The following is a 1153433-nucleotide window of genomic DNA, read 5'->3' as shown; positions in this document are numbered from 1 at the left end:
GGGGCATTCCCGTGCCCATCCCTGGCCGCACACGGAGCCGTGGTGTGGGGCATTCCCATGCCTATCCCGGCCACACTTGGAGCCCTGGTGTGGAGCATTCCCGTGTTCATCCCGGCCCCACACGGAGCCCTGGTGTGGGGCATTCCCGTGCCCATCCCTGGCCGCACACGGAGCTCTGGTGTGGGGCATTCCCGTGCCCATCCCGGCCACACGAGGAGCCCTGGTGTGGAGCATTCCCGTGTTCATCCCGGCCCCACACGGAGCCCTGGTGTGGGGCATTCCCGTGCCCATCCCTGGCCGCACACGGAGCTCTGGTGTGGGGCATTCCCGTGCCCATCCCTGGCCGCACACGGAGCCGTGGTGTGGGGCATTCCCGTGTTCATCCCGGCCACACTTGGAGCCCTGGCTCTCCTCAGCCAGGCTCTGAATACAGATGTGGTCATCCATGTGTTATCTCGGGCTGCTGCCCCGGCAAAGACATCGCTGGTGCCAGAAAAAGTCTGGGCTCCAGGGCCAGCTCCAGCGCATCTTCTGGGAGTTCTTCGTTCCACCTTGCTCTTCTGCCTCTGGGTTGGTTGTTGTGGGTTTAAATAAAAATATTTCAACAGCACTTTGAAATAAAGATATCAATGCTGCTTGCTTTGCGTGGGGCTTTTAGTATTGAGGGAAAAGAAGTTTAGGTTTTGGTGTGAGCATTTTTACATTGCTGGCTAAGGAAATCCCAGCCTGAATGGGGATTAATATCCAGTATTTACCAGCTTTCCCAACTCATAAATGCCAGGGATCTTAGTAACATCCCGATGTGCTTATTGCCCTTGGTATTGTGAATTTCATGTCACCAGTGTGAAATTAGTCTCTGCTCACTGGCTAATGCATTGTGCTTCACACCATGCACTGCAACTCCTAATTCAGTAGAGTACATTCTCTGATTGATGGTCCTTTATTGCTGGAAAACAACCAGAAAAAGTTGAGTACTTTTTTTTTAATGTTAATATTCAATTTTTTAACTGAACATGATGGGGCCTTCGTGGCTTCTTGCTTGTGGTGTTTTATTTAGCCATTTTTTCCCTACGTATTTATATGGGCCTATATTTCACATTCTGGCTGAAAAAAGAGTTAGCTGACTTCAGTTCAATTTTTCACATAAAGTGCACGCTGCTACAGTTGGATGATGGAATATTTACCCTAATTAATAGATACTTCTAAATCTAAAACTTGTACACAGAAGGAATAAAATACATCTTGCCTCGCTTTCAAAAGGGAGTAGATGTTGAACTTGAGTCAGCCAGCAATATGTGACACGGTCAGTCAGACTCCCATAACCTGGATGGCAACATCATTATTTTTTTTCTTGTTTTTATATAATACTCCTTTAAAATGAAATTTTTCTTTGTTTTTTGCCACTATACTAACCCCCTGGAGATTTCAAAAGCAGGGTTTTTTTATTGTTTTTCTCTGGAAGGCCATGGAGAACCAGCCATGTGCATATGCTGCCATGACATTTGCAGGTTCACAGTCAAGGCAGTGATAACCAGCTTTGAAGAGATCAGTAGGTTTTGAAAAGGTCATACACAGATCTTGCATTTAGCACTTTATTTCTGCAGATCTTCCTGTTTACAAATGTTTTAATTAAGCCTTTAGCAGCTGCCTCTGCAGGTAGTGATCCAATGTATTACCAGAATTCAGCAGGTAGGTGAAGTGGCACCCAGAGGTGACGTGTGGTTGGTGGTGTTGGAAGGACCATTTGCAATAAATACTGGAGACAAATGGACACAGACTTTAGATCTTGTACCATTTGATCCAGGTCTCATAGCTTGGGGAAATACACCCAAACAGCTCCTCAGATACTGACTTATATATTCCGTGCCTACCACAGCGGGTATATTTTTAATTCATCAGTGTGTGTTTACATTAGAGAGAAACCTGATCACATAATTTTTATCTAGGTTTTTCCTGTAGTAATCTTTGGCAACATAATCTTTAAAATGGAGTGTGAAATGATTATTTAATTGGGTTCTTGTAGCAGAATTTCTTGTGTTGAGGTTTCTGACTGGCTAACCAATTTCCTCGAGCAGTATGTTTTTCCACATGATAGATTCACTTATTTTCCTCAAGAAGATACTGTAATTTTAATTGGAAAGCTTTGACATATTCTGAATCGACTCAGAAAACAGAAGCCAATTTTTCTTTCATTAAAGATCTTGTACAGTGGATGCAAATAGAAATAGAAATGGAAAATAAATCACTAGCTCTGTTGGCTCGTACTTCTGAGTTTGTTTTGGTTGGGCATTTTGTAAAGACTGAAAATACATGTGGGTTGTTCATAATACATTGCACACCTGTACCACCTATGTATTCTTAAAGGACTGTGTGTGAACTGTATTGTTAGACTTGCCGCTGTCTGGGAGTTAGGTTGGTATAAATGTAGACCTCTGACAGGTACAGTTATACAACCACTTTCTGTAGATCCTCAGGGAGGTCTCAGCTTCCAGGAGGGTGGGATTATATGGATTATCACCATAAAATTTTGAAGAGTCATGTTTTTTCCCAGCATATTTCATTGACATTGTTTAGACTTAATTGTCACTCAGTTCAGGCACCTGACTTGAGACAAATGGAAATTAAAATGCTGTTTCACAGGTCTCAGGTCTGTAGTTCTGTGCTCTCAGCAGTTTTTTATAGGCTGTGACAGATGTCTTCTTCTACTCCCAGCTGTTGAGAGGTTACTGTTTTACCTGTCTGTTCCCATCCTTTGACAGAGGTTATCACCAAGGAAGCAAGTGACAGGAGTGTCCTTGTATTAGAAAAAAACAGCAGACTTGCCGTAAATTTCCTTCTTGGTCTCAACTATTTTGCCAGACTGTTCCTGCAGTGAGTTAACAGGTCCTTAAATACAGTGCTGGACCTGTACTTTGGTGGGTCAGTGAGAATTGAAGAGCTGGGAGCATCTTCCTTTAGCACAGCTGGATACAGTGGACTTTTCTTCGTAGTCTGGTTTCAAAGTCTGACATTCTGTAACTTCCAAAGACAGGTTTGTGCCTTCAGAGCTACAAGCACAATCCAGTTCATTAAATCTCAGAAAACAAGAGGATGGTTGAAAGTACAGATGTTTCAAAAAATAACCAGCCTGGTATGACCCACCTTTAGCTCTGAGCTCCAGTGCTGTTTGTATGGGTGGGGTTTGTTCCTGATGTGCAGCAATAACATCAACACCAATATCTGCTTTCTGGCCTTTATTGAAACTTCAGAAAAACCTTAGCAAAATTAGGGAATTGTGACAACCCCAATCCATCAAAACTAGCCAGGACAGGTCTGTTTCTTTAAATGTGAGTACAGATGTGACTGTTGACTTCCAGTAATAAATAAGTGTGATCAGCAGCTGTTTTAATTTTTCATTGTCTGTTTGCCCAAACTTTGACCAAACTCAGATTAAAAAAAAAAAAAAAAAATCACAAACAAACATTTACTTTGTATCAACTGCTAAACATTATGTAATGGATAATTTCTATCATGTAATTACTGCATGTCCAGAACATACTCTTGATGCAGAAAACTGAAGCTGTGTGTTTGTGTCTTTCTTTGTAGTTCATGCAAAGGGGTTTGGATTCACAAACCAAAAAACAACTAGAAGAAGAAGAAAAGAAGATAATTAGTGAAGAACACTGGTATCTTGATGTACCAGATCTAAAGGAAAAAGAGTAAGCTTGTAATCTTTTGTACTTCTTATCATCATTGGATTGTTTTGAAATGGAAATAGCATATTCATATTTTTTCCTGTAAAATAAGTATTATAAATAACCAGTTAACAGAAGCAAGAATAGTGACAGACTGGCATTACACCTTTTTTTATTACATATTTTTAGGGCTGTTGAGGTTGCCTAGTGTAGTTTGACCTACTTTCAATTCTTGTGTCTGTTGTTTTCTTTCACTCACACATTCTTCTAGATGCATGTAATTAGTTTCTTTCAGTGAGGGTCCAGTTCATTCATTGCTGCTTTTTCCCTTCATTAGAAACAAAGTTTGAAACATTGTGTTAGTAAATTCAGTTCCAGTCACATGGTTAAGTCGATTCAGGACAGTTCTGTCCTGTTGTGTCCAGCTCACTTCAAATCCTGGTTTTGAAATAGAAGAGATAATGGCAAAAATAAAGGAAGGCTTAGCTAATAAGGAAAAAAGTGTCCTGCTCTTTAGAAAGGTGCCTTAAATAGCAGGAGAACTACTTTTGAAATTGCTTGGGTTTCATCCTTTCAGAAGTGGAAAAAAATTCCACTGGGGGAGAACATACATAATTTTGAAAAAGCTAGGAGCCAAGGAATTAACTGTAGCTGAAAAAGGCCATTGATAAACTTTTCCATTACTCTTGGTGGATATGACAAAAAGGTATTTGAGCTTCAGTTGCAGCAAGGAATGTTCAAGCTGGACATTGGGAGAACTTTTGTAACAATAAGACTATTGAAGTTCTGGACTAGATTGCCTGAGGAGACGCTGGATTCTTCATCCTGGGAAGTCTTTTGAGGACAGGTTAGCTGGACCTCTGCTGTTCATGGCACACGTGTAACTGCTACTGCCTTGAGGCAGGACAATGAGCTCAATCTCTTCAGCCTAAGTTCCGTGATCATGAGAGTTTGATTTACATGGGAGATGAAGAGGATGAGGGAACAGGTACATATGTGTGAGGAAAAGGATGGAACAATCCACCAAAGTACTTTTATCTGACACGTGTATTATGAATGCCTCAGGGTCATGTTTCTTTTCTCACTCCATGCTCATTAAAAGAGGAAAAAAAGGAGGGAGAAGGGGGAAATCTGCTGAACAGAGAGTGACACAGTGTTTTATACCCTGACAGACTCAACTAACACCAGGTCTAACAACACAATGAAAAATTAATTAGAAGCTTTTGCTGGTATAGTAGTGCCACCTGGGGAGTGATATTTATGTGGTATTTTTATTCTGGCAAAACTACTAATGTAGGCAGAACCATACCAGCAGAGAGTGCTTTTTGTCAGAAAAGTTAATTTTGCTTGTGGACCTGGCACAGCTTTACTGGCAAAAAGGATTCCTTGGCGCTCCAAGCCCTTTGTACTGAAAGATTTATCAGAGCAATTAAGCAGAAAGTAGTTGATGGCTTAAAATATACTGTGGCTTTGTTTATTTTTTTGGGGGGGAAAGCACATCCCTTTTCCATTTATTTAACTTGGTTATTTTAAAGTGCATGGTTTGACAAAATGCTGGGTTTGGGGTTTCGTGCAGGAGCTGTATAATAGAAGAGAGGAGCTTTCTGCGATGTGAGGATCTCGTTTATGGTAGAATGTCCTTCAAAGGATTCAATCCAGAAATTGAGGTACCATTTCAGTGTCCTGGTCTGAGGTTGTTTCACATTACGATTGAAGCCCTTAGGTTTGGGGATTTGAGTGTTCACACTGCAGTCTTATTGGCCTTTGCAGCACCTTCCATAAATCCTCCCATGTCCAGAAACTCCATCATCCAACCCTAAATGTTGATCAATGCAGCACCTGGTAAATAGAATCTTTTTACCACCCTGTGTTGTTGGTCAGTAATTGCATGACTCCTGCAGATTTTCCCTCCCTGAAGTGAGGAAACCATCCCACATGCTGCTCACCAAAACGAAAGCTCACTTTTCCTCCTGACATAGAATGCAGAGTCCAATCTACAAACATTCAACCCTATTTGTTCAACACTTAGAGTTCCAAATTAAAAATGCTGGGCAAGAGTCTTTAATTTCTTTCTGCCATGATTCACACTGATAGAAGTACACAGGGACAGTAATAAAGAGGTTACCACTGAACCTGAAGCAGGAGGATGAAGGTGTAAAGACTAAGAGATTGGCAGAAGGCTATATAAGGTAATTTACTAGAGGATTCTTTTAGTTACTTTGAACTTGATTGTCCCTGTGACTCAGCATATGATTGTTTCATGGCTTTTACTGTAAATCCTTGAAGATATTCTTTCTTTTTAACAAAACTATTTCAAGGTCTGTGTGCTAACATCACAATGAAAAATTAATTATGATCTAACTCTCTGATCTCCTGGAGATGTTTGGAGTGTCCTTTAGGGTGTTTGAGTAGTACAAAACACTGAAAACACTGTCTCTGTTGCCTTTTCTTCATGAGCTTTCATAATGATGGCTCTAGCCTAACCAGGAACAGAAAGTAATTACTAAATTTGATTCTTACCTCTTATGCTCTTCTACCAGTGAATTTCAGCACTGTTGCCATTGTGTCATGGTTACATGCTTAAGCTATTTCTCATTTCATTTTCAGAAGTTAATGATTAAAATGAACTCTAAGTGCAAGGAGGAAGAAATTGAAGAGGATGATAAAATGGAGGCTGATGTGTCAGATGAAGAAATGGCCAGAAGGTAAGTTACCTTTTATGACATAATCAGTACTAGCTAGGAATATACGTTACTGCATGTGTGGAGAAATAAAACCCAAAAAGGAAACAAAACAAAAAAAAACCTACAATAGCTATGGAACTGTACCAGATTGATTTTCCAGGAATGCTGGTATATATTCACTTGAATCTCTGTCACATTTGGGGGTAAATTCTCCATCACTTGTAGGGGTTTTCTGCCCTTTGATATCCAGGTATTCCATGCTAATTCCCTTCTTGTTACCAGTTGCTAACAAATTGAAACTATCAGAGTGAATAATAATGTAATAAGTCATGCAGTACTTGTGCTTCTCCAAGCTTTTAATGACCAGGTTTTTATACCACTTGAATTGTTGATTATGTTTAGGATATGCGCCACGATTTTTCCTCTGATTTTAGTAAAAGCTATATTTTTTTTAATTCTCTCTACAGATATGAAACATTAGTGGGAACAATAGGGAAGAAATTTTTGAGAAAAAGGGACCAACGTGTACTCAAGGATGATGATGAAGATGATGAAGTTGAAGAGGGAAATAGTAACATAAGACCTAGTAAAAGAGCTAAGAAAATGTTCTTAAAACCTCAGGATTAATGTCATCTGCACAAGTGGAGCTTATTACCTAACGCCTACCAAACAGAGTACCAAGAACTGGAGATTGTTTGGAGTTTTTGCTATTTAATGTAAAGGGTGGATTTGTAAATCTGTTCTATTCTCATTGAAATTTCTACCATCCACAGGACAGACACTTTCCAAAGTGGGTGTTTATATAATGGATGTTGTACATCCTTTCCTCTCTCAGCAGCTTTTCATGAGTGGGGCACTCATCCCATCAGTCTCTTTAAATGTTCTACATAGTTAAATTGAGTGTTGCATGCAATCGAAAGCAACATTATTTACAATTTAGGATAGCATCTGAAAGAAGTATTTGGAGTAAAGATGAGCTGTGTCCAATTCAGTAAGGCAGTTCAGCATTCACTGCTTGCTTTGTTATGAGAACGAAACATGCACTCTCTTCAAATTGAAAAAAGTCAGAAGAAACATGCTTGGTTTGTGAGCTTTTTTACTGTGATAAAAATAAGATGGGAGAAGAACAGAGAGATAAAATCCACTTTATTGAATTTTATTTTTTATAAAGTTTATTTAAAAATAGAGGATTTTGTAGTGAAACTTTTTTTATATAGCAAGCCAAATATTGGGCGACGGTTACAGTTTGACATCTGAGCAGATTGTGAGTCTTAGTTTCTGCCTTCCAGAAGAAATTTGCTAATTTTGCCTCTTTTTCAGCAAAAAAATCCAATCTTATAATTATGTAAGTCTTATCATAAAAGCATAATAACAGTTTCTGGAACATACTTGAAAGCAGAATAAAAACTATGGGGTTTTGTGTTAATGATTGTGGATTAGCTTATTTAGTGTAAAAAAAATATGTTTAATACAGTCTGATACGAGGAGAGATCCTGTTTTGTGCTGGCCACAGCTGTCCCCCAACATTTAGCTGAGTGCATTAATTTATTTAGCATGTGATGAAGACATCTGAAGTAGTGTTAGGATAGAAACACGATTCTCTTTGGTCAGTTGGTGCTCTGGGTCTTTTGAAAAACATCAGTGTGTTCTTATCTAAAATCATAGCAGTTCTCTGTGCATGGCCTTTCAACAAGAAATATTGCTATTGCTACATTTCCTCAGGAGGTCCAAGCTTCTCATCCTTAATGCTGGCTCTCTGCAGAATGGAATTTGTTAATTGAAGTGAGGAGTGGCCATTTTGCCATAGGCACAAGGCTTTTTTTTTTGGTCTTTTTTTAACAGCTTAGGGAAGCACGATGTGAAACTCAATTATTTAAAGAAGGACACACCGTGTCTGCTGTATTTTGCATGTGATATGTGAACTATGATCCATATATCAGGAGCACCTAATTAGATATTCAAGATAGATCACACATGGAAAGAGAAATATACTTCTAACCTAGTATGGGGACTTTTTGCAGGGAGGAAGGCTGTGATTCATGATCTGAGATAGTTTTTCGGAGCTAATTAAATACTACTGGTTCAATTACTTAAAACCTGATCATATATTACTGTTAGCTGAAAAGGACTTAATGATGGCAAGACATTTTTCTTCCCATGGAAGATGTGACCTGAGCTATGAAATGATTTATTGTTGGTCATCACAAGAAAAACTTGGAATACATCCCATTTTTCTTCTTGCTTATTAGTAGGAAAATTATTCCTCTGCATTTCTTGAATGGAGAGTGAATTTCTGCATAGCTGTGCTGAATAAGTGAGGGGAAGGGTGTGTTCTGGTGAGCCACCAGCAACCAGGAGATGTCACTGCAATTGCATGTCCTGAGAGACTGGGGGTTGGGGGCGTGTCCCGTGGTGCCATGTAAAGAAGCTTTTGGGTTATTTTGATAACAGTAGTGGCTGAGATTAATTCTATGTGGCGTCTTCCTTTGTCAGTGTTCTGCAGAGAGCTCTCCTGCATTGCAGGGTTCTGTTCAGTCCAGTGGGGAGTAATTCTCATCAAAGGGCATTCTGCCTCCTTAATTTCATGTCATTTCCTGAAGGATAGCTGGACATGACAGTGGCATGGTGCATGGATAAGCACATGAGAAGCTAAAAAGAGCTTCCTAGAAAATCCATGATTTTGGAATTAGGACAGAGGAAGGTTGGCTCTGTTTCCTAAATATACCCAATGCCAGCTGTGAAGGAAAGGTAGATTTTAGTTTATTGTCTTTAAATCTGGGAGCTTTGCTGTTCACATTCAACTGGTGGCTCAGTGCTACAGTAAGACCAGCTACTTATTTTTAGCACAATCTTTTATTCATGAGGCATTTGCAAAATGTGACTTTAAAAGTACCATCCAGAGTGTGTTATTGTGAGCAAAACAAACCCAAACTCAACCCTGTATGTACTTTAAGTACATAGTTACAAGCAGACATGGTGGGATGTTCTGAAATACCTGTCTGCATTTCCAATGGTATAAATACATTTATGGATGGATTTAAGTCCAACTCAAGCTTCCTATCTGAGGTAGAAACATTCTTCTGTATAAAATCTGTGCTTGAACTACTCTTGACAGAGGTGTAAGCGTAGCAGTGAAATATTTGTAAAGAAACCTGCATTGATTCAGGCTTTCTTAGCTCTGACACGGACTCCAGTACATTTTATGTGCAAGCTCCTAAGCTATAGAACTTGCCCATGTGGTCATGTTTCTAAATGAAGCACTTATTTGAAAAAGCAAGTTGGGTAAGTAATGTTTTTATTAAAGAAAATTGCTATCTGCAAACTGGTAAATTGTTACCAGACAGCAGAAGTGTTCATGCCTGTGACCCTGAAGTGTGGTTTTAGGTGGTGCTCACTGATAGCTCACGTATGTCTGTCCCTTGTCATGTGAAGTCCCTTCCTTTGGCAGGCTGATGGTGCTTATTTTGTAATAACTACTGGGCCTTAAAATATGGGAGTATTGAACAACTTTTTCATGCTGATATTTCTCTTTTACTTCTATTTTGCTTACTATTGGATCTTAACATGTCCAGGACCAGAGTCCAACTGAAGTGAGCTATCCAGTGTGAATTTAGTAATGCTTGAGCTGATTAAACTTTGGTTCTTGGGGAGGGGCAGGATGTTCAATGATGCTGTGGAGTTTGAACCATGTTTCTTGTGCTCTGTGACTTGTTCTCTAATGAGACTCTCCATTATGCAATGCTACAACCATGAGTGGCTGTCGTTGCCATTGGCCATTGCCTGTGTGTGTAACAGGCAGCTGGGCTGGGGTTCTGGGACTTCATTCAGCATTCAGACTTTAAAAGAAATTGTTTGTCTTTCTCTTTATTGGAATTCCATACTTTTAAATTGTATTTGGAATTGGATGAGTCTGGGGGCGGAGGGGGTGGTTTCTCACCATTTTTGTTTTGCTTCATTTGAACAATAGTCCACAACTAAAACTGCAAAATCACTTAGGCTCTCATTAAAGCCTTCTTTGAGAATGCTAATAAAGCATTGTGGTAGGGAAGGATGGCAGCCATCCCACAGTTCCTTACCACATGAATCCAAGTTTCTGTGAGAGCTGATGCTTCATGGACTTGGTGGTTTGTTTTCTTTTCAGGCTGGGAGAACATCAGCTTCCACAATACTGCCTTGCTAATGGAACCCCAGCATGAGGCCTCAGGGTTGTTTGGTTTTACACCATTCTCATCTCAAACCTCTGAGGGATTTCAGGCCTGGCATTCACACCTCAATAACCTGTTTTCATCAGCTTTTGGGGAGCTTTAGTTAAACTGTGAAACTGTTCCTTAGCTGTATGTATGACATTTCTTTGTGTGATTTCATGTCTCTCAGTGAGGACCTGCTTGTAATTGTCACATGAAGATGAGAAATTAACAGATGGGAGTCAGGGAGATGGTTGGAACCTCAATCACCAGCAGCTCTGTAGATCTTTGGTAAGAACCAAACAGTAGAAGGGGTAGCTGGGTGAGTCCCATCACTGCAGGTTCAGTTAAATGCTGATAAGAGCCCATTGATCCCCAAGACACCCTTGCATACCAAAATCCAAGCAATTTTACCTGGGAGCAACAGCAGGAAAACCTCTAGGGAAACTGGGAGGCAAAATAACCACACTGTTAATGGCTGTCCTCAAGAAAACAGCTGTGGTTGCTGGCACAGAGAAATGTGGTTTGGTGAGCTGGGTAAATGAGAATCCCATCAGATAGAATGGAGGTGGTCAGTGTTTCGAAGCTCATAATGTTCCCTGAGGACCTGAGGAGCACCTTGCTGTGATCAATTATTAAAAAGGGGTAAAAACCCTTAATGGGACATTATTATGAGGGAATAACTAAACACAAATTACTGAACAAATTCCATAATTCCATTATTAAAAGAAAAGCTGTGTTCTGGCCTCAGTAAGATCTTTCAGTGTCCCGTGTCACCTCTTGCGTGGCTCTCAGTGTCTCATCCCTGTAACTGTCTGTGTACCGAGGCCACGAGCTGCCACCACAGCCAGTCACACAAAGGGCTGGCACACACCAGAATAAAACCAGAGCTGCTGGATGCCAAGCCAAGCACCTCCTGGGCCTCCTCTTCAGTGACCATCTTCAGCCTATGACCTCTTCATCCTACAAACCTGTAAGAACTCACCATCTCCAACACTGCCTGTGATACTGGCCTGTGTAGGTCAAGAAGTGTCAGGTAACAGGTTCCAAGGAACAGGTAACAAGTGACTGGATGTCAGGAAATGGCCTCCAATTATGCCAGGGAAGATTTTGATTAGATACTAGGAAAATGTTTTCACAGGGTTGGAAAGGACTGGAAGACTGCCAAGGACAGTGATGGAGTCACTATCCCTGGAAGTGGCACCTGAGGACAGTTTAACGGTGAACATGGTTGTGATGTTGGGCTGATTGTTGAACTCTATGATCGTAAAGGGCTTTTCCAACCTCAGTGATCCTGTGATCCTAAGAAGTTTGAGGTGGGCAGGGTTGGCCAACAGATCAGCATGAGTGAGCAGCCCTCACAGATGGGGTGTGTAGGAGTCAGTGCTGCTGGGGACAGCTGTACCTAAAACAACTCATAATGTCTTTATTTTCCTTTTATTTATTTTCAGGTATACACTTACAGCATTTCTGAGATTAATGATCAGATGATGTCTTTGAGCAAAAAGACTGTGGGAGGAATCAACATTTGACTGATACTCAGGCTTATTACAGACTGGGGAGAAAGAGTGTTTTTCAATGTTTCTGCTATTTTTTTGATGCATTTAAGAATGTTTCCCCTTTCTTAGTGGTTTCCTTGGCTGGGCTTTTTCAGAGAACCATGGTAGAAGGAAGAGCATTTTCTGGAAAATTAGGAAACACGATTGTGAAAAAAGAAAAGGTTTCCTTTAGATTTGGGTGTCTCCTTGGGTTGTTTTTTCACTTTGATAGAGATGAACAAATACTAATGGCACTACAGCTCCTGTGCTAAGGGGTACCCATTCAGGACAGCCATATGGACACTCACGTTTGCAGAACAAAATTAAGAGTATAGTGGGCTTAGCTTCATATACAAATATAATGCAGTCCTAAAAGTACAGAATTTCCACCCCTTTTGTGACAAAAGTAAATCTAAGCCACCTGTGACATTTAAGTACCAGTCATAGTTCATAGGATGATTATATCTCAGAAACAAAGCTTAGTAGTTATGTCCTTAGAGCCCATCAGCCACTGCAATATATAGAATTTTCATCACCAGAAGAATAGCTTCATACCAAAAATTACTTGGGGCAGTTTACTGGAGTAATGACTGGAGGGATGCACATGGTGATGATTTTCATTTTGTACTATGGTTTGTCTAAGGATGATGGTGAAAGAATTATGCCTCTTAATGCTCCTTTCCAATATGACAGTGTTTTACTCATATTAAAGGAAGAGGAATTAGATGAGCTGTGAGTGGTTGGATCTTATGAAAAATGAAGTTTTAAATGTGTACTTCATTGTCTAAATGCTCACAGATTACTTGTCTCCCTATAATAACCTTAGAAAGTGTGTTGGCAGCATATCACAATTAATAATCCATAGTCATGTGCTACAGGCAGTCCAAAATTCCCCAAACATATTTCTTACCCAAGCTTATAACCAGATTCAAATCAAATCCTACATTTGTGCCAAAAATTGAACAGCAGTCATCTCCCAGCAAATAATTTTACCTAACCAACTCAAGAGTCTTAAATTCCTGATTTTTTCCAAAGTGAAATTCACATTAATCTCATACTAATGTATATATCCTTCAGTCACCTGGAAAAGAATCCCATAACCTTGCAGTAGGGATTGCACAGACAGTGGAAGCTGCTGTACACACATAGCATTACTGTAGGTTTACCTGGCCATCTAGATTGTGTAAGATCCTTTAACATTAATGGGGACAAGTTTTCTCTCTAGGGTGATGTTAAATTTCTCTTTGAGGGTTTTTTCCACCTCTTCATCTTCAAGAGTTACAAATTCCACCAGATCCATGTTTTCCTTGTAGTTGTACGTGGTCTCAGTGAGCGTCCACCCAATTAGCGCTCGGAATCCATCAGTTGTCTGGAGGGTGCAGATGGACTTCTTTGTGAAGAGGGAATCTGGAGATGTCTGGAGGTATGTGCACTGGAAGCGGAAATCTTCCACTGTCCGTGGCTCAAGGCTGAACATATAAACTTTGCGACACTCTTTTTTCTCCAGCAGATCAGAGTTGGAAAAGCTCTGATTGGGGATGTATTGTTTCCGTCTCATTTTCTCCAGGTACCAGACACCGTTTTTCTCTGTGAAGCGGAAAACGCCGGGAGCCTGGGGCTGGTCTTTCCCTGACACGAGCTCCATGGGCTGCCACATCTGGTAGGACACCCCGAAGCCTCCATCAACGACGTAGGCTTTGCCATCGATGACGACCTTTACCACCAGGTGGGTCATGAGGGTGGCGTAGGCGTTCTGGTGGGGGTTGAACACGTAGGCTCCCAGGAAGCTGGTCTCATACCCCAGGCCCCTCAGCACCCAGCCCAGCAGCTGGTTGTTCTCCATGCACCAGCCACCCCGCTTCCTCCGCACAATCTTGTTGTAAACGTGTTCCAACTCCAAAGTAATTTTCTCCCCACAGTGGATGCTGAGGTTTTCGAAGGGAACGGCACGGATGTGATGCTGGAATATATCGGTTAAGGTTTCCAAATCTTGTTTTTCAGTGGAGCCTTTATAGCCAGTTCTTGCAAAATACTCTTCAAGGTTCATCTCACCTGTAAAGGAAGGAATTGTGTTTTGGTTTCTTTACATCAGTGATTTATGACGCTGTGAGAAGCTGCCCTGGCTCTGCCAGCAAAGATTCTTTAATCTACTGAACCTCATCAGAACAGCTTTTAAAGGAAACAAGCATTCCTATCAAATGGTTCCCTGAGCAAAGAGCAGTGCACATGAGGGTTTGCTTTTGTCTTAGAGTCATCCCTCTGGCAAACAGCTGATGCCATTTCAGTTTCATACGAGGCGGCTGGGAGATGAGGATTTGTTGTATTTGCATTGTAACAGCAGGGTTAAGAAGAAATGTAAGATCTTGCTGGGGAGTGTGTACAAGGGTTCATGAGAAATGGTCCGAAGCCACTGCTCAGTGACAGGACTGAGGCAGTCACTGGGGGAGGCAGTGTCATCTGCCAGTGGGAGGGAAGATGTTCTGAGCCAGGATTCACGTTCTTTTCATGAGTCTGCCACTGATGGACGTGACAGTAAATTAATCTCTCGTTCAGTACATGTTGCTCTTCCACCACTTACAACATGAAAAGTAAAGTAACAAGCTTTATTCAGATAATTATAACTGAAAAAACTCTGACTTTTGAAAGAGTCACAGACCACTGAGTCTTGTGTCTGCTCAGAGTGTTGTAGAAACTCATTTTGGTGTTGGAATAATGGATCTGAATGGAGGGAAGTGAGTGGCCTAAAAGACAAGGAACACACCTCCATTCCCTCCTGTGCCCTGTGTCTCACAGGCCACCCTGAAAATGAGCAGGGGCTGCTTTACTTTTTCTCATCCTCAACTTTCTCAAAACTCACCAATCCTTTAACTCAGCAGTGAACTATTGAATGTTTACTGCAAACTAGAATTTCTCGAGATGATTCTCAGTGGCAGATTCATGCTGTGCATATTCATGGTGTGGAAGCAGCTCTACACCATTCACTGTCCCAAATTAATGGAGAGCACCAGCAAAAACTACACATTACCTGCTACAGAGAGGAATTTAACTTCCAGTGATGTGCTTATTGTTGGAGGATATGTTCAAGGTAGTATTTATTAACTGTAACATAAAAGTCATGGCACTTTTGATTTGCAGAATCTGAGCATATCTGATCCTATCACTCTGACTGTGAATGCTAAATAGATCACACCAGTATAAAGCCAGTTCTCAAGTTTGTGTTATTTGTTTCTTTCTGCAGCTCCGTAATATGCTTGATCAGCACTAGATCTGGACTGCAGGAGATGAAAGTCACTGTTCTTTTGAAATGTGAGCAGACCAGATGAAAAGGCAGGTACTGACTAGGTTGTCCCACAAATGTGGTTATGATTTATGTAGAGAAAAACATTAGCAGAAGAATATTAAAGGTGCAAATGAAGATGTTCATACAAAACTATTCCTTACCAGGACTATACACAGTATCAGCAATTCCACTTTTGAAAATGTGTTATCTTCTTTTTCCTAATACATCAGCACATGGACTTCTGGGTTGCACAACCCAGAGTCTGTAATTTTTTTAAGTTCTTTTTAAAGAGCTGTAATCTTACTCCCTTAAAGCAGAATCTATTGATTATTAGACTGAACTTTTGCTTCCTTTGCACTTGCAATACTTTTAAATAAATTTAAGTATCTAAAAGCACAACTTCCAACAAGAAGTGCCAGTTCTAAATTTATATCTACTATTGTACCTAAACAAAAGAATCTATTTTATAGTGAAGTGAAGCTTCTCCTGAAGAGTGAAAGGTAGAAGAATTGAAATTGCACATCACTGTTTTGCCCTTTAACTGCCCCTGTTTAGCAGGTGATATTTTAGCTTTATATGCACACATTTTAGAACATTTCTCCTAGAGAATGTTGCTTACATTATTGTCCATGACCTTTACCATGATAAAGAAACCAGGGGTTTGGTATCTTTCTTTGGAGGGATTTTTTAAGAAAATAAACTTACCTCTTATGAGATCCCTTTTTATTTATTGAGGTATTCAGTTTCTGGGTAGTTTATTAGAGGGGCAGCAGTCAGTGAAGCCAGAAGTGGATACAGATTGTGAGGGTTGTCTTTCTAAGCTCTGCTGGCCCTCGCTTCTGAATCTTAAATTCCAAGAAAGGGCAGAGTCCACCCAAAAAGAATTCACATTTTTGGACTTTGCTGATCCGTGAGCAAATTAAACTTTGTTTCTTCCTATTAGTAGATGTTTATGCCTTCCCCTAGTTAAGACCAGAATGAACTCCTTCTCTATGTAAAATAATTAGAGTCGGCAGTTGCAAATGGTGTTGTAACTGTTTTAAATTAAACACTGTTATTTTGCAAACCAGCACTTTGCAATGGAGGATGTTCATCTGTGCCCTGGTGGGTACACTGAGGTGCCAGGTGTTGCAGGCTCCATGTCCCTGAGCTCCATGGACGCACAAATGACCCTTCTTCCACATAGGAACTTACTCAAACTGTTCAAATCCTCAGCTGGGGCAGGGAGTTACTGTGGAGCTGCCACACCTAACAAATGCCATGGCAAATATTTATTTGCATGAAGTAATACATTTCTGCTCTAAAACCTGGCCTCCTGCATCCTCACAGAGTTTATTTAATTCTCCCCAGGTCAAGCCTGTCCCCCCTTCATTGGATGGAGGTGGAATATCAGAGGATTTCTTTTGCATCCACATATTTTAAGGTAGCTTTTGTGCAGAATACTGATTGTAATAAATACAAAGACTTTTATCTATAATACTGTCATCTCCTCTTGATAGCACATGAAGGCATGGTCCCAAAAGTTTAGATTATAGTTTGCAAAGATTGATCTAACTTTTTTCCTAGTTTTGATACCAAAAGCCTGATTTTCAAGAACTGTTGAATCATCTCATCTTCTACAGATTTTATTTTGAATTCAGAGACACAGATAAATCAGACTCAGAAAAAGTGTGTACTCAAAATTAGAGAGATTTTAAGGGGATTTAGGTACCCTTGGATAAATATCTTACTTTAAGTTTATTTCTGAAAAGGGAACAGGGCTTAAGTCTTTCAACTTTTTTAAGCTAATCAGAACCTAATGGTGGCTTGTTTTGAGAAAGTCTTAACCTTTCTTTTTTTCTACATCATTTAAAAGCCAAATTCAGCTCAACTGAAGTGCATAATTTGTAAAAGTCACTGAGAAGCTTGGAAATAATGCCAAAAAAAGTTAGAGGTCTTTTGTGCAAAATGGTAACAAAGCCTCTCCTTCTGCATAATTTTGGTCTCATTTGCCACAAAATATATCTGCAATAAGAGTGAAAAACCAATTTCCATATGAGTAAAACAGAGCTCGTAAGATGTTTTGGTTTCTAAAGAAGGAGAAGTTTAATAAAAAATATGCAATCAATATATGCAGTTAATTAGCAGTGTGCTAGAATTTACCAAGCTTTGTGACTAGCTCGAGTTAAAAATGAGATTACTGTAATTAATGTTAATTTTAGAATTTTCCTCTCAGCTATTTAAAGATCCACCTAGCACATTGTTACAATTAGATTTTATCCACTAAATTAGGTGGCAAGCCACGAACATTTACTGGTACAAGTTTGTTCTCCAATACTATATTGAATTTATCTTTCAGTGTCTTCTCAACCTCTTCATCTGTAAGGGTTGTGATGTTCACCAGGTCCATGTCCTCTGTGTAGTTATACTTCATCTCAGTGAGGGTCCATCCAACTAAGGCAAGGACCCCACTGGTGGTTTGGAGACTGCAGATTGACTTCTTCCGAAGGATATTATCTGGAGACACTTGGAGGTATGCATTTAGCTCCTGGAAGTCATCTATATGCCGTGGCTCGAGAGTAAATCTATATATTTTTCGGATATTCCCCAGTTCTGGAGTATGAGGGAAGTCATTCTTGCTGTGCTCAGGAATATAATGCTTCCTTTTGACTTTTTCAAAGTACCAGGTGCCATTGTCTTCCATGAAGTGGAAAATGCCAGGAACCTGGGGTTGGTCCTTCCCAGAAATCAGCATCAGTGGCTGCCACATCTGGTAGGCACCACCAAACCCAGGATCTACTATGTAGGACTCTCCCTTGATCACCACCTTCAGCAGGATATGGTTTATCTGAGCAGTGTATCCCTTCTCTGCTGGGTCATAGCTGTTTGCACCCAGAATACAGACATCATACCCTAATTCTTGCAGGGCCCAGAAGAGGAGGTGGGTGGTTTCCAGGCACCATCCACCACGTTTCTTTCTCACAATCTTATTGTAAGTAGACTGCAAATCCAGTTCAATGGCCTCCCCGCAGTGCATGCTGAGGTTCTCGAAAGGAATGCTCTGGATGTGATGCTGGAAGATGGCTGTCAGGGTTTGCAAGTCTGCATCCTTATGGGGCTTGTTGTAAGATATTCTTCCAAAATACTCCTGAATGTTCATTTTGCCTGTGTGAGCAGAAAAGTAGCCAGTTACTGCTGTGCAGCTGTCAAGGGTTTCATTCCTGTTTCTGTAGCACAGGTTAACCAGCCTGCAAATGTAGTCTGGGCCATTTTATTGAGGATCTAAAAGAATTTTAAGTATTTCTTTAAAAAGAGACAGGAACAGGAGCAGGTGGCAGTAATGCTCTCCCTCTCTCAGGGGCTGCCTTCAAACCAGGAGGATGTTTTTCCCATGGATAGACACAGCACGTGCCATAACAGAATCTCTGGCCACAGAGGAAGATCCCACATGACAAATTTTTTCAATAATCAAGAAACAGGTTTGCAGAAAAGCTGCCACACCATACCAGCATAAAAGTCACAGCAAGATCTTACTGTTTCTTTTACTGCACCAGATAAGCAATTCTTTCTTTGTCCCACAGGTAATTTAACTGGAAGGTTTTGCATTCATGGATTCAGTTAACTAGGATTAACATCTCAGTGTGTCACCATTTCAGACAGGTTTCCATGTGAAGTAGATAATTTTTTTTCTTAATCTCTTAAAATTCCCTGAGGAGTTTAGACAGGGCTTTCACTGTGAAAGGAAGGGACTTCAATTTTTCTAGCCTAAGGATCAAAGAACTTGATCTAAAAGTACATACTAGGCGAGTCATAATCTTTTCGTTTCTTTGACCATCTTTTACAAACTAAAGGCTTTAGTTTCAGATCAAATTGTTGGAAATATTTTCCAGTTTTCTGTCTGTGTCGCTCATCCCCTTTCATTAGCAGAAAGACACTCATTGGCACTGATTGTGTGGCCAAGATACAAAAGGTTCCCTGTAAGACTTTTAATTCAGTGACTCATCTTCTCTCTGCAAGGATTTCTTAGTTTAGATTTAATTTGGCTTTTTTCCATGCAAGGATATTTGTTGTTCAGAACAATTCACAATCTGTTAAGGGCTATGTTAATTTCCAGAAAGTCTGAGGATTTCTTACTTCAACTGGTTGAACGTTCCCTGGGAGGATTTTCCATAAATATTTTGATGTGGATGAGATGGGACAAACTCCCTTCCACTGAATATTCTCAGCTTTGGTCCAACTGTTTCCCCCCAGCAGTTTGACCCCATGTCCATGCCAAAAGCTTGTGAAAATCCCAACTCAAATCCATGGGTGGAAGTGCCCCCACCTGAGCAGATGAGCACATCCAGTGGTGTAATCTCTAGACTTTAACCCAATCTTGATGACAGCAGCACAACTCACATGACTTGGTTGTATTGTTCCTGATCTGCACTAGTACCAACATTCAGACTGGGTAATACAAACACACAGGAAAATGTGATAGAGGATCATCCCAATAAGGGAATAAGAAATAAATATTATCACTTCAAAAGGACCCAAAGAGTCTACATGAAAAAAACAGTACTGTCTCTTTGATACTGCATTTTATTATTTTTTACATCCCTTTTTTAGGACAAGGGCACTCATTTCTGGCAGGATCTCCTTGGATACAGTTGTAGAAAGCCATTTCCTTCCCAACACACAGCACATGTGTTCACTGGCAGACTCATCCTGAGGTCTTCTGCCTCATTTTTCTTTCTATTCCCACTTTCAGCAATTTTACATAGGAAGATAGAAACATCTTTACCCCATGAGAGTGTGCAGCTGAATGTCTGTGACCAGCAGGAGCCCAGAGGAATGCATCAGCCTGGTGGGTCTGACATGCTTGGAATTTGCCTTCAAGAAAAACAGATCAGTCCCTGCTCTGGGTCAGCAGCAGAAGGCCTGATACCCTCTCTATAACCCATCTCCTGGGTCTGGGTGTCCCCATTACATGGGGAAAGCACAGGATAAAACCAGCTCCCCTCATCCAGCCATGCAGAGCCCCCATGGGGCTCTGCCAGTGAGGCTTTGGGAAAATACATTGGGAAATTCCCTGCCCATGCCTCATTTTCCCCAGCTGCCCCTTCTCTGATCTCATCAATTTAAAATCTGCTTCAGAGACAGCCTTGTGGTGGCTGACAAAATGTGCTCTGATCTCAATGAATACTTAAAGAGGTTTAAGTATAATAAAGCTGCACTACAACATCACTGACATTAGGGAGCATCCACATAAATCAGTGTTTACTCCCTCACCTCCATGGAGGCAGATTTTTCCTTGGCACAGCCATTCCTGCTCTGAAAGCCGCTGCAGCAGTGAGCAAACCCTCTCCCAAGGGACAGTCTGCATTCCCAAACTGCACTGCCAAATAACCCGAGCCTCAGTACACATCTTAGCCTTGGTTGTTTCTGCCCCTGCAGCAGCTGAGCTTAGCTCAGTGTTCCTGCAGCTTCGAGGGCAGTGGGATTCAGATGTTAGTTCTGCCTGTCTGTTCACAGTCCCTCGGGATCATTGGGTCCTTGGGTAATTAGGCTGAATATTAGGATCAGTACTTCTCAGCTAAAAATCACGAGAGATTTCCAAGGCTGGATACTCTTGCACATGCCTACACTGTTTGTTTGATTCCAAGTTACACTGTGAGTCAATAGCTGCATTTTTCATACACTCTGGCTCAAAATAAAGGGTTAGTTTAACTGTCAAACACTGGATGTTGCACTTGGAAAATGCCCTTGCAATGCTCACTCACCATCAGCCCTGGGGTGCCTGTAGTTTGTGCTTTGCTAATGCTCCTGCAGTGCTGTGCACAGGGTGTGCAGGCTCACAGGGGTGGGCTTTCCCAGCGGGGCTGACCCAAAGCTGCAGGATGAAGTTAAAGATCAGGCATGCAGAGCTTACCTCGAAGGCAGCCAGCTCAGGCTTTCCACTCTGGACTGTTCCAAAGTTCCCAGGAAGAGCTGCACTGGCAACTGCTGCTCTTAAAGGTCCAGGCTGCCTTTAGTGCCTGTCAGGGACAGCCTTATCCTCCAGCAGAGCAGCCAAAGAGGGGAGAGAGTTTCTCCTTTAATAGTACTTTCTATTCTGATGGTTTTATTGCTTTATTTGTACTGGCATAGGTGTGGAAATCACTGTCATGCAATTTGTTGTGTTAGGTGCAGCACAGAGAGCCTGGAAATGATCCAGTCCCCAAACTGCTTATAATATTGAGGACATTTTAACCTTCCAAGTCACTGAATGACGGCTGAAACCCTCCAGGAGTGCAAAGCATGGGTATCATCAGCAACTTCTCTTAAGTGGTTATAACTTAGAAAGCCATTCTCAACCCTGCAGGTCACCCAGGGGCTTCAGTGTCTGAGGCACCTTGCTGGGTGCTCCCATGCTAAAGCAGCAAAGCACTCGTGCAAAAACGATGCCGATTTTACATTGTTGACACTGATGTGCTCTGGATCCCTGTGGGAAGTGACTTATGATAGACAGAGAATAATCCAGAGCAGGAATTTGTTGATTTATTGATGGGGATGGGAGCTCTTGAACAAATCCCACCACACCAAGCTATTCCTTGTGGCTGACACAAGTCCCACCAAGCAGCAAGGTCAGATTTGCCAAGTCAAGCAGTTCCCTAAATTCCCCTGGGTTCAAAGAGAAGCCCTGTCCTTCAAAAGGGAAGATTCTGCTCCTGGAGAACTCTGAGCTCCCTGAACCTGCTGTGCCTTTAAGTATTTGCCTCCAAAGTTAGTGATAAGGAAAAAAAACAAACTAGTGCAAACTGAAATGAAAGCCTCTTTTGTTTTTTTTCCTTCCAAGAGCAAGTTTCCCTGCACTGCTCAGCAGTGCCCTGTGCCTCTGTGCTGAGCAGGAGGCAGGAGCTCTGAGCTGTGCCCTGCAGGGGCAGCTCCCGGGCAGGGCCGGGCACAGGCTCCAGGTGAGTCAGCAGAAGGAAAAGTGCCCTTCCGTGTTCCTGCCCTCCACACGCTGCAACTCGGGACAAGGGGCACAATGCCCTAATCTGATCCTAAAGTCTGGGATTGTATAGCTCTGGACTCGTTCCCCAAGCCTATGGAGCAGCACAAAGTGCAGGAAACATCCTGACACAGGGAGAGAGGAATGGGCACAACCCTTTTCAGGTGGTTCCTATGTTTGTTCCCACAAAGGATGGACATTCTTGGCTCTGCCTGGACCTTCTCCTGCTCCACAGCTTTGCAAGACCTGCCTGGACTTTCACCTGCATCCCAATGCTTTGTCCCTGCTGTCCTGCTCAGTTTAGCTCCTTTAGCTCTCCCACTAATTTAGGGGGAAAACACAGGTTAAAAACAAGCCAGATCCTGGGACAATTTCTTCTGATCATTTCTGTTGAAAGCTGATGATCCACACCCACAAGAAGCCTCTCCTTTTACAGCCACATTTCATTTTCTCATAGGATGGGGGGGCCTCATGTGCTATAAAGAAATATTGCACCCCTGCAGCCAAGCACATGTGAATGAATTTGGGAAGACACGGGTTTCAGGAGCTTGCCATGTCTCTAAGAAATATGTTCTGAACATGCAGAAAAGCAGCTTTTATTAAATCTAGAACTGCTTGTTCTAGAAAGCTGCACATGCTGTACAACAAGGGAAAAAGGTTCAGTGTGTTGTTATCTTTTTAAAAACCTTAGCTGGAAAATATTAGCATGTACAAATAATCAGGACAACTTCAGTGATTAACAACATTTATTTTTTTCCACGGGAATACATGCTGTAATTTAAGGGGGAAAGAAATCAGAATATTTCTAGTTCACAGTACTTAATTTTTTTATTTAATTGTAATTCACTACTTTAATTTGCTTAATTTTAAGTGCATAGTTGTAATGCTTCCAATATTCGTACATAAAGGAACACCAAGCATCTTCTCAAAGGGCAAAGTGGTCACATTTGAGTAGTTTCTCCTACTAGAAATCTTAGTTGTTAGGTATGTGATTAAGATTCATTACTTCTCCTTATATCAATATAATCAGTATCACTGCAAACACTTCCTCAGTAGAACAAAAAGAATTCTGTGCATGTGTTTGGGTTCAGCTGTAATAATTAACATGCGATAGCACCCAGTGTCTGAGGAGAGGAACGTGTATTCCCAGCACTCTGCTGCTGAGTGTGAGCAAACAAAATGCTCAGGAGATGCTTTCAGTTCAAAGAAATGCTGCTCTTTGGTTATGTCACTGAGAGAACAGGAGCTGTGCAAAGTCTCAAACAACACGGAATTGTCACTGACATTTCTTATCCTCAGTTCTAAGTCATAAAGAACCTGTCCTCACATGGTGAGTTTGCACAGGTGTGGGATGGCCTGAATGCCATGGGAGAGGCTGTTGTGGATGTGAGAGCAAAAAGAACAGCCTTATGGCTATACTGGAGAAAATCAGCACAGGATGGCTTTGGTTTTCTGTCTATTACACTCCCAAAATAATATAGTATTCATTTAAGAGGCAGGTGTGATTTTCCCAAGGAGCAGCATCAGGAAATAAAGACAAAGACATACGGCTCCATCATTCTGCCCAGCTACACTGGGTGTGTTTAGAAAAGCTTCTAAGAGATTAAAACATTAGGGAATGGGCTGAGTCTGCTTCCCACTAAGCACAAATAGAAGGATAGTGATTTGATTGAGCTAGGCAGAAATTACTGGTACCCAACCTACAATGAAATGCAGGAATAGTTGTGTAAACCCATTTGTTTTCCAGATTCAGGATAGTATGTTCTGCCTTACACTGGTGTAGTTGGAAGGAGAAAGATTAACCTTTGGATGCTTGTCAGAAAGAAAGGGAAGAATTGCCTATAATGCCACTGAATTGAATTGTAATTCAGGCAGTGAGTTAAAAAAACCTGGGGAAATCAACAGGTACAAATTTCTTGTCAAGTGTTATACTGAATTTCTCCTTCAATATTTTCTCTAGTTCTTCCTCTGCAAGCATTCTGATTTCCACAAGATCCATATTGTCCCTATAATTGTACTTTACCTCAGTGAGTTTCCACCCCACCAGTGTCCGGATGCCATCAGCAGTCTGCATGCTGCACATGGACTTCAAAACAAACTTTGAGTCAGGTGCTGTCTGCAGGTGGAGATTGCAGCCCATGAACTCCTCAATGTCTCGTGGCTGAAGGGTGAAGAGATAAATCCGATGACAAACTTCATTTTCCACATTTGGGGAAGTCGAGGTGCTTGGGTTCAGAACCCACTGCTTTCTTTTCACTTTCTCAAGGTACCAGGTACCATTTTCCTCCTGAAAACGAAAGATCCCAGGAATCTGAGGCTGATCTGTCCCTGAAATCAGTTCCATTGGCTGCCACATCTGATAGGCCATCCCAAATCCCCCATCTATAATGTAGGATTTGCCATCAAGCTCCACCTGTAACAGCAGATGATTGATTTCATCTGGATAGGCCTTGCGCTCAGGGACATAAACTTTTGCTCCCAGAAGGATGATGTCATAGCCAAGAGTTTTCAGGACCCAAGACAGAAGGTAGTTGTTTTCCATACACCAGCCCCCACGTTTGTTCCTCACTATCTTCTTGTAGATCACTTCCAGGTCCAGCTCAATTCTTTCTCCACAGTGAATGCTGAGGTTTTCATAAGGGATAGCTTGGATGTGGTGCTGGAATATATCTGACAAGGTAGCCAGGTCTGGATTATTGGGGGAACCCCAGTAAGAAATTCTGTCAAAATACTCCTTGATGTCCATGCTGCCTCTGAAAGAAGGGTGGGAAAAAATAATAGGCTGTGTCAGAGGAGGTGGAAGGCTCTTCCCCATCCCTTATAATGGGGTGCTCAAAAGAGGAGCAGGATTTGACTAATATCTGTATCAAAGGCAGCTGAGCAATAATGCTGAGAGTAGCCAAAGAGACGCTGCTGATGAGCACAAATGTTATTTTTATTTGCCTCTTTTACAGCTGTGATGAGAGGCTCCAGCTGTGCTAAGCATATTTCAGCAGAGTTCCTGCCCAGCAAAGCTACAAATCTCTGTAGGAAGGAACAAAAGCAGTAGCAGCAGCAGCAGTGATGTTTCCCTGCAAGAAATTATAGCAACTGAGACTCTCCAGATCTGAACTGCTTTACTGGTGGCTTCAGCACAGCAGAAGCAGAAAACAAACCCTCCCACTCTTGCAGTGTGATCCAGAGCCGCTTCTGCAACCAAATCTGTCCTGCCACAGTGTTTCATTCATTCTTTAGGCAGCCAGGCCTGAGCTGGTCTCACCTGCTCCTGCTCTCTGTGCCAGCGGTAGCAGATGTGGCCTGGAGTGCAGAAGGGTTTTTTAGGGCAGAAAAGGCTGGGGGAGAGGTTTTGCTGCATCTGCTGTGAGCTGCCTCCCCATTCCTGCTCATCACAGCCCTTCTCCAGCAACAGGAGGAAACCAAGGTTGGGGCCTAAACAAGGTTCAGAGGCCTCACACTTTCTGAGATCATCCTTTGGGATCCATTGCTCCTTCTGTTCATGATCTTCCCATTGCTGAGTGGCTGCCCATGGGTGAAGGAGAAGACATTGCCCTCCTCTGGTATGGCAGAGAGCTCAGTGCAAGGCTATTTCACAAACACAGGGTGGAAAGCAGCTCGAGCCTTCCCAGCCCTTGATGGAAGCAGTGGGATTTTGATGGAGCCAAGTACTCTTGTTATTCCTCCCCAGGCATTGCTAAATTTCAGACATCTGTAAATATGAAGCAATGTTCTTCCCATTATTGACCCAAGAGGTCCAGAAATGCTCTCAAGTTCCTGTGCGCAACTCCCAAAGTAAAATCAAAAGAAAAATATCCAAATGTTCAACAGGATTATATTCCCAATCTGATGAAAAATGGCAAACCCAAAATTGTATGGGGATTTAGGGAGGGTACATTCAGTACATAAACAAAGAACATGAAAAATTCCCTTTTGGTGTAATATCCTGGCAGAAGCAGAGGGTGGGTCCCCACATAACCTTTAGGATAGAGGCTTTACAGAACTCCGACTATTGATCAGGGCCACCGCTCTGTCTCAACATCCAAGCAGGCCTGAGTGATCCACGATGGGGTTAAGAGCATCAGAGTCAGGAGCTTCTCTTTATTCAGCTTTTGGCTGTCCCCAGGATTTTCCCAGAACTACAGTTCTATTCATTTCTGAAAACTTGGCACAAGCTGAGTTCTTGTTGTGTGAATTTTAAACCAGTGTCCCAGTTAATCCAGTTTTTCCTTTTTTTCTCTTCCTTTCCCTCTGCCACAGTAAGCAGAACATGTGCAGTAACTTTTTACTTACAGGGAAAAGGATGGTGTGGGTTTGTCTGTCTGTCCATCTCTTGAGGGTGCTTACAGGGCTGTTTTTATGGGGGTTGCTGAAATGAGGCAGATGGCACAAATGCCCGACTTGCTCAGCGTATCCACAACAGCGAGCAGCTGAGCTCCCTGCTCTGCCCTTACACCATTTCTGCTGTGTTTTGTCCCCAGACAGATTTAACTTCCTGCTTAGAGAGCGCCCAGCTACCGAGATCCGGGGGTTAAGAAAAAGGCTTACCTGGAAAATCAATTCCAGTGCCAGTGTGCCTCCGGGCTTGGGCTTGGGGTGTTCTAGGCTAAAGCAAGTGGCATTGCTGGCTGTCCTATATTTAGCACTGACAGGGCTTGAGGACTGCTCTCCAGCTGCTCTTCCGGGGAATGTCCTTTCCCTCGACTGGCTTTCACACGCCTCTCCTCTGTCAGATAGCAAAAGCAGAAAAAAAAAAAAAAAAAAAAAAAAAAAAAAAAAGAAAAGAAAACCCGGAAGTGTGGTGCCTGAGAGCTGGAGTGAGCCAGCAAAGCCAGCAGCAGGCTGTTATAGATACGTATTACAATATTGTCTTTTTGTAAATATTAGATGGATTTTTTTATGTGTGGTGTTAAAGTAACTTTGCTGCAAAGATATAGTTTTTATTTCTGATGTAAATTAAGTTTAGAACATTGTACTGAAATAGCTGATATAAGTATGCTTGTGTTAAAATGCCTGCTTGGATTGGATAACATCCAGTGAACATATGATGAGGGCACCTGCTACAGATATGCCAACTATCAGCATTCACCATGTGAAAACAGTGTGGCCCAATGCCCAAAAACTGGAGGTGGTAATGGAACAGACTAAAACCACAGCCAAGGAATACGCATGCTCTAAACAGGAGGGCCCAAGGAAGAGTCACACTAAACAGTTCTTGGAACACATAAACGAGTTTGGGGGAAAAGCTTACTATGCATAATTGTTTATGATTATGTAACAGGCCAATGCAATGAGAAATGCTATATAAATGGTGTTTCCAAACTAACTGGTGCACTCTTGGCTGAGTACCAGGATAGACCTGGCCATAATAACATTTACTCTATGGTCTTTGTCACCTATCGTCATTTCTTGAACTTTTAAACTGTTACAGGACAGTGAACTGTGTTCTTCCCAAGTGCAAACCTGGCTCTTGTTAGAGCAGAGGCTGCTTCCCACTTGTTTGATGCTGTCTGCAGGGGCCTGCTCAGGCTGTCACCAAAATGTTTCTGTTCCAGTTGCTTCCTGCATGTGCTCAGGTGATGCAGTTTTTTACTCCCAGTCTTTAGATTACTGTTTGCTTGGAAATGTGGGGAAGAAAAGCTTGCAGGAACTCAGCCCAAGAAGCTTTTTGCACTGTTTCTGAAGAACAGCAAGATTTCAGCACAGCAACCTGCACCTGTAACCTCCTTAGCCCAGTCTGCAGCACAGGAACTTCACTGATGCCTTTGCTTCCTTCTCTCGGTGAGATTTCCATGTGGGTCTCATTACAGCAAATGTCACAGAATGTAAGAAAGCACTGGGCCAGCAGTGTGTCTCCTTTGGTCTTTGCCCACAGGAATCACCTGCAGATGCTGTTGATGGTGAAGGTGCTCTTGGCACAGTGATGACTATGAAGTATTAATACATAGGGAGCTCCATCCTCTCCAAATATTTCATGTTGCTTTTGTATCTCCCAATTTTACTTGCATTTTGTCAAGTCTCATTCATTCCCTGACAGCTGTAGCTGATCTTCCCTGTTAGCTCCCCAACTGTACTCCCAGTGCTTTTATATTCAGTGTCAATGCCAAGTTCCATTCAAACACTGATTTATTGGGATAATTAGCAGAGCTAATAAATCAGATGAAACTAAGATGTCTATGATAACCCATTACACAGCTTCACTCCCATATCCAAATTTGGCTCTTTATCATCTCATCAGTGGCCCATGTGTGACCCCACAAGAGAAAACCCATGCCCAAGCCATAAGATGCTGAAGGGAAAGGAGAACCTGCCCTCATCAGGCTCATCTGGGCAGATCCAAATGAGTACAAAGAGAAATTCATACTCCTGTCTGGAACTTGGTGATCTGCTCTTCCCACAGACCTTCATTTTGACAGGGAGAAGCCAGAAGTCCAGCAGGCAGAGCCCAGTCCTGACGGAAACCATCCAGAAATGCTGTGGATCTGTCTCTGTACAACATGTGAGGAGAGCCACCCATGCTTCTAGTCCAGAGTTATTGGGACAAGTAACAATATTTATTGTTATATAGGATGGCAAAACTGAACCATTGCCATGTTCTCTTATGTGAACTCGCTCAGGGTCAGCTGCAGGGAACTTTGGGGTCCTTTTTAAATACAGCTATTTTCTCACCCAGAGGGAGCCAAACCCATTCGCCCTGGTTCCCGTAGTTTGTGCTTTGCTAATGCTCCTGCAGTGCTGTGCACAGGGTGTGCAGGCTCACAGGGGTGGGCTTTCCTAGCGGGGCTGACCCAAAGCTGCAGGATGAAGTTAAAGATCAGACACGCAGAGCTTACCTCGAAGGCAGCCAGCTCAGGCTTTCCACTCTGGACTGTTCCAAAGTTCCCAGGAAGAGCTGCACTGGCAACTGCTGCTCTTAAAGGTCCAGGCTGCCTTTAGTGCCTGTCAGGGACAGCCTTATCCTCCAGCAGAGCAGCCAAAGAGGGGAGAGAGTTTCTCCTTTAATAGTACTTTCTATTCTGATGGTTTTATTGCTTTATTTGTACTGGCATAGGTGTGGAAATCGCTGTCATGCAATTTGTTGTGTTAGGTGCTGCACGGAGAGCCTGGAAATGATCCAGTCCCCAAACTGCTTATAATATTGAGGACATTTTAACCTTCCAAGTCACTGAATGACAGCTGAAACCCTCCAGGAGTGCAAAGCATGGGTATCATCAGCAACTTCTCTTAAGTGGTTATAACCTAGAAAGCCATCCTCAACCCTGCAGGTCACCCAGGGGCTTCAGTGTCTGAGGCACCTTGCTGGGTGCTCCCATGCTAAAGCAGCAAAGCACTCGTGCAAAAACGATGCCAATTTTACATTGTTGACACTGATGTGCTCTGGATCCCTGTGGGAAGTGACTTATGATAGACAGAGAATAATCCAGAGCAGGAATTTGTTGATTTATTGGTGGGGATGGGAGCTCTTGAACAAATCCCACCACACCAAGCTATTCCTTGTGGCTGACACAAGTCCCACCAAGCAGCAAGGTCAGATTTACCAAGTCAAGCAGTTCCCTAAATTCCCCTGGGTTCAAAGAGAAGCCCTGTCCTTCAAAAGGGAAGATTCTGCTCCTGGAGAACTCTGAGCTCCCTGAACCTGCTGTGCCTTTAAGTATTTGCCTCCAAAGTTAGTGATAAGGAAAAAAAACAAACTAGTGCAAACTGAAATGAAAGCCTCTTTTGTTTTCTTTCCTCTTTTTTCCTTCCAAGAGCAAGTTTCCCTGCACTGCTCAGCAGTGCCCTGTGCCTCTGTGCTGAGCAGGAGGCAGGAGCTCTGAGCTGTGCCCTGCAGGGGCAGCTCCCGGGCCGGGCACAGGCTCCAGGTGAGTCAGCAGAAGGAAAAGTGCCCTTCCGTGTTCCTGCCCTCCACACGCTGCATCTCGGGACAAGGGGCACAATGCCCTAATCTGATCCTAAAGTCTGGGATTGTATAGCTCTGGACTCGTTCCCCAAGCCTATGGAGCAGCACAAAGTGCAGGAAACACCCTGACACAGGGAGAGAGGAATGGGCACAACCCTTTTCAAGTGGTTCCTATGTTTGTTCCCACAAAGGATGGACATTCTTGGCTCTGCCTGGACCTTCTCCTGCTCCACAGCTTTGCAAGACCTGCCTGGACTTTCACCTGCATCCCAATGCTTTGTCCCTGCTGTCCTGCTCAGTTTAGCTCCTTTAGCTCTCCCACTAATTTAGGGGGAAAACACAGGTTAAAAACAAGCCAGATCCTGGGACAATTTCTTCTGATCATTTCTGTTGAAAGCTGATGATCCACACCCACAAGAAGCCTCTCCTTTTACAGCCACATTTCATTTTCTCATAGGATGGGGGGGCCTCATGTGCTATAAAGAAATATTGCACCCCTGCAGCCAAGCACATGTGAATGAATTTGGGAAGACACGGGTTTCAGGAGCTTGCCATGTCTCTAAGAAATATGTTCTGAATATGCAGAAAAGCAGCTTTTATTAAATCTAGAACTGCTTGTTCTAGAAAGCTGCACATGCTGTACAACAAGGGAAAAAGGTTCAGTGTGTTGTTATCTTTTTAAAAACCTTAGCTGGAAAATATTAGCATGTACAAATAATCAGGACAACTTCAGTGATTAACAACATTTATTTTTTTCCACGGGAATACATGCTGTAATTTAAGGGGGAAAGAAATCAGAATATTTCTAGTTCACAGTGCCTAATTTTTTTATTTAATTGTAATTCACTACTATAATTTGCTTAATTTTAAGTGCATAGTTGTAATGCTTCCAAGATTTGTACACAAAGGAACACCAAGCATCTTCTCAAAGGGCAAAGGGGTCACATTTGAGTAGTTTCTCCTACTAGAAATCTTAGTTGTTAGGTATGTTAGGTATCCCTCCTCCTCCTTATATCAATATAATTAGTATCACTGCAAACACTTCCTCAGTAGAACAAAAAGAATTCTGTGCATGTGTTTGGGTTCAGCTGTAATAATTAACATGCGATAGCACCCAGTGTCTGAGGAGAGGAACGTGTATTCCCAGCACTCTGCTGCTGAGTGTGAGCAAACAAAATGCTCAGGAGATGCTTTCAGTTCAAAGAAATGCTGCTCTTTGGTTATGTCACTGAGAGAACAGGAGCTGTGCAAAGTCTCAAACAACACAGAATTGTCACTGACATTTCTTATCCTCAGTTCTAAGTCATAAAGAACCTGTCCTCACATGGTGAGTTTGCACAGGTGTGGGATGGCCTGAATGCCATGGGAGAGGCTGCTGTGGATGTGAGAGCAAAAAGAACAAACAGCCTTATGGCTATACTGGAGAAAATCAGCACAGGATGGCTTTGGTTTTCTGTCTATTACACTCCCAAAATAATATAGTATTCATTTAAGAGGCAGGTGTGATTTTCCCAAGGAGCAGCATCAGGAAATAAAGACAAAGACATACAGCTCCATCATTCTGCCCAGCTACACTGGGTGTGTTTAGAAAAGCTTCTAAGAGATGAAAACATTTTTCCAGATTCAGGATAGAATATTCTGCTTTACAATGGTGTAGTTGGAAGGAGAAAGGTTAACCTTTGGAAGCTTGTCAGAAAGAGAGGGAAGAATTGCCTGTAATGCCACTGAATTGAATTGTAATTCAGGCAGTGAGTTAGAACAGAGATAACTTGCTCGTATTAACAGGTACAAATTTCTTGCCCAATGTTATATTGAATTTCTCCTTCAGTGTTTTCTCTAGTTCTTCATCTGCAAGCATTCTGATTTCCACAAGATCCATATTGTCCCTGTAATCGTATTTTATCTCAGTGAGTTTCCACCCCACCAGCGCCCGGATGCCATCGGTGGTCTGCAGGCTGCAGATGGACTTGGTGACAAAGAGCGAGTCAGGTGCTGTCTGCAGGTGGACATTGCAGCCCATGAACTCCTCAATGTCTCGTGGCTGAAGGGTGAAGAGATAAATCCGATGACAAACTTCATTTTCCACATTTGGGGAAGTCGAGGTGCTTGGGTTCAGAACCCACTGCTTTCTTTTCACTTTCTCAAGGTACCAGGTGCCATTTTCCTCCTGAAGACGAAAGATCCCAGGTATCTGAGGCTGATCTGTCCCTGAAATCAGTTCCATTGGCTGCCACAGCTGGTAGGCCATCCCAAATCCCCCATCCACAATGTAGGATTTGCCATCAAGCTCCACCTGTAGAAGCAGATGATCGATTTCATCTGGATAGGCATCAAGCTCTGGGACATAAACTTTTGCTCCCAGAAGGATGATGTCATAGCCAAGAGTTTTCAGGACCCAAGACAGAAGGTAGTTGTTTTCCATACACCAGCCCCCACGTTTGTTCCTCACTATCTTCTTGTAGATCGCTTCCAGGTCCAGCTCAATTCTTTCTCCACAGTGGATGCTGAGGTTTTCAAAAGGGACAGCTTGGATGTGGTGCTGGAATATATCTGACAAGGTAGCCAGGTCTGGATTATTGGGGGAACCCCAGTAAGAAATTCTGTCAAAATACTCCTTGATGTCCATGCTGCCGCTGAGAGAAGGGTGGGAAAAAATAATAGGCTGTGTCAGAGGAGGTGGAAAGCTCTTCCCCATCCCTTATAATGGGGTGCTCAAAAGAGGAGCAGGATTTGACTAATATCTGTATCAAAGGCAGCTGAGCAATAGTGCTGAGAGTAGCCAAAGAGACGCTGCTGATGAGCACAAATGTTATTTTTATTTGCCTCTTTTACAGCTGTGATGAGAGGCTCCAGCTGTGCTAAGCATATTTCAGCAGAGTTCCTGCCCAGCAAAGCTACAAATCTCTGTAGGAAGGAACAAAAGCAGTAGCAGCAGCAGCAGTGATGTTTCCCTGCAAGAAATTATAGCAACTGAGACTCTCCAGATCTGAACTGCTTTACTGGTGGCTTCAGCACAGCAGAAGCAGAAAACAAACCCTCCCACTCTTGCAGTGTGATCCAGAGCCGCTTCTGCAACCAAATCTGTCCTGCCACAGTGTTTCATTCATTCTTTAGGCAGCCAGGCCTGAGCTGGTCTCACCTGCTCCTGCTCTCTGTGCCAGCGGTAGCAGATGTGGCCTGGAGTGCAGAAGGGTTTTTTAGGGCAGAAAAGGCTGGGGGAGAGGTTTTGCTGCATCTGCTGTGAGCTGCCTCCCCATTCCTGCTCATCACAGCCCTTCTCCAGCAACGGGAGGAAACCAAGGTTGGGGCCTAAACAAGGTTCAGAGGCCTCACACTTTCTGAGATCATCCTTTGGGATCCATTGCTCCTTCTGTTCATGATCTTCCCATTGCTGAGTGGCTGCCCATGGGTGAAGGAGAAGACATTGCCCTCCTCTGGTATGGCAGAGAGCTCAGTGCAAGGCTATTTCACAAACACAGGGTGGAAAGCAGCTCGAGCCTTCCCAGCCCTTGATGGAAGCAGTGGGATTTTGATGGAGCCAAGTACTCTTGTTATTCCTCCCCAGGCATTGCTAAATTTCAGACATCTGTAAATATGAAGCAATGTTCTTCCCATTATTGACCCAAGAGGTCCAGAAATGCTCTCAAGTTCCTGTGCGCAACTCCCAAAGTAAAATCAAAAGAAAAATATCCAAATGTTCAACAGGATTATATTCCCAATCTGATGAAAAATGGCAAACCCAAAATTGTATGGGGATTTAGGGAGGGTACATTCAGTACATAAACAAAGAACATGAAAAATTCCCTTTTGGTGTAATATCCTGGCAGAAGCAGAGGGTGGGTCCCCACATAACCTTTAGGATAGAGGCTTTACAGAACTCCGACTATTGATCAGGGCCACCGCTCTGTCTCAACATCCAAGCAGGCCTGAGTGATCCACGATGGGGTTAAGAGCATCAGAGTCAGGAGCTTCTCTTTATTCAGCTTTTGGCTGTCCCCAGGATTTTCCCAGAACTACAGTTCTATTCATTTCTGAAAACTTGGCACAAGCTGAGTTCTTGTTGTGTGAATTTTAAACCAGTGTCCCAGTTAATCCAGTTTTTTTCGTTTTTTCCTCTTCCTTTCTCTCTGCCACAGCAAGAAGAACATGTGCAGTAACTTTTTACTTACAGGGAAAAGGATGGTGTGGGTTTGTCTGTCTGTCCATCTCTTGAGGGTGCTTACAGGGCTGTTTTTATGGGGGTTGCTGAAATGAGGCAGATGGCACAAATGCCCGACTTGCTCAGCGTATCCACAACAGCGAGCAGCTGAGCTCCCTGCTCTGCCCTTACACCATTTCTGCTGTGTTTTGTCCCCAGACAGATTTAACTTCCTGCTTAGAGAGCGCCCAGCTACCGAGATCCGGGGGTTAAGAAAAAGGCTTACCTGGAAAATCAATTCCAGTGCCAGTGTGCCTCCGGGCTTGGGGTGTTCTAGGCTAAAGCAAGTGCCTTGGCTGTCCTCTGCCTAGCACAGACAGGCAGACAGGGCTTGAGGACTGCTCTCCAGCTGCTCTTCAGGGGAATGTTCTTTGCCTCAACCTGCTTTCACCCGCCTCTGTCAGATTGCAAAAGCAGAAAAAAAAAGACAAGCCCCGAAGGGTGGAGCGAGAGAGCTGGAGCGAGCCAGCAGAGCCGGCAGCAGTGCAAACCTGGCTCTTGTTAGAGCACTGGCTGCTTCACATTTTCACTTGTTTGATGCTGTCTGCAGGGCCCTGATCAGGTTGTCACCAAAATGTTTTTGTTTCAGTTGTTTCCTGCATGTGCTCAGGTGATGCAGTTTTTTACTCCCAGTCTTTAGATTACTGTTTGCTTGGAAATGTGGGGAAGGAAAGCTTGCAGGAACTCAGCCCAAGAAGCTTTTTGCACTGTTTCTGAAGAACAGCAAGATTTCAGCACAGCAACCTGCACCTGTAACCTCCTTAGCCCAGTCTGCAGCACAGGGACTTCACTGATGCCTTTGCTTCCTTCTCTCGGTGAGATTTCCATGTGGGTCTCATTACAGCAAATGTCACAGAATGTAAGAAAGCACTGGGCCAGCAGTGTGTCTCCTTTGGTCTTTGCCCACAGGAATCACCTGCAGATGCTGTTGATGGTGAAGGTGCTCTTGGCACAGTGATGACTATGAAGTATTAACACATGGGGAGCCAATCCTCTCCAAATATTTCATGTTGCTTTTGTATCTCCCAATTTTACTTGCATTTTGTCAAGTCTCATTCATTCCCTGACAGCTGTAGCTGATCTTCCCTGTTAGCTCCCCAACTGTACTCCCAGTGCTTTTACATTCAGTGTCAATGCCAAGTTCCATTCAAACACTGATTTATTGGGATAATTAGCAGAGCTAATAAATCAGATGAAACTAAGATGTCTGTGATAACCCATTACACAGCTTCACTCCCATTTCCAAATTTGGCTCTTTATCATCCCATCAGTGGACCATGTGTGACCCCACAAGAGAAAACCCATGCCCAAGCCATAAGATGCTGAAGGGAAAGGAGAACCTGCCCTCATCAGGCTCATCTGGGCAGATCCAAATGAGTACAAAGAGAAATTCATACTCCTATCTGGAACTTGGTGATCTGCTCTTCCCACAGACCTTCATTTTGACAGGGAGAAGCCAGAAGTCCAGCAGGCAGAGCCCAGTCCTGACGGAAACCCTCCAGAAATGCTGTGGATCTGTCTCTGTACAACATGTGAGGAGAGCCATTGGGACAAATAACAATATTTATTGTTATATAGGATGGCAAAACTGAACCATTGCCATGTTCTCTTATGTGAACTGGTTCAGAGAACTATGGGGTCCTTTTTAAATACGGTTGTTTTCTGACCCAGAATGATCAAAACCCATTCTCTGTGGTACTTTTTTCATCTCCTCTCCCTAAAACCTATCTGCTATTGAGCTTTTTCTTCCATGTCTTTCAAATTCTTATCCCAGCTCACTACCCTGCATCACTCTCCTTTTTCTTCAGGCACGTTTTACAGCCAAAACATTGAAACCACGAGCTGCCAGCCTCCCCAGGTGTGCCTGAGGCCAGCACAGGGCAAAGCTCAGTCAGGGAGTGCTAAAGCTTAGGAAAGGCTGATCTTGAGCCCAAGCCTTGCTGGAGTGTGTTCAGTGCCGTGCCAGATCAGCAGGGCTAATTCCAGGTGGGGCAATGAACTGCAATCACTCTGTGGTTATCACAACATGCCATGAACAACCTGAACCCAAGAGCCACAAAGGGCAGAGCCCAGCTTGGGCCAACTGGGGTGGGGAACACGATCACAGGAATGTCCTTGCTAAGGACACTGCTGTCCACCTGGACACTGAAATGCCATTTCCCAACTTTGGCAGCAGCTGGAGCTGCCTGAGACTTTTCCAGAAGGTCCTCAATGTAATTGCACTCACTTTTATAGAAATTTAAACTGCTGAACGCATTAAATTTAATACTGAAATCCTTCTCTCATCCTCACTCTCCTGAGAGACCTCATCAAATATCTCTCCCTCCCTGCTTTAATGGAGCATTAGATGCTGCAATATTTGCTTGGGGAAATAAATGCATTGGGTGCCCTATTTGAGGTAAAAGTCAAGTGTCTGCTGCCTTCTATATTCAACTGTATGGCACACTGTATTAGAAATGAAGGTATTATTTTATATTTGTATTATGTTATGTTATTATACAAACTATAAATATATAAAGACAGACTCTTAAAATAAAACAATTGATGTGTTTTAAATGGAATTAGTCTAACATCTTAAACTACAGAAGGTCAGATCCTACTGAGCTCTGACTTCCTGGGTAAGGAAACATTGCACATCCTGAGCCAATGAAAGGCACATCCATTGCCTTTCATTTCCAATGGTAATTTAATAGATGCAGGCTGCCCTAATCCCAGACTGGTAATAATGTTCACCCCTATAAACATATTCATAATGGCAGAACTCCCTCATGCTGGACATTCATTGTGCTCCTTATGTAGTTCCACCTCTCAAAGCTGTGGCTACGTCTCTTTCTGGATTTGTATCCTCAACATCCACCATGTGCAGCTGGGTGTTCTCCATCCCACCAGACAAAGGATGAGCCTGCAGCTCCAGCAGAAACTTTTCTCCATAGGACTGCAGAAGGAACCAGCTGTGCTCCCATTTCATGGCTTTTTCTCAGTGAAGAAGAGATCAAATCTTGCTTTTAGTGTTTCCTCTATCTTGATGCGTCTTTCTGGGGGCTGGTGAGTTACCATCTCTGAGGGTGTTAATTTAGACTGAGGAGACCACGTTGGTCTGCAGATCCTTCCAGCACTGAGGGTTTCAGCATGAATCTCTTACATGGAAATGGTCATAATTCAGTTAAATTCCATTACAAGGGGAACAACTGGCTTTTCTACATTAATAGCTTTATCTCACAGAGATTTTAAAGGCAAAATAGAACATTTTAATAATTGTGTTGATGAAAAACGTGCCCATACATCTGCCAATTAGGAAGATGGAGAATCTGCTTCCGTTTCACAAATAATCACACCCTAACGTGCTGCTCCTGTCTCCATCTCATGGACCACCTCTCCCAGAGATGCCATCAGTGTTTTCAAATTCTGAACATGCTGAGGAGAAAGTCCTGGAGACTGGAAAGCTGAGACCACCATTATTGTCCATCACTCATCATTGGTAGCTGCTGGGTGATTGCAGGGCTGTGCATTCTCCTGTGCAGGGACAGAAAGGCCTTATATGAAAATATAAATGTTATGTTTTGGTCTAGTCCAAAAGTCAGCATAAGACATCCTGTTGCAATGAATTAGCTGATCATCTGAAAAAATTCCTGCTAAGCAAATACATAAAATAGCCTGGACACACATCATTATAGCCATTTGGGCATAGCTGCCTAACAAAGAGAGTTTTGAGGTCAACAGTCTCTGTCACTGCCAGGCCCGGGAATGGCTGGGTATTCCAACCTGTGCACCACATGCAAAAAATACTGTTAGAATATTTTTTAAGAGGAAAATATTCTCAAATAATAAGGTAAAATGACCAAAGGAGAGTTACCTGTGTGTGAATACAAGGGGGCAATAAGAGTTTGCTCAGCCTCTGAAATTTCATTGGTGAGCTATCTATAGATAGATAGTATATTTTTTTTTTCTAACCTCTAAAGAAAAAAATCTTTGTAAATATGTCGAAATGCAGCAGCAGTCACCATTTACCAAGCCTCATCCTCAGTAGGGTTAAATTGTCCTCACTCCACCACAGCAATCTGGCAATGCTGCTTTCACTCACCTGGCTTTGGGTCTGCTCCTCAAAAAATTTCCTTTAAAACCAAACTGCTGTTTCAGTGAAAAAAAAAAAAAAACCCTCATAGACTTCGGTGGGAATCTGGATCAGTCATAGTTCAGGCAATCTGCCTGGCAGCATGCAAAGCAGGAACAATTACATGAGTTCTGTCATTCCCATTACTCAGGCTTTTTTCTTTTTTTTTTTCTTTTTTTTTTTCTTTTTTTTTTCTTTTTTTTTTTTTTGAGGTTGGTGGGAAGGAAACCTTTTATCTTGGTGAAGAGTGTTATAGTGACAGCAAAGGGGAAAAAAAGCAACTGTGCCTTTGGAAAACACATTTTCATTACAATGTACTAACACACATCACAGAAATAATATATGTTTGTGATGACAAAGTATTCCCATCACTCCACTGCTGAATTTGGTGTACAAGTGGGTAAAGGAAGGAGAGATACTCTGGATTAAAAATTCTCTCCCAGATTTACCTTTAGTGGGATTTTATTGCCTTTCTGCCCTGCAGTGTGCTCGGGGGACACACTGGTGTGACTTGCAGGTGGCAGTGCTGGGACTTGTGCACACTTAAATTCCATTTTCACGGGTTTTTTCTGCATGCCCTGTATGTTTACAGCTGATGTGGACAGCACAAAGCAATGTGCACCACATAGAGGTGCATGGGAAAGAAGAGAAGCGATGTTTTCATACCTGGAGCAGGAGGGGAGCAAATTCCTCCTGATGCTTAATGAGGCTGACCTGGAACAAAGGCTGGACAGAGTTAAAATAATAAAATAGGGATTTACACCTTGGGCAGCACAGGAGCCAGGCCATGGCTCTGCCCAAGATGGACCCAAGATGGACGATCAGTCACAAGTTTTCACACTTTTATAAGTTTTGGTCCATTTCCATATTGGAATCAACTGTCCAATTACACCTCCGGGTTATGAAGTCCCATCCTCGCAGTTTGCTCTCCTCAGTTTTCTGAGCTTTATACTTTTTGGGTCCAAAGCTACAATGGTGTCCTTGGTTCTCAGGCTGGAAAAGGATTTTGTGTCTGATTAAACTGTGAAGAGAACTTTCTAACACTATATATGAAATTCAGAGTCACACGCTAAGGCAGTACAGAATCAAAAAAATATAAAAGTTAAAACTTTAGGCATCACTTCCAGCTTGGGATGAATTGCCCATGGATTTGCTGACTGTCACACTACACTGTGGTACCTGAGCAGGAATTGGAGGAGAAGCAAGTCCTCCAGGAGTTTGGGAGGGGCTGAAAGCTGGGAAGCAGATTTTAAATGTGGTCAGTGCAAGGAGTCATATTCTGGAGTGCAGAGTGGGGAAGGACATTCCATGTAAATTTTCATAGCTGCTGGGATCTAAAATCTTATCCACTTCTTCTCTGGGAGCTGAGTGAATCTTGTAAAAAATAAAAATTCAGGTTACTGAATCTAGTCAGAAATCCAGCATCCAGGAATCCAGCTTTGCCAAGAATCATACCTTTCCTAAAAAAGCTCCATACCTGCTGTAATGACCCACACATTACCCATAATAATATTACTTTTTCTTTCTAGCAAGGAGAAATTTGATCCTTGATCATACAAGCTACTGAATGGGGCCTTAGCTGTGAAACGATGAACCTGATTGATTTGACATCATCCCTGGGTAAAATGCAACTCATTTCCTTGCACTGGTCATGTTGTTTCCTTTTCCTCATCACACAATTGCAAATTGATGCTACACCCAGGGCAGTGTTTCCTCACAGGCAGATGCTGAGGATTCTGTCATGATGGAAGATTGTCATCAGCCTTCCAAACCCTTATTTAAAAGGTGTGAAATTCTGGTCAAACAGTCCTTGAAAAGTAACCACCTGCTTTTTAAGCATCTGGAAGCACATCTCTTCTGCTCCTCTATTTGAAATAAATAGAGCTGTCATGGAGAAAAGCCTGTGGTTCAGCCAGGTCCCTCTGAGACCAAACCAAGCACTAGATTTGTCAATTGACACTAATGCTATTTTTAATTGCTTTCTCAGCAGTTGTGCTGGGACCTGCCCAGCACCTTGTGTTGCAGCACAGCCCCTGCCATCCCCTGGGCCACACAAACAGACCCAAACATGATGGTGACAACTCCATTGTTGTCTCTGGGGCTGCAGGCTGAGACCCTGAACCCGGGGTGGTGATGGAATAAAGTGCCTTCAGCTCAGGATAGCTTTCTGCTAAAATATCTGAGCTGTGCAAGCCCTTTGGGAAATTTCCAAGATGCAGCAGGACTCAGCAGCCAGCCAGGCCAGCAAAGCAGCTGCAATGTCGTTTTTTCCTTGTTTTCCAGCTTCCATCAGTAGCACCAGGTGCTCCCCAGCTCTGCAGGGAAGATGGGGTGAGCAGGTCTGCAAATCCTTCAGCAAGTGAAACCCTTCCCCTTCATCCCCATGAAAGCACTAAGCAACCTCACCAAATCATCTGTCTTTTGCCAAGTCCTTACCCAATTTGCAATCTTTCCTCCATTTGCTGTCTATGTCAGCATAGCTGATTACTTTCCAGACAGAATTGTATCAAAATCTTTACTGAAATTCAGCGCCTGAAGTCCCGCTACACATTTCTTCCTCCTAGAAAATCTCATACCTAATCATAGAAACCCAGTAGTTAATTTGTGCTGCCATTTTTAATAAACTCCCATTCTGTGGCTGTTGCTCACAACAGTCAGAGGCAGCCACAGCATCTCATGTGCCTGAATCTGTCTCTCCCCTTGTGCATCTGTCTGAGGGATATTCTCCAGCGGCATCCAGAATCAGGCAGTGAGAATGTATATTCTGCTTTCAGCTAATAATTGAGAGACTAAACCTGCCTGTCTGCTGGGGACTCGAGGGAAGGGCTTGGAAACTGGCTGAGAGCTTCCTTCCCAACTTTTGTCAAAGCAGCTCCTGAATGTTTCATCATGTGAAAATTTGCCTGCATATTTACATGGCCACAAAGATTCTGGGTTAAAGCTGCAAAATCAATTCACCCTCTGCATCAGTTCTCTATGCCCACTGTAACTCCAGCTAACCCATCTGATTGGGCTTTCATCACTCACAATGCACAATGAAGACATAAATAGGCAATGTCCTGCCCCATCCTCCTTGGAGAAAGAGTTTCTCTTAATCCTTTGCTCATTAATGGGTTCAGCCCCAGCAGGGGCAGGACAGCAGAACTGAACCCCAGCCTGGCCAAGTGGCCAGATTGCCTGGCTGCTACAACCAAAAGGAAAAACCCTTTTTTTTTTTTTTTTTTAACTGCCATCACTCAATCAGTAACCTGAAGTGGAAAACACTCAATCAACACCACAAAACCAGTCAGTTCCTTCTGCTGCCAAGCACAAACCCAAATCCCTCTTTGCTTCAAGATGCAAACCTGAAATGCAGCTCTGCTGCCCAGCTGGCATTCCCTCTTTATTTGCCTTTTCCTTCAGTGTCTGGCACTGAGGCAGAGCTGCTGCCACACCACATATTCCAGCCACGGAACAGGGCTCATTTTGCTTTCCCCTCCCTGGGGAATAGCTCACACTTTCAAAGCTGCACATCATTTTATTAGTTCTATTCCCAGGCTCCAAAACGCCAAGTTTCTTTTATATGAATGTGCTGCAATTTAGTATCATCTGCAAACTCTGCTGAAGCAGGGAGAAATGCAGGCCCAGGAAAGATCCCTGAAGAAATCATCCCCCAGCCCTTCCACAGCTGTGGCCCTGTGCTCTCTGTCAGCCCTGCAGCATTTTAATTCACATAATCTACCCTCTCTTGTAGCCCACCTCTTTCCCTGGCTTCTGATTTTTTGTGCTAAGTGCTTCAAATGCTGATTTTTTTTTTTATTGAATGTTTATTGTTTCCACTGATAAACACCTTTGTCAAGCATTAGTGATCACTAGATGTCACTGTGATTTTATTCTGTCTCCAGCCCTACTGAACCTTTGTGATCCCTGGCCTCTAGAGAGCTTGCTTTAACATCCTTCTGAAGAAATTTTCAGTGATCAGAAAATTATCCAGCTGCTGTCCTGACAGAGAGTTTTCTGGACTGGGAGGGAAGAACCAGCTTTGGCTGAGTTTTTGAGGGAGATTTTGAGTTTTTTGTTGGTTTGTGAATAATGCAAAACCAGGCAACTTTGGGGCCAGACACACAGGTGTGTGCACGTCATGTGTGGCTGCACACACAATTTCTGCTCAACACCTGAAAGTCCTGCTCATTTTCTGTGACTTATTGAATCTCTGCTGTGTGCAGCCCTGCAGAGCTCTGCCTGTGTGTGGTCACTGGGGCTGGGACATTTGTAAGGTTCTTCTGCAGATTTCCCTGTAGCTTTAATGACCAAATGCCCTTAAAATTTTGTTGTTTTTCCTTAATAATCCCCTCACTTCTCTCTCTCAAACACAGAGCCCAAGTTCTCTCACCATCATTTAAGCATTCCCATTTCCTTTCTTTCCATCCAACCATCCATTCCTACTCTAACTTCAATTAAAACCACAGCTTTTAGAATCCAAAAAGTCTATAGAAGCATCTTGCCTCTTTCCTTTATCTTAAAAGATGTTACAGAATACATTTCTTCAAGGCCAATGCAAATCCACACTCCCTATTTCCTGAATTGTTGATTTCTCAATTGTACTCAGCCTTTGGGATATGGCAATTTAAATATTATAGACCACACTCCTGCATGGGCACACATGGGATGGGATTTAGTATTTCCTTTTTTTTTTTTTTTTAATTAGAAAAAATCCACCATTACAATTAGTGGAAATGCCTGCTTAAAAATCATTTGTCTCCATCTGATGACATTATCCAGATCAGCAGAATAAGGCTTCACTCTGCACTCCAGTCCCACTGGGGAATATGCCAAAATCAGGCCTTTCAAGAAAAATCAGCTCCCGGGTGTGCAGCACTGGCAGCTGAGCCCGAGGAACCAAAGCTCTTTGCTGGCATCTTTTGGTGAGCAGGGAGAAAGGACCAAGGGCCACCGTGGTGTCCATGTCCCTGCAGTGGCATGGGACAGAGTGGCAGAGCCTGGACACCTCCAGGAGAGCTTCAGAGCCAGGAAAGTGAATTTTCTGTGAAGCAGCTACAGGGAGTCAGGGTGGTGTGAGAGCTGCTTGCTGGGGGGTGTGGGCTGGGTACAAACCAGCTGAGATTTCTGAAACCACTTCTTGTCCTTTGAACTCATCCACGTTGACTTTGTCACCTCCTGCCAGGATGACAACAGGATTTTAAAGGCTCCTGGGTGCTGCCACTTCTGCGAGCCAGGGCTGGGCTGCCTGGGCAGGGGGAAATGCCAAAAATAAAGGCACCTTCTGGCTTGCTACTTTCACCCAAACTACATGGCCTGTCCATCTCCAGGATTCCCAACATCTTGGCTGCTCTGATGCACCTGGCAGCAACACCACCTCGGTTTTGATGAGCCATTCAGGACTCAAAGAAAGCCTAAATGAGCAATAATGCTTCTGGACAAGCATTTTATTTTTCTCTGGAGCCACCAGAGGAGATATGCTGGTGATAACATCAAACACCTTTTGTATTCTGTGTCAGCCACAGCCTAAAAAGTCCTAAATTTCCTTTGGATTCTCTTAATTAGTTGAAGAGGCTCAGTTCCCTCTTTAGAAACTCTCCTTCACTTCTCACTCAACAGCACACAACCACATATTGATGAGTAACAGCAGCAGACAAAATCAAAGGCAAAGAGACTATTAAAATTTTTGCCACTGAATTCAGGCAAACATTAGGATTTTGCTGCTGAATTCACTCTGACTGGCACTTTATGTTCTTGAATGAAATCATAGTGCCCATAAACAGCTCTCACTTATTAACATGACTTGGAGCCTTGTTTGAGCCTTGTTACATCATTACAATCACATCTCTGTTAGATTAGCACCCAACAGACAGAATAAATTGTTAATTGGAGACTCATTAGCCCTGGGAAAAGGCTGACACAGAGCCACTGGTGGTTTACCTGGGGCAGGAGTGGGTTTGGGTTTGGGGGTGCAGCACCTGGGCTTTGCACTCAACTCTTGTCACACTCAGGGTCCTGAGGGTCGATGTCTGTGCTGGGCACATGAAATCCTGCCATCTCCCATGGAATCCCTCTGCCAGGGACAGCACTGGAAGGTCTTTCCTGGAGATAACTGGTGAAAAACATAAGGAGGGAGAGAGAAAACAAAGGTCTAAAGCAAATAAGTAATGAAAATAACATCGTGAGTCTGCTTTCATATACATAGCAGGCTCCTCTTAAGGAATTGGATGCACCTTTTTACTACTCCTGAAGGACCACAGATTACCTGGAACCTGATTGTGCATACACAAAATACACTTTGAAACAGATCCATATCAGGTGTGACAGCTTTAAATACAGGTAACTCCCTAAATATAGAATGTCTCTCCAGGTCATTGACTTACTTCAATATAATTCAACTCAATCAGGAACCCTTTCAACAAAAGCCAGCATAAACCTCTGTCAGTCCAAAGTGAGGGATTGCATTTTAAGAGTTAGCACACATTTCATTTCATCAGTTGGAAAACAGATTAATATTGCATGGAAAACAGTTCAAAACAAGACTGAAGTTATGTAGAACACCCTTACATAAACATTGCTGTAAATCATATTTTTGAACAGATTTAATCTTTGTTTACCCAAAAATACCCCAGAAGACTAACTTGAACAACACAGGGCTATGAATTCATAGCAGAGATTAGTTAAAGCAGATGGTGAGCCTGTGTGGATGTGCTCCATCAGAGAAAACATGGCCATAATTGGATTTATTTTAATTCACTTACATTCTGACTACAGGAGAAATGCAGGTAGAGTTCCTCCTGCAGACAAGCCCCGAGGTTAGGGCTCCCAGAGAGCCTTGCTCTCAACTCCATTTTGAAAATTGGACTTGAATGCAAAAATAGCATTAGGTGTTTATAAACAAAAGTGAATCCCCAGTCTTGAAACATTTATTCATGGTCAGACCTTGCCTCCATAATTCACTCTGGCACTTTATGCACGTGGCCTTGAGTGAAGAGTCCCCACTGGCAGATCTGACAGCCTGAAGTGCTCTGTGCAGCCCAGGCTCACCTGCAGCGGGCTCAGCTCTCACCTGGGGTGCAGCAGGGGAAGGAGCCAGGTTCCCATGGGAGCTGCCACTCCTGCCAGGCAGCACAGAGCCAGGGAAGGCAGGCAAGAGCCTTCTCCAGCCACACCTGGAGCCTTGCATGTGCTGCATTCCCACCTCTGCAGCCTGCTCCCTCCAGGGGTTTTCTTTCTGCCTCTTCATTTGTAGGGCTCTTGCATTCCCACATAGCTTACCTGCTGCCTGATTGGTACCCAATCATCATTTTTCACATCATTTTTAAAAAGGAGACTGCTTGTTTGTCCTCCTAGGAGGTGCCGGTGGTCTGAGCCCTGCCTGCTCTGAGGATCTGTGCTGTTGCTGGCAGCACTGCAGCACGAAAGGGGAAGGGGTTCATTTCTGTCTGTACTGAGCTGTAATGGGTGTAAATATATCCAGTAATTACAGGCTTATTGCTGTGCAAACACAACATAATTGCAGCTCTCATTTCCTGATGAATTATACATGATGGGCTACCCCCCATTCCTAGCTGGACACGTGTTGTGTTGACTGGCCATGCTGAAATCTGCCAACTGCACTAGCACAAGCCTCAGTTTCCCTTTTAATTTCTTTCTTTCTGTTATGTATAGTAGATATAATTCGTGCCATTTCTAGTATGATATATGTGATATTGAGTATTTGTTGGGGTATACATGTTTGTATTAGGACTGTCCCCCACCCTCACAGGCGAAACCTGGTGTATGTTGAAACCTGATTTACAAGTAAAAGTATGTGGCTGGCCAGGAGATGGGGATGGGCCATGGCTGGAGAGATGGGGGACCCCAGGCACTGATCATGGCATGAATGACCCGAGATGGATATCATGGACCTGAGATGGATATCATGGACCTGAGATGGATATCATGGACCTGAGATGATGGATATCATGGACCTGAGATGGATATCATGGACCTGGGATGTATACCATGGAAATCCTCAGGCAGATCCATGTGAATGCAGTGTTCCCATAAATTTCATCAAGAGATTCACCAACTCCTGACACTGAATTGTTCTTCTTCATCACCAAAAAAGAAAATCTTATTAATCTATGGACTCTGAATAGAAGAAAAGACTGATTGCTGAAATCTTGGCCTCAGGTGGAATTTCCCCTATAAAACCCACTTGTGCCAGGATGGAGGTGTGGGCATGGAGGAAAACCTCTGCTGAGGCTGACTCCTTGTTGCACACCCAGGACCGACCCCGGGCTCGGCACTGTTCTTTCCTTGTGCCTGGCTAGATAGAATTTGATTGCAAACTAAATATTCTATTTTTTCATATTAATTTGGCTGGACAAATTTTCATTTATAACACTTTCAAACTTCCCCAGCAAGCCATGAGTGCAGGACATGTGCAAGCTTCTGCCCAGCTGCCCACAGCAGCCCAGGCCAGGCCAGCTGGGTGAGCAGAGGGGATGTGGGACTGCAGGGGCAGATGGTGCGTGGGAAGGGATTAACTGCCTGGCCTTACACCTCTGGTGTTTTTTATTTCATGGAAACTGGGTCTGTGTGTGTGTGCTGGTTCTGTGTTTGGCTCGGAGGAGTCCTGGCTGGGTGAGGCAGTGCCCAGCTCATGCCAGGCTGTGGCTGCCTGGAGAGCACAGCAGCAGAAACACAGCTCTGCCACACGTGCCAGCCCTGTCCCTGGCTCAGGCACTCTGAAATTACTGCTGATTTGTTCGAGCAGAACCCAAATACAATTTCACTCATTTATCATGAAATCAAAGCCTGTTTCCCCATTCCAGGCACAGAGCAATGGGAAAAGACCAAGCTGGCATCTGCTCAGCCTTAATGAGGGTAACCCTGTCCTGAGCCTGCCCTGGGGGCACAGCTGCCACCAGCCCTGCAGCACACAGGTGCTGCTTCCCCTCTGCAGTGGCTCCTTGCAAACCTCTCCTCAGCCACATTTACCTACAACTGCTGATGCACACTGGCAGCAGCCTGTTCTTGCAGGCTGCCCAAACTACTTGTCCAAACTGAAATCACATCAATGTTCTAAACACCAGCTTTACTTGGCACAAAAGCAGCCTGTGCTCCACCACCCACCCAAAATCTTCCAGCTTCGCTCAGTATTTCCTTTAGGGCTTGCTAATTAACACGTAGCGCCACGTTATGTTCCTTGCAAACTGGCTTTTCAAAATATTTCTGTAATTGGCCCAAATTTCTCTCACCAGGCATCTGCAAACCAATCTTCCTGTGATACGTTTGAGCACACAGCCAGGCAGTGAGACATTGGGGACTGTCCTAAAGGGAAGCAGGATTTATGGTACAAAAGGCCACTTTGGTGACATCACCCATTTCTGATTTCTTTCTAAAGCATCACAGCTGCTGGGTGTGACCAGGAAGGTGGGACAGGACTGCTTAGACTGCTGCACAAATCAAAGCAAGTCCAGCAATATTGTCCTTGAGCAAGATGGGGAGGCCTCTAAATTCAGGCTGTGGGAGTCTATTGGTCTTGAAAGGTTTATTTCCATATCTGTTCTGTGCACAGCCTGCTGAAATGCCCCGAGCAGAGGCACTCTCACCTCTAAAGCCTCAGAGAAGCCCCAGCAGCCACTAGATGTCACCAGGATTTTATTTCCTTGGTAGTCTGTGCCCAGCTGGGACCATAAGAAAATAAGAGGAAAATAAGTAATCATTAATAATAAAAAATTATCCACCTGTTAGGAGGGGGGAAGTGACCCAGAGTCCTGCTTTTGTGTCTCCTATCTTTGGGACGGATATGACTTTTGTCTTTTAATGGCAGGAGGATAGTTTGATATCTTAAAAATCAACTTTCTCCAACCAGGCATCAGGCTAAACCTTAATGCAGTTTTAGAAGCAATGTTTAATTAGCCAACCTTGTTATCTGTGAAATTATATCCCCCTGGAAAGAAGCAGCTAAAGGAGAGCAGCACCACCTGGGCATTAAAGTGGACAAGGGAAGATTTGGGGATGAGATGGACCAAAGGACTCCATGTACAAACAGATCAACAAAGCCACTTCTGGGAATTCTTCCATTTCCAAAATGTGTGAAGCCATAAGAAAACAAAGGGCCCAGCAATCAGTGCAGCTGACACATTTATTTCCATTAACCTGCACTGTTAATTATTAACCTGAAATCACACCATTCATAATCCAGGGGATAAAGATTAGATATTGTGCTCGTTACCCCAGGAAAATCCACTTTATCTCTCACCTCACAGGCACAAAATCACATAACATGGGATTTTAGCAATCCACCTCCAGCTCAGTGAGCACTGGAGCCTATTCCAGTGTCCCAAATTCCAAACCTGTGCTGGTGTAAAATGCAGGAAACCTCCCCAGGTATGTGCTCAAACACAAGATACACAGAGCAAGGGCTGTGTGCAAATCCCACCAGGTCCCTGCTGAATTCTGCCCTGGCAGCAGCACAGCCCAAGCCAAAGCATAAAAACCCCTCCTGGCCTGTGGTGATTCTCTCCCTCATGAGCACCAAGGAGCTGGTGCTGGTTCAAGTGTCTGCCCAGTGGGCATAGAACCCACAGTCTGACTTCTCAGATATTTAGATACTGAATTAACAAAATTATTTTGGGGGCTTTTTCTCAAAAAAAAACCTTGGTCTTCAACTGCTGGGTTTTTTTAACAGAGCTACTTTCACAACCCTCCCCCTATGGCCAAATACACAAACCATAATTCCTGCAGGTTCCCCTTTGGCTGGTAGATTCTCAGCCCAGCTCATCCTTGTCCTGTTGTTCTACTTCTTTGGGTCCAAGATGTTTGTGCAGGTCCATCCCCCTCACACACCCCAAAACCCAGCAACAAAAACGCCCTTCAGAAGGACCAATGCAGTAATTCAGCAGATCCCTGGAAGAATGGTTTTGGGTAAGCCCTGAAAGGCATAAATTGCTGCAAATGGGGGTCTCTTTATGAATTAATTCCCTTCAGGATTTCCATAGCAGGGTGAAAGTGTCCATACCCCCATCAGGCCCAGATCCACCCCATTTCTCTGCTCAGATCCAAAGGTTTATACCCTACTACAAGAATTACTAGATACCCACATCTGCTGAAAGGATTATTCTGGGCCTCCTACAGCACATATTCTTTCAATCTGAAGTCCACTGCTATCCAAGAAAAGCCAAACAAACAGTCTTCACAGCTCTGTCTGAAGAGAGCTTTATGAAATAAGTCCAGGTTTATTTTAATTTTTGCCCCATGACACATAAAATATTTAATACAAAAAAAAAAAAATATGCCTGGCTTGGAACTTTGGCCAAAGATGACAAGTCCAAAATTATCTCAACTTAAAAATTTTACTAACCAGATTGCTAGTCTGAGGTTTGGCTTATGATCACTCCTTCCAGCAGTGCTGCTACGCTTGGAATTAATTGCAGTTTTTGTATTTTCTGTAGAAAGAAGGTGAAACAGGATATGCATTTCGTGGTGACTCCTTGCACAAGCATAAAAGAACAAAAGTTACTTATTTTAATTTCTTTCATGTGAGAATATCTGTAACTTTGTCTCTGGTTCTGTTTTTTCTGATAGTAAAACCAAGGTAATACCCAGAAGGACTGACCAGACTTCACTTCCATAAGGAAGGCAAAGAGAAGTGAATATTTCAGGCCACATTTTCCATAATCCTCCTCTCTTTCTTCTCCACCACCCTGAGAGATCCCCCTGACATGTGGGGAAGGTGATTCTGTGCCCTCACAGGATCAGAGCCACAAGATCTCTGTTCAGAAATCAGACACTACCCAAAATCCCCACATTTGCCTGTTACTTTGTTTTGGTTTTGGTTTGTGGGTTTGTTTGGATTTTTTGGGGTTTGGACTTTTTGGTTTTTTGGTTGGTTGGGGTGTTTTTTGTGGTTTTTGATTTTTGTTTTGTTTTGATTTTTGGTGGGTTTTTTGGTTAAAACCAGGCAGATATATCCATCCAGGGCTATGCTCTCTTAAGAGGTGAAAAACCCAGCTCTTTCATTCCTGGTGTCTAACAAGAGGTGATGGATCATCCCTGTGTGTTGACCCCACCACTGTGTGAGAGTGGCCCCTGTCCCAAACAGTGACACCTCCAGTGTCACCAGGAGCCCCAGGAGATGGTCACCTCAGAGTCTGTGATCCACAACCAACACTTTAAAAAAATGCAGCTGCAAATGGCACAGATGGGTGATCCTTCCTCTGGTAAATCACCTGGCCAGGGCCTCCTGTCTCAGTGCCAGGTGCACAAGGAGAGCATTTGGAGGCCAAATTTTCCATGACAACCTCAATCCCTTCAACAAGCTGGCCCTAAAGCAAGTCCAGTGTGAGTGGTGGCTGGTGTAAAGGACCTGCCACTGCCATGAATAATGCACTGGAACAATGCTTCTTGCCACTTCCCAGCCCTCTTAGTTTAATACCACTTATTTAACTTGTCTTTTTGCATTAAGCCTCCACTTCGGATGCCCTGATGTATTTTATGATACTTCCTTGCTGCTGTGTTTGATGGTCCTGTTTGTGATTCAGCCAATAGCACCTAAATAATCAATATTCTGTCTGGGTGGACATTTTATTTATCTACAGAGCCACCACATGAATTCAGCTGGTTTACTAGAGGTCAAACACTTTTCATCTCCTCCATGAGCCATGGAAAATTGAAAGATTTAAACCCCCTTTGAATTCCTTTGATTAACTCAGTGAAAATATCACACTCTTTTTTTTTTCAAACTCAGAAGCAGAATTATCTTCACTGTAAATCTACCTCATTTTGACACATTGATCTCTGCATAATGGGTTACATCAAGTGTTTAGGCATAAACTGGGAGCAGAGGAAGAGTTATGAACGGTGCTGTTAGCAATTATTTTCCAGACATACACAGTTGCTTTGGGCTGATTTAAAAAAAAACCAACAATGCATAAAATTGATAAAAGCTGTATAATTGGCTGTGAGGGAACAAGGTCTGGGATTCACTTTTTTGGGAATTGCACCCTTGTGGCACAAAGCACCCATCCTGAATCAGCAAATGATCCATCAGTGTTCCACACTTACCTCAGCCTCATCCCCACAGCTGCACCAAATCCAAGGACCTGCAGTGCCACTGCTCTCATCACACTGCTTAAAAAGCAAGAGAAATTCATCATATTTCAGGAATGTGGAGGAAAGGAGAAGCTGAAGATGAGATTTCAGCTGCTTCACACCTACCTTGTGCAGCTGCACAGTGCCATGGCTTGCAGGGCCAACAGGGACAGGGAAATCCAATGATTGACCAACAGAATAATGAAAATAATGTCCTGGATCTCTCTCATATGATTTTCCTGCTGGCACCTCTGATTATTTTATTAATTTGCAACTTTTTAGAATTACATTTTTAAGGTTGCTTAACTGATCCAAACCTTTGCACATGAAAGTTGCATCATTTCATATAAAAGCAGGATTTAAACCCCATTTAATTAAACAGGGAAATCCCTATACAGCCACACTTATATCAGTTTTAGTGACTTCTTACTAGTTATTGCATTTGACCTGGAACTGGTTTAAGATTAATTAAAAGAAGCCACTCGCTCAATACACTGTGACTTGCATTCATTTGGCTAAATTATTGTGGAAAGTGGAATCAGATTAAACAAAAGCAAATTCTTCATGTTGGCAGGACTTAACAGCAAATGTTGGTGTGATTTAGACACTGCTGCCCACAACCACAGAAACTTCAAATACAGTTGATAATTTTATCATTAGTTTAATGATCTTATCCTTTATGCAAGTGAGGCCTGACTCCTTCCAGTACAATCAGCCTGGACAAAACGTCCATAAGTTTTCCCTGGATAGTTTTCAGGGATGCAGAGCTGAGATCATGAGAGTTCTTCTCATCCTTGCCATTTTAATATATCCACTTTGTGGTAAATTTTTTTAGCCTGTATTTCCTCCACTGGTTTAAAGGAATGTCACAAGCACAACATCTAAAGTCCTGTGGGGATAAACACAGATCTATGCATATGCAGCTCCATCTCAGAAGTAAATTCAATTGGCTTGAAATTATTTTCTCACAGGAATCTTTTTAGCAATGTATTTTCCTGTAGACATTTATATATTATTCAATGAGTCTTCCCAGTGACATGCTTGGTGCCATGGAGAAAAGGAACACATGGGAATAAAAGTCATGCAGGTGAAGAAGAGGGGCAGGAGCTGAAAAAGGAGGAAATCCTGGTGGATAACCCAGGTGGTTTCAATGGAATTCTTCAGTTCTTCCTTCATTTGGAAAACAGCAATTCTTTTATGCAACTTGAATGATTTTTGTTGACCACTGAGATGTGTTTTAACCCCTGACAAAGAGGTGGGTGTGTGCACATCCCCAGAACACCATCCCCTGGCCCTGCACCTTTGGGCTCACCCCTACTCTCTTCTCATACAAACTGTGTATATTTTCAGGAGGCAGCAGTGCTTCTGTCCATGTTTTACAGGAGTTATGTGTCCCCAGGATCAGTCAGGATATTTGGGGTTGTTCCTGCACTGCTGGCTGAGCACCTGCCTCCCACACCAGTGGAGCCACGTCCTCACAGCCATCACAATCAGAAATTACACCCAAGAAAATAAAGGCATGGAATCCTTGCCTTCAGCAGGACAGCAAACTCAGCTCTTGGCTTTGGTGTCACCGTTGTGACCCTGCTGTCCCTGCAAACACCTCTGGTTCACACAGTGGGGATGGGGAGGGGCCTCACTGCAGCACAGGAGTTGGAGATATGAAATGCATTTGTCAACAGCACAGCAGCAAGAGGAGATTGCCACAAGGTCAAGGGAGAAATGTCCAAAATAAGATAACCAGGCTGGCAGGGAGCACCAGTGAAGTCACAGTCATGCAGGACATAGCCCCTGGATCTCAGGGAATGGCACCACTCCAATGAGCTTTTTTATGTCCTTAAAAAGCTTGAGTGAATGAGTTTCTCTTTCCAACCAACTGCCAGGTAATAACAATTTGTTTGCTATCAACCATCTGATGCAGAGACATCAGCGTGCAAGAATACCAAGCTTTTCCTTCTGTCAGACCCCAAGCTAAAAAGAGTCAGTGTGCCTCTATCCAATTTGGCCATGAAAATGCTGGTGAGGTACTGACAGCAGCCCTGGCCTGAGAGCCATTTGGCTCTGAAGACCTGCAGCAGTGTTTCTGGCCACCCGATTTCCTGCAGCTGGCCAAGATGACTGGCTGGCAGTCAAAGAGGGGGAAAGGCAAGAGAGGATGGAAGCGACTTGTGGGTGGTGATAAGTCTCATCTCAGCAAGCAGAACAAGGTGACCTTCCTCCGAAGTAGCCTGAATGCTGTTGTGACAATGTTTGGGGATTGATTTTTTAAAGTGATGATCTTTTACTGTGTTGAAATACTTTTCCACTGAACTTTTAAAAACCTTTCCTGATGACCTGACTCACAGCTCCATGAATCATCAGATGTTCAATCAATCAATTAATCAATCAGTCAATCATCAACTTTTGTTTTTTGTAAAATAGCTATCAGTGTTGTATGTTATTTGTTTCTTGGCACCTTACACTAGAATTTCATCAAAGCAAAATGCTGATGCAATTAGCAAAGGATATCAATTTATGCAGCAATTCACATTATCCCTTAAAGCTTCATTAGCCTCAGAAGCTCAGGCACTGGAGGGAAAATTTGGGGAAGTGCTCTGTTCCCTTCTGCAGCTCAGCCCATCTGCGCTGCTGCCGTGCTCCCATTGCAGCTGGGAAAGGGAGATTTGGAGATTTGGAGATTTGGAGATTTGGCAGCACCCAGCTCCTCAGCACGGGGACTCAGCTGCCTCCATCCCCCTGCTCAGCCTGAGCACCCACTCACCCTTTTGGCACAGTCAAAGCTGTTGTGTGGGACTGAACGTGCTTCAGCAGCCAGAGCCAGAGCAGCCTGGGGCGTTATCTGCAAGAAAACAAACTAAAATTCATCTTTCCTGTCCCAGAGACAGTCTGGAGCTCCTGCTGATGGGTGATGCTCTCCCTCTGTGCCAGTGTGCACTGACCAACTCCTGCTTCTCCTCTTGTTCCCCACAAACACTCCTGAGGTCAACAAGGCATAATTGCCCCATTATTTCACAGAAAAGCCACAGCTGCTGGTGGGATGGAAACCTCTCTTGGCAGCCCTTTTGCTGGGAAGGTAATTTGGTCTTTAAAACTCTGAACACAACCACCTCTTTATATCTGTTTCACTGCACTTACCAGTAAATATTTGATGTCTGGGGTATTGGTGTAGTTTTTTATTTTCTCTTTCAGCTGAATAACTTTAATAATGTTGATCCATGTTGTTGTCTGTCTCTCTGCAATTCTGAATATGAGCCTTGCCCTTGACTGCACAGCACAATGAAAGCCTCCAGGTCACAGCTTTCAAAACACTTGATATTGTTTTTTTTTCTTTCTGGAAAAAATAAATAATATTAACCTCTCTTTTAGTGTAGAGGAAAGCATAAAAAAGAAAAGGCTTTCAGAGGCATGTCAAAAAGACTGGTATTGGGCTGGGAGGATCTTAAACCCATTGACGTATTTGCACAGCTTGACACAACAATTAACTCATCTCCCAATTAGCTGAATAATTGAAGTGCATCATGAGATTTCCAGTCACATCGAGGAGACAGATTTACTGGAGAAGCCAGGTGAAACAATATTTTCCTTTTGCCTCCACATCCCAGCTGGAGCTCGCTTGTACAAAAGACAGGTACAGCCACAGTGCTGTACCCAGAGGTGGAGGCTCAGGGAGAAAACACAGGCTGATCCTGGACAAGCAAAAAGTAGATGGTCTGCATGTTCCTACCTGCAGATATTTGACCTATCCCACTGTAAAACCGTTCTGATACAAATCCTCCCTCTAATTATTTTTAATTTTTCTCTTTAACATCCTAGTTTTCAACATTCTCTCAAGTTTGTAAGACAAAAGAGGTTAAGAAAAATTAAAACACAAGTAATTGTGCTATTTTACTTGTCTACAGTGACATACATTATTGTCCTCTTAAAATTTTTAGCAGCTTGGAAAACAGCAGGAATTAGCAGAGGATTTTCTAAGTGTACTAGTCCATTTGAATTAACTGTGTTATACAGCTTCCTTTGGCTCCATGGTGGAAAACAACAAATCTGACTGCTAAAAACCAGGATTGTTGCTGAGCTGGGGGTGAGAACGGTCTGGTGGTAGGGATATTAGATGGGATTTGGAGAGAGACACCCAGTTCCATCTCCCATGACAGGAAGAGAGGGAGCTCAGGGATGTCATGTACAGACACATTTCAGAGGCAGCCACTTGCCTGCTGGTGCAGATCAGCAGCCACAGGACTCACAGGAAGGAGCTCCTGAGCCATTTGCTGTGCTGAAGTGCTGAATTGCCACTCCCAAGTCACATTAATATCAAACTTTTGGCATGCACAGACCTCTTAAATAATTTCACCTTAAATTTAATAACAGGACCGCTTCAGAAGATCAGGTGCAAAGAGCCCAGCGTGTCCCAGTGCAAACAGGGCACATCAGAAAGCCTCAGTGTCTGTGGCAGCTCCTGGCAAGTCCCAGAAAGGAAACAAATCCCACACCTGACACCTTGGAGCTGATATTCACTTTTCTGAATCCCACATTCAGAGCAGGAGACACAGCTTGGCCCTGACAGCACTTTTAGGAGCTTTCCTGCATCTGGCTCTTCTAAGCAGGTGTTTCAGGAGTGTCTGTTGACACCCAAAATTTATACCCCTGATCCAGCTGAGGGTGTCTGCGTGAGACAAAACAAAGATGATTCTGCTCTGAAGTCCAAGACACTTCCTCACACCAGTGGCTAAGCAGGAATTGCTCTCTCACAGGATTATCTCTCTTCAGCTTTCCCATCTCACCCAGCCCATTGATCCACGCCAGGCTCATGCACAGCTGGGCACAGGAAGGCTGAGCCTCTCCTGCTGCCATGGGCAGGACCTTCAGGAGCAGCCCATAGGATTCCTTGGCCCACAGATGGCCAGCACCCCTCTCTGACCACCCCATGGCCATTGTCCCCTTCATCCACCACTGCTGGCCAGCCCCAGCCTCACCTCACTGAGCCCCAGGAGAGCTTCTGCAGGACAGAGAACACACCAGGTGCTGCTAGGGTGCATCCATGCTCCAAGTGCCACCTTTTCTGCTTTTTCAGCTGTATCTTCATGACAGATGGCAGATTGTGACACAACTACAGCGTCTCCTCTTTAACTGCAGAACAACTTCCCCTCCTGGCTTCATAAACTCCATCACTGCACAAGTCCTTGGTGGCAGCTGCTGTGAAATCATGGAATAGTAAGAAGCTGTCATTCATATTTCTCTGAACCTCTGCAGAATTGATAAAATTGTATTTCTGGATAAGATTTAAAAGAATAAAATTCATCTAATTAAGAAGCGCAGCCAGGCAGTCACAGAGATTAAAAAGAAGAAAAAGAAGTTTCAAGGTGAAAAATTGAATCTGCCTAGATGGACCCAAGAGAGGAATGTAAGGGCTCTGGAGGGAGAGGTGCACTTTAATTAATGCTGTCTGGTGGGAACCCCTACCAGATACAGCCTGAGGGGCATCAGGGGCACAAAGAAAGAAACAGAGCCCAGTGTCAGGAAAGGATAGGTGAGAAGGAGAGAGTTCTCTCCAGTTTAGTTTTAGTGCAGCAAGCTTGACAGTTTTCCTCATTTCTTCGTGTTTCATTTTGGTTTTGTTTAATTCCTACCTGTGTTACTTACTCAGACATTACAAAAAAAAGACCTAACTCCTGGTAAGGGGCTGCTGGGCTTCAAACCTTTCATGCTTTCCAATCAACATAGATGACCACAAGAAAAGACTGCTGGTGTTGGGGCTTGGCTTCTTCCCCTTCAAATACTTTTTGCTTAGGATAAACAAGTTGGGAGACCTGGCAAGGCCCTGGACAGCCAACTGCATCTGCATCCAACTGCAGTGCTTCCCATGCCTGGGAAGATTTCACAATTTCTTCTTAATTATGTATGAAATATGATTTCATTTGTAAATTCAAGCCCTGTAATCTTTTTTTCCCTTTGGCTTTTACTGTTTACAAAGATCTAGATTTTAATGAGAACATTCACTCTGCATATTCCTGGCAGTAGGCATTTACTCACGATGAGGATATCAGATTCCTTAGATCAGTGCATTTAGCTAAAGAAGGGGACACTGTGTATCTGCAAGCAGGTAAAATAGTTTGGCACTTCTCTTTCCTTAACCTGGGAGGAAAATTTGCAGTTAGTTGTTGTTCAAAGTAATTAAGGCTCTAGGCTGGGACAGTGTGTACCGTGCTCTTTATTGCAAACCACCTCCGTAGTACATTCAGATTGGTTCCCACTAGTTTTATCACTAAGTTTGCATTCAGGGAGTGCACAAACATAATTTTTTTAACAAGAAAATGCAGCCCAGACTTGTTTTTGCAAATGGTAAGAATTCCCTGCTGCAGGTCCATCACTGTAACAACAGCAACTGGCCACATGTTCAGTCCAAAAATGCATGTGAAGGCAATGATGTTTTCCTAAAAGCAGCAAAAATTTTCCACAAAATACACAATCTCAAAGCTGCCAGAGTCCTTCTTCTGTTTTCTAGAGCTGTGAGGCTACTGCAGCAGTAAGATCCAGTCTGGGCTGGGTGCAGTATTGCCAGGAGAAGCCTTTGGTACCCCCCTGCCTCCGTGGGTTGTGCTCAGCAGAGCTGACACTTGGGAAAGCAGCGTTGAGTTTGATGGGACACGTCCTGCAGCCAGCTCCAGATTTCCTGGCACTCAGGATGCCTCATTACCTGCTCCTGATGGCACCTCACAGCACACCATTGCCTTGCTCCTCATCATTTTCACCTCTGTCACTCAGACACAGGCTCTGTTCCAGCTGTCCCTCCTGGCAGTGCACGTCAAAATGACATCCTCAAAACACCCGTCTCAGCAGATGCTGCTCAGCCCTGGAAATCCCTGCTTTCCTTCAAATTCTCCAGTACCTCCAAATTCTCTGGTACCTCCACTCCACCCCAACCTGATTTTCATCTTCATCACCCACAGAAAAACAGCTAAATCACCTGCTTGTCTCCGGGTTAAATCTTACAACAGTTGTTGGTGTTGAGACCACAGCTCAACAGCAGAGGAGGTCTGTTTGTTGGGTAAAACTGGCACAACTTGTAGGAATTCTTGGGATTATTTTTTTTTCAGTTATGTTGCATCATTCCTCACAGCCCAGGGCATCTCTGTGGGTGAGAGGATTTGTTGCCCAAATTCAGGTGTAAATATGCTGTAAATATTTAGCAAAGCATAGTCAATTGTCTTGTTAATATGCTGGCAGAGATGCACAGCCTCTGACTGCTGCCTGAGCAGTTTTCAGAGTGGTTGCAGCTGAGCAGGCAGCAGCATGTTCTGCTGTCTGGATTTTAGGGAGAGGGGGATTTTACCAACGATTTCTACCCCCAGGTCCCTGTGAGCACTGACAGAGGTGCCAGCAACATTCCTCTAAATATGGCACACAAGAGATGGGTTGTGCCCCAGCAACACCTACTTCTATAGCTGGTCCCAAGTCACACTGAAGCTGCTGAATAACTCAGACCAAGGGGAAAGAGGAGCTTCAGCTAGCTGAGGTTGGAAGTGAGTAGAAAGCTGCTCATGGGGAAGACCAGTGAGCAGCTCTGCTGCCTGGAATAAATTGGATTGCCAAAGTCACCCTTGACACGGGCAGAGAGCAGCCAGCTTAATGGCATGGAGGGGACACAGAAACTCCTTCTTCACAGAAGATAACAGTGATATTTGGCACAGAGAAATTCTGTGATGCTGAAACAGCTTGTGAGACAACCCGTGGGGAATCCCAGCTCATTAGCCTAAAAATTAAGACACTTAAATGCTTTGGTATTGAAAACCTAATTACTGCACCAGGAATTTCTTAAATGTAGAACCCATCCATTAAGAACCAGGAACAACCCAAGCTACAACGAGGCTTCAAAAGTGAAGGAAACCAAGCCTGAAGAGCTCCCAGTTCTCTGTGGAAGCATTTGCTCTGTGCCCAGGGCCTCCTCAATAGCAGCGTGGGATGCTGCCCTGGCCATCCTGCAGGCATTACTGGTGCTGTGGCAGCATTCCTGCCAAGCTGTGTGTGTGTGCCAGGAACAAGCCAATGGATGTAAAATAATGCCCATTCCCCAAGGGAAAGCCAGCACTTGTCTCCATTCCCAGTGACTCCACTCCCAGCAATAAATGCACTCAGATGGAGAGAGTCTGACACAGCTCTGGTGGGCAGATGCTGTCCTGCTTGTGCAAACAGCACTGGTGTCACTCTGGAAAGAGAAAGGGCTGTGAAGGTGTTTCCCACATCCAGGTAGGATCCTGCCAGGTCCCTCAGTGCTGCCTCAGGCTGGGATGGAGCCAGGATCAGCCTCACAGCGGCTGCTCCTCCATGTTCTCCATAGTAACACTGCTCCAAGATGTACAGCTGCAGGCTGAACAGCACAGGAGCAAGGATTCTTCAAGACCAGCCCAAATCAAGACCAAGAAGCAGCTTTGGGGAGCCAGTTTCCATGGTGGCAAAAGTAATCACAGTAACATATAGTGAAAATGTGGTGAACCCCAGCTCAGGGAAGAAATGATGTTTGGCTCCAGATCAGAAGGCTGAAGGATTGATTTATTAAAACTATACTATATTACATTAATATACTATTTAAAGAGATACTATCCTATTCTACATCTCACTCACCTATCTAACTCAAACTCGTGACTCTGCTGAGAGCCCGAGCCACAGCTGGATCCCACTGGTCACTGACCCCAAACAACTTCACCAGAACCCAACCCAGCCATCACTGCAGGTGAACAATCCCCACACCACATCCCACATGGGCAAAACAAAGGAGCAGAGATAAAGATTGTTTCCTCTTCTTCTCTCTGTTCTTCTCCTGAGAGACAGAATGATGTCTCTGTCCAGAGAATGGGAATGTCCCAGTAACATGAGACCATCAGACCTTAACAGACGGGCAAACCCTTTTTCATCAGCCCTGTTTCCCCCCTCACCCTGGTACAGAACTGCCAGAACAGAGCATCCCTGAGGCTGAGCAAGCACTACGGACAGAAGAAAACCAAAAGCAGGGCCTGCACTCAGTGGGGACCAGGAGGTTGTGCAAACTTCATGGGGAAGATTAACCTTTTCAGAGGAATTGTGTTTTTCTAAGCCAATTCCCTCAAAATGTTTGGAACTATTTTCTGTGGGCACTGGATATTTTTTTGGAGTAAGGAATGCAAAAGGTTTCAAGAGCTGCCTCTCAGCTCACAGAGTCAGGAAACCCTAAGCTTTTCCTTCCAGCCACAAGGATCTTCACTCATTCATCCCCTAAAAGACAGACAGTGGTGTGCAAGCATCACATCCTACAGTTAAAAGTCTCAGACAGCATTAGAGTGAAAGCCCATAATTCCTTCCTCCCTCACACAGTAAGTCTGTGATATTTAAAAATGTTTTCAAGAGGCTTTAAGCCAACTAACAACACAAACAAAAACAAAAAATCCACTTCACTCAGCCCCAGCCTGTGCACCTCAGCACCAGCAAGGACACAACCTCTCCCACACAGGAGTTCCTGTATCTCCTTTGCACAAAACCACCTTGCTAGATTTCAGCTTTAAGCTCTGGCTGGTACATGGCACATCCATCACGTTGCCCTGATTCAAGCTGAGGCACCCTTTCCTCCCTGGTGCCCAAATTCAGCTGACTCCAGTGGAGCTGGGCTGTTTGCAGCTCCCCTTGGACACCACCATCATTACAGTGCTCGTGGGTCTCTCACCACGTCCCATTTGCTTCTCCACACCATATGTTAAACCTGGAGGCTGAGCACAATCATTTTTCTTCTTGGTTTTAACATCAGTCCTTTTTTATAATTGCAGTTAGCCTTTTTCTACCCTTAAGGACATTGCAAAATACAGAGGGAGCAAATGCACGGCCCAAAGTCATGGGTTTGGGTCACTGCTGGTGAGTGGATCCTGTTTTGGGGATGTTTCTGTGGGGTTTTGGTTGGTTGGGGTTTCTTAACCTTTGAGTGCTTCCTGCTCTAAGGCAACACATTTGCATAGTGGCAACATCTGGGAAAAAGGGGTATAAACCACATTATTGAATTGCATGAGCATGCAATTCAAATCACACTATGAAACAGCCAGCTCCCAACATGAACTACTAACACATTTCTACATGATAAAACATTTCCAAAAATGCTACTTTTTAATGCCTATCACTCCCTTAATTCATCTGTGCCAAACACACAACATGATTACATTGCTGTCTATACATTAGAACACTGTTAATTAAGACTGTTTGCTCTGCTTTCCCCAATTCATCCTTTTAATTAAATTAGTCCTTTAGGATTTTGCTCTTCAGGTTGTCCAGAGAAGTTGTGGATGCCCATTCCTGGATGGGGCTCTGAGTAACCTGGTTTAGTGAAAGCTGTCCCTGCTCATGGCAGGGGCGGAATGAAATGAGCTTTAAAGGTCCTTTCTGACCCAAACCATCCTGTGATTCTATGAATTGAGTTTTTCTGAGAAACTAAAGGCAAAAAGATGCTTTCTGAGATACGTAGAAGCCATAACATTAATTCCTAACCTTTTGTCGAACCAAGATGGGACTTCCCCACACAGCAGGGAATAAATCACCCTTGGACCATCCTCTGACACATCATCTTCATCCCGAGGGCTTTGTTGGCTGTGTCATGAACACACCAAAGGTTTCCCCACACACCAGTGGGTCGGTGTCAGCACTGGCTGCTGGCAGTGCAAGCCCACAGGAAGCCCAGACAGACAGACAGACAGACAGCAGTGCCTTCTCTCACAGATTGCTGATATGGAAATTATTATGGCTAAAGGCCAAGGATTTCTCTTTTTTCCATTATGAAACCAAGTACACCGTGATATTCTTTCCCCCAAAGAAAGAGAGCAAGGAAGTCAGCACTGCCAGGCTTGTGTGGGCTGGGTGTGGGAGGGTAATGCTTCACCACCATCTCCCCTTTCACAGGGCTGTGGAAATATAAGACTCGTGTCTCCCATTACCAGCCAAAGCAGCAGCATCCACCCCTGTCCTCTCCACAACACCCCATGTCCTCTTTCTTCATGGGCTGGGACGCTACAAGACCAAGAAATGTAAGACATCAAAGTAAGTAAATTTTTCACAGGTCACAGCCTCTTAAATGACACTTTAAAAAGTCAGGTGTTGAAGGAGGCAGTGGAAGACAGAGGGTAGGTCAGCCTGACCCAGAGTGTGACATGTCACTGGAGCTGAATCTGCCCAAACCCATTTCCTGAGAATCATCCTTCTTGCTGCCTTCCTTCCCTCCCTTTGTACCAGTCACTATAATTTTGTTTCCTTTATATCTTTCATCTTCACACCCCTTGATCTTTGCTCCATATTCTGGCTCTTATTCTGAAATGTGTCCTTTGATACCACAAGGGAAAAGTCCCAAATCAGGGAAACATGGCCAGAATGTCCAACTCATAAAAGAAAAACAGTCTATTAACAGGTTATTTCTGAAAGGTTCAGTGGAAAGAGCAACTCACTCTGCACCTCCAGACCCCTCCTGATTTAGCAGACTGGAATGAAAGCCACACGGGCTCCACCAAGATTTGAGAGCCATCCTTGGACCACTGAGCTGTCCCCCCTTTCCTCACTCATGACAGAGGCTGAGATCCAGGTTCTTAGCTCCCAGGATTAGTTCCCAGCTTGTTCAGTGCTCTTTCCAGAACTACAGGCAATAATATGAACAGGGATATAAACTTGGATCATTTAACCTACATATTCCAAACCTGAAAGCTGTGGAGACTGTTTATATATCTGTAATTACTTTCATACAGGTTGTTAAAGTCAGATTCATTAGCTTAGGTTACAATGACCTATACAACATGCTTAAAACCCATTTATCCTATTAAAGGGATTTAAAACTCACCTCCTTTCATGAGATGTCAGTGATTCTTGATTTATGGTTTGGTCATGCTTTAAAAATAAAAGCAATTACCTCTCTTGCTATGGTAAAAGCCCACTGCCTCAAGGTCAGCAGAATTCATCTCTAATTGAACAGCAGCAGCTCTGCTGTTCAGCTTGACTGGCAAAAGCATTGGCTATTGAAATCCTGCCACCAAGGTGTCTGCATTCCAGGGAGCCCTGGGCCAGCTGACAGATTCTGTCAGGAAATTGCACCCCAGGATGCATTTGTGCATTTGTGCAGGGTGTTTCCCTGCAGTGGCAATACTTTCCATTTATGTATCCTCAGACTTTTGGGAATAAAAAATAAAATTCCCCACCCAATTTCCTCACAAGTGCCAAGATTTTTTTTTGTTTGAACCCTTTTCCTTTGAAGCCTGCATGAATTGGATTTCAAATTAATTTCTCTGAGTGTTCCTAGAAATATGATGACTCTCTGATGCACAATGCCCTCAGGGGTTGCATCATTTTAGGAATCCAGTTGACTTTCAAAACACAAACATAAACAGGATTAAACAGACAACACTGTGACCCAGAAAAGATCCCATAATCAGTCTCTTTAGGAAAAATATCCAAATTAACAAATTTGTCCCAAACATGCTGTAAATATGATTGGTGCCCAGATAGGTGCTACATGTGGACTCTTGGCTTTAAGCAAATGAAACGTGACCCATTTTGGTGGTACCTCTGCAGTGCTGTGGCCAGGTGAGTAAATTTACAGCAAAACCAGAGTGTTTTGACATCACTGAGACCTCAATGTTCCTTGGAAGTATCCTCTTGAAACAAATATACATACAAAAATTCTAAAAACTTTACATATGCAACTATAAACAAAAAAAACTCACACATGTCAGAGGAACATGGAAATTATTCCCTCTTTTCTGAAGACAGCAGGGACTCAAACTGTCAAAATCTGAAATACTTTAGAAATCATTAATTTCTGTTCATGCTCAATTAATTAGACAAAGTGACTATTACCTTTCTCCCCATTGCTGTTTTTGGTCCCTCCTAGTGAAAAATGGGTCTGACCAAGTTCCTACAGAACTTGAAAGCAGTTTTAGGATTTATCCTTGTCCTTGCATGAGTCCATAACACTCAGTGACCTGGAGCTCCCCATTCTCCTACACCACCTCTTCTATCCAACCCAAACCCCTGTCAGAGCTCTCATTTGAGGACACTTTAAACCTTCTCAGCCCTTTTCCTTACCTCCAGCCCATGTGTGGCAGCCCCACACATGAGCACCGTGTTAATGTTGGTCCTTTGGCAAGTGGCCACCACAACTTCCCTGCCAGGACAAGTCAGTGACACAACCACAGAAATGCACAATATTTTACCCATCTTCCCCATCCTGCAATGATGCAGGCATACATCAGGCAGGGTTGTCAGCAGGGGCCCCACAAAGAGGGGAAATGGAGCCAGAATAAAAGAAGATATAAAAGCAAATTGCTTTTTAACTCACCTTCTGTGTCCCCAGAGCTGCAGATCTTCAAATCAGCTCCTCACAGGAAGGAAGCAATGAATGCAGAGCAGGAGAGTGGGACCCCCCCAGGACACCAGCCAGGGGATTCCTTTGTGAAAAACATCCAACAGCATTTACTTCTTGGTCACAAACTTCATTCCAGAGGCTGGATCACAGGGACGTGTATAAAACATGCTCTTTAATAATGATTTCCATAGTTTATAACCCCTTTTTACTCTGTACGTGTTTGCAATATATACCCACTTGAGTACTGTGGGGCATTACATGATGTTTCAGTCTATTATTCATCATCCTTTTTTAGGACCACAGCCAATTTCCTCAGTTTCTCAGATGGTTTTCCTCACACCATGGGCATTTTTTTAAAAAAGATCTTATCTTTGAAAATAGGCCCAAATCATAAGAATTAATTTCGGGTTTTTAATAGAATAGTTTCCACTGCTAGAACTCAGCATCCTCTCTTCCCACTCCCCATATATTTTTCCATCAGATCAGCCTTTATGGCATAGGACCATAACACCCAGACATTTATCCTCAATAACATCCTGGCCACAAACACCTACAATTTATTCTGCAGTTTTGCCACACTCACAGTTGGGATTATTTGCAATGCAAGCCATTAGCAAAAGAAATTTCGTTCTAATACTACAGCCCATTAAATGACACATAATTCAATAATGTGTTACAACAGAATTATCTTTAAAACACAAAGTAAGATCCCTGTAGGAACAAAACAATAGCAATCTTTGATATCGCAATTATTAGAGACCTGCTAAAATATCTTTGTACTTAGGTGAAGAAACATAAAATGACTATTTAGAATAGAAATTTCCCAGGAAATAAATGGTTTTTTTTAAAAAATGAAGTAAAATCTTCCAAGTAAATGCCTAATTTAATATGTCTGCAATGTACAAGATAATATTCCTATTAGGAAAGTCAATGGGAGAAAGAAAAATTATATTTTATAACCACAGCCAAATAACAAAGCAACAATTAAAGATTGTTATGGAGATTGCTAGGCAAAGCAGCTGACTGACTGCTAAGACAAATTTCGGTTGTATAGTGTGCATAAGGGAAAAATTTACACCCAAATTGGGTGTGAAGGGAAAAAACAGCCACGATGGAGATGGAGATAGGCTCCCTGCAGCAAGCTCCCCAGCCTGGGGCAGCCAAAACTGCCAGGCTGCCACCCAGCACAGCCCAGCTCCACACTCACCTTTCCTCCCAGCTCCCTTTGAGCCAACTGGGACCACATCCTGCCCAAACCAGGGCACCAGCTGCCATTTGTCCCTTTTCCCTGGAAAAGCTCCCCACCCCTTCCCCCTCAGTGGGAACAGGGCAGGGGATGTAGCACTGAGCCCCAAAAAGGGTGAGACAAGACAAAGAGTCACAACCATCTGGTTACTAAATATTGTATTGTTTTATTACACATTTTTGCTGACATATTAAAAAAAAAATGAAGGAAATAGATAAAGGAAGAAATTGGGAGAGAGAAAAACAGTCTCAGATTTCCCGAGTTCAAAACACTTAGTGCACTTCCTCCAAGAAAAGCAGAACTCTGCAACCAGGGCACTGATACAAACCCAGCAGGTGATAAACCTCAGTGGCAAAAGCAGCTTTTGTGACAAAATGTTCAGGGCAGGAGGGTTCCCCCACTGGAACACAGATTGAAAGGATGGCCCCAGCCCTCTGAGCATCCTCTGAGCATCTACAGGAGCCTGGCATTGATGTGACAGACACAGGGCAGTGAGGAACAAATACCATAGTTGCAAATTTAGGGATTTTGTCCACTTGGGTGCAACAGCACATCACACAAGTAGGGTTATGACAGAAAAGTTAGAAGTTGCTCATGAAGGAAAGGAAAAAAGTGTGGCTACATTTAGAGCTCAGAATGTGAGCACTTTCAGTTTTTCATCACTGGAAAAGAAATGCATCTTGTCAAAGACAGGACACATGGGCAAACCATGGGACTTGAGGGGATGAGGATTTCTTTCAAAGTATCACAGCCTTTCAAAGCCCAAGGATGTGACAGACAATGCAAAAAGGGAATAAGGCAGGAAAAATACAGGTGAGCTGCCCAACCACTTGCCATTGGCGAGTGGAGGGAGGGCACCTGGTGCTCCTGGAATGAAATTAGGGAAGGGGGGTGACCTCACTCTATCAGAAGTTGGGCACTGGACTCCAGCAATGTCACATGAAGATTGACTGATCTTGGACAAGTGAGCACAAACTCCCCCCCAAAGCAGGAGACACAAGAAGGTATCAGAAGTGAACAAAAACATGAATTCTCTGTAAACCCAGATTTGAGTAAGGAATTGTAAAAAAAGCAGAAGTTATATTAGAGTTTACTAACAATTAAATTAGATAAGCACAGGCATATACAGACAATGCACAGAATGACCCAGACAGACCTAAATTAGCAGCTGATACACGCACTATGACTATTTTTAGTACTGTAGGAAGGAAATTATCTCTTCATAAAGATCTTGATCTGTTTTCATTCATTCCCCTACCCCCAGCCAATTTATGTTGCTTATTCTACCAAAGAGAACACATTACAAACATTAAAACTATACATTGAAACTGAATGCATACATTACAAAACTTGGGGGGGGGAAAGGACAATCATTTCTCAGGTTCAACAACTGAACAAAAACACCAAACCCCAAACATATTAGGCTGAAGCTGTAGAGAGAAATACCTGCATTACACAGTTTTAACTCTCTTCAACAATAGGAAAATATTTACTCTTTTTGCAAGATTTAAGGTTGCTGACTCTCTAGGAGTTTTTGTTTTGCTTTAACAAAATATGTTCTGCATCTTTTGTGTGTTGGTGATGCCTTTAGAAGCAGACAGGAACTATATAATTTCATTAGGTACCTTAAACAGAAAGCGGGATACAAAAACAACAGGAGAACACTGAAATTCCTCAAAAAATGCCCCATCTGGGAATAGCTTTCTATTTATGTTTATCCACTCCTTTTCCCAAACACAACTCTTAGCACAAAGATTTAATGTTAATGCAACTTAACGAAGACAGCACAAAAAGCAGCAGTGTCTGTACAGAACTCTTCCCAGCTACCTCATCCAGTGAGATAAACACCAGTGGACACTTCAGAGGCTCCTGCTTTCATCTCCTGATGCTCTCAGCTCCTGATGCTCTCAGCTCAGAGCCAGCCCTCAGCACCTTGCTAATGAAGAAGTCGTAGAACCAGAGGGGGAAGCAGCAGAAGATGCAGAGCAGGACGTAGGCTCCCTTGCCAGGGGTGTAGAGGCCCTGGGGTCTCCTGGCCAGCAGAGCATGCAGGACAGAGCCCAGCACGGGGGACAGGTCGGGGGCACAGTGGGAGGGCAGCTGGAGGAGGTAATTCCTCAGCCCCAGGAAATATTCCTCTCCATAGGCCTGCCTGGTGTCTGCAGGGACGTTCTCCATCAGCTCCTTCTCCTGCTTGTCCCAATGCTCTGCTGTGCCTTCGATACCTGCAGGAGCAACATCACAGGAGAGCAAGTGGCTTTGGGGCTGGATTTGAAAGGAATAAATCTGTAATTAATAGTCAGAGTTGATCTAAACTGGGGCAGTGAAGAACAAACACCACAGCTGGTCAGCAGCCAGTGCTTTTAGCTGGAAGAGGAGGAAAGGCATGAGTGTTTTGTGCTACACAAAAAGCACAAAGTTCATGCCCCATTTGGCTCCCTGCTCTACCTAAAAATGCTCTCTCACAGCCAAATCAGCATTTTTTCTTTCCCCCTCCTCCCCACTTTCTCATTCTGTGCCAATTCATTTTGTGGAGGTTTCCAATCAGTATTTATTATAAACAACTGAGGACAGGCAAACTAAGATGAACAGGATTCACTTGGGTTGGCCAAGTGCTAAGCTGCCCTTTCACAGGAGACATTAGTATTTCAATACTCATTTCCTGAAGGATTAGTATTCTATTAAGACAGATTTAAAACTGTAATCTATTTGTTCACCCTATCTTCATAATGTAGGAATGAAAGCAGGGGCTTCTCCAATGGAATTATTGCCTAGCTACCAAAACTTATGCATTGCAAATAAAGAAAAATCTTTTAAAAAATATTTAAGTCTCAAATCCCAGGACTAAGTTTTACCTATAAACCTGAGAACAGCTAAGAAGGGCCCTGAAGGTGAAGCCTCAGGCAGGTTCCACTGATCACACAAAGTCAGAGCCCAGAGCCTCCCAGGGCCCTTCCCAGGAGAGAAGCATTCAGGGAAGCAGCATTTTATGAAAAAGGCCAATTTGATTTACATTGACATAAAAAATGCTCTGGGCAGGCATGGGGTGCAGTGAGGGCATGTGCAGCAGGAGATGAGTCTGGAACCTGGACAGGCTCTGCAAAAAGTGCTCAGTTGAAGGAGGAGGAGAATTTGGAACAGAAAGCAGCAGGAGCACATAGGGAAGGAGTGGAGAGGAAAGATCAGAGGATACCGACAGCAAGCAAGCAGGATGACAGGTATTGCTGCAGATCCTGCCAAGCAAGACACAGCAGCTCAATAAAGAGAGTGCTGATATTGAGGAAGGGAGGAGTGATGGGGACCTGAAGCTCCCAAGCAGGACAAGTGAGCCACAACATTGAAACAGTGCAGCTCTGTTCATCAGCTCCAACAAAGCTGGAAGGCTTTGTTCAGGCACTAACTGAATGCTGCCCAGTCTCAAAGCTCTGCCCAGGAGAGGGGAGGCAGGCAGTGTGCAGAGCTGGAGGGAGCATCTCTCACAAAAAACACTGAGCTTCATTTCCATAACCCACATAAAGAATGGGAAAATACATCCGACCCCTGAGAATCACTCGGGGCTCTGTTTGTGGCTGCTGAACTACAGGGAAAGAGAAAAGGCAGAAAGAACAACCCAAAATGTCAAGCACCAACCTGTTCTGAAGCCTGATGGATGAATTGCCATGACTTTAATGCCCCATTTGGAAAGCTCTTGCCTCATTACTCCAGAAAACATGGACAGAGCTGCTTTGGATGCCCCGTACGCAGCGTACCTCGGTAGTGGAATGCCTCCTGCAGGAGCAATAGAAACCTGATCAACCTCAACAGTGGCTCTTCCCAGCCTTTATTTTCATGATTTAGAAGGCAGATTATAGCACAACCAAAATTATGCCTCTCTCCCTAAGGTTAAAGACAAGTCAGTGAGGAAACCACTTCTTGCTAGAGGTTAAAAAAGAGTGAAAGTTGTAAATGAACAGTTGCTTACAGAAGTTACACTCAGTAACACCTTGTAGGGCATAAAAAGTATACTGGACTGCATTTAAAGGTAAAAACTGATGGAAGTTATGACTTGGTTTGAGAAACACAGAATTATTTAGTTCATATAAATAGTGAAGTAGGAGTTTTATACTCCTGTTCTTGTCACTTCAATCTCCTGTAATAAACCACAGTTAGAACAGGGTAAGCAATCTCAGTTCTAGCTTTATAAAACCAACTGTCTTTCCTGTTCTTTCCAGAAAGGCCAGAAGAAATAATGCAAGAGTGGGGAAACCTTCTGGGGACAAACCAAAGGTGGAATCACATGCCATGAGTGACTGGACTCCCTGAGACCCAGCATAGAGGCAGATCCTCTGCCTATAGTTATATCCCATCTTTTTCAATCCCAGAAACATTTGTTCAGATGGGAAAGCTAAGAGAACATCCAGTACATTTACAAAAGCAAGCTTCCAGAAAACAGCATCTTCCAAATGCAGAGACTTCCTCTGTCCCAAAAACTGTCAGATTGTCACTTCTTCAGTGCTAGAAAAATACAAACATGCTTTGATTTGAGAATCTTCTTCAGCCCTCTCACTTTCCCCACAAGGTTGGTGTTGTCAGCACACAGGTTTAAGATCATCACAGCCACCACAGGCTGTGCTGGGAGCAGGGAGGAGGGAACAGAATGAACAATCCTTGCCTTGAGACACATCCCTCCTTCTCCTGCCTGCATGGGCACATCCTGCCTCTGTTTCACATGCTACACCTTCATCTCAATGTGCCCGAGTACTTTAAAGGAAAATACCTCAGATACAGGGAGATTTTTCAGGTAAGCCACTGGTGCTACTGGGTATTGTACTGGGATGACCAAGGAGCTGTTTACACAGAGCCATTCCCTTAAAGAAGTCAGGTCAATTATATGTTAATTATTCTTCTGTATGCATCTGAATAAGCTGAATTGGTTTGAGCCAATTGAATCACATACTTTCCCCTCTGAGGTCAGGCTAACCTGAGCCCAGTTAAATGAGCCCTACACAGACAGGAACAGATTCAGCACAATGAGACCTCACTAACTTCTCCATTAATGTTTTACCAAAGGACCCCCAGACCCTGAGTTAAGAGGAAACTCTTCACCCAAACCAGCCTGTGTGCAACAACATCTCTGCAGACAGCTGGAATTTAAGCAGGGTCATGATCAGCCCCTGTAAGGGCACACTACTCAGCACAGGGATAAATGCATTTATTCCTTCAAGGAAGTTCAGGGATTCTCACAAGGAATTAAGACACCTGCCCCACAGCACCCACAGTGAGAGCTTCACTTGGGTGCACAGAGGAAACAGGGCTCTGACCTCAGAGCAGCAGAGAGGTTCTTCTGATAATTCAGTCCTGGTTTCTCAGAGTATCATCAATAAACCGTGCACACAGACATGCAGATACAGAGCCTAGTTGGGATTTTAAAGAGAAAACAATGCCAGATAGGAATTGCCTGATAGCCACACTGCAGCCACACCTCAGCATAAGGGGAACACCTACACAGAGTCACCCCACCAAAGCAGCAGCATTCAGGGGGACTCTGGCTATGCAGAAGGGCAAAGAAAAATGTGGGGAACACATGAGCAAATCCCTAAGAGCTCTAACTCCAAAATACTTTCTAGCAGCATGACCTCCTGCTTCTAGCAGGTCTCATTTTCAAAGGAGCATTCTTGCTCCTCAGCTGTTGGCTACCAGATACTGCATTACTGTATTACATTAGTTCCTACATCTTAGCATCTCAGCTGTCCTCCTAGAATTGAAGGTCATGTTATGAAGACATGCATATATATCAAAATTTATGGGGAAAGAAATGAAAAGCATGTTAAAATCCAAAACCTTTTTAAAAAGTTTTTCATGGCAAAATACCACTTTGCTAATAAGTTAGGCCTAAGTACTTGTAAGACATCCAAAATATTTTTAGAGAAATATAGACACACAACTCCCAAGTTATCAACAGATATCACGAACTGAGATTTCTGCCTGAACATGTTATAGAAATACCTGTGCTGTACCAGCCATCTTTATGGAAGCTCACAATGTTATCTCTCACAGCATCTAGAACACAAGATCTGAATCCTATTGGGATTTTTGTCACAGCATATTTTAGCCACATTAAACTCTTATTTAAAGGCTGTTTTCTGGGAGTAGTGTCCCAAACTAAAGAAAAACCTGGATTTATTATCTTAACACTTATTCCCTGGATATACTGACAGACACCTTCCTTGGCACTTGCCCCAGGGCTTGATGTGGTGCTGTGGCCCAGCTCACCTGCCATGCTGGACATGTTCACCAGCCTCCCCTGCGACTTCCGGAGCAACGGCAAGAAGGTCTTGGACACCTCCACAGCCCCAAAGAAATTCACCTCCATGCAGTGCCTGTAGGTGCTCATGGGGAGCAGCTCCCCATCAGCAGGGAAGCCCAGGATTCCTGCGTTGTTCACGACACCCCAGAGCCCTGGGAAGAGGAGAAAGCACAAGGCTGCAACACAGCAGGAGAACAACTCCATAAGGATTACACCAGTGAGCTGGATGATGACTCAAGACCAAAGCAGAGATGATCTGCAGCTTCAGATGCACATCCCCCCACTCCTTGGCCAGTCACTACCATCTTCCCATATCCCACAAAACAGAAGTCATGGATGGAAATGCCCTGACTGCCCAAGACTTCACCCTGGAAATGTCCTACACCTAAGCCATGGTGCAGCCAACAGTGAGGAGATGCACCTGCTCAGCTGCTACATCAGGACTTCCATTGTAAAGAGGGGAGAAAAAAGCTGTACCTGCATTTTGCACCTTCTCTGAGACTGTCAGGTAGGCTTCCTGGACCTGAGTGGTGTTGGTGATGTCCAGCTGCAGGACAGAGAGTCTCTGGGAACAGGAGCGCCGCAGCTCCTCAGCTCCAGGGCCATCCTGGTTCAAAACCCCAGCAAACACAACAAAACCCAAGCTGTCCAGGTATTTAGCCAGTGCATGTCCAATCCCAGTGTCACTTCCTGAAAGCATCAAAAAATATGGAAAGTAGGTCTGTCCTACACCATCATTAAAAAAAATATAATAAAATAAATACACGCATTGGAAAGCCATGCCAATATAAACAAAAATATGATGACAAAGTCCCTGAAATACATATGTCAGTAGAAAGAAAGGTTCAGACCTGAAGTTTGAGGAGCTGGACCTTTAAATGTTCCTCAGAGATTGACAGGTCATGTTCTCCTGACTCAGAGCTGGTGGAATCAGCTCACTTTGCCACTGACAGATGCTCTGACTTTATACATAGAGAAGAAATAAAACCATACTTTGGTTTTATACAAATATTCAGACCGAAACCTGATAACAAAAGCATGAAAGAAAAAAAACAAACAGGAAAAAAAACCCACCACACTAATGTTTTCATTTGAAGTCTCCAATGGGCAAAGCCATTACAGGGCTTTCAGATTCAAATTCTTGGGTTCTATTTCTACCTTCCAGAAAGTAGGATTATTTCATTCACACATCTACCACACAAGATCCCTCAGATAAGCACTTTTTATTACAGACTGTAACCAAGCCAAAACGATGCAACTGTTGCTTTACCTGCAAAGCATTCCAATGATTTCAGAACCTAAGAATTTTTCCAAATGACATTTTTGTGCTAAGTCAGCTACTGAATTCATGCAAATTTACATCAGAATTTTTCTTATCCTCTCCATCCTCTTCCACACTTATTCCCAACCTTTGTCTAGATAAAGGAATGACCTGCAGGTAGCACTATTAGAGCAAACAAACAATGCTCTTTGGGATCACAATTGTGTAGTTCTTCCCATCAGGCAATAGTGAAAATAATTTGATTCACAAGTCTCTTCCTGTGACAGAGTATTTTGCTGCTGCTGCAGACTAAAAGACAGAAGGGTTTGGGTTGGAAAGGATCTGGAAGATCATCTCATTCCAACCCCCTGACATGGGCAGGGACACCTTCCACTATCCCAGGTGGCTCCAAGCCCTGTCCAACCTGGCCTTGGACAATTCCAGGGATCCAGGGGCAGCCTGGGCAACCTGTGCCAGGGCCTCACCACCCTCACAGGGAAGAATTTCTTCCTAATACCTGATCCAGACCTGCTGTCTTTCAGTTTGAAGCCGTTCCCCCTTGTCCTGTCACTTCATGCCCTTGTCACCAGATCTCTTGGAGCCCCTGGAAGGGCCGCCAAGGTCTCCCCAAAGCCATCCCAGCTCTCTTCATCTATTCACAGGAGAGGTGTTGCAAGTCCTCTGATCATTTTTGTAGCCTTCTCTGGACTCACTTCAGCAGGCCCACAGCAGAACCCCCCCTCCCCTGCAGCCCACGTGTTTTTGGAAGGAGATCAGGACACATTTGGATGTCTGGGCTGCCAGCACATGGTCCTGGGTCACATTCAGCTTCTCATCAACCAACACCTCCAAATATTTTAAGTTAAAATTAAGTGTTTTCTCTCAATTTTTAAAATTCTGGTTTCCATTCTTCCCACCTGCAGTGAAACTTACTCCATAATAAAGAAACACATCACCCATGTCCCCACCAAGCCTCCCAGAGCAGTGACACAGGAGTGACAGGGAAGGAGTTCATAGGGGCTGTGCTTCAGGAGCTTTGCAAAGGACAAATTAGGAGTGTAATAAATTAATAAAAGTTTTTACACTGTAAAGCATCAGCCTGTTTCACAATACTGCACCAGATCCTCCACTGTGACTACAGCAGAGAAAGGTCCTGGGTGCTGCTGTGCACTGGGATCCAGCATCTCCTGCAGTGACAATTTACTACATCAATGTTCAGTTCCCAAACCCTGGAAATCTGAATGTGAGACAAAGGACTGGAACTCTTGCCAGATATTTTACTATTTTCTTGTTTGTGGAAGAGCTGCAATACTTCCTATTAACCCTACTATAAAATTCCAAGGGTTTCTTGGTGTGATTTTGGCACACCAAGAAAGGCATCAGAGTTATTCACAAGTCTGCTCCTACATTCAAAGTATGTTGTCAATAGAATTAGATTGCTAAAGAGACCCCTCATAAGCATGTTAGATCCTCTTTTCTGGATTCTGTCTTTTAACTGAGGCTTTAGTCCTGACTGGTGAAAAATGTTAATTCCAGGTGGCTTGAAGAAAACACGTACTAAATGTCTGGATCAAACAGTGCATCTTGAAAAAAGTAGAAAATAATTGCTCATGCTCTACTTAATTCCTAGGAAGAAAAAAAAAAATCAGCTTTTTGGCATTTTTGAAGTCTGCAATTTGCTGAAGATGCACCAGAACACTACAAATATCACATTAACCTTCTCCAGTCCCAACCTGACTGAATAAACCTACATTCTCTGAATTCCTAAAGAGCCATGAAGAGGCCTGCAAATATCCCGGACACTACAGATTTCTAAGTTTGGGGATGGGGTGATTTCCCTTCTTTCTCTTTCAGTGAAAAATCCTACTTTTAGATCAAATCCTTCTTCTTTCATCATTTCCAGAAAGTCCACAGCCACAGCTATATATTACCCAAGTTTTACAATGCAGCTTTAACTTGAAAATAGGCAGAATAGAATGCAACTTCAACTTGGGATGGGCACAGCAATTCCAAGAAAGCAATAAAAGTTGTTTTGATCATTGCCTGATGCTGGGTTTGTCCCTGGCTTTTTTTATTCCAAAACAAATATGATTTGAGTTTCAGATTTGTTATTGAAGTCCAGACTCTTCCAACTCCTAGAATTCAAAGAGTCTCCACAGGGAAAAAAAAAAAAAAAAAAAAAAAAAAAAAAAAAAGAAGATAATTGCTTTCCAATCCCACTCTTGCTTCTACCCCAAAAATATTTTGTGGGTTATGAGAAGACTTATTTTACAGAAAGCAGTCACTACTGACTGTGACTGATCCATTACTGAGAATTTACAATTAACTCATGCCAAACATGCACCAAATCACTCCCAAAGAATGGAAAGACCAAATTAACTGGAGAAATTCATCCCAATGCACACAGACTAACCAGAGACAGAATTTCACAACTCCTGTTACTTCAGGTTGTAATTTAATTTTTAAGGAAGGTGGCTTTTGCATTTACCGCTAAAGTGTTTGCATGCCAGGAACTTCTTTTTAAGAATATTGGAGCTCTTGCTTCCACCCAGAGGATCCACAGCAGTTTCTGCAATGGCTTTTGAGCCTGCTCAAATACCCAGTTATCCATGTGAAAAAGCATTTTGACCACTGGGCACAGTTCTTCCCTTTTGCTGGTACTCCAGTGAACTGCTGGCTTAAATAAATAATGCAGAGCAGCACTGGTACAAGGAACATCCAAAGGGGACCAGAACAACCCATGACAGAATCCAGGAGAGCAGCAGAGCTTGCTCCAAACTCTGGCCAAAGGCTCTCAAGGAATACCTGGCAGGTGCTCAGACACAGCCACATTCCTCAGCCCTGCAGGGCTGAAAGGCAGAGGGGAAATGAAAAGATAATTAAAATCACTGCTTTCCAACAGTGCCTGCATGAGGTCTTGTCTAAACTGGAGAAAATGACACCAAAATCTACTTTAAAGGCACCTTGCACCTGCAAATGAACAGGGCCATACATCCTGTAGTTGGTATGGGGAAAAATACCACAATCAGAGCAATTTAATCAAAACAGGTTGAGTAAAACTTCTGTTTCAGTTGATGGAGGGTTTGATGGACTGCATAGGACTCCAATAAAGTCAAAGAAGAGCCTCCTCAAATTAGTCAGCTATCAGAGATGTCCAAACTTGCATTTCTTCAAGACAGTTGCAGCACAGGTACAAGGAAAGAACATTCCCTTACTGGACTTTACCCAAATGCTCCTAACTCCCTTATATTGCTCTAATTCAGACTCCAGAGCAGATGAGCTCCCAGAGAGTGCTTTATCCTGAAGATTTGCAGTCTTACAAGGAGCAACGAGATGCCCAAGTGCAAGCACATCCCCTGAGTCTGCAGGGGTGGGGAAGGATTGCTCCCTATTCCCCACACCAATATCCATCTTCACCTGACACACCTGCAGGGAGAAACCCAGCTTGCAGATAAACTGCAAGGGGAGCTCTTGCTTCTGATCTTGTCCTCTCTCAACTTTTATTTTTAATCCCTGTATTAAAGCTTGCTAGGCAAATCTAAATTATTTCCAGGTGTCTCTATAAAACAAAATGAAATTCTGCTAGAAATTGCTATATATAAACCAAAGCAACTTAATTCAGCATTCCAGTGGGGAAGAAAACCACAGAAAATAAAACAAAACCCAGCAAATTAAGAGTGCAAAAAGCAGTCAGCAGGCACTCCAGTTTAAAGGTTTGATTAACACAAATAAGCAACATCTAAATAAACAATACCTAAAGTTTTAGAGGAAACAGGAGAAAAGCCATAAAACTACAAAAATGCCATCCCTGCAAAATAAAAGTGGGGTTTGAGTAGATCAGAGTGGTAATAGAGACTGAATTAATTAGCTCTGAACTTTCTCTGCTAGTGAATTACTCCCTCCTAAATGATTTCACAGACGGTTTCAAAGAGATGGCACCAAACCAGTGTCTTGAAATATGTGCATGATAGACACAGTGTATGTACACACACACACCCCCAAAAGACAACTGCACATCCATAACCAGCACAACTAATTCAAGCAAACAAAAGTAATGTATGAATGTAGTGTTCTGAGGGCTCCCGGGAATTACTGCCTCTTCTGAAAAATTAGACCATCATAAGTATTATGCTTCTTGCACCAGTTAATTTCACAAGTATGTCTAAAAAGCTACTTGTAAAGATTAAATGAGACACTAAAAAATAATAGCATCTATTAAGATGCTTTTCTACTTAATTTTAGAGCACTTATTTACCTGGGTGGGGGGGTAAATCTCTGGCAAAGCAAACAAAACAAGCAGCAAAAAAAGAAAAGGATAAAAAGAACTCTCGCAAGCATGCACTAACCCGAGGACAAGAAGTTTTCCAGCCCACTCGTGCTACGAAGAGCAGGCTTTGGTAGTCTGCGCTTGGGCACAGCTCACCTGTGACGAGCACGGCTCGGTCCCGCACGGGCAGCAGGTCGCGGTGCCCGCCGTGCCCCGGGCACACGGAGCGCAGCAGCCACACGGCCGCCAGCACCCCCAGCCCCTCGCCGGCCCCCAGCGCGGCCACGCACAGCACGGCGGGCAGGAGGCTGCAGAGCAGCGCCTTCGCCCTGCCCAGCGGGCTCCTCGGGGCCAGGGGCACCCCGAAAAGGCCGGTGACACCCGAGCGGAGCCAGCCCGGGGGCAGCATCGCCAGCGGCGCTCGCCCCACGCCGGCCGGGTGGGAGCAGGCATTGCTGAATGCAGGGTGTGTTATATAGGAGCAGGGGGTGGGGCAGAGAAAGGGGGCTCTGTTTAAAGGTTTGACATAATCTCACTTACCCTTGGCATCAGCAAGGAGCAGGAGCCTTCCTTTCCTTACCTTTCATTCTTTCTGCCTGACAGCTCCACCTTCTGAACAATGTGCTGGCTGGATAATGATTGACAGCACCAGGAATGGACATGATGTAGCAGGCACTGGCTCCAGGAAAATATTAACTGCTCTTTATTTTTTTTTTTTTCACATCTTTAAAGTACACTTTCCTAGACAGTGAGAAAAGGAGCAGTTTCTTTTATGAGGAATAGTTGGGCTTTCCTGCTTAAAAAACTTAGGGTGTAGTTTCAGTGGAACTAGTTTTTGATGGGCAATGACAAAAATTAGTCAGGCCACGGTTCTTTAATCTCTGGAACACAAACTAGCTTGGGCTTTATCACATATAGATAACCCTCCTCTTTCAATAAAAAGCCCCAAATTACCTTCTCTGCTTTAGTGCCCACCTTTGCCTATTTACCTACTCCACACTTAGCAAACACCTACAGTAAATTGACATTCAGAGGGTGCTGGGAGGCTGGGAACAGATGATGGCTGGTTTGCCATGGGGGCACTTTGTTAGGTGAACAAAAGTAGCACACCTGAGATCGAGTCTTCAGCTAACCTCCAGTGATGACATTCACCTTGGGATTGGCAGGAGTCACCGGCTTGATAGACACAGCAAGTTGTGTGTGGGGAAAAAGTAATCAATCAATTATGTTAAAGAGATTTAATACCTACTGTGCTGTGTTCTGGAAGTTATTTAAACAATTAAAAAAAAATTAAAAGCCAGCCAGCCAAAGGGATTGAGATACAAATTAGCCATGCATATTTAACCCCGTTTAAAATTCCCTGGTGACTGAGTTGAGAGACAAGCCTCCCTTCCACAGACACAGCGACCATGATGTAGCTGGTTTTCTAAGACAACGTGGTGCTGATCTATCTGATTTCAGACATGGAAAATTGAAGCACCTGGTGCAAACCTGACATGAAACAGAGCACGTTCCCATTTCATTATGCCTTTGGGGGTTTAAGGGATTATAAATCTGTTGAATATACATTTTTCCAGCCAGTGAAAATTTTTATATAAATACCTCTGCAGGTAGTTTACATCAGAGATTAAGTCCTTTTCTTAAAGGAACATCACCCTCAAGGCCTGCCCTTCATTCATTACTCTTGTGAACACTCATCCACCCATCCTCCCACCAGTGCATAAAGAGAAAAATATTTTCACTTCTCTTTGCCATTTGCTGCTTCTGCTTTTATTACCATGCTGTTCTTGAGGTCAGCTATACCTTGCTGTCCATCAAGGCATCTTCTTAAATATCTTCCTGGAGAATTTTGCTCTCTCCGTTATTGGTCTTTGTCACACGACTTAGATGATCACAAATGTGCATGAGCTCTCACACTTGAGTGTACAGAGAAATGGAGTTTTCCATAGTGGATTGAGGGGCAGAAATGAGCACCTCCAGCCTGATGTTTGCCCTGACTCCCCTCATCCTGTGGGGACGAGGCAGAGGTGGGCAAGGGGCCACGCTGGGATGGCCACCATGCCTGGTTGCTGCAGAGCAAGCTCCATGAGATTCCCCCTCTGCTCCAGGCTCCCCTACCACATCTCCCACTGAAATGTGGTTTGTCGTGCACAGCCCCTCCCTCAGACCCAGCTGGCAGGGTGAGGAATATTTGGAAAGCGGGGGGGGGGACATGCATTCCTTATACACTCACCCACTGTGGTGCACAGACACACCACCTGTCTGCACCCACACCCCTGCAGAACAGCTGAGGGGACCGATCAATGCTCAGTTTATAATTTTTATATCAAATACAATCACTGAAGGCATCTTTTAATGAGAAGTTGACCATGTGTTCAGCCAGGTGGGTGAATTTAATTCTGTGTAAATGTGTAGATCATACACACCAGAAAGAAAGTTATGATCCAAAACTGGCTGAAAAATGCTAGCGTGGAGTACCCACTTCACAAAGCCTCTGCACTTCTCTAACACCAGCAATGACAGATTGCTGCTTGAGGATTTTTCAACACAATTTTGCCACAAGACAACTTTTATCATCCTGTGCCAACTACTCATCTTGAAAAAATACCTACTTTTCTCTTTATGCTTTTGAGATGTCTCCAGCTCTAAAAGCTGTACAGTAACCCAGGATTGCCATTGAGTTTGCATTATTTCCTGTTTCTTTATGCCCTGCTTACTCATGCTATAAATATACACCATTATCTCACCTTCTTCTTATAGTTTCCTGCAAAAAGGAAGGCTCCTCCAAATTGTCAGGATTTTACATCACCATGACATCTGTGTTACAATGAGAACGGATTTAAGTTAATTCATGTGGGGCTAAGTTAACCCTACCCTTGCCAGGACAGTTCTTTCTTCCAAGAGAAGAGGGATGGCTTTTCAGAGCCACCTCACAATAACTCAGTGCCCTGTCCTTTTATACCATGGCAAGTACAGAGTCTGGACCCTGATTCCAGAGTCAGTCCATGCCAGTGGCAAACAGCAGCAGAGAAATGATCCTGAGCATCCTCCTGGCAGCTGTGCCATTGCTGGCCCTCACTGAGCATTTTGTGTCTGCTCCTGGGGCCTTTGCAGATCTCACATGTGCCCTACCATCTAAATCTCTTTATGATACATGGTGACTGTGGATAGTCAATTATTCAATGGCAAAAGAAGATGGTTTTCCTAGAGAACAATCACTCCATGGTATTCAGCAGCATGAACAGCCAGTCTCTAAGAATTCAGTTTGTCTTCCTTCAAATCCCACAGTCACAGCACCTTTCACCTGCTGCAATATTCCTGCAGAACACTGTCCCCAGAACACAGCAAGGACACCCCTTCAGTGTGTGGGACCTTTATCACAAACATCAAATTGCTGACTCTACCCTCCCATTCTTGAGGCTGAATCACTTCTTCACAGACATTCACTTACTTCCTCCCCATTTGTTCAAGATTTCGTCCTGTCATACTGTGCTGGTTTTATGTTTTTCAGCATGACGTATGCAGCCTGTGCTTTTGATTGCTGTTCTTAACATTAAAAAAAAAAAAGGGCAGAAGGAAGGTTCAGGTTCCCCAGTTCCTTTGAAATATGGTGAAGCTGAGCCTCATCACAACTTCTTTAAAATACACCACTGTGGTAGGCACATTTTTTTTTCTTTCAAAATTTTTCATAGAGGAGCACAGAGAGAAGAAAGAGAAAACAATTTCTATTTCTGCTCCTTGTTTTTCCTATGTGGAATGTGTTTGGAGAATTGTTTACCTGGGGTGAGTGCTTGATTGGATTCTGATAAGGATTGTTTGAGCCTGATGGCCAATCTAACCCACCTGGGGCTGGACTCTCAGGAGAAGGTCATGAGTTGTGAGTTAGATGTGATAGTTAGAAAGTAGGTATGTAGTTTTACTATCTCCTTTATATATTAATCTATTATAGCATAGTTACAATAAAGAAATTTTTCAGCCTTCTGAACTGAAGTCAGACATCATCATTTCTTCCCACCAGGTTCACCTGCATTTACAACACACCACCAAGGTCTTTCCTGGTTTTTCCTTGGTAATGAGTTATCTTCTGTCTTTGCTTTTCATGGCTCCCTTTTGAGTTCAGTGTTTTTCCTGATGTTTATCATTTTTTTAAGCCTCTCTGACTTTCCAGCATAGTAGAAGCTTCCAGTTCAACCACAAGGTTTTCAGGCGTGTCTCCGTTACCTCATCCTGCATTGTTTTTCAATTCTTTGGCACTTTTCCCATGGGTTTTCTTTGCACTTTCCAATTATTTACTAGTCAGTATTTTTTCTTTTCAACACTTTCCCTTCAGCCAGAAGTACCATGTGTCATATCCAATAGCTGCTGTCCCAACTGGATACAAGTGATATTCTTCTGTCCCAAGTGGAACATCAATTACACTGTCTAGAAGCATGAAGCACTTTTTCTATGCTTCCAATCTCTGTTTCAGCTTTCTCTGCTAGTCAGAGATTTGTTTTTCATTTCAGGTTATAATTTCCCACAGAACTCTTCAATTTACTGTTTTGTTGTGCCTGCTGATTCAGGATTTTTCAGCTGTGGCTCCTGAGAGCTCCTGCTCCCTGAGCTTCTTGTTCTTTCCTGGCTTGCATCAGGGCTCTGCATTTCAGGTTCTGATGTGAGGTTCTGCTATACAAGGTTTTTCCCAGTAAATAATTTCAGCATAAAACAGGTTGGAATCTGTTTCAACAAATGAGTCATTAAACAAGACAGAAACAATATTTTAGGGATTAAGTACGTATAGGACCTGTAGGGAAAAAAAGTTACTTTTATTGCTGCAGCTTCTGAGAGAATACAAACACCTTCACACATTTGTATTTTGGTGAATTTAATGTCTATATGAACACTTGTCAGGATGTCAGTCCTGGATGCAGAAACTGTTGAACTTCCATAAACAAAATTCATTTGGGCAAACAGATTTTCCTCTTATAAATTCTGTAGAGCTCCTGTACGAAGGTTGAAATAATCCTCTTCTTTCAGCCTGTCCTCTGTTCATGCACTGAGCTTGAAGCATGTGAATTGTCCCAGTGAAGACAACAAAACCATTACTCTGCCTAAAGCTGGAAATGCAGCCAAGTACCTTTATGAATTAAGATCTCTGAACTCACAGGAATAAACTGAATTAAAGCAAAAAAGGATTATGTACAAGTGAAAATAAAGCTGTGCAACCCCTCCTTTGTCTTATTTAATAGACCCTTAGGGAAAATAATTCCTGTCAAATAAAGTGTATATCTATTAAAGAAAGCTGCTGGAGATTTTGTTTTTAGAAATATAATAATGGTAAATATTGTAAATTCAGAGATAGACAATAGATCCTGAAGATCATCCCTTGACAGTGAACAAAAAACTGTAGCCCATCATTCCTCAAAATTCAGTACTAACAGAAGACAATAATAATAACAACAGCAACAATAACAACCATTTCCTCAGCTAAATCTCCTGTTATTTTCTCAAATGGAAAAAAAGAACCTCAGAGTGAAGAATGTCTGTACTGATGACAAATTTGGACCTGTAAATTAAGCCAAGGGCTGTAAGATCAGCCTCAGTATTTACAAGAACCCTACTCACCCTTTGTAAATTTCTTGCAATAGACAAAACATCAGAGAAATCATTAAAACTATGAGCACTCCTTTGTATTTGCAAGGGAGGTTTTCCCCCTGAACTCTCCAGACATCCATGTGTCTCTGGGCTTCCAGGAAGAGCTAAAAGAGGATTTCACTTTTTCCAAAATAAGTAATTTTTATCAACCCAATTGTGATTATTTTCCAAGAAGAGGAGAGAATCAGAAAACCTAAAGGCAATTAGACACTCCTTGGGAAGTAAGCCAAGAATCATCTCCAGGTTATCCTCATGAGAAATTACACTTGCTTGCCTTTTTTCTGTCATCCAGTAACATGAACCAGTTTTCAGAGAACCATCCATGAGAGAAGAAAAGATTCCATTTTATCTTAGTGCACTTCTCTGACAGCACAGACCGTTCCCTAAAATTTCCTCTGGTATATTCAGAGTAACATCCCAGCCCTGCCTAGGACAGAGCACAGCATAGTGCTGCCTCAATAAATGAGAAATAAAGATATAAGCTGTACTCTGAACAGGAAGTTTAGTTTGTTTTTCCAACTAGATTTTCATTATATCTCCCTTCCCTTCTCTGCAGCTTTGCCTCTCTGAAGTTAATGGCAGCATCTCAGCATCTCTGTGCTTAGAACACAAAGGATTTCTGCAGTTTCATAGCCCACAGCCTAATCATTTCTTTGCAGGTGCTTCCTAAAAAGCAAATGCAGCTTTGCCTGCCTTACTTCTGATGCTCTGCCCTAACCACAAGTCATACCAACCATATCTACATCAGATAAAAACCACACTTTTCATCATCTTTCTGTAACTGTTCCTCCTGCCTGTCTTCAAACATTGCCAGGTTGGAGACACATCTGGTTTACATCCAGCCTTTTCCATTACACCTTAATATCAGACCACAAAATGTTTTAAAATATTTAGGTATTACCTATGCAAAAGTCACATAATTTTGGTGCAATTAAATTAATGAATAGCAATGTAAATATAGAAGTAAACCCAGAAAATCAGGCAAGCGTGGTTATCAAAAGTCTGATTAAAGCATGTGTGGACAAACAGAAACTCTCTCAAAGAGCCACTTCAAAGTAGGGAGGGATTTACAACATCACCAGCATAACCTGTCACTCACTGTAGATAGTGACATTAAAAATGAATCACACACAACTTAGAGCCCCAGAAGATGTCTGAGCTTTGAGCATGGATTCTGCAAAAGGGATGAAAGAAAATGGGTGGTAGCACCTTCCCGTTGTCATTTGGGTTATTAACTACACGCATCTGCCACGTGCCTTCCCCCCACCTGCAAACTCTTAAAAACATCTCCACCTCTCAGCAGGGGAATTTGCTTATTTTTAGATTTTCCTCAGAGTTACATCAGCCAGCTTTTGAAATGAAAAACGAGCCATGATTCAAAAAGCATTAAGCAATCAGCCATGACAAAGTGTCACCTGCCCCCAGCGCTCTCTGTTTGCTGTCACTTGAAGGACAAGCCCCTCACTTCCAAAGGCTGCAGCCATGTATTCTTCCTGTTGAGGAATTGTGACCTCACTCTGTGTGTAAGCAAGGGCCTAAATTATTGCTGTGATTGAATGCTATGTACTGGATGTCCCCAGTTTCCCCTTCAGCGCTGAGATCTGAAGGACGTTCCCATTCCTGGCGGTTTTCAGCTGTTTTTGTGCTTCAGTTGCATTCAAACGTTGTCAGGAATGACTCGGTGACAGATGATCCTGCCACGGAGCAGGGGGACCAACAACCCCTCAAGGTCCCTTTCAGGATCTGGGGGGGTTTGATGGTTCTGTGGCAGGCAGCATTTTAGTTAAATGGTGTTTCTCCTCTAGGCAATCCACTGACTGTGGAAAATCTGTGTATTCAATGTAATTTTTTGGTTGCTTTGCTTCCCTTTATTACATTGTCCATCTTAAACATTTTTTATCATTCAGTAACCTTTACCCTGACTCAAAAACTGTTTGGATGTAAGCAAATTTAATCCCATTAAAATCACCATGACTATCCACTCATAAAACTATAGAGATGATTTAACAGGTTGCTGAATGACAGTCCTGAGACTCATTAGGCCTAAATGTCCCCCGAGAGCCCAAACTCACAGACACTTATGCACATTCTTAAAAATAAACACAGATATTCACATGCAAGTAAAGAAAGAAATATTCACAGCTATGTTTTTAAACATGCACACCTGCAAAATTAGAGCCTGCCTAAATACCTTCCCCACCTGGATTTGAGATATGATAACTGATTCATGCAAATAAACCTACACCATAAAACTATTTATTTCTACTTTCCAGGTGACACAACTAGCAAGTGCAACTTTAAAGTGAACTTCTCCAACTTCTAAAGTCAGTATTAAAATATTGTCAGGCTCCAGGTGGAGGTCATTCCCAAACAGGCACAGATTCTATGGGGATTAGTCTGTGCAGACACTTCAAAATAATCATCCCCTGTAAGAGATCCCTTCCTGAGCTGTGCAGAGCTCATAACTTGTTTTATTAATAGTGTAAATTATTGCTTCACTTTTATTTTTTCATTTTAAAACTGTTTTTAACAATATATATGACAGCCTGAGGGCAAACGTCTCTCTTGGAGGCATGCAAACTTTGCTGGAATCACTAAGGGTTAGGCAGGCGTAGCTTCAAAGGCAGATTTGGGACCTATAACATTAATTCATCCACCAAATGGAGCTCCAAAATCCATTAAGGAAAAATAACTAGTAACCATCTGTCTTTATTCATCAGGCTGAAAGCAGTTAATCAAACCTAGTGGACGTTTTTACTTTCTTCTTTCTCTCTCAACAGCTTTGAACACAGATGCAGCCTTTCCATAATTAAGTTGAGCATTGTAGCTCCTAGACAGATTAATTCTAGAGAGCTTGTCAAAAATGTCAGATGGCAGACAGGTTCTGTGTCTTGTCCCTGGAATTTTTATATTTATATCTACATATATGGGTAGAACACATATATTAAAATTAATAACCCTTTATAATTCTTATCCCATTCTCTATAATGTGGTAGAGCTTTTTTCTCTCTGTTAGGGATGCAAGTCAGGACAGAACCTCAGCAGTGAACAAATGTCTCCAGGAACTGAGCTGAAATATGGGATGCAAATGGGGAAATACTTTTGCTCACCACTGAACCACACTTTTAACTGAAGGGCAAAAAATTCTGTAAACACATTGATAGTGTTCTGAAACAACATAAAGGTGTCCAAGATTACAGGAATTCTATTATAACAGGCTGGAATATCATTAAATAGCTCATGCCTAAGAGCTATTCCAGGCACATGCTCTCAGGAAAGTTCTCAGACAGTTTCTATCAATTTTAAAAGAATACACACAAGCATCCAAGGAGGCTTTTAGTTCTCAATTACTTTTAACAATGAGCTCATATGGGGGGTTGATTCCCTTTTTCTGAGTTCTAACATTTTAAAGCAGAGAGCATATCCAATTCTTAAGGATTTTATGTTACCTGTTAAATATTATGTTTTTTCAATTTAAGTCTATAGTCAAATTTATGGACTGAAGCTAGAATTTAAAAGACCCTAGGAGTAATTTTTGCTCCCTTCAAACTGGGTTTTTAAAGAAAGTAAAAGATCATATCAAATACATCTTCATGCTGATAAAATAAGTATTTCAATGACATTTAAAAGTTCAAAGTTTAAAAGTTCTTACCATTATAACTGGTTACAAAGAAGAGGCAGTTACTGTTACATTTCATAAAATAATGCAGCTTGAAAATGAGATGTGCCAAATAATTAGAGATGGTCCCAGAGAAAGCCACTCAATGACTGCAGCAGAGAGACAGGTGAGAAGGTTTTCCAAGCAGCCATTAAAACTGAACCCCAGGAAGTACTGAGGCAAATCAGTAGATATTGATCAAACTTAATTAGAAAAATTCAAACTAAATAAAAAAAATTATATGGAGTATGTTTGTATCCTTAGGGGTATCATTTTCCCCTCATATGTTTAGCTGCTGATAACTGATTAATCCTCAATCTTCTGTCCCCACAGTTATATTGAAAATGGCAAATGGAAATGAGGCACCCACCTACATATGGAAAAGTGGGAAAGAATTAAATACCTCTAGATACCAGACTCTACAGCAGAAAATAGAGAAGAAAGAGATATTTTGAAGAAAAACTCTGTTGTTACAATCTCCCTTTCAATGGCACTTCTTTCCACCAGAATATTTAACTACTTAGCTGCCATAAAGGCTCCAAGATGTGAATACCATTCCCACAGAACACATCAATGAACTGAAGCAGCGAGTTCATATTTTATTTAATGAAAAATCCCAGCTAAGAACTCCTGGATTGTGGCTCTCAGTTCTGTGCTCAAACACTCAGGGATCATCCTGATGGGAAATGCTCTTGGAGCACACATAGGCTACACCCCATCAAATAACACTTCATAGACATCACAACAAAGGTCAGCTGACAATTGTGTTAGAGATGCTGATACAGAATTTCTCTGGAGAATGAGAAAAAGTAGGAAGATGGCCAGCTGAGAAAATCCAAAGTGGGCAGTGGAGACTGGAAGAGCTCATCAGAAAGGTGTCAGCATCTCTCTGAACCAGAGAGAAGTGTAAGAAATGTCTAAATATGAACATATGTGAATGGGCAGATACAGGTGCAGAAAAAATTGCTTTTACAAAGACAAGGAAAGAATATATTATTAATCCATGGGAATCATGCCAAAAACATGAATAAAAATATTGTATTAAGATTTTGCCCATGGCTAACTAACTATGACACACCTGGCCTCAGTGTTGTGATTCACAAAGTGTTTCTTACAAACAAGATAATCCTCTTCTATCTACTTAACTGATGTTATCATCCTCACTTGGTGCATGTTTGTTATCAGAAACAAAATTTCAGCATTGATAAATCCAAGAACAATTACTGAAGATAAATAAACTAAATTCTAAAAATGACAGGAGTTTTAAATTCTGAAGGTGAGACTCTTCCTACTCTTTTGAAGGCGCAGATCGTTCAAACTTGATCCAACTTGCCAACAAAACAAGTCTCAAATCCAAGATCTTCAGTGAGGCACAGCCTGTGCCTGCATTGCAGCAGAGGCACATTGAGCTGGAATTTATGGACAAAGCAGCAGTGAGATGCTAATCCAAGCAAGGCTCCCACCGAGTGCTGTTCTGCAGAATTGCTACAGGCTCAGTCCTGAATACAGCCGCAGTTTCACAATTCTGGGAGGATTCTTTGCACCTCACTCTCACCTCTTCTATCACCTACCACCTTTCACACATTTTCCTTGCTCCGAGTCCAGCTGGAAGGAGCTGAGGGAGACCCTGCCACTCACTGTATCCCTCCTGAGAACAGAAGTTCCATGAAAAACTCTGGATTTAACCAACAGAGGTCAGAGAGGAGATACCTCACAGATGGAAAAAGTACAAAGCTGAGTCTCAGATGAGTATTTTTAAGGGCTAAGAACCATAGAACCATTTAGGTTGGAAAAGACCCCCTAGGATCATCAGATTCATGACAGGAATTGGTAACACTGGAGCCTTTAAAACTGGAACTTTACACTCTGTGAAATTCTGTGAGCGTGTTAAACAGTTACTGCAACCTCATGAGGCTAAAGCACAATCCAGCCTTGTACACACCTGCACAAACAGGAATACATTCATCAAATCATCCATGAATGTAAAGCTCCAAGTTTACAGCAATGCAAGACACAAAATAAAGAGGGAAATAAAGACTTCTAATTATTTTCATCCAACAGTTATTATTATACAATATTGTTTTTCATCCAGCAATTATTTTCATCCATTCTTCTGAATGCCATCATATGCTTGGGTTTGTGCTGCTATAAATACGTCCTTTTGTAATCCCTAAAGTCTCTAAAGTGCCAAAGAACACAGAAAGCTTTTATAAAATCAGTATTTACAGTAAGGGATCTTGAAGACTTAGATGAATGGTGTTAAAGGTTTACATTTGATACCTCACCTGCAAGAGAACAGTTCAACTACTAAAAGAGTCAAAATTGGACAGCTCCATCACCCAGAGACTTCAGAGAGTGCAGCTGGAATACAACAGTCATAACTCAAAGGCTGCAGATGCAGCAAAGAACAGGCACCAGAGGAAAAAAATTACTCTGACGATTTTTCTTAAGAGTGCTGTTGTGAAGCCTTCAGCATGAGACACAAAACAAGCTCCAGCTATTTCATGTGAACTATACTCTGTAGTACTCACATACATATGTTTGATTTAGCTTTAGTTTATAACACTAAATATTTCTCTATTTATTCCATAAAGGAAGAAAGTAAATTAAAAGTTTGTAACATACAGCACCTTCACCCCAAGATATCAATGATGATAATCACTTCAGCTGTTATGGCCAGAAGCACCAGGCAGTCAACTTGTTCAAGAAATTCAGCAACCCAAATAATCTAATAATTCTAATTTGAAGAAGTCTAAATTATGGAACTCAATGTAATACTGCACCAAGACTACCTAGGAAAACTGGATTTGGAGGCAGTAGATGTTAACTGAGACCCCTTTTTAAAGTGTAAGCTACAGGAGATGGAGCCCTGCCTCCTTGTTCAGCCCTGCTTGGACTGCTTTTTTTATACCAGAGATAATGAGGGAGTTTCCAACTAAAATGGGAAGAATGACTGTAGCCTGATCTCACAAGGGACATCCCAAATTTTAAATTCTCTTCAAGTTAATAAACTTCAGGACACCAGGGGAAGCCCATAATGAACAAAACCCTTGCTGACATGACAGAAGCAGTGTGACACATTTGCACACAAGACACAGGGAGTTTGGCTGCACAAAATATATTCTTACTGACACCTCCAAACTCTGAGTCATTCTGGTTTCTTAATTATAATTATGGAAGGCATTTTCTTCATAAACAGATAAAACATGATGGGAGGTGGGATGGTTCTGCCTGATAAGCTAATAATGTGCATGCTGTTGAAGTGTGATTAACTGCTTGCTTGAGTTGATGCCTGTTCCTAGCACAAATTACCTTTATTTGTGGCAGAAGGGAAAGGAGCCAGGACCAAATACAAGAAACACAAATGGTGAAATCTGCTGGTTTGGCCATTAAAAATATGGCACTGAAGGGATTCTCAGTGGCCACCCAAACTGCTCTCACAGGCTTTCCCAGAGCAATTTTAAAAATAGCAAAGGAGCTCAGGAAATGTAAAGTCAAACACTTGGGGAAAGAACTGCACCAGAAAATGTTTTCTCGTGGAAAGTGTTAAAACAACAACTGCTAAACCAGGCCTTCTTTGCTACATTTTTTTTTTTTTTTGGTAACTGGAAGATTATGTATTCAACTTGAGAAATCTTCATTATACAAGAAAGCCAATTACTAGAACATGTTGTTCCTCTAAGTCATCGAGAAGAATATTTCAGCTTATGTGTTTGATGTTTGATTCTTCCATGATCTTATGATGAATGAAGAATTAAGCTGATGTATGACTGGAATTAATCCAAGGTTTTCCACTGGCACAAATTCTGTTTCCATGGGCTGGATACTCTCTGAAAGACATTGAAGCAGCACTTCAAATGCAAAGCTCCTTCAGAACTGTTTTACCATAGGAATCAAAGAAAAAATCAGATATTTCAATACCCTCGTTATTCAGATCCTGCTTCTCCTTCAAGAGATGCAAAAAATCAAAATTAGTTAAAACCAGATGCTGCACCCACAAATTCTGCCACAAAGAGTAAAAATTAGGAGCAAGAATAGCTTGCAGTAAATTATTGAAGCTATAGCATACCTCCAGTTGAACAGATCCCACCTTCTTTGTGTTATCATTCCAGGATAAAACATGTCCAAATAAGGCTGTTGAACAGAAGAAAAATGCATGTTGTAACTATCTCATCTTTGTAACATCAGCAATTTTCCCCCCATTTTAGAGTTACTGGATTTATTTTGTTTTGACTAAGTGCTTTGAACCTTCCAAATTTTTGGTTCTGAACAAATCCCTTTTAAAGGAAAGCTCAGGTTTGTGTCAGAATCTCTTATCTTGAATTAGCTCAGAACAGAGTCACACATCAGGCCATGATAAAATGCTTATGAATTCTGAATTCTGTAATCATTAGTTTCATGGAACAGAATAAATCAGTACCAAAGATACACAAGAGTGTGGTGCTCTTGCAAACACCAAGATGCCATTAAGGAAGCCTTATGAAGGTTATCTTGCTTAAGCACAGCTGAAGCAAGAGATTTTGTCTTCTTTTGAGTTTGCTTTCCCCTACTTCCCCCACTCTTACCTAATCTTTCCTCTGCAAAATTATGTAATTTTTGGAATGTTTTCAAGGTCATTACAGAACTAAAGGGTAGTAACATTTTTAAAGCCAGTGTCCTGATTTCATGCAGATCTAAGTGCCTGAAAATGGGAGACTACTGCCTAGACCTTGAACACAAAACCAGGAATATGAAAGCACCAGGAGTGTGAAGACATAAGACATTCTTCAGCAAACATACTTCTTTTCCCCTGCATTTTCCACTGAGAAGACCACAGAAATGCACAACAAATTCAGGCCCTGGTGTTCTTGCTGACACATCTCATCCTCACCACCAGTGTCTGCAGACTTCTTACACACACAGAGAAAATTAGCACAGTACAAGATTTGGATTAATGAACACATTTTGCCTTGAGTTTGTTCTACATATGGTATCTACAGCACATGATTAGCTGCCTGTGAAGCTGAAAGATCCCTCAGATCCTTCCAAAAGATCAAAGTAAAACATCAACTGGGTGTTCAATTATTAGTGTCAATGATTCATAGCAGATCAACTTCATCTTCCTTTTGCTGGAGGGTAAGATTTCTGTAAACCCATGGATAGCTGAATTAAATTATAATTACTTCAACAGGAAGGTTTCCCTTGTTATTAGTGTGGTAAATAAGGGCATCTGAATGTACATCAATCACACTTGAAACTGAATCAGAGAATTACTGAAATGTAAGTGTATAATTACCTTCTGAAATAGCCTCTTATTGAGATTTTAGAAGTCTAGCTTTAAGTAACAAAGACATTCAGCACTGCATTCCAAAACCTGTCCTCCCCTACTCTGAGAGCAAAAACATCTGTGAGAGTATTTTCAATAGTATTTTACTAATCTTTCCATAAGGCATTTCTTAACATACTAACTTTTAAAGTATATAATCATTTTAGGTACAAAGAGGCTCAACCCTTAAGCCTATGCAGTGCTGTGTGCAATATTGAAATTATTAATGAGGTTACAGGATGAGCTAAAATTTGGCTTTTACTTCCAAGGTGCTGCAATTACATTGGATAGCATCACCTGGTACTGCTAAGGACTAATATCAGTGCAACATGTTATGCAAACAGATACCAACACCTTGGGACACCAGGTCAAATTACCACTTAAAAAAACACATGAGGCTTAAGGGAGCTTAAGATCAATATCACAGGAGCAAACACTGACTTCAGACACCTGGACTGAAGTGCTCAGCAGTGGGTGAGTCCCTGCAGACTCTGTTCAGCTCCATGGAGGTTATGAAGATTAAAATATACTCATTCTAATAACTGGGTTATTGATGTGCCCTGCAGGGTAGACAAAGAGACACAGAGACCACAAACAGCAACTTGGCATCAAAGTAAAAAGGGAGAACACAGTCCTATGCTCAACCATTCACTCATCCCAAAATATGCAAAGTTTCTTCCCTTCCCTTTAGGATAAATAACTGCTACTTCTGGAAATGGGATAATCTATATTTTTCAAAGCATTACAGAATGGAAAATAAGTTAATTTCTGATGGCTCCACAGAATGTATGCATCACTTCCTACTGCTGAATGGACACCTCAGAATCAAGCTTGTTCCATAAAAATCTTCACCAAGAGAATTCAAAGCATTTTCAGTGTCTTTTATAGTAATGATTTTTTCATAACTAACACAATGAGAATGACCACAATGAAATCCACACAGAAAATCCAAATTAGCCAAGGCATGACTACTAAAATGTTATGCTCTTGATGTCTTGTGAAGGCTGACCTAGAACAGAGGCTGAACAGAGCTAAAAAATAAAGCAGGGATTTATTAAAAGGCCTCAATGGATCCACCTTTGGCAGTACAAGAGCCCAGCCAGGGCTGCACCCAAGATTAGTCAAAGTGATCACAAAATGGATGACTGGTCACAGGGTCTCTCACTTTTATAAGTTCTGGTCCATTTACAAATGGGAGTTAATTGTCCAATTACAGCTTTAGGTTATGAAGTCCCATCTTTCTTGTTTTTCTCTCTTCATTCCACCATTGTTTGTGCTCTTGGGCCTGAGATTTGGATCATTTGTCCTTGGTCCCCAGCTAGAGAAAAAATTGTTTTGTCTCCCTGCTCTGTGAAGAGAGATTACCTAATATGAAGCCCAGAACCACACACTAAAGCAGTACAGAACCTGAAAAATATAAAAGCTAAAACCTGAGACATCATTTCCCCCCTTGAGGCATCACTCCATGAAGGAAGGCTGCCCCGTGCCAGCCAGTTGTTTACACCACACAGGGCACATGTGTTGTGTGAAATACCTCGCTGGAACTAAGCCCTGACATCAAATACAACAGTGACATTAATGCTGTCAGTGCTGCAGCAGTGCTACAGCAGCTCCTTCTCCCAGGGCACGGGTGGTATCTGAGTATGGAACTGCAGAAGGAACCATGCAGACACAAAGCAGTTGGTTTGACCGACAGCTGCTTGGTATTTCTGCCCAACCTGCTCTTTTGGGGTGAAGTCTGAGCAGTTTGTCCCTTCTGAAAGCTGACTGCACCTCCTACACCCACACTCCCAGGCAGAGCTGCTCCTGGGAACAGCAGGAGGATGGAAGGTTCCCTCCTGCAGAGCCTTGAGCAGAGCTGCCTCGAGCAACTGAGGAGGGACAGAACCCTGTGAGCTGGGACAGCATCACATCCCCTTCCCTCCACGGGTTATTCACTGGATCTTGCTTCTGGATATGTATGGAAAGGAACTTGTTAGCTACAGTTAACATTCACCCCAAAATCCACATCCACACTCAAGATGATCCCAAAACTCTAATAAAATGGAGTTTTGTTTCTTTTTGACAGCCTAGAAAGAATTACATAACAAAGCCTTTCAGTACAACATAAAAATCTTCCTTCATCCAAGGATCTCAAAACACTCTGCAAACAGTCTGACCCTTTCCAAGACTGCTGAGTAGAGGCTACTTTCCATTTTGTGAATTCCCACTTTGATAAAGAATCCACTACTCCTTGCACCTCCTTCTAGTCAGGACTAAAATGTTTATAAAGTCATATCTCCTAAAGTGAGGGAGCACAGCAGAATTAGATTATAAAAATGATATAAAGCAACTGCTCAGATGAACAATTCAGTGAATGGTGTTCACTAAGCAGTAAATACAATTAATACTGAAATCCTTTTCCTTTCTCAGTGTGGAAAAAATAGGCTAAGTTTTTCCATTACTGGAACTCACATGAAAAAGCAACTAGAAGCTCTTTGGATGGTCATCTCCACACCACCAGATGCATGACACTTCCACAAGCAACACTGTACACTCAACAGCTACCCTAAGAAATCAGTGCTAACCTTTTCAAAGGGTGTAACTTGCACACTTCTCTGAGCTCTTTAAGCTCCATAAATCTGATTTCCTAGTTTATTTTTACAGCAGCTCCCATCTGAGCATCAGAAACACAAACGAAACCAGCACGACCATAACCTCAGGCAGGGAGAAAGTTCAATGACACCTCTGTCACAGAACACAAATCAATGTTCTGAAGGTCTCTAAGGAAACCTCTGCCAGAGCCAAGACAAAAACTCAGAATAGCATTTTATCCATAACACTTTTCCCCTTGAAACATATTCCAGTCTCATCTAGACTGAATGTTTGATTCTAATTTTGAACATTACAATTCTGATTTCCCTCTCTGTGTTCTGTTTTCAACTCTTTAGTATTATTTTAACCAATTGGTTTTATATGTTTTAACAAGGCCATAAACATGGTTGGTGCTACCTAGTTTTAAATCTTGTTCTCTTCTCTCATTGCATTGTTCAATGAAAAAAAAAAAAAATCACAATTAAGTAATACCCAAAAGAAATCAATCAAATAGTAAGAAAACAGTAAGCTAAGGTTTTTTCCTCAGATGAAATATTGCCCTGCTTCCTGAAAAAGTACTGCTAGCACACTTTGTATTTTGATGACAAAAATAATTTTACTAGCTAAGTATTTTAAATTGCAAAAGGAACCAGATGAACTAATATACTATGAAAGAATAATTAATTATTTCATTGCTTATTCTTTCTAACTTGCACTGTTTACAGCAGCTGCCTATTTAGCTGATTTAAGGATTCCTGTGCAGCCCATTTCAGGTTCAGGTTCCCAGTTACACTGCAAATCCTTCTATCCTGCCATATCTTGCCCTAATGTGTAATTCAAGGTATCAATGCAATCTCTTCAAGTAGTCTCATTGCCTGCATGCTGAGATACATGCAAGGCATGCTCCAAAAATCCTGGATCTTTAAAGCAAAAAGTGGGGTTTACATGGTTTTTTTTTAAGAAGGACACAATCTCGGGCCTAACATTCTATTATGTATAAAATAAAACTGGGAGTCCATTCATTTGATGGCATAACAGAACTTGTGATATATTCAGAAAGTCCATAAAACCTTAGGAAAAGCAGAGTCTCACAGGAAAGGAAAAAACAGTAATAAATGGGTTGTGCAAAACTGATATCTGAGAGTGTCAAGTCTTAACACCACATCTGTAAATGTCAAAGGAGGACAATATTTACCCACAGCTTTCACAGATGTCACCATTTTGAAGGAATGAATCTTGCTCACTATTCTCTGAAGCCATAAAAGGACAGCTCACTATGAGAAAAAAAAATTATAGTGGCTTAAAAGAACATCTTTACAGTATCTAACCCACAGCCTTATTTAAGTCACAATGTCCATAATTATGAGATAACCTGTCACAAGTCACTCTCTGTAGATGACATACCAGACAGAGAGCAAGATAAAGCAGAAAGTACAGAGAGGGCTCTCAGTCCTGCAAATTGTCCTGGATGGACACATCACAAAGTCCAGGGGACAAACATCATCCTGAGGTTAACAGCTGCTTGTGCAAACAGAGGGATTTACTCACACAGCACAGAGGGTGAGAGAGCACAAAGCTCTGTGAGTTATGAGGAGAAAGTGGCTGAACATGGAGTTCATCTGTGGAGATACTCAATGCCAACACAACCCCTTGGAACCCCTCTGGCTGGACCTGCTTTTCACAGGGGTTCAACAGGGCAAGATCCTCCCAGCCTCAGATATTCTATGATCCTTCAGTATTCCATTGAAACACAATTTCTTTGATCAAAAGAGAGAAACCAAGTGCCCCAGCCTCAGTAAAACTCCTCAAAAGTAAAAAAAAACCCTTTGTGTCTACAGATCTCAGGGAAAGTTCAGGACTCTTTTGGACTTTGCAGGTGATTTAACACTTGGGAAATTATTCTCAAAACCTTCATCAAGATTATAAATTAATCCTGAAGGCATATGGAGCCATACAGAATCCTTATATTTACTATTTAGGAAAAAGTAAGGGATTTTTCTGCTTGTGAGATAGAATTCTTATACCTCTGTGAACACACCATTGATTATATGTCTGGATGGTATCTCAGGGGATGCCTCAAGGCTGTTTGCTATGACTGAGGATGCCCTCCACACCAGACACTCTGCACATCTCCACAGGTGCAGCAGCTCTGTATAACCAGGTACAGCACCAGCTCCATCTTGAAATTTCTATGTAAGAGTCCTAGAGGCTCACCAGCAAGAAATCATTGCTAAAGGAAAAAAAAAACTTTAGTACTTGCAGAATTCTTAGAATCTGCTTAGTTCTAATTCTTGCCAGCCATCCATCAAAAATACAATAAAGCCTACTGCATCTACTTCTGTCAAGGTTTTGCAAAACAGAAAGGAGTTTTGCAGAGTTTTAAGTAGCTTTGACACTGAATCCATTCTCTGGTATTCCCCAAGTGGCTCAGTTCTGCAAATGAAAAATGGAATACACCACAAGCCAGGCTTTGATCATGTAATTCTTCATTGTTTTCTTATTATAGCTCTCTCTCACAGACAGCTGGGACTGCTGATGTGAACTCAGGAGCAGTTCTGCTGCAGCCAGGCAGTGCTGTGCAGTCTTCCCACTGCCAAAAACATCTCAATCTCTGCACGGGGCACAGCAGACTCCTGAGAGTGTGCTCCATGGTTCAGGCTCATAATAAACACTGCAGGATGTGGGACGGCCACTTTGATCCAGGGAGATGCTCTCCCAGATGTGGTGGACATTCAAAGGCAGCTGTGGTACCTTCACAGCACCAGGGAAGTACAGACTCACTAAGGCTGGAAAAGACCTCCAGAATCATCAAGTCCAACCTTTGACCTAACACCAACTTGTCAACTAAACCACAGCATTGCAATGTCCAGTGATTTCTGGAACACCTCCAGAGTTGGTGACTCCAGCACTTCCCTGGGCAGCCCATTCCAATGCTTGACAACCCCTCCCATGAAGAAATGTTCAGCTGCAAGTCCAGAAACTCCTGTGTCCACCCAAATTACCCAGAGTCAAGGGCTCCTCAGCCCCTCTTAAGTGTCCCAGACCTCTGCAGAGCCTCACAGCCTGGGATGACACTTGCAGGCACCCCCTGAGGGAATCACAGGGTGGTTTGGGTTGGAAGGGACCTTGAGGATCACGTAGTTCCGTCCCCTACCGTGGGAAATGACACCTTCCACTAGACCAGGTTGCTCCAAGGTCAGGGATGGCGCAGCCACAGCTTCTCTGGGCAACCTGTGCCAGGACCTCACCACCCTCAGAGAGAATTTCTTCCTAGTATCTGATCTAACCCTACTCTTTCAGTCTGAAGCCATTCTCCCTTGTGTTGTCCCTATTGCAAATAGTCTTGCCCCATCCTTTCTCTGAGTTCCCTTCAGCTACTGGAAGACCGCAATTAGGTCACCCTGGAGCAAGAGTGACCACAATTAGGTCACTCTTTTCCAGGATGAACAATCCCAGTTCTCCCAGCTGGAGGCAGCTCTGCAGGTGGGGTCTCACCTCAGAGGTGAGAATCCCCCCTTCCCTGCTGCCCACACGGGGGGATCAGCTGGGGGGCTCAGCCCAGGGGAATCAGGGCCGGGGTATGGGGGGATTCAGCCTGGGGCATGGGGGATCAGCCCGGGGTATGGGGGATCAGCCCGGGGTATGGGGGATCAGCCCGGGGTATGGGGGTATTCAGCCCGGGGTACGGGGGGATTCAGCCCGGGGTATGGGGGGATTCAGCCCGGGGTATGGGTGATCAGCCCGGGGTACGGGGGGTCAGGGCCGGGGTACGGGGGGATCAGGGCCAGGGTACGGGGGGATCAGCCCGGGGTACGGGGGGATTCAGCCCGGGGTATGGGAGATCAGCCCGGGGTATGGGGGGATTCAGCCCGGGGTACGGGGGGATTCAGCCCGGGGTATGGGGGGATCAGCCCGGGATACGGGGGTTCAGGGCCGGGGGACAGGAGGTTCAGGGCCGGGGTACGGGGGGATCAGCCCGGGGTACGGGGGGATCAGCCCGGGGTACGGGGGGATTCAGCCCGGGGTACGGGGGGATTCAGCCTGGGGCATGGGGGATTCAGCCCGGGGTACAGGGGGATTCAGCCCAGGGCATGGGGGATTCAGCCCGGGGTACGGGGGGATTCAGCCCGGGGTACGGGGGGATTCAGCCTGGGGCATGGGGGATTCAGCCCGGGGTACGGGGGGATCAGCCCGGGTCCGGTCCAGCTCCCAGCCACCATCACCCCCGAGTTCTCCCACGGCTGCCCCGACCCGGGTCGATGCCGGGGGCTGCGGAACGAACACGGCGCCGGGACAGGCTCTGATTTCACCACCGAGCCGCCAGCCCCGTTCCAGAGCGCCTCAGGCTGCGAGGGCAGGGCAGCAGCACCAGCGGCCCGGCTCGGAATCCCCAGGAGCACGGCTGGCCGGGGCGGCACAGCCCCGGGGCGGCACAGCCCGAGCGCCGCGCCGCCACCTCGGGCCGTCCCCGCCCCGCCCGGCTCCGTTTCCCGGCTCCATTTCCTGCCTCCCTTTCCCGGCTCTCTTTCCTGCCTCCCTTTCCTGCCTCCCTTTCCCGGCTCCATTTCCTGCCTCCCTTTCCCGGCTCCATTTCCTGCCTCCCTTTCCCGGCTCTCTTTCCTGCCTCCCTTTCCCGGCTCCCTTTCCTGCCTCCCTTTCCCGGCTCCCTTTCCTGCCTCCCTTTCCCGGCTCCATTTCCCGGCTCCATTTCCTGCCTCCCTTTCCCGGCTCCCTTTCCCGGCTCCCTTTCCCGGCTCGGTCTCCCGGCTCGGCACCGCCCCGGCGATCCGGCAGCGCTGCAGGTACGGGGGATCCCGGTGGGACACGGCCCCGCCGGCCGGGGCAGCGCAGGGATGCGGTCAAAGAGCAGGGAATAGGGACGGGAATGTGCGCCCGTGCTGGAACGAGGACTGGTTGTAATGGGTGTGCTTGCCGTGTGTTTTGTAGGTCAGTTCCAGCGCACGGTGCGGAAGGAAAGAGGATGGAAGAAGGAAACGCTGCCAAGGAAAGAGTCCTCATAACTGGAGGAGGGGGTTATTTCGGCTTCCGGTTAGTGCATTAAATAGTTATTACATACAGGAATGAATGTAAGCGGTTGCTTACATTTGTATCCATCTGTAGAATGGAGACCTTTGGGCCTGAGACACCTGATCCAGTTGATCCCATCTTCTGGTTCATCGGGGTCTCCGTTTTAAAGAACCTCAGTTACTCTGTTTAGTATCCCGTTTCCAAATGCCTGGCAGACATTTACCTGTGTGCGCACCTCTGTAGAGGGGTGGGATCTCGATCAGCCTGCTCTGAAGGACAAGCCTACACTTGTACACACATTTTTCTTTTGAAATGCAAATAGTTACACGTGTGCTTAGTTCCATAGATTAACAACTCCAGCTGAACACTCAAGAATATATTATTTTCACGAACAGTGATGGCTTAGTATTAGGGTTGTTAATAAGGTGCTCATTTCAGTGAAACCTATTTTCCCTTGCTGTAGCTGGCTCTGCAGACCCTGTAAAGAAAAAAATCCTATTCTGAGCCCTAGACTATAACTGCTAACAGAGGGAAGAGAAATCACAGTCAGGACCAGAAAATAAAGTAAATTTCAAGTCAGGGGAAGGAAAGAAAAAAATCTCAGGAGATGCCTATCTGACTTCTGCTTGATTTTCCCCTCCATTCTCATGCCCTTAAAGCACAACAGACATAAAAAATGTAGGAAAGGAGAAGAGAAACACCAGAGTTACACTTTGTGTCAATACCTGTGACTTGGAGTAAAATGTAGACATGTGGCAAAGCATTCATAGCAGCTTACAAGCATCTGGCCCACTCCTCCATAAATTTCTAACACAACAGCGAAAACCAACGTGTTATTTTGCTGAAACTAGGATGGCACAAAAGCAGTAAGATAAAACAAGTAAAGGTTTTGGGTTTTTTTAAATATTTGGCAATAGTTGCACATCTAAAAGTTGCTGATCTGAAGAGGACAGAACTTTGGTTCTTTTTCTTCAGAACTTTCATTTACAGCAGTTCTGCTTCTTTTTTCTTTTTTTCCTCCAAATATTGATGGAATGTGAGAAATCTGCTCAGTACCTAAACTATCACAGCTGAATCTTCCCTATAGTGGAGGCTGAGCATTTAAAAGACTACGATCAGAAAAATAATCAGCATAAAAACAGTTAACAGTCCTCTCTCCCTTCCAGGTGAGATGTTTCATGCACCATGCTGCTGTATCCTAACGTATGGTTTCTGTCATGTTTCAGTTTAGGTTGTGCCATATATCAAAAGGGAGTCGATGTGATCCTCTTTGATGTCGTGAAGCCACTTCAAACCGTGCCAGAAGGGATAAAGTTCATGCAGGGGAATATCTGTTGCCTGTCTGAAGTGGAAGAAGCTGTCAGAGATGTAATCTGCGTATTCCATATCGCTTCCTATGGAATGTCTGGCAGGGAGCAGCTGAACCGAAAACTTATAGAAGATGTTAACGTGAAAGGAACAGAAAATGTCATCCAGGCCTGCAAGAGCAGGGGAGTGTCGAGCCTGGTTTATACAAGTACCTACAACGTGATATTTGGAGGCCAGATTATAGAAAATGGGGACGAGTCTCTGCCTTATCTACCTCTGCACCTTCACCCCGATCACTACTCCCGAACCAAATCTTTAGCTGAAATGAAGGTGCTGGAGGCAAACGGTGCTGAGCTGGGAAATGGGAGAGGTGTCCTGAGGACCTGTGCTCTCCGGCCAGCAGGGATCTACGGGCCTGGGGAGCAGAGACACCTGCCAAGAATAGTCAGCTACATTGAAAGGGGACTGTTTAAATTTGTGTATGGAGACCCTCTGAGCCTGGTAGAGTTTGTACACGTGGACAACCTGGTCCAGGCTCATGTCCTTGCCTCTGAGGCACTCAGAGCCAGCAAGCAGCACATTGCTGCAGGCCAGGCCTATTTTATTTCTGATGGCAAGCCTGTAAATAACTTTGAATTTTTCCGACCACTAGTGGAAGGTTTGGGTTACAAATTCCCAACCTGGCGCCTTCCCCTCTCCCTTGTCTATTTTTTTGCATTCCTCACTGAAATAGTTCATTTTCTTGTGGGGCGCGTTTATAACTTCCAGCCCCTCCTCACTCGCACGGAGGTTTACAAAACTGGTGTCACACACTACTTCAGCATGGAGAAGGCCAGGGAGGAGCTGGGCTATGAGCCCCAGCAGTACAGCCTGGATGAAGTGGTGGAGTGGTTTAGATCCCAGGGATGTGGACCAAAGGCAAGAAATTATACCATGATGCAGCTGGTTAGGGATGGAGGACTGCTTGTCGTGCTGATTGCTGTGCTGGTCTCTTGGCTTCCATCTGCAGCGACATTTTCACTCTGAAAGATGAAATGCTGAGGACAGAATTTAGTTATGTTCTCTGCTTACTCTTGGTTTTGACAAATAATAAAAGATTTTGTAAAAAATACATATTTGTGTGATTGAGGTAAATCACAGTTTTATCCCCAAGGAATGGAACTGCTGAGTAAAAAGGTGCAATTTTTTATATATTCATTCTCTTCAAAGTAAAATTGATCAGTTCACTAACAAGATGAAGCTCAGAATTACTGCAAACAGCATTTTACTCTCAGGTACAACAGCACAATACAGTGAATGGAACAAATGTCCTTAGGCTAACTCTTCCTCTCTGATGGGATTATACTCCTGATCCCTGCCCTTTATTCCTTAATAGTTTGTGTTACATGATCCAGAGGAGAATAAACTTATTCCTTTATCACGTTCCAAACCCCAGTTTGGATGTATATATGCCTAACCAAGATTAACTGATAAACATCTAGGCAATAAATAAATGAGGTTTTCACATGAATATATTCTAGTATGCTTTCCTGAGTTAACTCTGATACCTAATGACATTTCTGGAAAATGCACCATGCTTAATCTAAATTACAGCAAAGTGCTTGAAGCACCACAGATTTGTAGATTTTTCTAACAGTAAAATATGCCTGTTTAAAATGAATGAGCCAGCTGAAGTGCATTCATAAATAAAACCTACGATTTTTCTCAGCATTATTTAATGGTTAAACAAATAATTCATCAAAGACATTTGGTGAGTGATTGCATTCACGTTCCGCTATTTATAAAACACTTTTAGCTTCAATAATATTTCTTTAACACCTGACACCGTCTGAATAGAATTTCAGCTTTGTGATAGGAAGAGAAACACTTGCTACAAGGAAACTCATAATTTTGTGGAATTTTAAGATTAGAAGATAAAAGTACAGGTCACTGCTGTCCCATGCAATTCCCCCTGTCAATTTAATACAGAAACTAAGAAACTTCACCTCAAATGTTAAACACGAAGTTGTTTTCCCTTAACTCATCAGCATGGCAGTTTCTGTACCCCTTGATCCTTCAAAGCAAAATCCTTCAAGGATTTAAAACTTCTCTTTCAACTTTAGTCTTTCCATTTGAATGGCTGAAGCTATACTGATCTTAAATTAAAAGTAACTCCCAGATACTTCTGTTCAACTCTGCTGCAACTGAAATGGGGAAGTAAAGAATAAGAAGCAAAGCAGTTCCATTGCACTGCTAAAGGGTTCTCAGAAAACAAAAGGGCCTAAATAGAGGAACCAAGCTAGAAATCCACAGTCACCCCTGCTTAGAAAAAGCAAATTTTTACAGCTCATGATGACTGAAGACAGCATTATTTTTTGCCTGTTGAGTTCTCTTCCTGATAAGTTTACCTTAAAAAAAAAAAAGAGCCCACACTATTGATAACTTTTTGTATTTTTATGCTTCAAATCTGATTTTTCTCCCTCAGTCCCCTACCAGTAAGTACACCATGAAAGAAATTAAATTTAATACTTAGCTTGAGGGACAGCTCAAGAGAGAAGTCACTTTTTTTCCCCCTCTCTAATAGCAAATAAGCTCTTTCTGTAGCAGGAGTGTTGCACTCTTATAAAGAGCTTATGTGTCTCCAACTGAGCACTGATGGCACAAGGGACACTCTCCAGGAGTCATTAATATACAAGATCATCTGCAGAAAGAAGAAATCTTCTTTTTAATAAAACAGAAAAAAGACAACCATGACCTCATGAAAGCACTGGACCGATGCTTTCTTTCCAACAGCTCTGTTTTTTCAAGTGGAAACCACTTTGTTCTTTTCCCCTTTAAGTTCTCTGGCTTTGACACAATGTTATCAGAAAGAGATTACAATATTCTAATGCCAGCAGAAGACAAAACCAAAACGTAAAAGAAATTGAACAACCCTGTTGCACAGAAGCAGCATCGGTATTTCATGCCAAGTCTTGTAAAAAAAAAATTGGTTTTAACGTAGGGAATTGAACTCCTGTGCCACAGAGGAAATTTCTCTGCTATTTGTAATCTTTTAGCAAAACTCAGCTACTGGTATTTATAATTATCTCAGTGATGGGTTTAGTGAAAATCATCTATGGAAGGGTCCTTAAGCCATGAATCCTAAATCCACACTGTCAATACCAGCTGAGGTTCAGGCCCTGGTCAGCTTTTGAGGTACAGGAGCAGCAGCAGCTCCTGACAAGACAAAAATAGCCCAACAAAACCCCAGATCCCAGAAGTCCTGCAGGAGCTGAGCTCAACACATGAAGCTTTTCATCCGCCCGGAGTCAAGGACAGAACTCTGCGATAACAGAGCACGAGGCACTGTTTGTCCTAATGGCCCAAGAGTGTGCTCCAGCACAGGGACACACCCAGAGCCATCAGCAGTGCACAGGGTTCATTAATTCCCCATCAATTAGCTCCATCTATTAAAAAACCAAAGTCCTGATCACAGCAGAGGTGAAGGATACACTTACTCTTTCCTGAAAACAGGCAGTCTGTGGCTTAAAGATACTCTAAAATAGCTTGAAAACTCCAGCCCTGGAAAGACAGTGACAGCTGCTCTATTTGAAGTATTTTGCAAGGAGAATTCTCTCTCATTTTTCCTGTTTTTTTGTTATTACTGCTTGTGCATGAATAACTGGGTAAATTAGGGTAATTAATTCAAGTGTTGTGTCTCATTTCAAATTTTCATCTTACCTGTTTTCCTGAATTACCAGAAATGCACCTAAAAACTGGAAGAGCAAAATGAAAATATAGCTCAGATTCAATTTTTCCTAGTCCTCAAAACTACTGAACTGATAGGTGCCTCACTATGAAGAATGATGCTGATGCTTAAAGTGAATAGTTTTAGAGTACTTGGTCAGCTACTTAACCTCAGACACAGCATTTCAAAGTACAAATTTGCAAAATATATATGAAAACTTATACTTCTCATGTGTATTTAAATGTATTTATTTTAGATGCTTAATCAAACCAGATTCTTCAAAGCCCTTCTCCTAAGGGAACCCAACCAAAATGTCCCTTTGTTTCTATTTATCTATCCACATACTTTCCAAATTATAGTGGCATATATAATAATTTACTATGTGCTCTTCAGAGAAAAGGTCCTGAAGGCTGATAATTTACATATATTGTAAAAAATCTGGGGATTAAACTGTAATTCAGGAATACACAAGTGTTGGGGGAACTACTGCTTTACTTTAGTCAAGCTCACAGTTCTCTGTTTTGCTGGCAAAACAGCTAAATATGTAGACTAGCAATGAATTAAACTGCTTTTAATTTAATTTAAATTATTTTAAAACTAATAGCTGGGCATGTTTATAAATACTATTATGGATCAGAAGATAAATTCATCTCTGAACTGATTCTGAAGGCTAATTTTCATTATATTTAACTTCCATTTCTCATTATATAAAGGGAGTTCCAGTCTGGAACAAAGCCAGCTAGTTGGACTGCAGTTAAAAATGCTGACACATCACTGTAGCAGAACTCAACCACTGCAATTCAGCTTCCACACCACATTCCGATTTTTCCAACTGGTTTGGAGAATTCGAAGATAATGGCTGGTACACTGCTCACACCTCACCATCCCCGAGGTTTAAGAGCTGCAAAACAAAATGCTTTCAACAGAGAAATACATAGGTATGTTGGACTGGAAAAAAAGTGGCAATACAGGTAATAAAATACCTAAATGTAGTAATGTTTTTGATTCCAGAACTCATGCATACCAAAACTCCCTAAGTTTGGCTGGTTTAATGACATTCTAGAAGAATTAGGCTGCAGACACCTCATACAGATTCATGTTCAACAAGCATGCAATTTTGATCAAAAGATGAGAAAAAATCTGTTCCCAAGACTCCCAACAATTAAAAAAATCACCACATAAAGACAGAGTGCATCCACTCAGCAGCAGTTCTCCCTGTGCAACCTCACAGGCAGAAAGTGTTCTGATAAATTTTTTTTGTAAACATCAATATTACTGTCCTTCCAAATTAGCACAAATTTAATCTTTGCCTTGCTCAGATTTCATTGTTCAAGCCCATAAAAATCCGAATCTCACTAGAGCTGGAGTTTGTATTTGCCTCTCAGTGAAAAAGGTTGGTTTGGAGTCACAAGTTAAACTCAATCTTTGACCTTTTCTTTCTGCCTCATGTGTTTGGAGCCAGAGGAAGTGCCATGATAACCATGTCTAGTGAAATAATCTTTGAGTCAGTTCATCTTAAAAACACAGAAATGCCCTTCCTCCAACCTCTAGCAGAGCACACCATGCCACACCAGCAGATCACTTTTCAGTAAGAACTCACTGCTTCAAATGACTGGCAAAAGTCATGAAATTCAACGAGCAATGCTTAAACAAAGAAGCACCTGACATCACTCACACATCAATGTGAGATATCAACAATTATTTATTAAAATAAGTTATTTCAATGATTTAAAACAGTTTCTGTAAGAATGTAACAATTTAACAGTTGTTAACTTCAAAAATTTATAAATGCTTTCTCTCCTGGATTAAAAAAATTAACACACACATTCAATTCTACTTTCATACTCAAACAGTTGCAACTGTGATAAAGTTGCTACAGAGTCTGCCCCCAGAAAGAACTGAGAGGTGAGGTCTTGGACATAAAACACAGAATACAAGAGCCAAGAGAAGAGCTAGAACACAGCCTTGCCCACCACTTGCAAGTCAGCAGAAGAGTCACTGCAGTATTTTCATTCTGCACACAGTGTAGTATCATATTCTGGGGAAAAGTTTTACTGTAAAACAAAATGCATTTGCATAAATACTGATGGAGTGCCTCTTATGACCCCTGACATTATGCGTGAGTGGAGAATGTGCACAGCACTTTTCAGAGGATTACAAAATGGGCTAATTCTTAAATATTTGCACAAGAGCAGCACGAGGGACTCACTCCTGTGTCCATCACACAGTGGCTGTGCTGTGTAGGGAATACACACACCAGTGGAGGAAGCCAGGACAAATGGACAGTTTGGTTTGGTCTGCTCTAGAACTGAGCTTAAGAAGAATTCTGACAGGCAGAACAATCCACACCTGGATAATGAAGATAAAGCCAGCTCCATACAGCAGTCTAGGTTATAGCTCTGCCTCTCAAATCCACAGTTGATGTGACTGATGTGATTTTTGTTTGTTTGTTTATTTGTTTGAGCAGGATTTACACCCATCTAATCTTTGAACAGCTCAATCACAACTGGGTACGGAAAAGATTTCAAGAAGGAGAATGAAAAGCAGAGAATTGCCTTTAACTTTTCTCTGATTTTCAGTTGGGTGATTAGTAATTAATTTCTTTATAATAAAAAATTTACAGAAGCCACCCCATTGTGGGATACACTATTGTAACACTTTCATCTTTGATACAAGACTGTCTTTACAGAATAGCTAAGACCTCAAGGGGGTTCCTCAAACCATCATCTGTGAATGCACAATGGCATCAATTAAGCACCTCTTGAAACAACAGAAGTCACAGCGTGGGGAGCAAGAGAAATTGAAAATTGCTGAGGCAGCTGCATCAGGCCATGAATCCCAAATCCATGCAGGTCCTCTGTGATCAGAAGTACAGCTCTGTGGAAACAGCATTTTGTGCCTCAGGCAGTCACTCTGAAAACTAAACTCCTCCGCATACATTTGAACATTGAAATTGGGAATACAGATAGCAAAACTCATCCCATGTAGAGATAAGACAACCAAGAATTTGATGGTAACAATACAGCTCTAGCACAAAGGACCAACACATACACAAATTATGAAAACTGCTGTTAAATATTCCATCGAAGGCCTTCAGTTCTGCTCTGGCAGGAAAACACACTTGCTAATCTAACAAGTATTCTCATCTGCAGTTTCATGTTCTTGATTTGATTAAAGGCACCAGAGGAATGTGCCTCTATATTTGTGCACACTATCATTCTTGGATTAGTTACGTTTTGGGAAAACAGTCTACATTTACAGAACACTATCATTTGAATATCGTCTACATAGGATTGCAAGATTAAAAATTGACAGTTCATTTAAAAATTCATTTCTAAGCACATTAGCAGCTGAAAGGATTTGCAGAAATGATACTGTACAAAAGTAAGTGCTCCTCAGAATTTTAAATACCTTCCCTTTCTGCAAACAAACAGATAGCTCTTACTGCGTATCTTAAAACTTTTCCTTCCAGTGCCTCAAGGCTGTGAACAGAAGTTCACAGGGGCTATGAATAGAGGTTCACACATTGCTCCTTTCTTAAACCTTTAAAGAGAGCTCAGCAGAAAAAACACAACTACAGTAACAGAGGGTATTTGCTTTCAACAAAATTAACATATTATCTTGTTCTCAAAAATGTAACAGAAAATTTTTAATAAGAGACAATAGCTGCCCAAAATATTTTATACAGTATCAGCAGCACAATCTGCTGTCTTGAGGACTGTAACATACATGACATGACAATGCTGGTGTAGAAGTGCTTTTACAGCATTTAATAAATTAAAAACTCACTACTAGTTAATCTTGAGGAGCCAGGTTGTTAAAGTGGTGTGATTCCATGCATGCAAACTGTCTTTATCTACAGCCTGTGTACATACATACAGGAGATGATTTGTACTTCATGTATTGATAATGAGAAGTGAGGTCCATCCAACTACAAATCCTCAAGTTTTATAAATCTTGAATACACAGAAGTTCTGGCCTGCACAGAGGGCATGCTTTGTACAGAATATAAATTATTAGGTGTTAAAACAGTTTTTCTTAGAAGAGGAAATTATAAAGAAATCCGTATTTCCTCTTCCTTCTCTTCTTCCAGTCCTTCTGTCTGATGAGACCGTCACTGAGTAGGATGACCAGGATAAATTCATCTCTTCCTGAATTGCACCATAAAGCACACATCAAAGAGTAATGGGCTCTAAGAGTAGAATTTGCTGTTACTGACTTTCTTCTCCTTTAATCTTAAGGGAAAAGAAAAGGAAAAAGTCAAGCCTAATAGGAATTTCTCAGAGGAACAGTCTACAAAATTCAATGAACTTGGATACCAATGGCAAGTAATGTATCAGCAATGAGCACTGCAATTTTTCCCTCAATAAATGGGAGTAAACAAGTGATTCACGCAGCTGTTCAGCACACACGAAAAAGAACAAGATTATTTAAAATCTTGAGATCTACTCAAAATTTCCTCTTGCTACATGAAGCCTCACTATCTCCCTCACCCCCAGCCTAAAAGTGTCAGCAAAGGAGAAGGAACCTGCCCCTAAACTCTGGATAAAGCACTGACACTGAACTGACAGTGCTGTGCTGTTTCAACTCAATACTGGTTTTATCTTTTGTGGTTTTGTTGTTTTGTATCTGTTCCCACATATCTCATATGTGCATGACATTTCCAGGGACATAACTCTGATAGTGTAGCAAGAGTGAAGAGGTTTATTTATTTGTCTGTATATACTTCCAGGCTTTCCTCCCAGAGAGCAGCAGAGAGGGATATAAAACCTGACAGGATTACAAGTGTCACTGTGATCACTGCGACTGAGATTCCACTGCACAATTCTTCAGCTTCTGCTGGCCTCTAGTGGCTTGAGGCCCAGCCTAGCTTCTCTACAGCCCTTCCTCATTCCAGATAAGCTCATTCTACTCTCACCACTCCTTAGATGCTCCTTTTGATATGTCTGAGGTTTTCCTACCATAAATCTTTCCTACCATAAATCCTACCATAAGTCTAGACAGAGCTGCCTTGGAAGGGAGAATGACCATCAACCCACCTGCGGTTGCAAGTGTCTTGATAAATCTGTAGTTTGTGTTCATTGACGTTGAATTCTTTCAGAATAGCATCCCTGTTGGGATTCCTCAGGTTCATGTGGCTGTCATAGAGGAACAGCTGGGTATTCAGCTCCTCCTGGCGCTTCCGAAGTTGCCGACAGGAGGAATAAAGCTCTTCTTCACTTTCCTTTCAAAGGAATATTGGAAATCAAGGTGATTTTGTAAAACGCGTTCCCAAAATGACACAGAACCAGCGGAGTTTGGGGGATGAGTTTGTTTCTCTAACCACATTTTAATAAATGCACAGAATATTTTATAAAATTAGTTTGATAGGATGTTTCCAGAAACATTCCAGAAACTAATTTAGAAAGCACTAAAAAAAAAAACTCCTCAGCCCCACAGTAAGACCAGCCATACCCTCTGACAGGGACATCAGGGACATTCTAGCGCAGGTCACAAACTTTGTGTATCTAAACACTACTATTGGAGTATTTTTCCCTAATAGACCATGCCAGTCTGTTGAGGAAAGAACAGAAAATAGTGTATCATGATGGCTTATCAGATTATAATAATATTAAAAATACATTTTTAAAATGTTTAGGTTTTGGGTCTTTCATCATATTTGTGTATCATGTGACAAAGTGACAATCCTGGGGATATTCTATTTAAATGCAGACTAAAGGTCAAAATGCTGACTGGTAAATAGGACCCCATACAGCAGTAAGTACTCAGATGTACCAAGAAAGAAGGACAGATCCTGTATTTCTATGTAACTAGGGCAATTCAGAACTTGCAAAGCAACTGAGTAGGTCTGAGTTTCTATTGCAGCTCACAGTAGAAGGTCTCAAAATATTCTACAACCATAAGCAATCCTCATGATTCCCTTTAGGACTTCAAATTATTTTAATACTTCAAAACTTTGGATGCAAAAGCTGTCTCTTTATAGAGTTACTAGTGGGGAATAGAACTGGCAGGACTGAAGTCTTAATTTTCACATCAGCAGCAAAACAAGATACTCCTTCTACAAGAAATGACATGCAATCAATAAATGTAATAAATCCAAACATTTTCAGAGGCATACTAATAAGAATGCCTCTTTCTGCATTCAGTCCAGACCCAGGAAAATTGATAGCAACATACCCAAGGAGCAACAAGATCCTTTCCTAAACCTTTTTTTCCTCCTGAAGTATTCCTATGCAGGCATGGGTTGGAGCAACTGAAACAGCTTCACTGCTACACTGCTAATTAAGACTTAAAGAGTAACTTATTTAATTTTTGTTTGTAAAGGGGTAGGAAATTTTGTATTCCCAAATCACAAAAGAAATGCAGATTGCTAATTACCAATTTGCAGGTGTAATCATCAAGATGCACATGTACCACTGTTAGTTCTTTTAAATAAATGTATCCACAAAGATACAGCTTAAACTGCATTTTAAGATGTCCCCTTCAATCTTTAAATCAAGAACATATATGTAGTCAGAAAAAGCTGAAGAAATACATGCACTTTCTGAAGGAAGCAAATAAGACATGCCTTTAAGTGCAACAACCACCTCAGTATAGTATGATTCTGACAGTATCAAAAAACATGTTTAAGTTGTACAGGAACTACTAACACCCCACATAATAATTCACAAGTGTGCATGCTTATGTCTACAATGTTTTCACTTTACTAGTCCTGATAAACTCCATAGCCATCTGTAATTCCTCATTACAATTTTGTATTTCATCTCCAAGCACATGCAGATGGGCTCTGTATATAAACAGGGCTGTTATTAAATGGCATTATTTTATGAAAGGCCATCACTTTTCTAAAAGAAGCAGAGGAAGAGAGGCAGCTTTGATATTTTCTGATGCTTCTTGAATGATCTGGCAAAAGTTCTACAGTTGACAGCTCTGGTGAGTCTGGGTTTTTTGCAGGCTGCCAAACAAAAGGAAGTTTTTGGAAGTTGTCCTGCACTGCATTGCCACCAGGCATTGTAAAAACACCAAGCTGAGCTGCATCTTCATTTGGCTTAACAAGCAGAAGGGGATTCTAGAGTGTGAAATGTGCTACTGTCAAAGGAGTCAGTGCTGACAGATTGGGGGACAGACTGCTGCTATGAACAACATTTGAGAGCTGCTCCGGCCCCAGGCAGTAATGATCTGGATTCCTGAAGAGAAACCACGGCAGGAGGGATTTGCAATGTATCCACAAGTGATGTCCATGCTCAGCATTAGGCAATGGTGACTTTGTCAGTTTTCTCTAAGGGAGCAAGCCCAAAAACAGCAGTCTACCAGGCCTCTCCTATGAGCCTTGAGTCCATGAAATATGAACAATTTAAATATTATCTTGAAAGGATATAGGTCTCCTTTTCACACACACATCCCTGGTCTCAGCTTCTAATCCTCTCCTGCTCTCAGATCCCTTGGCTGGCCCACAGAAGGAACTTAGAGGAACCTACCACAGCTTTCAAACACTGTCATTGCACACACAGTCATTTTACATCATGTGCTACAAGGTGGCTTCATAAAAACCTCCACAAAGAATGTTTGAAAAAGGCTTCCACTCCTTTGGGAATAACAATGTGACTGAATTCAAAAATTTCCAGTTTAGTGTATGCAACTGCAGGCATAAATCCCTCCAGAGACATAATGACTTAGAGTTCGCAGAAGTTGATGTTTCAATCAGGAAAATAATGTAACTGGCGTGAAGTGCAGCGTGGGCCTGAATGGTTTGACTTACTAAAAATAAGAACTTGAACATTTTTTTTCTCTGAATCAGAAGGGTGCTGGAAATCACCCTGAAATAGCCACTTCCCAGAAGCATCTTTAAACTTCCATCATATCACAAGTGTATTTAAATTACGTAATATATTATTGAGAAAGGGTCTGAGAAATATCCTACAAATCAACATATACAGCAGCACCCTTGGAACACCAACAAATACTGTTCACAGATCAGCTGCTTTAATGCCTGAATTTATGAGCATCATTATTTTTCCCCTACGTGTTTTAAAATACTACTATTTTAAGTAGGTGCTTAGAGAGGCTTAAAAAGGAGGAGATTAGCAATTCTTTAAGAACCAGATATGTCTTGTACTTGATGGGTTGTTTATTTTAATGAAATAGTGGGAGAAATTACTATCTTCTATTGCTGAAGTGATTTCTTTTTATATAGGACCTTTAAAAAAATATTTATCTATGAAGCCAAAGCTGATTCTAGCTAGCTTTGCACGTCATCAGTCAGTTAACAAGGAAAGACAATGACCATGCTGTTACAGCAAAAACTATTGGAGGTAATGAGGCTTTGTTTGTGTGTTATTTCTTTTAACAACCGTGTAATCTGTCCACCCAGAGGGAGAGTAACTCAATTTGTGCTATTTGTCTTGCCCAGTACCTGCGGAAGAAATGCCTGACAACAGCACATCAGACACAGAAAACTGAATCCTCAGTCCCTGGTTTCCACAACGAACTGGTAACAGACACCCTAAATGCACACAACAAACCCCAGTGCTTCTCACCAAAACTTGTTGCATCTCACAGTGCACCAGAAGCGAGGCCAGCTCTATATCTTCACTGTAGCCATTCTTGAGAGGAACTGACCTAAAGCCTGGGGCAGGGGGAAAGGAAAACAAAGAGCAATTACAGAGTCCATCAAGGGGGAACTTGCAGTCACAGAAATGGTGCACACTTTGAACGTTCTTCAGTGCTCAAATGCTTCTCTGCTGAGAGCAGGCTCTGCTATGGTAATTGCAGAGAAGCAAAAGGCAAGACTGGCAAAACTGAGCAACACCTGATTTCACATGCTCTTGAAAAGTAAAGCCAGAGGAAGGAGCTTCATCGAGGCAGGAGGGTGTCTGGCATCAGAGAGGAAGGCACAGCTCACTAATTCTCAACAGCACCTCATTATAATTGCTGCTCACCTGATTTGATTCCTTTGATGGGAAAAGTGGCATGTGCTAAGAAGTTGGGATCACTGAACATATCCTCCTCATAAACAACAAAGCGCAGGAACGCCAGATTTGGGTCATAAATTTCAAATTTCACTTGTTCTGCATAAGGTACCCAAACTGGATTAAGGCCATTGTCATCTGTAATGAAAAGGAAACATTTGTAGTATGAAGCAATAATTTCACTTCATTCACATATGAGTATGTATCCCAGGACATTTTCTAGGAATACAGAAGCCCAAAACTCCTATTTGCCATCTGTCTCATGTTGCAACCTTGCTTCAGAAAGTTTGTATTTGTTTACTTGGTGGTGGGAGTGGGAGGAAACTTGGCAGGGATGAAAATCCATGAAGAAGAGCTATTATTGTATTCAAACACATAAAATCTCCTAGTACATGTATTTGTAAAGAAAAGAAAAAGTGAATTAATTTCTCACATTCATAAGCCTCATGCTCCATATCCAAGAGAAGAAGGAAAAGCTCTAGGAAGACTCATGTATTTTGGTTCAATTTTTGTAGTTATGCCCAGAACACCAAGATTTGGTATATTTGATACAGCCAGGAAGTTTGCTCTGTAAAGTCTTGGTCACTTCCCACAGGAAGTTTAAATCATAATCATCTCTGAAGTACTGAGGAGCCACAATGCACATTCTGCTCCTGATGCTGTATCTATTTTCCACTAGTATCACTGGATTGGATAACCAGAACCAAAGCCTGTTTTTTACCAGAGGAACACTGTTGTATCAAGAAATACTAAATGGTGAAATATTAAGTGGCTGAAATATTGCCCCATTTCAGCTTAAGTTCATGCATACACAAACACATTCCTTATCCAGAATGCCCCAGGACTAAGCTTTGATCAAACTTATAATGCATTTCAAGTTAAAATATTTTATAGTCCTATACACCCAAGCTGCCTCCAAGGGGGTGCCAGTCTTAGAACCTCAGTTTAAATAAACACAGTCTGGAGCTCACAATAGTAACTCCCCATTTGGGCCAGACTCTGGGAACTGACAAGCACTGTTGGAGGCACTCTCAAGACAGTAATTTTTTAAAATATGCAAATACACAAACTTATGCATGGGCAACAACATAACAGAATGGGACTTTTTTTCCCCAAACCTCAACAGTACTGTTTTTTCTAAATTTGATATACATCAAAGTTTCTCAAATTAACAGGCCCCACGATAAGCAAAAGAACAAGAGTTTGTGACTCATCAGTCTAGAGCTACAGTTAACTTACTCCCCCTATAATGTTCATCCTCTGCTCACTTTGTTTAAGTACCCTAGAAGTAGAACCATATCCCTGCAACACAGAAACCCACAGATACTCACTCACAACTGTTGTCTTGAATTTGTTGTTATCATATTCAGCCCCACAAATTTCAACCTCTACAAAGGGACAGGCAATGCTTCTACCAAGTTTAGGGAGATGACGAGCACCTAAAACCTGCAAAAGCAATTGTAAATTAGAACCACCTCCAAAGGAAACTTGGCATCATTTTTGCTGAACAGAAGGTAGCCTACAAAACTAGAGGGGGGGAAAATCCAGAACATAGAAAAGCACACATTCTCTCTCTTGAATATGTTTGCATGTATTATCTGTGCTAACAATAACAATACATCCAGTAGTCTGGGTAACTCAATTATTTTCATTGTAAGAAAAAGGAAAAAAAAAAAAAGACAACATAGCTGATATTCATTACACACAGTGTGCAGCTCCAGGCCAGGCCTGTAGCACGTTTTGTTATCTTTCTGCTGTGTTTATTACATACCCATTTCAAGACAATTCTGCTTTGCATTCACAGGCCCTGTTTACCTCACCTTTAAACTGTAGTGAAGAGCAATTATGTGTTTCTTCTCTCTCAGAAAACATAATTTTAAAGAACCTGTCTTACTGCATAGCAACTGAGAACAGAAACAAGTTAAACCCTGTTTGGCACCCAGTCAAGATGGCAACATTTTCCACTGATAAACTCATCTCTTGAAGACAAATGAGAATGACAGTCAGATTAAGTCATAGTGTATTAAATTTGAAGTGGAGGATCAGCCTATTAGGTTTTCTGTTTAGTTTCTATATTTCATTATAACTATCTTTCTTTCACACTGAAAATCCCTGAACTAGTTAGTCTGCTGCTAATCAATCTCCAATAGGACCCTTCTACTAAAAACTCATTTGATAGGAAAGTCAAGTTAGTTCATTTGATGTATTTGTTAGCAATTACACAAAATCATCCCAGGACTGTGTTTTCAGTCCTATAGCACGTTCTTCATTAGCATGATAAAGACAAAGACATGTATTTCTTTTCAGGAACCAGTGAAGTTAGTTTTATTCTCACACACACTGACATTTAAAAACAGTATTTTGACAATCTGTCAGATCTTGCTCTGAAACATAATAGCTTTATATTTAGTTTTATAGATATTTATGACTTGTAAAAAAATGTAAAAAAAAAAGAGATTTACCCTCACTGTCATAATCATCTGCAATTTCCTCTTGGAGTCATTTGGCATGGGGTCATACTCCTCATTTCTCATGCTCTCTGGCTGCAGCACGTAGCCAGTGCGCCCATTCAGGGAAAACAAGGCATGGTTCAATTGCATGTATTTATCTGGGGAGAGAGTTAAACAGTCACTACACAAGATTCCCTGGAATAAAGCTAAGGAAATACCAGATTAATGGCTACTCTCTACAATTCTGTCTGGTCACCACTCCATCAAAAAGACCTGGAAAGGTGGGAGACTCGGTTCCTTCAGTAACTGAATCTGGCAGGCCATTTTTCACCAATTCTAATCCCAAAAAAACCCATCTCCATCCCCAATTAGCTTCCTATCAGTGTATCACAAGCAAGCTGGCCCTCACCATGAAGTGCAATACAGCCTTCCCTGTGACTGCACAACCATTCATCCATCTGAAACTCACTGTAAATAAGTCTGCTTGCTTCCTACAAAGAGATCAAAGTCAAATAAATCTTTTAGGGCTTGGGGGCAGTTAGGCTCAGAGGCAGGGCTTTTGGAGACCTATTTCTGGAGCCCAGCTCTGGATGACAACCCACACATGAAAAAGCAAACTTCAAACACCGCTTCTTGCAGAGAAGTTCAAATAATTAGGATGGTGATTAGAAGGGCAGAAGGGCCATAAAGGGGCTCATTTACAGTGAAACAGAAGGTGGATCAGATTCTTTTTCAAAGGGAATATTACCTGGAGTTTGAAAGTTCAGAGCCACCATCTGGGAGCCACAAAGCCAGAGGCGAAATGGATCATAGTTGGATGAGTCAACCCTCTGTCCTTTGGGGTAGACACGAGTCAGGCCCTTCAGGTTGTACTTCAGCAACTCCAGTGGCTTTTGCTTAACGATGCTCTCTGCCTTGGTCTCCACAAAAGAACGGACTTCTCTGAAATCAGGATTGTCTACATAGAGAGAGGAGGAAAAAGAATGGTTACCAAAGGACAAAAGAAGTTGACATTTATACTGTATTTTCACCAACACTTTGTTTTACTTTGTTTTGCCTTGTCCTTTAATGCAGTAATTGGCAATGTTTTCAGGCAGTCACAGCAAAGTGGTTGAAAATCATGCCTGAAAGTTAAAATTGCCTTCCTGCCACATGCTTTACAGAAGGGCAGATAAGAGCCTGCAGTCATGTTCTCATCTCATCATTGCTAATAATGTACTTCTGATCACTATAACACATATTTAAATGAGACATCTTTTACTGGGTCTAAATGGGGAGAAGAAAGGGTGAGCCAGGGTTAGCCAATGCCTCAAAAATGACTATAATTATAATGTCTTAAATTCAGTGACAGCTTATTAAAAACATTTGCAAAGAAACTTAAAGAAAAAGGGCACATTTACTGGCTTCTCCAGCAGCAATGACAAAAAACTGGAATAAAAATGTACATATTTCAGTGTCAGAATCCACAGCTGTGCTTACACAGGCCCAGTTATATTATGAAGCCATACATCATTCCAACAGCTTAGTCCTGGCAAACATGTTCTTACAGTAAAATTTAAAAATGCACAGTAAACGAATCACAAGTGTTCAGCCATAGTTTTTAATCTCAAAAAAGTCAATTGACACATAACTAGTAAGCTTCCCCATGGAATATACATCTGAGAGGATGTCTCTAGTTAACTAATTAAAATTTGTGACAGTTCTTTTGTGATAGATGAACAGCACCAAATTCCCTGCTGTACAATTTCAAAGTGCTATTGAAAACTGCCTGGGTGAAACAGAGCTTTGTTTTCCAGTAGGACAGATTTTATCTTCAGACCTAAAATTCCAACTAACATCTGTAAAGACAGGAGAAAGGGTAAAAATCAGATGTAATATTAAAGGCAATACCTAAATTGTCCTTTGTTTTGCTTGTTGGCTTGCAGTAGATTACTAGATCAGATAATTCAATAGCAATTAACTGATTCTTTTCCCAGTATTTCCTCCTGTTCTCCTGGAAAACATAACGAAGTTTTAGATTCTAGGAACACTGAGTATTATGGCACAGTAGCTCCAGGGTGCACTCTAATGAATGCCTTCTTTGGTGCCCAGATTCCTATCTGATACCTTAGACACTTGCACAGATGTAATGCACTTCCAGACCCAGCTCAGAGAACAGGTAATAACCAAACGGTGAGGGATGTACTTTTAGGGTTTTTTCTGATGGGGAGAAAGGTGTTGTTTTGTAAGCAAGGGCTTCAGTTCTTCCCTGATCAGTCATGCTCAGAATACTGGCAACATTTTTTTTTTCTTTTAACGTGGCTTTACTCAACCCAATTTTAGTTACATTCTTAACCCTATATCTCATATAAATGCAAATGTATGCAGAAAAAATGCAAAGGGTAGTAAAGTGTTTCTGTATCTATTTATAAACCTTGGCAGAACTTGAGTCTTGTTAGTAACTCCCAAACAGTGAAATTCAAACTCTCTGAGCATCGTTTTCTATTTGTGCACCAAACCCATCATGTTCTGCATGGAAAATCATGTGCAAGCTTGTTAAATCCCCAGTACCAAACCTGTTCTCTCTACTTCCACATTTGCAAGCACCTGCTCTGTGGAAGCTGAGCAGTGTTCCCTGCCAGCAGAGACTGGGAACTGCTAAAAGCAGCAAGACGTGTCCTGAGTGGAGACATTTGGGCTGGAGGCTTTTCAGCGTAAGAAGCAGCTACAGGATAAAACAGAACAGAAGAAGAGTCCCATACTGAACAGTGATTAGCTTTGGCATAAAAGATCATGAAGCAGCAGCAATCTGGAAGCCTTCCAAAAGAATTCCCTCAACAAGACAAACATAAAAGGAATGAAAATCAGTACCAGGGAGCCACAGGTTTCCAGAATATCTCACTGAACCAGAGATTATACATGAAATCAAAGAAAAAGAAAGAGGAATACAGTGTTTAGACTTGGGAAAAAGCTGTACAAACCTCATTGTACTTGGTGATCCACCACAGTTCCCAGATATTGCTCAACAGTAACCAGAGCTCTGAGCAGCAAAAGGTCACTTTTTGATGGCATGGGCTCATTTCTAGCCAGAACCCTCTAGAGATAACCAAGCAGGAGAGCAAGGAACAGCCACCCCAGGGAGCATGGCAAGCATCAGTACTGAGCAGAGATTACAAGAGACATGAAGCTTAGTTTTATTGTTTGTGCATAACAGACATTCTCCAAAACCAAACTCATTTAAAAATCCCCCTGTATCACACTGCAGCACAGTCTTAACTCACTGTGCTTTTTCCTACCCCAAAATTCAGCCTCTTAACTGTACTGGCAACAAGGGCCTTTCCTCATCTTCATCCCCTCCCCATGCAGCAGTCAGTCTGTCATGTGAACTTCGTAGAGGCCACGCTGTGAGAAAAGCCTCCCAACTGACAGAAATGAGTTTTAAAGCATCTTTGAACACAGACTGTTTAATACTTCTCCAACTGGATGGAGAGAGAAAAAGCTGCCAGGCTCCTGAAGAGCCATTGTTGTAGCATAAAAAACATTCAATTTGGAGACACTTCTTTTAGGTCATGTTTCTCTTTTTCTCATTTTTACTTCTAAATGAAAGCCTGGTACAAGAACTGTATCTCTCCTCCCCCAACAATAGGTCAACAGCTCCTGCTGCTTCTTCCCTTGCTGCATTTACAGTCCTCTGCTTGAGATATCAACTGGTCTGCTATAAATAGGATCAGGAGCACCCTTAGAGCACTTCCACTCCATATGACAGATAAACAGCATGAACCTGAAACACATTTTCCATCAACCATATCACCCACTTAACAATAAAAGGTGAATAAAAGCAACAAAAGAAAAAAAAAAAAAAAGTATCCTTAAGCACAGTCAAAGTAAGACTTTTTGGTCAAGCCAAAGACTTAAATACTAGAAAAGATTACAGAGAGGTATATTAGTACATCATAACATAAAAAGCAAGTCCTAAAGAATATCTTTAAGTAGCAGTAGAGGGACATAGAAGCTAAACTTAGGCAGAATCCTTGAATCTTTAGGCAAGTATTTGGAAATACTACTATTGAAGAACTGGGAAGTCCAGAATGTGGTCATTAGTTACAAATAAAGTATTAGTCAAACAGTGGTCTATCAGTGCCAATGCATTCACTGGAAAACAGAGTTAGCAAAGAGGATAAGAAGAGTTTAGGGAATGGCAGCTCAAATTTCACACACCCTCACTGGTGGATTCACAGTTCTGAAAAGAACAGTCTGATATCAGAGCTTCTGCTGCTTAACACTGGGATGAACAAGAGTGACCAGGTGGAAAATTGTAGTGGTATTCACTCAGGCCTACCAAACACACTTCACTGAGGGGCAGGGTGCAATACAGACAGTACTCTGCTGGAAAACTCCTGTTAACATCAATTTACATAAAACGCTAATTCATCTACCATTCCCCAGAGAGGTTATGGAACAAGATGAACAGCATCAATAAAATAAGCAGACAACAGCAATATGCAAGAGGGTGAAAGATCATGTGAGAGCAACATTTAGCAGTATAGGGCAGCTAAAGACAAAAGCTATTGTAAATTTATAGCAGTTCATTATTAAAACAACAACACATAAATTTGCAGTAATACCTCTTCTGCTGTTTTCCAGGTGATCTCACGGATACTTTGGTACCATTCAAAGAGTTCTTCTACTTTATCAGTTGCGAACTCAACACATGGATCTTCTGGATTCTTAGGTTCCAGAATGAAGACAAAAGGCTTTTTGTGTTTTCCTTGTGGCATTTTCACTGTTAGGTAATAGCATAGCAAGAAATTTATACTGAAATCCAACAGCTCTTTTTCTAAGGTGTCATTGTTGATTTATTGCAGCATTTAGTATTATGAAGTTTAAACAAATTAATTCTGCTAGCTATATTAACACAAGTAGGTGTTTGCGGGGTTGAATTAGATTTTTTTTAAAATCTCTCCTGCTAAATACAAAAGAGTCTACTCAATAGAGAAAGGTCAGTAGTCCATATGTAAGCATCAGAAAATACACACCAACGTTGTACGTGTTGAGCACCAGGATGCCACGACACAGAGAGCCCAGTGGGTTGTCCTCAATGATCTGAAAAACAGGAGTTAAATCTGACCCTAAATCTCCTAAGTGAACATGCACAGGACATGAACAAATAATAAATGTGCATCATTAAATCTAATGTCATCTTTACTGAAAGCATGCTCACTATAATGTTTAAAAGCCAGTTTGCATATCTAAAAGGCACACAAAAATGTCTTCAGTGAGAGAAGTTAAAACAAGACTACTTTGTAGTACCTTCTGTCCTGACATAACTGTTCATTTTTCAAGTCTGCTTAAGGTTACAATAACCAGGGGGGAGGAAATGTAATACTTGTTGTTTTCTCCAAAGACTTCTGGAAAATCATTGGAAGTGCTTCAGAAGAACATAAGAATTCAATGTTTTATTTTTCAAATTCAAAGATGTCAAAACTTATTACTGTTCAGTTCTGTTTTCTTTTGTTCAAGAGTTCTTTGTCCAAGACACAGGACTAGATTTTTTTAGATTCTTTTGAGAAACAGGATTGGTTTATGCATAAAAACTTGATAATGGAGAGTAAAACAACTAGTGAGATGTGTTTGGACATATAATTTTCTTATTTGTAAATATTACGACAGTGATTATACAGGAAAACTAGTTATGTTTCAGGTATGTTATTGTTTAGCCAAACTACGAAAAATCTGAACTGTTTATGATTTTTATTAGCAGGAAACAACCAGAATCTCCTAAAGCCTTGCCAATTCAGCTATCATAAAATCATAGATATGTGGAGGTCCCTTCCAACCCAAGATATTCTATGTGGAGGTCCCTTCCAACTCAAGATATTCTATCTCCTTAAGTAGCTTTCAGCAAGGGGTATGTCCTGACAAAAATATTCAGCAGCAGAGAACAATGAAGAATGCATCAATCCCTCTATTCTGCTCTCTCAATCACAGCACATGGAATTGTGAGTGTATAAACCAGACTTCCACTTCAGTAGCTAGTCAAGGAAACGTAGCAGACAAATCATAACCCTCACCTGATTTTCAAGATCAGCAGAGTTATCAGATGACAGATCTTCAACATAATTAGATGGAAAATAATGTTGGACTTTTTCTCCATAATCCCCCTTCCACCTGAATTTAAACAGACAAGTAGAGAAAATGAAAAAAAAAAAAAAGATAAAGAGCTTCAAAAGGCCATTAATGAAGCAATAATCCCCAAGAAATTGGTCATTAATACCCCATACTAGATTGTCTAGCTACCTATCACCAAAAATATCAATGATGAAGTAGCTAAGAGCTGTAACAAAGCAATCATTAACTGTAGTAACAGATGATTTCAGAGGGATTACAGTTACTGTAAACTGCAATTAATGACTTAAGAGGCTTTTTCCCCCTCCAGTACTAAAAATACTATTATGTGGTTGATTACCCTGTAGAAACTACAGGGAAACATTAGATTCCCAAGCTTTCCAAGCAATTTGCAAGCCAGCTAAAAAAGAAAGCCTGTTATAAAAGGAGACTGTACAGAGCATTAAAAAAGGTGTGTTTGATTCCTGAGAAATACTTAGTAGAGCAAGGCCAGAAGAAGAGCAATGATTGCAATGACTTCCCAGAACACACAAATGCTCAGGAAGGATGGATGAATTAAGAGAAAAATATGGGATATACCAGGCTATGGAGGTTCTGCAGGCTGAGGTTATTACTGTGGGATAGAAAAGTGAAAAAATGTGAAAGGAGAATTGAAGATGAGGGGATTTTGTGTTTGGGTTTTTTTATAATACACTGGCATAAAGATTTGTAAGGGCACAGTTAATAAGCAGCAATCAGACAGCAGGCAGTTTTTAAAAACTATTACTCAAAGCTCATTTTTTCCTCCATCTAGTAAGTCACCAGAAGCCCTCCCAGGAGGAATCTTTGTCCTTACCAGCCTCCAGTTTCCTTTGTGACATTATGAATTAAAGCTCCTCGAAAGAAGCTCAATTCATCACTCCTTTTGGCTCTGTAGTCATACAAGGCTTTCACTGTTCTCTGAGGCTTTAAGAGAAACAGAGCAAAGGGGTCATCTGGGGGGACAGGTCATAAAATAATCAATAATGCAATCTTAAAAAAAAAAAGAAAAATAAAAAAATAAGGTACATTGGATTTTTTTTGTTGTTGCTGTGAAGCTTAGAAAACAAAATACTGAAGTTCCTGAGTGACATCTATTGGTGGAAGTAAGTGATGCTACTTTGATACTCCTCAAGAAAAGGAAAAAAAATCTTTCTTGGGTGCTGCAACATAATTAAGGTAAGAAGCATAAAACCAAAAAATTTTTAAAAACCCAAAGTGAAACATAAATCCTTCATTTTTATAACATGTTGAAGTTTTCAGGCTTATTTGCCTCCACTTCAAAACCACATCAGCAATCCTGCTGGCCACATTTCCTTTAGGAAGACATGCAGTTTCAGCAGGATAAGCTAAACATTTATCTTGAATTTACTAAGACCCAAATGCTTCAGCAGCAATGCAAATTCACTGGCAAAAAAAGACTAAAAGGAATTAGTCACAAAATTTACAAGCAGGTGATTTTCATGAGAATTCACAAGTAGGCAGGCACTAGCAAGAATTACAGATAAGTAATGTTTGCTGGGACACTTGTTTTCAAAACAGTATATAAAGGATAAAAACTCTAATGATTCATGAATAGACCAAAGGCACCAAATTTTTATAGAAAGCACATAATAACCTCCCCACTTACTTGTGCATGCAGAAGATGTTTGTTAATGGAACAAGAGTGCACAGACACCCACAAACACAGAAATTTTCATGTTGTACTTTCTTTCCAACTTTCTCAAATTGAACCCTCTCACAGATATTTAATTTGGGAGCCCACAGATCAAATCATCTACACGGACCCAAGAGAAGAAAGTGCCCAAACTCCCAATCTGAATGAATCACTACAGGATGTGAACACAAAAAAATGTGTGGGTACAAATTTTAACAAGAAGCTAGAGAAAGGTCACACCCTTTAAATTTCTGTTGTCCAGTCCCCACTAAACCAAGCAGCCTGATGCTTTCAATTATTTTCATTACTGCCAACAGGAAACCAAGAAGTCCAATTTTGAGAAGTCTACAGTAAGTGTGAACATGTCTCTGAAAGCATACCACTGTGGGGGTGATTTCACTGGGCTCCACATACATCCTGACTTCATAGAGGGAATTAATATCTTTTTCCTAAAAACAAGGAAGAAGAAATAATCACATTTCAGGAATCAAAAAGTTATAAAAGTACTTCATGTTCATAGAACATTTATTTCTGAAACCACCTTTTTGATAGCATATAGGCCAACAAAAGAGAGGGGAAGCCAGATATCTCTGTTTTGCTCACTTCTACAGTTGAACATAACTGAAGATGTGTTATGTAATCTATCTATGCCTCAGTTTAATGAACAGTAAAACCCAAAGAAACAGCAATACCTCATAAAGGTATCTCTTAATCAGTCAAAAGGTTTTTTTGATTGTGAGTACTCTTCTATGTGCAACCGAAAAGAAATACCTGCAGTTATGATTTCTGTGTTACAGTACTTTAGTACCAGTATTGGTTGCACAATTAGATAACTCTACAATAATATACAGGGTCATATTTTTAATTTTATCCTCTCCTTGTGATTCCATTTGAACCCACTCCTAAGATACAGAACCTTTGCTGTAGGCAACATTATAAAAACTCCTGAGGTCTAAAATCTTTTCAGTCTTTTAGTCTCCCCAGAAAAAACAAAATCCCCAGGTTTTGATTTCTGCAGACCTGCCAGATGTAGTTTCCTACAGCTTCTAAAAGATATATACTTGAAAAGTGAAGACAGCACCTCAGGCTTTCCAAAGCAAAGCTCCCTCAAAATGAAACACATCCATCCTGAAAATAGCCCTTTATCCTCAGTTAATTATCCAGGCTCCTTGTTTAGTCAATGGCTAGAGACAAGTCTCCTGGAGAGATTTCCTCATGCTTCTCTCAGAGTGAGCTTTCAGAGGTACCTTTTACCACAGAAGGCAGTGGGACACCATTCCTGAAATGTCCAGAGTGAGAAGCACAGAAGAATATTTCATTTTTTCTGAAGCACTTAGCATCTGCATGATTATTTTAAGATCAATGCCCACTTCAGCAATAGGAGGCAGGGCCAACTGTAGGCAAAGCTATTATCAAAAACCCATCTGGGTAGTGCAACGACCCCAAATACACAGTGGGGCTTTTCTAATCAAATCATGAGGAAGGCAAGAGTTGACTTTTAATGAAAGATGAACCTGTTCTTTATACCTTGGTGAGAGAAGTCAGTATAGCCATCTCAATTTCATAGAAAGTGACCTGCTTAAGCTCCCCTAGAGATCCTGTACCAGAGCCAGAGCCCAGCCCAGTCCCTCCCAGTCCCTCCCAGTACCATGCTGTAGCGCTCCAGCAGCTCCTCTGTCACGGGGTAGCGCAGCTTCATCTTCCTGTACAGCGGGTGCTTCTCGTAGTAGGTCACCAGCTCCACCAAGCTCTCGAAGTAGGCCGAGGTTCCCAGCACGAAGTGCCGCCCCTCCTGCTGGATTCGGAAGTGCTTCACCTTCCCCTCCGCTCTGCAGAACAAGGGCACAGCTGGGAAAGGTGCCAGTGCTGACAGGCAGAGCAGCAGGGCTCTGAACTGCCCCACAGCTGCTCTGTGCACCTTCACCAAGTGAAATGACTCCAGCAAAGCCTCTTTTATTCAATTATTATGGTTATTATCATTATTTTGATAGTTACAGAAATCAATTTTTAAAGACATATCTCTTGAGCTTGAACACAAAGTTTGTGTTTGCATTGATAACTGCAGTAAAACCATCCACTGACAACCATCCCATCCAAAAAGATCTCTACATCCTTTTCAAGCTGCTGAAGTTTTGATACTTCTTGTTTTCCCTGTGAAATGGTTTTATTGAGATGCTGCAGCTCCAGTTACTTCAGTGTCCACCTTGGTAACAGCAGAAAATTTCACTCTGAAGTACACAGGAGACTGGGGAATTTTGGACAACTTCAATACACAATAAGGCATGCAAGTAAGCAACCTTATAGTTTGCTAAACTGCATTTTCAGAGAAGCACAGTTTGATCTGAAGGTATGATGCAGAACATCACAATTCTATGTATTTCATTTATGCTTTTACAAGAACCACAAAACTGTTCAAAATATTTCCCCTGGCAAGAGGAGCCAACAATTTCACTTTGATATTTCCATTTTTTGACAGGTCAAGATTTTTAGGGGATAAGGACATAGAATCATTGATGAACATGAACCTGCACCTGCACTGCAGTTTTGAAGGAAACTTCAAAACAACACTCTTTACCAAGGAGTGTCAGGGAATGAAAGAAGAGCCACCCATAGCTCTGTATGGGAGGAAGGAGACAGCTGGTGCTCAATCTTTATAAAAGCATTAAGGTTCAGGCCATGCACAAATTAACTCTTGAACACACTCTCATATATAGACTTGCTCCACAAATCAGCCACGCTAATTATACAAAGTTTGAAAGCAAGAAAAGCATGACTCTAAAAAGACCATTATTTTTTTAAAATAAAAAACAGAATATTGTTGGGCTGCTAGGCAAGGTAATCCTATCTGTCTTCTTACCTGAAAGTCATGGCAAAAGAATCAGGCTCATCTCTCTTTCTAATGAGAAAGGCTCCATCCCGAGGAATTCGCATGAGCATGTCTTCTGCCTCACCCCGACTCAAGTTGTTATAGTACCAGCTGCAACAGAGAAAAACCAGGATGGGCAAAGCATTACAAGGCTTGTCAAATGTCATTTTTGGAGAATAACAGAGTGTTATTAACAATAGAGTTTCAAACATTCTAAGAAAAATTATGCATTAGATTTTCTCCACCTTGGCACCTATGACAGCAGTTTATTATGAAACATTGTAAGACAGCAGTTTATTTTGGATGAACGCATCAAGAATATATCAGAACACCTTGTCTTTTTGGAATCACAAAACATAAATCTGCATTTTTTCCTGAAACAAAGGCACTGCATCCTGCTTTTAGTCTGCCATTTGGTTTTCAGCATTTATTCCATTTTGACAGAGTAGATCTAAGATAAAGCCTAAACACAGACAAAAGAAAGACACAAGGGATTTGTATTTTTATTCAGAGCTTGATTTTATCTTTCACCATAGGGATGGACCTGTCTTGGATCCAATGTGCCTTCAGTGAAGCTGTGGCCACTTACAGTGCCAGTGTATCTCCAGCTTATGCAGAAAGGCAGGAAAGTCTAACCCTTAAATTCCCCTTCACATGTCACTAGCCTCCAAAGTTATCTATGGGTGGTCAGTGACTCCCAGATCCCAGAGGGGCAAAAAAAAAAATAATTTTAAAGTCACTGATTAGTATCTTACATGCAAAGATTTACTTTTGCCCACTGCAAAGAAAACAGAACAAAGGGCAGCGATAACAATGTTCTGCCAAAAAACAAGAGCAAGCTCTGCCCAGGATCTAGGGCAGAAAATAACCAGCTGGAAATAAACACAATGCTTAGTTCCTATCACATGGGGTGAAGTCAGCTTAACCAGCTCTGACAGGGTGAGGTGGAGGGTGGCGTTAGGCAAATGTAGCTGTTTGGGCTCACTGCCCCAGTAAAAGAGCTTCCAGATGGCACAGACCATGACCACTTAGTTGCCAAACCACAGCCAACTCCTGAACATCCAACCCAACCTACTGGGTGTTGTAAAACACTGCACAGACAAAGGAAGAACTGGCACATTTCCACAGCATTACAGTTCTCACTGATCTTCCAGTTGCTGCTAGGAAATTTGCTTTCCCAATGAGCACTCTGCCATACCAGGTTCTCACAAAGTCAGCGTTCTCCCTCAGCATCTTTCAGAAGCCTATTCCTCAAACCTCCACAGACAAACAACACTGAAGTGTGCTCCTCAATCCAGGGAATTTTCTATGCAAAAATCCCACCTAAAGCAAGGCAAGGACACTGACATGAGAGCAGTGCTTGGCTTCTATACATACTCTTTGGTCTCATGAGGGCTGGGGTTGGGCACAGCATCAGTGAGGCGCAGCTCAAACTCAGCACATCGCAGGTGGGTCTCCTTGTAGTGTTGGATGAGATCATAGATGCTGTCAAAGGTGAGGTTGTCTGTCAGGTAGTATTTCACAGTGTCCCCATCACTGGTGGAACGGATCCGGCAGTGCTGGACTCTGCCTGACCTCCTGAAAGAGTAGAGGGGGCATAAGGGAAATACAGGGTTTGTAACAGATTTTCTTTTTCTGAAGCATTTCCCCACCCATTTCTGGTCAGCTACTCAGGGAGCTTGTGAATAGGCATGAAATCTGTGTCATTTCATAAAACACCTAAAGTAACAACAAACATTCTGACAAGGGAGGTTACAGGACCAAAACCAGTAATTTTCAACAGACAGTAGTTTAAAATCTGGCATAAACTCATTCTGCAAAATCTGGTCTGACAGCTCTCTAGGTTAGAAATCCATCTGACACTATTTCTCGTAATGTTCCAACCAGAAGTGAAAAGAAAACGCCAAACCCAGACAAACAAATCCCCCATTAAATTTGTATGACAATGACCATACCAGAATGACAAGGTGTAGTCATCAGGGAAAGCTTCACTTTCCCTAACCAGGAATGTCCCATCCTTGCCACCCATTTCAGCACAATATTCCTGCAGCAGTTTCTCAGCAGTTGTTCTCCCTCCTTTCATTTTCCCATGGAACCATTTCTCTTTTAAGTGCAGTTCAGTTTGTTTCAAATCCTAGACCAAAGAATAATGTTTTATAGCACATTTCTAATTTTATCACTTTGAAACTAAGTACTCGTTACAGGTGATATATAACAATCAACTACTTCAGGATTTCAGCTCTTCCTAGGCCTGAGCTCTCCAGCCAATCACCTTTATAATTAGCCTGCTTTACCACCCACAACAGCCAAGTAACACATTAGTAACACAATATACATTAGTTCATTCTGCTTACTTTGAGAATAGCAGTAATACTTAAAAGACTTAGTGCACACATCAGCATTGTCATAGAAGTACTGAAGTTATATCCACTGTCCTTGTACTCCTCCTTGCAAACCCTCCACTAACGAAGGGAAAAAGTTATTTTATTAAAAATAGGGTTTAACGAGAGTTGACCTTGGCAGAGACCCTTTTATAGTTTTTTTTATCCCCACACTTGTTATCTAATTCAGAATCTCTAAAATTTCATCATCATAAAAAATAGACACCTGTAGACATTGAAAGAATCTGAAATAAAAATGCTTAAACAATAAAAAACAGCCATCACCTTGGATGAATCTTCATCAGCGCTCTGTTCTATATCATCACTGAATGAAAGCTTTTCATCAGCAATAGCGCAGTAGTGCCGAGTCCATTTCTGAAAGTTGGGAGATATTAAAACCATTAACAGAGGGAAACTCCCTAACCACTCTAACCACAATCTCAAAACAGAGTGCAACAATAAAAAAAAAAGACTCTCTTCCCCTCATCCACACCTTTTCAACTGACAATATTACTTACAGAAATATTAAGGAAATTCATGTAAATTTTCAGTATTACAGAACTGATTAACAACCTGTAGCAGATGTCATAGAAATAATACCTGTTCTATTGTGTCCCACATGTAAAGTTCTCCTTGTTGCTTCTTTTCTTCTTTCTTTTCTTCCAAGTTCACATCAATGTCTCCCTTTGGCCCCAGTTTTTTGTGCTTAAAACCAGAAAATAAAATCAACATTCATACACTCAGAGATAATCACACACAAAATTGGTCATAGTCTTTCAGCACATTCAGAGTTACTGGAAGTATCTCCTTCCATTGTACAGCCACCTTCTGTCATTATCATAACAGCAGCTGTTCCACAAGGAACAACAGGGCCGGAACTTCCTTCTTTCAAATTTAGATCCCATTAATAAAGGTTAAAAAAAAACTAGCAGAGGTATCATAGAAGCAGTGAAGAAACAAGTAGTTTGGTAAGATCTCACCATTCTTTGGAGAACAGAAAATATGAAGTGACACATACCAAGAAATAAGGATAAACAAGAATCTTTCTATAGAAAGTAGGACATAAGGAACAAAAAACAAAAGGAAAAGATAAGTAATTAAAATAAATGAGGAATTCACCCTTTTACGAGAAAAATGAGTACAAGGAAAATCCCTTATGAAAAAAGGGGTCAAGTTCAACTTTCTTTAGAGTGTTCACAGTAGAGTCTCAAGGGGCCACAGGCAATATAAATCACTTAACTGCAGTTAATGATGGGATGAATCATCTCATATCAGACCTCAACTACGTTCAGTTCTGCACAGCCTACTCTTGGCTGATTTCAGTTTGACAGGCCTGTCTGAAAAATCTCACAGGCCAGTGATGTAGGTGTTGCCTCTGTTTACTGACAACATTTTCCAAACAAAAGCCAAACAACACAACTGGCTCACTGGCAGGTGCTGATCTATTTAAAGACTTGTCAATGCTCTTTTAGACAGCAAAGAGTGATATGGATGTTCTCTTGTGCACACTCATAATGGTTTGTAATTCCCTTTAAATCAGATCTGTCACATTATTATTAATCATGTGCCTATTGCAAGTCCCCTCTCTGCTCTGCATGGAAACAACAGACAGTTTGGAGAACAAAAAAAAAATCCCCAAAACTTAAGCACAGAAGCTTTCCACCTTATAGTGGGGCTCTGTTATTTCCAATCTTACATTCAAGAGCATATTTTTACACCTATCCACCCTTATTTCTTCCATTCAGATGTCTAATACATGGGATGCAATACTGTTACAAGAGCAAGAAAACAGAAGCATGGACAAAAGTAATTGTTATTTTACTACAGAGATCATAAGAAGCCTTGAGATTCTTCACCAAATTTTGCCATTTGAGAAGTTTACCACAGTTTCAATCTGAGAAATCTTTTGGTTGTGTTATTGTTGCACAACAGAGCTCATAAAACGCCTGCACTGTCCACAAGGTCCCACACTAACAGGGAGTGCCTTCTCAGAGCAGTGCCTCTGTGTTTCACAAGTGGCTCACTAAACTGCATATTTAAATCACACTGAGTTAGCAAATCCTCAACAATTTGTGAAATCCTTACAACTTCAATGTGCACCCACAAGAGTTTTGGGTTTCACTTGAATGAAAGGCAGTCTTTGAAAAAAAGATAGTAATACTGATCTATCTTCCTATTCAAGAACATACTTCTATCATTTTTAAGAAGGCCACATGGTGCAAAACGTCTGTGATGAACATCTGCAGCAGTGAACCCTTGCTGAAATTTAGCAGAGACATTTCAGGAGGTGGAAGACCTCTAGAAAAGAGCTGACGTTTGATCTGGCACTTTAACTGCCAACACTGCAAAGGAAACCAAGAGGAAGCACTTTAATACAGAGGTTTACAGGACACTGTACATTACTGGTAAATGTAACCAGTAAAAACTTCAAGCAAGGGGCTTCTTGAAACTAATCTGTGAAGTCAGGAACAGTATTTCAGGGCCCTGCCCTTGTTCTCCTATTTTATCTCCCAGAACACAAACCAAGCCTACCTTGATGATGATTTTTTCTTTCAGCTGGGTTGGTGATGGGAGCTGATCTGCACTGGCTTCAACAGGCTTCATCAAAAGCTGATCCCCAAACACCTCCTTGAACACTTTGGCCATGTGTCGCTGCTGCTCCACACTGCAGTGCTCTTCAATTGACAGAATGACTGGGTATCTTTGGTGAACAAAACCAAGGTGAACGAAGATAATTTCTTTTTGCTACAGCTGGCAAGGCAAAGAAGACAACACCCTCCCTCAGCCCCCAGATGAGAGAAAATTATTTAGAAGAAACAAGGAAGACAAAGGAAGATACAAACACAACAAATAATAACAGATGTGCAATCACAGAGTTGCCAAGGGCAGAAGGGACCTGTGAAGGCCCATCTAATCCAAACCCCTTCTTTGGGAAGGCCCAATTCCTAGGTTAGATCAGGTTGTTCAGAACTTTGTCCAACCAAGATTTGAATATCTGCAAGGCCAAAGGTTCCCTCCAAGCTCTTTGGGCACAGTTTCATTGCTAAAGCACCATTATGTGGAAATTTGTTTCTCCTCTCCTCAAAATCATGTCTGTTTTCCTTCATGTATACTGGAAAAACAGGATTGACAGCTTGATTTCTTCCCCAATTATTTGGCAATATTTTTCATGTCAAGGACATCTCAGCACAAGTTAAAGAAGGGTAGAGATGCAGATCTAAGCCAATGTTACCAGTTCTGTTATCTTTTCAGCTAAGACCGTCCCTACAACAGAAACACCACATGACAGACATATTATTTGTCAATTGCACCCTTTTGTTATTTTTTTATAAGATTTAAGACATACTATTAAGCATTTGAAGTTTCACTTTCAACTTAATAAAAGTAGACCCAAAGAAGGAGCTGGAAACCACTTTAGGGTACTCACTATCTTCCTTAGCAACAAATGGTTATGCACTGAGACTGTTCCTCAAAACAGCATCTATTAAAGATCCACATGTAGCAATAATGAAGGCTACTGGAATGCATTATTCTGTGATTACTTTTTGCTCTAGATTACTGAGAAATTCATTTCAGAAAGGTCTAAGCATATGAAAACAAGCTGAAGGAAAATAAAGCTTACTCAGATGTAACAAAGGCATGGTCTTTGATTGCCTGCACTACGTCATCAAATTTGATCTTTGTTGTCCGTGTCCATCCATGGTAAATGATGGGTTTCCCATCAGGACCATCCCAGCAATCCACTAGGAAACACAAGCAGTGGAAAAAGGAAGAGACAAGGTAGAGCCTTAAATGACTCTGGTAAGAAGAATAAATAGATCTAAAATTTCAGTGTCCTGTATATTGATTCATAGATCTTAATATTGTAATAAAACATTCTATCAGATGAATTTATTCTCTCACAGAGGAAACTGAGTTTGCTTAAGTAAGAGCAAGACAAATAAAACACATTACAAAATGTTCCCAAAGCATTATTATGTGGGAATCTGTAAATAAGAGATTCAGGCAACTATAGCGTCAATCTACTAGTTTACAGTAATTTTCCATGGATAAATACACTCCAATAAGTGACAAGCTGAGAGCTTCTGTCTTTTGTTGATTTCAACCCTGAAACTCTAATTTGAGATACATTTTGCATTAGTCAAATAAACAATATGAAATTGAAGTGGAAATTCTCAATAAGGAACACAAGCACAGAGCTGAAGACAGATACACAATTGCTGGAGAACAAAGACATGAACTGATTTACAAGCAAGTTAAACAGGATGACAAAAGGCACAACATAAAAATCTCTGCCTCAGGCTTGTCTGTATTACAATAAAGGTAAAAATTCTTCAGCTTAAATCCTAAGCTTTCATATAGATTCAGGATTGAATTTTTGGTGTAAAGTGAGAGGAGATTTAGGAACACTCTCTTAAAACAGCCTGGGAACAAGAATCAGAGGAAGTGTATGAGGCATTGGTGAGACATAAGAAAAACAATTTAGGAATCAGCAATTTTTATATGACTAACTTCAAATTCAGAAAGCAAACAGTTCTTGATTTCAGTTCTTTTCTTCTTCCTTAGTGAAGAGAGGAAACTACTTGCACAGACAAAATGTTACAAACCACTCCACAAGCTCTTTACTCACACTCAATACATCGACATCCCATCCTGAGGCACCTGATGTAAGCTTCTGGGGAGGATTCACTGCGAAGCTGGTCTCCTGTCAGGTATCTAAGGAGCAAAAGGAATTTTAAAAAAACACAGGCAGTCAATTTCAACCAGTTCTCACTCACTCACTGGATGACATTTTGCCTCCTGTTATGGACAGTGTATGTTGATTTTTTTTTTTGTTGTCATTTTGTTGTTGGTTTGTTTCAGTTATTCTAATTCTGATGGAAGAACCAGACTTCGCTGAACCTGATGGTATCAGGTTTTTGAACCGATCAAATTATAGCAGGTTAAAGGCTCAATCTAAACAGCAACCAACCCTGACATCCTTCTAGAGAGCAAATCATTAAATTTGAAACCCACCTAAACCTCATCATGCTCATACATGAGCATGTGGGAGGTATTTAGTGTAATATCACACCTTATACTTCAAAACACACCTGTATGCTATATCCATATCCACTTTAATTGCATTCCCTGCATTATTTTATTTGTTCATTTCTCCTCCCTCTCTTTACACCTTTTTTTCCACTACAGTGCCAGATGAGCAAATCCCCTTCATTTGAAGACAGTTCAAACTCATCATCACATACTTTGCACAATTAATGAATTCTGATGAGCTCAGTGAGGCTGTTGGTGCTTGGAAAAAAAGGGAAGTCCCTTCAGTAACTTAAATTTTTGAAAGCAGAGAGGCTTTCAGAACCGTTTCAACTCAATACATTATATTTTTTACCAGGACTTGGGTTTTCTGGCAGCTAAGTTCTATCTCAAAACCTGTAAAACCTTATGAGAAGGGGAAAAAACAGTCACAGAAACTCCATTTGCCACATTTAGACCTGCAGGAAGGTTTCACACATCCACACAGCACATTTCTGGCATAATTTACTGTCTCTCTCACATTCCCACATTTGTTTGAACTGGGATAGACAACAGGACTTTTGGTAACTTACGTGTTATGAGAGGAGGAAATCCAGTAGTGGGACAATGGGTTATTCATATCCTGTACATCTATTGAATCATATTTCTCATCCCAAATACTGTTTTCTTTTGCAAATAGGTAAGCGAGGAACTACAATACAAAGAGACTAAATTTAAACATTTTTACCCTATGAGAATAAAAGAAAACCAGCAATACAGCAAGAGAGGACTACAGATCCTGCCACCCAGTGAAAATTCTGTGAAAGAAGTCTATGTCAATTACTACAAAGCACCATTATCTCACCTCATCAACAAAGAGGAAAGGTTCAGCAGTTTCTCTCATAGTGTCGTCAATGAACTTTGTCATTCGTTCTCGGACTTTACTGAGATCCAGTGCCCAAGATTCCTTCAGATAATTGCGGTACAGTAGAAAACAAACTTTAGACGTTGTGTTATTGAGTACAAAAATCAAACAAGGAACAGAGAGATCTACAGAGACCCACTATGTAAGTACATATGTGCATTGACAGGGAGAAAAATGTTGGCCTCCTTGGACATGCCTCAACTATAATCTCTCTCGTTTCTAAGTGCCTTACAAAACACTGGCTTAGAAAACATCCTTTGAAAACAGTGAAATTGGGAGAAAAAGAAAGTAGCAAGCTTACACAGGAAGTGTAGGTCTCACTTTTCAATCACATTTGCAAACCTGGAACTCAGCAGTGCCTAGCAAATATTGCACCATTTTTTCACATGGAGTCTGTGCTACATAACAGAAATCCATGAAGGCACAGTTCCAGTCCCTACCCTCGTCCTTATCTGTTTGCTGGCACATCTGGGACATCCAACAGGCTCCATTCAATAGGAAATTACCTTTGAATGGGATGGAGGCAGGCAGCAATGTGGGAGTTGCAAAAATGGGGCTATGGCCAAGGCATTACCCCAGTGCCCCTCTGGTGACAGCAATGACCAGGCCAGGCATTCATTTCTGACTGCACACAGCATTTACTTCTAACCCTGTCTATCTACATGACTAAGTGAAGGCTTGTTAAAACCTTATTTACTTTGTCCTCCCTCTTGTCCTCTGGTGCACCTTCAGAAGCTTTATAAAGATGAAAAATAATAGTTCTTGTGGACTTTAATGGCAACAAGGAGAAATCTTTCCAAGGTCCAGTATTACAGTGGCATCAATCATATTCCATGACTCTTCACATTTCTGTTTAATGAGCACAGAATTCTGTGATACAACCCCAAGAAAAAGAGTTCAGTATTTCTGTAACCTTCCCACCTGCTGCTCGTGTAGCAAGAATCTCTGGAAGTCATGAAGGTGAACTGCTGAAGCATCTGGGCGGTCAGTATTTCTTTAAAAAAAAGAAATGGAAAGTGAAGCTAAAGAAATAAGAGAGGTTAATCAGATGTTACAGCAGAAGATGACACAGGCTTGTATCTTGGATTTACAGTATAAAGGTGCTGCCACCAGCAAGAGATTTCAGTGGGATTTAAGAGTAGGCTTGTATTATCCAATTACTGTATTTTGAGCCTCCTGGATTCCTGATGTACTTTTGAGAGGGATTCATTGGGAAAAGCACCAAACCCGCAGTCATTGTTTTGTAGCAAATGAGCTGCATTAACTTGACCAGAGTTTTGGTAAGTTTAGTTGAGGCACATGGAAAAGCTTCTTTTAAATTATCACAGAGCCACACTTCACAATTCCTTCTTTATAATATTTAGATGAACTACTGTGATAGACCAAAATCTTCTGAAAAAGGGGGCAAGGTGCAGCTGCACCGAGGAAAAGTGATATCCGTGATGTACTTTCTGTAAGTCACAAACACAGCAGCATCTGGTGCCAGGAAGGTGCTAAGAAATCTGTGCTTTTAAGCAGCCTCACAGTTAAATTATTACACAACCCAGAGCAAAGGAAATACTCAGTATACTGAGAGCAGACTTTTACAGTTACTTCCTTAATCTGTTAGTGTTATTCAAAACTAAGATAAACCAGTTTAATCCACAATCAACAATGCCTGGGACCTTTTTTCATGCTGTACACATCTTGCTTAAACTTTCAAGTCCATCAAGTGGAAGATGCAGAACCATTGCTATCAGCATTCAGCTCAGCTCTAGGCTGAGCTCCAGACTGAAGCAAAACTTTCTGCATCAAATTGTCCTTCTATAGCTCTGTTCAGCTCTTTACAAAATCAGAGGACAGGCAACTTCAGTCCATACCATTTTTGTACTCAGAAAGTAAAAGACAATCACCAGGATTTACTTCCAATATAAGTTCACCTTTCTGAATGCAAAAATATTTATGATTTCTTTTCACTTACTAAAACATTAGAACAAAAAAAAAATTAAAAAACAGTGAGGTAATTAAAAAACAGTCCTGCAACACTACAACCATATGAAAATGCAGAAAAATAATACAAATGAAGAGTCTCACCCAAGAATGAAAACAGAGGAATCCTTTTTGAATTCATCAAGAATCTTAAAACAAGCAAAAAACAAATGAAAAATAAATATAAAAGGGGAAAATATAAATAATAAAATAATATCCAATTTTCTATCTAAGTCCATCTAATAATGTCCATTGATTTGGATGGGAAATAAATGCCTGTCTGCTCTAGAGACCTTGCACACAAGTTGGCAAGACACACTTTTAATTAAATGTATAAGAAAAAACATACTGCCAAGGCTATCAACTGCACTTCAGTCTTTCAATGTGAACACAATTCTCAGACAAAATACTTGCTTTGATAAAGCACCTTATACAAGCAGTCACATTTCTGGGGAGCTTTTACTGTTTGATATCCCAGCAAAACCGGAATTAAGTATCATCCATCACATTTATTCAAGTGTATATAAAACCTAAATTGTTTTTAGCTTGGCACAGCATCGTTAGAGATTGCAGGAAACTTATCAAGTGACCCAAAGCACTTGTAAGCAAATTGAGACATTTCTTTGCAGGGATTCACACAGGGCAATAACAGGAGCTTAAAGATGTCAGAGAGGCTCCTTGCTGTGTGTTTTACTCTTCAGCTTTCTGTTCAAGCTAATTAACAGGACTTTCACAGCCAAAACTAAAATCCTGTCGGTTAATCTAGGTTTTTTATCACTTCACCATGATTTCAGCATCACTTTTAAACAGCACAAGCTGTATTGCCAGAAAATCAGCATTGACTTTGACTATCAAAGCTTCTACTTTAGCATCTGCAAAATTAAAGTTGAATCCACAATAAGCACATAGTCAAGAAAGACATTCATGCAAGTAATTTCAAATTATGTGTCTTCACACAGTTTTAAAGGGTTCTAACTTTCAGAGTCACTAAAAGTATGCAGTTTCCAGCAGCTTCATCAATCTGTACAGCAAATACAAGGAAACAGTAGCCAGGCAGTTGCCTACTTAAATTAGCTAAAATGTAATTCCACTGCATTTATGCCTCCCAAGGACTGTCTCATGCATGTTCTGTAATGGACTCGCTCCTGGTAATCTGGAATATGAAATTGCTTCTACCAGTAAAAAATACCAGCCAAACCTAATGAAAAGACATTTAGCATCCTGAACAAACTCACAAAAAGAATTCCTCCAAAAAACCCACTAATGTCTGTGCCTGTCTCTACTACCAACACACAAGAAGAAACATGAATGACTTGTTCATCTCCTTAGGCCAATTGCTGATAGTATCTGTTATCTACACATTGATTACAGCACTCACTCTTTTTCTGGTACAAGAATGAGGAAAAAAGAAAATCACTAACAAACTAAAAGATAACCAGCTCTCACTACTCTGATGCAGAAGCTGAACAGTATGAATACTATTTATGGAAAGCTTACCAATTTCTGCTGTTCAAACATAATTTTCTTGTAGAACAAATGAAATTGTTCAAAAGTAAGCTCTTCCTTGTGTGCACCTATTTCCTACAACACAAAGTAGCACACAGTGAATTTACAATTCCATAAACTGCCCTTGCACAGTGAACAAGTTACTCTTATTCCAGTTGGCATTCTCTCATGCATTCTGTTCTACTCCAATTTTATTATTTTTTAACCATTTGAATTCTTAAATTTATTAATGTTTTTAAGAATACAAACAAGAAAACAGATGTTGATTTATGACATAATGCTCCTAGCCCCCATCTTTGGCCTTGCATTTTGCACCCTCACTCCATTTCAATGAGAGAGAAGTAGAGCCTCATTTATTTGTTGTTAGCTGGGCCAGCAGAAGCAAGAATGTCTGCTTTAAGGGTGGAGAGTTGGAAAGCAGGAAAGGGTGGGGATATTCAAGGTTCCTGTAGGAATGGAATGACCTTCAAAATTATTAATATTGGCATTAGTTGGAGAGAAGAGGTTATTATTTGATCATATTGAAAAAAAAATAAGATGAAATCCACACAGAAGAAAACGAAAGATAAAATACTTTTCTATGTACTTGCTCAGTACTTGAGCTCAAAATCCAGTGTTGGCTTTAGTCACCCACACAATGAAAAGAAGGAACATTTATGTCTGTATTTTCTTATACCCTCAGATATAGGCAATTCCAAGATGACAGATTAATCAGTATAATTATTTAACTATACATGATACAAATTTAAAAAAAAAAAAAAGGAAGCGTCCTAAAAAGAAACATCAACACTTATCAGATAGTACCAAAGACATTAAAGTAATCAGGTAATTACCGCAAATTTATCCTTCAAGTACTTCATGCTGCTCACTTTGAAGTTTACTTGGGGAAGGACAGTTTTCAGCTCTCTAAGACTGATACTGGGAGAAAAAAAAGAGGAAAATAAAAGATAGCAGAATCACCACAGTTGTGTTGTGCCTAGTCAGCTACTCATATATTTTCTACCAACACAAAAATGAGACTATTGAAACATTTTGCATAGGGCTCATCTCACATCCCTGTAAACTTACATAAATTTAACACCTACATGGAAGCAAGAAGACATGGAGAAACAGGCATTTCAATTAATTTAGAATTAAAAGAACCATGCTCTATAGATATATACTTCTCTCTCAGCAATTAAGCAGATCTAGATGTAGCTCAAATGTAGGTGGTTATACATGTCAGATGAACTGCAGCCTTTGTTCCACTGAAACTGGATTACAGACATAGAAAACATCATGCAAAGGCTGTACTGAACACATGAGCATAAAGAGAAAATAAAAAGGCCCATTTTAACCTTTTAACCTTTTTCTCCAGATGTTATTCAGTCTGGCAATGATGATTTGCAGCAGCAAGACTCTTCCCTTCTGCAAGACCTGAACATGATCTCATTCTCCTCTCCCAGCCAAGTCTTCCCTTCCAGTTCCATTTACACAGACCTGCTGATTCTTTTCACAGAGTTTCAGAATGCCCAGTGACATCCCAGCAACACTTCAAAAACCAAAGTTTTCTAGATAACAGCAAGGCAGCAAGTCAAGGGAGCACAGGTACAAGACCTGTGGGTTCTATTGCTGAAGCCCACAAAATATTAAAGCAATACCAACAAGCTCCCAAGAAAAAAAGACTGAGGGACTCTGCCTTAGCCTACAGGACAATTCAGAAGCCATTAAACCTCTGCAAACACAGGGTCAGAACAGCACTGCTTGGAAGCAGCAAAAGCAATTCGCACACAGATCAAAGTAACACTTCCATTGTACATTGTCCATGCAAGCAGCTACCCCGTGAGATATTCTCATCTCCATTGTGCAAGAGGGAAAGAGGCAAAGCAAGAAGGACCTAAGCCAAAATCCATGCCGAAGCCAGATTAGAACTCAGGAAATTCCTGGCTTTCCACCTCGTCACCAGACCTCTGGAAAAAAACACTATTAGAAGTAAGAAGGAGAACTCCATTTGTACATTAAGCACCAAGCACAAGCAATTTCCTCTGGCCAGACAAGGGCAAGACAAAACAAAGAGCTAGGACTTCATTACCACTGGAAAAAAATTCAACCTGTGGAACAGGACTTGCCTGGTAGCCTAACCTTTACAATTAACCTCTCTAAAAACCACAGCTCTGAACAAAACAGACCTCAGTCCAAATTCCTTTCCTAAATTTTTCTAAAAGCATGAATAATCTAGGAAGAGAAGGAAAAACTGCCCTCTCCACAGTGCAAGTCTCCTTGGTCCCAACCAAGCTGCCTTGTAGCAATAAAAGAATCCTAAAGCAACACATGAAACCTCCTCAGCAGACCCCTACTGTCAGCCACAGCTGCTCCATCTTAACATTTGCTTTTGCTTTGTTACACCCCCATTGCTGGGTTAGTTCTGAAAATGCATCAGGGGGTACAAGTCAATATCCAGTACAATGGGACTGTGGCCAGTTGAGGAAACACAGCTCTGAAATGGGGTCTCAGCTCACCCTGCACGGTGCCACAGGTTGTCTGCACAAAGGTGTGATTTCCTGCAATACTACGGCCTCAGCCACACAAACACCTCACTGCAGTTTGCTTTTGGGAAAAGGTGTACACAAGAGGAAAAGCATGAGCTTTTCTACACTGATTTGTACTTTAGAATAAAATGCATGTTCCACACAAAGAGAAGAAATCATGGTGAAATTATAACACTGAAGAGAGGAAAAGTTAGCATTCTTCTCAGTGTCACATGATTTCTGGCAACTCTAAGGAGAGGTGTGCAGCTGAATTAATTTTTTTTTAAAAGTCTCCTTTGTGTGTAAGAGCTACAAAGCCATATCACACATGGACCTGAAAGAAACTACTGAAACCCAAACACATGAAGCCACACATCAGACTGGGAGCTAGAACCCCTGGGACCTCTTTCAAACGTGAAGCACCAGGTCAGAGGTGATTCTTTGGCTTTGATCTGCTCAAATACAAGGCAGAGACAAGCCCATGGCCAGGCAGTTGCCAGCCGAGCTCAGTCTCTACAATAACACCTTGCTCATTCTGGAAAAGAAATTCTGGGCTAAAATTTAAAATGCTTAGCTGTCATCATTTGTTTTCTTGTTATACCATGTACATAAACCTGAGGGAATGCTATGAACACATGGTATTTAGCAAAAGGCAAAACTCAAGATGCTAAAGCAAGAGCAAATGCCATTTTCAGGGATCTCATACTCCACATTTTGTACAATGAATTATTTATTTCTTTTCATTCCATGTTAGAATCTGCAGCAAGAAATCACTAAAAACATCTGAAAAAGGACATAGCTTCTTACCTATTTTTTCTAGTTTGTTCAACAGAATAGATCTGCTTTCTCAGCCAGCTTGTAAAAGAGGAAGAAAAAAATCTAAGAATTATAAAGAATATACAGCCAATGAAATTTCAAAATCTATAGACAAAACTCAATAGAAATACTTAAAGGTCTTATGATTAATCTCTTTTAGCAAAGCAAAAACATTACCAGTGCAGCATTCAAGGATCCAGCCAATTTTTTTAAACCACATTTGTAAATACGTACTTTGCTACATTTTAAAGTCACGTAAACAACACAGGAAGGGGAAGGGTGGGCAGGACAGAAAAGAATGAGTAACCAGAAGCTGTAAAAAAGTAAGAGGATAAAAGAGCCAAAACTTCAGCTCATCTAAACTGGATTAACTCCATAAAGTCAATGATTTCTGCCAGATTTATCTTCGAGCTGTTGGCTCAAATATCTGTCAGATGCTTAAAAATTAAAACCTAGAGGGAAGGGAGAGGGGTTTCGAGAATTTAAAAAAAAAAAATCTCATTACAGTGCATGTCAGCATTAGATGCACAGTAAAATACTTTTAGTTGCACAATAGTAAATAAATACATTCAGTTTTGATCTAAAAGATGAATGCACTGCTAAGCTGATCTTGAGCCTCAACAGGAATTATTCTTGCTTGACAACACCAGTGTCAACAACTTGGTCAGAGAGCAGAGTATCTTCACTAACAGCAGTGGTCACAAACAAAAATGCCAGCAGTGATGGAAAGCAATGGGGTATGGAGACATTACTGAAACCTTGGCCACAGAACTGGCAATCTGAGCCTGGGTAGTTTCACACACAATATCCTCTAAAGGACAGAGGTGCAGTTTCACCTTCCTATGACTGACTTTTGAATTTCCCAAGAAGCCAACACACAAACACCTGCTGCTCTTGTGACCTCATGTAGAGACTTTGTTTTGGGTGCAGAGAACAAGGTGAATTGCAAGTTCACATTAGTGTATGAAGCAGAGTGTGACTCCAGAGCACCTACGTAGCAAAATAGACATTGAGAATTTCCATAAGACGTTTCAGTGTCATACACTAACAGAAAAGTGTTCTTGTTTAGAACCACCTTAAAAATTTCATTCAGATTTTCCTCTTTCAATTCCCATTCTCACAAAGTGAAAATATGTCCACATACCTCTCTGTAATTGCAGGTGTGGGAGCACTCATGACCTCTTGATACAAGATATTTAAGCCACACAACCATTTATCAGTATCATCTTTAGAGTCAGCTGAAAAAAAATAATATGCTATGGTAAATAACAAAACAAAATCAACACAAAACCAAGACATAGCTTGTCTAGATAAAACCTAGTACACAAAGCTGCTGACTAACCGTCTTTGATAAATCTTATTGCATAGCTTCATGTTGCTACTAATAAAGCTAATAAAAACAGCATAAATTTGGGGGTAGGTAAGCTCTGACAAAAAATACCTGCTTCTAGAAGACTTTTATCAGAGTAGGAGAGTTTCAGTATTTCAGCAAAAGCACTATAAAACTACTGCTGAGCTCCTTTGGTAGCACAATCAAAATCAATTTTCTTATCTTCTGTCTCCAAAGCAGCAAAAGCCCAGGACCCAGATCAGAGCAACTTGAAGGACACAGGGAAAAAGAACTCAGTACTGCTATAGCATAAAGCTGGTTCATTATATTCCCAGCAACCTACAATAAAATTGTAATATACTGGCTTTTGACATAATCACCTACTATTTTATCTTAACTATGCCTCTCAACACAGATTGTTCCAGACTAAATTTCTGCAAGATAAACAGTCAGGGAGCCATGTACAAAAATGGTGTAGCATATACAAAACATTTTAATACAAGTCAAAAAAAGGTATCAAATTCTTTATGTGGCCTAGCTAGAAGCCAGGTACATCTTCCTCCCTGCTATTTAAATTAGTATATCGCTGCTTTGTTTTGTTTAAAATTTAGTTTGCCTTTCCATTTCCCAAACCAGAAGAGTCTTCATCACTTATCATTATTATATTTAGTAATTCTTCAACCAAACAGAAGCAAGATGAGGAACTGCTTGCTGGGCAGCTCAGCTTTCCCTAGGAAATACCAGCTAAACTGCAATAACCTTGCATGAGATGTGATCTTTACAGCCCTCAGCTGGGCAAAGTCCATTTGATTTAGCAGGCTGGCTCTGAAATGGCATGAAGGCATTCTTCAATTAAACCAGCTCCGAAAAATTATTTTCACTCAGGAGCTGAAATCTTTTATCAGCCTTCAAAGCAAACAAGTTTCTAAAAAGGTGAAGATTACATTTTATTTAAACATACTTTGAAACAATACTTTATCTCCCAAGGATGAAGCTGGAGCTCAGCCTCAGCTCCCCATTGAAATGTTTTTCAGTTAGTTACCATTTCAGACAGAACACCCACTACCACTGCCAAATCACTTCTCCCAAGACAATTCCACCCCTAATGGTAGCTACCATTCCCTACAAGGAACAATTCTTTTATATTGTTTTAAGAAACCATTACAAATCCCTTCCACAAGGAAAAGGATTTCCCCTTAACTGAAAGTTATATCATGTTGTTCTGCAGTTCAGCATTACAGCAACAGCTCATGGTACCAAGTGTTTTCAAAGTATTGGCAGTGGCCTGTTTTGAGAACTGCCATGGGGGAGGGACTGGAGGGGCTGTCAGAGGAAATCAAGATGAAGTCCCTGGCACAGTGGCACGTAAGCACAGCCATTTACTCAAAATTTTCACAGACTTCAGTCAACAATGGTAAAACTTATTTAAAAACCTCTAAGAAAGGATTAGTCTTTCATTTCAAAAGCATATGATTGCAAAAAACTTGTATTCTAATACTGCAATCTATAAGAAATTCATCCCATAAATAATAAAAAGTAAAAGTTGTCAGTATTTAAACACTTACAAAGCATTCCCCTTTTCCCACGTTAAGATTAAGTTAAAGATTTAAATGGGTAAGCATGTTCCTGCTCAGGACAGAGAAAACTACTACTCCAAATAAATTGTCTGTATGGTTCTAAACCAACAACCCATTACAAACTTTGTAAATTCCACCAGTTAAAAATTGTATTCAGCCTATACTGTAAAAACTTATATCTCTTTTAATTTCAAAATCTTTGGGTTTGTGACCCTAGATAATCTTGCCTGTAATAAAAATTGTTCCGACCCTTTCTATAGGTACAAATTCCCTTTGTTTCACATAGATCTCTTCTTTTTAAATTAATCACTTTCCAATTTTATTTATGGTCCCCTAGTACTTATTTAGAAGAGGTTTAGTATTATCAGATGACATGCACACAAATAACCCAAACTAAAACTTCATTTTTCAAAATTAGTCTGCAATTGCTTATAGTCAACAGGAAAATTTCTGTGATACAGCTGCAGTGCAACTTTTTATGGCTATTACATCCAAATTCACTTTGGCCAGACTAGAAGTGTTAGGACAATATTCTGGATACACTGAGTAGCTGTCTTTAAAGAGGCAATGTTATCTCTGCCTTCAGTGCTGAAAACCTTACTGGAGTTATTTAACCAGCAAAAGTCTATCGTGCTAGAAAAATCAGAAATGATACTTGCACAACACACCACTTGAAAGTGAAACATTCTAAATGCAGCAGGTCACAGTCAAGAAGGGTTGAGTAAAAGGTCTGGCTCCAGATTTTAAGCATCTGGTGCACTTCTAAACTGCAGAAGTTAAAACCATAGTATTCTGTGCATTCCTGTTCCATCAATGTGTTTGACTTGTTCAATCAGTAACCTTAAAGAAGAAAGAAAGAAGATAAAAGTACCTGCTAAACTTAAGGTGTTGAGGACAAACTGGGTACCATAAAAAACAGTAAAGCAGTGTTCTTCTCTGTGCCTTGCTTTGCAACGTTCAAAGTCCTTTGAATTCTTTCCTGGGCGAATTTCTTTTATTTCCATCAGATCCACTGAAAGGAAACAACATTCAGTCAGTACAGCTGGAGAGACTGAAATGGTAAGTTGGATAACTCAAAGTATGCACACACATATGAAATAGCTACATATATATATATATATATATGCAGATCTGTATTGGAAAAGAAATGCAAATTGTGCCAGCTTTCAATCCATAAATCCACAAATAAATAGTGACAGACAATAGTAGAAAAGTAGAAGAAGAAAAATAATCTGTCATATTTTTATTATTTCATTATCACTGATTTTCCATGGACAAGGTGCATACACATGGCCCTTTCACAAATGTCATTAACTCTAATCAAGTAATGGCATTAACTCTAATCAAGTAATTTTCCAATTGCCATGACAACTGTTCAGAAACAAAAAACAAAAGATACAATTCTAGTTTATCCACCTAAGCCATCCACATATATCTTACATAGCCATCTAACCTTGTCAGCTAGTACAGTCACTGGTACTTTCAAAAAAATATCTGAAGCAGGAATATAAACAGAAAATCAAGCTTAATAATTAAAATGTTGGTGAGTTTTGTGATGGCCAGCTCCAGAGAGATGTGTGTTATTTAACATAGCCTCATAGTTGTATCATTTGACCTTGCAGCTCTCCAGAGAACACAGGTATGCACTGGAGCACAGCAGAATGGGAACCCTGCACAAGCACACACTCTCCCTTTTTTCAAACCCAGGCTACAAGGCCTGCAGAACAGGAGGGAGACAGCACTGAAATAGAAATATGTGTGTTCTCAAGATAAGATACTTATTAGAAAATTGAGGAAGTGGTTTTGCTCTGCCTGTTGACCAGAGAAATAAACAGCTCTTCCCACTTCTGGACAGTCTTGACTTACGAGCTATATGACAAAGAGTGAAGAAAAAAATTTCATGGCTGCTTTTGAAATGTGTTTATCAGACCTAGCAAGATCCAAGGAAAACAGCTGAGAGTTTCTGCCCATGCATTTAAGAATGCCACAATATAAACCCCTTCTTTTAAATGAGCACCTCATCAATAACAGAAGACCTTTAACAACATAATGAAACAGCAGCTCTGCTGCCAGACATGGGTGAGCTGAGCAAAGCTTCCACCTGTGTAATGCTGCATTTCTATGATGCCAGCATGGACAGACAAGCAAGGACGTTCATCAGCAAAATCCTGATCATGGAGGAACTTCTTATTCTCTGCCAAGTATCCCAGGTCAAATTTCTACTAGACACTCCTTTCTCACAGTCATTAAACAACTTACACTGTGAAAATGAGACCTCAAAGGTTAACCCAAACTAATCATAGGATACAAGCATCTTTCTTAAATGCATTTTTCCAAGCATCATTATTCTCAAGGTAGAAGTTTTAATGTCTCAGCGTCCCTCTCAAACTACGAAAACATCTCCTAAGATCTGCATATCTGATTGGTGAAGACTCCTAAATTTGGATGTTTCAAAAATAAATTCACATTGTGCCTATAAATTAAAAAGAACCAAAAGCTCCTAATGATGACTCTGATACTCTTACCATTCAAAGTCTCACTTGGATCCCTAAAGATGTATCCAAATTACCATCCTAAATGTCACCATCTAAAAAAGTTGATCTTGTGCCACAAATTTACATTAATATTGACAGAGAAGAATCAGAATGCAGAGATAGAAAGTACCCAGATGGAGAGGGGAGGAGGTTGCATGGCTGCAGTAAATGGCATGGGACTGCACACCATGCTGCCTCATTCCAGTCACTGGCAAGTGCAACCCCAGTCACCTCATCTGCTTTCCCTTCACCCAACAAATCCCTGCTGAAAAACACTGTTTTAACTTCAAAGTGAATCATACCTTTCTTCTCAGACTCCTTTAAATCCACACACATGAACAACACAACAAAAGGCCCTCTAAAAGTACAAACTAGAAACAGTGATAAAAGAGATTTCACAAGCTGCATTGCTGTTGTCATTTCCAGGGGCTCTTACCTCACACGCTGACCTTGAAATAAACACACAAACTTACCCAATGTCTCCCCTCAGTTACACACACTCACTACAGTCCTTCTCCTTGCACTACAGCCTTTCAACCCCCAGCATCCCCTTCTCCTGCACAAACCTATGTGTATGTACATACTGGCACAAGGATTTTTGTATGCACAGACATATTGTTGCTCCTCCAACTGGTTTTTCAGAAAGGGCTTCACTATAGCCTGATTGCTAAACATTCAGTAAATAGAGGAATGGTTCAGCAAGAGAACAAAATTGGGTGAAAGAAACGAGAAAGAAATATTTATATTAAAAAACTTAAATTCAAAATTTAACATCTCTATTATTTTCAGGGAACATATTCTGCATATCCTACAGAATTTGGGCAAGATATCATTATGTTTCCTTATAAAATAAATTAAACAGGTACAAAACACAAGTCTTATTAAACATTCTTTAAATTTTTACAGAAATAAAGATGTAATACACATTATAGTTGCAGAAAACGAACAGAAACTACCTGTATGTATTTTAATGACATTTCATAGTTTTGCTTAGGATGTGTTAGTCTACACTATTGAAAGAAAAGCCAATGTAGAGAATCAAAGGAAGAAAAGAGAAATATGAACACCAAGCATTAATTCTGGTCTTGCACTAAACCCTGCATTCTCCACAGATAGTCTGGAGTCGCCTGGCACCCTCCACGTGATGCCCAGTAACTCCAAATGGCTGATTCCAACTATACTGAGAAAGGAGCAGGCCAGGAAAGCTGCAACATGTTTCAGACTCAGATTAGTAAATCAACTGTACCAACGTAGCTGTTACGCAGTTACTGTGAACATTTTTACCAGCACAATCTGTCACTGAACAATTAAAATGGAATTTCATACCTATACCAGAACTGCAGGCACAGCACTTCAGACACACTATCTTTGCACTGCCCTGAAGTACTGGAGCTTTCCTCCTTCTCAATCCAACATGCAAATTGCAGAGCCATATCCTGCCCTGGCTTCACAGACATATTCCTGGGATCTGATACATGCAAAAAAAGCACAGACCTGGACAGATGCACCTTGCCATGTCAAATCAAATCCAATACACTTGCAGGTTCAATTTCCACAAGAAAGGTGAAGAAAGATTAAAACATTTCCTAAGGAAACGTGAATCAAAGTATGCCCTGTAATTGACTCACATCCAGCAAGACAAGGAGAGCACTCCCCCAGCACAGCCAGTCCCCAGCCAAACAGTTTATAAAAGTCTAGTGCCACTCTAAAACCCAAAATTAGTTTACAGTTCATCTATTCCTTTATGTGACTATTTCCCCAGGTTGAAAGGATCTCCTTAGCAGCCTCATCAGTCACGGATTGATTCTGACAACTCCCTCAAGTGGTTCTTTAAGACCAGACTCCAAGGCACCTTCAATTACCACGCTGTCCCAGGCTCTGATCTGGATATGCGTTCGAGGCAGTTCAGAGTCTGAAGCTGCCGAACTTCAGCTCCTGCTGCTGTGTTGTTTGGCAAATCAGTGAATTCAATGGATCCTCACACTATTACATAGATACTTTCCTAATACTGCACAGATTAATTGTCAGTGCCTTCCAGGGCACCTGACAGAGCTCTTTACTGCCATGAACTTAACAATAAACTTTTGATCCTCAACACCTCCACTGATCTCCATTTAAATAACCCAGCAGCAGCGATCATGTTCAGTCACACACTTGCAGGTACAAATTCCTGTTACATTTCCTTCAGCCACACTTGGAGGTAGATGGTAAAACAGAACCTGCATTTCACTACAGCAGGTGCTGTGCAAGCTGAAGGGAAGATATGATACAAGATAACCAAAGGTAGAAAACTATGTCAAGAGAACTCTGAAAAAAGCACTACATTGTTATACACAATACTGGGCTGCACTGATATTTGAAGAGAGAAGTTCTGCCTCTATCTCCCACCTCTGGGTGGGAACACAACAATCCAGCACCTGAACACACAGGTGGGTAAGGGAGCAGACCCTGCTGAAAACCAGCCAGTGCCACCAGCAGAGCACCTTCTGTGAGCTGAAGTGCCCATCTAAGTTCACTGGAGGAAGGCGAGTTTGCAAGAACACCTTTGGTCAAGTCAGGTCATGTTAGGCTGCAGCATCAGGCTCATTGCATTTAAATGCATGGGTCAAAAAACCTTAGAGGCTGTCAACCCAACCACGAGGTACCCTTGATAGAAAAGTCTACATTAACAGTGTAAAAGTTTACCTGAGTCTGCCCTTATGGACTAGAGTTCTGTAAGGTAACACTCCTGATTCAAAACACAGAGTCCCCAGAATCTTTCAGCGTCTGTGGCCACAAATGGTGCTCAGCTCAAAACTCAGTCATGTACTTAATGAAGGAAAAGGAAAAGCCTACAGAGAGTTTCAGAGGAGGCTTACAGTCAGAAATCATGCTGTGAGCATTATTTCAGGAAGTCTCAAGAAGGCTTAAGGGAAACTACTGGCAATGTTTTGAAGAAGATGATGGACTCTGATCACCCAAGCTGTGTGCACCAAGACATGGGTTAGCCATTCTCTCTATGAACAAAATTGCATTTTCATGTGTATATATGTTTAGCAACATTCCGCACTCAGAACCAGATATTTTTTCCCAAATATTTCCATCACAAAATATTCCAAAGTAGATTCCATTTTAGAAAGGCAGAAACTGCCAACTGCAACAGAGGCTGTGTGCAAATGAGTGCCCAGTGAATGAAGAAAGCCTTTAGTATCCTTTTGCAAATGTACTTCATGGTGGTTAGAGAGGACAATGCTTCTGCTCTCACTTCTGCAGAATTAAATATTAACTACCCAAGGTGTGTTTTAACTGCTTCTTTTTTTCAGAGTAGCAATGAAACAAATCGTATGTGACTCTAGAGGGAACAAGGTGAGGCTTCTCTTGGAGGACAAAGTCACAAGAAAGCAGAAATGTCCTGCAGCATGGCAGTCCAGATGTGGCAGGGAAAGTAATTCAGCCCATATAAACAGAGATGTCTACTGAGACATTCAGAGGCACAAGGAAGTCATTACAGATAAGCCACAAAACTTGTGAAAACACAGTTACAAGGATGAAACCCGAGAGACAGTGTGGTGCACCTTGAGAAAGCACCCGTGAGTACCTTTCCAAGGGGTCCTCTGGGGTTTAGCTGAGTGATTGACATAAGGTTTAGAGAAGTGCACCTTTTAAACCCACAGGGCTTTACATAATCAGGTCACACAGAGCTGGCATATACAGTAACAACAAATTACTACTAAATCAATAACTCCTCACTGGATTGCTCAGTACAGCACCATGTTACAGTGCTTCTCAGTTTGAGCTCTGAATTCAGGGGCTGTACACCTGGCTACTGCTTTCATATTAAAAATTAAAGGGCACCTCCACAAAATGGCAAAAAAATAGGGTAAAATTTACTTATGTTCTCATAAAAGTTTACACTCTGCTCCATGAAACAATACAAAACAAAAATGTTGGCATATAAACCTGACTTTGGGAAAAGGATGGAGTACCTACATCTCACACTCACTTTGATCAACCAGTTTAGGGATGCTGAGGTCTGTGCAGTTCATTCCATCCCCGTTTTGCTGGCTGGCCATGACAGGAAGTCTGGTCGTTGTAAGTTAGCATCAGACATTGCAGAACTGAGCTGCTAAAGGGAAGACATTATTTGAAAGGAGCTAGAGGCTACACATGTTCATTTTTTCATTTGACCACAGAAACCAAGCTTCATGTACTCAGCTGAAGACTTACACAAAGATCCCCTGGCTAACAACTGAAATACACCCATTTCAAAACACACCAAAAAAGGTGAATTTTAGTGTTCCTCTGTGAAGCTACTCCATAAACAGCAAGAAGTGGATTCACTTTGTAATGACATATTGTTCTTTAACAGAAATCGAATGACAAAATAGAGACTCAGGGTTTTCAATCTGCGTTAAGTTTATTTATTACTTTAAGTCTGAAACAGTTTATTTATTACTTTTTCTGAAATTTCAGATAAAAATTCTGCTAGCAATAAGGAAAACAAAGGTCCCTACTAGAAGTTAGCAAGATCAAGTCCAGTATTCAAGCCAAATTAAGCATCATTTCACACTCCTCACCATAATATATAGATGTTCATCACTTCTCCCAGAGAGGTAGAAATCTGTAAATGTTTATACCATCTTCTCCAATGGGAAAAAAAAAAAGTTTTCCACCACAGAACAAATTTATAATGATATTAACAATTCTACTATATAAATGACTCACCTGTTTAGCACATAGAAAAAGACTCAGTGCTTAAGAATATGAGCCACATGCATGAACACACTCTTAGGTGTTAGCTTTTGAAGCTCCCCAATGGATCTGACAGCCAAAAGGATGCACAGCACAAAAATTTGCTCTATTTGGCAGTCATTTTAGCAAAGATTTTTAAAGCAACATTATCAAAATTTAATTTCAAGGCAAAGATGCTGCTGGATAAAATTCACAAAATAAAACAAATATAGAAAACCCTAACCCTTGTTAGGTAGAACAGCACTGCCTGTGGCAACACACAGAAGGTTGCCATTAAATTAAACTCCAGATCCCTGCTTTTCCCCTCACCCTGTCAGCTGAATGTGGCCTGACCTGGTATCTACATGACTCTACTACAGATGCATGGCTCCTGTAATGAGCTTTGATCATTAAATATCCAGGTGCAACATTTGGCAGAAACTAGTGATTCCTGCTTGGCAGTGTAAAAAGTCTGAAAGCACAGGACAATCTTACAGACTGAGAAAAAGCAGAGCAGCTCCCACAGGTTCTAATTCAACTTCTAACATGAATTTACTAAGTCTGATTTTAGTTTTCACACACCCTTTACCTGTGAAACATTACTATTCAACTTTGTTTTATGTCTGGGTTTTTAAATCATGTTCTAGAGGACAGATTCTATAAAATCTCCCCTTTTCAGCAGGGAAGAAAGTCTTAAGTGAACTTAACACTTGATAACTCTTTCCAGTAGTTTAAATGAATAATCAGCAATGCTAAATGACTTTGGGATGCCACATTTATTTAAAAGTGGTCATGTTTTTCCTACAAACTCTGGGAAAATATTACCCATTAAACTAGAGCAGTGAGACAATGCAAAATGAGCAGTTCACATTAATTCTAAAATAACATGTTATGCATTGTCAAACACAGGTGCCTGTTATAAATGGAAAAAAGATACAAGATAGTCCTATTGCATTAATAAAGGTCTGGGCTGCAGAAAATAGAAATGGCTGCTATTGTTGTACAGTGGTGTGTCACGAGCATCAAAAGCTTCTATTTAAGTATAGCTTTTATTCATAATTCTGCAATAATATTGATATGATGTTTGCATCTCTGCCATTCCTCAATCCAGGTACTTCATCCTCTGAGAAAGTTTTCAGAATAAATTAATACTAACATTTCCCTTCCTACCTTATCTACACCCAGACCTCTCACTCTGCATACAGAAGAGCAGTTTCACAGCTGATATATTACATAACTTTTTCTAAATGTGGCCCTCTAATGCTTTAAATATATTTCTTGTAATGAGTTTGCAAAACTAAATTGTTACTAGATATTTTTATTATGGAGTCATAAATAATGAACATTAAAAAAAACATGAAAAGGTGATCTTTCTTTAAAAAAAAAATAAGCTATTAAAATATGGTTTATATAATTTTACAAAAGCAGGTCACCACATTTTAAAAAATCCTAGATATTGAAAAACAGAGAAATCATCCTCTGGCCTCAAATAGAATCTTCCTTGAAATGAGCATGCTTGAATTACAGAGAACCACACACTTCCACATTCAAGGATGGCACCACAGATTGCTGAGAGTATAAATTCTCCTCACTGTGAATCATCCCTTCACTCAAGGGATTCTTGGAAGAATATGCAGAAACACATTTTCCAGTGACTAATCCAACTCTAGTCACCATGAACTTTCCCTTAATAATAGTCCTGAAAGCACTTTGCATCTGAAAAAGAATGGAATGCCCATAACTGATCAGCTTCCTGGAGATTTACACCTTGGCCACCTGCTTGCTCTACAAGCTTAAATATCCTAACTTCGGGGCTTAATTTATTCATGCGCATATAAATGCTGTACCACAATTTGGGAGGCCTTATTTGGGAGCTCTGGATTGTCCTCTGAGGTAGCAAACCCCAGGTGTCAGCCACACACAGCTGTGTGTCTCAGCAGAGTCCTGGCAAATCCTGTCCTCCCTTGGCCCCCTCTCCCTTCCCCTCTGCCTGTCACTGGTGTCCCAGGGTCACAACACCCCCTGGGACAGTCTGAGGTGGGCAGAACCTGCCTCGGGTTTGTGTGACCCAGGGCACCCCTCCAGACCCACACAGAGTTGTAAAGGTTAAACACACAATAAAAATACACAGCAGAAAGGTTAAACAATAAAAATACACAGCAGAATCATAAGGAGGCAACACTGCAACAGAACACGCTGGCAGCCTCACTGTTACCCACCCAGAATGCAGGGATTTGTTTCTGCAGGAAAAGGGTCCATGACAAATTAAACAAGCAAATCAAATCCCTCTGTACAAGAAAACCAAACTTGCCTTCTCTCAAGCAAAAATAAGTTCATTACCTCAAATGCCTATCTGGGTAGACAGGTGATGGAGCTTAACTTGGAATTTAACTGTTCAATATTGGGCTGTGAAAACATCGCCTCAAATTTATGTTGTGCACAGTCAGAAATACAGTGCCTCTAGATCTACTGCTGAAATAGTATATCCTTCTCTAAAGGACACAACCAACCTGTGCTCTTTCATTTAGGGGCAAATGCAGAGGTTTCTCCCCAGTCCCTTTATGTTAGAAATTCCTTTTGTACATGGTAAAAGTCTCTCAGAAGTTCAGTGTAAAATCTCCGGTACTTGGACACTGTGATCTGAACCACACAATGAAGACAAGGCTTGTTTAAACCAGATTCCTAGCCTTTGTAAATCCTCACTTCTTACCACACCAAAGACCTGGATCTAAGAAGAGCTTTCTGAAGTTTCTCATCCAGAAAAACATATCTGCACCGAGCAGGAAATAGCCTTAATTTTAGCAACTCTTTCACTCTATTCTAAACAGATATGCTGGCAGGTTTTCAACAAAAGGGGTCTTTTATGAGCAATGCAATTTAAAATACACAGTAGTGCCACTTTTGGGCCCATGGGGTTGTGTAAATATTTATGTAAGTATAGCTAATCCTATATCTCTCCCCTGTTACAGTCAATTTATTCCAGAAAAAGAGTAGCTGCCTTTTTGTTATTGTGAGGCTTTACTTAAATCATTTCCAAAATAATATTAACTAAACTTGAAAAAGGTCATTGTAATAATTACAATCAACTCTGGCTTAAAGGAATTGAGTGTTCTTCAAACATTTACAGTCCATCAGCAAGAAAATCAGCACTATGACATCCAAAACTCCCAACACTACAGAGGGCAGTTAAGGGGAGAGAAAAAAAGACAAAACATTTTTTCTTGATCTCCAAAGGAAGAGTATTAAAATAAAGTATAAAAGCTGTACTTCATCTTTGCTATCTATTGGCAGCCTAATTTTGTGTCCCAAAGTTAAAGAACTCTCCTCACTATCTGATTTAGAAACACAAACCCATAGCAGATGCAAACATTGAGTTTTCTGCCTTCTGTAAAGAGCAGTTGCCAAACTTGAGTTAAAATAGCACACACGGAACAGGAAACCATCTTAACTTTCCCACTTGTACTGAATATTAATTGTTTTTGGACTGACACACACGCAAACAGCAACCATTAAGAACACGTCATGAATATTAGATTTTGTACAACATAAGTGTATTAATATATTATAATACCTGAGATTATAATTCTCTGCCCTCAACCATTTTTAAAAAATCAAGAAACAAAACTGTGGGTTTTATTTGTCACAAAGTCAACACAATCCACCAGCATATTTTTGGGTACATTCATACATACATCTATATTCAAGAGGTTACTCCGTTCAATTCTCAAATAGCAAAGCTTCAAATACAGCATTTTTCCACTTTTCAAGCAAAAAGAGAGCCTGAGTCTCAGCCAAAAGAAGCAACAGCAACATACAAATAACTAACTAAATAAAATACTTCCTTCCTCTTCAGCAAAAACACTGTCAGCAAGCTAAAACTGCAGTGACTTTCATTTCTAGTAGACCAGATACAGTTCATGGTGACTCAGAACAACTGTTCACATCATGTTCTGGAACAATACCTATAAAATACACCTTGTTGGGGCAGATTCATTGCTTTTTAAGCCAATAAAACAGTATTTTGCATATCTATGCTTTAGACTAGGACATATTTTCAGACCTAAAGCTCCCAGCGTTATATGTGTCACTGAAGTGTTGCTCAATTTCAAAAACTGCTACAGTGCTACAATTTTTGTGGAGAGGCAGATGGCTTTTGGGTAAGTCACAGGTCTGGAGCTATATTCCCTGTTATAGCCTGTGGGTCTGGAAGAAAGTCGTTACCCTGCTGGATCACCCAGGTTTAAGCGTCAAATTACAATATTCACCTTCTTTTAAAAGCATTAAAATCCATGCACGGAGCAAACTAGTTAATTTATTACCACAAACACATACCAGCCACAGAAAGCTTTGATAAAAGGTGATTACAAGACAAGACTGAAAAAGTTGACCCCAACATCTGGAATGCACAGCCTGTTCAGCTTTAAATTTGTCCCCTCTGTGCAAATGGCTATGGCAAGACTTACACACGGTCAGAGATTGGTTTGGCCAGAGGACTCTGAGGTCTCCTTCCCTCACTGTGTGGTCATTTTCTGCTATGTTTTAATGTTATTGCTCTGTGTGTAAACCCCAGGCTTTATTTGCTAAACAATATTCAAGCAGTGCTCTCATAACTGAATTCTACATGCCCTCCAAGGACTTCTTTTTTGGCACAGTACCAGCAATACACTTGTACTTGCATTCACACACATCATTACAGGAAAGGATAATTACCCTCATTTGTCAAGTAAGAAACTGGGGCAATAAAAGATTATAATCCAGAGTACCTGTTAATTGGCTGTCCAGACCTATTTGCTTTACCCCAGAATACTGAATATGACAATATTTTCACCACCAATGATAAAAACATCCTCCCAGACAACCAGTCTTTTATTTCCACTATATCACATTTCAATTTGCAGTTCCAGTCTCCACAAGGAATGAGACAGGAATCAATGGAAACAGAAGCAGAGATTTAATACTTGTAAGTCAGGAGCATGAAAAGAAACTGCTCACACAAACCCAAAATCATGCAAATTCTCAGTGCCTGTCTTTGCCACCTTACAGATCAAAGTCTCAAAGTCTGTAAGGTCTTACAGACCGTAACTTAAAAATTACAGTGTATTTACCAAAAAAGATCAAAACCTCCTAAAAATCCACACATCAACAGACCAATAAATGATTCTGGTATTTCAGACAAACTATTCTGTTCCTTTACTGAGAACAAACTCTACTTAGCAGCTGTAGAGTAAAATCATGCTCACAATAATTTTAAAAAGTTACCATACAGTCCTATGCAAGCACTATAATTACATTACACCACGCTGATCTGCACAAATCACAGAAAGCCCAAGCTGAGCTTTTTTGGTATCAGTTATGTTCATAAAAACTGAGGATTAGTCTCACTTTCTTCTTCTATTCTAGTTTTTGCAGCCCTATCTAGCTTTATACACCCCTTCTCTTTCCTGACCTTGTTAGAAATAATGGGTTTAGTCAATTCCAATATCAACTAAAGAGACAATACCAACTCAGGGCATTGAAACCACCTCATATCTCACAGCTTCATCCTCCTAAGCCATTGGTACTTTCCAATAATGGTTCTAAATAATGACTTCCATCTTGAGACAGCAAATTGCCCAAGAATACCAAAATGTGAATTCAGTTTCCTTGTATTTGAAGGTGTTTGGTTGGTTTGTTCTTTTTTTTTTTTAATTACTCACTTGAATTTATATGACACAATGATGGAAAACAATCTGTCAATTCAGAGAACACGAACACCATCATATTCAAAGATGAAAGCTTCAAGAACAAAGCTAAGGATAAAAGCATATTAATCATATTTAAGTAGTGTTAAATACCTAAATAATGAGCTGCAGGAGATTCTTTGTCTACATTACAACAATTCAAAATATTCTCAGCATAAAGAAACTCTGTCAGCCAAAATCTTCATAATATTAACAAAAGATGTGTTAAATTAATATTTGACAAGTACATTAATTTATTAGTAACTCCAAGTTCAGGTGCACATTGCAAATACTCACAGAAACCTTCAATCTTGTCAGCTGTCTTGCTCCATGCTACCTGTCTGGTTTCCATTATGACTTGAATAGTCCTCCTTTCTGGGCTGCTCTTCTTAAGACTGAATATTGTCATAACAGTTCCCAATTCCAAGGTCCTTTTGATCTGGCTTTTCTCATACTCAGGCAGCACTCCATAGTCTATAGTCTTTCTGGGCATCTTTTCTTTATAATCAAACTTTTATGGTCTTCAGTGTCCTGATGAGAAAAAAAATATAAGGAAGAAAAGGGAGAAAAATCAATATTTAAAACAGCATTTTGATTTCTTTAAAGATCACATTTATGTAGTTAGATACCTAACACAGACTCCTGCCCATGCAAATGCAAGGCAGGTACCTGGCCAACATTAACTCTCGCTGGTTTATCCTGAAAGGAGATACAAACAGTCTTCACAGAGGGCAGTTCCAGCAACATCAGCGTGTGTAAACTCTTGCACTGTATTAGAATTAGATGAGATCTACATAAGAATGTAAAGCAGGTAACTGTCCTTTTGAGAACTGTAATGAAGGGAAAACATGAGTAATACAAACATTGAAGTGCTGGCAACATCTAAACATCAGTTTTTGCACTTTTAAAACTTCATGGCTCGGTTTCTCCTACACAGTCTGCCTTTTCTCACCCACATGTTGGGTGGCAGATATTTGTGTGCATACACTTGGGACACATCTTGGAACAAACCAGCCAAAAGAAAGATGTGTTCAGAGCAAATCTCACAAATATTAGCAAGTTTCTGTGCTCTCTGGTCTCCCAGATTACTGCATCAAACAGCTAATTACAAGCCTGATTACTCCTCAGTGAGATTACTTACAAACAGGATGGTCTGCAACCTGCTCTGTCACCCATAGTATCACTGTCACACAAGTCGCAGGGATTGCTGCCACACAGCTCCCAGCCATCCCCCTTACCCGGTCCCTGAGCAGGACACGTTTAAAGCAGCTCTGTGCATGCTGCCCCCAGCCACGGCGTCTCCTCTGCTTCTCTTCCTCTCTCCTCAGGCCACTGCTCTCCATCACAAGCAGTTTCAGTTTCCGTGTTCATGGCTAATTCGACCGTGGCACTTCTCGCTTCCCCTTCGTGACTTCGGCCAGCCCTGGCCCCCTCACCCCGTGTCGCTGTCTCCTGACTCCTCTTTGCTGCTCCCTCTCACTAGCAGCGCTCAATTGCCTTTTACCATCGTGTCACAGCTGCTTTAGGAGCAATCGTCCTGACTTTGAAGCTGTCCGGTGCAATCTTTCCAATCCCTTCTTGAATTCTACCACTTCAAATAAACACTTTTTTTTTTTTTTTTTGCAAGTTAACAGAGAAGCCACGGAAGTCCTTTCTTACCTCTACACTGCCAACCGTGAGCTTGAAGTGCTCTACAGCAGGAACCACTCCATAGTTTACAAAACATACACATAATCTGGTGTTTTATATTGTCTTATTACAGTAAAGAAAAAAATGGAGTATTCTTCCCTTATACTATTTAAAAAATGTATGTACCCCAATCCTATAGCTGGGAGGGAGTGAACAACTTGGAAATACTCTAACAGCAGATTTATTGTTTACTTTTAGCCATAATGTAACTGATCCTTTTAGACTACCTGAAGATAATCAAGTAATCATTTAAATTATGCCAGGCCTACACCTAAAAAAACATCCACGGTCATCTTGCTACAATGACTTGTTAAGATAAGAAATGAAAGGAGAGAAAAATAAAAAATGAAATTAAAATCTTTGAACAGTGTCTGTTTTCTAACAAAAAAATAATAGAAACCCTGTCTTCTCACTTTGCTCTTTTCATTAAGAATCATAATAAAACAAATATGCTGTGATCTGTGACAAGGATTAAGCATTTGTGCAGTACTACACTGAATAACAGAAAACTGAACTTTTAAATTAGTATAGTTTTTCAAGAGATGATAAAAAAACATGTGGAGTTGCGCGGCAAAAACATACATCAGCTCTGCCTTTTACAGTACAAAGTACAGCTGTTAAATGAAATATGATTCAGAAAAACAAGAAAAGAAGTTTCTAAATACAGCTGTTTAATAAAGGGCAACACAGTAGGTTTTCTGAGAGATAACTCCCTTAGTAACTCCCTTAGTACAAAGGAACTGCCTCTCAGAGGTGGCTTCTTAAACCGTTTCTACTGAATATAATAGACTGGACTTCCCCTTTTAAAGGAGTTCTTTCTCCCGAAACCAGAGACAACAGTGGATTTAATCTAACTTCTAAATCACAAGCCAACTTTTTGACTTCAGGTGGAAAGAATATTGCAATATATGATCAATCTAACTGGCCACTCCTAGAGACTGTTTTGGCTACCTGCTCCACTTTAAGAGTAACATCACATGAAGCTGCCTAATAGTAAAAGAACTAACAGAAGTCCTTGGCTTTAGACCTTCACACATCAGGAGCTGTCTTACACTCACCCACAGGTGCCCCTCAGCCTTCCTGACACCCATCACTGCACAGCTATTTGAATTAACAGCCTTTCTACCCATTCATGCAGCAGAATTCTGTGATGACCTTCATCAGCTGCTACCTGGATGCCTCTAACCCAGCAGAGTGTGAACTACGAGATGCTGTGTGGAACAGAAGCATCACTGATCTTCTGCTGAAAAGTTACTGAAGCCTTACTTGGAAAGATCCAGCATCACTTACAGGACTCAGCAAGCGAGTTAATAATCATCAAAATATGCCACAAGCTTCAGCTTAGACAAAGCCATGACACTTTCCCTTTGACTGTAGGAACTACAGGAGGTAAATTTTGAAGGTGTCCTGTACCATATGCAAAACTTGGATGATTTGTTACTGTTTAATACCTGTTCTGATAGGTTTTAATTGAAAAGCCTGACTAATTCAAACTAAAAAGTCTAAAAGACACAAAGCAAGTAACCAAGTGAACACAGACATTAAAAAAAAAACCCACCAAAAAATCCAAATTTATTTAATCTACCCTGTCTACTTAGTTTTACTTCATTTACTTCAGACTTTAACAAGCAAACCCTTCTTGGCAAAAGATCAGTGTACAGTTCATAACTCTCTTCATGATAACACAGAGAGGAAAATCTAGAAAAGGAAAGCTATAAACACAGCAGCTAGCAAAGAATAGCTCAGATAACCACTGATGGGTCTGTTATAATTTTACCAACATGACACAGCAGGTGCTTTCCAGACACAGAAAGTTAACCAAGAAGTGCAGTCCAAAGTTTGTCTCCAGTCAATTTCTAAATTTTCCCATGTGCTCTGGCCATTGCAAAAGTTTTGTTGCATCCTCTGCCAGGAGCTCTTCCTTTGGGTTTAGGACATCACCTCGCCAGCCGGACGGGCACCAGTGACAGCAGCGCAGTACCACAGCAGTGATAATTATTAACAATGGATGCACAGCCCTTGTGCTGCAGCTGCGGCCCGGCGGGGCGAGCAGGGGAGCGGTCAGACGGTGCCACCTGCCCGGGCAGGCCGGGCCCTCACCGGGCAGAGCCGCGCTGCCCTCGGGCACCGCCGAGGCTTCCTTCCTTCCTCTCCCTCACCCCGGGCTGCGGCGGGGCCGCCTCAGGGAGCCCCTCGTCCCCTCCTCCAGCCCAAGCGCGACTGGCACGACTGTCCCTCACCCTCCGCCGCAGCCCGACCCGCGCATCCCCCGCCTGCCCTCCCCGAGCCTCCCTCACCCGGACTCGCCGCCCCGCCCCAGCCCCGCGGCGCCTGCTGCTGCTGCCGCGGGGCCGCCCTCACCTGCGCGGCCGCGGGGCTCCGTGCGGCGGCGGGCGCTGCCGTCCCTGCCCTGCCGTCCCTGCCCTGCCGTCCCTGCCGTCCCTGCCGTCCCTGCCGTCCCGCTGCTCCCGCGGCGCCTCTCGGGGCTCCGCTTCTGCCGTCACCGGGAAGGGGCGGCGCCACCTGGCCCCGCGGCCGCCCGCGCGCCCGTGGCTGCCCCGGGGGCTGCCCTCAGCCCTCGGGCACCGGCCCTGCCCTCCCGCGCCCTCCGCAGCGCCGAAGCGGGGCCGGGACTGCTGGGACTCCTCGCCCCGTCCCTCTGCCCGTCCCGGGGCTGCTGTCCGGGCCCCCGGCTGCCGCTGTCCCGCAGGGCCCCCTGAGGCGCGGTCCCCTCCGCCAGGGCGGCTGTCCCGCCGCTCGGAGCTGGGGTTCTGCTCGTCTGAGGAGGGTGGTTGAGCCGTAGGAAAAGGCTGGGCGGATTCACTGTCGCTGAAATGATCTCAAAGTCAAGTTAAAACTGACTCCCAGTGATCCGCTACGATTGTATCGCACGTCAGTTTAGGAGTGGCAATGCTAAAAGTGTTTCCCAGACTGGGATTCAGAAGAATAGTGGTAGGAGGACACCCTGCTTGCAGGTCAAGCCCTGGTACAACCATTCCTTGATGTATCGGTCTTGCCCCAGACCAATTTGATAAGTCTGGGGGAAATTCCTACACCCACAGGCAGGATGACAAGGTCATCAGAGGGAACAAGTCATGCCAGTTCAGCAGACACCAAAACAAATGCCCAGAGACCAAAGCTAGGGATGCCACAGCATTTTGAGGGAAGATCTTGGTCATTTCTGCAAGGGCTGTGCCATGTTACAATGGCAGGTCCTGTATTCCAAATGCTGATTCCCAAACACTGATGTTAAGTTTCATGGAGATAATTCTTCATCTCCTCTCCCTCCAATACTAGTGACTGGCACAAGGGAGTGAAAAGCATAGGTCTTTTAACAGATTCATTTACTCTGTTGAGAGGGAAAAAAGTTTTCCATAATTTTAGTCAGCATTATAAATAGTTGAATAGTAATCAAACATTGATATTTTCACCCTATACTTGCAGAAACTACTGAAACAAAATGATATTGGCAATGATGTTCTGCACCAAATGCCACCAAAAATATTCCCTAGCTTCTTCTCCCTACACAGAAGGAGAAGAAAATGTCAAGTGTGTCCAGCTCTTGTGTAGGAGCAATTTGGGAAGCTCTTCCCAAATCAAACTAACAAGCCTTTATCATGCTCAAAAGTACCAAAGGGTTTCAAATAAGTATGACCTATCAAAAAAGAACTAAAGAACACACTCAAAATATATCACCACAAAAGGAAGAAACCCAATACCTGGGAAAGGTGTGGTTCATTTCAAATGCAAAACAAAAAGATGATCATTGCAATCTTATCACTGTTTGCTATTCTGTGAATATTTTTCACATCTTTCCAGAAGTCTAACCTGGGAAAAGTTTCTCTATTTATAACGTGCAACTCCATTACAAATCACAGAACAGCATCTAACAGGAACCATGGCAGTAAATTAGTGAGAATAGAAGAATATGTATTAATCACACCATGGTGTCTCTGCCATACATTATTTTTAGCTCTTCATTTTTAAAGTCTTCAATGTTTCATGTTGAAGCTGCCTTTGAAATTATGTGAGCAGTGGCAAAAAGCAAGAACCAAGCAGCCAATTTCCCCAGCTGCAGAAGTTAATAGCCAAACATTCATCCACACCACAGAGAGCTGAAGGGTGCAGGTGATCCTGGGCATTTAGCAAGCAGGAGATGGCAGTATTCACTTAATGTCAGCTGTCAGATCCAGGAGTCATCTGGGTCCATTGAGAGTGAATCCAAGTTCCAGCAAATACCAGCCCCAGCAGCTCCTCCTGGTTCTGCTTCGCTTGGCCAGGTACCAACAGCCTCCTCACCAGTCATATGGCACAGCTTCAGCACAGGAACCACCCTTGAACAACCCAGAAGCCACACAGGCACAGAGCTGCTCATCTTTATGGTATTTAAAGCTGTGCTGCAGAAGTTAAAACACTGCTGCAAAGATAAACTTAGGTCTGAACATACTTGTGGTTGTGCCTCATTGGTGTTTTGGAAGGACAAAAAAACCTGCCCATTCCCAGCATTTCTTGTATGACCTTAATCTTACTTGATAAAATGCTCTTAAAGCTGAAGATTCATTATATAGCCAGAGAAAATATGTATGTTGAAGAGAGTCATAACACTGAATCCTGTAAATTGTTGGATGTAACAAAATCTCAGATGGAGCAAGGAATCCTTAAACCCAAAACAATAAAAGAGTAACTCTTACAAACACCAGCTGTTACTCAGCACATTCACTACACCCAAAATAAGAATATTCAGACTTCCGCACAATCCCAACAGATTTGAGTTATTATCAGAATCAGCAGCTCTGCTGTCCAACTACCAAACCTCAAAAGTGAGAACTTCCAGGCAGACAACATAATTACCTGTAAGGATTATGGATCTCATAGTCACAGATAATTATCAGGTGACATCTCCAGTCCCTTTTTGTAGGAAAAAAAAAAAGCCTGTAGAGCTTTTTTTCTCTGAGGAAATATATGCTGACAACAGGTGTGGGAAAATTAGGTCTCTGAGTTGTAGAATCTGCCCCAGCAAAGCCTGTGTGTTTAAAAAGAAGAAGGTTAACCACTAGAATAAAATCTTCCTTCCTTCCTTTATTCTTTTTTCTTTTCAGTTTAACTTCCTTCCTAAAATTTTTAAAGACCCCTTAAATTGTTAAAATATCACTATTTATACTGAAAAGCGAGTTTTTCAACTAGGAGTATAGTTTTATATTTTGGTCATAAATCCCTCAGAAAGGGAATTTATAGTGTTCATGCTAACACTCTCTTAATTACAGCATTGAAAAGTTCAACCCTGTCTTATATTTGGGAATGAAGTGTTGATTGCTTCCCCTGAAGAATAAAGCAAGGCATGAAAGAGAAGCACAGGACTGGCTAGGCAGTCTCGTGGATATAATAAATAATGTTCACAAAACTGGTGCCACTTCCTCACAGGAGATACAAAGAAAAAACAGCTTTTGTGCAGAAGACAGATGTTGAAAATCTTTACCCCATCAATTGTAAAAAATGTTAAAGAGTGATTAGGCAGGAGGAACAAATAGTTTAGAGACTGCCACAGACATTTTGTAGCCAAAGGATTTACTAACCACCAGAGTCTCTGCACTCCTTAGCAGGATGTATGTTAGCTCAGCTAGATTTTCTGGTTAGAGCTGCAAAACTATAACCACATGTTTCATAAAGAAAACTTAATTTTTAAGGTTTGCCTTTATGAACTTTTCATCTGCAGGACTCAAGCTGATTTTAAACCTGTCAAGAGAACTCTCATACTTAAGGCTGAGTAGCAACAACTGCTGTAGTATGGAGGGAGGAGGGGAAGGATGTCCCCAAAGCAGTCCTCTGCCACCTGAGTTGCTCATGGCAATAGCTTCAGCTACTCTGGGAAGCCTTGATCATCTTTACTGGCTCAAAGGACCTTTGCAGCATGAAGCTGACCTTTGAGAGCAATGTCCAGCTGTAGTAGCACAATTAAAATAGTGAGTTTTACAGATCCACCTTCAACACCATCACAGAGTGTGACAGAGAGGTCCAACACCCCCAGCACATCTTCTCAGCATAACAGAACTCAGGCTCCTTGAAGACAATCTCTTGTAGAAAGTGTTCTAGTGTATACTTGGCTCCATTCTTATCAGAGTTGCATTTTAATCTTGGTAAATTATTGTCACTTAATCATAATATTTAAAGTAAATATTGACTTAAACTACTAAGGTCACTAGCAAAAAAGCTGACATGAAGGAAGGGAGGTTGTACTTATAAGTGGCTGGCCTGTTGCCTGCTGAAATGTTTATCTGAGTCCTCAAAAGCTGAGCTACTCCTCAGTTCAGTTACCCTGTCTCTTATTTGCAAGATCTGCATTTAAAAAATCTTCTGAGGAGTTTCTGCCCACTGGCCTCATACACAAAATATAGTGCTGTCCCTTACAATTTCTGTAACAATTTGCATTTGTAGATGTCAAAACAATTTTAAAAAATAATGGAAATCATTATATCACATTTTCAAAGGCATCAGGCCCAGAGGGTGAGGAGGTTTGCCAAAGATCTCACAGCAGTTACATGCCTTGGGCAGAACATTGCTTCCAGGTTTTATCCTAATGTCCTGACTTTGGAATGGCATTTCCTCATAGCAAAGCTCGTTGTGCCAGAAGAAACCTTTTCATTTATCAGAGTTATACTTTCAAAAGTTTCAGTCAAGTGAAAACTCTGCTGTGTGGTTTGGGATGCTCAATAAAAACCTTTTAAAATACACATGTGAAAATATTTGAAATAAGTGTCAAAGAGCATTTTTTTAGACACACACTAACGAGTTATTTACTCAGCACCTTGAGACAGCTTTGACCACAGAAAACACCAGTATGTTTAAAAAGGGCCTGCAATCCCACCTTCAGATGAATATATTGCAGTCACTACATCCACAGTGATAAAAGGCCAGCAGCTCATTACCAGTACTATCAACGAGTTGATACCATTGTTACAAGGCCTCAGCAGAAAAGGAAAACTGCACAAGACTCTACAGGGAACCAGAGAAATTTTTCTCCTGTGTTTTTTAAGCCAATTACATTAAAATCTTTCATAAAAATAATGTGCTTTTGAGTGGGAAGGACTGGAAAAAAAACACAATTTGACAATAGTTTCAAATTAAGTGAGTTGTAACTCAGCAAGAAACAGCCCAGTTCTCCCCCCAGGTAACTTTCAGCCTTTCATTTCTTTCCCACTACAGAGTAGCACCACGGGTGAGTTGAGGAGAGAAAAGGCTCTGTTACCATCTGTTCAGCCTCCTGCCCTCACTCATTATCCCTGTAAGCCTAGAGAGGTTTAGGAAAGGGATCTTCAGGCAGGCTGGGCACAAGGAGCAGGGCTGACCTCAGCCTTCAGCTCTGAGCCTGTCCCAGGGGGACTCAGTGTGAGCAGAACACCACCGAGGCTTCTTTCTCTCCATGGTCATTTTCCTTTTTCCGACCATTCTGCTGAATCCTTCTTAACATTGCTCTCGCTACTGCCGGTGGAAGCTTTTCTGGGATCATAAAATAGAGATAGGCCAGGTCTTTCTCTACTTTCTACATGGCTGATTGCAGGGATTTATTATTGTGCAAGGCCTTCCCTCAGGGCACACAGGAAGGGAGGAGAAGTTCCTTGCATCTGTGCTCACTCATGCATAGATCAGCTTTAATCTGACACATGCTACATCAGAAAAGTTTAGAAAAGCCCTCTAGTTAATCAAAGCACAAGAATTCTCTGGGGATGGCGAGAGCACACTGGTCCTAATGCAGATAAGCATGTTGTCATGTAAAAACACGTGTCAAAATGCCACTAAAATCAAAATATGATTGAACAATTAATGATATCCTTGAGTGATGTTTTCTGAATAGGGATAGAATGAGAGATACTCTACAGGGATACGCCTCCCAGATGCCTGTGCCTTGGGAAAGCATCCATCTGGTTATATCTCCAGGATCAGCATATTTGTATAGAATGCAAATCACTCCTGCAACTGCTGTTATCTTTCTGCACTGTAGTCATAACTGAGTGACTCACGTAAAAGGGTCAAAACCTTCTGTTCCACTTTTTGTGATAAGCATCTTTTCAACAAGCAGTGTTAGAGATCCTGTGTGCCAACAGAGATCCTGTGTGCCAACAGATCGAGGTAGGAGCTGGTACAGGGTGATCTACAACCATGATCTTTAATAAGAGATTTCTGAGTATCCCGAGGAGCAAATTTACCTTTGTAGCTTCATAAGAGCCTTGGTTTAGAGGAGCAAGGACAATTTTTCAGGCAGATATCAACAACCTCATATGGCTGCTGATCTCAGATAGATACGTGCGTGTGTGTGTGTGTGTGTGTGTGTGTGTATAAAAATGAATATAGATAGAATCCTATTATTTCACTTATCATATTAAAAAATAATCCTTTCACATCTCCAAAGAGATTGTATTTGTGAAAAATTCAGAAACTACACAATATGTTTGTAAACATCAATCACTAACATTTGACTGAGAATCTGAATTTAGACACTCTCTGAGATGCTTTAAAAAGAGACACAAGATTTTAATTCTACAGAGAAAAAACAACAAAAAACATCCAACTTTCTTTCCATGGATAATTTCTAACATGCTCTTCATTTAACAGGAGACAATGTCTAGAATAAAGAACCTAGCAAAGTGAATTTACAAGTGCTTATTTGGCCTGATCTACAATTAAAAATATCGTGGTTAACTTTAGCTGAGCATCCAAGACTTAAGTGTGCTTGTAATGATTGCAAAAATGTCACACACACATACAAAAATTGTTTCTTCTCTTTCCCTTAGACTGGGCTAGTAATTTTCAAATAGCACCCTCTCTTTCAAAAAAAAAAAAAAAAAAATTTAAATTTCCTTTATGATTAAGAAAGTCTTTTTATCCTGGAGCTGAGCTACAGAATATTCTACAGGAGAGAAGACAAAGGCTGGAACACTGAAGGCTCTGCCAGGTAATTTAAACCCAACTGTGTTCTCTCCAGAACCTTTCTGCCACACGTGGGGAATTATTTAACCCCACTTTTGCCCTGCTGAGCCTCAAAGGCAGTAATAGAGAGCTAACCTTTAATCCTGTGCAGAATAATGAGTGATGCACTGCTGAGATTAGTGAGGCAGCATCAAACAGAAGTTTCCTCCTCTTTGTACCCTGACTCCACCTGGGTAAAAGCACACTGTTAAAACCCCTTGAGCATACAAAAATCTCTAATCAAGTTTTCAACAGCCTGTGCCTTTTAGCTAATTTAAAATTTAAGAGAAAAGAAGTTGTCACCTTCGATGGCATTCACTTCTTCACAAGGACAGATGTTGTCATGGCTGCTGCTAGCAGGGGAAGAAAAATAAAAGCAAAATAAGTTCTAAGAAAAAAGTGGACCACTGATTCTGAAACATTTCCCTTCCAGCCAGCAGGACTCTCTCCTCTTGTAACACCGGCATGGGCTGGGCCTTTTTCACACTCCCTTGCATCATGGCAACGTGTTGATGCCCCCATCTGAGATCAGCAATTCTAACAGTTTCTGGTTGTCTTGGGCAAATTTCAAATTCTTTGCCTTCTTGTTTCTAAACTTTTGGATGCCCTTTTTTTTCCTGTTTTAAGTTTTTGTCTGCATTCAAGGGGCTTATAAATTACTTTTTTTACAAACATTAAAAGTCTCAGGGACTCTGCTCATTGAGACTTTAGGAAAATATCAAATATCTTTAATCCTTAGGAAGCAGAAAAACCAAAACCCTGAGAACTGAAAAAATTCACATCTGTTTCGAGATAGGCATTTATAATAGATATGCAAACATTCAGCTCATGTTCAGTCACCTGCTGTCAGGAGAAAATGGTTTAAGCATGGAACCTAGAATTTAAAAGTTAGACCAGAAAAGAAATCCTGGTTTGTTATCCTGGAGGGAAATACATTAGGAGATGGTTCACTTTGTTAGCAACTGATAATTGGCATTAATTTTATTAATAGTGGACATTGAAGTTGAATAATACCAGTTTTCAATTTATTTATATGAAAATAGTAATCAGAATTTATCATTAGATCTGTAGATAAATCTATTTAGAAATAAATACAATTTTAACAGCTTGAAATGCAACACAAACATTTATATCAAAGCAGAGTTGGAATATGGCAAAACAGAGCTCATTTTTTGAGATCTTTTATGAAAAGAAATCAAAACATGACACTATTTGACAAAAAAGAAAACACAGAAAACTAAAAATAAAAAGCCATGCAGGGATATAACTGGAGAAGAGTTTCCTTATAGGACCTCTAAGGAAAAGTAAGAAAATCCTGCTCCCATTAAGTGCCAGTCAGGAGCTTTCCCCTGGTCTGGCAGCACAGATGGAGGGAACACCCAGAGCTGCTGACTTGCTGACAGACATCTTCTGCAGCCTGAGAAGACCTTGGCCACTGCTGTGGCAGGAAAGGCTCAGTCACACAGCAAAAACAAGAGCTAAAGTTGATTTTTGATGATTTTTGCAGCATGACAACAGCCAGGTTTTAGCAGCAGGCACTGCAATAGCAGCAATGCTGCAGCAGGAAGCTTTGCTAAGAAAATTGCCGGACAAAAAGGCAGAAAAAGAACATCTTTGATGCAACAGAAAGAATATAACAAAATGTTTCCAGCCTCCTACTACAGTGGACACCAGTGAGGTGCTTTGATGTCAGGAAGATCAGTCAGCAGAATCAGAAAGGGCAGGGCTGCAGAAGGTGATGTCTCCAACCCCATGTCCACCTCTACCCTGCTCTGCTTTTAGCTCCCTTCCTGTCAAGAGAAGCTTGCTACCCTAAAAGATGAGAAATAAGGTCAATGGAAATGCAAGATGTTGCCAGACCGTGGCTACTTTTTTTTCTTTTCAAAGAGAGGAAATAATGTGTGCAGAGCAACAGTGGTTCAGATTGGGTCAGTGAGGAAGTGTGGGGCTGAGAATTTAAAAGACAGACATTTTTGTTTTGTGGTTCTCTCAGAGAGAAAAAGCATTCAAGAAAACTTTTTTTGGCTAAAAAATGCAAACTTTGAGTTCACCTACAGCTAGCTGAGGTATCAACATCATGTTTCACTCTGAAGAATGTCACTTTAAGTGGAATACTTTGCATCTGTGGCTGCAGTTATTACAGAAATGCTAAATAGCTAAGACCAGTGCTCCTTTGGATTGTAGCACAGATAACAGCAGAAGGAGGACAGGAAGACAATGAGAGATTATTAACTTGATTCCCACCGGTGAAGAGCTGAGGCATAAATGTTTCATGATGAAGTTTCACACACATGTTCATCCAGCACTTGCTGTGGAAAAAGGCAGTCCCTGCTTCTGCTGTCCTCCTTTGCCTCTTGCCATCTCTGCCCCAGCTCGGCCAACGTAGATAAGAAAGAAATCTGAAAACACAAATCCAAAACTGACACTGTGACTACTGCAGGTAATGGAAAATAGAGGATCAGCTGGAGATACACATCTTTAAGTTACAAAACTGCTTTTAATTTGGCCTTTCATGGTCGTTACTTATTAGCAGTAAACAAGCTGATCATCTTTCTGCTGTAAATGGGCATGGAAAATTAATGTAACAGAACCACTCAGAAAGTCACAAGAGTAGTCCTTGAACAGCATAGCTGGCTGAAATACCTGGAATTCAATCTGCATGTTACACGGTTACATCTGCCTTCTGATGAGGAAGCTGAAAATAGAGACTCTGTAATTAAGGAAAGCACTGTGTGTTTTGAAATTCGTTAATGAAAAATCCGACCAGCCAGCAAACAACTGATTCTTGTGTTGACAAAGACCAAAGGAAAAATCTGTTGTGCCAAGACATCTACGAACAACTTAAAATACATTAAGATATATCTCAGCTGATGTGGCAAAAAAAAAAAAAGAAAAAAAGAAAAAGAAAAGAATAGAGTAAGAAATTTGTCAATTATTCACTTAAAAAAAAAAAAAAGCATTTTGCAAACACAAAAAGAATCTCCAAGCAGGAGGTTTTTTTGAAAACCACCATGATGATTAAAAAAATCCACACTAATAATTTGTGTTTAAACATTCCAGCAGAAAAGTTGAAAGCAGAGCTGCCTTGGAAATGCTATTTCTTGCTGACATATGTTTTACAGATATTTTTTAGACCTTCAGACATCATGGCGTTATTTATGTGTGTACTGAGAAGAAATTTGCTGCCTTCCTAGGCTTGATCAAAAACAGTTTTTAATCACTCTATCAAAAATCAGGCACTGCAGAAAAATTTGGATCAGTTGAAGAGGGAAAAAACCTGCAGTTGCTATTCAGTGTCTGTGGAACCCCTGCACCATGTTAGTTCAATACTACCTCCTTTTCATTTTTACTGTTAAAAGGAAAGATGAATGTTTGAGGGATAGGCTGGTCCTACCACCATAATAAATATGTTTTTTAATTAGTCTTCCCTCTGACTGAAGGAAACCAACAGTCTTTCTGGGTATGTTTTAATTGAGAAAAAAACAAGGAAGAAATGGCCATACTTCTTGTACCAAATACAAGGTTGGGTTACTGCAGATGAGAAGAGAGCCCTGGCAGAGTGACAATCCCAGCTGATTCACAGGAAATGCCTTTTTAAAGAAATTACAGACACATTTTTAGCAGCTTATTTGCAACAATTTGTTCAAAAAGACGCCCTAAAATCCCAAACACAGCAAACAGATCCTCTTTGTTCTGTAGGGTTTGTTGCAGGCCCTTGAGAACAAAGAGCAGAATCATAAACCAGAGGACATCAGCGAGGCTGTGCTGTGGTTTTGTAGCACCAGGTCACATCTCAAACCTCTCCACCTGAGCTGCTGCTGTTGTGTGGCCATGGCTGGGCCACCTGCACTCATGAGAGCAGTCCTGGCTCCTTTGCTCGTTCACATCACTGCAGGCAGAAACCAGAGCTGGGCTAAAAAAACCTCTGGCAAAGCAACCAGGAGAAACCCTTGAACTCAATGGGAAGCAGTTGGCTGCTTGTTTTCCTTCCTTGTTTGCCCTCAGATTGTTTGGACTGCAAATATGGTGGAGGTTGATGTCACCAAGGGGACAGGGACGACTTTCTGCAGAAAAGCACTGCACAGCATCCTGAGAGAGCAGCAGCACTCCAAAACACTGAGCCTTTTTCAAGGGATCAGAACATCTCGTTGCAATGGGAGCTCCCCAATCCCTCACCAGATCCCTGCATGGCAGCAGCAGCTCTGCCCAGCCCGGGGTTTGCATGGCAGGACACGCTTCCTGCTGGGATTGCAGCCACACTCTGCTCTCCCCAGCCCTGCAGCTGCTCCTTGGGGACTTCAGGCAAGTCACACCGTGCCTCACCTTCCCCAGCTGCAAAATGGAGAGGAAGATACTTCACTTTGCTGAGATTTTGCATCAGGAATACAGGAGGCAGTGTTTTTGATACAGTATTTGTGGTACACTATTTATCAACAAGGCCCCACTACCAATGCAGCATTATCATTACAACTAACATTGCTATTGCTTTACTCCAAACGGAATCTGTGCTATCAGAAGTTATCTTGTTATACTTAAAAATTAAATCTGCATGAATGTAGCACTGAATAAAAATATTTGTAATTCTGAGGCCATTATGCCAACCATATTTATTCATACCTCTATTTATTCAGCTACCATATGATACAATTATGTAGGTAAAAAAGAAATATATTTTAAAGCGGCAGTTGTTGATGGCAACTTTAACACCTTCTATACTCCTTTCCCAAAGGCAAAGGATTATGTAATAAAAAGAAAGTCAATATTACAGCACTGAGGTTTGGAATTAGCATGATAAACTGAATTTTAAAACAATACTGGCCCTATCCTGTCCTTACAGATAATAGAACAGATGACTTATAGGTGCTGCTACTGAGAATATAACACAGAAGGAGACTGCCAAAGTAATATTCCTATTTATATATGTTACATTATATATCCTTTTACTACACTTCCTCAAGCTAGAACGCCGTGGTGTGTGGACTGTGAGTCTCTCAGTCAGGAAACTTGCTCCAGTTCCCATTCCACTCCTCCTGCCTGAAGCCCTCAGCAAACCTTCCAGGAGCTCCTGGCTGCTGTGGTTTCAAGCCAGTGACCCAGGAACACCAGCAAGCATCTTTGCATGGTTCAGATTCCTAAAATTCTCCTTTCCTGGGACATTAAAATATCCATGCTACTCTGGCACTTGCTTTGGTATTCATACCAGGGTTTGTGTGCATTCTTCTAGGACCATTTATGCCATCCTCCCAACCCAGTGATGGTTCAGTGAGTCCAAAGGTACCAGGTGTTTCCTTCACTAGGATCTGTTGCTGTGCAGTGCATTTCTACGAGCCATGCAAGAGGCACATCAGTCCACAGAGAGAGAGAAAAGATGCCTGTTTTCCTTATCTCTGGGAGCTGCAGGGCAGAGATGAAGGAACAGCACAAGATTCACTGGTCAATGGTACTAATTTCCATAAGCTGCAGTGTATAAAACTTATCACGTGTTGGGCATATGAACAGGGCACTAAAGACAGGTAGGATCCCCATCCTGAGAATTACCCCTCCTCAGCCTCTTATCTGTCCCTCTGCTGTGTCTAATCCTCTTCGTTTGGTGCTCTGCTGCTTCTTCTGTGATACCACGATGCCACTCACTGCCCACATCCAGTATTAGCAGCTCAGGACTCATTTAGGAGAAATGTTGCTCAGTGAAATTGTACAAGTTTCTGGCTTCGCTCCTAAGTGCCTCTGCCCACTGGGTCTTTTCAACTGGTCTCCTTCAAAGGGGACTCATAAGTGAGCAACTAAATCTAACTGCATCAACAAAGTCACCTCCACACATCAACAGCCATATGCCTTTCACTGGATACAATTATAAAATTTCAGTAGTTTTGATGTTTCAAAATTTAGTAATTTCTTCCAGCTTCCCAATGACTTTTCTCAGGTTTTATAATTTACCTTATCCACGCAGGCTACCTAGTGCCTGGTGATCTCTTTCTAGATAGTTTACAGCAAAGATGGATTAAAGATCAGTTTAGCTATTAGCTCAGCTGTTTCAGTCTGCCAGCCTGACTTTCTCCCAGAGATAGGCCAGTTTAGCAGTTTATCTTCTCAAATCTGCCCTTGCACTTGTGACCCATATTTACATATGGCACACATCCCATGGGACAGCACGTTTAGTCTTTTGTGTGCTGTAGTTACTGCCCCTTGTACAACGAGCTTACTTGGGGTTTGGTAACTGCCACGAGAGCAGGCACACAGGTGTGCATCACACTGCAGATATCACCGTGGGATTTGCCCACAGAGAGTGAACAGTAAGAACAGTCTTGTATTAAAATTAAGCTTAAATAAAATGAAAGTAAGAGTTTACAAATTTATAGCTAAAAATGGTACTGGATATGAGAAATTTGGAGCACTGGAGTTTCTCAGAGCTGAGAAGCAGAGTCTATTCAGACTTTCTTGACAGCTAGAGCTATAATTTGATACTTTTATAAAATACAATTATTCCTAGTAACAGCAGTAAGAAGACCCTAATGCAAAAGTAATTTTTATTCTTACCATCAGGTTGGAACAGCCTTCTTTAATACATATTCAAGGCAGGGCTCAAGGCTGTGTTTGCTCTTCAGGATGAGTAGTTTTGCTAGGTAATGATTTGTTCTTGGGAAGTCTAGCTGATTAGCTTCCTGATAACCTTGGATGGGAGAGCATTAGTGAAGAACAAAATGGCATTATAAATTAAAAAACCACTTACCAAAGAGCAGACAAGGACTCCCTGCCTGGCCACGTGCAGATTGATGGCTTGGCTTGTTAGGTCTGTATTTCAAGACCGTTTCTAGAAAAGCTCAGGTTTATTATTGAACACGGCTTTGAATGAGACAAAGCCCAGCAGCGATCGATTTTCAGCGGTATGCCCATCAGCCCTTGCCGAGCTGCGGCGGTCACTGGCGGCAGTGCGCGGCTCGGTTCCTCCCGCAGCCGCGCCGTGCGAGGGCAGCAGAGCTCGCGGGCCGGCAGCGTGAGCGGCTCCGCTGCCCCGCCCTGCCGCACACGGACCCCGCCGAGCCCCAGAGCAACCCGTGGCCGCGGGATCGGACCATGAATAAGCCTCTCTTGAGATGATAACGCTTTTAAACTTCTGCGATGGAGTCACCATCCCTGAAGGGATTTAAAGATGTGCAGCTGTGGCTCTTGGGGACAAGGTGAAGTGGTGGGCTTGGCAGTGCTGGGCTAATGTTTGGACTCGAGGATTTTAGAGGGCTTTTCCAAGCTGATTCCAGGATACTCACCCACCTACAGTGCAGAGAGGGGAGAGGATACAGAGCAGCCAAAGCCTCTGAGAGATTTTCACCCCTTAACCGAGATTCTGGCTGCACCTGGCTCTGATTTCCAAATCCAAGTCTGTTTGATTTGGTGACACTCAGCGAAGCAAACGCTGTCATTCCCACCCTGCGGGGCCAAACCCCAGCCCTGTCGCGCAGTCACCGAGAGGTGAAGCCGTGCACCAAATCCCGGCCCAAATAAACGGCGACCAAAGGCTTTTAGCTCTTTTTTCCTTCCACTTCAGCCAGGTTGATCCTAAGGCTTCATCCAAAGTCAGCTGATGTTTACAAGCAGCGATAAATCAAGCAGAAAGCGCTGACGGTAATGGTGCTCGTTATTGATCGGGTGCTGCAGGTGATGTTTAGGGGAGGGCTGGCCATTCCCACCATCCCCCGGTAATAGGGCTGCTTCAGGATAGTCAGGCACCAAGGACAATGCTTTGGGCTTCTCTTCCGTGTCTGTGTTGGGCTGTCCTGATTGCCCTTGTACAGTCCCCTCGGCTCAGAGATTAAAGAGGGCCGAGCAGTTAGTCACAGGCAGGGCATGGAGAGGCTGATACATGGATCATCCTTTTCGCTAAACTGCCTCTCCATCCTAGAATCTTTCCCCCCATCAACTGAAACCTTCAGCTTTTCCTACAAGGGTACATTCTGCTTCCTTGCACCTCTTTGCCCAGGGACATGGTGGCTGCCAGAGTGGATGCCCTTCTTCAGCCAGAAGATGAGCCAAGCCTGTTTGCAGGAACTGGAGGGACAAAGCATCCAAATGTAAATCCCATACATCTTTCAGCAGCTCAGGCAAGGATGGGTTGTTTGAAACTGCTCCAAGCCAAGCACTGTGATTTGGTTTCATCTGGACCATTCTTAATTGAAATAGCTGTTCCATTCCTGGTATGATTTTCATTAAGGAAAATTTGAAAAATCTGTGAGATATTAATTCTGCAGGTACATTATTTCCCACTTAGAAACAAACACCTTGGGAAAATTCCCAAGAAGATCTGAATAATAATCTGTAACATTGATAGGCAACCCCTGTGATCATGTGTCTTTCATTGCCTGGGGTCTACTTAAGCTCTGAATACCATCTGTGATGCACAAGGATGGCTACTGAACATCCCAATAAGAGAGTAGTGATTTATCTGGAAATACATCCTACAATAATCTTTTCTGGTATTTGCTGTAACAAAGGGAATATTGTCGTTGATTACCTCACTGATATGTAACTTTCTGCTGGCAAATATTTCACAGTAAGGTTATAATAACATCACTCTTCAGCATCTCTGCCAGATACTCAACTCTTTATTTTCTGTTCTGTCATATAAGCTGAGTAATTTATATGCCTGTTTGATACAAAAGGTGGTTATTATATGTTTCAAGAAAGAGATTTGACAATATCTGCCTTGTAAGAAATACTGAGTCGTAGAGAGGCAAGGCAAAGGAAAATACTGTAAATCAAGAGGTGACAAGGCAGTTTTCAAATGGAAGATTAGAACACTGTTCAGGGTTCCACAAACAAATATGTTGAATTATAGACAAAAAGCCACTTTCTAGCATTTGTTCCCTGTTGCTGCAGTCCTTTTAGGGACATAAATCCCACTGAAGTCAAATCATGTCTATAAACTAAATTCCAAAATGAATCCATAAGTAGACTCTGACATGGAAATGCTTGTTATTAGTTTGATTTGTACAAGATGTATAGATATGATTTCAAATAAAAGCAACATTATGGAAAAAATTACGTCAATGGCAGTTTCGTCTGAATAAGGACTGCACAGTATGAATGTGTCCCAAAATAACACATCTGCAGTGATCTAAGTGAAGCTTAGCTAACGTTCCCTGCACTGTATTTTTACACAGGTAATTCTGTGTGACTGCTTAACCCCAGCTCTAAAACAACATTGATTTGACAAATGGATGGGGGAGAGCCCCTTGCTCCACCCAGGGAGAAGGAGCAGTGACTGCCTTCCAACTCGTACCACACTGCAAGTGGATGTGCTGTAACTGAGGGACTGAGAACCCTTTGCTGTTTGCTAGTGGTCTGATCACAGGTCTGCCTCCAGCCTCCCAGGCCAGCAGCCAGGCACAAAATGTGGAGACTTAAATACAGCAAGAGCACGAGGTGAGAGAAACCCATTTGGGTGTGGGACCGTGTGGCAATGCAGTGAGGGAGCTGCAGAAAGGTTCTGCCTGGGTCTGCTTTCCTGCAGATGAGCAGGGCAGGTAACCCCAGCCCAGCAGGCAGGAGTCACAACACAAATTATTAGGGGTTGGGTGCCAAGAACTGATCATGCAAACTGCCTTAATCCCCCTGAGGAGAATCCCTGAGCACCGTGGGAAAGAGCAGCTCGTGGTGGACAAACATCCAGTGTTGTCAATCCAATGCTGAACTCCTCTTTAGAGACTCACAGATCAAGCCCACCCTGCTTCTGCCACTCTGTTCTGTCCTGCTTTTAAGCCAGTGATGCTCCACCAGCAGCCAGCTCCTGGGCCACCTCTATGGGGACTCCCCTGCTGTCCCTGGACATCACCATGCAGCCCAGCAGTCCTTGGCAGCCACAGGGAGCAGGGCTTATCCTGGTACTGGGCAGCTCCTGGCTTTTGCAACATCACAGAGAAACAGGAGACCAAGGCATGGGAAGAGAAATTCATCCTCCTTCCAGCTTCCCCTTGAGCAGAGATGTCATTTTCTAGTCTGACACTGGAAATCCAGACCCCGATTCAGAGAGTAAATTGAGATTATTATTAGCTCTCAATTAAAACAGGAAGATCATTGCCACTGAAGATGGAAGGGGACATTCCCTGTCTCAGAGCAGCCCACCTGGGAAAGAAAAGCAGCCTCACATTACACTGGGGAGAGGAATGCACGTCACTGCTCTTTGGAGGCAGCAGCTGGGGAAGGAGCCTGGTGACAGCAGATGTGATCCTTCCTCTAGAGGAGCTGCTGAACTGTGAACGTGCAGAAGTGGATTTTCACCCAGCAATACCTGCTGCCTTGAGTGACCTACTTTTTTGCATGCTATGTGAATAGGGTTAGGAAACAGTTAATTTGGTGCTGAAAACTGAAACATTTGGGTAGCAACAATTACCATGTGTCTGGTGAACGCCGCAGCAAACCTCAGTGCCCCTGACAGGGGTTCCTGGGCAGTACATTTCAGTCCATGCTTTGGGAATATATCCAGCAGGAACACAGTGTTTTGCTAAATTGAGCATAATTATTCAAATTCATTTATCAGATCCAACAGGAGTTTTGCTTATTACCATGAGTGGTAGTTTACCAAATATACTGTGTTTAAGGTTATCTCTTAAATCACAAAAAAAGAAAAGCATTTTCATGCTGAGCATCCAAGCAGTCCTGTGCATCCAGATGAGCAAAGCTGAGCAAGTGAGGCTGTCAGCAGAATGAACACACCAGCACATCCACCTTTCCCAATGGCCTTGCCACACAGCACAAAAAACACCAGTTATAAAATCACCACCATCACTCTTCAGTGGGCCCTGTGCTAGCAGGTGTCTCATGATTCCTCCCTACCATTATTTCATTTCATCTGGGTCAGCAAATGCTCACTTATATCTGTACTCATTTATATTCATCCCTGGTTGAGTCTTCACTGAGATTTTAAATATTTGTCACCCATATAAGGAGAAATAAGTTAAGAAGTGAATCACTCATTTGGACTTTGCATTAGTTTCCCATGCCCATGCTAAACGACTAATAACTGTTTCCAAAGTTGGGATTCAGTATGATATTTCAGTATGTTTCAATATGACATGGTACTTTGTGTACAATTTTTCATTTTTTAACAAAATCTGATTTCTTGATTCATTGGCCAATTAAACTAAACAGGTCTCCTCAAAATGAACTCCAGTTACCAGCAAGAAACTTAACCCTAATAGTTGCAACTCAAAACCTGGTGTGTTTTATCTCCCTTTCTTTCCCAGAATGAGATCCTGGCACCCTAATTCGCAGGCACCAGAGCTGATCTCCACAGAGAGTCGCAATCAAGTCAACTCTTTCTTTGCAGCACAAAGGAAATCACATTTCTTTGAAATGCCGAGGAAATCTGAATGTGTGTTCCTGTTTAGCATGATTAAGGTGTCACATAGCACTCCCACGCACCCCGACACAGAGAACTTCTTGCCGGCTGCTGATGTCAAAGCAAATCAGCTGAAAACACAGAGGGGTTCTGAGAAGCACAACTAGGGCATGCCAGGCAGGCTGGCAATGAGCTACCCTGTGCCACAGGGACTGGGCAACCTCAGGGACTACCCGGAGGCAGGGCACAGGATGGGGACAACACAGGAGTCTCCCCTGCCCCCCGGCATGTTTCTAATACAGGCATGGGGCACAGATTTTTTCATCATTTCTGCGTGTGAGCTGCTTGTTATAAAACCCTGATAATCACAGTGCATGTATCCATAGCAATTGGGAATCTCTCCAAGGGGTGGATTTTCCCAAAACCTGCTCTGTGTGTGCTCCATTTTGGTCCCAGTTATGCAGGACATATCTCTGTCTATCCCTGTTCTGTCTCTCACCACCCTGATGATTTCGGCTGCCGTCCTCTTGCTTTTCTTCAGCTCTTTGTTCTGTATATTTTTGCTTGTGTCCTGTGGTTTGTCCACTATTAACATTAATAATTTAGGAAATTGTCTGCTTCTGTTGAAATCAATTCCTGTGTTACTGCTGCTAAGTGCTGGGCCTGGGCCCAAGTGCTGCTATGATGGGGACCAAAGGAAGCAAAATGAAATGAGAACAGAGGAAAACAGGCGCCTCATCCTTCAGTGCCCTGTGAATCTAAGTGGGGATGCTCAAAGCCTAAGAAACTCTAACACCAAATTTCAGTTGAAATCCTTTTTTTTCCATAGGTCTACCACATATGTGTTACCATCCCAGTGCTGGAAGAATTTGGCCTCATTGCAGGAGCCCCACAAGTTCCATCCCCCAAGGCAAAGCTGCTCAGACACAGGCAAAGGGGACTGACAGTGGAAAATCCATCACCCTGTGCCTCTACAGCTGCTCACCTAATGAAAACTGTAAAGAACCAAAGGGCTTGTGCAAAGCTAGTGATAGAAGGGGCCCTTTCTTAGTGCCATCAAACCTTTATCACTCTGCCAGGGTCCATCTCCCACAGCTACACCAACCTCATACAGAAGATGCTGCCTGACATTGGCAGAGGAAGAAAAGCACCATGTGCCTCAAGGCTCAAGATGGGGGGACCAAGTTCTCCTTATTTCTCTATCTGGCCCACACAGCTACACTGCTGAGGGCCTCCCATGGGTAAACTGTTAACAGCAGAGGGCACAGAATCTGTCTTGGAGACAAATTTTATGTTCTTAATCCCAGGACTTTAATAGCGCTGTGAGGGAGAGAGATAAATAACAAGATAATGAAAACAGTGATTTAGAGACCAGGTATGCAGACATTTTAACTAAGGGTGAGAGGATAAATTCATCTGGTATAACATCACTGAAGCTCAACTCTCATCCATGATGCTGAGCGATGCAGCTGGGCTCCTCTGTCCTTCCTACAGCAGCATTTTAGCAGAAGGACTTTTTTACGTGGTTTTTTAAGTAGCTGGATTAAGACACCACTCCCAGACCTAAGCAGGCTGCAGCTGTCCCCTGAGAGCAGGAGAGATTGGATGGCCAGAGGAGGGCTCGTGCCAGGGCTGGGGCTCAGCTCCCACCAGGAGCTGCCAGTGCCCTGCAGCTGAACCAAGCCCTGGCACACCCTGGGACCAGCAGGAATCCTGGGAGCACGAGGACAACACCACCACACAAATCCCACTGGCACACCCGGGGAGTGGGCATGCCAGGAAGGGTGTGGACACCCAATGCCTCCACTTGCCTCCTCCTCGAGGGCTTGGCTGATGTCCCCTGGGGACCACAGGGCTGGATGCTGGGGACCCAGCGCTTCACCCCTCAGCTGGATCCAAGCCACGGCCTTACTCTGTGCTGGCTGCCCACTCACACACCCGACAGGCAGAGAATGTGAGGACACTTCCCCAACCCACTGGAGCTGGAGGTGCCTGGAGGCTGAGCAGGAATGTGGTGCCAGTCCTGATGGGTTACGGCCAGCAGCCAGTGCAGTCACGTAATTAAATAATGAGAGCAGATTAGGCAATCCCTGTGCTTCACGTTGACAGGGCTGGAGGAAAGAACAGAACATGTAATCAAATGAGGGGGGGTTCTTTCTTTCTTTATTTACTTTGAAAGAAAGACAATATTACAGCACTGCAAGAGGTGGCATAGCATGCACTAATTGTGCTGCTGGGGATATTTCTCTCTTGCAGTTTTCAGGATAAGACTGAGATTTTTACTAAAGCCTAAGGGAGAAAAGAACAGGAGGAGCTGGCATTCGCTGGGAATTAAGCCCCCAATTCACTTAATGCTTATTCATTATTAGCTTCTGCCCCTCCGTTTGGCTAACCTGCCAAAGAACACATTCACTTCTTCACATCAGCAACCTGCAATCAGAAAAATCACCTGTAATCCAGCTCCCTCCAGGCACACACTGACAGCTACACAGTCTCAGTGACAGATCAGGCTAAATAAAAAGCACAAATCCACAATCTGCTATCAGGAGATGGCTAAGGCTTCCTTCTTTTGATTATTTCTGCCAAGATATTCCTGCTGAGTCACTGGGTTTGCAAAGCCATGTGCTGAAGGGAGCTGCCAGACCTGACCCAGGGGCTGCTGCTCCCTGCAGAGGCTGAACAGGAGCTGTAAGGAGCACCTGGGCACTTTCCTTGGGCTATCCTGGCAAAGCTGCAAGCCAGGATTGGAATGAAAATGTACTGAAGAAATCATCTGACTGGTACAGGAGATGCTTTAGCTGGATTGCTTCACTGGCTTAACAGGCAACTAGACATCCATTTATTCAGCTCCCCATTTCCCCAACTCAAGGATGTAATTTGGTGACTCACCACATTCAGGTACCAGTAACGACAGTTGGAGTTTTTCCCCAAACAACTGATTTCAGATACATAATTCATTTAGATCGTGTTAAAAAATAATTTTTGTCTCTGTGGTGCTAAACACATCACGTAACACCTTCTGCAGCAGTGACCTGGCTTACCCTGAATTTGGGAATCATCCAGCCGAGTGAAGCTCTCTGCTTTTTTAAGCCACCCCTCTGAAGTGATCTGCAGAGAAATGATCTGCCTGAAAAGTGACAACACCAGATTGCTAATAAATGTCCCCAGGCTTTAGAAAACCTGCCAAAAACTCACTGGATTTAGTTCAGCATCTTTGGTTTAGTAAAGACCTCCTGCAACATGCAAGAGGGCAGGTACCCTGGGCTGAAGGGCACTGCAAAGAGACATTTTGTCCCATTTGGGAAACTGCTGGCTAAGCTATAGGTGACACCATTCCCTGGCAGTGTCATTCATCCTGACACCTTTTCAGTGGGAAGGCAGCTCGTCACAGCCGAGATGTGTGTGGAGTTGCCTTATTTACTCTCTTGGGGTGGCATGAATCAGAGTTGAAAAGTGCAGTATGTTGAAGTCAACCCATATTCCCATGATGTGCGAGCGTGAGTCACTCAGCAGGGAGATTCTGCCAGGGTCCCTCCTGGACGACCCGGCTGCATTCAACACGCCGGAAAATCCGTGGATAAAAAAACCACCAGTGACGCACAGGAGCCGAGTAGGCTCCGTGCCTTTTTGGGGAAGCTTCTGAAACGCCAACGTTTCCTCTTGATCAATAATCTGGTTGGCAGAGCAGGGCTTTGAAGCACTCCAGAGAGCTCAGCTCCCTGCTCACACGGCCACTGCTCTTCCTCTCCGGGAAGATGACGCGCGGGGTAACCCCCGGCGCAGGCAGGGGAAGGAATTCTCTTGCACATCTATTTAAATCTCCTGGAAGAGCTGCTGCTTGCAGGAAAGATGATGCAGGGTGTGAAAGAGCTTTCTAGGGATGGGCAAAGAAAAAATTTTAAAAAAGGACAAGTCCCATCCCAAGGTCTCACAGCTGATTTCAGGTTTTCCTCATCATCTCCTTTCTCCCTTCTGTCCTCATTAAATACCATTTGTGGGGTTATCATGGGCTGCTTACTGTAGCAAGTCAGCTGGAACATTCAGACAAGGTTTTCTTTGCCTTACACCCCATCAGTCCTCTGATTCTCCACTTACCAGAGCTGATCCTCCTGTCCCTGCATCCACCACATTGAGGACGCCACTATCTCTGTGATGTTTTCCATGCTGTTGTCCTGACTCAAAATACAAGGAAAAGCCACTGACAAGAATATTTCCAGATAAATATCTCATTAATTTAGCCACAGGCAGCTGTGAGTCATTTCCCTTTGACTACACTCCTCTCCTGTGACCAGAAATCGGGTAGTGGAGGTCTGGTACTGTGTAAAATTCATAACTACTTTGAAAGGATATCAATAAATTGATAATGACTCTCAAAAATTCAGGCCTAAAAAATCCTTCATTTTCTCAAGAGATTTGCTATTTGTTAATCACCTTTGCTCCTACCACAGCTGTGGGATAAAATTAAGCCATTTCACTGCGAAACTGCTGGACTTCCTTTAAAAACTCAAGCACCAGGTTGGGCTTTCCTAGGCCCACAGTTCTGCCTCCTGGTAAATTGTGCCTTTTCCCCCCAGAATAAAAGTGGCATGGGGAGATTGTCATCCCTGGTCACCTGCTCTACTGCTGCCTCAGTGCTCTGGGTGGGAGCACCAGGCTGGCTGCCTCGTGCCATTGGAATTTGGCAGCTCTGCTTTGCCCTTTTCCTTTCCTTCCCAGCAACTGGCTGGGCTCAGCCACGGCGTGGCTCGGAGCCTGATGGATCACAGACCCCGAAGCCTGAGCGCCAGCAGTGCCTCACATGCCAGATGTTCCTCTTTTAAACACATTGCTGCTTTTTTTTTGCTTTCTTTTTCTGAAATAACGACAGCTTGACCAAAACCCAAACCCCCAACTTCTGAGATCAAAGCCAGAGCTGTACCTCAGAGTGCAGACAGGCAAGGAGACAGTCCCTGGTGGGGTGGCACAGGGCTGGCCATGGTCACACGTGGAGTGATGCCGTGGCACCATGTGACACAATCCATCACTGCAGCCTTTAGGCCTGTACTCAATACCCACTTAACACAAACCCAAAGATTCCCAGACTGCTCTTTAATCACTGGGATCTGTCCTAAAATGAGCTAGAAAAGAACATTTTCCATCAGCTTTCGTGGGATTTGGGTCATACTTTTTCACTGGAGATGAATTTACAGCAGGACAGATCCCTCGGCCACCAGTCTCCAGCCTGCCTGCCACCACGTGGAGAGGCCTGTGGGATCCTTCTGGGCTGTCAGGACTGCTGTGGGAGCACTGGTCAGGGTGCCCACTCTTGGCCAACTATGGCATGGCTTCAGCTGAGCACAGCATTGAAATCAGGACTTTATTCAGACCCAAACCTCTTGCCAATTATTTTTCATCACTTCACTCACTGCTTGTTAGCCCTGAATTCACCCTGGTGACTAATGACTGCTTTTGTCTGAATCCAGTGTATTTCTAGAGAATAACCAAACTTCAGGAGAAGCTTCCCATTTGTACTAATGAAGAGGAGGGAAAACGTGATGGTGGGGGAGGATAAACACTGTTGTCATGTCATGAATTTCCCTAATTCTCCTTGGGGGTGGTCTCTGATGCTGTGGGTACTCAAAGGATTTTAACCTGAATCATAGGAAAAAAAAACTACCCAGACCCAACCCATGCTGTGCTGTGATAACCTCCCAGCAAAGGAGTGGCCACACATGGGTTTGTTTCATGCTCCATTTTAAGACATGGAGGAATGTAAAATATCCACCCACCTGCTCCAGCCACTTGCTGCCTTGAGGCCACACCGCACCATGTCCCAGGACAGGAAGGGTCCCCACACCAGGCTGGGCTCCCTGAGCACAGTGTCAGCCCAAACCAGACCCCAAAACCCAAAGCAATTTCACTCATGAGCTGCAGGGAGCCAAGAGCTGTTTGGCCACCATGAAGAGGTTGGAGCCCATCAGTGGACAGCAGGTGACTTGTAGTGTGGCAATGGACAGCCACAGATCCACCATGTCCCCATGTCCCTGTGATGGCAGCTCTCCCTCATCATTCCCAGGAGGAGCTGGCACGGCAGTGGGGCAAAAAATGGACAATTTCACCAACTAACTTGCACACGGGACAGGGAGCAGGGTGCAGCTCAGAGCCCTTGGGCAGCAGGGCAGGGGGAAGAGGAGAAGGAGGAGGAGGAGGGGGAGGCAGGCCCAGGACCGCAGTGGCTGGTGCTGGAGCTCGGGCGGGTTTCCTTGGCAGCCGCAAGCTCAGGGCACTCACCATACCTAAGTGAAGATTTTGTCACCATGGAAACATTGATGTCATCAGCTCTGCAGCAGCCTCAACCTTAACTGCAACTTTTTTCTCTTTTTCTTCCCCCACCCTGATTTGGGGTTTTTATTTATTTATTTGAGAGTTTCTCACAGGAGATGACCCTGGCGCTGGGTCTGCCAAAACATCCAGGGACGCCCACTAGCCCAGACCCTCCTCACGTCATTTGGGGGTACTGGGGAGCCCCTCACTGGTAGCAGTGGGATGGGGCTGCATTTTGGAAACACCCATCAGGACTGGGCACTGACCCATTTTCCCTGTCCTCATAAATTGAGAGGATTATCCAAGCAAGGGGACTTGGAAGCTCTCAAATATGAAGGAGGTGACCTGGGCAGAGGCTTGGCACTCTGGGGTCCTGCAGCTCTCACTGTGCAGGAACACAAGCTCACTGTCACAGGCATTAAGGCAGAGCCACCACCACTCACTCTCGGGTCAGGAGGAGCCACACAGACCCCCAAAGAGGGAATTCCACCTCTCCATGAAGCCTGTGATCCTGTGGGAGCATCTGACAGCCACGCACTGCTCTGGCTGTGCAGTGGAGCTTTGCCCTCAGTGCTCAGGGGAGGTTCTCTCGAGCTCTAAACCAAAATCCCTCTGACAATGACACCCAGCATATTTTCTGAAGAAAAGGAAAAGAGCAGGACCTGGCATCTTTACCAGGCTTGAGCAAGGAGACTCATCCCTCTGCCAGGGTCTGTTCCAGGGATGGATTTCATCCCGTTAGCCACATCCACAATTCCCCCAGAGCCTCCTTTAACTTATCAGTTAATAGTGGACTGCTGCAGAAGTCTGGGTCAGACTGTTCCAGCCAAAAATACTCTACCGAGTTCACTGCAATGTTAAAACAAGAATTTCACCTCAGTGAGGGCAGGAGCAATGCTGTGTCTGAGCTCAGCTGTCCCTGCTGCCCCTCACACAGCCCTTCCCCCAGGTCACAGGGAGGTTTGTTCCAGCTGTAGCTGGGATTTTTATAAAGCTCAGATTTATTTTTTTGTTGCTACAATGGACAAATCCTGCTCCTATGCTAGGCCATCATGCAGAGCTTTTCCTTACCATGAGGGGGATCTTGATGGGCCCCATCCAGGCACAGGGATGCTCCCCCAGCCCTGCCACTGCTCATCCCATCTGTCAGGCCTGGAGACATGGAAGGGAGACAGCTGGTAAAACAAAATCAGAGAACATAAAGCCCTAGTCAACAGACAGGTTTACAATACCTTTCCTCTTTCATAAACAACAATCAACCACATATTGTGTGTTTCTAACATTCTGGCCCAAACTGAAATTTGAAGTGTTCTTGATAAATGTGTTTTTGCAACCTTCAGGGATCACAATCTCACCCTCTGCAGCAGTAAATAACAAACCTAGCCCCAAGATCATAAAGCACCTGGCAAATGAGTCACTAACATTAATTATCTTTAATATCATCATTATAGGTAAAATATAGAAAGAAAAGTGTCCCTAAGCCAAGGTTTCAGCATTTCAATATAAGGATGTACAGTGCATACCAAAGACAGCAGCAATGCTTCTATTAAAGTGAGACTGTCAGTGGGTCTCTGACCTCATATTCAAAGCAAACTTCACTTTTTAAAATAACTTTTTTGTAATTTAATGCAAAGGCAGGGATTTCACAGCAAAGGCTTATTTAAAAAGGGAGATTCTGGATGGGAGAACCTGCTATGATTTAAAAGTATCTCAGTATCTACTGTGAACAACTCAACTTCAAATGTATGCTGCATAAGAATTAAAGGATTAATGTTTGATATCCTATCCCAGCTGGAAGAAAATTTAACAAGAAACTGGTTACTATATCAACCATCAGATCTGTGAAGCTAACTGGTGAGTTTAGGTGCTGAGACCAATTTAATGGTCTGAACACAAACTGGGAGCTCTGCTCTTCTACACAGAACTGTGTTTGGATCTTTGTAGAGATTGACAGGAAAAAGATATTTACATCAACAAGGTTTATCCATGGCCAGCAGAGCTGTGAGGTTTGGGTATGTATGTATTTAAAATCTGATAGGGCCTACTGGAACATTAGAAAGGTATTACAGTACTTGTTCTAGCTGGCTGGAAAAAAACATGAAAGTGAGATTACCTGAAAAAAAAAAAAAAAACCAGGTATCAGGCTAGCAGGAAAAATATTTGCATGTTTGATATTACTGGCAAAAAGGCCATTTCAAGATCTGTTATTAATAAAAATGGCTAGTCTCAAATACTTAAGCTTTTCCCCTGTTAATAGAAAATGGAAAAAAAATGCATTGCAACATCTACTTAAAAGAAATATTTTGATATGTGTACTCCATTTAGTTGGAAAAAATCATTACAAATTCAAGAGACAGCAATATTACTGAGTGATGTGTTCTAATGGGCACAGCTGGCCAGTGTTACAGGGGCTGGGAGAGGTCAGCACTGCCCTTAGCAGCACTTACTGCCCTGCTGCTTACAGATCTTTGTAAAGTTTCAAGGATTAAAAATCTTGGTACATATGAGAGAGGAGGGTACTGCTGGTCCCAGCCATCAGGGCAGTGGGAATCCCAAAGAAGGGAACAGGCCCAGCTGCTGCTGTTTTCCAGAGCCAGCAGTCCTTGGCATCCCTGCTTTGCTTTTACAATACTATTTGATTCCCTTACTGCTTTTAGGGATTGCCAGTCCAGAGCCCACTTTATTCCCAAAAGGACTTTACCTGAAGAGAGGCTTGATGCTCTCTGGGAAGCAAAAGGAGCGTCAGAGGCATTTCTTGTGCTCAGTGCTGGAGGGCTCAGAGATGGAGCCACTCCAGGCTTTGGGGACCTGGCCAGGTGACAGCCCCAGGACAAGGCCCACCTGCTCTGGAAACAGGAGATCAGGACCCTGAGGAAGCTGCAGATCAGCCCCAGGGACACTGCAGATCCTGCACAGCCCAGTGCCACCATGTCCCACACCTCCCTCAGCCAGCAAAGGGCAAGGAGCCTCAGGTCGCCAGGGATGGGACTGGTGTGCCTCCACCTGGGTCCCAGGAACAAGACATCCCAAGCTCTTACCTGGTAAAAATCCCACCAGACAATGCTTCAGCAGCTGTTTCAGCACTCCCCCAACAAGCAAATCCATGCTGAATTGTCAGGATTTTAGGTATATATTTCACTCTCCGAGCAACAAATAAGCTGAGCCCACACAGCTGGGAAACGGGAGGCAAAGGTACTTTGTGAGATTCATCTCTGTGTTTGGTCTTCTGAAACTCAAAAGGTAGCTGTGAGCAGTGGAAGCAGCAGTAGGAAGGCAGGACAACCACAGGCTTCTAATGAGGACAGGAGAAAATTGCTCCCAAAACTCGGCAGTGCTGAGGCTTTGTGCTCTTTGGACTCGCATCAGAGCTGCTGCGCGAGTTCGGGTTGAAAGCCGAGAGCTGCGGGTTAGACCAGCCCCTGGCATTGCCAGGCCTGGGAAGGTGGGCTGCAGGCACCTCCCAGATGGAAGCAGGCAGCTTTTGAAGGGCTCCATTATCAGCAAGCAGCAGCTGGGCACAGGTAGAAAGGCATCATTATCCAGGGGAAACCACCAGCCAGCTACGAGGCTCCGGTACAAAAAGCTCAGGGAAAGCAGAGTGCAAGCTCAGACACAGCATCTCTTTCACAGCGTGTCTGATCCTCACCTTCTGTAACAACAGGAGAATCCTCACTCTGACACAATCCTGAGACAGCCTCGCCATGCTGCTCTGTAATCGCCACAAACCTGAGACCCAGGGCAGCTGCCCTGGCACAGAGATGACTCCAGCCAGGTGAGACACATCCAGAGCACCATTTTACTTAACTCCACACTGGCCACCTCCACTCTCACTCAGACTTTGTTCAGCCTGGTGCCACAGCAGGGGGAGATTCTGCTGTTTAAGGAGTCAGGAGCAGGGAGGAAGCAGGAAATTTCTTGGAGGCTGCAGCAGAAGGCAGGTGTTGAAGGGGGATCTCACACACGCCTGTTCCCTGCTCACTCCAGATCACCCATGTAGCATCTCAGAAAAGCTCTGTGGCTTCCTCCAGGGCTGATAATCCAGACAAGGTTGTGGAACCCAAATGCTGTTGCCAGTTCCCCCAAAGGCAGAGCCTGGGGAGCTCAGGGAGAGGTCATTGTCCACAGCAGGAAGAGAAGCTGTATCCAACATATGCCTTCATCTCACCAAGGCCTAACGCTCTCCTTCCTTGGGTGATTTTTCAGTCCCTCACGCAACATCCCAGGAATATTTCTGGCTCTTCTGGGTCCAGAAAGGTTTTGGAAGTCCTTGCTGTTGCCAGGGCAGAACAACCCATATGCAGTAGTGATTGCTCATGGGGAAACACCCAAAAAGCCCAACAGACTCAGCTACAGCTATGTGATTTCAGTAAAGGAAAAAAATACAAAGGCAGGTAATTCTCTTTACCAAGGGCCATCCTGTGAGCACTTCTTAGCTTGCCTGGAAGTACAGTACAAACCCTCATATTTCTCCATGTCCTGAAGTCTCTTTTGTGGAACAGAACAGAAATACAGATAAAAGTGAGAGTACAGGAGCCAGGCAACACAGGTGATAAATGTGGCTCTCAGAACACCTGCAGGAATTGGTTTCAAGTAGGTTGGAAATTGGTTTCATTTGTTTGAAAGCTGAAGAAGTTCAGGAGCTGTGCAGACAATGGAGGCAGAGTCTTGGAGCTCCAGCTGGGTCTCCTCCTGATGTCCAGCCCACACCCTGCAGGGCTTCATCCAGGACAGCAGAACACAAACACAGTACATCCCTGCTTTTGGAGGCTGTCCTAAATACACCTTAATATACAGAAACCCTTCTCGAGCCTGGAGATGCCCCAGTTCTTCCCTCATTGCCTACATCAGGCAACCAGTGCAAGAAACCCTCTTTTGATGGCCACTGCAAGGACTCCTTTAGCCTCTCAAGGGTTGGGGATAGAGCACAAAACAGGCTTGGGGAGCGATGCAAGAACAGGACACACATCTCAGCTGTCCTCCTCCTCCTCCTCCCTTCTCCTTGGTGGTTCCTCGAGTCTGGGGAGTGGGGGCAAACACCCTGGCTGCCTGCTGGTCCCCTGCTCTGGAGCCTGCACCTCCCACAGCATCTCCACATCACTGGCCAGCCAAAGGCTCCTTCAAAGAAAACACAAAGCACGCAGCTAAAAGATATTCACTTACAGTTTATTTTTGCCTGAAATTATTTCACATCTCTTTGTACACAGCTACAGAACAGTAGTAGTAAACCATTGGTAAAAGCAACAGTGCTAAGGAAAATGTTGGCATATTTTTTCTTCTTCTTCTTCCTTCCCATACTGCATCTCCATACAGTGTGGGATTTAAAGGGGGGAAAAAAAAACTTGACACACTACGTGAGTTAAGACTCAATTTCTGTTTCATTATTAAAAAAAAAGAAAAAAAAAAAGAAATACAACATTGTTTGGGATGGGGTTGCCTACATAGCAACAAACTTTAAAAAAAGAAAACAAAAAAAAAAACCTGAACAAAAAAGCTTGGCTTTCCATTGAATAAGATTAAATATATATATATATATTTATATAAAAAATTACATTGGCTGTATGTGAAACCTTGAGGTGCTGAAGAATAAAATAAAAGTGTTAAAACAGAGGAAAAAACTTTTTTGTTTTGTTTTTGTTTGATTTTTTTTAAAATAAGCAGCTCTGTACAATGAAGGCTCATTATGAAAAAAAAAAAGTCAACAGCATAGTTATAAAAGAAACCACAATTTTTAAAAAATCATCTTCTAAGCAACTGTGGAATTTGAAAAATGTAGCAGTCACATTTACAGACAGGTCAGAGCTATCGGATCAGCAACACCGCGATTTCCTCAGTCTCCCCGGAGGAACATGCAGAACAATGCGTGCACAGAACAGGGCAGGGACGGGGGCACAGGACAGGGGAGGGAATAAGGGGAGGGGGATAAAAAGAAACCCAGAAAAAGCTGATGCACAAAGTGGAGGGAGAGCTTTTTTTTTCTCTTTTTGAAATATCGGACGTAAACAGAAAACAACGGAGGCAATTTGTAAAATCTACAGTTTGCAAACACGCCATTTGCAAAATAAACGCCTTGTCCCCGTCTCCCGTGTTTAAACCTGACATGGCTTAAAAGACTAAAGAAAGTTTTCAGACTTTGGAAGGAATTGTGACTTTTATTAATCCCTGCACCCCCTTCCCCAACAACCACGCCCCCCTTGATAAAGATTTTCCTTCCTATTTGATAGCATTTGAGGCATTTTGAAATCAAAAAGACAACGCGATGAATGTTGACAAAGAGGGAGTATAATACAGTTTGCATTACTAAAAGGCAATTCTTCAAGGAGGACATTTCCTTAAAAAAAAAATAATAATAACAACAAGACAGCAAACTAGTTTATACAGTACTATACGCAAAAAAAGGGTAAAAGAATTAACAATTCATAAATAAAAGACAGGTCCCAGACCTGCTATTTGTGAACCATTTTCTTAAATAGGTGCATTATGTAAATCTTATGTACAACAAAATTACTTTGCATAACAACTGCAAGGACACGCAGGGAGGTGAAAAATCATATTGGTTTTGGTTTTCTTCTCTTGAGATTTTTGAAGTTTGATTTTCTGGAGCAAAACTGGTGAAACAGGAGTTCTGGCTGGCTAGGTGCCAGCCAAGGAAACCCAGGTAAGTAGGGACAAAGGAATATATTTTTTTTCTCCACACAGCATAAAACACAAAGGCAAATAAAATCCACGAAGGTGTTTTTTTTCCTCTTTATAATCCTCTTGCTGCTACAAAGTCCTTTTTTTGTTTGTTTGTTTTCCTTCCTTTTCAATTTAAATTATGTTGATTCTGAAATCACAAAGCTGAAAGAATCCAGTGGGGTCCAGGCTTGCCCCATCCTCCCAACACACAAACTCCACTCTGCTACCCCACAACCACAACTCCTGCCACCAAGTCCCCAGACTCACTGTTCTACAGGAATTGGCCAAAAGTTATTTTCTGGTTTGTTTCAATTTGTCTGTTTTAAAAATCTTTTCCTTCTCACAAGAAGCAAAAGAGAAGAGTCGGAGGCAGGAAGAGTTCACCAGGCTTCGGTGTAGCGGACGTCCACCTCCTTTAGGTTGGGGAGTTTAGCCTGTGAGGGGAGGAAAGGTCAGAATTAACAACGTGTTCAGGGCTCAGGTAAGAATTCCTGTCAAATCTCTTGTGTAGGGTCATTCCCTGTACTTCCAACAGAGCAGTGGTATCCAAATCAGGAGCAGGAATAGACAAGAGAGGGGTGAAAGAACGTCCTGGGGAAGGAGAGCACTTTGCCCTGCTGTTGTTGGTGTTGATGCTTGTGAAAAACCTTGTGCCCTGTGACTTTTTGTGTGACAGCAAGCCTGGGACCTGTGCAGCTCTGAATGTCGTACTTGTATTTTGAATGTGGGCTCCCAAAAGAGGATGAAAGCACCTCCCCTTGGCTAGGAAAGCAGAGCCCCTCTGGTGGTGAGGATGACAGGCAGCCCAGGAGAGGTAAAGGGCAGACAGCTTTCTGGCCTGGGAGCTCCTGTGTGGAAACAACCCCTGGACTTACTCAATTCAGAGGTTGTATCCAAATGCAGAAAAGGACAGAGCACCTCCCAGCAAACTGGGAGGATTGATCAGTCAACCACCAACTGCAGGAAGAGGCGTGATACCCCGGGCCCAGTGCTGAGCTCAGCAGTGAGCTGAGCAGGTGGATGTGGCAAAGGAACACCATGCTGAGCCCTCACAGACACGTGGAACTAAGTTCCACCTGCTCTAAAACCCATGCACCAGCCACCAGGTCCTGATCAGACCCTGATCTTGATTTTTTATGAAATGCTTAGCAAAACATGTCTGTCCAACTTTCGCCATGAAGGCAGAGGACTCAAACTGCAGCAGAGTTCCTCCCTCAGCCTCCACACTGCTCATTTTCCCCTTCCTGTACTAAAACAACTCATGGAGCATTAGCAACTTTGGTGTCTTTGTGGTCTCCCTTCCACAACTCTGCTGCTTTTGGCCATATCATTCCTGGATCACCCCGCACGAGGCAGACAGGACCGGCTGCTTGGGCTGCTCCTACTCCTCAACACCCCTTCCATGCTCTCTGACCATAACTGCACAGCTAATTCTCTCAAAACAAATAAACATGCTTAATTAGGCCAGGGCATAATTGAGGACTTGGAAGTTTCTAGGAGTCATTATTACCTCACTCCTTGATTTATGTACGCGCATATTTTGATAAGAGCTATTCATAATCCTACAGACACTGCCAGCAAATAATTTTTCAGTTAGGCAATAATGACTTCAGTAGTGGGTGTTTATTTATTGTCTGGTTCAGCCTGCCTGGTACATATGTGGGTGTCTGTGTGTGTGCAAGCGTGTTTAGTGGGGTGGGGGATGGAGCTGAGAGGAAATGTCATCACTGGCTCATGCCCCAAATGCTCTTGCAGACCAATGTGAGAAGAATGAAAGATTTGTATCAAAAATATCTTCTTTGAAGTCTGAGCTGTTCTTAACAAACCTACAACCACGTGCCCCAGGGAGGGAAACTACTACCTTTGAACACATACAGAGCCCTAAAATAATGGCCACCAAGATAAATCTCAATGGAAGAGGTGAAAAGGGGAAAAAGTGATGCCTGCCTGTCTTCTCAGCTTTTTGAATACTCAGCAATCATCAGGACTTTGCTCACAGGCAGTTTTGCTGTTTACCCTGGCAAGTCACTTTCTTTTGTGCCTGCTAAGGACTATTAATGCCATATCAGAACAGAGGGAACCCGTTAGGAAAATGTGAGTTTCAGTAAGAAGTGAGTGGCAAAGTGGCTCAGAAGCAGGGGTGGGACCAGGGGAGACTTTCAATAGATGCAATTTCAGAGCCCTGGGCCAAATACAGCATTGACCTTGATTGTCTGTAATTGCCTGGGGCCTGATTCAAGCTCCATTGTGTGAACCCATCTGCAAGCCAGCTGTTAATTCCAAGGACTTCTTTGCATACACAATTGTGACACAAGTTTTTAAAACTTGATCTTGAAAACTCCATGCAAGCAGCATTGCAGCTGAGTCCCTGGGGGAGCCCTGGCTCCACAGTCAGAACCAAAGATAGATGTTTGCAGTGAATTTTGAAAGCAGAGCAGTTACAGGACTTGCTTCAAGTTCCAAACTCAATCCAAGGTTGTGACCTTTTAAGTAAACGTGGCCCAATCTGTTTCAACATCCAAGACAAGCAAATGTCAAGTTTCATCTTGAGTCCTTGGGTGTCTAAGGTAAGATTTTGGGAGACACAACTCACAAACCACCAGAATGAAGCGAAAGTCCACGTTAAGTCATGAAAGCCAACACACCTAAGGCAAGCTTTGAAAACACCTGAGGCTACATCCTGGTTCTTGACACCATTTTGCCTAAGTGGTTATAAACTCACAGTAAAACCAGACATTACATGTCAAATTTCAGAACTGGGCATCTGTGCAGATGTCTCTGCTCAGAGCCCAGTTCCAGTCTAGAGGTGTCAAGATAAATTTTCATCTTCCTTGATGCTTTCAGTTCTACCTTTGCTTTCCAGGTCGAAGTTTCACAATACTGTTCACTCAAGTTACTTTTGGTCCTGTTAATAATACAGGATATGGTGTACACTAGATTGTACCTGTCTCTGTAGCCTCATCAGAAACAATCACTTTATGAAACTTTTACTGATAAAGCCTTTACTGTTGATAGCACAGGCAAAAAGATTGAGCTGCTGATTCTATCTCATACTTCTCCATTCAGTATATTAAATGCTTCCTGGATCCATTGAAGGCAGCAACCTTACAATGCTGCTTTCAGTCATTATATCCACAAAATAATCCACTTCACCCTCTTCAGATAACTTTCATGCTACCCACTTTCATGCTATCCACAGGGTCACTTCTCCCTGCCCTAGGTATCACCACCATGCTCTTTTTACAGATACTTCTCATCTTTAGAGGATGCAATTCACAAATACCTTGAGATCTTCGTAGGTATCTGCTGAAAGTTTGGTGCTGTTCATATTTAAACTACACAGGCTCTTCATGGCTGAAAGAGAAAACACACAGATATTTATGATCATGCTGCATTTTCTTAAAATACCATGCTTGCAGTAGGCCAAAGCATAAACAAGACATGCCTATGTGCAGCACTCTCAGGAAAAAGCTGAATAGCATAAAATATAGAAATACAAATGGATAAACAGCTGTTTGGGCCCTCATCCAGGAAAAAGTCCCTATTTAGGAAGGGCCATTAAGCATATGCTTAAGACTGCTGACTTCAAAGGAGTTCAGTCAACTTCTCGTAATCGGTTTCCTGCACATTATTCTGAACAGTGCCCGTTCTCAGTGCTCTGCGTGGTACTCAGGGGCTGTGCTGATCTGGCAGCCCTCCCTCTCCTCCCCCCATTCCCATTTTAGGCTCCAGTACTTAGCAGAATAGTTTCCCAAGATGAGCCATAACTACTGGCCTGTCTGGCACGTCTGCGTAGGATCAAGCCTGTTCAAGTAGCCCTCTGAACCCAACAGTGAGGTTTGTAATGCACTGCTGTGTGCAGGAGGGAATTTCACTCCAGCACATCGAGCAGCTCTCAGTGCTCAGGGAATCCTAGATGTCTCACTCTGCCTTGCCTTGTTTAAACCAAGAACAGGGAGAGTTTCACCTCCCCAAAAACGAACAAAAAATGCCAGAAGGAGCATGGAACCTGCTGCACACAGTTGCTGAACTGACTGAGAAGCTGCCAGATGGTTTTGCAATCTTCCCCTCCTGTACCACAAAGGCAGGTCCCACCCAGAGGGGATACCCACAGGAATAAATCTGGGAAGTCCCTGGGCAACAGATTACCACATGAGATGGGGACATGTGCTATCAGTGAAGCCAGAGGCAAGATTTAGAGTATTGTTCAGGAGGAAAAAGCCCACAGGAGGTCACCCAGTGCCATCAGGCTCAGGTCACCATCCCACAGCTGGACAGCTGCAGGACTGGGCAGGGAGGAGGGAAGATTAAACCCAAACACAGCCACAGCCCGTCCTAAACCCCTGCAAACGCAGCTGTGTAGCACTGAGAGATCCATCCAACCCACAGGAACTCCTCAGAGCCCACCCAAGAACCCACCCGAGTGTCCCGGGTGTCACTCACAGCTCAGTGCCAGCAGCCCGGCGTCCGTCACCGGCGTCTCGCACAGGTTGAGCACCTGCAGCATGGTGAGGTGCTCGGACAGGAGCCGCAGCCCCGCGTCGCCGAACTGCGGGGCACAAGCAGAGCTGGGTCACACAGGTGAGCCACCAAACCTCCTGCAAGGACCTCAGTGCAAACAGGGCTGTGCAAAGGGGTTTGACCGAGCCCTCCATCGCTCGCTCGCCGCCAGTGACAGCGGAGAAAGCAAAGAGTTTTATCTCCGTCTCGCAGGCGCGGAACAGAGGAATTAAGTGACTTGTGTGCACTTAACCACAGGCCATCACTTAATTAGACTGGTGCCTTTGAAGCCTGGACTTTGTAGGAGCAGGCTCCCACCCAGGCTATACACGATGGTTATGGCAGCCTCAGCCAGCTCCCAGCCACATCACACAAAAAAAGCACAGTGCAAGTGGTATTAATTAGCTATTTTGGTCTCAAGAACAATGCACTATTGATTGGTAATTGTTCTATTGACCCACTTGGTTTCTGCTGTTTCTACATTCTAGATTAATGGAAACCAGGATATAGCAAAATAAAATGGAATCTAAATCCCTTTTTTTCTTTTTTAATAAAAAAAGTCCCACACAAAAAGCAAGCTCTTTGTTCAGTAAAATCAAACTCATTTTGAACAAAATAGTATCAAAGTTTCTCAGTTACATTTTTAACACAAATCTGGAGGACATACAAACAGTTAAAACAAGCAAGCAATCAGTTTCTACTTCTTATTCCCCATACAAAAAGATATTTCTAGGACATAAAGTAGTTAAGAAAAAAACCAAAATATTTACATGATGTTTTGGTAAAAAAATGCTGCTTTTTGTGGTTGCACTGACAATAATTGTATTTACAGTGAGCACTATAAATAGGTGCTAACAGAAAATAGGGAAAACCTATTCAGTGGAGAACCTCTGAGAGCAAAACCAGCAGGGAAACATAGAAGAAAAAAAATTAATTTTACAAGTTCCTTCAATCAACAGCTGAATCATTTGTTCAGTTAACTTAGGGTTTTTTTTGCTTACAAAATCATCACATTCTCATTATAATTTCCTTCTTCTTATTCATTATCTGAATTTCTATTTGTTGCTGTTGGGTTGATCAGCTTTCAAGCAACTCACTAAAGACTGTGCTTTGCTTGACCATATGAGCTGCACAGCACCATTTTTTCATTCTAACTGGGTGAAAGCATTTCCCAGATGAACAGCAGCACAGGTTCTACTCAGCACACAGTACCAACCATGCCCAGCTGGAACATTCAACTCAAGAGAGCAGCAACACTTTTGGAATTAAAAATAAAACAAAAATTAAAAATCAGAGAAAAAAAAAATGGGGAGGAAAAAAAACCCAGCTGCCAAGATGAGCTAAACCACAGGAAGGCCCTATAAAAATAGCAGGAGGACAAAGTCATTTAAGCAAGCCTCTTCACACACTCTTCTCATGCTGACGTAGTGCGGAATTTTGGAATTAGTCAGCACTGGGTGCTGCTCTGAGTCTCAGGCTGCAGAGCACTTACCTGAGTCGACCACAGGTTCAGCTGCTTGAGCGAAGGCAGTTTGATGAGGTGCTCAGCACAAGCACTTGTCACATTGGTAAAGGCCAGGCTGAGGTTTTCCAGGTTGCCAAAAGATCCCGAGCTTAGCAGGCGGGCCAGGTCTGCATCCTGAAAGCAGCAGGAGATTGGGGAGAGAGATTGTGGGTGCCCAGCCTGGAAGTGTGTGGTGTCACCGATACTGGTAACCAGAGCAAGTTGCACAACTGCTCCACTTGTTTACAGTAACAGAGAACCACACAGAGCAGTTTCTGTTTGTTTGGCAAGCAGCTGGGCTCTTGTGGCAGCATTGCTTCACACACCCTGGGAAAAATTTGTCCAAACATTAGGACAAAAATGTCCTTTGCGTGTGTATCCTTATGAGACACAAAGGCTTCAGTGTCAAAGCAAATGCTGAAGATGGGTCTTTAAACATCATGAAGATTTAACCACCAGGTCCAGGACCCACCTGTGCTCAGCACCATCACCTAGCCTCAGTGAAGTTAGTCTGGGTTTGCAGCAAGCTTAAATGCAACAGTGCTGGGTCTCTTTGAGACTTCCATAACTAAAATCCAGAACTGGACATTGTGAAATTTGCCTTTGTAATGCAAAACTCTGTCCCCAGAGCTGCCATTCTGAGCAGCACTATAAATGTGACAGCCTGCTTCTGGTGTTGGAAACTGCTGCACAGACCCAAGAGCAGAACTGTGCCCTTAGTTGTGTAAACTCCAGTTGTGTTGACAGAGCAAGTGGAATGGCTCCCCACTCAACCTCCCAAAACCACTGTGCCACATGGCAAACATAAATCAAGTGTTTAAATATGGAAAGACAAAGGTGTTTTTCTATTGACATTGATTAACTTACTGTGGACTTGGATGGCAGTGTTAACCTTGTGGGGCCACCTTTTCTTTGCTGTAAAAGAGAAGACATTTTGGTCAAACAAGCTGCCATTCTACATTTCAGACTCACTGAAGTACAGCAAGCTGCTCACTCGTGCTAACCCTGCTCCCATTTCGAAGCTTCCTGTCAGCCCTTCCACCTCATCCCTGCTTCCTCTGCCCTAAGTGTGCCTCCTGCTCCCCAGGGGACACCCACTAACCACAGCTAAGTGGGTCTTCATGCCATTTGTCTGCTTCAGCCTGCCAGCCTTTGGCTGCTTTCACTATAAAGGAAACACCTTTAAAATGCTGGGCAAAGTGAGCAAAGGGGTTAAGATGGCACAGCTGATAAAAGCATTTGCTTCATTTCAAAAAAAGCATCTACTTTTCAGGCTAGGAGAAAGGGTTAAAAACAAATATAAAGAGGGAAGAGGAAGTTTGTGGGTATGTTTGCCTAGGTGAAAAAGTGCAAATGCGAGCAGGTCCATTTTAGATCTCTAGGTCCTGTCTTTAAAATCAGAAAGAATCTTTTTCTACAGGCTTTAGTTCTGAGAACTAGACCTAAAGACTATCTCAGTGAAATGCTGTGAATGCCAGAGCATTCAGAAATGCTGGCCAGCACCAGAACCATTTGCTACTCATATGTCAAAAGGTGGCAGAATTTGACAAGCTGACTTGTAAGATCTTGAGACAGCAGGGTTTCACCTTTATTCCTTCACACAGATCCTAAGCAGGTTATTGAATATCATTCATAAACATAGTATGGGATTAGTCACGTCAGTAAATATCACACAGTATATATATTCACAGTAAAATCCTCTGAGGACTGCTCCCATCCTGCTGTTAACTGGGAATTTCACACCCTGCTTGTCTTTCTTTTGTACCTCCATTTGTGGAGAGCACAGAGCCCAGTGTGCTATGGCAATATGTGCAGGGTGACATACCAGCTCCTTTAACTCCCTCTGCCTCTCACACAGCTGTTCATACATTCTCTTTCCCACGTCTGTGCTTTCCAGGGTGGAGATGATCTGGAGCTGGGTGTCGTTGTTGTCAATGATGTTGTATTCCAGCATCAAACACAAAATCTAACAGCAGAACAAAAGGAGAGTGGTCAGTACAGGGTTTTCATTCCATTTCTTTGAAATATCCTAATTACACTGGGCATGGTAGTTTAAATTCCTGGGTAAGTTTTTAGAGCATGCTATAAGGAGATTGGACTAGAGGATATCATAGCAATATTTATGCCACTTCAACAGATGAAATTAATTTTTTCTTTGTAAAGAATGAAGTGTGATCTCCAAAAGCCAGCCTGTGTATCCTGCCCCCCATTAGTGTTCACTCCTTCTGACTGATGCAATTATTTGCATGAGACCTGGAGATGGCTCCATGGCCTCTCCAGAACAGGTACAATTGATCTCGTATTTCCCAGGTCCATGGGCTGGGCTGGGCATTGGCAGAGCTGGGACATTGCACACCAGCAGCAGCAGTGCCAAGCAGCTCCTCAAGGGCCAGATTTTCCATCCCTCAGTGCTGGGGTTTCTGTGCAAGCAGAACACGTGTGAGGTGCACCCAGCCCACGAGGCAGGATGGGGAAAGGGCACAGAGGCTCCAAGAGAAGATGCTGGGAGCTCATTGCTGGGGCCAGGACATCCCTCACCCCACTGGGAACACACCCAGCTCACCCTGGGGAAGGCACTGCCAGGAGCAAGTCAGATCCCAAGGGATGATTCCAGTGGGTCACACAGATTTAGGACACAAGCTGCCCCTCCATGCTGCCTTTCCTTTTCAGCTATGTATCATGCCATTGCAATTCAAATGCAAAGCTTTTATTCCCTCCACAATTTCAATTATTTTTAATGAAGAAAAAAAAATCCAGCGACATTATATTCAAATGCATGCAGCATGCTCCTTTATTTACTGGATTAAATTAGCATGCAAAAAGCTAAGTCAATGAAAAACTGTAACTCCTTCCATCTATTTATCCACCCTCTTTCTGTTGATAATGACATTTATGAAGAGATTTCTCTTAAGAAACCCAGAAAAATACATATAAACTATTAGCACAACAAAGGTAACAAATCATAAGCATAAAAAATGTGCATTAATGCAAACAAATAAGGTTTTATAAAGGCACTTCCTGTGCACTGCTCATTTTGTGGGTGGCAAGACAAGAATCAGGCTTGTGGTTGTGAATTGTGATCTCTCACCACGGCCTACCACCATTTCCCATCCTAACAGCAAATAACCTCTTTCTCCAAAAATTCATGAACCCACCTTTCATTTCATTCACATTCATATCTACAGAACAATATTCTCCTTAAGTCAGAGAAACACAACCACCCACTGCTGGTGTTAACGTAACACAAACCTGACCCCTGCTAGAGCCAGTTCTGGGAAAGGCAGTGTGAACCAGAACACTGCTCATAAACCTCTATGACCACATGTTTTTAGGGCTTACCTCTACCATCGTCTGGTTACCCCTCAAAGCCAGCAGCATGCAAGGTCCCAATTTATTTTCAGCCAGTGAAAGCAGGAATTTCTTTGTTTTATAGCAGGATCCCATTAAAATATGAACCTATTCAAGAAACAGAGGTAAAATTAGGGGTGTAGGCTTAAGAAACATATATACTTCTGGAAGGGATATTGTTAAGCAGTCAAAAAGTGTTAAATATTTGCAATAAACCTGAAGGAATGAAGGCTCTCTTTACAGTTAGGATTGCAGTGTCTCAAGAGCTTTACTGCTGAATGGAAGTGACTTTTTGAAGAAGGTGATGCCCAGTGAGATCTGAGGGAGTGGGAAGTTTTACTCCATAAAGGAGCCCAGCTGACAGCCTGATAGAGGCTCCCCAGGAAACATCAGAGCAGCTGTGCAATTGCCCCCATTCCCAGTAACCTGATGAACCCAGCCCCGGGGGAACCACCGGGGATTTTGCTTTCGCATCTGTTTGCGCTTGGGTTTCTCTGGAAATGCCAGCTGGGGAGCAGGGGCTGTGTGGGTGTCTAGGTAAAAGGCAGTGCTGCTGGCAATCTGCTGGCCTTGGATAAGGGGTGGTGACTGACAAAATCACCTGTTCAGGACAAACAGACAGGATATGACTGAGGAAGGAAGGACTGCTTTAAGAAAATCTGACAGTCCTGAGCACTAACTCAGACATGACTTCATGAGTTTTCATGCTCTTAGACCACTATCCTGCTTTCTCTTTTGCTCAGTTTTCCCTGAAAGGAAAGAACTGCTGAGAATATGTCCTGAATGACACTCCTTTGAGTCCTCAAGCTGACAAAATTGTTGTGCATACTCTTTGAAAGCTCCAGAAAGCACCATCTGATATCACACACACCTATGTCAGGAATGCAAAGCCACTTGTACAAATCAAATACGTCTCTTCTCAGAAAATAAGTTGGTTGTATAATTTCCAATGTAAAAGCCTTAGAGATTAAATGCAGGGAAGTCTGGGTTCATAGAAGAAAGTCTTTATTTCATAACCCAGATGGCTGATTCACCATTTGCTGCAGAGCACTACACGAGAATTTGCATTTTCCAACAGCCTAGGCAGAAGAGCTCCATTATATGGGCTCAGCATCAGCACTATCCTACAATAATCCTGTAAATACATTCTGTGGCCCCCCTGGCTCATGGCATTGCCTGCCCTATGTTCAATACTGCTAAAATATCACAACCATGCCATGATGAGGTCAATTCTATGTGAATCATGTCTTCATTATCAGCAAGCTCTTTAGAAAAAGAGAAAATCTTTTTTTCCTTGAGCATCCATCAGCTTAGATGGCCTTTAAAAATGTAAACCTCCAGGCCAAAAGACATTTAATTTCATGCAGTTTTCATTAAGTTTTTTTAGAGGTTTTCTTGAGCAATGGAAAATACTGACAGTAAAGTAACATTAGGTGCATCTCAGAACAGGGTGTTTTTCCAACTTTATGGTTAGTCGTTAGCAGCTCTTTAAGTATTTATCAACATCCTTGCAAAGGGCACAGAGTACTGCATATTAATGTGTGTTAGCATTGTGCTTTCTCATGCAGACCATCTCCTGATGCTCATAAATATCCTGAACGGCTCTCAGGAGAAATGATACAGTTCTGAAGAAATTCTCTTTTCAAAGATAAAAGACAGATGAATAGTGAAGAGGGGTGAAATCTTTTGTAAACACTCTTCTTCCATTATCAGTTTCAGAGGTAACTGATCTGTCTGAATTTAAGGGTACAGACAGACACTGATGTTCTTTACGTCCCAAAATGTTCAGCATGTGGGAGATGCACAAAGGTTAGAAAGTCACTTCACTATGTACCCAAAGCCAAATTCAACAAATGTTTTCCCCCTCACCACAGAAAGGCAGTAATATAATTTCCATCTTACTTGGTATATGGAGAATTAATACAGAGAGAGACCTACGTGACTTGACCCAGGTTGCACAGGAAGACAGTGCTTAAATCACATCACTGATTAAAACCTGTTATTTTCTGTCTAGCCCTTCTCAGAGTTACAAAAGAAACTGCTGGAAATTGAATGCTGGTTCCTAATTACACCTCTTCACAACAATATAATTGGGCAGAGACACTGATAACACCTTTTATATCTATCCATCCATCCCTTGATTAAACTAATGTAACTGTTAGTTTTAAATTCCAGGGTAGCTTATAAATATAAACTATAGGTGTGGATGTACAGAACAGTCAGTCTCCCAGTTTTCCATGTCTCCTGAGAGAGTTTTTTATACAGACAGAGATTTATAAATACAGAAATACATACATATGCACAAGCATGGTTTGTGCATTACACTACCAGTGAGAAAACACACCAAGGTTCAAAAAGAGAACAGTAATGTGCTAACCAAACTGTGACTGCAAGGGAGGTTGATGGATTTGGTGGCACAAAGATCTGGATTTTCTGGTGAACACTCATGGTTAACAGAATTGTGATTCTGATAATTTTTTGACAAAAACAAGTAAATCCTGTTACTGCCAACTAGGCATTAGTTACTTATTGGAAAATTTCTAAACTCACATTACTGCAGACACCTACCATACTGGCAAAGAGCTCTCCATCGTCGTCACAGGCCACTCCCCCAGGGCTGTAGAGCTGGAACCAGCCGTCTTTGCCAGCCCTCACACTCAGCAAACACGAGTGGACCTGCCAAGAAGTGAACACATTGGGAAGGTTACAGCTCCTGCCAATAACCACCAGCATCTCCCACACTGGGCCAAAAGTAACTGCAAAACCAGGGACTGCTGGAAATCTCATGGTTAATATTCCAATCTACAGAGCTGCAGGCCAGTCTCCACTCCCAGAATCCATTTTTTCAGCATAACCAAGAGGGAAGCTGCTTCATCCTTTATTGCATGGTCCTTTTCATTCCCATTACGCAAATCCAACATGAAATGGCTCTAATCTAGAACAGCTCCTTTCACTTGGGAAAAAAAACACCACCAAAAAACCAACAAAAAAACCCCCAAAAATTTCTCAGCTTCTGTAATTTCCTCCCTGTCTTCCCAGCATGTGTGTCTATACCTCTGATGTGATCTGCATACCAAATGTGGCGGCTGATGGCTTGCTCATTCCAATCATTAACAATTCTTATAACTCCTGCTCTAATAAAATTTGACCAGAATCAGGGTGAAGGAAATCCACAGGGACAACTCAACAGGGATACAAAACACAGAAGCTGCACTGGAAAACTGGCACCAGTGAGCAACCATTAGTCTAAATTTGGCCCACTGTAGAGATTACTATATTTAGTCCCACAATTTAATAGAGAAGTCATAATTAAGCTTTATTTTCTCATTTTCTTTTTTTTTTTCCTTCACTTGAAGAAACAGATGTTCCATTTCAATTTTGGAGGTGTGTGTGCGGGAGGTAAATTCTTTCCTTTGGGCACAGAACTCTAGGGACAGATGAAATCCTGGTGCCATTCTAGGACAAGAAGGCCTCTTCTGACAAGAGTAACTACTGTTCACAAGAGTTAAACCCATGAGAATGAGGAGTTCTGGGCAGTGACGATACAGCTTCACCCACAGTTTGAGGGAGCTTTCTTGCCTTTATGCCAAAAGCAAGAATCACTGTGGGTGAGAGGTTCCCTGTGACTCAGCCAAAGCTGATGATGCTGAGCAGGCTCTGAGTGCAGCTCCGAGGCAGCAGCAACACTCTCACCCCAGTAACACACTCCCACCCCCCTTCTGCTGCCAATTCATCAGAATTACGGTCATTTGCACACAACAGAGCTGAAACACAGCTACACAAAACCTGCTATTTTGTAAGCTGCGCGGATCCATGGATTTTGCTTCCATTTTTTTTTTTGTATGGAAGGTGAAAAGCTCTGAGTGATCCCACAGAGGGTGAAAATCTTGCTGGTCTGCAGTTTACTGCAGAACAAGGACATCAACTGATGCCAGACAAGGAGGTGACAACACATAAACCGCCCTGAGTGGCCACTACTCCTTAGAGCCCTAGGCAGAGTAAAACCACACCGTGTTTTGGAACCAACTACTTAAGGAGAGATCTGAACAAGTGCAGTTGCAATCCATCCAGCTAATGCTCTGTGTAAACTGCCAACAAACTCACTTCTTGCCTCGGGTCTTCTGCAAATCTCTGAATCACATATTTCAGCTCCCTGAAAAAAGTAAGAGTAAGAAGGATATGAATAAGCAGTTGCTGGTTGCAGTATTTGCACAAGTATCACATTTCTCTTGAATAAAACCTAAAATTATATATATTAATGAACTTTAAAGAGAAACACATAGAACTGTTTCCACAGAAAGGACATATGATGCCTAAAAGTGATTACGAAGGACAGTGTCTGCTCACAAAAGCCTAGAAAATGTTTCAGAGATGTGCATTGACAAACTCCTTTGTAAATTCTATCAGCACCCAGTGGCTTTAGTCCTTGGGCTCCTGCTAGCACAATAAATTACAAAGAGAACTTTTTATTGCTAACAGAACATGCCTACAGCCCTTCACAGATAAAAGCCATTAGAGACACAATACTGAATAATGCATCATTGCTATTATTGACTAATACGAGAATTTAATCAATAAAACAAAGGAGCCCCAGAAACTTACTTTGTGAATTTCTCATGTGCGAGAGCCCTGAAATTTAAAACAGAAGAGTATGAGGATCTGAGAGAAAGGAGAGAGGGGGGAAAAAAGCCCAAACAACCAAACAAGCACTTTTCAGTTCTTTCCAGATAATAAAAGGACTTGCTAAGCAACTGGAGCACATAAGACAAAAAAAAAAAAAAAAAAAAAAAAAAAAAAAAAAAAAAAAAGTTTAAAAAAATCAGATAAAGCCTCTTTCATTAACCTAGAGGGGAAAATAACTTGGAGCAAATCTTGTAGCTTTTCTTGAGTCTGTCTTACACAAAGCTCTGACTAATGTCAGTGGGAGCTTTGGGTCAGAAGAAAGTAAAAGACTTACAATGCCATTATGTAATTACAGAGTTTTGCCTACCTCCAAGAGCCAGGTGTATTCCTTAATTGCAAGGCAATTTGGGTATGGTCGCAGCTAATTAGCATCATACACGAGTAAAGCAATTAATGGTCATTTTGTGAAGTGCCTTGGATCATGCTATGGTTTACAGCTCCCCCAAGACTCACGTTTGACTTAGGTAATGATGTCTGTTACCTATCTCCAAGCTCTCACTGTAGCCCAGGTAACCTGGCATGGAGGATTAGACCTCTGTGATTCAAGACATCAGGTCATCAGGGGATGTGACAAGCCAGCAAATTGTACAATTACAATTGTAATTTTTGTCCGTGGAGGTCTGCACTTTATAAACACCTCTGCTCATTAATAGGTTTCCGAGGGAGCTCGGCTGATCCTTAGGGCAGCTTCTTCATGTAATGCAGAGCACAAATGACAGGAGTCTCTGTGACGCCAGTACAGCATCCTCCCCCACGAAATCTCTCACTTTGCTCTCCTCCTCACCAGCTTTCCTCCCCTTCCTGTCTGCCTGTCTCTAGTTAACCATATTTCTTTTCAGGATCATCTGAGAGAAATGGGGAAGGAAGTTGAACGTGGGGAGGTCTTCACATCCCTCTGCATCAGCCAAAATCAGCTTCAGTTTCTAAATCAATACTAGAGGCACAAAGCTCCTATTACCATCACTTTTTACTTGACGTATATTTCACCATAAAAAAACAGTAACAAGAACAAGCCAGTAAATACTAAGACAGTGCAAACTCACTCCTTGGGAAATGGGATAGGTTGAAGCAAGCTGGCCAGGGCTGGTCTCCAGTCATCGTAGTCTGACCTGCAAAATGAATATTTTGTTAACAAGTTACCAGGTTTTAAGTATGGTTTGCCAACAGTTAGTTCAAGGAGTTAAAAGCTTTTTACTGTGGGCACCAACAACATTTCTGGTTTACTGAAGCACTCTCAAAATCTACAGTGACATTTCCCTTTCCATTTCCAGCACATTCTCCATTGAGGTACAATAAACCTGGTATTTACAGTGACCTCCAAAGAGGCCTTCTTTATGTCAACTTAAAGACATTTGCTGTTTATGAAACCTGTTGACATTTAATCATTAAGTAATACTTTAATCTAAGTTGGTAGAGCAGTTACCAGGCCACTTGCTATTTAAAGCTCTTTTGTACATTTAACTGGAAATTTTCTTTGCTGTAAGACAGACGTCCATTAGCAAAAACATACTAAATACTGAGACAATGCAAATCCATTTCTGACACAAAACCCACCAGCCAAAGCCCAGACCCTGGCTCTCAGTCCCATTAATAACAATGAATACACAGAAGTGCATCTCACATGGGCTGAAACACCTGGGGATGTCTGTACAAACAACGTAGAAGAGCCTGCCACCTCCTCTTAGTGCTGCTACCTTTTGGATTTCAGTGTTAAAAACCAGAGTATTGGCTGCAACTTACTGGAAACTTGGCACAAAAGTGTGGTGTGTCTTTGGGAAGGAACGAAGTGTAATGTTCTGAAATGGACAGTATCTACTGATAGCATTACAGACAGACAACATATGCACAGGAACTGTTCCAAAAGAATGCAGTTTTGCAAAGGGAAACGTCTAGCTCAGAGAAATTGAAGATGGATGCATTTCCAAAAGTCTCATCCATCTTTTAAACCACAAAAACCAGAAATGTCCATAAACTAATAATGCACATGATGCTGGACAAGCCACAAAGATGTATACACAGAAAAAGAAAATTCAAATGCGTGAGCAGGGTACTCTTAAGAAGCATGTGCAAAGAAGTTTTAACTGAATGGAGAATTGTGATGTAAAAATCAACCAGGGAAGTAGTTATCACTTGCCCAAGAGCAGCATGAGTTCAGGTTACACAAATGTGTGCTATGTCATGCAAGAAACCAACCCATGAGGACCACTGTGACCTGGAAGTGGTTTAGTGCATTAAAAGCCAGAAGAGCACATGTGAAATTAAAGTAATCCAAAAAAGAAACCTCATGCCCATGCCAGCTGTGCTAAAAGCCAGTGAACCTAATTTTCTCCTCCATGAAAAATTCTCTTCTACTAGGGCCAACTCTGAAACAAGGGGTGTCTCAAACCTGAAGTGAGTGTGAGTCAGTGGCAGCAAGAGCACTTTGTGATCACCTATTCACAAGGTTCTTTCCAGAGACAAAAAGTCCCTCACCTGCATAGCCACTGAACAAACAAGGAAGATGATCAACTTTGTTTAATGTCTCAGAACAGCAAGACATGAAGCAGGACTTCATTACAAGGTTGTTTTTCCACTTAGTCAGTGTAAAGTGAGTATCATGACACACCTAAGGATGGGGCTTGTCACATAAACTGAAATAATGGAAGGAAACCTCTGACACAGCATCTTTAAGATGAGCTTTCTGGGTTCTTTCAACAAAGCTTTGATTAATTAAAGCTATCTAGAAGATTATTCATTGTTTCTGACCTACAGACACATTGAATGGGTCAGTGACACAGAACTCTGGCCTGTTTGGGTTCAGCTAAAAGTCTCTTGTTAAAATAGCAGGTCTCTATAGGAGAGATCTGATGCAACCTATCTATAGCTGCAGCCCTGAGAAGTGCCACAGGTCTTACCACGTTTGTCAGGTGTGAGAACATAGTCCAGACATTTTGTTTTATTTAAATATGCATACTCTTTAGAAATTCCTAGCTGATTTTAGTCTAAAAACAAGACATGTTATTATTAGTAGAGAAAAAACAGTGCTAAAAGCAGATTTTTAAGCAGGGGAGACTCAGAAGTCAAAAGCTGAGTTAGAAAATCCAGAGGTGTTAAAGGTGCTTCATACCACGTAAGATACAGCACCTACAAATCTTTTCTAACAGAAGGTTAACAGCTGAGAGCCACTTTGAGGCTTAGCTCCTGTGACATCTCAGGCTAAGTGTTACACCACTGAAGTTCCTTCTTGAGCAATCTGGAGAGTTGTGATTACTAATAATATGAACCAATCAACTTTTAATGGCTGAGCTTCAAAGGAAATTGCAAGAATAAGAAAAAAAGTTGTTTTGTAATGGAATGAAACTGCAGACAGAATGGGACAGTATCACTGACTTTTCTCAAAGCTGGGGAGCAGGGCAGGTCTGTGAGAAGGCAGTGAAAAGAAATCAGTCTGCTTCCCCAGCAGGAGAAGGAAGAAAGAAAGAAAGGAAGGGAACTGTCTCCTATTGAAATATATAAAATTTGGTCGCATGAGTAGGACCTGAATATAAAATCTGCACAGCCTGTAATCCCTTCAATCTGAGCTAGGAAACATGAAACAAACAGAGCACAAGAATAAAACTAAACTACTTATTAAAAGCCTACAGTGTTTCTCCTCCTCCCACCTATTCCCTTTTCAAAAACATTTTCCTTCTGTCTGTGCTCATCTCATCTGCACTCTTCTTTCATTTCAGACAGTTGCTTTTTTCTTTTTTTTTCCAGTCCATTCAAAGCTCCAGCACAAGACAGAAGTGTTTGAAGCAGGGAAAGAAAGGGAGATGGATTAGTTCTGGCTGCAATTAACAATCACTGCAATGAGCCAGACAAAGAGGCTGGGCCAGGAGAAGGAGGGAGCGCAGAGCTGCAGGGAGATCCTGGGACAGCGCCTGTGACAAACTCCCTTCGCAGCTCTTCCAAGGGCGCCGGGCTCAGCGCTCATCACACAGCTCAAATCCCAGGACTGGCCTGATGAAAGGGGGGACGGCTCCCTGGCTCTGATTTTTGCAGGAGTTGCAGTTGTAGGTGAGCAGCAGAGCAGCAGAGCTGCAGCCCGACCTGCGGCTTCCCGGGAGCGCGTGGGGGTCGCGGAGCCGGCGCTGCCAGACCGGAGCCATCACCTGGCACTGCACACAGCCTCCCCACCCTGCAACTGTCCCGGGGGCTGGCCAGGGCACAGAACAACCAGATTAATTAAATAATCCCTGACTGCAGTGACTTTGCCTCAGGGCCATCATCGCTCTTGGCCTGCCAACATAATACATTTTCCTTCCCCGGGATCACCTTTCACCAAAATGAAAACCTGCCCGCATGTCATGTGCGGCACAAACAATCCAAAACACACGAGCAGCCCAGGGCAACCTCGATAAACATGACATAGGATAATCCACTTGGGATATTCAGAGCATGCCACTGACCTATTGGGGAATGCAGAGCAGCAGGGGAAGCTCCAGTGGGTGCTCGTGTTTGGAGAGCTGTGGCTCTCATCTCTGAGACACTGCAAGCCCCAAGTCCTTGGGTGTTGGGGGCAATGAAGAGACAAGAGCAACTACTTGGAAGCAGCTTCTTCTCCAGACTGAGCAGACTGACAAGGTAACCTCTGTTGTCAGATAAGTCAATATCTTCCCTTGGCTCTAGGTTCAATTCCCTGAATTGTATGACATCAGGTTTAGCTCAGGGTGCCAGGACAGGCTGAGAAAAAGCCTCATCAAACCCCTTGTCACAAACCTGCTATCTGCAAAACACCGAGGTGCCTTTTCATGTTCAACCTTCTTTTGAGATGGGCTTGTTTGGCTTTTCAAAAGAAGAAAATTGAGCGTCATTGAAAGACCCGAGAAAGGTTCTGCCCTGACTGCTGAGAACAGAAATGGGCCCCACTGCTCACAGTTGGCATGGAAGCATCAGGAAACAGCAACACAAGGTTGCCCAAAACAGGTTGTGACACTGGCCCCAGAGAGGGCTACAAGTGTCTGGACATCTGGACAGACCTTTTCCACCACAGGCAGCCATGGAAACAAAAAATAACACAGACAAAGGGTAACAATTTATGATATAACACCAACAGAGCATCCCCAAGAGGGGTCTGTTCTCACAACCAGTTGACCTAGATTTCACTGCAGACAGTTTAAGGGTCTCCCCACCCTCTGGAATCAGTGGAGTCCTTCAGGTGAAAGAAAACTTTGAAGTTCTCCAGCCCAAGGAGTGGACTCACAGCTCCTTCTACTGCAATTTTCTTTAACCACGGCTGTCTATTCAAGTACAAGTCTGGCTGTACAAGACATTCCAAAATGCATGGAAACATTAACATACAAGTAGGAGCTGGGCAATGCTGAACTGTTCTCAGAGCCTCTAATTTAAAATGATGAACAGAAAATTTTCAATTAACTTAGTACATTTTTTATGCATCAGTTTAAAACTTGTAGCATTCAGGAGACATTGGCTGCTGTCAGTAACACTATCAGAGTCCAGAATGAGTTACAAAATATTGACACAGAAGTTTGATCCACTTTTGAGTGCAGGACCAAAATACTGTGTTACCCTAGAGACTGTGTCTCCTTTAAAATCTGCCCAGACTTTGGGTCATCTGCCAAGATCTTCAAAATCATGATTTTCTGTTTTCCTGTAGTATGCAATAGTTGTGTTTTGTTACTCAACTATATTAGAAAAAGGGTCAAAGATGTTCTAGGTGCTGTAAGAGCCCCACAGACAAACTTTCTAAACTGCCCTTTTAGCTTTCTGTGCAAAAAGTAAAGTATTACAGTGATTGTTAAATAACATCTTCATTGATACTAGAAGTGAGTGTTTCTCCCAAAAAGTAAGCACTGTGTAAGAGTTATGTGAACAATAAAATGTCCTCTGTTGAAGCTACTGTTGAGAATTCTTATTTGCTAGACTTCCAATAATTAAAATTTGCCTAAATAAATTACTCCCTGCTGCCCTAAGTTAATTATGTAAAAAAGATATCATCCATGGTGACTCTTGTTTTGATGATGATACTGAGTCAGACACCTAAAAGAACAATCAAACTCAATGCTAAGCAACTTATTTATGTTTGGCTTACCATTGTTACTAATAAGAACATTATTTTTCTGAATGCCCGCTGAGAGCTCAGCTCCTGGATAGCAGTTGTTTTATAATTAATGTTTTCTTCCTACTGGCATGTTCTTCAACTCTCTTTCTTCATATTCTCAGATTTTCAAAGTACAGTAATAGTATTTCATGCAACAGAAACCCTTTGTTCAGAAAGAGCTAGAGCATGAAAGTAATCAGCATCACAACAGCATTATCTTGTATTTTTGGTAACAACTGCAAGTCCTTCTAAAATGCTTTTCCATCACTGGTTTCAGCATTTAAAAAAAACAACATGGAAAATCTTTACCTATAGTTTATAAATAAGGAAAATGAGGCATTTAAAAGTGGCTTATCTAAGACCTCCCAGTGAGCCAGTGGCAGAATGAGAATTGAGCAGATTCTGCATTACTGTTTCCAGGCACCCAAAAGATCAAGGGATGAACAGGAATGGAAGGGAATTCAAATGTGTGGAGCTACAGCCACGGCTCTGCCTTAGGAGCTGCCCTATATTCTCACAGGTAGTGATTTCATCACATCCTGTGGGTTTCACCTTTCAGAACTCCTGTTGTACAAGAAAAAAAAGGGCTCAAACAGCCCCACACCTACAACACCTCTAACAGTAACACATCCCCATTTTCATTGCTGCTGCAACTTGATTTTTAAACGCATCAAAAAAATAGATTATTTTAAGGTATGGAGTGAAACGAGTTCCTTGCGTAGCAAATGAAATGGTACTTGGGACCTGGCATATCAAATGTTTAAAAGTGGAGAGACTGTGAGGAAGAACATGCCCATTTGTGAATTTGTTTATAAGTGTGTGTCAGCTGCATGATGAAACCAAAACCGTCAATGCTTGGTGAGTCAGCATCCAAACCAGCATCAGGACTGGGAGAGTGCTCAGTGTTTATGGAAAACAGGGAGAGTCAAGGGGACAGGAATAAATACATGACATGTTTAATGTAGCACCTGGGTGCGTGGAGACTTAGAAGCCCCCAGATGAAGCAAACTCAGATGCTGTGCTTTTCTTAATGCAATCATTTTTAAAGGCAGAAAAACCTAGGCCACAGGGAAAAAAAAAATCTACAAAATTAGCCTTCACAGCAACTTCCTGCTCAAGAATCTAACGGGAACAGTATCTGGTATTCACTTGTCCTGTCTCCAATTTTGAATCAGTGCTTAAGCAACTGCAAGTCAGCTGTGCAGTGAGTGGAAAAGTGATGCTGCAAATTTGTATTATGTATTTTGAAAAAAAAAAAAAGAAAATGTGGGACAAAAACCTTCACAAAATCCTCCACCACAGCAGTTTTACTTAATTTTATTCCTTAAGAGTGTACCCCCAGATGTGCATTTGTCTGCAGTATACGCACGTGCTCATGGTTTACAGAACAGTCCAGATTTCACCCACATCTTGGATTCTAGAAAGTTCAACTATGACTTCATTAGGCCTTACACTGTTTAAAAATAATTAATATAGAAGTTTAACAGTTTGCCATAAAGCATACTGCAACGCAGTATCAGAGCTAGCTGTCAAAGTCAACAAAGTCGTTTTACTGCACTTCGATTACAAGCTCCCATTTTGCAGTCCACCTCTTCTGTTATTCCTTTTCATTTATTTATCCAGAGAAACAAAGCTTTTCCTGAAGAACATTTTCCTTTATATCCTGTTTAAGATATTCGGGAAATTTGCCTGCCAGTAATCATGTTAGCACCATTTTGTGGCAAAGACTATTTGAACACCCAGGGCCTAATACAGGTCTGCTGTACCAAAGCAACCAGACAGACTCCACTCTAATACAAGCAAATCTGAGTTAGTCATACAAGTCTACAAGCACAAGAAGAGAGAACATCTAAGTGAACAACGACAGTATCCAACTCCTGCTCACGTCAGGGCAGTGGTGCTGCCTACCACTGCACAAGCCCTGAACCTACCACAGACCTGCCTGCTCTAGCTCTGTCTCAGGCAAACCCGAGAGCCCTGGAGGAGACAAATGGGTTTTTTTATTTATTTTTGGTGGGCAAGAACAAAGACAGAAACCATTGGCACCAACATCCCGTCTTCTGTAAAATGCCTGAGGCTCATTGTACAAATAAGCTTTCCATTTTCATCTTCCTAATGCTATTTTTAGAACATCTTGGCAGTGCCAGATGCCTCTTTCAAAGGCTGGACTCTCCAGAGCTGGAGTTAAGATTTATAACCATGTGCTGGCTCACCACAGATGTTTAAGACAACAGGCCTGTGGGAAAAGCCCCGCCATTGTTAAGATGACATTGTTCTAAAAGCTGTTCAAAATAAGACACTCACAGCATCTTGAGTATTTCCACGTAGCAGCCCAGGATCCGGTCTGCCTGGGCACTCAGCTCGATGCTGATGGTGCTGCAGGTGGGGCTGACCATCAGGCAGTCGATGAGGTTGGGCTCGCTGTCGTTGCCAACGCCGGCTGTCATCTTCTGGTTGGCCGTGTTGTTGCGCTCCACCTCCACGTGGATCTCGTTGGAAGTGACAATAACTGGTTTGAGACGGGATTCAGTCAAGGTGGCCTCCTGAGAGACCAGGTCAGGACTCGTGTGAAGAAGGCGGAGGGGGAGATTGGGCTTTCGGTCACACTGCTGCTGGCAGCCATTCCGAATTTCCTTCAGGCTTGGCGAGTTGTCCCGACTGAATTTCAGAAGGAAACAAATAATTTTAGTAGACAGACACAGCAGCAGAGAGCAGGAGAGAGAGTGCAACACTGAGAAGCCACGATTTTTTGTGATTTCCCTCTGTACTTCACCCCAGCCCACCGGATGGCTTTCTTCTGCACAATCGGATTACTGAAATCAATTAAAAACATTAAAAGGCTCCAACAGGACTGCTCTGCAGCCCCTATTTGACAAAGACTTGAGCTTTTCATTACTCTAATTGACAGACCAGTTTAGTCTAAAGGTGAACTTTCCTGTCCAAGTCGTGCAAAGCTGTAACAGAATCCATGCCCAAGTATGTATCTGGCTATAGCACATGCCCAGACATTTGTCTGCAACCCTCGTGTCTGGAATTTGTGTTGGACACTGAGCAGCCTCTGTCTGTGCTCTACCATGAGGAAAGTCAGATAGGCATAAACAAACAGGAAACATAGCAGAGGGGAACCCTCAGTGTCTACTGGAAACTGGCTCGCGTGTCAAGAACTGCAGTGTCTATTTTGCAGCGAGTGAGGAATCAGATTTTCCACAATAACGGAGACAGCCTTGTGAAACCAGCTCGGGTTCAAAGCTGCAGACACACAGGGATTTACACACAACCCTTCCTTCAAGGTCTCACCCCTGCCCTTCCTCATTCCCTTGGTGAGCAACGGGGAAGGAAGGTTCAGCTTCTCTCAGGTTTTCTAGCACACCCATCTCACACTGATCTTGTTTGGGAATTCACACTCACCTGTTGATGAATTCCTCATAACAGGAATAAATGGCAGCTAAGCAGACAGCTACAAGATTTGGCAGGACCCTGGGATGTGGGCATTGTCCCGTTGGACCATGCATGCTGGAAAACGAAAAAAAAAGATTATGTCATTGCGAGGAAGATTCCTGTGGGCAAAACCAGTCAGACAGAACAAGGTGACAGACCTGGATAGGCATCCTTGGGGGAGCTTCAGAAGGGCCATAACAGAAAGACATTTTAACCCTGTAAATCCAATGGCCTGACTTGTGAACAAGGGTAAGCTGAATCATCTATTTAATTGATGTGGTATCCCTAAAGTCCTCCCAAAATCTCACACCCGAGTGGGCATGATGAGCTTGAAAGTTAATTTGAATCATTCTGCAGAGGCTTTGAGTCTAAATGTATATGAAGAACATACACACAGCAAAGTCCATTAGCTTGCAGTGTGGAATTAGGCAGAAAACCCTAGAATTATCTGAGAACAAGCATTTTGAAAAAGAGCCTTCAGCAACACTGCCTGATGGACTTGATTTATTTGCTGTTTGCCAGTACCAAAAAGCACCAGCTACTGTAAACAGCCAGTAAAGCAGGGTTGGGAGAAATAACACACCAAAGCATGGACACAGGATTGGAAATATGCCATAAATTAAATGTAACTAACCTGTGAATAAACTTCTTCACCACCTCCATTCCAGCATTCAGCTCATTCAAAGACAGAATGTACTCCTGAGTAAAGAGGCGTAACCGAGGGCACTTCCCAAAATCCTGTCCAAGAAGGAGAGACTTGGTGAAGATGGTGAATGTACATTGAAACTGTGGGTTTTCAAAAGAAACCAGCCGAAACACAACTGAATTCACATTGCTATTATACTGACAAGCTTCAAGAGAAGAGCATCTCTGCACAGTGAAGTAATGCTCTCCCCACTAATAATGACAGCATTTCCAACCTCCTTTCCTTTATATCCACTTTGAAAACAAACTTCTGTATAATGAAACAATCAACTAAGAACCAAAAAATCTCACCTATACTTAACATTTGTTTTGCACTTTCCACTTAATATTTTGATTTTGAGATACATTTTTTGTTTGACACTTTTGTGTCCACTCGTAACTGCAGATTTTTAGAAATAAAACTCAAAAAAAAAAATACTATATTTCCATGTTTGCAATGAGTATCTATTCTGGTTTTAGAGAAAATAATTTTGACATGCTATCAATACGCAATCAAGTACAAAACCAGAGATCAGTTTTTTCCTCCACAGATTTTACTCCAGCTATACTGTGAATTTGACAGGTGAGCTCAAGAGTTACTTTCTTTAAATCCTGAAGTCAGAGAGGCACCTGCTAACTGAAATCCTGCATCTCCTCACATCACCTGCTATTTTTAGCTGTGAAAGGAGTAAATTCTGCTGTCTGGTGAGTGTTATTCCACAGCACATTTCCTCACATTTACACAGGTGTAACCTTATTACACAGGTGTTGCAGGACTACAGAGCTGAATTTCCAAGTGGGGAACAAGGTCCACTGAGGACAAACAAGCACTCCCAGCTATTCCTCCAGCAGCTGCCTGTAGAAGTTATCCTGAAAAAAATACATGGCAACTGAAATGTTAAAAAAATGGTAATGAACTAGTGGTGGTCTGTAAAAGGGATGATAAACTCCCAGAGCACTGAAACCTTCTGCTAACTCATTTTGGTTTCAGGCACTTCTGTAGAACAACCTGTACTAATACCTGTCAGTTTTACAGCCAGAAAAAATGACCAAAAACTTGAAAACAAGTTTAGGGTGAGCAATGTCTCTTTCAAGCCCTAAGTGTCACTGCTGGTACTGAATGGCTGCCTGGTAACTTCACCCAGCAAAGGGACCGTGGGCAATTCCACATCATTACAATTAACATCATTAAACTTTTAACAGCTCCTTCTGGCAACTTGATCCAAGGGCAGGAGACCATGTGTGCTTCATAGAACATTTGATTAATTTCATGAACATGCCTTGCAAGACAGCTTTTGCAATTGCAATTGTTTATGGAAGTTTTCAGCCTGTCCAGGTGTCTTAACTGCAGCTGGAATCAAAGTCCAAGAGATCATAAAGAGGATGTCATCGCTGACCTCTGTAAATTAAATTATCCCTCTAAATTTAATATAATGCCCTATCACATACCAAGCACAGAACAATACACACCACCAATACTGTTTGCTGAAAAAAAAATAAAAAGAAAAAAAGAAAGAAGGGTTTATATTCAAACATTTGAGCTGAGCCTACAAACAGCTAAAACCTGAATGTTTGGGAGGTTGCTGAGCACTCCTCAAATAACTCAGCACACAACAGCCTCCAGTCCTGCGTGTAACCAGTATTATCACCAGGACAAAAACCCACCCAGGTTCTTTTGAGATGTTAAAATTAGAAATAAATGAGACACTCTTTCCCCATTTTATAGGTAGAAAACTGTGGAGCAAAACTTGTTGGGAATTTTAAAAGGCCACAGAACAAACTGGAGGCAAAGGTGGGAAGAACCAGCTCAGTCTCCTGCCCCAAGAACTGCACAGGGCCTCCTGAGGTGATGAAGTTTAGTGTCCCCCTAAAGAGTAACTGAATTTATGTGCACGCACACACATTCTCTAAAGCACTATTCAGTACAGAAGTCCCCAGAGAGTGGTAAAGTGCCCAAATCCACTCCAATTAATACCTGACACCATAAATTCTCCAACTACACACTGCGGTACAGACATGTTGATTTTCAATCTGCAAATGTTAAGTATAGTAAATATACCCAATTCTCTGAAGCTAACCAAACATAAGCATTACACTATGCATTTAGATTTTATTTGAGACCCCTCAAGAGCTCTGGATGCTTTAAAAAAATCAGTCTGGAATCCAAGAATAACATTTACAGAATATTTCACTGAACACTACAGAATATTCAAAAATGTTTACATGTCTGCAGAGTGCTGGCACAGAGCTAGAAATATGACCTTTTTGCCATCTTGGGCTTTCTACCTAGTTCTGTAAACTCAGGGGGTTAAATAATAAGATTGGGAAAATAAGAAATATGAACTGTTTTCTACTGGGTTCATGCTAATCACAGCATGACAACAGATGATCTCTAAAATTGTATGTTAGTGAAAAGAAGTTGATTATGAAGTTACAGAGGTTCAGCCTTGAGATCACCGCCAATCAACTGCCTAAAATATTTTATTTTGTTTATTTGTTATTCTTTGGCACTGCATTGTGAAGTAAGACTTCTTCATGTAACTTCAAAACATTGGCAGGAAACTTTGTATGCCACAAAAGCTGGAGAGCTGGTGAATACCCCAGACCTCTATTAAGAGAGTAGTATGGATCATGTAAGAATATGTTCAGAATTTGGGGGAGGGGAATCTGGTCTACAGGGTGGAAAACAAAGCAGGGCATGTATTTCAAACACTGACAAGGAATTGATCAGCAATGAGAAAAGAGAAAGCCTGAGTAAGAACAGCCATAAAATGACAGAGTGCCTAAATCCTGTGCTGAGAAGTAAGAACAGCAGTAGAAAAGCATAAGGATATTCAGGAAACCAAGGTAAGAACTCACTGGACATGGCCTAAAGAAAAATGGAAACCAAGAGGACTGGTGGTGTCTTACAGAAAAAGTGTTGAGGGCTGAGCTCAAAATGAACAAAATCCCCATTCTGCTTTTGTTATTTATTTGATTTTAAACTGTTTTAACTGCAAGGATGGCATGCAGGGAGTAAATAAGGAGCCAAGGGCCAGGTGGGAATGAGCTGGAGCTGCATATGCTGGCACTGCTGCCAAAGGAAACATCCCTCAAAAGATGGCTTTGCTTAGATGCTTTTGAGGATCCCATTGAAAGCTCATTAGTTCTGCACTGATGAAGTAACACACAATTACATGCAGCACTCACACTTTGAGGGGCAGATTTAGATACAACAGCACATGAGAGGCAACAGAGCAGCTGCTGATCACAAAAGGTGTGGCAGTAAAACTTCTCCAGACTGCTGGAGCTCCCGTGGCACTCACCATGTTGTGTTTGAGAATCCTCTGCACCACTGGGGTGAACACCTCGATCACCACCATGGACCGTGGGCGCTCTCGGCAGTGCTGGAAGGAGCAACAGGTCATGTTGTGAGCTGCAGGAATCATGGAGATGGGTGTCCCCTGGCTTTACACCCCATGCATGGATTACCCCAAGATTAACAACACCCAGGGGCTAAATTAATCTTTCCTGAGACTAAGGCACTCATAACAGTGCTCATTCCTATGGATTTGCTGGCATCTAGTAGAAGATTCCCATGAGGGCTCACAAACTGCAGACTCCTTTCCCTGTTGCCCATTCTTCCCAAAACTCACTGCAATGTACCATTGTGGGGTCTTATTGCCAACAGTTTTAAAAGGAAAGTGGCTGGGGATAGGCCAGATATGTCTGGAAGATATGATCACACAGGCACTGCAATGCCAGAAACCTCCTTTCTTTGGGATCCAGCCTAAAAACCTGTGGTGGATCTTGGAAGGTACCAACAACCACTCTCCCATCACAGGATGAAATATAGAATTATAATGTATCAGTCGGAGTAATTTAGGTTGGGAAAGAGCTGTGAAAGTCCAACCTCCTGCTCAAGACAGGGTCAATTTTGAAGATAAATTCTCCTTCTCATTAGCCTGTCCACTTCTGTTCTGGGAAGTCCATAACCTGTTTCCCTTCCTGCAACTATACACACCCATCACACACATTTACAGACAATTGGGCGCCCTTCTCTGAGAGAGATCTAAGGCAAAACATCCCAAATCAGGAATAAAAATGCATCAAGTGTGAGGTTACTGATGACCTAAGAGTGCTTATAAAAATGCAAGTCAGAGGAGTTTCTGTAACTTGACTCAATTTCTGTAGGAAGAAGCAGCTGATGAATAACTCTGGATGGGAACTACAAGCAGCATCCAGAATGTTTGACAAATGCATACCCAAACATCAGCAAGCAAATTTAAGCAGACTTGAAACTGAAACACAACCAGGCCTTGAGGAAAAGAAGTATTTTTAAATCCAAAAGGTCTGCAATCCAAAGTACTCTGAAGTTTATGGATAAAGGATACAAAATGCAGGAGAAGCATGGACACACACCTGAACACAATGGCTCCAGTGATTTCTGCATTTGCTGAACACAGCATGCAGTAGGACACCTCTTGTACCCAGACTGAGCTGTGGGAGTCTCAAAATTTTAACTCTCACACAGTATCAGGACAAAACACTCTGATATACTAAGCATATGATGGTATTTATCATAATGGTGCTGTTCACCATTCCAGTATCAAAGCTTGCTGACCAAAAACTGAACTCAATCTGGGCAGGAGGTAAGAAGTTAAAAAAAAAAACAACCTCCCATTCTGATGATACCTTGCAGAAGAATTCACAGAGGTCAGGAGGAGGATGATTGTTTTCCAGCAAAGGTGCAATTGCCTTTAAAAAGAAAGGGAGAAAAAACAGAAAATAATTGAATTTCAAGGCAGCAACTGGAGAAAGCATATTGCAGGGAAGTATTTTTCTCGAGGGGATAAAAGCTCACTTTTAGGAAAGGACAAAAGCATCAATAGAGAAAGAGGTGGGCCATGTGTTTATTTTACAAGCTCAAGCACACCTCTGCTATGAATCCTCAGGAAAACTCTGCTTTTAACTACATCAGTGGAAATATGCAAAACAGGCACAGGAGTACAATATTTATAATGGCTTAAATGGAAACAGCAGACATTTTTGCTTTAGGATGTAATAAAGCAAGGATGAATCTGGCTCACTATTTCAGTTAGAACATCTCCCTGAAAGAAAAAACTGAACACCACCACACACACATATCCTTTGTGAAGGAGTTCAACCTCTTTATTTGTGAAAAAGAGCTCACTAAAAGCAACCTAGTACTGCTCTTACCTGGGAAGACTATTTATCAAAATCAAGCATCTAACTTTGTAAAAGCTGAGATCAACCTTTGTTGCTACAAAAACCAATGTGGTTGTGCTGGGTAAACACATTGGAGATCATACCTGCCACTGAGGAGGTAATGAACTTAGGCTGCTGTTACTTCCTTTGTAAACTAGAAAATGGTACCAAAATAATACATCCTATGTGGTAGTGCCTTCAGGCTTTTCCACTCTCCTCAGTTATAGGGATTCCCAGTGCCCATTTCAATGTAAAACACTAAACACAGCAGCCAGGACATTTTGTATTAAGCAACTGAACACCAGATATTTTATCTGGATGGCACCCGGGATTTTACTAAGACAGCCTGCTTTGGTTTTTGCTCTTCCTCTCATGCCCTTATTCAGCCCTGTAAGTCTGCTTGCAGTAGCTGTGTTTCACAGTCACACATACAGGTTTAAGATTAGTGTGGATTTTAACAACAAAACCCAAGCAAACTGCAAAGCTCTGCTTGGTTACATGTCAGAACTATGATACTCATCACATGCCACCCTTCTGCAACTGTTCACTCCTCCTCTGGCAGTGGCCCAGCCACAGGGGACTGATGGAGAACACAACCCCAATCCAGTGAGCCCAGAACATCCTCGCTCCCCATCCCAAACCCATCTTTGGGATCATCTGCTTCGGGATAACAACAGAGGCAGTCGAGCAGCTTATGGGTCTGCCTCTGTGGTCAGTGTGGAGGACTGAGAGCCTGAAAGGACCTTTTCCTGTGCTCTCCTTACCAGTGCCATGGCCAAAAGCAGCCACGTGCTGTGCCACGTTGCCCAGCCGTGGTGACACGTGCGTCCCCACCCTGAGCAGGAAGGGATTGGTTGGGATATTGACCTGCCCCAGCACCATCCAGACAAGGAAAGCTGGTCCCTAGCATTGTGTACTTTCCACATGCTACATAAACACACAGTATTAGCAATTCTTTCCAGGAATAGCCCAGGTTATCTGGGGAATGGCAGTGAGCTCTGAATGCCCAGGAGCTGCCAGCTCCTTAATGGCTTGGGCACAACCTACACAGGGGCAGGAAGAACTGAAGAAGCCAGAACAGAGGAATAACACAGGCTGAAAGGACCTTTGGAGGCCACCAGGTTCACCTTCCCTGCTCACAGCTGGGCCACCTCTCATATTTTATTAAAAAATCCTTCCACCAAAAACAACCAGTTGTAACTGGGGGCCTGAACTACCCTTGGCACTGAAGTTAAATGAAAGTTAAAGCAAAGAAAAGTAAATGCTACTTCAGAAGCTTCTCTCAGGGGCTGATCTCAGCTAAAAGGGAATGTTAAACACAGTTAACACCTGCTAGCAGCTACCTGCCACCTTGTCATTTTCCAGAGAGCTGTGATACAATCAGGTGGTGGTGAAGATCTAGATTAGATTACTGTGAAAATCTCCGGGAAATTGCCAGAGAATGAAATTAAATCACAATGATGAGGAACCAAGTTCCACCTCTCTGATAAACTGCTAAGATCTTACACTTTGTTTCACAAGCAACAGAGCTGCCATTTGATTCACTTATTTCTATGTCTAAATAAATCTACAAAAAAGAAAAAAGTTGATGGAGAATATTTTTACAATTAAGTTAGCAGGGTGTTAAACTGGAATGACACAAAAACAATCCCTTGCTCACACACCCTCAGCAATGGAGATATTCTGTATATGGCAGCATCAGCCCCTCAGGAAACTACTCAGCCTAAGGGTTTTATAGGGCACATCTGGAAATGATGGGGTTTGACTATGTAAAGTACATATACAGATATGGATACTGCTGTGTAGCCTCCCAAGGAGGCCATTTGGAGACACTGTTAACACTCAGCATGCTGTGCTCTCTCACACAGACTGATGAGAAAGCTTTATTGTAATTCATCTACGAAACAAGAATAGAGAAATGACAAAGCCACACAAAAAACAGACAAATGGTTTTCATTCCTGCCTAAGCTCAGCAGCATTGGTGGAAAGGCTTTCATATTTGCCCTACTTCACTGGGGCAGAGACAGGCACTAAGAGAACTGTTATCAAACAATACAGATTTGTCCTCAGCTTTTGACAGAAAGATACTCACCACAATAATGCTCTCATGGTCTTGAGTGGTTAAGTTGTTGTTCTGAAAGAGTTGAATAGAAGAAAGATGAGTGAGCGAAGAGCACTCTTGAGTTGGTACATCAGCACACACAGTCCTCAGCTACCACCAGACACAGGAAGAAAGGCCCAAGACTCAATTGCTTATTTTCTGAATAAAAACCATGCCATTAAAATCATCCTCCTAAAGGAGGTGGTACAGTGCCTGCTGTGAGGACTGGTGCAAGCCTTCATTGCTCCTTCAGCTCAGCACACTAACACCAGGATGCCAGAGGTCTCAATCAGTTGAGAAACTAAAGCCAGCAATACATTTCTTTAAAATGTCTTCTTAGGACAAGCTGTATGTCTCTACAAAGATTATTAAAAGGATTGTTGTGGTGGGTTTTTTTGTGGCCAGTTTTCCCAAAATTCCTTCTTTAAACACAGTACGAGGAAAAGCCAATAAATTGACTAGAAGTCACCTATGCTATCACCTATGCAGAAGAGTTTACTCTATGCTTTTTCAGCAGCATGATCCATCCAGAGGTTACAATGGTGTGAGTTGCTAAGATTTTTGACTACTGCAAGAAAAATAATAGTGGATTTTTTTTTTTTTGCTTATATCAAATCCTTCTGCTATCACATCAGAACTAAGACAAGAAAAGCCTGCTTGGCATTACATTTCCTGTGCATGAAAAGTTAAATATTTGAAACAGACATTGTAGGAGGAAGATGGAGAACTCTGAAGAAATACACTTTTCTTTACCAGAATTAGTAAAAATAAAATAGCTACACATTTATTGGTGTGTGTATATATATTGATATAAAAATTACTGGTCATGGGAACAAAGGCAATGGAATAGACGTCAAAGGGAGCTTTACCACTGACTTAAGGCATGAGTTAAACCCATGCTAATTTATCGTAGATAATTAAAAAAACCAAAGAAACAAAAAACCAACCAACCACAAAAACCAAACCAACAAACACAACATAAATAGGGCTTGTTTTTTTTCTAGAAGTCTACATAAGATGGGTCAAATTTTCCTTCTCCCCAGCAAGTGCAAACTCCACTCAAGTGAGCAGAAGTCACGAGCAGACTCGCAAGCAGAATTTTGACAGCCCAAGTTAAAATAAAACCCACCCCCAAACTTTTAACTGTTTGTCTCTCATCTGAGAGCAACGGGAGCCCTGCTGAGGTACCTCTGAGAGCAGCTTGGAGACAATCTCCAAGGGTGCCTGGTGGATGGAGTCGTCCTGCAGCGGGGACGTCAGTGCCATGTCCACCAGCGTCCGGATCTCCTTCAGCACCACCTCCCAGCGGCTGGGGTTGCTCAGCACCTTCTTGTACTTGTAAATCTTCTTCTGCAAGACACATGAAAGGGCCACACTGACACCACCATAAACCCCCTGAATGCAGCTGTGCTTCCTACTGCCCAAGGGGGCTGCTCTGTATGTCGAGTTTGGACTTTTCTGGTGGCTGAAAAGCTGTACTTGAGACATTTAAATGGACCAGAAAACCTTTTATGTCAAAACCAGTTTCTTCTGTGGAAGCAATGAGAAACCATGATTCTTTTCATTTCAAAATGAGTTTTTTTAACTCCAGAGCATGTTTCTTTTCATCATCTCCTCTCGCAAACATCTTCTTTCTCAGGCTAACAACAGATACCTGCTATTGAACTGTTTCTAAAGCTTAAGTTCTTTTTAAGAGACTCATTAAGCAAGGGGGAGAGGAGGGAGAGAGGCCATCAAAACATCACTCTTACAGATCCTTTATTCTGAATGTGAATTCACATTCAGAATCCATTTCAATCAATTTTACCAAAGCAAAAAAAACCCTCATAGATCAAGAGGCTTTTTTTTTTTTGTCTTGAAGGAGCCTGGAAGATCATGATGTCACCCTCCAGCTGTAACAGAAGCCAGCTTGTCAAGTCTCTAAATCTTCCATATAACAGCATTTCCACTCTCAAGAACAGCATTCCTGATTGCCTAACCCCATTTTCCCCAGTTCCCTGATGCACCTGACCATGTCCAAGCTATTTCATCAACTGCCCCATCCACAGTCAGCTGGATAAGCAGAGGACCCTTACTCCTCAGCAGCCATGTCACCATAAACTACTGGAACAGAGGCTGCTTTATATTATAAAAAGCAATCTTTAGAGAAATCCCAACCACCCAAATTCCCAAAGGTGGCTTGGTGGCACTACACAAGTTCAAGGAAATGATGATAAGTGTTCAAACGTCACTTCTGAAAACAACATGAAGGGCACATGAGAGCCAGGAGGGGCTCCAGAGGAGCGTGGAGGCAGTGCCAGAGGCAGGGAAGGAGCCCTGCACTGAGGGACAGCAACTGCCAGGACCCCACCCGTGTTTAGTTCACACGCCCTTCCACTCTCTGCATGAGCCTCTGCAAAAAGGGATGTTGAGAAGTCTGGACACATGCTCAGGTTTATTTAACAGCACCGGCTGGGCACTCATGTTTACATGAAAACATCAGAGTTTTGCACTAAAAATGGATCTTGCATTCCTCGGCAGCACTTCCATGAAAATCACATACACTGCCCATTTTGCAGACTTCAGCTGCATGTTTTGGGCTAGACATGAGTGTAACACAGGCAGGGGGCTCTGCAAAGGGCCTGTGTGCTTTGTTTTGCTTTGGAGCTTTGTGGCTCCTGGCATTTCCCCCCGTGCTGGCCCAGGGCAGCCCCAGCAGGAACCATCTGACCACGCTGGCTCTCTGCTTATCAGCCACTTCCTTCCCACCCTGGAGCAGAACTACTGCTCAGCAGCAAACAGTCACCTCTGAACCCCCACCTGAAACACAAGAGAAGAGAACAATGCAGAAAAATACAGATTTCATAGGCACTGGGTTTGTCAGCATTGTTAGAGGGGGGAGAGGAGAGTGGCACTAGGCTGACATGTCAAGGCTGATAAAGCAATCCAATTATCTTTTTAATTAAATTCATGCCAAGTACAAAAGCACACTGGCAGTCTAGTTCACATTTCCAGTACATTTTAAGCCACTGAAAAGCTAAAGGAGCATAAAAACATGCTGCAGACATTATCAAATATGTCTAGAATTTCAAAACTGCACAAAAATCTTTGTTCTTCTGAGCTCCTTGGGACAGAGCAAATCCAGTGGTGATTTTAAGCTACCAGCACTACTTCTACATCACAGATTTCTTAGAAATTCAAGAAAAATTCAATAATAGAATTTATCCTATTCATGTAGTGCCTTCATTTAGGGTCTTTTTGTTAGAACCATGCCAGCATTAAATCTAAGACAACCAGACATTTTTTAAACTGGAAACAACTCCTTTCTGACTAATTAGACAGTTGTTAAACTGGAAACAATGCCATTCTGACTAATTGAGGACACTAAACCAAGCTGGCTCAAGAGATGCAATTTCCAATGCTGAAACTTATTCCTTGGCCCTGTACTGTGGAGAAGTCAAACTGAAAGCAGAATTAGAAGCTGACAAAATGTGGGGACAGGGGGAAGATGAGAGTTAGACCACTGGGTTATTGCATCCCTGCCTCTCTGAGCTGCCCCTTTTTGCGTGAGTTACAACTCATTTTCAGAGCAGCTCCTTCAGCCTAAGGGGAAGCTGCTGAAGGAAACTCTTTCCCAACAGGACACTGCTCAGACAACTCCACCACAAATATCCTTTTTTTGCTGTCAAATCCAGTCTTGCCTGCAGTGAGGGAGGAGGAAGGGAGTTCTTCTTTCCCTTTCAGAGATGTCCATTACAAGTCAGAATTCTGATGATGCTGACGTACATCAGAGGGAAGGCAGCAGGAGCTTTACCTGCTGCCAAGCAGGGAAGACCAACCAAAGCTCCTGCAGGGCAGGCAGGCAGGCACTCAAAGGGAGCATCAGGGGACAGCCACCTTTGCAGACACACCGAGCCTGCTGCAAGCACAGAATCCAAATTTATCAGTGCGTGCTTCACATTTCCAGCACAAAGGATTGAGTGGCACTGACAGACTGAGCTGCAGCCTGCGAATGACATTACAGGAGTCTTGAATGATGGTGGGAAAGCAGCAGAAAATAAAGAAATAAATAGAGGAGCCATCCCCAAGAGGGTTGAACTCTGCTGTCCTGAACCTTTGGCCATGGTTACAGTGCTGTTTTTCTCAGCAGAATGCTTTTCACTGTTGAGCGCCTTGCTGAAAGCCTCAATTAAAGCCTGAAACCTATCAGTGGGTTACAGAAGCAATTTGCTGTGTCTCAGCAAGCACTTAGGCACCACTGAGCCATCTGCTCCATTCTACCTGTGCTGGCTCAGGAGCAGAGAGTAACAATCACTCACAAGGTGAAAAACAAAGCTGCCTGGTAAAGACCCACATGCAGAACAAGAATGTCAGTCCAGGGGTTCATTCCCCCTGGATGTAGGTGTAAAAGATGCCTTCAAGTTGCTGAAAAAATTCACACAACATTTATCATTAATAGCCTAAATAAGAAAAATACCAGGGTAGGAATCCAGTTCCTAGGGGGATTTTCACTAAAAGCAGCAGTTCCTGTGAAAATTTATGTGAGTGAAAATAAGATATGCCAACTTGGAATTTGACCCTCCTAGTTACTGACCAGCCAGAGCTACACAGCCAGTGTCACTCCAAAATCTTGCAATGCTGACTTTCAATGGAAAACCACTGGATTTTTTAAGTACCCAGAAGAATCAGAATGAGGAGAATAAATGACACTGACAGGGCATCCTTCATTCTCAAATCACTCTAATTAATTAAATCTTGCAGAAACTCCAAGATTTAAATCTCAATACTCTTTTACAGGAAGAAAGAACTGAAGTCCACATATGAAAAATTACTTTTCTAGAGTTATTAAGCCAGGTAATGTGACAAAAATCTATAAGCAGTCGCTTTTACCATCAGTGCTCAAAAGCCTTTGAACGCTGCTGTGAACATGAAGTTCAAAAGAGCCTAGGAAACTTTCAGCTTTTTTAAAGTAAGATCTTAGTATATTTTTTTATCCTATAATAGCCTCATCTTGTAGCCCTTGCTCATACACCACTTTCTTGGACAAGAATGATAATACTGATGTAGTCAACAGCTAAGAAAAATGGACTCTAATGCACAAATCAGCCAGCATGGACCATTTGCCTTGTTCAGCCCTAGCAAGACCTTTCATGTTAGGAACATCTTAAAGCAGACACCACACCTGATCCAAAAAGGGAAAAATTATGACAAAATGTTTGATGACAAAATTTCATCCTTGCTTTACCACTGCCAGCCAGAGAACGTTCTGTACTCTCAGGAACCTGTCTTCCCAACAGCAAATACTATTTCATTACATAAAGAAAATTAATGGCCACCCCTAATGCTGAAGAGCTTGCTAAATTCTAGCTCTCTTCCCCTTTTACCACATGCAGCCTGCAAAGGATCACTTGAGTCTTTAGCAGGGAGCTCCTGCAGGAATGGGACAGGCTGGAGCTCTGGAAAGGCTACAGCTCCTGCAGGAATGGAAGAGGCTGCAGCTCCTGCAGGAACGGGACAGGTTGCAGCTCCTGCAGGAACGGGACAGGTTGCAGCTCCTGCAGGAACAGAAGAGGCTGGAGCTCTGGACAGGCTGGAGCTCCTGCAGGAACTGGACAGGCTGCAGCTCCTGCAGGAACGGGACAGGTTGCAGCTCCTGCAGGAATGGGACAGGTTGCAGCTCCTGCAAGAACGGGATGGGCTGGAGCTCCTGCAGGAATGGGAGAAGCTGCAGCTCCTGCAGGAACGGGTGCTGCCCTGGAGGGCTGTGGGTGCCAGCAATTGTTTATTTCTTGCTGAGCAACGAGAGCAGCTCCAGCAAGAGGGAAAAGGTCAGGCTCCCGCACAAAGGTCCCCCCAGCTCTCTGCGGGGACGGATGACACGAGCTAGTGTTACACTTGATGTTGACAGCGCTTATGTAAAATGGAGGTGCCTCTTGCTAGATGCAAATCTGCAGAGATAAAAACAACACAGAGAGCAGACTCTGGAAAGGTTTTCTCCACTGCAGAACATTTTGTTCAAATGCTGCGTAACAAGGAACAGGAAGAATTGCTGGCGATGTCCAACACACGTGTTGGCCTGTCCTACAAAGCCCAGGTGCACCATGTATTCTGCAGCATTACCTGCTGGCATTTTGACCTTTAACTCATTATCTTCATGAAAACAAAGAGGGCATGGCATCCCAAAAGTCAACTACACCCATATTCTGCTTTTAGCATTAGCAGGTATCACTTACATCACGGTATTCTGAAAAATACCTAAGGGTAACTTGCTGCTAACAGAATTTTCCCTGCTAGTTAGAGATGGATTCAAATCACCAGCTGAATCCACTGAAAGCTTTTGGAACTATGTTCCTACCTGCAACATTTACCAATATGAAAAGAAAAAAAAAAAAAAAAAAAAGAAACTTACCTGAAAAGACTCAGTCTATAGGAAGTCCCAATCCTGGCAAAGGGCTGGGATGAGATTATGGAAACTTTTATAAATCAGGGACTTCAAACTGCTCATGCTGCAGTAATCAAACTCTTCCTGACCTTCTGAAAGTTCTGTAGAGAAAGACTAATGTGCTGCTCTCTAAAATAGAGATATGCTGCGAAACAGCAGCAGCAAACTTTTGCTCTTCACCATATTTTCAGGTCACAGCATTTTTGCATATTTCATTCTACCCAGTGCAAAATGCTGAAGTGCATCAGGTTCTCTGCTTCAGTTGCTTCTCTGAATGCAATTGCCTTGGTTGAGGCTCACTTTCCCATAAATTCTTTGCCACAGGCCAGACAAATGGAGGGAAATATTACAGGATAATCTCTTCTGACTCTCACTCAGTTAAGGTTTAAATAACACTTCATTTCTCACCAACTCATATAAAAAAGATCCTGGTAAAATCACCATTATTTATTACACTGAGACTGGCACCTGTGAGTCTATGGCCTGAGTAAATACACCTAGTGACATTCTCTGCCCCGAGCAGCTCACAGTCTAAATTATTAAAAGCAAGGAGAGAAAAGGCCAAGAAAACCAAGGTGATTTCCTTGAGGTCATATGGCAAGCCAAGAACAGAGCAGAACTGAAGTGTTCTGACCCTCAGGCCTCCAAAGCAATTGCTGGATCCTGGTACCCCAAGGAGAAACACCACTGGCAGGCATCGTGCCTGCAGCAACTTGAATGTCGACACCCTGTTGTTGTGCTTCCTCATCTCACCACCTTTTCCAGTTTGTCCTGATTCACCTGGTTTTTTCCAGCAGTATTTGCCACCTTGCTCCAGATCTCACCAAGCCAGGCAAGAACCCCCCAAGGCTCAGGTCGGCTCTGTCCCAGAGCTGCCAGAGTTCAGTGGGTTCAGCAAGGGGTGACGTGGGTTCAGCTGTTAGTGATGCACGAGCTGGAACAACCACACAGACACTTCCCCCCGGCACAGTGCTTGTCCTTTGCTCAGGTACCACTGGGACAGTACCACTGCAAAGGGAAAGAATGCTGAAATAAACACAATTTTGAAAGCATGGAACAGAGACAAAACGCATTCCTGCTTGAACCAAGAGAAATGCAAAGTGGACACGGGACAAGGGGGGGGTGACAGGGCAGGTTCCTCAGTCACCTCTCAGCATGACACTGGGCAGCTGCAACATTAATGCACTGAAGACCTTGTTCCCAAAGGATATTATATATCTCATCTACATATATATATATATATATATATATATATATATATATCTCCACCTCCTTTGCACACAGCTGTCAACTGACTGCCCATCCTTCTGGGCTTCTGCTCTCTGATGTGCTCAACACTGCTGCAAAGAAATCCTTCAGTAACAACAGGGGTGAGAGGATGGAACAGGAAGGATATTCTACCCAAGGGAAAGGAAGAAAACTAAAACCATTACATTCATGAACTCTACTGAAGACAAACCTGCATGCAAATGCAGTGTGTGTGTGTCTCCAAAAACTGAATGCAACTCAAAAATTGTGGCTTCCTTCTAGTCTCCCTAAGCAGGGAGGGAAGAGGTCATCCTTGGCAGACCTCCCCACTACCAAGCAAAGAAACTGGGCATTGTTTCTGCTGGTGCTTTGTCTTCCCTCCAATCCCTGCACAGCCCTCGAGTTTATAAAATGCAAGAGCACAGCTGGTCGAGCCAAACCCAGCTCTACCTCATTCCTGCATCTGAGATGCTGCAAACCCAGCTAGAAAACGCAAAAAGCCAACGGTGGCTCCAGCTGCACTTTGCCTGGGCTAATGTGGTTACTCTTGTAATCAGACCTGTCCACAGGGGAGACATTTTTTGGCATGGCTGACGCTGATGCATTCCCCGAAACCCTCCATCCCTGCTTCCATTTCCTTTTGGCAAACGCTCCCATTCTTCAGGCCCCAGTTCCAGCACCAGCTTTACACTTCAGGTTGGCAAAACATCAGCTTTCATCCTGCACACAGCAACTGCTGTTCCGTATTTTTCGTACCAGAGCCAAGTTGGGGTTTGTTTTTAATGTTGCTTTGGCTATGCGGAATTTCACTATGACTGCAGATACTCCAGCAGAAGCACAAGCCACTCCCTGCTTGCAAAAAGCATTGCTAGAGACAAAGCTGGTATCTTGGGTTGAAAATTCCATGTGACATCTCCCCAAATGAAGAAATATTCTAAAATATGTTGCCCATGAGCATTTGGGTGTTTTGGTTTGGTTTTTTTTTACTACACAGAAGTCCCATAACATTTTTGCCTCCTTATCTTGGGCAGGAGAACAAACTTCAGAACAGTTTATCAACACAATTGTCCCAGACATACAAGAAGGGTTTACCCTAACTGCAAGCTGGTGAGGAGGAAGTTTAAATTCTAGTTTAAACCCTCCTGAGTTACTTAAGTACTTTCTGCAGAATGAGTGAGAAAAATTTTCATAGTTTGCTAGCCTCACACAACAGGGCAGGAGCCAGACATGCTGCTCGAGCTACAGGACTTGAACAACCTCTGACTCATTAGCAGAGGGAAGGTCTCAAACATGTTCAGACAACTGCCTCCTCCTCTTGCAGGACCTCACTGCTCCCTGCAGCAGCATGTTTGGCCCCTTTCTCCAGAGCAGCAAGTGCCCCACATGGCCACTGCCTGTACATCAGGATCTCAGAGTTCTGGCAAAACCAACAGTTTCCAGAGAGGTGTGAGTCTGATCTGCTCCTGTATTTGCAGCATGACCCCAGAGTCAGAGAAATTATGTCCTATTAAAAACAAACAAACAAACAAAAACAAACAAACAAAAAAACCCCACCAAAAACCAGAAATCTAACCAAAAAAAAAAAAAAGCAGACAACTAGAAAAAAGCAGGAATATGTGTACCATACACACCACACACTTTCTGAAGCCTTCAGCGGACTAACTGCATTGAGTGCTCAGAGGCAAAAAAGTAGTGCTGAATAACTAAAGCACAGCAGACACGGTGTGACTGTGGATTTTGACATGCAGCAAACAAAGCACAGGTGACACAAGGCACTGTGACATTAAGTGCCATCTAGGTGTGGTCTTTGCTGTGTGCTTTTATATGCAGAGACCGACAGTTACTGGCTACATTATAAAATGCCTCTGACACCCAGCTGAACTGATCCAGGTTCCTAACTCCTTTTGTCTTCATGCCCTTTATGTTCTACACATGATGGCTGTGTCTGTGGAGCCTTGGCATCCACCAGCTCTCAGCCCGTGGTGGCAATAAATGACTTGGCCACTGCAGAGAAAAGATACTGTGTAGGGGAAAAAAAGAGCATGCACAATCTTATCATCACTGCACTTTGACCAGGTCTGGCAGAGCACAGAGCTGTGCACAAGGCCACCGTGGAGCACAGCCAGGCATACCTGCTGTGCAGAGCCCCCTGCCCTGGCACTGCACCCTTCAGATCCCACTCAGGCACCAGAGAGCTGGTCACCAACGGGAAACAGGACGTGGTGGCCTCATCTGCAAGGCTGCACAACACATGCCAGTAATTTCAAGCATGTGAGAACCCTGGTTGGAAGAACTGCCACCTGAAAATCCACCTCCAACTGGGAGTAAGCAGCTACTATCGCTACACATTGTAGTAACTGCTAACAAAAGATAACTGCAGAAAGATAATCTATCCCCCCTTCATTTTCTGGGAAATTCCAGTAAGTTGATGTAGCACCAAGTAGCACACAAAGCAATTATTTCTTCCCAGATATGCAGAATGGATTAAAAAGCCACGTCATCCCTTTTCCTTATTATTCTCTACTGCTGGCAGTGGATACCCTCAGCTTTTCTGCTCTCGTCCCCTCTCACCAGTCAGCAAAACCTTCCAAATGGACCTTTACCCACCTGTTTCACTTTTTCCTCCTTGGCAAATGTATTATTTTGCTGATTTTCTAGCTCCTCAACACCATAAATGGCTTTGAAATTGGCTTCTCTTGTGCACCTGCATCATCAATGTCGTCAGCAAGAGAGATGTGCACGGCTCGAGGAACATGTTTGTGTCAGAAATCTGCTGCAGAGCCTTAGGGAGAGCAGGGACTGGATGCTGATGTGATGCTTGCAAGCATCTTAAAAGGGACTTCAGAAAAGCAGGGTATTTCTTTATGGGCTTTGGAGCACTGAATTTTCCAGTTTCTCACAGGGAGATGCCCAATTTCAGAGCAACATTTGCATTTGAAACATTCCCATCACTTTGTTCCATGTTTTTATATTGCATCTTATTGTGCTGCATCAGCACAAACCCCCAAACCTCCTGCAACTCTTCATCCTACCAAAATGCCCCAAGATTTCTGCAATTTCTTTGTTTTCCTTCTCCTTTGTACAAGTGCTGTGTGATGTGCCAGACTGAATGAAGACTCACATCTTTCAGCTTTCTGATCCCAAGACACACATCCTTGCTGAGAACCAGGGATCAGTGGGGTGCTCCCAGAACCACTGCCCACCTCATGTTCAGAATCACTCACAACATCCCTGCTGTCCTTGATGGATCTCCCCTCTGCTCACACAGCCCAATCCAGGATTCCCATCTTATGTAAGACAGTAAAGAGCACCAGAGACCAGGCAGTGGGAAATAGCTGCAATGACATGGCTTCTGAATGAAGAGAGAGGAATGAAGGACATACTTTCTTTTGGATACTTTTTTTTCTAATTTTAAAACCATCAATGTTCTAGGGAAAAAAGACAAGGAGCTGTGACAGACTAGATGAACATGAGGCTTACAGCAAGAGCTAGGGCAGATGATAGACACTTGCAATATACTGTTTTACAATTTTCTTTGGGTACTAGCAGCAGTTTTATAATCCCCTAATACATCATGTATACTATAATGTAAGGACAAAACTGTGCAAGAAATGAAAGAGAAATTTAAAACACCTAGATCCCCTTTGCTCATTCAGGCTCCTGGAGGTCTTCTGACACCAAGAGTTCTCATGAGATCCAGAATGCAGAACTGGGCCCCATGGCAGCAGCTTAACAAGGCACTTAGCATGTGACATCTCCCAGAGTTAGGTTTTCACACCCAATGCATCATGCCAAGAGGATAATTACACTCCTGGGAAAGCCTACCAGTCTTGTCCTGTCTCCGCAAGAGATCTCCTAAAACCAGGTTTTTCTGCAGCCAGAAACCTGAACAAGAGAATAATTTTGGTGCAGCTCTATATGATGACAGCTATAGATGAGAAGTTGCAATTTGGTGAAATTCTTGGTCACCATGACCTCAAAATCCTGAATTGAGAAGGATTAGTCATAAAGTCAGCCCTGGAATAATGTGGAGGAGCAATTCACCAGCACAAAACCCGAGGATCTCTCTTGGCCAGCAGCTCAGCATTCCTGAGAAACAACATATTCCAGCAATTGTATCTGCTCCTCTTCAGAGCTGAGACCTAAGCACACAATAACAAGCTGATCTGTTTATTCAGCTGTTTTTGACACCCCTCTATCTTCAGACCTAATATTAGTTTGAATAGGATAGCATCCAAGTCTAGAGGGTAAAATTTAGAGCTGGTCCTGACTTAGCTAAAGCAAGATAGAAAATAACTATCTAGTTTCTACTCAAATTTCACCACTAGGCCATTCATTGGCTTGAGTTCTGCCTCCTTAGAAAAGGCCATTTTGGCACTACAGGAGGCAGCTCGGGGTGCACAAAGCACGTGTGCCTATGGCTGGATGAGGGCAGGGCAGCTCAGAGCAGCAGCTCAGATCCAGGCTGGCACCCCAGCGTGCTGCTGAGAGCCTCCTTGGGTTGGACAAAGTGCTGTGCTGACATGGATATGCAGCTCTCAGATTTGAAGTGATTCATGTGAAGCCAACACAGAGCACAGCCCGTGCTCAGCTGCCACTGCTGCAGATGTACCTTCTCAGAAGAACCTGCTGCAGTGGCCCCCCAGAAAGAGTGAGGTATTTTCCCAGTGCAAAGGCAGTGAAAGCTTAAAAAAAAAAACCCCAAAAAACTCCACAGCCACTCCACCTGTTCTAGTTCTTAAAACATTACTGGCATTTCATAAAATGAATAGAAGAAAAAACTTTCTGTCAACATCTTGTCTGTTTTTCATCTATTCATTTCCACCTCCCAAGTGAGATCTGTGCCTTTCTGCTGTGGCAGCACAGCTACCTCTAGCAAAATGAGATCTCAGAAACAGAAAACAAGGCCAAGAATTTTCAAGTGACTTCTGATAACAGATGGCCTGAGACTGTCAAACTTGTGCTGGAAAATGAGAGAGTCAACAGACTTCATGTGCTCATGAAGACATCTCAAGCCAAAAAGAAAGCAAAAAAAAAAAAAGACAAAAAGACATTTCCCCCCCAGCTTAACTACAAAAAATAAATGTTATGGAAATAAAAGGCTGTTAAGTATGACAAGATTTCCATCATGCTGCTCCTGAATTTCAAGTGAGGTTGTTCAGATAACAGACAGGGTGGTCTTATCAATCACCAGAAGAACAGTAAGCACACACAGCTGCATTTCATCTTATCTTTCACATAGAAAAGAAGAACAAACCATGACAGCAAACATCAACTTCACCATGAGAAAAGCCATCAAAAAATGAAAAATGCTCTCACTATGTTCACCAGAAAGCTCAAACTGGTACAAGTCTCACTTCTTGGCAACACAGATCCATTTACACACCCCTTGGACCCCACATCTGTTCCCTACAAAGTCTGGCCTAGAACAGCACCATGATGCAGAGGAAAGGCAGGATATCTTAAAACTGCTCATGGTCTCCCATAACTGGTACCCAAATATTTCAGAGGAAGAGTACAACTACCAGCCAAAAAGTTGTGGGCTGCCTTTTATCTCTCCAAGCAATAAATCTGCTTGTCCAAAACTAGAGTGTCATCAAAGCCCACAATGCTCCCAAAGACCCGAGGCTTTGAAAGGCAAAACATAATTCCACATCACCCTTATTGTATCATAATTATTTATTGTTTTACCTCAAAGTAAAAGAAACTGAAAACTTCTCTGTTCTGTGGAAATGCCTCAGTGTTTCAGCTAAAGAAAGCAAAGAAAAAGCCAAGAGAGTTATGGTTTAGTGTGCTGGGTAACCACCAAGGAGAGGCCTGAAGTCCAGAACTACCACTCCAAAGAACTGCTGAGCTCTTCAAATAGAATTTTCACTATGCAGTAGAGCACGGGGCTATGGAATTGTCACAGGGTACCAAATCTTTCTCTCTCAGATCGTAAATTCGGTCACTAAACACACTGGCCCTTTTAACTATATCCAATGTGATTTTTTCTCAGATCTCACAGTTTTAAGGCCAGATTTACTGAGACTTAAAACGGTAAATTTCTTTAATGTCATCATTTAAATTCTGTATAACCCTCACTCCTGTATCAGCACTATTTTTAATCATTACCATGGTGACAAAGCCGTAAAGGTGCTTTGCACAAGGAAGGCTTTACCACACTTTCAAGAACAGTTGCTCTTAACTTATTTTTTTGCAGTTTTAAATTTCAAAGAACAGTAACTCACTCTGAACATTCACCATTTGGTACAAAAACTGATACTCACCCATGGCTATTGCATTAAAAAATACTAATTAACAAGAAATTCATAGCCTAGTCACAGTAAAGACCAGAGAGCATATCATCATTCAGGTCAAGTATGACTTTATTTGATAGTCAATCCCTCTGCAATTAATAGGGCTGCTTGTGCATGGAAGTATCTGTTTCCTGAAGACACAGATAGAACAATCCCTATGAGAACCAGGGAAGTATTAATCCAAAATTAAAGTTTTTGAACCAAGGCCAACATCGCTTGTTTTAGTATTCAATGCAAAACGTTTGCAAATCCCAAATGACAACATTGTTCCAGTTTCCTATTTCATGGGATTCAAAAGATGGAGTCTGGGTTGAAAATGAATTTTAAAACAAAAGGTGACGTGACTGCTGACTGCAGGTCAGCGGTGTGCACGTAGGCTGGGCTGCACGAGCACAGACAGCAGGATGGGGAGGGGGCTGCTCCCCTCAGCCCAGCACTGCTGGGTTCATGTGCCTGGTCTGGGGCTCCACAGGCTCTCAGCAACCTCCTACCACCTCAGAGGAAACCTTGCACTGCGTGAGGACAAGCATGGCGTGGGTGGAGAGAGGAGCAGATGATGTTCAAAGGTCCCTTCCAACCTAAACAATCCTACAATTAACACATTTGCACTGTCCCTGCTAAGAGATGTGTAAACTCCCTAACCAAGCAGCAGCACTCATTAGTGGACACATGGGCACTGGTTAAAAGCATCAGTGGAAAGACAAGGTACAGGCAAGCCTTTCTGTAAGATCCAGGCCAGAAGCACACAAAGCTTAGTTTGAGTCATGCTTCATGCTCTCCTGCAGACCTGGCTCTTTTTTCTGTGTTGTGTCAATTCAGGACATTCCCCCAAAGGCTGTCAACTGAAATGTTTGGCTGCTGCATCACCCAGCTGACCAGAAAACATGAGCAACTCACCTCACAATGAGGGCAGTGTTCAGGGCTTACTATCAAGCACCATAAAAAAATACCCTCTATGAACTTAGGTGAATTCCCACTAAATAATGTAAATCTATACCTGTACTCCTGGGGTTAAAAAACCTCACTGATGTCTTTCTAACTGAACTGCAACATGGTACTAAATTAGTCAAGTGTACCTTTTAATGATTAATACTTTCAGCATGTGGTGTAATGGGGCTATAGGTTTTCCACAGAGGATGGTACCTTTCAGTGTTCAGCACTACAAATACACACAAAGTGCATTTAGCCCAACAAGAGCAACACATAAACAAGAAACTAAGTAGATGGATGCTGGCTGAGAAATATATTTGCTTATCTGTGTGTGTCCCAGAATTACTAGCCCCAGTATCTCTCAAAGCCAAGTTTAGCTGTATCTATCCCCTACAGAAGTGGTTGGTTACCATTGTATCTGCCCTGGATCCAGCCAGGGCAATGAACTGCATGTGTTATTCTCTTTTGTATAGCCACAGAAGTGTTGTTATCTTTATTGATACACTGTTATGACTTATCCGCTTCCACATACCATAGATTATGTATGTATCATGGTTTCAATCCAACTCCTCGGTTGAGAGGAACTTTCCTTACACAACAGATCGCTGATCTTTGTTTGAGGAGCTGAACAGTTGTTAATACACTCTGTTTATTCCCTGGACAAAGATAGTTTGGCTTAGCTACAACCCAAAGGAAATCAGGATTTCTAAAAACAGGCTGAGGTAGCCAATAATCCTTTAGGAGTTGTGATACTCACTGATATCCAGATTAAATGAGGAATTATGAGTAACCCTTAGTGGGAGGGATTGAAATGGAAAACCCAAAGAGAAGATGACTACATAAGGAACACTTGCGTTGTCCCTACATCCTGCTGACTTCAATGAGCACAATATTCAAGGAAAAAGACACAACCAAAAAGCTCTGTCAGCATCCTGACAGCTAGTTAGCTGGATGACACATAAAACCCCTTGGAGCTGGATCTAAAACATGGATAATTACATATTTGGTTCTCTTTTATTTCTGTTAATCTCCACCATCTCTTTTATTATTCTCTAGGTCACAGGAAGAAATTATTCTTGATTTTTATTTCCCTGTTTGTCTCTAGAACAAAAATAATTTCCAGGGTGCTGGTTGGCAAATTGAATTCCCACAGCACGTTAAACCTTAAAACTGCACCACATCAAAGATCTCTCACAGAACTTAGCACCTTCCTACAAAACCAAAGTATGTGCCTGAATCCAAAGAGCTTCCCCAAATATTTGAGACACAGCTATTCACTGTTCCTTCCCATTTCCCATGTAGCTCAGGGTACAATGCAGCATCTGACTCCCAAGGCTTTAAGCACAGGAAAAAGGGTCAAAAGGACACTGACAGAATATGAATCTGCTCCCATAACTGTCATTTAAGAGGGGGCAATCCCCACTGCTGGAAATTCTCAGAATATCAGTTTGCTGTCTGTACAGTGGATTCCTCCAGCCTTGTTTGGGCAGGGCAGGAGAAAATCTAACTTAAATCTAGTGCCAAGTACACCGGGCTTCGGCTGGGCTTCCTAAATGCTCCCAACACACAAGTACAAACAAAAGCAAGTTCATCTCTATTGAATGTTTTCCCCTGAACAACTCTTACAGCTATCTGCACCAGTCTGTATCTGTGTTCTACATCCCACACAAATGTTTTGATTTATTATTTGTAAGACCACTGGACAAATATATCATTCATCAGCACAACCACCCAATTATAATACAGCTGTGGCGATCTCTCTGCCATCTGGTGCTTTGTGTAAATGCCCCATTCCAGAAGAAAAGGTTTCCTGTTTTTTGTGGGTTCCCTCACTACCTGCTTAATCATCAAACCATACAAATTATGGAGTGAGATGAACCTCGGCACCTGGCTCTTAAAGTCATAGGCTACAGTGCCAGTAAAGTGATGAATTTCACTAAGGTAGGCACAACTGCACTACCCCACTTCCCTTCTACACTGACAGCTTCTCCTGGTTCTTCAGCCCATTGGGATCTCACTAAAGCCTGCCAAAGAGCAGAAAGTTACCAGGTGCTCTTCCTCTGAACTATTAAGCAACAAAAAAGAAAAACTAAATTACCTCCATTTTAGCAAAGAGGAATTTCTTATTGCCAAGTACCTGGGCAGTGACTAAACCCTGTCACTGCTCTTATGGGAAAACACTCTTTGCTATTCTTGGTAAAGGGAAGGGCTATTAAATCAAGATAATGTTTCACTTGTTTTTCAGAAACAAATTTAATGGGGGTGGGGAGGGAAGCAGGGAAGCAAAAATAAATTCTACTTTGCATCAAGTTAAATTACTCAGAGTTTCCCAAAATGAGAGGCTTGGGTCAGAAGCACTGGAAAATTTAAGAAATGCTCCTTTAAAAACAACTCCCACAGAGCAAAGCTCCTTCTCCATGACTGAAAGGCATGTAAGTAAGCCAGGTCACTCTGTCTAGCCTGTCTTGCTTTCTTTCTTTTCCTTTTTTTTTTTTTTTTTTAAAGAATTTATTTGGTGGATTGAATGGTAGGGCCACGTTGCATCTTTACCACACCTTACTTGATGTTTTCCAGAGCTGCACCTCCAATCTGAATTCTCCCCTCACTGTAGAAAAAAAGTTTGAATGAGCCACCAGCACTTTGGTACCACAACCATCCTGGCTGGGGGCGAGGTAGAAAAAGAAATCCCATCATAATTTCTATCCATGCTTTCTCTGATCATCCCTGCCTGCCAAAGCAGGAGAGAAAATAACAGCCACATTAAGATAATGCCTCTGCATGCTTTAAGTGCTTTGTTATCCTCAGGAGTTGCAAAGAAATCAAGGCTGGCTGGGTATTGTGTTAATGATACTGTCAAGAGGCCAAAATAAAGTGCTACAGCACAACCCAGCCTTCTGCTATCAGCACTACTGTCCCACTCTCATTTGGGCAATCAGGGTAACAGGCTGGGGAATATACCAGTGGTCTGGGAAAGGAGATCTCAACACTTGGCTTTTGCTGATAAGAACCTGGAACTATTCAGAACACCATTCTGCCAGATGCTGATGGTTACACAAAGCACACCAACACTGTAGTTTTGTCCCACAACTATTTTGCAACTATTAAATACACCTACAACAAAACCAGTTTGGTGGGAGGGACTTCCGTATATTTTTCCATGTGGCTGCTGTCAGCAGGCTGAAATCTTGATAAGCTGCACAGTCAACTTGGCTGACTTCACTGAAACCCTGCTGAAGACAAGTCCTGAGTTGAAAAGCTCCTGCTTGTGTTTCCCACTGCAAGGCAAGGGAGGACAACCATACTCAGCATCTGGCCAAAACTTGTTTCCAACTGCATCAAAGATCCATACAGATTTCATCCAAAGGTCAGCAGCTACGGTTTTTGATGAGGAATGTGCTGCTTTGGAGAGACAATGCTGTCACTGTGATCCACTTTCCCTACTCAGGGCAATCAGTCCATTGTTCCCACTGAAAATGAGAAAGGGCTTGAGGTCTCTGAAATGGAAACTGCCTTTAATTCCAAATCATCCTAAAGTATAAACATAGACTGATGCGTTACTGATTGATGTTACACATACAACAAACAACTCTAAAAGACACTTTTTCTCCCTAGCTTCTCAGAAAAATCAAAACCAAACAAACAAAAAACCTCAAAACAGCCCAAGAGTCCAGAGGATATGATGAGGTGTACTCACTATAGCATATTACACTTCACAGTAACTGTGAACTAACTAAACTAAAACCATCCCATCTCTGTTCTGTTTAAATGTGAATTAACTGCCTATCTGCTTTTTGAAGCCAGTCACACGTTGATAAAGCTGGGATATGTAACAAGTTAATTTGTCCACTTCATTCGTGACACAGACAGGTTAAAACTGCAGTCATATTTTGATTTAGGGTTTCTGCAAGAACATACCTTATCCAATCAGGGCTTTGGCAATGAACAAACAGGGAACCCTAAAAAGTACTCTTGAATGCAGAGAATGAAGAAGATGAAGTACAGAACTTACCTTCCACTGCAAAGAATGGAACCACTGATCCCTCAGGTAACTGTTTGCAGCCTGCAATAAAGAAAAGTTAACAGACAGAATTATTAATTTCTACCAGTCCTTCAGGTCACTCAGGTACTTTATATTATAACCAGTTTATTTTCACAGAAAGCAGTTATACAAAGACCTTGCTGCATTATAAAATACTGAACCAAAATCTTACAAAATATGAACCCCCTGTGAAATGCTGTCCAGCCCAAAGACTGAAATGTGAATTCATCCAGGTATGGGTCAGATCTTTAATGCCTATGGGGTATTTGCCTCTGCCATTAATCACTGAAAGCAGAGTAGGAAACTGGGCTGACATTTTAATAGGAGGGGTGGGTTTTTTCCATACTCTGGTTTCTTTTCTTGTCCTGCTCCTCAGCTGGCCCCAAAGCAATTCAAATAATGTCTTAGCTCTTTCAATGATATTAAAACAGTGAAAAGCACAGCACACACAGACATGCAGATACATGCACAGACTGTTTGCAGCAACAGCATAAATGTTGCAATAATCACTCCCAGCCATCACCCATTTTTGTCCATATTAAGCACAGCTGTCAGAAATTCCCAGTGTGAAGCCAGGTCATAGCCAATGGAGGAATAGTTCAACACTCCCAAAGGTCAAAAGGCTTGGGATCAAAAAATATAAAGGCATGTACAGTGACGTAAATATGCATGCCTTAACAAGGTGACATAAGTCTGAAATATTTGAGTGGGCAGAGATGCCCTTTGGCTTTTCCAATTCCCCCTTAACACTGCCTATGGACAATTTTTACCCACATTTCAAAATGTTTTACAAAAACACTGAAAACTACAGGTTAGCCTGTAAATCCATGTTAAAAAAATGTGAGGTTCTTTGCTAATCAAAAAGCACATACTTCTTGAAAATTAAAGCATCACTTATCAAGTTACACTCCCCATCATCTTTTCAGGTAAGTATTCAAAACCCACACTACAGAGTGTTTTAATCTCCCAACACTCATTCAGTTCACTGATAATGGCAGGAATACCAGAAGTAAAAATGCTGTATGGTTACCAAAAATGTGTTTAATCTCAATGTCAGCTACTGATGGCTCAGTGACATAAATTTGGACCGATTACTCTGAATTAAATGGAGTAATATCCTTTTATATATGCATTACATATTATTTATATCTTAATGAGAATCAATTGCTCCTCCAATAGATGTCAAGGTAATAAAGCAGGAATAAATATATTCTAAATAATCTTGGCTGACCATAGAATTTATCAAAAACCTTCAATTTCAAGAAGAATGCTGACATATCAGAATATGAAACTGCTAGAAATGTAATAAAAAAAAACTTCCTCTTCTATTTTCTTCTCTTTGCATGCAATGAAAAATTGTAAAATACAGTTAGAGTGCAAATCTTCAGGATAATTCAGTCAGGCAATATTTAGTGATTTTCTGTAATTTACACATTTATTTTTGTTATTTACACCTTTATTTTATGTATATGTGAGCATTATAATACAAGACAGACTTTTTACCTGTATGCTATACAATTAAATTTCAATTCAATATATATTATATGACATTTTAGTACAATGAAAAGATCAAAACCAATTTGCCACCAAAAAGCAGAAGAATGTTTTTACCATAATTAAAAAGACATGAAGGAAATATATTTCTTATCTTTGCCCAGAGAGAATGCTCTAAAACCTCAACAGACTTACTTGAAAAATTTGATTTCAAACTAAAAAAAAATTTTTTTTTAAGGAGACAACTGGTTCATGCAAGAGAACAAAAAACCTCCTTTTCAAATTCTAGCATCAAAGCCCTTTAAAGAATAAATAAAACTGAAGGGTTTTTGTAGGCTTCATGTATACTACGCAATTGTACCAATAATACTGCAAGGTACACATCCACTACATCCTTAAAAAAATTAGGAAGACTGAGTTTATAGGAACTATACAAACTAAGATAATTGTTATTTAAATCAATATAATCAAAACTATTCTAGAGAAAGGAAGTACTTCACTCAAAGAGGCAAAATGGCAACCTGATTCAGTCCCTGGTCTGAAAGAAAGACCAAATGCTGATGCCCTGAATTGAGATCTGTTAATTATTCTACTTTAATGATGTCTGTAGTAAAGACAGTAAGACCACTGCAAATAATTGCAAATGGAAGTGGCTAGAGCCTAACTATTAGTGAGAACAGCATCATGCAGAGCAGGAGGCACAAGTGGACTGCAAATACAGGGTGAGAAAAGAAATGAAGAATGTTGCAAGACACAAAACCAAAATTGGCAAAGGAAAGCCTTGTACAACTCTATGTCAGCATTATGCAAAAAGCATTTTAGAAATAAAATTAGCAAAGTCACTAAGTTCCAAGTGTGGGACCAAGCACTGTCTACACATAGAGTTAATTATTGTAGAGAAGTGATCAAGCAAATTGGCACCTGGCTCTAGGCTAGGAGTCTGAACCCTCTGAACACTCAAGAGCTCAGGCTGTTACTCAAGACCACGTCCCAGGAAAATCAAGACAAAGAAGACAAAGTGCACAGAAAATAGAAAAACAAACCTTTAGAGAATCCCACACTTGTTCTAGCAGTCAGGACTGTGGTAAGAGAAGCTTGGAAGGCCAATGGCCATTTCACCAGCATCTTTAGGTGAAATTCACATTCAGCACAGACTGATGCTTTATCCCAACCACCCCTATCCTGAGGGAGCTTTTGCAGGGACTAATCCTCCCCTGCACCCTTCCGGCCACCCAACCCCAGCAGAACCACAGCACCCTGCAGGAAACGCTGGATCTTTTGCAAAGGAAAACAAAGATCTCACTCTTGCACAGCATCCCTTGGTCCTCCTCCCCATTTTCAGGCTGACACTGAGAAGGCACTTCAGGGAGCATTTCTTTCTTACCAAAGGAACTGTGAGCTCATAGCATGCCAGGATGAAAAAAAAGCCACCAGGCTCTTGTGGGTACTCAGCTGCCCAGCCAACTCTGCAGGCACTAACTCCAGCATTTGGGTTATTGCGAGTAACATTTCTGAAGTTTAAGCAAAGAGCACCAAAGTGTAAAGCAGTGGAGGGAACCACAATTCATTTATGGGGCTGCACACAGACATTTACACTTTATCTGATCTGTGCATGGACAGAACCCAGGCTTTCTGCACTGAAGTCATCACTTCCTGGGAACTGACACCTACAGTTTTTTACTGCAGCTAAGGGCATAGTTCACTGTATTTGTTCAGCTCTAGGGTACAATAAAAAGGAGAAAATAAGACTGAAAATACTTCAGACCAGGCTTTCCTTAGGCATTCTGACCACAAAAGGAAAGTTTTTTTTTACTTTCAGCCTTGCCCTTGCAGTGAGTCCAGTTCTACTCCACTCTTTTGACAGCTACCTTTCCAACTTAAAATTCAACTTGAAATGTTTTGCCTGCTGTTGTCACAAATAGTAAATGAGTCAGGACTGAAGTACAATGAAGATTCTATAATTCTTCACTGTACTTCAATACAATTTTACATATAGACATATGCAAAATAACAGTTTAGCCCCTTATGTGTTCAGTACATGTGGGCCCCAGTTCTGCAAATAGTTTTGTTTTCAAATGCAGTGGCTTTAACAGGGTAGTGGGTGACACACAGTCCAAATGAGCTTCCTGCACAATCAAGACCTCACACTGTTTTTGTATAACCACAACATAGTAGAAAAATACTTGAGAAAACAGGAAAAAGTGGGAGCAAAACTCTTAAAAGGCGCAAGAAGCTTAAAGTACTTAAAACTTATTTATTATTCCAATGAGGAAGAAGAATATCTACTTTAAGAACACTTACTGTTGGCAGTATTTTTTTAAAGATTAACTGATCCTGGAACTGTGTTCTGAAGGATTTTGTATTCTTATTTTTGGGGTGTAAAGGTTCAATCAGAGAGGAAAAGCCACCTGGGATCAGCTGTAGTACAAACTTTACTCATAGGATTAAAGTCTCTTGCTTTAAAAAGACATCTCACAGGAGAAAAACACTGCAAGAGATTAAATGCCTGCATATGCAAAGCTTTGGTCAACATGAGTGAATTTATACCTCTGCTGAAAAAGGAAGTATTTGCTCTGCATCCCAACTACTTCATTTCTTAGTCAGTGAGCAGGAATACAAGTTCATCATAAAAAAGCAGTGAACGATATAAAGGCAAGTTTTTCTTTTTGCTCACAAAAATAGGAAACTGAACACTTGCTTCATGCCAGTGTTCCAGGCCCTGCAATAATTTGTACCCAGGCAAGGAGGAGACTAAATAGGAACCTGCATGTTACTGAGAAACAGAACACCTGAAACTCTGCAAGAAACAGAGCACTCCAAAAATTATGAAGACTTCTGCCATTCCTTGAGCAGTAAATTACCACCACAACATCCCTTGCTACTGGCATATGTGTTATGCAGAAGAATACAAGAACAGGCTTGTTCACATAGCAAACTGTTCCCAGGTTTTTCCTTGCAACAGCGTCCTTCACACGTATGCTTCTAGGGGATTCTGCTATCTGAATGGATGTGGCAATAAATGGGATTTGATGACCCAGATTTTGGCTTTGATTCTTCATGAATTTGTTCTGTGATTCTCTCTATCCCTCGCTTTCTGGTCAGCAGGACAGGGGGTTTTGCAGTGCTTTTTTTTCTAGCTGATATTCATTACTGGGACTCTGGCTTCTCTGCCCCCATTTATTATCAGCCACGAGCACAGAGGAGTGTCCCAGGGCTGCAGGAAGCCAAGCCCATACAGCTGTACAAAACCTTCACATTGCTGATGCAAATCCCACTGCTGCACCTCTGACTTGGGCAGACCTGCAAGGGAAACCTGCCACTCTTCTGGCTTAACCCAGGGTAAGGACAGAGTTGCTGGGAATTGCTAGAAATGCCCTTTTCCTCCTTAAAATATTCCCTACCTCTGCTGGGTTGTGGTCCTTGTATGACCTCTCCACACCGACAGCACTGGCTGGACTGGCACTTAAAACAAAAGGCAGGTTCTCCAAGGAGCTAAAATGAGGTGTTACTAAAAGCCCAGTGGAAACATTTACCGTGGGGACTCCCTGGCACAAACAGCGTGGTCAGGCTCCGAGCTGAACGTGTGACTGTTGTGCTTGTCAAGGCTTCCTGCTCTGTTTGTTTTTCCTTCTGACTACACTCGATTGCCAAGAAATGAATAAAACAACACAAGCAACAAGGATGGAAGTGGTGGCTTTAAGGCTAAAAGAAAGGACTCCACAGGAAAGCAAAGCAGTACTGTTGTGACTAAAATACCAAAGCCTTTTTCCTGGGACTCTTCCTACATTTGGTGCTCAGCAGCTCATGAAATAATACTGTAAGATTTTTTCAATTTCTTTCAAAAGGTTCTTCCAGTTATTTCGCTATCATCCTCCTCATAATTATCCACACATCACAATAATCACACCTTGTGCTTCACAAAGGGAAAGCAGAAGAGCAGGAGCCCAGCTCAAGGAGGCCCTGCTATCCCTGATACTAAAGAGCTCACACTTCATCAAAAGCTAAATTTAGCTGCTATTTCCTGGCCTGAAGAACTCATGGCCTAATGAGCCAGCTTCAGCAACACCTTCTTTCCAACTGGAGGGAAGAAAAAAAAAAAATCTGAGATTTTGATTGCTGCTCATGGAAAGAACAGGGACCCCATCATTTGGCAGGGGGAAAGAAAACACAAGCCCCCAGCGTGTCTAGAAAACTGACACTTCATGATCCCCAAAAACCTGACTACCCATGACTCCCACATGGGACAGTGGGAATTCCCAAATGCCAGGCAGTGAAATGCTCAGATAGCTGTGCTTATTCAACACACTGAGTGGGAAGACCTCCACACGTGAAAATGACTTTTAAATGTGAACTCAGCCTGGATTAAGCTGTCTGCTGCCTGAGAACAGGTCTTCCTCTGAAACCCAGGTGGACACGTCCTGCTACCATGATCCGATTTCCTAAGAGGAGCTGCATCACCTCCGGCACTGCCTGTCAGATTTCATGTGCTAAAATAGGTTGGGATGGGTCAGTGTTGCCATGGGAGGGCTTGGGATGATGTAAGGAAAGGTAATGGCACTCTTCCCTCTCTGACTCATTACTGTGCACTAATAAGCCAGAAATAGAGCCTGGTGACAGCAGACAGAGGGGATGAAATCTTGAACATGGACAGGGGCTCTCCTGTGGCATCTCACACAGAATTGTTTAGGTTAGAAAATACCTCTAAGATCAAATCCAGCACTGCCAAGCTCATCACTAAGCCATGTCCCCAGGTGCCTCATCTACATCTTTTGAATACCTCCAGAGATGGTGACTCAGTCACTTCCCTGGACAGCCTGAGAACACTTTTGGTGAAGAATTTTTTCCTTATAGCCAATCCAAACCTCCACAGCCTTTCCCTCACCCACTAAGCAGGTCACCTTGTCACAGGAGGAGGGCAGGTTGGTCAAGCAGGACCAGCCTTTCATAAATCCATGCTGCTTTCAATGAAGCAGAAATCGGAATCTTAAATTCTTCTTAAAAATGAAAAATTGGGAAAGCCTGTGATTCAAAGTACTAAACTGCTTCATTTTATGTCATTAATATCCCATGGTATTAAAGAATTTACAATGCAGCACGTGCAAAAACATAGATCAAAATATAAAATTGGTAATTATCAGAAATATTAAATAAGCTTGGGATAGTCAGCACAGTTCATTTAGACATTTTTATATATATACACACACACACTTTATTTAAGGCTTGGGGAAAAAAAAATAAAAATACAGATTTCACCAAAAGTGCACTTCAGAAGAAACGGTACTGGGGAACATGTTTTGGACTAGTTTGACTTGTTCCACTATCATACACTTCCTGATACTAGAGCTGGGCATTACATCAGAGCATGCTGCTGCTCAGATTAGCAGAGCAGAATGATTTCATAAAAAACTGGAAGTCACAATTTCCCAGAGATGTACTGAAGTCTCTCACAAATCTGGAAATAACTGAGCTATGCAAGGGCTACTTTCTCAGCTCCTCAGTTGAAGTGTCTTTTGGATACCTCTACTCTTTGTTACATCTACTAGAAAATTTCTGCTGAACTCAACTGCTTCATAAATCCAGCTTTTTCAACTTGATTTCTTTAGCAGACTAAACATAACTTTGAGAACTGTTTTGGATTTGTGAATACACATTACAACTGTATAAGGGAAATCTAATTTTATACTCCCTCCAATCTGACCACATCTGATGAATCAAGATACTACCAAGGACCAAGTCATATTAAAAACATTTTTTAAAGTTTGTATTTCAAATTATGTTGAAATTCCCATAGTCATAATGTAATCTGATCCAGGGTGCTCAGCCAGACAGCAATAAACAGAAGTCCAGCTCAGCCCACTTCTCTATGAGTTCCTATGAGGTTACATAAAGGCACCAATCTTTTTGAAGAAAATACCTAAGTATCCATGCTAACATGATGCTGTTTCACAAATATAATTATTAATGTGTTTGGTTTGTTGGGGTTTTTTTTGTTTGGTTGGTTGGTTGGTTTTGGGGGTTTTTTTGTTTGTTTTTTTTAAAAGACAAATGTCAGGCTGCTCCAGATTACAGCCTGCCTATCCTACCAATTTCCTTTCCACTCAGCAAGAAGCTGTGGGTTCAAGTTTTATCTTGTATAGACCCAAAAACGCAGCTGCCATAAACTACAGTGTAAAGACTTGGAAACATAATTTGGAAAGGCAGGTGTAACTGTTTCATCTGTTGAAACTGATATAAACTTGAAACTACCTTCCCCTTATAGTCCTGCCTGGATGAAATACACATACACCATAGTTATGGCTGTATAATCAACTGAAAAAGTAAAACCCCAAAGGTAACAGAAAAACTATCTTCAAACCAACATTGAGAAACAATACTTCAGAGAACCAGTATATATAGACATCTATACAAATATACTGAAATATTTCAGTGAAGATTGAGTATTTTTTTAAAATAGGTATCTGTCAGTTCCAGTGCAAGTTCTGGGTTTCTTATATGAATTAAAGGATGAAGTTTAACTTTTTTCACACAGAAATAGGACTCTATGCAAAAATACAATAATTCCGGGCCCATATCGATGTGCTTTACACAGAGCACTACTCTGCTGCACAAATTCAGCAAGAAGTTTTAATCACTGTGGCCCAAAATTTCCATTCTGACTGCTGAACACCACAAAGAGCTTCACAGCTATCACCCTGAGCAAATTTTCTCGTGGTTAGATAATTTCACAGCACCAAGTTCTCTGCCTTTTCTGAGTCTGCCTAATTACAATTTCATGCATAGGAAGCAGAAAGTTGAAGGAGATTCACAGTAAGAGAAAAAGAAATTTGTACTTTTATGTTTACTGTACCTGCAGTAGGACTGTACCCCCCGGGATTGTGAGCTGTAAACAGTACTTAGGGGCATTCTCCCAGGAGAGCAGTTGAACATCTTCAATAGCACTGTAGGAAATGGAGTTTTCCATGTACCCAGTTGGCTGCAAGAAAACAAAGGAGAAGGGAAAAAAAAATGTTTACTTAGCCATCCTAAGTTTCACAATTTCCAAGTAAGAACGGCACTGTGAAAATTACTCTTGGTGTTGAAAATATCTGCAAAATCTAACTGAAAAGCAAACTTCCTACCCAGGTCACTCAAGAGAGAGACCCATCCAGCCACCTTCCTTCAACTCGTTCAAGTGTTAAGATCACTCACATGAAAACAAAACCAGGCCAGTCTATGCCTGAAATACACAAATGTCAACCTGTCCTGGACCCAAAAATCAATGGAACCTAATTCCAGGTTGAACTGAGCTATGAAGGGTTCTGTCCATGCACATGGTCTCAATACATGAAGAAGCACCTCAACCACACAGACAGATCAGCACTGTCCTATAACAAAGCTGCTTTATTCTACACATTCCCCAGCTGCAATTTTCATCAACCACATCACCAAGATCCAGATCCCTTCACTTGACAGTGGTTCTTGGGGCTACGAAGATACAGCCCTCAAGTTTCAGACTCAAGCAAAAGCAAAGCATCCATTATACTTGTCTTGGCCTACAGGTAAGTACTGGTTTCCTGAAGAGTGTTGGCGTCTGGTTTAAAATTAAAGTCACCATTAAGGCACAAATAAATAACTGCATTTTGCAATTAAATGTACAATACAAACTGATAGTTGCAGGAAAACAAACTTAAACATCAAATTCCTTGTTAGTATCTCTGTAATTCTTAGGCATTACAGAACTACAATTACCTTTGAGATAAGCTGAAATATAAATATATCTATGCAAGCATACATGAAATTATGTCTTTAAGTAAATACACAGTGCTATAGCTGTGTATCTATTGAGTATGCATACATACTCTGTACTTTATGCAAGTAATTTTTAAAGTAATTGAATATTCAACAGAGGTCCTCCAAAGACATCATTTACTTTGCTGTGCTACAGCATAAGTGAACTGATCAGAACTGCTGTGGCAGAGAAACTATTTTCATACAAAAATAACTAGTCCCACCTCATGGATAAACCATAGACTTGATCATGTCTTTCAAGAGAATAGAACTCATTACATTTATGAATTATTTTCTCACTATTACTGATTTACATATAACTTCAACTTCTCAAACTCACTCCCACTGTACCCAATACAAGTTATTTTTAACTGACGGTCTTGAAATAAGGAAGGCAAGGGAGAAACCACATCTATTTCAGGGTCAAACAAGGCCAACTCCTAAAATCACAACACAGGATTCCTGGGGGCGAGTGTGAAATAAGCAAATTGCATTTGGAATGTCTCTACTTCTAATTGGTACAACTTTCTTCCATAAGTTAAGTAGGTGGTGCATCATCTGGAAACCGTACTTTGGAGTTCTACACTTCATACATGTTTCTAAGCCCATGAACGTCATCCACCAAAAATGCAGTGACAGCCCTGTCACCCACCTTTGCTGCTACAAGAATTCAGCTGTCTTTTCAGCAAGAAAAACCCAGCCAGCCACAGAACTCAACCTCAATATCTTTCTCCCCAATGGTTGTTGCAGCAGCGCTCATTTTGCACCAGCCCTGGGTGAAAACAATTTTCACTGTGTCTTTAACGAAAACCTTGTTATGCAGGAAGTATGATAAACTTCTGCTTATTCATTTACCCACAATATTGTTCTACACTAGTGACTGGAATCCCAGTGGCTTAATACTGATACTGTACGTCATGCGTTGCCTACTGGAGAGTAATTATCTCGTTCTCACAGGAAGCCAAAGGCCCAAGATCCTTTGGTAATCAGCATTACAACACTCAGGGAAAAATATCAAAACAGCCAACATAAAATCTAGTATACTCAGGGGACAAAGTTATCAAAAACATGCTCTGAAAGACTGGAGAAAAGAGAAATCCAGAACCAGTTAATGCAAATATAAAATGAAATTAATCAAAGCAATTTAAATTTCTCTTTTAAGGAGGTGTTGACTGCCCTTAATACCCTCCATTAACTTCAAAGAGGATTTGAGGAATTCTCACAGAAACTATTTCCAAGAGAAGCTTCTCCTATACCTTAAATCATCCATTTAAACAGCAATAAAGACAGCTGAGCCAGCTGAAGCACATCTATACACAAGGATTTCATCTCAGGCATACACCTCTTCTCACAGGATGGTCCTTTTCCTTAAGGAGAATGGAGGAGCAGAGCTCTGCAGTTTGCCAAGGATGGGAAGACTACCTAAACCATAATATGGAATTATGCAGATGGTCAAAGCCAGTGAGGTACTTTATGTAGCATTCATATGATCCCATGTCCACACCTTCTATCTAGCCATACTACACACATACAGTTGTTTGCTATCTTACTCAAAGAATGAGTAGCCTAAATCTACTTCAATCCCTGTAAGCATCATCTTATGCATTTCTTCTGCTTTCACTAAAACACAGTCTTTTAAGTGAAATATTTTCAGTTCTCAAAGCACAAGTTATGGGCAACTTCACCTCTGTTTCACAATGGAAAGAATCTAAAGCACAGTAATTATCACTGTATAGAGCCCCTTAAAATTTTGCTGTCCAACATTGAGGACCATGCTCCCACATCAGGGCTGGGCAGAAATGCCCTGAAGAAGCACCAAAACAGAACTGTCATCAGACCTGAGCTCACAGAGCACCCACAAGGGAAGGTCAGTCCCACACAAAGGTGTCCTTTCCTTAATCTCTCCACACACACAGATACAAGGACAGAGGTGTGTTCCTCAGCAGTGTTTTCTCAAGACCAAGCACAGTTCAGCCATTTATCAGGAAATGGCCTGAGGTAAAACCACAGTCTGAGTCACTGGTTTCTCTTAAAACATAGGTTATTCTGACATTCAGGTATGTGAACGTCAATCACAGTGAATCACTGTGGTTGATAAATAAGCAGTGCAAGTGCTGCACATTCTCATGTTGCAGCTGGTCTTGCTTGCATCCACCCCCCAGAAGCTGCATCCTCACCCCCAGGTCTCTCCATGGGTAAGTCAAATCAGAGTAACACTCAAGGCCAGAAATGTGGATTCAGAGGTTTGAAAATTCCAATAATGAGATAGCTCCTCTGTGGGTCACCACGAAGTATCTGGCATGAATACTAGTCTTAAGCAGCATTCCCACCTCCATCCACCCACTTTGTCTCTGCCCGTACAAATATTTGTCTGGCTGTGGCGTCAGGCAGATCAGGGAACCCATCCAGCTTTTGCCAGATTACTTTTGAGCTCCTTCAGCCCCATTTCTAACATGAAACAGAAAATATTATGTTAACATAACTCAGGGGCACAACATCATTTGGAAGGGAGAGCTGAGGACCTGAATACTTCAGTTTAATTATTGGTATCAGACAGTCTAAAGCCACAGCATCTTGAGCAGCAGTATGTCAAGTTCAGTTGAAAATGCCTTTATTTAAGAAAATAGTAATTCTTATTTTTAGAGTTGTCATTTTTGAAAGGAGATTTATATTTCCTGGCAAAGTCTGAAATCTGTGAAACGAAGCAAGATAATGAACTTCTCTACCTCACTCTACAAAATTAATCCTGACTTAAGAAAGTTTGGCCAGAGAAGCTACATATGTCAGCTTATAGATTTACAGTTACAGGTTGAACTTCTGGCTGTTTGCTGTTGAATATGTTCTGAAAAAATGTAAGAGAATCGTAAATGAAAATGCCATTTTTTACAACAAATAAAAACCCAATAAGGAAACATTTTTCTCTTCCCAGTAGCCTTTAGCCCCCTAACAAAACATGCAACTTGTCCACTGGGAAATCAGGCATGTTTTAACTTAGTCTTTTTTCAGTTCCACAAAGATTTATTAATCATACAGCTCTGAAACTTTGCACCAGAACAGGCACACACCAAAACCTACTACAAATCAAATCTTAGGGGAATCCAGTGCTCCCAAAACTGGAAGAACATGTAGGTTCCTGCATAAGCCTGGTTTTCTCTTGTGTTTCTGGGAAAAGTCAGCAGCAGCAAACTGCTCAATAATGCAAAAATCTGCCCACTTGTTTCCATGGGAAATTCTAAAAGGGAAAGAATAAACATGACGTCCATTGTTAATATGAGGCTTGTATGCACTTAGTCATATAATGCACTAAATCTTCAGCTGCATATTTTCTAAAGAAAGCACCTAGAAAAGATGAATTCTACAAATAGAGATGGTTATTTGCATTAAAACATACTTAGACTGACAGCTCCCACCAACACAACAACAATGGAGAATGATTTTCCCAATTAAATACTCCAGATGGTCGGGGGAAATGGAGCTATTCCAGACCCTCTCTTCTGCTGTCAGGTGCTTACTTCTCTCTTGGCTGCTCTTAAGAATGAGCCATGCTCCTGCTGTAGCCCAGGTGCTGAGCATGCTGTGTCACATATAAGTTTTCCATACCCAAATAAGATTTAGCCCTGATAAATAACACATCGGAAGAGCTGATTGCTCTCAAAACTTTGATGGGGGTGGAGACTATTCAGTTGATACTGAAGGGTAATGGACTCTGAAACTACTGAAAACAATGGCTGATTTAAAATAAATCTCTGTTAGAAGACATCCATGGCTCCAGAGAACGTCCCTGCAACAACAGATATTTCAGATAAGGGCAATTAACATATTTGCCCATTAACTACAGAACCTATCAGAAGACATTTATCAAGTTCAGCAATTACCAGTACTATACCACAATATGCAGTACAGTACAATTTGTCTTTTTCTTGACATGGAAGAATTTACTGCCACGCTCACTTGTCATGATGACTTGAGAGAGTCAATGTTAATCTCATGGAAATTAACCTGAGAACAAAACAGACAAAAGGACTGACAGCAAGAAGACACCCAACTCTGCCCCAAAACTACACAAAGGTATTTCTGAGCTTTCTTGGAACAACATTCTCATCTAATCCATCGGACTTCCAGGTCTCCCAGCCTTCCCATCATAACCATTCTCTCTCCCCACTCCTCCAGGTAAGTAGGTGGTTTTATGTGTTGGACCACAAGAAAAGATTCCACCTGCTCTGAATAGTGAAATGGGTGCTCAGTCTAAGGATGGGGCAAATCTAAATTTATTTCTGCTTGGAGCTGCACTATCTCTAAGCATCTCCAAATTGGGTATTGATGCTTGGCGGGGTTTTGATTGGTTGGATTTGAATTTTTTTTTTTATTTTTTTTTTTTAATGGGGACATTGTGACCCAAATCTTCAGTAAGGTTCCATGTCAGTCAAAGTCAAGGGTGTAAAAATTCAGTCTTGACTGTAGGAAAAGGAGGGAAGGGGTTTTCTAGCACAATTCTCTGTCTGGGTGACTGTGTGTATAAACACCCATGCACGTCTGTGTGTGTATGAATGTACACACACACCTGCCTGCCTTTATAGCTACACAGTGAAAAAAGATTGCAGGAATAAATCCCACATTCTCTACACAAAAATACAGCAGCAACTGTCATATGCTCAGTGCAAATTAGCTCAGGTATAGTGACAAGATTTAATTGAGGAAGACCAGGTCCTCCACAAAGCTGGTCATCCAAAATAAATCAGTGGAGCGTCACTGATTTATACCAGCTGGGAATCTTTACTCAGAAATCCAACAGAAGTTCAACCAAATCTAGCTCAGCAGCAAAAATGTGCATAAATCTCTTCCTTCCTCTAAATATTTAAAACAACCAAGACTGGAGGCTGTTGCATTAATTAACCTTACAAAACTGATAAAAATATAAGAGCTGCCAGTAAGAAACAGCTTACCCCACACTGTGCAGAAAAAAAAACTTCCTGCAATCTGCAGTAGGGCTGAAATATCAGTTCTATGGAGCTTTAGCAAAGGGACAGGGCAAAACTGTCCATCAAAGAGCTGACAAGAAAAAACTGCTCTCAATATTAGGACACATGAGCTTAAAATATGTAAAACCTGTGCAGCAGACACCAGCAGTGGGAAGAACTTCAAATTAATTCAGATCTGAAGCAAGTTAAAAGCACAGAAGTTCATTATTAAGAAAAAGGGAAAATAAGGTCATGTAATGGAATAAGTAACATGACAGGAGAGTCAAATAAGAAGGAGAAATGTATTATTTAACTGAAATTAATATAATTTTTTTTTTAACAAGGACATTCTTCTATTTTATTGTCAAACCCAGGTGAAGGAACACTTCTGAGCATGTCACTTATTTGAATTTCTGAGAGTAAAATAAGACATATCTTGAAGATTTCCCAAAGAGGCCCATTATCAATATAACCTTGTCTAAGCAGCCTGTAGGAAATCAACCCTTTCTCTCTGGCCAGCTTAACATGACAAAGGGAATTCCTTCCCAGACTGCCAGTAGCACTGAAAGTTAAACTGGTTGCCATGCTGATGTCCAAAAAGCTCTAAGGTCAAGCCTATCTAAGAAACTTTGTCTCCTGCTTTCAGACCTCAGCTAATAGGGATGAGGACATGCTGCCAGGTGACCACAGCTTACCACTGTGCCAAATCACTGCCAGAGGGCAGTGGTCCCAGGCCAGAAATCAGGAGTGGAAAGGGAAGAGTTGTGCCAGACACAGTGAGACTTTCACAGACACTGGCCTGACTGCCCTGCCAGGTGGAGCATCTCTGCTTGGAGCAGCAACTCTCCAAGTGTGCACTGAAGACTTCAACACCTCCCAAGGAATGTGAAGAACTCAGAGCAGAATTACTATCCCCCACTTTCCAGGCAAGAAAAAGAAAATCTCAGTTAAGGCTGTAGCTGCACCATGCTCTTGATCGCACCTGAGGGAACATAAGAAGCCTGAGAGATGTGGGAGAAGAACTCAGACTTCCTGACTCCAACTATGTGAATCAGCTTCAAAAACATCCTTCTCCTCCTCCAAAACTGGGTCACCAATTCACAAGAATGACCACTCCTTAGAAGGGTTCATGTTCTCCACATTTTTGCATTTATCACTGCAGTCTATGAAACTCTCCTTTGGGAAGAAATACTCCACAGCCATGACAAGATGGGTGTGTTATTTATCCAACTTCCTTGAAATTACTTCTGCAAAGAAGGGGCACCACCAGCCAAAATACAGCAGGTACTCACAGGAGCAGCAGCAAGAGAACCAGGGACTTCTTGCAGAAAGACTACACACACACCTACTTCTGTAAGAGCCAGTTGTTAGAGGAATATTGAAAAATCCCTAACTTTTGCCCAGAATATGATATACCTACAGAGTGCTAAATAGATCTTAGGTCACTATAGCAACGACAATTTAACAGAAAACAAAACCACATCCTTGTTCAAGGCTGCTCTCTATTATCAATTCTCTTTCAACAAATCAGCTGTGTCACACTCCATGAAATGCATCAAGTGCTGCTAAATGAGAGAGGATTCTGTGTAAGGATTTCAGACCAAGCAGACACAATGTCTGCTAGATTAAAATTCCACCCTTTAATGACTGCTTTAACCGGGGGCAGCCCTGAGAGCTGGGAATAAAAGGTCATCAGCTGGTTTCAAATACAAAGTGGCACCTGGATAATCAGTCTATTGAAAAATTGGAAGCTGGTGTGTCATGTAAACAGGAGACCTCTGTGCAGCTGGGTTTTTCAGAACTGGTTTAGGTACTGGCAAGAGCATGTTCTTAATGCAGATCATCCTTGCACTTGCAGTGGTTTTTACTTCTGGTTTACAGATCCCCAAAGGCCTGCTGTTCACTATCTCTGTTAGGTCAACAAAAGGTGAGGAAGGAAACCACATTTTTTATCAGTAGGGTCACATCTGCTGTGCAAGGATCCGCTCCTCCCATGGAAAATTGTAAGGGTTTACACACCAAAAAGGCTGAAGGCAGCTGTGAGGGAAGCAACACATTCACCTCTTTCACCTGGGAATATGAAGTCAAACCTGAAAGGCCATCCAAGTATAAATTACTGAATTTGTAAGAAGCTGAGCTATCCAGGATCTCAGGTCCCATTAGAAATACAGAATCTGAATCATGGACTCTGCAATATTGACAGTTCTCACCACCTCCTCAATGCTCATACCAGCTCATTTTTTACTACACTTTATTTACAAGAAATTAAATTGTTGCAAAATTACACATAGCATAAATAAAATATACATTAAGATCTGTTTTTCAAAGCATTCTCCAACATTACTGATCATGCCCATGCCTTCTACCTGTAGAACAGTGGATCCCTTAGACATTGTAATAATCAAACAATTTCCAAAAACAAATTTTTCCTTTTCTTTTTAATGCACCCATAACCTTGCAGTTCCCAGGAAACCATATCCAATCTCAATTTGATGAACAAGTACAGAACAGGGAGTGAAGTAACCCAACTAAGCTTCTGAATTCCCCATAGAGAATGCTCTTATCTTGTAGATTTTAGAGAAAATATGAACAGGTCTTGAGTTCCCAGAAAAAATACTAACACAGCTCTGTGCTGTAAGAGAGAAGAGAAAGGACATGCAGCAGGGACTTCAAGAAAGCCATAGATACCCTGCTAATGACAGTCTCACTAAACTCACACTGTTATTAGGGAAAAAAAACAACAGGCACCTCCTGGAGATGAGTCAGAGCCATTTGGAATCACCTTCTGCTACAGGAGGAGGTGGCAAAATGTGCTTAAAGTGACAGTGCTTTGTCTGACCTGTCTTACCTCCTACAGTAACTTGGACAGGTCTACTTAATTTTACGTGAGATTCATCTCTCATGTCTGCAGCAGTGATTTCCCCCTGATTCTGTGTCTCTCAGCACTACAGAATGACACGAATGGAAAATGCCCTTTCCTTCCCTCCAGCAGGAACTCTCCTGCAAAGCCTGGAACCACCCGGTACCTCCTCCACTGCTGGTGTCCCCCATTGTTTAACATCTGACTGGCTGTTTGTACTGGGAGGGAGTGCTGCTATTTAAATAGAGCTGACTGAAGTATGTGCAATACCTCTGAGGAAGGCAGACAGTGAGGGAATGGAGAAGGAGAGGGCAACTGCAGTGAAATACCAGAGTAAATATTGGAGAAAAGTGTCAGCTGACTGGGAAATGCATAATGGAGAGGACACAGAACACCAACTAAAACTGAAATTACCTTTTAAAGTTCTCTTACTGCGCAAACAGATACAATGCAAAGGATACTATGCAAAGCAAAGTGGTATTTCGGTTTAAGAAAGAAAGTAATTAAATATTTAGCTAAAATCACAAAGGCTTTGTGCTCATAGAGAATGAAGTGGTACGAACCTGGCATACCCAACTAGCAAACTTTTTGTTTCAATACAACATTTAATAGTCTAGCAAGCTACTTTTTCAAGAAAGGCGTACTTATCATCATCTCCACAGACACACTTTGAAAAGCAGAACAGAGAACAGCCCTACAATTAGGCACTATGAAACTGGCAAACCCTTTCATCTGGGTGGCTCCTGAAAGGCTGGAGAAGAATTCCAAGGAATTGCACTAGTTCCCCCAGGGATCCCTGTGCACACACAGCTTTGAAGAGATGCCTCCCAGCCAAGCCCTGTTTATCAGGAGCTCATGCATCACGCACTGCTCCTCTGTCTCACAGTGTGTTTTGGAGAACTAAGCCACCTTAGTCCTCCAGCAGCATTTTCTGTTCCAACAGGATGATTCAGCCCTCAACAAGACACACTCATTTGTTTTCTCTGCATGCTGTGACACTCGTGGGCAACAAAATAAATGTACCTGCCCTCCTTGCTACTGCTTGAGACGAGCCAGGGGCTCCCACAACACAACAGACCATGTAGATGCATCTCTGGGTGATGCTATTTTGGAAAAACCCAGTTACAGCCAGCAGCTAGTGATGCACATCTGAAGGTGAAAAGAAATACAAGTGTTTCCCAGGCTGCAGGAAAAATCAGCTTTCTGGATTTCTTACACCTGTCTACTTGACCTGACTTATATTCCCAGACCATAAAGAAGCCACAATGCTGTTGGGAAAAATTGTGTAGCACACAATCAATCAACAGAGATGACTTATACACTTGAGTTACACATTCAGTGAAAAAACACCCTCCCAAAACAGCATCTTTGCATACTACATTAGGGTGAGTTTCCCCCACTCCCCCTTTCCAGTTTCACATCAAAAATCTGTTTTTAAATAACTCCAGCCTTTAAGACAAGCTGAACTTTCAGGCTGTGTCAGCACAATGGCTGCAAGTTTCACTCCCACCTTTGGCAACTATGTTTTGGTTTTTAAGTTCAATTACATTGGGCTTGAAAACCAAAGGTCTGTGCATAATTCTGCAGCAACATCTTTGTCTTCTATCAGAATTACTGCATTAATTTGTTTACTATCTCTAAAGGAAATACCTCATTTCTATAAAACTTTCAATATTGCAAACACAAGTTTGTAAGACTGAGTTTTCCAGTCAGGGAAGAAAGTGCACTTGTTCACAGCTTTGACCTCAATGAACAGTTACTACTATTAGCCTAGGAAATTTCCACCAAGGAAATCTGAATGTCATTAGTGAACTGCTTGCCCAAAATTAAACTGGCCACTGATTTTCCAACAGACAGCTAACAGAAAGCCAACACTCCTGAAGTACATTAGCATTTCTTGGTAAATCTGAATTCAACCCCTCACAGTCTTACAGCCACCAGTGAGTGTTATGATGTGGCCTCTAAACACTGATGAAAACATGAGTTGCTTCCCCTTGGTGACAGTTTGGTTTCAACAGAATACAAAAGCTTCCAAACTAGATGTATGTCTGAACTCTACACCTGAACACACATCCTGCATTTTGCCAACTACTGCTTACATCAGCTTTACTCAAAGCAGGAATGGAAAAAAGGCGTAAGCGTTCCTGCCCTCCTCTATGTAATTAAAATCCACAAATGCCACCATGTCACTGTATGACACCATTGCTGCACAGCTCACAACCTCAACAGTGACCTAGGAATTGCCTTGGCTACATGTTCCTACAGCACTAACAGACTCTCATGGCAGTATTATGTTGAAAAATGTGGCTTACCCACAAATCAGCCTGAGCAGAACAAGTATGAAGGGCTGAAAATCAAGAATAACTAACATAATTTTCCTTCTTACATCTTTCCAGATACCTTTTAACGAAGAATGCTTTATATAGAGATTTATTTATTAATTTCCCCAGAGACAAAGAAACAGGTCAAATAAATATAAAGCATCCTAAAATAAGGCACAGCATCCATGTTTAACCTCTGAAAAAGGCCCAAATGCTCAGCAAGCTTCAGCTAGATGTTATCAAGTCATTTCAGGGAAGTATTATTATTGGAAAGGAAATACAAAGCTTGCAAAATAAAGTAACTTCTCTCTTTTTCTCTTTCCTGCATCCTAGTGAAAAAGACCTTTTTGCTTTCTGTTTCTGAAAAATATATAATTTTAAAATATAGATCTTTGAATATCAAATCAGATTCTGTTCTTGTTTCCTTGCAACAAATTACCAGGTCTTACTGGAAATTATTAAAACAGAAACCAAAACCAAGTTCAACACTGCAAATAGCATAGCAGATGATTTCCAAATAGTCTAACATTTTCAAGATTTTGGATCCCTACATTCCACTTAAAAGTTGAGACAACAACTGAGGAAAAATGCTTCTCTGCTTCAGATTTAAGTTTTTAAGTTCAGAACCTTAACCTCAAATCTTGCTCTTTGGAAAGCAAAAAACAAAAAACAAAAACAAAAACCCTTAAAAACAAACAAACAAACAAAAAAAAAAAACAAAAAAAAAAAAAGACAAAGAAAAACCAAACCAAAAAAAGTTCCCAAAAAATTTTAAAAAAAAGTAAAAAAGTACTCAGATCTGAAGTACCGATAGAAAGTTTCAGTTTGACCCACATCCTAACACCTCTGCAGTCAATCCTAACCATTTTCTGCCAGCACCACTCTCGAAGCACAGATCAAAGGTTTTACTGCACATTTGGAGCCATTCCTGTGATGCAAGGATTAGGCATGAAAAAGAAGCATCTTATTTTCAAAGTGCAACTGCCTGTGAGTGTATCTAGTGCATATCAGAGCATTATGAACTCAGCCACAAACCCCAGTGCCAGACAAACCACACCTCTGAAATTCTTGTCTTGTCTCCCATATTCTTTATCTCATCTAAGCTCACTGTCTCTACATGCCTGCTCACCAGGAAGATATACCTAGTCGTCAGCCTCCCTATTATTTTTATTAATATTTTAATAAAATCGTTTCCATTTCTTTCCAGTATAATGTTCATTTGTGAGGTTGTGACACAGAGCTGGAAACTAGCTGCTGCTGAATTCTAACAGCACTTTTAAAAACACTGCTCTCATGTCTAACCCTGGTAGTAATCTAGCACTAGATTAAGTATATTATTGTCTCTAGAAATATTACATCCAGCTCCAAGTATACAGCTGCAGATGCACACAAGAGTCAACAACATTGCAGAGAGAAAACCGTGTTCAGGATGAATACAAGTCCTGGTACTTTCAAGAACAAAGGCTTCATCGTGAAGACTCAAAATTGGTTATTTCAGTAGCTGCATTAGGTTTTACTCACGTGAAGAAAAAGAAACATAACTCTGTCCTTCAGTAACTACGAGCACTTTGGGCAAGCCATTAGGAAAACTGTTGGTACACTCAATTTAGAAGCCCAGGTACTGCAGACACATTTCGAGACAAGCAACCAGTGGCTGTAACAACCTTTATCACAGGAGTAAAGAACTGAGACTCAACCCCTAAACTTGTCATTTGTTCCCTCACACATTCATGAGCAGAATGAAAAGCTTGTGATCTGCAAATTACAAATCAATGCCAAACTTGCTGGATGAGGTTTTGAAGACGTCAGACTAGACAATCACAATGTTTCTTCTCAGGCGTTAAAAAGTACGGTCCCTGACTAATGCTGCACCTATTCAGTTCTCCTAGCAGGAAAAAATCATCCTAGAACAAAGAAGAATGGCAACTGTATTGTCCTTGCTGAGAATGAAGTGGCACAGGCTTGCAACACTGCCACGACAAATAAACAGAGCTATTGACAAGGCACGTTGTGAGAACTATCCATCAACATTAACAAAAGCATAAATAGCCATGAGAGACCATTAAAATGTTGGATCAGAAGAGATGAAGATGACACTTTTGGTGCCAAAAAAATGTTTAAGGCATATACATAGGTGCAAAAATTCATCCATTTCACTAGCAGGATGAATGCAACCCTTGATCCTATTGGTCCTCTTTCCAGCATTCAAATCTGCTCTGATAATCTACAGTTCACAGGTGCTGAAGGTTTTGGGAAAAAAAGAAAACCCACGGTGACCAAAGCTTTATGGAATTTACTTGTCTCCCTAATAATCCACATCACACAATTGCTCTCCACAACATCTAATTAAAATGCTTTCAAAAATGACAGTTCTACAGGAAGCTTGGATGCAAGTTATCAGACCCAGAAATTACTCCAAACCTGTCAGACACAGATGATCAGCAGCTTCTCTGCCATTATACTTGAAGTTTGGACTCCTTGAAATCTCAGTCATTTCATGAACCATTTTACTCAATTAATGACATTCATTAGTATGGATTGACATTATATGCAGACAGAACTCAGTAGCTAAACCATGTGTATGTCTTTTAAGAAGGCTGAGACTGAACCAGGCTGCGGATGATTCAGGTGATGCTCTATGACACTTCTGTCTTGACCTATAACAAAGTCTAATGCTCTCCACAAATGAAAGCATCAAAGGTGTGAATTCAGACTACAGACATAATTCAAGAGGCAAAAAGATGTCCCTCTGAGTTATGTAAATAATAAAGCAAATGTAGTATAGCCAAATGCAACTGCATTACAGAAAATAAGTACATACTCCTGCATCTCTTCCTTTTTCTTCTGAATGCCCCCAGAATGCTCTAGGGATATCATTAAAAACCAAAAGAAACCAAAGAATTTCATAAATCTGAGTTCTTTGCTTCTCCAATTCATAAGCAATCAAATGAAGGCCAGGAAAATCCAGCTCTCAGTGAATCAAATGCTCACACTCAAATCAGGTGTCATGGTTTTTGTACTGTATTCCAGTCCTGGCATTTTAGCATGACACCAGAGCCAAACCCAGACAAGTTCACTGCCCAGAAAACAGACATTCATGTGGCAAAAACTGCACTTTTGATCTAACTTGTTCATCTGGCCAGGCTCATGCACATCGTGCTAACATTCAGTGTCAGCCAGGCACAGGTTCCTCTATGCTCATGTTTTCATTCTAACAGAAAAAGCTTTGAGAATGCAGGATCTCAAAGTGTTGACATCAAGCGGGTTTTAGCAGAAATGGGGATTGCAGAACTGGCAGACAGCAGCAGCAGAAGTCATCTCTCCCAGTGCCAACAGGAGTCCCACTTTCTCCCTAGAACCCAGATTCACAGGAGTGCCTGAGACAAAAACTAACTCCATGGTAAAGTCTTTATTTATAAACTGTTAGAAATACCCTATGGAAATATTACAGGCTTTTCTTAGAAGGTTTTTTGCATGGGTTTTTTTGTTTTGTTTTTTGGGGGGTTTTGGGGTTTGTTTTGTTTGCTTTTTAGTATTAATTAGTGTTTTATAATGCACCAGGGACCCACAGCTATTGGCAATCACAGCTGAGGGGACACAGGCACTCTGCTGCTCTCACCAAAGCACCGCAGTTCTCAGAACACCAAACCTTACTACGGGAACCTATCCGTTTTTACAAGTCTCTTCTTTCACTACTGTTTATCTAAAACAATATTTAGAGATCAGTTTACCACCATACATCAGAAATGGTAAAAGCAGAGGCTGAAAAAAGCACAAACTCCCCCAGTCAAATTAAAAAAAAAAAATCGCTGTGTTGTTCCTTTTCTTTCTAGCAAAATCTCCAGCAAACAGAACAGTAAATTTGCAAACCCAGTGAGAATGATCAGAAATTACATCTTCTCATATGCTGGCAAGAGCTCATCAACATGCAACAATATCTCTACTATGGGAAGAAGGAAATCTAGGACAACTTTCTACACCAGCCACTGTTCAAATACAAACCTTAAATTTCTGAATAGGGCAAGAGCACTGAAAAACTGAAAGCACTGATCTGGCAAACATAATGGTAGGTCTTTTGTGCTCTCATTCTACAACACTGCCCTTTATAATTTGTACATAACTCATTCACAGAAACCTAGGAGTAAAATCACCATATGGTGAGAAGGAGGAGAATTGAAAATGGTTTATTTCTCGGTGTTTTAATCCCCTTTTGTGAAAACAATGTGTTTTCTATAATGCTAAATAACAAATTATGTGTCTGCAGAATCAGGCTCCTATTTCAATACTGAAAACGAAAAACTCAAGTCTTCCTGCTCTACTAAAATTCTTTGTAAATTATTCTCAAAGAGCAAATGAGATTTCCCATTCCAGTTGTATTCCAACACGATCAAGACTTACTCCTTCCAGCTCAGAACCTGTAACACTTTCATTTTAGCGATGATTAAAAATTAAAGGATGCCAATATTTAATCTGGCAGTCAAGAAAGCCTTTGAAGTTTGATGTCTACAATGTCAAAAGACAAGTAACGACAGAACTTGATTTGTGCAGATGAGAAACTATTTAAAAATCAGCATGGAAATTTCAGCAACACTCAGTCAGGATCTGGGCTCTCTGAATGTGTTCCAGCAAATGCTTCCGCTTCTAACCAGAATGTGCCTGTACACAAGGGTGTGAGTTAGAGATAGTGACCTTAAATACACACAAGGGGAGTTTAACATCCACTCTCTGCATGCTTAAAAAGAACAAGGAGAAAAGCACAGCATTCTTTTCAGATTTCGCTGTGCATTTCTGGACACCCTGTCTGAACACTCGCCCCTCAAATTCAGGTTTGCTGTGCTTGGCAGTCTCTTTTGTGTCTTTTGCAATACTGCACACACACAAATTGCCTGTGGTTTCATGCTTTGCTTCCCATTTAAAACTAACACTTAAACAGTAGCTTTATTTTTGTCAAATAAAAGCTTTTTTTCCTCTGAATTCTGACATCTATTTCTCCTTTTCAACCTGAGGGAAAAATTATTTTTTAGAAGTGACACTAATCACTCTTAGGAGTAGTATCTTGTCTTTACCACTTTTATTCACTGCCTTTCATTCATGTTATTCCTCAGCTTTTTTGTGCTGTCAAAAGCAATGACAGCAGGCAGCATAATGTTAATTTTTGGACTGTAAGATCTTACAACACATATATATGCTGGGGACTCCAAACTACAAAGAAAAAAGCTTAAGATAAGGAGCACATAGCCAAAAACAAGACCATATAACGTAATCCAATACATAATCAAAAAGAACCACTTTTCCCCAATTCTTATGTTGAGGGGGATAAAAAAAAGAAGTCAGATAATTTCTATATATGGCTGCAACCCATCTCCTCCTGCAGGCAAGATGAGTTTCATCATTATCCACTGAACATCAGACAAAGCCTGGACAACAGATGACACCTATATGGTTGACACTCTGGTTGGGGACAAGAGACCCTCTGTGTTTGGGGTGTTAACAGCAGCTGTGTTCATTCAGCTTTTGACTTTCTCAGCAAGTTCAGGTGCCAAGGAACCAGAGAAAGCATCCCAGAGAGGAGAGAGCTGTCATAGCCCAGCCTCACAACAGCCAGGGACTTTGCCCACCGCTCAGCCACTCCAGGGAGAAATCCCATACTTTCCTCACACCCACCAGCTCTCCACATTCCAGCAGTATCAGCTCCTCGGCCGGCAAAGCAGCCAAGAGTGGAGGGAGAGTTGTATTTACTGCTCTGTATCAGCGCCGTGATGCGCGACTCTTGAAGCCGTTTGTCCGCAGTGACGTGCTCTGCCTTCCCCCCGAAGATTATGAAACCGCTTTCAACCCCAGAGCTTCCTCCCTCACACGGCCTTCCAGAGCTGGACTCTGCCGCGAGCGCTCCCTAATTGCTTCAGCAGAAGCTCAAAGACGTCAGCAACTGCACTTTCTGCTCCTTATTCCCTGAGAAAGCAGAGAAAAACCTGGAGAGAGCAAGCCTTCGGCTGCAGGTTTGGTGTTAAAAGCCTGCTTTTGGCCAGCCAGGCAGGGAAGATGAAGGCTGGCCCCGCGCGCTCCAAGCGGTGCTCCCTGACCAGGGCTCAGCAAGGTGACTCCAGCCAGCGCAATGACAGCACTTCTGTAATCTCACTGACATCTGCAGCTCAGCTTGTCCCAGGGAGGGAGGCAGACCTTCCAAGCAATCAAAACGGAAAAATCAGAACCGTTTTAATTGCACGATGAGGGAGAGGAGCTCATCAGCTCCTAAGCTGACCAGCATGTTACTGCCCTTCTAGCAACTTTGCCTCGGCTTCCAGAATCTATTCTGATGATTTTAACAGGCTGCTTTGACCTTTAAGGCTCTTGAAGGTTTCTAGATTTTATGCACCTTCCTTTAGGCTGTGCCTTAGCCTGGTATGTATCACTGTCTACCTGAAGATTTTCTTGTTTAGCTCATTTTGAAATATCTCATATTCAGAATCTGCCCTCTGTCATCAAAGAGTAACTTTTATTTTTGGCCAAAGGAAACCAAGTATGTCAAATACCAAAAAAAAAAAAAAAAAAAAAAAAAAAAAAATAAAAAAAATAAAAAAAATTAATTACCCAAACCCATTTGCTGCCACAGAGAACTAGCTGCTTCACTTTACTTTCTATAGAGTAGCGAAAAAGGCACAGCCCCAAACTTGAAGAATCTGTCAAACTAAAATAATCTCACACATAAGATGCCTTATCACAAAGTAGCACACAACAGCTGAGCTTATTTTCTCAAACTGCCTAAATTAACTTGGCAAAAGCAAGGACAGCACCATTTACAACGTGGTATGGCTTACACTACGTGCCAGTTTTACAAAGCGACCATTCAGCCTGCGACTTCCACATCCTTGCAGGCACAACCAAGCTCAAGATTCTCAAATAACATTGTCTCCTTACCAGCAAAGAGAACCTTTCCTAATAAATCACAGAGGCTCCTGGGATGCTGTCACAGCACAGCCAGGCTAGTGAAGTGCAGATACCACCACTATCCTGGACACAGGGCAAACAGCTCACACACACACCCTGCCCACCACTAATGCCAATATTGCTGTAGGTCACTTATATTAGCAAGTAGAACCCCTTGTTTTGACTAATTTTAAGTTGAAACAATGCTAATAGTTCATTTAGCTCAATCAGTCCATAAACTGTACTGGTGCCAGCTTTTGAGAAGCACAGGCAACACCCTGGGATCTCAGAAGATGAACATCCCAAGCATCAACATGCCCATCAATACTGACTGTGGGTGCTTCACACAGCAAGAGTTTGTGGGATGTATCACTGTGAATTACATCAAATGGACCAATTCAGGAGGAACATGTCCCCTAGGCCAGGGGACAGCATTCACACTCCTGCTCTTGATATGGAAGCTCGTTATGAACACAGCACTGGGGCTTTGCAAAGTGACAGCTGGTTATCAACGAACAGAAGGAAGGCAACGTCATTCAGCCTCAAAATCTCGTTGCCTATCCCACTTAATTTCTTTCTTCTAAAATCTTGGAACACTTTGCTTTCTATTTGCTTCTGTATGAAAAAGCTTGGTAAAAAACACTGTCTAGCACAACCATGCTTGGCATGGACTGACACGAGCAAAATCAGAATGAAGGCTGAAGGAAAAATTGGGTCAGGAGTGTTGAGGCACCTCTGACCTCACAGACTGTCCCCAGTGAGCAAGGGATGGGATTTGTAATAGTGGGAGTCTGTATTGTTGATACTCCAGCTCTGTAGATAAACAGAAACATCTGATTCTGGAAACAGATAAGCAAACATCTTTCATCAGGGCTAAAACAGATATTTCAGAGCAATGTGCAACTGCCACTGATCCCTATCAGAAAGCTACCTTTTGATTTCAATTTCAGAGAAAAGATCAGCTTGCACATTGCAAAATGGTAAAAACCGCCCTCCACTTAGACAAGCAAAGCCTTGGCTAACCACATGCGGGATTATTTACCTACGTCACAGATCTGTATGTCAGTAAAGCCACTATTTCACCAATCAATTTCAGAAAAAAAGGCCAAAAATGAAACGCAGCATAACTGCTCTCTGTTTCCCTATCCTACTGCCAGCCCTAGAGAAAATGAGAAGTGTCACAGATGATCAAAGGAAATACAAAACCCAACAGAAAACACAAACCTAACTTACATGCAATAGCAATCTCCAGAACTACAAATTATAACAAAATCTGAATGGCTTAGAAGGAAATTAAATACAACATCCATTCAGTTAGGATAAGAAATGCAAGACAAATCTTCTAGAAAAAGATGGGTTTGCAGTTACACAGCATGTAGAGCAAGGGCAGGCAAGAAGTCAGCAACGGTGAGCACTTCTACGAAAGGTAAGGATACTTAGCCCACTGAGACTCCTACAAAAGGTAAGGATACTTAGCCCACTGAGACTCAGAAACCCTTGCTTCCCCTTGGGGTTCAGTCACTGTCAGGCTGCGTATTTGCTTTGTTTCTCTGTGTCACAGGTTTCCCATCTCCTTATATGAAGGAATTTTCTTTGCAAGGCACTTGGAGAGCCATAGATGAAAGGCACAGTAGCAGAACTAGGTCAGACAGTGCTGATGTACACAATTAACTCTGCAATTTACATGGCTGGAAAGTGTAATTAAAACTCTACATCACTTTTCTCAAAGGTTCAAAATAAGACAGGGTGGGTTTGATTCCAAAATGTAAGACGTACCTTTGCACTTTGGTTTATATAGCTGCGTAACACTTTTTAAAGTAAATGCTACATTTGAGAAGAAGGCAGAGGACAAATCCAGGGATTAGCTAGAAGCCACGTCATTTCCTATGATGTATCTATTACTTTACCAAAACCTTTAAAGAAAAAACCACCACACACCAACATGAACTTCCTGTACTCTGACCACTGAATGAGCAAGCACAGTTACACTTCAAGAGATCCTCTGAGTAGCTGTACTATTGCACAAGCCACTGCACACAGCACCCAAAACCTAAATCCCAAGCTGTTGCTTTCTTCCTGTGCTACCTTGCTGTACATCTAAAAATACGGTTGCACGTATTTAAACCAGGCCAAATGCCTTCTCTTGAAAGATATGCACAATCTATTGGCTTTACAGTGGCATGTAGTGTAATGCAACACACACATTCTCTTCTTTTCTCTCCTTAAAGAACCAAATGCCACAGGTTTCCCTGATTTCTATTACTAGTAGACACAGCACAAAAACCACCATCGCAGTTGGCAGCAGCCGGCACCTTTTCAAAGGGCATCTGTGGAGAAACCCAGAAATGACTGGCACGGGATCTCTTAGAGGTGGTCTCACCACAGGGGCAGAGCACTGCAAGGAAACCTTTTTTTTCCTTTCTTTCCAGCCCTCTGGCCTCACTGCACGCCGATGACCTCACTCGCAAGGCTGCCTGCGGAGCACCTCCGCCAGCCGTAATTCCAGCCGGAGGAACATACCAGCCACTCATAACCAAAATTATCAGGCTCCATCTCCAACGCAGCAGCCAACACCGCCTTTGAAGTGGAAACTGAAGCCCAGGGCTTTCTGACTGTGTGATGAGGGTGCGGATAAACAGAGGCAGCCTTGGTTTCCTGGAAGAGGGGAGAGGAATGAGGGAAGCAATGCATAGCTGGGGAGGTCTGATGTTTGATTCAGCTCGGCTGAGGTCTCCCCTTCTTGCATACCTTTGCACACAGGGAGCTGGTGTGTTTACTCAGGGCTCTGGTTGCTCCTTGGAGGTACGACAGGGACTGGCAGCTCCTGTTCAGGAAGTGGCCAAGAAATGTGGCCGCTCGCAGAGGCAAATGTTCCTTCACCCACGCTTCTGCAGAAGAGATAGTCTCCCCATCTGTTCCTCCCCCCAAGCTCCCCAGATTCCAGAAGGACAGGACACAACAAGTAGAGCAGAAACTGATGTTACTATCTTTTTGTAAAGCTGGTCGTAGCTCTTGAGGCATAGTACAAGCTAGGTTTCTGAACAACAATTTAAAACACAAAGAAGGTAAGTAGATCTCAGTGAATCCTCTCAGAAATTATTAATTCCAGTAGGTTGGATTTACTGGGTGGAATACACACATCAAACTGTGAAGCAACACCCAGTCAGAGCTCTTTTATCATGTCTGTTATACACAGAAAACATAGATAAGAGACATTTTACAGACTGGCAATGTGATGAAAATGTAGGAAAAGGACACAAGTGCATCATGTTTCCTTCTACCCAAAGGGTTAAAGCCAGTCTGGATGTCCTCCAATTGCATCAAGATGATAAACTCGAAATGAAAAGGCAAAGTCTCTGTTGGAGCCCTAAATGTTAAGGGGCTTTTTTGTCTCTCCTATCTCAAATATGTCAGCTGTTACTGGAATTTATTGGTTAAATGGCCACAGAGAACATTTAAGTAAGAAGCAGCAACATATCCACAAGGGAATTTATTTTATGATTTGCAATGAGGTGCAAATCCTGCCAACCACTTTAAACATCAAATCAAACCTAATTTCCCCTCCCTGGAAGGAGAAAGAATATATAAATCTAGAAGAAACTGAAAAGGCCTGTTTTGCTTCTGATCCACATAAACATTCCTGATAGCAACTCTAATGGGTTATGGTATCATTCTCACTCTTTTTTCAGGAAAACTAAGGCATGACAAAAATCATCTCTTCTTACAGAGCATGTCATTAAGAAGGTTAAAGACATGGCTTGCCCACAGGTCCCCAAGGTGCTGCAAGAGCTCTTCCCAAAACGTTTTGTCCCCAAGAGCCCAGATGTCCAGTGCCATTTGGGACACAACAGGATAAAGTGGCCTTTGCAGAAGGCTCAGGTCTTGTGCATGCCCTAGATATCTCTAAGTTTATAAATGGTCCCTCTCTCTTAGCTACCTTTGTAATGACTGTTCCACAAAAAGTTTTGCAACTAAGACTGCAAACCACTCTTTTTTGCTCCCTATTTCAAAGAACATTAAACTAAAATGAAAGTGACAGAACAAGGTTTTTCCCAAAAGGGCTGGCACTGGGAAAATTAAAAACAACCTGTTTGAAAAGCAGTCATATACACCAGCTCCAAATGCCATCACTGAAATCCTCCTTTTGTGTGTTTGGCATCTGTCGGAGAATAAAGTGGGGAAAATAAAAAAGCTCAGTCTTTAAAGGATAGTGTACCCTCCCAAGGCTGCTTATGGCCTGCCTCTTGTTAAAATGTTTATTTGAATTTATATATTCAAATGGGTTGTAAATGCAGAGGCTCCCTTCCTCATGCCAATCTTTCATTGAGACCGCTGGTTACATCTGCTAGTATTTATATGAGAAAGAACAACAAAAAATTTGCAGCTCTTGCAAACAAGGATAACCCACTCATTATCATGTGTGCAACTGTGGTTCACTTCCACATTCCTCGTGGAGGAGATGAAAGGGCACCAGGCTGCCAAAAGCACCACACAAGACCAGCTACTCTGAGGAGCTCCAACATCAAGAAGTCTCCGCTGTCCCAGCAGCTTCCCTGAGTGCTGGAGCCTGTGGTGCAGGCCACTGTGGCTTGGTCCCAGGAGCCAGCAGGCAATAAAAGTGGTGCTCTGCTTCACACACAGCCAAACCAGGGCTCTCTCTCATCATCTTCCTCTTGACTCAGGGCAAAGAGAGGGATACATTGTTCTGCTGCCATTTACGCCAGCAACTGGATGGCCTGGGCAGAGGCACAGCATCAGGAGGGATATCAGGGAAGGTTGCAGCAATCCTGTGGTCACACCCTGAGTCATAATTTAAGAAAGCTACCTGATGTCTTAAACACTGATTTTAATTCAAGGAAAAAGATTTATCAGTACAATGCTTCTTGCATTCATGCAAATCCTCACAGCAGAGCCTACGCTCAGGACTCCTGTCTCTGCCAGACCTTTACTGCTGTACTAAAAAGGCAAGTCTGGAAGGCAAAACTACAAACTGGGAAGCACCAGCATGTGAGCCTACAGCTGCAGTGAGGAACCAGCTGAGCATCTCCACGCACATCTGAATTAGCAGGTTCAGGGGTGAACACAACAAAGATGGGCACTTCCCTTTTGTGCAATTCTGATCTACAAATACCTGTCACCAATAAGGCTATCCCAAAGAAATAATTTTATCTGAGAAAGGAGAAGAAAAAAAAAATCAGACAGCAGACACATCTTCTCCTCCAGCTGAGCCAGAAAGAAAAAAGGTGAGCCCATATACAGAACTCCTGCACCAAGGCTGGTTGCTGAGGAACAGTGGAATCACTCATAAAGTGGCTGTTCCAACAAAGGGGCTCCAAAGTGTGGTCACTGTATATTTACACAGTTGCTTTATCTGCTGTAGCTAACACAGCATGTTTGCTTCTGTTTTTAAAAGTACGAGGTACCTGCAGAGAGGAGCACCAGAGCGAGGACAAATTAAATAAATAAATAGAAACCTAAAGAGAAGACTCACCAAGAAGGAGTCGTTCACTTCACCGATGAAAACAGGCACTGCAGCATGCCTTGAACAGAAATAGGCAGGTGAGCCCTCAAATCCCACTGATCCTCTAAGAAATGACCAATTTTCCCAGGAAAAATTCAGGCCTTTTCCATCTAGCCCTACATTTTTGGGATGCTTGTGTTACAAATCGCTGCTGTCTCAAGAGGTTAGCACCAAAATGAGAGAAATGATCTGAAGGTCAGCACTGCCAGTGAGCAAACACAGGCTGAGAGACACAGAGCAGGAGGAAGAGACATCTCAGGGTTCCCACTCCTGCACAGCTGCTGCCTCCAATAAAAATCAATTGTTGTGTGATTGAAAATGGCCAAGTGCCTGCTCTGAGGACCAGGCAGTAAATGCACCACTTGGGTGTTGCTCCCTGACCAACCTGTGGTAAAAGTTGTTGATTGGAGATTAGTGTTGTTGTCCTTGCTGTCAGCCTCTAGCTAAGTGTTTACTAACTTCTCTGTGCAAAAGATAAACGAGTCCAAAATCTATGTGTCAAAAATCCCAGTAGGAACAGCAAGATGTTGACAAAGAATAATCAAATGAGGAACAAGTGTGACAGATGAGACATTTCAGGATATCAGATTTCTAAGGCTTGCAATTAACCAAAACATCATCACAACTCCTAAATCAACTTTGGCCAGAAAACCTTTCATCCTGTAAAAGAAGAAATGGGAGATAAAAGGGAAGTAGAGAGGAATAAGGAAGCTACCTCACTGTAACAGCCAGTTAAACTGAGTACATTCAGTCTTGTGAAACAAAGACTAAAGAGTCAAAAAGAAAGCAAAGGACTAATCTGTACTTAATGCACAGAGCCACGTTCCACTCAGATCTGGTAAATACTTGAGATATGACCAAGTTTCTTGCAGTCAAACGTTTTTGGGACTTCCCACTACTTCTTGGTGACTAGACATTCATGCTCATTTCAGCCAACACGACCCAGCCATCTAGGACACAGACTCCTGAAATCCCCGTCACAGTGGCTCCTCTGAAAACAACTCCTTAACCCAGTGATCCAGCACTGGAGTCACTCAACCAGCCTGTGCTTTCAGTGCTTATCTTCCAGAGTATCAGTTTCCCCTCAATTAAACCAGGCCATTAAAACTTAACTGTAAAAGGAGCTATTCATTAAAGTTTCGTCACATCCTTGGATGAAAATGCCCAAAACAGATGTGAAGAGTTACAAGATTTGTGCTCACAACCAAACCAAAAATGAACATAAACAATTATGGTACATTTGCACGCAGCATGGGAGATTCCCCCCTCCTCCCATTTCCCTTCATGCTCCAGTGCTCTCTTTTCAGAGGATGGCAGCTGTTAGAAAAACAATGAGGGAATAGAGCATACAAGAATATTTACATCAAGAATATAAGATTAGACCTCAGCAAGCAATTTTCTCTCCTATTTACACAAACCAAATACTCATGCACATATATATACTCATATATATATATGCACAAATATATGTACATAAAGGATTCTGAAATAAGAAATTATCTTCTTCACGACTTGCATCCTGGCAATCATAAAAGCACAGATTACTCTTAGTCAAATATTGTTAGAAACTACTAGATGTTAAAGTTCCACACCAAACAGTAAAATGATTACAGCCTCCACCCAACTCCTGTACTGGTAAAGAACGTCATAATAAAGGCCACACACCCCAGGTGTTTATGAAACAGTGAGTAATTCTTCCCCAAATTTATTTCTACTATACTTCATCCAAAGTCAATGTTCAGAACTGGATAAAAGTTAGTCGAAATGGTAGAAATATGGAATTCGTTTGAACCAGAAGCATACAAAGTATTATTAACAAAACTCACCACTGGAGAGTTATGTGAAAATAAACTATTAAATAATTCTAATTTTGTACTGACATGTCATGACAATTAGTTGTACTTCAGAAGACTCAATTCAGTATGCCCCTATCACAAAGTAATTTTTCTCCCACAGCAAATGTACTTTACCATTACATTTATTGGAAAACATGCCTACTTCTAAAACACTAACACTTTCTTTTAATGACCAACAGAAGTTACAATCCCCAAATTTCCTGACAAACTTAAGCAAATGACGTCTTTGGTAACTGTAGAGAACATCATGCATTTCTATTCATGCCCTTCAATCTTCCCTACTCCTTGTTTGGTGCTTTGCAGATTATTCACGACAGCATTTGCTGCAGTCAAACATAATCCACACACCGAAACAGAGGTACCAGTAACTCACTCGTGTACAATCTTTATGCCAATCCAAGAACCTCCCCTAGACATGGGCACACAGTGCAGTGGCCAAATTCATCTCCATCTGCTCTGAAGTGGTTAATGCTGTGTGACATGGGGCGAGCAGAGCAGGAGGAGGGGACTGGACTGGGAGCGATGCAGTATTTTGAGTGTAGCTGACTGAGGAGTTGAACAGACCCAGGATAGGAGTTTGCTGGGAGATCTATTACGCAGGTTGTGACCTTCATCAGCCTGGACTTTTATCAAAAACCATTTTATGAGCATGTCAGAATGCCACACCACATTGCAGCATTCACATCAAGTCCGTTCTCTTTACCGCTCTCACTCCCAAAAACTGAAACTTCAGACAGTGCTGAAAAGACTATCAATACATCTACAGTCCAGCACACACTAGAATACAGAAAAATTTTTTTTTGTTCCTGTTTCCAGGAAAAGGTTCCCAGAGTTCCCAGATGACAGAATCATAGAATCATTTAAGTTGGCAAAGACCTTCAAGATCATTGAGTAAACCCATTAACCCAGCACTGCCTATGCCACCACTAAGCCATGTCGTCAGGTGCCTCATCAACACATCATTTAAATCCCTCCAGGAACCATGGCTCCACCATTTCCCTGGGCAGCCTCTTCCAGTGCTTGATAACTCTTCCAGTCAAATAAATATTTCCTAATTTCAAACCCAAACCTGCCCTGGCACAACCTGAGGTCAGTTCCTCCTATCCTATTGCTTGTTAACTGGGCGATTGACCACCACCTGTCCAGCTTACTGAGGGTGTACTTGATTCCTCCAACCAGATGATGGATAAAAACGCTAAAGAGACCTGGCCCAAATATCAGAGAGTCCCATCAGTGACCAGCCCCAAGTGGATCTAGCTTCATTCACCTGCTGTCCTGTGCTTGCTGTGTGATGGAACTGGGGATGGGCTGCTCCATGAGCTTCCCCAGCACCAAGGTCAGGCTGACAGACTTGTAGTTCCCTTAATCCCCTTTCAGGCCATTCTTGTAGATGGGTGGCACAATGAGACATGTACACTCCTGCATCAAAAAATCCCAAAAGGTTTGCTAGTGTACCTAGATCAGGTCAAAGACACAGTAAAGTACTCGCTGCCCAAGCACATTTTACTGGTGTGCCTAGGCCATGGGTGGCACTTCAGAAGCCAATTTGTCTATCTGCAGTAATTAACAGCTCCTCTGTGCTCCTTTGGTTTTCCACTCATCAGAGAGCCCTACCCAGCAAGGCAGCAGTTCCTGGCAGCCAGTGCTGGCACTGAAAGCAAATAATACAGATGCCAATTTCTCAGCTCAGTGAAAGACGGTGAGAGAGCCAGATAAATTGAGCTGTCTTTCTCTGGATGTTCCCCTGCAAGGTTTCCTACCACCACAGGTCTGCTGCCACCAGGCAAACCATTCCACCTCAGTAGAGCACTTCTAGAACATACATAAAAGCACTTCTCTGTGGAATAAACTTTATAATATTGCCTCACCACAGACACTCATCCAGGGAGAGATTTACCACACATTCCCTTTCTACATGACTGCAGATATTTATATTGGCTAATGAGGAATATTTGGGGCCTAAACCCTGTAAATATCTGCTGATTCTCCACAAATGGCTCACAACTGCCATTTGGGGAAAGGCAACAAAAAAAAAATAAAATCTCCCTTCTCAATGTGCTTTTACTAGCCAATCCTTTACCTGTTTATGGTAAAAACCCTTGTGTGGTACATGGCACCATGCTTAGAAATGCAGTGCAGCATCCATGTTAGCAAGTCAGTGAGCTCAAATATGGTATTTTTTTATGTCAGATTCACATATCAGTGAACCTCAGCTGATCTTGGTGTAGGTACTCTCACTGGAGTTTGCAACAATTAGCAATTAGTTTCCAAAGAATGGTGGGAAGCAACTCCTCCCGAGGAAGTTCGTTCTGTAACAGTTACCACCACTCCAGAAACTGCAAGTACATTTCTCTTTTGCAAAGAAGTAGAAACTGGTTAGCAGTGTCTGGCAATAACCTTGTTAAGAAAAAATCAGATTTAAAAAGCAAAATTTTACTTTTTTATCTAACAGGTTAATACAATACGCTAGGTGGTCCTGGGCATTGTTAGGGTATTTTAGGGTGAGTCTATAACTGTCATTATGACTTACAGCTACAGAGGCCGTCAGAATTCAGAATCCACTTTTCTCCACTCCAGCCCAGAGAAAAATCCTTAGCCTGACATGAGCTCAGGGAGATGTTCCCTGGGATACAAGGTCATGGACCCACCTTTACATTTTACTTTCATAACTCAAGGCTTGACAGAACAGCAACCCTGAAAGCAGATCTGACATCAACAAGTTAATCTTCCCTAATTGCAGTGTTGCCTTCAAAATTTAATATATTACCCGATGAAAGGGAAAAAAAAAAAAAAAAAAAAAAAAAAAAAAACACCAACAAGAAGCCTTCTCACATGCACACAGATTGCACCACACCTTTCCCAGCAGCTGGGAGGAGACGAGCATTTTAATGTACCTGGCGTTTCAGCATGCAGTTGAAGAGTCCTGTCTTTCTGGAGCAGACTGGTAGGTGGTTTGGCAGTTCCACATCTTTCCTTGCTATTTGGGTACCAATGGAGAAGCAACAGAGCAAGGAGCAGAATCCCTCTGTTTCAGCTTCCAGTCATCCTTGGTTAAACATCTTTCCTTTTTTTGTTTTTAAGAAGAGAATTCAAGCAAAGCTTTAGTTCTAAAAATTCCCAATAATAAACTGTAGTTATCAAAGAACTTTAGTTAATCTATAATCTTTACAGGAACAGTGTGGCAAGAACATGCACCTACAATGAAGTTCATACAGATGAATTTGTCCTAATGCAGCCAGAACTGGATGAACATGAGGTAACCAAAGCCCCCATCGCTGCCAAAAAGCTTAGCACTGAGATTCACTGGGCTATCAAATGAGGTTTATTTTTAAAGAGAATTTGCTGCTTGGAAAATGAATGTGGTAAAGTCCCTTTCTATAGCTTATGTGAGCCAGCACAACATAAAATAAACCTCTGGCTGAGAAGCCAACCTTGAAGTTCTTTATTTAACCTACAGTCAGTGAAAATGGATGCTTCTCTTGGGCAAAGCTGTGACCTAACCCATTTCTGCTTTACCACTGCCCCCTCAGCTGGGCTACTTCAACCATTTGCAGGCCTGGAAGGTAAAGGTGATTAAGGAACTGATCCAGGCCAAAAATAATCCCCCCTCCTCATTTTTTCCAGCACTGATGAATTTCTTGACCTCTCTCAGCAGGCTGCCTGTAAACAGCTGGACCACCCAAGCAAAGCGTGGTGTGGGGGTGGGAATGACTGGACAGGAGGCTCGGGGAGCTCCAGCCAGCTCTTACAGAGACAACTTTCCAGCTGACAGCCTTTGTCAGTGCAGCAATGGCCCTTTCCACAGCTCAGAAATGCCTTCAAAAACACATTTTCTTTCCTAAAACTTGATTCAGCATTGGCAGTGTGCTCCCTCGCACAGCTGTGAAGAGCTTTGCTTAGGTAGATGATGAAAAGAAAACTAAAGCTAAAATCAGAGTACAGAATCACAGAACCATTTAGGTTGGAAAAGACCTCTAAAATCACAGAGTCCAACCATAAACCTCCATACACGCTGTGGAAAAGCAGTTGTTTTCCTCTATGGTCAGGCCTGGCTGAGAAACAATTTCAAGCAGCAGTGATCAGTTTCAGTGTTTTGTCCTTTCCAAACCAGCAACAGCTGAAAACACAGGACCTGTGTTACTCAAGTGATAAAAGATGAGTAAACTCTATTGAAATATTGTTGGGTTAGTCAACCCAGGTCAAACCTGGAGCAGTGTGGATGTAAGAGCCTCCTTAAAACTGCTGTTGGAGCAGCTTATTGCAAAACTAAAAATTCCAGAGGAATCTAAGCCCACACCTGCCCACTTTGAGAGACAGCACTGCTCTGGCTCCACCAGCAAGGTACCTGTGTACAAAGCAGACACAGTTTCTGTATTTCATAAAGGCCATTTAGACTGTTTCAAATGTAGCCAAGGGAGCTGCTCTCCTCCTACTCCCGATGCTTATCTCCGTCCAAACCAAAAACACAGTGTTAAATTTAACTGTTGTTCAAAAGCACATTTTAGCATCCAAACAGGAAACTGGAATAGTTTTGAAACATTTGTCTTACTTGTCTCTTTTAACAGAGAGCAGTTCTCAGCCCCTAGTACTGCACAAGTAACATTTCCATAAGCTGCTCAGTGTTCCCACAGACACACATACATGCTGCTCTGCTCACAACCACCCAGCCAAATTTAAAAGAGTGTGAAAGCAAAGCACATCCAGCAATTGTTTCCATTCAAAATGCCTTCTGTGATCCAAATTTGGGGGTGGTGCACATGGAGGAGATGAGGTTTCCAAATAAGGATGGCAAAATAGAAGCTGAATTTGAAAAACATCAAGCATTCTGCAGTGTTCTTCATCAGCATCTCCCAAGGGCTCCACTCTACCAAAAAAAATGGGTGTTTGTGGGAAAACAACTTCAGCTTTTGGCCAAGAAGATCACCAGCTTATTACACTAGAACCACAAGCTAGGACACTTAATCAGTTGTCTTGTGTTAGCACATTTAGTTTCAATGGTCTCCGCAATTGTGTATTTGTATAAAGTCTTTGCATTATTTAATAGACAACCCTGAATGCACACATGCAACTATTGCCTGCCAACCTACAATGAACTTGTAGACATGTTGATTTTATCTGTTTAACAGATTAGGTTTGCACTGACAGATGGACAATGCTACTGTTAGATTAATTAAAAATTAATACCATTAATGTTAGATGAGCATGAAACAAATTACCTTTCAGGTAACATACTTCTAAATAGGGGGAAAAAAGAAAGCAGTAAATGAAGTTTGAAGGTAATAGCTCCTAGTGCCTTTACCTGCAATTTTTCCTTCTTTTCAGTTCTTTTTTTTTTTTTTTCTGGCAATGTTTTACTAGACCAGACTCTTATATTATCTATTTTATTTGTGTTAACTAACTGCTAGTATACTTACTCAAATTTACAGAATATAACAGCAAGCCAAATCTTTTCAAATGTCCCTTTCATAGAATATACTGTACTGGTCAAGATTTACAGAACTATTATAAATCCATCAAATCACTCCATTTTCTATCATTAGCAAGAAGTCAAACGAGTATTTCCTTCAGTTTCTACTAACTGGCATTCTTACAGAGCCCATAGATCAGTTCTCATTCTCATTCTCCTTACATTTCTGAGGCAGAAGATTTAGGCTTTTGCGTAACATGAAGCTAGTAAATTTTTCTGACATCACTACCCACACGATTTTGTGAAGGCGCCCATTGAACCATTGTTTGAAAGAAAGTCTTCAAAATTACTAACCAGGGTAAAAATTCTGCAATGCCAAGAAGTCAAGCTGAGCTACTCATTTCTTAGTATCCACAATTCAATTAGCTGCAAATACCACAGCAGCAGCAAACCAGAGTTTCAATTTCTGCTGGCACATAACTCTATAAACTCAGTTCAGTGAACAGATTTAAAACAAGTAACCTGTCCACAGCATAAATCAGATACTGATATTTAGAAATATCTTCCCAAAAGAAACATATACAGGACGAGGGAGAGATTAGGAGTATTTTTAAGATCTGTTATTTTAAATCTGAACTATAAGATCAATTGCTACTGCAATTATCAGTTTCACATTTTGATGTCCAACAATAAAAGGCTAAATATGTCATAATAGAAGAAAATTCTGCCTCCACAGTACCCAAATATCAGAAATCTGATATCCACTGCAAGTCTACAATGTAAAGAAACTAAAGAATAAAACATTCCAGTGGTCATGCTGGACAAATCAACCCAAAGCAGTGAGGAACAGAGTCATTAAAAAGGATGTGCCTGACTTCAGTGACAGCACTTACAGCCATAAAGCTCAGACATATATAAAAAGAGTTGTCAGAGGGCACACATTTGCACACATTTTACTGTTTACGATGATCAAGATAAACTGGAAATGTATGAAGAGTTCTGTGTATTTTAACCCCAGCTCTAAAATTAACTCAAATATCGTGTTTTGAGTTCAAGATGGCAAAAGACCTTGCAGCCCACAAGCTGAAGGGTAGGTTGCTGGAAGGCAGAGAACAGAGAACAAGCAGAATATGGGTAACTGCATGGAGTGTGGCATTTCTGATATCCTCATAAAATTTTATGTGTCAGGATGTTCAATGAAATTTAAAGGAACTTCTGCAATCAATTTCAGTAGCAAGCACAAGTGACAGGCTACCACAGTTTGGCATCACTTGAACATCTACAACACAACCAGTTTTTTATACGTCCACATATAATTCTAGTATTTTGAGGTTCTGATGAAAATGGGTCAATTTCTCAGCATTACTCAGCACAGCAGTAAATTAAATACATTTAAAATTAGTAACAGGGGTTTTTTTTAAGTGCATTTTTAAGTAACTCTTTTGCTCCATGGTTGTATAAACTTCTCCACGTTTCTTCTCTGAGGGCAAGAAAGGGCAAGATAAGGGAAGAGCTCTCAACTCTGTTTCTGGAATTTTTTTTTTTTCCTATCTACTGCTTTTCTTTCATTTTCTCTGGCTTGCACTGCTACATCCCCACCTCTGAGACAGAGTACCAGAGCACTGGAAGCTCCTGGCCCAAATGTTCACCCACGCAGTCCAAAGCAAGATCTCAGTACCCTCTCCATGGGCAAGCTCTGCTGGTAACACTGGGCATGGAGGGCATCTGAAACACTTGTCACACTTGTCACATGGGTGCTTCCTCTGGTCTCCTCAGCTGCTGAACTACTTATTAACTTTGCTGCCTTCGACCTGTGCCACATTTTGACAAAGTAAGAGAGAAGCTGTTAAACAATCACTTTTGACACAAGGCACCTGGCATCCCTGTGGAACACAGACTGACAAAGCCTGTTTGCACTCTGGTTGTCACAACAGAATTTACACTGGTGGCTTGTTTCAAAGGTGAACTTGAACAGATAAGGGCAGGCGAAAGGCGTCACAATGAGGTCACCACCCAATTTCACCACAGGACAGCCCCCACCTACAGAAAATCCAGCTGACATCCTCAGTCCCATCGGGACTCAATCTTGCATCCCAGAAGTGATATTTGAACCTCCATCACCACTTTGTTCTTTGGCCTCTGATCTAAGTCCTCCAAGAATACTGATAATTGCTGCGGAACTGTGATTATCTGATGTTCTGTTTGAAGTTTTAGATGGCACAAATACTTGGGGACACATTCGCAGAGGGATAGAGGATATAACTGTGCAGTATTTAACTTCCAGGCACACAGCTCCCCATAAAATCCACCCAGCAGCAGGCCAGGACTTTGCCACCTGGTCATAACACAGTCACCTCTCACCAAAAGGTGCTTGTGAGAAGAAGAGGAATTTCCAGAGAGAAGAACCTGCATCAGATGCAACCTGACCTACAAAGATGTGAGAAGACACTGGGTTTTTTCCTGTGGAATCAGTTAATTCACTTGATTTTTTAACATCTTCTGAATAGTTAGAGGGGAGGCTAAAACTAAAAAAAATCCAAAAGAAGCACAAAAATAAGCCCCAACTTTACTGGGTTCTGAGATACACCAGACAGGCAGTATCAATGCCAGCAGAGATCAATATTCCCACAAAACAGTGTTATGCTATGCCTAGAAAGCAGAGGGAGCAGGAAGGGATATCTTAACACAAAACCACCCAAATCTTTTCAAGAATAGCTGTGAGAGCAGCAGTGATGACTGCAGCACACGTACAAGTAATTACTGTCACGACTCCATCTGGATCAAAAGTTTGGCCACTGTTTTACTAGCAGAAAAACCTCCAAGTTAAAGCTGAATTTGAGTTATGAGCCAGTACCTCCCTGTAATTCTCCTTTCTCTTTCCTGTACAACCACAACACTTAGCCAATGATTTGTTTGTTTCTTGTTCTTATCCTGCAGGAGAATTTTGATTCAACCAAGAAATTTAACTCAGAGGCACAAGTAATATTATTTTCACCGCAAACCATCCCACTTTTCATTTTTATACTATTCTGTGGCAACACTTTAGTGTTCCAAATAAATATAAATAAAACAAGATAAAAAGGAAAGCAAACGAACACAATGTAGGTTGCCCTCACCCAGACAGGGATGGAAAAACAAAAGCAAGCCCTGCACAGCTGTAAAGCCAGGCTTTTTAAGTATAAACATGGAGCTTCTGGTCCAAGCTTTGCTCTGTCCCATTTCCTACCTTTTATAAAGTTCTTAACAGTGTACAAATGAGATCATACAGGAGGAATTTATTAACTGTACTTTCTCTCTGCTACTTACCTTGCAATAACCTAGCCATATAGAAATGTCCTCATGCACAGACTCCAGACTCAGCCTCCCTCAGTCCACAAGAATACTCTGACCAAACTAAATACTTCTTTTTAGATGACATTTTTCCCAGCATCCCCTGCTAGAACTGCCCTCTGGCAGAGAGGGAATAGAAGAAACTCCTACTGGTGAGCTCAAACATCCAGCACTGTCCATCAGCACACCTCTAGCAAAGCATCTCAGAAACGCAAACACAGTGATTTCCCCTGTAATAATCTTCCAGCCTCCAGCAATTCACAGCTCTTCTGGGCAGAAAGAAATACCATGTAGGTTAGTTCCACTACAAAATCCCATAAACTACATTCAAATAAAAATAAAATGCAAAAAAGAACTAGGCAGTAAAAACCAAGGCACAGAAAGTAAGCTTACAGCTTTGAAGAGACTTTTATCACACTCCAGTTGTAAGGTCCTTGTTCTCCTTCTGTTCCAGAATGATTTTCAAGGCCAGAACTGCAGTAACTCTGTCCAGAGACAAACCTGGAAACTGTGTACCACAAATTCAAAGAACAGGCTACAGCTACTGAAGGAGTTTAGACAGCTCCTGGAAAAAGACCATTTTGCTGTTATATTTCCACTCCCAGCATGGGGCTTGGTATTTGATGTAGCAGATTTCAAATGAATATGTGAATATTCATGTGAATACTGACCAGGAGAAGCTGGATTTAATACAAGGTATTATTAATCGGTGCTTTTTTGTTGTTGTTGTTTTTAATCAGCTTTTCCTCCTTGAAATTCTTGACTGCATTGTTACATTTTAGGTAAGGTCTCTTTTTGGACACAGGAACAAGCCAGGTTCTGTGGAGTAAAAATAAGTCATGCTCACAGGTTCCACCTGTAAAGACTTTTCTTTATCATATTTGTGAGCTCAAACTGTAACTAGGTTTCATCTTCAGCCTGTAACACCAGTAACTCATCAACCACTTCCTGCTGAACCAGCTCTGCTCAGCCAGTCCCCTCAATGGCTCCTGATGTCTCACAGCACAGTCACTCCTCTCTCCACAACATGCTCATTTTTTAGTGACTCTTGCACTGAAGACAAGCCCAGTGCAACAACACTGGATGAGTAATACTTCCATAATCTACTGTGCAAAGAGTTAAAGATTAATACGGTTTTACAGGAGATGAAACAAAGGTGGAAAGGGAAAATAAATATATGACAACTATGCATGGGGTCAGCTGTAAATCAGAAATTCCTGGCCTATCACTCAGCCACACACAGTTATTACCATAAGACATGCAAACATGACTTACGTCCTAAGAGATCAACTGCAAGGGACCAACAGTAAACACCCACTCAAAGGTTTCATGATCAAGAAGAATTAATAACTGATTAACTGAATATTGATTCTTTAGAAAGGTGAACAGAGTTGCTGCCTATTTTTGAGGAACCATGACTAATTCTTCTTACGTCTTGAGGACTTGATATCTCCTCGTGTATCTCAACAGCCCCTCCTTCACCCCTCTGGCATTGTTTTTTATTGAAATCATACCCCAATTCTGGTTAATCTAAAATTAAATCAAACAGGAAACAATGAAGATGTGTGTCTGTAACAGGCCCTTCAGTGCCTGAGGAGAACCAGCTGGAGTTAAAAGCAATCACCCAGGTTGGAGCTTTTTGGGATCCAAATCCACCCTGTATGAGCATTGCTCATACAAAAGGCTAATTTAAGAGGAAACTACTCAATTCAGTGAGTGCCAAACCCATGAAGAAGTCAGGATTTGGGTGGTAGAGAGTCAAATCTGAGACAGTACATGGGGTGGGGGCCCAGGCAACGTTGCCCGTTTGTTTTTCAACTTCCTGTGAAGTTTCCTTGCAGACAAATAGCAATTAATCATATTCTGAGATGTCAGGTGAAACCTGGTCAGTAATCAATATAATACAGGAATACAGTATGTCTGAAAAGGATTGAACAGGTTTGTGTTCAATTCTCATTAACAAAACAAACCCTACTGTGTTTTCATTTCACAGGCTGGTTTACTAATTATAACTGTATCCAAAGAGATGCTAAGTTAGTGTGTCTTTTCCAGTAAAATAGGAATAATCTGGACTATCTTCTATTCTGATCAGAGAATTGTCCAAGAAGTCGAAACACAGTTATTTATGTGGCACAAACAACCTTATCCAAGGACACATTCTTCTAGAAGGAAACAACCAACGTCAAAACTCAAGTGGAAAAACTGCAATGTCAGCATCATATTGTTTCCCGACCTGTTCTAAATTAGGTGATGTGATATTTTCATCTGGGATACACCTAAATTGTGCAATTACCACAACACCTCACCTAAGTAAGGGAGGACACCCACTCAAGGTCTATTGCTGTTCCAAGATGAAGGCAAGAAAAGGGCAGTATATTATTCCACCAGCACTAGCATGCTTCACAGTTTACTCATGCCTTACCATAAATACAACACCTGAAACTAAGGATGTGCATCCAGCCTAGGGCTGGAAGGGAGTGTGAGCAGCTGGAGAAAAGCTGGGCTCAATGGTACCAAAATGTGCAGTGAAAAGAAGCAGCAGGATTAAAATAATAGTGAAACACTATGAGGCCATTGTATCAAAGTGACCATTACAAGGGATTAAGAAACCTCACTGCAACCCTTGGCCTGAACTGACCACACCATCACTCTCCCCACTGCCTGCAAAAATCCTGGCACAGGCACCTTGGTGCTCTGCACCTGCAGCCAGCAGCCCCAGGACTGGAGCCCACACTGTGATACAGGGAATACAAGCAGAAACTGCTGAGACATTCTCATTTACTATACTGCACTGAAGACAAGTGACCCTATCTCAGAAGTGTATGAAAATCTCAAAGGCTCCAGGGACAACTGAATTAGTTATTTCTAGCACGCAGGTCTGCCTCACTTTACTCTATTGTTGCATGAGTTGGACAACAAAAGCACCACTCTGCTGCCAAACCTGAACACCACACATTAGAGAAAGCCAAAGTTTTGGCAAAATAATTTTGTGGGAGGCTGAGGGATTATGAAACCACTCCAGTTTTGAGATCTTCCCAACAGTCCAAAAAAAACCATGCAATGAATCTTAAGATTTTTCAATCGTCTGTAAAATATCATTGTTCAGTGTACAGAACATATAAAAATGGATTATTTACGAAGACCATGTATGTAAACAAAAACATGTGTTTATAACAAACAAGACCAGCTAAACAGAGGTTTTATTTTTACAAAGTCCTGTCTCCCTGTCATTTTGACTTGTGCTCCAAAAATCCCATTTGCATGGCTTCCATGGTAACTCTGCAGTTCTGCTCATTTTTTACAAAAAATTATCCCAAAGCCACAAAAAGAGCATCAACTCAAGGCTTATGCTAAGGCCACTCTCAAAACCATTAAGGAAAAGAAAGGGGGAAAAGAGCAAAAGAAAACCAGCTAAGTCCAGAACCAGACAACTTTCAATTGGCATCACCAGTGAAAAATGTAAGAACAAACAAGCTTTTAGAGTTATCTTAACAACAAACAAGCTTCTGAGGCTAATAATCTCTTCTCATGGTCAACACACACAAGAAGAGCCTCCTGCTAAGGTTCTGGTCATCTGTCACACACCTGAGAACAGCAGCAGCAGGAGACTCACATCACACAAGGGGCAGGACCAGAACCTTCTGCTGTCCAGCTTCACACCCCACTGAAATGAAGGCTGGCAGATAAAACCCTGGGGGTTTGGAACAGGCTTTCAAAGATTGCTAAGGGCTGCGAGAACCCTGTGGGAGATCCCTCATTAACAGCACACAGAAAGGTGAAAAGGTCTTTGGCCACAGGTAAACTACAAGCAAAGTTACACTTCTGCTGCCTTTTATGTCTCACCATTTAAACTACATAATTGTTTTAAACGGCCTCTCAGTTGCATGTTGGGTTCAAACTTTGGTCACTATGCTCAGATAGTAAATCAAATGCCTCAACCATGTTATTCTTAGCATGTGTTTTCACATAATTATTTATTTGGTAAAGACAGCACTACCACAGAGAGCCCTTCTGGCCATAACACAAACACCACTTGCCTCTTTTTTCCAAAGAGGTGGTTCCTCTTTGACAGTTTTCAATGCAGGATCACCTCAAATAAGCAAAAAAGCTTTAAAAGCAAGGACACTGGTATGTACTGCAAGCACCCCTCATTTAATGGCCCTTTGTTAGGGAGCAGCACTAATTCACTTCACTAAACAACTTCCCAGCATTTTGACAAAGTTTATGGTAGAACCGTATTTATAACTCTGTTAACAAAAACATGGCCAAAACATACCATGTAGATATTTATGCTCCCCAACAGCCAGCCTTCCAATGTTTGCTTATGAGAAATTCTATAGGATGTTTTAGATATTTAGATATAATTTGAACTTACAAAAATCACACTCAAAAAGGAGCCCACCCAGAAGCCATGGGGAGAAACACCTGCCAAAGGACTGTCATCATCTCACAGTGCCCCTATCAACATTTCTGAAATCTGCCCAGGAGAAAATTCATCAGACAAGTTACTGGTCTGTTGAGGAGGAAATCTTAATTTCTAAGCTAGTTTTACATATATTCTAGGTTATGTCCTTGCATTTCTTCACAGCGTCCACTAACAAGGCACTGAAGACAGTAAATCTTGAGTTTCAAGACCTTGCTTTATTGTCTTTTTAATATCTGCACTTGTTAAAAAAAACCCAAAAAAACCCAAAACAAAACCCCACAAGTAGAAGAGCTACTATCAGAGAAGATAAAGAAAAGTGATTAACCACTGAAAAAACATTGGCCTTGTTGAGAAACATGCTTGAGGCAAAAGAAGCAAATTTTCAGAGGCTAGTTGAGCAATGGGTGGAAGTTTCCAAAACCTAAACCAAGAGAACTGCAATGTTATTAAGTTGTTTGATTTCCAGGGTGTCAGTGCAGAAAAGGCACCAATTCAGCTGCAAGTTTCTGAACTCATGGTCAGCAGAGCAACTGCTGAACGTAAAACGAAGCCACATGAGCAGGACCTGCAGATTTGTCCTACAGCCAGAAAGGGGAGAAAGGAGGGAGGGAAGCAGCAGGGATCACATTTCAGCCCTTAAGCATCTCATCTCTGTGACCCTCTGCGTCTGATTCCAAGCTCAAATACAGTTCTGACGTCCAAGGTGTCACCCTATCTCCAATTAATCAAAGGAGAGCTCTGTTTAAGTAGCCCCTTCTCAGGAATCCCATGGCCTGGTTTGGAATTTGATCTCTGCCATAGCTGTCAACAGATCCACTTCTTGCTTCTCCCTTGCTTTTGTTTTTTTCTGAGGCAGCTCAGTGAGCCTGAAAGGAAACATGCACAGACTGGGCAAGGGGATACTGGGGATTTTTGCAAGAATGAAGCATCACTTTTCCTACAGCGAGTAGGGACTGTCTCTGCAGAACTTCTAAAGAGACATTAACCCTCTGAAGCTACCACTTAAGACCATGCATTATTCTTAAAAATTGAGGGAATGTGAAGCTTAATTAAACCTGACTGTCAAATAGCTACCATTATCTGTTTCATGAAGCCCAGTGTTTTCTGATTTGGGATTTTTTGTTTGCCAATCCATTAACAAACCTTCCTGCAGTGCCCCCATGAGCATAAAGAATCTGATCTTTAAACAAACTGCCTGGAGAAACTAGTTTGATAAGCAGTGAAGAAATAATTATGCCATTCAGAAATCAATTTATTCTCAGGCAGAAATGTATTGCAGCAATTATCTCAAATAGGGGGTGAAGTCCATGCAAAGTCACTGAGCCGGACTTTAACGTAACCTTTTTCCAGTGAAGTATGAGATGACAGCCTTATCATCTCTGCATGTGAGATTAAGACTGAGACTGGCATATCTTTTTCACTGACTTTTGATCAAAATATGTCTACCTGTGTAGAGAGAGGTCTCTGCTCCCTGATAGCTACAGCTTGGAAAAAACATCTTTAGGAAATCAATGCCCAGCCTTTTCAACACACACCTAACCTTTGTCCTGTCATTCACTGCCTCGCATCTTAGATAAACACCATTTCTTTCCTCACAGGATACGCCCATCACAGGCCAACTGCTAAAACAAAACCTTCACAGCCTGGAGTTTTGAGGACTATTTGAATTTTTTTTCTGCACCAGAAAAGCAGGAACTCCCCCAGTTTTTCCCCAAATAGTCTTCCACCCAAAATATCTCAGGGTGATTCTAAATATATACACTGTGCTGAGCATCACAGCACTTTGCAGTCTAATCCTGCAAAATGCCAAGGGCTTCCTCTAAAGGCTGAGTACCCTCAACTCCTACCCATTCACAAGGGAATATGAGAAGCATAAATCTTGCAATTTAAACTGAGAAACAAGAGCTAAAAATTAACCATGCAGTAAATAAAATTATTTTATAAAAGATCTGCAGGTTGATCACATGCTTAATCAAAATATGCAGCTGCACAAATTGAGCAGGGACAGAAGAGTGATGGGACTGAGTGGCAATTTTGGGGGGATTTAACACTGTTGTTTACAGTACAGAGTAACAGGCTTAAAACAAACCATGAAATCCCCAGGTTCTCAGTCCTTGACAACATGTGAGAAAAACCCAGCCTTAGTCATAAATGCTCAGCTCAGTACCAGTAACTCCCTATTTGATGTCTCTGGTTGTTTTTATTTGCCTATTGAGGCAGAATCCTCACAACAGGACAAAAGAAGATAGAAAAAGGATAAAAAAAGAAGGTAGCACTGATCCTAGAAATAATGTACTTGGGCCTGGTTATGGTCAGCTACTGAGATTAATGAGATAAGATTCACCCCTCTGTTCCAAGCTCATTTTTGTCCCGGTTTGAATCTGGAGAGGTGCCCTTCTAATTAATGGCCTGAGCAACATCAGAGCTCCAGTTGAGAGGAAAAAGCAAAACACAATAGAGCTGCCCACTGCAGTTCATTCTAGTGAAGACTAAATAGGAGGTGTGATTGATGGGGGCTTTTTCGTCCTTTTTTTTGTTTGTTTGTTTGTTTTTGTTTTGTTTTGTTTTTAAGTCAGTGGAAAAAAGAGATGGCTGTGAATAAGGCTACTGGTAATCTTTCAGGTTGAATCTACTTCCTGAATCTTTTCACCTTGCACATCTCTCACAAGAGTTCACAAAGCAGAAAGCCAAGACCCATAAAATGAGTTATATGAAGGGACTAACCCCACTTCCCCTCTCCTGATATCTGTCACTTCAAGCACACACTCATCCAAATATACATTCAGCTGGCAACCAGTCTCCTTTTCTTGTCCACAGAGAACATAATCCCACACTTCCACACAGATTTTTAACTACATTACAGTATTTCTTAACTGTATTAGAATATTTCAGTTCTCTCTCCTAGTGATTTTTATTTGCAATATTTTCACTCCCCTATTTATTTTCCCCTATGGAAACGCTTTCTGTTTTGTAAAAGAAACGACAGGAAAGAATTGACAGAAGAATTTCTGACCATTTCATACCTGAGAAAAAGTTTAATAGTTTCTCCAACTTCATTTGCTCTACTATTTCTTTCTGGTGATAGCTTTGATTTTTCTGCTATTTAATCACTATTTATTAGGTGATTAAGCATGGAGATATTCCTTTCATTTTACAGATGGCAAATCCAAGCTATAAAAAAGTTATTTTATGTTAATTTTATAGCCAAGAACACTTTGAATATTGCAGATTCCCCCTCATATTTTTTTCACTCACCTTGCAGAACATTAATGTACATGTAGCCACACTCTTTTCATCTCAATGCATATTGCACAGGGAGGTTTGGAAGCCAAAAACCCCCAACTTCTTCTAGACTGTTTGTCATGGTGAAACTGAGCCCCCAGAATAGCTGCTTGAATACATCTAGAAAGCAGCTTTTCCCTGCTCCTGATCTTCTCAAAGGATATCTGCTACAGCAGAAAAACCCACTGGGAAATAAAGAGTTAAATTTTCGTTAAAACAAGGTATTCCCCTCCACAAAGCTGATTCATGTGCTGAAAACCCAAAGCCAAAACACTGAGAATGGGAAGTAGAATTACAGAACGCGCGTGCGTCAGTGATTCTGGGTTCCCCTTTTCTCTTGTTGCTGAATTGCTGCAGCTTGCACGTTCTCAGGACACAAACCTGAGTAACAGCAAGAAAATCATTCTCTACATCCACTGAGCTGAAGAACTGCCATCATTTTTGGTGGAATTGCCCTAATCAGCTGGTTCAGTGAAAAGAAAAAAGGCTACTGTGGCCAGTGAGGAACAAGACACTCTGCAGCATTTTAATAAGTTAAGCCACTGCGACTTGCTCAGCAGAAACGTCAAGGGGTTTTGTTTGCTTAAAAGGAAACAGTTAAAGTAGCTGTAACAGTATTTGCAGTGACTCTTTCCCCAGACTCAGAGCTATTAATGACTGTAATTCTGACTGGAGTGCGATTTAGCAATAGTCACGTTGACCCCGTACAGCGTATCATGGGACCATGCAGCTCCAACACGCTCAGCAAATATTAACCTGGTTATTCCCGAGGACACAATTTTTATTTCTGTTTTTCAGGTGAGGAAACCAAGACTGAAAGAGCATCAAAAAGCAGAAAGAGAGAACTAGCTGTGGGAAATAGCAGCACTCTTGCTGATGAAGCATTTGTTCAGTAATAGAAATGTCATATTTTGATTGCAGGACAGCAATTTGCTTAAATCAGCCGTGGTATTTCAGTTGGGCTCTCATTGTGTATGGCTTGTGCAAACCAATACTAAAGGTCAGTGTACTTAACAGCTACATAAAGTTAACATTGTTTATTGAATGCTACTGGCCTAATACAGTAAAAAACCCACACAAAGACACAAGGATTTGGTCAGGATGACCACAAGTACAGCAAAAGCCTGTTCAAGATGAAAGAGAATGAATGCCCTCAATTCTTTAAATAATACAGTGCCAATGAATGTCTGCAATTCTGGTCAGAGCCAGTTCCTCATGTGCAGTAGAAATCTTTGTGAGGAAAAAATGCCTTCGTTTTCAGAAGGTTCCAGTCCCAGTGTTCTTACTCCTCTGCTGCTGTTTGTAAAAACCCAGATAAAGAGAACAAAAGTCTGGCTCAGTGAAATGGAGAAAACATCATGCCTGACATCACATTCATCCTGGGAGTTAAAGGAACTTTTCCAACCAGAATTACTCTGTTTTCATTCTTAGTGGAGGTCCTTCCTAACCAGGTAATTTCAGGTAAATCTTGCTTTCTTAGCCACCCTCTGACATTGGAAGATGCACTATTAATTTCTCCATTCCTGTAACTAGGGGGTTTCCAAGCCATTCCCCTGCAGAAATGGAGACTACCAATAAGAAAACTGCCAACAATATAATGTTAATGAAATGGAAGAGACGCTTGTGTGGTACCATATGGAAATTAATAACAACATATTCATCAGACAAGCTGAAAACCTGCTTTCTAAAATTCTCTGACCTTCAAAGATAGACTACAAACAAGCAGCAACAAGAAAGTAGTAAAACACAGGTCTGACAAGTGAGGTGTTTCAGCAGCACTGGAGATAGAGATGCTCACTGATGCTGACCTATTTTCCTGGCCTTTATTATCCATTTACATGTGACTGGGAAACCAGATTAATAATGACACCTAAGACACAGACAGAGGATCAGAAAACACCTTCACCCATGACTTAAGAAATATCCTTTCATTAGAAATTTCTTGGTGAATGAAACTGAAAAGAGAAAAGGCTGAATGAGGCACTACAGTTGAACATTAAACCTTATTTTCCAGTAGCACATAGTTAAATGCTTCATTCCATGTTTGTACAAGGATCTGAAGATATAAACCTGTCACCAAGTATTAGAAACATTATTTCTCAAAAAACCTTAATGATGTAGGGGGTGTCCAATTTCTTAAGCACTTCCAGGAGCAAATATGCCTTTAAGAACAGCTAGTCATTTCCTTTTCTTTTAAAATCTTTGTATGATTTGATCACAATTTGAGTTGAAAAACTTTAAATCACCAAAAGTGTCTGTAATAACAACTGACTTGCTATTTTAAGAAAAGGTTGTATCAGGGGTAGAAGTGTCTGTATTCAAAACAATCTTTTTTTTTTTAATATTCAATATTCATTCTGTTCCTTTGTTTAACCTGAACTTCTAAAGTTCTTCTTCCTCTGACAAAGACTTTGGATTTGGTTTTGAATAACAATACATGGCTCCAGTTCCCCACCAAAGATACACAGATAATACTGACCAATTTAAGAAGTGTATCATGAGAAACCATGTCCTGATTTAGCTTCACTGGGATAATAGTCCACAACAGTAACTCAAGAAGTGTAGAACTGTACCAGATAGTCATAATGAATGCTAGAAAATGCCCCTTTGAGTGACCCCACACCAATAAACAATTTGCCATTTTGACACGTAATATACACAAAACTTCTAAAATACTTCAGAAATATTCTTTCTTGTAAATTACACTTCCCAGCAGAAAAACAAAGCACTCTCCAATAATAGCAACTGCTAGAAGTCATTCTTCTCAGTGTACATATTACTTACACACAAAGTACAAGTCCTAAAGTCTTACGATTTAATCCAAAGGCCAACCCAAACATCCCCCACTTTAATTAGGTTTGCATCCAGCTCCTACACTGCAGTCGTGCATGGCTGCACTCAGGACCAGCCCATAAAGATCCTGTAAGCATTCACCACCACAGACAGCTCTGTCATGGTGAAATGAGGGTTTGCCAAATCACTTCCTAGTGCATGTCCACCTGCCCTGATTGCTTTTTGGCTCCCACCCTGCCCACTGCAGAGCACTCCATTCCCAGCAGGACCTCAGGATATGCAATATTTTGCAGTATCAAGATCTACAAGTCCTGGCTGTTGATTCCCCAGGATCTTAAATTCATTTTTAATGTGCATGGCACCTACAGTTTCATTTCCACCTGGGACTGCCCGAAAGCAAAGTCTGAAATGAACAACATCCTCAGCAAGCTTATTTTCTAAACACATACCCCAAATAAAAACAAACAAAATGCAAACATTAGAATTCAAGTAAACCAATAAAACTATATTCTCATAATCTTAGGAGCCTTTTGTCTGCAGGACAAATTAATCTCTTTAATATTTTAAGTTTACATTTTTATAATTCAAAACATGTTGCTTTTGTTCAGCAACCTTTACACATCCAGTTGAGTAAGCCATCAGTCACATCCAGGCTGGGGCTTCCTAGTGGGTGGCTGTTCTTACTTGCATTACTTAAATTCCCTTCCATTGACCCGAACATCACACAAAATGATACTAAAGCCATTTTACAAATGTAAAATTGCAAGGAGAACCATCCAAAAATCATGGGGGTCTTTTTACATCTACTCTAAGACATTAAAATGGTTGCAGCAGAGCTTTTTAAACATCCAAGCAAATATTTTACAGGCTAACTGGCCATATTAAGTACAGCTAAAATGAACTAATTTGAGAAAACTGCTGCTAGCACATAGTAGAGACTTTCTGTTTGCACATTAGCAGTCACTGCTAAAGTCTCAACGGAACAAATTAGATTAACGTGCATTCATTTGACAGTTGAGAACAAACATCTACAAGTTTCTCAAAAACCAAATCAGACAAAAAAAAAAAAAAAGAAAAGAAATTCCACTTCCAGTTTTTCTTTTGCACTCCAAGCCTACAGCAGAGGAGTTGCTACGCTGCTGGTGACCCCCAGCCCGTGGCAGTGGCTCTGCAGGCAGGGGAGGCTAACAGGGTATCGGTGTCACAGTTTACTATCACCCAGATGACTACACGTGTAAGAAGCACATTCTTCCCATCACTGCACTTACTCCATAAGGAAACCAGAAAGGGCACCAGGCCAAAGTCTGGTAGTTAAGCAGACACACTATCAGGTTTCCCACATTCAAAAAATCTTGCTGCCAGGGAAGCATGAAAACTGCTTCCTCCAGGCTGGGTGGCAGACAGAAAATTAAGCAAAACCCAGGCAAGACCAATGCTCTGCTGATCTGCATAGGGCTTTTAAGATTTTTATCTAGCTGAAGTCCAGCTTTCAAAACACAGGAGTTTCCTCTTATCACCCAACAGCTCTTTCATTTTCAGCTTCAGTTATTTTATCGTAGTTCCCTGACAGAGCTTTATCTCAAATCATCCCTTTGTGAAAGCCTTAAGACCTCCTGAGCAGTTTTTATCTATCTGCAAACACACATATGAAGGCTGTGCCCACTGCAGCCTTTCTCCCAGCATCTTGGCTGAACCGTTTCCAGTGACAAGCTCTGAGTAGCACTGATAGAAAGAAAACCTCCCACAGCCTAACACATACCTCCTGCTCTGGCAAATTCACTCCCAGTTCCTCTAGGGAAGAGAATAACTAAGTCCTTCCTGACACAACAAAGAAGGGAACCTAGTTTATTACATCAGGTGATTTCTGATGTGGGGTATAGGGTGGAGATTTTGATGTTTAAGGGTGAGGATGTTACAGCAATTCAGCAGCAGACCAGAGTGAGTCAGAAATTGGTTTCCTGATCCCATTGCAGCAAGCTCAGCAGGTCAGCCCTGATGGGGAGGTCACTCTATAAAACAACCAGGTCCAGCCCTTGTGCAAGGAACCAACAGACAGAGCTGGGAGACTCTACCATGGAGTTCAGACAAGGTCCACATTTGGGGAAAACAGCCCTGCCCAGTGCACAAGCAAGGGAAGCTTAGGATGACTGCTCAGCCCTTGCCTGATGTTCCACACAGAGAGCAAAACAGCCCTGAACATCCAGAGGAGAGCACCAAACACAGCTTATCACAGGAAGCATCAGTCACCTGCACACCAAAGCTCTGCTCAGCAATGAGAGAGTTACAAGACAAGGGCTGAAATCTTTATTTAATAGCATTTCTGTGCAAAGGAACTCATTTATTCCATGTCCCTGGTATTCACTGCTGCATAACAACTTGGTAATCGCATGTCCCACTGCTACCACAGCATATGAATGAGCTGGTAATCAAGTAGCTCAAGTGAGAGAATTCAATATGAAAACTGAAGTTATTTTTATGCATATGGCTGTTTTGGCTATTTCTGAATAGTCTGGTCCCATGGCAGGATACACTAGTTACCCATTTCATGTTTATGTAGCATCCAGACAGAAAGACACACATTAGCTAGAAGAGCAGAGGGAAACAAAACTGATTAATGAAAATAAAGTAATCCTACCAGCCTTGATAACAGGCAACATCCTACTCCCTAGTTTAAAAAGGAACTTTCTTTTACTCTACAGAAAAGTACTCCCTGAGTGGCCAAATATGTATATACAATTGCAGTGGGGAACCCAAAAATGTGAACCAAGGCCAACACAGAGCTGGAAACACTCATTCTCCTCTGTAAGCCAGTACTTCCTGAAATGCCTACAGACTCATGCATCCTACCTGCTTAGATCACTGTCTGTACCAAGGATGATCAACTACATCAAAACACCCAGATCACACACATTTCAAGGGCCCAGTGCAAAGCCTGATAAGCCAAAGGAAAGCTTCATATCAATTTCAGTGGAAGCCGGGTCTAAAGAAGGGTTGGACAACAGATACAGTTTAATTAAATTTATCTGAACTTGGCCAGCCAGAAAAAAATTCAACCAGCAGGCCTCAAACCCACTGATATTCTGCAAAGAATTTCTGTCACATACCATTGAGTCTCCTTTGGTCCAGCAAATAAACTGTTGTTGAAAATAACACCACCTTGATAATACTTTTTTCCCCACCTAAGCTCTAGTGCCATCAGAACCTTCAATGACAAGAGGTGGGTTGCCCACCCAGTCACAGTCTGTTTGCACAGGGGTCCAGCTTCAACACAGTGCTTCAAGACAAAGGAGACCAGTGCTTGCATAAGGAAAGACAAAACACAGTCCTTTATCCCAAAACTTAATCTTGATGCTATTTTCGGGGCTACCAGGTTTGTCTTATCAATAATTACCTGACATCTAGGCAGAACTATTTGCAGAAGAGCACCATGGAATATTTTCTTTGGTTGCCACCTAATTGTTGACACAACGTATGCCTCCAAATAAGTCCTGCTCCAGCGTGGTTGTGCATCCTGACCCAACAAAAGGAATCCCAGTGAAGAATCCCAGTGCTGGAGAACATCACTGGTGTTTCAACAGGCACCAGGTCCCAAGGAAAGCAGTTGCTTCAGCTGCACGGATGTCACACAAGCCTCTGTTTAAATACTGCAAAGTGGTAATCTCCTGCTTTTGCTACTTTGAAACTGAGGAGGCAAAGGAAAATATTTGAATGTGCAGTCCTGAGGTCAGAGCTGAAGTTTGATTTGGGTTGGTTTGGATTAAGGAGAAACGTCCAAGAACAACTCACTGATTTACTTTATTTCAGGACTTGGCACACAGCTTGGACCAAGTTCAAAACCCAGTGACACTGTGCCAGAAAATGCTACGGAAAGAGCAGAGATAGGAGACATCTGGACTGTGTTAGAAACTTAGAGCCATAAAGTCCTTTAAAAATATTCGCTGCTCATGTTGGGACTACTCTTGTTTTTGTTTCAAACAATCCAAATGTTAAAACTGTGCTTCAAATTAAAAAGGAAAAAAAAACCCAACAAAAACCCAAAACCTCCCCTCCCCCAAGAAGAACAACCTAAGCCAATTACAAAAGTAAAAACAAGATTATTTTAATGACCTCAGAAGAAAAATGAACACTCCTACAGTGAAAGCAGTAATTCCCAATAGCAGTGCATCAATGCTCCTACAGTGAAAGTGATAATTTTCAATATTATTGCATCACTGCAAACTTCTCACGCAAGTAGGACAGCAAATCTGTCCTATAAAAACACAGCCTCTCTGACTATTTAATATTTCTGCTTTGACACTGTTTTAGCCTATCCAAGGCACACTGAAAACAGTGGCATTACCCAAAAATCTTATTGTGGTCTGGGTTCTAGGATGTAAGTGGAAAAAATATTTTTAAATGGTCATTTAATTGTTTCCATCTTAATTCCACACATTTGGAGGCAGTCATGCTGATCACTTCATAGTTCCTTAAATGCAATGTAATCAGTTGTGCACTCCCTTTCCAGAAAGGCCCTTACAAAAAATGAATGGAAGGAGATGCATTTGGGAAAAGAAACAGCTATTGTCAATGTTTGGTAGTAGGAGAAATACAGCACAAATCATTCACAGAGCTCTATCAGAAAGCCAAGTGGTTTTATAAATGTATTTGTCTCAAAACTTCCAACTGATGCTGCCTAACTGATTAAGCCTTGAAATAAATCTCTGAGTGGGAGCAGACAGGCTCCCCAGCCCTTGGCCAGGTGGGCTGTGAGTCAGGGGCAGAGCTGTAGGAGCACAGGAGCCCCTGGCCCCACTGGGCTGACCATCGCCATGGGGAAGGACACTGCAGCCCTGGCCCCAGGTGAATCAACCTTTTTGCTCTACTCAACACTTTTCCCACCTGCAGCTTTCCCAAGTGGAGCTGCGTGACAGCAGATGACAGTGAAGTGCTGGGGTCCACAGCACATGACTGTACCTCCACTCACAGCAGAGCATCCCTTTTGTCCCCTCTCTCCTCTCTGAGGGTGACTTGACAGACCAAGGTCTTTAACAGTACTGAGACTTTTTAAGATCTCACAAAACACAGGTCAGGCTAGAAGGAATTTCTCTGCACAGAAACAGCATTTCCCAAAGCTTGTAGCATGTGAAGAATCCATTTTAGCTTAAAAAAATAATTTTCCTTAAAAGGCAAGGCAATTCTAGTTTAACCTGTCTTCCAATACGAGTTCAAGCAAGACAGTTATGAGCAAATAACAAGCAAAACCAGAGTACCAAGAGAAGAGTGTGCACAGCTGAATTCAAGACTGTGACCAAAGCTGAGGCTCAAATATTACTCAAGCAGTTTTGAGTGACAGGTTCTTAAATTACTCTCCAATAGTGAAAACTTCTGGTAAGGGTGTGGATTTCATCTAAAAACATTGTACCTACCACCTGTCAGGGATATACTTTAAAAAATAAAAGCCAGCACTTCATTTATTCCATACTCTTGATTATTTAAACCAATTAATAGGACATAGAATCCCATTCTTCCAAGTATAAGCCTTGGCACAGCAAGGACTATTCTGCATTCAGCAACGTGCATCATTTCCGGCAGCCTAGCTCCAGGAATAGAAAATCAAGGAAAGCAAGACAGACAGATAAACAAATAACTCGGATACCTGAAAACCCTGGAGATACTGTAGCTATTGTCATTTACACCTAAGCTCCTCTGAGGCATTCTGACAGTGCCAAATGTAGATGAAAGTAAAGAATTAATGGGCTTCTTGGAAGCAAAAAGAATTCACAGAATTATGCTCGTAAGCAAAGCAAACAATCCAGAGGCTAAATCCTGCAAAGGACATTTTTGCCCGCACTGAACACTGCCCCATTCAACACTGCACACTCTGTTTGTTGACTGCACCCCATTTGTTCAGTGCTCAATGACACACCTCACTGAAGATTATTAGTTGTGTCATCTGCAAATTCTTTGGTATTTCGTGGATCTGGTGTTACTTCTATCATTTGAAGTCAATTGCAGCAATTTCTAAACTTCTACCAAACCCGTATCACAGCATTTCACATTCAGAACAGGAGACAAAATTGTCAGCTCTCATTCAAAATATTTTATTTCAGACGACAAAGACTACAGGAGCATATAAAGAACAGGAATACAGAAACAATAGGAAAAAAAATACCTGCTTCAGACAGTACTTTAGAGTAACATCTCTGCTACCAATTAACCTCAGCTATGACGGTCATGCAACGACACCAAGGCAGAAAAGTCTTTCCAACCCAATGGAGCTGGGCCAAATACAAAATCATCTTCCCCCATCATCCAACAACAAACAAATCCTTTTTACTGCAGATAATATTCTTCTCCTACTTCCCCATAATAACTCATAAAGCCGAATCAAGGAGGACAGATGCAGGCCTGAGCTATAAAATCCAGATTTCATTTCCTATCGCTCCCCTCCCCCAGGAGCTCAGGGGTGTTTAGATTCTGGGCTGTGGTTTAAGTCCATCTGTGTTCTTCAAGTATAAACATCTTCATTGAAACCAGACTCATCCTGCACAGCCATTTGCACAGCCATTCATTTAGTGAGCTCATCTGTGAGAGACACGGACTGGCACATTTCTATGACAACCAAAAAAAAAAAAAAAACCAAAAAACAAACCCCACCAAAAAAAAAAAAAAAAAAAAAAAACCAAAACACCATTAGCTTGGCACAAATTAAACACCTTTTTAAAATCCTATTGTTCCTGAGGCTGCTTCCCCTAGCACCTATAGCTATCTTGGACATACTGCCCAGAACATCAGCCCTCCCCTAAACTGGGCCTCTCTCCATAGGGAAACAGAAGCATTTTGTAAGACTTGCATGTGAGGAGGAATGCTCAAAGAATAAAAGAATCAAAGCAAAGGAAGTACTGTCCTATCAGTTCTCAACTGAGCTAGACATACATATACATCCTAAAGATACAGTTCAAAGAGGGACCTAAAAACCTGTAAAGATGTTTCCCCCTAAAAAATCATCTCTTTAATAATGAGTCCAAGTAGCTTGTTTTGTTTAAATATCTTGCTTTGGGTTAACTCCTGATAAGAAAAATTAGAAGCACCATTTTCTCTCCTAGAAGAAAAAGCTTCACCATTTGAAAAGATGCTCCTTTCCCTTCCTGGACCTCAGTTTTTGCTTTAACACTAAGACATCCTAGACATAGACAGCTTGAGCTGAAGCCTACTTAAAGCACTTTCTTAAAGCACTACTTATTTAGAAGTCCACACACTAAAGCAGCTCAGTGTGAGAAAATTAAAGCAGAACTTTCTCAGACATACACTGCCAGTCAATACAGAATTCATATTGTCCTTATGGTTGTTATTGCATCCCCTCTAATCACTCACTGGCAGCTTGCACAATTCATTAATTGTAAGTAGTTAGGATTGTTTTTACTAGTATGGCACAGACGCCAAATCACTCTTAGTGATTCCCAACTAGAGAGAAAGATGCTATGAGTAAAAACAATGGGATGGACTCCCAGGATCTAGACATGCCAAGCCACAAATATAATGCCAAAATAATAATTTTTTTTTTCTCTCTCCTTTGCTCCACCTTAATTTTCTAAGATTCAGTCTCAGGCTGGATTTTGTTGATATAGGCAACTTTTTGTGGCTTCTGCTAAGACCCCACCTGTTTGCAACACCTAGAGCCATGTGAGCACAGGAATTAAGAGACTGATTTTTCTTTTTTTTGGGTCACAGAAGCCTCAAGTGCAACTTTATCTACTATGGTCAATCCTTTCTCCTGGCATCATTAAAAGTTTCCCAGTCACAGATAGACTGTACTCATCAACTCAGTGATTTTCATCTCTACAGTGTTTTAACTTGATATTTTACTCACAAGTCATCTTGTTTAATTTGCTTCAGACATTTTTCCACACACAATTCAGAGTAGAGATACACTGCCAGGCAAAGTACTGAAATGTTCCCAAAAACATAGATGAAGGAAAACTCAGTTATTAGTGGATATGAAAGGTACCTGTCACAGATGAAGAACACAGCTATCACGCTATGGCTCTCCATGGTAGGTGTCATGCAACTGAAACCACTGTGACCTCCTGGTGGAATTAGATGGTAGAGAGACAGAAACTAAGTCCAGCCCTAAGGTCTCACTGATACTACCAAAACTCTACACAGCAGTAGCATAAAGCTACAGAAATGGGCATTTCCTTTCACTGAAAAGCTCTGCTTGGCCAACAATCAAATACAAAGATGTAAGATACGCTTCCATTCAAAAACTCAATCAAGATGCAGGACTCTTGATTTTGGCTAATTTCTAGTCAAAAGAAAAGTGCATAATTTCTTTTTAACAAGTAGCTATGTAAGTGGTAAACTGTATTTTTCTGTGCAATGTTTGCCATGCCATAAAAACTAATAAAATCTCAGTCTGAAGCACAGCCTAAGAGATCACATGATAATCTGTGCAAATGCCACGGGACCCACTCTGTAGTAGCTCTCACCTAAGCCTGCAGTGGGCAACAGAGTCAGAAAAACAGGCACTTGGGCAAAACCAGAATCATAGTACAGCTGATTCTGTGTGATATCACACACAGAAAGACTGATTTCCATAAGTGTAGCACATTCTCTTCTCCAGTTTAAATCTGCAAATGGTGGGCTGCAGTGTTTATGTTCTGCTGCCTACACATGGCATCAGATCTACCCACTAGGAACACATTACTGTCTGCAGAAGAAGAGCACCCATCCATTCCAGAACAGACCACACAGTATTGTTGTATTTCCAGGTCTCTGCAGGAATGTATACTATGCCACATCCTCTCTCTATTAAATATAAAGATATGCTTCTACTGCTGTGGCCAGTGCAATGGCTGCAGATGGTGATCTGCTACAAACAGGAACCACCCATCCTTCTGCTGCACTGCACTGAAGAACCCAGCAGCAAACAGCTCCCTCCTCATCTCCACTGCTCATATTTCTGGGCACTCAGAAATGCACATCTTTACACAGTTGACTTTGCCCCCACAGCTGATAGGTAATAAGGCAAGTGAAAATTTTAGCTACACAGCAATGGGTTTAACACAGGGCAAATACTATGAACAACATATTTTTCTTTCTACAAAGGTCAAGATTCACTTGCAACCAGAGAGATCCTGTTTTTTTCCTATACAGATGAGACTTTCAGCTCCCTGATGAGGAAATGAAGTGATGTGACATTAAGCAGCTCATGAATCTCTTCAATTAATGCATTCTGCACAACGGAGACTTCCAGGGAATTATCTGCAGCCGCAGCAGTGCCTTATTCCCATTGCTGTGTCCCTGGGAATGAGTCACTTCAATTCCCACATCTTTGCTGCAGGCAGAGAGATCAGGACTATTCCCTGCCTTCGTCAGGCAAATTGCTGGACTCAAACACTGAAACTACTGACACAGAACTTTAATTAAGGCTACCTTATTTTCTGAAACTATGGGAGTATATTTACCATCAGCTCCCCACTTTTGATGTTGATTAGGGCTTATGCTACAGGAGGTAAAATTTCCAACCCATCACCTTCAGTGAGCAACTGAATAATGTGCCAACCAACCATGCAGAGGAGAGTAACGAGGAAAAACAGAGTTCTGATATAGGTGGAATGCCTTACTGCTCCCCATGATATGATGGGTCAGGAAGATCAGCTTCTGCAGCAGGGCTCTCCCACGTCACCAAACTCTCCATCGCAATACCATGCCAATTTAAAAGAGGTTTTACCAAAATTAAACTAGCTTGGAGAATACAGGGACATGATTGTGGCTGGTTTTACACATTTAGGAATACTGCAATTTTAATTAAAAATAAAAAATTCCCAGAAGAGACACAAAATCTGTGTTACAAGTGTTTTCAAAATTGAGAAAGCCTTTGCTGAATACAGCTAGTAGTCAGTGTTTCATGTGATTTGCAAACTAGAAACACTGTAATTTTAGGCCAGGAGGGTGTCATTAACTAATGGGGGTTCTCCCTTCCCTCTGGAGTATAGGTTTATAGAAGAGTAAAATCATGTTCTCCAGGCAAGTTTATATGAAATGATTTATCTCTAGCCAGCTGCAGTCAGACATCTGCTTGTTTTTATTTCACTACAGAGAGATTCACACTCCCCCCTTATCTCCAGAGGCAGCCAAGATTATATCCAATTGTAAAGAGAAACTGCCAGCAATTATCAAACTAAAATTTAAGAAGTCAAGTAACTCAGAGGCCACAGATGCACCTAAGCCCCACATAAGGCTGCAGAAGTCCCATTTAATGGACAGTCTATTGACTTTAAAGCAGAGACATCACCTCTGTATCCCGTGGTTTACACACAGATCTGCCCAAATACACTGAGGTATTTCTTTGTTTTGAGAATCCCTCACACATTCCACAAGGGATCACACAGACAGTCCTCATGTGGTCAAATAAAGTTTGTGAACCCATGCCTTTATAGCTTTTCCATATTAATCAGCACTCTGGGCATATATCCAATTAAAGCCTCATGTATAGATCACTAGGTTACTAACTGGCTTGCATACTGGGGGGAAGGGAAATAACAAGCTCATGACTGCACAATTTAACACTGCCTCTGCTTTCACTTTTACATGCACCAGTCTTTTATAATCTAGTCTTACCATAAATAAAGAATAATGACGCTTGCTGAAGAGCAGCTCAGGTCCCTGCATGCTGGAACACACAGTAGCTGATGCAGAATACATTTACATTAAGCCTAACTCCAGTGCAAAGCAGACAAGGTCTTTTCACAAACACGCTACAAAAACAGGAAGCAAAGGGGGGAAACTTCAGAGTGTTTGGAAACAGCAGAGCATTGTTTGTACACGTTTTTCTTACAATTCCAAAATATGAAACGGGTAACATGAAATCTGAGCACAGCAAGACCCTTAGATCAGACACAAAGGTCTCAAGACAGAAGCACTCAGAAGATCTCCAGGTACAGACTGTACAGGCAAGAAGATGCACAGGGTTTGTTCTCTTATTTCTGCTAAGAAAATCTGACAAGTAGAGACACAACCTCCCGAACCGCTGACGTTAAACCTAGATAACGTTACACAGCACTACATCTTTATCTCAATTAAAGCGGGTATGATAAATGAAGAGGCACTAGGAAACACATAAGCCACCAAACATAAACATTCCCTCCATTTTTTAACTGTGTTCAAAAGGGAAGGTACAATGGCACAGGCCTCACACGTTGTTGGCTATCACTGCCTCGTGTTGTCCCTGTGGACAACATCCCTTCGAGATGAGTCAAAACGTTCCAGTCACAAGCACACTGCAGCCACCAACTCGGAGATTTCCCTTTGCAGCTGGAGCACACAGACCCATCCAACCCCTACCCTGAAGCTGCTTTAATTCTTTCCTCCCATCACCTCCTTCCTTTCGCTTCCTCCTTCAAGCCCACTCAGGCTGTGCTGCAGTACCATGAACACACAATACATAGATAATGCAGGTAATTTGTGCTACCTCAATCCCGACTCATCCCAGGTTTAAAACTGACCAACCTACACTCCAATCCACAGGCACAGGGCAGCAGAGGACCTGCTCCTGTGTTTATTTGGGTAAGGACCACCAAGGGCTTGGCACTTTCCTATGCTGTCTACCTGCACGAGGGAGCAGCCTGATCCACGGTCAACTCCCACAACAGATTATAAGATTTCACCATATTTAAAGTACATTAGTCAACCCAAGTCACCAGGGACATTTGAAATCATTTACAATAAATCAGGAGATTAGTATCAAGGGAGGCAGTGACACAGCACCAAAAGAAGCATACACTAGTGTTAGTCAAGAAGCCACTAGAAACATCTCCCAGTGTCAACAAATTTTTCACTATAAACACCACAGAAAGAAGACGTTGCAGTCTTCAGGGCAAATGCTGGGCTGCAAAGGCAAAGTGGTTACCTGGAAGGGGTAGGTCAATATTTAATACCAAAGTGCATGTCCGGTCCTGCACAATTCATTTAATTTCAAGCTTTTCCAGCCTTATTTCCTGTTTCATTCACAGCAATCACAAAAGATTAATTACCCAACCTTAGGAAATGTGTTTTCAGTCAGACAAGATATGTTGACCGTGTCTCTACTTCCACCTTCAGTAACAAAGTTCTGTGCCAACACAAGTTTTATGCTTGCTTCAATGTCCACATTATTTGACTGCAAAGCAGATGGGATTTTCAGTGCCAAGACTCCACTCAAAACATTTGCTTCTCTGGGAGAGGATGAGCCTGTTCCATGGCTCTGGATGTCAGGCTAATTTTTAGTTAAAAATTAAAAATCTTTCCTCAAAAGTCACTATAACGGCATTGGCAAAGAAAAAAAAAAAAAAAAGAACACCAAATCAAAAAATAAAGAAAAAACTTGGAGGATCTGAAAGAAACACAAAGAATAGAAAGAAAAACTAAAGTAATGCTGCATAATATCTTTCATCAGCACTCTTCCCTTCCATATAGGGGCTGCATTTCATACCAAACATGATAGGGAATTCTACTTCAAGCCCTTATTACACAGCTGGAGTGGCTATTCCTTTAGTATGGAATATCTGAAGAATTACCAGTGTTCCTGCACTGAAAGAATAAGCTGAAGCTCCTTTGCAAATTCAATAACTGTGCCATATAACCTATTTACTAAAGGCAGAAGTTTACAGCAATTGCATAGATTTTATTCTGGTTTAAACAATGACTGAACAACATCTGTGACATGACATTGTTTTCTCTTCCTCCAGACACCCAAATAAACCTCTCTGTTCTACGTTCCTGTGGATAAGGAACATGACTGCTTCATTGAACATGATTATCTTCCACAAGGAATCAACAGGTACTCAAACTACAGGCATTTCACCGCTGAGCAGCAAGACAAGAACACAGATCTCATTCAGCACAGTCCACGGAAGGAGATGGAAATCTCTGCCGCGAAAGTAAATGCCGTTCTTCAAGAACCACTGGGCCTTTTACAGTTTCTTTCCCCTCCTCCCACCTTCTTTCTCAGAGCCAGGCTGCCGAGCAAAGCGTTCAGATGACAGAACACCAGAGCAATCATCACCAGAGCGTTGGAGGCAGGCTCGCAGCGCTGACATCCAGCCTGGCGTCACCAGCCGTGGCACAGAAACCTCTCCTTGTGCAACCACCCCTTCAACGCAACACTCGCATCCCCAGCCACAACAACTGCCTGGCCACCAGGAAAAAAAGATCTCCAGAACTGCATTATCTTCCACAGATCCTCTATTCAAGAGTCCACACGGAGTTCTCTTTTCAGTTTCCTACCTTCTTACAGCTTGCATTGTACCAGAGAGAAACATGGTGTTTTAAGATGCCACTGCAATAATATTCTTCTCAAGGGATTCCTAAATTTATGTGCTCAACATCAAGAAGTCTGTATAGTAAATCCAAGGTTTGAGAAGGGAGAGAGAACTGCCAATCTTTTCACAAAAAGGAATCGCAACACCCTGCTTCTTTAACAATTTTGCAAGCTCATTCTCATCCTGAAAATTTCAGTGCAGTCAAGGTTTCCCTGACTTACTCTTTATTTCTGAATTCAGTCTTAACAGCCTCTGAAGCAAGAGCAAAGTGGTAGGTTGTCAGAAGTGACTATTAGGAGAATACACAAAGCACACATGCTGCAGACTTGAACTGATTGGCACCTGGCTCCCCAGCAGGCATTTTCTTTGCAGGAAGATTGAAGGGTAGTAAGAAGAGCACGACACTCTGGGCCACGTTCTGCTGTCAGTCACTCTCCCACGCTTCCACTGATTTTTAATGACATTTACAACCATTAAGAAAATTAATAGCCATCAAAATCAGGAGGGAAGATGCAGCCTAGCAGACAAAGCAAAGGAAAATCATTTCTGCTCCAGCTCCCACCAGTGATTTATCAGGAGCATTAGGGCAAGGCACTACTGGTCCTTGGTGTCCAACCTTAGGCCCTCCAGAGTGAACCACAGATGCACACATCAAGTCAGAAGGAACTGCAAACTAAGCATGAACCAACAGTGGCAAACATGTCAGATCTACATTTATCTTATTGTTTTCCCCACATATGAAAATACTGACCAAAAAGCACTTGGAGATGGTTGAAGCATAGTGAATTTGAAAGCCAAGGATTACTAGAATGAAGATATACTGTCATCCAAAAATCATTTTTTCACTGTTTAAAAGGCCAAAAATAATCCCTCTTCTTTTTTGTTCACAGGTCAAACAGACATTCATATTTATGGAAAAAACCTACACACCCTTAGTATTTTGATTAAAAAGTTGGGAGTCTACTTAGCAAGTTTCAAAATCTATTTTTTTTAAAGCAATCTTTACTTCACTGTTAATAATGCTCATCCCTGGAAATGGATAACAAAGTCATTCAGTTTTATTATAAACAGCAAAAACAACTTGCTCACAATACTCACTAGTTTTATTACAGTAGCAAACAAGAAACTCTTGTGGTACAACAGAATCCCACTACAGCAGGAACCAGCCATGGTAAGAGGCACCTGCCAATCCCACACACTTATACTCAAATAGCCAAAACAAACAGCCAAAACACTGGGAAGAAACAAAAAAAGCAATATCACAGCTTCACGATTGAGAAACACCTGCTCACTACTATTTGAAATGTACTGCAGGGAACACACCATGGGGTATCCTTAGGAGATTTAGGGGGAAAATAGGTGTTCTTTTAAAAATTGTTGGAACTGTTCCACTGAAATTGCAATTACCTAACATTGCTCAGTTGATGTTAATTGTCCATACATAAATAAAAAATGAAGCCCCTTTTTTGTTTTCAAAATTCTTGCTTTACCTTTGGATTTACATAATCAGAAATCTCATCCATAAAATATGCATGGATATTCACACACTTCAAAGTATGTGGAACTTATTTCTAAGAAAAAAAATACTATTTCTGATTCTCATCTGCTAATACAGTTTCTCTTTAGGTCTAAGAAAAACATTATGCAAAATATAAATGTAAAAGAATTGTATTTGGGAATACAATTATGCATTCTCAACAAAACCCTCTGATTTAGCTTAATCTCAGCTTTCTTCAGGCAACACTTACTGTACCACATGTGGCATCTTTGAAAACAAAATCTTACAAAACCTAAATCCATTTCTGTGTGCTAATAAGGTTTGAGTTTTAAATTTTTCAAAAAGAGAAAAATATTTCATTTTATTTAGCTTTTCTTTAAGCACTAGAAATCCAAGAAAGGAAAGTTCTTCAGTGACAATGCCAAGCATTCAACAGTCCCATTATTAATATCAAGAAATTCGTGATCTGGAGTTTAAGAAGCATTAGATAACCATTTTTTAGTCATATTTTCTGAAGTCCTGGTAATTACTCTTTTAATCAATGAAAGCAATTATTCCTCTTAAATTTTTCACCCAATGAGAAAATCATGCAATCCCTCAGTCACAGGAATAAGAACTTGAGGGAAGCTGCAGCATACTTTGAACAATGCAAGAACTCTTACCCCTGAAATAAGTTGATATTCTGAGCAGACATGGGAGAGATGCTCCAAGGGCCCAGAAGAGCCTCACCCATTTTAAACCTCTCACTTTGCCACGGCCTCAGACGTGAAAGTGGCCACAGGTGCAAATATCAAGCAAGGTAAGAGCAGAAGCAGCAGCACCATCTTCCTACGCCTTCAAGGAATTGGGAGCAGCTGTCCCTGAAGAGGATCCACCCTCCTGCAAACTCCAGCCACAACCACATACCACAGCAGCATTTCAGCAAATTTTGAGTCCAAATGGGGGAAAAGAGAGATACTTGCAGCAAGCAGCATTTTTTTCTTATTAAAACTCTATTGTCTGAGGAAGGGAGACAGGACAGAGCTGGCACATGTCTCACAGAGCAGCAGTGATGGTTGGAGCATTCTGAGTGTGGTTTTCCCCATAGATGAATGTCACCAACTCACTTTCCACTAGGACAGAGCTGGCATAAAATGGGTGACAGAGCAACAGCTTCTACACCAGTTCTGCCTAACAGGGAATTTTCCAGCAACCCTTTTGCTCATGGAAGAGCCATTCCAGCCACTGCAGGTCACTCAGCACCTTGAGATCTGCCAAGCAGAGGGAGAAAATGGGGCTCCGGGAGCTGGAAAAGGCAAAGAGGAGAGTCAGCCATGCCCCCCAGCCAGAGCCAAGAGCGAGCTGCACTGTGATCCCTCGCTGAACCTTCCTGGCTTTCCGAACAGCACATCCTGCCATTCACGTTACAGGCAATGAATGGTAATCCCTCTCCTCAAATTACCCTCCTGGTTTCAACAGAGCGAGACCAAGAATGTACGTGACTGAGTGTACTTCCAGTTCAGATTTAAGTAATTGCAACTTGACAAGTTTCTTAAGCTCAGTTAGTAATGGCACACATCTCGCAGAAATGCTCAAATCCAGAAAAAATATGCCTTTCTATTAAGTTTCTCAAAATAACATACTTAATATTATTGAAAAGCTTACTAAAAACTCAGATTAAAGTAGAAGAACATAGCCTTCACCATGCCCTCATGCCCTGGACACCACAGTCTGCCTGGCAGGTCACCTGCTTGTATTTCGCACTCTACTGGCCCTGTCCCATCAGTCATGGGACAACCCAAGTGACAAAGCCAACAAACCACTTTAAGTACTGGAAGTGGCACCACTGGTAACAACAAATGTCCACAAACCCTGTACCATGAGTCCCCTCTTCCAAAACCTAGAAAGCATTGGTAAATGCTCCTGATTTTTAAGCCTATAAAGTAAAGGCATTTTAACTTAGCATCTGGTTCTGACTTCTTCATGTTTTCCTCCACAACCACAAGAGCTAAAACTTCATTCACCACTGACGTGATCAGTTATAATGTATGCTTTTCAATTGTCTTTTCCCTTTCCTGGTGTTGTCCCTGCATTCTTAAATATTGTGCAAAACAGGAAAATTTTACGCAATGATTAAATAATACATTTTTTTTGGCACAAATTCCAGCCTGCCATGTTTCCCGCTCTCTTCTTCCTCAGCAGTCTGGCGGACTATGCACTGAAACACATCACCTCCCTGATCCACTGAAAAGACAGACAACAAATCTGCAAAAGGTTCAGAGAGAATGCTCCTCAGCCAGCTCACAGAGATTTTTCTCAACCTGACCCTGCAAACTGTTAAGCACTTACAGAAGATGGATTGACAGGGTATGGCACAGATGCAGAAATGCACAGGCCAGGGCTGACTCAGCCAGCACTGCTGCCAATGATGCTGCATAGGCAGACGGTGCAAAAAAAAGTGATTTTATTGAGTGCACATACATGCACGAGCTCTCTGAATGGATTATACTGCTGAAGAATCAATCATCTTCCAACACCTGGCTGTTTGTGGAATCAAGCACTATGTTATCTATGAACACACAGAACAAAACTGATGCAACTAGCATTGCTCAAAACACCAATAAACAAGCCACAATCTACCCATGCAACCCACAATCTAATTACTTCTAAAGATTCCAAAAGGCTTGAACTATTTGAGGTAGGTCTCTTTTCTCATAAATCCTATATTGAGGAGATGAGTAAAGCCCTATTAGGTTAGCCATACTTATTAACATAGAAGCAAATTGTATCATGTTAAACTCATATGGTACTCAAAAGTACCAACAAATTATATGCAATAAATTGAACAGTACCAAAAAAAATCACTCTTTTCTATGTACTAAACCTAGCAGCTTTTTCCTCCAAAAAGACCCCTCAGTGCACACAGGTCTGTGAATGATTTTGGGGAGACCAAGGCTTCAGCCTCTGCTCTCCCACAGCTGCTAACAAAGCAAACCCAACCCTTCACACTGGAACACTGACGCAGATGGGACTATCAGCGTAGCCTCTCACCTCTGAGAAACCAAACATCTTGTTGAGTTTCACAGAATGGTGAAGTGGTTTGGGTTGGAAGGGACCTTTAAGGATCACCTTGTTCCACGCCCTGCCATGGGCAGGGACACCTTCCACTAGCCCAGGTGGCTCCAAGCCCTGTCCAACCTGGCCTTGGGCACTTCCAGGGACTGGGCAGCCACAGCTCCTCTCTGGGCAGCACATCCTTTCCAAGAAGGACTTCACCCCACCATGGAGGATCCATCAGACTCTTTCCTATCACTACTACAATCACAGTTATAATGTTCCACTAAAAAAAAAAAAAAAAAAAAAAAAAAGTATTATTCAGAGCTCCACAAAGGCCCAGCCCTGTGAGGGATGCTGAGCTCTTCCAGGCCCTGCTTTGATGCAGGATCAGGTCCCACTGAGGAACCAGAGGCAATTTACAGTCTCTCCCATGGGGAATATTACCACCACGTAGTTACTAGCACCACATCTTTTACTCCTCAGCCAAAATGAAAAATGAGGCACAAGTATTTCTGAGTATCCTTTTTATTTATGTTCCTGAACATGTAAAATTTACTGGCTGGGTGCTAACACTAATAGCCTTGAGAGCTCTCCCTCTGTCAATGAATATAGCTTCTGTTTTCATATTTTATATACGCTCTGTGACATATAAACACATACCTTAACACTACTGACTTATAAATATGCTTTTTAACCACTGCAGGAACTATATATGCAAAGGTATGTTTGATAGGCATTAAACAACTTTAAAGACTTATCGTTTTAGGTTTTCTTATGTTGAACTACTAACTAATATAGCAATAAAATAGGTTTGTCACAGCAAAGCAATATTCCATTAAACCACCAGGTCTTCAGAAAAATTTGGGGTTTGTTAATGCAGGCACATGCCTGCCTTCACTTGTAAAAGAGAATCTCAATTTAAGCAGTACAGATAACATGGAGTAATTTGTTTTCAATTTGCAGAGAATTCTAAATTGTCATGGCTTTTATGCAAATCATAACACTCAGAGCTCTTTCTGATGCACCTGAGCCAAATACCTGAGAGCAGCAACCCAGAACAGGTAAATATATCTACACCCAAAACCTATAGGTACCACTTGTCATCAAATGAAAGCCATCAACTGCAACAGTAAACCACGAGAAATATTAAACATAAATAGTAATTTATCCTTCCATTGTTATAACAAATCAAAAATTATCTAAAATTGCTTTGTTATTTATGTGTTCATACTTACTTATACATGTAATGATGGCAGACACACCAATCTAGTTTAAATCCACATTTGCAGAGCCACACCAACAGGCCTTAAAGATAGCACTTGGTTTACTCAACTGACTGTTTATTATTATTATTATAAATTAATATTAATTCTACTTGCAATCTGGATAATACTACAATATTCCTTTTTTCAGGAAAGCTTTAAAAATTCTTCTAAGATTGTTTTGAAACTTTTGAGTTCTGCATAACAGTTCCCATTTCAGCTAATTGTTTTTAAAGGAAAATTTAATTTTTAAAAGTGTGTTTTTCTAACTAATGTGTATCTGTGCTAAAGTAAACAGTGAGTCCACCTTGGTAAGATTTTTCGCTCTATCTTTACCAAAATAAGGAAGGAAAGACATGCAATAGCATGCTGAAACACATGCAGTAGCAGAACTGTTGAATTTTAAAAAACAATTAGAAGACAATTTTCTACTCCACTTCTCCTGTTTGAAACAGATCATCCTGCCCTGCCTCATTTAATATTAACTGGGTATGTTCTAGACTCTGGAAGAAAAAACAAATGCAGTTCCCTAATCCACTTACATTCTTGTTTCAAAGGCATTTACAATTAGCCAGCCTGTCAATAAACTATTGTCCTCACACATCACGTCTGCACAGTAACATGTTTAAAAGAAACTCAAGTCTTTCCAGGGTTGCCACCAGCTTTGAACACAACATTTACATTACACCAAACCCACCTGCCAAGACAAAACCGAGAAACATGAAATGGGCATGAAAAGCCAAAGTTTCCACCTCCTTGAGGGACATTAATGAGTAACTTCATGGTTTCAATAAAGCCTTATCTTCCCAGATGGGAATTAGAGAGGCCATCCCTAGCCAGAGACAATGAATCACTTATTTATTCTTTCCTTGTCTGCTGTACATACATATGCATCACAAGTCTTCCCTGCGACCCAGGATTTTAAAACTCATTGCCCTCAACATCTACTCCCCATTGGTGCAAGAGAAAGAATGAAAGAGAAAAGAAAGAGACATGAAAGATACAATGCAGAAGGATATGAAAGACACAGAACAGTCAGACACCTATGTTTAAACTAGTGAAAATCAAATTTTACATTTCTCTTGAAGAAAGGGTTACTCCTAACCCCACCCTGCCCCTCCCAAAAAAAAAAAAAAAGAAATATTACATTTCACTTTGTTTCTGCATTTGTTTTTACTATCTCCTCCCCTCAAGCTGTGCAAGAACAGATCTCACTGGTGAAAAAAAAATTAGTAAGGGTGCTACATTTGATTTTGGTAGGTGTTTATAAAATAAACATTATTCCTCCCATGGGGGAGAAAGTCAAATTCATCCCCAGGCAAGCTGCTGTCTGACAAACAAAGTTTCTAAGTGTCAAAATTTCCTACTGGGACTTTAGCATTTACAGTAACAAAACAAAACAGAAAAAAAGCTACAGATCTCTATTCACTTTCTCCAAAAAACCAGAATGAAAACCTGGACATGATGTGAGTGAAACTGTAATCGTGACACTGTGCTATATTTAAGCAATTCTTTGAGAAATAAGAACATGACATAAACAATGGAAACACACATAAATCAGATAAACCAGAAGTCCTAACATCTACAGTTATGGGACTGTCCACAAATGAATACCTTTCTGCATTTGTTAACTGGGTGCATATACCAATTCAGAATACACTTATTTTATTATTATTTGAGTAACATGGACTTACTTTAATTGAAAGTCAATTGTCATCATATCCAAAAAAATGCACTTCATAGAGAACATTATTGGGTTTTCTCCCTAAATTTTGCTAAAATAAGATGGCCTAACAGTTGTTCCATTGTGTTCTTGCATAGCATTTCTGCTACCAAAAACTATCTTGTCAGCACAAAAATTGTAGCTGCCTAAATAAACAACAAAACTAGTTATCTCTCAAAAAAAAAGTAGATTGAGTCTCATTATTCAGACTTATATATGTGGACACATACCATGTCTATTCATGGAATAAACTATAGGTGAATAATCCATACAAAATTAATGTTAACTTCTATATTGCAGCCCAGGGACTGACAAGTAAGAGTTTGTGGGGAGAAGAATTTAATTCTAATCTATGTCTCAAGTGACAATAAAAAGAATATAAAGTGCCTAGAATCAACAAACAACTTATCCTCTGTACTTAGGGACATAATTTGCCAGATCTGGATTTAGCTGTCATTACAACTTTTGCTTTTAAATGCAAAACAAAGTGATGTTATTTTCCCGTTCAATTTTGTTCATGTTATATAGAATGCAGTAAAACTCGTCATGCCAGAGGATTTGCAAAGGGATGATGTGAAGGTTAATTACTGGCTGCTCATAAAGCATCCTGCCTGTCGAAAGCCCCATGTGTAAAAATGACCTTGTTATCAAAGCTGTTGAGTGCTCTCAATGGTCACTTTCAATGGACAAAATGGATATTTTTCTGTGGCTCTTGAAAATCAAATTAGTTGCATTCAAATATCTACCTCCAGTTAGAGGAGGTTTTGGCATTGTTTCTGTATGCCATTTCTGTAGGGGTGGGGGTTAAACTACCACGAATTTTGCTTAAATCTCATCTTTCCAGCTCCAAATAAAAACTACCAAAATGTAGGTATCACAGAACCAACATCTGAAAGATACCTGCTAAACCTACCCACAGAGTCAGGCAACAAGTGAATGCAGATATTACCCTTGTGCCCTAATTACCCCCTGGAAACCAAAAGCACTACTTGAAACAATAAAGCACAGATATTTCTGTGACCAACTGTATTTGTAGGGTGAGTTAGCACTGGGAAAAAAATGATAAGGCACAAGACCAAGCATGAGGAGCACTGCTCAACAAAATGGAGCCTGCAATGCTACGCACAATGCTTTAGTATCTTCTTGCTATTTATACACATAAAATAATTAGGAATGAGAACACCTTAACATTAATTAAAGCACAGTCCCATAGGACTTCAGATATCTTTTCAGAGATGGTTTCTCTGGTGACAGCTTTCCCAGCGAGCAGAATTTGACGTGTCCTGTAAAAATACAACTTCATGCCTGGTATTGCCACATTGCAGAGAACAACATCTGAAGCGTGATCGTGCCTCTCTCTACCCGTATCCTCCTCCTCGGCTTGGAAATAATCAGCTATGGATACTGCCAGGAAAATGCCTCATCTCCACTAATATTCAACTCCCCCTCTACAATGATGGCATCTTAACAAAATGAAGAACTCCAAAAACTCCTCGTGGTTGTGTCTTTCAGGAGCTTTCTCCAACAGTGCTGGTCTGAATCTTCCTTCTCCCTTTAAGCAGTAGTTCTATCAAAGAATGAAAATATTCCCTTTGAAACATCCTCGAGAGCCCAGTGGAAACGGCAAGCAGAGATGTCATTGTGGCACAAAAATGAGCTCTGTGAGAACAGGCAGCTGGCCTACCTGAAGGTTAAAGTAGCTCCCACTGAAAACCTGCTCTGAATACTTCAGAGCAGAGCATGATGCAGGAGAGGCATTTACACACTATGTCTGTGCACCAAGGTGTGAAAAAACCCAACCTCCGAGCACAGCACAGGCTGGAAGAAATCCACTGAAATACACCATTAACAGAAATCTACACAAAAGCCAATCCACTCTCTCGTATCGGTGTCCTATAGGAAGGCCAGAACGAAGCCATTGAGAAAAAATGAGACATTTACATATAAATGAAAAAAAGACAGGATCCCAGTACCGACTGATTAAGGATCAGTGTAAAACATGTTTTGTTAATCGCTTATTAGATAAAATCTGTGTAATCGCTCTATATACTCCACAAATATTCAAATAATATTGGCCATTAAATTTTAAGTTGGATATGAAAAAATGTAAATCATATTTTTTAAGACTGCATCCGTCTATAGTACATCTTCCGTAACGCTGATATCACCACCTCGCATTTTTTTCTCTTGCATCATTTTCCAGCAGGAAGAAAAACCCTGAAGGAATCTCCATATTTTCCAATCACGTTGCCTGTATCCGGGCAGGTTATGTGACCGCCAAACCAGAGCCCCCAGAGCAGGCCTGAACCACAGCAAAGTCCGCGCACAACCCGAGCCTTCGCTCTCGGACTAAAAGCATCCTCCACCTCCCTCGCCTCCTACTTGGCCAAGGTGCCAGCAGGTATCTGCCGACTTTGGTTTCGGATACAAAGGGCTCGGTATGGTGAATGTATGTCGGGGTCATGTTAAGAGGGAAGGAATTTTTCTTTTTTTAAATAAAGGAAAAATAATTCAACAACAATAACAACAGTAATAGTAGCCTTGCTCGGAAAATAATAACCAAAAAAAACCCACCGAAACTGCAAAAATAAACATCCATAGGATTACGAACGAGGGAAAAAAAAAAAATCCTTTCAGGATTTTCGCCGACATTCCGGAACGCAGTCGAGCCGATCCCCCCCTCGCCCACGGGCGGCCCCGGGGGCTCCAGCCAGGTCCGGCCGCTCGCGGGCATCCCGGCCCCGCGGATGCACCGGGGCCGCTGGACCCGGCGGGCTCTTACCGTGGCCGAGGCGACGCTGTTGTCCGCCAGAGTCAAGTGGTGCGGCTCCCACCGCCGCAGGAACTTGGAGGTGAGGATCTTGCTGAGAAACGTCCGGGGGTGCCGGATGACACACACCTGGATGTCCCCCTCCTGCAGCAGCTTGTACCTCATGCCGTTGCAGTGGAGCAGGGCTCTCCGGCACGGCGCGGCACCCATTTTATTCCCCTCGGGAGCGGACATCTCGCCCAGCAGCGGCTTGCTCTCCTCGGGCTGCCTGCGGTCGCTGCCCCCGCCGGAGCCGCCGGTGCGATCCATGGCAGCCCCGCGGGCCGGCTCGGGGGTGGCGCTCCGGGGGACCGGTCTCTACGGCGGGTAGAGACGGGTACGACCAAAGAAAATAAAATTCAAAATAAAAACTGTAACAACAACAAAAAAAATCCAACCCCACGCGGCAGATTAAAAAAAAAAAATTGCACGCTGTAGAAAAAACAATAAAAACAAAACAACAAAAGCTGTCGGGGAAGATGGGGGTAGGGACTGAGCCGCACCGAGGGGAGAAGGGGAAAAGGGAAGCGATAAAATCCTTATTCAAACTTCCCAATCCGCCCCCGGCGGGTCACAGCGCCGCGTCCATGCTGCCGGGCGGGCGCCGGCCGAGCGGAGGGTCGGCTCCCGCGGGGGCGGCGGACAAAAGCCGGCGGTGGCGGCGTGGGGAGCTCCTGACGGCGGTGGCGGCGGTGGCTGCGGGGCGTCCGGCAGCGGCTCCTTCCTTCCCCCCGGGGCGTGTGCGCGGGAGCGTGCGGCGGCGCGCGTGCATGTATGTATGTCTGTATGTCTGTATGTCTGTATGTATGTATGTGGGTGCGGGTGTGTGTGTGTGTGTGTGTGTGTGAGCGCGCCTGCCGCTGTGTGTGCGTGTCTGCGCGCGCGGGTCCCCACGCGCGCCGCCGCCGCCGCGGCAGGAGGAGGAGGCGGCGGGAGCGGCGGGCGCTGCCGACACAGCCCCTCTGCCGGAGCGGCTCCGCGCGCCGCGATTGGCCCCGCCGCCGTCACGTGCCGCCCTGCCTGACGTCAATGGCCGCGGAGCCGCTCCGGGCAGCGGCGGCCGCGGGAGGTGCGCGGGAAGCGCCGCGCCCCTCACGGAGCCGCGGGATCGTTCGGGCTTGGAAAAGACCTCCGAGATCGTCGGGTCCGACCTGTGACCGAGCGCCGCCTGGTCAACCAGCCCTTGGCACCGAGTGCCGTGTCCTGGCTTTTCCTTAAACACCTCCAGGGACGGTGATTCCAGCACCTCCTTGGGCAGCCCGTTCCGATGCCTGATCACCGTTTTTGTGAAGAAATCCCTCCTGACGTCCAACCTAAAGCTCGCCTAGCGCGGCTCATCAGGGCTGGAGGTGCCGCCAGGCCCCTCCACCATGCGGGGAACCCGCAGGCGGGAGCTGCGGGGAGACCCAGTGCGGTCCGTGTCCCCTCCCGCTGGCCGGAGCCCGGCCAGGGCGCAGGGCTTGTGACCACCGCTCCTTGGCCGTGACAAGTCGTCGCAGGTTTTGGGCATCCTTACCCCAGCGTTAAGCTCTTGTACAACCCCCGCAGAGAATGGCCAAGGAAGCCCGTGCCAGCTGCTGGCACTTCAGCAGTGATATTCCCTTTCCTCTGGCTTCATGGGGAAACTGGGAATGGCTGCGCTCCCCAATGCACCAGCCCTTGGAAGCCCGGCGAGAGCAGCACCTGATCACACTGTGCTGAGCAGGGTGTGGAGTGTCTTCTGATCGCCGGCAAAGCAGCACAATCCTTTATTAAAAAAAAAAAAAAAAGGCATTGAAAAAACCAACTCCTTCCTGAGCCTTCTAAACCTCTTAACAGCTGAGGGATGCTGTGTGCAACAAGGATGCCATGCCCAGAGAAATGATACCATCAATATTGCTTTTTTTTCTCAGTGGTAGAACTCAGATCTTGTTTGCAATATCCTCATTTGCACAACCAGGTTAGGACCAATTAAAGAAAATACATTTTATGTAATGCATGCACATGCCATTGAACTGCAGGACCTCTCACAATGAGTATTACCAAGGTCTAGAATTTAGAAGGAATTTACAGGGCTGCTTTAGATTGTGCTTGCAACATATTCAGAGAAAGTATAAATCTTTATACTTGAAATACTTACAAATTTAAGCTCACCTCTGACTGACAGAGATTGAGAAAGGGTCTGCTCTGTGGTGAGACAATTTTTCCAGAGTATGTGCCCTGACTTGGTTTCTGGTGGCATCTCCCCGTGCAATAGTTCTCAGGTCACCATGCCAAGAGAGGTGCCAGCAATTGTGGGCAGTATCACCAGCCCACCCCAGAGAAAGCTCTTTCATCTGATCTATTCGCAGCACGAGTCACACACAGATTATCTGTTGGAGAGGCGAGCTGCTACTGGAAGGGCTTGGCTTACACTTTGCTATAAAACCTTTTGTAGTGGCTGCTGTCAAAGACAATACATGACCGGCTGGACCACAATTACAGTGAGCATGTCCATCACGTGTGTTGTTACAGAGCTGTTCTGTTGAAATAGGCTTGCATTTGACAGGAGAATTGCTGTCTAAACACTTTCAGAAAGGAAGGGTTTTTAACCTATCAATTACTAGCAATTGAGAGATACTTTTGTTGCATGTCAGCATCAAAATTATTTATAAAAAGCAAGGAAGTCTCCAGAGTACTCCCAAGTACCAGTTGATAAAACTACACAAAATTATGCAACTTGGCAAAGGTTAGAAGAAAGCAACTCATTTAATGACATAAATAATACAACCAACAGGAAGACAAAAATCTATTTTATAGAGGTTCAAATTTTCAGTATCTCATAGTCCTGGTAACCACTTACCTCCTGAACTTAAGCAAAGTGACTGGTCATTGTTCAATAAACATTACAAGCAGTTCCCACAGAGCTTTGTACACCATATACTGCAAGGGGTGAATGACACAGGCTTTTACCCTGAAACAAACCCAGATCTACTCATACCTATAAATATGAATGGAACTGCAATAAAAATCATAATAAAAATTACTTGCAAACCAAAGTAGGAAAGGACAGCTTTGTTTAGATGCAAGTTTTCACTGCAGGAACTGTTTGTTTCCAGGAGTTCATAGGCTGCCTGGTACAAGGGAGGCCTGTTCTTGTTTGACCCCAGGCACTGTTCTGGTACAAATGCTAATTGTGTCAATAGTAGGACTATCCACATACACTCACCTGCACCAACACTTCACTCGGAAATAAAACCAGTGGGACTATTCCAGTGAATGTCTGTGCAAATGAGCCACCCGCTCAAACCACTGCTTTAAATCTACCATAGTTGTCCTCTCTGAGAGCTGCTCGACAAAGGGAGGACGTTATGTAAGAGTCTGGTGTCCTTACATGAATTTCCTGGCAAATTAGAGCAGTTGTTTTCCATTTGTGTTCCATAGAAGGCAGTGAAAAATAAAGGCTGGTCTATAGTGATCAACCTATGAGTTACCTGAAAGGATCTGAGTCTGGAAATTCACCATTCCAAAGTGTTGAAACCCACTGAGACACTGCAAAAGCCACTCCTAGCAACACCTGTCAAGGACAAAGATCCAAATGCTGTGCATTTGCAGCTCCCCCTGAATCCCCACTCTCAGGCTGCAGGTGTTCTTCTCTCTGAAGTAAACTCAGCACAGCATGATAAGATCAAGGCATGAAATCTCACATTGCCTGCCAGAACAGGGCAACCCAAAACCCTGTCTAGACAGGTGAAATTGAAACAGGCTGCTGGCTGCCCAGCTCACCAAAATGCACATTAGCCATCCAACCCACAATAAATAGCCGGTGTGTGACCCAGGGCTGAACACATTAAAATTAACACCCTTCCTCATATCTCCTATCAATTATAGCAAACAGAAGTTGGATCAGTTGCAATCCTGGCTTTTTTGTTCTTCCAGACTTCCTCTTCTGGCTCCATGCAGCACAACAGACATCTCAGGTATACTTGCTTGGCAGTATTTCAAGGTGGTGTTTGAGGAATTGTTGCATGTTTTCTTTTTTCCCCCCAAATGAACAAATCCAACCAGAAATTTATTGTGAATATGAGACAATCATTCATTTAAATAATTAACACTGAGCAAATAAAAAGCACATCAGTGAAAATATACCTCTAGCTATTCACAAGGTGCTTCTGGGCATGATATCAGTTTTGAATAATTCAAGAACTTGTGAGAAATACTACATTTTTGTGCTACAAGAGAAACACAACCTCTGAAAGTGAAAATTTAATAGTTTATTCACTATTGTTAATACTACTTTAAAGAGCTACTTTAAGTCAGGGCCTCTAGGTACAGATCAAATTTGAATAGGGAAGGAGATAGAGAGAGATTTGTTGTACTCTGCAGAAATATCAGGGCAATTGGACAAAAACGAAAAAGTGGGGCTGGCAAGGAAGTGAGCAGAGGTAAAGATGTTTTCTCCAGAAGAGAGGACATTGACAGAAGGGCAATTCAGACCCACCTGCCAGTTCTGTACTCCTGGACTCTGCCCACTCCTGGACTCTGCCCTTTCATTTGCACTTCTTTGTATCTTGCCCTCTTTTTATTATTCACTGCCATTTCATAATAGGCTTTGTAAACAGAATCATTGCTTCCTGAAAGACACTGTAGCCTGGAAACCTGGGATATACCCACCATGGATACACCCACTGGAGCTAAACCTACCAGTTTAAAGTAGATATGACTTCTGGGTCAGCAACAGACTTATTTCCCCCTTTTCCAAAACCAACTCAGTTGTGATATATATTATTCAGAATATTCATCTGCTCAGTTGCATGTTTGTAAAATAAGGAAAGAGCATTAACACAATCACTAGCAAATACCTTGGATTCTAATCTTAAGTAAAAAGCTGCTACTTTTAAGCATTTCCAGCATTTGGTCTCTTGGACATCTACACTCAGTTCCATCAGGTGTTCTGCAGAGGTCATTTCTGGTTGCTAACACAGAAGCAGACTGCTGACATACCTTCTTAAGATTAGTAACACCCACCTACAACCATGTCTTAGAAACAAAAGAAATGTGATATTTTGAAGGGAAAGAAAGCAGCAATTTGTGTCAAGTGCTCAGTGCCACTAGCATAGGTTTCATAGTGGTGAGGGGCTTGGAACACCCATGAGAAAACACTTGAGATGCCAAAACCTATGCAGGAAAAAGATATTGACTAAAGTCACCTTTTCTGAGTGTAAACCCATACAGTGGATACCTGCCAAGCTATGAGGGAACAGAGCAGTTGTGGCAAGGGCCAGACACAGACAATTAGATGCCTCAATAGGGGATGTGCTGACCACTGTCCTCACAGGAGCTTTGCAGATTTGTTGTAGGCTCTAAAAGAGAAAACAGAAAAAGGAATAATAATCACTTACTACACTATAAATTACCCCTGGTTCATTTTCCATTGTTACAACATTAACACATCACTTGGCAAACTCTTTTCCCAGTCAAAGAGGGAAGAAAAGATGAATGAATCTCTTTTCCCTATCTCTCACTGAAATTTTCTGTCACAGGGTGTAAGAGCCTACAACAGTCATGCTTTCTGTAACAAACAAACAAACAAAAAAAAACACTTCTCTTGTCTGCTTAGCACATCCTTGGGAGTTTTCTGTTCAGAAATGTGAGATCAGGGCTTTTCCAAGCAGAGCAACAAGGACCAGGAATTCCCAAATTGTATTCAATATCTGTTTAGACTCTTACACAGCAGCTGCTCCTCTCATGTTTGGATCCTCGATGCATATTAGAGATAATGGAGCTTTCTTCCCTTATTCACAGAGGTGCTGCCTGGATTATGGAATTCATTAGTCAATGCTTGCAAATTGCCACTGTTGACTCAGAGCAAATTCCTGCTATTGGACTCACTAGTCAGCTCATTTTCATAACAATGCTGTATTGTTAAAAAATACTTTTAAGCCACTCTTTAGAGAAACTGGGGATACAACACATTCAAGCAAACACCTAAAACATCAAAGAGATGCAGTCTCAGTAATACTAGAAATCCTGCATTTGAAGGGTGTTTAAATTAATCAGTGTGATGGTGTTAAGAGGATTCAGTAAGTCATAAAACTTTGGGCAACTGAATTGCTTCCCAAAAGGGGTGACTGAAATTTAAACCTAAATAGATAAAGATTAAAGGAAGCCATCCTGCAAGAAGTAGATGCCCCTGAGGAAAGGAAGGCCTTGATTAGGGCACCATTGATCAGGGGTGCATAAAATAAAGATTGGATTTGCAAGGAGCTCTTTCTTTTTCCCAAATTTCTCCTTACCCACTCCTGAGACTAACAGTAATTCTGAGAGACACCTCACAGAGGAATAGTAAGTGGGAAATCAGACTCTGCTTTGAGCTTGCAATTCTCTGACATCTCTGGCATTCAGATTTCTACTCTTCTCCAAATCACTCAGTCTCTGGGTTCTTGCTTTCCCAGTGGATGCACATTACAGCACAGGGCTGACTGCGAGCAGTGCAGACCCTGGGGACAAATATATCTTTGATTCCTCACTGACATAATGCACACTCTTGAGTGCATGATGCAAAAATACTTTTTTTTCTGCCTGTCATCATCAGATGCTCTGATGTAGGGGGATGTAGGATGAAGCTGGTGGTACCAATTGCTAGAAGGAGCCTGCCATCTGCTGATCTGAGCAGCACTCCAGTCTGACTTTTCCCAGATCTGATTTAGTGGGATGAAACACTATACAAAGTAGGTTAAATGTATCTGAAATGAAGCAAAATTAACAGAGTTTCTGTGGTGAAGGGATTAATTTAAATGGAAAGAGGAAGTCCCAACTCTTACAATATCAGATCTAAATCTGAATTGGACAAATAGAAATAAAGAGGCAAATAAAACCAATTAGTCAGTAGGAAAGAGAAAAGGAGAAGATACAGAGAGGAAAGTGCCTGAAATTTCTTTTCTTGCTTTGCTTCTCTCAACCAGATAATACAGAAAAGGTATCCCTCACCTCACCCTTCCAACTTACAACAGTTCTAAACTTCTTCTTTATGGTCTTCCAGGGCTACCCACATGCCCAGGCATGGAAAAGACCCTGGAAAAGGTGAGCTCTCATCAGGCTGCCATCTCCATTTACTTTCATGCTTACTGCCATCAGGATGTATGTAAAAGTTATCATTTGGCAGGACACAGTGAAATGTCACCATTTCCATTACACTGCATTATTGTTCCCACCTCCAGCTAATATCGCCTATTTCATCAATAGATTACATCCTCCTAGTCATTCCAAGCTGCAAGTGCTAATCAGTTTGAAATGCTCTATTAGCTCTTGACACATATAAAACATCACTATAAGACAACCAAGCATAAAAAGTCAAAGGGAAGTATGGGGTATGATGCAGAGCTCTGAGCTTGTGACAATAAGGTGAAGTTTCCCCAAAACAGAGGAAGAACAGCTAACAAAGAAAAAAGTAGTCCCCAGATTAGGGAAGTGTATCTTCTCACACTGACAACAAATGGGGAAGTGAAATTAGAAGTGGATGAACTGCTGAAAGGCTTGGATTATTTTTTTAAAGACCAAGGGGAGGAAAAACAAGCAGAATAGGGAAAAACCATCAAGTATTAGCAGGATTAGTATCACAGGTTCTCCAGTGAAGAGGTGCCATAGAAAGATAAGATAAAACATCCTTAATTAATGCTTTTATAATGAAATTCCTGTGTTACAATCCCCTCAAAACAATGTTACACAAAAGGCAGCTGAAACTCTCCTACTTTTCCACAGTCCTTTCCTTACCTTAATATGAGCTGGGCTATAAAGTAAAGTGTAAACTCCCATCTGATGATAATGCACATCATCCAGTGCTGGAGACTTTGTTGTGCTAAGAACAACAAAGATTGTAAATACATCTAACATAGACCCTGGCCTAAGAAGTCTAAGCAAATAGATACAAAGGACAGGGAGGTGCATCAATTTAATGTGGTTATCTTTCACGGTTATAGATTCATGGGTACAGCTAAAGGAACACTTTGGTCATTACATACCTTGTCATTTTTATCTGCCCATCAGCAGAGCGTAGATTATTTCTTGGAACTATAATATCCTTGAAGGCCTTACAATCCAAAAGGCAACAGAAAATAGAAAAATAACAGCCATTTGCTTAGGACAGTCCCCAGGTGAAATGCAACAGAGCAAGAAGATGACAAATCCAGAGAATTCTCTGAAAAGAACAGGTGGTCAGTAACACCATTTGTACCATATACATAGAAGAAATGCATCACACATCATAAGCAAAAAAAAAAGGTCATTTAAAAAAAGAAACAATTTATGCCTGTAACTTTAATAGTGCCCAAGGCTGCAGCTGACCATTAAAATTAGTTTTTGAGCTACTACAACATTACATAAGGGAGGTGTTTTCTATGATATATAAATTTCTTCCAGTATATAAAGTTATTTTTTCAGAACATGAAAAAGATAAACTGAAAAGAGTACATTTGGATTAAGCTTTTCACTAATGTTATAGAAAGCTTTAAGATAAAAATGCAGAATGAGACATTGCCAGAAAACACCAACTATCCAGCACCAGCTCTTGAGCCTCTACTAAGACCTTGAGAGCATTAGGGATGGTACAGCTGTTGCTGCAAAACATCTTGTGGATTGGTTAACTCCACCAGCAAATTGCACCAAGGCAGATATCAATTTCCATCTGTTTACCACAGCCACACAGGTGATGGGAGCAAAGGGAGTGGATGCAATGTGGGCAGCATGGAGCAGGGTTGGGTTATCATTATCAACAGCAGGAGAATAAAGGCATTCTGTGTGTTCCAGGCCTTGTTTGTGAGTGCAGGCAGCTGGGGTTTGTCCTGCAGTCAAGAGCAAAGATAACAACAGTCCTAAACAGTATCTGAATTAAACAGTGAAACAAGAACCAAAGAAAATGTAGGGTGAAGTTAGCAGGACTGGGACAGTGGGTAGGAAGGTGTAAGCAGGGATGATGGGGCTGAGTTGTCATGTTTAAAGCCTCATAGTATGTAACTTACACCTCACTGCAACCGTAATGAAGATACAGGTGAGTCCCATGGTTCAAGGTCATCTCAGGAAATTACAGTTAGCTTAGCAGTAGCTTTTAATGAGAAATCCTGCATGTGGACCTGAAAAGACAGATATTTGTCCACTTTAATTCATGCAGCTGTTTCAGTTAACTTAGATCTATGGCTAAAATGCCTCCTTAATTGGGTGTGGGAGCTAATGCTTCATGCTTGGAGGATGATGGGCATTGAAGGAAAAGCGCATTTAATACATTAAGAGCTGTAAAGCTGGGTTCTGGGAATAATTCTTCCCATGACTGTACACAGGGATTCAGTTTGCTATCCTATCTTTGAGCAAGAGAAAAGGAAGTCATGGCTGTCCAGAACAATCAAAAGTGGGAGTTTAGGGATGCAAGTTCCAGGAACCATTCCTTGCCTGGGAACAGGGGATGATTTTGGGATTGACTGCTATGCTGCTTTCACACTGATTTTTGATTATGAAATGTGTATGGGTTCACACTTGCTATGCAGCAGTAGTTGACCTTTCTTAGGACAAGCCAATTAGTCTGCAAGAGTGAATAAAGAGATATTATCACCTTTAAAATCTGCTGCTGCTGCCACTGCTTTTCCAAAATACTCTCCTGTGGGCATTAAAGTGATGTTTTCATTTATCCACCAATAAAAATGCAGCCTTAACCCATCTGCCTGTCCCTCTGTGTATATATCTGGGTAATTTAATAAATGCTTCTGGGTGTTGATTTACGTCATTGTATCTGTATATAAGCCTGCCTCTGTGAGCATGCTGCTGGTTGGCTCTGAGCATTCATTGTCTGCCTTGTGTGTGTATGTCTGTGTGTCTGAATGTGGTTTTGTTTAAAATTTTTCCCTAGAAAAACAAGAAGTCAGATGTTTTGTGAGGTTTTTAGTTAAAATCAAGGGAAGGAAGGAGGAGACAGTAAGGGATAATTTAGAGAGAAACAGAGGTAGATTTGGCTACAGTTAATCATCTGCCTCAGTCTTCTCCAGAGGAGATGGGGGAGTTCATTCCAGACATTAAAATGTCTCAGGGGAGGATCATATAGATCATGCTGGAAGAGAAATTGAAAGACTAAATTATCCAAAGGCTCAGAAAGCAATGGAGCCAGACGTCATCTGATCCCAAAGCAAGGATAAAAGAAGGGAGAGAGAACCTTCACAAGACATGCCCAGGATTCCCTAAGAAACTGTGGGTAGAGATAGGGAAAATGATTTCTAACTGCTCTCAGTGAGGCAGATTTCTAAGATAGCAGATTAAGTATTTGGTGACTTCGTACTCTGGTTCCAGCTGTAATTCCAGCTCACAGGGAAAAGTATTATTCTGAGGCAAAATGCAGAACAAAAGAACATTAAAACGGAAGTAAATGCAAAGTTTCCAAACCTGCCAGCATCCCCTGAAAAATAAGTCTGAATAATGGCCCAGGAACACTTTCATAACACGAGTCTCCTCAAACCAGCAGCACAAGGGGTCGGATGGATTTTCCAGCTCCGATGCCCAGATCACTTTGCACACACAGCTTGTTTTCCTGCACTTAATAATGGGCCTGACTCACCACCCCTTCTCTGCACTATTCACTATTCTCCCAGTTCAGCTGCAGTGTAAACAACTGAACCAGCAGCACTCATCAGGGGAGACACAGGGAAGCAGCAGTGGCCCTGTCCATGTACCGTGACATTCTCTGTTTCAAACAAGAGGAAGGTAATACCTGTTTTGGAAGCTGTTACACACCCCAAGACCACAGATAGCATCATGATATACCAGAGTCAGAAGTCTTTAGCATTGGCAGCCAGGTATTCTGAGGAATGTGGTCACCTTGGAGTGACCTTTGTCAGGCAGACACTTTGAACACAACATTTTTGTACATGAAAATACTGGGTTTGTTACCTACATCCTCCATGACATCTGGCTGCGATCCAGTCCAGTTCCTGAGAAATACCTGGGAAGATTTCTATATATCTTTTGTTTGCAGAGGGATTCCCACACAGCACAACTCTTCCCTAGAGTGCTGTTAAACACAAGTAACATCAGCTCTGATTGTTGCATACATTTCCTAGAAGAGGTAAAACAAACTGAGGAAATTAGAACTTACATTCCCATGTATGATCCTTCAAATGAAAACTACCAAATGAAAATATTATTTGCAACAAAATAATATCTTTCTTACAGAGAAAAGCATGACTCAGACCTTGAGACACTTGGACACTTGCAAAATAAATTCCTACTAAATTCATAATAGGAATTCCTAATAAATTCATAGGCCTTTGACAACCTTGTTCATACTTGTTCTTTTCAGGAAGTTTTCCCCATACTTCCAGACATCTTTCTTCTTTATCTTCCATAAAGTAATTTCTTTCCATGGCACACTACAGCAGCCCCTACATTTTTTCTCCAGCCCCTAAGTTTTTCTCCATCCTGTCTGGGGTGCAGGTGGTGACCCTTCTGCAGGGTCCAACTGTGCCCACAGCCCCAGCCCATCAAACCCAGGCCATTCCAGCACTTTGCTCTGTGCATGACAAGGGGATGTGTCAGCCAGGGCTATTGTTTGGAACAGGAAGCAAGTTTGGCCGCCTCTGTAATTTAGATTGTAGGCAATAAGCAGGGGTGTGGTGTGCAAAGCAAACAAGGCAGGATTAACAGCTCTTTTCACTTCTGGACAAGGAATTGGTGGCCCACAGGATTCTGTCCCATATTGGCTACGGCTTCTCCTCGTGACCACAACCAGGAGTGAAAAACCAGAGTATCCTCCAGGCTTTCAACTGGAGAGCAAAGATAAAAGCCCAGGCCCCATGTTCTGACAGAACTTTATGAGCTAAACATCTTGAAATGAGATTATGAGAGAAAATTAAGAACAGTCTTCTCCTTTCAATAGGTCTTTAAAAACAATAACCAGGCTTTACTGTAAATTCATTTATTTTCCCTCAGTGTGCCAATTCCCAAGCTGATAGCTCCTCTGTGTACCAGGGATATATATAGATCTAAATGTGGCAAGAAGACAGAAAGATTTTATTTATTTTGTGTAAGGGCAGCAATGTGGGGTGTTCTTTTTTCCAGGAAAAACTCACATCAGAGAATGAGTTACGCATCTTGTTAAAGAAATACTATGAGGTAAATAAAATCCAAATTATATTTAGCTCATAGAAGGCGACAAATACTAGTCAGGTTGACTATTGCCTTGCTGGAAGTCAGTCAAAAACCACTGTCAAATAAAGCACAGAAATAGAGAAAATAGAAGAGTCTGTATTCTTGCATTTGCTAAAGTGAGCAACATTTTGCTGTTTACTGCCAGCACGTTTTTTAAATTAGTTTTAAATACCAGGAAAGTACTTAAAGTCAAATCTTGGCCTGCATTTTGCTGGAATAACTTAAAGGGCCTGGCTTGGCTCTCCAGAACATTCTGAAAACCCCTCACTCAATGCAAAGGATCATCCGTGACAAACTCAAAATTTGTGTCCATTGTCCTGTCAGGTCACTGCTGCTGTGGCACCACATACATCCTTCTGTGCCTCACCAGGGACAAGTGTCCACATCATTCCCCGCTGCAGCAGCTGTGCATGGGGCAGGTTGCATGAGGCAGGGGCAAACAGAGGAAACTCAGGCTTTCCTTGCAAAAACCCAAGCCTGTGATAAAACAGGCCTGGACATCACTGTGGCAGTGTGTATTAGCTCAGAGTAAACTCAAAGCAAGCAAGAGGCAGCCATAAGCATTCAGATCCTTGGATCCAGACATTCATTTAATCCATAAGACCTCTCATGCAGAACTGAGCTTTGTGGGGATGTCCTAGATCCATCGGGTGATCAAACATGCTCTAATTTGCTCCCAAGGCAGAAGTTCCTCCTCTCACTGAGCACTCCCCACCCTCTCACAGCTCCCTTCTGGGTCAGCCCTCCCCACAGGCGAGTGGGTGCAGGAGGATCATCATTCTTTCCTGGCACAGCAGCTAATCCACCCAGCCTGACTGCAGAGAGATAGCTGAGTACTATGTGGGGGAAGATTTTTTAACCTATTCTTGCCTTGTTCCGTGTTAGGAAGCCACAAACTCTCTCACATAGAGGCAGCTGATAAAGTTGCTGCCTCTATCTAGAAAGGACACCTAACCAGAACAACTGGAATGTAACTTCAAGAGTTAATAAAAAAAAATTCAAGCATTTATGTGCGTACTATCAAATGAACATATAATTATCAACAGATTCCCCCACCTTTTCTTGGTTGTTGGGATTATTAAGTTAAAGCAAAGATTTAAACTGCTCCCTGAGACAAAAGGGCCTGCAGAAAGCTGCTGCCTGTCCTTAGACTTTGCTATGCTTAAGTCACTGTCTGCAGTCAGAGTTCCTTCCTTAAGCACTTGAGCACTTGAAGCCTTGAGGGGACACTGCCTTTGCTTAGAGATAGATTTTGGGTGAGATTTTGGAAGAATGGTTTGCATACAAGTAGCAATGTGATCACTGCTGGAATGCTGGTTTCCTGCTAGACACACACAGAGATTTTGTGACCCTGTGTTCTTTTACAAAAGACAAGTGACCTGCAAAACCCCAGCATTTCATATCTCAAAGTGGTGTGGCAATAGAACCTACATAACAATAATGACTCACTGGGAACAGAAGGATCAAACTCCAGAGATCTCCTCCTCAGTACAGACCTGCAAATATACTGGAATAATTTGCATTGCACCGCTTGCCTTGCAGAATCCACAGATAAAAATCAGGCTTGGCATGGCTAGGATATCTGAGCAACATTTAGCAGCAGAACAATGAGCCAGCTGGGAAAGCATGTACTTATCCAAATTCAAGTGGGCAAGTAATTTTGGGCAACAGTGGTTACTCAGGGATTGCCTGCACAGGGAAGTTGAGACAAAGCAAACTAAAGTTTGAATGCATGGCATGTAAACTCATTCCAGAAAAAGGTGGTGCAAACAGTCCAGGTTTCCTCGGGTCAATGCACTAGAAATGGCTGTGATTTTTTTGGTGGCACAAGAGCAGAAGTCTCCAAAAACCTGGGGAGCTGACACAGCTGCTTCTTTCTTCTGCCTGTGGCCTGACACCCTAGATTTGCACAGTGACTGGAGAATTGCCTGTTCCCTCCCTCATTGCAGAAGTTACTGCCTGCACAGACCTCTCAGTGTAAGCCACCAGGCACAAATGAAGCATGGATTCAGTCCTATAATTTAGGGCTCAGGCTATAAATCACTACCAACCATTCTTCATTCCCAAAAGCCATGTGTCTGGATGACACCCCAGTCTGCTTCTCCAGCATGTGATGTTGGGGAAAGCAAAGACAGAGGCAGGCCCAGGGATGCTTACTGTTTGGAGGTACAACTCCCTTTTAACAGGGGAAAATAAGAAAGAAAGGAAGAAAAGACAGGAATAGGGCCCAGGAAGAGCCACAGAAAGGGAGCAGACCCCACCAGATGTACACAGAACCAAAGGCCCTGGTCAGACACACGACCTGACTTGCTAATACTGAAAGAGCACCGGAGGAAGTGGGATTTGGCACCGTGTGCAAGCAGTGGGGAGCAGGGTGTGCTCAGTCCATAGTGCATGACCAAGCCCATGTGTGTTTTCAACACCTTGGCACCTCTGGGAAGCTGTGGCCCTGGCTGTGTTAGCTCTGGGTGCAGGCTGGTCTTGGCCAGCACCACCTCTCAGCACCAGAGAGGCACGTGGGATTCTCCTGCACTGCTCATTCAGGCAGCCCACCATACCATTTTGGGAGCCAGGCCACTTCTGCCTGTAACAGCAGCCACATACAGAGTTTTTTGCACTGAGTGGCTACTGTGGGTTCATTACTGTGGGTGCAGGCAGTGCCTCTCTGGACAGTCACGATGATGCTGATGTGGCAGAACAACTCCATTGCCCCATGGGAGGGCTGCATGCTGCAGCAGGAGGACTTGGAGTGTGTAAGCTGGAACCCAGGAAGTTTCATGAGTCACCATTGCTTCTAAATCCCCTACCCCTTGGGGATCCTCCAGGTTTGGAGCATCCTTAGGAGCATGCCTTAGGAGACCCCTGCACTGGTGAGCCCCAGGACAGCCATGAGCAAAATGGCATTCAAGCATGACCTATTTCATGGTTATCACTCATGTTGAGAGTAAGTTTACATACAATTTGCATAAAACTTTGGGTGGGAAGCCTCAGAGAAGGTTATGGTGCCACTTGTCACCAAGCAGCTTCAAGAAGGCAAATTGAAACGTGAATCTACTGAAGAGGCTTTCCTAGAAAGGGAAGGAACTCATTCCTCTTGCCATCAGAAGTGCAGGGGAATTCACAGGAGGTTCAGTTTCCTGGAGAATATAGTTTCTGAAGAGGATTAAGATGACTAGAAAAACAAAGAAAATTAGCAGGGAGACCTAAAGGTGTGGGAGTAGATTAATTTTGTTCATACTTCCTTCTTCCAGCAGCACTGCTGTGCACTGAGGCATTACAGGTGAGATCTCTTTGCATCATACTGGGCCCTGTGGCAAAGGAGATGCCCGTCTGTCCCTGCAGCTGTGGGGGAGTTTCAGAGCAGGAGTGGTGCAAAAAATTACACTTATCTCACAGTCAGCTGACAACAGAAGCTCCAAGCAAAGTCCTTCCAATCGTGATGGTGTCAGCCACCTCCCTGAGCAGGCTTTTCTCCCTCCCCCATGTCTACACACCATCGAGGTAGTGCTGCTCCCCAAAACACCTCTGGAGTTACTGCAGGAGCTCTAACAGCCTTGTTCATGAGGGGTGAGAGCCTCAGTCATCAAAGCTCAGCACTGAGAGCCAGTCAGTTCTGTGCTGCCCTGACAGGAACAGCTCTTGCTTTGAAGCCAAGAGCTCAGAGCATCATCCTGAACAACTTTCTGGCATGTTCAAAGATCTGCCTCTCTGATCTGCCAGTCACACAGATGTGTAAAGGGCAAGGACAGGAACTGGAGCCACCAGGGACCAATTCTCCATCCTCTTGCTGGACCATTTGTCTTCACTTCTGCTGAGTTTCTTACAATAGCTCTCCAGCACTCTCACCTGCAGCTCACTCACTGACAGCAGGTATGTTACCTCAGCTAACCAAAGCAAGGATGACTAACTCAGGGAAACAGATAAAATTTTAGGCACTTTTCTGATACTAAACAACAGGTTTTTGGCATGAAGAAAATTTGAACTACCATAATTTCAAGTTACTAGGACCTCTTTTTTTTTTTTTTTTTAAGAAAGAAACAAATGGTTAAGGTTTGAGGCCTCCAACATAAACAGAAACAGATCACATTTATGAGATTAGGATTTAGTATTTTTAGGTAATATTGTGAATTTGATAACATTCATGATTTAATAGAACTGCAGTGCAGAAGCACTAAATCTGCTTTGTGCTTTGGACAAATCACTTAATCACTCTGATTCATGACATCAGCACTAATGAGAAGAGTCTCTTACACTAAACTTATCACACATGCAAGCTTTGTTTTGCCAATCAGGGCTGTGCCAGGAAAAGTGCAAATACCCAAAGATTATAGGCAATGGTAACGGGTGTAGCAATAAGGATGATCTTGATAATTACGTACCTTCAAAAGAGAGGAGAAGCTTGTTCTGACTTGCAAATGGAATAAACTTGTCATAGCTCTGATAGGAGTCACCCAGGCTGGCAAGAACTAGGGATTTGTTTTTTTTTTCAGGTCTCTTTAATAAACTGGTACCGTGGGGGAGTGGTGGAAGATTCTGTGAGAAGCTCTGCTGAGAACACACTCCCTTGGTCCTCTGAATTTTCAGATTTCCCAATCTGTTCTGCTTTTAACCACGCGCCATTCTAGGTCCAAGCAACACTTCCCTGTCTAGCAGTCTGCTACATTCACAGGTGCCTCACAATGTCAGATCAAAGACTTTGCAAATAAAAGCTTAAGGAGAGCTCTAAATGTTGGATTGGGACCTTACACTGAGATCTCAGTGCTGCTCATAATCCAGGGTCTGCCTCAAGAATGACACTGAAAAGGCATGCTGGAAACACGGTGTTGATTCAGCCCAAGAAATTTTGTGGAATATTCATTCCTTCCCAATTTCTCTGAAACCAACAAAGGGATAGAGATGCCTGTGGCTGTTACAATAGTTGTTTCCTCTACTAAACAACATCATTCTAGTGTTCTCCAACTCAGTAACTGTCTTTTCCCAATGGTTAAATGCAGTCATAGAGAAAGAGAAGACATCTCTCCATTTAACCACAAATTCAAAGCACATCCAGAGAACTGAATGTACCAGGGAAATCTTGTAGGAAGATGTTCTCTCACCACACCACCAAAGAAACTGAAAAAGTGAAAACAGAGAAGACTTCTCATTCAAATTCACTTCTACAGATATGAAAAAATTTGGAATAATATTTTACCTTTCTTTCCAAACTCAAGGATAAAGTAGGCAACAGCTATGCTACCCCTAAGTTATTCTCAGCATCTATTTAGGCAAGAAAATTTAATCTTTAGGACCTTTATAACATTATGTTTGTATAAAGAAAAACAAATCCAAGGAGCATCTGTCATCTCATAGCAGGGTCTGAGGGTGGTGCCATTTTAATTACATCAGCTCCAAGGAACAGATTGGATTAAAGGAAAAAAAAAAAAAAAAAAAAAAGAGCCCAGAAAGCTGGAGCAGTTGATGGTAGGTAAATTGTTAGATTTTGGGTTATGCCAACCACCAGACTAATATCTCAAGGATATAAAACACCATTCAGCATAAAGAAAAAAGTTGGGGAAAGTTGTAAACATTGAACTGAGTTGTGGTGCACTTGATCCTGATGCTACATCTCCAAATGGAGACAAATGCAACATGTCTGTATTTAAAACCAGTTTGCCAACAGAGGAGAATGCTACAATGGCACACCTGTACCAAGGAGTGAGTCCAGCACTCCCCTGAGCAGGGACTGTTTAACTTGCACCACTGCCCACACCTGAAGGGTTTGTCTCTCAATGTTTTTCCTCAGCCCTTTGCTCTCTCATTTCTTAACATGGGGGGGTTACACAATTGCAAGCCAGTTTTGGTTTTATTTTAGCTTTCACGACTTTCCTGTTGTCTTTAAACAAGTACAAGGTAGTGAGGGGCTTTCTTTGTTACCTTTCATTGAAATATTCATATTAAGATGGAAAATTCCAGAGAGCAGTTAAGAACAGAGAAGGCAGGATTACCACACATCGAAGGGAAGCAGCATTTGCTAACTGTGATTCACAAACTGCTTCATGAAAATGGAAAAGTGATCGAGGAATCGCTCAGGTCAGGAAAACAAACAAACAAACAAACAAACAAAAAACACCAAAAAAAAAAAACCCAACCAAAACTAATAGCAACAACCTAATTTCCATGAAAATGAGCTGGTCTCCAAAGCATCTGCCAAGACCAGACACCGTGGTGCTTACAGTTTTCCTTTGTTTGCTCTTCAAAGCAGGTAGAGCCAGGAACATTCCCGTGCCTCATGCCAAGCTGTAAGATGTGGTACACGACTTTCAGATGAGGGAATCTCACATTTCTCCCTGAATATTTCACACTACTCCAGCAGGGAGAAAAGCACAGACGCAGCTGAAATGAGGAGGAGATTAACTGAAAGGCTGAAAATGGATTCTTCAGCATTACTCTGTAGCATGGGGAAGTGAGAAGGCAGTTAAAACCAACATGAAAGGAGATTTAATTGCAAATCAGCGAAACCTGCCGAAGCACAGATAGCAAGAGGCAAGGAATCGGCCCAGGTGAAGCGCAAGCCCGATGATTGCCCTCAGCTCCAGGGGCAGATGGCGGGCTGTGAGCGACCCTTCCCCGGGCTCTGAGGGCGCCGTCCCCGCGGAGCGCCTCCCGCCGCCGCCTTCACCCTCACACTCAGCCACGGCGAGGGAGCAAATGCAGGACAAAGCCCCCCGGTCCCTCCTCGGGGAGATCACCCAGCCCAGCCCAGCCTCCCCTCGCCGTCCTGCCGGGCCAGCGCCGCCAGCGCTGAGGGGAAAACGAGGCGAGGTGGGAGGAGGGCGCGATGGGCCCTGCTGAGCCACGGCCCGGCCGCCTCGCTCCAGCCATTGTTTCTGTACGTGGGTTTAAACCGGGGCTGTAGGGACTCCCAACAGCTTCCCCGGGAAGGGCAGGAGGAGCCGGGAGAAGGGGCAGAGGGAGGCGGGCAGCGCTGAGGACACAGCGGGAGGACAGGCGGGACTGGTTCGGAGGCGGTGGGCAGCACGTGGGAATGGAGGGAGGCAGGGAGGGAACACCCTCAGCCTTTGGTCAGGCAGCTTTTAGCATTTCAAAGCGTCTCTTTCCTTTGTGACTCCAACCGCTGACTAAAACAGGCAAGCAGGTATTTACACGATCAGCCAAGCCCCTCCTGCCTAAGGTGCTCTGAAAGGCGTCGCTGCTGTGTCCTGCAAGCAAATCGCGGTGTCTCGTTCAAAGGCTTTCCTGGTGCCGGGGCGGGATTATGGAAAGGGACAGCAGCTGTGCAAAATGGGAGATGGGAAATGGCAAAAGGGCCCTGCTGCTGAACTCGCTTCGGGAGGCGGCCCTGGGTGTTCTCTTGGGTGGCTGAGTGCAGACAGGCACGGTGACAAACAAGGGGACGCGCTCCCCTGGATGCTCTCCTGGGTGGCAGAATGGAGATTTTCACAGTGACAAACAAGGGGACAGGCTCCCCTGGATGCTCTCCTGGGTGGCAGAGTGGAGATTTTCACAGTGACAAACAAGGGGACACGCTCCCCGGATGCTCTCCTGGGTGGCAGAGTGGAGATTTGCAGTGACAAACAAGGGGACACGCTCCCCGGATGCTCTCCTGGGTGGCAGAATGGAGATTTTCACAGTGACAAACAAGGGGACACGCTCCCCTGGATGCTCTCCTGGGTGGCAGAATGGAGATTTTCACAGTGACAAACAAGGGGACACGCTCCCCGGATGCTCTCCTGGGTGGCAGAATGGAGATTTTCACAGTGACAAACAAGGGGACACGCTCCCCGGATGCTCTCCTGGGTGGCAGAGTGGAGATTTTCACAGTGACAAACAAGGGGACACGCTCCCCGGATGCTCTCCTGGGTGGCAGAGTGGAGATTTGCAGTGACAAACAAGGGGACACGCTCCCCGGATGCTCTCCTGGGTGGCAGAATGGAGATTTTCACAGTGACAAACAAGGGGACAGGCTCCCCTGGATGCTCTCCTGGGTGGCAGAGTGGAGATTTTCACAGTGACAAACAAGGGGACACGCTCCCCGGATGCTCTCCTGGGTGGCAGAGTGGAGATTTTCACAGTGACAAACAAGGGGACACGCTCCCCGGATGCTCTCCTGGGTGGCAGAGTGGAGATTTTCACAGTGACAAACAAGGGGACACGCTCCCCGGATGCTCTCCTGGGTGGCAGAGTGGAGATTTGCAGTGACAAACAAGGGGACACGCTCCCCGGATGCTCTCCTGGGTGGCAGAATGGAGATTTTCACAGTGACAAACAAGGGGACAGGCTCCCCTGGATGCTCTCCTGGGTGGCAGAGTGGAGATTTTCACAGTGACAAACAAGGGGACACGCTCCCCGGATGCTCTCCTGGGTGGCAGAGTGGAGATTTTCACAGTGACAAACAAGGGGACAGGCTCCCCTGGGTCTCTCCTCGGTGGCAGAGTCCGAGCAGGCACAGTGACAAACAAGGGGACGCGTCCATCCCACTTCTAAGTAAAGCACCCCAAGCCCAAAAGCAGCCCACGACCGCAGGCACCTGATGTGCTGCTTGTTCCAGAGGCACAGGGTGGGGTACATGGAGGGGAATCTGCTTTCCTTTTCAACACAGAAAACATCAAAGCTCTCCTACAAAATTAAAAGCTTATGGACGGGCTCTTGGTATATTTTAAAATGCAAAACGGACTGATTTCAAAGCACTCTTGCCAAAGGTCTTTCCTGAACGTACATCACATGCAATGGAAAAACACTGCATGCCTAGCATTTAATATTTTTCACCTGTGACCCAGGATTGATGTCTGTGTAACTCCCAGATTTAATCCAATGACATGTCTCTGCAAGAAAAAAACCCTTTCAGAGTTTGAAAAGGAGTTGGAAAAAAATAAAGTCACGCTCAACACTTCCCCTTCCCTGGAGAGATAGGAGTGCTGCTTGCCCTTTCCTGACGATAAGCATATCCTGGTGGTTAAAAATACATTTTGCTCTTACCGTAAATTCTCCATTAGCCAACTCCTTCAGCCCAGCCCACAGTGTTGGGGTTCATGATTCCTTAGAGGCCACATGTGACAGAGCTTGGCATGTGCACACCCAAATGCACTCTTGGAAAAAGGAAAAGTAACAGCTCCGATCCTGCTGCCAGTGGCTTCACCTGGAGCAGAGAAATCTCTGGAGTGGCAAAAACACTCAGTTCAAATGACTTGTATGAAGACCCCATAGACCCTGCATCAATTTCTGACTTTACAGCTGCTTCCAGACAAAAAGTTATGGGTTGTATTGAATTCTGAACAGCAATTAATTCTGTTAATTTTACTGTTTCCAGTGATCCTTGTGCAAATGGACAACTCAGTAAAATGGAGCTTAGTGAACAGCAGGGTCTGGCTGCTTGATTTGAGATTCTGAAGGCCAGAAGCCTGTTCTTCACCTGAAAAATTCAGCCTGTTGAAAGATGGCTCCAAAACTTGGGCTATGTAAAGGATACAAATGCCATCTCTTACCAGGGAGACACCAGCCCTGGGAAGAGCCTGGCACAGCAAAGCTGGGGCTGCTCACACACCCAGATGCCTCTACAGCAGCTCCAACCTGCAGGGATCCTTTGCCAACTGCATGCCTCTCCTAGAATATTCTTGCCAGGAGAAAGCTGATGGGACACTCCTCTCTCAGGCTGAGGTAGAAGCTGGTGAACAACTGTGACTGCCTGTGAAACAGAAATCACCAGAGTCACAAGTCCGGTTGTGTAAACTTAATACTTTGCCTTCTTGGCAAGTATCTTGCAGTTAAGGAGGCACAGAGAGACCTTGCTCCCAGGCATCAAGAGCTTCAGCTGAAAATCCTGTTTGAGGAACCAGTTCTGGATTTCTCCTGTGAGATCTAAGGAAAAAGAATTTGAGGGGTTAAAAAGAGGCAGAAATGGGAACTTCAAAAGTTATATCACCTCTGTGCATAAGAGGTAAAGGAAACCAGGCAGCAGCCCTCTTCCTTTTCTGTTAGGATTCCAGGCTGTGGAATAAAGATAAATCCAAGTTCACCCTCCTGTCTTTGTTTCCAAGACTCAGTAAGACAGCGGAGATATGGCAGAGCCCATCTACACAGCCATAACCATAGGAACACCAGCAACAAGGGTAAATCAACACGAGATTCCCTATCATCAGTCTGTGTTTACACTGGAGGCCTCAGGCTCCCTGCACCAACCTGGCTGGCAGTCCTGGACCTTGGTATGGCTGTGGAACTAAGTAAGGAAAGGGATTTATGGAACAAATATTAATTTTTCTGTCTTAGTTCCCACCACCTCTTTTAGAACATTTATTTACAGCATCTGGTTTCTGCACTCTGCTTTGAAGCTGTATTGCTGCCTTCCCCCTTCGCTCCCCTTGCTCAAGCTGCCCCAAACCCCAGCTTTTCCTTGACTCTGACCTCACACTTGGCCTTGCCTCAGTCCTTTTGTTTAGGAAAAGGTAGAAAGAGCTCTGGGTATTTTCCTGAAGATCAAACCCAGGGGAGGCAGCCCCAGCAGAGGCAAGGTACCCCAGTGCCAGTATCCCAGTGCAGGCAGCATGGAGGCAGAATATTGCTCAACTGGAGTTGCAGCTGCTTGGCATCTTAAAAATGTGCAGGTCTCTGAACTTGCAGGGGTTGCGTCTGCACGCTGTGACATAGCCAAGGGTCAGAATATCAGGCAGCCCTGGAAGGAGCTGTTTGTACCTGCCCTTGGGAGCAGTTATGCTTCACATATTTTTCTCCTCTGCTTTGAAAGGTCACATGGAAGAGCAGTATTTGTGAAGGGGATGAGTGAAGGTGACTGCTGGGGAGAATGGACACCTTGAAACAACCACAAGAGCTTTTCCAGGTGAGCAGAAGCTGCTCCCCACTCCCATTTTTCCTAGGGTGGCCACATCCACGGCCCAGCAACAACAAGCATTTACTGCCTGGGCAGAGCCAGGGAGGGACTGATCCTGCCTCCCGTCATTTCCTCATTGCCTTTCCTTCTCCATTTATTTCCTTTGGGTTTTCCCCTTTGATTAAACTTCTGGCATGTTGGAATGTTTAATAATAAAACAGATAACTCATGGGAGATGATATTTATAAAATCTACTTTTTTTTTTCACTTTTTATAAGACCTTGAGAGAAAATCTTGAACCATTTTTAAAATTAAAAAAAAAAACCACCCAAAAAACAGAAGGTGCAGTTAACAAGTTTTCAAACAATCAATGTTTTATTTGGTTAATTTATTAAACACCTTTAAGACAAATAATTTTGGTCTGTACCCTTCTATAAAATGATTCAAGTTCTGAACAAACCTCCGATACATAAAGCAAAGTTACTTTTACCATACGCAAATTTCAGATCAAAATACAACACTCTGTTTTCTTACATTTATAAAACCCGGTCAAATACAAACGACATTAAAAAAGATAAAACACTTTCACTGATCCTTGGTACAATATTACAGCACAATTTGCACAGTGGCAACTAAGTCCTCAAAGCACAAGTCAAATACTTTAAAAAGGGAGCCTCCCTTTAGTCACCCAATGTTCTACTGAACACGTAAACAAAGCGAGTGCTACTGAATCCAGGAAAATTCCCGTGTCCCTTTTCATACCATGTGTGAGCCACAAAGCAATTCTGCAAGGGAAGCTACTGGTGAGTAACCAAAGAGCTTTCCTACTTTGCTGTTACCAGTTTTTGTGCAACTACTCCATGAAAATAAACAAATGGAGGTGGACCAGACTCTGCACTAGGCAATTTATGACAACTAAAGTAAACCAAGAAATTAGTGTTTTTTTCTAAAAACAGACCATAAAACTATTAAAAAATTACCAAATTATCATGGGTACAACTGGAGTAACTGCCTTTTGCTTCACCTTCAAGACATCTAATGAAGACACAGAGTGTTTTCAATTTTTGAGTTTGTTCAATTGCAAAACCCAGTGTTTCAGCAATGGGTCAAAATACCATTAGAATTGCACATTTTTTGTCAATTACAGAATGCATGGTTGCATGAAACGCTCATTTGGTGCTACACCTGAAAGCCTGCACTTACACTAACCTGTGAACATGAGGGATGTTCTATGAAACACAAACAAGAACAAAAATTAAAACTACAAACATAAAATTATAAAACTCAAGTCTCAGTTGATAAACATTCTTGGGAAGGTCCTACCTAGCAAACCTTGCAGCAACACCTGGGGAAGAGAAAGTAAAACCAGAAAAATGGATAGGTCTGATGTGTCCCCTCGGGCTATGCTTTGCACAGGCAGTCAGGGCAGTTGTACCACAGCGCAACTGAAGGGTTTTTGCCTTAAGTTCTGCAACCCCTTAATTCCCCCCACCCCCAAACCACTGATTTTACTCACAGTTCAATTGTAACTTCTGTTATTCAGTCTCATCTAATGTGAAAACGTGTACATCATTTAATGGAAAAATGCACTAATGGATCTGACTTTCCTCTCTCCTCCCTCCCCAAACTCACGTCAAACCCACGAGGACACCACACACTCCAAAACTTTTCCTATCTTTTAATGTTCACATAATCCTGACAGAACAGAGAACTGCAAACTGCACAAACAATACATAGTTAAATAATGCTAAAGTGTAAACAATACAGGATGGACATAGTTTAATAAAACCCTAGTGAGGTACAGCAAAAACTTAATTTCCTAATTTAGTGTTTTAAGTGCAATTGAAACGCTGCTGTACCACCCTTCTGCAAACATATCTCTCCAGAATTAAGCTGCACTACTAGGCTTATTTCGTTAAAGCTACATACCCATGCTATAACTCATTATATTGACTTAATGCAAATATTTGTGGGGAAAATTAATTTACAGGGTTAATTAAAATCTTTTTAGTATTCAAAAGGAATGATAGTAAAGGGATCAACCATGGAAAATGTGGTAATACATGTTTTTTAAAAGATTTCCAATAATTCTAACACAAACCAGCAAGTATATTTTGAAAAATGCATAGAAACCCTGTCAATACAAAAATCCCCACTGAAATTACACAACTAAGCAATTTTAATCTAACTATTTTATGTGCTTTTCCTATAAAGGCCACTTTGACATACAAATACAAAAAAATTTACATTTTTCCCCAAAATAAATTATTTGTTCCTCAATTAAAAATACTGAATATGGAAGCATAACAACCCTCACTCATGCCAGCTGCTCATCTGCAGTGGCTATTTCTGAAGAAGAAAATCTCCTAAAATTTTCAGTTACCAAAAGAAATAAGAAATGGCTTCAGCCTGTGGTCTGCTTAGCACTAGGAAAAACCTGGGGGAGGGAATGGAACAGGCTGAGCCCCTTACACTGCGTGTGCTGGGGAGGAAATGGATGTACACAGAGAGAGCTTTCCTGCTTGTCTCCCAGGCTATGCACCAAAATCCCTGTTTGGAATCAAGAAAGAAATCGAGGTCAATCTCAATTAAAGAGAGACAAAATAGTAAAGGGAATTAGGAGGCAGAAACTGTATGAGGTCCAGGCTTAAGGAAATGAAGAATTCATGATCACCTGGGAGAGGAGAGCTCCTCACGGGAGGCAGAACCAGGAAAAACTCTACCCGTTTTTTAACAGGGGGAAGAAGAAGAACACAAGGAATAAATTTCATTAGAAAAATGAAGCAGTGGGAGAACAAAGAACCTTTACCAGCAGTCCTGACACATGGGCATTTATCGCTGAATTGCCACAGAAGCAAAAAGACCAAACTCGCACAGAAGTGGCAGAAATGAAAACGTACTTGGACTGATTGGAGACATCACAGGCATTCTTTACTGTAAGCACCAGATCCACAAGTGACTGACACAGGGAAAGCAAGACAACACCAACCCAGGGGGCACAGCAAACCCCAAACACCTGACATGCTCTAGGGCAGGGAGGTGCAAATGTGCTGAAGTGGCCCCAGAGGGTAAAGCCACACTGGTGGGGTTATAGGACAAGCTCCAGTTGACAACACCATGGGACAACAGGAGGGACACACACGGAGATCACATCATTCTGAGCCAAAACACCCAACAACCTGACCTGGCTGAACTGCTGGGTCAGGCAAGGGGGCAGGAGCAAAAGCAGTGAACTAGAGTTGATCTGGATACGAGATTCTTGGGCAGCCATTGAGTACAAGCTCTCCTAACCTTGGACCAAGGACTGGGTTTGGAAGGACACAGGAGATGCACTTCTGTATCACAAGGAATTCAGCTCTCTGGTGTGCTGTATTGCATAGTTTGATTGAGGTCAAAGAGCATTTATGTCTTATTTTTCCCTGTTTTATACAGAAGTAACTCAACATACTCTGATCAGAGTATTCCAAACCCTGCCCCCAAGTGATTAATCAATTAATTTCTAAAGATTTTGAGGTGGACACATAAAAGCTAAAACTCCATTCCCACACAAAGCAGGACCCACAGAACATGTACACACATAGAAAGGCTGTAACAGTAACCACATCTGTAACACAGGAGTCAGAGCACCACAGCTGCATGATGGGGATGACCCTTGTTGTCCAGCTGCATGCCACAGATGGTAAAGAAGAGGTGAGTACTTTTACCTCACCACACCAATGTGCCTTTTGTAGAAAAGGTGGCAATATATTCTGATAATATCCTGGTAATTATCAAAATCTTAAATTTGACAGAACACTGAACCTTTACGAGAGTGGCAGCAACGTAACATCACATTCCAACACCCTCCTATTACTTGGTTCATGGAATACAGATATCATAATTGGATTATTCAATAGTTTTTTCATTCTCTTAAGATATAAGAGAGTATTTGTACTGTACAAAGTCAGACTAAGTATACTAGTTATCATTCTTATAATACATATTCATTTCTTTAACCCAATCCCACAAGATTCATGGAACCCAATAAATATGGTTTACCGAGAGAAAACTCTGAAAGATAGAGCATCTAATGTGAAGAAATTTCAGTTTTTCCTTCTGAAGGTAAAACAATTCCAGGTTATCAGGGTCCCACTCTGGATTACAGAGCAGTGGGCATACAAACTGGGATGCAGTTTCACATCTCTGGTTTCTCAAGACAAGAAGAAAGTGCAGTGTAAAAACAGGTGGCCAGAAGCTCCCCGGCTCTTTAGGCCAGTACCTGTGGTTCTACACTGCAGACATAGTTCCAGAACCCACAGTTCCATAGCTCCAGAAGTTCAGATTTAAATACAACAAATGCAAAATAGCAAATCTCCTATAACAGCCCATCAATCTTTACATCATAAGGGACAGTGTGGACTCATCCTTACCTGTGCAGCAGGGAGCAGCTGCAAGGCAAGGAACAATGTTGCTCCTCAGCCTTCCCTAGAATGAGAGGATCAGGAAATTGCAAGCTCAGTAGAGTTTCTCCATTTTCAGCTGTTTTCAACATTTTTCAGCTGTTTTTCAGAAGCACTGCATGTAACACAGATACTCCTGTGAGGCCACCAACCGGTGGCTCCTCTGCAGTGACAGCCTGGATGAGTCTGGATGGTCCAGAGGGCAGCACCCAATGTGTGAAGGAGGAAAAGGACAAGGTAGTCTCTGGACTCTTTTCAAAAGGCTAAAGAGCTCTGAGATTAACATGAGTGAAAAATGCTACAGCACTGGGAATGCAGAGCCTATAAGAATACAATAAATTACCTGATGTATGGAGATGGGACAAATTCAAACATCAACCCTTGATCCTGCTGCTTCAGACAGGGCAGGAGTAGGACTTCATGTGCTTCAGAGAAAGAAAAACCTTCCTGTAGCAGTGTTACCAAATGCCTAAAACAAACTGATGATACAGATCAAACAGAAATAAAGGCAGCACAAAAAAGACAACAACAAAGTTCCTATGCAGGACTAAAATTCAGCTCTCTCCTCCAGAGCTTGTGTCTACAAGAGCCTCTTCTCATAGTGCCCAAGCTGATGTCACTGCAATGGCAGCACTTGGAGCTTCCCTCCTCCCTCCTCCTGAGCACTAAACCCTGGGGGGCTGAGCAGGAGGGGTCTGAGACAAACCTACACTGGGCACAACACCCCAGTGACCTGCCAGCCTCATGGGTCACCGTGTCCCAGACACACAGCCATGTCCTGGGACCAAGCCTGGGAAGATTAATATTTATGGAATAGCCACCATGATGCTAATGGAAGGCTCTGGAATTAGCAGCTAATTGGTACAGTCTGCAGAGTTAATGAATAGCTCCTTGTTTCACCCCTGCTATTTGTGCATGGCCACTAAAATGTTTGCTACATTGAATTCAAAGTTAGTATCAGCGTCTCCTCAAAATTTTAGAGGAAAATATTCTCTGTGAAGCATTTCTTGGTTTTGCCTTTACAAAGAAGGGAAAAGGGAGCATTTTCCCATTATATTTTGCATTATTAAGGCCTTTTGACAGTTTGGAAGCCATCTTTATGAAAAGGGATGCTTTTCAAAATAGAGATTGAATACTCAAAGAAAAACTCCACAGAATAAACACAAGCTGATTACCAGCTTATATTGGTACTTTTAGAAGTCAAGCACAGTGTAAGGAATTCAAAACTATGTCGAAATAGCACCTTTAGGAGCAGAAGAAAAGACACTTAAAAAACTTTTTCAATCTACGCAAAATCCCACATACCTGAAGATCATAAAAAATGGTCAATGACAGTTCAGGTATGGAAGGTGGGTATTGATTTGAACAGTTTTTCCTCTGCAGGTGATTAAATGGGAAACTCCACAGAAAAATATCTAATTAGACATTACAGAAAAATCAGTGAATCTCTCTATTGTATCAAGTCCACAGGCAAAATAGTGAGAGCAGAGTAGAGGCAGAGAGAAAACTATCTGATCTGTCCTTAAAAGAGCAGAGACTTCTATTTTTTTGAACAGATGTCTTCCTATTTAAAAATCATCAGGACAGCCTTTCAATTGCTACTCTCATTTCCAAGTATAATAGTTATTATCAAGTTATAGAAATTTTTATTTACTTTTTACAGCAGCTGCAGGTCAACCTTGGTCTTTTTGTACAGAAACATTAATTTAAAATGAAATTAAACTGTCCTTGGACAATGGTACCATTCTGTCCTGCTTCTTGTCTGCTTTTAGGTTTTAATTGAAGGACAAAATGTGATTTAAAACAAAACAAAAAATATTTGACAAAGTGCAAAGAAAGAAAAAATGAGGTAGCTGGGAATAGGGGCTTTTCCCCCCAGGACAAAGTGCCAGACTTCCAGGCACAGTGACACACATGAGGGACTGGGCTACACCTGCTCTACCTGCAGGTTTGCTTACAGGTGTTCAGGTGATGTCTGACCTGCCGGCATCAGTTCTACAAGCTCCATGAAAAGTCATTTCATTGTGTGCTAAGCACTGTCCCCACACACACTGATGTGCAGAGATGTGCAAAAGCCACAGAGAGCAAGTTGGTGTGGCCACCCTCTGACCCACAGCAGCTGTGCTCCCTGGCCCGTGGGCACAGGCCATGTGTTCAGAGGGAGAGTGAAAGCAAAATCCTGTTAATAACAGCAAAAGAGAAAACACCCGAGGCCAGAGGAAACATCGTGCATGGAACACCCAGGACCTGCCCCTGATGGGCTTTGGGGTCCAAACACTGAGGGCAATCAGTGGTGGCAATTCCATGAGTTCTGTACCAAACCCAGCCTCTTGCCCCATCTGACACTCACAGCAAGACTGGTGCAGTGTAAGGAGAATCTGGTACTGAACCTTCTCCACCCCTCAGCACTGTAAAGGAGCTTCCAGGAGCCTCCCAGAACACAGCTTGCTGTTTACATCATGTAACCAAGATAGGACAGAACACTCCCCATGCATTGCAAAATGCACTCTCAGACCCTTAAATACAAACATGTTTCAATTGCAAGAAGCAAACCACTCAAGTTTTGGAAATTAAGGATTAAAAAAAAAAAAAAGCTTAAAATTGACTTAGCAGGTGTTTCCCCAAGCAAACAAAAGCTAGAACAGACTTCATGTTCTCTAAGCAACCCAAAGGAGTCCTTTGGACTAGTTTAAGACCAGCTCTGAAAGGGTTTGAAAGTATTTCTTAGGAGGGCACTCCCTGGTTTCCCTTCAGAAAGAAACTATAGCAAGAGCTTTACAGAATATCAGCTGTGTTTAACTTGATCACCTCAGCAAATATCCCTGTGTACTGCTTTATTCACTCAAATAAGCAGGCTTTGCTTTTTAAGACATAAAAACAGTGAAACCAGTGACAGGGATGATTATGCTTTCCTGCTACCATTTGTAAATTAATAAAGCAGATTAATAAAACCTGCAGCTTTTGCATGTGAGGTCATTGAGGAGAGAACCTCAAGCCCAGCCAAGGATCAAGTTTTTGTAGCGTGCTGCCTATTGCAGATGGAAATTTAAACTTTCCAAATTGGCTTTTGCTTTCATCAGGTATGAATTTGTTCCACAGGGCTTTTTTTTTTCTGTTCTGAAATTGGCAGAGGTGGCAGCCCAATAACAGAATGCACAGAAATGACACTTGTGAAACAAGTGCACAGCTGGTGGCAGGAGGTCGGTCAGGGTCTGACAGGGTTTAGAACTATAGATAAAGGAAATTTGCCCTTGACAAAAACTGAGGTTGTCTCAGCATAAACTCAAAAGAAATGGAGGAAAGTCAAACAAATTTTTAAAAAAATTAAATAAGCGCCTAAGGTGGTCATTCAAAAACACTCATTATTAAAAAAAAATTAATTTAATCAATCAATTTCAATCAATTTTATCAATAAAGTAACACTAATTACATAGGGTATGTTTCTTTCTATTATTGTAATCAGACCCGTCAGCTTTTACCAGGGCTCAGAACAGCCTCATTTCATTATACAAATTCAAGGGCACAGGTAGGCAGTGGCATTGAGCAGCTTCATGTCCTGAAGTGCTCTGGCAGGTGTACTCTGCTCACAGAAACCCTGCAAAACTGCTGGGCATCAAGATTTAGCCTTTTTCCATTGAAAAGCTCCAATCTTCCAGCTCACTTTTCAAGATACTTCAATAGATTATTTCAAATAACCTCCAAATACTATTCTATATAAGTACTTTGTGTATTGCAAATACTTTTTTAACTAAAAAGCAGATACCTAAAATAAGTAATTTTTAAAAATATTATTCAGATTTTGTATCATCAATAAATATTCAACATAATCACCTGTTGGTAGTAGCTCATAGTTTAACTCTTTTGTTACCCTTAATGCTTTTGAGCAGGTGTTTAACTAGATGAATGGCTTTAGTCTATGTTTTTAGGTAACCTATTAATCAAACATTTGAGAGAGTTGATTGCTGGAGAAGAGCAGCAGTCAGACTGCAGAGTCATACTGGGCATGGCTGGTCAGAGGTGTCACCTTAAACCCTGGCTGCAATCCTTCCTACAGCAAGGAAATTTCCCAGGGAAAAAAAGAAAAAAAACCCCACACCAAAAACCATAGGGATGATGGAGAGCAGGTGCCAAACTTATTAATAAACTTCAGAGCACACCCCCACTAAAATGAGCAGAGTTTCCCCCAAACCCCACTGCCTTTAGCTTTTACTGGCTCACCTTCCCATGCCCTGTGCTTTTCTCTCGCAGACCATGTGCCCTGGAAACACAGCTCCAAGAAAATACAAGGAAGAGCATCAGAAATGGCAAATGTCAAAAGGCTGCAGCAGTGACGACTGAAACACAAGCCTGTACTCAGTCCTGAACAGGAAAAGGAAATACTCCTTTGGGAAGATGGAAATAGCAGCTTCTACAAACACGGATGCAATTAACACCCCTCCCACCCACCTGAAGTAGCCGTTTAAGTACTCCAAAGAGCTAAAGAGAGCACAACCCTCAAATCCTCCGTGCTAAATTAGAGACAGAAAGGATCTATTTAACACTAAATTAAATATAATTCCTTGGAAAGCATTGCTGTGAGTGGCACCAAACCACACCTTAGTTACAATGCTCAGTCTGCCTGTGTCCCTGGGCACAGCCACATTTCCCAAGGCACAGTTTCATTCTGCAGGTCGATAAATGCAAACAAATAGCACTTAATCTAAACAGTTACAATTTTAAATACTAAAGCCTGTTGTCAGCTGCCTTTTATTATATCTTGCATGGCACCAGTGCTCTAATAAAGAGCAAAGTGTCCATATGCATCACATGGAGTGTGATGGCAAGGCAGCTGTGAAGAGTAACATAAACCTGCAGAACAGTATAAAAAAAGTAGATTTACACTGCTTTCAATAGCATTCATTTAAAAAAAAAAAAGAACCACTGCTCTTTTTTGGAACACAGTGAATTTTAAGCATATCTGTATTTTAGTAGAACAGTTGAATTATTGTTATACACAGAAGAACTCAAAAGTTTGGCACTTGTAACAACTTGGATTGGTTATTGCATCCTCCACTCTGCATGGCACATGCATGGTAGCAGAGCCTGTGCACAGCATTTATGGAACAAACAGAGAAACTGCAGTTAAAACAGGGGAAAACCTCCCCAGACCCCTCAGTCCTGTTCTTGTGCATTTACTGAGTCATGCAGGCACCAGAAATATTGCAAAACAGTCAAGCTGCCTGGTGTGCTCTGGAGGGGGAGTTCCTAAGCCAGGCGGTTCAGTAGCTTTGATAAAAACCTCTTATTTTCATCAAGATCTCTGCTCCTGAAGGCAGGCTGTGTGCTAGGCACGTGCTGTGCAGTCAAACACCAGGGACACAGCCTGCCACAGCTATCAGTGAGCTGATTTTGAGCTTTTTCTGCTTTCAGATTCACCTCTGTCCTTTTGTGTAATTTTGTATTAATTTTCCTTCAATCTAAAGATGAAGTACCTTCAAAGCTACAGAAATTCCACTTGACCAGAAGCAGCTGGGCTGACACAACATTTTCACAATAACTAAAATTTAAGGATTAGCTGACAAAATATTTAAGGACAACCAGACCTTGCTATGGTATAGCAAAACCGAAAACTCTTCAGGATGCCTCTTCTTCAAGTATAAAACCAGCAAGGGAGAGGATCTGAAATCCAACCCTGACTCTTTAGGAACATGAGCATCTGTCAAGGCCAGGTAAGGAACGGAGCCAGGCCAGGCATGTGCCTCCCTCAGAAACTCAAGGGATTTATTTTATGAGAGTAACAGCACTTTACACCTTTGCTTCTGTAATCTCTCTCTGCTGTGCACAGCCACCACAAGGCTACAAGTGTAAAACAAGCACAAAGGACACTGCTGTGTGCTTACAGTAATATATACTTTTTCCCCCACTTTTCCCCTAAAATTGACAATTCCAAAAATTTTCCAAAATTATCTGTGGCACAGGAAAAAAAGGAAGAAGAAACTTTTCTTGGGGGAATTGCAGGAAGAGATGGAGTAAGGAGAGAAAAAAGCCACCACTCATTCCATCTTCCACAATTCCTACCCCGTATTTGGTGATTTTCTGATTTCAGTAGCTGGGGTGGGTCCAATTCCTCACTAGGGAAAGGAAAACGGATGCAGTGGCCCAGCCCAAGTGCCTCAAGCTCAAGGTGGCCCAGCCAGTCCTCATCCTGCACAGACAGCTGGCCAGGACACACATTCAAACAGTCACCTGTGGAGGACCTGGCTGAATGTCAGTGTCAATCATGAGCTGGGAGGAATTAAGGCCGCTGTGCTAAGCAAGGACAACTTAAACAAGTTTCTAAGCTGCCAAACCACCTAAAACCCCCAGGCTGCAACTTGGAAAAACTCCCGAGTTGTTTCTCGTGTGGTTCAGCCATCATGTGCAGCAGCACACAGTGCCAGGAGAGCAGGGACAGCTGAGTGGTGGCATTTACCAGTGAACCCAGGTCAATCTACAGCTGTTTGCACATTCAACACTCAGCAAACTGATGACCTCCCTCCTCTCAGCACCTCTGGTACCATCACAGCCTCCCTCCCCTTCTGAAATCAACCACCCCTCAGTAAAGAGAAAGAGAAGTCAGAGGTGAGCTCTGCCTCTTCACTCCTACACCATCACTGGTACAATCCCTGCAGAAAGGGGAGCCTTGGCTTCAAAGCCTTGCTCCAAATTCAGAGGGAAATCAAACCTGGTTATTGCACAATCCAAGGGATGCACTCCCAGATCAGAGCTGGACAGATAGAAGACACATCCCTTCCCTCCTGCACACACAGAGGCTAGAACAGCTTCTGGATAAGTCCCACAGACAATGCAGATGGGGAATGGTCCCATCCCCTTAGGCAATGCCAAAGAAACCAGTTTTGACATCTCAGGAGTGCCTAAATCTTGAGCATGCACTCAAAACCCCTGGAGAACATCCTTGGACACTTGGTCCCCAGCCACAAGGAACGTGACACGAGTACAATGTGCTCAGAAATTCAGTTTGTGACTGGTTCAGGTACAGAGGCTTAAACTTCTTGGTCAAATCTCACTGAGTGCATTTGCAACATGCTCCAATCACCAGATTTGTTTTATTTTTCTTTAAAAAAATGAACTAAGAACACCTAGTGTTAATCCTACTCTAAGTGTAAACATTTGGTTCAGTAACTTGAACTGCAAAACACTGCTAGAGTATTTACTTGGATTTATCATGTGCATTTATCACTTACATTTCTGGATGCTGAATGCCCTCAAGTGTACTGGGAAGCTACAGGGACTCAGGAGATAGCAGCTGGTAATATTCTGAATAACATTTTCTGAAATTTTCCAAACTACTTAGAAAACTGAGCTCAAAGTAAAACTGATACTTAGGAACATTCATCACTTTTGAATATGGGATCTTGGCACTTTGTCTGAGGAAAAAAAAATTGACCCATGTAAGATTTTTGAAAAAGGGGAAGTTTTACATAACTAACAGCACTTGATTTATTTCACAAGCCGGCCAAGGATGGAAATAGTGGTTCACATTTCTGTGGTAAAGCATTATATATAAATTTAAAACCTAAAGACATATATATATATATATATATATATATACACACCAAGTTTACTGCAATGCATAAATATATAAACTTTTTAATATGCCAACTAATATAGGTCAGAAAATCGATGTATATAGTTCAAGTTTTGCAGCACTTCAGCATTGTAAAAAATAAAAATAAAGTCAATGGGTTGGCTGCTGCCCTTTTCCTCACCCTCTCACACTCCTCTGCTCAGGAATCAAGAGTAATTCCAACCCCACATCAGTGCTATGGAAGGAGTGAGCAGAAGTAAGTTTCAGAATGGCTCTTCAAAGACTATTTAGTGAAATACCAATATTTTGACCTAGTTTGGGATCATATTTCAACATATGTAAAATTATTTCAATAAAGATGACGAAGATTTACACTAACTGAGGGCAGAGTTTGGCTTGTCTGAGGTCCACAAAGTTTCAGAGTGGATAGTCTTGTATGTAGTTATAATACTGGTTGTACAAAGTCTCTTTTTCTGAAGGGCAGGAGGTATTATTTATATTTTTCATCTCTCCCAGTTTATTCCTTTTAAATAAATACAGGTTATGCCCCACCCATCACAACAACAATGAAATCAAAAATTGAGGTAAAACTGTTCTATCAGCTAATCTTGACTACAAACAAAAGTCAATTAAATATCACTACTGATGTGAACAAGGCTTAGTAAGAAATAAAATGCAAGATACTAAGTTCTTCACTATAACCACATCATAAAACCCAGCTTCCAAAGTCAGACAGCAGTAAACAAGACTGTACTGTAGCACAGAAATCATTAGTAAACCAAGTTTTGATCCCAATTTAAAGTCACTGTACAAATTTTCCTTAACTCTTAGTTCAAACCCCATGTTTTCTGCAAAATAAATATATCCTTGTCATATTTCGCCTTTGTTGTAAGAGACATAAAATACACCTTTTTACAATCCTCAGTCTTAAAAACCATTCTTAGCTTGCAAGTGAAGTAAAAAGGAACACAATCTATTTAGTTTGTCCTTTTGCTCTTACCAAAAGCAGCAATCATCACTAACTGTTCCAAACATGTCTTCCCTTTTCACTTCAAGGAAAACAGCCACCAAAGCCCACCTAGAAGTGCATGCCACCCACCTGCAGACCAGTTCATCAGGCTACTCGAATGACAGCGTAGGAAAAAACTGTTTACATCTTTGTGGTGTATTGTATCCATTTCCTGGAGTGTATCCTTTTCAGATTAGTCCATTTTATATATATTAAAAATATTTGTCAGAATGAAACCGTCGCAAATGAATGAAAAACCGTATGTACACACCTCCACCATTTTTTAGGCACAGACCTTATCTTTTGAGAAAGGACTAGAAATAAAAGGTGCAACGACCAACACCTCCTGTGGCCTCAGGCTCCAACAGCAGCACAGCAGGGAGGTTGGTTATCATGTAGCTTCTGTGTATTAAGCTATCCAGTTCCAGATAGCAAATGGATTTGTATCAGTTCCCAGCAGGGGAAATGCACCTGAAAGCTTCTTTTTTTTTTTTTTTTTTTTTTTGCTTTTCAATAAGCTTTGCCAAAGGAAACCGATTCCCACCAGTTTCACACACAAAAATCCTCCTTCAATAACAGGGTTTAAACTCCAAATGGTTACGACTGAAGGTGTTTCCTTGATCTCCCCTTTTATTTTCCCCCTTCTCTCCTCTTTAATGTGTACTTAAGTTATTTGTTCCCGAAACAAGTACTGAGACTCAAGCTTTGTAAGCATTTAAAACAAAAACAGTTACCATACCAAAGCACAGCATACAGTGTAATTTTCAGCTGTAATTTCTCAGCTTTTCCTTTAAATAGAGCTAGATTATGGTGGACTGCACAGAACTCTTCCAGTCTCCTCCCCTGGCAGCACACGGATCACGGCGAAGGGACGCGGATGCGGAACAATCCCTGCTGCAGCTGCAGCCGGAAGAGTTTGCAGTTGGCGATGCGCAGCGCTGCGCAGCCCGTCCGGCGCAGGTCCGAGGGGAACAGCGGCTTCGTGCGCTGCCAGGTGCCCGTGCTTCTCTTAAATTCCCTAACATAGTCATAGTTTGTACCTGAATTAACGAAAAAAAGAGATGAAATGCTTAAAACTCACTGCAGCTGCCACCACATCTAACCTCTAGTAAGGCAAATACGTGAAAGAGAGCATGCACAGGAACACAAGTCAGTGTCTGGATGGGTGGTTGAAATTATCATCAAAAAGGAACTACTATGACATTTCTGATCTACTTAAACCCACCAAATTTGGAATTTTGTTTGCTTATATTTTGGAAAAATCCCTACTCCACGCTCATATACGTACACATGTCCACAAGTCTTCCAAATCTCTTTTCAGAGCATGGCCAGACGCTGGCAGCTGCAAACTGAGCATGTTTGATAGCACACATCTATTTGATTGGGATTGAGAGCCAAGAGTCACTCTCACATCCATATGAACCACTGGACAATGCCCCTAGAATGCGGAATTGCGTTTCCCACTGCAAAAACAGGTGCTACAACCTCAGGCACTAACAGGTCTTCTTGTACTTAGATAAAAGCAGTAACACACTCTTAGTCCTGATCACTTGTGGTCTTCAAACTAATCAACCAAATCAAGCCAAGGCTCATAGCACTGAACTTGTTACTGAAGAAGTCCAAAAGCCAGCCTATGTGTATGTCCAGCATAATCCCATAATCCCCCTGACCCACAGTGACAGAACAGTGTCCCAGCCTCTTATTCTTAAAATGTTCAGTCTCACCAGTGCCAGGTAATCAAAATATTGGAAGGAAATGAGCATAAAGAGGTTTTTAGTCCTGGCTCTGACCTGTATCGAGATCTCCAATCACGTATATGCTGGCTCCGATGGGCACAGCTCCATACACGAAAGAAGAGCTAGTTGGGATACATAGATTCTGGTCATTTAGATAAATCCACCTGTAAAAATAACAATTAAAAAACAGGATTTGATTTTTAGTGAGCACATTTAAAAAAATAATCCAGAGTCTTTTTGCAGCTGTAATCTTTGACTCAAAAGCAGAGTGTACATATTAATTTGTTATGTAAAGGGAATATTGCATAGTTTGGGATAGTCCTGGTTTCTCCCTGCCAGGAAAAGCAGCTAGTACTGCTGTATCCTGAAGTTACTTAATTTCAGAATTGCTCCACTCATCTGTGTAATCTACCTAAAATAAATTATTCTTGCAGCCACACAATATGACCTTCTGGAAGAGAGCAGGCAAGTTAGAGAGCCAACTATGCCCGTCAATCTTCCCTACAGAGAAAATTTTAGGCAGTTTTAAAAATAGTCTTTAAATTGTCTTTAAAATAAACACATATAAGTTTTAATGATCCACAGTAAGGGAAAAAACAACTTGCTATAGCAGAACCTTGTTATTAAGCAGTGTCTCCCCCATATAATTCTTCAACTTCTTTATTAGTGCTTTATCAGGAACAACAAATCCTTGCCTGCTACGAAGAATGCAGCACTTGGCAATGCTTAACTTCAAACAAGGGATAGAAGACTGGAAATCAAAGTGGTAATGGAATTTGGAAAAGAAATGTCCTCTATCTGGAATTGCCACAGACCTTTCCAATCTCATATCAGGCTCTTTTCAATCCCTTTCTAGCTCCTACAGTAATCTTACAATTCCCCTGTGTTCACTGTAAGCACAGGCTCATTTCAACACTACATCAGCCTGATCTTTCCACCAAGTGAAGAGCAGTTTTCCTTGTTGAAGCCTTTGGGAAACAGGTGGGGATGTACTCCTCACCCACGTGGGATGCTGGTTTATAAAGAGGTCCCAAGAGCTATCAGCATCCTCTCTGTGGTTCTGAAACAAATTCCTACAAAATGCCGCTGCACCTTTGCAGATGCTGTCACAGTTACCACACACAGACCCTGACATGTACAAATCAAGGCCATTTTAGGGGACTGCTCCTACACTTTTCATTAAATAATTTACAGAGAACATGAAGGTCTGAGAAACCTTTGAACATCATCCCATATATTTTCATGGTCATACCAGGTTAATTTGAAGGAAAACGTTAGAAAATGCCCTCCCAGATACTGCTGATCTTTGAAAACTCTGCATCATCTGAACTCCTAATTCAGAAGTAAACCGCTGCTCTGGCACTGAAGGAAATACTGCTCCATATCAATTATCTTGGAGATAGAAATCAATTTTTAAAGGGCAAATGAAAGGATTTGCTGTCCATTATTTTGTCTGTGCTGTACACTGAAGGATTAATGTTCTGCACAAAGTAAGGAAATGGTTTGTAGCTGCCACAGAGGAGGACAGATGAACTAAGGAGAGAAAAGGAGTTCTCTACACTGTTTCAGAAACTCTCACAGATCAAAACAACTTGCATCATATTTCATTAGCTTCCTCCCTTACCAGGGAAGGAGAAGGGCACAGTATTTTCACTGCTTTTTAGCAGCAAGTGACCTAGAATTCTGAAAACTGAGTAAGTGGCAGAGAAATGCAGAAGGAAGACTGGATTTTTTTCTTTAATTCTAACTATAGGACCAGGTTAAAGAAGGGGAAAAAACTCAAATCAGGAGTTTATCTGCACTAGATACTCTGGGTTTTGGAGTTTAAATTAAAAAACCTAAACCCACAGGGTGAGACCCAAGCATTTTCCTACTATGCACCACCAAAGGACATTATTAAAGTTTCTGTAGCTGCTTGTGAAAATTCATCCTCAGGCTTTCTCAACATGTATGCTTTAAAAAACAGGCACCACTTTTCAGGAACACTCACAGCAGCTTTAGCAGTTAAAACTAGGAAGGAACAAAGACAGGAAGGGCAAGGGGTCACGTTTCATCAGAATTTGACTAAGCTCCAGCTTAATGTGGGTTGTGCCTGCTGTTTGAACAGTATGGAAAAAACACCATGACCAAAAATTCACAATCTTCAGGAATCTGAAAACAGTCCTTGGAACAGAACTCTTGCGTACTTCCCTGGGATGGCTCCACTCAAACTGAGTCCAAGAGGAGCAGGGGGAAGGCAAGTCCTGCTGCAACCATGGGCAGAAGTGATGGCTCTGAAACTGGAACAGGCTTCCACCCAATTTAAAAAAAGAAAGGAAAGAATCTTGATTTCTTTTAGTCTTAAAGTAAGACAAACAAAATATCTATCCACACTGCTGCAGCTGATGAGTGGGATGGGGGTAACTGCTTTATTTCCAAGTGGGAAGTAAATAAAGATGTGATACAGAGCCAATATTCCAGACACGTCACCTCAAGATCACCCAGCTAAGAGACGAAGCTTGGAAATGAATGAAAATACAGGTTCCTCTCATCTGACAGTGCTATCAATCAGTGTTCTCATTACATTTGCATAAGCACTTGCTTTTAATGAAATCCCTGCACACTGACTGGAAGAATGTTGCTAATTACACATACTATGTTACAAGACTATTTAGTTCACTAGTTATATGCTGCTGAAAGTTCTTTCTTATTTCCATGATGTTCCAGTAGCAAAAAGAACATTGTAAAGGATCTTTTACCAAAGTACTGCTGCTGAAAATTCTCTCTCACTTTTATGCCCCTTAGTACCTGCAAATTTTCATAATTCCTTTTTGAATCGTGAGAAGAAGGAAGAAATCCTACCCCACTTACAGACCACCAGGGAAAGGCAGCAATGGCCATCCACCAGCAGATCTTGCAAAGAATCCTGAAGTCAATTTGGGCTGTCTTAAATATTTCCAGCCATCCACATTGAAAAGAAAAAAACTCAAGTGTGCAGAGACATCATCCAATTCTCCACTCACCTACATGGTGCAAAAAGTGCATTATAAATTATGAACTCTGATAGAAAGTCTGCCCCATCAATGTCTTGAGTATGTATTTAAGACTTCCTGCTTTTTATGGAGTAGATGAACACTGGATCACTGGGTGAAGGATACCTTCACATTTCCATCTTCCATTTTCACATTCATTAAACCTGTTTTTAGCTTGATCGATAATTAAAAAAAACAGGATACAATGCACACAAAGCTCCATCTATAGCCTTTGAAAAAAACATCTACATCCTGCAAAAACCCTGCAGTCTGACATACAGCTTTTTCTATCTTTGGGTTCACTTAAATCCACTCATGCATATGACTCTGAAGACAGCCTGACAAAACATTTATTAATACAGCAGCACTTCAAGTATGAGAATTATTTCCTACATTACCCTGTTCACATTTCATGTGGATGCTACTATTTTGTCTCACTTCATTTATTCTATTACTTGTTTATACAGCACAGCTTAACAGGAGTCTCAATGTTTATTTTTTTGCTAGTGTGAAGATCTCAGCATATCCCCAGTCTTTGAAAAGTCTGCGTCATGGCTAAGAATAACAATTTTTAAAGACTCTGCACTGTGAGTTGTTTTGGAGTAATTTACTGTCAAAGTAAACAATATTAAACAAGTCCAGTCCTTTAATCCAATTCAAGCCAGAATTATGGCAGCTTACATGAATTAATATGTTTATATACTGATGTGAGTACATCCTTAGACATTGACACTGGAGTAAAACCTGTAATTCAGACACTCAGGCTCTGGGTGCCTGGCATGATGCTTGACCCTGTGCTCTGGCAATGAGGCCTGAGGCACACATGGAAATTTGTGCAATGACACAGGTGTGCACTGCTGCACGTACCTCAGCACCAACACCGTCCCACAGCTGAACTCACAGTCCAGAGAGCTCTCTGCATCCACAGAGAAAGGGAACATAATGGAGTTCTCCACTTAAAAACAGCTGGAAAAGCCCACAGCTCATTACAAAATATGCAACATTGGCAAGTAACTTTTTAAAAAGTCACTGTGAATTTTGGTTTAGACTGCTAGAATTGATCTGCTACACAGATCTCTGAGGGTACCAAAACCTGGGATAACTGACAGACCCTGGAACTGAGTGCTGGAACATAACACAGAGACACTGCACCCTCTTCTGGCTACAGCACCCCTGGGCTGAGCTGGGGCCCTCCAAACCCTGGGAGCACCATGCCCAGGCAGCAGCTGCCACCATCCCAGCCTTCCCTGGTTCCCCAGTTTCCACAGAAATGCCCAAAAGCTGTGCCCTGCCAGCAGGTTCATGCTGAATTAAATTTCTAAGCTCAGACTGGGCAGTGGCAGAGCAGAAAGGCGAAGTCTGGTATCTCAGCCGCCCTCCCCATGTGCCTCCTCCATCAGCTCCATCAGTCATATCTGCTGCCTCCCCTGCCCCGTGCCAGCCCTCACACCACACAGGCAGCACTCAGAGCAGCTGGGGCAGCTGCAGTTTTATCACTGGGATCCTGCAAGGCCTGGGGCACGCCGCCGAGCAAAGCCACAAACCCATCCCAGTGTGGCAGTCAGCAGGTGGCACCACGGCCTCACCTGCAGCGCCCAGGCTGGGCCCTCCCAGCTCCCCAAAATCCACTGCACGGGAGCCCAACCTGCATCAACCAGTGAAACAGGTTTGCAGCCACTGCTGAGGAATCATGACCTTCTGAAGAACAGAATCAGGCTGGAAGTATTTCAAGTAAATCCACTGAAAATAGCAAGTAGGATAGAGGGGAGCACTTATTTCCCTTTCAAAGGCCTCTCGCAAAACATTAATAAGCTTCTACCATTTCTGCAGCCTCCAGAAGGCTAGCAAACACTAAGGGAGATTCAGCAGCAGCAGCCCCTCTGATCTGTCTGCTTCTTTTAACCAATTTAAAGGATGTTTTTCTTCAGCTTAATTTGATTATAGCTAGTTTAGACATCACTTTGAACAACAGAGAAGACCTCTTCATACAGAAATTAAAGTCTCTTTACAAACACATCTTGCAAGAAAATTATATAATGAATTTACATCTACTGTACTATTTTTGTGTCCTTTTATACAGGTCACTGTCATAAATCAGTCTTGATCTTCTAATAAAACATGCTAATTTCCTTCACTTGTCAACAAGCCTTGAAACATCTGACCACAAAGTCTTTCTAAAATTTAATTTATGAAAGAAGAATAACCCAATTTACAGGTATATGCAAGAAAAAAGTCACTGGAGGAACCAGGTTTGTCAGTTATGACTGGAGAAAAGGGTGCCTAAACAAAAATTTCAATGTAAGGTAACATTTTGAATGGTTACCACATATAGTAAGGTGGATTCCACTACCAGAGCCAAAAGATAAGAAATGAAGTAATTGGAAGCAAACTCAAAACAAACAGAAGGAGATGAGCCATACAGTGTGGTGAGATGTGGGATGTATAGCATCCATAGTGTCTTTCCTATGGCAAAAGCCGACATGGGTGCTATCAGCTATAAATGCCTGGAGCAGAAATGCATGAAATTTCTTATCTCTAGGAATTCCCTAAGCTGCAAATCTTTGGAGGTAGGAATGGATCATGAAGAAATATTCCTGTACATTCATACATTCCTCCATAGAACCATGGAATCATTTAGGTTGGAAAAGACCTGTAGTGAGCACTCAACAGGGAGCTGTGGGCACAAGTAGAGGTGGGGGCAGCACTTGGGGAAATTGCAGAGTGCAGGGGAAGAACAACAAACTCCCTGTGTGACCAAGGTGCTTCTCCTGTCCAGGGTCACTCAAGAGCCACATGGTGGCTCCAGGGCTTTAGGCTTGGCATGTTAGAGGGAAAAGTGGAGTGGATGGGCCTTCAGTAAAAGCCAAACCAGGTGACAAAAAGTGAAATGAGCAACAGACACACGGCACAGACTTCTTGTGATTCAGACTGCAGGAACAAGGGATGAGGGAGCAGGCAGGTGGCTGGATAGCAAGTTATTTTCTATGTTTAGAGCTGCAGTCAGTTACCTTTTAAACTCATCATGATAAAATTCTGATTTGCATGTCACCATCTCGCTGGCTTGGCTGTCGTCACGACTCCTGACCCCACCAAATACATAAAGCTCAGAGGCAACTCCACAGGCCACTGCCCCAAATCTGAAAATTCAAACAAGGAAAAAATATTAATGCGGTGTACCAAAACCCTTTTTCATACCCTTCTGAACATTATCCATCTTTTACTCTTTTATTTATTTATACACACAGATGCCTTAAATATCCAGCAAGATGAGTCATGGATATTAATTGTAAGCACCTAATTCAGATCACAAAAAAACCCCAAAAACAGTAAAAATATTTCTGTCTAAAAATATTCTAAAGTTCCAATTGAACTATAATTTCCTGTTTTCACTTTGCATCAGAGAATTAGTGCTTGTAACACCAGGGCTATGTTTCTACAACATTTGTATTTATTGCCTGGATGCTTGTCTTTACTCAACCACATGTTAACTACAGGCACCATGACTCACAAAGACCTGGTGAGATTCATAGGCCATCTTCACAGATTCATCAGAAAAAGGACACTTTCCTCCCATCAGAGGGCTGGAAAAGCAATCTAGTTCCTCACTTCCATTTTCCCTCACCTCCTCTCTTTGAGAGGACAGATTGCTGTCCACTGCTGAGTCCTGGGGTCGTAACACTCCACAGATTCAAACAGTTTTCCATAGGAGCCTCCACCCATTGCATAGATTTTCTTCTTCATAGCTGCATAGCAGCCAATCTTATGGAAAAAAAAGAAAAATATATCTGAAATGACATACAAATGCACAGTATTGAGAGCTCAAAGCTGTCTATACACACACACGCAGACATTTGGGTTGCCTATACCCCATGTCAAACGTGCGAGGCACAAAAATACTCAGACAGAGTTTTGTTTTGGTGTATAAAGACAGAGCAAGCTGCTCACTCTCACTGCATTTTGAGACTATTTGCTACAGCTTCTACTTGAAGCAAAATATTAAAATACATATTTTTATACATGTATATATATACACACACATACATATATGTGCATTGACTATTTAACAAGAAGCAACACAATAATATAAGATGTAGTTTTTACCTTTCTAACCATGGTCAAGTCTGGCTGCTTGGTCCAGGTCCGGCTATAAATATCATAGCTCTCCATAGAGATCAGCTCCCTTTCACCATCCTCACCTCCCAGAATATACAGAATCCCATCAATCTCTACCACACCAAAATTATGTCGTGCCTAAGGAACATCAATAAAGTCAACATTGAAAAACATAACTGCCATTGTGAATAAATGAACACAAATGAACACAATCTTATTTTTCAGAGTGTCTGCACAGTGCTATTAGTATTATGCCTGGCTTTTGTTTTGTTTTTTGGTTTTTGGGTTTTTTTAACATGGTGAAGTCCTAAACACCAGCATAAGACTATTAATTTAATCAACTAAACAAAACAAAGGGTATCAAAAGAAAAGGAAAAAAAAAAAAAAAAAGCAGAGCAGCAGAAGCCAAAGAGACCACACAGAAATCTAAGAACAGAGCTTGGCCATATTTCAGTTTCCATAGTGGTGGTCTCCACAATGAAGCTGTTGCTTTCAGGTCTCTCTAGCAGCAAAGCCTGGACCCATTCTCTGTGCAAAGGCAGCTCTTCTATTTGGTATGTATGAGCCCAGCTACCCCTCAGTCTCACAGCAAACGTATCACAAGCAGGAAATTTAATGCATCATAACTAAAATGTACATGCCTTTGTCAACCAGAGATTGCAAAGAGGAAAATCCTGTGGTAAACAACTTCTTAATAAACACCCTGTGCTGATTTACAAAGATAAAAACACGGGTGTATTAAGGATATATGTTTACAAATAACAAACTGTTACTTTTTGATGGAATGCAATTATGAAGAAGGAAGCATTAACTCAAACCAAACCTAAATATGTCTGTGCAAGCCAAGTTCTGTATGTTGGCCAGTCCTCTGTCCATCTTTTCTGCACAGTCCGATCCCTTTGTCCATCTCAGAGGTCTCTTGTTTTAGAAGGCCAGTACACGCAGAACATTAAGTATACTATAGGACTGATTCATTATGAAATTCCTGAAATTTTGTAGTTCATCTTACAGTTAGCTCTTCACCAATTGTTTAGTTTTTCCAGATCCAGCAGTCAGCATCAGACCACAAGAACAACAGGATATAAGCAGAAGTCAGTCTGTAGCATGATTTTGAATGTGTAAGATGCAAGCAACTGGAGATTCAGAACAAAATTTTGCAGAAGAAAAGGAACATTTTGCCAAAGTAAAAACTTAAATCCCAACAGTTAGATAGAGATCTTGCCTCATGCATTGGTGGTAAGGAACTCCATGAATTGGTGTCTGGATCATATTTCTCTCCAGAGCTTAGCGTTCCCTTGTTTTCATCCTGACCACCAAGTACAAATAAAAATCCTTCTGTAAAACAAAATGTAACATAATCTTAAGAACAGGACTCTCAAGAAGAGGACCCACACTTGCACACTGAGCAAAACAACATGACTGGTGAGCTGTATTCTGGAATTCACCAAGAGATCCAGACCAGTCACAGGTCAGACTTTGGACTGGAGAAGGTAAAGCACATACTTACATCTGACTCAAGTCTGCCCCTGCAGATACCCTTCAACATATTCAGTGATGCAGTAACTAGAATTTACTTAAAACATGAAATACTCCTGGAGAGACAGATGTAGCAGATTCCCACAAAACATTGCAGGAACAGTGATTTTAAGACACTCAGATGACAGGGATTTTCACAAAGTCAAGTACAGTCTTGGGCAGACAAAGGGGAAGCATGAAATAACCCCAGTGCAGTCAGTCTTGAAGAAAATATATTATTATAAGCTGTATCTCAGATTTTGAGGCACTGGTAAGTTTTCGTAACATTGACTTCACAAAGATGAAGTTCCCCTTTACCTGCTGACAATACTCCATGATTGATCCTTGGAATACTCATAGGAGCAAGTTCAATCCAGAGCTGTCTATTGGGATCATAAAGAGGACACATACACCGCATCACTGAGGTTGGTTTCCGTGATCTGAACACAGGGTGGGGAGGGAACAAACAGAAACAGACAAAGACAAGAGTTTTACGAGTTCACTGTTAACACCTCGTGTCCAAAGCTGGCTTGTTCTTGTTTTCGTGTATATTCATCACGTGGCATTTCCCTGGTAAGGAGAAGACCCCCAAACCAAACATGTAAATTGAGTTTGTACACACTTGGAGACATAAAAAGCTGACTGACTTCATTCCTACTGTATCTGCCTGTAACCTTTTTTATGAACTTTGAACGAGCTAAGAAGAACCGATATAGAGTATTAGTAATGTCTGAGTAAAGTGATTCACAAACTGACATGCAAAATGTTATCTGAGTGGTTTACAACGCTTCTATAAAGAGCTAACATCTAAATGCTAAATTTATTTAAACAGGACTGAATCCTCCCTTCTGTTGCAGGGAGTACTTAAGAAACAAAAGGGATCCTTGTGTGGAACAGGAAGTTTCAGCTTATCTCAGATGCACCAATAATGACTTTTTTTTTTTGAAACCACATCTATCTATTATAAATAAAACTGTTTAAAGCACATGTTCATTACTTCTAAGTTTTGTTATAGATGCTTTTCAGATCATCAGAAATGATTCTGTGTTTAAGTCTATTCAGTTTAAAAAATAAAAACTAGCCAACACTTACTGAACAAACAATCCTACTCTAAGTTTACAACATGTGGAATGTCAGAAACAAAATAACTATTTATTGCTGAATCACCCCCAAAGGTATTTTAGGTGTGTCTGACCAACGTAAAACAAACTCAAATGATAGAGTATCAAGTAATAGGTGCACACATTCTCTGCACTCTGTGTTTTCAGAGAGCCACGAGTGCTGGCCCTGGGACCGGCTATCATGGCACTGCACACTTACACTCTCTCTTCCCCCCCAACAGTCACGATGCACTCAGAGTAGCCCCGGGGCTTGAAGGAGGCCAGCATGGCCTCTCCCTGCTGCGGGGGTGTCAGGGGGATGTTGTTGCACTCCTTGACGATCTCGCGGACCAGCGGCTCGCTCATCATCTGCTCGCGCAGATACGCCGCGTCCAGCCCCGACACCCACACTGCCGACATCACATCCTTCATGTGGACCTGCGCAGGCAGCACAGACACAAAATCACTCCCAGCACGGAGGCACACGGACTGCAGATGCTTCTGTGCTTAGCAAATACTTGAGGGTTTTTGATACCGGCAAGTAACAAATTATACAAGACAGTGTTAGTAAGAAAATGCACCAAGTCCTTAAAGTTTCTTTGTAAACATGCTACTTGCTTTCCCTTCATCTAAACAAGATTATATCATCAAATGTCAAAATGGTGCTTTTTTTTCTTAATGCCTATTAAATAATGAAGGCAGCAGATAATATACCATCCACACAGCTTTCATCTTCTTACTGCAATGCCATGGTCTGCATTTCAGGCAAAATTCAATAAATTCTGTAAGATTAGTGCTGAAAGAAACAGATCTATTTCAAGCTCCCACTGATTAGAATGAACACTCCGATTTGCGCCATGTTCAAAATACAAACATTTGGATGTCCTGACCTTTCTGGATTCTGAATCATGAGAAATCCACCTAATCACCGCTTCAAAGACGTATCTTTCGTTTCCAACATTGAGCTTTTCCATCGACAGCACTTCTTTCAGTTTTTGAGGAGTCAGTTCCAAGAATTCCTCTGTGCTGCTGACATCTCGAAAGTGAGTTTCCAGATACTCTGAGGCAAGGTAGTGAACATGATGCAAACAATAGTGCAGTGCAAAGTCCCGAATACCAATACAGTTCTCAGCAGCTATGCAACCTTCTAAAAACTCACAGCAGAGAGTTTTTAAGTCTGTAAGCAGCAGGAGATCAGCTGCCTGTACCACATCTTGGATAGTTTCTTCATTTAGCCTGATCTGCAAGAATTAATTTAGAAGTTATAGCTACTATCACTCATTTGTTCCATGACATGCCTGCATTCATTACACTCATTCTCAGTGGCTGAAAAATTGAGTATTAATGCCAATGTAAGAATCAGGAGAAACTGATATGACTGCTAACCATTAATTAATTAACACAGGGTTGGAAAGGCATTTGCTTGACAGAAGGTGTGGAGCAGAAATTTTGATAAGTTCCTGAAGTAACCAACCATAAAATTGTTCATCTCATCCGGGAACCTAAAATGTGTTTTGTTGTAATAAATATATAATTTTTTAAAACACACATGCAGGAATGAATTTTAAGCCAAATTTACCTTTTCTTTTTCTGCTGAAAGCTAAACTCATTCATCAATCTCAGTCTGGTTCCAAATAAACTAGACACACCAACTTTAATTCCTGCTAAGGCTCCTGGCAGGCAGATCTGACAAGAGGCCAGAGAGGTGGGCACGAGGGGCAGGGAGGGAGGGTGCCTGGTGTACTCCTGGATTACACTGAGGTGTAATCCTTACTGATGGGGTCTCCATCTCTGTAACTACCAAAGCAGTCCTCTGTCACAGCTGACAAACACTACCTGTTTTAAAACAGGTTACTGAAGGTAGCCACCAATTTCAATACAAGCATTTGACATTGACTCTAAATTTTAAAGTCCTCCCCTGCTGCACAAGAAGAGGAGAGAACTGCAGAGCCTACTGCCTCTACTTCATATGCACAGTCCCACTCTGCAGAAGCTTTATCACAAAATTTTAAACACCTCTCAGGATAGCAGTGTTAAAAATTCAAGTTATTTTGCCAAATAGTCCAGGTGAGTTTTAGGGGTTTTTTAATACCATACCTGCCCACTGAAGATGTAGTCTAATATCTCTTTCATGATATCAACAGATATCCCTTCGAGTTCAATCTTGTATGTTGAGCCATCATCCTTTGGAGGATTGTAATTCAATTTTGTTCTAAGAGAAGAGAAAAGGAAAAGAGCTAAGTTCAAAATCTGGGCATTGCTTGCTGTCAGTTTCTGAGGAATCTGAGATCTCAGAATATGGATGTCTTGAGCCACACACAGATGTTAAAACCTTTCCATGTGATGGAAAAATTATCCTTTGAATTAGCACGTAGGTATGGCCTCTGATACTGCTCATCACATTTGCAAACTGAACAAATCTGCCAGCCTTGCAAACTACCCAGGCCATCAAAGAGCCAAAGTATGTTTTATCCCAGCTCATTCATCACAAGCATTCAAAAACTTCACTCAGACCTTCCAACAGAACAGCAGCTCTGCTGACAGATGAAACACAAGAATTTGCTTTGATAAAGGTAGGAAAAAACTCAAACCAGAACAAAACCAAAGCTTTTTTTACCAAGGAAGAAATAATGAGAGTTAGCAGATGTGATCAGACTATTCACTGGCAGCACAAACATTTGGATTGCATTACCATTTTGTGTAGTTTATGATGTTATCAACCTAATGCTGTGCTTGGCTGTAACCAAGCCATGCACTCACAGTTGCAGGAAACAGCCCATGTGCTGCTCAGCAGAACTATAAATATTCATCTACATCAGTGGACACTTCACTTACAAGCCATTTCTTTAAACATACCAGGAGCCCTGTGATGTGCCTGTGAATAGAATGGTGGAGGCTAGGGGAAAAGGTAAGGAAGTAATAATAGCACAGCAGACACTTTGCCTTCCACCAGCTGTCAGTGCAAACACTTCTTCCAGGAGAGACAACTTTAAGTGTTCAAAAGGGAGCAGCATCCACCAGTTTGGTGCCAACAGCCACAAGAGCTAATAAAAGATCAGTTTTAAACATATTTTTCCACAATTTGGTCAACGAAGAATACAGTATACAAATACAAGAAAGTTTGTTTCCCTACTTCTGTGTATATATAGTAACCTACATCTATATCACAGCACACAAAAATAAAAGCTTTTAAAACTTTTTAACATTCATTTGAATATATTCTTAGATAGAATCAGATTCTTAATGTGAAAAGCTGTGGCTTTGCTAAGCTGAAAGTGTCCAGCCTCCTGCTATCCACACTCATGCTAAGCAAATACATAAATAAGTCTTAGCTAAGGGCAGATTCTGACTCACTTACTCATATAGGAATAAATTAAGTTTCTCACAAAATAAGCTGTAACTCACATCAAATAAAACCTTTGTCTGTAAGGAGCTATTTTTAAGTGTGAAGAAGGGCAGTAATTTTAGCCTTTTAGTTCATCGTATTTGTGGTCCTGTCTTCACATCCCTTTTCTACTCTGCAGAACACCCAGAGATAGCAGTGCCCATGCACCAGGGCTGGAGCTGCTTCATGCTGTCTGTACAGCACCTGGCACAAGTTACAATACAAATAACAACAACGTGGCGTGGGTTAGGAAATTGTTTATTTCCTAACACCTGCAAGGAGATTAGGAAAATTATGTGACTCCCATTAAAGCACATGCTGCAATAGCAGGCAATGATTTACAGCTTGTCAGCTGAAAACTCCTGCCCCAAATGTACATTTCCAGCAGAATGTACAACATGTTCCTCAGCCCGAGCCATCCTTGCCCATGTGAAATGTGCATTTTCCATGTCTACAAGCTCCAAATGGGTCACAGAGCACATACACACAGGGCAACATGCTTCTTTACACACATTTTCAAATCCATCCAAACTACTTCCATTTACACTTGGGTTCTGGGATTCTTGGTTTTTTGTTTTCTTCTGGATTCTTTGTTTTTTGGATTCCTAGGAAAAAACTGTGTTTTCTTTTAACTTAACATAAAATGTTTCAAGGCTCCCAGTGTCTGGCTTCCTTCAGCAGAAAAGACAGTTGGGTGATGCCTGGATCTCACATGAGTCAGTAAGTAGCTGTTATGATCAAATACACAGCAGCATCTACAGAGAACCTGGGGTGTCCAACACATCGAGGGGCTTAAAATCCAAGGCATATAATAAGCATGTTGATGCCAGCACTAATGGGGAGATTAGGGAAAGGACTCGTGCTATTTATCACTAACTTTCATCTTAGCATCACCTGTACACACCCAAGCTAAATCACCTTATTGCATGGACTTTATGCTGACACCTCCTGGTAACAAGAAAGTGTTGTTCAGAGTTTTTGGGTCTTATCAGGGTAGATGTTCTAATTACTGTGTACTTTTTCAGACATCAACAGTTCGTGAGCTGTAAAGAAATGACCTAGGCCCTAATGCAAGGCCAAAACATGAAGGCAAAGCAGAGAAATAACCTTGAGAACAAATCAAATTACTTCAAAGTTACAGACACTCGTATCTAGGCAAACATTCACCTTATGCAAACGCTTCCCAGTTCAGATTAAATTTTGTTCCTATCATATGTCACGGGAAGCAATAGTGATGCATCTGTCACATGATTTTAATTTGTTGGTTAATAAAATATAAGGTTTTTTATTTCAGTACAAGTACTTCTGAGCTATGCCAAGAGAGCAACTCCCGAAGGCAGCTGGATGTACACCTTGTCACTCACGTCAAAACTGCAGGACAGCTAGTGGCTGTTGGGAAGAGGGGAGGAAAAATATGAAGCAAGGACATATTATAACCAGGTTTGGGGCTGAAAAAGTTTAAGAAAAAAAAAATCATGAGTCCAAATGGAAAGAAAGCTGAAGGAGGAGAGAAAAGTAGGAGGTGTGCAAGCAGAGGGCAAGGAGCCACATCTCCTCTTGCATCACCCAGCATCAGCTGTGACCTGCACCCACACCTCGCCTGCAAACTGAGACCTGGGCATCCCTGTCATAACACCAGAGACAGAAGCAGAAAGTTTCCAAACATATTTGTTCCCAGTTCAGAAAGACAATGGACAGCACATATAGAAATATTTAACCCTTGCCCACTATCAAATTTCATTTTAGAAAGTAAGTTACCAGCTAAGTTTAAGCAGAGGCTCTCCAATCTGTCAGCATTCCAGAAGGAGGATGCCTTCTTTCTGCCATGCTCCTCCTCAGGGTGATTTATTCAGCCTGTGATTTGCGTGGCTGAGAGCTGGAAGGGGCAATCAGCAGCCCAAGGTGCAGAGATGGGCCAGCTGCAGCACAGCTGCTTCTAACACAGGGATGTGACAGCTTCCTACTGCGGACAACATTTCTAATTACTTTAAAAGCACTCCAAGCTGCCAAACCACAGCTGAAAAGGCTGCCTCAGTCGTCCTTAATTCACATGGAAGACCAGAACATCGAGATCTAGAAGGAAATAACCCTCCCAGCCAACCAAACCCCCCCATGAGTTGGCAGCAGAGCACAGGCAAGACAGACCTAGAGGAGGAAATGGAACAAGGCAACTTCTTCATCCTGTTTTCTCAAGTAATTTAATTTTGAGCAACTTGACTCCATACACATTTTAAAACAATAATTTCCATTTTTAAATTAAGACGATGATTGTAAGTTGAAATTGCTTCCAGTAACCTAAAACTATTCTATAAATGCTCAACATCCATCCCAACATCTTGTGCCTCATCAGGAAAACTGCTGGCACACAACACCTTGGGCCAGTAGCATAAGAACAAATGGGTTGATGTGTTTTGATGTTGTCTGTGTGACAAATTTAGAATCTGCTGTTCCACATCACTTAAGGAATACAATCTAATGAGTCATCTGAAATGCTCTACATGAGGCAGAATGAGGATAAAAATTCCAGTGCCCCTTCTGTATATGTAAGCAGTATAAGCAAGGTGAATCCTCAAAATGAAAACACAGGCTCAGGAACTGATGTTGATACTGCTAGGGACAACAATTTACCTCTAATGACATAAAACAGATTCAAATAATAATAATAATAACAACAAAAAAAAAAAAACAAAACAAAAAAAAAAAACCGCAAGCAAAAAGCAAACCAACAGGTAAATTAAGACTGTCCACAGTTCTTGTTAAAATTAGGATGGAACTTCCAACTTATTGTTACTTTAAAAGAGCAGAACAAATCAAAGCACAACCAATACTTCTGACCTTACAGTCAATCCCTGTGAAAGCACTGTTGTGGGACAGTTAAGATTTATAAGAAGCAGGTTGAAAAAAAGAATCCATGCGTCTGAAAACTTGGTTTTCTTACACTTTATAGTTGAAAGTTTATAGGAGGGGAATAATCACTTTTAAATACTCAACTAGACAAAACAAAATGAAAATTCAAGTTAAGAACTTGGCCACCACCACCACCACTTGCTTTCCTGAGTCAGACATAATTTTGTGGGAATATTTTCATCTTTGAAATCTCTGCCTTATCTGTAAACTATTAAGAAAAGACAACTGAAGTGTTTTTACAATGGTCACGTAAGTTATACAGAGAACAAGAGCACAACTCTTGGAAAGCTTTAATCCTTAGAGTGCTGGTATATTGGAACCTAAACAAATAAAGAAAACACCTGTCTGCAAAGACTGTGCCTACCAGAATGCTCCAGACCACACTCACCACAAGCAGGTTGTTGATATTTACAGTGAACAGCCATCAAAAAATCTGGGAAACAAGAGAGAGACGCTTGGGTTTGATGCTTGCATCACAAAACTTTTACCTGCTCTCACATCACCACGGTGCAAATGCAGTTCACTGACCTATTTACACTGCAGGGTGTCAGGAACCAGACAAGAGGGAGACACTTGTCTTTTGGAAAGGAGCTGTCTTCCCAAATTAATGATTTTGCTCCAGATTAGCCATTAAGGGCTGGTCTATACATGCTTTGCCAGTATTGCCACACTAGCAAACTTTAATGTTCAAGTAGCAAAGCTGTCCTTCAAAACCAAAGGGCAATAAAATTGGGTTTGATGATTTATCCTTTACCTGCACCAGTGTTTTGGCCTTCTCCAGAGAGCATCAGCATTTTAAAATGAAGTTGGACCTCCAACAAATGGTTCCAGCAAAGACATGCACCAACCTAAAACATGCTCACAAGGATGACTCAGTCTCAAAAATGACAAGTAAGTACTTGGAGATTTTGTATCACTAAGGAGAAAACAAAAAATCTGCTTTTAACGCAAACATAAGGTCAATTTAATCTCCTGGTCTGGGCTTCCTTATGTAGGTTTTAGTCTTTCAAGTAGAAGCTTTCCATGGTGAATCTAATTAAGTCCTAGTTAGGACTGACCATTTTAATGGTGAAGTTTTTCATTTGTCTGCCTTCATCCCTGCAACATTTTCTCCCATAAAGGCTGGCCTTTCTACGTGCAAAAAAACTCCTTAATAATCACATTATTAAACAGGTCAAACATAAAAACATGATGCAGCAGTTCACTCCACCCACTGCCATCCTCCAAAAAGATATTTTACAACCAAATCAGAAGGTTTCCTTTGAGGTCGCACCCTGGCCTTTAGCACCACACATAAAAGTCAGTCTTCACCACACCCTGCAAAGGGTGCCAGCTCTCAGAGCATTTTGGCTATGCCTCTCCTATGTCTCTCTCCTTAAGATTATCTCTAACTCCAGATCTCAAGGCAAAGGAGTCCATTTAACAGCTCAGCACAAAAACTTGCACAAGGTGCTTTGTGTGCTTTAAGAGAAACAAAAACTATGACATATAACTTAATTTTTTCAACTATTGAAAAGTTTAAGTCAGACAAAAATGTAGTTTTCTCCCTTTCCATAAGAAAAGGAACAAGGCAATTCCTTCAACAGCAGCACAGGGGACATATATAGGGTTCATGGGCTTTGCTCAATGAAGAGCTTGTTTACCATGAAAATCTGAAATTACCCTGATTACACTGAGCTCATCCAGAGCTAGATTGCAATCTAAATTGGAAATCTACCCTCAACCAGAGTGTCTTGCCTAAACATGTGAGTTAGCCCTAAGCAGACAGAACACACACTCAACAAACCGTGCCCAAGGACAGACCCTGGCAGTTCTCAGCAGCACCAAGGACCTGATGTTTCATTTCACTTTGGGTTTCTTCAGCCAGCACAGAAATCAAACAGGCAACAGCAACAGCTGAGCTTGAAAACAAGTCAAACACAAGCAGTGCAGGTCTGCTGCTGGGCACCTGTGGTTCTGCACCCTGTGCATGGCACAAAGCACAGCTCAGGCTCAGCTGGTTCAGCAGTTGCTGTTCATCTGTGACAGAAACACCTGCTGGGTTTAGAAAGGTGGTTTGGGTTTGGTTTTCTTCTGCTCCACTTGACACTCGAGTCCACTCACTGAACTGATGATTCCCAGCAGTGTCACACTTTTTAGGTAGCAGTTTGGAACCAGGACTTCCTAGTTCCAAAAAAAAACCAAGGGAAGATATTTTTGAAAGAGAGTTTTAAGCCAAGAAATGAAAACTGTCTTACTTGAAATATGTCTTCTTTCAGATTAACTCTACTTTTAAACTTGTTAAAAATGCATTTTTAGAAGAAACAAGTACAGTGTTATACAGTACCCATGCTGCTAAATTTTCTGTTAAATATATTTAAGAAACATAATGCTCTGTAGCATGTGTCTAATAACCCAAATATTCCTGTATTATAATTATATTATTTTATTTAATTTTATTCAATTCTATTCCTGTAAATATTATTATATAAAGAACACCAATAGATCTGCTGGGAAAACTTGGATTAAACAGGTTTTTATACCTCATTTATCCTTACAGCACATGGGAGGAATAAGCAACAGAGCTGGAGAAAGATTTTCATAATTGATAGTAAGTATGAAGTCAAATGGACAAAATTTTAAGTGCATGATTAGTGTTGTGGAACAGCTGAAAGAAGTTTGGAATCCAACTGAGGTAAGCAGCAGAATTCTGGATATGCCCGGAGCTGGAAAACACAGATCTGCAAGATTTTCACAGAAAGCAGTGCCACAGCCAAGAGGAAGAAGAAAGCAGGAACATGGATTTCATCAGCACAGAAGCCTCCAACACAGAGCACTCCCCATGTCCATAAACAAGAGCTGCAGCAGGCAGCCCACATCATCCAGGGGATGTAAACCAACATGCCTGAGGACATAAACCAGCCACCAACCTCATGGGATTAAGGACATACTTCCTTGATAGGGCCAAGGACTTTCAGAGCTGTGCATAAGCAGTGATTTATTTTGGTTTTTTGGACATATTAAGCCATGGGAAATATGAAGAGGCAAAGGGTAGCACTATATTGGTACTCAGTACCAGCACAGAAAGAAATTTCTGTACAATATTCAGAATAAGAGTCTGAAGAGAGTGAGGAAACAAATCTTTTCAAACCATTAATTATTGCTCATATTTGCCAGTCCACACCAGGAAAAAGGTCCTTTAGTAACTGCAGATCAACAGAAACAAAACAGGTTCAAAGAATTAAAAAAGAACACCACCAAAAAAACCAAAACACGAGTGAAGTATTTCTGACTCATCAGCTCCAGACACATCAGCCCTGTTCCAGTCACAAATCAAGGGGAAAAAAAATAATAAAAAAGGCTCTTTTAATAATAAAAGTTTTGCCAAACAAGGCAATTAAGGCAAGTGTAAAGGCAACCTACAGAGTATAAATTACCCAGACATCCCAAGCAGCCCCATCCTGCCACACCTTCCATCCCAGCTCGCCTCTTACGTCAGGCACGCAGATGAGCTGCGCGTCTCCAGATACAAAGAAAGGACAAGAAATTTCATCTCTAGTTCTCCTGGCTAAACAAGATGCTCTGATTCCCAGTTCTCCCTCTGCCTGACATGTAGCAGCAGCACAAATGTATTTTTTTACTATTTTGGGCTGGGTAAGAGCCTTATGGCTTCTTTCCTTCAGGCGATCTCTAGGGGCTTGTTGGAGCAGGAATATAATTAACAATTCCCCATTCAAGCCTGGTATAGTGACTTCTAAATCCCTTTTCAAACCATAAACTTTTAACATTCCTTTATCACAGTTGCCCCTCAACTGCTTATCCAAACATAACATGCATGTAGGCACTTCTGAATTGTGCCAGGCACAGAGTTTCTGGCCAAGGCAACTATTTTGATTTATTGCCTCTCAAAGCTACAGAGACTTTACAACTCAGCTACCACTAAAACATAATAGGTAGCATTTCAAGTTCATTTTTTTTTTCAATCAAAACCAAAACAAAACGATGCCAAATTTAAAAAACAAAGTCTGGAAGCAAATTCTGGCCTGATCTGTTCCTGACTTCCTACTGCCAGGGCAGCCTCCAAAGCTCCCAGGAGACTGCCAGAAACAAACTTCTCAAAAGAAACCTTGAAGACAACAATGGCTTTAGAGCCCTCCTTGACAATGCAGTTACCACAACACCGCCCTGCACACCCAGTGAAGAGGGAACAAGCCCTGGCACAATTACAGCATGATTTGGCTAAAGCAGAACTTGGGAGCAGGGCGTTCTGACAACCAAACAGCTCCCAGCTCCAGCTGCCATTTGTGTTCCTGACTTCAATATTTATCCCAAATTGAAGAAAAGTTTTAAAACACTATAAAAGATCTCTATAAATGTCAGTGAAGACCAAACAGGTACCAGGAAATAAGCAGCAGAAGCTCCTGGCATGTGTTGGCTCCTACTTGACCTTGTTCTACAATATTCATTGTCCAACAGGTGTAACAAGAATCACCCAGTGGCACCTCCAGGGTGCAGGGGGGACATCCTGTCCCAGCTCCCACACCAGCACTCATGGATGCTCCGAGACATGCTCACACAGGGATGGAGTCTCAGCAGGCTCCCCTCGTGACAACTGCAAACGCTCCAAGTGCAGGCACACAGAGGAAAGGGCAGGAGGTCAGTCATGGGGGGCACGTCCCCCACATCTCCATGGAAATCTATTTCAGCATTGGCTGTGGCTGTGCAGGGTCTTACAAGGTCTGCAGTGTTTTAGAGATGTCAGAAGGTTGAACAGGACAAGTGAGAAGATGCAAAAGGCTGTCAAGTTATTTCTGACCAAAGCCCATTTACAAGCAGTACAGCTATTTATAAGCACGTAAAAATAATGTGAACTTAACCTCACATTTACATTCTTGTTTAGTTATATTATGCCCCTCTGAAAAAAGATTTAAATATGATTACTGGTCCATTACTGAGTTTGAAAAGCCTTGGGGAACAGTATAGAACACATACGGCCATCTGTAATCTGCTCATGCAGATGCGTGAAAATCAAAGACAAAACTTGCTGAGATAACAAAAATGTCTTAATTCAATTTGTAATGCAGCAGCACAATCCCTGCGTGTAACAACATTAAATTTGTCTAAGAATATGGGCTTAAATAGCCTCTTTGCTGAGGTAGTTCCCACGTGCTCCCTGTGATCCAGGCAAGCAGACAGTAAATGAGCAAAATATAAAGAGGTGCAAGTTTCAGCTGGCCAGGAACGACTCATGCCAGCCAGTGACAGATCTGTTCAGATGGGAACATCTGCTGCTACTGCTCAGGATACCCGGAATGCTTGGACCAAGTCTATCCTATAAAAGGTTGGTGGATCTATGCCACAACTCAGGCCAAACTTACTAGTGCAAGCATGGTTTGTTCAGGGAAAAGCCCTCTCACACCAATGTAATTTACATCAAGCTCTCAAACTAAATAAATTAAACCAGGGCAATGGATCTACACTAAGGACAAAGAGTGCTACCAAAAAAAGGGCAGGTTTCTGGCTGATTTGTTACAGAAGAGAAAATCAAGAGCTCACCTGGCTTGAATATAACTGCTCTGGGATGCACAGCAGCATCACCTCGAGCCAAACCACACTTTGTCCTGTGGCGGTTTCTTCCTGAGGAGCCCTCCTTTTCTCAGGCTCAGGAACATACCACAAGATGTTAGAGATATGCAGGGAGACTTCTGTGCTTTGTAAATGGCAGGATTTGCTCCAAGGGCACACAGAGGGATTAGATAAACCTGTACATATAAAAGAATTCTGTAGGAATTCACACAACCACTCCAGACCTCACTGGCCTGAGAGAGCTACAGACCACTTGGCATTAAGCAGTTGAGGCAAAACCTCAAGAATCAAACTACCACAAAAATTAAAATTCTTACTGGTCCCACAGACTGAAAATTTGAAAATAAACCAGGCTTTTTTTATTTTTCTGTACTTTCAGAAGCCACCCTATGGATCAGACAGACAGGTGGACATATAACAACGACCCCAATAAGACTTCCAATATGTTTCTGTGCCCCTTCATGCCTTTTTTTCTCTCTCCACTGAAGCTGCTATATTTGAGCTGCATGGATAATCCAGTTGCCAAATAACTAGTGGGAAAACACATCACTATAATTTACAAGTGTCCTACTCATAACCAGTCAGCCAAACAGCTCCCATGCAAAACTAAAAAACAGGTAACGCTCCTCTCTCTGTGGCTGCACAAATCCTTCAGCACACACAGACTGCTCACACCCAACCACCCCCTCACAAAGTCCATGCCTACTTATTTTCCTACTCACACCCTAAACTAGGCATTCATGCAAACCCTACAGTTTCTGAACTCGCCCACCAACTTGCCCACAGCCACAGCACATAATGAGACAGCCAGACACTGAAAACACCACATCAACTCATACTTCCACTGCTTCACTTCAAGTTTCACGTACATGCTTATTTTTATTCCAAGTTTTACTTCTGAAATTACTTAATGGATTTTTCTGAGCTTTATATTGGAATTTTTCAAATGAGAGCAATCTGAATCAATTGGCATTTGGAGACTGTAACAGCCTGTGGTACCAGAGCTTTGGAATCAGCTACCCTTAAAATACAGTGACAGGAAATTCTTGTGTCTCCTACAATAACTGTTTATACAGAGGCCTCAACTGATTTGCACAGACTAGGTACAAGGTGGAGATTAATTTCAACTTCAAAAAAAGCCACTGTGTTCTTTGGCTGGAAACACAATGCTTCAACATTGGCAACCTACCTGACCAATTCTACCCAATGTGAAGACCAGCTGGACTAAGAGAGAGATCCTGGAGTGATAAAAAGAAGAGAGACAGGCAGCAAGTAAAAATTAGGCTCTGCAAAGGTAGGCAATACAAATGTGTTTCCTAATGTGCCATACAAGAACTAGGTACATGTATTTTTAGTTCTTTACATCTTGAAAACTTGAGGAGAAGACATGAGTAAGCTTAAAAAAAAAACAAACCTCACATTTAATCATATTTATATATTAATGCATGTAACCTACTTTCACACATAGTTAATGAGTTCCTTCATGAGATTTGAACCTGAAGAATTCTGAGCTTAAAAAAACCACAGCTCTAATGACTACAGGTTTTGTTGCTAGTGTAGTTGTGTCTGGAGCTCTTATTCCTCACAGACAATTAACCCATGTTTCCCCAGTACATTTTTCAAAGATTAACAAAATGCAAAACTTAGAGATGAAATTCTGTGAAAAGGCTCCATAGGGCAATCTACAGTATCTTTTAGTTAAGCATTTTTTTTTTCACAGTAAAAAAATTGACATTTTCTGTAAACACATCCTGCTGTAGCAGTAGAACAGCAGTTTTTCCAAGGACATGACCTCTTACCACCTGCAGCAACTCTTCTGAAACCTAATGTCAGGCATATGGTCATCTAAAATATGATGCCCAATGACCTAAGAAGCTTTCAGGCATTTTGAAGAGTATGAATCAATGGCTCATTTCTATTTCACATCTTTGATTTCTTTCACCACAGTCTTCCAAACCTGCTTCTCAAGACAAGCAGTGACAAAAAATTATTAGTAGTACATAGGCTCCACCATGTCCTTTTTGCAAATTCTTGATGATCCTTCTATGTGCATTTTATATCTGTTCTGCTAGCTTGGTGCAGAGAACTGTTTACTTAAGTCTGTGCATGACCATTGCTATTTAAAAGTTATTCACCAGCCTCATATTCTATTTATTATTAGTTTATTTTTGTACTTGAGAATGTTAAAGTTGTACTACAATGGTCACCCAAAATAATGTATTGTTTAAAAGCAGATGCTATGACACTGCACAAGGTTGCATTTTTTCAGATTGTAGCATAAAGAATTCCCATCCTCACCTAGCAAAAAAATGCAAACTTTATGTCAACTTCACAGGAAGCAGCAGCTGGAAGAAGTGTCCAAACAGTACAAGAAGTCTGCAATCAATTTATGATAATCCCGATTTTAAATGGTACAGAAGGTCTGCTTCTACTTTACATATGAGGACAAAAGAAATGCCTTATTACCTGCAAATGAGTGGACTTAAAAACACTTTGAAATTATGCACTTGTATGTTTTGTTTACCTGCTCTGACATGCAGACATGTACCATGAGATCTCGTGGAGGTATGTTCTTTTCACCTGCTGTCACTGGACTTGACAGCACTGAGTGTGATGGGGTTCAGACTGGTGTCAGCAGGACTTTCCATGACCTGGGTTTCCCTGCACAGCTGCTTGCCAGGCACCTCAGAAACCATGACTGTGCTAATGCAGCTCGTCCTCCCCAGCACTCGCTGTCAGTGGCACAGTTCTGACTGCACATGCTGGTGACACCCCTGCCAAGAGCTGCCAGCGATCCTGGCACGGCCAGGCTTTGTCACTCTGGCAATTTCCAAGCGATGTTCTTAGATGTTGCGGGGGCACACGCGATGGGGAGACAAACCTGTATTTTTATTTTTCAATTTAGAAGCCAACGTACTTCAGACCTCATGATCACCACCTGGAGCCCTGTCTTGCTAAAAGGCATTAAGGAGGAAAAAAATGATGCTGAAGTGCTGACTCGGTGCGGCCGAGGGACACACAGAGCCCAGCACCTCACAATGCCCCCGGGATGCTGCCCCTCGGCCGGACACCTCCCTCGCCATCCTCACAGTTCACTCTGCAGGGGTCACTTGTTCACAGCGGGCTCCCGGCAGCAATGAAGTTGTTGGGGGGATTTTTTTTTCCCTGGTGGATGACACAGCCTCTCAGAGCTGGAAAAGCAGCGCTGTGATGCCGAGAACACGACGGGTCCTGCGGAGGGGCCCGGCGGCACCGGCCGGAGGCAGGGAAGGAGGGAAGGAGGGAAGGAGAGAAGGAGAGAAGGAGGGAGGCAGGGAAGGAGGGAAGGAGGGAAGGAGAGAAGGAGAGAAGGAGAGAAGGAGGGAGGCAGGGAAGGAGGGAAGGAGGGAAGGAGGGAAGGAGAGAAGGAGGGAGGCAGGGAAGGAGGGAAGGAGGGAAGGAGGGAAGGAGGGAGGCAGGGAAGGAGGGAAGGAGGGAAGGAGGGAAGGAGGGAAGGAGGGAAGGAGAGAAGGAGAGAAGGAGAGAAGGAGGGAGGCAGGGAAGGAGGGAAGGAGGGAAGGAGGGAAGGAGGGGGCCCAGCAGCTGCTCCCACAGAAGCGCAGGATAGCTGGTGTCGGAAGGGAGCTCAGATCCCCCAGTGCAGCTCCTCTGCCAAGGCAGGCACAGGGCAGGAGCTCCCACCTGGAGCAGGTGACAGGAACGCGTGTCCGGGGTTTGAACACCCGCAGAGGGAACTCCGCGCCCTCCCTGCGCTCGGGGTCCGCGGCCCCCGCCGGCCTGCCCCGGCTGCTCCGTCCGTCCCCACACGCGGCGATCCCGCTCCTTACATAAGCCCGGCCCCGCCGAGCGGCCGCCCGGGGCCCGCGGGCCCGGCCGTACCTGATGTAGGGGCTGGCGGCCGCCAGGATGTTCTTCTGCACCGGGATCTCCTCGCCCTCCAGCACCAGGTGCGCGTCGCAGAACCGCGTCTCCTCCCGGAACGAGCTGAGCGCCCGCAGCAGCCGCGCCGGGTGCTGCGGGTCCGACACGGCGCTCGGGCCCGACATGGTGCTGCCGCCGCCGCCGAGCCGGGCCGGGCCGGGCCGGCTCAGTCCCTGCCCTCACACCATGGCTGGGCGCCCGCCCGCCGCTGACATCATCTCCCGGCATCATCTCCCCGCGCCGCCCCGCGGGGGCGGCCCGGAAATCTCGGCTTGCTCTCCTCACGGCTCTGCAGTGGCGCTGAAGGAGGTCCGGAGGAGGGAGCGGAGCTGGGGAAGGGGCTGGAGGGAGCCCGGGGTTCAGCCTGGAGAAGGCTCCGGGGGACCTGCTCGCTCTCATCCTGGAGCCGCGGGGGGGTCAGGCTCTCGTCCAGCAACGAGCGGCAGGACAAGAGGAAATAGCCCTAAGCTGCACCAGGGGAGGATTATTTTGGACATTAGGAGAAATTTCTTCCCAGAAAGGGTGATCAGACATCGGGGCGGACTGCCCAGGGATGTGATAAAACCAGTGTCCGTGGAGATGTCTAAGGAAATACTGGAAGTGGCACTCCCCGGTCTGGGTGACACGGTGGTGTTTGGTCATAGGTTGGACTCGATCATCCCAGAGGTCTTTTCCAATCTAATTGATTCTTTGATCCTGTAAAACTGGCCTTTTATTTATTCGTTTGTTTTTTTATATGAGCTGGGGTGAATGTTACAGGTGTAGACACAAGGAAAAGTAAGAGAATGAGAATTAAATACAGCAAGATTCATTGTGGCAGTGTCCCTTTCCACAACTTCCCACTGGAAATGTGGCCTTTTCCAGCAAAAAAGATCTTTAGGACAGTTCACATGGTAAATTTTAGGCCATTTATTATCATGCTTAATTGCATGTTAAGAGACTACTTGATTCCATCTGCTTTCTTAACAACATCCAACGTTAAAGTAGTGAAACTATTTGCACTGAGTGAAAGTGTTTCACAAACTGTGATCTGCTCTAAAACAGACACCAAGCTGGTGCTGCTGGGAGGGACCAGCACAGCAGCTCCCTGTGCTCCCTGTGCTGACAGGCACAGCAGCACTGGGATCTCCCGTCCTCTGGAACATTCAGATGGATGTCATGCTGCCCATTCCTTCACTGGGAAAATAACTCTTTCAGAGGGTCTGATCTAGTAAAGCTGTGGTGGGTCACATTACTTTTATTACTTGCATTTCAGTGAAATGTAACAAAATTCTATCATTCATTCAGTTTGATGGTGTCTCCAAATTTTACCACTCGGAAAATGAAGCTGGGTACCTGGAAACGACCCCATAGGAAATGAATGCCTTGTTCTTTCCAAGCTGGACACAATGCTGCTTTGTTGTGCAGATGGAGACTGCAGCCGGGACATCCTCACACATCACCCAGCAGTCCAAACCCTGCACCCAGGGCCTTGGTGAAGAGTGTGCTCAGCCCTGTTGCAGCCAGGCTTCAGAGCTGAACCCTTGCTGAAGTGCTCCCTGACTGGAGAGGGGTCACAGGGGGACCACCGTGCTGCAGCTTTGTTGTGCAGCTCTGAACAAGAGTTTTAGGAGCAGAGGATGTAGGACAGAAAGCCTAAACCCACAGCAATGTGCATAAAACACCAGCAGCTCTGCAACACTTGCTGTCATACATACTCACAAATATTAGAAGGCCACTTTTTTGTTGCTTGGGTGTAATTATCCAGGATGTCAGGTGTAGGCTGAGGATCCAGAGGACACATTCTCAGCTCTCTTTGAGGGTAATGAAGGCAGAGAGCACACTGCTCCTTAGCTGCAGGGGAAAGATGTATTTTGCTTGTCATTAATACTCAGGTAATTGCAGACCCAAGGGAGCAGTGGTTTAAATTATTGCGAAAGCTGTCATTGAGTGGCCTGGTTATTTGAAAAGAAAGACACCGGTGTGTTCTCCTGCCACCTGCACAGATTGGTACAGAGGAAAACATTGTTGCATTTCTGGTTTTTAACGCGTCCTGGTAAACACTGTTTCTGCTTCCTCCTGCTGCCCATATGGGGCAATGGGACATGGTGTAACAGATAATATACAGTTACAGAGGACAAATTCATTGTTATACCTTGTTATTTGTTCCATTTAATGAATGAATTAACAACAAAAAAAACTCACCAAACCAAAACAACAACAAACCAAACCACTCTATCAAGGTCCATCTGTAGCATCTCTGAGGTAATTAATTATATATATGCATACCCGTGGCCTGATTCTCTCACTCAACTATGTATTTTTCTTTTAATGGAGACACTTGTCTTTATTATTTTTTATTTGCAGTCACTTCATCTAGATTTGTGTTATGCCATTATTATAAAAATTCTATGAATTTTGTTGGGCTAATTTATGACTTAAATTAGTGCAAAAGAACCATCAGACCTTTCTGACCCTTTAGATTCATTCACAGTGAAGGGTGTCAGAAGCAAACCAAATGACACTCATTACCACGTGCCATGCTACCACATCAAAAAAAACCCCTATGAGCCTTGCAGCCACTTGGTAAAGCATATCAGCATTTCCCCTTGCTTCTGTCAGCCTGGAAATGATAGTGTGTTACCATATTCAGGGTAAATGTTTCATCAGATTGGTATTGCAACCACTAAAAACATCCTTGAACAAATTTGTGATTAGCTGTAGGGTTTTATTCCTATTGTCTCTGCTGCAGGAGGATACTGGGATTAGCAAATGCAGATTTGCATCACTGTTTTTCTCCTCAGATTAACTACAAACTTAATCAAATCTTGTGAAGTACTGACCAAGGGAATAGGGTACATCTCATTTAAAAATCACATCCAAGATAAGTTCTTATAATTTATTTTCTGCATTATTTCTACATGATTGTAAATAACACATTTGCTTTTTGAGACTACGGGTTGTTTTTATGATGAGTATATCTCCTATCCTGTCATCTCTACCAGTAAAAATTATCCCCTCATAAGTGAACTAACTCCTATCCAAATCTATGATTATCCCAAAACAACCCTGTGAGTACTACAGAAGAAATTCTAGAGACAAACTCTTAGAAGAAAATCTGTAACAATGGTTAGACTTTTGATGCATTGCCACCTTGTAATTCTAGAAATGTATTTGTGACCTTTGTTAAATCCAAACTTTTTCATATGAAAAGAAACAATGCCAGAGCTGATGTCTTTTGCCAATATCATGAGTCAATCTTCTCTTCCAGTACTTGTTCCATATTATTTACAAAAATTGAATTAAATTTCTTCTTTAGAAGATAAATTTCTATTAAATACTAATGGTAATAGCCCTTGAAAACACTAAAAGTGACTATTTCTGCAGACACACCTTATTGAAATATTTATTTCCATTTTAAGGAATGTGTAAGCATTTGAACACTCAAACCTGCATATTTTAACTAGATCTGACCACAGTGTTAGATTTTTTTTTTTGCATTAAAAATAGTCTGCATATCTTTATCCTAACAAAGTGCAAAGACTTAAGCAGAGCAACAGAGATCTGGTTGTTACAGAGCAGTCAGGAACTGTGGATGATGTTGGTTCAGTTCCTGCTCTGCTACAAACACCTTAGGTAATCCCAAACAGGTCACCAAGCACAGATTCTCAGGTGGTAGGGAGGTAGTAAATGAAAATAATTTCATTCTGTTTCCTTCCTATGAAATACTGTGAGCAGCTGAGGCACTGAGGGTATATGTGTGCCAAAGAGGTACCTGAGCTGTGTGGTGATACAGACAGACCAGATGGACACCCAAAATGGATGGATATACACCTGGTTTTCTCCATCAGTAAAGATGCTCCAACAGCAAAGATATCTACAATGAGAAAACAAAATTCAAAGCAAAAAAAGCTCGCACTTAAAGAAAAGTCAGTATCAGGAATACAATCGGGGGGTAAAAAATGCCATTTCTGTAACAGAACCCATCACACTGTGCTTGGCACTTGAACTTTATGTTGAAATGTTCATTTTAATTGTAGCTGCAAGTGAAAGTTGTGCAATTTTATTAGGAAGCATCTGGTACAGGCAAGAATCAACACATGTGAGAACATGGATACTCCTAAGCAGACATAAAGCAAATGCTTAGTAATGGCAATAACAGCTTCTAGTTTCTGCTACTGTGGGGTTCAGATGAGGCCTAAATTACATCTTTCACTCTTTCCTAAACTGTTTGTTGTGCATGTGTGTCTGAGTTCTGCTAGAAATACACTGCTCACATTCACATACATACTGCTATTAACAGACTAGTGGCAGTAGCAAATACTACAATTCTTCTTCTCTTTTACACAGTATAATAATCTAATTACATGAAATGCAATGGCAGATATTCTGCCCAAGGAAAACTGATTCAAATACAAACTGCTTAAGGTTGAATGTCACTAAAGTATGATTGAATGCTGCATATAACCATGTACTCTTTTTCAATAAAGTTACTTGGTTTTGTCAACGTAAAAGTGAAAAATACACCATGAAACTATTAGAAAAGCTGGGGGAAGGGTTAGGTTCTGGATAAGAAAAATATAGCACCTCAGCATAATACTTTGGTTATGACAGAGTTTAAGAAATCAAGCACCAAGAGAATATATTGCCATGAATTATTGGTATCATGGTATCACCATGATACCAATGGTATCACCAGTTTAACATGAGGTTTTATGGCAGGAGACAACTTTCATTGTCAGCTGCAGTCTTTCAACAGCCCATGGAAGTTACATGACCTGCAGACATGTGTAACTCATGCCCTGTGTCACCCTATGAATACAGTACTTCTTTTGCTCAGAAAGCTTTGTTCTACTCAAATAAAACATTTATTGCCCTTGCTCCACAAGCTGTATTCAACATTAGCACTTCATATTGATAATTCTTCTTTTGGAATAGTGATATACCAGTTGTGCACACAATGATTTGTAGTAAAGTAATTTTTGTCTCTTTTAAGAGACCATATGTAGATATTGAGGAGGTTATAATTAGTCATTTCTTATCATAAGAGAAGGCTGTTCCTGAAGGACATTATCCCACATTCAGTAGTGCAATGCAACAAATAGATTTTACTCAGTCTCAGTTTTCATGTCTTGCTGTGGTATAAATATTCCATGCAGGTCCATATGCATGTCCACATTTACTATGGCTCGACCCAGCTCTGTGAAAGTTTTAGCATCCAAGATAAGTAGGAAGGGTGGATCCTTTGGATCAGACTTCACAACACAGGTCAGAACAACACCTGTGACATACAAATGAATAATTAGAAACATAGAAAAGTTTCACTAAGCAGAAAAGATAACCTCATATCAAAGAGGAAGCATCAACCCAATCTTCTTGACTAAGAATCTTGAAACTTGTAAGATTTAATACAAAACTCATGTAACCCCAGCTTTCAGAATGTTGGTTGTCATTATTTTACCATCGTCCTCTTCTTTTCCATCAGGGTTGGGAACAAAAACAGGCTCGGATGGCCAGCAGTCATCCTCTCTCCACTGGACCATTTCCTTTGTCTGGGTATTAAATTTTGCAATCTACATGGTTGTAACAAGAAACAAAAAATGTCAGTGACCCTGACAGTGGCTTTTCCCAAAGGTACAGCAAGAACAGACTGCTGACAGGGAGGACCAATGCTAAGAGTTAAGGCAGGTATCATCACAAGAAAAAACACAATGAAAATGTTAAATTTTGGAGTCACATTTTATGGCTGCATAATCACACAATGTTCTTTTAATTTCATTTCATTAGATTACAATTGCACCTTTCATTTACAGGTGTTTAATAGTTCATAAATGCTAACAGGCCACAAAAGACCCTTCACTATAAGTAATGGCCCTCATTGCAGAGAGTCCAAGACACTGAGTATTTAAGTGACTTGTTCCAAATCACTGAGATTATGTAGTAGAGCAGGAAACAGGATTTAAACTTGCCATTTTCTAATCCTGTGAATTATTCTCTTTTTATTGCTACTTCCATATTCCTCAAGGCCTTCTATTGTGCAGTAGGGTACATATGGCAGGAGAAAGGCTGTTCCTAGTGAGGTGTAAATATCAAAGCAGTGAGGCAGACACTGGTGTTCACTGAAGGAACAGAGTGTGGATTTTCATCCCACTGAGTGGCCAAACCAATGGCCAGAGGGGATGCCTGGCATTTGCAGTTCAATTCCATTAAGGCCTTTTCTCTACCCATAGAGATGCAGTTCTATTCTTTTCCATTTTGATCTTTAGCCAAAAAATACGTTTACACAAAAGTGAAACTATTCAAATGATTGGAGGAAGAATTAGAAAGAATTCTTTCCTCTAGCCAAGATGACAGCACTTTCACTGACAGACTTTACCTAAGGATTAGGTTGTTGGGCTTGCATTCATTAAACTGCAACTGATGTGAAAAAAGATCCTCCTACCATTATTTTTTATTATATTTGAGTCAAGCAGAGATTATCTACACTGCAAATGAGCTTGCAGATTTGTTTTTGTCAGATGTGCTGCAATAAATTTTCTTGCATCATGCAGAAATCCAGCTCTATTTTGTAATCAGTTGTGGTAATTATATGCAAGAACCAACAGTGACTGCAATTTGTGCTGCCTTGTAGTCACAGAACAAGAATTGTAGAGCATGAGCTTGCTCATATAATACTCATACATTTAAATCTTTAAATTACCTTAATTTTATTTAATATTTAAATCTTAATTAAATACTTTCCCTGTTAATCTGTTTGTATTTCAGGCTGTCTTCTGGCATCATGCACATGTAAACAAAGCATTTACTACCTCTAAGAGAGAACTAGCCAACAAAATATAAAGTTTCCCCAAAATAGATATTGCTTTAATAGTTAAAATTTATTAGGTAGTATTACAATATCTTATTTTTCTGCTAGGCTTCCTAAAGGGAAAAAATACTAAATATATACATGTAAATAATACTTATTTTTCCTACTCTCTCCTTTGTAGTTCCTGGCACATCACAGAAGGTTCAGCCCAATTTAGCAGAAAAGTAAGGGTCTTCGTAGCTATTCAAGAGACTTTCATGGAACATAAAGCTGGAGTAAGAAGCCTGAGTTTATGAAAACTTTATGAGGAAAATGGTACAACATGAACTTATTCTTATGATAAATTAGGCATTTCATGTTCCTTTGCATGTGAATGGCCCAGCAATGGGAAAACACTGACTTTATAAATGTTAAGCATACCTCTGTAGGAACTGGACTCCACTGGACTTGTGTTGCAAAGATATACTTGTATTTTTTGCCATTGTAGTCATAGTTGATGCGAGGCAGTTCTATCCCTGTGTAAAATAAAATTCAAGACTTAGGAACAAGACAAGAGAAAACCCCAAATTAACATCTATATGGACACACCAATCTTCAGGACATTTTGCCTGTAAAAAACCTTGGAATTACTTAATAAAAGTGTTGTATATACTTGGAATGTCTGAATTTGTAAGAATCTGACAATGGTTACTAACACAAGTAAGCCAGGCTGTTAGTTTAAAAGGCAACAATTTTTTATTCTTAGGGATTCATTACACTGGAATTTATGAGGGTTTTTCTGGTTTGGGTTTTTTTCTTTCTTTATAAATACATGATGTGAATAACTGGGATAGAATTGGAGGCTACTATTCTAAGAAATTACTTTTACCTCAGGTAATTTTGTATTTGCATATTCCTGTTATTATGCCCTGATCAAAGGTTAAAAATACTCTTTCAAAGGCAATCTTTATAAAATGCAGCTAAACTTGAAGTACTACTCATAACAGACTTATTTAATTCAAATTACACTTTTAGCAAGTAGATTTGCAAGCCATAGTAATATCAGACTTGGAATCCTGTACTAATACAAAACTGGTGTAGCATCAGATATTTAAAGGATCTATCTGACCTTCACATAGTATTTCAGGTTGGCAATAGATGCTTCCATCTTTCTCCTTTACAGCAGTTGCAGTAGAGGGAAGTGTGACTAAATTAGAGTCCACTAGAGCATCCTGAAAGAAAAATGCTGGAAATGTCATGGATCTCTAAAAATGTGCTTCTAAGTTTGATTTTTCATCAGGTTTCATATTGATATTAACAATTTGCAGATTAAACAAATAAGCTTCAAGAAGATTTTAGATTCTGAGGTTTCCATTAGAAATCTTGTTGCACTCAGAGTATTTTAATGTAACATAATATAGTTATTTTGAATCAAACTGAGTCCTTATAAATGTTTAGATACACATGGCTATGGTCCAGAAGTACCATAAATTTGAGAATTAAACGAATGAAGATGAGTTTCAAGGAATAAGGTGTCAAATTTTCACTGAGAGTCACCAAGGTTAGATTTTTGCACCTGCTAAAAATCAAGTGCAAAAATAGGTGTGATATACTCTAAATGTCCTACTACTTAATTCTTAAGATTGCAGAACAGCTGGTGTGATCCAAAACATCCTTTGTCACTGCTGCAGAGCTGTTTCTGAGAAAAGAACAGAGCAGCAATGTTCTAGGATGTAGACAGAAAAAGTAATATCCATTCCAAAGGTATCAGGCAGAAACTTGCCCGAGTTGCTGGGCAGTATAAAATCTTCCCTGCAAACAATGATGTAAAATGATGCTTTAAATTAAACTAAAAGATAAAATCTTTTCTCTTCCTCTATATATCACACTTAAATGAAATCTTCGAGTTTTAATTGAACCATTGCACCATTTGGGAGCATGCATTAATTGTATGTGGGCTTCCAGTGAAGTGTAAGAAACAGATTGTGTAAAACCTCATGCATGCCATTGCAGTTAACAGCCAAGTGGGTCTATCTGCTTCTGTTTGATGGCATTTAACTAATAATCTCATTGGGAAGAAAACAACAAGTTCTTCACAGCCTTGTTCTCCAGAGTGGATGGTGTCAGAACCAGGATCCAATCCACACAACCATGGCCAGCTGCCCAATGCCATTTCCCACAGGACATATAAAACCCAAACCTCCTGCACTCTTTGGGGATCACAGATTCAGAAATTTACACATAAGGGCTGGCAACTAATAATACACCCATTATTCACACTGATGTATTTTAAATTACCAATCAGAAAACAGGTTAAAAAGTAAATTTCTTTCTACCTTGTCATACTGAAGAGGAACCACAAATCTTCTGCAGGTTGGTATGGAGGTAAGTTTGGCATTCTTTTCAAAGTCTCTATTCAGGTTTTTTAAATAAAACATGTCATATAAGCTATTGTCTGTGTAGGCAATAATATCAAAAACAATGTGGCCATCCTCTTCATAAGCATTTACATGATGAAAAAACACCAGAGCATCAGTGTAAAACTTGGTGGGCACTTCTTTTTTAGTCCTCCTGTCTATAAAGTGAAACCAAGTCTGAAAGAGAGAAAAAATTGTTTAAAGCCATTCAGAATCAGCAAATAGTTATTTAGAAAACTGTTTTCAAATGGTAACCACCAACATTCTAATCACTGTGTATGAGTACTGAAGAATATTAAGATATCAGGGATTGCTGCTAGTGGACAAGGGGTTCCAACCTGAAGGGAACACAGCAGTAAAATGAGTGTGGAACAGCTTTAAGCTCATTTTACTGTGGCAAATTACTATTTGGGCTAGGCTGAGGATTGAAGTTTTCCAGAAAAACCTGGAAAGTCCCCTGCTCTCTTTTTAAGTTAAATTAATCTGCCTTGGTTGAGAGTTCTTGTGGTGGTGGTGGTGCCCTGTACCTCAGCAAGTCCCATGTGTTGATGCCCAGAGCATGTAGAAATAAGATACTCAGAAAACATATTTCCCCTCAGTTTCCAGTGAAATACTCTTGTTCAGTGCAGGCTTTTCCACCAGTGGGGCTCTCCAGAACATCCAATGCACATGGAGCAGATCTCACCCACCCCAGACCAGGACCAGGAGCAACTGGATCTGTCTCAGATGTTAGCACAAATTGGAATTTTTCTGCTAGCACACAATATTTCTAGGAGTGCCAATTAGCCTCTCACTCAAGAGCTTCAGCATCACATATTATTTCTGGATATGGGAGACAATATTCCAGACCATGCAGCCTCCAATAAAAAAAAAAGTGCAACATGAAAGTCAAGGTTTGAGGAAAAAAAAAAAAAAGTAGTGACTAGTAAAATGAATGAACCAGATGGAAGAGGTCACTGGCCTGCCTGATTCCATTGCTCAGCAGTAGGAAAAGTACCTTATCATCCTTATTAAAGGCCAGGCAGGAAGCCCAGGTGACACCTCGCATGTAAGCAGTTGCCATTTTGAGAATATCCAGTTTGAAGGGCTGCTCTATGAAGACAATGTAGTTCTCTGTGATTCCAAAGCTGTGGTAGTAGCTGGGGTGGAGCAGAGAGTGAGAAGGGATGGAGCAAACCACTTCCAGCTGCTTGAAACAAGATTTCTTCTTTCCTTGTTCTGAAGATTAATGATAAAAATTAAAATTCTATCTCTACTTAATTCTATTCTAAACTTGTGCTTGGATTTCTCCCAGGCAGGGAAGAACTGGTTCCTCTCAGTTGTATTTGCATTTTCCTGTTAAGAAAGTGTTTGTTTACTCCTGTAAAATTAACTTTGCATGCAGGAAGCAATGCAGTGAAGTCACACTGCTGGATCCATTCCTGCACAGACCCCTTGTCCTGGGATTTGATTCTACTGACTACTGTCTTCAGCATGGAGGAGAAATATGTTTAATTAAATCAGCAGCTTTAAAAAGGGGTTCAAATGTCCCTGTGTTTTTTAACTTCTAAGGAGATGTTCCCAAATTTGAGGCCCAGCTAGAAATTGCAAACTGCCTTTTCATCTGTGGAAGGCCTCTTGATTGTTCAAGAAGGGACAGGCAACACAATAGCAGCTGATTTTCAACAACACACACCGAAGAAAGATCTTGAAGGAAAAAGAGCAAGGGATTTGCTCTGTGAACAACAGACAGCATTTCAGCAAGGGCCAGTATTGGCCAGGTTAGACAGGAATTAACTCCATATTAGGTTTTATTTGGTATCATGCTTCCACTATTATCATAGTATCAGCATTTGAAGAGAATTTTCATTTACAAAGAAATAAAAATTTACAACTTCAAATTATGTGCACTGCCCTATAGAGAAAGTTGTTTTAGAATCTCCATCTAAAAGTAAAGTTCTTCCTACTGAAACACCCTGTTTACACAGTACTTTGTAACAGCACATGCCCAGACAAGCTAAGCAGTTAATATAAAGTTCACAATAAGCTGAAATTAAGAAAATGAACACCATTGGTTGCTAGAACAGCCATATCACCACCCTTGCCCTTTAAGAAAAGAAATTGCAAACAAGTTTCTAGAAAATACCAATAACAGATATATCTTACCTGGTACAGAGGAAGGAATCTTAAATAGAAGGTATTTTGTCTTCCCTTTATCAACTATTGAAGTGCCCATGTTGAGAACATTTCCAGCACTGTCATAGTGTGGGTGAGAAGTTGCCAGATTTACAGATACATATTTGCTGTAGTCAACCTAGAAAATGATACAACAAGAGATCTGAGAGATGCGTAAGAGAATGAAAATTGATCTCAGCTAACCCACAAAACCAGCAGATTTTTAGCCCTGGCAGCCCTATATTGGCACTCCATTTACAAATGGCTTTGAAATTTAAATAATGGAACCAAAATACTTGTTTAGGTATTCAAATGATCTCCTTATTCAAGGCTAAATCAAGTTACAGAATCTGAATTAGAGCCACCTCTCCCTTGAAGCCACATAACATCAGGGAGGATTAGCTAAGCAAGTTATTCTGCAAATGCCCATTTCACCCTGAAAGCACTTTATTTAACAGAGCTGTCTGGCAATCTGCTGGAGCTAAAAGATTTCTATTTTATCTGTTTGGAAATCTGATCAAAGTGTGAGCTAGAAAAAAAATTAATTGTAAAAATTAATTTCAATATCTCAAGTTCTCATTTTAACAATTAAATAAAATCTTACATAAGGTCCTTGAAAAGTAGTCACATAACTGGCCTACTGATTTTTTAATTACGTAAATAATTTTATAACTACAGATACATAATAATGGCAATCACCCAAAATAATCATGTAACTGTTCTATTATTCTTGCCACCTTCCTAGATTATGTACATGTGAAATTGCTTAAAGCCCAGCTTTTCCCAAACTAAAGATTTACATTTTAACTCAGGAGTTCTTTCTTAAAAGATATCCTTTATCTTTTGGTATCTTCACAATTTCACTTAACCACAATTTCAAAAGTAAGGAAACAGTAGAAGAAGAGTATTTTGTGTCCTGAACATGTTAAAGCATCCTTATGAGTCAGCCTGAAATTTATTTATCAGCAGACAAAGAACCAGAATGGCAGATGGTGGTTTGTACCTTCTCCAATGTCTCCAGAGTCTGTGGATTAATTTTCCTGATGAAGTTAGTCTCACCAGTAGCATAAAAATCATCCCCAGCTTTCATAATGTTGATCAGACAGTTGTCTGTGAACTCAGGAATGGTGTGAGACAAATAGGAGAATGCCCTGTCCAGAGGGAAATTTCATTAGAGCCACAGAAGCCAGAGCTGCCTTTCCCCCACGTGGGGCACAAGTGACCCTGCAGTGCCACCAACCTGGGGCTGCCTCTCCCTGCTGTGCCCACTCCTGGCAGCTCCCTGGAAAGGGTGGGAAAGCAGAGGAGATGGACTTCTCCAATGCCCATGGCCTGGGTGAGGGTTAAGGACATGCAAGTAACTGGTTTTGACACACAAATGGGCATCCAGGTCCATTCCCCCTGCCAGCTCTAGACATGCACCTGTTTATCAAGATGGGTTAATTACACCCTCTCCTCTGCCTGTCTTGGGAAAATTTGGCCTACCAGTTCCTACTTAAAAGCTGAGAGGTTTTTTTAGCTTCATCAAATAGATGGATTCATATACTCCCCAATTGAATATTTTTATTACCAGTGTTATTCCATATCATAATTATGACTTCAAAGAAGATGAAACATCACATAGGCTTGACAATTTTTTTTTATCAGTGTATGATTTCATCACAGTCACTAGAAGCCAAGACAAAGTTGCTATAACCCTTTTGAACTTAAAATGCTAGAGTTACTCTATTGCTATTGGAAGAGGGAAGAAAATCTCACATCAAGGGAACAACTTACAACATACCAGCTATTTTGCAATAACTGTCTGTGTATGTGTTCTTATCAAATACCAGGTTCAAGGTCACCAGAGGAAGTTTAGTGGCAAGAAAGAGAGAAGGGCGACCTATTTGCAATTATTAGTGAATCCTTACAGCCAATTTTACAAGACCAAGGATAACATGATGGCCTGCACCTCACCTTTCTGTTAAACCATCTTTAATCAAAATGTTTTTCTAATTTTTTGTAGCTATTGATGCTTCTGTATTTTTTTGTTGAATAGGCTTTGTATTAATACCTTCCCTATCTCTAAATGTTTTCCTTTCTTGCTGCTTCTCCCCTTACACAGCATCAAAATGTTTCACTAAGTGGAGAAAATGTTTGTTTTCTATATAATCTACTTGTGTTAATGAATAAAGCAGCAAATATTGGTGATAAAATGAATTTAAGATACTTGCCTTAGACTAACCTATGGGCAGTTCATATCTCTTGGCCTTTTCAATATTTAGCAATTGTAAATTTACAAATCAACATTGTATTTGTACATATGTGTCAAAGGTAAACAGAAAGACATCTGTGCTGAAGAGAGAAGTAGATAGAAGAATCTTCTTGAGAAAAGCATTGCTTACTTAGCAAATATGTTTTTGCATGGATCTGGATAAGCCATAGTCCCAAATTCAGACACCACGATTCTGTTTGCTTCTATGTTACAGTTGTATGTGTCACTTCGGAGAAATTTACTTCTGTAGTAAACTTCACCTGAGGAAGAACAAACAAGTCTCAATCACATTTTATATTTAGTTCTTAAAAAAATTAGCACAGGTAGAGCCAGAGTTGCTCAAGCAGCCAACAATAGTTTGGAATGAAACCAACAATATCCCCAACTGCCTGTTTTAAAGGCTTTATGGCTGCTGAGACTGGTAACAGTTTGTCAAGATTTCCTGACTCCCACTACTAATACTTTTGAGGGGAAAGGAGGAATTTGGATAAACTGTTCCAGAAAATAAAACAATATGTGCAAAAATAATTAATTATACAATCCATTTACGGGTGGTGAAAAATCTCCTGTATTGGCAAACTTTAGTCATGGGAGTAATGGATTGCTTGAAGGAATCAACAGTTTAATGAATACTTGAACTAACTGAGCCCTGTTTGCTTTAGGTAAGTAAGATATAGTGGCAATTTAAAAAACACTGATTATTTCTTTATAGGTTATTTTGTTAAGGATGTAAAGCTGGATAGGATAGAGATCCTGCAATGGCATTAAATGCTTCCAATCACAGAAATGGGAACTAAAAAGTAAATACTAGGATTAGAGGATAACAGGAGTAAATCCCATTTTTTAAAATAGATACATATTTTTTTGCCACAAGAATCCAGATGTAAACCATCCTGTCTCATGCTGTGTGACAGCTGAATAGGTGAAAAATGTTTGAACTGAAAAAAAGGAAATTGAATTGTTCAGGGTAGATAGCTGCCTGTTTTATCTCCGTAAGGATGACAGGTAGGAGGAGAGACTGCAGGGTGTCAAATATACTGAGGTTTGACATGTGCAGTGACACAGTGGCCCAGTTTCTCTCCTGGCAGCTGTTAGAGCTGCAACCGAATCCCAAAAGGGGAGTGCTGGTCCTCCCTGAAACTGAGCTGTTCATCCACAGCAGAAGAGCCTCTGGGCACCACAGTCCCTGTGGCTGATCCACAGGAAAAAACACAGGTTTTCTTGGCCCGGGTGGAAGGTGAAGGCTGCCCTGCAGTGACCTGCCCAGAGCTGGGTGTGCTGTGCTGGGGTGACAACAGCTCTCAACTTCAGCACTGCAGAAGGAAGGACAAGTAACATCTCCCTGCAAACAGCCCTGCAGACACTCCAGCTGCTGCTGTGGAGGGTGAAGTGTCAGGGAGTGTGTGGAGAGACTGCCCCCACATCATTTCCCCCCTCACACAGCACTCTGCAGACAAAACCCACAACACCCCAGCCCAACTCGGAACAGAATTAGCAGTGTAAGGCACCAAAGTGTGGGTTGTTGGGTTCCTTTCAATCCAGTGTGCAACAACTTACCATTTTTAAATGTAAAGCTGTGCAGCAGAGCCAGGCCATCAAACCAGTGGTTGTACTTGCTGTCCCCTATGGTGTGCATCCCTGGGCCATTTCGGAGCAGCATCCCTTGCAACCATGTGGGCAGCTGCCCTATAAACAAAAAGGGCATTACCCATTCATTTAAGCAAGGAGAATGTTCCAGGATAGTTTTCCTAAAGGCAGAGGCTTCAGGTAGTCAGACAGACTGCAGGTGTGTTGAGATTTGTAATACCATATAATTATATTGAAGTTTGGGTTAACTAAAATTTCCCCTACTCAAAAATGTGGCACTAATGACATTCTGCATGTCAGAATTGCTATCAGAGATTACTATAACAAAATGAGATTGCTGGAATTTAATTTGTTAACTATCAGGAAGTAAATAAAATTGGATCTTTCCTTTCTGCATTCATATTTTACACTGATACAATTAAACCCTTCTACTTGTGCCAGAAAAAGCTCAAGCTTATCAGAAATAAACATATTGTATAGGTTATATGATTTGCACTGGCTTTCAGCACATCAGCTTAGACTTCAGGCTAAATTAATTTCACTAAAATTTCATTAATTAGATTACACAGCATAATATAGTGTCATTTGGGAAGTGCTTTTGTGACACTAGTTATAATGTAGTGTTTTGTACACAAAATATAGGAATATTGTACTGAAAATGTATAAGTGCTGTTGAGACTTGCACCATAAATGTTCCTCATCAAATCCCTGTGAGAAATGCATCACCTATTACTTGAATCACAGAATAATAACAATTAAAGAATGTCAATAGATTTAAAGAGATTAAAAAAGGCATATCATATATTAAATAAAAAGCTTGACTTGCTTCTTCATGCATATGACTCTTGAGGGAACATTTAGTAGTTCTCCACACAATTCCTGCACTAGGTATTGCCTTTGCATAAAAAGCTCTTCAGAACTTATATTCTCCTTATCATTTAGTTTGGGATTCCACACTGATTATATTGACACACTTTCTTGTTAAAACCCCTTTACAACAATTAGAAATGTCCTCCTAGGCACCTTAAAAATTAACTCATTCTAAACCCTGCTTTGGGCAGGCCTGGTAGACCAGGTTGCTCAAAATCCCATCCAGCCTGGCCCTGAGCAATTCCAGAGATGGGGCAGCATCTTTAGGGCATAACTCTATTAGGGTTACAGTTCTGGATTACATGAGGTACATAAAAAATTGACACAATGGAAGAACTTTCATCATCATCATTATTGTTGCTGTTATTTTCTAGAAGAGCCTGGAAAACTTATCCTTACTTCCCTTTTTAACATAAGAAACTCCAAGGCAATAACTATAGTATATTTTTTTTTATGATAGTTTTGCTGGGAAAGAAAAGAAAGGGAAAATTATCTTTTTAAAGCACTGTGGACTTAATTTAACTTCTGAAATTTCTGGTGCAATTCCACATAATTTCAGTGTGAAAAACAAGGAGCAAAGGGTCAACTAGTGAGGTTTTCAAATAATTCATCTTAGATGGAATTAAGCATTCCTGTAAATCACACTGGGTACCAAATCAACATCCAAAACTGCTTATGCAGCTTTAAAAATGTGGACTTTATTCTTTTCTGTAATGGATGATGACACATTAGTGACACAGTGAAATCCCCAAATATTTGAACATTTATTAACTATGGTAACAATAGAATCTCAGAAAATCATATGGCTGTAGGAGAGGATGGGTTAAATTGCAGCTGATGTCAGAAGTGTGATAGATATTTACAGTGCACAGCCTGAGTAACAAGGAGCCAAAATACTGGCAGAGCTCAGGACTACCAAAATATTTGAAGAGGTCGTGGTTCTCTTTTATTTCCTTTAGCAAAGAAGGAATGTATTGCATGTATAACTTGACCTTCTTCAGAAGGTACGCAGTCTTTGTTCAAATAAACTATTGCATAATAGAGATCAGGTTTGATAAGTTGCTTATTTGCAAATAACTTCAAATGTTTTGATAATAAGTTGTTATCTTGAGGAAAAAAATAAATCCATAAAAGCATAAAATAAATAAAAGGCATTAAAACAAAGCACTTTGTCTGATTTGGCACAAAGTCTTTTTCAATTCAGTCATGACAATGAACAGCAACAGAGCCCTGCAAATGTTAAGTTTTGTACTTGGGAATGGCAGATTCCTAGCATTTCTTGGACTACATATCACAAGCAACACAGCCAAGATTTACTAAGATTTACAGCAACAAACCTCTCCTGTAGCTGTATGAAAAAGTCTTCTGTAAAGTAAAAGAAATCAAGAAATATAAAGTGTTGGTCGAGTATTGTAAAATGCAGGCAAACCCAGTAGGAAAAAATTATGATGTCTGACTCCAGTTCAGAAGGCTGAATGATTTCTTTAATATAACTATGCTATAATACATTAATATATTATTTTAAAAAGATACTAAAACTACATAGCTACTTTTTTCTAACTACTATATCTAACTCACAACTCGTGACACTCTCGTGAGAGTCGAGACACAGGTGGATCTGATTTGCCATCAGGCTCAAACAATCCTCACCAGACTCCAACCAAGCAATGACCCCAGGTAAAAAAATTCTCCAAACACATTCCACATGCGTAAAACGAGCAGAAATAGAAAATGTTTTCTCATTCTTTCCTCTGTGCTCCTCTATGAAAAAATCCTGAAAGAAAGAAGAATATCCCTGCGACAGGTCGAGTGTCATCCCTAGCCTAGAGAGCCATTTTAAACTGCGTCGCCGAAGGATACCCCCGCAGTTTCTCCTCTTTTTAACGCTAGCCTGTGGCATCCTGTGCTGCTGCTTTGCCACTTAGGAGTGCCACCGGAGAAGAGCCCCGATTTTAGAGCCCCGATTTTAGAGCCCCGATTTTAGAGCCCCGATTTTAGAGCCGTCCCCCGGAGCTCCGGAGAGCCGAGGGCAGGGGAGGGCTGCGGGGAGAAAGCGAAAGTGGGAGCAGAGCCTTGGCGGAGGGGCGTCCGAGCTGGAATCCCTCATCACCAGCTTCAACGAGCCCTGTTAAAGAGACTTTCGAAAAGTACACAGAGATGCTCACGGAGCGAGAAAAATCCCCCAGTAGCGTCACAAATATTATCTGAGATCAGTCCTTTAAACAAAATTCCCTTGCGCCTCTTTCAGTTTCCCTCGCGGGTGAAGAAGAGTCGCAGTTTTTACGGATCGGAAAACACCAAAAGAGAGGCTGGTTTTACAACAGATTTTCCTTCACTTACCCTGCACCTCAGCTTTTATGGGCTCTGGGTGCTCTTCCTTATTCCTGCCATAGAGCGTGTCCATCTCGGAGGGAATCCCCCGTGCCCGCGCTCCGCCCGGCCGCTCCTGCCGGCGCCGCTGTCCCCCAGCCTGGGCTAAGGGCGGCTCTTTCCTGTTACATATAAAGAAAAGGTCAAAGTGCAGCCCGAGCTGCTGGCTTATAGATTGACTATTTATAATAGCTGATCTTTAATCCCCAGAACATACGCTCTAATTCTTGCACATTCGTATTAAAATTAACTCTTCCTGTAGCTCGAAGGGGATGTAAGAAACACGTTAACTCTGCTATTTGCTCCTTAGGAGTCTGGCAGAGGGAGGCAGGCACACCCAGCTGGGGTGGCTGAGACATCACCTGCAGCTTTCCAGGTAAATGTTAGACATTGCTAAGGATGCTTGTCCCATTGTCTGGTAGGAAGAGGAAAAGAAAGAGAAAAAGAAAAGAAATCTCTGCTCACTGCTCTGGATTTGGCACTTTGGGAATGGCAAACACTTCAGAGCAAGGGATCATCCTTTTCATTCTTTGATTTTAAACGGAGCTGTTCTGTAAATTAGCAAATTATCACCATGGAACAGTCATGTGGTCTATTTCTTTATGTACAAGCTGTTCCAGAGTCAACTGAGTGGCACATCTTTGAATTAAATATCTTCTCACTCTACCATATTCTCCCATATGTGACCCAAATCCACCTATGAAAGTATGGCAGGATTCCATAAAACTAAGGCAGAGTTTTAACTTCATGCTTTTGTTTCTAGATAAGGTACTTAACTGAGTTCAATGTTGTTAATTTAAAAATCCTCTGGAAAGAGAATTATTTCAATATAAAGCATGTGATTGCAGAGTAAATCTTAGGCTCCATTGACCATGAAGGATAAAGAAAGTATTTGCACAATTATATATTATGCAATTTCATATGGGGTTACCCTAAAATCCGATTTTTTTCAGCTGAATCACCATTGTTCCCGAAATGTTTAACATCACTTCTTAAGACTGACTGATTTCTTAGAACTAAAACAGTTACTTTATTCAAAATACAATATGTTCTACAGACTCTTCTGACACATTTATTATACATCATTCCTCTTCTCCAAACCTCCTGTCTGTTTGATGGCTGATCTTCACTCCGAGAGATCATCACAACAGTGTGCCTTGGGCTCTTTTTAGAAAGCACTGACAGAAGCAGATAACAAAATAAAAAGCCAGATTAGAAGAGAAAATATAAGGTCTTTGTTTGAATTAGTAATGCTAATGAACAGCAGGATTGAGCCAGAAGGCTGCAGGAGAGGAAGAGGATCAAAATCCACAAATATATGGAGATACAAACACAGAGACCTGCATGTCCACCATACATATGCCCGTGGGTATTTGCATGTGTGTGTGCATTGAGATGTTGATTCACTTTTTACACAAAGCCAAGTAAGGGATTTTTCAGCAATGTTAGGGACTGAAAAGGATCTGGCAATAAACCAAAGCTGCTCTCAAGTCTACTCTCACTAAGCCATGGGGACTTTTTCTCTCTCCACAATGTTGTTTTGCTTTAATATATTTGTTTCAGTGCATCCTCATCCATTTATGTCTGCACTCTTAATGCTGCAGTTTTAATTATCTGACCTGTGAGATGTCTAATCTGTAGTGTTATTAAGATTTCCATGGAGCAAACAAGCAATAAAAAGATTAATTCAAACCTCTTTTGCCTCCTCTAGACCAAGTGTTCATGTAGGTTAAGGTTCAGCCATGATGAGATAATTGGAAATCTTGTTAAAAGTTGTCTGAATGGAAGAACAAGGAGCTGCAGATATCCAGCAGCTTCTGAAATCAACCTAAATGTGTTTGGTAGCTAATTTTAGGTGTCTGTGACTGAAATTTTTGTCTTATATGTTGTACAATTTAAATAAAGAAGCTTTATGAAGTTAGTTTTTCCTGCTTGTCAGTAAAAAAATACTTCATTTACCGGTAAAATATTTTTTTGTTGTTTTCATCGCACTTATGACAAATAAGCAGTTCAGTATAGTGTGGAGATTAATTTTCTTGCCAACCGTGTGATTTCCCCTCTTTTTACATTGAAATGGCAAAATATCAAAGCATTGATTTACAATTATAGTGTTTAATTATAAGCAGTAGAGGATGTGGATTAGGTGATTTTTCTAATTTTATCATTTCACAATGTTTCTTCTTGTTGCAAAACCCTTCAAATATAAATTTTCTCCCAAAAAATTCTCACATTTCTCTGCAGAGTTTCCTGTGTTCACCCCTCATGACAACATTTGTGCAGTCACCAGCTCCCCACCACATGCAGATTTGCTTCACTACATTTCTCTCTGCTCCAAACAACTGCAGTGAAGGTCACAAGCTGTTTCCTCTTGGGCCCTTTCTCATTTTCACTTCCCTCCAGTCTCTGCATGCCCTGAGCTTCTCTCCCAGCCTTTAAAAGGGCCATGAAGACATTTTTGGAGGCTGGAGGCTGCATTTTGGGTGTGATCTCTGTGGTTAATCTAAACACAGCTTTCCAAGGCAGCAGAGCTTGTTAACTGCATTTCTAGGACAATAATAATGTCACTGACGTGTGCCTACCTTTGTACTTCTGGTTGACTTAGCAAGGAGCAAGTTATTGTCTAATAAATCACAGAGAAACCAATAAAATTCCTTATCTTCATTGTACTTAATTTATTTTAATCTCAGTCTTTTGCTTATAGAAATTGAGTTCTAATTAAAGCCCATTAACAAAGATCAAATTGACTTGACATATATGACTTTAAGCTGTGCTAAGAACTTTCAGCTATCAACAGTTATCTATTACTAACAAATAAAACTCCAATAGCAAAACTGATATGAACTTAGAAGTTGTTTTTGCTGAAATCAACTTATTGCTATCTCACTTTCTAGAAACACAAGTTCTTATCTTTGTTAAATGCTCTTTTATTGGCATGATGTCATTTCACAAAATTGCCACCAGACTATTTAGAAACAGGTCTCTTGCACTGTCCAGATATAATTGCAAATATAAATTACTAATGTAGTTTGTTCAAATTTAAATAACAATAGTTTCCCTATATTATTCTGACCAGGTATTATTTGGGTCAAAACTGTTTTATCATACACTGTTTTTCTCATTATTTGGACAAAAATAACTAGTTTTTGTAGTAAGTATATTTGCTTACTACAAGTTTTCTAAGATTTTAGTTTCCTTTATAAGATTTTGACTTTGAGGGAGTTTTTTGTGGGATTACACAATTTCTTTGATAAACAGAAGTATTGCTTTTTTTTTTTACAGTTATAGTTTTAATATCTACCATGAGAAATACCAAATTGTTCATTAAAATAAATACATAAAGTAACTTAATATCAAAACTCTTAAAGTGCTGAGGCATGGAACTGCTGGCCTACCCATACTGGTATCCATCAGACTGAGTCTGTCCAGTGATCATAAAACCCAAATATTTAAACACTAGACGTTAAAACAAATAAACAACCACAGTGTCCACATAAATTTCCTTGCTGTAAGACTTCTATAATCTTATTTGCATCTTTCAACATCCCTATTTACATGTTTTAATATGTAAATTATACAGTTCAGTCATGTGTTTTCAAGTGGGCAGAATGACAATGTGATGGCTGGCACTCACTTCCATGACTGAAGGTGTAAAAATGGCGTCACAAATGAGTACAATGACAGAAATTAATGTTGCTGCTCTATCCTACCTAGTAGCCTACTGTACATATTTGGGGGAACATAAAGAAAAACTCAAAAGGACTGCTTTCTGCTTTCAATGGCAACTGTAAATGGCAACTGAGTGTAGAGGGCTTAGCACAAAACAGTGTTCCTGAACAGAGAGGCTGCTGGGCCACAGTCCTCTCATTATGGCCAGCATTACACTTATGGAAGTCTGGAGAGACTGCAGAGACAGTGGCTGTAAATGATGGCTGTAAATTCAGATCCAAGCAATTTATTTTACCTCTGTGTGTGCTGGGCAAAGTTCAGTCCATTTGTGTCTACCAGTTAATGTTTTATCCAAAGAGGGCACCTTTAACACATTGAACAGTTCTCTAATTAAGATATTAAGGCAATGGAAGATCTAAATTGTGCCACTTAGTCAAACATGATCACAAGGACACATGAGGTGTCATCAGGTTCTTGAGATAGTTCTGCTCCTTTCTGAGTGAGCTTGGGGCTCAATTTAGCCTTCAATAAACCCAGCTCAATAAATACTCTTACGGTGCCCACTTATCCCCTTCTTCCTAGCAGTCAAAGTTCTGCTCTGCCAGCAATAACACAGGGGAAAGAGCTGAGAAAGAGGCAGGGACTGAGGCATCAATTGTGGCAATGAGGAGAGGCCAGCTGTGAGCCTAAAGGCAATGCCAGGCACTTCCCAGGGGACAGTTCCTATGAGAAGACCCTCAGGGACTTATCCAGGTGATGACATATCCAAGTAACTATACACATCTTATAAACAGAAATTATGTTCAAACCAACAGCTCCTCAATATAATCCTACTTATCTTTATCCTGACCCCATCATGGCAGGTATGAACGTCTAATTTAATTATTGCACCCTGTACAGATAATAATTGTTTTCCCTGTTTTTATAAACAAGATAACATCAAAATTGCAACTTGGCAGGGATCACTGGTAAGTTCAGTGAGTTGCTTCATGGAAAATTAGACAGTAGAAGGAACAACAAGACCAAACCCATTTCAGTCAGCAATAACAGGGTCCCACCATCAGGATAAGCAGCAGGAGAGCAAGGAAGGAAGTGGGGTTGTGATCCACCTTCTCAAACCCATTGGCAAATGAGTATTTTTAAAGCCAACTGAAGAGATGAAAGGTGTAGGTATAGGTGTAGGTGTAGGGTCTCCTCAGGACTCAGTACTTCCTACCTATCAGGGTAACAACGTTCTTCACACTGCAGAAGTTTACATGACACAGTAAAATGAACTACTCATAATTTTGTCTCAAGTCCATGATACCTGAAATAATCTTTTTTCTACCTCAAAGTCAAAGCAATAGAAAGAACTTTTCCATTTTTATGTTTATTCAATTAATAGAACACAGAGGTGTTTACATTCCTGATAAAAATCTATATAGTAATATTCAGGAATGTGGAGATGGTAATATCCTCCTATAGATAGTAAATTTACCTGCTCTTCCTCAAGGCAAATGAACAACAGCCAAAATGAACAGGGGTATGATTTATTCCTCCTCTTTGGCAGCTCTTCATTTCCTTAATTCTTCAAATCTAGCACTTTCTGGTCTCTATTATAGATTGTCAAGCTATTCTGCAGTGCAGCAGTTTGAATCACAGGACATTCTCAGGCTGTCATGATGCAGCTGTGATCTGTGATCTGGGTACAGATCAGGACCACTCCAAACTCAATGACTTTTAGCATAAGAAAGCTATTAAAAAAAAAAAATAATCTGTTGAGGAGAATGCAAAAGACATGTTTCCCACAAGAAGGTAAGCTGAAGGAGCACTGTTTACCTGACATAACTGAGTCTCACTTATAAGTGACAAGGGTTTTCAGAAGTTTCTCTCTTCCTGGAGACTCTAGCTGCTAATTTTGATGCTTTAAAAGCAGTATTTTCTTTTCATGTAAATGCTTTTCTCATTCTTGTGGTAAACAATAAACTGACAGAATGCTTTCCTGGCACTAAAGTATAAAAAGTCAGCAAACTGCCAAAGAGGGAAATTGTCTTTCTTCCACTCTCCATCTGCTGCAGACAGCTGAAGAGTAACTTATAGCAACCGTAGATTAGGAAAAAAATGCACATTGCTATAGAAATTGCCAACAGTAGACTCACTCGGAGAGCTTGGCTTTATTTGTAGACATTTCCAAACATTATTTGTTCTTTTTCAGGGCCTATTTCAAAATCCATCAAAGCCAGAGACAAGACTTCCATTAATTTCAATGCCTTTGGAGCAGATTCACAGGGGGAGAGCCTGTGTCATGCACAACCCTGGCATTTTTAGTATGTTCATGTAGTCAGATTTCCAGCAGCAGAGAAAGAACTGAACAATGCTACAGAACACATTCATCACAAAAGTGAGCTCCTACTGGAAATGTCTGTATCACCAAGCCAGTACATTTAAGTACAGTCTCCTTCATCATGCCTGTGCTTTCAAAAACAGGCTGTGCCTTTCTTATCTAGAAGGATAAAGTGGGAGGGCTGGATGCCAGCTCCTGTGAAGCCTGGCAAGTCTGCAGGGCCCAGGAAGAAGCAGGGAGTCTGGAGAAAGCATCATGCAAACATACAGTAGCCAACTAACTTAAATGCAGCTGCCCTCAGCTCTGACTGCTGCAACAGCTTGAATATAAAACACTTGGATTGGATGCTCCCAAACTGAAGCCTGTGAAGATTTCTATGGGGCTTGAAAGGGACTCCTAATTTGCAGACACCCACAAGAGAAGCAGCTGATAATAGTAGCTACACAGTTTCATCCAGGAAGGGGATGGGTGTCTGGGCCAATTAGCTAATTAGAATATGGATTAGCCTTCTCCAGAGCTGGGAAATCCAGTCCCAGTATTCACATCTTAGCTGCTCCATAAGCTCTCCCTATTAATCAGTCAGAAATTCATGTGGGATCTGCTCCAAGGGCTCCATAGCTAAACTCTTGATTTACAGGCATGGTGGGAAGGAAGACACGCAGAAAAGTGTATTTTCTTCTCCATTCCTCTCATCCCCTATTAGTTTCCTACCCATTAAACACTTTCCAATTAACTTTATCTTGAAATCCCTGATAACAGTCCTGCTTTTTCCAGCTGAGCAAGACAGTCATAAACGGGAGGTCCAGAAAAGTCTTGGGATTGAAGTTCACTCTCAGAAGTTGACTGGATGCAGTGCATGCACTTGACTCTGGCAGAAAGCTTTGGAGCTGGACTGGAACAGATGGGCACTGCCTTCAGCCCAGTAGTGCAGGAATTTCTGCAGTGCAGGAATCCATCAAACACTGCTGAATCCTCTGTGCTCTGGTAACTCTCACTGACCCATGTCTAAATATAAGTGCATGTTCTTTCAGTTTTGGGTTATGGTGGTATAAATTAATAATAATGGCATCAAACTCAATGGAGTTAATGGCAAGGACAGGAGGATCACCATAGCTAAAAATCCTTACTTGTACTGTGCTTCTACTAAGCTGGTGGCTTTGTAAACCTGAGGAATATCTTTTATAAGGAAGTTGAGATGCATTTAGAGATTTCAGCTCCTAAATGTTGCTGGGCTTGCTTCCCAAAGTCCATCATCAGCCTTTGGAATGTGCTAATAGGGCTCTCAAGTAGTTCTGATGATTAAGGCAATATTTTCATCTTTCCTAAACCATTGGTTTAAATCATGACCTTCTCTTCTGCCTCCCAGCATTTATAAATACTGTAGGTCCAAAGAGCTGAGCAGCTTATCTTTTAAGGGATGATGGGAGCATTTCACTTGGGGTGTGGCATCTAAGCAGATATAACAGTTCAAAATGAAGTTTACTTGGAACAGCTGAGATGAAACTGCACACACGTAAACAGGAGGGCAGGATGGATCTGATACAGTAATTATAGACATTGCATTAGCATCTAAAAGAAGCACCTCAATAATTGTTAAAAATAAAGACCAGACCAATCAAATGTATCTAGAGAAGCAGTGTGTTTTCCCATCTCATAACTCCTTGTGTTTCTCATTTTTTTAATTCTCACTATTTTATCTCTTTGCTGTTGTAAGGACCTCCCAGCATCAATGTTCACACAATGAAGCCTTTGATGTAGAAGCTTTATCTCACTTTTCCACATGTCCAACAGGAGCATATATCAACTTTATCTTCTGTGCTCACGAGGAAAGCAATGATTTAATGTCTTCTCCTCAAACTGATCTCACATGGGATGTGACATTTGTACAATAGAGCTTACAATAGTCAGTGCAGGGGCTATAGACACAATCATAATTATATATTAGAAGTTCTGTTCTGTTCCATGCTCTATTGCCACTGTTGTGGCAAGGAGCAAAGAGGAAGGAGAATGCTGGTGACATGACAAGGATGATATCTGAAGCTTTTGAAGAAGGCAGCAAAAAGAGTGTTGTCCTGGTAAGCAAAACCAGTGGGATGCATGGCACTGAGCTGAGAATGTGGCTGGGGCTCGCAGTTCTGATCTCTCTTGCTGTGAGTTTGGCTGTGGAGGAAACAACTGATGGAGGAATACCTTGTTCAAAGTACCAGCAAGCTTTCAACCACTCATGCTATGAGTTTGTTAGACTCCAGCAAACCTTCACAGGTGCTCAGAGCTGGTGTGAGAGAGGAGGAGGGCATCTTGTCTTTATTCGCAGTGAGGAAACTCAAGAGTTCTTGCAAAAACATATTGCTGAGGATCAGGAATGGTGGATAGGACTGATCTCAAACTCCTTGCTGAATGAAACTACTGATGGTAAGTTTTAAAATGACATCTTTAAAATTGTATCAGCTTATGATGCTTTCTTAACATGGTAGAAAATGCACGAAGTCCCTTTGTAGATATCTGCTGAAAAGCCACTTTTGCTGTTGTATCTTCAGATTTATATTAAGATGTTTAATTGCCTGCTTTACTTCCTTGTTGCATGTTATCACCCTTTCCATTGGATCTTGTGCTTGTGTGAACACATGGTGAATGAGACCAGCTTGCTGACCCAGTGAAACAAATGTGCTGGGTTGGGTCCCCAGTGGAAGCCAATTCATCCCACTAGGAAGTGCTGCAAGGTCTGATGCAAGGGAAATGGTGAGATCTTGAGGCTGGGAGCACAGGTGGAAATGGCAGTGTCTCTTTCCACGATTGTATCAGTTTCAATATAAAATGTTATTGAAGCTCCTTACCCAGACTAGACCATCTCTGCTTCAGTAGGAGCAGGGCTACAGTCCTGTTCTGCAGGCTCTGACTCTTAATAGTATTACCGTGGAAAATCAACCTTCAGGACACAATTTCTCTGTTCACAGGGTCAATAACTTGGCTGGACACTTCAAATATAATCTACACTAACTGGTACAAGGATCAGCCATCTCCCTTCTCATCCACATGTGGGTACATCCTGAAGAATGCCAAGTATCAGTGGGGTGTGACTGAAAATTGCAGCCAGGAATTTGACTTCATTTGTGAGTTTGGTAAGATACACAACAGCTGGAAGAGTGAAGTGAGTGTGCTGTTATCACAATGGGGCATGAATTGCCTTGTTGCTTTCAAAGTAGCTGGGAAATAACTTCATGAATCTTACTAAATATGAACAAGCAAAAAGTCATATAACCCCAGTAGGTGCTCTTTTTCCAGCGTGCTGATCTGAAGAAGGAAGAACCCACAAATCACTGGGAGGTGTAGGTGCTCAGCAACCAGACATTAAAGCCCAGGGTTCCAGCAGAGGGTTGATAAAATAGAAACAGATCTGAGAGTGACTCTAAGGTGTAGCTGTCCACATCTTCTGTGGACATGAGCTGGCTATGTTAAAGCATGGCTGCAAGAATAAACTCCCACAATGCCATAATACCCGGGCTAGGTAGGACCCATGTGGCTGAACCATAAAAACACTCATTAATGTGTGCCAGAATAATTTCCATTTGTAACTGAAGCAAAAATACAGGCAGGCTTCCAGAGGCACCACTCCTTGCAGCTTGGAGGAGTAAAAGTGAGAGCAAGTTTTTCTTGTTTCTTCTGAGACCCCTCCACCATGTGAAGTTCAAGGTTTTCCCAGGTTAAGGAAGCAGACAGGAACCTGTACTTCCTGTGCTCAGATAGAAAATCCACAGACATTGTGTCACTCAAATTATGACTTGGAGCAAACAGTCCTGGACAGGAATATTGGCAATATCATCCCTTTCAACTTATAGATATGAGGGGAATTTGTGTTCCTCCCACTTTTCACCAGAGTACTTTAAACTGCAGCTAGAACTGGGGTCACAAGCACCGAAAGGACAGTCTGACTGTCTGACTATTATAAAAAGGCTTCCAATCAAGTATGCAAGTACAGGTTTCCACAAGCCCTAGCACTGCTACTGCCCTGTCCAGCAGTCTACTACTACTAACATAAATAACAAGTTGTTCTGCAATAAGCAAAGCTAATAAAGTTTTGTTTCCTATCCTGATTTTCTGCTCCACATGCCCACCCTACTCTCCTCAGCACTCCCAGTTCACTCCCATATCCCCAGCATGTCCCACCTCTGCAAATACTTTTCACTCCTCGGCTCCTTCCCCTGCAGCTGATCCAGAGCTCCAGGTGTATGTGCTGGCCACTTGAATTCCAAGTCCCTGGCATTGATGTAGCTCTTTCTCTTCTCCCTAGATATTGCATTTAATGAAATCTTAGGGTGTTGGAGGTTTATATACACATCAAATTTAGCTGAAGATGACTAACATTAAAAACGACTAGGGGAGAGGAAACTGGCAGACAGCACAATCCCTTAGGCTCATTTTTCTTGCAAAAACAGACTAAAATTATTTATCCATTATAACCACAGTAGACAACTGTCTGTTTGTAAGGAAACTCTCATCTGTTACCATAGGATCTGACTGAGAGCCCATGAAATTGAAAGAGCAACAATATCCTATACTACATTCATCATTCCACTACCCAGGAAACCAAGACCAGATCAAGACAATTCTACCATTTAGTGCTCTGTAGGTTAGCAGTTTCTTATAGTAAATATATATGTATCAAAGCTGGGTTTCTACCTAGAAACACAGATCAAGTTTTGTACATCTTTCCACTTAAAAGTTTCTGACACAGCAAATACTGTGAGAGATCTGCATGTAGAGAACAAAAGAAAAAGGCATGAGATAATGGTCCATACTAGAATTTACCAGCAAGTTATTTTACAAGCTTATTTAGAAGGCTCTAATCTGCAAACTGATCATGTTGCTATAGTTACAGCCAGGCTTAGCTTTAGCCTTTAAATAACGATAGCACACAATTATTGGTGTGTGCACACACTGGCACTGTTAGTCAAGGGACTTGAGGGGAATGATCTAAACAACAACAGAGAATAATGTATTTAAACCTGGAACAGCTGAAACAAAAACATCCTTTTGCAACACTCCCATATGAGAGCAGTTATTCACATCCTCCTCTTCAGGGTATTAAGTATCCTGATTACTACATGATACTAAGAATTCTGAAAGATAATTAACTGTCCCAGATTAATCAAAGAATGAGGTGTATGTATTTAGAGCTATGACCTTACCCATCCGAGCAGTCCTGCTGAATGAAGTCAGTCAAATATCACAGAGGAACAAAGGAGTCTCTGTAGCAGAAATGGGATCACCTCCCATACTTAATATGCAAACTATTCTCCAAAGCAATTACCTGAATATTATGCAATCCATACATCTCTTTCGGAAGTAAGGAGCAACTTTAAACCTTCCAGTATTTCAGGTCAAACAAATGCTAAGAGTTTTTCCCAAAATACTATCTATTTTTATAATTATAATATTTTTGCTTATTGAAAATGCCCTTAATGTTTTAAAGCAGTAAAAACATACATCTATTCATTTTGAATTTTTAAAAATAAAAAATATTTCATTCTTTTAAAATTTCTTAAATTTTCTTAATTGTTTAGCTTAAAAGGGAGAAAAGGGAAGAAAGACAAACACACAAAATTAATATGGAATAGAATTGTAGCAGGATTTTTCAGAAATTCTAAAAAGGTAATATTCGGGTTTTTTCTCCTATTAGAATCTGGCCAGAGCATCGCTTGTGATAATTACAATGCCACTGTACAGTGTGGATCAGGAGAGGTGATTCAAATTGAAGAGAGCTTCTATGGGCGGAAGACTCCTCACTACTGTGTGTCAGAAACTCCCCTGCAGTTTGAAAGAGATGAGGGCTGCAGCTGGAGCAGTGTCAAGGATGAAGTAGCAGGTGGTATCTTACAGCATTGCTTGTCAGAAGCACAGAGCGTGTACCGAAGGTCCTTGTGCCTCGAATACTTTCTCTGTTTTTTCCAGCAGACTTAGCAAATGGGAAAGTGGATTATTCCTAAAATTAAGGGAATCACAGAGAACTTCTGACAGGGAGGAGGCTGCTACAGGAGTCTGGATAGAAAGGAGGGGTTTGATTCCGAGAAGGGGAGGAGGAGCAAAAGGAGGGGTTTTGCCAGGAGAGGAGCAAAGATTCAGAGGAGAGGAGGAGCAAATGAAGGGCAGGGGTGTGGCTGGCTCCTCTTAGTGTAGGAGGAAAATATGTGAGCGCACCGATTCCTTGACAAATTCAGTGGGATACACAAGGTTTGAGAGATGGAAGGCAACACATCCAAACACACCTAACTCCAAAGCAGGAGGGGTGAAAAGGCTGTCACCCACGGGGACACGCCTGCCACATCTCAAGCACCCACCCTGCTGGAGCCAGGGGATTGGATACTAAACAGTGACTGTGGCCTGTCCCCAGGGAGATTCTTAGGGCTTCCAGCCAAAATTAAACAAAACACAAAAGCTCTGCGCTTTTTTTTTTTTTTTTTTTTTTTTTTTTGTAGCTTTTCAAATTTAACTTTGTTCCCATAAAATGAAGTGTTGCTGAGAAATGCCACATAATAAGCAACACACTAAAGTCAAAGTGATGTGGAAATTTGTCTAGAAATCAGAGACATGATACTATTCCTCCTGCCCTTTTTGTTTCTCAATCTTCATCTGAGCTGCTGTGGCAGTGAAGGCAAATCTGAAATGCTGATCTGAAATGCTCCTTTTCCAGGCCAGTGTCACGGGCTGCAGGCCTGCCAGGTGGCAGCAGATGGCACTTTCTTTGGAGATCCTTGTCCAGCTTTGGGAAGCTATTTGTCTATTCAATACCACTGCAAGGAAGGTAAGAGGGAAGGCTGTCCACACTAGAAGCCTGTCCTGTTCTTTGCTGTAACACTGAGATGACTGATATTTATCTTAAAAATCACTGTTCCATCCTCAGGAAAAAAACTGGAATAGTGGTGAGCACTGCAAATAGGCACAAAAATGTAGATTCCCTGTCATAACTGACGGTTCTGAGTAGAATACAAAGCCCAGAAATTCAGACACATAAAACATATTTAGATGAAATTATGTTCCAACAAGAATTTTGATTACTGGTCGTGGAAAAGAATCAGCTGTCACACCACTCATGCACACAAATTAGCAGCAGTACCAGCTGTGGTTTGGAGCAGGCTGGCTCCAAATGCCTGAAAATCAATTGAATTTTGAAAGAAAAGTAGACAAACACTGGCACTGAATTGTCATTCTGCTTTTCAGGTCTGCAACTGGTTATGACAGACACATGTTTTGTCTTTGAAAACATCACGGTCACTTTGACCTGGCTGCTCTCACCATACTCTGGGAACCTTTCCTGTACCATTAGCACTGGAGATGGTCACACCATTGATCCTTACTACCCTCCAACGTAAGATACAGCCTTCATTTCTCTTCAGACAAACAGTACATTTCATTGGTTGCACTTTATTGAATGTGTCAAATCTCATAAATGAGATGTTAAAAGCTAGATAGCTCAATAATAGGACATACCTACAAGGGATTTGGATTCTGCAAAAACCTATTTTGAAATCAATACAGAATCTTATATTAAGCTGCCAAGCAAAATCTTTCTCCTATTATAACAAGTGTTTCCTATTTCCAAGACTATTTATTTCAGATCTTAAGACTCAAAATTACTGAAAACATGTCAGTAATTGCCAAACTACAAGCAAATATTATTTCCTTAAGTTTAAAGAGTGTTTTTTTGATAACAAAATATAACAAGGACATTCTGTAGTTTTTCTTTTAATTGCATAGAAATCCTGTCTTTAATAGATCAAACATTTTTCTGCTGGATTTAAAAATCAGATTTTGTCTTAGTGGCAGGAATGACATTTGAATGAATGAAATTTGGGGATGTGTTACTATGTAAGGTGAAGAACTTCCCAGGATGGTCTTCAGCAACAAGCTATTCTTTTTCTATTCTAGACTGGTCAGCAACCTCACATACAGGTACTCCTCTCCTGGGGAGTTTACTGTTTTTGTGGAGTGCACCACCAGCGAGTGGCACGTGCTGGCACAGAGGCAGGTGACAGTTCAAGATCAGGTGGATCAGCTCAGCATTACTGGGTGCTACAGCCAGTATGAAACAGGGAATAGCTCCCGCTGCCGTACGCTCTATGGGGAGGTGTTGTGGATCCAAGTTCAGCTCAGTGGAGGTGAGGAGAATTTCTCTGCATGGTTTAAAGGGAAGGATAAATCTTACAACCATCCTTAGGATAGAAGCAGGATTGTCAGTATGCAAATTAAGAATTCTTTCTAGTCAACGCTTTCCCTCTAATTGTTGTATTCCTGCAATTTAATTCTCTCAGTTCCCTTGGAGGGTTTCTTTCTCAGAGATATTTCACCACTTAAAGCATAAGTATAAATTCTTTTTTCTTATTGACAAAGCTGACAGCACAAGCATACCTTTAGTCACAAAAATTTATATGATGCCAGTCAGAATATTTCTGTATTTGAAGTTAGAAATTTATGGAAATGCTCCTCTGATTAGAGTAAGAGGATTCCACTCTGAGCTGGACACATTTGCTGGTGTACATTTCTTTCTCACTTCAAGTTCCTGGAAGCCAAGCCACATATGTGCTGAAAAAATTAAAATTCAGTAGTATATATTTGAATTCTCTTCTCAAAACATTCTCAGCAGAAAACATACAATAGATTTTCATTAAGACACCTTAAGTGACTTTATTAAAAATTACTGCTTTGCTGCAGTTCTTGTGAGTCCTGTATAACCACTGGAATGCTGCACAAAGCAGCTGGAACCTGTTGGCCTGTTGCACAAGCTGTGAGAAATTTTCATCTGTGTTTTTGCAGGCAATGAAGTAACCTACAGTATGTTAGCAGGTAACATGACACTGAGTGAATCCAGTGCAAAGGAAGGTCTTGTCTCCCATAACCTGACACTCAGCAGTGCCTCTCAAGAGCTGATAGGCCCAGGGATGCATCAGCTGGAAATCCGAGCATCCAGGACCACGATGGCATCGGAGATCTCTGGGACTATTGCTGTTCATTTAATTGAGCCAGTATCTGGAATTCAGGCTGCAGTAGCTTCCCACACTCTGCAGCTGGGGGAGGATTTGGAGGTGAATGTCTCTGTGACCCATGGTGCCCCAGAGAAGCTGATGTTTGAGGTGACTGGATCCAACCAAACCCAGTGGCACAAAGCAGACGGCCCTCGTGGGGAGCCGCGGACATACGGCGTTCCCCTGCCCTGGGAAGGTACAGCACCCTGACACCTCCTGTGCCCCCAGGACATCACAGATAAGTGGGCTAGGGGACAGTAATGCACAGCTGAATTTGGCAGCTTTTCTGACTGCTCAAACTTAGTCTGCAGAGCAGGATGAACAGCACAGTCCTATGTAAGTGAGCTAGAAAATGGAGCTGACAAATGGCTCTGCTCTGCAGAGTCAGAGCAAGGCTTCATCTGGTTCTTGCAATGGAAGAGACAAAGTAAAGAGACATAGGGTTTGTTTTTTCATGGCACCATCTGACTGAAGTACAAATGAGGACATTTTCTGGAATAGCAAAGTGTTTTCCTCCTGTTTGTTCATTTTCTTTCAAGTTTAGACTGCTATGCATTTTACACTAAAGTTACTCATACTCTGAGGAGCTCTCAGTAGAGATGATAAAGAAAAGGGGTGTTTTTCTGCATGTCCATTTCCAACACATAACTTTTGTTGGAGTTGTTATGAATAAACATTTTAGTCATATTATTCTTCCATTATTACATAGTCAAAGCCTTTAAAATGTGGAATTAGGCAGATTGTGCTTTAGAGTTAATTAACAGTGGCAGAAGATAAAAAAGTTTCCACCTCTAATGAGCTATTCCAACCCCATGCCAAAGTGGGAATAGAAGAAGCTAACTATGATTTCATTTCATATTTTTAAATTATTCAATATTAAAGTTTTATTTGTTCTCCCTGTACCCATTTGAACATTCCTTCCCCATAGGCAGAAATTTTTGAACAAGACAACTGCTGTCTTAAGATGCCTAAACTCATTTGGCCTCCAGTGTTTGTACATCTCTAGTTTCCTGTGTGATATCATAGTCAGCTGAGAAAAAATGGCATGACAAGGGCTAGGAAAAGGGCAGCTGAGTTACTCAGAAGTTGAAATAAAGGGGAAGAACATTCCAGGAAAAGCCTTTCAGCAGTGGACACCCACCAGAAACCCCCCTGAAACCTGTTAACAGAAAAGAAGGAAGTTTTCTTTACAAATTGGATATTATACCTCAAACCTGTTGGACTGGGCCCATTGCTACTCTTAACTGGTCCTTTGCCTTCTCTAGGTACTTTTCTAGTGAAAGTAGTGGCCATGAATGACTTCTCAAACATGAGTCTGGATCTTGGATTCATCACTGTGTTGGCAAACAGCTCCCATATAAAAGGTAATTGCATTCATCTGACAGTGCTGGTTTTGACAACCTAAATGTCTTTTTGCAATCAGAGCATTTCATGGAGTGTTTATGGTTTGCATGTAGTAATTGCTTTCCTTCCAGCAACAGTGCTGAAAACTTTTGTGGAGGCTTCTTCCTGATGAAGGCAGATTCCCTGACTTTGATGTAGTCATAAATTAGCATCACTCTATATATGTAACACATTGCACATTTGCTGTTTGTCCTAGAAATAATGAGTGAAGTTTATGGCTTGGGACATAGTTTTGAAACCAGAAAATATTTGCATCCCAGCAGCCTCATAAATTGCTGTCACTAATGGCTTCTAGATGGCTCATCCTTATATTTGCAAGAGCAGATTATATCAGAAATAAAATAACCTTAGCACTAATTGTGTTGAAAGTTTTCCAGTGCTTTCCATCCATTTTCCTTTGTACATCAGTAAACTCATCGCCTTCTGTGAATATATTTTGATTTATACCATTATGTTTGAAGAATCAGGATCATCTCCTTTGTAGTCTTTGATGAGCTTCTTGTTACTATTTTACATATTTGACTGTGCTGTTTGTCACAGTTCTGGAGTCTGATTCTTACAGACCCATCTTTCACACTGTCAGAAGTCAAATCCTGTTGATTTAAGTCACATTCACTGAAGATGTCTGAAAGCTTTACAGGTAGCACTAAAATATTGTGTTCTTTTTTGCATTAAACAGATTCTGATAAGGAAGAAGGCAGCTACAAAGCAAATACCCGAAAGAAAAATGTAAGTATTATTTAAGGATCTTTCTTTAAAATTGCTTAGAAATTTTTCTTACCAGTGAAAGTGCTGTATAAGGCAGGAAAAATAAGTATCTGTAGCATAATAAAATATGGACTAGATGTTCTGTTCCCCATATGGCTTAACACAAAATCTATACCACAAGTCTTGGAGACAAATGTGTTTACAGGCATTCCATCTACAATTCATAAAAAAGATTAAAGAAAATGAACTTTTTACAACAATTCGGTTTAGGAAGTTAAAATGTGTTTAGATTAATTTTTAATTCATCTACTTGACTAATGCAAACCTCTCTCTGGAAAGTGATCCTTCAAGTAGAGTTAATATATTTTATATGGTTCCCAAGTGTTTTCTACTTCTGTATTGGAGTGTTTAAATTATTTTGCAATGAAAAATCTTCCAGTTTTTGGCAAACTGAGAAGTTAATGATACACCAATTGCTAGCAGCTGTCCAAATTTAAATAATAAAAATGCCAGATAGAATACTCTATAATCTTAAAAGTCTAGTTTTTAACTGTAACACTAGCAGACAGACATCTGCTATGGGAGATATACTGCTTCACAAGAAGCCTTGTAAAAATATATTGCATCAGAGGAATATAAATCTAATCCAAACCCAAGTTTATCACAGTTTTGTACACAGAAAGACAAACTCAGCTACCCCTTCTTCTCTTTGTTTATAGCTGCAATGTATCCAATTCAGAAAAAAAAAAAAAAAAGGATGCACCAGAAGACAAATGGTTGTTCAAGGGTTAGAAGTTTTGGTCCAGATGTGAAGGTTTTATAGGAATTAATTTCCTAAGTACCTAGCTTTGAAAATGGGAGCTGCACTTCTAAACCCATTCTGCATTTGGGATAATTTTGCCACAAAACTTTTCTGTGCCATCCTCTTCTATTCCCATAGCTTCTAATTCCATACTACCTCTGCTAAGGGAAAGATCATATAAACTACAGATCTGTATCCAGGGATTTGGGGTCTAAACTTTCAGACCTTTTTCATTATAAAGAAGCAACATATGTATGTGTTTATACGTTTGTGTTCTAACTGATACATTTACTTCTTATTTAGGATCACAAAATGTATATTAAACCAAGTCGCCATGTGGATCCTTTCACAACTGTTACACTTGGCTGGCCAGACAACAACAATAATTCCAGTTTCCTCTGGACCTGTGGTTTGTGCATTTCCCAAACTTTTTTCACCAACTTGTACTTGATGAATAACAAACTCACTGTTGTGTCAGATCCAGTGTTGAAAATCTGACTTAAGGATGCTTCATTTTCTGTCTTTGAAGTTTACTACTTTAAAGTTTGCCACTTTAAATGTACGTGAAAAAGGTCCTTCTACCCAACCCTAGTTTTGGGACCAAACTAATTATGGTATATAACATGGCATAGAACTCCATTTTGTCTTCTCCCAAAGGTTTCAGTTTTTTAGTTTTTCAAGATCTACCTGTTCTAAGCTTCACTCTCATAGCCAAGGACTTACACAGGCATTTGCAAACTACACGTGTCTCAATAAAACAGCAATAATTAACATTAAACATGATGCAAACACATTTCTGGCTGAAAACAGGACTGGGATTCAGGCCATCTGTCTTCTATCCCCATAATTATCCCTGACCTCATACATGACATTGAAAAATCCTGTACTCTGAATCTAGATTACCAACTCTTTAAATTGTGTTCAAGAAACTTTTCTATAAAGCTCTTTGAAATTTATGGCAGGAAAATCCTTTATAAGATGCTATTCTAACTCTAAAGGAAATGTTTCTGCAGGAGCTTGCTGGCCTGCCTGGAATGAATGTGTGAAGCAACAGATAATCCTAATCAACCAAAGTGAGGTGCAAATCCCACCTTCCTGCCTTCCTCCTCCAAAATCAGCAGTGACTGTCAGGATTACCATCCAAAACCATGGCAATGAAGAGAGGCAGGATGAGCAATGTCTCTATGTGACTGCAAAACAAGAACTGCAACTGGAAATCAGGTCTAGTTTTAAACCCCGGTATTCACAGGTTAATATTATTACTGCACAAGCATAGTTCAAAACCACAGTTTCCAAGAATAATGATAATAAAGTAGTATGGTACTTTTAGAATCACAGAATCCTAGAATCACAGAATGGTTTGGGTTGGAAGGAACTTTAAAGATCATCTTGTTCTACCTCTCAGTTATGGGCAGAACACCTTCCACTAGGTCAAGTTATTTAGAGCCCCATTCAGCCTGGCCTTGAACACTTCCAGGGATGGGGCATCCACAGCTTCTCTGGGCAACCCGTGCCAGGGCCTCAACATGCTCACAGTAAAGAAAACTGATTGTTCTAAATCCATTTGCACCTTATTATTATAAAAATTACTGACCAAATAAGTCTTGCTGCATTTTTCAGTCCATGTTTCTGAACACAATCCTTTTACAAACTGAAACACATCCTTCTGAAAACCACTTATGGTTTTTGACCCCACTGCAGTGCTGGAGATTTTAATGTGTCAACCTCATTGACACAATAGGAATAAATGCCATATGTGTGAAGTTTTTCCTAGATATCTCATACCATGTGTAACTCCCATCTTACTTTCTTACAGGTGTGAGGCAAACTGCAAGCCAGTGAATGTTAGTGATGAAGTTGTTTTGAGTGTCTCTGAACAGGAGGACTCCCAAGCCATATATTATAACTGGTATTTAGAAAACACATTCCAAAACAAGGTGAGAGCACCAGATTGGTCAGAAATACTGCACACACAAAAACAAATATCCACAAAGCCATATGGCCTCAGAGGGATATTTTGTCAAATGGATGCTTAGAAAATACTAGTGAAGACCGAGACAAGGGGGTGGCTGGATTGGGAAGGGTTATAATGGAGGGCACCAAACTGCTATCCTGTTCCTGATAAATCACAACAGAAAGAACAGCAAAGAGCCTCTACTGCCATGCGTTCTTTTCTGTCTGATTTTCCAGTCTGCAACCCTCCCTCCAGCCTGTGGCCTGACTGATTTCCAGCAGAACTCTTTGAATTTGCTTCAAAGCAACTCATCCGTGCTGAGAATGAGCAGCTCCTTCTTGCAGACACAGGGAGATGCTTTTCAGATTAAAGTAACAGGTAAGGGCTAACAGGATTTTTAGGGTTTACAGACTCCTTTGGGATAATTTCTGCTGACATGACATCATACTGATGTCACAAATGCATAGCCTCGCTGACAAATATGGTGTTACTTCATATGCTAGTTCTTTAAAATAACGAGGAGATAAATTTGTTCTGGGGCGTCACACAGCAGGAGAAATTCAGTTCTCTTACTCCAAACTGTTAATAACTTTGTTAAGGCTCACCTGAAACAAAGTTGTGCTAAATGCTTGATGAAACAATAGCGCTTTGCTTGATAATGTTTGAAATAGTTCTTCTCCCGTTGCGGTTTATGCAGTAGCAGGAGTCGCTGCTCGTTAGCCCAGCCTGCCGTGGGTGTGCCGGAGGGTGGGCGCGATGCGGGGCGCTGCCGGGGCGCGGCCCTGCCTGATGCTCTGCTCCCTCCGTCCCAGCCGCGACTCGGCGGCGCTACGGGGAGCGCCGGTTCCTGGTGAGCGCCGTGCCCCCGCCCGAAGCCCCCGGCTGCGCCGCCAGTCCCGGGCGCGGCTCCGTGCTCACCGCCTTCAGAGTCTCCTGCGGCGCTCCCGGCTCCGAAGGGCCGGGCCGGGCCAGTCCTAGCGGGCAGCTCACATACTGCTTCTATGTGGCACCAGGTCAGTCCCCAGGCAGCTGTTTGGCTTCTCCTGACCAGAGCAAAGGCACAAGCTGCCCTGCTCTGCAGGGAGGCTGCTCACGAGTGAACGTGCCCTGAGTCCCCTGCTCTCAGAGAGCAGGAGGTGGCTCTGTGGTGTCTGCTCCCTGAGCCCTTCTTTCCCGTTCCAGATTCTCTCCTGGATTGCAGCCCGGATCCTGAACTCTTCCCAGTTTATCTTCCACTTGGAGAAGAGGAAGATAATTTCATTTTACATTTGACAATTATTGTTAGCAACAACGTCGGTGATACAGTTCAAACAAATACTTCAGTGAAGGTACACAGGAGAAGTAATTAGTTTCAAGAACTCTCAAGTGGATAACTAACCCAAAACTGACTTTTGGAGCTTATTCCTGTTTTAGATATCCTTCTGAATGCACCATAATCACCATTTTTCACAGAATAATCACAGAATAATGAGGTTGGAAGAGACCTTTAAGATCATCAAGTCCAACTTATACCCTAACACCTCAACTACACTACAGCACCAAGTACCATGCCCAGTCTTTTTTTAAGCACATCCAGAGATTATTTTCTGAATGCTCAAGGTCAAAAGATCTTCCACTGCCCTTTTTTTTCTAGAACAAAAGTCTAAACGAATTGTTTGGACATTGATTGAGCAGTGTAAACCTATTTACTGAGTCTGGAATTACCCCGTGTAGGCCCCAAAAGCCTCCTGCTTCTTCCCCAGTGCCACAGTAAGGAGATTCTTATCAGGCCATTAAAAATAAAACATTTAAAATTGAGAACAATGAAGTTTTATGTCCCACTCTATGTAGGCTGTTATTAAGATGATCATGGAAGCTGTTGAAAGAAAATTGTAACAGCCTTGGCAATGTTGAGAGCATATCTGATTCCTTCACCAGGTTGGACCTGCAGATATGATGGATGGGAACCTGACCCTGCAGGCTGTGGTATCTGAGAAGGCAAACACCATCCTAAAAGATGGGAACAACAGCATGAGTCTCTTCCAGCTCTACAAGTCAGTGACATCTGTCCTTAATCAGCAGATCCAAGAGGAAAGTTTTAACATGTCTTTATCGACAAACACACGAAAAGAGGTCAGCAAAACACTTGCTTTCTTGCAGTAAAATGTCATATAATGGACTCTTCATATTTTTGACAACTCTTAAGTAATAAAAAGCTCACATATCACCACTTGAAATCAATGAAGGTTTCAAGTTTCTAGCAAGTATCTGTCACAATGTTTGGCACAGGTTTCAGCTAGTTTTCACTATTTGTCTACATAAATTATTTGTTTTATCACTCATCACTAAAACATTTAATTCTCAATTGTTATTTCATTGATTTAAACTAGATAATTTAAACCTGATTTTCCAAAGCAATTTAAATATCAATAAAATGGCATCTCCAGTGGGATAATGATCTTATCAAATTGTCCCCAAAAGCACTAGATAGCAAGTAATTTTCTTTAGTCCACTCTAGCCACCAGCTGATGTTTCAGCCATAAGCTGATATTTGTACAGTGCTTTGAGTGCCTCAGATGAAGAGATCTAGAGAAAGTATCCTTCAATTAAGATTCATTATAATAACATCAATCACACATGGCTCTGCTTTCTCTGAAGGTGGCATTTACACAGTAATTCACATACATTAGTACAAATTCTCACAAGTAACTCTCCTTGCTCTTAATGGATGTTAAGCGTATGAATTCTCTGTGCTGGGAGGTAACATAAAACTCGTGATTATATAATTACTAGGGCAAGTAGCATCTTGTCAGTAGAGCTAATATCAGTTCAAATGATCCTTGTAGTGGAGCCTTACTCTACTGCATAACTTACAGCAAGCCTGGCTGTCAATACACAGCACTACTTTCACAGTCCTAATTAGCATCTTGTTCCTTTGCCTAATTATCCCTTTTCATCCCCAGCTCCGAGGGCTGATGCTGACAACTCTCTCTGTTGTTAACATAACATCAATGCAGACTGCTCTGAAGATGTCAGAGGTATTGAAAGAAATTACTTACAGGAGTGAAGAGCTGTCTGTCTCAGCACAGGTAAGAAGCAATTCATCTTATATCTCCTCACACTAATAGTTGAGACTCTAATTATCCCACTGACCTTGGAGGAGTTTCAGTGCCTTATTATTATCTGTTCTTACCCATTTTTTCAACTGTACCAGTATGTGTATTTTAACCAGCAGTATTAAATTCAAGTCTCAGATAACGTCTCAGCAATCTCTACAATCCAGGCTATGACCATTACATTTATCATACATTTTTGTTATTAAGAATCCTTAACTTTTAGTCAGAAACATATCAGGATGCATGTTTTCTCTTGTAAAGCACTTTTAGAACCTTGAAGAAGTACTGCCCCAAGAGGGTTTTTCTAGAATTGCCCATATTCATTCATGCCCTAATCCTGGCACAAAATGCACATAGGCAATGGTCAAGGACCATGTCAGCACCCAGAGGAGCTGGGCACAAATGTGCAGGTTGGTCTCACAAAAGTATCTCTTGAGTCTTGTCTGGGAACAAGGCATTATTAGTAAGTGATGCTATTTATGGTTACAGGGTGAGCATATGGCAGAACAGAACAAACTGTTACTGGGGGAAGTTTCCCAGATATGCAGGCAATAAAAAGAGCTGTCCTGATTTCTGATGTATTATAGAGTTGGAGCCAGACAATGGCTTGGGAGCATTTCAGCAGGAAGTGGTTAACTTAGGCAAGACAAGAACAAAGCTCAGATCCAGCTCTTACCCTACAGAAAGGCTGCTCAGTGTTCACAGGCTGTAGGGATGGATGTGTCCAAGCCTGCACTGAATTTGCTTGGCTCCTTCACTATGCTGGGCTAAAATCTGGCTGATGATTTCCCAGTCCCAAAGCTGCATCCAGGCACAAAATAAAAATTGTAAAACTCATTCTCCTTTGGCACTTAGCACTTTGGCAATAAGATAGAAACTTATAACCTAATTTACTACTTTACTGTAAATCTAAAAGCTATCCTTGCCCGGGGTTTGACAGACAAGCTTCTTTCAGATGTTATTAATCTTTTTATGGATTACATCTGTAGAAGCAGGCTGCATTTTTCATGCCTGTATTCCATTTTGGTGTACCACCTAATATTATTATTCATCTTTATTAGCATTTGAAGTATTACCTTGGCACAAATAATTATAGTAAAAATGGCATTACTCACTAATAGTCCCAAAGATTGCTGCTGTTGCAATTTTCAGTAAAAGACACAAGTGTCACTTCTGTCATTTGTAGTGCCAGCACATATAAACTGTTCCCTGTGCTTCTTTCCTGCAGGTGGAAGCCAGCAGCACTCTGAAACATGTCAGTGCCTCTTTGCTTGCTGTAAACACAGAGCACAGCAGAGATGGTCAGGAGTTAAAGGAAGCAGCCAACTATCTGTTTAATGCAGTGAGCAGTGTTCTTAAAGCTTCTGTAGAAATCAGAACTGGGAACACTTCAGTGCCGGAGGCAAAACAGGTAATTTAGATTTGGTCCAGTTTGTATTGTACTGTGTGTGAATATTTGTTTGCTTTGGGAGGTTTTTAAATCTCTGCTGTGTCTTGTATTTTTAAATTGCCACTGGGAAAAGTTCATTGTGTAACCATGATGGACTTGAACATCAGAGAAAACTTCTGGGGAGAAGTTTTCTCCCCAGATAGACATGTTAGATTGAATATCTGTTAATGAAGATAGAGGCCTCTTAAGATTTGTTACATTGAAAGCTGAACAGGACAGAGAACACAGCATCAGCTCTGACCTCTAATCGATGACAAGAACGTTGCAATTTTTTTTTCAATTTGCTTCTATCCTCTCATTTTGCCCCATAATTCAAGGAAGCCACAGGTATTAAATATTCATGATTGTCACCACTACTTCACAGCTTCAAAGAGCTCTGGTTGCTGCTGACACTTTTGCAGCAAGCTGTGATTATCTGTTGAGAAAGACACAACATATCTATTTTGTCCTACCCTTTCCAAGCTATATGTGAATTGTCACAGCTAACTCTATGAGTTTCCTGGGCTGAACATACTTTAATTTCATCACTGCAAGGGAGTAGGGATTAAATTAATTTTGAGAAAAAAGATTATCAACTGGACAAGTTTTCCAACAATAACCCACTAATAATACACAATTGATATGTAATTAGGTCTTGCTTTTCCAAGTAACAAAACACTAACATGTGCAGCTAAGGGCATTAATACACAAAAGTACATTAATATATTGATAGATGTCATGCTTCAATTCAATATATTTCAATGTATAGAATATAACAATATAGAAGCAAAATATGTGAGGCATTTATTTGCCATCTGCAATGTTTCAGTGAGAATTACAGAAACTGAATTGCAATAGAATAGCTTTTTCTGAGATTAGGAAGCTTATCACCAAGTTAGTCAGTTTAGTAAGACACCAAAATTAAATGGAAGCAATGACAAATAATGTGCAGCTTGATAATCCTGAGTACCTTTGCTGTAAGTTTCCTCCTCCAATTCTTTTCCAGAGTTCAGTGTCACACCAGCTCCTGAGTACAGTTGAAAATCTCCAGAGTGCCCTTCTGTTTGGGAAGGCACCAGGTGATGAGCCAACAGTCCTCACCTCTCCCTCTGCAACAATGTACATGCACAGGTAAAAACTGCAGCATCCCCCACTGAAGTTTCTGAGAGCTACAAATGTTAATTCCATTGTGCTTAAATAGAATGTTTGGAACTAAATATTGTAGCATAATGACAATTTCAATAGCGTAACAAGTCTGTTGTTAGTAAGATAGTAAGACCAGTTTGGACTTCAGGAGCATCACCTTAGAAATTCCCATGCTGTGTGTGCTTTAACCAGCAGAGGATTTGCTACAATTTCCTGAATGAGGCAGTAATCACTTACTTTTGAAATTATGTCATACCAGCTAAGGTTTCTTTTATTTTCCAAGTTGTCAATAAGACATTATATGGAACTGTAAGAAGCTTGGCAGAAGCAAATACAATCCTGAGGAGCTTGATGAGCATTTTCCATTCCTTATAGTCATTCCTAAATTGTTCCACAAGAGCCTGGATTTCATCCACATCAAACTGTGCATTCAAATCAAAAGCATGTTCACACAGAAACCAACTCTTTCAAATAAGTACACCTTGGTAAAATTTCCTCTCCAGATATGCCAATTCCACCCCTTTTTTGGCGATTCTGTGGTAGGTTTACATGGAATACTGCATCAGGGACAGATCCATGTATGAAGCATTTACTGGCAGACTTAGAAATAGTTTTGCAACTAAATTATATTCTTGAAGAGAGAAAGATTTTTCTGTAGATATGAAGTCCATGCTATTGATGTTTGGGGTTTTTTCTGGTGTTTTTTTCCTTTTATTTTTTTTCTCTTTTATTCTGCTCTGCTCTTGCCCAACCCTAACTGGACAGATTACAAACAGAAAACATGGATAGCACATCCATTAACATCTCAAATTCCAGCTCTGCCAGCTTTACTCTCCCACCTGCTTCCTCTCTCAATGTTTCAGGAGTTGATGGTGAAACAGTGGATATAAGGGCAAGTAAACAGCTTTTATTTAACTCTATTTGATATCCAGCTTACATTACTGATCTAATGGTTTTAGCATCATTTCTCCTTTCACAATGAACACACGAGCACACATCATTCCTCCTGTCATGCCAAGAACATAATTTGAAATTCTGGTCAAAGAAGCCTTAATTTATCATAATTGCATGAGGTTGGTTAGGCAACTTAAGGACAACTGAATTTTTAAATTCCCCATCCCATCAGCCCCTTATTTATGCTTTGATTCACACATACATGGCAGGAGCAGGCACTGGAATAAATCAATACCTACACATCTATTTGCTGTTTGTTTACATCTTATGCTCTGAGGAGGATGCAACAGCTCAGAGTTCATATCACATTCAGACTAACCTACAGCAGTCTTCTTTCATCCCAGCAAGAAATACCTGAGTGTGGGGCATTCAGATCCTGCAGGACACAAATGTGCTGATGGTAGCACGGCCCCCATCTGAATTAGGATGTGGTGCTTTTCTCTCAGAACAATAGATTGCATTAAATTGTCATATTTTCATAATTAATTTTCTGAAGATCTCTCTGGTTGGTTTGACCCTCTCAGGAGACCCCTAAAATACCTGCAAACTTTTTTTTTTTCATTGCACCTTTGCCAGCTCTGCCAAAAAGGTGTCACACTTTATGAAAACAATAAAGATTGCTGTACACATTTCAGAATGAAAATCACTTTCAAGGTTTATAGATCCACCTAAGACATAAGGTAGAGTCTTATTAAAACTGGACACAGACTTCTTCGAAGTTTACTTCTATTTGGGTCTGAGCTCATTCTTTCACTATTCAGCAGTTCAGGGTATGAATAAAATGAAGTATTGACAATATTGAATAGCTGGTAATGACAATAGCTCAGTTGTCTGATTGTTAATGTCTTCTAACAGATGGTGAGTTTTGCCATGAATCCCTTTTTCTCCAGTGACAGCAGTTTTGACATCAGTGGAACAGTGGGAGGTCTAAGTCTAACTGGTGTGGATGGTTTGATCATACCAGTCAGCAACCTCAAAGAGAACATTGAGGTAAATCCACTATTTCCTAACTCTCGCCCTCTTTTCCCATATTTTTCCTCCCTCCATTAACAAACTGTCATTTGTGTTATTTGTGAGGTGAACACAAATTCTGGTAGTGTTCATTACATTAGATAATGGGCTGATGCAGTCTGCAGTTGTGATGGAGGGATTTGTGTGATGTGGTGAAAAAAAAACCAAGTATTTTTGTCTTTTCTTGAAAAGGAGGCATTTTATTCTTCCTTTAAATGAATGTAAGAATGCTAATGGTTGTGAAAATAGATTCCAGATTACAGTCATCCCCAAGCAGAATGTGAAATCTGATGTCATCAACCAACTACTGTATTTATTGTGTTACTCTTTGGCTCCCTAGCCCGTGTATACATTGAAATCATTCATACATGCACTTTATGCAGCCAATGTCTCAGTCATAATCACAGATCTCAGTTCAGAAATGCACTAACCCTAACATTAACCCTAACCCTAGGCTTTGTGATGAGTCGACACAGATTTCACATTAATTTTTTACAGGTTAGTTGACATTAAAAAGAAAATTACTTTGAAAGTGGTATTTTTGCAGGCCATGATTTCCTGATGTTGTGGGGAAAAAATAATCTAGCATGTGGCTGCATGCTAAGAAGAAAAATGCTTTTTGGTATTTAAACCTATGCCTTTTTGTTTAAAAACAGATCATGTTACCAAGGCTTTCAGCAATTCAGGAAGATAAGATTCTGTTGAATCTGGGCAATTATAGTACTTTTCAAGTCAATGTTACCTCAGAAAACACATCTCTAGTGATCCACCTGGAATCTGAACACAACATTCCACTAATACTTTACTTGGGGTATGGTTATCACCCAAATGAAACCAACTATGACATGAAAAATCATCTGTTCTATAAGAAAACTTCTGGAGGTAAGATAAATATTCTGCATAAGCTTGCAGAATAAGCCTTGACCATGAGTTCAGGTGTCTAGCTGGAAAGAAACCTCATGCTTCAAAGTTCCAATCTCTTGAATAAAATGTTCATTAACAGGAGCAAAGATTGGGGTGATTTGATCAATGAGTTTCTAAGAATGATTTAATGCCTGGTTCTTTAGTTCATTTATTACATGCATGCTTCTGAATTAGTCTTTCTATAGTTACACTGAAATGAAAATATTTATGTTCAAGGTGAGATGAACAGCTGGGTTCTCAGGCCAGAAGAACTCATTTTTGGAGAGGGAACCTACTATTTCATGGTGTTACAAGATATGGGAATGGATTCAACAGTCTATGAGGGGCTAACCATAAATGCCACTTGTTTTGCATCCCGCTGTGTATTTTGGGATGAGCAGCAAGGAGGCTGGAACAGCTACGGATGTCATGTAAGTAGAGCAAAACAAAACAATGTGTCTGTTACACACTTCAAAGCCAGCCCTCATAACCACCATCTCTAGTAACTGACACCATGAAATAAGATAATTCTGTGATGTTTTAATAAACTCAGGAAGTTTAGTCGTATTGAACTAACCTTTAAACACCATTCCTATTTCTTGGGATGTATTTCTGTATAAGAAGAAATGGAATCATTCTGACAAGGCCATAATATATTGAAATGCCCATTACTGGTTAAGTGTTAGAATTAATATTCTTTACTGGAACTTGAACAATTTGGTGTGCAGCAGCTCTCTACACTGACTTACCAATCTCAGCACTGTTTTCATTTGCTTGGTAAATCATCTAATACTTTGAAGGCAGATGTTTTATCAGAAATCTTTTCTGGGTTTCAGGTAGGACCAAAAACAAATCCTAGCAGCACACAGTGCCTCTGCAACCATCTGACCTTCTTTGGGAGCTCGTTCTTTGTCATACCCAATGCCATAGATGTCAGCAAAACAGCACAGCTGTTTGGTACATTCGTGGACAATCCTGTGGTGGTGACAACTGTAGGATGCATTTTTCTGATATACGTGCTTGTAGTTATTTGGGCTCGAAGGAAAGACATCCAGGATGATGCTAAAGTAAGTCTCCAGCTAATAAAGTCAATGTATTCAGGCCAACTCCCACCATGCCTAGCCTGTTTTAATAGGAAGTCTTTAACCAATCCTACTTCTTTTCCTGTAACTCTCTGTTTACTGGTAAGTAAACACTGTTCACAAGATCACAAATTCCTGCACACAGCTTTCAGGAATCTGTACTTACAGGACAGCTAACACACTGCCCATGTTGTGTGGCTCTGCAGGTGAAAATCACAGTCCTGGAAGACAATGACCCCTTTGCTCAGTACCGTTACCTTGTGACTGTTTTCACAGGACACCGCCGTGGCGCAGCCACAACCTCCAAGGTATGAGTGGCACTTTGTGGGAGGAGAGTTTATTTGCTTAGAGAACTGGGTGAATAATAGAGCACCCGAGGCTATTAAACAGGACAGCTCAAATGCACTGTCTGAGCCAGAAAGCCCTTAGGTTTGATGAAAGGAGAAGTAATCACACTTGGGATTGAGATGTGCAAATCTTCATTTTGCCTTTTTATTTTCCAGGTGACTCTCACCCTCTATGGACTGGATGGAGAGAGTGAGCCTCACCATCTAAATGATCCTGATACACCAGTCTTTGAACGTGGAGGAGTGGATGTTTTCCTCCTCTGTACCTTCTTCCCTCTTGGGGAGCTGCAGAGTATTAGATTGTGGCATGATAATTCAGGGGACAGTCCATCCTGGTAAGTGGAAGTCTAGAGATGCTGGGAAGTAAAAATCCACAAATAAATTTTTATAATGACAACAGCTTTCCCTTTCTAGCACTTGAAAATCATCCTTTATTCAGTTCTAGAAAGAAAAGAAGTGTTAGATTCTAGTTTTTTCAGCTGAATAGACAAATCATAGCCTAAAGGGCAGGACCAGGAATGCTTCCTATATCCCATGTCCAGTACAGGATGGGATATCTCTTGTGTGTTACAGTTTAGTCACCCCAAGTAGCTGGAGGCCAGAGTTGGTCCTCCCCAGTCTTGTTGAACTCTGGATTTCACACACTCAGTGGTATGTGACTGTGCCCTGTGTGTTTTTCCAACAGGTATGTGAATCGAGTATTAGTCCATGACCTGGCATGGGATCAGAAATGGTACTTCCTCTGTAACTCTTGGCTAGCCATTGATATTGGAGAATGTGTCCTAGATAAAGTGTTCCCAGTAGCAACAGAAAAGGACATGAAGCAGTTCAGGTACCTCCTATTTCATAGATTTTTTTACTCTTGCTAGCAATCAGTCTGGAACAACAGGCATGAAAAAAACAGACCAAAGCCCTAAAAAAAAATGAAAACAAGGAAGGTCTTTCCACTGTCCCTAAAGGGCTCTGAATAAGGGAGAGAGGGATAACGGCTACATAAATCATTACCCTAACAGTAGTACCATACTGAAAATACTGGTACTAAAGAAGGATAGCCTGACAAACCTACAGAAACCCAAACATCTTCTCTTAAGTGTAATTGTCTTAACAATTTAAATAGGAACTATTTGCTTTCCCCCTATGCTATGTCCAGAAGAAAAGGCCATAAGTAGCCATGAGCATTCCATGCAAATCAAGCCATGATACTTGATAATTTCTCCTAGTTATTACTTCTGCTGATAGTGCCTAGAAGCATAAACAGGTTGGGACCTTGCACTAGGGCTTTGTTCTTCCCTTTCCTTTAGACACATCCATTTGATTGCCCTCTTCTCCTTCCCAGCAATCTGTTTTTTATGGAGACCTCCAAGGGTTTCCAGGATGGGCACATCTGGTACTCGGTTTTCAGCCGCTCCCCACGAAGCTCCTTCACGCGAGCCCAGCGCGTGTCCTGCTGCTTCTCACTGCTCCTCTGCACCATGCTGACCAGCATCATGTTCTGGGGTGTGCCAAAGGATCCTGCTGAGCAGAAAATGGATTTGGGTAACAATCCTCACCATTGCTTGGGCAGGCAAATAGAGAGACAGCAAAATCTGGAAGCAGATTTTGAGAGACTTGATGGTTTATTTTGCCTGGGGTTATTTTTTCCTTCTCTGCTCTGTTTGACCTTGACAGGTAAGATTGAGTTCACATGGCAGGAAGTGATGATTGGCTTTGAGAGCTCCCTCCTCATGTTCCCCATCAACCTGCTCATTGTGCAGATCTTCAGGAACGTTCGACCCCGGCCAGCCCAGCAGGGCAGAGAGAAGAAGCCGGGAAAGAATGGCCGAGTGTCTCCAAGCCTGCCTCCGACCCCAGGGGCCACCCAGGCTGCCTCTCTCACTCCAGAGGCTGTGACAAAGGCAAGTCCCAGTGAGTCCTGCACTGCCCTCTGCTGCCACACACTACCGCCTTCCCCAGCTCCGCAAATTTCCCTGTTCCGATGCTCTTCAGCCTGTCTGAAGAGAAAAGCCAATTTCCCCTGGTGCAAAGTCCCTGCCTAAATGCAATCCTTCATTAAATGCAATCCTTCATTAAGGTCTGCTTTTGTACATCCCAGCCCTTGCACAATTATTGTGTGACCAAATCACTGTGTTCAGGAGTTAGAGCAGACACTAAGCAAGACAGTGAAGTTAAAAGGTATCATGGACCACATCTTTCTCAGCTTAGGTCCTCAGGCAGGCATGCTGCCCTTTTGAACCCCAAAAGCTGCCTTGCTGAACTCCCTGAAATCTGCCTGTCACTTCCAGCACTGTAGGATGTGCTATTCTTATCCATTCTGGAGATTTCAGCAGTTGCTGCAGCTCCCAGTGGTACTGTCAGATCACATCAGCTTAAGCCACTGCAGTCAGAGTCACTGCTGTGTTACTGCTGTCTTTCCTAGGACATAAGAAGAATTGCCAACTCACTTTTTAAAGCCCTGAAGACTCCATCTCTCACCTCAGCACTGGACCTTGAAAAATCAGCTAATATCAACACACTCCTGTCATTGGTGGAGGACGTCATCTGTCAGCAGAACAGAGCTGGGCAAGGGTTTTATGATGAGATCAAGAAGGATGGCCCCATAATTGTCACATTGGGTGCTATGGATATCCAAGGTAAATAACACACTGTGAAATAACCTGCTGAAACCCTTGCAATGAAAATTATGATAGCACTGGATGTAATGACCCAAGCACTTCTTACATTCTGACTCTAAGGCAACTACAGAATCACAGAATAGCTGAGGTTAGGACGGATCTCTGGATCCCACCACGCTGCTCAGAGCAGGGTCAGTGGGAGCAGGATTGCCTAAGATCAAATCAGTCAGATGCTGAATGTCCCCAGGGATGAAGACTCCACAAATTCTCAACTCGAGCAACCTACTCCAGTGTCCAACATCTATGTTTTTTCTTATGTTCAGAAATGCCCCATGTTTTAAGATGTGCCCATTGCCTCCTGTTCTTTCACTGCACCACTGAGCATCCAACTAAGTAAAGACAACTGAGAAATATCTGTTTCTTGCTCTGTAGAATCAAATGTTTGCTACCAGTCTGGCTGGAAGCTGGATCAGCATCTACAAATGAAAAGACTAACAAATGCCACTTGTTTCACAAACTCTTTGACCTGTCTTTTATTTTTCTTCTTGGCCTTGTGCTGTTGCTCCTTTCAGTCTGACTCTCAATTAAACAAGAATATATGAGTAAACAATCTCACTGATTTCATTAAGACTCACATTTGACTTTTCCAGGGAGTCTTTCAAGCTACTAATTACACAGGTAAACCATGAACAAATTAACAGTTGATCTGATCTGACTGTCTATTAAGATTTTAGGACTGCTGTTTAGCTCAGTTGCCTTCTGGGAAAAGTTCCAGGCCATTCCAGCAGAAGAGCTTTAAGCTCTAGTACAAAAGCTGTTTTTACATGTCCTTTTATATGTTAGTCTTCATCACATTAATGATCTTTAGCTCCAGAGAAACCACCCTTTGTATTGAACAGTGTTTTAATTTATTTATTTTCTCAATAAATAAAGAATTCATTATTTTTCTGCAGAAAAAACAAGAAACTTAACTCCAGAGAAGAGAATTTGTGACCAGCTGAAATGCAATGATTACCATCGCTGCTTGTACATGCAACTCCAGCACATAGAGATGGAGCTGGAATTACTAGGCCCCAATAAATTTCAGATGCCTCAGAGTTACACACAAGCTGTTTGTCAGGTTCAGCATATGAAGAACCTCCTGGAGAACCAAATCTGTTCATCAGCATCCATCAGTGAGGGGTAACCCAGTTCTCACTCTAAGTAAAAGTAAATTCAGGTCATGCATTCAAAATTGGGCAGGATGATAGAGCCCAAATAATTATTGCTTAACATAGGGTAGATGACTATTATTAAATATGTAAAAATAAGTCTTACTATTATAACACTGCAGGAGCTACAAAGAAATTTCTATGCACTGTGAACTGCACACAAAGGCAATAATGACAGATCATTGCTGTTTGTCATTTTTGCCTCCAAAGTGGAAAGTTACAATAAATGCCATATGATAGTAAAGGGTTGGGATAATCACCCAGCTCCAAAGTCACAGAAGTCTCTTAAAATGTATGGATAAAGAAAAATTAATAAGCAGACAAAAATAGTTCTGTGAAATACGATAATTAAGTTGTAAGTATTGAAAACAATTGCACTAATCACGTCACTTGGCCATTATGGTGATCACAAGAGATTCATTCAGCAGATTTAATACACTCATAGCTTTGTCAATACTTCTACTGGAGATTCAGTTATGCATGAACTGAAGAGTAAAGAAGCCCATCACATTTATTTTGATTTTAGCTGATTCCTGCACACTTCTTCATTATTTTTTCTCACTGTACTTTTCAGTATCCACATATCCTATATATCCTATGTCCATATATCCTATTAATTAAAATAATATTTTGATTTTATATCATAAGATGTTGACTATTCCCAGTGAACCTGATGACTGCAATTTTGGTTCCTGTTCCATCACAGAATGAATTTTCTCTTCTGGTTCACTCTCAAGGTGGTCTCATACTCTGAATTTGTCCAATGATGACAAGAAAAGTTCTTCTCCCAGAGGGCTGCCCTGGTGGTTTGTGTTCATTGCTTGGTTCCTTGTGGCAGCCACCAGCAGTGTGTCAGGGTTCTTCACCATGCTCTATGGACTCCATTATGGCAAGGAGAACTCCATCAAGTGGCTCATCTCCATGGTCATCTCCTTCTTGGAAAGTCTTTTCATCACACAGCCCTTAAAGGTGAGAGCCTCAGAAATACAATCACTGGTCAAGATAAACTCAGCTGCAGCCATTGCAGGAAGACAATGTAATATGTTCTAAAGAGCTGTAGGATTTAGGATATAAAATGAGAAGTCTTTGCCCTTAAAACAAGAGCAGGAGGTGGTTACAGAGTTCTGTTGGGTTTTGTTGACATTAACTCCATTAGTTTCATCTCCCTTGCTTTGTCAGGGTTTAATGATGTTTCTGGCTAGTGAGGATGTGTCACAGAATCAGTTTAGCTGGACAAACTCCAGCACTGTTCTCTTGTTTATGGGCTTCAGCTGCATGGGTTCAACAAACCCAAAGCACAGTTGTTTTCCTGCAGTGCCTGGATCCAAAGGGATCCCATCAAAGCCTGAGCTTCTTTATATGAAATGGGAATATGGTGAGTTTATGGCTGATTCTTTCCAGGTGCTGGGATTTGCTGCTTTTTTTGCTCTGGTTCTGAAGAAGGTGGAACATGAGGATGAAGAAAACACAGCTATTGATGGGCCTTTATCTGCACCAGGTAACTACCTGCAAAGTTAAAAATTATTAAAGTAAGTGCAGAATTTTCCAAGCTTTTGGAGGCCTTTATGAATAAATATGTGACTAAGCTCAACTGGCTTGCAATAAAACCTCTAACTATTTCACAACTTAGTGAAAACAAATAAGTGAACAGTAAAGAATGCACCCTTCATGTAGACTGGTAGGTCTTTATCTGACAAGCATAACTAAAACCTCTCACAAAATACTTCCCACATCCTTTAAGCCCTATATGGACGATCTCAGGTTACACACTTTTCCACAGCCACAATTATCTGTATTATTCCCCTAAACTTAGCAGTGGCTTCTGCAGTCATAATCATATCTAAATAAAGCCTTCACTAGCAGACAGGAATCCTAGGGCATAGCAAAGTTATCTGATCTACAGCTTCCTCCCTGCTCAGCCTCAGGCTTTGAATACACCACCTTCTGAGACGCTCAGCCTAGAGAGAAACACCTGGACACACCTGGTCCTAAACCCCACACACAGTTTTTGTGAGCTCCTTTCCTCCCCACTGTTTGCCTTACAATTGCTATAGTAATTGTTTAAATCACATCCTCTGTATTCCTGAGGGAAAGCATTAGATAGAAATGTTTCCTTAGAAAGTCCAAACAAACAAAAAGTAGGACATGGATGATCAATTGACTAATTCCAGGGTTCACTGCTCTCCCTCACAGGTGATTCACACCCTCTCTTCGGGGTCCGAAGGGACAGTAGAAGCAATATTTACCGGCCACCTCCTGCTGCTGATGTGGAGAAAATGAAAATCAGCTACATGAAGGAGCAGAAAGCATTTGCCCTCATCAGAGAAATCCTGGGTATTACCCATCAGTAGATTATCTTGTTTTATTCAGTAATACTCATCAGTAATTTTACATCAGTGAAAATATTGTTCTCTTGGGTGACAAAGTTTTGGCATATCTTCAGCTTTCTGCCAGCCATTATGATGTAGAGACAGGCTGTTCCCTGGCAGCTAGAACTGCAGGGAGGTGGGAATGTTAGCTGGAGATAAAAGTGTGGCTAAGGCTTCATTTTATGGTAAAGAAACACATTGCAAATGTGAGAGATTAAAGAAAAGCAGAAAGGCTAAAAGGAGGATGTGAAGAGTTAAATGAAGCTAAAACCAAAGAGCAGATGGAGGCCATCTTTCTAAAAGTGGATACTATCTATAGATAATGATTTATGCCCCTGTTTTTTTTCCTCTAAAAAAAAATTACCTCAACTTCACTTGGAACAAAGTTAGACTAGTCATTTTATTTGGAGCTACCCTGACTACTTCTATTCAGCCTTCCCATTTATTTTCTTGACAGCTACTCATATTCCAAATGTGAAACACTTAAACTGAAGCAGCTTGGGTGCATTCATTAGCACTGGTCACTCAGAGTCTACAAAGCACCTCCTTGGCCTAATGGCTGCTGGTGGCAGTAATCATTCATGCAATCTATTTTGAACAGCACTGTTAAGCCAGAGCTCACATGTGCTGTCTCTTTCTGGTTTTTTTCCAGCCTATGTGGGGTTTTTATGGATGCTGTTACTGGTTGCCTATGGGCAAAGAGATCCCAATTCCTACTATTTAAACAAGCACATTGAGGACAGCTTTACAGATGGATTCCATGATGTCTACAGTTACCAGGATTTTTTCACATGGGCGAACACTACTTTACTCAAAAATCTTTATGGATCTTATAAAGGTGAAGAGTTGCATTGTTTCCCTCCAGCTTTCCAGATTCTGAAACTTTATTTTTAATACTTTAATACTCTAACCACTGAGCGGAGAAAGGGACTGTGAGTTTATGAGGCTAGCAAGGAATCTTATAATATGAATACTAGTGGATAATAAAACCCCACATCTTGACTCTAAGTTAAACATCCCCTGATACTTTCCTTATATTTAATATGACCCAAAAGTTCTGCATTGTATTGCTAAATTTTTGACATCTTATATTACTCCAGGTATTCAGATACATCAGAAAGTTTTGCACAACTTTTTTCCATAATTAAAAACAAAACAAAAAAAGAACGGCAGACAGGTGGCACCATACAGCTTTTCCTCAGGAGAGTTGTTTGCATCATGACTTGGGTCAATGTGAAGGCAAATTATGCAATCTCAGCATGTTTCTATCCAGTCATATCCAGTAAAATATGGCCCATTTTCCAGCTCACATTTAAGGGTAAATTTTGAAATATATTAGCAGAGTTGTTCTTTGGACATGACAGGCCACATGAGCACTGCATAAAGCTACTCCTCTATGGGTCTTGAGGTGAGTCACTTTTCTCCTCCAGGCCTCACTTTCCTTCTGTATGAAATACAGACGGGGGTGACAGAACTCTGTAATTGTGAATGTTATTTAAGAACTCATTTCAAATCAATATGAGGGTTTCATTTTCATTACTATTTTGCTTACAGTGTTTCTGAGAAAAGAATATATGGCAAACTATTAATGCATCAGTGAATCATAAATGAAAGGAAGAAATATTATTATTAATTTTGTCATATTGCCAGTGCTGCTCTTTTCCATCTCCTGTTTAGGATTCATTACAGATGGCAATTCCAAGCTGGTGGGAAGTGCTCGAATTCGCCAAGTGAGAGTGAAAGGAGACACCTGCCCTATTTCTCCCAGACTCCAGCACATAGTTGAGGAGTGCCACGCTCCATACTCCCTACAAACAGAAGATACCTCAGCTTATGGGGAGCACTGGAATGCCTCAGCCCTTGATAACTCCTCTGACTTGAGCTCAGCATGGCAGTATCAGAGTCAGTCTAAATTGAGAGGACACCCCAGCTGGGGTAAACTTGCCATCTACAGCGGAGGGGGATATGTGATTCACCTGGGAACTGACCCTAAAAATGCCTCCAGGTACCACTTGTATTGTAAATTATCAGTGCATCCTCCATGTGATACTGTCTCATTCCTGTATGAATTAGATCACTGGCTACACATTCTTTTGGCAGAATTCTCCAGTACCTTTTCAACAATGTCTGGCTTGACACCTTCACAAGAGCAGTGTTTGTTGAATTTACAGTCTACAATGCCAACGTGAACCTGTTCTGCATTATAAGCCTGATGTTTGAAAGCAATGCTTTAGGTAAGAGCCTTTCCTAAGTTACACATTACAGCAAGAAATGCACCTACAGAAAGAAGACTTACACATTATCAGTATTTTCCTAGTTCTTTCTTCAGGAAAGACAAGTGTATTAATAAATCTAATCATGAGAGAATCAATGCAAATTTTCTAAACCTTTTAGGAAAAATGCAGCATCACAGTAATATAGACCACAATGGAATATCTTATATTTGCTTATGCTGTGGTCATCTGTTGATGACGGAAACATGACACTGAAACTTGATCTTGAGAATTTACACAACAGGAACAAGAAAAATCCTGTTTCCTAATCATTTCAGCTAATCAATAAAATATTAGGACAAAAATGCAAATAACAGTCTGTCTTTTTTGTTCTAGATGACTTCTAATGTATAGCTATGTAATCATGTAATATATAATCTGGATGCAACAAAGAGAATAGTGAAAGCAGATTCTGGTTTAGGGGCTATACGGAAACATTTGGCCTGAGCAGCAGTCTCCTTAGGGTGTGTCTAAGTATTAGAAAATGCCCAAACTGAGCTCATTATGGGTTTAGAATGAGATTCAGCTTTTTTTAAAAATTCCAAGTCCTCCTGCTTTTTTTTTTGCAGTCCAATCGAAACTCAGTCCTACTGGATTACTATTGTGCTATCACACAAGACTCAAGCAGACAAGCACTACCACTCTAAAAGCCTCGATTCTGAAATTCCTGTTTTAAGGAAAATTTCAAACCCTTATAAGGTTACTCACATAGCCACGTCTAAATCTTAGTTCAGTGGTTGGATTCAGCTTCACGCTGATGTGAAAGCAAGTACAGAAGTCTCACTGGTGAACTGAGTTGTTTGAATGAAAGCAGAAAGAGCCCTGAGGTGACCCCTGTTTGCTTTTTAGGAGCCTTCTTCACAAGTGCAGAGCTGCAAAGTGTCCGGCTCTACCCCTACACCAACAGCCTCCACATCTTTGTGGTTGCAGCAGAAGTCATTTATTTCCTCTTCATTGTGTACTACATGATAGTACAGGTGAGGCCCACTGGAAAGTTTTGCTAAGAGCAGTACCTTGTGTCTGTTGTTCATTTCACTTCCAAAAGCTTTAGGACTGTACTTGATTTCAGTAGCACTGATGCTGCTACATCAGTGGAAGATGGAATCAGGTACAGCGTGAGTATCAAATAATAGGAAACCAACACTTTATTTAGCTTGGATGCTGTTTTTGAGAAAGATAATGAGAAACTAGTGCAAGATGTAGTTTTATTAATGCAGAGCAGTCTGCTTAGTTGTGGAGGGAACTGTCCTAATCTTCAGAGATGCACTGTGTGATATGGAGTCATGAGACTGAAACAGTAAAACTCCTCACAGGGAAAGCTGCTGAAGAGTCTGAGATGGAGATACTTCCATAGCAAGTGGAATCTCCTGGAGATGGCCATTATATTGATTAGCTGGAGTGCTCTATCAGTGTTTGTGAAACGGACAGTCCTTGGGACGCGTGACATCAGCTACTACCAGGAACATAAGGAGGAGTAAGTACTAATGCTATTTTGTGCATTCTTTGTTGTTGCTACTTATGCAGAAATAAATCTATTTTTCCTCTTCCCAGATAGCACCTTTTCTGTGCTAAATATTGCTATCCTAGATGGCTTTATATTCATGAAGCCTATAAGTGTGTCAGGGCTTAGATTTGTGTCAGCAATAGGATTTTCTTCTGATACTGCTCTAATAAAATCCAGCAGACTTGAGCACCAAGTGCCCTTTTTTAGCTCCTACTTTTCTGTCTGCATCACCCTCTTGTGAACCAACAAGCCTTTCTGCTACAGGACATCCACCCAGAAAGCACATAAACTACCTTGTTCTTTGTTGTAAAAAGTAATTGGTTAGAGGACAATAATAGAATATTTAGTACAGAATGGAAGATTATAATATATTAAAAAAAATTGTAACACACGAAAGAGGTGATAAAATCACAGGATAATGAGCAGAATTTGGGCCATAGCCTATACTGCCTCTCCTTAAAATTGTTTGCCATGCACGATTGAGCTTTTTATGTGCACACAATAGTAGTGCAGGTGGAAACACTCAAGCAGGAGCACATTAGGTCTCCACTGAAACCCCAGCACAGGGTGACTGGCTTTTCCAGCATATCCATTTATGCACTTCAAAAGATTCTGTGTGCATGGTATATTATGTATTTTCTTTTTTTTCCTAACAGCTCCATAAGCTTCAGTGAAACAGCGAGAGCTGATGCAGTTCTTGGCTACCTGATTGCATTCCTGGTGCTTCTCTCCACAGTGAAACTGTGGCATCTGTTGAGGCTCAACCCTAAACTGAACATGATCACTTCAACACTAAGGAGGGCATGGGGTGATATCTCTGGATTCATCACTGTTATTGCAATCATGTTTCTCGCCTATTCCATTGCTGTGAGTACCACAGTGCTTTCTCTTGTCTGCAGTCTGCTGCCAGGTACTGTCAAGTTAAATCAACTATTTTTGAATGCTAAAAGCAACATATCTTTGCCATGTAAAATGCAATAAAGCTGCCTGTCTAAATCTCAGTTTAGCAGCTTGGCACCCAAGTTTTCCAGATGAGTGAAAGAGAAGTTAAGACATCCAGTTATCTGTTCTTTGCAAACTGAAATTTAGTGAAAAATCAAACACTGAGCTGAAAAATAAGGACTCTTTATGTGTAATAGATATGACAAAGAACAAAGTACAGGAAAAAAGACTTTCTGGATAAAGCTTAAATTGTGGAGCACTCAGGAAGTGCCATTTTCTCTTTGGCTAGGTATGAGTGGGAAATATTTGCATATTTAGTGGCAGGCGTAGAGGATATAAGACATTCTCATATCCATGATAAAAGGTCTTTAAGTTAAACACATTTTGCAGCAAGAACTCTGATCATGACACAAGACATGATTTCTGTCCTCTGCAGGCAAACCTGATATTTGGCTGGAAGCTCTGCTCTTACAAAACTCTCCTTGATTCGGCAGAGACCATGGTCAGTCTTCAGCTGGGAATCTTCAACTATGAGGAGGTACCACATCTAATTTTGAGGAGTTTACAGCCATACAATTGGTATCTCAGCTATCAAATATGCTTTGACCCAACAAATAGAAGGACTTTCAATTAGTGTTAAACATTAGTCTAATTTTACAAGCTCCACAGCTCCCTAAAGCCATCACCCTTCCTAAGCAAGAAAAGGACATCAAGTGAAACATCTTTCATGTTCTATTTTGACCATGAGGAGGCTCATAATGAACCTTTAATTAAGAATCCTGCTCAAATTTCAACTAGAGATGTTATTAATTTATTACAAAATGTTTTGAACAATTTCCTTAGAAAGCTACAGATAGAGTTGTGAACAAAGCCCTGTGTTTGTTCTGAACACCCCTTCTCTCTTCCCAAGAAAGGCAAGGCCTTCCACAAGGGAACTTTATGTTAATTTTTTTTGTTGTTATTCTTTGTATACCACTTTTTCAGTAAGATCTTTCAAATATTTCAATATCCTTTGAACATTTCTTTGTGGTTTAATTCTTGGACATCTCTGACTGTGAAAAATATCCTCCTTGGTAGATTGGATCCAATAGGATTTGGGTGGCTCTGAAGATCAGCCATTTGGCACATTTGGCACATTTTCACCTCTACATCCTGCTCATGTTAATAATGAAAATATATTTCTATGTTGTAGCTTATATAAAAATCAGTGGTTTGATTTTTCATAACCCTTGGTTTATAAGTGTCGCTGACAGTCTGACTGTGCTTCTTTGTAAAGTATACAGTAAAATAAATGAAATGCATACAGGGATTTCACCTATTTTGAAAATTGATACATTAGGAAACTTCAACTGTTCTGTGGATAAACAGATCTCTGGGTTTGTGAATTTTAATGCTAAACTGTCATGCCATTACAATTAAATGCAAATACTTAAAAACCTCCAAAGATTGCCCATATTTACATGCATATATATAAAAGATTCTGCTGTCTTTGTACTATATCATATCAACAAAGGATAATAGTAGAGTAGAAAATTTATATATATGTATAATACATATGTCATAATTGATTAGACACGGGATTTTCAAGGTGATAGACTTCTTATTGGGTCATAACTGCTTGTATGTATATATGTAGATAGGTATTTATGCTTTTTTGTTTGTTTTTTTGATATCTTACCTTATGCATGATACAGGTCTTGGACTACAATCCAGTTTTAGGCTCCTTCTTGATTGGATCCTGCATCATTTTTATGACATTTGTGGTACTGAATCTGTTCATTTCGGTGATTCTGGTTGCTTTTAGTGAGGAGCAGAAGCATTACCAGGTTTGTTCATCTAAGCTCTCTTGCTTTTAACATTTTTTGTTCAGTGCTTACTCAGGTATTCAGCCATGGATGAAAGCCATGTAAATTCAGTCCAACTCTTAAGAGGGCAACATTTGCTCAGAAAGTACACTTCAGATTTTCCAGATTTACACTGTCCATTCGTGTTCAGATGAGTCCCTGTTCAGATCTGATTTGTAGCCTTCTGTTCACATACTACATCCATCAAAAAACTCTTGGGCTTGTGCTGGGCTATATTGAAATCAGTGCCAAAACTGCTACTGAAGTGCATGAGGCTTTACAGCTTCTTGTAAAACTCTCACTGTGTGTGCCTAACCCATTCAAGCTATTGATAGTGTGGTGTGAAATCCATCTTAACACTCCAGTACTGCCCAGAATTCCTCTATGTTTTATGGAAAGTCAAGGGAGATGAAAACAAAGGATATGGTTGATAGAATACTATATATATTTAGTTTTTCTCATTTACTTCAGCTTGGAATGGTGGGTGTCTCATTGTGTATACCATGAACTGTATGGGAGCTGGTAAGTGCATTCCAGGCTCCTGTAGAGAGATTATCAGCCAAAATTTCTGTAGTGTCCATACTCATCTGGGGCTTCTGTCTAGATAAAAATATTGGCACAATGTTTTGTTTGGCAGTCACTCAATGCTCTGTTGAAAGTTGGCTTATTTCACCTCAAGTAGGGATTTTGTCTTGCAACCTGCCCTGGCTTTAGCAGAGACTGAATCCACTCTGGGTGTCCACCTCTTGAGTAACTTATTTGTTATTATTTCAGGCTTCAGAAGAAGAGGAGATTGTTGATCTAATGCTAATGAAAGTCTTCAGTTTCTTTGGGATAAAATGCAAGAAGGAAGAGAAGCCGGTTGCTGGTGAACAGTTGGAACAATCTGCCAGCGAGTGAATGAAGGCCACCTAGAAAAGTCACTTTGCTTGTGGGCAAAGCATTTACTTGTTTGCTATCAGCTGCAGTGGTTAGAGTTAGGTTAGGCTATAGGCTTAGGTTATTACAGCTTCTGATTAAAATGGGTTTACCCAAGGGAATAGCTGGAGCTGTGTCAGGGGAGGTTTGTGTTGGGTATTAGAAAAAGGTTCTTCACCCAGAGGGTGTTCGGGCACTGAACAGGCTCCCCAGGAATGGGCCCGGCCCCAAGCCCAAGAGGGCATTTGGACAATGCTCCCAGGCACGTGTGGGATTGTTGGGGTGTCTCTGCAGGGCCAGGAGTTGGACTTCGATTCTCGTGGGTCCCTTCCCACGATTCTGGGAATACCACGCGGTGTTCACCCCTGAAGTGCTGCCGGCACGCTATTGTGGAGTAACAGCTAAGAAATAGCGGTAACTAAGGCGAAACGTCCCACGTGCACTTGCTGTAGTCTTGTATTTATTTAATAAACGCCGAGCGGCTCCTGCACTGCCTGGCTCCATCCTCTCCGTCTCCGCCGCGGCGGCGCACGGAACATGGCGGCTCCGCTCCCTCAGGGCCCCGTGCCCGCTGCCGGCGGGGCGAGGAGCCGGGGGCGAGGAGCCGAGCCGAGCCGGGCCGGGCCGCAGGGCCCGCGGGTCCCCTCAGCCGCCGCCGGCCCCGCCCCGCCGCCATCGCCGCCTCCCGCCGGCGCCGCCCCCGCCCGCCCCGGCAAAGATGGCGTGGCGAGCGCTGCGGCGGGTCGGGCCGGTGCTGGCGCCGCGCTGCCCGCGCCTCCCGCGCCTCCCGCTGCCGCCGCGGGAGCCCGCGGCCCGCCGGCTGGGCACCGGCTCGCTGCTGCTGGCCGGTGAGTGGCGGCCCGAGGGAGGGAGGTGCGCGGCGGGCGGGCGGGACAGCGGCCCGGTGCTGCGGGGAGCCGGCGGTAGCTGCGCCCGGCAGGGTGGGCTGCGGGGGCTCGCCCCGGCCCAGCCCGCGGGGGAAGCCCCCGCCAGGCGGGGCTGGGTGCGCGGAGCTGCCGGAGTGCGGGTCCCGCTGGCGGCAGCCGCCCTCTGTCCCCGTGTCCCTCCCGCCCTGCCGTGTCCCCGCGGCCCCTCGGATGCTGCAGCCGCCCGGAGCCCCCGGTGTCCGGCGAGCCCCGCAAGATGTCTGAGCCCCCCAGCGCCCCTCGCCTGCCCCGGGCGCTGCTGGGCTCCCACAGGAGCGGCTTCACCCCCGTTAGTTGCCCAGAAACTTTCAGCCTCGGAGCAAAGCGGCTCCGTCCCTTCTGGGGAAGGGGAAGGAGGCAGAGTGGGCCGAGCGGGAGCGCCCCGGCTTGCCCGAAACGGCGGCTGGCTCCAGCCGGGAGTGCCGCTCACAAGCAGGCTGATGCTGGCTCCGAGGAGCATCAGCAGCCCGAGAGAGGGGCAGGGGCGGGTGTCTGGCGAGGCCAGAGCCGCCGCAGGGACCGGCGCGGGCAGCCACACAGACCCAGCCAGGCTCGCAGGGCCCTGAGCCGCTCTGGGCTGCAAATTGGCTCTGGCTCCTGTGCAGCCACCGCGGCACGGCAGGGCATGGACTCGTGCATCAGTGCTTGCCGCGATTCTGCATTTGCTGTAGTGAGTTCTGAAAGTATCTACTGCTGTCAAAGCTCTCTTGGATTGGAAGTTGCCCAGGAAAGTCTGAAAAACAGAAGCTGTGGTACTCTAACAAACAGAAATGTTTAAAAAGTGGGCAAGAAGAGGAGGCAAATAGGTTGTAGAAGTAATGACTACCACTAAGAAGAGCTCATCCATTTATTTCCAGACAATCTTAAACCTACCTGTTTAATTGTCTTCTTCTGCAAGTGAAAGATATATTATTTATTGTTCATTACTTGCAAACTGAGTCAAGATCTAAGCTGTTTTTCACTATTCTGCCCAATGTACCCATTGTTTTCCTATACACATCACTTGAAGGAATAGCAAACAGTGCTTCTGTTTGAGGCAGAGAGGAAAAGTTTTGTATGCCTCTTTGTGGAGGTGGGAGTTCACTTTTCAGGTATATATGAATATAGTTAATAGAGGTAAATTACACTAAATGAAGGGCTGAGTTCAGAGTGTGCTAGTTAAACAGAAACCAAAGTCCTGTTGAAATGAATGAAGCTAGAGTAAATTCAGCTGCTCTTCTGCAAAAGAATACAGAGAGAGATTTGGTATGCATTGACATTTCATATTCCTTTAGGTTGATTTATTTAATGGGCTGACCACATAATCTCAAAGTTCAAATTTTCAGATTACTTATTAACTGTTTTTAACTTGACCTTTACTTCATTTGCAGTGTTTTTGTTGCATGCTCAGAATTTTAATTTTTCACTTTTTTTTTGTTTTGTTTGTTTTTTTTTTCTTTGTGCTATGTGTAACATCATTAATGTTCAGCTTGAGTTTGAGATTTGTCAATTGTCATTCTCCATTCTTACGGTTCATTACTCATTTCCAATAGAACCCCCATGAGTTTAACATCTGGACCCAAAATTATTTGAGACATTTAAGACTCTGTTCATTAGAGTGTGTAATGAGATTTTTTTGTAGTTATAAGTAGTGCTAGATGAAATTCTTTGGATTTTTGACTGATAATTAATGGGAAAATACTTAATGTTTACCGTTGACTCATATTTGTTTGTGTATTATACTTGCAAACCCACATATTGTTCTGCTGAGCTCTATAATATTTGGGCCCTATTCTAAGACAAACCATTTGCTACTCTTGAACTTTTCAGACACAAGAGGATCACTGCAACTGAAGAAGCTTAAAGTATTGACTGTGTGGAAAGATTTTAGCAGATCTACAGTGAGAGCTTCTGTTTTCCTTCATGTACAATTTTAGAAATTACACAAGGAGTATTCCAGTATACAGGTGCAGAAGTGTAGTTTCTCTGGTGTTTGCCTTAAAGAGTTCAGGCCACAGGATGAGTTTGAGAGGAGAGTTGCACTCAAAAGGAAGGTGCAGCTGTACTATTGTGGTGCTAATCACTCAGGGAGCTGTTTCAGAAGTTACCTTTTCCAGTTTCTGCAACATCCCTTGCCTGACTGGATGGGTGCTGAAAGTGGAAAATAAATTAATTACATTTTTTTTGAAAGTATGAAGGTATCTACAGGGATATTATGTAGAAATGAGAAAACGGACATGGCAGGCTGAAAATTCTCAGAGTAAGAAAAGTTCCAGGAAAAATGTTAGCAAGAAAAATGTTACTTGTTTCAATAACTTCTTTTGAAGTTTTTCCATATGTCTTTATAAAAACAATTGCCTCTGATAAAGCTGTTTTGAATCTTCCAGATCTGAAATGTAAGGAGAATTGTAAACTTGCTGTGAAAGGGCTTAACAAGGTTTTAACAGACCTATTTCAAAGTGATACAGAATAACTACTGTGTTCTTCTCACAGTGACAATGTTAACAGACAGCAATTCTATTAAGTAGCAGTTGTCTGAGTTGCCTAATTAATTTGTCCTGTATTAATTTGCCTTAATAATGCATAGAACTGTGCCAGCTTTGCATTTGGAATGAGATGCTGTAATGCTCACCATGTTTCTAGAGTCAGCAACACTGGCCTTCCCAGCCATAATAAATAGTTATCCGAAATAAACACCAAATATGTTTGAAAAGCCACTGTGCTATCATAGAAATGTATAACTATGAATAAAACACACATCAAAACTTTAGATTTGCACTGCTGTTTGAAGTAGAGCTGCTCTTTTTGCTTCTGTACTTTATCAGTCTCCAGATGGTTGCGCAGGAACCGATAATGCTCTGAGCAGGACACCCTGAGCCTCTGCCCTGTCACTGAGCATGTTCTGAGCTTCTGTAAATTGCATGTGCTGGTTAAAATATTTTCCAAGAAAAATTAGCAAACTCAATGAAAAGCCCCATGGTTTAAGGCTGCAAATGTGTTACTGTATTTCAGTGAGCAAGATGTCACTTCTGTCTGAAATGTCAGCTTTGTTTCCTTTCAGCCCGCAAATTCACAGACAAGCACGAGTGGATATCTGTGGAAAATGGCATTGGAACAGTAGGAATCAGCAATTTTGCACAGGTATTGATCCCTCTGCCCTCGCCCAGGTCTGCAATATTTATTTATGCCTATCTGCTCTGTCCTTGCTCTTTGGACATTTACGGGTTTTTTTTTATTGTTTTAATTGCATATGCAACACAGTGAGCATTGTTTGTGATATTTGTGCCACTTCAGCATTCTGATAAGGTCTTAATGGCTTCAGATTGAGCCTGTGAAGAGCTGGACTTGGTGAGAGACTTCAGTGTTCAGATCTAAGCCTGAGCATTCATGGCTGTGTGAAGAGGACATTATGTACGTTCTTAAGACAGATTTCCTTTGAACACAAAGATGGTGAAATCCCTCTGGCTAAAGAACAGTTGTGAACAGATGTACAGCATGGCATGTAGTTTTTACTCTAGGATAGGAATTCCTTTGGATTTTTTGTTCTCATGCAGGTACCTGATTTGGAATAGTCACAGGCAAATTCTGGGCCATATATAAAACTTAAAGAATGGGACAAGGTATCAATAAATGGAATTAATGTTTCTCAGGACAAGCAGCATTTATTTTAGTGTGTGTCAATAACTCTAATACTCTCTGGTCTTTTGTGAGAAAGGGTGTATGTGTCAGGGAAGAGTTGAGACAATTTTTATGGTGATAAGGGTCCCAATTCAGTCAGTGAGGACAAACTGTGTGCTAACAGCTCTCTGTGGCTGATGCTGAGAAGATCAGCAGATGTTATTCCTCATTCTGCCAGAAGAAATCTGCATGTAGACTGAGCCTGAGACTTGTTAGCACTGCAACAGAGAAACAATATTTTGTTTTTTGGGGCATGATAACACAACACTTTGTTCACATTAAGTATTTGCTAAGAAAAAGTGAAAAATATGCAATCTGTAAAGAATGAGAACAATATTTAGAAGCAGATTCTAGAGTCACTGTAACAGTTCTATATTTAGTTTTGTTAATGTATGCTCTAATGCTTTTGTTTTTCTTTTAAGGAAGCATTAGGAGATGTTGTTTACTGTAGTCTTCCAGAAGTTGGGACAAAATTGAGTAAACATGGTAAGTTTCAGTTCTAGTTGCTCCTGAAGTGATTATTCTACTCATCCCACTCTTCCCTTGCAAAGACAAATTTTCTGTAATAATATTTATGGTTACTAATACCATTGTAAAGCTCCTGGATGCAAAATAAATTCAGGTATTTCTACAAGAGGCAGCTTTACTTTTCAATTCTCACTGTCAGACTGTGCTTAACAGCAGAAAATACATGCTTTTTAAACTGTGACGATATTGATTCAAAAATAAAGTATTAAAATATTTTTTGTGATAATTTTATCTATATTCTGTTTCTAAAATATGATCTGAACTTTCAAGTGTTTATTTGTAATTCTCCAGTTATGCACTTTGTGAGTTGCATGATGTGAACCTTCTAATTGATATCACACTCTAATTTTTCTATTAATATTGAGACTCAGTAATTTTGAGGTATCAAAAATGATTACAGTCTTTCCTTGTTGGTGGTGTACAAGTTGTTAAATTCTTCATCATTCAATTATGTAACTTTTCCTGTTAAAGAAAGTGAACATTAACAGGTAGAAATAAAAAAATCTTTTCCTGTATTATGGTGGAGAGCTGTCTCAGTAGTATAAGAAGAAAAAATTGTTATTATTTTGAGACAATCTTTTAAAAAGAAATGGGGGTTTATGAGGTAAAGTAGAAGGCCTTTCTTCTGCCATCCTTCTTGTGGAATAGATCCCCATCAAACTGTTTTGTCCAAATCTATTACACTGAATACTAACTGTTAGACAAAAGGTCTCTCTGTGTAGGATTTTAATTAACCAACTTGTAGTTCTGCTTTATTTGAAGGAATTTCATTTCCATTTAAGTTCTCTTTTCTACCCATTCTGGCCTCAGCCTAATTCCAGGCTTTCCCAGAACAAGTTGTTCTCAGATCCCTTGTCCTGGTGCCTATCTACTCTTGTGACAGCTCCCTGTTCCTTCAGCCTCTGTCTTGTTTGCTTGTGGCTGAGAGCTGCTCTGGATTAACTTTGCTCCAGGCCCCATTTCCATAACTCCCTACAAAACAGGAAAAAGGGAAGAGCTGCTGGGTGCTTCCAGTGTGGTGCTTCTGAATACTAATGTGTGTTTTCCAGTGAGTGCAAATATAACACTTGATAGTGCTTCTGAAGGAAAAATGGGATTGCTGAAATCGTGCTTTTGTTGATTTTGTAACCAAATAACAAATAAAAATGCTTAAATTATAGATAAAAGACATATTTCAGTCTCTTGCACCAAGAGTTGGGTGTTGTTCCTTCCTGTGGGCTTCAGGCAAAAGATTAATGAAATGTAAGGAATTCCTGTCCCTTCTGTAGTAGCCAGCTAGCACAAATTCCCCAGAATTCAAGAGCAGAAACATCAAATTTAATAATGCTGATCCTTGTCATAAAGTGGGTGACTTCAATCTGTTTTCTTGCACAAGATCAAAACATTTCTTCACTGGTTGGGTCATCACCAGGATGTCTTGACTGAACAAATGGAAATGCTTTGAGTTTTCCCCTTAGAAATATGCAATCATATTCTCTGTTTCAGATGAGTTTGGGGCTTTGGAAAGTGTGAAAGCTGCTAGTGAACTCTATTCCCCTCTCTCAGGAGAAGTGACTGAGATTAATGCTGCCCTTGCAGATAATCCAGGGCTTGTCAATAAATCCTGTTATAAAGATGGTAAGATGTCACTTTTATCTTTGAATAATGAATATGGTGTGGATTCTTGCTACTACAAATGGCTCTGCAATTCCTGTTCTTCCAGTTTAATGGTGTAGAGATTTAAATGGAATATACTGAATATAGTTCAAGCCCAGTAAATTTAACATAAAAGCATTATCACAGCCGTTTTACATCTTATTTTCAGATATACATTGTGGCTGAATTTAAATCTATTTGCCTTGACTGCATTTCTGAATTTTGGCTCTTGTAAGAGTTCATGACACTGAGAGGTCAGGCTCCTTTATTCTTTCAAGACAGCATCTCCCTATGCCACTGTCACTAAATTGCATAACTGCTCTGACTCAAAAAGTCATTTCTTATGATGAGTTGGTTGGTTATTAATTTTTTTTAAATACTGAAATGTTGTTCTGCCTGCACAAAAGCCTGGCTGATTCTTCAGTGATCCAAGGCTGGTTGTTCCTGCTGGGATTGCTTTCCTAAGGCAGTATCATGATTTAATTGTTCTTGTAGGATATTAGCAATTCTTTTTCATTTCCTAACTACAGGTTGGCTTATCAAGATGACTGTGGCAAACCCTGCTGAACTTGATGAACTGATGACTGAAGATGCCTATGAGAAATACATAAAATCCATTGAGGACTGAGCTGGAATACTGAAATAAATTCATATAAAATATCTCAGTGTAGTTTGTCATCAATTAAGGAAATACTGAATATTCAGTTTTGGCAACTTGAAAAATACCACTTAAGATCACATATACAAGACTATAAATAATGACAGTGATAAATGTGTTTCACATCTGTGTACCTGTGAGAATTTTTTATTGTGTTGTCTGATTCATGTAACTGCAGATGTTGTCTATAATATTTTGGGAAACAAAATTCACTTGCTGAAATGTATAGTTCCATAGATTAATTTGACATCAAATTTAGTAACAACAGCATTAACATGTTAATTTTGTCATAGGCACAAGACTCTTCTCATTACCTGGGCTATAATTTTCTCTGAAATATTTTTCTATTGCTCCAAAACCACTGAAAAGCAGTGTCTTCCTAACCTACTCATGTTATTCTTTCTTAGGGTTACAAAGATGTTACCAAAAAAGGAGAAGCCATGTCAACTACCTCTCTGCATGACTTTTATTTCTTTACAAAACTTATTAATCCTTTGCTTTCCTTATTTTTAATTTTTTTTTTTACTGTGTATTCCAGTAGTCCTGCCTGTGAGGCAGGAGGGATGAGGGCCCTGCCTTTCTTAGTGTGCAAAGCTCCTGCAGTGGTTGCTCATCAAGGTTCTACAGTGGGTTATTTAGGCTGTATTTTTGTCTAGTGAACACTACCTAAGTCACAAGTAATTAAGGTGTTAATTTTACATCTTTTGCCTGGCAATTGTGGTGATTTCAGCAGAGCAGGTACTTGTGGAAACAGTTTGACATATCATGTATTCGTGTGTGTCTGTATTTAAGATCAAGTAGCCAACTGCTCTAATGACATCACAGAACTGAACCCAAAACTTACCCTTTGCAAACCAGTGAGCTAAAGCAACTGATTCCATTAGACTTAATATTTAATAATCCACAAATGTGAACTCAAAGTTAATGTGACAGCTGGGAAGGTGGACTTGTACACATCTGAAGTTTAGGAAAGCACAATAGTACAGCAGAATTTTGGTCTAAAGCTTTTCCCCACAATTTTAAAATGGTTATTAGCAGCTAAGCACTAAATTGGAACAAACCCCAATGATTTAGGTTGATCTAAGAGGAAGCAGGGGAATGCTTAATTCATGAAAGATGACTAAAGCAAAATTCATATTGCTTTGAAAGTTCCTTCTTTCTAAAGGGATGTGAATCACTGACCTTCTAAAGTGCATAAATAGACTGCTGGTAATATAGAAACCTTTCTAATGTATAAAAAGGATTTCTTTTATGATCCGAAGGGATGTCAAAGTAATTGCTTTGGTGGTTTTTGGGTTTAAATCCTAGGAGGAAACCTTTGCTGCACAAGTCACACATCAAAGCCCTGCCAAGAGAGAATCCACTCTGTATTTAAGATGGTTTCATCTTCTCCACAGGAGTTAAACTGCAAAATGAGTAAGAGGAATGAGGGAGTTTGACTGTTCAAAGGAGTTCCAACTTGGCAGTGGCTGATAAACAGAAGGCTCTTGTAAACCTAGTGTAAATGTTTTAAAAACTCTCAGTACTTATCTATTATTCACAGTTCCATGCAGTATTTATTGTGACAACATTCAGGGCTCAGAGAGCTGGGAGCTTGGTCCTGGCCTCTTAGAAACTCCCTGCCCTGTGCACTTTGAAAGGGAAAGGGAATGTTTGTTTCAAATACATGAAGTGTAGGCAAATGGAGGTAGGAATGCAGGAAAATGTTTCTATTTGATACTGTTTCTTTCACCATCCTTTTTCCCACTTGGCTAGAGAGTAACAGGCCCTTCATTCTTTGCCGTGTAACGTTACCCTTGTTGATCTCCCCTGTAGAGATTATAAAAATGTAACACATTTTTATACCATTTCCCCTTTAAATATTTGTATTCTTTTATTTTGATTAATAAAATAGTAATTTCAGCAATGACCTAGGGAACCTGGGGAACAATAAAAGCTGGCAAACCTGTTCTCAAACTTTGCCAATTCAGACTGTATTAGCAGTTTACATACATCAGTGTGGGGAAATGACAACTATCTGGGAAAAGTACCTGAAACAGAATTCAACCTCTCTTTCATGGTGTATAGGTGGAAAAGTGATGTTCTGTTGCTTAAAGAAGAGGATCAAGAACATCTCTATCCCTAATTGTTTTACAATTTTATACAACTTTAAAGTGACGTATTCCTCTTAAAATGGTAACAATAGCACCTAAATACTATTGTTCCCATTTTTTTCCTTGTTTCATGTGGTTTATGCCAAGAGCTGTGTTGTTCTGCAGTTTAAGGCAAATTATGTCTATTGGACCAAATATTTTTATACCTTTTTATAATTCACTCAACTACCTGGATTATGCTGCTAAAAGAATGTGTTCTTCCTTGTTGGATGTTTGCTACCCAAGCAGAGCTCCAAACATCTCACGACTTCACTAAGTTCAGCAGCAGCAGGAAGCCTCAGGCAGGCTGCAAGAGCATGAATGCAGCACTTGCTGACATGAATCCACAACAAATGTGTTTATCACCATAAAAGGATGGAGTGATTTTAAATGCTTTTGTATGAATTGTTGGGGGAAACATCAAACTTGTTCATCAGCATGTGCTCGCTCCTACAGAAAATTAATAAAAAGGGTGATTTCTTACAAAAATAATCACTTTATCTGTGACCTCTTAAGTCTTGATCCTGAGCTTAAGAACTTAACAATTACAGAGTAATTTATATACATTATAGGTGCAATATTGAGAGATTTGCTTTACAGCAAGTTATAATCCCACAACCAAAAGTTACATCTCTCTATCTCCTGGGGGTTAATTATACCATGATCTTTCTTTGGCCAACACTTCCTCACTGTTCTACAAGTACCAACCCCTTTATCTCCCCAATTATCTATCTGACTAATAGAAGCTAAACTTGGAACTAAGTTTTTCAATCTATATTTTATTTTCAAATATTTTTATCAATGCCTGTCCCCTAAAGCTTGAATACCTTACATTTCGTCTGTTTTTCAGCCAGGGGGGTGCTGCATCTCTCTGTGACTCTTGGGCTTGTAATGTATATAAATAAAAGTGTCTTTGTTAATTCTTACTAGGGAGAGAGAAAAAAATTCAATGTTTAAAACTAAAAGAACTAAAATACATCAAAACACTGCCAAGTGTTTTGATGAGCATAAAAGAAGGGCAATGTCATCTTCACTCTCATTAAATTGAGACAATCTGTTAAGCAGCTCTGTATAGAAGTGCAGCAGATCTCAGTATCCAGTGCTTGCCTGAACTGGTGTCTGCAGACCAGTGATGTCCTGTGGCTAAGCATCCTCTTTCCTTTTCCTTCACACTGATTAGTTTGGAATCTAAAATCTCCCTGTAGAAATGGTTCCCATCACTGAGTTTTAATCTGCCAAACTGACACAGAAAGGACACGACATCCATCTTCAGACCAGCCGAGTGAATAAACTGAACTGCAGCAATCAGTCAACCCCTGAGCACACGAGGCTTTTCTGCTGTGGTGTGGGCACAGCAAAGAGGCAAAGGGAACTGCACCACCTGCACTAGATATTCTGGAGAAGAGAAAGAAAGCCTAAGAATATCACAGAATTATTTAATAAACACAGGTCATCAGTGGAAAAAATGCTTCAAGTCGCAAACGGTGCTCTGACTGAAATGACTCCGGTTAAAAATAGGAATTATCGCAGAAATTCGCCACGCGGTGGCACTTGGAACCTCGGAGCCGGGGCGGGAGCTCCCGGGGCCGCAGGCTCAGCGCAGCCCCGGGGCACGCACTCGCCCAGGGCAACTGCAGGAGCAGCAGAAAAGATGAGGAAACCACTGAAAATGTGTGAAACACACAAACACATTTCTCACAGCACTGCATGTAACAAAGATATTAACTTAAACCTCGTTTCGTTGTACCCACCGTCATGTGACTGAACTGATGGAAAACAGCAGCCCTGGGGATTCTATTTCCAGGGAACAGGACCTCATGACTGAAAGGCAACATTAAAACACCCTCGAGCAACGTCCAACCTTTGCAAATTACCATCAAGATATGCTGCAGATGGCACAGACAAATTTTGAGACCAGCTTACGAGTGTCCTTGATGTAATTTTCTCCACACTCTCCACACTGTGAGACAGTCCAAGAACAGTCCTTGGCAGGAGAATTGACTGTGGTATCTGGATTGCTTAGAGTTTGCCCCACGATATTGATGTCTCTCTCTTCCTGACAAAGCACAATTCACTCACTTCAAACCTGATCTATTTTAATGCAGTACAAGTATCCTACATCCTTTGCTATTAGGCTGTTTTTTTTGTTAATTGTTTATAGTGTTTAATTATTTATGCAGTTGAATGTATTTTGTGTAGAGAAGCATTTAAATGCAGGTACAGCACTTGTACCTTTCTCTGCCCATGAAAGTCAATCCACAGGACAGGAGGATGAGTCTGCACTTCTCAGGACACCAACTTCTGCTTTCTGCCATCACCTGCCTCCCTTCTTTACTGTGTGGGTCTGGATCAAGAGACAATGACAGAAATAAGTGTTCTTGGCAACTCCTGGCTGTTCTGAGAAGTCCTTACTTGTGCCACAACTGGTAAGGCAAAGCCAGTGATAAAAGTGGTGTAATATCACCCTTGTACAGCTCCTTTTTCCTGCAGTGTATCACCCTCATCCACAATGATGATTATTATTATTATCATTAGTAGTAGGACTGTCGGAATAATTATTTTAATTCCTGTTATTAATAAGACTATCTACAACAAGTAATTCTGATTAATCATCAGATGAATTACCATAGTCATATACTGTCCCATGGAATAGTGAACTAAAAGAAAAATTAATCCAAGAACAATATAAAACTACATTAAACTTCATTATAATCTTCACTCAGAACTGTAATCTCATTACTTCAGGACCATTCAAGTATAACAGCAGTTTTAAATTCAAAGCATATTCCTTACCAAAAGAAATCTAAATTACATTCTGTGATTCTAACTAATGCAGTCTAATATTTATGTAATGGTATGTTAAGAAAATAGTTCTGGATTCTGTAATTTATGTGGGCTAAGAATTCATTTTTACTTGAAGAGAAAGATTAGATGGATGTTAAAGCATGAAAAATTCCCTCTGGGGGAAAAAAAAAAAAAAGAAGGAAATAAATCTAGGGCTAATATTAATTACTGCACCTTTCCAAATAAACACATATACAAAAAAAATTATTATTAATGAGACAGCTAGGCAGATGTTTCTGAAAGAGGATAGAAAAATAAGTTGTACCAATTGCATGAGAACAAACACAGAACATTTTTCCTCCTTGTGGCTATATGGCTTTTATCTGTATTATTAAAAATTCTTAAAAAGTGTTAAAGAAAAGCTGAAAAATGTTCTTGGCATTGCAAGAGAAGATGCTGAATACACTAAAAGATTGACTAGCAAATAGCAGCACATCATAACAATTCAAGAAACAAATATTTAAAGTAGGTAATTAACAAAGAATATTTGGAAGAATGCTTGGGATCATTGAGCTGATAGAGGGACAGCCTCAGCTCTGCAGTTCAGGCAGCCCTTCCTCAACTACAGAATGCTGAAATGGGACCAAAATGGTGCTACTGAAACAAGACAATAAAAACTGCCATATGCATTTACATCCACTCCCATCCCATCCTCCACCAGAACTGCTCCTGCAGCCTCCACGGAGAGCACTCAATGGACACATGCTCAGGACAGGCTGGGTAATGTGTCCCAAATATCAGGTATTTGTCTCAGATTTGCAGGTACATCCCAAAATGCACAGTAGAGGCTTTGGAACATCGTTGCTTCAGATCCTCAACAAAAGAAGTCATCATGGTTTGTGGGTTAAATAAAAAAAAGAGTTTATAGTCACCACATGCTCATGATTTGTCTCATTAATCTTTAATGGCAGCTAGAAGCTACAGGTTTATAAATATCTCTTTTTCATAATTGTGACAAGCAGTGACTAGATGCAGTTTTGGTGGAAAATTTTCTGAAATACTGTAAGGCTAGGTAAATTACAAGGCATTATTAGAAAATGTTGATTTTGACTTTTGGTGATATTACATTAACTTTTACAAACATTAGAAACAAACATTATTTGGTGAAATAGAAACATTGCAGAAGATGCTACAACTGAAAGTAATTTACTAGTCCAGTACAGAGTTTAGTAACAATCTTTTTTTTCAGAATGAAGTCACAGTAAATCAAAGAAACAGTAATAAAAACCTGCACGTTGAAGAACAGTCTCTTCACCAGACAGAACCTCTGTTTGTGTAACGCTACAAGGGAGGAGTTGGGTTTGTTCAAACCTCTCCAAGAACAGCAATTCTGTCACAGCAATTTTCCTGCAGTGCAACCTGGATTCGTGTCTGGATGTTGGCAGGTTTTGCACCCAGGGTGCCCCTCCATGAAGGAGGCACAGGAGGTACACAAACATCTTTTATACCACAGTTCAGAGACTTGACACACAAGTAATCCCAGCCAATTTTAGTTTGACTACTTTTGATCAGCTTTGCAAACACACTTCTTAGCTCTTTGTGTTTAAAAGTGTAGCACAGTTTGGCTGCACTTTAAGATACAGAAATACAAAAATTTTGAAACTCACAACAGTAACACAGCTTTTGTCCTAGAAGGTGGTAAGTGTAACGTGTGAGACTTGATTATGCAATGTTATGAAATATTGTCTTGTTATTGTTATTCAGAGGAGTTTCTCATGATTTAGTGAAGTCAGGTTAGACAAAAAAGAGCCTAAAGTTGTAACACCATTTAAGACACACAGTTTCCTTAATGACACTTTAAACAGAGTATTCTATACATAACACACTGATACATGGACTGATACAAGTTAATCCCTATAAAAACAGGTGCACCATAGAATTGCATAGAAAGAAATCCCTGGCATTAATAGCTTGCACTGGAGACTAGGACTTTCTCCCTACCTTTCTAGATCAAAGCACGTATGTTTTTTAAAAAGCACATCTCACACTTGACATTATTCTTTGCTATAGTCTTTGGAATCACTAGTGCATATGTAATTTCAAGCAATTTTTATACTTCATGCTAGTGTTTAATATCTAAAAAATGAAAATTGCAAGGAAAAAAATTCCCTGCCTCCCCCTCCAAAAATCTAAATTAAAAATTATCTTCCTATGTAGCATAAAAATAAAATCAAATCTTTCTTCAACAACAGAGACCTCAAGCAAAAGCCAGAGTGATTAATGAAGAGGATATTCATACAAGATGGGGAAACCCAGGGTCAAAAATCCTTTCTGTGAGGGTATTAAAACAGTATTTGTAACTTGGATAAAGGAAACCTCCAAGGAATAGCCATTGGTTTTATAGCTCATTATCCACTTTGCTCATGGAAGACCTACATTCAAGCCCATACACAGACGTAAAGAAATACCTTTATCACTTCTTTACTTTAGGGTAATTTTCTCCTATCAGCTGAACCTGAGAAAACCTTCACTGAAACAGGTGTGTTTCCCTGAACATGTTTAATTTTGAAATACACCACTGTCTTCCATTTTAAACAAAACACTGATCAGCTCTACATGAGGCCAGTGGTCTTTGTTTTCCAGCAATATTGACTATATTTACTTCTTGCCTTGAACTATTTGTGTTGAAAAATCCTTAATTTCAGTGGTCAAAAATATTTCCATTCCATTAGTAATCCTTCCATTTACTCCAAGCATGTGCATGTGGAGTACGTACAGGAAGCAGAATTACTGAGGATTTGCCAAAAAGCCATGCAGAATAGCTGGAAGGTAAAAGTAATTTACTTCAGGCATTCCTGAGCACTTTTGTTTAATGATATAAACCCTGCAGACAGATTAAACCCATCACAAAAAATTAACAATATGCATTAAACAGCATCCAATAAGTAAAAGTTGAAAAGGCCAGGCCTCCATGGACAGATTTCATAGAAAACTAGAACTTCTGGCTTCAGATAGAATATATATTTAGAATATTTGTGCAAGAAGTGAATATATACAACCAACATACTCTGTTATATTAACTGTAGTCACAATTGGTTTCTTTTTTACATAAATGTAGAGGTGTACCAGGAAGACATATTTCTGACCGACATTTCTTTCACTGTAATATGGGAAAATATTATCAAATCTTTCTGGCTGCTATAGATACACAATTTCTGGCACAGCTAAAAATGTGTCAGGAATAAGAATTATTGTGTTTTTGTAAAAATTTCATTTTAATGACAAGTTCATTATTGGATTTGTGGTGGGAGAGCTAAGGAACACGTGAGCTTTATTTCTAGGAAATGCTGAAAGGCACATAAAAATTTGAATATATGATATGTTCAAAAAATCAGATTCTGAGTATTCTGCAGGTTACTTTACATTAAAATTAGCAGCTGCTTGCCTGTTGGCATTATGGAAAAACATTTCACATATCTGTAAAGAGATGATGCTCAAGCATGAACAGACATTTGTTCATTCAAGTGATATATTTGCCCCTCACATCTGCTGAAACAACTGAGTGTGCACTTACTCTGTTGTTTACTGAGATACTGAGGCACACACATTCACATCAAAAAGTTACTTGCAAGTGGTAAAAGGAGAAAAAATTAATTTACCTGAAATTATGTACGTTTAGTTAAAGTAAGTACACCACCTTCAGTTACTGAATTTATGTTAATAAATAATATGTTTAGCTAGCTGGGTCACTTTAATAGTTCTCATTGGTTTTGGGATTTCTAATAATTAAGGTAAATCTCCAAAATAATTGCCACAGAAGGCATAGAGTCACATGCAAAAACCCTACCAGTTCCAGTGTGAAGCAGCAAACATCCATGTCTATCAGACATACAGTACAACTCGACTTGCTGGATAAATGAGCATTATATGGATAAATGAGCATTATATGGATAAATGAGCATTATATGCCCATAAAACAACATGGCACATTTCATAAAGCTACAACTTTGCACCATAAATGACAGACACAATTTTACACCTGCAGAGACGTAAGCAATGAATAATTCACTTAGAAGTGAAGTGCACAACCTAAGGATTATTGCCTTGCTTAAACCATCCTGGTATTACTTGGAAAGGGAGGGGGCATGGACCCCATTCATGCATATAAAACCATTTTTTCCAGAAACAGATTGGCTTGAGAATTTTCAAATATTTAACTTTGTTTGTGAACATTTTTTCTTGAACAGTATTCTTTAGAAATACAGTTTTGAAATGATACTTTGCTCAAACTCCCAATAAAAAATTTGGTGTCCTGCCAACTTGAAAATTACCCCCTTCAATACAGGTTTTTCTCCTCAAAGTCATTGTTTATGTATTAAATAAATATAATTTGACATTTCTGTTTCATCTCCACTTATCACAGTGCTTCTAGCAATTATTTGATGGACTAGATGGGCTCAGATTGAAATCTAATGGATTGAAAACTACAAGAATGCTGCCAGTGGAAAAATACTCCCAGCCACTGAACTGAACACATATTTGGAAATGTGAATAAACCTTTCTCAGAAATAAATTCATGCGACAGATGTGCAAATGTGTAATTGAAGTAGTGTGGTTTTGGCATATGTTACTGATAATTTCTATGAAAATACCTCAATTTCCTTCCACAGACTTCACCAATGGCATTCTGTGGTCCAAGCTGGCTGGGTGCAGCCTTCCCTTTCCAGGCATTACATTGGAACTGCCTCTAAACCTTCTACAAGACCAAGTCTTCTCCTGGACTTGCACGTGTCTCACCAATAATCTCTGATCAAGCCCACAAACTTACTCACAAAATTTAGGTTAACTGCTTGAAAGCTCAAGAGACTGTTTTGCAAAACCCTCTCCTGGTATGCTTCAAAAGGTTGAATATTCAGATTTGTGTTTGACAAAGGTGGCCATAAATAAAAGAACAATAATATCTGAACAGTGTTATAAAGCTGTAGCCCAATTCTGCCTGCAAAATTCCAACCAAAACCAACAATAAGTTCACCTAAATCATGATCAAAAATAAAGTGAAATACAACAACCTCCTTGTGCACTTGAGGCAGGTACATCCACTTAGGTAATCCAAATCAAAAGTGTTTAAGCCACAGGTGCTAGAAGAAGATTTTAAAACTTTTTTAGAGACTTTTAGAGATTTTTGCAGACCTGCATATGCTGCATAAATCAAATTACAATGAAAACTACATAAATCAAACAACAATGAAAACTACCAATCACTGGAAAATAATTTTGGAGTTCTAGAATTGCTCAGTGTTAAGAATGGTTTTTAGCGCTCTCTGTGTTTTTTAAAGCCATTGAAACAATAAAGAGAAAATCCTGTTAAAACTTCATAAGCAAAGTTGCAGCATTGGTTGATCTAAAATACATAGAAACTACTTTTTTCTCCAAGCATTTTCATTAGTCCACATAGCTGCTGTTGGTTCACTCTGTCAGTTAAAAAGGCCAAAATTTGGAAAGCTACAACACATAAATAAATGATGGTTTGCTATATTTCTATCAGATTTCAAAGTGCTTTCAAATGGAGACAAGTCCTTTTCCTTCTCTCCAGTATTAAGGCTCTTATAAAAAGTAAAGTTCAACTAAAAGACACTTGGGCTTGCTTTATCAAATACACCACTTAATATGTTTTAATCATGAACATTTTAAGACCCTAGCTGTGCAATTCTAGCTTTATAAATGTGTTCTAGTAAGTTACAAGATTACTGTATTACAAGATGGGGACCTTAATATACTAAAATGTGAAATACTCAATAGATAGTGACAGTGTATTTCTGTTAAGTTTAGTTTCATTAAAAGCACAGGGATTAGGACACTGACTGGGAAATTAAAACCAAGCTACCAATACTACAGGAAGTAGCCTTGCTGTTACTTCCATTAAATCAGAACCAGTAATCTAGAGAAATAAAATTAAATCTTCTTTTCCCATTGAGTTTCCAAAACTCTTTTCCCCCCAGAATTTATAAGTTTAATTATTATGACTAAATCAGACCCTCAGGAGACAAAACTGCTCTCAATTCTCACCAGAGTCAAAAGGTTCTTCAAGAACTCATTACTCCAGACATCACTCAAGCTGCCTGGGACACTTAACCCTTCCAAGAAACACAAAAATGCAGTTTAAAAAATTGCATTTAATCCCAAAACAACCTACAGAAAATTCAAAACCTAAAGGCCTGATCTTACAGCCCTTCACAACCAGAAAATCCCACTGACATGGTTTTACCACTGTCATTAGTTATATTTGCAGAGGCCCCACTCCAGCAAACACATGCATGCCTCAATGCTGGCAAATCAGCACCCAGATTTGGCACCAGCACAACCTGTATTCAGCTGAACTCCTGAAAAAGCACGTTTTAAAAGGAAAAGGCTTTGTTTAGTGCCAATATAATTTAAAACATCTATGTGAAGGCAGAAATCAGGATGCTGTGTAATTTTGATTGATATAATTTTATATGGCAAGGTAGAACTTTCTTTGATTTCTCTGATTAAACCTCACCAGTTTTGTAAAATCCCTCACTTACTGAAATTATTATGAAGAATTTGGAGCAGGAAATTCAGAAAGTAGGCTCCTGCACTGATGCTGTTTAATTAAACTGTCAAAAGGAATAAAAATGAAGGTGTTGCTCATGATGCAGACTGGAATTACGGATTCAGCTCGTGTCGTCTCTCGTTTTTTTGGTGCAATTCCACGACTTGCCTGCTGACCTGAACACAAGCAGCTCTGTGGGACCAATCCTACTGAAACGAACACCAGATCCTAACAAACTTTTCCATCAACGTACCACACGAATTCTAAACCAAAACACTTTCTTTTTAAAATCTCTCAGTGAGTTGTGTTTCAAATAGGATGTGATGCTATCTTTCTGCTTTCTAACTATGATTAAAAACCTGAAACAGGGTTCAAAAGTAAAAAAAAAAAAAAAAAAAAAGAAAGAAAAAAAGAAATAAATCTTTGTTTTAAATCTGATACTTTCACTGCATAATGAAACACAGCTACGCCTTGGGGCATCCATACTTTTGTCTTTTGGGGTTCAAAACGAATGTGTCCCTCAGCCTGCACCGTCAGGCCCCTGACCCCGCGGGACAATGAACACGGGCGGTCAGCGAGGCGCTGAGGGCCGGTCCAGCCCGAGCCGGAGCCGGGCTCGGTTTGAGCACGATTAGGCAAATAGGAGGGAGGGATGCCCTGCGGCAGTGCCTTCCGTGGAACCTGCTGAGGTGACAGCAGCTCAGCCTGACCTCCGGGGCCGGGAGGATGTGCACTCACCTGCGGATCCCGGTCCTGACCAGCAAATCCCGCACATTCCCGGCCCCTGTCAGCGGAGCCCGGCCGGCAGCCGCTCGCTGCTTTGGTGGAAGCCACAGTGCCCGGGACACTGAGGGGGAACCCCCGCCCGGCCTCCCTGCCCACACCCCGTGAGCGCCCGGGAGGCGAGCCAGGGTTCCCCCCGGCGCCGGTGGTGACACGGAAAGCACAGATTTACCCTTCTGTAAACAGAACTCGGGAAAACTCCTCCGGGCGGCTGGCGGGGCAGGCGCCGAGGGGAGCGCGCCGAGCCCCCCGGGAGGGGTCCCCCGGCCCTGCGCGGGCTCCGCGCTCCCCCGTGTCAGATGAAGTGGATCCAGGCAGAGCTGTCGGGGTCCTGCGGGGGCCCTGCGACGGGCGGGACGCGCTGCCGGCCCCGCAGCCGGTAGTTCTTGCCCTCGTTGTTGTCCCAGTACTCGGCTCCGGCCACGCGGTAGCGGACGGCGAACTCCAGTGTGGTCTCGGCGGCGGCGCCCAGGGGCAGCATGAAGGCGAAGCGGTCGGTGATGCCGTCGGCCGGCGCGGGCGGCTGGTACGTGGCGGCAGCCTCGGCGCAGCTGGCCCAGCCATTGAGCGTGTAGCGCACCGACACGACCTTCTCGTAGGCGAGGTTGAGGACGCGCACGGCCCCGCGCAGCCCCGCCGGCTCTGCCCGCACCCACTCCAGCCTCACCTTGTGCTGCCGCACCCGCTCCGCGAAGCCGGGGCTGGCGCCGGGCTGCGGCGGGAACAGCGGCTCCAGCAGCGGCGGCGGCGGCCCGAACAGCACCGGCTCCAGGTCGCCCAGCGCCGGCGGCTTCCTGGTCTTGAGGAGGTCGGCGGGACGCGGCGTCGGCGGCGCGGGCAGCGGCACCCGCGGCAGGTCGGCCTCGCAGAAGAGGTGCACGGAGGTGAGCTCCAGCCCCAGGGAGTCGGCGAACCGCACGGTCTTGCGGCGAGACGGGCTCTGCTGCAGCGCGGGGCGCAGGCTGCGGTCGCCGGGCGTGGGCAGCGACTTGGCGCGGCGGCGCTGCGTGGGGCTGGGGGGTACCGCGGGCAGCGTGGGCTCCCGGCCGCGGCTCGGCGGCGGCTTCTCGCCCGCCGCTTCCCGCACCACGGGCGTGGGCGCGGCGTCGCCGTCGGGGCTGCAGCCCGCCCTGCATTGCTCGGCCAGGCTGCCATAGAGGCAGGCGCTGCAGCTGAAGTTACGCGGCAGGTAGAGCCGGGGTGGCGGCCCGGGCACCGAGCTGTGCAGCGAACCCGCCTTATCCATGGGGTGCCGGCGGGAGCGGCGGCGGTGCCGGCGGCTGGCGCGGCACCCGGAGCCCCTCCTCTTGATGGCAAGGCGGCTTTAGCGCCCGGCCCGCGGGCTGTGTCTCTCGCCCGGACCCAGCGGGATGCCGTCGGCGCTGTCCAGGTCGCGGCCGGCCCCGGGGGATGCCGGTGGGTTCATGTGTGCGGGGGCGGCGGCGGGACCGCGGCGCTCTGGCTGCCGCCGCTGGTGACGCGCCGCGGTCAGGCAGCGACACACGCCCCGAGCCATCCTTCCTTCCCCATGGCTCCCACCCGCCCCAGCGCCCGCCTCGGTGTCGGCCTCGCCGCGGTGCCCAGCTACACCCGCGGCTCCCCCTTCCCGCTCTCCTCGGTACCGCGGCTACGCCGTCCCTCTCTCCTCCTCCTCCTCCTCCTCCTCTCCTCGCTCTGTTCTGGGTCTTTCCTCGAGGATCTCATCCAAAAAGAGGAGGCGGCAGGGATTCCCTAGTGGAAGCATTAAAATTCATAGCGGTGCTCTCGGCTCGTCCGATCCCGTTACAGAAATAGCTGCGAGAGGAAGAGGCAAAGCCGGGCTTGGGAAGATTACACGGGCCGATAAGAAACAGCTGGCTCGCAAGTTGGATCTTACAGTGTACATTTAAAGGAAGAAATCCAGTTGATCTGCTGTAATGCGTTTACAGTACATCTGCCGAATAAAATACACCTGCCGCGCGTCTTCGTCGGTGTAAAAGGAGCTCCGGCCGAAACAGGGGGGATGACTTTGTGAAACATAAACCGCCGCCTCTTGTCAGAAGAGCATCTGGAAATTGCTGAGCAATATTCAAATAAATTACATTATAATGACAGTTCTCTGATGTAGCTGGTCCAAGGAGCTAAACCACCACTTTAGTAAGCCGCTTCATTCCAGACTTTCCGTAATCTGGGACTCATTTTTAATTAGTAAATGGCATTAAAAACAATGATCCTACCATCCTGCCAGAGCCTGAGCCTGAACTGTGTTGACATGTGATTCTGATTTAGCTTCTGAGCAGGAGCTTTTTACACCTCTAGCATTTTATCTGCAGCACTTGGTGTTCCTTTGACAGTGGAAATGCGGCTGATAAGATTAAGAATAGGACAAGTAAACCTGATAAGGACTAAGAGGAAAAAAAAAAAAAAAAAAAAAAGCCACCAGAACACAGGAAAAGTTACCCACTGTCTCATATTAGAACAATCAGCTTTAGTTCCTTTACTAATAAGTATGAAAATAATTCCTAGATTATTACTGCTGGCTTCCAAATCTTTTTAATGACAGATGATTCATAAGTAGAGAAAGTTATGCCCATCGGTATTAAATTTGACACCATTATATTTCATTGTGCAACTCTCTCACATTTGCAGCCTGATTACAGGTCTTGAAAAATCAAATAGTAACAACATAAATAAGTACATCTGAATTCATTAGCCCAGAATCTTTAAATCGTCTCACTTGTCCATTAACACACACCATGGGATTTTTTTTTTTTTGAGGTCTCGACCTGTCTCCCTCACAGAAATGAGTATTTCAGTAAAAGAACATGAACTCATGTCTGGTTTTTGTCTACTCATGTTAAAATGGGGACAAGGACAGACTCAAACAATTCTTCAAACATGTTTTAAGGCTACATCCTTTTGAATTAATTTTTCCATAATTTCTCTCTTTCATAATGAACATTTTCTAATGAACTAACACTTGGTTTTACTGACGTTCATTTCACTTAAAATCAAGTAGAGAACTTTATTTTTTACATCAATATGCAAAGTCTTTATATTTTTAAACTACTGCGAAACTAACAACACTAATAAGCTAAATGGGTTTAAACCAAATTACCCATTCAGTCAGGTCTGGATGTTTTTGTGGTATGCCTGGGAACACAACTTTGGAGTAATTTAGCTTCTGCTGTACTTTACACAACTAGGGTGCCTCTGTAAAGTTGCACTTCCCCGCTTCTGGTAATGTTAGTTGCCCAACTTCTTATCATAAACTTGTGTAATACTATTGCTTTTTGGCTTTCTCAAGTTTCCTCTTTCCTTCCACAACCATGGTATTTCATGAAACCAAAAACCCCAACTCCCTTCTCCGGTGACTGCAGGTGAGGTAGTTCATGTAACTGAGTTGAAAATACAGATTCCTCCAAAGTAGTAAGCAAAAAAAGCATAAAACCTGAGAAATCACAGTGAAAATAAAGGGAAAAAACCCCGAGCCAACACAATAAACTTTGAACTAGCCAGGTCAAGGCAGCACGAGATGCAGGGGCACTTCAGCCTTGTCTCAAGTACTGTCACTGTGTAAACACCACCAGAATTCTCACTATGGTATTTCTCACTTTCTTCTCCCAGTCCAAACATTCCCAGCAAGCCTCACTGAATCTGAGGATGCTGCTGCTTTCTTTTTACTCTTGCTCACTTGCCAAGTGTGCTGTGGGGACTCTCACCCACGTCTTTCACTTCTGAGGGTGTCCTTACTACCAGGCTGGTCTGCCCCCTCTGATGAATTTTAAGACAGATGCAGTAAATGAAATCTTGAGCACTGAAATTTAACAAATACACACGCAGACATTCCCTCAAATAGCCTGAAGCTCTTTGCATCCTTCTGTGATGTGGAAACTGTGGTTCGAGTTAAAGATGGGAAGCATCGGGCACTGTTTGTAAAAGGAAATTTAAAAAGAAATTTTGGGTTTGCCTACTATAAATATTTGTACACAGCAAATGCTGAAATCCTTAGTGCACGTAAGCACTACCACACACAGAAACTGTGGTTTAATGCATGCAGTAGTAGGCAGCCATCCACCACCTCCTCTAGATCTTAATTTAGTCCACAAAATTTTGAAAACTGAAGTTTCAAAGCCTAATCTATCTCTGCTTTTATAGCACTATGGTAAGGACGTTTTTCAAAACTCTTTTCTAAATAATACTGTCAAAACCAAGCTGATACAGAAATCATTAGTACTGCCCTAGCTACCCCCTTTAAAGAAAAATATCTATTATCTTTTTGCTGGAAAGTAGTATTATTGTGACAAGATAATTTTGAAGGTGCCAGCACTAATGGAGACAGCATCCTGTAAATTCTAGAGCTCTGCAGATTTGCTCTATTATAGGGCAAGAACAGAAAGTCTTACATTGCAATTAATGTTGACAGCCTTAGGAAATGGTGCTCAGGCATTATTTTCATTCCTCCAGATTCCTCTCCCTCTGCAGATTTAAATAGCATTGTCACAGGATAAAGGTTTGTCCTAATTAACATTGTCCTAATAACATTTTGTTGACCTGTCTCTGCATCTTCCAGATGATGTCAAAATTTTTAAAGACAGCCTCTTGTTTGCTGTGTGAGCTGAGTGCCCCTGACATTTCTGCCATGCCAAAGTGCATTTAAAATCCATCTGATGCCTGAGGATTTCCAGCTAAATGAACAGAGATGTTTGGTCCCGTTTTGTTAAAAGATTTCCAAAGAAAGAGACAGAACTGCAGCAGAAAGTGAATGGGGAGCTTTCTTCTGCTGCATTTATTGATTGTGTGGAGTCCAGGTAATCGAGGAGAAAGCAAACACCAGCGCTGGGGAGCATTAGGCAGAACCTCGATGGAACCATTAATAGGGCAGAGTGTCTGAGTGCTGGGGCTTATCCAAAGTGGCCCCTGTCACATGTCCACTTTAACTTTCCAGAACAGGTTTATATTTAGCAGGCAGATAAAATGGATGTAAAGGCGAAGTGCATTACGGTTACAGCAGCTTTGGAGATGAAGCTGTGACTCAGTACATGAACTGTAAAGGTCAACTTCTACTCTCATTCGTGCAGCTCCTCTGAAGCTGATGAACTATGTAGGTGTTACATGAGAATATCACCCCCAAATTTAATAATCTTATGTGACTACATGAATGTGACAATGGTACTTACACTGGCAGTCTGTAAGCCTGGCGTGATACAGTTGTTCTGCATGCTTCTACTTTAAAAATACCTTCCCACACTGATGATTAACTCAGACTTTATTTATTTCCCCAAGAAAATATCTTAGTCACATCTCAAGAATTGCCAGATTAGAATCAGATAGTGTGCTTGAGGTATATAAAAGAACAATGGTATTGATTTCTGTGTCAAATACTATCTTTACCAACCAGGTTATACAGTCTTTATCTATTAAGGTGAAAATTCTTTGATTCATAGAGTTAAATCAAGAATTTTTGATGTCAAATCAGTGAGTGAATTCCAGCAGGCTGAAAGTTCTGCTAAACAAGACGTGACACTTGGAAAGAGTGTTTTGTGCTTGGGTATTGGTTTTTAGGGTTTTGGTTTTGTTTTGTTGTTGCCTTTTTTTTTTTTTTAAGTATTTGGACCCAAATGAAGACATGGCATTAATAAGAAAATAGAATTTTAAGAGTTTACCTATGTTCTTGACCTTGTGAATCTGCCTTAGAGTATGATGATGCTCACACACAATTTTATTAATTAAGCATTAACTGTCTGCTGACTTTGGAGTGGCTAAAGACTTTTGGAGAGGAATAAAAAAAAAAAAAGCCCAGTTACGACAGTAAAAAAGAAAAAATACCCTAACATGAACATCACATTTCTGGAGAAAATGATAAAGAGCATTTATTTTTCTTATATAAATAATTATACACTTTTTAGAAGGACTGAATTTTCTTAACAAGGATTAAGTCACAGCAAGCAGGTTTGGGACTCTTTCAGTCCTAGAACTTTTAACACAACTCTTCATGTCAGTATCTGAAAAAATGCACTTAGGGATGTTCCCAAATCCCATTTTCTAGTAAGAGTCATTGTGACTCAGTCTTCATATCATGGTGTAAAATAACCACAGGGCTTTCTATCAACTGCAAATGGTCTCTGTAGCACTAGTTCATGACTTTATAGAACCAAAAATAAGCTTGTGGCATACTTCATTTTTTTTCACAGTTAGAAGAAAATAGACCATTTTCTTCCCTTCTTTGTACACCTTTTTGCTGGAAAGTAGTATTTGTATAGTAAAATATTTTCCAATCTGTTTTCCATATTTAGATACAAAATACAAACTCTACAAAACAAGCATATTTCACAAACAGCCCCAAGATAAAGAAATTCATATATACTTGTTTCAGTTGCATTTTCCACTAAATAGAAAATGCAATGCATATATATATGCACACTTATATCTAGCTGTGAAACTAGAAACATTTTTCAAAGTCCAGAAGGAGATAACTTCTTCCATTCAGACAACTGAAAATAATGCTGGTTCAGTGAGAAAGCTGAAAAATGAATGCATTATCAATTAAAAGTAAAGCCAAAGCTGTTATAATAATTTTAAGTTGCAGCCATTCAGTTTAAATTGCAGACAATCAGTTTTTTAGGATTATATTAAAAAAAAAAAAAGTTGCAGGAAAAACAAACATTATTTCCACATTTTCCAGTGTTTTATACCAGGTAAGAGTTTTGCTGTGTTTTTTGAAACTGTCAAATCAGATTAGACAAAGGTTTTACTACAGCCTGATACAAGAACACAGACTACACTCACGGATTATTCTACAAGACCTGCAGCAGAAGGCCACAAAAGCTGTTGATTAAAGACCTGGACAATAAAGAAACAAATACACAACATTTCAGCCATCATAAACTTTATCAAGTTATGTGCCTTTGAACACAGTGGGTTCTTCCAGCAGAGGAAACAGCAGCTTCTTGTTTTTGTGTTAAGAACAACACCATTCCTGTTCAAGGAAAGGAAATAAAGTTACAGGCTGGATCAGCCAGAAGTGCTTCCTCTATTCAAGGTGCCAAAACAAAACAAGTGAATTGTTGACAACAATGTGAAAATGCAATGATGGAACACCTGAAAGTTAAATCAACATTTTTCTCCTATTGTTTTAGGTCCAAACATCCAAAGGACTGATTTCACTGTCAAATCCTGGAGCAAGAAAGAAAATCAGCCTCTAACTGCATTGTTCTGATGGAAAACAATCAGCTTGCCAGCATGGAATTTCTTCAAGTGAAGGAAATTCAGAAACTAAACTCATACCAGTCAGGAACAATTTCACTGCCAGCAAAATTCTGAGCAACAGCAGGCAAGGAAGTAGTTTAAAAATACATGGGGCTCCCCTATCTCTGAACAGACACTTTCTTAGTCTGTTCTCAATCAAGAGTTAGTTTTTCCTGCCTTTTGGACTGTCTTCCATTTGTGAAAGTTTTCAGATGTGCAGTCTGTCAAAATATCTGACTTCTGCCTATAAGTCAAATCCATTCTGAATGATGAAAAGCCTCAACAGCCTAATCTAAAGCAGAAGTATCCCTATGATGGGAATAAGGCTGTTATTCCTGGGATCTTATACATCTGACTGTTGCATGATTTTAAACACTCTGAACAGGAATTTAGTTTCTAGATATTTGACATCTTCCCCTCTGTAAATACCTCTTTCCCCTCTGGAAACACCTGAATGCTGCTGCTTGCAAATGCTTACCTCACACTGTGATGGGGCTGAACACAGCAGCCTCCTGCTGTCCATCAGAGAATGCTTCATTCATGATTACAGCTGAGGGAACAGTGCACAAGAACTTTCAGTCACGCGGCTTCTGCTCATTCACCTCCTCTGAATCACACATGCAAGACTTACAGGTAACAAGAAAAATCAGCATTTTATATCCTCCAACTAACAGAAAATGGTGGGATCGTCACTAAGCATGGGAGCTGCACAGGAAGAAAAAGGATAGAGTATGAGACATACCCAAACCAAGCTTCTCTAGGCTTTGGGTTTTTTTTCAATATTTACAGTAACAAAAATATTTTCTCAGTTAAATAAAATACACAACAAAATAATAAGGCATTAGAATAGAATCATGATACTGCAGGTGAATTTCTACTGGATGTTACAACACTTGGGATCTTAAACCACCCTACAGGAGGGGTGGATGGTAAGTTAAGGAAGAAGGCAAAGGAGCCCTGTCCTGAGAGTGTTGTAGAGGTGAGACATCTGCCACAGAGCTGAAACTGCAGAGGTTCATGCACTGCATGTACAAGGTAAAGATTACATTTTGAGCTGATGAAAGGTTTGAGACAGAGAACCTTTTTGCACCTCCAGAGATCACGAACAGACATTGTAAGATACGTTTTGAAAGCTTTCCAGTTGGTAGAGATTCTGTAAACTAAAACTAAGATGTTCAGGAGCAATGGGTGGCACTTGCCAATAGGCACTGGATCCCCCACCCAGGCCTCTGCAGGCAGACGTCATGGTCATTAAAACAGAAGGCAAAAAATGATTGAAGTTAACTTTATTCCAAAATATGTATAATTTACAGGACTGAATAAGTGCTTCATTTGTGAACAAAACATTTCAATACTTGTGAATAACTTACTAGTAGCTTTGTGTAACACTTCCGTTTCCAACAGAGGAAAAAATGAAACAGTATTTTGGCACAAAGTTTTCTCTGCATGCAATAATGTAATTACAAGTTTCACAGTTACTAGGACAACATTCCTTCTTTGGGATCGTCACTTGTAAAATAGGTCTAAGAAATGAATGCTTGATTTTGTCTGGTCACTGCAAATTTACTGGCTTAAATAGCAAGAATTAAACATGAAGATCCTTTGAAATCTAGATTTGTCCACTAAATAAAAAAATCCCACAGTAATGAAAACAAAAATATTTTAAGGATATTTCTCAGCCTTGCTGAGATGAACTCACACACGCTTTGGGAAAGACTCACCCATGAGATTTATTACTCATTCATTCCAAATAATTACAAACTTAAATGAGATTGTAATCAGGTGTTGAAGTCTTTAAGCTGTAAAGATATGGCCATCTTTCATACCTAGCTTTATCACAGATGCACTTGCAAAGGTCTGTAGATAGAGGTACTGTCAATCTAGCTCTGCATGCAGGTGCTTGAAGCATGTAAAGCACTGGATGTTGTGTAGAGCTGACATCACCACAAGTCATCTATTATATTCCACTGCTAGTTGTTGCAGGTATTGTAAAGCCAGCATATGAAAAATGGTCACAAATAAAGGGACTTCTGTTATTTAACTCAGCAGTTCCTTGAGGCGTTTCCACCATTTCAGACTGGTTATGTTTTCAGTGAAGAGTCACACGCACAAACACAAACATTCCCTCACCCTGACTTTGGGGCTGAGTGCTGAGTTCTGTTCATTGCATAGCAATGGCACTTGAAACAAGAGAATTCAGTCACGTCCTAAGCAGCAAGTCCTTCTTGCACATATTTAAACTCACATCAACTCTTAAAAAACAACAACAAAACAGGAGATGCATGATTGCACCACACACTGGTTTGCTACCATTAAACAGCTGTATCCTCACAGTGTTCCTGTTATCAATGGCAGCCTGGTTACTGGAGGCCCATCCTACCAGGACACAAGCATAGCAGCACCTTAAACCAAACAGGAATGAAAAAGCTTGCAAGGCCCAGAACATTACCAACAGTTTGGTGTGAATGCAACATTAAGATCATGTTTAAAAAATCAGCACATGTCAGAAATATATTAAAGCAAAGGAAGCTGTACAACCTTAATGATAAAGGCAAGCACATTTGATTCACCTCAGAGTTGCCATTTCAGGAACATGTTCTTTTGCAAGCTGAGCACTCTATGTTGATTCAGTATCAGTTCTATTACATTTAAAAGGCTTTTAAACCCCCTCTAGCCCCCAGTTCTGCCAACTCTTACATTTCTACCCAGCCTCACCAAAAAAATCAATTCACATCTTAGCAGCATAAGGATTTAGAATACTGGAAGGTAGCCATTGTTCTTTGTTCTGTTGCCCTTACACGACTGGGGTCCATATGACTAACAGGGAAATTCAGCCTCTTGTTTCCAACAGAAAAGAACTGTGTATTGTGCCTTGAAATAAAAATTTCTAAGGAGTTAGTTACATACATTAAGTTACAGACACTGAATCAAGTTGTTCAAAACTAAATGAGGTTTCACAAGGTTTCTTTTGCAGCTGTTTAATTTACAGCTGCAAGTATATATACATTTTTTAATTATTTCATATCCTTTGGAACTGAGAATTTTCTAAACACAAGCAGCTTCGCATAACTAAGAATATGTAGCATTAGCAAACTCAGACTTAAAACTACCATTTTTTCTAGACCAACACAAAAAGCTTTGGGGAGGATGCCCTCCCTACCCACAGCAGAAAGTATTTACAGGTGTATTAGCAGAAATAGATACAAATAAAGCCACAAGAAGAAGAAACATTTACTGTCAGACAAACTTTTAGCATTCTGACAAACAAATATGGAAGGCAACAAGACAGACTTTTAATCTTTCAGCTTATTTGTGCTTATGTTCTCACAGAATGTAAGTCCCAAATCTGCTGTTTCCTTTGTTCAACTCTTTATATATATATATTAAAGAAAAGCACAAATGAAACTACAGAAGTACTAATTCAATTTTATAATAGTGTTACACAGGCATTCAGATCAAGATCCAGCCATCACAGCTTAACAGAATTAAGCAGGAAACACATAAAGGATAAGTACACATAATATTAGTATCACTTCCAGATAAAAAAATTGTGCCAAGAGGCTACAGAGAATCTGATGTTACTTTCTGTATAGCAGCTCTAATGGCAATAGAGAATACAAAAAAGAGTGAAGACAGTAAGTCACTGCTGACCAATACTTACAATACAGTGCCTTGAAAATCAAATCAGAGACAAACTGCAGAAAAAGGGAGATAAGTAACATTTTAGTTCTACCCATAAATAGTTGTGTCTGAAGTTTATTTTATAACAAAGTAAAAAATGGAAAATCAACTTTTTCTAAGAATTTGTTTAAATGTGAAGAATTTGGAATATTCAGCAAAGTGTTTCAGATCAGGTTTTGTGAAGTTTTCTGTGGGATTCATGAAACTATGAAGTCTGGCTGCAGTCTTCACATTTTCACAAAAGTACTTAATAAATCCAAACTGAGTAACATATGCCAGAAATACATGATCCAAATCTGTTTTTCACTGTTATGAATAATTTATGGAGAACCAAAATAGTGAAGAAAGAAGTTAATTTTGGTCAGAAGGTAATTTTGTCTTTCCCAAGACAGTGCAGACATTTAATGTTTTCTTAATACTGCACTTTCAATATATGACTCCATGTTGTAGTACTGTGTTCACCTAATTAAATTCCAAACTGTTTTAAACAAATAGAATCAGTAAAAGAATTATGATTTGCATGTTCTAATAAAACACACAAACCTCAGAAGGACTTTTAATTAAGAAGTACAATAACTGGGTAATGATTACACTTTAGGATTTCATCCACACAAACTTTTGGGTCTTTTTCTAGCAGTTCCTGATGCTAAGAGCTTTGGCTTACAAAGCTTATTGTAAGCTTTGGCTTACAATAACATGGCAATTATCACCCCAATTTGTAAATTAGTTTCAAAGTACTTTGAACCTCGATGGTCTCTCAGATGGCTACAATTCAACCCTTTCAGTAATTCTGCTCCTCAGCACCCAGATTCCTTCTCTTGCAGAGTAAAGACTCACTTTCTAAATTCAGAGGTAATGAATAGCTTCTACAGCTTTGGAAAATACCCTTTTTCCAAACCAGGTTTCTAGTAACTGCCTCTCTTTCACATGTCAGTACAGACAACTTGCACATGGGAAACACAGAAATCAGTGTATGAAGAAGCATTCTCTGGTATTCCAGGCAGGAGAAGAAAGGAGAAGGAAAAACACTTTAACATGTGAAGTTGCAACATTACTACAAAGATATTGCAGTAGAATAAATTAACCTAATTTTGTTCTTTATCTTATCTCTCAATTTCAAAGTAGGCAGGTAAATATGACTCAGTCATATCTTCACAAGAAACAAAATTACAAGTGAGGCCTTCCTTCTGTAAATATATCCCACCCTTCAGATGAGAACTCTACAGATATTGTGAAACCTGTGGGCATTCCTCATAGCAGAGTTACTTTCTCCTGAAGAACTGCAAGATTCCGTTCTGCAGTTTCTTCAGCCAGACTGGAAGTGTCTGAAGTCATACCTAGAAATGTTGAAAAATCAAACAGGCAATACAGATGGGGTTTCAGGAGGAAAATGTGAGTTTCAGGATTAATCTGAAGAGACTATTTCAGTAAAGGCTCAACACAGCAATATAAATACTATTAGGAAAAGACAAAGAAAAAAAGGGGGAAAAAGAAAGGTATTGCTCATCTGCAACAAAAACAAGCTGGCTGCAATGGATGAGTAACTTAACTCCCACATCCTTAAACTGAGAATATACAGCACAAAGCATAGGGAGTCTTGAAAACCTAAGGCTTGGACATACATTTGCTGCTGGGCTGTACAGTAAATACACAGCCAATACCTCTCCTCTAACAATGGAGGAGTAAAGTCTGTTACAGGCCCAGGAATTTGACACAGAGAGTTTTCTTTTAAAGTTACAGAAACAAAAACCTGTCCAGTAGAAAACCAGAGACCTACATTTCACAGATAGTAAGAGATAAAAATTACTTAAGGCCGGATTCCACCATACATTCACAACTGGCTTAATGTAAATGAAAAATACTGCAAACAGCGGCACGAGGGGCAACCTAAACATTAAAAAAAAGGTGCCAAGAGGTCAGATGCTTCTTCTCTGAAAAATCAGTTTGTGTGAATTTGACTATACTCTGGGAAACTGTGAAAGTTGCAGGAACTGAGGGCTGCAGATCAAAGTGCAAAAGCAAGATAGAGCTGTTCTGGCAGGGCTTCTGTGAGCTGATCTCCCAGCTCTGCTGTATGGATTTCCAATTGATTTTGGAAGCAGAAGTCCAAAACCAGAAGTCAAGGTGAGTTTTAAGGAATTTAATTATCCATTTTTAAAGATTTCTCTTAATGTAGTAAACCACTGTAATATTTCTCAACTCATATCTCAATAAAGCTAGGAGAATTTCAGCAAAACCAAATTATTCCAGTCTCTGAGGCACACACATTGTAACATTTGCATCTTCAAGACAAAAATAATTTAAGCAAATCCCTTCTAAAGACTCTAAAAATGTTAGTCCCATTTATTATACTAGCTAGAAGGATGACATACTAATTTTCCCTACAATTACAAATTCCAAGTTCTCTTCCTACCCTTCAAAGAGCATCAGTGCCACTCAGGGAAAAAAAAATACTGCTTTACACACCTTTTTAATAATAAATATTTTCAACAATTCAAGAATCTCTATGTGTCTAGTGTGTTGGATAGGTATTTGGAAAATGTCAGCTTATGCAGGAGAAAGAGCTGTGAAGGCATAAAGTAAAAGAAGACAATACGGCTGATTACGTTCATGCCGGATTTAAAATACAAGCTACTAAAAAAAGTAAACAGAAGTAGCTTACACTAATAGAATCCTCCCCATAAGTTCAGGGAAGCATCTCAATTGAACAGGTCAGGGTTTTGGTCCAGCACATTGGAACCCTGCATGTAAGCCAGGAATAGAGAGAGAGATATTGAGAACAACTTTGAAAGTTCTTCCACTTAGATGAAAGCAGGAACAGCTTCGTAAAGAAGTCTGAGGAAAAAACATAGGCACCACATAATTTTTAAGGTTTAAATGTACATTAACACTTACAGCCCCCCCCTTCCCCTCTATTTATACACATATAGTTTATGTTAAGTTACATATTCAATAGAGTACCTTCAGCATGAAAAGTCTCTTAGGTCAACTGCTCGTGAAAAGTACATTCAATAATGTAAAGTGGATCACTTGGTAAAGCCATCTCTCCCACCCCAATAAGTTAAATTCAAACCACAAGAAACAGTTATATTATGCAGTACTCAGTGGCTGGGCTTGTCAGAGCTCTGGAACAAGGAGCACAGCTCTTCACAGGTCTGTGTTTCTACTGAACTGAACTGGGACTCCATTGTATTCCAGGCTAAGTCAGCCAAAAGGAAGTCATCCATTGCTGTCTGTGTTTCATTGCTGGTAAGGAATAAACTCCCCAGATTCTCAAAGCAGCTATCCATAGTCTGAGTCTCAGCACTACTGAGCTGGACTTTGCTTTCAATATTCTGAGCAGGTGTATTTTTAGTAGCCATATATACTTCTGTCTGGGTTTCTGTATCAGATGAGTCAGTGCTCATCGAGAAACTGGACTGTTTCAGAATACTTCCTAAAGGCAGATGGGTAGTACTGTCCAAAAAGAAATTCAAGTCTGTCTGTGTCTGTGTATCAAACATCTCCAAACCTAAGAAGTTAGAATTGCCTCGACAGTTATATGATTGAGTGGCACTATCTGAAAATAAGAAATCAGTCTGAGTTTCAATGTCCAGTGACTCCAAAACTGGCTCAGAGTTCAGGGTACCAAGCTCACTCTCTTCAGTCTGAGTTTGGATGTTGGATGCTGAAAAGAACTCTTCAATGTCGAAGTCTATCCCTGTGCTCTGTGACGGACCAGATGGAAGATGTGTGTCAGCATTAGAACTTGTCTCGGACAAAAGGCCACGATTATCCAGTGTCTGACCAGACATGTTTCCTGAAAAGATGTTTTCCAGATCACTTAGCAGATCCATTGTCTGGGTTTGATTATCTGTTGTATTTTGAGATGGAAGTATATTAGTCTGTGTATTGAAGCTGATAAGGGATTCAGACTTAACCGTATCCTCATTCAGGCTCTTGCAGCTACTTCTTTGTAGCAAGGTTTGATCTATACTTGCAGGCATTAAATTGTTTTCTGGAAGTTCAATGTGAGTAGAAACATTATATGATGAAGGAACATTGTCAAAAATGTCACTGCACATTACAGCCTGGTCCATCTGTACTCTTCCATCAATACAGTCCTGTGTCCTGCTGGTTTGAGTCTCTCTGGAAATGCCACACGTTGGAAAACAGCCCTGACTGAAAGCATCAGTCTGAGCAGCTATGGATGAAGTCAGCTTGGAAGCAGGCAGCAGTGTCTGTGTCTGTACACTGATGGGTAATGAAACCTGGGAACTGAATGACAGATCTGTCTGAGAACAAGAGGACACAGAAGAATTGGGAGTCCAGGCTGGAGCTGGTACAAAGCTCTGTGAGATATAAGATAAGTCAGTCTGTATATTTATTGAAGAAATTTTGTTCTTGTGACAAACATTCCCCAGATCTTGCCCTGTGTTATTTGATGTAACCTTGTCCAATTCAACTTGTACACCAGTACTTACTGGCTCACAATCACCAGAAGTCATCACTTTTGAAACAGGCATACTGTCTTTAAATACAAGTGTCTCTGCCTCCAGGGCTGGAATCAGGATTCCTATAGACTGAGGCAATAAATGAACAGTTCTTACAAGTGAACCTTGATTATCAACAGCCACTACAGCAGGTTTGACAGAAGAGTCTGTTGCAGATACATACACAGGCAAGTGAGCAACCTGCATCACTGGAAGTTTAACCAAAGCCACCTTGGGCTTGGGTAAAAGCATCTTTGGTGCACATTTTGGCTGCATTTGGTTTGTGAAGTTAGAACTGCAGGAGCCTTCAAGAGAGGCTGCTACTTTGACTTCAGAGGACTCCAATTCCTGAGTGCCAGGAGCAGTACTGTGGGTATTGCTGAATGCTTCATTTGCTTTCTCTGCCAACTGCTGATTATGCATGGAGGACTCCATTTTCCTTTTCTTACTAGGAGGATCCCTGTGAACATGAGATCAATAATTTATACTTCTTTCCAACACAGAACATCTGCCTTCCATTCTTTTCAGTCACTGCACTGAAAATACCAACTGAAGTCACGGATGAGGTTGGATATGAGAAAACAATTAATCCAGATTAAAATATAAAAAGACTCCATGAAGTTCAGTTTTGCTAAATGTCATTCTTTGCTCTCTCATTTTAAAAAAGAATAAACACTACCCGTTATGGAAACCTATTTCCAAATGGATGTGCAGGTTTAGATGGTGTCTTCCCTTCTTACATTAAGCACACTGATTTGAAGACTTTTAACGTGTTATTTTGAAGTGTCAAAATAACAGACAGAAATAACAATAAAATAACTCTGAGCATTGAAGGGACGGAGCTCTTAAAATATGTGTATGGGTAATGGTCTCTCATGCAAATGGAAGATAAAATTAGCAATTTTTCACACAAAACTTAAATTTTGCAGCAGCTGAACCTCAAAGACAAGCTAGGCCTCAGAAAGTAGATTACCCTTTTTCAAATAGATGAACATATTGAAACTATAAATCTAAACATAGATGGTAAAAAATACATCAACCAACAATTGCAACAATGACTAGACTGTACAAGAAAATAACCTGAACCGCATTCCACATCTCAGTTACCAGCTATAATTATCTCCAAATGTCTACTCTCACAGAACTGTAAAAGTAGATACAACAAGAATGACCACCATTTATACCAAGCACTGCAGTGTCATCAGTGCTTTTTGTTTTCTATGTAGGGAAACCAGATCTTACTGATTAGATGATCACCACTGCCTTCAACAAAACAGAAACTCCTAAAAGCAACAAAGAAACTGCTAACTGTTTTGCAGCTAAAGCAACATGATCCTATTTCCTATTTAATCAACAGAAAGGAGACAAAAAGGCAGCACATGAGACACAAGGGACTTGGTGATGAACATATTACTTCACTGCTTCACTTTTACCTGTGTTCTGCAGGAATTTCATGGCCAGTTCTGTAAATGTGGGACAGTAATGCTGTTCTGCTGGCATAAGGGCACCCACAAGTACACTGGAAAGTCTTGCCACAGACCTCTATATGCCGTTTCAAATACCATTCTGTGCCATAGGAGTTACTACATTTATCACATTTGTGCTTCTTTTCGGCATGCATTTTCATAAAGTGCTAGAATACACAAGGGAAAGTAAACATTAGCTTTCGGTGAAGATTAAAAAAAGAAAATCACGGTTAGAGGAGAAAATATCTGCAATTTTTAGTTGCTAAGTAGCACTGAAGTGTAGCATTAATTATTTTTTTAAAGCATTATTACAAGTAAGTTTAAAGAAATCAATAGAGAGAATATGAAGTTTGCAAATCTGCTGATGCTACACGCATCTTAAAAATACAGATAAACATCTACACATTCTAATGCCATCAAAGGTTTCCTGTGGACATCAATAAATCTATAGATCAACCTTGCCAAAAGAGCACATTAAGTCTATGCTGCAACATATGCACACTCCTGAGGATCTACAACTGAGCAAATAATCTCAAATCATACAGGTCAACACTAGAGCGAACACCAGACTTTTTCCTTTTCATTTATGGCACCAAGTGCCAGCCACTCACCTCCTACAGGGTCCCCAGATCAGCATGGGTAACCAACTGCAGCAGTGCTCTTTCTGCTCAGTAATGCAGAAACAAGTCTTATATGTTTTCTTAAAAAGGTTAACTACTAAACAAATGCATTTTGATATTAAAGCAGAGAAAAGCTTTTAATCCTTGACCACTTGAAAAAGCAGTTAAAAGCATCAGCCACCGTTTAAACCTTCATCAGTTGCTACCGTGACTTTTTTCCTCCCCTCTTCTTTAATCTGTCTCCATTCACTTAATTTATGGAGAGGGGCTCTGATCTAGTTTAGAAAAACATACTGGCAACTGTCTGATCAAAGTTCAAGTCCTCTAATAAAACATGCAAACTCATGAATCACATGTGCACTTGGAGTTGCTGCATACAGTTCTCCAACTTCTGCCTGTGTGCTGAGAGGTTATACTTGTATCTGTAAGCAAAAGCACACACTCTTTGGAGTAGAGACAGGACTAAATCAGTGTGAAAATACTTCAGGAAACAGGAATACCTGTTTTACAAGAGAAAATTGGGAAAATGGTCTGTTTGGTCCTCTAGGGCAGCCTTCAATAGGACAGCAGTAGAATTTCTGTGAAGTTTTCAAACCCTTCCTTATTGGTGCATTAAGTTTTCCATCCTGAAAAAGAACCAGTTGAGAAGTTGACAATTCTACATGTTTGCATATTCAAGACAATATTCAAAATACACATCAGCTATGGCTGAGTTTACACATCTTAATGAGTTGGAGGCACTTTCCTATGCGATTTCAAAGTTTAAATGGAGTTTTTACCTTGTGTGGATACCACTTTGCAAATATCCCACCAAAATTACCAGGTGCAGTTACTACAACCTCTATGGAGTAGTGGTACTCTATGATTTACTTTTACCATGACACTCCCTGTCCTGTTTCCTGTTATTTGAGCCAAAAAAAATTCCATACAGATACTACCCTAGACTGCTGATTCAAAATGGTTTTACTTGTTAGTAGCACAGTACGTGAAGCTCCATTAAGATTAGTCACTGAAACACAACACTTCCTTGATGCTGGAATTCTGTTAGCACTGTTTAGAGTTGTAATAAAAATTAAAAATGCCAAGTATGCTCTGCCACTTAATTTAGATCATAAACCAAATCTCACTTAAGTCTATGAAACAACTGGTATGCTAATTCTGACCCTCCAAACACTAAGTGACCAATCTGTCCAGGCTTTCCATGTGAGCTGTCTTACTGACCATCACATGTACATAGAAGCAAGCAACACAACTTGCTCAAAGAGGACCTCAAATGTACATATAAGAAGGACATACCAGTGAGACTGTCCAGATTGTTCAACCACACAGAATCCCTTCCTTCTGAGGACACTGGCATGGAAACCAGACAAGACATGTATCTCTAGACATACCCTAACTGAAAGGGTCTCAGTGGAAGTATCAGGAATCTACATCTCAGCAAAAAATTAAAACTATTTAAAATCTGATGCTCAGAGTAGCTGAGAGTCTCCTTCCATCCTGAGACTGAATCGGAGACCAAACATAGTCCCCAGAGCCAGTTACTGCAGCCCAAGATGGCATCACCAAGATGATTTTTCAGGGAGGAAAGGGACCATGCTCTGTTTGAACTCTGCACCTGATTTTCCTTAGCATGAGGATAGTGAGCACAGTCAGTAATGGAAGGTTGACTTCACACCAGTCACTCCCTAACTACCTCTTTGGGCAGATCTCCAGCTGGTCATGTTTACACAGGTTACACCAAACACAGAGAATGCACAAAGCAAAACAGTCCTCCCAATGTGAAGCAAATAAAATATGTACCTCAGCTGCCAGGGCCCAAAGGGCTTCACTGCTCACACCCCCTCTTCTTACCCACCTGCAGTTACTCACAACCCAACAATGCTGTCCTCAGCCACTCATGCCTTGCTTTTGAAGTCCTCTCATTTAAACCTCAGGAAGCTGGAGAGGGGGATATTTCAATGATTTTGTTTTCCCTCAAATCACCTCTTAAACTAAAATAATCTGTAAAATGTAATCCCTTCAAGCAACATTTCAGTTATATTTCTACACACTCAACACTGCTACTTGCGGACATTGGCACAAGTTCATTTATATTAATGGCATACCAGACTCAAACAAGCAACATTTAGAGCCTCTTGACCAAAATGGTCACCTGCCATATCAAGAAAACCTGGAATAAGTCTCTAAAAAGGGAGTTTTCATGTAACATTTTTACCTTCTAAGCACCTTATACAGCAGTTTTCCCTGTGGACAGCCCATTCACAAACAGGCCTGTTCTATCTCTGCTGAATCATCACTGTGACTATTGTTGTATCTCCTAGAGCCACTGCCCTAAACGAACATGACACAAAGAAATCCAGTTGTTCCAGCCCCAGCTCCACTTTTTAACCCTGACTTTACACAGAACACTTTCATCACATGTCAAAATCCTCAGGAGAAAATAAGATCTGCCTTTAAGTCAAAGCTATGCTTGGCCTCTCCCACTGCAGATGATACCAATATACTGAGTAACTGGCAGTTAGAGTTACTTATTCCTAAATAAAAAGTTATTAAGTGTGTTATATTTAACATCACAACCCAACAATTGACAGGGCAATATGGGAAACATGTTCAGCCACTCAACAGGTTAACCTCAGTCAGATTATTTAAAATTACTGAAATACTAAGGTATAGAATAACAGCAAGTGTTTTTTAAAAGCTTTAAGCCAGTAAGATGCCTTTTTAACAGCTGGAACATAGCCTTCAGTGGCAGCGACCACCACACATTACTTGTGACAAGTTGAGACATACTTTACACATATAAGATATTGTATAAGGACAGCAATCTTGCTTTGACCTATCCCAAATCCTCGTGGCTCTAAATGGTTAATCTTGCATCTTCTCAAAGCCCACCTGGCCAGTCCTGTTTAAGACATTCCCACAGCTTCCTTCCTTACCTATCTGATTTTATGTCCCATGTTTCTACAACATCCAGCCACGAAAATTACTGGTATATATTGGTCCAATGAACTTCTCCCAGTGCAGACACTTGCACTGCAAGGAATACTGACATGGCTTGTGACACCACTTCAGAAAGCAGGAATTAACAGTCCTTGCTACAGACTTAGTCAAGGTGAACTTAGTGACGTCTTGCTTTCCTGCCCCAGAAAGGCTTACTCCAAAGGATTAGTTTTAAATGATGTTGCAGTAGACTGTAGTCAACTATTTAAAACATGGGGGTTTTGCAGCAGATGCTCAGCCATTGCTTCACTAAACAGGACAAGGAGAGAAGTGCATTTATTCTTATGATAACAACCATTGTGATAGTACAGTAGTTGAGTAACCTACCCCAAGGGTGTGCTACCCTTTCCAGTTCACACTTACTAAAACTCCCCAGTTATTACAATAATCCACATAATTATCTTCTTTACATTAACTCTTCTAGCTTCATTTTAAACTACACACATGTAGTTTCCCTTCTTCCCATAATATAGTCAAAAGACCAAAAAATTAAAATAAAAAAATTTCAAGTTTATATCCACTGCTCTCATTTTTTAATTGGCTTATCCGCTGTCAAGGAGCTAAGAAAATTATGTATCAATACTCAATATCTTCTTTGTTAGGCAAAATAAGCCAGATTTTTCTAATTTCCCTATGTCAGAAACACTTGCCATTCATCACCCTTAGCAGTTATTTTCTACAAATCTTACAGGGTTCATTTTAACTTCTTTGAATCAGATTCTTACCCTACAGTACTGACATAGAATATCCCTCTGCCATATTTTAGGATTGCCCTTCTCACAGCAGCTTTACCCTAAATGCACATTCATGTATGACCAAATTATTTTGAGTTTCCCATCTCAGGTTATTTCTGTTTACAAACCAGACCTGATCAAACAGTTTGTTATCACTTCACAAGACTAAAACCAGGTACTGCTACACTTGACTCTGTTTTTATAGGATAATCTCTATGTAAATGTCTTTCCTTTGCCACTGCAATCCCTTATGGGCTTTGGTATAAAAACATCCTACTGGTGCTACTTTTATTAATGAAAATTAACCAAGTCATCCTCCCTTCTCCTCATGAGTATTGTGTTCTCTTTTTCTCCAATAGCTTCTTACCATCTGATTTGCCAAGTTGCCTCTTCACTAATTTCACATTTCACTAATAAATGCAATCTACTGAATTATTTTTACCTGGGAAATCAACTACCTCTTAAGAGGGAATGCCAATATTAAAATATTTAGTGTCCCTTAAACCTCAATAACATTTTAGTCTTAATTACAATGCCTTTGAAACAAGTCAAGAAGTTTCTGAAAGTCTGCATCCATCCACATTTCAGTATTTATTCCAAGCTATCACCAGATTCAGTAATTAGGTGTATGGAGTATGTTCTAATTCTACAAGGCACTGGTGGCTAACAGCAAGCTGGGTGAGAAAGCAGCATCTCCTCACCCATCATACCCTGAGTTATGTAACCCACCAGCTGCACTGCACGCTCAGAGCATCAGCTCACAACCAAAATGACTCTGCTGACCTGAAAGAACACTTGGAACTTCTGCTGTACCTCCCGCCACATGGAATGTGAGATCTAACACATAACACACAGTAAAGCTGTTAGCATGCATAGGAAATGAAATTAAAACATCCCAGAGACACAAGACAGCAAGTACACTTGACACTATTTCCTTTTGTTCCTCGCCAATGAGCACGTGTGACCCACACTTGACTCTGTAGCCATTTCACAGAACAGGGATGTTTATTGTTCTCCCACTGAGGCTGCACTTTCAGCTATGAATGCTGCACTTGAAATTTTCCAGGAATACAATTTGTCCTTGCACACTTGGCATTATAATTTTGGGAAAAGCAAAGATATCTTTCCGAAAGGCTCACTCTCAATGTGTGCCTGCTGAACTGTGGTTCTCCTCCCCCCCAGCACATGCTTAGTTCAGGAGTATTATGGAAATGAGGGCTTGTTTCCAAAATGGCATCCATCTGTTTTGCTGGTTTTTTTTAGCTCAGACATTTAAAAAAAAACCAAACAAAACCCCAGCAGCCATCGGCATTGGGATGGAGATGGTTTGCCAGCTGATGAGGTTAGGAAATGCTGCATGTTTGCACAGCACCTCACAAGTGGGGCTTTAAAGTCTTACTGCAGAAAGATTAGTGATAAGCAAGTAAAACAACAGAAGCTGAATCCCAAAGAACTCCTAACTGCTTGTGGTATGTTTACAAAAATGTGCAAAAACGGTTATTTTCTGTAAGTAATTTTAGAGGAAACCTCAACACAACTGGTCAGCCCATTTACATACACACTTGTGTATTTATACAGGGACCTGCAGGAGCCTTTTACGAGGGGAAATTCAAACAAGAGCCAACAAGAAACACTTCGTATTCCCATCTGGAATGGCAGAATGGTTTGGGTTGGAAGGGGACCTTAAAGAGGATCCTTGAAGGGGATAATCTCGTTCCATCCCCGTACTGTGGGCAGGGAAACCTTCCACAATCCCAGATTGCTCCAAGCCCTGTCCAACCTGGCCTTGGACAATTCCAGGGATGGGGCAACCTGTGCCAGGGCCTTCCCATCCTCACACTGAAGAACTTCCTCCTAATATCTAACCTAAACCTACTCTCTTTGCACTTGAACCCGTTCCCCCTTGTCCTGTCACTCCCGACTTTTGTCCCCATCCTTCCTGCCAGCTCCCTTCAGGTACCAGAAGGCCTCAATTAGGTCACCCCAAACCATCCTCCTTTCCAGGCTGAACAAACCCAACTGTCTCAGAATCTCTCGGAAGAATCCCGATTCTTCTCAGGGTGGGGAACCACACCGCCCCTCGGTCTCACTACGAACCAAAGCCCAGCACAGCCAACACCGCAGCCGCCCCCCGGACCCGGACCCGAGCCGGCCGCAGGCCCCGGGGCGGAACACGGCGCTGCGCCACGGCAGAGCCACGGCGCCACGGTGAGGGGCCGAGCGGGAGGGGGCGGCGGGGCCGGCCCGGCCTCACGGCGGTACCTGGAGCGGGTGCGCCTTGCTGAGGTGCATGTTGAGGGCCGGGCTGTTGGGCAGCACCTTCCCGCAGCCGGGCACGGTGCACAGGATGTTGGTCCGCACTTGGGACAGCTCTGTCACCGAGGGCCGCACCAGCTCCCCGGCGGGCGGCACGTCCCTCACGGGCGCGGGGGGCCGCCCCAAGCCCCCGCCACGCCGCCCGGCCGCCGCCGCCATGTTGCTGTCAGCTGCTCGGCCCCCGCTCCGCTTCCGGGGACGGTGGCCAATCGGTGGCGGTGCTGCTGAATATTCATGAGCACGTGGCGCGGCTCCGCCCCCGCCCGCCAGCGCCCCGCGGCGGCGGCTGCGAGCGGTGCGGCCGGGCGCGGGCCCGTGCGCGCTCTCGCGGCACAATGCGCGGGCACGGCGCACCGGGAACACCGGGAACACCGGGAACACCGGGAACACCGGGACAGGCGGGGGAACGGCGAGGGGCGGCCTGGCCACGGCACCCGTTCCGGCGCACACCGCCCGAGCGGCTCCGCTGCACGGCCCAGGGGCTGCGGTTATTGTGTTCACCGGGAAGCGGAGAGGCAGGCACCGATTTCTGTGCCGCGCAGTGACAGGACACGAGGGAATGGGCTGGGCTCTGGCGGGAGGGTGAGGCTGGGTATCAGGAAAAGGCTCTTCATCCAGACCCCCTCAGGGAAGCGGGCACAGCAGCAGCCTGACAGAGCTCCAGGAGCATCTGGAAAACGCTCTTAAGTCACAGGGTGGGATTGTTGGGGTGGCCTGTGCAGGGCCAGGAGCTGGACTTGACAAGCCTTGTGAGTCCCTTTCCGACTCAGAATATTCTAGGATTTCCTGACATTGGAATCACCAACACAACACACAGAGGTTTTCCCCGTATAGCTGGCCAAGTTAAGGGAAAAGATGAACACCAGTTTTTGGGTAAGAGCAATGCCATAGGTGTAGCCCCAGGATGTGTGTTCCTGCAGGCCCTGTGCCCTCAGCTGTAGGCATCCTGCTGCTTGGGGTTAGCACAGAATAGTTGAGGTTGAAAGAGACCTTTAAACATAATCTAGTCTAACCCCAAGCTTCCAAATTGCTGGAAGAGAGCAACTGGAATTGGGAAGACAAGATTGGTCTCCATATTCCTCCTCCTTACCTCCTCCATGGGGACACCTGCTCAGCAAGAAGGAACTCCAGAGCTGCAGCTGTTTCCTGACAAATTAATAAATACACACCTCCTTGCCTGGAAATGCTGCATCATTCCTGGAGTATCCCTGCTTACAGGAAGTCAGAGATAAAAACACCTCTGAAAATCAGAGATACTAAAAAGAGGATGTTGAAAAGGGGATGGAGGCAGCCTTTCCCAGAAACAAGAGGCAGTAGGCCAGGTACTCAGAGTGTTCTAGAGCACTTGGGAACTTTACCTTTGTGGTAAATCACTGCCCTCTCAGGCATTTAGGTTATTTTGGAGAGCACATTATGAAGAACAAGTTGCATTGAATGAAATATATGCTGGAATCTTAATGGATCTGAATCCTGGAAGTGTGCTGAAATGTGTAAAGAGCCAGCTCTTAATGTCTATCACACCAAACCTGGAATTCTGCCACATTATGTTAAGTACTTTGTCAAATCAACATTTAAATCACACAGGTGGAATTCCTAAAATCCATACCACTACCAGATAGTCCTAAACCTGTTTTCATGTGTGAATTATAGAGATGCTGAAAAACATACCAAAAATCTGTATATGATAAGTAATGTTTTCAAGTCAGGCCAAACAAACTTTTACAAGAAGACTTAATTTACACATTTATTTACAGTCTGAAAACAAAAACATGCCCATACAACCTCTGGAAATATGGTTGCTTCTGCACACTGAGATATTGCAAGTATATTGGAATTCTACATACACCAAGTACACACAAAACAATCCAGATAACAGAAAGTAAAAACTTGTACATTTTAAATGATTCTTCAGATCAAATAAATCTCTAAAAACAAAGCAGGGAATACCTATACAATAGCCAATGTTTACAAGCTCTGAAGAATTTCATTGCAAAGCTGTGTGCATTAGTAACTGTTGCCATCTTGATTCCATATTCTTTGATCCCAAGCAAAAATCCAGTGGCAACAGGCAGGGATTTCAGAAGTATTGAATATTGAGATATTCTAAAACATGTAACTTCCTCAAAAGAAAATATTGCCTCTTCCATTGTATTCTTCCAAGACAAAATTTTGTAAGACATTAATAGCAACAGGCAGATTTTCAAGTATTTCTTACTGGCTGTTGCACTTGGTGAGAAATACTTTGGAAGCTGAATTTATTAATACCTCTTAAAACTAAATGGAAGCTTTGTACAGACATATGAATTCCAAAAGTCCATTGTCCCCCATGCCCTAAAATAGTCTTAGAATACAATTTATCTACTTAGATAAAAATATGCCTGACCTGCAGACCTGGAGCCCCACCCATTTGAAAGGGATTGTTCCCATGTTCCAAACTGGGCAGGTGTTCTGTCCAAAATATGAAAAACCACCTGGAATATTGCAACCAATCTACAGCTATAATAGCAAACTAAATAGCTACAGCTATAATTGTGTCTTTATTAACTTCACAAATACTATTAAAATACAGTTAACAGAAGTCATCACATTTAAATTTAAGATGCCTATCATCTCTGCTTTAATTTTGCAATTAGCTATTTTTATTACTTAAGGCTAACTTTATTAAAGACAACTGTGGAAAAATAATTCAAGCAGAGCCATAATTTGGAAAAAACTTTAAGGAATTTAAGAGAGAATAACTTATTTTTAAAATCCTTATGATGATTTAGATTAATACCAGTAATAAATGCATTGTATATTTCTCTATGAATCAGTTTTAAATTAAGGGCTTACAAAACTTTCTGGATATAAACCTTTTTTCTCTTTAATTTTAAAATAATTCCTTGCTTTATGTGGTATGCATGTAAGGAGTGGTGAAAGTGGTGCATCAGCCATACCTGGGGAGAGAGAGAGACAGATAATTGCAGCTGTACTCAAATACTACTACCTTTAATAACTGTTAATAAAACTGAAACACAAAATGAAACCACTAAAACCACAGCTTGAGTATCCATGTACAAACCAGTAATTCTAAGAATAAATTGTTATATATTTAGACATAAGTTTTTAAAGTGGCAACATTTTTATTCTACTGTATTTATTTTTCTAAACCAACTATGAAGTTGCTCCCTTATGCAAGATATGAGCAGAATGTAAGATGATAAAAATATTTAAAACTCTGGAATTTCCATTCATTTTACAGAGTTGGAACACTTACCTGCTGGTGCCAAGGATTTCAGTGATTCTAAAAGATGTGGACTAGAAAACTTGACCAAACATCTGAATGGTTCTTTTTTATGCAAAACATCCATTTTAGGATCACTTTTAAAACTTGTCTCAAGCTGTTAACAGAAAATTTAACCAGTGAATATAAGCAACGAATATATTTTATTCATATGTTATTGCATATTACATTTAAACATTTAATAAGACTGTTTCCAATTTGTAATGATAACATGATTCCAGCTGGAAGAATGTTGTAGTAAAATCTGAGAGTGCCACCATGTGGCAGAGTTTTCTGCTGAAAGCAAGAGGCAACTTGTTCAGCAATACTGTAAAACAATAAGTATTTCTTAGAATTTTCAATTTATCTTTTCATGCAAAAAAACCTGTGCATCATTTAGAAGTCAGTTATAGTGTCATACATAGCATAAGCTTTGTATGTACTTAAAAAACCCCTTATTTCTCATTCTCCAATACAGTACTAGTCTAAGTCTACCTTTATTACAAAAACTGGCTGAACTGCTGAGTTCACAAGGCTAAAAGACTGAAACCAGATCTAAAACTCTGACCAAATTTCAATCTGTTTCTTACAGAGACTTTTAACGCATTTATTTTAAAATGTCCTCCCTAAAGTTTAAAAAACCCTATAGTATTTCTTACATATGAAATTTAATCTAACTACCACTACATTTAAATTAGAAAACCCCAAATCAAATTGGTTGCTTTTCCTACCTTGTATTGTGCAAATTCAAGTTTTGGTTGGGGACCACTACCAAAAACTTCCTGATTCAATCTGTGGATCCTTTCTTTCTCACTTCTGTTTTCTTGAACTATCCTTTTATCTGCTGCAGGGGAAAAGAGCAGGAAAAAGAAAACAGAAAGACAACGTTGTCAGCTCCTGCAATCCTGTTTTTCTGATCTGATTATTCCAATGAAAATTTGTAAACAATAGTTTTAATTAATTCATTACACTATTTTTTTGGATAAGGTACTTGTCTCTATAATTTATTTATATTTTCAGTTCCATACCAAGAGAAATACACAAGCTAATGGGAGATGCTGGGCATTGAGTGGATTTGGTTTCTATGTCCAGTACCACTCATGGGAAATACTGACCTCTCCCAGTGCCAGCTGGTATTAAGGCACCAGGGATGGATAAACATAATGGGAATGGAGCATATGTACATTTCCTTTTATCAATCTCATTTCACAAGCCAATAGAAATGACATTTAAAGTGCCTTTACATTTCAAACATACATACCATTTTCTGGTTCTACATTATCTCCTTGCAGAGGTTTTGGAGTATGAGTTTGGAAGTTCTAAATGGAGAGAGAGATGAAAAAATTATTTTACTTCAGTTCTACTTTTAGAACCTCTAGCTGGAAAGAACTTTAATATATTTCCTTTTATTTCTCATTCTGGAAGAGTGATCTTCCAAATTTTGACCATGACTAGAAGTCTGGAAGCCATCCTAATTTTGAAAAAAAATACCTGTCTTAGGATATTTGTGAACATTTTCCTATTTACAAGTTTTGCATGGATGAGCAGACTGAGCACCCATTCCAACAGCCTTCAACTCATGGTTCTAGGAAGCCTAATGAAAGGATGCAAAAAAAGCTTAGGACTGAATTGTTCATATAATTTTTAGTCTGAGTTTAGCCATCAGGAATTACAATAATAGAGTATATGGGATACCAAATAATTTCATCCCCATTGCAATGTTACCTTCATGAAAGGCTGTCGACCTCAGTAGTTCAATATTATTTTAACTTGATGGTCTCTTGGAAAAGGTGAATTTTCCCCCATGCTAGGGGGTGACAACTAGGCCTGAAACAAAAAGCAAGACTTATCTTAGGATTTACTTGTGAAGTTGCTCACCTGGCTATATCTTTTAAACACAATATCTTTAAGGGAGTTTAAACAATGACTTCGAAGCTCCATTTCACGGATGTCATGGTAATTGGTAGCACCAATCAGGGCCTTCAAATAAAAATTGAAACTGTTTTAACATCAGTCTTAATCATCACTGTGCTTGTAGTATGTAAAAAAAATAGCATCTCTAGACATTGTGATGTTTTTGTTCCAAGGTAAGCAACTGCCCTTTAACTAGGATTTTCATATCTGAAAAAATGTTGCAGAGATTGTTATACAGCTCATGTTAATATTTAAAAGTATTTACAGTATTAACAAGCTAAGTCCCATAGTCTTATCAGATGAAAAATAAACAAGTAGAATCATAAAATATTTTAATTGCTACTACAGAAATGTGAGGAAATTTCTAAATAGAGGAAAAAATACCACCAAAGCTGATCATCACAAGTTAACAGAAATGAACAGCATTCCCTGATGAGCTCATATGCTTAGTTCTTGAAGTTAACAGTGTTGATCTAATATTCTTCCACCTCTGTGAGACAATTTAAAGGAATACTGCCCAGGACCTGGCTAAGAAATTCAATTCAGGAGCAGTAAAAATCCCAATAAACTAAAATTATTCACAATGCACCAATCCAAAGGTTTGGGTTTTGCCCCATTTTTATCATGACCTAAGGAGAAAAAAAAATTACAGAGTTTAGCAAATTATGTTATGTGTCTTTACCAATCCTCTTAAAAGCTACCCCAATTATAGCTCTAAGTGACTGTGGGGAAGTCAGGGTCTGAGAAATGTTGATCTGTACCTGACACAGCAGAGGCAAGTTGCTCTTCAGCACTGAGGCAGAAATGAAGACATAGGGAGTCTGTGAATGGTACACAACATAGCTGGGTTTGTACTGGTTTGGTTTTTTATATGGTGTGCCCCAGGCAACTCTAATCCAGATTGCATTATCCTCATATTCCTTAAAGGTGATGGTGACCTGATAAGAAAAGATGAGTTTTGATTTACCAACACATTTAGGTATCCATAAACATTTACTTATTTCTTAACATCTCTGTTCGCAAGATCCAAGCATAAAAAAAGAAACTAAGAAAAGACTAAGAAACTAAGAAAGAAACTAAGTGGTGTAAGGATTGTATTTAAATAAAATTTACACAGAAAACAATAACCTCACAAACTGGGATAAAAAGAAGAATTACCTTTCAAACTCTAATATTACTTTTCTTCCTGTCAATATACATTTTTTTCTGAAGGTTGAAAATAGAAAATAGCTTATTACAAGAGCACTGACCTCTCTTTTGGGAAAACAACATAAAAATGTCTGTTTAGAAGGATGGCTAGTGGCAAGAATTCCAATATGTCAAATTTTGGAGAAACTAACCTTTTGATCAGCTTGTAATTTCAGACCTGAATATAATATATATCATTGCTCAAGAATACACAATCAAAGGTCTAAATGTTCCCTTTTCTATTCTTGTAGATTTGCTCCTTGTTTACTTCTGTTTACCTTGACTCAAGTAAAAACTTTAAAAAGAAAACAACAAACCAAACAAAACCCGCAAAATATTGCAAAACTTTATTGTAAGAGAGTGATGTGAACTGCAGCTGGCTGGCTGTGAGTGTGATTTGGATCTGTTGCCCTCTCCTGTTGTGGGTGGGAACCCAGTCGCTGTCATGGAGTGACACGGGATCAGCCACAGGCATTTTCTATTCCCTTGCAAAATGAAGCTGGTGAGCTAAAGCAACTAAGGGCTCCTGCAAACTGGGCAAAGATTTGATAAAAAAACCCAACATGCTGCCTTTCTTGAAGCCAGTCACATTTTAAGACAAACTTACATTTTATTTCCTTCCAGCATAATTGTGAAGTCGCTAAACCAGATATGCAATACATTTTTCCTATTTCACATGCAGTTCCTATCATTCCCAAATGAATAATTCCATTTAATTCTTGACTCAAACTGTGAAGAATAGTTATGAAAACAACATACTGACACCAGAGCCATGAAGCAAATTTAGAATGGATTAATTCTTACATTTTTCAAGGTTGACCGAAGTCTTCTTTTAAACCTTTTTTTGAAATCTGTTATGTCAAAATACTCCGCTTCTTCTCCTGTTACATGAGACAAAAAAAAGTAATCTAGAGATGTTTTAGTTTTGCTGAAACAAAATTAAGCAGAAAAAATTAAAGTTGCACAACCTTATTTAATTCTGACTCATAATATTGCTATACAGAGAAAAGATTAATATTTAATTAGTAATTACTGATATGTAATAATTGGTTGAGAAATGGAACATTAAGGATAATCTCCATTGAAAAATCCATACTAGGTTGTGGTAAAATGTTAAAAATCTCTCTACAAAAAAAATCCAGATGAGACTAAATTAAAATGTGGTTAAAATGTAGGAGATGAGGCAGCACAGCATTAAGTTGCTGAGAATTGTGGGATTACAGCAAGGAAAGACATTTTACCTGATTTTTTCATCTGGTAAACACTCCACATTCTTTTGTTTTGGTAGATGTGGTTGTCTAGGAAAAATAGGAATTGCTTAATAATATAATGTATTACCAAACAGGAATTAAAGGAACAATTAATTTTACAATACTTTTATAGACAAGTTACTTTAAAACATATGACTTCTGATAATGCAATATAACGTATTAACATTCTTGACCTATCACTCATAGCAATCATAAAAGCAAAATAGTTTTTTTATTAAAAGAAATGTGAAATTCTTTTCTAATTTGGTGAGCAGCTAATAAAGGGTTCAATGTTTACGGAAGGGTTTTACATAAACTGCCCAATATGTAGACTGCTAGAAAAAACCTTGAGATTTAAACTATTGTCTAAATAAGATGTGAATTGATATTGGTTAGGAGTTAGATACTTTTGTTGATCTTGAGCTTTTTGTAACAGAGGCTACATCCAATAAGATTCATCTAAAATATGATGTGCTTGGCTCAAATGCATCTGCAACACAAAAGGATCATCACTATGTAATTAAGGGCATTATCAACTTACTCAGAAAAAATAAATGTCATTTTAATTCACTTTTTACTTACATATTATGTCTAGAGCTGCTGCTTGCTTTATGTCTGCACAATTTTCCTAGAAAGAACAAAAGTGCATGGTGAACTACAGGTCCAGAAGGCCCAATCACCCTGTTTATCAAGTGAAAAATAACCTCAGTACTGGTAATTTAAAGGACATTGCACTGAAGGCCACAGCACGTACACTCTCTTGAAAGGCACCACACCTGGTCCCAGGTTTTGAGAAATCAATATTGAAAACTATTTCAGCAAGGTTTAAATGTTCCTCTGCAGAGGCAGCAAGAGGAACATAATCCTTACAAGTGTCATGTACAAGCAATTAGAAACAAAGTTAATGGTGTTTGTGACAATGCAACAGTGACTGGTATTTCACTGTCAGGAGTTTTAACATACTGGTTATTGCTTATTTATGCTCTACAGCATGAAAAGATTTTAAAGAAACTGTATGACACAATTTGTTACAGATACAAGTATTTCAGAAAAAATGCTATTTTAAAATATGGCATTTGCCATCTTATGAGAAAAACTTAAGAGATTCTTTCCTGTAGTTTGATCTACACTCCAGATAAGCAATTTTTGAGTATGAAATTAAAAGAGAATCATAACAAAAGCTATAGAATTCAAGATCAGTAATAACTGCAGCCATCTGGGTTATGATTAGAGACTTCTGGTACATATAAAGAGTCCTGGTACACTAAAATCAGAGCTTGATCATATTTTTTTTCCTTACAGTATGCTGAATGGAAGTAATTCTGGCCCAGGAAAGTTAAAAAAAGAAATTAGAAGTCTAAAAGATATAAACTGGTACTATCATAACCCATATTAAATAGCTTTAAATCAGGACTTTGTAATGAGTATACATCTCAATCAATGCCTTTATTTTACAATTTACAAAAGGTTTAACATACTGAGTTTTATCTACCATATGTAACTTAGAGCTCAACACATGTATTTGCAGACTTAGTATAGGGCTGTTCTACACTCCTACAGATCAGACAAAATCAATGGTGTTACCAGCTCAGCTTTACATTTGCCAGACTACAAAGTGCAATGTGAGGCCGTGTTGTGGCCAAAGATTAATGTTTCAGTGTTTTTTCATGATGCTTCTCATGCATCCTATATGTCACTGACATTTTTTGAAGGAGAGGATTTACCTCACAGAGCTGAACAACTTCTTGGGAAATGTTGTCCTTTATCTGATGGAAATTTAGAGTCTGCAGCTGTGCCTCAGAGAGAAAGCCCCATTTCTGCAGCATCATCTTGATTTCATCCCTTGGGATTTTTAGCACAGTTCTTCGGATGTATTCAGCCACAGTTTCATCCATGATGGAAACACCTGGAAAGCTGAAAGGTTAAAGAAAGTAAGACCAAGCCACAGCCAGTCTCAGGGGACTTGCTCCCTCCAAAGGATGTACACCAAAGGTGTACAGAGCTGCACCTCGGCACAACTGGCTGACATTGATGCCAGCCCTAAGTGCAGCACTACTACAGATTGAGACAGTGGTAAGTTAAAATACATGCAGTCACTTACACAGACACTGAATCATAGAATATTATTAATTGGAAAGGATCCAAAAGGATCAGAGTCCAACTCCCAGCCCTGTGCAGCACACCCCAGGAATTCCACCAGGTGCCCGAACGTGTTGTCCAAACACTTCTTGAGCTCTGTCAGGCTTGGTGCTGTAACCACTGTGCTGGGGAGTCTCTAAACCTCCTCTGAGACAGCTTCATGTCTTTCCCTGGGATCCTGGATCGTCAGAGATCACTGCCTGCCCCTCCACTTCCCCTCAGGAGAAAGTTGTACACTGCGACGAGTTCCCCCCTCAGTCTCCTGTTCTTCAAGCTGAACAGACCAAGTCTCGTCGCGCCCTCAGAAGTCTCCCTTACTGACCGAGGCCTGGTGCGAGCAGAGGGACGGGGCGCTGGGTGCCGCCCAGGGCTCTTGCTGTCTGTCCGGTCCGATGAGTGTCCAGGTCCCTCGGCGCGCAGAACTCCGTGACTGACTGATTGACTGACTGATTGACTGACTGATTGATTGACTGACTGATGACTGATTGATTGACTGACTGATTGACGGACCGACCCCAGCCCACCCCACCGAGCCGGACCTGGCCTGGCCCACCCCGGGCGCCTCACGCCGCTCTCGCGCCCACCTTTCGAACCGACCAATCAGACCCCGCGCCGTGCCCCGTCCATCCAATCACAGCGCTTCCCGCCTGCAGCCCCGCCCCGCTCCGGCGCCGGCGCCGTGCGCGCGCCTCGCTCTGAGGCGGCTTCCGGCCGGGGCCCGCCGAGTCTCCGCGTCCGCCCCCACCGGGGTGAGTGCGGGGCGGCCTCGGGCAGAGCCAGCGGGAAAATTTAGGGAAAAGAGCGTGTAAAGGGAGCCTTCCCCTCTCCTGCCGTCTTCCGTTCCAACTGCCTGGCTCTGGGGGGGCTGGGAGGGGGGCGGCGCTGCCGAGCTCGCGTCCACCTTCTGGGACCCTCCGCTCACTGCGCAACGTCCTCCAGAGCTCTCGGAGGGCTTTGGAAGGGCAGGTCCGAGTGGGAACACGGGTCTCTCCGTTGTGTAAGCTGCTTTTGCTGTGTCTCTGTGTCCCGTCGCTTCTTTAAGGCCTCCCGGGAGCTGCGGAGCTGCTTCAGTGGGACCCCCCTGCCTTACCCTGGTAACAGCGGCTGCCCAGCCCCTCGCACCCCATGGCAGAACCGTGCTGCAGAGCAATGTTCACTTTCTGCCGAGTGTTACCTGCCTGCCGTCACGGGATCGGTTTGCTACAGGGGCCAGAGCCTGTCTTTTCCGACACGGAAACGTATGCTCTTGCTTCCTTTCCCTCTGAAGGGGAAAAGCTGTTTTACAGTAGGCAAGAAGATTCTGAGAGGTTCATAGAATTCTTCTTTGGGAAATTAATAAAATGGAGATGAGTTGGAATGAAGCCTGGTCTGGTGGATGCAGGTGAAGTACAAGAGCAGCTGGCAAAACAAGAATTTGGCGACAGCATCTTGTCCTTACATAATTGTAGAGTGAGTTGGGTTGGAAGGGACCTCAAAGATGATCCTGTTCCAATCCCCTGCCATAGGCTGGGACACCATCCACTGGACAGTGCTTTAGTTTTATGCTTGTCTGGAATATAATACATTATATTCCTAACTGTATATTCTGCAAAGGCATAACAGGAATAGGAAGAGACAGCTTTAGTAAGCTGTGATACAGTTTTGTCGTTTGCAATGGTACTGGCTCTATGTTATAATAAAAATATCCCACTAATCCTGCCAAAACTCTGCTGATGTTTCTTGTATGGATATAACTTTAAATAATTGCCAGGAAGTGAAAATATCTTCTAGTGGCTTACTCAATCACCTATTTCAACCTTAAATAAATTGTAGAAATTAGTATTCAAGTTGGTGTTCCACCTGCTCTGTTCCTTAGGATTAACATCTTCTTAATTTCTATTGCTAAGTATGAAATCAGGTATGGTGTAGTTTCATCAGGTACTAAAAGCAGATGAGTTCATTCTGCTGCTGTGAGGGAGGTTGAATTGTTGGCAAAAAAACAGTCATGTAAAAAGAAAATCAATATGAATCTTATTTATCAACATGAAAAAAAATTAATCTTTAGGTTTGGGAAAAGTAAATGCATCCTACATAATTAAAAAGATCTCAGATTTCTTTTTGTTTCCTTTCTAGTCTTCATAGATATGTTTCTAAATTATTTTCTCCCATTCTAGTAAGTAATGTTGAAAACCCAATGCATAGGTTTAGAGACTAAAATTCAAAAGGTCGTGAGTAAATTTTGTAAGATTTAGCTAAACTTGGTTTATTAAAGTGGATTTTTAAATTTTGTGAAGTTGCTGGAAAGTGTGGGGTCATTGTCAACGTGCCTTAAGGACAGCAGCATAGAGTGACACTTGAATATTCTGGTCTGGAAGATGCTAATGATATTATTGAAAGGTAGAAACAAAGTCCTGAGTTTTGAATTCCCTTGGGTTTTGAAATAGTGTGCATCAACTATGATTTCTCATTTCACTGATCACTGAGTATTCAAAGCTATTGTCAAAATTCTTTGTGTAGGAAAGAACACTAGGAATGCAGGATTTCTGCTGAAGTGCCACGAATGTTACCTTTAGGTAAACACTCACATGTTAGGTATGGAGCTGAATTTTGTATGCTAAAAATTTGTACAATCTTAGAGAAAGCAGGATTTGAGTGAGCAGAAACTTGTTGAAATTTGTAAATATTTTTTCCAAACAACACTACTGCGTAACTGAGAATGTGAAACTCCAAATGCTTTGTATTAGTCAAGTTAGGCAGTGACATGAGCTGCAAAAAGAAATGTTAAACGTGGGGAGTAGAGAGGCTTCGGAGGAGTCGCGGGTTTGTTCCCCTCCCTGCTGTGAATCCCTGCTGTGCTTTGCACGGTCCTGCTGCCGCCTTGTGGGCGTTGTTTTGAGTGTTTGCAGCAAATGTTTGTGTTCTGTGGCACTGGGTGTTCTTGGTAAAGAGCTTCATCCTTAGCAATGTAGGTGCTCAGGTGTAATTTTTCATCATCAGGTGTGTGAATTAGTGTTTTTTTTTTTTTTACCATTGACCTTAGATTAAAAAAAAATTGTTCTTTTCAAATGGAAGAATAGTAAAACACAGTTTTAAAAATAGTCTTCTAACATGTTTTAATTAAATATGGAGAAAGCATCTTATGGAAACAATTACCTAGATCTGAACCTTCCCTTCATTGGAAGGAAAGATGGAAAGATTAAGCATGGAGAGTTTAAGCATTGGGCCAACCAGCAAAACTAAAGGAACCTAATTCAGTTTTCCTTCTGCATCAGGCAACTGGTTAGTTTGTATTTATGGCAGTTTCTGAGAAAACAAATGAACTTCCCTGGATTCCTGACGTGCTGACCTCGTAGTTGATTTTGGGAAGAAATGAGAAGGTGCTGAACCCTTTGTTTCTCCACACAGGAAGTGTGAGCAAGTCAGGAGGACAAATTGGCAGGTGGAGAGAAATGAGCATTTTATCCTTAATTTTGGTGTCAAACATGAAATGCCCACAGTGTTCTTCCCTGCTTTTTTGGGTCAGCTTTTGGTTTCTGCCTACTTGCTGGGTGTCTGCAGTTTTATTTGAATTCTGTACTACATGTAGGTTCCTTTTGCAATTAATAGGAAATATTTACTGTATTGACACATGTATAGATCAATTTTCAGATTAGGGATGAGTATCAAATCTCAATAATTTATATGTTGATTACTTTTAGAAAATTTGAGATGCTTAGTCTCCCAGGGTTGCTTACACAAGGAATTACCCCATTATTTTTCTAAACAGAAATATTAGTATCAGAAGTTCAGTATCATCAGAGAATTTTTAGCTTTAGGCTTTTGAAACCATATGTTGGAAACCATACTGCTAGAATATCCTATAATTTCCTTTCTTAAGGAGAAATCAGGTAGGATATGATACTGGAATGAGACAATTTCTTAATTATTTTTTCCCAGAAGAATAACATAGATCTAGAAACTGGTTTAGGAAATTGGAAGATTAATTATCTTTATCCATGTCTTCTATATTCAGAGACTAATAGTTTATAGAAATGTTTGTTTTTAAGGTATTTTAACCAAATTATTGAGATACCTATGTAATCTACTTTTTATCAAAAAATAAAACGTTGCACTGAGTCTCATATCAAACACATTAAAGGGCAGAACATTTCTGTGCAAACCAGTGAAATATGTCAGTGCCATTATGTCAAGAGATAATTTCTTTACTTCTCTCCAATACTCACTTCAGATATTAACATTTGCTTAGCATTTTGCAATTCTAAAGCAATTCCTCTATTTTCTAAATATTGTTCGCTTACTTCACTTCCAGTATTTCTTGTACAGAAATTGTGTGTTTACCTTGGCATTCATTACCCCATATTTCTGTTAGTAGTTTCCTCAGAGCAATTTATATTGCTTATTCACAATTTTTTCCTGTGATTTTTTTTTTTTGTTTTGTTTTCCCAGTATTCTTTTATGTATCAATTCCCTTTGAGCTACCACCTATGTAAAATTCTGTCCTTTTGGAGTTAGAATCTAGTAAGATAGCAACTTACAATTCTTATTTTTCATTAGAATGTTGTTAAAAAGAAACTAAGGAAACCAGTGTCCTTCACACAAATTGTTGTTTCTCTTGAACATCTTTTGTTTGTCAGTCATTCCTCTCCAGCAAAAAAGATTTCAGCCTTCCCTGCTCATTTATAGACCACTGTCTAATCTGACATTCTAAACATCAGTTTAATATTGAGCATTGGGAACACTGCTCTGTCCTAACTTCAGAAGTGCTTAAAGCCTCCAGGGAGGCTCAGAAAAAATATTTTGTTCCTTAGTCCATCCCATCCTACAAGAACTGAGTGCTAAAACTTGAAACATTCTAATCTTGAATGCTATTTGAAAATGTCAGGAGTACTGATCTATGAACTGGTGTGACTTTGATTTGTAGCATCTATTCTACAAGAAAATCCCACCTAAAAAAGTGCATCATCACCTCTGGTTGTGGCATTGGTGGCTTTCATCCATGGTCTGAGAATACTTTCACAAGCAATGGCAGTGATTACTGTTCTTAGTTTAGAAATAATGACTCTTTCCTTGAGATGCTCCATTTGACTTGCTGGCCTGTGCTGATGTGCATTCCCTGTTTCATTAGGACACTGCTCTGGCTTTCTCCTGAGACTGCCAGCTCAGATGACAGTTTTAGGAGGCACAGGCAGAAGCTGAATGATGAAGAGGTTTAATAATCATCTGGGTTCACACATGTTAAAGTAACACACAGCCACTGAGCTGGTCACCCTCTCAGGGGAATGCTAACACCAGAGCTATCAAAAAAGCTCTACTGATAAATTTGAAACATATTGACTTTGTGTGGTGTGCAATCAAAAGCTGGTGGCAATAACACAGCGGGGTTCTTAATCACTTTGCTGTTACAGTCATGCTCCTGCTGTCATATTTCTAAAGGTTCATTTGTTAATTTGTTGGAAAGAATGCTTAAGCAACTTGTACAGTTTCCAACAACTTCTGTGCTAAAATTAAGTGTAATGTAATATTAGACTTTCAGATAGTATGGGAGAAGGTTTTTGGAAGAAATCAATACTATGTGGAACATATTCTCATGGTTCTCAAGTGCCTTTTAAATGTTTGGATTTTTAAAATTAAGTTTGCTTGTGGGAATCTAACTCTTGTTAAGATGAACACATAATGGGAAGTACTGGATATATGAGTGTATGTGGCTCTTTAGGCTGAATATATTCCTTGAGCATTCCAGGAATAGCAGTGGAGATTGTAACTGTCAGCCCTGCAGATGAATTTTGGGATTTTTCAATAGTAAAATCTGACCATTGGCTACTTGTTTTTGTCCAGTCTGTATAGTAGGAATGTTAAGACAGTGATGGCTGCTTACTACAAGTTGTGGTGTTTGGCTGATGTATTGCAACTAGGAAGGTGATCCCTTTGGGAGAAGGGGAAATGACAAAATACTAAGCAAACAAACAGGCATCTCTCTAATTCAGTGGCAGTATTGGCCATAAAAATAAAATTTTACCAAGATGAGCCCATTTGTCCGGTATGAACTGGACTTTTCTCCTCCCCTTCCTGGTTCACTTCTTGAACAAAGATGTCATCTTCCTTCAGCCATTGTCATATGATGCTTTCAGTCCATATCAACTAAAGAACTTGCTCCCTCCCCACAGAACCCTGCAGGAAGGGGTGTCCCCCTTTAGTGTTTCAGGAGACAAAACATGAGGGAAACAGAAGTGCTTCCTTCCACTATGTGATGGAGAGGGGGATTCATGTAGGAGCCCAATCCCATTGCTTTTCAAAGAAGCACAGTGAAAGAGCAAGAGGCAACAATAAGGAGTTGCAAGAAGGGACATTTCAATTCTTAGTGATTAAAAAAAAATATCAGTACTGTTTTGATGAAGTGATTAAGTACTGGTTTTTAAAGCATCGCCAGTGTCTGGATTAGGATTTTTTAAAGTGTGTAGAAAGCTAAAAAAGATGCCAGTTCTCAGAGTGCTGTAATAATAGCATTGTGCTTCCTGTTGTAATCTTTGCAAAAGGTAGAAAGAAAATCATATACACTTAACTTTTTAAAGAAAGAAAGCAGAAAATTGAAGTAAGAAGGTGAAAAGATAATCTGGAGTTAAAGAAAGATTAATGCTGCTAGAAAGTCCCTGAAAATTAAAATCTCAGCTGTGTGTTAATGTCCATGATAGCAAAGATTATAAACTTGTAGTTGATTGTTAACAATTGGGTTGTGTAGAAAATCTGACATGTGCTGTGTTTAATGATTGTAACTGTGTAATATAAATTATATGCATTAAACTGCGTTTTGATCTCAAATATTGTTAAAATAACTCAGTGATAATATCTTACATGTTAAATCAGACTTGCTAGTGATACTATTTTAATGTTGGCAGGTGGAAATTTTCTCAGATTCTTGTCCTTGTGCTACTAAAATCATCCCTAACTAAAGATGCATCCAGACCTGTCTCCTCATCTGCACACTGAAGAGTGTAACCTAATTATCAGTCTGCTCAAGAAGTGTCACAAGGAGGTAAGAAATGTTGAGCAGAGAAAAGAGTGGGTGGGTTGGGGAAATGAGTGTCAGATAAATTAGTGGTGATATTATATGATCATGAAGAGAAAACCCTCCTCTAGGCAGAGCAGCCACGAAATATAGCTGGTGTGTTTTCACTGAAGAGCTGTCTGAAGACTGTATGTAAAATCATACCAGTGATTTATTTAGGAAATACAGCATACCTTAAAATTTTCTGTGCTGCAGCTTAACACTTAGGGACCTATTTTAAGAACCGAAATAACTTCTACATCTCTTAGCACTGTGTACCCCTTAAAAAACAATAATAAAATAAGCTTCAAATGCCCTCTTTTTGTATGCTCACAGCATTTCCATATTCCAGCTGTCCCTGGGGCAGATGCTTCAGTGTGGTTAGAAGCAGATGTGTTGATCAGCCACATGCCTGATGTTCAGTGCTTGGAGAGCTAATTGGGAATACCTACTTGACTTCCATCTTCTTACTAGACACCTACTCAAGGATGTGAAATGCTAAGTTGTCTTCAGGCTTCTCCATGCTCTTCATTGCTTCAAGATTATGGAATTGTCATCACACTTGTTTAAAAGCCTTTTTAAAAATTTGCTTTGTCTACATCTTCTGCATCTCTGAATGTAGAAGATTTGGCCCCTGCATTGAAAACTTTCTGCAGCATCATTGCAATGTTAATTATTTTCCCAGTATATTCTAAACAGATGTTCTGCAGAGATAATCTTGTGGTATTCATGCATAAAAAAGTTAAATTTAATTGTTTTTACTGAATATTAAATATTCACTATGAATGTGAAAAACTCTTCATTTACACCACTACATGCAATCTACAATATTTTCACTTCCATGGTTGTGATGTTGATCCTTTTTTCTAATGCGGATGGATTCTGAGACAATACAAATACTATCTTTACTGTTTTGAACAGAATTGTACATATTTATTTTCAAAAGCCATTGCAGGATGAGAAACAAGGCTGATAATTCACAAAATGTGAGAGAAGACGTTTTATCTGAAAGATGGGTAACAACATTTTTGCAAGATTTTAACATAGCTAAAGTAACATATTAAAAAACATTTTCAGCACCACACTTTGCTTTGATTTTTAAATTACAGCAATGAAGGGAGCAGAGTTTTAATACTAAAATTCATTTGCAGGGAGTATATTGTACTGGTTTTCTTCAGCAACATGTGATTTGTTTTGTTGACACTTTGAGTTCAGTATCTTGAAACATAAGCACCCTGCAGTCTGTTGATAGCATCTCATAGTTGCTACTTCCCATTCCACTGCTCCTCTACAGAACATCTCCAAGATTTAAAACTAAAAGTTGAATTAAATGTAGGAGTTAACACTTTTCTTCCAAGTTCAGAAATTTTAATTTGCTTAAAAATCCTTTAGGTAGTTTGAGAGATTGTAGAAGCTTTTTTCCTTTCATTTTTAGTTGATTTTTTTGCAACAACTTTAATGTTATAATGTAGATAAATGTTCTGTAGCTAGAATTTAGTGAGAAGACTACACATGCATTAATGACTCTAGTATCAAGAGAATTGCCAAATGACCATCAGTTAGGAGAACAGGCAGCATGTAAGCAATATAAAGTTAAATTGTTGTAATTATTTTTTCATAATTGTGAAAGCAAATCCAATTAGGAAAGAAAATACATTCAGAATTATCCTGAATACATAGAGGGGCTTTCTGTGCTTTGAGTAGGAATGCAGCAGTATTGATTTACTGCTTGCAAGTAATGAATGGTTGACTGGCTTTTTGTTTGTGATTTTTTTTTGTTTTGTTTTAAATGAATGTGAAGATAGAATTATCATGGACTTGTGTGATGTAGCTTACTAGACTGCCTTGAGAACTGGAACTAAAGACTGCACTTGAACTCTTTGGCATTAAAGGAATCTATTGTCAATCTGACTTATGAAGGCACTGGGAGCAGCAATAATAGTCACAGAAAAAAACATGCACAGAATTATATTCTCTTGGTTTTGTTTGAAGTTCATCTTTGCATGAAGAGGAATTACTTTTGTCAGTCTTGTGCTCAGCTGGGAGACGATGTTTGTGGTGGCAGTTTCAGAACAGAAGGGGTGAGGATGACTTTCCCACTCAGTTCAAAGGGAGCAATACTTTTTCATTTGAAATTCCATGGTAATATACTGAAATATTCTTTTTAAATTGAACTCACTGGAATCTGAAATCAGTGATATTAATGAGTTATTCGTGACTACTTGCTATTTTCTTAAAATGCCAAGATGTCCTAAGAACCTTAATCTGGAATTTAAATTGCCATTCCTGAGGGATGAAAAGCAGTATTTTTTAATTGGGTGTCCATTTTCATAACTGTCAGTTTGATTTACTTTATCCCTAATCTAGAACCTGCCCTGTATATCAAGTTTTGTATCAAGTGAGGAGAGGTTAATGGGATTCCTATGTGATGTCACTTCTTTTTTTAATAACTCTGCTCTGGTGCCAAGTATGTGCTATAAATAGACAAATTTTTATAGGTAGCAGCTCAAAGATTTGTGTATTGTCTTGCAGTTGTATCATTGTAATAGGTGTAATAGCTGTTTTTGAGAAACTGATTATTTGTTTCCTTTATAATCTCTGCCAAGAAGTTGGCATTTTAGGAATCTGTCTAAATAAACATAGAATAAACCCACTGTATGCACTACTCAGAGTGGAGTTAGCTTAAAATGTGAGTGTTCACCTTGAAATTTAACATGCAGGTATGCAACTAGAATACAAAATTAAATCTGTATTAGCTGGAATGAAAATGTTGTAAAAGCAAGATCAGTGTGTGGTAAAGTGACAGCTTGTTCTGTGCAACTGTTTCAGTCATCTGATACCCTTTATAAATCACAGAGGTATAAACAAGCTAATTATAGCACTGCTATAGTAAAGTGTTTGTCATAAACTTTATTAACCCACTCCTACTTCAGTTGTGTTCTATTGGATGAGATCTTGTTCATTGTTTGAATCCTTAACAGTGTTCATTTATCACTTGTATGAATCCACCCAGCTGCTGGTCAGCTGTGGAAATACACATAGGTTTCCCTCTGAAATGTGGAAGGGACTTAATTTGCATCTATTTTGTTCTTCTTGGCCTTTTTTGTTTAAATTCCTTAGTTGTCTGTAAGATTGGCTGAGTTGTCTCCATTCATTGTATAGCTGCAAATATTTACTAAAAGCCTCCTCCTTCAGCTCTTCTAAATCGCTTGGATGCTCTGCTGCCAGCTTCTGCCCTGAGATCCTGTAACATGGCACAGGCATCCCCCTGAAAAGGCAATCCCTCTGCAACCATGCATTCTGAGAGTGGTTCAATGTCTGTTATTACGGAATTGCTGTAAGAAATCCTGGCTAAGAGGACAGATTTTTCTGGTGAATACCATCCTGTTAGCTGTGGAGAGCCTTCATGAGGACAAGGCCTGCAGTTTTTTAGAAACTAAGGAACACCTAAATGTGTGTAAGGCCCACAGGTGAGCAGTGCCATAAAGATGGTAAATGCATCTTATTTATTAACCTCAAGATCCAGAGATTTTTTTATACTGGTTTTAATGTGCCAGTTAATTAAGCCTAGTGCCTGCATCTTCTGGATCAACAGCACTTTCTTCATGTAGCTGAGATAATGGAGCAGTGAATCCTTTGCCTCTCTAGGCCACAAAGAAATAATGAAAACTAATGCAGGGAGGACATTGCTGCTGTAGCACAACCTAGAGTTCAGAATATTTATTTTTTGTATTTTATTTAACCTAGTGTAAGAATTGTGAGACTGACTTCCAGATCAATAGAATGTATGTTCTGCATTTAAACAACAGCTTCAGCTTAGGTGTCCTCCTTTAGTCTGGTTATGCATGGTGAGTACCTTCAACTTCCAGCCAGGCAGGGGTGCCTCAAGTGATCTTCAGAAATAGCTTGAACTTCTGCCTGCTTGGGGAAAAAAGTTACCAAACACCACTTTTCACAAGAAAGGGAAAGGAAAAGATCAGGATATGTTGAAAAATGCAAATGAATTTAAATAAATTTAGAGCTTCAGAGGAAGAAACCTTTGAATTGTAATTTTTTTCTCTCCTTAACTCATCAGCACAATGTTTTGAAGTTTTTTGGCCATTGCAATGATATTGATCGTGAGATGAGGAAATGCTTAAAAAAAGAGGTAAGCAATAAATTATATATATTTTGAGTTAAATACTTAATAAAAAATGGGAGAGAACTAGAGTTGCTTTTTACTAAGTAGTATGAATCAATAAATGTAAGCATGTTCTGCTGTGGGCACTTGAGACCAAATCCAAACTTTAAAAAATAAATTAGTCAAGTAAAATCTGGCATTAACAAATGGCATGGTGTATTTTTTGATATACAAAAATAGGCAAACACATTTTAATGAAACAAATATTGCAGATAGGAACTGACACTTCACAGATTGCTTCTGACTTTTTTCTTAATTTTTTTTAGTAGTGGTATTTGCACAGAATTTAATATAAAGCAGTAATGGTCATCTCTGTAAAAATAACACTTAAAGCTGAAGTCAGTTACACTGAAATGACTTAATGAGTTGCTGAGTTAGGCCCTAAATGAAAATACCTGCAGATATGAAGGAATGAAGACAGAGTTTAAGTGGATTAACTGTTTTAATAGGCACATTTTCAGAAGAGTTTTCTTTACATTTATGGTGGTTTTGCCTGCATGACAGAACATATAAATGAACATTTTGCATACCTTTTAACTTTAAACTGTACTTTCTAATTTTTACATAAATTTCACCATACTAAAGTTTCCTTCCACATAATCTCATTATTTTCCTTCCACTGAAGCCTTTACATTAAAGGAGTTATTGATGATTACATTTGTCTGCTTTCTTAAAATGTGCTTATATTGATATGCCATTACTAGGAAGCCCCTGAAAGTTGTTCACAAATATTGAGTAGGTATAGATGTAGCTTTTAAAGATACATTGTTCTCATTCTAAAAAAAAAACATGGATGGGTTATTGAAAAATTAAATATTGGCAAGGGAAACAGTTAAGCTTTCTGTAAATCTTAAATAATGTTTTGGGACATTATTTCAGTTACAGACCAATCAGTATAATGGGTGAAAAACTTCAAATCCTTTTCAAAATCAATTTCTTTAGCAGTTTATTACATTATATGGAGAATTGAATATTTGTGGCTTACTTGGGTTTTATTCTTGATACCAATTATTGAAATATTGAACAAATATATGCTCTAACCTAAGGACAAAAATGATTTTATTCTCATGAAATACATATAAAATGATGCATTGATTTTTAATTTTCCATTTGTTTGAGCCATTAAAATGTTTCCTTTTTGTTTGCAATGAAAGGCTCTTCAAGCTTCTGCTAGTGCAGGGGCGTACTGGAAAGCGTGGTGGTCTTGTACATGTATCTTACCTGTGAAGGTTTTCTTGATTCCATTTTACACTGGAGTCCTGCCTCTGTTGTGGTTCTTGTTTAAACCAGTAAAAATCCTTACATGCCTTACCCTCATTCAATCCAGATTTGCCTTTGTTCCTTTCATCTTGGTATCCTGCTTTATCTGTGCGTATAATTAATGTCCAAGATCAAAAATAGACCAAGCCTGTGATGACAAATTCATGTTTCAGAAGGCAGATGCACATTAATCAGTGTCTTGCAAAAGGAAAAGAGCCTGACCTGTGCTCTAGAATAGCACCAGTGCAACTTTTTTTCCTAGTTCATGTGTGAAGTGTAGCTGTCGTACGTTAGATCACTGTCTAATTAAGTTCCTCCTTAAGATTAACTGAATATTCTTTATTAGAATGTTCTAATAATCTTTAGCTTAATAACCTCAGACTTAAAGACCTGTATTTTAATGGAATAAATGTTAATTTCAAAGTTGAAATGTTAATTTCAAAGTAAAAATGAACCTATATCTAGGTATTAACAAGAGCTGTATTTCTAATGCGTCAGTCAAACATGTTGTTTCTGCTTCTGGGTAAAAATGCTTCTACAGTTTTAAATTTGACATATCTGTTTAATGGTAACAGCTGACCTATTAATTTCCTTATCTATCTTGCAGTTTGAAGAAAACAGGCGCAGAAACCGGGAGAAACGACAGAGGATAATAAATGCTCACAAAGCCTCAGAGAAATGAGCTGTGCTGTGGCTGGACAGCTGCAGCTCCACAGGGATACTCACTTGCAAGCTGACAGAATACTTGTGTTTCATCACCAGTGCCCAACCTGTGGTTTGTGAAATGGTGACAAAATAAATGCATCTAATATGTATTCATTCCCAACAAGGCAAACAATGTGAAAAAATAAATACCATACATTGCTCACAACCTAACTTAATTTTTGACCTCTAAAAGAAAACTATGGTGGCAAGTCTGTTCTGGCATTTTTATGATTGTTAAGTAATGAGGAATTGGTGTGTGTGAGGTACTATGTGTTTAGGGCAGCTGTGTTCCCCACTCTGTACTGAGTCACATTTATTTCCTTGTGTTTAGAAGTTTCTCTTTCATATCATGGGTTTTGTAGGTTTTTTTTGGTTTGTTTTTCATTGCAGAACACTAAATTACTTTTTCCATCACTTTTTGTACTGTAATTATAACACTTCTTAAATGGATTAGGAAAAAGAAATTTTAAACAGATGTGGCTTGAAATTGGAAATTGCCTATCAAGGAATAATTGGAGTTCTAGTATTTTTATTGGAGCTAAAAGGATGAAGCTACTGTCTTCAGCTGAGAAGATTACAAATCCTCACTGCCAACCATATGTACTGTGTAGACTGTTGTAAGACAATTTGTTCATCATACCCAAAACAAGCGGTTTTAGAAATTCACAATGGAACATTTCCAGAGATTTACAAAGCTTCCCCTTGATTTTTGTTGAGTACAATCAGTGTGTGCTGAGTGATTTTTCAAGAGGAGTGCTGCCAGAAATGTAAGCTGAAGTTCTTCCATTTTCTCTGGTACAAAAGTAAAGTCACATTATGACTATTGAGGTTGAAGCACAGCTGACACTGAAGAAATATGTAACTTTCTCAGGCAAGTCAACGTGTATTGTGTAACCAAGTTGCCTTGTTAGCCTATAAAAGGTGTTTATTTTCCATCAAACTGCTGAAAGCCCAGATCAAGTCTTAAGAATCCAGAAGATTTGATATCAAAACATACACTGGTTTGTCCACTGATGGAGTTGCTTCTCTGTGTGTGCTGGATTCGCCTTACTTTTAAATAATGACTCTGTTCTGCCTACCAGCAAAATACTTTTTAAAAACTATAAATATTGTTGAGCCAAATATACAAAGTATCTAGAAGGTGCCTATTCTACAGTGAATTACATGTTGTTTGTTGTAAGAATCATTGTTGATACTCAATCTTGAAATTGGTATGTACCCTTGTTTTTGGAAGAAAATGGTATTTTGTGAGCTGTTTTGAAGGGTGATTTAAAATAATTTTTGTTATTTTTCAATACCTGGATGGACCCAATTAAATAGTTAAAATTAAACCACAAATGTTTTCAGTGAAAGCTCCAAGCAAAGCTGAAGCAATCGTTTCTGCATTTTGACATGCTGTTTGTTTCTTAGAACAAGTAAATGATGCACTGTTTGAATTAATACTTGAATGGTTGGAAATGGTGCAGCCTTTATTGGTACTTTTCAGAGTATTTTGAAAGAGTACTTTGTAGTGAACTCCCCTGTCTGGGAACTCTGCATCCATGATACTTCCTCCATTTGAGATGAGACAACCTACTTCAGGCAAGCTCCTAAGTAGGATATATAGCCTTTAAGTAAATAAATTGAGAATTGTTCCAGAGATTAGGTTGAGAAGCTGATATCTTGAGTGTAGAAGCACTGAAGCTTTTGTTTCTTTAATCAGCTTCTGTGAGTCCCAATCTTTCACAAAGCAACAAAAAAGAAACCAAGAGCCACTTACCACAGCTCATTAGTCAGAATCATGTTTGCAAAGATCAATGTGCTTAGTGAATGAAAGACCAAATGGCCCACACAATTCCTATTGATACTTTTAACTAGATTTATTTATAAATCTATTTTACAGATCAGCTTTGTTTACCTAGTGAAAGTCTGATCATGGTCTTCCTTCTGTTTCTCTTTGCTAATTGCCCACTAGTAGTGTGATATGAGAGTGCCCATTGATGCCTGTGGGTTTTGTTCCTTTTGTTTGATACAGAGTTCATGTTGCTAATTTGATCTTGAAGCTGGAAAACACTGGTGTAAAAATACTGGTGATTTATCTGACAGAGAAAGAGGTAAGGGTGAAATACTAAACGCAGATTTTTTTTCTTGTTTTCTAAAGTGAGCTTGGGTGAAATAAACCTTTTCTCTATAGACTTTAAAGACAGTTCATTGCAATGTCATTTGTCCATAGGAAAATTTTGCTCATTGTTTTTTCTGACAGTGTGCATTTGAGAGAGAAATTCCATGTAATTTGTGATGAATTGCATGTGAGAAGTTCATGTGTGTTTCATGTCAGAAAGTGAAGAAGAGGGAAATGGGGCAAATGGCAGCTCTGGCCATAATGGTGAGGGTTTTGCATATTGAAGTGCCATAAAAATCTCAGATACATGGACAGGAGGAGGACAGAGCAAAGGGAATTACTACTGTCCAGCCAAATCCCTCCAATTTTACCAGAAACACCTGGTAACACTATTCATACTGTACTTTCCCTTGCTGGAAAACTAAATGACATTATGTTTTCCTTAATTTTTTTTTAATTTATTTTTTAGTAGAAGTAAAAATACTCTGTTGACTAGCAGCAGCATAGTGTAAGAACAGCAGGGTGAGTTCTTGCTCTGGTGTTAATTTCTTTATACAACAGGGCTTGTCTCCTGTTAAGCTGCAGTGCTGTTAATATATTATGAATATATAATACTTGTCTTTCCCTGTAAACTTTAGTTGGTAACATCCTCAAGGAATTATGTCGTTTGTTGCTGATACAGATGATGCGCAGTGTCTAGACCTTGAAGCAAAGCCTTGATTTAGTTGAGCTGACTGTACTATTTGGGAGAGGACGAGTCCTATGAATTAGTTATTCCCTCTGTTACTGGAAATCTATGTAATAATATGTAATGCATATTTCCAATGTGTTATGCACTTTGCTGAAGCTCTACGCCTCATGTATAAAGTATATTCAACAGACATGCATTTCTGAATTTGGCACTGCCCATGCTTTCAAAATTTCATGACATCCAATACAATTTTTTTCTGATATAAATTAAAACACACTTCTGTGGAATACCTAACGACATTTGAACAACTGGAAAACTGATACCAGATTCTGACAGTTGAGTTAAAAATTAATTATTAACATTAGTGCTTAAGCAAAGGAGATTCTGTGCCTGGATGGCATAGTGGATTTTAGTGGTGCAGCTTATGATACACATTGAGTTTTATTAACATGGACTAGAATGGAGTATCAGCAAATCTTAGTGGTCCCATTAGAGTGTTTATTTTATAGGCTCAGTAATAACCATGCTGCTCATCAACAGAACCTGCCTTGCAGTACAAGGTATACTAATAAACTTGAAGGTGAATAGTAGATTCACATAATGTTCCCCAAACCTACTTAAATTGGTGTGTAGCAAAAAATATATCAACGAGAACAAAATATATATTTAGCTTGAAAATGGTTCTTGTGGACCATCATGCTTTAAAATTATTATTTTGAACTATTTGGTGACATTTTAAAGGCTGGGAACTTTCATGTGGAGCTATTGCTTTAACCAGTGAGACTTTTATTGGTATTTTAATGTAGACCCTTAGATAAAACAAGATATATTTCAAAGATGTAAGTGAACAGAAAAATCTTCTGGGACAGTAATTACCTGGAAGGATGTTACTGATGGCTTGGCAGAACTCATTGCCAGTACAGACGTCAGCCATCCAGAACCCGGAGATTTGTTTCAGCTTGGCAAAAGCATCAAATGCCTTGAAGAGTATGGGTATGTGTGGCTAAGTTACAGGAACGCTGATACGACCATGTCATCCCCAACACTGAGGTGCTGAGAGCAAAGGACGTGTTATGTTCACATGACATTAGCGGTCTAATTTTTACAAAAACCTTTTGATTGGAGACTATCCATGACCTTTGCTGCCAGCAGCCCGACGCTTGAGTTGTTCGACTTGAAGTAAATCTGATTTTCCCTCCAGCCCCGGGCTGAGGCGGCTGCTCCCCGCGCTGGCATCACCGCGCTCCGGATGCCAGCGGTGACTGCGGCTCCGTCCCGGCAGTGCCACTGGGAAACCCTTCCTAACAGACTGCCAGGAGGAACATTGGGAATGTTTTGCTGAACTGCCCGCTGTCAGCCGACAGACACCGGACGTGATCGTGCTCAGACCGGGGCGGCGGCCGGTTCGGAGCCGCACAGGGCGGCCTGCGCTGCCTCCGGGGCCAGCCGTCAGCGCTTGGCGCTGCGGGATCACCGCGATCCGCAGCGCCGTCTCCGCTCGCCGCCTGGCAGCTGGGAACATCGCCAGGCTCGGCGGCCACTACCCGGCATCCCGTATCCCGTTCTCCATCCCGCATCCCGTATCCCATTCCCGTATCCCGTTCTCCATCCGCATCCCGGTCCGCACCCCGCGCTGCGGGGCTCGGCAGCGCCGCCCAGCGGCCGCCCCGCCCCGCGGGAGGCGCGGCCTTCCCGCCGCGCGGGCGGGGCTCCCTCAGGCCGCGCCGCCATGTTGGCGGGGCCCTGGGTGCTGCTTTTGCCGCAGCCTTGCGGTGCTGAGGTGTCGGTGTGTGCCCAGGTGCTCGTGCTGTGTTGAGGAATGGCCTCAGCTCCTGTAAGAACCTGGATTCTCTGCAGGCCAACCGCAGTGTCTGCCTCAGGTGAAACAACATCCACACTTCCCTCATGGGCCTAAAGTTGTCACATCTGGCCCCCGTGCTCTGGCATACTCTGGGGATGCTGTTGATTGCTCGTTGATGCTGAATTCTTTGTACAATCCTGCTTCTGTTTATCACCCAGTTCTTTTATTTATTTAAGTCAAGTCCATGTTGTGCTCTGAACAGCACTGTTGAAATTAGCAAACATGGTTGGCCTTTGGTATGTCCAGCACTGAGCAAGGCTCTGGTGTAGGGTCCCATGTGTTGCCACAAAACACAGCGGGGACAGTACCAAAAAGTCGTCCCTATGGTGTTTGGTAGGATTAGAAGACCACACCTCACTCTCTTCGACCTCGTTTCAGCTATAAGAGATACTTTAGAAACACCTGTGTTGTGCCTTAATGCAGGCATTCCTGTTTTCCAAAGTTCAGCAGGATGCTGGAACTGGCTAATGCACCTGGCTTTGGAAGCAGCCAGGAATAAAAGATCATCCTCAAAGACAACTGGCATGGATGAAGTTTTGATTTATTAGTGATTCATTTTGTGTAGCATAATAGTTGGTTTGTCACTTGCTTTGGGTATTCTGTAATATTGTAATTATTTATCCAGTGGCACCTTAGACCATGCACGCACTGCACAAAACAATCCATCTCAGCTGTCTCTGGTAATTTAAACCTGCAGCTTTTAATTCTTAACTTTCCTTTAGCTTTCAGAGCTACATATTTGTGTGGCTTATTTAGCTGTGTTTTGGTTTGGTTCATATTCTAACATTCCTGGTAATGAATATATAAAGTACTTTGTGTCTAAGTGGCATTAGTTAGACAGCTGTGGTTACAAACAGCCCACATAATCATATTAAATCAATATTAAATGTGTGCTGCTGAATAGTTGTCTTTGGGATGCTGATGGTCCCAATTTAATTTAAACTTCATCCCACTAGTGCTCCAAAAAAACCTCAGAGGAAAACAAATCAAAAATCAAATCCCCAAATGAGTAACTCCGAATGGAATAACAGATCTTTCATAATTGGTCCACAGTGGATTCATTTAGGTGGATATACACAAGTGTGTAGTGTGTGGCAGCAAACAGTCCAAAACCTGTTGGCTGTTCGCTGCAAGAGAGGGAAAAATGGTGAAGAATAATGGGTGTCAAGATACTTTTTGTTTGTTTGTTTGTTTTTTGTGATAAGAGAGTTTATTTGAACTAGGAAAATAGAAAAGACTCATTTGAGTTATGGTGTTTCATGTGAGGAAAAGATATAAATACTAGAAGTTTCTTCAGAAAGCCAGTTTGTCCTCAGTGTGATGCAGCTGTGCTGCTGTTGGTTCTGTTTGCAGGATGACCAAGAATAGATGGTGAGGGCTGAAGAGGGGCAGCAACAAGGAAACTTGACACTTTCCTCTGGAGCTGTTTGGTATTCAAAATGGAGACTCTTAAATCATCTGGTGATAACAAGAGCTAGACATTCTCCCTTGGATTTTTTTTTGTGCTGAGCTTGTGTTCATGGCTTCTGTTTCTGCTTGGGGCTGTGTTCAAGGTGAGGGAAAAAATGTTTTAGTTGATCTAAGTCTCCTGGTTGGGAAATTGCAAATTATTGCTGGGAGTGGTGCATTGAGTGGAAACCAATTCCAGTGCCCAGTACTCACTGGAGATGTTGTAATTTTATCTATTCTTGTTAATTAGGTCTTAAAATGTTTTGGAAGAGACTGCATACAAAAGTTGTGTACTGTATGTATTATGGGAGAACAGAAAGAGAAGATACATGCAAGGGAAGTGAGAATTCTCTCTTTGAACAGGAGAGCACGAAGGGAACCTGGTTTGTATGAAAATATGTCTTTTAATAGATTGAATATTGAGGAAGAATTTGGGACATTAATCATTGGGACTTTTATTTTTGGCTTGATGTAGTTACAGATCATCAGGCCAGTTCTAGTGTATTGTGGTGCTGCTAAGGTGACATTTCTTTGTGCCCTTACACCAAAAATGGTGCTTAAAAGATGCCTGGCAAGTATGGGTCAGGTGAACCTGGGTCTCTGCTGTGTCCATTCCTCAGTTGTGTTCTTCCATCTGCTGCTGCTCCAGAGGTTGCCCAACAACTCACGTCTGATTTATGTAAGGGAGTTATTAAGGAATGAAAAGCGGAAGAGGTAAAGGCAGAAATGTTGGATTGTCAAAATTATTAGTAGCATCTAAAACTAGATTTGGAGTAGTGCTGTGTGTGTGCATGTGTACCTATATCTGTATATGTATAAATGTATAAAAATTTGTAAGGTGGTGAAAGAAAGGAGGTGACCCATTCAGCCAACATTTCCAGTATGGAAGGGTTATGGTCCTTGTTCTCTCAAGCTGTCTGATGGATCAAAACCCAGCAGTAATACAACAGTGCAGCCTTAGAGAGGTGTACTTTTATTTGGGGATTTTGATTCACCATATGAAAAGTGAAAAAAATATTACCAAAAATCAAGAGTGGAACCAAAATACACGACTCTTTCTGTTGTCTTTTGAGACACTGCAAATAGGCATTTTAATTTAGGTGTGTTTGACTTGGCTTTGACAGTGAGAGAAGCTAAAATAGCTTAGTAGCAGCAAGAAGTTTTGAATGATCATCTGCCTCTGTGCTAACCTGCATTTTAGAATTATTTCAGCTAAGTGCAGAATTGTTCTGAGTCTTAGCATTCCCAAACAAATAAGATCACTGATGTAATGACAGATGTGAATAGTGTACAAATACAGCAAATAAGAATTTTGCTATTTTTCAGCCCATGGGAAGGGATGACTGACTAGTAGATTTGCATCTAGACTACACAGATGCTAAGTTTTTTTGCTTAAATAATTATAATAATTTCTTATAATAAATACCTTGATTTCAATCTGATCATCAATGACAAGCAATGCAAGTTATTTTTGCTGATACCATAAAATCCTTCAAGTAATTATGGCTTACTCTTCAAAATTAGATCACCGTGTTTCATCTTCATTTGGCTTTCTACAAAAGTGGTGATAGATAAATACTTGAGCACAGCCCCTTGAGGTCTGTGGTACATTGCAAAGATCCAGTACTTAGCAGATAAAGCCAAAATCAGCCCAGGGAGACCTCAAGTCTATTGAACCCTTTAGATTTGAGCTAGTGATGGGCTCCTCCAAAAGCCATGGTCTTAAACAGCTGTGAACCTAAGTTCAGATTCAGATCTGGTTTTGTTTTACAGCTTCCTCTTATCTTTGTAAGCAGAACCAAAACCATGGTTTCAAGTCTCTTTTGTCCAGCAGATTAATAAATGCATGGGCTTGAAACTCAAATCCAGATTTGGTGGTTTAGGCTTGTGCTAATTTTTTCTTCTTTTTAAAATGAAACAAAAGATGAACAACCACCTCAGCAGCTGGTCAGAAAAGCTGCCATTTTACCATACCTAAATTGGAATTCTCAGTTTAAGTGTAAAATTGGCCTTTAGGAAAGGGAAGAACACAGGATGCTACCCTGAGACAGTTGGCAGGTGGCAAGTTGACGGAGCATTTTCCTCCAGACCTGTGCTGAACCACTCAATCTTGACTTGAAACCGAGTGCTGGAATGATTATGTGTTGTTGCTGCTGAGCAGAGAGTGCTTCCAGCATAGAGAGCAGTTGTACATGTACAGAGTGGGTGAAGGAATCAGAGTACATACACCAGCCATTTTCTCTTACAAGTGAGTATGTAGACAGGGAATTTGTAATTGCGGTTGCTTTTCTGCAGAAATTGTTCTCTGCTGTTACATTCTTTTCACAGCAGTATTAGGGAGTTCTTTCAATTATGCGTCTTTTGAAATTGTTTTAAAAAAATTGTATTCTTCTTAGTTTACAAATAGTCACTGGCACCAGGCTAGTGGTTTTGATTTTTTTGCATGGCTGTGGGGAATTGTTTAATTCTCCTTTCTGAGTCCTCTTTCTCTAGGTCAGCAGCCAGCAGCGAGGAACATCAAGTAAAAATAAAACTCCTATTTTTAGTTCAGCTACATAATGTCCTATTTATAATACTGAAATTTCAGCTACTACCTGGCCCCTTTCAATTCAATGAACCATCTCTTCTCTGTTAGCCCTCGTTGCTCTTTTTTCACATCTGCCCCTTTTGATTCTTCTGCAATTATTTTTGTAGGTTTGGGGATGCTTTTCCAATGGGGCTTTTAATTCTGCACAGTGACCAGTTCAAGTAATTTGACTAGAAATAAGGGCAAATAGCAGCTAGGAGGGGATACTCAAAACTTAACATAATTCATCCTCAAAATTTTAACATCATGAAATTCTTGGGGGGGAAGCAGCTGCAATCACAACGGTATATCAGTTGATCCAGATAAATGTTTGCTTCTGCTCTTAATCTCTCTTGACTATGAAAACATGATACCTTAACTTCATTTTCCTTAGGATGATTCATAACAGTAATTTTCTTCTCTCCCCCCATAAACTTTAACACAGGCCAGTGAGAGGGAGACAGAGGAGCACATACACAAACATCTCCTGGCTAGCCAATAAACTGCCTGGGATGTGGAGGTGAAGTGGTTAAAAGTGTGTTGAAAACCTCAGAGTGTAGCTGAAGTCTGGGGTTTTGGCAAGTAAAAGATGGCTCTCAACACAAGACCTTAGGAAAAATGCATTTGTGTGAAGGCAGTTTTACCCTGCCCACAGTCTTGGAGATAAGGGGGGAATTGTAACAGGAATAGTTCCAAAATACATTTGTCAGCTTGGAGAGCAAGGAGGAAATGTTGATGTGCCACTGGGCAAAGTTCTGCTGCCATCAGAGAGTGGGCTTCAAAATGGGGATTTCACTCTGGTTAAGCCAAAACTAATGTAGAAAAATTTTCAGTTAGAAGCAGCTTGTGAAACATGATAGACCTATTATCCACTGGGGACTGAGCACTGAAAACATTTTATTTATTTCCTCCATATGATGTATCTCACTTGAAAGAAATGACTTGTAAACCTACAGCTTTTCAACGTGGTTGAGTCATGCTGGAGACTGATGAGAAGTTGGATGGGGGCGGAGGAGGAGGGAAAGTAATTCTGGTAATGTGGAGACCTTGTCATTGTGTGGCAAAGTTTTGAGTTTTAAGAACCATGATTATGCTTGAGCAAAATTTTTGCATGACGTGTATGATACTGTGTTGGAAACGGAATAAATAGATTGAGCAAGTACTTAGCCAGGCACCGTCACGTTGTTGTAGCAGAGGTAGCAAAGTCTGATGGCTGGAAACAGCCATTCTTTAGGAAAATGGGGAGCTGCTTTAAAAGAGACAAAATAATATAAAAGCACAATTTAAAACACCCAAGCAACAAACTCTGTAACCCACAGCATTCAGTGGCAGAGGTACAGAACACTTTATGTAATTAGATTCCAGGTACAAAGAGCTCTGCATTTCACAAAATTTCAGTTGTCTTCTGAGCAACAACAAAAGCTATTGTTTTTTCTTGTCCTGTTTTGTCTCCTTGTTTGAATATAAATCCAAAGAGAGTTCCTTCTTTTCAAATAGCTCTTTTTTTTCTCCTTCTTTAATATGCAGAATAAACAATATAAAGTGGAAATAAGGGAGATATAAATAAAGGAAAAATTCTATCTTATGGCTGCTCTGTCTCAAAACCTTAATCTGTCGTTGAGTAAGAGATTCTTTTTGGAGAGGAAGGTGATGGTTGGAATGAGGTTAGGTAGGATAAATGTGTAATTCTATTGTTATATTTAGTATTGCAGTATCTGTGAGTCAAGAGAAAAGGTAGCAGGGTACAGATGTGCAAAAGAGGAATATTTGAGGGTTGTCAGTCCCTGCTTGAGGAGAGACCGTATGAGTAAATGAGGTCAACAGAAGTATAAAAATAGACAATGTGAAAAAGGGATGGAGGGAGAAGAGCACCTTGGAAAATGTCCACAGGGTGTGAAGGCAGGAGGAGGAAGAACAGACCACTGAATGGAGCTGTAAAAAGAAGGGCAAGGAGGAAGCCCAGAGTGTAAACTGTACCAAACTGAAGTTCAAGGGAGAGATGGGTAATTTATGATGTTAAATATATCAGTGGGGGTGTGTAAGAGATTTGGAGAAGACAGTGTTGAGTCTTGAATTTACAAAGGTTAGCAGTGATGCCTGGGACAGCTGTTCTAGCAGAAGCTTGAAACTACATTTCTGTAGACATGAGGTGGAGACTCACAGCAGCTTCCTGAGTGAAGAGATTCCCATTTTTAAGCTTCTTTACCTTTAATAAGTTACGATCATTTCATGTCTTTTAACAGACATCCTCCAGCTTTTCATGAAGTGACTAATTCTTGCACTTTATACAGTCATAAATAATGTGTGTTAGATGTGACCATTCCTGGCAGAGCTCCTAGTTCTTTTTCCACAAAGTAACATTTGTTTGCCTTATACCTAATAGCAATCAAAGCAATGAAGACACTTCTATAGTATTTTTGAGGTATTTGGAGTGTATACTGTAGCACAATACATTCACTGCTCATGACATTCTCCAAATAATTTAAAGATAAAAACCCGCCTCTTTCCTGAACTCCCTTCCTCCATTCACCTTTCACTTTGAGAAGAATCTTTTCCAAAGCAATCAGCTGGATCTGACCCAAGTACAAATATGCTAAATTATGCCATTGTTCTGTTTTCCTGAAGTGTTTTTTCCATGCCCCCGCCCCCTTGTTTAATGCAAACCCATTTGATCCTGTCCCCTTGGCTTTGTAGTACACTACACATGCATTTAGTGTAGCCTTGCCATTATTTCTGTGTATTTAATTTCAGTATCACTTTTTGTAATTTGTTCTCATAAACTTTTAAACAGTTTCAAACTGGTAAACTTTTCAAAGCTCGTCCTTTCCTTGTTTCTGGAGTCAGAAGTGCCACGTTCGTGTATCTAAATCCACATATGCAATTAAACATCTTTACTTAGAGACTGGTTTAAGACAGGAGAAAAGTAGTTTGGAAAATTTCTTCACAGACCCCATGGTAATTCTCTCCATTTATATTAAGGAAGAACAGTTAATGGAGGCAGTGATGGCTTTAAATATTTTCTATTAATTAAATGAAAAGCTACTATTGCTTTAGAACATAGAATGTGACCACTGGTTGCTTTTGCACACCTGTGCTCTGCCTGCTGTGGATGAAAGGTCCTGAAAAGTAATGAAAAAAAGTGTGAGAACAGTTTGCATCCCTGGATCTTTGATTCTTTAAGGTCACCAGTGCACTGAACTGGATAGAAAATATTCTCCTTAATCAGAGAATATTTAGGAATGTAGACGATGAATGATCTTATGGTGATACAGCTGTTCAAGCCTCCCTTTCTTGGACATTAATGGAACACATTGGGTTTGTTCCCTGGGAAAAGGGACCAGTTCCTGTCTGTTGGGTTGTATCAACCAGAATTATCAAATAAAACTCAAGGTGAGATTCCACCAGGAAGACAGCTGATCCTCTTTTTCTGTGTGAGAATTATGACAGGAACATTGTTTCAGTTTTTGCCTTAAATGTCTTGATTTTTTCTTTTTTTATTAATATGCAAAAAATTACTAAGATACATGAGAAATATGGATTCCATTTGATGTTTGAATATGTATGAGAAAGAGAAGGCTATTGTAGGGGACATCGTCATATGAGAGTCTTATTCACAGGAAATTGGGAGCACAGTTCAAAGAATATATTCAAGAAGGCAGCATGGAAGCAGCCAGAAGAGGATGTGTGATGAGAGAGTACTGCACTCATAATAAATAGAAATACAATGCTACTGCACCCAGTAATGACATGGAAAACAGTATGGAACTGTCTTCCACTGAGATGGAGATAATGAAGCAGAGATAAAGTAGGATTTGAGCTTGAGATACAAACTGTGCCTTCAGAATCTAGAAGTTGTTCATTAAGTATCTTGGATATTGAGAGCCTTCAAGGTACTGCCTCTTCCTTGAATGGTTTAGTAAAAATTATTACCAAATTAATTGCAGAGAAAACTATTCTTCTTATTTTGTCTTTAAATGAGGAATCTCACAAATTATTTCCTGTTCTAGATGGAAAACTTCTAATTTTTATTCAATGCTATAAAGAATAAATGAAGAAGAATGTGATAGAATTTTATGGATTGTTACCAGCTATTTTAAGTACTGGTTTACTGTGCATCCTCCAGATTTTCAATTCTAAATCTGGTAGTCCTGAATAGACCTGTTTTTCTGGAAATTTGAATGGTTGCTAGAATTTGGCAAGAGCAATTGTGTAATTACATTTTGCAAACTAGGTGGTAAAAAATTTATTTTGTGGAAGACAAAGCAGAGTATGAGTTTGTTTCAGAAAGGCTTTCTTTCTGCCACTGAATATCATGATATTTGTATAAAAATAGCAAAACATCCTGAAGAGAGATGTGCACAAACCTTTGAGCACATATAGAGTACCTGGTTTTCATCTGGGGGTCCATACAGAGGACTGGGAATCCCAAGGTCATTAAAATGCCACGAGAGCTCTGGCTTTGAATACCATTTTGGCTCCTCTAGAGCCAGAAGAAGAAGAAAGTTGAGCAGGCAGGTCTTGCAAAAGGTTGATCCCCAAATCTGTGTGTGGTAGTTTTAACACCAAGCACTTCATTGGCACATTCTTGCCCTTTCAGCTGAAGTGAAGCTTGGAAGAGCTGAAGATTGCTCTGGGATTCTTGAGTGCTCTGCTCTTCAGGACCCCATATCATGTTCCTTTGTTTCTTGGTTTTTTTCTCCCTATTGAGAGAAAAAAAAATCCCCTTAATTCGTATTGTGGATTTCTACTTCCACATGGAGGTTTTGTGTGCTTGAGCTCATGTTTCTAAGGAAGTAAACTTGAACAAGAAGGAAGCAAAGACTTTTGTATCCCTCTAGTTTAAAAAAGACTTAGTCATTGAAGTGCACTTAGAAAATTTTCTGTGTGAGAATATTGTGATATTGAAGCAAGAATATTTCTTAAGTGGCTGAAGTAAACTATGGTCCTAAAGGGTAGAAACCCACTAAACTAGAAAAACTTCCAGTTGATTAACATAGAATTTTTTTCGCCTTAAGAGTAGGTCTGAATCTGGTCTGTTCAGCAGACCCTTTTTTTACATTAATTAATGTTTTGCATATGTGTAAGTAGGATTTGTCTGTTTTGGTGTTGGATGTCCCAGGCTCTGAAGGTTCTCACTTCACTGGAGAAACAGAGAAAAGCAATCAAATTATTAGGTATGTCTCTCCTTTAATTCAGCTCTGGAAAGACTGACTTATTCCATCAATCTGAGTGACAGCTTTGGACAAGAAATTATGTTTATTTTACTCACAGTCATCTTCCTCATTGTTAAAGGACAGGCAAGGAGATATTGTTTCACTGATGGTAATGTTCATGGCAGTATAGAAAATTAACTTTAAGTAGGTGTATTTCTGAAAGTATGTTTTTCAGTCCCTGACAAAGATTGGAATGTATTTGCTGTTATGGCTTTAGCTGCTAGTTAGCATATTTTTGTATTTCATTCCTGGGACCTGTTTCACAGATGTCTGTGGCTCATCAAGTGGTTCTGTAAAATTTGGTACAAAAATTAGGCTTCTATACAAACTCCCATTTGTCGTGTGTGGTTTTTTTTTGTTTGTTTGGTTTTTTTTGTTGTTGTTGTTGTTGGTTTTTTTTCTGAAATGAGGACAGAGCCATGGTTCTAGTAGTTATTGTCCTGTTTGGAAATGGTTAAAAATAATTTATTCTGCACAGAAATAGAATGAAAACAGATAGAAATCCTCTTCACTTACTCTTCCTGTTGAGTTGTCTGTTAATGATGGCACATTAAGAAAAGGAGGAATGTGTCTTTCCTGTTAACATAAGGCAGTTATTCTTGACTGGAATTTTGAAAAAGCAGTGACATTTCTAGAGGATTATTCCTGACCTGATACTTAGTGCCCCTGAAAATATAATTTTAATGTAATCTCCTGAATTTTCTAAACTCAGGTTTGGCCCTTTCTGCTTTTTTTTGTTTGTTTGTTTGTTTTTGTTTTGTTCCTCTATTACTGTGTATAAACATAAATAAACCCAAATTAGGGTAGTAAGTAATGTTTGATATGAATATGTGCAATAGAAAACTTCCTCTGTTGCCTGACCTTTTAAGGATTATATCCCACTCCTGATGTTGTCACTAAAGATTTTTAGAGTAATGTGATCCATTTTGGTTTTCAAACTAAAAACAGTGAGCTGTGAGGTTCCCCTCACTGCTTTTTCTTCTGACTTGGACCCCTTTTTAGACAACCCCCACAATTCCCTGTGAAGGAGAGTTTTTACATTCCCCTCTAGTGTGTGCACATTTTACAGGTTTATGAACCTTTCAGACAGACAGAACTTTTCCTGAGCAATGGAGTGCACAGTGTGTAACAGTAGAGGCCAACCTGTGCACCTCCCTTTTCTAGGCATAAAACCCTAAGGAGTGTTGGGTTTTTTGTCCTGGCTGTTTGTCTTGGTGCTGTTGCCTCTGTCAGTGATCCAGTATTGATCAGAGCAGCCATGGAGGCACATGAAGTGGTCAGTGTAAGCTGCTGTCACTGCTCAGGGCACAATGTCTGTGGCTGTATTTTGCCATGGTGCCAGGCTCTCCTCTAACACCCTCCCAGACTTGTGGGACACCCAGCTGGGTAAGCTGTTTTCCTTGGGTAGTTGTGCATCATACCTCCTTTTCTCCCTACTTTTCCCTGAGCTAGCAGTGATTCCAGAGGCAACAAAGCAGCTCACTGGCAATCATCCAGGAAGTATTGCTTTGTTTTCTTTATTCAACTGTGAGTTTAGAAGACAGAGACTGGAATGGGCTTAGTTCTAGTAAGTTAGAACAGCCTAGAGGGCTTTCTGTGCTACCCCAGCAGTCTCCTGTGTACCACTGGTAGCATCCCAACTGCAGTGTAAATCACTGAGTAACTCAGCACACCTTTTATTTAGCTAAATATAAATAAACAGCAGGATACTTGAAAGAAATAACACTCCAGAGAAAACACAATCCTAGTGCAATTAGAGCATTTCTATTTAGATAATTGCTCACAGAAATTATAAGCTTGGATCTAATCCTCAAAGGATACAGAAAATTGGCAGTTCCAGGATGATCTGCTTATTTCACTCTTTTTCCCCCCTTAATGCATTAATATCTTGTTTCTCAAACCCTAAATGCTGAATTTTTTTGGCCTTTTCCCCCACTATACTGAGAGTGATACTGCAAATGACAAAATGGCAAAGCATGCCCTAGAGATAATCTAATTTTTGAGAGAATCTGTATAGAGAGAGGAGTGATAACAAGCATGGTAATTTACTGCTGCTTGAAAGAAAAACATGACCTCATGCAGTTACAGAGGGTCTTGCCCTAATTATGGGTGCAGACAAGTTGGTCCCTGGGGTATTGGTGAGATAAGCTCCACAAACAAGTATTTACCTCGATGAGACTGTTCTCTCCTATGCTTCCTTTATAGGAGTAGGCTTTTTATGAATATTTTCTCCCATTTCTAAAAGCTGTAGCTTGGTGCTCAGGTGAGAAGGGAGAATTAGGATTCTGTTCCTGACTGTCCTGTTGACTTGGGCTGTGAGTTTAGGCAGGTTAACTCCATTTCTTTGCTTTACCCATGTCTATGGAGTGGGGATTACCAGCTATGGGTAGAGTGCTTGGAGTTACTTCCCATGCTTTAATTTGGTTTCTTTTTTCTTTTCTCTGTTGATTTTTTTTTTAATCTGTAAATTTTCTTAGACTGAGACCCTTAAAAGCTGGAAAATTTGTACAAAAATAATTCCCAGTTACACTACTCAACAAAGTGCTCCAAAAGAATAGAGTTTTGGCCAGAAACAAATACTGGCATATATACAATACTTATGTATAAAACTAATTACTCCTGTAATCCAGGTCACCCCTTTCTTCAGTTGTGTTTTCTTGAATGTCTCCTCAATCTTCTGTTTTCAATGCATTCTGTGAGACACATTTGCACTTGCAGTTTATAGAAACCCTTTCTTCTTTGAACACCTGCCAAAAAGTAGATTTCTAAAGGATGAATCTAGAATAAAGATCTTAGTTTATGTTGCAGTTCATCAGATTAAAATCAGAAGTTTTTTAAAATAAAACTTCAACAGATTAATTGCTGAAAAATGATTGAATTAATTGATAAAGCAAAATGTGAAGTCAGTTAAGATGCGTATGTAATACTCTTACTGGTACTGGAAACTGGCTTGGTATTTATACAAGAAGGTTCCAGATCAGAAAAATAATATCTTGCCACGTGTATTAGTTGGAAATACTTATTGGCTAGAGGGGTAAAATATGCCTTGAAGTAATTTGTTCTGTATGCCATTTTTTATCTGTGTATTCCAGAGCTCAGATTTTTTTCACAAATATATGAAGAAATGGGTACGTATCCATATGCAGTTTCTGTGCATGAGGCCTCTTCCCCAGCTCTTTAACATTTAAGGGAAGGGAAAAAGTGTGGGTGTGAAAGTACGGGGGCAGTTTGAGAAGGCACTCTTTAAATGGTATGGGATTGTGTCATTCTCCCTCATAATTTACATCCTCAAACCATCATTTACTTCTTAATCCTACTTTGAATAATGAATATTCATCTAATCTGTTCTTGGTTCTCCATGTAACTCCCATTGCTGAAGAACATCTTCCCACAGCCACAGGAGTCACTCTGGATTTCACTTCTCAGGACCGCTGTGACTGGGGCTCGCAGAGGCTGCTCTGCTGTGTTTGAACAGCCCGGCAGGTCTGGGTGCAGGAGGAGGAGATGGAGCTGCTGGAGTGTGCTGGTGTAGATCTGTTCCAGTCCCCAGAGTAAATTAAACCTGATACAGGCTGAGCCTCTGCCTCAGTGACTGGGTTTATTGATTCAGAGTTGGTAAAATACAGGGACAGTCTACTCCCAGTCCTCCCCATTCATTCATTCACACTCCCAAATGGGGGCAGAGGAAAAGCCACAACAATTGAGGATTCTTCTGAGCTGAGGAAATGCTTGTTGACAAATTTCCTTGATTTTAATTTTGAATCATGCTGTTAGATCCAGGCACAACAGACTTAATGGCTGATGAAGTCATCCACATTCTCCTTTGTTTCTCGGGGTCAGTTGTATGTTCACTTGTGTTACTGCAGGACACAAGTTTATGAAGTTGATGTGTTGTTATCAAAGCCGTTTAGTGTGGCCATTATACACCTCCTTTTTTTTCTCCTCTTTAGCAGTCAGCCATCTGCAAGAGCTGTTTGTTGGGGCCAAATGATTGTGAGAGGGTTCAGTGAGGGTATAAACAATGACAGACAGAGCTGGTTTCATTAGCAAAGGCCATGTAGAATCAGTGTCCAGGTCTGATTTCTTCCTTCTTAAACTTGTATCACTGTAATTCACATTGAAGTGATTAACTTCTGATTTACTCGAGCTCAAGTAAAAATAGATAGAGGTCCACACATTGATACTATTCATGTTGATGTGAAACCATTTATATTGCTGCCAAATTGTTGGGGTGTTTTATTACAGTGGCAGTGAATGAAAACCAGAGTAAATTTTGAATTTCACTACCTATTATATGAAAGAAACTAAGCTGTCTTGTAGGAGCAGCCCTAAACTAATTCACAGCAATCATTTATCTTTGTTTTCTGCAGAGATTGGCTGAACTTTTTAATAGTTTTATATGGGCACTGATTATAAAATATTATTACCTTTCTTACTGTTAAAACACTTCTCAATGATTATATAGTGTTTGTCCCAGAGAGGAAAACAGTAGAAGGGCTCCCATGTAAAATTTTTATTCCTGTCACTTCTCAAAGAATACTGAAAAAAAATTCTCATGAATCTGAGCCTTGGCTGTGAAATCTCCACTTTTCTGTGGGGAGTATATCACAGATGAAGCAGGTGTTCTCAAGGGGAATTATGCCTCATTACTTGGGAAAGTTAATTGGTATTACAAACCCCACAGAAGCATCTACGAGACACCTGAGTTGTCCACAATAACCTCATTTTCTAGCCTTAAAAAGGAAAAAACAGAAAGCCCTGAGCACTAAAATATTATAAATTTAACTAGAGTGAATCTGTAAACTGCTGAAGTGAGTGATTCCACTTGGTGCAGCACTGAATGCTGGCAGGAATCACATTTGCTGTCTCCCCTCATGCTTCATGGCTGTTCTGGCCTGCAGCTTGCAGATGAAATCTCCTTGGGGCAGGGTCAGTGTGCACAGTATTGATGAGCACATGCATGGAGCGTTGCATGTGGATGTTCAGGGAGGGAGTTTGCCACCCAAACCGGCTGCAGGCTTCTCTGTGTCATCAGATTCCTGTAAATTCATGTCAAAAGACAGTGGGACTAGAAGACAGTGACTTGCCTGTATGGAACATATTACAGAAGATGTGAGTCAGAGGAACTCAGACACACCAGCATCCTCTCTCATATCACATAAAAGGCTGCCCAATACTTAAAACAATGTACCTGATTTTCCATTTGCATAGGCTTTTCTGAAATATAGTTTACTTTTGCTTTGAATCCTCTGTAATGCATATGCTGATCTTGTTACAGAAACAAACAGAGGCCTTTTATTTCTGTATGACTGTGAGGAAGCTCCCCATGTCTGTTCAGTATCCCAGCTCAATGAATATTAAAACTGGTGCCAACAATATCATGTCATCACCAGTTCTCTGGAACTCACCACAATGTTGAGTGTTTCAATTTACCAGTGCAGGAAAGGGGCTGGATTCTGTGTGAATATAAAAGCAAGATTGTATTAAAATAACACAATTTTACACCAGCATAGGCTTCTCAGCATTCACTGCTGTAGTCATTGTTACCTCTTAGAGACAAGTGGATATTTCACACCTGGAAAGTCTGTATCATCCTTCAAGGGTTTTATGATTTTTCTTACTGCCAGTGGTTAGCACACATCAATACCTAAAACTGTCCTGAAAATACCCTTTCTTGTTCAAACTGTTCAATCAGAAGAATAACTGCTGATTTAGGTACTTCAGACAGGTTTTGGGATACAAGAGATGCTTTTGTGTCAAAGCAGTTTCAGGAAAAGTGCCATTCTCTGCCCTGAGTCGTGGCTCCAGCACTGCTTGCTTTGTACTGGACAAAGTACAGGCAGAATGTTACCAAATCCAAAAGGCTGCTGCTTCCACAGGGACAGGACCTGTGGTGGGATTGTTTCTTACTTCCACTTCTACTTTGCATTGCCTCTTTGTATGCTCTCCATGGTCACATAAGCAGCTGTTTAATTCCCAGATCCACACTGCAGCTGTTTCTGCCTTTGTATAATTTCATCTACTTCAGAGATCCCTGTGCCATAAAATGAAGCTTATTTTTCTGAGCTACAGGGACAGTTTGCTGACCTCAGAAACACATCTTTGCCAGAGGTTTCTGTATTGCAGCAGAAGCTGTGTGAACATTCCCTGGGAAATTCTTCCTAGAGGCATTAATCCACCTTTGCTGGAGGGCACAGTCCTGGTGGATATTGGTGAGAAGTTAGAGATGAGTGTAGACCTCAGATGAATCTGGCAAAGATGTCTGTAGTTTCCAATAGTTTGTGGACAGGTGGTCATCTTCCAGCCCTGCAACCTATTTCTGTCAAGTTAGAGACCTCTTTTGCAACTCTTTCTTGTACCTTGTCAGATTTAGTTGAAATAATCGGAGCAGTCTTGCTAAGCATGTCTGGAGATGGTGGTGCTGGCATGGTGCTGAAGGATGCAAATTCCTTCCAGACATTTGTGTGTTTCCAAGATTTGTGATGTCAACCCTGTGTATGCAGATATAGCCTGTGTTGGTCCACACCAACAAAAAATATAGCCCATAATCCTGGAGAAGCAGGAAAAGCAGATCACAATGAGGATACAGGTGCTCTCAGTGGTTTTTCTCCTTTGCACCACTTAGTTCAGGCTATTTCTTCTCTGTTGGTGTCTCTTGTTGCTGTTCTTTGAGACAGTAATGGAGAGAGTTTTGGTGTTAAAATATAAGGTCAGGATCATCCAGGATACGAAAAGATGTAATGTTTTATTCCAGTGATAATAAGGGGGCTGGAAGAGCTAAAGAAATTAAATGCTGTGCCACCTTACCATCTCTCATCTTCCCTCCTCTCAGCTTGAACTGACACTCACAGCTGTGGTATAAAGGCTCCTGGGCAGGGTTATCCATTGGTAAATGTAAAATGCCAGCTCAGGAGTAAAGAGGCAATGTTGTGCAGGGGCTATCAGTTATGAGGCTTCAATGTTTTGTTTGCCCCAGGACCTAAACCAGCTTGTGTTGGGAGAGCTGAGGTGGAGCTGGAGTTCTGTGCTTTGTGGGGGGACACAGATGGATGCACGAACGTTGGTAACAAAGGAAGGGATGACTCTTGGCTGTCACTTCCATCTGGCTGAGGTCAGGGAGGGGTTTCTGGCAGTGGGGGAAGGGACCGGTGCGCTCTGTAGAACCGCAGCACAAGGCGCTGCTGGCAGGAGCGCTGATGCTGATTTGCACCACTGAACTGTTATCTCTTCACAGGCACTCTGAGTCAGACTGGCTTCCTTGTTTCCCTTACTGCCTGTGTGGAGCACTGTGCTTGCTTTGAAGAACTCGGGAGTGGAGGAGGAAATGCGCACACGCGCACGTAAGCATGCACACACGCGAGGAAATTAGGAGTCAGCAAAACAAGGAAGAGGCAGCAGCCAAAAGTCATAGCAGTGAGGAAAGAGTAGCATCTTGAGGAAGTCTTATTAGGGGTCCTTTTTGAGTCAAATATATGTTTTAGATGAACCCAGTGAAAGGTTTACTTATCTTAAAGCAAAGAAACTGAAAAGGGGAGGATTCTAGAGGATGCTTTTTTTTGACAAAGCAGGCAATATTTGGATGAAGTAGACCTTTATTATTTTGACAATGAAGTAGTGCTTAAAGCCATATTTGGTTTAGTACCCTTCACTGCGTATTGAAATGCCCCTACCTTCTGCCCTGAAGAACTTACAATTGTATAGACTAGGCAGAGGAATAAGGAAGTGTGTGAAATTATGAGGATTTATTATCGTTTTTCAATGACAGATGGAGTAGATCAGTAATTTTCAAGACTGTCTATGGTAGTGATTTTGTAAGTGAGAGTGTTGTTTAAAGGGGCTACTTCCATCAGGGCCAAAGAGTATATTGTTCCAGGGCACTATATTTGTGAAGTGCCTCAAGTGCCAGAGCTACCTGTTGTATCTAGTCTTTGTTATTGTCAGTGAGCTCAAACAGACTGACCCTCAGGGATCTGTTCTGCTCTTGTCCTCTGGATGTTATTGATCCTGCTGCAGTGCTACTTGTACTTGCTCTTTTGAGGTATTGTTTGACTGGCTGAATAATGCACTTCTGGCTTAATACTAATATTTTGGCACTTAAAACATTTTAGCTAGCTAGCTTTCAAGGAAGGAGAATGAGCTGATGCTTCTGGAATTGAATACTTGGAGTTAGGATAGAGAGTTAAGCTGTTCTGGGTGTACATCTCAGGAAGAAAGATTAATGTTTGTGCTGGAATGAGAAGAGCTTGGACTCCAGGTATGGAGTATGCTTTATTTGCTACTTTAATTCACCTCAGCTGTACCTCAGCTGTGTGAGGGGAGCCAGGGATGGGCTGTATGGAGCATTCACCTCCACCTGCCATTTCAGTGTGGGGGGGATTAGACATCTCTTCTTGGTTCACATCAGTATTATGTCCAATTTGGTGTTTTTGCCATGGGTTACAAACATGATTGCTCAGGCCTACCCTTCTGCAAGAAAAGCTCATACTGGAGTTCTGTGCAGGGCAGTTTAATGAACGGGTTGAATTTGTCACTGCAAGATTTTCCCAGCATGCATTAAAACATGTTAGCTATGACCAACACTGTTGGTGAGGGTTATCTATGCAGTGGGCAGGAAAAACTGAGGAGTTCAGAAAGTTTTGGTCTGAGCTTGTTTCCATTGTGTTGCAGAAATGCACTTGCCATAATAAGGTGTAATTAGCTTTTAGATTAATATTGTAATATTACCTTCCCTAAAATTCACAACACTTCTTCCTTTTGTTTTCCCCTCCTCCCCAAATTAGACACTGCATATCAAAAAAATGCACTTAGATGAAGAACACACATACACTGTTTTTTCTCTCCTTTTTTTATCTTTTCACAAAGCAAACAGTTGAACTTAGACATAAAATTAAATGCAGGACAAATGCTGTAGTTATTATTTGCATAAGCAATAAATATAATTTTGAATATGACAGCATTATCTGTTGTACTCCAAAGCAGAGAAACTACGTCTTTTCTACTCTGTCAGAAGCAACAGTAAAGGTTAAAACATAATTTCTCAAGTTCTGTAGACCAAACTGACTGATGTGCTGTCTGTTGAAATACACATTGCTTCAAAATTAATGCTGCTGTTAGTTTTTATATGTCTAAACTTTTAGTGATTTGTCTTTCTCAAAGACAGAAAAAAGAGATGAAGATATTCCTAGCATCTGCCCATAATTTGTATTGTTTTTAATAAAAAGAAAATTCTTTTTATTCTGTATTTCAAATCTTTCTTGATCAAACCCATGCCATTCTCTGAACTGCTTCTTAAGAAGGAAAAATAGTGTTTAGCCTTAAAGGCAAGAATTAAACAGCTTGCCCTAGAGGGCCCTAAAGTAATAAAAAGGGTGAACATGTGTAATTATTCCTTAATTATGTGTTTCAAGTTTGAAAAACATAAGGTAAACCAATCTGAATAGTCTTTCTAAATGGTGAACAGTAAAATATTTACTTGTCATGAGAAGGATAGAAGATTGTGTTTCTAAAGGAGAGGAAGATCTAGGATAATTTAGACCAGTCTTGCAGTATACTTTGTTTACACTTTTCTGGCCCATTCTGTGTTTTATCTGCTAAAGAGGAAACGTTATATTTCTCATTAAGTGAAATAAATTAATCTCCCTTCTCCCATTTGTGTACTGAAGATAATGCTATGGCTTGCTGGTTACTTTAGTTCAGAAGACATGAAGCTGGCAACTGAAGAAGGCTTTCTTACTTTCCCTCTTCTGCTTTTCTCCTGTTCAATAAAAAAAAATCATTATTTGTCTATTTAGCATCCTGTGATGCCTGAAGGGGTCAGTTAAGTGCTGTTGCTTGAGGGATGGGGATGAGTGGATTGGAGGGGGGAGGGCAGGGAATATATTGCTGGCTTTCATCGACATTTTTTTAACAGTATTAAGAGACAGGTCTGTGCTAATCTACTTTGTTTTGGATGAACTGGTTTTGGTTCTGGTTAGAGAGGACAGCTGGGAGCTGCTCTGAAGGGGCAGAAACCTCTGCAGCTGATGGTGATGAACATCTGGGGATAAACCTTTTCAACCAATCCAGCCTTCACATCACACCCCAAATTCTCTGCAAGCCTGAAGGAAGGGTCTGGTGAAACAGATGGCTGCCTACAAACCCCTTGGGTACTCACTTGGTGTGGAAGCTCTCCATGTGAATTTCCCATTCTCTTATTCTATTCTGTACAGTATATTATTTTACTGGAATACAGTATTTTAGTTCATTGAAATACAGAACTCAAGGAAGTCTTGCTATGATATGTCTCAGGAAAACACACTTAAACATACTGTCATTTAAAGGATTGGCAGAGATCCTTCTGCATGTTTGCAAGAAAATATTGAGAATATATTGCTCTTTATTTTTTTCCCATTAGTTGAATGACATTTCTTTAGTAATTAATAACCCCATTTTTCTTCTCTTCTCATCTTTTGATCAAGGCCTCTGAGGATCTGTAGTAAGGTAAAGCAGGGAAGAGCTGATGGCAGAAATTGTTTTTTATGGTATTGCCAATCTGGTGCCCTTAATGAGGCATTGATTAACAACCTGTGGCATTGTTTTAAAAGAAAATATGGAATTACAATGAAGAGTGAACTCTTATTTCTTTTCTCCAGCTCTGCCACCAAAGTTTTGAAGGGAACTTGGCTATAAGTGGGTGTTGGCTCTCACTGTAGTGAAGCTACTGCTTGCCTCTGCTCTGGAGCAACAGCTGGGGGACAGCTTCCAGCTGTCCCCAGCAGGACTGGGACACTTTCATGTGTGTCTGCAGAGCAAGCCTGTTCTGTTTTTAAAGACTGGGAGCAATGTCCTTACACAGCAATAAATGAAAACCTTTCTTTTATGTGGCATCTTCTGTGGGTGTATAGAATGTGCTTCTTAAACTTTGAGTTCTTTATCATGTCAGAAGATGAACCAGCATCTGTTATGAACATTCTTATTAAGAGAATAGTAAGATAAATAATTAATATGAACTCCTGTCATTGCAGGAGTTTGGTACACACAAATATAAAACACACTTAAGGCAGATTAAAAAAAAAAGAAATATTTTCTTAGATCATCTTCACCATCATCTTTGTTGTCATGTTTTTTTCTTGATTTTCATGTTTTGAAAATACTGTAAAATGTCAACAGCACAGAGCCTGGAAATTAAAACTTGGATAAATGATTATCTAGTACAGCAGAAACTGATGTATTAAAAATTATGGAAGAAAATATTTTTTACTAAAGCAGAGTCTTTGTGCAGATCATAGTAGCTGAAGTTGGTTATTTAGCCTTTCAGAGAGCTGGTTTATATTTTATGATGGGAGATTAGAAAAGTTATTGAAATGTGATAAAAATCAGCTGCATGTTTTGAAATTAGTAACACTATTTCATCTGGATGCTTTGTTTTTTTTACAATTCAATGCCTTCTGTAGTGTAGTGCTCACTAGAGGACCTGCAAAATTAAAGCATCCTAAATTTGATGTTTGCATCATGGCCAAGGGACAAAATATTTTAGTAGACATATGAAATGAACAAGATTCTCCATGGATGTAAATTAAGACAGCTCCATACATTTCACTAGATAATGGTATATAATTTAGGACTAAGGGATCTTATTCTGAAGAATTTTCCTTACAATATTTAATGACATGAATATTTATGTTTATCTTTCTTGCAGCCAAGATAATCTAAATGATTTGCAAATATTCATGATAATCAAAATGATTTGCAAACATGTTCTGCTTGTATTGAAAAAATACAAGCAGAAAATGTATTATTTGAGAAGTTTGAGAGAAGGAATAGCCAATCCAAGCTCTGAGCTTCATGCTTCATTCAGGCTGTGAAAATGACAAAAATCTTAGCTGGGACAATGTTGGGTTTAAAACTGGGAAACTAAGTTTGAGAAATTGATGTGATCTCAGGTTCCTGCTGTGTTCACTGACACCTATAAAAGGGTATTGAGTGTTGGTGTGCTTGGATAGATTAGTGTTGTTTTTAGCAGATGATACAAACTAGTAAAAATCTGATATTGTTTCCTACAGATCAATAAGAAACAAGAGCTGGGTTTAGAATTTATTTTAATATTATATTATTTATCTTTGACTTTCCTCATGTAAAAATATTATGACAAAGTACTGTGGTTACCAAATCAACCAGCTTCTGCATTCTTATCTACCTCACTTCTCAATTTCTGAATTATAACATAAAGAATGAAATAAGTGAAATATGTACAATACACTGCATTTGTGATCTTGTAAATGCTGCCAGCAGCTCAGAGTCTCCCCAGCAGGTCTGTTTGAGTACTGGTGCTTCCCAGTAGGTCTGATGAAGTGCAGCTGACTGGAACAAGAGGATTTGGGTTCGTTCTAAGCACTGCTGAAGACCATGGGATCGGAATGCAGGAAGCTTTAGGGCTTGTCAGAAAGGGAAGGTAAAAATCTTACATTACACGAGGGCTATCTCTGGGAGGCTGAAAAAAATCAGTTTAGTTTTATCTTTGGTTTTAGCCTTTGCTGCAGTAATCCTTGCACATGAATGCATGCATTCACAGCTGTTTTTTAACATAATAAGCTGTGCACATACTTTTTCTGTTCCACATTGTGTTTCTTCCTCTTCTTTTCAGCAGTAGTGGAAACTGTTCTTGCAGATGCTGATAGTACCCATATGCAAAGACTGGAGTAAGGAAGCTTCCAGTAATAAACTCATGGTTCTGCAGGAGTCTGTGTGTTTTCTGAAGTAGTTATAGAGAGAGTTCAAAAGGAGCAAGTTATTTTTGGAGGCTTTAGTGTTAATTCATGGTTAATTTCTTCTCTCTAACAGCAAGAATTCGTCTGTACTTCTTGCTCTGTGTAGAGCAGAATGCAATAGAAAATAGATTCTGTTAAGAAAAGTAGTGATGCTGAGGGAGATCTGAAATGCAAAATACTCTGCAGCCTCCTTTGTCATGTTCTGAAAATAAGGGAATTTCAGTATATGCATGCCCCCATCAGAAAACTGAAGGTTTGATTGCTGCTTTCCAGCTCATTGTAGGTTTGTATGTCAGTTGAGTTTAATTATGAGTAGTATCCCTTCTGTAAATGTTTTATGCAAAATGGCACATTGTCAGATTTGCCGGAAAGGTTGTCCTTTCAAGAGTGAAATTTGTGAAAGAACTTCTTGTGTATTAAAATGGACAGGAACTTGGTAGTTTGGGTTTTTTTCTGATTTTTTAGTTGACCTATGTACAACATTCACATTCAACCATATAGACAAGTAGATTATTTCCTTCAGAGGATTTCTTGCATGTCTGTTCTTAGAATATCATTTTTATTCAAAACAGTCAGAGAGATGTGTGTAGCATCCCCAAGATCCCTAAGGTAATAAACTGTAGCAAAGGAAATGAATGACAGTTTAAGACTAATTCTGGTGGCCCAAAATTGTGACACCTAGAACTCAAGTTACCTGTTTTCAACCCCTTTGTGGCCCGTACACTCCATGATCAGGGGACAGCTTCCAGGGCAGTTGGTCAGTATTCAGAAACATTGTGTCCTGTCAGAAGCCCTGAAATTGTGGGACATGTTTCAGTCCAAAAATTTTCCAGTGAAAGTAAATTAGAGATGGGGATGAAATCCCATTCCATTCTGCAATATGCAGCTGTCCTACCAGGAGACCTGCTTCTTTTTGCTTGCCTTCTTCTGCTTCTCCCTGCCATTTCAAATGTGCTCATGACCTTTGACAGTAACATGGGAACCTTTTTGTCTGAAACCAAGCTGCACATGTTTCTGCCCTGAGCACCAGTGAATGTTGAAAAGAATATTATGAAATGACATCATCTAGGGCCATGTGGTACTACATAATGTATGGATGTTTCTCCAAATACTAGTTCTGCTGGCACCTGGCATAGCACTACCCAACTTCTCTGCTTTCCCTTCCCACTGAAAAGTCTTATCCTGCCAAATGTGGTTTAGTTCTCTTCTCTATTTATCTGCTGTTCTCCTCCATCTCGACAGACGACTGGCATGGATGTGTAAAGTCTGGCAAAGGCACTGGGAGCTGAAAGGAGAGCTGCCGTGTCAGGCTTTCCCTTGCTGGGGCTGCCAGGCCAGAGGGCTCCTGTAATTCAGCTGTGGCTTACTGAGCTGCTGCTGTGTCATTCCCAGGCATGGGAATGTGCAGGCTCCTTTATTAGGCTTCAGGTGTAATGATTTGTTTACTTAAAGAATAAAGCAAATAATCAGGATATGTATCCTTCTTAAATGCACTCACAGTCACTTTGTGTAACCTGTCACTACTTTTTGAAATGAAACCTCTTTAATAGACAGACTTGCTTTGGGAGATCATACCTTGTACCTGGAACAAGAACATTTAACTGCTTCAATAAAGGTGCTCTTAGTTTTGAGTGTGCAAGACAAGTTTGATTTTTGCTCCAAATGTGAAAATTCTGTTTTCCCTGCCTAGTGGGTGTGGTTGTGTGTTGTACATAGTCTCATATGCAAAACATGCTACTGTGTTGACCCTGCAATTGTGTATAAAATAAGACTGTTTTAACCTTTGACTATATGTATATCCCTCTACTTTCTTCAGTGCATAAGAATAAAGAGGCATCCTAGAATTTTAGTGTTTAACAGTAAATTTTCTACTGATTTAGAAGTTTTACTGTGAGTTATGACTGTAGGAAATAATAGTGTGTCTGTGGGCATTGTATTGCATTGATTAAGGAGCTGTATTGAAGCCTTAATCAGTGACACAGAAGAGTGACTTTTTCTATACAAATATCCTTTGGCAATTATTGTTCACAGAGGTAACAGTAGAAAATAATTATATTTTAACAGAAGTTAATATTTCAAATGTATTGAGTATATTGTGGAATTTGTAACTTTCTGCAGCTGTCCATAGAGCATCCCAAAGTCATGTTTAAGGTGCCTTAAGAAATTCCTATTTAGTGTTTATTTTAAAACACTTATGAGAGATACAGCACAATCGAGGAGAACATTGGCCATGATCTGTGGTTTCATTTGCAGTATATTCAATGGAGAGTCTGTAGTTTGTGTTACCATTTTCTAGTACAAATCGCCTTTGCTTGTGTTAAATGTGCAAGTATGTGCAGTTAAGCATCTGTAGTCATTATGTTTTAATTTGTGGACATTTTTCCTTGTGTGGCTAAGTTGGGAACTGCAAACTAGAACTCAAGAGATTCACATGACCAGTTTTGAGGACATGTATCTCCAGTGTTGGTGGTATGAGCACCTGAACATTTCAAAGATAACAGAGAGAAGAGGGATTATTGGAAGTTGTTGAAATATGTTAGTGGAAGGGTAGAAATATTGAAGATTGTGCATAGCTTTACTTTCTTTCCCCTGAGTGAATTCTGTACGTTGTAATAAAAGACCAAGTGTGATATTTTCATCTATGTTCTGCTCGAGTGTAGCTTCCTTCATAGGTCATACCAAAGCCTCTGCAACTCTTCAGTTTGAAAGTTAAAATAGGTTGATGCAGCAAGGAAACAAAGTTTTGAGATCTAGAAAAACAGCCTGGATGGAGTAAGTAACCAACCTTCCCTGAGTGTGATGTGTTTTTAAGTGTACTTGGTAATAAATGCTATGGTTAAATTTAGACTTGCACAGTAAACCTGCTTTACAAACTAATTTCTTTCCAGCAGTTTTTTTTTTTTTTTTAATCTTGAAGAAGACTTTTTATGATTTTAGATTTTGAGGAAGATTGCAACATCTTTCTTTTCCTCTCTTATCCCCATGCCTCTTATCCTCATTCAGACCAAACAATAATTTCTGAGTGCTTTTAATATTCATTAGGTTCACAAGCCAAGCCACATTTCTGGTCTTTTTGGACATTTTGTTCCCTCAAACCTCACTCCATTTCACTCCTGTGGCTTTCTTCCTTATCCCTGCTTTCATTTCTCTTTCCCCAGGGTGGCCTCTCTCTCTCTTGGATACATTTCTTCTAAACTGGGAACTGCTATTACCCTTATGGAAAAGAAAAACTGTAGAGAACTTAGAAATTCCTTAGCTATGTAAAAATGGACTAGAATGCCTCCAATGATGTAACTGATGACATATCTCTGAAATTTCCTGACAGGGACAGGGAAATGGGGATTTGGTGTGCCAGTAATAAAATAAAATGTTTTAGGAAATTTCAGCTTTCTGGCATTGTTTCCTCCTGCCCCTTCTACTTTTAGAGGCACATCAAATATTGCTGAGAAATACCAAAGACCACAAAGAAGCTTATTCTTTATGATTCATCCTGAAAAATGGTATAATTTTTATAATTCGTAATACCTGGAAGTAGAAATTGCACTCAATGTTCATGGAATCAGAATGAATAAGTAAGAAATATGTAGCTTTGCAAATGAGCCCATAGCTCATATGTTTAGGGTAGCATTTGCAGTGTTCATTTGCATATATACTGAAAAAAAATACATTTATTCGTTAACATGAACAATATTTCATGAAGAGAAGTTTGATTAATTTAATATTAATATTTTCTAATTTCCTGCTCTTCTGAGAATCACTTTTAAACAGGATATTGATTCTGTTTACCAAAAAGAGCAGGTTTATGAATATAAAATTGGAGTTGTGCCCAGGTGGAAATATGTACTCCCTTGCAGCTCTTTGCCTTGAATTGGAGCTAAATGCTGAGGCTCACCCAGCCACAAATAATGCCTGTCTTTATAGTAAAGGACTTTTGGGACTTCAGTTTCTTTTCAATGTTTCTTTGTGTCCTTGGTAGATTTCCTGTAGGGAGTACCTGCCTGCTGTCTGCTGAGGGGCTGATCCAGCACAGTAAATGCCTAGGATGTCAATAGGGAGTTCAATCTCTCATCCTGACCTGTGGAAATTAGCCTGGGCTGCATCACTGATTTCAGTGCTTACAGAGTTATACCCTTTCCAAAAGAGATTTGTGGAGAATGGTAGACACCGTTCATGTAATATGCATAATTTATTTACAAATATACTTGTTCAGTGACTGATTTCTTAGTCACTTTATTTTGCATTTGCTTAACTGTAGAGCTGGAAATTTGAGTTTATCTCATGGATGGATAAATGGTTGATCTGTGTGATGTTTATTTTTCAGAGGAACCTTAGTATCTCAGAAAGAGAGATCTAACTCAAGCGTAGAGTGGTGTGCATGTATAGAACAAAAATACGTCTACATTCCCCTCTGATATCTGAGCTTTTGCTGTCTCTCTCTTAATTTAAAAAACTGATTACAGTTTCGGAGTTACAATTTGTGATAATTTTTAAACGAGGGAAAACAGCACAAGAAAGATCTATTAGAGGGGTCCAGAGGAGGGAATAGAGATGCTCAGAAGGCTGGAGTACACGTGCCCATGGAGGCAGGCTGGGAACTGGGGCTGATCAACCTGGAGAAGAGAAGGCTCCAGGGACACCTCATTTGTGCCCTTCCAGTGCCTTAAAGGGACCTTACAAAAAGGAGAGGGGGACTTTTTATGTGGGCTGAGAGTGACAGAACAAGGGGCAATGGTTTTAAACTGAAAGGGCAAGTTCAGACTATATGATAGGAGGAAATTCTTTACTCAGAAATTCTGTGCCTGCACTAGCACAGGTTTCCCAGGGCAGCTGTGGCTGTGCTGTCCCTGGAAATGCCGGATAGGGTTTGGAGGAACCAGGTGCAGTGGAAGGTGTCCCTCCATAGCAGGGGGTTGGAATTAGATGATCTTTAAGGACCTTTCCAACCAAAATCATTCTATGGCTCTGTGAAACTGTTGATAAACTAGAGTTCTTCATTGATTGTCTAGTTTAGGGGATTTCATAAAAGTGTCGAAATATTTTGCAGACTCATACCAAAAGCAATTCATATGTCATGCCGCATGTGTGGAGCACCTCATGCTGGAGCAGGAGATTGAACCTGGTTTTCATAGAGCTAAACTCACCACCTTGACCTACTTACTTGTTTATCTAAGCTCTCTGATTAATTTGAATTCATTTGAAGTATTAACTGATTCACTGGAATTATTTGAAAGTAATGATTTATTCAGAAATATGACCATAAGAAAAGTAAATAGCAGATTGCAACAACTGTACAGTACAAAGAAAGGGAGAGCAAATTCGATCTGCTGTGAAGAGTCTGAGTTTAACTGTATTGGCTGGAGTTAAATTTGGGGAAAATATAATAAATATGATGATAGAGCATCTGATGTTTTTCTGGGAAATAACTAGTCAGAAAACCTCTCAGTCTTCCACCCTCACAAATAATTTAAATTCCATCGTTCCTTGGGGTTTTAAAATGACTTCCAGTATGTTTAAAAGGGGCTGTTGACTAGAGATGAGTAAGCAACCCTTCTCTTGAGATAGAATAGATTCTTTGGCTGGCAGCCCCTAATTCATTTGTCTTGCTATCAGTAACAGTGGAAGTATCTTTCTTTTTTGAATCAAATCTTCATAGCAGTGAACTCAAAAATCAATCATGTGATACCCACTAACAGCTTGTTTGCTTATTAATGTAATTGTGCGCTCTGAGAACACTCAATTTTCAGCATTTTTAAATTTCTGCGGTTATTTTTACAATTATTGCTTCAGACTTCAAGACTGTGTAAATCAGTCAGTGCATTGCTCTGTCCCTCATGTTCAGACTAGTCCCTATTTCCCTTCAAATCACTAAAAGCCCTCTTACCCAATGCCTTTCACTGTGCACGCTGACAACAAATCCATGGAGTAATTCCAAGTCCCGATTTTGAGAGAAACATTTTATTTCCCCTAATTACCTCTATATAAAAATGCACTTAACTATCCTCTTATCTTGGAGTAAAGCCCCATTTTCAATCTCTTAATTTATTGTGCTTTACCCTGTTAGTTTCCAAGCCCTGAATTCATGAAAAAGTTTCACGGTTCTCTTGGAGTTGTAGCGATTTTTATCACCTTATACCCTGTGCCATTTCCTCCTTATCTTTTGTCTCACTGTCTCTTGATCCTCATTTTTACATTTCATAAAAACCTACTGTGTCTGTTTCTCTTTTGTATTGATCTTAAAGACCTCCCTCTAATGTGATGATTGTAATAAATGAGACTGTGAAAAGGCTAGGTAGAGGCTGATGAGCAAAGCTGGCAGATCTCCCATCTGTGGGCTTGATCCATTCAAGTTGGTGAAAAATCTCTTACTGATTTTAGTGCAGCAAGGTCAATATCAAATTTCCATGTATCTGTATTTATAACTGTATTTCTGATGGTGAATTTCCCTCCTTTTTAGATAGGAACTATCTTTGTCTGTGTTACCACAGCATCTTGGCAACGGAGACAAATCTGGGTTTAGGATCTCATCTCTGTTGTAATAGAATCATAAAATCATTTAGGTTGGAAAAGACCTTTAAGACCCTTGAGTCTAACCATAACACCACACCTAACATTGCCAAGTCCACCACTAAGTGTGTCCCTTAATACCATGTCTGCCAACATCAAAGACTGGGAAAGAAAAGGGGAAAAGGATTTGGGTGTTACTCATCACCTTGCTGCCACACTGGAAGCAGTGAATTTGCCCACTGCTCAGTTTTATAATTCTTAATTCTGTGAGAAAGAGCAAACACAGCATTGGGATTTATGGGTCAGGACACTTGTCTGGGAGGATGGGAATGAAGTTCCTGTTGTGCTTCAGCAGTGACACTTTCTGGATTATTACATCTGGAAACCAAACTGCTGCACAAGGGGAGTTCTAAAGAGATTGAGGTGACTGTGTACAAATGGGTTTGAGCAAAAAGAGGTGCAGGATCAAGCAGCAGTAGATGCAACCTGATCTTTCTTTCTTGGCTGGTGCTGCTCAGCAGTTTCCTTGATGACTCAGTTACATGGTGAAATCAGCTGTCTGAATCCAAAGGACAAAAATGCCTTTTATAACAAGGGAAGGTTCTGTCTTGGTAATCTGTTCACAAAGTAGAACATTAACCCGCTGAATATCTTACACCCTTAATATAAATGTCATCTTTCTTAGTGTTCAAAGCACAGATTATACACAGAGAAATTTGGGAGGTCTTGCAGAATAGAAAGGAGAACATTTTAGAGCATTAGTTGACTTACAGCATGAGAACATCAACCCAAGCATGTGGGTTCAGCATTTTGTATTTGCTTGGTTATAGTTCTTTTTATATCAGTTGAAGATGACCTATTTTTTCTAGTTGTAAGATTTGACTCTTTAAGGAATGAACCATTCTTGCCAAATGAACAAGACCTTCCTCCTGTTTTAAAAATGTAATTATTTTCATGCATATAACCTGTGTTCAGCTGCTTTAATGAAATAAAACAGACCAACGATTTAGCGTTTTTGGACATCATCTGCAAGTAATACAAAAGCAAAAATAATCCAAATCTCTTGCAAATCCAGTATCTCAGCCTGTTTTTTGAAAGGTGATAGGAAGGTTTGTGATCAAGAAAGAATGTTTTTAAACACATAGGCATGTTAAGAATTTGACTGTCTGAAAGGTGCATCACTGAGCACATGCTCTCTGGCCATGCTGGACGCAGGCAGTGCTCACAAAAGCAGGGACTTTGGTATTTTAAAAGGGATTATTGGCACAGTTCTAGGTGAGCAAAGGCTTTGCCAAAACACTGAAACCTTGCCAAAGCGACACAAAAGACAGGTTCCCAAAGCAGCTCTGTGGATTTCATACCTAATTCCATTGATGCAAATTTTGAAAAAATCACAGAAGGAGATGCCTGGTCTTTGACCTGGAAGGAGCCCCATTGCTGCCCTGATGTCATTCCATGGATTGCCTTAAACACAAGTGCAGCTCTGGCCTTGGGAAGTCAGAGGGGTTCAGTGGTGCAGAGATGTACTCTTATCAGTTTGCAAATCATAAAATAATTTCAGCTGGAAGGGCCTGCCAAGCTTTAGCTTCACAGACAGTAAAATTAAAATTTTCACAATTATTATCTATATTTATAAACTATTTGTCACTGTAGTAATTACATGAATGACACTTGGATTTGATTTAAGAACAGGACTTTTTTTGGAACAGGGGCCCATGTTCATGGCAACCTGTCATTAATTAGTCTAAAAGCCACCAGTGGCTATTATGGAGGAATATAAAGATTTATAAAGAATATAAAGATCCTGGAAGCAATTTTGGGACCTACTAGATTGTCAGCTACTTACTGCATTTATACACAACTTGAGTACTACTGTCATCACAAGAGGAGTTGTTAGAAAATCAGAATATCCCTGTACTTGGTGCTACTGTTTTTATCTTCTAGAGATAATAGTATAAATTATATCTAAAATATAAACATCTATATCAAAAATGTAAACATTAAATAAAATATAAATATTTTATTTAATTTCTGCTATGGTGGCAGTCTTGTGCATTCATCTTTACCTTTAGGTGTTTTTTTCCATTGACCCTTAATCTTCATTGACACATTTTTAGTTCTAAATATTTGCATTTTCTTTAAGTTGAAATTAGTTCTGGCTGTGTCAAGTTCCTTTTGCCTACTGCATGTTTTGCTTACCCATGAAGAATTATAGCTTGCTGCAGCAGAACATTTTGGTACCTTCTCCAGCAGGTTTACTTTTGAATGGAATGCCTGACCCTTAGACATGTCCTGTGGGGACAGGTTCCTGCTGTGTCCCCCATGGTGAGGTCAGTGAGTATTATCCTTCCTCACAGGCTCTTCCTTGTTCTGGTGGTTTTGCATCATGACCTTGCAGAAGAGCTGCTGGCCTCACTGCTACTGCATGCTTATTTGTTCCTGTATGTGTTAAGAATATTTTATTTTAATTTCTGTAGCTTCTGTGAGAGTGTGCTTTCTTCTTAGAGTGTGCTTTTAAGTAAAAGCTTCTCCTCAGTGACTGAGAGTTTAAGTTTCACAGCTTGCCTGTGCCCTGGCCACTGTACAGTGGACATTGGAATCCTTTCTGTTTTCAAATGGATTTGCATTGTGCGTGAAAACTGAATGTAGTCTGTTGCAGAATGGTTTTGGCTCTCTTTTTTAGTAATTACATATCATTATACTGCTGTTTAAATCCAACCTGCCTAAACATTTTATTAGTACTTTACCACTTAATTACCAACTATTGCTGAAAATAGTCCCCATACTGAGACTTATTCCACTTAAGCATCCATACTAATGAAACATAACTCCCCTTTTGAAGGAATATATGACATTCTGTCGTATGTTTTTTCTTGGTTGGTTCTTGAAAGTGAGCCATTTATTTAGTTCTGAGTATCTGAAATATTTAAAGCAGTATATTTTAATGCTTTCTGCATAAAAATCTATAATTATATCAATTAAATTCTCAACAATTATTCACATTATCTGAGCCTTTGTACAACAAGCCACCAAGCTGTAAAGTTTTCAAGATATTTCTAATGCTAAATCAACAATTGTGTTAGCCTTGTAGTGTCACTACATGCGCCATCCTTTGCTGTCCAGCTCTTCTGGTGTGTTCCATAGGTTCCAAGAAGTGTGGAATGGAATGACATGGAGATGCTGTCATTTCCCAGGGAGGTACACTAAGAAAACCAAAAGGGTGTTTGGGTGAAAAGTTAAAGAATCTCCTATTTGTAAATGGATTTTTTAAAAGAGATAATTTTTAATGGAGGAGTGCTGGATATATAAAATAGTGCTCCAGAGAGTTCTGGAGCTCTGCAGGATTTTTGAGAATTAGTGTTATTATGATTATGGAAGATTACTTAGAGCCTTCTGCATACAGGAAAGATGTGTCTTGATTTTCTTCCATAAACTGCAAGCTTAATACTGCACACTGACAATCTTTTACATTTCTCTTTTTTTCCAAAATCTCAGATGGAGGAATTCAGCAGCATGCATGGGGAATTTGCTTTCTAAACTGAAGTTCTGCAAGACTTGGTTCTCTTCTCACACTTCTGTAGGTCAAGTGCAACCCATGGCAGAATCCTTCACAGTGAGTAACACTGATTTATCATAAAGTTATTCTTTGGTCATAGTTCTGTATTTCCAGTCTGTAAGATGATGGAGGGGAATGTGGTGTTTGAAGAGAGAATCTTCCTGCTGCTGTGTTCTTCTGTGGGACATTGCCATCTTTTAAGTGTCCTAGATTCTGGTCAACCATTTGAGCTCACAGTCAGCTCAAATTTATCTCCTTTGGCTCAGATGTGTCTGTGTAATCTGCAGCCCCAGCTGCAGGTGTTAACATCTGGCAGAAAGACAGAGCTGTAGGATGGGGAGAAAATCTTTCTGGCCACTCTAGCAGGGTTTGTCAGGTGTTGTCTCTTAATGCCATAGGTGATGGTTTTATCTAAATGTTGACTTAGACTTTATGAGGGCCATTAGATGGGAGAAAAGACTTTCATGTATTTCTGAAGGGACACTTATTGTGCTTCCACCCTGGACATACTAGGTGCCTATCCAAACTAATTCTTATCTCTGCCATTTCACAGCCTAAGCTTAATCATGGCAGGACAGACTAACAGTAAATGGATGGTACTGGCTGTGAGTTGAGTTCCTGGAGGAGATGACTCTGGCCATGGAGGCCAGTGGGGCCAGATGTGTAAAAAAATCTGCTTTTTGTAGGCATTTGTAGGCTCAAGCACAGCAGAGCTGGCTGTCCTCAGCCATAACTGGGAACTGTAGCTGTTCCCTAATGGGGGCAAGCTGTAAATTCACAGCTGGTCTATAATTACCCTTAACTAACACTCTGAATGTAATGACTGGAGTCTTTTCTTCCCCCTCCTTTCCCTTCCTCCCCAGGTGTCCAATGTGGTTATTTACACCTGTGAGGAGTGAGTAAGAAAGTAGGTATAAAATGCTGTCATTCAGGTTTGGCAGTGTTTAACAACCTTGTAAATGTGTGGTCAAATTTTCAGGTGGATGATTGAGTACTCTTTCAAATATATGTATTTTTTAATCCTCCCCTTTTTAATGCTCTTTTCCCATCCTGAATAGAGTACCTAGAGTGATCATGCACAGTAATGCTTTAGTGGGGGATTTTTTACTATAGGATAGTTTAAAAATTATGTAGGAAATATCGTAATTTCATCAACCACTCCACAGGAACACTGTGAAGTAAAGTAGTGTGCACAGATACTCCTTTGGGAATAGGACAGATGGGTTGAACTGTATTTTCATTAGGAAAATGTACTCATTTTTTATCTGTGCAAGTATTAAATATTACCAATTCTAATGCTCTTGTGAAGCCCTTCAGTATTCAGTCTTGTCAGGGTTATCACTGGGATTTTGGTCAGAGTGTGGATTTTAGGGCTGCACTGGTAAGTGCTCATGAACCTCTTTCTTATTTGTTTGCTGTTTACTTAAGTGTTTGTCCTAATTTAAAATTTGAGAAATTCTGTAAAGTTGGAAGAAAATTGAGATAGTTGCCTGTATTAGTGGTTTAAAAGTTTCAGTAATTTTTTGCATTTTTCTGATGTACTTTCATTCTGTTAGTAAGAAGAATGTTCTCTGAGTGAGGGTTAAATGTCTGACTCCTGCCTTGATTCCCTCCCTGCCTGCTGACTCACCATTTCATTGGCACACAGCCATGGTGCAGTTATGGAGTATGTTTACCAAGTGCTTGAATCACAAATGGAGAGCTATTGGATTTTCTCATACTTGAAATGGTTGAGAAAAGTTTTAGCCTTTCAAATCAGCCACATTGCAGACTGTTCCTTTAAAGCTCAGTTTTAATTTTTGAATATATTTTCAGATGAAAAGCATTTATTTAAAAAGCATCATTTAGAAGGAGACAGTGTCTTTGTGCTCTAACTAGTTGCAACCATATATGGAAGGTGAGTCCTACCAGGTCTAACTGCTTTGGGATATCCTTTCCAACTGGCATCACATTAGCATCCAGGAAAATAAGTCTGCTTCATCCTGCTACATGTAAATACATGAAGAATAAAATGTGCTGTTTTTCTGGTCTGATGAAGGCAGCTGCTGGGGGTGGGATGGGCGTTATCAGCCCCATGTCTGGGGCTTTTGTCAGATGCCCTGGCCATTGGGCTTAAGGAGCTTGTGGGTTGCTTTATAGTTAATAAATTATGTGGCTTCAGACCTCATTCTGGGAGCATCCCTATGCAAAGGAGTGATAAAAGGTTATTCCATGAAAACTCAGGGTTGGACTACTGATCTCAGTTAGGCTTGCTCTAGAAATAAAGGGAAACTCTGGAGCCCATGGTCCAACCAGTGGGATGCTGCTGCCAGCCATCAAATCTGTGCTCATCTGCCCTTTGGAGCAGGAGCATCCTGCAGCAGCACAGCCACCAGGAGTTTGGAGTTCTTATTTTGAGTCCAATGGGCAAGAGGTAGACTTTAAGGGAATTGTTTATTAGTCTGGGCCCCTGACAAAGTTGCTGCAGCTGCATACAAAATAAACAAGTGAGAGGCTAAAATAATTAGACCTGGGAAGAGTTTAATGTGAATTCCTGTATTCCTGAATTCCTGTATAATTTAATGCAAGTAAATATCCCAGAGCCTGGTGGGCAGCATATGGAGTAACCAGGCATTGGGAAGGACAGCAGTAGGAAATTGGAGTAATCTTTTTGGACTAATAGATAGTGTAATACTTATTTACAGACACATCAGAAACACATTTCTGGATGACTGTGAATAACTTATTTCTAGATGACAGTAATTAACTCAGTTCTAACGAGTCAAGATTGCTGCTTAGTGTTTAAATAATTTTTCAATCTAGAAACTCCAGTGTCAGATGAAGCTTTTTATTTCATCTTAGGAAGCAGCAGCAGTTCAACAGCCCTTGTTTCAAACATGACTCCTGGTTGCAAAGAGCATTTTCACATTTCTCTTTACAGTTGTTCACCAGTATATTGTTGTCTATGACCAATGTATAAAATCAGTTTCACAGATGTGTTACACAATCATCCAGAATTTAAGTTAGTAAATATGACTGAGGAGTTGAGGAAGGTTAAAACAAAGCAGGGCATGACTTTCTACTAAGGAGTCAACAATAACATTGAAACTGTTGAAATCTATACAACATTTCACAGACACTGCTGTTAAATTTTCAAGTAATGGAACTCCTCCTCCAAAGCTAATTATCTCATAAGAGCACTTTATCTTTTGAAGATATGGCTACAAGATATTCCTGTACCATTACTGGGAAGGAGTTTGCTGTGGTATATGTCAGCCACTGGGGTTTCTTTAGAAGCAAGTGAAGCCAGGAGGAGGATCTCCATTGATGCTGGTGGCTCTTGACTTGGAACCATGGGGTTTGTCAAGTGACACCAGTGTCATGAAGTGATAAGGAAAGGTAATACAGTCCAACATAGAATATTTAAAGTTACTAAATACAAAATGTTTTATTTTCTCAAAATGAAAATTGCCTTCTTTCTCCCATAGTGCTCTTAACTGTTCCAGATGAAAATTACTGAGTCACCAGATGGACTTAATAATTGGAATTTAACAAAGTTTTTAGCAGTTCTATTTTTATTATATATCTGTAATGAGCAAATTTGTAAAACCAAGGAAAGAGTATAAATTAAAGCAAAGTGGTGCTAACAGAGTTCAAATGGTTTGAATTCTAGAGGGGGTTGTTAGTCTGGCTTTCTTAGTAATCTGAAACTCTCCACGCTGTGACTGGAGATTGGTTTTGAGGTTAAGTCAGAGTTGTGAAAAGATGCATTATGTTTGATTAAATTTTACTTCTGAGAGGGTTTCATGACAAATGAGACATGCAAGGAAAAGTGATTTCCTGAAGTTAATATGTCCAGAATCAAACCTGACTTTTTCCTTTGCAACCAAACTGCCCCCTAGACCAACTTTTGACAATTGTTTTGCTTTGAACTCCTCCTCTTGTTTTTCTGGTTTTTTCACATGCTGTCATTTGCTTTCAGAACCTCTCCTTGTTCTTGCCATATGCAATATTGTTTCTGTTACTCAAAATGAGAAGTGGCACATCTTAGTGTATAGAGAGTTTTGTACTGTTTTTATACCTTAATTTGGATTAATACTTTCCTGTTCTTTTATACATGCAATTACTTCTTTAGATCTACTTAACAGATTTCTCTTCCATGTAATTTGTGTATTCATTTGCTGCAACAAGGACTGACATTTGAAAAAGCTTGAAACCCCTCTCCTCCAATATCTGGATGAAGTTTTTAATTTTAAAGAATTTTGCTTTCTTTTAAAAATTAGTTATTTAAAATGAAATTCACAAGGTGACAATTTGTGTCAAAACAAAACTAAACTTATCGATAAAACTGTTAAGATGGGGAAAGGTGTCACCCCCTGTTCATCATGTGCATGTTGCTCACAGTCCATTGGATGCTACAGTAAGTTAATTCCTGACAAGAATCACTGTAATAAATGGATTTGTTGATAGTGAAGCAAGACTAAATTGCTCAATCCTCTGCTCTAAATAGCTGACCATGGTTTTTACTAACAGTGTCAGTCAGTTTAAAGCCAACAAATAAATTGCCAGAACATAATTGTTTCCTTTGAGTGAAGTGTAGGTAATTTTTTCAGACCTTGCTAGATAGCTGGGTTGGCTAACCCTGGTTCCCTGTAAAAATATCCTTCTTTTTCTGCCCCAGGCAGAAGTAATTTACAGTTACTCTTCTAATCGCAGGAGAGACACAATTGCAAACAGTATTTGTGGATGCTATGGGCAGAGAATCCCCTGGTACACAAGAGCCCCTGGCAAGAGTGTTGTCTGGAGCCATGTGTGGGTCCACAAGCTGATCTACCTCCTGCACCAGGCTGGGGCTGGGCTGAATCTTGGTCCTCCTGGCAAACACCACTTCAAAATCAAATTCCCTCATGTGGAGACAAAATCCTGCCTGGAGCAGCTGGTTCTGGGCAGGAATGCTTTAGGTGCTGTGCATATATCAAGTAGTGGAAGTGATAATGGTGTCCTAGAAGTGCTTTTGTTACACAGTTCTTGCTGGTTTTTTTTTGGACTTGATCAAGAAATGGTAATTGAAATGGATCATAATTGATTTCAGAGAGTTCTTAATGCAGTGTCTCTTGGTGCCCTGGGTTTTGCCATTTGAAAAAAATTAATTTTCTTTTGAAAAGCCCGCTGTGTGCCTGGTCTCTTTGGAAAGGCAGGAGCCTGTGAGTAGTATTATCATATATAATGATACCACTTATCACATTCATTCTGATTATGTAAAACTGAAAATCACTGCAGTGAAATGAAGTTTCAATGTTTTTATTCAAAGCAGCTTCTCACAATGTATAAATACTGCATATTAACACACATGAAAAATACAACTTCTAAGGCACCCAGAAATGTGTCCATACACTAGTTACAGGACCATCAACAAATAAATTGTGTACAATTTGATCTAGACAGTCAATATTTGATATATCAGAAGATACAAGTCCCTCAGTACTGTACCAGTTTCAGAAAATATTTACAACACTGTGATATAGGGGTGCCTGTACCCTTATAATATTATAATATGTACTCATCATTACAAATATTAGAAACTGTTTTAGTCTGTTCCATGGCATTCTGACAAAATAACTTAAGGGCCTAATTTGCAAAGTTCTACAATTAATTATTTGTGCAAGTTCTGAAAATAAATTTACATTGACATAACTTGTGAATTTTTGGTTCTTTGCTTCATCTCAGAGGTTTGGTAATAAGCCTTACCAATAGACATGCCATCCCAGCTGAACATCACTCCTTTCCCAATAGCTCAGTGGATACATCTTTCCCCCTTACACCTGACATGGATGAGGATGCAGTGTTTGAAGCAGAGACTGTTTGATCTTCGGTACAAATGTCAAACTAGTTCACTGGCAAAGGAACTAATGAAATTCTTTGGTCCTTTGTTTTTTATGGAAGGCATAACATCTTTATTCACTAAAAATCAAAATCCTGTCTGTGAGCAAGCAAGCTAGTGAATGACTTTCAGTGTAGTATTTAAAATAGCAGTAAAGAGATTTAATATGGCTTAAAACATACGGTTAATTGGGCAGACACAGATAACACATCGAGGATAGCCAGTACCCAAATGTACTATGATAAGATTGTCTATAAGTCTCTTATGTAAACTTCTTTAGTGTCTCCTAAAGAGTGCTGGCTTTAGCCAGATTTGACTTTTATAGACCCAGCCACACAAAGCCTGAGATTAAACTACCATGGTTGGGAGCACAAATGCACAGTTTATATATAACAAAGCCCATGCTGACAAGTCTACCTCTGTTGTTCAAAAGAAACAACCCGTATTATCCTTTTCACAAGAAAAACTTAAGGCCCTGTACTCTGATTTGCTAACTTTCTTACAGCAATTATTTGGGGAAGTCCTTAGTACTGCATAAGCAATTATGCAGCTTTAAAGATTTCTTGTACCTAATGGTAAGGCTTATTCACAAATGCAATGCATTTATAAATTATATTTAAAACTGTAAAGGCTGGCAAAATAATTAAAAAACCCAAAACCAAAAATAAAACAAACCCCAACCAAAATTGTTTGTTCATCCCTAACATTAAAAGAGCATTTTATTCTAATGAAAAACTATTGGCACAAAACCATTATATTATAGATTAAAAGAACAGTTCATAGTAGTGAAAAAGATTGCCTAAAACGCATACCCTAACCTACCACAGAAATATAAAAGTTTATATTTTGAAAATATATACTGTATTAAAGTTTGTAAGCTTATTTATTTAAACAGAAATGTACTGAAATAGTAAACTAAGCAACACTTATCTACAGCAAAAATATACATGCAGGACAACACAAAATAAATTGCTCACCTTTAATATCTACAAATGCAAAACTGTAGAATTTTAAAGATTGTACAAAACAATTTACACAAGAATAAAATAACATACTTAAACAACCAATTGCATTTTTAATCTTAAATACTGTGAATATTAGTAAAGGTACCCAGACTAATATGTACAGTATATCTAGATATCTGAATACCTAGTAAGGATAGAAACACAAGAGAAAATTCAGATTCTGATATTTAAATACTGGAAAAGAAGGTTTCAACGTTGTTATTACTCTTTTTTGAAGGGAAAATAGATTCCATGAAAACTAGATTGTAACAGTATAGATATGAATAATTAAAAATGTTAACTATGGTTAGCGCTTGCTAGAATGGAAAAATAATTATAGAAAATGTATTTCAACTATTCCTTTGTCATAAAAAATGCTAAGATACAGATATATCTGAAAGTTCAGATGAAATGGTGCAGTTTAAAAGATCCAACAACGTATGATTCTTCTCTGTTTGCAAATCTCATTCGGAATGCATTCCTTCACATTGCTGAGAAATCTTACTATATTTACCTACAAAAACTAAGCATAGTATTGAAATAAACTTCCTAATATCTTATTAACACATGACTAGGAGTTATGGCTCTCTGGATGGGAATAAAGGAAATAAAGGAAATTGAGGAATCGTGGTACTTTTTCCATTGCCTTTTTTTGTTTTTCTGAAGGTGTATGCTGGAGGCCTGATTGTGCAAACTCGTGCATGTGTGTGTCTGTGTGTGTGTGTCTGTGTTTCTGTGTGTGTCTGTGTGTGTGTCTGTGTGTGTGGTTTTCACTTGGGTCATCCCTCTTTTTCCAGGTGACTCCGTGTGCACCTGCCCTGCCGGGGGCCCAGGGCCTCGATCCAACACGCCCCACGGCACTGCTGGCAGGTCGTGGACAAAAACAAGGGTTGGTATAAAGCAAGTGGTGCATCCATCACTTCAAATAGTTATTGAAAGAGTTCTCTTTCAGTCATTTTAAAATAAGCTAATGGTTTCAATAAGTTTCTTTTAAAAAACATTTTAAACAGACTAATTAGAAGACAGATTCTGTCTTTTTAATGAAGAATTTCCATGAGAACTTTTGCATTTAGGGTAATGATTTCCTTAAAATTCAGTGGTACAATTAGAGCATAAAAACAGCACTTCTAATTATTTGTGGAAAAAGAAATGTTGCATTAATATGTTGAAGTCTACTCTTTACTGTAATCACCTGTTCGTTAACTTTACAAAGGCTTTGTTGAAACTCTTTATGGAAATGCTAAGAGGGAGAAAGCTGAGCAGCCTCATTTGCAGAGGTTTAAATCATAAGTCACTGAGCTCAAGGATGGAGAGCAAGTGCACAAATTACAAAGCAAACAAATGTGCAAAGCTTCTGCTTCAAGAGGTTTCAATTTGGGCATACTATGATGACAGGTGAAGTCTCAGAGCATGCTCCTGTCCTTTCCACACAAATTGCCCATAGCAGGAAAGAACTGAGAGAGATCCAGTGTTCAGAAGTTGGTCGGTGTCACTGAACAGTACTAGGATCACATTCCAAAAGAGCAGGTTGGATTTTCCTTGTTTATTGTGGACTGCTTTTATGGATAGCCATAAGTTCTTGTAACAGGTGGTGGGGTGGCCAGATGTGGAGAGCTGGGAAAAGCAAAACAAAACCTCTGCCTCCACTGAGTTCAATGCCTAGCACCTTGTATAAACTGCTGGCCCACACCCAAAGGCCTCCAGAGCAGAAATTATCTCACACCTGAGGAATCAGGCAACTAGACTAAGGCTCATAAGGATTTGCTTTTAGACTTCAGACCATAAGGGTTGTTTAAACCTGAAAAACAGTACGATGCCACACAACGGCACCACTCACCCTGCTACTGGTATCTGGCTAACAGGAATATAGTAAACTTAAATAAAGCATCTGGTTGGCGAGCCCTTCAGTGCTCCTCAAGAAGGCAGAAAGTGAAGAGAGACTTAAGGGGGACTCATTGTGTCAAAACCCACTTTTTTTCTCTTAACCCTGGCAAATGAATGAATCTGTTTTCATACATTTTTTTGTACAGTTTTACACATAGAGGAGCATGCACGTGGCTGTTTCATTAACTGCCCACAATATTCTGTGGGTTTTCTATATATTCTTTATTTTTCTACTCAGTTTTCTGCTAAAAATGTGTTTGCATTCTCATGTGATGCCTTTAATTCAGTCAAAAGGGAAATATGAAAATAAGATCTGTGATCAACAAACAGCTGAATATGAACACAAAATAAATAAGTTAAATAAATTTAACAAAGAAAAAAAGTCTAGAATTTTTTGTAAACTAACTTTACATATTATACATATAAATTATCAGATTTTTCCATTAAACTGTTTGAAAAAAATAATTAACATATTTCTAACATATGGTTTTTGGGTCTACCAAAGGTCGCGCTGACCCAGATTTTAGACTGAGCCCTCTGTGTCAGCCCAGGTGTGCTGCAATAGCAAGAATAAGTTAAGAAGGACAGACAAAATAAACCCTTACAGGTGGGTGAGACTTGCTGGGCCTCAGTGGTGCTTCTCAGAACGTGGAATGTAGAGTTGGATGTGGATGAGCAATGTGAAAGATGCAGCCTCTGCACAGGTTACGTGCACTGAACGCCTGCCCACGTCTTGGTTACACAAAATCAAACCGGCTACAAGCAGCTGTGCACCTCACACAGCCACAGGCATTGGGATCACTGTCACAAATTCCTCACTGATGCATTGCCTCTGCTTCTCAAACATGGTCATGTCTGACTCTGGTCACAACTGGAGCGATTTCTCTTTAAGTTAGGCCAAGATATCAGACTTCATAAATTTTGTCTTGCAAGTAGCTGAATAATGAATCCAGTCCTTTGGAAGAACTCCACAGCTGTTTTAACATCTGACATTCCTTCTCGTTCACCTCTTCAAGTCCGGATTTCAGGAAGCTCCGCACGAGACATTTGGACTCTTCCAATACCTAAAGCCAAAACACGACTCAGTATTTGATTCTGAATCTGAAAAAATTACTATGGATAATGGTGTGACCAGCAATTTTAGAATACTGACTCTTTTATGATCTAAATAACTCTTTAAAGCACAGAAATTACATTTGATTTCTAGGCACAACTCCACTTGCTGATAGTCAGCATCTTTAAGAATTGATGGGTTGATGGGTTAGTGCCAGGTTTTTAAAAGAATGAGAGATTCTAAAGTACCTGAGCTTATTGAAGGTCTGCCATGAAGCACAAGGAGCTGAACTTCCTCATACTGAAATGAAAATGTGTGAGGGACAAGATACTGGCTACCTGTTTTCTGGAAGGTGGTCTTTAAGGTTAGACATGTTGGAAACCCAAATACAGATGTCCATTATCTTTAACAATTTTCCCTTGTTAATTTCCTTATCAATACAGAAATTAATAGGAAAGGGCCTTTACTGCAAATCCCTTTTTAAGCCTATTTGCTTACATTTTTATAAAAGTGAAATATTTTGTAAAAGAATGGTACTAAGCAAAACAAGCACCTCTGACTGAGTTCTGGAGTTAGATTTACTTGGCAGATACAACAAATCACCTGAGATCTTTGCAATAATGCAACCTCAAGCCCTTAGTAATTGTTGCAAATTCTGAAAGGCACAAACTGCAGGTCCATGGTTGCTCCCATAGTTCAGCTCATTTATCCCAGACCCATTTTTAAGGACATTGAGATTGATTCCTTTAAAATTAGTTTTTAAATACACACTACCATGTATCTCACAAGGAACTCAAATGGTCAAACAAACCCAATAATAACTCCTACATTACTGATTTTCTGAGGACAGGACATTTAATATAACTAACACAGTGTTCTGTGGGAAGGGAGGTGCATTCTCTTCACTCAGCTTTGTCAACACCTTCATGTTAAACCCAGTTCCTCTGTATTGTGGTTTTCAACACTGCTATTGCAAAGTAGTATTGGTCTATAACTCAAGTAAACTGTGTTAATAGCAAATCAAGGGCCCTATGCATTTTTTGTGGTCTGTTTGTGAACAAATCTTTGAAGATTTACCTTTGTCCACAAGTCAGCACTGGTCTTTCTAAGGGGTCTTGAGGAAAGTTTATTGACAGCCAATAGCAGTGAGGGAAGGAAGAATTCACAGTAAAGCCCAGAGGTTTTCCCAACTCAAATAATACACGTTATATCAACATCATCAAATAAGATTCTGCTACATTTCCAGAGAGTTTCATTCTCAATGTCTTCTGTGAGATCTAATCTACAGTTTGTTTAATTAAAAATCTCTTGTGTCTCTACCTCCTTTTACAGCAGATCTTTTAAATGAAACTGAGGGATGCTGAGACAGTTTCAGACATAGGAAATACAGCAAGAAACGATAACAATTTTCACTTTAATTACTGCAGTTATATTGCAGCCAGTATCACTTTCTTCACTGCATGTTTTTTAAACAAAGATGTGCCCAGAATAGGAGTATATCTGCCTGAAGGGAAAAACCTCTAGGAAGATAGGAAAGGATTTTCTTTCAACTTTTGTGTACACAAAAGGAAAGTTATAATACACTGTGACCAGAATGTGTTCAAATCCCTCTTGTCTGGATCTCACTTCTCCTTCACAGCAGAGCTTAGCTGGCACTATCCTACCCTTCTGGGGTGCTGTGTGGAACATTCTGCAGCAGTAGGAAGTGTGCAGGTGCAGAAAGAAGGCAGATTCAGCTGAAACATGGTAAGCCAGGACAAAGTGAAGGGCAAATCTATTTTCTTTCAGGTTTCCCAGTACAGTTGTAGAGTTTCAGAATGTTGCACCTTCATGAAAGAAACCTGTGCTAAAATGCCCTTTCAAAATCTGGGGCAAGGAGGTGCCACTCATTGAATATATACAAATATTGTGAAAGGAAAGAACCCCCCTGCCCCAGTCCCTGAAAAATGAGAAACTCTATGAGCTCTCTGATCCCTATCCAGGTTTTCTGATGTCAGCCTTCTTTCACAGGTATGGCTGTGGAAACTGAGGTCCCACATGTGACGAACCTTGGGAGCACACCTTACCTATGTGAAATGTCATTTAATGAGGGAGTTTGATTTCTTACCACTGCACTGCAGGATGCCATTTCTTTCACTCGTAGCATCACTTCTTGGCTAAATGTTGTTGGCCAAAATACTTGTGACACCAGTCCTCTGCTGCAGGCTTCCTGTGCTGTCAGCTTTCTCCCACAGAACAACATTTCATTTGCCTGTGAAACCAAAAGACTCTGGTAATCTTGGGTTATAATTCCCTTCAAATTTTTCTCATACTTGCCTGCTATTTTTATGATTAAATTACAAATGTTCTTCTGTATCTTTCCATACTGCAAAATACTTTAAAAGGAGTTTCAGTAGCTATTTAAGGATTGTGCAGGTGGCCAGAGCACAGCATGGGTTTAATTTAAGAGAAATGTGCTGGCATGCATGGTGAATCTGTACTGCTAATCTTACAAGAGTAACTATCAGTGATACTGTGTGGAGAGTCATGGAACCCAGTAGGAGATATTTGTGGGACAAATTCTGATTTATTATACTGGTAAAAGCTAAGCAGTCTTACTGGAATCATTGTGGATTATCTTAGTATCTGGCTGTATTACTGCCCACTCTAACATAATGCAGGCAACTACTATGTAAGGTTATTGTGTTAATGTATTTCTTCACTTTTCTACCATGATGTTATGTTGACAATCTTTGCTTTTTCAATCTTTCTTGTGTACAGCAGGTGTTGTATGCTGAATTCTAAGGTTATTTTGTGATAATAAGTTGGTAGTAATTAGATGAACTTTCCATTAAAGACAATTAAGAAAATTGTTTACTTTTTCAAGAGAGAAAGATCAGGAATTTACGAAAGGTTATTCAGCAATTTGAGGTGGAAAACCTTACCAGTGCAACACCCAGAATTTGTGGGAATGTGTATGATGAGCAGCCAGCTGGAGTGAGTCGGATTGTTGCAAATGGTGTCTGAAACCAAGCCTTCTCACTTGCCCAAACGATATCACAGAGTGGTAAAATAGAAGCTCCTAACCCCAGAGCAGGGCCGTTGATAGCAACCACAATTGGCTTCTTAAATTGAATAAAAGCTTTTACAAAATCCCTAAAATAAAAAATACAAGAAAGATCTTGAATACAGAAGTAACACATAAATATCTAAGTTTAAAGTACTTAATCTGAAAACAAATTAGAACCACAGAAGAACACAACAAATGCCCAGTTTTATGAGGTCAGGACTGCAAGATACTTTCTAATTTGCACATGGAAAAGTCTGCTTATTTTTAGTTATTTAATCTTTCTGAGTACCTGGGCTATTGCATAAGTTTTGTGTATGTTGTATATGGCCTGATTAAGTGGATTACACTGAGTGTTGTACTTTTTGCAGAAAGGTTTGATTGGGTTTTACTTCTGGACCAGTAACTCCCGAGTTTGTACACACAGCACTTCTTGGTTTGCTCCACAGTGGCTGGGATGGACCTTGTTTGGCTACTGATGAAATATTATAGTCTGAATATTTATTTTTTTCCAAAGCTTCTCTTAAGATCCTGTGTCAAAGGCTACTGCAAGTCCCATCAGTGGATTGGGAGACTGTCAATGTTTATGGCACACCAGCAGAAAGAACAAGATTGTACAAAGAGGAGTCAGAGAAGTGTTTGAACAGGATGAGTGATCTTCAGTTGGGTCTTCATTGCAAAAATCTTCAGCAAAGCCATTACAAAGCAGATGCCCTTGCCTGACTACCCCAGTAATGTGATGAGAAATAACAGGGAAGTTAAATGTCATCGTATTCACCTGGATGAACAAACTAGAATATGTTAAATTCTGTGCAATGAGAAGATCTTTTAAATAAGTCACCTACCAGCAGCTGTGGAAAGACATCTGTTGAATGGAATGGCCTTTACACTAATTAGGAAAAAGCAAGAGTGTAATTGTGGGCAAATTATGGGCTCCAGCAGCTCAGTGCACAGCAGGTATATGGAGGCAAACGGGATGCTCAGTTACTTTAGAAAAAAGACATGGATAAATCAAATTCCAAGCAAAAGAGATTCCATCCCTGCACTGGGTATTTATTAGATCCAGAGTGCATATTTGCTGACAGATTTTAGGAAATAACATTTTATCAAATGTGCCCTTTGATGAGTTGCTGCTCTCCTGCTGAGGTCAAGGATCCAGGCCTCTGTACCTGAGCACAGGTGGGCCTTGCAGGTTATAGAGCACATGTGGGAAGTGCAGGGACACTGGCTGTGTTTTAAATGAGGACAAAGAGTCTGAGATGACCCAGCATTAAATTTTCAATTAATACATTCTGTTTTTCAAGTCCTCTAGTAAGAAGGACCATGGGAAAATACAGAATTGATGCAGTTCTGTTACAGTAGTAAATGAGGAGATCACTGTCAAGACAAAGAGAGTGAATAAGGAACATTGGTTTTGTCTGTTCAAGACCATTTCTGTCTAGAGGAGAGCAGGGTTAAGGAGAGCTGTGAGTCGTTTTCGTTGCAGACACAATGCTGTTCCCTTATTATTTCTTTGGTTGTTTATGACTGAGTAGTGACTGTGGATCACTGCACCTCATTAATTCCAGAATTCTGAGAAACTCAGTAGTTATGTAAGTCTTTCAGACAGGACTACAGTTGTGAATAGGGATGTGTTGAATGATAGATAAAAAGAAAGCAAACTAAGGATAAATGGTGGCAGTAAATCTGAGGACCTTGTGGAGGCAGATAAAACCAGTGTTGTGGAGAAAAGCAGGAATCATGATGATAAATGGGAGTGGATGTGAATATGGAAAAGCAATTCGGGATGTGGACAGGAAACAGATAATGTGAAGGAAGAACAAAGCAGAACACATTAATGGAAGGGAAGGGTTGAAGGAAGTCTTCATATGAGTGAGCAAGGAAGGGAGGACCTGGAGAGAATGGAACATAACTTTGAGAAGGCACAGCGAGCCTCTTGTCACGAGGGAAGAATGAGGAGCACAGAGGATGGTAAAATGGATGGGTATGGAACATGCTACCTATAGGATAGAATGGAAGGCTACAATGTTGGGAGATGATGAGGGGAACAAATGCCTGCCTTTGGTCTCCAGAAGCTGCAGTGACCAGCAGTCCATTTATCTTTGATTCCTGTTTGGTGTGTTGTTTCAGTGGGCTGTCTCTGTACCCTGAACATGGCATGTTTCCTTGTCTCCAAACCATAAGTTCACACGGGGAGTTTCTGGGCTACAGGATCCTTGTTTCAATTCAAAGCAGTCATTGAAAAGGATTTCAGATTACAGATGTAGTTGCACAGTAGATCCAGATGCTTAAATGTAGGGAAAAGTGTCTACAGAAGGCTTCTGGATTTGCTAGAGCACATATGGAACGCTGACCATGGGATACACGCTGGGATGCTCAGACACCTCTGCACTGTTTCAGGCTCTTGCTGCTGGTCAGGGCTTGTATGTACATCCAGGGCTGTAAAGAAGCTGAGCAAGTAAATTTGTCCTTGTCTTGTTTTCTTCTGAGCACACCCAGAATGTTGTGGCTCTGGTCCCACCGTGCTGCCCAGCCGATGGGGCGAGCCCAGTGCTGGGAGTGCCTTCCAGGAGTGTCAATCCCAGGGCTCTGCAGGCCACACTGTGCAGCCTGTTTTCCTTGCTCCAGCAGGGCGTGTGGGTGGTGGCAGCTCAGACTGGTGGGCTTGGGATGGGTCTGTGACCAGTGCCTGCACAGGAGCTGCACTGCTGCACATCCATTCACTGCAAAGCCCAGTGGCTGAGGGCATGGCACCAGTGACTGAACATTTCATGGAGAGGAGACTTGATAGGGATTGAAACTTCAGCTGAAACTTGTGTCCGGTATATGAGAGCCACGCTTTGGGATGTGGGAACACATGGTAACCAAGATTTTAATTTCACTTTGATACAAGTCTAACTTGATGTAAAGCAGTGGAGCCAGAGATCCATTGATGTATTTTAGGACATCCAAACCACTGAAAAAAGCAATGGACATTTTTTCTTCTCTTATTACAGTTTATTTTCCATGAGCTGAGTCCTTTGTTCACAGAAAGCACAGAGAGTGCTAAATGGAAAACGTAGGGTATTGTTTCCAGAAGTACAATAAAAATCTATTTTCAGTGGGCCTGAAGCTGACATTCTTGACAAGGTACAAGCAGTACATTGTACCAGTATTTCAAGAGTGTTCTGTGAGTCCGAGGGTGGAAAAACTGATTATCACAGTCTGGCTTATCATTATTTAAATGTTGGATTGATACGTATACCTGTATATTAGATGTGTGCAAATAAATGTAAACCTATATAACAACACCTAACTGCACAGTTTTTACAAGAATAATACTAAATTTGTATATTTTGGTAGGTGATGAGTATGCCTGTGTTTTCAAACAAGAACAGTGATTTTCTGCCCTCACTTTTTTTTTGGTTTCACATTGTTAAAAACCCCCCACGTTTAAAAAATAAACTTAGGCTTTGTCCTTCAAAGGTTTTCTCTTTTAAAAAATATCACTCCATGATATTCGAGCATATTTAGAGTCTTATAAACAGCTTGTAACATACTACATTCAAGAAGTATCTTTTAAAGTCTTTAAAAATAATTGCTACTTTGAGAATTTCAGAAGTTTTTAACCTGGAATCCAAACTGATCTGTAGTAGTTGTAACCAAGATAATTGGTGGTTAATATACTTTGTGTAATATGTAAACCTGATCTTACGTTATACTAATAAATCCCAAGTAGAGATATCTTGTAAAAAAATTCTTTAATATTCCTACATAGAATTGTTGCATAAAGTTTTAAAGCTCTCAGAAGAATATTTATTTGTAGGAAATGGGGGGAAAAAAGGGATCAAATAGTTTCCTGGTACAGATTGGCTTTAGTGGAATAATATTGATTTATACTGGAAAATCTGCCTTGTGGATAATGGAACATTTGGTGATGTGTTGTGCAGATTGATTTGCAGACTGCATGTCATAAACCCTAGAATTCTATTAGGGTGATGTGATATATATATATATATATATATATATATATATATATATATAAGGAAAGTTGCATTTTAGTTACAAAAATAAAATTACATTTACATATATATTAAGTAATTTAAATTTAAGAAGAGTGGAGACCCTTCGAGTAAGTTTCTGAAATACAGTGGCAGACTGCTATTTCAACAGAATATGAGTAAGCCATGGATTCCCATTTGGACTGAAATTAATTAAAATGATGAACATTAAAACAAGTAAAAGATCTGCCTTTCAGGAACCACTTTAGAACATGAAGCAATACTGAATTTGGAAAAACAACAACAAAGTTGTATTTGAATTTGGAGGAATGATTTGAAATATTAAATACAGAGAATTAGAATAAAATAAATCCCTATGGATATTGGCACTGGAATGAATGTGCTTTCTTTCCTAATATGGAAAGGTCCAAGTTTCTTTTTACTAAACAAATTTGCAGGACTATAATTAGAATGAAATCAACATTTAAATATACAACATTTTTGGACCTGATAAATATTTTTATAATCACACACTGCATTTCATAATTTAGAGATCATAGGTAAGCTTGGGTCACCTTATAGCTTCTGCAATCCTAGTGCTTTCCTTTCTTCTGTCATTGGATAACCTGCCAATTAAATATGAGTAATCTAGGCCACTACAGAATACACTTCCCACTGCGCTGAGAAGTAAGAGTTTACTGTCATCAGCTGATGCATTGCACAATGCTCTCCGAACTTCCTTCATGATCTGTGGATAAAGAAAAGTAAACAATTCGACATGCATGCCGTGGCAATATCATTTCCCTACTTTTACAAACCTTATTGATTTTGAGAGACTTCAATTTTGGGCACTATTAATAGTTACATCAATTATAGATATAATTTTAACATAGGATGATATTAGAATCATTAGAATGATAACACTGAGAGTTTGTAGAATATTTTATATTTGGCAGTGCTTTGTTGATGTTTTACTAATTCAAAGAGGTTTTAGGACTTTGCGGTTCTTTGTTGTTTGGGAAATTCTACCCAGCTTATGCTATTTGACTGCAATTTAATAATTTCAAATATCACTTTTTTATTTTCAGTGTGTACACCACTGTATCCTCGGGAACAAGTTTATCACAGCAAAAGCCTATTATTAACCTCAACAGCTTGAAAGCAAAATTTGTAAACCCCAGTTTTCTGGTCTTGAAGTACTTTGGTTTATATTACTTCAACCAGAGCAAATCAGGACAAGAGGACATCATATATATCAACATGACAAATATATTATTCATTTTTACAGTTTACAAAAGTTAAATCATAAAAGTCCCTTGAAAAAGAGACATTTTGACTTTATTTTACAACTGGATCAAACTATTAATTGCACCATAAATCAAACCTAAGCAAAATCTGTATAGAATTGAGCTGCTGGTATTGTAGGAAAATGGCCTTTCACCTGAGCAGAGAATTGTCTCCTAATGATTTTTAAAAGGAAATTTTATTTCATAAACTTCTGATGTGTAACTTCTTGTTTGGTCACAGTTGGGTGTGGTTTGTGAGCTGTAATTCATTTCAGCACCCTCTCTTCTATAATGTGCTCCTCACTGCAAGGGACCTGATTTTGTCTAGTGTGACACCTCCTATCCTTAATCACACCCATGTGTCAAAGTATTTCCTATAGACATGCTCCTGCTGTCTCAAATTTTTCTCTTTTGCACCGAAAGATTTGCTGTTGGTGCATATTTAGGTAAGAAAGAGCTAAATGTGGCTGGGGATTTAAATAGAGTTTGCATGTGAGAGAAACCCAAGATTTTTTAGCCTGTGATTATTTCTGTTCACTACTTTCTGTCACCAAAACTTTAGATCTCTGAAGTGCCTTGTTTAAGAAATGCCCCTAAACACTGAAGTTTCGTTGATGCCACCCCCTGGTTAGCCTTTTAATAGAAATCCTATGGATTGTGCTGCCTTCCCTATGGATGTGTGTAAAGATGAGTATTACTGGCTGCTGGGACTGGGCATGAGAGAGCAGGTGGTGAACTTTTAGATGCTTCACTTCTACAAGAGCACTTCAGAACGCCTGTAATACTGAGTGTGTGACAGTGGGTGGAAGTGAAGTAATTAAAAGCTGCAGAATTTGGAAGTGTATTTGAAATTCTTATGCAGGTACAAAAATGTCATCAGCAATTTTAGGAGCACTGTTTTTATTTTGAGAGTCTCAGAAGCTGTCTCAGCCCTCAGCTGGGAGAAACACAGCAATGCTGCACATATAATGGGGAAACAAAGGGGAAAACCCCCTAAAACCTTTGTTCAGTGTTAAAAGAAAAACTTTAGAATGTGGTAGATATTAAAATTTTAAAAAATATATTTTGGTTTTCCTAATTCCATGTGAATGCAATGTTATCCTCTTAATTCACTGTAAAAGATCTCACAATCTGCTCATTCTTAGGGTGAATGTATAAATAATATTAGGGAATACCAGTCAAAGGTTTTTCTATCCAATGGGGAATGTTTCATTAAGTATGATGCTGTGATGATACCCATTCAGCAAGTTTCTTTATTATGCCCTTTCCTCCAGTGGTATTTGCCTATGTGCCACCTCTTTGCTGTTACCAATGCTCTCCTTCACACACATCATTCCTGTTATGAACCTGCCTCTTTTTTGTCTCACCCCTCACTGATCTGGATGACTAAAGCCATCTATAACACATCCAAATTTTTGAGCAAAGGTTACATTTCTTGTAAGAAAAACCAATATTCTGCCATCACTGTTTTTTCAGTGTTCTAGAGAGGATGACATTGAGTCTGTTATCAGGAATCAATTTCTCAGATATAGTTAAAAGTGGGAAAACTTTGGTTACTATTTTTGAGCAGGAGGGGTAATTTAGTTCCCCTGCTCCACTTGTTTCTATCAAAAGAAACCAAGAAACCATTATCAGGTTTAACCATAACCAGTATCAGCATTATGAGGCTCCAAAAACTTTGTTTTTTTCTAAAGAGCCTTAAATTTGTCATTAATTTTATCATCCAAAGGTGCTTGGAGGCTCCTTGGAATCCAGCAATGCCAGCCAAGTCAACGCTCACTCCCTTGGTCAGGAACTTTGCCATGGTTCTTTTGCTGGTGCAACCCAAAATTCCCCAGGTCCCTTTGTCACTTAGCCTGGTTACAGCAGCTGCTGCTCACTGCAGCCTCTGGAGCCTTGGCTTTCCCCGTGGGTTATCTGGGGATGGGCATTTCTCTCCAGCCATTTCTAGGATTACAGGGAAGTTACAAATAGGAAAATAATTATAAAAGAGCTGGTTTGTCTGCAGGGTTGCAGAACTGTGTGTTGAACTGTACTACTGTAAAGTAAATATAATTTTAGTTTAGAACTGCTCTCTGCTTTTAAGGACAAATTTATGTTTAATGTGGTAGTGAATTCAGTTCTCAAATACAGAGATACAACCTGTCTTTAGTTAAATTTCTCTGTCAGATTCCATATTCTTTTTCTTTTTACCATAGCCCTTAAACCTTTCCCCATCTTGCTAAAACCATGGCATTTGTCCAATTAAATTTTATTTTCTCTAGTGAACCAGATCTAATACTACTATTTTCCAGAGATCCTTAGCAATATTCTCCAGATCTCCAGTGCTTTTATTAATTAGCTTTTTAATGTCCTTTCAGGTAATTTTCAGTTGTGGGGACAGTATTTATATTTGAATGCATTTGATGAAAATTTCTAAGGCAGTGTTTACAGAACAGTATGGGCCAGTTATTTAGGTGATGATAGTTGACTGGATTGTAAATTTAGACCAGACCTAGTGCTTCACTTACTGTTTTATTGAAACACAAATATATAATAAAATTATCACCTTCTCAGAAGTTGCTTATATTTTTAATCCTGTCAAGTAAATAATCTCATTAGTTCTTGAACAGGATATCTTATATCGCAAAATAAACATGAACCAGTTAAAAACTTCATTAAACTTCTAAGAGCTTAATTTAATGCCTTTTGCTGGATGTAGGAAATTTCCAAACATATTTGGTGCCCTTTGCTTTTCATCTTGTTTACATTCTGGGAAAATCAAAGAGCTAGGAATTTATCACCATAATTACACAAAGTATCTTGAACAAGAAGTCTCTTGTTCACATAAATAGAAGCACTAGTTAATAAAAGTTAACTTTTCTGAATCTCTGAGGACTCACTGTGTTATTCTTAAAGGTAATTATTCTGTAAATATTACCGTAAACCTAAATTTTAAAGCCATTCCGTTGTTCTTAGAACCTCTTCCCCACTTGCAATTTTTTTTTACGTAAATAAACTTTGTGTTACTGATTCCTTTCTGTCTGGCACCTAAAGGACTTGGGAACCTCTAAAGCTGCAGCCACAAGCACTGGCCCAAACCCGCAGCTGACTTTTGTGTAGAGAGCAGAACTACAGGGAACAGTAAACTTATACCTGCCTCTTTTTTATTATTTAGGTTAGGAAAAGTGAAGGCAAACCAGTGCTCCAAAATGCACCTGGCAGAACTTTAAACTCTGGATGGGTTTAAACCCTGTTATTCACATTTGAAATGTGAAACCTGATTCTTGTGTATGGGAAGGTACTTGAGGTAGTTCTGTCACTCTTCAATGAAAGTACTGGCTGTTTAGAAAATGTTTCACTTTTAGTTCAGGGGAATATTAACTCCCAACTCTGTTAATGGTGTTAAATGAGAAGAGCTCATGGGCTCATTTAGGTTGAAAAAGAATTTGGATCCTTGAGATGTGCTGAGATAAAACAGCAGCAGCATCACTGGAGAAAGAGCTTCAGGAGCAGCAAAAGTCCCACAAGAAAAAATGCCCTGATGGAATTCATAATTAAATATTTTACAAATGTATTTAAAAAAACAAAAGTAGCAAGCCCAAGCTACTGAAATAAGAACAAGCTGTGCTGTTTCGTGACACTGTCTTGGAAGTTTTATATCTTGTAAAAAATAAGAAAGAATTTCTATACTGCCCTGAATATTTTTGTAGAAAAAACTCAATTACTAAAGAAGCACTGAGCCAACATCAATCAGTGCAAAGGCTGCTGGAAAGAACATTGGCACATTTAATGATAAAATCACCTGCAGGATGAAGAGTCAGATAAGACTTCTTTAGATTTTAATTTTTTTTTAATAAATAAGTTCTTTGCTGCTTTAATTAAATTGGCATAAATAGCAGGGGCCAAAGGTTGAACACAACTATTATACTTAATCTGAAGATTCCTATAAAGCCCAAAGGGAAGCAGAGCTATTGAGGAATGAGTGGGATTTTGTATAAACTTAAGTTTAAAATGATTGTTTGAGTGCACACCTTTTTTTTTTCTTTAACACATATGGCCGAGTATAACCAGGCCACTATTTAAGCACATCAAATAGACCTGCTCTGAATAAATGATTCATTTGCTATTTGGCAAACATAATTTACTGAATGTCTAATAAAGCTTGAAGTTAGCATTTCTTTACACAAAATGAAACACACTTTCTTCATTTTGTAGGAATTGTGTGTTTGTACTTCATATTCACTGGGGATAAAAGGCATCACAACTGAAAATGCCCTAAACCTCCCAAAACACTTTGTCAGTTTGTCTCACCTATGGCTATGGGTGACAAACTGCAGGGACAAATCATTCAACACCTTTCACCTTTCAGTTCCTGAGGTTTTTGCTGTAATTGCCAGCAAGAATGTGAAATTGCCAGTCCTGGAGGTGCTGGATTTTCTGGTGTGAATGATCATGGGCAGCAGCCTGGACTGAGGCCAAAGAAGCTGTTTCATGTTTACACCCATGAGTCTTCCAATGGCAGGAGCCCGTGATTGCTCTTGGCCTGGATGAGCTTTAAACAGACAATCTCCATATGGAGAACTCAATAGCTGATTAATTCCTGACCATCCTGGTCAGTAAAGTGGTTTTCTAAAATGTATTTCCTGGTTTTCAAGTGAGCTTCAATAAAGGTTCTAGAAATTGTCTACACTGGTGATGCAGGGAGAGGACTATTACATGCTTATCATTTATTCTTCCACAGAGGTGGGTTCCTGGCATATTGAAAACTTTCGAAGGATGAAATGGATTGGTTTGGCAGATCCAAAGAGCCTGAATTAATCCCCTGGTTAGAGCATCTGAACACTGCTGATGTGGAGTAGCACAGCCAGCTCCATGTAAAGGTATTTCTGTTTTGGTATTTCATGTAAAGGTATTTCTGTTTTGGTATTTCATGTAAAGGTATTTTTGTTCTGACTGAACACAGAGTCCATGATTTCATATTTTTTCAGACCCTTGAGCTCCTTCATTTAAATTACCTGCAGTGTCAATTAGTGGTAATTAAGACAGAGATGGTGTGATGGATTTGATGCAATCTAATGCATTTTAAGAAATTAGTGTTAAAAGCAAATGTTTGGTGTTCTGTGGCAATTACCAAGATAGTCCTCCTAAATATTAGATAGTTTAAAAACTAGGAGTGGTAAATGTTATGTACCATCAGTTTTAGCCATTTAATATCACCATGTGTATGTGTGCATTTGAGAGGGGGACTCGTCATACCTGCCCGTTTTAAGTAATGAACTTCAAAGTTACTCTTTTCCCTAGTGAATAAAATGATTCCTCAAAGCTACAATCTACTCTTCCCTTGTGGTGCTCAAACTGGTATTTCCTACACTCCTGAGGTTGCTGTGTAGGGCAGAGAGGGCAGAAAAAGGCCAAGATCTCCCCAGTGAAGGCAGCACTTGCAGGAGCTCTGCCTGCAGGATGCTCAGACAGGCCAGGCCAGGCCAGGCTGCTCCTCCTGGTGCTCCCTCCAAAAACTTTGGCGAAAGTTTTGAAACCCAAGATATTTGGAACAAAAATTTATATTCTCCACAGCAGCCCTGTCCATCAGGCCACTACTGCCCCTGTGGAACAGGGCTCAGGTGTGAACAGGGCTCATTTGTGCTCTCCCCTCTCCAGGACATCCATCCTGAAGCAAACACTTATAGACACCCCTTTTCTTCTGACATGGGTATGGTATAACAGAGCATTTCAGCCACAGAGAATGAAGCAAAAGCTCCTCAGCCCTTCCAGTGATCCATGTGTGCACTGGTGTAGTACAAGCTGCAAGTCTGAGTCTGCCTTTGTGTGTATAATATTTGGGACAGGGGAATTAATTTTTATCTTTTATATGTTGTATGACTTTATGCAATTCAGCTGAGGATAGAGCCACTAATTGGTTAAGATTTCATAAATAAATACAGTGATCCAGAGAAGAAGTAATTAGGGATCAAGATGGAATTTAGAAAGGCTGTCTTAGGATATAAACTGAAATTCTCTGTATACGACTGGAGAACTATTTAAATTAGTAAAAGGAAAAAGACCAGATTTCTCCTAAGGATAGTAAATATCAGTAATTTCAATGTGTGAAAAGCTGCTTTGCACAATTCCATGCTGGAAATACAGATTCTGCCATTCCTTTAGTTACTTTTATTTTTTTTTCAGACATGTGAATTAAAATTTAATTTCCATTGCATTCTTTTGGATAGGAATCCCAAGTGTGAAAAAAGTTATATATGTCTGTACTCCAGATTTCTTTTCTAAGTTCATCAATTAGGAAAAAAATACATAAAGTCAAATTCAAGTGCAGTGTTTGCAAGATAACCCACACATTGGGATGGCTTTCTTTGGCTTTTAGGGCTGAACACTTACCTCTGGGGTCAGTGCATTGTTTTCTGAAGTCTGACTTGACAGCAAAATATGTGTGAAACCATCTTCCTTCCGGACTACAATGTCCCTGAAGCGACAGTTACTTTCATTTTGTCGCACGCTGTATCTCAGTCTCTTATCAAAGACATAATCTTTCTCTCCATCAAGTTTCCTCTTCACAGTGCTGTGTAGATTCAAGCTTCCATTGGCCAGAGAAGAACCTTGCAGATGGAAAGAATTCAATTACCTCCATACCATCAAAGAATTGGAGTGATATTCTCTATTAGCTTCAATAATGATAAATAAATATAAAATAATAGAAAAATATAAATAAAAAAATGTGCCTGGCTAGTCAAATGTGGCCTCAAGCCATTGTTCTTATTCTGTACTCCAACGTGCAGAACATTTTGTTCTCTGATCAGACAACCTCTAGACCCAAGGAACTGATGCCATTTTGGAGAGTATCCAACAGGAGGGGAAAAAGAGAACTGTGAGAAGAAAGATATAATTCCTCCTTAAAAACAAGTAAGAGCAATAGTAAGTCAGTTTTAAAAGACAGTTTATTCTGACTTACTCTGTGTATGAACTGCAAACCATCCCTTTGCTGATGTCTCCAGCGTTTCTGTAATAGGCAGTAGATGATGACTGGTAACAGTGCTGAGTGCAGGTGTTGAAGGAGTTTTATAAGGTTTGTATGTAATAATCCTTTTCTAATTACAGATGTTTCACACTATTGCCATTAAAAATAAAGCGGAGACAGGTTGTTGAGGGACATAGATTAAAGTCACTGGTTTTTGTTTATATAGACACCAGCCCACAATGCACCATTTTTAAGAAAGGCCAAGACAGAGCTGAATGAAAACAGCTTTGTTTGCTCTGTTCTTTACTTCTGCCAAAGCTGACTTGTTCCAGCTCCTGGTTTCAAATAGCCAGGAATTTTTAAAGGGCAGATGACATGAATATTAGAATATAGGTTTAAATTTTGTAGTTTAAGTGATCACCATCCAATTAAAAATGCTCTGCTGGAATAGAATTGAACAGTGAATTCATGACAGATGCCTCTAACCCAAAATCACTTACCTTCATTTTAGATTAGCTATGTGTCAGCCTGATGCTTACGTAGGTAACTGATCTGTCTGACACCTCACAGTTGGCAGTGGCCTGTGGAATTGTTCACAGTGTGTGAAATCCTGTATGTGCACTGCAGTTAGGAGATGGGATGTGAAAACACAGCCAGTGCTCAGCGGTGTGTGACTGGGTCTCATGTGGTGTGTGCATGTGGGTACTCACACATCTACACACAGGAATCCACCTTTGTCCAGGAGCCTGTTCAGTCAATCAGGAAACTCTTCTTTTGTTGTTGAATTAAGAGATATCATCTAAAGCATTGCCTGTGTTATACTGAATAGAGGATTTGCCTGGTGTAATGTAAACATGGCCAAGTTCCATTAAATCATCACTTAAAAAAAATCATTTGAAACCAAAAGAGTTGGAAATTTGTTTTCTTGACAAAAAGTGTCTACACGTGTATAAATTACCATGTGCTTGAACTTTAAATGCTATGAATAATTTCCTATGGCATGTTTCTTCTTTTTCTTAAGTTTGTTTTTTGACATGTATTCTTACAACAGAAATCAACTCGTGAAATTACTAATAGAACACCAATGTCATTGGGAATAATGTACTGAAACAAATGAACTCATTGACTGAGGCAGGCTATTAAATATTGGATTTTTATCTATTCAATGCTTAATCAGCAATAAGCTACTGAATTGTGGTGATTTCAAACTCCCCAAAAGTGTAAAGAACTTACAAAATCAGAGGCACAAATGCCCATTGAATGGAAGGTGTGTCTGACTAGCTGTACTGATTATCCACCTCGTGTGGAAGATTATGCTACATCTATTTTAAATACAGATGGTAAGAGAATAGTAGAAGTTTAATTCAGTCAGATAATCCAGCTCAACAAAAAGCCTCACAGTAATTTTTTTGGTTTGTTTTATTCTTTCTTATGTATTCAGTTTGTAAATTAATGTATGATGTAAGAAACTATAGATCTTATAACAGTATTTTAACTGTTTGGATGCCAGCTGAAAGAAATTTATTCAGAGGAAAGATCTAAATTAAATATGAAAGAAATAGAAATGAAAAAGCACCATTTCCAAAAGCGGATCTTTAACAGAACAATATATTATGAGTAGCTTGTTGTTTCCCTGTCTCTAGTGCATCCCTGTAATCTTGTTTAATCCGATAAACTGGAGAAAATGATCAGCACCCTCTAAAGACAGCACTGATGTGGATCCAGGCCAATTTAGCAAGTCTGCTGTGTGGAGGTGGTGCAGCTCCTGAAGGTCTGCTCTGGAGCCACTGGGATTGTCTGGAATTGTCCCTGCATGAGGGCCAACAGTCAGCACCTGCTCAGTGCGCACAAGGGGAGCAGCACCTCAGTATGTCAAGGTGAAAAATGACTGTGGCAGGCAAAAAGAGACATTCAAAGACTCAAAGCAATTTATACTGCATGTGAAACAAATTAAGGATGTCACCAATTAACTAAGGAAGCCTTAGATACATCTAAGTGTGATTTTTCTGGCTTAATAGTGAGTATTTGATGCTCAGTCTAAGTACAAAAGGAAAGGGAGAAAATGCTCTTTACTGGGAGTTGAATCTAATTATTACTTTGTGTTTAATCAGCAGAACTTGTGGAATACCTAAGCCAACATTTATATTTATAAGAAGCTTCAATATTTTTTAAGGGAACCTAAGATGTTCCCAGACCACTGCTGCCTGCAGTAATCCTTCTCCAAGAATGGCAGTAAAAGAGGGCAGTAAAGGATGCTATTTAAGGAGAAAATGCAAGCTTGGTTGCTTTCTGCAGTCCTTTCCCATAGTATCATCCCTGAGTGTTGTACAGAAATATGAGAGGGCTCATCCCTTCTGTTTCCTTCAGTGTTTGCTTGTGGACCTTTTCATGGATTTCTCTAATCCCCTTCTGAGCCTGTTGATGCTGTCTGTCTCCACAGCTTCCTGTGGTATGAGTTTTAGAAGTTGGGTAGCCACTATACAGAGAAGAATTTTCTTTCATCTGTGCTTTTATCTGATGTTCCACCAGTTTCAGTGAGTGGTCCCTAGTTCTGCTATCAAGGGATTTCAGGAGCAACAGTTCTGCATTTAATATATCTGAGGCCTTGATGACTTTGTAAACTTTGATCGTGCTGCCCCTCAGCCACCCCCTCTCCCAGCCTCTTTTATTCCTGTAATCTTCTTCATTTTAGCTGCCCATCCCTGCATCTTCTACAATACTCCACCACTGCCAAAGGGTCTGAGACTGGGGTTCCATTCTACCAGGCACTGCAGAAAACACATTAGAAATTTATATTCTGAAAGGCTGAGGCAGATGAAGAGTGGGGAGAAAGTGAGGAAAGATCACACTGAGCCTCAGTGCTTTGGGGGACCTGGAGCTCCACATCTCCTGCCCACTGCTGGAGAACAATTCAAGCTCCTGTTTTTTTCAGATACATATTTTCTGAGTGTTTCATCAGAGCCAGTTTAATGGTGCTGTCCCTGTGCCACCACCCTCCACAGCAACCCCAGTACTGGTAAGAGCAGCCACACCATAAATTGGCCTGGTGATCTGCTCTGGCTGAAAAATCACCCTGCAAAACTGGTTAATTTTCAAACAGCTGCAGTTCATCTTGTAGCCTCAAAAGTATTAAAAGTGGTGCAGAGGGAGGGATGGGAATAACTATCATGGTGTCATGGGAAGGAGAGCTGGACTTCTGCTTTTATTAGCAGTATGCATTTGTGCTGAATGGAAAGGATGATGGAGCTGAGGCTTTAATTTTTCTAGGTGAAATAAGCCATGCTCCCTCACTCTCCCTGGTAAAGCAGCTTGGCATTCCTCAGACTTCCCAATAGCCTTTAACTGCCTCCTTCCTGTCTTTCTTGTGGGTAATGGTTAATACTGTACATACTTAAAAGCTGTGTTCTGTTGATAATTTACTAATAATTTCAGACTTCTCCAGCAAAGGAAGCATCTGTAAGATATCTAAAAGCAATGAGTTTTTATCCCAACTAAGAGAGCAAGCATGTTTGCTTGTCTTTTACTGCCAATATTCTTTCAGAAGAAATAAACCAGATTAAGCTAAAAAACCAAGAGGAAGCAGTGACTAAGTCAAAGAGAGTATTTAAATTGAGGGCACCATGAGACTACAAAGATTTTTGTAATGGAGAAAAACACTGGTTAGTGATACATGACAGGCAGAAATTCTTCAACAGATGGTACAGAAAAAGAGTGATGCAGAAAAAGGAAAGAAAATTAAAAGGGGATGTTTTTTGATGCTGTCAAGAAACGTGACAAAACAATAACTCTCAATTACAATATCTGGAGAGAAACAGAAATGTGATAACAGAAGACAACAAATATCATCAGAAAGACCAGTATTGTTAGCTCCTGGGAGCATCAAGGGATGCTGTTCACAAAGTTTTTCAATATTTTCCAATCTGCAGACCCTTAAATAACTGTCAGTAAAGATGATTCTGCTCTCCTTATGGCAGGATGTATAGAAAGTAAAAGACAGTTTTTTATATTAAAGATCTGTCCCAACTTCCACAGGGTGCCAGGCCTCCACTGGGGTGCCCTGAACATTTTGTGCACACACCTGTAGGTAAGTGCTCATCCTTCTGGGATAAAGAGCTTCCTGATGGGAGTTTGTCTAGAGGCTGAAGAAGAAACACTTGTACCCAAGTGGATTTATATACAAAACCAAAGAGACTGGTGGGCGTTCATTTAAGGAGTCATCCAAAGCTGGCTTTCAAATAGCTGTTATTTGAACAGAACTGGCATGGACAGAGAAACAAAATAGCTATTATTTGATTACTTCTAGTTTAAATATTACTGTCTATATTGCTTGATTCAATGTACTGGTGGTTAAACATTATTAAAATATGAAACAATGCTGGTTGAGGTTGGTGGGGTTTGGAGACCTTCAGGCATAGGCCCACATTGGTAGCAGAGCTGGGCCTACAGCCAGGTTTTCAAATTGTAGGGAATTTTTGAGTTTTCCATATCTAGGCTTCATCTCCTGACAAACCATAAATTTCTATACATATTTTCTGTGCAGTCTTACACTCAGCTGTGAAATGAATCTGACATTCATTTGGGTTCCATACAGGCAATCTCAAGGCTGACACAAATGTCTGCTTCGCCAGATTCTGAATGGGGCTGCCCAGGAGCCACAGCTTCAGGAGCCAAACCAGGTCCTCCAGGCTCCCTCTTTGTTCCACATCTTGTGCCTGGGAGCCCTGTGAGTGCTGATGGAGCATGCCAGGCTTTCAACTTCCAGACTCAGTGGCAGACTGCCTGAAACCTCTGGCATAACTGGCTGCCTCCAAACTAAACGTGGGAGTCCTGCCAAGCAGACTGCCACACTGCTCCTGCTCCCTAGGGACACAGCCATAGGACCTTGGCTTAGATTTGGAGAAAGTTTTGAAACCCAAGATGTTTAGAACAAAATTTCAGTTTTTCAACAAATTTGGCATTTTTCTCTGAAACTTTCCTCATTAGCAATTTCTAAAATTTCAGCCTGGTTTTAGTGTGGGTTTCTGTGATAATAATGGGACACGGGGCAGAATCACACTGGCATCCTCTGTGTGAGTGTGAACACTGAGGGAGTTCAGGAAATTGTTGGACTTGGTGAAGAGTAATGCAAGTTACTTCCACTTGATGTTTCAGACCCCTGTATCAGGAAATGTGGCTTCTCTCACGGTTGCAGGGCAACATTAAAAAAAATCTAGTGATTTGATTTTGACCCTTCTTCACCAATTTCTATCTGCTATTATTCAGGCAGTCTCATCTCTCTTCTTTGTGGTCTTCTCCACTCTGCAGGACTCAAGGGATTTCTGACCTTGGCAGAGCTGCTGAGTATGGGCTTTTCAGAAAAGAACCAGGCAGAGATTTAAAGATCTCTTACTTTTGCCTACAGAATGCAAGGGGAACAAAATACAGAACACAAGTGATAGATTTGGAGAATGCAAAAGCTGTCATAAAGAACTGTTTGAAAGGAGCTGCAGAGATCAGTTCTTGGGCCAGGAGGAACAACTGGCTGCTCAGGCAAAGCAGCTTTCCACTGAACGAGAGCTCTCTGCCAGAGATTATTCAGTCAGGGGTGATGCAGGCCATTCCTTAGCTCTTCTGGCTCATTTGGCCTTACAGTTCTTTGTGACCCTTCAGTTCTTCATTAAACAAAAAATTCTAATATAGGGATTAATGCATTTCAAAGATACATTTTGTTTCTGAACTTCCCCACAAATAACCTAAGTGATTAGAAATACATCATTAGAAACAGTAAAAAAAAAATCAAATCTTTATACACATCTGTAATTAGATATTCAAATTGTCTCAAAGAGGCAGGTAACTTTTTAAGTATTCTTACATGAGCTCAACCTCCTCAAAATGCAGAAGTCAAAATACACTTCTAAGTGCTTTAACTTCAAATTTCATTGGCATCATCAGGAGTACTTATGCATTTAAATCTGACCATGCATTTTGCTGGTTTGGGAGTTTTTAATAGCGTATCTGATGCCTGGCTTGCAAGATTCCAGTAGCTACCACATACAGCCAGTAAGACTGGGCAAGGTCAGTTCTTCCCAAATCAAGGAGCATTTGCCAGGTTGCCAGTAGGGTGGAAGATGGAAAGCAGGGTGATATAATTTATGTTGACTTCTGAAAACTTTTTGGCAGGGCAATTCACCAGAAGCTGTTAAGGAAATGAGTACTATCATGGGCTATAGAAAGTAGCTAATAAAAATAAATAATTGGAACAAATGGTTACTTTTCATCATGTCAAGCTGGCTGTCCCAAGGACCTGCAGGAGGATTAGTTTATTTAATGTATGTATTAATGAGCTGGGAAGAGAAATATGAGAGGAAGACTTGAAGGCAATACAAAATAAGTAGAGTGAAAACTAGGAAAGATTTTGAAGAGCTTCACTGAATCAAAAAGGTGAATTGGCAACAGTAAAGCAGATTAAATGCATAGTGAAAGGGATCATACATAAAGCTGTGTTCTAAATTAACTGTAACAAGGAAGGAAAAAAAACCAAAGAGCAACTGTGGATCACTCAATGAAAACCTTTATGCAGTGTGTAAGAGCAGAAAAAAATAATTCTCCAAAGGTTCTATCATCACTGTATCAGTAAGCAGTGGGAAATCATTTGGAACAGCTCCTGCTGTTTTTAAAAGGTATTAAAACCACCCCCCACACCAATAGCACAAGAAGATCCTCAAAACTCTCAGGAATCAGTAAAGCCTCCCAGGTGGTAGGAAGGCTGAAAAGGCTGGGGCTGCCTACTGGCTGACAGGGCACCCTCCACTGCATCCCTCCATAGAGGCACAAGAGGCTATTCAATGAAAGTAAAGGTCAACTCCCCCCCAACAAAACCCCAAATACCAAAACCTGATCAAATAAAATGTGCATCTTATTGTCAGCTCCTGGAAATTACTGTCACAAAACACCATTGAAGCTGTAAATTTGGTAGGACTAAAAACACACAAACCAAATAGACTGGACGCATATAGATAATGAGAAGCCATTTAATTTCCATTAAGTGGAATAATTTTTATAGAGAATATAAATCTTATTCTTTGAGAACTAAGCAAGTCAGTAACTATGAGGATTAGAGAGAAATTTTTACTATATCTTCTTGTTCACTTCAAGACTGTGTCTTTCTCTAAAGTCTGTCTTAAGACTTTTGATGTGTCCAGTCACTGCCAGAGACAAGGACCTGGCTGTTCTGTGTGCTCCTGACTATGACAAGCATTAATACTGAGAACTTGAATCTTATTCAGCTACATTTACCAGGGCACTTCACCAAGAGTGGTATTAATTCTAAAATAATTCTGGTTCCTCTAGACCACTGGGTTTGAGCACACCTAGCTGAGTAGTGATTTGTTACATGGTGATACACAAACCCAAAGTTGCAGCATTATGCATATCTCAGTTGTCATTCCTGCTCCATGCCCTGTCCTCACTTCCCATAGGGATTTACACTGCAAATCTCGTGACAGAGCCCACACTGCTTCACATCATTCCGTGGGAAAGGGAAAGAGAGAAGCCAACTGATAAAAAAAAGTGTATAATATGTAGGGAAAGTGTGGAACTTGTTTGTGTGCTTCTCACCATACCACTTGTGTGACAACAGATTTTCCACGAGTGGGCCCTACTTGCAGTTGCTGCAATTAGCACCCCCTCCCGCACAGAGGAGTTGTTTAAATCACATACCAATTCCATTCACAACAGGGGAATTGTTACTGACTTCCAACACGCTGGGCAAGTTTTGTTCTCCTTCGTGATCAGTTAAATCCACGTTTTGCTGCTGTGAGCCATTCCCAAAATGTCTAGAATCTTTCTCATGGCTGCCATCTCCATTCTGCAGGCCATTATGTGGCTTTTTCAGTGGCATAATCTGTAAACCGCTGGGAGTAGTTCGGTAAGTCACAGTTTTAGCAGCCCTGTCATTTGCAGATCCTGGCTTTGCTGCATATCCTCGTTTCTGTTTTTGATGAGATGGATTAATTCTCTTCCTTTTGTGTGTTGCTCCTTTAGACTTCCCAGATTCAGAAGGTCTATGTGATATTTTCTCAACAGACGACCCTCGGCTTTCCCCCAGTAGTTTCGGTGCCTGTTTCCCATGCCTGGATCGCTTCTCTCTGGTAACGTGTAGCCTGTTGAACTCATCAATAAATTCCTCACAATGGAGTAGGTGATGTTCAGGCTCCCAGGTGTCTTCATTGCTCCCATAGCCTTTCCACCTAATGAGATATTCCCATTTGCCCTTCTTGTTCTTCCTTTTGTCTACAATCCTCTCTACCTAAAAGGAAAAACCAAAGCTGTATTAGAAAGAATTCCCATGAACAGACCTGCCAGTACAGTAGTGAAATGCAGAGCCCCAGTGGTATTTTGACAGCAAGGCCACTGCCCTTTCTAAACACATTAAAAGAGACATAAACACATCCTCAAATCTGATCTGGGCACTTTCAGTAGCTCCAGTGTGAAGAAACAAGAGAGAGTTTCAGATCATTAATGAAAGTACAATTTCTTTGAAAATCTGGTTGCAAAATGAGACTGTTGCTGTTACATTCCTCAGCTACTTCTAGTTTCAAAGAGCCAAATAAAACACTTTTTGCTGCTTTATTTGTTACTGATCATTCTCCTGAATCCACATATATATTTTGTCCCTATAAGCCAACTGACAAAAATATGTATTTTTATTAATTCAATATTTGAGTAAATACACAAGATTTTTGAATGCACCAATTACAAAATAAAATAGCAAACAAAGGGCATTAAGGCAGGATTCTTACATTGAAGGATTGAATACTATCAGCCTGTGTTGGAGAATGTCATTGTAAGGAACATTTCTACACCAAGGGCTAATGGACTGTATTGGGACTGCACCCTGAATCTGAATTAATATCATTATACTGTGGAACCTGGGTGCTGGTCAAGCCTCAAGTAGAGGGAGAATACAGAGGAAAATCCAAACACACCACAGCAGTGGCAGCAAGTTTGGGTTAAACTGCAACAAGTAAAATTCAGATCAAGTCATTAGGAAAAATGTTGTAATATCAGTAAGTATTAAGTATTAGAATAATACCTGGTAATGTGGGGAAGGTAGGCAGGGTTTTTAGAACACAAAGTTTTTGTTACATACATCTGCCATGAAAAGTCAATGCTGGAAGATCAGTTATGATAAGGAAAATTTCAAAGACTCTGTTTTGTTTTTATATTGTTTAATTTTTAAATTTTGTTTTTAATATGTTGTTTATTTAGGATAAAGATGCCACTAATGAAAAAAAATCATTATCATTAACCCAAAGAAGTATTTTTAATTAAAAAAAATAAATAAGTGGATAGATAATGTAACAGCTTTCACTGCTCCTTAATGAAAAATCATCTCATGTGAAGAACAACAGTGGAATCTGTAAGGAGAATTTAACCTTGAAGAAGGGCAATCACAGCAGTTAAGTAATTGTTCATTTTAGGTCCCCTGTTAGAGCAAACCAATGGATTAATTCTGTCTGTTCACTGGCTGGAACTGTACATTCACGGAAATCTTGGTGGGTTCCCCAAAGGAGTCTAAATGTAATTAGCAACTAAACATTATACTTCTATCTTCTATCAGTTCATTTACATGGGAACTGTGCTAGATATCTGTCTCTGAGTCATAGTGGACACCTTCCTCCATCTCCAGGGCTCCCACTGCAGCATCTCAAACAGCTCCTTCCTGTGCTCTGGCTTATCAAATATCTACACAGAACCACCTCAGAAGCAAAGCAAAGCATCCTTCTTACTCTGAATTTAGCACAGTCCCCTTCAGGATTGCTCAGAGAGGCAAAACAATTAAATGAAGCTCAGCCTGGGCAAGTTTGAGATCATTTGTCTGAAAAGAGGGAGAAGGCTTCACAAAATGAATGAACTAGCATTTTTTTCCTCATGTGGGATGTGTGGCTTTCAATTGTCAAACTAATAGTAGACTTATTATGATCTTGTTGGCTTTATAGAGAGCAGCTGTCTAGATTATCCTTAGCTTTAAAATACTTTCATCTTCCTATCAGGGACTGGCCAGAAAAGCTGTACATTGAACCACGGAACTCTGTGTGGGCTGCCTGTGGATTTGTTACCTTAATTACTGCAGCTTGCTATACCAAGGAGCACAACATATGCATGTATGTCCTGGGGAAAAAATTAAATTGCTGCTAAACTCGGTAGACCACAGCTATCAGTACTGGAGAGTCTGGGTTACTGCTTTTCTGTCTGTACCAGATGAACAACACATGCATTCCCCTCCCTTTTAATTCAGGACTCTGGACTTGGAACACAAACTCTGTGTCAGTTTGGTGCTACTTGGGAGTTACTTGTCTTTGTTTTGAGGGATTGCACCAGCTTTGTTCCCTGACTTGCTCACTGAAGGAAGAGCCTCAGAAAGGATGGACAAAACCTTTTATGAGATCACATACAAAAAACATATTTTCACCCTCTCACCTTTTTTCACTTGTGCTCATATCTTTAACTACATAGATTTCTTATTTTCACATTGTTGCTCTATGTGAAGAGGTTTTGTGGAGGGTGTTGTTTAATATGGAAGTATTTTGGTGATGAGACATCCTGCATTTCAATTAGGAGGATAAAAGGAGAAAATATGAGTAGTCTTTGTTCCTGGAAAATAAAATAATGGCAATGGAGGATGTGATTAACCACTTCAACACATCATGAAGGGAGACTAAAAGTATTCATGAAATTGGGTCAAATTTATTAGTTTATGAAAAAGCATTCAGAAAGCAAATATATTTGGGTAAGACTAACCATTTCATTACAGCACTTGCAGAACAAAACTATCAATGTTCAAATTTAACTAACTAAAATAAAGACTAAATAAATTGAATACAAATTTTTTTGTTTCTGGTCAACCCTCTTTTCAGTTTATTGTTTTTTGGGGGAGAAAATGAAAAAAAAGTGGTTTAATCAAAAATGAGTTTGTTTTCCTTGATTTTTTTTTTAGTTCAACCATAATGCCCACTGACTTGACTAATGATGCATAAAAAGTCTGAGTAGATATTTTCCTGTCCTCATTACAGCCTCACTGTTAACTGAATGAATCTGAGGGTAGCATTGAATATACTTGACCTCTCAACATGGTCCCTTTTCTATCACAGGGCTTTAAGTTCTTCAGTAATATTTATCCCCTTTAGGTGCCACTGGGAAGTGCTTCAGTGGAAGCATAAATATCAGGGTTTTAACCACACCTGCTACTGTCTGTCTCATCTTACTTCTATCCACAGTCCACAGTAACAACAAACACCACTGCTTTGTTTTTTTAATGATGTGTATTTGTTTTAAGTGGTACTGTGTGAAATAATTATCTTTCTGTATTTACTTAAGGTTGCACAAATCATATCAGTCTTCTTAATGAGAAATAATTCTGTGACAGCTAGTGATTAATAGAAATAATACTTTAAATCCTCCCCTAGAATAAGCAAGACACGTTTCTGAGAATATGCAGCAAATATCTAGGGCTTCAAGTGTCTGATTTTCCATCTCCCCCCTCAGTTCCATCTTTAATCAGAACTGAGTAACACGTTCCTGAAAGTGACCCTGGTAGTTACAGTTGCCAAATCCATGATTTCACTATATTTGCTTTGGAAAACTGAAGAGTTAAATTTAATAAAAGTGCAATGACTACAAACAAACCTTGTAGAGGTATCACAGTTAAAAGATTGCTAGAAATGTTATGTACCAACACTTCTCTGGATTCTCTCTCTCCCTGCACCCGCTGGCTAATTCTGGATGAACTGAGGTTCTGCTATGTTACCATATAAATACTTTTAAAGAGAACAAATAGAATAAGAACATGGCATCTGTGCAAATGCATTTGCAACACACTTTTTAGCTTCCAAGTAGCCTTAAACCTAGCTCAATAAACAGCTGCACAAACTAGGATGAAAGTCATAAATAAAAAGCCTTTAAAAATATATCTGCATTCTATACTTCATGTGAAATAAAATAATACATTAGTGGATTAAAGTACAAATATCTAGAGCTTCATAAACTTAAGTGTTTTGCTTATATATGCAGAGTGCAACAACACTGCCACGCTTTCTTTACAGAAAATTCTGGGTCAAAATCATTTAACCACACAATGTTATTGTTTGCTTATCAAAAAAATTAAATCTAGGCTAAATTAAAAAAGGATAATTCCTATGGAATTATTTCTACAGCTGTAACTATAAAGTCAAAGCACAGCATACTCATCTCAGTTCTCAGCTCTGAAGAGCATAAATAAAAATCCTTGTGCTCCCAGAAAACAACTTTTGGGAGATGAGTAAACTTCTAGAAACATTTGGAAGGTTGCATATCTACTCAGTGATTTTCAAAATTAATACATGTCATCTCCTTTTCGTGCCATGCACATCCATGTAAGCAATTTAAACTGTAATCAGTGGTGTTCAGATGGTCTCTGTTAGTGAACTCTTCAGAGCATCAGAGCAACTGCATGACAGACACTAGAAAAACTGCCTTTCATTACTATGATTACAGGACTTGTACTGGTTTATGTGGGTTTTTTTCATTGGAGGTCTTTGTCCCATGTTGTGCCTGAGGGTGTTGGAAGGGTATTTGAAGAAAATGCCAAGGAAGGAAAGGCAGTAAGATTTCTGAGAGAGATAAAGGCCATCTGATTCAACATGTTTGTCTTTTAAAAATTCAGTATTGCCCTAACTTCCCCCTTTTTGTTACCTTTGCTTTAGGAAATACTGTATCTCATTAGCAGTAAATCTTTTGCCTTCTTGTCTTTGTATCTTATTTTTGTTTTTCTTGTCTTTGTATTTGATTTCACAAAATCTAGTAATTGGAGCATTTGTTCCAGATGTACAAAAAATACAGCAACATATCTTCTGCTGCAGCCAGCATTCATGTTAGAAAAATAACAGTGGAATGGCTGCTGGGACTCTGTTCAGAATCTGACCCACAGAGTAGGTCCAGCTATGAAACCCCCTCAGTACTAAATTTGTGTTGTTACCTGGAAGGTCAAAATGAAAGTGAAAGGCTAGATAGTCTTAAAAACAAAAGAGAAGCCATTCCTCACTGGAATCACTCTTAGGCAAAACATCAAATGACATCTTCCCAAGAAAACCAGTGAACACCCTATTAATCTCAACAGACAGTGCCTTTTATTCTGTTCCTTTTTTTTTTTTTTTTTTTTTTTTTTTTTTTTTAAGCATATGGGGGTTTTATTTTTGGTTTTCCTATTTTCTTAGAATCAGAAGAGATCTTAAAACTTAGTAGGGAACTCCTGGAACTTCTGCACTGTCACTGGGAAAAGCCTATCAGCCTAGGAGAGAAACCACTGGTATGGAAACCACTGCATTGGGTATGTGTGTCCTTCAACACAGACATGGGAAGACTCACAACAGAACAACTAAATGCTGTAAGACCTCCTGCTGCTCCCTGTCCTGCACCTTTGATTTTCCCCTCCTGAGACAGTAACACTGCAGAGGTGTCCTGCTGTGAGATGCCATGGTTGGGGTTTAGATGGAAAACCAGAAGTGCAATGCTATCAGTTGTATTTACAGCAGTGATGTAGCCCTTAGAAGTTACTCCTCAGTTTGGTGTTTCCACATTCCTCTTTTCTGGACCAAATACTTTACTGCAGAAGTGTCCTTTGTTAGTTACCTTCCCTGAGCAACACTTGTGTAAGGGACATTCTGGCAGAGGGAGTTTCCTTTCATCACCAGCAGAGATCCCGTGAAGCCCAGGCTGAGGGCCTGAAGCAACCACAGCTTCCATGAACACTCATATCTCCAGTGACCTTATACCAGCTGTCTTGGAAGTCCCACCTTTCTGTGAAATTCAGTCTCATTGAAACTGGTCTGGTCTCCACTGCTCTTTCCTGATTCTCTTCAAACCTGTCTCCAGTCCCACACTGGGGCCCTGGCTCCCCTTTGGTCCCATCTGTCCCTGCTGCTCACTACCAACAGAACCCGTTCTCATAGCCCTGGTCAGAACTCAAGAGTGCTCGAATCTCTCAGTCTGTTAAAGCCATTTCCCTCTCCCACTATAAATTAAGGATGTAATCTAGATCACTTTCTTTTCTTAGGTTATTGAAGTGTATGTGTATAAGCTATACCTGTGGGGGAAGTGTCACAAGTGGGTTTGGAGCAAACAGGAGTAAGAATATACACAAGAGTCTTGCACTGAAGGGCAGGTGTTTTTGTACAAACTGATACTGTGTCCTGGAACAGGAAACTTGACAGATGACATAGGGATCAGAAAGAGACTTTTTGGTCAACTGGTGTAGCCCCTGTGATTGTAGGCAATTACATCATACAAACCCTTTCATATTGGACATGTTTGTGATACAGAACATATTTCTGTCCAGGCTTATTGCTCATAGGTTGCACAACAAACAGCTGTTCCTTCCTAAATACATTAATTTTCTTTAAAATGTTTTAGGTTTTCATTTGGAAAGCGTGTTTTCCAAGTTGCAAAAGAAGTGCATGCAAAAATGAAGATCCTTTATAGCAGCAGGTTAAGGTAATCTTGAGAATGTTCTTTATATGGAAGAAGAAGAGGAGCTTTTCCTTTCCAACCCAAGAGTGCATTCATGTCATCAAAAACAGTCATGCAACATGGGGGAGACCTCTTTGGATCTGTTCCTCCATAAATGGTTTAAATCCTTTTGACTTAAAGGTATTAATCATCACATACAACACATGTGGAAATCAAAAAAACATGGGGGTTTCTTTTAAAGCACAGTGACACATTTTATTTATCAAATCTCTTGTTTTCTTTTGTACAATAAATCAGTTTGCTATTGTATTTCAGTGATAATTGTTGAAACGAAAACAAGAAGCAGGACATTCCAAATTCTTGGTGTTCTTTATGCTAAAAAGTGGTTCAGTTCTGAACACACCCACAACAAACTTGTTGGCACAACTCATTTCTGCCAAGTTCAATGGGATTCTCTCAATCTCAATGGGATTTCTGCTATCTGAGAGTGTGTGTGTGGGAAATGTGTGTGTTTATCAGCAAAGAAGGGTTCTGCACAATCTAGTATGGTCCTGATTCTGCCTATGCTTCCTTTACAGTACTACAAGTCAGCACAGTTACTCCCTATTTGCTTACATGCAAGTAAAACCTAAGTAGGAATCTCTGGGATTTCAACCATGAAGATTTTTTTATTTTAAAACAAGTTTATAGAAACAGAAGCACAACTTGAAGAGATTTCTAAGCAAACCAATGTTTATGTGAACAGATCACTGTTCTCTCAGTAGAACTGCTTGGAATTTGTTAAAAATATTCATGTTTCCAAACAGATTTTGAAATGTGTTAAGTAATACTTAAAAAATAAAAATATGGCTATCACTAAAGGTGCTCTTCAACATTAAAGCAACTCCAGAATTGCAGGAAGCAATTATAAATTTACATGAAAAATTTACCTGAAATAATTAGAAAAATATTAATGCTGTTTTCTTTTATACTCACTGGCAGTTATTTCTTCTCTACCTTGTTCAGTTATAGCTTTTTTTGGTGTTTTTTGTACAGTTTACACAGTATTTTTTGTCACCATATGGGCTTCATTCAGATTCAACTCAAGGCCAGGACTTCAGTTCAACACTTTTACATCCATCCCAAAGCTTAGTCAGAAGTGAAGATTCCACATTAAAAAAACACAAAGGTTTAGCTATAATACAGCATAAACAAATATTTGAACTGTTTGCTGTACTACCACTCAGTGAGTCATTGCTTTCCAAATGCTACTGGTACGACTGTCATAAAACAAACCACATGTTCTTGTGGGGCAGGTAGAAAAATATTTTCTTAGCCCTTTTACAGCAAAATGGTAAACTTGAACACAGAGATGTGAAAGCTCTGGTTTTGGGGAGCTCTGCATCACTAGATGTGTCTTTAGGTGTTGAGGATTTGGGATTTCAGATGTTCAGAGACATTTACCAACTGAACAGGGAGGCTCTGCATAGGTGAGATGGCAAAGAGGAGATGAGGGACAAGAGTGGGACAAGGGGACACTGGTCAGTCCAAGTGGCCATTGTATTAAAGGGCTCAAAGTGGATTTTACAGGGATATCTAAGGCAGAATAATGCAATAGGTTTGCAGAGATTTTCAAGGATTGAAATGACAGCTTGGTAAAAATGAAGGCTCTGTGTTGGAAAACAAGACAAATGGACAATGAGATGTAGTTACTCTAGATCTAGGATATGAAACAGTGATTTTTGTGCAAAGAATCTCCAGTAGCAGTTTGCATTTTGTAGTTCTTGCACACAGGGAGGTATAACTATTTTTTAAATTATTGTCATGACTTAGAAATTATATTTTCCAATTTAGTAATCCTACTAAAAACACCCTCTGCTCTTCATCCCCCTCCAACTGGAGACACAAAAGGCAAAGACCATGGGTTGAGATATGAACAATTTACTGGAAACAGTGATGAGATAAAAATTAACAGTAACAGCAACAACAGGTAAAAGAAAATAAATAATTCACACAGAAAAATTTCCTGTAAGTAAACAACACCAGACAGCTCCCTCTTCCACATTTTCTTGACTGGAAGAAACCCCCACTCCCTGGAAGAGTCCCTTTCCCTGTCCCTAGAAATTATGTGAGGTGGTATAGAACAACATCAGGGCCATGCTCCTCCTGGCTCCCTCAAAAAATTAACCCTGTCCTGGCCAGAACCAGGAAAACAGTAATGCACATCTGACAGAGAAGCAAGTCAAAGACAACCTCCAGCACTGGTGGATCTGAATGTGAAGGAGGACACTAATCTCTCCCCATCACTGACACAGAAGGGAGAAGAAAATATTTGTCCATGTTAAAAAAACTTGTCCATGTTATATGAATGACTGGACAGGGACGAGGTGAGATGATAAGGATAAATCATATATCCACTTCATACTTTGTATCCAAGCTAGAATAAGGGGCAGCTGGTTTGGAACATCCATATAGCAAAAGCAGTAACAGTCAAATTTGTGAATAATACCATGCAGTGATAGGTTTTAAAGGGAAAGGGCTAAAAATAGATGACTTTGTACAATACAGAAGGCTGAGGGGTGATCCTTTGAGTGAAAAGCTGAAGTAGCAGTTTGTAAAGTAGTGGGATAATAAGGGAAGAAAACTCATGAAACACAAAGGTTTCTTTCAGAATTCAGTAGAATTCTTTATTTTTGTGGTTACACAAATGAAGTTAATGTGGTGGCAGAATACAGGAAAGAGCCAAAAAGAAAGGTAGAGCAGAAAAAGGAATAAAGAAACATGCTTTAGGCAACTATAATGGCGTGACAGGAGCCCAGAATATTACAACTAAGTATCCAGGATACCACAGCAACATCACAGAAAAATGGCACAGAAAATTTCAAAAATTATCTGTGAAGAAGTAATTGTCAAAAAGGAAGAATAATACATCATTATCCCCATAGAAATAGTATTCAGATGAGCAGGGTCAGTAGGCTGAGTTTTGGCCTCAATTATAGCATTGGTTTTCACTGCAGATTTAATTTGTGTTTGAGATTTGAATTCTGCCCCGTGTAAAACCAACTTCCTATTGGTGCTTGGAAGGAACAAACTATCTTATGGACAGCAGCAAAGGCAGTTATGAAAGCTGTTAATATTCATCAGACAGATAAATCTTAAATCATCTGAGAGTGCAGCTAATGAGAAATCTGCATTTAAAATATGGGGACAGTGCTCTAAACACTGAGACACAGGGTGTGAAAGCACATCCACTGATTTAACAAAGTGTGCTTTGGAGCAATCAGCTGGGCTCTGAGGAGGCTGTTTGCTTCCAGGGTGGGTGAAAGGCACATCTGGGCTTGTCCCAGTGTCTGCAGTGAGTCAGGCTGCCCACACACGCTGCATGGCACGCTCTGGCCACACGCTGCCCCGAAGCTCCTCTGGCAAGGCAGAGTCCCCAGGAGCTGCCATCACAGCCACCATGGTGCTGCCCAGGAGACAGCCACAGGTTACCCTCTTGCTGTCCTCGGGCCCTACATCTCTTGAAAGCTGCCTTTGGCAACAGATGGACACCATTCCTTGATCTCAGTGAGTCCTCTGTCAGCCCTCAAGCCAAGGACTTGTTAAGTGATGAGTCCCGAGTTCTTTCAGGTCATCATGATTCCTGATGACAAGGTTTCAGCCAAGTGCTGGCAGTACTTCCAGCCAGGCAGTACTTCCAGCCATAGGGGCTGCTCAGGATTGGAATCCATTACTCCTTTCAAGGAGGTCCTAAGGAACAGCACTGGGGTTTCTCAGGTGGAGAGGTACAGATCTTCCCATCCTGCTCCAAATGCCTGTCAGATCACTCCAAGGGCTCCTGTGAAGGCATGTGCACATCTCCATGCTGCAGTTACCTTTTGTTTCTGTTCAGAGATGGTGCAGACCCATCTAGTGTCAGGGTGAGACTGGAACTCTGATGAAGCTGAGGAACCATTTAGAAATGCCTATGCTCGAAGCAGTATTGAATATGTAAGTAGTGAATATATTACTGAGGAAATTTTCCATGTATTTGTTAGTCAGATTCCTAACTTGGCGGCTGTGTGAATATCTCAGCTGCTCCTGGATGCATTTGTAGCAATGTGGCAAAGGGCTTTGTTCCATGTCCCTCTGTAGAATAGGGCAATTACAGAACTATATTTTTATAAATGTAGGTTTTTCTGAGATTGATTCCCTACATTTGTCTCACTGGGACTGGGTTAGTGTATGTTCTTTCCGTGGCACTATGCCAGTCACAAACTGGAGCTGGGGAAGGCTGCAGCTGTCTGCTTGTTATTAATTGAGGGTTAGTGCAGAGACCAATGCACATTGGTGCTCCAACACCCAAACTGTTTTCCAGATACTTCATCAATGGACACTTAAATTCTCACCAGTATAACAAACCTCTGAGTCACTTCTAATACTAAGAGCCCACTTGCAAATGGTTTATGAGCTTACAAATAGGACTTTTAACTTCTAGGACTCTTATGAATTGGACAGCTAATTAATTTGATTCTAATGAGTCAGTAATAATCTTCTGCTGTCCTCACTGTCATGCCTAGCACAAACCATACATGTGGTCAAATCCTGGGACAGATGTCCCGAGAGGCTGTGGAATATCCACTGGAATATCCACTCTTAGAGATATTCAGAACTTGACTGAGCAAGACCCTGAGCAACTTCAATAAGTTGCTGCTGCCTTAAGCAAGGGGTTGAACCAGATGATCTCCAAAAGTCTCTTCCAACCTGCATTATTATATGATTCCATAATATACTTTGCCTAAAATATTTACTAATAATTTACTAATTCTTTATTCATTCTTTTTTACTTAGAAAAGCATCTCCATTTGAAAAACTGAGTTCTGTGCAATCTGTGTAAGTGTGTGTGTGTGTGTGTGTGTGTGTGTGTGTGTGTGTGTGTGTGTAAATTGACTCAATTAATCTGAGTTTAGACTCACCAGGCAGCTGGAAGGGAGCTTCCCACAAGAAGCTTTGAGCTTCCAACTTTCTTTGACCTGGTTCCATTAGGGTTTGTTTGCCTTCAGTCATACAGCAAGAGCCATCCACTCTTCGAGATGTACAAAAAGATGGGTTTGAAGACCTAGGTCAGCTGCTCATGAGGTTAAAAAGATTTTCTTAGTCATTAAATTGATGTTTTTTAGTAGTGAGATACATTGTGAAGTCATTCCTCAGTGTCTTTTCAGTGTTTAAATGAATGTATTCATGGTATAAGCAGAAGAAGGAATGTGCTAAGCTGGGGTGTGAACATACAACATGCTCCATGGCAACAGCTGTATATTTGCTTTTTGTTCAATATGATGGAATTAAAGGCAGGGATAAGAGTTGCCAAACCTTTACCACAAAGCTGAGAGGAAATACGTGGATCAAAATATACTTGTGTTTCCTGTATCTGTCCTGGAGGTTTGTGCTGAAGTAGTAATAGAGTGTTCTGCAGGATAGGATGCTTAGATGGGGCTTCAAGGTCAGAGTTTGTGCTCCAACTCCCTGTCACCATCTCAGCTGTTCTCTTTGCTTATATGTACCCCATCTTCAAAATAACACCCACTCTGTGAAGTAATTTCAGATCTGGTATGGAAAACAGGAAAGGTGTATTGGAATAATTAGTATGTAGAGCACCAAAATGAAAATTTTGGTGAAGCACATCTGTTTTGAAGCGTAGTGAAAAAAAAAACAAAAAGGGAAAAAAATCCCCAAGATTAACTTGTGCTGTATATGTGCATTTTGTACTGGTACTTGCTGCCTACACCTCACATTTTGGGAGCAGAATATATAATATAATGGCCTGATAAGACCAAAGGTTCCTGGCATGCTTGGGAAGGGTAAGAAACTCACAAGATGAATATGTGGGAAAAAGACTACATCTGGATTATATGGCTCTGGAATAACATATGGAATTTTTGATTACACTTCAGCTGTTGCTTCTCTCCAAAGAGCAGTTGTGTACAAAGGCATACATAGAAAAAATATCACAGAAACAAACACCCACAATGGAGAGGTGCTATATTCTTAGTACCTTAGCAGAAATACTGATAAATACTGGGAAAAGTTTTCCTTTTATTATACTTATAATGTATTGTATGTGCTTATATGCTGTGGTCCAACGAAGGAACATAAACTTCACCCTTCTGGAATATTTTTAGGGCTAATAACTAATGTAAGGTATCCAGAATAAGTAATCTTGCCTTCTAGTTAATAAGAAAGTATTTCATGTTTTGAAGATTTCAAGACGATGTGCACATGTTTAATTTTTTAAATTTTAATTCCAAAGAAACAAGACACTTTTGTGGTCATGCAAGAAGGATTTAAACAAACCAAGTTTGTTTTTAGACAATTGGAAGATTTCCCTAGAGAGTATATATTTCCCCAATTACCACTCCGAAATGTTATTTTCATCGTTCCAAAGCACCATGTAAACCTATCCTACTACATGGATACTAATGCTCATTACTGTTATTTAGCAGCATTACAGGTGGAGCTTAGAGCAATGAGCTCTTTCCTTTAATAAATAGCGTGCCATAATGTTTGACTTGTTCTTGAAATGAAATGGTCAGAATATGTTAATCACAAAATCTCCTACAGAGTGTCTGTCAGAAAATTGCTAATGATTGCCTAGTGTGCCCCAAAGACAGAGATGTTAGTTTTGCTGTGCAAAAATTTGGTGTTATTCTGGAAAAGACCTTGCCCTTGGCTGCTGAATGTCACATGGACTGTGCAGTGTGGGCAAAGGCAGCACCGTATGCTCCAGGATCTTTACAGCTCCTGCCTTGCTGATTCCATTAATGCAACAATCATAAATAGTTACTGCAGGTTTTAAAAGGCAAGTTTGCACCTGTGAATTACCTCTAGAGGGAATCACAAATATTTTATGACATGTGTAAGGATAAATACTGGTTTAATGACACTGGGGAGAAATGGATGGAATAGTTTCCAGTTTCTTTCTAAATGGCTGGAAAGAGTCTTCTGATGGTAACAGTAAGAAAAAAAGTGTCTGAATCACCTGTACATCTCCTACATTTTGCTGGAAATGTTCCTTACTCAGATGAGCACTGTGAGGTGTTTAAAATTCCTCTGATGGCCGCAGAATATCAAATTTTTATTCAAGATAATCTGAATATCTGAAATCTTTCTACTTTCAGTTGTTTGGTGATGTACTTTCTCATTTTTTAAACCCTTCAGAATACTATATGTATCAAAATGGACAGTCCTGTCCAAGTTGCTTCAATTTTTTTGTAAGGGTCAGAAGTGCAATTTATCTTCAACAAAAAAAATCTATTTGGCCTCAATTTTTTTTTTAATTACTCTTTAAAAAATATTATTAAAAAGTCAGATCTTTAAGGAACAAAGATATTTTTCAGGCTCTCTTTACCCCAGCATCTGCATTTTACTATTTTGGTTTGTCTCAGTTTCAAGACAAATTTCAGGAGAAAGTGTCCTGGAATTAGTGTTTCCTCTAAGGAGAAAAGGGCTTCAATAGCTCCCTTTCCTTCTGTCAATGAGAGAAATGGATACCAGGGGGTGAAAGTGAAAAAAACCTGTTTATTAAAAAAATGGAATAAATACTGAATCGTGGAATGCAACCACAGCCGCTCTCGGCCGCAGGCACTCCCCTTGGCTGCAGTTCCGGGCACGGCCAGCAGGGGCGCTGCTGGCTCCCGGCCGGGCAGGGGCGCACTGATTCCCCCGTGGCTGCAGGGGGCGCTGCGGCGCGAGCCGGCCGCACGGAATGGCGGGCATGGAGAAGGGCCCTCCTTCCCAAACCCCCCCGTGCTCCTCTGCACAGCGACAGGAGCTGACCAGGAAACCTCAGGAGCAGCCCTCCTTCCCAAACCCCCCCGTGCTCCTCTGCACAGAGACAGGAGCTGACTAGGAAACCTCAGGAGCAGCCCTCCTTCCCAAACCCCCCCGTGCTCCTCTGCACAGAGACAGGAGCTGACCAGGAAACCTCAGGAGCAGCAAGCTGGAATGGCAGGGCAGCTCAGCCTGGGGCTCTGCAGCTGGAGCTGGACCACGGCACCTCCCAGACAGCTCCAGTGTAGCACAGACCCTGGAGGAGCTGTGGAGGCACGGCGGGGACTGGGCAGCAGCAGTTTGGCTCCAAATCCCAGGGAGACTCCCTGGGATTGCTCACCAGCACTGGCTGTCCCTGGGGCCGGGCTGTGAGGAGGGTGGGGACAGTGCTCAGTGGGAAACGAGGTGTTCCTGGTGCTGGTGGGCACGCACTGGCACTGGGCTTCCCAACAGCAGAGCAGCAAAAGAAGCCAAGCTGGCAAGCTCAGTCCCAGTGCCGAAGCAAAAAAAAACCAAAAGAAGCAGGCAAAACCCACAGAAACAGCAGGATCCTGGTCAGAGATACTGGCTGTGTGTATCCTGTTGAACAGAACGTGCTGAAATGAAAGGGCTGCCTCCCACCTCACCCCCAACTCCCTCTGGACAGCCCATCTTGGCTCCCAAACATTGTGATAGATAGCCCCAGAGCTGGGGCAGGGACAGCTGCCACGCCGGACACAAACAGATCAAAACCCCAAAAATGATATGGGATAATAAAACATCCACAAGACATGGTTCTTTCCTTTTTCTAGTGCCCATCTAGTCACAGACTCTTAAGTCAGCAACATTACATCTAATTATGTAAGTAATTGTGGGCATTGTTCAATGAAGGGCATCCAGTGATAATCTAAATATACTGTGTATACAGTGAAAAAAATGTATAATTTTGAATTATTAGAGTCTGAAATGACTTGTTATTTGAAACAGCGTAAAATATTGGAAGTTTCCGCTCCATTAGAGTGATCTGCACTTTATAGTTTATTCACACACTAGAACTCACTCTTCAACAGTTGGTCACCATGCCTTCAAACTATAAATTAACCACTGTTAAACATAAAAAGCGAATAATATCCTGTTCATCAAATGTTCTAGAAATAATGGTGAGGCAGACTCTGCGTATTTGAGCTTGAGGTTTCTAGCATTTTAGGTGTTTAGTGTATAGTATAAAATGAAAACCACAAAACTATTAAAATAACAGTGACCTTCTAGAATAAATGATATATGATATCACAAGGCTTTTTTTTCAATGTCACAAAAGTTTTCCTTTTCTGATAAATGTTTATTCTGTGGCTCTAAACCTTTGGGGATATAATGTCTTGATAACACAAAAAACCCAAAGAAACGTAGATTAAAACTCTAACACAGATCTAGAACAAGTTCTGCATACCAGGGCACCAAAGAAGTCCCAGAGCCACTCTGCTAAGAGGAACCCATGTTTCTTTTCAGTATGAGCGCCCAGATTTGCTTATTTGTGTGTCATGACATTACTTACAGGCTCGCAGTTACAGATTTGAATGGCAAAAGGGACAATTATACCCACTGAAGCCATCCTGGGTTGCACAGGAATGTTCTTCACCCATGTTCTTCAAAAGGTCCCAAATTCTGATTTGCTTAAACCACATTATTACAAAGTCATCATGTCTTAATTTGAAGTGATTCACAGAAAGTACACCATTGCTGATAGTGAATCAAAGTCCCAGAAATAGAATGCTATAGCCTTAATGTTAGAAAGTGTGTCTCAACTCTAATTTTGAAGGGTAAACTTCCAGCCACTGGCACTTTTTATATCTCTTAGTTAATTTAATTTTCCAAACATTAAATCCTGCAAAGTGGTTTGTAACTTACTGAACAGATGGTCTCAGTATTTCTTTACATTTTGTAAAATTTGGGAGCTAATGTGACAGCTCTGTCTAAAATTTTGTAGCTGCTTTAGAGTCATATTCTGAAACTTCATCCTAGATGTTAGGGTTCATCACCTGTGTTTAAAGTTCAAATTCATGTTATTTTGTGTATTATTGGGAGAGAGCACTTTTTATGAAGTGTGGGACTACAATAACTGCTTTCACCAGATCAATATAAGTAACTTCTTTCCTTAGTTTTATTGCTTAGAAAAACAATCACCTCCTCTTAAAACAGCACAATTTTGACTAACCAAAATGGAAAAATTAAATGCAAGGAAGATGTGCTCAGTTTTGTGCCCCAGTTTTATTTCTGGTAAAAAAAGTTTATTACTTATTGTCTTAAATCTGTACCCATGTGCTCAGTCACATGGCCAAAGAGACGTTTTCACTGTGCTATACTGGATCACTGCAAACAACTATATAATTACCCACATCTGTCTACAAACTGCTTTACATCTGCATAGATCCGTACCCTGCTGGAAACAGGAAAATAGCCTTGTTTGTTTGTAAAAAGTTCAAGTGCTAAATATGTATTTGGATTAATTTAGAGTCATAATACTACCTAAGTGCAAAAGCTTAAAAAGAAGTAATCTATGAAAGATGCACATCTATAAAAAATTAACAATTTACCTTAAAATTATTTTTTCAGTGTTTTGGTTATTAAAAATCCTATGGCATTAATTCAAAAATGCCAATTAAACAAATTGAAACAGAACACTCTAGGAGTGTTCTAAAACCAAACACATGGAACATTAATAGAGTGTAAGGAGTTAAATAATTTGAGTTAGTGTCTCATATATTTTTTACCATAGTAGAATACATTCATATTTTTTATCCAAAAAATAAAGTGACTTTTGGATATACCTGCCCAAAAATAAGAAAGGGGTTGGTTTTGCTGACCTGACAGACCAGTCACTAGGCACAAGGGATTCACCATCAGCTGCATTTGGGAAATGAAGACGTAACAGCATTTTCTTCTCAATCTCAAACTGACTAAATAGTTTGCTGAGCCTGTTGGGGTATGTAGAAGAGCTGCTGTCACTTTTAGAGAAGACAGTGAACCAAAAATGGCATGATTTTCTCAAATGAAATTCATGACTAGTGCATCAAATTCCACTGAAATAACCCGGTTCTGCATCATCAGGGAACTCCATGGGGTGAATTCAGTGAGTGTTTGCATTAGTGGCACAGGAGCTCCCTGGCACAGCGCAGCCAAGTGTGAGGGAGACAGAGGGAGTACCATCAGCAACACTTTCCTGTCTTTGCATTTTTGTAGTTTATGTGATGTTCAAAAATACACCCCGAGTTTAGTTTTGAGGCCAGATTCTCTGTGGAGTCAGCTGTGGATAGTCTGTCTTATCCTCCAGGCCTTCCTGTGCGTGGAGGCAGCAGAGAGGGGCAGCGGGATGCCAGGGAGATGGAGATGGGCAGGGGCACAGCAGGGCTGCCAGGAGACTTCCCAAAGACAAGGAGATCATCCAGGGAAATGCCACTGGCAGCACAAAGGCAAGGGATGGGAAGAGCAACGGAGCAGGGCTGAGTGGAGAAGTTCCTTACAGAGCCTCAGAATAGAACAAGTGGTTTGGGATTAGGAATGATTTTGAAATGGCTGTGTGTACTGCCCAAATTGTACATCCCTGCTGGTGAAGTGACTGCCTTACCCATATGCCACATGGGAGATTTACTGCTTGTCTGAGCTACACTCACACAAAAATGAGCAGCACAGATCTACCCTAAGGAAAGATGCAGCAATCCTGTTTGTGTTCAAGGATAGCATCCTTTTCCTGGAAGACAGACACAACCTTTTGCTCCAGGAATGTTCTGGAAAATTGTGAATATTTTCACTTAAGGGCCAAACCCTCACATATCTTTTGGATTTAGATACCTGAAAACCATTTCAATCGCACGTTGGACATTTCCCTAATCATCTCAATCAAAAGCTGCAGATTTTTATTAGTAGAAGTCATAACCTTACACCACTGGCCGATTCTGGTAAGTAATTAAAACAGTGTTATACTTACAGCTCTACAAACTGAAGCTCTCCAGCATAGTAACAACCAAGGTCAACTTAGTTAGTTGAAGTTCTGTTTTTAAATGACTTTTATAAAAATATTTAGCCCTAGGGCTTTAATTTTCTTCATATAGCTACCATATTTCTCGGCATTTGGTATTAGCTTCACTGAAATAATTTTATAAAAGCCATTTTTTAGTTTGATTGTTCCAAAGTAGACTATCCAAAGGATAGATAACTTACAATACACATCCATTAATGAAATTGTAACGTAGCCAGAAAACAGTTGTGATAGTACTTAAAAAAAAATTATATTAGTTCATCACCCAGCTTTGCCAAAAGTGAGATAAATGCTGCTGCAATGAATTTTTCCCTTTGAAGGTCAGTGTCCATACTGTACATGAAGTGAATCCTTGCCATTCATGCTTTACAAGAACAACATTCATGAACATTTCAGCTTTAATCATGTGATGAGTTTGGTTAACAAAATCCCAACTCCTTATCTTCTGTACTTCTTTCACAAAGCAAATAATTTTCTTTCTAAGTGAGTGTGGACCAAAAGGACTTCAATGTCTGTGACCATGGTGAGCTGTGGCAGTGGAAGCCCTTTGCAGTACAATGTCTGATCAACTTGATGCTGAGAAGAGCTGCTAAAGTGGGTGAGATACTTCCACTGGGGTTGCTGATGTTGCTGAAATTGGTGCAGCATAGAAGTGGTGCAGTTTTTCAGAGCTCTGCAGTGTACAAGGCTCAAAGGTCAGACTGACAGCACTGCTTTGCAGGACTGAGAACTCCAAAGAAACTTTCAGTCCTATATAGGATTTATTAAGCTCATTAAAATAACACCCAGTCCTAGATGAGCCACAGCTTTACTTACTGTCTGTTGTGGCTCTTGAAACTCAGAGTGTGATTCCCTCACACAATAGCAGTGAGAAGCCACAGATCGAAAGCAGCTGCCACCATGTTTGCAGAGGGGAGCGCGCACTGAGCACTCAGCAGTTTCTGTCCCACAAGGGCTGCAGCCACCGGTTTCCCCTGTTCAGAGATGTCTCTGTTTGAGTCACACGTTCAAGTAACCTTCTCAGAAATGGGGCTACAGATTAGTCAGTTCAAAAGAAAAAGAAAGCCTCAAAACTTGCTGTAAATCAGCCTTGGTTCATCCTCTGCCTCCCTCAGTTATGCTGTATGTGTCTCTGCAAAGCTGCATTGCACTACCGTATAATCAGAGGGGGAATGAAAAGGTAGGTCTTGCTATCAGTTCTTCTGTGAGATCTAAGGCTTATCACACAGCTCCTCTGCTAACCCTAAGGCTTACTTCTCAAGTACTTTCCACATCTTGAATAAGTGATATATCAACTACTAAATATCTGTAGGCAATCCCCAGATATCCCCTCAATGCCTGACAAAGTGTATATATTTAAATGTACATCCAAAACATACCTTGGTGATTTCTCACTATTAAACAACATCCTCGGTATCTAACGTAGCTCTTGGAAAGATCGACTGCCATTACACTGCAACTTTTAAGATGCTTGTTATCGTAGAATGGCTGCCTTTTGGTGGTAACAGGAGAAACAACAGATGGACATGAAGAAAGAAAGATGTTTGGGAAAAGTTCTGTTAAAGCTGTTCTGAGCTCCCCAGAATCTTAGAATTAGTAAGGGGAACTGGACATCTTAGTGTTACATTAAAGCAGAATTTATTTCAATTAACTAAAGGAATTCTGCCTTGTGGCTTGGGGATTAAAAAAACTTAAAAGAATATTGTCCCGGTTTGTCACCTGTCCTTTGGACACATATCTTCAAATGGACTGTAGAAAATCAAGGGATGTGTAAGCTAGGATATACCAGCAATGCAAACTGCATATCCAAAATAAAAACTGTATGTAAACTCAATCTGTTATTGATCAGTAAGCAAGACCTTTTTTTCCCCTGTAAACTAAATAGGCTACAAGAGTAGCAGTTAATAGCAGGGGAAGAAATTGCATCATTCATGGTACAAATAGAAGGTTCAGTTCATGTTAAAAGGAGACCTGCCTTTCTTCTAAACAGAGCAGGTTGTCAGTGGTGTTTGACATGAGCAGAGGAAGCACAAAAACTAACAGCAGCACAGTTGCAGAACAATTTGAATCACAGCCCACAGCAGCTTGCCAGTCACCCTGTGCCACTGCAATACCCGATATGCTTCTGAGAAGCACTCACTGGAAATACTGAGAGTGATGTCATGTCAGAAAGCCAAAGCACAGGATGGTCAAACAATGCAGGAAAAGGATCTGTCATCCTTTGTGGTGCCCATGACAAAGCTGGGGAGATGCTATTCAGCTGGGAGAAAGAACAGTCTTCCATCAATTCTGAAAGTTTTTTAATGCTTCCTGAGGCAGCAAGAGGCAGCTCATAGGAGATTATGAACTACAACTGAAAGTCCACATGTTGAGCCATGCTGCTCTTCAATGAAAGCACATTCTCAGTGTAACAAAAGACTGATGAGAATAATAATGCAAATCTTGGGATGTATACAATGAAAAAAAGGGGCGTCTCCCTTGGAGCTTGTAATTTTTATTATCTTGATCCATTTGATAAATGGCATACAACAGACTGTTCACAGAAGCCTTAGTCAGCAGGGAGAGATGACAAGGCCACTGTTGTACTCCTGCTTTAACCCATCATCTATCTGATGCAAGCACATTGGAAAGGCAATGGAAGTCATCTGCTGCTGGTGAAAAGTCTCCTTCCAATGGCCTCCAAATGCTGAGTGAGGACAGGGGAGGAGCACAGCCTCTGATGCTCCTGAGTTCCATCAGGCCACACAGGCAGCCTGCTTGCTGTGTATTCTGATGGTGTATTTACACTTCAGCTTCCCTAAAAGCACTAACACATCACTATTGTGTGCAGAATGCTGCAGAAGGTCCTAAACCACCAAAAAGTAGAGGAAGGATGTGATCCAAATCACGCTGGCTCTGAAGGTGTTGCTCAGCACTTTGATACTCAGGTATTTTCCTCAGAGAGATCCACACTTCCCACAGTTAATTGACAATCACCATGCTTGACACCAAGAGGCAAATGAATGCAGAATTAGGAAGGCCATAAAAGCTTGCCAAGGGCCTAATCCTTTTCTTAAGAAACCCAAGGGTTTCTGTGTGTGCAGGGGGAAAGAGAAGCTATTTCATTGGTATAGGTAAAAACATATTATCAAGAACAACCTTCTCTGGTGTTTCTGTTACACCTTCTGTGTATCATCAATGCACAGATGATTAGGGCTTCTACTGCACATAAGACATTAACAGATCATAAAGGTAAGATAGAGGAACATCCAGTCTTACTGAATTTTGCTACCTGAACTGCCTGTCTATTCAATTGCCTGTCTCACACTGTTTTTACACACAAAGACAGAAAAGAGGTCATTTTGCATTTCCACTGTAAAAAATGAAACAAACAAAATACCCTAAAAACCACACATCAAAACACACCCTCGAAATAATTTCTTTTTCATTGCTTCTTTCAGTTTCCTGTTACTTTTATCACTGTTTCCATACCATGATGTATTTTGCTGACTGTACAAACACTGCATACCACCATGTATTAATCTGCAGCAAACAGCAGCATAAGGTCTGTAATAGTGACTACATGAACACAACAGTGTCAAGGTCTTCATCATCACTACCATGTCCTTTGCTGACTGTTGTAGCACAGTACATTGGTTCTGACTTGTCAGCACAGTAGAAAATTATGAACCAGTGCTAATATTTACTGAACACAATGGTGCAAGTTTTTTCTCAACTTTCCCAATTTTCAGATTGTGGAAAGCATGAGTTTATGCACCTGGACTCTATTACAAACTCTTCCTTCCAGTTACTGCAGACAAATCACAAAGTTCTTGGCCCTCCTCAGCCAGTATTTATCATTCCTTCAAGAACTTTCAGGTTATCTCCCCTGAAATCATGTGAAGTAATTTTTGAACATAAATGTAGTTTTCCCTCTAATTTCTGGTACTTTGGGATCTAAAGTTTCCCTCCTCCTCCCCATATAGCTTTTAATATGTGAGTCCCATTCCTATTTAATTTGAAACTTTGCCACTATGTTGCACCATTGCTGAACTTAAAAGTTTGCTACTTCCTCTGCGTATGTAGATAAATTCAGTCACTTCTCATCAACGAAGGTATTCCCATGCTCTGTCATCCTTAATTCATGCATTCCCATTTGCACTGCAGTCTTCCATTCCTCCCTTACATTAAACACCAAAACACATAGCGACCAACATATTTGCAGTTTCTCTCAGAACCCATTTATAAGCCCTGTAAGCATTACAGTGCTTTTTCCTTCCATTTGAACCCTACTTCTCAGTATTTCTCCAGCATCTTTCCTGTCAGATTTCCCATGCTAAAATACTTGAAACTTACCACAAAAGACTTCAGGAAGACAAATTCACTAGGTGTATTAATGTAATTTCATATTTTGCAAAATTCTCCCTTCCCCAAAAAATGAAAAATTTGAGAGCAAATTTCAACTGTGTAAGATTTAAAGGCAAGTCCATTAGTAGAGTTAAACAAATTTTACAAAGTAGTCTTTTAAAAAATCATGCAATATCACACTTTATTTTAAGATCTCTCATATTACTAAGAATAATAAGATATATGAGCAACGCTCTTTCTTTTGTTGGAGTGACTGCCAAGTGATGTCACAGAAAACTTCACTGTGTATGTGTGGAAGAATTTGACAGGTCAGGCTGGTCAATTAGAAATGAGACTGTTTATATATGTCAGTATATTAGTAACCAGCATTTCTGGAAGAAAACCCCCGAACAACAGAACAACCACTTGATGGGCTTATTCAAAGTTAATTGAAAGTTAGTGGCTTTTTGATGTATATTCAGGTAAGGCAGACTGACAATTCTCTACAGTATTAAGGAAGGGTATGAATCCAATCCAAAACCATAAATGTGGGAAAGCTGTGGATAAACCCTTTAAGATGCTAAAATGCTTTTCTTGTAGGGGAAACCTTATTTTGTTCATCAAAAAAATGTTATTCCATTAATGTAACTTTCCAGTAACATCGACTCAATCATTTGCCTCATGCCATGCATTTACTGGAAAGTTTTCTAGTTTATCTTTAACTCCTTATTCCCCAGTTATTAAGCAGAGCTACAACAGGAAGCCAAAACTTCACTTTATTACAAGAGTTTGATTCAATGTTATTTTATCACCTCTTCTCTTTTTCTAGTTTTTTGTTTGCTTGTACCACACACTGCAACTTGTTAGAAGTCTGGAATAGGCTGTCCTGGGCAGTGGTGGAATTCCCATCCTTGGAATGTTCAAAAGGCAGTGCATGTGGCACCTGGGGTCACGACTTAGCAGTGAAGATGGTGGTGCTGGGTTAATGGTTGGACTCAATGGTCTTAGAAGACTTTTCCAAATTTATTGATTCTATGATTCTAAATCTAGACTGTGAGGGTTCTAAAGCAGAAACCAAACCCTCTATTCTGTTTTGTCCTTTGCTTTGCAAAGATATTAATTCAGAGGGTTTAAGAATTAGAATACTGGGATACAACTTTTAAGGCAAGTGTTTGTGATCTCTGCAGACCATATCAACACCGTAGTCAATAACTATGTTTGTTTAATGACTGTAGTAAGTAGAAAACTAAGAACTGCCATAGAGGTCAGACGAAAGGTCCACTTAGCTCAACGTGTTGTATATCAAACAGAAATTAGTATTGGATGCTTAGGAAACAGCATTTATGGAGTAAGTGCTGCCCTTGCTCTGCCCTCACAGCTTCTCATGATTAGCAGTTTAAAGATTGGTTTGTGCTGAAAAGTATAAAGGTATCAATCTGCCAAGAAGCTGTTTTACCATTCTTTGAAACCATTTACAATTCTGATTTCCACAACATCCCATGGCAAAGAGTTCCAAGATTTACATACTGTAAAGTACTTTCCTTGTCTCTGTCACTTGCCTAATTATTTCTTTTGCTGCATATCTTTTCTTGTGCAATGAGAAATAGCATTCATCTCTGACTTAACTGAACATCCTCCATCTGTCTTTTCTATACCAGTCTATCAGTTCTTTACCCAGCCAGAAAGTTTTCATAAGGTGTCATTTCACTGACAGCCACTCCATCCCCTGCAACACCCTGATGGTCCTTCTCTGCATCACTTCTGTCTCCTGGAGGTGGGTGCACTGCTGCAGAGGTGGAAGCACCATGTTCCTCAGGGACACAAGGATGATAATTTTCTCTTTCATTCTGAATTGCTTTTTTAATAACATGTAAACTTCTGTTTGCTAGAAGTCTGGTCCCACGGACTGGACACCCATTAGGAGCTGAAACACATTTCCTGGTTTAGTTTCATTGGAAGGGAGTATGGTCACTGCTCTCCAAGACAGTGCTGCAAGCAGAGGTGTAGTAACTGGGGATCACAGGGAGATTCACTTCAAAAGCATGCATGTGTTCCAAAGTAAAATGCTAACAAATTAATATACTAATGTGGACACACCCAGAAACCTTCCCCAATGATTCCAAGATTTCACCAGAATAGTAACATATTCTTCAGGGCTCATTTCTGTGCCTGCATAGTCAGGATTATTTCTCCTTTGATCATTTGCTTGCATTTGTAAGCACTGAATTTCAGTTGCTGTCATTCAGCTCTTCACTGCCAACTTTTGTCTTGACAATTATAATAATAATAATCTATAAATTATCAGGAGTAAATGTGATTATTTTCAAGCAATTGATGGCTCTGTTGTACAACACATGTCTCAATACCAGTGTTTAAAACCTCTATTCATAGACACCTCTCTGTGAACCAGGTGGTCTAAGAGATGACCAAACCTTCTGGACCATAGTTTGGTTTTGTTACCAGCTGCTCCTGTGGGATATTACAAAAAGGTTTCTTGAAGAACCTTTTACACCATCCAGAGTCATTCTTCTCTAAATATTGACCCTAGGATGTGTGAGATGTCATATAAAAATGTTACCTCATGTCCAAACCAAGACATGTTCACATGTCTCTGCTAATTCTATTTCTTGACAGGTGCTACTAATCTGCATGCAATGGCTCTCAGACTTAGCACTGTGTAGTCCCTCGTATTCCTTTTTAATCCACTTGTCATGAGCACATATAAGTGATTAATATAAGATGATTTCACCCCAACAAAATCTAAATAAATGAATTGAAGAACCTGAAGGAAGAAAATATCTTCATTGTTTCTGGTTTGCTCCTCTGAAGGAATGGGGTGCAAATGTTGTGGGTGTTCTGTGAGACATCTGAGAAAGCCCAAGTAGGGGAACTGCTATTTTCAGACAGAAGTGTCTTTCTGACAGATGTTTTAAATGATGGGTTTGTTTCAGTGTTCTGTTGTAGTCTCCTGCTCATACAACCTTTTACCATTTTGCAAGAGTCAGCCTAATTCCTCTTTTTGGTGAGCCATGTGAAGAATCATTATTTTCTACACAGGTCAATCATACCAATTTCTTGTAAAAGTCTTTAGAGACCTAATAAATTTGCAGCAATATTTGAGATAATCAATCAGTACTATTTCAATACTATCTCAATAATGAGATAGTATTGAAATAGTACTGTAATCTACATTTGTTCCGTGTAATAGAAGAAACCAGACTGAAGTGTATTTCCTTTCCATGTTGCACTATTACCAATGTAAAGTTTTAACAGTAAACAAAAAGTGTGACATTTTAATTCACAGGCAGAAAGGATGAATTCCCTTTTGTCAAAACCAAAATATTTGTGTTTGCATAAGTGTCCGTTACAAACATTTGACTTTAATGATATTGTTCTAGTAGTTTGAATGCAAGAAACAGTTAACTATTTAATAATTTTTTTTGCCAGTGTCAGGATGCCAGTGCCATAAAATGTTCTGCAAAAATGATCTGAAAAATATATGGATAAGAAGGAACAACAAAAAGGGATTGCACTGATGAAAATGTACAGAGCCAAGAAACTGTACTAATGCTAGAAGTCAAATGAATGGACAAAGAAATGCTATTTACAACATAGCTGGGCATCACAATCACTCCATTGATTTAAAAAAAATAATTAGCCCATTTCCTTCAATATTAGACCACATTTAAATTTTGTCATTATTTGAGCTGTCTCTCTCAAAACATTTTAACTTTCAGAAGCAATAACTAAGCAGTGAGTTTATTTCTGGGTTTTAATATTCAATCAAAGACCAGCACAAAATAAAGCACTGTATCTGTCATTCAGGAAGCATTACAAAAAATAAGGCAATTTTAATCTTTGAATAGTTATAGGCACTGAACCTGGACACTGAAGGGAAGGAAGCCTGTTCAGTTCAGTGGCTTTGGTGGCACCTTCACTTCCAGTGTTCAGGCTTTTTAGAGTGACAAGGGTGTGTTTCAGTGTCCCTCCCAAGCAGCAGCACGCTTAGTACTTGTACCTTGAAGCAAGCTACACTTGAGCCAGATAAAACACTTTATCAAGATTGTAACAAGAAATCAATTGGTTTTGGGTGTCCCAAAATATGCTCAGCAATTTACAGTGTAATGAGGAAGCTGAGCTTGTGGTAACAGTGATGATGTAGGTAAACAAGACCTTAATGGGCATTGCAATGTTCCATATGCAACTCTAAAATGGAATTTCTTAGTAAGACAATGAATGTTGCCAGAGTTATTCAGGTCTGCTTTTGAACCTTGTTCAGTAACTTTAAATTAGAGAAGTCCATGATGTGGGCAGAGGGAACCTCTGGTTAACTCTTTGTTATTGTCTTTATACCTCAATTTATACCTCAGATGATTGCTCAGTTTGGGATTGAGGAATACAGTCTTCACTGCAAATCACACCACATTTGGAACAGAGTCTTGAAAACTCTCATTAGGCAACAAAACTTCTGGATTTCTACCTACTGAAATCCAGAAAACCTACTGCTTGGAGGTTACTTGATTTTGAGGACAGTTGTCTTCTAAACACTGATTTTGAGAACAGATCAATGATAATGTATTGATAAATAGCTGATTCTTCAAAATAGGTGTTAGTAAAGCTTTTCCACTAAAAAACAATTGAAAAGGTGTTACTTATAGACAACCAAATCTTAGAGCTTGTGAGTGCCAGCTCAGTATTACTGAAATCAGCATTGCATCCACAGTTTGCCAGTGTACAAGAGTAGGTGCTTAACTGTTCTACTTTCCCCAAATCCTACTTCAAGACACTGTTACCTGCTTGTGAAGCCAGTCCTATTCCTTCACCACAGAGCAGTTGTATCAATATAGAGGTTGATTTCAGAAATAATAACCTTTACTAAAATATATAATCTTCTTCCAAGTCCCCTCTGTCTTAGAAAATACACATGTGAAATAATTAGAAAATAGATTTCTGCTTTTCAGTTCAATAAACAAGTTTAAGTACAGGTTTAAGTGACTCCATTGAAAGAGATGCAAGATGGAAAGCACAAGACTCAAAAACTTGCATTTCCTTGTAAAGCAAAAATAATTTTCTAAACCCTGCATCTCAAGCCAAACCTTGAATCCAAAAGTTCAACCCTGTTCTCTCCCATCTGCATGTTTCCACATGTCATAGGGATTCAGCAGCCCAAACAGTGCCATTATTATCTTCAAGTTTTGACTTTGCTGGTACCTGAGTGCAGGTATAAATGGGAAATGTTGCAATTATCTGGAAGTATGTTATCTTTCTAGTGGATCTTGTGAGCTGAAATAAACTGCATCTCATTCTTACACTGCTGATTAAACAGACGAAGATTGAATTGAAATGTGTCACTGTGGTGGACATGCTCTTAGCCACGGACATTGCATCATTTCAGTGAGAAGATGTAATTTTTAAAAATGTCACTTCTTCCCTTTAATGCAATAACTACTGAGCTTTAAAAACTGGTTTTATTATTGTGATCCAGAAATGCGTACATGTTAAGTCCCCTTCAGAGAACTGGCTGTAATCTTTAGATCACTTATCAAAGGTGTAATACAATCTGACACAATAGTAAATTACCACTTTAGATTTCAGCTTCATCATCCCTGAAAGTCTAATGGTGTTCATTGCATACCACTCCCCCAAAATATTAAATAAAAAAAAGCAGTGAAAGAGCATCTCTGTCACACTGATAACTGGTTCACATATTCATCAGTAAAGGCAGTTTTTATTGCAGTAAAAAGGATACTCCAACATTGGAAAAAAAAGTTAGGAGCACAGTTCATATGGAAGTTTTTTCCCCTCTACAGCCTCTCACAGACTTAAAATACTAGAGTCTGTGAGATAACTGTCTGGGTTCAGGTAATATACATGGAATTGTACATGAAAAATGAAAAATATTACTCCAAGTTGCTGAACTCTTTAATGTGAAATTAACAAATTTGGTATGTAAAAGTAAATACATTTCCCTTTCTGTCTGTTGCCGAAATGAACGAGTATTTCCTGTCAATGCATCCAACAGTGCATTGTAAAGCACAAGGCAAACCAGGGCAGCCTTACTGAAGACTACTCTGAAGACTCTTTTTGTCAGTCCTTTATTTTAAGATTATTATTTCTAAGGAAACATGCACCATAGGTGTTTAATATTTAACAGGTTACCTCTTAAGAGGAAAAGCAAGGGGAAAAAAAAAGGAATATTCCATGACACTTTCACCCACTCATAAAAGCTTGAAATCATAAGCACATGAAAGTCAAGCAAAGGCAAAGCAGTATTTCATATAGCCTGAGAATTATACTAAGACATATACAACATTCTTTACTAGTAAAGGAAAAAAAAAATGTACTTAGAAACATCAACACTAACACCTATATTTTACCATACAATGGAATAATTATCTATAGCTGTAAAGTGTCTTGGTTCTACCACACATGTCTAGAACAGACTACCAGGAAACACAGAAGTTCTAACGGGTGTTCTTTTGCTTCTAGAATAAATTGGTGCCTGTTTCACACTCCTAACCTAAATGTAATAGGAGGCATTACAGATGATTAAAAGCCATTTATAACTGGAAAAAGGCACCTACCTAACCAAACAATGAGGTTATTTTGTCTGTGATCTTATTTTGCTTCAATATAAAGGCAGTAATTGAATTTATCTTTAAGTTTAAAAGGTTGAAAAGCTTTTAAAATGACATGACAGTAGAAAATGAAAGAACTGACAGGATAAATATGCACATCTATTTCCAAACTTCAAAATTTATAAAAGTTTCTTGGGTACCACCAAAGTATGATGAGTTCATACAGGCAATTTACACACTACACTTTTTCCATATACTTTATCAGGGCTTCTATGTCGTGATTGGCTTTAAAAATAATTTTTCAGCTAATATTACATTTTCCAATTGCAGAGTTAATGACCGGTCTTACTTGATGAACCTTTGAAGGATTTGGGTATTACTAATGAGTGAAAAGGGAATCAGGAGTGCATTATACCTTTGGAATGTCACCATAAGATCCAAATTGTTTACTGACACCCACAGTCCCAAGTTATTTCAAAGTGAAATCCTGAAACTGTTTAATGGTTATCTTGCGATCCACATAACGTTTTACTTGTTCAAGAACTTGGGACTGCTCTGAGGGCACAAAGCACTTCATCTCACTTGCTGACTGTGTGGGATATCCAAGCTCCAAGAGGATGCAGCTGCTTTTTGGGAAGGGCAAAATGTAGTCATCTTTTAAATGAAGCCACTACCATCTACACAGTTGCTACCTATTAGACATACAAATTCTTCAGCTTTCTAGACATTTCTTCTGATCTCTGTCATGGAGAACTTCCCAGTGAAGATGCAAAATGCAAATGGATTAATAACTGAAGCCCTGCACACATTTTTGCCACATGTCCAACATGTAGATGAAGATTTTACACTATGACCAGTTGAGGTCATTTTCCAAACACCTCACACAACAAGAAAGGAACAGCCACACTTCTTCCACCTACCTGTTCCGGTGGAGACAATTCTTCCATATTGTACAATGATAAGCAAAAGTATTTCAAGTGCAGTAACAAAGAAAAGGAGGTGTTTCAGAGGCTTTCAACCACAGTACCAAAAATTCATTACTCCATGCAACTGCCTGCAAAGAGACTGGGCCTAAAACTGCCTGCAAACTGGGCTGTTGGTCTGCTCCCTCACAGAACACACCAGATGACCACTCCAGCAACCTCACTTGGATGTCACACAGTGACACTGCCCACATCCAGCTACCAAACGTCATCATCTTACAACACAAGGATCATAAAACAGCAGAATTTTTTAAGGATGAGTCAGAGCTAAATTAGCATGGCTACCATTAGCCTAAGACATACTAGCTTTGTTTCTTTCTAGAACTAATCCAAATGTCTAAAGACAACTCAGAGAACACCAGACAAAGGTCTTCTATGCATCCCAGAAACTACTAATGCTAAAATTGTATCACTAACTTTTTTGGTTCGAAGTTGTTCTTCATAGAACTCCCAGTGGCTATTCTGGAGTCAAAACAGCAATACAGCTGACATACAATATCCTTAAAATTACGAAGTTAAATGACAGATACTGCAAAATGAGGGGGGGGAGGTCAGTGACACTATTCAGATCATCATATACTTCCGATAATTTGACACCACATAGGAGTGTTTAAGTGCTGCTCACTTCAGAGGAGGTTTGTGTCACACACAGTAAAATATCATCCTAATAGAGCAATGTCACCCCTTAGCTGTGACCTCTCCTAAAGACTTTGAAAGACAACGACAAAGTGAAAACTGTCTACATGAAACCTGTCAGATCTTGCAATTGCACTTAAGACCCTACAGCTGATCATCAAGATCATCAAACGGAGAAAAAGTCCAACCAACCACAGCAGCAGTTCCACACCCAAGCACAACCTCATGGTTGAGCAGTACCTGTATCACCAGCACACAGCTCCAACTGGAAGGTGATGGTTTCTGTCCTGGCTTTTAAATTCTGCACTCCAGAGAGCCTCAATGCAAACAGCCATTTCACTAGGAAATGTGGAGCCTGAGGAGGTGCTTCAGACCAAGAAGTGTAGGACATCCAGTCATGTTTGGTGCTTTTAACACTTCCACCCTGGTTCCACTCACTGGAACTGGATATTTCTCAAGCACCCATGTCCAGTGTGTCTTATTTTTCATTTCAGCTTTCTCCCTTCGTATTCTCTGGCGTGGCAAGAGTGGCTAGACCCGTTCTCAGTTGGGGCATTGGAACTGGGAGCCAGAGGTCAAAATTCGGCTGTGTTTCGCCCACTGCCCGCCGGTTCCTTTTTCCCCGCCTGCCTCGGACCCGGCGGCCGTCGCCCGGTGCTGGCCCGCCGCTGTCGCCGCCGCCGCGGCCGGGGGGCAGCGCACGCCGGGCTGCGGGGCCGGGGGCCGCCGCCCGCCCCGCCTCGCACCCCGGGCCGCCCGGAGCGGGGCCCCCGCCAAACTTTGCGGCCCGCGGGGAGCCGGGGCCCGGCCCGGCCGCCGCCCCCGCCACCCCCGCAGCACCCCGGGCAGGAGGTGAAGCAACCTGGCGCCGGCTCCTGCACTTTGCACAGCGGGCGCAGAGCCGCCTCCATCCCTGCGCCTCCCGGCAGCGCTAAGGCGCATTTTTTCGCACTAATCTGCACATTCAGCACGTCCAGAGCGCCTATGACTTTACCTGGACTTTCTCCACTCTCCGGGCTCATCACACCGCGATCGCCTCCCCATCCTACCGCTAACTCTCGCTCTCCTTCACTCCTTCCTCCTTCCCTCTTGTAAGGCCTGCTAAGATCAAGCCCGATGGAAAGTAGAGAGAGAAAGAGAAAGAGAGAGGCAGCGGGAAGGGAGGGGAGCCGCTCCATCCCTCCCTGCCCCCCCCCGGGCACACACGCCAGCCCTTTTCCCCCCACCCCAGCCCTTCCCTCGGCGATTTCCTCCGCTCTTCGGCAACTACGAGGGCTCGGCGGAGCGGCTCCGAACGCGCCTCCGCTGCCCTCGGCGGCGCCCCGGCCGGCGCCCCCCCGCCGCCCGCCCGCCCCGCGGCCCCCGGTACCTCGTAAAGGTCCCCCGAAGCCATGCTGGGGTGCGGGACTGGGCTCCTCCGCGCCGTCTCCCTCTCTCCACCTCTCCCGCTCCCCCACTCGCTCTCTCTGTTGAGTAAACTGTGTTTTGCAGAATGACAGGCTTTGGGGCTGGCTGTGCGCAGAATCAGAGGCGAGGAGAGCGGAGAGGCAGGCGGCGGGGCTGGCGTAACCAGCAGCAGCAGCAGCTCGGGCGCACAGCGCCGGGAGCCGCGTCTCCCCCGCGGCGGCGGGGCCGGCGCCCCCCGCCCTCCCCTCACACCCCGCCCGCCGCCGCCGCCTCCCGCCCCGGGCGGGGACCGGCACCGGGACGGGTCCCCCCGCGCCCTCCCTCCGGGAAAGTCCCCGGGCCGTTCTGACGGCGGCCTCCTCTCCCTCCTCCTCCCTCCACCCCCCCCGCCTCAAACTCTTTCCGCGGCCAAAATAAATAAATAAAAAAATAATAATTAAAAAAAAAAAAAAAAAAAGAAATAGAGGGGCGGGCTGGAGGGGTGGGTGCCGGAGCGGGCGCGCTCGGCGGGGAGGGCCGCGCCGCCCGCCCAAGGTCACCACGGGGAGAGGCGGGCGCGGGGCCTCGGGCGGCCCTGCTGGCACCTTCCGCCCCCCGGCGCCGCGTGGCCGCCCCGCCGCCCGTGGCCACCGCCGAGGGAGCCGAGCCGGCGGGAGCGCCCCAGGAGCGGCGGCCCGGCGGCGCGCCGGGGCTCCGGGGCGCCGCTCGCCCCCGCTGCCCGCCGGGCACGGCAGTGCCTCCTCTCCCGCTGTCCCCCAGGCATTTTGCAGGTTCGCCAGCCCGCTCGGGGATAGGAAAGCCAGCGGCGCCCCGCCACCTGCTCTTCACGTGGAGGCGGTGGCCGGAATTTTGAAGCGGCTGGGGGATGCGCGGCGACACGCAGCCATCGGCCATCGCCACTTTAGAGCCGTCCGTGTCGTTTCTTGGAGGAAAAATGCCGCCCTATGGCTGCTGGCGTCCCCACGGTGCTTACCTGGGAGATGGGGAACGTGTGAAGGGGATGCCGAGCGAGCCTTGACTCCCCAGCGGCCTTCGCCCCATCCCTGCAGAGCCTGAGGAGCTTCTCCCACAGGAGCCGGGCCGTGAGGGACCCGAGTCCGGACACATTCAAGAGCGGTCTGGATGCAATCCCGTGCCGCGTTCTCTAGGATGACCCTAGAGCACGCTGCTTGGACAGAATGACCCGCTACGGTCCCTTCCACCATGGCTGATGCTGTGAACTGGTGGTTCTGTGAAGAGGAATGAGCTCATGGTGACAGAAGCCGCACTTTGCAGCAGTGGCGGACTCCAGGGGAGGCAGGATCCGGGCTGTGGCAAAGAGCCCTGAGTGGGAAGCCAGGGCCGCCCAAAAGGTAAGGGCTGCTCCCCTCGGAGGCTGATGAGCACCACGTCGTGTTCCTGCGGCTCCGGGCTGTGGAGGATGTGCTTCTCCAGGTAAAGTGTTGAGTGTCCTCTCGGTATTTTATTTATTCCTAGATAAATAGGAAGGAACACCATGAGAGCGTTCTCTGACCAGCTCTTCACACCTTGGCTCTGTAGCCAGCCAGCTCTAGTTGTTATTGAGTTTCAGACTCGCTGCTCTCGCCTCACAGCAGACTTGTGGCAGGCATTCCCTTTCACCTGGGATCAGTGATGAATGTTGTATGGTCTGGCTTTGCCATAGCTGTGGTTTTTGTTAATCTTCTTGTATTTGTTGTTTTTTCCTTCTTGATTTTCCATGTGAATGTAAGAATTGGCACTGCTCAGAGCACAGGTTGGAGAGGGTTATTGAATGTGATAATCGTTAATAAAAGTTGCTGGTATTGAGCACTGAATTATTTCCAAGATTTTATTTATGACCAAAAATCCTGCTATTGTTCAAGTGGTGTGAAGCCAAAGACTCTTCTGGCTGAGAGGATTCCTTTTTAAAATATCAATATTGGGTATTTTGAACATTGTCACTTTTTATCATGAAAGTAGGAAATCACGCATGCACATCCAGCTCTTGCTTGACCCCATCTCCTGAACTGTGAATATTACCTCTGGTGATTATGAACTTGCCAGCTAACCAGTTTAGTATTGACTGAGAGTTCAATAAAAGCTATCTAATGGTAGTTTGGAGCTCAAAGACGTTTATGGTTTGTGTGGTCTACAGAGGTGTGTGATGATGTTGGACTCCTAAGAATAAGACATTCTGCTTAGATGAGACTATTTTTCTTTTACCTGACTGTGGTAACCGGTGACTTGTTCTCTGCTTTCCAATTTGCCGGCAGTATTTGGATTGTTGGGATTTGGTATTTGAAGAGTAAAATGTTGAAAAGATAAAGAAATACTGTAAACTACCCATGTATAGTAATTCCAATAATTAATGCAGCAAATACTTCTTAATTCCAAGCAGTGCATTACTTCATAATCACATTCCATGGTTTCTCCTTGATAAATAAATTATTTTGTTTCATTGTAAAGTGATGTTTATTGTTTACAGTAGCAAATCAGCTCATTGAGCCAAATATAATAATATATCCATCAATAAGTAGGTGTTTTAATACATCTCTTCAATCTGCTTTATTACAACTACATTTTGCAGCTTTCCACAGCAGTAAACAAAATGGCAGTCAGAGCTGGTGAGTAATTTTTCAGATACATACTAAAATATTTGAAAATATCTGAAACTTTTGGCTTCTTTCATAGTATCAACTCTTCCCAAAAGTCTCTTGAATGAATTTTAAGAAGTCCCTTTCCAAGCTGTAGAAGATAACGCTTTTATTTTGAAACAAGTCTAATATTTTAGACATTTAATATTAGGTCTAATATTTTAGACTGCACAATTTCATTTACATTGTACAGTGTTTACAGTAACATTGTCAATATTGTTGCTGTGAGATTTACAACCCAAACAAATAGTAGCTTGGAAGTTTTGAAAGGATGAATGCTTTAGTGAATACTTTGAAGAGGGGAAACATCTTTTTCCTGATTACTCACTCCTCTTTTCAGAGGGCACAGTCCCTTGGGATATGGTGGTTTGTGAGTCAATAGTGAGGAGCATAAAGAGAACTTTTGCGATTGTCAAACCCAGGAAAAGTTGGTTATGGTTTTGGTGTATTTCCCTGTGAGTGAGCAGAAGACAAAGTTCTAAGTTTTAAAAAATTCAAGCGACCTTCATTTGCCCAGCAGATCTTTATTGTAACTAGACAGGGCAGGCAGTGTTCCTCTCAGTCTTGTGTAAAAAATGGAAATGCTTAAATTTATGATAATTTTTTAGGGTTTCTGATAATAGACTTTCTGGAAATACATATTTTCTAATTTTATTTGCCTTTCAATGGTAATATCTATGAAATGAAATTGCAGCAAAATCCAGATTGTTGTGCAAATTTCAAGCTCTAAACTTAATGGTTTTGCTAAGTATGTGATTATTCATTACTCTTATTGTTTTGCTGCCTTCTCCTATTTCCCATCCCAAGAGAGTAATGCAGGCAAGGGAGGCATTCCAAGCAAGATACATCACATTTGAACACTTTTTTGGATTTGATGGATGCTCTGGTTTCCACTACTTTATTTGAAGGAATTATCTCTCAGTCTGAATAAACCTAAAAGCAAATGTATTCTATTCCAAAAAGCAAAAATACTGCTGTCATAGCTGGACTATTGATTTGTTATTGACTGTTTAGTCAATCAGTCTAGGGCTATAGAAAGATGTGGGAACTGTACAGTCACTGACACAGTTCCCCCAAGGAGTGCAGATAAGTATTTGCAAACACCTCGTACAAAAAATTGCCATGAAGGGGCTGTGTTGGCTCTTGAATAGGAACAGGAATGATGGGCAAGAATAATTAATAAATGGAGAAATTGAGAGAATTTCTGTGCTAAGGTATGAAAATTATATGAGAGAATGGGGGAAAACAAGGCATGAGTGAAGAATAAGGAACCAAAGGCAAATGTAACGAGAAGGCTGTGCAAAGCCTTCGTTGTGTGAAAAAATGGGGGAGGCAAGGAATATTTTAGCAGCAGTAACTGAAGCAAAAGCAGGGAACAAGGTAGCAAGATGTCTATCGCCAGCCTAAGAAGGGAGGATGATCAGAACATGGAAAAAGTCGGTGAGTGAAAATGAAAAAAGTGTCTCAGTGGGTTCACAGAGTAGCAGATGACAGGAAATGGTGAGCAGCTACTGCAGAAAAAGCAGAATTGCTTATGGCACCACTGTCCTGGATGGGAGACAGGCAGGATCAGGGATTGCCCAGGGCTTGGGGCTGAGGTGGCTCCATACTCACCAGGTAGGTGTGAGGAAGCACTAGGATACCACAGGAAGCTTATCACAAAAATTATCCAAGGTGTGAAGTCGAAAAGGAACTGCAAAACAAGAGGAGGGTGTCCTTGGCATACAGAGAGCATCTAAAAATTAGAAATAAGATGAATGTGAGAAAATTAAGAAAGCAGCATGTTTTTTTAATAATTGATTTGCATTGTTTTGTGATGAGAACTAGGCTTGGGAAAAGCCCCATGTACTTTGCCTTGTGCCATGCTGCCTTTGGAAGCAAACAAGTAGTTACGATCATTTGATTCTGATGCTAAATTAATATCTTCCTCCAAACCCTTCTTTGGATCTTATAACATGCAATTACTTATCATCTAGAGGAAACATTTGAAATAGGAGCTGAAATACCACAGTATAATGAAACAAACAGTAATATATGGAAAACAAAGTAATGTTTGTTTGTTGCAGTACATCATATACCATGGAACAGAACTTTTCTAGGGTTGATAGTACATTTTAATGGCTGCTGTTCTGAGAATTGACTTTGCTTCTTTCAACTTTATGAGTCTATTCTGTTCTCTTTAGTAAGGCCAATACCATTGTGCCTCAACTGGGGAAGGGGAAAAAAAACTTTGTCCAAGGATAAAATTTTGATAACTTTGTCTTTATCTGAACACATTGAGTACCTCCCAATATGGCACCAAAAATAGAATCTTTGCACATTCTTCTCCCTCTTGTTTGCAAATGCCTTTTTTCCCACTTGACATGTTGTCAGAGATAATAAGAAGGTGCCAAAACATTCCTGTTGGACAGTTTGCTGGCTTTCCAACTAAGGTGAAAGAAAAAGACAAAGTGTAGATCATGTATGTGGAAGTCAGTCTCATTTGGGAGCTCTTGTGTACACAGAACCTTCAAAATTGCAGCTGATTTAGGAAATCATGATGTACATCTAACAGGTGCAAATGACACACATTGTTTTCCTATATTCCTGTATGTCCTGAACATAAGGAAAGAGGCCAGTGTAATATTGGACTTTTGGGTTATGGCCTTATTTTTTATGTGGGTTGAAACTGAAGTGTGAAGTGAAGCTCCAGTGGCTTCTTCTGTAAGAAACAAATAACAATGTGTGAACACCTAAGAATGTTCTAAGTTGTAGTAGAATATGGGATTTGAAACTTGAAATTAAAGGAGGTTGGAATATGTTTTATTAGTACTATCTGGACAAGATGTATTAGAACTGTTAGAAAGAATCCATAAATAGCAAGACAATAGGAAACAGATTAATCTGAGTGATTCTCTTAAGGGAAGACATCTGACATGTTCAGTGTAGTTTACACATAGAGTGCATGTGATATTTAGAGTGATCACAGTGTATTATAGCACATTAGTAAGCTAATTTTTTAAGCTGATTTTTCTCCCTGAATCATTGCTCTATAATAATTGCACCAAACTATTGATACCCAGCCTACAAATATGCAGGGTTTTAGGACTAGGTGTATAAATTGTATATGTTAAGCTATACTGTGTTTTGTGACTTTTAATCAAGGACTCAGCTTGCCCCTCTGTATTTGCCTCTTGCAAACCCTCTGCGCATAGCAGGCTGCTCATGACTGTTGCCCAAAAAAAGGAAAATCACTGCATGATCTAATAGTAACTCTGAAACTATGCAAGGACACATAACATTTCAGAAATCTAAAAGAATTATTCCTTACTAATGAGAAAAAGTATGGAGCTGGATCCATCCATGAAAAGGATTACATAATGTCATTGTTTGTGAGGATGGAGAGTCTGAAGCCACAAGGTACATTCCAGTCTGTTTTTCTGGGCTTATAAACAAAAACTCCATGATACACTGAAAGTGTTTAAAAATACAATTATAAGAAAATATAGAATAGTGGTGTCTGGAGACAATCTCTGTTGCTTGTCTGCTCCAACCCTGCAGCTTAGCTCTGGGTCATTTAGAGTTCATTTGCTTGTGACTGTCTCCAGTTGGGTTTTGAGTATAGCTGCATAGTCAGGGATGAAATTGGTACCCCAACTCTGAAGCCCTTTCTCCATCAGTTAATTGGCATCTCTGTGGTGTTGTTTCTGATGACATTCTTTAAGGAGAGACTTCTTTTTGTGCTTATAGGATTCTTGGGCCTTTGTACATTATGTTAGATTTCGCTCAGGAAGACGAATATATGTTGCATTTGAATATCATAGCACAGTCTAAAATATTATTATGAGCTAGTCAAGGATTAGCTACTCGTTGCCTGAAAAGGTAAAATAAGAGCTTTTTGATCTTGGCAAAATGGTAGAAACTGAATATAGTCCAGGGAGAAGCAGCATTCATTTTGTCTGCTGGTCATGCAGAAATTTGTTCTGTGCCAAGTTAGCTGGAGTTCCTAATGGCACACTTTTTGAAAGATATATGTGTTCACACGGATTTTTTTTTTTTTTGAGAAGTGTGGAAACTAAATTTTTAAGTATAAATTTTTAAATTCTTCAAGTATAAGAAGAAAATGCCATTTCTTTTTTATTTATTTTGCTAAGATGTTTTGAAATAATATATGTTTAATGGTGCCTTATCATACAGTATGCACTTTAAAAATGTGTAAATATATCGCACATGTTAATTATCTTTTATTATAGATGCCTTTAAATACAAGCTAGTGGAATTCTCCATTTACATACAAGAGCTGCTGGTGGTTTGGTAGTGTCTCTAAGAAGAGAATTATACCCACTGTGAATGAATATGCAACAGGCTTTGCATTACAGTACATACTTAGCTATGCTAATAATTAGGACTGCTTTTTAGGGTAAGGCCTATAAACTTGGTCTTATGGGACTTATTATTTGCATTACATTTATTTGCAGGAAAAGTACCCTTCCAAAGCGTTACTCACACAATTTTTCATAAATAACTTGGAAAGTGGCAATATCTTGTTCTTAGACATTATTCTAAGTTTTTATATTGTCTTTTTTATTTTTAGACATTAAATATTCTCAACTTCAGAATTGTCAAGAATTTAATTCTTTTTACTTGTTGCTAGAGTGATTTTTAAAAAGTGTAAATCTATTTGTAATACTAATTTCCAAATAACAAACCATTTAAATTTTCTTTAGTGCCTCTACCAGTGTTTCAGTACAGATGAGATGGCAGCCAGCCCACTTGTGGGAGGCATGAACTAGTCCACAGCCTCCATAACACTCTTTCTTAAACCAAGATGGACTGTCCTAGAGTGAGAGAACTCAATGAAAAAACTCTAGCATTATTTAGAAAGACTAATTCATTTATCAGTGTGAATTGATAGTAATTCTTGAAAAATCAGGTAACATAAAACCTGAAGAGATACGAGAGTCAGGTCTGTACCTTTGCAATCAACCCCAAATTTCCTGGTGGTCTTGTCACAACAAAGCAGGCTGGAGCGTATTAAAAACCAAAACCTGAAATCTGAACTTCCCGTGAATTTAAGTAATGCTGTCAACATAGCAACAGCAATTCACCTTCCCCAAAATTCCCACCTGGACTCTTTAACTGGAGATAATGTTGGTAGGATCCAAGGATTATTCCCAATTTACCTCTCACCACTTTGTCTTATTCAGTGTTACTCTAGTTCTATAGCAGTGCATTAATTCTGCTTCTTCATCTGCTCTCTTGGCAACGTGTTACTTCTTACTTTTCAGAGTCCCCCAAAAGCAGAAGTTGGGACTTTGTTTCAGCCTGCCATTCTGGTCAGTTGTGGTTGTACTTCTCACTAACTTGTGTTGCTGTGTGTTCCCTCTGTTGTTAACCAGTTACACCAAACTGAATCAGCCTGTCTAAATGCACTGTATGGAAATGAGAGCTGAGTTTTGTTTATTTGTGAGTTTGTGCAACTTAGTGTGTCTGATACAGATAATTTTTCATTCAAGACAGTGCAGAATATTGGTGCTGATATCATCAGATGACAGTCTTGGTTTGTTTTTTGTTATCTTGAACAGCCTCTCTGTTGCACTCTCTTTTGTGCACAAACCAGTTCATTCTCATTCTAATTCTGGGTAATGAAACATATAATCTTCTGTTCTAGTCTTAATAACACAGTTTCAGAGCATGTGTCAACTAAGTGTCCCTGTGAAAACAGCTACTTAATTCCTTTTTGGTGTTTTTGATCGTTTTTGCTCTTTAATGAAGAAATCTTAGACACGTGTTCTCTACCTTTTGACCCCCTGAACTGAATTTGGGCTCTGATGTGGCAGTAAATGCAGAGGTTTCAGGTGAGCACCTGGCTTCACTGTGAACTTTAAATTGATGTGGAGACTGGGACCTCACACCTGATGTCACTGTCCTGGGTCGGGATAGTGTTCCACCCTGCCAGCCTCACTGGTGCAGAGCAGGACAATGTCTTTGTGCTGAGGGAGCACTTGGGTCATTAAAGTGTCTGGAGTGACCGAGAACCTCATAGAAGAAGGGGCTGAGGGACAGAAGTTTTTAGTCCAGAGAAGAGAAGGCTAAGGTGGATCTGATAGTGGTCCTAAGGAGTGGTAATAGGGAGAATGTGCCAGACTTTTCTGAGCAATGCATAGCAAAAGGATGTGGTGCAATGATCACAAGTTGTAAATGAGGAAAATATGAGTGGACAGAAGGAAAATAAATCATAATGAGAGAGATTAAGTGCTGCAACGGATGCTTAGAGAGTTCATAGATTCTCCAGAAGCTTTCAAGACTCAACTGGACAAGGGCTTGGACTGCCTTTTTTAACTTTGAAATTAACCCTTTGAAAAAGAAGGTGGATTGGATGACCTCCAGAGGTCCTTTCCATGCTCAGCTATTTTGTAATTTTATGAAACCAGAGGGAGAGATCTGAGATTTTTCTCCTTGATCTGTAACTTCAATTCTAAGGATTTTACTCCTTGAAATTGCAACTGTTAACATCATGTCAGTACATAGTTAGACGAAATAAAAGTGCTCAAATTACCTTGTGTGGGTGGAGGTAATCTGTGCAGCCTTGAACAGCAAATAGTAATTAAAGCAGGGTGGTAGCAGAATGTATCCTGTTCTGGAGCTCCTGCTCTCCGGATTGCTGTGCTCTTTCTTCACTGGCTGGTGTGCCAGTGCCAGGATGGCTTCAGCTGAAGAAAGGCAGAAAACAAGAGAACCTATGAGGTGATCATGGTCTGCCAGTTATTGGTGTGATGCCGATGCTCTATTCAAATGTGTAGTCAAACAAACAAACAAATAAATAAAGGTTAGCAAACCACACCTGAATTTGGCTATTTGGCATTGCTAGGAGAACAGTGTTTTCTACATCTATGTGATGCAGATCACATATTTTGCCTTTATGTTTTGGTTTCAGGCTATTTCAGAGTCTGACCCATGAACTTCTCCAGAATTTTAGCTGTACAAGGCACTGCAAACCAGAGACATGATCATTGATGGCTGTTTGATGATTCTTGGTTGTACCTGCCAACATTTGACATTCAGAAAGGGTAGAGTTGGCTGATGTGCCTCTCTGCCTTGGAGATCTGGTGCTGTTTGTTGAGCAGGAGCTGCAGCCTGAACCAGAGTTTCTTGGAGGGCCCAGTACTGTCACAGGGGGTGTTTCCTTGGTTGCCCAGAGCAGCAGAGACAGTGCTTGAGAGCTGTACTTGCAGCCTCACTCTCCTCCCAGAAACAGCTCCTCTCCTGTCCACAGGTCTCATTCCCTCACTGCCTGTCTGTGAATTCTGCCTGACCCACCCGTGATGTCTCACCATGACCATGTGTGTGTTGTGCTGGCTGCTGTCATGGACTTCTCACAGGTCATGGACAAGCTGGGCTGTGGACTCTGCTTAACTCATGAGATTGCTTCAGTGGCCCTGCTGTCACATGGTGGTGACAGCAGCAGAGGCAGGAACTGCCTTTGGCTCCTTCTGTGCAGCCAGTCGTGCTCAGTAGCTGCCTCTCTGCTGACTCTGTTGGTGCAATTGAAAGACTGAAAAAGCAGCTGAAGTGGAGAAAAGCTCATAAAAACAGTAATCTGCTCCCAACTAGAAAAGGAAAATGTCTGTGAAATATGTTTGGAATCTTGAGTTTCAGGTCTAGGTGAACTGTTATTCACGTCACAAAACCAGCAACTTTTTATATTGGTCTCAAAAGACTAATGCTGGTGGGTATAAACCCGGAATGTCCTTGTCATCTTCAGATGTGGTGTGCTTAGCCCAAAGGTTATGTGTATCAGCTGTCTGCTCCCAAGAAATCCATGAGTACACTTCACTTTATGGCTGTTAACTGTCACCTTTCTTGGGTAGTAAAATTCCTGCAGAGCAAACCTTGCCTCTACTTTCACATGATTAATAGGATAGAAGCAACTTGGTCCATGAGCAGGCTTTAACAGAACAGAGAGAACACACTATTGATGTTAAATGAGTTGGAAGGTGGCACCCTAAGAAGCAGTATTTGCTCTTGACAGTTAGAAAATTTATTTCTGCAGATGTGTAATGAGGAAGAATGATTTCAAAAGTAGAAGATTAATTTCAAATTGAGCTATTTTCCTTCAGGTGCAATAATATTTCTTTCACATGAGTGAAGGCAAACATGGAGGAAATTTCATATATGGCCAGAGAATATGTGAAGTTACAAAAAGATACTGTATTTCTTATAAGAGGACAGAGAGTACTGTGTCAGGAGCCACTGAGTAGTTGCTGTTGGGATCTACAGCAAAATTGAGCAATAACAGATAAAACTGACTCATGAGGACTCCTAAATCAAATGAATAATCAGTTATGATATCAACTGCTCCTTTGATCTATGGTTGGTCTTGAAAGCTATGCCTGGTGGCCTTAAAGACTTATGATATATTCTCACCTCTTTTCAGTGCATACATCTCCTTTCCTATTCTTTTAAAGAGGTTAATCTGCATTGCTGCAGATTTCAGAGCTATCCAAGGAGGACAGAAAGGTGGCAATATGTTGAAGCTATTTCTTTCAGCTAGGCTGGACTTTGGAATGTAACATTGAAGCAACAAGGTCTCCTGCTTGCTAAAATGTATTGCTGTTGTCCCACTGTGGCATCTTCAGAATGTGCTTTGTAAAGTCAGGCTGAACTGAACCACAGCAGTGACACATTTTGCTGGCTAAAATGACATATAAAGGATTAATTTTCTGGTTTATGTGTCTTTCTTTGTGTGTGTCCATGATGGATGCACAAGAGTGTCCCAAGTGCACTCTGAATACCAAGTCATTCATGAACGCTGCCGATGAGCATTCATCTTTTAGGCTGGCAAATGATTCCCTTGCTCTCTCTGCCCTTCTCCAGAGCTTCTCAGCCCTGGACTTACACAAAAGGAATGGTGGAACAGTGGTGGGGCTCCTCTCCCTGCTCTCTGGCATCAGGTGTGTTCACTGTGTGAGAAATAGATGTGGTGACTTTCTGATCCATTACCCTGGAATTCCTATACAGAGAGAAATTCAGGGTGGAATTTTGAAGGAAATTTATTGGGTAGAATACAAAAAAAGCTAAGAAAACCCAGCAAAGAATGACCATTTAAAACCCTGAGAAATAGAAGACAGAAAATATATTAAATTAAAATGCTTTCAGATCAACTCTACTTTGTTCATCCAGTGATTTTTGCTACAAACTTTAAGATTTTCACTGTTTTGCAGTTTCTAAGCTCTACGAAATTATAAGCTTTTTCTAATACACAAGCTAATTTTCCATGTGTTTATTTTTTTATCAAAATCAACACTGACTCACCAAATGTGATTATATAATCTCTGTTTTTTTTTCCTTCCTGTTTTTGATGTTGTATTTCCCCACTTCTTTTCCCAGAACTATGTTTATTAATCTACCAAGAAGTCCACAGGCAACATAATTACACCAGTCATTGTGTACTGTGCTGTTGCAAGGACCTATGTCCCATTACTTCTGTTGTCTCTGCAGTCACTAAATGTTTAAAACCTACCCCCCATTGGTTAAAAACCTTTTGAGAACATCTAGAAAATTCAGACTGATTTCAGTGGCTTTTTATACAACACTTAAAAACCCTTCTTGATATTTTCTGGTTTTGTCCTTAAATCACATACTTCCAGATTTATCAATTCCAAAAGAACCTGAGAAATAAAAAAAAACTAAGCCTGCACCAGTGCTGTCTTCTTTTTATTCCCTGGTGTACTGAGCTCCAAAAATGGGTGCATTGGAGGAGTTTTGCTTAATCCATTTTTTTCACTGAAATTGTTGTTGAATGCTTAGTGGTTTGGACTGGGGAAGAGCAGTGTGGCAGCTCTAGTTTAGCCCTGCAAACCTGGCTCTTTAGCATGCCCATGGAGAGCTGATTTTTGGTGTGCTCCTGAAGCTCATTAGGAGAATGAAAGACCTGTTTTAGGATAGGGGACTGAAAAAGACTTGGCTTGTTCAGCACTGGAGGGGAAAACCAGAGACAATATAATACCTGAGGAATAAATACAAGACAAGGAAAAGAATGATTGAGCTAAAGGGTAGCATTTGCTTGTGGAAAAAAAATGGGTCGAAACTGTCTGGAAATCAGAGGAAGGCTTTTTGATTTTTATGAGGTTCTGGAACAGCCTGAGAATGAAGTAGTGGGTTCAGAAAAAGAACAGCAGCTTTTAAGGTGGAGCTCAATACTTTTATGAAAAGAATTATATAACATGGTGCCTACAGACTGCATCTGATGACTCAGGAGATCTCTTCCAGTCCTATGTTCTTAAATTTTCCGGAGCAATTCAAGTATAAGAAGAAAATGTCAATTTTAAACAATTTGTAACTGGGCTCAGCTTGAGTACAATTCAATGGGAGGAAGAAAAGGTACTTTTTGAGCTTAAGGGCATTCTGCCTTCTGAGTTTCAAAGACCTGTGGCAACCATTGTAGCTTGTCAAAATGGTTATAATCATCTTTTAAAATACAGGGTTTTAGACATTATAAATCTTGGACTGGCCAGTAACAATAATATTTAATGTCTTTTTTTTTAACTTTCTAAATCCTTCCTAACCTACAGAAGGATGAAGAAGAAGCTCCGTCTTCATCAAGTGTAGAGGGAAGAATTGGTATAATCCTGTTAAGAAAAAATTATTGTGCTGTTGTGGATTAACTGTGGCCCAAGAGTGGTCTGTAGCCACCACAGGTCCAGTACACAAACACTGTGGAGACCAGACAAGAAATTTTAAGAAGTATTCTTTTTCATTAATTTGTTGGTAAAACACTTCCTATGTTTTCCAGAGAAATTTTGCTATGTTTACCAGGTCTGGAGCACTGGCTCAGTAACTGAATTCTCCACGCCCATTACTCAGACTTCCTTTATCGACACTCTGATCTTGTTACTGATTGGAAATGCTGTTCACTCTGGAGTAGGACCAAATAAACTGGGGGGTGATAAGATGTGTATCAAGCCATGTTCTTGTTTGCAGGCTTTTCCTTCAACATTTGGGATTTTCTTGTGCATTAGGCTTACTAGAAACTCTTGCTCTGGCCTAGATTAATCCCTAAAAACAGAACACAAATTACTTTATACTTGTGGATTAAGAGTCAGTTAATGAGGGCAGTTGGTATTGCCTCTCCAGTTTGGCTGAGTTTCTTAAGACCCAAAAGCCTCTCCAATATTGCAGCTCTTACCTGTAAAAACTTATCTGGAAATGACTAATCAGTGCATTTTTTTCCTGGCCTAATTGTATTTCTCATGAATCAGCTGAACCCACGGTGGGATTTTGGCAGCTATTTCTGGGTCCCTGAAGGGAGGTGGGGATGGTAGGAAGTTTGCAGCATTGCTCTGCTACTGCAAGCAAATTTATCAGTGTCGATGGTTTCCAGACTTAGGCTGAGCATTAAAACCAGTAGTTGCAAATAGGACATTTTTCAGCAAAACTTTTTCTTTTTCTTTTTTCTTTTTTTTTTTTTCTGGAAAGAAAGTGGCTTTTCAATAAAATACCACTTTGGGGATGGAAGAAGAACTTTTGTTGGGATGTCTATTTTTTACTTAAAATATGAAAACATGCAAATGTTCTCAAGTCTGATAATCAAGAGCATATTTTATACAGACTCTTTTCCCAAATTTAATGAAATATTTTTGTTGCTGATTAAAACTTTTCATGTAATAAAAAATATGGCTTCCCGGATGCCTTTGCTCTACAGTGTTTGGGTTTCCACAGGTGGAGCTTATCTGTGGGAATTTTGAATCCCTTAAATCTGCAATAAATAGGGTAAGAAGCACTTGTAATATTTGCTGAGTGTCTCTGCCTCCTCACCATTAGTCAACGCTTACAGAGTAGCATTTCAAAAAAACCCCAATAGAAATGTAATATTTCTGTTGTTCTGTAGTTTAGCACTGACATTTCCTGCTGTGAAAAGGTTATCATTTTTTTCCTCGGTATGTTTCTATGTGAAGAATATTCCAATTTTCAGCTAAAATGCATGAAAAAACTCCAGCTTTTCTTTTAACATCCATTACTAAGCATTCAAATTCTCCAAAGTGCAGGATGATACTTTATGCTGGCAATGACTGACTGACCTTTCTATTAACACCACTTTGAAGGCAGTTTAGTGGCTTACCTCTTTACCAAAATTAATAAATTCAGGGGTTCCATTAATGACTATTTTGATTCATAGTTCTGCTTTAAAATGTAATTATATGTTACTCATAATATTGCTCATACTCCTCTATATTCTGCCTCTTCATTCTAAAGCTGGCCTGTGATGTAGCTGCATTTCCATTCTTTCTTTTATCCCTAAAGCCACATCTTGAAATCACTGGGGCCACATCATGGAGCAGAGAAGGATTTGGCACTGCCTCGACTGAGAGTCTCATCTCTCCACACATTGTTCTTGTTGTAGCTGGAAAACATATGTCCCATTACTTCTGTTGTGGAAATATCAAGTAAAATGTAGAACGTCAACTGCAGTTGTTCACAGAGAGCATAAAGGCGGGGAAGCCTCTGGAATAAATGCTGGGAGCTCTGGAAGAGCTCTCCAGATCACTTCAGCATGCCAAATGATGGGAAATTCTGAGACCAAAACCACGGTAGGCATTGGTTGCTTACTGGTACAGAACTTTCCACTTTCTGAAATGGTGATATTTCTGTCACCTTTTCTGTTTAGAAGCCTCTTGTTTGAGAACATAATATCTTTCCTTTTTTTTTCTGTCAGCAAGCAAAGCTCTTATTGAGCTTTCAGGTAGGCAAGAAAGTAGTTATGCACTTAAATATAATAATTATTTTTATGTGAGTTGAACCAAGATAGGAAATTCTAATTCTGCTGCAGCCACTTAACTAAAATAATTTCTCTCATGCTTTTCTTTCAAACAACTAAAGTGAAGCAGCCATGAGTCAGCAGTGCACCCTGAATGACTCAGCAATTTATCTGTTTATGAACACATTAAGTATTTGAGTATGACTGGTACAACAAAAAAAGAAAAAAAAAAAGAAAAAAAAAAGAAAAAAAAGGCGGAAGAAAATAAAGAATTAAAGTATATTACTCCATCATTATTATTTCTTTTGTCAGTGCAGGCAGAATACTGTCTGTAGGTTCAGTGCATTCACTAAAAACTGCAAGGACCCAGGTATTTGGGTAGTTTTTAATTCCTTGTATGTGGAGGTTCCAGTACTTCTATCTTGAGATGTGTTCATGGTGGAAGGCATTTTGTGTCTGCAGCCTGGGTATGGCCTAGTTGGAAGTTGGAAACTAATTTCATGTATTTTAATCACTGTTTCCAACAAAGACATGATTTGTTTTAGATGTACCAAAGTATTTTCTATTTAAGGTTTTTTCTCATTACCAGGCTAAGCCAATAATGCTGGTCCATGTTGCCTCTCTCTCCTCTGCCCTGTCCATGATTATGATATTTGGCATCCAGCATCACAAACACTTGCCCTGGAAGGTGTAACAGTGTCACAACAAAGGGTGACTGCATTAATCTGTTACAGAACAGAGTTTTGTTTAAGTCCATGCATTTTCATTTTAAAGGTCACATGATGACATCAAAGATCAATAAATGGTTAATGTGCTAAATTTGTGTGGTGAGAAAAGAGCAGATTAAGAGCTGCTATAAAAGGCAATTGTACTTTTTCAATGGTTGCAGCTTTGCATTTTGACTTTTATTTATGCAATTGCCATATTCCCATGACTGCGTCATAAATGAGTTGGGAAATTCAATAGTGTATCCTGGCCAGGTAAATAAATGGGAACAAAACATGGTAATGGATTTCACATTTTGTATCCTATGTATTTTATCTCAGATAAATAGACTCAATAAATGTTACAGTATATGCACTTGTGCCACAAATATTGCATTTGATTCCTAATGGGTCATAAAGTGCTTTTTGCAAACCTTCAAAAACTTGTCAGCCTGTTATATGGAAAATATATTTCAGTACTAAATTTACTTTGTACTATTTGCCCTACTGAACTTGTTCCTGTCTTATGTTTCTAAACTATGTAGATAGTAAAATTTATGTTTGGGTTTGATCTGCCTTTTGGTTACAAAGATCTTAATTCCACTGAAGTGGTACAAGCTGGAGTCTTTACATCCTGTTGTGTTTTAATGTGTTCAATATTATAGTAACATAAGAATAATAATATCAAAACCTATTATAAGCTACATGAATTTTATTATTTAAACATATAAACCAAAAGTAATTTACAATATTGCATCAGAGTAAATCTAAATTGTGTTACAGAGAGCTGCATTATATAGAATGGATCTTCTGTTGTGTTTAACATTTTGACCTTGTGGTATATGACTCATGGTATTAACCAAAATGATGATGGGGAAATAGAGAATAGGTGCAGCATCAGCTATAGTCTTGTGACTTTTGATTACTTGAAGGAAAACTCGGTGAAGATTTTATGTTAATATGGTGGCAATCTCTAGCTAAGGTTGGTTTTGATGAATTATCTGGCTATCAACACATTTCATGCATTAATGGTTAAGTCAATTTGGGAAGTTACAGAAAAGCCAAACATCTAAACTTGTAAAGTAATATTCCATAACTCTAACTTTGGAATCATGTTTCTTCTAAGACCAGAATTTTATAAATGTTGTTCCTGAAAATTGAAGAGCTATTTATTCTAAGTAGAATATGGCACATATTGATAGAGCTAAATGTAGCTACATCTAGATGGTGGTATTTGTTCCACATTTATTTTAGTATTTAGGATGATGCAGTCCCAGATGATTCCATTTATACATAATGGGAAGTTACTGTAAGCTACAGAGACAAGGCTAATAAATAATTTCTCTTAGTAGTTCCATATAGGCAAGTACCAGAATAACCAATGAATGGCTCCAAGATGTCAGTAAACCTGGGCCACAGAATATTAAAAGAGTAGAATCTGAGTTAATGAAGATCCATCATGTTCATATTACTACATATGTGTTACTGAGGATTCTGTGTGCATTATTTCTGTGGTCTTTGAACCATTTCTGGTCATCATAAATCTTTGAGGTAAGGAAAATGGATGGCTCAAGTGACAGCATAGTGAAGTGGAACTAAAGCCTTCAGCTCTGCTCTATCCAGAGTTCCAGGAAACTCCAAGCGCTTCTTGAACTGCTATTAGTTTGTAGAAAGTTATTTAATGTTCAGGGTGTGTTGACCCTATAAGGAAGAGTACAAAATGCATATTGGCACAGGTAAATATCTTTGAAAGAAGTGAAATGATGATCACTCAACTGTCCCTTAGACCTGGTGTTCCCTCAGGGAACCACTAGGAACCCATCCACTTCCAGCCAAGTCTTTCAAAGACTTCCCATCAAATGAGATGGGATTGAGCCAGAGCGTTTGGCTGAAATATTTAAGTGTGCTCTTTAAGCAGTAAATTTCAAAAAATGACAGGAGAATTAAGTAGAAAAAGGAATATACTTGGGCAAATAGATGTATTCCCATGCAAATTAAATTTTTGACCAGAATATTAAAGCCTAAATGAGTTAATTATACTGGTAAATCAGTTCAGGTGTCCAAAAGACAAAATCAGTTAAGCAATTAAATTAAAACAATAAAAAAGATCCACAAGCAAATACTGACAACTGAGCTTACCTTGAACCTGTTCACCCCTGCTCTACTCCCCAGGAGCTCTCCAAAGAAGTTTCCAAGGCAAATGTCATCACTATTGCTCCACAGCAGGATGGTGATTGATTGGACTGGCTGTTCAGATGTGATCTGTTCCACCACACAAGAGTAATTTGTTGAAATCCTGTCAGAATTCACCACTTTAATAAGAAGGAGATTCGTGTAATCTGCCATAATAGCAATTAAAGATTTAAGTGTTGCACACTTTTGTATGTCTTACATACATATTCAGGTATAATTTATGTACATAAAAGTGTCTTGAGCTGACTCTCCTGAGGCCAATGATATATGTGCCATTCCCTTAGTGAGGTCAAGACTGGTAAGAGAGAGTGATTAAAATGAGAATTAAAATGTGAATTGTAGGGAGACTTCTGTTCGCTCCAGAGATAATGTGATAATGGTGCTTCATCAAAGGAGGAGTAAAATCATCCTCAGAGATCCTGATATTTGTCTAAAACTGGAATAACATTTTTTTCCTGTTTAAAATTAGAGTTAGAAAAGCTTTGTTGCTTTTTCTCTGGGAAACAAACAGATCTCTTACCTGAGTTGATCTTTCCCTGCATGTGGTGCTCCCCAAAATATGATGCACGTGTGTCAGGGTGGACACAGCCTGGGAGGAGGGGAGGTCTTGCCCAAGCTGGTTTTGAGTAGGCACAAACCCTCTGCACAGTGTGACAGACCTTTTGTTGTAGCAGCAATGCACTGGACATGCTTTATGTACTTAACCAGTCCTGAAAAAGTCAGTGACTCCAAGTGTTTTGTGTAGAATGCTCTGACTAGAAGAGTTTATGAGGTGTATAATGTCTCATGCTCTGCACTTCCTAACGATCAGATTGACTTTTGCAGCTCAAATAAAAGCTGACATGCTGGGTCTTCTGACACATCAGCAGCTGAACAGCTCTCCAGGGCTGAGGCCAGTGGGTTCCCAAACTCTGCCCCACCTTTGTGTAGCTTAAATGCTTCATGAACAGGGAGGTCAGGGAACACGAGGTTTTAAAAAGCAAGTGTAGGAGCCTGTTCAGTTTGATTACTTTGATCGTGCTTTCTTCTCCTGCTTTAATAGGCAGAATATAGGCAGTTGTCTTGAATTTTCTGACCTAATGTTCAAGGAATTTGTTGTTGTTTCCAGTCGTTAATAAGGACCTTTATTTGAGGTGATAGAACCATTGCTGCTTTAGCTCTGTAAACATTTGTGACATCTCCTTAGAAAGAATTAGCAGTTATAATTTCTAAGTCATTAATCACCTTTCCCAAGAGCTGTATTTCTCTGGGCTTTTATTTCTTTTTTCAATATAGACAGTTCTGAGACTTTTGAAGTTTTTCATCATTATATTGTTAAGAATTTTATCCAGAATTTGTAGAAAGCCTCTCTCTGACTTGTTGCTATAGCTCACAGATTCAAACTGCATATATTGCACTTGAGATAGATGTGGATAGAGAAATTTCAAGTGTCATATTCCATTACAGTCTGAAATTTCATGAAAGCTAAAGCACATTGTAAAATTACATTGTCTCTCCCATCATTTAGTTTCAAGAAGGAAAGAGCTCACAAAAATGTCAAAACTTAGTAAACTCAATATTAAATATAATAAGCTTTTGATTTTGGTACTGCCAGAATCACTGGCAGATGAAAATGTTGTTTAAAACCTTCACAGAATATTTCTCCAATTTTCTAGCTTGAGTTTTTTCAAGAATGGTTCATATTCCTGGAGAATTTGTTGTTAATTCAATGCTATCATATAGCTAAAATAGCCATTCAATGTATTTAGCTCTCTAATGTGCTTCAGACATCAATCATAAACCTTTGCAGGCTTCAGTCTGCTAGGCTGAGCCTAAGTTCATTTAGTTTTCTTGTGGAAGATAAGCTCTGCTTTTCCCATTCGTCTTAGTAATGATTTTCTGTGCTTGATCCAGTTTGTGTTCATTTTTCTCCAACGGGGGCTGCTGAGGCTGTGCATAACTCTGGGACAGACAGGAGCGATTCCAGTGTCTTGAACAGTGGCAAAATAGAAATCTTTCATCTTCCATCCCCTAAGCTTGAATCCCAGACTCACTGAGCTTTTGAAATTGGAAGAGACATCTAGAGAAATTATACTGCAACCCCCCTCCTCAAAGCAGGGTCAGGGCATCACTCAGCTGAGTGTCACTCAGTTCAGTGTGTCAGTTTAATACCCAGGAGTGGTCGAAAAAATTGGATATTGACAAAAATCAGGAAAAATATACACAAACAAGAAAGCATTATAAACTTGCTGCATGTTATGCTGTTTAATCCATAACACTGTATACAAATATTTGGTTCTGTGCCTCAAAGGATATGCAGCAGAATTCCAGAAGATGGAAAATTGTAGAAACAGCATTTCAAATCAAAGGAGTGATGCTGCATCCTCTTGGGTAATGAATGAAAAGTGGGACTTTAGCCTGTAAATGAAGGATATGGTAGATACCCATGAAATCATAGTGGCATGGAAAAAGTGAGGAGGAAATTGCTCACTGTGTCTCCCAACAAAATGTGGGGCATGAAATGAAAGCAGCATCAGGCAGGTTCAGAACAGCAAAAGAAGGTGCTCCTTTAGAACCATGGGTTCACCTCTGGAACTCTCTGCCACAGGATGCTGTGGAAAGCAAAAGTTTTCATAAATTTAAAAACAACTGGAAACATTAATGAAAGAAAAATCAATCAATGGCTATTAATTAAGAGGCACAATATTTGGCTTAGTAATCTAAAAGAGTATTCTGGAGAAAATACCATTCCCTGCTAGCATTGTTCTTTGCAGTCTATGTATGACAGCTTTTATAAGCTTTGGTTTTTAATTTAGAATGAAGTTAAATTTTAAAATCTTGAAGTCCTGTGTAAATATTTTTTCTCCTTAGAGGTCTAATTTCTAGAGACCAGTCACAGTGAAAACTTCTATTGAAGAATACTGGTTTTATGCAATGCAAGAGTATAATGTGCTTGATAGTTATTCCCTTTTACCACTATTATTTTATTGACTTAATAAGGGTACCTTTAATTCACAGGGGAAAAAGAAGACAGCTATTATCTCTTAAGAGGGTGAAATTGCAAAGACATCAGTAGGCACAAGAAATGTATATTTCCTCCAAAAGATACATGTTTTCTGAGATGTTTCAATTAGCTCACATCTGTGTCCTCTATAACAATTAGGAAAATTGTATGTGCATTTAATGCTCTGAGTTGGCCTGAAAAAAACAGAATAAAAGTTAATTATGTTAATGACTGAGGGCTAAAATCTCCTTCACTTGAGTGTGTCTTCATGGCTGTTACAAAGGCTTAATACTGTAATATTTAATGACCACCCAGAAGTCAGACTTGTCAAGAGTGAGGACTGAATATTTTTATTAATTGCATGGTGGTCAGATACCCCCTGGTCAGTCTCTTCTGAGCAAGAGTTCACTCAAATCGTGTTCTGAGGTGGGCCAGGAGCCACAGCCTTGTTCACACTGCAGTAGCTCCTCCTTGGCATCCTCCTGCTGGTGACTCGGTATCTGACCTCACAGGAGAGAGATTTTAGCAACTATTTGTGCCTTGTACTTTGATAAATATAGTGCAGTAATGTCTTCAGCTTCTTAATAATCTTGTGGGAGAGAAGAAAATGTTTTTTTGCCTAAACCCAGTTAGTACAATCTGATCCTCCTGCTCTTTCTTAAAGACATAACCTACTCAACTGTTCTTGCACTTATCAAGCTAAGTAAATATCTCTCGCTTTTTAGAGATAATTATTCTGAAAGTTTGCCTTTAAAGCTAATGGAAATACTTTTTGATTTTGTTTTGTAAAGAAGAATTAAAAAGTAAACAGTGAAAATACAAAATTTTTCATTTGAAAGGTTTTGGTTTAGAATCTCAAGTTTTGAATTTGGAAATTTCCAGGGTGTCTTATTTTTGCTATTGTCTTTCCAGAGTTACATTTCAGTTTTCCTCTCATGGAAGTACAAGACTCAAACTACATGTCTGTTCTAGAACCTTAATAGTTTAAAGCCCTCTGTGTATTTCGCAATGATTTTTTTCTATTTTAATGAATCAGCATTTTATCAAGAAAAGCCAACACTTTATGGAAAACTATTTTTTTTTTTTTTAGTAGGAAACAAAAAAGTACTCATTTTAAAACCAGATGTAGCCATCCAGTTTATGGAAAGATAGAGGAAATAAAACTTCTGCTTCCATTTTAGAGATTTTAGTGTCACCTTTTGACTTAGGCAGATTAATTCTAGCCAAGTTCATTTGTGACTCTTATGATCAGGGTTTCCTGTAGCTTGTCAGATCAGACCATTGTAGTATTACATCTCAGTGAGCAGGAGTCTGTTCCCTAATTCCTGTTTTCCCTGTTTTCTGTTAACCTGCATCACCAATGGGATTGTCCAGAGCCAGCCCAGCAGCCTCTCCCAAGCCATCTTGCTTGTTTCCTGCTGAGGGTCTTATAATGGCTTTTCACTGTTTGCCTGTTCCAGCAATTATTTCCTGGTTTCTAGCCAAACAGTGATTCACACAGTATATAAAGGTTTCATTCCACTTCTTTTTTCAGTTTCCAACTTTCTGGTGTTTTCCTGCAATTTCAGTTCCAGAAGACATACTACCTTTTTTCTTCCCTTTTAACCTCCTACTTCATTCAATTTACCATCATTTGTCTACTCCACCTCTTCCTTTCATGCTGTTAGAACTGAGCTGTGCTGCAGAGTTCAGAGGCTGCAGCAGCTCGCATTTAATTCTTCTTTGCTCTTGAAGATTTTTCACATTCATCATGAAGTTTTAAGTTTCACATATTCTCTTCTGTATGGAAAAGACATAGCAGCAGAAGACATTCTTTTGATGCATGGTCTTAGCTGTGCAGAAGAACACAAAGAACAGCTCAGCTTTGCTGAGCTTTTATGAGGCCTCATGCCCAGCAATGAAGGCTGGAGCTGGCGATCATAAGGAACAATACTACACACTTTTTTTCCTTCTCTCCTTTGTTTTAAGAAGCAGGACTCCACTCACATGCAAATAGCAGCTGTTTGCAAGTGAAAAGCAATGAATGATGATGCTGTTCTGCTCAGGAAACAAAACTGTGTTCTAGAATTGATAATGAATTACAGAAGAGATCTTAATACACACATCTGCTTTAGTGTAAGGTCGGAGCTTTTAAATGCATGACCCTCTAGTCAGAAGTAACATGGACAAGTATCAAATCCCTATGATTTCACAGACATCAGGAAGGATTTCTTTCCCTCATTTCAGAGCTCTGGTACTGCAGGTGGCTTTCAGTGGGCCCTGCCTTATCCCTGCCCAAGTAACTTGAGGAGAGGAAGAAACATCACTAAAAAGTGGGTCCAGATGAGTATTGCCTCTTCTGAGTGAGAGGATCTTTACTTTGGGTCTTCTTACCAAAGTACCCAGAACTGAGAGCTGTTCTGGCACTCCAGCATTAATATAAAAACTGACACCCCCCTGCTGTTGCATCAGTGCCCGTGTGTGTCTCATCTCAGGGTAGTGACTCACCTCTTTTCTCACCTTTCTGGTCAGATTGCGTCACTGGATGTGCTGGAACCAGACACTGCGATGTGTGGGCTGATCGATAACACAAATCAGCCCCATTTCGCCTGCAGCAGGTGGATAGTCAGGAACAAAACTTGTTGATTCTGTCTTGAAAGCAGCCTCAGATCTCAAGGGGCTCAATTTCATTTCTTCCTTTGGTTCATTTGCAATTCCTTCTTTCTTTGCAGCAAATATTTTTACTTTCAGCTGAGTTAGAACCAATGCAACAACTGCTGGAAGCCTTGGAAGCAGAAACAACTTATCAACCAGATCAGTGCTAGTGAGGATTCAGTCCCTCACAGAATGGTGGCAAACCAAACATGGGCAAGGGTGCCTCCATTGCCTCCAATCCTTCCCTTCCTGTGACTCCCCTTTCCTTTTGTGCACAGGAGTCTGGACTGAAAATACAGTGCTTAATGAATTCTTTTAAAGCTTTTCTTTTAGGATTGAAAAGCAAAACTGACTTGCATGTGATAAAAACCACTGGAATTATTTCCTTCCAGGCGGGATAAAATCAACACACATGTACAGCCTGTGAGTTTATTGGCATTAATTATGTGGTAGTGGTATTTTGTGTGTGACAGAAGAATGAAGTCATGCTTATACCAGTGGCATTTATATTACTATTATTTTACATGGAAGATACATGGGTGACAAAATGTTGGTGTTGCTTAAGCTATTGTTGTTCTTATTATGCCACTGATTTTATTAATATGCTGTTGTTATGCTAACGAGTTACTAGTGTTTGTGTCTTGGAGGTTTGTTCACAAAATGTACCTTGAATGGAGAAAGTGCATGACGTACAAAATTGTCATATATGCACATCTGTATCATTAATATGAGAAGTTTGTTTTATAATATATTTTGAAAAAAATACTAAGAAAAGTACTGTGAAGTGCTTACTCAGCCAGTGAGCTTTCATACTGTAATGTATTTTTCAGTAACAGAACCTCCTCATTTGCTTATTTTCCAGTAAAGATGTTTATTTTCAGCTGTGTTATACAAGTTAATAATGGGAACCAAGGGTCACTGAAAGACTTTCTGCTGGTTTCAAGAAAAAGTTTCCTAAAGTCTTTCTTAATTTTGTGTTGTAAAGGGTGAGATTTTGCAGGGAAGTTTCTGTTGCAGCATCTCCTACAAAACACTGCAGCTCCATGTTCTGGTAGAATTCTGCATAGAGTCTTATTTGTCTTATTTGTATCTCCATATCTGGAGATATGAGAAGTATATTGCAGACCCCTTCTTGGTTTAATTTCTTACCACCTTTGGAAACTGTGATCCTGATATCTGAAGAACAGGACTATAAATCAGTAGTCACTTTAATCTTATTTTCATTTAAAGGTTTATTGGAAAACTTGAATATATATATGTGTGTGTGTGTGTGTTTATGTGTATATTCAGCATCAAATCCCTGTAAATTTATACTGCCTGTGAGGGCATTCCTGGGTAATTATGCTGAAGGTGGCTGCTTTCTGTGATCACTGCAAAGCATATTATGCATAATGCCTATGAGTTGGGCTTTATCTACTTACTTTACTATCAATAATAATGAATCTGTATGAATTTTCCTTCACTTGAAGTACTGAATTAGTTCAAAATGTGACTCCTGAGTTCATTTTCATAACTTCTTGCTGCTTGACAGTATTTTCACAGTATCTTTCCAACTGCCATTTGAAACACATTGGGCCAGTCCCTTATGATGCTCATGTGCCAGTAAAGAGAATCCTATAAATTCCCTGCTCTTGGGGCAGGGATGGAGCCAATTAAACAAAGTTAACAATATGATCAAAGGGGCTGGAGAAGATTTTAAATACTCTAATCAAATATACAGCTTTCTGCATGAAAGGGAGCAAGCACAGAGGAAATACCACTTTTCTCATCTGCTACATATTTTTTAGAAGTCTCAGAGTCCAAGATAAGCCCAGTGAATTCCGACCAGCAGGCACACTTCTCTCAGTCTTTGAGATGTTCCTTGTGAAGTTGCCAGAAATGCAAAGCGAGAGTGATAGAATAATGCTGTAACGGAAGATCAAACTCATTTTTTCTGCTACATTACTCTAATTTTTGTAATGCCCTCCCAAGAGCATAAAAGATCCTTGATGCATGGAGCAATGCTGGTATAAATTATTAGCTCTCTGCTCCAATTTGTTCATCCTGGATAGTTATAAAATGTGTTTGTTTCAAAAGAAAACCTCTGCTTTGCAATTAGATAACAGTAAACCATTTTCTGTTGCTTGTTTTTATTTCCTGTAAGAATATTTGAAGGCAGAAGATAAGTTATTTTGACTTTTAAATTTATATTTTCAAGGATAGTGGTTTAGGATCCAGCTGTCTATATCAGCATGAAATTATTGAGATTGTTTGTTTGTGGTAGTAAACCAGTTTGTAAAAGACTTGGAGCATAAGCTTTGTGATAGATATTTCCAAAACTATGGTGATAATATTTACTGTTAAGTCTAGCAATATGTTACAAATTAATGATGACTCAATTTTCCCCTTTAAATTCATTCATCAGAATGTCCAAATTAGATTATACTGACTCCAGGCTTTTGCTTTAACAGGCTGTGCAAACCCCTGTAGAAAAACAATAGGAAATTTAATAGGAGCAAGTATTGTAGGATTCTACAAGAATTTAATAAAGTCCCACCAAACTTTGAAGATTACCCCTGGAACGAAACAGTAAGTGATACCTCAGATAGACTTTTGCAGTAGCTTGTAAAATTCGATAGCAGTGACACAGCTTCCTAGAAAATTATATAGGATTTTTGAGGGAAAAAACTTTCAAAGAATCCGAAGACTATGATTTTTTAATTTCCAAAAGAATGTTTCCATGCAGGACTATTCAAGTCCAACCTATCATTAAGATATCAGATCTGTAATGGAAAAACCCCAGGTAGAGCAGAGTCTGCGTCAGTTATTTTTACATTCCAGGCACTGCCACCTCTTTTAGAATGGGGCCACACCTTGTGGCCAGCTTGAAACGTGGAACTAACCTCTGGCTTCAGCTGAGCCCTCAGAAAAGAATTTGATGCTTATCACTTCTGCTTGAGCTATTTCCCCGTTTGTTGGGAGATTTCATTACCCAGCCCATCCTTTACGTGGGATTGGGAAAATTAATTCAGGAATTATTCAAGGAGTGAGAAGGTTTCATTGCAAAAAAGAGAAGGAGCTGCACTTTGAGAGAGGTACTTCCATATAAAGGGTTAGCTCCAAAGAAAGGTGAAAGAGCATTTGTATGGGGTGATGCAGGTGGCACCAGAGCACTGGAGTTTGGTTCTGGTGACACAGCATTCCACTCCTCAGTGGAATTCCTCCTCCTTCCCATGCAGTGAAAAATCTCTTCTCCCTGGCTGAGCTCCTGTTGTGCATTGGGATACCAGCAGTGCTGAAGATGTGAGTAAGAAAGCGAAGTGAAAATCTTTCTATTGCCTGGGATGCATCACCTGTCTGGGTGTGGAAAGCTTCCTCAGAAAATGTGGCAAAATCTCAGTTTTCATTTACATTTCATTACTGGGAATTTAGGGATAATCCTATAAAAGTTAATAAGTGTAAGGTAAGAAATTGCATCTTTCCTTATAGTACATGAACTTGTATAGTTTATGGATGTATTTTCCAGTCATATTCCATACTGGTGTAAAGGAAAAGTGATTCATGAGCTGTGTCATGCTTTCAGAGGCACAACATGGAACTCAGTGGGTAACTGATTCGAGCCTCTGCTGCCCTGAGGAGTTCCTTGGCCTGACATGCTGCTTGAACATTCACAAAAACAGCAGTGATATTCCTTCTAGACATATGAGAAGAGTTGATCCTCCCCTGGAACAGCAAAGACTTCAAAATATTAAAAAAATATAAAGGCAGGGAAGGTGCAAGGGGATCTTAGATATGAGATCAGTGATGAGAGGGGAGGGAGGAACTCTGTCCATAAGAAATATCTGTATCCATTGGAGCAAACTTCCCTCCCCAGCATAAGATCCAAAGTTGGATATTGCCTTCGCTGCATAGGCATCACCCAAACTCACAAATTGCTGTCCTACCATTTCAACATTAGCAGCAGGGGGAAAAATCTACAAAAGCCAATTTTCTTCTCCCTTTCCACTGCCTTAGGAAGAGTACAGTCAGATGCCAAGAAAACCAAAATGACACAAAAATAAACAGGCATAAGTCATCACTGAAATACACCAACATGTATTGCCAGCTTCACCTGGGTAGGCTTAGAGAGCCAGCAAAGCCTCTGCTAAAATCATGAGGGTGTTTTGCTCTGAAAACACCTTCATGATTATAAAAAAAAGCCATCACCATTGCCTAAGGAAATGGGACACTCTCACTGATAGCAGCCAGTCACTCCAGTCTGCCTTGCAAGAGGATATTTGTACACACAACCCACTGTGTTTGTTCAAAGGCTGGCACTACTCTGTGGCTTCACAGCTGGAAGTTCAACCCAGCTGAAAATTCCTAAAGTGGAAAACATAAGTCCAGAGTTCCTTGCTAATTAGCACAGTTCCTGATAAACTGGGAATTAAGGAGTTTGGTCACACAAGATGCTTTTAAAATGTGAAGAGTCATTTTGAAGTTGGCTTCTAAAATCTTGCTTTCAGTGTCTGTTGGGAAAGGTTGTTGATGTGTTTTGGGGTCTGATCTCTGGTGTCCTTTTGGTGTTATAGGAGTCATAAATATCAGGATTTTTGTAGCTTCATCATTGCTCATGAGATGAGTTTTGCTGTCATGTTTTTAGTTTGCAAGATGATTGTGTTGCATTCTAGGACAAGAATTTTATTTCCTATTTAGTTCCACATCCCTATTTTGAAAGGTCTTTGAACAACTGTTCCTGAACTTCCTTTTTGTATATCCCTAATCACATTTTTCTTTTCCTTGCTATGATTTTTGGATTTTTTTCACTCTTTCCTGTGAACAGTTTAAATTCTGAGGAGGTGTTAGAATATTTTATGCTCATTTTATTTTTTATATTAAAGTACTTCAGTAGGGCTGTGGTTTTTTGGTTTTTAAATTACAGCCATTTCTATTGTTAATATTCAGAGAAGATGGTTTGACCTATAAGTTTGACTTTTGTGACTGTTTCTGGAAACTTGTGAGCCATCTGTTAGGTACTTTAAAGGAAAGATGTCCATAAAACTTATGGAGGCATCACTGATGTGTGTAAATCTGTTTCTTCTGTATATTAAAGTTCAGATGATTCAATATTCTGTATTTCCTGAACGAGAAGCTGCACCTGAATTAAAAATTTAACATGCAGCAAATTCAGCAAAAATTGATGAAGTCAGTTATGAAAACAGAAGGTGTTTTGATAAAATCACTGTGCTGCCAAATGGAATGTGATTGAGTTACCTTAGGAAAGGTCAGCCTTGGGTACAGCTGGTTTGAAGGGTGGCTCTTCCTTTGCAGGCTCTGGTATCAGTAATTCTGGTGTGTTTTGCCTGATGTTTCTGTGCTTCGGAGGACATTACACTGTAACCACAGTTTGTGCAGTAATTGCCTTCCTTGGGATAGTCCCAGTGTATGAAGCACATTGCTCACAAATAAGGGTTTGCACATGCTGAGAGGAAATTGGCAAATACTTTGAATACATAATAGGAGCTATACTGAGGTTTCCATTAACTACTCCAGTAGAAAAATGTTGCAGTGGTCAAGTATTTTACTATTAAAGTGCTGACTAACAAGGAGGAATGCGATCCTGTTAGATATGACATCTATTTATAAGAGATAAAAAAAAAAAAGGTGCCTGCTGAAAACCAAGTGTAGGGGATGGCATTTGCCAAATACATTGTTTTTAGTTTCATCTCCCCATTTAAGTCAGTGGAATACAGAGTACTTTAATGCTAGTAGAATCTTCTAAACATGGAATTCCTGTAAAAAGTTACTAAGAAGAAATGTTCAATCCCTCAAAAAAAAAAATCCAGCCAAACTGAAATTACTTTTAATATTAGACTAACTTTGTGAGAAAAAATATGCAGCATAAGAAAAATAAGATCTTATACAGATAATCTATTAATTATAAAAGGTCAAAATAAATTATTGAAAATATGACAAACAGGTTATTGTAAGTAAAACATTCAAGAAAAGTGGTGAAATTCTCAAATCCTCACACATACTGAGAATAATATTATTGGTATTTTTAAAAATGTGGTAGAAATTAATATTTAATTGTGCATGACCTACCCTTTTATCTTGACTCTGCTGCAGTCCTGCTGCTTGTAACTAGAGAAGTAACCTCAGTGGAGGAAGTAAACTAGACTTTCATGCTTATTCTCCAGCAAAGCCCAAAGCCTTCATATAAAAGCCACCAGCTTTTATAAAATATGTAAAAATGAGTATCCTTGCTAACTGTTATCTGGCAAAATCCTTGGAATGGATTCTGACATCCTGGTCTGTGTGTTCCATTATGCAAAGGACATGGGGTTTAGCCACAGCTGGCTGGGATAGAAATCCTTTGCTGTAGGAGCAGTCCCTGCTGGGGCTGCAAAGCTGGACCTCAGCCCAGGAGCTCTGTCCTGACTAATATCTGCTCTGCCTCCTGCAGCAAGTTGAGCTCTGATGAGGAGAGGATCTGTTTCTGACCAATAGTTTCCTTTCCTTAGTCTCCAATACAATTGGAAAGCTATAAAAAAGGAAAATGAGTTCAGAACAATACGTCTCCTCTGACCTTTTTCTTTGTCCAGTTGTGAGTATTGAACATCTTATCCAGAATTCTCATGCCAAGGTTAGAATAATTTCTTCTTGAGCTAGTCCACAATGATGAAGTAGAATTTTTTGGGAGATGGATTGCTCTGAGAGCGGAAGATTATTACGTGCAATTCACTCTGTTAAACTGAGCAATAAGCATTGCTAAATTGAGCTTTCTCAGTGCTGGGTGGTCATTCTTCTAGTTCTGTGGTGAAAAAAAGGGGATTGGAACCAAGTTCCCTACTTGGATCTGTTCATCATACCAATCCCTGCCATCTGAGCTCCTAATTATGATTTACTAAAAACTTGGCACAAAGCCCAGATCTGCTAAGGAACCAGAATGGAGTGTCCCTGCTGGAACCAGAATGGAGTGTCCCTGCTGGAATCAATTCACATGTCAGACCATGCAGCAGTCGTGGATCCCAGGGTGTGATCCTGCTGGGTGGTGTGACAGCAGCACTTTAATCCCATCAGCACCATCCCTGACCCTGCTGGGTGCTGCAGGGAAGCTCTGCACCAACAGCCTCTGCTGGGACGTGTGGTGCCCTGCTCGGGTGCCCTGCCATGGCCACCCTCCTGCCCCACAACCCCACATCCCCAGTGCAGCTCAGGGCTAAGAGAGAATCCAGCTCTTTGTGGCTGAATTATGGGATCTGGGAGGAGAGATATTGACCTGAAAGTGTGCACAGCATAAGCAAGGAAGCATGAGACAAAGCCCCAAAGTGAACTTTGTATTCTGTACATGAAAATTGATGTCTAAAAGTATTGTAACAGGATTGCTTTCTGTGGTTTGTGTTAGTGATGGAGATGTTTTTCTGAATATTTCACTTCAGCAGCTTTCTGGAAAAGTGAGAGTGAATGCTAAATTGTGTTATATTATCTGGTAACAGTATTGATGTTCAGTCAACTCTGAGTCATAGAATTATGGGATATCCTGAGCTGCAAGTTGGGATCCACAAAAATCGAGTCCATCTCCAGGTCCTGCACAGGGCAGCCCCAGCAACCCCACTGTGTGCCTGAGAGTGTTGTCCAAGTGCCCTTAGCCACTCTTCACAGTTTCCACTCCAGACTTTCACCATCCTCATGTTCCTCCTCTGGACACTCTCTAATGCCTTTGTATCTTTCTCATATGTAGTTCCCAAAGCTGCACACAGGGCTGGAGGTGAGGCTGCAGCAGAGCAGAGCAGGGCAATCACCTCTTGTCATTCTTCCTCCCAGTAAAATGAAGCAACATCGTGTTTCTGGAGCATCTTTTGCTTTGTAGTTTCTTGTAAACAGCAAGGTTGGATGGTTTTCAAAATATTCCTTGGTCAAACACCTATCAGCTCACAAAACTAAAGAGTCATTGTCCCCATTAGTTACTAAATTCTTGGTTACAGTGTTTTAAAATTCCTTCCTTCACTGTTGTGATGATGTTCACTTAAGCTTTCTGGGACTTATTTTGGGGACAGCGCCATTAATGTGAATCTTCCAACCTGTGTCACGCTATCAGTTTCTCCAGTCAAACGTTTTATAATTTCTGACTGCATGTTTAACATATATTTGGAGAGGGAAGGACACAAAGCTTTCTGTAATATCGTTTATGCGAGAGAAATATCAGAGTTCCTTTTGGCCTAGTGTCAACAGAAGGGGATGACTCCATCTGAAGGAGTGGCTGTTCACTGATCTAAATATTAACCTACAAGACTTGGCAGCACAATGGGAGTGTTCAGCTGACTGATTCAGGACTGATATCTTGCATTGAACATGTTGAGAATCACTGTGTATTTGAGGTAGCTTATAAGCTTTGTTATGCTTTAACTTCATCAGCCTTTAAAATAATGAAATAATTTTACTTGCCAGAAAATGTCTTGGTGGGCAAAGCTTCCTAAGATTTCTAAATGCTTGCCTTCTTTTATGGTTGTAGATGAGTTCTGGAAGATTCTTCAAAGACTGGGCTACTCAGATTTATAAATTTATACAATAACTTCAGTATAATCATACAGTAAGTATCCAAAAAAATCAGGTTACAGGTATTTTCTTTTCCTAGCACAGGGCCATATGAAATGCAGGTGACTTCTATGCAGCTGCAGTGGAATTTGACCTTCAGGCAGTGTTTTCCCAGCAATGATCAGGCGTCTTCTTTTGTTTTCAATACAGTCATATAAAATTATCACCTTAATTAAAAGGAAAACTGTAAGCACGCCGCCTTCTGCCTAATTTCAGAACCCTCTTCTCCTTGCTTTGTTGAATGAAGATACTTTGTTCTTTTCATACTGCAATATCCTCTGTGTTTAGTAACCCTTCCTGTACCTTCAGACTGGAGTTAATCAGCACATTCAGAATTAGGGCTCACTCATCAGACAACATGAATTTTATAAGTTCATTACATTTCCTTCCTCAGATATGATTACATATGTCTATCTTAATAAAATCTTCAATCTGTGGAAAGAGTTTCAATTGTGATTTGTAACTGTATAAAAAGCAACATTTAACATCACTGCAAAAGTCCCTGGATGCAAAAAGTCATGAACAAATAGTCTTGGGAAAGGTTGGTGATGCCTACAAAAAAGATCCCCAAACTTCACAGTATTTCTTTTATCTATTAATTACCAGCTTTTTTGTAGAAAGTTCATTTAACTAGACCTTTCTCTCTGTTGCCCTGTGCGATTAAAATGTGGTAAATGGAGAAGTTGTTAAAAGATTGTCTAGCAGGAGTTGACTAAATTTTTGAAACATAGCCATTAAAAAATAGAAGAAGGAATGTATTGACACTATTAGCAAAGGCATTTTGGGCACTGGCTCCTAGATAAGCTACAATTCGGTATTTCCATTTCAGCATGAGAAACTTAAAGTTTCCTGCATTCTTTAAGTGCAGGTTTTGATATTAATTTTCAGAGCCATCCACCACTTATAACATGCTGTCCTCTTCCTACACAATTTAGTTGTTTCACAATTGTATTGCACAGCAGACAAATTTCCTGTAAGTTTACAAATAATGCAGGTCTCTGGTGCTTTTGGAAAGCAGCCTTGAAGTCTGAGCTTACAGACTTCATATTTTGTGGATGAAAATTGTTTGTGAAATTTTCCCTAATTTGTCAATGAGATGATCAAGTAAATGGTGTCAAAACCCCAGCAACCCTAGAAATAGTTTATTTCACACATTTAATTGCATTTCTTGAAACGTATTTGTTGGCAAAGTCTGCATTTGGGGCTTTGCATAGGTGAAGATTAAAGTCATTCAGAATGATCATTGCACTCTCCTACTTTTTTTTTTTTTTTCCCTTTTTGGGCATTTTTAATGTTAGAAATGTCAAGATGTGGCTGTGCCTCCCTTTCTGAGCAGGTGCCAGGTGCAGAGGAGCCTGTCCCAGCTCCTCTCCCTGGGGCCGCTGCTCCCGAGGAAGGGCAGAGCCAGCGCCTGACCCAGCTGCCTAAAATTAGACCCTGATGTCAACCCCGGAGCTAAGCCCTAACTACTCAACTTTCATAAAACTGCTTTTGTCATTGCTTGATGCCTGCTGGTCCATCGAGCAAGCAGGTATCAGGGCTAATCCTAAAAATGCATGGTTATTTTTACAGTGACCTTTTGAAACAACCTGGAAGTGGTGTTACTGGGATCAAACCAGGGCTGTTGGTAGTTCATTAGGCTCATGTCACTCTGCATTTGCCTCCAAAGCATTTCATCAAATATTCCAAGTACTCATTTAATGCAATTAATATAGCTCAAGACTACCTTATTTTCCATTTGGAAATAAAATCATCATATGTTTTGGCTTTGAAAAAAAAAGAAAGAAAATGTTTAGCATTTTTAACTATTTTGATTTTTTGAGCGTTGACATTACAAGGTCTGTCTTCATCAGAATGGAAAAATCACTGTTTAGTTGCCACTTAAACTTTACCCTTTAAACTTTAAATATCCCAGTGTTACTTTTTCTGATGATGTAGATATTTTCAAAATACTTCTGTGGGAGTTGAAATTAATGTAAGAAAAATATGTATTATTTACAGAAATAACTTAAAACTAATAGTATTCTGAAAAAAACCCCAAACAAGCTATCCTGTAGTTGGAAGCAGTTTGATAATTAAACAGAACAATTTAAAAACTTAAAAAAAATGTGCAAAGCAATTTGGAAAGGAAGTAATTTGTATAACTAGCAAATATTTAAATAGAACAGGACTATTTCCTGCAGCGTAGGATCCTTTGCAGAGTGTTTCAAACAGTTGAACTCACAACAGGAAGTAATTTGCTGTTGAAAATAAGATCACATGAAACTCGCTGCCTATAGTGATAAAAGGGAAGTGCTTCACTTGGTGGAACTTCTGGTTAATGGGAGGCATCAGAGCAGGTTAGTGGCACTGTGTATTTTAAATTAGGTTAGATGTCTGAAACAGGAGCAGAGTAGATATGACAATCCCATGGAACAAGCATTAAATGAACAAAGGTCCCACTGGGCATCAGATTATATGACATGGCTGTTTGAAAACATCAAAACCTTTATAGGTGCTGGGAGTGTGGAACCAATCAAACAAGGATGTTATAGATCTTTGCACTGTCACACACAGGGAAATAACATGACAATGAATAAAATTCTTTCTAAGTTCCTGAGTAGGCCAAGGTGTAGTTGTGGATCTTTAAGGAGAAAAATTAAACAACTTGAAAACCCATTTGCTTATTTCCTCTAAAGTAGCCACTCTCAGGGTGATGTTTGAGGATACCTGATCATGCACTTGGAGACAGTAAACCAGGATACTTCTAATTTTGAGGTACTGCCCATTCAGATGGCAATGGGGCAATCTTTTTCAGAGGCTGAGGATAAAGTAAATTCTTGGTATTAAACAATGCAGAAGGATTAACATTTCTTTGGAGGTGATGCACAAAGTCACTTCTGTCAGCTGCACAGCTGCTCCGTGTGTCCATTCTACAAATTGCTTCAATAAAAGAGTGCATTGTAATAAACCTCTATATATTTGATGTTGTGCCTTTTTCATGTTTTTTTTTTACTACATTATCACCCTTGAAGGACCTCTGAGACTTTCAAGACTGGAGCTGCTGCTTAACCCACCATCCTTACATTCCTAGAGAGTTCGAGGCAGGGCTGCTGCTTTTCCAAAGCAGCTTCTTTTCTTAAGGTCTAATGCCAAAATCAGTAGGAATTGTTGAGTTGACTTTGTAGTACATATCTGAGACACATTTGATCTGTTGGTCCATCTTTGTAAGGAATCACTCTTAGGAAATATTTACCCTTAATTTATTCATTCTCTGGTACTGCCAGGAATCTTTGACTGGGTTTGGATGATGTACTTGGGCTTTCAACAGCAGATTCAAGAATGTGGTCATCGGCTCCAATCTGCACCTAATTCCCCAATGTGATAGTGTGGTGTTTTCGTGACACATCTGTCTCTGTACTCTTCTGAATTCAGCAAAAGAAATTTAGCTCTATGCTTCGGTGTTAAATTATTATTAAAATCTGAATCTTAATTAAATCTTTGCTATATAAACATGACATTTTAATGCTCGTGGTAATAAAATAGTATTTTATTTTAAATAAGTCACTAGAAAGATATTATAATAGTTGAGATCAAGTATATTTGCACTCATTCTAGGGGGAGAAATTACATAACACAGTGGTATGATTTATCTTTTTTTAAAACTATGTCCAAGTATGCCCTTGTATAATATATGCATTTCTACATTAGTCACAAGAGCTTTCTCAGTGGAAGTGGTCCTGCTTTGAGTCATGTGGTTGATTTTGCCAGGAGACATACAGTGTCTTCCTTCCTCCTACTGAGATCAGCTGGACTCTGGCAGTGAAGTCCCTTGGAGTTACCTGACCCTTAATTTGCTGCTCCCTGATTTGCCCAGGGTGTTAATCCTGGAGGGAGTTTCCCTTGCTTTCCTGGGACACAGCACTGTAAATGCGCTGTACAGCCAGGGCAGGATTGCTCTGCTGGGAGCTGTGGCTGCTCTAAAAGATGAAGATCTTCAGGGAAAGTGGACTCCAGGCCAGGGATGAATAGTTTGTGCAGTTTAAGAAATTTGTCTCTTTTTGTTGCTTTGCCCAGAAACCCAAAACAACAGACTTGGATTCTGCTACTGAGATCATCTCAAAACACACATGATGTAATGGTTTAATTCCCAAAGTCCTGTGCACTTGGGACTCTCATTAAAATGGAGATTAGCAGCAGAGTGAAACTAGTTGAAGTTTTGCTTTCCACAACACTTGTTAATTTTGCATTTTCTATTCAAAATCATCATTGTCCAAATACTTTCCTTTAATCACAACATGCCAAGCTGACACAGTTATTTACTTAGTAATCATGCCATACCTCAACATTTATGCATATTCATGACACCACAGAAAAAATTATGGTATAAAAGTTGCTTCAGACCAATGCAATCACATACACTGATAATTTAAATGGATATTACACAATTATTTATTCAGCCTTTAAAAGGGGAAAAATCAGTTACCAAAGCAACTGCTATATTGTGTGTAACTAATGCTATTTTTAAGATAAAGGACATTGGTAAGGCACACATATTAGTATCTCTTAGAAGCATGTATACACTTTGCAAAGAGGAAAAACATCAGGACTATTATAATCACTGAATTTGTAAAAAGAAGAAGTTAGGACCTGTTTGCTGATTATTTCCTTATGACTGAGTTTTATCACCATGCTTACAGCATTGTAAAGTCTTCTGACAAGAGTTTTAAGTAATATTCAGGAAAAAAACACAAAGAGAAAAAATAATATGCAACAGCAAGGGAAATATGTTTGCGTTCAGGTAGTAGATCAAACAGCATTTTCAATCCAAAGCATGCAGCCAAACACACATTTATGCCATTGCAGAAGACTCTACATAAATACAGGCTGTGTGGGATCATTTTCTTCCTCTCTTTTCTGTTCCACCAGTAGAATACTCCCCTATCCTTGTTCTGAGAGTTGGGAACATAATGTGCCCTGTATTCCTTGTCACAGAGCAAATGCTTGATGCTGAAGATGTTTGCATATCACTGTTATGGGCTGAACAACCATGATTCTGTGTCAGAGTGGAAAATAATAGCACATGACATAAGCTTCAGTAAATCATTTTTGTCCTAAGTGCACTCATAACCAACTTACAGACTCTTAAAATGCCTGGTTTTACTTTTTGTTCCAGCACTCCAAAGGGCATAGAAGAATATTGAAGAAGAGCTGGGTTTTATTAATAATATTTTAAATTTTTCTGTTAACATCCTGTTCATGAATAGACTGACATTTCCTTGCACTCCAGAATTGTTTACAAAATAAGTTTCAAAAAATATCCTGGTCCCTGCCTCAGTACAGCTGGTACATTGTGAATGCCTAATGTTGATCAAAGTCCTTCAGGTGGGATAAATGAAGTGATGCTTTGCTGAATGTTATGTCTTGCTTCAAATACCTTTTGTGAACCTGGATGGTTATGAATATGAATATATTTTTCTTTTAGTATTACACAAAAATCTGTATTCAGAAACCTTGGAAAACTTGGCTTGAAGAATGCCTGCAACTTGATCCCTGCAAAACCTCCTGTCTTTGTACAGCCAAGATACAGCAATAGTGAAACTGGAGCTACTGGAGCTACTCTGATGATCTACATTAAAGTTATCATGTACAAGTGTTTTTCTTATGGGGAAAAATTGAATTATGAACAATTTGCCCAAAGTCAAATGCTGCTGCACCTCTTTGAAAGATCAGACCATTCAGACTCTGGGTTATTCAAATAGTTGCTGCTGTGATTCTGTAGCAGGGCCCAAAATGAATCCCCGAGAAATGCAAAGGAGGGACCCCTTCTCCCAAAGGAAATTTTCTGGATTTTATTTTAAAGGAGCATTTTCCCAGCCCTGGGTGAGAAATTCAGAGCTGTGTAAATAAGACAACTTGCAGTGAAAGAAGTGCATCTGGGTTTTTTTTACAACTCATAGTGCTCCAGTCTGTTCAGTTAGAAATAGAGTTGATTTATGTGATATTATTAATCTATCCAGTAAGTTCTTCAGTCATTTCTGTTGCTGGCTGAATAAGGCTTCAAATCATCTGCTGTCCAATTTGATGAATAACAGCAATGTCTGAGCCCGTGGCTAATCCAGCATTAGTCATTTCTCTGCTCAGGTGTGGTATCAGTTTCTCAGTTCAGGGGTAGTTGTCTGTTGGGAGGTATTTTGGGAGAAGCATGAGCCATGGATCAGTGCATGCATCCTTTTTATGGCTCAGCTCTGCAGAATACTGCAGGAGAGCTGGTGTCTCTGGTATCAGGATCAAAGTCCACAGCAGCAAGTCATCCAAGTCCATGCAGAACTCTCTGTTTTCTCTACAAATTGGATTAATCCTGTTGGTCTCTTGATAGAAAGTGAGTTGAAATAGTTGAAGATTTTTCATTGCATATAATATGCCTCCACAGGACTGGAAATGGATAATCTGGATTAGGAATCCAGGAGTGTGAGACTTTCCCCAGAAAGAGGAAGATGGGAGAAATAGTATTAGAAAAGATACGTCTGTTTTAATTTGTCTTTATTCCCAAACTGTGGATATGAAGAGCTTTTCCTGGCTCCCTCTGCTGGCTATGAAGCTGGTTCAGTTTTTTTTTTTCTTTCCTTTAGTGTTTTTTTTTTTTTTTTCCATGACAGTATTATTTTTGCTGATTAAAATAGCTATGGCAGCTTTGTGTCTATCTCAGCTTCCCTCCATCCCCCCATCCTGTCTTACACATTCTTCTCTGCTTAAATACACAATTGTTTTTATGACTAATTCCTCTTTCCCCCTGTAAGATTATTGTGTGATTCATGTTTAAAAATTAATTGATCCTTTTAAAAAGCATCAATTACTCCAAGTACATAAACAAGGGTAAAAAAAGAGAAAAATGTGTGAAATTCATAAAATATTAAACAGTAATTTCCAGCATGACTTAACTTTTTGTTAATGCTGAATTTAAATAATGAAAGAAAATAATAACAGCAAAATTGCAGCAGCTGCCCCAAACACGAATTGTTTGCATTATGTTTTTTGCAGTGCCTGTTTTCTAATCACCTGAGATTTGAAATGCTGCACCTGCTCTGTAGTACTTAAGCAACAGTAGTACTTTGGCCTGACATTGAATTTCCATCTCTAGAAAATTTAGGTATAAACTGATTAAATCTGACAGTTCTCCTGTAGAGCAGGTAGTAACTACCATCACAAATGGATCCCAGAGCATCCCCAACCCACAGAAGGGGACACTAATCTGTTAAGGTTTAGCAAAATATCAAGTCAAAGCAAAACCCAACACTTGCTCAGACATTCATTTTTCCCTGTGAATTCCACATCTAGTGTAGTTTTCTACTTCACCTGTGCTGCATGCCCCAGCTGCCTCTACTCCCACCTGGAGTGGGCCCCAGGAAAAGTATCTTCTAAGTATTAATGTCAATCTTCCCTTCTGAGAGTCACTTCCCCAGGGATGGGCTCCTCCCTGTCTCTGCTTTTGGTGAAGCCCTTTTTGTGGGAAACAAGCTCCTGGGCTGAAGTTTTGTTGTGTGCTATTTTTAACACTCCCTGGTGACTCAGCTCAAGTCCTGTGGGAATTCATAAACCACTTGGAGGGTTTTGAAAATGTTGTCTTGTACCTGTGAGGCTCCCTGTGTTCCCAGAGTTAATGGACAAATCTGTTAGCAGTAGGCAGAAAATTCTATTAAAATTCTTGTATTAGTCTTGCTGTTATAATATATGGATGCTGCAGAATCTTGAATGTTTCTACCCTTACAGCTTCCTGCTGAGATGATAATATTGCTTGGGTTAAAAGCTAAGTGGCTTTGTGTATGTACACACTCCAGTCAAATATATGATTGCTAATAATCCGTGTAGGTGAATGGAAAAGAGTTTCAGATGTGATAATGCAGAGCATCATTTCAGTGAGAAATTCACATTTGGTTTGGGATTCAATCTGGGTTGAAGATTTCACTATTGTCTTACATTTAGGCTGCTGTTTTCTTAGTACTTTTTGGTTGTTTTTATCCTCATTAACAAGGGAATATAAACTCAACCTTGAGAGTGCTTCTTGAAAATTTTATATACAACACTTTTTTAGATGTAAAATTGAATTTTTTACTATGTGAAAATGTTAAGTTTTTCATAAAGTAAAAGAGCTGCTATGAAAATTATCAAAATATAGAAAATTAATGAAATATCTTGAGAGTCTTAATTTTTTTGGCAAAAGATCTACATTGATTGGGCTAGAGAGAGAGAAGACAGCAAATTCTGAGATATTCCAACTTCTCTTCCACCAGCCATGGAAATTGATTTTGGATGTTGCTCTTTTTTATGACTGGTGTCCAGGCAAAAAATCTTGAGATCCTGATCTGATCCTGTGGCTCTGGTGTGAGAGCTGGAGTGGTGTCAGCTGGGCACTGCAGCCCAAGCTCACTCAGGAGAATTTTAGAAAAGTACATGGTCATATTGAGACAGGCTTTGCCTGCTAAAAAAGAACTTGATTTCTAGATTTTCACCAAGAGGACAGTGCCATCAGACCTTAATAATCACTGTCCTTTCTAATTGACTGTAAACTTCCCTTACCTGACCTTCCACAAGAACAGATCACACACTAGAGGACGTGAGTTTATACAGTAAAGTCACATAAGTATTGAATAATTTCCCAAATTCACTTCTGCTTGCATACAAGGAATGATTTTAACACCTCATTTGGAATTTGATGACAATTGACATTTATCATGCCATAAATCAGTTTTAAGAGATCAAAACAAAGTTAAATCAGTGCAGTTACCGAGCTGAATTGTTACTGCTGTACAGATGCTCGTGGTTTGGTCAGGTGTCCATCACCCCACCTGGTTGCCTTGGTCCCTTTCTATCAGGCATTTGCTGCACTGACTTTTGCTGGAAGAGCTCCTGTGTTTCCAGAGCCCAGGGTAATGGGATCCTGTCTGCTCAGGTAATGAAAAGCTGAAGCTTGATGACAATTTACATTCACATCAGCCTGTTTGGATAAAACATCATAAGTGGTGTGATTTTCATACAACGTATTTCCTACAAAGCTCAATAAAGAGAGATTTAACCTGCTCATATTTTACCAAGTGTTTCTAGTGCATCTTTCCCCTGACTCTGCTTACACTTTCAAACTCTTACCATTGCATTTTCTGTTTAAGCCAATGCAAGGAGCAGAGTTTGTCACTTGGTTGAAGATTTGTGTCTGATTCTTCACATTTTTTGAATTTATCATATTAAGAGCATTTCTGATGGAAACAAGATGGCTGGTCAGGATCAAGGGCAAAAATAGGCCACCTCTCAGAAAAGTGACTGTCTTTAGGGCTGTGTGTGTGAGATTTTTCCTTGTAATTAATTTTTATTCAGAAAGGGAATCTTTGAAATATTAAAACACAGTTCTTCCAGCTGCTGGGCTTTTTCTGCTTTTCATGGGTGCTGTGTGTGATAGAGCTGTCTTTTCACCAAGGCTTCTCATGTGACAGATGATATCTATGTATTGTCCTGCTGTTTAATGTGAAGCAAATGGGATGGCTTATCTAATGTGACAGGTACAGTCGTCTGTTGTCAAAGCTGTGACAGGACTGACCAGGATTATCTGGATGAGTGGTCATCATGATGCTGCAGCATGGAAGGTGTGGGCCTCATGGATAAACTGCACTACAATGAGATCTAGGACCACTGGAGTGGAAAAGATGAGGCAGACTAGATGCTAATGTGATCTATAAAGACATCAGACACTGATGAGTGAAATTAGGATAAAGGTTTTGGGGGTGGAGGTAAGTAGTGGATGAGGTATGAAACACATACCTCTTAGAAAATCTGGTAGGCACTATTTGCAATAAAATAAGTTCATTTTTCTGCACTTAGATGTCTGTGCAGACTGCTGCTTTGCATTTTTTGGGACTCAGTGGAGGATTCTCCCATGCTCGGGCTAATAAGGTGCAGAGGCAAGTGACTGAGCAGCCAATAGTATGAGATATTTTCACTAAATATAATTGCAAGCAAATGAGCCAAGCATGTCCATAGTTTAAAAGTTGCTTTATTATGTGGCTGCACTGTCCAGTGTGAAAGGAGAGTGACATTACCGTAGCATTAATAGAACATAAAATTTTGTGTTACAGCTGTGATTTTCACAGGGGCCTCTCAGTCCCACACTATGGACATTCATTGGGGAATGATTTTTTCAAAGTGTGGGCTGTGTTTCAGCAATAGAAATGAGCAGAAAGAAGGAGCTGGACATGCTGCTGGACCTCCTGCAGCACAGCAGAACACACTGAAGAGCATCTGAGTGTGACAGCCCAGTAGACTGCAAGGCTTTGGCAGGTGTTTCACAGTGTTTTCTTCAACCTGCATCTTCCAAAACCATACAGGTAAACAAACCCCAAAGCTCTCAGCTGCAGGAAAGCTCACAAGGTTCTTCTGTAGGAAAACTTGCAGTGTTCAAGGCATCAGGTGTCTGTCATGAGAGTGAAGCTGAACTGGCAGCCTGTCTCACACCTTCTCCAGTGGGTGGGACTGGCAGCACTGCTGGAATGCTGTGATTGGAAGGGTACATTTCAGTTTCCTTCCACAGAGCATCTCCATATCACAATGTGGAGACTTTTCATGGTTTGTAAACATGGGAAGAGCATTTTGAGTATTCAGAGAAGTGGTTTTTCTGCTTACCCTCATTGGCCTGAGAATTTATCTACATCACAACCTACTTGGCTTTTCTTGGGAAATGAAGACCTGAAAAGTAGCCTCAGTGTTTGCATCCTAGTGCTTCTGTCTCACTCTGAATGATCCAGCCTTGTCTTCAGTCCCTTCTGTTTCTGTTTCAAGGCTGTGGGCACTGGGAAGTTGTGGGTTTCAGTCAGTGCCAGCTTGCTGTTTTGCTATTTAGTTCATTTTCCAATAAAACCAGTGTAATTATTAAATACAACTTCCTTATACCTTGGTAACCAGAATGTTGTCAAACATGCTGTGATTATACACAGGAGCATCTGTGGGGTCTGGGAAGGAGAGATGAGATGCCTAGCTGCTATTTTTGGCACTGATGCTTGGTATTTCTTCCATTTGCAGACCCTCTGTGCCATTTTCTGGTGACAAAACTGATCCCTGAGGGCACAATTGATATTAATGAGATGTAAATGGCAGATGAGGTGACAGATGACAGTGTCATCAACCAAAGAAATAAAGAACAGCATCATGAATAAGCACTAAATAGTAAAAAGACATAAATGACATGTATCTAGTATTGTTGAACAGTTTTTTTTTTTTTTTTAAAGTAATGCATTGGAAAAAGAGATAATCAGAGCATGAAATAGTAGCATGAAATGAATTTGACTACTGTAGTTCTTAGCAAACATTTTTTTGGGTATTTACTGTAGGAAACTGAGTAAGAAAAAGATTATTCATTTATTTATTTAAGAGTGACAGTGACAGAGGATGTGTGACAATGGAAAGCAGGTATTATGCACTTGCTGTTTAGGAAAGAAAGGTTTGATGTTTTCATGGGTCACCACATGAATAAAAGAGGAGAACAAAAGATGATATTTAGCAAAGGTCATGAAAGCTTTAATCTGGAAGCCTAAGACATATGTCTTGGCATGTTAAATAATCTTGAAGCCTGTTAGAAGATGAAATTTTCACAAGGACTCTGTCTTGATGTTTACAGACTGATTCATACCTGACCAGGCACTGACAATCCACCTAATTTTTTAATCACTAAAACATGTAAAAGCTGCTGTCTAACTCACTGGTGCCCTTAGGAACCCAGATTTGAAGAATGGGCTGAGTTTATGAGGATTCCATATGGATAATTCATTTCTCCCCTCAATGTGGCCTAGATACTCCAGACATTTTGTCATAGTGTTTTTGTGGTTTTTGTTGTTGTTGTTGTTTTTTATACCCCATTGGTTTTCCACAGATTTCTGGCTCCAGCTCTTCCTGGTCAGAGCTGTTAATCCTCCCTTCTGCCCTTGCCATGGTGCTCCTTCCTGCAGAGAGTTATTTTGGAAGCACAGCTGCAAAAAGCAAACAGAAACTTACCTTTGCCCCACACTTTATTTAAAATGTGCTGCTCTGCCTCACTGGGGCACAAGAGTCACTTCTCTGGGGTGACATGGAGCCTTTCCAGCTCAGCAGAACCTCTGCAATAACATCTCTGTGTATTTTTTCCCTTCTCTGTCTTCTCCTGCTGTTATATTCCCTCTCAGCTCGACTTTGGAGAAAGAACTTCCAATGAGCCATACAGGAAGTTAATGGTGTTGGCTGTACATTACAAAATAGTGCTGTTATTATTAACAGGAATGGTATCAAGCTTATAACATGTTCTTCTATCAATTAGACAATTATCATTAAGTTCTGTGCACATGTTCTCTTAATTATTTCCTTAATTAATAATGACTGCTTTCAGTACCTCATTGATGCTTTTGTAATAGCTCCCAAAATTTAGAAGGTTAGCACATTTGATTGAATTTCTTTTCAGCTGAAACTTCTGTGTGGTGTATCCTAAAATGTGGCTTTTTTTGGTTAATATATATATATATTTTTGGTTGTATATGATACCAAATAATTTTATGTTGCAAAAATATCTTGCAAAGTTCCAAATGGGGAGAGACTGATATGCTTGCTGTCATGTAGGTTTATGACTCAGCTTCATTAAGGCCTGGTGAAGTTTGGACACCATTTGTGCCTCAATAGAAGGAAAAAATTCCCTGTTACTGGATTTAGCCAGGGAGCTGCAGTTCTGTTATTTCTCCAGGAATGGTATCAGTTGGATCCCCTCCTCTTAAGTCACTGGCTTGAATCAGCTGGATCAACTTCTTTTGGTATAAGTGGGAGTTAGAGTGGGTTGGAGTTGCATAAATTACTACATGTGGCTGACAGCAGACTATAGAATTTGAATTCTTTTTGTATTTTTTTTCTGCTAAAAACTAAAAAAATAAGATTGAAAAATACCATGCCATTAAAATTCAAATATTTTAGTGTCAGGAAAAATACAAGTCATGTCTTATTAATTCTTGGTCTGCTACTTGTCAGGAGTCATTGTTCTTATTTGACATTTGAAATTAAAACTTTATTACTTGCTCTTACAGGTCACACCAAGTATCTATTTGATTGGAAGACCCTAAACTTTTAGAGGCTTATTTCTGATGTGAATGCTTAAATTAAAAATTCATAGTTCACTTTCCTCAGCTACTGTGCAGCATTCCTTTAAAATTCAGTGTTCCAGTGAGCAATCTTCATTTGATACAATATTCATGGATGGTAATCACAGAAGGTTGCAATGCAGTCAGAGCAGATTTGTTTGGAAGTTCAGTGGCATTTGTTTGGGAGCCTTTGCTGAGTGCTTGTTCCTCACTCCCGATACTCTGTGGTAAATTCCCCAGTTCTGTTCTTTGGCATGGGGAGTTTCCCCTGAGCTGCTTATGCTGGCATTAATGTGCTACTGAGCATCCCAAGAATCCTTCCTTTAAAACTGGGGGGCTGGAGTGGTTTGGCTTTTCTTGTAGTGCCTTAATAAAACCTGTTCGCTTTGGTTTGGTAGCACAGTGTTGAACTGATAATCTGATTTCTGATTCAGTCAATGGATCTGTCACTCTGTGGACAACAAAATTCCTTAATTTAGTTGTCATGGGTTGGATTAATTCAACACGCTTTGGCAGTAGTGCTGGATTCAGGTGCAACTATTTATCTAACTTGTGTGCTCTGGAAATATCTTCTGGCACAAGTGGGAAGAGAAGAGTACAGCAAAATACTGTGCCTTTTCCAAACAGCCTTTGGTCTTATGATTTGACAAAATTCATTTTGAGAGAGTTTTGTTGCAAGCCTACAGAATGAAATTGGCAAGTCATCCTCAGTTCCCTTAGGGTGATATCTTCAGTGATTTATGTTAAAAGTCAGTGTAGCTGAATATGTGGAGGGATTATTTTTGACATTCCTGCCTTGGATAAATGATGCATTTTGAATGGCTAGATAAACCAGTTCTCAGGTGGCACAGATTTTTCCCATGTAAAGAATAATGATAGTTAATACACATTTTCACAGTTAATTATTTTAAATGTATTTCTATTTGCTTTTCTAATCAGAAGCATCATTTTCTTGCATCTTGAATTTAAGTGATTGTGAGGAGTTTCAATCACAGGTGTTTAAAGAACTGCATAGAATTGAAATAAATGAATAAAATGGAAATATTTATTCTGTTCCCCTTTTTATTCTGTAGGAACTCACCTGTTTCAAGTGCTGGGGTTACAGAGAGATTTGGTTGGGAAATTCTGGCAGGACATTCAAGTACAGACCTGATAATTGTCTAGAAATCAAAGTGTGCATGCCTAAAACTTCCTAAACCAAGACTGAACACAAGAGCATTTTCATCTCTAGATATGCTCCTGTCTGTAAAACTATTCATAGACATATTTATCTGAAGCCAATATTTACCCATTTTCTGGTTCTATTTTTAAAAATTATTTGTTCCTTTTCTATTTCCTTTTGGAATATGCATGGACTCTCACTTCCCTCATCACAAGTGATTCAGCAGGACTCAGTGTTTTCACTGAACACTGATACATGTTCTACACACAGGCAACTAGAAACTCTCTCTGTTCTGCTTGCTTTGTTTTCAATTTATTGTAGAGCCCTTTTTTGATGCCTTGCTCAGTAACTTAGCCCTGCCCCTCATTCCAGGAGCTCCTGTGCCCTAATCAGGTTGTTTTCTTGATCCAGTTCATTTAGTGGAATTGCCAATAATGTCATTTAATTTGAGGCACCAGTATCATGTTCCTTTCCCTCTGACACTCTCGTTTACTTTTCTTCTCACCACTGTGTCATGAGTGGGGTCTCCTAATTGAGGAGCAGCCAGCTCATCTCCTGCTCCAGTGAACATTCCAGAGAGCTCCTTGGTTTTCTTTGACACCCACCTGCTACTCCACTCCTTCACTGTGGTTCCCTCATCATGGAAATGTCTGGTTAGATTTAATATGCAAATATACTCCAGGAGCTCTGCTCTCAGTGGGGGAAATAGCCCTGCCAGGACTCTGAATAAAACAGGCTCTGAGTTGAATGGAGTGGCTGCTGTTAGGAAAAAGCATTGTAGAGTAGCACAGTATGGATCAGATATAAATGAGTCATTTAAAACCATTCCTTGTCTCTTTTTTCTGTGAACCAAATGTGTTTCTGAGCTGAGAGAATAAATGTGACACAAATCTGGAAAGTAGACTCTGGATCATTGTGGCATTGCCTGGTTTCCCATGCGTGGCAGACTGCTCATGGTATGGTTCCTTGACAGGAGTAAGTTCTTGGTTTGCCTACACACTTGAAACTGAACCAAGTGACTTTCCTGTTTTCTTAACACATGATCAGCAAACATAACTCTTGTTACACTACATACCTAATTCCCATAATATTGTCAGTTGTGCCCTGACATAATGTGTAAAGACACAGAGGATCATTTCTTCGGTAGATGTAAGCGGGTGAGGATGAGAGGTATTCTGACAGCCAGGCACTGGCATTCCAGAGCTCTCTTCTCCACCCCTGAAACAGAAGAAGCTGTGCTTGTATGAGTTCCTGGGTAGGTAATTTTTAGGAAAGGCAGAATTCTGGCTGAGACAGGGAAAGCATGTGAGGACACAACAGAGAGATTTCCAAGGAAATGCTTCTGGTGGAGTTGCATAATACGTATTATTGGGAAAAAAAGAGTCATACTGTTTCTTGCTCTTTCTCTTCAGTGGGGGCAGTTTTAGCTTTCCAGTATCAACTGCACAGACCACAGAGTAATGGATCAGCATTAGTGAGCCTGTCAGGGAAATGCAGGATACAAGCAGCATTTCCTAGATGGACTAAACCAGTTTACACAGATAATAAGCTAAGGACAGGTCACAGTGTCTCCAGCTGTGGCTGTGCCATGCACAAATGACCAAGGAAAAGCTAAATGTGCTGTTCCACATGGCATGCCAGGGACACAGCTGAAGAGACAAAGTAGTCTGTTCACTTGTGGGCTGTTCTGTTGTCCCTTGGACCACCCTGTCTTCCCTTGTAAACAGGGGCTGCAGAAATTAATGTCTGGAAAATAGATGCTTCCCATGCTTGTGTCTGTAGAACTGTTTGCAAAACAAGTGGGTCTGAGCAGACATACACACTCTTACTCTTAAGAAAGAAACAGTTGAGGCTCATTCTCTTGGTAGATTATCTGAGGGGATTATCTCCCTGTGAGAATCCTGCTTAGCAGTGAGGGCTGCAGCAGTGCCTTTGAGCTGTGTCAGGATGTGTGGATGTGCTGGCTGGGCAGCTTGATTGGGATATGTTAGCCCTTTGTGAGTACAACGTCCTAAACCACTTAGTGTAACTAGTTTAAGTAGTGGCTAAAAGAAATAAATCTATTATACTAGAGTGATTATTTGCTGAATTTTTTTAAACACTGAGGTCCTGATATTCCCTTGCTTTGAAAGTTCAAGAAGGCACAGTGTGCATTTCTGACATTCTTTTCTAATTTTTAGAAAAGACTGTTGAAAATGATTGATATCTGGTGAGAACAGAAATATTAATATGTTGTTCAAGACAAGTAAAAACAGGGAAGGGCAAACTATAACAGTGAGTCAGCCTTTCAGAGAAAATAACTAGTACAGACCTTTCATCTGGGTGACACTATCACAACTCACTCGACTAGAAAAGTTCTGTACCAGAGGCCTTTTCTGAAGATGTCAGGGAGATAAAAATGCAAAATATAGTAGCCATATATACAGAGAAAGATCAAGGGAAGATTTAGGAAAAACAAAAGAGCTGCAAATCTAATTTCAGATATGAGGAAAATGTTAGACCCATAAATAAATTATAGCTATGGAGCATTTAGAACTGTAGAATTAATTATAGTCTTAATAGAAGTCTGAGAGCAAGAGCCTGCTATGAAGGCATTACAGGGCTAATTAAGGCCAGTCTTGGAAACACAACACTTAACAAAAATAAAATTTTTGAATGACTTGGAAATGCTGGTGCAGAAAGCTTGCATGGAGTTATGCAAGCACCTGTACAAAGGAAAGGTGGGTGCCAGGGGCACATTCCATTTTTTTTTTTTTTTTTTTTTTTTTTTTTTTTTTTGTGTTGAACATCTATCCTAAAATTGAGGCCTATTTCTGTGGAAATGTTAGTATTTGGTTTTCTGATATGTTTTCATATTCATATTTTTACTGTATCCTTTGGTCAGAATTGCTATTCAGATTGGTCACTATGAAGCTAATGTGGATTTATGGCTTATATGAACAAACTGCAGTTGGAATATAACATCAAGTAGTTGGGGGATAAATTTAAAGGCTGTGCTGTTTCAATCTGTCTGGAGTAAGGAGTCATCATTTTTTGAGTTAATTATTTTCTATGAGCAGGAGAAGAACTATTAAAATAGAAATTACACTAGAGTTTGTGAACTGGGTAGCAGGGACTTTTTTTCCAAAATGTGAATTGAATTATTGACTAGTAGTGAGAAGTGTGATGTTACAAATGTAATTGATAGGCAATTTGTTAAGGATATAGTAGATTTGCTCAGTTCTTTCATCCTGCAAGTACAATATGTTCTCGTGTAATTTTACTCAAGTGATCAATTTAAATTATAAGATTAGAAACAAATAGATATCTGCAGGCAGTATTGATGTGTCATACTCCCAAACCTGACATCCAGGATGGCATGGTGGTAATAATGGTTGGTGTAATTATGATTCAGTTCTGCTTGTTTATTTGTGAGAGGTTAAGTGATCATAGGCTGGCTGGAGTCTGGTGCAGTGGGTGAAGTAAGGAGAGATGTGGTCAAAATCATCAGTAAATTTAAAAATAGATCTTGGATTTACTTGAGCTTACTGAAGACAGTGTTAAGGCTGATGTAACTCAGTTGCTCTTAGCCAAGGTTCATAAACATCCTGTGTTCTTCTGAACTATTGTTGTGCTGCTGTGGCAAACTGACATACAGAAAATGCTGCAGATTTTCTGTCTGCAGATAATTGGAACTGTGCCACAGTGCTTTTCCCTTTCATTTTGTTTGAGAGTCTAGAATCCCCAAGTCAGGAATATTAGAATATCTGGACAGCAGTTGCTGCCATTAGATGCGGTTGCTCACAGCAAAAACTAAAAATCAGCATAAAACCTTTAGGGTTCTAATTACAGGAGAACACTCCCTCTGAGACAGAGTCGCACACACTGCCCTGCTCTGTGGGTTTCCTATTTTCTCAGCTAACATCTGTAAATAACTTTCAGCTTGTCCCTATTGATTCCCCAGCTGCTCTATCTCCCTTGTTACTCATGTCAGAGACAGATGAGTCTCGAGGGGAGCACGAGAAGGCTGGAACAGAACTCCTGCAAACTCCCACAGAGCTGGCAGGATGTTCCAGTTGGTCAACAGGAGGATCCTTCTGGTGCCCAGAGAGTCTGGAAGTTCATTGAGGTCATACAGGTTTTCTGTATATCCATCCTGAACAATTACACTTGAAGAAAGGAAAAAGAGTTTACTGTGTGTTCAAAGGTAAATGATCTTCCTCTTCCTTTTTTCATTGTGTTTCCTCTGCATATTTTTGCTTCCCACTCATTGAATTCAGCAGCAAAACTCAAGTTTAAGTGGAACAGGATCAGTCCCCATGCCAGGAGAAATTTAATGTAGTTATGATAATCTGATGTTTAGTTTTTTATGTAATGATAACGTGGTATGTTCAGGATTGTATTTACCTGTGAGGTCTGTCTGGTGTTATGAAGCTCCTGTCTGATGACATTTTCCCCTGTGGATGTGGGATTATCCACAGGCTGTGTATTTCACAGTGATATTATATTGGAGGGTCAGTAAACATTAGAACCTATTCCAGTCTGAGCAATGGACAGCTGTTGGTTAAATAAACATAACTTTCAGGTTTGTCCTCAGCTATTTGCAAAGTGACAATTCCCCTCGAAACTGGATTACAAAACTGTGTGTTAAGACTTGGTCTGGCACCACAGATACCTGCTAGGTAGAGGAATGGAAATAATCTCTGAGAAAGGGAGCAGACACTGAGAGCTTTGCTGTGTTGGTAGGAGGAATGTTTTTAGCTGCAGGACCAGCTTGTCTAGAAAGACCAAAGCAAAGGAAAGGAGGGTTTGTGAACCAGAGATCAAGGAATATACAGGAGAGGAGAATCACGTGCTTCAGGAAAGCCAAGGAAAAAGCAATGCTGGAGCCCCCTTGGGCCAAGCACAGCTCAGCTGTACCTATCAACACTGGCAGGTCCAGGAGCATCCTGTTCAGAGCTGGCTGCTGCACAGCTGGTGGGTCCGTGCAGAGCGAATGCGACACGTCCCAGCTGGGGCAGCCCTGCTGCACATCTGCGCACGGCCTCGGGAGCATGCGGGCAATGCAGTTGATGCAGCGGCTCCTCTGCGGGTATGATTCAGCATTCCTGTGAAGTGGCCATTTACTCAGGATACCCAGACATCCAGCTTTGAGAAAAATTTACTCAGCCACTGGGCAGAGGCTCTCCTGCTGTAAGCAGCAGACAAGAATCCTCGCTGGGAGAGCTGGCAGGTCTGCGGAATGTGCCTGGGACACAGGCAATGCAGGTGGGACTCAGACACAGCTGTGAGTGAGCTCTACCAGGAAGATACAACAATTGAACTACTCCCAGACCTGCACAGAATAACAAGATTGGCTTTCAAAGCCTAGTCCTGTTGGGAAAGGAAGGAGAAAGGACTTTTGGATGAGGGTCAAATGGAATAATACACATTTTATTCTTACAGGTGATGCCTTGTGAAGGCTGACCCTAGAACAGAGGCTAGACAGAGTTAAAGAGTAAAGTAAGGATTTATTAGAAGGCCTTGGGCAGTACAAAAGCCCAACCAGGGCTACCCAAGATGAACCAAAATGGTCACAAAATGGATGACTGGTCATGGGGTTTCTCACTTTTATAAGTTCTGCTCCATTTGCATATTGAAGTTAATTGTCCAATTCCAGCTGTAGCCCATGCAGTCCCATCCTTCTTGTTTTTCTATCTTCAGTCCACGCTGTGTGTGCTCTTGGGCCTTAGATTTGGATAATTTGTCCTTGGTCCCCAGCTGGAGAAGGAATTGTCTCCCTGCTCTGTAAAGAGAGCTCACCATCCCCTAATATGAGGCTCAGAACTACACACCACAGCAGTACAGAATCTGGAAAAAAAAAAAAGCTAAAACCTGAGGCATCACAGGTACATTCACTTGTTCACATTCAGTCCCTATATTGTCTCTCAAATTTGTCTATTCATCACTTCCTGTTTGCCTACTACAGCTTTGCTCTTTTTCATTCCTTTCTTTCTGGTTTCCACTTCCTCTGTGCATATGTAGATCCCAGCTTCTCCTTTATATGCTTGTCCCATGAGAAAGTATTTCTGCAAGTTGCATTCCTTATTTAACACATTTTTTTTTTATTACCACACTGCTAGAAAGGTGAATCCCAGTGCAATTAGGGATATACATGCCAACACCTGGCTCTCATGAAAACTGCAGAACTGAAGGTTTGCTGCATCTGTGTTTTATTGTATTTTAAGCAGTTTAGTGTCTTGTACAAGTTCCTGTGAAGAGTCAGGGTTTCAGTTCTTGTCTTTGAGTTTCTTGGATGCCTGGAGTTGTTTGTGTGGCTGAATTCTGTAGTTGTAGTTCCTGGGTGAATGAATAATATGCAATTTATAAAAGGTGAAGCAACATGGATAGCAACCAAAAATAACAGCACAGAGCAGTTTTCCTGGCCTCCATCCAGTACAGAGTCAATGGGAATTTCTCCATTGGCTTCAGTGGGACTTTCATCAAGTCTATTGAGAGAATACTGTACAAGATGTCCACTTCAGACAGCAAGGTTAATAATATGTGAAGTCATACTCATCAGGAAAAAATACTGGGCTAAAACCAAAGGCCAATGGAAATCAGCTGTCATGGAAGGCTCAAAGGTTGTTCAAGCTGACAAAGTGCCCTGGTGGTTCCACATGAGACACAACCTGTTCAGCTGGGCTGCCTGAATTTCACAGAGCCCTTGTGGCATTGCAGTGTGTCCTCAGGAATGACTGGGTGTGATGAGCTCTCCAAACGTGACTTCCAGTGGAAGGTGCTTTAGGTCCAGCAACGTTGGAAAGCTGCCCTTGTTTTTTAGTTGCACTGTTCATGGTCATTAATGGAGACAAACAAAAAAATCTGTCCGAGTCATTAGCAACAATTTTTTTCCCAAAGCATTTGCAGCATGCTAAATGTCTTGAGATGTTTGCAGAAGCAAGAGCAAACACTGAAAGCAAAATAATGAAAATTAAACATTTCCATGCTCATTCAAGATTAATGATGTCAGGGTTAATCACTGCCATATAAATATCCAAATAAATAAAATAGATTAGGCAAGTATTATCTGAGTGTTTGCCTGGCTCTCTGGCTTTCTTAGGATCTTTAATTATTGACTTTTCAGAACCTGTTTCTAATTCATTTGAAATTCACACTATTAAGGAATGTCTTGAATTTTTTGAGTCACTTATCAAGTTTCTTTCCACCAAATGCATATGTAACACAGATTAATCAGCCTCAGATCTCACATACAAGAAATGTGAAATAAAAATCAAGAAACTGTGATTAGACCGATTAGTTTAGAAACACTGCCTCTAAATTATTCCCCTATCTTAAGAAAAAGTGAGAGTTTAGTGCAGCAACTTTCCCTAACCTCTTGTACCAGTTGGAAAACATATCACCAATGATGAAAACATTTAGTCTGAAAAAGGGGTTAATTACTTTTTAAAAATAAAGAAATAGCCAGTGGTAACCATAATTCTCCCTCTTAATAGTTAGCATAAAGTTTCTATTTATACAATGCTGAAAGATTAAATGTGGCGTTCTGTCTTCAGAAGGCCTGAAGATGCCTACATAGCATGATATTATATTTATAAAAATCTTATATCTGTGATCATTTAGATCTGAATATGCCTCACCTCCCAGTCACTTTTATATTTAAACTAATGTTTAAATCACCTTTATTTTGGCTTAGAACCTGATGATGCTTTTGATGGGTTAGACTGCTGCTATTGGGCAACTTATCAGTGTATGGAAATGTGTGCCAAGAAGTTTAAAATACTGTGTTTGTTGTAAAATGCTGACGTTAGGACCTCAATATACAAAACATGTTAAAAAATCTTCCTGAGTGATAAGAGTGTATGCAGTGTTTGGCGTACACGTGTATATAAAGCAGTTTATTGGTATTTTGCAATGGAGAAAACTGAAGTGCAGACAAAATGAAATTAATTTCCCACAGTCAGACAATGAGTCAGTGACAGAACTGATAAAAGAAACCACCAGCCCTGATGAGGCGGAGGGAGCAAAAGCTGTGGCTGGGGACTTTCACAGACACAACACCAAACTCAACACAGATGGAGATGACTTCAATGTGGAGGTGGTCACCCCTTCTCCAGCAAGTTCAGCTGGGACTCATTAGTGGGGCAGAAGCTGCTGCTCAGCCAAATCTGATCCCTGCTCCTGGCCCTGGGCCCTGTGGTGCTGGGTTTTGGTGTGCACGGGTTGTTGAGTCACCTCCTGCATCCAGCCTGTCCCTGTGTGTGCCAGGGGTGCTGGGAGAAGGGCAGGGATGCATGAGGAGTGAGTGCCAAGGACAAGCCTGTTGCTGCCTGAAAGAGGTCACTGCCCTGTGCAATGCACTGAAAACCCCTAAACTGCTCCATAATTTCCTTTGGTATTTCCATTATCCAAAACTGTGATCATGGCTCAAGTTTACATTGAACCAGGAAATCTTATTTCAGAGTGCAGCACAGATTTACTTGGCTTCTAGATAACACATGGAAACATCAGGTACAATTTTGTAAACAGAGCACTTAGGATTTTTACAACAAGGAGTAATTCACACAGCACATCTTTGTCCTGGAAAGATTTTGCTGTAATTCATTGCACAAGCACTGTGAAAAGGCAGGAATAAAACACCAAGAGGGTGAATAGAAATTGGAATTTTGAAGAATGAACTCAGTAACAATTACTAATACCATTGAATTAATTTTTATTAATATTTCATTAAAAGAAATTTTATGTCTTTCTTCTAGCTCCAGGTAACTTTTTTCATGAGGTGCAAAGTATAAATCATAGATCTTAATCAGCAGATGCAAGTGTTTCTTGTGGCATATAATTAAACTGTTCCGATAACATGGCTAGTGGTAACTTACTGAATTTTATTGTTCAGATAAGTGGAGTGTATTTAATATATATATATGTACTACTACATGTATATATATATATATATATATATATATATATATATATATATATTTTTTTTTTTTTTTTTTTTTTTTTAATGAGAAACTAATTTCTTTTACCACTGGGCAGGACCAGGCTATAACTGTACAGTCTGTCCCAGTACAAATGCTCCTCCAGGCACAGGATTGAATCTAGATTCTTTCCCTTCTGCCAGGGAAGAGGAAAAATACTTCATCCTTCTCCATGAAGCAATGCATTCTTCTCTAAGCAGATAGCTTAGCTTTGGGATGGAAATGTTGTTTCCCACATTGCAGAGTGAGTTGCAGCAGGGCACTTTTGGGTGCATCTCCTGTGCTCTGCCTCCACAGCTGTGGTTTTTGGCTGAGTGCAGCCCATCAAAACTGGGGACCGGATTTGTCAGTGCTTGGTGTTGTGTGGCAGCCATGTGGAAACCAGAGTGGATGCTCCTGTGGGAGGGCAGAGTCAGGAGGGCCGAGTGTCAGTAGAAGATCCATCAAATTACCTCTCCAGGGGCTGCACCATTGGATTGATACAATGAAAAATTAATTGTTCAAAAGCTGTCTTCTTTCTCTCAGAAACCAAACAAACATACTGAAAATTGGAGTATAATAATGTACTGTAGCCCTGCTGCCTCCTTTCATATGTCACCAGCCCTGCAGCAAACAATGGTGCCACCCTCTCAGATGTCTCGTAGTGCCTTTCTCCCATTTCTTTTGCTTTATCTGCCCTGTAACATCTCACCTCTCATATGTTTTAAGCACTTAGGCTGCAGCCTTTCCTGCCTTCAGTAATTTCCGTCTGCACATAATTTCAGTCTGAATCTCTTCTGTCTTCCAGCATAGCTGATGTTTTATACACACTATAACTCTCAAAAAAAATCTATCCCTGATTGTCTTTCACACTTCCTCACCCAGTTCCATTGCCAGTTTAATGTTTTATTTGTGCCATATTTATTACAAGATGGCATACAGATGCTCTGGTCCTGCATATATTATGTTGCCCATTCTGCTGCTTTTTATTCTACTGGGTTTAATCAAGAATTGCTCCATTATTCATTCATATTTTTCTCTGGTAAAATAAAACCTCCTAAAGGAAATAATCTAGGGTTTTTTAAAATGTCTTGTATTGTCCTGCTGAAAATTTATATCTTTCTTGATGGAGAAAATTTCCTTGTTTTATGAACTTTCTGCAGTTCCTTTGAGTTTCATAAAGAAAATACCAATACATTTCAGTAAAATGAAACTTCCTTTCTGGAAAACAATGAGCCTAATTCAGTAATGTTATTTTATGGTATCTTAAATAGAAATGTTTCATGTCAATTCAGTAAATAGATGTTGATTAATTGCACATTGTGAAACCATCCCTTTTCCCACAAAGTCTAAATTAGGAATGGCTGCTTGGATCAGCAAGTTTAGCCTCCTGCATAAGACAGGTCATGCAACTCTCTTCTATTTTGCTTTGTATCCTCTAACTTTGCTTATTGTTGGAACAAGACCATATGCTTCAGAAAAATGATGCATGTTGGTTTTTAAATTACCCAGTGTTGGGAAATCCACCACAAAATGAGTAAGTTTCTCCCATGATTAATTAACCTCACTACTAATAACATGTGCCTATTTCTAATCTGACTTTGTGTGGCTTCATCTTGAACAATTGGTTCTTTCCTATCCTCCTTTTTTTTGCCAGAAAACCCTTGACAAATATCTTCCTTGGACAGCTGGAATTCTCTTTGTGACTGTGGCAGCCTGAGCAGCCATTCCCAAGAACATTTTAGCATTCTCCACTTTGGTACCATATCAAGGCTTTTTCCCAGCTCTCTCAGCATGCTGGTATTTCCTGGTGGGATGGACCTGCAGCTCCTCCTCTCTGAGCATTCAAACCTGGCCATTCTTGGTCAGGCATCCAAGTGCCACCAGGTCCCTTGGCTTGGTTATTTTCCAAATTCAGATCAGCTCAGAATGGGGGAGAATGGTGACACAATGCTCAATCTCTCCTTGGTTGGGGGCCAGCATCCCACCAAAATCAGCCCTCAAAGAGAGCCAACCATGGGTGCTACAGTCACAAACCTAGCTGGAGCTCAGCCCTTGAGCCTCTCTGCAGCTGCTGTGATGCGTGTGTGTGTGTAAATGTGTGTGTAAATGTGTGTGTAAATGTGTGTGTAAATGTGTGTGTAGGGTGTGTGACTCCTTTGTGGGCCTGAATTATGTACACATACCAGCTCCTTTGCACACATATATGGCAAAATAGCCATTTATGGTGAGGGCTGATTAAAACTCAGTCTGATTTCTTGGAATAAATCAGTTTGAATTCTTGGAAGAGGTCACACTGAAAACCTGCAAAGCTGAGTTATTCAGGAATGTCATGTCTTACGTGATCACCATGGTGGGAGCTGTAAAGGCTTCATTTTTGTACACTGAAGAGTGGAGAGCTGCCTGGTTGGGTGAGCTCTGGATGCTTCTTTGACTTGCCTTTGACATCATGAACATACCATAATCACACTTGAAAAATGGAGAAACAAACAACACGCTTTTTCAGAAGCAAACACACACAGACTCATCCCTTATTTCTTATTGTAATTTCAAACACTTATTGTTACACTTAGTTACGTAGCAGTTGGGAAGGTATGTGTAAAACAGTAGTAGTAATATGTAAATGTACTACTACAAATACAGTTTTCCTAAATATAAATATAGAACAATAAACTCCTCAAGAAGAAATACCCTTAGAAATAGAGCTCTAAGTCAACAAAAACCTCATTAAAAGTCTCTTAGTCATAAAAAGATAAACTTATTTAAAGTTAAGGACACTGAAAATAGCAGTTTCAAAATTATTAGCTATGTAGAACTGCTGGAGAATTTAAAACAGGGTTTTCTATTGAAAACCTCTCTGAACTCTCAACTTCATGCCTAAGATAATTGAAGGAAAATTAAATTTACCCCTAGGACTGTTTGTAGGAAACTCTTCTAATAAGGTTTATATTTAGCAGATAACAGTGTGTTTATGGTGGTCACAGCCTTCCTAATAGAGCTGTAATAGATACATTTTGTATTTAATCAATATCAATGAATAATAACTTCTCTTTATTAACTGTGATGCTCCTATGGTTAATTTTAGCTTGTACTATAGGGATAACTGTTCCTTGTTTTCCAAAGAGTATATTTTTTTTTTCTTAACCTGATAAAACTGCATCTATCAAGGCTTTTTAGAAGTTTAGTGATGGCCTATTATACACCAAGTGTTTACTTTGATTTTGCTTTCAGTGTAAAGCTTATTTTCCCATGTAGCTAGATATTAAAAGATTCACAACTAAGTAGATAAAATTTGGGAAATGTCTTTGTTCTATGAGCATTATAATTTATGGCTGCCCTTAAATATTTACACAATTTACTCAGATAGTTTTATTAAGCTTCTTTTCTACTGAAAATTCTGAGAAGTTACTGTGATATATTTTAGATTATCAATTGATGGTGCATGCTCTTTGGTTCCTGACAACAAGCTGGAATCACACTGGATCTGGTTATTTTTTGTATGTCAGGGTCCATCCTTCTGCTTGTGTTCCATCACCTCTGCAGTCAGGGGGACTCACTCACCTGCTCTGGAGATGCTGCAGCAGCCCTTTAGGAGGGAGGATCCTGGCAATCCCAGAATTTCCCTGCTGTGCTGCTGGAGATGGGCAGGAGGCTGGGCAGAATTCAAAACTTCCTTGGCTGTCATCAGAGCTGTGCTGAATTTATGGCTGTGAAACTTTTCAAGGTGGCTGACCTGGCATAGTCCAACCAGACAGAGTTAGAGCAGCTCTGGGCAAACATTTTAGGAGCTGCAGGAAAACTTAGTAAAACTGTAAATAGGGAGAACCCTATGCTAAAAAATTACAGCAAGACTTTGCACATGCAAAGCATGCCCTAAAATACTGGCATATTTTTAATACTTTTAAATATAATTATTTAATTTAGTCTGCCAATGAGTGAGACTTTTATTGAAGAGATTTTTTTTCAAGAGCACTTACTTCCACTGATGGTGCCGTCTCCAAGAAGAAATATTTTCTTGCACAAGCCCTTGTCTGTGGGTATGAGGCATTCAGGAATAGCTGTCTCAGCCTGTTGTTGTTGGGTTCTATTTCAACAGTTAAATTGGAGAGAAACTTTTGTATTTATTGATTTATCATTCCCTCTTTCTAGAGGGAGGTGTCCCTGGTGAGGTATCCCTGTAAGATCCCTGTCCTGGAAACACTCCCACTAGGGATGGAATCAGTTGGCAGATCCAGAAATACCAGACGCTGTGAGGCTGCTGGAAGTCTGCCAGTGCTTGGGTCAGACCCACTCCTCTGTCTGAGTTTCAGCTGATGATATGAGAATCTGGATAACCATATTTATATTTGCAGTTGTAAAGTACTGCAGTTCCTATGATCTATCCCTTTCTCTTCAAGTTAGCTCTAAAATTTCATATACATTCTCAACAGAAAAGATGTGGAAGATAAAGGAGGCCTTTAAAACAAACTGAGCAAGTCTTTGAGATTTCAGTTTCACAATCAATTTAAGTGATGCTGTTGCTGGCCCTGTAGCCTGGCCTCACCCAGCGTATGGAAGTGGAGCCTGTGATGTGCTGCTTTTGTGCTTCCTGCATTCATGTTCAAGGCAGTCCTTTGTAGGACTGAAATGGCAGTTATCTGACTCACCTCTGCAGCTGATATTATGTACCTTTCCTTGCCATCTCTGTTAGAAGCTCCCACATCAATGGAAGGAGCAGTATTATCTGGACAAAATGTGAATGTCACAAGAATGGGCTGTATCAGGCCATCTTCTAGTTCTGCATTTTTAGTATTCAGACAACATTGTTGGCAACAGAAGGCAGGCATCTTCCTAAACTGAGCTGTTGCAATCGAAGCAGAAATGCTGGCATGTGTTAGTGGCATTCCAAGGATGTTTAAACTCACATCTCAGTTACATTTGAACTTGGTTTTCTTCTTTGGTTCAAAGGCAAATCAAAGTTGAAGTTTGTCATTATGATGTAGGTGAAACTCCACCTCATTTTCAGTGCTCAGTTTACTCTTGTAAATTCATGGCATTGGTAATTAATAATATTCCTCTTATTATATTATTAGGGAACCAGATAAGTCTGGTGTAATTTTATTAAAGCTCATAGGAAATAACATTGCTAAAACACTTTTCATTAAAGACCAGAGGTGGTGTAAGGAAATGTGCTGTTAACCCATGTGGCCTTAGCTCTGTGCTGTACATGAGTGCAGTCAGAGATGAAGTAAGATTGAAGAGCTTTGGGTTTAATTCCTCATTTCTCACAGATTTCCCATGTGACTTTGAACAAATCACTTCCTCTTTTGCTTCTGTCTGGAAAATGGAGCGAGCAGGATGTTCCTGCCTCACAGGCACACTGTGAGCATGGCATATACTTGGATACTGTGGTGTGGGGGGCTGCAAAAGTGTTGAAAGTAGACAGATGTGTTACTGCCCCTCAGCAGCAGCTTCAGCAGAGAGCAGCCTGCTCAGGCTTTCCACAGGACTGAGTGAAGAGAATGTGTTTTCTGCCTCCCCTTTACTTATATTCTTTTTTTTTTTTTTAAAATCAGCTATACAGTATACAATCTGGTTATTTACTGGTGTAGATTTGGAAAGTGGTTGCAGTTTGAAGGATGGAGGTATGTGAGGATGTAAGAGAGCAAGATTTTCTTTAATTTGAATTCTGACAAAAGTGGGCACGCTTCACATTCTCCCTCACCTTACTTCCATTGTCTCCTGTGGAAGCCCTAGCATTGAAATTTATTGATGAGAAACACTGATATAGAGACTTATTAAGAGATAAATCAGCACTCATGCAGCATCCAAACTGAGCACAGCAGGGAACATTACAGACAAAAATTAAGCCTGACGCTAGGTAAAATAATTCAATGATAGTGAACACTTAGAACACAGTTTTAGCAATCATGGAAAGGGATAATTTTACTCAAAAGAAAGGGTGGCTTCCACTTTGGGCTGTAGGATATAGAACTGGTTGTTTTACCCAAGGAACTCACATGACAATTTCCCAAGCAGCAGAGTTCTCATTCCATTGCACTCTTAATTTTACAGAGCACTGGATCACTGCCTCTGCCTCCTTGGGCTGCCTTACACCACTGCTTTTCCGTGGTCTGCAGTGTCAGAGCAGAAGTGTTTGTCTTGCAACATAAGGCACTTGGCATAGAGACCATTGTCTGTGGCAGTAAAGCCAAAACAAAGTGGAACTGTGCTTTTATTTGGGTTTTAGATGGACATTGCCACAGCAAAAAAATATATGGGGAGGAAATAAATAAAAGCATTCTAAGTCTTGCTAGTATGAGATTAAATGGCTATTAATACAAATTACCTAAAAATGTGTGTTGTTTTCCATTTTTTGTTCAGGAGTTTGTGAAAATATGGCCTGATGTTCAGCCAGGGTTGTCCTGAAAGGTGTTCTCTACAAATCTGATTTCCACACAATCCTAACATGTATGGTGGGAATTTCTTGTGTACACCTTCCATGCAGAGACAACTGAAGCCTGGAGAGATTTAGTGACTGGTTCAAGACATACTTGAATTCCATGGAAGGATGGCTGTCAGTCTGGGTTGTGATCTGTCTGCTCTTGTACAGAAAGGGTGAACATGGACTTGATCTAATTTCTCCCCACAGCATCCATGCCCCTTTTTTGAAGCCTCTGTTTGACAAAAAAAAAAAAAAAAAAAAAAAAAAAGCCTGTCACATTAATTATATTAATGGGATATTTCAGGTTCTTGGAAGGAGTTTTTGAAAATCTGCCAGAGTTGTTATGGTTCAAATGTAATTTGGGCAGATGTCCTTGACATGACTTTTGATAGCCATTGCATTGGTATATATAGCTGACCTTAGTTTTGCTATTTTTAGCACTAGTAGAAAACAGTAATTTCTGTTTTCCATGGTTTGGGTTGTATTTTATCTAGCAGGAAGTCTCATGGGGAGAGTTATGATTGTCAATTAAACTAACTGATATAGCTGTAAAAGTGGATGAGCTCTCAAAAGAAGAGTCTTAGAAATTAGAAAATGAAAAGTACCAGGAAAATCTTAGTTGCCTTTCCCTTCCTGAGTCTGAGAAAATGTCTCTTATATCATGTAAATCATAATTTTCTGATGTAGCCATAAATCATTCCGTGTGCTCTGCTAACATGTTCATACTTGTTCCATCTCAAGGCTCTTTTTATTAATCACAATACACATGTGGGATGGCATAGATTGAGATAGGATCACATTGATATGTTAAACTGTGGTATCAAAACAACCACGAGCTGTGGAAGCAAACCCATACAGCCAGTAACAAATGTATACATCAGCCACTTTACTTCAAAAAATGTCTTTTAGCTATTGAATTAATTTTACATTTTTGTTGTTTGCTTTACTGGAAATGAGCATATAATCCCTGTATGTTCTGCTTAGCATTACAGATCAGTAACTTGCAGACAAATGAGAAAACCTTCTCGAGACTGGAACAGCTTCCTGGTTTGCAGTGTGTGTGGGCAATACTGTGGTATCTCTAATGAAGCTGCTAGTGCTTTAGGCATGTGTAGGACTCCCATGATTGATAGAGAAAAAGGCAAGTGTGAAAAGGTTATTCTTTCCCTATTATGAAGTTCGAAGGGCCCTAATACATCTATTCCTTTACCAAGGAAATTGTATGCTGCATCACCTTGCCCAGAGCTTTTCAGGTCCTGTTTATATTGTAGACCATCTCTTAATAAAATGCCCATGAACCAACTCCCATCTGTGCTTGCTGTTCCGAACCCCACTTCTGACATTCCAGATGCTCTATTTGCTCTCTGACAGCAAAGGAAAGTTATGGTACCTTCACCCACCAAGTGCCTCTCCTTAGCTTTGCTGATGTGGAGAAGATGGAGAAGCTGGAATACAGCTGTGAGCTCCTGGAAGGGATTGAGTTGGATGGTGGGCATGGGCACTGAAAGCTGAACAAAAGGGGCTCAAGAACAGGAGCAGTCACTCAGAAGAGCAACCTGAGCTCCTGCTGAAGATCTTGCTGCCATCTCTTTACATGTTACTGCTGTTGAAACCCACCCCAGTGGGGGGTCACACTCTGTGTCTGCATGACCACAAACACCTCAGAGATGCTTTCTCACCCCAGAAGTGCCAGACCTCTCTGCCTGAAGGCTGCCTTGCCTGGTCACACTCACCAGTGGTGCTAGGATGAGTAATCAGACTGTAGGTTAATGACTGAGCATTCTCTCTCTGCCCTCTGATTTTTCCCTCTGATGTTGTTAGTAAATATTTGTATTACAATATTTATATTTGTGCCTATATAAACCCTGTTTTAGCAAACCTGGTGAGGCCTTGACCTCCCAGACCCAGGGCACTCTGTGTGCATGCTGCAGCAGTGACTGCTGTGTCAAGAGTCACAGTTTTCATTTCAGTGAAGTAATGCCAACTTACATCATGTTCTGTGAGATTACAAAGGAAGATTGGGATATTTTATTACACTGTCAATCAGCCTGGTGCCTGGCTCTCATCTGAGTGCTGAGCCCTCTGCCCTCTTCCTTCTCAAACAAAGCAAACAGAAAGTCAGGCTTTTTGAAGGTGTTTATCATGAATGTTTGAAGCATGGTGACACCTTGGAATACAACAGAAACCACACGCCAAATCAGTCCTATTGTGAAGTAAAGAGAGCAGGTGGATTTCATGAATATATATGTGCATTCGCTGGGCATGGCAGATTTTTCTAAAAATGATGATGAGAGTAAATCGGTACAAAATAGGTGGCAATTGAATGACTTTCTTTAGAACAAAAGTTTTTATTGGAGAAACAGAATAATTAGTTTCCACAACCCATAGCTGCAGACACTGACTGTTCTTCTAATGAAAGATTCTGCAGATATTGGCTGCAAAACAATATAGAAAAATTACAGATGCTGACAAAAGGGTGTATTTTTCATTTACTAACATTATTCCCTGAATATTCCCTTGAGTTACCTTGTTTTGTTTACAAGAGCCTCAGGGGAGGAGGAGGGTGGTGCATTGCCTACATGGGCAATTACTTTACATACTCATTTCAATCATAATCCATTCAGAATGATAAAAATGAAATCACATGTAGTTTATAATCTAGAACATTGCAGCTAGAGCTTTTTCAATATTACAGCTGCAACGTGGTTTGATATAATCCCTTGCAGTCATTCAAGCTCTTCTAAAACCAAAACACATTTATCCATAAGTGACAATTACATCTCCACTTTTTTTTTCTGAAAATTTGGTATGTTATTATGGCTTGGGGGCCGATCTTTTGTAAGTAATGATTGCTGGTTGCATATAAAGCTGTTTATTTTCAGACCCCCACCTATCCTGAACCTGTTCTGTGCACTGTCATTTGCTTAATGCTGCTAATTAATATGAAATAACATGCCACTGTTAGGCAGTTAAAAAGAAAGACTTCAAATGGAGCTTAGCCAGTTATAATGGCTGTCTTGTTAATACCGTTGTCATGTGCTCTGAAATGACACTAAACAGTAATTCCACGCTGTGAGCATTACGATATGAGTGGCATTTCATTCTGTGTTTAGAAATCCCAAACCAGCATGAGATGATTGTGTATTCCTCCTCCACACAGGGAGAGGAGTTCCCCTAAACCTGATGTGAAGTGTAATTTCTTGGTTATTGATTTGTTTTATTTCCAAAAAGCCATTGGTGACAGAATCTCAGTAGCCTGATGCTGAAGTACATCTGTAGCACATTTCTGAGCAAGCTGCTGCCAATCCAGTTTCTGTTTTGTCCACAGAAGCTGATCTCTTCTGTGTGGTTAATTGCCATTATCTTTTCTTCATCTCTCACAATCTGCAATGTCTACTTGTTTTTCATGATTTTGTACAACAGTGCAGCATTATTCGCTTTGGCAAAAATGTCTGGGTGTGCTGAGTCCAAAGCTGACAGTGCTTGGAAAGACTCTGATTTCAGCTGGCTCTGGATTGTGTGAGTGCTGCTCTTCCCGTGCTTCCCCCTGCCAGCTGAAATGCCTGTTTGCTTCTGGTTGTAGCTTCTCGTCTCTCCTTCTCATAGCAGCCTCATTTCAGGTCTGGTGCTTCTTAAAATTCTATAATAATGGGAAAGTCCCACTCTGAGGTTTTCAATTTGATTCATCTGGATAATGAGGGAAATTCTCTCTGTCTTCTCTCCCTTTGGCTGTGACTTCTTCATTCAGGGACAAAAATGCTTGACCTCTTCATGGAGTGAGTGATCACTTCAGGGACACAGCAGAGGATCAGAGTTCCCCAGCAGGGCTTCAAAATGCCAATATTGATGCAATGAGCAAAGTGCAGTAGAGAAGAAGGAAAGCAGAAGCTACAAGGCTGGGGAAATACCAAGTAATAGGTACTTGATACTTGGTAAAAAGGGTATTGCAATTCTTGGTATTGCAATTTGCAATTCTTGGTATTACAAATGCTGGCAATTCTTGGTATTGCCAGACTCAGAGATTAAAAATCTTGAGTTGAATGTTAGAAAACAATAATCTATTTTCTGAAAAGACACTGAGTGCTTGTTCTTTTAAGTTTCAGATTTCTGCAGCTCCTTCATGTGTGTCAGAGACATACTGGTAATGTTTTGAAATAATTTGAGAGTTGTTCCTGGGGTGCTGCAGCTGGGCTCATCTCTTACATCTGCTGACATGAATTGTGCTGCTTTTCAGAGTCTGAATTGGCCCTTTTCCTGTGGCATTATGTGTGCATGGCCACAAGACTTTGGGATGTTTTTTTCCTATTAATTCCATCCAAGTGCCTTCCTCAGCTGTGCCCTTCCGCCTGTTGCAGAGTCACTCTTCTAAACTGCACATCCTCCACCACACTCCACTCTCTCTCTGTGGGTCAGGAAGGATTTTCCCCTAAACCCTTCCTCCTGTTTCCCCTACAAACATCCTCCAGTTCTGTCCTTCATACTCACCTCTGTCTTTGGGTTTTGTCTCCAGATTTAGCAAGGTCAGCTACAGAAAGCATTCTTTTTTCCCAACCTGCTCTTAACAGAAAGCTTAGGGATAAAAAGCTTTACCTGCTGCTTTTGGTTGTTGACAAAAAGCAGAGTGGAGCTGATGTGCTGCTTGTCCCAGGAGGTGTAGAGAAGTGTGGCAGGCAGACAAAATCAAAGATTAAGAAGACATGAATAGAACTGCAGAGATGCTGACCAAATAAAGAAGAAATTGGAAAAATCTGATAGATCTTTTGGATTCAAATTCACCCTTGTCACCAGAACTCTGTTTACAGGGGTGAGAAATAAGAGAGGCTGAGAGGAGTAAAGACAAGAGCCAGGATTTCTATACTAAGTCTAAGATGGGCCCTGAGTTAGTACTGTTGTGTTGAGCAAAGATGACAAAAGGAAAGCGATCCTGATGAGTTTACAGCTTTGTGTTACAAGTCCACTCAAAAGGCAAATGTTTCAAAGCAAAAGATCCAGACAAAATCTTAATAAGATCAGTCTAACATTGCAATTGGCTTAAATCTGGTGGAGCTGTATATTCTGATTAGATCCCTCTGCCCAACTCTATACTTAATTAATTTGATAATAGTGATGCTAATTATCATTCTTGTACTCACTTGCCCTTATTGCTTCTTATCCTCCATGTCTTTTGGTTAGTGACTGTATTCTTTGCAGAATGTAGCACAGCAGAAGACAGCAAAAATGACTGAATAGGAAAGAAGACAGAAATAAACTTCACCTGGTAATGTAACCCATGTTTTCAGGCTTCCCACATGGTATGCTTAACTTTCTAATTTGATCATATTTTCATGTTTTGAATATTGTATGAAGTGGTTTAGATAAAAATAGAATGAGAGCTAAGTTAAGTGGAAGTATCATATCATTTGAACTAATTCAGTCTGAAGACTGTTTTAGCTGGTGACATAGCTGGGTTTTGTTATTTTTAAAATCTTTCTGTATGAGAGAAAAGCAAGACAGTTGGGCTTCAACGATTTGGTAAAAATCCTAAGTAAGTTAAAAGCAGCAGCCACATCCCTGCAAGTTGTCATTGTAAATTGAAAGGGTTTTGTGTGACTGATTTGTATTGTTTGTAGAAGTGTATAATTTGCCTATTTGTCTCTCAAAACAATTGAAATAGACTATTTTAAGTACAGATATAATAATAACAATAATAATAATAATTATTATTATTATTATAATGATAATGATGCATTTCTTTGTGTGTACACAAGCGTATGTCACCTCAAGGACTGTTTGTCATATGCCCAGTATAAGAGGTTAGGTGTGGTAACATGTAGCCCTTAGGAAATACTTCTGAACAGGATATTGGGAAGATTAAATGAATCCATACAAACAAACTTTCACTCTCTTTTGTTGGAAGATGTAGAGATACCTATGTCTCTGCTTTCTTCTTAAGATACTGTATCACATTTTGTCTTGTTTCTTCCTGTGTTTCAAAATCAATATTCTATCCACAGTTTCAATTTTCTTATCTGCTGTGTCTTATCTGCTGTCTTTGTGGAGCTGGACAATGAATTCAGTCCTGACAAGTATTTGCAATGCAGAGTTTTTTAATAATATAATTTTGGATGGTTATTGGAAAATAACAGCATGTCATTTTAATGAGTGAATTCCAGGGTTGTCAATTTACTTTAAGAAAACCTAATGCATTGACTGGCTTTATTTTTTTTCATAATACCATACTGAAAAATCTCTACTAAAGGCCATTTGAAAGAATTTTATTTGTGTTTTATGTGGCTCTTACCCACTAGAGAAACCCTACTTACAGCACCTAAGACCTGTTAAAATAGGTGCTGTATCATCCCTCCAAAAAAAGGCAACACAGAGAGGACAAAGGAATGTTATTCTCATTATTTTATGGATAGAAAGACAGGCACAAAGAGATTGTGGATTCTTCATATGTTGTCGGGTTTGAAAATAGTCTGGTATATTCTGAATTGTAGTGCAGTGGCGCAAACCAATAGTCTTTGGTAATTTGTAATGAAAATGGCAATGTTAATGTTTAGTTGAATTCATGTCATCATTTCCCCCAAAATATTTAATGAAAACTCAGGCAGAGAATGTATATTAAAACAAAAACAGTAGCAGAAAGCAACAGGGAATTATATTTTCTATTTTAAAATGCGGAGGCATAGTTTTTAGAAAGTATTTCTCACTCATCAGAGCTACAGAGGTCTGCTCCTTGTATATGTAACATTTGTTTAGTAAATAGTAAATGTAAAAGCCCTCTATAATATATCTTCAAAAAGAGCATTCCATTGCTTTTGCACCAGTTCCTGTGGGGTATCATGTGGGACACAGACATATGTGAGGAGTGGGATGTTGTGGAAGAGGTGCCCACAACAGCAGAGTTAGTGCAGATGCCACGTATATCTCATACAACTTTTGGGGTTCAGTCTCCACAACGGGGCTCAGCAGGGGCTGATGCCAGTGAGGGCATCTCTGCTCTGTTTTTCATGGCATAGAACAGACTGTTTTCTTCTGCTTTCACAGAAAACAGGTCTGTTTTCTTCTCAGCCTATGCCTTGGGTGGGTGACAGAGGGGCCAGTATCTTCTGAGAGGCCCTAGGCCAGGCCTGGCTTGCAATAAACCTTCCCAGTCCTTAATTACTGCATGGCTCCTGATTTTGAAGACATTTGAGCACCAATATCTTCAACTGAAGACAATAATGATACAGGTGCTCAATGCACCTCAAAACAGTTTATTCATTTAATAAGTTCTTGCCAACTCTTAGCATTCAGCTTCCCAGGACTGCCTTTCTAGCATGCCTAGACTTATTCACAATCCACACCTTTGAAGATCATTAGCTCTACTGAGTAGACGTGTGGGTTTGGAGGTGGGTATGGAATGAGAGTGCTCTTGTTTCTCCATGCCTTTTGGGGGCTGGGATGAGACATGATTTAGAACCTTGTGTGTGTAAAACCGGTCTCTCTGCTTACATCGGTGGGGTTGTTTGAAGAACAAATTACTTCCATCTTTATGGCCAAGTCTACAGCAAATGAAACAGAAAGTGCCACTTTGCTTTATTGTGTTTTGGCTGACTAACCACTGACTAACTGGATATGAGCATATACCTTGGGACCTCACTCTGGTTTTTTAGAACCTCTCAGAGAAAGCATGTTTTGAAAATATTTATCTTGGTTTTCTTTCTGACTTTGAGATTAAGCCAGCTAATTCTGCCTTAATATTTATTAAAGTTGGTTGGACTAACTCAAGAATGCTAATTTTGAAATGATTTCAAGCTGATAATTCAGGTACGCCTGAATCATGACTGGGGTAATTTCTTTAAGGATGACGAGGTCTCAAGTGCCTTATGCTTATGTACAAGCACAAGGAGCAAGAACTAAGCAGCAAGGAAGAGGTGCTGGAAGATGACTTTATCAAAAGGCTTTGTTGAACCTGTGCCACTCCAGAGAGAAGCCTGAAAATTTTCATTCCTTCCAGAGTGGCTCTGTTGTACCTTGCTTTACAAAAATAGAGATGTATTTTGCAAAGAGAGATGTTAGTGAAAAATCCTCTTGAAGATTTTCAAGATCAATTTCTTTGAAACTTATTTTCAGAATGTGTCTCCTGTCTTACTTGTCATTGGGAGAGTCCATATTGGTGAAATACTACCTGTGCTGCTTCCATACAGGAAGACATAGCTGGCTGCACTCAAATAAATTTAGACTTTCTTCATAAATGGGACAAATTTTATGGCCTATCCTTCCACTGTTTTTAAACATCTATTCTGGAGGTTCTGGGCTGGCTGTGTTTGGGTCTCATTTGAGCTTCCACACAGTGAATAAGATAAGGAGCAACCTATGATAAAATTTTAATGAGCAGCACAGTCATACACAGGCATAAGATCACACGGCCCATGTTCGTGGTTAGAAGTACACACATCTGAAACAGATGCCTTTTTCATCATTGTCTCTATGTTACTTTTCTCCTGGGATATAAAATAACATTTAAGAATTCTCCCAAGGGTGCATTCGTGGAGCAGATAAGACAATTTCTTCAGCTAGATTGCAGCTGTAATTCTTTTCAATTGTAATTGCTGGCTGGAGAGGTGCCTGCAGGCCAGAGGGATGCTGTTCTTTACATTAGTGTCTTTGAAAAGAAAAGGAAATATAAACCCAGTGGTTGTTTCTAGGTGTTTTTTTTTTTTTTTTTTTTTCAGGTGTCACCATGTGAACTCAAAAAGAGCAAAGCATCTCAGTAAAATAGAAAATAAATAATAATAAAACCACCATGGCTTACTCCTTGTAGAAGTCTCTTCAGGGTTGCACATTTGTGCTGGGAAAGATGTTCCACATTTGGGATGCTATGCTGCAGCCAACTGCTGCTCATCACAATGTGCTCTAGGTGGGAAGATAGCAGCCTTCTCCCTTTACTGCTCCTTTATTTCTGTGTTGCTTTGTTTTTATGGCAAAGAATGAAATGTTCTCTCTCCAAACTTTTCTGACATTTGGCAGGGACAGGAGAAGGAAGTGCCATGCCAAAGCAGATCCCTGTGCAAAAGCTGCAGAGTATGTACTATTTTTACTTTTTTGTCCTGAGAAAATCTGTGAGATGGTGGAGTCATGTTGCAAGGGCTGTTCCAAAAGGTGGCCGTTTGTGTAATGATGAATGGATTCAAATGAATGCATGTTGTGTAATTTAGCAATACTTAGCAAAACTGTGTTGTGCCAGATCTGCACTGCTGTAAGTTGACTGGATGCAGGTGCAAAGATCTGTGCCAGTCCTGAGGCAGAGCTGAGGCCAGTGAGAATTAACTAAAAATCCTGCCAAGTATAATATTTATTAATTTTGCACTTGCTAAGGGACAGCTCTATACCCATTGCTGTGTTACACTGTTTCCAGGCAATCTATACTGCATGAAGCTTAAGACTTGGTCTGAGGAGCATTTTGTATATATTGAATATGGAAAGGGAAGGGCAGGGCTGCTGTGTATCCACACAACAGCTCATGAGGACCATGCCTTGAAAACCTTCATGACTTTTCATGTTGCAGATCCATATCTGTTTGCTGGGCTGTGCTCAAGCGATTCCTTGGAACACTATGGGGTTTTTAGGTTTGATGTAAGACTCACTGGGTGAGTTTTTATTAACTGTTTTAAGAGCTGATCAAAACTCTGACCTTGGACTTTGGAAGGATGTAAGATACTTTCAGAAGTCCAAAGAGAATCCCAGAATTGGGCCACTTAATAAATGGCACATTTCCAAGAAAATAATTTGTCTTTTCCATTGCAGTCAATGAGAACTTCTAGCAGTCTGCCCAATTTAAATTTGGGTTTTAGAAATATTTACACAGGTTTCTATTTTTAATAAGTTTCATCTTTTTTCTTGTATCAACTATTATATTAACTGCAAAAAACCCAATCTTTTGAGATCAGTTAAACTGCTGATTTGACAAAAGCAGTTTTCCCCATAACGCTGCATGATGCAAGTGTGGTTAAATCCAGTGGCCTCATTCTGGTATGAGAAATATTAGCTTGCACATGGCATATCCATTTCACTCAAAGCCTGATGCAGCCAGCCTTGGTCTCATTAATCCACAAATGCATTTTCCCTGAAAAATGAGTCAATGTAAATTTTAGAGCTCGAAAGTACAATTCAGCTCGGAAAACAGTTTGAGAAATTCACATGAGAGTAGTTTGAGGGATGAGGTGAGTTGTCATTCCTCAGAGAAGGGGGTGTTTCTTTACTAATATGTTACAGTGGTGGTTGGATTTTTCATGAAAATTAGCAGTCATGTTGTTGTATACAATAAACTTCATCAGGAATGTTGGTGCTGTAAAATGAGTGTGAATTTAGCTTACATAATGGTTCTTGATATTCCAGAATGAGGAGTTTTTACATCTCACAAAATGAAATTGGTTCAGTTGCCTGTTGACTGTTACAGAGATTTATTTGCAATACCCAGTATCAGTGGGCTGCTTTGCTGAGTTTAGTCTGCATTCTGAAAGATTTGTTGGTAAAACAACTGGTTAGAGAGTGGCCTAAAGAATTAAGAAATTTACAATGAGACGAGGTTGTTGTCTTTAGTTTGCACTCCACTTGTCAAAACAGAACAATATGAAACCACAGGAAAATAACTTAAAATTTGCACACTCTAACTTTTCAAGGAAAAGCATAGCTATAGTTACCAATCCCAGCTGAATTCCATTTGGAGAATGGGGAATGCTCTTTGGAGAATGTTAAGATTTTTATGTCAGGTGGATGTGAGGAGAAAGCAAAAAAATCTCTACCTGTTCATACCAGCAGACAATGAAAAATTATTATCTTTCAAATAGATAACAACCTTACCTCATCCTAACAATACCTAAAATGGTCTGGAATGTCTTTTCATTACCTAGCTTACACATCTGAAAAATGAAAGGCAAGAAAAATAGAAACAGGAAACCAGTTCCTTTTGATGAATGCTGTTCTAATGTCACTCTTGAAATGCACATTCTCAGACACGTTTGCCCGATGATTTTCAGAGCAGAGTCCTTGGGGGTTTTCCCAAATGACTGCTACATGCATTAAGAAGAACTAGTGCTTTTCTCCCTCTTCTCTTTCCTGAGGTACATATTTATGTGCAGGATGCTTTGCCCAGATCCTTAGATGCAAGATAGGCAAATACATACCACAGCTGAAATTTGCCCTGCAGTGATGCTCTGTGCAAACTGCCAGCACAGCACCTTAGGTTGTGTAAGGCCAGTTTAAGTCCTTTATGTGGTTCTTCTGTTGTACATAAGAATTTATGTAGATTGTTCCACTGGGATGAATTTTCTTTATTTGCAAACAGAAAAGGTTCTGATTCCATTGATGATACAATCGAAAGCTGTGCTTAAGGAATGCTACATCACAAACTCCTGTTGTAGTTCATAAAATACTAATGTCATCTAATCTTTGCTGTCATTATTTCTGCCTTGAATGCTTTGGCTGTGGCTTGGCACTGCCAATCTCCCAGGTTTAAGAGCAGGGAGTTTGATAGGATGGGGAGATGAGGTTCTTGGGAGGGGCTTCTTTCTACAATAAAAACTCCAAAATACTGGCTTATTACTCAGAAAATGTCTAAATAGCCCTGTGGCTTCTTTGACACTGGACAAAGTCCAGTGGAAGTACCTGGCTGCTCTGTAGGGATAAAAAGAGCAGCCAGGGGTATTCTTCAGCCCTGTGTCCGCCCCAGCAACCCCCCAGCTTTCTCAATTGGATCAAAAATGAGGATGGAAAAATAAGAAGAGAAAACCTTGCTAATAAATTATGCTACAAGGACAGGCAATGTGTAAGATTTTAGTTGGTTTATCTTTGTACTTCTGCCAGCTACAGAACTGTAAATTGTAAAGGGCGGAGACCCTTCAGATCATTTAGCATAACTGGACTTAGATCTTATTTAGAAGCTGGGAGTTTATCTGAGCACTAAAATTAAGAATTAGTCTTAGTTTTATTGACTTAAGACATGACCCTTTCACATATTCTCTGTTCCTCCATTCAAACTTAATTGTTTAGATGCCTAACTTGTTTTTACTTTACAAAACCATTGTTTTGGGAACATTTTATTGAACAACATGGCAAAACAGAAAGGTTTCTTTAAAATGGGAAAGATTTGGACTTCATCCAACTTCTGGGTTTAGCCTGTTTGCTTGGAGAGAAGGTCTGCAATAATAGGCCTACATGGTAAAATATTGGGGTAGGTTGACCTTGTCCAGATGATGCTAGCAAATGTTAATGAGTGGAAGTTCATGGACTACTTTAGGTAAAGCTGTACGATACCATTGTGTTTAAGGAATGGGACAGAAATCCTGAAATGATCTGAAATCATGTGGAAAATGTTCATATCAGGAATTTGGATTTGATCTATGAAAGATGCAAATACTGACTCAAATGTCCCCATTGTAATTGCAAAAAAAGTTTGCTAAACCTTAAATATTTCAAAATCATGCATACACAAAACCCAGTCTGAAGCAGAATTTGTACTAAGCTTTGTGTCCAAATTATTTTTCAAACGCATTAAGCTTTTGCAATTAATATCACAATCTTATTTAATGGCATTACTATCAGGCATTTTATAGACTTCTAAGGTCGTTTTCATGCCTCTCTTGATGTGTTTTGTGTTTTGCTGCCTGTGTTTGATGTGAATGATGCTCTGAGAGAAGAGCAGGAACTGCAGGCACTGGATGCTGGGCTTTAATGTTATAGTGGGCGTGTGTAGAAGAAACAACATAATATTTGAGAGAGAACATGTAGAATTGAGAGACTCTGGACTGGGTATGCTGGAAAAGCAGAACAATGAGCAAATGCACAAGACACAAATGGTGATGTTTCCGTGGAATCATCTAGACTAAAAATTACAGAGTTGAACTGCAGAGGTAAGAGGATTCAGATACTTAACAGAAGTTAAATGTCTCTAATCCTGCAGATACATGTTCCTCCTAAGCCTTCCAGATCATGAGAAACTTTCAATGACAGCTGGAACCTGCTAACACCTGGAGCAGTTCTGCTGTATTTTGTGAATTTTGTTCTGTTGTATTCTGTTGAGGATGACAAGAAAATATCTTCACTTCCACTGATATGTTGCAAAGTTCTTTATTTTACTGTCTTTCTGTGCTGGCAGAGAGAGATCATTAAGGACAAATGACATACTTCATTTTTCTCAGAGAAATTATTTACAAGCTTGTCCATGGTTTTCTGTGAATCTTACCTTTCCTCACAAATAAATAATGCTGCAGTTCAGCCACTACTTTCAATTTGAGGAGAACTGGGATCCAACAGAGGATGCAATCCATGGGACAGTAGTTAATACAGCAATTTCTATGGCAACCTCCAGCTTCTATTACTGTTCTAGGTGCTCAAAGTCTCTGATGGTAGAAGCCTGAGGAGATCTGCCTTTGAAGTATATCTGGAAAGTGGCCATAAAAAAAGATACCTTCCTCAATTTCACCAGTTGCAAGACTTCCATTCTTGAGCTCCAAGAGCAGAGTTGTTGCCAACATGACAGACATTAGGGGGCAAAAACACTGGCACACTGATCTGTAGGAGAGTAATGTAAAAGGCCCACAAAAAATGCTGACCTTCTTTGGAAGTAATACAAAAAGGTCAGTGCCAAAAGCAGCTCCAGTTAGAGTTACAGCTGGAAAAAACTGGCAGATTACCTGCTGACTATGGTTTTACATTGCTTAGCTAAGAAGCTGGGAATGACCAAGGGCCACTTCCCAACACAATGGTAGGAATAAATGCTGTGGCCACAGGTGGTAATGCAAATTCCGCATCAGTGGCAGTGTATTAAGTCTTCTGTCCTGGCTGTATATCTGAAAACCATGAGGATCAAGGAGTCCAGGCTCTACAATTCTAAAATAAATAACACTACCGTGTTTCCACATATCAGGTTGAAAATCCATCTATTGTTGAAACATTGTTCTGGGCTCGCTGCAGCACCAAGCCTTTCTTTCAGGTGGCTGTCCAACAGTCAACTGACTTAAATCTGACTTAAATCTGGGTGCAGTGTTTTTTAAACCTGTGGAAAGATACAGACCATCACTCTAGGTACAGAAGTATATTCCAATAGTAGTGACAGAATGCCACTTCACCCACACTGTGTCATCTTCCTTGCCAGCACAGAGTGGGTAGTCAAACTGAGTTTCCTCTTGGCAAGATTTATGTTGGCCAGTTTAAAATACCTACAACATAGGTGTCAGTGTAAGAGCTCATTTATCCAAACTCCCCCTGCAATCAGTAGAGAGAAATGGGCACTTCTTAGCCAGAGCTAATCAATAATTTACCAAAGAAGATGAGGGAAGGCACCTTTTTTTCAGGGAATAAATATGCTGGGTGTGAGAGTTTCCATTCTTGGTAATATTTGCCTCAGGTCTCTAATCCTCTTGTTAGGTAGTTGCAAGCATTTCAATGTCAACATTAAAACCCCTCCCAAATTAATAACAATTCTATTTTTCTAGTACAAGCAATATAATGCCTTGTTTATATTTTCATTGCATTAAAAAGCATGTTTCAAAGTAATGTATACATATATAACTGTATTATAGACTGAGTTAGTGGTAGTGCTTGTAAATATTTCTTAGGGCTGTTATGCTATTTTAGAAGCTTTGAGTTATCAAGAAGGAGCAGCAAAGTTAAATAGTAAAGAAAAAGGAGGCTTTTATAAATGAAAAAGCATCTGTCTGAAAATGGGAGGTGGAAAAAGAGCATAACCTTGACTGGTTAAATATAAAACCAGACCATATATAAATATAAAACCATGGGCAGACCTAAGAACATTTTGAGGAACAACTTGCTAAAGGCATAAAATTGTTGAAGAAAAAAACCCTTTTCTCCAGAGAAGAGATTCTGCCAGAGAAGCTGCACAGCCAATATATGTGTAAAATACACATGCATGAAGAATGACATAGCAAAAAGCTGAAAGAGTTATTTGCACTGGTGTTCACTCTGGAGGAAAGTTTGCTTTTCTTTTACGGTGCCAAGGCTGAAGACCTGCCTTGTGTTCAGGTGCTGGTATGGGAGATTGAAATGAAAAACAGATAGAACAGAGATGAAATAAATTTTCTCATTTTTCATTAGAAGGAGAACTGGTGCTTTCCTCCAGACATCTGGGCTGGGAATCTTCTCTATTTAATACATTCATAGCTGAACAAAAGAATTGATCAGGAAGAGTGAGTTGATCAGGTTTTCTGGTGTTAAATTAATTTTTAAGATTTTAGTCAAAATTAAAGCTGAGAGAAGTGTTTGGACATTAATAGTTCTCTGAAAATATACCTCAACACTTTGGCACAGTGAAAAGGGCTAAGAAATTATTTGGAATAATTAGTAAGGAAATGGGAAATGCTGTAAAAATTGCTGTATGCCAGTGTACTCAATGGGACATTTACATTATATGTTTATAAAACAGAGTCATACAATCACTGAGGTTGGAAAATACCTCCAAGATAATCTAATCCAATTGCTGACCAACACCAGCTTGTCAACTAAGCCATAGCACTGAGTGCCATGTCCAGTTTTTTCTTGGATACTTCCGGCATTGGTGACTCCACCACTATCCTGGGCAGCCCATCCAATGTTTGACAACCCTTTCAGTGTAGAAATTCTTCCTCATGTCCAGTCTGAAACTCTCCTGGCACAGCTTGAAGCTGTTTCCTCTTATCCTGCTCCTCGTTCCCTGGGAGCAGAGCCCAGTCCCCACCTGGCTCCACCCTCCTCTCAGCGACTTATGGAGAGCCAGAAGGTCCCTCCTGAGCCTTCTTTGCTCCAAGCTGAGCCCCCCAGATCCCTCAGCCACTCCTGATCAGGCTCATGCTCCAGCCCTTTCTCCAGACCCACTGCAGTCCCTCAATGCCCTTCCTGAATGGAGGGGCCCAGAACAGGACACAGCACTCGAGGTGTGGCTTCAGCAGTGCCAGCTCAGAGGGACAATCACTGCCCTGGTCCTGCTGGCCATACTATTTTTGATCCAAGCCAGGTGCCATTGGCCTTCTGGCCCACTTGGGCACAGCTGCCTCATGTCCAGCCACTGCCAAAAAGCACCCCCAGGTCCTTTCCCAATGGGCACTTTCCAGCCACTCTTCCTCAAGCCTTGAGAGCTGCACAGAGCTTTTGTGGCCCAAGGGCTCTTCACCTGGTTGAACCTTCTCATATGTTTGGCCTCAGCCCATCGATTCATCCTGTCCAGATATGCAGTCCTATCTCCAAAAAATCAATACAGAATTAGGTAAGGCAGAGAGGATATTTGGAATGGTCAACTATGAATGGCCGTGGAAGAGACATCATCAGTCTTAAGGTTCTTCAGCATGGAAAGAGGGTGCTCAGAAATCCTGGGGCTGATGCTTTAAATGGCCAAGCAGTGGTGGAAATGTTCATTTCTCTGAGCACAGCACCTCCAAGGTGCCAGATAATCTGGTTGTGCTGCAGATTGAGAGCAAACTAAAGGAAGTACTCATTTTACACAACACACAATTAAGTCATGGGATCCATTGCTACAGGATGTTTGGTATGCCAAAATATATATAGGCTTAAAAAATGATTAGACAATTCATGAAAGAAAGGTCCATTGAGGGCTACTAAACAGGAAGATGCTGATGTAACCTCCAGCTCAGGAAGTCCCTAGACTGCAGATTGCCAGGAGCTGTGCAAGTTGCTGGGGGAATGCTCTTAGAGTCTTTTTGTGCATCTGTTCCTGGTCACTGCCCTCCAGGGAGCTGGGAGCAAGCAGAGGTTAGTTTCTGCTGTGGTTGCTGCATGCAGCTGGTGACATATTGTATTTTGGAATCCGTGCCTTAGGATACTAAAACTGAAAGAACTGAATTTCATATTCTTTCTTCCTGCAGTTTGTCTATTTCATGTGTTTCACACAATTTTGGGGATGAAACTGGATTCCTTTTCAGGTGCAGTGTGTTCAGTTTTCTAGCTCTCCAGTGCTACCAAAATTAGAGAGTGTGGATGTCTGATACTTATCTGGCCAGTATTGCCAGATAAAAGCAAAGAAACTACAAAAAATAAATGGAACAAAACAAAATAATAAAAATATTTCTACTCATTCTGAGTTCTGGACTAGTCTTCTAATGCCAATGGCTATATTTGAAATATAGTAGTTCATTGTATTTAGTATTTTAATTGAGCATCTATTTCAAAACAATACAGGCGCCCATTCCTTGGGAATTCAGCACATTTATGGATTTATGGGAGTTTGGTGCCTATGTCCCTTTCTGGTAGGGGTTTTGAACTCTTAAACTGAAACTTCTCATAAAGGTATGGTGGATGTTCCTCCTCCCACATTTGGAATACTTCCCTAAATGCATACTTAGAATAGAAAAGAGCAATTATAAAAGTTCTATTTTAGGGCAAATCAATCTAAATGGGAGTTACCCAGAATAAAAGAAGGTCTCTTTGGTGGTAGTAGCCAAGTGTACTGTTTCAATCTGATGGAAATGTAATGGGAAATCAATGACTGAACCATTCTTTGTTCTTTATATTTTGCTGCCACACTAATGGAATCCCTGAATTTACTCAGCCTGGCTGCCAACTGGAGGAGCAACGCAGCCGGGAAATCCAACCCCAGGAGACAAATATCAGACGGAACTCACTGACATTTAGACACTCCATAACTAATTACAGAGATTTCAAGAATGACTACAAATAACGAGCGAAATAGCATAGTTTTTTAGTAATGACATTGCAAGACAGACTCACACTTGTGCAGGAAGTTGATAATTTCTAATGAAATGAAGACTCCAGTTTTCCGTGGCTAGAAGTGTAGGATGATACCATAACAAAATTTCATTTTTCTTAAGAAACACTTTAAGCCAACATTTATAACCTTAGACAGCAAGTATTGTACTTTCCTGGGTAATGTATTGTTTTGAACATTTGTCAGTCATGTAAGTGTGATGTGATTAGCTCACAAGGACCCACCAGCTCAGGTTAGCCAGCAAGCTTTTCTTTTTAGTAGTAATTTATATTCTTTGATAGTTGAATAAAAGAAAGGATGGCATTTTTTTATTGCCATTTAATTTCAAATCTATGTGATGGTCATATTTAAACAGAGAGCTTTGTCTGAAATAAATGGAACCGGAAATGCATTTGCTGTGGGATTAACTTTTGGCCAATGTAGAGAAATAACTATGGAGCTCAAGGGACGTTGTGTCTCCTGGTAGTTTTATTTTTTAATTTTTCAAATTGTGGCAAATTTTAGAAGTTTTTTTTCCATGTGTAAAAGTTACCTATACCAAATTGATGTTCATTTTGATAAATTAGCAAGTACTTTTATTTACAAGAACAGTGCTTTATTTGTGCTTCTCCTCACTGCTAAAGCTCCATAGAAGCATAGAATATATATTCAAAATCCAGCTATATTTCTCCTTTTTCCATTACATCTATTAGTAATTTCTTTCAGAATTTCACTGGTTATTAGAAAAGTTCTTCAGATTTCTGCAACATTTTTATGAATAATGCTAATACTGTCTTTTTGCTTAAGGATCTTTCTTCTTATGTCCCATATGTTGATCTGGAAACAGTAGCTGCATCTTCTCAGCCTTTGATTTTGCTTGGGAGAAAAAAAATCCCAGTCTTTAAAACTACTTTTAAAAATTTGTAAGACACACCATTTGCCACCCCATCCATCTGAGCAGGGTTGTTTTTTAATGAATGTGAAATTATTTTTTCCTTAAAAGCAGGATTATACCATTGTCTAGATAAGTTGAGTTCTGCAGTGTGTGCCTACAGAGCTGCTGTGTTCATTTGGCTCTGGTGTCATGTTTTTCTTTGCACAGTACTTGATTAGGTTTGCAGGAGGGGGCTGAAGTGACTTCTTTGCATTACTTTTGAAGATGTGGCTGCTTGAGTGCCCAGATAGTTCCTAGTTAACACGTTTCAGCCTTGTAGCAATTATGTAGTGACAATTAGCATTTCAGATATTTCTGTATATTCCATTGACAGGCTCTGAAGTTTCTATGGAAAACGATGATTATGAGCCCATCAAAATAGCTTATAATTGCTCTCCTATGTCTCTTTTTTTGAAAGGAAAACTATGATAAAAATCATCATGATGCATTATTCAACTGTGCCTTTTTTTATTCTATATGTACATTGATGTCCATCCCCTGAACTTAGGTTGTTATCATTGCATAGAAAACTAGTGTGTCCTGAGGCTGCTCTTGATCTATGTAGCCAATAATCAGTGTAGCCAATAATCAACATATCAGTGATAAAAAGTGACTCTGGGTCCTTTCTGCCCCTTGTAGGACATGCTCAGCTCCTGGCTGCACCACCCCACATTAGTGAGAATTAGCTTTTTTCAGAGCAGAGCACAGCGTTGTGGGGGCTCTGCTGCAACCACAAAAACTTAGAACACTTGTGAAGAAAGGAGAGAATATATCAGTGTCAGCCCAGTCTGCAACAGCCTCGCTCAGCTCCGGGCCCTGTGCCAGATTTCACGTGGTTTCATTGCTGCAGCCTTGTAATGGATAATAGCACTGCTGCCACCAGCTCAGGAGGGCTTCTGGTTTTAAGGTGTGGGCTCAAACTCTGCCACAGGGTCAGAGACACTGTAGGCTGGTCAGATTCTGCTCCACAAAGTGAGTCACTGCTTTCTTAACCTTGCTATGAATTTTCCTTTCCTTAGCGTGAGTATGGATAATGACACAATTCTGGTTTTAAGAAAAAAAAATGATTTCACATGCATTAAACCTCTCCCCTGCTCAGATGGATGGAGCAGCAAATGATCTGTCTTATAAACTTTTAAAAGTTTACTTAATACCTAGTATGAGACAAGTAATAGTGATTTAATTTAATAGGCAATAACAAGCTATTTCCTCTTTTTTCAGGGTTTTTGTTTTTTGTGCTTATCTTCCAAATCAAGATTTAAACCTCTCCATAACTGGTTTAATTATAATTATTTATATGTGGATGTTCAGGTGTGTCCTAAACTAGGTCTCAAACTTTTCTTAGGAAAAAAGTGAGAATATTCTGCGAGATACTCTGCATCAATGAAGACAAAGCCTGGCAAAATCTCCATCAGTTTTGATGAGATTGGGATTATATACTAATAAATATAGTAAATATTTGGATTTCAGAAGAGATATTAATAGCTATTAATAGAAATATTTTAAGGAAAAAAACTAGAGAATTTTAAAGAAAAATTTATATTTTTCTGTATTTATTTAAACCATTTATACTGGAATTTTGCCGAAATTTCCACTTTACTTTTGCCATAAAATGCTAAAATCCCCACTAATGTATAAAGAGGAGACAATTTTTTATTAAATTACCAGTTTTTAGAGTGCTTTCCCAAGAGCTGCCTATGCCAGCCTCTTGCTCTCTTGCCTGGTAATTTTGATGACACTTTCTCCTTATGGTAACTGGTTTTTCTTTTCTTTTTTTATTTTTTTTTTCCTGAGCGATTTGCCTTTTTTCCTGTGCACCTTCTCTTTTGCAGTGCTCGTTTCTTGGGAAGTTGTCTCCAGTTGAGGACTCCAGAGGGATGTGTGAACCTTTCCTTGTCTCTCTGTTCCTTATAGCCACCAGTCCCTGCTGTCTCCTTGCTGTGGCACCACAGCGACGTTCCTGTGCAGGTCAGGGTCAGAAATGGTACCCACAACCCAGATTTTCCAGGCTCACCCTGTGCCACATGCTAAATGTTTTTAGCATTTTATAAAACATCACCAGCAGCTGGATGTGACATCAGGGGCTGCTCTGCTGAGCCTGAGATGATCCTGGGGTGATCCTGGGGTGATGTGGCACCTAGGGATTAAATAAAGTCGGTGGGGTGTTGTTTCACATCCTCAAGGAGTTACTCATGGTTTTAATTTGTGGGCAGGGTTTTAGAAAAGTGTTTTTTGTGGTGCCTGGACTACAAGGTGCAGAGCTTTGCTCTAAGGGTTAACACAGCCTTGCCAAAACCCATGCAGGTTCCTGGCCATGGGAACAGGGAGAGTCTCCTGGTGCAGCCTGGAGCCGCAGTTTCCTGAGCCTGCAGGGAAGGGAGGGGAGGGAACAGGAAGGGAACATGACTGCCAGTATCTTCTGCTGGAAGGCTGCCAACAGGAAGCAGCTTTTTCATTTTTTAGCTCCTTTGTGGAAGACTCGGCGCTTCCCAGCCATTCCAGCCATCTTTCTGGGAAGCACAGTCCTTCCTCTAGGCAGCCTGGAGGAGAGGCTGGGGGGGTCTTGGTCTGGGTTTTCCTCCTTGGGAAACAGAACTGTGTTGGGCCCTTTTAAGAATATCTATATTGGGATGTGTAGGCTTCTGTTTTATTTTGGGCTTTTCTTTTGCTTTTGATTAAATTTTGTGGGAATCCAGGGCTTCCCTCTGGCTGCCCTGGCAGGTCTGGGACCCTGGCAGGGGTCAGGAACCCCCCTGGACAGAGCCCCCAGAGACACTGGCTGTGATCTCTGTCCATGGAAATGAGTTTTCAATCTTACAGGATGAATTACCAGCTCTGAGTGTTTGATATAAGGAATAATTAAGTGTGGCACGGGTGCAAAAGTAAAATTTTAGGATTCTAGATAAGGGGTCCAAAAGGGACAAGATGGAGGAAATTGGGTGTGCCTTGTCCTTTTTCTCCTTCTTCATGCCCTCCATGTCTCACTGTGGTGTTGGCATTTTTCTGTTGGTTCAGGCTGGGGACACACTGTCCAACGTAGGTGACAGATATTGGCACGTTCTTGTCAATCCAGCCCAGGGAGTTTCTGGTATTGAATGTTTGTCACATCCCACTGAGGGCAGAGCCCCACACGCTGCCCTGCAGGACAGAGCTGGGCAGGGCAGCAGAACATGTGAGAGATAAACAGAATAAACAACCTTGGAACCAGCACAGACCAATTCTGGCTTCTGCTTTGGCAGCGGGGCTGAAAGACAGAGGCTTTCTACAATATTGGAATCATCAATACCTCAGATTCTGACAAAATTTTCCTACAATCCTTGAGTTGCTCTGCACCATCCAGGCATCCACAGCTGGAGAAGGTGGCCGGGCAGTGCCTGGAGTGAGGTGAGGGGATGGAGGCTCCACAGCAGCTCCTCCCTTCCCTGCAGGGTGACACAAGAAATACATCCTCGGGTGCCTGTAGGCTGAAGCTGTGGTTTATTAAAGTAAATTACTTTTTCCCTCCCTCTTTTGAGTTATTTATTATTATGCTTTTGCTCAGTTATCAAATTGGAAGCAAATGGTGGAAGAATTTGCTTTGCATGTAGATGAGAAAGATTGAAACTACTTCTCTCCACTGTGGCACTTTGTGTACAGTTTCCTTAAGCCCAAATGGCTAATCTTTCTATAATGAACTTGAGGATGTCTTTTCACAAGAGTAGTTTCAGTGATTTTAGTGAGATTTCATGCATTAATAGATGAACAAGATTTTACCTTTGAGAGTACCAAATCCTTTTGGAAAAATCCTATAATGTTTAAGTAGAAAAGAAACCAAAGAATTTATAGATTAATGACTCAAGTCTAAAGAACCTAAGGGAGGGTTTTCATGGATTCTTTGAAACATCTGGTAACATTTTGCTTTAATGTTTTGTTTACATGGGGTTAATAAACTGAGCAGCAGCAATAGGAATTGTAGGGAAGAAAGCAAAGTCTATGGGAAGAGGCAGTAGAAACCACCCTTATTAGCAGTCTGTTAAGAAATAGCAGTTTGTTACACTTTATTAATGTTTTAATAGGCATATTAATAATTATTCCTCTTTATGAAGTATTTAAAAATGGAATTTCCATATAAAGCACAATCATATTTCCTGTCACATTTAAATGCAGGAATAGAATTTTTGTTCTGTGCTTTAGGGTTTGTCCAAGCATCAGTAAAATTGGTTCTCTTTCCTATTGTACCTGCCAAAAGTAATCAACCTAACCAAAGGAATGTGGTCTTTTTTGAACTATAAATATACTAAATATATTTTGTATAACACTTTGCAGTTGTGACTTGGGCACGTACCCTGTAAGTCTGGCTGAGAAGGAGGGAGGCTACCTACTTTCTGTTTAATTATCTTATCCAGGTAATATCACTAATCTGGATCTGAGTTAGACTTTTTAGAAATGGTATTTATTAGGAATAAACCAGCATTGCAGGATTTGGCCTTCTGTGGTGACACAAATTGTGTATTTCAAAATGGGCAAATGCAAACCAGGAAGAGCAGATCACATTTGAGAAGACTGTGCTCATATAAACTTGTTTGTTGGGGGAATTAAGTGTCAGTGATTTATTATTCTGCTTGTGCAACACAGAACTACACGAGGCTGTCTGGGAAATCTGCAAAACTGTCATTAGAGGAGTGGGGCCTTTTCCCCCTCTCTGTTACAAGGATGAGCAGATGTTAAGCATCGCTTCACTGTTTTATGATTGAGATTTATAAAGGCCAGCAATATGGATTGAGAAGGCTTAGGTATGTTTTCTGTTAGAGGCTGATAAAAGAAATGAATGGCATCTGGAATTTTAAAGAAAACTAAAAATGGCTTCATTTAAAACAGCAGCCATAGGAGCAAAGTTAACATGCAGAATAGAAATGGCTGATTGCTGAAAAAATGTATGGATGGTGTTAATGGTTATCAATGTATGGGAAAAGAAAAACTTGATTTAAAACTATTGAGTAGGGGAATAGTACATTAATCACTAGGAAAAAAGGGAGGTGTTGGCTGTGTTTTTGAAGTGTAACAATTCAGGCTACGCAATGAAAACATTTTTATAAGAGCGAAAATTCAGATAACTTAGCCCTGATATCCTCTCCCCAACTAATAAATGTGCATAATTCCTACAGAAATTCTGTTCATATAAGCAGCCAATGAGTACAAGAAAGTATATTGCTAATTTTTCACTCTCTAATGTTCCTATCATTAATGGCCATCATTATTATTCAGTTATTCTGTTTTAGAAAAGCCTGCCAGTTATGCCAAATTATGTAGGGATATATGAGATTCTGTGGATGTTTCTTCACCATACACTAGAATGATAAGTCACTATTTGTTCTTACAAAATGAGAAAAATTATTTGTTACAGATTCAGAGCACTTTATGACTTTATAACATCCCTGGCTGTACCTGCAAACACGAACATTTGAATCACAGAATTATGAAATAGAGACTCAAAATGATGTAAAACACTGCTCTTGGGTTTATAGCTTTCCCCAACTGGTTGGTGGAGTGCCCAAGCAATCTACGATTAGCTTTGTCATAAAGACTATATCTGTGGGCTTATTTTTTGAATCTCTCCTACCACGTTCTAACCAGCACAGTTGTTGGCATTCCTTTATGACATGAATTTTCATTTCCTCGTTCACCCTATCAGAATCCTGGGGGCCTGATTTAAATGGTTATCAGTGTCAGTGTGGCACACAGTCATTTTCTGGTGTCTGCTTTCTCCCTGGCTGAGGCTGTACCATCCTTATTTGCTTAATAAATGGGCAGTTAAGGGTCTTCATTTTTATGCTTGCAGCACACTCATGTTTTATTATTATTTTATTCTTTCTATTTATAGATTTTACATTAACATTTGATGGATTTTCAACATAAACGGCAATGCTTGATGCAATTCATATCACTCTTAATATGTACAATTTGCATATATTATCCCAAGCAATGACCTAGTAAATGAATTAAATAAGCCTTGGCAATAAGAATGACGTATCTGAGCCCGTTTAGACAACAAAAGCCAATGTCTCACCAAAGCAGGGCTCCTGAGAAAACACAGGAACCACCCCAGAACATCCTGTACATTTTAATTCATCCCAACCTATGCTGCAAAGACACAAACACAAACTTTGAAGAGTGAACCAGTGTCTGAAATAAACTAGTTAAGTTTATTTCTGATAATATTTTCAGTACTTTTAATGAGCCCAAATAATGAAGAACAAATCCTTCAATGAGTTGCATGTGGTTTTTATTAATTTTGAGCTGAAAAACATTAATAATATCAATTATGTAAAAGCAGAGAAATAATTGTAATTGCTTGCTTTGTGCAAGCCACGCTGTGCCCCTGGCTATTCTTCCTTGAGAAGCTGCCGCAAAACAACCATTTAAGAGACTTGCACACATTTAGAGTGATGGAGCAGGAGAGTTAAGAGAGCCAAGGCAGGTTTCTATGTGTCTGCTTTGGCTGATAAGCATCAGGATACCATCCATTATTCCAGGTAATCCAGCTCAGAAAGAGGCATCTTCTGAAAGCTGTAGTGGGATCCATTTGGATTGTATAGCTTCCATAGGATTTGCTGAGACAAGATAATCATTATGATTTATACCATTCCTGCAAGAAACTACTACCATATGATTTTAATATTAGGGAAGTATTTATTCCTTTAGTGATCATTCAGTGTTAATATTCATTTACTACATTATTAAATCTCTATGTTGTGGTAATGCTTTTGTTTTTCTTTTCTCACTGATTCATACTTAACTTATTGGACTTGATTCTGGTTTCTCACAGATCCTTACTTTAGCTTCACAGGAGCTATTTGTGATTTACATTAATTTCATGCTATTGGAATTAGTCCCAGCAATCTCATTGTGTAGTTTTTTTCTTGTCCTTACAATTGTTCTTTGCTCTCCCTTTGGCAGCTATGGAAATATTAGGCTTTGCCTACAGAAATTAATTATTTCAGGCTAAACTTCTTGGTTTTGATGGGAAAGAAAGTTTGGTCAGAAGGGTGTACAATGGAGGCATTATACTAGCACCATATTGATAAAATGTATTGTACATTTATCTCAGTATATTTTTTTTTGTGAAATAACTTGTTGGGTTTTTGTTAGATTGTTGAACCTTCCAACAATACTCTGAACCCTCACAGTTCCTTCATTGACTGGAAAGACACATTTATTCATTACGAGTTATTTTTGATGGATGTGACAATCTATTTCCCTGGGTGCTCATGATAAAACCTAAATTAAAAATGCAGTCAAGAAAAAAAATGGGTAATAACTGCTCAGAATTTCAGGGGAACATCCCAAACACCCTTTGAAAGCCAGCATTTTGGGTGTTTTTTTTTTTTTTTTTAACTTGTTCTTAATTTCATGTGCAGAGCCAGCTTGCTTTTGAATCCAGTTCTCCTCAACCATCTAGATGAAGAGGCAGCTTCCTCTGGAAAGGAACACTCCCCAGTATATTTTATAGCAAAGGCAGAAGCTTTTCTACAGCTGAAATCCCCATATGGAGAACATTCGACTGCCAAATTTCTATCTATTAAGTTGAATAGGATCCAGCATATGTGGCTCCCTTGATTGCAGTGCTGACCGAAATGTGTTCTTTTAAACAGACAGCTCCTAAGACAATTTGGGCTTGAAGACTTGTAAAATTCAAGTTCCACCTGGATGCATGCAATTTTCAAGGGAAAAAACCCTGAGCTCTACCATTTTCTTCTCCTCATAAGATGCAGAGCCTACCAGAGAGCAAAGCAGTTGCTGCATTCTGCACTAGCCAATTTCTCTAGTTCATTTCAAAGTAATTTAATCCTCTTCTTTTTATCCTTCGCTTTGCATCTCTGATGACAAAACCAGGTTTCTAACTCCTGGCTGCTGGTAGGGTCCATCTTCTGTTCCATCCAGGGGTAAGGCTTATGTTAGACCTGTGACACCAGGTCACTTGGGTGCAGGTGGCCCAAAATGGCCACATTATGGACAATTCAATGCAGAACTGCAAAACCTGCCCAAGAAAGAGTGGATAACTATGAGCAGCTGACCTTCACCTCTATTTGTACTCAAAGATTTGGTTGTAGCTGGGTTTGTTCAGTCTTCACAAACACCTTTGGTCATTTTAGGCTGGGCCACTGGGCTGATCAGCAGTACTGACTGAAACAACTTGCCTACTTTTGTTGTTTCTGAGCCCTCCTTACAAGGTCTCTGAGCTGATGGTGAAAGAAGCTCAGAAACAATGTTTTAATTAGAATCTAATAGAAGAAATGCAACCTGTTGCAACAGCAGCTTCATGCAGTCAGGAAACCTCTGTGGTCAGTTCATTGCTGGCTCTGCTCTGGGAGGAGTCCTGCACGTTGGCATCTGTACATGCCAGTTATTTCAGGGGAACAGAGTAATCCAAGAAGATTCAAATGAGTGGTAGCTCCAGCAGAATATGTGGCGTGTTGTCCCTCTGCACCACATTATTGTCACTGTATATGTCCATTTTGTGGGTGCCCAGCACAGGGTTCAGGAGTTGCTCTCACTCAGGTAACAAACCCTGCCTGCACAGCAGTACATCAAGGGTTTAAACTTCCTGTTGATTTTAGGGATTGGTTTGGGGTCTGGAAGACATTGAACCAGACAGGTACATAAGTTCAGATCAGTGTGTCAGCCAGGAGCAAAGAGGCTGCCTGTGACTAAGCTGTAGTCATTAGAACATAACTGTTCCAGCTCCTGGCTAGTACAGAGATGAGGAGACAGCATTCTCCTTTATTGCCACTCCATTTATAGTGTCAGGTTTATGGAAAGTCTTTGAGAGTCAGTGGGATGTGGGCATTTAACCTGCTTAAGTACTTTTGTAAATCCCTTTGGGCACCCTCCTAAACTGGTGGGTATGGAGAGCTTTACATTTTCAAAGGCAAAGTAAGGACTTTAAATAATTAATCCCTACAATGTTTCTGTGATCTGTTACCATCTATATGGACAAAGAGACTGAAATGAAGGAATTAAGGTTGCATGGAGATGTACAGAAATATGGGATCTCTTGATAATCAACCCTACAGTTATTTCCTGCCTGGTACTCTGCCTTATTGTTATTTGTAGATGAGTAAAGTTGGATCCATAGACTTCCTGCACACATGAAGTCTCAACTCTGACTCACCTGTCATCCTATTAAGAAAATATAATAGAAAATGAGGACATATCCCAAGTGTTTTCTCAGGTTTCATTTGTTTCCAGGGGCTCAGGCAGCATGGAAAAGTGGTTAGCAATGCACTAATATTGAAGGAAATCTTTCACAAACCATGTGTTGCTGAATGATTGCTTTTTGATGTGATGTGCAAAAAAATTCTTTCTTTTTTCTTCCTTTTATTTTTTTTTAATCTGCCTGACTCCATTGACTGAATCTCTACAATAAAAATGTGAGGTTGAGGATTTAGGTACAAAGAGGAGAGCAGCAGTTATATGCCAGTTTTTTTTAAGTGGAGAGATGATTTGATTAGACAGCTGACAGCTGGAAACCAGTTTTGAACCTCTCTGTATTTTGGATTGGCAGCATAGCCCAGTCTGCTGCAGTCTGGTGGCTTGCAGAAGGTCTGGAGATAAACAATAACCAGGACTTTATCTGAGCTGCTCTGGGACTGGCTGCGCTGGGGAGCCCTGTGCATTGAGAGTAGGTGATAAGGCCTCTCTGGGAAGGATATAAATGAAGATCAGTGAATAAATGCAGAGAAAAAGGCCTGCACCTTCCATGGTGGGTGTTCTGCAGACACCAGCACACTCAGTAGCATGTGCTGCTGGTCAGCCCTGCTCTGCCAAGTCACTGGTGTGTGTGGGATGGCTCTTGTTGGCAGCAGAATTTACCCAGTATGGCTAAGCCCGAGAAAATGTGTAGTCAAGTCTGATAATCCCATTGCCTCCAAGGTAGATATCAGCCACTGCAGGCACCTACAGAGATGAAGACCGTGGGAGAAATCCCACAGTGAAATTGTGAGATGCCAGCTAGAGATGGCATTGCACGGTGGATCAGGAAATCTGCCCAGTGGGGTGGAGGGACTTGCAGAAGCAAATCCCAGGTCCAGAAGTATCTCCAGACTTGGGCATGCAGTTTAAGGATATGGTTGGATCTAACCCAGTTCATTGTCAGTGTTTATGTTAGAAATTATTAAGCCAAAGAATCTTCAGGAGGAGGAAAATTCATTTTTTAAGACTTCCTTAGAAAAGGAACACCAGAGTTCAGTGTGTGTCCTGTATAGTCTTGAGCTCAGCTTTAATAAATTAATCAGTGCTGCATGAATATTCGTTGAGCAGAGATGTGAGGAGGAAAGCTAGACAGAACTTAGGAAACATATTTGCTAATTTTATTTTTGTAAATTACTATATTTCATAATTTTACTCTATTTTTTATTAGCATTTGAGTCTTAAAAATGTTTTATGACTAGTTCTAACTCCTGGTAATGCTATTCTTGATGTCTTGGCCTAAGTGGCGCCTTAGAATTTCTGGAATTAATTATTTTTTAATAGTTTGTTTGCAAAGCCTTCATTTTCTGGCCACTACACATCTCAGAGAGAGATTGCTTTCTTGAAGGATGACATTGAAGACAGCTCTGGTTGTACAGCCCAATAGTAGCAGAAAAGGAATTGAGTCCCAGTCCATCTCTCTAAGCACAGGGCCATGCTGTGTTTCCAGTTGGAAAGCTCAGGTTTCTTTTTTTTTTAAATTAATTTTCCTTGGTATGTTGCATATGTGGTACTATTCCTGGCTAAAAGCTGGTCTGCAAGGTTCAAGAGGTTTATTTTTCAGCTTTATCAATTCTGCTTTTGCTGCTCATTCAGCCTGGAAAGTCATTTCCCCAAGGATCTGTGGACTAATTTCAGATTCAGAAAGCTTGGATTTCTCCAAAAATTGCTCCCCCTACCTATTTTTCCCAATTCTCATGTTTTCCCCTCTTGGACTCACTTTTGCCCAGGAGAACCAGAGAAAGTTGGCTTTTTCTGAGCCATCTGTGCAACATAGATAATACTGTCATCAAGACACTTGCAGGATTGCATTGCATTTCATCACCCAGAGAGTGTCTGCTCAGCGTTCATCCTGCGCTGTGTTGTCAGCTCCAGGCACGTGACCTCACTGGACTTTAAACGCTTGCAAAAGAGGGTCAGGAAATAGCTTTGTGGTTTTCTCAGTGTGGAAGTCCTTTCACAATGTCTGAAGAACTCAGCAACTTTCAGTTGCGCATCCTAGAAATAATTGCTTGAAAGAGCAGAGGTGTGATGACAGGATATTAGTTTAAATTCTTTATTTTTTTCAGTGATAGACAATAGTGACTTTCCTGGCTGCACTGAAATCAATGGCAGCACTTCCAGTGACTTTATGAGGCCGGAATACACTGGTGTAGTCTTAACCACTTAAATGGTTGACAGCTAGTAGGAACCAATATCAATTTTTCAAATATTAGTAATATAAATATATATAAGTTTTACCATAAAAAGTAACATGCAAATGATTCTGATTGAGGAAGATTCCTTATTTTCAGTTGTGAGCTCAGATGATCCTAATATTCAAATGTACTCCAGGATTTATAACCAGTGGAGTAGGACTTGGAGAAAGTTATGGCTGGTATCTGAGAGCTGTAACATTTACAAACACTAAATGAACAAACCCATATATTTTTATGCTTGCCATTCCAGGCCCATGAAACTTATCTCAAAGGTTACGAGACAAGGGACTGAAAATGATTCTATTACACAATTGCTGCAGGGAGTTGCTGAGCACAGTAATTAATTGCTGGTGTATTCATTTGCGGCAGGAGGAGCAGCAGAAGGAAAATATCTCATTGAATTTGGAATTGTATTTATTCATGTATGCACTGCGATGTTACAGCACAATTATTATCTGACACATTGGAAACAGACTTGTGCTCCATTAGTTGCTGGAGCTGTGTGCTATTATTGGCTGATCTGCTGCAAAAATGCACAAAACATTTATTTTGAGAAATGCAGTCAGGATTATAATTGATGCCTCACAGATCTCAGCCTGGCATTCTCCATACCCAGCCAGAGAAATAGGAAGCTCAGTTTGGCATCCTCAGCCCCTGAAAATGCTGAGGTGTCCCCCGGGGTGATGGGAGCAAAGCTTGGGATCCCAGATCAGCATCTCCAGTGAGGAACTCGAGGTTTTTATCTGTCTGGAAGGAGACACAGGGGCAAAGCCAGCCTGTGCTCCTTTCCAGTTTCCAGTGCAGTGCTGGCACCAATCCACAGGCAGCTGCTCATCCAGCATTCCTGGCTAGAGGATCATTTCAGCAGATATATAATATGTCAGCCAAGAGGAAGCAAGAAGAAAAAGAAAAGTAAAGTTATGAAGTTAAACCCAAGAAAATAAAAATTGCAGGCAGCTATAGTGTGGCACTGGCTGCTGGTGAGGGTAATAGTTTATTCAGTGATTCTGCTACAGAGTTTCTCATAAAACCTCACAAATCCTATTCCAAGACTTTTCCCCTGAATTGTTCATTATTGTTTGCATGAAGCTGACATGACAGCAGCTCATGTGAAGGTTTATGCTTTGGACAGCTTCTAAAAGAGTAAATATGGAGTAAATAGTAGCTGTAGGCAGAACTGTGGTGGTGTGCCAGTGTTACCCTCCCAGGAATGAGGGAAATACTCTGTGCTTTGCAGACATTAACCAGTGCTCAGCTGTAATTCCAACCCCACTAAGCTCAGCTATGGAGAGTGTTGTGGGAGAGCAGAGGTGGAATGTGCACGACCTGACCACACTCCAGATGCTGTATCCAGGAAGATGTGGAGTGTATCCCACCCTGCCACAGAAGGCAGTGGGCACAGGCTCTCCCCTTGCCCATCTCTGCATTGTCCCTGTGGGTGATGAAGGTGTCCCTGTGGGTGATGAAGGTGTCCCTGTGCTGCAAAGAGCAGTGCCCAGCCCCGAGGAGCCTCATGGGTGCCAGCAGTGTGGCTTCTAGAGTGAACTTGTTTTACACAAAGGAGTAGGAGAATCAGGTTTGGAATGATTATTCTTGAAGATTTTAAACAAACAGCCTAAATGAATGTGGAGTTAACCTCTCCTTCCTCTCAGTCTGATGAAAGAAACAAATGGAAGCGATGACAGGATTATATTACTCTATTAATATGACAGATTTTAATTTGTGATAAGAAAGGAACCTCATTCACTGCTTTATTACTTTCAGAAATTCTAAAATCAATGCAAGATATGCCATAAACATCATTCTTGGCAGGCACTCATTGAGGTGAACATATAACTCAAAGATAGCTTGAGCTGAATTCTGACCAATTTAGCAAGTAATAAGCAAGGCGATAAGAACATTAAAAAGAAGAGACAGTAACAGAGTTAGGAACAGATGGTAGCCATAAATAATGCTGAAATAATAATAATATTTTAAATTTATATATGATGCCTTTCAGTCTGGAAAATCCCACAATGCTTTACAAAACTGAATTTAAAACACAAACTTAAACAGGAATGCACCATTACTGGTGTGAAATATGACAGTTGTTTGAGAGCCCAATCAATGCCAAGTCGTTTGGGACAAGAAGAGAATAAGAATTTTAGTTCATTGCTGCTGCATTTAAAGCTTGAGTTTAATTTTATTTCTTTCCTCTCTTCTAATCTATTTAATCTATCATCACTGGTAGCATCTGGATATTCTGCTGTAATACATCCCTACTATCCATAAAGAACACTCTCTTTACTGTTAATGATATCAGATGCACTGTTGATTTTATTTATTGAAAACTCTAAATGATCAGCAATTTGGTATTCTCCAATGGAAAAAAAATAAAATTACATTCTCAGCAAAAATATCTCCCAAGGCCAAGTTGGAACAGTAGTTAGCATGTCCTTGCGCAGGGAATATTAACTCCCATGTCAGTCTAAATTCTGAAACCCTTGTCTTTCCCTGCAGAACATAATTTCTCCTTCCAAACACTTATGTAGCTCAGCCCAACTTGAGACTGTCTTCTGATCTCAGATAAACCCAGGCAATCCTTCTGGCTTTAGTGGGATTATGCCAACATGAGTGAAACTAAAATTTACCCCACATTATAGGAGAGCTGATAGGTGCATAAGGCACTGTGTGATGTTTGAAGGCTGCAATGGAAAAGTGCTGGAGGAGAAGGAAAAACCATACGCTGTGTACACAGAGCAATGGAAACTATTTAAAGCAGCTCCAGCCTCAAACATTCTGTGCAGTCCCTTCACAAGGAGAAAGATGTTACATGATAGTCTGGATATCTGAGTGATTACATTCTGCATTGTAATGTAAAATAGAAAATATTGAATGCTTCTGAGTGATGAATGACACAATCTATTTGCAGGAATGATGAAAAAAGTCAAGAAGTGATGTTGGTTAAAATTAATTAATCTTTAATACTTTCTCATTCAAGTCTGTAGGAGTGTTCTCTGGTGTTCTCCAATTCAAAGTCACACTTTCAATAATGGCACCTGCAAGGCTTCTGTGTCAGATGAGCTTTACATCAAGTTTGTGGTAACTGTACTGGAAATAGTGGAATTACTGCACGGTACTGGAGTACTGGAGCATTTCTTGAAAATGGGGTTCTCTTGGAAAAACAGAAAATAAAGTTGGTGGCAGAGCTTTATCTAAAATTACCTTTTTAACCCTTCTTGGGAGCTACACTAGCTTGCATTCTTTGAACTGTTGTTCAAAGATGTGTACATAAGTATATACATATATACATGGGTGGACTCACTACTGGTATTGGGGAATAGAGCAGTATTTAAAAGGTTTCTTAATTTTAGCCCTGCCTTTCTGAGACATTGGGCAGTCTCCTGTTCATTTGTTATATTACAGTACAGTGGATTGGCTTCCTGATTTTACTTTTGCAGTTGCATATCACCAATACATGAGACTTTAGCTGCAAGTTTAAGTTAAAATTTGTATTTCAAAACCACAGTATTGATGATACTGGAGTTGATACTCTGATTTCCAGGACTTTGTGTCACCATCTCATTGATGCCAGGAGGTTGTTATGGACAAGGACTGTCCATGTAGGCTCTGGACAGTGATCCTGGTGATTCAGGCTGCCTCTGATGGGGCCATGTCCATGTGTAAGTGACCCTTGCCAACAACTGCACGGAGAGCCTGAGTTTTGAGTGGGCACGGAGGTACAGCACACCTCCACACCATCACACAGACAGGCAGCTGGCACCTTGCATCCTACTCCCAGATGTGTCAGGCTCAGAACCCCTCCTGTCCCTCGGGGAGTGAGTTTGGGCTCAGGAGTGGGGAAGCTGCTTTGATGTGGGGGTGTCTGGCAGTGCTGCACAGTGCTCCACAGCAGGGCAGGCTGGCCCTGTGTGCCACACTCTTCTGACTACACAGACTCCCTTGGGCATTCTAACTTCTTTGAGTTTCTTTTTTCTCTTCTCACCTGAGCTGAGGCAGGAGGAGGAGAAAGATGTGTTTAGTTTATTCTTCCTGCTGTCTTTGCTCTGCCTTTCAGGTCTGTCAGTCTGGAAAGATTCTCAAATGCTAAATTTGTATGAAAACATAGACTCTAAAAACTTCCATTTTAAAGTGCATTTTTGTCTAGCTTATAAGAAATGGGTCATTCAGTAGCCTGCTTGCTGAGTATTGTGTTGCTTGTGTTTTGTCCACAGCCTTATCTTTCCCACACAGACTTCCAGTTTTTAGGAAACTGGTTTGCAGGTCAGTCTGCAGGTACCGAAATATTTCTGGCTGCTTTAAAACCTCAGTACCAGCTGGAATTAAGAAGAAGGTCTGAACACTAAACCTACACTACTGCTAACTTAATCACTTTATATAAATTCCCTTTGGATGATCTCTTTTGTCCCTCTTCTGGAGGGTCACATTTGTTCTCCCAGTCTGTGGTGAGACCACAGTGAGCTGGTTGACCACAGGAACGGCTGCACCTCTCTCTGCTCGCTGCAGATTAGGAGCATGGGAGGCATCTCTGGCTCTTCTTTTTTTCTTTTTTTTACCCTCTATGTCTTACTTGCAGAATGACTGAAAAAGGACAAGGTTGAGATATTTCCTGAATGTTGCATTGTGCCTTGCCCTGCATGGTGCACAGAGGAGGTGGGGAGAGAGGATAAAAAGAGCTGTGGGACAAACTTGGCTCTTGTGCCACACAACTGCTCAGAAAACAGAGAGTCCACGGAGATCAGGGCTTCAAAACACTCAGGTTGGAGGAGGCAGGGCTGTCAGCTTTTCCTGCACCAGCCTGTGGAATACTTGCTGCTCCATATGATTTCTGTTTCTGTCTAGAAAAGTCTTTTTTTGCAATAGGAAAAGCTTCCTATAAATATTCTGTATCTATTATTTTGCTAGAGTTTATTCTGTATGCCAAACTTAGATCAATAAAATGAAGAGAAGCAGGGAAAATACCCCAAGATAAAAGAAACTCAGAGTGCTGTGCATTCCAGAATAAACACAGCACTCCTTGACGTGGTACAGGCACTGTTTGTGCCTGGCTTCTCTACAGGGGTTCTTGCACATCCAGTAACTTTGTTTGTATTTTGTAAATTAGCAGATGGCTCTTTGATACAAAGGAGAATGTGTTCCCACATCAGATCGAGTATGTCTCTTCCTCTCTTTCCCCTCCTCTGATATTAAACAAATCATAGAAGACACAAACACAATTGCCAAAAATAAGGCAGAGACAGAGCAGAGAAAAAAATATGTGTAAGTTGACTGTAAAGTTCAATTGACACTGACTGCAGTAAAACAAAGGATATCACTGGTACTCAAATTTCCAACATTTCTGAGCTCCAGGGACCTATATATATATATATATAGGTGTATATATATCTGACCCTTCATACAGCCAGCTCACTTTTTATGACCCTTTTCTCTGTTTCCGTCCTGCAGGAGTTACCTAAATGTCATCATATAGGGGACTTACTCAGGCAAGAGTCACTGCTGAAGTGGGGGAATAATTTTGTACCTGCCATGTAACCATTTGATAGACTCATAGAATTGTTTAGTTTGAAAATGACCTTTAAGATCATCAAGTCCCACCTGTAACCCAGCACTGCCAAGCCTGCCACTAAACCATGTCCCCCAGTGGCACATCTACATGCCTCTTAAAATACCTCCAGGGATGGTGACTCAACTACTTCCCTGGGCAGCCTGGTCCTGTGCTTCACAACTCTTTTGGGGAAGAAATTTTCTCCAATATCCAATCTAAGCCTCCCCTGTTACAGCTTGAGGCCATTTCCTCTTCTCCTGTCACCTGTTCCCTGGGAGCAGAGCTTGACCCCCACCTGGCTCCATCCTCCTGTAAGGGAGTTGTGGGGAACAAGAAGATTTCCCTGAGCCTCCTTTTCTCCAGGCTGAGCTCCTTTCCCAGCTACCTCAGCCACTCCTGATGTTCCAGAACCTTCCCCAGCTCTGTTGGCCTTTCTCTGGACCTGCTCCAGCCCCTCAGTGCCAGGGTGGAGCCTGTGTCCTACTTGGGGATGCAGGAAAGGCACTGTGCCTATTTATCAGAAGTTGGGCTTGATCTTGGCTGGAACTTCAAGGCAGTAATTTCAGTAATGTAACAGCAATTGAATGAGACACTTAGAAACTACATCTGGCTAAAGCATATTCCCCATTGTTCTAAAAACCCCTCTTTTTAATTGTTACTCTTAAATTTATTTGGAAATATTACTGCTGCATTAGTCAATTCTCTCCTTGATGGCTTGAATTGTTGTCTATACAGATAGCACGATGATAAATTATTTTGTGTTTCTTTCTGCTTGTGTGTGTAAACTAAATATATAAGAGAAATGGCCGTTCTTTAGGGCTGGCCTTCACTTTTTGATCTATTTGTACAAGACCTGGCATTACTGGGTCCTAGTCTATGATTGAACCCTACAAGCACAATGGTACTGCAAATAAATAAATTGCTACCCTGAAGATAAAATTATATTTACTTGCACTTTTCCCTACAGGTCTTTTCACCAGAAGTCTTAAATGAAAAAGTACTTCCTCTGCTGTTCCCAAATCTTCTGCATCCATGTCTGGCTCCACTGACCTGACTGACAGTGGAGGATTTGTCATTGGCCCTAACAGGAATGAGGGGTCCAATAGCTGAGATGGTTTAAAACAAATAAGTACAAGGTTTTGCTCTCCTGAAGCTTTGCCTGACATGGAGCTTGTGTCCAAAGGTGGAACAAAGTATGGCAGCTTTTTCCTTGAACACTGGGTAGCAGTTAAGGGTAAAATTTGGGAAAGTACTTGTGCAGAGACTAAAAGGGTAGGATAAAACCAAGATGGATTTAATGCTCATTAACAACAAGTATTACTCCAAGTGGAGGAAAAAAAATTAAGAGAAAAATTTGCATTTTATGTAGGAAAAATATGTACCATGGAAAATGCATATCCAATACTAAACATGGGCACAAGCCCAACCCTTATTTTACAATCATTGAGAGTCTCCATTGACTTCCAGGAACTTGAATGAGATCCAGTTCCAAATCTGGCTTTCTTAGCTCATGAATACTCCTCTTCAAATTAATGATATTGCTTGAACTGGGAAAGTAAGACAGATTTTTGGTAGTACAAGTCTTGCCCTCAGCACTTTATCATAGATATGATTTGAGAGAGTTCCCTTTCAAGGTAATGCCTGGTATTGACATGCATAAATCCACAGTGATTTGGTCTTTTTTCTAAGGATGAGAGTCTTAGGACAAGTACAAGGAGATAGCTGAACTACCTATTGAAGGAGTCACCAATCTATTCTCTGAATGTTCCCACTATATTTCAGAGTGTGAACAGGAGATAAATTATACATTGGATTAGTTTGCTTATTTTGACTGTTTAGTGACTAATTCATCCCTGGACACTCCTCCTTCCTGCTTTGTATTTATCACCAGATCATGATTGTATAGGTATTTGTAAAGGGTAAATCAGATCTGAGAAATGGGGATGTGTCTCTGCACATTGCAGCTCCATGTCGTGAGCAGTGCTGCAGCTGGGGCAGGGCCACAGACATTCCAGGGGATCGTTACAGGGTTTTTGTTTGATGAACATCTGAGACCTTTTCACTGAATACAGTGTCTTCTGAGTTAAAACACAAGTCCTGACTGTTCCTTTGACATACAACTGTGAAACTCATTTTCTGCAACACAAAAATATGAATGGTGTAAAATTTGCATTTTTCATGAATATTCATTTAATATTGATAACTATTTTAGTCTTGCTTACATACTCCCCTTGTTTTCTGATATCCAAACTGGCTTTTTAGTAATTAATTTGAATTTTGGTACTAACAAGTGGCATCTCCTATGAAGCCTATTGCAAACATGGCACATTGTTCTAAATTGCATAATAAATAATCGTCTAGAACGGTGACACATTCAGCAAAATGCCTCTACTCCCATTTGACAGGGTGAACGCCTATGTGCTTTTCAAAGCCACTAGTTTAGCACTCTTCATTTACAAAGAGGGAAGGGAGAGGAGAGAGAAATGCTACTCTGAGAACAGCTTGTCTCATGTTGACCTACTTTCTCCACCAATCTGCGTGCAGCCCGAGCTGCTGTTGTGTTGACACTTCATATCCAAGCTAAAGCAAAACCAGCAGAATCCGTGGCCTTAGAGATTGGCTCTAGAGAAGACAAAAGGCCTTCTGGGTTTGATATGGCTTTTGGATGTGCAGGCACGGCAGGACTGGGATAAAGAGAGCTGATTTTCAAAACTGACTTCTGTGCCTCCCCTTTCCTGTGTGATCTGAAGTAGATTTTTCTCACCTAACGAGGCCACTCCGTCTCTAATCTCTGAGGTACATTAATGTCTAAAGCAGGTGGTGTTGGTCCAGGGAGGGTGTCCTTATCTGCATGGGAGATGTGGTCACAGAACTAATTTTGCTGCTCTTATCAGCATTTTATCTCCTGCCAGGAAAATCAGAAAATAAAGGAAAAAGCTGTGCCTATGAGAAAAGCAGGGATGCCCATTTTTCATCCCTTTGACTCACTTTTAGCCCCTAAAGATTATTTGCAGAGGGTGTAAATTAGGGTAACCATAGAACTCCCCTAATCTCATACAGAGGGGAGAAGTTTTTTACTCAACCTTTCCTAGGGAGAGGAAACCTTTTTTTTTTTTGTATCTATGCATCTGTGCAAGGGTTAACCTTATACTGTTTGGAAATTATTGGATCCGGAGATTCGATTCATGATCTTTGGGTTTTGTTTTTTACTAGCTATCATTAATTTTTGAGAGGACATAATTTTTGATGCACTTCACATCTACAACTCCTGCTGCCTACAGTGGGAGGAGGTGCTGCTACCTCTTGAGAAATGGGAATAAAAAAACATGTTGTGTCGATCTGCATCAGGTTTATCATTTCAACCAATGTTTTCACAAAAGCTGATCTGTGCTATACAAAGCAAATATTATTATTCCTTTGCCCTCGAGAGCCTCATGTCCTTTAATGGAAATGAATACAGTTTTATTCTTAGCAGGTTCTTGCAGAAACCTCCAGTAATGTGACTTTGCTCAAAAATGTCTTTTTTATGACTAGTTGTAATTTAAAGCAAGAACCTTGTTAATTCTGAGGAGAAAGATGCTAAAACTTTTGTTCAAAATCATGGCAATTGCTTTACACCATTCTGAAGATTTCTTTTTGCAGTCGCTTTTTATTTTTTTCTCTTTTTGCATCTCCTTTAAGAAGGTTATCTGTGAAAGGATACTGGATACTGACATCCATTTATTTATTTAGGTCCTAAAGAAATTAAGGTGACCTCAGTTTAATAGAGCAAGTAAAATAATGAGACAAATCAGAGCCTTTAAAAATACCTAAATGAGGTCTAGTAGAAACTACTTACTGCTGGGTGAAGTGTTACTGGGACTTTCTTGTACTTTTTCCTGGAACCCTTGGGAGGAATTACAGCACAGTACAGTGGCACACGAACATGAAGTTCACTAACCTGCCTCACTCTGTGGCACTCTCATCCCACAGCATCCTGCCTTTTATGAGCTCTTGTGATCTGCTTTTAGAGTGGAGTAAAACAGACACCATAGGATGGACTAAGAGTCCTTGGGTAGAGTCAGCCCAGAGCACCAAGTGCAGTTATTACACTGAACTTCTTCCCCACAGAGATTTGGGGATTTTAAAATTCACTTAATGCAGCAGCTTCCACTTCTCCCAGGAACACCAAGTGGGTGAAAGTTTGACATCTGTCATTCTGCTCAATTTGTTTTTCTGGGGTAGAGGCTCTCCTATCCTCCTCACTAAGATTTCTCTGCTGACATTCCCTATTGCTAAATGTTTCTTGGCTACCCAAATTTACCAGCTGATAAGCCATGTAGGCCACTGGGGCAGGAAGCTTCAGGGCTGTTTTTACTGGCTGCTCCCTGGTTTTGAGAGGCTGGGGTTTGAGGGTTTGGGTTTGCATGACTTCTCTTGCAATGCTGAAACTCCCTGCCTTGAGAACACCTCATGATACAAAAGTTCCTACACCTCTGAGCCATGAAATGCAATTGAGAGCTCTTAGATGGTAAGAACTGCTATTATTGTAGCCCTCAAACACTCAGGTACTTTTTGTTGAACTGTCTGAATGTGTTGTTTGATAATTGTTTGGCATAATGCCTGTGTCCTTTGATTTCAATTAGGCAACAACAGCTTTCCCATTGATATCTGCTAGGAATTAGGTAAAGTCAGGGGTAAGACACTGGAAGAAAAGTGATGATGAAATTATGGGTGGATCAAGTGAGTTTAAGACATCAGAAAGAATCACAGCAAAACAGATTGGTTCCCTATACCTGCCATTTCTTTCATCTGTGATATTTAATATTTCTCATTAATTTACATCAATTTTTAAACTTATGCTATTTGAGGAATTCTTGTAAAGTACAGGTAATGGTGGGAACTGAGAGTCATGAATTCTAGTCCTACCTTTCTTTCATCCTCATTTGGTGATGTCTGAACTTGAGGAACCAGGACAATGTCCAGGCTCTCTGTGGTGGGGCAACACCTGGGCATGAGCATCTCTCCCTTCTTTACCTTGACATCTATGGAAATCCCCAGCTGGAAAAGAGTTTCAGGCTAAACCAGCTAAATCAACCAGGGCTCTGGTCTGAGTGGTCTCTGTCAGGACTCTCTTGCTCTACAGGGTGCAGATGCAGCCTGAAAAAAGCTTAGGTAACGTGCTTAGTCCTCCTATTTCTGTTTACTGTGCTGTGCCAGCATTCATAACCCTCACTGACTGACACCAGGATTAATTCCTTAACATCTGGAAAGAGATTTGAAAACCAAAAGCAATAATTTTACAATTATGCTTAATCAACACAGTGCATTTAATGTTTATGTTATTATATGAAGGTTCATTGACAAATTAAGGACACATTTTAAAACTCCATTAGAAAAGTCAGTAAATATAAAGTCTTTGTTCATTAGTATTTGGTTTATGATCAGTATTTCGTTTATGATCCTGTACCAGCAATGTTCTGCCTTGTCTTTTATGGATGTGGACTGGAGGAACACAATGCTTTAGTGACCTCTCAAGCATCAAAGCTCACAGCCCAGTTCTTTCTCAAATTTCAAGGTTTTATTTGATTGTGGTGGGTTTACTTCTGCTGAAAGTACAGTCAATACCATGAAGACAAAGAAGTGCATTACATTTTTCAGTAGTAGTATCACTTCCAGCAGGAATAGAACAAACAAACCTTTTTAGCTGTTTACATGAACAGACTTTCAAGTGTATCCTCTAGTTCCCCTGGGAGGTTAATTTTTAAAACTTACATCATTTGAAGACAAAATTGAGTCAGTGAAGTGCCTTTTTAAAGTAGTGAATTAATTACATGCTCCCATCCTGCCCAGGTCAGCTGCTGCACATGGATTCTATGTGACCAGCACCATACTGGTGACCAGTCCTGTTAGAAAACTGGGCTGCACTGCCTCAGCCTGCCCATGGCCTGCTTGTACTGTCACACCTTGGCTCTGGTTCCTTCTGCTCAGAGCTCAGTGCCACAAGGGTCCCCCAAGGTCTGGTTTGGGGGTGCTGCACTATCCATCCTGGGCTGCCCCTGTGCTGTGCTGGAGTTCTCCTGGGTGCGATGGCAGCTGGGGCCAAATGTGGAAGCACAACTAAAACCATATCTGGAAAGTGTGTGCTGCCCAAAAAGTCACTAATTCCTTTAGTCACTCCAGTAAATCTCTTCCCACAACAAGCATGCACCGAGAGCTTCTCCTGCCTGAGAGACCTGTGGGAGAACCTCAGTGTCAGAAAGGTTAAGTAACTCAGTCCATAATTGCAGGGACATGTCTATAATTTCAAATTCTCTGTGCAGAAAAGGAAGACTTGTCTTTCCATCAGACCATGTGGCAACAGAATCTGGCTATCCTGTGCAAATCCTGTAGATGTAATAGATTCCTCATTTGACACAGATTTTCAAGCCAAGGTGATTAGTAAGTCATAAATATAATGCTAACGTGATCCTTAAAATAAACAACTTTCCTTGATTTTAAGATCCCAGGAGATGAGGTTTAATTTCTCCAACCAATCTGGGAATGTAAAAGATTTTCCTGCAGTGCCTTATTGATATAATTTGACCTTGCTCAGCATTGGAGCTCCCTGATGGAGGTGTGGGGGGAGGAGGGTGTGTGGACACACATGCAAAGTGCTCTTACTATGCCTGTATTCAAATTCTAATTCCATATTCTTGTAAGAACGATCTCACTGGGAACCAAAAATAGCACAGACAGAAAATATTCTCACAAGGTGATTGTCACATAAATAAAAGGAGTTTCTCTTTAACCCATTCTCTTATCAGCTGAGCTCTCTGCAGGCTCCTCATCTCTGCCGTGCTTTGCTTTAGCCATTGGCCAAGAATCTATTCATAAAAAGCAGCAATTTAATGGTAATAAATATCTCTGTGGTTGACAGCATGCCACTAAGCTAGATTTAATGAAGTGTGCTTACCTTGTTTTAACAATATAAAAGTGTTGTTTCAGCGATGGTAATTTGCTGTCTTTGTAGCAGGGTGTGTTTGGAGTTTTAGTGAAACTGTTTTTCTGGGTCTTTTCTAGCTTTGAACATGCCCAGTTACATCTGCTACTGCTCTGTTCCGTTCAAGGAGATAGCACAAAATGCATGGCTAACCCAGGTTCTTCCTGCCTGTCACAATTTCCTGTACAGAAAGAGAAGACGAATTAATGCTGATGCCTTTATTTATTTTTATTACTGCAAGACCCACAAACCTTGGTTTTGAAGGAGACTTGGCTGTGCTAGGCATTATAAATACACATAATAAAAAGATTGTCCTCTCAGTGAGGCTGTCCTCTACGTACTGGAGGGGGATGACAAAGGATGCTGGTGGAGGGTGCAAGGAAACCACAAAACAATCTTCAACACACAAAGCAGCTGAGCAGTTGTCTTTATAGGCACCAGGCAAAGTAGAGGCATGAGGAAGAGAAAACCTGAATTCATTTGTTCAAAGCTCCAGTGAGTGGTGTGACCTGGCAACACCTGCACCTCTGAGTTTGAATCTGATCAGTGCAAGAAACAGATCCATCAGAGAGGGGGCCCACAGGGTGGAGAAGTGGTGTGTTAGACATGGGAGAGGTGACAAAGGGGAAAGAGGGGAGTTGATCCCATGAACCCCATTTTATCTAGGTTGTTTTGGGGGAAATACACTCTGTGGAGTGTTAACAATGGTCTTCAAATGAGCTGATCTGTCAAGATGGCATTTTACAGTGGTGTGTTAATTCCTGGACTTCTGTGGTAGACAGTTTCATACAAATAAAAGCTACCATTCTGTTCTTTAATTTGAATTTGTTGATAGATTATGAAAAAGAGCTGATGGTTGTATATTTACCACACAACAGATGTTCAAAGTTCTCAGGCACATCATCTGTCCAATTGCCCATGGCTTTGTCTATTCCAATTATTTTTTCCCATATGTACACACTGGGTCACATTCCAGCTCTGAGACAAATGGGGGTTGATTTTTTATTCCTCTACAAAACTGCTGAGGTCCTCTGGGCTCCTCTCAAGACCGATCACATCCAAAAGAGACCTGAAAACTTGCCCATGGCTGTAACCTGTAAGGGAATGACTGACAGGCTCCCAGTCAGAAGGTCTGGTGATACCTCTGCTATGAAGCTTTTCATTTTGGGCGTGATCCTCAGCTTGCCCATGGTGCTTTATTCCAAAAAGTTTCCTATATGTTGGATATTCCAGCAAGGCTGCCTCATGCTGGCTGTGGGAGAACTTGGGAAAAACAGACCCAGGAAGTTGATGGACCAGCTAAAGTGGGTAGAGGTTATGGGCAGAGCCTGAGTGCAGGAACAGAGAGGGGATGGATGTTGCCCAAAGACAAGCAAAAATGTTTTCACTGTCATAAGCAGATGAAGAATTGCTGTCCCCTTCTGTTTGGTATTGATAACCTTGGATGTCTCCCAGACAAGGGCTCCAATGAGCCTCAGTGCTGAGGGAGATTTGGGAGAAACACTTACCTGAGAAGACGCTGGTAAGCACCTGCCTGGTGACATGGTGACACCTTGGCTCTTCTGAAGCAGGGTGAGCTGCCCTCCTGGGGTTTGGAAGCAGCCCCCACACGTTTTCCTTGCAGGCTGAGCTGATGTGCTGCTCAGCTCCCCTTTGTGTCTCTGTGTCCTTGGCAGGAGCTGGTGCTGAGCAGCGCTCGCCGGGGCCGTTCTGGCTGAGGCAGAAACCTCGGAGCAGCCACGCTTGCTGTAGTGGAGCCCTGACTCAGAGAGATGCAGTCCTGCAGGGAGCTCAATGCCATCAGAATGCAGAGTAGGCTGCAAAAACCTTGCAGGGAGCAGAGAGAATACAACGAGCTCGGAGCGGCTGGGTTTGACATTGGACAATCAGCCAGGCACAGTGCAGCCAGCCCGGGATCATTGGCCATGCTGAGAGGCAGGGATAATTAAGCACACACAAAGACACCCTGCAGATACCCTTCTGCAGCTCTTAACTATTCTTAGAAAAGTTTTCCTAATATATAGCTTATATATTGCTCCCTCTGAATTAAATGAATTCCTGTGTTATTGGTCTCATATTCTTGTTTACTATTTTGGAAGATCCTATCATATTCTCCTGAGTCCCCTCTTTTCCAGACTGAGCAAATAGTGAAGAATTCAGCTTTGCCCTATAGGAGGATATTTTCCTCTAAAATTTCAAATATGATGTTCCAAATCTTACTACAAGAGAAGTTTCACTAATGCTTAATGAGAGGGAATAATTGCTTTTGATGTTTGACATGGATCGGTGGTATTAATACATCACTGAATGAGCTTTGCTCTTTTTGTTGCAGTGTGTCAGTGTTGAGTCATATTCCACCTGGGGTCCTCCATGACTCCCAGCACTCATTTTGCAGTACTCTTATTTAACTACTTACTTCTTATTTTGCATTTGTTCTTTTGACTTCTCCTTCTTTTCCTGCTGCTTCACACTTGCTTTTGTTGAATCTCTTGACTTGATCTAAAGGTCTTTATTCAATATATCAAGACTGTTCTGAATTCTAGGATAGTCTTTCAGTCACAAACCTCCCCAGCATCTGCACCTTCTGCACTGTCCTTTCTATGAGCTGAGCCATTTGAGAGAACCCTGAATCGACCTGGATTCAGGACAGATCCTTAGGGGACCTTGCTTGATACATCCCTCTACTCTCAATACTCGTGGGTGAAAAAACTGGTGTTTGAGCACAAGCTTTGGCCCTAATTTTGGAACAGTGAGGCATTAGGGCAGCTCATGTCACCATCTGAAGCAAAGCCTTGGCTTTATAAAACAGGATGGGCATGAAAATACACATGAGCTTCATCTGTACCAACTGTCCCATGCTGCCCTGTCCAGCTCAGAGCACCACGCCCCACCTTCACTCCCTAATCCCCACTGTCTTGGAGGGGTTATAAATATACATCCTCCTTCAGTTGGAGAAGGAAGAAGAGGATGCAGATGGGTGAGAACTGTTCCAGTGCAGCTCGCTCTCGCATAATGAGATCAGAACGCAGGCAGGAATGTGTGGAGGAGTGGAGCTGGCAAGGATTCACCAGCCTGAATTATTCTAAGCCTATTCCATCTCTAATCAAACTGTTTTGCTTTTTATATTTTTTATTTTGGTATGCAAAGGTGCTTTAGGAGCTGTTTCTGTTGGAACATACAATTCAAGCTCTTTTTACTACAGGAGCAAATTCTAGTTGACAGGATGTTGCTCTTTGGGTGAGTTTTTGGTGTGCTGGGCTTCTTATAGTAGTATCCTTTGCTCTGGCTATTTTAGAGCACTTGGCATTTCCCTGCTATGTAGCCAATTTACTGGATGCTGGAAAGTATGAAATTGGATCTTCAAAAGGATCCTGGATAATTTCTGATGCTAATATAAATCTAAAAAAAAAAAACCCAAACAGAAAGGGGTGGGCAGAGCAGTATCACATGAGTTATCCAGACTTGTTTACATCCTGATTTGCAAAAGATACAGCTTGACCCCAGTGTAACCTTGAAGTCTACACAGGGATAGGAAGTACTATGTAAATTAGAGCAGCCAAAACAAAACAGGCAGGCAGAAGCTGAGTGTACAGAACAGGCTGGGGAGGCACTCTGCAAACTTTGCTAGGGAGAAGAAATGTGCCCTTTTTTTTTATTTTTTTTTTTTTTAATTTCTGGGATATAAATGGCTGTGAAAAAAAAACAAAAACAAAAACAAAAACAAAACCTTTTCTAAAAAAAGTGGCCATAGCCATTTTCCACAGTATAGGAACAATGTGTTTTCCTGCACCAACCATGCCCTCCCAGGGAATGCTCCTTGTGCTCAAGCTTTTTGGCTGCAATCTAAATGGGTTTTAAAGATAACAGTGGTGTCCTGAGGGCCTTGCCAGGGGACCAAAGCAATGAACAGTGCCTAAATGACATTTATCAGCAGTGAATGGCTGGTGGTGGTGAGCAGCCTTGTGTTAGTCCCACATGATGGATAAAGAAGGGGGAGAGCAGACCAAAGGCTGTGCATCATCCAGGAGCTCTGCAGCACCACTGGGGCCATGCAGTTCACTCTCCAGTTCTGCACTGGCCTGTGTGGCCAACCCATGAAGAGACTAAGAAAGAGATCTAGAGGGAAAATAATATCATTTTTGCCGTGAGTTAAAAGCTTTCCACCCCACTGAAGTTGTTGCCATCCCTAACTCTGCACTTCCACTCCTGAGGCTGAGCCTCTCCACACTTTTGACACTGCCTGGGATCCTCCTCTCGTGCCTCGGTGGCACTGTGGTTTGGAGAGTGGAGTCACCTGAGGACTTCTGCTGTGAAGGGATGCATCATCGCTTTCAGCTCCCTCACAGGATCTGGTGACCTCAGAAGCAGCACAAAGGAGGTCAGAGCGTGGCACCTGGCACAGCACCAGCTGCAGGTTGGCACGGCAGCAGCCGAGCGTGTCTTGTGTCTAACCACAGCCCCGCTGAGCTGCTCGGTGTCTGTGGCTGCAGCTGAGGAGAGTCTTATTCCCTGCCTTGTTATTTGGAATCGATTTTAGGAGAGGGAAAGTGATTCCCAGGCAAACCCCTCTTGGTTCTTGAGCCCACAAAACTGTTAATCTCTGAATCTGAATCTCTGGGTGGAGGATGGAGTGCAGCAGTTGTGAGCAGTGTTTAAAGCCTGGTGGAGAACAATTGTTTAGTCTGCTGCAGGCAGAGCCTAAGCCCAGTAGAAGTATGGTTTGTGGCCAGCAGCAGGTTTACAACTAGCAAAGTTTAAGAGGCATCAGTGAGGTAAAAGGGGCTCAGAAAAGGGGATAGCTCCATACCCCTGTATTGCCAATATCCTTCCTGAAATCTCTGTTAAACAAATTCTGAACCACATTACTTTACTGAAGTGACTGGGGAGAGCTCTTACCAAATGAGCATTGTCTGCTTCCAGGAGCAGCAGTTTTTTTTTGCTGGATGTCACATTTCTTGCTCCTGAGAAACCAGAGTTGTTCGTGGAGCAGTATTGACCTGAGCTGTGCACAGCTGTTGCATTTCTTGGCTCATCCTGGGCTCATCAGGGCCACACTCTTCAGGCCTTTCTCAAGATGTGAGAACGGTCTACTTGGGGGATCAAGTGCAATTCATGAAGAACCCCAGAGCCAGAATTTGTTGGTGCTGTTGAGAAATAAGAAGTGTATTGTGCATAATGATGTCTGTGAACTTTTCATAGCCCTTGCTTGCCTGCTGTCTCCTACCAGCTACACACACACAATATACACTCGTGCTTTTCTTTGTCAGAAACACATCACTGTTTAAGTGTAAAATGACCTTTTGGTATATATATATATACATTGAAGCAAAATATGTTTCCTATGATTAGTAATTGATGTAAGAGTCTTGCTTTAAATGCAGAGATTTTAGTCATAGAAAGCTTCTTCACCTTCTCCTGTACAAACTGTGTGCAGGAGAAATTTGAAAGAAAGTGTAAGAAGAGAAACAAAATCTTTTAAGGCAAAGGCAGGAAGGGAAGTTCAGGAAATATTAAGGCAATCAAGAGTTGTCCTTTATTCCTTGCACTGCAGGTCTGTCAGTTTACAGGGGTTTGAGCACAGGAAAACATCATGGAATCAGAGAATGATTTGGGTTGGAGAATACATTAAGGGTCATCTGGTTATATCCCACTGCCATGGACACAGACACCTCCCAATACACCACAGGTGGCTACAGCCTGGCCTTGGACACTTCCAGGGATGGGGCAGCCACAGCTTCTCTGGGCAACCTGTGCCAGGGCTTCACCACCCTCACAGGGAACAATTCCTTCCTAATATCTGATTCAAACCTGCTGTCTTTTAGTTTGAACCCATTCCCCCTCGTCCTGTCAGTACATGCCCTTCCCAAAAGTCCTTCTCCAGATCTCTTGGAGCCTCTTTAGGCACTGGAAGTGGCTCTAAGGTCTTGCCAGAACCTTCTCTTCTCCAGGATGAACAATCCCAGCACTCAGCATGTCTTCACAGGAGAAGTGGTCAAACTCTGATCACCTTCTTGTCCTCCCCTGGACTCGCTCCAGCAGGTCCATGTCCTTCTGCCCCAGAGCTGGGTACATCACTGCAGCTGGGTCTCACCAGAGCACAGCAGAGCAGAGGGGCAGAACCCCCTCCCTCCCTTGCTGCCCACATGGTTTTGGAAGGATCCCAGGGCACCTTCCCTGATCCCTTCCAGTTGGATCCACTTGGATTTCTGGGCTGCCGGTGCTCAGGGCTGGGTCATGTTGATCTTCTCAACATCCAACACCCCCAAGCCCCTCTCCTCCAGGATGCTGTGAATCCATTCTCCACCCAGGCTGTTCTGTGCCAGGATGTGCTTGTGGCCAAGCCCTGCTCCAGCTCTCACCTCCAGCTCTGTTCTGCAGCAGCAGGAAATGTGAAAGGAAGCGGGCTGGAAAGCAAACTTCTCTCTCCAGTGGAGACCACAAAGTTCAGCTAAGTCTGAAAATCTGGCTTTCAATTCATTCTCTTTTCAGATTTTGACCATGTGGGAAATATTTATTACTCCTTGCACAGAAATTGATGAAGTAAATGGGAAATGTATCTTCTTAGTACTTAATTTGCTTGGTGATTATACTAAATTAGTTTCAACCATTGAGCAGTTTAGCAAACCTCCATTAATTTTTGTAAGGAAATACTCGCCTGACTTTTTCTGTGAATTTATATGAAAAGAATAGCTACTAAATCTTCTCCCATCTGTGTGTTTTTGATAAGGATATTGCTAATATGTATAATCAGAACCTGAATCCTAATTGAATGCTAACGTGTTAAGTGTAATGTACCCTCTACTTCATAAATAATAACTGGATTGTGGAGTTAAAACAGTGCAATGACAGTGCCCAGTATTTTGGACAATAAACTTATTTTCAGATTTTTGAAGCAGCCAGGAAGAATCAGGAACTTAATTCAGCATTTACTCAAGCATTTGGGTGTTTAAGCCATGTTGACCTACAGTGCCTTTGGAAATCTGTTCCTTTCCTTTTCAAAGCATCAGTGAAGAATAGAACTTGTTGCATTCTCTTGGTTTTCAGACAGTGCTGAGGTAATTTACAGTGATAACGCTGTCACTGCTGAGCTGAAACTAAAAGACCTTTCTTTGGGTATGTGTGTAATGAAAAGCGTGATGTTTTCAAATACTGAATGAGTCAATATTTCCCCAATGTTTTTCAGACACAGTATGATAAAGTAGTCGTTCAGATTACTGATTTCAGGTTTGTATTAATCTTTTTCATCACACTTTTATAAGTAAGGCTTTTGTTATTGCTTTCTTTTACTGCACTGAACCAGTAATCTGATCTCACTTTTTGAGACTTAAACATTGTTCTATAAATACAGCTTTGGGCTAGAAATTATTTTAATTTTTGACTGTTTCCATATGATTTTCATTGTTTGTGCCCACCACTAAATTATCTCAAAACATTGTACCATGGCTAACGGCTAAATTGGGTCTCTCAGAGAACTGTTTAAATCTTAGGCAACATTTATTCATATATGATTTAATAAGACAGCACAACTGAAAGGAGAAGTAAAAGATTATTTGCTTTCCAGCCAAAAGGAAAAGGAGCATATTTTTGACTGCCACCTTCTTTGCCTTCCTTGTGGCTCTTGTGGTACCCCAGTAAAGACATAATAGTGGTGACTCAGCCATGGGCAGTGTCAGAACAACCCCACCACAAGAGCACTGCATAAGCCCATTGCTCAGGAGTGCTGCTTATTGCACATCATCCTTGGGGCTCTGCTGGCAGGGGATTGCACTGGAAATCAGGGATTTTTGTGGTGCAGCCTGCTCTGCACCTCACTGAGGGGTAATGGGTAGCCCAAGTGCTGGCAGGAATTATATGGTACCTTATGGGTGGCCTGACCATTTTACCTGATGGGGGAATCTAGAACACCATTAGAAATCAGAAATTGGGTATTCTAATTTGCAAGCTATTGCTGCAAGACTGTCTTTTCCACTAATGAATCAGGTAATTAAGAGGGATGTAATTTTTGTCTCAGTTTTGATGGGACTATGCCATCACTGCCACACTGACAGGTCCCCCAGAGCTGAGCTATTGTTGAACCAGGTGGGTTTGCCTAGGCTGGAGCTGGAACAGCAAAGGTCTCAGACGGCGGGGGGGGGGGCTGCAGAATCTCTCTGAGATGCTGGGCAAGGGCTGTCCTAACAGCCCAGCATCCTGCAGTGCAGCCCTTCTTGCTTGTGGGACCTATTTAATGGAAAGAAACATGGAAAAACCCTAAAAAACCTGTTCCCAGTGCAGAACAGGGCAGGTCTTTGCTTTGCACAGATGTCCCTTTCTTCCAGTGCTATTATTGGTGCTTTATAAAAAAACATATATCCTATTTTTTTATGATTTCCCTGTTAAGAAAGAATTTTAACATTCCATCACATCTCTTGGTTTATTCTGTAGTTGCCTCTACACTCCTGCCCCATGACTGTGTACCCAGGAGGCAGGTCCACTGCCCCCCTTTAGGAGAAACTGCATGGCTGCCTCTGTTTAGGGGCAGCATGAGCAGGCAAACCCATAAAGAATTTAATTAGGTTAAGGATAAGTTTCAAAGCAGATATAAGCCTTTAAAATGTAGACATAAACAGAGCTTGCCATGGGGCATGTGTGTCCTTATGCTGCTGCTGAGGACACTGCAGAGGCAGCCACTGGCTTCTGTCTACAATTCCAATCTGTGGGCTTGGATCATAGCTTTGTGACAAGCTCTAAATTCTGCTCTGCTCTGGATAATTTATATATACTTTTATTTTTTTTTTCCTTCCATGAAACAATAAGGTTTCACTTTTACTTTGGACTTCATCTGAAATTTATGCTGACCATTAGTCATACCCTTTAAATGAATCTATAAATACAATCCAGACTGGAACTCTGCCCCCTCCTGCCTGCCAGTTTACAACATGCTACCAAAAAAATGCTTCTCCTGCAAACTCTTGCTTCTTGCTAAATCGTCTGACTCATGTTTTCTGGTTGGGAAAAGGGAGTGGCATCCTGCAAGGCTGCAAACCCTGTGCAGCTCTGTGACGCAGTGAGTGTGCAGTATGGAAAGGAAAATACAGGCTTTGTTTGCTTAACTTTATGGCTGGAATGCAATTAATGGCAAATGGCTTCAAAATATGGATTATAAAGTCACAGTATAACTGAATATATGTTTATACAGAAGGAAAGTCATGGTATAACTGAATCTCGTGTGTTTATAAAGAAGACTTAAAATGGATTATTAAAAGAAGTTCAATGTAGGGCTATTAAAAAAACCACTTAAGTCTAATGACTGAAAAAGTGCAGACACATGGAAATATTCTTATAGATTCCAGATTATTTTCATTCCAAGGTGTTGGAAACAGCTTAGTTCTTTTTTTTTTTTTCTTTTAATTGTAGAATTTTTTGTTTCATTTTTTTTGGAGTTATTTCTTATTAATAATTTCCAAATTTTCTCATGAGCATGACCTAAATCTTAATATACTTAAATTTAATTAAATATTTAACCATCTAAGCAACAAAAAGTGTAAATTCTGTTAATACACTTTAATAGAAAAAAGTAACATTTGTGAAAATCCTCCCCTCAGATCACAGTAACAGCAACATTTTTCACTTTTAGATGTTGTATCTTTTCTTTGATAGAATTTGATAGTCTCTTGCTGCAAGAAAAAGATCCCAGAAATATGCAGGTCTTACTTTGTGTATCAATTTTAAACCATCTGTAATTTCAAAGAAGTGAAACCAAGCTCTTACACTCTGGTTGCCAAATATTATCCAGTATAAAAAGCCTTATTGTTTCTTTGGGAAGCATTATCATCCCCACAGATTGCAGCAATCTTTAAACACTTAACAAGGAAAACCAACCCAAGAACAAAACAAAACCAAGGCTCCAAGGGTACAAACTGGCCATTACTGGTCCAGTGCCATTCCTTTTAAGCTTAACCAGCTGTGAGATGTTAAAAATCATAATTTCCCTTTCCTCCCAGGAGATCCTTCTTCTCACTGAGCTCTGCAGAGCCCAGCACATTCTGTCAGCAGAGCAGGAGCAGGCACAGAGCAGTGTCCTGAGGGTGCCTGGGGAGTTTGGGGACATCAAGTGGCACCATCTCCCCACCTTGCATCAAACCCTCCTCTTAGATCTGGTTTTGTTGCTTTGTAACTCCACTTTTGGGGCACTGTATGAACCCAGCACATGGTGCTAGGAGTGTAGTGCAATCCTTTGAAGGTAATAGGCTTCTCCTCTTGTAAGATGCTGCCTATTTTGCTTTGTTCCCCAGTGATGGGAGCCTGCTTTGAGCAGCAGGATATCAATTCTCCTTCTGGTATTGAGTCACAACAGTGAGAGCATGGTAAAAGTTGTATGCACCACAATGTTCTTCTTTAGTCTGAGTGTTCGAAAATTCAATATCATAATTAATACATGTGAGGTCGTAGAGAATCCACACAGAAGTTTGGAGAATTTCAGAATTATGTGATTATGCATTTCCATGCATGTAGGTATGATCTTGGACTACATGGTCACATTTTTTCCCTGACAGTCTGCCTGCCACAACACACAGGCTGGATGCACAAGGGAGACAAATTAAGATTGCATGTGCAGCTGTAAATGTGACATTTGGAAAGTCTGAAATAGAACAGAACTAGAATTATTTTAATGTAGCTTTTTGTATGCATGCAAATAAGCTTGTGGCTTATGTTCATCTCCCAGGTGCTGAAGACTTTGATGTTTGTTGTATTTAGTGGCTCTGTACTTGTCACTTCTAGAAATGTGGATGTAGAGTACAGTGGTGGAATGAAGACTGCACTGAAGTAAGGTGTGTTTCACTGTACCTCGAGTCAAATTACTTTTGATGTGTAAGACACATTAATTCATTACAAGTTTGGAATGAATTACTGTTGATGTTTAAGACACATTAATTCACTGCAAGTTTGGAAAGACATGTACTATTGATTGTGTTTTGCCTGAGTAAGAATTTTCCCAGTTTTCTCTCTTCTGTTTTCATCTGTAATGGCCTGAGGATCACTTTTAGGCAGCATCTAGCTGTGAATCTAGCTGTTTGTAAAATTTAGTTAGTTATTCAAAGAATAACAGATTTTCTTTTATAGAAGAAGAAAACCTTTATTTTTTATGGGCTTTTGCAAGTCAAATGGCAAAACCATTTTGTTAAATTCATTCTGTGTGAGCTCGCATTATATGAGCATCTTGAAAAGTGACCAGAACCACTTAGACATGGTGGCATCCAAGTCCTCTATTTGTCTGTCAGTGTCTGGGTTACTGAACACCTTAAACTTGTATGCACAAACTATCCTTGTGCTGAGGGGGTACACACAGATCTCCCATTCTGAATACCCTGTTTTTTGATAATAGTGTTCAAAGTTGGATTAGATCTTATTATCTTTGAAGTAACTGATTTTGTAATTATTGCTTAGGAAGGCTTTTTAAAAGTCATTATGAAAAGTAAAGTCAAAGCCTTACTAACAATCTTCTTAAGAGAACAAGTGTAGGAAAAGTGGGGTGGTGGAGTAGTCGTGCAAAGTGGTAGGCTTCTAGAAATGGATGTTTTTTTTTTTTTTGGCTTTGCTATTCTTAAATGAATACTGTTGACTTAATGGGAAGAAAAAGTATTAAGGAATGTGGTGACTCCTGGGAAAGCTGAACTATGATCTGCTTTACTCCAAGCCACCGACCCTCAGGGGCTGCAGAGTGTTAGATGAGCTTGGAAGGCATCAGCCTGTGCTGGCCTGGGGAAAGGAGAGATGGAGGAGATGCAGCAGTGGTGTGTTTTACTGTGTGCTGGACCAGCCAGAGTCAGGTCTGACAGCTCTTCTTGCTCATTTTCACCTGCACTGCTAACAAAGCTTTTGCACATTCTGGAGCAGCCATAAATCTGTGCACAATGTGTTTCTGCTTCCTCAGAACCTGGTACTTCCCCTTTCATATCACCCAATGCAAGCTCAGTCAGTATTCACCTTATTCTGTGAAATGGGTTGCCAAGATGTGCATCAAGGTAATTATTTTATTGTTTTGCTTGCATTAAAAAGCTGCACCTGGAATATCCAAAAAAATATGGAAATATTTTTTGCATCCACTATTCTCACAACCGTTGCTTAATTTCTTAATGAAGATAAAAATGGCTTATTCCACTACAGAATGGAAAAGAAAATTATCTGACCATATGGTGTCATCTCCACACAGAGAGTTTAAAATAGAGAGAAACTGTTTCTCATAGATATGACAAAAAGTAAAGACGTTTTACCACAAAGTGATGACTTTTTTGAAGAAGGTGCCCTTTATCCCAGAAACAACATAAGCATGACATGATGTGGCAGTTACCATGGCAACTAATTATTTTTTATTGAACAACAAGAATAAGCACAATAGCTTCACAAACCCAAGCATATCTTGGCAAGCAACTTAAAATATCCTGGGGCATCATCAGTATGTGCAGTTATCATTTTTCTTTTCTTTCTTTCTTTTTTTTTTTTTTCAGAGGGTTTTAAAAATTTTTTGAATAGAAACAAATATATTAGATCATGAGTCAGAAGAGGTGTGTTGATTTTTCATCTGATATCTTCCTTTACCAAAATCTCCTCTTGACATTGCTGATGAGTTGTGGCCATTTAAGTTACAATGGGCAACATCCACCTTGGTTTTGCACTGGAATTGATGATTCCACATTTTTAGAAGATGCCTGAGCAAGAAGTTAAAGGTTGACAATTTAGCTGACAGGAGAACGTGACAAGGAAAACGGAACAGATGGGGCCCTTGAAAATACCATTCTTTACAAGTATGTGGAATCAATTTAATCCACAACAACAGTACAATGAAGAATCTTATTCTGTAATTATGAGGCTGAAAGAGAGATGGTTTTGATCCAGATATTATTGATTTAGTTGACTGTGGGTAATAAAGTAATTCAGAAATAGTAGTGTCTGGTTCAGGCCTGGCTGAAGTCAACTGCACATTCTTCTATTTAGATACCCTTTTAATAAATTGGAATGAACTTGAATGAACATCACACTCAATATGTGAGTCAAGGGTGATGTATTGATATTACCAAAGCTGATGGAACTTTTGCTGTGTTTGCACAATGTTGTCCAGACAGAGATGCAAAGAGAAGGTCCATGGCACACTTCTTCATTAACATCCAGGAGTATAGGTGTTTGGATAAATTACTTCAAAAATACCAATGTTTTTAATAGCAAATACCAGTGAGTAAACATTCCTATATGATGGTAGTTTACAGGTATGTAACTCTGTATAATTCTCTGTGCTAAATTCATGCTGTCACTCCTGTTATTGCAGACCATCTTGAAGGTAAGTATCATATGAGCCTCAGTAGCAGAACTGCTGCTATAGTTTCAATTATGCATGCAAGGCTCATCTGAGGACAGATCATCTGTACTGCCAAAGCCAAAACATTTCAAGAATGTTTCCATCTCCATTTGATAGATCAGAATGAAAGAAGAAAATTTCCATCTCGGTTCTTTCATTCAGGGTGACCTTATAACTGAATATCTCTGGTTTAATTCTAGCCTCAGTTTAAGGGGAAGAAAAAGATCCTTCAACCACACATTCAACCTCAAGTCCAATATTTTGGTTTGGTTTTGAGTCAGTTGTGTTAAACCAGTTAAAGTCAGATTAAATCTGGAGAGGCTGCAAAATTACAGGATCAAATGACACATGATGTCCTGTGGAACTGAATTGCAGTAGAGGTTGCATAAACACCACTAATATTGCTTAACATTGCTGTGGCATCCAAAGCAGTAAGAAATCAGAGTGAGCATGATGGAGAGTCTTCATGTGTAGTAAAAGTGGCTTTATGTGATGGAGAGTTGAGCAAGACCTGCCAGGAAGGCTCGTGTCTCACCGAGGATGCTGCTCATGTTCAAGGGGGTCTTGTTCAACAGCCCAGCCTGGATGAGGGGAAATGGCTCTGAAAGGGACAGGACAAAATCCCCATTGTCAGGCTGTCACTGTTGGCTCTTTTCACTGAAACACAAAAGAGAGAATTACTTTTTCAGTGCTATTGAAGATTTAGTGATTCTGTTTGTAGAGTTGGAAGAACCAATTTCAGTGCCCTGCACCAATTCTCATGGAGATGACTTAATTTTGATGACCCAAAAATGTTCCTGAGAAGCTCTGTCCAGTTGTGCTAGTGACTGTGCCTAAAACATAACTTATTATTCTCGCTTTGGTTAAGACCAGTATAGCAAGTTACTAATTTTGTTACTTAGTCCATAGAAAGTCACTACTTGCTTCTGCTGATGTGAATACAGTGGAGTAACCTCTGAGGAAGGGGAGATGTGGGGTATCTTGTGAGGTGTTAGAAATTCTCATATTCCTGTAGGATGAGACACTGGAGCTCCTCATTAGTTTTGTCAGGCACTTGATTCTTCAGTTGGTGAGTATGTGTAGGTAGCACTGGGTTTCTCTCTGCTGCTGCTGAAGAAACTCTTCACATCATCTCTGTGTGTGAGACTTGGCTGTGAGATCATCAGGGCAGAAGGTGAGAGTGGGAAACAGTGCTAGCATGAAAAATAACATGTTGACACCCTGTCCCCAAAGTAATTTCCAAATTTATGTAAATACTGGAATTTCCATTTACAACTACTTGTTTTTATGTATGGTATCTTGATGAAGCACTGCTTATCAAAAAACAAAGGTACTTGGTCCTGGTTATCTGATTTACTGCAGAAAAACCTGGGGTGTTAAAAACTGTTTTCAGAAAGATGCCTTGTTCCTTCTAAAAACCATCAGTGGGATGGTGGCCTCTGCACAAATGGGGGTTTCATTCATGAAATGTAGAGCATTTGCCAGACTGACACAGCAGCCAGGAGAAGTGTCATTCTGGGATGACAGACTATAAAGATAAACAAGCCTTTGTGGAATTTTCAGTGAAAAGGGATCATTTATTAGAAGGATACGTGCTTTCCCAAGCTTTTGAATTTTCTTTCTGGCACTCTGTGCAAGGACCTCCAGACACCATGAACAGAGCAATACCTGGAGGAGACTTTGAGAGCTGAGACAGTGAGAGGCTGGGCTGGGATGATCCCTGCCACTACAGGGATACACACCAGCTGAGAATGTAATCCTAACTGTGGATTGACTTGGTCATAGCTCAAAAACAAATTTATTTTTATCATTGAAATAAACTTGTGCAGGCAGGAGATGCTGATGAGTTCAATTCCTCATCCAGCCCATGAATGAGGCTGATCCCCATTTATACATGAAGGCAAGAGAAATCAACTCTCAGGCAAGTGCATGTTGTGGGTTAGACTATCATTGACTTTTCCACTTTCCTAACAGGATTATTTTGAATCCAGGAGTGGGATGCTGACAGCGTTTTTTCATTGTTGCTGTTGGAGGACAAGGACAATGGGCAGCAAATTAAAAGTTCAGGGCAAATCAGTTATGTTATGTTTAAACATGATTTTGAAATGAAATATAACATGACATAATGTTATAAGGAAACAGATTTGACTGCCCAGGCACCTTTATACGACTGCAGACAGCAATAGGGCCTTGGAGGAATAGAATATTATATTATGTTTATGTCCTACTCAATATTCTCTTACAGTATTGTAAGTTGAAAGGTGCTTTTGTTGTCACTGAGAATCACATCCTGAGAATTTTTTGTTGATGGTTTTCTTCAGCATCTTCTCCTCTGTTGAATTTCTGGGAATGCAGTATGCAGCTCTGTGCTACAGACAGCTGACTTTCTTACAGATTAGTATCTGGATTTGTATGGGTTATTATACCAGAAGGAATACTTGGCTTTATCACACAGGCTTTTGCTGAGAGTTTTCATCCTGTAGCTAGGTGACATGGACTTCATATAATTTGCAATTAGCATAAGAAAACATTAAGGGGAAAATAATAATGTCTGCCATTTCCTACAGGACCAACAATTATTAAGGCAGAGGTCTATGGTATAGTGGATTTGTCAGATCATAAACATCAAGACATATAGAGTTATGAAGCTATGTTCCTAAAAATGTAAGTGCTATGTTGGGAATTACAGCTGTAAGGCTAAAAATGGCCTTTTTTCATATTACTCTTTTAACCAGAAATACATCTGAGTGCATACAAAAGAAGGAAACTCAACAGGAATCATCTAAGTTGTAAGTAAAATAATAATATAGTACTTCTCAATGACACATTTCCCTTACCTTTCTCCTCACAGGCTAGAAATCTTCCTTTACCATAAATTTCTGTGATATCCAAAAAAATTCTAGTTGAGAAGTAGCACTGAAGGCTGTAGCTGAAGTGTGGCAAAAGGCACAGGTGTCAGTTTTGGCAGGTAAAGGCTTACATCTGCAGAATATCATAGCTCAGACCTGCTCTGCTTAAATCACATTGTGGAGAAGTCTATACTGGAGTGTAATGGAAAATACCTAAATTAATGCTAACTAGTTACTCCTATCCCAGCACTCCAGGTATGGAGCCACTTTTCACCAAGTACCTAATGAGCTGGCACTGAGCTCCCAGCTGCTGCAGGCAGAGCACTGTGGAGGCATTACCCACATCACTGAATGTTGATTCACAAAACTGCGTCATTGCAGAGCAGTGGGGGTTGCAGGCTGTATCTTTTGACAGCCATGTATCTTCTGAAGCAAACCCCTCTCCTGAATAGGGATAGAGGAAACTGTTGATTATCTGTAGAAGAGGCATTTTTCTGTCAGGGAAGGAGCTCTTAGTGCTCTCTGACTTAAAAGTATCTGCACCAAAGCCTTCAGTTTTCTTTAGTTATCTATAAAGTAGCCCTTCTGGGCCCATATGTTATGTGAAATCATACTCCCACTTGTTTCTGATAAAGGCATTGAGTGCCCTGAAGCAAAAGTTTGAACTGGCAGAAAAATCTCATGTTGTTAGCGCTTGCTTTAATTTTCAAGAACAATAATTAGGCACTCAGATACTGGGGCGATGACTGTTCCAATCTGAATAAAGCAGCACAATGAACTGCCTCAGCAGCATGTTTTGAAGCAGTAGCTTTTCCTCCTACCCTTTGCCTCCTACTCTGAAGTTTGTAGGAGATCCCATGCATATTACAGCAAAAGTGTGGTATGCACTGACTGCACTGGGGGAATTTTCTCTCAGCCAAAGGGTTTTTATTTCCCAAGCACACTTCTGTGGCACAAGGGCTATAGTGAAAGGAAATGTTTTGCCTTTTATCTGAACTTCAGCTGGAGTCAAAGCTGTGAAAGATGCTGAGCAGTCTTGTGTTAGCCTTATAGAGCTCTTGACCCTGTGCTTAGGGAGCACATTTTTGTGCAGTCCCTTTGAGAGCAGTGGCACTTGCACATCTCCACACCTTGCAGCATCTTGGTCAGTGCTCTTCAGCCAAACAGGATCAGGCCTTTGGTATGTAACTGCCTCTGCTACTGCAGAAATAAAGATAAGAAAACCCACCTCAGCTGGTTTATCTGTCACTGAATGAAGGAATGAGCTGTTCTCTGCAGTGAAGACCTGTGACACGGAGCAGTGTGAGTGGTGGCACCAGCTCAGGGTCTTTCCAGAGGTGACTCACTGAGCCACTCACTGAGCCACTTTAGTCTTTTCCTGCAGAGTTTTCCTGTGCTGGACATTATATGGCTTATATTCACATGGAAAGACATCCCCTTTCCATAAGGCTCCTTAAGAACCAGCCCTAGTAGGCTACACCTGATTAATTTAAAAGGTGATTATCATAATCTGTAATACTGTTCTTGGGCTGCAGACATTGCAAGGACAAATGACAGCAGAATTTGACATGAGAACTAGAGTTTACAGGTAATATAGTATTAAAGTGAAATGTCATTTATCAGAGAAGACCTCAGAAGGAGCTTCCAAATCACAATATTTGCAGGAGCAGCAGCCAGTCAGGCAGAGGCATATGCTGCACTCTGTGTGTGGAGGTGCAGTACTCACATGCTCATCACCCTTCTCATCTCTTCGTGCCACACTGAGTAGAGTCCCACTGCAAAAACCACATTTAAGTATTGACATTCCCCCTCTATCCTTGTCCCCACAGCAGTGAGAAGTTGCTTCTCCTGCCCCATGCTCAGGACTGATTGCTCTTGTGGGTAAAGAAGCACATTCCCTCTTTCAGACACACTCTGGAATTGCCCCTTTCTCTGCAAAACACAGCAAGCAGCAGTGGGTCCATAAGGAATATTTGAGTCCTTTGCATTTCCTCAGTCTCCTCCAAGCTGGACAAGAACACAGAGCGAGTTTATGGACTTGGCTGTGCAGAGCGCAAGGTCACACACAGGAGCTGCTGATTTAATGTTCATTTAGTGTTAGTCCTGAAACTTGTTAGAGAATGCACAACAGTTGTTGAACATTTTTCAAAGATATATTTACAAATGCACACAAGGACACCTTGGCCATCGCTCTGCCCCAGATGAACCCAAGATGGATGACAGGTCATGAGTTTTCACACTTTTATAAGTTTTGGTCCATTTACATATTGGTGTAAATTGTCCAATTACACCTTCAGGTTATGAATTCCCATCCTCCCAGTTTGCTCTCCTCAATTCTCTGTTTTTTATACTTTTTGGGCCCAAAGCTGCAATGGTGTTCTTGGTTCTCAGGCTGGAAAATAATTTTTTTGTCTGACTAAGCTGTGAAGAGAGCTTGCTAGCACTTTATAGGAAATTCAGAGTTGGACACTCAGGCAGTATAGAATCTGAAAAATATGAAAGCTAAAACTTAGAAAAAAAAACTTTATTGCATTTATTTCTTCTAAAAGTATTGAACATATAGGGCAAAGCACTAAAGGAGGTTATGAAAGGAACCATTAGTGTCCTTGTGCTGCTGAAGCATTTCTTAGCATCTACTATTTTAAGCATTACAGAGGGTCAAGAGAAGAGCTCAGGATCAGCTGTATGCTTAGAATTTTTTTGGCAGGATGGAGATGACTGAACACTTTAGCTAAGAAAGGAAGATGGGAGGGTCAACATGAAAAATTGGAAATGACATATCTGGGCAGCCTTAATGAGACACATGCAGGCATGGGTCAGTTCTCTTGATGACGTATCAAGCTCGGAATCACATGAATCCAAACCCCCGTGCATATTGGTTGTGAGTGTGGAGCTTTAGGTGAAGTTTAATTCCAGTTTAGCAAATTTTGGAGCATTAAAGAATAAGGCAGCTGTTCACGTCATTCTGTAAACCTGGAATGGACTAAACAAATGAGTCAGTACATCATGTTAGTGTTTCCATGTATATACAATATGAATGTGTATTTTTATGTGCACATGCACATATAGCCATGGTTATGCAGTCATCTCTCTGCAATATCTCCAAGACTTATTCAATAACATCATTTCTTTAGATCAGCTCTGCCTTTCACTAATATATTTGGGGTTTTTATATGACATGGTACAACAGTAACATGTAAAAACAATCCTAGAGCATAAAAACGTAAATATCTGTATAAATTAACAGAAGAAGAAGACATGTGCTTTGGTCCATTTATTTACACCTTTCTTTACACTTTGAAGAAAATAGGCAAAAGGTAGTGAGAACAGAAATGTAAATTCTTGGAGGCTGCAATTGTCGTTAATACCCACAAAATCCTCTCATTTCAGTGCCTAGTAAAATGTTATAGGCTACTATGGTTTTTGTCATCAGTGAATTTTATAGACCCTCTTAATGCTGTGCAAACCTTTTACAATTAATAAGCAATTATCAGCCTGTTAGGGAAGTTGCACAACACTGCAGACTTTGACAGTTGACCCATTTTGTAGACAAATATGTTGTCAGCCATTAGGTGTGGCTCCTAGAGAGATTTCTTTGGAGATGACTACAACAGGGAACAGGGAAATTCACCCCGTTATTGATGGAGATTTAAAATCAAACAAACTCTATTAGTGATCAAAAGGTGCATTTGCTCTTTGAAAGGCAAAGTTTAGTGCTCCATAAACTCCAAAAGCATCACTCAAGTGACCTTTGGAATCAATATTACAATAAGCAATTGTCAGTTCTGCCACTGCTGCATTGAGTAATTAAAAGTCATTATTTTTAAGGGGTTCCACTGGCAATGTAGGGTCGATGTGCATTGATATGTTTTCTCTAATCAATAGTGTGGGCAATAGTCAATCTTCCTGGCTGATAAGCACATCTGCAAGTTAAACTCAGATTATTTACTATTAGTTCTAGTGTACACAGTATCACCTTTTGCAGACAGTAGGTCCATATCTGAAGGAGGATAATGATAAAAGCATTAGAAAGAGAGGCAGGTTCACTTGACATATTTGTTATTTCTTTTGCTAAGGATAAATTTTCCAGGGCAGTAGCAGATCTTTTCTTGCAGACTACAAGCAATAGAACATTTACTAGAAAGAGTGGCTCTTGTGTAATTCAGAAAGAAAATAACAGCAAATGAAAAAAGCAGCAGGAAACTCCATGTGGGGAAAAATGCCTTGTCTTGTTGATCCAGTGAAGTGTTTCCTTCATGATCTTACAGAGATATGTTTATTCTGGGACCAGTGTTCCCCAAAATGGCTGGAACCCCTCTGCAGCCCATCTGTGCAATCCCAGAGCAGCTCTGCCAGGGGCAGAGGAGCCAGGCTCTGCTGTGGGCATCAGCAGGGCTCCGGGGGCACAGAGCCCAGCCAGCCTGCCCAGCTCAGCAGCAGCTTGTGGGGCTCTTGGTGATTTCCCCACTGCTCAGTCAGACTGGAAATACCTCCAGTTGTTCTTGGCAGTTCAATGTGTTCCTTGGCTGCAGCTGTAAGTCTCTCTCTTGCTTCTGATTCCTCCTCTGACCAGCTTGCCTGGGCTTTGCTGCCTGTATTTGATCCCTCCTGCAAATCCTGCTTGTTGCACCTGGGATTCCCAACCCTTGCCTTGGATTCCCAACATTTCTGCTCGCCCTTTGGCTCTGTATTTTGGGTTTTTTGGCTCATTCCTGTTTAAAGTCTTGGCTGAGGCAAACATTATTCTTTTGGTCTTTGGGTTTGGGCAGAGGCAGGTCTCCCTGTGTGTCTGCACTCGATTCCAAACCCAGCCTGAGCCTGGCTCTGACCTGCAGGCTCTGACTGCCACATGCTGCCTGTCAGTCCTACATACTCAGTAAGGTCACTGGGTTTATGTGTGGGGACATAAAAAAGCAATGTGTCTGCCTGAAACTCATTTTGAGTTTGTTTAGCTGGACACATAACATGGTCCATCCATGGTTACGCCTGTGCTGTTGTCTTGCATGGTTCTTGTGGATAAAATCTGGTTTATGTGTTCCTAACACTGCTAATCCTGCTGCACTCACAAACACACATATCTCTTGTTGATCAGGATCAGCTGTGGTTTAAAGTGAGTCAGTAGCACTTTATGGAAAATACTTCAATGTTCCTTTAAAGTGAGAAATTATTTTTCATATTGATTTGTATTCTGAAACTTAATATAACGTGCTATAACAATAAAATATCTAGGATTTCCTTCCCTGTTGCACATTTGGGCCCATATTTTCAGTAGGACAACCTTTATTTGAGGGTTGGACTTGATGATCTTGGAGGTCTTTTCCAGCCTTAATGATTCTATATGGTAACATGAGCAAGGAAAGCACACGAAGATGCAGGGAATGAGGTGATCTCAAACAGCATCACCCCCACATCATGCAGTGAGGAGGATTTATCACCCAGCAGAGTGAACGTCTCCTTTAGCAATGACAGAACTTGGTCACTATTTCAAGTGACATACAAGTGATTTGTGGGAGTTGTGCTGGTGTTGCCCAGAGGTGGCTGTTTGTGCCCATCTACCTGAGCTCGACTGGAAGAGCAGATGGAGCTGGGAAGGTCCTTTGGTGTGCTGGCAGTGCAGGCTGTCCTCGGCTGCCCCCAGATGACAGAGACCTCTCAGGAGGGTGTTCTGGTCTCTACGCATGATTAGGACAGGGTAGATTTGCTTAATGTGAATCCAGCTTGTCTGCATCCCTAAAGTAGCAAGATTATGCTGATGGAAATGTGTGGTTTTGGTGCTGAAGGTCTCAGTCTTGATCCTTACGAGTCCCTTCCAATTTAGGATATTCCATGACTCCGTGATCTCTGGCACTGACCAGGGTGGCAGCTGTAGCAGGGGACTGCAGCAGGGCTCTGTTCCATGCTCATGGAGCAGCAGTTGGAGGAGGTGACCTGCCACGTGTGACACCAGATACATGAGAATAACCAATGACTGCATCTAAAATGAGTCATCCATAAGCAGAGGTTTGATGTGGTAAATTCTAAAGGTATAAGCGAGAGGAAAAACATATTCCCTGTAGACACAAATTAAGATATTTTACTCTGGCTCTGTGTTACTGTTGTTATTTTTGTTTTTTTTTACTCGAGCAAGAGACTGTTCTGAATCAGACTTTAATTTGCAAATGTGTTTTCAATTCCCCTGGTAAACGAAGCAGAGTGTGTATAAATAGATTCTTACTATGAAGCAGAATGCCAACATGTAACCCAAATGCTTGCATTTAAGCTTTACATCTCATTTTCAGATGTTCACTTTCCTAAGATGTATTTTTTCTTAATGGAATAATTATATAGTCCTGCCCAATAATTCTGACATTAAATAAATATAAAGAACTTCTCACGTATGCTGAGTACCGTGGTTCTAGAGAATGACATTTGGATTTGGTTGAAGTTTAATAATACAAAACAATAATGCAGTGCTTTGAAATGTAATTAGATTACATACAAGTAAAATGCTAGTGCTATGTTACATTACCAAATTAAGTTTACTGGATTTACCAGCACAAACTGGAATTGCACAGCCAACTTCAGAGGTGGATAGAGCAGCAATTTAAAGCTCTGGTGGATTAAGTGCAGTGGTTTCAAAAGATGTCACTCCCACTGTCCCACTCCTGCCTCTCCAGGTATCCACGAGCCACGTGTGGTGGTTCAAGTACCCCCCTGAGCAATAAACTGAGCCAGCTCAAGCATAACTACATCCCATTAGGCTGACATTAACCTCTGGCAGAAGGATGAGGCAGAGACCTAGAAACACTGTTCATTTAAATTGCCATTTCTAAATCCACCAGGGCTTGACTCACAGAGGTCTTTTATCTTCCCCTGCCCTTAGGAAGGCATCTAAGCACAGGTGGGATGAGGACCTGAACATATGGATGCTTAGGCTTGTGCAGGTCAGAATGAGATTGAACAGATATGATAAAATACGTTAAAAGACAAGAGTTTTGTGGATGAAATGTGCAGTAGCTTCCAGAATCCAGTGATCCTGATGGACTCTTTTCAACAGATTGCAGTGGTTTTTAAATCTAATCTTGTGAATATATTTTTTATTCACTATAAAATGCTCCAGAAAGAAAATACAGAGTTTTGTGCAAAGCCACCTGCATGTATTTGAAAGTGAGGGCATAATTACCCATACTTATTCACCATAAGAAGTAGTTAATGCTTCATCAAGGCAAATATTTGAGCTTATCAGTCTATGAAAATGGTTTTTTTATCAGGATAAATGGGGTGCATAAATGTCTTACTATGAAAAAAGAAAAATTCTTGCCAGAGACTGGTGAAGCCGTGAATTGCAAGTGTTCAGGGTAACACTTCTGTGAACTAACAGATAAGGAACCTTGCAAAACTCAGAGTCAAGGATAAATAAAAAAATTGATGGCTTAATCTGAAAACCATTTTTGTTTGTTGTTAGAATTAGACCAGATTTTTCTGTGTTTGGCTTTACAGTACTATTAGTCTTCACACTTTTATCATGAGTGATAAATATTTGTGGAAGCTCATCCTCTACTTAAAAATCTTAGCTTTTATTTGAGAAAACAGATCTATAGCTGGATAAAAAATCTTTTAAATATGACCAGTGTTTATAAAAAAAAAAAAAAACAAACATGTAGAACCACATAATAAAACTAGACCAGCCATATCTTTTTGGTAATGCACTAAAAACCTTAGTATTAAATGAACAAGACCAAGATACCATCAGTTATTCCAAAGGTTTATGACATGGTGCTGTAACCAGATCATGTTTAATATCTGGAGAAGCTGTGTGTGAATTGGGAATATAAATGTAGCCTGTGCTTTGTAGTCAAGGTGAAGGAGAGGAAGGTGGAGATGTTGAAGCACACAGCAACCCAACCAGGTGAGTATGAGATCAAAATCCACCTGAAGATGAGGAAATAGAAATTCCTGTGAGATACCCAAGCAATGTGAATGGCAAGAGGAGAATGAGGGCAAGGCCAGAGACACCCACACATTTCTGAGTTCATCTCATGATTCTGAGGGGTTTGGTTTGTGATTCTGTTTGGGTGATTTGTGATTTGTGTACATGGCAGTGCTGTACTTACGAGAAAAGTGACATTGTCTTCCAAGTAAATAGATGTGTAAATTTTCTTAGGGGATTACACGAAGCACTACACAATAGTTTATTTCAAAACAGCTAGAACAGCTCCCCATACAGAAACTATTCTCTTAGAACAATGGCCCTCTATTGTATTTGCCTTAGACTGGTTTGGAGACAGCCAGAAATTTCTTTTGTCTAAATATTTTTGTCACTGCTTGTTTTCTGTGTGGTGTAACATGTCTGGAAGATTAATGTTTATCTTCTGAATGTCCATTATCCATTTTAAATCTGAATGGCACATGCATAACAATTTGTCCCTGCCTATGGCAGTGGATTGTCAAGCAGAATTATAAAGTATTGCACTGTCTTCCATGGTAAAAGCTATTCTACTGTTTAGGTGAAATTATTTTATTAGTTCAGGAAACTAATAGTTTATAAATAATTGAAATCTAAACTCAACCCTTCAATTGGATAAGGTTCAACATCATGAGAGATTGTATATGCTTCAGTTTTGTTGCTGAGGGCTTGAAAATATACTGTGTAGATATCAAAGAGCTGTCAAGTAAGATTTCTAACAGGTTGAGTGCATTGAGAAAAGAGTTAGTTAAAGTCTAAGCATGAGTGATAGTGTTTGCATAGTAAAGCAGAGATTGTGGCACTGCTGGACTGTAAGGAGATGACTGATGTTATACTGAGCTAATAATGCTTATGAAGCTTGAGAAAATGTACAACACAAATTATTTTTCTCTCTTAAAAATGACATTTGAAATCTACTCAGAGGAACTGAATTGGTTCCCACGTGAAGCCCTGCAGGGAAAAAACACTTGCCAAAGGCAGACTGGAGGGAAGCATAGTTGTTTGCAAAAATGTGACTGCTCCTCAGTGGGGCGTTCAGCGACCTGAGCTGTGTGGACAGGAGGCTGCCCAGGGTCCTTCTTGTTGGGTCTTCAGGGCATCCATTTGGAATTTTTGATCTGGACTGTGGGGAGAAGTTTCTTGTCACTCAAACATGGGTGTGCTTTGAAAGCCAGTGTGCCTTGGTTAGAAAATTCTGGGTGATAAAGGGAGAAACTCCTAATGAAGATGCGTGAAACTTGGGATCCTGATATTCTCAAAAAGGTGACATGCAAAACCATGAGATGGGATGTAGACTGTGTCCCACATATTTATAACCCAGTCCTTGTTAGCAACAGTAGAGAAAATATATGCAAAGCATTTATGTCACTGAATTGCCAGTGATATGTGGGCTTCTATAAAGAAACCACCCAGATGGTGTCATTAGAGAAAAATTTTGGAATGCCTGGTGTTTTAAGGCCCATCTGGTGCCCTCAGAAGTGCTGATTCCTTGACTTCAGATGTGTAGTGGGTAAGGCATGCCTTTGAACATTATAGTCTGAAAAGAGAGAAGAGCGAACTTTTCCCTCCTGAATTTTGTTTTTGAAAAGTGTATTTTAAGTCAAGAATTCTTCTTTGGGAGACCACAATATGTGAGAGCCATAATATCAGATAATTTGAGTTGGGTGCAGATGTTCTTGGCATGTTACTAATCTCAGAGCCTTAACTTTATCATGGAGCTGAAGAGTCAGTGTAGGAACTTCCCAATAATCTGTATCAGAAAATTTATTTCAGATAGACTTGTAAGTACTCAGTAGGAGTCCAGTTTTAGATAGCCTTAAAACCTGACCTTTAAAAGGTGCTATTCCAGACACCTTCAGTAATTGTGTCTCTGGAAAACTTTATTCCTGCATCTGCACAGTTCTGCAGCTTGTGATCACCTAATTTATTTTGGTGGGATTTGAAGTCTACTACCGTTTGTTTGTGTGGATTTCTGGTTGTCTTATTTCTGTGGTTTATTTGGTAAATTCTGCAACACTAAATTGCTCTTCCTTACCTTCGAGAGTGTTGCCATGTTCTCACCACCTGTGCTCTGTAACCATTCTGAAAACAAAGATGTTGTCAATATACAAGCATTACAGAAGATTTTTTTTTGTTGTTGTTTATTGCCTTTGGCAGTTCTTTTATCTCTGTCCTCTTCTTGGGTAATTTGAAAAATCTCTTTGCTGTATATTTTAGGATTAATTATATTTTTTCTTACAATTTCTTCAATTCTTAATTAAAAATGCTAGATGGTGATAATAAATTACAAGGAAAATCAATATTAAGTTGAACTATTTTAAGCTCATTAGTACACATTCAATTAGGTATTCTATACTATGGGTAAAGAACAAAAATATTTATTCTGTGTAAAGGCACTTCAGTGAAAGGAAGATTTAATTTTTAATATCTCAAAAGAAATATGCACCATTTTAACTTTTATTTTCATTATGCCAAATAATCCAATCTCTTCTGGAGTTAGAACAAGCCATTCCTACTGCCCTTTATTCACTCCCAGATAAAGCAGCAGACAATCAAGTCTTTCCTCCACAGCACATTTAGTGTGCCAAAAATATTGCCTACTTGCAAACATAAGTGTCTTCAGAAGGATTATTTCTGAAGGAAAAATGAAATATTGATGCCTATTAAAACACATTAATGGAAACTGCAAGCGATGGAATAGGACTTAATTTTGTTTTCAAGTTTTGGCCTGGAGCCTCTCTTCTATAATTGCTCTTCTGGATTGTACATGTAGAAACAGGAATGCAGCAAGGATTTTTCCTCACCCTGAGTTTCTTCATCCTGTTTCAGATGTGAAGGTAAGACCATCATCACAATGCCAGAGCCTTTGTGTGATGTGGGAAGGCTGAAATAGGAGATAAAGGGTGTTAAATATCCCGTATCTGGTGCCAGGAGCATCGAGTGGGATTTGGTGCATGGCTTTAGGGTTGTATGAGAGGAAGAGGAGCAGCTGCAGAGACAAAGCAAGACTGAGACCCCCCTTGGGAGAAGGCATCATCCTCTTACCTACAGCCTGCCCTTGCTGAGATCTCCTCCTCCTCCTACCCTGGGAAAGAGAGGCAGCTATGGGGCACTCAAAGGGAATGGTGGCAACCAGCATGGTGAAAGCAAGACCTTTTGTTACCCCAACTGTTGTCACTGAAGCCTTATTTAAGCAGACAAACTGTTCTGAATGTACATCAGAAAAAATGCAAGTTAGGTAATGCTTTGGAAGACCTGTCAGGAATTTTGTTTCAGAGCTCTCTGTGAGTAACTCAGCGGGATCAGATGCTGTATCTCCATGTGATTACACACTGCCAGGGTCCAGAGAGGTATTTTTGCCCAGAACTAAGCTGCCAGGAAGTCTGAAAGAGAATACCCTTCCAAATGGTACAGGATTTTGTTATGAGTTCATACAGATCTGCACAAAAAAAATGAACACTGTGTCCCTGTTCTGGGGGCCTGGATTGGGAATTTTTATAAGAATCAAGTAGCAAATGCATAAATGAAAAATATACAAATCCTGATTTGCAAAAGGTGTCAGACAAACACAGTTTGCAATAAACAATTAGTTTTTCAGGAACAATGACAGCAATAGGAAATGTTATTGCCCTCTCCATGCACAGTAATGTGAAATATTCAAAATACTGTAAGTGAGCAGGAGGGTCTGTTCTGCTATAGAAAATGGATACCTTGATATCTAGAGGAATGGATAAGTGTCTCAGAAGGTGGCTTCTGGTCACCCATAAAAGCTTCATAACTTGCATAATGCAAGGACTAGCAGTATGGACCTTAATAGCTGCACTGGGAAGTGTGCACACTCCCTGCCAAACCCATCTGTGTGCTGCTCCCTGATAGGAAAGATGAATGTCAATGATTTACCCTCTGCACAATCTGATCTGGGCAGGGCTTCAGCCAGAACTGCCAGCCAAGAGCGAGCTGCTCACACCAGTCTGCAGCACTGGAGCCTTCTTTACCATGCAAATAATTACTGTAAATTAATAGAACTATTACCATGTGAGAAATCACTTTGAACCCAAGCTATGGCATTTTACAAAGGCCAGATTTGAATAGCATGCATAATCAGTATGGCTGATTAATTAGGTAATACTGATATAAAGGAAGAATGTGATGGACCTGCTTTCCAGTGATACTAAGACCATTTTAGATCAGTTTTTTGGCAAGAAATTATTGCTCAAAGTTGTTAGAAAACCACTCTAAGCATGTCTTTGTGTTTTCATATAGGCTGCCATTCTTCAGCATGTTAAACAAATACTGTAAAAATATCTGCAAATACTGATTCAGGTTCAGCTCCATGTTTTCTGTTGTCTTCTATGAGTACAATTGAAACGTAAAATCAAGATGCCCATGGAAAGCTCTTGCACACTCAAGTGCTTGTGGAGATGGGGTTGTAAATTTGCACAAATAATGATGGGGAAAGAATTGTACTTGTGTGCTTGAAGGTGTGCTAAGATTCCTGTCTTCTTGCAAATTTGCCTGGGTGGATTTTAAGGTTATGCTTTCAAAAAACACATGAAAATTTTGTCTTTTATTTTGCTTTCTGTGAATATAGTATTTGCATTTGGAAACAGACTCTAAGGCTGAGCCAAGTGTATTACAGAGATCTCCCCAGCTGCGTGGTATAATAACATCTTGGTTGTTGTAATGGTCAGAGTTAATGAGGGACTTAAAAAAAAAGGTTGAAGATATTAATAAATAACACTTACTTAGATTTATCAGCCTTTGGTTATTTCCAATTCTGAAATAAATGAGTTGCATAGAGTGAGATAAATGCTGATTTATTTTTGGAATTATCATGTGTTACAATTCAAGATCAGATTAGGGTCAATTTACACTAAGTCTGCTTTGAAACTATTATATAAGTGAGCCAGAGTAGGTCACTATGTCCTGCTCTGCATACAAAAAGCTCCCAGACTCAGTGTCTATAAATAAAGATCAAGCTAAACCAGACAAGCAGCTTGAGTCTAATATTGGGAAGATCATTTTGTGCTACCTTCTGTAAATAATTATGCTGGAGTCCAAGCGAGAAGGGAGAACACACCATCATCTGGTGTGCACTATCCACAGAGAGTGAACAAGATTATGTTTTGGCATTAATAAATAACCATTCCTGGCTCTTAGTAAACTCCAAGACTAAAATATGAGCCAGAAGAGTGGGTGATGCTCAGTTTTTATTTATCCATCGACTTACCTATCATATTTTGTGTTGCAGTGTCAGAAGACAAAATAGCATGGCAAGGTTTACTTGTGAGATGCTGTTGCCCTAGTTACCAGCCTCATATCAGGGTTAAGGTTGACAGTGTGGGCTCATTCCTTAATCTCAGCTCAGGTTGCTCACAGGGGAAGAGGCTTTAATGTTAACTGAGCCTGTCTTTGGCTTGGGGAGTCAGGCCTTTAACAATGCACCGGGGACCATTTCTTCTTTGCGGCTGTCACCGCCTGTCTGGGGAGCAGGGAATCGTGGCGTGGGGGAGGGCAGACCTCGCTGCTCTGAGGCTTATTAAATTATGGAGGAGGGGATTATTGGTGGGAGCAGGGTATGGGCTCAGGCAGCGTTGGAGGAACCCTTTGTGCTGCAGCCTGGCAGGGGACAGGTTTTTGTTACAATCCCCTTCCAGGCAGCTCGGAGAGGATTGCTCCGTGGTGGGTGCCCTGTGGCCCTGGAGGCTTTCACTGCAGCTGGAGCAACAAAAGAAGGTGCAGAGTTTGGCTTGGGATGGCAGGTGTGTCCAAATATCCTCTACCTCCTTTGAAATGCTGAAGGAAAGGATGAATTAATGAGCTGGTCCCACTGTCAGCTTTTCCAGCCAGGAATGGTTCAGGCTAAAATTGTCATCCTGGGTAGTCACCTGCTCTGCTGGAATTAACTCTGTTACTCTGGAATTACCTCTCTTAGCTCTCAAGATAGCTCCTTATTCTGTGCACAGTTCTCTGCAAGGCACAGAAATGTTTCTTACATGCGGCCCAAAGTCTTGGATAATCCAAGACACTGAAGTGTGTTGCTGAGACTGAGCATCTGGTCCTGACCTGCCATGAGGTGTTCTTCATCCATGTCTTGTAGGGGCCTGACCTGGATGATTTCCTCAGTGACCATGTATCACTGAGTTGATCAGCTTTGTCCCAAAATATACTGAAAAATGCTGTATTGTTTAAAACTTGGCAAGGGTGAGCAGGCAACCCAACACAAACTCTTCTCTTGTGGCAGCCTAATGACTGAGCCATAGTCAGGCTGCTGGAGCTTGTGTTTGGGTACCTCCTTTGCCTGTGGAAGTTGAGATTTGTGTCTCACTTTCCCTAAGTATTAAAGTTCTTAAACCATACCATGTTGGAGGGGACAGTATTGGAAAAAGGAAAGGAAAAAAAATTGCTGAATTTTAGGGGCAAATGGTCTTACCAGGGAAAGGCATAAGAATGGTTAGAAAGCATTATTTCCCTGCTGAGCTCTACTGCCAGGTCTTTCCTCTGCTATAAGGGATCCTTTTTATTCTATCTGTGAAATCATTAGTGTTCATGGAGCAATAACCTCAATCTATAGCTAAACATATTTGAGACACCAGTCTTTAGGTGGGGGTTGCATACCTGAAAAATCCACAGTCATTTTCTCAGTTCATATAAGCACCTTATTAATTTTTTTCTTGAACCATTAATTTTCTTTATCCACTGTTACTTGTTTTCAGTCATTCATTATAACATGTGCTATCATGACAGGTATTTCATACTTCTCACTGCTCTGTAAAGATAATGCTATGAACAAATCACTTGAAGATAAGACCCTCCTCAATATCAGCTAGCCAGAGAACTATATATCATCAGAACATTTACTTTTTGTAGTATCTTTTCCAAATGCTGGTTTTGACTGTGGAGTTGAAGCTGTGTGCAGGGAGCAGGTTGCAGCTGGGGCTGTGTGTGTAAGGAGACAAACGCCTGGCTGAGATCTTTGTGCTCCATGTTTGCCTTTCCTTGTCTCTCTTCCTTAGCATATTATTTGAGTTTACACATCAAGATAAGGTTTCCTCTAACTGCCAGTCAGGCAAACTTAAACTGGAATCTGATCATTAACTTGTGTTTTTCTTCATTCATCAGCAACTGCTATGATCAGAACTGGGGTGAGAACGGGATCTGTTGCTGCTGTTTTTGCAAATGATGCTTGAGGCCAGACTGGTGCAGAGTGGGTGTCACACAGCTGTATTGGCTCCAGCTGCCCCAGCCCCACTTTGGCAGTCTGCTTTTGTAGATGAAGGACCTGATCTGCAGGGGATATAAATCATCATAGCTCTATTGAGTTCAATAGAAGACCTTTCTGTTTTCTTCCCATATGTTCATAGGACAGTTTGTACCCTTTTCCTTCTCTTTCTCTTCTTTTCCTGCAAGAGACCAAAAGCAGGAGGTCCCTTCTGTGCCAGAGCTGTGAGCTGAAGGGAGGGTCAGCATGCAGAAACCCTGGATGGTACCATTGGTGCACACAAACCACAGCAGATAGACATCAGCTCTGTTATGCAGTTAATTACTTGTGTGCAGTCACGGTGGCTGGACACGGAACAGCACATACATTTCTTAAGATGTACTCTAAAAATCAATACTTAATGCCTGTCTGGCAAAGAGAGAGCAGCAGCAGGTCCAGGTTGGCAGAGCTGAAGGAGCTGAGCAGCCACAGTGGATATGGAGATGAGAGTTGGTTCTGAGGAGCAGACGGGATGCATTTGGCCCAGTCTGATTTGCTTTGCATTCTCCTAAATGCACTTTCCAGCCTTTTCCTATCGAGATGATTTATAATTGTTGCAGATGGCGTCTGGGCTAATCCCTGATGAGAACTCTCTTAAGCTTCTGACAAATTTGAATCTGCAGCCATGTATCACATCAGGCTTGTTGAGGCATCTAACATGCCACAGAAATACAAACCACAGTGACCATGGATGGACAAAACAGAATCCATTTAAACACGTATCCATTAGTATCAAAGAAAGAAATTTTACTTACTAAAAGAAAACATAATTATTGGCTGGTGTTATCTTGCCACCAAAAAGAGTTTTCTTACCTAATTGTTATTAATAGACCATCAGTTAATGGGGTCGACAACAGAAAGGAATGCTACAGAGCCAGGAGTTGTCAAAATGTGATACATAAAATGAGGCAGGTGGTAACAGAAGTAGCCTCTCCCAAAGACCACAGTAAAACCTGACCACTGACTGACTCAGCCATAATATCTCTATTTTGACCCAGTCCAAATTCTTATCAGGATAGCACACTGTTTACTGCAAAAAAGATCTGTGGTTTTCCTCCAAAAGGAGGTGGCCACAACCCACCAACTGTAAATATTCTCCCTGGACTCTCTTAAGCAGCAGGAATCAAACAGATGAAATTCTGCCTGCTTCAAGCTTTAATGAATGTCTGAGCAATATTAAGCCAGTAATTAACTTGTACTGTAGGTCAATGAAGAAGTGAAATCTGCAGTTCGTATCTCTGAACTGTCTTGCTGGAAGCCTGCACCAGGCCAGGATGCTCAGAGGAGGCTGTGCTATAGCTGAGCAGCCACCAAAAATAAACAATTTCATTAATTTTAATATGGCTACATTGCTGTGGACACACAAACAACATCTGGCAAATGGTGCCAGAGCAGTTACATGGATGACAGCCCATTTAGTATTCTATACCTAACAAAACATCAAGAAAATATCTGTATTTTCAGTATTTTTTCTAGTGGGGCTCATCCTAAATTTAATCTAAGGTCTTGTTAATAAATGTAAAATGGTGTTTTGAATCTTCTGTTACAAAAGGTGTCAATTCCTGACTTGATGCACCGTGAATGCTTCTTTCAACCCTAAAAACACCAGAATTGTTGGTGGCTCATGTCACAAGAAGCTTGCTGCTCCACCTAGTAGAAGACATCAGTGACACCAGTTATTGGGCTGATATGTCAATCCCACTGAAATCCATGGCCTGTATGTGATACAATAGTTTACATTCAGAGCTGTGTCAAGATAGTTTGACCTCCTTTTTGCCTTAGGATCCTATTCCTTTCACTGCTTTCTTTCCACAGTCCTCCTGCTCCTGTTGCCACTTTCTGTTCTGTCTTCTATCTGGGCAAGAGAAATAGTGGACATTAGGAAATTGTTCCTACATGTTATTTGTTCAGTGCTGCACTTATGGCTCAAATTAGACCTCTGAGACCTTGGCTTCAGGGAATTGGAGTAACAGGGACCTTTCTTCCTAATGCTGCAGTGGCAACAGGCCTCGTACTGAACTTGAGCAGAATGTATGGTTTGCATTCAAATGCATGTTAAAGTCTGAGCTCTGTTTTAATTGTAGTAATTCTGAGAAACACCTCTGAGGAATTCCTACAGATCCTCACAGAGCTGTCTCCATTCAGAAACATTCTAATCTCCTTTGTGCTGTAGTAAATTCAGAGCAGTGGTGGAAGATGGGTTTATAGAGGAGCATCTGTGATGAGACTCTGGTTCATCAAATGCTTAAAACTCTTGCAATATTTGGATGTTGTCTGCATAAGCAAAGAGTTTTTGAAAGATCCACATCTGGAACACACCTGTTTTTGCCAAGCTGGCTAAATCTCTTTCCCAGGGATTTTGTACTGGCATTTCTGCTGACAGTTTGTCTCTATTTCAGTCACTTCATTTTCTGCCTCATGCTTGAGGAGACAGGATTCCGTAATTTCAGTTCGCCTTTTTTTCTGATCTCTGAAAATGAGTTTCCCAAACCATGCGTCCCTGGATGCAGAGGATCATGATGCTCCTTCTGTATTATCCTGGCCATCTGTCTCTTCTCTGTGACTCTTTTCCAGGCAGGAAGATGCTCTTTTTGCATATCCATGGAGCAGAAGAATCCTGACACAGGAGTGAACCATGTGGCTTGTGCCTGATGGACACATTTCATGGTCAGAGCTGAAGGCTCATGGCACTGACTCTGATTTGTTCAGATCCATGCTCACATGACAGTGTCTGAGTGATTTTGCAAGTGTGGTAATTACATACACAAGCAAAGAATTAGATGTGTATTCCTGACCAGATTTCAAGATGTTAATGCCCATCTTATAAATTCTAAATATTTGCAACTAACAGCTTCCAAGTAACTACAGATCAAGAACTATCTGTAGGAGGTATTTGGGATATCATGTTAAATAATGAATACTGTTAAGATTATCAAGATCTAGTTGCCAATGACACTTGCAGACAAGTGTAACTGCTATGAATTATTCAGACAATTCTATTCAAAATTATATATTTTTCTCAGAACTATAATTAATGATCCATAACAGTAAGTATGAGACACACTAACAAAGGTCTATTCTGTGCTACTTATGAAAGATTAAAATGAAAGGCAGTTATTTTGGAAACCACAGACCTTGTTTCAGAGTTGTCTGCTCTGTTTACTGGCAGTGACTTTTGTTGCTTGTTTATTTCAATTTACTTAGTTACAGCATAAGTTACACATGATTATCTTCTAAGTATGATGCTAAGCTGACATCTGTCAAGTTTAAAAGTCATAATGGGTGCTATTAGTCATTGAGATGATCCAAAGGCATAAGGACTGGTACAACAACAAACCTGCACAGTCTTTTTTAAAGCTGTAACAATTTATAAAGAGAATTTATAAAGAGAATTTTATAAAGAGAATTTTGCTGCTCAGAAGTGAGATGATTTTAGTGCCTAAAAGGCTGGCAGAAACAGAAGTCAGGCAGAAGTGTACAGCTGGTGGTCATGGAAACAGTTATCAGAATAATATCAATTAACCAAGCAAAATTCATTGTTTATGTCCTCCTTTGTTTGCTGCAAAGTAGCAGTAAGTTTAAGCTTTCTGCTATTTGTGTCAGAAACCTAATTTCTAATGGGCTTATAAAACAGTTTCAAGCCATACCAAGCTGCTATTGCCTTGCAAGTCCTCATCTCTAATGCTAATTAATATTCCTCTAACTTCCTTTTCATTTTTAAAAGCAGTTCAAAATAAAATTTCATGGATGTCTCAGATGCTTTTTAAATTTTAATTTAAGGAAAAAGCAGATGCTTAAAAGCCTTGTTTTCAACCCATTAAGGTTTGAGGCAACTCCTAATGAAGTCAGAGACAAAATATTGTCTTATTTTAATGAGTAGATGTCAGCAAGCCACTGACTTGCCCTTGGTGGCTTGGACATCTGCAGGTGAGGAGGGAGTCACAGCAGTTACATTTGAAGCACAGTGTCTGTCCACAGTTTTTGAAGTGTGGTCAAGCACCCTCCTCACACCTGGCTTTGCTTAGTGATGTCCTCTGTGCAGTCTCTGTGACCACATGGATGTCTCTGCTTTCAGAGGAATCTTCTGCAGATTCAGAAGGCTGGACATTGTTTCTGAAGATAACCCTGGTCAAAGGCACTTTTCCTGATGGAATGAACCGTATGCTAGAATTATATTCTTAATGGATATTAATGGCTTTATTTTTGAAGTCTGTGATAAAGGAATTTTCCCTTTTTTCATATTCTGCTGTGTAGCTAAACCTGGAAATAGCCAAAGTCAGGTGCTCTAAAAAAGCCAGAAAGGACTATCTGAACTAAATGCACCAAAGTACTGTAGCAAGAAAAAAATTAATGTAATAATGAGAGTGATTAGTTAAACTAAAATGGTAGAAATGGACAAACCAGCAAATAATTGAGGAAACCATAAACATAAGGAGGGAAATACATCCAGACTGATGGTGTAGAAAGAGAAGTTCTGAACATTTACTTTAGAATAGTGATTGCAGATGTAATAATTCAGATACATGGGTGAAAAAATGGCCAGTCCTGGAGTGTGTATTTTTCTTTGTGGAGTTATAAAAAATCCTTCACTCCATTATCTAATCATTGAACTGCTCCACTCCATCATCATCAGCAGTTTGTAGTCTAGAACTAAGAATAATGGATTTTAAAAGGTTTTAACTGAATTTATCCATCATGAGGTCTTTGCATTATTTCACTGAATGTGTAAAACAAAAATAATTTAGAGCAATTATTTCCAGTGGCAGGCCAATGTGTGTTCTCCTAGGCAGAGAGTGACTATGTGATGATAATTATACATTGATATCCTGTGCCACTGTAAAGGGCAGTATTTATAAAGTTTTGTAACAGGAGTGGTAACACAAACACACATATAATGATGATGTAGAAGAGTTTTAACACATCCAACTGCACTAAACTGAAGATGTACAATTAAACCAGGAATGGTTTTGCCCATAGAATTTCAAGTTCAAAATTTGTTCAGGTTTTCAAAATCTCAGAGAAAAATGCTAGAACAGATTCAAGAACTTGGGCTTTAAGGTCACTTAGGTGCTTTTGAAAACTCATTGTGGCTCATATTACAGGTGTCTTCTGAACAGTAGAGCGCTGATCTGGCATTAGTGAGGGCAATTCAGTGACATCTGCAGTGTGTATTTAACTAAGTTAAAATGTCTAGTGCTGCTAAATAATGAGGTATTAAAAGATAATCTTGGTGTACTGTTCATGGAATCAAGGGTAGGACTAAGGGTCTAGTGAGGTAGAATATGGTGCAAGAGTTAGGTTTGAATATCTGGGATATGGGAGTGCCAAGAAAATAAAGCCCAAGCACAGTGTGATATTTGTAGATGATCACATCTGCAATACGTACTGCTCATGTTTAGTCATTCTGCACTGAACAATAACCTGCATTGTTGTGATTTTCTGCAGTAACTTATGTTGGGACGTGTTTTTGAGCTCACAGTTTATGCTATGAGTAAACTGGTTTTATACCGTAGTCATGGGAACTCTCGGTCTTCAAGCACTTTATGTAATGAATAATATATTACGAGAATATTCACAAAGATTTCTTGTGTGCTGTAATATTAACAATTTCCCACATGTGGGATTCATATTTATCCCTCTGTATATTGAAGGATAGCATAAGTAGATGATATCTATTGTGCAGCAAACACACATAGTCTTATATAGTATTTGTTAAAATTATTTCCAGAGCATGTGGAATACAAGCCATTAAAAAACCTCCTAATCTCCTAACATTAATGAAATAAAGTAGTGTTATTCATTACCCACCAGGAGAATTTATAAGCAAGCTCCACATTTAATTCCATAATGGCAGCACATGGAAGTCTGCACCCAGAGGCTGACAGGGGTGTGTGCCAAGGTTGGCCATGGTGTGCCTTGTGCTCTGTTTGGAGAGCATGGTGCAAGAAGCTTTGAACTGCAGACAGGCTCCAAAATATCCTGTAGACAGGACTGGGCTCTAGCAGCTGCAGTCTCTGCTTCTTCGGCACATGTTCAAATCCCCGCTTGCTAAAGTATTAATTTCTGATTGATATAATGTAGTGCACAGCCCTTGAGTTTAATATGCAGCAGTAATTGTTTCTGCAGCAGACAGCTCACTGACTGAGTGGGTGTGCGAGGGGCAAGGTGCATCTGACCTGTGGTTCTGTGCTGAGGGAAGGATGAGGTCTGGGTTAACCTCAAATACAGACCCTTGAGGTGTTGAATCAGGGGCAGTCTCTTCCTTGAGCTGTGCACAAGCAAGGATGGAGCTGGTGTGGTAACCAAGCAAGGCACACGGGGGAACAACCCTTGCAAACCAGCTGACAGTCAGCTGGTGCCGTGGGTGCTGCAGGATGAAATGAGTTTACCCAGTTCTTGAAAGGGCAATACAGAATCTGTCCATCTCTCACTTCTGAACACACTCAGACCCTCTTCAATTTATCGACTTTGCAGAGCACTGGGCACAGTGAACCAACCCACACCTTTTTGAATAATAGAATTCTGAGAAGTCAGAAAATGCAAAAGCATAACTGGAGAAAGTATTTTGCAAAGAATTATGTTGAGCTTTTCCTCATACAATTTTAGAGTCAGTTTTTATGCCTTTTATGTTACTTGAAGCATGCCCCTCCACGCTTCAGGTAACAGCACATAAACATTCATTTCTTTCTCTGAATTGAGGGTGATTGCAAAGGGTCCTGGACTTTTTAAGAAAAACTTTTGGTAGTTTATTGTTGGATAGGATACAGCTCATGAATGACTTACAGATTATGTTGATGTCTGTTGATAATAACTTTTGTAGATCTGTAAATCACTGTGACTTTTATAATGCCTCCTACCTCTGTTGTAAATTTGTTCCTGTAGATACTTTACCCTGTCTACATTTTCAAAAGCTGGCATTGCCTTCAGTGCTGTCCTAGAGGAATATAATCCATGCAGTGTGTGCGGGTGCATGTGTGTTTTCATTATCCATACTCTAAAATATCCCACAGATAAAGATTCCTATTAACTTACACTTGTCTGTGCCTCATACTGATATTATTCAAACATCATGAAGCTGGGTTGCAGAAAAAACCATGCAAACCTCACCTTGATTGTTTTACAGCAGCTTCCATGGATACAGGAATTCCATGTAGATGCTGTTGGTGACTCTGCAAGAATGGGTTTGTGTTTTTTTTTTTTTTTTTTTTTTTTTTGATTGGGCCATTTATATAAGACAGAAGCTATAAGTAATCAAAATCGATATGAAACTCTATTTCTGCAGCTCATATTGGTGAAAGTCTCCTGTGCTGTCGATGCACATGTTCAGAGCTCTGTCACCACTAAGAAAGTCACACCACCAGTCACACCTCATTCAAATTACACTAGTTGGAAATTTCCTGGTTTTAATGTGGCAGAGGGGAGCATTTTTCCATTAATGGTTTGGCATTCTTTGAAGATTAACAATGCAATTACACCACAAAATGGATTTTCATATGGGGCTGTCTGAAGAACAGGAATGGATTGCATTTGTAAGACATGATCCCATGCACAGATCTGTTTCTGTGCTTTACAAATGTGCTCCTGATGTCAGCAGTTGTGCATAGACGATATCACTGGCTTATGAAAAAACAAGGTCTGTTTGGCACAGGTAGATAAATGCCCTTGCAAATATTGCAGTGCTGATCCAAAGAGGAGGCTGTGAGCATGCAGCTGTACTCCCTTGCTTAAACAGCTCTTTACCAGTTCAGCAACCTCAGGCATTTTCTGTACTGTTAGGAAATCTTGCCACGGGGAAATCAGACATAGTTCAGATGAGACCAATTACTTCATTGCAGAGATTAATCCTGAGTGTCCAAATGGTGGGGAATGGAGGGCGTGATGATGCTTTCTGCTTAAAGTTGAGTGCACTGACTGCCAGGGGTAGAGGAAGGAATGGCAGATTTGTGGTTTTATTGTGGGGTTTGGGTTGCTGCAATGTGCTGTTTGGGAGTCAAAAGAAGGAAAGGAACTTTGAAGGCTTTTGGGATGCTGTGTATATCATAGTGGATGGTAAGCGAGCCCATTTCGAGAGCAGCAGCGTTTTCCTGCTGGTTTCCTGATCCGAAGGACGCGGAGCACACGAAGGCTGTTCAGCTGCCTGCCATCTAATGGCCAGAGCACAGAGCAAAGCAGCCTGGCTTCAGCTGGGCGCTCCCTGTCGCTGGGGATTCTTCAGCTAAATACACGGAAAATTCAAAGGAAATGCAAGCTTTTGCTCACATGTTTACGTGCGTGACACTGGGGTTTTGGTTACCATCAAAAAATGGTGTGATGCCACAGTAGAAAACTGCTGAAAACTAAAAAAGAAATTCCACCTTTGCCTGCAATATATTGTTCATAAGCTTTGTATATTTGACAGCAAATATCAGGCTGTATATGAATGAAAATGCATAATTTGAGAGGTTTTTAATTTTCTTTCATTTACTTACTGAGCAATAATTCTTTTTTTTTTTTCTTTTCTCATATTCTCCCTTCCACTGACATTCTCAACCCCCACTCTTTTATTATAATATATAAGATCTCTCACTGCTGGGGAGGGTTTACACACTGATGCCTCTTCCTCCCGGGCAGACCACGGTGGCACCTGCAATAACTGACACCAGCTCCCCAGCACGGAGAAAGTGCTCGAGGTGAATCTCTGCTGGAATAACAAAGAGGAGATGGGGAGATGTTTCGCTTTAATATCCGCTCCATCTTTCTTATCTATATTAGAAAGGTCTGTCAATAAGGGTGTCTGAGTAGAGATGAAATTATGAAGCACCTTCTAGATTCCTTTATCTCCTGGAGAAACATTAATACTTATAAGTATTAAAGGATGCTGGGTGAAGGAAAGACCAGAATTTGTCTGAGCTGGTGTGTTTGTTTAGGAAATATGCCTTTTAATTTTGTAATAGTATTTGAAACGCCTTCCTCTGCTGTAAGAAAACATCCACTTTTGTTGTTATTTGTGAAACAGAAGCTGAAGATTGCAGGATTACTCACAAACCCCCTGATTTGAATATGCTAATGTTTATTCAAGCAGTTGCTAAATTTTCATGTAAGGATATTTTTTGCAGTATGCACATTTAATATTTGTATGTCCATTATCCCCGCGCTTATCTGATCAACAGGCACTGAGTAAATATTGTCTTTGACTTGATCTACAGAAGTCAAAAAAAACACTGTAAAATGGAACTCCTAAATATGAATCTCTTTTTTCCTCTACCTTTCCCTGGCAATTCCTGGAAGCTACTTCCACACACAAGGGTCTTACAAATTTTTTTGGGGGGTTGATACTTTCAATCTAAGAACCACAAATCAGAGGAATTTCTAACATGGAATCTGGTGGAAGTAATGAGGTGTGTGAATAAATTCCTCTCCCCTTGTAGCTCTGCGTGTTTTGAATGCAAATGGTGCAAGTAAACATTACCTCCTTCAGCAGGAAATGGTGATCAGTGGAACATTTAAAAATAAATTTCTGAGTAATAAAACTGTGACAATAGGAAAAAATTCATGCCTTATCTTACAGAACATCAGCAGGGGAGGGAAAATGGGTGAAAAGCTTGACTAGAAGTTGCTGAAAACAAGATCTGATGTCTTTAAAATGTGCTTTCTGATGTTCTAACCCAAAGCAGAAGGTGAAATATGCTGAGACACTGTGGGTGGGAGGTACACAAAACCTGGTGAAACATCCCCATTTTGCAAAGAGAAATCTATCCATTAACTACCTAGAGCTGACATCACTGAAGATGCAATGTATGAAATTTCACAAATAATTGGCATATCAGTAGTGCTTAGTGTTTTCAGCAGTCCAGTGGCTTCACAGCTGCCCTTTCTAAACCCACAACCTTTTTCAAATCCAATTTGTGAAATGAACCTACAGCTAAGCAGGAATTTCTTGTATTAGTGCATCAGCATGGGCACCTCTGCAGCAAATTAGGGAAACTCATACTGCAGGTAGGCAAGGGAGAGTTACAGAGCTCTGATTAATGGATTGCAGTCAGGTAAATAAGTAGAAATTGTCTGTAGTTGCTCTGCTTCTTCAAGGACAGGACTAAAACTGATTGAAAAAATGCACTCATATTGTAAAGGTGCTAAATTTTCCTGACTATAACTTCTCCTGTTTTGTGGTTTGCTGAACCATGAGACTTTCTTTTATTTCTGAAATTCTTCTGAAGTGGAACACACAAGGGGAAGTAAATCATGTATGAGTGCAGAATAATTTCATTTAGTAGAAGGAAGAAAACTGACCTTGCAGACTGTCAGCCTCCAAGGTCAAGGATGGGTTTGTTATGTGAGATGGACTATGGCAAGATATTGGGAATGCTGCTGGAATGCTACACTGGGAAAGGCCCCTTAGAATAGTCTACAATTAACAAAAGTCTGGAATTGTAAAGATAGTGGAAATCAGAAAAAAATCTGACTCTTTTTTAAAAAATCTGGATTATTGTTTAGCTATAAACACACTTTAACAAACTAAAATAAAACAACAAAATCTTTGCTTAACCAGCACCAATTTCTCCTTTTCCATCTATCTCCATTCTTTCACTTGCTTAGAGATAAAAGCTTTTCCAGTTTCTTCTCCAAGTTATGACACATGTGCTGGCAACCCTGAAGTTGGCCAATATCGAGCTGTGGACTTACAGCCATGGCATTTTTTGTGGGGAAAAATAATTCTGCTGATGGGCATTCTTACTTATAAATCACTGTTTGGCATATTAGAAGGAAATTCACAGCTTTTCTCACCTGAAAGTAAAACTTCCTGAGAGAAATGGTACAGCTTTGTTACTAATTAAAATGTCTTCTTATTATTTATTATCTCTATTTGATTTTGTTTCTCTGGGGTTTATCCTGAAGCAGTCAGTGAGATACTTCAAGCCACTCACAGCTCAGAAATCCTCATTAGGGGTTGGCCATGAGGTTTGCAGTCTATTTTAGCAGAAGAATATGTTTAAGTACTTAGTTCAGCAGGAAGAGTTGCATGGTAGGAACTGTGGTTTAATGTGGAAGAAGCAGACACAGCTCTTGGGACAAGAATCTGAGGTAGCCTTGGGCAAAATTAGCAACAGGTTTGACAAACAGATGGGTTTGTCCAACAAATACATGCTCCCCCTGGGACAAGGGGCAGGGGGAGGAAGGAATAATTTACTGGATTCTAGAGTTTTCCTTCTGTATTTGAAAAGTCACTTTCCATAGTTTCAGTGGTGCTAATGGATGCATCCCTTGCCCTTCTTTGCAGTCATCTTCATTGATTGAGTTTTGGAGTTTGTGTGTATATATATGTAAATAGCAAAGAAGGCTGAACCTTTGCTTGTCTTCCTGTGATATCTGAGATGCTTCAGGACAACATTCTTCCCATATTCCTATAGTACTTTGAAAATGCAAAGTGCCATTGAATACTATTTAAAAAAAAAATAATTTTATTACAGAACTTTCTTAGCTTGGGCCTTTGCTTACCTATTTTGATGCTTGGAATCATGGCATTTGAACAATCCTTTGTAAACTTATTGCCAGCTGGTAACTCATGCTGAGTGCCATCTTCCCCAAGTGGTCCAGTGCAATTGTTTTGCACAGTATCTTTTAAAACAAGGCAGTGGAAGAGTGTCAGGATGTTCTTCCTGAACCAGCTGGCTTAGACTCGAGGTGATGTATTTTTCCTGCATTATTTTAATTGCTTTGGATAGAAGCAATTTCACTGAAATCAATGGTGCAGATGATTGCAGGGCAACCAGTAGGGTGCTCAGGTCAAAGGCAAACATACAATTTTGGAAAAGGAGGAGACTGTTCCTTACCACAGCACCACCCCAAACAAGCTGCAGAGCTGAGAGCTGCAGGACATGGGCAAGTACAATCCACACACCCCCTCTTGTTACTCATTCACTTTGGAGAATTTTGACTTTAATCAGTGTTGCTCTTAAAATTAGTGTATCCTGATCAATGTAACTGTTGAAAACTCTTATAAAAAAGTAAATTTGGAGTGTTTGCTTTATCATTTAAGGATAATTTGCACAGATGGAGAAAATTGAGTGTGTTTGGACTGGCTGATTTTCTGCTCGGTTGCATCCTGAAGGAGAATTAACCTTTTTTTTCTCTCAAATTGTCTGCAAAGCTCAAGGAATAATCTGATCCCCCCGTGGCCTTTACTTCCCTGCTAGTTGCTGCATTTTTTATAGGGGTCTGTTTCTAGTCCCACTGTTTCCCCAAAGGTGAATGTCCTGAAATTCAGAGAGCTTCAAATCAGTGCCATGATCTGAACAATACACGATGTAGCTCTGCTGTTATGCTTAATTAACTTAGGACATGCTAGGCTTTCTCTCCAAGTATCAGTCTTCCTTTCTCCCATGGATACTGTGAAGTCCTGCAGTGAAGCTTGTTGTTATGATCTAATTTTTCTCCAAACTGAGAGATTTAATTTGTTCAGGTGCCAGGCGAAAAAAACACAAACCTGGAATTCTCCTGGCTGTTCTAATTTAGCTGCCAGAGAACTGAAAAAAAATCAATAGGGGAATTATTTTCCTAGATAATCTCTAGACTGTAACTTAAAAACTAAAACATAATTAAAAGGATGAAATTAGTCTATTCAGGAAAATTTTTCAGTGGGCCCACCCTAGAACTTGAGGTGAGATTGTGGAGCTGGGATTGGTTGTTCTACCTAGAGAAACCCTCTAGTTTTGAAAGCTGCTGTCACTGTTTATTTCCTAAATTAACTAAATATGCCTTAAAAATAAGATTAATTCCTAAATTAACTGAATATGCCTTAAAAATAAGATTAATTCCTAACTGCATTTTCAGTAGTTTTTGATATTTTATCAATCTGCCCTTTTTGAGTTCATTATTATTAAGACTTACCATCAGGTATTTTCTTCAGAGAAACCAGTGAGATCCAACAAATCGCTCAGGAAGTTAGCAGTAATCTGCTTTATATACAGATATACAACTATGTATGCCCATCATATATATAATATTGCAGTCTACAAAGCCTGTTTCATTAGTAAACCTGAGGAGCTTCTCACTGAAATGGTGTTGTTAAGTGCAATTAATATATGACAAAGTACACTGAGTGATGGATGATTCATTCATTGGCAGTACGGGAATTCCATATTTAATATCTTAATTCCTCCTAGATGAATTGTGAACATCCTTAATGACTACAGTCCACTTGAGTCCATTTTGACTTAATATTTTAATACCACCTTTCTCACCATTACATTCTCATCTAAGGATTCTGTCACAAAAATGCCCTTGCCAGACCTGACAAAATACAAATGTAGAGAGACAAAATATAAATTCCTGCACATCTGCAGAAGTGAAAAATAATTAGCAGTTCATTATCTGACCAATGGTTTATCGCTTGCAGAGTTTGTGAATCACTCTTATTGTATTCCATTGTTAATTCAATAAAATGATGTACAAACTTAAGATCACAGATCTACATAAATCTTGAAAGTACATCTGGAAAAGACACCATTTGATACTTCTATATGCCTTGTGTAATGTGGATTAAATGATGACTGTCTAAAAATCCAAACAACTTCATAGAAAACCAAGTGCAGTGAATGCGTGCATTAATTGAAATATTTAAAAATATTTAACTGGCAGATGAGGAAATACAACAAGAAAGAACAACTGCCTTGACTGAATCAGCTGTCGTCCCATGAGGGACCTGTGCATTTTGAAAAATATGTTAAGGAAAATCCAAGTTGCTTTATTTCTAAAGCTCTCCATGAACTTTCTGGTTTAGTTTTTTTGTAAGGACCCTAAATGCATGACAGTGACATTATTTACTCCTTGGCAGGTTGCCTTGCTGACATGTTCCAGCTCAACTCAGGCACTGCTGTTCAATGAACAACAGCCATTCCTGACATTCTCAACATTCCCTTTATAAAATGTTCATCTATGAAAATAATCTCTTTCATGCTACTTTTTCCTCAACGTCCCCCCAGTTAATTGTTAGCTATTAAAGTCTCTGCTGGTTCACATAAATGACAGGGTAAATGACTTGGTGTAACACTTTAATGGGGTTCAAATAACTTACAAATTTATTTCCCTGTATTTTGTCTGGACAATTCCATTCCTTTTCAGGGGGTCACCTTTGTTCAGATCAATGTGCTGAGTAAGGGTTTCCACTGGGACTATCAGAGACTTGCCTATTGTTACTTCCATTTTCCACTGAAAGACCTAAATGAGAAGTTTACACGTGTTCAGCTTGCTTTTGCTAACAGAGAATAGGAAACAAATTACCAGGGATTGAAATGGAGTATTTCAATTTCTGCTCCCTAGTGAAGATGTTGCCAAAATTGTATAATGCTGCAGTGCTTTCAAGGAAACCCGACTAGAGCTGGTCCTGCAAGAGGAGCTGGCAGCAGCAGAGCTGAGCCCATGTGTTTGCAGAGCCTCTGTTGCTACACACATCATTATAGAGGGGCCAAACTTTGCCCTCTTATCTGCATCTCCACCTCTCATAGGAATGGAGAAAGAAACTCATTTTGAGCAGTGTTTGACCCTTGGAGAACTACACGCATCTGCTTAAGGCCATTTTTCCACATAAAGACCACTTTTGAGTAAGATTGATTTAACGTGTTTAATTTTAATGATCTGGCTAAACAGTCTTTTTGAGGGCTTTATCAAGCTACAGCAATCATCAGCTGCTTAATAAATATTGGATTAAAGTCTATAAAGGGAACAAACACATGTATCAGACAGACAAAAATGAAAGGACATTGCCAGATACCAAGCTTTTCTCTTTGTAAGGCAATACTTTGTTCTTGGGGCTGAAGGACATTTTTCAGTGATTCTGGAAATTGCAACAGCAATATTATTTTTGACAACGAAAAAGTGTAACGGGGACTTGTAATTCTGCCAGTTTTCTGAACTTATACAGTGAAACCTCCACTGAATTGAATGCTGCTAGAAAAAAAAACATAGAAAGAAAACCATTAGGCCCAAATACACATTAATAGTAGTTGGACTTCAGCAGCAGTTTTGGGTATGTGCTGAAATGAAAAATCTGGGCTTTAAATTGTTAGGCATTTGTTGTGCCAGGATATTAGTAGAATAAATGAATGTATCATAATGCAGGTTGAATTTTTTAAATTATCAAAATAGAAGCAGAGAAGATAACAAATAAATCTTATTTTTTAAAAACATTGCTTCATGCCAATATATTGCTTCATTGCAAACAACTCAAAATGGTTATTTTCCAGTACATAATTAAAAATCCCTCCAGTGGTGAGGAAATTCTTCTGGCAGAGCTGACTGCAGTAAGTGCCAGTCGTAGTGTCCTGTTGATTTACATATCCTTAAAATTCTGGGTAGTCCAGCCCAGCTGGATTGCTGGGCTGAATTTCCATCACACTGAGCCTCTGTGGCCTTGGGTTCCTCTCACTCTGCAGTGGTGCTGAACCTTCTGTGGTCCCCACTGCCCTACTGGGATTTGTCTGCCAGCCCTTGAGATCTCAATGCTCAGGAGCTGGCAGCTCCCAGGGGCAGGACCAACTCCCCCAGACTGTCCAGTGAGATCCAGCTTTTCCAAACTGCTCTGCTAAGCCAGAGCAAACACTCAGCTTAAAAAAAAAAATACCACCAGGCTTTGATACTCCCCTTTGTGCAAGTTTTCAGTGATACATAACATGGTCCTAGTAGGAAATTGCTGACTCTGTCTCCACTGAGACTTTCAGTGATTTATCAGTTTCATAACCCCAGCCACAATTCATATGATGTACAGCAAAGCTCCCTGAGCAGTGTTCAACAGATTCCTTTTTCCTTTCATCCTCATAGCCACCTCACATATTTGGTGTTCTTCCTGCCTACACGTGGTAAAAAAAAATCCAAAAAACAATCCTTCTTGCAAAGAACTGAAGGCAATCTGAAACTTTAAAGTAATTGATAAAATTTATATATAATCTACATAACCTGAGGTGATTTGTAGGACAAGTATGACTGGATTTTTTTTCAAGCACAGGGTCAGTTCCAGCTCTGCACTTTGACACTGGTTTCTGCCCATCCTCAGATGCAAAGCTCAGTATCCAGCTCATCATTACTGCCATGAATGTCACTTGTGTTCTTTGGTTTGTGTAATTGTGGTTGCTGTGGTTCATTGGGACACCTTTAGAGGTGTGTGTATCTACACAGTCGATCTACAACTTCCCAGAAAGTTTGATTTTTCCTTAAAAAAATGTAAGGATTGTAAAGGAGATTATTTAATTCAAGAAGAGATTGAATATCCATTAAAGAGAATTATAAGCATTTTGCTTTTCTACCACTTTTCTGAATATCAAGATACAGAAAAAATATTTGGATATATGCATTAGGATTTTCTCTAACACAAACTGATACTAACTCAGCTGGGAGCTCTACATTAAACATTTCAATAATGACAGTTACATTTTATGTGAAATTACTTAGTGTTGTGTTCTGTGTTAGATATCAAGTAGAATCACATCACTGTCTCTGAAGATATTACCATAGGAGGACTAATCACATACGTTCTGACAAACAGGAATTCTGTCTTAGCTGGAAAATGATATAAAAATGTTTACTTAAAATATTTTATCTTACTTCCTGATCAATAATCTTTATTCATCTACTCCTCTCAAACTTTTTATTTATTTATAAAATGAAAACAATAGCATTTGTATCAATTTATATATCTAAAAATATATATATGTATATCTCAAACATTTAGAAAACTTAAGCACTTCATATAAAACCTGAGATTACAGATAAAAAATCTATATATATTTAAACTCTTTTAGTAAGTAGCTGATTTGCTTTTAAGAAGTCATAATGATTTTCAGAAGCAATAATGAAAAAAAGAAGTCACAAGAGAAGCACCTGGAAGCCAGTGCTTGATACAATAAAAAACTTTTGACATCTGCTGCCACTTCTGCAGGTGCAGAGAACTTCTTTCAGTTCACTAACTAGTTTATTCAAAATGGAGAACCCCATTTAGACACTAAAAAAGCAGAAAAGATTTGAATAGACTTCTACTATGAATAAATTCTAAGCATGCCAGATTTCGCCTACTAATTCTAAAAGCCTGGGGAAGTTTTGGGAACAATTCAGTTGGAAGCTATTTCACATTATCTATTTTAAATAAAACATTTCGTGAAAGTATCCAGTGAATTTAGAAGGGGCATATCTCCTTTGGAGAGTTAAGAAGCTACACTCCTGTATTGTCATTTTTATCCAAAAGCCACTTATAATATAAATCACAGGTGGTTCATTTGCCACCTTCTAGTAAGTAAAATACAATTGAGCCTTTGAACAACTGATCTCTCTTTAGCAAAAAGGCTTCATATTTTACACCACTTATATTCAGGTCAGTGTGCTTTAATTGTTGCTAGTCAAAAAGTCACCTCTAAAAATAAGTGAAGGGCAAATGCAAAATGAGAGTCAAGTGCATCTGTTCAAATGAACGAGCAAAAACCATTATTTAAAAATGCATTAGGTTTATACTCCAAAATAGAAACGAAACAAAAAAATTAACCTTCATTTCAGCTGATGGCTAATGTTAACATTTAAGGACAGTGCCAATTTTTGTCACACACACTGGTTTCATAGCAACATGATAGATAATTCCAGGGAGGGGAGGTGCCACACACCTACTGCAGCACCTCTGCTCTGGGAGGTGAGGAGATCCCCAGAGCTTCTTCCTTTCTTCTCTGTTTGCCTTCTGTCCATACCAGTGGTACCTCGACTTGCTGGTGCAGACTTTGGGTTCTCAGCCCAAACCAGTCACTTCCACTTTGCCTGATTCACCTTGTAGTGGTCACTGAGCACAGCTTCACCATGGTTCATCCCCTACCTTGTTATCTGCTTTAGAGACACAACTAAAAATTTAACATTTGTTTGCATTTAACAGGAATGAGAAACAGGTTGTTTTGAGGAAAGGAATTGCAGTTACCATGCAGTGATAATACTGAACATCTGTGACCCAGATCCCACCCAGGATGAGGAAACCATAAAAAATAATCATAGGGAAAAAAAGAAAAAGGTTTTTTGTGTCTGTTTGGAGCTGAAATGGATTTGGACATTTCATTGCTTGAGATGTGTATTTGTCTAGTTTTCCTTTGTGAGAACCCATAGAAACCAGAGCATTATTCAGATCTAGACTTGTTTGGTTGTCTCCAAGCTTGAATACTCTAAACTCTCTATTGTTAAAATCCAGACATATGGTGAATATATGGTTATATTTTCATATACTTATTTTCAAAATGCATTTTCTTTGGTAGTTGTATTTCTGAAGAATAATAAAAGTAACTCTAAAGGATGTACAATTCTACTGTTTACTCTAACAGAAATATTGACTGGAGTTACCATAATTTTGTGTTTCTTTGATCTGGTCTTAAGACAGGTTAGATAATTTTGAGGATCAATACTTTTTGCTGTGCTCCTTGCTTTCATGGGGAGCTGATGAATAACATCTGAACACTAAACTGTTGTAGACTTATCAAGAGCTGTGTTTATTGCAATACCTGCATAATTTTCTAATGCTCATTCAGTTAAGCTGAATAAAGCTGAATATTCTTCATATACAGCAGATCCTAAGTGGGAAATCAATGCTCTGTTTTTTAGCAGAAAGGAGTTGTGTTCATTTCAGGTATCTGTATGTTTTAAAATATAATTTATATGAATCACTGAAAATTAGACATTGAATGCCTTAATGAAACTTCTGAAAGATCCTAATCCTAATAAGGCTCTTAAACCCTGTGAAATTCCCTTTTGCAGTACTTAATCAGTTCAGGTGTTTCACCATTTGAAACGTGGTGAGTTTGTAGCTTGGCTGCAGGAATCTAACCCACACGTTCACTGTAGCATTTGGCACATGCAGGGATAGAAATTACACATTCCCAGGGAAATACCAAGAGCAATCAAAGGGCAGACGTGGTGTGTTTGCACTTGGCAAGGAAAACCACCCTTGGAACAATCCCTTCCAATCAGTGGCCAAATATTGACAATTGGTGGTACACAGTGTATTGATCCCAGCTATTAAAATATGAACACAAAAGTCAAGATTAATTCTTGATGATTTAATGAATCATTGTTTATCGATGATTTGTCTAATCATCTTTTTATATTAATAGGCTACTGGGTGAAACTAAAACCAGGCTTCGCAGTAATCCTACAAGTGTAAAACTGTTTAGCATTAATAAGCTTGTTTCACTAATAAAAAATTTATTTGACCTAGTAACAAAGACAATAGATTACAAGCTGGCAAGACAATTTTCTCTTTGCATACATTTGTATTGTGTCTTCCAGATGGACAGGACAGGAATATAAACATAGAATTATACGACTTAAATTGAAGAGTCTGATTATGAAAAGAGAACCAACATGTAAAAATAGGGTATGCCAGGTAAAGAATTAGAGGCAAAGGAGTAAAAGAAATAAAAGAACCACCTGATATTAGACTATTCAGTAAATTCCCTAGTTATTTGAATTACGTAAAATCTGTGTCATCACTTGAAAGATAATTCTGCATTATGTAGTGTAGGGAAGTGCACAGAATGACCCACTAGATCCTTTTTGTCTTACGTTTATTACACTGAGATTGAAACTGATGTTTTATGGAAACAAACAGGTGTTCCCAAGCACTGCATTAGCATAAGAATATCTATATAATCACAGCATTAAACAGTGAGTCACTTAAAAGCAGACATGAATTAGTGTCAGGTTTATATGACCTTGTGTCTAAATGATTGCTTCAACAAATATAGCACTTTCAATGAAAATTCTAAATGTTAAATGATCCTCCAAGGTCTAATCATTACATGAAAATGAGTTGACACTAGTGACATCCTTAGATTAAAGCTGAGTTATGCTTACTTTAGGACAAATTCTCTTTGTGTTTGCCATGCAAATTAGAGAAAGGCAAATAAATCCTTCATTAGACATGCAGTGTTGTGATCCTTCTCAGCTGTGAGAGACAGCAGCATTTTATGAGATTTTCTGAATAAACAAGTTACACTGAGCAGAGTGTTTCAATGAACAAATCAACTTTGAGCATTAAATCAAATAACAGGCAATGTTTGTATCAGGAATCTTTCATTTGCTTGTTCACCTGCACAGTATTACACCTACACTATTACAAAAAAAAAAAAATCTTAGAAGAAGACAGCTGTTAATGTTAGTGTAGAACAGGGATCATAACCAGTATAAGAAACCTAACTTCTGCACCACTGACTATTTTTACTGTGATTAAAAGTGTACACTTGTCTGAAAGGTTTCACACCAAAATGAAATTAAATTTTCTACAGAGAGGCTTGAAGTAATTAGCTTGACCAGTGCTACTTATGTATATTTTGAGCCCTAACAAAAACTGTTGATCACACGCTTTACAGTTTTGTTTGTGAAATCCAACTCCTTGGAACCTTGAATATAGACTCACAGCTACACTCTTTTTTATTCACATCTGGCATCTGGTGTTGAGACATTTCTAAATGATAACTAAACCCAAAATTCCTGCACTAGTTTTGTCCATTGTCACCTGGGCCACATGTTCTACAGTTTTGAGGATGAGGAAGTTTAGACAGGACATGGGGGTGCCTGATACCTTGCTGTCAACAGTTTGATGTGTGAAAAAGTGAAATGTATTTCCTACTTTGGGAATGAAAATTGAGACAGTGAGAATCCAAACCAGCCTTTGTAAGTAGCACATTATTGTCTTATCTCTGCACAGCTGTACCTGAGATTTGCCTCAATAAAATAGTACAATTACAGGTAAAGATGGACTGCAGCTCTACACCTGAGTGGGAAGGCTGAACACATGACCAATATTGTGCCCAGAAGGAAACAGTTCCACATAACAAAACATAAGAAAATAGGGTTATTTTTCTGTTCGATTACAGTGTTGGTTTTACCTTGAGAAATGTATCAGTCCGCAAACTCAAAAAAGATCATTTGTATTATCTAAGTGCTGGATTTTATTCACTTCTCATATGCAGCTTATTCCAAGTGTTCATTGGGTCAAGACATTCTATTTACTGCAACAGAATACAGAAATGGCTGAAACTGTGCTCATTCTGAAACCAGACTGCATTTCAGCTTACTGAACAGCCCTATCTTGACATGAGCAAGTGCAGGCACAAAGCAGCTTTTCAGTTTCCATTTGCCAGGGTGCATACTGCTCTCTTGATCTGCATCATCTATTCTGTGACAAAGGCACATTTTACTTAAAATGCCCAGGCATAAAATGAAATTGTTCACAATTTCTAGAGACTAAATAACATTTAGGTTACCTTCTTGGTGTTGTTGCCTCCCATCACAAAACTGGTACTTGTGCAATAGATTTTTTGGGGGATTGTAAAAGTGAAGGAAGTCAACTAAATTATGGGCAAAGTGAATTGCACAAAGCTGTCTCCTTTGTAAATGAAAGATTAAAAGATATTAACCTGTGAAACCTGGCTTCTGAAAACTGATTCTGTGACCAGTTTCACTTTTGGCTGACAATCAGTGGGATCAAAGCCAAAGCTGGCCTGACAGGACTTCCTCCTACAACAAAACACCATTACACAATTTAAATCAGTTGTGAATATTTAGGAGGGCACTGATGTCTTCAAAAGAGTATTATTTGTCTTTTTAAGAGAAGGTGATTAGTTTTATTGAGCTTGTGTATAAAGCTTTTTGGGTTTTTGACCTTAAGGTTTTTTTTAATTGCTCTGCTCTTGAGTTGGCAAGTTTGCAAAGCCACCAGCACCATCTCTCTCTCTCTCTCTCTTTTTTTTTTTTTTTGTTTTGTTTTGTTTTGTTTGTTTGTTTGTTTTTTGTTTTGTTTTGTTTTAGGTAGGTATCTTTAAAATAAGTTAACAAGCTAGTTGTGTATCTTCATCTCTTTGAGGTTGCAATTGTATTTGAAACCACAAATGTGTATCAGCATGTAATTTAATGCAGTTGCTGGCCCTGTGTTGGAGAGAATATAACTTCAGTGTGTGGGATTGCCTTATCTATTGCAACAATATTATTTCAGGCATTTATTAAGTTTCAGACTGGCAGGGGCCAGCATAAATCATATGTTGAAGTTGCTGTGTTCAGATAACTGTGCAGCTGAATTGAAAATCTGGGTTATGAGGAAAGGGAGAAATTATCAGGAAAAACAGCATCTTTATTTCAGAAGCTGCTATTTTAGGAGTTACTCCAGCATCCCATGCCATGCTGTGGAAGGCAATCAAGAACCCCATGCCTAGAGCAGACACTGGCATGTGTGAGCTGTGTGAGTTGGTGCACATGTGCCCAGCTTAGCCAGTGCATTGCTGCACCTGTGCAGCTCAGTTACAGGGAAAAACCTGGAGGTCTGAATTTTTGGAAATGGGGTAACTTTACTTTCAGATAGTTTTTAATTTTTTTTAACAATTGGAAGCACTGGTGTGTGATTATTGAATCTGCCTGGAACATCTGCTGGGCAATTTTGTTTTAATACAGCCTGTAGATGCTCTTAAATGAAAATGTATAGATTATACAATATAAACCTGGTCCTACTGTTGGTATTAGTGACTTGCTATTAGAGTCCAATTAAAGTCAGCACATACTGTAAGGGATAGTGGTGATCCTATCCTCAGTGACTGGACTGGCAATGCCAGGGATTTAGAAAAATGAAAAGGACAAGTTTTTCTATTTACTTTGCTGCACTATTGCTATTTCTTAATTTTCAAGGCGTCTTTCAAGACTACTGCTTTCCCTCATAGGTGCAAGATGCCTATATATCTTTTTAAAACCAATAAAAATATCATCTCAGCTTTACAGAAAATACTGAACTGGAGCCAAAATGACAGCTAGTGTGATGCAGGAATATTCTTGGAAGCATTATTTATGCTCAGCATGAAGGACTGAAACACACAGACTTTTACAGACATGCAGATAGGCTTTGTATCAGAGCTAGACACTTAAGAAATTAAAATACTTTCTTGGTTTCTTCAAAATGAACTGAGGATTCAGATTCCAAACAACACAGTTAGTCTTTCAATATAGAATAGTGAAGCCAGTATTAGGAACAAAGTGGTAATGCCTGAGAGAGAGAAATCCCTCTTAGTCTAGGCCTGGAATCTTGCAAATGCTTATCTGTGCAATTAAGTTTAAGTATTTGCTGGAAAAGTAAAAAGTGAGAAGCTTAAACTTCAGGTGTCTGCATTTTACTGTTGTTTAAACTAATTTCTGCATTTATAGTTAAGACTGAGGAAAAACCAGTCAACTGAAAGATGGAAAATACTCAAAATTTTTTTTTTTTTTTTTTTTTCCACTCAGGCTATGATAGAAGATGTAATTCTCTAGATGGAAACTAGGAAGAGGATTTTGCTGGTAAGTACATGAAACCTGCTTTTGTTCCTTGCTGCTTGAACCTGTGTAGCAAGGCAGAAGCAAGAAGGGAGTGAAGCACACTGAGGGACACACTGAAGGACTTGAGCTACACTGAAGTGCTGTAAACAATCCTTATTTGCTGCCAGCCATTATAAAATGTCACAGATCAATTCAATTCAGTTCAATTCAGGAAGAACTTTGCTTTTTATAAGGAATAGTCTTGATTACAACTAACTGTAAAGGTCTGCCAGCTAGTACATGAGCTCCTATGCCAATGCTGCAGGGTATCTCCAGAAGTTTTCAGTTTTGTTGGCTTGTGAATGGAATGAACTCATCCATGACCAGCTCTAATGCTGCTGATGACCAGACAGCTGGTATTTCACTTTTTTCCTCCATGTTTTTATTTCTATCCCAACAGTCTCCAAGGAAATTTGGTAAAAGCAGATTATGTGGCATAGTAGCTGAAAGCGTAGAATCCATCCTTAGCCCACAGTCCTTATAAATATCTAATAGAAATGATTATTTGGCATTACATGGTTATTTTGACACAATACTGACAGATACAAATTGTATTCAGGTGTACAAAAGTTTGAATTTTTAATGCAGAGCTGTCACTGTAAATCAAGCTGCTGGTCAGTCACGTATCCAGCAATGAACAGAAAATACAGTTTGGATTTTTTGTCCACAAAAAATCCAAAAAAATTGTGGAGTAGTCACACTGTGAATATTCTCAATTCCCAGTCTTTCAGCATCTGAGAAACTAACTCAGTTTTTTAGAAACAACAGGGACTGAACTTTGCTATCCCAGAAGGCTACAGGTGCCAAAGTGTTCTTTTGTTTCTGTAGCAAAATTAAGTTACTGGGGAAGAGTGTGCCAAGCTGAAAGTACTCCAAGTGAAGTTTGGGGTGTCTAGGGGCTCCAGGGCTGTGCCTGTCCATTTCCTCCTCTTTTGATAGTTCTGCAGTGGGCAATCAGCTGGCAACATCCTTGTATAAAATAAAATTAAAACCATTATCGCTGTTATTTTGTAAAAAACATCTTTCCCTTCCCTGTTTGAAATTTGGCTTTAGCTTTATTAAAATAAAAAGGTGAAAATGAAGGAAAACAGAATAAAATTAATTATTCTTGTTAGGTTATCAACAAAACTGTAGGAAGGACTTACCTTTCTTCACCTGAAAAACATCTTGCAGCAAGCATATGACGTGGAGTGGAGATTGGGAAATGTCTTTCTCTGACTGTTTATATGGTTTTGTTATTCTCTTCTGTTACCTCCCTGCATCCAAATATCATAATTTTTTTTTGGTGGCTTTTTTTCCCTATGAGTTTTGAGTGTATTTTCCCATTTTTTGCCCATGGTGTGAGGAATTTCCAGCTCAAATCCTCTAGATGGTGCCACAGCCCCAGCACACGGAGGTAACTCAATGTAAGTTTTGTGCCTTGCTTGATGAAATCCCAGTTCAGTCAGGTACTGTACAAAAGGATTAATGATTTGAGCAGTGATACAGTTTGCAGGTTTATAAAGGGAGGAATCAGCATAGGTGGGTTACTTATCCTCAGCTAGGTAAAAATAGTTTGGGTTTTTTTTGTTGTTGTTGTTTGTTTGTGTTTTGTTGTTTTTTTTTTTAATAAATACAGAAACCTTGCAAGGACTGTTGTGTGGTCAAGTTTCCCCCTCCTTTCTCGAGTGCTGCCAAAGGCAGGGGTGACCAGCTGTGGCCTGTTTTGCTGAATAAGTGACCCCAATGAGCCTCTTAAAGCTCCCAGCAGATGTTTCTGCTTTTCTGTGCTAATGGGAACTTCACCAACCATTTTCTTTTCCTTCTGAGAGCAGATGTAAGTACATGAATATCTCTTTCTTGTATCAAGAGCAAATTGATAGTAACATTGCTTCAGCTGTAAGGCAGAAGCTGTAGAGACACTCACTTTATTTGGTAATTGCACAAAGCTTATACAGAGCTTCATCAAAACTAATTTTTTATGTTCTGCTAGCTTTTCTTGCAAAATCTGAATTGTGAACACATTATTACCTGGGCTTTTAAACCATCCACTCAGGGGCTTTTGACTGGTGTGTGAATCTGCTCCAATCCTTTTGCCTGATCACCTCTAAAGCAGCCACTCCTCTGCTGCTCTGGTTGTTCTGGTGGGTGAAGTTCAGTGGGAACAGGCAGGTCAGCTCAGCTGTTGTATTCTTGAGTTTTTGGTGGCCTAATATGAAGTGTTGTGTTCTCTGCTGTACAGCACAAAGAGCTGTGCATCCAGGGGAGGATGCTGGGCCACAAGTGCTGAAGTTCCACAGCCCTGCTTTGACAGGAACTGAAGCAGGGAGAGTTTAAAGAGTGACTCTGCTGATGCCTGAATCGTATTGAGATTAGGACTTGATGCTGACAGCAAGGGCTGTGTTTGTGATAACTTGCATAGAAACAGTGGGCACCAAAGTGTGGAAACAAAGGCATAATCTGGAAGAGGCACCAACTCTCCTGCCTCAGTTACAGCTGAGCCTTTTGTTTAGCTCGTGGGTATGGACTGTGTCCTTTGTAAGGACAAGAAAGGACTTGACCATCTTTGTAAGACATCTGTCTGTAAAAGGTGTTATCAGGCCATAATAAAGGAACCTGAACCACAGGACTGCATTTTAAAATGTCATTTCACTTGGATAATTGCATCCTTTCTGGTGTATGTTGATACCTGTGTTTTAGATTCTTTGCAAATCTGGAAAAAAAAAATCAATCAAAATCTTCCAAATTAAATATTTAAGGTGCTCTTTGTGCTTCTGTTTTATGAGATGAAACAGTGGTGTCCTCTTCATTTGACACTATTAAAATATCTGTAATATATTTCATAGAGAGTTTACTTACTGGTCAGATTTGATTTTGGGTAGCAGCAGTCTGTACAAAGCTGAGCTATAGTTTTTTTTAGATGCTGCAGTAGTGATTCTGAAGTGACAGCAGCCAAAGTTCAGTTTTTTACTTCCTGTCTTAGATCAATTTGATGATATTTGCCCTCTTTAGAGTACAGCTGTCTTTCTCTCCAAAAGGAGTGCCCAGAGCCCAGCTAGAAATTAATCTGGTAACTGTTGCAAAAGACAATAAAATATGTTTATTTATAAATACATCAGCAACAAAAGGAGAATCTCCTTCTTTTATTGGATGAGAGGGGAAACACAGTGATAAAGGATAAGGAAAAGGCTGAAGTACTTATTTCCTTCTTTGCCTCAGTCTTTACTGGTAACACCGTTGTTCTCCCGGACCTCAGTCTTGAGGAGCAGAATGGAAGCCCCATAATTCAAGGGGAGGTGACCTCCCAGCATGTAAGCACACACAGGTCTGTGGGGTGGATGGGATTGTCCCCAGGGATACTGAGGAAGCTGATGGAAGAACTCACTGAGTCACTGTCAATCATATATCAGCAATCCTGGGGAGGTCCTAAGTTGACTGGAGGTTGGTAAATGTGATACCCACCTAGAAGGATGAGCAGGAAGAAGGATTCAGGAAACTACAGGTGTGTTGAGCTGGCTGCAGTGCTGGGGAAGCTCATGGAGCAGCTCATCCCAAGTGCCATCACACAGCAGGTACAGGACACCAGGGCATCAGGCCCAGCCAGCACATGTTTAGGACGTGTCCTGCTTGCCAGCTGATCCCTTCCTGTGACAGGGTGACCTGTTTAGGGGGTTGTCTTCCCAGGGAGGTGGTAGAATCACCATCTCTGGATGTGTTTAAAAAAAGACTGGACATGGCACTTGGTGCTATAGTCTGGTTGAGGTGTTAGGGCATAGGTTGGACTTGATGATATTAAAGGTCTCTTCCAACCTCATTATTCTGTGATTCTGTGATTCTGTGACTTTAGGAAAGCCTTTGATATCATTCCCTCAGCACTCCCATGGGAAGATGGATGTCCATGGCTTGGACAGGTGCACTCTTTGCTGGCTGCATGGTCAGGCCCTGAGAGGGGTGGTGAACTGGGGCCAGTTTGGTTTAATGTCCGTGTGAGTGACAGAAGAATCCAGTGCAGCCTCAGGCAATGCAGAAGGACACCAAGCTGGGTGGGAGTGCTGGTCTGCTGGAGGGCAGGAAGGCTCTGCAGAGGAATCTGGGCAGGCTGGACTGATGGACAGGAGGTTCAGCAAAATGAAGTGGTGGATCCTGCCTTTAGGTCACAGCAACCCCCTGCAGGGCTACAGGTGGGGACAGAGTGGCTGCAAAGTGAGCCAGTGGAAAAAATTCTAAAAAACGTGCTCTACCATAGGAACTGTAAAGTTTGCCAATGTACTTTTTACACTGCTGAGTCATTTCAGCTTGTAAGAACCTAAGACAAAACCACAGGTTTCTGTGACCTCTTCTGGGTATAAGTGTGCATAAGCACTTTCAAAAGTTTAACAAAGATAACCAGAACTCAGACAGTTCCCTGCCAACGACGAGATAAAGTAAAACTGCTTGGATTAATGTCTTGTGTATCTGTAGTGTAGTGGCTAACCTTGGGATGCTATAGATTCTCACAGAAGGTGGGGTTGAAGCACTTAAGAACAGCCTTTTCCCCCTCTTTGTGGTGTCCAAATGTGAAATACAAGTATTAGACTGGCTGGCTGTAGTTGCCACCTTGGGAACAAGGATTGATGCAACTGGACTCTTGGCAATTTGTGTCTTTGTATGTAGTCATTAAAAGCCTGCACTACAAGAGATGGGGAGCAAGAGAATTAGGATGAAACTTATTATTGGCATTTTTTGGATAATGAGAACTGTATTTCTCATTACTTTAATGTTCTCTATCATCTTTGATGAAAGAAATTAAACTACTGTCCAAAAATGTAAACTGTAGTTTGATGATTCAATACTCTTTTTTTATTTATTCGCCTTAGTTTGGCCAGAAGTTCCAAAATATCATAAAGAGTCAGTCAAAAGAAGTCTGAAAACACCACAGCAAATGTACATACATGTACATACATGCATAATTAGATATCATGAGATTTCTTCATCACTACCAATACCACCTCTAGGGTGTTGTCACAGGCCCCCAGCCAGGTAATAATTAGCATTGATTCCATGGTTCTCAGAAGGCTGATCCATCACTTTATTATACTGTACTCATTAAAAACCCATCACCCTTACAGACAGTCATGATACAGGTGAACCCAATTGGTCCTTGAATCCAAAACCATCACCACTGGCCACCCTTTGGTAAACAAACCAACACAACACATTCCACAAGTGCACAGCAACAGGTGCAGCAAGTCAGCAAGTGAAGGTAGGAATTGTTTCTCATTCTTTTGCCTGATCTTCTCACAGCCTTCCCCAGAACAATGCCTGGGAAAGTCGTGCATTGGTTTTTGTGGCCCGAGAGCTGCTGCCACATCCAGTTACTGTGCTTGGAGCAATTTTGATATTTGGAGTTTTTGAAGTATAAACAAAGTTTGCAAAGTTAATTGTGAGAGTTCCTGGGACCATTGCTCATAGAACAGAGATTTAAAACAGCATATGAGGCAGAATAAGTTTTAGTTTGCGTTCACTGTTTTTCCAAGAGAATCACATTTCCTATTTTTTAAGAAAAGTGAGTGCAGTTGTAGAATTTATTTTACATCAGTAATCTCTTTGGACAGCCTCTCTATACATGACATTCCCTAAATGATGCCCCTTGAGTGTGGCAGGGAAATTCTGTAATCAATAACTCCCAGACGAGGTTATTTGAGAGCCAAGGGAAGAAGAATTCTTGGTAGCGACACTTGTTTTGAGATTCACATCACTGCTTGTCAGCCAGGACTCAAGTTGCTGTAAACTTTCAGTCCAGTGTGAAAACTGGGGGAGGGTTGTGGTTATTATAATAATTGGAGCTAGTGCAAGCAGAGGCTTGTTCTTTTGCTTTGTTGTTTAGTATTTATACTGTTTATTATTTATACTTTGTTGTTTAGTATTTATACTGTTTTTAACTTTGTCTGGGTCCAAAACCAGAAATAAATGCAGTAAGAAATCAGGAAATATTGACAGGTGGTTTGTGGCCATTGTAAAACTCTTTAGGAGGAGTCAGGATTTGCACTGGAGGGAATTGTTCTATAATCCAGTGTTACAGCCTCACCAGTTACGTTCTTCCAGCGTGTGTCCCTGTAACTTAATGAGCCTTGAAATACTTCAGTCACCTTGTTTAGCTCCCTGCCAGTGACCAGCAAAATGCTATTTTCAGTTCACTCTTCCTACAACTGAAAGCTTAGAAAACTCCCAGCAGAGCGGTGGTTCTAAGGGGACACTGCAGTGGCGTCAAAGCAGCTTCCTGTGACGAATTTCTGTAGTGCTCTTGGAACAGGCAAGCTCTGCAGCCAAGGTAAATATGTGACTTTGACATCATTAGAGTGGAACCAGAAGCCAGAGTGAAATACTGCACATGATCTTGCATGTGGTGGAAATGTCTCTGTGAGATTGAAGGTGGATATTAAAATACAGCCAGTGGCACATAGTTTCCAGGTATCCAACACACAAATATGGGTCCATGCTCTCTAAACACAGCAGGTATAGCTCATCAGTCATGTTTGGTGGGATTCTGTCTTCTCCTTCAAGTGGATGCTTCATTACATCATCAATAGCAGTGATCCATGAGGTGAGGGTAGGAGCTGCTGCCAAGTACCACATGTTGAAGGCACTTTTCATCTAATCCTTCCCCCCTCCTTTTCCTATGGCATTTATGTTAATTTCTCCATTTCTTGAATTTAAGTTTTCACAAGGGCTTACTGAGTAGGGGGAATTATTTTGTTTCTTTTGGGCAGGTCTCATCTCCTTTATAAATTGGCTTTTCCAAAGGTGCTGGTTATGGAGTGCCTGAGTAGCTCACAGTCAGGGTTTGTATATTCTGATACCCCTTGAGCTCAGGGGAAGTGAAATAGGAAACTGAAGCATCAGAAAGTGATGTCCTTCCTTTTATTGTAACATCCTATTATTTTTCCTGGATTTAAGGCAACATCCAACTCTTTTTATTTGAGGCAGGTTTCTCATCTTCCCAGTGGTTGTTTTAAACTTATGTTGCACTTATGTTATGTGGCTGTTTCAAAGCTCTCTTTTTGCTGCTGTTTAATTTGACCTATTAAATATTTAAGTATTTTTTTAGAGATGTTTTCTCATCTCATCTCCTGAAATTGCACATGAATGAAAATGCAAAACTGTTGCCAGCTTCCTTACGTACAGCAGCTATTATAAGAAAACAGTTCAGTAGCAATTCACTGTTAAACTGTTATCACAATTTCTAAGTGATAATGCAGAGTGCTGGTATTTACAGGTTTTCAGGCTGTGATTCTCTTGATCAAAGAAATGATCTCTGCTGTGTTATGAGTGTGGTGTTTGACAGCATTTGTTACAGGGTCTTCTTCCTCGTCTCTGACAAATGATTGTGAGCCCCTTCAGCTTGTGTAGCCCAAGGGTTTACACTGAATAAACTCTGCTTGGAGATTCTCATATCAGTATAATTACATCTTAGGTTCTAGACTGAAAATCCCTTTAAAAATAATGCTAGTGATGATTGCCAAACAAATTTTGGAGGGAAACCTGAGAGGATCTTTCTTTTACATCTAAATTCCAATAAAATTTTACTGTTGATGCCAGACTGAGCTCATTGGACATAAGGAGAGTTTTGGTGCAGGTGGGATGCAATTCAGGCAAGTGGAATGTAGCTGTTAGTCAAGACAAGTTTAGTTATTTTAAAAATAGAAATTTTTAAAAATCAAGTATAGTTTTGGTCTGTCACCCTGATTCTTAAGATTTTCTAAAGCCTTCTGAGTTTATATTCTATTGGAGAACTTTTCCACACAATTTCTGTAAACAACATATTGTTTACATTCTTTTATGGGGGTGGAGAAATTTAATGTACTAGTGGTTTGTCCAATGTCTTTGGAGAGGTGGCCCATTCACTCTCCAATCCAATGTCACCTTTGGGAAAGTATAAAAGTCGGAGTCAGAAAATAAACTTTCTTCTTTACCTTACAAATAGCAGGTAGCTCGCATCGTGCTTTCACGTGTCCTATAGCAACATTGGTCTTTAGTTTTGTCAGAGGGATGTGACTTTATTTAGGAAGTCAGCTTTTCACTCTCTACTGGTGAGCTCCTTTTCTAATGTTTATTCTCATCTTCTCCTAGGTCTCAATCTAGGGAACTTTATTTTCTTTTCAGCTCTCAGTCATACAATGGTTTGACTGTGCTGACTTCACTGGTTGTAATTCTGAGTGAGTGGTGGGAATTGGCTTCAAGGGCTGCCAGGTGTATGCTGAAACACCATCTCAGGCAGTGATCCTGGGCCGTGCTGAGCTGGCTGTCCTCAGTGCCAGCTGAAATCTGTGCAGCTCAGGTTATTTAAAATGTTTGGTGCTGCACCCTGAGTGAGACATCCTGTGAAGTATTATTTCTCACTCTGCTTCTGGTGGTGCAGCAATCCCTGTGCATGACAGGATTTTCCTGAGCAGCGGGACAGTTGGTGGCTTTGATGCATTAGAGGTGATGTTTAAATAGCACATACTGGTGAGGCCATATTGACATAGTGTGGAGCCATGAGAAGGTGAGTCTAAATTCCATGCCTGACACATGTAAGGAAGCAAGAGGAGTAGTTGGGCCCCCAAGTCAGTTCCCTGTCATGATCCCTCCATGTGCACATACACACACTCTGCCCCACTGCTCAAAGTTTTTTTCCTCATGTGTAATTTTAAAGGGAGTTTCTTCACCTCTTTCACCCAGAATTACACACAGCCCTGGTAAATTTTCTGTGACACAACTACACCACGCCTCTCATGTCTTCTATGCACTTGACTCCTTGACTGATAACGTGATGAAGGAGGAACAGATAAGTGGTTCTGAGAAAAAACATGTCCTGGACATTTTTTACTGGAAATCATAGAATTTCTGGGAGACAACTGAATCATGCTGTTAGTGTTTAGAAACACACATAACCACAGGATATGATTATCTGCAGGTGCTTTTATTGAGAGCTCTGGGAATCAGGGGTACAGACCCAAATCCGACTCCGACGCGGCTTTCGAGCTCAACGTATTTTGTATTTTATCATTACATAACACACATATTAATTATTAAACTTATGTTGTTCTATTGTATACATTGACATGAGTTTCTTGTGACTTTTCTTAGGTCACTGACCAGAGTTTCTCATGATTTTTCTTATGATTAAACAGTAATTATATTTAATTACTAAACAATCATCACATCTAACAATTATATCAATTATCATGTACTAGCTACACGGTGCGGTTCTAGCAAGTACGAGTTCTCCATGTGCTTAGGGTGTTTATTTTTCCAGGGCCTACTAAGTTTATTTTTCCTTTTAACCCTTAATCCCCATGATTTTAAAACCCTTTTACTATCAATGCTGTGGTTCTTGCATTTGGGAAAGTGCTTTTATATAGCATTAGAAAAGGAGCCCTTTGGGGTGCCTGTTAATGAATAACTGAAACACTTGATTAATCTTCATCATTGGTCACAAGCACCTTTTACTTTGCATTTAATCAGCCCATTGTGCACAGAGATGTAGCTCTATTTCTGGTCTAGTTCTGTGCTAAAATGAACACTGCAGCAAGGCACAAATGTCTTAACAATTTTAACCACATACCAGGCTTTCTAGGAAGTGTGCATAAGAATTACAATTCTAAACTATTCAGAAATAATCAGTTGACCATTCTGGTAAAGAAAATAACTTTGAAGGAAGCCTGGACTTTCTTGTGCAGCCTTTGAAATCCCAGCTGGGCCTGAATGGTTGTTCACAAAAAGCCAGTCAAGGCTACAGATTGAAGTTCCAAAGGTTGGAGAAGCGGAGAATCTCTATCAGACTGGCTTCAAAGTCTCTTAGGAAAAGCTATAATAATTGACTTGGGAGATTATTAAGTACATCTGCTGTCACTGTTTAGGGTGTTTTCATGCTCAAATTTCAGAGAAAAGCATTTTTTTGGAGCTACCCAATGTATACTTCTCCCTTGAAACACATTTTGTGATTTCATTGGCAAAAGAGGTACTGAGCAAAGTTGTTTGGGCCAGACAAGTTTTATAGTACCTGTGAGGCTGAAATCCCAGGCTCCTTTCTTTGCATTGTCTCAATTCTCTTCCCATTCAAATCAAAAGCAAAACTATAATTTTAATGGGAGCACATCTGCTTTTTGAGAGCTGGTACAAGTGTCCTTTCCAGGAAAATAGCAAACTGATGTAAATATTTATAAGTGCCTGAGGAGAACTGGGTATTATATGGTGAAGGTGAAGCAAAGGTGGGCACTGTTTGCTAATGCATGCAGAAATACTTTGGTCAGTACCTAATCCTGAAATCTGCCTTCAGTTTGAAGTCTGGATGGAATATGAGCACTTCCATGGTGGATCAGAGATGTGATTATTCAAGACGAGTGTCTTGTGTCTGAAAATACTCAGTACATTGTGTTTTTACAGACAGGTGAGGGGCTCTTTGCCATATAAACTTGAAAAAGAAAGTTTCATTTTTTCTGGGCTAAGAGTTCACCGTGTGTTGGGGATCTTCAGCTCCTTAACCTCATGAAGAACCAGAAGGTCTTGGCCCCTTAACGATGTGTTCTGTGATCTTGAGCAAATCACTTCTTGTGCCTCTGCCTCCCCTCCCACTCTCTCCTGTCTCTTTTCCAGAGCTCAGACCTTCCATGTGCTTGCTCAGTCTCTGCTGCAACAGGGCCCTGATCTCTGCTGGGGCCCCTAAATGCGAGTGCTGTGCAAAAGTAAAAATAATCCTTCTCACAAACAGGGATGCAGCCTGGGGAATTCAAAAGGGCAGAAGAACGAGTCAGTTTTCATGGACTCCTTTAAAAGTCAAAGCTTTGTGCTCAGATGCTTAAGGCAATTTTCTGAGCAACAGGCAATCCTGTTGCTGTTGGCTTCAGTGATGTAGGACAGCAGAACAGACTCCAGAAATCTTCCATTGTATCTGTCTACCCTTTTACATGTCACAAGGGAGATTTTTTAGTGCAAGAGATTGAGCTTCAGATAAGATTACATGCTGTAATTATCAGTGGGATTTATTTGTTCAGTTCTTTCACCCCTAAGTGGAAAAATGCATGTACATCCCTTAAGAAAAGGGAAGTGTGTGCATTTTTCTACTCTAAGCCTTAAAGTTGACATGTAAGTATGGATGGGCAAAAATACAAATAAAGTTATTTATAAAGGAAATATTTCTATTTTTCTCTGTACCTAATATGAGTACAGAATAGAGTTATAGAGTGGCTGTAAAGTTTGGAGGTTTTTTAGCTGTAAATGTAGACTAAATTAAACTGATAGTTTTGATTAAATTTCAATTATCTGTGGTATTACACCCCCTTAAAAACCACCGGAGAGACTCAAATTGCATTTTAAATCTAGTATTGTAATTAATGGTATCTACATTTATTATTGTAGTAACTGCACTTTAATGACTGTGTTCAGTACTAAACAAAACTACCAAATCTAAACAGTTCTTAAGAGCATGTTGATTTCAGCTATATTTTATTCCATTGGTCATCCACTTAGGTGAACTTGGATACTAAAATTAAGCTTTAAAAGCTAATAGGAGAAAGTGTAAAAGTTGCACAAAAAAAGTTGCACTTTCCCTTGAAGTTAAGTACAAATTTTCAGGTGGAGACTTCTGATCTTATCTGCCACTCCTGTGTCTATGGTTCTGCTGTACTTCCCCTGCTAACCAATGTACCTTGAAGACTTTCATGTGTGTTTTCATATGGTATCCCAGGAAGAGAGCATAAGGAAGTGGCAAAAGGCAATATTTTACCAAATTTAGCCAGGAAGGCCAGCTTTTCTGCAGGAATATTAGATTGGCTGTAGCCCCTGAGCTGAGACTGAATTCCCATGTTAATTCTATGGGTTATTTCCACAGAAAGGACACTGTCCCAAATGGGAAGCTGAAAAGCATTTTGGCGTTCCATGTACTAAGCTACTGGAGAGGTTCTCTGCGTGATTTGGTTCCAGCCAAGCTACATCCACATCCTGACCCTTCAGTTTGATGCTGTCCTCTCCTGCAGGTGCAAACCAAGCTGTCACAGGGGCTCAGATGTGCTTTCCCTCAGGATATTCCCTGTGGTTGTAATCAGCCACTTTAGGATTCTCTTTGCTGTGTTGACCATGCTGTGCTCTGTAAAGGGGCTGGCACGGGGGGGGGGGGGAGGATCTAACTAAAGGTTTTGGAGTAATTTCTGCAGAACCATATTGATTTCATCTCTATTAAATTCATGGAGTTTTCCCATAAGGGCTTTTTAATTTAACTGTTGCTAAAAAATGCTGCACAAATTACCTGGCAGGAATGCTGTGGAGTTATAAGCCCTTTAGGCAGTCCCTTAAAGGCAAAGCAGTAAAGTTGGGTGAACTATTCCCAGCCAAGAGGGTTGGGTTTTCTTTATTTATTTATTCATTTATTTATTACCACTCTGTCTGTTCACAGATTACTGACAAACAGCCACTGATTCTTTATGAATTTGTTCATTATCCCAAATTATTCAGTGCCTGGTTTATGCAATGCAGTTTTAGCTTATAGGGCTGCTGGCAGGCTGATCCACAAGTATTGTTTGAATACCACTGTTTGTAATTCCTACAGAAAAGCCCTATAAAACTCAATAGAGGCCTGGTGTTTTATTTCTGGGTACATCTATAAAACTTAGCAGAAAATTATATCCTTACCATAAAATTCTACAGCTTGGTTTAAACTAGTTATAATTTTCTACTGATTTCTGTGGTTTTAGTAGCATTTATTTTAAAAAAAGCATTTTGCATTGTTGTTACTCTCAAATTCTTGTATTTTGTGAGAGCAGAGAGGGTTGATAATATGGATGTAAATCTTTGGGAACTGACCTCGTTTACACTTGAGTTCATTTGGTTACATTGCAGTTATACTGATGCCTGTTATAAGACACTTTTTTTGGGGTACAAATGATTATCAGGCCTTACTTGCTTCTGCCTCTCCTTAATCCTAAATGAAAGATGAGGTATATTAAAAAAACCCTGTCTAATATGGAAGTACATTAGATTTCTCTGTTCTTTGGATGGAATTTAATGCCCATGTTTCTGATCGCTCCTCAAGGAATGAGATTTCATTAGAATCAGGCTCTACTCAGATTCCAAGAAGTCCCTCAGCTTAAAAAGTGTTTCCTTGGGTCCAGACACGCACCTTTGAAGGTGGTGATGCATGACTCTGCTAGAGACTGAGAGCTGTTTCCCTGGGATAAGTAGCTTTGGCCATTTGCTTGAATTAATTGAAGATATAAAATTCTTTTCTGATAGGTTGCTGTTGGCTTTGATTTGCTATATTTATGTTGGTTTTAAGCATGTTCCCTGCTGGCTTTGTCTGGTGTAACAAGGAAAGGTAGAAGTCCATGGAGAAGGAATTAATCCTCTGATATGTTTGGTAGACTGTTACAAATCTTTAATTTGCAAATGTGCATAAGGAACCAGAGATTTATGCAACAGAGTGTGCAGAATCTGCTTTTCATGTTGCAATAGTGTTATCAGGGATCTCATTAACTCCTAGGGCTGTTCAGGGAGTGGTTGAAGGCAACCTCCCTGCAAGCACTGCCCCTGTGGCAGCCTGGGTCACACCTGTGTTATTTGACTTGTGCTTTGCAGCCACACGGCTGCTGATGTCCCTGGTGAGAAGGGTGGATTGTAGGTTTTGTGCTCTTTTGGAACTTGCCAGTGTTTCTTTCATCCTCCCTGAAATACTGACTTCCAGTGGCCTATGGAATGGAAGTAGGGTGTTCATTTACCTGTGAACTCCATTATTCTGGAACATGATGTCTTTAGCTAGTCAGATGTAAAAAGATTTAAAACATCTCTAGATGACATTTCTAGAATGCGTTGGTGTTTCTGTAAGACATAATAAAATATTCAGTGTTTGAACAGATGGATATAGCCACAATCCTTCTGAAGATGTTATTTTAAGGATGTGGATTATACTGGATTAATAGGCCAGTAGCTTGGCAGAATGCAGCTTTTTGGTGTTTCAACTTGTAGAGCTAGTTATAATTTCCAATGAATTAGCTGTACATTGCACCAGTTAAAAAAGATTATAATTGACTTTTTAAATATGGAATTTTTTTTCCTTTAATGAAAATTCTATTTCTAGACGATTCTAAGAACTTTAATTCTTTTAACTGCCAAACTTTCCTCTGGGCTAGACTTTGACAGATACTTTATGATTATCAGGTTAACATGCAATGGATAAAGGATAGTGAGAGGCTATGGAAGAGAAAGCTTTAGTTAGTGGATATCAGTTTTTACTAGTGGGCTGTGTTTGCTCTACCAGAAGACTTTAAAATCTTGACACATGTCAAAAAAAGTATTACTGACCATGATAAATTTTATGGTCTTTAAATGTAATATTTAGCAATGCTGGAATCCTGCAGAAGTTAATGGTATCTTGTTCACTGATAAGGAATAAAGGTTAATCTGTGACCTCCAGTAACCCATACTGCAACAGATCTCAGTAATGGTGTTTATTTCCTGATTTAGATTTGGAAACTGGCCCATGTTGCCATGAGTTCCTCTCCAAAATGAGCCTGAATTGAGCCATAGAAAATTCACTAAAACAGACAGGGGTCCTCCTGTCCATCACGAATTCTCTTTTATACCTTGCTCCTCCTGTCCATCAGAATTCTCTTTTATACCTTGCATGGGGATAACTGCAGCTGGTGTAGGGATGGTGCTCACATTCTGGAGCACTGTTTCAAATGTGCATGTGCTCCTTGAATCCACAGTGTCTAAGTGCTCACCAGCTGTAATGTGCACCTGTATTGTTTTTTGGTAATCTGGTATATCAGATACATAGTAATAATAATAAAATTCTAATAAAAAGATAGTACATTTTCCTGTCACATGGTTATGAGAACTTTCCTTAATTCAGATATCATATTAAAATATTTTCAGGAATACCAGTTCTAGAAGAAAGTAGACATGGCTCATTTACATGGTTGTACATAAAATAAAGTTTTACTGTGTAGTTAATGCTTCTCGAATTTAGTGTATATTACCTTGGGAAGATTGGTTAGATATTGAGAGAAAACCCATAAAAAGACTTAATCTTAGATATTAGTCTCTTGAGATCAGAATATAATGCTGGATAGCCAAAAAATGGAATGATAAAAATGTTGACATAATTCAAGGAGAAACTATATTTTATTCTGTCAGTTAGCAAGGAATTTCCTGAATTTAATTTTTGTCTTTAGGACTGAGTAAATAAACATACCTATTTAAAATTTTTTTTTCTTACTTGAAGTGTTTACCAGGACTGAGGTGTTTTGTAGTTTATAATTGTGCCTGTGCTAAAATAGGTAATTGTATACCTGCACTTGAGCCACTTTGGTGAAATGTCTGGAAATAAGTTTGTGAGAGAAACTCATGTATTGCTGTCAGGGTGATATTTTATAATTTGTTTCCACAATATACTTGGAACTGCATCTATGCTACTGAGTGTCTCAGCTATCTCAACTTCAAGTGCCATGGATTTTTTTGAGGTTTTTGAGAAGTACACTATGACCTGTTGTTGAGTCAATCTGGCATTATTCAGTGTATATATCCTTCACTGCTCAAGTGGTACTTAAACTGCCCATGATAATGTACTAATTGAAGGATGTTTCATGTGTTCTCAGCAGAGAACTCATTCTCCAGTCTACAGGATTGTTCCAGAGCACCAGTTGGTGTGCTTAGCATGCTTTAAATGGGTGGTAGAGTGTATTGTTGTCAAGGGATTATTTGAAGTGAAGAACACAGCAAAACAAAGCATTTGCACTTTTTCCACTATTATTTTTTTTTTCAAATCCTTGGGAAAGATGATTTTCAATGTCCTTGCATGCTCTATAGCAACTTTATATGAGCTTTTTAGAATTTTTGTCAAATTAATATGCCTTTTATTATCAAATTGAAGTGTCTGGCCCATAGAGCATGTAAATGTGATGATAATGAGAATCTTAGTAAGATAACCATAAAACATCTAGAAACATTATAATATACATTAATAAAATGTACCATCCTCTGTACTGCCCACCTACCCCCTCTTTGTTCCACCTCACTATCAGGATAAAAAAAAAAATTAGTGCTTGCAAGCATCATGTAAAAGTATTCCTGAGTTGTGACTGGTGTTGCATAGCAGGAATTCCAGCAAGCACTGCCATCCTGTCACTCTGTCTGTGACAAGGAGCTTTCACAGGAATGGGCATTAGCACAGGCCAAACCCATCACATTTTAACAGCACATCTGCAGGAAGGCAACAAAAATTCCTGTCATTGTCTTGCTGTTTCTGGTGCTTTCCAGAAGCACTCCAGCAAGGCTTCTTGGGCTAGAATGTGCTGTCTAGAGCACCTTTCACTGGATCAGTTAGCTTGTGTTGTCTTGCATGAAAACACCCCTGCTGCTGCCTCTGGGCTCAGCATCACAAAAATGCAGGCTCCAGTGCTGGATCTGGTCGAATTCTTCTGGGAATCTCTGCCATGGGAAGGAAGTATTGTCCAGCTGGCATCTGTGTCTGATTTACATCAGTTGAGCCCACAGCACCTCACTCTTTTCTGGGACGCTTAAACTGATGGCCTATAATTTTGTTCTCTTAAAACATACCCCCACCCCCCTAAAAACACCCTCCAAAGCCAGGCAGCCGAAGCTTGGAGGTTTAATTCTTCTCTCAAAACTTCTGTGCTCAGCTCTGCTTTGGTTTCACTGCATTCCCCCCTGCTCTGTGCTGGGCTAAACAGGAAGATCAGGCCCTGTGTGTGTTCATTTGCTTTGTGATCTGATTTATGCTGCTTCCATCTATTGCTGACTTCAGCCTCTCATTGTGAGCCAGCACAGTTTGGGAAAGGCTTTCCCTGGCTTCAGCTGGTGGCAAAACAGCAACGGAGAAGCAGTTCCCGACATGAGTCCAGCACTTGCCTTTCCAGTCTTTACTGGAGTCTGAATTCTTCTTCTCCTTTCTTTCACTCATCCTTTTATGAGCCATAAAGGCCAATCTCAACAAATACTCACCATCATCTTGTCTAAAACCTGAGCTATTTTTCCTGCCTGCTGTACTTTTCATGTTTCATATGTTTTTTTTCTGAACAAAATGGGGATGGAGTAAGGTGTATTCTTTTGAAATTAAGCTGTATTCACCACTTAATTCCTAAATAACCATAACTGATTTATCCTGCACCTTTCAGTGTCATTTGTCTTTGCCTTATTCTTTACCCAGGTGGTTTTCTGTGCTGAGGAAACAAATTCCAAATGAGGGATACTGAGCTGATTCTACTGTCAATTTTCTCAACTCCATACTAGTGTAATTTCAGTATTTTACATTAATGAGATGTTCACCTAGAGTGGTGTTTCTGAGGATTTTCTACAGCAAGAAGCATAAAGAACCCTAACCCTGGAACTGATTGCCAAAGGACCCCATAAACTTCATTATGGAAATAATTTGTAAAAAGGGCCATTTTGTCATGGGAAGGATTAATTACCTAGTGCTAACAGATATCTGAGATTTCAGCTTTTATAACCAGCATTTGTGTATCCATCATGTAACAGAATCATGCTCCTGTTTTTAACAGACTAGAAAATGTGGAAGTATCTGGCAACTAGTAAATGAGTCACACGTTATTTCTATAAGATATCTGTCTCAGCTGACACCACCTCACTCAGAGTATAGTTCTGATGATGCTTCCTGAAGATGTGCTAAGCTTCTGAAAGTGCCTGTTCATAATGTGTCTTTTGTAGCTCTTCTGAGGTATTTTTAGAATTAATTTATGTACTCATGAATTTTGTCCTTTGGCAGTTGCCCTTCCTTCAGAAATATCAACTATTGAAATATTTGTAAGTTTGTGTGTCAGCGAAGTTCATACAATTCACTTAATTGCTGAAGGGAAAGTATATAGAAGATTTTCACTGGTTACTCCAGTGAGGAAATGTTTTTGTATTTCTGTTTAGGGTCAGTGTGTCAGACACTGAAGATACATAACCAAGGAAAGCTGAAGAGCTTAAAATCTAAGTTACCCTTATTGATGGTTTTCTTTATTTGATCTTTCCCTTGTCTTTGCTAATGGGGTCTACTAAAGATCTGTTACATCCTTAAGGCTGTGGATTAGGATTAGAAAACATTTCCTTAGTCACCAAAATAACGTTTATCCTTTTATTTATTCTGCTTAAAATATTTAATTCTTCTGAAATTTAAACCCATTTTCTTTGACAAGAGCAGTCCTGAGCTATGAGTAATCTTGTCCTCTTAATAACCACTCTGGCTTATTGGTTTTTGCTTATTCTTTCTCCTAAATGTTCTTTTGAAGGGTTGTTATCATCAAAGACTTGCTGTTTATCAGCTGATTCCATTTTTCTGGATATTTTGTGTAAAAAGACAAATCTCAGCCCTTTCTTCAGAGGGCTGAAGAAGCTGAGTTCATTATCAAGGTAACTCTCACTGGATATGTGAGCTCATGGCAGTTAGGAAAAATACTGCTTCGTGTCAGTCACATGAAAGATCCTTCCTTTTCCCACCTCTCAGCCTCTCAGGAAACATTCTGACCTTCTCAGACTGAACAAAGAAGTTCCCTGGGATACTGGAAAACTCTGACATGTTTAAAATGAAGTCTCAATGGAGAAGAATCTACCAAACACAAGAGACTTTATTGAGGCTTGTATTTCTTTAAGGAAGATGTTTTGTCATGTGTGTCTTCTCAAGAGAGAAAAACTGCACTTGCTGATTTTTCAGTGGCATTTCCTGTCCTCTTCCTACTTTTTTTTTGAAATGGACTCTATATTTGGAGAAAAAGGTACAGTCCAAAAAAAGATTGATCTGGGCCCAAATCCTGTGCTTTAGAGTGTGATTAAAGAGTTGCATTTCCCCAAACAGCCATGTCACAAGATGCCAAGTACAGAAGGCATTAATCACCTGCATCTTATCTCTAAGAAAAGACATCTTCAAAGCAGAAAGGAGGAGAGTTCTACCCTCTAGAGATAAATGGCATATCGTAAATAGCGAGAGGCACTCAGATACTGTGATTATGAGCTCTATAGAAATGCCTATAAATAATACTAGGAAGTGCCCAGATACTACAGCTTACTTATGAAAATAAATAAAGCACATAAAAATCTGACATGATGCAAGCTTCTCTCCCATATGAGGACACTTCACTTTTCTTTTCCACTTTCTATTCTGAGAGCAAGATCTGTCATGCAGGGACTAGGTCCTCATCCTTAACTTGCACTCTCTTGAGAAATAATAAAGAAAACACTGTGTAAAATAGCATAAAAGCATTGAGGTCAGGAAACTTTTAGAGGCATACTTAGCTGTGCATACTTTCCAAATTTTGAGTTTCAACAAAGAAAAGCGTAGCTGGGCAGAAACTTTTAGAATCTGAAATGTGAGAATATTTGAATGTGGACTCTGGGACGATAGAAGCAGATTTGGTGCTCACTTCAGTGGGAGTGAGGCAAAGATTTCACAAAGGTGCTCGTAGCAATAATGAATTTGCTTCTGGTGAACACACAGCTGCTGGAGAGCTGCACCAGCCACTCAGCAAGATCATTAGCTAAAAAAAAAAATTTGCATTGATTGGAATTGCTTCTTTTGTATGCTTTTTTTTTTTTTTTTTTTTTTTTTTTTTTTTTTTTTACCTAGACAGTTTTGAGCTGTTATAGTTCTGATTAGTTTTGCTTTCTCATCAATTGTTTTTTTATTAGTACTGTTCCCCAATAAGCTACAGGTAATTCTTGATATTGTTTATAGGATTAGCAGTTCAGAAACTCTGAAGTTTGTGTTGGTGAGGTCTCTGAGTTACCCTGCTCTGTGGTCAATGTTAGTGAGTGCTGCCAGTGGGGAAACATGGTTGCAATGTGGGTTTTGGAGACAAAAAAAGTACTGCAGTGAGCTGAATAATTTTAAAATTTGAAATATTATTTGAACAGACATTATTGTGTAAGCCTCAGTCAGTTTGGTGTGTTTCTAGAGGAGCATATACAAATCATGAGTGTCTCTCTTGTACAAAGACAAATGCTTTACAGGAAATTGCCACGGATTTCTTTCAGGTCTTAGCAAATCCTTTTATATCTCTCTTCTGATAATCCACTGTTTAATTAAAAAAAAATATTAATGGTGAATCATCATTTAGTATAGGGAATGAAAACTTGCTTTTATATCCTTAATTTTTTTTAATATGGTTGCTCATAAAGAAAGAACTAAGGAAATGGCCAGTGCACACATCCAATTTTGCTGGTGTTCTTGATTACGCACAGTGCACTGGAGCATCTTGTGGTGTGGAATTCCTCTTGGATAATGCTCTGGAGCATAATGAGAACATGTGTGTTCCATATAGGTATAAAAATTTTATTTTAAACTCACTGAGTTTTGGTTTTACACTTGCAGCTTCAAAGGCAATGAGTCCCTCAGTCAGGTTTTGAGGAAGACATTGCTGAGAAAATTAAATTTTTCTGTCTGTTGTTAATTATCTAGGCACAAGTTTAAAGTCTGTACGAGGTGTTTCTCTGTGGCAAAATTCCTGTGGGTTTCCTCTTTAGGATGTAGTGCTGAGCCCTGGCCATGCTGTGCAAAAGGAATTGCACACTCCAGGCAGTGAAAGGAACTGGGCACCTGAACTGTTTCGTCCCCTGGTGTAGTCTTGGCATCTCCTTCCCTTGGGTAAAAATTGAACAGAGGTGGAAAAATTTGAGCTTGGCAAGTAGTTAGAACAGGTTTATTTGTACCACTTTTTGTTTTTTTTTTCCCTAGAGTGATAAAATGAAAGACTTTGGAAAGGTGTTTGATTAAATTCTCTTGAGATTTGCTTAAGTTGTAGCTGTGAAAATTGAAGAAATGTGTGCCTACCCATGCTGCTTTTGCTGGCTTTTTTATAAAAACTTGTTTTGGTTAAGGTTTCTGCATGTCAGTGAAGTGCAAAGTTCACTGAATTCCTGCTGAAGAAGATGTGAGTTGATGGGCATGGAAACATGTCCAAGAGCAGGAGATCAAAGCTAAGATTTGGACCACGACCGTCCTCAGTTTTGGGATTCCATTTAGTCCCATCACACTGATGATATTAAACTGTGCTTTCAATCTGAGAAAGCTTAGGTGAAAAGCAGCAGTTCATAGCTTTTGCAGGAAGGGAAGGTGTTTTCTCTGGAAATGATTTTGAAAAATTGTAGGCAGGAACACTTCCATAATTCTACAACTGTATGGAAGAAAAAATCCAAACAAACTGTACTTTAGAAGCATTTATTGAGTAGTATTAACAGGAGTTGGCAATTCTAGTGTGAGCAGCACAGCAGAAACATCCCTGTGCATGGCACTGAGTGCCAGGAGCAGTGTGAGGTTGCTGATAAACAGAAAACCTTGCAGAAAGAGGAAAATGAACTCTGTGAGAGTATTTAGGCTTGGGGCTCTTGTAAGCTCTTTGGTTCCACTGCTGCAAACATGAGATGGTTTGTAACATGTAGTCAAGCCAAATTCTCCACTCACTAGTAGTGGTCTCACTCAGTAAATTGCTGTATCTGGATAATCCAGCATCCAGTAGTCTGTGGGCCAAGTACTTTAAAAAAAAAAACAAACCTCTCTGTCTTGATCTGTAGCCCTGATGTTTAGGTGGTAATTCACTAAGTAGAACACAGTAAACTTCCAGCTCTGCAGAGCTGGTCCATCTCACTGAAATATTCTATTCTTATGAATTATGTCATAAATCAAGGAGTCTTTCAAACCTTATAGCTTGTTTGTATATAGATGGATTGAGTAATTGATTATATTTGTTTTAATTATATGTAGAAATGTCCAGCAGCTTGATTAGGTAGTAGCCTAGTGTACATTTATTGTGACCAAGTACCTACTTGAAATAACTTACAGCTTCAGAGCACTCATGTATCTGTTGGGTCAGTGTCAGAGTGCCACAAGACCTTCCTTCCTCTGTGGTGCTGATGCCTGCTGAGCCTGAGATTCTCTGCAGCTGTAAATGCTGCTGGGGGACCAGGTCTTCCCTCGGGCCAGCCTGGAACCATGTGCTTGAGCTGTGTGCCAGCCTGAACAATTCTGAACTCAGTGTGTGCACCAGGGGGGACAGATGTGTGCTTCAGGCTGGCGCTTCCCAGGATTGCTGTGCTTTCTAAGAGCTCGAAAATGAAGTTGTTTTTACATTAGTTCTTCTGTGGATGTTTCAGCTTCTTGATTTGTGCTAATTTGAAATTGACCAAGTTCATGAGTTTGTTTAATGACACGGAAGAAAACTCTAGACATAATTTTTTGTCTGAATTTTAATTATATTGATATCTAAACATTGATGTTTTCCTGCTGTAGTCCTCAGATAAGAAAAGCTTTCAAGTGAGACTATTGCGGCTATCTTTTTTGAAGACCTGAAAACCACTATTCTTAGGAACTGTTCCCATTGTCAGTATGTAAGAATAAGTAAAATTGGAAGAAAAAGAAATGTGGAAGTTCCCAATATTTAAGTTATTTCACTCTGGACCAGACTGTCAAATTACCTGATGGATCCAAAACAAAGAGCCATGCTGTGAAAGCATGTGAAAGACAAAAAGAGGTTAAAAGATTTTATTGGATGTCTGCACATTGAATAATCATCAATTCTGTTACCAGAATGGCTCCTGGAGTATGTCTGATGTTGCTGGTGAGAACATGGTCTGGCCTATGATTTAATTCTCATCTTTGCCCAAATGTTTGAAAGGGCAACTGTCTTAAACCTTTGAACTTTATTTGTAATACAGAACTTCAATTAGATAAAAGACAATAATTAGCAAATCTTTTATCTTAGGGCATAATTAAATCTTTAAAGCAGGACATCTTAATCAATGACTTGTAATGACAAGTTCATAAATAAATTAATTCTTCCAATGAGTGTCTGACAGAAATCAATGAGTGTTAAAAGAGATTCAGGATGAGGGGACACCACTACAGAAACACTGTAGCTCAATTACATTGGTTTAAAGATTCTCATCTATAAAGTATTAGCTTCTTCAAAAGATTATGTATTATTTAAAGACAGATCATTAAAATACTAACATGTAATTTTGTAGGGCCTTTTTTGGAATTTCCATCTTTACACATATAAGTATTTCACCATGGTTTATGATTAACTTCTTGTATAGGCTCTCTACAAAAATATATAGACAGCTTGACTGATTTGCTGTCCTTGTTGAGTCCTGGTGATGAGTCTTGTTACTGAAAGTAAAACTTGTCAGAGCAGATGTTGTGTAACCATGACACTGGTAAGGATCTCCCATCCAGGTGAAAACTTGTATACAAATGTCTCAAGACCTTAAATGTCCTAACTCAAAAGATTAGTACATTTCTGTTCATTTAACACTTTATATCACAGTATAGTACGTGAGCTTTAACTCAAGGGTTGTCTATTGGTACAAGAATGGTAAAATGAGGACACAAAAGAAAGCCACAGGGTATCTTATTCTGTTTGAGGACTCTTGTGACCAGTGTTACCTGTGAGGTGTTGAGCCCTGGGAACTGCCTCTTCCTGGAGCCAATACAGCAATAGCTAATAATCTCTGCAAAGGGATCGGTGGAAATTCTACTTTTCTACTATTACATATATTACAATTGTGTTGCTTCTTGTTGGCACTACTAAAGCCTCTGCTCTGCCTCCTGTATCCTGCTTGTTTTGACCACCTGGTTTTACTTGACCAAAAATGGCAGCAGTTTCATGCTATTTCTCTGAAGCTCTTAATCATGATTCTTTCCTTACTTATTTAAGTATAACATTAAGTGTTAAAAAAAGTAGTAGCAAATATTTCCAGTTGAACTCGCTTTTATGAAGTTTCTCCTGTGGTTTGTGGCATTTAGAGTATCTCTGACAATAAACACTCAGATTATGTAGAGTAAGTGCTGTAACTCTTGATGAAGCTTTATCATCATTAGACAAAGGACCTTCATATTGTCAGCACAGGTGCTAAATCAATTTTGTTGAATTTATGTTGGTTTCTTGAGGTGGCAAGGATTACAGCAAGCATTCCTATGGATTTCTCTTTCTGTGTATCAGCAGGGCTCCCTGATTACAAAGTGCAACTGGTCTTGAGTGTGCTTTGGTTTTCTATCCAGCCTGGGCTGCTGCTGCCAGCAGGTTGGGAGCTGTGGTCCCCCTGCTGCATCTGGCAGGGCTGCAGTAGCTGAAAGGCTCCTCTTGTGTTTGGTTTGCCTGGCAGCCAAGAGGAAGAGCTGTTTGGCCAGTCTGCACAAATAGGTCTGGTCTAGTCCCAGCCAGTTCCACTCCATCTGGAAGATCCACCAAAACTAGACTAAACATGTGGAGCAGGTATTGTGGTGGAGACAAGCTGGGAAAGGGAGCTCAGGGTGTTGCAGTGGAGAAAGATCCAGGACGTGCTGGAGCTTGAGGTGCTGGGGAAGGAGAGGAAGGCAGTGGGAGCAGGGCAGAGGAGGCTGCATTCAAACCAGAGCACACAAAAGCATGGGAAACTGAGTTATGTTCAACTGCTACTGTGATTTATTTTCTAACTTAGCGGATAAAAAAACCTCATGAGTTTTATACTGCCCCACTGTATTAATTAAACAATTATGCTTTCTCCTAGTGTATTACTGAGACGCACTACAAAGTTATTTTGGTTTTGAGTGGTGAAAATCTGCAGCTTCTAGAATGATCAATTCTTTCTGTTGTTGTGTGGGGCACTGAATATCAGATTAAGTCAAAACGTTGGTGATTTCCTATTTGAAACCTGTTAAACAGCACAACAGATGGAAAGTTCTCTTCAGGTTAAGCACGACCAGATCTGTTGCTGATTAAAAGAGAGGTAGCATGGGCTGGTGGCTGGTGTTGATAGATATCTCTGCAGAATAGTAAGAGAGGTCTCACATCCTTGTAACCCAGTAGCTCTGCCCCTGACAGGCAGTGTCTGCTGCCCCTCACACCTTATAAAGATCATTTGCTATTCATGTGAAACTGGGTTATAGCTCAGAGCATCCTTGGACAGATTTATTCACAACCTGACTGCTTGCTGCTCTTCAGAAGGATGATAGGGATCTAAACCTCATGCTTCTTTGGATATACTCTCCCTTCAGAGCTGTCATCCAGGGTGTCAAATTTATCCTTAGAAGGCTTCAGCTTTAAAGGTCCTTTACCCACCATGTAACATTCCTGTCCATCCCATTATGCCATGTCAGTGAAGGGTTTTGTGTATTTTGTTTGAAGCAGTTTAAGAGTATTTTGCTAAATTCCTTCAAGGGAATTTAAATAGCCCTAATGACTATATTACCTTACAGGCTTTTAAATGTTTCCCCAGCTGCTTGATTTAATGCAGTATGAATCGTGAGCCTTTCCACAGTAATCTTGGCATTTGTTTAGGAGTTAAATATTAACAGATTTTTTGTCTTTCTCTCAGACAGTAGTCTCTGCACTTGCTTAATTTGCTGTAGGGTTTCTTAGAAGCAAATGTTGCTTTTTTTTCAAGTGTCCTGGGTTTTGTTCTCTATATGTGCTTTACATGAGGTCGGTTTGAAGATGCCTTGGACTGAAACAATTCTGGTGTCTTGCAAACATGATTCTGTCCCAGTAAAAATCTGGAATTGGGAAGAGCTCTCAACTCCACTGACAAACTTGAGTAGATTTGTTGCAAACAGATTAATTCAATGTGATGCCCTGTACAGGGCCTCAAAATTACTTTCAGAATGTCAGTTCTTTAGTTCATCAAGAAGAGAGAAAAAAACCCAATGAAAAAAGAGAAATTAAAGAAATAAGTCATGTAGATGGGCTAAATATTGGAAGCAATGTGGGTGGCTAAGCCAATACAACAGATGTATCTTAGGTATTTTTCTTTTAAAGACAAAGACAGTCTGCCTCCCACACATTTCAAAATGAATTTCAAATGTATTTTTATAATTTACAATTATTTCCATCAGAGAATAATAGAGACTTAATGCCTGGGGTAATTAATGTTCTGTGATGTCTGTTATAATAGCTATTTTAAGTGTAGGAAATACCCTAATAAGAAACAGTTCGCTAGTGTGCTGATATAGTTGATTTTTATCATAGTTTTCTCTGTAAAAAAACAATTGGAAGATATGACAATAGATATTTTGATTAAACACTTAAGCATCTGATAAAACATGTGCAAAGATGTATCACTTCAAAAAGAACGTTTTTAAAAAATCAACCGCTCTCAATTTCTGACATTTATTTTTATGCTACCCTATATTTTAAAATATTTTGTGACATTTATTAAATATAGTAACTGGTGAATTGCAATGCTTTGATCCAATTAAATCCCAGGACATGTTAAATGTCTTTTAATGAAAAAAGTATCTGGTGAATGAAGGCTGTATTTTATAAGGAACTGGTTGTAGAGCTACATCTTTTCAAAGTTATGTATTGAAGTCATTACAATACTGCAAACTTGTAATTTCTTTTTCATACTCCTCTGTAAAGTCTTCCCCCTGCTCTCCCCCAAGTTGAAAATCTGTTTTGTGCTATTGTTTCCTCCCCAATTTCTTGTTTCTGTAGCTGCAGTGGCAGCTTCTTTCCCCCTGCTCATTCAGCACGTATCATTCTGTCCTTTGTAGTGCTTGAGGTTCTTTCTTATATCTCCCTTCCTTCTCTACATTCCTGTATTCAGGACCTTGTTAGAATTCTCTGCTTTCTCATGTAGCTTCATTTGGTGCATTAACTTTCTTCCTTGGACTTATAAAATGAATCCTTCAATAAAATATTATACTTTTTTTTACAAGCTCCAGTTCAGCAGAATTCTCAAAGAATCCACTGTCATTCTGAATAAAACTACTCATTTTCAGATTTCTGGGATTTATGAGCATGAGTTATCTTAAAAGGAATTATGTTTTACTTTTTAGATGCCTTTCATAAGTATGTTTTCTCTTGGTCAGCCATGTTACCATATTTTTCCTGATGATTTTATTATCTATTTTAATTTCTATTTGTATATGTTGGTTCTGGTTGAAGTATTTTATCTATATAGTGCTCAGTCTGATCTTCTCATATGTTCTTTTTCAGTTCAGCTTTTCTAAAGCAAATGCCACATTTTCCTTAAGTCTCCAATTCCAACTCTTCTCACTTTAGCTTCCCAATCCCAAAACTCTCACAGTGGTATTCCTTTCTAGAACTGTGACTAAATTTGCAAACTGACTGGCAGTATGCTTTGACTTTTCCCAGCAGGGCAGTAAATGTATCACCCTGCTGTAAAAATTCTGACTGTAGCGTTTACAAAGTGCTCTACAAGCTTTTGGCCAGGTACACAGAACAGAATACTTGGTGCAGAGATTTAAATTTTCTTTGTCAAAATAAGTATTTCTGAAAAAGTTTTCATTGACTCCCTGTAAGATTTTTCTCAGATTGTCAGCTCCTGGTATGCTGAAGCTTTGCTGTGTTGCTGGAAGGTCAGGCTGTGCTCAAAACTGCAGTTACAGTAAGCTTTGAAGGTGTTATCTGAGCCAGCCGAAAAAACCTGTTTCCTCTTCAAAAAATATTATTCCTTCAATTCTGTTCACTTGGGTTTTCAAAAATTAGGAGATTCCCAAAACTGATTTGATTTAAAGTGCCCATTGTAATAACAACACTAGTGAATTTTTAGTGTGTCTTCATCCACTTGAATAAATGATCTGACAGCTGAGTGACTTGGGGTCTTTAACTCTCAGTCCTTACCTCAGCCTTGTAAGAGCTAAATCTAAGGACTTAGAGCAGTCCTTAAGAACTTCTAGGTACTTTGGATGGTTTGGGGGTGGTGTGGTGTTTTAGGAAGTATTTTTTTGGTTCCAAATGCAAGGATGCCCAGCTGTGCAGCAGAGCAGTGTCCGTGTTAACGTCACTGGCACGGTGCTGCAGCAGCTCCCTGGATGTCAGGGACTTGTCCCCTGCCAAGCCTGACCTGAGGACTCAGCTTTCATTTGTGAGCTCAGACCTCTGGGGCTTCTCAGGGATATTATGTGCTTTCATTTTCATTTGCCCAGGATAGGAAATCAGCTTGGGAAGGGTTGGTATATTTAACATCCCACCCCCAGTCCCACTGCTGCCAATATATGGGTGTCAGCTTAAATATATCCTCCTGCTAACTACTGATGGACTGGTGCTAAATGTTTGTTTTGGCTTAAAGGGGCACTGCTGAGATGTAATCACAGGATGATTTTGTTTCAGATTTTCCATTGAGTGCATATTTTTCTGGCTGACTTACTTGGCTGTGTGTTTCAACAGATATATGTATATACATGGTTATCCAGTGGTCTACGTGAAATATAGCAACACTCCCTTTGCACGTTGTTAATATGAATTTAGAAATGAATGACTAACTTAAACAGTCCCTTGCAGATGTTATGAAAGTGCTCTGAGTTAGAAAAAAAATAAAAGATAGGGAAAAACTGAATGTACTTGTAGTTATTTATGGGTTTTGCTTGCCCTTTTTTAGGTTCCTTTCTGGCTTTAAATGCTGTCTCTGGTTTTGGCTCTCATGCAGTTGTACAGTGGTGCCTGTAGGTGAGCATTTACACGGCATCAATACAGGGCAGTGGCTTCTCTTTTAATAATTACAAAATTGTAATATATTTTTCTAGTAGAGAGCAGCCAGGGCTCATTGCAATGTGTGACTTTTTGACGTTCTGTAATGGCCCTTGACATTACAACTCCACCTCCTGGCCTTGGAAAGTAGGGGCTGGGTGCATCATTGCCTATGGGACAAGAATTTTTTTATGCATATTTACATGGAGGGCAAAAGACAAGTCAAATTCTCTAGTACTGAGAAGTTGTTTTTCTTGTTATGAGTTTGGATTCATCTTTGATCTGAGTGTGGCAGTGACCTGGATAGTCTGTCAATACAGTATTTTCCATGATGAGCTATTAAGATTTGTAAATGGCTTAAAACGAAAGGATTTGTCTTCAGTTCTTGATTTAGGATCTAACATTCCTAGCACTCAATCTCTTCAGTATTGAGAACTGAAACAAAAAACCCTGAAGCATCTACACCTAAGTCTTTCTGCAGGCACTATCAAATGGATGGAGTAATGTGTTTAAAGAAGTCAAAATCACTAATGACTAGCAAAGCAAGGGCAGGCTCTATAAGCAGTTCAAGGTTATGATCATTGTGACATTTGCTTTAGCTTAGTCAAGAATTGACTAAGCAAAGTATGAACCTGCGTATGGAAACTGGGCCCTTGAATTTGGAATAGATAGGTAAGATGATACCAGTACCCTTGAGACTGGTAAGATCTGGTCAAGAAACTCCTCATTTCAAGCACAATTTTTAGAGCTTTATTTATTCATTAGGTTTTGGTTATATTCTTGGTCATCTTGCAGTCTTTCTGCCTGGCTTGTGGTAGAAAAAAACTGAATATGTGGGAGGAAAAGATGAATTGAGAAGTAGAAGAATGTCTTGTCTTTTCTTTCACAAAGGACGTGTCTGTTCTCACTTCTAAGTCAAGCAGCAGTAGAGTGCCACTTTCCCAATTACGCTTTCCACGCAAGTGATGCTATGGCTACCACATGGTGGTTCTATAATTGGGAGGTGATGATTGTGTGATGCCAACTGGGAGGCAGAAACGAGGTTAGGCAATGCTGAACTGGAGGGGAGGGGTGCCCTGATGCAATCTGCTCCTTGCCTGCGAGCTGGTGGAGCCAGGCAGCCTCCCTTCCACAGGAAAAATGCTGCTGTTGTCCTTCCCAGTAATAAAGGTAGCAAGAATTAGGTTTGGGATGGGATTTTGTTTGTTTAATTTTTAGTATAGCTCTGCTTAGCTGTAGATTGTAATGCCCTTATGGAAGAGAGCTCAAGGGCCTGGCATTGCAAATACTTGCAGCTCTGTGCTTCCCTGAGCACCCAGGAAAAGGAGTGAAGACAGCTGAACTTCAGGACTAGGTTAATTTTTAGATATATTTCCAGCTTCTTTGGTATCCTGCATGTGGCTCAAAATCTTTTGATGTATTTTGAGTAAAAATTGGCAGTTTGTCCTGTGAAATACAACTTCTGTAATAAGTACCATCTGAAAAAACTGTGGGTATGGCTATGGTGCAACATCTTGATGTCAGCTAAGCTGGTAGGGAAGGAGGAGTTTTGCTGAATAGCTTTTGGGAGTTGGACTATTTTTTGATTTTTTTTTTTCCTCCTTAGAGAGGAAAGATATGGACAAGAATAGGTAAATGCACACTCCCCTCTAAGAGACCACAACAGAACTCTGAGGTACTGATGTATTTGTTAATGTCCCAATCATTTTCATACCTCATCCTAAAGGAGCTCATGTAATAATAAATACTCTTCAGCCACTTTAAAAGATGTTCAGGTCAGCTGAGTCATGCTGGCTTTGAAATCAGTTTCCTGGGTAAACTTAATGAAACTTGATGGCTCTAAAGCAGCATATTAGTCAAATCAGAATTTAGAAATAATTAAGATTTGATTGAATACACAGACTTTCAAGATCTATAAACCTGAGTGCTTCTGACTTTATGGGCTCAAGCCATGCATGGTTGCAATTGCTGAAGTGGCTCCAACAATTTATTACTCAGGTATGAAATATGGGCACAAAGTTTAGGTAGGGGGTCACTGATGATAAAAATCTACATTTGACAGTACAGTACATTCAAGCCTAAATTTTGGAATTTGGCTTAAATATACCTCACCTCTAGCAATAGTACATAAATTCTTAGGGAAGTGAGCTGGTGATACAGCTGTATTACTGTAAGCAAAAATCCTGAGGATGGGACTGCTGCCATTGGCTTCAGTGGAGCCAGAAAACATTTCCTCATCCTTTTACATGGAAATTGAGGTTGGCCATGAAGTCAGTCCTCCATCCCTCTTCAACCTGGGGGCCACTAAAGCCAACCATGTGGATGTGTCTCTTGTTACTCCAGAGGGTGCTGAGCTGTGTCTCAGATGTGCAGGGAGGGGTTCAGCTGCCAGAGGAATGGGTCAGCAGGCAAGTGTTCCATCAACCCTGGGATGTTTTTGCAGGCAGGAGAGAAGGAGTCAGGACCAAGAGTGGCTGGGTTTGAACTGTGAGGAGGCATCAGCAGAGACTGACCTGTCTGGAAACAGATCACACCATTCAGGTCCACACTGGATGGCCACAGATGATGCTGTAGTGCAACACACGGACACTGTGATTTTTTAATTTATAGTTTGTCTTATAAGAGCTTTGATGCTGGCCCTTAGTATCAACAGAGTGTGCTGGTAGTACCTGAATGATTTACCTAAATTCATGTTAGAAGCTGTTGGTACTGCAAGAACAGCTTTAACTTAGATTCTCTGGGATTTTAGGTTGTTGTAAGCTCCAGACCTTGCTTCTTGCTCTTTTTTGCAGGCCCTGACTTTATCAGTGACTTCTGCAGCTGGCTGAAGGCAGGATTTGCACAAAGCTGAACTAATTTTAATACTTGTTGTCACTTTTGGAAAACCTCAAAAATGTGACTTTTTCCAACAAAGTAACTAGAGACGCAAAAATCAACGAAGGAAACAGTTAATAGACTGCAGGGCAATCGAAGGGCTTTGGCTCCTACTGCAAAATATTAACGGCTGTAATTTGACCTCTTAGCCAATTAATTTTGGCCAGTGTAAAATTCCATACACTAAATCTGTTTACGATACTTCACTATTCTAGGCATCTGATACTGTGCCAAGACCTTAATATGTCTCTGAACAGAGGTCAAGTCATGGCCTTAAAACGAAGACTTGAAATATAAGCTGTGTGTGGGTGGGTTGCCTTATGTCCCTAGGGGGCTTATGAGTTCCTTTTCTATTGCTGTATGATCTGAAACTCTGGTCACTGCTCTCTGTATTACCTTCTTGTATTTCTTAATCAAAATAAATCCATTCTGCAGCTCAGAAATGACCCCTCTTTTTCGCAGTTTGTCCACGCTGTTCTGTTTTTGCCACATGGCTCTGGTTAAGCATGGCAGCAGTTATCTGTTCCCTCTGTTGTACATCTGTTCAAAAACTCATCTTTGATAGATTTCCTCGACAAGTCTAAGTGATGTCCATCTTGTACTTTGGGCTTATACAGTTGTATCCTGGTCATCCTGTCTGTCATTTAACACTTTGTTTTCCTAGCTTTGGATTTTGGGCCTGGATTTCCCTATGTTAAAGTATATGAACACCAGTGAAATAGTCTGATGTCTGATTTTTATTAGAAAACTATACAAATGTTTGTTGTGCTTTCCTGTTTGCAGAGTGAATGGTGTTTGTGGCTGCACAGCAACATATTAAGAACTGCAAGTTGTGTTAGGCTCCAATGAATGCTGGTTAGTCCTGCATGAATATATACTGACTGGATTAAAGCCTAATTCAGGATTGTTTTTTTTAGTTTGTGCCACGCTGTATATAACTGTTGTTAGGTTATGAATCAGATGCTTAAGTCCATGTTGTATGAAACACTGTATTCCCAGTGCAGCACCATATTCCCAATGCCATGGAATGGTGCAGCTCATGGTAACAGGCTCAGAGCAGGCAAAGTCATATTCTGTTCAAGTTGTCTGACTTCCAGGAGTAGTCCTGGACCACTGCTTGTTTCCCCACAACCAGCTGACATATGTTTCATATCATAAGAGAGCAGTTTTCTGAGATAGCCTAATACCTCTTGTGTCATTGTTGAATTAAAATCTACTGTTGGCATGTTCTGCATGCACTTTTCTGCAGAGTTGAAATGCTGTGCACCTAAATTAAAGGTGTGCCAAGTAGCCTGAAAATAATGAAAGTATAAAGTATCTGCTGTTCCACATGCTTGGATGTATTGGCAGTCATGCCTGAGACCTTGAGAAGCAAAAGGAAACAAAGCCTAACAAAACTGAATCAGTGTCCAAAATTTTTGAAACTTTAGATAATGAAATGAAAGTTTCATCTGTCTTGTTACAATTTGGATTGTCTTCTAAAGCACTTGGGGATGTAGAAGTGCTGAAAACAAATGATAATCCAATTGGAGTCACCCACTGCTGAATGCAGATTAGGATTAACTCAAGTGTAGGAATGGCAGATGACTGATAATGACCTGCCAATTTGTGTGCCCCAGTTAAATGGCAAAGTAGAACATCCATCAGGGACTGACCAGTATCTGCTTGCACAGCACCTGGTACAACTATTGCTTTAACAGCAACCACTACAATTATTTATCTATTACATTTTCTTTTATCTGTTGCCCGTTATGGAAGATATTACTGTTTGAAATATCAACTTGAAAGGCTTATCATGAATAATACCAATAATAAAGCATCTTAACCTAGTACTAGGAAGTTAAAGAAATTTTGAAGCCAAATCTTAGACTTGCTTAAGCCTGATTTATGTTTATTTCAGTGGAGATAAGATAGTTTGCCAGAATTCTAGTCCTTGACTGAAATGATTTTTTTTTTTTCTGGAGGGGCTGGGAGGTGATATTGAGAGGGATGGGGAGTGAAGAAAACAAAACTAAAAAAGCACAAGAACAAATTACCTAGTCATTTCCATTTTGAATTTACTTAGCCATTAAAACAAATGAGATTGTCTGTGATATATAGTTCCCAGCTGATGTAAAAGGTGTGAAAATAGTTAATGGCTTAAGAAGAGAAACAATTGGGTTTTATATTATATAAGGAGATTGTCTTTGTAAAGCTGTTCCCTGGGTACTGACAGGTGGTGTTGAATTTTGCATACACTGTATACTTGAAAGAATAAGGTTTTTAGTTGGAAGTAAAGTGCAAAACGCTGTGCAGCAAAGGTTGCTTTTTGAGGTGGAAGAAGTTAGATTTCTCAGGCTCTAACTGGAGATATATAGTGTGAATGAGGCAACAGGACTGAAGCTGGACAAACTGGATCATATATCCTTGTAGGAAATGACACTTGCATTAAATATGTTTATTTTGGGCTTTATTTTCTAACCTGTCATGGTAGAGACCACCAGCAAAATTCAGAGTGGAGTGTGCAGGCTGAAATCCTGTAAGGGTTTGGGAGGAGGGTTCCAGCTCAACCCCAGCTGTCAAAGAGAAACCTGTGCCTCAGAGCCTTGCTTTAACCATGATCTAGAGGGACAAGAAGTTGTCCCATCAGGCACCTTCTCCCCCGTTTGTAACTCGTTCCATTGTGCAAGTAAAACTCTACAGAGTGAATTTGTACAAGGTGAGGGCTAGCCCAGTATTTCAAGAGAGACTTTAATGGAGTTCTTATTGATGGGGGAAGGAGGGAAGGGTGAGAACACAGAAGATCATGCTTTTCCAGTTTGAGTTTTCAAGGTTTTTTTCAAGTCCTAGGGAAATTAGCTGGAATTTTGTAAGGTCTTGGGCCAGAAGGAACACTATCTTGGTTTTTCTTTTTTAATGGAACAGGCTTTTCAAACAGGCCAGCAGATGGTAGTGTTTGCTTTGTAATTGCAGCTGTGAATTCATAGAAAGGACTGCTCTTGTTTGGTATAGGTCACTCAAGGACTGATCAATACGTAGCAGAATTAGAGAATTTTAAGGAGCAATATTGGTTTAAGCAAGCAAAGAGGAAGGTGGAAGCCCATCCTTAATCTTCAGCCAAGTGGGACAATAAAGGGCCAGAGGTTTGTATCCCATGTACTGCAGATAAGCTGCTTGGAATTACAGAAATATCCCAGGTGATTAAAGCAATAAGTCAGGGGGCAATCTGAAATTGTTCTGTCTTTTGCAATAGCAGAAGTTACTGTTCAACTGCAGTGCTTTTTAGAAATGTCAACCGTGACATGATTTTGTTGTTTAAGTGGGATCAAGAGTATCTGTCTTATTGCACAAAGTTTTGTTGACAAGTGGATAAAGCACAGGTGATGGATTGAGGAGGTAAAATTAGCTGGTGACATGTGCTCTTGAGCAACTTTTTTCACCACAGATTCCTTTTTTTTAGGTGAGGATGAGATTACTGATAACCACTGTCAGGTTCTTAGAGTGAACTAAAATATTACTCAACAATACCATATATTGTTTCACCTGCACATTGGGGTCAGTTTACCTAAATGTTTTGAAAGGCCTCATTTTATTCAGCCTCCCAGATGGAAAAAGAAATTGCACCACATAATGTGACACTTCACAGGAGAAGGTGATTTTAAAAGCAGTCCTAATGGAGAGCTTAATACAAGGATTTTTCAATTCATGCCTGGAAATAAAACAATGGAGAAATACTGCAAAAAAATTACAGTGAGTATTTAGATTTGTTTTTAAATTAATTAGTATAAATCTGTGTGTGATTACTTTGTTTTGCTGGAATGTTCTCACAAAATGCTATCAGTTTTGCAAAGTTCATGGATGCAAGGGACTTATAAGAGGAGAGGTCCAACTATTAGTAGATGTTATTTCTAATTAATGTTCTTAAAGAATACAGGTCTGAGCCTGCATGTGACATGATCATGCTTTCTGGACAAGGGGAATAGCAGTCATTCCCACCTGTCCCAACATCTGGGTGTAAAAAATTTCAGACAAAATGAACAGCTTAATCAGTGATCTTCACATGACAGGATTTTATTGTGGATTTTCATGGGCTGGGGTAAAGATGGTAGAGTTTCAAGTGGTTCAAAACATGGTTCAGGATAAAAAAAAAGAGGAAAAGTAAGAGCACCTTTTCTTGCATAAAGTACTCTCATTATCTGTTCAGCTGTATTACTACAAATTTTAGTGAAAGTTTTAAAAAAAATCATTATTTTGATAGAAAACTCTGTGAGGGTCAGAGTTCCTTCCTTGACCCTCTGACCTGCTCTCCCCTGACCAGCTGACTTGTGTTGTCTTATGTCTTGGCTCCCAAGAATCTTCTTTTTTTGCCTGAGGGAGAGATGCATTTCCCCTGGAAGTGCTTTCTGCACCTGTGAGGATATAAACTGTAATTTCAGAGCTCTGGGTCTGCAATATTTGGGATTTCCTGTGCAGTGCAATGCAGTCAAACACAGAATAAAATCTGTATCCCTACAGCAAAATAATTTGCCTTAAATGTGCCTACCAAAGTGTTCCTCACGGCCTTGGAAACGTCCTGGTAATTAATACAATACTAGGTGCAGACTTTGCTTTAAAATCTGCATTTGGGATGTTTAATATCCCTTTTAACTGATGTCTGTGTTCTGACTGGGGATCTGAAAGGAGATGTTTGGAGACTTTTTGCACGTTCAGCAGAAACAGGTTGTGTGGCACTCAAAGATGGACACAAGTAGGCAACATCCAGACCTTGGAGCAGACCTTTGTGGCAAGTTTGAGTTCAGTGGAGATTCAAAGGCAAACCCTGTGCAGTGAAGGGAGGATCAGGAGCCAGCAGGTGACACGCCAGTGGAAATGAAATAGAAATATGAAAATGAAATGGAATAGCTGGAGCTCACTGTGCTTCTTGTGCCTCCTGGATCGTGTTTCATGTTCTGGGTGGGATTGCAGCCCTTGGTGTGCATCATTTTTAAACCACTGAAAAATGAGCTGATTTGTATGGAAGAAGACTTGCAGAGCTGATCCTGCTACCAAATGAAAAAGAAAATTATAAGCATATCTGCTTTTAATAATATTTTATTAGACATGAACTTTGATTGTTTGAGGAGTCTGTTTTCAAGCTGCAAATGGTTCCTGTAGAATTTTGCTAAGATGACTAGAAGCCATTTTTGTTGCAACACGCTTCGCTTAGTTTTTGCCTGTTGTATGTTTGTCAGAGTTTCAGAGTTTTGTCAGTGTTATATTGTCATGTTTAATCACTCATTTTTTGGTTGCATGTAATAGAGACTATTTCATTTGAGTATTCAAATATTGAATTACTGCTTCAGCACTGCTTTTGACACATGGTATTTTGAGTAAGAAAATTAAAACAAGAGGTCAGCTAGGAAAATAATAATAGGAGACATAATTTTATCCCCACAGTTTTAACTTTACTTTCTATTTTAGATTTTATCTGATGATCATGGGTTTTTTTTCAGCTGGTCCCTTGTGTCTGAGAAGCAGGCAGTGTTAGATGTGTGGTGATAGAGAGAAGTTCAATTAGCTGAGCAGCACACTCTTGTTTTTACACTCTGGTTTTACATTGTGTGTGAAACACTTCTGTTGCTTCATTTAAAATGTTATAGAAACATTTTATATATTGCTGTTTAGGAGCTCTCAATTCTGTGTGGATCAGGCTGATACTTGGCTTTAGAATGTTATTTTAAAACAGACATGGATTTTAGGAGAAGATCCATAAATAAGATGTGGTAGGCGGTGAATAATGAATCCATGTTTTGATTAAAACCAAATATTCAAATATTCAATATCACAAAAAGACCATAGCTTTTTTTCTTTCTCCTGGACAATTAAGGCTTGCACATGCAGTACATTGTAGTATCCACACAGCTCCTGAGCAAAAGAAACAAGTTAATATTTGGCAAACATGATTTCAAACAAGTAACTTTATAATCAGGACACAATGAGCCCCATCACTGGCCAGGTTAGAAGGACCCTTGTAGATAATTTTTAATCCAGAATTCCTTAACAGTGATAAAACCTGCTATTAACTGTTCTAAAGTAGTTTATAAAAATACTTCTAATAATATAATCTGTGGAGAAGAAAGGATACTGGTAATAGTAGGTGAATATATACAGTTTTAAAAAACCCTACTGAGCATCCCTGTAGGGGTTTAGTTAGGATTTAGTTGCCCCCAGGTTGTGAGAGGAGGACCCTGGTGCTGTGAGCTGTGATCAGCCAGGGCTGTGTCTGTGCTTGAGGGAGGAGGGCTGGCTGTGTCACTGTGGCCTTTTCCTGCCACGCAGTTCTGCTTTAATATCCTTTTTCCTAGAATCTTTGGACATGATAACCCAATGTGAATTGTTTAGGTTTCCAGAGTAAGGATAAAAAGTCAAGATTTGGCTGTTGGTGTTGCCAGGAAAAGTTTTGGTTTTCTTTTTTTCATAGGCTGAGTTGAAATAAGCAAATCATGGCCATCAACCCTCCCAACTCAAATCACACAAACCCTTTGCCAGGACAGAGCTGCAAGGGGATCTCAGTTGGGGCTGTGGTCAGATCAGGCAGCAGAATTAATTTCTGCCCAGCTCTGTCACAAAAAAAAATGTAAATGGTATTTGAATTTGGTTCTGGTGTAACCTCTCGAGACTTATCAATCAGAATTAAAAGAAAATGGGTACCAGTTTCTCTCTCACTACCTCCAAACCTGCTGCTGTCAAAATGATTCTCCTTTTTCTGACTTTTTTTTTGTTCAATACAAGATGTCCATCACAGGCCTAAATCTCAGAAATACTGATTTTGATCAGCTAACCCCCCTTTATTTTCAAATACACTCCAGTTACTCTACACATTTGATTGGTGCTTTTCCCCAGGAACCTAATGCTCAGTTTGGAGTAATGGGAACACAAGCCATTAATAAAAGATTAAAAAAAAAGCAAAACACCAGGATTTAAAATTCCAAACATATCTCTGTAGACTGTCTTTATAAAAGGCAGTTTCTTCAGCAGGCGTTGAAATGCAATTCTTCCCACACATTAAATAATAAAATCAGACATGGGAACTTTCAGATTGCTGTGCTGAGCAAAATGGATGTAGTTCTTTTAAGTCCATAAAAGTAAGGAAAATCAGATCTTAAGAACCAAGATCACACTTGAACACAGTTGGAAAACTACAACATGTTACCAAAACCTCATTAAGCTGTCATGGGCTTTTTTTTGTGCATTTTCTTTCCAGTCTTTTTGAATGCCAAGATATTTGTGTGTAAATGCTCTTTTCTAACTCTATTCCCCCTCCTCCTCTGACACTGTTTGTGACAACATGGGGGTTACCATGGGGATTGTGATGTCACACACAGCAGAGTGACCTCGGTGAGCCAGGGAGCCTACTGAAGGATGGAGATGGACAGAAAATCTAAGGCAGCAAAAATGAAAAAATATGTGGGAAAAGTGAATGAATTTTAATAAGATAGGAGTGAAACACTTGTGTGTGTGGTGGGTTTTGTTTTTAAGTTTACCCAAATGCGTGTCGTGGCTCAAGTTTTTGGTTTTTTTTGGCCTGAAAGTCCCTGGTTCTGGTTTTGGAATATGTGTTGTGTGATATGTATCTACAGAGAGACCTTTCCTCTACCAAGTCAAGCAATATGAGGTAAGCTTAGCATGAAAATTGTAACTCTACCCCAGCTCCCAGAAAAGGGAGCATTAAATCAGACACTATGACCGCTTAGCACTTCTCTAATGCTTAACACGTGGAAATGTTATTGAATCTTCACAACACCCCCAGTATGAAAAGCAAGCACATGCCAGTATCCCCAGGTAAAAATTGGTGAGTGTGTGATAATCTAAATGGTAAATGAAGTCCCATAAAGTGACTCATCAAATCACTGGCAGCGGTGGGATGAAGATCTGGAAATTCCTGTCTTTATAGTCCCAGGTTTGTTTCACTGGATCAAATTTGCCTTTCATTGAAAACACAGAGTTCTAAGTGGAGCTGTTCAATGAAATGACAGTCTCACTCATACCAATATTATTATACTTTTTTTGGATACAGGTAAGGCTGTGTTAGCACATCGTATTCATTTTTATGCAAAAGATGATGCACAGACCATGCAAAGGCTTTTGCAACATAAGTGAGCTGAATAGGGCTGAAATGGGCTCACTCTTATAAATGTGGATGCCTGCAAATTGAGCATTATGTGTGCAAAGTAGCCTTTGTTCTTTTTTTGTTTTGCTTTTTTTTTTTGCTTTCCCCAGAACTTTGAATCCCTCCCCATGCATGTCATGTGTGCACAAACTCCTCCTTTATAACACTTCAAGTGAGGAAAATCAGAGCCTTTGACTTGTAAATCTCACTCAAAACATACTTTTATAGTTGGGGTTATAATGGATATACCAACAAACTCAGATATTTAACTATAAGAGCTCAATCTGTGACATGATAAGAAAGATATGTTTTACTGCCAAGCTTTCTTGTACAGACAATAGGGGAACGATGCTTTTTCATTTTCCTGCTGGAAGTACACATACTTTGGCAAGGAAAAGGTGCTTGCCAGGTCAAAGTCATTGCTCCAAAACAGAATGCAATAAGGAAATAATATAAATAGTGAAGGGCCCAGCACCTCCAGTAAAAATTATCAATTTGGAAGATCAAGCTGACACATTATTTTTTGTATTCATGTATCAATCTGGTACATCTGCACACCAGTAATTCAGTGCCAACACTATTGATTCTCTGTGCACATAGCTCCTGTTGAGATCATTAGTAGGTCTGTTTGTGCAATGTATGGAGTTCATATTTGTAGGGTGTTATTTCACACATGGAACTAGGAAAGAAAGATCCTCCAGTGTCCAGAAAACCCTCACCACTTCTCTCCAGTCTTATCAGTAAAAGGCTGTGATATATTTCATTCTGGATCAGACAAATGAGGCTTCAATCCAGGAAAGGTTTGAATTTAGGGGCAACAGAGCTGGGTTTACTCCTTAAACATCTTTTGTAAATAGGACTTTCCTATTAGAAGTGAATTACTGTTTTTGAGGCTTTGTTTCTCTCTTCCACAGTGCTAAAATAATGTTTTCTCAGTTGGAAGATCTTTTAAAAAATATATTGTTTTGTTAAAGCTACACCCCCACCTCTCCACCCCCTGCCCTCCAGTCTGACTGTCAACTGAAAGTTTGACTTAATGAAGGGGAGAGTTTCTTTATTTTTGTCTATTATTTTTTGCCAAAACGTCCTTTAATATCTACTCTACTTTCTCACTTTCTGTTGCTCCCAAGAGCAAAACAGAAGCTTATTTGCTATAGTGACATTTTTGAAAATCTGCATGGCAGCATCACTGTTGCCTATGGAATAGTCATCATGTTCAATTTTGTTGATCCTGTATTTGTTTGCTGGAAAGCAAATCCATCTATTTATCTTCAAAGTCTATTTTCCCAGGTTTCCCTTGCTTAAAGAGCTATACTCAGCTAGAGCAGAGTCCTTGACTGCAAAGCTTATGATATTAATGTTTTGCTCTGCTGTTCTAACGATCAGTGTAATGTTTTGAAAGTGTTCTGTCTTGTCAGCCCTGTTGTTTTTGCAATCTGTGTTGATTTGGATGTCAGCTATGTTTCCAATAAACTTCTGAACCCTGAGTACTTTCTAGCAGGGAAGAAAAAAGATGCTTTATTTACCATGCTATGAAAATTAAAGACCATAAACTTTCAAAAATAGGAGCCTACAGGTAGATCCTTTAGCCTATGTTTAGGTTTCTAAAGCAGTGGCCTAATTTTTAAAAGAGCTGAGGATCCAGAGGCTCCTGTTTGGCTCAATACTCTGGACAGGTTTTTGATGTTCTGAATGAGGAGTGTTTAATATGTAAAATCAGATTAATTTATTTTAGGTATTTGGTGTTGCATGGGATTTTGATTGGGTAGATGATACAATAATAGTGTGAACTCACAACCCAAACACAAAGCAGTGATTGCTGGATCTCAACACAAATGCCATTTGTGTCACAATATCTCCCCAGGACTTCTTCAGTGCAAAGTGGACTGTGATAGCTCCTGATGGTCATTAGTGTGCAGTGATATTTCAAGGACTTCTCTGTAGCAAAATCTGTAAAAGTTGGTTGCAGTCTCAGTTTGGGCTGTACTTTTGTACCTGCTTGTGATTCCTGAGGAGCATGGAAGGTGAGGAATAAAAATTCCTGGCTTAAAATGGGGTCTTTATTCTGAACAATATTCCTTCATATTCACTTTTAAATAAAATTTCCCTTTTCAGCAAGAACAAAATAAATATACTTAAAAAAAAAAAGTTGGAATAGATACCCTTCACTCTGTCAAGCTTTATTTATAGAGGGAATTTTGACATATGAAATTTGGAATAAAATTTCTCTTCTGTTTTTTCAAGCAAAACCAAAACAAATGCTTGTTGCAAATACACAGTTGGAACAAATGATCTTGCTTTCATGCCAACAGTGAGAGGGTAAAAGGAAAGAAGCTTATGATCCTTCTGACTGAAGATTATTTTATTTTATATAAGGAGAACAAGATACTGGCTAAATCAACTTCTAGGACAGAGATGAGCCTAAATACTTTATTGAGGAACTTTAAAGCCTGGGAGGAGAGCTGGACAGGCAGAAGTGAAAGATCAGGTACATCTTCTCAATTCCCAGACAGCAGCAAACTTTTGAGATTTGTCAAGGGTTTCTTCTCCATCTCCAGCTTTTTGGGAGGTGTCTTTGTAGAGAGGAAAAAGCACTCCTGCATTCCATTGTGAATGTCTTCCAATCCCCTTGCCCTTATCCAACTCTCCCACTAAAATTTGCCTTCTGAGGAGAGGCACAGCAGAGAAACCTATTTTCTGGAGCTCCTGGGCCGGCCCAGATTACACCAGAGGTTGCAGTGTAATTCCCCATGATCTAGCTCCTGTGATGTATTGGTGTGGCAAGATCTTAAAAGTGTAAAATGAAATTATGTAGAACATAATGGCCATCTTCTGGATGTTTCCATGTCCTTTGTCTTTCTACTAACAGCTGCAACCCAACTTGTACTTGGCTATTTTTAGTGTAGAGGTCAGCCTTAGAAATGTGTCCTCAAGTGCTCTTTGGCAAGACCAGGCAGCTGGGTTTGCCAGTGGATAAACTGGATTTCCTAGAAGTTAGTGAGAATCTAAGCGAGTCACCCAAAAGTCAGTACCTGAACTGGGAGAGCAACTGTGGAGCCTGGATTGTTCCACCTCTTGCCATAACTAGGAGCCAAAGCTCCTATTGCTAATATAAGCAAAAGGGTCAGAAACAAATAGCAAGTATTATAATATTTAAGGTGTTAAGATTTTTTTTTATTTTTGAGAATATACCAATTTAATACATTTTTTTTTTTTTTAACTATAGCACATGTGTCTACCATTTTGAGCATTAATCTTGAAGCCAAGATATGCCTTTTGGGTATTTTCCTATTAATGAAGTAACTTGCTGCAGAGATGCCATAATATCTCAGCAATCTGCATGCTCTCTGGCCAAAGTACCACTTAAAGTTTTAGCTCCTTCTTGAATATGTTGGTTGGACACATGCCGTTTTTAGAAGCTAGATATTTTTTATTGGATTTGATGGGAAATATAAATTTGGTTTGGAAAAGGGCTAACTCTTCAAGCCTTCGATTCTCCCTATTAAGATTTTCCTTGCAACTTGGCCTCTTTTAAACTCCCATCTCGTGCATACTCTTTTCTAATCTGATACCTCAGTGTACATATCTAAACATGATCAGTGACAGTTTTAGCTGCGGGGTGAGACTTTCTGTGACAAGGGCAGTGAGCTCTGATTTGAGACCATTCATTGCAAGTGACTTCAGCTGTCTCTTCAAGTGACATCCAGCTACTTGAGGAATGGGGGATGACGAAAGTTCTTTGGACAGAAAACTTTCACTGACAAGAAGGTGACAGGTCCTTGCACAGCTGGTCTCTGATATGCCTTGGAAGAGGCCTATGTAGTTACTAATTTAAGTGTAGTGGTGGCTGCAAGCATGGAGCAGACAAGTTCTTGTAGATTTGTAACTCATCTGCAGGAATGACAGGAGTTGGAGCTACACTTATGGTGCTGGCGTTGTTGTATAACATTTCCAATAGCCCATGTTTATTTAAAGAGCTAAGTAAACTGAACTGCAAGCTATTCTCATTAGTGCTTCTGAACATGTAGCTGAACATGGTGTATTCTGTTAATTTGTTCATATATTTAAAGTGGATACTGACCTTTTTTTAATGGTCTGTCAGCTTATAGTAATGGAATCCTCACTCTTGGGACTGTCTATTCCTTTATTTTTTTTTCAACCTGTCCTAATTTTCCCCAATTTCTCCCATCAGTTTTTCAGCCCTTGAGGTGCTATCAATAATGAAAACTCTAATGTGTGGGAAGTGGGTGGTTTTTTTTTTTTTTTTTCCCCATAGGGACTTCTTGCCTTGCTCAGGACAAATGCATGCAACTCCTCTCCCAAATCCCCAAGTTCCCTGCCACCATTGTTACTGTTGGCAGTAATAGTGGAGGAAAATCAAAAGATCCTTCCAAACCAGGAGAGTGATGTGGCATCCTGAGCACACACACAGAGGTGAGCTCTTTCCAGTGCATGAGGGGTATGTGCTGCTCATTGCATAGGGAGCCGTGATACTTCTTTTGGCATGTTTGCTGTCATCTAGTTGGGAGCTGGGGCATTTTTATCCCAGCTTTGCCACCAACCACTTTGAGGCCACTGTCAAATTGTTGTACTCGAAGTACCTGCTGGTTGCTTATATATCTGTGTATAGGCAGTAAAGCTTTAAGTGTTGAAAGTGTCTGTGCCTAATCCTGACCTGGGAAGGAAGTGATTACCCTCTAAGTATCAGAGAGCTCTTGGATTGTAACCTCAGAAGTTTGAAGCCCCTGAGACCCAGCCATAACCCAAAGAAATAAGGTGAGTTATTGTGGAGGTTTAAATAATTTTGTTCTAGCAGTCTGATTCCAGAAACTCCTCCTTTCCCACCCCCATGTGTGACTCCTGTTCCCACTGCCCACTTTGCCTTTCCTGCTCTGCTTTTCATGCAGCTGGGCTCTAAGTCTGCAACAATCATAACATTTTATTTCTGAAGGGTGTCCTTTCACAGACCTGATTTAGAGCAGGGCCACAGGAATGGCCATTTGGCAGAGCTGAGAGGGTGGTCACTGGAGCATGTGGCAGTGGAGGAGGAATGGCACTGAGGGGTGAGGCTGCCAAAGGCATCTGACCTGCTGAGGACAAGGGCAGCGAGGAAGCACTGCCAAAGGGGACTCAAAAAGGACCATTAGAGGGAAGATGGGACTAATTGTTCCAAAGGAGGTATTGGAGACCACAGAACACAAGCAGTGGGTGGTCCTGAGATGGCTCCAGAGGAAGTGTGGCCATTTACACCCCTGGAAAACTTGTCCTCTGCTGTGTAGGGGAGTGTTTGTCACCCTATCAGTACAGTCTCAGCTCTCCTTTAAGGTCTTTGCTTTTTCTGTCTGAAATATTGCCCGGTTTACATTGAAGATCACAGCAGTGCAATCTCTTTCTCAGCAGTTGTGTTTCAGTCCCCAGCTGGTGTAAATCAGCAGAGCTCAGCTGCCTGCACAGGAGTTGCACCATTTGCAGCCACAGAGGCTTTGGCCCCCAGTAAATAAACACCAGTGTATTATTGCAAAGATTTGACCTCATTTGTTTTGTTTTTTTTTCCATCTCCTTGACACATCATTGAGCAAATTGTCACTGAAGCAAGGGAGTAAGAGAGGAGATAATTAAATATTACATAAGGATAATAAGGTGTGATTAAAATTGCTTCTGTGGTTTAACATGTAGGTCTTTTTTAGTAATTTCTTTGCTAGCTGGAAAATGTGAGTGGTATGTAACGCCAAATAAACAGTTTGCTGTAGATATTTAAAAGGACTGAGTGCACCTCTTACAGATACTTTGTTGACAGTTAAAAAATGACGTATCTATTATTCATGCTGAGCAGCCAGACAGGAGGAATGCTGCCCTAACTTTCACATGGTGAAAGAGGAAATGAGAAGCAGTGTAACTTGTAAAGGCAATTGTGTTTGTTTAAAGGAATCCTGCGTTTTTGGTATCCTGATTTGTAACATGACTGAGTTGAAATTTGGTGAACTCAGCACTACAATGGCAAAACTTTCTTTTGATTTTCAAATTACAGGAAGACTGTAATTTGGTTTTGTGTATCCATATTTGACTGAGGTCACAGGTACAGAAACCTAATGCAGATAGGGTGTTGATTTTTTTTTTCCCCCAGAAGTTACTATCTGTAAAGGAATGAGTGATGCCTCTGGCTTTCTGACAACAAACCTTCGATTTTTAATGACTCATCTGCAAGAGCTGATAAAGTGTTGTGAAACCCTTTCTTGAAGGGTTGGTTTAGCAGGATGTCGTGTGAGAGATGTGTAGAAACAAAAGAGCAGCAATTGCAGGTGTCTGGGGCACATCTTACTGAGGCTGATATGCTAGTTTCTTAATTTAATCAGAATTCTATGTATGCAGAAGGTGAGTATACTGAGATGACTACTGTACATGGTGGTTACACGTTGCTCACTGTTGAAATGAGATATGGGTTTTGTGTGTCAAATGAAAAACTTGCTTATTGAAGGTTACCTGTGAAGTGACAGATGCAGCAGAGAGCCCATCTGAGCTTACCCAGGGAGCTGACCAAAACCATTCATTCCTTCGGTCATTAAGAGCTGTGTGATTTTGGTTTTCCATTTTCACATTTGCTTTAAATTGTGTGTCCCATGCCTTTCCAGCTTTTGTGCATTTCCTGCATTTCTAGGGTTATAGTGCATGTACATAATGCAGACGTGCATGTCAATGGGAATTGTTAATTCAGCCTCACAGTGTGGAGGAGTAAGATGTGGGAACAGCCTTAGAAAGTTCTGGAACATGGAAAAGATGCTAAATTGCTGTCAGAGAAGTGGGTACTGCATAGAGGCTTGATCTGAATGAAGCCTGTGTTGCCCAGTTGTGCACCCTCTGTGAGTCCTGTGGCTCTGAAAGGTACAGCAAATTGTGCTGGACAAGGAGCACAGCTTTGGCTGTGTATTTAACCCACCCAGCAGGACTTTGGGATGAGATTGCATCCTCCTCAGCCCTGGGATGGCATCTGACAATGGCTCAAAGTCACATCTTGAGCCAACAGTATTTCATCACTGCATGATTCTTGTGGTGTGCAAGTGAAAGTGCCTAAGGCCTCAGATTTATCTGTGCCTGGTTTCTCAAGAAACATAAGCAGAGATTTATCTGTATAAGGAAATTAATTTTGTTCAAGGGAGAATTTGAAGCAGAATGCAGAAATGATTCTGGAATAAGGCAGGTAAAGTTGTTAGTTAAATCAGCTCCGTCCCTTGTGATAAATAGATCAAGACGCTGGACAATTTATTGAATAAATTGTCCAGAGATGTCTAAATTATTTGCAGTGTCATTTCACCTGAGCCTGAGGAATGTGAGGCCAAATTTCAGATGGCTATATTGCATTCCTCTGTAGAGCCAGAAATAGGATCTCAGCTGTTATAAATTGATTAATGAAGGTATTGTTATTTAGACCAGACCCTTAGGCTTGTAATGCCTAGTTTTAGCATAAATGATCAAGCTGAGCCATTCTTTAGAAGGCATAGCTTTAAAAGCTATTTGTCTAGTTCAGAAATAAAAAATTATAATGACTTTCATTGTTTTGGCACGTTTTATTGTCTGTGTTGTCTCCCAAAATGATTTACTTAGGTTTTTTTTGTTTTGTTTTGTTTTTTTTTCTCTTGAACCTGTTTGGCATCATATTAGCATGGCACATGAAGATCCTGAGGTGAAAATAAATCCACAAAGATAAATATCAAACTTTGAGATGCTGTTCCATGTAACTGAATGTTTATCTGAACTTCACACACAGCATCCAGTTAGATAATTTGCCCACGAGGCAAGTTTGTTTCATTTTTCACAATGTTCTGCTACTTGAGATTATTTATTCACTGCAGCAGAGCTATGGACTAGCCTGATTTTTTAAGCAAGCACTGTGAGGATAGATATTGCAGTACTATCTTTCATGGAAAAGTTTGGAATAAGAAGCAAAGCAGTATCTCCCAATGCATCCAAGATGGGCTAGAAAAATTGGTGATGGTGCAACTGCAGAGGTAAGAGGAGAATCTTCCTTTGTGGAAATGTCTTTTCCCTCTTATCCCTTCTGCTTGCCCTATAGTAACCTTACACCAATGTTTCAAAACTCTTGCTATTATTTTAATAAAGAAAAAAGGTCAAGAACCTGAATGTTTCTGTGGTTACCTCCCTGGATGTGTGTTTAGTTAGCTAAAGGGAGAGATGAGGTGTTTATTCCACCAATAACTACAGAAAATTTATACCAGGCTGCTTAGCTGCAATTTAATAATCAGTATTCTATTAGACAATTTTTTACACTTAACAATCATTCTTGCATGAATGTGTTAGACAAGGGAGGCAGAGCTCATGTATTACATTAATTGTAATACATCTGAGAGGCGTTTTCACAGGAGTTCTCTTCCTTTCCACCTTTGTGTAGATGAAGTTAAACTGCCCACTAAAAATTCAGCAAACCTAAACTGCAGCCAAGGAAAACATCTGCTTTGGACATGACTTACTTTATTTTCTAGCAGGAGGGCTCCATATATCAATGCCTTGCCTTGTCTAATTTCATTAATGTGATCTTGTGTCCATCGTGTGGCACTTTAATGGCCATTATTTGTGGCCTCCATCAAATAAAGCATTGACCATAAATCCAACCTCACGTAAATGAAGATATAAATGTCAATCTGCATTACTGTACGATATTTATTATTTTAATTAAATGAAACTGATTGTGACATTTATTAGATCGCAGGTTCCTTGTTAATGGCAATGAAAAGCAAAAAAAAAAAATGCTTATTTTAGAAAGGCAAAAAGCTGCTTATTTCATGTAATTTTTAGAAATTGTCATAATGTTACTGTCTTAGGTTATCAAAACTAGGAATCTGTGTGTGGAACACTATGTTTGTGCCTCTTTTTGGGACATAAACAAGTTAGTGAAGCCAAACATGACATGTACAGCAGAAATATCAAGGATCAAATATATTAGGAAGGTGAATGCCCTGCTTTTGTTACTTATTTAGTAGTACAAGTATTTGCATTTAACTGAACCATTTTGTTTCATCTTCTCTAAATAGCAGGAGTTAGCCCAGGTCAGACATTCTAGGTTTTTGCTGGTAGTAATTAAACTTTGTTCAGTGTGAACAGACTTATTTTCCAAATTATTGTGGAAAATATAGAAAGCCTGCAGCTTTAAAATTCTGAATCCAAATCCTTTGTAATCCAGTCCCAAGGATAGAAATCCAGTACAAATAAGAGACTGTTCTTATTTATTCTCCTTTGATGGTTCTGTTCACTGTACTTTTAATGCACAAAAAGAATACTCTATGCTGTTTGCATTGGTTGTAAGAAGGGATAATAATGGATAAAATTACCTGGTTGTGATGCTGGCAAATTTTTTAATCTGGCAAATCTCATATGTTAATAAAAAGTCAAAGACTGAAGATGTGATATTTGGTACATTTCTTCATTTACAGGGAGTTGGGTTTTATCAGAAACTATTTTAGAGCAGCCTATTTAGAGTCTGAACAGTCTTTGTATCTCAAAGAGGTCACAGCTCTCCCCAATAGACTGTGTCCAGAAAAGCTTTTAAATTATGGAGATGTTAAATATTATTTAGGAAAAAAAATCCCTTGAGTTATAGTTTATCGTTTTATATTTGAAAATATTGATCCTGTTGCTAATGAAGTCACTGGCAAAACCTTAATTAACTCAGTTGGAAGTGTAGAAACTTGGGGAATCAGGATTAAAAGGAGATTTCATCTTTTTTTTTATATAAGCTTCCTTTCTGTGTTTTTTACTATGATTCCTTGAAAATAAACAAAAAACTCACACTGACCTAAAGGGAAATTGATTCAGCTCTTCAAACATCTTGCGACTGTTTTCAGACCAGTTTCAAATGTTTGCTACATATCTCTAGGATCTTTTCCAATAACACTGTAAAGTTTTTAAACTAAATTGTCTTTATTTCAGATCACTTTTAGCTAAAAATATTTCTAATGTATTTGTAACAAAGCTGGTCATGAGGTTCATGTCTGTATCAAATCCTATTGCTAAAATTTAATTTAATTCCAGTAAAGAGGTGAAACTACTTCTGTGAAGTTTATCCTTTTGGTCAGTATGAACCATGCATATTCATAGCACACTTTAAGTAATTATTAGATGTTATCTTTTCAAGATAAGTGCCCAGCATTGCATGGCATGGCACAGAAGAAATAGATTTAGCAAAAGCAAAGTTGAGAAGCTGGTACAGAGGAGAAGCTGGGTTTAAAGTCAATGCTTTACATTTTTACAGGGGCTGCTCTCCTGTATTTATTTCAAGGCTTTCTTCCTGCAATAAAATAACCAAGGAAATGCCTTTTTCTTTTACCAGAATCTAAAACCAAAATGATGGCAAGAATACTTCTGGAGTCCCACTTTTATGTTTAGCAATTTTAGTCCAGTATTGCTTTTTCAGCAAGTACTTAAAACTTTTTTTCTGTGATTTTATAGGCCACTGTGTAGATACATAATTGTGTAACATTTCTGTTCTCCCCCTGTTTACTGTATTGCATTTTTCTTAATTTTCTTTTTGTTTATATACACAATCTGGGCTTGTGTAGCTTTCTGGTATTCCTTTCAACCTTTCTAGTAGCTAAAGCAGAGAGATCTTGGATTTGTGTTCATTCCCAGTGTGCAAAACACTTTTTCCAGTTGCACCATGGCAGTGAAAATATCCTTTTCACTGTTGCACTGTAATGAGATTAATATTGAAGTAACCACTGATGGTGGGCTCCACTCACTGCTCTCTCCAAAGTGATCCAATGTTCCCTCTTGCTCAGAAGCCCTTGAGAAATATGTAAAAACACACGTGGTGAGGGAAATGACTTAATCTCCAAATGCTGATCCTGACAACCAGATTTCACTCTGAGCATCTGCTGCAATTCCTCATCTGAATATTGCAGCACTGTCCCAGTCTTTTACTCCAAAGTCTTGATGGCTGGAAGATGAAGATCCCTTTTAATGTCTTGGAATATCACTACTTTTTAAAGTGGTTGGTTGGCCCTGTTCTATGTCCAAGTAAGTTCATTTCCAGAGTTGTATTTATTTTTTATCCAGTCATGATTGCTAGACAAGATCTTTCTTTTGTCATCATGTATCAAAATTGAGTTCTTGAATGTTCTCAGAAACTGTCTTTGTTTGCATTTATGGTTGTTCTTATCTGCCAAGACTGCTGTGATTTCTTCTAGTTCTGCTTGCCTCCCTGAGATTCAAGTCCATTTCAATGTTAGATGAGGTTGTATAATACTCTGATACCAAAATTATTTTGAAGAATTTTCTCAATACTTTGCCTTTTGTTCTAGAACTCGAGAGAAGTATGTGCCATTCATCCAACCAGTTTTCAGTCATTCTGATTTCTTGATTTCTTGTTCTAACATGATTTCAATTTCCTTCTGTATTTGTTCTTCCCCTGGGAAATTAATCTGAGTTCTGACACATGTTCTCTGTCGTCTTTGTTAAATCTGTAAGCCAAAGAATTGATGTTCTTAGCAGTTGCTATGCCTCCTGCCAGTAAGCTCTACTTTTTGCTGCTTTAAGGCATTGTATTTTCTTCTGTTGGTTCTTGCTCAAGTACCTAAAAATAAACAAACCTTGTTTGTTTTTCTTGTACTCTCCTCAGTCTTCTCCAAGTGTTCCATATCTCTTCAATGGTCTGATCCATCCAACTGCTTCCAAAAGCTGATTGACCTTCTCATCCCATGTGCATCTTCTCTGTGCAAAGTGTGAAGGAGTCTGACCTCGGCTGGTTTTCTGAAGTGTCACTGATTTGTTCTGTTACTTTGGGCAAGTCACTTAATCTCACTGTGGTGTAGTTTATCCACTATAAAATAAGTCTAATAATCCTTGTCTGCTTTGCTGAGCCCTGAATCTTGTTTGCCTTCTTTACATGTGCAGTCCTAAGGGTATTATAAAGCTTCAATTATTAATGTTTGGAAAGTGCTTTGAGATCTTTGGATGGAAATCCCTGTATAATCATATTTAGCACTTAGCATTTCACAGCACAGTGCAGACGCTACGTAATCCTCAGAATACTCCTGTGAGACAGAATTACCTGTCAATACAATTATTATCCTCACTTTACTGGATAGTGAGGCAGAAGGATTAGGACCTAATCCTGCTTCTCTTCAAATAAATGGGAGTTCTTCTCTTGACTTCAGCAGGAGCTGGAAGAAGCTTCTGTGGCACATCAAGGTTTGAGTTCAGTCTAGATATTAATCTACACTGAACCTCATGGAGTCTCTTTCCTCACTGTATTACAGAGCCTGGTGTTTCCTGATCATGTTATCTAGACTTTTTTGCAGTATTCATTTTTAATCTTCCTCCTTACCATTCTGTTTTGGTTGTCTTCTATATTATTTTATCCTTTTGTTTTTTAGTACATTTTCAAGTCCCAGCATATTCTTGATGCTGCACATAGCCCTGGGAGATGGATCATCCATGAATTCTTCTGTATCACCTTTGCCATCTTCCTTCATGGTTTTATCCAGTACTGCTCTTTTGCCTATTTTTAACAAATTTTATTTTTCTGCTGGTCATGTAACTCAGCTGCTGTCTACTGTAATGCTGCTTCTACGTAGATGACCATATCGAACTCCTTTTCTTTAGACAAGTTTTGTTGCTGTGAAAACAGTCCATAGTACTTTACCATAGTTATAATAATTTCATGGCTGTGATTATGCTAGCCTGCCCTTTATTCTTCTCAGTTATTTTAGTCTCTTCCAATATTAGACAAAGCAGGCCTGTCTCACGCTGTAGGTGCTCAGGACTCATATTGTTACCCTTGACATGATAAGCAAAGCAGTGCTATAAAAAGACTGTAAGAAAAAGTATTTAAAATCTGAACTAAAATTATTTTAAGAAATCCCTTATGTGAAGGAGAGATAGGTGAGTTCATTCTTCCCAGAAATAAGTTGAATTATATAACTTCTTTATCAAAGAAGAATCAGTTTGTCTGACATGTAAGAGAAGAGATTCCTTATTAATATCAGTTACTAACCACGTATTTCAGCATTACCAAAATGAGCTCAATCTGTCTTATAATAAGGCAAATAATTTCTATGATGTCAGATTCATGGTGTTTCTCTACTTGTTAGCCTGCTTTGTTCCAGGGACAATTTTGGAGTTCACTGGCAGGCGGTGTAAATAAAGACCCATCCACAGAGGTTCATTTCTGAAGGCTGTCACAAATTTAGGTACAGAGGCTCCCCAAGGACCTGACACTGGTGGCTGCAGAAGAGGTTCAAGGCTGAGCCTCAGCCACAGGTGCTGCTGGTCACTCACCTCCCTGAGGAGCTTTGGGAGAGCTTCCACAGCCTCTGCACAGTGCTGGGAAAGGCCCTTGGACAGGAGCCACGTTCTGCACATTGCCGGCGGCTCTTGGGCCACTAACACCTCTGGCAAAAGCACTCTAAAGCTAATTAAAAGCCAGTAGCACTGGCACCTTATTTCTAGCAATTTCTCTGCTTGAAACAGCCATTATTGAACATTAAAGGTAAAATCAATTGTATAAAGGTAAACAGATTTGTAGTAATGCGACCGTGACCTATAAAATGACAATCTGACATTAATTTTTAAGGATCATATATTCACATATGCTGTCATTGTAAAGCAAGTAATGCGACTGGAAGTAGGCCTATGCATTTTGAGACTGCATTTACAGTTTAACATGCTGTTACAAATGTAAGGAGGCTCCTTCTCTCTCCTCTAATTTTTTTTTCACCAGCTTGACAGTTTTTCAAACATATTCACTGTCAGCCCTAACAACCTGTCAACAACTGCCATTATGTGAAAATTGCAAAGACTTGCTTGAGCACTGTGAAAACTGACAGACATGCCACAAGGATAAGTTCCTCAGAAACAGAGGGCTAAAACTTTTGAAAGGTGCTCCAGCCCTTCCAAGGCAAAATGAACAGTCAGATATCAGGGGAAAAAAACATACACTTGTCACATCTGATATCTATTTCTTTTCCCCTCAAATTGAGGTGTATGTGAAGGAATAAAACATAGATTAGGACAAACTGTGCAACTTACTAGAGTTGGTGCAATTTACCTCACTGTCAAGCAAGAGAGGCCAAATTTATCTGCTGTGTAGATGTGCTGTGTGGCTGGTACAAATCCTGGGAACCAGGGATAAAAATTCACCCTCTTAGAGTATCTTTAAATGAAATATGATTTTCTCTGTGTGACTCACTGTAAAAAATAAACCTCAGTTAAAGTTAACTATAATATAATATATGATAATGTTAGTGAAGAAGTGACCCTGCAATGCATGGTGGACTTTATAAGGCTTATTATGTTACTCTGTACACGAATCTTAAACAGCTGCAACTGTGCTGACACCCGTGAATTTGCCACCTTCTGAAACTGGTGTAATGAGGGCAGCTGTGTTTGCCACTGAACCAAAATGGTTCGATCGGGTTTGTGTGGGGAGAATAAATCTGGATGATCCACAGTGTGTAGGACAGTGCTGAAGCGTGTCCATGTTGTGTGCTTTACACCATGTGGGAGTAGCAGCACAGCCAGAGAAATCTTTGGGAGTTCTGCCCTCTGAACATCCTAGGGAAAGGTATTTTGAATCTTCGGTAAAGCCACTGGGAGATGGGCAGGATGCTTCTCAAATGATGTATTTCTTGGTTATTGTTTCATTCTAGGTGTTGTTCCTAAGTTGGGACCAGTGAACAGTCTGTGTACCCATCCTCAGATGGGTGTCACTGGTGGGCTCTCAAGTCACATCCCTGTCACATCTCCTTGTTTGAAGCCCCAACTGACTTCAGTAGAAGGGCTGTGAGCTGAATTTAGAGGAAATTTGTGTACAGTTAGCTTTGAAATGTGCCCTATGGTGCTGAGCTGCTGGAAGACTTTTAAATCCTAACCAGTTTTCATTTTTGGTTGTCACCATCAATCTTCTGGATGACTTGATTTCTGAACATAAACCTGTATGCAGTAAGATGAAATTTGTATATGTCCATTGTTTTAATTTAAAGACAAAAAAGCAGCCCAGGGTCCTTGAAGTTTTTGATTGAATGTGTATGAAATGTCATGTGTATGACTGAAGGAAACCATAGGTATGAGTCTTCCATGTTACATACAAAGTTTCAGCTAATTATACTCTCATGGAAAAGTAAGTGGAAATACCTCTGTCCTATCTAAAAATGAACTCACTCTCTGAGTTTCATGCATTTGGAGTCTATCTTGAAAGCCATCACTCTTGCTGAGTCTCGGAAGATGCTCGGCACCTTGCTGACCTACCCAGAAGAAGCTAATAGTGATAGTGAAGCACGTCCCTGTGGTCCAGTGTTGAATTATCAGCTCTTTCACAGCCATGAGCTTTGACAACAGGCAAATAATTCAACTCTTTAGTCTGTGTTTCTCAGCTGTGGGGTAGCATCATGATACTCTTTGCAATTTGGGAACTGTGGGAATGAAGTTTGAGTTGAAGGTTCTGAGATCATGTAGGGATGAAGCAATAGAAATGCCTGGGCAATTAGATGAGGTGGTTGCTGTGTCTGGATGTTTATCAGAAAGTGGTGGGGTGGGGGGGCAAGGATAAAAAAATAACTAAAAAAAATTTCCACCACAAATAAAAGCAACAGCAAGAACCTCTAGCAGGAATTCCTTTATCGTAATTCCCTGGTGGGATTTGGCTGAGGTTTGTTTTGGGCCTTGGGCATGGTCTGTGTCTCTCTGTCTCTCAGCCCACAGTGGCAGGGCAGGGCAGGGCAGAGTCAAGTATGAGCTCATTTTGGTGTGGGTTTTGTTCTGAACAGGCCCAAGAGCATTTCCTTCAAAACATCTCATTACCTTTAAATATTCTGTGACACAAACGTAGAAAAACCCTTCTAAAATATACTCAGCAATAATCTAATGACAACTCATTTTACTTATTAGCAAAGTGAGTAAGTAGCTAAATCTCTATTGTTTTTTAAGGAATTTTTCACTAGAAGACACTTAATTCCCTGTTAGCCTTAAGCTCAGAGTTGTTCCATGTTGTGCTCCTCTAAAACAATGTTCTCTGTCAGGGAAGACACTGTAAGTAATCTGAAATAACACAATTCTGAAAGAGAAAGAGTCCTTATCCTTCTGTTTTAATAACACCTCTTATTTCTTTATCCCTCATGTTCTTTTTTTGTTTGCAGTTGTAAAAATCAGAGTAATATTCATTGCGTGTCCATTTTTGGGTATATTTTTATTTTGGTTAAAAAATATTTTGAACCTTTAACAACCCTTAGAGTAAATAGAAATTAAGGTATTACTATTTTGCTCTTGTAACTCATAATGTTTTATTTTCTTTTATATAGACACTCTCCCACTAGTTCTTGCTATCTCTTTGGTTGATATTTAGTTTTGCACTTGTGAGCTATACAAGGAAAGGCTATTGGTTTAATGTTTATCTGGTGGTCTAATCTTGGATCATAAGATGAGCTTAAATCAAAGCTTCAATGATACTTATCTAATTGAGTCTAAGCAGTGGCAGCCTGTTGCAAGGTTTTGGTGAGCTCTGAAAAGACTGGTGAGATGGTCACCTAACCCTGAGGTTACAGGGGTCACCTTCTGGCTCTTCCCTTAATCTTGCTGTTCTTCAGCTGGAAATCACTCAGGTAATACAGCTGGCTGAAATGGGATCTGGTTTTTATTAACCAGGAGACTGCCTGTGTGTTTTGAGTGTCTTTCAGTGCATGTGGGAATATGTAAGGTTATAAATCACAGAAAGAAAATACTGTAGCATTTCAATAAAACATGCCTAACTGGAGTGTCTGGGACAGAGAACATGAGTATTTCACTACTTTCATGGATCACAATAAGTCACTCAGAAGACAAAGTGCTTGTAATTTCTTGTTCTAATGTCTGACAAACTTGGGCAGGATTCCTATCCAGGACTACAACCGAAAGGCACAGGACCTGACACTTCAGAGTAGCCTCATTTCTCTAGGAAGGACACAGGTTGAGATTTAAGATTTGCCCTGTATCAGGAAATTCTTGGCCTTGCTGTTCAGTGTCACAGCAAGTGATAGTAAATGTGTAAAAAAGCTTCCTTGACCACTGGCTAATAAATTCAGGGTATTTCCCTCCCAAACTGCACTTCTTTTGGATCAATTTCTATGATCCTGTATTAATTTTGACGCTCTCAATCCACAAAAGTATTCTGCAGAGCTCTTGGAGTTCTTGTAAATTAACTGCAGGGTTACCAAGACCTGGCTAGCTCAGAAAAGGACATCATACACCTTTCCTACAAGGACTTTTATTTGCTGAGGATGAGTTTCACTTGTCCATCTACACACATCTATGAAGAAATATTGATTCCAAGGGTTCCAGAGACATTTGATGGCTTCAGGAAGGAAAGCTCATGTTTTTTTCATCCACCACCATTCCAGTTCATCTCTTTTAAACCCTGCTGTGACTCTGGGGTTCAGGCACCAAGCGTTACTTGTCTGCCTCAGCCAGTCACTTCTGACATTCAGTGTACTTGATCTGGGGCTGGTAGTTTACTTCAAACGCTGTTCATATGAATGGGTCTGGCAGCTGGGAGACTGCAGAAAAAGTGCATGAACAGTGATTCTTGTTTTCTGTCTTCAAAACAGATCTATTGTCCTGTTTCTGCTGGCTGTTTTGAAGAGTCTTGACTTTGAAGCTGGAAAGAAATCATTATCTAAGTCGCACTCATTTAAACTTAAGGCCAGTGGTCTCATAACTGATCACTCACATTAGCCTTATGAACCTTCTCCATGGATGGGTGAGAAGAATATTGCTTTATTGTAGGATGATTTAAATAAGGAAAAAAAATCTATGGGCTCTGAATGTGCACAGTATATTACATGTATTTATACATTCTCCATCCAGCATCCCAGCTTCTATAATTTGATTATAGATCACAGCTGTTTCTTTTCTCTCTTGACCTCCTTTAGCCTGTGACATGCTCTGCTATCATTCTCTCATTCTCCTAATACTTTCACTATTGAAAATACTATAATTTTCTTTTTCTTGCTGTCAGGTATTCAGTAATTTCTTTGTCCTGTCTTGGAGCTTAGACTCGGAAATTGAACTGTCTTGATTTTTTTTTTTAAATGACAACTCATGTTTATTTGATTTTAAAATTTATGCGGCAGGTCTTTCTCTAACACTCAGATCTCACCTAAAGCTTTTTCCTAAGGGTCTAAAAGTGCCTTTCAAAAAAGGAAAACCCAGTTGTCTATTGTTAACTTAGGAAAAAGCATGATATTGAGGTGAGTGCTCTGCTTAGAGAGAGGAAGGCTATCAGAGACAGCACAAAAGCAGAAGGGGAGTGTGTGATATTATTCAGGAATCTATGAAGACCATTGCAGGGGGAGGTTCCTATGCTAAAATCAGATTGAGACTTGAATTGTAAACTGGTCATTACAGCTTGAAGACTCTTTCTTTCTGAGATTTAAATGGAGAAATTCAATCCTGGAGGTCTGATTTTGGTTGATGATCAGGCCAGAGACCAGAGCAAAGTGGAAAGAGATGAGGTGAAAAGGATGCGGTCATATTAATTCAGTGCAGCTTCAGACAAGCAGCACCAGGAGATTTATAGGACTGTTTTTGAAGGGGAAAAGTGGGCATGATAAATGGGGTAAGTCAATGTCAATTTGTGAAATTACACCTGTGTGTCACAGTCTATCAGTAACTTCCTCCTGCTATATTTGGCTGATTTTCTGGTAGCAGTGAGAGGGATCGAATGGTGACCAGCCCACTTTTCCAAATGGCTAATTTAGGAAAGTAACAAAAGAATTGGGCTGCAGTGTGTGAATCATCTCAGATAAAGGTCAGAAATTACTCTTGTTTTACCTAAGGATACTTGAGCTTTTTAGAAACAATTACCTCATAACTTCTTCAGTGCAATGAGAAGCCCTGATAGAATTGTGAGAAGGCAAGGAGGCAGAAGAAACAATCAGGCCAGTCCAGTTGTAGTTCTGGTGACACTGATGTCCCAGCAGTACCTGGAGCTTGTCATTTTGGGTGCCATCTCTAGAGAGATGTAGGCAAAACTTTGCAGGAAGGAGCACAATGAACTTGAGAGTTTTGTAAGATCACACTGCAGGGCAGAGCATTTGAGGATCCTGTTCTCAGCAGCTCTTCCCATGGAACCTCCCCTCCCTGGTGCTGGCTCCCAGCCTGCCCTGTGTGTCAAGGCAAAGCCTGTGACATGCAGAGCTGAGGGATATGGTTCAGCCTGTCCCCACTTAGGAGTGGTCTGAGTGTTTGTCTAAATGCAGTCGTGCTCTGCCAGGCTGTTAAATGTAATCAGTTTAGGGTAAAATCAACAGAGATACTGATTCTGGTTAAATAATAAATGCTATCCCTGCTCCCTATCATGCCTCTCACGTGGGAGGAAAACTCTGCATGGGATTCAGTTCTTGATATACTTATATTTGTGGTTTATGATAGTGTGTGGGAGTTTAGTTTTTTTTAAATAAACAAGCAAAAATGTATCATAAACCAAAATACTCTCTCCTGAAGAATTTTATATTCTGTATTGAGCAGACACAAACCATTGGGATCCAAAGAAAGAAACTCTGGAGAAACTTGGATAATGAGGACTTTCTGAAGGAAAAGTAGGAGACTTTGATGAGAGAGGAGGGGGTGGCTTTTTGATTCAGAAATAGAGTACTGGTGGAACATCTTGTGCTGTGTGCAGACACAAACATGGATCTCATGGAGCAATTGCCTTGGTTTTGGTGTCTCCCAGTGATGAGTCTCTGTAGCAATAGTCTGAGTTTTTTTGCTGTTGTACTAACAATTTTTGACTCACTATATGAAGTCCATTAAATTATGCATGAGATGTGCTTTTTGCCCAGTTTGAACTGTCCACACTAATGGAAGCACTAATGTTAGATGAATGGTGTCTTCAAACTAATGTGGTTCTTAACTGGTGAGCAATAGGCTGTCAGGGTGAAAATGCAGGAAGCCTAAATACATGGCCATGTGATGAAAAAGGGTGGTGCTGTGGACAAGTGTGTGCTGGAAAACAAATGACTCCAGGCCACTCTTAGACAAGTAAAGATATAGTCTGAATAGCCATATCCTGCTCTGGTTAATGGATGGAGAGCTATCAGAGTGCAATGTAGGTAGAGGGAAGCTTTTTCTGCCTCAAACTGTGATGGGGTGTCAAGAAATGAAATCTCTGACTCTCCTACCCCGAGATCCAGCAGGAGACAAGGTCTGATGGAGCCCAGGAGACCTCAGTTCTCAAAAACACTTATTTCCATGCCACATAAACCAGGCCTTTTTTCAGCCTTTGAGGGACTCTGCTGGCTCAGCCCATATGGCGAATGGCAACCTTTGATTTGAGAACAACACAAAAGTATTCCAGTGCTCAGAAGCATATTGGGCAGCAAGGCCTTAGGAGGAAGCCCAATATGCTGTTAAACAGCTGTCTGTTTTCAGGAGAGGGATGAGATTAAGAATGGTTTTGTATTTTACCCTGGACTTGTCCTGTTGTAGGATTTCCTCAGACAACTCAAGATGTTCTGTGTGATTTGACAGGCTCCTCTGCTTTGCTCTCTGCAATAGTGAACGTTTTGGGGCTGTGTTTATTCAGCTTTTTCTTTCTTGCACACATGACTTGTGAGGTCCCTGCATGAGGCCACTTGTGTTTCTTCTCAGCAAACTGAAATAGCACATCCAGGGGCTCTTTAATACTTGCACAAGCTTGTGTACCCTCCTTCCTTTCTGTTACTGCAAGGATTTCTGAGCAGGGAAGAATATCAGAAGAGCAAATTATGGTTTAAACTGTAAAAGCTTTAGTTTATTCACTAATAACATTATAAACCTAGATTTAAACCAATATTTTTGTTGTTTGGAGAATTTTGCTGTACTTCAATATTTATGAGGTTTCATCTTGAACCATTCAAGGTAGGAGCATATTTCACTTGTAGAGAAAAGCTGAAATTCTCAATTGTAATGGAGCTAAAGCTTTAAGAATCATCCTGGGTGGCAAAATTCCCCCAGCAGTTATGGGAGTCATTGGGGAAGTGAATGTGTTTGCTGTATTCCATCTCACTTCCTGTTTTTTTAGTAACATCAGTATTGACTTTCTGTGCTTTGTTGTTAGAAAAGTCTTAATTTGATGGAGTATTTTAATAAATAGAATGTCTAAAAGGAACAACTTCATGCAGAATGAATTGTTCTCAGGTCCTGACTTTAAGAGAAGCCTGTGCCTTTATCAGCCAGTTTTATAAGCCCTCACCCTGTGGGGTATTTCCCCACTGGGCCAGTTTTTCCAAATGGATTCTTCTTTTGTTTACTTTTATATTGGTTTTGTGTTTGTGAGCTACTGTTTGAGGATTTGCAAGTTTTATCCTCTTCTTATTTTTCCCCCTGTATCTCTGCTTCAATCACAAGTTATTTTCAGAAATGTGGTAACTTTGATTACTTGATTTTTCAGAGATTTCTGGCTCCCTATATTCCTTAAACTTCTTAGAGAGAAGACTCTACTACTCAATGTTTTAGTGGTTTTCAGTCTTACCTTTGTGTCTGAGGAAGGCTGAGAGGGGGCAGGTCAGGCATACAAGAAAGTTTTAAAAAAACACTTACCAAGATGATTGTCTGGGTGATTTGTAGTTGGATTCCTGAAAGATCTCTTACATGGTTCAAGAGGGGCAGATTCTAAAATGTGTTTGAGTCTTCGCATTCACTGCTTTTCAGGAGCTCTAAGGGAACACCTCAAATGTGTGAATTCAGCCCTTGCTGTCCTTCAGTGGAACTTTGTATCCTGTATCATATTGGTTTTAAGAAAAAGTTTATAAAATAAGTATATATGATAATAAAATATAAATTGAACCAGACTTTATAAATGTATAAAGGAGTATGTATCAGATTTTACTGCCATTGTATAGCTAATCAAGACCTCTAAATACAACTTGCAAAATAACCTTCTCATTTTATGGGTAAAAGTGGCAGAGCAAGATAAAATAGCTTCTGTTTTCCCAGTTATCTTTGACATGTAAGAAGCAGGAGATTGCAAAGGTCATGGAAACAGTTAAACCATAGCTTAAGAAAGTGGTTTTGCGCTCCTTATTCTGTTTTTCTAACCTTGTATTTACAGTTATTTTTTCAGCTGCTTTGCTTTAGAATCCCTGAGATAAATAATAAGAGGTGTTAAAACAGTATCAGCAAGTAACTTGTGTCAGCCCAGACCTTTCCTTGTTGAGAATCCAAATTTCAGAGGAGACGGGAGGTTTCTTCACTCTGTTGCTCACAGCAGCAATGTGTGCACCTAGGAAGATCCTGGCCTGAAAACAAGACTTTTTTTTCCTCTTGGGAATCTCTTCAGTTTAAGTAAAGAAGACAAAGTGTTCTGATGAACAGCAATTGAAAAAGTAAAAAAGTAATAAATTAAATACCAGGATGCTGTGCTTCTCTCAACAATGATGGAAGTCAATTTTGGAGGTTGCACTGGGGTTTATAAATATCAGTGGACAGACCTGGGTTTATACAGACTTTTTAATTTTTTTTTTTTTTTTGCTTTATTTACAGGCTGTCAAAGTGTAAAAGGGGAAAATAGAGAGTGGTCATTACCAGCAGCAAACCTAAATAAATTGCTGCCATGCTATGGATCAATATACCTGTTTGGTAGATTCCTGAATAGGTGGAGAATGGAAATAAAATCCTGTGTGATTTGGTTAAACTTCATGTCCAGATAGATCATGGACTTGTACACTTCACTACAAACATTTATAAGATAAATATTGTTTTACAGCTAGAAGGGTGTAGGGGGTGCTTTACCAACCTCAGTGATGACAAGGTTATTGCTATAAGGAATTAAAATTTTATTCCAGGCTTGTATGACTAAACAGGATGTGCAGATTAACTTTAACCACGTATGGGGCCCATCTGGAATGAAAATGGTGGAAGTAATGGATAGAGAAGTGACAAGCAAGGAAGGTATTGAATTTCCTCAGCAACAACATACAGCGATGATGAAAAAACAAGTTGATCTGTTTTTTGACTTCCTGCATCCCTCACAGGAGAACAGAGCATTCAGAAGGAATTTGAGTAAGTTTGTGAAAGTCTCAGGGCAAGTTCAGGAGTGGCTTTCCATGCAGAACAGCACCTGCCCAGTGCTGGCAGTATGGAAATATTGAGTTGGCATTATTTGGACAAAAATGCTGGAGCCAAATGAGATGTAGGAGTCAGTAGAATTTTGCAAGTATTGGAATGAACACCTCTGTGTCTCCCAAGCAGCATCAGTAATATGCCTGGAGAACAAAAGCAGCAATTCTGCAGTCAGTGTTCTGTGGCTCTAGCAATCAAGGAATGCCAAGAATTAGAAATTAAAAGTCTTATTAGTTCATCTCCCCCTATAAAGGGATGCTTCCTTTGTTATGTATGATGATAATTAGCTGGACGGCAAGGGGAGGAGGTATGGAACAGCAGAGATTTAAAACAGTGATGGAGAGGCCAGAGCTGAGAGGATGAAACTGCAATTGAGAATTATCAGGACTGAGAGCTATGGTTTAGTACTTTCCACCTCCAAAACATTGCATAGATATTAACCAATTAATCTTCACAAATGAGCCATGAAAATGATCAGTGGCTTTGTTGAAATCCAAACAGTGAAATCATGTTTCAGATTTAGCACTTAATGTCCCAATCTTACAGCTTAGACAGGAGAGGGAGAGCCTGAGTCTGAGATTTCCAAGAGCTGCTGGCTCCAGGTGAGGTTCCAAACCCACCATGATGTTGCCCAGGGGTGTCTGGCTGGAAGATCCTTTCAGAGATTTAAAGGCAGCAAGGACTGCCTAGTCTGAAGTGTAACATAAGCTGTACAATTTCACTGGTGATATTCCTTTTAAAGTTCTTTTGCTTGTGGTTGAGCTGAAGCACATCTTTTGAAAAGAAGCTTTTGGGTTTAATATTCTAGAACATAAGTGATTTGCCACGTTTCTTTAAAACTTGTTGAAACAACTAGCTAGTTTTCCTCCCACTCTCTTCTTTGAAGTAAAGCGACAGTAAAGGAGAGATGTTTAAATACTGAAATAATTGTTCCTTTCTGTGTGGATACTGAGTTGGGTTTTGTAACACCTCTACTGCTTGTCTTAAAAGGCCAGAAATATAAATACTACACTCCTGAATGCTTTCCAAATCTCTTTTATACCATCCCAGAAACATTCTGGGTTCTCACAGCATTTTAAAAAATTATTTTTCAGTTGCAGTGCTATGGCTTTTGGAGCAATAACAGGTGTGTGTGTGTTTTTTCAATTCTGGGATTTGCTCTCGAAGAAAAATAATTAACACTGGCAGGAGTTTGATTGCATTAATTCACAAAAAGAAACACCCAAACGATAAATCCATAGTGGGAGAAGTGCCCATATGTTACAGATTGGCTTAACATGGATGAGGCATTAAATAAACTAAGTCTGAAAAATAAAAACCTTATCAGCTTTATTAGCATTGAACTCTGTGGCTTCCACTGGGGCTGACACACTTAATTAAAGATGCTCTGGTCTAATTAGGTTGCACATCAAAAATACAAATATAAGTTGGATTTTTTAAAGACCTGTCTGAGCTCCAATTCCCAACGTTGTGAATATTTATTTTATTCAGTTAGTCTCCGCCTAGACCAAATGTTGTTAGGTTAGCTAACACAAAAATACAGGGTTTGGAATGTTTAGATTGCTAGCACTGAATGAGGCTGGCTCAGATCCTGGATGTCTATATATCTGAGGAAGACAAGTGCAGGGAAAGGAGAAAGACGACTTTATTTTGAATTTTAAATCATTATCTGATTCTCTTTGACTGGCCTAATTCTATTGGTGACTAGCTCATGAAGAAATCCATGGCCTTCATTTGTTTTACTACCTGTGGGATTGATTCCCTAAGGGTCCAGTCCAACCTCCATGGAGGTCAGTGGGACAACTGCCATTGATTCAATAGAGGATGGTTCAGAATCAATGGGAATGCTGTGTGTCACAGTGGGGAGTGTTCCTTCTTTCTACCATCTCCTGTGCTTTAAAAATGGATTTTTCCTTCTGTCAAATAGAGAAGACCTGTCATACCCTGTCATATATTCCCATGATTTTCTCTGCGGGCAAGGTTGAGCATGGAAGTCTTTGATTCAACCCCTCTTTTTCCTGTATATAGTTCTTTTTTGATTGATACTGGAACTCTGTAGCCTTGTCAGCCTTTTGCTGCCATTTTTTTACCAGTTTTAAAAGTTTTTTTCTTTTTTCTTTAATTTGTAAATTTGTAATTTTCCTTTATGCAAGTTATAGCTTCTTCTGACATCAGTGACTTTGTATGGTGTCAGGACAGCAGGTCGGAACTTCACCTCCCATCTACCAACAATAATTTTCATTCCTAGTGATGGTATTTATCAATCCTAAATCACTGAATAAAATGCTGCTATTTCAAATGTCTAACCAGATAATTATTGCTCAGCCAAACACATATTGGCTAGCGACAGTATGACATGAGAGCATTTCTAAACATTTTTGTCAATGGGAAATGGAAGCCCATACAGAGCCTTTAAGAATCCATCACTGATTTGTGGCCCTGTTTTGGTAGCTTGAAATCTTAAGTGACACTTGGACCTCCCTCAGTGACAGACATGGGAGAGATGAGCAGCATGAGGCCTGTGGCTGTCGTGGATTTTACTCAGCGTGTGAAGCTTGGATCAGTGTGATGGCAAATGGACACCTAAAAAGAGCTGGGTGGCCACAGTGCTAAGTCTGATCCCATTTACAACTGTGAGCACAACAATATTTCCCAAATATTATCCCTGTCATATCCTATTGTGGAGGTGTTTTGCTTTTGCATGTGCAGTGTTAACATTAATTTTCCTTAGCCTGGGCTCTTTCTGATCACTATCTGCCTTTTGCAGTTTGCTGCAGCAGTAGTTGTTGCTGGAACAGGATTTTGCAGTAATTTAAAACTGTTTTTTGAGAAAAGAGACAGACAATTCTGATTTATTGAGAGTGACTTAGTGCTAAATGGAGTGCAACTCCAGGCTGCCTTGAGCTATTTTGGCTTTGTTTCCTGCTTTGCTCACTGTATGTGTGTATTTGTGTGTGTACATCCCTACAAATTCAGATCCCACCCTAGAGCTGAGGAAAGCAGCTCAAACACTGAGCCACCTAGAGACAGCTGAGTGCCCCAAGTAGGTGTGATGTCTCAATGGCTGAGCTACTCTTTGTAATAATTTCTGCTGAACAAAGCTGCAGTACTAACACAAGCTGTCCCCACATTCTGTGCCCTGTAATGAGAGCAATTTCAGGACCCACATTCTGCATTATCTGCCTGACTCAGGACATAAATACAACTGCAGTAGATGCTCCAAGGCAGTGTGAGCAGAGGGGAGGTGCATTCCTGCCAGGAGCCATCCTGTGGAGACACTGAAGAGCATCACCAACCCACCAAGGGTTTATCTGAGTAGGCACCTGCCAACGTGGTCACCCCTGCTGCTCTCAAGATCCTCTTTGCTTGGAGACCATGCTCATGGTTTTATTTTTCTCACTCTGGATAGTGTGGAATGCCAAGCAGCTGTAATCAGTGCTGTGATTTGCTGTTTCTCTCAGTGTACTGCTGTCTTCAGGCTCTTGAGAGAGGAAAGGTTTGGTGCATAAATTGTGAGCCATGACAGGGAGCGTGGCCTTGTGTGTTTTACTGTTGGTATCAGCCATCTCAGAATGGAGTGGCAGCTTTATCAGGGAATAGCCAGCATTGGACATTTAGGAATAGATGCACCTCTTTCTACTTTCTGAACATACATTTTCCTATGGCACCTTATGGAGCTCATTTTAAATCCTGCTTCAGGGCAAAAATATTTATGGCATACTTTAAATAAAACATATTATGTGTTTTGTACAAACATATGTATCATTGTCCCCCTCGCTGGAGCTGATATAATTTCTGACACCAAGTGCTGTGCCTCATGCAAAATTCATGACATGTCATTGAATAAGAATGAATGTTCCTTTAAAATACAAGCTTTGCAGCCATGATAACCACTTAGTTTTCAGTTTCAGGAACCAAAATCCTTCCTTGCTGTGACTATTTGAGTGAAACACAGTGTCAGTGAGTGGCAGCTTCAGAGAGTGGTGGCACGTTGAGCATGGTTCTCTCCTGCAGATGGTTTTTTTACTTCTAAGTCAATGGTATTTGTGGATCTATAAATCATCCCTTAGAGTAACAATGGTCAGTGAATGCTTGTCTCACTTGTGGATATATAAGCATCCCATTGTTAAAAGCTTTCACTGCTGAAACTCTTCATTTCTAGATCTTATTTATAAAGAGAAAGGAAAAAATAGTTCTGCCAACAACATACATGTGGTGGAAAATTACCATAAAATCATAATGTGCTGCTGCAGGATGTTACAGGCATAAATTAAAGACTGAGTTAAGACTGAGGGGAGACTCACCACAGTTACATCTTCCTCCTGAAGGGAAGAGGAGGGGCAGGCAGTGATCTCTGCACTGTAGGAGCAGTGACAGCACTGAGGGAATGGTCTGAAGTTGTGGCCGAGGAGGTTTTGGTTGGATGTTAGAAAAAATGCTCTTCTCCCAGTGAGTGCTGGGGCACTGAACAGACTCCCCAGGAAATGGTCACAGCCCCAAGGGTGCCAGAGCTCCAGGAGTATGGACAACACTCCCAGGGACAGGGAGGGATTGTTGAGGGGTCTGTGCAGGGCCAGGAGTTGGACTCAATTACACGGTGGGTCCCTTCCTACTCAGAATATTCTGTGATTCTGTAAATCAGCAGACTGTGCTTAGCACTCTGCAAGCAGTAGAAGTGGTCCTCAACCTCAAGGATGAACAAATAAAAGAGCACAAAATAGTGGAGAAATAAATGCTGAGTTGAGAGGGAGAAAAAGACCCAACAACAAAACAAACAACAAAGCCCAGCATTTCAGAGGCAGAAGGGCAGAGCAGTGCCAGGCTGTGCCTTCTGGAAAGAGCCTGTGCTGGCCTGGGTTCCTCTGCTCACCCCAGAGGCAGCATCCTCTGCTGGGGGGGATGCTGGTCACTCGGGGTCTGTGCAGCCAAGGAGCAGTGCTTGGATGCTCATTCTGCCAGCTGCTCAGCAGTTTCATCTCTGCTGCTGTGGTGGAATCACCCTCAGAGGTGACTTCAAGGCCACAGAACAACACGATTACATTCTGAACCAGCTCAGGGGGTGATTAAAGCTTAACTTTAAAAAGGAAATACGAGTTAAAAATTAAAGATTGGAAAATCAAGACTAAGTTTAAAATAAAAGCACTGTGCTTACCCCTTCCTGGCCTAGCTGTGCCATTCGCAGGGTGTGCACGTGGTGTGATTTGTGGTGCTTGAGGAGGCCTGGGACATGGATTTCTTCCTCCATGGCTGAGGGGCAGGCTGGCAGGCACTGTGCATCCGTGGTGATTTCTAAGACCGTGTTTTGTAGCATTTTGAATTCAGGCCCAGTACTGTGACAGCTCCTGCCCCTTCAAACCACTCTGGGGTGGTGGTGAAACACAGCAAAGCCTATTGAGTGATATTTGCTTAAAGGCTGAGAGTGTTGCCTCTCACATGAGCAGCAACATCATCTCCTTGTGCAGAAAATCACTGCTCTGACACACCTGGCTCCATCTCCCTGCCATTAAACCGATTAATACAACAAATGGCATTTTATAATAAATATGTGTCACTTTCATGATTTTAACTGGTCTTTTGATTTGTTTCCCATTTTATGTTGTTTAGACAGACTGATTTAGACAGTTAAAAATTCACTTAACCATGATACATTGTGGCTGCCTGACAGACAATAACATTGATATATATGACTAGATGAGTCTCCAATTAGATTTGGCAGCACTGTCACAGTCAGGGAAAGTTTCCACAAGTACTCCATTGAAATATTATTTTATGCAACCTCATGGAACAAAGGCCATTTTTAATTAAGCAGGTCCTCTCAAAAAGATGTTACACTTAACGTCATTTTTTTAAGTGGCCTCTGCCCTTTCAGTGTCTGCCCTCTCAAATATACTGTTTGGTAGCATGATTTAAAATACATATTTAAAAAGTACATAAAGCTGATAAAAATAGGTTAAAAAATGATAAGTGAAGCTTGCCCTGGATGTTATATTTAAAATTAGTTGTAAACATGGAAGAAACAGTCATTTGATAAATTATCATTGTTCTTTATATAGGAAAGGAAAAATGTAGAATCAGGGACTCATTATGTGATCATATAATAATATTAATATTCTGTAAATCTCAGATTTTATGAACACTTCAAACTAACTATAGAACAGAAGAGACTATTAAGCAAGTGGGAGACCTATTTCCAATAACATCTCTCTAAAATACTTCAGGTGGATACCAGTGCAATATAAATGTGGTATAAATACATAGAGCTGTGCTGCAGCTAATGGAGATGCACATCATCTCTGTCATCCAAACCTGCCCTGGCTGGGGTTGGAATCTGCATCCCTTGACTTCACACTTGCCATGGCTGCTGCACATGGAAGATGTGGAAGGATTGGTCAGGTTTCTCCTTCTGAAGCTGGGCTCTTGGTGGGGTTTCACCATGATTGTAGAGAGCAGAGCATAAGATCTAGAGTGTAACCTGGGAGTGTCCAACTCACCCACTGCCACACAAAATAAATAAAAAATTTCCTGTGGATGTTCACAGCTCAGGGGAAAACAAACAATAAATGTACTACTCCTGTATCCTGGCATTTAATGAATAGAGATGCATTTGTTCCTAAATATTGTTGAGACATCTCTAATGATGCTGTTGGGGTTGTGTGTGTGGATTGCTCTGTGTGAAGAAAAAAGTGAGTGGAGGAGAGTGGTACTGTGGGGAGGGCAGGGATGTCTGGAATATATTGAATATTGAAAGTTTTCAAATTGCATCAATTTCAATGGCAGCAGAACTTTGTTTTTATTTTGGATCCTGTAGAGACGAATCCTCTAAGGAAAACAAAGGCTGTGGGACAGTCATGATGTCTTCAGCAATTTTGTAATTCGTTGTAAGAAGATCAGAATTTGACCTGGTTTTCTCTATACATATCACTGAGGAGGTCAGTCTGTACATTTGCCTATGCAAAAAGGTTACTGGAATAATTTCAAGTGTGAAGGTAGAATGTGTCATACCAATCTCCTTTGTGGGCACGTGGTGCCCTTTAAAGCAGAGTCAGGCTGTGGCTTATTTTCATACAAAAATAATACACTTGAAAATATAACTGGCAATTTCCTGTTCTCACTCCATCTGTATTAATTTCAAAAGTGAATGGCAACTGCAGTACTTGAAAAGACTTGCTCCTCTCCCATACCAATTCTGTACAAAACTGTATTTTTCCATATATTATTGAGGAACTGAGTGTAGTAAACTGAAAAACACATTCATTTCTTTGCAGAAACAAGTTCTGTGGACCCTGCAGCATGGCGTGATCAACTGAGCTAAAATACTAAATATTCTAGAACTGCAAGAAAAAGATAACTACTTACCTCTGCTCTACCCTTTGATTTGTGAGGAAGACTTGGTTCAGGTCAGCTTGTAACATCCAAGGAAATAGAAGCTTTCCATGTGTGAGTTTTAAGGGAGAACACTTGGCACCTACTGACTTAGTGCTGTCATGGTAATCCTTGCCAGAAAAAAAATACTCCCTGCAGTGCCGTTTCAGGTGACCATTTCTGGGATGTTTAGCTCATGTTCTAGTCGCCCCTCTCTGTCTCCTCCTTGAGCTCTAAATTTATTTCCTTTGGTATTTAAGTCCTGTTTCAGGGCAGGAGCTTAATTTTCCTCAATAACCCCAATTTGCCTTTAACAGTAGATCTGATATCTTCTCTACTGATGGAAAAGATAGGAGGCTGTTAGCACTGGTATATTTATATTGTGCTAATGGATTTTAACCCTCTTACTGAGCTGTGCTGATAGTTTAAAATAATGACTAGGCAATAAATTTTTTACTGGGACAGGTGTACAAATAGTACCCAAAAGAGAGTGGTGCTCAGGGTCAGTCTATGAAAAGAATGATGTCCCAGATTATAGTGCAAGATGAAACTGTTTCATATGCTGGTAAATCCTGACGACACATGGTTTTAGCTTGAGCCACCAAGACTTATTTGCTATCATTAACAAGATCCACATGTATCCAATACTCAGATCCACCTGAGTCAGAGTCATCTTGGCTTCTGTTTCAGAGCTGCTTATCCACAGGGAGTGGGAGTGTCCCTACCACCCCTGGACTCCAGTAGGAACCAAAGCTGCACTCAGGAAAATCCTGGTCTTGTACTCTTTGTTACAAGCCTCAGCTATTTCCAAAACCTCCATGTAACTCCTGGATTTCCTGTTGTGGCTGTACCAGATGTGAATAGTGGGAAAACAATTAATGGATCCTGACTTCAGTACATGACATAGCTAACTTGTGCTATGTAACAGCATAACTAACTTGTGCTAACTGATGTCTTACTGTTGTTTGGTAGCAATGTTTTTTTCCACAGTGAAGACATTTTTCATAAATACTTTATTGCGAGAAAATTTTAAAAAACACCAAAAAGTTTTGTTTTACATTATTTCTATTTTCAGCTCCACACTTGAGTTTTCCTACTGAAAAAGTCAGGTTTTGTTTTCACAGTTTAAAAAATGTCTGCACTAAACCGGCTCTGATATTCACACTTCAGCATCTGCTTTCCAACAAATCACAGTATTTATTTTTGAATAAATGAATAGAGAATGTGGAGCAGAAAGTGCAAACTGCATAACTTTAAACCATATGTAAAAAACCCCATGATTTGAAGTATGAGCAAATAGATAGGTCCTTTTGACCTAAGTGGTTCATCACCTGTTTAAATCACTAACCAAGCTGCAGTGACATTTCTGTACCTGGATAATACTCTACTGGCATTTACTAGGTTTGTGCTACACAAAATTTGAAGAATCCAGAAGCATTTGTTTGTTAAACAGATAAAGGGTTTGAGTTCTGTAGTCAAATGGGAGCTATTACAACCCTGCTAAGGATAGCATTCAGTGATACCATCAAAAAGTTGTGTGCCCCTGCTGAAGAGAGCAGTGTCACTGCAAAGGCTGTGTGCTTCACTGGTAGCCTTAAATACCTGTATAGCTCACACTTTCCCCCCTCAGGACATCAGGCTTGTGAGATAATAAATACAGCACTTCAGAATGCAATAAAACACTCATCAGCTGTCAAATGTAGGATTCACCTACCCCATGTTCTAGTGTGAATTTATGCCATCTGATTTGCAGGAGCAATTAAAAATTCTCAAGCCAGCAGTCAAATAGTTTTATTCTGTGCTTAGTTATCATAGTGACAGAGATAATCCACCTATGGAAAAGATGTCAGTCTGGCAAAATATGTAGTTTACCTCTTGGCAGTGCTTGTATGCCCTTCCATCTTTTTTTGTTTGCTCTGTTATTGCTGTAAAATTGTGGGCATCACATGACTGGTGTTTGGGTTGGTGATAATGTTTTCTTTCTTCTGGTTAAACTGTAGGGAGAAGTGACTGTTCAGTCCAAGGTCTGGGATTTTAAATGAACAGGGAGCTGTTTCTTCATTCATCACTTCACAGCTAAATGCCAAACCATAAGCATGGAAAAGGAAGGTAGAACAAGGATCTTTGTCAGCAAATAGGGACATCTTTCAAATTGTAGCTTTGCTAAGAGTACTTGGCTGTTATAAAATATTGTCTACTCAGTAAATCAAACCACTTTACCTCTCTTTTGGGCTTCTTGGTGTTCTCGTGCATGGAGGAAATGTCACTTTCTGATGTTGCAAATGGGTCTGCTGAAGAACAGGACTTGGAAAAAGCTGAGTGTCTTCATCACTTCCAGAGGGTATCCCTGTGTCAGGCAGTGGGTTCCTAGGGCAGGTGCCATGATGACCCTGATCCCTCAGCCTTCTTTTGTTGTTTACCTTAAAGCAAGATGTGTCTGGAGTAATTGATGATGAGCAGAACAAGTCTGTTCTGAGCAACTTCAGGTGAAAAGACACAACCAACAAAACAAGACATGCTTGAAATGAACTTAATGTCCTAAATCCTTCTTTCCCATCAAAGATGGATTTTTTTTTTTTCATTTCAGTAGAATTTTCTTTTTTTTTTTTTTTTTCATTTTTTTACGGGAGATCACTAGGAAAAGAACAGAAGGGATACAACTGTTTTTCTCCATGGAGAACTCTTTTGAAATGGGCATAGGGGTGAAAAGAAGAAGGAAAAAATCCTGTCCTTGGAGTTGGCAAGTGTTGCCACCGTGGTGGTCGGTGGATGTTTTCCACATGTGTACGTGAGGGCAGCAAGGATCCTGGAGCTTGTTTTTCTTCTGTGTGCAGCACAGCACGTTGGCCTAGATTTTATTGCTGTGACCTGAACTCATCTTTGTACCATGGGGGAAATACTTGCAGTGCTTTACAGATCTCAGGGACAGTCTCATTTTCTCAGCACAGAGCTAATATATCAAGCTAATTTACTGCCGTGGTGTGTTGCAAAGCCTATATAATATTGAGTAAACATTGTTGGCTTATACATTAACTGTAACTAAAACCCAGTGCAAACTTTATTCTGGCTTCAGGATTTTCCTTGAAGGAGTGACTAAGAAAAGAAGCATAGACTTTTTTTTTCCTTTCCCACTTTTTCTTTTTTTTTTTGCAGTGAGGAAACTTTACTCTTAAACTTGGCAGTTCTCTTAATTCTAGGTCAAGTGGAAGGCATGGTTAGGAGCTTTCTGTGTGGCTCACTCTTTGACTCCTTTTCTTTGTCAAGATCCCTTAGTAGTGTTTAATGTGGTTTCTTTTTCCTGTGTGGTGTGCAAATGTAACTGAACAAATAAGAATCTAGATGTGTGTCTGCTTGGAAACTTAGTAGAGCTGCTATGGTTTTGTATGGCTAAGGATGATAATGTTTTGGGTGATCTAAAAAAAAAAAAAGAAAATAGTTAATTGAATTTATGTGGGAATCCTTCTCTGAGGATCATAATATGCTTTACCATCAAGATTTAATTACAAAATAAAGCACTTGTGTCAATGAACATCCTTTAAGAAAAAGGATACCACCAAGATATTATTTTATTTTGCAAAAATCAGTATGTGTCCTTTTACAGGTTAAAACCATTAAAATTTGATGAAAGAAATGGTGATATTTTCCTATGGTTCTCAGTGATCCTGATGACTGAAATTGTATAAGACTTTTTTCCCCCAGTATGTACATTTCTTAATTTTACAGTAACCATGTGTTCTATTTTGTATAGGACTTTCCAAGTTTCATATGTGATACTGTCCCAGTATCCTGGGAGCATGAAATAACATTAATCAAAAAGTGTAAGGGCTTTATTTGTATTCAGGGCATATTGCTCTGCTGAGTAAAATTTGTTCTGGCTTAACTGTGAACAAACTTTTCAGTGGATGAGAGTTAATCTTATTGAACAGTGGTAGGAATAAAAAGAAAAACATCATCAGAGCTGGTGTTTTGCTCAAAGTGAATATTAATGTCTCCCCTCTTCTGCGTTTCATGATAAACTCAGTACATTACTGGAAAAAATTCTCTCCCATAAGAAAGAGCCAAATGCCACTCCCAAGATAGATTCTGACAATAGGGACAGCAGCATTTATTCCTGAAAAACAGTCCCATGTGTCTTCTGCAGGAGTCAGGGAACCCCCAAATGAGTCACTGAAAAGCATCCCATTCCTTTGTTTCTAACACTGAATCACTTTTAATCCCACCAGGTTTTTGACATTGGGGCAAATTTCAGTGGAAGGAAATTCTCAACTCTCATCCTTCACAGGAGTTTGCTGCTGCTGGGGTCTGATGTGGAAGTGTCACAGAATGGGCTGTGATGCTTTTAGAGTTTGCTACAGAACAAAAGATCATTTCTGACTCTTTTTCTTACACTGTATGGAGGGAAGGAAGCAGTCGCTGGGTTGTTTTCTGTTCCTTTTTCAAAGGAAGCCAATTGAATTGTGGTTTTGGTTTTTATCAAGTGCAGTCAATAGAAGATTCTGGTATTGAAGATGGGTAAATGTATTACAAAGAATACCATTTTTACTTCTTTTTTGAGATATGAATCAGAGTTGGACATGAATTTTGGTGTAGAGGGTTTTTGTATGCTACTTAATTTTCTGATTGAGCCTGGTGATCAGAGTTCTACAGTGGATCAAGAGTCTTTTCTGTTCTTGCCTAAAGCAGGAGGAGCAAATGGATTCTGTAGATCTGATCTAAACCCCAGTGAGGGCAATGGAAAGGCTGCCATTGACCTTGAGATTTGGATCAGGTGCCTGTTACAGTCTGTGTTTTTATATATATAAGCAAATTTTGGAGGAAAACTATCTGTTTCAGCCTTCATTACAAGCTCCAAATTTGTACTTTTCTTTTTAGATTTTGCTTTTGGAAACTGTTATTATAGTGTAAAGAGGTGTATAGGTAATGTTTGATTCATGCCAACAACAAGAAAAACACTACTTACCACCAAGGAAAGAAAGACAAGGCAGCCTTTACATGCAGCCATGAGTCCACTGCATTTTCATCACCAAGATTGCTGAATTTCAGATATCTGCTTTCCCAGTGCTTGGGAATCAAAAATTTCTTATGGTTTTCTAGCATTTTTAAAGTTTCAAAATCTTTAATGAGTTGAAAAGAGCTTTTGAGAGGCAAACTCATATAATGATGGAACTAAAGTATTACTTGTATGTTCTGCTTCCTTGTCCATGACTTTATTCATTCAGTTACCATTCTTCTCATCATTTTATGATCATCTAGCAACTTTTTTCAATGCCAATTGGATTTTTCAGGTAAAGCCACTAATTTCGATTGTACAGTAGAAATCAGCTTTCAATGGTATTTCAATTAACCTTGCTATTAAAGAAATTGCTTTTTACCAATACTCAATGGTTGGTTGACATTCAGAGAACACACAAGTCCTTTAATACAATCTGTATTGAAAGAAAAATCTGCATTTGTTGTCTTTGAACTAGCTTCTTGTAGTTTGGGGAGTTTTCAATATAGCTGACACACAGCAGACTGAAAACAAATGCACAAAGTATTTTGAATTAAAAGCTTTCAAGCATTCTATGCTATATTATATATTCTATTTTGTTTGGGCATAAATCCTGTATTGGATGTCTTTTTTTGTAGATGATGTCAGTTATTTACTGAAGCCACTGCTGTAAATAACACACGTTTCTTGAGGTGCAGACAAGCTGCCAGCAGTGCAAATCCACGAAAAGCTCTACATGGGGAACAAATGAAGAAAACATTTTGGGACAGAGTCTGAGACGTTTTTCCCCAGCAGGATAAAGACTTTGAAGGATTCTGGTGCTGGATTTCCCACTGGAGGGATGGCATTTGTAAGCATGCTGTAAATTTTAATTGGGCCTTACAGTGAGAAATATTTGGAAGATACTGAAAACAGGGTTGCAGACTTGATTGCTTCATTCAGCTCGTCCTTGCATTTAGCATAGCATGCATCAGTGGGAATTTTTGAAGTTGTGTTTTCTTTAGCAAAATAGGGAATATTTGGGCTGAACTGCCCAACGTGCCCATATTCTGATGTTTCCATGGCTTTTCCTGTAGCCATATTTGCTTGAGGAGGAAAGTGCTCAGGGTCTGATGTTGGACGTTCACACACGAGGCTGTGTTTGCAAGCAGCTTGCAAGGAGGTTCAGACCATGAATGACCCAACAAAACTGCATGTGTGGGAAAGGAAAAATACATGTGGAAATCATGCACATTTTACCTCTGAACTGGTTCACGCAGGAATCTGATAATCTGGCTCCAGACATTCACAGGACTTCTGGTTGGCATCTGGCTGAGTGGAGTTTATCAGTTGTGCTCAAAGCAGTCCAGCTTGCTTTTAAAATGTCATTGTTTGTTTTCAAAGAGTCAAAACCCTCAGCTTCCAATTGGCTTTTTTGTTCCTGAAGACCCAAATGTTAAAAACATCCCAGTTAAAAAAAGCACCCTTTTCTACTTTTTACACCTTTATTTGAAATCTGAGCAAGTTGACCCTGACAGGGTTTGAAAACTTGAATTAACTGAGAAGTAAAGACCAATCTGAAATTGCAACAGATGATAGAATAGAGCTCTAAATAAGAATACAATAAAATAATAAAGAGACAGCCAAGTTGTCAGCATTGTAACAGTGTTTTAGATAATCCCCTCTGGGCCATTTTCTTAACAGCAACCACTTGTGTTTATCCAAAGATTAGCGCAGAGACTTTTGATTTTACAGTGCATGTTTCCCATCTACTTTTTAAAAAATATTTATATGCTTTTATATATATTGCTTACTATTCCATGTGAGACAAATAATACTACATCACTTTAGGTTTTATTGGGAAGGCATTTAATGTTTGGAGTCTGAAGTAAAAAGAAGGAAAAATTATTTGGTCCTGTAGGCTGTTTAAATGAGGATTAGAGCCAAATGATTGGGTCCCAGGAAATTGGCCAAGCCTGGATACTCACAATGTCAACTTGCACGTACAGTACATAGTTTAATATATTTATGATGAGACTTTTTTTCTCCCTAAAAAAAAACTAAAGAAGCTATTTGCCATTTCAGCTCTGCTCATAAGACAAGAAAACAGCTGAATCAGTTAAAAATAAAAATATTCCTTTGGCTTAATTTGACAGTAGAGTTTTGCCCAAATAGGAGTACAGATCTACTGTGCTAGAAAGAGTGAGATGTGGAATTATGAGAATATGGTTTTCACAGTACTGTCCAATCCTGTTCCAGAAAGGAGGGAGGTATTTGCCAGCACTGGCAAATGGGGCCTTGGGTTTCTGCTGGCTTTTAAGGCAACTCTCTCATTTTCACAAATGTTTGAATAATAATGTTAGTAATGAGCTGTCAAAAAGATTGTTATTTTTGCATCTGATTTAACCTCATTCAAACAGGAAAGGTGCATTAAAATAGTGGAAATCATGGAATAAGAGTGGCTTTATCTGAACTTCTCTACTGGATCAAATCTTTGATCAATTGGAAACAGGTGTAAGTTAAAATGAAGCAGGAGTGTTCACACTGAGATTGGCCCTGGTTTAATTAAATTGATTTTCAGATCAATTTGAATTGAGCTGATGCAATTTGCCCTGTTATTTAAATTAGGCCTGCAGGAGTAGTCTTGGAATGAGGGACTGTACACACTACGTGTAAGAGTATCTGAATCAGGACCATTATTATTATTTACGGGAATCTACTTTTCAATGAATTATTTTTTTCAAATTAGGGGGTAGCAGCCATAATAGTCCACTGGCGTTGGCTCCATTGATAATTATACCATTTTTCTCCTTTTCATAATTGTCCTAGTCTGAACTGTGCTATTTTAGCAGAAAATGTTAATTATTTTATCAACAATTGGCAGACCCTGCTTCAATTTGCTGTTTTCCCTTTAACCAAAACAAAGATTACAGGCCCTGTTCCACAGCTCAGCTGCTGAATCTTTGCTAAGAAACTTGGGAACCCCTTTCTCATGAAACACTGTGTAAAGCTTTAAGCACTCTTTGAAGCTGAGTTGTATTAAATGGTAGACAAAAAAAGCCCTCTGAAGAATTGGTGCTTAATTACAACTTAATTAGCATAATTATGCATGCTAATAGCATCTCAAATGAATAGCAGTTGTCAGGAGGTTGGGACCATCTGTAAGAGTGTCGGATTAATACATCATTTTTTATTTCTAACAACGCTGTAACTCTTTCCCTGAAAGTGATTTTCATTAATCAAGTTCATTTTTATTATATAGAAAATTTGGCATTTTTCATTATGGGCCATTATCCGTTTCCCCATGCAGTCCTAATACAATACTAATGAGACCCCATGTGGCTACTCCACACTGACAATGGTAGTACAGGTGTATTATTATAATTGTTACAAACAGCACATTGTACCTCAGGACTAGTAGAGTTCTAATCTCAAGATATCAGGGTTTCCACTTGGTACCTTCCCTTGGGCCCTGTACAATTTCCAGAGCTTTATGAAAAACATACATGTTTGTGGTTATGAGGAAGCAGATTTAAAGAGATAGAAGCGTGTTTGTTTTAGAGCTGGAGAACTTGGAAGTTCAGTAAGCTGCTTTGGAGATTTTTTTCTTTTACTGGCTCTGCCAAGCTTTGAGCTTCAAAGAAATTGCTTCCTCTAAAGAGCTGCTGAGGGGCACAGGGGTGATGCAGTAGATGCTCTGAAAGCATCAGCATTTACTTCAGAATTTGGGTGAGTGTGATCAAATTCCAGAAGTATTATTCACTATAAAATTTAGTGGGAAAGGAGCAGTGGAAAACATGTCCTGGATATAGAAATGTCTGCAGAAGGAATGTGTGTGGTAGACAAGTAGTCAGGTTCTAGCAGGACACAGCAGGTAGTTGTGCACAGAAAGTGGATTTTGAAAGTTTAGAACATCTTTTGTGTTCAGGCAGGGGCCAGGGCCTGCTGTCAGCCATGCTGCTGGAAATCCAAAGCATGATGATTTAAATCTCTGGACCTAGTTCAGATTTACAGTGCAGCAGCTTAGTGCATAGCTGACCTTAGCGTTGTGTTTTAGCTTTAACTAATTGGTTAATGTTTGCTTTGTGGAGTCAAAAAGCTCTGTGTAAGCTTTAAGGATTATTTTTATTTAGTGGCATGTTGGTATATTCATGACTAATGTTTGTATTTGATTTTTTTTCTCTGAATGCACTATGGCGTTTTTTTTCAGATGAGATTTTCCCAAGGGATTTTTCTTTTTCCTCTTACTTCCCCTAAATAGCCTTCTGAAATCTAAAGGCCTTCCAGTAAATTCTGATTTCCTTTGGTGGCCTGACTATAGGATGAATGGAGCCGTTTTGGAAATGCATTTTTAAGGAGAGGGAGTGAAAGGGATTGGAGAGGAGGACAATCAACAAAGCTGCTGTGCCTGTATTTATCAGGCTGCCAGTGGGAGCTGCACAGCTCAGACTGCACTTCTAATCAACCCTAAACAAAAGAACATTGAAAATAGCTCAACTGACAGAGTCCTCATCATAACTCAGGACTTGGTGGCAGGCACCAGTAAATCCTGCTCTCTTGCTGTTGTTTGTGAATATATTTGTGCATATAAACCCCTCTTCAGCATCTACTGGGGTTTAGGAATCTCCATGGAAGCACCCCATCAATGTTCCCCCCACTGTTCCATCAATCCAGCCCAGAGACAAATGCCCTGTGACACAGGAACAGGTGGAGATTGAGAAAATAGGGCCTGGCCAGGACTGAATGAAGATTGCATGTAAATTAGCAGTAATAATATGTAAAACAAAAGCTCAGCAGAGGCTATTTGTCCTGGTGTACAGCTACTCAAAGCCTGATACAGACCCTGAGTAAAATAACTGCAGCACCCCAAGATTGGTCCAATGTGCTTTAATGTAATTTTATGCCAAAAATTCGACATAAACAAGCAAGATGGTGTTTAAGCTGGGACTAGAAATTGCTAGGACAGTAACACAATTTGTGTCTTCCACTGGTCTGCTTCATAATCTTCATATCAGAGTCCCAGGAAAAACAGTGTGTGGTTTGAGCCATCTGATGGTTTATAACCCTGCTATTCTGGGTACCAACACAGCCTCTCTCTGCTAACTCAGATTACCTGAGGTGCCTGGTTATTAAATTAACCTGATAACTGTGAGTTTGTTAGTGTAAAAATGGAGAGAGATCAATCTGTGTGTGAACAGAGCAACCAGAAGTGTGACAGCTGATGGTGGGATCAGCTTTGAACAAGTGAAAATCTGAGCCTGCTCTGAGCTGCCCCCCACCAACACATGGGCAAGCACAGGGACCTGACAGCTCACAGCATCCTGGGATGTGTGCTGGTACTGGACATCTTTTGTTCAGGGATTTTAGAGAAGGCTTAATTGTATTGCCTTGGATAATGTTTTCTGATGTCATTAAACATCTACTGGAAAGCTAAGAATAGAACTTCAAAGTAATGTCACCTGTAACATTTGCATTTGGATTTTTCTAAAGAGAAATGCTAACAGTTGTTGGAGCCCTAGGATTCCATAAGTTACATTTAACTTTAAATTCCCCCAGCATGGCAAAAAGTGAAGCTCCTTAAAAAACAAACATACCTTCCCCAGAATACTGAAATTAGAAGAGATTAATCAAAATCAATGAACATGTTTTCTACTTTTGCCTAGATTTTCCTAAGTGTTGGATTTAATAATGGTTTTCTGTGGCAGGGGAGGTTGCATATGAAGTTACTAAGTGTAGTTTTTTCAACCTGGCTACTATGTGCTCAAAGCCTTCAGTGCCTGTTTTGTTCTCTGCAAATTTTTAATCCTTTCCATATTTGGATCCTTTAGAAGGTCACTGTTGTATGGACAACACCTGACCACACAACTGAGCCAGAAAAAGTTATGGCAGCCCCAGCTAAATAGAGTTAATCACACTGAAAAATGCATCCATGGATTTTTGGGTGGAGTTGTTGTGTTGTCACAAAATCTGTGATATAAAATATGAGGGAAACACTGAGTTATGGATACTTTACCCTAGAGAAGGCTGCCAGGAGTGCTGGAGAGGTGGTGGATCCTGTCTGAGGAGCCATGTGAGCAATGAAGTGCTCTTGAGCATCCTGCACAGCACCTGTGTTTGGTCTGAGGCATCAGCTGTGGCACCTGAAGCTGTCTGGCTCACTGCAGGGCAGGGAGAGATGTTGCCTCTTCTGGCTGGAGGGATTTCAGTGAGGGAAAGGAGAGTGCCAAAGAATTTGGCTGTATTTTAGGGACATATGACTTGTCTTATTTATCAGTTGGAGTGTTTTTTTCTTTTTTTTCCTCTTTTATTTTTTTTAATGTCTCAGTCCTCCAAAAGATCCTGACTCCCAGCTCTAAAAGCTAGTCTTGAACAGTTTGTCTCTTCCCTTTTTCTGTGGCACCTCCTAACCTTTTGCTCCACCACAAAATGCAGAGGGATTAATTTTCACTGGTAGCACAGAATTTCATGATGGGGGAAGAGCAAACCAAAGAATGAGAAGCCCAACGCTGCTGAAATCTTAGATGGCAAAACACTGCTGAGCCCAGGCAAGGGAGCAGCTTTCTCTGTTGTCATCTGTACATTTGGCTGGAATTGCTTTCCCTGTGTGAGACCCAGGGTGTGCAGTGCCTGCAGCAAGGAATGGGTGCAGGGTTCCAAGTCCTGGCACGTGGGAGCTGCTTATTAGTTTGCATGAGGAGAATCACAGGGTCGAGGTTATAAGTGGAAGCAAAATATGTGCTGCAGATGGCTGTCTGTTGACATTGCTATGGACAGATTATGCTTTCCAGAGATAAAAGAGTAATCATAAACTGGATGTCCAGCCAGGAGAGTATATAGTCTTGAGTAATAGACTTGGACTATGGGGTTAGACTCCAAGTTCATATTAAGTACATATTTTCAAGAAATTTGTGGATTCTCAGATTCAGTATTTAGTTCATCATAAAAAGAACTCCAGGCCACAAAACTCGGGCTGGAATCCAAACTTTTGCCAGATTTAGCTGATTTGTAAACTAGTGTTTACCTCTTGAGCTGGAGTTTTGTTGATCATTCTTAAACAAAACCCCAAAGACTCCTCATTGTGCAGGCTCTGAGGGCACTTCTGTGCCACCTCCTAGTGAAGTGCTGATACATGAAATGTGCCTGATAGATAAAATGTGCCTGACCACCAGGCTCAGGGCCTGAAGATCAGGCTGGGTAGTGCACGTGTCAGTGCTCTGCCCTGCTGCAAACACGCTTTGCTAGTCTGAGCCCAAGAAGAAACCTTCCCAGGCCAAGGGATTGGTGACACCCTTCCTCTGGCTTGCTCTGCTCTTTCTCAGCATCTGTGCTGAGCTTTATTCATCCTGTAGTTCTGACCAAAAGAGGCCTTAAATTGTGGCTGTTTGGCTAAAATCTGCTGGACAGTGTCCTGTGGAATACTTGTCTGGTAACAGTGGTGGGATTTTGCCAGAAAATTCCTAATATCCCCTTGGAGGTCGGTAACGTGCTGGTACAGTGTTGGGGTGTGGCTTACAGGGTTCTCCACAGCTGAGGAAAAGCCACTTGTTGGGCTTTGATAAAGGGCCTGTTGGTTGTGTGGTTAACAGCATTCTTATTAATGCATGAAACTTTCATTGTTTCTTAATTTACTTGGAAGTGTTGTTTAGACCCTTAATTGCCCTATAATGATAGAGTGATAGTAAGTTAGATTTCAATCAACATACTCAGGAATTGCCAGTATTTTAGCAATAAATTGCTAGCTAATAAACTTGTAGCTTCCTTTGTAAATGCCAGTTAAAGGCCTAAACATTTCTCGCAGAGTTAATTGCACATTTAGTGCTCATGTAATTTTGAATTAATTACATGCCAAATGGATTTATGTTGTATGTACTTAATAAACCTTGGTAAGTGGCCTTTTAACAATCAGTTGGTATTTAGGACTCTGTTTGTGTAAAAAGAATTACTTATGACACCAGATCATGATGTTTTTACCAGATCCTGAGGTGCTGACTGTGGTGCCTGGTGCTTTGTTTGGGATTCACGACAAGAAGCTGCAGCATTAAGTGAGCACAGGTGTAAATCCAATGCAGGCCTGTGAAGATTTATTGTGTCCCAGCTTGATCCCATAGTCAGGAGATGGATTCTGCATAAGCCTCCATGATGCAGAGCCCACTGGAGAGAGCAGAAGGGTTGGTGCTGGTTTTGCCTTAGGTTTGGGCTGTGTTGCAAATATAGAACAGCTCTGGAAGCAATTGTGGCACTGCAGCAGCAGTAAGAACCAGAGGCAAAAAGGCACAGCACACAACATCCTGCTGAAGTGGAAGAGAAAATCGGTGCCTGGCTGTTATTCCAGATCCTTTGTAAAGTATTATTTAAATTAGGTTTCCATTCCAGATGAGTATTTAATATGTGAAATTTTAAAATGCTTTAAATCTATTAACACTGGTAGTGTAGACCCACATTCCAAATGGCAGGAACATGGTTGTGTAGATAGATAAACAGGTAAACTAAATTTCCAGGCAAAAATTGTTGCCAGGGCTGATCTTTTTCAGGTGCTTTTGCTTTTAAAATGTTAGACATTAAGAGGTTCACTCAAATCCCTGTGTATGTGTTGTCCTTAAGTTCTAGGGGCTTTAGTTTGGTTTTGATGTGCCAGGAGCAGTGTGCAATGTGTTTGATCTTGTGGCTTTACATACATGTATTCAGGTTTTTTTCTGAGTAACAGCAACTGACTCCTAAAAAATTTTGCAACCTCTAACACAAAAATGATAATCTGCAGGCTCTTAAAAATTTAAATATTAACCTTTATTCCTTTTCTCTCTCTTCTGCAGCTAACACATCACTTGTGCATTTAAATATGGAGTGAGTGCTCAGAAATAACTTTTCAGGGGGATCTTGTTGTCAGGTTGTAGTGGTGCTGGAGTGTTCCTGTGACAGGAATTCCCCGTCAGAATAGCACATGGAATAGCAGGCTTTTGCCCTCTTTACATGGAGATAAAGGCTGAGCAACTTGGGAATACAGAGGCAGGTCAGGGTGAAGAGAAAAGGCCGGCAATAAAATGAAAAAGCAAGTCCTTAGGGCCAGAAGTGGAGTTCTGCATAAAACAGAGTTGTAGAAGTTCTTTCACTGCTGTGAAAATGTCTGATTTCCCTTGTTGGCAGGAGGTCGGGGAGGCAGGTTTACAAGCACCAGATAACTGATGCAGCAGTATTACTAAAGATGTTCTTTTCTTTTTTTGTCCCACTGAATGCCATTCAGTTAAATGGTTACAGCAGCAGACTTGAGGTGTCTAAGCAGCCAAAGCATCTGCAAAAGTGTCATCTCATATTTTGCTGCATACTAGAATAACTGGAACATTAATTTACCAGCTAGAAGAGCTGCTGTGTTGTGAAGTGTTTGCCCTGTGAGGTGCTGGTGGTGTGTGACACCTGGAGCAGGTGTCAGTGCAGGGTGACACACCACAGCACCACTTCAGTGTCCTGAGTGAGGCAAAGGTACCTGCACGCTGCTCAGATCAGTGATAATTTATCAATGCCAGCTGCAGAGGAAAGCCAGGATATCAGGTGTGGATTTTTGAGTTGAAAAACTCCCTGTTTCCACATGAAACTTCAGCAGATAGGAATGAAAGAGGAGACCACATCTTAATCATCTCACAGCATGTGTTTTTTATGAAATGGGGAAATAGGGCTCAGTCTACTGTCAGATACAGTCTCTGTTACACTGCAAGCCCAAACTCACAATCAGAATTGATTTTGCTTGCTCTGTACAACGTGGAGAAGCAGATGTATCACATATATTAATGAGCAGTTCTGCCCATCAGGGAAGCAATATTACCAATCTCAAATGGTCAAAGAACAGAAGTTTGAATGATTGCGGTAGTAAGTGTAGAGTTCTCTTTCATTCCCACATTTCCAAGCTCCTTCCTTATTTTTTTTCCACCTCTGAGTCTGCGTACCCATGTGAGCTAGAAGTTAAGATTTTTTAGGTGTTTTCCAAGAGGTTTGTTTTATGGTCCACCAAAGCAAAGCTTATCAGTTAAAGAACACTGTGCCCTAATCTCCAGGGCCTTTTCCTGCCCTGCTTACAGGAAAGGGCAGGAAGAGTTATCTCTGCTAATCTCTTGAAATGCCCTGTGGAAGGACACCCAGCAAACTCTCCTTAAAATTGTTATTTTCCTCTGGATGTGTGCTCAGGTAAGATCATTAACCAGAATCTTCCTCATCAGAACCCCTTTTCTTGCTGCAGCTCCCAGAGCAGTAGAGCGTTGCTCCTGTAGCTTCTGGGCTGGTGTCTGTACTTTGTATAATGTGGGTTTTAAGCTTACTGCTGTCCAAACTTGTTTTTCCAGCTTTTAGTGTTGCTTTTGCCAGTCCTGGTGGTTTACTCTGGTTACTATGATAAGGGTCTTGAGTCATTTGAGATAGGGCACAGTAAAGACCTTTATAAAATTTTGTTCAAAATTTGTTTTTTCCAAAGAGAAAAATTTATTATATACTTTCATATGGCGGAAGGAGGGGTAGTGTGTTGAAAAACTCTGCCTAGAAATTTTTTTTTTAGTGAAATAATTTTTGTGCAAAAACATAGTTTTTTGTGGTTTTTTTAAATTTTATTTTTACATTTTCAAGGTAAAACTGACTTCCCGACGTAGCTTTGGTTAGTATAAAAACAAAACTGAACAAAAGCCTCACCACGAAACTCTTGCACTAGAAGAGAAAGTTTTATAAAAGGGCCAACTATTTTCTGTTGTCCCCAAGTAAATTATTTTCTCTTTTCTTCATTCTGAAAAGTGAATCTGCCAAGAACTAATGCAGTATCAAAGGTTAAAGCAGAAACTAGTGCAGAGGGAAATTTAGAGAGAGAATAAAAAATGTGGGACAATCACTGAGGTGAGGAGATAAACAAAACTGTTCCCTGTTGGCAAAGGTTCTACAAAGGACCTTGCATCTGTTGTGCTGGGGTTATACACAAAGACTTAAAGAAAACTCTGCTGCACAGACAAGAGCACAAGTTGTATTAATTATGTTGACTGGTGTAAGGGTGAGAATTTGGGCCAGGTCCTAAAATGCAGAAACTTTTTATTGATCACATAAATACTTGGGTAAATTGTCACCTGGAAGAAAATGTAAGTGCTCACCTGCTCACAGGAGTGCAGGTTTTGAACTGCAGTAAACTCAGGAAGCACTGGCTTACTGCTCTCCTTCATCCAAACCCCAAAGAAAATAAAAATGGAAGTTTAAGAATCTCCAGCTTAACTCTATTACTGCTGTTTTCCTCTGTGGTTCTGCTTGTAGCTAAGCTCGTTGTTTTTGTTTTGGTACCTGGTCAGGGTCTAAGGGCCTTGCTTTTTGGCAGGGCACATCTGTCACGAGTATTTTCAGAAAGACTCTGCAGCTTGTGGAGCACCTTCCTATGGCTGGAGCTGTGCGTGGTGTCTCCTTGGTAATTAACATAGATTAATTTAATGTGGGAAGAGGAGGGAGACAAATTCCTTTCCAGCAGCACTTCTTTGGGCAGGATCGTGTGCTACACACGACTCTGCAATGCCTTGTCCCATCTGTGCCCATTCCCAGCAGGTCTTGGCTGTCTCTCATCTTCCCCATCAACCCAGAAGCAGCCTGGGGGGATCTGGGTCTCCTTCAGCCCCCTGAGAAGTGCAGATAGAGGCAATTCGAGCTGTTGCCCTGAAATTCTTGGCTGGTTTTGCCCTTTCAAGGCCGTATCACTGCACCCCGTGCATGATCTGGTCTCTCCTTGAAATCCATGAGCAGGAGTCCCAAACAGCTCAGATTTACCATGAAATTCTGGCTTGCTAAGTGACCTAGAACAGCAATGTGTATCACTTTGCAAAAGTATAGTTAAAATTAACAATGCAAGATGCTGCCCAAGGGTTGCAAATGCCAGACAGGGACTCAACTGCAGGTTCTTATGCTACACAGAGGATTTCCTTGTGTTACTGAGGTTACTCACATCATTAAGCAGTTGCAGGAATGTTCTCTGTACTTTTACATTATCAGCCTTTTTAATCTTAGTCCTGACCCCTGGAGCTCTGCTTTGAGTTCAGGTGGAAGCTCACGCAGGCACTTTGTGACCCAATTGTGTGAAGTTCCAGCTTCCCCAGGCTTGGTACAAGCCGTTGCATGCAGCAAAATGGCCAAAAGGTGAAAACAAGTGAACTCATCTTATGTTGGATGATTCCTGTGTCTTGTAGCCAGAGCCAGACTGAGAGGAGCCAAGGGCTCCAGGTGACCCAAGATCTCCAGGTGGTTTTAGAGTCAGGCTTTTCATGCTGATGTGGGAACTCCCTGGTAGGTCAAAAAGGATCAAAGTGTTCTTTTTCGTATAATTTTAGAGGCTTTTAGAGAAGCTGTTCCAGTTACTATCTCTAACATATTACATGCCTGTACTCTTTTTGAGAGTATGTCAAGCCAAACAGAATTGCTATGTGTCTTAATTAGAGGATGGAAATAACCAGCAGCTCCATCTTCTCTGGAAATTTCTCTTGTAGAACAAAGGGAAATTATAACCTCATGCACTTATTTTCTTGTCATTGCAAACTGCACAGCTTTATTTTTTTTTTTTTTTGACACAAAAATAACCAACGGGAGAGGGTCTGAGAAAAACTAGAATTTGAGATAATTTTCCTTTATTCAAACATAGAAAACTTGGTGCTATAAAATAAGACTGGAATTTTTCAGTCTAATAATTCTAGGCAATGCTGTGAAACTTTGAATTTTCAGAATGCAGACTTTTTCTTTTATCAGCTATACACTTTTATAATTGTTTTGTTTCCTTTTTATCTTGTTTTCCTAAAGGCTTGTTTATCGCTCCTTTAAGTCAGCATATGTCTATTGTATCCCATCCCCAGTGACTTCTATGTTGGGGTCTATTTCACAAAATGTGACAGATAACAGAGGCTTCAAGGTTCAGTGCTTTCAACTTTTGTGGAAAATGATGTGTGGGTACATTCAGCTCTCACCAGACACAGGAGAATCCTTTCAGGAGCTCACATTTGAGACCCAGGGGAGGGTCGGAGGTAATCACTGTAAATTCCAGTGCTTGCAGGATGGCTTGACTAGAAATGTTCCTTTTGATTCTGTAATTTTCCAGTGCTCGTTTTGTGAGAAAATTCTTTCTGGCCTAGAAAAAGAAATCAAATGGAAAACCAGACAGGTAAATTTTGAATCTTTTCCACCCAATAACCTCCTTTACTCTGTCATCACCCAAAGCACAGTTTGGTCTTGTAATTGCAGATCTTCCTGTGAGTCCCCTTTTATTCTTGTAAAACCAAAGGCAAGAGTGAGCTGTGGAATCAAGTCTGAGCTCCATCTTCAACATCTGGAAGAATTCAGCAGCAGATACTGTCATGGGGCCTTCTCCAACGCCCACGGAGAGGGAGTGTTTTCCCTGAGGTCCTCCTGGCCTTTCATAATGGGCATCTCTCAGGGCTTCAGTCTGACTAAATTCCCAGAGACAAATACCCTTTCTCCTGGATCCAGAAAGTCAGGGATAAATTAGCTTGGCACTGTGAGTTCTTGTCTTGAGGATGTGTCAATAATGCCCACTTGTTCTTGAGTCTGTCAAATCCACTGACAAATTAGGGTGAAGACATCTTCCCTTCTTTTTTAAAAGTCATCAAATTCCCTCTTTTTACTGTTCCCTCAACTCCATCGTCATCATAATGTAACACAGCCTTGTTGGAGTCAAGCCTAGTCAGGGTATGTTTGCTCTTGGAAAAAGCTTTTTGGGTAAGAATCTGTCCTATTGTTAGAGCAGAAAGATCTGTTTTTATTGCCAGCCCTCCTCTCAGTATTTTTCTGTCAGGTTACTATTCCTGCCTCAGTTTACCACACCAGACAGTGCAGGCAGTGACATCTGCCCATCTGAGCAGTGTTACACTGTCAGAGGGACCTTTCTTGTGCTCAAGCATTGCACTTCCATCTCTGAGAACAGCTGGGTCCTCTTCCAGTGGAACCTTGAGCTTGCTGGATAAAGATGCTCCCTCTGTAAGGAGGGGAGAGTATGATTATTGGCTAATAACTGTTATTGGCTCTGAACTACCAGCTTGACTTACTAACAGACATTCATAATTACGTGAGATCACACTGTAATGAATGGGATTGATTATAAGAACAGGATAAATCATCATTGATTAATATAATTAATAATGTTTTATTTATGTCATATGTGGCAAGGCCAGAATGGGAGGGAGATAAACAATGGATTCTTAGAAAGGCAAGATGAGATTTAGAGTGAATACCTTGAAACAAAGTCAGCCCCCATGGTACCAGGCGTTTCTTTCACAGGTAGTGCAGCAGCTCGGCAGTGATGACTGTCTCTATGATGTCTTGAAGTAGACATTAATATAACAGTGCAATGATACAGAAGTTTCTGGTTTTCTTTCTGGTGGCAATTTTTTTTTCTGGTTTGCTAAGAAAAGGAAAGCTTAATTCACATTCACTGCAGACAGCTTTCTCCTCTGCTTTTGACATTTAACCCTATGCTAGGGGGCCCAGAGCCTACTAAATCTACAGCCACCACTGTTAGCACTAACATATCGTATCAAAATTCCTGACTTCTAGCAACCAGGGATTAAAGTGAAACAAAAGTTGGAGAGAACAAGTTTCTCACCATCTCTCTCTTTCCATTATATTCAAGCCACACTTCCTGCATCTGCTATAAATATTTAAAGCAGCAGTAGCCAACGTTTAAAGATTGGGACGGAAGCAGAAATCCAACCGTGTCTGCGCCTTCCTTTGCAGCCCGTGGCAGCTCCAGCACATCAGCCAGAGGTCATGTGCATTCTTAATGAGGTCATCTACCCTCTGCTTACATGGGAGGCAATATGAAACTTCAGTGAGAGTTTTATTTGCTAGCCATGGTTTACAGCCTTGGACAAGTTGGGAAAGCTTTATAATAGCATATGTCCAAGTGTAGCAGGCAATCGTGGTTATGTAAGAAGTTGTAATTAGTGAAAAGCCTGGAAAATACGTCTCAGTTTCTACAGCTTCCATACAGTAAGTACTAATACAGTTTCTCGATCTGCAGCATACTTTTATCTCTCTTTTGGATGCCTCATGGAGGGATAACTTGCAAAAATAAAAGAAAAAGAGGTACTACTATGGAGGCACAGATTTAAAGTCTAAAGCCACGTTCTTAAAAACTGCAGTTTTTTTGGTTTTCAACTAATGTTCCTGAACTGATTTACTTTCACTCCATTTTGGAACCAAATGCCTCTCCTTCTTCTACGTCACATTAGCTCTTTTCTGAGAAGTTATTTTGGGCACAAGGATTTTGCTCAGGAATTGAAGTCGATTACATCTCCTTTAGCTTCTCAACAGCCACTTTAGAGACAATGAGACTTTATGTGTACACCACAGCACTGGTTTAAAGTAGTCTAAGAACCTGTCTTCCATGCCACTGAAGAAGTACCTCAGACAAAAGGGACAGCCTTGTTAGTGGCACCTTTGTCTCTACTTGATGTTTTGGGATTCATTCATTTGAATGTCTTGCACTGTAAAGTAGACAAATCTGTTTTATTACTTTGCTTACAGCATTTAGTTGAGCTCTGGCTCCATGGTATGTGAGGCATGAAATGGGACTGGCTGCTCATGCCAAGAGCATGATAACAGCCCAGACTAACTTTCAGGTCTGTGGATCCACAATCCAGGTACTTGTAGGAAAGATGATTCCATCACACTTTTCATCCACACCACATGCTTAAGGGGTTGAATTTTTTTCTTATGAGTGGGCCTAAAGTTTCCCTTGGGCCCTGGAAGGGGTCACTTCTGGACAGTGCATAATGTTAAGTTTTTAAAGACTGATCAACACGAAGTCTTGCTCTTGGAAGACTGTATTGACTTTTATGGTGAACAAGCTTGTTACTGTGATTTTATTCTGGATAGAGTCATCTGTAGTAACTCAGTGCAGCCTGAGAGAGGCTCCTTAGGACTTTTGAAGATGACATTTGATTTTCAGCCAGCATAATTGAGTTCCACCTAGACAACACATAAGCTTTTTTTACAGCTAAAGCCCTCTTTTGGAAGAGATTATATCATAAATGAATTGAAGCATTTCCTGGGGCATTGAGTAATGTCTTTAAGAACCTGATTTTAAGCTCCTGAGAGGTCAATGGGAATTTTTCATCTGACTTCAGGATGCTTAAACAAGGCATTTCTTTTCTGTTCTTTAAAAACAAAACCTTCCTGGCTGTTGTTTATATTATTATTCCTACTTTCACTTCTATCGCTGAACTCCTCTCTGGAATTAGTCCTTTAATCTCCATGGTAAAAAAAAAAAAAAAAACAGAGAAAAAAAAGTGCTGATAAGTGGAGACTGGACAGCGGATACATCAGCCCTGTGATTACCCTACTATATTTGGACATTGAAACTGAGAAGTTGCAGGCAGTCCATGGGGACTGGTGAGTTCTGTCAATGGATGTTGTTTGATTGCTTTTTTTACTGGCGGCTGTCGCTATCTTTTTGGCCCTACCAACACCCAGGTCGATAACTGAAAGGCTGTGTGGATGCAGAGATTTCCTCTGCTTCCCAAGTTGGTAGCACAGTTTATGTGCTATACATCATGTGCCATTATGTGGTGAATCCAGATCATAATCTAAAGGAGACAAATACCTGGATTAATTGAGATGTATTTATAGATGTTCTTCAAAAAGAAAGGCTGTGAAATTATTCCTTGTAGGAAATTGTTTGACCCTTAGTCCTCTGTTGTTTTTTTACACGTAAATGTGAAGCAGTGTCTACAGAAAAACCCACAGGTCAGCCAAGGCTGGAGAATATCTCTGATTTTGGAGAATTCATCTGAATTGTTTCATGCTATCTAGGTCTGAAGGTTTGGTTAGGCCACCTATAAATCCAGATGCATTTAATTCAGGTCAGGATTGGGAGCTTTCCTGAAGTTCAGGAATATTTCTGCACACACACATACAAACCCCCCCCCCCTCCATCCCCAACACGCTGTGTGTGCAGTTCTCTGGACAAAGCTGATTGAATTAAACCTGAGTCCTTTCATGCTGTCTGGTACCAGGAGTTAATGAACTGTTGCCTGCAATGTTTAGTGCTGTGTGTAATCAGTCACTAATTGTAGAAACAACTGATTTCAGGGAGTTAGTGGTAATTATGAAACGCTCATAATGGCAGCAGTGTACTAAAACAAAATAAAAGGCACACTCTTTTCTCAAGCAAAACCCAACAGCCCAGCAGTAAAGTGGCTGGGTTTTCAGGGAGGAAACGATAGCCTCTCCTCTGACACTCAGTAGAATCAGAAAGTATTAAATATCTGCCTCAAAAAGAAATCACTAGTGGTTCTTTTGCAAGTAATGGTAATCTAAAAGGTTTGGAGGCAATCTTGGTTTTAGTTTTGAAGGAATTTATGCTTTGAGCTCAGCTGATGGCATGTCAAAGTGTTAGCCTGGCACTGGGCACGGGTGTGGGGGAAGCAATGTATTAATTTCCATTTCGTTGTGAACAGATCGATAAACAAACTGGAATGTCACTATAAATCTTAGAAAAATTGCCTGCTAAGAAAATGTGAATATTTTTATACAGTTCCTGCTTTCAGAAGCTTGAGTAAAGGATAGCCCTGAAATATGCTAAGTCTGAATGCTAAGGTTAAATCAGCATCATAATCAGTCATACAATGGCCCTTCACCTACAAAATTATCATCACCCTCGGATGTCTCTGCCTTAGTGCTGTGCCATGGTGACAGCACCTCAGAAAAGGTGGTGGTGAGGCAGCACACACCACCTGAGCTCTGCTGGTGCCCTGTGTGCTTCTGCTTGATGCAGATTTATCACACTAACAGGCTAAATCTCACTAAGCTACAGAGAGCTTTTAAGACAATTATACTGCAGTGTCGCCTTTCTGCAAGAGTCACATCTCGCTAAGCAGCGGTGGAGGAGAGACTGGGATAATTAATCTGCAGTCTTTGCCTTTCATTCATAATGAATAACTTGCTTAAAAATGTAATGCTTCTCCTAGGTGGCTTGTCTTCTTAGTGTAAGTCCTTGATATGTATATTTTTGATCTGTGTGTTTTCCTGTGGTTACAGGTAACTGCAGCTGTGCTCACGGGCCTGGAGGAAGGCAGTGTATGTGCAGGGCAGTGTATGCACAGAATTCCCAGACCTGGGATCACAGGTGGTTTATGGGTGAGGTGCTGAAGTTTGCACAGCCTAGAGACCAGGGATATATGGGAAGTTGTAGCTCAATGGAAAAAGCTTTGGCAAAAACTTTTTGTTGTCATACTCCCCACCAAAATGGGCAAATTATTGTGGGTTCAGCCCCAGCCTGGAGGAGGTGATGTCATCTACAGTTTTAAACAGTTTTCTGTCACTGGAGATGTGGAGAAAAGGTATACTGATGATCATGGTTAACCCAACACTGCTTTTTTTGCAGTTGATTCACATGTTCAAAGCTTTTTTCCTGTTCTGTAAAACTGTAACAGGACTTCATTTTTCTGTGAATGCAAAGGAGGAAATACTGCATTAAATAAAAAGGCATAGAGATCCCTACACAAGACAATGTGCTTCTGTTTCAATCAACTATATCAGAATTAATTTGTGAGTTAAGTAATGCTGGATTAACAGGAGATAAGCTAAACCCACTTATCTGTTGGTGGATCTCTGTCAACCTGCTGATCCAGGCACTTGTATCCTATCTGTTGTTACAAAAATCAGTAAGAAAAAGGAAAGAGCTCACAGGAACTGAGAGGTTCTGTGCCTGTGCTGTTTGTACTGACAATCTCTCCACATGACAATTGACCTTCTGCTGGCAGGTCTGGTTTTGTTGTACCTTTCAGAGGTTTTGGGGAAGAGCTCAGCTGCACTAAGTGCTAGTGGAACTGTGGCAGTTTCTAGTAGCTGATGGTCTGGTATTCCCAGAGTTTAGAGTGGACTGTTTCATATTAATTTTAACAATAGACTGTATTGGAGAGCTTTTCCTTTGGTAGCAGTTACAGAAAGGAAGAGAGAAAAGGGAGAAAAGTATTTATATCCTTCAATTAAGGTTTTTTGGCATCCTTACAGACAACATCAGAAGTTGAAAGTGGGGCAAGAAATATATTAGGTATACCCTAATGTAATTTTTAAAAGAAAGAAAAGTTATTGAAATCCCCTATTTTATTTATTTTCTTTTTTATTTTCCTTGAAATTACAGCAGATTCTGATAATTTACAATGTTGGCAGCTTCAAGTGTCAATTAATGTTTTCAAGGCTGCATTTGCCCGAACCACCACTAATAATTTTTAGGAGACTTCCTGTGAAAATGTAATCACTAAAGAAATAAAAAACCCTCATATATTCTGGGCTTTGTAGCATATGAAACACAATGTTTTTAACACACTCCAACTTCTGTATTAGCTAGTGGCTGCTGCAAGCCTGGCCAGGCTGGGGAAGGGACCCAGAGCTGTGTGAGGTTACTGGGGGGATGCTGTGCCTGTACTGGGGTGCCTCGTGGAGGACACACCGGCAGGTGTGGAAATGGACTTGAAAGCCATTTTTCTCTTTTCCTGGGACTTTGTCTTGCTTGCCAGCGCCGTGGAGCAGGGATGAAGGGATGGGGCCATGCCTTTGACGTGTGCGTGCATTTGCAGCTCGGCTGAGGTCAGAGCAGAAGAATGCTGCTGTAATTATGGCTGCAGGCAAGGGCTGAGCATAATGGGAATCAGGGTCTGGCTCAGCCAAAGATTTCCTGTATGATCCTGGTCAAGTCACTTAATTACTTTTGCCTCATTTCTCAGTTGTACAGTGTATATCCTAAGGCTTCAGTTACCTGCCTTGTCTGTTTAAATCAAGCTCCCTTTGAAGCCAGGACTGTACAATGAGACTATGCTGTTAATTGGAGTCTCTGGGTGATGGTGTAATTGTGTGTAGTGTAATAAGAACATTTCCCTGCAGTTTGCATCAGTTTTGCCATGGAATCAGCTCTCTCTGGAAAGCTCACAGTTTTACACTGCTCCTGTTGAACACCAGAGCACGAAACTTAACGCTGGCCCATTAAATGTGGGCTAATCTCACTCAGGAGATTTAGCACTGAGTGCACTGAAGTCGAAGGCAGACCTCTCATTTATTGTTTGCTGGGGCTGGGATTTCCCCCTAAATCCCTTATTTCACTGGAGAAATGGAGTGAAAGGCCTGCCACCATGTCCCTGCATCCTGGATGCAGTGTCCCTGCATCCCTGGATGCAGCTGCTGGTGTGGTCTAGTGTGGGAATGAGTTGCCAACTGTCCCACCCAGTTTTTCAGGTGTAGGGTTTGTGGTCTTTAGCTCACACGGTGGGACTGAGTTTGCTATCTAAAGCAATGAGGTAAGAAGTTCATAAAAAGTTAAACCAACCCTTCGTTTCTTCCCTGTAAAAGTAGTGTTTTTAAGAAAGGCTTCTAGCAAAAATAAATAAATAAGCAAGTCAAGTTTCATTTGATTTTAAGAGAAACAAGCAGAACACAGAATTAACAAACTAACCATGGCCATGCAATTTCAGTGACATTTTGAGCAGCCGTTCATGATTTGGGATGAACTGTCCTGACAGAAATTGCTGTGTTGTAATTGTAAATATTGCTGAAATCCAAGCTTATGTAAATATTTTTAAATGGGAGGAACACAGACAACATGTAATGCAGAGTTTAGGTTGATCATGGTGGAGATTGGATCTGCTGGGGTAGCTCAGCTGGCTGTGATGGGGTCTATGGTAATTGGGCCTGAAGTGAATGGTTAGGAAAGGATTGTTTTCATAATTTTGCATGGTAGTTGTGGTGAGGGAAAAATCCAACCCTGTGTAAAGGGCCTGCATGAATGCCATGGATCTCGTATGTCCCCCTTAAACCCATCAGAGTGGGGCTTTAATGGGAAATTCATCAGAGAAATCAGTACAAGGTCAAATAGTGTTTGTTTACCTCTGCCGTAGGCAGGAGGGAAAAATTAATTTGAAGTGTAAGAATATGAAGTTGAGTGGGTTTTGCTGACTTTCAGGATGAATTTGGCTGGGAACCTAAGTGAATAATAAGTGGTCACAGATTAAGAATACTTACAATTTTTTATGGTTTTTGAGCAAAAGCTATTTTTTCCAACATTAGAAAGAAGGATTATTCAGATTCAAAATTTCCTGTTTGTTTTTCTAAATGGGAGTATGTAATCCATCAGAGGAACCACAGAATTCCTCATATTTAAATATATTTAAAATATGTATGTGTATTTTTTTTCCTCACCTCAAAGGCAGGAGAATATTTTAATTATGGAAGAAAACCTAGAGAATGAGGCAAGTTTTTGCCTGTTGTAATGTGCCCCATCTCAATGGGGCTGCACACTGGGCAGCCCCTAACATCTTGTTTCTACACCTGCTTAAATCAGCAGAGAAAACTGAAAATTTTTGATGGCAGGTGAGCAGTTTGACTCAGTAAATAGTAAATGTACAAGAGTTAAATGTGGAAAAGCTGGGATTGAAGGCTGCAGATGGTCTGCAATTGCCATTCACCTATGAATTAGTCTATATACATCCTTGCCACCTCACAAGGACATTTATAGTAAAGATTTCTAGTAAAGGTTTGTAGTACATAGTAAAGGTTTTTCCATTTGTTGTGTGCACACATGCAATGCACGTGTAGAAGCAGCTAAGATTTGGCCAGGTGCACCTTCTATTAATAGCAGGGGAGAATCTCCTGCTCCAACACAGCCTCTGTGCTCTTTGGACAACAGAGCTGTGAGACACTCCCTATAAAATGGGCTAAATCATACCAAGGTGTGTGTTAATAAAAGTGGAAATTTAGGTGACTGTGACTGGATGATTCAGTCAAAGAGCTGTGTAGTCATGTCTTTCCTGTTTATATGTGCATGGAAGCAGACATGCATCTGGGCAGTCTCATGGATTTAGTTGCAGTGCTCACTTCCTAAGATGAAGCCATATGCAGAGGGAAAGAAGAGATTTTTGTTACTCTGAATTTTGGTTTATGAGGTTCCTGTCACAGGCAATGTTGGGAGGTCAGAGCCACCAGACAATAAAGCAAAGTGCCTGCACAAGTCAGCCCATTAACTTTTTTCCCAGCAGTTATATTAAGTGGTGAAAATATTCTCTGAATTTCAGGCATGCCAGCGTTGGTCCTATATATATCTGCATCATCTGAAAAGGTGGGGTCTGCCTGCTGTGGGATGATACAGACACATGGCAGCACTAAGTCCATAAAACCCTGGCTTGACTGAACAAAGAGCTTTAAATAAATGTGATGGGCTTTGGAACCTGTAGCTGGAGTTTTTCCTTCTCTTCAGTTACACTAATGCATCTAATAAATTAATGAATATAGGAATACCTTAATGCCAAACAAGGAGTTGCTGCTTCTTTCAGTCCATTTGTAGCTGCTTTTGGTATTTTTGGGAGTTTTGCTCTTGACCTCACCAGGGCCAGGATTTCTCCTGAGTGCTCCCATAAACAAAGGCAAGAGGAAGAGCATCTGAACTGCTTTGAGTGTGCCTTAGATTTCCTCTCAGCACTATTTGTGTATCCCAAGAAGTAAAATAAGTGCCACTGATGCATTAATATCCTTTTCAATTTGTCTTAACACAAAACAATAGTTTCCACTTCTTTTGTGTGATTTATGTTTCCTTAATGCACAACTGGTACTTTGACATGCTGCAGAAGAGAATTTGTTGGACACGGTAATGCTGATAGAAAAATGTTCTCTCTGTTTAGATGTCATGACTATTTCCTTTTTCAAGTGAAAATTCTAGTGTCACATACAAATGTTACCTTTTCCCCTGATTATCTTGTGGAAAGCTAATAGTTCTGGAATAGATACAGATTTTTAATGCAATGCTATGGTTCTGGTTTATAGAAAAATGGATCAATTACCAAGGCAGGCTTCAAAGAGGGAGACTGCCCTAAGTTATAAATGGCTCAGTCCCTTAATTCTGTCATAATCCTATTTGATATATAGTTCTCAGTGCTGCTGAATCCTTTTAGGGCTCTTTGATCAAGTGAGTACTTTCAAATGTGATGCCTCCTGTCATCTAACCCCCTAAAAATAACACAACTTGCCATATAATTTCTGGAAATATTCATTTTTCCTGCTTTTTTTTTTTTTTTTTTTTTTTAATAGGGAAAACAAAAAGCCTTACTTTCATATTAGCTAATTCAAGGAGAGAAATAAGGACTACCAGAAACAAGAGGGTATTTTTTTTAATTTATCAAAGGTTCACTCCAGTATTCCTTAGGCTGATGGCCTGAGCTGTAGCAGGGAGAGAGGACCTGGTACTTAGATGCTGATGTTCTGGGTTTCACTGAGGACTGAATTAATTGAGATATCAGATGTGTGAGAGACACCAGAATATCCTGGACATCTTCTGTTTTCAAAAGTAACAAATGGTTTGGTAATTATTTTGGGGTACCTTACTGTATGCCTTGGGATTCAACAGTAAGGAGCAGATCTCTGTGTAGTGCATGTCTGGCTTTTTTCAGTATCCTGATGAGTCTTTTCCAGATTAGGTCATGGGAGTCATTAGATGTGCATGTTTGACACAGATCCTTTTATTTCTCCCAATTTTTAAAAGAACACCAGGAAATTGTACAGTTACTAAGCCTGAGTTAATATTTTTTATATTAGGGTGATGTGGTGCCAGAACGCCTGCTTTTCTGTTGGGCACTATAACTGCTGTCACTGCTAGTCAAAATCCAGCTCTGTAAGGAAGAAAAGCATGCAAATGGAAGGTTTAATATTTGGCACATGAGAAGTTCTTTGTTTTCCTTCCCCTTTGCAACCGCTGTCACTGAGTTACATTCAGCATTGGTGTTCTTTCTTCCTGTAACTGATATGCAGCCAGGTAAGCAGATCCATCGACTTAACAGAGACAACTCAAAAGAGTGAGGGATTTTAGGATCAAATTGTCCAGACCTGTGCAAGGTTTTCAGCTCTTCTGGTTGGAAATTGGCAGCTCCTGGAGCTACACTTGGCAGTTTCCTGCAGGAGAAGCTTGTTCTGGGGCAGCAGAATCCCAGGAGGGAAATTTGGCTCACACAGACCCATGGCTAGCTCAGCACCTCCCGTTTTGCCCAGCTAGTCATGTTTTCCAAGGGATCATTTATATCCTGGAAAAGGAAAACACTGGAGGAGTGTGGTTGAGGTGAATCTTGCAGACCTCTCCCCAACGTGAAATGCGTTTGAACTTTGTCCTCATGGAAGCTTTGGATCTGTGGGCTCCGTGGGGAGCTGTGGCTCACATCGTGCACATTCAGCACTGGCAGCCTGCAGAATTTGGCTTCTTTTCTATCTTTGCATCTCAGCTCAAAAGCCAGTCAGCTCTTGGCTTTCTTACACATGGCTGTGACCTGTCTTCCTGCAGACATCTCCTTTTGAAAGGTAATGAGGAGAGGTTAAATCTTCAGTGTCGTTGTAAATACTCTTAAAAGGTAGATTAAATGTCCATGGCTGTCCCTTGGAGCAATTAGATTTACCTACAGCCTTCCAAATGAAGTGATGGGAGCACAACAGCCAAATTCTGTCATGATGGAACCAGGCTGGCTTGTAAAAAGGGCTACTCAATGATGCAGCTGCTCTGTGACTGTAGAGGACTGGATGTTTTCTCCCATAGAAATAGATGATCCCAACCAATCCCATATCCCTGTTTCAGACCAGCTCCCCCTCAGCATTTAACAAGTAGAACAGACTATCACAGACATAGTTCCAACCTGTTCAGATGTTATTCTGATTCTGCCTACAGGTTATTTTATGTTCATCTGGAAACTTGAGCATTTTGAACTCCTGAACCACCATCTGCTCCATCTATAGAGTCTGTTTATCAAAGGGTTTAAGTGCACTGTAAGGTCCAAACCATTTTATGGAGCCTTGCCAGCTGAGATGAAATATTAGTTGCTGTATATTTTGAAAAACTGTCACTTTGAAGGCCAAAAGAGCTTGGAGATCCCAGCTGGTAATCAAAGAGATGTGCCACATTTTTTATGGTTAGGGGCTCCATTGTCCCAGGTTCTTTAGAAACTGAGCTGATAAATTAGCCAATCAAATTTAGATCTGACTTAAATCCAAAGTGCCATAACTGAAGACCTGTATCACCAACTATAACCGCTGCAAAAAGTCAGACCTTGTGAAAGTAAACATGAAAAGCTGTACAGATGTACAGAAAAAAAAGATGTACAGCTTCACGCTCGATAAATCCCTCCTTCAAAAACAAAAGGTAAACACAGGCGTGATCCTGCAAGCACTTCTGCCTGGGTGGAGATGTCCTAAGCTGTCACCATTAGGATCTGAAAGGGTTTGCTATTGATTCCTGTGGGTTAGATGTGAGGGCTCTTTATTCCTCTCAGTCCACAGGGCAGATCACTGTGGATAAGCAAGCTTTAGAAGGCTTCACTCCTCGGTCCTGTAATACAATCAGTGACAATTAAGTCTGATTCTGCACCTTACTACTCAGTGCTCAGGCCATGCTCTGAGATGCTGTGTGCCAGAGGAATGGATTGCTGAGCCTTCAGCCTGACCTCCTGTTGAGGGAGAAAGTCCCTCTCTCAGAGCAGGTTTTGCTGCAAGAACCATGTGCACCTGGGCTCTAGGGAGAGAACAAGGCAGAGGCAGTGCCTTTGGAAGGTGTTTTCTCCAGCACCTTCCCAGTTTGACAGCCCACACAGCCTGAAGGAGGCATCTCTTGGTGGGCTTGGGAGGTAAGGACTAGAGTAAATGAGGAAATTGTAGCACTCTCTCCTTGGCCCTGGGTGCTGCTTCTTGCAGTGGGCTTGTGAGCAAACCCCAAACCTGTGACATCTGCTGGCCAGAATGTGACCTGGCACTTGGCAGGACCTCTGTGACCCCAAGCCCTGGGCTTTGGCAAGAGTGGGAAGGGGAAAGTGGGATTACCCTTGAGATGAGCCCCGAGCACACAGCTGTCCTAGCTGAGACACTTGCCAGCCTTCTAAAATAAACCCACACAAGCCACTCTTCTCTGATCAAAGAATGAAGTGGCTTAAGCTGGATAAAGCCTGTGTTGGTGACAGACTTCACTGCTAGGGCCAGCTTCTGCATTTCCTTCATTTAGTGATGGCTTTTAAGGATTTTGATTTAATTCTTTGGGTCTTAAACATAAGCAGAAAATTCTTATAACTAATCATACATTTTTGTTTTAATTATGGAATTTGGCAGCTTCAAAATAGAATACCCTCTTCGCAGTGTTTCCTGTAAAATGTTTTATTAAATGTATTCTATGCTTTTCTTCCGCTGAGGTTAGCACAGGGTAGCTAAAGAGACCACAACAGAGCAGTTTGCTCATGACTTTTCAAGGAGAAATTGTTTTGAGTGACTGTATAACCTCCAGAGCCCCAGAACACATCTGATTTCCCCTCACCTCTGCTGTGACTTGTCCCATGACATGGGACTATCGATAATATATGTATCTTCTTACTGTACTGCTCAGTACATTCTCCTGGAGGTAGATCTGGTTAGAAAGCACTTGAAGTTTCCTTACACATCTCCACTTCCCCAAGGGATCAATGTCTTGATGGATCACATTCAAACACATTCAACATCTCACGGAGGGTGTGTGAAAGGACAACAGAATCGCTTTCACTCTATCCATATCCATTTCCTACTGCACTCCCTGTTTTACAACTATTGGCATGCCTGGAGGGAACAGCATTTCTCAAGGTCACAGGAGGTGGAAAATAGCCACTGTTGAGGTACAGAAACTTTTGAATCAGGGTGGCAAAGGCACGACCTTTATCTAACTCCAAGGAGATGTTGGGATTTGGGATTTGCGGGGGGTGGCAGTGTGTCTGTCTGTACAGTGTTTTTGTGGTGATTTTTTTTGCCTTTACCAGCAAGGTTAAGTGCTTATTTTTTTAAAAGGGTGATAGTAATCTTTGCATTTTCAGGGTAAGAATAATTTCCTGAGCTTCTCAACTTTGCATTACAGGAGTGAAGGACAATGAGATTCCAGCATTACTGTGTTTCACCCTCACTTCCCAGCGTGGTCTGTACATGTGCCTCACAAAGTGCAGTGCAGTTTTAGGCACTGCACACTTGCTCTTTATACTATGTAGAGTTGTTTTACCACTATTAAAAAGGGGATTCTGACAGACCATAGCCTGGGAGTGTCCAGCAGTGTGGAGTCACTTAGAAGAGTATTTTACTGACACTCATGTTGGGGGTTGGAATTAAATCTCAATTTTCTACATCTGAGATAGGAGCCCTGGATGTTTGGTTTCAGAGGAAGAAAGGAAGAAGCACTTTTCTTCCTTGTAGCCTGGAGATGAAATGTCAAGTGCCTGTGAACCTATCTTAGCAGAGACTCTCCCAAGTCAAAATGATGTATTTTGGATCTGCCAAAAGGAATATTTGTCAGTGTCAATGCAACTCAATCCAGCCATGTGTGTTTGAGAGTGAATACCGACCAGGCCAGGGCATGGAGCATCCTGCAATGGATCCAATTACTGTTGGAACTTTCTACCAAAGATTTTTCTAATTTTTTTTTTTTTTTTAATGGAAAGCATGATTTCTGGAATTTTCTGAGAGAAAATTTCATTGTCATCACAAAAGTATTCATCCTCCATTGGGGAAAGCATATGAAGGATCTTGTTTCTACTTGGACTTCTCGAGTTTGCGGTTTTAGAACCAAATTAAGTTTTGGGTCCCTTTGACATGTAATCTGCTTCTACCCTGACTGCCAGGATGTCTTATGGGTGTTGTAGTTTTCTAGTACCAGAGCTCCAAACTTCATCATCATCAAGCCAAGCTTAATCTTCCCCAATCTTTAGCTGAACTAGTGCTCATACCCCAGGAACCTGCTGACTGTCAGCTGAGTAAGAGGCATCTTTGACTCAAGTCTAGTGTCCACATGCCAGGAGGGCTGCATTAAACAGGGAACAGCTGACTTTGGTCTGCAAAGAACTGCAGATTTCATACCCTTGTAAAAGCAGAAACCAGATGTATATTTTAATGAAATGTAATGAATTCACTATTGGGCTGCCAGGAAGAGAGGGAAGCTGAGATGATAGGAACTGAAGTGAGGTATTTACTCATTTCTTTGCAGAATTTATTGGGTCAAAACCAAGAAACATTTAAGTGGAGCTTCTGAAAGGGCTGTGGGATCTCAGTGCCCACTGGCTGTCAGGGGCTGCTGGGCATACACCCTTCTGATTTTTATGGAAAATCTGAATGGGTTTGGTAGATTTTTTTTCTTTTTTCTTCTGCTCTTTTTTTTTTTTGTTGTTGTTCTTGAGGTGCCATGATACATGTGTGGTGCTTGTATGTGATGGGTAAATCCTTCTTCCCTGAGAAAAGTGATTTAGATATTGTATAGCATTGTGCATTACTCTTAAAGTGCCAGTCCTAGAGCATCTCAGGTGTTCCTTAACTTAAAAAACTTGCCAGAGAGGGATACTTATTTCCTCATTTTACAAACTGGGAAACCAAGAGACAGAAGAAGCTCTGTGTAATCACACAACTTGAACAGAAACATATTCTGGATTTCCCCATGTGTTTATTTTTCCTGTCTTCTGTTAGCATTGGCTCAAGTGCACCTTGCAGCAGCGATGGCATTCCCATTAGCACATGGCTTGGATGGTGGGAGCTTCCACACAGCTTAATAAAGAAGCAGAGTTTCTGTGCAGCCTTTATGGCCTGAAAAGATCACGGCATTCCCCGTGTGAGGAGAGCTGCCTAAAATCTTGCTGCCTCCTCTTGTGTGGAAGAGACATTTCAGCACTTTTGACTTTGCCCAACTTAGATGTTTGTTTCACTTTGCAAGTGATATTTTGTAAATATTTGTCAATTTGCCAATGTTTGTGCCTCTTGCAGCCTTAAACAAAGCTTGTTACTGTTAGTGTTATTTGCCTTTTGGCATCTTTTCATTTCATTCTTAGGATTCCATATGTTTTTAACACACTAAAAATAAATTCTTACTGCTGTTAATTCTGCTGCCCTTAAAACCTTTTACCTCTTTTATCACTCTTCTACAGTTCTTAGTTTCTCATTTTTATCTGTGGCTTTCAATTCTCTTCCTCTTTCCATTCCTATTTGTTATCTGTTTATTTATGCATACTTAGGATTTATAAATAGCTGCATTTCCTTCTCCCTCCATTTTACCCACTGGCTCCTTCTTTACTAATTGTGTCCTTCTGAGCTAATTAGCAATGCTCTTAGTATCAATCACAACTTTCTGTTTACATTCTTTGTACTACTGTACAACTGTGCAAGGTTGGTTTAGCCAATAACTTCACACAAGCAGCCAGATCCAGGGCAGAAAGAAATCTAAAAATGCCCTTTACATTTGCCTCGACTCTTACTCTGTCCAAATGCCCTGACAAATTTCCACTTGTCCTTAGGATGACTGAGGCAGATATAAATAAACCACGACATGTGACCTAGCAAGGAGTGCGAGGGGTTGAAATCCCATCCCAAATAATCAATCCCACTGCAATTTCCTAAGTAAGATTGGAGAAGGGATAAGAGTCAGCTGTACTGAGCAGCAGTGATTAGCCTCATTTACCCTGAATTGCTTAGGAATGGTGAGGTTGTGTGATTGTATAAGTCACCAGCTGAGCAAAAGTGTTGAGGGAAAGGATGGAACGAGGTTCTGGGCTTGTTTCTAGGTGAAAGAAAGCAGTTGGCCGTGAACCGTGCAGCTCTGGAGTTCCTGTGCAAATTGCTATTACTTTGTGGCCAGCTCAGTGCAGAGATTTTGTGAATTGCTTAGGACTTTAGCATTTTTGCTCGATTTCTGCCATATTCTTGCACTCGGCATCGGGGTTTTTTTTTGTTGTCAAATTAAAACCTGAGTGTTTCCACCTTGAGTTTTGCAAGCAGCATTAAAAGCACTCTTAGGTTAGACTGATTCTGAGAGAAGCAGGGTAACCCCAGCCTGGTCTCTAGGATGCTGCTGGCTCACCTTGTGGAAAACTCAGGTCTGCTTTGGCTGGAGAAACAAGCTCACATTGAGGGGCCCTGGCAGTGGAGGAGCAGGTGTGTTCTCGCTGCAAATGAGTTCCCCTGGCAGCAGTGTGGGGATGTGTGCCTACTGCTGATCAGTGCTGTGCCTGGCTCCAGCTCATTCCATCAGGATTTGCTTTTCTGAGCACTTAAAATCAATATAAATTAATAAAAAGAAACCCAACAGCCCATAAACAACGTTAGCTGTGGAGCTGTTAAAATGCAAGCAGTCAAACTATATTTAATCCACTCTTTCACGTTAATGCTGGGCAAGGGCACATTTTTAAAATGCTGCTATTGGATTAATAGCAGATGTTGCTCAAAGGAAATAATCAATGATTCTCACGTAGAGTAGTTTTGGAGGGGGCTTCTTGGGGCCATCTGAAGAAGTCAGTGGTGTGTGCACCAGCTGCCCAGTGCAGAGTGGCTCTGGGCTGTCAGGGCCAGCCTGGCTCCTGTGACCAAGAGCCCTCCTTTGGCCAGACCCAGACAGCCCCCTTGCAAGCTGTCAAGAAATGGACTGAATTTCATTATTGCTCTGAGATCTATTTCTTCCCAGCTCAGCCCTTGTCTGGCTCCAATATAGTATTTTGTAGTTCTCTGAAGTTCACCAGGGATTTCCATGCTTTTGATAAGAGTGTTTAATATTGAATTATATATCAATGTTCTTTGGTAGGGTTCATTTCTGTAGAGTCCCTCCAATCCAGTGTTACAACATCTTCCCTGCTTTGTGTGTGTCAGACTTCTTTGGTTTGACATAATTGGCTAATTTTAATTATTTTATGAGTTCTGGCATAATCTAGTATAGTGCTGTAGTATCTCCTTCCTATTTCATTTCTGTAGAGACATAACAATTCCCTCTGCAGTAACAAGGCTTAGCCTGGTCACGCAAGTTCCAGAGAGCTGCTGAGAGCACAAATGTATTTATACCCCTGTTGCAGCATCCAAAAAGTGAGCAAAAACATGTTCTTCCTGTGTGACACACAAAAGAAATGCCACATTTTGGTGTAGACACAGAGTGGAAGGTTTGTGGTGCACCCTCAGTGCCACAGGGCTGGAGAGGATGAGGGAAAAGGAGAAGGAAGGATGTGGCTGTACCCCATACACCTCTGTGGAGAGCTTCCATGCACTGGCAGCTTTGGTGAAGCTTTGCTACCATGTCCCTGCTTCAACCCCAGCATCTCAAAAGTACCTGAAACCAGCAGCACCGTGGCTGACTGGGACCTTTCTGCACGGGAGAACTCCCTGGAGGAAAGAGGGAGCTGAGAACAGCTCACATTACTACAGCAGGTTTGATGCTTTCTTTTGGTTGAAGCAGCTTTGTCTTTAAGATGTCTCAAGGAAACATCCTCCCTTCTGCCTGGAGTAGATTCATATTTAGACCTCTCTTCTTTCTCTAATACCTGTGTCTGGGTGGTTTGTAAATATACATATATATTTGTATATATACACACATACACATGCTCCTATATACCATAACCTCCCACCTTCTTCCTATTGTAAGGTTTTTTTTTAAAAACATTTGTGATTATACAGCATCTTGTAAGGAATTAAGAAGTTCATAATTATTTATAAAGTTAATACTTATAATGAATTGGTTGCACTTTGATGTCTGTATATGTTTTCTAAGCTAGGATGACCTATATTGTAGAAGTATTATGTGTAGTAGGTGATGCAGGGATTGGCTTGGGAATTACCCATGTTTAATGAACACTAAAATTAGAATTTGACTGAAATCCACATAAATGGCTCGACAGCAAGTTTGACTGCCCCTGGGGAGCTGTGGGCAGCTCAAATTTACCCACAGGCATTTTTGAAAATGTTTTTTTTGAATCAGCATAGTGTGCTTTTTGGAGCAGAGAGTGCAGCTTGCACTTTAAACTCCCTTCTCTTCACCTTGTCCCCCATTTTGGTGTTGAAAAGCCCTCCATGGAGAATAGTGCATGAAGTATGTTGCAGGTATAATATATGCCACTGGTGGGGTTTTTTTTGGTTTTTTTTTTTTTTTTTTTTGCTGTGCTTGCCATGGGAAGTCTTCTGCTTTCCCTACACGGTGGCCTTGTTGCTTTTACTCTCTCTATTTTAAATTTCCAAATATTTGGCCTCTTCTATGGGTGTGTGTACTTTGGATAGTGCAAAACCTGGTCTAGCTGTTCTCCATCCTGCTGCCCACCCCACTGCAGCCCTAAAAGCCTGTAGCCATAGAGAGTCTCAGCTTTCTGAAGGCTTTTTTTCTTTTTGTTTTCATGTTGTTTTCTCACTCTGAGGAAAGATGAAGCTGTGCCTTTCTTTTACCATAAAAGAGGGTTTAATTATCCTTCATGAAACCTGCTTTTATAATGACTGAGTTCCTGGTCACTGAAGGAAAAAACATTCCTGAAAGGATAATATACAGTGCTCCCTCTTTGCACAGGCCTGGGGAAAAAGACCAGTCTTAATTTCCTTGCATCACCCCAAAAGTGGAGGCAAGAAACACTGTTATTTCTGCTCAGGATGCAGATGCAGGCTGTCCTTTGCTCCTTTTGCTTTGTCCCAGCAGCTGGCTGGTGACATGGCCAGGACTTTGGGGTGACAACAGCCTTTTGCTGCAGAGCCAGGCAGGAACGGGTTGAGCTTGTGGCCTGTTTCATTCACAGCCCAGTTGTGCAAGTGGAAAAATATTGCAATTATAATTGTTGCCCACAGTCAGTGTGCAAATTCTTCCTAAGTTTCAAGCATTTTTCCAGCAAATCTTTGAGCAAATGAATATCCCAGGTCTCAAGGGGAATACATCATGTTATTGGTGGGTTCATCTGTAGGACTCTGGTTTAGGAGGCATAGATCTCCTTTTAGGATGTACCTGTAAGGAAGCTCTAGGTAAAATGGAAAGGTGTAGCACTGGTTTTAAGCTGTTTAATTGGAATTTGTGAGATGACATGGCTGTAAAGAATTAAGTCCCCCAGTGCCTTCTTAGTTGGTGTAGTCTGGATTCAGTTTTTTTCAGTTTTATATTCCTAATCCTGAACTGAAGCCTAGCCTTTTAAAACTTGTCTACATTGCTGCTTCTGTCCTTGCTCTCCTTTTCTCCCCAATTTTGTCTTGTCTGATAGCAGTAGGGTGCTGGCTGGAACAGACAAGGCTTTTTATTTCTTCTGACTGTTTCTGCAAAGCTTGATGAGGAATTTGCACAATCAATGAGGTAACCCTGTCACCCCAAACATGGAGTCTTTAAAGAGAATAGTTTTATGCAAATTAGATATTGATGGTGTAATGATTAATTGGCCCCAAGCCTTTATTAATATGCAATTGTTGTAGTGTAACATGCATTTGTAATTATTTTGGTTTGGTTGTTCAAACAAGTGGTGGGCACTTAATTGCTTGCAGCAATTGAAGAGACAGGATATCAGAGAGAAAAACAAAGAGCTGCTTAACAGATTGCCTGATATAATGTTAGATTTCTTTGGTGTATATGGGGTTACATGGCCAGATTCTCAGGTGATAAAAATCAACACAACTCTTTTGCAATAAATTGAACCATTCTGACTTGTGGCAGCTGAGGATGAGATTTGAGATGTTCCCAAACTCCAGTTTCATTGTTGTATTTGGATCTTACTGGACTTGGGATGGTGAGCTGTGCTGTTGATTGCTGTTAGTTATTATTATTAAAAATAAACAAGTTTGGTTCCAAGGGTTGCAGTGAGCTAAAATAATTCCTTAGTGAGAAGCTGCTTGGATTGTTTCAAGCAAATAAATAAGTATCTGAGCTACCTTACAGTCTCCAAGGTTCTTATCTGCTGTATGTGACTTTCCAGCTAGTTTGGTATCTATTTTCCATGCCATCTGACTTTAGATCTGCATCTAGCAGGCAGGGGAAAAAGCCTGTAGTTGGAGGTGAAAAATCCTACATCTCCAGAACTGTACTTAAGCTGCCAACTGCCAGGTGTTTGTTGTGTATGAATTTACTATATTTTTGCATAGAGAGTTTGTTTAAGTTGTGAAGTTTCTCTCATGGGACACCTGGAGGAGATAGCAGAGGGATTCACATGGGAATAGTGGACAGAATGGAAGCAGCTGAGTATTATTAAGATCTTCTAAAAATAAACTCAGCTAATAATCATAGATGCATAAATATTGACTTGGTATATAATTATAATCTATAATTATTATACCTGTGTAACAATGAGCACATTCAATGAGGACAGAATCTACAAAACAGAATAGAGAAATGGGAGTGAGGAAAATGTAACAGATCCTTCTTGGCTGGCAGACAGCAAGATGTCATTTGTCTCATTGGCAGAAAACAGAATTTCTTAGAAAAGATACAATTCTTGTCCTTTATTCCATCAAATGAGGCACTGGAAGTGGGAGGACTGTATATGTACCATGATATACTTTGGGGTTGAGAGTGTAATATTTTGGGTTCCTCCATCTCGCTCTGGTCTGTTGTTTCCCTAAACCTCTATCCAGATTCCTATAATATAAAACTTATTGTTAGTTCCTCAAGAGCTACAAAACCCAAGGAGAACCCACACCCCATTTTCATCCCATTTAACAGGACAAATTACAACATGTGTGCATTGTCGTTGGTGCTGGTGTGTAAAATAAAATCTGTTTATAAAATAAGTTTCTTGCATGGTCAAAATAAAGATATAATTTTCCCCAAATAGTTGTTATAGAGTAGCTGATGAGATCTATGTTGTTTTAAATTAATGGTGTTATCACAAGGAAAAGGAAATGTAGAGCTTTGCTTTCAATCGTTTATGAAATCTCTTACTTTTGTTTAAACCTAGTTATGATAGTGGGGATTAATTATACAGATCCACTCTGTTTTGGTTGGTGTCCTTTGACATAAGGGTCAAATATAGAATGTGTTCTGTCTTCTTTTCTGTAATATATGCTCTGCTTCCCAAGTAGGAAAATACCATTTAGTCTCATTTTGGATTCATGGTCTTTTTTTTTTATTTTAATGTAGAGCTAATAGACAAGACAACAAATTACTGCACATGTCATCTATATAAAGAGTTCAAGCAGATGTCTTTGATCTTTTCATTCACTGAGAGAAATTGGTGGCAAATGGTTTTAATTTGAAATTGAGTGTACTAAAAAGCTGCTCAGGACTGAGGAAGTTCAATCATTAACCTGTGCAGCAACATCTTTTTTTACTACCCATTTGAAACCCAGGGAAAAAAAAAAAAGTGGGTTTTCTTATATTTGGGTAGCATCACCCACAAATGGTGCAGCAAGACTTTTAATTCCTTTCAAGGAAGGTCGAGTCAAAGGCAGAGCAAAAGATCTGCGGATTTTGGGCTGGTCACATTGTCACTGTAAGAGAAGATAGTACCAAGTAACCCAAAATAATCATAGACTTCAAGAGGGAACTTCACAGGCTCCTCTTGAATTCATGGCTGAGCATCCTGAGCATCTTGTCAGGTAATTTCTCAGCCCTAGGGCAGCTTGTTCAGTAAATACTTTGTAATCTTTCCCTATCCCAGCCAGTGATAAGAAACAAAGAAATCTCCCCTTATCTAGCAGTTAATGATAATCTTTAGGAATTGAGAGGCAGCTCTGCCAACATCCACAAGAAGGGTGCAACACTGGCCAGCATTGCAGGCATTAATATCTGTTTGAAAATGGGAGAGAATTAAAAACAGTCCCAGAGCTAGCAAGAATCACAGCATCTCCCAGCCTGAGATATATGTTAGAAAATAAAGAAACAATAAGACAAATAATTTTACAAATGTTGGAACACTCCCACACCCCTACCCCAGTCTGATGCAATTTGGTTCAGGGGGGCAAGGATGTGCAGGAAGAAATAAAGTCCCAAATTGGCACACAAGGAGTTGCATTCACTAGTTTAAATGAGATCTGGTAATAAAAAATATACCTATTGATAACTTAAAAAGCAGGTGATACCTCTTCAGCAAAAATAATCTTTATGTGCAAAGGTGAAAGCAAGAGGTCCAGCAGCAGAACAGCTCCTTCCAGGCACCTCCAGCAGTGAATGCCTCAGAGAATGCCAAAATATTGAGTGAACAAGTGCTAAGGGGGGTTTCCATGCCAAAATCAGCCCTTTGGGTAGCATTTCCTTGCATTCTGTCCCTCCTGGGCCTCCAGGCTGTAGATCCCTGGGCTCCAAGCAAAGCAATCTCCATCTCAGGAGACATCCCTGTGAGTAAAACTGCAGGGCAGCAGAGCCAGCTGTTGGTCACAGCTCCAGCTGTTTCTGATGCCTTTTGAGAACACCAAGTTTTAATGCAGCAAAGTCAGACTAAATGCATACCCATAAGTTTCATCCTAGAAAGGATATATTGAACGTGTCTATCAAGGCTGTAATCTGTAAAAAATTTCAAAGTCCTATCTTAGAGATGCTACTGTACATCTGAACAATTGTTGCAGGACTGAATGAAATTCCTCACTTTACACTGGCCCAGAAAATCTAATCCACAGGCTTTATTCTCTCTAACATTGCACATATATTTAATGTATCATATATAATTTTAAACTGTTTTATTTATCCATAAGAATGTTTGTAGGATAAAGAAAACATTTGCATGATAAAACAGATGAGCAATGCAGAGACATTCTGGTCTCCTGAGTAAATTTGAATTTAAGCAGGTATTGTTATGCATTTTACAGAAGTGTACATTGAGAGAAGAACTTTCCTGAAGTATTATTCCAATACCCCAGAACATTTAAGCCTCATAAACTGCTTAACTTGTATTTTCTTAATACTCTTGTAGTTTAAAGGAGCTGAAATATTTTATTATTATTACTCTTTAAAATCACATTCTCTTCAACTTTTCCACCAAACTTCAAGTGGATCTTTATGAGGAAATTACAGAATAAACCCCAAAAGAAATGTTTGTCAGTAGAAACATGGATACAGTATTTACTATGGCAATGAGGTACACACAACTCCAATGCCACATTTACAATCAAACTGACAATACCTCACCTACCTGGAACACAGGACATGAGGATACCAACTCTGTAATCAATCTTTGGTTGTATTTCATCAGAGCAGGGTTGTTGTCTTGAGATAGTCTAGGGAGCTACAATAATTTTTAAACCAAACCTTTATATTGCTTACTCTAAAAGGGTAGTGACAGGTTTTCATGTCAAATCAATCTCAAGATTAAAAAAAATCGTTATGATAAAAGAAGAAAGGTAATTGAAATAACTCATTATGTGAAGGAGGCACAGAAAAATTATCCTTTCTGCTCACACTCTTCAGCAGCTCTATAGGAAATGTGTCCAGCTTGTGGTCAGATTGTTTAAAATGCCAGACTGGCCCGAGGCACACTGGTGGTGCCTTCGTTTGTGTCACTGTAGCCATTAAACAGCTCAGCCTGGAGAGCTAATGAAGATGAGGGTATTGTGAAGTTCATTGAGGGAATCATCCACCATGGTAGTGAAAGGGACAAATCCGGGAGTGGGAAGTAAAAATGCCAATTGCAATTTGTTTTTTATCTTTATTTTCAAAATCACAAAACTTCAGTTGCATAGGTGCTTTCATCACATCCCAGGACCAGTGAATTCAGCAGCCTGGAGCCAGGGGTGCTGAGGTTGCTGGGTTTGTTTCTGCTGGGTTCTGTAGAGTATTGAAAGAGGAATCAGGCACATCCTCTGGAACACTGGAGCCACGTGTGCTTCTTGGGGCAGCAGGCAACCATAAAGCACTTTTAGGAAGTTCATTATCATTTTCCTGGCAGGTCCAAATGACTGACTTCCAAAATGACTGACTTCAACCACATAGCAAGGAGAAATGGGAGGAGCAGCAGTTGAGAAAGTGCAGTATCAGTGTTTGTAGAGTGGATTATTTTAGCTTTTTCCATCAGAGATATTCTCCTCAGAGCAGCTTCTCAGAAAGGGAATGAAAAGTGTGTGTTCTCATAATGGGAAACCCATGATGCTGTCAGAAAGTTACCTCCTGGGCCAAATCCAAAGGTGACATCTGTGGTACTGCAAATTACACGTTGGTAGTTGTGTTTAAGGGACTCAAAATCGATGGAAGCTGAAGAGAGACCTATTTTGACATAAACTTCTACCCTGTTATTAGCAGCTTTTTTGCACTTCCTTCCTGCCAGGTTCTCACCACCTAACAGAGAAGTGGTGAGTCCTCCTGGCTGAAGCTGTCCCTGAAGCTGGTGATTTTCCCAGCCATGCACCTGAACCTTTGGTGGCATCCCCAGGAACCAGAGCCAGTCCCGGTTCTTCACCACTCCCCAAGGGTTCCAGGGATGTTTTCTTTGGCAGGAAGCTCTCAGGGCAGGAGCATCTTCTTGCTAAACCACAGTGCAGACCCTGCTGGTGGCACAGGGGGTGGGCACAGCACTGGAGAGTTTGTTTGTAATAATTTGCTTTGCTGGAGAAAAAAAATATTACTGGATCCATTATGGTGAACACAGAGTAGGAGACTGAAGTGTTTAGTTTCTGATAGATGACTATGTGGATGTGATAAATGTTAGAATTGTTGCAGCAATAATGATTCCATGTTGTCCTAGAGGTTGCATTAATTTAATTGGATTTGGAGTCGGAGTTGACCTGCCTCTACACAGTCTTAAGCAGCCACCATGCATTGGAGGTGTACAAGAGAGAGGGAGGTGTCTGTTGTTTTGGTTTTTGTGTGTGTGTTTTATTTTTTTTTCATAGGCAATAAAGTCTAGATCAAAGCAAAAACAAGCAATGTTATGTGTAATTTTTTAACAGGAACTCTATAAATATTCAGTGCTGCTGTTTGGCAACATTAAGAAATCACTGAAAAATGCAGTCATTGCTAAATGTGTTCATTTGAGAGGTTTGCAGCTACAAATGTGAATCTTCAAAGGCAGTGAAACTTAACAATAGCTTTTTGGTATTAGACAGAGAGTTAATTATAACATCTATCACACAGGCAAAGTAACTAAAACAAATCCGTGTCCCTCCTTAGTTTGTTGAGTGAATGCTGTCAGAAGGAATTTGCCTCAATATGTGTGCTTGGTGATGTTATCAGAGTGTCTGTCGGGGGAACATTTAATACTGTTCAGAGGCCTGAGCAGCACAGTTGGGATTGGCAGAGACAGTGACAGAGGTGACCACGGCAGGTCCTGACAGACTGAATGCAGAATTATATAGTGCAGTGACAAAGCGTTCAGTTTATTTAAACAGGGGGACAGGATGTGCAGGAGACAAAGGGAGAAGCAAAGAAAAGGTTAAGTTGCTGAAATTTTAATTGAGCTCTGAGTGACTGTTTTTGAATAATTGGTTGTGTCAAAACGTAATGATCACTGGCCTGGGAAGCTGCAGCCTTTCACCCTCAGGTCACTGGCTCAAATCTGGGCTGTGCTGGTTGTAATGACTGATGTTCAATACCAGCTAATGTGAAATGAATTGCTGATCTCTGCCCATCTTTTACTGGATAAGGATCTGCATCACCAACAGTGTGTGCTGGGAGCCCTGGCAAAGGTGGCATCCAGAGCTAATCTCCTTTTTATGAGAGTTCCCTGGTGGGAACTGGTTCTTGGGTATGTGAGGCCTTTCACTATTGCAACTGTGATTTTATTAATGCAGTGAAAAGATGAGGACTTTGCTGTTCAGGGTTTCCTGCCTGTGACTTTTGTGTGTATTTGGTGGAACCCTGGCAATCCTTCACTAATTCTAAGGAGCCCTTCACAGCGCTCCAGAACTGCTGGCAACCAGGGCAGCAGGATAATCACCAAGGATTGTTCTCTGGGGTCTAGACACAATCAGTTCACCCCATATTTAAGAATATTCTTGAGCTTTTATCTTCCAGGGGCAAGGAAATAAAAATAATAGCCATCACATAGAATATTCCTGTCACTCCCCCGTTGTGTCATGAGCCATTTTTTTTGCTGCTGGAGTGTGAGATCCATTGCTGGAAGTGTCCTGGAACATATTGAATGTTTTTGGGTGCACCTGTCTCTGCTTAGGTCTGTTCCAGAGCTGCTCTTCCCAAAACCATTCCATACTGCAGGCACTGGGACCTTGGAACAGGAATTTTCTATGGTGGCTCAGTAGATCAAAGCAAGCCAGCAGTTGCTGTTTTACCTTCTGAAGTGTAGGATCCTTGGAACAGCTGCCAGATGAAAAGTTTATTTGTGTGTCCCAGAATAAGTTGCAGAAAGTTCCTCTAGGCTGCCTGCATATTTTCTGTGAATACAAGGCAGCCTTTTAATAGTCCTAAAATAACTTGATTTTGTTGGCAACATTGAAAAGTTCCAAACCTTCTGGACAAGCAATGCAAAGGAGAAAAATTCATAAACTTTAGAGTTGATGTTGATTGTTTCCAAAGAAACCAGCACAACTTTAGCAGCCAATCCAGGTTTGTATGCTCAGGGAGAAAGAAATACCCTACCTGGTATAGTTTTACCATTGATTTTAAAAGTGGAAAAGGTTTCTCCACTGACTCAGCAGACCTGGAGAGGAGTCAGTATCAGTTTCATGGGTTCATGAAATCTTTTTTTTCTGGTTACCTGGGTTATTTATGGTGAGTCAGTTTATACTCTTCAGCGAGAACTGAGGAGGGTGTAAGAGCACATGCTCTCTAATTTCCTATTCCACCGTGTTACCCAAACAGCTGGATCTTCCCTCAGACTCTCGTGGGAAGGTGAAGGTTATGAACCAAGCTGCTCGCGGGGTTGTGGGCCCTCTCCAGACACATTCCAGCTGAGAGTGCTGGCATTTGAATGAGAGAAGGTCTTGACATCCTAATTCTGGACTAGCAGGTATCACTCCCTATGCAAATATAATTTCTTAGAGCGTGAGCAAGTAACATATGTCCAGCCCCTACACTGCAGAAGCCCCAGGGAATGGGCAACTGAAGTCCAAAAGCCAAACATATTTCCTGATTAATTGGGCCCTTGAGGCTTTTGGGTGATATTAAAGAATCTGCCAGTCATTTTCCCCCCCTCTCACCTCTTTTAGATAGTAAGTAATAAAATAACATAAAATCTGATTTCAAGACCTCATTGCAATGAGTCATTTCATTGCAGATGCTTTGTACCTTCTGTGAGACCTCATGCTGTAAGGGGCAGGGTGCATATCTTGGATGCTTACTTCAGCTACACAAAGAAGGAATACAAGCTCAGTCCAAGCCAGTACCCACCATGTTGTGAAACTGATGGAAAGAGAAGTTGCTTTTGGGATAAAAGTTTGGAATTAGTAATGCAGCCAGTTTCTAAAGACAGAAAATGTCTTTAGACAAACCTGTCTAAAGACAGATTTAAGGTTTTAGTGGATTATTAAAAGCATGTGATTCCAAGTCTATGGCTTATTTTGGGGAGAACAGCCTTGAGATACTCAAAGGCCATGGAGACCACTGGAGAAGACATTTTACCTTCTTTCACACATCAGGAAGGTATCTTCCACCTCAAGCTGACATGGCTGTGTTGGTGAGAAAAAAAATGGCCCCATTTCCAAGAATACAAGCAGCACCATGTTTTATTTTTTCTCACATAATAGATCATTTTTTCCTGTGTAGCCGGGTCTAGGAGTGGTGACTGTCTAAGCAACAATTCAAAATTTTTGAAGAGTTCTATATTTTAATTTATATTTTAGTTTAGTAAGAGTGGCACGATTGATTAGGACCATCATGTGTGAAGAATCTCGCCACTTCCAGCACAACTTACCTGTGTGGATTCAGCTGACCATTAGGGTTCAGCTGACCATTAGAATTCAGCTACCAGCTGCTTGGCTTTTCCCCAGCCAGGATGAGAAAGAAAAACCTAGCAAAGTACCAGCAAGAGCCATGGATTTTTTTCTGTAGCCTTTGCTGTGGGATGCAGGATGTTTTCACATGGTGTGTGTAACGGGGAGTTCCCTGCAGAGGGATAACACCAGCATGCACAAAGTGACAACCTCTTGGTACCCTTGTAAAATTCCACCCCGTTAAAGGGAACTGGAGAGGAGATATATGGCTATTAAAGTAAAACATAACTGCCTGTCAGGGAAAAGTAGTGACAACATGCACCGAACGCTCCTCCATCTAATGCCTGTCAGCAGGAGTGGGTGGTTTTTAACACTGGTCATATTCCCCAAGAAGTGCGCTGGAATTGGCAGAGACAAGGATGGAGCTGACACGGGCAGGTTCTGTCAGCTCGGATGCGGAGGTGAGCTGTGTGCAGCCCAAAGCTGGTCCTGACAGCCGCATCCACACACGGGCACGTTCGGGAATCGGGAGCAGCAGGAGGGCAGGGCAGGGACCAGCCAGAGCTGCGCCTCCTCCCAGAGAGGCAATGGTGAGTAGCAAAAGGGAGGGGGGCAGGGAGAGAGGAGCAACAATAAAGAACAATGCCTATTATGTTTCATGTCAATGTTGCTGTCATTAGGTAGTCGGAAAGATTTCAAACAGATAAACTCCCCTTTGGTATGGCAGACTGCCTTGGCAGCCAATTTTAGGCCTTGATTTGATTGATAAACTCTTTGTGACAAGGAAGGATAAAAGAGGCCCCTGGTTTGGTACATATAAATAGGAAATTAGCTGGCAAAGTTGTCAAAGATAATTAACTCTCTGATTCTGTGTGTCTATTCAGGTTGACATGCTGAAATTATTTAGAAATGCACATGTCAACTCTCTGACAGAATTTGGTGCTGATCAGATAAACAGTTTTTGAGATGCCTGATTGTAAAATGATGTAAGAGCTTAGCTGGTGGTTTTATCATTATGCATTCTCTTAGCAGCAGCAGGTATCAAACGGCAGCACCATCCTTTAATGTGCGAGATTCAGAGATCGGGAGACAAAGTTAAGCGCTCCTTCACAGTTCTCAGCTCACTTGTTTTGTTCCTTGCCCCTAGGTTAAGCAAAATACTAATAATGTGTTAAATTCCTGGGTGTTCATCTGCTCCTCATCCTTTCCCCAGGCACGATTGGAAGTAACAAAGATAAGGGTCTATGAGATAAGAGGTCTGAGAGACGTGGCATTTTGTTACTCCTTCAGAGGAGATAAACTACTCACTGCTATAATCCCAAACTCAAAGATTGACAAGGTTAGGAAAGTGCAACGGCAAAAAGCCAGTGACTGGATGTCTTTATAGTGGCTCCTATTAAAGCAATGACAGAGAACAACAAATATATTTAGCACTGCACAGTCAGCGTCTCAGCCACTGTCCCTTGTTTACAGATGTCTGCAGTGGCTGGTGTAGCACTGTGTGTGGAGTGTGCCTTCTCAATGGGATTTGATTTCCAAGTCCCATCAATGTCCTTGGAAAAGTTTAACCTGATGTGTGTATGTACTGTACAGCACCATAGTCCTCCAGAGCAACTTTGATACCCCTTCTTGAAGATTTTCTCCATCTGAGTGTTTTTCAGCCTCCAAAACCAGCTGCTCCTTGGCAGTGGGAAGGTATGGGCACCAACATCTGTCTTGAACATGGTATCAATGGAACACAACTGGCCTTTGCTTTCCTTAAACCACCTGGAGCTTTGTGTGGCTGCACAGGCTGGTACAGGAAAGCATCTCTGCCCCAGTTCTGAGTGAGTGCTGTGGCAGCATTGAGCCAGCTCACCCTTCTACTCCCAGCTAGTTGGGATTTTTGAGCCTCTGGATTCTAAACTCACGTTGGACATTGTCTATCAAGCCTAGCAGTTTTTTGTCATGCTGGCAATCAGTCCAGCTTGTCACCCTGGGATCCTAGGCAGGCAGCTTTGCTTGAATGCTCACCTGTCCTGAGTCCTGTCCAATGGGGTTAACTACAGAAGGAAATGGAAAGAAAATGAATGTAGAATAGATTGGCCATTGCATTTATTTAAGGAGAGAAAGGGAGCAGTGCTACAAACCACAAGACCACTAACAGGTATCTCTCACCTGGTGTGTCAGCAGTGCAAACAGCTGCCTGTACCCTGCTTGAGCTGCTGCTCTCTGAAGTACTGACTGCTGTCTGTCTCTGCCCTTTTTGTGCCTTTCCTACCATGGCTTTCAAGGCAAAGTGAGCATGGGAAATGTGAAATGTCTCTGGCACACAGAGGCCAAGATCTGGCACATTCAAATCATGACTCCTGTGCCTCTTCACCATATCTGCCTTATTATACTCAAGTCCTGGCTTTGATCATGCTGCTGCTGAGGAACTCCAGGATCTTGCAAAGACCTACCCCAAAAACATATCATGTACTTAACCTCTCACAGGATTCACAAAGGGTAGAAACAAGTTCTCTTCAAGTCAGTAGTGATGGATGTGCTACTGTCCTCGGTGTCAAAATGATAATGGCACACGCATTATTCTTCCTCAGAGCCCTACAGTTCCTTTTTATCATATTTTGCACTCATTTGTACAATGAACAATGTCTTACCTCCCATCACTTACATACCAAGAAGCTTTTTGTCTGTTTATAAATAGGGTCTCACTTGACATAACAAAATTCATGATATTATTTCCTCATCCATAAGCATTTCTGTAGTGCTCATTTCTACATTTACATTCTGCAACTATCTTGTGCAAGTAGGCACCCCAGGGGCCAGAAATTTGGCTTTAGCAGGAAGATCTTATTTTTCTCTTTTTTCCTATTCACCTTAACATGAGATTTTAAGCATTATGGAGGTCTGTGGTGGTTTATAAGGGAATAGATGCAGCTACCTATTGAAAGTGCAGGGACAGGCAAGTGCTTTTAAAAAGATATCCTAAATACAGATGCCTTTCCATTATTATATTCATCATGTCTAATTCAGCCCTCCCAGCACATGGCAGTGGGGGGTTGTTCATAAAGAAACTGATATTCTCATGTATAATGCAGCATTATCTAACCTTCCATATAGATTACTGGTTTAGGATGAATTAGTTTAGAGCTGTGTGCCCCTGTGTTGTGTGGTATCTATCTTACAATAGGTTTGTAACTTATCACAATTGAAACGAAAGGAATAAACTGGAAGGAAATGCACTTTTCTCTTGAGTGGTTCTTGTTAGAGCTTAGTTGAAATGTAGCATCTTACAGAGACTCCGTTTATACACAATTTGATGATGAAGGCTTTGCTGCAGGCAACCTGGAAACATGAAATAGGGCTTTAATCATAACACTTCCACTTTTCTCCATTGGGAGCTGTAGGTGTGCAGTGCCTCGGAATAGAAACCTGCTTTTATTTTGATGCCCAATATGGATTTATGTGCCTGAGCTGAGGTATGCAGATTTAGAAACAATGTCCCTATAAACCAGAGCTACCCAAAAGATGGATTCTCACAGAAGGGCATGGGGCTGTGCGTGGGTGACAAGCTGACTGTGAGCCAGCTCTGTGCCTCTGCAGCATCCTGGGCTGCATGAGGAGGAGTGAGGCCATCAGGCTGAGAAGGGATTCTTCCCTCTGCTCAGTGCTGGTGAGACAAATCCAGGATTTGTGTCCAGGAAAGGGTTGGTGGTACTGCAGCCAGACCAGTGAAGGGCCACAGAGAGAAGGGCAGAAGAATCTGACACGTGGGGAGAGGCAAAGAGAGCTGAGGCTCTCCAAACTGTGGAAAAGAAGGCTGAAAAGCTATTTTACCAGCTTGTATCAATATCAGATGGTGGAAAATGAAGGAGGTAGAGCCACTCTTCTCAGTGCTGGGCAAGCTGAAATACAGGAAATGCAGTTTAAAAACAAAGTAATTTTTCCAATATGAGGGTGTTCAAAAACTGTAATGAGTTACCCCAGGGTGTGCCTGGAGTCTCCATCACTGTGGGGGTCTCAGAACACCATTGGACACACTCCAGAGCAACCTGCTGCAGCTGACCCTTCTTGGACAGAGAGGGGTTGGACTGGGCTATCTCCAAAGGTCCCTTCCATTCCCAACTCATAGTATGGAATTGACTTTTCCACAAAACCCAGGCTTTCCTCTAAGGAGAACAGCATAGGTGGTTGTGTCCCAGGGCGGGAGCAACTTCCTCATAACTTGTTGGCAGATGCTTGACACATCTGTTTGCTTTAGACTTCCACTGAAAAGACATTTCTGTTCCTGCATCACATGTGTCAAATTCAGCTTCTGGGGAAATGTACAGATGTTCACACACAGAGAAGAAAATAACATGCCACGGGAGTATGTCATGATTGTTGATATATCTTACACTGTATTAATGAGGAAAATATGTTTCCTTTAATTAAAACATTTCGCCTGGGCTTCAGATATGTTGCGATTTTAGCAGGCTTTTACTTTTGTGTGATTAATAAACACGTTGGGTGTGTGTGAGCACAGTGATGCTCACATGCTGCTCTTTCCATCCAGCTCTAAGGATGGGCCCAATGCTGATGGCAAGGTTGTTGTGGGGAATTTTTAGGAAACTGCATGCCAATACTTCTGTTGCCTTTCATCTGCTACTTCTTTGTGTGATTTTGCTTAGGAAAATAGTTAGAGTACTTATGGAACTGTCTTAGACTTCTTATGAGTTAAAAGTGGCAGGTATCTGAAGGACAGAGGAAGTGCTACGTGTGCCATGAGGGGCTGGGGAAGCCTTGGGTATTTGGTGAAATAAAGAGGGTGAGAAAGGGGTCTCTCACTCATCTTCAATTCATCATTCTCGTGGAGCTTAAAAAGCAGTAGCTATTCTGTTTTATTTCCATATGTTGGCCATATGATCGTGCCGTCTGTGCATATTCTTTTTCCATTTCCCTGCACGTGATTTTTAGACAGAATTATGTAAATTTTGAAGGTGCAGTAAATTTTGCTGTTAGTGGGTTTGGGAGCTTGAATCTTCTCTAACAAAGTATATAAATTTTTTCTTGTCTATTTCCAGATTTCTTCACCTGTATTGAAAAATTTTCCTTTTCTATCAAATAGGACAAAATGTATGGCCTTGAATGCTATGAGCAGGCAGTCTGTGATTTTTCCTCTTCTGCCCTCACATTGTCATTTGGGAATTTTGCAGCCTCCTAATCTGCATATGGGGCCAAAAGAGTTCCAGATGTGAATAATTCAGTCTCCTGTCAGTATTATTGAGGTGCCTGCTACCTAGAAAACTCAGTGTGCCCATGTGATATCTGACTTTCATCTGTGACAGAAGCTTTATACAAGTCTAGGGAAGCTGGTGGCCTGTTCTGGGCTCACTGAGGTATTAGAGGTAATTCCTGTACTCCCAAAAAGACAAATATTTAGGCTTTTCAGGTGACACACTTTACTAACTGTCGGTATATATATTTCCCTAAAAATGTGGACTTTTGTTACACAGATGGAACAAAAAAATCTCGGAGTTCAGGGCCCCACATCTGCTGCACAGCTGCAAAAAACACCAACTTTATCACCAGTTTTCATGATACAGGGTAAACTATGGCAAACATTGTCTTCCTAAGCAATTAGTGAAAGTTCTTGGGAATATCTCAGCAGGAATGTAGGAATGGAAAAAGGGAACAACTATGGAAATTTTTTTACAGAAGAAGGAAAAAATGAGCCTCAGTAGCAAAAATAAGAATAGAAAATAGATTTTCCAAAGTTCTTTTAGAACACAGAATTGCAAAATCAGTGGATAAAAGACAATTTGCTGGATTTACTGATGATTTTAATAATGCATTTGATGTGGTTTCTCATGGCATTCTTGCTTGCAAAACAAGTTTACACATTGGTTAGGGTATAAACATTGTGTTGCAAGGGCTGCAAAGTGGTTGAAGAATAATTATTAACAGCAATGTGTGGTATTCTGGAGAGGTGTTTAGCAGAGGTTGGCACCAAGATGGGATTCATATTGATTCTTAGCTACTGGTAATGACCCAAAAGCAGGCTGTGCCAACAATATCTTTAGATGACAATCACCTGGGAGAGGGAGAGGACAGTGGAGCTGGCCAGGTGTGTCCAAACAGAGCTACAGAGGATGGGCATATGGACAGGAAACAGTGAACTACTGTGCAACTTGGAAAATGAGAAGCCAATACATGAGGAAAACCTCACTGTGAGGGGGAAATTGAGAAGAACATTTTGCTGACCTAAGGTGATAAATGACAGAAAATGAAATAAAAATTTGTGGTGCAATGACATGGCAATGAGAAGGTCCCAGGCAGGATGGGCAGGAGTCAGGAATTTTTGATCAGAATGATAACCTCCCTTAAGATTTGGAGCCTCAGATGAAGCTGAGTGAGAATTCAGAGAAAATCACCAAGTTTGTATGTCCATGTGTGGATGTGTTTATGTGCACCCAAGTGAGAGTGGCTCAGTTTCTGAGAACTGCTGAAACTGAGGGCATGAGGATACGACTGTGAGTAGGAATGTGAGAGGCATAAACACCATGGTGTTAGAAAAAAACAATACAGGGTTTTACTGAGGGATTGCTAGGAATAATACCAATGAAACTATCAACTGGAAAATTGAAGCAGGATATTAATGAAAACATCCTGAATGAATGAGGTCATTTAGGCTGGAACATTCTCCTTTGGGTCTTTTAAATTCAGTTTGGGGACCACACTCAGCGAGTGCTGTGGGGATGCAGCTCTGCCTTGGTCCTGGAGGGTAGGTGAGTTGAGCTGGTTTCTAGGTCATAGGAGCTTCTCAAATCTGCAGGATACTGTATTTCCTGGATTTTATTATTGGAAGTTTTCCACAAGCAAACCTCACATCAACCACGAATAAAAAGTCCAAATTGTCTCGCCATTTGAGGTCACCTGAGGCCTTGCTGGGTTACGAGTTTATGGACTTTGGAGCATCTGCACCTTCAGAGGTTTGTGCCATGGATGAGGGAACAGGGTGTGCAGGGCAGTGTGGCCTTCTGCAGGTGGGTCTGCTCACCCAGGGGCCTCCACCATCGCTGTGTGTAGGAGCCTCAGTCTGTGCAGACAAGGCTGAGGGCGTGTGGACAGACAGATTAATGTGAATTTGTGCGGTTCGTTGGCTGTGCAGAGCTTGAACAATCAAATCCCTTCAGTTCACTCCACTAACTGAATTGCTTATGACAAAATCACAGCTTTTTCTCCAACTCTTTTTAATCTCCATTTTGAAAAAAATTGGAAATGACATGGTAAAGTAAGACCAATTAACATTAACAATTGCAGTTTATTTGCTTCCACTGTTTTACAGCATGCAGTCTGGTAGAGCAACACGCATTGCTATTTTGGAGACATCAAAATAAATAAGTAAATAAATACATAACCCTGTGGGCTTACAGATTGAGTCAAAGAGCAGGAGATTATTCCTGGCACTCAGAAAAAAATTGTTGCCTTTGAAAACACCAGACATTGACAGTTTTGCATCAGGACAAAATTAGGATGAGGTGGAATCTCTCCATTCGTATTGTGCCAATTCAGCAGATGTTTCAGGCAATTCTGGAAGGTAAAAAGAAATGAATAGAGACTAGAAACCAGAACCAACCCCAGATCCCTTGAGACAAAGGTTACTATTCCTCCCCTGACCAAGTCTCCTTCACATGTAGTGGGATAGGGTTATCTAAGCATTTATATTTGTATTTTAGTGCTGCGTAGCATTTTTATAAAGAAGAGATGCCAAAGCTTATAACAGAGAGGGTATGTGTCATTATCTCAATTTTACAGGTAAGGAAATAGAAGCACACAAAGGTGCTAAGACTTGCTGGCAAAGCACTCAGTAAACCACAGCAGAGCCAAGCACCTGACAGATGATCTTGTGTGTTTGCCTTTGGGCCGTGTCATCTGTCATCTTAATGGTACAAACATTTTGGATTTAGTCACACTGGAAAAGCAGAGGACTTAGAAAGGGGAGAAAAAAAAAAGAAACAAAACTCAAGCACTCCAGAAATTTGCCAATGAAAATAAAAATATCTAGTTTAAAAACTTCTAAGAAATAAATGTCATGTTATTGTTCTCTGTGAGGGAAATGCTCTCAATTAGAGCTTTATAAATGTGAAGCTATGGCCACCCTCATTCCACAAATTAAAACCAGCTACACTTGAGAGAAGCTCCTAAGAAGAGCTACTCAGTAAAAATACCAGTAATTATTGTAACATCTCATATTCTTTTAGCAAAACAAAATAACATAAGCTTGGAGACTGACTGACTTCTATCATAAACATTAACATGCTGTGCTTGGACCTCTGGAGATCTGTCAAAAACCAAAAGGTTTTGTCTCCACATAGGTTTCTGCTAATGGATTTTCCATGCATCCCTTGTTTCAGTTTCTCTTACCGTGTGTGGGACTCAGAAACTCATTGCTGCTCTGGGCAGTATCAGTTCCTGCTACTACCTTAAAACATCAAGGAGCTGATTGCAAGTTACATTTTTTTATTATGCTCTGTGTATTTTTAGAGGAGAAAGGAGCACTGTTTTCAACCAATTTAACTTAGTGTTGTGAGTGGAAAAAGATATCAGCCAGGGGAAAGAGCAAGTTTATCTTTCAATCTCTTACAATGTGTTTTAAGTGTGCTCCTACTAGTGAATTTCATATTCTATTTTAATTATATTTAACACTTTGATCCCCAAGCCTTGAAGAGTACTCCACTGCCCAGGTTTCTGTGCAGTCAATGAGGGGCAGGTAAAAACAAAACAAAACAAAACAAAACAAAACAAAACAAAACAAAAAATAAAAAAAGGAAAAAAAGGCAATCACTGCCCAGGGAGCTTTGACTCTTATTACAAGCATTGTCTTTGCAGGAGAGCTCACAGGCAGAGCAATCTGAAGATGGAATCATTCTGAAAAGAAGGATTAATTGCTCCACCCTTGCCTCCTTTCCAGTCTTGTTAATTTTATTGAAATTGCCTCTGATTTTCACTGAGGCCATTCTTTGCCAGCTTCAGCACACTGTGTTATGTTAAAGTTTCAGAGAGCTTTAGGAACGTTTTAAAATATTTCTTTGTTATTTGTTCTATTTGTATTTAATGTTTGCTTACCTCTAACAAATAAAAAACACGGACCAGGAATATAATGAATAATGATATTGAGATTAAAAAATAAAAATTATTGGCTCTTTTCACATAATAGCATTCCCCTAACATTTTCCAGTTTTTCTTTACAGCCATATGGACTAGAAATTCAAACTTAAACAAAAGTCAACGCAAAAATAACCTAAGTTTGGGTTCTTGGGCAGTCTTTTGATTTAAGCAATACTTTAAAAAACATTAGCTGTTGCAAGGTTCCATAAAAGAAGTTGCAACAGAGTGGGGACAGTGGCTCACCTGGTCTCAATGTTGCTGCTCTCCTAAATTGGGTAGAGCTAGGACTGTGCACCAGTCTGTCATGATATAGTTTGACTTGCAATTGGGGTTTTGTTTGGTTTTTTTTAACTTTAAGGGAAATGCTTGAAGTATGGCTTTCTGTTTCTCACTGACACTGGACAGAGAGTTTCTTGGCTCTGTTTCCCTTACACAGAAGTCAGCCTCTGAATCTTTTTAAAAGCATTTTAAAAACAGCACACAGATGAAAGCAATTAAATAAGAAGCAAATGAGGAATGAGACCCTACAAATGTTGCACTTTGTAGTGCTTGTACACAAGATACATTAGAATTGTGTTTATTAGAGCAGTGTGTCACCCTTCTAGAAAGATGAGGACTGCTGAGAGCAATCCCTGAATCCACAGTGGGGCTTTAGGGCAGCCCAGAAGCTTGGAGAATTGGGCCCTGGTGCAGATAAGAAAATATGTATCTCACTTGTAATTGAGCCAGATTTTACACTGACCACAGTGTGAAACAGAGTCCCCATATCCAGGAGGGCTCCCACGAGGGATAAAAGCACAATCTCCACACTTAGTGCTCCCCAGACCACTCTGGATGATTGGATCAACCTCTCACTGCCCAAGGCTGCTTTCAAATACACATAAAAACCCCCAATCTCCCCCTAAGCTGTGAAATCACTGGCACAGGAAGGTGTTTTGGTAAAAGTTTCAGGTGGAAGAGGCCTGAGTTCCCACAGCTACTGCCTTGTCTTTTTTTTTTTTTTTTTTTTTCCCATTTGGGTTCTGACTGTTTAGTTCTTATTAGTTGGTATAGTTTTGTGATTACTGCTGGTTACTCTCAATCTCTATTTCTGCCTGAATACCATGTGTTCTGCCTTAGAATACCCAAAGTATTTGCAGTATGCAGAATGCTGTATATTCTTGAAAAATTACACAGCACTCTGTTTTTTTTGTGAAGTCTTTAGCCTGAGATTGTCACCTGCCACAAATAGAGAATAATACCAAGATAAGCCCTAGTTAGTTAATGTCACATAATCAAATATCACAGGTATTTTCATAGTATATTAAGGGTAGATATTTTTGTCTGGATTTTCTTACCCTGTGAAAAACCTCATTACAAGAATTAAAGCTTCAACTGGCACATGTGCTAATCTATGTAAACAGGAATGCAAGAACATGATCTTTGCTACTGATACATTTGCATATTTTTACTGATGTAGAAAAAGGTTTTATTCTGTGAACACAGCACCAGTTCCAAGAGAATTGTAGGTGGTATCAGAAAGGTATTTGAATATATTCCTAAATAGTATTGCTTTGATGAAGTGCAAAATATTTCCAGTATTTGTTTGTCATCATTGTCAGTAGATATGCACCTGGCTTCTGGTGCTCCAAGAGGAAAGCTGCTCTACCTCTTTTTCTTTTACTCCCCTTTTTAAATTTTTTGCTTTATTTGTTTTTGCCATTTTTAATGCCATTCTGCAATAACAAACAATGAGTTTCTCTTTAGCCATCCAAGCACAGCACTGTGGCACCCCACTCGCTGCTGCCTGGCGATGTGAAAAGAACAAAAGCCAATAAGCAGTGATGACAACCATGTAATCCAGTGTTTCTCAGCTCTCTATCTCAGGGAAAAAGCTGCCTTCCAGTGCCACTCCAGCACAGGTGAATGTCTACTCCTGTCTGAGGCTCAGCAGGAGGCAGAGATACTGCCAGGATGACTCTTTCACTCTGCTTTTTACCTGTAGTTGTGCTCAGGCCCTGCAGTGCACTGATATGCTGAAGAGTGTTAGTATCACATCAGAATATCAGTCCTTTTCCTAATAGTATTCCCTGGTCAGAGAAGTGCCAGGATTGCTTTGTGGAGAGAGCAAGCAAGGCAGATGTGTTGCTTAGGCTGCTGGGAATGTGGTTTTTCCCAGTTTTCTTGTGGTCATTTACTCTTCAGGGCAGAGCACAAGCCTGCCAAGCACTTGTTCTCAGTTGTGAAAAATCTCAGATGCAGGAGGAACAGGTGTAAATTGAGTCAAGAGAATGGACCAGGGTTTAATGCAGAGACCTTCTTGATTATTTGGAAGGCATGAATTACTTCTTCATATTTTTTTTTCTTAAAATACCTAATTTCTCAGGACAGCTGACTGTTTAAGTGTTGAATTTCTCAAGGGATGCTGTGTAGAGAGGAAACAGAGATCAGATAATTTCCTATACAGCCCATGCTACTCAATGGAATTTAAAACACCAAGTTTCAATGGGATTTCAAATTTTCAAAAAGGGGATGTTGGTATCCTTTTTGGCCAGCCCAAAAACAGTTTTCCTATTTAGAAGTGAAGCCACATGACCCAAAAACAGCATGGCTCTGCACCATCAGAGCAGCAAGATGATGTGCAAGTGTATCTAAAGGGTGGTACTAAGAGATCTTTGGTTCTTTGTACAAGCAGTACTGAGGTTGCTCTATTCCCATCAAAAAAGAACAAGGTGACTATTTTGGAAATGGTTTTTCTTTAGGGTAGAGGTAGCTCATAATCTACAAAGGTACTGTCCATGACTATTCCCAAGTGTGTTTCTTGCTTTCCCTTAGAGCAATAAAGTTGATTTAATTGGAGAAAATAAGGGGAAGGTTTCATAACCAGCGTGTCTCCATTGTTTTTGTTTCCCCCAGAGACTGAAGTTACAGGCTTCCTGCTGCAGGAAACTGGCAGCAGCAGTTCTGATTTTCTTGGGAGACACTTCAAATTTCCACTTATTTCAGTGCCTCTACTAGTGGTGAAGTGTTTCATTGTACATGATTCTCTGCTGCCATTGCAGAGAATGCCTGCCTTTGCATTAATCTTATTGTTTCCAAATTTCTTTTGTTCTCGTAATCAGCATAGACCTTGAAGTGCAGCCCTCAGCCAACATCTCTAAATGACATAAATAGAAGTGTAGGCACCTGGTCTTTGAAAGAATGATGCTGTTTCTTCCTGTAGGTCTAATTTTAATAGCTGATGCATTGATCTATAGGAAAAAGGGTCCCAGACAGTAACTGTGAGGTCAAAGCTGCTGGAGGGAGTAGTTGAGAGAAAGATGTGGCACCTTAGATCGAGACTTGGAGTGCAGAGAAGTCTCAAGCTCCTCTCTGTTCTTTGAGTTGCTGAATTGCTGTTAGGTCTAACAGTTCTCCTTTGTATCAGCCTATAAATACAGCTGTGTCTACTGGATTTTGCCCAAGGGCTCAAACATCATGGTTTGCTAAATTTTAATCATGCTTGTGTTTGCCTTTGAGTGGAGTTCACATGTCCTGTAGAGCCCTTAATCCTCAGTTTGCCATCCCAGGCAAAATGCCCAGTCTCAGCTGAGGCCTTCCTAGCAAACTGCTCTGACTCCATTGACTCTTTGCTGTGTCCTCTAATGCATTTTATGGGCCTGGTATGAGCTCTGCTGCAGATCTGCACTCCTTAGACCAGCAATACATGGTGCTGTTGATACCCTTCATTAAGAAATATCATATAAGCATTCTGTCAAGCAATTGAAATTTCATCCATCTCTCCTGGTGATATTAAAAAAAAAAAGTATCTCTGTATCAATGTGCAGGCACACTGACAGCTGGAAAATATTTTAGCACAACTGCATGGAAACTCTGGTTTTTACTCTAAGAGGTTTGAAGAGCACATTGTAATTACTGCTTGACTCCTCTGTGTATAGTGTTGCAAGGTTACTCCCTCTTTTAAAAACCAAATTAACTGTGTAGTTTGCATCCAATTTCTGCATGCAATTGCCATGATTACGGGTGCAGTTCACATAACTGCACATAGAATCTGTCAGAGTTGTCCGTTCAGATATGTGAAGTGGAAAGGCTGTTGTCTTTTGCATGTATTGGTTTGGCAGCTGATTTGCAAATCTGTCCCTGCTTGTGGTTTGCTTTCCAGAGCAAAGTACTTGTTTCAATTTAAATAAGTGGCATCTCTCAGTCTTTCCTTAAAATTGACAATTATAGACTGGGTGCGTTCATATGACAAAGATGTATCTTCTCCTAAAACAAATTGTTCAGAGGATTTTCATTTGTTGTTTCTTTTTTCCCTCCCTTTGTTGTGTGGTAGTACAAAGGAATCAACTACATAGTTTTTCAGGAAACAAAGACTTCAAAAATATCCTATGAGCAGCACTTTATTCCTGTGTAGTTCTATCCACAAAACACTTCTTGAAATATTGCAGATAAGGATTTTAAGATTTGCATGTCCTAAAAGCAGTACATGGAAACTTCCTTCACAGTGTGTTTTCAAGTTAAAATAGTGCTCTGATGAAAATACAAAAATTTATGATGTGCACAAGCCCAGGATCTGTCTCTGAAAACAGCAATTATGAGGACTATCACTTTTGAATCTGTTGAAGAATCAAACCAAACCAGCCAACAATATTTTATAGTTTCCATTCGGTTTTGCCTTTATATTATAATTTAACAGCTTTGGGCCACAGCAGAAATTAGAATCCCTCAAAACATGAAATATGAGTAAGAAGAGAGAGCTTTCACCTTGATGACATCTGAAACACACGTGTGAGGGGGATCTGTGTCTCAGAGAGAGACAGTGACATCACCAACATCATCACCAAGGACATTGTACAAAGTCAGCGCTGGAGATCAGGTCTTCTGGCTCTCAGTCTTTTGCTCTTAACATTGGGCCAATAAAAGATATTGTTCCCTATTTGTTATTATGTATTTACTTTTATATTCCTCTCTCTCTTTTCCAAGTTTTTCCCAAAAACTTTGGAAACTATTGATTTTTGAGTTCCCTAGGAAACCTTCTTACATCCTTTTAAATACCAGCACCTTTTGTGTTCACATCCTTTGGCCTATGCAAGCCCTCTTTGTCTTCATCTAAAGCTCCAGGGGGAAATGCTCTTTATCTTTATTTCCTTGGTTTTTCTTTCTCTTAGAAAAGCTGACCAAATTGTTCAGATTTCCTTTATCCTAAGATAAAGAATGGCTTTGGATACTTCTGAAGCTCTAGATCTTGGGAATATTGGTAGTGACGTTAGAGGGGGCAGAATTTGAATTCCCTTGTGGAAGTAGCCTCAGATAAGGGTCCATCACTGACTTAGCTACAAAACTGCAGAATTACCCTATGTCTGCTGATGCTGCTTAAGCAGCACTGGAAAAATAGTGTATCTGTTGAAATAAAGTATCTGGAAGGAATTCTTTTGGGTCCATTGAGTCATTGCCCAGTTGGGCAGTCAGGGAAGACCTCACTGCTGTTATTTCTATTTGAAAAGAGGTTGTAGTAAAATGGGACTCATTCTCTTCCGCCATGACTCAGATGAAAGCATGGAAAGAAATAGCCTTAAGTTGCACCCAAAAACTGAAAGAGCAGTTAGGCATTGGAATAAGTTGCCCATAGAGGTGTTGGAGTCACCATCTATGGAAATAATCAAGAAGTGTATGGATATGGCACCTGGGGATGTGATTTAGGCATGATTACTGTCGTGCTGAATTAATGATTTTGAAGGTCTTTTTCAACCTTGTTGTTTCTGTGCTACACCAAAATTTTCACACAGTCTCTTCTAATATATCACCTTCCTCAGAACTGAAGACGTGAGAGGTCAGCGTGGGAATTGCTTTTCAGAGACCTCCTTGTTTTGCTGTGAGACCCTGCTGATTTGCAAGTCCATTGGACACTCAGATGGACCTGGCAATATTGCTTTTATGACAATCTTTTAACTCTTCTCTCCCAAAGACAGGGATTCAGAGTGCCTGGACACCCTAACACAGCCTTGCTGGGTCATGCAATGAAACTCAAAAACTGGATTTCACCTCCTTCATTCAGCACAGCTACCACAGGTCATCGACTTGCAAAAAAGGGCTGTTGAGGAAAGACAAAATGAGCTCATGGCAATGCCATGTCTCAGAAATTACTGTATGACTATTTTCTTGGTTGCTAAAACAAGGCACAAAGCCTCCGAAGAAAATATTTATTAAGCCACAGATGGCAAAGCTGAGCCTCTGATTTCCCTAAATCCTTAAGAGGATTGTGATACAGCTTATAGGAGCATCTTAGTGGCTGGATGCTCTGCTTCTTATTAGATATGTCATCCATCTATACACCCACAGTGACTTGAGGAGAGACAGTGTTTGCATTCCAGCTTTGCTAATTGCACACCTTAAATCAGGGTAACAGATAACTACTTTTTCTTTGTTTTTTGTGTGCATGCAGTGCTGGGCTTCTGAGTACAATGCAGCAATCCCATTTTGTATGTCTGATTTTAGATATGCTGTATCTATCTTCTTGATTTTAGTTACAAAACTGGGAGAAAGCTGTAACAGAAAGGTGAATGATCAGGGTAGTCATACCTTTGTTTTGAACAAAGCATAGAAAAGCACAGGAAAAGTGCAGATAAGTACAGAAAAATAAAGGAAAAGATGTAATTACTTTTATTGATGTGTCTTTTTTTGAGATGCTGTTTTACTTGCTCCTTTGTTGTTCCCTATGTTCCCTGAAATGCCTGGCTCTTGTTCTCCTGCTCTTACTCATCTTTATTTCCTCATATTTTACAGTTGAAGAGATGAGAACTGAAAATGTGTTTGGAAGAGATCACAGTAATCTGTGTCCAGTCTTGGCACAGGCTATTTACAATTCCTGTCTCAGTTGTCTTCATTACATTGTCTTACACACTGCTGGGATTCTCCTGGTTCCTAGTGCTGCTGGTGATGGTGGTTTCTCAGCAAAATATGCTCAGTCCAGACAGCTGACAGTATACCATAATTCTGTTGAAAGTTCCCTCATTCAGGTAATTATTTTTCTAGAAAATCCAGAGCAGTTTTTCTGGTAAAGAATGTGAAGAGATGACAGTAAATGCGATTTTTAAGGGGAAAGCCAGGGCCATAGATTTTCTTGATTGTCCATTTCTAGATGAGGGTAACTTGCACATTTCCTGAATGACAGAAAACATGAGCCAACGTATGGGGTGCAGGAGAGATGTACAGCAGTCCTGTGATGCCACCTAAGTGAGCAGAAACAAATCTCCTCTGCTGCTGGACCACATTTCTCAGGTTAGTCTCAGTGCAGATCTTGTTTCCCATCCATATCTTTATTGCTGAGAGAGAGTTTTTGGGCTAAGTGCTGCGTGGAAAAAGGCTTGGAAGTTTGGCCATATTAGCCATCTTGCCTTACTTAGTTTCTTCTTTAGTAGCTTTAGGGAAATGAAACTTTGTATATTGCTTGACAAGATTAATTGGATTTTAAGAAAGTAACAGTTGAGTTTACATTAATGTTATCTTCCTGTCAAATTAAGAGATTCCAAAGTGCTGCAGCACCCAGATCCAAGGAAGAGAGTCATTTTGTAAGCACTCATGCACTAGATTTTGACAAGTTGCAGTTAATTTTTGAACTTCACTTTTTGCAACAGATTCTCAGAAGAATTTTTGTGATATCCACTGAAAATTACAAGCAGCACATTATAGTGGCTGTGCTCTTGTTTCTTCTGTATTCTGGGGACATTAAAAAACTAAACTAAATGCAAAGACTTAGCATAGTATGGTTGTTGTGCTCCAGAAGAGACCTAGGGACAGTCCAGCATGGATGCAGGGTGAATGGTAAGGAAAATAAGGTCTTGGGTTGCAATGGGAGAGAAGTGAGCAGCATAAATATAAATGGAGAATTCACTGAGTATATTCAGTTTTCAACTGCCACATTAATAAACCAAACAGTAACAGCGACTGTGAAATGTAATCATAAATATCTGAAATAAAGTCAGCTAGGATAAAAAATCAGATATGCTGTAAAGTATATGGAACTGTGATTTTTCCACTCCATTATGGAGTGGAAACCTACCAAATTTGTTACTATGACAGAGGAAACATTAGAACAAATAATAGTTTTTCCTTACTGACTTACCAGGCTTCCTAATTCATGCAAAACACAATAATATAAAGGGAAGATTTTTGAGTTTTGAATTTAAGAATACATTTAGTTTTTTTTAAATTTCAGAAAATCCACTGGAAAGTGGCTCTAACTGTCCAGCCTTGAGTATTAGCTGAAATACATTGACTGTCAGGAGAAAAAAGAAAGCACTGCTTATTTTTGAATAGCAAAAGAATGTTATGGTTTCTGGTTAGCTCTGAACAAGCCATCAAGGATGAGTTTTTCCTTAGTAGCATGACTGATTATGTCAGAGCAAATACCCTGTGCAGGACAGAGATCATGTGTGATACATAGAACCATGCAATTACCTCGGGGTCCTGCTCTGCCGACCTGGGCCACTTGTCCAGCTGAAGAGCAGGACTGCTAAAGCTGTGGAATTTTTAAAGCTTGGCTGGATTCTGATTGCAAACCTGTTCTGTTGGGTAATTTGCACTGTAGAAAAACCTGTGAATATTTATTGGTGATTGCAAAGTTCTGCAATCTGTAGGAGGATTCCTAAATTACTGCTTTTCAACCTCATTCCTTTTCTGTAGGGTAGTTTGGGGGCAGCTGTGTTCCAGAAGAGTCAGGTGAAACTGGAGTGCACGCAGGGAAGGTTTTGTGTCTGGCAAAGGTGTCTTTGAGGTTTGCTCAAGACTTTCCTCCCTAATTAAATGGGTGTCTTCCTTGACTTTGATCTTATGAGTCATTCATCTAGAAACTACTTACATTCTGCAAGACATCCCTGAATAAGTCTCTCAATTTATTTATATCTCTAAGATGATTTAACACTAAGTTAATGATTTAGGGACCTATCTGATTCCCAGGAAAGCCAGTCAGAGGCTGTCCCCATCTAACCAACTGGGTACAATACCTACTTACATTTAAATACCGTTTGCATTTCTACAAAAGAATTTATATTGCTTGCTAATACCCTGGATGCAGAGCTTTTTATAGATTACTACCCCATAAATTGTTAATCCTTACTTTTTAAGTTATCTTTCATTAGAAATGGAACAAAAACCAAAGTTACAAGTACAGACCTGAACCCTTCACATTTTGAGATGTTCCAGATTCGGGTACCTTGAACATAAACTTCATTCTTTGGATTTAGACTAAACAGAAAATAAGCCTATTTTCAGGTTCCAATTTGAACATATGGTAAATTCTTAGGAAATTATTTGGCCTGATGGGTTTGTGACACTGGAAGAAGGTTGAAATCAGAAAAGGTAATTTCCTTGCTCTCTACTGAAAAGCAGTAAAAATGATTTGTTGCTGATATTTTAGGGAGATTTGTTTCTAGAGACAGCAGGGAAAAGCTAATTCAGCTAGAAAGTCTTCCTGTTTTCCAGGACAAATCTGTCTGTTTTTCCTGTTACATTGTCATTGCCTTCTGCAGATGGGGAATTAGTAGCCAAGGAGCTGCTGAGAAATTCTGTGTTAGACTTTAGAAATCTAAGGCATGGAAAATTCATTCTTGACTTGGGAGCTGCTGGTTTATACAACCTCTGGTGGCACATGCCTGCTTCATGAGAGGATCTGCTAAGATGCTTTGGGAAATTCAGGAGCTGAGCAGCAGCACTCTGGCTGTGGGTGTCACTGAAGCATCCAGTTCCTCAGGAGCTGCCTCTCAGGAGGGAGCTGAGCTGGGCTCTGGGTGAGCACCAGGACAGCAGAGATAATAAATAATTAGAGAAAGGCGTGGGGGGGAATGTCTCGCTCGCACCGAGGACAGCACGGAGCCTCACCACCCACGAGGCATCACTGGGATGATGACTTAATTGAAAAGAGTTGCTCAAGCATGTACCAGGCCTGGCACAGAGTTAGAAACTTCTGCTTGAGGTAATGTTTTAACAAGTTGTTTTCTTTTTTCTGTTGTCACCTGAACCAGAAGATTCAGGTGCCTGCTTATTGCGTAGCTACACCTCGGGTTATGCACCAAGCCTGGTTTTTTTTCTTTCCTTTGTTTTGTTTCCTAACTGGTTGCATTCATGTGCTCAGGCCTCTTCAGCATTTCAGATCCCAAGTGAAACAAGAAATGGGAAGATGCAGAACAAAGCCACCATAAGTACACAGGTGAGAGGTGGAGTGTTCTACTTCATTCCAGAGAACGGGAATCATATCTGGTCAGTCAAGCTTTTATTCCAGCTCCAACTTTTATAGAAAAAATTTACAGAAAAAATAAACATTCAAACTTAGACTCCTAAATCTAAATTATGTGGGCTGATTTATAATAAGAATTTAAAGTCCAGCTCTTTCTTATTGATTGTAATTTAAGGTTAAATGAAAAAAAGCAATATTAATTTCAATTATACACACCAAAGTAAAGAGGAAAAATGACCTACCTTGCCTGACAATTCCTTCCCTTTCCACCCCTGCCTCTCTATCTTTCCTCCAGGAAAGCAAATTGCAGCATATCTGGAAGAATAACTAGATTAAGTTATTTTGGATAAAGAGGAGAAAACCAATTCCTGTATCAAGTCTCTTCAAACAACACTGAAGTTCCTAAGTATTGAATGGGCTGTAACTTGAGTGTTTTGGGTGATGTGCACTGTGGCTCTCTCTGGTGATCTGGGTGCTTGCAGACAGAAAAAAAAATTACTCTTCTGCAGCTACTCTCTTGCTGGTCTGGTGTGGTCTGGCTTTGCACAAGGACTGGTGACTGAGGAGAGGGCTGATGATTTTGTACCACCTTCACTTTCTGGGGGACTTCAGATCAGACTCCTGACAGCTCATGACTTGTGAAGTCCACAGGGAAGAGAATATTTTATGTCATTGTTTGTGGAGGCAAGTGAATAAAAGCTGTGGGAAACAGTCCAAAAGAAATTGGGGATCGTAATCAGATTCCCTGAGTTGTGAAATGAGGTGGCAACCAGGCTCCAATATCTCTGTTCACAATCTGTGCCACTTCCAGACCTGCTCTTACACACTCAGGTGCTGATCCAGGTGATCCGAGCCCCTGGAGTGTTGCTGTGTTTTCTGTGTGGGGAAAGAGAAGAAAAAGTTCAAAGCAAATATCCTGTTGTCCCTCATCCACAGCTTGTCCAGAATGAACTCCCAGATTTGTTTCTTTATGAAAGCACCCAACAGTGTTTAATTTCAATGACCTGGCAGCCTAATGCCCACCAGGCTGGCTCCCAGGTAGAGGTTAACATCAGCCTAACCCCCTCAGCCCTAATCACTTTTGGGAAAGTTAAGCTCTGCTGAAGGTTTCTGGTGTCTGCAGCCATCCAATAAACCCCACTAAGCACAGGGACTGCAGGGGTCTGTTTGCAGCCCCTTGTGTGTTAAAGCTGCAAAATTTCTGGGCACAGTCCAGTTGGATGTAAACAGCATTCCTCTACTGGGGTGCCAAACGATACCTTCCTCCCTGCTGGGCCTCAAGATGTAGCCAAAACTTGTTTACTCTGTAATTTAGAGTTCATTGTAATCTAAATAGGGATTTTTGCAATGCAAATAGGGCTGTGCAGAATGTAATACATTTTATTTATCACTACTGTTAATTATGACTATATAGCTTATCACTCATCACATAGCTTGGATTGCAAAACACAATGTTTCAAACACACTTTAACTCTCAGATCATGATCAGTAAAGCGAATATATTATACTTTTAATATGCACTTTCCCCCACAGTATTTTACAATAGCCTGCATAAACTCCTTTTTACAGAAAAGGTTTCCAAGAAATGAAAAAAAGAAATATCTTGACTCATGTGTAAAGGTAGTTTCTGATTGCATAAAATGGGCAAAAAAAGTGTCCTTTTATTTGGCTTCCTGGAGTGTCCAGTTGTCCTGGCTGTTACACATGTATGAGGGAGTCTGCTATTAACCCCAAAATTCTGAGTATTAGAAGATGAGCCGATAATGATCTAATGCTAAGATAAATAATTGCAGTTGAGCATGTCTAGAACAGTTTGATGGACTCAGTGCTCTTTAAAGGTGCTGAAACTAGAAGTGGAGTGCAGAGGCTAAGGAACAATATTCAGTGAAGGAAAAGTCTCCTCTCTCCTTGGCCTGTAGGAGGTGATCTAGGTTTGCTTCCTCTCTAATTTACACCTGTCATAAACTAATAATCATGCTCAATAAAAAATGAAATTAAAATACTGCCCAGTGAAGAGGGATGAAGTGGTTAATGTTTGTTACGTGCCCTGATGCTGAACCTTGACATTCTGACAACACCCACCATTCTCGAGGTGCCATTGCAGATAAATGATTCCCTCCATCAGAGATAAAGTGCTGCATACTTCACTGTGGTCCATGAGATACCATGACCCTTATGCCTCAAGAAGGCACAAATCTTTTATTAGCTGATTGCTGTTCTAAGTTAATGTAGTTAGGCTAGGTCTAAGAAGCCTGATTCTGTGAGTTTTACTAAACTCTCCAGCTCTTTCTGTACCACACTGCGTTTCAGAGGACAGTACAGCTGGGAGCAGGTCACCCAGAGGGAGCTGGAGCCTCCATCTGTCCAACAAGGCTTTCAGGACCTGGCCAGGCAGAGCCAAGTTTGAGTTACCTTTGGCAATATCCCTGTGCAGGGAGGAAGGTGGATCTGGATGGCAGCTACAGATTTCATCCAGTTTCTGCATCTCCTTTCAGCTCCCCAACCCCTGTAAGTCCCTGATAAGTGCTGGGGTGTTGTATGTCTCACACAGCACTCATCACCCTCTTATTGGAGGTGATGGTTGGTCCTGCAAGGACTGCAAAAGTGGGGATGTGGCAGGAGATCCCAGTGCCTCAGGCATCTGTCTAAGTTCCATCCAGCCCATGCACCTGGATTCCTTCCCACAATAAATGAGCAGGAGGGTTAAGTTGTGATGTGCTGCTGGATTTTGGGCTAAAATGGTATTGAGGGTATGGCTGGAGAAGATGAGTAGATTGAGTGGATGCTATATCTTCTATGCCCCAGTTCCTAAAAGTGCTGCTGATTTTAGTTGAATTTTGCCACAATAAATTCTTTTTCATCAACAAATGTATTGGTGAGACTGGCCACCATAAGTGAGTGCAGTGCTGGAGGGAGATGCAGAAATCAATGCAGATATTTGGCAAACTGGAATATCTGACAGTGTTGGAATTAACAAAGCTGGTTTAGCATTTCCCCTGCCAGTATCCACTCCTGTAAATAGGAATTTATTTTTTGTTGATGTAATTGCAATCAGCAAAATGTTTTGTAGAGCAAGAAGTTCTCTCTACAGTTCTCTGATACCTGAAATTCAGAGTGGACGTGACATATTGTTCTGCTTTGAGTTTCATTTAATTTGAGCATTATGATAATGCTGAAATAACAGGAGAGTGGTAGCAAGTACTCTACATTTGAATATATTATCTTAGGTCTCACCAGCTGCAGAAGTTGCATTTACATAGACAGATGGTAGTGTAAGAGCCACCACTACTGACTGTTCCACAATGTTAAGTAGTTTTTCAGTCTGTGTAAGAGGCAGTGCTTGTGTTTGGAGTACTAGCAGCAACCTGGTTTGTTTATTCTTATATAATCAAAAACCCCAATAACTCCAAAAACAGCAGTCACTGTGGAGTAGCTAGTGTAAAGATGGAAGCAGTAAAACTGTCATGTTTGAAAATGCTGTTTGGGAGCTTCCACAATTTATTTTCTGAATGATTAGGGAGGCTGTCACAATGTGAAAGACTTGGAAGTAAGCTGTCCAACGTTTGAAGGTACATGGCTTGTCACAAGAGCAGTTACACTGCAGCTAAATCCTTGGTGAGGTAAACAGCTGTCAGCTCTCAATTAAATAAGGATCACTCCATGGCTTTGCCCTGCCTCTGAGATAAGAGAGCATTGTTGTTTCCATGCCAGAGCATCTACCTGTGCACAGAGCTGCTCAGCAGATTGCTGGTACCACTTGTTTCCAATGCACAAAGTGCTGAATATTGCCAGGAAAGAAAAAGCCTGACACTTCTTCCTCTGCCTGAGGTGCATGCTGTACAAGGGTCAGGAAAATCCCTCCTGGCTGAAGTGCAGGGACCAGCCCAGCTCACACACCCTGGCCCAGGTGTGTCGGGCACTGATGGTGCCTCTGTCTCAGGGATACTAGTGGTCATGGCAGCACCAAGCAGCACTTTCATGCTTGTGCTTGAAAAGGGATTGCCTTGTTTTGCTCTGTGCTTTGCCTTCTTGCTATGTAATGTACCTAATGTAGTCATGAATATAAAAAAATATATGCTACCATGTACATGTGCACAGAGTAGTCTGGATTAAAGCAAATTGAACAAGCTTTACAGTATTTTCTCCAAGAAACCAATTAAAAAGATGTGCTTTCCATCACAAACGTTATCAACCCAAAAATCTTACTTTATATTCCCAGGACCGATCATTAATAGTATTTCAATGAAAATTTGATTATAGTAATCCTAACCTGTATAGTGCAAGCCCTGCAGAGCCTTTTATTTTTTTGTAACTGGATGAAAATAATACCATCGTCAAAGAAGTTTTAAAAAAATGTATTTGATATTGAGATAATTTAAACTAATTTCAGCAGAGACTACATACTACGGGCAAATGTTTTCTATAAAGCTGCTCTTTCTGAACACCAGCATTTATGAAAGTCACATCCACTAAATCTGTGGGTCTGTCTCGTGAATGTTTTATCTAATTCCAATGTTGCTAGCACGTCAGAGGGTTGTGCTTTTTGGGATGTTTCCAGTTGTCTGGTAGAAATCCAATTGCTTATTCATGGATAAAATCTGATTGAGATGGAAGATACTGCAATGAGTGGAATTACCTTTTGGCTTTGATGAGCTGGTCTAAAACTGGAGAGAGAAGCAAAATTCTATTATATATAATTTTTTTTCTCTCCAGTTTTATTTATTTAATTTCCCTCCCCTCCATCCTTGCAGTTTCCTCTGGGCAATTGGCAAATCCATGAATGCCGTTAATGTTTCTCCTTGGCTGAACTTTAAATGTGTATTTCTGAACATAACCTCCCTATCTTGCACCTCCCTGAAATGCCCTGATCCTGTTGGCTCAAGGATTGTACTTGTTCTTGGAATATCCCAAAGGAAATCCCATCACTTTTCTCCCATTTACATGACCTAATGATTGTTTGAAAGTGCCTGATTTTGCAGCTTCTTTCTTTTAACGTCCGAGTTTTGAAGTTTATGTATTATATTGGACTTTGGAGAACATTAGGTCAGTTCACTTCTTTTAGCCCAGGCATGAAAAGCTTTGCTGGAAATTATGTGGTGTCTATGTAAATATTGAGATATAGTTGAACAGTGGACATTTGCCTTAAAGACAGGATACAAACAATGAAAATATACCAACCTTTAGCCCACAGCCATTATCTGTGGTACCTTAGTAATAGATGTAATACCTTGTGCAGAGTTCAAGGCATTCACATGTAAAGACTGAGGGATTTTCTTTTCCCACAAAGTTAAAAAGAGAATGTCATAACTAAAGACAATATTATTTAAATTGTGTTGTGAATAACCTGAACAAATGCATAAAGCCCCCATGCATGCTAGTCAATATAGAATATTTTTATCTGCCATTGCAGTCTATACCATTTTTGTATTAACCATCTTCAGCAAAAATATGCCAGACCATTTGGGCCTTAGGATAATGATGTTGTGATTTATTGCACTCTGCATTTCCATCCTGCAGCAATTACCAGAAGAGCTGATAATGGTCTGCAATTTGTTTTCCAGAACTGGGAATTGCTGCCAGCAAGAGCTGCTCTGAGGGAAAGGCAGTGGCTGTTTACCTGCCCTGCTGAGCCACTCCAGGGAGGACAGGTCAGTGAAACCCTTGGGAATGCCCAGCAAAGTGCCAGCCCGGTGAACTGAGAACAGCTGTTTCTTATGAGATGCTGCAGTGGGACCCAACAGTATAAAAACTGACTTTTTATTAAGTTTATATAAAAAAAAATATGAGACCTGATGAAGAGAATGGGTATCCGTTTTTCTACCCTCCAGTTCACTCACATCAATTTAAGACGTGTCCTCAATTGCAAGAATCAAGTGACACCACCCTCTTTTTAAAGAGCTCACAGCTCTAGCTATTGGTGGAGGTTCCTTATATTGGAATTTACTGTAAGCACTTGTCATAGCTCTATGAAATCTTTATAATCCATGGGGTCAGAAGTGCTTCCTGTTTTGAACTGGTTTCTTGGTGACCTTGATGTCAATGTATTAAGGCTCCACACACATTTTTCAGGACTTGATCCTGCCCAGTTTGTCAGCTGACAAGAGATGAGACCCTGCGAATCTCAGTACAAAGGACAAATATTCACCTTCAAATATAAGATGATTTCATACTTATTGAAAGTTTTTGGGTTTCCATTACTATCAGCAAGGTTGGTTTAGTTCTCTTTAATAGGAAAGGGATTGTAGGCTACAGAAAAGTAGTTTGAAAGGTGTCACAGTCTAGGTCTTGGTAAATTTACAGAGCACTTAATGAACTGAGAACATAAAGTGATACACAAATATTTTGCCGACTGAGAAAAAGCTTTTTGGCTTCTCTAAAGAAAAAATATTTGTCTATATGTTGTCACTGGAGAATGAAGCTGATTTTTTATTAAAAACTATATTTGGTTTAGCCTGTATTCTGTCTCATCATCTGCTGTTTCTCCTTGTGTGTTTAGACTCTGCTCTGCTGTATTCAGTACCTCGTATTTTTCATGAGCAGTCATATAGGTAGCAGTCTGCTACTGGGGCATAATAGATACTGATTTGATTTTGACTTCTTTAGGCTTGGTATTCAAAATTTTAAAATGATAAAATGTACTTGTACTGTGCTTTATTTAAGGGGGAACAATTAACTGGTTTGCCTTCCTCACAATAAGTACTTTCCTGAAACATGGCTGGAAAGAAAGAAGGAATCCTATTGGCATTCTCATTGGTGAAAGTCAGAACATAAGGGTCAGGATCACATCCAGTAACAGAACTAAATCCAGTCCTGTGTCAAGATGATGTCAGGGGATCGCAGATGCCAAGCACAGGTAAGAAAGGACTCTGCATTACCACTACTTTCTTCTCTCTGCTTTATTTCACACTCCTGTTTGTGAGAATTCTCCACTGCATTCTCCAAAGTCAGTGGGATTCCCAACAAGCTTTCAGCAAGAACGGGAATAACAATGGCTGCAGGCACATAAATGCACTTTCACTTTGGCAAGTATACATGAGTATTTTCCCACCATTCTTCTCCCCATTAGGAGCAACAGCTCTTTTTTTTAACCTTTTTTATTTTTTTTGTCCCCATCTCATTTTGCTTCAACACTTCTGAAGGGTTATACTGAAGTCACTCTTCAGTGAGTAACCAAAATAATCAGGTATTAATTACAGCTAAAGAACAAGGTCCAAAGTGTGACTCATTATAATTCTTCAGTTCATCTAGAGTAAATAGGACCTTATCTGTGGGGCTGCCTAGGTTTTTTACCTCAGTGATATGTGGAAACTATAGCTCAGGATCTTGGAGGAAACTTTGAACCCACTACACCAGTTTGAACAGGTCTGCGGCCTTTGGCTTTTTAATCTTTGCCTTGTTCACTGTTAGATTTGAATGATTGCCAAGTCCTGTAAAAGCCTGGAAATCGGATATTAATCTTGAAACTCTTATTTAGATTCTTTTCCCAAGGAAGATGTTGCACAATAAACATTGCCTATCCATTTGGCCATGAGAGAGTGTTTTCTACTTTTGGTCCAACTCTTATTCTCATTGATAATGGAAGAAACTCAGCACTTTGCTACACAGTAACATGAAGATGCCATTATTTAAATGACTGTATGGATATTTTCATTAATAATATCGCTTTGCACTCATGTTAAACCTTTTCAGTAAAAGGTTTTGCAAATGATAATTCACAAAGCAAATACTTTTATTTGTGTGTCTTCACAGAATAATTTGCATTTGAGATTGTAATATTTAAGTGCCCCTACTGGTCTAACAGAAAAAAATAACCATTTGTACATTATTTTAGTCACTATTACATTTCAATAATTGTCTTGATAAAGTAGGGATTTGAATAATAGTTTCATTTTAGTTCTGGATAGACATATATTAATACTTCTATGTTTTCTATGGAAGTACATTGGAATTAGGAGTATTTAATAAAAAATACCTTTTCATGTTGGAAGTTCAGCTTATAATTCACATAATGGTTTTGAAAACTCTACCTTGCATAGCAACCTTTCAGTCTTTTGCCCACATAATTCCTGTTGGTTTAGGAACTCCAGCCAGTGCTCAGTAAATATGAAACCTAGACAAATAGACCAAATTAGTAATACAAGTGGTTATTCCCATGTATGTATGCAAATATAAATAATACTTAGTATTTATTGCTGGTAGTGTTTTTTAGCTTTGGCTGTAGTGTGTGAAGACAGTGGGTAGAAGAACCATACATTGGTTATTTCACTAAATTTCCTTTTTGTGCGTTTATTTGATAAAAAAGTGGTGCAGTATCCAGGGCTTTTCAAGGACTTCATAAGGCCTTAAACTTTCTCCTACTCTAAGGACAATAACATAATTTTTTCTTTCTGGAGGTTTTAAGATCTGAAGTGAGCTGTTGCTGATTTCAGTACATTGAGATTGGGACCAAGGCAGACCCTCATCATCTCTATGAGGAGGCCATGCAGAAAACCCAAGGTAACTCATAACTTGGGTGAGGAGACCAAAAGGAAAGAGTTCATCAAGGAAGCCTATATATTTCTTAAAGGTGGCATCTCCATGAAATGCTAGTCAGGTAAGTCCAGGACAGTTAGGACTTGTCATTTGATTTCTTGGACCTGTGCTGATTCACCCCCATTTTGGTTTGACCCTCTGCTCCTGACTTGCTTACGAAGAACAAACTCTTTCTGCAAGTCTAATAATGTGGCTGAAACTGGTAATTACTATACATACTTCTAGAAGATCTATAATATAATTAGCAGCTGCTTTGAGTTGCAAAATTACAGTAAGAGAAGATTTATGTTCTTCCCTTTAACTGAAGCATGGTTTACTTCGATAAATACAATTCTGAGATAAGAATAAATGCATATTGCATTGGGCAATCTTCCCTGTGACACTGAGATATGTATTACCTCTTTGCTCCAATTATCCAAAATGATGTTGCTTTCCCTTTTTTCCTGCTTTGATTACCTTCTCAAGTGTTCTGTACCACCCTTGCCAAAGGGGTGCAATTATCCCTACAGGTTAAACCTCTTGACTTTGGGTGGAGAGGTTGTGCAAACGTGTTGCCAGTGTGGCGGCTCCGTGAATCAAACTTTCTGCCCTTTCATAACTTGTTTCATTAGTTCCCACCTAAGAGTTTGAATAAGCCTTGGTGGTTTGGGTAGGAAAATGACTGAAGCCAGGGAGCAAGAAAGCTGTGCCTGCCCTGGTCTGCCTGGTCCCTCCCCAGTGCTGTGCTGCCAAGGATTTCTGATTTGCCTCCTTCGATCCTGGATGTTCCAGTGCACAAACAGTGTCCCCCAGATGTAATTGGTAGCCTTTAGATGATCATTTACCACTTCTCTAGAACTTCACTAAGCAGAAGCTGATCTGAAGTAGTGAATGAACTGTGGACAGGGCCTTTTAGGCTTTGAAACTGGAGGCAGGAGTCTTGCTGGCAATAGGTCCAGCTGTTTATATCTCAGAAGCTCAGAGGATTCTCAGTTCTTAAAGGCCAGCTCCACCACTGGGAGTCTTTTCTGACACAACCCTAACAAAAAGATGTGTGAGAATGCCTTCACCAGAACTTCATCCCTTTCAGGCATTGTTTCTTCAGTGGGACCAGTGACTTAAGTTCTTCTGCTTAGGGTTATGATTGCAGAGCTCATTACAAGGGTCTAAACTCTACTGAGGGTCTTTCTTGCTTTCCACTCGTGTGTAATATGGTGAAGATAAATTTATTCCACTGCCTTTCAAGTGCTCTGTGCTCAGAAGGGATTAAGATTTAAACCTTCTACTGTCGCCTCAAAGAAGGTGAACATCAAACTAGCCTTGTGACTGAAAGTCTGACTGAAGCTAATAAGAACCTGTTCTCTTGAAACATCCTTGTTACTGCATGAGGAGCACTTCTGTAACTTGTCAGCCTTCAGTTCCCTTTTGCTGCTGTGGTGCAGTTCACTGATTAGAAACAATACTAGATGCACTTGTGATAAACTCTTTGTTGGGCCTGTGATCTGTGCATGGCTGCGCTCTCCTGAAATGGGGAAGCAGAGACTACGTGCTGTGCAGCACTCCTCACCTCACTGAGGCAACAGCCAAAACACCAAAGAAAAGATCAGGACAATAATAATAATAATAACAATAATAATAATGATAATGATGATAATGATAAAAATAAAATTACGTACTTTGAAAATCTCTTGCGTTACCTTGGCTTAGCCTGAGCGACTTATAGAAAAACTCCCGGTTCCCAAATCTTGAATTGTGAAAGAAACTCCCAAATGGCAAAATTAGAGGCGTAGTTATAATTTATTTAACAGTAGAGTGGCATTTTGGGGGTAAAAGAGGAAATGCTTCAGATTTAAAACATTGAAGTTGCCTGAAGCACAGAGGGAATGAATTGATAATGTGGAACTCTGGGTTTGACTCTTCATGAATCTGTCCCTTGTGCCAGAATTTTAGTCCCAATTCAGAAAAATTTTAACTATTTTTCAGAAAGGGATTAGATATAATGAAAGCTTTTCTGCTGACTTTTATATGATTGAAAAAAACTGAATGATAATAAGATGTAACCAGTGTATTTTCTAGTTGGCTCTTGTACACTGCTTTCCTTATAAACTGCAGGATGATCTGGGACTTCATCCAACTCATGCTGAAGTCTTTCCACTCAAATAGAATTCTTGGTGAAAAAATTAGAGGTGATTCCTCAGTAAATACAATGCATTGTCTGTGATGGGTCTTGCAGTTACTCTTGCATTTATTCCAAAGCCTGCTACAGGATGCTTAGGAGAACAGCACAGTATTACAGGCCTTTGTTTGAATTCTATTCTTTTTATTTTGCAGATTTATTTTTTTTTTTTTACCATAAAAGAAGGAGGAGGAAATTTATGAAAATGTAGACCTTGTCAACATAGTTCAATTTCTTAACTTGTCATCTTGTCTCAGTTCTGACTGGAAGAGCCTGAAGAAGGCCCTATGGCAAACTTGTCAGCTCTAATCTCCCCTTCTACTCCTAGCGGATATTTTATTAACACTTTTTAAGACTGTTTTTTATTTGTTTTGCAGTCTACATGCTGAGGCAGCAGCCAGTTTGGTTTTCTTCATCTTTCTCTCTTCATGCTCTCTGCTGCCTGAGAGTGAGGTTGGCTCTTCTGCCATCAGAGTCCACAAATCACAGCAAAAGGGATTGTTGCAGTTTTCATAAATGTGGTGTTACTTGAAAATTATAGACTGCAACTGCTTATTGCAGTTCTGTGCAATGGCTGTAAATTGGGCCCTGTATCTTTCTGGTGACAGTCATTCCCGCAACAGGCCTTTTAGGAAATTGGAAGGGAAATTAAACAAGAGCAAGGGGTAGCCTTCCTTTTATCTTTGACATGCCTTCCTGAAACCCTTATCTATCATATTCAGGCAGAGATGCTGCTGAAATGGTGGTGGATTTAGATGTTGTCCATCTCTGAAGGTACAGACTGCTGATCCTGCATGCTCTTTGAAGCACATCTGTTGACGGGGTCTAGATACACATAAAATATTATGAATGATGGACCATGATGACATGGCACCAATGGAATATATTATTTCTGCATTTTCACTGTCCATTCATGTAAAAATCAGCTTTCTCAAAGCCCTTTAAAAGGGTTTAGCTGAACACACTGTGGCCATAGGTAGGGAACTGTTTGCAGAGAAGATTGAGTGGTCAGTAAAGAAAGGCTACATAGTGACTTTATTTCTCTTTCCCAGGAGATAAAATGAGTGCAGTGAGTGTTCTGTTGTCCTCTTTTTCTTTTTGGCTATCTGGACTGTGAATTGAGGCATGCAGGAGTAAACAAGCTTACCTGTTTGGTTGCTCATTCCTTGCAGGATGTGTGTGGAGGTGTGGACAGCTCATCCACTGGCCTAGCTGCCTGAGCCAGCACAAAGGATGGTAGGTAGTGCATAGAAAATGAATATAATCCACTGTTACATATTCATATATGTTATATATAATCTAATAACTATATAATACCATACAAGGGAAGAAGCTGTAAATGCAAGGTGGTTTCTGAGACTCAAAGCCTTCTTGAGGTGATGCACATTACTCACTGCCCTGTGTGCTGGGATGTGCCTGGTCCTAATCCAGCCCCAAATCCTGGCCTTCCTTCAGGTTTGGTTTGATGCGAAGGGCTCCTCACCTAACCTTACCTTTCTCTTCACCACTGAGCTTGCCTGAAATGAACTCTGTGTTGACACTTGTGCAGGCAAAAAGTCTATGTCTGGAAAGAAAAGACCTTTTTATATCTGTTCTGCAGTAGAAGAGCGCACGTTAATTGTGGCTATGGCAGATCCTCTAGGCCCACACCTCTGACACGCCCAATATAAAGAGAGTTTAAACAAGCACTTACCCTTAAGGGTGGGAGGGATGCTCGGTTTTATCACCTCACCACACCCCAGTCCTGGTTCCTGCAGGCTCTGTTGGAACAGCCAGCTTGGTTCCCCGTGTGCAGGAAGTGCTGAGGTTTGTGTCCCTCAGCAGTCACCCGCGCCAGGGCACTCTGTGCTTCAACACAAGGGTCAGGTACAAAACCACCTTTTTGCACGGGCTGGGGGGAATCACTCAGTGCTAGGAAATGATGGATTTAACAGCCTCACACATCTCAAACCAAACCAGAAACCCGACCTCACGACACCTGTGCCTCTGCAGGGCTGCTGGTGCCAGTGGAGCAGTGAACCTGAAGCCAGCGGGACGAACCCCAGCCGTGCCCAGTGGGAGCTGGCGCCAGTCCATGGCTGCTCCCACCCCTGTGCCAGGGCAAAGCCTGGATTGCTCCCTGTGCCATGTTTAAAGGAGCACGGGCAAATTATGAGGCAGTTAAACCCAGTGATCTCCTTATCTTTGCTGTTAGTATTGCTTTCGATTATTCTGAAGGATAGATGGCAAGAAACCAGATTTGCTTCTGATGTGTAATACCACGTGTTTACTTTGCACTAAGCCCAAACAAGGAAAACCTACAACTCTCTTTCACTTTTGTCCCCTATTTGTTTTCATGTGTGAACACAGTGCTTCAATGTTCAGGCTGTAGATGATGCCAAGGAAAATTGAAGTCCAAACCAAGAAGCTGCTTTCACTGGAATTTAGAAAAACAAATACAGAGAGCTTTCTATTGCTCATTTTATTTCATGTTCAATAAATTTAAATTTTGGGTCAACTCAACCTGACAGTGTTTATCTAAATAGAAATGCAATGGCTATGGGAATGAGAGCTGGTCCTTAAAATCAGAGGAGGAGGAGACTTGGATTATTGTTTGGCTAGGATGAAGGCAAGCATCTAAAGCAAGAAGATTTGAAGACCTTGCCATGTTCCACTGGAGTGGGTATAAATTTTATTAATACCATTGAAGCAAGTAGAATCAGACTCTAAATTAGTGATTCTGCATTACTTAATAACTCTTACTCAAGTCTAGTGCTTCTGGCTAACTTCAGATTTTAGCTGGAGAGCTAACTGGAGGGGTTATTTGGAGTTGCCTTAAACCTATAGGCTACTAAATGATTTACTGGATATTTAGATACCTATAATCCTGGAATTAGACCTACTGGGATATAAATCCCTGAAGCTCACAAGCAGTTAAATAATGACTAAACGGAAAAAGAAAAACCCATCTAATCCTTTCCATGCTAAGGTATATAATAGCACAAAATTTGCAAAAATCCATCTTCCACACCAAATAGAGTGATTACAAATGAAGGCAAGAACATTATCCAAAAATATTGGAAGCTGGAGAAGTACTGTGATCAAATAGGACAACAAACAATTCCTGAAAGGAAGGGAAACAACATAGATATTTATGTATGTGTTTTACAGGGTCTGCACTGACACCGAGTTCCTTCTGTACATGCTTTTACCAAAGCCAACTGAATCCCATACATTCATTGCAGTTTTCCTTTTTCTTTGCCAGGAGGGCATATCCAAAGCTCTCATAAGGAGACTGAAACTATGGGCTGGATTTGCTCAGATCTGTGAAACATTTTCTGCAATACTGAGAGCAAATATGGACTGGATTGCCAAAATGGAATTTTACCAGCCTGCCTTCAAAGCCTACTGTAGAAAGGAGAAAATTACCTTAGGAGAACCAGGCCCTGTGAGCATCCTTGCTTTGTGTTTTCCATTCCCTATGGATTGGTAATACAGTTCTCATTACAGACAGCCAAACTCAAGAGCAACATCCACAACTCTGGTTGCATTGTGCCAGAAAAAATGGTTTTGAAGGACCTCAGCTTGATTCAGTGCTAATCCAAAATATGGTACAATGCTGAAGAAATGAGGAAAGTAAGTTTAAGGCTATAGAATGGTGCTTTGCACAGCTATTGCTGGAAGGGGCCAGGGGTGTTCATTGATGGAGTTGTGAGGCTGTGAGCATGGCAGCATCTCCTGAATCGAGGGTTGCTGAATGCACTGCAGGGGTCCTGTGGGAAAGGGAGTTTCACTCTTCCATCCCCATTCCCAAAGTGTTCCTGGAGGAGCCAGCTGCTGAACTGACTGTGGTGCTTCCAGCACCTTGTCTGGTCATTCTGAAATTGATTTTGTAAATATTTCATGTGTGCCATGTGGGCTGATGAGGACAAGGTGAACTCTGAGAAGAATTGATTCTAACCTTGCTCTTCTACAGAACCTCATCACCTTAATATTGCAGAAGTTCATCTGTGTCCTGCAGTGCTGGTGCTAAGAAATGAGGAGCAGTTCCCTCAGTAAGGTGACTTGCATGTGACTAATGACAAATACTGGAGGGTCTGGCCCTGCACCTCTTCAGTAGAAATAAATGTAATTTTGTACAAATAGTCACATTCCTGTGCAACCACTGAATGTATTGCTTTGATCATTTGACAAAACGAACAGAGGCAGGTAATTAATTTTGGTTATTAGGTGTTTGCCCAGTATTCACAAGTAGGAGTGGATCATGGTTACTCTGCCTCTGGGGCTGTTTATTTGCATAATTTCCTTTGTTTGGTAACAATGTGTGATCCAGAGAGTCATATAATCCCTTTATGGTGGAATCTGTGTATTTACTAATACCCATGTACAGTTTGTGTGAATGTATTTGTGGCCAGTCTCTGCCCCCTGGCCCAGGTTGTGTTCCCATGCAGGACCAGTGGGCACCTGCCCATTTCAGGAGGAAGCAAGAGGCCTTGGCCAAATGTGGTGTGCTGGAGTCATGTGTTTCCCAAACTGCTCCAAATCTCAAGGCAATTTTCTCTGCTTTGCCCTTCAACATATGATTTATGTTAGTGAGTTGTGGAGTCAGTGTTTCCCTTAGTGAATTTTATTCTACAATGGGAGTTATTGAAATGGAGAAGTGACAGAGGTCACAGACCAGAGTTTCTCGTGTGTAGCACTGCCACTCCTCCTCCCCTGGCTCCTCAGCATCAGGCATTAGGGACTGGCTGTTCTGTGAGCCTCAGGAAACATAGCAAAGCCACCAGCTCTTCTGAAACTTGCTACTAGGTCAAAGCAGCATCCTTAGAGGTTTATTTTTTCTTGGAGATGTACACATTAGGAGCTCCTCCAACAATTCCAGTGAGAGCAGAAACAGATAAATGTTAAGCTTCCTTTGCATTCCACAAGAGGTCCCAGCTGGTCTTTCTCTTCCAGCAGTAACCCTGGGGCAGAAAGCAATGCTTTTTATTTCCTCTCACACTCTGCAAAACAAAACCTTAATAAGGCTTGACACAGTTGTTCTTCTCCATATGTAGTTTGGGGGGTGTTCCCTAAAAATCTCTCTGGATGCAAGTTTGCCTGAGACAATCTAAACACTTCAGTTGAAATTCTATTCAAAGTTTTATCACAGGGCTTTGCATGTGGATGAATTTCAACCATAGTTTCTATTTCACCTGATTTTTATGGCCAGAAGGAACCAGTATAATCATCCTGGCTGAGTCTCATAAGCCAGAGGGTTTTGCTTAGTGATTGCTGCATGGATCTTGTGGTAGAGCTTGAACACATAGCTTAGGAAGGCATTCAATCTTGATTTAAAAACTGAAGTGAAAGGGAGTTTGTCCTGGATGGTTTTCTACCTACCCTGGCTTGTTCTTGCGGATCAATTGTCTGAGTCACAGAACTTAGGCTGTACAAGAAAAGGAAGTGAAAATTTAGTGGTGTTTCTCTTCACAACCTAAGCCTCACATGACACTAAAAATTGAGTTTGTTGAGATTTGCTTTTTGCAAATCCATATACAAGTAGTTTCAGAATTTCACAGAAACACACATTAAAAAGAGACTCCCAGAGAGCTGAAGCTTTTTCTTTAAAATATTTGTAGTGAGCTTCCCTCTGTGTTTTAATCATCATTTTTATGGCTGCTGAAGTGTTTATTTATGTACTTGGAGGCTTGATTCTGGGAGACAGAGAGGTTGGAAAAAGAAAAAAATATGCTGTTCGGCAAGCTAACAGAGAACTAAGAGCTGACAATTTACTTTCAAAGAAAAAATGAGAGTTGCATGTGCTGGGTCAATGTTGGCTGTGCTGCCTGATTGGACCTGTAGCCCTGTGTTGCTGTCCAGTCCCCGTGAGCTTGTCCTGGAAGTTTGCTGAATTCACTGCATTCACTTCTGTGCTGGTAAATGGGGTCCCAATATTCAGATTTCATGTCAGCCTGAGCTTGTTTGCTCAGTACAGGAGCACGTGGCACGAGCTGCACGGAGGTGACCTCAATCTGTGCTGGCCCCTTGGCAAGTGTTTTGGCAAGGAGCAGCTGCAGGCAACACCACCTTTTGCCTTCCTTGTTAAGTTGGACCATTGCAGGAGCTTTTCCTTTGGCATCAGGGAGTGCTGAAGGTTCCTTGAGAAACGTTCTGGCTCTGAGCCATGAGAACTCTACTGTGAGAGACAAGGACAAACAGAAGGCAGGGTACCAAAAAGTTATGTAACATCAGACAAGTCCAGGTTAAGGTCCTGTGATAATGAAATAATCATTGTTCATAGGAGCAATCATTTTCTTGGTTCTTTTTTTTTTGGTTTTGGTTTTTGTTTTGTTGTTGTGTGTGGGGATTTGTTTGTTTGTGGTTTTAAGTTTTTTTCTTTCATACTCTGTAAATGTCTTATCAAAGTTCAGAAAGGAAGTCTCTGCCAACAAGTGTGGGGAAGAAAATGTTATCAGCTGAAGGCCAAGTTAATAAATAGTTGCCTATTTAGTTAAGACTTTGCTTGTGGATGAGAAGAAGAATTGCACCAACAGTTGATTAGGCGTCAATATCTGTACCAGCCAATAAACCACTGGGAACTTTTAAATGGGGTAACTGGTATAGAACTGCCTATAAAAATGGGTGCTGTTTGATCTTAAGAAAACTTAACAAACCTTAAGAAACCAGGAGATGGTCAGGAGCACAAGTGTGTTTTACAGGTGCTGCTTGTCTCTCCTCTATTTTTTTGTCCAGATTTTACTAGATGAAAATTACTTTTGTACTGAAAAATGGAACACCTTTGGCTATCCAAACTTAAACTGAATTCAAGTGTTTCATTGTCCATAAATTAAAGCTTTCATCTTTTGCAGTTTTATCAATCACCTAAATATCCAATCTTTCAATGTTTAACTGATGTTTGGACTATAATGTTTCAGTGTCTTTAATGAGGAGCATTTTGTGTTATATAGGGAACTTGTTTTTAAAATGTTTTCATTTACTAATACAGTTGTTCTCTATACTTATATGAGAAAATATCTGAATCACCACATGATGCTAGGTAGTTTTTAATTATATGTAAATGCCAGTATAGTACATGCATACATAAGTACACAGTGAAGACTCTAAGAGAGTGAAACGTTAACCACAGCTGAGTGGTGAGAATGAGAACAGAACTCCTCATGTGGAAACAAGAAATGAGGGGGAAAAACCCTTCTTCTCTGCATTTCACTTCAGGATTGATGCATGTCCCAGCTTATGTAGGAAGGAGATTTCATTGCCTCGCCCAATGTCCACTGCTGGCAGGAGATCTCCTCGTGCTCCCCAGCAGCAGTGCCATTTTTGGCAGTGACTTTGCTGGGAATGTGTCTGTGCTGCATGAGCTGCAGCTCCTCTGCAGGTGCGACTCACTCTGACCCACTCCCACCACAGCCAGAGAGAGCTTCCTCAAGGCTCCAATCATTTCCATCTGGTAGAGGAAGGATGCATTTGACACAGGTGTCTGTTGGCCTCTCCAACTCTAAGTGGCCTCTCTCCAACTGGCTCAGTGATGGGACAATCCACAGAGGAAAGGGAAAACATCCCTGTGTGCACACTTCCTTTCAGAGCAAATCTTTATGCTGTGAAGAACCTAAGGCATTTCAGCACACTTTAGATTGGTTTTCTAGAGAAAAAGCTTGATGAAGGTATTTGCTGCCCATTTTATCTTAAGCAGTCTGGAAGAGATGGTTACTATATCCTTTAAACTCTTAACTCAATAGTCTCAGAACAGTGTCCTCTCTTTTTAAATTTTAAACTGAAGAGAACCCTGCATGCTCTAGCTTTGCTTCTCAAGTTTTGCCCTTTCATTTCTTTTTTTCCTAACAGGCACAAGCCTTAAGCACAGGTGGCTGCTGTGTTTTTTTAATTTCTGATGATAGCTATTGACCTGCCAACTGGGTATTCTCTTGGTAATAGTAAACAGGTTCCTAATGGCTAAACTTTCTTCCATTTAAATTCTGTAGTCCAAAAATAATCTAGTTTTTTATTAACCAGGGAACATATTATTAAACACATACATCATTTTTACCAGACTGTACCTCTGTAAACCTAAGTAGTTTTAAGTCAATGTTTCAGAGTTTTGTTGTTTTGATTTTCTTGCTTTTTTTTTTTTTTTAATATGGGATAGGCCTCCAAACAATAGAAATTAAAAAGTGAATTTTGTGATTTGTGTGTAAGTAGAAGGCCTGGGAGATTGAAGCTATACACAATTTTGACAGTGTGTTTGAAACTACATGAGAAAGAGTATCTGTCTGATGAGTAGCAGACTCCTTGCTGGTTATGACAGACTCAGAATCAATAGGTGATTTCAAGGAGTGTACTTCTCTGGATTATCTTGTTTTATATGACACCTAGTTTTTTGTTGGGTTTTTTTTTTTTTTCTTTCTATTTACATAACTTGTTTAAATTGTAAAAATCCATTATACTTTCTCAGCTATTAAAAGAAAGGGGAGACCTTCCTGGCATCAGCTGGATGACCCCTTGAGTTAACTGATTATGAAAATATCAGAGCTTTCTTATGCTAATGTGGTCTGGGCAGAACCCTTCTGGTACAGCCAAACCATATGGAATTTATATCTCAGTCAGTGCATGGGAAAACGAGATTATTTACTCCAGGATATGGTAATGCTCTCATTGACTCCCTGAATCTTTGTGAATGAGTGTGAATGCTCAGGGAATTGACAGGCTGCTATCACAGGCAGTGCAATCCAGCAGGCTCTGGTCAAGCTCTTGCACACGCTGCTCTGCCAAAGGACTTCAGCCTTCACCTACAACGTCCTTGTTTTTCCATTACTAAGACTTTCCCAAACATACAGAGCCAAAGGGACATATTAACACATGCCTGCATGCCAGAAGGCACAGCCTGTCTCTGTGAGCAGGAAACACGCTCCTTGTTTAACAATGGATGGAGCTCTCTGCCTTTGTTTTTCACCTGAGTTAATCTTGGCCGCCTTACTTGTATCATTTAGGTCACCTAATATGTTATGTAAGTGAACTGTAGCTGGCCAGCATCTCCAAATTTCCCTTTCCCACAATAATGGGAAAAGACAGCTTTAGTTTTTCTCTTCTTGCCTCATTTGGGTGTCATATGGGTACAGTCCTGTCCTATTATGCACTTCCAGAAAAGTCTGTGGGTTCAACATTGATGATCCAACTCATCTGGACATCCTTTTTCCTGGCTAAAAATCCATGTGTTACTACAATCAGTAACTTTTACCACTGGCATGACTGCTACTTCTCTTCAGCAAGACTGTAATTTCCTTCTTTTTTTTCCAGATATATTCCTACTCTGCCTTAAAAGAGGCATATTTTTCTACCTTTCTACCTATCCAAACTAAAAAAAAAAAAAAAAAAAAAAAAAAAAAAAAAGTGATTTTCTGGATTGCTCATTTCTTGAAACAATCCATGACCACAAATGAGTAGTCTCAATGGAGAAGCAGGCAGAAAGCTCTGGAGGAGTTAGTGCTAAATGACATGAAGATCAAGTGGCCTAAATTTGGTCTGGGCCAAATTGTGATAGTGTAGGTTTTTCATTTATCTGATAATTATTAGTGAGAGAAGGTTGCTTACTCTGAAATATTTCATTATTTTTCTAGATAATTTTAATGTATTTGGAAAATTTTCTCCTTCAAGAGTTGTTTTTGAAAATCATAATGTTTTTGCCATTTATGATATACAGCCCCCTCTCAATACATATAAAAGTTAATAAGTGTATTTCTGCTTTTTTTTAATATAAACACAATCTTCTAAATCCACATGAGCTTTTCTCATGAATAATGAAGACTGACCCCAATGGGTCAGAAGTAGAGGAGAGAGAAAACATGGACACAGTTGGTTCAGGGATGGGAGAGCGGTGCCAGAGAAGGAACTGCTGCAGAAACCTTTCCCTAGCCAGGTGTCCCTGTGGCAGGGCTCTTCCTCCTGGAGCCATCCTTCACATAACACAGATTTTCACTGCCTCTCTTGCAGGGGTCGTGCTGGGGGTGTCCCTCACAGCTGACTTGAGCAGAGCAAACACGGTGTTGGGTTGCATGGCTTCCACCTCTGCACTCAGTGTGGAATTTGGGAGCTCTGTGGGACACCCAGTGCTGCTTGTTAGCCTGGCCTCACATCTCAGCAGCAGCCTGGCCAAACCCCTGCTCTTCGTGCCTCTGCTGTGCCCCAGACACCACAGGCACAAGTAATTTTGAGTAAGTCTGTACTGAAGTTTGATTTAATAAATCCCTCTAATAAGTGCAACAAAGGAACAGAAAAGATCCCTTTGGTGGCTGAGCCAGCTTAAATGAGCAGAATGCTTTCTAATTAACAATCCAGTGGTTCATTTCACATGCTTGGCTTTCTATAAAGTGAAAAATACCTTTAAAGCATTCAAAGGCATCTTTGTTTTAAAGGAGCAGAGAAATACTGCTCCATCCACTGACCACCACCAGTGATCCTAAGGCCATGCAGCCCCAGGTCACTCTTGCAAAAAGGTTGCCAATATTTTCTCAGCAAACTCTCTATTGATTGCATAAATACAGTACAGTACCCATGAGGTAGTGTTGACCTGTCACATAGTAAAGATGTGGCAAGCCCCATAATTCATTACCAGTTGGAAATAGAACATCATTGGAGAGATAAGGATAACAATGACTTTCCATCCAATGATAAATTACTAGCAGCTGCATTATTTTCCCTCACTTATATATGGCTCTCTTTATTGAATTTAGCTTGAGATAAATAAATGATCTGCCAGGAGCCTGGTTAATATTACTTCTCTGGGACCCATTTCAGGCCCAACTAGGCTTTTGCTGATAATATCTTTAAGCTTTTCAGTAGGGAGAGACATAACATTTGTTTCTGACAAGAACCCTATGTCGCCTTATCTGTTTCATTTGAGAGGCCGTCGACCTCAGCTTCTTTAGTTAAAATGAGAGCTTTACTGTAGAGGCTAAGTTCTTGAACTTGACTCTCTCCTTACAATGAGATTATATGTCCTGGTTGTAAATTTGAAGCCATGCATGATATACAGTTATTCTTAGCATTTCCTGTTGATCACAGGGTGGTATTGATTGGTCCCTGCTTTTGAATCTTTCTCTGATTTGTTTGGGAAGGAATTCCACTTTTTTATTATTTTTCATCCCACAATAATATGTGAGCTTGTTGATGCACACTCATATTTAACTTCAGGCATTTGTTCCATTTGCAAATGACAGTGGATTTATTTCACAGCTTCTCCCTCCTCCTTCCACCTTAGGAAAGACATCTTAAACATATCCACTTAGTTAAAAAGAAAAAAAGCCGAAGAACAAAAGATTAACTCTTTGTGTGAATCGAGATGCCAAAGAAGGCAGTTGAAGCCCCACAATTCTTTTTCTTACTGCTAGTAATTCCTGTATTGTGTCAGTGATCCTGATTTTACAGGTTCCATTGGAAAATTTGAAGCAGGGAGGGGATGGAGTGGAGGTGTGAGGCAGCAGGCGTGCTCAGCCTGTACTGCACTCCTCTAGTTACTGTTTGGATACCTCCATTGTGGTATTTTTGTTATTTCTGGGAAGTCCTATCATTGGGTTTTAGATTAAAATCAGACAACTGCCATTTTTCATGCAGTGTGAATTAGAGGAAATTAAACCCAACCACTTCTGATAAATCCTCTCATAAATAAACTGGCTGGTGGTGTTAGATATAAGTCCAGCCACAGTTTGATTCACGTTGTAGTGAACAAAGAACAAGTTCTGTCTATTTTAATGCTTCATCATCATTATTGTTATTTATACTACAGGAATGCCTGAAGGCTCCAGCTGAGTTTGGAGACCCCATGTGCTAAGTGCATAATCAGACTTGCCTGGAAGGACTTGCAATAGGAATAAGATAGAAAAAAAAAAGGAAGAAGAACTTTTCTGTGCCTTCTTTACAGTCAGGAAACTGAGGCTCAAGGAAGGAAAGCCATCAGCTCAAGGCAGCCAGGAAAGTCTTTGGCAAAGTGGCAACTTCCAAAAGATCTTCTGAGCTTCTGCCAAGTGCCTTGATGTAAGATCCTTTCCTACAGTCGTTTTGGGGGGTCACCTGTCTGCTTTATGCTTTCCCACTAGGCAAAAGTTAGAAGATAAAGTGGGAATATGACGATAAATCTCCTTTATCTGATGTTAGAAGAATTTGCGGTTAGAAAAAGAGGCACACCCTAAATAGCATTTGCATAGATTCATGTAAAAGAAGATATTATCTGTGTGCATTTTAATTTTAATTTGAACAATGTCTTGTCTTGAAATGAAATAAGGAAAATTTGCCTTTTTATATAATAGGAATAGTTTTGGCTTGTACCCTTGTCACATCAGAAAATAAAAAAAATCTTGTACAGTGCCCCTAAAAGACAGAAAGGTTAATATTTATTAAATTAGAAAAAATGCGCAGTCATGTGACATGCAGTTGTAAGCTAGAACCCATTCTTATTTACCTTTGGAGATTGACAGGATCGTCTCACCAATAATTATTAGCTAAGCTCTTCATAAATTAATTTCACTTACAAACACAGGCAGCGGGGGAAAAAACCCAAAAAGGTGGTGGACATGAAATAAATTATTTGCTGCCGAAGAATGAGAATGCTTTTCCATTTCTGCTGTGCTGCCATTCCAATGTTTCCCTGAGTACCCAGAAAGCATCAGGGTGAGATTCACACACTTGCACAAAGCCAAATTAAAGAGGCTTCATGCAGGGCTTTCCACAGAGGACTGAATTGACTTTGTGCCCCTGTGTATACTCAGTGTGTGAGCAGAGGGAGGGGAGGGGACTGCAGCAGTTGTAGCAGTCCCCAGAGGGAGCTGGGACATCTGTTCCAGGGGGTTCTGACCAGAGAGTCCAGTAGCTTTGTCACCAGGTTTCTTATCTCATTGCTGAGTGGTGATCCCTTTGGGCCTGGAGGTGCAGGGATTGCTTCTTGGAGGAATGAAGTCATCAAACATCCCTCACTTCTATCCAAACCATGTCATTGCAGCAGGGAAGGGTGATACATATCACTGGAAAAGTTTACTCCAGTGAATCATTCTTGCTAAGAGCCTGTGCAGTGGTAGGTAAATGCAGCCTCTCCTTTTTGTGAGCCTCAGAAGCTGAAGTCACTTGACCAATATGAAGGGAGGTTCAACTGGGAATAAAACCATTTTGGATTTGATTAATAGAACATTCCTCCTTTCCTAGCTAAGAAGGGAATGCTTTTTCCTGGCACATGGGTAGTGCCTGGATTCCATGTGGCATTCATCAGTACCATTTCTCTGTACTTTGTTCACTCTGCCATGGAGGACTCTTGATCCATAGTGCTGTTCCCACAGAAATGGTTTTTCTATACAAATCATACCTATTACTCAAAGTAGTTTCTTGATCTCCTATGAGGCTACCAGAGAATTTTATGTCAGTGAGCTGCTGAGAGGTTTTACAGCATGGCTGTCAGTACATATTTGACAAGGATTTTCTACAAACCCTGGCAGAGGAAGTGTAGCTTCTGTATCTACCTCCAAATCTGATTTGATTCAGTTGAACCACGAACTCTTTCTCTTTTGATGTTTTGTCAGTCTCCACTCTGACCACCTGTGTGCAGTGACACTGCAGTAACTCTCCTGCTGGTCACTAGATGCCACCTTTACAGCAATTAGACCAATCTTAGGTGATGATTTTTATACCTCCCATGGGAGTCACTACCTTTACAGCTGACTTACAGCAGCAGATCACACCAGTGCTCCATGGTTCCTGCCAGTGCCAAGCGTGCAGATTTAACCTGTCTTGCTCAGTGGTGGTTCCAGAATGGTGTGGTGTCAGTCACTTGCAGTGTTGCTCACAGGGACCTGGGCCAAGGCCAACAACTCAATTCTCATTATTGGCTGAGTAAGAAAAATGCCACTGGTGCTGACCTTGTCATAAATCCAAAGCCCCTGTCCCCACACCACCAGCTGTCCAGACCAACCTTTTAAGGACTGATTATATCTGTGTTCCAGTTGCTAAAATTGTTTGATTCTTTAGTTATTTCAACTCTGTGGTCTCAGAGGAGCAAATTTCTCAATAATTTTGCCTTCTCATCCCCATTGTGAGCTGCGTGCCAGCAAGGTTGTCTTTAAATGAAAAAGCCCTGCCTTTTCCTCCTCGCGGTCGTACAGGTTAAACACGACTTCTCGCTTCTGTCATTCATCCTATTAAGAAAACCCTGGACTGCCAAGTGCACCCTCATTTGCCAGTTTCCAGGGGATGGCAAGCATTTATACCTGAATCATAAACCCTAAAGGAAGGGCCTTATCTGATGTGGTACACCAGGCTTAATGGGCTGGGCTGTGCAGCTGCAGCACCTTGGGTGAAAACTTCAGCAGTGCCTCTTAAAAACAGCCAGCTTGATGCTGCCTGCACGGTGCCGAGGGACACGGCTGTTCATGTTTACAGACCTTGCACTTCACTGCTGCAAGTGGTTCTTTGGTGGCAGGATCTAATTGAGCTGTATCCTAACCTGGTTGGATTCAGTTTGAAATTCCAGCTCTGCAGCAAGAGCAAATGAGGTTGGACCAGTTATCACCCTCTCTTGCCTCACTTGTAGGATGGAGACGCATTAATGTGTTGATGATGTAAGACTGAAGGAAGACTTTGCTTGTAGCCATTATTGCTGAACTAGTTGTTCTGATGATTTATCCAGAAAGCCCTAAGTGTCCTTATAAATGTAAAATTTCTCTTTTTTTTTTTTTTTTAATTCTTGAGCAGATGGAAGACTTAGATGGAAAGGAATAAAAAACATAATTTGCCGAGGCCCTCAATTAATCATAATCAAGTTTGTGCATGTTATACTCTACAAGGGTAACAACAATGAAACACAAGGAGAAAAGGATGCTTTCCTCAGGCAGTTCTGGAGACATAAAAGCAATAAAGAAGCATACTTCAGAATAATGTGGAGATATATGACTGCACTAAATAAAAATGCTTCTTTAACGTACTGTAAAAATAAAGATGTTTAGTTAGATTTATCATTCTTGTTACAAACACAAATTGATCCCTTGGACTACGCTACTGGCTCTGAAAGTATCTGAGGGATGGTTGCAGCCCACTATTTTCTGTAATTACTTCAACATTGTTTTATTTGCTAAAGAGCTAACTGGATTATTCCTTCTTTTCACTCCAAGGTTAATATATGGGGCACTTGATCATGCAGATATGGATTTTTGACTTTTACACTATATTCAAGCCATATTTTAACTTGGTATACTGAGAGGAATGGTTGGCTTATTATTTTCCATGAGTCACATCTAAACCTGTGAAAAGACATTTTTAAAACTAGTTCTACAAATAGCAACATGTGGTAATTGAAAGCCACCCCGCTCCCCAAATCCGCTCTTGATTGACTTGAGAACATTCAAAACCAGTGAGATTCGTTTCTGCAGCTTCATTCAACCATTGCAATGAGCAAATGAAACAATTGTTTTATTTGTAAGAGGAGATTATCCCTTGAAGGCAGATAGAAGGATACTGCCCACAGAACCCCATTTGCAGGCACAAAGAGCGCTTAGTCAATTTTTGGCAGTGATACTGAAGCTATTAGTTTTGGATATGAGTTCACTGATGTTCAGTACTGTAGATTTCCAGTTAGTTCATGAAGGGCCTTTAAAATTACACACAGAGCTTCATTAATTGCTTCAGAAAAGAAGCAACAAATATCAGGCCCTTAAAGTGTGTGTGCACAGAATGGCCATTGATTGCAGTGAATGTTCCCCACTGGAGAGCTGGTCCTGTGTCCTGGGAAGGCAATCACAGTTTGTACAGTGGTTGCATCAGCATTGCCTCAAAGTACAAGGGCTTCTGCAGGATCAGGCCCTGGTAGCTGTAATTTATTTTTTTTTTAATCTCTTTCATTTTCTTTCTTTAATTGTCTGTATACATGGTTTATATACATGTCCACACACATACATATAGATACATTCTTGATTCAGTGCATTAAAAGTTTAGCAGTGAGTGTGTTAAGTTAGAGGCCAATACAAGATGACAAAGTCAGGGTCCTTCAAAAGAAAAAAATAGAAATCCTGTTCTGTAGTCTTGAAGAGTTTGGGGTTTTTTTTCCATTTGATAGAATAGTGCCTAAACATTTGTTCTGCAACCAGCTATCCATAAAGGAGAATTTCCTATGCCTTCCTTGCAAACAGCACAACCTCATGTGATCCCTGATCACAACAAATTGATTTATTTAAATAAAAATAATGATCTTCTTTCTTTTCTCCAGCCCCAGCAGCAAAATCCCATGTAACCCCAATCAGCAAATTGATACAGTTATCTTCTTTTGCCCTCCTTTCTCCAACCCAAACAATACCACCCTGATCCCCAAGTAATAAGAAAATGATTTATGCAAACAAAAATAATTATCTTTCTTTGCTCTCCACCCTCTGACCGTATAATCTCAGAAGCTCCTTGTTTAACAAATTGATTTATTTAAATTAAACAAATAGTGATCTCCTTTTGACCTCTGTGGAGCACCTCTGTGGCAGACTCCTACCACTGCAACCACCTTACCCAAATGCTTAGGAGGATGTGTTTTAAAATATAACAGCACTTCAAACTAACCTTGATACTTTGTGGCTCCTCTAATCAAAGCTCATGGAAGTTCTGTTCCTGAGAAATGAAATTAGGATGTATCATCTGAAAATTAGAAATAAGTTAAATGTCACTGGACCATCACTGGCAAAACTTTCAAGGAGCAAGAGGCAGAGTCCTGCTTGTCAGAGGTTTCACTGACATGATCTTGTTCCATGTTTGATAGTCCTGAAGGTGTATAAATACATATATATGTACGTGTTAGCTGTGTATTTTTTTCCTGCGCTGGCTTTATTTAAATTTGTATTTTCTGTGCTGTCCAACCAATGTCTGTTTTCTGCAGCTGCTACTTAAACAGTCATTTGGGCATTATACAGAATTACATAATTATATGTGCCATAAGCAAAAGTGCAAATAGTCCCACTTAGCACCTAATCAGATGATATCTGTTGTGAAATGCTGGCAAAGAAGCCAATAGATATGACTTACTTTGCTATTAGCTCTGCTCCTTTGGTGTATGGCTTGCAGCTGGAATTTGGCAGAGTTGGAAGAGGGATTAAGTGATAGTGGGGGCCTGAGTGTATTGTCTACAGAAACATTCTTTCCTCCACCAGTTTCTGTGATGTGCAGTGCTCAGAGCAGGACAGTGGTGTTAACCAGCCTCCCAGATTTTGAAATACTTTGGTTTTTTGCAGTTCATTCACACTCTGTGTCTGCTTTGGTTTCAGACCCACAGTGCTCTCTGACAGAAGACAGTGACACGATAGGAGTGGTGACACAAGGCTCTTACTGTTACAGTCAATAATTGATTCTTGTGGATGGATTGTGACTCCCTAAAGGTTGCAAAGAGAGGTAAGAATGATTGGACAGCTTCAAAAACATTGGTTCCTTCCAAAGTCAGAAAGTTTTTACTCCCTTGCATCATTCTCCTTCACGGTCTAGCACTCTTTGGGACTCTTCGGAAATACATGAGAAAATCATTAAAAGAGATTGTTTTTATTAACCAGGCATTTTCTTGCTTAATTTTTGGGTAATTTTGAGTGTTTTTTTTTTTTTAATGTTCAACACTGAATTGGGAATCACCATGTGAAAAAGCTGATTGTGTCCATTTTTGTTATTGTCACAAAGTCTACATGGGAAATTCAGATGAAAAGGAAACTGCAGTTGCAGAAACTGCTTCAGTTGCAAAGTAGAAATATAGATACCTCTGAAGTTTTCAAATCCCATCTTTTTTATTTTGTTAATTTGAAATTTAATTTTTATTCTTCCAAAATCCAAATAATTGAGGTCTTTGCATGTGAACACCTTTGGAGATATGATCTCAAAACATACTTGGATATTAGTTTCAGAATATTCTATTTCAAAGTTAAGTCCTTCCCATGCATTTTAATTACCTTTACTCCTGACTTGCACAAGTAAAATGAGGTGAGACTCACGCTATAACATTATGCAAAATGCTCCCATAAAAAAAATATAATAATCTTGTTCTGAAATTATACCTGGACGATTATTAGAACTGCAGCCTTTAAAAAATTCAGCCACTGTCTATTGTCTTGCCAGAGAGGCAAGTATTTCTACAGATGGCTTGGAATTAGTAGAACATGAAATAATGTCAATGGTACTGGTAAGAGGATTAACCAGCAGTTCTGATGGTATTGAACGGTTTGCAGAGACCATATTAAACAGCCACATCAGTCCACAGGTCAGCCCTGCAGTTCTTCAGCTAAGCAAACACAGATGTAGGACTCCCTTTCATGGCCATCATTTCATGCCTTTGACATATGTTAGGCTCTTGGGGCTCTGTGGCATATTTACAGCCTGAACATTAAAGATTCCTTTCTTTAGATCCTTAGTGGACACTGATGTCTAAGTCAGCAGCAAAAGGAAAAGCAGGAGCCCAGGACACTGGGGATGGACCCCAACAGCACGTATCAGTGAGGAATTAAGCTGCTAGGAAGTTCCCTGATGAAATCCTGGGGCTTTTTTCAGTTGCTGACAAAAATTCTTCTTGAAAATCCAGTCAGTTTTAAATCTCTTTTTCGCTCGGGTTGATCTTGTCTGTGTTTTGCCAAAGCTGCCTATGAAGTCGCAGTGGTTGAGTTTCACAGGGTGAGAGGGTTCAGCTCATGGCAGCACTGCCAGGCCTCTGTGCTTGTTCAAAGTTTCTGCAAATCTGCTGGGACTACAAATTGGCCAGAAGAAACGGAGGGAACAGTCTGTCTTACAATATTGCTGCTCCTTTTCTGTTCCAACAGAAGCTTTGGCTCTTCTTTATTATTTTCCTCAATTTTTTATTTCTCTGAAACTAGGAGTCAGAAATAAAAAAAAAAAAATAGTACAAATATGTGATGAACAGGTATCTTTTAGATATACAAAATACATACTTATGTATGTCTAGTGAGAACAGGGTGGGACAGGTTCATCTTGTTCATCTGAATAGTTTTACCTGTCTCAATCCTGAAAACTTGTCAGTTTTCAGATAAAGATATAGGTGTAGAAATACCATGTTCAAAGAATTCCTGAATGTAAAGGTTGCTGACAAAGAATTTGTATGGAAAGAAGATAAATTGAGTGATAAAATACAGAGCTTTTGCTCAATAATTACTTAATATGGTGCAAATTTTAAGTGAAATTTCCAGGATACAGCTGCTCCACTTGTAGCCACTTCTTCCTGAAAGAGGAAATAAACACTCAGCCAGAGAGTGTAACAATGAATTACATTCAACCTAGAAGTGCTTTAGCATGTCTTCAAGAGCTGCTGCCTGCTTCAGTGATGGATTATAAATTTGCATGGAATCCCACAGGCATGACAAGGTATTTATGGAGTGTTCTGATTGCTTGGACACTCCCAACAAATATACAGTCAGAGCAGAAATCAGAGTATCACTGTCTCCCACTTTATTTATTTCTATTTAGCGAGTGCTGGAATATTACAAACCACCAAGCATAGCTGTAGCTGGAATATACTTTCCAAAGCTTATTTACAGTAGCTCTCACTCACAACGGGTAATGGTAAATTACTCCATAAGTAGTTCCATTGATTTCAAGAGATCCATTAGAGAAATTCCACTCCTTGTACAGCTGAGTGTATCTCGCTTTGGTCCCATGGTTGAAATGAAGAAAGAGCTCCTTTACTGCTGTGTTCTTAAATGCATCAACAGTTTGAAAAAAGCCCTACACCAAACCCTCCTCCAAAAGCTCATAATACTGCAAAATACTGATGAGGCTGGAGGGATAAGGTTTTGCAATATTTTATTTCCTTGCAGAAGCAGTGATACATGTTCTTCAGTTATACATAGATGAATGTTCGTTCCATGTGCTGTTTTCAGCTGTGCACTTACACCAGCCCAAAATCCCAAAGAGGAAAGTAAAAGCTGAGATTCACATCAGTAGCAGAGAACATCAGGTGATGTTGATTTAAAGAAAACATTAATCAATCCAGATTTGCTTGGAACAGGGCCCAGGTTCACTCAACAGGTTGGTGAACCTTAGCAAATGTTTCTGTGAATCTGTTCTGTGTTTTGACTTTGTAACGTGATCTGAAATCATCTGAGTTTCATGTGGTTTTGTTGTGCACGTTTGGAACGCTCGTGGGGCGAATCCAGGGAAAGACAGAGGTGCTAAATTTTGCATGACGTGGTAAGGTAAGAAGTGTTTCACTCTTCCTGACACTCCCTGACACCAGAGTGAACAACAGTTGATGCTGTCAGCACAGTTTTAAAAGAGGAGACAATCACTGTCTGTCAGGCTCCTTGTGTCTCCAGGAGTCTTTATTTTGGAGCCAACAGACAGTCTTCAAATCATATCCTAAAAACCCTATCATGAGTTTTGGACTGTTATATTCCTTTTCTCTGTCTCTGGTAAATGTCAAAAGTTTTACTGCATAGGCAGGTACTGGAGTTGTGAACAGTATGTTATGTTTCTTGATGTATATTGGTTTGAAGAAGTTTTATAGTGCTTCTAAAAATTAGGTTTTTATGTTGAGTCTGTGGATGAACAACTTGTGTTTTAACTTTATGCAGTTTGTATCTGAATTCATAAAAAGGTGTACTCAGCCTCCATAGCTGGATATAAAGTATTTAAGATCCATCTACACCAATCAGGTAAAAAATATGATGAGGTGACACTTTCTATTAATTTTATTTTTAGTCCAAACTAGAGCCCAGAGCAATAAAGATGTGAGACACTCTGCACGAAAAACAAAATCTAATTCATCAGAGGATGCCAAATTTTTCATTCTGTTTCAGGGTGAGCAACAGAGTTTTGCTGGAGCTGAGATTTTGGAGACAAAGGCAGGTGGGAGGAGCTGTTTATTTTTTTACACTGATTCACTGCCTCATAATTGAGACATGTTTGTGGATCAGTGAGATGATAGGGAGCTTCGAGAAAAAGAGGCCAGTGAGTGTAGCTTAGTGGCCTGGCATATATACAAGGTCAGAGTACATAATTTAACTGTTTCTTCTGGCCTTAAACCTGAGAAAACTCAAAGAAAAAAATCAAAGTCTTCAGAGGTTGTAGGTGAGAAAAAAATGTAACAGGCTGGGGTGTCCTTTAATGCCCCCTGAGTTCCTTGGCACATCAAGCAGACTGGGGTACAGCCACAGATGGAATGGTCCTGCCAGTCCATTCAGAAGTACATTAGGAAGGAAGAGCAGCTGCCAGTAATCTTCAGGTTTAAATTGATCTCTTTCTTCTCCTCTGGAAGAGTTCTGTTTGCACCCGCCTCATATCATTGCATTTTTCCACTAAGGTTGTCTCACTTATTTAACTTGACACAGGGAGCCCCCTCTGAGGTCTTTGAGATTCCAGCCAGCATTGGAAGTGACAGCCCAGATAAGGCAGGTAATCATATCAGACCTTGGGGGACCACACTGACTACTTTTTAATTGATAATTCCAAGTTTCTGTAATAAATTTATTTCTTAATTATATACATCATGTCATACATGGTAGCTAATGATTACCACTAGTTTAATTCTGCAGCCTTCAAGACATCCTTCTCCCTACCATATAATCATAATTTTCCTTCCAAATTAAGATTTCCTCAGAAAGAAAATGAACAAAACCTGCACATTAAATCCAATTCCTTCCAAATAAAATAAAATTAGGTAAATTTAAGATACTAAGTAAAAGAAAGTGATTTTAATTAGCGGATAATTTCAGGAAGATCATAAAACATTTAAATAACACTGAAGTTATGTATATTTAAGCAGTTTTATGGAGAATTAAAGTCTTAAATGGTAAATTTCAAATGTAAATACAAAAGTCGATGCAAGAATGTTAATTGCTTTTCCTAAGTTTCTCACATGGCCTAGATGTTATGGGAGGTATCCAGAATTACATTCATAGTAATAATGTGCCCAATTCAAAGCTTATTAAAGTCCTTGGAATTTTTCCATGGATTTTAGCAGTCATTGTATGAACACAACAAATGCTTTTCAATGTCTAACTTCCAGTACTGAGGAAGTCACTTATATATCAAAGTTATGTATGTGATGTCAGTATTCCTACATAATGGTAAATTTTTTGTTCAAAATTCCTTTTAATAGCCAAGAAATTTAAACTGACCTTGAGAACTTATCCAGTTACCTCTTTAACAAATCAAATTACATTTTTACAACAGACATTTTACACCAGCAGATTAGTTTATATAAAAGAAAACTTATACACCAGGAGAAGCTGCTACAATTAGACAACAAAAATGTGCCAACAAATTGAATTATCAAGAATGTAAATTCCCCCATGCCTATCTGTAGGTCAGCAATACTCTTACATTAGTTTTGACTTAAATAGATCAAATTAAAACTTAATTTTACAGTTTGATAATAATGAAATGCGTAAGGCTTGAAAATAATGAAATTAAAATCAGAAGTTGTAAGGCTGAAAAGTTGTGATGTATATATTTTCTAAATTCCTCATTGTAAACGCCATGGAAATAATGTGCTGTTGGAAGAATGAGCACACAGTGTAGTCCTCAGCAGTTTTCCTTGATTCCCTGAAAACATTTGGTCTTCTGTGAGAGCCTGGAAGAACCACAGGCACATCTCTCCCATGGCAGTGTCAAAATGCAGATGGAAGCAGTAGCTTTCCATGCAGGCTTTTTATTCCATGAAGACATAGAAATCACATTGCAGGGACACTAGCAGTCAAAAAAAGAAGTGTGAATGCTGTCACTGGAGTCTCCTTGTGACTAAATTGTTGGCATGTGTGAGGGAAAAGTACCTCAAGGGACTGGTAGTTCTTAGTGCCCAAAAAAAAATCCAAAAGAAACATTTTTTTTTTTTTTTTAATCTGGAGAAGATTTTCCAGGGAAAGCTGTCCTGGTGCAGATGGGAGGTGAGGCAGTGCCTGCATCTCCTGTTCTCCATTGCCTGCTGGAGGTGATGCCAACCTCAAAGGCTGTCCTGAGCCTCCATGGGCATGTCCAGAGGGACATGGCAGGAGTTCAGCCTCCTGGAGAAGCCACCGTGCCTGTCTATGTGAGAGCAGGGCTGCAGGCAGCAGAAACCTGGTCTTTGCTTTCTCTTCAAAGCATTTAACATCCCCCTTCCGCACAGTCCGAGGCACACGATCCAGGATGTTGCTGTGCCTCTGTTTCTTCAGCTGTTGCATGGGGATATTATTATGCTCTTGTCTCAGATGCTGAGAGGGTTAATTAATTATGTTTATGAAACCCTTTGAGATTCTCAGATGAAAGGTGGCTTTGGAATTGTTAGGTGTTATTATAAGAAAAAGAGAATGATTTTATAGCTTTATGTTAATGGTTAACATCTGCACCACAAAACCTGCTTGATCACATAAAGATTCTGCTAAGCATTTAATCCTAATTTGCAGGCTGATGCATATTCATTTTATTTAGAAGATTAATTTAGTCATCAAAGGTTAATCTGCCTCGGGTTTGTAATTAGACAGAGCAGTGACTTGGTGTCTCTGGGCTCACCTGGGCTGCATGGGGTTTTCTGAGTGGGCAGGGCTCTGTGACCAGTTTTCACTTCCAGGTGGTGCTCAGAGGAAGCTTAATTTTTGTAGAAATGGAGAGTGGTAAAAGCCTTGGCCAGTTTGAAGATTAAAAATGAAAGGAGAGGCACAAGCCAATGAACAGTCAATATAGTGAATCTTAGAATGCTGCTTTAATTCACCCCTGGCAGGTTTACTCAATGCGATGTCAGGGGAATAAGCAAGGGATTTTTTTTTATATGTATATGTAAAACTGATTTAGCAGATTTCACAATCTTTAATCGTGCCCCTCTTTCAAAATTACTGATTAGCAGTCTGCAGAAAGTTTCTGAAATTAAAAACTGAGGCTTTTTACTGAAAATCTCAGATTTTAACTTTTAGCTCCTTTTAGGAGATGTTGTTAAAAGGTCATAAAATGTGACCTGTAGTTGCTTGTTGCCCTGAAAATGAATCCTTTTGTGCTTCAGTTTGGCTCCTTTAATTAGAAGTCACAAAAGAAAATGTGGTCCTTGTAGTGAACAAAAATCATGTTTCCTTTGCAGGTACACCAGAAGGCATCTTTAATTACTGTTTATAAAGCTGGCTGTTCCTAAGTGTGAAGGATTATTAGTGCCAGGGTATTGTCTTTTGAAGTGAGGAAGAGCAGTGGCTGCCTCTGTCATGTTCTCATGGCTTCCCCTTTGTGCAGCAGAGGGGAGGATGGTATCAGAGGCTGTGTGCTGTGCCTCTGAGCCTCAGCACAGTGTGAGGCAGCCAGGTGGCCTCCAAAAATTGGGGGGTGGGACACTGTGGGAATCCAGGGCTTCCCTCTGGCTGCCCTGGCAGGTCTGGGACCCTGGCAGGGGTCAGGAACCCCCCTGGACAAAGCCCCCAGAGACACTGGCTCTGATCTCTGTCCATGGAAAAGGGTTTTCAGTCTTACAGAATGAATTACAAGCTCTGAGTGTTTGATATCAGTAATAATTAAGTGTGGCACAGGTGCAAAAGTAAAATTTTAGGATTCTAGATTAGGGGTCCAAAGGGGACAAGCTGGAGGAAATTGGGTGTGCCTTGTCCTTTTTCTCCTTCTTCATGCCCTCCATGTGTCACTGTGGTGTTGGCATTTTTCTGTTGGTTCAGGCTGGGGACACACTGTCCAACGTAGGTGACAGATATTGGCACGTTCTTGTAAATCCAGCCCAGGGAGTTTCTGGTATTTAATGTTTGTCACATCCCACTGAGGGCAGAGCCCCACACGCTGCCCTGCAGGACAGAGCTGGGCAGGGCAGCAGAACATGTTAGAGATAAACAGAATAAACAACCTTGAAACCAGCACAGAGGAATTATGACTTCTTCTTTGGCAGGGGCAGAAAGACAGAGACTTTCTACAATCTGGGAATCATCAATACCTCAGATTCCGACAGGACACCAGGGTGGCTGGGACGAGCCCATCCTCACTCTCAGTGTGATGGGGCTGTCAGAGGGCAGCTCTGTGCCTCGGGGATGAAGCTCACCCAGGGCAGGACGTGGGGAGCTCGGTATGGGAGTAGAGCTGGGAAATGGCAGAGGAAAACCTCGCAGATGGAAAATTTGTCACAAAAGTAGCGCTTTGCCCAACGTGAAATCAATACGTGCTGCAAAGTAAGCACTGTAAATGAAAATCATGATACTAGAATTTAGGAATTTGGCCAAAGCTTTACATTTCATCGCAGCTTGGCTTTGGTTGAGTTTAGAATCCAGATTCCATAGGGGTGGTTGCTCTTTTTCCCTAGCACAGCACTCACATCTCTATTATGATTTGCCAATTTTCCCCTCCTCTTTCTGGTGCAGAACCTCAGAAGCATCCAAAAAGGGATTTTGGAGACCATAAACAGTTCTTAATTGAGAACAGCCCAGAATCAAGTTAAGTGATAGCTTGACTACCAGAATATAAATGAAACTCTTTTATTAAAGCATTGTATTTCAATTATTATGAAGAACAAGTGGCCCAACTGAAAAAGCTTTTAACATAGCAGTTATTTGCTTGATAGCTGATAAGTTAATTTTGGATGGATGATTACAGCTATTGCTTCTTGTCTTTTGACTTTCATTTTTACTTGATCTAATGACTGTTTACTGATTTTCATTTGGACTCATGGTGAACTTCTAATTCAATTGGTAATAAATTCAGATTGGTTGAAGCCTGTTATTGCAATCAGTTTTCCTAGTTCCAGTTTAAAAGGCCAATGGAGTTTTTGCTGGTGTTTTGAAGGAAGTTGGAACTGTTTTGAAACTGATGATTTGCAAAGCTGTTTGCAGGCTGACCAATTGATAATGAACAGTAAACACTTCTCTGTTCTTTACAAGAAGGATAACCAGCCATGCAGTGAGAGTACATGATGGCAATTCACTAAAACTGGGGAAAAAAACCCCAAACAGCCAGAGCAGGTGTCACTCTAGTCAAGTACTGAAAAATAATGTCCCCCTTGCATTGTTCAAGCCCTTCATTTGTAGCCAAGAGACTGAGGGGGGAATTAGACATGTGTTTGCTGCAGATTTTAGACTGTTTATGCTGTTTTCGTTCTCTCCTCAACCTGAACCTTTAGTGTCTTCACTTGCATCTTAATCCTGAGCTGATTTGTCTGAATGGTAGACAGGTACCACTGAAATGTGGATCGTGAGCTTCATCTGTCATCCCTGCTGCTGTCTCATTGACTTCAGTGAGCTTCCAGAGGAATGAGTCTGGCCCACAAGAGGATGTGAACTGTCAAGAAGATAAACCTCTTTCTCATCCATTTGAAATGTTTGTGGGAAAGAATGCCCTAAATATTTAGCAGCTTGTGTAATTTGAGAGGCAATGCAGGGTTTTTTTTAATTTTATTTTTCTCCCTACCTTTCCATTTTCTTTATTAAATAGAGGAAAACCTTGCCTTAGGCCCAGTGTGCTTATGACAGGGAAAAAATATCTGCCAGAATCTCTATTACTGCTCAGGCCTGTATATATTGTTATTGCTCTTGTATTTGTAATAGCAAAAAGTGACTATGTAGTTTATGAAAAATCCTATTTGCAGAAAAATACCCTCCTCCCCCCAACTTTTCCAAAGGCAGCACAGTGTGTGAAGAATCCAGGAGCATTTGTGTTGGTTCTGTCAATGCAGCAGGGCTCGAAGCAGCATGGATGTAAGTGCTGGGCATGTGTGCATTGAGTGATGCAGCTCCTGAAAACAGGAGGGAACAGAGATGTTTTAAGCTGGTTTAGCTTCCTCTCCTTTGCATTTTTGGGAGGCAGTGCAGCTGCACAGAGAACATCACTCAAATCTACTGCAGCCCAGCCTGGTTTCTGGTGGACAGAAGAACTAATGTGGGACTTCAGTGCTGCAAACTTTGTATGTCCCCACTGGGGTCACCTATTTAAGCACTTCCAAAAGGCAGCCAAAGTGATTGCTTGCTTCAAAGATCTTGCCCCTTCCTATTTCAGCTGCAGGGAGCTGAGTCAGGCTTGGGTGGAGGGGGGGAGATCCTCCACCCAGATTGCCAGCTCAAGCTTGCCAGGGCTTTATCTCGTGTTCTTGGGCAACACGTTAGAAGTTCTGCACTGGAAGAGGTCTTAGAGAAAAGCACAGTCCACCACCACCATGCACCAGTGCCTGGCTGCTGCCTCTTCAGTCCTGAATGGAAAGACACCCATGTCTGTGCTTTAATGGAGCTGGTTTACATTTCACATGTGAAAGGGATGGCACAAGGTTCATGAATAATGCTGAGCATGGGAATATTCTCTCTGGGAGTGGGGCCATCCGTGTGTGTGCACAGTTGCAAATTCCCAGCCTGAGTGAACATGTAAAAAGTCACATTTATGCACCATTAAATTTACATGATACTGTCCACAAAATCAACATTTCGGAGCTTTTAGACTATCCATAGCATTTCTCCTCTGTGCAGGGTGACTCTGAAACAGATTCTCCTTGACTGGGATATCTAGGCAGCAGGTCCCTGGCAGTGTATCTTTTTCCCCAAGAGCTGTGCCAGCTCCAAGACTGGTTGCTGGTACCTTCAAAGGATGAGAAGTTGGCACCTCCTTTGGCTCCTGTGCAACCAAGTGCTCTTCTTTCCCAGCAGAAAGATCTCTGTTTTCTGCCTTTGCCCTCGCCTAGGGCTGAGCTGTCTTTATCACATTTACCCTGTGGGCACAGGAAGTGATATTATATAAGAAATAATTTTGCAACCCTATTTCTACTAATCATTGCCACTCCTACTGTAATAACAGACAGATGCAACACACACGATTCATGTTTCTATTATTTTTTGCTACAGTTTGCATGTGTTTTCCATTTAATTACAGTATATGAATTTCATCTCTCATTTTTTCCCTTCTTGCATTTAAAATTGAATTTGATATCTGTGATATATAGATAGGCCTGTGGTAAATTGATGCAGTGTTCACTCTTAAGTCTGTCTCTGCAAATCTCTTAAGTGCTCTGAATACTTTCCAGTTTTGTTGGTGATGCAATAGCATCTGGGATAGTATTGGAGTAGTTTCTGCACAGGGCAGAGGAGTAGCTTGAACATTTAAAGAAACTTTGCTTAACAACAGTACCAACACCAAAACCAATCACAACCATTTTTAGTTGCACCTTTATTGCACCAAAACATATTGCAATGGAATTTGCAGGAGGAGAAAACAGAGGTACTGTTCTGTGATGACCAGGATACCATCAACAGGATAGTGACAGCACTGAAATAGGAACCAGATTTTTGTGACTGGCCTACTCAGTGGGAAACATAACAATTCAGGCTTGAAGATTCTGTGGTGTGCTACTTGTCAGATCCTTTCTTTATCAACCTGTATTCCCATGTTTGAATTGAGCATGTTGTAAAACTTGAGAAAGGAGATTTCAGTCCAAGTTTTACATGAAAGAGGCCAGCGGAACTAGAGGGAAACAAAGAAACATTGCTAAATGCTTGTTCCTACATTAAAATAAAGTTAGTGGAAATCTTACTAACAGTGGGCTCTGCCTCATCTGTAACTTCCTGTGTGTTTCAGAAAGAGTTGAATTATCCTGCTACTTACCAAGAGGAGAAAAACAGCATAAGAGCACTGGTTAATGGGTGTGCTTTGGATTCACACTGGATCCTGGGAGCAGAATTGTTCCCTGTGGATGTACAAATATCATGGTAACTCTCCTCAGGTAATAATGAAGTCTTGTTTTTTAACTAAAGTGCAATGTCTGATTGCAGTGTGTTCTACAGATTGGTCAATCAACTGCAAATGAAAAAAATGGGTAGATGCTTACTTAGTCCACACATAGCCCAAAGAAGCTTTGAAGGCTTTATGCACTCTATTGAGTAAATAACTATAAATAAAACAGACTATTGAAACATCTTGAAATGTGCATTATGCCATCAAGCGATGCTGTTTGAAAAGAGCTGTGGTGTTTGGGAAAAAATAAACATTTTCAACAACTGTCCAAATATATATTTACACATAGTTTATGGTGTACAAAAGATATGTCTGTGACAACTCTTGGGCCCCAAAAAGTTTTATTAATTATTCTTTGAATTAAGTATTTTTGGTCACTTAAATGCTGCAAGTAGACAGGAGACAGTTAATCATAGGGAGAAATGCTGATTTCAAGTGAACTTGCAGTTTACTTCTCTCACAACCTTTAGTAGCAAATGGCAAAATATTGATATGGGGTATATGGAATAGACCTGTGTGGGGAGAGGACAGAGAACTGTAGTTCATACAGGCTTTTAGTACATGTTTGTTCAGCTGGGTGAATAAAGAGACATTTCTCTTAGTGAGAGCTCTCCTGGCCAGTTCCAGCTGGAAATGACCAGCACTAGGGCTATTACCACTGAAGTGTTTTTTTATTACTTGTTATGCCATCTAGGACCTGCAGATATTTTGGTATTCTGAATTCCCTAGACACCCAGTATTAGATATTTCAGTGTCCTAATTCCTGTTCAGTCGATGAGGAGCAGAGTCTGTGGGCTTCTGTCTTCATTGTTTAATGAAGGGTACAGTGTGATGCTTGGGAGACAAAATTTCTTTAGATAAGAAACTTCAGAGTAGGGACCTTACTTTCCTGCTTGCCTGTGATGTTATCAAGCAATAATCCTTGTTAAGTAAGGATTAATGTTCAAACATGATCATGCTGATGAAATGGCTTTTTTGGCTGCAGAGGAGACCTGGCAGAGTCTCCTTTTGCTTGCCTCTGGATGGTTTTATAGACCTGGTTCACATGAGCCACTTTTCCTGTAGGTGAGGTGGGGGATCATCAGCTTCTCCCACTGCCACTGAGGAGCATCTTGGGCTGGGATCTCACCTGCATCTAAGAATAATGCCTTACAAAAGCATCCTTCAGTTGTAAAGCTCTGAAACCAAGTTCTCTGTCAGCTCTAAAGTTGTTTCAGATTTCATCAGCTTGTTTTATCACATGCTAGAGAGTGCCAGTGTTAAGAAGACTTGTCTTAAGCAATCCTCTTAGTGTTCCTGAGAGAGATGGTTATATTTTAAATATAGTGAGTCAATCTGTTGTCCATCTCTTATGGACAACTTGATCAGACCCCATGGGGCAAAGTTAATGGAGTCTTGTAATATCTAAAAAGCCCCTTTAGCAGCAGCACTGTTTCTTTTTTGGTTGTACTGCTTATTTGCTAATTCCCATCTCATTGCAAAACTTTCTAGGTACTCTGATTTCGTTATCTGACTTGTTAGGAGTGAACATGGCCCTTAAGGACTCCTCTATTTTTGGACAGTTGTCAATTTTACCAATTAAAAGAACGCCTTTGGATGGTTATCAGAAGCTGGAGCTGAAAACATGTTTGCAATTACTGATGACATAGCTGTTTCTATTTGCTGCTCTCTCTTTTAATTCCCAAAAGTGATATTTTTTTTGGCAGTAGATATGAGAAAATATGTCACTGTGTATAATTACAAAATGCTGTTCGTTTCTGTCTTGTAACTGTGGGGGGTTAGTTGGTACAACACATTTGGTTCATTCTTGGCTCACTCAACTGCATGACACACATTTAAGTGTATTATTAATTGTCATGTTAATATTCATTGCCATGTTAATTTCCATGGAATCATATAATTCTGCATGCCTCCAAATTTACATTCAAGGGTATATGCAAGCATAAAAAACCCCCACTGAATGGTTTCCTAGAACATTGTAATAAGCCTTAAATAAAATCACCTAATGAACATTTACCTCTAGGACACCTGGATTTTTTCAGCAGACTTTGACCCCACCATGATCATGGCTACAAAACAAGATTCATCCCTGGACATGGGCTTTGTACAAAGCTGCTTTAAATGTTCATTGTGCTCTAAACCAGGTTCAAAATACAAATCCACAGTACTGGCTTTAATTTCCTAGGTTGCATCTGCCATCTTATCAGAGCAATCTGACTGCACAGTCCACTGAAGAAGCTGCATAATATTTTCAGTGGCCTGGATTTTTCACTTGATATACAACCAATATATGAATAGCTCTAGAAGTGTCTGTGAATTCTTCAGAAAATGGTTTTGCAAGAGAAAGTTCTAGTAGAAACAATAACTTAGGAAGAGCAAATCTGTGACAATAAGAGGTGAACCTCAAATAACTTGTCTGGGAATTTAAAAGAAAAGGATTGATACAAATATTTTGAGGAGCACAGAGTCCTCAGATCAGTAAGATTTTTTCATTGGTTTTGAATGTGTATCAGACTTCCAGTGCATGTTGGCTATATAAAAGAAAAGAGGGCACATAATGTCTGAAGTGCTCTGTTTTTCCAGAAAATAGTCCCATCTAAGAAAAAACTTGTCCATTTTTGAGGCATTAGTTACAAGGTGAGTTCACCTGCTGCAGTTTGAAGATGGGTGGGTTCTTTTCTCTAATCCTGGTGAAGTTTTGAGAGGTTTCAGATATGTTCTTTATCCACTTTTACTTCTCTTTCTCAGAGGGCTCCCAGGCTCAGGCAGAGGAGAGGGTGGCTGTGGCTCCTTGCCTCGGCTGGGGGTTGTCACTCTGAGCAGGCAGAAGGCCATGGCACGAAACCAGGGTGGGGTCACAGCACTGGAAATTTTATTGTAGCGTAAAAATAGCTCCCTGCCAAAGTCCTCACAGAGGAATGTATTTCAAGGTCAGCTACACTCCACAATCATCTCAAAACACGCTTGTAAATAAATTGTATGGGCTTAGCTCTGCTGTCATTGACATTTCCCCCCGAGTAAATGCCATGCCTGCTGTGGAGAAAATTCCACTGACTGAGAGCCCCACACCTGAGCAGGCTTAGAGCTTCCCTTCCCAGCTGGGATTTGGTAATCTCAGTTCTAGGTGGCAGCAAAGCCCTGCTCAAACCCTCTGAGCTGCCTGGGGTACACCTGCCCTGGGTAATGGAGAGCAGAGGTACCTGAGCCACTGCCAGGCAGGGAAAACCAGGGTTCCAACAGGTCCCTGCTGCTGCTGCTGGGGCCAAGCAGGGCTCTGGGGACAGCTGCCTCTCAGATTCAGCCTGGTTGTTTGGCCAGGAGTTGCTTATTTTCCTGTGCTGCAGCTGCACTTCCCAGGGTGGGACTCTGCTGCTCCAGTGTCTTTCTGTCTGGTGACAGTGTAGGTAGTTTCAGGCACAGGTGAACTCTTTCCAATCATTTGTGTATTTGCCATCAACAGCCAGCTGTGCTCTCATAAGAAACACCAGCACACTGTATTATTATTATTATTATTATTATTATTATTATTATTATTATTATTATTATTATTATTTAGTCAGCAGCTTGTATTCAGAAGTCATAAGTCATGTTTTAGGATAACAGACCTGCTTGAACACAGACATTTGGAAGTGTGAATGAATATAATGATAATATGTCAGGATAGATGTTTTGGAACTTCTTTCTAAACAGAAATTAATGTTTTATCTGAAAATAGTAATGGAAAAAAAATTGTGTAGTCTAGCAAAGTATATAATTTAGACTTGATGATAGAATAATTGTTTTCCATCAAGCAAACCAAAGAAGAATCCATAATAAAATTTTACAAGTTAGCTGCCACCAAGAATAAACTCAAGAGCACTATATGAAATGAATTGTGTGTTTTAACTGAATCTTCTCTCAGGACAATAACTCTAATGTAGAGCCAAGGTCTGAAGAGGTCACCTGCAGAAAACCCTCCTGGGGCATTTCAGAGGAGAAAGGAAATATTCTTCTCCCTGTCAGGTTCACTTCGTGCCCTAATATGTCTGAGGATGTGCATTGAAAACATAATCCACAGCCACCATTCTGAGTGGGGGTTTAGATAACAAGGGTCATTAAGAAATCTCTGAGGATGACAAACTTAACCCTCTGTGAACTTAAGGACCATATCATGCTACTAATGCAAAGAGTAAGTCTGGTTGATTGTAATTGTGACTGAACTAAAATGTCACTTACCATTAAGATCAATCTCTCTTTTTTTTTTAAGAATTCCAGCATTTCTCTAAAAATATGTGTAAGATCATAACTGGCATCTATTGAACATAGTGTGCCCTGCTCCTTTCCAGTGCTACGTGAGAGAACATCTGGATTTCCATGTGTTTCCAAATGTTTGCCATATCTCACATTGTGTTTGCAGGACCAGGGTGTGGCAATTCAGTGCAGCATCCCAAATTAAAATAATTATTGAGAAACCTCTACAGTTGTCATCACAAGTAACTCCACAACTTTGCTCAGGCCCCTCGGGTGAACCAGGGCGTATCACGACTCTTCCCGCGCCCGAAGGATGACGTGTGCTCCTGAGGAATGTGCAGCACTCCTGGCTCTGGGGTAAGAACCAGGGGTAGTGCTGGGCTCTCATGCTGCCCCTCAGCTGGCTGTGCTGGGGGGAAATGCTCCAAAGCTGTTCTCAGGAATTCCCATGTTAGCTGTGTGGGAATGTCAGCACGTTCACATGTTTGGGTGGTTGGGCTCTGGAACAGGATCCCCAGAAAGTGTTTGGACAAACTCTCAGGCACATGTGGGATTGTTGGGGTGTTCTGTGCAGGGCCAGGAGTTGGACATGATCCTTGTGAGTCCCTCCCAGATCAGCCTGTTTTGTGATTCCGTGATTCCATGATTCTGTGATTCCGTGATTCTGTGTGCCATATACAAGGGAGAGAGTTTGAAGTTGCCCCGCCAGTGGCAGTGTGAAAGATTCCTGACTGTTGGCACTATAAAAATCATTCCCTAAGCATTCTCAGACCTTTAAAACAATGGCCCAATTTATGCCTGAATGAAGCAAAGATGCCACTTCAATTGCCCTTGCCCAAATCCCCATGCTCTGTCCTACAGGCATGCCTTTGAGCCTGGAGCCTCGTGTGAAATTTTACAGCTCCATTATTAGGATGTCATCAATTTGAACAATTACAAATTACAATGATATTAAAATAACCAAGCAGCACTAGCTAAAAGCCAGCTAGTGAGAATTAGCACATTCCTTGCTCTCCAGTCATGTTGGGGCTCCTTGTTTGGTTTCTCTGTCCCTTGTCTTGCATCAGGGAGTCAGGGTGTCAAAGTTCTCATTTGCATTTTAGCTTCCTTAACTCCTAAAAGTGAAGGAACTTGGCTAAGCATAGAGTTTCAGTATATTGTGTTTGCTTAAGGGGATTTAGGTGCTTACAGAAAATGCTGGGTAGATAGAAACTAACTATAAGGATTATGGGTGAATTTTATTTAGCTATACTTCTCAGTTCCATTCAATGAGGCTTTTTTGATTTCTAAGCTGTAGATGTCTTTTGTTCTAAGTAAAAAAAAAAATTTAAAATATCCCTTGGGTGCTGTTCATGAACAAGAATCATAGAAGAAGCTTTCCTTGCTTTACAGCAGATTCCACTCTGTGTCTGTTTCTCAGCAGAGTCCATCTAGGTGTTGCTGAGCTGGTGTCAGGGTGCTGCAGATGACAAACCATTTCCTTTCTCCTGGGATCAGCATGAATTTTTGTCTCATTGGATTATTTTTTCTCAGAAAGTTTTTTTCTTTTTTTTTCCTAATGATTGGATGCACTGGCTTTATGGCTTTTTCTCCCCACTTCTTTTTCTCTTGGTTTGGTCATACGACACAGTTACAATAATTTTTATAGTGGTCCATGATGCAGTATATAACTGAAGGCACTATGCAGCATAATGTCTTGGGGATGTTAATAGACATACAGTCTATTCAAATTCAAGTCCCTGGGAGACAGGAAACCCTGGCTTTTGGAGGGCCTGTGGTCTTGTGCTGAAATAGGTTCAGACTAATACTCCTCTCAGTACGATAAATCAGGAGTGATTTCCTTGAACTCAAAAGGGGTCAGAAAGAGATAAAACTAGTGACAGGAGAATCATCTCCCTTTTCTCTTAAGAGCAGACAGTTGGTTAAATTCCTTTACTCCTCAGATAGTGTTGAATGTCATGCAAGTGATCATTGGGTCTGTGGGGAGTGGGATACAATCAGGATGTTAATGTGCTGGGAGTGCAGCTGTTTCTTCCCTGGTGTTGCCTGTGCTTTGACTCACCTTTGCTGCCAAAGTACTCCTTCAGTGCTCTTCATTTGTAACTCAAATCTTTACCCACACACATTTGTGACTGAGACTTGTAAGAGACAATTTTATACTTGAAAAGGGGAGAATTACTTTACAACTATACCTGTTGTCTGTGCAACTGCTTGACAACCTCGCAAGAATTCCTTTCACTCTGTGCCTCTGGTTCTCTTTCAGTAAGAAACAGAACATGTATAGTTCTAAGTGCTGAAAATCAAATGCTGGCATGATATATTAGCTTCTCTCTACCCCCCTCTGCCCCACCAGTGTTCTAAATATGGCTCTACTTTGAAATTAAGTGCACTACAGAATATTCGGTTGCAGCACATTGCTGGCATACAGTTTATAAATTGTTAGTGTTTGGCAGCCCTTGGTTTTTAAATTCCTACTGATCACAAGTAGCTGGCACTAATCAGTTCCAATAGAGTTACGTTACTGTGTACCTTCTTAAATGGCTGGAGTGGAGATATACATCTAAAACCCAATATATAATAGCCACATGTCAGAAACACTTTACTCTGAGCAGGGTTTTTATTTTACTTTTTACATCTCTCACATTTTACATCTGGTTCAACAGTTCTGAAGGAAACTACATCTGATGTGATAGCAGGAGATCTATATCACACATCTCAAAACCTGCCAGAAATGCAATTTAAATATAGTTTTGGACAGAGTAAAAGGAGTATTATTGGTATCAGATGTTTGGGCAGTGAGAAGTTGAGCTCCGTCCCCCCTTGGTCTTTTTTCATACAGAAGGAAATCATAATGTGAAATCCTAGTTGTGCTAAAACTTGTGAGAGCTTCACTGCTGATTTCAGTCCTCAGTTTCACCTTGCAGTTGTAAGGTACCTGCCAAGTTCAAGTGAAAGTGTGAGGCTGGAGCAGCAAAGACAGACCTGGACATGGCCCTTTGCAGAGATGAGCAGGGTTTGAACTGGTTTCAGTGGGGATAACTCTCAGCTGTGCTGTGTCACAGACTTCAGAGAGACCTTCTCCAGTATTTAGAACCACAAAAAGTTTGTGCAGGGCAGGCTGGTTCTCATAGATGTCATTCCATTCCAGTTTATTTTCATGGTGCAAGTTTAGAAATATCTGAAATTTCAGATAAGCTAGTTCAACTGAGGAATTTTATGCCTTGGTCATCTGAGAGTGCACACACCACCTGGACTGAACTTCTGAGGTTTGTGAGAATCATTCAGCAGCAGTGGATGGAGAACCTGACCCCCTGGCTGCGTCTGTCACACATTAGCACCCCCATGGCTGCCTCTGAAGGGGCTGCCTGCACGTCCTCCACACATGGCAGTAGGCTTAGTTGCTTGGAAATAGGAGAGCCTGTGCATTAAAGAGGTGTAATTTTAAGACTGTTGGTACTTGGGGTTTGCTGAAAAACAGGCCTTGCTGATCCAGGGTACTGAGACCTGCTAATCAGAGCTGTCAGTCAAAGCTTGGGAACGTGTTCAGCCACTTGGGTGTCAGCAGTGTGCCAAAGCACCTATCCATGTATCCCAAATGCTTTTTGTTCTTGTGCTGGGTATGTAAGAGATGTCACTGTGTGAGTCTGGGGCTGCCTGAACAGACAAACCAAGATTGACTCAGTTATTAGGATCCTAATCATTATTATTTCATCACTCTGGAGCCCTAATGAAGAACAGGGGCCTCAGTAAGAAGATGAGCTTCAGCTCCTGCTTTGAAGAACACTACATTTTTGTCTCATTACTTCTGATCATAATCCAACACCAAAAGAAATCAAAAGCTGTCTCTGAATTCAGTGAGGGCTCAGGGCACACGGAAGCTCTCAGGAAATGCTCAGTGTGTTGTCAGGATCAGGCCTGTAATGTGTAACTCCAACATAAAAAACTCATTTCCTTTGAAGCTCAGTTGAGTGTTACTACTACACATCAGCATGTTGCACCACACAGAGTATATCAAATTTGATGTCATTTTTTTTCTTCCTTTTTCCCTGGGAACCTGTAAATATCCTTTGGTAGCAAAACCAAAGAGGAATAAATTCTCCTCGATGTATTTACAAATGTGAGAAGCTTTTCAAGTTGTATTTGCAATTCTCTTTCTTGCAATGACCTCTATTTTCATAATCCTTCATGGAATATCATGGTTTAAAGAGCTTTCTCTCCCTGCTGTTTCTGTTAAAAGGTTTTTGGTGTGATATTTGGGAAGTCAAATTCTGCATTTAAATGTTGTGTTTTCACAGATATAAATGAAAGAGGCCATATTTATCTTTTTCTCTTCTTTTCCCTTTTTCTGAGAACATCAAGCAATTCCACTTTTCTACATGTATTGTTAACTAAACCGTGAGAGCATACAGCAGCTTTAATAGTAAAGCAATTGTGATTGCATCTTGCTTGTAATTACATTTATTTCCTCACATATGTCCAAAAAGGCAAGCATTAGTTTGGCCTGTATAGGCATGTGCTAATGGCAAGAAAATAGTCTGGCAGCTTGACAGCAAGGAAAATAGCTTACAGTCACTTAAAGTCTTTCATGTCATGGACACTTGCAAAGAGTCTGAGCACTCAGGCTTTTGCTTGCATGCTTTTAAAATCGATTGCGTTCTGAGAGAGGGGGAATTTCCAATGTGCAGTGGATTTGCATCTAAATAATCCAAATATGAAGAGATACAATTGGCAAGGCACGGGTGTGTGATCACAGATTTGAGGAACCCGGTAATGGCACTCTACAGGAGTAATCTACAAATATCCCCTGCTCTGCTCCGTGTTAGCCTGGCAGAAACGCCTGCAGCTGTCCATGGAAAAAAAGGTGGGCAAATAAAGAATCCCTGGTATCTGGAAGGACTCTGAAGCTCACTTGTATCCCACATACCATCTCATTGATTTAATTGACCTCTGTGTACAGGACAGTGCAATCCAGGGTGACCCAGAGGTTGTTCCTGTGGGGACAGGGCTGTGCCAGCCCCGGCACTACTGGCATGGGATGACCACACTGGTGAGTGTTCTTTTCACTTTTTAACAAAAACCTGGCTAGAAATTTTGCACACTGATTTATGACAAAGCTGAAATCACACACATTTTCTCAGTGCAGAAAAGTTTCTTATTGGAAATGGTAAATGTTACAAAGTTCTTCAGAAGCTGGATGTAATGCTAAACTGATCAGTGTCCCAAATGCTGTCTGGGAAGAGTGAGAATGTTTCACTGTCCATATAAGCCACAAACTAGGGTGATTTGCAAGATTTTCTGAAACTAGATTTGTATCTTCTATCTAGTCTGCTTGCCTTCTAGTACTGTGGCTACCAAGAATCTCAACAAACTCACTGGGTTAAATGAGTGCCTAGCCAGAACAAGCACACTCCAAGAAGGTATGTCTTGATCCCATGTTAGATCTTTCCCAGATTTTTGGGCTCTCCCATTTGATTGCCAGTACCCATGGTCTATGACTACACAAATGATGCCCACAGCTGTAGGGATCATTACTGAAAATTTGTTCAAGAGTTGGTAAATACATGAACAAATCTGCACACTCAACTTGGCAACTAATTGCACAAGCTTGCAAATATGTCCAATTTGGTATTTTTTCTTGCTTAGCTAGAGAGAAGCCACTGCATAAATCCTGTAGCCCTGTGCCAGCCAGACAGACAGACATATACACAGGTATAAATGATACAGCTTCACTGTCAGGGCTGGTGGTCCCTGAGTTCCCATTACCAGATGAGCATCAACCCTCTGGTTTTTGCTGAGTTATTGGGCTGGGCAACCAGGGAAGCCAAACTAATGCTCCTGCAAAACTGGCTCAGGCCTCCAGGCAGCATGGACAAAGAAACAGCCAAATAATAATGGAAGTTCTTTGCTGGGTCTGTTGCTGCTGTCTGCAAGGGTCAAGCATGTTCTAATTGTTTTTGGGCAATAAAGCTCCCAGTGAGTGCTGGGCACAGTCCTAGTCCTCTTTGTGTAGATGTCCCTCATCCTTTAGGTGCTCACACAATCATTAAATCTTTTAAAATGGAATTTTTGAGGGTAGCTGTGAAGCACTATAGGAATAAAACCTAAGACTTTTTGTTTGTTTAGTTTAGTTTTTGGCAACTTTGTAGCTTTATTGTGTTTATTGTTCCCTGTCTCTCAAACCTCGTATTGAACTAAAATCTTTCAACAGCAAGAGCACTGAGTAACTACAGCTAGTAAATATAATTTACCTCCCAGAAAAAAGCCTAAACTTTCTCCTGTAAGTGTTATAAGGAAGGTAGAATTATTATTTGCCATGGAAATGGGAGAATGCAGGAATTAGTATGGACACAATGATAAAATAAAGGTTCATGATCTGTGTTACGCTACAGAAATGAGGTTTGTCTTCTGGCTAGAATCGAGGTCAAATTACAACATCTGAGTACTGGGTGAGAAAAAGCAGAAGGTTGGACTGGAGTTTTGGTCTGTTCTCTGTTCCAGAATTTAGGGAGTGCTGAGAAATCTGCCTTTAGATCTATTTCTGGATTTGTATGCTGTGTCTCTAAGAGTTACATTAGCTTTTTCCATTCTGCCATCTGAAAATGTTAATATTTAGGGGATTTTTTTTTTTTTCATAAAAACAGCAACAACATGGAAAATATTAACAGGAAACATTTTAGATGCTACAGGAAATTACAGCTGTGAAGAGTGTTTCATATTGTATTAGCAGGAGATTGAATGAAGCATCTTCCCATCCAAACTTTTGAATCAGTGGAGATGAGGCATGTCTCTGATTCCATGTACTTGCTCTGAAGGGGTATGAAATCTATAAAGAACAGGTATTCTTTGCTTTGCTTTCACTGGCCTGAGAATCAGCAGAAACACTTGAGTTGTGCAACAGCTGAGTTGCAGAGTTGTGGGAATTGTGAATGAAGTGACAGAGAGGTCACAGCTGACAGCCTGATATCCCAGCTGGGTGCTGTCAGTGGGACACACGGGTTTGGCAGGCACTGCTTGGTCCTGCCTGGGATCCTGCTTTCCGAAGGATGCTCTTCCTCTGTCCCTCACATCAGGAAGGGCACTTGGTAGTTCAGCTGCTCTCGTGGGACAAGGGGGCTGTAGAGCCCCACCTGCATCTCCAGCTCACCAGCACCCTGGGCCTGGCAAGGTCAGAGTGAGCACTGAAGCTCCCTGAGCTGCTGGTGAATGAAGCAATGATGAATTTTGTTTTGTTAATTAGCTAGCATAAGTCTAGTCTGTTTATTTCAATATTAAATTTGCAGTTTCACATTTTATATCCCTCAAGCATTATGGTGACTCACACCAGGGTGACTGGTTTGCTCTCAAATCCTGCCTGTGTTCCTACAGATGCAGTTTATTTTCTGACTTGATTGACCTAGAGAGAACATTGCTGCTGGAGGAGCCTTTCCATGAGAAGAACAATGCTGCTGGGTGAGCCTTTCCATGAGAAGATAATGTGCTTTTTTCATCCTGTTTAGAAATCTCCTTAGACTCCATGCGCAGAAATAGTAACAACAACAACAAAATAATTGAGGTTATCTCGAGAGAAATTCTCTACTCTGGAAAGTGCATAAAATCAGAGATAACCTCTGCTGCTGTTGTCTGTCCTCAGGCCTGTAGGGAGCCACCAGGTTCCCTGTGAGCTGTACACCTTTGCTCTATTTGCAGTCTCAGATTCCCCCTGCACTGAGCAGTCAACCCTGGCAGTGTGGGAGTGTGTTCTGTTCCCCCCAGCATCACCTGCCCTCCCTGAATATCCACTTTACACACGCACAGGATGGCATCCCTTCCACATGTGCTCACATCCACACAAGTGCTGTGCTCTGCAGGCTGCAAGGGGCGGATATGCCTGATCTGCCTCAAACTAACAAATCCCCCTGTGCTCAGAAATAAAACAAACCTCAGAAGGGGGGAAAGTTCCCTCTTCTGAAATGATCAGATGCTATAATACAGCTTCTTTTGAGCTGAATTCTGTTGGGCAGACAGCTATTGATGTGGTCCCCATTGTCACTTAGGTATTTGGTCTATTCATTATTTTCATTTATATTGTTTATGTAGAGCACCTAGAGGCCTGTGATAAGCAAATTTCACCAAATAAAATAAGCCAACTTTAGTAGGTCAATTAGCATTCTCCAAAGATCATACATTTTAGCAGGGAGTTTTGCAGTTTACTGCTGTTGTCTAAGGAGAAAATGGAAAGTAGATCCCTCCCCTTGTATACAGTGTCAAATATCAGCTCTAAATTAGAATGTTACTTATTCTTACTGAAACTGGGAATTCATTGTATGAGCTGAGTAATCACAATGCTGTGCTCTGATTTTGTTTCTGGAGATCATCCAATGAAAACAGCCTGTTGTTACCTACTGGGAAGAAATAGGCAAATACAGTCATGTCTCTAATATGTGTACACAGTATATCAGTGCTCTCCAGGTTGCTTGCTAAATGCAGCTTAAGAATGTTCTAAGATACAGACAGGGAGATTTGTAATGAGACCTGTGCAATGTATTTCTAGTGTCTGCTGTTTTCTTTATAGTTATAAAATCAATAAAACTTAGATGTACCAAAGAATATAGCTCAGTAATACAGAGTTGCAGGCTGATGGAAGTTGTTCTGGTGGGGAGTTTATTTTTGAATTGAACATTAAGAGCTTCCTGCTTTCCCTACTTATACAACTTCTGACTGTTTTATTGTCCCCTTCTCTTCCCTTGGTTGTCCTCTTTTAGAGGTCCTCTGAGATAATTTTTCTTCTCCTTTAGTTTTCTTTGGCTCTTTCATGATGCTTTTCTGCCTTAAACTCTTTCCCCATTCTAGGTATCTTTTTGATTGATTTTTTGCAATACTGAGAGTCTTAACATAAAACCAATTTATTGGCAATACTGCTGCAGCAAACAATGCAATATTTATGCTCTGTGTGCCATGCTACATTTGTGCCTTTCATCCCAGTTTATGAAGGTTGACCTGCCTAGAGGTGAGTATTTTTACCTTTATAGCTCTTCAGCTGAGTAAGTGACCTAATCTTTACTCAAAGTTTTACTGACTTCTAGGTCTTGACTTGAGCCTGTTGATGTGTTTCTGGTTTGCTAATTTAGCCTTGAACATCCTGCCAGACTCAGCCAAACCAAGCCATATGAGCTGTCTGCCTTCATAGTCTGCCTCATGTCTGCTCTTCCAGTTGGCTGTGTTTGGGAAGCTGACCTCCCCAGAAATCCACCTCAGAAACTGGATGATTTTTTTTTTTTTTTTTTGGCTAAGCCTGACCAAAGAAGTCACAAAAAAGATGAATGAGTGGGCAGAACAGCTGGGAGAAAAGAACAGGGAGCAGTAGGATTGCTGCTGTCCAGACTCCTGGGTTCAAGACTCATGATCCTGGGTGAATTCCAAACGCACTCAGAAATGCAGCGTGGGAGGAGCTGTGCCAGGGTATGGTCAAATCTGAATGCTGAGGTTTAGAGGTTTGGAGTCTCCAAATTAGATACACAACAACCAATTCCATCCCAAGAACATCAGCTACATCCAACTGCTAATACTGCATTGGATGACTTTTAATCCTAGGATGTGAAATACCCAGCCCAAGTTAAACAAAACTAAGAATCAACTACCACCCTAAATCTAGTGAGGTTTCATCTAATTTTTTTTTTTCCTGGGATATAATGAATTAAACATAGTATGAAATGCAAAAAGGTTACATTGAGACATATAATATTTGAAGGTTTAATTCATTTTTCTAGTGTATAAGACACAAGGCTATTAAATTTTTAAAGCAGTGATCTCTTGAAGTCCCTACTTTATGAGGGCTTTCTTCATAAAGATAAATGGTTTCCTTGCCAAATCAAATGCAGATTTGAAACAAATTAAGTTAATGTTCAATGGTACAAGGTAGAATGGATGGGGGAACTGTTTTATTTTGCATTGTAATAACCATATACACCTAAATCAATAGCTGTGGAAAAAAAAGGCAATAATATCACGTAACTGCAGGAAATGAAATATAGTGCGATGAAGGGGGGAGCGGGTTGCAGAATGAAAGGATTTGTATTGGAATAATGACATTTCATTAAAAAGGGAAGGAGTGCTATTGAATATAAGTCCATACCAGTAAATTCTATTTCTTATAATAACACTTGAGATGAGTTAAAGTTGCCCAAGTATTGTGATAAAGTATCTTGCTGGATTCCTTTCTTATATTATGCTGTAATTTTGCGTTAAAAGAAAAATTTGAAATGTTAAAGAGGCAGTGCATGTTTTCTAAAGTGCTTTCTATTTCTCCTAATGTTTCATTTAACTTGTTATATTATCCTGTGCTCCTGCAATCTGAGCAGGAGGAAGTTTATCAGTTTCGTTCTTCTGTAAGCTGGTATTAAAGGGACAAAACAAAATGTGAATCTGGCAGTGGTGAAAGGCATTGGATTGAGAGTCCTGGGGATTAAAGCCCACTATTTATCTGCAGCACAGGCTTAGGCTGGTGAGTAACAATGAGGAGTGAGAGAGGGTGAATCTCTGCAATACAGGGATCAGATTCCTGCCTGGTGCAAATCAGCAGCAGCCAGGGCTGATACATTGGGTAATGGCACTGAACAGGACAGGATGCAGCCTTTTTCAAAGTATTTCACATAGAAATTGTTGTTCCTCTAAAATCAATGACAAAAATCCCATTGATTTAATGGAAGTAGGGATTTTAACCTTGTTTTTTATTTTTTTTGTCACCCTGAAGTCTCCCTGAAAGATAGAAAGGAAGATATGCCATGTGCATCACTTCAGTCACTTCCCTGATTTGTTTCCTTCTTTTAAGGTTGCCCACAAAGGGAAGAGTTCCACTGACTGGGCAGAGACACATGTGGCTGCTGGAAATTAAACTGATACCCTGCCGTTGGTGTCCCATGTGTCAGATCAAGAGGAGTTCATTAGAGGGACAAATCCATTTTGTTCTTTTGTGGAAAGAGTATCCGCTCCTTCAGGATACTCTGAAACGTGGGTGTGTGGGCACCTCTCTTGAACCTCTGCCAAGCAATCAGCTGGAAAATCACTTGTAGTGGTAAGAGGTGTATAGGATTGTAAAGGAAGCAAGATTGATAGTGTCATAATACTTCGGTGTCAGTGATAGAAACATTGTGGAACATGGATGTCATCTGTGTCAGAGCTTCTCTCTCCCCTTCCTGACACGGTGTGTGCAGGCTGCATGAAACTCTTGTTATCCCTGTCAGCAGTTTGAGCTCTGCCTTCTTTTGCCAAAACCATAAAAATGCTGTGTCAGGGTGGGTCTCTAAGAGGTGGCAACAGAGCTAGACCTGTATTTTTATATTAATAAGGAGAAGGTTTGGAACTTAACTGTAGCTCCTGGGGTTGCTCATGGCTGGGTACAGAGGAGCCCATCGTGAGCACCTGGTACCTCCTTGCACCATTCTCATACCCTCATATCCTGTCATAATCTGTTCCTATGGTGTATTTCTGGCAATTACAGAAATCAAGTAATGCTTCACTTAGATCTCCTGGACTCATCATGCAAATTTAATGTGGTCAGAAATGCATGAAAGTCCCGAGGACACTTGGATAAGGCTTGGCTTTTCATTTAGGGCCCAGGAAATTGTTGTGTCCTGTCTCCCCATCACAGAAGAAGCATTTTTGTGCAGAGCTTGTGACTGAAATTCTTTTGAGGAGACATCTGAAGAATCCCCTGTGCACAGTTAAAGGATGAAACTTGTCCATAGACACACACAGCTCAGCATCCTCCTGTCCCAGTGCAATTTGCATCTGTGCTGTTCCTCCTTATACCCTGCACAGCCAATGAACCATCCCTTTGTGTGAGCCAGTGGGGGTCTTGCTTTGAGTTATTTTTGTAGTCATAATCAGCTATGTGCTTCACTTGTTGGTTCATTTATTTCAATAAGAATGGGCAAAGCATTCTCAGGCAAATTTCAGACCTCATTCAGTCTGAAGAGTCTCATCCCTATAAGCATTATGGAGAGGTTTATAACTGTACTTGAGCTTGTCTCAGTTCCTTAGTCTGCTTCAAAAAAAGATCCCAAGTGGAGCTTCCTGAAGCAAATCAGCTTTTCAGAGCTGTGTATTGTGAAATTGGTACTTGTCTACCAGCAGGAATTGATACTGTGTGCTGAGCAATCCTAATAATATACCTTACCTGTGTGTGTCACAGGCTGCACTTTTCACGCAAAACGTATCAGTTTCAGGAGCATTATTTATATTCTCTCCTTTCATACATTCATCAGCTAAGGTGTCACCAGATTTTTGCCAAGGGGCTAGGGGTAACTGATAGCATCTGAGATTTGGCTGTCTCCCACTCAGGATATGAGTGAAATGGTTTACTCAGTGAAATGAAATTTTTTTTTTAATAAAAAAAGACCACCAAATGTATCCAGACTCTCATAAAAAATGTCACAGGGAGTTTTAGTTTAGAATATGTACAACTAATCAATCTCTGATTTGTGCATCGCTATCACATTTTCTGGTCTCTGTTTCCTCTGGATAGGACACTTGGGATATGATCCTTTCAAATTGCTTTTAATTTTACTCCCCATGAAATTAATTGTTGACAAGTTATAGAATCCGAGCCACTCAAACCAACTGTTCATAGATTTGTTGTGCACATGTACCAGTAAAATTCATAAGTCACATTGTACTATGAATTGTATAAGTCAGTTGGAGAACAGAAACAGTGCTGCATGGTTTATCTAAATAAAACACAGTTGTAATGGTAAACATTCACTCTGAACTTTCCAAGAATATCTTGTAGCATAAAAAAATTTACTGCAGAAATTCTCGGATAGTGTTTTTAGATAATGGTTAAATGTAAGAATTTCACTGTGTTGCAGCAACAGTAAAAAAAGATGAAATATATTGAATAAAGATTTTATTGTGAGTTATTTGCTCAGCTCTGTAGCACCATCAATTTTTTCTCCCTATATAAAAATAATGAAGTCAATAAATGTGTTTAGGTGACCTCTGAGACTTACAAAAAGGATGTTATGAGATGGGTGAATACTGGATACAGTATTTCATTCAGATGCTGAACAGCTGTTGTGCTAGACAGTGCTGGCATCCTATTTTTCACCACTGGTGCTAATGCAAATTGTGCTTTGATTGTATTTATATTCTGTCATATTGTGGGAATGTGAAAAAGACTGTTGGCCTGTCAGCCCCTGTGTCCCACCTGGTTTTGCCATTTGCTAATGTGTAAATGCAGACAGTCAGGAGCCCCGGCCCCCCGGGTGGGATCCTGCACTCAGACTGGCCCAGCCACTGCTGACAACCAGCCTGGTGCCTGAGCTGGGCTCCAGCCCCTTCCAAAAACCATTGGGCCCTACTGTCCTGGTCATTCCAACAGACACGTGACAGACGGGCACTGTTTTTGGTTTTTTTCCCCCCTGGTAAAATAGATTTTATTCAAATGCATTTAAGAACCTCTGGGCTCTATCCTGACCCTGTCACTGTGGGCTGTTAATTGTTCTTTTCCAAATCAGTGATCCCAGCTCGCTGCACATCATGTCAGTGAGCAGCAGAGATTTGTTAGGGATCAGATTTGCCTGTGTGTGTTCCAGAACGTTCCTCATGCATCACAAAACGTGAGGGGAGGACCCTTTGTTCTTCCCTGTGTGATGCTCCTGTCAGGTTGCCTGCCCTGGTACCTGCCATGTCATCAGTGCTACATGTTTATAGAAAATGCAAAAGTATTTTTCAAGGAAATATACAAATTAGCACCTAAAGACTAATTCTTGTGCAGATTTAATATTTATACCTGTGGTGACTATTTCCTTTACAGGATGATGAAAAAGGAAATAAATGTCAACATTAACAGTTAGCAATATGATGAGAATTATGTGTTTGATTAACCACATTTTCTAAATGTTTTCTCTGAGTTCAGTATTTCTTTTCAGAGTGACAGCTGTTCAAAAGTAGGTGCACACCTTGTCACTTTCAGAATGGTCTCTGTTGTAAATTGACTGAGGGTGTGTGATTTGCCCTGCAGCATCTTTTTAAAGTAATTAGTATAAATCAGTCAATAGACTTGTGTTCGTGACACCTGAAAAAGTGCAGTAGTTTTGAAAACACTGCACTCTATTATATGTTATCCCCTTTAAGTGCCATTGGTCTAAAATGTGAGAGAATTATCCATTTCAAAAGGTAGATCACTGGTACTTTGATTAAGCAGCTTCTGTTATAGAGAGCTACATGCTTTTATTCAGGAGACAGTTGACACAACTTGCAGATTTCTGCTTATTTCATGAAGTCATAGAATCATGGAATTGTTTGGGTTGGAAGGAACCTCAAAGATAATTTTGTTCCAATGAGACATCTTCCATTAACAAAAGTACTTTCAAAATATTGCTCCATAAACTTCTCACACTGAAAATAAGGATAGAGAAGGATCCTTTTGACCTGCATACAAGTGGCCTCTTCAAAAATGAGTTGCCCACACTCTGGAATGTTCCAGCTTCTCTGTACTCTGGTTTTCTGCAGTTGCTGAGCTCTGGTGGTTGTGACCCAAAGCTCTCCTTAATGAGGGAAGCAAAGGAAAGATGTTGGTTGTAGGCAAGGAATTGGTGGTGTCAGCTACAGAGAGAATTTTCTTGGGAGTGAGGGATTTGTTAGTCAGAAGGCAAGTTTTAATGTCCATTTTGGCATGTCAGTGAGTCACTCAGATCTGTCAGGCTCCAATTTAACTTCTTGGGTGCACTTCTTTCACCTGCAGTCCATGAATGCTTCTTTGCCACTTACTGAATTCTTGCTAGATTAATCCAGCGTGTTTGGTTTTTTTTTTTTTTTTAGGGGAGTGGGATATCATTTCAGTCCCTGTCTTTGTCAGATTTTGTGGTTTTGCAACCCTTGTGTTTCTGGTTTCATAGTAAGTCTGCCCTTTGTGACCGTGGGGAGCCTGTCTGCAGTGAGGCTGACTGCCATGAGAAATGCTCTCAGAAGCACTTCTAGGAGCCTCCACTCCTTTATACTCATATCCTAGCGTCCTCTTGCTTGTTACTTGTGTGAATAACAAAAAATGCTTTTCTAAGTAGTTTGGCAATTTAATCAAAACTGAAAATCATCTGAGATCCTGAATAGGTACCAGCTTTGAAAATGCTGATTACAGTACCTCTGTCATCCCCAACATAAATCTTTCCTGCCTTTCTGGCTGTGTACAAGAAACAAGCTGTTTAGACAAAAAAAAACAAAAACCAAAACAAACCAAAAACAAAACCCAAAACAACAACAACAACAAAAAACCCAAAAAAAGAGAAACCCCCCCAGAAAACCCACCAGGAACTTTTTTAAAACTATCTGTAATTAAGCAATAATAACAGCCCTTTAATATACAGCTCGCGTTTACATTTTAACATGCACTTCTGGTGTTTGTTTAACTTTATTTCTTCTTCACCCCATTTCAACATGATAGAAAATGTACAGCAGCTTCCTGAGTGCCTCCACTGGCCCAGCCTGTCACAGCCTGGGAGCTGCTCCTCAGAACCCTCCGGACTCAGGCTGGCAGGATGCCTGACACTGTCACTGCTTAGCAGAAGTGGCTTTGAACAGAAAAGCCATCCATTTAGAAAGGCACATTGTTCTGCCCATCCCCAGATCAGAATCTACTAAAGCAATTAAAACTCAATTGTGATCAGAAATGGTGTGTGTTCGTCTCAGGCCTTGGCTGTGGAAAGTTCAGAGTTCCCTGGAGCTGGAGGGCTGGGCTGGTTTTTCACACCAGCTCAGCACTCACCAGCTCTTGTTGAGCACAACGGGATGTGCTTCTCGAGATTGGATGCCTTTGAAAATCTGATCATGTCACTTTATTTATTTATGGAGATTTGTGTGTGTACAAATATATACAACATGCCCAGAAACAAGCACGCACACATACATCACAGCTCTAGGGTCAGGATTTTCAAAGGAGCCTAGGAGAATTCAGTGAAAGATGGGTGTCTCATTAAAATTCCTATCCTTCCTGCCTTTGGCATTACTTAAGCCTGCAGCTAAGTTAATACCAAAACATGACTAAAGGGCAGCAGGATAACTCAGTAATACCTACAAGAAGGCAGGCAAATTAGCCTTCCTTTCACCAACCTCACATTTTCCTATTTCTTATTTTTAAAGATGGAAGTAAAACTACAAAGGAATGCCAAATATCTTTAAAATACTGCCTTTTTGTGGGATGCTTCAGATTGTCTGGGGTCAGGACCTATCTCTGGTTATTTGTGTGTATAGACAGCAAAAAGTGTCTGATTTTGTTGGGACTTCATTGTACTGTTGCACTGGTGTATGAAAATCATAGCCAGGTAACCAAGGACTTTTGAGCACCTGTAATATCATAATGTAAGCTGTAAAATCATAGTAGAAACAGTGCATCTTTCTGTTCAATATACTTCAAACAAAACAATCAGACAAAACATTTTCCAGAATGTGGTTCCTCATTGACATGTATAAAAAGAAAATCTTGCATCCTGGAAGATGCTTTACCAAGCCAGCTCTTTATATGATAGTGCACAGTACAGTTTACATTCTAGCCCTGGTCCCAAGAGGGAGAGTTCAGTGCCCAGCATCTCTTCTTTTTCCAACTCAGATGCTCCAGACAGCCCACCAGGGTACAAAATGAAAAAATGGACTACAGTCCTAAGAAAGACTTCTACACCACTGTGGATCTTGAATTCTTCACTGCCCAGGATATAACTTCAACAAGTAATTTGGGAAAAAAAAACAGTAAAGAAGATGATAATTTTTGTTCTCTAGAGACCACTGTGGGGAGGGGAGGCATCTGAATACCCCTCTTTTCTAGCCTGGGTGAGAGACAGTTTTGCACACCTACAACAGAATTGTTTCTCCACCTGCTGAATTCTAACAGAAAGGGGCTGCAAATACATTTTGCAAGAGATACAATCCTTCTGTTTTCCTTAGAAAAGACTTACAGCACTGGGCCTCTAAGGAGAGACTTTTTAATTCACGTGTCCTGCCAAGATGTGGTGAGAGGTCAGTACCAAATCAGTCCCCCTGAGCTGGTACTTGGCTATCCAAGGAGACAAATCATGGCATAGGGTGGCACACGTGGCCAGGTGGCACTTTGCTTCCTCTGACCAGGAGTACAGGACCCCTGAGAGAAATGAGGGCCTGGCTCCCAGTTTTACAGTTTTCCTCATGGAATCTGCCTGAGCTGTATTTACCCAGGGGCACTGAGCCACAAGGGAGAGCGTATCAGAGCTCACAGGGCCCAGTGTTTGTTGGTGTCAATCTGTGCTTTTTTTTTATAGTGTGAGCTGCTTTATGGACTTAGAAGGAATGAATCCCAAACCTCTTTCTTTTCCAGAACCAGCCAGGTTTGCTGCAGTTCTCTCACATGTGCTCTTGGATGGTACTGACAGCGGAGAACGGATTTTTAATTAAAGGAAAAAAGGTATTAACAACACCTTACATCAAAGCAACTGGTCTCTAACCTGAGTAGCCCAGGATGCTTGCCCCTGCTAGGCTCCTGGACAAACACACTTCACCACTGTGATCTTAAGAGGCTGAAGTATCTTTCAGACAAGCTCATTCCTTAGACTTAATTAAAACCTAGTTCGCTCCTTTATTCAATTTATGAGGCCTAGCCAGTAGGATTAAGCGATTACAGGCAAAAAGCCCCATTTGTGAAACACTCATAAGCTCAAGCTGCTAGACTGCTCAGTTGTACTCCATTAAATTAATAAGGAATGAATAGACTGATCCATTATGAATAAAGCTGTGGGGAGCCTCAGCATTGCCTCAGACTCTCTGCACACTCCTTAGAGAACATTTGTGCAAAATGATTATGCTCATATTCATTCAATTGGAATTCTATAAAAGTGGAATGCATAAATTACTCTAAAGATGGGGAGTTTATCTTAAACATTAACTATGTGTGTGAATTAATAAGACTATTATAAAACCATTAGCATTCAGTGTATTTACCTACGTATGCTGCATACCTAAACTAAATTCAACAATTGTTCCTAATTGCTATTCTTGTTGTGTGATCAAGCTGTGGTTCATTTTCTCTTGTAGTCATAATATTTATGAATTGCAGTTTTTCCTGTGAAAACTTCTTGATCTCCCTTTTTCCCCCACCAGCTTTTCACTTGCTCCTGCAGTTTTTGTATTGGGAAGTGAAAGATCAACAGATGCTTACAGATGTGTTAAAATGAAACGTTGGCTATCACGTGAAAATATATGTGTCAACCAAACCTTTATATATGTATATACCTTATATATATATATATATATATATATATATATATATACACCTTTTACAGAGTTTTAGTTGAAGAAGCATGTCAGTGACTCCTGGGTGAGTGTCCCCTGAATCTGCTGCTGTTCAGCAGAATCCCAGTTTCAAAATGCAGAGGGTACAAAACTCATCCACCATTCTTTGCCACGTTGTGAACATGCACAGTCTATTTCTTCTGGAAGAACTTAAAATGAAAATGAAAGGTAAAAACTCCAAATGAAATGAAAGGTAAAAAGCAAACCCAAAAACCAAAATGAGGGGGTGCCTTAATGGGAAAAAAGCCCCAAAACCAAAAACTGACCAACAGTTTCTAGAGGACTTTGCAAACAAGGAGTTAAAATGAATGAACATGGGTTAGTTGCTCAGGTTATAAAAGCAAGAGCTCAGACAGGCAGTGGCAGGGGTGTGCTGCAGGATGAGAAGAGAGCTCAGGGCTGAGCTGCTGGGACAGACACTTTGAACAGGCAACCTTTCCTCCTGCCCTGCATCTCCCTTCCCATCCTTTGACACTTGCTGACAGGGCAGCAGACCCTGTGGGGCTGTAGAGTGGATTCACCAGGGACTGGGCTGAAGCAAAAGCACTGCATTATTGGGGCTGATTTGATGTGTCTCAGTGGGATGGCAGCAGGGGTATCTAGGCACGGTGTTATTTTCAGAGCTGCTCCTGAGCAGAGCGAGGAAGTTCCGTGTTAACACAGGTTACCTGGCATGTCTGACCTTCATTGTTCCCAGTGGAAACAGTGACAGTCTATTAGTCCTCCACAAGGGATATCACTGTCTCACAGCAGCTCTGAAAATCCCCCAGGACATTCCTGGAACAACAATAATTCTGCAGGAGTTCACACAATGTTAGAGCTCTGTGAAATGTTTGCAACAAATCTTTGCCTGGATTGGAAAGGGGGATGTGGTGGGAAGGGGGAGAGGGACAGCTTTGAACTCAGCTGCACTTGAGAGGAGACTCTAACCTTGCAGGCAAGTTGGACTAGGTGGGACTTTTGCCACGGGAAAATCTTGCAAATTCTCTTGAAATGAAACAGCCAAATAGATAAAAAGAAAGTGGAAATTAGCTTTTTAGCTTAATCATGATTTTGAAGTAGAATATCAACCTTTACATCCGAATTTTAAAGACAAAGAATTTAAACAGTGAAACTTGTAGGGGCTAAAAGCCAAAGAAACCAATTTTCAGCTGAGCATTTAGGAAATGGAGTGACAGAGTTTTAATACAGCTTATGGGAAGTAGAAACTGAATTAAAGTTTGATTGCCTTTGATGCAAAAATAATGCTATGGATGGGAAAGTAAGTCTGTAGATTTTTACACATTGAGTAGTGCTAAGATCTTTTCATGGCTGTACTTTTAGAAGTAAAGGGCAGGAGTAAAGAAACTCTTAGGTCCACTGTCACACTGTGACACGAAATGACTCACAGAAGCAGGTTAGATGTAAAATGAAAGAAAAAGAACCCAAAAAAGCAAACTTTATTTTCTCACTCCACAGTATATACAATAGCAAAAATGACAGTGGGTTGGAGGGTGAAACTGCCACCTCTCCAACCACACTGGTCAAACCAACAGTCCATCAATTCTCTCCACCCACAAAGAAGAATGCAAAACAGTCATTATTTACATGAACACGCATGAGAAAACTCAGTTGAAATATGTAAATATCAGAAGGCATAGGAACTTTTAGAATAACTTTAAAACTCCCAAAAGAACAGGGAGACAGTCCACTACTGGATTTCTTAGACCTGATCTTCTCCTCTTTGCTTAGTTATCCTTTCCAACATGTGCCTTTCAGACATTCCTGCAGCCTGTGGCACTGTTGTGTGGTGTGTCCTGGCCTCAAACTCAGCACAGCCCACAAGGGCAGCAGTGATGCCTGTGCACAGGTAGCCTGACAGGTGTGCTAGGCTCCAGTGAAGATAAACATGGACAGTGAAGATAACATGGTGTTCAGGGTAACCTCCACTTGCTGCTCTGGAGAATTTTCACCTGGGGGGTGTACCTCAAGAGTTACTCGATGTCATTAGGGCCCCTGGATGACTTAATCCAGGCTTGATCGAAAGGATTAATAAATGAATTCTTGAGAGAGCCAGCATGTGAAGTCTGTATTGGAGAAAGGCTTATTCTTTGGCCTGGCTCCAAGAGAAACTAATCATCATGAACTTCATGCAGATTTACGATTATTCTTTCTGTAGAAAGGGTAAGGCCACAGCTCTCTGGCAGTGGTGGAAAGCTTGCAGAAAAGGAGAAAGCCAAACACACACATTGTATGTGAGCTTGTTTCCTTGAGATCCTTCCCTTGGATTTTCTGCATTTTCACAGAAAACTGATGTACGAGCATTATCATGTATTAAACCAGATAGAATCACTGCGCTCCTCTCAACTCCAGGAGACAGAAATATCATATTCTCTTATTTTTCCAAGAGAGATGATATCATGGAATAAAGTGATAAGAAAGAAAGCTACCATGATAGTATGAAATATGTCCACTGGCTGCCTTCAGCACAGTAATCTTTTATATTCAAACTATTACTCAAAGTAGGGATTATGGAAATGCTGTTCTTCTGTGGTGCTCTCTTGGGTGATCTATGGAACCCTGCAGAAGTTAGTGAAAGGAATCTTATCATTTCTTCTCATTCCTTAAAAAAATGGTAATAAAATAATCTATTAAATTTCAGAGCACATATATACATGTATTGGAAATGCAGTATGATAGTGGGGGTTTAGAAAGTGCTGTTTCATTATCAGATTTCTAATAATCTTTTTAAATATCCTGGAAAAAAAGGAAATACTGCAACCTGTTCATCCAGGATTTTGGGCTTTTTTTTTTTTTTTAGAAGAGAGTTGAAGACATTTTGTAATCTATTTCCAACATTGCATTTGAAGATATGCTTGGATTTGTAAGGTTATCTCCTACTCATAGGATTTTGTTAAAGTTATGGAACAGTCATTAAAAGGAAGACTGAAGCTTTGTCCAGGAGCTTTTCTCTGTAGTCTTGAGATAGCTTTTTGCTTTTTCTTTTTAATGCTAAATTTTTCACATTAAAGCATTATTTTCTTGACTCTTACATACAAAAAAGGACATAATGAGGGGACAGAGATAATCCAGGTGCTGCAGAATTCTTTAATTTTATAAGGAAACAGACCAGTGGTCTGTAAGATCCAATATCTATCCCAAAAGAAAATTAAAATCACTTGGTCAGCCAGGCAGTGCAAGATGACCACAATTCTGTGATTCCCTTGCTTGATTAGGGTATTCCTAGAGCCAGGGGGATTGTTAATCCTTGTGATTTAAGCTAAATAGTCTAACTACAGATGTTGCTACTTTGTAGATTCTGCATTATTTGGATCTCCTTTGCTTGTGTCAGGGTTTCTGAGCCACAGGATGTGTGTGTGAAGTGTGAATGGGTGTACAAGGACAGGGAGTGGCTCCTGCTTTGGGGCTGCATAGGGGCCGAGTTCATTTTGTGCACGTCTGCTGATTAGACATGAAATCCAAGATCAGTCTTTTGAAAGATGGATTTGATAAATGGTAATACCCCAGATAATGCCCTCATGAGTGTACATGTCCCAGGATATCCAGTTTTCTTGTGTTGTAATGATATGTGTGGATTTTGTATGCTCAGGACCACTCATTCAGCCATGACATGGAAGCAGAGGAGCCACTGCATGTGGAGCTGAGGAATCATTTCCTCCTGTGCTCAGGACAGGCATTTATTTAACAGTTTTTCATAGAAAATTAAGCAAGGTGATTTTTCTAGTTATGAGATGAAGGAGAGAGACCTATTTATTTTGTTGTTTTCTATAACCTTTTTGGGCAGTATGGATCACTTGCATTCCTTAAGATGGTTGGATAAAACACTCCTTCCAACTTCCTCCAAGAGATTCCTTCTTTGTCTCATTGAAGCGACAGGTAATGAGATGGACACACTTAACAGACTTTTCTTTAGCTATTTTGCATTCCAGTGTTAATATATCACATGTATATATCTGCCCCCCTTGAAAACAAGCAAAACACTGAGGAGTAGCACCACCCATGCTTAACCATCACTGGAGTCCCAAGGAGGAGACTTCAGTAATAATGTTTGCTTTGTTGGATTTATACATTTAACTAGCCTGGGACTCTGGGAGGTGTAGAAACTCAAACCCAGTGGAATAAAGCACCCTGCTCTATGAGAGTCTCATGAGTGCAGACTGGAGCTGGGGTAGAAGAAGAGGTATTTGATGTGTGAGGAGCCAACAGGCCCCAGTGTGTCCCTTTTGTCTGTCACCTTCACTCTGGTGCTTGCTGGTAGAAATCAGTGGGAATCCTTCTAAAGTGGGGCTTCAGTGGGTCTTCTAATAAGTCGACTACTATCCAAAAATACTTCTGATTAAAGCACAGTGCTGTCAGGAGAGGGATAAAGGTCACCTTGGTAATAAATGATAGCTGTGTTGCAGTCTAGGGAAAAGTTCTAAGGTTTTCCAAAGTTTGAATAGGGATAAGTGGCCCGTTAGGTAATTTCTTGTAATATCTTACCTTTTTTTTTCTTTTTGGCCAATTTGCCCTCTCCCTACATACTCTATTTTGGCCAGTTTCCCTGGAAGACTGCTAGAAACCCAGCATGTACTAAAGACCTGCAAATCAGATGATCATATAACAATGATTTTCCAGTTCCAGCTGCATGTATCTCTGACTGCCTGGTACAAGCAGGATTCCACTGGGTACCCAGAGTGTCACACCAGTCCCAGTGTACTGACATTTTGTTGTCCTGTGGCTGTATCATGAATTAAGGGTTGAAGCCACACTGTCTCTGCTGGGCTGCAAGCACATAATTCCAATGAGCAGTATCCCCCACAGGGTAATAAACTCTTTAATAACAGTAATGCAGCAACCACAATAATGAAAAAAGTGATTACATTCTACATAAAAATATAAAAGCTCATTTGATCCTGAGGTCCCCAGTGGCACATTACCTGGACTTTTATTTAAAATATAACATTTCTTACATCTTATTCAGGTCCTTTGTTAACACTAATATAAAACACCAGTAAAATTGTCATTGGAGGAATTTAATAAGGAGTGGGTATGGCTCAGCAATGCACGCTGCTAATTCCGAGTCCTTCCATGAATCTAATCTAGAAGAACACAAGATGCTCTGCTTGGGTGTTTCAGTACTGAACCACACTTTGCACATGCAAGACAGATCAGAAGATCCCATCTTTGCAAGCAGGGATCTGTCCTAAAATAGGAGTGCTTCTACAAACACCTGAGTTTAATGAAATGTGAGAGTCCCTTCTTCTACTTGCTCTTCATTCTCGATGGTTTCCCTGCAAATCCAGGCTAACTCCAGAGATCTAGAATGACACCAGGGGATTTTCTTCCAAGCATATGTCAGAGGTTCTGAAAGCAGAAGTCAGCCAGACCTTAGTCTATAATCCACCTTGCAGTATTTCTGTTCTATCTAATACTGGGAGGAAACCAACCCTGTTAAGCCTTGCTTTCCTCCCAGTATCCATAGTACATACATTACTGAGTCCATGGTTGGAATTCAGAATTCCAGCAGCAATCTTTTTTGCACTGTCCCTTCTTGTAATCTGTACAGTCGAGCAGAAATATATTCAGACTTTTTTCCATTTCCTTTATTTTTCTGCCAGTACCACATTATTTCCTGCTGGAGACTCTGGCCTTCCCATCATGTCACTGAGGAATTAATCCCCTGCTCTGTAAGTAAGAACATATGGCAAACCATTACTCATCAGCCAGGGCCTGGACACAGTTTTGTTCTAGAAAGTGGGCTGGCCAAGATGGTGAGTGGAAGGATGGGGTTTTTAATAGGAGTTTTTATCAGGGTTTTAAATGTTCTCAAATCAGAGACAGATCTGAAGATTTAGAAAGTGTGTGAGCAGGTAAAGTGCATTAGCAAATCCTCCTGTGAGGTTTAACAAGGGCATTGTGGTGGCCTTTGAGGCTGTGATGGAAAATAAGCCTCTACTTCCCTTTGTATGGAAGCTTCAGGTATTCTTAGAAGCCAAGGGCCTGCCTTCATTTCTAGGTATGAAAATTGGTTTTTATCAAATGGAAATGAAGTAATTTAAGTAAAGAAACGCATTGCTGATTTTTTGGGTTTTTTTTTTGTTTTGTTTTTTTGTTTTTCCAAATATATGAATATGTTGACTGTCATTCCAGGAGCTCCTTTAAAAATTTGTATGGCCATTTACCATCACCTATACCTCCAGCAGCTGTGCCCACAGGAAATGTCATATATGTTGTAACTCTCTCTGACCCTGTTCTTCCTCCCATTCTTTGATCATACCCACTGCTTGTCTCACTAGATGTCTATGGTCAATCACAGCTCCAGGACAAGGATTGCCTCTGTTTTAATATGTAAATAGGCATGTGATGAAATAGGATTGGAGTTTCTGGGTGTTAATGAGAAACAAACACATAATGGTAATCCAGGCAATGGACTGCTTGAAATGGATATGATAGAGGGGACTGTCTTTTCAAGATAGCATCTGCCTAATATCCTTTTACCTGAAGAGAAGTAGTCCCCACAAAGAGAGAAGTCATGTTAGAAAGCTTTCTTGTGTTCTTTTCCAGGGACTGACTGCAGTACCAACCAAGATTTTAAAACATATTTGGGTTTTTTTTGAAGTGATGAGCCTTTTAAAAATAATATTGCATGGGTAGACTTGGTGAATAGGAATTGAGCGAGATGTGCTACTATGCTTGTTCTCTTACTAGTCATTGACTGGAAATGCTCACAAAAGGAATAAAAAGTACATTTGCCTTGTTAATACAATTTGTATTACATATTCATAAACCATTTCATAAAGCTCCCAAGGAAAAATTCAATTGTACTGAAAGCACATAATGGTAGAGTGGCCATACAGAAAACAGGCAGCGTGTTGCAGAATTAACTGCACAATGAATGAAATGCAATGTCTATAATAAACCCATTCAGATATAAATTATGGGAGAGTAGATGAAATGTTTGTTAAGCAATAAAGCTTGCAACCATACATATGAAATTGAATGGGATTTATCAGAAAATATTGCAGAGGATACAGTCTGAATATGTGTTACAAATTGGCTGAATTAAAAATAATCCAAGGAAAGCAAGCTTTTGGGCGACTGAAAATTTTAGGAAATGAGTTCATAAGCTGTTTAGCTCTGACCCAAAGTCCCCTAGTGCCAAGAAAAAGAGAGGCAAGAAAATAAGAGCAGGATAATTTCTTAGAGGACCACAGTTATGTTGTCTTAATTTTAACCTCCTAAATTTTGTCCAATAATCAGACTCCCTGTTGAACTAGCAGTATCTAACTAGAGTAGAGAGTAGAGAATTTGGCCCAGCAGTGTTTGGTTAGTGTGATTTACAGTGGAAGATTTCCCCCCGCCCCCAACTATTTATCTCAGCAAGGCTGTTGTACTGAGGGTGGGATAGATGATATTTTCGTTGGACCTTAAAGAGATATGTGGTATGTTTTCCCAAAAGACTTTGCCAGATATCTCAATACAAACAACAGAGTTGCTGAAGAACACATTCTGTGGGATTCCATACCAAGCTTGACTGAAGTCCACTTTTCAAAATGACAGAGCCTATGCTTTTCCTCAATTTTTGTAAACTGAAAATACTTACAGTTTTCACAACGTGATGATGGAAATATTGTACTTCTGAGCAACAACCAAGAGAATCAGCAAACCCTTAGAATTAAATTTAAAATTCAAATAGATGTTTATGGGGTAGGGGGATAAAAAGAGTGCATAATTTGCAACCAGAAATAACATTGGTAGCTATGGAAACATAGGACAACCTAAGAAAAATAAATAAGAGCTGCAGAATCTGTGCCTGAGAAGGTTGAGACTATTATCTCTTTTCTTAATCTTACCTAGATGCTTTTCAGGTCTTTTCTCTTCTTTTGAAGCAATGAATAATGACCACTTCTCAAAGGAGTTAAATGCATATAAAAGAATATGGAAGGCAGAATACAAAGTGCTGTTTCTGTAAGGGCTTTAAGATGGTTGCTCTGATTTATAGATAGAAGATCCTGCCCCTAGACTACGATGAGTGCAGCCAAGTGACATGGCCTTTGTAGGTCTGTTGACCCTAAGACCTTTTTTACTCTAAGTGTGTGTCACTGTGGTGACATTCCTATAGAGTTTGTCACACTGAAGGAGTAAATACACAACACCGTGAGTAACACCTGAGTCACCAGTAGATCTCCTTTAATCTCTTTGCCTATGCAGGCCAACATTGCTTCTGCTGCTGTTTCATAAGTAAAGGGGTCCCCCTTCTCAGAGCTACAGGAAAAGAAGACTTCCAGAAGCATTTTAATTCCAAGTGATAATGCCAAGCTAGTTCAATGGTCCATTATTGTAGAGTTACAGTTAAGTAAGTGAGGAGAAATGAGCTCAAGCAGATTCCATTTTGCTTCTCTGCTGAATGGATGCTTTTCCCATGTGTAAGAGATTCTGTGGATTTATTTTTTTGTTCCCTTTTTTTCACTGGAAAAACCACACTGAGTACAAACATACATCGGCATCCCGCAGTGTATCAAGAAGCGCTGGTAATCTTACCCTTTTAAGAAACATGGCATGTGCCCAGAACTTTTGGATTGCATTTTATTTGTAGGAATACAGGCTATGAAAACCCTCTTCCCCACTCAGGGAGAAAAGCCTGTTAACTTGTCAGCCTGCATCTGAAAGGCCAAGGGTTCAAAGCTACTCATCAGTGTTGGTTGACATTCCCCCTTAGAGCCTTTGGAAGTATCAAGTTTGCCAGTTATTGACTGCTTTGCTGACTTATCTCTTGTATAAGCACAATTTCCATAAAGGACATAAGGCCGGGGACATGTTCACCAGGCGTTTTAAGACATGGTTGATTTGATTTTCTCATTTCTTGTTTTCTCTAAACATATTCCTCTCAAATATTAAATTGTAACAATATTATTGATTGTGTTCTGCTCATGGAGCAATAGCATCTATTTGGCTTTTTACTTTTTTTTTTTTCCTTAATGATTTTCTCAGAACATGGAAGGAAGTCGAGGTGATGAAATACCTTTGTCCCTTGGAGATGAGGATATTCCAATGGAGACCAGCAACATGACAATATGGGATCTGTTAGCACCATGACAGACCAGGCAGAGTCCCTGAACACAAAACCTTTCTCTGCCTTTCAGGACTTTCAGGATTCAGGATTTCACATCTAGACCTTAATAGTAAAACACCATGTTTTTCTTCAATTAGCAAATATATTCCCGCATGATTTGAATAAATCTGGAGGAAAATTCTCCAGGAGCACAATAATTGTAAAGTCAGTTGAGGGGAAAAACATGCCATGTATAATCTGCCCTGGGCAAAGAAAATGCATCAGGTTTTGAAATGCTGAATGCTGACAATTCAGCAGAAAGTGAGTTGTGGACAGAAACAGTGTTCAGCTGGTAGGACAACAGCAAGGAAGTTTCAGTCAATTCTGTCTTTTTCCTGTTTGCTGTGTGATTGCAAGTGAAGAGGTAATACCACTCAATGAGGCAAATTTTGTTCTTAGATTCATGCGCATAATTATCAGTGACCTTTTATATCTGGGAGAGAATTGATTTTGATGAGAGCTCTACCTCCTGCTCTTCATGCTGGGTCTTGCCCAATTTGTTTTACATGCTCAACTGTCATTATTTGGATGAACCAATCATGGAGATGGGCTATTATTGATAGATCTTCCAGGAAACATGTCAAAGTTAAGTAAAATAAATAAAACATGAAATTAACATGACCATGGGCTTTTCTTCATCAGATACATGTTTCAGTAGCTCTTGCTCAAGAGGCACAATTCAAACAGGAGAATGCAATTTAAATGAAAGGTTTATTAAGAAAACCATGCAACATACCTGTCATACATAAGGGAATACTGAAAAAAATTTAAATTATCCTCTAGAAAACATTTGTTGAAAGATTCACAGACCTGAATCAAACCATCTTCTAAGGTGCTTTAAAATGCTATAGCAAACTTTGTTGTTCTGAAACAGATCTGATCTTGAGGAACTGCCAGGTTTTCTGGCACACCAGAACAGGAGGTCAAAGGACATTTATGATCCATATTTAATGCCCATTTAGCAGGTGAGAGAAACAGAAATTGCTCAAGCTCATGTGTCCAGTAATTTTTGGTGTAATGATCCAATGCCAAGTCCTGCATCTTCTGGAAGAATCAATCTTGGGCACAGGAGGAGCTCTCATCTTTCTGACTTAGGGGGAAGAGTGCTTTGTGTCTTGCAGAATGAAGGTCCAGATCTGTTTGGTTGACAGTGGTGCAGTGTGTGCCAGAATTTCTTTCTGGCTTTGTGAAAAGCAGTAGATGCTCAGTGCCCAAGTGTCTCTGCTTGTTGATGAACAAAACTAGGCTCTTAAAATTAGTGAATGCTTTTCAAGAATTTTGTGCAAACAGTTTGTGTCAGTGAGTCAGTAGCAGAGGTATGAGAGAGGCCAGGGCTCCTCACTCCTGGCCCTGTGCATCAACCACCAAGACCATTTACTTTTCTAGCCAGAACCAATGTGAAGATGTGAAAATACCACAAGAAAAACTTTTTCTTTTAATTTTTTTTCAACTTTTCCACTCAGTTCTGCAGACTCAGGCAGTTTGGTTAGCTGTCCACATTGAGCGAGAAGTTAATATTGGCTTTGCCATGGAGTTTTTCACTTCGAGGTGTATGAAAGATGAGTCTTTCCTCTTGCTATCCCCACTGACCTCTGCTTGAAGGTGAGTGGAGATGTGTGCTGGCTTACTTTTGCTTTGAAGAAACTGGTGCAGAAGGAGAGGGGAATGAGGAAAATTTGGCCCATTGGGGTTCCGGCCCCAACCTCCCTTTGGCAAAGAGCGAAGAGGATGGGGAGAAGAGGGAGGCCAGGAATAGCAAAAGTTCCACAGTCCCCATCTGTGCTGTTGATTCCATCCTCTGGTGATCCAGCCAGGGGATCTACAGGCCAGTGTGCCCAGTCATTAAGGAAAGGCATGTCTGTAATTAATGGCAAAGGGCCTGATACAATAAAAGACATGTCTGCCTTTTCCACTGTGAAGCCGGCATAGGGCTGCGAAAGACGCCAAAGAAAATCAATGTTAAGCAGCTTGTATGGATTTGTGCAGACCTTTACAGTGCCAAAGTCCAGACATATTTCTCATTGAGCTGAGTACTCATATGTTTTATTTATAATTTAATGCTAAAATTTATGAAGGAGGTGCATGGCAGAGGGAGAACCCATAACCTTGTCATTTCTTTTCTTAAAGCAGCAGCTCCTAGATCTAGGAAAGAATTATGTCCTCCTCCTTCTATCTGACTCCCCAGCATAAAACTTCACATGATAGAAATTTTATTCACTCTGCGTTTGTTTTCAGTGAATCAGCTGTACAGCTGAGGTGCCTGTTGTGTATCACACAAGTTTTTATCAAAATCACTAACTGCCAATCACTTCCTCTAAACTAAATCACCTCAGCTGTTTTTCATCAAGCATGCCATGTTGCATTATGGACTTTCATAACTCAGACAGTTAAGGTATGAAAGAAATTAATTGCCTGTATTATTTTCCATAAAAACAAATAAACAGCACTAGGTGCCTTTTTAAACTCAATTGGAGGATTGATTTTTAAATCAAATTGTATTTCATAAGAGTTCAAGCACTCACCACTAGAAGCTGTAATCTTGGAACTTTAAATATAGATGTTGTAATTCCAGAATGTCACATGCTTTAAACATTGAAGTATAAACCACTGCCATAGGAAAATGTTGTGGTTTAAATCCAGCTGGCAAATAAACATCACACAACTGGTCTCTCCCTCCCCCCACCAGTGGAATGGGGAAGAGAATTGAAAGAATAAAAGTGTGAAATATTGTGGGTTGAGATAATTTTAATAGGTAAAGCAAAAGCCACACAGGCAAGCAAAGCAAAGCAAGGAATTAATTCACCACTTCCCATGGCAGGCAGGTGTCTAACCATTCCCAGGAAAGCAGGGCTCCATCATGTAGGACAGTGTCTTGGGAAGACAAATCTCAGAACACCAAACATACCCACTTCCTTCTTCGTCCCTCCGTTTTATATGCTGGAATACATTTCCAAATTACTTGGAAAATCCCTTGGGTCAGTTGGGATCAGCTGTTCCAGCTGTGTCCCCTCACAATCCTCTGTACCCCATCCAATCTCATCACTGGTGGGGTGAGGAGCAGAAAAGGCTTTGACTCTGTGTAAGTTCTGCTCAGAAATAACAAAAAACATCCCTGAATTATCAACACTGTTTACAGCACCAAGCCAAAACACAGCCCATACCATCTACTGTGAAGAAAACAAACTCAACTCTGGACAAAACCAGCCCAGAAAATAAAAATGGTGCACATAAAAGTATATTAAACATGACAGAAACGTTTACAGCCTTGTTTGGAGAGAGGAAGTTTTTTTTAACAGAATACATTATTTACTGGTCTCTACTGTATCATTCCACCATGATGTCAGGATTGCATTTTTTCTGGATGTATGGATCAGGCTTTCCCCCATCTGACATCAGCCACGTTTGTATTGCCACACTCAGCTGAGACACCAAGGTGCAGGATTTCAGCTGGCAGGAATCCAACCAGATCAGCACTGCAGAGCCAGCTGAGCTTATTTGAACTGTGCTGGAAACCTAAAAGTGATGAAGCTGCCAGGGAAACAACACAGGTTCCTGCAAATGGAGAAGACCCAGTGACAGGAAGAACCTCAAAATGTTTTGTTCTGCTAAATTGCCAGGAACAGGTAGGAGTCCAAAACTCATACAAGACTCATGGGTAAGAATGTAATAGTTGCAAATTTTGTTGTGTTCAGTTAAATTACCCAAATGACCTGGTTCAGCAGAATGTGAGCTGGGAGTCTCAGGGAAGTGTTTGTCACATGAGATATTTAGTTAAATTTAGTTAAATACTACCAATTTTATGAGCAAAAGAACAGAAACTCCACCTAACCTAAAACACCTTACATTTTCTTTAACAAAAACATGTTTCCTGTTCTATCCCTCCCTTTTTTGGGGGCCTCCAATATGTCAGTTGTTTAAAAGATGTGCCTGCCCTTATAAATGTATCGAAGATAAGCTAGGTTGTAAAGGATTCAGGTTCATGAACTGTGTTTATACAGTCTATTGTTTAGTACTCATGAATAATTGATTCTTGTCCTTCCTGCACAAATATTCAATCAGATACCATTCAAATTGATAGCAGGTGTCTGATCTAGGAAAAAGTGGCAATGTTCTTTGACTGGAGATGTGATTGTAATACAATTCTACTCCAGCCATGGGATAAAGAGAGGTGTCACACATTTCAAGTGGGACCTGTTGAGAGGGAGAGTTTCTAATTAAAACAGCATACCTTGTAATTGTCTGGCATGTTTTGGGTAAGCAACCATCCCAAAGAATGCTTATTGCATTTAATTTTTATGTGTGTATTTGTGAAATGGAGGACAGATCATAATTTTTTAAAATTGCTTGTTTCTGGTGAGGGGTTTGGTTATGCAGACAAGAATAGTTCTATGTAGTCTGTAATTCAATAGGATCCTTACATACTCAATATTAAATATCTGTCTCTGATTTCCCCAAGACCATGTGATGACCAGGAGGTGTAGAATAATTGCATTATGTGATATATTATTTGAAATCCAGTAAGAAGGTGCTTGTTCCTTAAAGCACAGATGTTTTTCCAATGAATTACAACTTTTCACTACTGGTAGCTTCCTGTAAGTCACTTTATATACTACAGGAAAAAAATATGTGCATAGAAACAGAGCAGGGAGCAGGACCTGCTTTTATAGCCTTGAACCTTGGAGCACTGCTCATTTCTTGCTCGGGGAGGTTTGTGGATGTGAGCAAAGTTATGCCTGATATGGAAAGAGGAGCTGCAGAGTGAATATAGATATATAACTGAAATTTTGCTCCCAGGCATATGAAAATAAGTCTGAGGAGTCAAAGGTCCAATATATTCCAGCTAAAGTGAATACAGGTCTGATCACAGAATTAATCAAGACAAAAATCAGTTCTAAGTTGGGGTTAGGAAATACAGGGTATAGTCCACTTGTGATTAGATGATATTGTAGGAACTCTGGAAGAGCCAGTGAGCAAATATATAAGTTGTTTTTATTTCTTGGCCACTGTCATCCTAAAAATGTTTGTGGAAGGTGTCAGCCTTTGGAAGGGTGTGGAAGAGCAGGGATGATGTGCTCATGTGTTTTGCATCAGGGACCCAAAGGACTGTGCTATGAAGAAGAAAAGTTCTTCAATTCCTTCTCATCCTTACTCAATCCATGGGTTTCCTTGCTGCAATTTGCAAGGGTGTTTTTAGGCTCAGTGTTTTTACTTTGTTGTGCTGTTTCCCCTGTGTCCTCCCACCCCTGAGTTTAATGCTTAAAGACAGATAATTGGAAGCTCTGAATATTGCTTTCTTCTAGTTGCTAGTAAGGACAGTTTTCCATATTTCTTTATTTACAGGACTTTATATTTTCATCCTCTTCTTTTTCAAAATGGCTCTGTAGGTGTAGAAAAGAGGCTCTGTTGTATAGCACTCATGTCCATTCAGTCTTTGAGCACATACATTTGACTACCAACATGGAAAGTTAATGTTGTTTACAGGTTGGGCATGCTCAGGCCACAAACAATGGTCCAATGAATGGTTGGTCACACCAGGATGAGACTTTTTTGTAATCCTGTTAGATTTACATATTTGAACTAGGCAGCTTTTGACACTGCATAATTCTCCCATGTTCTTCAGCTCACTAGCACTCATGTATTTCCAGAAAATTAATTCAGCCGTGGAGTGCCAGCTCTCACCGTTTATCTGCATCTTAATTGTGGCTGCATCTTAATTGTGGAAATTCTTGAACACTATCAAGCACCTGCCCCCATGTCTCTCTCAAACCCTCAGACCCATCTTACAACACTCTGGTACACTGGATCCATCCTTTAGAGTTGTCTCACAGCTGTCCATGCACTTGTTCCATGCTGTCCCCAGCACTGAGAGACGTTCCAGAAAAATGCATCTGCCATATGAGTGCCAACACCAAGGTGTGTTTCAGAGCACTTTGCTCTTGTTAATTGAAAAGCCCTCTTGGGTTGCTTATTTGGGTAAAATATTTCTGCTCTGGAGCAACATAAAATGTAGAAGTTCCTTTTCTTTTCTCTGGTGAATACTAAGCAACTGCCTGTTTGTGAAGGTTCAAACAAATGCTTTACTTACACTCTGTCTGCTCAGCACTCCAGTGCATAAAACCCTGTGTTTTTAGGGAGTGCAGACCCTGAAGCCAGTAGCACACTAAAATGCTCAATCTTCCATAAATATTACCCTTCCCCTGAACTTCCTCCATTTTCCATGCTGGATTCCACTCCTGAATCTATTAATTTTGAATAGGCAGCAAAATCCTTCCCTGGAATAGACAACACAGGTACACCTTGCCAGCTGTAGCAGTTCGTAATGTATATGTTATTGAAATATTGGCAGGGGTCTCTGAAACCACAAGCAGAATTAGTTGTACCCAGAGAAACATGCTTTCTTTCAGTGGCCTGAGTAGCCAACAATTACTAAAAATATCCTCCTCCTTTCCATAATTTCAGAAGATAACATAGTCTTTAGTGCATGAGTGACATAACACATGAATCAGCTCTTCATAAAGACTTCTTTTTCTCGTGGTACCTTGCAACTCTTCAGATGGGGCAGCTCACAAAGACACCAATTTATTTCCAAGGGCATTTAATGCTTGCTAAATATTTCAATTTGCCTGCCTTCCACTACTAGTGAAAGTTTCCCTTTAACTAAGCACAGACCTGCAACCCATCCTGCAACCACCTTACTCACATGTGGAACCTTACAACTGCAGTGATGTTTCCATCCCACTGCTAGAAGCACAGTGGGGAAGTGCTGGCAAGGCTGGCACCAGGTCCATGGCTCTGGTTCTCACTTCCCTCTCCTGTTCCTTGGGACACAGGAGGAGTGACAGCTCTGTTGACTGAGGTGTGACCTTGCAGTGGTACTTGAGAAGCACTGGCAGGGTGATACTGTGGGAGGAGAACAGAGAAGGGTAATTCCCTTGCAACTCAGAAAATGGTGTTTGCATTATTTTTTCTGGCAGGCTCTGCACTCCACCTCAGGAGTGATCCATAGCAGGTAAATTGTTGCTTGTTATCAGAGTGTTTCCAACTTTAAGGGTTCTGAAGGGCTGTCATACATACCAGTTTTTGAGTGGGTAGGAATTTATTTGGAAGTGATGTGTATTTACAATAGCTAAATGACAGTGTGAACAATATGCTGTGCACTCAAGGAGCAACCAGGCTGGAAGGTGGTGCAAGAGATGTGTTGGATAGAAGAAAACATTTTGAAATATTATAGTAATGAGCATAAAACCCCAAAGTCAAACCTTTGGAGATCTGGACTCTGCTGGTATTCCTCAGCTTTGAATTCTTCCTTTTTTCTTTCCAAAGAGCCAGGATTTGGTGATGTATTCCTTGCATTGGACTGGTGAGACACCACTTTTTAGGAAAACCTGCCTAATAACCATCAGCTGCTGGAAGGTATCACTGACCTCTCCAATCTCCTGAAACTGCACACTCTGGCATCTTTAGGGGTATTTTTTCCCTCTATACTTATTTTTCTGACAGTTCAACTCCATGAATTTGCTCATTCTTGAATATGCAAAGCCAGGAAGCAGAGCTGGGTGGCACCAAGTATCTGGGTACTGCCTGACCTGCAGTGGGAACCTCCATCTATGGATTTTCTTGGAGTGGGAAGCTGGATTGCTTCTGTATAATAATTTTGAATTTTTAGCTGACTCTCTCTCTAGGAAGTTCTTAGAATAAGTCCATCTATCATTCAGTTTCATAGGAATTAAACACCAGCATGGGTTTCTGTTCAGCAAATGCTGTAGTATGTTCTGACAATTGAGAAGATGAGGGAAGATATAACCATAAAAAAAAAAAAAAAAAAGTATAAGTGTTCTATGTACCTTTTTCAAAGGAGAAAAACAAGGGTTCTGGAATTGATAAACAAGTCAGTCCAATCACTATTCCTGAAAATACACTGGAACAAGCCTTTAAAAAAATCTTTCTAACTGTTCAGATGATAAGAGGGTTGTAAAAGGTAACGTAAGATCAAAGTGATTTGTTCTCAGCTAATCCATCTGATTTCTTTGAAAGAATAACTAGCCTGGGGAAAGGGGTAAGATGTTGCTGAATTGTCCTGATTTCAGCTTTTGGTTTTGTCACAAATAATGTCCTTGTGGAAAAAAAAATTGCAGTGGAATGTGCACAGCTAAAGAACTACACTGGGCACCATATATTACATATCGAGAAAACATTAAATTGAGTGGAGGGTGACAGGAAAACCTGAAATTTATAAAGCATGATCTATGAAGAAAAGTTGTGGGAACTGATAAACCTACAGAGAAATCATGGTGATAGGCTTTCCAATATGAGAAAGTTATGCAAAGGCTGGTGCTTATTGTTCTCCTTCCACTTGAGGGAATTCAAAAGAAACCAATTTAATTTTCAGCCAAGATGCATTAGGATGACTGGGAGGAAAACTTTCTAACCACAGGGGGAATTGAGTAATGATGCAGACTTCATCAGAGGGTTTCAGAACAGGCTAGACAGATGTTAGGGGGTTCTGGCACTACTAAAGATTCCAAGGCTGGGGAGGTCCTACCCAGGACCAGGTTATTACCTGAGAACAGCAGCCCAGGAGGAAAGAGTAAAAGCTACTGCCAAGAGACTGAGAATGAGCAGTGGTTTTATCAGATGGTGATAAATAGCTCTTTCATAGAGATGGGGATAATATTAGTTTCTAAAAAAATAAAGTTCTTTCATCCTGAATTGATGGTGATATATACATTTTAATATATGTAGGAAAGCACGATGTAAAATGTTATAAAGACAGCATGCTAGTGATAGTCCATCACAGACTCTGTTTATATATTGTGATAATAGCCCTAACTTCTTATTTTAAACATCAGTTACACTGTGATCTAATAAAAGATTAGGGTTTTCTAAAGTAACTTTTACTAGATTTACATACATTTTTAGCTCACATACAAATTTTTGTAGGCCTCCTGAGAACTTGCAATAATAGGACAGGAGAGAATGATGCAGTATTCATTTTAATTTGCTTGTCTTGGAATGCCCTTTGCTGTTTATATTACAAATTTCAATATACATCTCAGAGGATCAGAGCAAGTATAAATATCTGTACCAATTTAAAAATGTACCATTTTTAGAACCTGTCATATATTTTCTGGTAAGGCATGCTATTCATCATCTTCTGAGGACCATTTTTCTTAGAAATATGTAAAAGCATATATACAACTAATGTACAGCATCCCAAAAGCTGTAGCTGGGAACATAAATTAAGCCCAAAGTGCTCAATTTTAACTGTACCTTGCTTTTCATGGGGGTTGGCTCTCTGGATCTGAAAGTGCTTTCAAATGTGAGTGAGATGAGTTTCACAAAGTTCCAAAGAAGTTGATAGCTATTATTTGGCTTATGTCTATTATTTCATAATATCATCCTCCAGAGAAAATTCTGATTTTAAAATTATTACCAGCTTGCTTCTTAAGCCTAAACTGAAAATCTGGTTATATGTCTAAGGTAATTTAAAAGTTTATTATCTTTCTTTCCCCATCTCCTTACCTTCTGCAGCTTCTAGCACTGAAATGAGCAGCAGAACGACATTAACATCGTCATTTTTGGTGCATGGATCTTTTTACAGCTTTTGTTCACTCTCAGTGAGTCTTTATTCTAAAATAACATACCCAAACAATGTGTACTGAGGAATGGATCAGTTGTAGGATCACTTTGGTGTGCTGTCACTTGGCTGCTCTCATTTCCACTTGCTCCTTGGCAGTGACCTGTCTGCAGCCAGTCGCACCTGAGCTGACTTAAAAAGTTTCTATCAATAACAATGCACAGGAACACATGAAAGGAAATATACATTACTAGTAATGCTGATGCTCAGGAGTACTGAACCTTTAGCTCATTTATTGAACAGTTAAATATTGCCACTTGTGTAAGCTAAGGGAAAATAAAAGGAAACCTCTCTAAATCCAAGACTTCTCATTTTGTCTTTCATAAAAGCATTTGTTTGCTCTTTCATCCCCCATTCTCTCTGCCATAGAGGTCATCTGTGGTGTGTCTGTTGAGATCCTCAGCAGCCAAAATGTATTAGAGCTGCCATGAAGTTGATTAAATGGACTAAAACTATGTCAAAAATGGTTAACAGACCACTACTGCTGCGTTATTTTATGCTGTGCTACAGATTTTAAACAGTTAAGAAAACCAATTAGCATCAAGCAAGCGTACAATACCATTTTGTTCTGTAATTCTACCTGTCACTTTTTTATTTCCCATTTCATTCTCATCTTTCTTCATAATTGGATACAAAAATACCAAGCTGTAACTACTTATGTGAAGAAAGATGAGAGGCAGAGTCTGAACAGATCAGCGTGTGCGTGAGGCTGTGTCTTGTGAAAACCCAAAACCAGTTGGAAAGTGATGATTCAACCAGTAATGAACAGTGTGATGGATGGGATGGACTGGGAGCAGAAAGAGCTGAGTTGTGTGGCTGAGCTGCTCCAGTGGTCCCTGTGCTTTACAGACCAGTGCTTGCACCTCTGTACTGGGCAGTGTCTGTTGAGGAAACAGCAGTGGCCATAAAACACTCAGCAATATCCTATATATAACAATGAAGATTTGGAGACAAGGACACTGGGTTATGTATTTCATTCTTTTGCTTTACTGAGAATGTGAAAAACAACAAAAAGCAGGTGGCCAGGGGGACTGATGTAACATCTCCTTTGACACAGATTGCATTCCAGCATTTTTAATAACTCATTTTCCCAAGGGTGGGGTGATGAGGATGCTCTAAATACTCCATGATTATTTTTTTTAAAATACTTTCAGAGCAGGCAGAAGGCAGCCCTATTTGCTTGTCTGATGCACTTGAAAATCCTCAAGGTGCATGGATGAAGGCTCTCGTTTGTGGGCATCATTTCCAGATGCACTTTGCAATCAGTAATGTTTTCCTAGGAAGTGAAGTATTGTATGAAGTTCTGTTGCTGTGGGTAATTCTTGCAATGTGTAACTGGTAGATTTCTGATTTTTCAAGGAAGGGATGGTCTCTCCTTATTTCTAATAGAAAAAGATATATCAAACATTCTGTTTACAATATTGATGAATAAAAGGAATGTTTTCTGCCTTAATCAAATATAATAGGAATATTTGGGAAATTTTTACTATGTCATTTTACTTCTTTAGTCAAATACTTCAACTATTTTTGGTTCTAGTTTCTGTAATTTTCTTCTGCTTCAGTAACTTGCACTGACTGCACAGTAAGGAGAAGAACCTTGTCCTTTTCTTGCACCTCGTTTCCTGTGTTGTGTGGAACTTTGGGGCATCTTTCTGCACTTTCCATGGCACCAGCATTGATGTTGCTTTTTCCTTCTGACTTGCAATATCTCTAGAGCATTTATGCTTTATTATTTATTTATTTTATTTAAGGAGGAGATGCTTTACCACCATCAGAGTGGAAAGGGGTTTATCCCAACTCCATCTTTGCCTTGTCTTCTGGGGCTAAAAGCAATGTCCAAATGATAAGTCTGCTCTTTCAGTGATGAGATTTTCTTCCTTGTCTTTTCTTGCATTTAGGAATGTCTAAACAAGGTAGTAAAAATAGCCAATAATTTATGCCCATCCAGATAGGCTGGCTCTGCAATTGCTCATGTATTTTTTGGAGGTGATTCACTTCTAGTATTTCTTTGACCCCTTAGCCAGAAGAAAAGGACAGACTGACATCGCTGAAACCACAGCTCAAGGTCAGTGTAATTAATATTATTTCATATGCAGCTTTTAATTTGAAGAACTTGAGGGGTAAGACCCCAGTTTATCCAAAACTTACAACTCAAGTGTATGAAGTCAGGAGGCAACTGCCACTGCTAATGCTAAGAATGCACTTCAGGTTTTTTTTCTGAACTGGGAAGCACTCTTATTCCCTCATAATATAATATTTTTCACAACCCAAACATGTAGGTCAAGAGGCCAGAAAATTAGCACCGAGTTATAACACTCCTGTAAGGGGGTTTGATGAAAATAAAACCTAAAACCATTCATATGTTTTAAATGGTTTCCCTTCCCTCCATTCATGCAGTGATACAGAACAGCTGGCCATGAAACCTGGCTGCATATTTGTTAAATGGGAACAGATTACTAAATCAAATTTGTTGACCAATTTTCAAGTATGTGGCCTTGAGATATTAAAAAAACCCAAAAACAAACAAAAAAAAAAAAAAACCAAAATGGAGGGGGGAGATGCATTGCCTAAATAGAGAAGGGTTAAGAGGCCAGTGATACTAACATTTCATGCTGGTGGGATTTGGCAGGGGGAGGGAATCAAATCGCTAACTTTCGTGTGAGTACCCAGCTAAAACCTCAGGGAATTTTATATAGTGCATGTTGTCAGTATTTTAATCATCCACAGCTGTCAAAACTCTTGTAACCCGCCTCTTCTATTTAAAATGTGTCTTCTAGGCATAAAATAATTAAAGGTGCAGGACCATAAGGTAGGCTCAGAGCCGCTGCAATGTGACAAAACTCCACATATGAAAGGCATTATTTCAGGAAGTTTTAAATATAAATTTTGTTTTGTCAGAAGGCTGCAGGGCACACATTTTCTATACTGTCAAGCTTGATAGTAACAATATTTATATTTCAAATAAAAAGATTAAATTGCAGTCTTATGTGTTTCTGGTTTTCACATAGTTTTTACCAGTGTATCATAGTGTTCCATATCAGTGTGTCATCGAAACTTTTTTTTTGCTGACACCAGTTTTGCTTTATTGTAATATTAAGTCTTGTACTGTCAGTCCCTGAATTGAAATAATGAGGGCAGACAGTAGTTTAGTTGACTAGCCTGTATCTTCCCTTACCTCCCCCTCCCAAAATAATAAAAAAAAACCCTGAAAACAACACAAAATAAAAATGAATTTGTTCAGAAAGGTAGTTGTAAAGACAGAGATGTGGAGCCTACAGATATAAAATGGCTTTGTGTGTGTGTGTGCAGCCTTGTGTCATCCTCGTGCCCAAGACCCAACATTGCAGAGCTGCCTTCATGTGATGCCAAGTGATGACCACTTTGCAAAAGAATTAAAACTTAGTGGAAAAGGAGGGGAGGGCAGCATAATTTCTGAATATTTTCAACTTTATTTGTTTATTTTTAATATTAAAAAACTAACCCCAAAAAAGAGTGCCTTGGTTGGTTTGAGCTGTCTGGCTGGCAAGGCTTTTGTGCCACTGCTTTTTTTCTGTTAGTCTTGAACTTTCTGCTGGTGCCCATGGGCCATTTGCTGTTCATTGTTCAGAGCTGGAGCCCAGGGCTGGGCTGGTGTCATCTGTCCAGCATCAGGGCTTGACAGAACAATGGGGAGAAATGGGAAGGGGTTCTGGCTCAGGCTCATGTTGGAAGGACCAATTGGAGTCACTGGGTTTGCTCCTTTTGGGTCAAAATCAGAATATTTCATCACGACCCTTTTGTGGCAGTTTGCAGCTGGCAAAGGCTTTCTGTGCTAATTCCCTTGGTTTTACCCCTGTGTGATGGGGAGGATTTTCCCCCAGTGTCTGACAGTGCAGCTCTCACCATGATCTGTTTGGTGAACTGAGCTTATCAGAAAACTGATTAAAAATTTGGGTGTTACAAAAGTTCCTCCAGAGCTGCTGTCATCTTAGGTGTGATATGGGCTTCATTCTTCTCTCTGTGTTTCTGCACACTGGCCCTTCTTTCTGTCACTTTAAGCCTTTGGTCTGTCATTTGGCCAGTTGTGACTTTACAATAATGAAAGTTTTGATATTTTTTACAATTAAATGAGTTTTGAGGTGTTTTATTTTGTTTAAATTGCTACTGATATACCTCAATAAATAAACATATTTTGATTCCTTCCATAACCAGTCAAGAAGTTTCTGGTCTGTTGTAGAAATTAGCTGGAAAGCTTCACAGATTCTATAACACTACATGATGTTGAAATGTCAGAGAAAAGGTTGTGTTCACTGAAGAACAGACATGCCTTTTCCATGCATACATCCATGTCTCTGTGCTCCTATATGCTTTGCAAAATAGCCTGCAGGATTAATCAAAACAGGATCAATAGGGGAAGATATTTAATAGTAAAGTTATTTACAAGTGCAAGAGTTTTGTATGGAAAAGGAGACAAGAGGTGGCACTACCCTTTCTATCCTCACAATCTGATCTCAGTTAATGCTCCCAGACACATTTTTTTCCAGTTTGAACTGATGGATATACAAATCAGGCTATTGCAGCACACACATCTCAAATGAGGGAGCATTTGGAAACATCTGGTTTCATTACACCAGGTAACACCTGCATGAAATTACATCTGTGTGGAAAGCCCTTTAACAGAATTTAGTAATTAAAGTGAGGCAATCTAATCAAAGAAAGGCATAGAGAAGGTGATACATGAAGTTTTGTTCTCTGCCATGTAAATAAATTGCATTAGTATATTGGGTCTTTCAAGAAACAGTTAACATCAACAGCTTTCAGTTGAATAGGCTTCATGTTAAAAACAGCCTTGCACACTATATCCCCAATATATATTCTGATCTTCCAAACAGATCTCCAGGGTGCTGTTTGGATTTATTGCACTTAATGGCATATTGTTTGGAGTGTACAATGTGTGGGTCCCACCGAGTTTTACTGGGGGATTCTGTGGCTCAATTTCCTTTCAATATGTAGCTGTGTCCTTTTCAAATTTTGCTTTAAGGCCTTGTGCAGACTTTGTTTTATACCTTATCAAGTGGTTTGTAAAATATCAAGGCTGACCTTGACCTGAGCATCAGCAAGGAGATCCCCCAGAGGAGAACGTGGAGCCTGGGGGCTCTGTGGTAGTTGGGGGTTTCTCTGTCTGTTTTTCTGTGTCTGAGCCTGGAACCACCTCAAAGTGGAACTTCTGGGATCAATTCTTAGTTCTCTTGTGATTCTCAGGAAAGGAGATGGTTCCTCTGTGCTGGACTAGGTTCTGTGTTAGCCCTACACAGGGCATGGGCACTTCTGGCTTTGTTTTTCTGAGATTTTACCATCTGGCAGTGTCACCTGGAAGGCATAAATAAAGCCATTGTTTCAGGGGTTCTGTCAGGGGCTGCATATATTTTCCTTGTCAAAAAGTATTGAAAAAAGGATCCAGCAGAAATCACAGAAAAATTGCTGCTACTGTTAGAAAGTGATAAAGGATGTCAAGGTTAACACTCCTAGCTTTAGGATGAGTTCCAGCAATTCTTTATAGAGCTGACTGACATTTTTTTCCCATACATTTTTTTCTCTGAAAGCTGATTTTTTTTTGGCCAGAGTTTAACAAAAAAATTGCATGCAAAATTTTCATCTTGGAAATGGATGCCCTTGCCAAGATTAATAAGTTTTCCAAAACTTCCCTGGAGAAAGAATAATCCTTGGAGCATAGCTGGAAGTCAAGGACTCATCTTGGATATCAGCTTTTTGGTAGAGTGCTTCCCTGCCTGCTCTTGAAACAGCACACTGTTAATCACCTGACCTTTGAACGAGTGCAGCTGATTTGTTCAGGCACTTTCATCCACGTTAATCCAGATGTGCCTCTTTAAACCTTGTTCCTCCTGTTGATCTATTGATGTTCTCAGAATCCCTTTCTCTGCACTGCCCTCGAGGCTGGGCCACGGAGCAGGGCAGGATTTGGGTGAGCCAGGAGAGGTTGGGAGCCCAAAGGTCACCTTGCCAGCAGTCTCCTGTTTGAAAGGAGAACGTTTTCACTGGTTGCCTGTGCTGATTGCTGCTGCTGCTCTGTTTTGCTGCAACTGAGGGCCAAACACATCTTTTTGTGTAAGCTGCGGGTACAGCCAGGAGCAGCATTTGATGCCCAAGGCCACTTAATGCTTCAATCCCAGAGTCAAGTGAGTGCATGGAATAGTGGCTTCACAATACCCCAAAAAGTCTTTGCCTCCTTCTCCAGCATCTGTAAATACAGTTGAGATAGTTTACTCTTGCTCTTTAAGAAGGAAAAAAAAAAAGGAAAACAAAGAAAGCAGTGGCAGTAAACTTTCTGCAGAGCTTTAGCCTACCAAAGATTTAAAGGATTGACATTTGCATTACATTTTTCCCCCACCCAGTCTCCTCATTAGCTGGATATCTTTATTCTCTAAATATTTACCACCTAAACCAAATTTACAGTTTAATTTGCTGCATAAAATCATTTATTGACTGATAAAGCTCATTACTAAGGCCTAGCCCAAGCTGTAGCCTGCCACGACAGTTTTAATTCTTGTAGCAGCAGGCTACTGCAGGAGAAAAACAATCCTGTCACGTTAACGGCAGGGGTCTGAATTATTCAAATACACTAAATCCTCCCAGAACAGTTCCCCTGCTCATAATTTGTCTTTTCCCACCAACAATTAACTAGCAGTATTCAAAATTAACAATGCCAACTCTTTTGAAATCTCAAGGAAAATGGAAATATACACATGCAAGAAACGTTTTTAGAGAATACATTTACAGGGAGACTTCTAGGAAATATAATCAGCTAAATGGACCCACTGCTTTCTCTGGCCCAGAAGGAATGTGCTGGATGTTTGCCTGTGTACAGATGGGTTTGGTGCTGGGTTCTGGTGTCAGGTGGCACAGATGCAGGGCTGCTGACACCTGCTAATGGCCCTTTCCATGGCACTCCTGATGGAAGTGATGTTTGGCTGATGTTTGTCAGTTCTGTTGGTCCCAGAGAAGGAGTTTCCTCTTCCATCTCCTCTATTCTGTCAGAGCTTTTGCTGTCACCGTGATAATGAGTTATTGTAAATAATTGCAGTACTAAGTGTAACATACTGGGGCAAAGCCATGCAACAGCCTGTGAAAAGAGTGAAAACAGAGATGCTCCTGGCACAGGTCATCTTGGAGAAGCTGTCCCAGTTAGGAGACTCAGAACATTCTTTCCAAGTCAGCCCACAGAATTTAGGCTGGCTGATGGTCTTTATACAAGTCTCTGATTAGGGCAATTTACGGAGTCAGGACAAACTGAAGCTCTCTGACCTGGTGTGGTTGTTAACCACTGGCCAATTTGATTTTCAGAATAGGATTTAATGTTTTCATAATTAGTTTTTCTTACCAGCTGATGGTGATGGACCCACTCCTGCATCCATGAACAAAGAGGGGTTTGAGTAACAGTGAGGAGGAGCTTTTAATTCCCTGCAGGGACAAGCAGTTTCATTCCACAGAGGACAATCCAATTCAGGTTTGTCCTTCTGTATGTGTGACAACTACAGCCCATATGTCACAGTCAGTGATGGGCAATAGGAAAACCTTTAGCATTTTGGTGTCTCATATAAATATTGCTTCTACATAGCACTTTACACTATTTCAGAACTGTAAAGTCCATATTTCCCCTGTCCCATTCATTTTCTCCCTTCAATTTCTGTGGCAGTTCTAGTGCAGAATAGCTTCTTGTGCAAGCCTTCAAAGTGAAAATGATGGCTCCAATTTGTGACCAAATAGCTTTGACATTGTCTGTACATTTGCTTGAGTTTATAAAAGACTTTGGTTTTCTTATTGAATCCTTTGATGTAGAAGCAGTCTGAAAAATCAGTAATTCTTTCTGGTGTTCCCTTAGTGACAATTTTAACTCTCCCATGAAATTCTCAGTTTTTAAACTCATAATGTGTCTTTTTATCCCTTTCTACAGCACACAGAGTGCTTGAATGCTGTGAAATCTTAGATCTCTGTGAAAGTGCATAAAGATAGGAGGAAGTTAAAATATATAAAAAGAATATAGAAGATTGTGCATTATTTGCTACTCATCTATATCAGCATTTCACAAGATGTGGGCCATAGTTCCTCTGGTGATGGTCTGCAAAATGACTGAAATTCCCCTTCATTCCCATTTAATTTAAAGGTTAAATCTGTGTTTCTAGTCCACTCCCTGGGTGGTGGTTGAGTGGGCAGTAGCACCTGCTGAACTGATATGTCTTTATTTGATCTGATATCTCCAGTGAGGAATGTATGTGCTGCAGGAACAGAGGGCACTATAGAAGGTTATGTATGTTATTTCTGAGTAGCTGTAATCTCTCCTATTAATACACCCACAACAGTGGAACTGGACTTTGGCTCTAAAACCTCTATTGCTGAAGATAAAAGGGAATTATCAGTAGGACTGAGGCTCCTACCCAGTTTGGACTGGCAATGTTAGGACTGATCTCTGATATGTGTTCATGTGTGTGCTCTCCCTGGGTGCTGTATGTGCTGAGATTCCCCCTGGTACCTGGGAGCAGTGGAGGGGACTCTGGTGGTGCTGATTTGTCCCAGCAGCTCTGGGCAGTGTTGAAATACATTCTTATGGACACTTCCCCACTGCCAGTGTCCTCTTCTGTTCTGCTGACATGCAGCCTTTGCAGCTAAAGTCATCTTTTGTGGTTTAAGCACAGCTGTGATGGATAATCCACTGCAAAAGCTTCCTTTTTCTTTTATAATGAAGGTAATTTTAAAGCATCACCTTCTCTCATAGAAGTTATCCATGTTCACAGAAAATTACTTATCATCCTCATCTGTTTCCTTTACTTCTGTGCTGTCTTTTTTGACAAGTTTCTCATCTCACCTTTCTGGAATAACTGTGGTGTCACCTCTTTTTCCTGTAACAATTTTATGGTAAGGACTGAGTAGACCTTGGGCACCCTAAAACCAGACAGCTTGTTCAGCTGTCTCACATCAAGTTTTATCAGAAGACATTGTATGCAGAATTTCTGAGAGCACGCTGGGGTAGCTTGAAGGTAAAGCTTACCTTCGAACTTCCCGTCTCCTTAGCTCTTCTTGCTATAGAATCTCAGTCATTTTCTTGCATTTATCTCTGCTTCTGCTATCCCAGACCTCAGGGCAGTCACCAGACTGTCTAGTTTGCCTCTGGATGAAAAGAAGCTCTGGACCATGTGCACCTGAGCAGTTCACCTGTGCAGTGCCAGTGGCCCCACCGTGTTTGGAGCTGCCGGATCCGGCGCTCGCTGCTCTGAATCCGTGGGGCACAGCAAGTTCAGGGGAGCTCTGCTGTTCCCACTGCCTTGGGGATCCCAGAGCACTCATTTCCAGCTGCCTTTGACCGTCTGCCCCTGGCTGTCACAGGCTAGAACAAAGCTGTGGGGAGCTTGTCCTGTGCTTGTTTACTCCAAACGTGCCCACAACTGCAACGAGCCCTCGCTGCTCTGAACGTGCTGTTCCAGCTCCTCTCTGTGTCTGAGGCTTGGAGACTGAAGCTGGTTAATTGTGGCAAATGTGGTTTTCTGGGACATCTGAGGGTTATGTCACTTTTCTAAAAATCTCTTTGATCTTGAATCAAAAGGAGGGGGTGGGTTTTTAATGTCATCTTAACTGTGTGGCTTTTACAAATTAAAAACCTACTTGAAATTGGTTATACAATATGCGCTTGTGTTTCTCTAAGACTGATGAGACCACCTTTGACTCTAAGCTGCTTTTTCTAGCAGATCATCAGAAAAACTCTGGTAATGAACAGTTAGGAAAAGCTAGAGGGAGCTTTTGAAATAAGAACTGTGCTTTTCTCTGTATTTTGTGAGCCAAGGCTTTAATTTACAATAAACATAATAAGGACAGATATGAATCTGCTAGTGTGCCATCTCATGTCAGTAAGCAAAGTAGTAGAAAGAAATACATATTTATCCTGTCCTTGTCACTAGAATCATCACAGTCATAGGTAATTAGTACCTAGAGTCTGAATCATATCCCACTGATTTTGCCAGAATCTTAGAAATTACTAACTTTGGATTAAACTGATTGTGTTTTACTACCTTGTAGCTCTATAAGCATTTACAGAATCTCAGGAAATCTTTTTCTCAATTGTTTGCACCTTATAAACCCATTTATGTCAGTTGTGAGCTGGGACCATGTGGCTGAGAAGGGTTTTAAATTAATGGAGCCTTTCCTTTACATCTGATAGGCTTCACTACAGCAAATGCAAGCCTACTGAATACTGCTCTTGACTTATTTCTGTGTAGATTCCTTTAGAGTAGTCTGTGGACTTCAAAATATCTCTGAAATGCAAATGGGAAATTACTTGTCTAATTTATGGAATGCATTTTCCATTTTGTGAAATGTATAAAATGTGTTTTTATCCAGTTTGAAAATCAGGTTTTATCTTATATCACAGGTACAAAACAGCCTATCTTGCCCAAATTATGCTTTTGCTGTCATAATTTTATGGAAGAAAAATACTGTTGAATTCCTGTTTTCTAGAAAAATGTGCTAATGTTTCTAATAGTTTGTCAAATTTATCAGAGGTTCAAAAAAAGAAGAAAAGCTCTCCTTGAACAGTAATAATTATCACTGCCCCGACTGTCTGGAATAAACCAAAGATTGTCTGGATTAAACTAAAGAGCAAAAGCATTGGTGGTACCCAGTTTTATGCAACTTTTTTTTTTTATGAAAGAAATGAGATTTCTTATTGTGGATGTTCAAATGATGGTGATTCCAGTCTGTTCTAAGCATAATTGATGATCAGTGTTTTTGGGTAAGTTACTTGCCAAAATATCTGCATACAGGAAACACATTCAAATATCATAACCTTATTTTATTCAGTTTCCTTCTAGGTGTTCTATTTCCAATCACTAAATATGTTTAATTTCTGTTAGTATGTATACATGAGACAAAGATTACTATTATTCAAAACAACCAGTTCTTTGGTGCAACTAGATTTTGAGGACTAACTAAAGACAATTTTAAGAGACTGTATTTTCTGTGAGATAAACTCCCCCAACCTCTGAAAATATCTGTCTTGACATCAGGACTTTGGCTTAGTGACCCAGAATAACTAGCTGGTAATGGCAAATTTAATCAGGATTAAAAAACCCCAAAGTTCAGAAACCAATGGCAACCAGTATTTTTCTGAGTCTCTTTGCAGATGGAGCTGTTAATTTTAAAAGCTGAGCAGGAACCATTTTGAAAATCTGCCTGGTACTTTGCTCCTTTTGCTGATGTGGGAAAGTAGACATCCTGGCTCTGCACCACTCCTGGTGCCAAAAAACCCTCCTGGTCTTCCACTGCCTGGGAGCTGTAGGCACAAAGTGGTGTTGAGATAAATGCCCCAGAGCAGCTGCCATGATCTCATGTCTGTTGGTATGACATACCCTTGTTGGCTCCTGCAGCCCTGTTTGACTCAAGGCTACTGGGTACACCTCATTTCTTCTACCTGAGCTCTTAAAAGGCTCATCTGATAAGGTCTGAGCAGCTCGTGTGCACATCTGCTTTTCTACACCTCAAACTTTGTTCTCTCTGTCCTAAATGGAACTTTTCTGCTGTTTGGTTCGAGAGCTACTTTGTGAGGAAGTCGGTCTTCTGTTCCTATTATTAAATATGTGGGATTCTTTGGGGGCACATCACAGAGATTTGAGCTTTTCTTGTGTTCAATTCTGCTCTTGGATACAAACACACAATTCCCAGAGTGATCTGCAGAGAATTAATCTGTCATTAGCAATATTGGGTGTAGTGCCTCTAATTCCCATGCACCACCCTGAAAATTTCCACCACCCCCACAAATGGAAAAGAAAAAAAGGACTATTCCATTTATTCTTTTTTATATGTAAATGAGACTTAAAATAATTGTTTGATAATGACATGGGTTTTTTGTTGTTGTTTGGAAATATCTCTTGACAATAATTTATCCTGCAATTATTGTTGCTTAGTCCTATCCTTATAATTAAGGCCAAGAAAGTGTTGTTCATCACCTCATTAAATGCTTTCTCTTTCAGGATGCCTGACTCCCTTTAACACAGCCAAGAGCTGATAAAGCCACTTGTATGCAGAGCTGGCTGCCTTCAGATCTTTGATCTTTTTTTTCCCCCTTCTTCAAGAATATGACTTTGTGAAGTAGTTGGTGCTGCAGTTTCAGTTTGTTGTTTTAAACAGTTCAGTTGCTATAAATACTCATTCACTTTGATTTTCAATTGCCCTTGTAAGACAATTGTTTTCTTGTTGGATTCTCACTGAATAGATAGCCCTCCTGCCTTTTTATATTTTTAAAATGTGATTAAAATATAAACCTCTTTTTAAGCTTTTCCACAGCTCACCTCTTCCTGAAAAGGTGACATTTTTGCCCTAACCAGTGCTAATGACTGAAAAATTCTTTGCACTTGTGCTATGCATTTCTCTTGGTTTTCACGGTGGCAAAAGGGGTGAAGGAAATGTCCTGACAGAGGCCATGCAGGCAATCAGAAATATCTCTGTACCTTAGTCAGAATTATTTGACAAAAATCTCACTTCATTCTGTTTTACTTTTCCTCCTTTCTGCATTTTTTTTTTTCACATTGAATGTAGAGTTGTTCCAAAAAATCTATTTCTAGAACCTTTTCTGTTTTCTGATATATCAGTGGCCATGCTCCTGCAGAGATTCTTCCCCCTGAACTCCTTTGTGCACCCTGAGTCCTCTGTCATCACTGAGGAGGGTGGTTGTGGGAGCCTTAGCTAAGGGCTAAAGAAGGGAAATTTTAGCTGTTTTTAAATCTCAAGTACCTTAAAGGTCCTCATGACCTTCCATCCCCCTAAAGAAACTCTCTATTGTGTACCTAATATTGTAATTCACATATTTCCAAGATCTGTAAGTTATATTTTTAATAGTATTATGCTTTAGGATAAATGAGCTTTTCGCTCTTTCAGGGCTCAGGATGAGGAATAAAATAACCTCCATCAAACTCCAGCTAGGAGGAGAGAAGGGTACATCCTCTTGCTGTTCCCTGCCATGCCTTGCTATTCCTGGTGTGTTCACATTTCTTTTGTTTCATCCCTTACATGGTGACTTTCATTCTGGAGCTCCTTTTTGTCTATTTTTCATCAGCTTCTCCCAGATGGGGCAAAGACCTTTACAAGTTTGAGGGACTTCCAAATGACACGAGCTGAATTAGGAAGAGGCCTCATCCTCCCACTTGTGTGAGCAGAGGCAGGGAGGTTTGTGAGCAGAGGCAGGGAGGCTTTGAACACACGCCACATAAGGTGTGTGTTTATATAAGTGTGTGTGGGGAACAAAGTGCCCTCCTCTGGGACATTTCCTCTTCCAGACAGTTTAATAACAGAAGCTGAGATTGCTCCTTACACCTCTGCTTCATCTTATCCCATGGTAAGATAAAGTAACAGCCAGTGAATTAATAATGGTGCTTCATATTAGGCAAGTGCCAGTGCACTATATTGGCAATCATTTATTGACTATTATTCAGTGCTTTGTGTAACTCTCATCTGCCTCATTAAAATTGCCTATTGATGACCAAAAGTACAAAGGCAGCAGCACAGGTTTAGGGTCATGAGTCATCCTTCAGTTTCCAAGGGGCTTCTCACCCGCTAAAGTTCACTTTCTGGTTCAGGGATTTGGATGAATTCGGGCCTAATGGCTGGGTGGAGCAGAGGGATTATTTTAGTAGTGATGAGTGCAGGTAGGGAGCTCCTGAAAACGAAAGGAATGGCAGACATTCCTGGCTAAGCCACTTAACTGATTAAAATGACCCAGTGATTCATTTAAATAAGAGTTTACTTGCTCAGGCTTGAAGTGCCTAGTAATAGTTGATCTTGACTGTTTAATCTAATGTAAGTGACTTTCAGTGTTTGAACAAACAGCTGTTTTTACACCTGAAAGACTGTTGTTTAAAGTAAGTTGAAATTACACCCCATAACTTTCCTTCTTATGCATTGTAGTTCTTGGCTAGAGAAAGCTTGGATGTTTTTTCTGCTTTAATGAAATGCAGAGTTGGTGGCTGGGAATAAAGGGAGATTGTAGTGAGCAGGAGTTGGACCACTTGTTTTGTGCTGATGGAGGAGAGTGCCCTGGCACCGTGGATCCTGTGAGAGGTTTGTGTTCACAGCCTCTTGTGATGGTCCCAGGACAGAATCTGCTGTTCAATTAAGGGCAAAAACTTCTGCATTCATGCAGCTGCTGAAGATGTTCAAGGAGAAAAAGGTCTTCTGGGAATTATTGTTAAATGTGAAGCCACCACTTGGAGCAGGAGACTGAAGCAGTTGGGCAGTGCTGGTCTGGGTCCCATAGGTGTCAGTGATCCACGTGCTGCAAATCCTGCTCCTTACAGTATTTTCTGTCCCAGACATTCCCTGAGCTATATAAATGAAAGGATCTTCCAAATCATTGACTGGAGAGCCTGTTTCATCTTTACCTCTTATAATGTGCAGCTGCCAGCCTTGCTTTTATCACTAAAGCCTCTTACATGAGTCACTGGTGCTGCATGGCCTTGTGTTTCAGTGCCTTACAAATCCTGCAGAACCCACGAGCAGCTTTGGAGTGGTAGCTACCTGGCAGCATAAATCTCTCAGACATGAGCTAAAATCCAATCCAGACAGAGTGGTGGATTCCAGATGCTCAAGTGCACCTTGGCATGGATGTACTGTGCACATGGAAATAGGACTGTGCTCCCAAGAATCCTGGTTTTTCTCAGCTCATATGGGCTACACCTGGACTCTGTTGACAGCACAGCCATGAAGGTTCACAGGAACAAATCTCAGCTGTCACAATTTGCTAAATGTGTGAGGGGTACTTTTGTTCTTACGCTGGGAAACCTAAATGTTCCCCCAGGAATTAATCTGTCACATGAACAATCAGTTGTATGATTATTTTTAAAATTTCTTTTAACAGCAATATATACATAATAGAAAAAACCCAGAATGTTTCTCAAGATTTGATTTGACTGTCTGAAACCAAGCTAAATATTAGAAATAGAGTAAAGTTTGAAATATTGCCTTAAAATTTAACTTAAGGATCTGGAGATCCTCAGACATCTGTTTTTCCTTATTCAGGTCACTGGGCAAAGTATTGTCCAACACTGTTACTTTTGCCCCGTCTAGTCAAAGAGATACTAATTTTTACTATTTTTCCATCCTGCATTTGCTGGTTTTCTGGTGTGGAATGTATGATGTTAAAACTGGTAGAATAGTTCTGACATTTTTCATTTTCATTTGTACTCAGATGATGAATTAAAAGTGGCTTCTGATTTGGTCTGTGCCTGTTGCACACCATGATCAGCTCGGGAGTTGTAACTGGAAAAGCCATTTCTATCTATTGAACAACACAGCACTTCCATATCCCATATCCATGAGGGCCGGGCTTCAGCTCCAGCATTTAACTCATTTTGATACTAAAATCTTGCTTATATTAATGATTGAATAAATATCTGGTGTGTGGATTATGGTTTGTACTTATCCAAACCAGTAATTTCCCCTAGAAGTAAAATTGCTGCTATCCATAAATCACTTAAAGAGTTGACCATCAGCTTGACCATCAGTTCAGCAAATCTTCTCTGGGCCTGATTGTGATCTTGCTTAAATCAGTCACATATAACCTTTATAAATATGTGTAACACTGTTATTACTCCTGCTCATCCCAGGAGAAGTGAGAGGAAGATGTGTCCTGCTGCTGTGGCGACTACCTGAGACACAAGCATGATGTATTTTCTAGGAATATTTCACTTAGTGAAAAATGGCTTAAATTTTGTTTTCTGAACTGTTTGGATCAGGAGGAAGCTGTCTGCATTTTGCTGTCCAAGACACTACTTTTCATATTCATCTTTAGTTTTCTGTGTAACATTTCAAGCTATTTTGAGCAATTTTGATTTCAGTAAAATTGAGCATTGCCTTTATCACTTTCAGTCTTACTTATCAACTTCTTGATCCTGCATTCATTGATGACAAGCAGGGCTACCACTGAGTTTCATGGTGCAGAGTAAAGATCTTATATATGGCTGGAGTAATCAAATTTACTTCTCTTTTCAGGTACGTGCATGTCTTTGATTCTCAGGTTATCAGTTACGAGAAATTTCAAAATCTCTCTTAATCAGGATTAGTACAGCCAGGGATGCATTTGCCAAGGTTCTGTTTTGAAGCACGTTTGCCAGTACGGGTGAAGGCAAGGTTTAATCTCCTTGGCAGTGTGTGACTTCCATGGAAAATGCTATGGATAACAAATATATTTGGGTTGTAGTGATACTAATCTCTTATGAATCATTAGTGTGTCCCACCAGCTTATTTTATTTAAACCCTTGAAGGGTAATGAAAGAGTTGTGGCTTTTAGTGCAATCATTGTGGACTGCACTGGAGCTAAAATTCTGGTGGCAAAATTCCTGAGCTAACTGCTTTCCACTCTCAAGTTAAATTTTAAAAACCATTATGATGATTAATCCTGGCTAATTACTGTTGTCATGAACACTAAACCAAATGTGGGGCCTCCAGACTGTCTCATGTCATGCTGTCTCATTGATTATTTTATTCCCTCCTTGAAATATGTTCTGGGAAGAGTAGCAGACTATAGTCTTCATGACATGTCCTCAAGTGCTCTGGGAGTTAAACATCAATTTCTATTTACATTTAATGAACAAAAAAATTAGAACAAAAGGTCCAAAAACCAGAATAAACATAATCATCTAGGATTCCAAAGTCTAGCTCCCATGGTGCTTGTGGCTTGCATAGTTTGTGGCTTGTAGCACATATGGGGGAGGAAAACAGCTGAAACACTTCTTTCACCTTTCAGGGCTCAACCAATGTAGCCCACATTCATCCTTCTGCTCTCAGAGCTGTGCACCTTAGTTATAATTCCATGTAAAGAGTTCTGGGTGAGGCTCAGGCTGAACTCTGAGCTTTGTGTTGCTGCCTTGGTCAACGAGATGATGCTGCAGTGGAGAATGAGCTATTTCTTCAGTGGTAGAGATGTGAGAATAAATAAGGTTTCCTGTAATGCAGTCATTATCCTAATGGACTAATTCTCTGTAGTGACTTGAGACAATTTTCTTTTCTCATTTCTTTCCTTTCCCTCCTTTTTTTTTTTTTTGTTTTGTTTTGTTTTGTTTGTTTGTTTGTTTTCTTTCCCTTCCCTGCCTCCTCCTCCTCCTTGGTCTACTTTTCTTGATGTCTTCTGACCCTCCCTCTGTAATTCTCAGGGCATTTTATGTGTTTACAGTCAGACATTGCTTCTTCTCATACTCAGATCCCGCCATTTCACTTGGATCACCAGTGCTGTGGGTTGTTGACTCAGGAACATGATCCCCTACAGATTCACAGCACTGCTGACACACATGCCTGAGAGTTTTGCTACAGATAAAGTTGATTTAAAAATTCAGGAGGAAAGGTGGTGATGCACCATTCCCCCTGCTGTGTCTGGAGCAGGCAGATCATTCTTGAGAGAGCCTTGTGGTTGCAGGAGAGCTGCATCTCCTGCGGGTATTGGTGTAATCACAAAGGCTAAAATTGTACATTAGGTGGTGGAATTTGATCTGTAACATGCAGGGGCAGATTGTAAATGTGGCACACTGAGGAGTACGCCTGTCAGATTTGCATGTCAATATTCTATTGCTTGGGAAATGTGTAGGACACGGATTGAAATAGAGCCTTGGGGAAACTGCAGTTTTGTCCAAAGAAATGAAGAGATATTAATTTCGTCTAATTGCACAGATCTTTAGGAGATGCAGCTCTGGAACAGGATCCAGTGTTTTCTTTGTCAGGTCCTGTCAGTGGCAGCAAATCAATCCCAGTGCACAAACTTGAATTTCAGCTGGTAGATCCAGTCTCCATTGCACCTGTGCTGTTCCCTCAGCCCTCTAATTAGAACATGGCACACTAAGTTTATGGTTTTTAAAGACAAGCATGAAACACAGGACACTTAAGTAAAAATAAAATTCAAGTGTGGAACTTCAGTTTATATTAATAATTTGAATGCATTTGCTCTCCAAATTAAACACTTGCATGTCCTCTGGGACCCCTGTAAAGTAGACAAACAGCAGAGGTATATACTACTAGTCTTCAATAGAAAAAATGGGTGGAAATCCAACTCTAGTTACTTAACAGGGTGGCTGATGCAGCAAGGCATCTTTATTAGGCATCTTTATTAGTCTGCTACTAATGGGAGCAGTAATGGGAACCAGGTCAGAAAAATGCATTTCTTTGACTAAGTGAAGGCTGTAACCTCAACTTTCATATATGGATTATTATAGTGAAGCTGTTAGCTATCTGTCATTAACCAAATAGCTATTTAGCTGATCAGAGAAAAATAATTAAATCATCATGGTGTGAAAACATCTGAAAAAATTTATGCCTAAAACCTAAAATGTTTTCCTCTAGACAGCAGAGACTAGGCAGGCACTCTTGGGCAAGACTAAATTGTTTTCTACATTGTTTTCATGAGAAAGTTGTTACCAATTCTTGCTACTCAGCTTTTTCATGGTTTCCTCCAGACTGAGAGGCACATCCTTGAAGTGGAGTCTGTGGCTAAAAACCTGACATTTCCCTTCAGCCCTCACTGCATTGCTAGTGGCCATTTGCAGAGGTTTGGATCTGACCACAGGCCTTACCTGGGCCTAGGATCTTGACTAGTCAGTGTCCAAACCACATTATTTCACCCCAGGTAGCCCTGTCTGTGTGGAGAGCTCCTGAATTCCCTGCCTTCTTCCTCTCATTCCCACGAGCAGCAAAGCCCTGTGAGATAGGGGCTGTGTGAGGAAGAGGAGGAGGCACCAGGCATGTAAGAAATGAGTCTGCTGCCTTGCAGGGTGTTACCTGTTGCTGCTTAGTAAGTGTTTGTTTCTTTTCAACACTAATCTCTCCCAAAATATATAACTCAAAAACCTTGGAGGCTTGCAGATCAGAGAGAAACTGGCAGAGCCAGCTCAGGGCAGGCTCTGCAGCTGCCCTTTCCTGGGAAGGGGGTGCATGGGAAAAGCCTGCTTTTGGGAAGATGTGCAATAGGATATTACTTCATTTCTCTCTGGAACAACTCCTCTTGAATTCAGTCCATTCCAGCTCCATGTGCTGTAGTCTCAAGGGAAAGATCAAGTCCTATAAGTTACTCTCTATTTTTTGCAGTGGTTTTCTTTGCTCACTCAGGGTCATGGGGCCTTGCTCTGGGTTCCCACTTGGGCTGGTACATCTTGTCAAACCCAAAGTGAAAGCAGGAGCAGAGGAGCTGCCCAGTTCCCAGGCTGACCCTGCTCATGCCTCCCTCCAGCCCTTCTTGCCCATCACTGAAGCCTGAAGCCATTTGACCCTCCCCTCCCTCGCCCTTTGTCCTCCAGCATCCCCCAAAGTGCTGACCCCTGCAGCAGTTCTGTCCTTCCTGCTGCCCCCTCTGCACAGCCCAGCCTCCTCCACCACCAGCTTCATCTTCTCTTCCCCTCCTACATCTTCTCATGTAATGACTTCAAAACCCTTCCCCTGCACGATTCCTGCCTCTGGCTGTCGTCTCACCACCTCCTCTGCCTCCACATCTTTATGGGTGATTCAACTTTATTTCAGTCCCATGATCAAGCAAAATGGATGGATGGGGGCTCAGAAGAGAACGTGATGTGGCTTTGCTTTAATATTAGGTTTTCCCTGTCTTTGCTCCTTTGTTTGTGGTCACCCCTTGCTGTGCTCCTGCGATTTCTAACACAGATGATAAATTAGGACAGTGGGGACTGTAAAAGATAAGGTAATAACAGAAATGAAATACCAGGCCAGGATTTTAGCTGGAGTAAATCAGCTGCTGATCTAAACCAGCTGGGGATTTGGCCCATGCTAAAATGAAACTATAGGATACGAAGAATCCATATAATTATTCCCCAAAGAACACTTCTGTCATGGTGCCAGACTGATGTTTCTATTCTTGTTTTTAAAATGATGTATTTTAGAAAGTGATTGTCTCACTATTGCCCACCTGTGGTCGCACTATTGGTTCTTTCAAAAGTGAGCATGCCAAGTCCTTCAGGCACTCAGCAGCGCCTCTTGAAATGGCTCCCTTCAGCACCTGGAGTTTCTCTTAAAAACTGCTAATTCCAAAAAGAAACAAGGCCCACGTTCATTTCCCTGCCCAGGTGAGGCAGAACGCTGCACCTCAGAGTCTCACGGTCAAATTCTGTGTGAAATTCCAGAGTGCTGCTGAGTTATTCCCCTTCCTGCAAGCCCCCTTCAGTGCTGAACTGCTCAACCCAACCCTCTGCCAAGAGGGGCTGCAGTGGAGGTTGTACATGGGAAAGTGTTCCCTGTGCCTGGCCCGTGGCTGGGGTGACTCCTCTATTTCTTTCAAAGTTTGGTGGAAGGCAGCAGGTTGCTCCCTTCCTTTTTCAGGAGAGATGGCATTTATCATTATATCCAATATCACCCATTTTTTGTCTCAACTCCGATTTATTTCTGTGTTTGCTACTTTGCATGACTAGGAGTGAACCTGAAATCTTGAACTCCAGAGTGCTGTGAGATCTGGGCTTTCTAGAAGGGAATCTGAAACCTCCTATTGCTCATGATCTCTATCAAAATGTAAACCAAGGAGATGGTCTTTACCAATCATTAATAGCAAGGCTGGCACAAAGGGCTAAGTCTAGTAATCATACTAGAAAAAAAAAAAATTAATAACTCTCACTGTAGTCTTAGTTCAGCCTCACCAGCCATGACATGTCCTTTCTTGCACACAGCAATGAAAATAGACCCAAGTACTGAAAGAGAGAAAAAAAAAAGAAATAAAAGAAAACCCAATTTGTTCCCTATTAAGCTGCTGAAAAGCTTAAACCCATTTCTATTCCAGTTAGTAGCTAAGTGAAAATGTAACTGCTTTATATATTTCACTAGAATTAAACTTAAACCTACAGAATTAGGTTTATTAATTTCTGTCAGTGCTCAATGGGGAAATAAGAGTGCCCATTCATTAAGGATACACAATTACTGCAGACAAAAATGAAGCACAGTGCTATTAACCATAATAAAAATGTTGAACACTGTGGAAATTTTCATTAAATAGAATCTATTCCTTATATGACTCTACTTAATCCTTTCTGTCTTTTTTCCCCCTTTGTGTTCTCCAACTAATTTTATTTTATTACTTAACTCTTATGTATGTTTCTTAATGTAATTATGATTAAATATTTTTAGTAGTAAACACTATTATTTCATAAAACACTATTATTTCATAAAAAAAAATCTGTCCCCGCACTTACTTCAGCGAAAAGTGATCTTTGGAAAACAATACAAGCATTAAGGAGTTTCATTATTATTATAGCTCATGAAGATGAAAAAGAAACCTACAGAAAATAAAAAAGAAAACAGTATCAGCCATCCACTAAAATAGAGCTGACTTTGTGGAGGAGATCCTTAGTTGGAGCACCCAGGTGGACCACAAGAAATCCATTGAAATCAGGGTGGTGATTATGACTGAAAAAATTAAATATTGAATAAATACAGAATGTGTTTAGGCTTTGCTAAAAGCATTTAAGTCAAAATAATTATTTATAACATATATTTTCAGATTTTCATTATCTTCGCATAACACTTTGAGGAATCACTGAACCCTCATGTAGAATTCTTTGAAGGAAATAATATGTCATCTGAGGGACACAGCTTTAATTGCTTGAGAAGGATCATCAGTTAGTAACTATGATATGGATTAGCTGATGACTTTAGCTCATGAAACTCTACTGAAGCCAATGGGATTATGATCATTTCCAATAAAAAAATACTTATCTCCAGTTGAATTAAAAATGAATGTGACAGTGCCTGGTTGAGCGGGTGACCTGTATCTCTTGCATAGAAGTAAATGAATAATAAATAACTATGCCCTGTTGATCAAAGATATTTATTTAACCTGAGGGCTACATTATTTAAAACCTCCTTAGGAATGTCAGAGGAGATTTTGCTCATGTTCTTGTACTTCAGGGTCTTGGGCAGTTCTTGGACTGTCAGCACTAGACCCACAGCTCCAGCAGGTCTGTAGGTTTGGGGTGTAAGGTCACAGAGAGAATTGGATCCCCAGTGCTCCTATTGGGCACAGGAGATGCTGGATCTGAGGGCTCAGACTGAATTTTTGCTTTGAATGACAGGTATCATTCCCAGAACTCACTGAACCCAAACTGAGCATTGTTGTTATTTTGGCTTAGCACTTGCTTCAGAGCCATGCTCCAGACTTTGAGAGGCTGCTCTCTGGAGCATTTGGACTTTTTTTTTTGTCTGGGATCATTTAAATTATAAGTCCCGATACAGCAAATTAAGAGGATAGACAGGAAACTAAGTGACTGTACTGTAAATGAGCCATGTGGGGCAAGTTAGCTCTCTCTGGACAGAAAATGGACCTTCTGGGGAAAACCTGGGCTCTTTTGCTGGTGCTCACAGATCCTGGTGAGGGACTGCAGCTGGCTCGCTGTAGTTCTTGTTTGTGCTGTTCAGAGCACAAAACAAAATGCAATCAAATGTGAGCATGAAAGATTTTTGACCAACCAACTGCTTTTTAGGGACAAGTGACTCTTGTGCTCACAAGTAAGGTGGTCTGAATGTGGCCATTTGCACTTAGGAAGGGTTGTATCAAAAGCCTTTTCAGAGCTGGGCACATAGGTTATTTATAGATCTTTTTCTTGGATGACCTGATTGATGATGTGCAGATGGTCAAGGGGGCATTAGATTATTCTAAAGCCTTATTGTGCCCAGGGCTGTTTGAAGTCTAGTTGCTTATTTCTCTCTATTAATAGCACCTTTCAGTTTGGGCCTTGGTTGCTGGCTTGGATGTTCTGACAGCATCTGTTTCTTTATCCCATCTCACCAGAGAGTTGAATAGGACACTTGTTAGACTTTCTGGCATTTAAGTACTGGAAAAGAAGGCACCCTGAGATAGAAAAGATGGGAAACCACCATGTCTGTCCACCTCCACATTCACCAAGAGCACAGCACAAAACTCGATTTCCGTGATTTCAGTATTGCTGCTGTAGGACTCATTTCCACGTTGGGATGTCCTCTGCAGTTGCAGCTCTGAACCAGAGAGAAATGGTCATGACCTTTCTAGTTCTTGGACTTAATAATGGAAGAAGCGAGGTGTGGAAACATGTAGATGGATTACAGCCAAAATAGGCTATTTTCTGAATAGACCTCAACTACTTAACATTCAGTAAACATATTTAATACAGGACAGCGAAAACTGCCTATGCACTTATTACCTTGGTATAGTTAACTAGGCAGAGTGTAACCACAGAAATATGAGTGCATTTCAGTAAACACACAAAATGGCTTCATTTTCAAAATACAGTAGTTCCCCTAGGTATTCTAAAATCTCTTCTTCTGTAGACAAATATTCATTTTCTTTCAGCATTAATTGTAGCATTGTTGTTGATAATGTTTCCTGCATTATACTCAGCTGCCTCATACTGTGGATAAGAGAAATCAGATTGAGAGCAAGAACAGAAAATACTAAGATTGCAGCTGCATCTCCTGGGGAAATTATTTGCCATTTCAAATGTCATTCAGTCTGATTCATTTTAACGGGGAGCACAAGACACCTCCTGCTTGAAAACTGGTCCGCACAGAAATGGCAAGCTGGTTTTATTGTTGCTGTCCTGATGATGTAACCTTATCAAAATATGTGCAGGTTCTATTTTGTCTCCACTCTAAGCATAACCTTTGGTATCCTGGGTAGTGGTTAAATTAATCCACTCCCTCAGAACATTGCAATTTCAAACACAACAAACCCCTCCTGTTGTTAAAGAACATTTATCTGCTTTACTTTCATTTGCATTTTCCATAAATTGAGTAGCAGGAAGTGTGAAACACCTGAAGTTCAAAGTCTCTGGAATGCACAGATGTTGATTTTCATTATAGACTCCAAAGATTGGCTCCTAAGCAACGCTGCAGAGATTTTTGTGTAACTTAACCACCTTCCATTTGTGTGCTGGGACTCTGGGAACTCTCTAAAGAGCAATACAGCAGATTCCTGGAGGACTGGGAATGACTAGTGTGCCAGAGTGAGAATTGAAGTTATTTTCAAGTAACCTTTTGATTATCTGGTGGGATATTTCCTTAGTCTGATTTGGTTTCTTTTTAAAGATAGAAAGTACCAAAATGCTTTGGTTCTCTTGCTGCACCTCTACCCAAAGATGTGTGAGTGTGTTGGTGACTCAAACTGGCAGTTGCCCTTCTCTTACTTTGGTATTTATAACTCACAACAGCGTGTGCACTCCATGCTCCCACAGCGCTGCTTGTGCTGCTTTCTCAGATTTTCTCCCCTGACATAAACTAAGGGATGCAACTGCCCCCACACACATCCACAGGGGTTGGACCTCTGGGGATTTCATTTCATAAGTTTTCCCTCCTGAAATGTTCACACAGCATCTTGTGGCATCTCTGTCTACACCCCTGTTTGGGAAGCAGATCTGTGCCTGGGTGAACCCAGGTGATGTATTTTATGCTTTGTGTTGTGTAGAGCAGTCTTGGTATTGGGATTTAGAAGGGTATAAATTTATAAGACTGAAGTTTTTCTCCATGGAAAGATGAGTGTTTAACATGTGGGTTCATGTCCAAATAATAACATGTGATGTTTTCTGCAAGAACCATCCAACGCAGGTTTGACACAAAATTTGCTTCCCTTCAGCAAGGGGAAACCTTGGTTTAAAATTCCAGTCCTCCCTTTGCTATCTACACCAACACAATCAGCAAACTCCATCTTGGCTAAGTGCATCTAAAGGGGTATATTATCGTTTAATGTCTATTGAGTGGAAAAATTGTCATCCTGCAGCTTTTCTCCTGTGGAAAGAGATATTCAAATAGAGATTTTTGGACTCAGTTATAGGGCAAATAAACCAAGTAACCAGTGACACATATTTGTGTACCTCTATCTGAAGCTTAAACTCTTTCAAATTGCCCAGCACATCATGTGTAGATCTAATGTGAATACTGTGTTTGAATTGACTAATACTTCTGTAGAAAAAGGGAGAAGAAGACAGAACCAAAATCCCCTGGGGTACCATTAATGAATATTTCCCAGTTTTCTATTCTTCTCTTTATTGGAGACTTCCACAGGCCAGTTTCAAGCAAGATAGAGACAAAGTTGCTTTGTCACTAACAGAAGTGTTAAACTGTCTACTTCACACCTCTTACCAAATCCATGTCTCCATGAGGCAATGAAAAAATCCATGAAAATGGTTCTGAAGGATTAGCAGAGGTGTGAAATCTCACCTTGCATAAGAAATATGTTTTGCTCTCTTCGTCACTTCTGTGTGATTTCGTGGTTGTGAGTATTGACTTTTCCTGTCAGGCATTCAGGCGGTAGATGCTGACAGATGTCTGTATCAATCATCAGAGCAGTCCTGAGGATATACCCCATGCATTGAGAGGAGATAGAGATTTGTATTGAATTATAGCCAAGAAGCACTCAACAGAATTGTGGCCAGGTCAACTTTGCACCTCACTGATCCTCAGCAGGTCATTCAGACCAGTTGAAATCTACCCAGAGGGTCGGCATCCCTGGGAACCTCCACACCACACAAGAATTAGTTTATTCTTTAACTCACAAAGCAAGGACAGTATTTCCTTTATTCAGTGTTGCCAGAGCTGAGCTCCATTAAAATTCATGAACATTGGTGGATACATTTCTTCAGTTTGAAAAGGTGATAAAAATGGTGAGTGCAAGCAAGTTTGCATACTTGTCCTTTTCTTTCAAAACCTTGTTGTGATGATCTTGGCTACCTTGCAGTGCTGTGCTGTTAAATCGTCCAACAGGGAGTGATGCAACACCAGACATGTGCAGAACCTGCTTGAGTGGCACACAAAATTGCTGTGCTAGTTCATGGGGATGAGTCAGAGGAGGAAGTCGCTGCAAGAGTATCGCACAAAGTATAAAGAATCTGAGGTAAAAAATGTGAAGAAGAGTGTTAGGGATGAGGATGCTGGATCTTTATATACAGATAAAATAGTGCTGAAATGCTGATGAAGTGAACATCATTTCAGAGCACATGAAACCTACAATTTACATCAACTAAATGTGAAGAGGGAAAAGAACAAACACGACCCATTATGGAAACAAGTTCAGCCATATTTGTAAAGAAGTAAATCTTGTGATGGCGCGTGCACATATTTTAGTGCGTGCTCTGCAGTATGAGAACATTTACTTCTACTTGAAATTCTGTAATTTGCATATTTGTTCTGAGCAATAATCAAAAAAGAGCTAGCTTACGAAGTATTTGGCCATCAAGTTTTTCTCTGTTGAGGATGGTCTGCAACTGGAGGGGCTTCCAGCAGTAAGTGCAGAGGGTATCTAAGGCCAACTCCTGCTACAGCCAAATCTCAGTTCAGGTCTTTTTGGTCAATGTTGTTCTGGAAGGGTTTGGTTGTGCTCTGGCACTCGATGGACTGATGGTCTGGTGTTGGCTGCTGAGGACTCAATTCATGTGTGCCCTTGCCTGTTGTTCCTGTTGTTTCAGTCACTGTCAGCTGGACTTGTACTGTGACCTGAGCAAAAGTATAATTTGTTTTTCTTCTATCACTTTCTGCAGGGCAAAATCACCTCCTCTTTGGTTTTTGTTCATTATTGCTAATAAGGCATTCACAAATCCTTCTTTATTAAAGGAACCAAGACTGGTACGTTCCAAGTGACATCAAGCTGGAAGGAATCAGTTACATGCTTTAGAGTGTTGGAGAGAAATCTTGAAATTATCAGGATTACCAAAATCTCCTGAGAATATTTTTGTAAAACAAGTTTATTTTATAAATGTAAAACATGGTATCAGTTTCTGCAAGATGGGATATTTAAGAGTCTTACAAAATGTTAATGCACTTTTTTAATGTGACTGTAAAAAAAACTGAGGCTGGGTTCAGTTTCTCCCTGAGAAGGAAGAGATCACAAAGCAAAGAGATTCCTGCATTTCTGGAAAGATGAGCAGCAATAATTTTTAAAGCATACTACCAGGTATTGTAAGAACTATCTGTGTCTGAAATATATGAACATATTGAGTGAATACTCAATTTTTTAAAAAAGTTGAAGACAGGAGACAAGCAGAAAAATTTTTATAAGCATTTCAGGTATTACCTACAACCAGAGCAATTGTAGGAATAGTGATTCTAACCAAAAGAGGTTCCAATTTTTGTTACATCAGGTAAAATTAGACAAATAGCAAAGAATTAACAGAATGCTTTCAGAAAACTGAAACTGCAATAATAAAAGCTTCCCTACTTGAATTTGTTTTTTTCAGTGAAGTAGGATAATACAATGATTTCTAGTTTGCTGGCTGAAAAATCAGAACTAGACACAAGAAGTTGGATAATATTAATGGACCAAAAATATGAGTTTTTCTTTCAAAATTTAAAAAATAGGTTCAGTGTAATAGACCCGAAAATAATCTGCTTTTGGGAACTAGGGTATTTGTAGTATATCAGATAAAATAGCTCTCTTGGAATTTTTTCCTGTGGTCATATTGTTAAAAAGCTTTTAAATTTATGTTGTTGTTTTTGCAAAAAATATGAAATTGATGAAAAATTATGGCTGACAATACAAGTTGGAATGAATAACTACACATATATGTTGATTTTAGCCGTTGATTTTGAATAGCAATAAATCCAGAATTCTACCAGCTCAACTTATGGGAGGCTTTCAGCACAGTCAACCACAAAATGCAGTTGAACCACTCACAGAGCATAATTAGAGCAGATGCTGGTACAACATCCAACTGCTGTTCACGCTTTATTATGTTAAATCCTGCCTTTCCTGTTTATTTGGGTATTTTTCTTCTTCCTTCCCTAATACTTACCAAGACATCTTTTAGAAATTCCCCACAAAACCCAGAAGGACCTTGCTATTTTATTCCAGGAGCTGCCTAGAACAGTTTTGTGAGTGTGTCCATGTGTGTGATCTGTTCAGTACAGTGTATTTTAAAAAGAAAAGCAATGCTTTTGCTAGTATTGAGGCACATATAACTAGGCAGCATCAAGAACCCTTATGATTGAAATATTCAGGTTTATGCCCAGATTTTTGATTGGGCCTGAATGTTACTGCTTTTCTTCTATACCCTCTACCAAACTTCTCTTTTTGATTGTAAATTAAGCTCTGCAGGGAGGGAAACTCCTTCTCCAGTATCTTGTGAAGCAGAATAGCATCTTAGTGTTGGTTGAGACATCAGGTCAGTATTGTGATATAAATAAAAATAAACAGAATAAACACAAGTTGAGGGGTTTCATAAATTCATCTCACTGAATACAAACTGGAGGGGTTTTTTTCTTTTTTTTTATTTTCCTGGTTTATTGCAAATGTTTTGAAATGAAACTCTCTAGCTGACAGAAGATCATTCAGCATTAGCTATTTAAAAACTTTCACTGAAATGGAGTGAAATAAGTTTGTTATTTATGAAGTTCATCTCACAAGTTCCCAATTTGGTGAAAACTGTTTTATTTTGCTTCACATTTGAAACCTGCAAATAGCTGAGTTAATTTAACTAAAATGAGCATTCTCAAGATGACCTGTAAAGGGGAAAAAAAATCTAACCCAACTGTACTTTAATCTAGAAACCATCAAAGCCTTCTTGACACATGTATTATTGTAGGGCTCAGAAAAAATAAACAGTTTATGAAGAAGATTAAGAGAGAGTTTGGATTTTGCTTTTGACATATCTTGTCTCCAAATCTTAGCTGAGGATTTATTAGAACACTATCATGTCAAAGCTACCTCATTTATATGATAACACATCTGTAATGTTTTACAAGTGCAGCAGTCCTCGTTCAGAATGTTGCTCTTTAAGTCCTAAATTACAGTACCTGGAGAGGTATGCATAATTATAGTGCATGTTAGCAAATGATAGGATGCATTTTCCCCTAGGCTCTCTGCATTAATCATCAGCAGAGTGGGTGCAATAAAATCATAATTGCTTCTTCAAAAGTTATAATCTAACTTATACAACTTTAAGTTAGTTGTATGGCAATACGATATCGACTGTCACGGAGCAAGCCCGTTTCCTTCATTTCCTTAAAATTAAGGTAGTGTTGCTCGGCGGTGAACTGTAATTAGCATCATTTTCATTTACAGATTTGAGTTTTAGATCCTGAGTGAGTGCATGATGGTGTAAGCTCCAAGCTTGATGAAACGATGGTGATTTACATGAGCTGAGGGCCTCTGGGCTGATCTCTGCTTATTTGTTGAGCTGCCTGCAGTCACTTGGGTGGATGATTAACCTCCTCTGTCTCCTTGACTAGCAATTGTAGCTGAAAAAAAAGACAGTGTTAAGGAAAGGAGTTATTTCACATGAGAATCCTGGTTTGTATTCTTCAGTTTGGGTATGGGATTCACCAGAGGAAGATTTTGCTGCAGAGGCTGAGCTGGTCCCATGCAGCTGTGCCAGGGAGCAGCTGGGCACCTCCCTCATTCCCACCTGCCTGCTCAGGTAACTTCCCTGGCGTCAGCTCTGGTGATGCTTTGACCTCACGGTGATTCAGCTCCGAGATGTGACCTGGCAGGAAACCGGATCCCACCCCTCTCCCCTGTGGAAGAGTTTCATGCTGGTTTTGCTTCCTGAATTCCCTCATTTTCTTGTCAGATGAACGCCAATGACCCCGTGTGAGGCTGTACGATAGGTAAGTGTAGGATGGAACCAGTTAAAGGTACTCACATCAGCTGTCATAAAGCCAAGCCTACAATCAGAGATCAAAGCAAGCCTTTAATTATTTAGGAAACATCACTGATGTAATCAATACACCTTACAAAAACAATTTTTCACTCCAATTCATTGCTTCTTAGGGTGATACATACACACATAGGGGCGTGACCATGCATATGTACACACACATGTGTATATATATATTTATATGCACACATATAGACACACACACATAAAATGAATTTTCTATTCTTTGAAGTTTGGCCAACTTTTACATGTGGTTGCAGCAGCCGTGTGTAAGGGTGTGTACACAGAGCCTATCTGAGACCCAAGGGACTCAGAAGCGTAATGGATGTGATAGAAAAGCAAGTTTTTTCAGTTTTGTACAATCCTATTCCTTAAGATCAGGTCTGTAAATTAAGATCTGAACCTACACATTGTAGGCTGGATCCTGCAAACAAGGCATTCTGGCCACAATCCAGTAAAGCACTTAAATATATGTTTTAACATTAGGTGCATGTCTTGTTATGGTATTGTTTCAAAGAGGCTTCTTTTGCTTAAAATTAAGCACATGCTTAAACACAAGGTTATATATTTGAATGAGTTGGAGAGCTCAGCACCTCGCTTCTTCACTGAGCAAATATAATCACCAAGAAAAGAAACAAACAAAACAGAAGCCGCCACCTTTTCCAGACAAGCACTTCCATTTTTGGTTTGTAGCTAATTAGCAGAGAAACACAGAAGCTCCCTCTGCTTTCCACAGTCTTGGACACTTGGTGCTCACCATGGCAGGCGTTGCTGCTGCTGCTGCTGCTGCTCTCAGAGCTGCCGGGACCCCTCTGGGATGCTCCACTGCTCCTTTGCTGACCACAGAGAAAATCGAGGCTCTGGATTCTCCCCAGAATTTTTTCCAAATATTTTCCCCAAAATCCAGAGAGCAGAGGGTGTGTTGAGGTGCATCCCCAAGTCGTAGCTTGCATCCAAGTTGTGCTCAGCCACTGCTGCCACCCGGTTTTGCCCTTTCTGTGATTCCGGCTTTATGGGCACGGCAATTACGCATTTAATACTTGATTTGCATGAGATTAAGCTGCACACTTGTGAAATGCAAGCTGGTGCTAAACACCCTTAAAAGGGCTTAGAAGCATCCAAAAATAATGTGTTTCACACTAGGTGAAGTATTTGCTGAAGTGCAGAAAATGGGAAAAGTTCCTCTCCACAGTTCACTTTATGTTCAGTTTTGGAAGGAAACTGTCCTTTAAGATACTAGGCTGTCCCCCTTTTATGCCAAAAATAAAAATATAATAAATAGAGAGTAATATCTTACCAATCAAAGCATCTTTACTTAATTTTCTAAGGCTTTTAAGTCTCCTGCAGATCAGAATTTTGTTTCTCTCTCCAGCTTGCTGGTGTTAATAACCAATACTGTTAGGCAACGGAATTTCTGAGAGTTAAAAATAGACTTTCATTAGCTAAAATGTACCATGCAGTTGTGCATTTAAATGCCACGTGCAGTTGGGGGAAAATAATCTTAAGAAAAAAAAGGAGAAAAAAGGATTGACTTCATTTTTGTACTCTGAAAACTTGGTGTTAAATTATTTTAAAATGCATCCCAAGTCACAACAAGCTGCTGTGTATCAGGTCACACTGCCTCCTCCAAAATCATGCTTATCTTTAAATTTTCCTTTCATAAACATTTGGCAAATATAACATCAATTTAAGCTGTAATGACCACATTTAATTTTCATTTTAAATTTATTCTGTTACTATGTATTGGTATCCTGGTTGATGCCAAGTCAGCCAGCCACAGGTCTGTTTTTCATTTATGCATTGAACTTCTTTAGGTTAGACATGCTCAAGAGCCCTGGTTTAATGCATAACCCTAATTATAACTTAGAATTAAGCTACTGCTGACTGCAGCATTTTAGGCAGGGGAATCAAAGAATGTATCTAATGAAAAAAAACACAACTCCACCCCTCACTAGTACCTTATCTTTATACATTTTTTTATGTTCTTTTTTTTTTTTTTTTTTAGATTGAGTGCATAATACAGCTATAAACCAGCAGTTTAGATAATATAGTCAGCTTGTCAGTTTATATATGTCTACTCTGAGCTTAAGAGTTTTCTGTTTGCTTTGAATTGGGCCTCACTTCTTATTAAAATGCTACAAGCTTTTAAGAGATTGTAGTATCACAGACCAGTGATAGCTCAACATTCTAATATATCATTATGTTGGACCTATATCTATGCACTCTAAAATTGCATTACTGTTTAAGCTGGTTGAAATATTTTTGCAAAATGTTTGGTTTTGGATGAAAAATGCCTTTCCAGCCATGCTGAACTTTGATGAGGAAATTCTTAGAATGTTCTGATGAAAATGGCTTTGTGGTTTTTTTTAAATGGAGAAACTAAAAATGAAATTCAGAGCACTGTTCAATTACAATAAAAATACTGGGGTTTCCCCACATTTTTACAGGGAGTGGAAGATTTTTAAGGACAAGCTCTTGTGGTCACTTCAAACCTGTGTCAATTTCATATGTTGGATTGGATCATTGGGAACTCAATGGACAGGAAAGGCAGGGTCTTATCATGTGGGTCTTTACTCCCAAAATAAATCAGTTCTTATTAATAGAAGCAGGTTTTTAGAAGCAGGGGGATGATAAATGATTAGCCATGTTGCATGGATCAGAAGGAAACATGGCCTGGGGAGATGCCATCATGGAAAATAAGACCAGGAAGAACCTGATGGGCCAGGAGGAGCATCATGCTCCAGTGGGACTCCAGGACAGGATCACTGAGGCTGGAGTGACAAGCTGGGATCAGGGCAGCACCACCCTGTATTCATTGCACAAAGACAAACCTCTCACTGAGAGATGGAGAGCAAGTGAAAGTCCTGGCAGGGTGCCTTTCTGCCATCCCTCTCCCCATGGTACCTCCCCAGGGCCAGGGAATCCCTCTCCTCCTCTCCAAGGACCCTTGAAGATACTGCACCTAATTCTGCTCCTTTTCACTGGCTTCACCTGAGGGTAACACCTCTATTTCCCTAGAATTAATCCAGATGTGTGCTGGCTTTGTGGCTGCAATGAGAATCCTTTGCCATTGGAATATGAGACTTTGTTTTCATTCCTGTGACAGTTCTTATGCCTGCCTGCTGTCTGCAGGAAGCTCGTCAGCGAGAGTTAAACACTGCGTGATAAAATACTAATGTTTTTCTTCTTTGGGAACAGGGAAATGAAAAAAATCTGGGTTTGTACTACCATTCCACTTGTTCTGCGTGGGCATTCAGCTGTACTGCCAGGAGCTGGGAACGTTTACAATCCTGGTGTAAATGAAAGCAGACAGAAGCAATGGAGAAACAGGCTATGCAAGCCTGGGGGCTTGTCCATGCACAATAGTAGCATCAGTTCAGCTGCAAAATCCATTTAGCTGAACCAGTGTATGTCTCTGATTGGACACACTTAAATTGGTTTATAACCAGCTTACATCAAATTAGTTTAAATCAGGAAGTTACCATAATAGCTGCATCAACCCGTAATTGTCTAATTTGTGTATAGGATGGTCGCAAACCAGTTGCCTTTCTTCCATGCAGGCTTTTGCACTGCTTTAGATAATTTAAAAACTGTTAAACCAGCAAAACCTTTGTCTGTGGACAAGCCCTAAAGCCCAAAGTTTATGTGAGCTGGGACAGGGAGTGAGCAGGGGCTCTGTGCTGGCTGTGTGCTGCAGCACATGCTCTCAAAGCCTGTGGAAAACGAGATGACAGACACTTTAAAGCAAGAATGGGACACAAGACACTAATTACCCAAAACAGTTTATTGCTCTATATGATGTAAAAGTATGAGGTAAAGAAGTTCAGGACTCCTTGCTGTGACCCAGGGGTTTTTATGAGCTGTGTTCACAAGCATGGAGAGGTCAAAGGAAAGCTGTCCTGAGCTGTGTGGGGTCACGTTTCACCCCACGAGCTGGAGCAGCCTTGAGCCTTCTCTGGGTTTAGTCAAAGGATAACAACACCCAGCAGGCAGCGAGGCTGGTGAGACATGTTCTGTCCCTTGAACTGTTAGGATGGAGCTGGAACAGGAAATGTTGCTTTTGCTATATGTTAATTGTGGTTCAGAGCTGTTTCGGAAAGACAAGCCCCTCTGGACAGCAAAGGGAGAGGTGGCTTGGAAGTGTGACATTGTGGAAACAAAGGCAACAGGAGAACGACACCATGAGTGAGGTTATCTCAACAGTTCTGTAACTAAAAATGGCTTAAATTGTTTCCAAAATGAGTTCTTGCAGAGCAGAGAGAAAGCCTCTGATTTCAAGGGTTCCTAAAATACTTTTGGAACAAAACTCTGAATGTTCTGTGGGTGTTGATCGCTGGAGTGCTCAGTAGTACTCGAGCTCTTAGTTCACACCATTAAAGCTTTGTCGACATTACTGAAAGCGTCCTCTAACACACTGAAGCAAGCTCAAGAGGCTGTATTTATGTTCTCAGGCTGACTTTAGGGCTGTTGCTGGCAAGCTGTCAATAAAAGAACTTATTAGTCAGGGAGACAGCTTGGAATGGAGAGTTGTTTAAGAGTTCACTTATGAATGGGACACAAAGGTGAACAGAAGGAACTTTCTGCGTGTTTAGCAAATGGGAATACCAAGAAGCAGTTTTATCAAGGTAACTCTGTTCAGGATGCCCAGCAATAAATGTACCAGGTAGTTTTGTTTTTTTTTTCTGAAAAATGCTCCTCCAGTTCTGCAAGTATAGAAGCTGTTTTCTCCTGTAAGAAATAGAAGGGGAAATTGGTTTGATTTTCTCTTTTTTTTTTCCCCTCTTACTTTTTTTGAATGTGTGGAAGAGCAAGGCGGATTTCACAGCAATAGAAAATGTAATGATACATTTCCCCTGCATGAGGCTTCTGGACATTTTCTTACTTCATAAAAGTAGATTGAGATGCCATGGTAAGTAGTATTGTACCCACCAGTTAATCCTACTGGACTTGAGAATATTGTGGGATATTACTGCTGGTAAAGAGTAACTTGCAGAGGAATGGAAATAGTTATGAGAAATAGCACAAATCTAATGTTCAAAGAGCAGTGCTTGGAGAAAGGAGCAGCCTACTTTTGTAAGAAATAGATTTCTTACACTATGCAGACCATCTTTAAAGACTGAAGTGATCCTAGTGAAAACCATGGGAAAGAGAAAATGAGTGGAAAACAAATGGATCCCTAAAGGGACTGGCTGAAAGCTAAATCACAGTTTGTGAGGATCATTCATTTGCTCCTGATGGTTTTGTGTTGGCCTGAGAGGAACCTGGGATAAAACAAAAACTCGGCTCACTGTGGCTCAAACCCAAAGTATTTGTGCAGCAACTAATGTATAAGTGGTACCCCATTTACAAAAGGTGGATGGCTTTCCAAAAGCCCCCTTCATGTAAATTTTTGTCAGCCCAAAGCTCTGAGAATGACAGCACATCTCATTATGGCCATACTGTTCCTGGATCATGGTGTGGTGATTTATTTTCCTTCAGGTTTTGCTAGCAGTGGTGGGGAATCAACCCTCTTTGCTTCACCCTGGGAATGGCCTTGGCCCTTTTTGTTTGCAGTGGGAAGGCTGATTGCCAATGAGCAGTTCTAAAGTCACATTTTCACTTGCATTCTGGGCAATACCTCCCACATTTTAGGCTCTGCAGCACTCAGTGTAAATGGTTCCTTAGAGCTACTTTGGCAGCCAAAAAAAGCGATATTGTATTTAATTTCTGGCACTGCCACTCACTGAATTGCCGACACAGCTGTAGCAGACCTCCAGGTCTGGATGTATCTGGCTAAAGCAGAAGATCCCTGTGTTTCCTGACTGGACTCCATGTAATCCATGCCACTCAAGATCTAATCTGGGGCAGCCAAGCAGAAATGTGACTCCTTTCTGCCAAAGGCATTTCAGCAGTGATTTCAAGGTTTTTCTGGGGGGAAGAGGGACAGAGGTGAATTCTCTGAGAAATTAGTCCTAGTAAGGCAAATTTAGGCCTTCTTCCAGTAGGGTTTACCAGGAAGGTCTGCTGTATACAAGCCAAAGCTTAATCTTTTTTTACACCATAACTTTTGAGGAGAAAAAACCCATCCCTATCCCCAGAAACACCTTTCTGCTTCCCTTGGATCAGACACTAGTGTTCATGTGTCTGGGTAGTGTGATATATCAGGAGACTGGTGTGGTTGACCTCTAACTGTGGAATTTTTAATTTATTATTTTTTTTCTTTCTACTGTGCAGCAAGGCAGTGGTGTGAACATGTTGGAGGCCTGGGAACCACTTGTTTCAGCAGCAGTTACCCTTATTCACCCTGACTTGGATCATATCCCTACCACAATGTTAATAACTTAGCACACAGAGAAAGAACAAAATAAAGTAATATGAAAAAAGGTACAGAGCATGTTTACCATCAGGTTTCATCTTTTGCTTTCCTAGTGGTGCCACCATAGTAGCAGATCTGACTTGTGTCCAAAACAAGCATTTGAGAATTCATCTATGTGAAAAGGGACACTGCTGTCAAGGCATTTTTGCCCCTGGAAGCCATCTAGGATAATTTATGCTGGTTCTCAGTAAAATAAACCAGATTTGAGAAATCCTTTGAACATGGGAGTCTCCAGAAGATTGCGTTCCTTGGCTTAGCTTGGCATGAAGGGTGGCAGGCACTGTAATATACTGATGCTAAAACTGACAGAAGCCTGGTTTAAACTACAGTGTAATACATGCAAGGGAATTGCTGCTGGTTTGATGAGTACTGCACTGTTGGCAGTGGAAAATTTAGGTCCAAGCAAGTTAAATTCCATCATCTTGCTGTGATAAAAGATGGAGCTTCCTTCCATGCTGGGCTCCACGTCATGCCACAACCAAATGTCTTTAGTTTCCCATAGAAAACTCTTTTGCAGGGTAAAGTGCCTTTCAAGATCAAGGCAAGCTGTCACAGGTAGGTGTTTGTGGGGTTGGCATTCACCACAGCGTGGTGATTTGGGGCTGCAACCCCCCTGGAGATGAGGTGAGCTGGCAGTATAGTAGTGATCCATATGGGGTCACCCATCTGACCCTTAGAGGAGCAACCAGGCTGGAAGAGCCCAAGCCCCCCAGCTTGCTGTTACTGGGGATGGTGGTTTTCCTGTGGATCCAACCATAGTGTTTTAATCTCTCTTTATTGTGTCAAGAAGTGACACTGACACCATAAATTGCTTTGCAGGACACCCTCAGCCTCGTGAGTCATCTGCTATAATTCTTTGGGAGCGGGTTGGGCATTTCTTGTGCTGTTCCCATACTCTGCCATGTGAATCTGCCCTCTTGAAATCCATAAGACCTGCAAGAAGGCTCTCAAACATTTAATTTGAAGGATCTCTGTTTAAATAGTTTTTGACTTGTGCCAGGGCAAGCCTGTCCTCCAGTTAATTATGTTCTAAGCACACAAAGAGAGCTAGTGAAAACAGTCACTTCATAACCATTTTCTTTTTGTAAACTCAGAGTACTTAGATCTGCATCATTTAATCATAATAGAGCCATATGCATGCAGCTTAACTTTTCTGGAAACCAAAATTAGCTAGAAGACATTTTGGCCTATTTCTGAAATGCTTGTGTGTGGGGAAAGTGCTTTGAGAACTTCAAATAGGTATGAGCTCCCAGGCCTTGCAGGAGTGGAGGAAAGTTCATGTCAGGAATGCTCTCACCTCTGCACAGGTCACACAGCAACAAATACATCATCACTGCAATTTTAGAGTGAAGTTTACTGGTGCAGTGGTTAACTAGCACAAAGAAACTAAAAGAGGGACTAAGCTCCTAAATGTAGGGTGGAGATTAATCTTGTCGTGGGCCAGTATCTCGGTGTGAATACCTGGTCCAAAGAAAGTTATTTTAGTTGTTTCAACATGATCCTTAAATGGAGCAGAGGAATATTTCTTAATTAGATATTTACATATCTTGCAAATATTTGAAAAAATATAACAGCCTCAATGAAATTCAAACCTATTTGCTTAACGAGGCAGTGCTTTAATCTGTGTGTCTCTTTAGATATATCTCTGGGTCCCTTGAAAACTCTGAAGGAGGCACATGCTCAAATCATCGTCTCAAAAATGCTCAGTGAACAGCAAGGGCAGGGATCACATTCAAAGGAGATCTCTGTAGCACACGAGCTCCAGGGCTCAGTGCTGAGCTTGCAGTTGTGCTTTGCCAGCAGGACCCTGCAGCAGTCACAGCAGCTTTGTTCCAGTGGGAATGGTGTCTGAGTCCATCCAGCATCTCCTGGTGCTCTTTGTTACCCAGCCATGCTTCCCTGCCAAAATCCCAACTGATTTTGGAATCCTCTGAGTAGAAAGAGGATGGCAAACCATAGGACATCCCAAAAAGTTCCTAAAAACCTTTGGGTAAGCTTAAGAAAACAGTGTAATGATATCTTGATAGGTATCTTGCTACCACTCCACTCCCCTGTATAAAGCTGTCAAAAGTTGCTGCAAAAACTGCTAAAATAATTTATTGAAATAGCCTCAGTTTCAAAATAGTAATTATTAACAGGGTAGATACTCTGAGTTGTACATGGATGAAACTATTAATTAAAGGTCACTCACAGAACTCTCTGTGGCTGCAGAATTGCAACAGAAATTTGCAGAGGAAATAGGCCTTAAAGGCTGCAGCCCATCTTGCAGCCAGCTGTTGGCCACCAGCTGAATTTTCCCTTTCAGGGATGACACGGAACATACCTGAGTAAGATGAAAAGGCATATTTTTGGGATCTCCTCATTTGGGCAGGGTTCCCTGAATTTTTACAGTAATTCTTTGCCCAACTCTCAGTTCAAGAGACTTAATGCATTTACCTCTGGCTACTGGGGCTCTCTGTCATCCAAAGAGGCTGAGCTGGTCCTGCCATCCTGCCAGCAGCAAGAATTCCTGCTCTGGCTGAGGGGCCTGGGGACAGCTGAGTCTCCTTTAAATGGAGAAGGGACAATGAGTGAATGAAGAACAGGAGGATGAGGAGGGAAAGGCAGTAAGAGAGGAAAAGAGAGTAATGCCAGGGAAATGCAGCTGACTGCAAATGCATTTATCCTTTCTCAGGAAGTTCATCCTCGGAGCAGCCCCCAAAGGTAGTGCTGGTAACTGATGCTACCTGGTCTAGGTCTAACTTGCTGTCATGCTGACATGTATCAGGAAATTAAACCCCTTCTCTCTTGCCAGTGCTTCTGAATATTGATTCCTAATTCCACAACCTGGCCATTATTTGAAACTAAAGCTTGCCGCAAAGGAGAGCATTAAAGCACAGGTCAAGGACAAGCCTGCCCTCCATGCCTGCAGCCACTTCCCAAGTGCTTTATGAAAGCCATTGTGCCATGAATGGATGGGGGGAAAATAGAGCATATTCAGCATGAATAAAACATGACAGTGATGTGCTAGCAAACTGTGATCTGTTTTGACTGTGATAACAGTGTAAACCTCAATGGGTGAGGACAAGATCACAGTGCGCTGAAACCATGAAGTCAGCTTAACGTGACCACTGCCCACTCAAACTTCTCTGTCACTCCTGCCAGCTCCCTGCGATGTGCTGTGACTGTGATGTGCATCCAGGGAGAGCGAAGTGACACATGAGCATGGTGTGCCAGCAATGCCAGAAAAGATTTGGTGCTTGCTGTTTGTGGCCAGTTAGCCGTGTGAATGCAAAGTGTATGGGGCAGTTTGTAAGGAGCTGGTGCTGATCATGAATGGTTTTGACTGAGGAGCATTTGGGTTTGGATATCTGATACAGATTCCTCCTGCAGCAAGCCTCGATAAACATTTGGTTACCACAGCTGTTGGCTGGAAGGCTCACCTTATTTAAAGTGCTTTCTGAGATCTGATCCTGTCCTTTTTTGTCTTCACTCCGTACCACACCACAGTGGAAGATTATTAACTGAGATATGTATGGCGATCGATAAAACATAAAGATCAACATGTCCTTGAGTTCAGTGCACATCATTTTATAGGGAATGTTTTTTCCCCTCTCCATTTGGCTTGATTATTCAAGAGTTCTTTAACCACTACAACAGAATCCTTTTCAGAAGAAGAACGTTTTTCTTTCACCCTAGTTGCTATGAGAACATGAATCATCTCTTTAGCACAATAGCAACAACTGTAGTGCCTAAGTGCATCCACTGATTTTTTACTGTTTGTTCTTTGCTCTCAACAAGATAAGCTGTTGTTATTTCTTTCTTCTTGAACAAGCATAACATGATTGCTGAAGTAGTCAGAATAATTGGACCAAATAGTGAGGCAGTTAATGTAAACAGAAAGAATTTATCTCTTTCAAGTACAGTAAATTGTCCTCCAAAAATATGGAAATCTTGTCTATTTCTTGTTGTGCCCTAGAGCAAATTTTGTTGAGTTTGTTGTCACATCATTATTTTCGGACTCTGTGAAATTGCTAATGAGGTACAGGCTGCTTTCAGTGGGGTAATTGTGTGTGTTTGAGGCTGTGAGGTGTTACAGTCCAAGGGTAAATCACCAGCACAGGGGAGGTTAAAGCCCTCCTTGAGCTCCACATCCACCACAGGTGTCAGCTACCACCCAGAGTGCTGCCAGGGAGTGGGATGTGGGAGGTTGGTGCTGGCCTCAGCTGCAGTGAGCTATCTACTGCAGAGAGGCTGTAAACCAGGTTAGCTGATGTGCAAGCTCTTTTCGTAGCTGTGATGGGAATGAGTTCTGCACTGGAAGAATATATATCAAGAACTAGTTTGCTTGATCATTAAGACCCTGAGCTGTTGCCATAGATAACCTGTAAGCAAATTTTTAAATTTCTTAAATAACAGGTAAAATGAGTTATTTTCATTGAGAGAGGAAAGATTTTTCTGCATGCTTTGTATATTAGTTTTCAGTCTGGTTTTGGTTGCACTCACTGTCACAGGCACTATTTTCACACCAATAAGTCTGCTGGTATAAAATGGCTGCTGTGGAGAAGGATCCTTGGAAAGCAAAGGGTGGTGGATGTATTATGTCTCTTAGTGTTTGCTAACCAGTGCCTTCCTGAAGCCTTCCTTCAAGCCTCCATATCCTAAACATCAGAGGTGTTTTTGGAAATCAATGCTGTTGGTAGATGATGAGAAAGATGGGGGCCTGTGTCAAGTGGAAAGGGGATGTGTTCTAGATGGCATGAGACAAGAGGCTGTGAGAAGTTTGTGAAAGCACTTAAATGATTTGAGGTTGGTGGCTCTTGTTAGAACTTGTGTCTGATTTGAGAAAGGAGCTTCTACTCCATCCTCATTTGGCACCTGTGATTTGTATCATCTGTGGCCCCTTTTATAGAGGGGAATAAATGCTATGCAAATATGTCTAGACAGGTGAAATATGGCTAATGATCAGTTGAGACAATTTTCCCAACAACCCTCTTAGATTTTAATTATTTATAGATCTATAACTACATACTGTGCACTTCTGTAGCACAGGTGAATTAGAGGGGGGAAAATAAAAGCTTACATACAACCAGTGTTTTCAATAGTATCAAATTATTATGCCAATAAAACATGTAAAATCTGTTCAAGATCAAACAGGCATTTGATGTGCTGATTCTGTTTTGGAACAAAAAAAAAAAAAAAAAATCCCTGAGTGATTGTTATCTGGTACTTGTAGCTTTGAATAGATAAAAGCAGTGGCCCAGACCTTGACTCGAGTAAATTAATACAACTGCATTGACTTCAGGGAAACAATGTGGATTTATACCAAGTGATGGATCTGTTCTTACTGCCTGATAAAAATCTAGAGGTTAGGCTTCTTCATCAATTTTTGTCTAAGAACTAAGGAAGGAAAAGATAATGGGGCTACAAGTAGGGATATGATTCAGTATTATTCTGATCTTAAACTTCTAACCTCAGGGGAAAGAGTCTGAATACTTGGCATGGATCTTGCTTAAGTTTGATGAACTGCTTTACCATTGTATTTAATTGTTTGCAGCTAGTATTATACTGAACTAAACTAAGATTATATGCAATTAAGCAAAAGAAGAGTATTGCATTGAGTGGTATTTAGAGTGCCTCATTAATTTGTATTAGGCTGTTAATGTAGGAAAATGCACCAACCTGATTTAAACATAAAAATACCTAGGTAATCTGGCAAACCACACTAAGCTTCTAATCACTCTTTCTGAATATTTCCTGAAAATAACTAGGACCTGATTAAACTATTTTTATGTGTCATGTTTTTTCAATGGAAAAAGAATCTTGAGACTACTATTGACTCAACAGCAGGAAGACAGAAAAAGCTTAATGCAGAAGAAAACAGTGGTATTAAGAGAAGTACAACCTAAAAGATATATATTAAGGAATTGCCCATGTGTAGTAGGAAAGCCAATTGGAGTGAACTAGATTTTGCTGGCTTGAAAGTTGACCTCAAATAAATGCAGAATCATAATGAAATTTAGAGATAATCTAATGAAATCTAACACTGACTATGAATCACAGTTTAATGTCAGGGATATGTGTGTTTTGGTCTTGGATTTAGTGAAAACTATGTTTTGGAAACTGAGTATATTGTATTGAGTGTGGGCCTTGCTATGTGTCATCAAAATGAGAAGTAAAACTTCTTCAAAAAAACTTCTAAAACAGCTCCTTTCCAAGGGAGGGGAATCTTGATTGTCCTCTTTGCAGATGAATTCCTTGGTACAGTCACATTTTATGTAGTTATATGGAAATTTATGTTGGTAGCAAAGATTGTTTCGCAAAGCTGTCATAACCTTTCCTATGGCAAAGGAAGATCTGTTAGTGACTGCTACAAAACACATTTTCAAAAAATTGTGAAATCCTGCAACCACTTTGTCTTATAAAACATAGTGTCTCCCATAATTTAAGGTGTATTAAAAAAAAAAACAGATTTAAAAAAAATATTAAAAGTTAGCCATTAGTAGATATTAACTGCCAGCATTGACTAAATTTTTAAAAACTATGTTTTAAATCATGGGCATGTTATGACTTATCTAATGGGCAGTTTATATATCTGGGTCGTTAGCAAAACAAATATTTTAGCACTTGTTTGAAATCTTAAATCCAATCTAGAAATGTTGTTGTTTAATCTGCTTTTCAGCCCACATTATCTCCGTGCATGTAAATGCTGTTAGCCATTGTGGCTTTCCTGAGGTCAGGAGCAAAGACCTTCAAGGACTGGCTCTGGCAGCTGAGGGGCTCGGAGTGGATGTGGCTGTTTCCAGGTCCTTGGCAGCCTCTGTGTGAGTGGATGGGAATTCCCCACTGGCAGAAGAGATTCCTGAGGTAACAGGGCTGTTGGAACATTTAGGGCACAGCTTGGAGCCCCAGGAAATGTGGTTAGAACCTGCCTTTCCCTGGGAGGTTTGATGGGTTCCTTTGCATGAGTGCAGAAGGTGGAGAATGGTATCTCTGTGCTCCCCAGTGCTTCTGCCAGGGCTGCAACATTTGATTTCCAGAGCACAGCACTCCCACCCTGGGGCTGCAGGAATCCTCTCCTGTCTCCTGTCCAGGCATCTTCTCCAGCCCTTCAGGTGCCTGAGCTCGCTGCACGTGGCTCTTGCATGATATCACCCAGCAAGAGAGAGAGAGAATGTCTGAAAGGCTCCAATTGGTACAAAAATAAATCTTGCTGATTCTGACTCAAGTAAAACATACAAATTAACATAAACTCAGTATCAGCGGGATCTTAATTTGATTTTTTTTTCCTTTATTTTTTTTTTCCTTTCAAACTTTTTAGAAGATGTGCTGATATTTTAAAATCTCTGCATAACAGAGACCTGGATTTCCCACCTCTTGTACACAGCATCATCAAGACATAAAATATGTTTCTGGCCATCTGAGTATAATAATGAGGCAGCTGTACAGCTCACTTTGGTTGTTTATACCTATTTGGGCTCAGACCTGTTGCAGTGTCCTCTGGATGAACCTTTCTCATCTCAGATCCTGCAATTTGATGTCTGCTCCAAGCATTGGTTAAAGACCAAGTTTCAGCAGTTCATTTACTCTGTGTGAAATTTAGTGGGTTTAAGTCATCACCTTTCTGGTGAAACATGCCAGTTTGAGGCTTGGAGATTGTGGCTTTGTTTTAAATAATGTCTGGGGCTGGGCTTCAGCCTTTGGCTTTGAAACTGTCAGTATGTTGCATAGGCTTGCAAAACAAATCAGAACAGTTTATGTTATCATAAACCATTGAATGGGGGATTTTTTGAAAGAGCTAAGAGAATTACAGGTATATATATATATATAGTGTATGTGTGATTATACAAGCTCAGTGAGGGGAAGTCTCTGAAGTCTCTGTAGCTGTTCAAATTTCAATGGTTTTGTGTATACCTCAACTAGAGTTTTTTTTTACCTTTTAGCTTAGCTGTCAGTCCTTCCAATTCCAGAATTGGAAAAGGGATTTTGTCCCACTCCAGATCTCATGCTAGTGTGTTTCTGATGAGTGTGCATCCTGTGCTGTGTCTTCAACTGTAATTAATTAATGGATGTTCATGTAGGAATTCTCTTCTCTGTGAAACTGATCCCTACCAAACTGTCCTTAAATCTTATGTGAGTCTCCTTTTCCTTGTAAAACTCAAAGTCACCTTCACCAAATGTGGAAACTGGTCTACTACTCAGCTCTTTTTTTCCTCCTTATTTTTCTTTTTTTTATATTTTATTTTCTTTTTATTTTTAAAAAATGTTTCTGTTTTGAGATTTGCCACTTGCTTCTATTGCTATCAACCAGCGCAACAACCAGGGAGTTCTGCTGGAAAAATATTTTCAGGTATACAAAAGTGCTCTCAGATTTGCCACTGACCATGTCACTTTGTATGCAGCATATCCAGCAAAAACATTCATAAGCCAAAATAGCTGTGAGCTTACAGGGTGTTAGCCTGGGATAACTATAGCTTTACAATCTAGCTTGTAAATTTTTATCATGCACACAAGCCCCCATGTACATGCATAACTCATAACTTAAACCATGTTATCACTACCACACAAGCTAGTGCTGTAAAAATGCAACCAAAGCTAAATTTAAATACATGTGTAAGTGCAAAGCACTCAGCTTCTGTAACAAAGGTAAAATTGGGCTCCTCTGGTAAAGATATATGTTCTTAATTTAGCCTGAGAAATCACCAAACTCATTGTGCTGATGGTATGACCTAAACTAATCTTCTGTCCAGATTTTCAAAGATGAAAAAAAATTCAGAAAACTAATCTAGTGCAATGCTGATAGCCTGTGATGGTTGAGAGGTTGTAACATTATTTTAAAATATTATAATATAGCTGATGTGCGATTTTCTGTAATGCAACATCAGTTGTCTGTTATTTCCTTCTGACTATATTTACATGGGAGAATAAGGCTAAAAATCTCAGCAGGTCTATTAATACTCAAGATGCAGGTTGTCATAAATGCGGGTAATGTTTTTCTATTCCTGCTTTTTTCCTGTTATTACAGGTTTTTATGAAGTATACAAGATATGTGGCAACATGAAAGATAATGTAACCCAGTATTTTCCTTGTTTGATGCTGCTCTTTATTTCTCTAAATCAAATGGGAGTGCTCTAAGGTGCCCAGGCCCTTTAATATTTTGTTGTTCACAGTAGCCTACATAAACAGAGTGAACCCTAGAGCTCTCTGTACCTTCTATCTGTACCAGTAAGTGGTTTTATTCATAAAGCAAATTAAACACATCAAATTAAGCAATCTGCAGTGATGAGCAGTGGAATGGAAGCCTGGTATGTTGGTGAGGTTGCTGCCCTCAGTGTAAATAGGTTAAAATCCCATTTCATTGGTTCTAAGAACATATTAACTTTTCTTGGAGGTTTTTTTGGTCTGAAGCATATTCTATACTAAAAAGCTGGTGGTCTTATGGCTGGAGAAGGAATTTGGTACTGAAGAAAAGTCTGAGAAACTCCTGCCTGGAGGGGCTGGAACCATCCTGATTTGAAGTAGGAAAATCCTTGAAACGTTGAGGGATGGACAAGAATTTTTTTTATTTCCTTTTGTATAACTTTTCTTCCTTTGAGAACCTGGGCTGCAAATCTTATGTGCAAAATATTTTAAAGGCTCCTTTTCATCTTTGTGTAAAATACTTTTTTTTTTTGTACTACCTATCTAGTAATGCTGGCCAAATATTTATGTCTCCCCATGCATGTGCTATATAGGAAGACCTGAAAGAAAATTTTTCCAGGCCTGAGAATCTTATGATGCAGATATAAAATATAACAAGACAGATAAGTGTGGTGGTAGTAGAATGAAAGCATGAACTGGCAGTAGCAGTGAGAGCATCTGAGTGGAAATATGAGTTTAATTCTCAGTCCCTGCCTGTAGAATATCTTGGACAAGTTTCCAGGTCTGAAATCCCTACTATGATCCAAAACCTGGCCACAATTGATTGCTGTAGTTTCCAGACTCCTCCTGCATGCATCATAAGAAACCAAACCATCAAGTTATTTGAACAGTATAACATTTGCAGAATTCCAAATTTTCCCAAACAGCATCTTGGGTGAACCACAAGAGATGCATCTTACAGGACCACAGTCTGCCTCAGAAAACCTGGGGAAACTCCAGTGTCTCAGATGGAAACTTCAAAGGATCCAGCAACTTTGAATCTATTTCCCCCCTTTTAAGCTCTTTGGACTGTTTTATTTAAGTGCTGAAGAATTTGAAAAATGCTTCTAGTTAATGATTAGATTGGGCATATATTAGGGAGAGTGCAAACCAAATCACTGCCTGTTTGGCAGGCAGACTATTTTGTACAACTTAAGTATTTACCACTAAAATGTTGTCATCCAGCAATGGTTACCACAGCACCAGCAACAGAAATACCACAGCTGGTATAGAAAATATAATAACTAGTTGTCACAGGAGATTCAGGATAGGAAAGAAGTGTGCCATCTCCGAGGATGGTCTTTTAAAATGCATATTTTTATAGGCAAGGTTCATCCCTGTACTGTTCCTAACTCCAGATGTTGCTTCCAGTGGGGCACAGCAGAATCCTATGGGGAAAGCAAGAAAATTAATTATGTTAGAAGGTCCTTCTGCTCTAACAGACTTATTCTGGAACAGGATAGGCACGTGATGGACTCTCTATCAGTGCAGTCTGTAACTCAAGCTTGGATGACTTAAAAACAATTGTGTTCCCATGGTTTTTAGGCTTTAGTCATCCTAACCTAATATTCAGAGTGATCCTTCTGACCTTGGGTGGTTATTCTCTCCTAGTTGGGTGGTTTTTGTTAGTGACTGTATATGATATGAGAGTTCCTTAAATCACTAAGAAGGAGCTTGATCTACTCATGTTTTTAATGACTCCACATTCTTAGTAATTTAAATCTCAGTCCACCAGGTCAATGAAATGACCTGAAAATGTTCCCAATCTTTCTTTTAAAATAGCAATGTTTATTACAGTTCTTATAATAAACCATTACTTGACCTTTCATGAATTAAAATAGTAGGATACTTATTGAAATTTTGCTCCAAACAGAAGAAAGGTTAATTTTCTTTTGTCTTGTGACACAAATTTTGCTTCTAGTAACAAAAACCTCTAAACAAGAGAAAAAGCCCCCACCCAAACCCCATATATTCCCCATCAATTTGAAACTATCAAAATCTCAAGTCTTGGAAATTAATGAGGATATGCCACACATAAAAACCTGTCCAACTTGAGAAGAAAAGGATTTCTATTCAATTTCAAAGATCCTTTTTCACTTACACTTTTGTAGTTTTTTTCCTTCTGAGAAGGCAGGAGTTCTATTGCATGATTCCCAACTTCATTCCAAGATATTGGTAGTCTGAATGAGTTTAATAAATAAATCACAAATGGAGCATTGAAGCTAGGATTTAACCACCTATGTTACACCATACCAAAATCTAATACAAACCAATTGTGGTCTAGTGTCTAACTTCCACAGCTGTAGAGAAAGATTCAAAGGAGTCATTCCTGGATTGCTCCAATGAGAGGTCAAAATCCCATTCTCAGGATTATTGCAATAATTAGATCCAGATTCTTTCTTGTGTCTGAAAGAGGACTTCAGGCTATCTAACATCAAATTCTGTTATAAAGCTGCTAACAAAATGTTTTACTCTAAAAGTGTGCTGGATGTTAAAATTCCCAACAATGCTCACAAAATATGGCTCTTATGCCGAGCTTAATTGAATTTGGTTATTTATTATGCAACATAAAACATTTATTATATGGAATGTGTTCAAGAACGTCTCCATTTACCATATGTTTTCCAAAATGCTTTACAAAGAGCAAATTGAAAAGATGAATCTGCAAAGTGAAGTCACCAAGGGTTAGGTAGTCCAGCCTCAGGCTTCAGAGCCAACCAGGGACTAATCCCTCTCGAGACACCTCACTGCTCACACTTTTTCTTTCCCCAAAATTGTCCTTTCTGCTGTTCTTGTTTATCTGTTTTTTACAGAGTTTGTCAAGTACAACCACCCAGATTTTGTTTAGTTGCACATGATTTTCCATTTCTTCCTTCTCAGCTGTCTGTTATGAAATGTTATGGTCAGTGCTGTCCTGGCACAGTCCAGCTGTGAAAAAGGCACCATCTCATCACTCTCCATTTATTTTGTTGGCAGCATGTGAACGGCAGGAAAGCTCGCGTGTGTGGCACAGTGCTGGCTGAAACCAGTGTCTAGGAAGCACAGGGAAATGGTTTTACTGTTGTTTTGGATTCTGTAAAGCTATTTACTGCCCAGTGCAGTTTTGCAATTCCTGGCAAGTCAACATAAATGTATGGTCTCACTCTGTTATGATTCCAAGACCATAAGTATTAACATTTCTTTAAATGCTCTTTCTGCTTTTCCTTTATCTTAACACTAGTTAAGAAGAATATTTGAGTGAAGGGAAAGGAGGTGGTAACTGCATTTCACTCTTTTGCAATAAGCTGTGTATGTAAAATCATACCAGTAACATCCTAAGTCTTTAAAATTTGTCTGACATTGTATGTCATCCTGTGATGGATAAAAGAACTCAGACTTCTTTAAGGCATTTTGTAAGGACATTGCAAACTTTTTTCAATGTCTTTGTACGTAGCTGTCAAACAGCAATATCCCATATTTATTTGGTAAATCCTTTCTTGTAATCACAAATAATTTTTCTTGTTAATTATATCTGATCTGATATAAATGCATTCATGATCTGTTTTTTTCAACCAGGCTTGAAAGGAGATTATCTGGATAGGGGGGAAATCCCATGCAAAGTTTGTCTTCTGCCTCAGATTAAAGCCAGTCAGTTCCTAGGGAAGTAAATCACAATGGGAAGATGCACATCCCTGAGAAAAACATGACACAACACAAGATAGGATCCTTCCCAGACACTGGCAAATCTTGTTTGGATTACATAGTGATATCTGGGGACTAAACCTTGCTCAAAGTTTTCCATTAACTTTCTGTTTATGTTTGTACTGAAGTAGTCATTCGAGTCAAAATACATTTGCTATGTTGCTATATAGTTAAAAAAATGTGTTTGGATGTTTGAGATTAATCCAGATGAAAATGAATTCAAGTGATCTCTAACTGAAAATGGCCAATTTCTCTGACCTAAAGAATCTTTTAGCTACAATAGGGACTTTGTAATTTTGATTGATAATGGCTATGGAGTCATGGTGATCTTGTTCTTCTGAAACCAAAGTTTCACATGTTGGTGCCTGAAGTTTGGTTCCTTTGTTTCCTGCTGTAATATTAATGAAACGACTGCTCAGTACAACTTCAGCCGAGCTGCTGAACTTGAGCAGCTTTCAGATGAACTTCAGATGGTGGAATCTATGTTTAGTTTGTTTTGTTTATTCCTCAGCCACATGGTAACATCTCATTGACGTGGTGACAGTTGTTGACTCACAGCTACCGTGGTTTTGAAGCAGTGGGGCTCTGGCCTCTGCACACCATGAGGAGCCTCTTCCAGTTGTTGCTCAGAAAATAATTGTGCATGAGGCAAAAGGTCAGTTTTGGCTCTATGACCCACGTGGGAAGGCAGATGGCTTTGTGCTGTGCTGCTATAACCAGACATTTATTCAACTTTGCCATGGGGCTCCTAATATCAGGAGAGTCACTTGCTGTAGAGAAAATTCGCACATTCAGTTTATAGAATAGTTATAGGAAACTTAAAAACTCTGTTCAGTAATATACTTGTTCCCATAAAACTTACATTGGATCAAGCCAAAACTGAAACATACTGCTGTTTAAACAGAAACAGGAATAAGTATCCCACGCTAGGTTAATTTAATATTACATTCAGATGTTCTGGAATTAAGTGATAGAGCAGATGGGACAGTGATGACCAATTCTTAATAAAATAAAAAGACAGATGATACTTTTTAGCTTATTTATTTTTAAGAGCCATCAGGAATGGCTATGGATTATAGAAAGCCCATTTTTACTCTGGTTCTTTTAAGAGTTAGGTTTATACTTGTTCATATGTCAATCCCCCCTCCCCATAATAACATCTCTGCTTACAGTACTCAACTATCCACATTAATCTAACTTATTGTTAGTAAAAGTAATTCTCCTTACTTTCTAATGGGGTTAGAGGAGTAGCATAGCTCTGGTTTACAGTAAAATCCTGTGAACTCTGCTTTTCCAGTACATGGAGGATGAAACTGTTTGGCAACAAGGTGAGGCACATATATAAAGGCTACAGCAGCTATTAGGGAAGCTTAGTAAATACTCCACTATTTATTGATCAAATACATTTATACAAATAAGTTGTCATTTAAAATGGCTTTTTTCTTGAAGATGGAATTAGCCATAGGCCAGGGGTCCCTAATGCTTTCTCCTCTCAGACTTTCATCTGTTATAGGGTCTAAATGACCAAATATGCTCTTTTGTTTCTCAGCTTTCCCAAACTAACTGAATATCCTGAGGCCATGTCTGCAGCCCTATCTAACCGTGGAATTGAGGGTGAGAGTAACAGAACCAAATTCACAAAAAGCCATCATTAGGGAAGCCACTGGTGGTCAGCCAGGGTTGAAGCAGGCCTGGTTTTCAGGCATGTGCTGGTGTTTTGGGATCACCATACCCATGACTAGTTCTTATGCTGAGGACTGGCTGTAAATTAAAAAGCACAGAGAAGCTTTAGGTACAAACCAGAATAAGATGGAGAGTGGCAAAACCAATTAGGGCAATGTGATGATTAACAGAGGACAAAACAGCATCTGAGAAAGTTGGATTTCAAGGAAAAAAAAAAAACCCTATGTGGAAGTAGGGGAAACAAAGCAGAAACTTTTCTGTATAAAGTAACAATGAAGAATAAAGATCAGAAAGTAAAGATAAATCTGTTTTACTGTTCCTCTGGGGAAAGGATGAAAAGCACGTAAATGCTGTTGACATGAATAATGCCTTAAACACTGGAGTAACTGATATATGTTCAAATCTGTGAACTCAAGCAGAATGCAGTTCTACAGGATCTTTCTTTTCTAACCTGAGACCAAGATGTCAAAGAAAGAATAGGTGCTTATAGGGCAGTGCATTATTGTGGGGATTTGGGAATTTTAAAAATGGTCTTATTAGAGAACTATGACATCTGCTCTGCCATTAGTCCCACTCCCATCCATATGTTGTAGCTGTATGAAAATTGTTCAGAGATAGGATGAAGTAACTTCTGTGAACCAACAATGAGGAGAAGAGCTGTGAGAGGTGGTAGAATGTAAATCCTTGTGCTGGAAGGGCTGGAGGCATCTGTGGTAGCAGCACTCTAAATAGACACTCTGTTAGCTGTGGAGACACAGCATTGCCTTGTGTTATTGCACTGCAGAGAGTCCATGAAATTGGTTCTCAGTCCTTATTTTGAAGGATACCTGTGTATTCTGCTTGGAAACATTCCTAATTTGAAAGAAATGAAGGTTATGTAGTTCTTCCTAATCCAAATTCTCTTTACAGAGATTGCTTCCCTGTTGCTTTTTGCTTCTATCCTCATAACTAAATGAAAGAAGTTAAGTCATTAGTACACCTGGCTGGTCTTCAATATTCTTTGTACAAAGTTATGGGGAAAGTAATCAATAAACATTTTTGTTTCTTTTAGTCTCTTGGTTGTAGTGTGATTGCAGTGGAACTGAGAGCAGAGATCCATCTTTAATGCTGCTTTTTTCCCGATAGAGCTCATGAGCCAATACACATTGTTTACTCAAGGGGCCATATGCAGCTAATCTTTATGGAAATAAAGGACAAAAATATTCATATCTAGTAATATTTAGCTAACTTGTTTTTTTCCTGTCTAAGTAGGGCAGGTAAACACATCCCTGATTTAGACTAAATCACTTGTTTGAAGGATTTTATTATTTTCCCTATTCTTTTCTACATGTCTTGAACTAAGAAAAATAAATCCATAAAAAGAATACATTAACCTAATATAGGTGCATTGAATATCTGCTGCTACTTTCTGCATGGTATAATTCTCATCTGATTTACTTCAAAACATTGTGATCCCAGCTGTAGAATAGCAACAACTGCAAACTAAAAATACTTAGAATTACTGAGTCAAAAAGCTGGGCTTTTATTGAGCATAAAATCGACTGGGACCAGATGGTATAGCAAGAGAGCAATTGCTGAGTTTTAAATTCACCTTTTCAGAAGTGAGATCATTAAAAGCCAGGTAAAGGCTGGAGCTATAGGTAAGATTTGGGAGTACAGGAAGGGAACAAAAGGTTCAGTCACCAAACGGAGCAGACAATAACGTGCAGCTTTGGGATGTGGAATCCTGTATCATTTCTCTCACCACCAGCACCATCCCAAAAGGGAAAAGTGAATATATTTTGTATCACTGAGAGTCTTCCACATGTGAACTGGAAAGAATGACCAAATATTTACTGAGTCAATAGGAGGTGACACATTTTCAGTCTTGCTGTCAATAAATAGTAGAGGATGTTCTGAAGAAACTACTTATTAAAAAAAAAGAAAAAAGTTTGGACTGAATGAGCAGAAAGGTGATTTACTGGAATTTAAATGGAAAGACAAGTAAGGGCAAGTCTCTCTAAATAAAGTACTAGATTTCCAAAGGACAGGCACGGATAAATTAGTGAAACCAATGCAGTCTGTTGAACTGCAGAGGTGTTGAAGCTGGATGTGGAGGAGATTGGGAATGAGTCACAAGATCTGCCTGGGGCTTGTGTCCCAAAACCTGGAGCTGTGACCCTTGAGCTATGGGCCTCCCTGCTCCACTCACTTTAACACAATGTGCTCTATGTAGGTAGGGCAAACATTTTTTTAAGTCTTATTAGAGCTTGCAAGGAAAATTTAAAATCAAACAGAAAAAAAACAAAGCCCCAAAACAAATTACTAAAAAGACAGCTGGATATTAGAGGTAAAGCTCTAAATAAGAAAATAAAGCTCTAAATAAGCCAAAAACAGGAGAACTTCACCTTGCTCATTCATCACCTCTGGACAGGCCAGCCTTTGCCCAGCTGGCAGCTGCTTCACCATCATATTTGGACCACACAACTGCCCAGTGGGATGATTTTTTCCCCTCCTGCTTGTCCTTCTGTGCCTGGATCTTTGCTCCTGCACTCTTCCCAGGTCAGCACTCAGTGCTCTGCCGGCCCAGCAGTTGTAGCTGAATCCTGCAGCTGAATCCTTCCTGTGCTATGCCTCACCCTGAAGCCATCAAATTCTATTGCCTGTGGGAGTGGAGAGAGGAAACCTTGGCCTGAGGGAAGGGGAATCTCTTCCAAATGGGCACGTGCTAGTGGAAAATATTCCCAGATGCAGCTCCCAGGTGGGCAGGGCAGTTCAGCTGCTCTGGAGGTGTGTGATCCCAAAGGGTGGTGAGAAAATAACCTCAGTGCCGAGCTAAGGGAGGCAGTGAGGGTGAGATGTGCAGCTCCATTCATTCCAGCCTGGCACAATTACTGTGCATCTCATCCCCTCCGAGAGGGGAGTTATTCACTTGCAAATCACGGTAGGAACAGAAAACCAGGAAGGGAACAAAACTGAGTTTAGCTGAGTAATGAGAAGGGTGGAGAGAGTTTTGTCTGTAACACCGTGGAGAGGAGTCTTGCTTTTTTTGCTTTTATCAGATGGATGCCTATGAAATGCATACTAATCTATCAGAAGGGCAGGAAATAGGTAAATGGTTTTAAGACCTCATTTGGTTAATGAATTAAAATGCAGAAGAAAAAGAACCCGTGTAGATATACCCACTTGGTCATTTATCACTGCAGGCACTCCTAACAGCCATGCCAAATTCAGGCTTCAGGTTATTCACTAATAGCCATAGGCAAATGAAATTAGCATACTGGTGAATAAATTAACCCAAGTTCAGTAGGAAACTTCTGTATCCTACTGAAGTGCAGTGCAAAAGTGTTGGTTTGGGGTTTTATCCCTGCTGTGGGTAATACACCAGAAATAAACTGGCCATGTGGAATGAGCAGAATGCCATCCAGGTGACACCTGTAGTCTGAGGAATGGGAACTGGCCAGAAACCATCTGATTTTCATCTGTATACATAAAGTGTGTGTGTGTATATATATATGTACACACAATAGGATATATACATACATATATACATACATACATATATGTGTATATATATATATCCTACTGTTTGAGGGGAGTGTGTCTGGCCAAGGAAGGACTCTAATTAAGGCTGGTTTGTTTTTACTTGGTTTTCTGTGTAGCACTCCCAAAAAACAGAATGCTGTGCAGTATCATATTATTTGGTATTATAATCCCCAAATTATAGTGAGAATAAAAAAGCTGATGACATGACACAGAGTTAAAATATCTGATGTAACACTGTGCCTAATGGATAAAAGATGAGGAAGAGGAAAAAAAAGAGTAGAGGAATAAAGCAATGAGAGGATGCATTTAATCCTTGCAAGTTCCTCTTGAAGGCAGTACTATTCAGTACTAATGTTAGGAATATTTGTTGACTTTTTTTTTTTTTTTTAAAGGAAGGGATTACCATATCTGTTCTGTTGGGAAACTTGTTAGGTGTTTGCTACCCAGGGAGGTAAAACAAGGTAAGGTGTTTGACAGGTGCAATTCTCCCAGGAGTCACAGTTGCATTCTCTCTGCCCACGCCTGGTGCTGCCTGGACTTCAAAGGCACTTCCTATTACTCACTGGCACTGGGCCCTGCTGGCATGTTTGCTGCAGGGTGAAAGACTGAAATAAAGGAATAGATATAAGAGATATCCTTTTTGGACTGAATATTCTAGTCCAGGAGGATGGATAAAACCTCTCTGGGCTTCTTGTTTCTTCCTTAAGTACTAGAACTGTGAATTTGGTTGTTAATTTTTCTTTTTTTAGTACGTAGAGAAGATGCCAGTCAAAGATGGCTTGACCAAATGACTATGATTTGATCTCAAACGTGACAGAATTTTCTTTATTTAATGTATCTGATTTCTGGTCAAGACACCAGCTATCCCCAAAAACACTGCTATAGTCACTTAATGTGTCATGAAAAATTACTGTCATATTGCAGAGCTGGGTACAAAAAGGCTGTCACAGTGTGGGGTGGATTGTCTGCATCGTATGGGGCCCTGAGTAAATTTGATCTGGCTTTTTTATGTAAGGACTGAGAATATAGAGCATGAGTTTTTATTCTTTGTCCCACATGGTTTTTTTGCTGGCCTTTTCCCCCTCCTAAAATCACTTCTAATTGGGGATATCTTGAATTTGCTTTTTGCTGGACCTAATGGTGACAGCTCTGCTGCAAAAACAAACATTCCCTGTGCAGCACAGTCCATCACTGTGAGCCACTCAGCACTGTTGTTGCAGTGATATAAATGGATCCCCATGCAATGAGATAGTGATTAATAGCAGGTAGAGCACAGTCTGCAAAGACGTGGTACTGTATTTGTCACCCCCCCAGAAGTTGTCATTTAATGCACTCTATCAGGAGCAGTTTTATGTAATGGACATGGGAAGATCCATAAAAGTAACATCTGAGACTGCAGTAGGGCCAGTATTGATTTATTTGTTACAATAAAATTTTTGTCATTACTATGCAATTGCTCTATCTCTGGAAGAATTGATATATGTTGTTGGATGTTACAACCCACTATGCAAAACTTTTCCCTTTTTTTTTTTTTTCTTTTTTTTGTCTTCCATAATTTCCTGTAACTCTTCTAAGGAATCATTATTCCTTATTACATAGGCCTGGCATGCCACCTATTTAGATAAATGCCTGAACAAGTGTGCAGTAAATATTCACAGCAGCTCATGTTTCAACTATATATGCCACTAATTAGATAATTTAGTGGATCAAATAAATAAACACAAAAATAGAACAGACCTGAAAAAAAAACAGGGAGTAAAATGTACAGCCACTGTTGTTTTGTGGGCCAAGATACCAACTTTTAGTCTGTATCAAATGGCTCTAATATGCTGTAGATGGGTAAAATAAAGAGGGATAAACAATGAGAGCAGAAAGAAAACCCCATCTTACACTCAATTACCAGGTACAATAACAAATGATCAGGGAATATTATAAATAATGACTCCTCTGTATCACATGTATTTATCCATATGTTTTTGGCACCTTTCTCACCCAAAGCTCAGGGAACGTGCCAAGCAGAGTGTACCCAGGATTTCAATATCCAGAGCCCTTTGTTTACAGACCTCAAAGCACTTGTCAAAGGGGAGAAGCATCATTGTCTCTCATTGACAGAGGGAGAATAGCCCGTGGCTCACCCAGGGTCATGGCACAGAGCTCCCATGCAAAAGAGCTGCTGGGGTTTTCTGCCTGGGTTTGCCTTTTTTAGGTAAATAATGCAGCCCCTAAATGTGCTGGCAGGAATCATGGCCCCAGTGCTGGAGACTCCCACGTGAGAACTCAGATGATGTGGGACTGATGCGAGAACGCTGCTTCCATACCCCAGACCTTTTATTTGCAGAATGTTGACCTGTTGACAGGTTTAGTTTTCCTTATGATTTCTTTACAACTTCGTTTATCAGCCCTGTGGTCTTTAAATTAGATTCTCCTTAGATTAAACCCATAGATTCTGAAACTGCTAAGCAATTCAATTAAGCAGGATGGAGAAAATAGGTGGAAGTTGTCTTTTGAATATCAGCCGTTGCAGGCACCAGTGACTGTACCTGTGTGAAGGCACTTTAGAGCCTCAGGCTGGCACAATTCAACCTTGTTTATTATTTGAACACTCTGTCTCTTAGGGCAGATATATCTAGCCATGTACTGTTTATCATTTTCATTGCTATTCCTGATCCTAGTAAAGTCCATTTTTTGCTCTTGCAAGTTTTTGGAATTGAGTGTTGGGTGGGAAAGAATCACAGGTTTCCCAAACTGCTTTATTTTTATCTTGTTTACCTCAGTAATTGATGGGGAGCATCCTAATTTGCTGTTTTTTCCCTGATTGTATTTTTTGATAAAACCAGCTAGTGATTCAATTTCCCCTAGTATGCTCTCTGGCTAGACTATATTTTCTTGTGTACTTTCTCAAAACTTACCCAGCACTTCAAAAAGAACTTATGTGGCTTTTCCCTGAGACTTTGCCTCAAAAGTGAGGTGTGTGAGGTGTGTGGCAGGGGCTGCACCACTCAGTGACACAGAGATACAGCACCTGCTGAACAGTGATGCTGTTCACTTCTCACCAGTTTGGATAAAAATCGTGTTCAGAATCTGCTCCAACTTAGCATAGGAGTTCCAAGCTTCCCTTTAGTCAGTGCAGACAGTTGAGATGCTGAGGTTTCAGTGTGATCCTCACTGAGGTTTTGATGTCAAAGCAGGGTTTGCATTGCTCAGTTGGAGCACTGGGGTTAGGACTCTGCTCAGGCAGGGCTGAACTTGCTTGGAGGGGGCTGAGGGGGAGAGAATTAGGCTGGAAGCAGCCCAGGTGGAGAGGGGCAATAAGACAAAAATCAGGGGCTGTGGTGCTGTGTGAGAAGGTCTGGCCATGAGTGTTCTTTGCTAAGCTGCTCCTGGAAGGCCCTTGGGTTGAACCATAAAAACGGGGTGCTTTGAGGACAGTGTTTCAAGCTTGACTCTGTCTTTTATCATCTTAAGGGTTTTAAGGTGGTTTCAACATTGATTTTCATGTCTGAGTTTTTCCATGTTGGATTTTCATTATTGCTCAGATAACACAAATTACAAATATTTGTGGTTGCTGATCAGCTGATGGAAATATGAGGATTGCGTGACTTGCTGTTCAGTTCCATCTGAGGATATGCAGTATCAGTTAAGGTTAGGATCCAACAACAGCCAAATGAACACTCAGGAGAGGTCAATAAACTGCAAATCAGATCTCTTCTAGATTATCCTTTTTTCCCTTTTCAAGCTGTTTGAGATGAACTTCTCTTCACATTTCACACAAAGACACTTGCTAACATTTTATCCTTTATAAACTGATCAAAAATGAATAATTTACCAGTCTACAATGTTCATGCCCGTGCTGCTTAACACAAAAACACAAAAACATGTAATAAATAAAAGACCAATTTTGGCTTTAATTCTCAGCATCTGAGGAATATACTTTTAAGTAGTGAGATAATTTCCAGCCATCCAGAGCTAAGCAGAAACATCATACCACTTCACTAAACATCCGTGGTTTACATAAAAATATAGATTTCCTTTAAGTGCTTAAGTCTTTGGTAAGTCATATTTACATTATTATTGTTTATGTTCCGAGAAGTCAGTAGAAGGACAGCATTGTTGCAGTTTATGTGGTTTTATGATTCACACTTGATGAGGCTACTATCAAATGAGGGAGAAGAAACCTGACAAGTTTAACGCTGCACTGTGCCATAGGACACACAGCAAGAACACAACAGCATTGCATAATCAGCATTTTATATTCCCAAACATGTTTTTGTTTTGATCTTCTGAAATAATTCCACCCAGGAAGGCATCATTTTGACCTGAAATTTGGTTTTGCCATGGCACGATTATGCTAATCTTGTTAAATATCATCACCACACAGCTCACAGCTGCAGATTGCAAGGTTCATTGTTTTGAAGAGACTTCACTTGAATCCTTAACCAATCCTAAATTAAAGTACAAGCAGAAGAAAAGTGGATCATAAAATCTCAAGATGGTGTATGGTGCAAGAGGGAAGCATCTGGTTCTTATGATGATGTAATTGGGCAGATCCAGATTACCAAGGTTTGAACTCTGACCTTCCCGATACTGATTATTTTTTTCCCCTTGTGATGTCAGGAATTCATTTATTGCATTGTCACATTCTGTCTGCTTTGTCCAAATTTCAAGAAAGTCCTTGGGAATCTCACAAGTGTGATGCAGTGGACACTGTCAGACCAGACAGACAACACAGTCACAGCAGAATGCAATAAGATCTTTTTGGATCAAAATTGATTCTTCCAATTGTAACTACATCTTTTATTTATGCTGCCTTTCTGCTAAAGGTAACTTTGACTAGGGAATGAAATATACTCTGTTTAAGGCCCCAGTTTGGATGTCTGGGTGCTGCTTTGGGGATTGACATTTGTCAATGCTAAGTTGACAAATGTTTGTATCTCCATCTGCCAAAGGTCAATAGCAATCAGCTGTACTGCTGGGTGAAGGATGTACTAGTGGATGATTGTTTCATAGAAATGATTGTGGTGAATTTCTTGTGGTCAGCCTCTCTATGGGTTGTTAAGCAGGATCTGCTGCTGTTTATCACCTTTTTTTGATGTCTTGTTCGGGTAGATCTGGACCACAGAGGAAACTAGCAGCTTGTCTGGCTGTACTGTTCTGCAAAATTTGTTCCTTTTTATATTTCCAACTGCCCTGTTAGATTATTAAGCCTCTGCTCAAGTCTCATGCTGGAAAATTCCATTCAGAGTATGCTGAGAATTCCTACTCAGATATAAGTGCTGTTTTGAGTGTCTTCAGGGAGGATGTGGATACTTTCTTATAGCTTCTTTTTAAAATGTGTGTAGGTGTATTTGTGACTTTTCCCAAGGCTGATAAATCAAAGCAAAGATGCCAGGAAATTAATTTTAATCTGATGAAATCCAAAGTGCTCTGAAGCTGGTTTCTACCAGCTACCCTACTGAATTTGGATCAAGCATTTCAGTATAGAGCATATAAAACTGCTGGTGCATGGAACTGGCACATGTTTCTGCACCAAAAAGCTACAAAGAAAGTCAATGGTAGGAAGAACATCCCTTGATCCCTTTTTCTATGAACAAGAAAGGAAAAGACAAGGAATTAATACCAGTATAACTTTATAAAAGCAGGGCTAGATAATGCAGGGCTTGGTCCCCAAGTCTGTCAAGAGTGAGGTTTTTAGGTGACACAAGCCAACAGGAGAGGCAGAGTGGGTATGGAATGCTGGGCAGGGCTTGGGCTTGCACTGAGCAATGGGAAGGGCAGGAAGAACTGACTTTTGTTTAGCACTGGAGAGGGAGGCAGGCAGGGTCATTCCACCCTCCTCTGCTGGGCCCAAAGCTGGAGGGAAGGGAAAGCATGTCAGTTCCTGAAAACATCTTCCTTTTGGCTCTTTCCAACAAGATTCTTCAATGTGTTTATTATCATTTGGATGCTTGGGGATCACCGAGTAGGGAGTTTTATCTTAGACTGAGTTCACAGGGCTTGGACTTTGCTCCTCAAAGCTGGTGTCAGAAGCACTGTGCAGAGCTGAAGTGAACCATGATAATTTCAAGATTTTTAAAATCTCCTGTTTGATATCTCCCTCTCTTCTGAGTTGTTTTCCTCCACTCCACATAGAGAAAAACTTAAATACATATTTTTCTAAGAGATTGCTGTCTAAATTTTCCTTAAGTTAAACCATGTGTTTTGTTGGAAACTTTAGATATTTATCTGTTTTTCTGTGTTTTGGTTTTTTTCCCTTTCCCTCTTTTTCACCCTCTCCTTAGGGACCTACAAAGCAAAACACCAATGTCTCTTCCAGACAATGTTAGAAGGACAAGAGATAAAGCAGGGTTATATTTGCTTTCAGAAGAGTTTAAGATAACTGGTTGCCAAGCTCCCCATCTGTGTGGATGAAGAGCAGTGGATGCAGAGCCATGCACGTCAGCTCCATGGGGAACAGGCAGAAAAGCTCCTTCCTTGCTTCTCCAGGGAAAGTGGACAAACAGTGTAGGCAGTAGCAGAAGGGCTTGCCCATCTCTGAAAGGGTTAGAGCTCTCAAAATCTCCTTTAGTAAAAGCTTGCCTTTCTACCAATAAAATAAAGTGCCTTATTCATGTTCTTGGTGGCTGTGAATTTGGCAACTTCCAAGAGCACGATACAATTTCTATTTTTAATAACTTGCTACATGATTAGAACAAGGAGGAATATGTAGTACGTAACAGACCAAGAATAGAGCAATGGATGATATTTTCAGATTTAATTTTTCATTTCTGGGCACGGATTTTCTGGTGTTGTCATAAGCATCATTTGCATGGCCATTTCCCAGTAGGAAAGAGTCAGGTCTCTGACAGATCTGCCTCTTCCCTGAAGGGTATTTTTGAGTTGCAAATGAAATCCTCTCTGCCTTATTCATATGTGTCAGGAGTAGAACTGTAAACCAGTCCTACCTGGGCTGTTGCTGGTAATCAGAAGTTTCTTACACTCTAAAGCAGCAGTGCACTTCTCTCCACTTTCTAGCCTAAGATTCACATGGGAATCCAAACTCATGGTAGGTGATAAATGTAGAAAATATCTGAGTGACCATTATGTCTTCCTTCCTGTGTTTTGAGATTAAATAACCCTCATTCCCCACCAACACAAAAGCTGTACTCCTGGCTTTTAAGAAAATCATTATTTCAGGAAAATTCAGTTTTTCAGCTGTCTATTCACCCAGCCAGTAAGCTCTGTCTGTGCAGCTTTTATGAACAGGTACATGTGGATTTCTAGAACCAAACAGCTATAAAGTGCAGTGACCCTGGTGACAACACAGAACAGGAACTAAATTTAGTCCCTGTATAAAGGTGACACTCAGCTCAGTGGCATGGTTTGCTTTGGAATATTAAAAGTTAACATATGAGAAACATGCAGCTCACTAGTGGTATAGCTTTGGGGATTATTAGGGAGGATATTAATTTAAGTAGCTCAGGACTTAATCCAGGGAGGTAACTTAAAAGGAGTTTGGAACAGCAAGCAGGAACCTCGCACTGCTGGAGAAAATGAAGAAACAGCTGGAGAAAAGGGCCAGCCTCACTTTTATTGCGCACAGCAGTGAGTGGCATCAGGAATAAGTCAGGCAATACTGAACTCCTGTTTAGTTTTTGGGGTGTATTTCCTGCTCCCAAAACCTGTGATGTGATACCAATGATAGCTCATGGACAGCAGATCCTGTGGGCTGGGTGGTGGAAACTTACTTTGCTTTGGAAGATAGAAATAGCAGAGTGAAACAACTTCACTGCAAAGAAGAAAGGATTCAGGGGGAGGGGGGATTAATTAGTCTCACTTCACTAAAGCAAGTCATGCTACAGAGCTTTACACTATCTGAGGAATGGGCTTGTGTAGGGATAAAATGATGGGAGTGTTATCATTGTGCCTTAAACTGCTGTAAAAGGAAGATTTTGTTTGTTGGGAATTTATGGTGGCATATAGGAGTGTTTATGTGAACAGCAGAAAGCAAAAACACATTCTTTAGTATCCTGACCATGTGTGTTTGCCAGGCTTGGTTTTCCCGTGACTGAATTTTAATTTCAGTCTACTCCCTCTCCAAATATCTGTTTTGTTCTCCCCCACTTCTGCTGGTCACTGTGTTAAGTGCAGGGATGTATTGTGAGAAGTGCCTTTGTAACTAGTGTGTCTGCAAAGGCCCATGTCCAAAAGAGCAGAGAAAGTGATACACAGAGCATGAAAATCCCGTGGAGACTGATGACTGTGTACACCAACACATGGGGATGTGTATTTATACAGGGAGGGAAGGAGAAGCAGAGCAAGGCATTTCGAACTTTGGTCGGTTGTGGGAACTGACCCTGTAATGCTTTTTGAGGCTCTTTGCACGTGTATCTTTGATTCTGTGCAATGAGTAACGTACTTACAAGGGATTATTTCATCTCCTGGGGGACAGCCTGACCCCTCTCACCTCCCCTTATCGTGGGTGTGAGGAGCCAGGGGGCAGGAGAATTGCTTGGCCCTTCCCTGAAGGGTGTGTGCAGGGACGGAGTCTGGCAGACTGAAAAAAGTTCAGCAAAAAAAATGAATTCTCTGGCCCTCAGTGTGGCTGTGGAGTGTTTAATCTTGGCTCTGGGTGCTGGGCCTGACAGCCCCTAGGATGGGAGGCTGAGCTCAGGCAGTATCACCTATATATCTATACATACCTACACCTTTTGGTACATCAGCTGCAGCTCACCCAAAGGCACTCCACTGAAGTGTGTACACATTTATTAAGAAATCCTTATGTATATTTTACACCTCTTTTCCTCCTGATTTAAATGTCCTGATGAATATTTATTATATCCAATTAAATTTTAGTAGTATATTTGGTTGTCGGGAATGAAATCTTTATTATTATTTACATATTCTTTTGTTATTTGCATATCTTTATTTACATCTTTGGCTTTATTATTAATGCACGCATACAACTTTTAAAGTAAAGGTAAAACCTTTGACTAGAAGGAGGCTTAAATGCAAGTGTTTACACTGCTAATATCTGCCAGAGAAAATACAAATCAGAAACTCATACCTAAACTCACATGCTGAAGAAGAGGCATTCCTAACGTCCTCTTGTTATTCTCTTTTTTCTTCAAGATGAATTTAAAATACAGGAGGTTGCCACGTGGAAAAAAATGTGAATTTCTGCATCTGATCTAGATCTACACAATGAATATCTAAGAAACAAGCAATTTGTCAGGAGTTTTCAGACTAAAGTTCCTATAGCACATGGCTTGTAGGGAGCAGTGATTTACAATTCCCTGTGAAAGCTTTTCTGGGCTGAAAAGCTAATAGATGATGTTGCTATTTAAGTGCTAAGAGAACATTTTCAGCCCTCAAAGGTTAGGATCAAATAAAAGTTGTGTTTCTTGGAACACACAGGGGAATGGTTTTATCCTGAACTGATGTGTCTCTGTTATTTATCTGTTTGAATTCATTGGAAAATAAATGTTTTCACCAGGGAAATATTTTATTTTAGTATGAAGAGCCATTGAGCACATACATCTGCCTTGGCACAAAATTAGCTGTGATATTAAACTCGTGTTCAAAGGTATATTGGCAAATATTCATGAGGAGTCCAAAAAACACTCGTTACTCTTGTTTGATTCTGCAAAGCTGCTGTAGGTTTTCCAAATTAGTACCCACACAGCTACCTAGTGACTGAGAGGTGGATTTAACACCTCAGAGATGTGACAATTCCTTGAGGACTCTTGTGGCCTGTCTTGATGTGGAGGTCTTAAGTACAATTTATGAATTCTGGTTGAAGTTATGAAGTTGCTGGTATGAAAAATGGGAGCGTCCTGGATTGCTGCAGATAGTGAATCCATCATTTTCTCACAAGGTCTGTCACGTTCTGCAGTATAATGACCATAGAGAGTCACTCATCTTAATGCCTTTGTTCTGAACAGGGAGTCAGGAGAACAGATTTTTCCCCATAATGCCAGGAGAGGGAAATAAGGACTTTGGTAATTTCTTGGACAGAAGCAAGAGGATGAAACATTTGTTGAAAAAGAAGTCATGGAGGAGCAAGAAATACAGACAGAGCTCCAAGGAAGGAATAAATAATTTCCTAAGAGAAAAACCCAATGTAATGGCAGAACCCAGAGTAGGCCAGAGAAAGCTGGCAAGTAGAGCTGAAAAACTGTCTCTGAAAAGAAGCCATGAGACAGCAGAAAAAAATCCTCATCAGCTAATGAGCTCAGATTCCTGTCCAAGGAATTCTCCAAAGTCCTGAGGAACCAGAGAGAAAGAAATAAATATAAGCATTGGGGTTTTTTTTTGTTTATGTATCTTTTGACTTCATGATAAGTGACAGGGATATTTTGTACTTGGACACACATGAGGATGTGTAAAGGATTCTCAAGTTTAGAGTTTACAACTGCTAATTCTAAAATCCTCTGGCTGGGAAGGATCCCCTGATGAATAACCACCCACAGATGACACTGCACTCTCTCCCAGCAATGAGTTTCTATTCTTTTTTCTCACTCTTAGTGTAGAGGTGACCACTTTTTGCCAGTGTCTGGCTTCTTATCACTGTTGAGGAGCTCTTAGAGGGCACAGCAGTGGAGCACAGTTTGGGTTTGCTTTGCTGACAGCCCTTCTGTGCAAAATCTTTTTGGTAAATTGGAAGTCTGGTCTGAACCATGCCTTTTGCATCTGAAACAGAAGAGGTGAGGAAAGCCTCTGTCACACAATTAACTTCATTTTCTCACATTGAAATCTCTGTTCCTTTGCTTTGCCAGTCAGTCTGCACTGAACCCCTGCGAGAGGACTTGCAGTGTCTGTTTTTGAACTTGAGAAATGACAGAGACCTCCAGCACAGGGTGTAAAACATAATTCCTGCCACTTTGTCTCTTCTCAGTGACAGTACAGTGGAAAGCAGTGCTGAGCACACAGTGCAGAGTCACTTTTTCCTGTCTCTGCAAGATGTTGCTTTAAAATTAGGTGAGATGCATTGATTTAAGAAAGGCTGGAGCGGGGCCCAGAGGAGCTGAGAGAAGAGATGCCACTTGCTCTGTTACAGCTATTTACTGACCAGCTTTTATTTTGGTCTTTTATATTGCTGAGAAATTCATACATTGTATTTGCCTTTTGTGTACAGCTCTCAACAAGTATCTCTTTGTCAGCCTCACAAAGGGCAATAAACTCTGTGTTGCAAATAAGCCTCAGTAGCCGCTGGACATTATGACTAATTGTAATGCAGCATATATCCTTGAGGACTATAAACCTATATTAAAAGACAATGGTTGAGAGAAAAGCTATTGAATTGAGATAGTACTCATGTAACCCCATGGGGGCTCAACAGACAACAAGGAGGCCATTGATACCAGCTCTAATACAAAAAGCCACACAGACAGAGAGTCATCCAAACCAGTATGGTGTGTGGATGACCACATAGTTCAGTTTAATGCTGCCTTTGTTTTGTTCTCACTTCGAGGCAGACAACACACACTGGAACATCAGAATTAGTTCTGTTTAGATTGCTGCACAGGGAACAAGCGAGAAAATTGATGGAGCAGTGCCCCCCTCACCTTCTCTTATGGTGTGCCAACTTGTCTGAAATCTGCCCAGTCCCAGGGTAAATTCTGTAATAAAAGTGGAAGAAAACACTTTGTTGTCTTTTTGGGGCTTTGTGTTTGTTTTTCCTAAAAGACTGAGAAACGTTGAAGTTTCTTTTGCTATTTCTCTTTTTTAGTCTCTCTCTCTTTATTTTTCCCCTTGCGTGTTCTGAATCAGTTCAAGTCTGATGAAACTATCTTCTGAAGCTATCAGCAGAGTTTTCAGTTAGGATATAAAAATGTAAACAGTGTTTAACATGCATTACAACTGAGGGCAGAACTGCTCAGAAGCTGGGAGAGATTTCATGTTGAGGAATTCTGGCCTTGGCTCTCACCCCTTGGGGTGATTTTACCTTGGGTACCCCAGTATTGTATTAGCCACTGAATGAGTTGCATTAAAAATCACTTCCATCACTCTGGAGTGATACTTTTTCTCTGCATAGATATAATTTTTTAGGTTGTAACCTCTGTGTCTATGGGCATAAAGCCTGTATTTTACTGAGACCTGTCAGAGATACAGATGATTCTTCAAATTGTGTTTCACTCTTTGTTCCAATATTAGGAACAAGAGTGTCGCTATAATTTAAAAGTGACCAAGCCTGTAGTTAGAGCCTACTTGATAGACTAATTAATGATAAACTCCACTAGAAGAATCCAAATCTATTTCCATACTAGCATTATCAGGAAAGCCAAGGAAAGATTTGTAAACAGAAACAGAGCAAGGACTTACTTTCCTTTCTATTTTTTCATTTTTTTTATTTACAGTAATCATCCTCTGTTAAATAGTTTTCCTAGGTATCCCTGCTGAATCACTCAGAGATCCTTTTAAATTCCATGCAAAATTCCCATCAATTTGCACTATGTTCATAGCTCTTTTTCCTCAGTTATTTTTTTGTCTCATCAGCTTAGATTTAAATTTTTCAGGACCTTTGTAAGTACAGCTGCTGTTGCAATGGGTGTGTAACTGCTGTCCAGGACAGATAAATGCCCTTCTTCCACCAGGTTTGCTCAAGACCCATGCAGGACTCTGTTTTTCTCCCTCTTTCCTAGTATTTTTCCCTGTCAATGGATGCCTTTCATTCTCTTCATACTGTTCTTTCTAACTTCCTCCCAATATGATTTGATTCTTTCTTTCATAGGATGATTTTTCCCCGACTGTAGTTTCTCAACAGTGTCTGTATAGCACCTCCATCTGCTTTTGTCCTGTGAAGGAATTGCCTCTAAAGAAACACCCTAAGTGGGAATTATGCTTTTATTGGAGCCAATATTTTACCCAGTGAATTAGTCCCAGTGGAATGAATAGGACGATTTGCATGCTTAACATTAGGCACACTGAAGTCCTTCACTAAATCAGGTCTAATGTGCACATTGAACTTCCCCTGACTTAGGAGAAAATCTGCAGGCCAAAAAACCTGTGATTTAAAGGCACCATGTGAAAACCTGGCTCTGTTGTGGCCAGTGACAAAGCTGACTGTGGTGTCTGTGGAACCAGGATGGTACCTCAGCTGTTGAGTCCTCAGACAAATACCCCAAGAACACAAAACCTGCAGTCAGGAGCCATCCAGAAAATGAATCCTGTCTCGTACTGAAGGATTTGGCATTTTAAGAGTTAACCTAGAAATTCAAGCACAGTAATTTCAGATTAATTTCACTTCTGCCTTTTTCCTGTTAAATAAATTTGTTTCTTTTTAAACTGACTTCAAGAAAGAATAAGAGGGGGAGAAAATCCACCTTTTTGTTAAATTAGCTTAAAGCAAACAAACTAAAACTTCTCGATATTGTCCAATGCAATTCATTATGCTGGTGCAGTACTCTTTTTTTTTCTTCTTCTTTTTTTTCCTCTTTCCATTGCCTGAATAATGTTCTTTGAAGACTACATCATCAATAAACCACTCTGGTGAGGTTTAGAGGGCCTAGAATAATGAATAACAATTAGGGGCATTTAAAAGGTAATATTTTTTCCTGCAATTTGGGAATTGATTTATGAAGTTGGGGATCCTCCAATTTCATCAAATAAATGGTTTCTTAAACCAATTCTTCTTACCGTCATGGTAACACCTTTAGATCTGGCACAGGTAGCAAGCTTTCTTGCCAACTTATTGTTTTTGATGCAAATGAAGCATCTCAACTTGCACAATTAACAGAACTCCTGTCTAAAATTGTTATACATTTTCTGCAGCCCAGTTAAAGTAGCACAGCATAAGTTTTACAGTGAGAACTATCCTGTTGGGTTTCATCTGTGTGATGTTACACTTACTTTTTGAAATTGAAGCCGTGGATATTTTTCCTCCTTTGACGTTTCTTGAAAATGTGCTGGAATTTGAAGGCCTGATGAGCACACCTCAAATGGAGCCAGGCAGTGAACCTGGATAAGTGAGCAAAAGGTCAAAGCCCTGCTTTAGCAGCTCGGAAGAACAAAGCATGATGCCAAAACCAGTCAGTGAAATCAATGAGTGGTGAGTGGATGAGTAAAACATGTGGAACAAAGTAGTTGGAGTGAGGAGTAGGACTGTGACAAAGAAGTTCCACATCCTTAAAAACAAGGGAGCCCAATCTGGGCAGTCACTGCCTCTCAGGCTGCCCGAATGACCTTCATCCCCAGCTCAGTGCCAGCGAGCTTTGATTCACCTTTAAACAACCAGCCCCTGGGAAGTTTCCAGTATCTTGCTGGTGGGTCTCCTAATGGAATTAAACTATAATACCTTGCACTCTGGTAGGGCTGAATGTATGGATAAAAAGATGCTGAGGTAATAGTCATTCTTACAGATCCATAAGCCTCTTTGGAAGTACAAGCCAAAATAATATTTTCCAGGGATTCTAACCTCTTTGGTAGAGCAAACCCCCCAGGCAGAATGTGTAAAATTTTGAAAAAAATTAAAATATCCCCTTTTACCCCAAGAAGGGTGAACAGTACAATTTGTAGGAAACAAATATTTAATGCACTCAAAAGTATTGCTTATAGTGCATTGCAAATAAAATCTATTTCTTCAGACTTCCCTCCCCCCTCCTTGTGCTGGGTGCTCTATTGAACCCTCACGCTTTTGCTCATCATTGCACTGCTGATTTTTTGTCCAGTGGAGAATTCTCAGCCTAGGTGATGTATTGATAAAGCAGAGGAGTGAGGTGGAGGAGGAAAAATGTTCCTGGAATTTCCCAGAATTGAAGAGCAAGGGCAACATCTCCCAAAATTCTTTCACTGATGGCATGCTTAGGGATCACCTCATGTTATGTTGTTCCAGCCCTTGGGCTAGTGTTGACTGCTGCTTTGTAACCAGTGTGGAAGAGCATGAGAAGCTCTCCAGGCCTCTGAGTGTGGATATTCATGACCTTTCTTATTAAAGCTGACTCATACAAGGATTCATAAGATTCCTTGTACTTCCTTTTTTGTTGTTTTTCTTTTTTGTTTTTCTTTTTTCTTTTTTTAATTAGGAGGCACCATTAGCCTAAAGTATACAAAGCTAGGTATTTAATTTGTATTTGCTTGTTATGCCCTAATCCTACCCACTATTTGGGCTCATGAAAATATGAGCAATTAAGTTCTGTGTCGTTGTGAGCACCAAAGTTTGGGGCCCTTTGGAGTATTTTAATTCCAGTTCACTTGGAAGTACCAAGTGTGATATCTGCAGTGGGTTAGGACAGGCAGTGCTAATTAATTTGAAGGATGTGTTTGGTAGAGATTTGGTATCTGTGCCAAGATCCCTTTAAATCATCTTGGTAGGTGTAGAGTAGCTGGCTGGTCAGACACAGGCAGGGGATTCTGACTTGCCTTTTTGGGGGCTGAGGTACACCTCGAGCAGGCTGAACTGAAGGGGGTGGCTCCCTCATTTCTGCTCAGTAGAATGCAAAGAACCACTCCCAGAAATTTGATGATAACCACAAAAGCAATAGAAAATAGAAATATATTTTACTCAGCCAGGACTCTGTCAGTGTGTCTTGGAGAAATGTTTGGAGATGCCCAGTAGGAGAGGGATGTGTAGAATTGCTAAATCAGATTTTTCAGTGTGGCACTAGATAGGTGGTCTGGAGAGTAACTAACTTTGTGCTGGCTGAGACTGTTTTCACACATTCAAGCTTGTGTTTTCAGAGAAAGAAAAAAAATTAAAACAGTTTTTTCATTTTGAAAGTCTTTTCAAATTCTGTTGCATAGAGAAACAGTATGGCTGTCACAGTATTTATGAATCAACAACTTTAAGGAGCTTAAATGTGAAAAATAATATCTTTTTGTTACTTCTAAAGTATACTGTTTGAAAAGCAAAAAGCTTGTTTTCCCCACTGCAATTCTATAGACTGAATATCTGTCACTGCTGTTCATCAGATCAGCCTGGAGCTACTAAACCCTAATACCCTCAACAGACAACAGCCACAGTGCCAGGGAGGGATTGCCTGGGCTGCAGCTTCCAGAAACATGTGAATCACCCCAGCAATGTGCAGCTTTTTGTGCCTCTCTTGCAATTTCAGCAGGAAAATAAGAGTAATTAGAAAGCTCCATTTGGCACCAATGCTGCTGGTTTGAAAGTGACCTACTAAGCTGCAAACCATTCTCTCCCCCCTCCTCCTTTCTTCTCCACCCCACTCACAATCTACATCTAAAATCTGGTCATCTCTAGCGTGGTGCTGTTTGGAGCTGAGCTGCTGCACTCCATGCACATTCCTGTTGTGTTTAGAAACTGTTGATAAAAGATCTCCCAATATTTATGTTGGACACATCCATGTGTGTCAATACTGCCATGTCCTCGCTGCTGCCAAATGCTGTCTCTTTTTATTATTTTGATATATGGTGGGTTATTGTAGAGCACTTGCTTCTGTACTCCTTCAAATGCTTGGCTTATTCCATAGTTCCTCTCTGAGAATCATTTGCTGCAGCTGTGACATTACTCATCCCTTAACCTAATTAGCTGGGTTTATTTACTCTGGGAGAAGGGAAGCTCAGGATGGGGAGTGTATTGTGCTCCAGCCCATGCTGCAAACACCACAGCAGAGGTGTGCCAGAGGAGTCTTCATGAATCTGATTTTAGAGGTCTTTGCTGCTGGAGGGGGGCTGTGGTTTGGTTGCTGCTCTGTGAGGGTTGTCCAACATCTCGTTGATATAAATAGAGCCACGGGGAGAGAGGCAGGGAAAGATGAAGTAGCTGACTCAATGTTTGACTGATGGGCCAATGTAATGAAAGTTTTGCAATCTTTTGTAAGCAGGAGTAATAGGATAGCAAAGGAACACTGGGGGATCCATTAGATTTGCATACTTATAATCCATCACAGTGATGAAATTAATTCACTTGTATCTTACTGCGTGTGCTGCTGTATGAGGCAAAAGTGGTAAAAATGAATCTAAAAATGAATGGATTTTTCAGTGTTTCAAGCATTTATATATAGTAAGTATGCAAAGTAGTTCAATATAGAAGTGATTGTTTAAATGGTAAAAAAATTGAAATATATCTTTCCTCAAAATAAGTAATATTTTGATTTAATGCTGTCTGATCAGCACAATAGTCCTTGGATGTAAAGATTGCTGGTCATCTAAATGTCCATTTCAGACCTACATATTAATTTAGATTTCTAAATGTACCCAGCTCCCCCAGTCAAACCTTGATTGATGAGAATGGCATACATTTTTTTTCTAGCTACAATTACAATATTTGTTTATTTTGAGGTAGATTTAATGTGCCATATAATTAACTGGTGCAGAGAATTAAGCTATAAAGAATACTATTATCTCTCAGGCTTTTTCCAGGGCCATATGAGATTGTCACATATGGCACTGGTTGTTGATAACTAACCTAATGAAATGATACCATCACACAGAGGCTGTTTCTCAGTATCCGTTCCCACTGATAAGAAGTTATCTGTCTTGATATTGATTTGACATCTATCTGCTCCGTATGTGACTTTGGAAACTAATGACTGAGGTTGTACTGAATATTCAGAGATAAATTTTCAGATGAGCAAGGGACCAGCCTTCCTATTTCTCAGAAGCTTTTTTTCTCCCTGCCTGCTAATGAACCGTGGGCACAGGCATTAGCTCTGAGACAGCTTTTCATGATTGAAGATCAGATCAGCTGAGGGCTAATATTTGTGCTTGCAATGCATCATGTGGAGGAAACCAAGGGTGTAAGTACTGATGGAAGTTTGGCAAAATGGAGGGCAACTTTCTAAAAGAGTCATGCTGGAGCTAGTGCTCATTTACTTAAAGTACAGCTTGATTTCAATGGAGCAACTCAAGTCAAAATTATGAGAAGTGCCTGCTGTCATTGACATCCCACTAGGGATCTGGAGCACTTGGAAAGGAAGGAGCCAGCCTGACTTTGCTGAATGAGCATTTAGCTGTGTGCAGGCCAAAACAGCAGCAGAGGGAAATCAGAACATGCAGGTCCAATTGGGTGTCAGTGGGGCTGGGATAGGGGAAAAGAAATCTCATTTTGGGATCTTGATATCCTTGCCAGGTGTACCAGCAGGATGGTACCTGCTGCCAAAGGAGAGACAGGAGAGGTGCCAGGCTGCCTGACCTCCCCTCCTGTCCTGCCTGAGCTTGCCCAAGGGACAGCAGTGTGGGGATATGTGCTGTGGGTGCAGTGCACACATAATTCCTTTTTTGTGTTAGCTTTGTGGGCTGGGCAGGAATTTGGTTGCATTGCTTCCCCTGGATTTGCCCAGAGTGCCTTTGGAGGGTGACAGCTGGTGCTTTCACTCCTTACATGCAGTCATATCTGTCAAACAATCCAGAATACCTTTGAATCTGGCACAGCATGAGTGTGGGGTCTCCCATAAGGCAGAGCTCTAAGAAAAACACCAGTAACACGAAACCCCCAAAGTCAGTCAATATGATTTTATCACATGTATTTATGCTCGCCTGACAGCCAGCAGTGAAAGGGAATGGGAGTGAAAAAATCCTACTGAGGGCAGCACAGAGTAAACAGCATCCCTGTTTAGGTGAATTGTCCTCTGGAGAAGCCTCTGGAAAAGCTTTGGTGGAGCAGCTCCAGCCCGGGGTGTGTTGGGGTCACCTTGGTGCAGTGGGAGCAAAACACTCTGTGCTGAGCCCCCTGTGCCTGCAGGGCTCCTCAGGGAGGGGTTCAGTCTGGATTGCCACAGGGACAAGCCCAAGGACTTGTCAGGGATTGTGGCACTCCATGTGCATCCCTGGAGTGCATCCTCTGGTCTCCAGAGGGATTTGTGTGCTCCTCAACCACCTGTGCCATGAGCCAAAGCGTGGTGGGTGAGGACTTCAAAAGTGCTCACCTAATGCAACCTAAACTCCTAATGAGAGCATGTTTGGGGATTGGAATTCCCTTCCTCTGGGTTCATATCTGGTATCAAAAACATCCCAAGGGGTGAATAGGTGATGAATGCTTCATTAGCTCCCACAGCACTGGTGCCACTTTAGAGAGCTGGTTTTCAGTGCTCTTGTTAGCACTGTAACCTTTCTGAACTGCCTTTGCTCAGCCTGCTGCATGCTGCATTCTTTCCTCTGTCCATTGCATTTTGTTTCTGTATTACACCATTTTTTTACTGTTTCCATATTTATGAATTCATCTATCTACAATAACAATTACAGTTGGAATGTTTACTTTGCCTGATAACATTTACAGTTCATCTACTGGGCAAATACTTGTTATTCTTTGCTTATTTTTTTAAATATATATTATTAGAAGAGCTTTTGCAAAATTTAATTCATTCCTCCCAAATATGTTCCATTTCACACGATTGGCAGGAACAAAAAAAACAAATCAGAACAAAACAAATCAGCCTCATCTTCCCCAAAGAAAAACTAAAAAAAGGGGGAAAAGGGAGTTGAGGAAGGCACCAGCATGATGAAGACATAACTAAGGTCCAGCATTTAATTTTAATTCTTTTTCTGGCTGTTTTACATCATCAGGTGCAATTATGGGTGACTTAAGACCCCATTTTGTTTTGTATGAAAAAAGCCAGGCCTGACATTCCCCTGTATGCTGGATCAAGTGCTTGGTGCCCATGGGCGTTGCCAGTGATGATGCTCATCACAGGGAATCCCTGATCCACGATGTGAATCACAGCAGCCCTGGAGAGGCTTTTTGATTTAGACACAGAGGTGTTTGGCCTCGGTGCAGCCAGCAGCCTCTGCCTGGTCCTGTGCTGGGAAAGGAGAGGGATAACAGGCTGCTGGTGCCCAGGGCAGTGTCCCACCTGCAGCCACTGCAGGAAATCCCCCAGGAATCCTCTGGGACATGCAGTGCCTTCCCTGCTGGCCCTGGCAGCCCTTCACCCAGCTGGGGTTAACTGTGACCTGCCCAGGGCTGTTCCCCAAAGCACCAGGCAAGGACCACGCTGCTGTAGAGGCAAAAACAGGCATTCATTGCCCCTGGAAGTCTTCTGCAGCTGTGGAGCAGCTCCACAAAGCATGCACTGCCCCGTCCATCCTGGTTCAGTGAAGTGGTTAATGCTCTGTGCAGTGCATGGGATTTATTTAGTGCAGATAGCTGAGGGACTCGGTTTTAATGTGCACTGGAAGGATATTGGCACACGTTTTTGGACTGCACTTTGCTCTCTGCCTTGATGAACTAAGCAGATACTGTACCATGAAAGGGAAGAGGAAGCTGAAACTTGGAATAATGTCCCTGTTTGTCTCACAGCGTGCTGCTGCTCATGATGTTGAGCTGGCGCCAGTCCTGCTCCGCTTGGAGAACGCAGCCGTAGGCTCTGGTTGTGGGAGGATGAACCCGTTGTTATCTGGCAGGGCTGGTGAGAAAGGAAAGGAAGGTTGATTCTGGCCAGATGGGAGATACTTTCCCAGTGTGAGAAAAGCGTGCATGGAGGCAGATTATGCTCTGAACAAAAGAAGCAAGCAAGAGCCCCCCAGTTGGTGTGAGGGAATGAGGAGTGGGACAATAGGCACTGCCAGGAAACACCTGGCTTCAGGAGGAAGCTGAGGGGACCTTCCAGTGACTGAAAACCCTTGCTGTAAAATGTGTTTATTGACAGTGAATACAGCATTGGGCAAGAGAGTCCAACCCTTTATGAGGAGATGGGAATGTCCTTCCTCTGCACTGTGGTTTAATTTCCAGCAGTCTCAGATATGTGTTCTGTGTGGTTGGATCGGTCAAGAAACTTTCCCTGTGTTAGGTCTGAATATTTAGGGGGGGCAAGCTCATGGGGAGGAGCACCAAGACTGTACATTTGAATGCTGGAAGGAGTCTGCTCAATACCTTTGGAAGTGAGGTTTTACTAATAGGAGAGAACAAGACCTGAATGTTATCTTTCCTGGAAATGTTACTGCACTTATGAGCAGACAGGTAGTAACAGAGGAGTTACCTACTTAACACAGGCTCAGAAAGTCTGCATGAAGATTCTAGAGGATAGTAATAGTAGTGAAGAAAACCTCTTTAAATTAAAAGGTGTGAAAGAATGCAGATAAGAGGGTGCAAAACTAAAATAAGCAAAGTGAAAGTGGAGAACAAAAGGGAGGATTTCCCAAGAGGTTAAAATAATATTGAAATCTTGCAAGTATGCACAGAACCAAAGGGTCAGGAGAGAGTTGGAGGTGAGGGGACTGGAAAGAGAATTAGTGCAGCCCTTGAGTGACACAGGCATGGAAAGTGCAGGGCAGGCTGGGCTGTCCAAATATCTGCAAAGTGGACTCAGCCTTAAGGTGGGGACATCCAATATGGGAATTTTCTGTGAACCCTCTTTTGTCTTTTTGTCAGGGACAGAAGTTTTCACTTTCCCACTTTTACCTCTCCCTTCCTCTCTGTTGTTTTGAGAATTTCTCATGGTTTATATTTGCTCTGCATTCATGTGAAAATGAGTAAGGAAAAAAAAAAGTTAAATTATTTTTATTTCCCACTGTATTTTGAGAAGACAATGAGGTAGCTATGGAATGGGTATCTCCTCACCTCTATCATTATTTTCCTTTCAAACTATAAGGACTCTTCTTACATCTCTGTTTGGAGGTATAACCCAGAATCAATTAAACTGAAGATCCTAGACAATGAAAATCATCTTCATTGAATTCTGGATGAATAAAGTAAATTTTCCTGCTCTGCCTGCACTATCAGAGACCTGTATTGGTGGGCATTGCCACAATCCACATGGTTTTCATCACTGCAAAGAAGTTAAATCCACCATGTCTTTACCATGCCAAATAATAACAAGAAATCATGCTTTAAGTATGCACCTGTGTAAGCTATTTTTATGAGACAAAAAAGCTTCCTGGTCCCTTGTGGGATCCTTTATATGCTGGAAATAAGAAATATGGTATTGTTTGGCTGGGAGGATATAATTCCTTAATTACCTGAGGCATGTCTGAGTTATTTTGGAAAGGTTGTTATGAACAGCATGGTATCAGCTCTGCGACTGTAAAGAACAAGAACCAATAACGTAAGATCCAATTTGTTCTGGCAAATAACAACCTGGGTCAAAAGGGTTGGGGGGGGGGCAGTAAATTGAAGAATTTACCCAATGGCAAAGTACTCAGATTTTCTTTCAGAAAATACTGTTTCAGCAGTGTTGATGCTGAGGTGCTAAAGGTAATAAACTGGGGGATAAAATAACAGGGTTAAAAGAAGTGGTGGTGCAGATGGTGTTGGTGCTGGAGGGGAAGAAATGCTGCCTCCCTCCCAGCACGATGGCTGGGCTCCTGCAGAGGGGCTACTAAGGAAAGACTTCATCCCTCTGCTTTTGGGTGTCTTTTTTCTTAGTTGATATTTAGTTGTTTCCTTGGAGAGTTTTGTTTTTCTTTTTTTGCCAATCAAATGTCTTTGTGATTGATAAATTACACCTCTTGGGAGTCAGAAATTCCTCAGGAATTTCTGATGGTCTTACAAAACTTCTCTAGAAATTGGTTTAATCCATTTTAGGGGCTGTATGAGGTTTGCATGCTCCACACTTGCTGTAGTAGAGCTCTTAACAAAGGTGGATTAGGGAGAGCTTGGCTGTGCCATCCCTTTCTGCTACTGGGAAAATACTCCTCAGGGTTTGCTCAGACAGCTTTGCCTTTCCTACCACCCATTATTTTATATTTCTGTTTATCAGCTTATCCTAAGACAAACCTGACTTGGCCATGCAGCAGTAACTTCACCATCACTGTCACATTTTTGTGCAAGAGGATGATGAAAAATAAAGTCACCTTTGGTCAATGTATGGTTCTTCCTAATGGGAATCTAAAATGAGGTTTCAAAATTGTGGTAGAGGACTGTGGACAGAAGAGTTTGTTTCAAGTGTTTCCAGTGATAGTATGACTGAATATATATGATTTATTTATTTTTTTTTTTTATGAATTACAAAACTATGAATTTGTGATGAAAGGCTTGATGGCTTTATGAATAAGTGCTAGTTGATGCTATTTAAGTAGGATTCAATTAAATCTTCATAAAATGAGCAGAGTGAAAAGGCTTGACATGAACTGAGGCCCAGGAAGGCAAATTGCCATGTATGAACTATTCCATGGAAATCAGATTACTTTTCATAGCTGCAAAAATGTGCTTAGCTTAAACATATTGGGCCAAATTCTGTTCTCATTTATGTGTGTGTAATGTGGAACTAAGTGCAATATTTGGGTAAATCTATTTCAAATAATTAGTTGATAGTCTTGGAGGGAAAAGAAACCATTCCTAATTTAAATATTGGCATATTCTGTTTTTCAAACAGATGTTCAGACTCTTATATTTTGGCATCCCAAGATGAAAAGATAGCACAGTTGCACAAGAGGGTTTTTATGGAGACTGTCAATGGAAATGAGAAAACTCTTGGGCCAAAATTCAAAGAAGTTCTATACATAGTTGCCCACAAAATTTCTGATCCTGAGAGCTGTGGGGAATCCCACTGACTTTAGAAATTCCCTTCTCCATCACACAGTTTGTGGGATAGAGGCTTGACAAAACCCAGCATGGTTGTCCTGGCTCTGTGGAGGTAGATTGCAGAATGCCTTTGGCATTAGCAAAGTCAGACCTTTCACCATTATCTTTTTCAGAGACTGAATTTAACCCCTCTCCCCTGTTTTTTTTTTTTTTTTTTCCTTTCCCTGAGAGAGTTCAATCTCTTGCTATTTTACCAAAGTTTTAATTTGAAATCTGAAGTAATTTTTTACCTTGATATGCTTATATAGCTTTAAAATGTGCAATAAAACAGAGTAGGTATGTTACTGCCAGAATATGAATCCAAGGCAACTAATTCAAGTGAAAAAAACCTAAAATCTTCCTTCTATTGATTATTTATTTGAACCAGTGGATATCCTTGTTCTGCATTTATTCCCAACACTTTTTAATAGTATAAACCCCCCAGAAAGTAGGATTAAATTCTCAGTCTTCTGAACTTGTTTTTAAAACTCCTTTACTATTTACTAGAAAAACTATTTCCCTGGTTGCTTTTAAAGTCTCTAACTTTATTTTTTTCCCCATTACAAAACTCCTTAGTGTTAGGAAAATGTCAAGCCAACTTCATGGGATGCTGATAGACAGTAATGCCAAAATTATTTGCCCAAATTATAGTGCCAAAGTTTGGTGGCATTATGGGGAGCAGAGTGTCTATCTCGAGCTCTCAGTCCAGCCTCACAGATCATCTTTCCTTTTCATCTGTGATTCAAATGAGAATATACTGAACCAGAACCACTCTGGGTTAAAATATCAGCTGTAGTTTTCATTTCATCCCAATTATACTGTGACACAACAATACAGATATCAGCAAAATGGCTTCTGATTTACTGCAGGATGAAAGAGAAGACCCATAGATTAAAAAAAAAATAAAAATCCATTTGTGTCAATTAAAGATATTTACACTCTGAAGCACGTTATCAACATGTAGTAATAATGGAAAATGAAATCTTACCACTCTTCTCCCTTCCTGTGGAAATTGGTATTCAAATTTCTATTTATACAGAGCCTCGACTGAAGATTTCCCGAGCTTTTGCTTTCTCTGTAGCCTGGCAGTGAACACATGTTTTTCTCTAAGTATGGTGTAATCAGAAATTAATATAACAAGGTGGGGGACATGCAGGATTAAATTGCATTACTTCAGCTTGACTGACGTGGCTTCTGATTGCTTCAACTATTGCTCACATCTCTGTATTTTACCCCCAGGAAAAAGGTGGCCTGGAAACAGCTCCAGATAGTTCAGAGAGTCCAGGGGGTTGAAATATTTTCACCTTGACTTTTTCACACCATCCACCTGCATGTGTAGAAATTGTACTTGGCTTTTAGTCTTCCTCTGTATATGTTTGTCTTCAATACGTAATCACCTCCTTTTTAATGCTGCATTATTTAACTTTTCCCCTCCACTAGAGTGGAGCAACATATGCTTTACAATCTCTTCTCAACTCCTGTATTTTCATTAATTTATGGACTCTGGTAAGGCTTAGGGCTATATAAAATGTCTGGTTAGTTCATCTCTAACAAATGTAGCTAAGATAAAGTCAAGATGTTCTCCTACCAGTCTTTCATTGCCTTTCTGGTGCCAGATTTTCAGAGGATTCTGCATTTCAGATTCTCTGTTTGGGCTGAATTTGTTGGTTCCCACATGCAAAGTAATGCAGAGGTTTTCAAAAGATCTTCAACCAGATGTTGAAAGCTTCACTTGACCTGCTAAAGTGAACCAGACAAGCTTTGGATTCTCATTGCTAACCCTACTTTATCTGGGGCAGTGGACAGCACAGAAGGTGGACAACTCATGATTATTAGAAGATTAAGGATGGGCTTATCTTCTATAAAAAAAGCTGGCCCCTGCTGAGTGGCCAAATCCATTTTTAGAACTAGTAATAATAAGAATAATGCCAGTTTGGCAGCCCAGCATTGCACCAATTAATTCATGTTGACTTCCCTGAATTACTTGTGTCCAATCAAAATTTAAAAGCCAAAACGTCAATATTTAATTTCAGCAGTCTCAGCTGAAAGGACTTTTTCTTCAACTTTTACATGAAATGTAATCCAAAACCTTTTGTTCAGATTGAGTAAGCACCAACAAACAAACAAACAAACAAAAAATCCCCAAACAAACCCCTCAGCTACTTTTGCAAATCCATAACTGGATAGAGCTTTTGGATTTGGAATCTCCACAGTGGTGACCCCAACAGAAGTTAAAGGTGAGGTGCTGGGTGCCAGCCACAGAGTGGTTTATCCGAAATTTCAGGTGTGCTCCAAGGTTTTCCTTTGCAATCAAGGCCACAGAAAATATTCCAGTGATTCAAAGCAGTTGGAGACTTCTCCATAGCTGCTGGAATTCCCAAGCATGGATTTGTGGCCATCTTCCATCCCCTTCATATGACTCAGCCAGTGTAAAAGGGCAGCTGACTGGGAAACAAAAAAATCTGGCTCAGCTTTGTTTCAGAGAAGAACTCTTGAAAGTAGATGCTTATAGGAAATTAATCTGAACCATCCTCATTTCTTGGACCTATAAATCCAGGCCATAAATTTTTCAAGAACAGGTTTCTTTATAAGATCTCCAGGCCTTATTGCTTCTCAGTGGGATAGAAATTGTGTGAAAAAAAAAAAAAAAACCCAAACCCAACAACCTGCTTTGTTTAGGTATTTTGGCACTCTGCCATCTTGTTTTAGAATATATAATGGATAGAATTTAATGGATTTTTTCTGATCTGCAGTGCATTCTGAGTTCCTTTTATGTCTTGGGCAGTGGCCTGGGGAAGCAGTATTTGCTTCTGAACAGTTTTCACACCCCCATGCTGCTTTTCTTTCTGCAGAGGTTGTGGAGCACACATTCCTAGGTGGAATCTGTCAGGCACAGTGACTAAATGGACAATTCCAGCACTTCCAAACACTCCTGTCATTCAGCAAGAGAGAAGTCTCTACTGATTAGGATCAGACTGGTCCATGACAAGGCTGAGGAGTGGCCTCTGTCAGGAATACATTGTCAGTGCAATGGCAAAGCCCTCGGCCCGGACAGAGGAGAAAGCATATCAAGGCAAGAGGAAAGAGTGAAAAGGGTGTTCTGCTCCTCTGTAGACGAGATCATACCCCACTTTCTCCTGCAGACTGCTTGGCTACTGCAGCCCATCTCTCCCTGTGCCATTGGCAGGTCTCTGCTCCCCCATCTGCAGGCAGTGACAGGTCAGTGATTTGCTGTTTCTGCAGTTTTAGGATCCCATGAATTCTTGGGTGCACATTGCCTAATACTCAGAACTAAGTAACTTGTTGGCACAATGGCATCTCTTGTGCTGTTCCTTCACCTGCCAACTTTCCCCTAGCACAGGCAAATTCTCTCTCTCTCCTTCCATTAATGCACAAAACAAGAGTTTTAGAAGCTGCCAAGAGTCCCCTATAGGACTGAAGGACTTGGATGTCACACGGCCTCCTCTCTGGCTGCCTGGGATCAACAGTAACCTTACTGTATTTCCCCACCTTGATGAAAGGCAGCTCACAAGATTAAAATAACAGGCTGCAAAAGCAAATGAGGTATTATACCACATTAATCCTCTGACACAGCATTCATCCAAGTGCCACAATGGCTGTGATACTCCTGTACAGGCATGTGATTCATTCACCATTATTTGCCATAATTATCTTGGCCAGAATTAGAAAGGATTAAATGAAACTTGGTGGTCCATGCACTTAAGAGAACAATGGAAAAGAATTTTAAAATAAGTGGTTCTAATCACCTGTGTTGAGAATTTTCCCATAATCTCTGTTTTTAGCAGGATTTTATTTGTTGGTATCTATTTGTCATCAAACATTAAACACATCTCTGAATTTCTTGTGGTTTATTTTCATGCTTTGAAAGAATGGTTATGTGGTTAGTTGTGTACTACAAATTATAATGGTTATAAAAATTGTAAATTACCTCCCTCTATGATGTACATTTCTCTTTGATGGAACAAATAGAGGTTGGTCATAATGGAGACATTTAGACCAAATTCTGATCACCATTGGTTTTGGTATAAATCTGGAGTGGTCTCACTGAACTTATGAATTTAAGCTGATCTACTTGCGGTTAGCTAAAAAAAAAAAAAAAAGAAAAAGAGAGAGAGAGAAGAAGAAAAAAAAGTTGAGCTGTGTGTTCTTTTTCTGATTAACATTTAAAACTATTTTTTCTAACAGAAATGACATTTAGAAAGCAAGAGGATTTGAGATGATTGTATCATATTTGTTTAAGAACTTGATAGATCAGAGGATTTTAAGAAAATAATTTGCAAGTCTATATACCCAGTGACTATGGCAATAATAAAAATGAAGTAGATGTTCAAATATGGAGGTTAAAAATATGTCATGGCCCAATTTCTTATTTCACCTAATAGTTTTGTATTAAAGGTTCTGAAATCAGTTCTGAGGTGGTTTGGGGATCTGTAATCAAGGACTAATAATCTCGGTCATAGAACACCAAATATATTGTTGACAATTAAATATTTTTCCCCCTCTGTATTGTTACATACCTGCATAAAATGAAGAAAAAATAACTAACTGAGCAGGAATAAATACAACGAACATTGTGTATTATGTGCTTTCAAAACTGTGTACTGCTGATTTGGTGATGCATTTTAAAAACTTTGAATTGCTCATGCGGTCCTGCCAGCCCTTTGCATGAACACTGCTCCAAAAACTGTCTTGCCTGTGTTAAGGATGCTGCTCAAACGTGAAGCAAGGCAACAGAATGTGACTCAAAATCAGCTGTATTAGGGAATTGATTCAGTGTTTTTGAATGCAGATGAAGATAATCTGGACCTCTCTTAACTTTGCAAACCAGCAGAGCCCAGCACTGGTGCTGGTGCTGCAGAAGGACAGCCAGGAGGAACAAAAGAGCCTGGGGGGATAAGAGGTTTGTGAATTTACTCTTCCTGCAGAAAGCTGGGAAAGCTGTGCTGCCTCGAGAAACTGGTGTTACAAAGCCTTGCATGGAGAAACTAAAGATTTTGTGAGAAATAATTCTATTTCTGAATTAATTAAAATACTGTTAGGATTGATTGTACTGCTTGCATTAGGATAATAAGTTAAGATGAACTTGGATATCGTTAGGATGCCTCAGGTGGATAAGTGCTTCAGCAACATAGATGTTGCAAAGTTGATGTGATAATTAATATGCCTTTTATTTCTCAGTTCTGGCATCTCTGTACTGTTTTATGAATCAGACCTTATCGATTAAGTAAAAGAAGACTCAGAAGAGGAGCAAGGAAGCCCTGTAAATTCGGAAGCCAGGCATAATTAGTTTGCACAGGTTTTGTTGTTAGAGTTTCAGGTATCAAATCAATAGAGTAACATTAATAATTAAGGACTTGGATAAATATACCAAGTCCTAGATTAGAGCTTTGAGCTTTAAAATGCTCACATAAAAGGTTTTCCTGAGGCTCTAAATGTTCTAAAGTGCTATAATGTGACTTTTCAGCTAGAGATACTGTTAAGAAATACCAGGCTACTGTACCAGGGAGAGATTTGGATATCTCCAGGTTGGAGAGTACCTACTGCATGTGCAGGGAAATTGCTGGCATCACTTTTGCTAGGTTTGCCTTTCCTCAGCTGTAACTTGGGAGGAAAAAAAAAACGCATCGAAAATAAATAATAGCAGACAACAAAAATGCTAGAAATGTTCTTAATTCAAAATGGAGAATGTTGTCAGGTTGAGTTTTTTTGGGGGGTACTTCTTCCATGCACAAGGGACACGGATGAGCACCCCCAGCATTGCAGTTCCTCTGTGAGTGCCATCCCTGGGAGCAGGGCAGGACCAGCTCCTCCCTCTGCCTGACTCCAAGTGAAGACAAGAGCACTCCCTGCTTTGCTGAGTCTTCTCTTTCTATACCATCTGAAGATACAAAAACAATAATGAAGAAATGTGTTACTTTTCTGTTGTGACAGTCTCTAAGTCAAAAATTAATACTTCCTCTCTGAGTGGTTTACTTTTCACCATACTATTTTTTAACATATAATCTAAACCAGATGTTTCAGTTTTGGTGTAATTAAGTGGCTTTTTGGGTAAGCTGGCTCACTTCAGATAATCAAAACATATGTATCTCTTATTCCTTTTGAATCCCTTCTGTTAAGACTTTCATTTGGAAGCACATCCAAACCACTTTAAGTTACTTACTTTAATCATTATTTAATTTAGCGTACTGACATAAACTACCCAAAAAGCCATGCTGTAGAGAGTCTGATAATACACTCACTAACACCACTGGAAGATTTTCCATTGGTATCATCTGTACAAAGAGTGCAGAGAATTTTCTGTAGGGCTTGCTTGGAAGGAGGGTAATATTTCCAGTTGCTTTAATAGTCACTGAGTAAATAGGAAGGAGATGAGCAGGGTGAACACAGGGTGTGTGTGATAATATGATGATCCACATGGCTGTACTGGCATGGTGATCTGTGTGGATGAGAGAGAAAATGGAGAGAATGTTTTCCCTGTGGAAACACAGGGGATGAGTTTAGGCCAGACTGTGGCATCGGCTGGAGGAAATGGAAAGGTCTGTGTGGCCCTGTCCATATCGAGGCAAAGTCAGGCAAATTTTGTCTCAATTTGCAAAGACAGTTGAATATCTGACTGTGCACTGAAGCAGCCAGTGAGGATTTTTGTGTTTCCCCTCTGCCTGATGAGCAGCCTTCCAGCTTTTGCAGCTGCCACGGACCACTGAAATAATTACCCCCGCAGCCCCCCGGAGTTACTAGACTAGCCCAGATCTGAGAGGCTTTTGGGGGAATATTTCAGGGGCAAGGCAAAAGATTCCAAAAGAGGCTCTAACCCCTGATGTAGTCCAAGGCGTTTATTCTCGAAGGTTTCCAGGAGAGAAAGAGGGAAAGAGGGTGAACAAGGAAGAACAGGGCCTTATCTAGACTCCTGCTCAGGAAAAGGTAATTGGCTCTCAGGTAATTAGGTCAAGAAGGGAAGGAAGGGTTAAACTAACATGGTTACAGCTACAGGGGTCTCTAGTGGGGGGAAAAACCATTTCCCAGAGGAATCCAACAGACCACTGCTGTGCACCTGGAGTTAGACCTGAGCTACTCGGAGTGGCAGAGTGGAGCCAAACTACAACCCAAGCATCCAGCTGCTGCTTTTCCTGCTAAATGCCTCATAACTGACTTTAAAATGTAATGAGGCTAATGTAGGAATGCATTTAAACAACCTTACAGAGGTGCCTGATGTACTCCTAATTCAGAACCAAAATGTGTGTATGCCCTTGCTGTGTGGAGATGGGGTGGCAGCTTTTTAAATCTCTTGCCTAATATTTTGCATCAGTTGGAATACTGGTTCTCATTTCCCAGCAGAAACAGTCTATAATTTGTACAAAATAATTTTGCTTTCTTTGAAAGAGGCAGAGAGGTCATATTACTGAAGTTGTTATTCTGGCGTGATTCACTCTGGTTTTGTTTATTATGAAAATTGCAAGGAATTTATTTGTTTCTCCCTGTGTGCCGGTTTGAAAGGCATCTGTTGCGGGCAGAGGCTTACTGAAGGAAGGATCTGGAGTTTTGCAGCACTCTCAGTAGCTCTTGTTCCTCATTTGTGTCTCCTTTGTCTTCTAGACCAGGCTGCAGGGAGCCCCAAAGCAAACAGAGCTGTGCACCAAGAGAGTGGCAGAACTTCCCAGCTCAGTCTGAAACAGGGCTGGGAGAGATGTTCCAGAAGCTGGCTTCAACTGGGCTGTGGCCACTGTGAGTGGTATATGTGACTAATTAGCCATGTGGTTTCATCAGATTCTTAAGGAGACTTCACTAATTAGTTGCACTGTGATTAGAGATGGAAATTATGTTTCAAAAGAATTTTGTGTGATTGCAATCTCTTTAAAAGTTCATCAGAAACCAAGATGTAAGTCTGCAGGACAGTGTTCTTGGCATGAAAGTTGTGCAGCAGCCTTTCATTCTGCGATCACAAGAAAACTTTGCAACCCCCAGATTAGGCTGGGGCTCTCACTGTGGAACAAATACCCTTTCTTCAATCTCAGGGGCTCATGGCTTTCCATCCTATGAGAAATAGCAGGAGGACATTCTTTTCATTAAATGGATAAAACAAAACTACAGGGAGAAAAATCCTGAGCTCCGGGAAGGGTTTCAGCTTCCTGGTTTGTGTAAGAAATACAAATATGCATTTGTTTCTGCACTGCAAATGTAGATATTGCAGTACAGTGTGCATATATTCCATTCAGTTCATCCATGCCTACATAGAGAGTTAGATGGAAATGCCAATTGATATATTTTGTATTTTTATGGAAGTGCAGCACTAAGTCTGGAGGTCAGAAGTTGTGAAAAGGTTGGTATTGTCTGACCATATTCTCTCTCTATTTTCAGTGGTACTTTAAAAAGTAAAAAGTCCTTCACACAAAAGAAATCTTTTCTTTTTAGGAGCAGAATCTAAAAATCCTTCACCCAGGCCACCCAAGCTCAGGGTCTGGAGCAAGGCAAAACAAATACTTAGCAAAGGCTGTGCACAGGCTGCAAATGGATCACAGAAAAGCCCTGTCAGACTTCCAGGCTACATGACAAGTCCAGCAAAACAGTAGCTGTTATCTGCAGAGCTGGGGCAGCAGGAGATAGCAGCTGTGAATGCTCGTGCAGGAATGGATTTCTTCATGTCAGAGTCTGGGGTTTATGTGCATCTTTATTTCTTGTCTGAATGTGGTAAAGTTGGAACTAATAAAACATAATGGCTAGTTTAATTAAAACAAGTTAGTGGAGACTCCAAGATGCCTTCTGATATAAAAAATACAATTTAAACAAAACACAAGAAGCTGGTCATTGCTATTTCAGCTTAAACTTAGAAGAGTTTGTGGATATTCAGTGGATCTAAGCTCAGCAAGTATATACTGGAAATTTCCATTCCAAGCCTTTATTAATTATGTTTATACAATTTACTTTCATTATCCATATTTTTGACATCAGATTCTTTCACTTATTTGTACTGTGTATTTTTATTGTGGGTTGTTGGCACGGTAATTCCATATATTATCTGACTCTATAATTTTGGCTTGAATTAGCATTTTATATACTGTATTTTAATGGCAAAACCTAATCACAAATCCACAGTGGACAGAACTGGCACTCTCAGCTTGCTTCTATCTTCATCTCTGTACTTTGCATTAGGCACAGCAGCCAAATGCTCAATGGAACAGGATTGTAGCCTGTGTGAGAGGCTGTGGGGGGATTAAGAGACCTGGTTATTAGTCCCTGTTACTGGCCTGTGGATTTGGGAGCTGCCAAACCCAATGAGCAGGAGAACAGCAGGAAAATGGTCACTGAGGATGCAGAGATGGGACATCCTCCAGCTTGAGCCTACCACAACTACCCCTGAAAGACAAGAGGGGAAAACAGTGCTGGAATTTGCTGTATGGGCCCTGTGATTGTGGAGACTTCTTTGTGCACAGAACAAAAAAAAAAAAAATTAGTCTTCTTTCCTCCCCTGCACTGGGGTGAGTATGCACACAATCCCATACAAATTTTATTTTTCTCCCAGTTTGATTTTAGGTTGCTGTTATGGTGTTGGCTTTCGTGGAGTTAGTGCTGATTGCTGTTGGTGTAAAGGAAGGATTAGGTCTGTGATGGGTTAAACTCAAGGGTCCAAAGGACCTGCAGGAGTTACTGATGGGCAGCAGCCATGCAGACAGCCCTGCCTGACCACCCCTAAATGTCACGGCAGCTTGGATTGGGCAAGGAACTCTGCTGTACATGCTCACCCTTTGACCTCTTGGACAAGCCTTAATTCCTCCAGGCTTCTTAATTTGCAGTGATTAAGTTATCTCACGTATTTTTGATCAAATCCTCTTTGACAGACACAACTGTTTCGGCAAAACCACCCAGATTTGCTTTGTATCATTTGGTCTGAGGGAGTCAGTACAGCTATTTGAGTAAGAAAAGGAGGATTGGAAGCTTTGTACTCCCTAAAGTATTTGAATAAGCAATATATTCTGGCTGAAATAGTGTGCTGCAACCTGTTTAGGATGATGTATTTGCAATTAACCCCTAGTTGATAGCTCCTGATGCAAAGCAACCCTTTTTTTAACAGGGCTCTGTATAGCTTCTTTATGTTAACAAAAAAAAAAACATTTTCTTGTGGAAGCAGAATTATTTGAATATTGGAAATGAGCTGCCTGGTCTCTGATAACCCACCACCTCTCAGAATCTTACCAAAATAGTAAAAACAACTTTGTTTGGATGATTGCCTTGGCTGTACTCAGAATCCTCCCTGGAGCTTGTTGCTGCACTATCAATGTATCAGATGAATCGATGCTGTCGGTGCAATAATTTTAGGCAGAAGACAAAACCACTTCAAAGAGTATAATGACTTGAGAGTTTGTCAATAAGATGTCTTAATGTTTTTGACAACACCCATTTTGTTGACACAGTGGGTGAGGAAGCCTGACATCATTTATTGTGTCAAGTGAACAGATTTAGCTGCTGGTGAACCACATGGTAAATTACACTTTTCCCCCTTCCTGTTTGAGCTATCAATCCTGTTTTTCTTTTGGAAGCTGATGATTACTTTTTTTCCCCCCATCAACCAAAAGACAATGTCATTATTTCTCAGGGAAGGAAAGTAGTATAATTTCTGAATCCCTCTGGAAGGAGTCTCTGAAGTGCCATTAATTCATATTTAGCAAACAAGTTGAATAAGATATCCCTCTCCATTGCTAAAAGCAAAAGGGAGATAGCTTTATTTATAAGCAAGGATCTTTTAGAAGTGAAAATCTGTTTTACCATGCATGGCAAGTTCCCAGCTAATTTAAAACATTTAAAGTTATGCAAAACCACTTAGAGTTGAAAAATATGTAAAGATATGTAAAGACACTAAGTATCTTGTTCAGTACTATAATAACAGAAAAATCAAGACCATGTTTTGACTTGGGATTTTATCTTTAGAGCTCCTTGCAGAGAGGTTTTTTTCTATACCTGTGTGCAGGTTTAGTTTCTTCTTCTGATGCCATCCTTTCTTGTCTGCTTAATCCTTACAAACTTTGATAGTCTTTCATAAGGATGAATGTTATTCATAGAGGGAAGTCCATAAAGATTGTTGTTCATCAGTATTTGTCTTCAAACTTTGAAGTCTCCTAATTGCACGAAGATAGATGCATTAAACAATTACCTAAATGCTCAAAAGGGAAAGAACAAAGGAAATAAGGAATGATGTAATCCCTGAGGGAATCATGTTTCTCTCTCCGGGAGGAAGCTGTTCTCTTAAAGTTGGCACAACTCTTGGGATGCTCAGCTGTCACTTTCTTCTCACATTTATTCTGAATGAACACAATCCATCCATCAGTGCTTAAGGAGTTTTCTAACAGTACATTGACCTTGAATGCGGCACATTGATTTTCAGTAACGCATCACAAATAGGGTCGTTACTGAGTCATCCAGCAGTGGATGTGATTGGGAACAGATTTCTGAAATTCCAATACTGTGCCACCTGCCTCTGGTGATGGATCATTCTGCTGCCCCCCATCAATCCTCACCTCCCGCTAAAAAATGTGACACCTGTATGAAATTTATCATTATATACAACACGAGGCACAAACAAACTGGTAGAGTGGGGGCTTTGCAGCAGCCTCCACTCCTCTGGTGAGGAAGGTTTACAGTGGCATTTATTTAGAGAGGTGCCTTTTGTAAAAGGGCCGGGTGCAATGGTGACAGATGTGAGCACTATAGGGAATTAATGCTGCAACTGGGACCCAGCAATAGATAAAAACAGTCTGGATCTTAAGCTGTTAGAGGTTAACACCAGATCAATTAGGGTGATTGTTCTGTAGATTGTAATGGACAAATATACGTATACAAAAAGGGCATTAGTGAAATTGGGGAGGAAGAACAAATAGAAATTAACTGATGTTAAAGTAAAAATCAAAGTGGGAAAGATTTTGTGTTCTAAAATGCCTGGCAGCCTGACTACGGCTGGGAAACAGATCTTTCAAAGTGATTCTGGAAAAGTACAATTGAAACAGAGGTGTTTGTGTTTCTTTGGGAATTTGGAAAGGTCAGGTAAATTAATGACCCTTTCCCCCCATTGTGCATATAAATGAAAAGGTAAGAACAAAAGCCTGGATCCTCAGAAGTTTTTAGGTCTCTAATGTCTGCTGAGATCAAGGATTTGGCCACTCTTTATATTTTAGGTTTGTGACTTCTGAAGCAGTAAAGGAGGAATAATTCTTCTTTTTCTTGCAACTGCCATTGGTTTGGAGTACAGTGGCTCTGTAACCAAGCTAATGCATTGATGTTTATTCATCTAAAATGGCCAAGAATTAGCTACTGCACTGAGCCAGCTGAGAGAATAAATGGCCTCACAGTTATAAAGTGGCAAACTTTACATTCTTCCCTATTTCACTCAGCTGCAGCGGATGCTAAGAATCTTGAAAAGAACTCAATTAAGTAGCTTGCTAATTTATACTCTCTGCCTGTGGGTAATTTTGCAATGGTTTCAATAAAAATATGTATAATATGTACTCCACAAGCAGAATAAAACCTGATAGCAGAATAGGAAATAACTATCTGAAAATGAAATGAAGTTGATAATATTTCCTTACCAGCTATTATTGCTCCTCTCTAATGTCTAATTCTTAGTTAAATTGAGAAGGCCTTATTGGCCAAAGTACAGTAAAGTCAGGCTGTTATGGAGCACTATGGGAAGAGTATTTATTTTGCAACTGTTTTATAGCAAACATGGAAGTGTTGCTCCTCAATACCAGCTTCAGAGCATCTACTGGTCACTGCAGTGGCAATGGGGGTTTGAGCAAATTCCCTGGATTTTGGCTTTAGTTCAAACTTGGTCCAATTTTCCTGCGGTGCAAGGGGCTGATTCATGATGATCATGGACCAAATAAACTCTGAGCATGTGCCCAGGGTCTGCCTCTCCAAGTGTGGGTCCTGCAGCACTGGAGTCAGACACTGCTTGTGAGACTCCTGTCTCAGCAGGAGTCATATCTGATTTGATACTGATAGATTGTTTCAGAAATTGACCCTAAACACCTTCATCACCTAGATGGGAATGATCAGAGAGGCCCTCCTTTATCAAAGGAGGCTTTTTTGGCATTGCTACAAATTCTGATGATTTTGAAGGGATATATGAATATCTAAAATCTTTGTAAGATCATCTTTGCTTCTTCCATGCTATTTCTATTTCCCTCTTCAAGCTTTCTTCTTTTAAAATAAAGGTAATTATTTGGCAGACAACTACATACTCTAATTAAGTATAGGCAATCCCTCCAGCATCTTTAGGTGTCATGTGTCATACAGCTCTAAGGTATGTGTGCACCTTCTAGAAACTCTGCAGCCTCTTGGACTTCAGTTCTGGACCTGCCAAACCTCTTTTGCAAACAGCCACATTCTGTTGGGTGGCTGCTGGAGTCTCAGCTGCTTGAGTGGAGCAAGACTGCAGAGAGGGAGAGGTCACCAGCAAGACCAGATCCAAAAGGATTCCAAAAAGGAGTTTTTCGCAGCAAGAGGGCTCTGGATGTTTGTTTCTGGGTTTGGGCCACAGCTGGTTCCAGATAGGTTAGAGTGGGTGTACTTCTCTGTAGCAATTACCTTTGACTTCTAGTAAATACATTACTATCTAAGTCTAATTATACATTAATTGCCTGACTGAACTCACTTTGATTGATGTGAGTATTAAAATTTTTGGTTATTGAAATAAAACCCCAAAATATGTGCTGATCTCAGGTTCAGCTGTCTGTGCATTCAGCTGGAGGAGGTTAACTTGGTGAGAATTAAGAAACTACCAATATTATAGTGGTGAACAGGGAGAGAAGACAGAACTGGATTGTGTGCAGTTATTTTAAACTACATATTTAACCTCTCAGTGTCTGGCTTCTAGATTGTTATAATGCTTCCTATTTATCTGGGTGTTGCTGCTTTCAGTCTTTTGGGTTAGACACAAAAAATGTCAGAATTCTGACATCCTTCCATAAATGTTGCTATGAATTTTTAGGATGCAGAGCATCAAAATACCTTCTGGAAGATGTCTTATTTGAGATAGTTTGAATATACTTCTGTGTGTACTTTAGAAACGGTTGTGTAACTCCAGATATGAGAATTATGTGAAAGCAAATGCTGTTGATTGTATTACTAATAGTACAATATTAAAATAATAAAGATTGTAAAATACTAGTTGATGTACTTATATAAGCCTCCTTTATCTTTCCAGAAAGTTGTTTATTGTTTGCATATTTTCCCCAGGTACATTTTACATAGATCTCTGGTCACTCTAAGCAAACAGCAAAATTTTCTCCCAGTGAAAGTAAAAGCTAATAATACTAGAAAAGTTAAGTTAGTATTTGAATAATGTCTTATTTTTCAGGGCTATATAAGTCAAGCAGTTGAATTCCCTCAGATCTAACAGACTATGTCAACACATGAAAATGGAAAAGTTTTAAATTCAAATTCTATTTGATTTTAATCTTCAGTACTGCAAGTTACACTTTTGCCTCAGTGATATCAAAGGGATGGTGCTCACTTTATTTTTCACCCTCTAAATAAGTGTTTCTTGTGTTGTAAAAATGTCTTAATATTCTAATATAGCTACATGTATATTAATACCCTAAATATTAGAGGTTGCAATGTAATTTTCTTCTTTTCCTTGGGCGTGAAAATAGAAAATAATGCTGAATGTTGGTGGGCTGTCAGTGTGAAGGGGATAAATGCCCTTAGGAAGCCCTGGCCACCAACTCTCCTCTCTGGGGCAAGACAAAGTACTGTTCATTTTCACAGAAATGTCAGTGCTACTGCAGGAGCAAAGCTGTTTTTAAACATTTGTTTCCTGAGTTGGACTGCTCTAAGCCCAGTGCATCTTCCCTGCTGTGCCTCCCCACTCAGAATAAATCCTTGCTGCAATGCCACTGCTATAAATGAAGTTACTCCTCATTTATATTATTGTGAAAGGGCAAGCCAGCCTGTGGTTTCTGGCCAGGAAAGGGTCTTATTTAAATTTATGGCTGCTTTAGGGAGTTAAAAATAATCCACTACAGGTTTCTTATGTGTTACTCTGAGACATCTGGAGCTGATGCTGCTGGAGACAGGAGGCTGGAGCTGCTGATGTGTCAGTTCTTGCTGTGCCCCTGCAATCTCACAGAATGGCTCTTGGTTTCTGATTCACTGGCTGGACCTGGTTTCCCTTCCTCTCTTTATGTGTGTATTCAGTAAATAACAGCTTGTTGTTTGTTCCTCTAGTAAACTTTTAATTCAAATCAAACTCATATCTGGAAATATCAATGCAAAGTTGTCATTTCGGTGTTGGTAAGGTGGTGCTGCCTGGTGAGCAGCCCCAGATCTCATTGTGTGCCTTACCTTGGCCATGTTGGTAATTAGGCCATCAATCCAGAGAATTAACTCCAGCAAGACATTAGTCATTCTTGGAAATTGCAGTGCTCATTTCTCTCTCTCTCTTTCATATTTAAATGGTAGTGTTTTCAAGCATATTTTTATGGATCTAATTAATGCATGTGACGGGCTTCTGATGTAAGGTGGAAGAAATGACAATTAAACATCTTGGAATAAGCACATTCCAGAGTGTGCACAAGCAAGTCTTTATGCAGGGCACTGTGGGAGAAAGTGCTCAGCAACAAAGCAGTGATGTGTTTTCATTTGAAACAACAGGATTGGAGTGAAAAAAGAAAACAATTCATTAGCATTTGTGAGGGAAGTTTGCAATAACCATCGACGTTTTGTAATCCTGCGGTTTTGTAGTCTTCTACAGGGGAACTTTGTGCTATAAAAAGCCTTAAGTTCTTACTTTGGACCCTGGAGATGAGGATGAGGTTAATGGTAGTGACACTGGTTAGCCACCAGCTTTTGTTTTGTTTCTGAAGAGATGCTGCACTGCTGACACATGAAATTCAAGATAGGCTTGAGTTTTTTCGCCATGCAAGTTTCAGCTCTTTTTCCATCTCCCACTGATGTACCCTTGCTGCATGTGCTGTGTTCTCTCTAGCTCCCATGGTGCAACCAGTGAACATCTTGCTGTGCAGGGCTCAAAAAAGAATGTAAATGAAACCAGAGCTAACATTTATGGCAATTATATATTATATAAATATAACATTTATTCATATTTCTGGATATGTGATCTCTGGCAGCTAACACTGGCAAAAAGATATTATAGTGCATAACAAACTATGGAAGATTATGTCCTTGTAGTCCCAGATTATTCTCCAATCATAAAGGAATAAATGGAAATAGCAGGCAATGTTTAAATGAAACAGCCACCTGAGTTACAGAACACTGGTGTTGTATATTGTATCATAAAGAAGTAGCTGGGTGCTCTTTTATATATTTTGACTACCCTGTTCAGGCATTTCAGTCTGTTCAGTGTGTTCAGAGCTTTTCCTTTCTCAGTTGTTAAGCAGAGGATGCCATGGGATTACTGTGGGGCTAGGAACAAGATAACAGTTTTGGTTTTGTTGCCTATGCTAGAAAACAAGTGCAAAGGTCAGGCTCTCTTGAGGTGATGTCCTTGCTCCCCTGAAGGCAGAGGGAGCATCACCATTGACTCAGCCCAGGGGATATCCATGGTTTAACTTAGTCCATCAGAGGTGAGGGATCATCTCCAGCTGCTCTGGGCCGATAGGAGCCAAATCCAGGAAATTTCTGTTTGCTGTCTCCCCGTCCCACTCAGGTATTTCTGCAAACTCCCTGCCATGGAGTCAGAGCAGAGCATGGTTAAACTGCATTATCTCCCTGTGAGCAGGCAACCACAGTGCTCTCCCACTGTTTACACTGGGAGACAATTAATGCATTTAAACACAGGGAGCTCTGTGATACACGTGCCTGCTGGCCAGGCCCAGCAGCAGGGCTGGCTCTTGTCTGGGTTCCACCTCCCCACCCTGCCCAGGAGAGCATCCTGTGGACATGCCCCGGGCTCCCCGGGGTGCTGGTGGGGACTGGGGTACTGCTGGTGCTCATCTTCTTCCCCTTTGCCTAATGGCGTGGCAGGAATCTCATGCAGAGGATTCCACATCTAAGGTGCACCTAATGCTGCCCATAACCAGCTCTGGCTAAGGGATGCTTAGGTTCCTGTATTTAAAGCTTCTATCAGCAAGCAGACTGCACAGAAAACAGAAGCAGATTTCATGAGGCTCTAAGACAAATCTACATCTTGTTTAATTTCTGTGTGGAGATGTAACAGTAACTTTAACTTCTAGTACACGCATATACACCAAGTTGTCACTTTCTTGGGATAAGATTGTGCCTATAAAATGATTAGTGTTCTACTGATTGTTTTAAAATAACTCAAGCAGCATCTGAATTTATTTACATACATGATATTGCCTTTCATAAACACAGCTGTACGCAGAATGCCAATTCAAGGATATTTTTGGAAGTTCATCCAACAGTTCAGCTGGGATAAGAGCAGCTCACTAGCATAATCTTGTTTTCTCCCCCAAGGGCTCTGGACCTAGCATAGGTAGCCACCATCTCTTTGTTTCTATGCTCTGAGCTCCTAGAGGCTTGGGATGAGTGACTGAGCCTGCAGGGCTGCTGCTGCAAGGTTGTTGGAGGTCCTGCTTGCCCCAGCTTGGAAAAGCCAAGCCACACAGGGATGGAGCCACCACCCAGCACCTTCACCTCATCCCAAAGGCAGCTGTTCCCACAGCAGCTCTTCCAGGTGTCCAGGCTTGTGGCAACAGGGTCATCCCTGTGCTCCCTGAGCTCCCTGCTTTGTTCACACCCTGATCCTCTGAGGTCTTTGTGCTGTGAGACTTGGTGCTGAGTGACAGCAAAATTATGGATATAGGTCAAATTCCATTAAGACCACACCTTTAGCAGCACACATTCACCCTCTGGAATTTAATGTTGCTCTTCGTTTAGAGATTTCCTTCTCCCCAGTTGTTTGCTTTTGAATTTAGGATAATATAAGTCATTATTTGAAGTAGGCTATTTAGAAAGCCCTGCACTGTTATTATTTAGTAAGCCAGAGTTACATTATCACTGGCTTCAATCTATGTTTGATGAAAAGATTTTTCCTATTTAAGAGGAAAAAAAAAAAAAATAGGAAAAGTCTTTAATGGTTTTTGTACCTATTCCAAGATCATCAACATGCAGTATAATTAGAAAGTTCTTGTCTCGTTTAAAATCTTTTTTCTGTCTCATGGGACTTTGACATTAAAAATGCAAGATTTATGTATATTATATAATTATTTATTTGTAATACAGCAGCACTTAGAGGTATCATTCAATCTTGGGGCCCCATTTATGTGAAACTCTACTACTCAATACCACTATTGAGTCAGACTAAGAAATCCCAAGCTGGAAATGTGCTAAGTATTGTAGAAATGCATTGCAGTGGTCACAGGCTGGAAGAATTTGTATCATACGTAGTTAAGAAGGACAAACAGTTAAGACAGGAGAGAGGAAGGATTACTCACCCAAGTGTGTCAGAGGAGGAATTGAAGCCTAGCACGATCCAAGACCAGATTCAGGGATGTAGAAGGCTGAGTTAGAAATGTGAAGGTCTTTGTCGAGCCGGTCCTTGTGAGGATTTACCCTCCTTGCTGGGGGTGCTGAAGCTGGGAGCCTTAGAACCAGCAGCAGTGCTTCCAACCAGAAACCCATGGATGCAGTTTTTGTTGCCTGCTTTTGTTTACCCTGAATTTTGTAGGTCTGTAGTCTGGCTCTCTAGAATAAGACAATGAATCCCTGGCTTATCCAACCTGTATTAAACTGAGAAGGAATCCATGTCACCAGGCAGCCATCCAGACAGTTCTGAAAGCTCAGTACTAACAAGATTTATTATGCCCCCCGCTTCACTCTCTTTCTTGGAGTACTGAGTGTAGCATGCGACTTTGTTTGATTAGTCAGGCTATTTGCTCTTCATATTTTACATTTCTGAGTTAGGGTAACTCTTGGAAACTCCCACCATTTTCATAAGGGCTGCTATACATAAGGCAGCTTTTTGAATGATTGGTAGGAATACAAAGCATAGGTAACTAGGGGGGAGTTATTTTTGGCTGATTGACAAAATTAGAAGTAGACACTCAGGGACAGATACTCCCAAGTTGTATCTTTTTAAGATGTTCCCAAAGAGTGAGTAACTGACCCAGAGTCAAGAGACAGCTGCCTTCAGTTAAATGCAAGATTTGGCTTGGTGGATCCATGCACACAACTAAGTGATTTTAACTGGTTAGCTGGGAAAGGGAGATACTCACTGGCTTGCTTCAAAATCTCTGGAGCTCTATAAAGTCTGTATCCATATGAAAGTAAGTCCTCCTTCATGAAAAAGCAACTAAAAAGGGGGGCAAGGGCAGGAATCTAACCAAATGGATCTTAAAAATCTCATTTAAGGGTTTTTGGACTGAGCTTATCACTTTCATGCTTTATTTTAGCAAAATTGAGTCCCAAAAGCTATCGGAGGGAATAGCAAATTGGGTCATTTTTTTTCTGAATCGCGTAGGGTTTTTGGAATTCAGCAGCAGATGTCTAAATTAAAATATGTATATGTTCCTTGTATTAACAATCCCATTAAACTGTGCTGCCCTTCCCACCCACCCCCCTCTCCAGAAATATATCCTATCATTAGCTGCTATCTGGAATCGACAGCGGAGTAATTTGAACTCTGGCTCCCAGGGGCCTCCTCCTTTACTTCCTGCTCTAGGAATAAGGTGTGTATTGATTAGATATCAGCCTGTAATTGGGCTCCAATCTCTCTGCCTCAAGATATATGATGGAGATGACAGGAAACAGATACCCTGTTGCTACTTGTAAATAGTCTGGTTGAACAAAATGGTTTGTAACCACTTCAGTGCCATGGTCTTTTATTACCAGAATGGGGTTGCTCTATCACTTAGTTTGATGGCTTTTTGAAGGGAAATAATATCATTGTTTCTGAAGGAGCTAAAATAATTTTGAACAAATTGAATTCCTCTTTTGAGGACCAAAAATAATTATCTAATAGTGCGCAGCTTGGTATAATTATACAGTGAGCATGTCACAGACATAAAATTAATTAAGTCCATAACCTCAATCTGGCATCCATTGACTATTAAAAAATAAAAAAAAATTTAAAAAAGATGGTGTTGAGAATGAGGATGTCAAAAGAAGGTGTTTGTGGTAGTTGAAGATCTGGAATTATTCATGGTTTTTCTGATCGAAGATGTCCTATCTGATCCAAGATATCATATCTGTCAACAGTACCAGGCTAAATATGAGTCTATTGGAAACAAAAGTGCAGAGTACTGCAGATGTCTTGCTTCAGTAGGTCACAAAAGCAAGTTATTAAATATTGGTTTGAGGGAAGATATACACAGTCCATCAAAACTTCAATAGAAACACAAGCTTGCAATCTTAAAAGTATATTCTGTTCATGGGGCAGTTGTCCCACAACTTGAGAAAAATGCAGCTTTTACCATTTGTACAGAAGATTTGGAAAAAAATCCAAAATGCACAGACTGAAGGTGAAAACCCATGGCCTTTTGAGATGTAACAGACTTGGGTTTGTTTTCAGAACTTATCTTCTGGGTTTTTTTTTTTTAATCCTAGAGAAGAGAATCCAGAACAGACAATCAGTTTATTCAGATCAGTGATTTATCTGTGAGATTCTTAGAGCCTTGTTTCAGAGCTGTGGACCAAAGTAACTAATGTGTTGCAATAATATATTTAACACATGATAAAGCACAGAGAAAATAGAGGGGAAGAAAAAAAATAAAGCACACATTCCCTGGCTGAAAAGTTATTGAATGTTTAAAGCCTGGGAACAGATAGTTTAGGGGGCAGCAGATTTCAATGACTTCCACTCTGTAAATAAATTGTGAAACCTAAAGCACCAGTACTTCATTTTTCTCTTTCAAGAATATTTTGAATGGCACTAGTACCACATTTGTGCCCCAAACGTTGTTTGATTTTTGCATACAAGACACATATACTGCTGCTCCTCAGAGTGACCTTAATGTGATTTATTGACAAAAGGAGATAGAGCTATTCTGTTTTTTGAGCAATAGCAGAAGGCAAAAGAAGAAAATATTTGTAGTTTTTAGTAAGCTCTACATATGCATGCATATATTATCTGTGCTGCAAATTGCATGCATTTCTGTTGTTATAAGAGCTGTAATTTTCTTTCCTTTTCTGTAGTGCCTGATTTTCTTGGTTGCTCCAGTATTGCAGCACTGTAACTCCACATGCTTCTTGTGAACTTATTAAATTATTCTTTTATTAACTTAACTGTCCAGAGAGATGTGTTCTTTTTGTCCCTTTCCTCTCCCATATGTCAAATCTTTGCTTTTGGACAACACATTACATTTAAATCACATAATATGCCTCCTAACCAAACCTCTCAAAGTCCAAATTCTTCTGTTTTCAGTAAAAAAATTAAAATAAATAAATAAATAAATAAATAAAAAAAAAGCAAGGAAAAATGACTTCCACAGTGATTGATCTGTAGTAGTGTTAACCCTGTTTATGAAAAGAGTCAGAAAGCAGTGCTGAGAGTTCAGTGCTCTGCTTTTAGATCTGAGGAGTTCGAGTAAGAAAAATCGATAGGAGCAGCACTGAAGGAGGAAGAAATGAACGGAAGGAAAAGAAAAGCTTTTAGCAGCCACGTGCTTGGATCTCAGAACAAGGTGTGTGACCACGGTGGGGAAGGAGTGTGCAGAGCTGGGCACGTGGGGATGGCTGAGCAGATGCCACCTCCCAGCTTCTGATGTCCCTCTAGGCTGTCTCAGCTGGATTTCTCTGAGTAGAAACATAGTGAGGATTTGTTAGACTCTACTTTTAGGTGAGTTCAGAGTCCTGACCCATATTTGCAGATGAGCTGGAGACACCTGATCAAGTTGTTCTTGCCCTCTGTGTCACTGGGTATCCTGATGCTCTTCTAGGTGTCACTGTGTCATTGTGACAGATCAAATCACTTTTTAACATCAGCTTCAGCCCATCAGGGTTTGACTTGTGCACTTGAGCCCTGCAGCTGTGCCCCAGCCTCCCTCCCCTCTGCTTCTCCCTGCAATAATTCCAACAGAGATTAATCAGAAAAGGTTTGGCTGGGGCACTGCTTTAATTTCATATGTTTATAGCACTGTCAAACAAAAATGAAGCAAGACAAGACCCACTTCATCCCATAGCTGACCATAAAAGGTTAATATTTTGTGCTCACTCATTTGTGCTCACTCCTCACCTTTTGTCAGGTTAAAAGGTTAATATTTTGTGCTCACTCCTCACCTTTTGTCAGGTTAAAAGGTTAATATTTTGTGCTCACTCCTCACCTTTTATGCAGGACTTGGGTGCCTGAAAAAGGGACCAGGGAGTGAGCCATTGTATGGGCTTGGTATCCGTCCTCTCACCCATTTTTCAGGATTGCTTTGGGATAATCAGGGTTTCTTCTTCTGGGACCAAGTGGGAGGGTCAGTGCAACCATGCTGAACACACACCCTCAGAGACAGCAGAAATAAGTCATTGTGCTTCATCAAACTGCTGGTATCAGCACAGGGCCTTCAGAAATCCTGCCTGGACCACAGAAAGGGTAGGGCAGAAACCAATGGAAAGAATATATCAGGAAACTTGGAACATGAGAGTCTATGGATGTCAAGGGTAATTTCTGGGGTTATAAATTATGGAAATCATGGCAAATGCAAGTCTGGTTTAAAAAAGAGCGAGTCCTTAATTTCTAGTTTGAGTTGTGGAATTTGAGATTCTCACTTGCTTCTCTGCCTGACACTAACAGAATTTCTAGATAATAGATAACACTGCATTACATTTTATTAATATAATTACTCTTAAAGCAATTTGTCCCTTTCCATTTCTTCATCTCTGGGCAGTTTCAGGCAGTCAGCAGGCCAGTCAATTAGAGACCAGTAGAATACACATTTTATGATGAAGGATCCACTGAATGCTGTCAATCTAGGATGTACTCAGAATGTCTACAGAGCCTGGTGCTGTCACAGGTTAGCTCCAAGCCACTGGGGCACGAGCCAGCTTTGCTCAGGAAGCCATTTAGACACATTAGGGTGTGAATGTGGCTGAAGTAAAAAATTTTGTCTCTCAAGGTGGATTTATCAGCATCTTCACAGTCTTATGCTAACGTGGCTCTGTGCCTTCCAGACTGGAGCTGACTGGAGCTCTGGTGATTTGGAGTCTGGACAGTTCTTAATGTGCTCCTGTTTGTGTCTGGGTGTAGGCACAGCTGTAATTCTTCTCTTGCAAACTCTGCGAGTAGGTCCCTTGGCTTGATCTCCTCTTGCCTTTCAGCAAATCAAGCTGAAATCAGCAGAATTAGGCAAGTGCAGATCAGATTAATAAGCCAACACTCCTTATCCATTAGGACTGCTCACTTGAGGTGAGATGGTAGATATGAGCAAGGATTTGCAAGATAAGGTGTTTAATCACAAGAAACCCAGATGGAAAAATCTGCTTCATCGAAAAGCAGGGAACTGGCTGAAGAGCCAATGATTCTAAATAGCTTTGATTCTTAATGGGGGCAATAATTCTCTTTAATGGGAGTATCTTCAGATGATTTAATGTTTCTTTGGGCCTTTTTATGTATCTTGGTCTTATGCTGGTCTTGTTTGCTTTTCTACCAGGAGCATTTGATGGGTTTAGTGCTATGATAGATGCAGGAGGGGCACGTACTGGGGCAGTTCCTGGCTGTTGACTTGCTCCTTCCTTATCAATCTTCTGTGTCAGGTTGCCTTGCTAAGTGCTGCAAAGTTGCTGCTGCCTTGGGCTGCAGAGTTCTGTGTAGAAAGTGGCTTCTCCCTAATGCATCAGCCTAAGGAACATCCCCAGAGCATCACTGGAGAAAACATTGTGAAATGGGTGTTTTCTTGTTATGGGGAGACATCCAGCTCTGTGTGATCTGAACTCTGTTCCATCAGGTGAGAGGCTGATAAATCAATGAATGGGAAGGGAGATGATGTTTGGATGAGGACATGTTGTGTCTTCAATAGAGAAAGGAAGTGTGACAGCAAATCACAGAACAGAATCCAAAATTTTTGCCTTCTTTTTCCCATTATATTCCCAAATATTCCTCATGTAATGAACATTTTGTATGCCTGTGAAAAGCCAACCATGCTGGAATAGATCAAAACTAAATCAAATGGTGCAAAGAGGAACAAATAGTACAGGTAAATGAAAGACTGAGTAGACTTACTGTCTTGGAAGAAAATCACATTGAGTGCACATCGCCACAACTTTGTAGATGTGCTTTCTGGCTTTGAAATTTGGCTGTGAATTTGCAGAATCCACAGCTTTTCTTAAACACTGGCTAAGGCAAAAATCCCAGAGATACTTCAATTTTGCAAATGCTCCAAGCTTATCTGAAGCCCAAAGCTCAACTTCCCCCTCTGTTACCAAATTTCCTTAATTTATCTCCTGGTGCAATGTTGGCTAATAAAAACACAACATGATTAAATAAAGAAGTTTCCTGCCATTCATCCTTCTCCTGCTGTCTGTTCCCTAATTTAACAACTAGTCCTTGTGTCCATTATTGTATTTTATTTCTTCAGGACTTAATGGTCGGAGGGAGGAGCCTGAAGAAGAGAACACATTGATGAAGTTCCTCTTTCAGATGCCAGGTTTTGGCTGGATTCTTGGAAAATTTTGCACTTTCTATTAACTGATGTGTAATTCAGAGTAGAGAGATATTGTGTGCTGGTTTCTGACCTTTGCAAATGCTAAATCATGAAAATATCTGATTTATTGAATTTCTCCTCCCTCACCATAATCTTGCCAAAGTGGTCATGACCACAATAAGTGAACTGAAATGACTTTGGTATTTGTATCATATATATAATGTTTATTTTGGGATGTAGTTTGTGAAAATATTAATGTAAGATAGTTTTGGCCAGAATGAAGCTTATAAAGAAGTAACATTTAATCATCAGAGACTGAACTGCACTCAGGCTGAACAGTGGTGCTCAAGATGACTTCTTGAATCAATTTATTCTATTTCTGGTATTAAACTTCAACCTGGCAGGGGCCTAGGGTTGTCCATAATTCTGTAGCTAGTACTATGTCAGTGTGCTCTAAAATGCTGTCTGTAGCATTCTACACTGGATTTATTAGAACATTACTATCCTTAAAGCAGGAATTTTTTTGTTCTTACTTGGCTTGAATAGGCACTGGCATATTTTGGGAGAATGATATAGGTCTTTCTGTTCTGCACCAGACCATTAGCAGGCCCCTTTACATCAGATAATTTGAAAGAGGTAGAAACTTGAATTAGAATATTATGAATTTAGAATCGGGATATTATGAATTAACCTCTCCATAGGGTGAAGACCATCTGAATCTCCACCATATATTCTTTGATCTTGTAAGATATTAACCATTCTGGTCACAACTAGGCCTATATATGAGATGTGCTTTGTTGTAAACACATGTACAGTTCTACTTGCAGATCTCTTGTGCCAGGGCACAAGAGCATGTAAACTGAATACAGAAATTGGATCTTTCTCTGCAAAAGAAAAGGTTTAGTGAAATTGTCATCTGATTTTTTTCCCCAGTCCTTTAGGCACATATGTAGAAAGACACATAAAAATGTACAGTGTCTACATTGCTGCCTGATAAATGGGGTGCTAATACCATTCATACATTATTTTCTTCCCTTTTGCTACCCAAATGAACTCCAAAGGTGAATTTAGGATGGTTTGTTTGAGATTTAACTAAATTTTAAAAGTTTTGCTTCTAAGGTTGCAGTGTTTCTGTAATCTCTGTTAACCCCTACATCTCCCCCAGTGTGTATTTCTTTAGCAGTGCTTTCTGCTGGGCAGAAGTGCACAGAGCAGGTAATCAGTGTGTGGTGCTGCAGGCTGGCACCAGCCCTGACAGGGACCTTGGAATGGTGTTTTGGGTACCATGGAATAGAAATAGGCATCTTGTGTGTTTGGGGGAATGTTGGATTTGGTAAATGGGGATTCAAACTGGAGAGGATTAACTGGGTTAGGGAAGGTTATGCATTGCCTGGAGTGACTTTCTTTTGCACAAGCATTGGATCATCCCTATTCTGAGGCTTAGCTCTTCTTTTTACCCTAAAAAACCTCCCTCTGTTGGCCTTTTGGAAAATGATAATGTCAGTGAGGTCATTGTGGAATTGGATGTTAGGCAAACCACTGGATATTTTGTTAAATAAAATGGTCCTTGCCAATATTTTGCAATCAGTCCTTTAAGTTTAAACCACATCTTGAAGTTAAAATGTGTCTATGTCTATGGATAGATAAACTTGTGTGTGTATACAGCACGGCCTAATCCCCTCATTAATTATAGTTCCTTTTTCACTGCAGGGATCTCTAAAGTAGATGAACAGCAGGTCTGAAATCACAACACAGAGGGTGAAAACCTTAATGTGTTTTGAAGTTACTTAGAGAGAGGCCTATACAAGGGGCTGACTATTTCTTAGCAAGAAAAATACCTTTGAAAATCTTTCCAAAGTTCAGGTCTCTTCAAAACCACATCTGATAGGGCTTTAGTCTCTGTGTTCAATAACATCATCATTAAACATTAACACATTACAGGCAACAACATTTTTATCATTTTAACATTACTTTCCAGAATGAGGCTTAAATTATGGCCTCTAAAAGCAGTGTAGGTCCTGTTCTTTCTGTCTTTTTTTTTTTTTTTTTTTTTTTTTTTGTTAAGAAATATGTATTTGCTTTCTATAAAATGAGTATTTATTACCAGCAAAAAAGATAAATTGCAAATGGTCTTTGTTGATTTTAACACTAGGAGAAAATTCTGCATGATGAAGGTAGGAATAGAAAAAGATGCAGAGACTTGATAGTAATCTGAAATAAAGAAGACTCTACATTTAAAAAAAAAAAATTACTTATGAGGGATGAGAAAGGGCTTTGGTTCCCAAATGCCCTTGTGCAGTTCTAGCTGCACATTCCCTGTGTCAGGGCACTTTCTCTGCTGCTCAGCTCTGTGGTGGCTCTCCTGGGGCAGTGAAGGGCATTCCAAGGCCAGGGCTCTCCCTGAGGAATGGCCAGGCTGTGCTGCTGCTGTTGGGGTGTGCAGTCAGCCCTCTCTGCAGCAACACCTCCCTCTGTGAAGAGAAGCTCAAGAACCTATCTTCCTCCTTTTCCACTCACAATAGGCAATATTAAACCTTGCGTCCAAGCAGGATGGAATGTGTGCAAGTTCTGGGACTTTCTCAACTCTCAAACTTAGCATGGAGAGCTGTAGATTGCCAGAAAATAATAAAAATATCCCCTCCTAGCTCAGCAAGAGATTTTTAAATGCTTTTGAGAAAGTACTGAAATGTAATTCTTTGTCTTGTTGATTTTTTTTTCCCCAGTAATTAGAAGCTTTTTGAGTTTGTCAGTTCAGCTGCTCCCTGTAACACAACTGTCTTCTCTGACACCCCAAAGGCAGGGCTGCAGAGCCTTGAGTGTTTTCATCTCCTCCTTCTTGGGCTGTGTGTTGGTTGTGTAATGGACTGCAAAGGCCAACGCAAAACTTTGCAGTTTCTGTAGGTGTGAAACACTCTGAACTCATCTGTGGAAGGTGACACCAGTACAGAGCTGTACAGGGTGCTGCACAGGGAGGTGGCTTTGGATCTGTTGCACACACACATTCTCAGGCAGATCTGAGATGGTTTCAAGGCTCTTGTTTTGTCTGAAAGACCTAAACATCCTTTTCTAAGTACCAGGCCTTAAAACATGTTTCACATTGATGCTTCCAAAATAATGATATATTTAAGGGAATTCTGGTCACGTATTTCTCCATTTAGAGAAAGGAAACCTTCCTGAAGAAGGTCTGAGGATCATCAAGGTCTGGCCAAGTAACATCTTGTCAAACTTTTACAGACAAATGTTCTTAAAATTCAATAGCTTGTTTAGTGGCATGAACCATTATTTCCTTATCTCTGGTTGTTCCTTTCTTTCTTTACTAAGATATTGCTTTCCTGTGTCCTGTTAAATTCCTCATCCTGTTAAAATAAGGGAGGGAAAAGGGAGAGAAATATTGCACTGAGCTACCCAGACACATTGTCATTGTGGTTTCCTATTAACTTTCTGCTGATTTCTGCTTACTTATCATGTGCTTTAACGTTGTGTTGCACTTTCCAGCAGCAGTGTGTCTCTAGTGCTTTGTCTCTGGAGCACTAAAACTTACTGTTCCCTACTTTGCTGTTGTTGTCTTCCTCATGGAAAATAGCCTCCTTAGGATCACAAGAACAACAGAGCCAGTTATTTTAATCAAATGATGTTTTTCAGGATCTTGAAAGGTTGCTATATCAGCCTCTGCTCTGACCTCTATAACAAAATCACTTCCATTCATGTTATTATCTTCAGCGTGTGGGAAACAGATGGAATCTGAATATTCTATTTTTCCTCCTTCCATTTTTTTAAATTTTTTTTTTGTGTTTGCTCGGTTCCTTTTTGAAAATGCATCCAACCTATAAGCAAACAGCCTCCTCTGTGTTCATTCCCCAGCATTCTCCAAATATTCACATTCTTAAAATACCTTCATCTTCCTTATTTTCTCAATTCTGTATTTGTTTACACTCAAAAGCTTCTTTGTAGCTTCCTACACTGAGCTGGGAAAACATATAATCTAGTCCTGCCTTATGTAAATGTACAATAGATTGTTAATGTCTTTGTTACCAGATACTAGCAAGCTTTATTGAGGACAAATCCATATGCCAGTGAAATTGTGCAACATGAATGTTCCCAAATGTATGCAATGTTCTTCAGATTAATTGGATTCTATGGAACATATTCCCATCACAATGTGCAGAGGTTTTAAACATACAACTCTCATTAATGTTAATGGGAGTCACATGCTCAAATCCCAGCACTTCTAGATAGGAATAGCATCACTTTAAATGAAGCCAGGGTCCACCTTACTGTGAACTATGATGATTGCACACAAGGGATGATTGCAGTTTTCTCCTATGGATGAGAAGGGAACAAGTGCTACCAAATCATCTCTCTGAAGCCTTTCATACTTCTAACATTGCTCAACAAAAAACCTGTGCTGAACTGAAGAAATAACGCAGCACTGGAAGTTTTGCTGTTATGTTAAAAAGTGAAGTATGCCTGTTCAACACTCAGCCTTGAAATAACAGAAAGGAGCAGGAAGCAGCTTTTTTTGTAGTAGTAGTAGAAGGAAAGAATAATCTTTCTTGGTAGCACACATCATATTTTTGTGAATTTGAAATTATACAAAACCAAAATGTACATTAATTAGTAAGAATTCTACTAATATCTCAATGTGGGCTGTTAAATTATGTTTTTCCTAAACCGATCCAAGAGTTTTGGTGGCAATTTTGTTTCCAAGTATTATTTCATATTAGTTCATAATACAGTTCTTTCACAATGCTAGAAATGCAGCAGGAATAGGCATAATGGAACTTAAGGCAAGTTGGAAAAAAGTTGGTGATTATGAACTGTAAATAGAGAATTGGAGAAATTGGACTGCAAGGTGGTTAAGGAAGTTTTGGATTACTTAACGTCAGTCTAGAAAACTCAATCGTTAACATCTTTATCAGTTAACTAGCTGTGAGCCACAGACATCACACTAATCACCTGTAAAGGAACAAATGATAGTCTCTTCAGAGGTGTGAGTAGGTAAAATTAGGTGAGTTTGTGTGTCCTGAAGCCAGTGTGATTTATTCTTATGTGTCTTGTGCCTATGAGGAGCTGTGCCTTGGAAATCCAGAGTAAGGAGAACAGATTTCTGACATCCCACAGATTCTCATGGATTTTGCAGTCTGAAGGGAGGGATTATTTTCTGCTTGCAACAGGATGCAGTGGCCTGGGAGGAGGACACCATTTCCATGGCAGGAGCAGATGAAATTGGCAGCCTGGTTCTCTACTCCTCACTTGCTCCTGCAGGGAAATGCTACAGCAGTGTTGTGTAAGCATAGATAGGTTTTATATTCCTGAAACAACCAGGCCACAAAGAGAAGGGACAGAAAAGGACTAATGCTGTGTGACATAATTGGATATGGCAACAGGCCAGACTGTTTGATTCTGCTGGAAAAATCCCAAGTACTGTGTATGGAAGCTGACTGTGGGAGGCAGAAGCTACATCATTGCTTGGTTTATGTGGCATATGTGTTGGACAGGCTGAGGAGAAGGGCACAAAATGCATCTGGTCATCTTAAAGAGGTCCTTCATATTTGTCTTGGAAGAAATGCTCTACATCCAAACTCTTTTTCAGTCAAATGTGTATTGATCAAAGGTCTATCTAATACAGCTATGAGCTTGGAGTGGTTGTGTGGGCAGTCTAAGGGAGGAAACCTTTAATCCCTAAAAATATTGTGCTTGATTGTCGAAATTTGAGTATCTTCTGGCTGGTAGTTGACTTGTTCTAGCTATTCCACTTCATCCTCCAATTGTTTGGTCCATTCTTCTGTTCCTCAGAACAAAGCCACGCAGATGAGCAGGAGATCTGGTTTGCACAATCATACCTATGGAGAAGCACTCAGAGGTTGGGAGATGGTTATCACCAACCACGTGTCAACATCTTCAAAACTCATCTCGATATGAGTAAACTGTTGCTCAAATAAAGCTCAATTCCTTCCTGCTTATTCAGTTCTTTCCTTATTACACTAAATTGCAAGCTTTCTGTCTGCAATGTCATCTTTCTTGTGCTGGCTTCCCTACAATCTTCTGATTCATTTACGCCTCAAAGCAACCATCTCTGTTCCTGAGTATCTGAGAAACTAACTAAACATCAAGATGCAACACTTGTGGAAACTGGAGGCATTAAGCAGTCTTTGCTTTTCCCCTTCACTTCCTTTTCCACTGCCATGTTTTTTACATATTTCTGCTTCTACCATGTCCATGCTTGGAAAGGGTGGAAGCTTCTCTTCCTGCCACATCTTTCCTCATGACGTCTCTGCATCTTGTTGCTGATTGATTCGTGTGTGTGAATCATGGCAAAAATGGAGTGCCTCATCTCCCTAACCAACCACCTCCACTCCCATTTTTGTCCCCTCTCTCAGTCCTGCGAGTGCCACTGGTGGCTCATCTCTCTTTGTGTTACTTCATCACACAAGTGGCCAGTTTTGTTGAAATGCTTATGCCAGCTCAGAATAAAGTTGGTATATGGAGGGTTCACTGGTACTTTCCATTAGGTTAGACTGTTCCAAGAGGTAAAACAATCCTTCAGCATCTTTTTCCATCAGATCGTCCATCTAGCTGTTGTTAAGCTGGGAAGAGATTAATTGAGGTGGTTTGGATGATTTGCCTGGTGGCCAGAAAGGACGCTGCACAAGGCCAGAATGTGCCAGAGTATTGTTTGAGTGGAAGGGAAGGAACCAAATTATTTTTCTTCCCTTCACTGGTTTGGCATGCAGTGACCCAGAATAAGTGTGTCCTTGTAGCCCAGCCAGATGCAGAAATTGCTCCCTCTGACCATCCTTGCACAGACTGTAAGAAAAGACATCAGGAAGAGCAGAGGTAGATTTGGAGCTGCCCAGTGTCAGTGGTGGTTCCCAGTGGTGCAGTTCTCAGCAGTGGATTTAGTGTTTCTGGGTATTTTAGGAAATGTATTAGCCTAATTTATCACCTGCACATGTAGCTGGAGTCTGAAATGAGAGATGGGAACATTGATTGACCTTCAGCAAGCAAAACCTGGGAAAAAGACTTATTTTTTGGCCAAAGCTTGCTAAAGAATTTTATTCATATTCTGATTGGCACTGACCAACACTCCTACTCTTCTAGTTTAAAAAAGCATAAAAAATGCACTTCCAGCTTAGTGGAATTTAGTACATTGAAAGAAATTCTTTTTCTCAATCAAAAGCAGAGAATTGGTTGTATTGCAAAATCTTTGTAAAACACACTGCTTGACTAAGGTGAGCTAGACAACACATCCTGGGTGCTGCAAAGTAGCATTTTCTTTCCTGATTTAGTTAAGACAGACAACTCTGTATTTCCTTCCCCTGGCCTACAATTTGCTCAAAGCGTGTCCTCATTTGATTCCCCTGTTTATAAAAACATTTTAAACGCAACATAAATACAGAATTACCCAGGTAAACGGTGAAACACCCATCTAAGATGTTTGGCTTGGTACATCCCTTTGGTTCTGGACAAGACACATTCTAGCATGATGGTGGTCCAAAGATGAGGATGGATGCTGTTTATTTGTCTGTTTGGCATGGATCTTTAACACTTCCTTTAGAGTTTCAAAATCTCTTGGCTAATATTGCTGGCAAACCAATTTGTGGAGAAACATTGACCATCATACTGAAGGATGCCTCATCCTTTGTCTTTCTGTTTCCTGGGTGCCTTCCACTGTCCCACAGCTCCCATTGCTAGGCATTATACTCGGGAAAACTGCTTGCTTGATTTAAAAAAAAAAAAGAAAAAAGAAAAAAAAGAAGTGTGGAAGAAAGAGAGAGAGAGAGGAGAAAAAGGGCTGGTGAGCCTATGGCGAACTTAATTAACATCAGTGGAAGGACAGCAGTGAAGTACTTAACAGGGCCACGGTGAAGCCTCTCAAGACATGAACGAGTCAAAATATTATTGACGTATTCAATTATTTGCAGTTGTGGGGGTTTTGTTTTCTCTGATGACTCCTGAAAATAATAAAGCACTTAGAAGTTCCGCTTTCACTTGGCTGACCCAGCGCTCTCGCAGCAGCACAGCGTGTTGCCCCGGGAGGGAGCTGAGGCGCAGCCAGCGCGGGGCGAGGAGCGCTGAGAAAGCAGCACACACAGTCCCTCTGGAGGGGAGCAGCTCACATTCATCTCCAGGGGCTCTTCCTGCCTGGCCTGTATTATTTATTTTACTATTATTAGCATTTCTGAGACACCAATCACTATGGTAACTGCGTGCCCATAATAACTTTGCATCTCTGTGATTCTCTCCACCAGCGGTTTCTCTGTGCTTCGCACTTGCTAATTGCTTTCACCCTGCACGCATGGCCCGATGCACTCTCCAAGTTATTGACCCTGAGGACCTGCTACAGGTGGGAAGGCTGAGGTGCAGAGGGTTTAAGGGATGAGCCTTTATGGGTCTCCTCACTCCTGGACCTGCCTCTCCAGGATAAATTTGCATTTCAGCTTCTTTCCCTGGCTTCCTCGAGGTGCACTGCAATAGAGACTTAAGCCATCAACCCCTTCAAGGCTTCATCTTTCTCTTTAAATTGCTCCTATCACTTTTCTTCTGCTTGCTGAGCCCTTGAGACGCAGTGCTGGGAGCCAGGGAAGGCTCTGGTTGAATGATCTTGATGAAAATATTTCTCACAGCTCTTCAAGAGCACATTTTGCCCCAGCCTTGCATAGACAGACATAGTGGGAATTGTGACCCCATGGCAAGTATGAAGGACTGCAGGAGGACCTCAGTGGTTGTGCAGCTCAGCTGTGCCCCCTGCCAGCTTCAGAGATGCAGCCCCATGGTATTCAGCACCAGAGATGTTCACTGGGGGACCACTGCAGTTATCCCCACAAACCTGCTGGTTAGGAACACCTCAGAGGAGAAACCCCCCACACATCCTGACTACAGGGCAGCAAACTCATCTCTGCATTTCGCTTCAGTTTTCAGCAGCAGCCAGGACTCCGTGGTTGCAGTCACCCACTGGCGCAGTAATGTCATTTTTAATCCTTTTAATATTTCTCTTTTTAAGAGCATCTTAGCTTGGGGGCCACATGGAGGCTGAAAGGCAGGAAGCCTTAAGCTCTGGGGTTGTGAAGGAGAAAGACACAGTCTGCAGCAGTGCCAATATGCACATCACAGGAAGAATTATGGTTGATTTTCACATATATCTATAACATCTGTGCGGCTAATAAAATTGATGGAGTTTGTCATAATCAGCCTGTACTCTCCAGTGAGAGAATTATGTCTGAGCATTTGGAAATCTCATGCACAGGCAGTTACTGAGGGAATGCTGTGAAGATTAAGTTGTTTCTGCGTGGCAATGAATGCCCACGCTGAAATGTGCTGCCTGCTTCTGTGCTGCAGTGGGGTACTCAGGAAGAGTATGCTGTTAAGTGGGACACTTGTATTAACTATGAAAAGATGTTTTTATGTGCTACCTGCTGTCACAAGTGTGTGTTTACATTCATGCTTTTGCACTAAAATAGTGGATTTCCAAAGCAACAAAAACTAATCCCAGAAAGATTGTATGGAACAGCCCCATTCCCCACTCCATGTGGAAAAGGGGAAATCCCACTAGAACAACAAAGGCACTGCTCTGATCTCCCACAAAACCCTCACCCACCAGTGTTCCTGGCATTGCCTGTGCCACGGGTTTGGCTTTTGGAAAGGCTTGAACTCCTGGGCTGGCTCTGGCACAGGGCATCGTGTCCTGCCCATCACTGCCACCCACAACCTTGGGGCTTTTGGAAGCCCAACACCCAAAATCCACAGGGGTGGTATGAGCTGAACCTAAGACATGCTAGTCTCCCAAGGGCTGAAACGTGAAGGATGGGTGTTTTGTAAAATTATGGTTTTTTAGACAATCGTACAGTATCTTGTTGTAATAACATTACTTAGCATGCTACTTCCTGTGGGTTTTTTTCTGTTGTGGTTTTGCTGGATCAAATGTAATCAGTTGATAGCTGTCAGGTTCCCCAGGAAAAAAGTGGACAAATAATGCTGCAATGACAAATTCTGATCACATTCACTTTATAAGCAGAGGTAGTGGCAATTGTATATGTGATTGATTGAAAAACAGTACTCAAGAGGGATTCATACATTCTGTATTTATTTACTGCATTTTCTTGGCTATGGGCTTAAACAAAATTGGTTTTGCATCCAAAATGTAATCTGAATGCCTGCGAACACAAGAAGGCAGATGAACACAAGTCATTTGGGCATCCAATTCCTTTGCATGTACATGTAAACACTTCTTTTTGAAATATCAGAGTGGGCAACACGTAGCAATTTGTTAAAAATACGGAGTCTGATTTTTCAAGGTGGTGTCTTGATTTACTATAAATCTGGAATATGTGTAATTCTGGCTGTTCTGTATCTTCTGCTTCTTCTGCCCTGTCAGCTCTGTGGCTTAGGAAAAGCTCCTGGAGTGGTGTGTGATACTGCAGTTCAGAAGAATTCCAAAACAAATTAAACTCTTTGTTAACTCCTCTGTCTTTCTGGGGTGGATATAGCCATTCCTGCTCCACCTTTTTAAAGATTTTTGGAGCCTGACCCAAAACACATAAATTTCTGAGGATTTCAGCTCAAACCCACATTGCTACAAGAAGTCAGTACTGTACTGCCATTTAAAAGTGAGTTCAAGTCTTTTATTGTTTTAGATCCAATGATAATAAAGACAAATGCATTGGTTTAATAACTCTCCTACCTTGAAATTTAATTTAAAATCTCTTGTAATGTAATCACATTTGGGTGTGCCATTACCCAGATGGAGAGAAATTTGTTTTGTTGAGAAATTGCTTTAGCATAAGAATGACTTGAGTTTATTAACAGGGAAAAAAACATTACTCCCCTCCCCAGCCACTCCCCATGCATTCCAAAAATAAGAAACTCATTTCAACATGGACATTACTGGTTAAAAAATAATTACACATAATGAAATGTCATATTTCACACATACTCCCTGCAAACCATGCTTCTTAGTCTTCCCTAAAACACTGCAGGGTGTAACCAGCTCTTTCTTCCTCCTTCATGAAAAGAGTGTTTCACAATGGAATTGTGCGATGACAAAAAATGATGCTGGAAAAGCATCACTACCCAGAGAGACATAAGGAATTGCCACAGGCCACTGCTTATAATCCCACACAGCATTAAGTAGTCATTGTATCTCTTTCCAGGGCTTTATTTTTCTTTTGTGACCTACAGCCTCAACTAGAGTTTTTACAGAAATGGAACACCACGGAACAGCAAATTTGGGAGCCCTGTCACTTGACAAAAAAAAACGTTTGGCTCAGAATGTTATTTTTCTTAAATGTATCTTTCAGCCGCTGTCATTAAAATTGTTAAATAGCTTTAGGAACCTGTTTTGTCAATTACCTTGGGGACAAGTATGAAATACTGGGCTGTTAAGCGTGTGCCACAAAAAATAAACTGCGCCGCGCGAGAGGCGCGGGAGGAGCGCTCGCAGGGCTGGGCACGCGCCGGCACACCTCAGCTCCTCGTGGATCCTCCCCACTGCTCCAGCAGCTCTAATTAGTTGGGATTAGATATTCCCAACTCAGGGAGATGCTCTCCATAAATATTTGTTTGCATTTAAAAGCAGATTTCTGCAAAGGTTCTGGTGCTGGCGGTTTCCCTCCAGGAGCACCGGCAAAGCGGGAAGCAATGCCCGGATGTGCACAATGTGTGCGACCCACGCTGTGCACTGAGGCCACTTAATCAGCTAAGTTTTGGGTTATTTCTTCAAGTAGGACTTTTTTAGGGTAGATTCTTGCGTTTTTAGATATATTTAGTATGCAAAAAAATGTGTACACCATTGTGGCTTAAACTGAACTGCACAAATGAATTTTGTGTCTGAAAGCAAGAGTATTCATTGTATACATTAATGATACCTCATTTCTAATTATTTATTTCTAAATATGGGTGATGCTGCATGTCTCCGGAGGGGCATATTGCAATTCTGTGAGCTTATATTTGGATGGATAAAAGTGTTTTATTCCCACAATATTAATTTTTAAATAAATATTGCCAGTGACATTGCTAAGAAGACACTGCTAAAAATTATGATTATCATAGCTGTAGTGGACTGGTGTAATGGTACTGAGGTAAAGTTCCTGTGGCAAAGTTTTGCAAATTCCAGGGATTTCTCAAGAGAGCAAGAGGGAAATCAAAGATGTTTGTGGGTTTTTTACTCCTTGAAACTCCCTTCCAAAATAAAATAGGTAGAAATAAAAGGAACAAACTAGGGAGGAAAGGAACAAAATAGGAAGGTAAGGAACTGACTGGAAACCCCAGGAACATAATAGAAAGATAAGGAAGTTTGACAAAATATTTTAATTCTTCTCCTTGAATGGAAGAGTTATGTGGGGGAAAAGAATGCTAATTTTAATTTTATGAACTGAAATTTTATAAATTCTCTCCAGTTAATACCCCCATATACTCTTGCTTGTAATTCACAGTACTCAGCAGTAGCACTTATTAACCTCAGAAACACTGTTTAAAACAATATTTTGCAAAATTGCAGTCTGTTTTTCACTGTTGTGCATTGCTGCATGTCTGGGAGAGGTTCTACAGCCACCCATAACCCACTTCATCCTCAGATCCAGGCATACTTTATATTCAGAGCTTTGAAAACCAGCTAAATTTACACCCAGCTTGCTCTGGAAATAAATCTGCTCATTTAGATGAGGTCTCATTTAAAATGGCTTAGCCCAATAATTAATCATTTCATTCTCTTTATATATTTGTGGGTGTTTGAAAGAAGTTTGATTAGTTACCAGTGATTACACTTCCCAACACCCTGCAAAGGAAATAATAAAATAAAACCCGTCAGACTTTTGTAAGGATTGCTGGGGCTGAATTTGGGCTGAATTTAATAGTGACTTGCTAACTGGCAATTATTTGTCTGCTTTTAACAGGAACTCCATAATGAAGGAGGTTATCATCCAGGAGTTATACCCAGCTTGCTTTTAAACCTGCAAAGGAAAGATACTGTGAACAAAGCAGTGATGGCTCTCAGGTTCCTCCCCAGGCACCAGGAGAGGAGTGGGGCTGTTTTGGATCACCTGAGCACAGGTACCACCAACCCACCCTCTGCCACCACCTGGGACACTCTTGCTCCTCCTGCCCATCATTTGGGCTCCTTCACTAAGTGCAAAAAAACAAACAAGCTTGCAGTCACTGATTTGTTGTTTCTAAACACACTACATTATTTCAAGGAGTCCTGAAATTCAAGATATTTTTCTAATCTAAGGTTTTTGGCTTGTAAGGAGGTGGAGAGGGTAAAAGATCATGTTGGTCTGAGTAGATATTACACCTCTAAAGCTGCCCATGGTTTCTTATCTGTATTGTGGGCAAAGTGGATGAATGTCAGAGTTCAACACACCCATGCTGTTTAACCCGGTGCTATTATCACAATGACCTTAACCAGCTAGGCAGTTCACAGAGCAGGCACTAAACAGAGCATGAGATGAATTTAATGGATTACTAGGGAGTATGTTATTGCAAGGAGAAGCACCTGTGGAGCAACATATTTACCTCAGTTCCACTGAATGAGCATGTTGAAAGTGAATTGGCACAGCCTTCTGCTTTATGAAAGGAAGTATTTTGTCATTCTTCATGCTTTCATTAAGAGGATTTAAGGCAGAGGATGCTGAAATGGTTCTGTGTTAACACCAAAAAAATCACAGATTAATAGTGGAGCTTGAAAATAGTAAAGCATCTGATTTTTTGCTTTTTCATCAACAAGCCTAATAAACCAGGATGAAACTATTAACATACAAATAGACAACCTTCTGATTAAAACAGCAGCAGCCAGCCCAGCCTGGAAAAGACCTCTTCACGCAGAAAGCAATTATGATGGCGAGTGTTGTCCAATTCACTTCTGTTTGCAACAAACCTAGAAAATCAGAATGTAACCAATCATAATTTTGCAGAAAACCTGGTGTTATTTAAAAACTAAGATGCTCTTGATTTTTCTTATCATGATCAGCATTTTAGAAGTCCCCAGATACACTGCAAGGTTGTACTCCTTTGAATTTCTATTCTAGGCATATACTGTAAATAGGAAGAAGAAAACCCTCGGGATAAAAGATTGTAGGAAACCTCCCCAGAGGAAGGATGGATATTATCCTAGACTGTATTACTACAGTATACTTACCTTTATTTCCTGTATCTCCCTTAAGATGGTCATCTGTGGAAAAAAATATTCTTAATTACTATTCTATCATTTAACCACCTACCTCCTCGTGATGGTGATCATAGTGGAAAGAATTTTCCTGATTTTAAAGTCAGGCCATGACAGCTGATTCCACTCAGGTGTCCCAGCTTGGAAATTTTGTTTTGTCGTGGAAGGGATGACTGGCACAGAAGAGATTTCCCTTATGACAAAGCAGACCTGGCTTCCTGTTTACGTGGAGCGAGCGTTCCGCACGCGAGCCTCGCGGAAGCGCGTCCGTAGCAGGGAGGATTTTCAGTAACTTTCTGCTGGCTAATTCCCATTTATGCAAGGGGACCATAAGTGGTACCATGCTCTACATAGTTTCCTGTTTCCCTCATTCAGGAAGGGTGTAAATACATGCCAATATCCCTCCTCATTCAGTGAAGTGTAGAGGCTCATCTCTAATTCAGGCATGTGTTGTAGGACTGGTTGTTTTCTGAGAAGAACACGAGTATGTTGAGATTTTTATTTTTTCCCATGTCTTGAACATTGATACATACTGATTTTTTTGGAGAAAGAAGTCAAGATGCACTTTTCCAGATGGAGTAAGAATGCTTGTAGAATTATCTGAAGGAATCCATTTCATCTGAGAGACACAGTTCTCACAGCTGGGTGTTTGAAAATATGTCTTTACATGCTAACTGAAGTGTTGAGACATTTTGGTATCTATTCTAATTTTGATACTGAGGCAGGTGTGCATTTACTGTGCCAGTGAGCTCATTGTCCCATTACATTTTCCTTTAATTAAAATTATTTTCAATATTTCTTTCCTAGCAGAACATAAAAGTGGTAGCTTCTCACTTCTTTAGGTGGTCCAAGATTGATCATCATATATTAGGAAAGAATGTGGAGATAGAGCATGCTGGAAGATCATTTCTGCATCACACAGAGTTAAAAGCCTAATTAGAGAGTTAAAGTAGCCTCCAAATATGCAGACGCTCTTTTGCACTCCAAAATAGTTGCATCAGCTATCAATCAAGTGGATAAAGGATGCAGACAGGCAACTGAGGGTTTTCATTTGTGAGTAATATTAATTGTGGGTGTAAAATGAAAGATGTAATAAGTGATGAAGGTACCACTCAATAGTTGGATGAAACATTTTCTGAAGTTAGCTCCAAATGGGGAGTTCCAAGTGGGGCAATTGTATAAGCAAATAAAATTTCAGCTTGGCACTGACCATTGCATGTTCTTGAAAAAATATATAGAAGTGTCCATTGATTATTGTTCTCCCTGATTTTGGTTTTCCAGCCCCGAATTCTGGCTTGCTGTTCATTAGTCTGGAGTAATTGGGCTGGGAGAAGAGCATTCAGACCTCAGTTCAATATTCAAAGCAAATGAAATATGCAATTATCTGATACAGAGTCACAGAATTGCATCAAATGGAAACAAACAGTGCCAAATCAAGACCACATGTTCTTAAGAGGATTATGAATTTTAGTGATATGCAGCTAAATGTCATCTATTTGCAAATAATTGAGGAGTTTGAAAAAAAAATCCTTTTGAATATTTTTGTGAATATAGTAATTGTAAAAACACTTGCCAGGATTTTTCTGAGGTCAGTGTACAAAAGTCTGAAATTCAGACAGAAATTACTCTGTTCCTGATAATCCTTTCTGAATAGGACTCCTGATTGCCCTTCAATGGGGTCTGATCATTTTCCCACTGAAGACTGGACATCTGAACCAATGCTTTCAAGCAGTAATTAACCCCATGAGTTTTCAGATAAACCTTTAAAAGATTTTTCATAAATTGCTTTCAAATGAACCATTCTTTATCTAAAATCTGAAAAAGCTCGGAGATGCTTTCTGCTTCCTCTTTTAAAAGTTTTTAACAGTGCATTTAGGCATTTCACGTTCTGTGTCTGCAGTAGCTTGACAAAGGACCTTTATATTTTCCCTTATTCAGATACTGGACAGAGCTCTTCACCTCGCTGAGGTCTACATGTGGTTGCTAAGCCTCCCTATCACATGGAAGGGTGGAGACAGGGCAGCAGTTTTCTCTGGAAAGGAGACAGATGATCATGCCAAGTTCTGGAGAAGTACTGGCAATGGCTTTGTTGGGGAGAGATTGAGACACCCTTTTGGCAGGAGCCAACACCCATTTTGAGATGAAAAACGTCCATCCCACCATCTAGCTCTGCAGTGCTTCTCCAGCAGGAGCTTCTCTGGGAAAACTCCCACTGCTGTGTCTGGGGCCAGTGCAGATCCTGTGACTTGCTCTGCAGCTCCTCACCCAGCAGCACTGACCCTGCCTGTGCTCATGCTTTCTTTTTGTTGCATTTTTGCCTGCACAAAATGCCACTAACAGCCAACTGGCCACAGTTAAACATGAGAATGTGAGCGAAGCAGGTTCCCCCTGCCTGCTGACTTGTTTCCAGAGACTTTATGGTGCTATCTTGTCTTGTTTGTCTCTGCATCAGTCTGGTCATTATCTTCTAGTATTAGGCAGTTTGGGGCTCAGTGTTCCACTATTCAGGCAGCAGGAGTCTGACAGGGCTCACATCTCCCAGGCTGGTGTGAGAGGGTTCACAGGGAGCCTGCTGTCAGCGTGAGCACTGCTGGTTCACACAAAATGAACTCTGCAGTCACAAACAATATAATTTTGGCTAAATTCAAGCCCAAAGGAATCACTATCTTGTGCTTTTCTCTCACTTTTGTATTTTTAGATTAGCTACAGTTTGGATACTAGCTTGCATAAATCCCATGTTCTTGATGGTTTGGGTTTTGGTGCCTGGGACAGGGTTGTGTAAAACTGTTCATTCAGTAAAACCAGGGTAACAGCTGAATTCAGACAGGTCTGCTATAGGTCTGAAACACATACCCAAGAATAAGCATTTCCCAAACCTCATTGACAGAATCAACCAAATAAATAGTCAGTTTTAAAGCTTTTGTAAGGAAGACACTAAAGATTTTTACAGCTAAGCCACTTAAAATACATTTTAAGTGTGCAAAAGGATGAGAGAGTACTTCCAAAAGCACACTGCAAAATAATACCTTACAGATTGCCAGAAATTTTTGGAAATTGAGGAGATAGCAGTATCTCCCATTTGGATAACCACACAGAAAACAAGTGCTGTGAGCTTTGGAAATCCCGTGGAGCACAGGGATGGGATCAGAAGGCAGAGGTAAGGGAAGGGCACTTGGTGGGCTTTATTGTGTCCCAAGACTGCATCCTATTTCCTACACCAAAGGAACACATCGTGTTGGGTTTTCTCCAACAAGCAGGATATTGTTTTAAGTCCTTTTTTCAACAAAGTATTATCAACTTTATTTGGGGTTTTTTGTTCTGCTTGTAATTGGGAGCAGCAGCAAAGTTCAGAGTACCATAGGCAGATGTTACAGGGACACGAAAGTACAAGATAAGGTGCTTCCTACCACAGGAAGGCTATTTTAATAGTTGGTTTTTAAGCTGATATTTACAAAGGAAGGAAAGTCAAAGGCAACAATAATTAATGTCATCATTATGGTGCTGATTTGCAAAGAAACATAGTGGGATTAGGAACTCAGCCATTTCAGCTTTTTAGAAGACTTCAACACCAGATCAGGCATCAGTTGAAAGATAATAAACATCAAAATCTAGATGTTATTCTCTTACATTTATATAAGATTGCAGATGGAAAAGAGTGTTAACAAAAGGGAAGGTAAATTTACAGGTCTCACCATCTTCCCTCATTAATGTTCTCAGCAAAACATGCTGAGCTTTGTGACTTTTTGTTTATCATTAAAAAACAATTTTTGTTATTTGCTGAATGGTTAAAATTTATTTTCCTGATAATTTGGGGAGGTGGCTGTTTATCATATGAAATGATGAACAAAAGCTGCAAAAGTCTTTTCAAATGGGTTAGTTTGCAGCCCTATAGAGCAGAGCTCCATGAGTTTATTTGCATCGTCAGGAGAATCTAAACTAATTTAATTCATGGTAGGGAGCATATGTTAATGACTTCTCTGGGTGGAGGAAGGCAATGCACACCTCTCTTCTAACTCAGTGGTCCTGTTTTACAAGCAGACCAATAGATCAAAACCACATGCTATCTCATGGTAAGAATTGAATTCATGTTCTCCTTAGATGCTTTTATACATCCAAAGACCATTGGTGTGTTTGCTACCACATCAAACTGTCCAAAGGCTGAAATGGGCACAGGTGGGATGGATCCCTGAGCAGCCTGAGCTGGTGGGTGGCACCCCTGCCCCTGGCAGGGGGATGGAGTTGGATGGTCCCATGAGACCCAGACCATTCTGTGACTCTGTGATCTCCCTGCCCAGCAGAACGAGGTGCTGCTGGTCAGTGGGAGAGGAAGGGAGGGAGCTCTCTGTGAGCTGAAACAGCATTTCTGCTTTGCCAGCTTCCTCCCTTGCAGGCTTGTTCTGACTTAACAACTCAGTGGCCTTCACAGGCTTGAAAAACTGTATAAAGGAGCCAAAAGAAAAGGTATTTCAAGGAATGAAATTAAGAATTGTAAGGATCTTTGAATAACTAGTGTTTTCAAACTGGGTTAAAGCAGACTTAGAGTAATCTGACATGATGTAATCCTAGTGAAGTTGCAGGAAAGCAGAAATTAAGTATTTATTTGGTATTACAGTGTCTAGTATAAGATATTGTTAAGTACTGTCAGTAACTCATTAGATATTTATTTAAAAAATAAGAACTTTAAAGAAAAAAAGAAATTTGAGATTAGAATGTGGTTGCTGTACATGCATTATACATGCTTCTCCTTCTGTTCCACTAATGGATCCTGACTGCCAGAACAGCGAAACGAACCATTGAAATTAGCGGAACTAAGACCCAGATCTATTAGAAATTTTCATTTGCCTCCAGTGTAGAATTTCAGACAGATCCCTGATTTCTGTGGAGCATTTCCAAAGTATCACAGCTATGCTGTAAAATGAGTTTCCTGTCAAAGGGAACAAACGTGGTGGTGGAAGCCATTGAAACTTCTGCTTCCGAGTGGCCTCGCTGCAAAGACATGAAAAGGATGAAGCATCTCTAGTGGCAAATCATTAATGTTGGTGGCAAGCTGAGCAACTGCTGGGGAAAGAAACAGCAGCAGCAGAAGGAGCCTGAGATGAATGAAGCTGGAGTCACCAGCATGGAAATGCCACCTTAATTAGACCATGTTCTGAAAAGAATTAAAGGCAGAAACAAAGCTGAAACCAAGAGGCACAAGCAACCCATGTGGGCTTCAGTACTGATCTCACCAGGGTCTCACAAGTCACTGCTGGAAAATAAAACCTCTAACCTGTCAGTCCTGGTGATCTCCCACTGCTGGAAGAGTGGCTAATCCCAGATTTTCACATTCTGAGCAAAAATCAGACGTGAAATGTTATTAGAGTTGGAAATGGAGTTATGGGTCATCAAACAAACAGAACATGGAAAGGAATTTATGGGCCACAGTAGTTACCCTTGTAAGGGGAAAAATCTAGTGAACATCATGTTAAAAATGCACTGCAGAAGTGTCAAAAATCTGGTTTTCAATACAGAACACTCATCAGAAACCCTCCAGCATTAAGTTAGGCTTCATTTTTAATGCTGCCCAAGCATGCTCTGCTTTTGCCAAAATAATGGAACTCTGAGCCTTTGCTGGGACTTTCCATATGACTGTGGCTTTAAGTTATATCCTTCAATTTTTTACTTTTTTCTGTTTTGGTAATGGGAATCTTTAGTGTCTGGAACATTTGAGACACTGAAAGAACCTAAAAAATGTATATACAGGAGAGGGTTTGGGTTTCTTCTGAATCCTGGTCAGACTCTGGAAAACAGAACCAAACCTCAGAACCAAAAATTCCTTCATGAGTTTTCAACATTTCTGTTAATACTGAGTTCCAGGGTCTGGCTTACATTGGGAAACCTTGACTCCTGGCTCCAAAGGGTTCAATTAGTCAAAATGGTTGGCAGATGGAAAAAATAATTAAGTTCCATCCAGTGTTTTGTACAATAAAAATAGACTCAAGACACAATGGCCTTGCCTTGAACTTTGCAGGTCAGCGTCACATAAAGATAAAGAGGGAGTCAGCTTTTGGGAGCTGGATTATCTACCAGCACACAAACAGTGTGAAGCTGGGCTGCCAGGGCCAGATGCATCAGAACATGCAGGCTGAGCACGTGATTATTACCTTAATGATTTTTTTTTAGTCCAGATCGAAGATGAAAATTCTGGCAACGAGAAATAACTTGACGTGGATATTATGAGATTACCAAAACCTCATGATAGCAGAAATAACAATAATCATCTGTTATTTGAAGAGCTGCTGAAATACATGGAAATTTTAAAATATTGTTCTTAGAAATCTTTCTCCTAAATGCTTTGTCTTTCCTGAAAATGACAGAAAAGTAGATGGATAACACTTTTCTCAAACAAATTTCCTTATGCTTAAATGCAACCTTAGATGCCCAACTTCAAGAACTTGAGTTTGAAAATACAGGTGTGGACCAGAAATATACCTGTGCCACAATTTGACATCAAAATTATTTATACTTCAACTATCCTGTAAGATATGTGGGCCAAAGAATTAGATCCCACATTATGCACCTGATCATTCTGAATAATGAATAATATATTCACAAAAAACAAGAGGCATATAGGGTAGATTTGCTAATTGGGAAGTGTGGCTTACTGCACAAATGTTTTGTTCTAAAATATGCTGTAGTGCAAATTTTATGGCCAAAGCAATGTTTTGGATAAAAAATTATATATTAGAGCAAATAAAAAGTGGGCAGATTCCCCACCACTGTCAATTATGGTACCTGGCAGTACGGGGCACATAGGCTTTGGAGATTTATCTTAAGTATAGAATAAAATATCCAGATTACTAGGGCACAACAGAGTTCCAGGTTGTAATATTAATAAAATTTTCCAGAAAGTGTAAGAGTTCCACATATCCACACTTGCACATCTACATTTTTACATCGCTCTTGGCTGTCACTCAGGGCTGGATGCAACTGGGTGCTCAACATCTAAAAGGGATGGCGAAATAAATTACACAGATCTCCGTGCAAGTCTGATCAAGCTCTGAAAGGTGAGGTAAGTCTGCTTCCTCTTGCTCACGTCCTTCCTTTTCTTCCCCAAACTTCTACCAGGTGTGATTGCCATCTCTTTCCTCTCCTACCTCCCTGCTCTGAGGCTGCCCTGCCCCTCTGGGGCTGCATCCACCATTGCCACCCCACGGGTTTCCACAGCAGTTGGGTTTGCTACGTGTGTGAGCAGCCCTGGGGATCCAGGGTGAGGACAGGAGTACACAGGGAGGCTCCTGATGGGATTCATGGAGTGTTTTGGCAGCACTGGTGTGGTTGAATAATGTGACTGGTGCCACAATGCCAGCTCTTTAAATATGTGATGTCTGCGTGTTTGTGATTGCACTGATGGTCTGGGCTCCTCTGAGGGTGCAGCAGATGGCCCCTACCTTTATCTTCATGGAGTGTCTCATTCATTTGTGGTGGGAGTCTAGAAAAACCACTGAATCTATCCCAAATCATATGGTGTTTAGAGGGATAAAGATGTTCAGCTAAGCCTGGGAATCATTAGGTGGCTGCCTTGGAGCCAAGCTGTTTGGATGGGGCTCAGTTTCACAGCTGGCAGAAGAAGGAGAATCTTTTTCTCCTTCAACTGCTGAGACTGTCAGCAGCAAACTTGCAGAGCCACCTCCCAGTTCTGGGGGTTCATGGGATGGTGGAGTGGGTGGATGTCCTGTTTGGTGAACTCTAAAGTCATTTTGTTGGTGCATGTGTGAGGGGGGTGTCTTTAAATCTGGAACCCACTCTTTATTGTTTTGTGGTTGGGGTCCACATGTTGGATCTGTCTAACAGCTTCCTTGGGATAACAGTGGTGGATGCTCCAAGTGAGCATTCAAAACCCTGATTTCTCTAATGTCTCAAGGGCCAAGCTTCCTGGGTTCAGCCTGTCCCAAAGCACATGCTTCTGACTTGACACAGCTCTCCTTAGAGGCCAGGAAAAATCAATGTATACTGCTTTGTTAAACCCAGTGAGGATTAGCAGAAGGGATGTGCTAATGAATTCCATGTGAATATGCTGCAGCAGACCAGTCCTACAAAGCACAGAAATAATTTGGTATAAAACCTGCCTGATTTGCTTTCTAGCTTGGACTAATGGCTGAGCCTTCTCCTGCCTAGAACCAGGGCTATTTCCTGGGATGCCACTGGCATCACTGGGGTGGTGAGGTGTGCTACCCTGCCTGGCGTGGGCAGAGCTGCTGCTGCACAGATCAGAGCAGGCAGCACATCTTGATGTCTGCTGCGACTCATAAGGTGAAGGCTTTGATGTAGGTCCAGGACCTGGCCCTGTGATGCAAGATGTACTGCAAAACCTGCTTTTCAGGGAGCACATCCATAGCCATGGGATCCTCAGAAACAAAATCTAGTCCATCAGGAAGCCTGTAACACTGATCAATCCTCAGGACTCCCTGAAGATTTCCTTGTCCTAGATTTGACATTAGTATCCTTCACCTCCAGGGAAGCCCAGGCCTGCCTCATGCTGATTGCATGAATTACCAAAGCAAAGGCTTTAGGTTTTGCTTCTAGCTCAAAAGCTCTTTGGTTCCAGCATCAGTGCTTCCACTGAACATGCTAAAATACCTATTTGTGTGATTTTCTGTAACTGAGCTTAGTTGTAATACCTCAGAAATACAATGCACTGAAAACCTTTACGTTTTCACTAGTGGAGCAGCTATGCGAGCTGGATAACAGAAACTGGTGTGATAATTTTTCTACTTTTTCACCCACTTCCCTGTATCTCAATATTTTCACTTTTGCTTCTTTTCACCAGCCTGGCTCTAGCTCTTTGGCAGTGCTCCTGTGCCCACGTGCCTGCATGTGCACACACAGGCTTGGGCAGGTATTTGTAACCTGACTTCACACTTCATCCCTCTCCCTTGTTAATTGTAAGAAAAAAGGGAAGGAAGAATGAAAACAAAAGTATTACACAGAGAAATTAAGCAAAAATAGAAATCCAAGGGTATGGTGGTTGAAAGGGATGCCCAGAAATTTCCTTTTGGAGTCTCCTTTAATCACCTCTCATCTTCGCTTCGCTGCTCTTCTTTCAGCTGCTCAGGCCAGGTTTCTTGGTAGAATTTTACTGCCAAGTGCTATTATAACCAAACTGCTCTGATCTTTAGCCAGATCTTAGGAAAGAAGTGGGTGTGCTGAAGCATTGGTGAGCCAGTGAGGGAACTCTTTACCAGGCTGGAATGGCAAACATGACTGTACAGATGAGAGCTGCGTGAGCAGGGCTGCAACGCTGCCATGGGGTTTGGTTTCAGCTGCTGCATGCAGGGAAAAGCAGCTCTGAAAGCCTAGGATATACAACCCTTTGTGCTGCAACCACCCAGATTCTAGCACACAGCACAGACAACGAGAACCATTTTAAGGTGCTGGGTACCTGAGACATCTGGGTTTTGCTGACGTGTCCCCGGGCTGTGCTGACAAAGTGCAGGTCCCCAGCAGGAATAACTGAGGCTGCACTGAAACTTGTGCCCAGCCATCCTGGAGAGGAATCAGCAGGGGGAAGGAGGGCTCCCATTGGGCTCTCAAGGCTGCACCTCCCCTCCCCATGGCTCAGGGTGGGCTCCACAGCTGTGCCTGGCTGGCTCTGGGCAAGGACAAAAGTGTGGCTGGAGCATGAGTTGAAGCAGAACTGGGAACACAGAGCCTTTACAAGTTAATCCTCTGAAGAAGGGCTGAAGCACCATTTAAGCATACTAATTTCTCTTAAAGACCTTGGTCTATATTAATTATTAAGAAGAATGTCTGAGTGAAAGACCAAAAAACCTTCAAAATGCTGTGCATAAATGCTATGAGCTTGCAGGTTCCCAGAGCTTACACCAACTCTGTGCCACACATCTGCAATAAAATAGTCTCTATTTGCTTAGCAGATGTGCTGGAGTCATGTAGAGTTCAAATTTACCATACCCATCAAGATGCAAATCCCAAATTTTGTTTAGCATTGTCCCATTGGTAAGGACGTTACACGCAGGTCAGGATTCTATCTCCCCCCAAGCCCTTTAAATGTGTTTATTCATTCTGTTTATTTTCATTTCCCAGTTTCCACATGTCGCTCAGTCAGATTTTCTGTTAGCAAGACTGAGAGACGAATAACATATGTTACCCCACAACTGACCTTGAAGGGGAGCTGAAGAAACCATCTTCCCTAGGGCTGAGATGTAATTCCGACACGAGCTCGCTCCGTAGAGGTCCTTTTCTGAAAAGGCTCTGCCAACTGTGTCCTAAGCCCTGGAAACGTTCCTGCCTGCATTGATAGCAGAGCGTGAAGTACGTACCAGGGGGATGTTGAGGATTTAGCCTTCTGTGCCATCCCTCCCTCAGCTCTCACAAGCAAAGCAAACAAATTCTTTGTGTTTTAGAAGGATCGGATAATTCAGCCAACTTGAGTTGTTTCCTCGCAGGCCTGGCTTTTCACCTGAGGGACCAGGTTTGCTCATCCTGCCCAGGTTAAAATGACTGAAAATCAATGTGGTTTGACAGCTGTGGGAAAAAAATAAGTAAATGGATGTACAGACTGTTGAGCAACAAAGACTCTTCAAGTGAATACGAAGTGAGGCACAAAAAGAAGCTCTTGTCTCTTATCTTCCTTACAGGCTCTTGATTCATGGCAGTCTGGCCAGTCACACCCTTGTCTGATGGGGTTGGTCTGACTCTTCCATGGTGTTTTCCACCTCCTCGCACATTCTGCTCAGGAAGAAGTCACAGGAGGGCTGTTCAGCTCTCCTCTGTTCTTGGCTGGCTGAGCTGGGCACATCAAACAGGAGATGGGTATGTCTGCATTGCCTGAGCCTGATGCTGCAGCCTGGTGTGGTGGTGTCCCTCTGCTGAGCTTTGTTTGCCTTTGAAACAGCAAAATGTGGAGGTTCTCATCTGTGGAGCCCAGCTCCTGAGGACATCTGGGTGGGGAGGGGGTGCTGGGGGTGGTAGTGTGGAATGAAGGTGCTGTGAGAGCATGTGCAGAATGGGGCAGCAATGCCAAGCTGCTGCTTAGACCCACTTGCATTTATCTCTTGGGTGAGTGCTCTAGGTTTTACTTGGAGTCAGTTATTTTGTCACAGCTCCCGTGGGCCACCTGGATTGCCCAGAAGATGCTGAATTTAGACATCTCCATGCCAGAGGCTCTTTCTCTGCCTGTCACCCCCACAGACATCAGCCTTCCTGCTTCTGCCACCTGTCATTGACCTCAGGAGTTCATATAACCTCCCCCTTTTCCCCCAGTACAACTTCTTTCTTTGGGGAATGTGATCACTCTGTTTCCTACAGCAGTTCAGAATTGAATTACATCTTTGGAGCATTTGGACAACATTCTCAGTCACGTGCTGTGATTCCTGGGGCTATCCTGTGCAGGGCCAGGAGTTGAAGATCTTTGTGGGTCCATTCCAACTTAGGATATTCTATGATTCCATGATTTTCCCTGAAGGCTGAGCAGTTTGGGAAGGGGCAGTCTGTATGAGCAGGTATCAGAGGCTGCCTCATTGGCTTGGTGTCACCCTCTGGTGAAATCTCAGATCCACACGGAATTGCAGCACAGGGGGGAGATAAATGTTACATTCAGCATGACTTGCCAGTTCTGACACACAGGAACACTAAACACGTACCCTGACAAAATCCTAAAGTCATGCCAATTTGAATCCAAAAACCTGCCTCCTCTGTTAGCACTTAGTAACAATTTCGTATCATTTTCCCCATGTAATTAAAATGTCTTTCCTGAGCCAAAAATTGAAATTTTCTTTACAGTAGGCAATTCTTATGTACAACTGCCTTCCTCTTTAGTTTCTGTCAGCTGAATGCAAGTTTTTAGTTGTGTTTAGAGACATCCATTTTGGGAGTTATGATATTTCTATTTCTATGGCACTGTGGTTGTGGGGAAGGAGGAAAGTAAACTGTGTATTTGGATTTCAGCTGGACCCAGTATCAGATCAAGCTCTGGGTTCACAAAATGCTTCCACAGGCTGGCAATGGATATAGGTAAGGTATCACTAGTGAAGCTTTTAGGGAGGTTTGTTAACGCCCATGGCAGCCCAGTAACACCTCCTGTCACAACATCTGTGTTAAGGAGAGATTAACAGGGGCATGTACATATTTGCTTCATATTTTCATACTGTGGGTTTGATTTTAACTGCTTTTATTTTTTTTTCAGCTCACCCATGACTCTCGCTCTCCAGCAGTGCTCAGCAGCTCCTGGGAGACCTGGAGATCTCCGTGGCCATCCCCTTCTGCCAGTTTGGGGTTTAGACATCTTCCCCTTGTCCCTTCAGTTGTTCTCCAAAGACCTGCATTTCAGTTTAGTGCCACTTTTGGAAATGTGGGTTCCTGTGATCTCTCAGATGGGCCAATGGGCACGCTGGCATTAGAGGTCAGGGTTTCTGTCACCACCCTAAAAATGGACTTATTGGCAAAGGAACAAAGCTCAGAAAACAACATTTTAAACCTGTCAAGTCTGATTTACAGAAAGCTTCTATGATCTAGACAAGAAATAAGCAATGATTGTGTTCTACTCCACCCTAATTTTAATTATAAAAAATGGTAGTATAGTTTTCCAGTTAACATCCCTGTATAGGAAATAAGTAGAGTTGGAATAAATCTTCCAAATAAACATATTTCTCAGACATAAACATGATAAATCTTTTCTTTTGCGAAAGATATAAAGAATGGTTAACTTAAAATATGCATATAATAACATATTACCCACAGCTTCTCATGTTTAAAAAGATTCCATATGCTGGGAAAACCCATAAAATAAAACTCAAGAAATGCTGCATCCTCTTTCTATTAATTTGAAACAGTCACTTAATGGGAAAAAGGAAGAGAGGGGAAAAGTAAAGAAAACTGGTAGAACAAAATTATTTTATTTTTTCTTAGAAAATCCCAAACAAATCAGTAACTCCAACATTCCAATCTCTTCATCCTGTTTTTAGTGGTGTATTAATATGTAAACTCAATACTTCTGTTGAAAAATAGCTTTGGGTAAGGAATAAATGGTAGCAAATTCCAGGGTGGCCTTACTAGCATTTTTGATTGAAAAAACTTGGAAAAATGTTGTTGTTTTAGGATGATGAGAAGTGCTGCCATCTCTTGTGGTTTACCCAGGATTGTCCCAAGTTTGACTTGTCTCTGGTTTGGTTTAAAACCTAAAAAGGGGCCAGTAACCGTGGCTCCCTCTCTTCCCCATTCTTGCCCCATATTTAATGAGTAATTTATTTTAAAATAGTCCCACTGAAGAAGATTTCTGTTAAAGTACCATGGATGAAGCAGTCTACCTTTCCTATTTTTTTTTAAGAGGAGTTTGTATCTCCAGAAAGGTGTGTTCCATATGACTCTGGGCTGCAGAGCTGGGGTGGTGGGAGCTGGGGATCAGAGTGGGGCAAGGAGGACTTGGGCTCTGGGCTGGTTACTCTTTTGACTTGGTTTAGGAACTGGAGGAAATAATTTGTATTTCACTTCATTTGTGATTCTCCCTATTTTGTCAGATATTTCCACATGGAGAACACTTGATAGACAGATGCTGGTCACTCCCTGGCAGGGACACCCAGAACTGTTCCTCCAAGGAGCAGAGCAGAGTCCAAGACTTTCAAGACACCAACACGGGGATGGGGACTGTCCTGTTTTTTATCACAGCCCAATGGTCAAAGCCCTTCCTTGCAGACCTGTTTTCAAGTGTCTGCCTTCAGTTTGGGTTATTTCCACTTCTCATACATCACTGTCCTGAAAAACTTTTGATCTTAATCAATTGTGGATGCTCCATCCCTGGAAGTGTTTAAAGCCAGATTGGATGGGGCCCTGAGCAACCTGGTGTAGCAGGAGGTGTCCCTGCTATGGCAGGAGGTGGAACTAGGTGAGCATTAAGGTCCCTTCCAACCCAAACAATTATATGGTTTTATGCTATTTGGGTTTTTGGCTTTCCAAGGGGTCGAGGCTCCCACCCAGCTTCAAATTCAGAACTCCTCATGCCCCAAAGAGAGGCCACGAGCCTGAGCAGAGCTGGGGACATGCCAGGCAGGGAACGTGGAGCTGCACAAACCCACACCCTGTGCTGGGCACCTGCAGTTGGACAGGGTTGAACCCGCCCAGTGTCAGCCTGACAGTGCCTTCCCAGTGTGGGCAGCCCAATTCCCTCTCTCTGTGCCCGCTCAGGGGCTCACCTGTGGCTGTGGTGGAGGGGTTAAATGGGCTGGGCTGGGCTCCAGCTGTGTGCACAGCAGTGTGGGACTGGGCTGGGCCAGCTGTGAGCTCAGCTATTCCCCCCAGTCAGCTAGAAAAGGGCTGTGTCTCCTGCACTGGGATTAGCACAGCGGGGAGGTAGGTTTTTATTACAATAAGGGAAGGAGGTGGAAAAAAGCTGTGTTTGAATGATTCTTCACTGAGCAGTGTCTGGGGAGGGTCTGGGCTGTGCAAAGCTGTCCTGAGAGGAGCTCTCTTGGCAGAGGGGTTAAGAGAAGCCTGACCCGCTGACTTCTTCACTTAACATCCAGGCTGGGAGATGCATGTTTAGCCCAAAATCTTGGGTGAGGCAGTCAGCTGGAGTTCAAGATCCAGGGACTTAATGTCCCATGACCGAGTGTAGCTTGTTTGACCTGTAGTGCAGATCTTGAGAAGAGGGAGCAGGAGTGTTTTTATGGTATGTGCTGAGCCTGCTCTCCCTGACTCAAACACCTCCTGGAAAATGAATAATTGAACATACATGTGACTATGTATAGACCCTTCTTCAAACAGAACCTGATTTGGGGTGGAATATCTTCCAACTTCATAGACTTTTTCTCCTGCTAACTGCACAGGACTGGCCATAAAATCCATAGGGCCTTGGCTGTATAGCAGGGAGCAGGCTTTTCAGCCCACACTTTTCAGTCTGAGAAGTGGCCTTCAACTCTGAATTCTTTAAGCTAAGCAGTGTGGTGAATTTGTGCCTTCAAACTGAGCTGGAGTAGAAGGAAAAAACAAATTAGTTCAGTTGAATTAAAAAAATATATTATTTGCCAAGCCACACTCCTCCCTGCTAAAATCGAGGGATGTTACTATTGGCACAGTGGGTTTAAACTCACTACTGGGTTTTGCATGTTTTAGTAAGGGATGAATCTGATTGAATGGGATTGTCTATTAGTTGCAGTAGATCAGCAGTTTCTTCTTTGCAGTGATTCAACTGATTGTTTGCTGAATATTACAGGGAGAATAGACTCAGTGTGCAAACCCTGTAAACTGTCTGAAGAAAAAGCAATGTCCTTTTTTCCCCCCAGTTGCTTCCAAGCCAGTAGCTGCTTCTAATATTCCTGTATCCAGTGTGAGCCCAGTGCTGTTCAAAACACACATCTACTCTTTGTCAAGAGCTGTAATTGTTAGGAAAAAAGGATGTTGAGGAAAGAAGAGTGGAAACAATATAGAAGGGCTGGTTGTGAAACTCCCTGGGCTGCATTTTGGGGCAGGTTGGGTTGATTCTTGGCTCTGCTACATCCTTCTCCTGTGACTTGGAAAAGTCTCTCAGTCAGCTCAGTCTCAGTTCCACATAGGTGCAACAAGAGGTAAAAACAGGCACTATTTTATATGCAGTATATACTGAATTAATGCCTAGACTATGTATTAAATACATTCCTGTATTGAGTGGTAAAGTGAGAACGAATTCTGCCAAGATTTGCGTGATGCCCAGGACATGGGGTCCTGATTTCACAGTGCAGCAATGACAGTGCAAACCCCAGATCAATTCTGTCCTTCTAAGTCTTGACAGTGTTTGTTATCTGAATGCTGAGTTTCAGAAGATGCTTTATTTTTAGCCTGTACATTAGTGGGCGAGGGAATGAAAGGGGAGGATCTCCCACACCAAGCATTTTTTTTCAATGTAAATACATGTCGCATAACATTACGGACAAATAAAGGGTTCTTACCACTCATAAGGTGTTATGGTAATCCTTCACAGAGTCCTTTTAATGAATAAACCAGGGATGCTTCATGAGTCGTTTATTAAGGGTTAATGATGTATCTTCTCTCCTTGGCATCATTCCCAGCCTAAATCAAGCCTGCTTCATCTCATATGGATATGAAAGACAAACTGTACAGATTGAAAACATCTGTATACTGAGTGAATGAACCACATGGCAGCAGTGTCATGCAGAGATTTACTTAAAACTGTCCCCTTTTGTTTGATTTTAGAGGAACAGCACAAATAAATACAGTAGGTTCTGTTTAAACAAAGAGGACTCTGATCAATAGAGGTTTGTATAGCTTACGACCTTCAACTATAAACAAAAAATTGGGGTAAACCCCACAAGTCTCAGGTCAATTGCCATCTTATTTACTTTATTACGCCACTAATGTTCTAATCTCTCTTGCATATAAAATGCTTTATACAAGCCATCTTACTTTGCTTCTCCGTTTTCACCAGAGAGAAAGGGAAGGTTTTGTTTGATTCAGAGCAACCTGTGAGTGTGGCTATGAGGGTGCTGTGAATTTAGAGTATTGTGAACTTACAGCAGAGAACACAGACAAACGCAGTTCAGGCAAATTTCACATTCAAGTAAATTTTTGTTCAGGTTCCTAATAGGTTTTTCTGCTTTCTGAGAAGGTTCAAGCATCCACAAAGAAAAGCAAAATGGTTTGTGGCTCACCATTGCCAGACCTGGGCACAAGAAACATGACAGAGGCATATGGAAAGTAGTTGATCTGTTCTGGCTGTGAGCAGGGGTTATCCCTTGGAAACACTTGAAAACATTTGCAAATATCTGCTAGGGTCTGACCCTAGCTGCAAGCCTTTATTATTATTATTTTTGTTGCTGTCTCCCAGCAAAATTAAGTAATTCCAAATACTGAGGGGATGATACTCCTGCATGAGTTCTGCCCTCATATCTCCAAATAGCTAACTTGAATTGTAATTACTTTTTTTCTGGCACATTTTCTCATTTTCTAGAGGGGAGAGACTATTATCTTAATCTGTTTCTGTCCATTTTTATCTTCCCTGGGTAACTTTTAATCCTTTTGGCCAATTTTAACAGAAGACAAAAAAAGGGGAAAAATGTGCCTATGCTGATTTGTGAATATAGGCAGCAAAGTAGGAGAAAAATATTCCAGTCATGCCTTTCCCAATGGTTGAATCTACAGCAGGAGCCTTCATGAAGCATCAGAGGGGCCAGTCAAGGCACACAAAGCCAGGAGAACCCAGATTTATTAGCCTTGCTGCTCAGTTATTCAGATGTTTTTCTTTGCTAAGGACATTCCTGTTCCCATTGACTCCAGTGTTTTCAACTTCAGTGCTATCTGCTCTAATCTAGGAAATACTTCACTGCTGCTCCAAGTGCATTTTCTTGTGGAATTCAAATCCTTTGGAGGATAATGTAGGGGTAAGTCCCACTGGGCACATGTCTTTCCTCAGAGATTTGAGAGATTTGGAGAGACACTTCTGGATGTTGTCTAGTTTTGAATTTATGTGGTTTTTGGTGGGTTTTTTTGGTTTTCTTTTTTTGTGGTTAAAATGCAAAGAACAGCCAGGCACTGCTTGCCTATCCATATTCTCATTCCACGAGCCAGGTGACTTTTGTTCCGTGGAGCCGCGCCTCAGCCTCTCACCTCACCGGGAGAAAACCTTCCAGGCGTCTCAGTTTTGCAAGCGAGCAGCTGTGCCCTTGCCGTGCTTCCAGCATTTCCTCCCAGCCCACACTCGGGCCCAGAAACGAGAGCTGCAAGTCCCAGTCTCAGCAGCAACGTCTCCCCCATCATTAAATAATTGAGCTCGTCCTGCAATCCGGAGGCAGGAGACGCTACCTCATAGCTGCTGGGTCGCTGGCAGCAGGTTTGACAAAACCCTTTGGGGATGGCTACTGGAGGCTCTTTCCTGGCAGGTCCCAGCTTGGTTTGTTGGGTCACTGGGGAGACAGACAGGGCTCGCCACGCCAGGCCCGTGCCAAGCCACACTGGCCAAGACTGGCTGAGTTTTGGCTGTACCTTCCAGCACAGCGTTAGAAATACTGAAGAAGGGGGTTTGGTCCTTTGTTGAAGAAAGGAAGGAAATTTAGGTATCAGAGTCCTTGGGAGATGCTGTTTTGCTGCCCTCTAGGCAAAGATTAAAGCTTAAAATGTGGAAGCTACAGAAAGTGCTGTCCTGAGCACACCAAAGCAAAGCAAAGGGTTGGGAAGGTTGAAAGGCTTTTTGTGGGACTTCATTAAGGTGTGAGTGTAAAATCTGTAAAAAGATCTCTGGGCTCAGATAAGGAAGATCCAGTGGTGTACAACAAAGAATTATCAGTAAAGTCATCATAATTACAAAGTTCTTTTATATTAAAATGATGTCATGTAATAGGTTGAAGAACAAGAAATAAATAAGCTGTGCACATCTTCTTTATCTAAATAATTGTTTTCTTATGTATTAGGCTGAAAATTTCTCATATAATTCCAGTCCTTTAATGGTAAAAATGTATTCAAAAAAGACTATGAAACTATTTTAACATTTCAGTAGTGTGCCTCATCTAGAGAATCCCAGAGTGCATCACTGAAATGCAAATTTGAGAGACCCACGGAAATAGAGAACAGGATATAGAACGAGGGCTTAATGGGGAGTGTGTCACCACAGGGCTCTATGGTGAATATATAACCTCATTTTAAAGCGTAAGAACTATTGTATGGAGATTTAGATATTTTTAAACTAAAATATATAATTGAATGACTTCAAGTGTTGAGTATTCTCTTACTGAACTGTTCCTTGAGGATAAATCTTCATTTCTCTCATGTGAAGAACTATGCTGAGATCTGCCCGTGGAAAATTGCTTTCTAGGAGCAAGAATCACAAAGGACCTTTGCTTTCAGGCTTTTGTCTGAGGTCCACAGCATAATGAGCAAAAATGGAATGAAGGGTATTAACCTTTGGAAGATGAAAGGTAATCAGGACTGAACCAATGCTCCCCGTGGTTAGACCACAAGCTCTTTATGAAAGCTTTATGATTGTTCTGTTTGTGTATCTCAACAGTTCCTAGGGAGACATTTCCATATGCCATATGATATTGCATAAAAAATATATATAACAGTTGATCCTGAAGTGTTAAAGTCCCATCTCTTAAACCAAAACAGATACAGTGACCTTAGGAACAATTGGCTCTTGACTGCTACCCACACGATGCAGAAAATATTAAGGAGGTGGAAAATGAGCTCAAGTTTCTAGTTTCTATTATTTGTGAATCAACACATTATTGTGCTGTGAATGTTTGCTTCTCTTTTGTCTTTGTAGGCGAAAGATCAAATTATTTTCTCAGTTTATCAGGATAGAAGGGACGCTTTGGAGGTAATTTGGAGAATACCACCAGGGAAGAACCTTTTCAACAAGGCTTCAGTGATTTTTGTGCTGGTCCAGGGCACAGAGGCAGCTTTGCTGTGAGCTGCAGGAGAGCTGTGAGCTGTGTGACCTTCCCCTGTTTGCTCAGGGTGGGCATGTGTCCCTGCTGCTGTTGGATCTTTTTATCTGCTTATGCCACTGCTGACCATGACCCCCTTCTTTCTCATCTGGGCTCGGCGCTGACCTGCCTGAGCTGCATTGGGGCTCGTTGGAGTCACTGCCTTTCCTTGGCTGCCAGGGCTGGGATTCCCTTGCACTCAGCAGTGCTTACCTCAGGCCACAGCTGGCCAGCAGCTGTCCCTTCTCTCCTCCTGCTCTCTGCACAAGAGCCACCCGCCTCATTTGTAGTGTTTGTAAGTTTTTCAGAGCTTTCACTTCGTGCAGAATCTTGGAATGTGTTTATCATTCCCTGCATTTTTTTCTGAAAATAGGACAGTAAAAGGTGCTCTTTGAAGCTATCTGCTCTGTCATGAATGGATTCATGTGTATCTACTTTTTAATTTGTCCTGTGGCTTGGTCGCATTGTTTCACTGGGTAATGTGGATGTTTGACTGTGGTATGGTGAACCAGAAGTGCACTGTGAGAGCAGGAGCAGGTTGGGAACACAGCTAGTTTTCACTGAAGAGAAGATGGATATTTAATGAATGTATATCAGGAAAAGAATTTGCATAGCAAGAATGAGATTAACCTGCACTTTTGGAGTGTCTGGGATGAAGTAGGTGCCTCCTTGGGGGAGACTATGAGATACACCTCTGAAATGCTGTAATGAAGTCATATTTATCCAGAGGTTCCTCTCAGCCTAAGCTTTCCCAAGAACTGGGGTTTGGAGTTAATTCCCAACAGAAGTGTTGGATTAGGCAGAGAAAGGAAAGCATTCAGGGAGAGTTGCTGGAAATGCAGAAGAGTAAATAGTCACCCAGTCTTCTCACAAGTCCACAGTCTGCAGTCAAAAAAGGCAGTGTTTTAATAGATGTGCTACCAGCAAACAAGCAGTTTATGAGCCCAAACTCACTGCCACAGCCACAGTTTTCAATAAGGAGCATCTCTATACAGATGCACAAGAGGCTTCCTGGGCACACAAGCATTGGCACTGCACCATCACAGACTGAATTCTCTCCATCTGCAGAGGCTGACAGTCCCCAAACACACAGAGGCTTCTCTACAGCTTCTTGAGATATCTTCAGACTTTTCCTCAAGCCCTTGCTGTTCTGGGGTCTATTATCATCTGGGATGTTCCCATTGGCTCCAGATTTAAGGTGTGAGAGTATTTCCTCCCTTATGCTTACACCACACTCTCATGGGCTGGTTTCTTTGCTAATTATCCCAAAATGGTAAGACTTTGAATGCTGGGAAGAATGGGTTTAAGGAAATAAAAAAATAATAATTAAAAAAAAAAAAAAAAAAAAAAAAACAACAAAAAAACAACCCAGAAAATTTGGTATTTCTCAGGAGTGGTTGAGGCCTTGCTGCTGGCAAGTAAAGGCAATGGCACACAGTGTTTGTTTTTTTGGCTCCTCTAGTTGGTTTAAAATTTCAGCAAGGGGTCATTGCAATGATGAGACAGTTCAGTCCAAATTGCTTTTACCCTGACAAAGAACTGTTTATCTCTTTGGAAGAGGAGGACTCATCAGCGCTGGAAAGATTTCATATACCTGGTCTCAGGATCTCCTTCCCCTCAGCTGCTGGAACATGAAACCTTCCAGCTGCCTCTCAACACACTTTGCTCAGAGAAGAGAAAATATTACGAATGAGCGTTTCTAAATCCCTCATTCAGTGTACTGAGGGCCAGAACCTGAAGTAAGACTCCTGATAAATATGGGGATCCAAATCTGGCCCTCTGAGAGCTATCATCCATTACACACGAGCAAAGGAGCAGCCTGATGTTAAGATCTGACTGCTCATTGCAAAGCTTATTTTGTTACATCAGCAGGCCACAAGGTTCAATAAACTATGTGGCCTTTATCCGTTCCATATGTACTGGCTGCCTCCTGTAGTTTCTATGTATTTACCCTCTATATGAGCTTTAAGGGAATCTGATGCCTTTAGACAGTAGAAATGCAGATAATTCTCCAGTTTGTAAAACCCCATTTAAATTTGATTCTGCCTCAAAAAATAATGCCAGTAATTGCAATTTTTGTTTTCGAGATACAGGCTTCCAGAGGGGCTTGTGACTCAGAGGATTTTATAGGCATTGAAATTTGATGGATTAATTGTTAATAAAAGTTAGATTGGGTAAGTGAATACAAACATCATACTGAGCTTAGTGTTTACATTGGCTCCCAAATGCTTTTAAAGGGCAGTTTTGGACTGAGATGCCTGACAGAATTTTTGAGTTTTGTACCTAGAAAGTTATTTAACTGGAGAACAATCCCTGCTGAGAACACCAGAATTTTCATCTAGTGTTTTTTGTTGGGATTTTTTTTCTTTTTGCATCATGTTATCACTATCTCCTATCAGGATCTCACTGTACAATAGTGACCTCTGATGTAAAGGAATCAGGAGTGCCACTTGCAAGCTCAACCTTGCTGAGCAATTATCAGCCTATTCAGCAACAGCTTAAAGGGAAGGGATGTGTGTGCACACCCACACGTACACACACAGACAACCGGAAAACTGGTGATAAAATAAAATTGAGGACCACAACACTGAAGGATCTGCAGCTGTTAATTTTTATAGCTGATACAGATACTAATATTTTATGAGGGTTGGAACTATCAGTATAAAAAAGTAATATCTAGCCTTACCCTTTTTGTTTTAATACAAAGATAAAACTATCACTTGAATAGAGCAGCATCATGGTTAATAGACCTCCTCTTTATGGACAGACCTATCTTCTTGTTTCCTTTTGTCAATATTTATAAAAGCAGGAAGATATTTGTGCCTAATCCTATCCAAAATCCATGGGTTGATTTCTTTAAAGAAGCATCTCCTCTGCTCACTTATATCTCAAGGCATATTTCAGCTAAATAGCAGAGTTGAACTGATCCTAGGCAGATTTTACATGTTGTAGTTTGTGAAATGGCTCCCTTTGCACCAGTGCAAACTCTGAAGTGACACTGGGAAATGGGATAAGAGACTTTTCCCTGAAGAATTTACATGACTGCAAACACTTGAACTCCTTAAAAGTGCTGTGTCCTTGCTCTAGGGACACACCAGGGTCTCTCCTTTAAGTGCTGTCCATCATCTCATCAGAGGTTCACAGCTACACCAGAGGCAGCACTGGTGGGCCTGTTGGGTGTCTGCAGAGGCTACTAGATAATCCTTGAGATCAGGGGGATGAATTGCAACAGGATGGAAGAGAAGCTGGGGAGAATGCTGGCCCCAAGTTGTGTGAGAAGTCTATGCCCATGACCCTTTAGAATAAATAATAAATATTATACCTTGGGAGTAATAACACAAATATTTGTTTCCATCTTACTCAACAGAGGATGCTAAAGACATAATACTTTAAAGAAATGTGATATTATAATGGATGCAGCTTTAAGAAATGTATTGATACACTGAGTGTCTCCTTGCTCTACACATTATGTACAGAGCATAATTTTATGTGTAGAACAAGGGCACTTTCAGAGGTAGGATGCAGAACTGGTACTCAGGTGATCCATACAATTTCAGACTTCCTCTGTGACTTTATTTACCCCTTGTGACTGACAGCCTTTATAAATTAAAAAACAAAAAAATTGTGCTCCATGGGAAAGTTATACTTCAAGGCTCAACAATTTGAAAAGTTTTCAAGTATTCATGTGGTGGAGGTCATGCAAACGTATGGTTCAGATTCCTGGAAAATGCTACTAGTTCTGAGTTGGTTTCAGGACATTAGTCATTACCTAAAAACTTGCCATAAGCAGGAGGACACAGAACAATCTGAGCTCTAAACTGTCCTCAGGAGATCTTCTTCTTTATATTTTCTTACGGGATTTTATCAAAACTGCTAAAAGACTGAGGAAAAAAAAAATTATTAAGAAACAACTAATGGCTTTAAAGCTTTCGATGCATTAATCTCTGTTTCGCAGTTTCTGAAAAAGGAAAACCAGAGTTTTCCAGAGTCTTTTTTCCCAGAGCTAACATTTTGGAAAAACACATATGTTTAGGAAGTACTTGGATGATCTGTAAAGCTGAGTGACTTCTTCAATATACTGAAAGAAAGATGTGTATGCTTTGTAATCTGAGTCCTGGCTGGGCATCAAGCTTCCCATAAGGCATTCTGTCCTAGCAGCAGCCAAGAGACCTGATACTAATAACGCTCCAAGAATTCAAGGTGTTCGTTAATATACAACTCTAATGAATGCAGCATGTGTTTAGGAATAAACTACATGCTCGAATGAGAACCTCTCATTCAAGAAGGTGAGGTGCATAGTAGAGTGATTAGACTTGGCAAAAAGCAGTTGTTTTGTGGGAATGACACCAGCCAGGTAATTGTCAATGCTCAGCACGCGGACTCCTCCGGCGTCACTCGCAGATGCAGGAGGCTGAGCTGCTTGGATGTCCCAAACCATGCTCCACTGGTGAATCCCGAGGGAGTGCCACCACTGAGAAGCCCATGCAGGCTGGCACAAACCTGCTTTGCATTACAGCACCGTTGTTTCAGGCCTGATACATGTTCAGCTGAATGCTTGGCTCTTTTCACTCTGATTTGTTAAAATTCTGCTCGCTTCCCGTAAACTGAAAGTGGTGCAGGTTTTTGGAGGCCAATTTTTAGAGCTTCAGCTACACCAGGTCAGCCCAGTAACCCATAATGGCAATAGGAAACTTTGAATTTCTTACAGCAGGCAGGAGCAGAGTAATAGAACCTAAACATTTCTCCTTGTGAGACCCAAAAATCCATCAACCTCAAAAAGGTCTTCAGTCTTCAAAGCAAGCAGGATCTGTTCTGCAGTAATCACTTGGGTCCTGCTGCCTATTTCCAATGATGAACATGAAAGGGAGGTGTTTCCATCCTGATATGTGCAGGTTTTGGGCCAAAATGTCCTCAGTTACTTAATGGGATATTTGGGTGGAGGCCCTCATTTCCATACAATATCCATACAGTTGAAGAGAGGAGATGATCTTCATACAGGGAAGTATTCTAACACTCTTATCATATCTTACATAACTCCAGATGTTAATCATCAAAAAAAAAAAAAGATCCAAACATTTTTAATATTAGGGAGTGAAATGATAAGACTTGACTTAATTTTTCAATTTTCCTTTGATAAACCTTAACTTTGAGATGCTGCAGGAGGTGGATTCACTAGACTTCTTGGTAACCTTCAAATGTAATTACATCAGCCAAAGCCTATATATTCATCTTTTCTCCTTATGAAGTACATTTGCATTAAATTTAGAGTGGAAATTCTTAAAAATTAATTGGAAGAAAGTATTTGGTTCTCTATTTTGGAGGAAGAAGGTAATGTTTTTAAGAAATACTAGTCTGGAAGAATAATAAAATTATATTCATAGCATTTAGCAACAGTTTAATGAGTTTTCAGCTTTTCCATTTCCTGTTAACCAACTTCATCAGCCACCAATACTCTTAAAAAGTGATTTGAAGTGATTATTTGCTTTGGTGCTATTAAGAGTAGAGAAAATGCTTCTATCTTGAGGGGATAGAAGTCTGTCTTGAGGGGCTTTTCAAAGTGAAACCTTTTTTTTATTTAAGTATGACTGCATATCTCTGTAAATTTGCTTATGGTTTTACTTTCCACACCCTATTAATAATAATAATAATAATAATAATAATAATAATAATAATAGTAATAATAATAATAATAATAATAATAATAATAATAATAATAATAGTAGTAGTAGTAACAGTTGAAAATAACAAAAGCTTCCCCCTCAGACTAACTTTCTTCAATTTTCTTTTCACAATATTGTTCAGTTTATTTAATCTTTACACTATCTCTGACTTGCCTCTGGATTTCAGACACATGTATGCAGATAATTAGCATGGATGCAGATATTGCACAAGATGGTCAGGCTTATCAGATACAGGCATGTTTAATCTGTCAGCAATTTACAGTTTCTTTTTAAATTTCCACTTTCTAATAACAGTATAAATTTTTCAGGGGGTGTAGTCCTGGTCTCTCCTCTGTAACTGGGGCAAGAAAACCTCACGAGAGGGGACCTAATTGCAGAATGAGCACTTCAGGAAAGGCTCCGATCTGCATGCCACACCTCTGCCCTCTCTTGTATACAATGAAAATCCCGTCAGTGTTATTGTAAATCACAATGTCTCCGTCCAGAGAAAACATATTTTGCACCTCATCTGGTCTAAATATTGAGTTTACGAGTGAATGTTGCTTTGCATTATGTGTTATAGATGCTTTATGTTTATTTAAGAACTCAGTTTGCAGGAATGTTTTCCAGACATGCGGTTTACCGCAATAGACAGTTGTTGATATTCTGATCCCAAGAGCATTAGAATATGTTTAGAAATTGCGACACTTTTAAAACCAGATGTTCTACATAAGCTACACAAAAAATGGGGGTGGGGGAACAAATAGAACTGTAATTTGGCATGAAAACAGCCTGTGTTAAAGCAAGGGCAAACACATACCAAGTGAAATAAACGTGGTGAACTGCCCTCAACCCTTTCCGCCTTTTGTAAGTAACTATTTTAACAAAAGATGGAAAATCCCATCTCCCAGATGGTGTGGGAAAGGGAAAGGAAGGCTTTCAGATCCAGGTTTGCATCTGAAGGAAGCTGCTGCATCTTGTTCCTGGGATGGATCAAACCAGAATGACAGAGCTAGGCAACTTCAGGCAAGGAAAGAATGCAAATCTGGATTCAACGCCCAGCCCAGAAATTCATTTTCTGTGTGTTTCTAAAGGTAAATGATCTTCGCTGAGGAAACAGAGATTTGCCCTGCATAGTGAATTGCCACAGAAAAGCTCCTTCAGCAGCCGGAGACTGGTGGCACATTCTGCCCTGTCCTCCAGTATGATTTGACAGGGATATTTGTGTGAACAGGTGGGGGATCATCCTGCACCAGGCACTGTCTCGGGGACTGAAGAGTCTCAGACTAGCTCTGCCCTGGGTCTCTGCTGGGAAAGCATGGTTGGGCAGCTGAACAATCTGGACTCACAGCCGTCATCAGCTGATGATAAACTGCCTCTTTCCATTCAATCTGTTGCTGTTTTTCCTTCTGACTTAGAACTCTTTCCCTTGTTTATTATAAAGCAGAAATCACATGAATTTCACTTACACCAACCTTAAACAAGCTGACTTGAGTAAATTACTCTGAATTATTTTTCTGTTCCTATCACAGGTAAACATGCTTTGAGTAATCAGTGATAACAATACAAAATGGGACCTATAATAAAAATAAGACCAACTGACAACCTAAAAAGAAGAGATAACTAAGGCATCTCTGCTTTTCTTTACAACAGAATCGCACAGTGATGGAGATGTTAGCAGCAAGTCTGAAGGAATTTGCACAAAACATGTTGGTTTACGTAAATAAAGCAATGCATATTTGCCCAAAGGCTTAAAACACTGTATCTGTAATACAAAAGTAATGCAATGTTTGACAAACCTCCTTGTTCAAAAGTGCTTAAAGGGATGCTGTGAAGAAAACTGATGGGCAAACAAAGTTTTGCCATTAGATTTCCTGAGCATTGAGAGTCAGAGCTGTTTGGACTTTCCTGTATCTCTTCCAAGCAGTAGCAAAGCTCCTCTGCACATGGATGCTGCATTTTAGCAGTTCTGCTGTATAGGAAAAAGCTCATTTAGGAGTCTGTGGTTCATGGGAAGGCAATTTACCTACATTAGTAAAAGGAACCAAACTGCCCTCCCAGCTTAGTCACCCTGCCTTCCTCCACTGAACAGAGGGCTCCTGCTGGATGTTGGATGTTGGACCAGTTCGTTAGTCCAGCTTCAAAGAATTAATGCAGCAGTAGGATCTGCCCACTGATTCATTCTGCTCCTCATGAGTACCTGAAAAGCCAGCTCTGAAACTCTTCCTAGCTCTGCCTCACCAAAGACAATTTATGGCGGAAACTCATGTACATATTTATTTTGTTGCTAAAGAGTTTGCTGGCGTACTTCAAAGTGTGGGCTATTACCTGTTCAGGTTTATTGCCTGCTCAAGTGAATTATTGCCTACCTGAACAGGCCTGCTGAGCAATAGTTCAAATTAAAACGTGTCATTTATCATGTTCACACCAATCCAAAATGACCACAAAACCCAAGGTGTAATTATTGCCAGGCTCTGACTGCAGAGCTATCATAGCCAACACTCAAGCAGTAGGGAATACTGGTTTCTCTCTTCGAAGGAAATCTGCTTCCTTATTCATAATGAACAAATCTGACCCTATCATTAACAGTAATATTATTTCAAATGCTGATATGCACCACGGAAACTAACTTTGAAATATGTGGAAAGAATGTGACATGGATTCCATCCAAGATTAGTTTTTCAGCAAAGTGCAGTTTCAGAACCAACACTTTTCATTAAAATTTATTCTAAAAGCAAGTCTTGCACTTATCAACAGTATCCAGAAAGGAGGTTGTCACACAGCCTGGAATGGTGGAGTTATTTTTATTAGTGCCATTATTATTATTTCTACTACTATTATTGTTTACCACAATTCAGAAAAAAAATGACAGCAGCATCTCAGCGTGGGCTGTAGATGCTTCAGTTTGCCTACAGCTGTAACAAGCCAAGCCTGTACATCCACGTTCTGCTCCATCCTCTGCTCTCCCTGTTGCTTGCTGTGTCATCTTATTCTTTGATATATTCCAGGGTTTGTGTTCCATTTTAACCAAAAACTTGTAGGGCTGCAGCTGCCTATGGTTTGTATATGACAGCAGTGAAGATCAGCAATATATATATTGCCATATATATACTGCTGTTCCCTCACATCCCTCCTCAACCCTTCCTGGCTCATTTGGGGCTTTTGAGGTTTTTATGGGTAATGTAAAACTCCTAAAGTAAGAGAAAAAGAATGTTTTTTGTCTATGTCTTTACTGAAGCATTGTAAATGTATCACATAAGTCTTTTGTTTTCTTTTATTATTGTAGGATGTGAAACAACAGGGAAGAATCAGAAAACACCTAAATGGAAAGCAAAAATCAGAATAACTTCTTTAATGAAAGCATGCTGTAATATGTATGCCTTTTTTTGTTTGTGCAAACTTGTAGGTGTGCATACTGGGAAAAGAGAGGGAATAAAGCCCCAAAAGTGACTTCAAGCTGATCAGAAAACTCCTCTGGGATGCAATTGCTTGTGGACTGGGATTGAAGATGGACCAGGAGTGCAACATGTGGTCATGCTGGCCATAATTCAAGTGCAGACTTGGTTTAGAGCATCATGATTCCTGCCTCACTTTACCATGAACCATTCCAGGTCTCTGCAGCTAAACACTTCCCAAATTACGGAGTTTGCATCCTAATCTGAATTTTGCAACTCAAGCCTACCTGTGGTTATGCAGTCAGACAGAAAAGCCAACAGCCAAGAGCAACGCCTAGTCACTGACTTTGATCTAGAAATGGTTATTATCCAGCTATCTCCATTACAAAACATCCAGTTTGCTAAACCTGGGTTATCTACTGATTTGGCTTCATTTGATAGGCGAGAGCAGGTCTAGCTTCACATCCTCAAACGACACATCTTTCACAAAACTGATAAGTGATAAACCTTGCAAAACCTGCGAGTAGGAAATGACGTTCCTGTCCACCTCCCAGCTGGCTCTACAGTCACTCCTGAACAGCATCGCTGGCAGCCCTTGCAGTTGAGATGGAAAAGTGAGCAAATTCTTGCTTCACCCTACAGAGCTGAGTGTCTCCAGTGGGCAGCGAGAGAGAATGTGCTGTGATGACAGCTACAGCAGTGTGGTTGTGCAGAGCAGTTAAATTCTCAAGATACGAGATTATGCAGATTTTCATGAGGGTAAATGACTTTGAATTTCTTTTTTCCTGGAAGCATAGGAAGAAGTTACTTAGAAAGGAAGTCACTGAAAATTCTCTTCACTACAGATGAGAAAAAACTCTTTATCTGAGGAGTGAATTTGGGTCAGGATGTAGTAGCACAGTCCTCATGATGAACAACTTGCTGAACATGTGGTAGTGTTTTGTGACATGGTCTGTGCAGTGGGAAGTAGGCTGAGCTCACCCAACCCATCTCATTTATGGCTTTACACAAGTAAATAAGTATGTTTTCAGCCACTCAACACAAGAATGGCTTGCAAATTGCAACCACCATTGCCTGGCAGGTCAAAGGTTAAGCTTTTCAACAGGTCAGACTACAGTGCTAATTCACCTCAGCAGTGAGTCCCAGGCAGCCTGTAATGCATATTTGTGGTGGTTGTGTTTGTATAGCATACACATGAAATGAAAACCGTATGACAGAGGTTAGTCCTCTTAAATGGCTGTCGCATTGGCTTGGGTTGCTTTTGTACAGTTATCCACATGCTAGCCAAGATTCTGGTGGTATTTTCATATGAATTTTATTGACATGGTGAACTAACTTGGGTAATTTCATAGCTATTATAATCAGCCAGTGGCCCAAGAAATGCACCGCTTTATGTATCTCAAAAATGTTGCTAACTGGTCTGGCCAGATTCAGCTTCCAGTGGTGGACTTCTTCCAGATGTGGAAAACCCCTTTTTCTGACATAGAGAGTTCAGACAATCCTCATGTGCCTGGTCCACAAGAGCACTGATGCTGTGAGCTGACAGCTCAGCCCCTGTTTCCAGATGTATTTCCTCAATGTTACACAAAGGAGCTTGCAAGAGCTTCTTCAGTTCAGTTCACAACTGCCAAAGCTCAGACTAAGGCCTGGATTAAATGAAGTGTCTAAGTCAGGAGCCTAAATTAGATATTTAAACTCCTTTATATATCCAGATGGGGATACCCTGGGGAAGTGCATTTGTCCTTTGTGTGTGTGTGTCCCTTTTACAGGGAGCCTGAGGTAACAAATATCCTAACACAGGGATCACAGCTGGGCACATGTAATCCTGGATAGCTACACACCATGTCAAAAACTGCCTCTAGCTGCTTCTTCAGAGGGCTTGGATTCTCATACAACCTTGTGTGCTACTCAGTGGATATTACATGCAGACATAACTCTGTGGATGGTAGTGCAGATGTGAGTCCAGCAGTCCAAAGGTCTCTGTATAAATGACCAAAAGAAGTCATTTACTGTTTTTAGTTGGCACAGAAGTATTAAAATTTCCTCCTCCACAAAGCAGGAAGAGCAGACACAGCCCTGGACTTCCTGCCCCAGATCCTTCCTGACCAAGATGCCCTGCTCCAAGGGAGGAGCCATGACCTTCAAAGCTGTGTCTTGGCACATCAGGACATGCTCATGTCCATAGCACACGTTCCTTGTTCTGTTGCAAAACAGGTAAAATTAGAAACTTATCACATAGGCCAATTTTATGAGATTTCTCTGAAAGGTGAAATAGCAAATGGAAGAGAAATCCATGAGTGCACATGGCAGGAGATGAGTGAGATGTTTTGGGAAGCTCCCGTTTCCATCTCTCAGAGTTCCTCTACATCCTTAAGAAAAGAAGATGAGTGGTCCCCACCTTTGGTGAAATGCTTTGGTGGAGCTGGCAGTAGAATTCCAGTTTAACACTGTCTATAAATGATGCTTACATTTCAATAGCATTTTTTAATAATATTTTTCATAAGTATAAGCTAAAGGAGTTACTTTCCACCAGGGTCATTGAGAGTTCACTAAATGCTGATAGACTGTATTCTGTATTAATGATGCTAAGCTAACTGCCTCACAGAATTGCCAAAGCCCTTTATTTAAAGGAATAGCACTGTATTTCACAAGAAAATATTTTTAAATCTTTCCTTACTGATAATTTGTCTAAAGAGAGACAAATTGAATTATTTATGTATAATCTGAAAGGTCCAGTGTGGGATGTGTTCAATAAGATACATGCTTTATTTAAACATACATTTAGAGCACTGGGCTACACAGATCATTAAAAGATTTAGCTTTTTAATGTTTTTTTTTAAATTTAACAGAATATCAGCAATTAGCTTCTGCAGCTAATTATTGGACTTTATAATCCAATTTTATAATAATTTTCTGACTCTTCAGGAACAGCTACAAGGATTTGGTAGAGCCCTTGTACTGAGCTCAGAATAGGAGTTTCCACACGGCAAGAGGAGAATTTCTGTACAGGTCCCAGTTTCTTCACTTCACAAAGGGAAGGGATTTGCAGCTCATCTGTTTCAGTTCACTCACAGCAGCAAAGTGGGTGACAGAGCTGGGATTTATCCCTTTGCATGGGACAGTTGTTTATTAGGCTAGAAAGTGGGGATTTATACCTGGCTGTAGGTAAGATTTTCCCTTGCATGGGTAATGTGAGTCAAAAACCACCCTGGCTGGTACTTGTGGAAATTCCATGGTCATGGTGGCTTGAAAAGTGAGTTCAAGTTAGAAGCCAGTTCTTGTTACAGTCACAAATGTGAAATGGCCTTAAAGCAAATTACTGGCAAAATGGTGTAAGTTAGATAGGGAAAGAATCTCTAGGAATAGGTTCTTCCTTGTCAGCACTTCCTTGTCACTGAAACCCACAGGGTTGCACTGAGAATTAACTCCTTTACTCCTCAATGCAGAATGAATCTGTAAAGAACTATCTGCTCACACTTCTCCCCTCCCATGTCACATTTGAAATCTATACAATTTTAGAGGAGCTATTTCTAAGCAGAAACCCAAAGACAATACAAAAGAGTCTCTGCTCCCTACAAGTCTGTCTACTCATCATGGATCAATTTAGGAGGCTGACAAAACTTGCCATTAGAGTGTGAAGACCATGCTAATGTAATGTGTAATACCAAGCTAGCCAAAATTGACTCTTTTAGCTCTGACTACTTGTTTTAGCTTGACTGTTGCCAGAATGCAAGCAAATTTTCAGAAATACACTTACTGTGTATCCCTCTTCATTAAGGGCTGGTACTGTGGCCACACCCTGGCAGAACTGAGATGGCATCCAGAAGTTGTGATATCTTGAGAACTGCAGGTTCAGCTTCTCAGGTGATGTAGTGATAGGTATTTATTAAGGGCCATATTCAATGGGAAAACAATTCCTAGGACACTTACCTCTTTGCTTTCCAGTGTGTGAAAACTGGTTCCAGCATATTGCTTTATTGTCTGTGCTCCTGCCTATCTGTGTAAGATGGCATCAAGTGACCCTAAACAAACTTGAGCTGAAGTACACAGGGAGAGGATTAATCAGTCAGGCACTTAAACATAAGCCTAATGTTAAGCATGCAACATAATGTTGAAGTCAGTGGTATTATTTGTATGTTCAAAGTTAACCACTGAGCTTATCTGTTGTACTATATCAGTGCCTAATGGCTTGTGCACTTACTTACAAATTTAAGATACTTAATCTGTTTATTCTGGACTCTTCCTGTTGTTGTGCATCAGAAATTGTTGCCCTCAACCAAGCAGGGTAGTCCAGGCCTCCAGCAGCAGTGCAGCCCAGCCCTTCCTCAGGCAGGGACAGAGAGATGGGATGGAGCTGGATATGGGCAGAGAAACGCTCAAAGCAGGTCTGCAGCAGCTCCAGCAGCAGATCAGGATTTCCAGAGCCCTCAAGCACATGTCACTAGTTCTGGCTTTAACCTCCAGGGCAGCAGAGTTAGGCCACTGCTGAAGGTTTTGAAAGTTTTTTGCTCATTGGGCTGGGAATAGTAAGAGGAACATTGTGGTTTCCCTGTGGCTGTTGCAGACAGAAGAGCTGAGCTCTGGGCTTTGTTCACTTGTGGATGTTCTGCATTTGTGCAAATCCTCTCACTGCATCACTGGTCTGGGGATGACTGTATTTTGCTGTCCCAGCTCCTCTTTGTGCATGCAAAGGTGACAGACCCCAATGCCTAGAGACATGAAACCTCTGTGTAACAGTGACATGTGAGCTGGACCACTCCACCTGACTCCTTCTTGACTGTATGGAAGAATAATCTGGGGAGATTTAGGCAATAGACCAATAGTCCCACCCACTAGTAACCAAAAAAGAAAAAAAAAACAGTTCTTGAGTGATGTGCTCAGCACCTTCTATTCTAACTGAAGTAGCTCCTTTGGGACTACTTTCATGTGTCTTTAGGGAATGTAACCAAATTATACCACATGAGAGCTGGTAATTTTAATATTATGCTGTAAGGGGAAATCTATAAGCATAACAGGAAAGACTGGATGTTTTCCATTCATATTTTTAGAAAGGTTGCTTCTCATCTGTGCATATTTGCTTTTCAACATCTCTGGCAAGATCTAAATGAATTGCTTAACTGGAATTGAAAGGCAAGTCATACATTTAAATTAAGGTGATAAAAGCTGTTGTATTTTTTTATTTTTTGGAATATTACTATAGAAGATAAAGATCAAAATCAGACCCAAGAGGAAATAATACTAGCAAAATACCCAACCTCTATAACCTCGTGGCAGGAGATGTATTATTTTAGAGAATGACTGGCTGTGATCCGAAGCATGGTGCATGGAATTTGGTGGATCCATGAGGTTTTAATCAGAAGCATTTCCATGTGGGGTCAGTGTTTTGTGACAGGGAGTACGGGGTGTGCAGAGCTGGGAGGGCTGCAAGGCCATGTGAACAAGCTTCTGCTGCAAGAACCACGCCAGGTTTTAGGCAAAACATGGAGAAAAGCTGAGAATAGGCCTCATGCTGAAAGACTGAAATTGGAATTTCAGTTTCTTCTCCCTGTCAGTGAGAAATGTGTAAAATATGGTGAGCCAAAACACAGCAGGAGATTTTTGGTTCAGAAACCAAAATCAGCCTGGGAAAAGTGCTCGGATGTTGGGTGACCTCTGCTCATCCCATCAGGATTTGGCAGTTTGAAAATGGGGATGTTTTTACAAGCTAAAGCTACCCCTCTGCAGGCAGCAACCATGGTCAGTGTTGTGAGGGGTGGTGGCATCCACTCCTTGGTCCACACAGCTGAAAATTCCTGTTCCCTTGGATGAGGCACAAGGTGGAATCTCCTTTCTGCAGAAATCAATAATCTGAGTTGGCCAGGAGAGTTTCTGTGCCCACACCCACCCGCTGAAAAAACTCTCCCCAGTATTTCCATGCTTCCCTTTTTGCCATTAAGATGAGATTTTCTCCTGCAACTGAACAGTAAGTGCTTCATAAACAGTTCCTCCGTCTGCAAGTGGACCTTGAAAATTGATTATTTTTTGTTTGTTTCTTTCAGTCTCCAAATGTTTCTGCCATTATGAGGCAGGCAGTTATTTTGCTAGGAAGGAATGTGAAGAATTAGAAAAGTTGAAAGTGATTAGGACTCTGTCTTTTAAGACAGGACCTTTCACAAAGCCTGGCATTCAGCCTGCTCAGAGTGAGCATCATAAGACACCCTGAAGCCTTGAAATCCCTCAGTTTTTAATCCCCATGGGGTGGCTTTTGCATTATCATGGAAGAGATGGTGTTGCAGAGACTATTTGCTTCATATTTTAAAGGCCTCTGAATTAATATTTATTCTAAGTAGATGTTTATTTTTGGATAGTGTTATTGTTTATAGGAAGGCCACAAAGAGTTCAATGTTATGGAGAAATGGTTAGTTTGTATTTATGGTTAACAAAAAATAAGAAAAAAAAGAAAGTTCTAAACAATCCTGCCCCAGTTCTTTATTTCAGGAGACAATGTACTTTCCACCCATGCACAGGCAGTGCTTTACAGGCTGTATAATAAAATGCTGTTCCAGATATTGTCTAAATAGAAACAGATTTAACCCTGCTGTTGTGACTTGCATTGCTGGGTAATGAAAGTTTTCAATCTGGTTTTACTTTGTTTTATGCTTGCTGGAGAGCTGCACATCCACAAAACCCTGCCTTATGCACAGAGACCTGTTGTTCCAATGCCATCTGTTTGTATATAAAAGGTGAGCATCCCCAGAAACAAACAAACAAACAACCCCAGGATTTGGCCTTTTCAGATGTGCAATGAAGTGCAATTCAGCCCTCAAAGTGAAATTTCCTACAAAGACTGCAGGTAAGGGAAAAGAACCCAGTGGTTTCAAATGAGACTTGAAGGTACTTATGACAAGGAGGTGGTGGTTCCTATGCCTTCCTGACAAAGGGTCAGAAACCCATTAAATTTCTAACCCTAAATCTCTTTGAGAGTGAGTCAAATCATTTACCTATGCAGTCATTCCCTAATGGCACACTCAAAACTGCTGAAAAGACTTTTTAATTTAGATTGGCTCTGAAAATTACCCATTGCTGTGTTACCTAAAGCAACCTCCAAGTGTTTCTCCACAGGGGAAAAGCCTTGTGATAAGAGATAGTCCCTGAAGATCTGAGAACAAAAGATGGGCTGCAACATCTGCATATCAGGAAGCGGTCCATTACTCATTAATTGCTCCATTTCCGTGCACCAACGGGGGTCACCCTGTCACTGAGGACCAGAAAGGTTATAGCAATAATATAAATACCTCTTTATTTACAGTTTTGCAAAAAAACAGCTTTGTTATAATATAGAGACTGGGGATTTTTTAAGTTTCCACAAATAAAACACTCTTGGAGGACAGTAGGAAGTTTGTAATTTGAAGCATTTTGCTGTAGGACTAAAGGCATATTTCCATGTGTCACAGAGCCATGTCCAGCTGTTGGGACATGAACTAAGGACTAGGAGGAACCAGATTCTCTTCTTTGCTCCCCATTTCCTGTGTGACCTTGAACAAGTTACTGAGTTTCACTGCCTGTGTGTACTGGCAGTACCCTGCTATGCTTCCTTTTATAATCTGTGATACTCCCTTTTATACTCTTAAATATTTTAAATCCAGAAATGTGACCCTCGTTTGGGTTCCTGTAGCTTCTGGACCTACTGACTGGGATCTATATAATTCCCTGCTCCAAAGTGGGCTCATCCCTGAGCTGGTGCTGGGGGACGATGGAGGGAGGGTATCAGAGCTCAGCTGCCCCAGCACTGTCCCCTGCCTGGCAGGGCTGCCTGGGGCTTGCTGGGCCTGGGATCGCTGTGGTTTTCCCATCAGAGGTAACAGGAATCACCTCCTGCATGAGAAGCTGGGTGGGGGTAAATGCAAGTGACACTAAGGGCAGGCATTATTATCATAATGTGTGTCTTACAAGTGCTTGAGGTAGTCACTGCAACAACATCCCCTAGAATTTGTGTCCACTTGAGCTGCTCTGTCTGTGTAATCACAGAGCAAGAATGGGCAGGTATGACTCTGATTCTTATCATCGAGGATTAAAACACGGCAATCACCCCAGCCCACCTCTTAGTATTCATTTTACTTATTAAAGCTTCCCAACAAGTTTCTGCAGTGATGTTATCTGCTAAATTGTGTGAGGTTTCTGATCATTAAGTGGATCGGTCTTCAAAGAGCTAAATGAAAATGAGCAATAAATATCAGTGTTACTTAGGTCATATAGTGCAAAATGACAAGGAGACTGAAAGACCTTCTGGCAACTGCAGAACAAACAAATATGAAATAGATTCAGTAGCACTTTTTGTGGGTTTTATAAAGTTTCTCAATTTTTTAATTATTTATTTTTAAGCAAGTTAACATGGAGAGGCAGACGTTGTCTTAAAGAGCAGGAGTTCCTGAATTCCCCTGTCTGTTTTGTTCCATTGTTGTGACCTGAAGTGATGTATTTTTACTCCTGCACTAACTTTCTTCTCTGCAGAAAGGACATTGTAATATTTATGTATGCTCTGGGGAAGGTATCATTATTATGGCAATTTCTCCAGTGCTTTGCACATAGACAGATGCATTTAAGAAGGTGAGCCTCCCGCTGGTGGGTGTAAACAGGAGCTTGGAGTTCTGCACCTGCAATTGTGTTTCCTGTATAAAACTGAGCACTTGTACCAGTAGCAACCTGAAAGCAGAGATAAATGAGGCAGAAGCAGTTGCAGTAACTCCTGCTTATATCTGTGTTTTCATTCATTTGGAAAAATAACCAGCCACAACTGTTCCCAGGGCAGATTGTATTCCCAACCAAACACTGTGAAAATCTTCCACTGCAATATTAAACATTGCATGATTTCTTAGATAGCATTTTAAAGACTTATTTTTACTCAGTGAAAATGTAATAATAAAAAAAAAATGAAAATGCTGCAACTTGTTATGTTTTGATTACTCTTTTTTAGTCCCTTCTTCTAGTCTAATATTATGGCAGCAGCCAAGGTGAATAGTTGGTTTTTCCTTGATAAGCAGCCTAAGCCTGTGGATACTGCTCTGGAGAAGCCACATGCTCCTCCTTTATAATGTGGCAAGAGCTTTGAGAGCCTGATGTGTCCATGCAGGCTCCAGCAAACCAGGGACAAACTCCTCACCCCACTACAAACCCACTCACCCAATTCTCAAAGGCCAGAGTTTTGCTCTAGCCAGATCTTCCCTGTCCCTTCACCAGCTTTTCTCCTTCTGAAGAAGCAATATTTGCGAGAGAGAATTTATGTTGTAATAAAAATAACTAAATTTAACCGAACTCATTTAATTATCTCTTTTACTGTCTTAGCTGCTGGTATCTCTTCTGTGGTGACTGAGACACTCTTGAGTTGCAAGTGGGATCAAAAAGAAAGAGGACATTCAATTCAAATAAGGTTGAAAGACTGAGGCACAGAGAAATGGAAGGAAAAGTCAATTTTTGAAGCAGAAAGAAGGCTATAACCCAAAACCCCAGCCTGAAGGTAACAGTCATTTCCAATTCCTGTGAAGCTTATTGGGGTTTCTCTAAAGGAAGTAGGGGGTGGGGAAGGAGGACGGTTCCTGGTATTTCCCTCAGCTTAGGAAGCAGACAAAAGTCACCAGGCTCCTGTGTGGCTGAGAGGAAGAGTTTTGGCAAGTGTGAGCTCTGCTGCGTGGCACCGGGTGCTGCAGGGCCGGCTGCCCCACTAGGGCTGCCAGGACTAGAAACCTTTACTCCTATCTCACCCCACACTGCTGTTCCTTGAATATAAGGGGAAAAAGCCTAGGTGGATGCTGAAATGATTCAGAGAAGGGTTGGAAGGTCCTTGACTCCATTCATCCTCTGTGAATCCTTCACACTGGACTGTGCTGTCCCCTGCACCTTCTGAACATGCCTGGGCCACGTCTGTGGTGACACAGATACATCCAAACCCTTTCTCCACTGTGGTGAAATGGTTATTCCCAGAAAGCACCAGCAACAAAAGAGTCAAATGAGATGGCTGGACATGTTAATTGGTTTCAAACAAGGCTCAGAAACAAATCAAAGCCATGCAAGGTATCTGTAAAATTTGTTGTTATAAATTAAATTATGGGATACCTGCTAAACATTATATTTTAAACTTCTATGGAAGCATCATAAGGCTTCTAAATTATAACTGTGATCAAGGCATGATGTGAAATGCTCTGGATCCTGTTGTGCAGATAAGTAAATCAGGCACAATGCAGAGGAACAAAGGCTTGGATGTGTTTCCTGGGGATGGGTATAAGGACACACATCACCTGGACTCTCATCTGATTGATGTCTGTCTCCTGCCTCCCTTTTCCTGGTGAATATAGAGATCATCCATCTGCACAGCAAATGGAGGGGGGCCAACTACAGAGGTTTTGGTTGCTCTTATGGGATCAGATCTCTAGTGAATTGGACAAGGACGCAGAACTGAGTGGCAGCACTAGGATGAATGCCAATGGATTCTGCTCCCATTTTTTGGTTAATAGGTATTCAGCTGAGGAGGGCAGTTTTGTGCAGGGAAAAATTCATTACATAAATATGTACTGAGGTGAAGCAAACCAGAATGAAGATTAGAAGGAAGAAACTTCTGGTCTTGGTTCTCAGCTCCTAAAGTATGAAATTCTAAAGCTGAAATTATTTGCCTTCTGCTGGAGCCTGGTGTGAGGGGCCCATGTTTTTAAGCATGTTATTTTGTATTTGTTGCAACAGTTAGGGTTTACATAGCCTTCTATGAAATCAGGCCCATAAATGTTGATTTTAAACAAAGACATTTCCATAGGATCTTTATTGTCTGTGTAGTGGTAAAGTGCTATGAATAATTTTCCCCAGGTGCTTAAACAGGTGGTGTCTTCAAGGGAAGCAGGGCTTCTTTCATGTTCCCTATAATTTGTGCTGTCTTAAGCCCTCACTGTCAATGTCTTGGGTGAACATTTATGGCTGCCTGAAATGTTCCTTCTCCACAAAGATGTTGGATACCCAGCTCCATGACTGGAGTAGAAGTGTTACAGTTATTTATTTACAGGCAAGGAAATAACACAGTGGCTCTATTTGCTATCCCTAAATTTATTTTCTCTTCTTTTGTGCAGTGTAAAAATGTTAGTCATCTCCAATGGCCCTTGGATATAAGCTTTCCAAATATATTCTCATACTCTATATAGACGCACTGATGACACTCCAGCAGTTCAGCAACAGGAAATCTGAAATAGTGGCACTAAATGACAAGGAAAAAAAATCACCAGGGAGAAAACTCTCCATAAAAGTCTGAGGATTATTATGGAGCATTGGGAAATGTTGCCAGTGCTGGACTGAATACTCGTTGAGCCTTCATTTCTCAGACATCATTGATTAAAGGTGGATGGAAAAGTGCCATACAAAAAGAGCAGACTCACGAGCTTCAGCTTTGCCTGTTTCCATCTGCTTTGGGGCTGTAAGTGCAAATCTGTGTAACAAAATTGGGATTTTTAATCTTGTGTTTAGGGCCCAAGCAAAAGTGGCTGGACTGAGTAGGGGCTGTGTCACCACCATTAGCACATGATGCTCATAAGGCTGTGCCCCCTACATTAGGAACTCCTTTCAGAAATGGGAAGCAAACTGCAGCAGCCAGGTTTGAAAATGGGGATTGATGTGACTGCAAGTTCCCATCTCCTTATTCCATTTTTTAAAAAGCCATAATACTTGCTTTCCTAAGAAACATCTGTCATGGACTTGGATTTATCAGCGTTTTTAAAAGCAATGGATGAGTCTGCTTGCTGGGATCCATCAATTATGAGGGCATATATAAGCTGTTTAAACGTTTCCATGTGGTTTTGGGGTCTCCCTCAGAGATGTCCTATGTCCATCCTGTCCACGCTCATTTATTCTGGCACACAGAGAATCCACCATGACTGATGACACTGCAAAAGTGAGTGATTGGCCTTTCCCTGGTGGGTATGTGCAGAGATTACCCATCTGCACACAGAGAGAGGGAAAATGCACATAGGTTTTAGTGGGGGGTACCTGAAAGAGTTTGTACTGGGATGATTCAAGACATCAGTTGTTCAAGCCAAAGAGCTCAAAGAAATAAGAAGCAGAAATGTGGTAGTATATGAAAATATCACCTCTGCTTCTCCAGCCACATGTAGATCATGCCAAGGATATACTACTTACATATATTTATTTATATAGAGTTATATTTATGTGTGTGTATATAAGTGAATGTAAACTTTTTTCCATTTAGGAAAAAGCTGTGATTAGGGCATGCAAGCTGAAGCAAACTACTGACTATCTATTTTGTTCAAGAGCTCTGGAATAATTTTTTTCCTCTTGCTCCTTGTCATTTTTCCAGCCATATGGATTTGCCAGTTCACTGCATCATTGCATGTTTATAACACAGCATTTCTTCAGCAGTTGTCACTATCTCATAATGCCATAGTACATCTTGTATACTGAGTTGCAGGCCACAGTGCAATAGAAAAGAGCTTACACTTTAAGGAAAAAAAAAAAAAAACAACCAACAAACCTTGACATCCATTTGGATCCTGGTTGTGGATAAAGAAAAGGCAGGGAAAGTGCTATGAACCCTCTCAGATATGTCCATTTCTCCAGCTTTTTGTCAGGTTGCTAACTGACCACCTTTAGCACAATATAGTTTAGGGTACATAAAGGATGGGCTCCTCTCTCTCCTTGCCTGTCCTGTGTCATACAGCCTGGGAGCCTGACTTGCTGGATACTTCTAAGTTGTGTTTTTGGCAGGGAAAAAGATGGATGAAAATAGAATAGGTACATTCCCACACAAAAGCTGTGTGCAAATTTTGGAGATTTCAATGAAGGGGATAAAAGCTGCCCCCAGTCTTGGCCATAGGGATGCATTCAGGTAACAGCCGAGATGCCAAAACATTGATTGATGTGTGATCTTCTTCCCTGTCTGAAAGATAAAGGATCTGGAAGAACTGAGTTAAAATGATGTTGTCTGGAGAGGTACTGACAGAAGTACTGTCATCTGCCACTGCTGTTGTCTTCCTTGCCCAGCAGCCTTCAGACAGGGCTGAGAGCTGGAGCAGTTTCTGCCTGGATTCTCCCGTCCATCACCCAAGCTGGGCCAAAACTCAGGGGCTGCTGAGCACATGGGGAATGCTCCTCTGGCTCTGTGAGAGCAGGTGTGGGTTTTGGGTCACAGAGAAGGGAGACTTTTGCCCTAATTCTCGTGCAATCACAGAGAACTTGAGATTCATTGTGTTGAGGCTACCCCAGCTGAAAAGTTGCCTACACAGGCTGCATATCCTGCAGATGTTCAGGCTGATCAAACTTTTTCAGAAGTTTGGTGTGTGTGTGACTTTCAGTTCATGCTTATCATTTGACCATCAGCAGAGCAGGAAGAAAGGTTTGGCTCTTTTTGTTATTGTTGTTGTTGTTGTTATTGTTCTTATTCTTTCTAATGAATATTGTGACATGATATCTTGAATTATCAGAGTATCATACAGTGTGCTGCAGATAGTGGTTTAATGATGAAACATCCCTTCACAGGAAGTAACCCAAATACCTGGTAGTTAGACTGAATGTGATCAGATAGCACTAGGTCACAAAATGGCTTTTCTGGCTCATCTCATATGAGCCTGTGCGATGAGATTTTCAAAAACCAAACTCAACAGGGAAACATTTCTTCCTGCATTCAGTCATTAGCAGAGAAAGAGCAATTGTACAGTACTAAGATTATCCAGAAGTAGAAAGAACATCCTAATCCCAGACATGAGAGACAGGATGTCCATTAGGAATAGTAGCCACTGATCAATAGTCTAATTTAGCATAGAGAGGTTTTATTGCTTTGGGAGCTGGAAGGAGAAGAGGGAGGTATTGCAGTGTCTTCAGTTCTAGTTCTGTCGCTGATGCACCCCAAAGAAACACTGGCTGACTCCACTGCTTTTCCACAGCCATAGGATAAAGCAATAATTTTGAACCAGCAGACCATTATGTATTTTGAATGTGTATTTGATTGCGTATGGGGTGGCATAAAGCAAGAAAATCCATTTTTGACAATGTCAGGAGTAAGCTGACATTTGCCTGCAGTTTATTTCGGATCAAATCCAGCAAATTTCTAGGCCATCAGCAAAGAAAATAACAATGAAAATATTTCTTTTTCAGACATTTCATGCTATTTCCTTATTTTTTTTTAATGTAAAAAAAAAAGTATAGGGATAAAATTCTTATACTATACAAAGAAGAACTTAAAACTTTTTACAAATATGCAAATATTTTCTACAGGGTATTTTTAATGTTTTATAATGTTTTAGAACACCTCTGTCCCCCATTGACCTCCATGCTTCTCAGAAATGAGGTTTCAAACTGGGAGCTGGTGAAGTGCATCACCTTCATGAATGAACGTGGCTGCCAAAGGTTTTTCTAACCAGATGAAGGGGTAAAAGTTGCTATTATTGCATGAGCTAGCTAATTAAGAGTGAGCATTACCAGTAAAACCTTTCAGTGCTGCAATTTCTCTGGGAGCCAGGTGATCACAAGAGTGGGAGGTGGCAGGTAAGGGGCTGGCATGCTCTTGCTCTTGCTCCTGCTCTGCCTCCTCCCAGGAATTGCTTCCTGTCTAAAGGAAGAGGGCATGTTGAACTTAACACAGGGAAAGTGATAAATGCTGCTAGCAGAGCCTAATAGATTTTCAAGGAGATTGAGCAGGAGCCACGGAAGGTAGCAGTGAGGCATGGAAAGCAAAAGTACACCAGGCCTCGTTTAATTATCTTTTTAACACTGCATTAATCATCACAAAAACAGGATTATGCCTATTTTTACATCAGTATTGGAGGGTAATACAACTGTCATTTTGTGCACTGTCTGTCATTAGCAACTGTTAAATTAAAGGTTTGAAAAGTAAAATAATGAAGTCAGACTGCTCCCTTGACCTATTTTTCAGCAAGAACTTTTTCCCCTTTGACCTCTGAATCTGGATTTCCCTTATCAAATCATCTTGCTTTCCCTAGCCCCCACAGTCACCGTGGTATTTGTTGTTCCCGTGACCTCTCTCTTCAGCTGTCTGTTTTTTTGTGGTGGTTTGACACAGTAATTTTTTTTTTCTCCCTACAGCATCCCTAACTCCTTCACTATAGAAATCTTCCTCCTTCTGCAGTTGCTCTTCCAGCATCTCTCCTGGTGCCTTTTGTGAGCAACAGGTTCCAGGTTCCCTCAGCCCTGTCCCACCAGCTCAGTGACCACAGCCCAAGACTTCATCCCTCCCTTGTACCTTCCCCCTGTTTATGTCTCTGTTCCTTGTAGGTGTAGAAGGTCCCTTATGTGCACATTCCTGCTTGTCTCTCTACTTCTCTTTACTTCTCCTTTCCTATTTTTCTCTCTGACTTCCTCACTCTCCTCCTCCTCTATCCCTGCTTCTTCCTTTTTGCCTCCACCCTTGAAATAATTTAAATCACTCAAATTTTTTTGCTGTGGTCTCCATCAGATGCAGCCATGATCTGGTGCTTCTAAAAGAGGCACAGAAATTTGGCTTCACTGTGCTTAGAGACTGGTTTAATGATGTGGGATCCTTTCTCACCCCCACAAGGGTAATAAATGAGTTATGAAGTTAAATATACCTTTTACTACACTTGCATGATTATTCTTCCTACACTCTGAGAGGTAGAGGTTTTGTATTAAATTTAACTGCAACAGTTGTTTCAAGGATGTCTCAGGCTGACTGTTCCAGCAAAACATGAAGTTTTTGGTGTTCTTAAAAGACTGACCTTGCACTTCACCGGGAATTACCTTGATCTAAATTTATGGGACAGGGCTGAAAAAAATAAGTGTGTGATGTCCTCTTGGGTGGAATTTATCCTAAGCTGTTCCACTCCTTATACTCCTGAATCAGTACAAACCCTGGCATATAGCTCACCTGCACACACCTGTGCTTGCTCTGTATTAGCTCTGCCTTGGAGGTGCAGAGGTGTGAGAATTGCAAAGTTAGGCACAATTCCAAGCTGATGTGTACGATGCTGGGTTTTTTATGGGGGTGAAATGATAGGACATAAGTCTGAAATCCTGGCTATGACAATTTCCAGTGATTTAAGGGTATGAAATGAATCAGATCAGTCACAGCTCTGGTTTCAGAGGAATGTGCAGGAGTATATCTTCCCACATTAACATCCCCTGACTGTGATCAGTCTTTATCACCCAAACCTCGACCTGAACAGTGGACAATCGACTGCAGCTGTTTCTACTTTACTAATTTGATCTACCTAAGGAAGCCACTCTTGCAGGAACTCTAAAGATGAAAAATAGCACCAATTATATTCTCTAATACAATTGATTTCTTTGTACCTGAGTGTACGGTTCTGATTCTGTACAATTCTACTGCCAACTCAGTAAGAAGGGATTTTATGACAGTCTGAAAACTTTCTTTCCCAAGACTGTGTATGAACACACTGCAAAGCTATGTACATAGGCAGATACTTCACAACTGAATAAATAAGATTAACTGTATTCAGATCCAAAATTTTATCCATTTTTACAACAGCAGGTCAAATAAATGTTGCAAACCCTCTTTTTGGTTCTTGTCTTTTCCATTTTTGTGTTCTCCCATGTGCAACCTTCACTGCAGTTGGCACTGAAGGCAAATCTGCTCTTCTGTTAGTCAACCCACAACAAAGGTTATTGGGAGGCAACTGAGAACTCTCCCAGAACAAAAAAAGCTGTGTTCATACAGTATCTAATAGTACAGTGTAAAACCCAGCATGTTTTAAGTTTAAGCAAAGCATTTCCCTTTTCATGCCATTGAAGAGTCACCTCTGGAACTCACTGACACCTCAGCACAACTTCCATTGGGCACAGTTACACAGGTATGTATTAAAACACTCACGTTCATAATTCAGGGTTTTATAAGGGACCTAAACCTTGCTGTTGCAGTCAGGAAATCAGTATCTGGTTATGCTCTGAGGAAATGCCTGTGCAAGTAGGTTACTCCATCAGGTCGCTGCAGCTGGTATTTTTCACCTTGCTCCAGAGAAGGGTGGGAGGATCTAGCAACTGATGAAGACAGGATAGCAGACAAGACAGAGCTTTGGCTTGATTCCATATGATAATTTCAGTGTAATTGTTTTGCCTTCAGGCTGCTGTATCTGATTAGACCAGTCTCTCGCTGATCCAAGGTTAGGAGAATGCGAAACCACTGTAGTGTTGTGCTAAACACAATGCAGCCAGACCAAATAATCTGGGCCAGTTACCCATGCAGATCTGCAGATAGAGGCACACATGCAGTTTTGCATGAGGAACATAACACACAGTAGCTCCAAATTTGGGAGGAGGATTAATAATTTGTTTAGATAAAAGTTGTGGTCTCTACAGTTGGTTGAGTAATCATATAAATAAATGTAAAAGTCCATTTTAGAGCAGCCTTCTTTTAATACTAATTGGATGCAAAAATCTTATCACATTAGTAACCTTCATACCTTTATAATAAGTCTTTTATTGTATTAGCCAGCTTGGTTTTCACTAATATGATACGAAAGACTTGCTAATATATTAGGAAAGTCACTAACACTATTAATTTACTAGATAAATTACTTCTCTATCTTGGAACTTTAAATGAAATGGAATTCACTAATCCTAATTGGTTTGCCTTCTACCAGAATTATTTCCCATTAGTTCAGCATGTTTTCTTTTTTCATACTTGAACAGAAGAGATTTCTTAAACTCAAAGCCTTGGGGTACAGTATATGGGTTTATTAATTATCAGGTATTCATTCAAGGGGGTTAATTAAGCAATAACTTTCCATTGACTGGAATATACAAAGGAATAAAAGGCTTGACTTGTCCTACTGATTAAAGCATTGAGGCCATTGTGTCATCATTTTGCTCCATTTGGTTGTGGGGGGATAAAGATTTTTCTACTATTTAGCACAGAGCTCAGAGCCCCCATTCCTTGTGTATAGAAACTTTGTTGGTTTGTTGATTTTTGTCCTTTTTTCCTCCCCAATCTGTGCCTGGCAATGAGGGTTGTGACCTTCCCTTGCAGCTGTGGATCTTGGTGCTGTTATCCACTGCAATGCAGTAACGGGAGCTAAATCCCCTGGGAAACGAGGAGCCAGCACTGAAGGCAGCATCCTGCTGAGTGGGTTGGGTATCTCACTGTAAGCACATGACACTTCTGCTGAGGGGTTGGTACTTGGCTGGGGATTGGCTTCCAGGCAGAGTTTATGGTGTTGGCTTTGACGTTTGGGCCTAATTCAAACCTTTTTGGAATCAGTGGAAGGACTCTCCATGTACTTCAATTGATTTTGGATCAAGCCCAGCAGCCTTGGAATAGCTTGTCTGTGTGAGAGACACCCTCTCTTCTCTGGGGATGTTGCCTCATCATTTGAGAGGAGCTAGAACAGCTCCCTTTGGGAAGGGCTTGAGCTGCTCTCAAATGAGGACTTGAGACTCTTGCAAGGGTTACTTTGGTCTCGGGCTCACCTTGCAGGAACAGGAGTCTGTCAGCTTTTTAGGACATACCTTTGAGAAGTGGAGAATTTGAGAGCATAAATTCATATATTGAAAGAGGTGGAAGAGAAAGGGGGTTTTCCTAGAGTTTCCCCAGGTCCCACTAAACTCCATTTCACGTAACAGCCTCCCTGGGGCCGTGACAATCTGTTTTAATTAGAGCTGTCTCTGAGCATCTCTTGATTATGCTGAGGAATGGGGCTCCACCGAGAATTCAGCTGACCCAAGCTGTGGGAGCGCAAAGGCCATCGTTGCGCAGGCCTCCCACGTACCCTCATTTGCACTGTGTGAGGCTCCAGCCCGAGCCAGCTCGCTGCTGCCCGGGCTCTGGAATCCATTTATACAAGCTTGTGGCTGTGTCTGTGTGTTGGTAAATGCATACGATGCACTGGCTGGGGCTGGCTGAAACTGCTGTTTGCAATCAGCCCTGCATCACTGAGTCAGCGCATCCCGGAGCCTGAGCACATCTCTGCCCAGGGGAAGCAGGGCTGCTCCCCACCACGCCCAGGAAGGTGGGGCCTCCAGGTACCAGCCAGGAGCCCACTCGTCCCAGGCAGAGAAAGAGAAGGAGGCGGAGATGCAGGCTGGAAAAATGTGTGATATTAGAGTGACTGCTGAGTTTATTCCCCAACAAGCGTTAGCTTGCTTTTCTTCTTGATTGTTTTGGTGATTGTGGTAAAGTGCAGATGTTATGCAATGGCAGGACTGGTAAGACTGGCCACTGCCAATTGTAGTGCCAGGAGTCACTTATAAGCTTCCCCAGCGATGAGCTCTGTCAGCACATGCTTCACCTCCTTGTTGCCATTGCAGGCACCACTGCTGAGCCAAGCTGTGCTGTGACTGAGGTGCCCCTTCCACACCAGTCTTCTGGGAGAGGAGCTTCTTGTCCCCATGAAACCACTGTGCTGTGCCCTTGCCTTGCTCTGTTAACTCTTGCAGATGAGCTCTGCAGCCCAGCTAGAGAAGCCAAAATTCCAGCATCACCTTACCAAGAGGGACATTTTGGTGAAATGAAAAGGTTTCGAAATCCCAACAAGAAAGGCTGTAAGATTGCCTTGAGTGCTTGAAATAATGTATGTATACGTATATCTAGGTATACCTGTATAACTGCATGAGCCAAATGACTTGCTTTGGCTTGCTTATCATTCTAAGACATAAAACAGGTAATCTAGCTTTATTTGACACCTACAATAATCATCCAAGAAAATGAGAGGCTCTGTAATGGAGATCTATAAACAGGTCTTGCAGGTCATTCCCACCAGCTGGCTCTGCACACCAGGGCTCTATGGAAACGTGACTGTAAACACTGTGTTGGATCAAGAGC

General features: G+C 40.7%; 18 protein-coding genes and 5 long non-coding RNA genes across 74 annotated transcripts in view; 7 read left to right on the top strand and 16 right to left on the bottom strand.

Annotated features, from left to right (window-relative positions):
* The window catches only part of MPHOSPH6 (M-phase phosphoprotein 6), an 8379-nt gene extending 595 nt beyond the window's left edge, over positions 1-7784 (top strand). Inside the window, exons 2-5 of the mRNA XM_021541233.4 lie at positions 3586-3698; positions 5251-5341; positions 6282-6379; positions 6826-7784. Of these exons, the coding sequence (XP_021396908.1) occupies positions 3586-3698; positions 5251-5341; positions 6282-6379; positions 6826-6985 (462 nt within the window). The 3' untranslated portion in view covers positions 6986-7784. The remainder of the gene's footprint in view (positions 1-3585; positions 3699-5250; positions 5342-6281; positions 6380-6825) is intronic.
* Positions 7785-11963: 4179 nt separating this feature from the next.
* On the bottom strand, positions 11964-16240 carry LOC110476356 (arylamine N-acetyltransferase, pineal gland isozyme NAT-10). Its single transcript, XM_021541232.4, has 2 exons — positions 16066-16240; positions 11964-14132 (listed from the first exon to the last, which is right to left on the bottom strand). Exon 2 carries the CDS (start codon positions 14125-14127, stop codon positions 13255-13257), a length of 873 nt encoding a protein of 290 aa, XP_021396907.1. The 5' UTR covers positions 14128-14132; positions 16066-16240; the 3' UTR covers positions 11964-13254.
* Positions 16241-16383: 143 nt separating this feature from the next.
* On the bottom strand, positions 16384-34770 carry LOC110476355 (arylamine N-acetyltransferase, liver isozyme). Of its 6 annotated transcripts, XM_021541230.4 has the most exons (3): positions 21251-22899; positions 20123-20211; positions 16384-18504 (listed from the first exon to the last, which is right to left on the bottom strand). In XM_021541230.4, the coding sequence occupies exon 3, from the start codon at positions 18497-18499 to the stop codon at positions 17609-17611; it is 891 nt and encodes a 296-aa protein (XP_021396905.2). In that variant the 5' UTR covers positions 18500-18504; positions 20123-20211; positions 21251-22899; the 3' UTR covers positions 16384-17608. The 6 variants fall into 6 exon arrangements, with proteins under 6 accessions (XP_021396905.2, XP_085446016.1, XP_031361727.2 ...); XM_085589890.1 differs by lacking the exons at positions 20123-20211; positions 21251-22899 and adding an exon at positions 34631-34770; XM_031505867.3 differs by lacking the exons at positions 20123-20211; positions 21251-22899 and adding an exon at positions 26855-26996.
* On the bottom strand, positions 23045-34770 carry LOC144245856 (arylamine N-acetyltransferase, pineal gland isozyme NAT-3-like). 4 transcript variants are annotated; one of them, XM_085589886.1, is made up of 2 exons: positions 34631-34770; positions 23045-25065 (listed from the first exon to the last, which is right to left on the bottom strand). In XM_085589886.1, the coding sequence occupies exon 2, from the start codon at positions 25056-25058 to the stop codon at positions 24192-24194; it is 867 nt and encodes a 288-aa protein (XP_085446012.1). In that variant the 5' UTR covers positions 25059-25065; positions 34631-34770; the 3' UTR covers positions 23045-24191. The 4 variants fall into 4 exon arrangements, with proteins under 4 accessions (XP_085446012.1, XP_085446011.1, XP_085446010.1 ...); XM_085589885.1 differs by lacking the exon at positions 34631-34770 and adding an exon at positions 29140-29278; XM_085589884.1 differs by lacking the exon at positions 34631-34770 and adding an exon at positions 26855-27001.
* Positions 30935-34772, bottom strand: LOC110476354 (arylamine N-acetyltransferase, pineal gland isozyme NAT-3). Of its 3 annotated transcripts, none has more exons than XM_021541228.4 (2): positions 34631-34772; positions 30935-32839 (listed from the first exon to the last, which is right to left on the bottom strand). In XM_021541228.4, the coding sequence occupies exon 2, from the start codon at positions 32830-32832 to the stop codon at positions 31960-31962; it is 873 nt and encodes a 290-aa protein (XP_021396903.3). In that variant the 5' UTR covers positions 32833-32839; positions 34631-34772; the 3' UTR covers positions 30935-31959. The 3 variants fall into 3 exon arrangements, with proteins under 3 accessions (XP_021396903.3, XP_085446013.1, XP_085446014.1); XM_085589887.1 differs by having other exon boundaries at positions 30935-34333; positions 34631-34770; XM_085589888.1 differs by having other exon boundaries at positions 30935-33157; positions 34631-34770.
* A 31548-nt stretch (positions 34773-66320) lies between these two features.
* Positions 66321-78434, bottom strand: HSD17B2 (hydroxysteroid 17-beta dehydrogenase 2). Its single transcript, XM_021541045.3, is given in 6 exon segments — positions 66321-68078; positions 68080-68402; positions 69808-69945; positions 72430-72615; positions 72941-73153; positions 78148-78434. Coding segments are annotated over 6 exon segments (1155 nt in total). The 5' UTR covers positions 78401-78434; the 3' UTR covers positions 66321-68036.
* Positions 78435-99556: 21122 nt separating this feature from the next.
* On the top strand, positions 99557-102609 carry SDR42E1 (short chain dehydrogenase/reductase family 42E, member 1). Of its 2 annotated transcripts, XM_077786378.2 has the most exons (3): positions 99557-99964; positions 100110-100211; positions 101417-102609. In XM_077786378.2, the coding sequence occupies exons 2-3, from the start codon at positions 100144-100146 to the stop codon at positions 102522-102524; spliced, it is 1176 nt and encodes a 391-aa protein (XP_077642504.1). In that variant the 5' UTR covers positions 99557-99964; positions 100110-100143; the 3' UTR covers positions 102525-102609. The 2 variants fall into 2 exon arrangements, with proteins under 2 accessions (XP_077642504.1, XP_031361722.2); XM_031505862.3 differs by lacking the exon at positions 99557-99964 and having other exon boundaries at positions 99977-100211.
* A 4279-nt stretch (positions 102610-106888) lies between these two features.
* On the bottom strand, positions 106889-162460 carry PLCG2 (phospholipase C gamma 2). 4 transcript variants are annotated; one of them, XM_021541225.3, is made up of 33 exons: positions 162304-162460; positions 158551-158784; positions 146161-146301; positions 143527-143620; positions 142374-142421; positions 139893-139977; positions 139051-139134; positions 137659-137702; positions 136507-136579; positions 135526-135627; positions 135254-135372; positions 134281-134366; positions 133273-133393; positions 132183-132351; positions 130251-130355; positions 129936-130025; positions 129225-129403; positions 128647-128847; positions 127261-127380; positions 126052-126232; positions 124784-124852; positions 123564-123673; positions 122674-122770; positions 121639-121705; positions 121228-121385; positions 118514-118616; positions 117372-117581; positions 116636-116781; positions 115505-115619; positions 114144-114311; positions 113742-113830; positions 110244-110428; positions 106889-109439 (listed from the first exon to the last, which is right to left on the bottom strand). In XM_021541225.3, the coding sequence occupies exons 2-33, from the start codon at positions 158744-158746 to the stop codon at positions 109397-109399; spliced, it is 3798 nt and encodes a 1265-aa protein (XP_021396900.3). In that variant the 5' UTR covers positions 158747-158784; positions 162304-162460; the 3' UTR covers positions 106889-109396. The 4 variants fall into 4 exon arrangements, with proteins under 4 accessions (XP_021396900.3, XP_085446003.1, XP_085446005.1 ...); XM_085589877.1 differs by lacking the exon at positions 162304-162460 and adding an exon at positions 159492-162020; XM_085589879.1 differs by lacking the exons at positions 158551-158784; positions 162304-162460 and adding an exon at positions 151806-158544.
* A 29217-nt stretch (positions 162461-191677) lies between these two features.
* On the bottom strand, positions 191678-321262 carry CMIP (c-Maf inducing protein). The gene is made up of 21 exons (XM_021541224.4): positions 320219-321262; positions 252037-252162; positions 243666-243716; positions 225947-226108; positions 224750-224791; positions 222124-222186; positions 220755-220835; positions 217400-217503; positions 216736-216840; positions 215632-215985; positions 208289-208354; positions 207165-207191; positions 206667-206715; positions 205131-205238; positions 202554-202670; positions 201040-201180; positions 200082-200129; positions 199203-199349; positions 197654-197759; positions 196494-196564; positions 191678-193644 (listed from the first exon to the last, which is right to left on the bottom strand). The coding sequence occupies exons 1-21, from the start codon at positions 320513-320515 to the stop codon at positions 193591-193593; spliced, it is 2319 nt and encodes a 772-aa protein (XP_021396899.1). The 5' UTR covers positions 320516-321262; the 3' UTR covers positions 191678-193590.
* Positions 321263-343551: 22289 nt separating this feature from the next.
* Positions 343552-383683, bottom strand: GAN (gigaxonin). Of its 2 annotated transcripts, none has more exons than XM_085589880.1 (11): positions 383435-383683; positions 369796-369910; positions 368589-368939; positions 367919-368136; positions 366917-367038; positions 366299-366418; positions 365072-365214; positions 364593-364729; positions 363979-364107; positions 358014-358123; positions 343552-357263 (listed from the first exon to the last, which is right to left on the bottom strand). In XM_085589880.1, exons 1-11 carry the CDS (start codon positions 383599-383601, stop codon positions 357082-357084), a joined length of 1794 nt encoding a protein of 597 aa, XP_085446006.1. In that variant the 5' UTR covers positions 383602-383683; the 3' UTR covers positions 343552-357081. The 2 variants fall into 2 exon arrangements, with proteins under 2 accessions (XP_085446006.1, XP_021396897.1); XM_021541222.4 differs by having other exon boundaries at positions 365072-365221; positions 366306-366418.
* Positions 383684-387465: 3782 nt separating this feature from the next.
* BCO1 (beta-carotene oxygenase 1) lies at positions 387466-402130 on the bottom strand. Its single transcript, XM_085589881.1, has 12 exons — positions 402112-402130; positions 401865-402016; positions 398625-398753; positions 397198-397327; positions 395817-395964; positions 394805-394952; positions 393657-393877; positions 392579-392836; positions 391372-391474; positions 390684-390778; positions 388917-389028; positions 387466-388736 (listed from the first exon to the last, which is right to left on the bottom strand). The coding sequence occupies exons 2-12, from the start codon at positions 401926-401928 to the stop codon at positions 388564-388566; spliced, it is 1581 nt and encodes a 526-aa protein (XP_085446007.1). The 5' UTR covers positions 401929-402016; positions 402112-402130; the 3' UTR covers positions 387466-388563.
* A 3572-nt stretch (positions 402131-405702) lies between these two features.
* LOC110476238 (polycystin-1-like protein 2) lies at positions 405703-445989 on the top strand. Its single transcript, XM_085589352.1, has 44 exons — positions 405703-410295; positions 410838-411002; positions 413561-413746; positions 414572-414682; positions 415099-415246; positions 415816-416036; positions 416692-417105; positions 418070-418300; positions 418984-419033; positions 420118-420223; positions 420828-421084; positions 421435-421496; positions 421556-421807; positions 421950-422146; positions 422581-422781; positions 422897-423116; positions 423511-423517; positions 423686-423880; positions 424594-424857; positions 426092-426274; positions 426631-426640; positions 427225-427423; positions 428204-428330; positions 429248-429412; positions 430060-430285; positions 430520-430737; positions 431143-431373; positions 431595-431696; positions 431892-432070; positions 432421-432567; positions 433072-433630; positions 434152-434365; positions 436283-436527; positions 436960-437071; positions 437752-437892; positions 438580-438765; positions 439605-439932; positions 440028-440161; positions 441050-441177; positions 441514-441674; positions 442361-442571; positions 443083-443184; positions 444341-444472; positions 445265-445989. Exons 1-44 carry the CDS (start codon positions 409902-409904, stop codon positions 445388-445390), a joined length of 8247 nt encoding a protein of 2748 aa, XP_085445478.1. The 5' UTR covers positions 405703-409901; the 3' UTR covers positions 445391-445989.
* Positions 445990-446114: 125 nt separating this feature from the next.
* GCSH (glycine cleavage system protein H) lies at positions 446115-452814 on the top strand. The gene is made up of 5 exons (XM_021541221.2): positions 446115-446256; positions 449375-449454; positions 450414-450477; positions 452005-452136; positions 452685-452814. Exons 1-5 carry the CDS (start codon positions 446127-446129, stop codon positions 452780-452782), a joined length of 504 nt encoding a protein of 167 aa, XP_021396896.1. The 5' UTR covers positions 446115-446126; the 3' UTR covers positions 452783-452814.
* Positions 452815-458667: 5853 nt separating this feature from the next.
* PPP1R3E (protein phosphatase 1 regulatory subunit 3E) lies at positions 458668-473424 on the bottom strand. The gene has a single exon (XM_085589882.1). It carries the CDS (start codon positions 466326-466328, stop codon positions 465378-465380), a length of 951 nt encoding a protein of 316 aa, XP_085446008.1. The 5' UTR covers positions 466329-473424; the 3' UTR covers positions 458668-465377.
* A 156-nt stretch (positions 473425-473580) lies between these two features.
* ATMIN (ATM interactor) lies at positions 473581-488796 on the bottom strand. Its single transcript, XM_021541218.4, has 4 exons — positions 488545-488796; positions 483049-483174; positions 481896-482095; positions 473581-480922 (listed from the first exon to the last, which is right to left on the bottom strand). Exons 1-4 carry the CDS (start codon positions 488755-488757, stop codon positions 479092-479094), a joined length of 2370 nt encoding a protein of 789 aa, XP_021396893.1. The 5' UTR covers positions 488758-488796; the 3' UTR covers positions 473581-479091.
* A 1519-nt stretch (positions 488797-490315) lies between these two features.
* On the bottom strand, positions 490316-498927 carry CENPN (centromere protein N). 2 transcript variants are annotated; one of them, XM_085589871.1, is made up of 11 exons: positions 498314-498927; positions 497937-498126; positions 496795-496840; positions 496204-496260; positions 495767-495843; positions 494536-494712; positions 493739-493840; positions 493122-493179; positions 492592-492704; positions 491855-491978; positions 490316-491534 (listed from the first exon to the last, which is right to left on the bottom strand). In XM_085589871.1, the coding sequence occupies exons 2-11, from the start codon at positions 498105-498107 to the stop codon at positions 491419-491421; spliced, it is 1041 nt and encodes a 346-aa protein (XP_085445997.1). In that variant the 5' UTR covers positions 498108-498126; positions 498314-498927; the 3' UTR covers positions 490316-491418. The 2 variants fall into 2 exon arrangements, with proteins under 2 accessions (XP_085445997.1, XP_021396748.1); XM_021541073.4 differs by having other exon boundaries at positions 498674-498927.
* Positions 498928-499032: 105 nt separating this feature from the next.
* CMC2 (C-X9-C motif containing 2) lies at positions 499033-511683 on the top strand. 6 transcript variants are annotated; one of them, XM_085589875.1, is made up of 5 exons: positions 499033-499100; positions 499394-499445; positions 505224-505360; positions 509448-509519; positions 511420-511683. In XM_085589875.1, the coding sequence occupies exons 3-5, from the start codon at positions 505280-505282 to the stop codon at positions 511492-511494; spliced, it is 228 nt and encodes a 75-aa protein (XP_085446001.1). In that variant the 5' UTR covers positions 499033-499100; positions 499394-499445; positions 505224-505279; the 3' UTR covers positions 511495-511683. The 6 variants fall into 6 exon arrangements, with proteins under 6 accessions (XP_085446001.1, XP_085446000.1, XP_085445998.1 ...); XM_085589874.1 differs by having other exon boundaries at positions 499394-499589; XM_085589872.1 differs by having other exon boundaries at positions 499394-499636.
* A 4342-nt stretch (positions 511684-516025) lies between these two features.
* LOC146766443 (uncharacterized) lies at positions 516026-571181 on the top strand. The gene is made up of 3 exons (XR_014957982.1): positions 516026-516189; positions 548144-548261; positions 571042-571181. It is a non-coding gene; the product is annotated as an uncharacterized LOC146766443 (long non-coding RNA).
* Positions 557158-613717, bottom strand: CDYL2 (chromodomain Y like 2). The gene is made up of 7 exons (XM_021541213.3): positions 613441-613717; positions 580966-581554; positions 572691-572908; positions 565608-565780; positions 560931-561141; positions 560114-560257; positions 557158-558016 (listed from the first exon to the last, which is right to left on the bottom strand). The coding sequence occupies exons 1-7, from the start codon at positions 613462-613464 to the stop codon at positions 557858-557860; spliced, it is 1518 nt and encodes a 505-aa protein (XP_021396888.1). The 5' UTR covers positions 613465-613717; the 3' UTR covers positions 557158-557857.
* Positions 613718-614172: 455 nt separating this feature from the next.
* LOC110476338 (uncharacterized) lies at positions 614173-1138346 on the top strand. Of its 27 annotated transcripts, XR_014957964.1 has the most exons (17): positions 614173-614912; positions 772742-807831; positions 914076-914162; positions 915175-915367; positions 916908-917107; positions 920374-920437; positions 922446-922816; positions 929168-929388; positions 930960-931207; positions 936451-936574; positions 947678-947822; positions 952230-952420; positions 957021-957110; positions 959429-959512; positions 960893-969467; positions 1103931-1116010; positions 1117383-1138346. It is a non-coding gene; the product is annotated as an uncharacterized LOC110476338 (long non-coding RNA). The 27 variants fall into 27 exon arrangements; XR_014957958.1 differs by having other exon boundaries at positions 959429-969467; XR_014957955.1 differs by having other exon boundaries at positions 952230-969467; positions 1103931-1104087; positions 1112156-1112249; positions 1115836-1116010.
* LOC146766442 (uncharacterized) lies at positions 824355-844246 on the bottom strand. Of its 3 annotated transcripts, none has more exons than XR_014957977.1 (3): positions 842666-844246; positions 833789-833966; positions 824355-825016 (listed from the first exon to the last, which is right to left on the bottom strand). It is a non-coding gene; the product is annotated as an uncharacterized LOC146766442 (long non-coding RNA). The 3 variants fall into 3 exon arrangements; XR_014957976.1 differs by having other exon boundaries at positions 824355-825051; positions 842666-844245; XR_014957975.1 differs by having other exon boundaries at positions 824355-824855; positions 842666-843602.
* Positions 1046994-1078085, bottom strand: LOC146766441 (uncharacterized). Of its 2 annotated transcripts, none has more exons than XR_014957980.1 (4): positions 1067475-1078085; positions 1056940-1057047; positions 1054656-1054709; positions 1046994-1053780 (listed from the first exon to the last, which is right to left on the bottom strand). It is a non-coding gene; the product is annotated as an uncharacterized LOC146766441 (long non-coding RNA). The 2 variants fall into 2 exon arrangements; XR_014957981.1 differs by lacking the exon at positions 1067475-1078085 and adding an exon at positions 1063231-1065436.
* Positions 1087033-1105519, bottom strand: LOC146766440 (uncharacterized). Of its 2 annotated transcripts, XR_014957979.1 has the most exons (4): positions 1105254-1105519; positions 1104804-1104910; positions 1104550-1104675; positions 1087033-1103987 (listed from the first exon to the last, which is right to left on the bottom strand). It is a non-coding gene; the product is annotated as an uncharacterized LOC146766440 (long non-coding RNA). The 2 variants fall into 2 exon arrangements; XR_014957978.1 differs by having other exon boundaries at positions 1087033-1104675; positions 1105254-1105514.
* Positions 1138347-1153433: the final 15087 nt, after the last annotated feature.

This window comes from Lonchura striata, chromosome 11, assembly GCF_050655825.1.
Source record: "Lonchura striata isolate lonStrDom1 chromosome 11, ASM5065582v1, whole genome shotgun sequence".
NCBI classification, from domain to species: domain Eukaryota; kingdom Metazoa; phylum Chordata; class Aves; order Passeriformes; family Estrildidae; genus Lonchura; species Lonchura striata.
This window is presented reverse-complemented; position numbering and strand designations above follow the sequence as displayed.

Bases quoted from the DNA above. Each gene is read 5' to 3' on its own strand.
- LOC110476356 (XM_021541232.4), bottom strand. From the start codon at position 14,127: ATGAACCTTGAAGAGTATTTTGCAAGAACTGGCTATAAAGGCTCCACT.
- LOC110476355 (XM_085589890.1), bottom strand. From the start codon at position 18,499: ATGAACATTCAGGAGTATTTTGGAAGAATATCTTACAACAAGCCCCAT.
- LOC144245856 (XM_085589883.1), bottom strand. From the start codon at position 25,699: ATGAGCAGGAATGGGGAGGCAGCTCACAGCAGATGCAGCAAAACCTCT. The intron at 25,066-25,571 runs GTGAGACCAGCT...CCCTTCTTTCAG, and splicing joins GGCACAGAGAGCAGGAGCAG to AGGCAGCATGGACATCAAGG.
- LOC110476354 (XM_085589887.1), bottom strand. From the start codon at position 32,901: ATGGGGAAGAGCTTTCCACCTCCTCTGACACAGCCTATTATTTTTTCC.
- SDR42E1 (XM_031505862.3), top strand. From the start codon at position 100,048: ATGTGCGCCCGTGCTGGAACGAGGACTGGTTGTAATGGGTGTGCTTGC. The intron at 100,212-101,416 runs GTTAGTGCATTA...GTCATGTTTCAG, and splicing joins GGGGGTTATTTCGGCTTCCG to TTTAGGTTGTGCCATATATC.
- PLCG2 (XM_021541225.3), bottom strand. From the start codon at position 158,746: ATGCCCAGAAAGACTATAGACTATGGAGTGCTGCCTGAGTATGAGAAA. The intron at 143,621-146,160 runs GTACTTTTATCT...ATTTTTTTTCAG, and splicing joins CAACACCTTAAGTTTAGCAG to CTGACTCTAAAGATGATACT. The intron at 142,422-143,526 runs GTATGTGGACAT...CTCTTTTACAAG, and splicing joins ACACCTGCAATTACAGAGAG to CTGGCTGAGAAAGCAGATCT.
- CMIP (XM_021541224.4), bottom strand. From the start codon at position 320,515: ATGGATCGCACCGGCGGCTCCGGCGGGGGCAGCGACCGCAGGCAGCCC. The intron at 220,836-222,123 runs GTATCATCAGAA...TGCTCCTTCCAG, and splicing joins TCTGTGAATTCTTCTGCAAG to CACTGCCGAGAGCGCCCACG. The intron at 207,192-208,288 runs GTGAGTTTGCAC...TTTAAATTTCAG, and splicing joins CCTATCCCATTTCCCAAGGA to GGCTCTCGCACATGAGAAAT.
- GAN (XM_085589880.1), bottom strand. From the start codon at position 383,601: ATGTCGGGCCCGAGCGCCGTGTCGGACCCGCAGCACCCGGCGCGGCTG. The intron at 369,911-383,434 runs GTACGGCCGGGC...CTCTTCTCTTAG, and splicing joins GCCGCCAGCCCCTACATCAG to AACAAAATTGAATTACAATC. The intron at 368,137-368,588 runs GTCAGGACATCC...CTGCCTGCGCAG, and splicing joins ATGATTCAGAATCCAGAAAG to GTCCACATGAAGGATGTGAT.
- BCO1 (XM_085589881.1), bottom strand. From the start codon at position 401,928: ATGGACACGCTCTATGGCAGGAATAAGGAAGAGCACCCAGAGCCCATA. The intron at 397,328-398,624 runs GTAAGTTGTTGC...GTTCTTCCTCAG, and splicing joins CAGCTTTACATTTAAAAATG to GTGAAGTTTACTACAGAAGT. The intron at 389,029-390,683 runs GTATGCTTAACA...ACAACCATGTAG, and splicing joins GGAGTCCAGTTCCTACAGAG to ATTGCAAAATTTAATACCCA.
- LOC110476238 (XM_085589352.1), top strand. From the start codon at position 409,902: ATGACAAGGATGATATCTGAAGCTTTTGAAGAAGGCAGCAAAAAGAGT. The intron at 432,071-432,420 runs GTAAGTGGAAGT...TTTTTCCAACAG, and splicing joins TCAGGGGACAGTCCATCCTG to GTATGTGAATCGAGTATTAG. The intron at 444,473-445,264 runs GTTTGTTCATCT...TTATTATTTCAG, and splicing joins AGGAGCAGAAGCATTACCAG to GCTTCAGAAGAAGAGGAGAT.
- GCSH (XM_021541221.2), top strand. From the start codon at position 446,127: ATGGCGTGGCGAGCGCTGCGGCGGGTCGGGCCGGTGCTGGCGCCGCGC. The intron at 450,478-452,004 runs GTAAGTTTCAGT...TCTCTGTTTCAG, and splicing joins GACAAAATTGAGTAAACATG to ATGAGTTTGGGGCTTTGGAA. The intron at 452,137-452,684 runs GTAAGATGTCAC...TCCTAACTACAG, and splicing joins TAAATCCTGTTATAAAGATG to GTTGGCTTATCAAGATGACT.
- PPP1R3E (XM_085589882.1), bottom strand. From the start codon at position 466,328: ATGGATAAGGCGGGTTCGCTGCACAGCTCGGTGCCCGGGCCGCCACCC.
- ATMIN (XM_021541218.4), bottom strand. From the start codon at position 488,757: ATGGCGGCGGCGGCCGGGCGGCGTGGCGGGGGCTTGGGGCGGCCCCCC. The intron at 483,175-488,544 runs GTACCGCCGTGA...GTTCTTTTTCAG, and splicing joins GCAAGGCGCACCCGCTCCAG to GATGGAAAACTTAATGCACC. The intron at 482,096-483,048 runs GTATTCCTGTTT...TGTGTATTCTAG, and splicing joins AATTTTCTCTTGTAAAACAG to CACTTTATGAAAATGCATGC.
- CENPN (XM_085589871.1), bottom strand. From the start codon at position 498,107: ATGGATGAAACTGTGGCTGAATACATCCGAAGAACTGTGCTAAAAATC. The intron at 496,261-496,794 runs GTAAGTAAAAAG...TATTTTTCCTAG, and splicing joins AGCAGCTCTAGACATAATAT to ACAACCACATCTACCAAAAC. The intron at 493,841-494,535 runs GTACAGATCAAC...TTTTATTTGAAG, and splicing joins ACTTGCCTCTGCTGTGTCAG to GCCCTGATTGGTGCTACCAA.
- CMC2 (XM_021541214.4), top strand. From the start codon at position 505,280: ATGCATCCAGACCTGTCTCCTCATCTGCACACTGAAGAGTGTAACCTA. The intron at 505,361-509,447 runs GTAAGAAATGTT...TTAACTCATCAG, and splicing joins TCAAGAAGTGTCACAAGGAG to CACAATGTTTTGAAGTTTTT. The intron at 509,520-511,419 runs GTAAGCAATAAA...TCTATCTTGCAG, and splicing joins GGAAATGCTTAAAAAAAGAG to TTTGAAGAAAACAGGCGCAG.
- CDYL2 (XM_021541213.3), bottom strand. From the start codon at position 613,464: ATGGCTTCGGGGGACCTTTACGAG. The intron at 565,781-572,690 runs GTAAGTGTTCAG...CTTTATCCACAG, and splicing joins ACAATGCACTGACCCCAGAG to ATCATGAAGGAAGTTCGGAG. The intron at 560,258-560,930 runs GTAAGGTTTTCC...TTGGTTTCACAG, and splicing joins AAATTCTGGGTGTTGCACTG to GCAAATGAAATGTTGTTCTG.